This window comes from Diabrotica virgifera, chromosome 4 (assembly GCF_917563875.1).
Source record: "Diabrotica virgifera virgifera chromosome 4, PGI_DIABVI_V3a".
In the NCBI taxonomy this organism is placed as follows: domain Eukaryota; kingdom Metazoa; phylum Arthropoda; class Insecta; order Coleoptera; family Chrysomelidae; genus Diabrotica; species Diabrotica virgifera.
In genome coordinates, this window is record NC_065446.1 from 216860023 (window position 1) to 217977406 (window position 1117384).

General features: G+C 33.0%; 6 protein-coding genes and 1 long non-coding RNA gene across 11 annotated transcripts; 2 read left to right on the forward strand and 5 right to left on the reverse strand.

Moving 5' to 3' along the window:
* Positions 1-3981: 3981 nt before the first annotated feature.
* Positions 3982-65376, reverse strand: LOC126883293 (RNA-binding protein 5-B). 2 transcript variants are annotated; one of them, XM_050648648.1, is made up of 12 exons: positions 65356-65376; positions 56412-56658; positions 56217-56340; positions 54072-54141; positions 53889-53962; positions 42650-42769; positions 32822-32936; positions 29580-29816; positions 22375-22755; positions 9354-9902; positions 8621-9039; positions 3982-4314 (listed from the first exon to the last, which is right to left on the reverse strand). In XM_050648648.1, the coding sequence occupies exons 3-12, from the start codon at positions 56319-56321 to the stop codon at positions 4171-4173; spliced, it is 2214 nt and encodes a 737-aa protein (XP_050504605.1). In that variant the 5' UTR covers positions 56322-56340; positions 56412-56658; positions 65356-65376; the 3' UTR covers positions 3982-4170. The 2 variants fall into 2 exon arrangements, with proteins under 2 accessions (XP_050504605.1, XP_050504603.1); XM_050648646.1 differs by lacking the exon at positions 65356-65376 and adding an exon at positions 64866-65114.
* Positions 65377-97130: 31754 nt separating this feature from the next.
* LOC126883295 (mannosyl-oligosaccharide alpha-1,2-mannosidase IA-like) lies at positions 97131-759665 on the forward strand. 2 transcript variants are annotated; one of them, XM_050648656.1, is made up of 8 exons: positions 644963-645117; positions 661400-661651; positions 689893-690111; positions 733741-733920; positions 737713-737926; positions 740063-740287; positions 747794-748194; positions 753810-759665. In XM_050648656.1, the coding sequence occupies exons 2-8, from the start codon at positions 661421-661423 to the stop codon at positions 753930-753932; spliced, it is 1593 nt and encodes a 530-aa protein (XP_050504613.1). In that variant the 5' UTR covers positions 644963-645117; positions 661400-661420; the 3' UTR covers positions 753933-759665. The 2 variants fall into 2 exon arrangements, with proteins under 2 accessions (XP_050504612.1, XP_050504613.1); XM_050648655.1 differs by lacking the exons at positions 644963-645117; positions 661400-661651 and adding an exon at positions 97131-97811.
* Positions 298630-424405, reverse strand: LOC126883296 (catalase-like). The gene is made up of 7 exons (XM_050648658.1): positions 424205-424405; positions 393122-393316; positions 384687-384819; positions 366652-366981; positions 322468-322782; positions 314682-314800; positions 298630-300109 (listed from the first exon to the last, which is right to left on the reverse strand). Exons 1-7 carry the CDS (start codon positions 424286-424288, stop codon positions 299735-299737), a joined length of 1551 nt encoding a protein of 516 aa, XP_050504615.1. The 5' UTR covers positions 424289-424405; the 3' UTR covers positions 298630-299734.
* On the reverse strand, positions 494189-495186 carry LOC126883298 (uncharacterized). Its single transcript, XR_007697600.1, has 2 exons — positions 494759-495186; positions 494189-494670 (listed from the first exon to the last, which is right to left on the reverse strand). It is a non-coding gene; the product is annotated as an uncharacterized LOC126883298 (long non-coding RNA).
* Positions 759666-810963: 51298 nt separating the features above from the next.
* On the reverse strand, positions 810964-832693 carry LOC126883300 (CDGSH iron-sulfur domain-containing protein 2 homolog). Its single transcript, XM_050648660.1, has 3 exons — positions 832469-832693; positions 826876-827096; positions 810964-811184 (listed from the first exon to the last, which is right to left on the reverse strand). The coding sequence occupies exons 1-3, from the start codon at positions 832557-832559 to the stop codon at positions 811098-811100; spliced, it is 399 nt and encodes a 132-aa protein (XP_050504617.1). The 5' UTR covers positions 832560-832693; the 3' UTR covers positions 810964-811097.
* A 43043-nt stretch (positions 832694-875736) lies between these two features.
* On the forward strand, positions 875737-1037152 carry LOC126883303 (uncharacterized). Of its 3 annotated transcripts, none has more exons than XM_050648666.1 (5): positions 875737-876049; positions 1002160-1002603; positions 1008372-1008507; positions 1033011-1033089; positions 1036700-1037152. In XM_050648666.1, the coding sequence occupies exons 1-5, from the start codon at positions 875995-875997 to the stop codon at positions 1036703-1036705; spliced, it is 720 nt and encodes a 239-aa protein (XP_050504623.1). In that variant the 5' UTR covers positions 875737-875994; the 3' UTR covers positions 1036706-1037152. The 3 variants fall into 3 exon arrangements, with proteins under 3 accessions (XP_050504623.1, XP_050504622.1, XP_050504624.1); XM_050648665.1 differs by lacking the exon at positions 875737-876049 and adding an exon at positions 878687-878806; XM_050648667.1 differs by lacking the exons at positions 875737-876049; positions 1033011-1033089 and adding an exon at positions 878687-878806.
* A 21619-nt stretch (positions 1037153-1058771) lies between these two features.
* On the reverse strand, positions 1058772-1106861 carry LOC126883302 (STAM-binding protein). Its single transcript, XM_050648664.1, has 8 exons — positions 1106623-1106861; positions 1103777-1104044; positions 1093984-1094222; positions 1078562-1078733; positions 1070075-1070212; positions 1068284-1068396; positions 1063387-1063489; positions 1058772-1059024 (listed from the first exon to the last, which is right to left on the reverse strand). The coding sequence occupies exons 1-8, from the start codon at positions 1106739-1106741 to the stop codon at positions 1058953-1058955; spliced, it is 1224 nt and encodes a 407-aa protein (XP_050504621.1). The 5' UTR covers positions 1106742-1106861; the 3' UTR covers positions 1058772-1058952.
* Positions 1106862-1117384: the final 10523 nt, after the last annotated feature.

The window sequence follows — 1117384 nt, forward strand, 5'->3', positions numbered from 1 at the left end:
GCAGAGCAAAAATAAAAGTGGCTAGAAGCATGTAAGCAAGACCTGGAAACAATCGGGATATCAAATTGGAGAACTGCGGCCATGGACAGGAGAAAAACCGTGAAGAAATTCCAAGCCATGGGCCTTTAAGGCCTGTTGAGCTATATTATATATGTACCAGTGTAAATAAAGTGTGAAAAAAATATATTGTTGTTTGTAGTAAATACATTTATTATAATTTTCGTGTCTTTGGATTTGTTTTCGTCGGGAATAGGATTATTGGTATTAAAATATGATGAAAAGAAGATTATTTGTAAAATCTGTCAAAATAATTCATTTTAGATTGATTTTACAACCATAGCTGATTAACACGGTTGTCGCTTGATAACCGCAGTCAAGCAGTGTATAGCGCTGTTAAGATTTGGATGGGTCACCGCTTAGGAACACCTCATGTTGCCTTGCTTTACTTTGTTTTTTTTATTTTTGGTACTTATTGTTTAATATTATTTTTTTAGAAAGTAGTAAGTATTAAAATTAGCTTAATATTTAAGTGAAATACAAATAAACTGAAAAATTGGAAAAAAATCCTTTGTAAAAGGTATAAAAGGTAAAGGTAAAAGGTATAAAATTTTATACCTTTTACAAAAGATTTTTTTCCAATTTTTGTGATTGATGGTATACAGACAACTACAGGAAAAAATTTTTTCGTTTCCTCGTGGATTTTACAAATAAACTGCTTAAAGTATATTTATTTCGTTGAAATCATATAGAAGTATAACTTCTTACGTGCATACAAAGTACACACACACTCTTTTTTTTTTATTAGAAGGATGTAGTTGCATATTAAAACATAGTTTTAAATTCCAAACAACTGTTCCTAATAAAAATTTTCGGTATTGCGAAATATAAAGGTACTTTACTCTTGCGAAATTCATATTTTTTGACATACCTCGTATAAAAGGACCTACACACGTTCCGACTAAACCACCCAACTGTAGTGTCTGACAACGGTTGGTGTGTGTGTGTGTGTGTGTGTGTGTGTGTGTGTGTGTGTGTGTGTGTGTGTGTGGTGTGTGTGTGTGTGTGTGTGTGTGTGTGTGTGTGTGTGTGTGTGTGTGTGTGTGTGTGTGTGTGTGTGTGTGTGTGTTTGTGTGTGTTTGTGTGTGTGTGTGTGTGTGTGTGTGTTTGTGTGTGTGTGTGTAGGTTTGTTGTTAGACAAAAAAGCTTGTACCCGACGCCGACCGATTTCGCTGTACAACCGTGCTATTCCAACAGCTCAAAAAACTAACTGTATTAATGGTCAGAACGTGTGTAGGTGTGTAGCAACAGGGATGATTGGGAAGTTCAGTTTTGCTGCATAGCAACCAAGTTTTGTAAAAAAAACAGTAAAATCCTTTATAAAAGGTATATTTAAAATCCCTCAAAAGGGCTACATCAAAATCACATAACTAGTTTTCGACTGGTTTACCAGTCACCATCAGTACTTACCTAAAATGAATATAACCTGGTAAAATAATGCAAAGATACTGAAATTTTGACTACGTAAGAAAAGTTGTAGGTTATACTCACGTGCAATGTACATGCTAACCACCAAGATATTATTTAACAAAAATATGTGGGTCAAAGCCCAGTAAAAGTAGTCCATCAAGGAAACATCAGTTTAAAATGCTACATTAAGCGTGGATGTTTAAAATATTTTGCTAATATGCCTCAGGTAACATCTGAGCTGTGGATTTGATTTGTTCACATGGTGAAAGTATGACAGCAAGTGACAATGAAATGATAGAGACCTCCGAACGATGACAAGACAGAAATGACAGTTCCACAGGAAGTTGAAAATTAACCTGTCATATTTAAAGACTATGGTGTACCTACAGCTTGTTAAAATTAGAAATGATGTAACAACACACTTCATTGTGAAAATTATCATTTAAAATTCAGTAAACTAGATGTTGTAGTTAAAAATGTATTCACGTATACTGTAAGTGAAGGTAGTTAGGCAAGCCACATTCTACAAAAGTTTTGTATTCGAGAACTAAATTCAGTAATCAAATCTTATTATCAAGAGATCTAAGATTTAAAAAAGCAATTTTGTGTTGATTTAAAGTTATCGAATTTATTTAACTTATTGGTAGCTGTCGGAATTTGTGTAGATAAGTGTGTCAGAAATCACAATGAAGGTGACTGAGGTGTAAAAATGTCTTAAATAATCTAGGGGGATGTATCATTAAGAAAGCACAAGCTCAAACTTAGGCGACTAATTCCTAAAGACCTCGCAGGCTGCCCGGATCCCTAAGGGTCCAAAAACCAAAACCGTCATATGATGATGACAGTAGGGGCTGGGGGGTATGAGATGTCTGTGAGAAAATAAGGAACATGAACGAGACCCAGAAAGAAAATTAGGCTTTTGATTTGGTTTTACTATAAATGAGTGTTATATGTTGGTAATGACAGATTGAATAGGTAGGGTGAGAATAGCCGTATGTAGAAATATGGTGGTGGGTTGTACGTAGATGAAAATTTGTATAATGTGGATGTCTGTGGATGATGATATCAGTAATTTATATGTATGTTATGGATAGATAAAAGTGGTTAGATGGCTGAAGATGACAAAAGGATTATTGTGGCTAGTACCAGATAAATTATTATAAGTGTGAATGTGAACGAAGCAGTAGACAGGGGGTTAAGTGATATTGTAAATGTGTTAAGAAAAAAGTTGTCGATGGAGTGGTTGGAAGTACCGATTGAACGAAACATGGCGGTTGACACAATTCGGACTTTTTTGTTTTTCTTTGATTATTTCTAGGTCCTCGTACAAGTCTAATTTTAAGAAGTCTTTCTGTGGGATGTTGTGAAGTAGAGCGACATCATCTGGGATATTCAATGTATGCTTTTTATGTTTGAGATGTTGAGAAAAAGTAGAGGTGTTCTCTCTTTTGGTGTGTTCAAGAGAGCGAGAAGCAAGTGATCTACAAGTTCTTCCTATGTAAGTAGCATCACAGTCAGAACATTGTAGTCTATAAACACCACTACCATTCATGTAATTAATGCTATTTTTGGAATTGGATAGAGATTGTCCTAAGTTGTTGGATACTTTAAAAGAAATTTGGATGTTGTCTACTGATCTTTTGATAATATTCGAAATATCCCCAGATAGCCCATCTTGGTGAAAGGGTATAGAAGCATAAAGGTTTGGTTGCCGAATCCCTAGGGAACGCAGCATGTCGTAAGACTTTAAGCTGTCTTTTATGAATGAGCTTGTCTATGATGTGTGGATCGTAACCGTTATTAAAGGCTATTTGACGAAGTATGTTTAATTCTTTATTGTAACTTTTCTTAACCGTAGTCAAAATTTTAATATCTTTGCATTATTTTACCAGGTTATATTCATTTTAGGTAAGCACTGATGATGACTGGTAAACCAGTCGAAAACTAGTTGTGATTTTGATGTAGCCCATTTGAGGGATTTTAAATATACCTTTTATAAAGGATTTTATTGTTTTTTGTATTACATGGTATACAGCCAACTATAGGAAAACTTTTTCCTTGTGGATTTTTCAAGTTTTGTTAAACTATTTCACCAACTTGTTAGCAACACTGCATAGTTGTACACATGTTGAAATAGCTATACAGAGAAGATAGATATTTAATACCAAAACAGTTGACGATAATTAATTAATAAACATTTGCTAACGTTTATAAAACCGTTGTTTCCAGTGGTTTATGTAATATCAGACTATTTTGTCGAACTATTCTCTAAAAGGTATCTTTATGTAAGCGATGCAATCGTAAATTTATGTTTTTTTACTTAATAGTAACGTTGGAAGTCCTAAAACAACTACTTGATCGCCAATGAAATGGTGTCATGACTTACGGAAAATCAAATCAACAGGAAGTATGTTAACTTTATAAAAGCATTGCTATTTTACATTCTGCCAGTATGTGTGCCATTTCTATAATATAAGAAAACGCACAAAATATAACAAATTAAAAAAATACACGAAAGATAAATAATATAATAAAACGCAAAAAATATAAAAATAATTAGCAATTCCTATGCTAAAATATTAAATACTAAGCGCTCAGAAATTGAATATATAAAGAAAATATATAAAATAATATAAAGATCCTACAAATAAAGTCTTATATACACAATCAATCAATAAACACATCAAAAATAAACACCAGACGTTAGTTGTTTAGTTCCTTTTCTGTCAACTCCTGGTAACGAGCGTACATCATCTTCTTAACGCAGTCTTTATAACTTTCACCTGCAACAGCCGTGTATCCTGCTAGCTTATTACCTAAACCTGCTGTGCTACTGTGTTGTTCAGCCTATAAACAAAAACAAAATGTTAAAACTTTTATTTACATATCCCCCCCCCCCCAAACGCACACACATGAAAATACGCCTGTGAGCAAAAAATCGACTCACTCATGCAGTTTATGCTTAGTAATTTTATGTTGTGTAACATGGAATTAAAACAACTAATCTTCTTCTTCTTCTTCAGGTGCCATCTCCGCTACGGAGGTTGGCAATCATCATAACTATTTTAAGTTTTGAGGCAGTAGCTCTAAATAGTTGTTTTGAGCTTCATCCAAACCATTCTCTCAGGTTCTTCAACCATGAAATTCGTCTTCTTCCGATGCTTCTTCTGCCATCTATCTTTCCCTGCATTATGAGTCGTAGGATGCCATACTTCTCGCCCCGCATCACAGGTCCGAGATACTGTAGCTTCTTTTCTTTAATTGTAAGTTCAACTTCCTTCTCTTTACCTATTCTTCTCAGTACTTCATTGTTCGTAACTCTATCTACCCAGGAAACCCTCATAATTCTTCTATAGGTCCACATTTCAAAGGCGTTAAGTTGTCTCATTGTGTCTACATTTAACGTCCATGATTCCACTCCATAGTATTCGCGGTGTGCAAGTACTTGGAAGGAATACGCGAAACGATCGTGCGCGAATAGCGGAGAAATATTGCAACTTTATTAAATAATTCATATTGTCAATTGAAATTGTCAAATTGACGTACATTTCATACCTATTGTCATTGAAGAAGAAAAATTATATATTGCTCCACAATATTGATATGATATGCAATTATTATATAAAGGTAAATTTAATTAATTGTATTTTGCTTGCAGTACTGCATTTTAATAACTAATTTTATTTACTATTACTACATACAATAATTGTTTACGTTTTAATAACATAACCTAAATCTTATTTTTTCTTGACAATTATCCAGTAACCAGGACCATATGATTGGCCAATATAATTAAAAGTGCAGATGTTTTGAGCTTCATCCAAACCATTCTCTCAGGTTCTTCAACCATGAAATTCGTCTTCTTCCGATGCTTCTTCTGCCATCTATCCTTCCCTGCATTATGAGTCGTAGGATGCCATACTTCTCGCCCCGCATCACATGTCCGAGATACTGTAGCTTCTTTTCTTTAATTGTAAGTTCAACTTCCTTCTCTTTACCTATTCTTCTCAGTACTTCATTGTTCGTAACTCTATCTACCCAGGAAACCCTCATAATTCTTCTATAGGTCCACATTTCAAAGGCGTTAAGTTGTCTCATTGTGTCTACATTTAACGTCCATGATTCCACTCCATAGTATTCGCGGTGTGCAAGTACTTGGAAGGGATACGCGAAACGATCGTGCGCGAATAGCGGAGAAATATTGCAACTTTATTAAATAATTCATATTGTCAATTGAAATTGTCAAATTGACGTACATTTCATACCTATTGTCATTGAAGAAGAAAAATTATATATTGCTCCACAATATTGATATGATATGCAATTATTATATAAAGGTAAATTTAATTAATTGTATTTTGCTTGCAGTACTGCATTTTAATAACTAATTTTATTTACTATTACTACATACAATAATTGTTTACGTTTTAATAACATAACCTAAATCTTATTTTTTCTTGACAATTTTCCAGTAACCAGGACCATATGATTGGCCAATATAATTAAAAGTGCAGAGCGTAGAAACCAGGTGTCGCTTTTCCGAACTTGCACGGTCCCAATAGTACACTGTAGACGTAACATTTTGTTAGGCGTACTTTAAGAGCTAATGTTAAATCTTTGCTACATAGGACCTTTTTCATTTTTATAGAATTAGAACGTGCTTTTTCGAAAACAACTAATGCAAAAAAATATTGTCTATTATAGAGCTTCCAAAAAATAATAATTGTTTTATACAAATGGAGGCCTATAGAATCAAAACCTACCAGATCCATGTTTTAATATTTTGCAAGGAGGCTAAAAAACATTAAATGTCAATTTTCCAAAAAGTATCCGGCATTTCTAAATCACAGGGGCATCTATAAATACCATAAAATTGCACACAATTTGTCACTTTTCTACATGCCCCTTACATCTTCAGAAATTTGTACTTTAATTTGGATTTAGCAGAACGAAAAATTTAGGATTTAGCAGGTTTTGATTCTGATGGGCTCAGGGAATGCAACAAACATTATAACGGGCATGTTCTACGCAACACAGACCTTTACAAATTTGCCGGTGGTCGTCTCGGTCGCTTTTACAACGTTGATGTGTGTGTACACATCGAAGTGGAGTAAGTGAATGGTTGTGCGCGATTCCATCATTCCATGTCAAATCACTCAGGCAAAAACTTTTGGATCTTCGATTTGTCTGAAAATTGGTATATAGCTTCTGCGGGACGTAAAAATAAAATATTTTTATTTTATGTCAGTTTACAGTGATTTGTTTATTTAAACAAATTTGCATTTCCTATCGTAAATTATCAATGCAAAACATAATATTTTAATAGAAGGGGCTCAAAAATGTTATTACAGTAGAACCCCGATTTTCCGGGTGCGGATTATCCGTGCTGCGGATTATCAGTGCTATGATTTTCTATTACTCAAGTTGCGTTTTTGAGGTTTTATCAAAATAACGTCATCGTAAATCACTCCACGGAAACTCTATATGACGAAAGAGAGACTCATAATGAAAGATTTATGTTTTCTGTTATCTTTTTATGGTAGGTACATATATGTATGTGTTTATGTACATATGTATTATACATAAGAAATACATGTTTGGATTACCCATGCTTTTCAATTATCCGTGCCACCCTTCGGTCCCGAGGAGCACGGATACTCGGAGTTCTACTGTATATAGCATTATAACAAGTTATTTTGATTCAAAATAAGTTTTTGATCAAATTTTATAGTGTAGAAAACGTTAAAATACCGTTTTTACATTTTCCTCCATTCCCAAAATACATCATAATCGATTTGGCTGAAAATTTGCCCACATATAGCCAAAACATAGGACTTTAAGTGATTAGAAGGATTTGAATTATATTACAATACCAAAAAAGTTACATGCAATAATATCAGACTCAGAAGTATATTAGTCCAGTCGAAATAGCATTTGACCTTGCATGCCGAACTGCCCAAAATTTTATTTTTCTAATCTTTAGGGGGGTCAATAGTGGCCTAAATTTAAAATCGCGAATGAATTCCTCCGCTGCGTTAGCCGCCATCTTGATTTTAAACGAGAACCGTTTTTGCTCAATATCTCCGCCATTTTTAACTTTTCGACAAAAATGGTAGGAACTGAAATTGTTCCAAATAAATCGTATTTACAATTAATACAATTTCTTTTTAACAATTTTTGTCGTGAGGTCGATATTTTCCGAGTTAATTGTACTTACAGTAGACGCCTATATTTTTGACTATGATATTGCATGTAATTTTTTTGATATTGTAATATAATTCAAATCCTTCTAACCACTTAAAGTCCTATGTTTTGGCTATCTGTCGGCAAATTTTCAGCCAAATCGATTATGATGTATATTTTGAGAATGGAGAAAAATGTAAAACATTAAAATAAATAAAAATGTTTTCTACACTACAAAATTTGATCAAAAACTTGTTTTGAATCAAAATAACTTGTTATAATGCCATATAATGACATTTTTGAGCCCCTTCTATTAAAATGTTATTTTTTCCATTGATACTTTACGACAGAAAATGAAAATTTGTTTAAATAAACACCTAATCACTGTAAAATGACATAAAGTAACATTTTGAGAAAAAAAGAAGAAGACTTTTTGACCTTAAATATCTTATTTTTACGTCCCTCAGAAGCTTTATACCAATTTTCAGACAAATCGGAGTTCCAAAAGTTTTTTTTGATTCAAAAGTGAGTGATTTGAAATGGAATCGCCCGAATACATATTTTACAAATGGATATTTCACCAGTGAAAGCTGTGCATTATTACGAGAGGGCTGTAGTCAGAGAACAGTCGCCTATCGCCTACTTATGACGTAGTCTGCAGTCTGAAGGGCTTACCGTCTATACGAGTAGACTGGTAGCTACAATCGATGACCAGGTCGATTACAGTTCATCGACATGTAACGACAGAGAGGGACGATCGATCCATTGTCCTGAAGCAAACCTCTAGGGACGTATGAGGTGTCACCGTTACTCAGTGGACAGTTAGGAGAACACTTAAGGCTGCCACTTTGACTCCCAGACGAGCTAACACAGGGCTCAAATTGAACGCACGCAAGAAACAAGCTAGGCTTAGTGACCATAGTATGTAGTAACACTAAAGTACAAAAATAAATACGTGTGGGATAATTACCTGAATGATGCTTGTCCTTCCTTGATTTTGTTTTCCTAGACCTTGACCTTCTGTCCATCCCATTTTTTGTAACAGCCTATTTCCAACGTTCTCAGCCCCGATGGGCTCCAAGACAGAAGAAGACGGCATTGAAATCTCCGCCTCTCGTGCTTTTAAGTACTTTTCTTTGAGCTTACTAGGCTTTGGAGCATCTGGATCCCCAAATTTCATCCTTCTTTCTTTAGCACGATCACGGTAAGCAGCTTTATCAGCCACTGTCTCATCGAACTTAGTAGATTTCTTGTTGCGTAATTCGAGATTCTGTAGATGCAAAGATGACATCTTAGAATGTTTGGTTAAAGCTTCTGCTGAGTTTAATCTACGTTTGCAGAGGTTGCAAATCAAATTTGTGTAGTCTAGGAAGTCATCTTCTTCCTCACCTGTAAATAAAAAGCATATGAATTAATGTATATACATGAAATGAATGAATAAATATGAATATTAATCAAATTAAAATTAACAACCAAAGTGATAACAAACAAACTGAATGAAATTATAACATTGGTAGAAGAACAAGGTTTTAGGTCAGGACGATAATGCACCAACGCTGTACATAGTTTAGTTATAATGAAGCACGCTCAAAAGAAATTATTAGAATACAACAAACTGACACATTAAAAAAAACAGTCATGTCTACAGAAAAAAAAAGAACACATGTAATGAAGGTAGCGAATATGAAAATATGTAGACTTACCCGAAGAATCACTTTCTCCGCCATACGCTGCTACAAGAGGACCTGGAAGAGTAGGTGACCGATCATCGACTTCCTTAATGTAAGGTGCAAGTGGAGTAGAACTAGTGGCAGCTGATGTAGTGGGTCCTACTAAGGCTTTCTTTTCCAAAACAGAAAATCCTATGTCTGCCGAAGCCATATTGGCATATCCAATAAATTCAGTAGCTGCTTTCACGTTGGAGCTCTCCTTTTTCTGGTTAAGCGTTTTAGCCCACCTCTCCATATCTTTTGCAATCTTTTTCGCGACTTTCACTTTATCTTGTTTGTCAACTTTTTGTTTTTTTGATTCAGGTTCTTGAGTAGCATTACTCTCTATTGTAGATTGTTTGTTGGAAGTATCCTCAGCCTGAGCCAAACTATAAGTTTGCTTGTCATGATCCCAGTACAGCCACTTTTGAATGCTCGTATTCCAGTAATATTTCGAACTAGGATCATAATAGAGACCAGTAGTCTGGCAGTATTGGTAACCAGTGTTCTTATCATATATGTAACGGGCGGTATCGGGAACAGCTATAAAAAATTAACTTTATAAATTGAAAATTGTTACACACATTATTGGTGCGGCTTTAGTCCAAGAAAGTTTAATTATTTATTGTTGTAAGAGATACGAAACGGTAAAAGTTGGAGCATAGAGATAGAACCATACTTTAAAAAGTATTTTCAAATATACAGGGCCACCCATATTAACCCATTAACGCCGAGAAGAAATTTTTTTTGTTTTCAACAAAATTTATTAAAAATTTTTAAATGTAACAGTATTTTGTACAAAACGTAAGCAGAACATGGTTTATAAATGAAATAATTATTGAGAAAAAAACTGTTCCCATATGGGACCACTAAGCGCCAACCCGATAAATATTCCTGAAGAGTACTTGGTATGAAAATTGCTTAAAAATCCAATCCGTACGCATCTTCTTCTTTTGTTTTCTGGTGCAGAAACCACAAAATGATTTAATCCATCGTACCGAATATCTCCAATTTGAGTCATTTCTTGCAGCTGCGGACACTCTTCCTGGTGCTTTCAGTGGGATTTTATGTCTTATTAGACACATTTGGATAATGGCCCGTGTAAATTCCAATTGGCTAATGTTACGACCAGATTTTCTATACAACTTCCACGCATTTTGAATGTTCGCGTCCACTAGGTATGTAAAAATAGGCCAATACCATTTTCTTAGGACAGATTCCAATTCGATAGCAAGATACATCGCTATCCATCAAATCAGTGCCACCCATATTATTATTGCATTTTGAAGCAATATTTTTAGCCTAGGAACAACAATGTTTTTTTTCTCTTGTTGGTGTAATCTAAAAAGTTCTGAGAAGCTTGAACCAGCATACTTTGAGTAATCAGACTCTGGAAAATCATACACTGAAGGAACCAAATCCCTTTCTTCACAAAAATCTGCATTTGGCTGCCACGTGAACATAACTAGACCTCCATCAGTTGGCGCAGATGGAATTGCTCTGCTAGTACGGGGTGGATCTAAGTGGTTTCTTCTATGATCGTGTCGTTATCGGTGCCTGTGATTCTCGTATTATTCGAAAATACAAGTTCCGCGCCTGAAGACTTCTGGTTACGATTTCAATTAACAATAAAACCCACGTCATCTTCATCTGCCAAATTTTCGTCTGTCAAAATGTTAGTATATGAAGATTCTATGTAAACGTCAAAAACATCGTTATTACTTTCGTTTTTCTCCAAAGCTATATCGAGATCTTCTTTCAAAGAAATTCCTCTAAAAATATAAAAAGTAAAAAAGAATAGTGAAAACAATATATCCAGCAAACCGCCTAGCGGTCCCATTTGGCCTAATTACGCAAAAACCAAAAGATAAAATATTACGAAAATCCGTACAAGTTGTTTATTAAAGTTTTTAGAAAATCTTTTGAAAACAAAAACGAGGTTCCTAGTGCAAAAAGTAATAAATAAAACACTTATACGAAGCAAGTGTTCCTGTTTTGGCAAAAACAAAACCAACAGTAAATTCAAAAATTTATTACATTGCAAAATAGGTATAAAACTAAATTTGAGTTGTTCATTCAAGAAGAGGTAACATTGAATTACAAATAGGCCGAATCTCTCTGCTAAATTTACCTAATAATATGGTAAATAGACTCTGATGCGTACGCAATTTGTTGACTCCATATGGTACCCGTAGGCGTTAATGGGTTAACAGGGAAAAACTTATCTTTTTTTTTTAATGGAACACCCTGGATATTTTTACATTTTTGACTATCCTCGATGTTGTCGTTTTTCTTAATATAAAGTTTTGCAATGTTATACGAGGTAGTTTAAAAGTTTTTTAAATGTCATAGCAATATTAACACCCTGTACAATTGTCGAGATTTGACATCAAAAAACCATATTCATATTCAAACGATTTTTAATATAGTCTACTATTGTCCAAAATTATTAACATATCGAAATATTTAATTTGGATATACAGGGTTGATCGAAACTTGGATGAGTATTTTGTTAGTTTTCTTTAATGACACACATTGTATTTTAATGATATGCTAGTTTATCGTACTTTATTATTTCTTAAACAATCACTATACCTAATTGCTTTATTTTGTGAGTTATTTGTGATTCTTTGCAACAACAATTAGGTGAAATTTTATTAGGTTGGCCAGATATCAAAATACCTATACTACAATCACAAAAATATGCACTAGAAATAAACAAACCAAGACACATTAAATGTTACAAGGAGCACTCCCAAATCATAATTTACAATGTATATACATACATTGTAAATCCCAAATAATGATTTACAAAGTTTATACATTGTAAATCATGATTCGGGAGTGCTAATTGTAACATTCAACGTGTCTTGCACCAACAACACAGATGCAATCAAAATCAAAACGGTCTTTATCAAGGCCATTTTTGATGACGACCTCAATTAATATTGAAGGACTATCAGAAGATAAAGAAGACCTATTGTCTAATATGTGCAGAGAACATGGTGTCGATGTTCTACTGGTTCAAGAAACCCATAGAGGTACTGCAAGCCGCAGACCAAGGATTCGGGGTATGAAGCTCATACTGGAGAGACCACACGACCAATATGGTAGCGCAGTCTTCGTCAGACCAGATATCGACGTAGCATCCACATCTCTAACAGATCAAAATGACATCGAGATCCTCACAGTGGAGATAAACTCCTGTACAGTAACGTCAATCTACAAACCACCAAACGCTGACTTTGCTTTTGAGAAACCGAATAACTTTCAATCACAGCAAATCAAATTCGTACTGGGTGACTTCAACTGTCACAGTGTCGCGTGGGGTTACAACGAAACAGATTCCAATGGCGAAGAACTAGAAAAATGGGCTGAAAGCATGAACCTAAAACTTATTCACGATCTAAAGCAGCCTGCGTCGTTCAACAGCGGAAGATGGCGCAGAGGTTACAACCCAGACAATATATTTGTCAGCGACAGAATTGGAGATCAGGTGACAAAAATCGTTGGAAGCGCCCTCCCAAAGACACAGCACAGACTAATAATTTGTCTTTCCAACGCGGCAATCAGATACGAAATTGTTCCTTTCAAGAGAAGGTTCAACTTTACTGAAGCAAAATGGGAAACATTCTCTTAAACATTGGATCAAGAAGTTTCCCAGCTAGAACCTTGCCCTGATTCGTACGATAAATTTGTAGAAATCGTAAAGCAAGTATCACGGAAATTTATCCCTAGAGGTTGTCGAACTGAGTACATAGCGGGGCTCAATGAAGAATCTAAACCCCTACTTAAAAGATACGAACAGCTATATGAAGAAGACTCTTTCTCGGAAGCGACAATACAGGCTGGGGAGGAAATGTTACATGCGATATCCGCCAACAGAACGGAAAGGTGGTGCAAGCTGGTCACGAGTCTGGACATGACACAAAACAGCAGACGTGCCTGGAAGCTGATTCGGAATCTTGGCAACGATCCGGCTGCTCCGGCAGTCAACATGACAGAAGTCACACCCGATCAGATAGCCCATCACCTTCTAATGAACGGTAAGACGACATCAAGAAAGAACAAGGTGAGAGCTCAACGGAATATCGACGAAGAAAGAGATGTTCTAGGTACCTCTTTTTGTCTAGAGGAGATGAGAGGCGCGATCCATCAAATGAAAGATAATAAAGCGGCTGGCCTGGACGACATACGAACAGAGCAAATAAAGAACTTTGGACTAAAAACCGTAGAGTGGCTCGTAAAAATGATGAATTGCTGCATCCGTACATTACAAATCCCCAAAATCTGGAGAAAAGCTAGAGTGGTAGCCCTCTTAAAACCAGGGAAGGATCCGGCGGATACAAAGAGTTTTAGACCTGTATCTCTCTTGTGCCACCTTTTCAAGGCCTTTGAAAGAATGATACTGAACCGGATCGCAGAATATGTGGAGACTAAAATTATTCCAGAACAAGCAGGATTCAGACACGGAAAGTGCTGCTGCAGTCAAATTCTTAATCTCACCCAACATATTGAAGATGGTTTTGAACGGAAGGAAATAACAGGAGTAGCGTTCATAGACCTAACTGCCGCCTATGATACAGTTAACCATCAACGGCTACTCGCAAAACTCTACGAAACTACAAAGGATTTCCGACTAACAAGGTTAGTGAAATGTCTCCTCCAGAATAGACGCTTCTACGTAACGCTCCAGTCCAAGAACAGTCGGTGGAGGGACCAAAAAAATGGACTACCACAGGGAAGTGTCCTCGAGCCGATTCTATACAACATATACACCAACGACCAACCCATACACCAACAAACAAGGCAATTTATTTACGCTGATGATACAGCGGTAGCAGCTCAGGGAAGAACCTTCAATGAAGTCGAAGTGAAACTGACAGATGCCCTGGGAGATTTAGCTCTATACTATGATAAAAACCATCTGAAACCCAATCCCACAAAAACCCAGGTATGTGCTTTCCACCTGAGAAACAAGCATGCCCGAAGGTCGCTGGAGGTGGAATGGCGTGGTCAGATGCTGGAACACAACAAGACGCCAAAATACCTTGGCTTCCGTCTGGATAGAACTCTGTCTTACCGATACCACTGTCAAGATGTCAAGAAGAAAATAAGTGCCAGAAATAATATCATCCGCAAGCTAACTAATACAAAATGGGGAGCACAACCAAACACTCTCCGCACTTCTGCCTTGGCATTATGTTTTTCGGCCGCGGAGTTTGGAGCACCAGTATGGGCAAACTCTGCTCACGCAAAGAACGTCGACGTGGCTCTAAATGAAACGGTCCGTATAATATCGGGTTGCCTGAAACCGACACCTATCGAAGAGGTATACCCCATTGCTGGAATTGCTCCACCACCTATCAGGAGGAAGGTCACGTCAGAGATAGAACGGAAAAAGCAGGAGACGGACCGAAGACACCCCTTATATGACCACCAAACTCAGCCAAGCAGACTAAGATCTCGGAAAAGCTTCCTGAAAACATCAAGATCCATCCCCGAAGCGCCAGAGACGCGCCGAATACACTTATGGCAAGCGTCAGCTACCGCGACACATTTTCCTCCCTCAGAGGAAATGGCTGCTGGACACAATTTACCGTATCTGACTTGGAAAGCGCTAAACAGACTAAGAACCGGCGTTTCACGTTGTGCTAGTAACCTGAAAAAATGGGGATACCAGGAGGACGATACCTGCGACTGTGGCGCGGTTCAGACCAGCCGGCATCTGCTATCATGCACAGAGATGAGAGAGACCTGCACAGAACAAGACTTAATTATAGCAAATGACAGGGCCATCTATGTGGCCAACCATTGGAAATACAGAATTTAAAGTTGTTGGTGTTCCGGACACGGAAAGTAAGTAACGTGTCTTGTTTGTTTATTTCTAGTGCATCTTTATTGTGATTTTAGTATATTTTTTCCATTTAGAATAGTTAATTAGTATATTAATTATGTAGTAAAGATTGTTGGTGTGTAAAATATAAACACAATATTCTACCTAGTTGGCTATGACTTTGACACTAAACTTGCTTAAAAGTTTGATATTATACTATTTTTTTAGTTCCTGTTGCTTTGTTACAGGCCTGGATCTTGCGTACGAAAAAAAGTTGATTCATAGCAAGCTGAAAATTTGTTAATAGCTTAACAGTGTCTAGTCGGACAAACATTGATGTATGGGAACACTGGAACAGGGGAAGTTTTAATTGTGGAACGTGTCATCCTGACAAGTTTATGATTGTGAAAACTAGCAGGTTGTTTTATTCAATAGCAATAGAATAAGTTTATTCAATAGCAAGTTTATCTATATAATATATCATATTATGAAAAAATGTTTGCTTGGTAAATATGTTGGGAATTTTAATAAGCCCGACACGTAGAACGTAGAACATGTCAAATGACAAGAATTATGTTGGTGGTAAATAGCAGTCTGATTTTTGCATGAGAGTTTAATGAAAGGGTAACAAATTAATTGGAAGTTCTGTCCGACAAAATACATGGCACGTTTTCTTAGTCTGACGTTTAAAACCTGTAATGTAACCTGTTCCACAATTAAAACTTCTCCTGTTCCAGTGTTCCCGTACATCAAAGTTTGTCCGACTAGACACCGTTTATTTTCAAATTTTCAGCTTACTATTAACAATTTTTTTTTGATACGCGGGATCCAGGACCATTACTATTACTAACATGAATTTTTCTAAGAAGGAACTGATTGATATGGTTTTTGTGATAGAAGAGTGTAACAAAAATGTGCTACTAGCAACAATAATTTATTATCAGGAATTCCCTGACAAACAAAAAGAAAAGCTTTTCAAAGTTTACTAGAACGGTTCCAACGGACTGGATACGTAGACCGCGAGAGATCTGATTCAATAAAAACTATTGAATAAACTATAAAATAAATTAAATGTAATCCTTAGGGTCACTGAGAATCCGCATATTAGTACTAGGGCAATTGTAAATGCTTTTGAAAATAGTGGTAGTAATGTATGAAGAATTTCATCCATTTCATGTACAATTCCATCAAGAGCTTAAAGGGGAGGGTATGGTTTGAAATCAACATTTCAAGCACATTTTTGTGATTTTTTTTAAATTGTGGTAGAATTATTTTATTTTTAAATTAAATAATTATATTCGGTACAATTCAAAGAATATTAAAATAAAATAAGTCAAACTATTGAAAAATAAACCATCGGTGGCAAATTTTTACACACACCTAAAAAAAAAGGATTTGGACATCAAAACTCGTCATTGTATCATGTGAAAAGAAATTCAAAAGATTTTATTAGCTTATGAGTTTTTCGAGTAATGTGTACATAATTTAAAATTTTAATTTAAAATGTGTACATAATCAAAGACATACATGCACGCCGTCCGCACAGTGGTCAGTGGTGAAGGCATCATGTGGCTCACATGTATACAATTCGCATGGAACGTGTTATACAAAAAATAAGCATAAAACAAAAATATTTCAACAGTGTTACCTCACGAAATGTCTAAAGAAAATCTATGCAAAATTTGAGATGGATCGATCAAGCAGTTTTTGAGTTACAATGTCCTCCGCCTTTGAAAAAGAGGTTTTGAGAAAAACGCGTTTAAGGTTTTGACAACTTTATTTTCAATTTATTTTTTGTCTGTCAAACCGTAAAGTGATGCACACCGGAATGTTTTTAAATCGCGGAGAGTAATTTACAAAAGAGAAGGGGAACAGCTATTCAACGTTTCCCACTACGCTTAAGCGCATGGGTGCGAAGCTGCTGTATATGAAACATCCTGTATTTTCGGTAATTTTGATCCAATCAATGTGAAATTTTCAGAGAATATTCTTTATGTACTTTCATTTAAATTAATAAAAAAATTGAAATTTTCAAACCATACCCCTTTTTAACGAGGATGACTTGAAAGAGTAGAATTTTGTCAGTGAGTGCAGGGATAAATTCAGAACGGACATAATTTGCAAAACATGGACATAATCAAACAAGACGGCCGTTGAATGTTTTTTTGCTGGAATTCTTGGAAATTATATCATCGGACCCTACTTTTTTGAGGATCACGTCAACGGAGAAACTGATCTATATTTCCTGGACACATAATTGCCGGAATTTTTGGAAGCAGTATCGTTGAACATGCGTCAGATAATATTACATGACGACCCTCGAGCACAACACATTTTTTTAACGAATGGACATTTAGATTACCATTTTCCTGAGTTGGAAGGGTGTAACGGTACGAAGGTCATTGATATATAACCCCTAAATTTTTTTGTGTTAAGACCGTATTTATAGTACATCCCTAGTATTATCGATTTACCCTGTATATTGAATCCGTTTCAGGAACTGTACCGGAATTGTGTGGAATTGAATATTCAGTGATTCTCACGATGTTAAATATTGTGTATTTTTCGTTTTTCATCGATCGTCTGATATTGTGTTGTTTATCTAACTTTTCTCAGGAATTTGACATAGATATCGTAAGTGCCTCAAATTGTTTTATTCTACAGAGGAGGCGGCATTGCTTCTAACAGGTTTAATGGTTTTTCGAGACGAAAGTCTCGAGTTTTATTTATTTTAGAGCCAGAATGTCGCTGTATGTTTATCTAAGAGATAAGTGGATCAGCGATAAGGTTTCTCAAGTGTTTTCGAGTCGACAATCGTTGATAGAGCTGACCTAAGCATTTTTGATGGGAAAAGTAGGTGTAGCGAACTTTTGAGATCTGTTTGTTTATTTTTTTTTTGGTGATAGGCTGAGCTGTTTTGGTGTGCGTCCGAGGGCTTAACGTAGAGCGTAATTTGCAATTTCCTATTGGTCAAGTTGATTGAGTGTCAAGTCTGTTAATTGGTCGTTGAATTTTTGATGAGAAGATAGAATGATTTCTGGAAGGGGCGTTGAATTCTGGGAGATTAAGTTTTGAGGAGATGGAGAAAGTCAGCTACGTTAGAACCGTCAAGAAGTTAAGTCTAGTTTGATCAGTCAGTTTCCAGTTTAGTATAGTGAAGTTTAAGATGTAGTTTCAAGTTGCAAGTGTCTTCGCCCGGCTGGCTAATGCTCTGGTAGCTTGGCTCAGCTCGGCTTGACATGACGGACAGAGGACGTGGACTCCGGCATTTTCGCTGCTGTTGTCGATGTCGATATTGTTATACCACTTTTGGTATCATTTTTCCTTACATGCAGTCAGATCCAGGAATTATGCAGAAGGAGTAGAATTTTTTGTGTTACTAGTTTCAACATCGTAGTTAAAGCATGAAGTTTTCTTTCATTTTAGTATTTTTTGATCCCGTTAAATAAACGAGAAAACAAATTCTTTTTAATATTTTCGTTCGAGTAGTGCATATTTGTTAAAAAAAAAATAAATTCAATGCCGAATTTTTCTATGAACTATGAAATTTTTCTATAAACTATGGGTAACCTGATATACTTTTATTATATCAATTCATTTGTCAAGCGACTTTAGTGAAGTGAACTGTGCCTTGGACTTAAAAAACCAGGAAGAAACAGGACTGATAAACAAGGTGTTATTTTTTCTTTGTAAAACTTTTTATTTTCTTTTTTTTTGGTAATCACGTAATCTGGTACATCTCTATTTGTAACACCGTAAGAGATCACAGATTTAAGTTTTTGTTTCAATAAATAATGTTTGATTTGCAAAATATAATCTTATTATTTGTCTTTTCCTTCTCTCTTGTATCGTAAGTCCAACAAAGATTTAGCTGAGTAAAGTACAATAAGGTAAGTCACGCCATATTTGCTTTCATTTAATAAAGTATTTTGTATAATTTATATTGATTAGTTTTTTGTTTAATTTTTTATTTAGCTATCGTATAATTTTTGGTTCCCATAAGGTAACCAGTGGCGCCCAATATTTTATTTCTTTTTTATTTGATATTCTTATTTTTCTATTATTTTTATTTGTAAGCTGATAAGAGCATATTAATAACATCTTGATGCAGAAGAACCACCCCATATCTTTCCGATTCTGAGCAACCGAGGACTTGTTCTCCAATTTGTGTAACACGTCACATCTTTATATGACATATCAACATCGTGTCAAATTTTATTTTCAATTCATGTTTTCACCGGCATTTGACGTGTTAATGTTTCAATGGCGCCCACCGTCGAGGCGTTGGTATTTACCATTAATGTTACAATAGTCTGGGCTGATTATCGGAGAATAGGCCATTTTTGGGAAAAGTTATTTACCAGCAATTTTATTGCCGGAATCGAATTATAAGATCCTATATATTAATAATATAGGTATGCAAAGTCCTCAGAGAGTGTGCTACTTTTTTTATAAACAAAATGGCGCCCGAAAATCGTGTTTTTTTCAATTATTGCTCTATAACTCCCGAAGATTTTAATTTTACAACAAAAACTCTCAAATAAAAATTCACCGTGATTAAATTCTGCATAGAGACGTGTTTTTCCCGATCTGCTCCGATGAAAATTTTCCTCGGAAAATGCGGGTTTTCCCAACAAAATCTTTAATTTTCAAATAAAGTTTTAGATAAGTAATTATCTACCAATATTTAAATAATTTGGTGACTTAAAAGTCTTCTTGGTTTAGATTATAGTTCTAGAAGCTGATGCAAATTAAACGAATATTTTAGCAACAATTTAATTGTTAATTAATAATTTACGGTCGCAATAATAACCAAAATAATTATGATACACTGATCAAACTTTGAAATCGTATAAACATGAGATGCCTTTTTAATATTTTGTCGACAAAATATAAATTTATTTTTTTGCATAATCTTTAAATGTTAAAAAAAATAGTTATAAACAAATTAACGTTTCTCAGAAAGTTTTTATTATATTGTAATTTTAAAAAATAGCTAAAATGCGCATTTCAAATATCTTGAAAATGAATGCTTTAAAACTTTTTTGCAACCATTTACAAAAAAGTTATGAAACAGCAAAATAAACATACGATTACTACGGTGTTTATACATTTTTTTAATTCTTTCAAAGCGTAGAAGTGAGTATAATGTACAAGCTAATTACTTACAAAAAAATATCGATTATCAATTTAACGGTTATATTTTAATTAAAGATTATAAATATATTTTTTTGTAATTTACACGCGCGAAAGTAGAATAATACAGCACTGTAGCTGAAATTTTCACTCTGAGCGACGACTGGCCGCGCGAGACGTACACTTTTATAAATAATATATGCTGCGTGTCAGTCGCTTCGAGTGAACATTTTAGCTCCGACTCTGTATCAGGCCTACTTTTGCGCTAAATATTACAAAAAAAAGTATTTTTAATCTTTGATTAAAATATAACCATTGCACTAATTTTTGACATTCTTTGTGAGTAATTAGATTGTACCATAGACTCACTTTTAAGCTTTGAAACAATTAAAACAAATTATAAACAACGGAGATTTCGTATATTTACTTTGCTGTTTCATAACTTTTTTGCGAATGGTTGGAAATTTTTTTTAAAGCATTCATTTTCAAGACCTATGAAATACGCATTTTAAGTATTTTATAAAATTAGGATACAATAAACAATTTCTGAGAAATGTTAATTTTTTTATAACAGTTTTTTTTAAACATTTAAAGATTATGCAAAAAAATGAAAAATTTATATTTTGTCGACAAAATATTAAATAGCCATCACACCTTTATAATCTTTCTAAGTTTTATTGCGACTGTAAATTTTTAATTAACAATTGAATTGTTGCTAAAATATTCGTTTCATTTTCACCGGCTTCTGAATTTATAATCTATACCAAGAAATCTTTTATTTCACCAAGCTATATAATTATTGATAAATAATTATTGGCCCAAAAAATTTATTTGAAAATTCGAGATTTTGTTGGGAAAACCACATTTTCCGAGGAAAATTTTCGTCGAAGCAAATCGGAAAAAATATGCTTTTATGTAGAATTAAATTGGGGTGAATTTTTATTTGAGTGTTTTTGGTGTGAAGTTAAAATCTTCGGAGTTATAGAGCAATAATTGAAAAAAATACGATTTTCCGGCGCCATTTTGTTTATAAAAAAAGTAGCACACTATCTGCGGACTTTGCATACCTATATTATTAATATATAGGATCTTATAATTCGATTTCAGCAATAAAATTGCTGGTAAATAACTTTTCTTTGTACTTTACTAATTAGACCAGCGTATTATAACTATTTTTTTTTCAAAATTTAAAGATTATGCAAAAAAAAAAGAAAAATTTATATTTTGTCGATAAAATATTAAATAAGCATCTCATCTTTATAATCTTTATAAGTTTGATCAATGTATCATGATTATTTTGGTTATTATTGCGATCGTAATTTGTTTATTAACAATTGAATTGTTGCTAAAATATTCGTTTAATTTTCACCGGCTTCTGGAATTACAATCTATACTAAGAAAGCTTTGATGTCACTAAGTTATTTAATTATTGATTAATAATTACTTACCTAAAACTTTATTTGAAAATTAGAGTTTTTGTTAGGAAAACCCGCATTTTCCGAGGAAAATTTTCGCCGGAGCAAATCGTGAAAAACATATCTCTATGCAGAATTTAATTGTGGTGAATTTTTGTTTGGGTGTTCTTGTTGTAAAATTAAAATCTTCGGAGTTATAGAGAAATAATTGAAAAAAATACGATTTGTCGGCGCCATTTTGTTTATAAAAAAAGTAGCACACTATCTGCGGACTTTGCATAACCACATTATTAATATATAGGATCTTATAATTCGATTCCAGCAATAAAATTGCTGGTAAATAACTTTTCCATGAATTTTGCTAATTAGCCCAGAGTACAAGGGGAGAAGCCAGAAGGTGACCTCAACGATCTCCAGATTTAAAAAAGTTAGATTTTTTTCGGGGGTGTATAAGATAAGACGTATAAACACCAGTTACAACGAAACAATATATGAAGGAGAGAATTAAAAATGATACTAAATAAACACAAAATTTTGTATGGTTTTCTTCTATGGCCAGTTGGTTGCTAAAACAAGTGCCAATAAAACCCAAACACACAACTTCTTGTTTTAAAAAAATTCTACTTACGATATTTCTTGCCATCTACTCCTGTAGGGGGCTGCTCTGAATCTACGTAGCTGCTAGTACCAGTTTTGGTGGCATTCAATTGCTGTATAGCTGATTGAGCAACGGCAGCTGCAGCATTTACAGCATCCATTTGATTTTCCTGCAGGGTAATGGAATTTCCATCGGTAATTTGTTTGGCGAAATACACTCGATAGTATTCGATGTAGTGCATATATTCCTGCGGCGATTTTGCATACCGTCTAGCGGCATATTCTGCTAAACTATCTACATCGGCCATAGAATAAGTACTAGGAACTGCTGCGTTCGGGAAGACATCTTGATCTACTTGAGAATATGGCCTCTTAGTGTCTCCCTTAACGTATTTACAGTAGGATACTATCACTGTAAAAAATAATATATGTTCAGTAAACTATATAAACTTTATAGACTACAATAAAGCATTCGATAAGGTAAAACATGACCGACTTATAGAAGTACTCAAAAACAAGTATCTGGATGAGGGATGTAATACTGATATCAAATTTATACTACAGCCAACGATCAAATGTGAAAATTAGAAGAGAAGAGTTCTGACACTTAGTCAGAAGAAATGGAGATTAGGAGAGGGGCCAGGCAAGGTTGCACACTATCGCCGTTATTGTTTAATGCTTATTCTGAAGAAATCATACAAGAAGCTTTGGTAAACGAGACAGTCGGCATAAAAGTGAATGGAAGCTAGCCGACAACTTGGAAGACTTAAAGAGAATAATAAACAAAATATGTATTAAGATATAGTGGAAAATCCAGACTCTCTTTAAAAAAAAAAAATATGAAAATTAGCAAGAACAACAATACAAACGAAATATTGACGGTAGGCGGACAGCAGATTAAGAGAGTAAAAAAATATACTTGGGAACGGTAATCACAGAAAATGACGATTATACTGCAGAAATAAGAGTGAGAATTGAAAAAGCACATGTCAACTTCGTGAAAATGAAAAAGATTTTATGCGGCCAAGATTTGACATTGGCCCTCAGAATAAGACTAATTAAATGTTATGTGCACAGTGTGCTTTACTATGGAGTTGAATCATATATACAGGGTGAGTTTTTAGTGCGGGATCGGTCGATAATTCCATTACGGTATCGAATATCGAAAAAAGTTATTTAGAAAAAATGTAGACAATGATATTCTCCACGCTTGGAAAATATGTCCATTTCTACAGGGTGATCAATAACAGGGTGGTATATCAAACATATAATTTTTTAAATGGGACACCCTATATATTTTTTCATATTTATATTCCCCTCATATTTCTTGTTCACATAATATAGGGTTTTGCATTACTATACAGAGAATTTAACAAGTTATGACCATTTTTATTTCGAAATCCCTATGACATTAACACCCTGTATATAAAAAAGTAATTGATAGACAATAATTTGTTTTATGTTGTAAGATAAACAATATACTGTAGTTTTTAAATTAAGTCCAATTGAAATCATTGACGAATGTTTGTATACAGGGTGAACTACAAAACCAAATTACGATTTTCTCTATTTTTTTTAAATGGATCACCCTATATTTTATTTTTCAAAAATATTGTATTTATTATACTCTTTCATTTTTATATAGCATTCCCTATATCTAAACTTATTACTTTCGGAGATATTTTTAGTTTTCTTCAACTTTCAGGAATACATTCAATTTTTCTAGTAGAAATAAGTTGGTATTGAATGATAATTAAACAAAATTATTTTTGTTCAATAAATAACTAACACAAAATATAAACCATAGCAATATGCAATGAATGTATCAATAAATGTGGTATTAAGCAATTATCACATTTCCCTAATATACAAGAATCATACAATTCCTACAAAAAAAAATATAGGTATCTTGTGTATAATAAAAATACAAGATTATTTTTATTTAATCAACACCTCACACAAAACATAAATCAAAACAATATACAACTAATTTAATAGTTTTTAGATTATTATTATTATATCAACAGCATTCTAAGCCAAGAAGTTTTTAGTAACACATTCCTAATTGCAGATTGTGACCCGCAGTTATTAATGATATAATTTTCATATTAAATTTCATTAATATGCATCAAGAAATCCCTACTTTGTTAACACTCAAACTAGGCGATATATAAATGTTTAAGGTGATATTGTTAGAGATTATGTGATTGGTCCACATTTTTTGGCGGTTGAGGTTTTTATACGACGGTGCTCCAGTTCTTCCCAAATTGATTTTTTTCAAGTGAGGCTATATAAAAAACCTTGTATACCAGAAGCATCCAACAACGCTTGATGATATGAAAAATAGAATAAAAGAAGCTTTTAATAACATTGACTTACAAAAATGTTAGAAATGTGGCTCGGTCATTTGAATATCGGTTACAAAATTGCATATACGTTGAAAGTGGTCATTTTCAACATTTACTTTAGACTTATATAACACCACATTAATTGGTACATTCATTAAATTTTGTTATGGTTTATTATTTTTTTGTTAGTTATTTATCGAATGAAAATATTTTATTAATACTTATTTGTTAAGTTATTTATATTTATAAGAATTGAATGTATTCCCGGCAAATGAAGAAAACTAAAAATATCTCAGAAACTAATAAGTTTAGGTATAGGAGATGCTATATAAAAATAAAAGGGTATCATAAATACAATATTTAAAAAAAAAATAAAATATAGGGTAATCTATTAAAAAAAATTGAGAAAATCGTAATTTTGTTTTGTAGTTTAAAAGTGCTTATAAAAATGAATGTTCTACTAAAAAATTCTTGGCTTAGAATGCTGTTGATACACCAATCTAAAAACTGTTACATCAGTTGTATATTGTTTTGATTTATGTTTCATGTAAGTAATTTATTGAATAAAAATAATCTTGTTATATTATTATATACAATACAAAGTTTTTTTTTGTAGGAAATTTACGATTCTTGTATATTAGGGAAATATGATAATTTCTTAATATCACATTTATTGGTATATTCACTGCATATTGCTATGGTTTATATTTTGTGTTAGTTATTTATCTAATAAAAATAATTTTGTTTAATTATCACTCAATACTAACTTATTTCCACAAAAAATTTAATGTATTCCCGAAATTTGAAGAAAACTAAAAATACCTCGGAAAGTAATCAGTTTAGATATAGGGAATGCTATAAAAAAATGAAAGAGTATATTAAATACAATAATGTTAAAAAATAAAATATAGGGTGATCCATTTAAAAAAATAGAGAAAATCGTAATTTGGTTTTGTAGTTCACCCTGTATACAAATATTCGTCAATGATGTGAATTGGACTTAATTTAAAAACTACAGTATATTGTTTATCTTATTACATAAAACAAATTATTGTCTACGAATTACTTCTTTATATACAGGGTGTTAATCACATAGTGATTTCGAAATAAAAGTGGTCATAACTTGTTAAATACCATGTATAGTAATGCAAAACCATATATTATATGAACAAGAATTATGAGGGGAATATAAATATGAAAAAATATAAGGGTGTCCTATTTAAAAAATTATGTTTGATATACCACGCAGTTACTGATCACCCTGTAGAAATGGACATATTTTCCAAGCGTGGAGAATATAATTGCTTACATTTTTTTTAAATAACTTTTCTCGATATTTTATACCATAATGGAGTTATCGACCGATCCCGCACTAAAAACTCACCCTGTATATGTTACGGTAAAAGTAGATAATCTGGTAATTGTACACAATTACCGGTAATTGTATACAATTACCAGAGTCGACGGTAAATGTAGGAAATATTCTGTAAAAACCTTTTATTTCCTACCTTTACCGGTAATTGTATACTGTATACATTTCCCAGAGGATTTTGGTAAAAGTAAAAATTTCAAATTATAACGATCGACACGCAAGTGGAGTGCCACAACACACAACTGTAAAAATCATAACGATCTATTTAGATCTGTGTGAAACTTGCCAGAAAAAAAGTCTCCAAAAAAGGTTCAGTAGTGAAACCTATACTGTCAAAAAGAAATGAATAGCAGATGTCAAATAGATTTGATAGAGATGCAAGCCCAAGCACATAATGAATTCAAATTCATTTTTATCTACCAAGATCACTAAACAAAATTTGTACAATTACGGGCGTTGTAAACGTGCAGAAGAAGTTGCATTCGTTTTTCTTGACGCATTTTGTGCCTTTGGAGCTCCTAGCATTCTTCAAAGCGACAATAGACGAGAATTCCCCAACATAATTATAGAAGAACTGTACTCCATGTGGAAAGATTTGAAGATAGTGCATGGTAAGCCAAGACACGGTCAGTCACAAGGATCTGTTGAACGTATGAATAAAGACATTGAAAATATACTAAGTTCCTGGTTGGAAAGCAACCAAACAAACAAGGAGTCAGAGGGTCTTTGATCTGTATAATTCTCCAAGAACCGAGCTAACCCTTCTGGCATCAAGTGCAGTCCGTATGAAGCCATGTTTAAGGTTCCTGCCAAAATTGGTTTCAAAATTTCATCACCGCCAGAAGAGGCTCTAGAAAACAAGTAAAATTTAATAAAAAATTTTGGTCTTGGTAAAAGGTATATTATTTTAAAAAGCCCTATAGGGCTACAAACATCGAACAGAACGTTTTCGCTCTAAAAAGAGCATCATCAGTGTTGCAAGAACATGGTGAGCCAACCAAAAAATACGAAGGTCAAAGCCTTTCAAAAATGGACTAAAAGTCACATCAAAATGCTAACATAGCAAATTCCAAAGGATGGATATAATCCCTAAGGATATGGCCCTAGGATAACATATGACTCCCACACGTTGTAAGTGGGTCAAAGGTAACAAATTAGGTCATTATGTTACAAGAGCTGACAGGCAACTGAAATGTTGCCTGTCAGCTCTTGTAATATAATGACCTAATTTGTTACCTTTGACCCACTTACAACGTGTGGGAGTCATATGTTATCCTAGGGCCATATCCTTAGGGATTATATCCATCCTTTGGAATTTGCTATGTTAGCATTTTGATGTGACTTTTAGTCCATTTTTGAAAGGCTTTGACCTTCGTATTTTTTGGTTGGCTCACCATGTTCTTGCAACACTGATGATGCTCTTTTTAGAGCGAAAACGTTCTGTTCGATGTTTGTAGCCCTATAGGGCTTTTTAAAATAATATACCTTTTACCAAGACCAAATTTTTTTATTAAATTTTACTTGTAATTAATGGTATACAGCCAGCTACAGGAAATTCTTCCTAGTGGAGCTCTAGAAAACATTTCGACTGAAGAAGATTTGGAAGTAGAAGAAACCCAGTCAGGTCCAGAAGTGGTTCTGAAGAACGTAAAGAAGCAGAAGTGGATGAACAAATTAGCTTCTAAGAGTTTGCCATGTCAGAACAAACAGTAAGTAAGTAAAGTAGTAGTATTAATTCAGACACAAAGCTCAATTCACGTTAAACAAAATGTCTCTAGTTTTTAACACAGTTCAATAAAAATCACACTTCTTTAACAGCTTGGAATTTATTGTTTTTATTTCATCATTTTACTTACTTTTCGGAGACTTATGGGAGACTATGGTAGAAATGGGAGTACCTGGAAAGCTGGTACGATTAGCACGAGTGAGCACGGAGAACGCTTCCGCACGAATCAGAATTGGCAGCACCACGTCGGAGGAATTCCTCATTGACACCGGGCTTAGACAAGGAGATCCTCTCGCCCCCCTGCTGTTTAACTTCGCACTGGAATATGCAGTAAAGAAAGCTCAGCCACAACTGACAAACGGATTTGCCGCCCAAGGATCAAAAATACTATTAGCCTTTGCGGATGACGTGGACACACTTGCACAATCCACCAGAGATGCAAAAGAAGTTTTCACCCTATTCGAGAACGGAGCCAAAGAAGTTGGTCTTAAGGTCAACGAGAACAAGACAAAGTACATGGTGGTTACGAAGAACCCAAACCAAGGGTTAGACAAAACGTAACAATTAATGAATACAACTTTGAAGTCGTCAAAGAATTTAAGTACCTGGGAGCGATCATAACATCTGAAAATAAATATGAAAAGGACGTGGCAGCCAGGATCATTGCAGGAAACAGCGCATATTACTCGTTAATGACCCTACTTAAATCAAAAATACTCTCAAGACCAGCAAAAATAAGAATATATAAGACAATAATTCGTCCCACAATAACGTATGGAAGCGAAACATGGACTCTGAATCAGCGGGAAACGACAAAATTACTGGTACTTGAAAGAAAGATACTGCGGACTATCTATGGGCCTTGCAGAGAAGAGACAACAGGAGAATGGAGAAGAAGACACAATGATGAACTCCAGACAATATATGGAGATGAAAACATAGTACGCTACATTAAAGCAAACAGAATACGATGGGCGGGTCACATGCTAAGATCAAGTGACGAAAGACTTCTGAACGCCACATTCTGGGAAAGACCCGAAGGAAAAAGGTCAGTTGGTCGCCCAAGAAAGAGATGGAAGGACGCAGTAGCCAGTGATCTACGCAAAATGGGAGTACCGCAATGGGAAATAGCTGCTCAGGACAGACAACAATGGAGGGAAATAGTAAACGCGGCCAAGACTCAAATAGAGTTGTAGAGCCAAATGATGATGATGATGATTTTACTTACTTTTACCGTTGGTCCTTGGTGATTGTATATAATTACCGGTAAAAGTAGATAATTGAAAATAATTTGCTACATTTACCGTCGGCTTTGGTAATTGTATACAATTACCGGTAATTGTATACAATTACCAATTATCTACTTTAACCGTAACACATAATATGTATACATACATTAAATCGAAATGCAATAAATCGTCTTTGAACGCGTTTGAAATGTGGACATTTGGAAGAGTGTTAAGGAGAATAGGCAGAGAGAGGGAAATTGAAAACACAATAAAAGAAAGGAAATTGCAACATCTCGGACATATGATGAGAAGCGAAATATATATAACATCTTGAGACTCAAAATTCAAGGAAAAATAGAGGGTGGGAGAAGCATAGGAAGGAGACGCGTTTCCTGGTTGCGGAACCTAAGAGAATGGTTTGGTTGCAGCTCAAGGCAACTGTCCAGAGCAGTTGCCTCGAAGTTCAAAATATCCATGATGATTGCCAACCTTCGTCGTTGAAATGGCACTTAAAGAAGAAGTAAACTATTAATAAAAAGATTTTTAAATCAAGAAACTTACCAGACTTTCCGTCAATAGTGACTGGTGTTTTGTGATTACTAAGTCCTGCGAATATAGCTAAGGAATCTACAGTGCTTCTTGTTTCTAGATAACAGAGGCCTCTAGAGGTTGACGTTAGAGGATCCCGTCCAATACATACGACCGAAATGGTTTCCACCAATTCCGGTATGATTTGCTTCAGTACAGCCATGACAGATTCTTCCGTTGTCAATGCGTCCAAATTCCTTAACATGATAGCTACAAAAAGATTTCAGTTAAATACAAAAATCAGCAAATATGTAAGTAAAAATAGAAAAATAGACGGTTTCGTTTTGATTTAAATCTGTCTCCTGCCATCCCCGATAGCGCTATTTCTAGGTCTAACTGTTGTCAAGGAGGCTATGCAAGAAGACAAATTTACATCAAAACTTCCGTAGTTCTCGGTATAAAATAAAACTACATATTTATACCGGAGTAAGGTTAGAACGCCCTCTAACGGGGAATACGTGAAATGAATGTCGACTCGATTCAAGTTTTCTGTTAACCCAGATATGAAAATATCAAAAGGCACCGCTAGGAAAATATTCCAAAATGCGATTCAGAGAACCTATATGAAACGAGTCTTTGTACTCTCATACAGAGTATGGCATTAGTAAAAATAGAAAAATAGACGGTTTCGTTTTGATTTAAATCTGTCTCCTGCCATCTCCCGATAGCGCTATTTCTAGGTCTACCTGTTGTCAAGGAAGCTATGCAAGAAGACAAATTTATATCAAAACTTCCGTAGTTCTCGGTATAAAATAAAACTATTTATACCGGAGTAAGGTTAGAACGCCCTCTAACGGGGAATAAGCGAAATTAATGTCGACTCGATTCAAGTTTTCTGTTAACCCAGATATGAAAATATCAAAAGGCACCGCTAGGAAAATATTCCAAAATGCGATTCAGAGAACCTATATGAAACGAGTCTTTGTACTCTCATACAGAGTATGGCATTAGTAAAAATAGAAAAATAGACGGTTTCGTTTTTATTTAAATCTGTCTCCTGCCATCCCCCGCTAGCGCTATTTCTAGGTCTACCTGTTGTCAAGCAGGCTATGCAAGAAGACAAATTTACATTGACAGAAGACATTATCTTGCATAGCCTCCTTGACAACAGGTAGACCTAGAAATAGCGCTATCGGAAGATTTTTTTTATTTATTTATTTATTAATCCTAACAGACCTGTAAGGTCTAATTACAAGGATAAAATACAATAATTTTTCTAAAATAAATATACAATAACATAAAAAATAAAAATAACAAAAAAAAAACAAAATAAATAGTAGGTCTAACATATCAGATAATACAAACTATTCTTATATACTATCCATAAGACTACACTTACTAATCCTATGCCGATAAATTAATAATTTGTCGTAACACTATTTCCCGAAATACATTTTGTGAGACTGACTAATCTAAATCAGTTAGAGTATTGATGTTATTAGCTAGTCGAAACATGGTCACCAGAGGAGCCCTGGTGGTAGTAGATAATAGTGGAATATTAAACATTACCATATTGCGAGTTAATCTCAATGGTACATTGAACCTAATCAAAGCTAGAATTTCACGTGAATTCATTTTATTGTTAATTATTTTATGTAAAAATATTAAAGCTGTAAGTTTCCGTCTGTCTTCTAATGATAATATTTTAAACTCATTTCTAAGGCGAGTGGTTCTAACTTCAGTATAATCTGGTCGTATGTGATATTTTTTAAAATAAATATATCTTAAAAATTTATTTTGAATTTTTTTCAGTGTATCTAATGCAGTTTGATACTTACCAAACCAAATATGAGCTCCAAATTCTAATTTTGCCCTTACTAAAGTATAGTATAACATTTTAAGAGTTGCTATATTTCTAAAATTAAAGGTTTGTCTAATTATAAACCCTAGTAATCGGTTTGCAGACTTCGTTATATTATTTATGTGGCCAGCGAAAGATAATAAATTATTATAGGTGATGCCTAAATCTTTTACCTCTGTACAACGCAGTAAAGTTTCTTCATTAATTTTATATTCAAATATAATAGGATCTTTTAAACGTGTTACGGTAAATATACAGCATTTTTTCACATTAAAGTATAACTTGTTGCAATAGCTCCATTCAAGTAAATTATTTAGATCTTTTTGTAATAATACAGAGTCTCTAACAGTTTGTATGCGTTTGTAGAGTTTTAAATCGTCAGCAAATAGAAGACATTCTGAATGTTTCAATACTGATGGTAAGTCATTAATAAAAAGTACAAATATAAGAGGCCCCAGATTAGAACCTTGTGGCACTCCCGAATTAGCTTCAAATTTACCTGACGTATTCCCATTGTGTTTAACTATAAAAGATCTGTTTGCAAATAATTTTTTATTAATTCAATAACATTCTTTGATAAACCAAACTTATTTAATTTTGAAAATAACACGTCATGGTCAACCGTATCAAATGCTTTACGAAAGTCTGTATATACAGTATCTAATTGGGACTTTGATTCTAAAGTTTCATATGCTCGATTCATTTAAATAAATAAGTTTGAACTAGTAGATTTACTGGCTACAAAACCATGTTGCTGAGATACTAAAAACTTTTCGACATAATGATATAGACTAGAATAAATAATTTGTTCGAATAATTTAGCTGGTGCACACATTATCGATATCGGTCTATAATTTTCTACATTCATTTTATTACCTGCTTTGAATATAGGAGTTACAATACCAGTTTTCCATACTACAGGATAGCTATTAGAGGAAACTGTTAAATTAAATATATAAAGCAATGGTTTTCTAACCATTCACCACAAGCTTTAAGAATATACGGCGGAATCCCATCAGTCCCAGCTGCTTTCTTAGGTTTTATGTTTTTTACTCCATTGTTGTACTCAGCTTCGGTTATGAATTTTATTACAAAGCTATCACTATGTACAGTATTTTCAGGAAAATTAAGATTATATGAGGCTTTAATTGATGAATACACATATGAAAAGATGGCAGGGGACAGATTTAAATAAAAACGAAACCGTCTATTTTTCTATTTTTACTAATGCCATACTCTGTATGAGAGTACAAAGACTCGTTTCATATAGGTTCTCTGAATCGCATTTTGGAATATTTTCCTAGCGGTGCCTTTTGATATTTTCATATCTGGGTTAACAGAAAACTTAAATGGAGCCGACATTCTTTTCAAATATGTAAGTATTATGATTACAGTCAAACAAATTTTTACTTACTTTTGGTCGCATACATGCACACTTCGTCACTACCACTACCTCCTTCCTCACTCTCTGTTTTGGATGCGTGGCATTTAAAACAATTGTCCCTTCTTTTGAAATTCTGAGCTCCACACTTAAACAGAACACATTATATTATTTCTTATATTAAATAAAATATAAAATTAAAAATGATACCAAGCAAGAGTAGACTTTGACAGAGACATTTAATTGTCTTTTTTTTTGAAAAATGGCTTTGGCAGAGCCAATTAGCCAGCATTTAATTGTCTTTCTGATCTGGAGCGCTTTTTATTCGAGTACATTACAAAGAATGCACATGGTACAACTATTCGTGAGTCTTTGCCCCGTTTACTATTGCCTTTCATGTTTGTCGGTTATGTGTCACTAATTCCCATTGTCTAACTCCCATTTTCTCCAAATCTTCTTTGACTGCCTCTTTCCACCTTTTTCTTGCCCGTCCTACAGACCTTATTCCATCTGGCATTTCCCAGAACACATTGTTTATAAGGCGATTGTCGTTACTGCGTATCACATGCCCTGTCCATCTGAGCCTATTGGCTGTATATTTGACTAAATTTTCCTTTCTGAATAGAGACTCTAACTCGTTATTGTATCTGCGCCTCCATTTGTTTGTCATGCTGTCTCTGCAAGGATTATATATCATTCGAATATCTTTACGTTCTCACACCAGCAATTTATTTACTTCTCTTTTTGTTAGTGTCCATGTTTCGCTTCCATACGCGACTGCTGGTCGTATTATGGTCTTATATATCTGGATTTTGCACCTCGTGAAAGAAGTTTTGACTTCATTAGATGTTGCATTGCAAAGAAAGATCTGTTTCCTGCCATTATTCGCGTTTCAACTTCTCGCTCTAAAATCTTAAAATACCCATAGGCGAACTATAATTCCCTTAATGTCATTTTTAATAACCTTAAAAATTAATTCATATTGACAAATCTACAAGGAAAAAAGTTAATGTAGAATAAAGTAAACACTTCTGTTGTATACTTCTGTTCTGTTAGGTATATGATGAATTTATTAAAAAATTTCTTAAAATTTATCCATAAGGTAGTGGAATTGCACAAAACGTTTTCGGTCAAAACTGACCATCATCAGTGTGAACGTCCAATGTATAAGTATTTGAAACTAGCCACTTCAATAGGTGTAAAAACATCTAAATTACATTACTGATACATTAAACATTAAAAAGTAGTCGACATTAAGTCGATGTAAGATTTGTGAAATAACCTGTGGATGTACTTCATCCTCGCTTGAAGTTGCACATAGTGCACAAGTGAGAGATTGACGGCCGACTAGAGCTGCTAGACTGAAAAGGAGACTTAGTTTTAAGGAAAAAAGTATTCCTGCATCTGGCTGTATACCATAATATGTATCACAAAAAATTTTGTTAATTAAGATCCTTTATAAGAGGTATATAATTTATTAAAAATTCCCTTAAATAAAGGGCTATATCACATATGCAGAACGTTTTCGATCTAATACAGATCATCATCAGTGCTAAACCTAAAATAAGTATAACCTTTAAAGTTAAAGAAATTTTTTTTAAATGTTGACTAAGGTTGAAAAACAAGGTTTGGTTATACTTACAGGATGTTCACATGCTAAGCCAGCAAAATTGAAAATATATGGGTAAGGACCCTGTAAAGTGTTACAGTAAAGTAAACATTGACATAAATTGTTTTAAATAACATGGATGTTTTAAATAATCCTAGATTTAGCACCGGTCACCATTTGACCCCTCATATGAGTTGGACACGTTCTGAAGTTCAGCATCCTCACATATTTTAGGGTCGATAACAACCGAATGTTAACGGAAATATTGAAAGAAGTCAGGAATCAACTGTCAGTGCAATCGGAAGTACCAATGTGTACCTATTGTTAACTAGAGAAACAATAAAGAGAAGAGAAACATGGTGGAGTTTAATAAAAGAACAGATTTCTGTTAAACAGTTGTAACGATACAAACGTCACATCTTTGTTATTTTATTTTTAAATAATTATTTTACTTTATTTTATTTAATATTTCATTAACAATAATTTTCTACCATTTGTTTTACCAGTTTTCTTCGTTAAAAACTCGTTGGCGCCCTCTTTTATTATCTTCTATTTAATATATCTCTTTTCATCTAAAATCTAATTCATCATACTGAACGTACCCCATATATTCTTACTCTGTAAGTAACTGTCTTTCAATACGGAACATGCCTGCTACTTCATACGTACTTGGTTGTCATTTCAAATGTCGTTTTCAATGACAGTGTCACTTCATCCCTACTTCCTGACACGTTGCTGAGAATGGAAGGGAAGAATTATTCCTTAAAAATGCATGTAATTTGAAAATTAGATTTATTTTCCATCAACACTTATTCTCTTGGGGTGAGTTTTGTATTCTAAGTTTTTTATAGTCTACTTTTAATTTTTTATAATCATTTGTTTCTATACCTAACCTCGACTCTACACGTATCTTGATATCTTAATTTTGAATATTTCATTTCATCTATTGATATGCTTTTAGTAATCAGATAATTTAACTATTCTCCTCATCTTAATTCCATTTAATTTATTCTTGTCATCTGCTACTCTTTCTGACGATCATTTCTTAAAAGAATGGCAGACTGGCACACTTTAGTTTTCTTCTTGATGGTTGATATGTGTTTTACTCTTCTAGTTTTTTGATAGAAATCACCTTTCTCCCTTTGGGAGCCACCTGCCTTCATCACCGGTGATGCTACTCTTCGACCAACACCACCAGTAAACTAGAGCTGCACTGACCTGAGGCCGTCCATCTAGCCCAGGGGCCTGATTCTAATTCATTTCGACAGTCGCAATTTCATTTCGACACCGCCATGACAGCAACTGGGGATATTAACCTTATCATGTTGAGACTGCTCAGAATTTGGGTTGGCGCTTCGGTTTCTTGGATTTTGTTGATAGTCTGGGAAAATTATCGAAATAATAGTACCATTTTTGGGAAAAATTATTTACCAGCTATTTTATTGCTAAAATCGAATCTTAAGATTGCTTATATTAGTAATATGGGGTATGACAAGTCCGCAGAAAGTGTGTTATTTTATTTATAAACAAATTAGCACTCCTAAATCTTCTTTTTTTTTCAATTAGTGGTCTGTAACTCCTATAATTTTTCCTTTGAGCCAAAAACACTCAAATAAAAATTCACCCTAATTTAGTTCTGCACAAAGTTATTTTTTTTCCGATTTCCTTCAACAAAAATTTTACTCAGAAAATCCGAGTTTTCCCAAAAAATCTGCCATTTTCAATTAAAATTTTAGGGAAGTACCTAATTATTTATCAATAATTAAATAATTGAAGACATGAAAGATTTATTATAGTAGATTATACAGAGGGGCTAAATTATGGAATAAATTCATTTCTTTACAACGGACGATTTTGGAGCAAAATCCCGAAAGAGGTCGATTTTTATTTTTAAATTACAATTTGTTGGCATATATTTCATACTAGTGACGTCATCCATCTGAGCGTGATGACGTAATCGATAATTTTGTTAATGGGAATAGGGGTCGTGTGGTAGGTCATTTGAAAGGGCGTTTAATTCTCTATTCAGTAATATAAACATTAATATCATTAGGTATTTATACAGGGTTGTCAAAAAAAAATTTTGAATTAAATTAATTGGCGCAAAAAGAAGAATGTATGTAATTTATTTAACTCAAAATACATTGTACTGCTGTCAGAAAATAGAAAAAAAGGTTTATTTCACAAATAAACATTTCTTTTCGCTTAAATTAAATCACAAACAGCCTCCCTCCTACCTATTGGCAGTTTGAACATTTAATTTAAGCTAAAAGCAATGTTTATTTGCAAAATAAACATTTTTTTCTATTTTCTGACAGCAATAGAATGTATTTTGAGTTAAATAAATTACATGCATTCTTCTTCTTGCGTCAATTAATTTAATTCAAAATTTTTTTTGGCCTCCCTGTATAAATATTGATATTAATGTTTATAATACTGAATAGAGAATTGAACGCCTTTGTAAATGAGCTACAACACGAACCCATATTCCTATTTAAAAAAATAATTACGTCATCACGCTCGGATGGATGACGTCACTAGTTTGAAATATATGCCAAGAAATTTAATTTAAAAATAAAAATCGACCTGTTTCGGGATTTTTCTCTAAAATCGTCCATTTTAGAGAAAATGAATTTATTCCATAATTTAGCCCCTCTCTGTATATCAGGAGACCGGCGACAATCTAACCAATAGTTTAGCAATAATTAAAATGTTAATTAAAAAATTTCGGTCGAAATAATAACCAGAAAGATTATGATACACCAGAATAACTATGATTTTCATATAAAAAAGCACTATACCTATTCAACGTACCTTACAGGATTGAAATTGGACCATTTGAGCGGTCTCAGGAATGTTATAAAGAAACAATTTTTTGGCTTATAAACAAATAGAACCCCTCAGAAAATATTAGATTAAATTAAATTAAGTTAACGCTGTTCAAAAGAGCACGGCTTCTGTGTCCTTTTCGAAGAAAAACAAATTGAATTGCGAGGAGTGATTCCAGGTATAACCGGTCAAATTTGACCGGCATTTGCGACAGAGTTATAAACAACAGGATTTTAATCTTTGAACCATTAGATACCTTTTAATTCCGGTCCTCTTTGTACATACAAATTTTCATATCTTCAAGACACTCATAACAAAAAAGATTTATGTCACTGTCACCAAATTATTTAATTATTGATAAATAATTACTTCCCTCAAATTTTAGTTGAAAATTAAAGATTTTGTTTGGAAAACCCGAATTTTCCGAAGAAAATTTCCGTCGAAGGAAATTGGAATAAATTATCAATGTGCAGAATTAAATTACTGTCAATTTTTATGTGAGTGTTTTGGTTTAAAGTTAAAATTTTCGGAGTTATAGAGCAATAATAAAAAAAAAAGATTTCGGAGCGCTAATTTGTTTATAAACAAAATAGCACACTTTCTGTGGACTTTGCACAGCTATATTACTAATATAGGAAATCTTAAGATTTGATTTCAGCATGTCCAGCAATAAAATAGCTGGTAATTAATTTTCCTTGTTTTTTACTAATTTTCCCAGATTATTACCTCACATCTTTCATTGAGTTGATGATTCATGTTGTGGACATTCTCAATTTTTATATTTCTAATTTAATACTATTCTATCTAATTCCTCAAAACAAGCAAATTTCAATTAAACCCAGCTATATTATAATACCTTTTGATTTAGTTTTCCTTGCAAGAAATAAACAAAACACATCTAAACTAAACCTAACCTCGCTTTTGGCCATTCATTCATCTCCGTGTCAAATAATTTCGACAGTCGCCATATTGAAAGCGACTTGTTTTTGGTCGAAATTTGATTTAGAATCAGGGCCCAGGTCAAGACAAGTCAACAGCTGTACCATTCAACATCAAGAAGTTACCATCGAATCAGATACCAAAGCCATAAGTATAATCTACAAATTGTTAGTCTTTGGCAAGAATTTGAATATATTTGTTAATGCACTTAATAAGTCATATATTTTTTTTATATCTTTATGAACAATAAACATAATTAGTTAAAAATATTGTTTTGTTCGCTTTCATTCCAAACTTTATAGCTCATTTCTAAGATTAGGACAAGACGAACACACACCTGAGAGACTGAGCTAAGCAAGGGTGTAGCGATGGCTATCTTGGATGATTGAGGTAATATTTTCGAATATTATTTCAATTAGCTGGGGTAGTCCATCGCTCCTTTTTTCGTTTCACAGTCCCACAACTAAATGCCAAACAAGTAGTATCTCGTCTAAAATAAGTAAAGGAACGGATAGGCACCGTAAAAAGAAGAAGAAAGTTGTGCTGTTTGGAACATCAGATCCATTATTGTGTAGATAAATAAATAACTTATTTATTGTTTTTGCGATAATTTAATGACAGTCAATGTGATCATCAAAGTACTCTTGACGGTATCTTTCTTTTAATTTTTTTAAAATATAAGCGCGTTATCATATGAATTAATGTAATTTTATAATTTAGAAGTAGGATCAAGACAATTTATTAAATTAAATTGAAAATTGCAACATTTCGTAACAATGATACTCCCGATAAAGCTATAATTACGTAAATTCAAAGTTTATTAACATAAGCTATGCAGGAGATGTAAACATTAGTTGACAGCAATGTCGTCATGAGCAACATACGGCGTTTTTGCTAAGCACGGCAGCATAGAGATGGGCTAGTTCGTTCAGTTTTTGAATATTTTTGGATAACAGTTACTTGTATAATGTATCCCGAAATAACCAAAGTACGTGCCTCCTAGCGGCGGGATACGGGCAACAATACATTGGCTTATAGGGCAGTCCTTACAGTAGGGATCCTGGCCTATACAGAAAAATGCAGGCGGGTGTGGGGTAATACTGCACTTTGGTTGCATTGGTGGTGTATTGGCTAAACGTGCAGGGCAGGGTATGGTGCTGATAGAAAAGGCATTCAGGCATCAAATATCCAAAAATCTTTTCAGGCCATAATAATGAAAAGACCTTCTCCAAACGCAATAAAAACTTATACTGAAATGATGGCATCTCCTGAGGTAAAATGTTCCGGAAGTAAAATGAGCCTCCGTTCGGATCTCCGGGTGAGGACTATCTCAGGGGGAACACCATTACAGGTTAGAAAAATTAGGATAGGGTCTTGGAATCTTGGTAGTCTTACAGGTAAGAGTCTGGAGTTAGTGGATGCGCTCAAACGAAGAAGAGTTCAAATTGCTTGTATTCAAGAAACTAGGTGGAAAGGACAAAGGGCGAAAGAACTAGGTGAAGGATACAAATTGTGGTATGTAGGGAGTAGTAACACTAGAAATGGAGTTGGTATAATTGCTGATAGTGAAATGAAAGATAACGTAGTAGAAGTTGTAAGAACGAGTGATAGAATGATGTCAGTGAAATTTGTAATTGATAAAGAGGTATTGAATGTTGTGTGTGTGTATGCTCCCCAAACAGGTCTGGGTGAGAATGAAAGAAGAGCTTTCTATGATCAATTAGGAGACGTACTGAGTGATATTCCAGCAGAGGAGAAAGTTATAATAGGAGGTGATTTCAATGCACATGTGGGCCAAACCAAGACAGGATATGAAACAATACATGGGGGATTAGGCTTTGGAACTAGAAATGAAGCTGGAGATGACATGCTTGAATTAGCAACAGCATTGGATATGGCGATTGTTAACACATTCTTTAAAAAGAGAGAAACTCAACTTATTACCTACAAAAGTGGACAACATCAATCCCAAATAGACTACTTCATGATAAGGAAAGAAGACATACGTGAATGTAAGGACTGCAAGGTAATAGTGAGTGAGACAGTAAGCCAACAACATAAGCTGCTTCTTCTGGACATCGAAGTAAAAAGCGAAACTAAACAAAAATATCGGAGAGGACCACAAAAAATCAAGTGGTGGCTGCTGAAAGATGAGAAAGAAGGTCTATTCAGGAGAAGAATAGTAGAAAAAATATGTTGGAACATGAAAGGAAGCCCTAATACAATTTGGAGAAAAATGGCCAGTAGTATTAGAGAGACTGCTATTGAAATACTTGGGAAAACGTCAGGAAAAAAGTTTGAGGATAAAGAGACTTGGTGGTGGTCAAACGAAGTACAAGGAAAAATAAAAGAGAAGAGAATATTATATAAAAAGTGGCAAGAAACCAGATCCGACATAGATCTTCAAAACTATATGGTGGCGAAAAAGGAAGCGAAAGTAGCAGTAGCAAAAGCCAAAGCAGAAGCGTATTCAAACCTATACGATCAACTTGATACCAGGGAAGGCGAAACGAAGATATATAAAATAGCCAAACAGAGAGCAAAGAAAGCAAAAGATTTTAATCAGATTAGATGTATCCGAGATGAAAATAATAAAATACTAGTTCACGAAAGGGAAGTCAAAAAGAGATGGAGAAAGTACTTTGACAGCTTATTAAATGAAGAATTTGACAGACAGCCTGTAGAGTCAACGGAGACAGTAACAGCAATGGTCACCAAAATAACCAACGAGGAAGTGGCTCAAGCGCTTCAAAAAATAAAGAAAGGAAAAGCGGTAGGACCAGATGATATTCCTGGGGAAGTATGGAGAGCATTGGGAGAGACAGGAACAAGGTGGCTAGCAGGTCTATTTAATAGAATTATGGAAGTCGGACAAATGCCAGACGAATGGAGAAGCAGTATACTGGTACCTGTTTACAAAAACAAGGGAGATATACAACAATGTACAAACTACAGGGCTATAAAACTGCTTAGCCACACCATGAAAATATGGGAAAGAGTAATTGACAGACGGATACGTGAAGAGACCGAAATATCCGAGAATCAATTTGGCTTTATGCAGGGTAGATCAACAACAGATGCAATTTTCATTATAAGGCAATTGATGGAAAAATACAGGAGTAAAGAAACAAACGCTCATATGGTATTCATTGATCTTGAGAAAGCATATGATAGAGTTCCTCGAGAGATTCTGTGGTGGGCACTCAATAAGAAAGGAGTCCCTGGTGAATATGTAAAGATTGTGAGGGATATGTATGAGGGAGTAACGACTAGTGTTAGGACAGGTGTGGGAGAGACTGATAAATTTCATGTGAAAGTAGGATTGCACCAAGGTTCTGTGCTTAGTCCGTATTTATTCTCATTAGTTGTGGACCAGATAACAACGAAACTACAGGGTAACATTCCATGGTGCTTAATGTATGCTGATGATGTCGTGTTAGTAGGAAATAGTGAAAGAGACCTAGAACAAAAACTGGAACAGTGGAGACAAGCTCTGGAGGAAAAAGGTTTAAAACTTAGTAGGACAAAAACAGAGTATTTGGAATGTTCATTTAAAGATGGAGCTACTACAAATAAAATGGTATCTTTGGATGGTGAAATGATTGTGAAAAGCAATAGTTTTAAGTACCTAGGATCGGTATTACAGAGTAATGGAGAAATAGATGGAGATGCATGCAGTAGAATTAGGACTGGATGGATGAAGTGGAAAGAAGCGAGTGGTGTGTTGTGTGACAGAAAAATTCCAATGAAGCTGAAGGGAAAATTCTATAAAACAGCCATAAGACCGGCTATGATGTACGGAACTGAATGTTGGGCAGTGAAAAAGAAAGAGGAACAACGAATGCATGTGGCGGAAATGAGAATGCTTAGATGGATGAGTGGAGTGACAAAGAAGGATAAAATTAGAAATGAGTATATTAGGGGAAGTCTAGGTGTGGCACCAATTGATGCCAAAATGAGAGAGCATAGGTTAAGATGGTTTGGTCATGTTCAACGTCGAGACGTTAATCACCCAATACGAAGAATAGCTGAAGTGCAGATTCCTGGAAGGAGTAGGAGAGGAAGACCAAAGAAGACCTGGGGGGAGGCGATAAGGCAGGACATGTTGGTAAAGGGGATTAACATTGATATGACCCAAGACAGAATTGTGTGGAGAAATGCAATTAGGGAAGCCGACCCCGCATAGGGATAAGGCAAAGAGAATGATGATGATGAACAGTTACTTGTATAATCGCGTATTATTCATTAATTTATTCAATAGGATTATTGTTTCACTGTCTATGTATTCAGTGATTACAACAATTGATATACTATACAATAAAAACTAATAATCGAGAAGAGAGAAAATGTGATAAAGTGATTCTAATAATATACTGTTAGTAGGTAACGAGTAAATATATTTTGAACATCTTTAACAACTAAAATCGTTGTTTACATGCCCTGCGTCGCTTATTGAAGTTTAGTATAGATAAAAATTATTATACCTTTATACAAAACCAATCAGCTGAAGCCTTATAGGATGGTGTTTTTTCGGCGGAATTCGAATCCTTCGGTATGCTATATTGCATAATAGCACGGTATTGGTCTTGGAGCATCAAAACACCCTGAAAATGACACGAAAAATTACAAAAGGTCCTTAGGGAACGGTTAACCCCCTCTTACGAAACGAATTCTTTAAATTGGTTCAGAATTAATCACAATGGCCACATTACAACTACAATTATTTGAATAATAACTAGTAACGAACATAATTCTAGGCAAAATTTAGTAACACAAAGTCAGTAGTCACCTAATTTTGTAAGTTCTAAGTACTTTTAATTGCAATTTTGTATGTTATTAATTAGTATTTTGTGGGTATAATGCATATCCTAACTTGAAGCGATTGAGCTCATTTAGACTAAGAAACTCCAAAAAACTTATAAAATGATTTTTTGGAGTATATTATGTGCTAAGTTAAATGAAAATTAGAAAGGTAAAGTTAAAGTAAAGAGAGGCCTACGCCTCTCCGATGATGACTCCAATAAGAGTCGAAAATCGTCGATTCAGACTGCTGGACTGCGCTCCCTGTTCTAAGTGAAAAATAAGATTGTTTTGCCTTCGCATTGCAACTGAATAAAAATGGTATTCATTTTTATTTTAAATGAAAATTATTATTAAGGCCAAAAATAACTGCTGGTGTACTATTCTCTTCTTCTATCGTTCCAAATGTATTACTGTATAATTATCTGGTTTCATCTCTTGTCATTTTGACTCATCATCCAGCCTGCTGCGTCTTAAGTTGAACATAGGTCTCCCCTAATTTCTTCCAGTTTTGTTCGTCTTGAGATTCCTGCGGCCAACTCCCAGCGATTATTTTGAAGTCGTTTGTCAATCGTGTAGGTAACATTTACTTCTGTCTGCTTTTGGTCTCCACACTAATTTTTTGATCCACCCTCTGTCCTTATTTCCTCAGTGCTAATCCTGTGTCTGAGAGTCAGTTCAAGTAACGGCGTTTCCATTCTTCTTTGGACCACTCTGAGTTTTCTTGCTATGGCCTGAGTTAACGAAAGTGTTTCGTGTAAATCATGACTTGAAGCACACACTGGTCGAACATTTTCTTTTTCAAATAATTTCGTATGTTGTCTTGAATATGCCTGAGATCAGGTGAACGAGAAGAGTAAAAAAATAGGTGTGGCGGGAAATTACGCGAACTCAATAATGTTCTTGAAGCAGTTGTTAAAATGATCTCGTGCCTTCCCAGCTTTCCTTGGTTCACATGTTGTCACGATGACTTCTTGAAATTCTTCCCAAAACTGACTCACAAACACTCGCAAACTAAGTCAATTTGAATGTGCAGTCCCATATGAATAAAAGATATTCACTAAAAAAATTTGTCTTGCACTGTAAGTACCATTTCCAATCTTTTTAGTTTATTTGAATAAATAATGTGTAAATATATCTATCACATAATCTGTTGTAACGTGTCTCGTCACTTGACGCCATATCTCACAAGCTTTCTGATCTCGGTATTCTTTGTTTTGGCGCATCCCATACTATCCGTCCGTTACATTTACCAATGATGACATTTAGAGCCCGCGCAGACTGCAGACTTTTTAGTCGGCTTCTTAATCAGTACAGAGAGGTATGCAGATGCGCACATTACACCGATTCACCGATGCATATCTCTCTGTACTGATTAAGAAGCCGACTAAACTATCGGCCAACTAAAAAGTCTGCAGTCTGCGGCAAAGAACAAGCAAAAACTTAGCGACTCTGGTCACTTCATAACGTTGAAAATACTAATAGAAATAGCTAGTGAATATCGCTACAATATAATTTTTAGCGTCAGTCATCTTCAAGAAATAATTCGATTGGATAAAATACTGAACAGTAAGAGCCCGCGCAGACTGCAGACTTTTTAGTCGGCTTCTTAATCAGTACAGAGAGGTATGCATCGGTGAATCGGTGTAATGTGCGCATCTGCATACCTCTCTGTACTGATTAAGAAGCCGACTAAAAAGTCTGCAGTCTGCGCGGGCTCTAAAGAATAGTTTACTAAAACAATTATCTGTAGACATATATATCTTTATTCCGGTTTTTTTGTCGTACTCGCCCTTCGGTAGGGATCTATGGAGTGGTTACACCGAAACGCAAGCCTTCATCTCTTGCCGTTCGGCATAGGTCGATCCGACAACAGTGTTTTCTAGTGTAAGTAGCAAATTCGTTTAGTGTTTTAAACTAGTACGTTAGACTTTTTGTTTTTCTGGACAGGGCCTGAACCATCGACCATTAGATCATTTCACAGTGAAGTGAATGCGATTCGGCCGCCCGGCCCGCTTGGCTATCTGGCCGTCTATAGATACCGATATTTCAGATGAAAGTGCAACTAGAATTATGGTATATTAAGGAACAGAATTAGTTAAATAGATACAAGAAGTTCTTCTTATGCAATCCACTAATAGATGTTCGCGATCACGTTTGACCATTTTTCTCTATCCCTTGCAGTATTTATTAGGTCTCCTATGTTTCTTAGCCCTGTTCATTGTTTGACATTACGGAGCCATGACATTTTCTTCCTGCCCACTCCTCTTCTTCCTTCGATCTTTCCTTCAATTAAGGTTTGCAGAAACTGGTATCTTTCGTTTCTAATTAGGTGCACCAGATATGCCGGTTTTTTCTGTTTAATTGTGCATAGCTGTTGTCGTTCTGTACCAATTCTTCTCAGGATTTCTTCATTCGTTATTCGTGCGGGGTCCAGACTTTAAGGATTCGTCGATAAATCCACATCTCAAATGCCTCTAGCTTATTCATTGTGTTTATTTTTAAAGTCCATCCTTCCATGCCATATAGGAGCACCGATCATATATAGCATTTCGTGAATCTTAGTCTTAGGTTCAGGTCAAAGTCAGAGTTCGTAAAGACGTTTCTGAATTTCATGAATGCACTTCTGGCCCTTTCTATCCGACTTAATTTCCATATCCGATATCTAGTCTTCACATAGCCAGGTTCCCAGTTACATAAATTTTCTTACGCGCTCTACATCTTGATTGTTATAATAATATGCCAGTCTTGCATTTTGATGTTAACATAATTGACGGCTGATTATAAAGAATTTCGTCTTTTTTATGTTGATGCTAAGTCCCATGTTCTCGCTATGTTCTCCAATTTTATAAAGAATATTTTGGGAGGTCTTCTATATTGTCTGCTATTAAGACCGAGTCATTCGCATATCGTATATTATTGACCCAGGTACCATTTACTTTGATACCGCTTTCGCATTCCTCAAGAGCTTCCTGGAAGATACTTTCTGAATATAAATTGAACAGTAGTGGGGAGAGAATGCATCCCTGTCTTACACCTCTCGAGAATTGTTTGAGCTTGCGTTGTTTCATTATCCACCTTGACGACAGCTGTTTGATTCCAGAAAAAGTTAGACATAAACAATAGCTCCAAAACCCTTCAATGAATCGGTGGAGGATCTCTTCAAGAAACTAAACGGGAGGTCCCAGTATGAAAATAACTATCCTCAAAATAAGAACGTTGTAATCGAAATGGCAATAAACAATTTTTTAGTTTGTATATTCCAGTTTTCTATCCTCTTTACCCCTTACGGTAGGAATAAATAAACTGATCGTATCTCTCCTATCTCTCCATGCTATTCATCATCGGACAAATCGATGCAATCGTGAATTTCTAATTCAAAGCCAGATATCTTCTTCATGTGCCGTGCTCGATTATCGAACGTTGGCTATCAAATTAGCTATAGCAATTTTGTTAACGGCAGCTCGGAAAAAGGATGCAGAGGATCTGTTATACCATTCTCTTAGGTTTTTAAGCCATGACGTTCTTCTTCGAGCTGGCCCTCTTCTTCCGTCTACCTTGCCTTGTATTATTAAATGGAGTATATTATAAAGCCAGATATACACTTTGAATTTTATACCAATACGTTTAAAAAATTTCTCTCGTTGACGTGTCAAGTACTGATTAGATTGACACGTCCCTCTGAGAGACGCGAGATCTTGTCTTGTGGAAGAGCTCTTCATGATCCGTCGTGATCGCTCATTCTGTGGTGAAGCAAAGGGCAGCTCAGTGCAGGTTATCACGCGACACCCAGATTGTATTACCCTTCTCTCGGCATAAAGAAAAGGTACCACTTTAGTCCGTACTTTCAAATATGAAGAGGAGCTACTGAAAAGTAGTCAGCGAAACTTCGATTAAACTAATCAAGGTCAAAAGATGCCCAAGAGAGCGAGCATGAAGGTACCGCAACCAAAAATTTTAAGTAGTTGAAAAAATTTTAAGGCCTTGTTGTAAATGAGGCTCGACAGCTGGCGCTGAAACCTAACCAAAAGCCACAAACATAACTGTAAGGTATACACAAAATCATTTAGAACGCTTAGTGGAACGGTCTTCGAGGTCAAACGACTCCTTTGGAATCTACAATCTGCTCACATCAAAGTGCCTGTTGAGCTATCTAGCTGGCAACTTAATGTTGCCAAATGTTGATAAAATACATTTATCATAATAAAACATTCCAAATTTCGCAATTTATAAGTTTTTAGAGTTTTCTCTGTTTTTTTAAGTCTGGATCAAAGTATTTAAACCAAGTAACAACAGAACTTGATATATGAGTACCAGCTTTAAAAAACACTTCATTTTATCTATTTGTAATATTTATAAAGGCCTGACTATTTTCTATTATATTCATACTTTAATGTAAAAGAGTATCTGACTTTCCATTTGACTACTGTTAAAGTACTGTATGAATTACAGTCAAATTTTGTACATGTAGTGTAATTGAATTACTAGAGGTTAATAAAAACACTTTAGGTCTATGGTTCTTCCAAAGAAATTATGTTCACAAACTAACATCTTAAAACAAAAGTGCAAATTCTCGAGTTGACAATGTTTTTAGACCGCTGTTAAAGTTGGTATATTGGTTTATTTTAACAGCTTCACGTTAACCTAAACTGATTAAATTTTATTTGATCAAAACTAATTGGCAATAAAAAAAGAAAACAATGAATAATAATTATTCATGCAACATCGTTGGGTATATTATAATAAATAAATGAGTAGATATATATTATATTTGTATGTGATTAAGCAACAATTGACTGTACCTATTAAAAATTACATTTTATATTATTTGTCTTTGACGTTTCGTCTTCATAGCAGGAAATCGTTTCAAAAAAAAAGTTAATTAAAATAAGGAGGTTATTCTACCTGTTGTATTAGTTGGCGCTTTGACCAAATTTGTCAGGTGATTCACCTATCCTCCATCTTGCAGGCAGATAGCCATATTTTGAGTATTTTCATCTTGGAGTCAATATCAAATTCTTATTTGTTGTATTTATGCATTTTGTATTATGTATGAATATTATGATGCATCTCTGATCCTCGGTTTACTGTAAAGAGACCGAAATCATTAGACCGAAAGCAGTAGACCGAACTCATTAGACCGAAAAGCACTTTACCGAAACCTCACTAGACCGAACAGCAGAAGACCGAAAAGAAGTTCTTTTTTACTTGTCGCAGTAAAAGAGATAAGACTAATGTAATTACAACTAAATGTTATTTGGATGGTTATTATAAACAGTTAAAATGGTGTTAACGTCACTCTACCCTTAATTTATTTTTACCTTCACTAATGTGTTTAACGGATAAAAATTATTTCATATCAGACTGTACAGAGCAACAATTTACACAGTCTATATATAAATTAATACAAAAAAAATACAATAAACAAAAAGACAGATATACAAAATCTTAGCATAATTTACTGCAAACTTTTTAAATTTATTTACCATTTCGGTCTAATGCTGTTCGATCTAGTGAGGTTTCGGTAAAGTGCTTTTCGGTCTACTGCTTTCGGTCTAATTGCCGTGTACCCTGTGATTGTATATCACAGTATATATATATATATATATATATATATATATATATATATATATATATATATATATATATATATATATATGTACCGTGTATCCTCTATTAATGTGAGTATATTCTTATTGCTGACTTCTTTTAGTATTGCTGCTGATGGGATGCTACACTTTTTTTTCATTAATTCTCTATGCTCACTGTTCCACGAATGTTCGCATATTCCATATGGCCGCAAATTAGGGTTGCCAGCTGTTAAAAACGCAAAGTATTAGGAGCTATTCCAGGTCAAATCAACACACTTTGAATTAATTTTTTTCCTGACCTATTTAGATTTTGTTAAAATTTAGACTACTCATAGTGGATGATTAGGTGAAGAAAAATACAAAATTTGAAATTTTTATCTCAAGACGTTTCCGGAATATGGTTATGTAAAGTTTTCCAAAAAGGTCCAAAACACCGCGACAATACTTTATTGGAATCGTTGTAGAACCTGACCTGATTGAGCTAGAATGCTGGGAGAGGTGTCATTTTGCAGCATTTTTAAAGCTCTTTACAGTGATATATACAGCATGATTTTATGATAAACAAGTTTTTTCTCAAACAAACAAAATATATTTTGATTAAGTTTTTTTCCAAAAAGTACATAATTTAAAATTTTCATAATATTCCTACAAATACATAGTACTGTTGTTAATAACATATAAAAATTTTATCATGGGATGGTGATGGGTTCAACATAAAAAAATTAATTTTACACATACAGTATGGTGCAAATGAAAGGAATCAATTCGTAATGTCGCAAGCGGGCGACTTTAAGGAAAAATCCCAAAACAGGTCGATTTTTATTTTTAAATTGTAATTTTTTGGATATGTATCATAATAGTGACGTCATCCATCTGGGCGTGATGACGTAATCGATGATAATCGTGTTGATTTGACCTGGAATAGCTCTTAGAGATAAAGTGAAAGAAAGCTAGCGCGCAACGCCACTTATTGGACAAGATGGCTGCTTTAACAACTCGCATTTGCCATTAAACATTGTCAACCTGGAATATTATCATCTCGACTACCTATAATTTCTATAGTACTCTTCAATGATTTTCAGGATCTCTTGTTGTTCATAGATCGCATGTTCTTGTTGATTTTTTAACTTACGAATATTCCTCGTTCTTGTCTTCAACTTTCGTTTTACAACTTGTAGACTTTTGTTTGTTATATGGTATTAGTTAATCTTAAAGTACCCCGCACAAACCTTATGGAAATTAGGTCCCAGTGGATTTCGTTCATACTTTGGGAAAATACTCTTTGAAGCATCCTGATAAAAAGTTCTCATGGGCACAACTCAATCGTATGAAGGATTTTCAAGATACAGAGGCACAAACTCGGAAAATTATAAGATTTACTGGGTATTCCAATTCCCTGAGTTACTGGTTATCTGGCAACATGTAGAAGTTTGAAGCAAGGAAAAGTACTAGTAGTCTAGGATTTTTTCCTGGCTATCCAATGGCGACCTTTACTTTGACCTTGACCTTAAACGGACGTCATCTTCTAAAGTTTCGAGGGTTTTGGGCATTAAATTGATATAAACAGATTACTCATGGGTTTTTGGGATCGCTAAACACGAATATGCCATCAGAATTGACCTCCAGAGGACGTGGTGGCCAAAGCCAATGCAAGGGACGTCATATTCTAGAGTTTCGATGGTTTTCGGCATTTAATTGATGCTAATGAATTACTGGAGGGGTTTTGAGGTCGTTAAACACGAATATGCCACCAGAACCGACTATTGGAGCACCTGGTTTCCAAGGTCAATGAAAGGCGCTTAAGGAGTTTCGAGGGTCTTTGGTACTACATTAATGCAAACGGATTAGTTATAGGTTTTTGGGGTTGCTGAACACGAATACGTGATCAGCACAGACACAGGAGCACCTGGTTCCTAAGACAGGTTTCCTTCTGGAGTTTCGGAGAAATCAAATGGATTACTCTTAGGTGCTCATATATAACTAATCCGTTTGCATTAATGTAGTACCAAAGCCCCTTTCATTGACCTTGGAAACCAGGTGCTCCGGGAGTCGGTTCTGGTGGCATATTCGTGTTTAACGACCTCAAAAAACACTCCAGTAATTCATTTGCATCAATTAAATGCCGAAAATCATCGAAACTCTAGCTAGAAGATGACGTCCCTTGCAGTGGCCCTGGCCACCACGTCCTCCGAGGTCAATTCTGATGGCATATTCGTGTTTAGCGATCCCAAAAACCCATGAGTAATCTGTTTATATCAATTTAATGCCGAAAACCCTCGAAACTCTAGAAGATGACGTCCGTTGAAGGTCAAGGTCAAAGTAAAGGTCACCATTGGATAGTCAGGAAAAAATCCTAGACTGCTAGTATTTTTCCTTGATCCAAACTTCTACATATTGCCAGATACCCAGTAACTCAAGGAATTGGAATACCCAGTAAATCTTATAATTTTCCGAGTTTGTGCCTCTATATCTTGAAAATTCTTCATAATACGATTGAGTTGTGCCCATGAGAACTTTTTATCAGGATGCTTCTAAGAGTATTTTCCCAAAGTATGAACGAAATCCACTGGGACCTAATTTCCATAAGGTTTGTGCGGGGTACTTTCCTTATGTCTTTCCTAACGACTTTTGAAATGGTTATGTAAGTTCCTTAGCTCTGCTATGTTTCTTGTGTGCGTATCTTTTATTTCCCTTCTTTTTTGCATTGTTTCTGGTCTTCTGTGAGTTTTTCATTGTTTGCTTGGTTTGGCACTTTCTCTGTGCCTTCATTAGAGCGTCCATAAACGTTTTATTAAGCTGTTCAATACTCGTTTCATCTTACACATCTTTTTGTAGGTTATTCTCTATTTCCTAGTGGTATACCTTTATGTTAGTAATTGCAGTGAACGTCATATTTTTAGTCCTTGCTACCATATTTCTTTTTTCCTTCTTTACGTTTAAGACTAGCTTTGCTCTCTTCGATCTATGGTCACTTCTGAGTGAAAATTGATTTAATACAGTTACATCTTGAATAGCGTCTTTTTTGGTAGTAAGTATTAAGTCAATTTCGTTCTCGTTTAAGCCATTTGATGAATACTAAGTCCACTTTCTTTGGGAGCTTTTTTGTACATAAGTATTCATGTATATGATATATTATATAGCATGTGTTTCAAAAGAAAATCTATGAGGTTGACCCCTTTCGTTTCTATCGCTATATCCGTGATACTTTGAGTAGTTTGAGTGAACACTTTGTGTAGTTCCAACTATTCTTTGTGTGAGTTTTATTTACCATAAATCCGACGCAACCATTAGAAGACTCTTATCTATAATGCAATTCAGGGGTGGCCAAGCTCCTTGATAGTCCGAGCCATTTTTCAAAATTTGAAATGTTTCGAGAGCCGCAAATAAACAATTATCTAAAAAGTGTACAGAAGGTATTAAATTTTTCTCTCACTGTTTGGATTTCACGAATTTTAAAGTGAAATAAAATGGTTAACATCGTTGTTTCAAATATTCAAATAATTCTACAAGCGGCCTTTGCTAATTCAGGATACTTTGATTCATCATTTTTCCATCTTTTTCTGGGACTGCCTACTTATCTTCTATCGTCTTTCAAAAAACACCGTCTTTAACACTCTGCCTTCCTCTGATTTACCACATGAACTGCCCATCTTATCTTAGCGAATAATTAGCTATACAGTCTTAATTTAGATTGTCTTTTTAGCTGCTTAGATCTTAATAATGATGGCAGGGAGTATAATGTTCTATTCCACGCAACTATCTTTGCTGAGACCTCTTTGTAGATGAGCCCATCAGAATCAAAACCTGCTAAATCCTAACTTTTCGTTCGGCTTTGATGCCCCTTTGATTGAAAAATACCGGATACTTTTTGGAAAATTTACATTTTTAATGTTTTTTTAGCCTCCTGACAAAATTTCAACGCATGGATCTAGCAGGTTTTGATTCTATAGGCCTCAGATGTAGTTGTCACGTGCGATTATCGCCATATATTTAAACTCTTTTTTTACCAATTCCAAATTGTGGCAATTAATAGTTATGTTCTGCCTAACTTCTTGGTCTTTTTTGGATTTTTGGTTATTAGCATGTATTTCGTCTTCTCTTCATTTATTTGAAGGCCCAAACTACCTGTTTTCTCCTCGAGTTGTGAAAACAACTCTCTCACGTCTCTTGTGTAGATTGACTGACTGCACCTATATCATCAGCAAATGACAACAATAGTTTTAATCCTCGATTCGCAAATCCTCCTGTCAGCTCAGATGATATTTTACTTATTACATATTCTAAGGACAAATTGAACAGCAACAGTGATAAGGGGTCTCCTTGCCCAAGTCCTGATGTTACACTTAGTCTTTTATATTCGTTGTCAGTAATTTAAAACATTTTGAAAAACAAAAATTAAAAGTAAATCGGGTCCATTTATTGAGAGCCACAAATAATCCTTTAAAGAGCCACATGTGGCTCGCGTCGCGAGCCACAGTTTGGCCACCCCTGAATAGGTCTTCCGACGAAAGTACCATTTGTTCTTCACCTCTTCACCGTACTTCCGATAACCCACGTATATTCCATTTTACATGCTTCAGCTCAGTTTCAATTTCCTCAAGTTTTTCGTCCTCCATCAATGTTCCGGTATTACATGTTGCCATAAACCATAATCCTTGCAGTTGTCGTTTGTGTAGATGGCCTGGTCGACTCCTGAGTATTCTTAGCACCCTATATCCCTCTACCTCCGAGACTGCTCCATAGCCCGTTTTCAAAGAACTTCCGGGAGAGGGCCTTGCATTTTCTTCGTTTCTCATTTTACATGGATTCCTGGGGGAAAATTATGGGAATTTCTATTCATATAAATTCACACCACTGTTATATGTTAAAAGTGTGAACTCATAACAATTACAAGACTCTTTCAATATATCTGTTACGCAATAAAACTACCTGCATAATATTGGAGAAACAAAACAAATATAATGGAAGATATTTTATAAATCGAGATCGAACATGTAGATCCATCACTATTATCCTCAGAAGACAGGTATGTTTTGTGTATAACGATCTACGAATATGTAGATTTTTTCGTTTGTATGAAGAATAAGTTTCTATTGGATTTACATTAACTTAGATATTTAAATACAGAACCTTGTTTTTAAGCACAATAATTCAAATATTCGATTTTTTAAATTATGACTGATTACAATGTACAAAATTTGAAAGAAATTACATGTAAATTTAGAGTTTGTATTGAAATGAGAGAGTGGCCAAATAATAATAATAATATAGTTAATACTTATCGAATCGGAGGTTAAATCAATCAAATCAGTCTTCTTTTTTATTACGCTACCTGTTTTTTCTCCATCCATCGAACGGCCTCACCCAGTGTGGAAAACTCGACAAAGGCGAAACCGCGGGAAGCACCTAAACAGCACAATAGATACCAATGGTATTACCCGTCCTCATGAAGTAAAAAAATTGACAAAAAACGGCCTAAGAAAACGGTAAACTTTTAAAAATCTTAGTTGATTACCTGTGTCTTTCTTCCTGATGAGTCGGATGTCCTTTGGAAATAGATCACATCCTATTATGTCCTGTCTTATCTAAAAAGGTACAAATGTTTCAACAAAATAAAACAATTGAGTTATCACAGCATGGTCTTGGTACTATAATTTGAATATATTATAAAATAATGAATACAAATGATATTATACATGAAACAGTAATACAGTAGAACAGTGGTTCCCAACCTTTTATGTCTTGCGACCCACCTGATGTTTTTTCATATTCGCGACCCATCCCTCACCCATGATGATACGCCATTCTGTACTCTGTACGCCACTCATCTACTGCAAGAGCCACACCACGACCCATCTGAAATCTGTCCGCGACCCACTAGTGGGTCGCGACCCACCGGTTGGGAAACACTGCAGTAGAACCTTCATAATCCAACCCTCACAAAAATCGAAAAAAATTGTGTTTCCTTCCTTTCACACTTTAATACCTCCATCATGAGAAATCTTAACATCCATTCAGCAGTGAATCCCTGCAAGCCATTTTGGTATATATTTTCCCTCGGTGCCGCCCAAAATCTCGACGGCCAAAACACCGACACGCCAGAATCCCGACACGCCAGAATCCCGACAGGCCAAAATCCTGACATGCAACAATCCTCGCATAAGTAAAAATTCCGACTTTTGTTTAATATTTTTAATACAAAATATTTTTGTTTATTAACAAATAAAAAACAGATGGCCATAAACAAAAAACAAGAAATAAATGTAATTATATGTTAAAAAGAAACTTATCAAACCTGTCGGGATTTTGGGGTAGACCCATTTTTCCTCTATAAGTCCAAAAATCAACTTGCTGGTACATGTCTAGAGACAGAAGATGCAAAAACAGCAAAGAAAATATTACAATCGAAGCTAATGGGAAGACCAAAAAAGGAAGGCTCATAAGAAGATGGTTGGATGACATGGGCGACGACCTGAAAACCATGAATAGAAGACAATGGAGAAGAAGGGCACAAGAGAGATCTGAATGGAAGAATATAGCCAGAAAGGCAAAGACCCATCCAGGGTTATGATGCCAAAGAAAAAACAAGACGAAGTCAAAATTTAACTACAAGTACCATAAAAAAACTGTTATGTACACTGTGGTTTTACATCACAGTCAACAGAAGAAGGTGAAACCGGAGATATTTCTATTTCACCTTCACCTCATGCAGAATGGAATATATTGGTGTCTGAACATCCTTTGTGGACTTTCGTTATTAACGATGATAGAGTTATCTAATGATGAAATCATCGATTCAGTCGCTCAGAAAATCAATGATTTAGAAGACTTAGAATACTTTAATAATACTACATGTGCTCCATGTGTTTACACCAAAGAGACAAGAACTACATTAAATACTTTAACAGAATTTTATAGAGCTAACCAGCAACTCTGAATAATAAGAATTTTCAGCTCTTCATACCTTAGACTTTAGACTCTTGGACAATGGTGTAGAGACAGAGAACAACCAAATTATCTAAAGAGGAAAGAAATTACTGATGTTTTAATGCCATATTCTTTTATTTTAAGGGTGTTTTGAAATAATGATGATTTTTAATAAACAAAAAAAATGTAACCTCTATAACTTAAATTTTTAATTATTTTGCCTCTCTAAGTCAAAATTAGTAAGAATGAATCTCAACCGCTTTATGTCAAATCAACATTCGTCTACGTCAAATTCCTCAATGTGTCAAAAACTCTACACCTCGAATTTTTTGGCTTCTCCCTTTATGTTCGACTCATAGAGGTTCTACTGTATGTATATAAAACAGAACAATCAGAAAATTGTAATGTACATAACACAATAAGAATGTTTTTAATTTACAATAAATTTACACATTTAAATACACTACAAAACTATTATACTACACTATATTAACACTTTCAGCTCCGGGCCAATATCAGATATTTGTCTCATGTGCCACTTTTATAGTCATTGGAAAATTGTTGAAATTTAAACACAGTAGCCATGTTGGTGGCACCTGGTTGTTAAGAGTGTGAACACGGTAGCCATGTCCGCGGACTTGAAAGTGTTAACAACCCACCTATTGTGGTTTTTATGACAATACCGTGTCTAAGACAAAATAAATTTTAAAATCTAATATTTGTATATACGTACATCATACTCAGATATGTGTTGTGCTAGGCCCCTAATCATTATAGTGTTATTTGGTGGCTGGCTCTTGAATCCAATAATTTCAGATCCACTGGCTCCAATGGGCATGCAACCATAGCTTCTTTCACTGTTAAAATCATATTAGGTATTAAATACATAAAGTATAAAAAACTTAGAGCCATTCCGAAAAACCTATACCTAGTACTGTCCCTATCATCATCTCTACATCTATCTCTGTCTCTGTCCCTTTTCTGTTTCTTCTCCCATCGGGAACTACTACTTCTAGATCGCTGCCTTCTGTGATCTCTATCTCTATCTCTGGTTCGATGTCTTTCACGTCTGTCCCTATCACGATCTTGTTGATCAGGACTTCGTGAACGGGCCTTTCTATTTTCTCTCACATGGTCCTGAGCATAGTCACTATCACCACTGTCACTATCATATTCTGTAACAAAAGAACATTTTTTAATGTATTACGTCAAGTTTGTATATTTTAATTGATACATAAATATAGGGAGAGAGAAATGAGGCTATCAGAGCAAAGTGGCCTAAACCCAAAAATGAAGTTTTGAGATAAATGAAATCTTTGCATTCATATTTCCATTACCTCTATGGGATGGCGCTACAAATTATCTACCTCCATCTAGCCAAATATAGAGGTAGGTAATGTAGGCCCCTGTTAATCTGAAGATTTAATGTTGCTGCTTTTATTGACATATTAATCTAAACATGCCCAATTTGTGGCTTAGGCCTCAATTGCCCCCTCCTTGAGATCTCCGCTGACACTTTTTTTAAGAAAGAGATTACGGTTGAAAAAAAAGATAGTAAGTTTTGTGTATGTCCATGAACCTAGCAGAGCAAGGTTAGCAGAATGGAATCAGACCAAGTGCATAATTAGGTGCTAATTAAGTACCCCAATCGCGAATTTAGTGCTCCTTTTTTTTAAAAATTATGACGTGTTCTGCCAGGTACATATGAACTCAGCAGAGCACAACCATAAAAAATATCAAATCGAAAAGTGACCAAGCTTATAATTAAGTACTAATTAGGTGCTAATTTAGTACCCTAATCGCGAATTTAGTGCTCCTTTATTTTTTAAGTTATGACATGTTCTGCCAGGTACATATGAACTCAGCAGAGCACAACCATAAAAAATATCAAATCGAAAAGTGACCAAGCTTATAATTAAGCACTAATTAGGTGCTAATTTAGTACCCCAAACGTGAATTTAGTGCTCCTTTTTTTTTAAATTATGACGTGTTCTGCCAGGTACATATGAACTCAGCAGAGCACAACCATAAAAAACATCAAATCGAAAAGTGACCAAGCTTATAATTAAGTACTCGGAATTCAGAGTTTGATTTGAATCTAGTCAATGAACCTTGGATCGCTGCATTAATTATGATACCGTTGACGAGTTTCATATTTTTCACTTGTCATTTTAAGGATTTTACGATTTTGTACACGAAAAGTTAGGATAGATTTGCAATGAAATTGTCAACTCTAAACATTTTTTTTTTCAACCGTAGAATATGTGATAAGGGGCTGTCCATAAATTATGTAAAACTTTTTCATGTATGCATCTCCGTCTTTCTAATGATGGATCAGATTGACGTCTCTTTTCAATCATCTTACGTAATTTATGGACAGCCCCTAATGAATAAGAAAGGGAGCTTTAAATTATAGAGAAAAGTACTAAATAAACACTCAATTAGCATCTGACTATGAGATAAGTCACGTCAATTTGATATTTTCTAACTGCTGTGCTTTGCTGAGTCATAATCTAAAAAAAAGGAGCACTAAAATCGCAAATGGGGTACTAATTAACACCTAACTATTAGCTAGGCAATGTTTCATTCCGACGTTTTCTTATGGTACTTTTATGGTACTGAGCTCACATGAAGCTTGGCAGAACATATGACGGTGTAAAAGTAAGAAAAAAAGAAGCACCTTTTGGGGTACTAAATTAGCACCTAATTAGTACTTAATTATAAGCTTAGTCACTTTTCGATTTGATGTTTTTTATGGTTGTGCTCTGCTAAGTTCATATCTACCTGGCAGAACATGTCATTACTTAAAAAATAAAGGAGCACTAAATTCGCGATTGGGGTACTACATAAGCACCTAATTAGCACTCAAATATGAGATAGGCCAGCAACTGTATTGATGATTTTTTCAACGGCTTGACTTTGTACTGACCTCGCATAAACTTGAATGCAGTACGCGCCAAAATTTGGAAAAAAACTGAGCATGAAATTCGTTATTAGGGCACTTAATTAGCACCTTAATTTAAGATAGGTATGTTTGGACTTTTTTGATTTTTTGAGGTAGTACTCTAATGACTTCATATGTACCCGACAGAACATGGCTTAAAGGAAAGAAAAAATGGAGCATTTAATTCGCGATTGGGGTACTAAATTAGCACCTAATTAGTACTTAATTATAAGCTTGGTCATTTTTCGATTTAACGTTTATTAAAGTTGTACTCTGCTGAGTACATATGTACTTGGCAGAACGCGTCATAGTTTAAAAAAAAGAAGCACTAAATTCGCGATTGGGGTACTAAATTAGCACCTAATTAGTGCTAAATTATAAGCTTGGTCACTTTTCGATTTGATGTTTTTTATGGTTGTGCTCTGCTGAGTTCATATGTACCTGGCAGAACATGTCATAACTTAAAAAATAAAGGAGCACTAAATTCGCGACTGGGGTACTACATAAGCACCTAATTAGCACTCAAATGTGAGATAGGCCAGCAACTGTATTGATGATTTTTTCAACGGCTTGACTTTGTACTGACCTCGCATGAACTTGAATGCAGCATGCGTCAAAATTTGGAAAAAAAACTGAGCATGAAATTCGTTATTAGGGCACTTAATTAGCACCTAATTAGCACCTAAATTTAAGATAGGTATGTTTAGATTTTTTTGATTTTTTAAGGTAGTACTCTAATGACTTCATATGTACCTGGCAGAACATGTCATAACTTAAAAAATAAAGGAGCACTAAATTCGCGATTGGGGTACTAAATTAGCACCTAATTAGTACTTAATTATAAGCTTGGTCACTTTTCGATTTGATGTTTTTTATGGTTGTGCTCTGCTGAGTTCATATGTACCTGGCAGAACACGTCATAATTTAAAAAAAAAGGAGCATTAAATTCGCGATTGGGGTACTTAATTAGCACCTAATTATGCACTTGGTCTGATTCCATTCTGCTAACCTTGCTCTGCTAGGTTCATGGACATGTTTTGTGTCCTGTTGATAACTGAATAACTGAAATGTACTTAAATATGGTAGAATGCCTTGGAATCGAAAATTCTTAAAAGTTTTTGGAACATAACAAATGAAAAATTTCCCCAATATATCTGTTTATTACCATCTATTCAATTCAATGCCAGAGACCTGATAAAAATAATAATTGCCGCTGCTATGTTATGGTAATTTGTTTTTCTAGAAAGGTTTGTATTGTTGATTGCAATAAAGTAAGCTGGTGGTCGCCAATAGACGCTATAGGCTGCGTACAGCATCACTCCGTAGGAAAACTATTCATTTTTGTTACTTTTAATAAACTTTGAAGGACATTAACTACCTTCTTTTCTAAAATTGTAATTCTAAAACAAAGAGCCCTAATAAGAGCCACTTTTAGAAGGATGTCCAAAGTATCATGTAACAGAGACTTAAAATTGGCATTAAAGATCCACAGTTTCTCGGGCTTACTGTGTGGTATCGAGTCTTGAACTGTGAATAAAATCGATCTAAATCGCCTTGAGGCTCATGAGATATGGTGCTATAGAAGAATTTTAAGAGTTTCTTGGTAGGAGAAGAACAGAATCACGTAGAAAGCTTGAGAAGGTCGAGGCCCTCTAAGGGCTGTAGCACCCAGTAGCGTGCTGGCTATATAAATGAATCGGTGCAATCACCGAGAGGCCGCGGCCTCTTGAGGCCGTTCAAATAGGTTTTTTTCACAAAAAATTTTAGACGTAACAAAAAATATTTTTTTAATTTCAAAAACATTTCGTTTTATGATGATATTATAAGCAATCTACATCCTAGAAATTTTGATACAATAAAAAATAGTATGCCTTTAACAGCATTTAAATCATTTACCTACTGAAAAATTAAAAAATAATTATCCTGCCATATTATCCGCTACTACAATTAGAGAACTCGTGGATTTTCTGATAAATGGATTGTATTAAAAAATAGGATTTTGCAAAATACTGAAATTATAGAAGATCGAGTTAATGATGAATGTGTTCAGTCTACAAAAAATATGAAGGATGATATTATTAATCTAAGTGATAAAGAACATGAAGTAACAAATGACAATGTTGTTGATATAGTAAAAACTTTACCTCTGTGTAGAAAATGCATAATCAACTTAATGCCTCGCTTAATGCATAATTGAAAAATTCTCAAAATTTTATTTTACTTTTATCGTAATTACATTAAATTCATATATATTTATTCAGGAAATTATGGTTTCTGCCTTACTGCATACAATATTGTTTCAAAGTTTTATGTTTGATTTAAAAATAATTTATATTTTTGTTTTTTTTTTGATTTTATAAATAACAATAAAACATCCTGATAATAGAAGGTAAAATGATGGGAGGCCGCTTTTCTATAGAATCACTGGGCCACTTGAAAAGTTCCAGCACGCAACTGGTAGCACCAAGATGATGATGATATAGGAGGAGAAGATTCAAAACTCCACAATACTAGAACCTCTCAGCAAGACTACTGCGATTATAAAAAGCATCCAGAAGAGAAAGCTGGAGTATTTCGGACATTGTAATGAGAGGTCCCAAATATAGGTTGCTACAAAATATTACGCAAGTGAGAATAGCTGGCAAACGCAGTCCAAAACGAAGAACTTAATGGTTGGTTAGGGTGGCAGTGAATAAAATTAAGATAGCTATGACGGTAACCATGGTAAAAAATCACTCTGAAAGGATATGGTACAGGAAAAAGAAAATAACAGCCCATCCCCAAACAGAATTCTGCGTACGCCAGTGACGAGAAATTTTTTATTTCTTTGGGCCAGGGAACACTTGTGAGCCCTTCAGACATTTAGACCTCATATCCATTGTATCATCCCTATCATACAGACCAGGTCCAGAAGAACCTGGTGTTTGGCGATTCTGGGACCCAGGCTGCACTGGGCTCCCATGTTTGTCAGAATAATCAGAGGCTGCAAATCTGAGCTCCTCATGCCACCATGAATGTCTAATCGTTTGGGAGAGAGAAATATAGATTATTGATATTATACAGGGTGTAACAAAAATACAGGTCATAAATTAAAGTACATATTCTGGAACCAAAAATAGTTCAAATGAACCTAACTTACCTTAGTACAAAAATATGTACATAAAAAAAGTTACAGCCCTTCGAAGTTACAAAATAAAATGCGATCTTTTCCAATATATCGAAAACTATTGAAGATTTTTATTGAAAATGGACATGTGGCATTCTTATGGCAGAACATCTTAAAGAAAAATTATAGTGAAATTTGTGCACCCCATAAAAATTTTATGGGGGTTTTGTTCCCTTAAACACTCCCAAACTTCTGTGTATGTTCCAATTAAATTATTATTGTGGTACCGTTAGTTAAACACAATGTTTTTAAAACTTTTTTGCCTCTTAGTATTTTTTCAATAAGCCATTTTTTATCGAGATATGGCTTCTTTTTTAATATATTTACATAAAAATTTTATGGGGGTTTTGTTCCTTTAAAGCCCCCAAATGTTTGTGTGCGTTTCAATTAAACTAATATTGTGGTACCATTAGTTAAAAACAGTGTTTTTAAACCTTTTTTCTCTCTTAGTATTTTTTCAATAAGCCACATTTTATTGAGGTTTGGCTTCTTTTTTAATATGGTTCAAAATATACCTAAAAATGTTAATTTTCATATTATTACCAGGTCTCGATAATAGTACTTAATCATATACAAAATATGTGGTGGATTTGACAAATATTCAAAATATCTCGATAAAAACTGGTTTTTTGAGAAAGTACTAAGAGGAAAAAGTTTTAAAAATAATGTGTTTAACTAATGGTACCACAATAATAATTTAATTGGAACATGCACACAAGTTTGGGAGGGTTTAAGGAAACGAAACCCCCATAAATTTTTTATGGGGTGCACAAATTTTACTACAATTTATTTTTAAGATGTTCCTGCCATAAGAACGCCACATGTACATTTTCAATAAAAAATCTCTAATAGTTTTCGATATATTGGAAAAAATCCATACTTCAAAAGGGCTGTAACCTTTTATGTGCACATTTGTATTAAGGTAAGTTAGGTTCAATCGAACTATTTTATGTCCCAAAATATGTGGTTTAATTTATGAGCTGTATTTTTGTATACCAAAAGACCATTGACAGAAGTTTTTCACCCAAGTTATAATTGTGTATTATTATTATTATATTATTTATAATTTACTTGTCAGAATGGCCTTTATAGTCTCAAGTCAAGTATAAAACACTTACAGCCTGTTCTCTGTACACTAATTTTTTTCTTTATAAATTAGATATACCTCCTACCTAGTACAAAGGATATTATTTGATGCTACGAGATGCAAAGTGGCCTAATCCACTACCCACAATTTTACCAAAACGCTTTTATTACATTAAAGTTTTTATTACATTAAAGTTATACCTTATTTAAGTATTTTCATATGCAGAGTGGATCAAGCATTGGTTGCTTGAACCGCTCTGTTCTTTCCTTTTAAAAGGAAGAGTGCAAATAACAGGGGAACAATCAGAAGAATTTAATTGAAGAGAGGTATTAAACAAGGAGATAGTCTCAGCCCTCTGCTATTCATAATCGTAATGAACGAATTAATAAGAAAAACTACAGCAAGAACCAACCAACTACAGACAATAATAGGATATCATAGATTACAACCGGTAACAATAGAGTCCTTGCAAGAGAGGCAAAAAATAAACATATTATAAAACACAATAGTGATAGCGACTGTGCTCTATGCAAGTGAAAACTGGACAATTCTGGAAAAACATAAGAGCAGAATAAATGCAATGGAGATGAGACATTTGAGAAGGATAGTTGGAAAGACAAAATGGGATAGATTAAGCAACGAGACTATAGACCATTCCAGGGTGATGTCATTTGATAGTGTCTGAGGGGCAAAGATCTTGTAAACAAACTAGGTTAAGTGTAGAAAACCATTGTTTAATTTAAGAATATGATTAAAATATCAGCGTTTTGTTCAGTTTGAAAGTGTTCCAGTAAGCGCTGGACTCCACTTGCAATTTTAGTCGCACGATTATTTTGTCGCGCTTATTGAACTTATTGTTTCAAATACGAGTCAATCCATCTGCGACTAAATAATCGTGGATTGACTTGTATTTGAAACAATGTATTCAATTTTGCGACAAAACAACCGCACGACTAGAAAATTGCAAGTTGAGTCCGGCGCTAAAGGTAAAAGAGATAAAGTGAGTTTCTTTATAATACCAGCCTCATTTAAAGACCAATATGTTTTAAATCACTATGATCACAATAAACTGTAAACAAAACGACGATATGGGCCAAGAAAACTGATTTTCTGATTATACCGGGTTTTTGCATCCCCTACGAGGGTGTCCTATATCTAATATTTGAAATTTTTGTAGTTAAAACCACAGATTTTTTATAATAAAAGGAGAAAATAGCAAAAAGAACACCAAAAACACAATTTTTGCCCCTCAGTGACGGTGTCAAAGTCACGTGACCTGGAATGGTCAATTAGGAGAATGGCCAACCAAGAACCAATAATGAATAAACTAAAAAAGAGACAAATGAATTGGTATGGGCATTTGATGAGGATGCAACCCAACAGAATTACAAGAAAAGCCCATGAAGCAAAGAACATCGTAAAAAGAAAAAGAGGCAGACCAAGAAAAAAATGGATACAGCAAGTAGTAGAGGCGGAAAAAGTTAAAGGGAAACTACTCGAGGAAGTGAAAATAATGACAGAAAAGAGAAAAGAATGGAAGATATGGGTGAATGTAAATTAAAATAGCGATCCCACATCCGACACACTGATAGGGTACAAGGAAGGGGAGAAAGAAAGAAGAATGTATGACAATGAGACAAAATGTTTTGTTTTTTTATTATTATAATTTTGGCCTTAAAAGTTGTCAATAGTTATTTCTTTGGTAATGTTTACTTCTTCAAAATAAACCAGTAATCTTAACAATAAAAAAGTTACAGGAGATTTATTAAGAATAATAATATAAACAAAACTGTAGGTACAAAATGTAGTTCAAAAAATGTAGGATGTAGGTATTATAGCACTAAAGCTTTCACAATTGTTGCTAGAATCACACGCAATGAAACAATAGATCTAAATTTAAACATCTCAAATCGAAGTTAATTTCAAAAATATTATTATTAGTATTTTTAATCAGTGTTACATTAAGAAAATTTAGAAAACGGAACTAAGAGAAAAACAGCTGAATGTCATTGTGCAAATAGTTGACAACTAGATGACATTGTTAATGAACTTAAAAAATGAGGATCAATCACTAGATGCAATAAAAACTACAAATGAAACAAAGATAATCGCCATAAACATACAAATAGTAATACATAATTTAAGAGAACGTTTGTACTTAAATAAAGTAAAACAAAATACTAACGTGATTTTTTAAGGTACCCATTTTGCCTGCGATTTGAAACGGGTGATTTAGATCCGGAGTCACTTTTATGTCTATAATTTGGCGAGAAGGGATTTGGAGAGATCCTGTTGGAGGGCTCCGGTGAGCTACTCATATTTTTATCACTAGTCGGGTATACACGTCATACAAATTACGAAAACCGAAATCGAAAATATAAAATGTTAAAAATGGCGGCTATCTCTCACACGACACTTTGTTTTGTAAGTGATAAAAATGAAGGAGGAGGAGGAGGGAGAGAGAAGATGCAACCGTACACATGCGTCGTAGAAATATGCTGCGCATTCTGCGCAGTAGAAATTGGGTCTGGGTCGTTCCTGGAAAGCCCAGGAAATTTTTCAAAAGCTCAAAAGGAAAACGAAAAATTTACTGGATCTGAAATTTTCTTGTGGCATGTTTTACACTGACAACACTGACTAGGTATTTTTGTATGTAATTATTATTAATAACTTACAGAAAACAATATTTTGAATACGATTTCCCGCTTGGAAATTGAAACGTTACTTTTAACCATTGATTATAGACACGGAGTGTCTATAATCAATGTTTTAACATAGAATACCTAACTACCAAGAAGAACCGACACGGACGGCGATTCTTTTGTTGTTAGCATGTACTTAATTTGTTAATTTTAGTATGAAGTTGCCAAGAGGACACACGAGTACACTGAGAAAAATCTCACACATTTCTGGCGTGTATCAATAAAATTTTAGTTGCACTGAGAAAAAGGTTGCCTGCAGGACCGGCTTTTGTTGACATTCTTAATATGGTGGAATTATTTTTGATTTACAAAAGGTTGCAAATACAACACAAAGTAATGGTGAGAATTATATTGATTAAAACCATCGATAAAATACCTTTTTTATCCTGATTTTAGCATTGAAAGACCAATAATAAAATATATTATAGTGGCGTGACATGCCTATGCCTTGCATTATTTTTAATTTACTCTCACTCTCTTGTGATAATTTCTTGGTAGTTTTGATGAAAGGTACGGTAAATTTAAAGTGGAATTAGAAAAAAATTATTCTGTGTGTCTTTGTACTCACTCTCATAATGATTCCAACAAAACTCGTGTCGCTATACTGCATTATTATTACCATTATGTATACATAACAAACTTCTCTATCGATAAAGAATAAGGTATAAAAAAATTGCTACCTACCTTTCCTGATTTTTTGGGATTGAAAATAGGCTTAAACCAGGGGCGGCCCGTCGGGGTAGGCAAGGTAGGCGCCGCCTACCCTCTTCAAATGTAGTACAATAATATAAATTATTAATATAAATTACCTATTTCAAAATTGTAATTTATAAATTTTGACACAATACCTACAATAAAATAGCAAAAATTATCCAAATTATTTGCAAAAATATCCAAAAAATTTTCTCCTTAGTTATAATTATTGTACGCTCCTTGTAGTATCAGTAGTACTGTATAAGATTCTATATTCTTCCTGGGTCAGGCACTTGAAAACGTAGCCTGAAATAGAACGACGCCAACAACGAATTGACGTGCGATCTCTCTCTGTTTACGCGAGCAGACCTGCTGCAGGTCTCGTGTATTCTACGATTTTGAAAGGGCGCATAGGCACAGAGTCTTATAGCCGGACCTCCAAAATTTTATCAGTTGCTTCTCTTGTGTCTTGTGAAACTGTTTTAAATAATTTTGTTTTTTGATTTTGGCTGTTATTAGTAGGTTAAGTATTGAATAAAACTAGGTAGGACAAATTAAATTTGTTTATGAAAACTGAATAATAAACAGGTAAATTTGAGATCGGTCTATTGAAGGGCATTTTAATTTTATATTAATTTAGTAATAATTCACTAACGACAAATAAATCTGTGAATAGTTATTTGTCAGTCGTCCATTATATTTTATAGATATAGATAGAAGTGTTATTAGAATTTATAGATAATTAAAAATTTAAAGCGAGGTTAATTGTTAACTTATCAATTTATTCGAAGAGTAAATTATTATTTGATACAAAAATAAAATAAGTAATATTTGACGTTGTTGAAACGTAGGTGTGTTAGTTTTATTCGTGGAAAAACTTTAGTCATCGAATATGAATATTTTAAACGATGTAATATGCAGTTTGATCGAGACGCCTTATTCAAGGCGCCAAAATCAAGAAAGGTCAGAAATTATTTCAATGGGCCGGCCTTTACCAAATTTAACAATTTTATCCACAGATAAGACAAAAGACAATCGACCATTTTCGAGATCGTTTAAAACAATATGGTATGAAAATCATAAATGGCTAAGCGGAAGTTATTTTAAAAATTCACTTTTCTGTTGGCCTTGTCTGTTGCTCTCAAGTTTGAAGCAAAATGTTTGGGTGAGTCAGGGATATTCAGATTTGAAAAATTTATCAGCTAGTGTAAAAAAACATGAATCTTCGAAAGAACATTTAAACAATTGCTTAGGTTTAAAACGGTTAGAAAAAAATAAACAAACTATTGACAGTGCTTTAGCTGGACAAATTTCTCTATCTAATAAGATATATAATGAAGAAGTTGAAAAAGATTGAAGAAGTTGAAGAAATTGATGTTACAATTCTGTTAGTAAAACAAGAACCTGCATTTCGCGGTCGTGATGAGAGCCATAATTCTTCAAACATGGGTAATTTTAAAGAAATTTTTAATTTAGTAGTTAAACGCGATCAGGAAATCCAGGATCATGTTAAAAAATAGAAGGGGTGTTCACGGGTTAGTCAAAAACAATACAAAATGACTTAATAGATTGCCTTGCCGATTACGTAAAAAATGAAATTTCAACAGAAATTAATGAAAGTCAATTTTTTTCTATACTAGCGGACGATACTACTGATATAACCGAAAAATCACAGTGTACTTTAACAATCCGTTTTGTTAAAAAAGTTGGTCAGGTAACAGAAAGATTTTTAGGGTTTTTTGATGTTAGCGAGAATAGATCTGCAGACGCTCTATATAGTTTAATTTCAAACGTGCTTGAGCCATATGATTACAAAAATAAATAAATTGCTCAATTTTACGATGGTGCAAGTGTAATGGCTGGCTCTTTAAACGGATTACAATCAAAAATTAAAGTAGATGCTCCAAAAGCAATTTTTACACATTGTTGCGCTCACAGATTACATTTAGTATTGCAAGACGGCTCAAAATGTATTACAAATTGTAGGATATTTTTTGTCGCCTACCCGAAGTATATGTGTAGCCTACCCGCATACTCAGGTCGCGAGCCGCCACTGGCTTAAACCATCCCTTGTTCTTGTCTGGCAGCCACGAAATATACATGAAAACCCTCGTTGTTTCGCAGCCATTCCAACAGTAAATAAACCACTTAACTATGTACACACGAATAAATACTACACTAATAAACTAATACACTATACACAAATAAAATAAAAACTAAACTTAAAACCTAGAAAATAAGTCATTCCATGTCAAATCACTCAGGCAAAAACTTTTGGATCTCCGTTTTTTCTGAAACTTGGTGACTTGGCTTCTGCCGGACGTAAAAATAAGATATTTAAGATCAAAAAATCTTCTTCTTTTTTTCTCAAAATGTTATTTTATGTGATTTTACAGTGATTTGGTGTTTATTTAAACAAATTTGCATTTTCTATCGTAAAGTATCAATGAAAAACATAATATTTTAATAGAAGGGACTCAAAAATGTCATATATGGCACTATAACAAGATATTTTGATCAAATTTTATAGTGTAGAAAACGTTAAAATACCGTTTTTTACATTTTCCTCCATTTCCAAAATACATCATCATCGAGTTGGCTGAAATTTTGCCCACAGATAGCCAAAACACAGGAATTTAAGTAGTTAGAAGGATTTGAATTATATTACAATACCAAAAAAGTTACTTGCAGTAATATCAGACTCAAAAGTATATTAGTCCAGTCGGGATAGCATTTGACCTTGCATGCCGAGCTGCCAAAAATTTTATTTTTCTAATCTTTAGGGGAGTCAATAGTAGCCTAAATTTAAAATCACGAATGAATTCCTCCGTTACGTTAGCCGCCATCTTGATTTTAAAGGAGAACCTGTTTTGCTCAATATCTCCGCCATTTTTAACTTTTCGACAAAAATGGTAGGTACTGAAACTGCTCCAAATAAATCGTATTTACAATTATTACAATTTCTTTTTTAACAATTTTTGTCGTGAGGTCGTTATTTTCGAATTAATTGTACTTACAGTAGACGCCTATATTTTTAACTATGATATTGGATGTAACTTTTTTGGTATTGTAATATAATTCAAATCCTTCTCACCACTTAAAGTCCTATATTTTGGCTATCTGTGGGCAAATTTTGAGTCAAATCGATTATGATGTATTTTGGGAATGGAGAAAAATGTAAAAAACGGTATTTTAACGTTTTCTACACTACAAAATTTGATCAAAAACTTATTTTGAATCAAAGTAACTTGTTATAATGCCATATAATGACATTTTTGAGTTCCTTCTATTAAAATATTATGTTTTCCATTGATACTTTACGATAGAAAACAAAATATTAACGTCTAACCCCAAGCCAAGCCAAACAAACAACAAACGCCGATCCTGTACAAGACTAAAGTCAACAAAATTGTTTGCTTTTGAGGCAAATTGAGAAATGGTCGATCTCGCACATGCGCCTAAAAATTTAGTTCATAGATAATCCGTCCGTGTCGGTTCTTGTGGTAGATAATAATATGTATTCTTTGCTTTTAATACATCAATGGGTGCATTCAGCAGACGCAATCGCTAACTAATCGATTAGTAATCGATTTGTGATTTACATGCTGAATGTCACAATTTATGTGGCATTCAGCAGAAAATCACTAATCGATTAGTTAGCGATTGTGTCTGCTGAATGCACCCAGTGATAACAATCATAGTGGTTTATTCCCAAAATATAAAATATTCTGCCTGGCAGTGGCGTACCTAGAATTTTCCTCTGGGCTTGGGTACCGAAATATTTTTGTATTGTTTGTAAAAGATAAGTTACTACTATTACTAGACAAGATTTCTACTATTTAAGATATAAGACAAGTTTTCTACTATTCTTTACATACTGATACGTTTTTTTAGGAAATATTACGCGAATTGACTTTTAATTATTATTAAATAAATAAAAGACTTACTTGGAATTGTTTATTTATAACACTTACAATTAACACTTATTTAACAACAATATCTAATTTATTTTACACTTTCTAACATTTAATTTATTTACAAATACGACTTATCTACTTTACAAATACATACATTTCAGCAACCCGATCAAACAATATATCGCGTCGAATATATTAACTGACTGCCTGCTGCTTAAAAATCATCCGCTTATATAGATACGGCTCTGCTTCGAGAACAGTCAGGAAGGCCTGAGGCGGGTCCACGCCTATCATCGGGGAAATTTCTGGATTAGCGGAGACAATACTCGTCGATGACGTGTCGCTGTTGTTTGTTGACTACTAGGGGCAGGGCCGGCCTCAGTTAGAAATTCGTCACATTGCCCCCTCCTTAAAAGATGGTTCCTCCTGGAACCTTGTCAGGACTGGAACTGGATGCTGGTATCGGCAACTGGACCCTCTTTTACAACTCCCAGTTGTATAAAAGTGACAGGGGACGGTCTTCTTTCCGCACCAGTAACTATGCGGATTGCAACAGACTAACACCTGGACCTCGGTGTCTTGGAAAATTTCTTCTACCATATTTCGGATAACTCTCCAGTCTAATTGGCTGCATTCTAACTTTGGTATGGCTAACTTTTGCACGTCGGACTCCAACACGTGTTCTCTCAATTGAATTAATGCATCCCATACATCTTGGTAGGTAGGTTGGTCACGGACAGTGTCTTTTGTTACCAGATAGAATAGGTAACGTGATGCATCTTGGAGTTTCAATGCTTTGCCAGGAGCTGGCAGTTGGCATTGAAGTTCTGCAACTCGACCAAACTTCCTTCGGAAGGCGGATGCCAACCCTCGTGCGTCTTTGATACTGGCCGGGATGGTATGGGCCAGCGAATAGTCATCGGGAAGTGCGAGAAGATCTCGCTTTTCTTCAGTGGTAACACCATGTCTTGCTTTACCGGTACCTCCGTAGGCACCCATGAACTCTTCAAAGGTAAGGTCAGGTATTTCTCGAACTTGGTTGACTTCCACTTCCTCATCTACGTCGTGGTCTCCCTCGTACGGCGCCAACCGATTATGGTGGACTATCATCGGCTTTCCCCTAGGAATCTTGCTTATTCGGTAGATAACGTCATTGATTTTCTTGACAATGAGGTACGGACCTTCCCAGAACTGCTGCAACTTGGGAGAACAACCTGTTCGCTTCTTTGGATTATAAAGCCAGACTTTGTCGTTCTCCTTGAAACATCCCTTCTCAACTTGGGTATCGTATCGTTTCTTCATTCGGTCGCTAGCGATCTGAAGATTAGAACGGACCAACTCATGTATATCGTCCATTCTTCTTCGTAATTCATTCACGTAATCCTCACCAGCAACATCTTCTCCAGGTCGACATCCAAACTCTAGATCACAGGGTAGACGCATCTCACGTCCAAATAGGACTTTTGCTGGTGTTTGGCCAGTTGATTCGTTAACAGCAGATCTATAGGCCATTGCGAAGAACGGAAGGTACTGGTCCCAGTCTCGTTGATGATTGGACACCATCTTTGTCAAATACTTGCCGACTGTCCTATTCATACGCTCCACCATTCCATCCGATTGCGGGTGATAGGCCGTGGTTCTTGTCTTCTTCATGCCTAGTTTATCACAGATTCCTTGAAATAGATCGCTCTCAAAGTTTCTTCCTTGGTCACTATGGATCTCCAGAGGTACTCCGAATCGGCTGATACAGTCTCTGATTAGCACATCTGCAATAGTGGCGGCCTTCTGGTCTGAAATTGCGTAGATCTCAACCCATTTCGTGAAGTAATCCATTACCACCAACATGTATTTGCATCCATTGTCACTTTCTGGAAATGGCCCGGCAATATCCAAAGCTATTCTTTCAAACGGACTTCCAACATTGTACTGTCTCATAGGAGCCTTTCTTTTCCGGTAGGGTCCGTTACTTGTAGCACAGGTAGTACATTTCTTACACCAGTCCTTCACATCGTCAGAACTATTCATCCAATAAAATCGTTCCCGAATTCTCTGAAGGGTCTTCTTTACACCAAAATGCCCTCCTGATGGACTGTCGTGTAACTGACGAAGTACTTCGGCTACTCTGCTCTTTGGAATCACCAACTGTGTTCTCCTCACCGAACCATCATCATTTTCTATTACTCGTTTAAGCAAGCTGTCTTCCAAGATAAATGAGTCCCACTGGGCCCAATACGTCTTAACTACTGAGCCTAGGCTTGATATTTCTTGCCAAGATGGTCGACGATTTTCTTCTTTCCATTTTCGAATCTTCTGTAAAACTGGATCTTTTTCTTGTTCTTCCTTGATCTTGGTAGGCGTCCACTCGTCGTTGACCACTGTTGTTCTTAGTACTGCTGCTTCCTTCGACTCTGTTTTGTTGCAATGGGAACATTCTGCTGGACACGGTCTTCTAGATAGAGAATCAGCGTTCCTGTGGCTAACTCCGGCCCGATGCTCGATCTTGAAATCATATTCTTGAAGTCGTTCAATCCATCTGGCTATCTGACCCTCTGGATTCTTAAACTGCATTAACCATTTAAGGGCGGCATGGTCGGTTCGGATTAGAAACTTCCTTCCGTAGAGGTATTGATAGAAGTGTTCCACTGATTTTACTACTGCTAGAAGTTCTCTTCTCGTGACGCAATAATTTCGTTCAGGTTTTGAAAGCACTTTACTAAAATATCCAAGGACTCGTTCCTGTCCTCCTTGGATCTGCGACAGCACTCCTCCAATTCCCACATTACTTGCATCCGTATCTAAGATGAACTCTCCTTCTGGCAGTGGATACCCTAATATTGGCGCTGTAATTAAATGCCTCTTCAAAGTTTCAAAGGCCGTTTGGCAGTCTCCATCCCAGCAATAATCCCTTGCTTCCTCTGTAAGTCGCGTTAATGGCTTAGCGATATCTGCAAACTTCTTAATGAATCTCCGGTAGTAAGTACATAGTCCCAGAAAACTTCTCACTTGATGTTTATCAGTTGGTTCCGGCCATTCCTTAATGGAATCGATTTTTCCTTTGTCCACGGCCACTCCTTCTTTGCTGACTATATGGCCTAGATAATTGACTTTACTTTGAAATAGCTGGCATTTCTTGGGATTTAACATTAACTGGGCAGCTTTAAGTCGATTAAAAACGTCTTCTAAATTCTTCAGGTGGTCTTCAAACGTCTCCCCCAAAACGATTATGTCGTCTAAATACACCAGGCACGTCTTCCAAGATAACCCTCTCAACACATTTTCCATAAGCCTCTCAAATGTCGCAGGAGCATTACAGAGTCCGAACGGCATAACGTTGAATTCCCATAATCCAGATCCTGTCGTAAAGGCCGTCTTCTCCTTGTCCATTGGATCCATTTCTACCTGCCAATATCCAGACTTCAAGTCCAACGTAGAAAACAATTTACTTCCAGCCAATGTGTCCAACGTGTCGTCGATCCGAGGCAGAGGATAACTATCTTTCTTGGTAACATTGTTCAACAAACGGTAGTCCACACAGAACCTCGTAGTTCCATCTTTCTTCTTGACCAGGACCACCGGAGAGACCCATGGGCTCGTAGAAGTTTCTATCACCCCGTCTTTCTTCATTTCTTGAACAATCCTTTCAGCTTCCTCTCTCTTCGCCTGTGGTAATCGTCGAGCTGATTGACGAATTGGCCTAGCGGTACCAGTGTCAATTTTATGTTTGACAACTGTCGTTCTTCCTGTCTTTCCTCCTTTCGGTACGAATATGTCACGATATTGCCTAAGAAATTCCCTTAATTTCCTTTTTTCTATTTGATTTAGAGATTGGCCTGCAACTGCAACCATTTGGTCGAACTTGTCGTTGGAATTATCTGATGTTGTCGTCTGACGGATTATGGACGTCACGGGTACACAAGTTCCTACTTTTGTCTCCTTCTTGATGGTCACCGGGTAGTCATTGACATTAATCAATCTCACGGGAATTTCTTTAGCAGAAGTAACCAATTCCTTTCCAATTATGATTCCTCGGCCAACCTCCTCGTCGTGGTTCCATGGCTCCATCATAACAGGCGTTCCTTCTTCTACAGTTCCCTGTAGCCGCGCTACGATGATCGTTTCACTCCTCGCAGGCACAACTGTATCTTCTCTAATAGCTGCTAGCATAGTGCTGTCATCATGTGGATGAAGAAATACCTCCTCGTTGCCAACTTTGATTACCCTGTTCTTAAAATCCAATTGAAATCCACGCAAATTCATTACGTCCATTCCTAATATAACATCTTCTTCGATGTCTGCAACTATGACAGTATGGACGAACTTTTCTGCTCCAATCCCCAATTGTATCTGGATTTCTCCGTGGATGTTGGCATTTTCACCTGTGGCAGTCCGCAGTCGCAACCTCGTTGGTAAGAGTTTCTTACGACTGTTTATAACTGACGGTCGTATAATGGTCCTGGTCGCTCCGGTATCCACCAACAATGTATAATTTTTACCATTTATTTCTCCATCTACATATACATTATCTTCACGACATTTCAAAGAAGCTATTAGTATTAGATGGTCTTTAGAGGAGTTCTGAGTCGAGGCTGCCCCCCTAGGGTCTGTGCGTTCTCTTATTTCCTGCTGGTGAGTTTCTTGATTTGCGTTCTTCCTTAAACTCCGTGCGTACCCCTTTTCACCACAATTGCAGCAATTCATGGTCTTCGTTTTCTTCGATGTAAAGCCTTTCACCATATTTACCAGCTGGTCAAGTTTGTCTTCATCCTCTTCCTCTTTCACGGTCCTAACTTTACTGTACCCGCCAGAGGCCTGGGTAGCTGATTCGTATTCGAGGGCGGCAGACAAGACATCGACCAGCGTCTTGTGACGAGCTAACCGCAGTGTTCTTTGCATTTCATGATCACGAAGGCCATCAATAAATGTTTGAACAGCCAACTTTTCCATCATGTCTTCGGGAGCTGTTGGATATGCATATCGTACCAACCTGGCAATATCGACCTCGTATTCTTGAAGAGCTTCATCTTTCTTTTGTCTTCGGTTTTTAAACTGCGACTGATAGACATGCTCTAAATGTTCGTGCCCGTATCGCATATTCAGTCTCTTTTTCAGCTGCTCGAAGTCATCTGTCTCCTCTACGGCTATGGTCTGGAGGACATCCAAAGCGTCGCCTCGAAGAGCAATAGTGAGGTTTACAGCTTTTTCTTTTTCGGACCATCCGTTCGCTCTGGCCGCCGATTCGAACTGTTTCATGTAGTTGTTCCATGATGACTTTCCGTCGAAATTTGGCACCTTAACACGAGCATGACCTACACTCCCTTCAACTATCGACCGTGGCTCCAACTTGTATTTGGTTTCATCATCTTTAATATCTGTTAAGATGGGTTCCACCACTTTGTCCACTTTTTCCGTTTCCTCCAGTTTCTTTTCTATTTCCTTGATCTTTTCTTCAAAGGTAGATTTTATGGACGATATCTTGTCGTCAAAATCCGAAGTGACTTTAGAGATCTCGTTAGTCATTTTGCTGTCAAGGGATGAAATATCACCCGAAACTTTCTTCTCTAATGATGCAATGTCTGTCGAAACTTTCAAAACATCCGAGGAAACTTGGGAAATTTCACTAGAAACCTTTTTCTCTAACGATGTGATCTCTGTTGAAACTTTGTTCTCCAGCGATGTAATGTCTGTCGAAACCTTCGAAACATCCGAGGAAACTTGGGAGATTTCACTAGAAACTTTGCTCTCTAACGATGTAATGTCTGTCGAAACCTTCGAAATCGACGAGATCACAGCAGCATGCTTGTCTTCAAACAAATAGGTTTCTGGATCTTGACCCTCTTCTTGAAGAGCGTTCTTTAGACGTTCGACTAGATCAGTCTTTTTCCCAGTAGTGTCCATGTCTCTCTCTTCTAACTGGTTGCGGAGCTCCTTAACGATCAATTCAGTGATTTTCTTATGTTGTGAAGACATTGTCACACACTTTATTTATTACGATTTATATTTTATTTATTTTTAAAAGTTCCACACTCTATTTAAACCGAAAATTTACGTTAAATTTATGTATTTCAAGTATCCTCACTTCTGCACCATTTTGCTACGTTTTTTTAGGAAATATTACGCGAATTGACTTTTAATTATTATTAAATAAATAAAAGACTTACAAATTGTTTATTTATAACACTTACAATTAACACTTATTTAACAACAATATCTAATTTATTTTACACTTTCTAACATTTAATTTATTTACAAATACGACTTATCTACTTTACAAATACATACATTTCAGCAACCCGATCAAACAATAAAACAATATATCGCGTCGAATATATTAACTGACTGCCTGCTGCTTAAAAATCATCCGCTTATATAGATACGGCTCTGCTTCGAGAACAGTCAGGAAGGCCTGAGGCGGGTCCACGCCTATCATCGGGGAAACTTCTGGATTAGCGGAGACAATACTCGTCGATGACGTGTCGCTGTTGTTTGTTGACTTCTAAGGGCAGGGCCGGCCTCAGTTAGAAATTCGTCACAATACAATATTTTTATATGCTCTGGGAGGGGCTTTAACACCCAAACCGCCCCCTGGGTGCGCCACTGCTGCCTGGAATTAATTTAGTATCATTATAAAAATATGTCTATATATTGATGTGCATATAGTGCATAATATAAATTTATTCAACAAAGAACACATGATAAGAGCAAACGTATGAAGAATCAATGGCGGATCTACGGGAGGGAAAAAGTGGAAATCCCGCCCTAAGACTAAGAAGGTGCAAAATTAAAGAAAAAAGAATTTTGAAACATAGAAATATATTAGTTGACATCAGAGCTGTGGTACTGATTACCGACAATACTTAAAAATTGTACTGAAGTAATTTTAAGTAGGTACTTAAGTACTTTACTCTAAGTACTCCAAAATATATGTGTACCGGTACATATGATTACCACACACCACACTAAATAGAAAACATTGAAGACTATTTGCAATAATCCGTAATACTTAAGAACTTTTAGTGAAGTATATTTCGAGTACTAAAGTACATTTCGAGTACTAAGTACTTTTGGAGCACTTAAAAGTATTTTTTATTTTTTAAATTGCAAGTAAAAATAATATACTTAAAACAAATTAAGCACTAAGTACGAGTTTTCCGACAAATACTTGTACTTAGTGCTTAATTTGTTTTAAGTATATTATTTTTACTTGCAATTTAAAAAATAAAAAATACTTTTAAGTGCTCTAAAAGTACTTCGAGTACTAAAAGTACTCGAAATGTACTTTAGTACTCGAAATATACTTCACTAAAAGTTTTTAAGTATTACGGATTATTGCAAATAGTCTTCAATGTTTTCTATTTAGTGTGGTGTGTGGTAATCATATGTGTCGACAAATTGTTGTTTCGTCCTTTAGAACTCGTCAGCCAGGCTTCCTGTATCCGACAAATAAATATTGCTATAATAAAATATTCCCGTTACTCTGAGTATCTTCATTTATTTTTCTTTTGACAAAATTATTGTACTTTATTTATAAAGCACTAAAACACTGGAGACCATCTTGTTCAGGGATGGGAATTCAACTTGACATGACAATGATACATCGTTATATACCAGGGGTGGGAAAACTTCTTTTAGTAAGAGCCACAAAATATTTTTGGTCTATTACCAAGCGCCGCAATATTTGTTTCCTTACCATGTTCGAATTTTTACTAATTTTGTTTAAGGGGGAGGGGGCATGGTTTCAAATCAACATTTCAAACACATTTTCTTGAATTTTGTTTGAAATTATGGTAAAATTATTTTATTTTTAAATTAAATAAACATATTCAGTACAATTCAAAGATTATTCAAAAAAAATTCAAGACCAAATATTGAAAAATAAGTCAACGAACGGTGGCAAATTTTTACAGGCAGCTCCAAAAAAAAAATGGATTTTGCAGTAGAACTCGTCAATGGTTCATATGAAACACAGAATTCAAAAATATTTTATTAGTTTATGAGTTTCTCGAGGTACCTAACGCTGTTGAGTTTTTATAGTTTTAACGATTTTTGAGTTTTTGATATCACTCAAAATACAAGTCAAGTTACCGACATTTTTGTAAAAAAGGGTGAAAATCAACATATTTATTATTGTTAACCAAAACATATCTCGACAGAGTTAACTCACATTAATAAATTAAGCGTTTACTTAATTAGTTTAATTTATTAATGTTTTGTATTTTGATAACGATTTCCGAAGTGGAAATCGAAACGTCAAATAAATTTAATTTCAAACTTAAATTGTAGCTTATTAGTAAATTCTATTTTCACATTGCTATTAGTTACTTAAATATTTGAAGGGAAATTCCGTGCTTAAATAGATGTAAGCACGCATCATACGTAATATGCAACACGCGTCATCAAAATAAACAAAGTTATAAATTTGAAACATCTTAGATTCTCTTCATTGCTTTTGTTTTCTTTGAAAGAATTAAATAATATAAAAATATGCACGATGATTTAATCCTATTGAACGAATAATTAACAATATTAGTTATAATTAAAATGACGTTGACGTTGACTACTTGCAAAACATTTTTGCACAATACCTGCTCATGGATTAAGCAGTGAAAAATAATAACTGATGTTCTGAAAATTGTTCATGGACGTAATCTCTAAGTGTTCTTAACATTACAATATTTGCTCCTCTTAAATTTGGTGCTCCGTCAGTTGTTACACTTACTAGGTGGTTACAGCGTTAATTTAAAAATTTCCAAACAGTTCCAGACTACTTCAAAAATATCGTTTCTATTAATTTGTTGAAATTTCGTTTATTTCATTCAGGGAGCCGACAAAACTCTGTCGGAAACCCAAATAATTACCCGCGTTAATTTGAAAATTTGCGGAAAAATAACCCTCTGCGAAAGTGTTAATTAATAGCTTCATTATCTATATTTATTAATTAATATTAGCAATAATTGAAAAAAATCTTTAAATGATAATAATTTACTTCTTTTCCGTGCAAACCAGACAGCATAATTGAAGAATTGGTAAGGAGAGGTTTTAAAGCAGTGAATGCTATAAATAAAATTAAGTGGCGTACCAAGGAACCACTTGACATGTTCATAGTGACTTTTGACAATAGCGAAGATATAAATAAAATACATAGTATACAGCATATACTACAATGTAAAGTCGAAATCCAACCATTTAAATCCTCCAAATTAATATGTCAATGCAAAAATTGCCAGGCATATGGGCATACCCAAAAATTTTGCGCCAGACAAGCGAGATGTGTCAAATGCACAGGGAAGCATCATACTAAGGAGTGTACCAAATCAAAAGATGTCAAACCTAAATGCGTACACTGTGGACAAGAGCATCCAGCTAACTATCGTGGCTGTAAAGTGGCTATTGAATTACAAAACATGAGGAATAGAGCAATAGATAAAAAAAGGGGGGTTAATAAACATCCTTCAGTAAGCAGGCAAGTTAACGAAAATCTAACATTTGCCAATGCAGTAAACAACGAAAAGGAAAGTGGCAAAAAGGAGGAACGAACTAATAATATCGAACAAAGTCTGCAACTCATATTAGCGAAGCTAGAAAATCAAGAACAAATCATAACAACACTGGATGAGAGGCTAAAAAGATTAGAATATAGTGCCAAAGGAGCTATACCTAAATCGAAACAATATTAATTCAATTAAGGTACTAGTGTGGAACGCAAACGGACTCCTGAACCACCAGCAGGAGCTTCAATTAGTTCTACAGACAGAAAATATAGATGTATGCCTCATCTCAGAGACACATTTTACTAAACACTCATTTATCAAATTTCACGGTTATAGAGTCTATCATGCGATTCATCCTGATAATAATGCAAAAGGAGGAAGTGCAGTGATAATTAAAGAAAATTTACAACATTACGAAGAAGCCAACTACGTAACAGAAAAAGTGCAGTTAACTGCAGTAACACTTAGAACTCTTAGATACCCACTGATAGTGGCAGCAATCTATAGTCCTCCGAAACATGCAATAAGTAAGGAGGAATATATTGACCTCTTTACCGAGCTGGGAAATAGATTTATAGTAGGAGGCGATTATAATGCTAAAAATACCCACTGGGGCTCAAGGTTAACCACAACAAAAGGCAGAGAACTTTTAAAAGCTGTGAATGAATACGGAGCCATAACCTTGTCATCAGGGAAGCCAACTTATTGGCCTACTGACCCCAACAAGATACCTGACCTAATTGATTTTTTCATAACCAAAAATATATCGCAAAACTACCTGAAAATAGATGAATGTCATAAGTTATGTTCTGACCATACAGCAATAACACTAACACTAAGCGAAAACATAATATATAAAGAAAATAACCCTTCGCTAACTAATAAGTACACCGACTGGATAAGCTTCAGACAAATGCTAGAAGAAACAATTAATTTAAACGTTTCTCTTAGAACCGTAAAAGACATTGAAAAAGAAGTTGACCAATTCAATAAAGACATCCAAAGAATATCTTGGGAATGTACTCCAGACATCAAAAGACGCCTAAAAGGATGCAACTACCCGGCAGAAATTAGAACGCTGGTATACGAAAAACGGAAAGCAAGACGAAAATAGTTCCAAAGTAGAGCTCCTCAAGATAAAACAATTGTAAATAATCTCACCCAACAAATAAAAAGAGAGATAAAAGAATTTAAAGAAGAATCCATTAGGACATACTTAAACAACCTAACGAATGAAAGATCCACAGAATACTCACTATGGAAGGCAACCAATGGATTAAAAAGACCAATGATGCAAATACCACCCATAAAAAAAGAAGACGGCACTTGGGCTAGAAGCAGCGAACAAAAAGCAGAATGCTTTGCTACACATCTAGAAAAAATATTTCAACCGCATCAACAACAACAAGAAGAAGAAGCATTACAGAGCAACCATTTGCAAGAAGAAGATAACATAATGCCAGTAACTGTAGAAGAAGTAATAAAAGAAATCAAGTATAATTTAAACCCGAAAAAAGCTCCTGGCTTTGATTTAATAACAGGACAAATATTAAAACAGTTCCCAAGAAAAGCAATTGTCAAGTTGACCTATTTAATTAATGCTGCGATCAGATTAAAATATATTCCTTCATTGTGGAAAGTGGCGGAAATAGTAATGATACCAAAACAAGGCAAAACACCACATATAACCTCTTCCTATAGACCAATATCACTGCTGCCCACAATGTCTAAATTATTTGAAAAACTTCTCCTCAGAAGATTGCAACCAATTATAGTAAACAAAAAATTAATTCCAAATCACCAGTTTGGTTTTAGGCAAAAACACTCAACTATAGACCAACTCCACAGAGTCACCGATATTATAGAAAATGCACTAGAGGAAAGAAAAGTTTGTTCAGCTTTATTCTTAGATGTTGCCCAGGCATTTGACAGAGTTTGGCATGAAGGACTATTTCATAAATTAGAGACTATTCTTCCAAAATCATACACAGACATAATTAAATCGTACTTAACTGATAGATATTTCAGAATCAAGCAAGATGATGCTTATTCTGAACTTAAAGAAATAAAAGCCGGAGTCCCCCAGGGTAGCGTATTGGGCCCGGTCCTATATCTCCTTTATACATGTGATCTACCAGAATTCGATAACTACTGTTTAGCTACCTTTGCCGACGACACCGCCATATTAGCAGTAGGTAAAGATAACGTAGAAACAGCCAATAGACTACAAAATGCGATAAGCAAATTCCAAAAATGGACTAAGACGTGGAAGATTACATTGAATGAAAGCAAATCAGTACATGTCGATTTCACTAATAAAAAAATTCTGTACGCACCAATAAAAATTAATGGACAAGACATTCCGTATGCCAACACAGCCAAATATCTGGGCTTAACCCTAGACACGAAGCTTCGCTGGAAAGCCCATGTAAAGAAAAAGAAGGAAGAATTAAATATTAAATATAAAAAATTGTACTGGCTACTGGGAAGATACTCAGGGTTGTCAACGTATAACAAGATGCTAATCTACAAACAAGTTATAAAACCAGTATGGACGTATGGTATCCAACTGTGGGGATGTACAAAAAAGACAAACTTGAAAATAATACAAACTTTTCAAAACAAAGTATTAAGGGGCATAGTTAACGCACCCTGGTACATCCGTAATGACGATATCCACAAGGATCTACGAATGGAGCCCGTCGACAAAGAAATCCGAAAACACGCAGAAAGTCATGAAAAAAGACTTCTTCTCCACGAAAATATTGAGGCCATCCAGCTCCTGGACAACTCAAACCAGAAAAGAAGACTGAAGAGGACCAAACCTCACGAGTTGGTGTAGTGTGCGACAAAGCTAATAGCGGAGCATTGCGCGACTAGTGTGCAAGCAACGTGTTGGTGTAGTGCGTGATAAAGTGAAAAGCAGAGCTTTGTGTGATAGTGCGCAATCAAAAAGTGCGCCAGTAATAATAAAGACAACTAAGAAGACATCAAAGGGTGACTCTTAGATATTAAGTAGTTAGTAAGATAGGATAGATAAAAAGTTACTCATTGGTCAAAGACCAGATTGTAGCACTTAGCAAATAAAAAAAAAATCTATATTTATTAATTAATATTAGCAATAATTGAAAAAAATCTTTAAATGATAATAATTTACTTCTTTTCCGCGGGCCGCAAAAAAATGTATAAAGGGCCGCATGCGGCCCGAGGGCCGCACTTTGCCCACCCCTGTTATATACTCTACATTTCGCGGATGACCAAGTCGTAGTAGCAGCGGATAAGGAAGATTTAGAATTCATGACGAAGCGATTATTTCAAACATATGAAGGGTGGGGCCTTTCTGTAAATAGAAACAAAACGCAATACTTATGCATCTGTACTGAAGTAGAAGTCTTTCTTCTTCTTCTTCTTCTTCTTCTTCTTCTTCTTCTTCTTCTTCATGTGCCTTGTCCGTTGCGGACGTTGGCTAGCATCACAGCAATTTTAATTTTGTTTGCGGCGTTTTTGAATAACTCGATCGATGTTAATCCAAATCATTGGCGTAAGTTTTGAAGCCATGAGTGTCTTCTCCTTCCGGATCCGCGTTTGTTTTCTATTTTAGTAGAGTGATTTAGTAGGTGAAGTAGAAGCAGAAGATCTAATAGTTAACGAACAAGAAACAATCAAGAACTGTGAGGAATATGTATATTTGGGAACAATAATCAACAAGAGTGGGCGCACCGAAAAAGAGATAGAGCAAAGGATCGTGAAAGGAAAAATGGTGATTGGATGCCTAAACCCGATGCTATGGTCAAAAGAACTATGTAATCAAAGAAAACATCTCATCTTTAACTCCGTCTTTAAAAGTATAGTGAGAGTGAGTGCTCTATGGATGCGAAACATGGCAACTTACTAAATCCCTGGAACTACGCCTACTTGCATTGGAAATTAACTTCTGGAGAAGATCAGCTAGAAAATCAAGGCTTGAAAGAATGCAAAATGACCAAATCAGAAATATAAGGCAGTCAAGTCAACCATTATAGACGACATTCAAAGGAGACAACTGATCTGGTATGGTCATGTAGAAAGAATAGACGACGACAGACTGCCAAAACAAATTCTAAAATGGACGCCAAGGGAAAAAAGAAGAGTGGAAGGCAGAAACAATCCTGGCTAGGCGGTATTCAGAAGGCAATGTCGGAAAGGAATCTTCACCCTGTCGAATGGAACGACTGACGAAGCTAGAAACTGGGAACCGGAAGGCGAAGAACGCTATAAATAACCGGAATAATTATTATTATTTATATTTATATGTTCCTTGTTCCTGTTTTGAACATCCCGCTCTCCATTTCATACAACAGTAGTGCAAAGTGTTCTAATCCTTAATTTCAATGAAATGTTCCTGTTATATTTATATGACTTTCTTCACTTTTACACAAGTACTTAGAACAAATGTTTCTGTACTTGTACTTGATCTCGATATTTAAGCACCAAATATTTTAAATGTAGGTAGGTACAAGTACACAAATCAGTTACTTAATACTTAGTACTTAAATTTATTGTTCTCAAGTACTACTTAACCGAATTACTTAAGTACTTGTTTATTCTTGGTACTGGTACTTATACTTATTGCCACTTTGAATAAGTACCTACTGGTACTTAAGACTTCAGTACTTTTTATGGGTACTTACAACAGGTTTGGTTGACATGAAACTTAAACCACTTCTTCTTCTAAAGGTGCCTATCTTCTGGAGATATTGGCGACCACATTGACCCATCTTATTCTATTTACGGCAGCGCGAAATAGATCAGTTGACGTTAGACCAGTCCACTTTCTAAGATTGGCTAGCCAGGATATACGTCTACGTCCAGGGCCTCTCCTACCCTCAATCTTGCCTTGTAGAATCAACTGTAGCAGTCGGTATTTTTCATTACGCATAATGTGGTCGAAGAAAGCCAATTTTCTGTTCTTTACGGTGTTAACCACTTCTTTGTCTTTTCTTAGCCTCTGGAGAATAGTTATATTAGTTGTGTGGTGTATATATGAGACCCTCAACATACGTCGGTAGCACCACATTTCAAACGCCTCTAACCGTTTTATGGCATCTTCTGTCAGGCTCCAGCTTTCAACTCCGTAGAGGACACTAAAGACGTAACATCTAAGAATTCTTATGCATACATTGATACTTAAAGACAAGTTGCACAGAATTTTCTTAAGACTGTTAAAAGAGCTTCTGGATTTTTCAATACGAGTTCTTATTTCGTAGCTATGATCCCAGGTATCCTTAATGTTGCAGCCGAGATAGCATATTTTCTGTACTCTCCCTAGGGGTGTATTGTTTACGGTAATTTGGGCGTTTATGTTGGTGTTTTTACTAATGATCATTATTTTTGTCTTCTTACAGTTTAGTTTTAGGCGGTATTTGTTACATGCTTCTACAACATTATCCATGATCCTTTGGAGCCCCTGCGCACTATCTGCCAGCAATACTGTATCGTCTGCATATCTAATATTATTTATAAGTTGTCCATTTACTGCAATACCTTTTTCTGATTCGTCCAAGGCCTCTCTAAAGATGTTTTCAGAGTATATGTTAAATAATGCTGGTGACAGTATGCAACCCTGTCTAACTCCTTTTTTTACTGTGAAGATTTCGGACAGTTCATTTTAGAATCGAACTGTTGCTTTTTGTTGGAGATATAAGTTTGAAACAAGTCTTATATCCTTACCATCGAGTCCTGATGTTTTTAGGATATCGATTAGTTTTCCATGTGGGACTTTATCAAATGCCTTCTCGAAATCTATGAAACATGCATACACATCGCAGTTGACATCCCTGGCTCTCTGTATTAGAACTTGCAAGCTGAAAGGTGCTTCCCTCGTTCCGAGTCCTGCTCTGAATCCAAATTGAACTTCACTTAGCTGTTCTTCTAATTTGGTGTATATGCGCGAGTGAATGATAGTAAGGAGTACTTTAAGTACATGGCTCATCAAACTAATTAACCTATGTTCTTCACATTTTCTAGCGTTGGCTTTTTTGGGAAGTGGAATGAATATCGATAGTAGCCAGTCTTTTGGTAAGTAACCAGTCTCGTATATGTTGTTGAATAACTTCGTAAGAGCTGTAATTTGGTGTGCCTCTAATAGCTTCAAAATTTCACCACGGACCTCGTCAGGTTCTGGTGATTTCCCATCTTTAATCCGCTTAATGGCCATAGTTACTTCTTCGTTTGTTATTTCTGGGCCGTAGGGATTGTCTATTTCATACGGACTTCGTGCAGCATCTTCGAATAATTCTTGCATATATTTTTTCCATCTTCTTAATTGATCTTCAATTGTAGTCAAAATCTGACCTTCGACGTCTACGACTATGCCTGTATTGCGTTGTTTTCTGATGTTCTGTACTTCTTTAATCTTTTTGTGGATATGGAAATCGTCATGTTTGCGTTGTAGTGTTTCAATTTCCTTACATTTCTCCATCAGCCATGCTTCTTTTGCCCCTTTTATTTCCCTTAGTATACTCTTATGCAACTTTTTGTATTCATTGTCATTTCTACCTTTTAATTTCCTTCGCTCTTCCATCATCTGCAATATTTTATCTGTCATCCATTCTTGCTTCTTTTCTCTTTTTGATTTAAGATACTCATGCGAAAGTGTGTTAATAGATGTCTTCATTTCGTTCCATTGTTCTTCTATGCCACTAGAAGTGTCTTCAACTATTTTTGCACACTTAAACCACAGACAGACAAATTCAATCCAATTAAATATTCTAGTTAGGAAAATTAAGGGAACTTAATATATATTAGTTATTATTTATGAGTTTTGTCTTTTATGTAGTTTGGGTTTATCTTTTTTATGTCTTTTGTTTGTTGTTTCATTGGAAGTTTCCCTCAAAGGCAAATTTTACCTCCCAAGGCAATATCTAGATCCGCCACTGGGAAGAACTGTAATACCCTACAAAGAACCCAGGAAGAAAAAGCGGACCTAGGAAAATCAGATTATCCAAGAGCTTCAATTGCTAAAGAGGCAAAATGAGCTTCAATTGCTGTTGCTGAAGGGGAAAAATGAAACTAGAAAGTTCTATAACACCCTAAATAAGATAAGAAATGAGTTTAAACCACGGCTGACGATGTGTAGGAACAAGAATGAACATATAGTTAGTACCAGTGACGCAGTACAAAGCAGATGAGTTGAGCACTTCAAAGAACTACTTTGTACCGAAGTAGAAAATTATATGCATCACCATCACCACAAAGACCAAGAAATAACACACACGTAGAACTTCCTTCTTCTTCTTCTTCTTCTTCTAGTGCCGACTCCCCTAATGAATGTTGTCTATAACCATTGCAAATTCGTGTTTATCTTCTGCTTTTCTGAAAAGCGTCTGTGTATTTAACCCGGTCCAGTCGTGAATGTTTTTCAGTCAGGATATTTGTCGTCTACCAGGACCCCTTTTTTCCTTCGATCTTACCCTTCATGGAACCTCCTTCAATTTTGGAACTGAGAGATGGAATCACATGCCTCAAAAATAACAAGTACCCAGAAGTGAATATCTGCAGAGCTCATCAAACATTGAGGTATGGTCGAAGCGAAGATCGGTGGGATATGCGCATTTTATCAATGAAATTCGATATTTTTAAGATATTCGAGAAGCTGCTACAGATAAAATGTTTTAACAACATATTAATCATTCAGAATTACCCGACGGATATTAGTACGCTGTGTCTAGGTACACGCTAACGTGTACGCAAATAAAAAAGTTAGGTACACGCGAATGATTAAAGTTCATCAAGCCAGTGACGTCATTATTTAGCGTGAGCAGTGACTTTATATTTTGGTACATGCTATTTTGATATGTTAAGTGTTTGTTGTTTGTTTGATAGAAAATATTTTCATTAAGGGTAGGGGAAGGGAAGCAAAACTATTTGTTTGTATATGTTTCAAACTTAATTGTAATAAAACAATATGTATGTATATAAAAGTATATATTCAGGTTAGCAAAATAAATATTAGTTAACATGATATATACAAAATACTGCTAAAATAATTTTTATACGTAAGTTAATTATACCAGTTTATATTTGTGTTTATTTTTGCTGTTGTGTTTATTTTTATTTATACAGGGATTTGAACTTGTTACGATTTTCATAGAAAATTGGTTATAACTTTGTAAATACCCTGTATAACATAATAAACCTTTATATTTTTGTGATATGAAAGTTAAGAAGATTTTGAACATAAAATAAAATATAGGGTATTCCATTTAAAAAACATAAGTTTGGTCTGCCACGATATTATCGAACGCCCTGTAACATTCTAACTAATTTTAGTAATTTTGTAATATGAAGCTCAAAGTTTGCTAAAATTTGTGTTACTAACTTTTATTGCTATCTATTACTATAGCGGATCTACTGAGCTTTATCACACTAATCAATCGCCCCGTATACCTATTTGATCTTATTACTTCTGCTACCCTTAATCACGAATTTTTGTCTCTTATCTTTTTCATACTGTTTTAGAATGTTAAACTCATTAAAAGAACTAAATAATTGCCCACACTCCATAGTTAAAAAAACACAAAACAAGTAAAAAATAAGGAAACTCTTTACAAATCAATATTAAAGTGTAAACATAAAGCGATTAGACAAATTCTAACCACACTCTGACACTCGCGATACACAGATACTTAATACCACAGCCACAGCGTACACGCGGCTCAAATTAGCGTGTACCAAAAAATCCAGCCATAGTACACGCTAAATAATTGACATCACTGACTTGATGACGTTTAAGCGTGTACCTAACTTTTATATTTGCGTACACGTTAGCGTGTACCTAGACACAGCGATATTAGTACAGTTAAAATATTTAAGGCTATAAGCGGACAATGATGATTTAATGAGTGAAATTCAGGGCCCCCGCTACCATATGTGCAAAGTGTGCAATGCACATTGGAGCCATCCTTTAGGGGCGCCAAAACATAGGGTCAAAAATTGCAAAAGTATTTACAAAAAAATCAAAAATTAATTTTAAAACAAAAGTTGAGAAATTAAATAGTTCAGTTTTACTTTGTTTGGATAGTATTATTAGTCTCTCTATAGATATAAAATAAAAAATTCGGCTATAAAAATAACAAACACCCATTCTGTAAAAAAATACCTAACTATACCCTGATTTCGTGGAAAAATTCCAGACATCGTGCAATAGTGTGTGGGCGGTAATTCTATCTCATCGATAAGCGAACGATTATGTGGCGCTCAAATGATAATTCGACAAGAGTTAAAAATCGCATACCTATCAAATAACTAATTAGACCGAACTGTATCGTCGCCCCCGTTAGCGAAATTATTCCGATTCGATTTTTTGCACAAACTTACTCAAAAAGAGGTCCTTATAACAAATCCACAGGGTGCCAGGCGTTGCCGTGGTTTAAAAATTGGTAAAGCGAATTCACAAAAATAATGTTTTCCTTTCGAACAATTTTTTTAGATCAGTTGGGTCATTCTGAGTAAAAAAGGTATCTTGTCATTTTTCACTAAAATTGATTGTTGTTGAGTTATACGCGATTTAAAATTAAAAAAATGCGAAAATGGCCATTTTCAAGGCTTAATAAATCGATTAAAAATTATAATTACGAAAGTCAAAAAGTGAATTATAAAGTCAAAGCAAAGTTTAAAACCCCTCCATGAAGATCCTGCAGAAATTTTTGTCATTCTTTTATTACAAAGCTGCCGTTTTTAATTAGCGCGTATAGTCCAGGCTGTATCGTTGCCCACGTTAGCGAAATTATATCGGTTAGATTTTTTTGCAAAAACTTACACAAAACGACGTTCTTATAACATATTCTGAGGGTTCCAGGCGGTACCTTGGTCGAAAAATTGTTTAAACAATTTTTTTAAACAAATTCACAAAAACAATTTTTTCACTTTGAACAATTTTTTTTAGATAATTTGGGTCATTCTGAACAAAAAAGGTCTTTTGTGATTTTTCTATGAAATTGATTGTTGTCGAGTTATATGGCCATTTTCGCATTTTTCAAATCTTAAATCGCGTATAACTCGACAACAATCAATTTTAGAGAAAAATGACAAGAGACCTTTTTTACTCAAAATGACCCAATAGACCTGCATCCCGCGTACCAAAAAAGTTGATTAAAGCTAAAAATTTGTTAATGGTTTAACGGTATCTAGTCGGATCAACTTTGATGTACGGGAACACTGGAACAGGGAAAGTTTAAAATGTGGAACAGTTTAAAAATTTGAAACGTCAGACTACGAAAACGTCACATGTATTTTGTCGGACAGAACTTTCAATTGATTTGTTACCCATTCATTAAATTCTCATGCAAAAATCAGACTAGCATTTATCACCAACTGGGCATTTTAATAAGTCCAACACGTAGAACATGTTAAATGACAGGAATTATGTTGGTGACAAATAGCAGTCTGATTTTTGCATGAGAGTTTAATGAAAGGGCAACAAATCAATTGAAAGTTCTGTCCGACAAAATACATAAAACGTTTTCATAGTCTGACGTTCCACATTTTTAACCTGTTCCACAATTAAAACATCCCCTGTTCCAGTTTTCCCTTACATCAAAGTTTGTCGACCGTTAAGCTATTAACAAATTTTCAACTTGCTATTAATCATTTTTTTAAATTGTTGCTTTTATGCTTTAAATCATGCTTTTAAAAAATTGTTTAAACAATTTTTCGACCACTGCACCGCCTGGCACCCTGTGGCTTTGTTATAAGGGACCTCTTTTTGAGTAAGTTTGTGCAAAAAATCGAATCAGAATAATTTCGCTAACGGGGGCGACGATACAGTCCCGTCTAAATGGACAAAATTTGAAAATCGCGGTACTCTGGGTTCGTCATCCACAAAAAGGTGGGATGTTGTGGGTGGGGTGAGAAAAAATGTTTTTGGGTTAAGTTTAAACCCTCTAAGTGTGACAAGATGGTCCAGCAGAATTTATTAAATAAAGCCCCTTAAACCTTATTCAATTAAGGTTTGCTATGGTGTTATTTGTACCTATTTTGCTTTATTTAAAGCACCAACCTACCTACCTTCAAAAAAAAAATAAAAAAAACATTATCAAAATACCTATGCCTGTAAAATGACAAGGGGCGCCAAAAACCTTTTTTGCACACAGGCGCCAGTAGTTCTTACGGGGGCCCTGGTGAAATTTAAAGTTTTTTTACATTAATGACAAAAAAGCAAGCCCATTAGCAGAACCCAATTAAAAATTATTTTGCACATCATATTTGAAACATTATTTGGTTGAAAAATCTCATTTTTGTTGGCAAAAAAAATATATTAATTTGTTTGGACTGAATTACAGTTGTGTTTATCTTAAAAAGGATATGTTACTATCAAAATTCACACAGTGTTGCCAAACTGAATTTTGTTATTTTGGGTGTAAATTTTTCCACGGATCTCCGAGGGTACAATAACAGCATCATGTACCAAATTCTGCGTCTCTGTTGCACGAATACATATAATATATTATAGGTATCTACGTACTTATTCGAACAATTTCTAACAAATACTTGACATTTATTAAAATTTTATAATTTAATATTAACATAGTTTTTATTAATTAATTTATTTATTCAAATAATTATAGTGCGGCTGCGGGCGGCCACTGCCCGCTATGGTCTACATTGAAATAAACCCCGATAACTCTTCAGGAACTTGAAATTGAATATAAACTTCAATTTAGGCACTTAGCAACCTCTGAAATAATGATGGAATATGGGTTTTCAAGACTCAAGAATGCGGAGTTTCGCATTTTTCAGGTTTTAGATCGCTTATAACTCGAAGATTATAAACTTGTGAGAAAAATAAACCCTTTTTTGTTTAAAATGATTCGAAAAATCTAAAAATATTTTTCGGAGCAAAAAGGTGATCTTTTGAATTTGTTTAAAAACAGTTTGTAAACAATTTCTGTCCAAAAATTTTGGCCGGCACCCTTTTGACTTGTTTATAGGGGACATTTTTTAACAGAAATCCGCAAAGAAACCAAATCAGAAAATTTTTCATACGGGAACGGTCTTATAATATTGACTATAACTTAACAGTATTTTGGCCATCTGTTTGTAGATAGCTCAATAAAAACTCGTCCGTTAGTTTGCTACAAATAGGCCATTTCAAGACTTTGACGTTTATGTCACCGCCGGGAGGCAATTAATATGGTAGGGGAGCCCAAGCGGGGATTTTTGCAGTTACTCGAGCGCGTCAGATTATCATATGAGGAGGAACCTGGTACCCTGTAGATGTACCTCTACCATATATTGGCTCTTAACACAGGGGAGTTCGTTAAGGGGGGCCCGAAAAAAAAATCTATCCTTAAAAAAATTCGAAATTGTCAGATTAAGATAAGGTAAGTTAAGTACATGCAAAAGAGTGTATATTTAAAAAATCTGACGATTTGAGCCGGGCGTAAGGAAATGGGTGAGTCCCAAAGTTTCACAAGAAAAATGCGAATAGTTCGCGAAATAAATGACGGATCGAAAAACTAAAAAATATGTGCTCAATATTTTTTAAAAACCTATCGAATGATACCAAACACTACTTCCCACAGAGAGGGGTCGGGGGTAAATTCAATATTTTAAATACGAATCCCACGATATTTCGCGAAATGAACATCAGATCGAAAAACTATAAAATACACTTATTCAATATTTTTGAAAAATCTATCGAATAACACCAAAAAAGACCCCCACGGAGGTGGGGTGATGGGTTACTTTAAAATTTTAAATAGGAACCCTCATTTTTTATTGCAGATTTGGATTCCTTACGTAAAAATAAGTAACTTTTATTCGAAATATTTTTTCGAATTATGGATCTCTCTCCTGTCGTTTCCCCATTACTGAGGATCGTGATTTCTTCCAATATTCCTAACAATGTTTCTCCATTGGTCTCTATCTTCAGCTGCTCTAAGAGCTTCGCAGAATGAGTTTCCAGCTGAATGCTTTATTTGGTCAGACCATCTAGTTGGTGATCGTCCTCTTGATCTTCTCCCCGGAACGTTTCCAGAAACAATTAATCTCTCCAAACTGTCGTCACCTCTGCGAACCACGTGACCAAAGAATTGCAGAATTCGTTGCAGACATATTGTGGACAGCCTGTTTTTAATATTGAGTTGGTTTAGAATGGAAACGTTTGTCCTATGAGCTGTCCAAGGTATGCGCAGCATTCTTCTCCAGCACCACATCTCAAAGGCATCAATTATTTGGCGCTCGCATGCGCGAAGAGTCCAAGTCTCTGCTCCGTATAGAAATATTGAGAATACAAGGGCATTCACCAGTCTCATCTTGATATTTTGAGAGAGAGATCTGTCTTTCCAAAGTTTAGTTAGGCGACTCATCGCATTTTTTGCCATACCAATACGTCTCCGAACTTCTGCTTCACAGTTACCATCGTTAGTTATACTAGACCCGAGATAGACAAAGGTGTTTACTATCTGGTATTCCTGTAATATGTTAGTCAGTTGAATAGTGTCAAATCTGTCGACCACCATTATTTTTGTCTTAGCTTGATTGATTTTCAGACCAACTTTATTGCTTTCGTACTCAACTCTTCGCAGAAGATCAAACATTTCTTGCTCATTTGCTGCTATAAGTGTAGTGTCATCAGCAAATCTTAAATTGGAGATTTTTCTACCAGCTACTGTCACTCCACCGGCCCATCCTTCTAAAACCATCCTCATGACATGTTCACCATAAATGTTAAATAAGTCAGGTGACAACACGCATCCTTGTCTAACACCTCTCTCGGTCCTGAATTGGTTTGAGAACTTCTGATCTAGTCGTACTGTCGCTATATTAGACTGGTACAGATTTTTAATAAGTGTCACCAGGTGCATTGGTGCGCCCATTTCTATTAAAATTGACCACAGATTTATCCAGCTTACACAATCAAATGCCTTTTGGTAGTCAACGAAGCATATAATCATGGGTACTTGAAATTCTCTAGACTTTTCAATAAGTTGTCTCAAATTCAGGATTTGTTCCCTTGTACCTTTACCCTTTACAAACCCCGCTTGTTCCTGAGGTATTTGGTAATGTAGATAGGTTTTTAATCTGTTTTTGATGATACGCAACAAGATTTTACTAGCATGTGTTATTAGTGACAGTGTGCGGTAGTTTTCACATCTGCTAGTAGTTCCTTTTTTGTGTAGTGGGATATAAATTGAGGTACACTAATCAGATGGCCATTTTCCTGAATTCCAAACAGCGACACAGATAGAATGGATGATATGTAATCCTTTGTTACCTAGTAACTGTAGTATTTCACATGGTATTGAATCAATACCTGGGGATTTATTTCTCTTTAGTGATTTAATTGAATCTTTGACTTCAGCGAGTAAGACAGTAGGTTCTCTAGGGTAGTCAGAAGGCCACTGATTTTCTGCTGATACCTCGTTATTTTTATACAGCTCGCCACAGTAGTTTCGCCATGTTTCCAATATTTCATCAGCATCGGTCTTTAAATTACCTTCCTTATCTATTACAGACCACGTTTGAGGTTTAAATTCTCTGGTAAGGAGTTTGATCTTCTGGAATAAGTCCCTCGGTTCATTTCGACAGCCATGTTCCTCTATCTCTCTGCATATTTGAGATATGTAATCAGCTTTATCTTTGCGGCACTGTTTTCTGATTTCTCTCGATAACGCTCTGTATTCATCGTTTGTTCCGTATCTACTTTTATGTTCTTTTCTGCGTTGAATCACAGTCCACGTATTATCGGATATCCATGGCTTACGGCCGGATATCCGGAATTATGGAGAGATGGCGTTATAATCGGAAAAAGCGATTGTTGGAAATGGAAAATTAAATTAAAAAATGGCAAGCGCCCACTAAAATGGAAAACTTTACTTAACTGTTTTTGGTTTTAGGACCTACTCTTCACAACCCAATAGGTCCCCAAAGCGCTCGAGTGACTGCACATTTAGCATACTTTGCTTCCTTACCATAAGTGTATTCGAACAGATAGTCAGGGACTATCGACGACAAAAGTGGAGCATGCCATGACTAAAAGACCGCGTCAGGGTCCGCGAAGGAACATATTTTATTTGTTTATATTTTTTGACATTGTGTTTCTTAAATTCTTTACCCCTTTAATAGTTTTTTAGTTGTATTTTGCGAACATTTTGTTGTTGATTTTGTGTTTAGTTGTAGAAGTACTTGAACGACTTTATTTAGTTTTAACCAGTGAATAAATAAAGATGAGTGATTATTTTCGAAAGTTGTTGACAGACAATACAGATGTTTGTAGGTACACTAGTTAGTCATTTAGCATTTTTATAGGAAATTTTATAGCTTTATTATTAAATTTAACCATTTTTTTGTCTCACAGATCATAACTTATTTAGTTCAGATGGTTTTATCCTTAAAATGTAGCACTGATGGTAACCAATAAAACTGAACTTTATTACGATTATTTCGGATTTCACACTTCAAAACACAACAGAAATAAAGCATATGATCGATTATTTCAGTAAAAATGTTAAATTACTCCTTGTACAAAACAAAATTACAAGATTGTCAGATTGATTTTAAAATTGCAAAAGTCACTGCAACGCAATATGGCGGTGCCGGCAATTTGAATACAGTAGCCAATGCGGCGAGAAATATTCAGTCAACGGTTTATTGCGGCGGTGAAGTTTTGGTGGTGTGTGAAAATTGTACAAAAAACATTGATTTTTCCATCGCAATCTAAAGTCATTCATCGCATTATTACGGTCGCAATTGGCCGGTACTGCTTTCGAGGAAACCAAAGCTTAACTAAACATTATTATTAATAATAATTACAATAAATTTCTATTGTTGTTGTGTTTTATCCTTTCCTATCATAAATGTGATATATCCAGGCGAATTGAATTTAGTACATTACAAGCAGATGTTTCAGGGACCCCAGATGCACAGAAAATAATCGAAGGTACAGACATTTCTAGCGGCAGCCGCAGAATTGTCACGTTCAACGAAAACATCGTCATGTTGGAGGTCAAAATAGATATTCACATTCATAGAAATTCCTCAAAAGGAAACAAAAAAATATTTGGGTTATATTATATTTTACAGGAAAAAAATTGAATATAATTACTTTGTTTCGCAGTGTACATACAATTATTTGACTCAGTGATACTCAACCTGCGGCCCGCATGTGGCCCTCTAGCGTTTTTTATGCGGCCCGAAGGCTGTCTAAAGGGCCCTGTAAACGATCAAATTATTTGTTAAATTTCACGTATTTTTCAAATTATTTGATAGTGTGCCGATGTGTTTGAGGCGTGTTTGTGCGTGAGGCAGACAATTCAATGACTTTAATTTTGAAATTATATTGAAATTTTTAAGAAATCTGATTAAAAAGCAGGCATTATTAACTTTTACTAATAAATTATTAAAGTTAGTGAACAAATATCTATTTTAAAAATAATCAAAACTTATTTACTACATTGCAACGACTCATTTAGTAATCACAAGAAAAATTCAGGTTCGGATTAACAAAATTTTTTAAAAATAATTGTGACTTTTATCAACATCCTGTATATTGAAATTTTCAAAATTCGTTACATTTGAAAAGAGCACAAAAACTAAGTTTAATTGCTCGCTTCAATTTTTTTGCGCAGACAATTTAATGACATTCATTTTGAAATTATATCAAAATTTTTGTTTTGAAAGTTCGAGTATCGAGTTCGAGTTCTTAAAAATTCTGACGTTATTTCAAAATTAAAGTCATTCAATTTTCTGCACAAAAAAATAGAAGCAAACCATTAAAATTAGTTTTTTGTGCTCTTTTCAAATGTGTAAACGGGTTTTGAAAATTTCAATACACAGGATATTGTTTCAAGGTCACAATGAATTTATAATTATGTTTAATCCGGGCCTGGATTTTTCTTGTGATTAGTAGTTGGGTGGTTTGGGTTCTAAATGTGACATATGTGTACCAAATCTCAAAAAAATATACAAAGTGGTTCTAAAGTTATGGATCCAGAAAAAATGGGCAAAATCGGTAAAACACCCTTTAACTCGGTTATAAAAATCGGTGGGGCAATAAATTCAGTATGTCTAGAACCGCCTCACTAACCTCTATTCACCATTTAATTTAAGTATTCCCGTTTCCCAATGAAACACATTGTATACTACTTACCTTGATTGCGGCCAGCAAGCTGTTGCAATGGCTACTATGTGGCCCAGAAAAGAAAAATGTTGAGTATGGCTGATTGACTACTGTTTCTCTACTACTTCTTCATTACTTTTCTTAGTGTACTAACTAGTACAACTGTCATTTCCTGTCTTAATGCTTATGGATTTCAAAGGTATTTTACCGACAAAACTTTCGTTTCTTGGGGGCTGGGGTATTCTTTGGTTTTAGTAAAAGTATGATTCAAAATTGATTTTTTATTATTCTTATAACATTCAGATTTTTTAGAGATGGTCATTTTCTTTAAATTCATTCATTTATTTCAAATGAAATTTAGTGCTCCGCATTTGCGCCATCTATTTGTAGATAGTTCAATTAAAACTTGTCAGCTAGATTGCTAGTTTGTATCATCCATGAAATTTGATACATACTTCCTAGAGGGCGCAGATAGTGTAAGGAAATGTCAAATTTTTAGAATGTTTATAATTTCACCTGTGCTCCTGCCTCTCCAATCCAAGTAGAAATCTGCGAGCAGCTGTCAGTGCACCAGTAAATGGCGCATCTTTGCCAATGTTAGCCAAAATAATTTTTGCGATAAAAAAGTACGTGTAAACAAAGATCATGACGGCTTCCGGAATTTTACCTACATATCAAAGATTCGTGCCCGGTGTCCCAGTGCCCTTTTCAAGACGTTCCTTTCGTCCAAGGGAAAAATATGTTGTATTTTTAGTGTTTATCACATTCGGTTTTGTATGTTTTGGTACATTCTTTTTCCTACCTGAATTTAGGACTGGTGGTACAGCTGAAAGTGTATACAAAGTGTATGATCAAATAAAGAGAGCTGGACCTGATCTACTAATACCTCCACCTCCTTTGGAGAACATAGGAGAAGCCCCTAAACTCCTTAGACATGAAGATGACATTAAGGAAGACCCTCATGTCATAGGGGATAGGGCTAAACTTAGGGCCAAAATTGAACAGGACGGTGAGTTAAAGGTTCTTGAAAGGCCTGATATAGAAAGACCTAAAACTTCCTCTACTGCTAAACAAGTCAGTGAAATAAGGGTGGTAGATGGTTTTGGAGATCAGCTTCGAGACCAGCTTCAGAAAACAGTTCCTGCAGCTCACAGTAACCGCTATCCAATGTTAGAGGGAGGTGAAGATGAGGATGCGGAAGCTAGAGCCCGAAGGGAGAAAGTTAAAGAGGTGAGTTCATACATCATTTAAATTTTAAGGGATCACATACCTTCAAAACAATCTGCATGCACCTTTTATAAGTGACCATGTTTAGCACTCTAGTTGGACCCAGAATTTCAAAATTAGTATTCTCTGTCAGTGAATATTCTTTAATATCCTTTTTTCATATAGGTACTTGGTTCTATTCTTCTTCTTCAGGTGCCATCTCCGCTACGGAGGTTGGCAATCATCATAGCTATTTTAATTTTTGAGGCAGTAGCTCTAAATAGTTGTTTTGAGCTGCATCCAAACCATTCTCTCAGGTTCTTCAGCCATGAAATTCGTCTTCTGCCGATGCTTCTTCTGCCATCTATCTTTCCCTGCATTATGAGTCGCAGGATGGCATACATCTCGCCCCGCATCACATGTCCGAGGTACTGTAGTTTTCTTTCTTTAATTGTCAGTTCAACTTCCTTCTCTTTACCTATTCTTCTCAGTACTTCATTGTTCGTAACTCTATCTACCCAGGAAACCCTCATAATTCTTCTATACGTCCACATTTCAAAGGCGTTAAGTCGTCTCATTGTCTCTACATTTAACGTCCATGATTCCAGTCCATAGTATAGTACACTATATACGTAGCATTTTGTTAGGCGTACTTTAAGAGCTAATGTTAAATCTTTACTACATAGGACCTTTTTCATTTTCATAAAATTAGAACGTGCTTTCTCGATTCTGACTTTGATTTCTGCAGTGTAGTCATTATTTTCGGTTATAAGTGTTGTTCTATTGCACATTGTCAAAAACACATTTATTGGACTCAAAATATTCCAGTTTATTTTCATAACAAAGAATCACAAATAATAGGAATGTTCCTTTTCATTAGTTAATTAATATGTTTTGTGCTTTGAAAATTATTCCTAAGCCATACTTAAGCAATGGCGTAACCAACCAGGATGATCATAAGGGGGTTACAACTACTGGGCGGTACATCTCAAAGGGGGATGTACTTTGGGGGTTATAACACCCAAAACCCCCCTGGTTATGCCATTGTACTTAAGGGGCTATCCTAGTGTAAAAGTACGAAATTCATATGCTTTTTTTGGGAATTTCTAAAATAAAAAGTATTGTACCAATTGTTTTGAAAATTTGCATAAGCATTTATTATAAAAAGAAGTACATGTAAAACAATTTTCATAAAAAAATATTGAAAATTAAACGATTTTATACGATAAATCTACTGGCACCGTAAAAATAAAAACATAGCTCCACTGCTGCAGTGATTGAGACTAATGGGGATTCTGAAACATAAAATTTCAAAGTGATTATTGAAATATGTCATTTCCCATACCATCAACTAGGATTTTTGAAAAATATTAAAATTTGGGAAAATGGTGTGAAAAGTGTTGAAAACATTTTTTAAAATTAGCTAAAACATTTTTAGTTTCAAAAACTGCCAAATTGACATTTTTTATCCGATCAAAAAACTCCTAGTTTATGGTATAGAAAATATCTTATATATAACTTTGAAATTTTATGTTTCAGGGTCACTATTAGTCCCAATCACTGCAGCAGTAGAGCTCTGTTTTTATTTTCATGGTGCCAGTAGATTTATCGTATAAAATCGTTTAATTTTCAATATTTTTTTACGAAAATTGTTTGACGTGTACTTCTTTTTATAATAAATGCTCATGCAAATTTTCAAAACAATCGGTACAGTACTTTTTATTTTAGAAATTCCCAAAAAAGTATATGAATTTCGTATCGTATTTTTACACTAGGATAGCCCCTTAAGTCAAAACACCAGTTATTTCCAATTTTGTAAGTAATTGCACTTAATTGTTACAATTTTTTAATTAAAAAGTAAAATGCAAGGAGAAAATACCTTCAGAGCAACCTCCTTACTATGTTAGGTAATAACTCCTGAGTAGTTCCAGTACTAGGATATAAGGTGCCTGCCAGTAAAACTAGCATAGGCGCCCTTTGTTTTTTTTTAATTAGTATTTTGTATAAAACTAACAGACAAAATCTCATTTTGGTGCCCCCCAAAACAGAGGTGCCTGTCTGCTGTGCATCCCTTGCAGGCCCATTATTGCTGGTCCTGCTCCTGAGTGTATTATGTGTCCCTGTATATTAAAAAGAGGGAAAAGATCTTGCACAAAACTAAACACAATTTAACAAAGAATTCAAAAAATAAACATAATTAAAAATAAAAAAGAATAAAGAATTCAAAGAGAAAAGTCAATAATAAATTAATAATATTAAACGATTAGAACATATTGTGTACAAATATGATAAACGGAATATATAAATTGTAAAAAAATTATCTTTAGTTGAAGCAGGAAGTGTCACAAATGGTCTGGCTCCCAAAGCCAATAATATCGAGCCACATACACACACATACCTATTTCAGATAAAATGACAAAGTGCTTAACTTTAATCATCGTTTGTTTTAAATCCATACTTAGTTATGGACATCAATTCTGCTGTTCAAATGAAAACAAATCTCATTGCGCTTGTGCAAGCCATATAAAATATTTTGATAAATTAAAATTATTTAAAAAAACATTTTCGTATTTGGCTTTAATTTGAAAATTCATTGCTTGGGTGAGATTTTTACATTACTGTATATACAGATGAAACAGTTTAATTGCTGAGATCTATGAGTCAGTAATTTTTATTACATTATTAACCCTTAAGTTTATTTTTAAATAAAATTTTTATTGTTGTTTAAAGTGTATAAAAATTTCATTTTTTTTATTTTGATGTATTCAGGAGAAGGTTTTAAAACAAAATACATACATTTTTTTTCTTAATTATTTTGATTTTTTAGAAAATTGCTGTTACATATATGTAACACTAGGGGGTCAATCCATGCCAAGTGGTCCAATATAAATTAAGTTGGTTGCTTGACTATTTTTAATATTTTTTATTTTTCTATCTCTTAAACTTCAGTCTATAGAGAGTACAGAATTCCAGTTATTTTATTTTTAAAAAAATTAGTTTGCCGATGACGGCCATTTTTGTTAAAGCGTATCGATCATTTTCACGGAAAACATGGCTTCGTTCTTTAGCCAATATTTTCACTGAGGTTTGTCCTAGAACAATAAATAAAAAACCAAACTTTTTAGAAAAGTATGCTGTAAAAAACGGCCTATAGCATTATTTAATTTCAAACTACCCTTAAGGCCTTAAATGAATCTCGAAGTTTGAAGAGGTAAACTGATAAAATTCCATTTTCAGCATTTTTTTAACAGCATAAGGCAAGCCGATAATGGTTTGTATTTTTTTCTGCAAAAGACATACGTACATACTTTAAATAAAAAAAAGTTTGAGCTTTGAGACTTGAGTAAATTTTTTCAAAAAAAATCTCAAAAACGTAAGTTTTTGAAAAATCTCAAAGTTTGACCCATTATATCTCTGATGGGCACGGATGAAAAAATTTGAAATTTGGCTGAATGTTAGCCCCTAGCAAGTAGAATAAGGAGTAAAAATTTGGAGTTGCAGACTTACGTCATATAGGAGTTACAGGCCTGAAAAAATGGTCAAAAATCAAAATGGTCAAAATTTGAACGTTTGCGGGCAGGGTAATTAAAATTCAAATAAACTGTCTAATGAAATAAAAATTAATCTATTTTCACCAGATTTCACAATGAATTCAAATTTTTACAGGGTGGGCCAAAGAAAAGAGTTCACCTTGATATTTGGCAGTTATTAGATTTTAAGGAAATGCCAAAACAGGTCGATTTTATTTTTAAATTAAAATTTTTTTATATATATTTCATACGTCTCCATGACGTCATCGTCAGTGACGTCATCCATCTGGGCGTGATGATGTAATCGATTATTGTTTTAATGGTAATAGGGGTCGTATGTTATCTCATTTGAAAGAGTGTTCAATTCTCTGTTCAGTAGTATAAACAATAATATAATTATTTATACAGGGTGGCCAACAAATAATTTTTGAATTAAATTAATTGACATAAAAAGTAGAATGTATGTAATTTATTTAACTCAAAATACATTTTATTGCTGTCATAAAATAGAAAAAAAATATTTGGCAAATAAACATTGCTTTTCGCTTAAATTAAATGTTCAAACTGTCAAGAGGTAAGTGGGAGGCTGTTTGTGATTTAATTTAAGCGAAAAGAAATGTTTATTTGTGAAATAAACATTTTTTCTATTTTCTGACAGCAGTCCAATGTATTTTTAGTTGCCACAAGACCCCTATTCCCATTTAAAAAAATCATCGATTATGTCATCACGCTCTGATGGATGACGTCACGTAGTATGAAATATATCCGAAAAAGTTGCAATATAATAAAAATAAAAATGGACCTGTTTCGGCATTTCCTTAAAATCTAATACAGTAGGAAAAATGAAAGAATACCCATGAACAAACATATAAAACACGCTGTATTTTCCTGTCACCGTGTCACACAAAAAATTGGCCAGCACAAGTACATGTAATAATTATTATTACATGTACTTGTGCTGGGTAATTTTCTTTGTGACACGGTGATAGGAAAATGCAGTGTGTTTTATATGTTCGTTCATGGGTATTCTTTCATTTTTCCTACTGTAGGTAACTATTGCCAAATATCGAGGTGAACTCTTTTCTTTGGCCCACCCTTTATAAATTTGTATTCATTGTGAAATCTAGTTAAAACAGATTCATTTTTATTTCATTAGACAGTTTATTTGAATTTTAATTACCCTGCCCACAAACACTCAAATTTTGACCATTTTGATTTTTGGTCATTTTTTCAGGCCTGTAACTCCTATATGACGTAAGTCTGCAACTTCAAATTTTTACTCCTTATTCTACTTGCTAGGGGCTAACATTCAGCCAAATTTCAAATTTTTTCATCCGTGCCCATCAGAGATATAAGGGGTCAAACTTTAAGATTTTTCAAAAAATTACGTTTTTGAGATTTTTTTTGAAAAAATTTACTCAAGTCTCAAAGCTCAAACTTTTTTTTATTTAAAGTGTGTACGTTTTCCAGAAAAAAATTACAAACCAATATCGGCTTGCCTTATGTTGTTAAAAAAATGCTGAAAATGGAATTTTATCAGTTTACCTATTCAAACTTTGAGGTTCATTTAAGGCCTTAAGGGTAGTTTGAAATTAAATAATGCTACAGGCTGTTTTTTTAGAGCATACTTTTATAAAAAGTTTGGTTTTTGTTTTATTGTTCTAGGACAAACCTCAGAAAAAATATTGGCTAAAGAGCGAAGCCATGTTTTCCGTGAAAATGATTGACATGCTTTAACAAAAATGGCCGTCATCGGCAAACTAAATTTTTTAAAAATAAAATGAATGCAATTTTGTACTCTCTATAGACTGAAGTTTAAAAGGTAGAAAAATAAAAAATATTAAAAATAGTCAAGCAACCACCTTTGGACCACTTGGCTTGGATTGACCCTAGGAAGATATAGGAGCAAACATAATTAAAATATTTCTGATTATAAATCTTAAAATAACAAACAAATACAAAACTAGATAAATGAAAAATCATAATCAAGTTATTGTAGATGAAAATCTATCTTGCACTTGATGCACACTCCCACATTGCACTTGCAACCCGTGGTACGCACATATGAACTACAGCATTCACCTGCAAAACGTCTCCTTTTCTTATCAGGAATATAGGTCAGGAGATGATTAATCTTATCATATCTTATATCAACGACTACTTTGGACGAAAATGGCCTGCCTGCATCTTTTGATTTGGTACCATACTTCGTAAGATATGATGTTACTAGATATATTCGAAATTCTAGTTGTGGCAATAGGATCATAGGATCTATTATATCCAGTATCAATGTCAATAGATCATTATGTCCATCATCTATGTAAATAGACACTAGCATCATTTTTTAGAGCAAATTCCTACTTGGTATCTAGCTACATTCTGGTCCATAAGATCAACTTCAACTTTCCTTTCACTAGTTTTTTAGCTTTTGCTGATGATCTGGAAGGCTGAGCCTCGTTAATATTATATATTTCGAAATCTCTTTTACTATTTCGTAAAACAAGTTAAACCGGTGCTCTTAGAATTCTCTCGGACAGCCTGTTAAAATCATTATATTCCTCATCACCAAACTCCTCGTCTGTAAGCACATTCAATTCTGGGGTTTCAGTACTTATATATTATAGCATCAACATCTAAAGTTTCAACGGCATCAATTATCTCCAGCGCTTCTTGAAGAGAAAACCCTTTTCTGGAACAAGCAATACGTTACAATTCCAAAAGTTCCGATTTTTTGCTCCCATATCTTCCTAGCGTTACATATATGTAACACCAACAATTAAAGGCATTTTTTACAAAACAAGGATAAAATTTCTAAAAAATTTATATTATCAATAAGAAAAGACATTATTTTATTCTAAATTGAAAACACTTTAAACAAAATATAATAACAAAAGAATAGTAATAATATACTTAATCAAACTTGACATCCATTTTTACCATAAATAATAAACACCATCACATAAAACACTCAACTAAATAAACAGGTTAGATTAAATCCTTGAACCAACTGCTGAAAACTAGTAAACAAGAGTCCCTTGAAAGCTTTGCATCATCATCTAGTTAAAATTAGAATCACTTCCCGAATTTAAGGCTTAAGATTTTAGCGGTTTCTGCGTTACATATATGTAACTCTAGGAGCTTAAGGGTTAAAAATCCTGTGGCCTCAAGGAAGACCAGCAGTTTCCTTATTGGTAGTTTTAGGATCTTTTCTGTTAAGATTCATGCCTTTTCTTAGCCTGGACTTGCTCTTGAGCTCATTTCTTTTGATGATTACTTTTCAGCCACTTCTGAACTTCGTTTTATATATCTAGCATCTTTTTTGATGCTACAGAATGGTTCTGGGCTTATAACAGTTTCTCTCTAGCGTTGTGTTGCTGACAGACCTGCTCTTTCTTTCCCATGAAGGAATGAATGAGCAGATGTACCCTTCATGACTCTACAACCATATTAAAGACATTTTATTATATTTGGCCAGGTTGTTGACGAGATCCTTGTTGTTGTTGTTCTTTACTTCCAGAATAGCTGCTTAACTATCTGCATTAATGTTTATTTTCTTTGCTTTGGGGTTTCCATCTTTGATTTCATCAATGCACTCTTCCATAAAAAACTTCAGTTTTTGCTTTGGGAGCACAGTTGTATATTGCCTGGAACACAGTTGTATATTGACCTAGGCTGTAAAATTTGATTGTAATAACCCGTTTGCCCAAAGACTCCTGATCCAATACCAAGTACCATGGCCTATTTTAGATTCATCAGTGAGCTATAATCATAATGATGGATTCCTTAAGTATAATCCCAGTAGTATTTGTGTGGCTGTTCAATATATAATTTGGCCACCAAGTTTTGTTTGCTTTAAATCTTGGGATGATCATAAAGTCTACTGTTGACTGTCGAACTATATAATTCCAGTGGAGAGAGACCTGTGATAACCTTTAAAGATGCTGTTCTACAAAGTTCTATAAGTTATATTTTAGAAGTGCTTGCCTTTATAGGGTGGTGTGAGAAATCCATAAGTAACTGTCAGTCGTATCACTGATGTGTATAACCAACACATTACCTTTGGTTTCAACTCCCAGTTTTTACCTACAATTCATCTGCAGTTCCAGAAGTGTCACATAGCCATGTTGGTTATATTGTTACGTTCCTGTGGTCCTTTTTATCATATATTTTATGTTGTTTGGCTTTGTTTCTGCTTATTTTAAAAATATTGTAAAAGGCTGTATAAGAATACTTAACTCTACTCTTACGGTTGTATACCAGACTTACGGTTGTATACTCAATTTATTTTACTAGTTTATTTACCAGTATGAAGTAAACCACTTTCCTTTTTTTATATAATAGTTGGTCTGTTAAATGTTGAGTAATATATTCCACAACTGTTATTAGTCATCCATAATTGTGCAAGCTTTTAACATATGCTTTCTTAATATCTTTTTCTTCTTCATTTATTTATTTATGTGATTCCTCTATTTTAACCATTTAATTAAAATTGAATTATGTTGCATCAGAAGTACCTATCTGCAGATATTTTTACTCCACATAAGTATACTAAATGAATTCCGTGCCACTTCTCCAATTGATTAAGCCAAACATAATGTACTACAAATTCGACTCCACTCTTAACCAAAACTTTTCTTTTAAAATTGAACACCCCAGCGGTGTACCCCCTCGAGGCTTCTGAAGAAATCAGACCCACAAAGCTTCATTGAAGACCACATAAATTGGTTTTTCCCCATACAACAGCTAACCAAATTTTTAACAGATTTCATTTTTGAGCAGCAAAACTCCCCAGTGGCATGAACTCTTCGCCAGTCATTTACAGTGCTTTCTGCAACATTAAATTCTCTACAAATTTTCGCCATGGATTCACCATTATCAATCTTCATTAACACTTTTAAGCAAGTATCCATCGAAACCACAATTCATTGTACTTATTGTTAAAAAAATAATTAGTGTACAGCCACAGCAGAAATAAACTTAACTGATCAAAACGAAAAAATAAGCCCATCTATAAAATATTATTTATACACACACCGGCAAAATTAAAGGAACACCTTAAAATTGGGACATGTTTGTCCCATTTGGTTTGGAATACCCTGTGGAATATTCAAGCATATATCTGTGGCTTGGTTCTAAAAGGGCCTATGTCAAATTTTTGTTTTTTTGTACAGCTTTGTTTTGAATTTAATATTGACCAAACAAAATTCAAAAAATTGAAATTGGCCATTTTAACACCAAGTCACATAATGTGGCTTAATGCTAAAAGGGCCAGAGTAAATTTATTGCATTTTGTTTAGTAAATATTAAATTCAAACGAAAGCTGTACAAAAAAAAACAAAAATTTGACATTGGCCCTTTTAGAACCAAGCCACAGATATAAATTATTGAAATTAAACCTCAATTGTAGCCTTAGGCTTTCTTAACATTTTCTTTTTTGATTCATTCGCATATGTTGGACAATAAAAAAGTTAGGTAGGTACTTTAACAACTAGTCATGTTCTTCATCAGTATAGGGTGTTTATAAATAAGTGCGACAAACTTTAAGGGGTAATTCTTCATGAAAAATTAATGACCGTTTGCTTTATAAACATATGTCCGTAAATGCTTCGTTTCCGAGATATAGTGGAGTCACTGAAGGTGGATATGAGCTATTACCTCCGATTTCGTTGAACCTCCATCGATTTGGATGAAAATTGGGGAGTGGTTAGAGGATATCTCAAGGAACAAAGGTGACATGGTGCCAACTTGCGCTTTTACCATGGGGGTGGATGCCACCCCTTCTCGGGGGTGAAAAATATTTTATTAAAAATAACCCCATAATTCGATAGCGGGACTAACTCTAAGCAAAATTTGTTATATAAAGTTATTGAAATTAATTATAACTTTTTGAGTTATTAAAGATTAGAGATTTGAATTTTTCCTGAGAAAAATGCACGTTTTTAACCGATTTTTTATAAATAATTTAAAACCTATAAGTTTTTACAAAAAAGTTATTATTACCAAAATTGAAGATAATAAAAAATTAAATAAATTCCTTTAGAAAAACCTTTTAGTGTTAACTAAAAGTGAGTTATAGGTAATTGAATGTATATTTCTCTCGGCGACTACCCAAATCTAAGTATTAAAGCTTAAATAACAGGAAAATTATGCATTTTATAACACAAACTTATTAAACATTTGTCAAAGTATTTAAAAATATCTATCAGATGAGCCCACGAACAAGTTGATAGCATTAAAATTTATGCTACAGAAATTTTTCAAAATTTATCTTTTAAAAATTTTTCCAAAAAATGTTATTGTTATTTTTTAATAACTCCGTTAATTTTGAGACATGAGATTCGCCTAAAAACTATTTGAAAGCTGAAACTAAGCGCTTTTAAACCGCGTTAAATTTAATTTTCTAAACCGCTTACTTTTTTAAAAATAAAAGGTTAAATTGCCCGGTTACATGGTTCTCGGAGGCAAAATTTAAGCTTAAAACGTTTCTATCTCGGTTATTTTGTACCCTACAGAAATAGTAAGACAAATAAAATATTTGATACAGAAAAAACTAAAATTTTATTATATATAATTTTTTTCGTATATTGAGTATTTTTGGAGTTATTATTAAAAGAAAATGAAAATTACGATAATCTGAAAAATTCTGATTTTTTTTAAATTACATCTTTTTTTCAAAAATATGCATTCTAAACCGGTCAAAATTGTTGAAATCATTACTTATGCTATTATAAAGAAACTGTTGTGAGAATTTCTATAAATTTTAATTTTTGTGGAAATGACGATGTTTTATTTTTAACTTTTTCCAAAAAAAAATCCAAAGAGTTCTCTTATTTTCATCATAACTTGCTTAATTTTGATGCTATTAACGTCTTATGGAGCTCATTTGATAGGTATTCCAAATTACTTTGAAAAGTGTTTAGTAGGTATAGTCCTGTCGCCAGGGGGGGTACAACGGCCTCGTTAATTCAGATGGACTTACCCAAGTTTTTTTTATGTATTTTGACCCGTAGAACACGAATTTTTTGGGTAACAGTTGATCCGGATGTCGATAAGATTGTTATAGACCAAGAACTTGAGGAATCAAATAACAGCGATTTTTGGCAAAACAAAACAATATTTTGTATTTTTTGGGTCATTTTAAGCAAAAAATATTTCTACAAGTTTTTTAGTAGGATGCACAGTTTTCGAGATAAACGCGGTTGAACTTTCAAAAAATCGAAAAACTGCAATTTTTAAACCCGAATAACTTTTGATTAAAAAATAAAATAGCAATTCTGCTTAGCGCCTTTGAAAGTTCAAGTCAAATTATGTCGGTTTTGATTATTTGCATTGCTAAAAATTTATTGTGTTATTGTTAAACAAAGCTACAAACCACTAGTGCGTGAGTGATGTTTCTATGATTTCTCATTTAAAATCGAACGAGTAGGTAGAATAGGTACTAGTGCAATCAAGACTATTTCTACGTTACATGCGTTAAAACGCATGTAAAAGCACGGGAAACCCTACGTGTTTATAGCTTTGTTAAACAATAAAAAAATAAATTTTTACCAACGCAAATAATCAAAACCGATATAATTTGACTTAAACTTTCAAATGCGGTAAGCAGACTTGCTATTTTATTTTTTAATCAAAAGTTATTCGGGTTCAAAAATTGCAATTTTTCGATTTTTTTAAAGTTCAACCGCGTTTATCTCGAAAACTGTGCATCCTACGAAAAAACTTGTAGAAATATTTTTTACTTAAAATGGCCCAAAAAATACAAAATATTGTTTTGTTTTGCCAAAAATCGCTGTTATTTGATTCCTCAAGTTCTTGGTCTATAACAATCTTATCGACATCCGGATCAACTGTTACCCAAAAAATTCGTGTTCTACGGGTCAAAATACATAAAAAAAACTTGAGTAAGTCCATCTGAATTAACGAGGCCGTTGTACCCCCCCTGGCGACAGGACTAGTATATTTTATAAAATGCCTCGTTTTCCCGTTATTTAAGGTTGAATACTTAGATTTGCGTACTCGTCGAAAAAAATATACTTTCAATTACCCATAACTTCTTTGAATTAACATTAGTGTAGTTCTTTAAATGAGAAGTGTATTCAACTTTTTATTATCTTTAATTTTGGTAATAATATCTTTTTTGTAAAAGCTTATAGTTTTTAAGTTACACGTGAAAAACATCTTTAAAACATGCATTTTTTTACGAAAACATAAAATCTTTGATCTTTAATAACTCAAAAAGTATTGGTTTATATTAATAACTTTATATAACAAATTTTGCTTAGACTTTTTCCCTTTATCGATTTATGGTATTATTTTTAATGAAATAATTTTCACCCCCGAGAAGGGGTGGCATCCACCCCCAGGGTAGAAGCGCAAGTTGGCATCATGTCACCTTTGTTTCTTAAGGTATCCTCTAACTACTTACCAATTTTCATAAAAATCGATGAAGGTTCAACGAAATCGGAGGTGAAAACCTTCATTGACTCCACTAATACGGTATGTTGAATTTTTTCTTATAAACTGACGATTTATTTATTGCTCTAAAACCGGTTGAGATATGCAAATGAAATTTGGTAGGTTTTAAGAGGTAGTGATTGCGCATTTTTTGACATAGACTTAAGAATTTTATATTCACCATTGGCGTGCATACGGGTATAAACATGTTAGATATATCCCGTATGCACGCCAATGGTGAATATAAAATTCTTAATTGTATGTTAGAAAATGCACAATCACTACCTCTTAAAACCTACCAAATTTCATTTGCATATCTCAACCGGTTTTAGAGCAGTAAATAAATCGTTAGTTTCTAAGAAAAAAGTCAACATCCCATATCTCGGAAACGAAGCATTTGCGGACATATGTTTATAAAGCAAACGTTCATTAATTTTTCATGTAGAATTACCCCTTAAAGTTTGTCGCACTTATTTAGAAACACCCTGTACTGATAAAGAACATGATTAGTTGTTCAAGTACCTAACATTTTTATTATCCAACATTAGCGAATGAATCAAAAAAGAAAATGTTAAGAAAGCCTAAGGATACAATTGAGTTTTAATTTCAATATTTTATATATGCTAGCTGCTAGAATATTCCACAGGGTGTTCCAAACTTTAAGGAAAAAACACAGTATGATTGTTACACCCGTTTTAAAATGACATTTACTTGTCTAGCAACAATATTATTACACCGATATTCTTGTAAATAATAAGGCTACAACATACTAAAAAAATCACTCAAATCGGACAACTGGTTTAGGAAATACGAGACATCAAACATGTCGTCCCATTTTTAAAGTGTTCCTTTAATTTTGCCGATATGTGTAGTTCCGTTCACCTGGATCTCTCAGGATCTACATGCTGGTTCATCTGTTGGCCGGTAAATATGAAGTTAAAAGGAATTAGACTATATTGTGCCACTATTTTTATCATCATTATTCAATATTCGATTGTCCATTGCTGGACATAGATCTCCCTCATATCCATCTGTTTCGATCTCGTGCCTCTTGAATCCAATTCCTATGACAACAGTATTAAATCAGCTACTTTTTTAGTGCCACCAAAAATATTAACACTTAACGACAGTTGATATAGTAAGTTCATGTTTTACTTAAAAAAACAGAAATTAAAAACAATATTCATAAGTTAAGACAACAATTTCTAGAATTAAGAAAAATTACCATATTTTTTATTATTTATACTACAATTTCTAGATTATTTGAAAGTAGAGAGTTGTATAAATAATAATATTGAATAGTCATTAGGGTTAAAATAACAAATATCAAGGTGGCCGATGTTTTGTCTCGTATGTACCATACTTGAAGGTTAAATTTAGAATATTTTACATCCATTTTATAAAATTTCGAGTAGAAAGTAAATTATTTCAACCGTGTATAATGAGGCGAAAAACCATGGTCTGTTAAAGTTATCAGAATATACAGAACAAAAAAGTTGCACATCTTTATTATACATTTTTGGACGTGGTATGACGAAAAAATGTATGATAAATGGATGAGGGAATCTAGTGCCTGGAGGCAGAAAGTCTCTCCCTTCTGGAGGGAGAAAATATAGAGAAATTGTGGACAAGATATACTCCAGGGTAATAAGCTGGAAATAGACCATGTTCGGGACACTCAAAGATCCAGGTAGCTGACTACTTTTTTAGTTATTGTAGACTTATAGGAAGAAAACCTACCTGTTTCCTGCCTAGAGTTCGCGCCCGTTTTTTAACTATTAACAATTTAGTGCAAAAATCGCGATTTTTTTCGATTTTTTGCACCCCATTCAAAAGCTTAACAGTTGATATAAAATTACAAAATTTAATTTTTTAGAACATTGAAAAACCTTCAAAATGCCGATTTTTGAAAGTTAAAAAGTTAATTTGTTGCTACGCAAACTGCAAAATAAGTGAAAATCGTTATTTGTTAATAACTTTTACTAAAACTACTTCAGAACTTTAGTGTTTCACCCAAAGTTGTGTATTGGGGTGCTTAACAAACCCTCAAAATTTGAGACCGATCCAATAATTATTTTAAAAGTTATTCTATTTGTTTATCCCAGAGACCTTTATTTTGCAATAACATAAGACAGAAAATAATGAAGATAAGGCAATTCTGCGTATGTCAAATGAAAGTAGAAAAGTGATACTATCAAAATGTACTAAAAAAAGATAAAAAATTATCGAATATAGTCAAAAATACTAATGCCAAATTATTGAAATTTTGTAGTTTATAAACATTTAGAACAATTTTAAAAATATTGTCCGTAGAAAATTTTCCATTGTCCATTGTCCATTTTACATATTCGAAAAGTTGGTATTTTACACGAATTTTTAAAAATGTTGTTCAGTTGGTGACTAGTCGTGGTAAGTGAAGGGGGAGCCGACAAATGCACGAGTTCAAAAACTAAAAAAGGCAACTTAAAACTACTATCATTTTCTATATCTCGGGATCTACTGAATATATTTTGATCTTTCTTTTTTAATTTGTATGTAATTTTTCTGTCTAATACAAATATGTAATTTGTCTATTTGCAATTTGACATTTATTGATTAATAAACAATCTAATTTGTTTAAACAATTTTTGAAAAAATAATTTTTTCCCAAAAATCCATGTTTTTAATCAGACTATCATTATTAATCATAGAAAAAGTTAAGGTATACTTTAATAAATAAATAATCTTCAATAAATTATAATTATCTAATAAAAATAATTTATTTATTAAAGTGAACTTTAACTTTTTGTATGATCATTAATGATACTATGTTTAAAAAAATAGATTTTTGTAAAAAATATTTTTCAAGAATTGTTTAAACAAATTAGACTGATTACTAATTAATAAATTTATAAACAAATTGCATATTTGTAATATACGTAGAAATTACATACGAATTAAAAAAGAAACATGAAAATCCATTGAGTTGATCCGGAGATACAGAAAGTTATATTAGTTTGAAATTTGCTTTTTCGGTATTTTAACACGGTGGATTCGTAGGTTCCCCCTAGTAACCGTTTGAACTACAATTTTGGAAAATCGTAGAGGGTGCTGTGAAAATACAATGTTTATGCAAATTTTTTAACAAAAAATACAAATCCCATTATTTAAAACGGCATCAATTAAATTTCTTAATTATTATAAACAAATTAGCTGTGAATTAAAAAAAAACAAATGGCTAACTTTGTCCCTAACGTACCCAGGCTAATTTTTTTTATTTGTAAATTCATGTTAAAATACTAGCTTTCCGAATATATAAAAGATTGTTCCTACGGACAATATTTGTCAAGTTATTCTAAATGTTTATAAACTACAAAATTTCAAAAATTTGGCTTTAGGATTTTTGATTATATTGTTTGATTTTTTGATCTTTTTTTAATACATTTTTATACTATCAATCTTGTACTTTCGTTTGGCATACTCAGAATTGTACAATGTTCATTATTTTCTGTCTTATGTTATTGCAAAATAAATGTCTCTGGGATAAACAAATAGAATAACTTTTAAACTAATTAATGGATCGGTCTCAAATTTTGAGGGTTTGTTAAGTACCAAAACAACCAACTTTGGGTGAAACCCTAAAATTTTAAGTTAAATTTAGTAAAAGTTATTAACAAATATCGATTTTCAAATTTTGTAGTTTTATGTTAATTGTTTAGCTTTTAAATAGGGTGCAAACAATCGAAAAAATCGCGATTTTTGCAATAAATTGTTAATAATTAAAAAACGGACGCTAACTCTATGCAGGCAACAGGTAGGACCCCATTCTGGGGTCAAAAATAGTTCGATTGAACCTAACTTACCTTAGTACAAATATGCTCATAAAAAAAGTTAAGTTACAAAATAAAAATCGATTTTTTTCAATATATCGAAAACTATTAGAAATTTTTTATTGAAAATGGACATGTATTATTCTTGTGGCAGGAACATCTTAAAACAAAATTATAGTGAAGTTTGTCCACCCCATAAAAAATTTACGGGGGTTTTGTTCCCTTAATTAAACCCCCCCAAACTTTTGTGTACGTTCCAATTAATTCATTATTGTGATACCATTAGTTAAACACAACGTTTTTAAAACTTATTTGCCTCTTAGTATTTTTTCGATAATCCAGTTTTTATCGAGATGCGGCTTCTTTTTTAATATATTTACATAAACATTTTATGGGGGTTTTGTTCCTTTAAAGCCCCCAAACGTTTGTATACGTTCCAATTAAACTATTATTGTGCTACCATTAGTTAAACACAGTGTTTTTAAAACTTTTTTGCCTCTTAGTCTTTTTTTGACAAGTCACCTTTTATCGAGATGTGGCTTCTTTTTCAAAATATACCTAAAAATGCAAATTATAAATAAATTTTCAGATTATTAACAGGTCTCTATAATCATACTTAACCATTTACAAATATGTGGTGGATTCGACAAATATTCAAAATATGTCGATAAGCACTGGCTTATCGAAAAAGTACTAAGAGGCAAAAAAAGTTTTAAAAACATTGTGTTTAACTAATGGTGCCACAATAATAATTTAATTGGAACGTACACAAAAGTTTGGGGGGTTTAAAGGAACAAAACCCCCATACAATTTTTATGGGGTACACAAATTTCACTTTAATTTTTTTATAAGATGTTGCTGCCATAAGAATGCCACGTGTCCATTTTCAATAAAAAATCTCTTAAGAGTTTTCGATATATCAAAAAAAATCGATTTGTATTTTGTAACTTCAAAGGGCTGTAACTTTTTTTGTGTGCACTATTGTATATAGGTACAGTCGGAAAAATGAAAGAATACCCATGAACGAACATATAAAACACGCTGTATTTTCCTGCCACCGTGTCACAAAGAAAATTGTCCAGTGCAAGTACATGTAACAATAATTATGACATGTATTTGCGCTGGCCAATTTTTTGTGTGACACGGTGACAGGAATATACAGCGTGTTTTATATGTTCGTCCATGGGTATTCTTTCATTTTTCCTATTGTAAGTGAGGTTCAATCAAATTATTTTTGACCCCAGAATCTGTGGTATAATTTATGACCAATATTTTCGGCACACCCTGTATACATATGCCAAAAAATCGTAATTTGAAAATAAAAATCTATCGGGATTTTTTTCCAAAATCGCTCATTTACGAAATAATGAATTTATTCCATTTGGCTTTGCCACACTGTATGATGCTTCTTATAACCTTACAGTTCATAATGTTTTCTAGAATTATGTATTATGATTTTGCAGTCTCACCATAGGCTGTGGTTTAGTCTGATCGATATTGCATTATCTTGGTGGTTAGTCTGATAGATATTATATTTTGGTATTTTTATGTACATTCCTCGGAGCGGGTGATGTAGGTAATCATAAAAATATCACAAGGAAAAATTCCTGTACTGGCTGTATACCATAAATCACAAAAAATAAAAACCTTATTTTGTAAAAGGTATATGTATTTAAAATCCCTAAAAAGGCTGTATCACAAAACGTTTTCGGAATCAATATTCGATCATCAGTGTTATCACAGGTTTACATGCTTTAAGCCACCAAAATGTACGGGTAAAAACTCTTGAATTGATTTTAAATAGTTGGGGTTACATTATATTATTTGGTTTTGAAAGATGTTTAAAATATTTCCAGATTAACCCCTGGCATCACATGACATCAACCATATTGGTTGGAAAATTGAAGGTACACCTGACTTAGACCTTACAACTGATCAGTTGTCACCTAAACTCTGCCATGCAAGGTCTACCTTCAATTTTCCAACCAATATGGGTGATGTCATGTGATGCCAGGGGTTAATCTGGAAATATTTTAAACATCTTTCAAAACCAAATAATATAATGTAACCCCAGCTGTTTAAAATCAATTCAAAGGTTTTTACCCGTACATTTTGGTGGCTTAAAGTATGTAAACCTGTGATAACACTGATGATGGAATATTGATTCCGAAAACGTTTTGTGATACAGCCCTTTTTAGGGATTTTAAATACATATACCTTTTACAAAATAAGGTTTTTATTTTAATCATAAAAATATGTTTTGTTGCCAAATTATAAATATTTTTTAACCAAAGTTCAGTTCTATTAGGTTATCCTAAAAACTGGATCACTCAATGTTTTCTAAATAGCAGGATCAAATTAAGAGGGTAGGAGCAAATATTTTACGGCTATCCTTACTTTTTCTTTCTTTACACGGCAAATTACGTGTAGTAAAATTCTCACTGGTATGGAGATGTAAACATTAGTTGACAATGACATTGCCATCATTAACATAGAGACGGCTTTTGAATGTTCTTGGATAACCGTTACTTGTATAATCGCTTAAATTATTAATTCAGTTAATTAATATAATTATTTTTTCACTAACTACTTATATATCCAGTGAATACAATCATTTATATAATATACAATAAAAACTAATAATCGAGAAAAGAGAAAAAGTGATAAAGTTATTTTAATAATATATTGTTACTATGGAACACTTAGATAAATTTTGAACATATTTAACAAAAAGATACCTACTTGGATCACAGAATAGATCCTAGTGTATGTTCTGCTTGGATCTTCCATAAATAATAAACAATAAATAAAATTTTATTAATTTCACGTCTTAAATCAATTATTTACCAAATACAATATCAATACATATTATTTAATAAACAACTCAAAATATTCCTGAAGCCGTGTCAAATATTTGGTAGCCTTGTTTGTCACTGCCTTGTCAGCACATTTTGTTCGACTGAGTGTGTTGTATGACAAAGATTATGCTCAATCTGGAACTGGAACATATCACCACGGACATGTGTTCATTTTTTTTTTCGAATCCTGAAAAAACTAATAAATATTTTTGAACAATTTGAACTTAGAATCAAAGATTACATTATTACCGAGGGCCGAAAGTCGCTTAGAATAAACAAAAAGTTTCTTTTGAATGAGATATTTGAAATTAACACATTGAACGCCACGTGAGTTGTATTTAACTCACGCCTTGTTTAGCCCAGGCGCTCAGTGAGTTAAATATAATTCACATTAACATTGAGATTGCGAACATGGGGCCCGAAGGCAAAAAAAAATTAACGTGGTGGTTAATGAGTTAAAAATCACACTCAATTTTCTCTTTTTTTCATCCCTGTAACTTATTAAAATAAACATTATAGAAGTTTTCAGGGACTTTTTTTGCATACACATTAGTGATTCAGCCAGTTACAGGTTACATATTTTAGCCCTAACTAACCTAAATAATCCTAACTACCCTAAGCGAGTATCCTAAAGAAAAATCAATAATTATGACAAAAGTGACATTAACTGGGACACCCACTTCTCGTCCAGGGACCCATCAAGACATTTTCATACAACACAAAACACAAGACTGGGCCACGGATAAGTAAGGTAAATTTACAAAAGGTTAGACATAGGTGTCAAACAGTAACTAAACCCCAAGCTACTATTATAATACAATTTTACAATTTGTGAAAAAGTCAATAAGTAACCTAAATATTTCTTCCAATCCCAAAGTTATCAAATACTGTATATTAACAGGAGATTGCAATCCCAACGTTAAAAAACTATTATATAATTTATTTGATTCTTGTATATTTTTAATGCATCCAAAAAATAAATGGTCTAAGTCACCTTTCACGCCACAATGTTCACAGTTTTCAGATTCAGTTACTTTCAACTTATATAAATGTGAAGGATAACATGCATGACCACTTTTCAGAGACTTCGGCCATCGTTAATAATGTAATCTTTCATTCTACGTTTAAATTTTTCAAAAATATTTATTAGTTTTCTCAGGATGTGAAAAAAAAATGAATGCATTTAAAACGCATTGGTCCGAGATTTTGCGCCTACCTTCTTTACAAAATTATAAAACAGAATCATTTTCTAGGTTGTATTTTGACTGGAGTATATATAATTCTGTTAGTTCCATGTTCCATCTCTAGTTCGCTCATCATATGAATTTTAATTAGGCAGCAAAAATGCAAAAATAATCTCGTTCGAGAGTCAACAAAGAAAGGAAGACCTAGAAATGCTCCCAATGAGAACCAGATTATAGATAAGGTCAAGGTGAAAAATTTCATTCTCGTAAAGAATGCAGCGTGAGTATTTCAGAAGCGGTTTAAATATTTGATTTGTTTTAATGGAGGAACGAATGCTAAATTTTTAAGTATAACTGTTGATACAAGATAATAAAGGAGTTTAGTGCGAATTAATGTGAACACAGGAAATAATTTGAAATAAACAACATTTATTAGTAAACCGGGGCATTTAGCACTAAAAACACCGGAATAAATCGATTTTTAAATACAGCATCTAGAGACTTGCAACTTTTTGCATTGTGGTGCCGTCAGGAAAAAAGTCTACAATAGAAAAATGAGTGGAAATGTATAATTGCATTTTGAAGTGCATAAAATGCATCCAAAAGTAATAAACATGTATCTTCTATCTATCATGAGTATCTTCTATCTATCATCAGTAATAACCATGTAGGTATCTAACTTCTCGATTATTAGTGCATAAACATGTCAAAATAAGCATATTAAGGGCCAAGTTTTGTTACTCGATGGTTTTTGGGATCTAGTCTAAGAGCTAGTGAACCCTCTTCTTTCTGTAAGGCTAGAAATTTGTCTAGTGATAATTCATAGCACACCAAGGCTAAAAACCATGACCTGGCAGGCATTAGCCCTGGGATCGTATTTTCGAATTCAGTCGAATTTTTTCGCATACGAGTTAACTCGAATGAAAAATTTCGTACACGAATCTGAATGTGTATTTTTGAACGTCCTTCGCAATGATATACGTATACAAGAAGAATTTGCACCGGCAACACTGCAAATTCGAACTACATTGGATTTAATCTTCATCTGAAGAGTCACAGTGTTACCATACTTTTTTGTTTATTTCTTGTATAATTTTAATCAATGGTATAATCACAGTATTAAAAACAAATAGCTGTGGAATCGAATCTTAAGCTTGCATAATATTAGTAATATCGGTTTGCAAAGTCCACTATTTTGTTTATTATTATTTTTGTATCCAGTATTTACACTGATATTTTATTATTATGTTATATACTTATTTGGTGTTTCAAAACGATTTTTTAAATGCACGTTTATGTAATGTTATAGTATGAAAAAATTTAATAATTTACAATATTTTACTATGTATTTACCTTTCAAAACTAGGGTGTATTTTTAGGGTGTTTCAAAACTATTTTTTAAATAACTTTATATATTGTGATAGTAGACCAGTAAGGATCTGTGAAAAAACGTCTATTTTTGGATGCGAGAGGTGGCATTCGGATTTTTGCAGATAAAGTTAGGTGACACCTTCAGTAATAATAATTGACTTATGCTCCTTCTCAAATATGCCCGGAACATTAATAAAAAAATTTAAATATTTAAAAATTTCGAAAAACGTCGATTTTTTTCTGCTTTCTTTGCTTATAACTTTAAAACGATTCGTTTTGGAACAAAGTTGTAGAGAAATAAAATAAAGATAATTAAATTTTGTATGATATACAACTGGTCAAAAATGTCTTAACATATTACCTTTTCTGCAATATAGCAATAAATACAAAATAAGGGGGCAAAATACGCCTGTTGTTATTCAGTGTTTTTAACCACTTTGTTGGCACTTAGAACCTTAGTAATTCACTTAGGAAATTCTTTGTAACATACTTAAACCGTGTAATAAATTTCATTAAAATCGACCTAATAGATTTTGCATAATAAATTTGCAATCTAAATGTTTTTAAAAAAGTTCAAATTTTTTAAAATCTTTCTGAACAAAAAGTAGACCATTTAGAAGTTGGCTATTTTTTTTACATATAAAGAGGTGCTCTACCTATCTAATACACTTTACAGAATTAAAATCGGATAAACAATTATAAACTTATCGGATAAACTTATAAACAATTTTTTGGCTTATAAACAAATAGCTTTGTTTAATAATAAAAAAAATCATTTTTAGCAATGCAAATAGTTAAAACCGGTATAATTTGACTTAAACTTTCAAATGCTGTCAGCAGAATTGCTATTTTATTTTTTAATCAAAAGTTATTCGCGTTCAAAAATTTAAATTTTTCGATTTTTTGAAAGTTCCACTGCGTTTATCTCGAAAACTATGCATCCTACGAAAAAACTTGTAAGAACATTTTTTGCTTAGAATTACCCAAGAAATACAAAAAAATGTTTTATTTTGCGAAAAATCGATGTTATGTAATTCCTCAAGTTCTTTGTTTATAACAATCTTATCGACATCCTGATCAACTGTTACCCAAAAAAATCGTGTTCTACGGGTCAAAAAATACATAAAAATCTTGGGTAAGTCCATCTAAATAAAGGAGCGCGTAGCACCCCCCTCCTGGCCACAGCACTAATTTGTTTATAAGCTTATTTTGCGTTTATTTTGCGAAAAATCGATGTTATGTAATTCCTCAAGTTCTTTGTTTATAACAATCTTATCGACATCTGGATCAACTGTTACCCAAAAAAATCGTGTTCTACGGGTCAAAAAATACATAAAAATCTTGGGTAAGTCCATCTAAATAAAGGAGCGCGTAGCACCCCCCTCCTGGACACAGCACTAATTTGTTTATAAGCCAAAAAATTGTTTATAACTTTAAAACATTGCTGAGGCTGCTTAAATAATCCGATTTGAATTCTGTAAAGTGCATTTAGTCCAGAAAGCCACTGCGCATCCGCTAGGAAAAATATTCTAATTAGGATTTTTTGCACAATCTTACTCAAAAAGGACTCATTTTAACAAATTTTCATGTTGCCAGGGCCAAAAGGTGGTCAAAAATTTATTAAACGTTTTTTTTTGTTTTTTTCCTAAAATTATTTTTTTTGCATGGAACAAAGTTTTTTTAGATTTTTTGGATCATTCCAAACAGAAAAGGTCTTTAGTGACTTTTCTCTAAAAATGATAGTTTTTGACATATAAGCGATTAAAATTGAAAAATTGCGAAATCGGCCATTTTTAACCCTCAAAAACTATGTGAAAAACTGAAAATTTGAATGTTGCCAATTAAACATCGATTGATGAAATCCCGAAGAGTTTTTTGCAATACAATATTCAAAACTCCTTTGTTTTTTAATTGATAATCAAGTGTGCGCCACACTATTTTCCACCGACAGTATGGTGCAAATGAAAGGAATAAATTCGTTATTTCGTAAACCGGCGAGATTAAGGAAAAATCCCGAAACAGGTCGATTTTTATTTTTAAGGTACGATATTGTGGCATATATGGTATACTAGTGACGTCATACGTCTGGGCGTGATGACGTAATCGATGATTTTTTTAAATGAGAATAGGGGTCGTGTGGTAGCTCATTTGAAAGGCTCTTCAATTCTCTATTCAGTAATGTAAACATTTACAAAATTATTTATACAGTGTGTCCTTCTACTTATGTTTTTGTCAAATAATTTAATTTAATAAAAATTTTTTGGGCACCCTGTATAAATAATTATGTAAATGTTTATATTACTGAATAGAGAATTGAAGAACCTTTCAAATGAGCTAGCACACGATCCCTATTCTCATTTAAAAAAAATCATCGATTACGTCATCACGTCCAGATGGATGACGTCACTAGTATACCATATATGCCACAATATCATAACTTAAAAATAAAAATCGACCTGTTTCGGGATTTTTCCTTAAAGTCGCCAGTTTATGAAATAACGAATTTATTCCTTTCATTTGCACCATACTGTCGGTGGAAATAGTGTCGCGCACGCTTGATTAGCAATTAAAAAACAAAGGAGTTTTGAATATTGTATTGCAAAAAACTCTTCGGGATTTCATCAATCGATGTTTAAAGAATATGTACCTACCTTGGCAACATTCAAATTTTCAGTTTTTCACATAGTTTTTGAGGGTTAAAAATGGCCGATTTCGCAATTTTTCAATTTTAATCGCTTATATGTCAAAAACTATCATTTTTAGAGAAAAGTCACTAAAGACCTTTTCTGTTTGAAATGATCCAAAAAACCTAAAAAAACTTTTTTTCATGCAAAAAAATAATTTTAGAAAAAAAAAAAACAAAAAAAAAACGTTTAAAAAATTTTTGACCACCTTTTGGTCCTGGCAACATGCAAATTTGTTAAAAGGAGTCCTTTTTGAGTAAGATTGTGCAAAAAATCCGAATTAGAATATTTTTCCTAGCGGATGCGCAGTGGCTTTCTGGACTAATTAGACAGGTGGAGTGCTTCTTTATATGTAAAAAAATTGACAAATTTTTGTATGTTCTAGTTTTTGTTGTGCAAGATTTTAAAAAATTTTAATTTTTTAAAAAAAGTTTGCATGCAAAATTATTATTCAAAATCTAGTAAGTCAATTTTAATGAAATTTGGTGTACGGTTTTAGCACATTACAAAAATTTTCTAAGCGAATTAGGAAGATTCCAAGTATAACCTAAGTGATGGAAAATCATTGAATAATGACAGGCTTGTTTTGCCCCCTTATTTTATATTTATTGCTATTTTGCAGCAAGGGTGATAAATTAAGACATTTTTAACCAATCGCATCTGATAGAAAATTTAATTATCTTTGTTTTATTCTTATACGACCTTGTTCCAGAATGAATCGTTTTAAAGTTATAAACAAAAAAAGTAGAAAAAAATCGATGTTATTCGAAATTTTTAAATATTTGAATTTTTTTATTAATGTTCCGGGCATATTTGAGAAGGAGCATAAATCAATTATTATTAACGAAGTTATCACCTAACTTAAAAACAGATCCTTACTGGTCTATAGTAGGTATGAAAAAATCGAGGATATGGCAACAGTGTCATATGTCAAGCTTAGAGCTTAAATCCAATGCTAAAATACGTCCATAAAGTTAGGTTAGGCTATATTATATTCAATGCATTATTGTACAGTATGCCCTTTCTTTCTAATAAAAAATTATTTTAAACATTTTTTTATGTGCACATTTGTTCTAAGGTAAGTTAGGTTCAATCTAACTATTTTTTTTCCTAGAATATGTGATTTAATTTATGACCTGCATTTTTGTTACACCCTGTATATGCGGAAAATTTTCAAGTTTAAAAATAAATTGTTTAAAAAATTTTTGACCCATTTTTGACCATGGCAACATACAAATTTGTTAACAGGGAACCTTTTCAAGTAAGATGGTGAAAAAAAATTGAATCAGAATATTTTTCCACACATATACACTAAGCGCCAAAATTAACGGACCACCTTAAAAATGGGACATTTTTAATGTTTCATATTTCCTAAACCTGTTATCCGATTTTAGTGATCTTTTTAATATATTCTAGATTTATTCTTCAAGAATATCGATGTACTAATATTGTTGCTAAACAGATAAGTGTCATTGTATACCGGGTGTAACAATTATAGTGTGTTTTTTCCTCAAAGTTTGGAACACCCTGTGAACAACTGTGGAACAACTGCATCCTTAGGCTATCTTAACATTTTGCTTTTTGATTCATTCGCTTATGTTGGATAATAAAAAAGTTAGGTACTTTAACAACTAGCAACTTTCTTCATCAATACAGGGTGTTTCTAAATAAGTGCGACAAACTTTAAGGCGTAATTCTGCATGAAAAAATAATGACCGTTTGCTTTATAAACATATGTCCGCAAATGCGTCGTTTCCGAGATACGGGATGTTGATTTTTTTCTTACAAACTGACGATTTCTTTATTGCTTTAAAACCGGTTGAGATATGCAAATGAAATTTAGTAGGTTTTAAGAGGTAGTTATTATGTATTTTAAGAACGCACAATTAAGAAGTTTATAGGCACCATTGGCGTGCATACGGGTCATATTACCCGGTCATATTACCCGTATGCACGCCAATGGTGAATATAAAATTCTTAATTGTATACCAAAAAATGCGCAATAACTACCTCTTAAAACCTACCAAATTTCATTTGCATATCTCAACCGGTTTTAGAGCAATAAATAAATCGTCAGCTTGTAAGATAAAATTCAACAACCCGTATCTCGGAAACGAAGCATTTGCGGACATATGTTTATAAAGCAAACGGTCATTATTTTTTCATGCAGAATTACCCCTTAAAGTTTGTCGCACTTATTTAGAAACACCCTGTATTGATGAAGAACGTTGCTAGTTATTAAAGTACCTAACTTTTTTATTATCCAACATAAGCGAATGAATCAAAAAGCAAAATGTTAAAATAGCCTAAGGTTACAGTTGAGTTGTAATTTCAATATTTTATATATGCTAAAATATTCCACAGGGTGTTCCAAACTTTGAGGAAAAAACACACTATCATTGTTACACCCGGTATACAATGACACTTATCTGTTTAGCAACAATATTATTACATCGATATTCTTAAAGAATAAAGCTATAACATATCATCATTCTCTTTGCCTTATCCCTATGCGGGGTCGGCTTCCCTAATTGCATTTCTCCACACAATTCTGTCTTGGGTCATATCAATGTTAATCCCCTTTACCAACATGTCCTGCCTTATCGCCTCCCCCCAGGTCTTCTTTGGTCTTCCTCTCCTACTTCTTCCAGGAATCTGCACTTCAGCTATTCTTCGTATTGGGTGATTAACGTCTCGACGTTGAACATGACCAAATAAAGCTATAACATATGTAGTAAAAAATCACTAAAATCGGATAACAGGTTTAGGAAATATGAGACATTTAAAATGTCCCATTTTTAACTTACTTATTTCCTGTTACTCCGTAAATGAGCATAGGGCATCCACGAAGCTTCTCCATTGGACTCTGTCTCTGGCTATAGCTGCTACCTCTCCCCAGCTCTTTCTCATACCTTTGTAGTCAGCTTCAATTGTTCTTCTCCAGGTCGTTGCGGGTCGTCCTTGCTTTCTTCGCCCTGCTACTGTCCATTTTAGAGCTTTCTTTGTTATATCTAAGTTGTCCTTCCTCAGGGTGTGTCCCAGCCAATTCCATCTTTTCCTTTTAATTGCAATTTCAATTGGCTCTTGTTTGGTTTTCTTCCAGAGTTCTTGATTTGTTATGATGTTGGGCCAATATACTTTCAAAATTTTTCGGAGGCACCTGTTTACAAATACTTGGAGTTTTTTGACAGTTCCGTCTGTTATTGCCCAGGTGTCGCATCCATACAGTAATACTGTTTTAACATTACTATTAAACAGTCTTATTTTGGTGTTTTGACTAATTTGTGTTGACCTCCATATGTTTGAGAGTGTTCCAAATACTTGTTGTGCTTTTCTAAGTCGATGTTTAATGTCCGCCTCGATTCCACCATGTACGCCAAGTATACTTTCTAGGTAGCAAAATTCTTGTACCTGTTTTACTTCTTCTTTACTGATATATAATTTTTCCTGTCGGAGTTGGCCTATTCTCATCTCAACTGTCTTATTGACATTTATTCGGAGACCAATTTCTGCCGCCTCTTTCTCCAGTTTACTTAGCATGTTCTGCATATCATCTATTGTATGGGATACCAGGCATATATCATCTGCATATTCCATATCAGCCAGTTTCTTACCATCTAAGTAGTTCCAAGGGATTCCGTTTTTTCTGTCTATGGTTTTTTGTAAAATGTAGTTGAGACATATATTGAAGAGTAGAGGTGAGAGTATACAGCCTTGCTTTACCCCCTTCTCTATTTCTATTTTGTCCGTCATTTGACCCTTATGTAATACCTGGAATGTTGTTCGGTTATACATCATTTGTATTATTCTAATGATCTTAGGTGGAATTTTCGCGTGGCTTAAAATGTTCCAAAGAGTTGTGTTTTATACTATCAAACGCTTTGGCAAAGTCTGCAAACGTCATTATCAGTGCTGCATTCTTTTCTTTAATTTCTTCTATGATGATACGTGATTTAGCAATCTGGTCAATACAGGATCTTCCCCTTCTAAAACCCGCTTGTTCATTGCGAAGATTTTTATCGATTTCGACGTTAATTCTTTGATGTACAATATAGGCTAGTATTTTATTTATAGAACACAATAGTGTTACTCCTCTCCAGTTTTCGCATAGCTGTGCGTCACCTTTTTTTGGGAGATTTATTATGATTCCATTATTCCACTCTGTAGGTACGTGTTCTTCATTCCATATCTCTATCAGCAATGGTGCCAGTAACTCCACTGTTCCTTCAATGTCAGCTTTCCACAATTCGGATGGGATACCGTCAATTCCTGCTGCTTTGTTATTCCTCAGGTGACGGATTGCTTCACCCATTTTTAAGGTGGTGGGTTAATTTTGGCGCTTAGTGTATTTACGCATATTAATTACATAATACTACATGCAACGGTTAAAAATAGGGTCGCGCCCGCTTGATTAGCAATTAAAAAACAAAGGGGGTTTCGATATTGTATTGCAAACAACTATTCGGGATTTCATCATTCGATGTTTAAAGAATATTTTCCTACCTTGGCAACATTGAAATTTTCAGTTTTTCACATAGTATTTGAGGGTTAAAAATGGCCGATTTCGCAATTTTTAAATTTTTAATCGCTTATATGTCAAAAACTAATAACCTAAGAGAAAAGTCACCAAAGACCGTTTCTGTTTGGAATGATTCAAAAAACCTAAAAAAACTTTGTTCGATGCAAAAAAAATATCTAATTTTAGAAAAAAAAAAACAAAAAAACCCCATCTTTCCTCTCGCCTGGCAAGGTCTTATGCTGTTCAGAACGGCCTGTCATTGTACACATTCCTTCCAAATATTGTTAAAATATTATTATACAGGGTGTTTCATTGGGAAACGGAAATACTTTAATTGTGAATAGAGGTCACCGAGGCGGTTCTAGGTGTACTACAATTTTTGCCCTACCGACTTTTATAACCGAGTTACAGGGTGTTTTATCGATTTTGCCAATTTCTTTCCTAAGCCATAACTTTAGAACCACCCTGTTTATTTTTTTGATATTTGGTACACATGTGTCTCGTCCAAAACCCAAAGACCGACATACTAATCACAAGAAAAATCCAGGTCCGGATTAACAAAAAATTATAAAGTAATTGTGACCTTAAAACAACACCCTGTATATTGAAATTTTGAAAATCTGTTTGCATATTTAAAAAGAGCACAAAAACTAAGTCTAATCGTTCGCTTCAATTTTTCGGCCAGACAATTTTATGACTTTAATTTTAAAATTATATTGAATTTTTTAAGAACTCTGACATTAAAAAGAAGGTATTATTAACTTTTAATTATAAATTATTAAAGATATTGAATAAATACTTATTTTAAAATTAATCAATACTTATTTACCACATTGGAACGACCCAATTATTAATCACAAGAAAAACCAGGTCCGGATTAACAAAAAAAAAATAAAGTAATTGTGATCTTGAAACAACACCCTGTATATTGAAATTTTCAAGATTTGTTTGCATATTTGAAAAGACCACAAAAATCTGAGTTTATCGGTTTGCTTTAATTTTTCGTGAAGGAAATTTAATGGCTTTAATTTTGAAATTAAATATATTGATAATTTTAAGAACACTGAAATTAAAAAAGCAGATTTTTAAAGCACTTTTAACAATAAATTGTTAAAGTTATTAAATAAATACCCTTTTTAAAAATAATCAATACTTATTTACGACATTCGAATGACCCACTTACAAATTACAACAAAAATCCAGGTCCGGATTAACAAAACAATATAAAGTAATTTTAACCTTGAAACAACACCCTGTATATAGAAAATTTTCAAAATCCGTTTGCACATAGGTATGAAAAGAGCACAAAAAACTAAGTTTAATCGTTAGCTTCAATTTTTTGGCCAGGCAATTTAATGAATTTAATTTTGAAATTATGTCGAAATTTTTAAGAACTCTGGGAACTGATAATAAAAATTTCGATATAATTTCAAAAGTAATGTCATTAAATTGTCTGCACAAAAAGTTAAAGCAGGACATTAAACTTAGTTTTTCGTGCTATCTTCTGGTGTGCAAACGTATTTTAAAAATTTCAATATACAGGGTGTTTTTTCAAGGTCATAATTGCTTTGTATTTTGTTGTTAATACGGACCTCGATTTTTCTTGTGATTAGTAAGTAGTCCTTATAATGCTGTAAATAATAACTGATTATTTTAAAAAATAGTATTTATTCATTAGCTTGAATGATTTATTAATAAAAGTGCTTTAAAAACCTGCTTATTAATTTCAGGGTTCTTAAAAATTTAAATATATTTAATTTCAAAATTAAAGTTAATAAATTTTTGCACAAAAAATCAAAGTAAATTTATAAACTCGGATTTTTGTGGTCTTTTCAAATGTGCAAACAATTTTTGAAAATGTCAATATACAGGGTGTTGTTTCAAGGTCACAATTACTTAATGTTTTTTTGTTAATCCGGACCTGGATTTTTCTTGTGATTAATAATTGGGTCTTTCCAATGTGGTAAATAAATATTGATTCATTTTAAAATGAGTATTTATTCAATAAATTTAATAATTTTTAATTAAAAGTTAATAATACCTGCTTTTTAATGTGGAAATCTTAAAAAAATTCAATATAATTTCAAAATTTAAGTCAAAAAATTGTCTGGCCGAAAAATCGAAGCGAACTATTAGACTTAGTTTTTTGTGCTCTTTTCAAATATGCAAACAGATTTTCAAAATTTCAATATACAGGGTGTTGTTTTAAGGTCACAATTATTTTATAATTTTTTGTTAATACGGACCTGGATTTTTCTCGTGATTAGTATGTCGGGCGTTTGGGTTTTGAATGAGAGATATGTGTACCAAATATTAAAAAAATATACAGGGTGGTTCTAAAGTTATGGCTTAGGAAAGAAATGAGCAAAATCTATAAAACACCCTGTAACTCGGATATAAAAGTCGGTAGGGCAAAAAATGTAGTATACCTAGAACCGCCTTGGTGACCTCTATTCACCATTAAAGTATTTCCGTTTCCCAATGAAACACCCTGTATAATAACTTCATTGTGACCGAACGCAACCGTTATACACATTCTTGCACTGCGTGTGGCCTAACTTTGGCAAATACTCTGAAAAATGTATTAAATTTTTACAAAATTTTAGAATTTGTAGAACAATTTTAACATTTGTTTCAATGCAGATTTCAATCCTCTACAATTAGTTTCTCATGTATTTTGATGTGTAATAATTAGGGAAGCAGGAATTGAACGGTTAAAAATATTACATTGAGTTTCCTACGGCTCGTTTTGCGATTTGGCCTGAAGAGATCTTTCGATCTCTTAATGTTGTTCTGAAGCTATTTCCTTGTGGCATTTTTATGATTGACTAGTTATATGGGAAATAAGCCACAATTAACTTGAAAAAAGTAATTTTATTAACGTTTCGACGCCCTAATCGGGTGTCGTTGTCAAAATACAAAATACTACTAAAATAAACAAAAATGTTGTTGCTAAGTCAAATATTCTTCTAATAATTTATTTAATCTGACTCATTTATATTGGCAATTCAGACATACAGGGTGAGTTTTTAGTGCGGGATCGGTCGATAATTCCATTATGGTATAGAATATCGAAAAAAGTTATTTAGAAAAAATGTAGGCAATGATATTCTCTAGGCTTGGAAAATATGTCCATTTCTACAGGGTGATCAATAACTGCGTGGTATATCAAACATATATTTTTTTAAATGGGACACCCTATATATTTTTTCATATTTATATTCCTCTCATAATTCTTGTTCATATAATATAGGGCTTTGCATTACTATACAGAGTATTTAACAAGTTATGACCATTTTTATTTCGAAATCCCTATGAGATTAACACCGTGTATATAAAGAAGTAATTCGTAAACAATAATTTGTTTTACATAATAAGATTAACAATATGCTGTAGTTTTGAAGTTAAGTTAAATTGAAATCATTGACAACTATTTGTATACAGGGTGAACTACAACACCAAATTACGATTTTCTTAATTTTTTTAAATGGATCACCCTATATTTTATTTTTTCAAATTTTTTTATTTGTTATACTCTTTCATATTTATATAGCATTCCCTATACCTAAACTTATTACTTTCCGAAATATTTTAAGTTGTCTTCAAATTTCGGGAATACATTCATTTTTTCTAGTAGAAAAATAAGTTAGTATTGAGTGATAATTAAACAAAATTATTTTTATTTATTAAATAACTAATACAAAATATAAATCATAACAATATGCAGTGAATGTACCAATAAGTGTGATATTAAGAAATTATCATATTTCCCTAATATACAAGAATCGTAAAGTTCTTACAAAAAAAAATTGTCTTGTATATAATAATATAACACAATTATTTTTATTCAATAAATAACTCATATAAAACATAAATCAAAACAATATACAACTGATGTAACAGTTTTTAGATTGTTATATCAACAGTATTCTAAGCCAAGAATCTTTTAGTAAAACATTCAGTGTTATAAGCACATTTAAACTACAAAATAAAATTACGATTTTCTCAATTTTTTTAAATAGATCACCCTATATTTTATTTATTAGGAATGTTGTATTTATGATACTCTTTAATTTTTATTAAGCGTCTCCTCTACCTAAACTTCTTAGTTTCTGAGACATTTTTAGTTTTCTTCATTTGCCGGAAATACATTCAATTTTTAATAAGTAGAAATAACTTAACAAATAAGTATTGTGTAATAATATAACAAATATTTGCATTCAATGAATTTCTAGCAAAATATATAAACCATAACAATATTTAATGAATGTATCAATTAATGTGATGTTAAGTTAAGGATATACGTCTAAAGTAAATGTTGAAAATGTTCACGCTCAACGTCTATGCCATTTTGTAACCGATATTCAAATGACCGAGCCACATTTCTTAACATTTTTGTAAGTTAATATTATTAAAAGCTCCTCTTACTCTATTTTTCATATCATCAGGCGTTGTTGGATGCTTCTGGTATACAAGGTTTTTTTATATAGACCCACATGAAAAAATCAGTTTTGGAACAACTGGAGCACCGTCGTGTAAAAACCTAAACCGTCAAAAAAATGTGGGCAAATCAAATAATCGCAAACAATAGCACCTTTAACATTTATAGATCACCTAGTTTGACTACAAGTGTAAACAAAGTAGGGAATTCTTGATGCATATTAATGAAAATTAGTATCAAAATTATGGTATTAATAACTGCGCGTCACAATCTGCAATTAGGAATGTGTTGCCAAAAACTTCTTGGCTTAAAATACTGTTGATATAACCTAAAAACTCTTACATCAAATGTATATTGTTTTGATTTATGTTTTGTGTGAGTTGTTTATTACATAAAAATAATCTTGTTATATTACTACTCACAAGACATATTTTTTTTGTAGGAATTTTACGATTCTGTATAATAGGGAAATATGATAATTCCTTAATATCATATTTATTGATACATTTATTGCATATTGTTATGGTTTATATTCCGTGTTAGTTATTTATTGAATTAAAATAATTTTGTTATAGTATCACTCAATACTAACATATAATTTTAGTAGAAAAATTGAATGTATTCCCGAAATTTGAAATAAACTGAAAATATCTCGGAAACTGACAAGTTTAGGTATAGGGAATGCTATTTAAAAATGAAAGAGTATCACAAATACAAAATTTTGAAAAAATAAAATATAGGGTGATCTATTTAAAAAAATTAAGAAAATCGTAATTTGGTGTTGTAGTTCACCCTGTATACAAATAGCTTTCAATGATTTCAATTTAACTGAACTTCAAAACTACAGTATATTATTAATCTTATTATGTAATACAAATTATTGTTTACGAATTACTTCTTTATATACATGGTGTTAATCTCATAGGGATTTCGAAATAAAAATGGTCATAACTTGTTAAATACTCTGTATAGTAATGTAAAACCCTATATTATATGAACAAGAATTATGAGAAGAATATAAATATGAAAAAATATACAGCGTGTCTACTTGAGTTGGAAACATATGGGAAACTTTTTTATTATTAATTTTACGAAAAAAAGTTATTCTTTATAAAAAGTTCTGCATGCCCCAAAACCTAAGATTCAATTATCAGATATCAAATTTTCTCAATATTATACGAGGTATGTCAAAAAATATGAATTTCGGCTAAGGGTAAAGTATTATTTCTCTATTTCTTTATTTCTCCCAATATCGAAAATTCTTATGATAAAAAGTTGTTTGGAATTAAAAACTAAGATGAAATATGCAATTACATGCTTCTTATTGAAAAAAAAAAAAATATTTTTCTCAAATTTATGGATACCCAACATCGTTTTTAATTATTACAAATATCATAACTCGTTTATTATTCATTTTACGAAAAAAAGTTATTCTTCATAAAAAACTTTGCATGGTCTAAAATCTAAGACACAACCATGATATATCAACTTTTATTAATTTTATACGAGGTGTGTCAAAAAATATGAAATTCGCTCAATATTATAGCACCTTTATATTTCACAGTATTTCGATTAGAAGGATGTAATTGCATATTGACACATAGTTTTTAATTCTAAACAACTTTTTTAATAACCGTTTTCAATATTGTAAAAAATAAAGGTACTTTACTCTTGAGTGAAATTCATATTTTTTTACATAACTCGTATAAAATTAATAAAATGTCATATCTGTTGGTTGAATCTTCGGTCTTAGGACTTACAGAGATTTTTATAAAGAATACCTTTTTTTCGTAAAAGTAATAATAAAAGAGTTATCGTATGTGTAATGAATAAAAACGAAGTTAGTATCAATAAATTTGAGAAAAATTTGGAAAATATTTTTTTCCAATTAGAAGCATGTAATTACATATTTGAGCTTGGTTTTTATTTCCAAACAACTTTTCATAATAAGAATTTTCGATATTGAGAGAAATAAAGGTACTTTACTCTTGAACGAAGTTCATATTTTTTGACATACCTCGTATAATATTGACAAAATTTGATATCTGATAATTGAATCTTAGGTTTTGGGGCATGCAGAACTTTTTATAAAGAATAACTTTTTTTCGTAAATTAATAATAAAAAAGTTTCCCATATGTTTCCAACTCAAGTAGACACGCTGTATAGAGTGTCCCATTTAAAAAATTATATGTTTGATATACCACGCAGTTACTGATCACCCTGTAGAAATAGACATATTTTCCAAGCCTAGATATTGCCTACATTTTTTCTAAATAACTTTTTTCGATATTCTATACCATAATGGAATTATCGACCGATCCCGCACTAAAAACTCACCCTGTATATTATAAAATCAATGGGAAAGTCCCAGTAGCTGGCTGTATACCATAATTAAAAATCATACAGAAGTAAAAAACTTCGTTTGTATAATGGTATACAAAATTTTATTGAAAAACTATTAAAAAGTCATCCAAAAGGATTCGCAAAACGTTTTCAATCTAGATCAGATCATTTTCAGTGCGTTCTGCTTGGTACATGAAACTAGCAACCTTGTAGAATAGGTGACATGATTTACATTTTTAAAAGATGATGTTAGTGGCGACTCTAAGTCGATGTTATGCGATAAATTTAGGAGTGCTCAAAGGGCAACATGATTCACTGCTCGATGGTAACGTGTGGTACTTGCCAGTTCGATGGACATAGACCTGTTGGTCTGTGTTATGTCTGGTTATGTCTAAGTGACAATGAATTTAGACAAAGAACGAACCTTGAGCTACTGGAAGAAATTAAGGAGGATATAGTGTGTAAAATAAAACAACAAAGAGCAAAATGGCTAGGACACATATGGAGATCCGGATCAACTACGACGATATTCTCAATATTGGAATGGACACCAGTTGGCAAAAGAAGACGTGGAAGATCAAGATCTACATGGTTACAAGAAGTAGTAAGTGATCTCAACAAGGCGGGCATACGACATTGGAAAGAAAAAACCAGAGACAGGAAAGAGTGGAGAAAAATAACCGAGAAAATTAAATAACGAACATGAGGACTGATCTACCTCAAACCATAGATCTAGAGAGCGTAAGCGGCGTAACCCCTAAAGGCAAGCGTCTACAGACCCGCATCGTACGCATCGTACGCAACGGATTTTAGTTTGCCTTGTACAAAAACTTATGTACCTGCGTTCACTGACCCGTATCGTACGGATCGCACCATCGGGAATGCCGAAGGGTTGCGTCGCGGGAGGCAACTTTTGCGATGCGTGCCGATGAATCATTCGGAATGCCGATCAGTGGACGCACCCCACGGAATTTCGCTTGGGCCAGTGGGAGCTAATATACGGCTATTTGCATTTTGACGATCGTCTTGTCCGTAATGAAACAAGTAAACTCATAGTCCTGTCGCCAGGGGGGGTACAACGGCCTCGTTAATTCAGATGGACTTACTCAAGTTTTTTTTATGTATTTTGACCCGTAGAACACGAATTTTTTGGGTAACAGTTGATCCGGATGTCGATAAGATTGTTATAGACCAAGAACTTGAGGAATCAAATAACAGCGATTTTTGGCAAAACAAAACAATATTTTGTATTTTTTGGGCCATTTTAAGTAAAAAATATTTCTACAAGTTTTTTCGTAGGATGCACAGTTTTCGAGATAAACGCGGTTGAACTTTAAAAAAATCGAAAAATTGCAATTTTTGAACCCGAATAACTTTTGATTAAAAAATAAAATAGCAAGTCTGCTTACCGCATTTGAAAGTTTAAGTCAAATTATATCGGTTTTGATTATTTGCGTTGGTAAAAATTTATTTTTTTATTGTTTAACAAAGCTATAAACACGTAGGGTTTCCCGTGCTTTTACATGCGTTTTAACGCATGTAACGTAGAAATAGTCTTGATTGCACTAGTACCTATTCTACCTACTCGTTCGATTTTAAATGAGAAATCATAGAAACATCACTCACGCACTAGTTGTTTGTAGCTTTGTTTAACAATAACACAATAAATTTTTAGCAATGCAAATAATCAAAACCGACATAATTTGACTTGAACTTTCAAAGGCGCTAAGCAGAATTGCTATTTTATTTTTTAATCAAAAGTTATTTGGGTTTAAAAATTGCAGTTTTTCGATTTTTTGAAAGTTCAACCGCGTTTATCTCGAAAACTGTGCATCCTACTAAAAAACTTGTAGAAATATTTTTTGCTTAAAATGACCCAAAAAATACAAAATATTGTTTTGTTTTGCCAAAAATCGCTGTTATTTGATTCCTCAAGTTCTTGGTCTATAACAATCTTATCGACATCCGGATCAACTGTTACCCAAAAAATTCGGGTTCTACGGGTCAAAATACATAAAAAAAACTTGGGTAAGTCCATCTGAATTAACGAGGCCGTTGTACCCCCCTGGCGACAGGACTATCAGTTTTAACTGTTATTTTATATGTAGGTATATTCAGAAAAAAATATTACAGGCCATGATAAGTTGATCATGGGGATTAAAATATCATAAATTACTCACTTTTCATGTTTATTAGTCTTTTTCAAGATATCTTGAGTATCTAACTATGAAAATTATTCTCGTTAAAAAGAAACAAACACATTTTTCTATCACAGCAATGAATTTTTTAAAAAATATTAGACTTGCTAATTATGTTTCTGAGAGAAGTGTAAAATTGATGCGAGACATTTTATTATCCCTCACAAAAGATGAAAAAGCAAACAAAGTGTGTTACAAGTAGTTGAAAACCAAAAAAAGTATTTAAGAGTACACAGTAGCGATCAACAGGTAGCAACAAACGCGGTCCAAGATTGCGAAGTTTCTGCGAACTTTCAAAAGTGAGGCAACAGTGCGTAGGTAATTCGACACTGACAGTGACGTTTATAGTTTATACAATCAAAAACAATAATTTTTATACACATAGCCGCGAAATGTTGCCAAGTCAGTGACGTTCAATTTCTTGTTATAAAAAAATTGATTTTTAGTAGTTCCAATGTGACCCAAAATCTAGGCACGGGATAAAAAAGTTTATTTGAAGAAAGTGTATTTTTTGTATTTCTTAATGGCGGTACAGGCTCCTTTTCTCAATATTCTATTTAGTTATAGAGTAATTTCCACATACTAACATATTTTTGAAATTGGGCTCTGTACCGCCATTTTTTATTATATTACGAATATGTGTGCCAAACATCTCGACAAAATATTCAAAATTAGAGCCGCAATCTTGGAACGCGTTTGTTGCTACCTGTTGATCGCTACTGTTTGCTCTTAACCGATTTCAGAAAGGCAACTTTAATTAATCTTTAAAGAAACTTTTACTGATATAGTTACTATTTTCCATTTAAATAAAATTCTAACAGCTTTGTGTATTCCTTTATATTCAAATGTATAATTACTTAGAAAAATGGGTGCTATTGTGCGGTCTACCATCGTGTTTCTGCTATAGCTTGCGGTCTAACGAGAGAATTGGTGTGTAAGCTGTAATATTACTATGCCGATAAAAAAATGTTTACAAATAATTTTTGAATCTATTTTTTAAAAACATGTAGAGTTTGTGTAAGGTTTTATAGGTCCAAAGTTAATAATTTTCGAAATATTTAAAATGACATATGAGAGTTTTATCAGTGTAGTGTCATTTTTAAATAATTTAATATCTTTGACAAAGATATATGGTATATCAATATAAAATACAATGTGATCACTATTTGCAAATACATTTTTTTTCTTCATTTTTTTAAGTGGTACACCCTGTATATTGTATATTAGTATTGCATTTTGTAGTAAATATTACAGGCTTTCTTTTAATATCAGGTTGTATGTACCTAGCATGTTTCGTTTTGTAGATATTTAAAAAAGAACTATACATTTTACGTTTTTGTGGATTTTTTATTACTAAACAGATACATTAAAATATACTAATAAATGTAGTTATTATGCATAAATTAATTATTAAATTAAATAAACCACCAATTAATAAACAACCAATAAATAAATAAAGAACCAATTTTAAAGTCTACCTTAGTAATTTTTCTACCCTAGCAGGTAGTGGCATCGGCAATCCGATCGCTGCCGATACAGTGGACGCAGTATGAAAATTAATCCGATGCGTACGATGCGTCCGATGCGGACCTGTGGACGCTTGCCTTAAAGGGGTGTTTAGCCACTAGATATATTTCTTGCTTACTTCGTCAATAACTACTTCATCAATTTTGTTTATTTCAAATTATTACTTATATTCTCATTAATTCGCACCAAACTCTAAGTATTCATTATCTTGTATCAACAGTTGTTATACTAAAAATTGAGCGTTGGTTCCTCCATTAAAAATAATCAAAAATTTCAATCGCTAAAGCACATCTTTATTCACGCGTCGGTTATAAAACAATTTTCGTATATTGAAGAACAAAAACTAGAAAGCTTATTTCCTTACCACTCTTTAAAATTTTTAAGTACTTTTATGTGATAACAATAATATCAGAATTTATTTATCTGTAATGACAAGTAATCTTTAATTTGGAATTCCTTATTTCTTGTTGCTCATTACGTACATGTACAATAAAATCTACAGATTGTTTAATAACTCACTAGATAATAAAACATAGATCCTGTAACTACGGTTGTTACAATGAAACTTTAATGTTATGGAACTTTAATTAGTTTTCCTCCGTTATATGGCTTCTTTCATACTTTTTTGTTTGCAAAAGTTCTCTCATTTTCCGCGTAACCAAATTAGATTCATATAATGACTGTAGAAATACAGTATGACCTCTATTTATTTTATAAGACATATACATACAAAAATGGCCACTCAAAAATGTCTGCCCTGATATGTATTTGGAAATATTTATTGTAGGGGAGTGCAATTAGAACGAAAACATGCATTGTTTCGGAAAAATTCAAACAAGCTTATATTTTTCTAAAACTTTTTTCGTTAGTTTATTATACATGTTAAAGTAAAAAGTTCTACTCGCAGATTCGGTCGCTAATTGTTTATTAATTTTTTAAACAATAACAATTGTTTTGTATAAATAATTTTAAAAATTTCGTTAAATTCATCATTTTACTTTGACCAAATACGTTTCTATTTTGTTTTTGATTATGCTGAATCCGAATAGGGCATTGCAATTTGAAAATTCTTATACAGAAGCTCTTATACAGTGTGTCTGCGTAGGTAGGAACCACATGGAAAACTTTTTTATTATCAATTCTACGAAAAAAAGTTATTCTTAATAAAATGCTCTGGATAGTCAAAAATCTAAAACTCAACCATCAGATATCAGATTTTATCAATTTTATACGAGTTATGTCAAAAATATGAATTTAGTTAAAGAGTAAAGTACCTTTATATTCCAGAATATCAAAAAATGCTGTTATGAAAAGTTGTTTGAAATTAGAAACTACGTCTAAATATACAATTACATCATTCTAATCGAAAAAAAAATTCAATTTTTTCTCAAATTACGGATACTCATATCATTTTATTTTAATTATGATAACTATTTTATTATCACTTTTACGAAAAAAAGTTATTCTTTATAAAATGGTCTCCCTGGTCTAAAATCTAAGATACAATCATCAGATATCAAACTTTTTTAATTTTATACGAGGTATGTAAAAAATATGAATTTTTCTTAAGAGTTAAGTGCCTTTATTATTCACAATATTTTAATTAGAAGGATGTAATTAAACACTAAAACGAATTCTTTAATTCTAAACAACTTTTCTTAATAACAATTTTCGATACTGTGAAATGTAAAGGTACTTTACTCTTGAGTGAAATTCATATTTTTTGACATACCTCGTATAACATTAATTAAATTTGATATTTGATGATTGCATCTTAGATTATATACGATGCAGAGTATTTTATAAAGAATAAATTTTTTTCGTAAAACTGATAATTAAAAAGTTATCAATAGGTTCCAAGTTTGGGATTGGTACTCACCGGAGGGACCGCAGACGTTCGGATACAATTAGCGTCTCTTTGCAAAGACAATGACGTCGACTTTGCAAAGTAACAAGACACTTACTCAACACACACACTACACATTACACCTGAGTTAGTGATAAGTTATCCAATTACGTGGCTAAAGGTTCTAGTTCTAAACCAAGGCCAGAATCAGAGAAAAAAAAAGGTTCCAAGTTACGCAGACACACTGTATAAGAGCTAAAAAAAATTTTAATTTAGGTTTAAAAAAGTTTTAAACATTTATTATTGTTGAAGCTTATTATTAAATGTATTTTAGGTAAGTTTTACAGAAAAAAAGTTTTGATCACTTTGTATAAACATTTTTTTAGCTGGTAATTTTCGGTTTTTGTATTCGCTGTGTCTAGATACACGCTAACGTGTACGCAAATAAAAAAGTTAGGTACACGCGAATTAAATTTCATTAAGTTAGTGACGTCATTATTTAGCGTGCACAGTGACTGTATATTTTGGTACACGCTATTTTGATAAGTTTAGTGTTTGATAGAAAAATATTTGTTATTAAGGGAAGGGAAGGGAAGGGAAGCAGAACTATTCAGATACTTCAAACTTAATTGTAATAAATCAATGTGTACCTATATTGTATAAAAGTATAATATACTATAATATACTATTATATTCATATATTATATATTAATATATTCAGGTTATCAAAATAAATATTCAGTTGACATGGCATGTATGTACAAAATACTGTTAAAATAATTTTTATACGTAAACGTAAGTTAATTATAACAGTTTATAAACATAAACCAATGCTGTTGTGTTTATTTCTATTTATACAGGGAGTTGAACTTGTTACGATTTTCATACAAAATTGGTTATAACTTTGTAAATACCCTGTATAACATACCCAACCTTACATTTTTGTGATGGGGAAGTTAAGAAGATTTCGAACATAAAATAAAATATAGGGTGTTCCATTTAAAAAAAAAAAAACATAATTTTGGTCTGCCACTATGTTATCGAACGCCCTGTAACATTCTAATTAATTTTGTACTATGAAGCTCAAAGTTTGCTACAATTTTTGTTACTAACTATTATTGCTATCTATAACTATAGCGGATCTACTTAATCACACTAATCAATCGCCCTGTATATATTTTATCTTAAAACATCTGCTACCCTTAATCACGAATTTTTGTCTCATTTATCTTTTTTATACTGTTTTAAAATATTGTTAAACGCATTAAAAGAACTAAATAATGGTCCACACTCCATAATTAATTTAAAAACAAACACTAAAATAAGAAATAAATAAAAAAAACAAACAAATAAAAATAAGAAATCTCTTTACTAATCAATATTAAAATGTAAACACAACGCGATTAGACAAATGTGAACCTCACTCTGACTGACGCTCGCGGTATTCTCAATTAGCGTGTACGCAAAAAACCAGTAACAGTGCACGCTAAATAATGACGTCACTGACTTGATGACGTTTCGCGTGTACCTAACTTTTTTATTTGCGTACACGTTAGCGTGTACCTAGACACAGCGTTTTGTATTACATTTTTGTTATCTTTCTTAATTTTCTTAAAAAGAAATAGTTTATTTAATTTCTAAAGTAAAATAATTTAGTGCATTTTAAAGACTACATCCTAATCTTTAAAAAATCACTTATAAAACTGTAGTAGATCTGTTCAAACTTGAGTACTACCGTCTTAAAATGGTGGTAATTCTATAAAACTACGAAGATTTCAAAAATTACATTTTTTGAGACGTCATATCATTGGAATTAAATTTTTAAGATTTTTTTTGAATGAAACATCATTTAGTAATATGCTTGAAAGGTAAGTTGTGCAAAATTGAGAGTTTTATAAGAAAAATTGTATTAGTTACACATTTTTAAATCATTTTTAAACAAAATTCATGTAAGGCTCATTTTCCGCCCACAGCGTACTTATGCCCATACATCTTATTTCTTTCTATTATAACCATAAGATAGCTTGATTATTATTCTTTCATTTTCAATTTGTAAAATTTCATTTGATCCATTAGTTAAAGAATTACATTAAAATAACTCAACCGTGCACTCCGCCGTACGTCAGTTTACAGTGCGGCAATGTTTGTGAGAAGGGTGACTTTAGCGTTATAAATAAAAAATTATAGAAGATGCAGATTTAATTTTAGAAAATTCTTTATATAAGGTTTTTTTTGTAAAATTTTCTGAATTTTTCAATGGTCAAGTCAGTTTTTTTCTAAAATTTATATTTTTGGAGTCATTTAAAAAAACATCTAATTTCGTAGTTCATTTGTTTAATAAAAAATGAAGCACCAACTTCTCGAGTATAACTTTTTGATATGTTGTTTATTAAACATTTCTTAATGAAATTACAAAAAGTTCTATCTTGTTTGATTTTTTCCGAAGTGAAAATCTATATGCACTCCCTCCCCTATTGGAAAATATTTATTTGCGAAAATACCGAAAGGTCGATTTTTATTCCAAACGGGTAATCTTTTAACAATAAAGGCATCTGTCCTTAGGGAAAATACCATGTTTGGCACATCATCAGACATGTATTTCGCTGAGAAGAATTCAGGTGTCCACGATTTTTCTTGTCGTATTATCTCCGTTCGTGTGGGAAAGTATCAATGTATTAAAAGTGTTCTATCTCTTAAAAACTAAACTTATAGACCGGTCTAGTTAGACTCAAAAATAGGAGTGAGGTTACAATAATTAGCATCAAGCTGAAAATTGGCAGAATTGTTCAAAATACCATCATAAATGAAATATAAAAAGTCCTCATAAATCCGACCCGAGCTAAAAAATTTACGCGGGGTCAAAGGTCACCAAATATGGTTTTTAGCGATTTTCGGCGAAACGGTAAGTTTTATCATAAAATTAGTTCTAGAGATAGTGCAAACACTCCTGACCTTGGAGCTGCGCGAAGGCGGAGTCAAAATTCACGTAAAGGCTACTGCGCCGTGGTCAGGAGTGTTTGCACTATCTCTAACAAAAAAATGTAGATTAGATAATTATCTATAAAAAATATCTTAATACTTTTTTTCGTAAGAGCCACCGTTTTTGAGATACAACGATTCAAAGAGTTCTAATCGTCATAATAAAAATATGTACCTATTAGTACACCACGTATACCGGGTGGTGAATTGGAAAACGGGCCATAGGAAACTCAATGTAAAATTCTAAACTGTTGAATTCCTGCTTCCCTATTTATTTTACATCAAAAGTCATTAGAAACTATTTGTAGAGGATTGAAATCTGTATTAAAAACAACTGTTAAAATTGTTCTACGAATTAAACATATTCCAAAATTTTGTAAAAATGTAATACATTTTTCAGTTTTTCAGCCCAAAATTAGCCCACACACAGTGCAAAAATGTGTCACAATGAAGTTATTATTTTCACATTTTTGAACTGTCAATATACCGGGTGTCCACTTATATTTTCCCCCATTTTAACTGCCTATAACTTCTAAACGGCTTAAGATAGAAATATGCGGTTTTCGCTGAAATGTTTTATTTTAGCAAAAGTTTTGTCTGAATGGATTGAATTTTTTATATCACTTTCAAATACGAAAAAAAAAATGGCGGATTTTTGAAAAAAACGTTGTTGACTTTTTTTAATTGAACACCCAGTATATTTTTTGTAAATTGAAAGAAAGGTCATTCACCTATCCAGCAATATAAAGTTTTTCCAAATCGGTTGTCAAATCACTGAGTAATTAATTTTTAAAATGAGGGGTGCAACGTGGATATCACATACCTAAATAAGATAACTGAGCAAAATGATATTATGTTATGTGATTTCCACATTGCATCTCTCATTTTAAAAATTAGTTGCTCAGTCATTTGGCAACCGATTTTAAAAAAATTTAATCGCTGGATCGGTAAATGACCGTTTTTTCAAGATACAAAAAAATATACTGGGTGCTTTAATAAAAAAAGTCAACAACTTTTTTTTTTCAAAAATCTGCGTTTTTTTATTTAAAAGCGATATAAAAAATGGCCACTTACCTAAAAACTTCTAAAAACGGTCATTTATCTATCCAGCGATATAAATTTTTTTAAAATCGGTTGTCAAATGACTGAGCAATTAATGTTTAAAATGAGAGATGCCATGTGGAAATCACATAACTGTTATGTGATATCCACGTGGCACCTCTCATTTTAAAAATTAATTACTCAGTGATTTAACAACCGATTTTGAAAAACTTTATATCACTAGATAGGTGAATGACCTTTCTTTCAATTTACAAAAGAATATACTGGGTGTTCCATTAAAAAAAAGTCAACAACGTTTGTTTCAAAAATTCGCCATATTTTATTTCGTATTTGAAAGCGATATAAAAAATTCAATCCATTCAGACAAAACTTTTACTAAAATGAAACATTTCAGTGAAAACCGCATATTTTTATCTTAAACCGTTTAGAAGTTATAGGCAGTTAAAATGGGGGAAAATATAAGTGGACACCCGGTATTTATTTTATCATTTATTGTTTAAAAACAATACAGTTGATAAGATGCAGTTGCGGAGAAAGTATTAATAATAAAGATTTTTATTCAGTCAATGGTGTGAGCACTGTCAGTTAAATAGTAACGTGTGTCCTAACTTTTACACACATACCTACTGTGGCAAATGTATATTTTTCAAAATTTTGGAATGCGTTTAAATCGTAGAACAATTTTAACTTTTGATTTTAATACGTATTTCAATCCTCTACAAATATTTTTTCATGACTTTTGATGTAAAATAATTAGGGAAGCAGGAATTCAACAGTTTAGAATTTTACATTGAGTTTCCTATGGCCCGTTTTACGATTCACCACCCGGTATAAATCACTGAAGCTATAATACAAGTAAACATAATATTCTATCGGTCAACTTAACTTATATTACACATAATAATATAAGATATTATAAATATGATAATGTTTCTACTATACAGCTTGCGGTCCACCGAGGGATGCAATCATGGCCGCCCATATAAAAATTTTCAGGGGGGCAGACGTGAAGATTTTGCACATTACATTTTGTACACTTTGAGTAACTATATACAGTTTAAAGCAACCAAAAAGCCAGGGGGAGGTCACGCCCCTCCTGCCTATGGGTATGGACGCCTATGGATGCAATGTATAAGCTGTATTATATTACAGTGCCAACAAAAAATCTTTACAAAGTAAATGTAACGTGAAAATAATAAGAATTATTATTTCAATATTACGGCTTATTCCCAACAAAAATAGTAAATTGATATGACAAAGTATTAACTTATAATAATTCTTCTTACTTATTCATCTTAGTCAATTTGTAAAGATGGGTTTTGTCGGAATAAACACGTTCTATCGGTAAGTCGCACAGTGGTTCCAAATGCCGAAAACGTGTCCAACGTGGACCTTTAAAAGCGTATATTGTTTATACATATTGGAATTACTTTCGTTCTTAAGGGTTTTTGGCATCGCTGATTACGAATCTGGCATTATTTTTTGTGAAAAACAAAATGGCGGATCCAACATGGCGAAAAGAAATTGAAAATATCAATCAAAAAAGAAAATTTTTTGTCAGATTTGGTAGGTTAAGGTAGCTGATTACAAATATAACATTACATTTTTTTTTAAACAAAATGGCGTCCAATATGGACGAAAGAAGTTCGAAAATTTTATTTTAGCCGCATTTTTGTTTAAAATGTTATACTATAAGGGACTTTTGAAACTGCTGATTACCAATACATTTTCTTTATGAAGTACAATATTCAGAAGATATTACTTATGTACAACTGCCCATACATACTCAACAATCGCCAGAATCATGTAATATGCGTAATTTCCCACTTTTGTATTCAAACAACTGCCAGCAATGCATAGGCAGTTATAGGCAGCTAAACCAAAGTGATTCTGTATCTCCTTACTATATATTTTAAGATTAATAAACATTAGTTGCAGAATTATGCAGAATTTTGTACTTTTGTAATGCATCTTTACAAATTTTTAATTATTTCAAGTATATTTTCACTATTTATTCATTAACAAATTTAAGGCATTTATTGTTAATAAATGTTGATTTAAGTTACATCTTACATTACTACATACTTAAAAAAAGAAGAATACGCTTTACAGCGATAAAATTGATAAACTACAAAACGTTTTACAGCGTTTTCAATTTACGAGTTCTTTTTCACTTTCTCTGCTGGCCAAAATAACCCCGGACATGGTCCACTTGTTCCTGAGTTGTGAACCAGAATACATCCAGTCTGATCCTCATACCTGCGTATTAGGACTCTACGATAGTATGAGAAAACAACTGTAAACATGAAAATCCCTAAATAGGGACTCCTTTTTTCGCCTCATGACCACGTTTTCAGCATTTGGAACCATTGTGCGTCGGCTAATCTAATCACCCTACCTATTCTTTTCTCAGAAGGGTTTGAACATAATAATGAAAGCCAACTTTCTAGTCAAAATGCTTATTGCTATGTACTAATAAACATTTCAATGTACAATAAACTTTATGAATAAAAATAAATTTCGACCAAGAGTCAGTAATCTGTTAACCGAGATACAATAGTACCAAGCGGCGCCGCTAGGAGAACACTCCAACAATGCGTCTCAGATTACTTTAACGAAACGTGGTCATTTTGTACTCTAAACCGAGTAAGGTATGAAAAAGAAAAGAAAATAATCGTTTTAGTTTTGATTCAATTCGAGTCTCTTGCCATCCTCTGACACCGTGTTTCGGGGTCTACCTCTTTTCAAAGAGGCTATGCAAGTAGACTGAATTGAATCATAACGAAACGAAACGAACTGAATTGAATCATAAACTTTATGCAAATTTAGTTTGTTTAATATTATGCAAGTAACACCGTTATCTTCCTGGGTGGCGAAATCCTTCAGGTAGATGTCACCCTCGAGGTGTTAATTAGTCTAGTACTACTCCGGAGTGAAATACGTGTTAAACCTAATATATTTCTTGAATGTGCTGAAGTTTAAAAAAAAACTAATTCAACTCCACAAGAAGTTATTTCCAACAGAACTAGCTTTCTTCTCTCTATGTATGGAGCGCCTAAAAAAACTACGTGCTTAGATAAGTTTCGATGTGCATGTTTCTTTAAAAATACTCGAAATAAAAAACAAGTGCAGTTATATTGTCTTTCTCCAACCTCAGCGGCTGCTCTTCAACATCTTTTTCGGGTATATTACCAAGTTCAAGTGTGGCTTGGTTATCAGCTAGATCCAAATGGAAATTAGTCGACAGTTCATTAAAACCAATTCAAACTTTACTCCCACCTGCGCCGGAAAAACTCCTAAACACAATTTTTTGCAACTGTAAAAAGGGATGTAGCGCTAAATGTGGTTGCAAAAAAATTGGACTGTTTTGTTCGATAGCATGCACTAATTGTCAAAACCGGTCGTGCTACAATGTTGAATCACCAACAATTGAGGATTCATTTGATTCTATCGAGGAGCCATGTAATGCGATGTGTCATTATTGGGGCAATTTACTTGCACCCAGGATGAACAAGAAGAAGAAGAACAAAAAGAAGAAGAAGAAGAAGAACAAGGAGAAGAGGACGTAGAGGTATTAGAAAATTATGAACCAGTTGGATAAATTTCCTTTTTTTTAATTTATACCGCTTTTGATAACTTTTATCATTTTTAACCCTTGCCAATATCAATTATTCAATAGCTTCAAATTAAACAGAATCATAACAGATCTGTGGAATAGGCTACTAGGAAAACCACTTTAAAAAAACGCGCTAAGTACACTACCTCAAAGGTGGTTTGAAAACGTGTGCGCATATTATGACGATTACAACTTTTTGAATCGTTGTATCTCAAAAACGGTGGCTCTTAGGAAAAAAAGTAGTAAGACATTTTTTATAGATAATTATCTAATCTATATTTTTTGTAAAACTAATTTTATAATAAAACTTACCGTTTCGCTGAAAATCGCTAAAAACTATATTTTATGACCTTTGACCCTGAGTCAATTTTTTAGCTCGGGTCGGATTTATGAGGACTTTTTAGATTTCATTTATGATGGTATTTTGAACAATCCTGCCAATTTTCAGCTTGATGGTAATTTTTGTAACCTCAGATGTGTAAGTTGACCGGAATATTAATGCGCATGTTTTGCTAGTATTAATGAGACAGTTTTTCAGTCACGTCAAAAACTACATTTAGTCGGAGAGATAGAAGCGGATTTTGCTCGTGATAAGTAATATGGACAAACTATATGAGAATATGTTGAATCAGTTGTGTACATGACTTTCCCCTACGGGCGGAAACCAGAGTTGGGGACGAGGGTAGTTATAAGGGGTCAAGGTCGCGGTTTTAATATTTTTTTGCGATGCTCATGATCGAGATAGTGCACCAAAATTTGGGAATAAGTAGGTCATGACGTAACTAAGCAAAATCTCCAGGGGCGGACAGCTCCGTGGGGGACAAAGGTGCGAGGCACAGGGGTGAATATAAAAATTATAAGTGATACTGAACCATCTTTTCTACTTTGCTCCTTTCAGCTAATTTACAACAAAAGAATTGTTTTAGATGACAAAAGTGACTAAATTATTATTCTTCTTTTTTTCCTTTTTTGAGTCTTGGTTTTTCGAATTTGCAATGTTGCTGATACAAATTCTTCTCGTATACGTATACAATTTCGAAGGGCATTCAAAAATAGACATTTAGATTCGTATACGAAATTTTTCATTCGAGTTAACTAGTACACAAAAAAAATTGATTATATTCGAAAATACAGCCCCTGAGACATAATTACAACAAACACAATGTGCAGGGTTATTCACTATATTTTGACCCCCTGTAAACTGCTTTATTTACAGAATTAGAAAAAAATGTACAATACAAAAGTTATTCGATTTTTAAATTATGATTTTTTGACATATACCGTACTAGTGACGTCATCCATCTGGGCGTGAAGACGTAATCGACTTTTTTAATGAGAATAGGGGTCGTGTGCTAGCTCATTTGAAAGGTTATTCAATTCCCTATTCAGTAATATAAACATTAACATGATTATTTATACAGGGTATCCAGAAAAATTTTAATTATATTAATTGACACAAAGGGAAGAATATATGTAATTTATTTACTTATTTCAAAATACATTCTATTGCTGTCAGAAAACAAATAAATGTTTACTGAACAAATATCGAGGCCTCGACTTTGGCGCCCTCTTCAATATTAGTGTACGTGCATAGATGAAAAAAGATATATTTTTTGTATTCTCTAATAGTTAGATATTAATATGTAAAAAGTTTTATGTCCATTTTTAATAAAGGTCCTGAGAAAAAAATCTTAAAAAATGGTTATTTTTGGTCTTCTAAAGTGTACTAGTACCTTAAATTTAAACGAAATTTAACTAAATACTGCTAAATTACGAATTAACTTATTAAGTGAAGTCTAGGTATCACTCCCCAATACCCCAATTATTGATGTCAAATTTCACACACGAGATGTCTGTGAGAGGCATTAATATTGGCTTGACTCAAGATTGAATCTTATGGAGAAATGAAGTTAGGTAATCCGACGTCGCATAGAGGTAAAGGTAGAGACGCTGGTGATAATAATATGAATGGAGCTAAGTACCGCATAGAACATAAAGGCATAAATTGATATATTGATAAATATGTACATCTAATTTTATCATTTTTTAAATATTAAAGTCAATTCCATCACATGTTTTAAGCATGAGTTTAAATTATTGCACATACATGCGTTATTGTTCACTGAATCTGTTATTTACCGTATATATAGAAGGCAATGATTTGTGGAAACTACCAATTTATGTAATTACAAATACAGTTAGAATATCACAAAAGTATCAATTTGCCGAAATTCGTTTTCTAGGGCAATCGTTGCTTCCGTGTCACGCTGTTGAGTTTGGTAACTGTTTAGTAAATGTTTTTATTAACGGACTGGTTCCTAACTGTCATGGGAAACCTATAATTTTGTTAGTACGAGAATTTAGCTTCCGTTTATTAAATTTAGAGATAGGTTTTTCACCTCTGTGTAGAGGTGAAAACAGTTAGACAAAAGGGACTTACGAATAATAACAAACCTTTACTGGAATCAAAAAGCACAAATACAAATTGTAATAGATAGCAAACTCAGTCCAGAAATTGAAATCAGTTAGGCAGGGACGTATTATGTCTCCATTACTATTCAATGTAACAGATGCTACCCGGGTCGTGAACTGTGCTTGCATTCCAAATAGGTCTCAAAGATCTTAAAGTTGTAGATTCTAGATCTCAAAATATTAAGATTTATACAAAATCACTTACACAAAATATGGCTCCTTATTGAGTTACAGGCTGTTTTATTTAAAAATCTAATAATAACTATTTTTACCTAGTTAAAACTATTTGACATATCCGTGTCATACTTTATAGAAAGTGTAGTTACCGTACAAGTACATCCTACTAAATTATGATAAACAAACATTTCTGGCTGCTACCAGAGACGTAGGACGGGGGACAGTGAATGGTTTGTATGTATACACCGTTCTTAGGCGTCAACGCCCTTCGGTAGGGATCTATGGAGGAGTATCACCAAGCCGGAAGCCCTTATCCCTTCCCGTACCGCTCCTCCATAGGTCGATCAGACGCCAGTTTATTCCAGACCAAGCCGTAGACTCTATTGAGTTTTATACTACGGCGTTGGCCTTTTATAAATTTCATGACCTAGCTGAGGCTCGAACCAGCGACCGCAAATCGCAAATCCACTAAACTTGTCGATCGACTGAGCCCCAGCTAACTGGACCGTCAAGACCGACTAGTGAATGGTTTACCCTTCCCAAATTCTACGCCACTGGCGGAATTGCTATTTTAGTACAATATTTAGATTCTCCAAAACTTTCTAGGTATAATAATATACTCTTTATTCGTAACGATAAATTCATTAGTTTTAGAGATATTTGAAGTTGAAAATGAAACCGCACAGCTATTTTGATTAATATATTGCTCTTTTTCATTTTTAACTTCAAATATCTCGAAAACTAATTTTTTTATCGTTACAAATGAAGAGTATATTATTCACATAGAAAGTATTGGAGAATCTAAAAATTAAGCTAAAATATCAATTCCATCAGTGGCGTAGAATTTGGGAAGGGTTAACCATTCACTTTCCACTGTGCGCCTCTGGTAGTAGGCAGAAACGTTTTTTTAACATAAATTGAATCGTTTATTGTTGAAAGGGGTAAGTGCCATTTTCTGCTTTTAGAGTTATAGTAAAAAACCCTTCTCTCTTTCTATATTCGAGTCATTTGGCGATGAAAGGAAGCAAAAACTGATGCATTGGATGGATGTTGTTCTGAAGCTATTTTCTTGTGGCATTTTTACAATTTTAACTATTTAGAATGGGAAATAAGCCACAATATTATTAAAAAATGATTTTTATTAACGTTTCGACGCCCAAATCGGGTGCCGTTGTCAAAATACAAATTTGTATTTTGACAACTGCACCCGATTTGGGCGTCGAAACGTTAATAAAAATCATTTTTTAATAATATTGTGGCTTATTTCCCATTCTAAATAGTTAAAATTGGATGGATATAGTTTATACTGCGAAACTGCATTTAACACCAAATGACGCGGATATAGAAAGAGGGAAGGAAGGGTTTTTTACTATAACTCGAAAAGTATAAAATGGCACTTACCCCCTTTCAACAATAAACGATTCAATTAGTAAGGTGTGCAGTATTTACACTTTTTGGAAAGTATGATAAGAATATTTCAAATACATACTTTTAAAGTACTGGATACAAAATAATTTTTAAATTTTCAAATCAAACATCCTATTACATAAATATTAACTATTTGTATCCAGTACTTTAAAATTATTTGACATATCCGTATCATACTTGGCAGAAAGTGTAGGTACTGTAACATACTACTAAAATATGTTTTTGGCTAGTACCAGATGCGTACGACAGGGGAAAGTAAAGGATTGACCCTTCGCACATTCTAGGCCACTGGCTGAATGACTATTTTAGTGCAATTTTTAGATTCTTCAATATGTACTTTCTATGTAAATAATATACTCTTCATTCGTACCGATAAAATAATTATTAGTTTTCGAGATATTTCGACAAAGTTAAAAATGAAGGGACACAATACATTAATCAAAATAAATGTGCCGTTTCATTTTTAACTTCAAATATCTCGAAAACAAATGACTTTTACCTTACGAATGAAGACTGTATTCTTTACATAGAAAGTATTGGAGAATCAAAGTATTACCTTAAAATAGCAATTTCGCCAGTGGCGTAGAATTTGGGAAGGGTAAACCATTCACCGTCCCCTGTCGTACGCCTCTGGTAGTAGCCGGAAACGTTTATTTATCATAATTTAGTAGGATGTATAGTACCTACATTTTTTACCAAGTATGACAAGGATATGTCAAATAGTTTTAAAGCAATACAGTAAAAATACCCAGTTATTAAATTTTTAAATACTGTAACTCAGTAGCTATACTTGTAAATCATGATTTGGGATTTACAATGTATATACTGTTATGATCTGCTTTCTATTACTTTTATATTAATTAGTATTTATTTGATTAATTATTTAATTAACGCAAATCATACATAAAAAATTAAGAAAAAATCTCAGGGTGCCTTTTGTCAAAAAAAATTTAATTAAATTCTCTTAGGTTATACTTATCCTTTCTCGTGGCTTCAGTATCTCTTAGTTGATCCTTATCGGGATAAAATAGGAAAAGGAAATAAATAGAAAAATCATAAATAAACACATACAAATACCTTTATTATCAAAAGCAATGCTCTATAAATTTATCAATTAAATCCTGTGGGCATAACTGTCCAAAAGAAACTTTTACCATATAAATTAATCTAATTCAAACAAATATTTATCGCTTTGTTTTTGATACCCTTAATAAAAAACAAGCTAAACAAACAAATTTGGTATTCGCAAATTACTTATACTTCCTATTAAATTTTTGAAATGTTGGAATCTTAAATGCATATGCTTTTACGTAAAAAAATTAACTTCTGATTATAAAGAAAATCTATCACATAGGTTATTGACTGACCTTTTTGATTCACACACAATGATGTCTCCTCTTGACCCAAACAGCTCCTCCTTGTTGATTATGTTAGGCTACCAATCAAAGCCCTCTCCGTTCTCAGCAAACAATCCAGCAGGATACCAGCAACTATTTCTCCAAAACACAAGCCAGGCCTCTTTTTGCCAGTACTCGTTCAATAAACTCCAAAACTCTCTCCTCTCTTTCTCTCAACAATAATCTCCTGAGACCCAAGTATCTTTTTTACTTGGTGTCACAAATAATTTTAATAACGATAATTCTTGTAACTTACTCTCTTGGACTTTACAGAATCAAAGAGGTATTTCTTCTCGATTTGATTTGTCTCTTGTTCGACTTTTCAACTACTCTCACTATCAGAACAACCACTAGTACTTGCTTCTGAACTACTCACGAAAACTTTTGACTGCTCTTCTCGAATGCCGGTAACACAATAATCCCTCTTTCCAAAACTATCTGAAAATTCAACCTTCTCTCCTTCCCATTCCAAATTGCCAAACCAATCAGAGACATTTCTTCTTCCCCATTCTTTTTTTCATTCGAAACACCCACTCATACTTTCAAAAATATTCCTACCATCATAATAATTACTTTCGGGAAATTCTACAAAATTTACTCGGGGTTAAACAAAAAGAGATTAAAATTCCAAACTTTCTTTACCTTAATTTTCTAAGAACTAATTACCTATGGCTTCTACCTAAACAGTAATAAACAATCGGTTTAAAATAATAATCCTAAATAACTTTCACTTCACTTTTATTTACAAAAATGTTTTTAATATTCTTCATGGAAAAATTCATTAAGGAGAAACCACCTTGCGTGAAAGCTAACTTCTAATAAATATTTACAAATCAATATACAGGGTGTATCAAATTTATGTGCCCGCGTTATATTAAAAAAATTAAAAATTTTATTCTATCTTTGATCGATAAATTGAAACACAATAATACATTGTAAATTATGATTCGGGAGTGCTCCTAGTAGCATTTAACATGTCTTGGTGTGTTTATTTCTACTTCATCTTGATTGTAAATTTAGTATAGCTACATTTTATTTAAGTGATTTGGGTTTAATAATATTTTGAGGTCTAAAATCTACAACTCAGAGATTGGATATTCTTAATGAATCATCTGTGTAGTACGTCCGTTCAAGTCTCGTGGACTTATAAATAATAATCAATGGAAGATTTACAACATGCCAATTGGCTGCAGTACGACAAGAGTGAAACAGATCGCTACCAGAGAAGAAAAAAAAATAATGCGTGAAAACTTCTTTACCGGTCCTCCTCGTATTAGCTTTTGTTGATTTATGGAATTTATACTATTGTATGCGTGTAGGTAAGCATTGCCGTCATAAATATTTCGTTATTTCAGTTTTTTGTGTATTATTTATTCCAGAACCGTAGTTTTTGCTATTGATCTAATAACTATGAATAACGCAATCCATTCACAGAAAAATATGAAAAACATGCGATGGAGTATTTTTTAATTGCCGTATCAGACCACATTCACTTATTATAAACAAAATGTGAATCAAATATGTTTCGACCTATAAATAATTATTAGCAACTGATAAACAATAATTATTATCTGGATGGGCCTTTTCCTTGTTTATCAGTAACCTTCAAAACGGTTTTATCAAACGTGGTGATACTGTCGTAGCTTATGTAACAATACTCAATAAAACCGAGTTGTCACCATGTAGAAATATAATTTGGAAGATTTTAGGTTAACGTTAACGAATAAAAATATTAATGCCAGATTTATATGAACTTAATCTTTTTGTTTATAAAAGTGTTTAGATAAACTGCACGTTGAAGAAAACGACAGATTAGAAACCGAGATAAGATTATCCAATCGCCAAACTTAAGATTAGAAGACAATACAATAAAAATATATACTACTGAGCTATCAGGAACCGACTTGAAAGAACACGAGAACGGTTTTGCCGCCAGTAATTATTCCGCCCCTTACAATTATTGTATCATCTCTAAATGTTTAGACTTCCTGGACATGTCTAAACGAAACGTGTTTTTCAAAACTGATTTGTGTTTTGTCTCACTAATGCACAATGCATCACACACCATAGGCGTAACCAGGATGATCCTAAGGGGGGGGGGTTACAACTACCTGAAGGGGTGGTTACAACTACTGGAAGGTCTCTGATGGCTATGGTGTTAAGCGTATAGAGCTCAAAGTGCATCCCAATGGGGGGATTATAACCCCCAAACCCCCCCCCTGGTTACGCCTATGTCACACACATGTTTGTGTACGTATTGAACTGGATCACAAAAAATATTGGAAGGTGTTAAAACAATGGGATAAAATCATTTTAGAATATTTGTAATAAAACACTGTATCTCGGTAAGGAAGAATATTTTATTTAATTGTTTTGGTTTAAATCTTCGTATTTTGTGCTAAGGTTTCTCCAGTTACGATATGGACAATTCTTAATGAAACACTCTGTATATAGGGTGAGGCAGATAACTGGCCTATTAGAAATATCTCAAGAACTAAAGGCAACAGAATCATGAAAATTGGAATAAAGGGGTTTTGAAGGATGATCTATTAAATGAAAATATTTTCATCTCTTTGCAACTTCCGGTTATACCGGAAGTTGCTTATAATTTCGTTTTTTTAAATGGGACACCCTGTATATTTTTACATTTTTGGATTCTCTTCGATGTCTTCTTTCTTAAAATATAAGGTTTTGTAATATTATACAGGATATTTTAAAAGATAATTACGTTTTTTTTATTAATTTCGTAGCAACATTCACACCCTGTAGAATTGTAGTAGTTTGACATCTAAAACTCTACTTACGTTCAAATGATTTTTAATATACTCTACTATTGTTAAGAATCATTAGTATAGCTAAATTTTTAATTTTAGTATACAGGGTTGGTCGAAACTCGGAATGAGTATTTTCTGAGTTTTCTTAAATGGAACACCCTGTATTTTTGTATTGCAGTGAAATGATATTTTATAGTACTTTTTTATTTCTTAAGCATTCCCTATACCTAACTGCTTTAATTTGTGAGTTATTGGTGATTCAAGCTTAACATTAATTGCAACAAAAAATACGTAAAATTTTATTAGGTTGGCCGTGAAAATACTCAATCGCAAATAATTTTTCAGAAATAAATACATATTAATCCAGACTGGTCCTTAAAATTACCAATACCTAATGGTTTAGCTATCGAAATACCTACTTAGTTAAGATTGTTGGTGCGATTAACAATTAAGCACAAATTAAAGCAGTTAGGTATAGGAAATGCTTAAGAAATAAAAAAGTACCACAAAATATCATTTCATTACAATACTAAAATACAGGGTGCTCCATTTAAGAAAACTCAGAAAATACTCATTCCGAGTTTCGACCAACCCTGTATACTAAAATTAAAAATTTAGCTATACTAATGATTCTTAACAATAGTAGAGCATATTAAAAATCATTTGAACGTAAGTAGAGTTTTAGATGTCAAACTACTACAATTCTACAGGGTGTTAATATTGCTACGAAATTAATAAAAAAACGTAATTATCTTTTAAAATACCCTGTATAATATTACAAAACCTCATATTTTAAGAAAGAAGACATCGAAGAGAATCAAAAAATGTAAAAATATACAGGGTGTCCCATTTAAAAAAACGAAGTTTATACGACGGTATAACCGGAAGTTGCAAAGAGATGAAAATATTTTCATTTAATAGATCATCCTTCAAAACCCCTTTATTCCAATTTTCATGATTCTGTTGCCTTTAGTTCTCGAGATATTTCTAATAGGCCCTTTATTTGCCTCACCCTGTACACTGTATACTTCAGGGTTACTGCACGCGTCTCGATATTTAGCCTCACGCTAAATATTATTTTGGGCCCGTACACATAAATAACCTCCGAAAGCCGAGGAAATTCCATAATAAACACAGCGCAACCCTCGTATCCATCATGCCGTGTTTGTTTCCTCCTCATTTTTTTTATGGCGAAGATGGACATTGTTCTGTTCCGCCTCGGCCGGCGACTCCAAGTCGAAGAGTCGCGCAAGAGGGCATGACACGACCAACGATAAGTCTGAAAGGTCAGGTCGGGAATTTTGCATTGTTAAACATACAATTACTCTAAACGTGCTTGGAAATCTTACAGATGGTCGCTGGAGGAAGGCATTAGCGGGTGCTCCACGATATTCTGTATCGATCCCTGAAGAAAAGCCGTAAAGTGGTAAACTGCTACAATTTCTGTAATTTGTCAAAGGACACCGCACACATCTTATAGAAAATAAACCCCACTCAAATGTAATGAATCGATTCGTCTCGAAATTACAATCATTTCATATCATTGCGCAAACTCTGAATTTTGATTAATAACGGCGTAAATATTGATATAAATAAATCTAAAATCAAATTGACATCTACGTAAGTCAGAGAGATAGAGAGCATTTTAACCTTCGGATAACCAAGGGGGATAAAATTTGAATCCAATGTATGTTTTTATTTAATAAATTAAGAAATATTTTCAATTTTAAACTCATTATTTTTTTATTTGACTCTAATATAATTCTAGATACCCTGATATTTTGTAATAAAAAAAATTCCCTATATTTTACGAAAAAAAAGTTTTTTTCTTAATTAGGGTCAAAGACGAACTCCCTTTGCCTTCCATGTTCCAATTTTATATTAAGAGGAAACAGTAGCGATCAACAGGTAGCAACAAACGCGTTCCAAGATTGCGGCTCTAATTTTGAATATTTTGTCGAGATATTTGGCACACATATTCGTAATATAATAAAGAATGGCGGTACAGAGCCCAATTTCAGAAATATGTTAGTATGTGGAAATTACTCTACAACTAAATAAAATATTGAAAAAAGGAGCCTGTACCGCCATTAAGAAAGACAAAAAAATACACTTTCTTCAAATAAACTTTTTTATCCCCCGTTTTTGTGTAATCTTGGAACTACTAAAAATCGATTTTTTTATAACAAGAAATCGAACGTCACTGACTTGGCAACATTTCGCGCCTATGTGTATAAAAATTATTGTTTTTGATAGTATAAACGTCACTGTCAGTGTCGAATTACCGACGCACTGTTGCCTCACTTTTGAAAGTTCGCAGAACTTTCGCAATATTGGACCGCGTTTGTTGCTACCTGTTGATCGCTACTGTATCACCTTAAGTAAATACCGTCTATTATGTAGAAATGTTTGTAAGAAACATTCCAATATTGAAAAAAAATGTTTGTTAAACCGGTGGTGACGTAAATAATTAGTGTATATTTTAAAATTTCTTTAGTTCTATGTTCAGAATGATAATTCCTGTTTTTGTTGATTTGTCCATTTATTGATACAATACTAAAGTTACAATTATGAATACATTATTTTATTTCTTAAAACAACTTCATTTTTTTGTCAATTGTCATTTTTGACTTTGGGTCATTTTTGACCCCCGTTGGGCATCCGTGTAACAAAAAGAGGTTGGTCATCGAAAGGTTAAACAAATGTTGCATGTTAAACATGAAAAGTGAGCATTTGAAGTCATCTGATGCCTATGTAATTTACCATTATACAGAGTGGGCCAAATAAAAGGAGCCACCCCGATATTTGGCAGTATTTATTAGATTTTAAGAAAATAAAAAAATAGGTCAATTTTTGATCTAAGGGGGACACATTTTTACGATACAAACATCTGTCATTTGTCAACTCCCTCCCTTCCACTTCCCCCACCCCTTATTTTTAAATAGGGAATAGGGGTCGTGTGCTAGCTCATTTGAAAGGTTATTCAATTCTCTATTCAGTAATATCAACATCGACTTAAAAATGTATACAGGGTGTCCAAGAAAAATTATTTTGAATTAAATTAATTGACACAAAAAGAAGAATGTATGTAATTTATTTAACTCAGAACACATTCTACTGCTGACAGAAAGCAGAAAAAAATGTTTTTTGATAAATAGACACTGCTTTTTGCTTAATTTTAATGTTCAAGCTTCCACCCATCTGCCTCTTGGTAGGTTGGATATTGAATTTAAGCAACAAACAGTATTTATTTATCAAATAAACATTGTTTTCTGTTTTTTATCAGCAGTAGAATGTATTCTGAGTTAAATAAATTACATACATTCTTCTTTTTGTGTCAATTAATTTAATTTAAAATAATTTTTGTTGGACACCCTGTATAAATTTTTATGTCAATATTGATATTACTGAATAGAGAATTGAATAACCTTTCAAATGAGCTAGCACACGCCCCCTATTCCCTATTTAAAAATAAGGGGTGGGGGAAGTGGAAGGGAGGGAGTTGACAAATGACAGATGTTTGTACCGTAAAAATGTGTCCCCCTTAGATCAAAAATTGACCTGTTTTTTTATTTTCTTAAAATCCAATAAATACTGCCAAATATCGGGGTGGCTCCTTTTATTTGGCCCACTCTGTATACATACAGTTCTACATAAGCTATTGAATTGTTTACTTAACTACTCCGGTTAAGTAATGTAATCGCAGATGTATGACCCCTAATACGACAAAGTCTGTGGTTATGAATAATTGTTTGTTGCAATTGATTTAGTATTCATAAATAACTATTATTTTTAGTAAATAAATGATAATACCACAGTCCGCTTACCAGTAAAAATTTTATGAACTATACAATATTCGTTAGCTTACCATTTATTAATTTAAAGTATGATAAAACATGTTATTAATTAAATGAAAATTGTTGTAAAACCACAATTTGACAAACTAAAGCTCGCTTTATTACAAAAATTTACTGGAAAACCAGCAAATTAATCGATAACAATTCATAGAAAATAACATATTTGACTAGATTTAATTGGATGGTGAGTGGCTACATGAGTTATTAATATCATATAACATTTTTATTACATACTTTGATTGAAAAAATTATAAATTTTTGTGAAAAGGTACTAGTACAGAGTGAGTCACAGAAAGCAGGTACATATTCATATTTGACAATGTTCATTAGATTTTGTAAAAACGCTGAAACAGGATTATTCTGATTCTATTTTAATGATACAGAAATGTATAATTTATCATGCCTTCTAGTATGTGGCAAAAATCTGCAGCAGAACATCAGATAAGTTTCGAAGCGAAACCGGTCTCAGGCAAGGCGATTCACTTTCCCCTTTTTTATTTAACTTCGCATAAAAACACAGGACCCCGATTTTTGACCCTTCGCTTCGTTATCGATCATTCGCTATCTGTACACTAAACAGATACGAAGCGAATACGTTCGTTAACGAAGCGAAGGGTCCAAAATCGGGGTCCAGATATTCGTGTCATTAAAAATTTTTCCATCTTGTATATTAAAGCACCCTAATATGTCTGTGTAGATATTGGCATCGAATCCGACCCGGTCCGACCGTCACATGTAACACCGTTGCCGTATCCTCTATTTTTTCTTACTATCACGTTACAATTTTTTGTGATATTATATTTGTGTGTGAAATGTATCATTTTTGTGTATTTTAGGTATGTTATGTATATGTTACTAATATGTTATGTATATATAGGTTTTTACTTGATTATTTTAAATCATTGTGACGTTTAACTTGCTAGAAACCTTGTAATATTGTGTACCTAATGTGTTAAAAGTAAGTAGTTTTGAAACACCAATTAAGTAAAGTTTATTATGTTGTTGTTTTCACCAATTTTGAAAAAATGTGAAAACATTGAATTGTCCAAGTCCGTCTGTCCGTCCGTCCGTCTTGTCTGTCTGTTTGCAAACTCAACTCCTCCGTCATTATACCAGGTAGAATGACAAATGAGGTGTCAAATGAAAGCTTATCCAAGGATGGTACTAAAGGTGAGAAATTTAACCTAGGCTGTCTGTCCGACCGCGTATATGATTCCTTCGTCACTGTACCAGGTAGAATGACAAATGAGGTGTCAAATGAAAGCTTATAATCCAAGGATGGTACTAAAGATGAGAAGTTTGACATAGGCTGTCTGTCCGCCTGTCCGTCCGACCTGGTATAGTGACGGAGGAGTTATATTCGCGGACAGACAGACAGACGGACAGACAACCTAGGTCTAATTTCTCACCTTTACTACTATCCTTGGATTATAAACTTTCAGTTGACACCTCATTTGTCATTCTACCTGGTATAGTGACGGATGAGTTATACTCGCGGTCGGACGGACAGACGGACAGACAGCCTATGTCAAATTTCTCACCTTTAGTACGATCTTTGTATTATAAGCTTTCATTTGACACCTCATTTGTCATTCTACCTGCTATGGTGACGGATGAGTTATATTCGTGGTTGGACGGACAGGCGGACAGACAGCCTATGTCAAATTTCTCACCTTTAGTACCATCCTTGTATTATAAGCTTTCATATGACACCTCATTTTTTATTCTACCTGGTATAGTGACGAAGGAGTTATATTCGCGGTCGGACGGACAGGCGAACAGACAACCTATGTCAAATTTCTCACCTTCAGTACCATCCTTGGATTATAAGCTTTCATTTGACACCTCATTTGTCATTCTACCTGGTATAGTAACGGAGGAGTTATATTCGCGGTCAGACAGACAGACGGACAGACAACCTAGGTCTAATTTCTTACCTTTAGTACCATCCTTGGATTATAAGCTTTAATTTGACACCTCATTTGTCATTATACCTAGTATAATGACGGAGAAGTAAATGTTATTATTCTATTATTCTTGTAGGTACATTTAACATTGATTGAAATTATGAAAGAAATATATAGAAAACAGCATGGCAACACTGTGATGCACAAACATAAAAATTCAGCCACATACATTCAGCTGTGCCGGCTGTGCGTTACATAGGGTGCTTTAAAATCCAAGATGTCCAAAAATTTTTATTGGAATCAAACTGCTATCGTAAAACTTGGAGATTATTACACCTACGAAATCTCCATACAACGAAGAGTCAGACAAGGTTGCATTTTGTCCCCAATACTGTTTAATGTTTACTCAGACCAGTTATTTAAAAAATCACGTGAAAGACTGCTGTATGGAATAAAAATCAACGAGGAACTACTTATGTAATACGCAAATGATACAGTAATTCTGTCAGAAAATAATGAAGATCTCTAAATTCTGCTTGATCGTATTCACGAAGTGGAAGAGGAAATGGGCATTAAAATAAAGTAAAAGAAAAACAAATTATTAGTCATTCGTCGTACAATGTGAGCTTGAATTAAATGGAGTCCAAGTTGAAAAGTTCACAAAATGACATATTTGGAAACTGTCATAACGGACCAACTAGATCCAGACATATAAATAAAACGCAGAATAACAATTATTAAAACTAATTTTATGAAAATGAAGCCATTTCTTTGTAATAATCATCTTGAGTTTAGAACTAAGACAATGAATGGTTAAGCGCTATGTTTCGTCTGTACTTTTGTATGGTACCAAAAGTACAGTAGACTCGCGATTATCCGAGTCTCGGTTATCCGAGCCCCTCGGTTAACCGAGGCAAAAGTCATAACTGGTGAGTTACAACTTTCAACCTTGGCGCAACATCGCCGCCTCAAAAACAGGAATGAAGCTTACGCAAAAATCAATCAAATATTTTTTTAAACAGTAATATTGATAAGGTAAATGTTTTTATCTTTTGTAGACAGTGGAAGTTATTAGTTTTGTGATTAAAATATCCACAGTTATGGTTATTTACGTGTTTTTCTATCAACATAAGCAATCTCAGTGTTAACCGAGTTTTTCCATATACTCTGGGCTAATTAGCAAAATACAAGGAAAAGTTATTTACCAGCAATTTTATTGCTGGAATCGAATCTTATTATTGTATGTATTAATAATATAGGTATGCAAAGTCCGCAGATAGTGTGCTACTTTTTTTATAAACAAAATGGCGCACGAAAATCGTGTTTTTTTCAATTTTTGCTCTATAACTCCAAAGATTTTAACTTTACACCAAAAACACTCAAATAAAAATTCACCGCAATTAAATTCTACATAGAGACGTGTTTTTCCCGATTCACTTCGACGAAAACTTTCCCCGGAAAAAGCGGGTTTTTCTAACAAAATCCTTAATTTTCAACTAAACTTTTAGATAAGTAATTGTTAATCAATAATTAAATAACTTGGCAATGTTAAAGCTCTTTTTGTGTAAATTATAATTCCAGAAGCCGATGAAAATTGAATGAACAGTTTAGCAACAATTAAATTGTTAATTAAAAATTTACGGTCGCTATAATAACGACAATAATTATGATGCATAAGAACAACTATGATTTTTTCATAAAAAGACATTATACCTATCTAATGTACTTTACAGAATTGAAATTGGACTATTTAAGCGGCCTCAGGAATATTTTAAAATTATAAACAATTTTTTGGCTTATAAACAAATAGAATATCTCGGGAAATATTAAACTAAATTAAATTGTGAAAACAGTATTCGAAAAACAGCGGCAGGACGCTTCTTTTAAAAGAAAAAACGTTTAATTATGACGAGTGGTTCCTGAGATACAACGGGTCAAAATTGACCGGAATTTACGGCAAAGATATAAACAATAGGATCATAATTTTTAAACCATCACCTTTTTATTTTTGTCCTCTTTTTCCACACCAATTTTCATATCTTTAAAATACTCATAACATATATTATTATAATAAACACTATCGATAATACGTGTGAAAATTGCCAAAAATAGCAAAATTGCAATCAAAAATTAGGTTGGAAAAAATGTAACCCTCAAAGTTTAAAATCGGTATACGTTAAAAAATGCATTTTCTCGGCTTCCCATGGAGCAATTTCCTTCATTCTTTTTTTGTTCCCTAATAACTCGAGTAGAGCCATCGAACTGACGCATTATTAAATGTCAAACTTGCTTTTGTTTTGTTATAATAGATTAATTTATATATAAGAACAGAAAACTACATATTTTTTCCAGTTGTAGGCTTTTTTTTAGATAAACTTACTACAAGTGTACCTTTTAAAGTTAAAAACATAAATATTCTCATTTGAAAGCTGTATAATTATTTAAACAATTTTTATTTAAACAAATTAAAATTTTGTGTTATAATAAATAAATTATTTTATTATAGCAAAACAAAAGCAAGTTTGACATTTAATAATGCGTTAGTTCGATGGATTTACTCGAGTTACTTGGGAACAAAAAAACAGAATAAAGGAAATTGCTCCATGGGAAGCCGAGAAAATGCATTTTTTTAACGTATACCGATTTTGAACTTTGAGGGTTACATTTTCTCCAACCTAATTTTTGATTGAAATTTTGCTATTTTTGGCAATTTTCACACGTATTATCGATAGTTTTTATTGTAATAATATATGTTATGAGTATTTTAATAATATGAAAATTGGCGTGGAGAAAGAGGATAAAAATAAAAAGGTGATGGTTTAAAAATTATGATTCTATTGTTTATATCTTTGCCGTAAATTCCGGTCAAATTTGACCGGTTGTATCTCAGGAACTACTCATTGTAATTAAACGTTTTTTCTTTTAAAAGAAGCGTCCTGCCGCTGCTTTTCGAATACCGTTTTTAGAATTTAATTTAGTTTAATATTTCCCGAGATATTCTATTTGTTTATAAGCCAAAAAATTCTTTATAATTTTAAAATATTCCTGAGGCCGCTTAAATAGTCCAATTTCAATTCTGTAAAGTACATTAGATAGGTATAGTGTCTTTTTATGAAAAAATCATAGTTATTCTTATACATCATAATTATTGCCGTTATTATAGCGACCGTAAATTTTTAATTATTAATTCAATTGTTGCTAAACTGTTTATTAAATTTCCATCGGCTTCTGGAATTATAATCTATACGAAAAGAGCTTTTACATTACCAAGTTATTTAATTATTGTTGTTCTGAAGCTATTTCCTTGTGGCATTTTTATGATTAATTATTTATATGGGAAATAAGCCACAATTAAAATGAAAAAAATTTTGAGAGTAAATTAATGTAAGACCAAATACTTACGATGTCGGGATAGTATCACAGGGTTTTTCCTGGTTTTCCCTTGTGATTTACTATGAAGTCTCTAACGCGAGAATTTTACTGTCGTTGCATTTGGTTGTCTTTTTAAAGACATATCACATGCTATAATTTTTTATGACGGATATTCTTGAGTTGGGGTTAATTTCATGTAATCGAATGAACTATCTTTCAGTAAGTCGTCCCAGGAACGCAACTCATAAATATTGGCAATATCATTTTAAAGTCTTCTACTTTAAAATATATAATATATGTCTGAATTGCCAATATAAATGAGTGAGATTAAATAAATTATTAGAAGAATTTTTTTGCTTAGCAACAACACTTTAGTTTATTTTAGTAATATTTTGTATTTTGACAACGGCACCCGATTTGGGCGTCGAAACGTTAATAAAATTATTTTTTTCATTTTAATTGTGGCTTATTTCTCATATAAATAATTAATCATATTTAATTATTGATTAACAATTACTTATCTAAAAGTTTAGTTGAAAATTAAAGATTTTGTTAGAAAAACCCGCTTTTTCCGTGGAAAGTTTTCGTCGAAGTAAATCGGAAAAAACACATCTTTATGCAGAATTTAATTGCGGTGAATTTTTATTTGAGTGTTTTTGGTGTAAAGTTAAAATCTTTGGAGTTATAGAGCAAAAATTGAAAAAAACACGATTTGCGGGCGCCATTTTGTTTATAAAAAAAGTAGCACACTATCTGCGGACTTTGCATACCTATATTATTAATATATACAATCATAAGATTCGATTCCAGCAATAAAATTGCTGGTAAATAACTTTTCCCAAAAATGGCCTATTCTCCGATAATCAGCTCAGACTAATATTCGAGGTAGTCACGGTCCCAGATACCTCGGATAATCGCGAGTCTACTGTATCGACCATGAACAGAATTGAAGCATTGGAAATTTGGATTCATAGATGATTGCTGAAGATACCTTGCACAGCAAGAAAAACTAATGAGGAGTACTAAGGAGGGTCAACAAGGATATAGAGCTGCTAAACACTGGAAAATGACTTATCTGGGACATATATAGTGAGAGGAAATCAATATAGAATACTACAAAACTGATTCTTAAAGACAAAAGAGAGGACCATAGAAGTGTATGAAGAAAACAAGTTTCTTGGTTCAAAATATTCGTGAATGGACTCAGATATCAAATGCAGGATAATTATTTAATGTTGCACAAAATCAAGAAGCCTTCGCGATGGTGATCGCCAACATCAGATAATTCTGATATGGCACGTAAAAAAAAAACAATTCCAGAAATGATCAACAATATATTATCGTCATTGTTTCATGTACTGCCAAGAGGCAGGTGGGTGGCAGTTTCAACATTTAATTGAAGCGAAAAGCAACATGTCTTTGTGAAATAAACATTTTTTTATGTTTTCCTGCAGCAGTAAAATGTACTTTGAATTAAATAAATTACATGCATACTTCTTGCTGTGGTAATTTAAGTACTATTTTACCCTGTATAGGTAAAAAATTAAGTTAATGTTTATATTATTGAATAGAGAATTATTGGATAACATTTCAGATGAACTAGTACACGACTCCTATTCTTATTTAAAAAATAATCAATGATTTCATCACGTCCAGATGGGTAACGTCACTAGTAATATAATATATTATGTCAAAAAATCATAATTTTGGCTCTCACTGTATATATATCAAGATCAAATATACGGAAATGTATTATTGACTAATTAGAGGGCTTCTCCGCCTATGTGTAATTGTCTCATGTCGCCGTTTGTTCCTTTCCTGATGGAGCTCTACAGAGCTCTACGATCGGGGCTCCCAAGGTTAGGAATTTCATTACGACGGATAGGTACTCAGAACTTTTTCAACGCGGGTCACGATCCTTCTAGTTCCTTATTTCACGTTTTCTCGCGTCCGAGTCATTTTTAACGATCACGGTTCTAGTCCATTCACTCACGGTAAAATATTGCAAAACCTCAGACACTTAAAAACCGCTTGGATCGACATGAAATTTGGCATACTTACACATAGCTAACATGTACGAAAACAATTGATATTGTGCCGATGTGTGCTTTTGCCCTGGGAGTGAATTTCACCCCTTCCCGGCGGTGAAAAAATATACGTTCAAAAGAAGTCCGGAATTGGATAAACTGACTAATTCTAAGCAACCTTTTTTTCTATTATAGAGTTTTTTCACTAACAGTTTCGAGTTATTTGCGAGTGAATATCTTCAATTTTCAACAAAGAAAAAAACGTTTTTAGACAGTTTTCCGCAAATAACTAAAAAAGTAAGTATTTTATCGAAGAAAAGATACTCGGCAAAAATTTGGCTTATAAAAAGAGTGAAAAAAATGGTGTATATATGACGTCTGTAGACTCAGTAGAAGCAGATTTATTGCTAATGAAAAGTAGGTTTTTATTCATCAAATTCCAAATTGAATATTTCAACGTGAAATAACCAAAAAATCAAGCACATTTTTGGGGGAAAATTTATTAAAACTTTTTTAAAGTGTTTAACAAACTTTATTTTTGTTTTGTAAAAAAAGTTTCTAACATCAAAAGTAAGTAAGTTATTTTGAGAAAAAGGAAATTTTTTCAAAATTAAAAAAAATGTTTACTTTAAAACCAAACTTTTTAGTGGAGTCACTGAAGGTGGATATGAGCTATTACCTACGATTTCGTTCAACCTCCATCGATTTGCATGAAAATTGGTAAGTGGTTAGAGGATATCTCAAGAAACAAAGGTGACATGGTGCCAACTTGAGCTTTTACCCTGGGGGTGGATGCCACTCCTTCTCGGGTGAAAATTATTTTATTAAAAATATCCCCATAATTAGATAGGGGCACAAATTCTAAGCAAAATTTGTTATATAAAGTTATTAAAATAAATCAAAACTTTTTGAGTTATTAAAGATCAAAAGTTTTCATTTTTCGTAGGAAAAATGCATGTTTTTAACCGATTTTTCATAGATAACTCAAAAACTATAAGTTTTTACAAAAAAGTTATTATTACCAAAATTGAAGCTAATAAAAAATTAAATCAACTTCTTACTAGAAAAACCTTTTAATGTTAACTAAAAGTGAGTTATAGGTAATTAAACGTATATTTTTTTCGGCGAGTAACCAAATCCAAGTATTCAAGCTTAAATTACGGGAAAATGATGCATTTTATAACATAAACTTATCAAACATTTGTGAAAGTACTTAGAAATATCTATCAAATGAGATACCGAGCAAGTTAATAGCATTAAAATTTATGTTCCAAAAATTTTTCAAACTTTATCTTTTAAAAATTTTTCCAAAAAATGTTATCTTTTTTTTTAATAACTTCGTTAATTTTTTAGATATCAGCTTCTCCTAAAAACGGTTTCAAAGGTAATTCCAAAGGCTATTAAAACGCTTTGAAATTAATCTGTTAGACACCTTACTTTTTTAAAAATCAAAGATTAAATGGCCACGGTTACATGGTTCTCGCAGCAAAATTTAAGCTTTAAACGTTTTTATCTCGGTTATTTTTCACCCTACAGAAATGGTAAAAAGGTATAATATTTGATATATAGAAAACTAAAATTTGGTTATTTACCATTTTTTACGTATATTGAGTATTTTTTTAGTTACTATCAAAGGAAAATGAAAATGACGATAATGTTAAAAGATCTGAATTTTTTAAATAATGTTTTTTTCAAAAATATGTATTCTAAACCGGTGAAGATTGTTAAAATTATTACTTATGCTAATACAAAGAAATTTTTTTAAGGATTACTATAAATTTTAATTTTTGGGGAAATGGAGTATGTTTTATTTTTTACTTTTTCCTAAAAAATTCGAAAGATCTCTCTTAGTTTCATCATATCTTCCTTAATTTTGATGCTATTAACTTCTTCTGAAGCTCATTTGTTAGATATTCTGAAGTACTTTGATAAGTCTTTAGCTGGTGTATTTTATAAATTGCATCGTTTTCCCGTTATTTAAGCTTGAATACTTAGATTTGAGTACTCATCGAAAAAAATATACATTCAATAACCGACTTTGAATTAACATTAGTGAACGAAGAGTGTATTCAGTTTTTTATTGTCTTCAATTTTGGTAAGAATAACTTTTTTGTAAAACCTAATAGTTTTTGAGTTATACGTGGATAACAGCTATAAAACATGCATTTTTTTTATGAAAAAATAAAATCTTTGATCTTTATTAAATCAAAAAGTATTGATTTATGTTAATAACTTAATATAACAAATTTTGCTTAGAATTTGTCCCTCTATCGATTTATGGTATTGTGGTATTATTTTTAATAAAATAATTTTCACCCCAGAAAAGGGGTGGCATCCACCCCCAGGGTAAAAGCGCAAGTTGGTATCATGTAACCTTTGTTGCTTGAGGTATCCTCTAACTGCTCACCAATTTTCATGAAAATCGATGGAGGTTCAACGAAATCGGAGGTGAAAACCTGCAGTGACTGCACTCAAAAATGAGCACTTTGAACCGATTAAACTTACAGTTCATATAACCAATACACAAGTAAAGTAACTTGTGAAGCGGTATCGATTAATTTCATTTGAGATGATAATTAGGGGGTGATTTTTACGATTTTTTTAGCAAAAAAAGGGACCAACTATATTTTGAGCATAACTTACTTTTGATGCTAGAAACTTAAAAAACAAAAATAAAGCTTTTTTTAACACTTTAAAAAACTTGTGATGAGTTTATCCCGAAAAGTGCTTCGTTTTTTGGTTATTTCACGTTGAAATATTCGATTTGGAATTTGACGAATAAGAACCTACTTTTCATTAGCTGTTGAATTCATTGAATGGTCCAGTTTAAATTCTGTGAACTACATTGGATGGGTGCAGTGTGTTTTTATGCAAAAATAGTAAATGTTCTTATGTATCATGGGTAGCGGGTAGGAACTCCTTTGAAGTCCTTTGGACTCTCTTGGATAGTCCTATCAGGGAAAGTGAATCAATCCCTGCCCCCCGCAGATTCCAGGAGCTTCTTGACCCGGGAAGCTAGTACCTGCTAAGGGTCCCTTGTCCAGGGTCACGGATGAAGTCCAGAACGGCATCCAAGGCGACGAAGAATACTTCCGGTACGGCGAAGATGGCGGAGCTGGCAACCCTCGATTTTAGGGGTAGTATAAGATCACAAACCTAGAAGCGTCTGACCCGGAGCGGGCGGCTTCAAACAGCGTCGGTACTCACAATGAGCGGCTGAATTAAAAACTCACCAACCCGCCTTGCCAGCGTGGTGTTTTAAGGCAAATACCTCCCAACAAAATGTCAGATTTTAAAACAGAAGCGGATGTACCCCAGGTGAGTATAGCGAGAAATCGAAACTCTCACACTGATTTATCAGTCTGTCCCAAGGATTCTGGGGGGGACAAAAAACTGACGACGCGAAAGACGAAAAAACCTCTAACACTCTTTATCTGTACCTACAATGCCAGAACATTATTTGAAGAAAAAGTCACTGAAATGGAAATCGAGATGTCAAAAGTAAAATGGGATATCATTGGAGTCAGTGAAGTAAGACGACATGGAGAAAACCTGACAACACTAAAATCAGGGCATATATTTTATAGTATAGGTAGTGAAACCGAATCAGTCGGGGGAGTTGGATTCTTTATACACAAAAGACTTGCAAATGACATAGTGATTACAAGAAGTATATCCACAAGAGTAGCCTATTTAATCGTAAAGCTAAACCGAAGGTATAAAATAAAGATTATTCAGGTATACGCACCAACAACGAACCATCCGGATGAGGAGATTGAAGACTTCTACGATGACATCTCAACGGCACTGAAAGAAACACCAACACATTACACGATTATATGCGGCGACTTTAACGCAAAGATCGGTCTAAAGCAGGATGAACAGGAAACAGCACTAGGTAAATTTGGATCCAAAGGCAGAAACGAGCGTGGCCAAACACTACTAGAATTTCTATTACAACAAAATCTTTACCAGATGAATAGTTTCTTCTCTAAAAAAGATCACAGAAGATGGACGTGGAAAAGCCCAGATGGTAAGACCAGAAACGAGATAGACTACATAATCAGTGACAAAAAATATATATTCAACGATGTCACAGTCCTTAATAGCTTTACCACAGGCAGCGATCATAGAATGGTAAGAGCCAAACTAAAATTAGACTTAATAACAGAAAGATCCAAAATGATTAGGAAGAAAGCCAACCCAATATGGATTGACCCAACGAATTTAAATGAATACCAAGGCAATATCAATAAAATCCTACAACAAAATGAATGCATGAATAATGTAGATGCCCTAAACGAAAATATCGTAGAAGCTATTCGAGAGGCTCAAGTAAAATGCTGTCCTAAAAGAAGCCAAGACGAAAAAATAACCATTGAAACAAAGCAACTAATGGAAACTAGAAGAAAAATCAAAGAAAACGAAAGCACTGACGAAGAAGAACTGCGAAAAATAAACAAAGAAGTATCAAAAGCTATAAGGAAAGATTTAAGGAAATTTAAGAATGAAAAAGTCCAGCGGACTATAGAAGAGAATAAAAGTCTGAAAGTCCTGAGAAGGCGGCTAAACAATGGAAAATGCGAAATACACAAACTAAAGAACAAAGAAGGAGTCCCCACATCAAATAGAGAAGAACTACTACACATAGTTGAAGACTTCTATCAAGAACTATATACAAGCCAAAGAGAAGACCAAAAGAATTTAGAAGCCGCTGCATCACGCAAAGTTATCAACCAGGGTTCAGAGCTCATGCCAGAGATCACACTAAGCGAAATCCAGGACGCAATGAAAAGGATGAAAAACAACAAAGCGCCAGGAGAAGATGGAGTCGTAATAGAAGCTATAAAGATGGGTGGACGTGTCCTTCTCAACCAAATAAAAATTTTGTTTAACCTTTGTCTAACAGATTGTTGCATACCGGAAACATGGAACAATGCAGTAACAATTTTACTACACAAGAAAGGAGACAAGGCGCACCTAGAAAACTATAGACCAATCAGCTTATTGAACCACATCTATAAAATGTTTACCCGAATAATTACGACAAGACTAGAAAAAAAGTTAGATTTCTACCAACCCCGAGAACAAGCTGGATTCCGCTCAAAATTCGGAACGAACGATCACCTACAAACAGTAAAAACCTTAATAGAAAAGTCGATAGAATATAACAAACCACTGGTACTTATCTTCGTAGACTTTCACAAAGCCTTCGACACTGTGGAATTAGACAGCATTATAACTGCTCTGAACAATAGTAGAATAGATTACCGGTTTACAAAGTTAGTGCAAACATTATACCAAAACGCCACAATGCGTGTAAAACTACATGATACTACCAGAGAAATTCATATCAAGCGAGGTGTGAGACAGGGCGACACTCTCTCACCTAAATTATTTATAGCGGTCCTCGAATACGCCTTTAAAATGCTAAAGTGGGAAAATAGAGGAATAAAGATAGATGGAGAAATGCTCAATCATCTGCGTTTTGCCGACGATATAGTACTTATTACCGAAGATCTGGGTGAAGCACAACAAATGCTACTAGAATTAGAAAACGTGTCTTCAACAATAGGTCTAAAAATGAACATCAGTAAGACCAAATTTATGACAAATTTAGTTCCCAGCGAACACCTAACCATCCAAAATCAAGTGGTAGAATTGACAGAAAAGTACATATATCTCGGTCATGAAGTCAGAATAGGCAAGGACAATCAGACCTGCGAATTTCAACGACGAATAACACTTGCTTGGGCGGCGTATGGATCACTAAGAGACATCTTTAAGAGCAACATCCCGACAGCTATGAAACGGAAGACATTTGACCAATGCGTTCTTCCTATTATGACATACGGAGCAGAAACTCTCACGCTCACAAAAACAACAGCACTAAAAATGCGAGTGGCACAAAGGCGCATGGAAAGATCGATTCTCGGCGTGACAAAAAAAGACAAAATAAGGAACCAAGACTTAAGGAAAAGAACAGGTATCACTGATGTCGTTGAACGTATAGCCAAGCTGAAATGGAATTGGGCAGGTCACATAGCGCGACTGAAAGACTCACGATGGACCAGAAAACTAATTGACTGGCGCCCAAGAGAAGACAAACGCAGCAGAGGACGACCACCAACACGCTGGATGGACGACATTAAACGAATATCCAAGAAATGGCAACAAGAAGCACAGAACCGTGAAGAGTGGCGAAGAATGGGAGAGACCTATGTCCAGCAGTGGACAGAAGAGGTTGTATGATGATGATGATGATTTCATTAGCTACAACTATTCTTGTACTGGGTTGGGTCTACAGATTTCATATATACATATAGTTTTTTTTACTTTTTTATAAGCTATATTCTTGCTAAAAATATTTTTTTCGATAAAATACTTCCTTTGTGAGTTATTTGCGAAAAACCGTCTAAAAACGTGTTTTTTTTTGTTGAAAAATGAACATATTCACTCGCAAATAACACGAAAAGTATTGACTTAGTAAAAAGACTCTATAACACAAAAGTTACTTAGAACTAGTCAGTTTATCCAATTCTGGACTTATTTTGAACGTATGTTTTTTCGCCCCCGAGAAGGGGTGAAACTCGCCCCCGAGAAGGGCTGAAACTCGCCCCCACGGCAAAAGCACACATTGGCACAATATCACTTTTTTTGACATGTTAGCTAGGCGTATGCCAAATTTCATGGTAATCCAAGCGGTTCTTTAAAAATTAATGGCAAAAACCGTGAGTAAATGGACTATTCACGGCAGAATGGAAATTGTACCGGTTGTTTTCTTTGCTGTCGGTGTACAGGAATTTTATTACGATCTTAATAAAGTCTAGCTCCATAAATAAGTCTAGATCAAATGTCATACAATTAGCTCTTTTTCATAGGGGTTTTATTGGAATCCACAATTATTGGTCTATCGAACAAATAAATAAGTTGTGGACGGTGTTACACGTGCGCGTGCTTGAATGGGTTTTTGTGAGAATACTATCAACAAATCTATCAATACTTGAGATTGAGGAAAGCACATGTTACCGTTATGAACATTCATAGGGCGCGACGGTAAATACTATCAGAAATTTATTCGAAAGCAAAAATTATTGTACAGCTTAATTTCTAGATGTCTCCCAGGCATTCGACAAAGGATGGCAGGTCTTATCTCCAAAATTAATTTTGTATTTCTTCATTGCATATCATTGGTCGATTGTTTCAAGTCGAAAAAGGTGGAGAAATCATTAAATATTCCCAATATGCGGTGAGGTTCCGCAAGGAAATATACTATACTACTGTAAAGCGATCACCACACTCTCGGCGAAGTCGATCGAAGTTGAGCAAGTACGAGAGTGTAGACAGTAACCTTGTGCTACTTCGCTGCGCCTCGGTCTACTTCCATTCGGTGGCGGTTTTGCGATCAAGTCAAAGGAACGAAGTCCTTATCACCCGGCGTGAATGTGTTCCTCGCGAAGTAGAACGAGTGTGTAGTGACGGGTACAAAAAAAAAATTGTACTTCGACTTCGCTCAACTTTGCCGAAGTAACTTCGCCGAGAGTGTGGTGCTCGCTTAAGATATTGATGTTTTAAGAAAAAAAGAATTAAGTTTAAGACTAGCAATTGTCATTTGTCAAATTACTACATAGTTACAAAATTTGTACTATACAAATGTTGTATAAGACGTTCTTTATTATGTTAATTTAGCCATCTACCATTTATTATTACTATGCTCTGTTTTTAAACCAGGAGGAGTAATTCAAATTTACCGCATCCTAATGCTTGTTTCTAGTTGGCCCAACCTCAGGAAAGTTTACTCCACTGTTATGAAATTTATACCACTGCGTTTTACGTTTAATTTGTAGATTTTTAGTCTGCTTTCATATAAAAAGCAGTTGTTTTTAGAACTCTTTAGCGACGTATTAGTATAATATAATATTTATGGATTACCGTCGAAGGCCGAAATGATCAACCTAAAAGGAAGATGTATTTGGTGATTTTTCTAGTGACTTTCTTGGGTGTGAATCTGTCTTTTTAGTTTAGTCCTCCTGGTTTAAAAACAAAGCATGTATACATAGCAATTATTTGGCGACGAGGAAAATAATTTAACAGTTATTTTGAAGAAGTAGACTAACTATATTAAATTAAACGATATTAAAAAGAAATATTTGAAAATTTAATAGTTAAGAATGTCTAGCAATGAAGATGAGAATGTCATAGGTTATCAACCAGTTGTTACTGTAGTAAATACGAGCGGTATCTTCATTAGCAATTTTTAACAGGATGACGACTTTAAAGTTCTTGAAGAATGTTTAGAGTAATATTATGGTGAAAATTTGATTGAGGATTCCAGCAGAAGGAAGCTGTTTTAATCACATTACTAAATGAGGAGGTTTATATTATAAAGTTTTAAGAGACCCATGTAACTAAGAGAAGCCCAAGGATACAGATTTTGGAACACTAATGAAACTTTCTAGTATGTACTCATTTTAAGCCTAGGTTGTTATGTACCAAAGGATGGTAATTTTTGACATGCTAAGATTGGTATCTGAAAATTAAAAACCACGCAGCACAATGCGATTTTGGGGACAAATAAAATTGTCATACAGGGTCCAAGATAAGTTTCTGGTACGCCTGAAGAAGATATGACCAATACTAGAAAGGCAGTGAGAAGAAAGTCCTTCAAAAAGATTTTTTTGGAAATTTGACGAAGTCAACATTTCTATACCTACGAGTTGGTATTTTCTTCCTTCCTTTTCTATTGCTGTCCCCCAGATAATCTAGTTGAAAAATAGCTCCCAGTAATTTTTGGATTTTTTTAGTGCTTTTCGGCTGCATTTCTTGGGGTATGTACAGGGTGAGTCATGAGGAACTGTACATACTCCTACCTCGTATAGAGGCTCCTATGGGGAATAACAAATGACCATTAAAAAGTGTCTGCTCCCATTGTTTAATAATATACAGGGCGAGTTTCGCATTTTGACAGAAATTTGTATTCGTCATAATTTTTGAACGGTCAGATCGATGTGTCTCTTATTTTGGCCAATCGTTACACTATTACCACCTAATCAACTGATTTATTCAAACTAGAAAAAAATCAGGTTCGGCTTTAAAAAATTAGTTCGTTTGGGTCTTAGAAAAAATTTCACCCTGTATACGCTTTTTGAAAACTCTAATATGAATTTTACAAATTAGACAAATAGGCAATTAAAATGGCATAATTATTTTTTTCCGCACACAATTACTTAATTTTTTATAAAAAAATCAAATTTGACTATGAATTAAAAGTTTGGTGAAATGAACCATAGATTTAAAAAAATTAACTTTTATTACAAAAATTAATTCTTTTTGAACAAATATTTAATTTATGTTACCATCTAATCAACTAATTTATTCAAACTAGAGAAAAATCAGGCCCGGATTTAAAAAATTAGCTCGTTTTGGTCTTAGAAAAAATTTCACCCTGTATACGCTTTTTGAAAACTCTAATATGAATTTTACAAATTAGACAAATAGGCAATTAAAATGGCATATTTATTTTTCCCCACACGATTACTTAATTTTTTATTAAAAAAATCAAATTTGTCAAAATCGGAATTTTTCAATTTTAACCTAAAAATGAAAAAAAATGAAATCATGGTTTAACTCGCTACAACTCTGTTCCATTTTAATATTTTTTTTCTGAAATTTTTACAGCACATATCTCTTACCATTTTGAAGACTATGAAAATTGTTGTAGACTTTCAGTCATCTTCTCGTAAAAGTTATGAATTTAAAAAAATAAAAGGTGCAGATTCGTGAATTGCAAAGTTAAATCGCAAAAATTAAGTGAAAAAATTTAAAATTTATCTATTTGATCACGTTTATGTTAAACTATAGAGTCCAAAAGAAGTGTTATGGGGAGTTTTAGATCTAGACGTGTTATAAAAAAAAACTGGTAAAACTTTTAATTTTAAGAAAAACGTTGGTTTTGTAAATTAATTTTTGTAAAAAAAGTTAATTTTTTTAAATCTATGCAAAAACTTTGCCAAACTTTTTATGCATAGTCAAATTTGATTTTTTAATAAAAAAATTAAGTAATCGTGTGGGGAAAAAATAAATATGCCATTTTAATTGCCTATTTGTCTTATTTGTAAAATTCAGATTAGAGTTGTCAAAAAACATATACAGGGTGAAATTTTTTTCTATGACCCAAACGAACTATTTTTTTAAATCCGGGCCTGATTTTTTTCTAGTTTAAATAAATCAGTTGATTGGGTGGTAACATAAATTAAATATTTGTTCAAAAAAAATTCATTTTTGTAATAAAAGTTAATTTTTTAAATCTATGGTTCACTTTACCAAACTTTTAATTATTCATAGTCAAATTTGATTTTTTTTATAAAAAATTAAGTAATCGTGTGGGGAAAAAAATAAATATGCCATTTTAATTGCCTATTTGTCTAATTTGTAAAATTCATATTAGAGTTTTGAAAAAGCGTGTACAGGGTGAAATTTTATTTAAGACCAAAACGAACTTATTTTTTAAATCCGGGCCTGATTTTTTCTAGTTTGAATAAATCAGTTGATTGGATAGTAACATAAATTAAATATTTGTTCAAAAAAAGTTAATTTTGGTAATAAAAGTTAATTTTGTTAAATCTATGGTTCACTTTACCAAACTTTTAATTCATAGTCAAATTTGATTTTTTTATAAAAAATTAATCAATCGTGTGCGGAAAAAAATAAATATGCCATTTTAATTGCCTATTTGTCTAATTTGTAAAATTTATATTAGAGTTTTCAAAAAAAAAGAGAAACTTTTAAAAGTGATTTACCCTTATGTCTAAAGAGAAAGGTATTCGATCAGTGCGTCCTCCCAGTCTTGACGTACGGATCAGAAACACTTACCTTAACTAAAGCCTCGGCTACCAAACTAAGAGTCACGCAGAGAAGAATGGAGCGGTCAATGTTAGGAATAACTCTGCGAGACAAAATCAGAAACGAAGAAATCAGGAGAAGAACAAAGGTGACTGACGTCATCGAGATGATAGCCAGGTTGAAGTGGAGATGGGCAGGACACGTAGCCAGAATGACATATGGGCGATGGACGAAGAGGTTATTGGAATGGAGGCCAAGAGAAGACAAGAGAAGCGTCGGTCGACCGCCTACAAGATGGACTGACGACTTAAGAAAGGTAAATAAAAACTGGATGAGGGCGGCGCAGGATAGATGGGGTTGGAAACGAGGGGAGGAGGCCTATGTTCAGCAGTGGACTTTTGAGACTGGATGATGATGATTTCAAAAAGCGCATACAGGGTGAAATTTTTTCTAAGACCCAAACGAACTAATTTTTTTAAAGCCGGACCTGATTTTTTTCTTTTTTGAATAAATCAGTTGATTAGGTGGTAATAGTGTAACGATTGACCAAAATCAGAGACACATCGATCTGACCGTTCAAAAATTATGACGAATACAAATTTCTGTCAAAATGCGAATTCGCCCTGTATATTATTAAACAATGGGAGCAGACACTTTTTAATGGTCATTTGTTATTCCCCATAGCAGCCTCTATACGAGGTAGGAGTATGTACAGTTCCTCATGACTCACCCTGTATATGTCACTTAAGCCTTGGTTTCCTCGAAAGCTGCACCGACAAACTGCGACCGTAACACTGCGATGAATGACGTCATAAAAAACTGTACCATGCAAAATAATAGCGGTGGTTTCCAAGGATGCGTTGGAAGCCACCGCTTGCTGAGTTTACACATTTCATTGCCGCAGTCACAGTATAGTGAAGAGCATTGAATTTTTCACCGTAATCTGACGTCATTCATCGCAGTGTTACGGTCGTAGTTTGTCGGTGCCGCTTTCGAAGAAACCAAGGCTTTAGGTTCTCGCCACTGGGCAAATTCCCATTATCAGAAGGGGTTCTCAATCTCAATTACTTAAAGTGAAAAGAAGAGTAATAGGAAGGAAAGGGCAGTCATTGTTAAAAATATGCAGAAATGGTTAGATAATCAGTATCACCAATACCTGGTCTAGAGAATACACATACCCTTGATGATTTCCAATTTTCGCCACAAATAGGACACTTAAAAAGAAAAATTATATAGGGCGATTGATTAGTGGGGTAAAGCTCCGTAGATTCGTTATAGTAATAGGTAGCGATAAAAGTTAATAACAACAGTTTTAGCCAACTTTGAGCTTCACATTACAAAATTAGTTAGAATGTTACAGGGTGTTCGATAACATAGTGGCAGACCAAACTTATGTTTTTTTAAATGGAACACCCTGTATTTCATTTTATATTCGAAATATTCTTAACTTCTCCATTACAAAAATATAAAGGTTTGGTATGTTATACAGGGTATTTACAAAGTTATAGGTAACCAATTTTATATGAAAATCTTAACAAGTTTAACTCCCTGTATAAATAAAGATAAGCACAACGGCAATGGTTTATTGATGCCATATTTTTTTATTTATTGTCAAAATTTTCATAAATGATTGATATTGCTAATTTTCTTTATATTGAATACAGAGTGAGTCAAAACGCACTCAGTAATTTTAAATAGAACACCCTGTATTTTATATCACTATCGAAAAGTACAATTACCGTACTTTAATTTGTATACAACATTCCCTATGTCTAAATTTATTAGTTTTCTAGGTATTTTTATTTTTCCATGGACCAGTAGCGTGGTAACCCAGATTTTAATATTGATCAAATTGGTCAACCAGAATTTAATAAACTGGACCGATTTTTTTTGGGTTACTTTAAGAGTGAAGGTTATAAAATGTCTCCAACAACAAGAGATGAAATGAAAAATAGAATACAGTGATTAAAGTGTATTTTGAAGTGTTAATTTACAAATGCTTCGCAGTGTAAGTAACTCATTCAATGACCGTTTTTAGGCATGCATAAATGTGTTAGGAGGTCATTTTGAACAACCTATGTAATTAATATTTAAAATATTTTATTAACAGTATCTTTTAATTTTTTCAAAAATGTATTTTGTGTTCATGTTTTTTTTTGTAAAATTTTTTACTGATAAATTATTTTTCGTTCTTTATTTGTGACATTGTTTCATTTACATACAAAAGTAGTTTTTAATTGTTTTCACAAAATGTTATATTTTGTGTTTGTGTTTTTTTTTTGGAAAATTTGTAACTAATAAATTCTTTATTTGTTACACTTACATACAAAAGTAGTTATTAATTGTTTCAAAAATGTTGTATGTTGTGGTTGCATTTTTTTGTAAAATGTATTACTAATAAATTATATTTATTTCTTTATTTGCTACATTGTTAAATACATTTATTACCAGATTGATAATCAGTAATCGTAAATTGTCAGTTTTAGACAATTCAGTCTTAAACTTTGGAAATGGAAAGATTTAGACCCGTAATTAATAATTTGCTCTGAAAAATGAATATATCTCGAAAGCTCATAAATTTGGACATAGGGAATGTTATATAACAATTAAAGTACGGTAATGGTACTTTTCGATAGAGATATGAAATACATTGTTCGATTTAAAATGGTGTTTGATTTAAAATTACTGAGAAAATAATGTACTTGCATTTTGACTCACCCTGTATTCAATATAAAGAAAATTAGCAATATCAATCATTTATGAAAATTTTGACAATAATTAAAAAAATATGGCATCAGTAACCCATTGCTTTTGTGCTTATTTTTATTTATACCTACAGGTGAGTTGAACTTGTTTCGATTTTCATATACAATTGGTTATAACTTTGTAAATACCATGTATAACATAACAAACCTTTATATTTTTGTAACGGAGAAGTTAAGAAGATTTCGAATATAAAATAAAATACAGGGTGTTCCATTTAAAAAACATAAGTTTGGTCTGCCACTGTGTTATCGAACACCCTGTAACATTATAATTAATTTTGAAATGTGAAGCTCAAAATTGGCTACTATTTTTTTACTAACTTTTATTGGTATCTCTATTACTAGAACGGATCTACGGAGCTTTACCCCATTAATCAATCACCCTGTATATTATTACGAAATGATTTTTGTGATTTAACACATTTTCGTAGAATATTTACATTTTCTACATCGCTTGGTAGACTAAGGTATCAAATTTTTCCCTTTTGTTACTCAAGCTAGCGCATTCCAGTCGATAGTTTTTCTCGGTTATACCTCCGGTCCGGTACGGTGGAATCGCAACCGCAAGATCACGCCACGATAAAAATACGCCGATGCGATGGCCGGTGCTAATGCCGAAGCAACCCAACAGCAAGAAGTAATAAAAAATAAATAAATTTTCGCGATGACCGTAACCGACTATTAAGATACCAATCTGAGTGTAAATGTTCGACCAATAAAGGAAATGCAGCAGATAACGATGCACAAAATAGCCCCGGGGCCCGTAAATAAGGCTTATATCATTGCATCGTGATCGGCGGTTTTGTACGTTTTTTGTTATTTTGCTGCTGCGGTGGACTTGTATCTTAATCGGTTATAACTCCCAATTTTCGGTGACCGACGATTTTGGTTTGCGGATACCAGAATCTACGAGTTTCTCACTAAATTACCCATGCATGACAGCTTTTAATATACTGCGGGGTTGTAAAATTGCTTTCATAACTTTACAGGCTCTTTAATTGTGTTTGTAATATTATAATATAAAAACGAAACAGAGGCATTATCCGGAACAACCACATTTTTTAAAAAGCTAGGATAGGTCAATTTTAGGAAAGAAGGAAATCATGGGGTCCACTGAGGTGAAACTACCAGAAGACTGGAATTTGTGTTACAAATTAGAATAAGACTTCTGTTGAAGTGGAAGTAAAAAGAAAGATATACTCCAACAGAAGTAAGGAAAAGAAAAGGAACTAATGGGTAGCAAAAGGGATAAAAATGTGTGGCTTCTACGTTGAAGAAGCCGAAGTAACCAAAATATGAGGATAGAAAGAAAATACTACTTTTGCAGTAGTATTATGTAGGGGGAAATGCAAAGATGTAGATATATGAATAGACAGAAGCAAACTGAATGGAGTGGGCTAGCAAGAAACGCAAGAGAACGACAACTTGACATTCAGGGATGGATACGGCCAATTTTGCATGCCTGTCAAAGACGGTACCTCTAAGTAGATAGGGATGATGACTAAGAAAGGAAAATACTAAGATAAGAATAATGTTCTGAAAGGGATAAAGATGAATAATTGCTAAAGAATAACAAATTAAATAAAACTAACAAATCATGGGCGCCAAGAAAATGATCTTCGATCACTCTCCCAGGTATCTTATAATGTAAAATATTAAATATATTAATATTTAATATATTTAATATTTTAAATAAAACTAACAAATCATGGGCGCCAAGAAAATGATCTTTGATCACTCTCCCAGGTATCTTACACTGCTGTCAAATATTAAATATATTAAATATATAAGTAAATGCAAATATAAAGCAAGAAGAAGAAATGATATGCAAAATAAATAAACATTTATTAAAGATAACTACTAGATTTTTGACAATTTCGTGAGTTAAACAATGCACATAATGGGACTCTAAAATGACAAAAATTATGGTTTATACTATGATATACAATATAACAACAGTCCTGTTATATGTATGTACAAAATTATATACCTTACTTATACATAGGGTACAATTTGCTACGTACAACTAAATTATAACCCGAAAAATAGGACTAATAATATAAAATAAATATGCACAAGCGTGACTAAGAGAAAATATTATAATTAATTAAGCAAAATTAATGAATGAAATTGAAGCGAAGAAATATAATATACAACCGACTTGAATTGACCGAATAAATGAAGAAAAGTAAATGAACACCAAAATATCTGGGAAACAAGCAACTAATACAACCTAAATTTACATGACATGAAATCGACCTAAATTAACAATAAAATATAAAAATCTAATTTTCTGGGCTTATTCCTGTGCACAAGCACTTACCGTAGACACAACAGTCTGGGAATTAAATACATTAATATTCAAATATGTTATATAAAAACCCAAAGGTAAGCTAAATCTGAAAAAATTAATAAGCATAGTGCACCAAACCAAAACGTCTGAGAGATAAAATACAATAGTTACTCAAATCACCACACTAATTGTTCCCAAACAAACCCAAACGACTCCTAACAGGTTGCTGTTGCATCCTCGAAAATGAGCACCAGGATGGTGCCAAATCATGCCTCCTGTAAGCCCAGGTGTCCAGACGAAAATTAAGCTGGAACGCTCATAGCTTTCTCCCAATGACATACTCCCAAATTGACTTGTCTGTGGCTGTCTCAGGGCTTCTCGAGATGTTTAAAGGGCTATGACTTCATCTATTTCTTCCAAATGGCTAAAAACAGATCCCTAGTTTTACTTCCCATATAAACATGTGAGCAAAAAGTAGAGAGAAGAAGAAATAAATCAGAAACTTTTTTAGAAGAAATAATACTGAAAAAGTGACCATTCACTGGGACAAAAACTAATCTCATTTAACCTTGAACATGTGAGTGTGAAGATAATATGAACAGAAGCTATTTTCTTGTGGCATTTTTACAATTTTAATTTTTACAATGGGAAATAAGCCACAGTATTATTAAAAAATGATTTTTTTTTATATTTTAATATATATTTTAATACTTACGATGTCGGGATAGTATCACGAGGTTTTTCCTGGTTTTCCCTCGTGATTTACTATGAGATCTCTAACGCGAGAATTTTAATGTCACCGTTGCATGTGGTTGTCTTTTTAAAGACAGATCACATGCTATGAATTTTTTTGTGACGGATATTCTTGAGTTGGGGTTGATTTCATGTAATCGAATGAACTATCTTTCAGTAAAGTCGTCCCAGGAACGCAACTCATAAATATTGGCAATATCATTTTAAAGTCTTCTACTTTAAAATGTATCATATATATCTGAATTGCCGATATAAATGAGTCCAATTAAATAAATTATTAGAAGAATTTTTTTACTAAGCAACAACATTTAGTGTAGGAAACAAAGGTTGAACCTTGCAAAATGGACACAAGTCCGGTTTTATTTTTTTTCTGGTATACCAAGGGGTGCTTATTATAAGACTAACTTTTTCTGAAAAAATTTCGCCCCGGAACCTCCCTTTTCACCCCTTTAAAGGGGGTAATTTGTGGTTTTTGCGGAACGTAGCCCTTCCTGTAACTTTTAAAAAAAATTTCTTTTATAGAAATATGAAGAGGACTATATTTTCTACGATTTATTTCCGACAACATCTCTCTATCATCCACCGTTTAGCGGGGGTGGCGCCTTAAAATTGACAAGTTTTTAAAAAAGATGTTTTAAAAAATATATATTTTTCCCTAACTGTAAAGGAAATTAAGAAGGAATCCTGCGGTAATTATTCACAAATAATTGACTGATTTTTTGGTATAGGTTTCACTTAAGAGTAATTGCCCTTTTTTTAAATACAGGGTGTTACATTTTAAAAAACCTCTTTTTATACCATCTGAACCGTTTATGCTAGAGTAAAAAGGCTTTCAGCGATTACCCATGTACTGGTGCTATTTACAAATTTGTATAATGCACCCCCATTTTTTTCCCGGAACCACCCCAAAAAAAGAAGAATTAATAAATAAATTGATTTTCTTGGAATCCTTCACACACAATGCCCTTTATTAATATGCTTCATATATCATTTTCTGCACGTTATTATTACCCATGCATGGACACCAAAAGCAATTTCCTAGTACAACCCCTGTAGCAAAAAAAAATAAATAAAATGGGGGGTTGAAAATTTTTTTTTGTTTTTTGCTTTTTGATACATATGGGCATATGCTTCATCAATAGTGCTTTTCAAAAATATATATGGTTATTGCAACATCTCTGCGAAAACCACCCGTATCCTTGAAAATATACTGCAGAAACTACCCCTATCCCTTGGCGAGCATGTTTTTACGATTTTCTCATTACCTATGTATTATTTTTAAACAAAACTTATACAAGGTTAAAGGCCACTATTTACTCTAAAAATTATGTCGTATTCATTTTTTCGTATAAGCAACCGTTACGGCACAGTGGCGCCGTAAACCTCATATATGCTTTGGCGGGCTCCCGTTTTTGTTTTTTTTTTTTCGTCATCTGTTCGTTTTATTGATAAAGTACTTATGCAAAATAAAACAACACAGTGTAACCTACAAATTATGACTTATGCACATTTTACATTCTTTGCTCCCCAAAGCCACAGTGGTGGCCCAAAATAAATTTTTGCAAATTTTCGCCACCTACATGAATTTTATTGCATTAATGCTACCTTAACAGCACAATATTTACCCTTACGTGGTCGCTACGCAGTGGTGGATCCAGGGAGGGGTGATGGGGGTGATCACCTCCCCCCCTCTCAAACCAAGTATTCAAAGATTATAAAAATATTCATTTATTTTTATAGAAATTTAACCAATTGGCACCCCCTCTTAACGATGCTGGATCCGCCACTGTCGCTAAAGCATAGAAAGTAATTCTTATAAAAATAATATTAATATAATATAAGTATTTCTGTAAAAATAAATGAATATTTTTATAATCTTCAAATATAATATCACTTGGTTTGAGAGGGGTGGGGGTGATCGCTCCCATCACCACTCCCTGGATCCGCCATTGCTTAGCGACCACTTAGGGGTGAATATTGTGCTATTAAGATACCATTACCGCAATAAAATGCGTGTAGGTGGCGATAATATGAAAAAATTTATTTTGGGCCACCACTGTAGCTTTGGGGAGCAAAGAATGTAAAATGTGCATAGGTCATGATTTGTAGATTACACTGTGTTGTTTTATTTTACATAAGTACTTTATCAATAAAACAAACAGATGACGAAAAAATAAACAAAAACTGGAGACCGTCAAAGCATATATGAGGTTTACGGCGCCACTGTGCCGTAACGGTTGCTTAAACGAAAAAAATGAATAGGACCTAATTTTTAGAGTAAATAGTGGTCTTTAACCTTGTATAAGTTTTGTTTAAAAAAAATTAATAGGTAATGAGAAAATCGTAAAAACATGCTGGATAAGGTATAGGGGTAGTTTCTGAAGTATATTTTCAAGGATAGGAGTGGTTTGCGCAGGGATGTTGCAATAACCATATATATTTTTGAAAAGCACTATTGATGAAGCATATGCCCATACGGATCAAAAAGCAAAAAACAAAAAAAAATTTCAACCCCCCATTTTATTTATTGTTTTTGGCTACAGGGGTTGCACTAGGAAATCGCTTTTAGTGTCCATGCATGGGTAATATTAACTTGCACAAAATTATATATGAAGCATATTAATGAAGGGCATTGTGTGTGAAGGATTCCAAGAAAACCACTTTATTTATTAATTCTTCTTTTTTTTTGGGTGGTTCCGGGGAAAAAATGGGGGTGCATTATACAAATTTGTAAATAACACCAGTACATGGGTAATCGCTGAAAGTCTTTTTACTCTAGCATAAACGGTTCAGATGGTATAAAAAGGGGTTTTTTAAAATGTAACACCCCGTAATTAAAAAAAGGGCAATTACCCTTAAGTGAAACCTATACCAAAAAATCAATCATCTATTGGTGAATAATTTCCGCAGCATTTCTTTTCAATTTTCGTTAGAGTTAGGGAAAAATATATATTTTTTAAAAACATCTTTTTTAAAAACTTGTCAACTTTGGGGCGCCACCCTTGCTAAACGGTGGATGATAGAGAGATGCTGTCGGAAATAAATCGTAGAAAATATAGTCCTCTTCATATTTCTATAAAAAAAAATTTTTGTAAAAGTTACAGGAAGGGCTACGTTCTGCAAAAACCATAAATTAACCCCTTTAAAGGGGTGAAAAGGGGGGTTCCGGGGCGAAATTTTTTCAGAAAAAGTTAGTCTTATAATAAGCACCCCTTGATATGCCAGAAAAAAAATAAAACCGGACTTGTGTCCATTTTGCAAGGTTCAACCTCTGTTTCCTACACTAATTTTTGTTTGTATTAGTAGTATTTTGTATTTTGACAACGGCACCCGATTTGGGCGTCGAAACGTTAATAAAAAAATCATTTTTTAATAATATTGTGGCTTATTTCCCATTGTAAAAATTAAAATAATATTAACAGATATAATGACTAATGACTTTGAAATTGAAATTTGAATATAGAATATGATTTATCTGAGAGAATTGATATTTGTAAAAATAGGGCTTTTCATCGATTGTCATTTGTTTCGAGCTTCTGTCATATGTTGTATAATCTGTGTATAATATTAATATACACGGATTACACGACATTTGACAGAAGCTCGAAACAAATGACTGTGAATGAAAAACCCTATTTATTGAATTTATAAAAATTTTGGATGTTCAATCAGTTTATAACCTACAGAGAAATGATAATTATTTCCAATATTAATTGAGAATTGCATATGTTTGGTTATGTCTAACCAAAAAGTCTATTAATATATAATTTTCCTTGAATGAATATTCAATAAACATGTAATAATCTACATAAAATCCAAATAATGAGTTGAGTAAGAAATTTAACAGTGAACCTAATATTTCAAATGTTCCATAACAAAAAAACATCCCAAGGCTAACTAAAAAAATTATTAGGAAAAAATAAATTTTTTATCGGGTGATTCTTATCCAGATTCCATTCGTGTTTTACACTTATCTCCTTTCTCCAAACAACAATTGGTAATAACTACTTTTCACTTTAAAATTAAACTGGAGATGTTGAATATAAGTAATTTAAATGACATTATCAACCCGCCATTCGTCTTCGACAGCCAGCAGCCAAGTGTCTTTCAATCCTCTCTCGCTCAAAGAGGAGAACGTCAAACGACCACGGAACACGAATAAAACGTCAAGGAACGATTCAACAAGTATGTTCCGTAGACGCCGAAATGTGACGTCACGTAAATGGTTATTTACGAGAAACTTAGAGAAATTTAAAAGAAATTAACAGAAAATTAATTATAAAAATAATTAAAAAGTTCAAAACTAATTCCGTAACGTGTCACACCGTTACATTAGGTATAGTTGTACCTATTCATAAGAAATGAGACTAATCAGTTTGTGATAACTACAGAGGCATTACCCTGCTAAATGTGACCTACAAAATATTTTCCTACATTCTTTACGATCGACTGTCGGGACATTGTGAAAGCATAATAGGAAAATACCAGTATGGGTTTCCCAAAGAAAATTCTACTATTCATCAAATATTCCTTCTAAGACAAGCCTTGGAAAAAAACATATGTGTATGGAATTAATACTCACCCATTTGTTTGTGGATTTTAGATGTGCCTATGACAGTGTGGATAGAAACGCACTATACAAACATCATCATTCTCTTTGCCTTATCCCTATGCGGGGTCGGCTTCCCTAATTGCATTTCTCCACACAATTCTGTCTTGGGTCATATCAATGTTAATCCCCTTTACCAACATGTCCTGCCTTATCGCCTCCCCCCAGGTCTTCTTTGGTCTTCCTCTCCTACTCCTTCCAGGAATCTGCACTTCAGGTATTCTTCGTATTGGGTGATTAACGTCTCGACGTTGAACATGACCAAACCATCTTAACCTATGCTCTCTCATTTTGGCATCAATTGGTGCCACACCTAGACTTCCCCTAATATACTCATTTCTAATTTTATCCTTCTTTGTCACTCCACTCATCCATCTAAGCATTCTCATTTCCGCCACATGCATTCGTTGTTCCTCTTTCTTTTTCACTGCCCAACATTCAGTTCCGTACATCATAGCCGGTCTTATGGCTGTTTTATAGAATTTTCCCTTCAGCTTCATTGGAATTTTTCTGTCACACAACACACCACTCGCTTCTTTCCACTTCATCCATCCAGCCCTAATTCTACTGCATGCATCTCCATCTATTTCTCCATTACTCTGTAATACCGATCCTAGGTACTTAAAACTATTGCTTTTCACAATCATTTCACCATCCAAAGATACCATTTTATTTGTAGTAGCTCCATCTTTAAATGAACATTCCAAATACTCTGTTTTTGTCCTACTAAGTTTTAAACCTTTTTCCTCCAGAGCTTGTCTCCACTGTTCCAGTTTTTGTTCTAGGTCTCTTTCACTATTTCCTACTAACACGACATCATCAGCATACATTAAGCACCATGGAATGTTACCCTGTAGTTTCGTTGTTATCTGGTCCACAACTAATGAGAATAAATACGGACTAAGCACAGAACCTTGGTGCAATCCTACTTTCACATGAAATTTATCAGTCTCTCCCACACCTGTCCTAACACTAGTCGTTACTCCCTCATACATATCCCTCACAATCTTTACATATTCACCAGGGACTCCTTTCTTATTGAGTGCCCACCACAGAATCTCTCGAGGAACTCTATCATATGCTTTCTCAAGATCAATGAATACCATATGAGCGTTTGTTTCTTTACTCCTGTATTTTTCCATCAATTGCCTTATAATGAAAATTGCATCTGTTGTTGATCTACCCTGCATAAAGCCAAATTGATTCTCGGATATTTCGGTCTCTTCACGTATCCGTCTGTCAATTACTCTTTCCCATATTTTCATGGTGTGGCTAAGCAGTTTTATAGCCCTGTAGTTTGTACATTGTTGTATATCTCCCTTGTTTTTGTAAACAGGTACCAGTATACTGCTTCTCCATTCGTCTGGCATTTGTCCGACTTCCATAATTCTATTAAATAGACCTGCTAGCCACCTTGTTCCTGTCTCTCCCAATGCTCTCCATACTTCCCCAGGAATATCATCTGGTCCTACCGCTTTTCCTTTCTTTATTTTTTGAAGCGCTTGAGCCACTTCCTCGTTGGTTATTTTGGTGACCATTGCTGCTACTGTCTCCGTTGACTCTACAGGCTGTCTGTCAAATTCTTCATTTAATAAGCTGTCAAAGTACTTTCTCCATCTCTTTTTGACTTCCCTTTCGTGAACTAGTATTTTATTATTTTCATCTCGGATACATCTAATCTGATTAAAATCTTTTGCTTTCTTTGCTCTCTGTTTGGCTATTTTATATATCTTCGTTTCGCCTTCCCTGGTATCAAGTTGATCGTATAGGTTTGAATACGCTTCTGCTTTGGCTTTTGCTACTGCTACTTTCGCTTCCTTTTTCGCCACCATATAGTTTTGAAGATCTATGTCGGATCTGGTTTCTTGCCACTTTTTATATAATATTCTCTTCTCTTTTATTTTTCCTTGTACTTCGTTTGACCACCACCAAGTCTCTTTATCCTCAAACTTTTTTCCTGACGTTTTCCCAAGTATTTCAATAGCAGTCTCTCTAATACTACTGGCCATTTTTCTCCAACTTGTATTAGGGCTTCCTTTCATGTTCCAACATATTTTTTCTACTATTCTTCTCCTGAATAGACCTTCTTTCTCATCTTTCAGCAGCCACCACTTGATTTTTTGTGGTCCTCTCCGATATTTTTGTTTAGTTTCGCTTTTTACTTCGATGTCCAGAAGAAGCAGCTTATGTTGTTGGCTTACTGTCTCACTCACTATTACCTTGCAGTCCTTACATTCACGTATGTCTTCTTTCCTTATCATGAAGTAGTCTATTTGGGATTGATGTTGTCCACTTTTGTAGGTAATAAGTTGAGTTTCTCTCTTTTTAAAGAATGTAAACGCACTATACAAACCTATGGTAGAATTTAATATCCCAATACATTTAGTGAGGTTGATGAAAGCAACCCTCTGAACCTCAACAGTCGAGTGTAAGGTTAGAGTGCAGAACGGAATATCTGGAATTTTTGCAGACACAAACAGGACTCCAATAGGGAGATAGCCTATCGTGCCTTCTATTCAACATTGCCCTAGAGAAAGCTATTAGGGATAGGGATGGTCACAAGCTCGAGCTCGTTTTTTGACGAGCCGAGCTTTGAGCACAAGCCGGTTTGTTTCTTGCGACCCGAGCTTTCCTTAACGAGCTTGTCAATATTTAGAGCTAACGCTCTAATACTTTTTCCAATTCAGTTATTTCTGCTACGACTGATACTTTTGTTTGAGAATAAGTAATTCAGACTACAAATATGTATTTTCAATATACAGTGTGTCCGTAAATTACTACGAATGTTACATTTTACATTCATTATTATGTTTTCGAGATCGGTTCGGCTAGATCCCGAGCCGATCCTATATCTACTATTCTTTTAGTCTAAGAGCTGGGAAGAGCTGAGAAGTAATATGGAAGAACTAACTATACGGGGATATGTTGAATTAGATGTGTACATTACTTTCCCCAACGGCCGGAAACTAGAGTGGGGGACGAGGGTAGTTATAAGGGGTCAAAGTCGCGGTTTTTATTATTTTTTTGTGCCGATCATGATCGAGATAGTGCACCAAAATTTGTGAATAAGTAGGTCATGATGTAACTAAGTAAAATCTCTAGTGGCGGAACGCTGCGTGGCCGACAAAGGGGTGGGGGTAGGGATGAATATAAAAAATATGAGGGGTATTTTGCGACGTTCGTGATTGAGGTAGTTCCCCAAAATTTGGGAATAAGTAGACCATGACATAACTAAGTAAACTCCCCAGAGCCGGAAACCAGAGTGGGGGACGAGGGTAGTTATAAGGAGTCAAAGGCGCGGTTTTTATTATTTTTTTTGTGACGCTCATGATCGAGATAGTGCACCAAATATATTTTGCGACTTTCGTGATCGAGATAGTGCACCAAAATTTGGGAATAAGTAGATCATGACATTACTAAGTAAAATCTCCAAAGGCGGAACGCTGCGTGGGGGACAAATGTTGTGCTGTGTCACAAAAAAAATAATACAAACTGCGACTTTGCGAAATAATACAAACTGCGACCCCTTACAACTACCCTTATCCCCAACTCTGGTTTCCGCCCTGGAGATTTTGCTTAATTACGTCATGATCTAATTACTCTCAAATTTTGGTTCACTATCTCGATCACCAACGTCACAAAAAATCCCTATAATTTTCATATTCACCCCTGCCCCCACCCCTTTGTCGGTCACGCAGCGTTTCGTCCCTGGAGGTTTTACTTAGTTACGTCATGGCCTACTTACTCCCAGATTTTGGGGTACTATTTCGATCATGAGCGTCACAAAAAAAATAATAAAAACCGCTACTTTGACCCCTTATAACTACCCTCGTCTCCCACTCTGGTGTCCAGCTCTGGGGATTTTACTTACGCATGTCATGGTCTACTTATTCCCAAATTTTGGTACACTATCTCAATCACGAACGTCGCAAAAAGCCCCTTATATTTTTTATATTCATCCCTGCTTCACTCCTTTGTCGGCCACGTATCGTTCCACCCCTGGAGATTTTACTTAGTTACGTCATGACCTACTTATTCCCAAATTTTGGTGCACTATCTCGATCATGAGCGTTACAAAAAAAAAAAAAATAAAAACCGCGACTTTGACACCTTATAACTACCCTCGTACCCCACTCTGGTTTCCGGCTCTGGGGATTTTACTTAGTTATGTCATGGTCTACTTATTCCCAATTTTTTGTGCACTATCTCAATCACGAACGTCGCCAAAAACCCCTTATATTTTTTATATTCACCCCTGCTTCACCCCTTTGTCGGCCACGCAGCGTTCCACCCCTGGAGATTTTACTTAGTTACATCATGACCTACTTATTCCCAAATTTTGGTGCACTATCTCGATCATGAGCGTTACAAAAAAAATAATAAAAACCGCGACTTTGACCCCTTATAACTACCCTCGTCCCCTACTCTGGTTTCCGGCTCTGGGGATTTTACTTAGTTATGTCATGGTCTACTTATTCCCAATTTTTTGTACACTATCTCAATCACGAACGTCGCCAAAAACCCCTTATATTTTTTATATTCACCCCCTACCCCCACCCCTTTGTTGGCCACGCAGCATTCCGCCCCTAGATATTTTACTTAGTAACGTCATGATCTACTTATTCCCAAATTTTGGTGCACTATCTCGATCATGAGCGTCACAAATAAAATAATAAACACCGCAACTTTGACCCCTTATAACTACCCTCGTCCCCCACTCTGGTTTCCGGCTGTTGGGGAAAGGCATGTACACAACTAATTCAACATATCCCCGTATAGTTTTTCCATATTAATTATCACGCACAAAATCAGCTTCTATCTCTCCTACTATTTCTTTGCTTGGGATCGGCTTCTCAAATAATTGTTAATTATAAGCAATTTAAAATTTGAAAAACGCGAAAATGGCCATTTTTAAGACTTAATAACTCTGTTAAAAATTATTATTATGAAAGTCAGAAAGTGACTAAATCAAAGTTTAAAGTCGCCGCTACATGATCCTGAAGAAATCTGTGTCATTAATTTACTACTAAGCTGTTATTTTTAATTACTAAAAAAGAGCGGTTAGATCATATTGACGCCGCTGTAAATGTGAGTGCGAGTAAGATGCACAATTGGACTGCTGGAATGGCTTCTCTCTCGCACTCAGAATTTACAGCGGCCGCACACGTGCATGGCGCTTATTATTGTTACTTAAAAATAACAGCTTAGTAATAAAATAATGACAAAAATTTCTTCAGGATCTTGTAGGGGGGGCTTTAAACTTTGATTTAGTCATATATTCACTTTCATAATAATAACTTTTAACCGAGTTATTAAGCCTTGAAAATCGCCATTTTTCGTTTTTTTCAATTTTAAATGGCTTATAAGTCGAAAACGATCAACTTTAGAGAAAAATTATAAGAGACCTTTTTTGTCCAGAATGGTCCAAAAAATTAAAGAAAAAATTATTCGGGCCAAAAATATTGATTCTTGCAATTTCATTAAAAAAAATTGTTAAAAAAAAATTGGCCCACTTTTCACGTGGGCGACTTCTTGAACCTTATTCTGGGATATCTCACGAATGTGATTATGCAAAAAAATCTCATGGGAATATTTTTCCCTTCGAACCCGCCGTTTTCGCCTTGTCTATATGTCCTATAGTTTGACAATATCGTCAGCAAGTAGATATAACGTACCTGTAAGTTCTTGTACATTTTTTCTTATTTAATTGTACTAATATAAAAATATTATGATCAATGCAATATCACATTGTGTCAAAATCCATTTTGTACATATTTTTTTTTTCAACAAACATCTTGTTTGCACACAGCTAAATACGGAAGAACCCCGCAAATCCGAACTAATTGGGGGGACAGCCGGTTCGGATTCCGAAAAGTTCGGATTATCCGAAAGTTAGCCTGGAAAGCATGGATGAATAGTGCACTTTTTAAGGAATGATTTGAAAAACAATTTGTTCCATCCGTTTCGATATTCAATAAGGAAGTGGAAAAGCTGTTTTCCTACCACCAAATATGACCACCTTATTGCAACCCATGGACCAGGGTATTCTGCAGTTTATAAAACTGTACTATAGATAAAATTTGGTACAGACTGTATTAGAAGGCGAGGAAAGCCGTCCACTATGACAACCTGAAAAAAAAATCACCGTAAAAGATCTCATTTATTGGGTGGCTGAGGCCTGGGACAACAGCCCTTATACTTTAATTACAAAATCATGGAAGAAGTTGTGGCCAGATTTACAATTTGAAGAAGCTCCATTACAAGATGATCTAAAAGTCGTAACACAACTTCCAAGATGTGAAAACAAAGAAGAAAGTGCAATTACAAAATGTATTGAAGCTGACGACAATGGACACCAATAATTTACAGATGAAGACATTGTCGACTTGGTTCAACCTTAAGGCAGCCCCAATGAAGAAGAAGAAGAAAGCGAGAAAGAAGTATTTCTGCCAGATCGAGTGTCACACGCAGTTGCCACTAAAGCTGGCTCTAAGCTGGCACTAATGTGGCTCTACGTTACGTGGAGCAGAACTCTGCTGCGTTACCGGTCGATGTAATGTTTATGCGTACCTAAATGGTTTAACATCGCTGCGTTAACTCGCTACACCTCCATGCGTCAGACGAAAGTTACCGACTTCTTAAAGAATACGCCTTATTAATCCTACATTGTTAAATTTTCTGGTTTTACTATGTATAATAAACATGTTTTTAAGTTTTCGTCTTGAATTTTTAAATTTTTTTTAACTTTCCGTGGGTTCGGATTTGCCGGACGTACGGATTAGCGGGGTTCGGATTTGCGGGGTTCTACTGTAATAAATACATAGTTGTATGGTGAAGGCTTAGGTACATGAGAAGCGTGGTTACGAAATCAATTTTTCCAATTTGTTTGTTTTTATCTGAACTCCATTCGAAGCAAATTAGTTCGACTTTGTGTTTATCTACAAACATATTTAAATACACATTATCACTGATATTTAAAACATTACTCACGTTCACTTTAAATTAACTAAGGCTAATGACTCGGCAACATTATAATCGTTAATCTATAATAATTGTATTAGTTTATGTGTATATTCCAAAAACAAACATTAATGCAAACGACTACGAGGTGCTCGTGCATGAAGTTGGAAAAATTTGTACTATCTTGACAGTATAATATTGGAAGATCAAATAAAAGTGGTGTAACAGGAATAACTTTTCAAGATAAGACGAGTTAGTTTTGTCTATTCTCTCAAATATCTCTTTTGACGTCTTTTTGTACTTCTTTTCGTCTGTCTTTGTCTCCACATCAAGATTCTCCGTGTCCAACTGTATCTTGCTAATTAGCCTAATAAAATAAAAAAAAGTCAATATGTAAATTCGTACAGGTTAAAACAAATTTTATATCAAAGTTTAGGTGGGTACAAAAGATATTTTCAAGAAAGTATCCAAATCATACAAGGGGATCATTGTTTAAATAATTAAAAAGGGGTCATTTTTGCAAAAAAATTACTTTTTTAACTGCTGAGGTCATTCAATTACTAATGAAGGTCTATAGGATTTTTTTCTGCAAAGTTGAAGGGTAAATTTTTCACATAAGACTTACTAAATTAAATTTGACCCCCTATTTATTTAAATAATTATACATAAAACTTTAAAAACAAATTTGCAAAAAATTATTTTTAGCGTTTTAAATAAGCAATATAAAATATCTTATTTTACAGACTAAGTTGCGCTATGTTACCAGTATTAAGGAAAAAAAAATTGGTCGAAAAATATTTAATATTTTTTGAGATATTGAATTTGTTTATTAAATGTTACTATATTTTCAATTACAAAAACGCGGTTGTTGCCAAAGAAATATTCAACTGCTTAAGATCTCATTATTTTTATGTATATTTTCGATAAATGTATTGATAAATTCAAATTTCAGTTAAACTCCCCACTAAAATGGCATTTGAAAATTATTCAAATTTGTTTATAATTTGTTTTTTTAATAACGTCGCGGGGATTAAGTATTTTGAAATGCCGTTTCCATAATTGGGTTCCTGGGAATTTTTTACTAATTAACAAAATTTTTTGGTCATTTTTCTTCTTCTTTTTTTTTTCTTTGAGTTATATTACTACGGGCCCTTTTAGGGTTAAATTTTATTAAGAATGTCGAATCTCTGAGTTGTAGATTCTAGACCTAAAAATATTAAGATTTAACTAAAATCTCTTAAATAAAATGTGGCTACTTACTGAGTTACAGGGTGTTTTATTTAAAAATTATTGTTACCAAATACTTTAAAACTATTTGACGTATCCTTATCATACTTGGCAGAAAGTGTGGCTATTATACACCCTATTAAATTGTGATTAATAAACGTTTCTAGCTAGTGCCAGAGGCGTACGACAGGGGATAGAGCATGATTGACCCTTCCCAAATTCTACGCCACTGAGTGAATTACTATTGTAGCGAAATTTTTCGATTCTCCAATACTTTGTATGTAAATAACTTTATTGGTATCGATAAAGTCATCAGTTTGAGAGATATTGGAAATTTAAAATGAATGAATGAATGAATCAAAATAACTATGCCGTTTTATTTTTAACGACCAATATCTCGAAAACTAATGACTTAATCGTTACCAGTAAAGAGTATATTATTTACATAGAAAGTATTGGAGAATCGAACAATTTCGCTAAAATAGTAATTCCCTCAGTGGCGTAGAATTTGGGAAGGGTCAACCATTAACTATCCCCTGTCGTACGCCTCTGGTAGTAGCTAGAAACTTTTATTTATCACAATTTAGAGACTGTATAGTACCCACACTTTCTGCCAAGTATGATAAGGATACGTCAAATAGTTTGAAAGTACATACTTGGTAAAAATAATTTTTAAATTTTTAAATAAAACACCCTGTAACTCAGTAGGTAGCCACATTTTATTTAAGTGATTTTGGACCAATCTTAATATTTCTAGGTCTAGAATCTACAACTTAGAGATTCGACATTCTTAATGAAACTTAACCCAAAAAGGGCCCGTAGTAATATAATGCCAAGAAAAAAAAAGAAGAGGAAAAAAAGACAAAAAAATTTGTTAATTAGTGAAAAATTCCCAGGAACCCAATTATCGAAACGGCATTTCAAAATATTTAATCCCCGCGACGTTATTAAAAAAATAATTTATAAACAAATTTGAATTATTTTCAAATGCCATTTTAGGGGGAAGTTTAATTGAAATTTGAATTTATCAATACATTTGTCGAAAATATACATAAAAATAAAAATAATAAGATTTAAGACAGGTAATTATTTCTTTGGTAACAACCGCGTTTTTTCAATTAAAAATAGAGTAACATTTAATAAACAAATTCAATATCTCAAAAAATATTAAATATTTTTGGACCAATTTTTTTTCAATAATACTAGTAACATAGCGCAACTTATCCTGTAAAATAAGATATTTTATAGTGCTTATTTAAAAAGCTAAAAATAATTTTTTGCAAATTTGTTTTTAAAGTTTTATGTATAATTATTTAAATAAATAGGGGGTCAAATTTAATTTAGTAAGTCTTATGTGAAAGATTTACCCTTCAACTTTACAGAAAACAATCCTATAGACCTTCATTAATAATTGAATGACCTCAGCAGTTAAAAATAGTACATTGTTTACCGGGTAGGAAAAGCTTAACATTCCTGGACGACTGTGAAGATTGCTAAGTCGAGGCGCAAGCCGAGACTTAGCAACACAGAGTCCAGGAATGTGGCTTTTCCTACGAGGTAAACATACTATTTTTCCGCAAATCGTTTAAAATTCGACAGATATTGATTGATTTAAAAAAAACGCGATAATTTTATTCCCAAATAAATGGTGCTTTGAAATTCCTAATAAAATTACTTGGGTTACTATGGAAACGTATTGAGGTTGAATTGTCAAACTTGACGCTTATAAATAGAACACTAACAACTGTACGGAAATATCATTTCCTTACAGTAAGGAAATGACATTTCCTTACAGTAAGGAAGTCCTGACTTTTTCTTCAAGAAATTTTGACAGGAATGTCAAAATTTCCTGGCGATTTGCGGAAAAGTAATTTTTTTGCAAAAATGACCCCTTTTTAATTATTTAAACAATGATCCCCTTGTATGATTTGGATACTTTTTTGAAAATATCTTTTGTACCCACCTAAACTTTGATATAAAATTTGTTTCAACCTGTACGAATTTACATTTTGATTTACATGTAGTGTAATTTTATTTTACTAGACTAAATATAGCTAGCCTATCGCGAAACAAAATAAACATAAACAAAATACTAGAACTACATTATTACTCATTAGTTAGTAGTCTTTCTAATATCTGAGTACACTATTGTCCATCCAACTCACTGTCACGCAGATACTGACTGTAGAGGTGTGGGGATGTGCCAATCCTGAGGTCTAAGGCTACCAACACTTTGGTTTATACAAAAAGAGATATTTTTGAGATGCTTCGTTGAGATTATGTATATCTCTCTCAACCATCAGCGTTGAAGCGTTTTGTGCATCGATTTATTTTTCGTCTCCAGTGTCTCTCTACCTTAAGTCCACCTTAAATTATTGTCCATAACGTTCCATATCTCAGCAAAGGCCGTCGTTTAATTGTTACTACCAAGAATACCCTATTTCTGTAGTGGTATGGCAAAACTTGATATGTCCGAGTTTTGCCATAATGAGATTATTTGCTTGATTATGTTATTTAGTAACATTTTTTTCTTCAAGTTGGTAAAGTTTTGTATGTCTATGATGAAGGTAAAACCCTTAAAAATGAAAATGACATAATATGATATTAAGTATGTCAGCTGTGGTACTAATTAGATAGGGCAGAACTTGATATGTCCATTTACTTTACGTTTTTGGATTGGTAAAACATGATATGTATCTTGTATGTGTGTGTATTCTGCAGAAAATTGAAAAAAAGGTATTCACCAAACAATTATCTAATACAAGTTAATAAATTTCGTTACACCGGTAATGTGTTAAGTTAAAAATCACATTGGCTACTCGTTTGAAAATTTCAAGAATTTAGAGGGCCTTTCAAACTTTCAAAATGCAAAATGTGGACAAGGCAGTTCCTCGTTTGATTTAATTAGACAGATATCATTCAATGTACAACTAATACAAAAATTAAGCAAGTTTACGGAAGGTCAAGGTGGTTATATCGACAATAATGATCTCATTATTGTCGATATAACCACCCCAAATTCAGAATAATATTATGAACAAATAAGAAAGGATACAAATATTTGTTGTCACGCAAAAAATGCGTGGCACGACCTTTGAATAAATTAATAATTAAAAATATATTATTGAAAAACAAAATCTATAATAAAGATAAACCACAAGACATTGTGTAATTTTTAACTGGATTAGACTACCAATATAAGGTATGACTATTAAAAGACTTTATTTCACCTAAATTATCTAATCTTTGTGAGATATATTTAAAAAACATATAATAAACAGTTTATTATTTAACCAACAGGTTATAGTCTCTTGGAATAATATACAGGGTGTTTGGTAAAGAATGGGCCATAGCTTAACCTTAGATTCCTGAGGTTAAAATAGGTTGATTTATTAAGCTAACTTACTCTGGTACAAAAGTTGATAATAATTGAAATACAGGGTGTCAAAGTTAAACTTTTATTTTATTTATTCTTGAATATTTTCTAACAGGCATGGGATAATAACATGATAATTGGTTAGCGGGTTTTTTTGGGATGAGAAATCTAAATTCGCCACCAACAATGATGTATTACCCAGAGGGCGCCACATACGTCTTTCAGCGCTCATTTAATACGTTCAATTTTTTTTATCCCCACTCTACATACTTTTTTGAATCAAAATTTTTATTCTCTTAATATTTTTACTTAAAAAAGGTATACTACATTCATTTCGCTAAACTCGACTGTTTTCGAGATAAACGCATTTGAAATCTGCGATACAACATCATTTTTTGCATAATATCACTGTAGTTAGACCCGAAAAATAAAGTTGAAACCATAATAATTGTGCCAGTTCTCATATTTATGTCATTACGTCGCAAATTCGATTTGAAGAAATTTGCGATACATTTTTGTAATTTTTTATGGTTTTAAGCTATTTTTTGGGTGTAACTACAATATTATGCAAAAAAGTATGTTGCCTCGCAGATTTAAAATGCGTTTATCTCAAAAACGGTTGAGTTTAGTGAGATGAATGTAGTATACCTTTTTTAAGTAAAAATATTAAGAAAATAAAAGTTTTGATTCAAAAAGTATGTAGAGTGGGTAATATAAAAAATTGAACCTATTAAATGAGCGCTGAAAGGCGTATGTGGCGCACTCTGGGTAATAGATCATTTTTTATGGCGACTTTAGATTTCTCGACCCAAAAAAACCCCGCTTACCAAATTTTGTGTTATTAACCCATGCCTGTCAGGAAATATTTAAAAATAAATAAAATAAAAGTTTAACTTTGACACCCTGTATTTCGGTTATTACCAACTTTTGTACTGAGGTAACTTAGCTTAAATCGACCTATTTTAACCTCAGGAATCTAGGGTTAAGCTATGGCCCATTCTTTACCAAACACCCTGTATATTGGTTGATCTTGTTATGACTTACGCGGTACAGCTTCTACGATGCGTACACTAAAAGTTTTGCACAAATAATCGAAAGAAAAGTTTATTTTGAAATTTATGAACTTTTTTTGGCAAAAAGCTTTATTGTTTTCAGCTTTATTGTTTTTCAAAGGATTGTTTTTCCCTTTTAAGATCAATACACTTTTGCATTCTAACAAACCAATCGTCGAAGCATTAAGAGGTAACACAGACGGGGCGGCGTACGTCGACTGAACCCCCGCTGAGATGTCGATAGCGACGCATCCCTTACTATACTTTGATGCAGTAACACACACCAGTAAAATTTTCGATGCAGCGGCTTTATGGCGACATATCCTGGAACCCATCCACCGCTAATCGGTTTTATGACTTCGACGGCATATCATAAATGCGTGTATCGTGGTGCAACACACACGTTTCAGCTGTTTTCTAGCGAATTCTGTAGTGAGTGTTGTCAGATCGTGTTTTTGTGATGGGAAATACACATGTAGAAAAATTATTTAATGAAATTCAGATGAGACCAGCTATTTGGGATATGCGCATTGATGAATATTCAAACAAAATAATAAAAAAACCTTATTTAGTATTTTATTTATTTATTTATTATTTTATTTATTATGCTCTACAGGCCTTGTATGTATTTACAATTTTAGATAATACAGTTTATTTATGCTAATAATTTATACAGTGAAACTTGGATAATTCGAATCTCAGAGAACCGTTAAAAAATTCGAATTAAAAAATAAATCTACAAAAACAAGGAGTACCTACAAAAACATCTGCAAATAATGATAAATATCAGTAATTGATCAGCAAAAAACAGTAGTTGATCATTTTTACCGCTGGAAATGTATTTGTTCCTATTCTTGCCAGAGTTTTGTCAACCTAAAAAAATGGGCCAACAAAATTCGGCCAAAAATACCAATTAAAACATTTGCAAGCTATAAAAAGGACCGACTTTATTTTTTTCCAAAGAGATCCGAAATTTTTAGCTGCTTTTTAGAATTTAGCTTCTCAGTAATGAAAAAGGATTCTAAGATATTCAGAAAAGATAGTAGAAAAGTTCGAATTATCCAAAATATAATTTGAATTATTCACGACTTTTTACCATTACTTATATAGGAAATGCTAGGGACGAGAATAAAAATTCGAATTAAAGAAGATTTCGAATTATGGAAGTTCGAATTAATCAGGTTCCACTGTATATAATTTTATTTGATGTCTATGTAAAAATTTCTGAACTATGGTTCTCCACTATATCCTATTTTTCAGCTCCTCTTTCCAGTGTGTAATTTCCATCGATACTACACCTTCCTGAAACTTTCTGGCCGTCTTTTTCTTGGTCTACCTCGTCTCCTAGTCCCAACTGGTCTTCTGTGCAGTAACATCTTTGGCATTCTTCCCTTATCCATCCCCTCAACATGACCTGCCCACCTAATTCTTTATGACTTTGTGTATCTTGTTACACTTGGTTCCTTGTAAAGCATCCGTAATTCTTGATTGGTGCTTCTATGCCAGCCATCTTCTGTATCTGTATTCTTTCCCTGAAAATAGCTCTTAGCACGTTCCGTTCTCAACTCTATATCTTTTTTTCTTCTGTTTTATTTAGCACCCATGTCTCACATCCGTAGGTGGCTGTTGCTCTTATTACGGTTTTGTATATTCTGGTTTTCGTCTTTCTCGATAAGTACTTTGGCTTTAATTTGAATAATTTTTTTAATCAATTTAACACCTGTATTTGCTCAGTGGCGTACCATAGAATGGAATGCCTCTTAGCGTTATAAATAGTTTTTCTTAGGTGATATGCTTTCCCTCATAACGGTGATATTTCTTGAACACGACTTTTTAATACTCACTAATAACTCCTGAAAAGATTATTTAGACATTCTTGTAAAATTTAAAAATATCTCTGGGCCTTTATTATATTAATTTCGTTAATATAATGTGTAAAAAATCCCTTATAATTTCGTTTCTTTATGATCGGATGTATCCAATATCTGCGTTTCTTTTTTTCTTTAATCTAAGATAAAATAAACTTGTATTTATTACAAAAGACAAATCGTCATAACTTTCAGACATCTTATCGTACAGCAGCCTACACGCGACTAAATTTGGCAACAACGAAATACAAATACTTTAAATCGTAGCATAGCTGCCGCTGTTATACCGCCCCATGTGTTTCACGCTGCCTCGACGTCGATTCGACGCGCGCCGCCTGGTGTGTCCTTGTCCTTATGCGATTTCAAAATTGGTATCTCAGAAACGAGATTTTTTGAGACTTTGTTTTTGATTCTCGGGAACGCAAAGAAATCACACGATACCAAGTCCCAAGTCAGAGCTAGGTGTAGGATAAGCCACTAAATCGGTGTTTTGACCTATCTCGGATAATATAATTAACGAAGGCGACTGCGAAGGGGAAGTTCGGACACGCATTGGTATGGCAAAAAATGCGATGATTCGCCTAACTAAAGTTTGGAAAGACCGATTTATCTCTCAAAAAGTCAAGATGAGATTGGTGGATGCACTTGCATTCTTAATATTTCCGTACAGGACAGAAACTTGGACTCTTCGGGCACAAGAACGCCAAAAAATTTATGCTTTCGAGGTGTGGTATTGGAGAAGAATGCTGTGTATACCTTGGGCAGCTCATGGGACAAACCTTTCCATTCTTACCAACTTAATATTAACAAGAGATTTCTACAACATGTCCTCAGCCGCTTCTACAGTTCTTTGGTCACGTGATTCGGAGATAATTTAGAGAGATTAATTGTTTCTTGAAACGTACCGAGGCAAGAAAACTAAAGTATACTAAAGTAACTACAGTATAGTAAAGTAACTACAGTATATGGCAAGAAAACTAAAGGAGAAATATGAATAGTGGAGCTTGGAAATTAGTGTAGAAAAAACTAAATACCTACCCATAGGAGCTGAGTTATCCAATATCGAACTAGAGGATAATGAACAAATCACATCCTGTAGTGAATACACGTACCTGGGAGTAATCTTCGATAGAACGGGAAAAGACGATGAGGAAATAAAGAAAAGGGTAACACAAGCTATAAGAACAATTGGCTGCCTAAATGGAATACTTTGGAGCTCCGAAATAGGAATACAGCGAAAATACAATATCTATGAAACACTTATTAAAAGCAGCCTACTTTACGGAGCAGAAACTTGGAGAATAACCGAGAACAACAGGAAAAAATTAGAAGCTGTAGAAATGGATGTATTTAGAAGATCGTTAGGTATATCCCGTAGGGAAAGAGTTCGAAATGAGGAAGTAAGACGACGAATTGAAATAGATGGTTACTTAACAACAGACATTGAGAGGAAACACTTGATTTGGGATGGTCATGTTCAAAGAATGGAAGACACAAGATTGCCCAAAAAGATCATGCAGTGGGTACCACCAAACCGCAAAAAACGAGGAAGACCCAAAAAGACATGGAAAGAAGGGGTAACCAAAGCAATGAGTGCAGGGGATCTTAGAGATGGCCAATGGGATGATAGAAGGATGTGGAAGTTAGGCATCGGACAACGTCGAAAAACGTTCTAAAACCGATACATATATATAAACGTACCGAGGAAAAGACATAGAGGACTGTCACTAACCAGATAGTACGATCAATTAGAGTAGCTGAAGATAGAGACCAAGACAATGGAGAAAAAAATATTGGAGGAAATCACGATCCTCAGTAATGGGGAAACGACAAGAGAGGGAGCTGGATCTAAAAAAGCTCGTATATCTAGTATTATTATTAAAAAAAGTCGGAGGTCTGAGAAATAAGAAGAATATCTTGGCTTAAAATCTAATACAGTACCTACTATATTCTTAATGACTAAGATTCCCAATTACTTTGGTAATCTACACTCATCGGCACAAAATTCCGCCAGCCAAAATTTTTGATTAAGTGTGACAATCTATAACTTTATTATTTGTACTCCGATTTTCAAGATTCTTGCATCAGTTTGTAGGTACATGTACTGATGTCGTTTGTTATAGATAGATAGATATTTATTTATTTATCATAATAGATAATACACAAAACAGAAACATTACACTCCACACCTGTACAAATTACATAAGAATTGTCAAGGCAAGGAGCGCTGTATAATTATCATAAATTATGACAAAAATTTTTACAAAAATTAAAAACATGAGACTAAACAAATAAAGAAATAAGCATTGTCAAATTAAATTAATCAGAAACATTCAATATATAAATAAAAAAAGAAAAAAATAAAATAAAAATAAAAACACTGGAAGTACAACAAACATTGCCAATTGGTTTCTAGGTCTTAGTTTTAATATAATGGACTAATAATCTCTTAAAGATAGTTGCATTATGGCTATTTTTAATGTGATAAGGTATATTATTGAACTGTACAATTCCTTTATGAAACAAGCTTTTCATTGAACTGGACTTGTTGGTTGTTCTAACATAAAAATTTATTGGATTTGCAGCTCTAGTGCTATGCTCATGAACATTTGCTATCGGGACCAACTGACTGTTCAAATACTCAGGCAATAAATGGTTTACCATCTTAAATAAGAATGTCATAGATTGGACATACATAAAATGTTCAACTTTTAACCAATTTAAAGTTTTCAGCATATCTTGAATTCGAGTATATCGATTGCATCTCAATATTACTCGCATAGCCTTATTTTGGAGAATTTGAAGCCTGTCATAATTAGAACATCCTGTATAAATCAATGAACAACAATATAAAAAGTGAGGTAATATTAACGAATTATAAATTGTTAATTTAGTCTGAAATGTCAAAAATGGTGATACTCTTCGAAAAAAACCTATTTTTCCCTATCTTTTTGCAAATTTAATCAACATGTTTACTAAAAGTTAGTTCCCTGTCCAATATGAATCCCAAATACTTCATTTCCTGAACCATTTCAATTTTTTCATTATTTAATTTAATGTGAACATCCAAACTTAAGAATTTCCCGAAAAGAGTATTATTACCAATAAACATGTATTTGGATTTTAACTCATTGACTTTCAATTTGTTTAACTTAAATCTTTCAGTTAATAAATGCAATTCACGATTCATCGTGTCCACTACATCAACAAAATCTTCCCCATAAAAATATATTAATGTGTCATCAGCAAAAAGATGAATTTTACATTTGCTTAATACGTTTCCCAAATCATTAATGTATAATATGAAAAGTAGAGGTCCAAGTACACTGCCTTGCGGCACACCAATATCATTTAACTGTGGATTTGACATTTCACTATTTAATTTAGTCCTTTGGTACCTATTTGACAGATAATTTTCCAGCCAGTTAAAAACTGTCCCGTTAAAACCATATTTCTTTAATTGCAAAAGAAGTATGTGACGATCTATTGTTTCAAATGCTCTTTTGAGATCTATAAAAACTGCGCATATACCGACCCCTGTCGTATCTAAAATACTTTTCATATCTGAGACAGAGACAACTAACTGTAATGCGGTCTCACATGAATGAGAATTTCTAAATCCAGACTGGTAATTATACAGGATATTATTTGAAGTAATAAATTTAATCAGCTGATTGTACACCACAATTTCTAAAACTTTTTCACAAAATGGGAGCATATTTATTGGACGTAATTGATCAAGTTTATTAGTATTAGGAACTTTTGGAACAGGAACTATAGTTGATATTTTAAATTGCTTGGGCACCAGGCCCTTCTCTAAACTCATATTAATTAAATTTAATAAAGGATAACCTAACACATGAAATAGATTTTTGATAATATCAAGACCTACTTCATCCGTACTATTTTTTTTATATTGTAATTTGATTATATCATTTAGTTGGTTTAGTGATATGCTCACAAAAGTTTCAAAATTTACATCAGATGAAACAACTGTCTGCAAATTTAAATTAATATCACTATTTTGGTCAAAACTTACAATAATATCTTTAATACTATCAACATAATATTGATTTAATATGTTTGCCAAATTTACACTATATGTTACACCTTCATGTTCAAGACTTTGAAATTGTGATATAGTTTTATTATTAGTTCCTACTAACTGTTTGAGATGTTTCCACATTTGTTTAGAATTACCCCTATTTCTATCAATATTTGACTCATAAAATCAAATTTTAACTTGTTTTAAAATTCTAACACAGTTATTTCTTTCAATTTTATAGTTATTCCAATCTACGCAATCGTTTGTAAACAAAAATCTTTTATAAGCAAGATTTTTATTCTTAACTGCCAATTTACAAGTGTTGTCAAACCATTTATTACCAAAGTTCTTAACTTCCACAGTTTTAACTGGTGACACTCTATTCAAAACATCTACGATATTACTGATGAAAGTATCAGTAACCTCATCGATGTTTACCGAAGAATATGCCCAATCTTTTTCAATCAACATGTTTACCATATTATCATATATTATTTTAGAACGAATTTGTTTTGTTTCAATGACTTCACTTTTAGTTACTTTATTATTGAGCACATGGACAATACAGTGATCAGATATTATGTAATTTTTTTCTACATGAGCAGTTAACGTATAGTCATTACTTATGACAAGATCAATCATAGAGTTTGAATCTTTAAAAATTCTTGTATATTCATTTACAAGTTGCTGCATTCCATTATTTTCTATATATTCTTTCAATTTACTTTTACCCTGACAATTTTTATCATAATGTATGTTGAAATCTCCAGCAATGACTATACTACAACTACTATGTGATTCATAATAATCATCCATCCACTTGAAAAATACATCAATGAATTCACTTATACTACCACTTGGCGATCTATAAATATCCACTATTCCATAATATGATCCATTAATTACAACATCCAAAGACAAAACCCACAAACTCTTGTCAATAATAAATGTTTTGATATTATTGACTTTTATGTATTCTTTCGTATAAATTAGAACTCCTCCTGTATGACGACTACTAGAATCACAACGCGCCATTACATATTCAGGGATCTGTAGCTCAGAATCTGAAAAATCGCTAGTGATACAAGTTTCCGTTAAACATAAAATGTGTGGGTCATATACCTGAACATAAAGTTTGATTTCATCGCAATGTTTATAGTAACTTTCAGCATTAATACAAGAAAGAAGAAGATTATCTATACACTTTTTATTTGTGCGTGTAATATTTGAAGGCGTCTTTGATGGCTAGATATTGTACCCTATTCTTTCTTTGGCTTTTAATAACTGTCTTTGATAACTACTACAATTTCTATCAAATACATTATGGTTATAATTAACATGTTTAAGTTTAAGAATTTCATTTGCATATTTACAGTTAACACAAGTAAAATTATTGTTAGTAATTCTGCACTCAGCTTTTTTGTGTTGACCTCCACATAATGGACAAACATCCTGTGAAGTACATTTATCTGCAAAATGTCCAAACTTCCAGCACCGAAAACAACGAATAATATTTACGTGTTCAAAAAATCTGTAGCTATTCCATCCTATATGTATTTTTTCCTTTTCATTAACTAGATACTTAAATATATCTGCTGAAATTTCCACTATTACATTAAGTGGTTATTAGTTTTCGATTTATATTTACGTAATATTTTAATGTAAGTTTCTATACCGTCAATCAAATTTTGTTTTTTAAAACTATCAACAAAGCTGTCAATATCTTCAATGTCTTTTTCGTGGACATTTATGATCTTGATCTTAGGTTTAGATATACTTGCAATTTTTATCTCATAATCTGCTCCAAGAACTTTTTCAGAATTAATTTTCAAATTATCCAAAGACTCCTTATTATTACAATGAATTGCAATCGACCCTTTAGCACAAGATTTAACATTTTCAACCGACACATTTATATCGACTGGACTAAATTTTTGTGCTAATACAGTTTTTGTTGTTAAACAATTTTGATTTTTTGGTTTTATAATAAGTGGTTCGGTTTTTTTCGTTTTTACAACATCGCTCCATTGACGCTGACTGTTTGTTAGTGTACCATTATTTTCAATAAGATCAATTAACTTACAAGTTTTTTCCAATACTTCTTTTGTTTTCTTTTCATTAAGTTGATATTCAGACTCGTTTTTGTTAAGTCTATTTTCAGCTGTCGTAAAACAATTGCCACAAAACCACTTTAAATTAACACAATCTTGTTTAATTTTTAGCACTTGATCTTTCACTTTAGCAGAATGCAAATGATATGGTTTAATACACAAATCGCAAACGATATACTTATTATTTACAATAAAATTATCAGCACATTGGACACACGTCTGTATGCCCGGCGCCATCTTTGACTACTATAAATTATTATTCCGGGAACAATTTTTTTTTGCTTAGATGGCATTATACGGGGGTGAATGGAAGCGTTGTATTTTCTCATAACTTTAAAAAATTTGCGGAAAAATTGGAGGGCTGATTTTGTTTCATACTTGTTTTGCATTATCCTGGAGGTATCGCACAGGTTTTGAAGGTTTATTTAATTAAACATATCAAACGCACTAAAATTAACAAAACAAAACAAAATTAACAACAAAACAAGATAACAAAACAATAGCGGGTATGTCCGTCCACCTCTTACAGCAACGACTGCTCGCAATCTGTTTGGCAATGAATAAAGATGTGTTATCCTTGCCTGAGAAATAGCCCGATATTCCTCTACCAGGGCTACCAGGGATACCATAGCTATTTTTAATTCATCCCATACATGCTCAATAGGATCGAGATCTGGGCTGCATGCTGCTGCCATTCTAATCCTATCAATCCAACCTCATATTTATGAGTCAATCAGTGTTTTTATTTACAAAAAATTGAATAGCTCTTAGAAGAAAAGAGATATTAGGATAATTCAAAAAACATAACTTTAGTGATGCCTCCGGGATAATATGACACTACTATGAAACAAAATCAGCTTTTACATTTTTCCACAGAATGTTTTAAAGTTAGGAGAAAATAGAACGCTTCCGTTCACCCCTGTTTAATGCCATGTAAGTAAATTTTTTTTGTTACCGGAATAATAACAAACAATATCAATACATGTACCTACAAACTGGTGCAAGAATTTTGAAAATCGGAGTATACAGGGTGCACCAAACCTCTGGTCTTCTTTGATTACGGCTAAACTATGAGATATACAAAAAATGTTTATAACAAAACTAATGTGTATCAAAGAGGTCTATATTCTAAAATTATTTTTGATTATGTTAGGGTGAGTCAGAACGACGGTATGAACTAAAGTTGTATTTTTTTAAATGGAACACCCTGTATATTAAATCATTTTCGAATATATTATTTAAAAATATGAAAAATTTGTATAAGGTCTTATAGGCCTAAAGTTAATAATTTTTGAAATATTTACATTTTTATTGAAAAAAATGGTAATATTTATAGGGTTGTGGATTATGTTTCCAAAGAAATAAAAATTTAAGTGATAGGTCAGAATTTTTAAAATATAGTGTTATTTTTAAATAATTTAATATTTTTTACTTTTAGCCATAAAATATACAGTGTGATCACTATTTGCAAATACAAAATTTTCTCATTTTTTTTAAATGGGACACCCTGTATATTAGTTTTGCATTTTGTAGTAAATATTACAACCTTTCTTTTGGTATAAGGTTGTATGTACCTAGCATGTTTCGTTTTGTAGATATTTTTAAAAAAACTATAGATTTTACGTTTTTGCGGATTTTTTATTTAAAAATTTTTTTGCAAAAAAAATAATTATAATCTGGTTTTAGAAACATACACTAAAATATAAAATATAAAAATAAAAACGTAATTAAAGATTAAAATAAATACAATTGCTAGTACAATTCAAGTGAATTTAATAACTTTAAATTATTTTACAAAAAATATTTTACCATTGTAATGAATGCATAAATTAGTTACTAAATTAAATAAACAACCAAATTTTAAATCAACTGTAGTAATTTTTCTACTACAGCAACTTTCCTGTACCAAATTAATTGTTAGTTAAATTGTATTTAGTTAAACTTTTAATTTACCTTTTAAATTTACTTACATACATCATACATCTTGAGAATATAAAAATTATTATAAAGTATGCTTTAAAATAGCTGAATGTTAAATGTATCAGCCAAATTATTTATTAATATAAATAGTATTTACTGGTGTCACAAAAGCTGGTAATACTTTTGTAGTTGAAATTTTTGTAACAATTTTTTATATTTTAAATTTTAATTTTTTAACCGAAAAATTTTTGGATATGACATTTGTTTTGGGCGAAACCATTAGAAATTATTACCAGCTTTTGTGACACGAGTAGGTACATAGATACTATTTACTTCTTAATATACTTCCATAACGTTCATTTGTTTCAAAGCATACTTTATACGTTCTCAAGATGTAGGTAAATTAAAAAGTTATTAACTGATCTTACTCGTAAATACAATATAACTAACAATTAATTTGGTACAGGAAAGTTGCTGCGGTAGAAGAATTACTACGGTTGATTTAAAATTTGGTTGTTTATTTAATTTAGTAACTAATTTATGCATTCATTAATATGGTAAAATATTTTTTGTAAAATAATTTAAAGTTATTAAATTCAATTGAATTGTACTAGCATACGATTTATTTTAATCTTTAATTACGTTTTTATTTTCATATTTTATATTTTAGTGTATGTTTCTAAAACCAGATTATAATTATTTTTTTGCAAAAAAATTTTTAAATAAAAAATCCGCAAAAACGTAAAATCTATAGTTTTTTTTAAATATCTACAAAACGAAACATGCTAGGTACATATAACCTGATACCAAAAGAAAGGTTGTAATATTTACTACAAAACGCAAAACTAATATACAGGGTGTCCCATTTAAAAAAAATGAGAAAATTTTGTATTTGCAAATAGTGATCACACTGTATATTTTATGGCTAGAAGTAAAAAATATTAAATTATTTAAAAATAACACTATATTTTAAAAACTTTGACCTATCACCTAAATTTTTATTTCCTTGGAAACATAATCCACAACCCTATAAATATTACCATTTTTCTCAATAAAAATGTAAATATTTCGAAAATTATTAACTTTAGGCCTATAAGACCTTATACAAATTTTTCATATTTTTAAATAATATATTCAAAAATGATTTAATATATAGGGTGTTCCATTTAAAAAATACAACTTTGGTTCATACCATCGTTCTGACTCACCCTGTATAATTGAAAATAATTTTAAATTATAGACCTCTTTGATACACATTAGTTTTGTTATAAACATTTTTTTGTATATCTCATAGTTTAGCCGTAATCAAAGAAAACCAGAGGTTTGGCGCACCCTGTAAATAATAAAGTTATAAATTGTCAAATTTAATCAAAAATTTTGGGTGGCGGAATTTTGTGCGGGTGAGTGTATAATTGGTAACGATTTTTAATTGGTTTTCTCATTTATTTTTAATTTATACAGATTATCAATGCTTTCTTTCTCCCCTTCCTTGTACCCTATCAGGGTGTCGGATATTCAATGCAATTACATTATTAGTATGGTATAACTAGATCCAAACCCAGACATCCAAAGTGAAAGTTATCCTCCAACACCAAATTGTTCTATATGGTCCACATAATGTTCAGAAAAAAGTCACACCATTTTGAGCGTCGGGTTTGGGGGGGGGGGGAGAGGGGGGGAGAAATCGGTAAATTCGTAGTTTTTTTAAGTTTTTCGTCAATATTTCTAAAACTATGCGGTTTAGCATGAACAACCTTCTATACAAAAATATTCTACATTAAATTTGAAACAAAAAAGGCCCTATGCATAATCCTTCTAAAATGAACGGTTCCAAAGTTACGGAGGTAGTATAGTATAATTGGTCCAAAAAAGGTCTAACCCAGACATTAAAAGTAAAAGTTTTCCTCCAACACCAAATTGTTCTATATGGTCCAGATATTGTTCAGTAAAAAGTTACACCATTTTGAGCGTCCGGTTTGGGGGGGAGTGGGAGAGAAATCGGTAAATTAGTAGTTTTTTTATGTTTTTCGTCAATATTTCTAAAAATATGCTTTAGCGTAAACAATGTTCTATACAAAAATGTTCTACATCAAATTTAAAACAAAAAAGGTCCGATACATAATTTTTATAAAATTAACGATTCCAGAGTTACGGAGGGTGAAAGTGGAGGTTTTCGATACTTTTTATATCTTTTGGGCAATTTATAATAATATTTTTACTGATTGCAAGAAATTTTCTTTAACAGGATTTGCTATTTCAGTGGCGGATGGTATGTTAGTGATAAGCCCTTAAAGAAACGTCAACCTCACCACCCAAAATCATCATGAATTGCCCAAAAAATATAAAAAGTATCTAAAACCTCCACATTTCACCCTCAATAACTCTGGAACCGTTGATTTTATAACAATTATGGATAGGACCATTTTTGTTTTAAATTTTATGTAGAACGTTTTTGTATAGAACATTGTTTACGCTTAAACATAGTTTTAGAAATATCGACGAAAAATGTAAAGAAACTACTAATTTACCGACTTCTCCCCATTTGCCCCCCAAACCAGACGCTCAAAATGGTGTAACTTTTTACTGAACAATATGTGGACCATACAGAACAATTTGGTGTTGGAGGAAAACTTTTACTTTGGATGTCTGGGTTTGGCCTTTTTTTGGACCAATTATACTATACTACCTCCGTAACTTTGGAACCGTTCATTTTAAAAGGATTATGTATAGAGCCTTTTTTATTTCAAATTTAATGTAGAACATTTTTGTATAGAAGGTTGTTCATGCTAAACCTCATAGTTTTAGAAATATTGACGAAAAACGTAGAAAATTACGAATTTACCGACTTCTCCCCCCTCTCCCCCCAAACCTGACGCTCAAAAAGGTCTGACTTTTTTCTGAACATTATATGGACGATATAGAACAATTTGGTGTTGGAGGATAACTTTCACTTTGGATGTCTGGGTTATGTCATTTTTTGAATCAATTCTATCATACTATATAGGGTGAGGCAGATAACTGGCCTATTAGAAATATCTCGAGAACTAAAGGCAACAGAATCATGAAAATTGGAATAAAGGGGTTTTGAAGGATGATCTATTAAATGAAAATATTTTCATCTCTTTGCAACTTCCGGTTATACCGGAAGTTGCTTATAACTTCGTTTTTTTAAATGGGACACCCTGTATATTTTTACATTTTTGGATTCTTTTCGATGTCTTCTTTCTTAAAATATAAGGTTTTGTAATATTATACAGGGTATTTTAAAAGATAATTACGTTTTTTTATTAATTTCGTAGCAAAATTCACACCCTGTAGAATTGTAGTAGTTTGACATCTAAAACTCTACTTACGTTCAAATGATTTTTAATATACTCTACTATTTTTAAGAATCATTAGTATAGCTAAATTTTTAATTTTAGTATACAGGGTTGGTCGAAACTCGGAATGAATATTTTCTGAGTTTTCTTAAATGGAACACCCTGTATTTTTGTATTGTAGTGAAATGATATTTTATAGTACTTTTTTATTTCTTAAGCATTCCTTATACCTAACTGCTTTAATTTGTGAGTTATTGGTGATTCAAGCTAAACATTAATTGCAACAAAAAATACGTAAAATTTTATTAGGTTGGCCGTGAAAATACTCAATCCCAATTAATTTTTCAGAAATAAATACATATTAATCCAGACTAGTCCTTAAAATTTAGCTATCGAAATACCTACTTAGTTAAGATTGTTGGTGCGATTAACAATTAAGCACAAATTAAAGCAGTTAGGTATAGGGAATGCTTAAGAAATAAAAAAGTAGGTACCATAAAATATCATTTCATTACAATACTAAAATACAGGTTGTTCCATTTAAGAAAACTCAGAAAATACTCATTCCGAGTTTCGACCAACCCTGTATACTAAAATTAAAAATTTAGCTATACTAATGATTCTTAACAATAGTAGAGTATATTAAAAATCATTTGAACGTAAGTAGAGTTTTAGATGTCAAACTACTACAATTCTACAGGGTGTTAATTTTGCTACGAAATTAATAAAAAAACGTAATTATCTTTTAAAATACCCTGTATAATATTACAAAACCTCATATTTTAAGAAAGAAGACTTCGAAGAGAATCCAAAAATGTAAAAATATACAGGGTGTCCCATTAAAAAAAACGAAGTTATAAGCAACTTCTGGTATAACCGGAAGTTGCAAAGAGATGAAAATATTTTCATTTAATAGATCATCCTTCAAAACCCCTTTATTCCAATTTTCATGATTCTGTTGCCTTTAGTTCTCGAGATATTTCTAATAGGCCCTTTATTTGCCTCACCCTGTATACATAAAATACAGATTATAATTGATAATTATCAATGCAATTTTCTAATATTTATTTTTTTTTTCAGGTAAGATGAATGTTTCTTCTGCAAACCTGGATTTCGTGAGTAGTACCTTTATAAAATAATATTTTTGATAGTGTTACCATAAATTAATGTAAAAAGTAAGACATGAGTATTAGTTACTGAAAAAAACTTATTAATAGACTTATTAACTTATTAATAAACTAATTAAACTAATTAGTTTATAGGACAACAATGAACTGGAAACATATATGCCGTGAGTGGTAATGATATATTAACTTATTAATAAACTAATTAAACTAATTAGTTTATAGGACAACAATGAACTGGAAACATATATGCCGTGAGTGGTAATGATATAAAAATAAGTCTAAAAATGTCTTCCTGGAAGACCCCTAAAAAGACAGGCATAAATAGCTTACCCCAAAGAAACGCATTACCCTTTAAGTTAACACATTAACAAGTCATCGAGAAGAGTTTAATAATACTAAGGTCTAGTATAGATATTCCTAAAATAATAATGTCGATATTTTTTATCAATTATCCATTGATTTTTTGAGTACATATTAAAAGGAAGAGGGGAGAGAACACATCCCTGTCGATACACGATACACCCATAGCATCACTGAATATCTCGATTCTATAGTTAGTTTCTTATTTTAGTACATTTTGAAAGATTGTCATATATGTATGTACATTGTACATCACAACTTCTAAAAATACTTAAAATAGACCACATGCAGTCAAAGGAGCTTTGGCTTTAGATGACCTTGTTTATGAATTTTATTACATTGCTAAATATCTTTTTCCAGTTTTAAACTATCCCTATTTTCTCAAAAATTGTGTTTTAAAGAAAGCAGACAATAATTATAATTATACTCAACCTGAGTGAATGTAATATTTATTTCGATTTTTTTCGATGGCCCTCTATAATGCAACATTAAAAATTGGTATTTTTTGATATGTTTATCTATTTTTTAATTTTGATCATTCATACCATACCTCGTCTATTTACAACCATCTCTGTAGTTATACAGATAAAGAGTAGGTAATAGGGTGGTGCGAAAAAAGTCAAGTTGATAATCCCTTATCGCTATAGTGCGGAAAAGTTGCGATTGGTAATTACAAGAAAAACAAAACAATTATTAAAATCGGACTTTATCTTCCGATCCCGCAACGGGCCTAGAGATTATGAAAAAAATGAAATTTTACATTTTTTCGGAAATTTTTATTTATCCTCCATGTACGTTTTATTTACAGTTTGCATGGTTGAGTAATAAAAACAACAGTTGTACGCATCTAACGAATATCTTCCGATCCCGCAAGGTCAATCAAAATATATAAAAATTTGAAATTTTCGATGATTTTGATGAATTAAAACACATTTAGTTATCTCATTTTTCTCCTACATTGTGAAGTTTTTCGCTTGTTTATATATAAAAAGTATGACAATACTTAAACAACCCAGAACTCACAACGCGAAGGTGGTTGCACTTCTAGCTCCACACACACCCTTCTCTCCAACCAACCAATGAGTGTGATTTTTACATTATTTACATAGTAACTTTGTATTGTGATTTGGTGGTAGAATCTGGCAGCAGGGACCTTATTGGTTTAAGTGTTGTCCTTATTAATCCATCTCTTGATTGGGGCCCACATACATTAGACCAGGGGTGACCAATTTAATCAGACTCGAGGTCTACTGTCTGCCTTTCTAATTCTCTGCGATCTACCAACTAGGAATTTTCGTAATATTTAGGACAGGAATAGGTAGGTAGGTAGATAATTTTTTCTTGCCATCTATTCTTGCCGTGCTTCAAAATTTCAAGTAGTAGGGAGAAAGGAATCACATTAGAGAGCTAAGGAGAGTGTTAAAAGCCGGATGGACTAAAGCCAAGGGCAAACTTATTAGAAATTTCATCCCTCTTACTTTAAATTTTGAAGCACAGGACTACACTGAAATATTAGATTAGAATGTTGCAAAACTATCTTCTCCACCAGTTCTTCAAATCGTTTCAAATGAAGATATAAGTTCCTACATTATATCAGGCAACACGCCAGACTGGAATGTACAAAACCATCCCTGCCATACGCAAGCTGTCTAGCGGTACGTAGAGTTGGTCACGGAAGTATCGTCTAATGTATGTGGGAACCAATCAAGAGATGGATTCATCAAGGCAACACTTAAATCAAGGTCCATGCTGCCAGATTTTACCACCAAATCAGAATTCAAAGTTGACGTTTAAAAGCTGGACACAAACAAAGAAAAATAAATGTACTATGTAAATTATGTAAAAAACACACACTCATTGGTTGTATGGAGAGAAGGGTGTGGGTGGAGTAAAAAGTGCAACCACCTTCTTATTGTGAGTTCTGGGTCGTTTAAATATTAATACAATATCTAAACAAGCGAAGAGCTTTACAATGTAACAGAAAAATGAATAACTAAATGGTTTTTAATTTATCAAAATCATCAACAATTTCAAATTTTTATAGATTTTGATTGACCTTGCGGGATCGGAAGAAATTCGTTAGATGCCTAAAACTGTTGTTTTTATTACTCAACCATGCACACTGTAAATAAATTTTACTATAGCGATAAATAAAATGTACATGGAGAATAAATAAAAATTTCCGAAAAAAAGGTAAAATTTCATTTGTTCATAATCTTTAGGCCCGTTGCAGGATCGGAAGATAAAGTCCGATTTGAATAATTTTTGTTTTGTTTTTTTTTGTAATTACCAATCGCAACTTTTCCGCACTATAGCGATACTGGATTATCAACTTGACTTTTTTCGCACCACCCTAGTAGGTAATGTTCTTTCAGGAAATAACATCAGATTATGATTTCTAAGTACAGGATGTTTACATATTATATGATATCCATTAGTGGTTCAACGAAAATTCTTACGTTACTGCACAAACAAGACATCCAGATTCCTACGCATTCTACGTGTTTTTATGTATAATCATGTTTTAAATCGAGAAAGATATTTTGACATCCTAAACGAGAAATAATGGACGTATTAGACGACCTACTTTTAAAAAAAGTATTATAGACCAGTAAGGATCTGTTTTTAGGTGGATGTGAGAGATTCATTCAGATTTTTCCGGATAAAGTTAGGTGATAACTTCGTTAATAATAATTGATTTATGCTCCTTCTCAAATATGCCCGGAACATTATTAAAAAAAAAATATTAAAAAATTTCTACTTTTTTTGCTTTTCATTTTAGAACAAAGTTCTATAGGAATTAAGCAAAGATAATTAAATTTTCTATCAGATGCGATTGGTTAAAAATGTCTTTAATTCATCACCCTTGCTTCAAAATAGCAATAAATATAAAATAAGGGGGCAAAACAAGCCTGAGAAAAATTATAAAAAAAGGATTTTGTTTCTGTTTCTAAAAGATACAATTTTTAAAGCTACAGTTTTTTTATTCACTGTATATTTTTTGAGTTATTCTCAAAAAACCCTCTAGAAAGTCGATTTTTTTGTCGAAAAAGTGTTATTTTCAACCGCGAATACCTCGAAAAATATTAGTTTTACGAAGAAAACGTAAGGAACAATTTTTTTAGAAGTGCATTTTCCATCGATTTCCCTGGTTAAAATGTAATGAAAAATTCCCGCCCCCGAGATGGGGTGGCAACCAGGTTTGTTTTCTCTAAAGGTTTCATCGTACAGCGGCATGATATAGAAAATGATCCTTGGGCTATTCCCTACCTTCTGTGAAGATTGCAAGTAAATCCATGATAAACGAAAAAATTGCGAGCCAAAATGCTTCATTTCCTGAACTAATATCCAGTAACATTTAATTTCTAAATAGAATCGGTTGTTTGTGTGAATCAACTTTTACTAAATGGCATTGGGAAGAGTATACTTTAACTAGTTGGAGTCTACTTTTACTAGTAAATGTTGAACAAAAATCTTCATTTTATTATTTATAATCAATATTTACTGAAACCAGCCGTTTGAGTTGACTAGAACTAGGAATAGTCAACTCCAACTGGATAATCAACATGATCTGCAACATATATAAAAAAATACAAAAACAACAGAAAACACAAAATTTCTTTGATAAAAAAATGAAATTTTCATCTTAACAGCAAATAATCGATGTGGTATGGTAAAAGATGAGACCTCAGATTCAGAATCTATTTCTATCATTAGCTCATCCTAGTCATCTACAATCTGCATTTCAATGTACTGATGAGTTGTGGGATTTTGTTTTTCACGGGTGGCCAGCTCAGTCATGGATTGGTCTACGTCTAACAATTTTAAATTGTGAGCAATAAAAGTTAACTTACGAGCCCGTTCAGCAGTGAGCCGGTTTCTTTTAGAGGAGTGGATAAAAAAAACATAAGTACTGAAACTTCTTTCAGTCGCTGCAATGGATGAAGGCATGCTTAATATATCAACTACTGTTTTAGGTAATTTTGTTCCGAAACATGTACCTTTTCACCATATGATTAAGTCTAGTTTTTCAATTGATTTTACAACGTATGGTTTTCCAAAAAATCCCTCCTTAGACCGATAAAGTGCAAAATCTACCATTATTCCAGCCGACTCATCACCATATTTTAAAGTTGCTAAATTATCTACAAACTCAGTTTCCTCAACTTGTTCTTCTCTGCTTAAATGAACACCATTCTAAATAGGTCTGGATCCCGCGTATGAAAAAAAAGTTGATTAATAGCAAGCTGAAAATTTGTTAATAGCTTAAGGGTGTCTAGTCGGACAAACTTTGATATATGGGAACACTGGAACAGGGGAAGTTTTAATTGTGGAACAGGTTAAAAATTTGGAACGGTCAGACCACGAAAACGGCACATGTATTTTGTCCGACAGAACAGACTTAAACTCTCCGAACAGAGATTAAACTCTCATGCAAAAATCAGACTGCTATTTATCACCAAATGGGCGTTTTAATGAGTGGAACATATAGAATATGTCAAATGACAGGAATTATGACAGGTGATAAATAGCAGTCTGATTTTTGCATGAGAGTTTAATCTCTGTTCGGAGAGTTTAAGTATATTCTGTCGGACAAAATAAATGTGCCGTTTTCGAGGTCTGACCGTTTCAAATTTTTAACCTGTTAACCAGGATAAGATGGTGGAAACAGATACAGAATGACATAAAAATAATGAAAATAAAAGACTGAAAGACAAGATGCAAAAACAGAAAAGATTGGAAATAATAACCAACGCTGCAAAGACACATATAGATCTATAAGAAATAAACGAAACAGGAATAATCCACCTGGAAAAAAGGATTACTATATGCCCGGCATTGGCATAATCCACTAAGGACTGAACGCCTTTGATGATGATGATGATGATTAGCATTTTAGTGACGTTTCATGACTTCTGACTTAAAATAATTGATTTGTACTAGATAGAGTTTTAATCGCAAAAATCATCCAACTTTAAAATTTTAATATTTATGACAAATATATAAAATTATATCACAAGAAAAATCTCAATAAGTTTATAAAGCGATTCGCAAATCGGCATGGCATAATCATATGCTAATTACTGCTGCAGACTTGGGACTGCAGACTCCCTTTATCTCGATGCCTCTTCTCTTAACGAATTTAAATACACACGTCGCAGGAGAATGCCGCTGGATCACAAATTTTAATTTGAATGTCTTCCTCGCTCTCGCATTCTTCTTCCAGAACATAAACACTTTATCGTCAATCAGGACACTCCTTTTCGAGAAGAAAGAAGCCTTCATTGTTCGCAACAATGTATTCCAAAAAATTAAAGATGCTTGTCTAGATTAAGACGTATGTAGCAACGTCCGCCAGAAAAAGAGATTCTCACTGTGTGATAAATCTTTTGGGTATTAAAAATTCAACTAACTGAATTACGACAATGTTTGTGAAAAATTGCATTTTTCTGTTATTGATAGTGGAGTTTTAACCTGTACAGTGATGCCATATTTCAGGAAGCGATAGCGGAGCTAAGTGATGGAATCTCTATAAACGGAAGAATAGTAAATAACATCAGATTCGCTGATGACACCGTTATAATGGCAGACACCCTGGAATCTCTACAAGAATTGCTAATAGCCCAGTAAATGAACGGGAAATTCGGCGATACCGTGTAATTTTCAGGGGCAAATCCGAATTGCATGAAAATTTGGATTTAGGTTCTACTTACCCTCCACTTTAAAGTTGAAATTGTGCCTTTGGTTGCTTTTACTTGGGGGGTGACAGTCACCCCTTCTCGGGGGTGAAAAAACATACGTTCAAGATAAGACCGGAAATGGATAAATTGACTGATTTTAAGCAACTTTTGTTCTATAGAGTTTTTGAAGTTATATTTCTTTAGGCGCGATAAGGAGTGATTTTTTATTATTCTGCGCGCATGCGCACAGAGAAAGTATTTTGTTCGTTGCTAAATCATTTAAGTTACATGTATCAGTTCAAAAAAAGGTGTGGAAAAAATATATTAGTGTTTTTAGTAAATATATTTATTATAATTTTTGTGTCTTTGGATTTGTCTTCCTTGGGAGTAAGGTAATACGTATTATTAAAACATTTTTATTTAATATTTCCCTTCGTCTATTTGTTACCGTGGTTTGTCATAATGTCCGAGAAACCGTCAAAACAATGCCTTCGTAGCCTCATTGATACAGCATTCGACTACGGATCGAGAGGTCCCAGGTTCAAATGCGGACAATTGCTGTCCTGTTAAAAGTATTTTATTTCGCTGAAATCATATAATAGAAGTATAACTTCTTACGTGCGTACAAAGTACACACACATTCTTTTTTACGTAATTCAATACTTTTCGAGTTATTTGCCATTGAAAATGTTGATTTTTCGACAAAAAAGCTACGTTTTCAGACGGTTTTTCGCAAATAACTCAAAAAGTAAATATTTTATCGAAAAAATATCCTTAGCAAAAGTGTAGCTTATAAGAAACCCAAAAAGATGGTGTATCAGTAAACTCTATCAATTAAATAAAAACAAAGTTGTAGCTCATGAAAAATACGTTCTTATTCGTCTAATTCCAAATCGAATATTTCAAGGTGAAATCACCGAAAAATTAAGCACTTTTTAAAGTGTTTATAAAAAGCTTTGTTTTAATTGTTAACAAAAGTTTTAGCATTAAAAATAAGCAAGTTACGCTCAAAATAAAGTTAGCCCTCTTTTTTTTTGTAAAAATCATGAAAATCTCGCCGTGTTTATCTCCCCAAATGAAATTAATCGCTACCGCTTTACAAACAATTTACTTACCTATGTATCTATTTTTTATATGATCTGTCAGTCTCACCGGTTTAAAGTGTTTATTTTTTTGAAGGGTTATAATTGAGAAAGCTTCAATGGGTCACCAGTCACGAGTGTATGCAAATTTTGAACAGCCATATCTTAACCAATTTTTGTCTTACGGAGAAACAAAATGAAACTAGCATATTTATAATAGCAAAACCTACATTTTTTTACTCTTTAAGATTTTTTTATCACTAATACTTTTTAAGATATTTTGAAAAAATTAAATTTTTCAAAAATGTTTAGAAAATTTTTTTTACTATAAAACCAAATGTTTTTGAAAATAAGCACTTCAAATCAATCAAACTTACAGATCATATAAACAATACACATACAGTTAAAATAGATGCTAAAGCCAAACGATTAATTTCATTTGGGGTGCTAAATAAAGGGACGTTTTCACGATTTTTTTTTACCAAAAAAAGGGGCCAACTTTTTTTTTCAATGTAACTCGTTTATTTTTGATGCTGTAAACTTTTGTAAAAAACAAATAATAAGCTTTTTTTCGATACTTTAAAAATGTTAATAAGGTTTTCCCGAAAAACGCTTCTTTCTTCGGTGATTTCGCGTTGAATTATTCGATATGGAATTAGACGAATAAGATCGTATTTTTCATGAGCTACAACTTTGCTTCTACTCAACTTGTAGTCTTTACTGGTACACCATTTTTTTCGTTTTTTTATAGGCTACACTTTTGCTAAAAACAGTTTTTTCGATAAAATATTTACTTTTTGAGTTATTTGGGAAAAACTGTCTGAAAACGTAGTTTTTTGTCGAAAAATCAACATTTTAAATCGCGAATAACTCGAAAAGTATTGATTTATGTAAAAATTTTTATAGAACAAAAGGAGCTTAAAATTAGTCAATTTATCCATTTCCGGCCTTATTTTAAACACGCGTTTTTCACTCCCCAAGAGGGGGTAATGTTACCCCCCAAGTAAAAGCAACCAACGGCACAAATTCAACTTTGAAGTGGAGGGTAAGTAGAACCTAAATCCAAATTTTCATGCAATTCGGAGTTGCCCCTGGAAATTACAGTCAAAAACGGTCATTTATTGGGCTATAAATAGAATTAACGATTATTGCATTCGATACGGACTAAAAATAAACAAGAAAAAAACTAAATTTATGAATGTCTCAAAAACAGAACATGGAAATGAAAGATTAATGATAGAGCAAACCCAAATAGAAAAAAAGGCATACAATTATGTGGGAACCTGGGTTGATGACAAAAATGACCAAAGCAAAGAAATTAACGTCCGAGTAGAAACTGCAAGGCAAGCAATTATAAAAATGAAGACACTGCTTACAAACAAAGACCTTCAGTTGCCTCTCAAATTGAGGGCTCTAAGATGCTACATATTTTCTATATTGCTGTTCTATATTGCTGTTCGAAATGTGGTGTTACAGAAGAATATTGAAAATTCAGTGGGTTCAAAGGATTACCAATGTTGAAGTGTTACGACGTTTAAATAAGGAGTTAGAAATTATGAAAAGTATAAAAACTAGAAAACTGGAATATTTGGGTCACATTACCAGAGGAGAAAAATATGAGTTGCCGAGAATTATTATGCAAGGAAGGATCCAAGGAAGAAGAAGCATAGGAAGAAGACGCATCTCCTGGCTGAGGAACCTTAGGGAATGGTTTAACTGTAGTTCATTACAACTATTCAAAGCAGCAGCCAACAAAGTGACCATAGCCATTATGATATCCAACCTCCGATAGGAGAGGGAACTTTAAGAAGAAGAAGTTGTTGATAGCTTTTACTCAGTTTTGTGATGTCTTTTAAAAAATTCAGATCGTTAAAAATATTCAGTCTCGTTATACCGAATCGATGCAGATATAGCGTCTTCTTCTTTTTCTTCTTCTTTTATAGGACTATGTCCTGTTTCTTCTGTTACAGTCTTTGCTGCGATCCGAAGCTACAGTTCTCGTACCATCATTTTTTGGGTCTTCCTATGGGTCCCTTGATGTTGGGCTTCTGTGTCTACGCTCATTCCGCTATATGTACTTTCAGGGTCCATCCAATCTACGTGGTCTCTCCACATGCGTCGTCGTGGTGTTGTACATCTCACTACGTCTTGAACGCCTAGCTCTCTCAATGTGTCTTCGTTTCGCATTCTATCTCTAGGGTTTTCATCTCTGTTGTTCTTATTATTTGTTTGGTCTTTGTTGTCTCAGCTGCGTATGTCAGTACGGGTCTAACACATGTCTTATAAAATGCGGACTTTGCTTTCGGTGCTCATATATTTATTCCCCCAGATTATATCCCTCAGGAAACCAGATATTCTCGCTGCTTTCGTTACCTACTGTTTTGTTTCTTGCCACAGATGCCTGTCGCTAGATATTTCCACACCTAAGTATCTACAATCCATTCCTGTTCGATTATAATATGGTCGTCCACTACTAATTTACATCTAATTGAGTTGTTGGATATTACCATCGATTGGGTTTTCTGTGACTTTTTTTTAGAAAGTATAGCCGCATCCACCTTAATGGTGATTAGCGGCGGCTACAGCTAAATACAAAGCTAAATCATGCCAATGAATTACTTATACATTTAGGTATGCTCACTTGCACAAAACACGAATCTTAATGTAAGCTTTTATATCACTAGCGGTATTTCGACACTCATCTTTTCTATATCAGCACAAACGGCAATTTCACTCGCTCACTGGTTGGCTTTTTCGTTGCCTGCAATGCCAATGTGGGATGGTATCCATAAAAATCTGATTCGTCTAGCGTTTTCTTGAGCCTGCATCAGTTCGAATTTTATGTTTCTCAATAGGACATTTGGGATAGATCTGTTTAAGGGTTTGAAGAGCGCTTAATGAGTCACTAAATTTAACTGAATTAGAAATGTCATTAGAATTCATATGCATGATAACTTTGAGCACTGCATAGAGCTTAGCAGATAAAATCGCAATAGAAAATTCAGAAATAAGTGTTCGAAAGGTTGGTAGTCGATGGAAAAATTTATCTATATTCTATTCCAGTAGCTTAGTGAATTTTATTATATGAAAATGTAAGTTTACTGGCTAACCTGAGATGACTCGCCCTCGGATTCAGAGACCTCGTTGTTATTAAAGTGTCGTAGGATTTTCTTTCTGAGAGTGGTGATAAAACGTTTGGATGATCTGTTTTTCAATTGTGTATAAACTTCAGTTAACATATGGTGTAATCGCATTAGGTCGGGAGTAAAATCTTGAATAATGATATCAATAGGATTTTGGCGTCAGTAATTTTGCTAATAGGAAGGTTCAGTTGGTCATAATTGAGGACAAAAGGGGCCGAATGATTTTCGATAAAATTTTTGACCTGGTCAAGGTCATATGATTTTGATTATTTCGATGCTACATGCTCCTCGTCGCTTTTAATCTTCTTGGCTTTAGGTTTTAGATGTAGGTACAGTAAAGGGTTTTTCTGTATGACTTGTTTCTGGAGAAGTGAGAACCTCGCTGATACTACGTTTCGACTGAAGATCGACATTAATGGCTATGGAGCTGTCCATGGTGCTAACTTCTTAATTTTCTTCTATATTAGGATCGTTCAGATTATTTGCTGAGCTTTCTTTGATAGGAATTTGTTCGTGAGATATAATTTTAGCTGTAGGTTGAGGCATGGTTTCGGGTGAGGAAGAAGATATAGGTTGACTGTTATTTGAATTTGCTATTGATTCCATTTTATCGGGACAATTTGTGGCGATATGTCCAGACTTTTTGCAGGTATAACAGGCCATAGTTTCTAAGAAAATTCGATATGTTGTATTATCGAAATCTAAAAGGAATGAGTCGGGTAAGGAAATATTGTGAGGACTAACGTATATTTGTCTTCTGAAGCTCAAAATATGATTGTATTCAGGAAGATTAGAACTGATGTTTAGGAAGGTGACTGGGGAGAGAAGTAAGTCCTATTTTTTGTAAATAATCAGTTAACAAACTGTGTGGTATACTGGGACATACGTTTGATAAAACGACACGTTCGGCTGGAGAAATCAGTCTTCTAGCTTGTACAATATTATTCTCGATTTTTATTTGTCCGTGCTTTTGTATAAATTCGTCCACCAGTTGTTTGCTTGAAAGGTACATACATATCCGATTGTTCGATAATCGAGACAAAAATATAATATTTTTTGGTTGAATTAGATTGTCTAACGGAATTAAGTAATCTTGTAGCTTCGTATTTTCTAAGGCGCTGAAGACAACCGCTTGCAGTTTGGACGGAAAAGGTGTAGAAGTTGCTGCTGAATAGGTTTTATTGGTATTTGTCTGCAGTTGTTGTACATGTTGCGAGTCAGAGAGACTCTGAATATTAGGTTCCAATTTTAATTTTAACACGAGACATGTGTTTAAAAATAATACGGACCTGACCAGTAATTAAGCAGGTAATTAAACCAGTAACGAAACTGGAATAAATTGTACCTTGTATCGTACTTTATTGATGTTATTAAATAAGAATTAGTCAAAACTGGCTTACCATTAAAATAAACATGATAGAAGTTTTCGGTGACTTTCGGCCTTCGGTAATGTAATCTTTCATTCTGCCTTTAAATTTTTCAAAAATACTTATTAGTTTTCTCAGGATTCGAAAAAAAAGCGTTTTAAAAAGCATTTAAATTAGCATTAAAATGCATTTAAAAAGCATTGACCCGAAATTTTGCGCCTACGTTCTTTTAATAATTGGAAATTCCAAACTGTTTAATACCCGCACCTTATGATACAAAAACAAAATATTGTTTCTGAAACTGCACAGTGCGAAAAAATAATAAAATGTAAGCTATGGACGTGAAAGAGTCAAAACATGAAAAGTCAGTTATACTTTTTTCTGGAAACACGTTCAACTTAAAAGCATAGAAACACAAACTGAACTTTTTGATGGATCTTCGTACACATCAGAACTCAGAACTGCCCCCGAGTGATGAGAACTGCTGAAGTAAATGAAAAGTTATATAAGTGCGAAAAGCTAGGACAATGTTCCATTCATTCCAAAAAAATTAAATTCAGTGTCAAAAAGCCAAGGAAGAATTACTACCGATATTGTAATACATACAGAGCGAGTTTTATGTATGGAAACCCTCAATTATGTCGAAAACGACTTGGACGATTTTTATAGATTTTGGTGGGTAAGGATCCTTTAACGCGGTCGACATTACAGTCGTAATTACATTGTTGTCAGATCTTCCGTTTTTCTGGAAATCCAATGAACTTTCTTATTTCAGATAGAACACCCTGTATATTTTTTTGCGTTTTGAAGTCCTTAAGAAGTACTGATCGTTTTTCGTGTAATATTCCTTATACCTAAATGCCGTAATATCGCAGTTATTATATATATAGTTTAGCTCTCCAGGCCTAGAAGGCCCATGGCTTGGTTTACTATTCCTTTCCAATCTCTCCTATTTGCTGCTTTATTTTTCCAATTTGTGATTTTCAGTTCTTCTATGTCTTTTTCAACATCTTTCTTCCATCTGGTTTTCGGTCTACCTTTCTTCTTCTTTCCTCCTATTCCTCCCGTTAGTATTTTTTTGGGAAGTCTCGTGTTTGGCATCCTTTGGATATGTCCCAACCATCTCAGTCTTTGTGATTTTACGATCCCTACTATGTTTGGTTCACCATACATCCTCTCCAATTCCACATTTGGTCTTCTTATCCACATTCCATTCCATATCTTTCCGCCAAATATTTTTTTTAGGACTTTTCTTTCCCATACTTTAAGCATGACTTGCTCGGATTTGTTCATCGTCCATGTTTCACTGGCATACAAGACTATAGGTCTTATCACTGTCTTGTATATTCTTATCTTAGCCCCTCTAGATATGTTCTTATTTCTCAATAAGTTGTTTAGAGCAAAGATACAACGATTACCAGCCATAATTCTCGCTTGGATTTCTTCTTTTATATTTGGTCTCCTAGTGAATGTCGCTCCTAGATATTGGAATCTCTCTACTTCCTCGAATTTATATATTTTTGCCTCTGTGTTTATTGTCAGGTATTGTCCTTGTGTGTATTCTCGTTTTGTCCATTCCATATATTTAGTCTTTTCTTCGTTTATGTATATCCCTTTCTTTCTTCCTATCGCCTCTAGTCTTTTTAGTATTTCTTGTAATTCTTGTTTGCTTCTGGCTATCATTACTATGTCATCAGCGAATGCCAAGCATTGGTGTTTTCGTTGGTATACAAGTCCTGTCCTGTTAATTTCGGCTTCTCTGATGACTATTTCAAGAAGGATACTAAACAACAGTGATGACAGTGGGTCTCCTTGTCGTACCCCTTCACCGACCCTAAACTTATCTGTTTCCTTTCCATTTATTTTAACCCTGTTCTCTGTTTCTCTGAGTGTAACTTTTACCATCTTTATTAATTTTTTACTAATTCCAATTTCACATAGTGCTTTGTATATTTCTTTTCGCTTAACTCTGTCAAAAGCTTGTTTAAAGTCAATGAATAGGGCCATTGTAGATTTTCCGTATTCGTAGCTTTCCGCTTGTATCTCACGCAGCAGGAAAATTTGATCCACCGTGCTGCGTCCTCTTCTGAATCCACATTGATATTCTCCTATGTCATTATCTATCTTTTGTGTTATCTTGTCTTTTATATGTACTGCAAGTATTTTATATGCAACGTTTAGTAGGGCTACTCCCCTGTAATTATGGCATAAACTTTTGTCGCCTTTTTTGTGAATTGGACACAGTGTGGCTTCAGTCCATTCTTTTGGTATGTGTTCTTGTTCCCAAATTTCTTTTATCAGCTTTTCCAAATGCTTAATTAGTACTGGTCCTCCATATTTAAACATTTCAGCTGTTATTTCATCCTTACCTGGGCTCTTGTTTTTCTTTAGTTTTTCTATTATTTCTTTTATTTCTTTTTCATTAGGCGGTCTTTCCTGCATTTCTTCTTGATCAATATTTTCATTCGGTCCTTCTTCTTCTTCTTCTGCATATTCTGTTGTGGGAATTTCATTTAGAAGCTCTTCGAAGTATTCTCTCCATCTGCTCAGTATTTCTTCGTCGCTTACTAAATTCCTTCCATTTTTGCTTTTGTAGTGTACAGGTTTTCTTTGGAACCCCTTTTTCTCATTTTTTACTCCTTGATATAAGTTCCTGACTTCTCCATTTTTATAGTTTTCTTCTATGCATTTCAATTTATCTTCGTTGTACTTTCTTTTCTTTACTCTTATGATTCTTTTAGTTCGTTTTCTTTGTTCGTTGTATTGTATCTCCATCTCTGGTGTTTTCACTTGCATCATTTTGAGTCTTAACTTATTTCTTTCATCCAGTTCTATTTTACATTCTTCATCAAACCATTCTTTGAATCCATCTTTTATATTTCTATTACTGACTTGCGCTGCTTTGGTCATACATACTTTTATTTGCGTCCATTTTTGTTCGATGTTTTCATTTTCTGCAATATTTTCCAGTTCTCTAGTGACTAGTCTTTCATATTTACTTTGTTCTTCTTCTGACAGTAGTCTAATAGGTTTAGTTACTTTGTACCTTTTTTTCTGTTGATTTCTAAGAACTGGTATAACCTGTTTAAGTTGTATTCCGACTATAAAGTGATCTGTGTCTGCATCCGGTCCTCTATATGTTCTTATGTTCTTTATACATTTTTCCATGTCTTTTTCGATGAGCACATGATCTATTTGACTTATGGTTTTTCCATCTGGTGATCTCCATGTTCCTTGATATATTCTTTTGTGTTGAAAGTACGTGCTCATAACGATCATGTTTTTTTCTTTTGCAAAATCTATTAAGAGGTGACCATTTTCATTCGTTGTTTCATGCAGACTATATTTTCCTATGGTGGGTGTGTATATTTCTTCTTTTCCTATTTTGGCATTAGCATCACCTAGTACTATTTTTATATCGTATTTGGGAATATTTTCGAATACTGTATCTATTTGACTGTAGAAGTCTTCCTTTATCTCTATGTTTTTCTCTTCAGTCGGTGCATGTATGTTTATAAATGTTATTTTTTGGTATTTTCCTCTTATTCTTAGTATGCATATTCTCTCTGAAATTGGTTTAAAGTCAACGATTAGATCTTTCAGCTTTTTGTTTACTACAAATCCTGTGCCTAACATTCTATTTTCGCCTCCGCTATTGAAAAATAAATAGTCATTTATTTCCATTGAGTTTTGGCCTAGTTGTTTCGTTTCTTGTAGTGCTACTATTTCGAATTTATATTTTTTACATTCATCTACTAGGTGTTTCAGTTTTCCTTCTTCGTATGTTCCTCTTACATTCCATGTTCCTACTAATATATGTTCTTTTATGGGCTGCTTTTCATTAATAATCTGTACATTTTGTCTATTTCGTGTACCTGTACTTTGCCATGTCATCTCCGTTATTTCAGTCTGCTTTCGTTGTATTGCTAGTTTTTTGGTTGTATATTTTTCTCTTTTATGAGTTGTTGTTGGTTGTTATTCCATGTCCATATTTCACCATTAATGATTAGCTTCTGGTATCCTATTTTTACATTTTTTCCATTATGCCTCTCTACCATAGCCTTGCTTCTAATTTCTTTCTGAATAATTCTTTCTTCTTTTGACATATCATCATTAATATAGATTCTTTCGTCCTTTTTGGTTTTTAATTTACTTTTATTTTTCATTACTTCTATTTTGTTTTTCACGCTGTTGAGTTCCACTATGACAGTATTTTCTCCTATTTTCCTTGCTCCATTTACATCTACTGAAACTTGTAGCTCTTTTTCCATAAAATTCTCCATAGCCCCTCGTAAAACTTTCTGATCATTTGTATCAATTTTTATTCCTTGTATTATTACATTTTTTCTCTTTCTTTCTCTTTCCAATTTCTCTATTTTTTCATTTGCTATACTAATTTCTTTTTCTAATTGACCTATTTGTTTTATAGCTTTTTCGTTTGTTTCTCGCAGCTTTTTTATTTCATCTTTGTAGCCGCTTTGTTGATCTTTCAGTTCTTTAATTTCATTCTTTAGTTGTGTGATTTCGTCTCCAGATCTATATTGTTCTTTTTTTATGTCTTTTATATCCATTGCTAATTCCCTCATCATTTTCATCATTTGTTCCATTCCACTTATGTTATCTTCATCTGTTTTTTGTGATGTTCTAGCTGTTATTTTTGATTTTTTGCTGGGATGTTCCTCCTCTTCCCTTCTCCTTTTCATTTCATCATCTAATTCGCTATCTGAACTCATTGTTCTTAATTCCTAGTTATTTTTCGTGCTAGAGTTATTAGTCAATGCGTCACGGGTGAAGTTTCGTGGAGAACTCTACTCACAGTTCAAATTCCCACCCGCACCCGCGCTAGCCGTTACTAATTTTCCAGCACTTTTATTCCTAGGTAAAAATCAAAATCAAAATCAAAATCAAAATCCGGCCCTGGTTATCTGTTTATAATAAAATTAATTATATTATAATAAAGTTTTCTACTTACAGCTGATTCTGTTTATTAATATGCTTTATTTTCCTGTAGAAATACACCATTCACAATATTGTTTTGTTTCCACCTACTGCAAAAACCTGCTTTGTTTATATTCGATATCACACAAGTTTTTATCACTTTACACAAGAATTTAATTCCTTATCGTTGGAATTACTTTTTTCCGATTTTTTCACTGTATAATTAGTTAACTAATTAGGTTGTTTATTTATGTACCTACATATATTGGTTTATAGTTACACTGCACTTTTGTATAACACAATTGTTTTATTGCTATATCTGCCCGAGAATCGAGTTAAGATACGAGCTAAACACGTGTGTTCTATTCGCTGGTCAGCGACCGAATCCATCCAGCGATTTATTTAAAAAAAAATTATAAACAAATTTTATGAACAAAAAAGGTTTGTTGTAATTTTTCTCTAAAGTTAGTCGTTTCCGACTTAATAAACAATTTAAAACTAAAAAAAATCGAAAAATGTCGATTTCCAAGGCTCAAAAATACCAGTAAAAAATATTATTTTTGAAATTACGAAGTATCTAAATTTAAGTTCAAACCTCATTTTACCAGTTTCCGATAAGCAATTTGGGCGTGTTTCATTTTAAAACATTGTTTTTTCATAAGCGCTTCATTAACATTTAAAAAACAATATTTTAGAATAAAACATGCCAGAACTTCTTATAGGGAGCTACTAGACGGTTTGATCTTGAAAGCATATATCGTAATTTTTCAAAAATTATGTTCTTGTGTTTTTGAACCTTGAAAATCGTCATTGTTCATTTTTTTTTCAGTTTTAAATTGTTTACAACTCGAAAACGATTAACTTTAGAGAAAAATTACAATAGACTTTTTTCCTCCAAATAATCTAGAGAATTTAAAATAATGTCTGCCCGGACAAAAAAAATGTTTTTTATAATTTGTTCATAATTTTTTCAAAAAATAAAATGTACCAATAACTCCGAGATTAAGGAATTTTGATATAGGGGATATTATATGAAAAACAATAAGTATTTCTTAGGGACTTCAAAATGCAAAAAATATACAGAGTGTTCTATTTGAAATAAGAAAATTCATTAGATTTCCAGACAAAGGCAAGATTTGACAACAATGTAATTACGACTAAAATATCGACCGCATTAGAATACAGTTACCCACCAACATCAATAAAAATAGTCCAAGCCGTTTCCGAGATCATTGAGGGTTTCCATACATAAAACTCACTCTGTATAACGACGCGCCATGATTGATTATGTTTGTTTATAAACTCTTGATTATGTAACGTTAAATATACAACAGACTTTATTTGGAGACTGTATCTTGTTTTTAATATATCTATTTTGGTTATTTATGATTGCTGTAGAAAAACATGTGACCGTGACGGGGCGCCCGTCAGATTTAAAATATCGAAATTGATGGTTAACCCATTTCTGTCCTGCGTGACCATATGGCCACGAAAATATTCCTCTTTGTAACTGTAGATATCTAGACAAGTACAGTCGAATCCGCTTATTGGAATAGTCTTCGTGCCAAACAAAAGTATTCCTATAACCGAGATATTCTAATAATCGATCATTGGTGGCCAGTAAAAACGTTCCGGGACCTCGAGTTTCTATTCCTTAAAGCGGGATATTCTTTTAACAGGTATTCTAATAAGCAGGTTCGACTGTACTGCTTTTTCTAAAGACAGCAGATATTCTATCGTGTACTTAATGACGTTACTAGTGTACTTAAGAGCAAGAGCATACAGTAGCGCGTCATCAATATAACTTCGGGAGATATTTAGTATCATACCTTTTTTTGTAAGGTCTGCGAAACTTTGGCAACAGTGCTTTATCTACGATCAATATTTTGACTATTATATTCATATACGCGCTAAATGGAAGTAACAGAAAACAATTTTGTTATTAGTAAATAAATATTTATAAAAATAAACCAAATAAGGTCAAAAATTTATTAAAAGCCTGTATTTTGTTTTTTTATTTAAATTTAATATTTAACTTTTAAACTATTGAAGATATAAATATCTAGACTATAAAATCCTCCTAAAACTTTATATATTCGCATTAGAATTCGTAATATTTTTACGTAAACTGTACTTACTTATAAGTAAAACTCACAATTAACAATAATCTATTTTTTTCAAATAGGCTAACAACCATAACGAATTCTTAAAATACTACACTTCTGCACTTAACAGATATCGATAAAGATAACAGAACAGATAAGAGAAAATCTGACGCAGGTTTGTCAAAATGACAGTGACAATTTCTAGTTATTAGTTATAATATGTTCGATTTCATGGGATAAAAAAGTTTATTTGAAGAAAGTTTATTGTTTTGTTCTTCTTAATGGCGGTACAGGCTCGTTTTTTAAATATTTTATTTAATTACAGAGTAATTTCCACATACTAATATATTTCTGAAATCGGGCTATGTAGCGTCATTCTTTATTATATTGTAACATTTTTTATATTATAAGATTAGTAAATAATTAATATACCTGTTGGATTAAATTTTAAACCCACTAGTACTCATTACGGGTACGCCTATGGCCGTTTCAGTAAATAACTACCCTTGGCTAAATTTATTATCATAACGGTACTGGCACATTTCGTTGTCGGTATGACAAACGCAAATAACTGAGTTTATTATTATAAACGGGACCATTTTTTTATTGCAGCTTTGCCGAAACACAATGTTTTGGAAATAAACGCAAAGTCTCTTATTTCCCAAAAAGTTACTGCTAGAGTTCCGTTAGGTATTACACTTTATTCAAAGCGGCATGGTATTGCAAGGTTTCCCTTCTGAAACCACCGTTAGGTCCCTTGACTTATTCTTTCGGCCTCTTTATAAAAGACCGCTACCTAAAAACTAAACTAGGTCGGTTCTTTTTTTGGAGTTCCATTTTTTTAAGTAGGGATATATCCCCACTTTTTTTAGAGGGAAAGATCGCAAAGATTGCGAAAGGGAAGGCCTTGGCGGCTGAATATCTTGAAGCGCAGACGTGTGTCTCTAGTACCTCATATCTTATCTACCATATACCTTATCTGCAATATATCTTGGGAGTGAGAAGTCTCTCTATGATCTTATGATCTTATCTGAGTGGTATTCACTCGCTTATCGTATCTGTATTTGGGTCTAACACCCGATTAGATTCAAACTACCATATAACTTCAGTGCTTGCTTACTAGTTAAAGTAAATATAGAGTCAGTGCAATTTAAGAGGCAGAGTAACTGTAAGTGTCTTAATTATACTACCTACAACTATTTCCAAAAATCTATGGGCTATCTACTTCAAAAATATCTTCATCTGTGGTTAAGGCTAACCTCCGATGTAATCTCATCAGCGATTTCATTAATAGAATTTTTTATTCATTACATAAGAACTTTTCATTGTCAAACAAGTACAAACATTCACTAATTCATTAATAGCTGTGCGATTGGCTTTTTGTTTATAAAACCAAGTGTGGGGTGGTTTTTGATCTTTGAACTGTAAACGTTTGTTAACTTTGTATGCTTTGCATTTAATTTTATTATATCTTTGTACTTTATATTTTCTATCAATCATTAAATTTACCATATCAGTTATCTCGAGATAAGCCCTAAAACAGTAAAGAGAGATTTTTCATGATAGATGCTTGATTTGTTTTTTTTAAATTCATAACCAGGATCTCTTTACTGTGTTTTTAATTGTGCATGTTTTTGTCATAATATGATACTTGTATTTATTCTATCATAATCATTGTTTATTTCTAACTGTACACAACAACACATTAATTGTTGGTGCAGTTTTTATTGGTGTATATTGTTTTCTCTTTATTTCTTGTGTTTTTTGGGATTCACCCTTCTGGTGAACCATTTGTACAATATATTATTTTTTGTTTATGTCACGAGTTCTATTTATCTACTCATAATAAGTTCCCTGATAAGAGATTACCTCTAAATATTTACTAATTAACTGTCTATATCTTTTCTTGTATTTGGTCTCAGAACCTCATTATCTTTCCTTACCTACCTGTTTTCGTTTCTAAGGTTTCTTAATTTCCCCTTGCAACCCCAAATTAAGTGCCGCCCTGTATCTCTTATCTTATCTTAGGTAATTTTACCTATCTATCTTTTTATCTGTTTCTCTCTCTTCTCTAATCTACCTTCTCTTGTCTTATCTTTACCTATTTCTTCTATTGGCTCCCTTCCACGTTCCAAAAGCTAGTTTCGAAACCACGACTCGCTTTCCACCTACCATCTGGCTGCCGTCGCAGTGTCTCCATTGGTGACCTTTCTAGCACCATCCAAAAAGAGGTTTACGAGGTTACAATATTACGAATATGTGTGCCAAATATCTCGACAAAATATTCAGAATTAAAGCCGCAATATTGGACCGCGTTTGTTGCTACCTGTTGATCGCTACTGTTGCCTCTTAAAGAAATAAAATCATATTTAGTCAATGAGTTTCAGTCTGGGTGGAATGTTTTTTGATACTGTTTCTTATCGAAGATTAATAATGCACGTTAGATTTGAGAAAGTGATCTATAGTTACTCACTTTGTTTAGTGAGTTACTCACTTACATCTGGTTTGCGACGCTACAGACCAACTAGACCTAGACCCAAATAAAGAGATCAAATAACGAAGAATTGAAACAGCTTACACGTTTCTAAAGATTAAATCGTTCTCATCTACCCAGGCTTAAACAATTATGATACATAACAATAACTATGATTTTTGTATAAAAATACACTGTAGCTATCTAATGTACTTTACAGAATTGAAATTGGGCTATTTAAGCGGCCTCAGGAATATTTTAAAATTATAAACAATTTTGTGGCTTATAAACAAGGATAAAACTTAGAATATCTCGGGAAATATTAATTTAAATTAAATCATGATAACGGCATTGGAAAAAAAAGCGTCAGGACGCTTCTTAAAAAAAAACGTTTAATTGTGATGAGTGGTTCCTGAGATACAACCAGTCAAATTTGAGGGGCATTGACGGCAAATATATAAACAATAGGATCATAATTTTCGAACCATCACCTTTTAATTTCGGTCCTCTTTCTCCACACCAATTTTCATATCTTTAAAATACTCATAACATATATTATTATAATAAAACTATCATTAGTAAGAGCTCTAAAATTATCGAATTTTTCCCGAGTGACACTTTGACAGTTTTAATTTCACGACCCGAAGGGGAGTGAATGATTATGATCTAGAACAGCGGTTCTCAATCTGTGGTACATGTACCACTGGTGGTACATATAATTATTTGCGGTGGTACACAAAACACACAAAAACTTAAAATAGTAGTACATACATAGTAAATCTTGATTATACAATCTAAAAATATAGAAATACAATAAAATAAACTTTATATGGTACATGACTCATAAAGATTGAGAACCGCTGATCTAGAAGGTGAAGTGCGTATGTAGAAATGTCTGTTTTTCTATTGTTGAAAGCCCTTTTGTGTTCTGCTATCCGTTTGTCAAAGGTTCTGCCAGTTTGACCGATGTAAGTTTTCGGACAGTCACCACACGTTAGTTTGTACACACCACTCTGTAGTTGCTTTCTCTTTCGGCTTTTATTGTTCTTAATATATTTGCTTAAGTTGTTGTTAGTTCTGAAAGCTGGTGTTATTCCTTTCTTTTTTATGTATCTGGCTATTTTTGTTGTTATCTTGCCAGTATATGTGAGAGAGCAGAAGGTACTGGGTTCTTTCTGTGGTGGTGGATACAATAATTTCAGGGCTTTCTTATGGAGTTTTTGGTCTCAAATTTTGTTAACTGTTTGTTCGTTATAGCCATTGTTTACTGCTATTTGTTTAATAATGTTTAGTTCTATCTTAGAAATTGGTCAAGTTGTCTGTTAGTTCCTGTAAAGTAAAGCATACTAGTATATCATCCACGTATCTCACCCAATATAAGAACTGTTTAAATACGGGATGTTTAGAAATTTTTGTTTCAAGTATAAATATATCTGATAGCAATGGGCTTAGAGGATTACCCATAATAAGTCCTGCACTGTTGTTTGTGTATATTTGATTATTGAATTCAAAATAGTCTTGATTTATGCAAATTTCAAGAAGGTGTAAAATTTCAGGTGCAATGATCGGATTTGTACTCTTATGATCTAAAGTATAAAATATTTTTAACTAAAAAAAAAAGTTTCTGTAGGAGGAACACTAGGAAAAATATTTTTTACGTCAAATGAAATTAGTCTGGAGTTGTTGGGCAATTGAAAATGTTGTATTTTATTAACTAGTTCTAGTGTATTTTTTTACGGTGAATTTAGGTGAAAATTTAGTGTGTTCTGTAATAATATCTGACAGTTTTTTTTAAGTTTATATGACGGAGCTGTATAAAAAGAAACTACAGGCCTTATTGGGTGGTCAGGTTTGTGTAGTTTAATAAAAGAGTATAATTAGTTCAGAGAAATAAGGAAAAAAATATCCTGTTGGTGACACAACCCCCTCCAGGCCGAAACCAAATTTTTAAAATAGTATGGTCATCTATAATAATAACCTATATGTTTCCTGCAGCCGATTTTGATGATATACATAGTTATAAACAAATGAAGATCAAAAACGGTAAATTGTCGCTTTTTTCGTCTATTACTAAAAAATTGGGCATTTTAAACAAATTTGAGAGTAATAAACTCATAAACCGTATAAAAAAACTTAAATATGGCGTTCGCTGAATATGTCTATCCTTATTGGCTGCTTAGAAAATTGCAAAATAAATCATAAATTTTGAGTTTTTATAAATATTCATAACTTATGTAAAAATTAACATAGAACCTTCTTATTACACGGAATGCTGAGACTTATGGTGTTCAAATCATACCCTAAATTTCAAAGCAATTGGTCAAATAGTTTAAAAGTTATTTGATTTGTTTATCCAAAATTAATTTTTTTTGCAACACTGTAAGTCAGAAAATGATGAAGTTACAGTAATATTTTGGATAGTTTATGAAAGAAGAAAATTTAAAGTATTCATTTAATTAAAAAAAAATGACAAAAAATAATTATAAATATTGCAAAATAATTTTGCAAAAACATGTGAATTAAAAAAATGGGGGGTGGGGCTAACTTTGTCCCTAATCGTCCTAGGACAGTTGTTTTTCTTTCTAAATGTGTATAAAAATTCAGTCTTTCTAAATATGAAAAAATAATTTTTCTACGGGTAACGGTTAAAAAGTTATTCTAATTGTTTATAAGTAAGCAAAAAATCGACATGTTTTTGCAAAATAATTTTACACTGATTAAAATTATTTTTTTGTGATTTATTTTTCATTAAGGTAATAGCATAAATGTTCTTTCATAAACTGTCCGAAGTATTATTGTAACCTCATAATTTTCTGACTTAGTGTTGCAAAAAAATGAATTTGGGATAAACAAATTAAATAACTTTAAAACTATTTGACCAATTGCTTTGAAATTTAAAATATTATTTTAGTACAAGAAGTCTCGGCATTCCGTGTAATATGAAGATTCTAAGTTAATTTTTACCTAAGTTATGAATATTTATAAAAACTCAAAATTTATGATTTATTTTGCAATTTTCTAAGCAACCAATAAGGATGGACATATTCAGCGAACGCCATATTAAAGGTTTTTATACGATTTATGAGTTTCTTACTCTCAAATTTGTTTAAAGAGCTTAACTTTTTGGTAATAGACGAAAAAGGTGATAATTTACCGTTTTTTGATCTTCATTTGTTTATAACTATGTATATCATCAAAATCGGCTGCAGGAAACATATACGTTAATAATATAGATGTCCATACTACTCAAAAAATTTGGTTTCGGCCTAGAGGGAGATGTGTCACGAGAAAAATCTTATTTCTCTGGACTAAATTTAGGAGGTTGTAGGTTCATAATATTAAGGTATTTCTGTTCTGTTGGAGTTAGTATTGATTTTGATTCAATGGCTAGTTTAACTTGTTGAAGTTATACTTCTTTACGGGCGTAATGACGGTGAAATTTTATATGGGAAAACCTAGCGACCGGGCGCATGCGCATTATAACTTTGTTCTGATTGGATGTTCAAATGACATGACAAAAATTATCCAATATGGCAGCTGTGGCACAGCTGTGGGACTGTGTTTGGTTATAATGTATGCTTGTTGCGTTTTAAAATTTGTAGGAAGAGAAACAACAAACAAAAAGTTAGTTAATGGTTATACTGCCTTTTTAAATAGTTTTCATATTATATTTTTGGACTTATTTACATAGAAGAGATGATTGTTGCATGCCAATGTGAAAGCTCATCAAACTGTGCCTAGTATGAGTGCCGCAGATCTCGCTTATTCAAAGCTAAAGAATCTTTCACTGGTAAGTGTTTTATAAATAGTTGATCAAATTTTGTTATGATATTTGAACATAGCCACTTTGCACGACGCAAGTGATTGCGAAATGTATTAGTCGTTATACGGGCTCCGATACCTACCTTGAACCTACCAAAATACATAAGTAGTATGTAATACTTTTTTTTACATAATTTGATTACCATCAAAATTTATATCAATATTCACCTAATATATTGTCTTCTTACCCTATGTTTTGTTGTATTTTTTCAATTCTAAATCATTTCAATTCAAAATCAAAATAATTTGATTTACATAAGTTAAAAATGTCAAAAGGTTAATCTGTTTAGTTAGACGATCTTCGCACATAATGACAAGCTGCCTCTGTGGTGCAGTTTTAATGCGGGTGAATCCCAATACAACGCAAATACCAGCCGCGTGGTAAGTTGGTTCGAATCCCAATAGAAACTTTTATTTTTTTATTTTTTTTTATACATTTTATGATTGTAAGTATATTTATTATATAATTTTATTTTCAGAAAATACGTATTTAGTTAAAAATTTTTCCGACAATTAATGTTCAGAAATCATTTGTGGCATTTTTGCCATGTGTTTGTGTGTGTTTTATTTTTTTATTATTTTAATTTTTGGCACTGTTTTAATAAAAATGTTTGAGAAGTATTAAGTATAAATTAATTTAATATTTAAATAAAATATAAATAAAAAGTATATTAATTTCGTTTATAATCATATAATCATATAATCATATAATAGAAGTATAACTTCTTACGTGCGTACAAAGTACACACACATTCTTTTTTTCGGTATTTTTCTGTGGGGTCTCTGTTTAGTGTTATACTATTTTGGTTATTTAAAAATTCTATTGTTTTGTTATTATAGTTTTTTTATCGATAGCAATAGTAGTGTTAGCTTTGTCTGCTTTTGTAAATATTATGTCATGTTTTATTGATTTATTTTTAATTGAAACGGCTATTTGGTTTTCTTTGTAACAGGAATTATTAGTTTCACTACATACATCGGTAATAGACAAAAAATAATTTCGAGATAGAACTAAACATCATTAAACAAACACCAGTAAACAATGGCTATAACGAACAAACAGTTAACAAAATTTTAAACCAAAAACTCCATAAGAAAGCCCTGAAATTAGTGTATCCACCACCACAGAAAGAACCCAGTACCTTCTGCTCTCTCACATATACTAGCAAGATAACAACAAAAATAGCCAGATACATAAAAAAGAAAGGAATAACGCCAGCTTTCAGAACTAACAACAACTTAAGCAAATATATTAAGAACAATAAAAGCCGAAAGAGAAAGCAACTACAGAGTGGTGTGTACAAACTAACGTGTGGTGACTGTCCGAAAACTTACATAGGTCAAACTGGCAGAACCTTTGACAAACGGATAGCAGAACACAAAAGGGTTCCAAATTCTGCATATTCAAAATAAAGGCCTTAATCTACCTTTTTTAGAATCTATGGAAATTAATAAATTGAATCGGCTGCAATAAATTGAAAAATACGGATATATTTATGAATGACCAACTCGAGACAAACAGCTCCCCACTCCTCAACATCTTCAGTTAAAGACTTAAAAAGGCAAACACATTGTAAACTATATCACTTGAGAAAGGCACTCTGCCGAAACAGCTGTAGTCACTTATGTAGTTGTAATAAATTTTGTGGAAGTATAGAAAACTAACGTTTTCAGTGTTTTATTAGCTTTGTTCCAGCAGAACTTTGAACTGATTCAGGATCGTACTGAGCGTGCGCATAAAACCGTGTAAATTTCTCATTGCTGGAAAGCGCTTTTATGTAAAGCGCACGCTCAGTACGATCCTGAATCAGTTCAACATTCTGCTGGAACAAAGCTATTGTTAGATTCAATCTAATTGTTCTAAATATTTCTATTCATTTGTGGTGCTGTATGCTACCCAATGCTTTTTTTTTTAATTTTGCCCTTCACTCTAGGCAACATTTATTACATGCAAAAGACCACCTTGTAGATTAACTGTGTACGTCAAGTTAGTTTTTAATTCATTCCATGTGTAGTTAACTATATAAATAACTTATGTTTATATAAATAAAAGTGACGAGCAGCAACAACCACTTGTACTGAACGTACAACGTAAAAAATCCACCGTTCGTTTCATTAAATTATAGTCGAGAGAATTCCGCGAACGTATCTTGTTCTCTTTGTAGAATCTAACGGGTAGTTGGAACAGTAGGTAATTAAGTTATTTTAAATGTTACTTTTATTGCTGCAAGCTTTTATTTTCTGTTAATACACGCAACGCTGCTTCATTCTCATGCTCCGTAAGGAGAACATAAAGAAAAACCAGGTTTCAGTAGTTCGTACCTTACAACCTCTCAACAATTTGCACGCTTGTAATTTTAGAAGCGTAAAAAATACAACGGAGATTCAGTTTCTATACAGGGTGAGTCATGAGGAACTGTACATACTCCTACCTCGTATAGAGGCTCCTATGGGGAATAACCAATGACCATTAAAGAGTGTCTGCCCCCATTGTTTAATAATATACAGGGCGAGTTTCGCATTTTGACAGAAATTTGTATTTGTCATATTTTTGAACGGTCAGATCGATGTGTCTCTTATTTTGGTCAATCGTTACACTATTACCACCTAATCAACTGAATTATTCAAACTAGAAAAAAATCAGGTCCGGCGTTAAAAAATTAGTTTGTTTGGGTCTTAGAAAAAATTTCACCCTGTATACGCTTTTTGAAAACTCTAATATGAATTTTACAAATTAGATAAACAGACATTAAAATGGCATATTTATATTTTTCCCCACACGACTACTTAATTTTTTATAAAAAAATCAAATTTGACTATGAATTAAAAGTTTGGTAAAGTGAACCATAGATTTAAAAAAATTAGCTTTTATTACAAAAATTAATTTTTTTTAAACAAATATTTAATTTATGTTACCACCCAATCAACTGATTTATTCAAACTAGAAAAAATCAGGTCCGGCTTTAAAAAATTAGTTCGTTTGGGTCTTAGAAAAAATTTCACCCTGTATACGCTTTTTGAAAACTCTAATATGAATTTTATAAATTAGACAAATAGGCAATTAAAATGGCATATTTATTTTTTCCCCACACGATTACTTAATTTTTTATAAAAAAAATCAAATTTGACTATGAATAATTAAAAGTTTGGTAAAATGAACCATAGATTAAAAAAAAATAACTTTTATTACAAAAATAAATTTTTTTTAAACAAATATTTAATTTATGTTACCACTCAATCAACTGATTTATTCAAACTAGAAAAAAATCAGGTTCGGCTTTAAAAAATTAGTTCGTTTGGGTCTTAGAAAAAATTTCACCCTGTATACGCTTTTTGAAAACTCTAATATGAATTTTACAAATTAGACAAATAGGCAATTAAAATGGCATATTTATTTTTTTCCCCACACGATTATTTAATTTTTTATTAAATAATCAAATTTGTCAAAATCGCTATTTTACCATAAAAATAAAAAAAATTAACGTTTTTCTTAAAATTAAAAGTTTCACAATTTTTTTCTATAACACGTCTAGATCTAAAACTTCCGTAACACTTCTCTTTGGACTCTATAGTTTAACATAGACGTAATCAAATAAATAAATTTTAAACTTTTTCACTTAATTTTTGCGGTTTAACGTCGCAATTCACGAATCTGAACCTATTGTTTTTAAAAATTAATAACTTTTACGAGAAGAAGACTGAAAGTCTACAACAATTTTCATAGTCTTCACAATCGTAAGAGATATGTGCTGTAAAAATTTCAGAAAAAAATATTAAAATGGAACAGAGTTGTAGCGAGTTAAACCGTGATTTCATTTTTTTTTTTCATTTTTAGGTTAAAATTCCGATTTTGACAAATTTAATTTTTTAATAAAAAATTAAGTAATCGTGTGGGGAAAAAATAAATATGCCATTTTAATTGCCTATTGGTCTAATTTGTAAAATTCATATTAGAGTTTTCAAAAAGCGTATACAGGGTGAAATTTTTTCTAACAACAAAACGAAATAATTTTTTCAATCCGGGCCTGATTTTTTTCTAGTTTGAATAAATCAGTTGATTGTCACTGGACAATATTCCTCCAATGTATCACTTGCGAAGGTTCTAACAGTACTGTGTTTGTGTGAAAGTTTTGTAATCTTGCGTCCCTTAGGCTGAGGCTCCACGGGCGACAAATTTACGCTAGCAGTAGCCGTAAAACGAACTAAGGTTCCACGGAATGGAATAGGAATAGCCAAACTGAACCGACTACACACAAGTCCTGTGGTCGGTTCAGTTCGGCTATTCCTATTCTATTCCGCGGAACCTTAAATTCGTTTTACGGCTACTGCTAGCGTAAATTTGTCGCCCGTGGAGCCTTAGCCTTAAGTCTGTTTGGGACGATATCTATACGCTGTGAGCTCGTACGTAGAAGGGATATTTATAAATTCGCGAGCGCCAGTAGTGATAAGTCTGTAAACGTTTACTGGAAATTTGACATAAATGTCAAAGTGATTAATTTAAAATTCAAATTAAAAACATTAATTATAAAAAATATTAGTTGGTCAAAGCTGTGGTATATATTTTTACCTTAAATATACTTACGTTTTAAATACTGAATTTACGTTTTTTTAATGTTCCGTAATATGTAATTATAAGTTAATCTATTAATCTTAGCGCCATCTACACGATAATTGTGAAAGTATCCGAAGTAAGAAATTAATATTTCATCAATAGAACGTCAAAATGATTAGCAAAATCTTAAAAAAATCTATTACATTAGCGTTGTAAATATTAAGCGATAACAATTAAATAATAAATTTAAAAATTACCGGTGAAAGTTGAATTAGTAATCCGCTAGGAGCGACACCAGCGAAGCTCAGAGCGTATAGGACCGTGTTGGTAACGTCGCAAAGACATACACACACGTTAATTAAACTAAATATAAAAATGAATAAAATACAAGAATTAAAAAGAAAAACAATATGTGAAGCGACTGAACACATATTATGTGAAGGGACTGAACAGTCCAACCCACCAAAATGCATATACATATTCATTTTAGTCAAGGGGTATGACAAGTACAGTTGTACTTGTCAATAATACCTTTCAAACGCATGTTTAGTGAAAAATCGGTTAAACCGTTTAGATGTCTACAAAATAATACGAACAGAAAACTGGGGTCATTTGGTCGTATTTAGCCATTTAAACTTAATTAGTCAGTAATAATCAATCAAACAATGTGATACAACGTAACTAATGTAATGGAAATATAAACTAGAAAAGGTTAGTTTCTTCGTTCTGTTTATTCAACAAAGCCAAACTATTTTTAACTCGGAAGTTTTCAAATGGTGGAGTGGATTAAAAAGACATTATCGAATATACAGAAATTCCAACGATGATCGTTACTTTTACTTCGTACGTATTACGGTACCTGTTATGCGAGTTAATCTAGCGTAATTTTCCATTTCAAATTAGACCTTATGAAGCAATTTAAACATACACTGGAACAAATGATTATCATGATTCTGACTTTTGCTTTCACTTTAATAACGGAGTTAACAATTTATTTTTATTTTAATACATGGTTTTAAAATGAGTCGTAATTCCTCACACTGGATATGTTCTATGTATACTTACATACATATTGCACTTCTGTCTAATATACATTTCAAAACGGCAAACAGGTGTATGTTCTCAAAAAAATTTGATAGTATGTAAAAAATGTTTATCAGCTAAGTACTTTCAACACATAACGTGTCATCATCAGAGCTTCCTAAAAGGACATTTAAGATAAGATTTTTTTATAAAAAAAATTGAAAAACTTACGTCCTCTTATAAAACCTTCATAGAAGAGCAATTGCTAAACAACACAATAAAAAACATGGATACTGGGCAAAAGCCACAGATATCGGGTATAATAAACCCTTAAAATAAATAAATTCACATCTAAATTCAAACCATTTTGAGCCCACGTGAACAGCGGGACCGTGCAAGTTCGGCAAAGCGACCCCTATTTCTACGCTCTGCAACTTTATTCGCACTTTTAATTATATTAGTCCTGGTTACTGGATAATTGTCAAGGCCATAGCCCAAAAAATAATAAGAAGAAAAAATAAGATTCAGGTTATCAAAACGTAAACAATTATTGTATGTAGTAAATAAAATTAGTTATTAAAAGGCAGTACTACAAGCAAAATACAATTAATTAAATTTTCTTTTATATAATAATTGCATATCATATTAATATTGTGGAGCAATATATAATTTTTCTGCTTCAATGACAAGGTATGAAATATACGTCAATTTGACAATTTCAATTGACAATATGAATTATTTAAGATAGTTGCAATATTTCTTCGCGACTCGTAGTCCGTTCTTTAACGGTAAAATATTGCAAAACCTCTAAATTTTAAAGAACCGCTTGGATTGACATGAAATTTGGCGTACACATAGCTAATAAGTCAAAGAAAAAAACTGATATTGTGCCGATATGTGCTTTTGCCCTGGGGGTGGTTTTCGCCCCCTCTTGGGGGTGAAAAAATATTCGTCCAAAGAAAGTCAGGAAATGGATCAACTGGCTAATTTTAAGTAACTTTTGTTCTATAGAGTTTTTTCACTAAGTCAATACTTTTCGAGTTATTTGGCAGTGAATATGTTCATTTTTTCAACAAAATAACCACGCTTTTAGACGGTTTTTCGCAAATAACTCAAATAGTAAGTATTTTGTCGAAAAACATTCTTAGCAAAAATATAGCCTATAAAAAAATTTAAAAAATGGTGTATACATCACGTCTTTACACCTAGTAGAAGCAGAGTTACAGCTAATAAAATATAGGTTCATATTCGTCAAATTCCAAATGGAATACTTTAACGTGAAATAACCAAAAATGAAGCATATTTCGGGGAAAACTCATTACAACTTGTTTAAAGTGTTTAAAAAAATCTTCATTTTTGTTTTATAAAAAAAAATTCTAGCATCAAAATTAAACAAGTTACGCTCAAAATAAAGTTAGTCCCTTTTGGTTTTGGTAAAAAAATCGAGAAAATCACCCCCTAATTAGTATCTTAAATTAACTTAATCGTTACGACTTCACAAGTTTCTTGACTCGTGTATATATTGTTTATATGATCTGTAAGTTTCATCGGTTTAAAGTCCTTATTATTGAAAGGCCTGTAGTTAAAAGAGGTTGAACGAGTCACTGATCACGAATGTATGCAAATTTGGAAACACCAAATCTCAATCAATTTTTGTCACAAACAGGAAAACAAAAAAATACATGATATTCAGAAAAGCAAATCTGACTTTTTTTGTTTTTCGAGATTTTTGGTATCTCTAAAAATTTTTAAGTTATTTTGAAAAAAAGCATATTTTTCAAAATTTAACTTTTTAAAATTTTTATTTTGAAACCAAATTTTTTCAAAAATAAGCCCTTTAAATCAATAAAACTTACAGATCATATAAACACAACATAAGTAAAATAATTTGTGGAGCGGTAACGATTAATTTCATTTAAGTTGCTAATTAGGGGGTGGTCTTCCCGACTTTTTTTTTGCAAAAACAAAAGGGACCAACTTTATTTTGAGCGTAACTTGCTTAAATTTAATGTTAGAAACTTTTTGTAAAAACAGAAATAAAGCTTTTTTTAAACACTTTAAAAAAGTTATAATGAGTTTTTCCCAAAAATGCTTAATTTTTTGGATATTTCACGTCGAAATATTCTATTTGAAATTTGGTGAATATGAATCTATTTTTCATTGGCTATAACTCTGGTTCTACGAGATCCAGAGACCTAACGTGTACACCATTTTTTTTCCTTTTTTGTAGGCTATATTTTTGATAAGAACGTTTTTTTCGACAAAATACTTACTTTTTGAGTTATTTGCGAAAAACCGTCTAAAAATGTGGTTATTTTGTTGAAAAATGAACATATTCACTCGCAATTAACTCGAAAAGTGTTGACTTGGCGAAAAAGCTCTATAGAACAAAAGTTACTTAAAATTAGTCAGTTTACCCATTTCCGGACTTATTTTGGACATATATTTTTTCACCCCCAAGAGGGGGTGAAAGTCACCCCCAGGGCAAAAGCACACATCGGCACATTTCATGTGCCAAATATGCGTGTGCCAAATTTCATGTCAATCCAAGTGGTTCTTTAAAATTTAGAACAAAAACCGTGAAAGACTGGACTATCGCGCACGTTCGTTTCTCGTTTCCCTTCCAAGTACTTGCACACCGCGAATAGGTTAAATGCATTTTAAGTTAATACATATACTAAATTTTAAAGTTAAATTTTCAAAAAATTACTATTATTAATATTGAAGTGAAATGTTTACGTGTACATAAGTTATCAAAATTCTTCTAAAAACAAAACTGTTATAGTTTGACCAAGTGTGGAAGAAGTTAGATGAAATCAAACCTAGGAGAAATGTAATTTCATAAGTTCAGAGTTCGAAAGCTGTTATTTTATAAATCAACAATCTTATTAATTAATTCAGACAAATCTCAAATATTTTACTTGTTTACAAATAATATGTAGTCAATGAAAGAAAACTCAAGAATACCTAAAAGTAATGTTCAAAAAACTTTCATAAATTGTTGGGTATACTGTATACTAAACCAAAATTATTAAAGAAATTTCTTGAAAATAGGATCAAATTTACAATTTAATTGAATCTGGGTGTGTTAACCAGATTTAATAAAATTGTAAATTTGATCCAATTTTTAAGAAATTTCTTTAATAATTTTGGTTTAGTATACAGTATATCCAACAATTTATGAAAGTTTTTTGAACATTACTTTTAGGTATTCTTAAGTTTTCTTTCATTGATTACATATTATTTCTGCATCATCACCATTCACTTCCATAATATTGCCACAAATGCCACATGATATAAACAATGTAATCATAACAGTCATTTAGTCACTCTCAAGAGTTTCAAGTTCAAGCACTCAAGTGTAAAATATTATAACAGCTGATGCTTGGGTTGCAGATCACTTATTATTTAAATAATTATGATCTAAATGCCTATTCCACAAAGTATAATTAAACAGCTGTGACGTTTTATTTTTTTCTCGATATCGATATTTTCAATAATATCGAGGCAAGCGTATCGACAATACAAGAGTATTGTATTGATTTCAGATAATCGGTATCGTATCGACATTAATATTGCTAAGGTGTGTATTGTATCGGTATCGTATTGGTTTTCGATACGATATCAATACAATATCGATATTTTTATCGAATATCATGAAACTCTTACTTTAAGCCCGACCGCACATCAAAGAAACATGAAACGTAAATTACGTTTCATGGAAATAAACCACTGCTAAACAAATATACGTCCGGCCATTTATGAAACTCTCCGAAAATAAAAATGTGTCATGAGCATGAATCACACTCGTTTCATTGGTAGGCGGACTTTGAGATTTGTTTAGCAGTGTTTTAGTTTCATGAAACATGTTTTTCGTTACATGTTTCATGTTTTTCGTTACATGCTTCATGTTTTTCGTTTCATGTTTCTTTGGTGTGCGGCTTGGCTTAGGGAACATAGATGTTTCTGCTCGAAAAACGGGCAGTTCGCCCGATGGCTGATACAAACCAACTCTAGAGTTGATTATAATGACAATTACATTTTTATCTAAAACGATTTGACGTATCATTTTGTTGTTGAGGTTATGTTTTGTTATGTCAAAACATATCCTCAACAACAACTTGGCGGTTATATATTTTTTTCAAAACAATTTCTGTTCTTTAATAATCTTTTTTAAAAACGATTACCGGCGTGAAAGTCGAAACTTCAAATCTTTTTAGGTAAAATTGTAATTGTCATTACAATCAACTGTGGCTAATCCCTTATGCTGCGGCCACACTAGCATCTAATACCGTTCATTATTTGCATTAGGGATATGCCAAATAATGAGATAAATAACGACATTAGATGCTAGTGTGGCTCTAGCATAAGTTATTTTACGTCTAATGACAGCCGTTAGCGCCGGACTCCACTTGCGATTTGGAGTCGCGCGATTGTTTTGTCGCGAAGAATGAACACATTGTTTCAAATACAAGTCAATCCATTTGCGACTAAATCGTGGATTGACCTGTATTTGAAACAATGCGTTCAATCTTCGCGACAAAAAAATCGCGCGACTACAAATCGCAAGTGGAGTCCGGCGCTAATAGTCGGCTAAAACCAATATAAATATATTTTAGGTTTCTGACCTCATATTTTGCATATTCTATTAACCAATCTGTTATTATTTTTTATTAGTGTTATTCAATTATTTCTTTATTGTTATAGGTAAGTCATTCAAGAGACAGCATCTTATCCTCTTACCGTGTCCAGAACAAGACAAAGGTAAAATTTTTAAATAAATATTTAGTTAAAAACGGTATATTCGTGTTACAGAAGTGTAAATTGACATTTATAAAAGACTGTAAAAATTCAAATTGTTTTCTTAGGTAACAAGAAGGCGCCTATTAAATGATAGAGACATTAAATTCGAGCACAACGTGCATAGTCCAGAAAGCCACTGCGCATCCGCTAGGAAAAATATTCTAATTCGGATTTTTTGCACAATCTTACTCAAAAAGGACTCCTTTTAACAAATTTGCATGTTGCCAGGACCAAAAAGTGGTCAAAAATGTTTTAAACGTTTTTTTTTGTTTTTTTCCTAAAATTATTTTTTTGGCATGGAACAAAGTTTTTTAGGTTTTTTGGATCATTCCAAACAGAAAAGGTCTTTAGTGATTTTTCTCTAAAAATGATAGTTTTTGATATAAGTGATTAAAAATTGAAAAATTGCGAAATCGGCCATTTTAACGCTCAAAAACTATGTGAAAAACTGAAAATTTGAATGTTGCCAAGGTAGGTAGATATTATAAAAAACCCGAAACAGGTCGATTTTTATTTTTAAGTTATGATATTGTGGCATATATGGTATACTAGTGACGTCATCCGTCTGGGCGTGATGACGTAATCGATTATTTTTTTAAATCAGAATAGGGGTCGCGTGCTAGCTCATTTGAAAGGTTCTTCAATTCTCTATTCAGTAATGTAAACATTTACATAATTATTTATACAGGGTGTCTAAAAAATTTTTATTAAATTAAATTATTTGACAAAAAAGAATTAGAAGGACACCCTGTATAAATAATTATATAAATGTTTATATTACTAAATAGAGAATTGAAGAACCTTTCAAATGAGCTAGCACACGACCCCTATTCTCATTTAAAAAAATCATCGATTACGTCATCACGGCCAGATGGATGACGTCACTAGTATATCATATATGCCATAATATCGTAACATAAAAATACAAATCAACCTGTTTCGGGATTTTTCCTTAAAGTCGCCGGTTTACGAAATAACGAATTTATTCCTTTTATTTGCACCATACTGTCGGTGGAAAATAGTGTCGCGCACGCTTGATTATCAATTAAAAAACAAAGGAGTTTTGAATATTGTATTGCAAAAAACTCTTCGGGATTTCATGAATCGATGTTTAAAGAATATCTACTTACTTTGGCAACATTCAAATTTTAACTTTTTCACATAGTTTTTGAGGGTTAAAAATGGCCGATTTCGCAATTTTTCAATTTTTAATCGCTTATATGTCAAAAACTATCATTTTTAGAGAAAGGTCACTAAAGACCTTTTCTGTTTGGAATGATCCAAACAATCTAAAAAAAACTTTGTTCCATGCAAAAAAAAATAATTTTAGGAAAAAAACAAAAAAAAAAACGTTTAAAAAATTTTTGACCATCTTTTGGCCCTGGCAACATGAAAATTTGTTAAAATGAGTCCTTTTTGAGTAAGATTGTGCAAAAAATCCGAATTAGAATATTTTTCCTAGCGGATGCGCAGTGGCTTTCTGGACTAGCAATAGTACAACAAATTCAGTTAAATATTGTTTGATATGGGATTAAACCGACCCATGCAACGAAAACTATAGTAACTCAAAAAACGTTACATTTGACTTACTATTATGGTATTATCCTTTTTAAGCTTTATTTGGTAGAAAAGTATGGTAAATCAGGTATGAATTTTAAGGCAACCAGTAAAGCATTTGCATGTGTATAGTAAGTTTACTGACCCACACTCCTGCAGGCTAAAACCATAGTAAGTTGAGTTACTGTAGTCTTCGTTGCAAGAAACAGCGGAAGGTATTGCAAGTTTGAGTCAAGCTGTTTGACTTACTATAGTGTTATCTAGTTAGATTCTAATTTTAGTTATTCCCATTAACTATAGAAATGTGTTTTATTATAATTTTTTAAATATTACTGCTTTGCTTCAATAAATCTGTTACTAGTAAACTAGTAAGTCAAGTCTCGAATAAGAATTTTTTCGTTAACTGTGTAAGTCTACAAAATTTAGCAAAAAACCTATTTTTCGTTATGTTTGATCTGTGAAATCCCTTAAAACCCTTTATATACAGGGTGTCCCGAAAAGATTGGTCATAAATTATACCACAGATTCTGGGGTCAAAAATAGGTTGATTGAACCTCACTTACTTATATACAATAGTGCACACAAAAAAAGTTACAGCCCTTTAAGTGACAAAATGAAAATCGATTTTTTTTCATATATCGAAAACTCTCAGAGATTTTTTATTGAAAATGGACATGTGGCATTTTTATGGCAGCAACATCTTAAAAAAAAATTAAAGTGAAATTTGTGCACCCCATAAAAAATTTATGGGGTTTTGTTCCCTTAAACCCCCCCAAACTTTTGTGTACGTTCCAATTAAATTATTATTGTGGCACCATTAGTTAAACACAATATTTTTAAAATTTTTTTGCCTCTTATTACTTTTTCGATAAGCCAGTGTTTATCGAGATATTTTGAATATTTGTCGAATCCACCACATATTTGTATATGGTTAAGTACGATTATAGAGACCTGTTAATAATCTGAAAATTTATTTATAATTTACGTTTTTAGGTATATTTTGAAAAAGAAGCTACATCTCGATAAAAGGTGACTTATGAAAAAAAGACTAAGAGGCAAAAGTTTTAAAAACATTGTGTTTAATTAATGGTACCACAATAATAGTTTAATTGGAACGTACACAAACATTTGGGGGGTTTACAGGAACAAAACCCCCATTAAATTTTTACGTAAATATATTGAAAAAGAAGCCGCATCTCGATAAAAAATGGCTTATCGGAAAAATACTAGGAGGCAAAAAAGTTTTAAAAACATTGTGTTTAACTAATGGTACCACAATAATGAATTAATTGGTATGTACACAAAAGTTTGGGGGGGTTTAAGAGAACAAAATCCCCATAAATTTTTTATGGCGTGGACAAATTTCACTATAATTTTGTTTTAAGATGTTCCTGCCATAATAACGATACATGTCCATTTTCAATAAAAAATCTCTAAAAGTTTTCGATATATTGAAAAAAATCGATTTTCATTTTGTAACTTGAAAGGGCTGTAACTTTTTTTATGAGCACATTTGTACTAAGGTAAGTTAGGTTCAATCGAACTATTTTTGACCCCAGAATGTGTGGTATAATTTATGACCAATCTTTTCGGGACACCCTGTATAATATAACAGAAATTTAAATTTGTAAGACGTATTTCTTCCAAGGATAACGTCATTTACTGTTACTAAGTATAGAGTAAGTATGTTTTTTTCCTTAATTGCTTCGACGAAAAGTCTTTTTATTTAAAAAATTTAGCAAAAAAGACGAAAAAAATTTAGCAAAAAAATGTGCTTTTTGTTATGTTTAAACTGTGAAACCTTTTAAAATCCTTTACATATAATATACCAGAAATTTCAGGTTGTAAGGCGTATTTCTTCCAAAGATATCGTCATTTCTTAGAGCGATCTCTTTGCGAAAAATTTTCAAACCCGATTATTTCAATTCAACCAAAAGTGAGTTACAATAGTCTTCGTTGCATGGGTCGAACCACAATTGGAATAACCGAAAATAGTCTTTAAAAATGTATAATTAAGAAAAAATTATGTTGACCTGTAAATGTTTCTCAAATTGGCTCTTTGTGGCTACCAATTTGACAGTTGACTTACTTGGCCTTAATCTTGTAGGCAAATAGCCATAGTTTGAGTGAAATTTTAAGGGTGATGTACCCGTACCCTCAGATTGATTTCAAATTCTGATCTTTCAGTGCTTATGTAGTTAATTATAGATTGTGTATATCTCACCTTGTAACACCAGCGTGGATAACAAAGGCAAAAAAAGAGATAATATGTAACTCGACAAATTAAACAAACGTACAGATATACTTGGTGCTACGTAACCTTACGGAGTGCCTCGGTAGCTCTAAGTCTTCAGAGATCTAGGGGTGTAGATTCTTAATAGATTTTAAATAAATATAATAAAAACTCAAATGCTCGCGGGGCGCCATAATTAAAAGAAAATGAAAGACGAAACGTACATAAAACTTCAAAAAAAATAACTAAAGTAAAAAGTTAATAAAAATATATAGTTATCATAAGATAGTTACCAATATACAACAGCTGTTGAGAGGGTGCAAAAGAAATTCTTAAAATTTCTTAGTTTTAAAGTTGACGGCGTTTACCCTGCAAGGGGTTGCAATTATTTTAATTTATTAGAAAGATTTATCTTTGTCTCTCTAGAAAAACGTAGAAATGAGACATAAGTATTGTTTCTACATAAGTTATTAAACGGTGGGATAGACTGTGCAGTGTTACTAAATCAATTAGATTTTTTTGTTCCGAGGCTTGCATCAAGACAAAATAAGACGTTTCTGTGCAAAAGAGCTCAAACAAATCTAATGTTAAAAGCGCCGTTTTAACTATTTAGAATGGGAAATAAGCCACAATATTATTAAAAAATGATTTTTATTAACGTTTCGACGCCCAAATCGGGTGCCGTTGTCAAAATACAAAATACTATTAATATAAACAAAAATGTTGTTGCTTAGTAAAAAAATTCTTCTAATAATTTATTTAATTTGACTCATTAATATCGGCAATTCAGATACATATGATACATTTTAAAGTAGAAGACTTTAAAATGATATTGCCAATATTTATGAGTTGCGTTCCTGGGACGACTTTACTGAAAGATAGTTCATTCGATTACATGAAATCAACCCCAACTCAAGAATATCCGTCACAAAAAAAAATCATAGCATGTGATCTGCCTTTAAAAAGACAACCACATGCAACGGTGACATTAAAATTCTCGCGTTAGAGATCTCATAGTAAATCACGAGGGAAAACCAGGAAAAACCTCGTGATACTATCCCGACATCGTAAGTATTTGGTCTTACATTTAATTTATTCTCAAAATTAATACCAAATTCTGACTTTACTATAATTTTGTTTAAATTATAAATAATATCATAATATAATAAATAATATCATAATTATAAATAAATAATAATATTCAGTGGAAAAAATATCACAGTGTTTACCAACTCATGAAAAAGAACAGTATAGGGTACTATGTAAACTTGAATTGGAAAAGACAAATCAAATTGAACAGAACATCAGTAAAGAGGAAATTAAAGCTTTAAAAACTTTAAAAAATGATGACTCCATAACGATCCTACCAGCGGATAAAGGAAATGCAACTGTAATAATGGATAAAATACAATACGAGGACAAAATTACAGATCTAATTACAAATGGACCTTATACCAAATTAACGAAGGATCCAACGAAAACACTGGAAAACAAAATCTATAGAACTTTATTCAAATTTAAAAATGATCTAACATACTATCAAAGAAAATTAATTACACCTCATTACAGTAAGTCACCACATTTTTATGGAGTACCGAAAATTCATAAAGCGAACATACCACTTAGACCCATTTGTAGTACCATCAGTTCTCCTTGTAGTGAACTATCAAAATTTTTATTAAACATTATAAAACCATTTGCTAATAATGATGACACATTTATAAAAAATACAAAACATTTTGTAAACAAATTATCAACTATTGAGTTTAATCCAAATAATATTTTAGTAAGTTTTGACATAAACAGTTTATTTACAAATGTGCCATTAGATAACACTTTAAACATAATCAAAACGAAATTAGAGAATGATGATACATTGACAACTAGGACAAAACTAAATGTATCAGCTATAATGGAGTTATTGACATTATGTACTAATAATACCTATTTTCAACTAAATAATGAATTTTATAAACAAAATTTTGGTCTAGCAATGGGCTCCTCTTTATCTCCATTATTGGCTAATATATTTATGGAGGATTTCGAAACTAATATCATTTCTAAACAAAATTTAAAACCCACTGTATGGTGGAGATATGTAGATGATGTGTTTTCAATATGGCCTCATAGATCAGAATTGTTGGATACATTCCTGAATATTATAAACGATCAAGAAGAGACAATAAAATTTACAATGGAAAAGGAATATAATAACACCCTGCCTTTCCTCGATGTTTTAGTCTTAAAGAAGGATACTGGATATGAGACTCAAGTGTATAGAAAACCAACACATACCAACAGATATCTCAATTACAAATCAAATCACAACATCAACGTTAAAAAGGGAATCATAAAATCCTTATATGATAGAGCCAAAATTACTTGTTCTAACGAAAATTCCTTTTTAGAAGAAAAACAATTCTTAACATCTGTTTTATTAAAAAATGATTATCCTTTATCGTTTATAAATAAGGAATTGTCAAGATTGGATCGAATGGAACAGAACAACATAGAACGGGATCCTACAACATTCACAAGAAATAATACGAGGAAAATATCAATACCATACATAAAAGGACTATCCGAGAAACTTAAAACAATAGGAAATAAATTCAACATTTCAACAACATTCAAAACAACCAATACATTGAGATCTATTCTATCTAAAACTAAACCTAACAATGAACAAGAAAGGACAAAGAATTGTATTTATAAAATACCTTGTGAATGCGAACAGTTTTATATAGGTGAAACATCAAGACCATTAAACGTTAGAATAAGTGAACATCAATCTTATATTAAAAATAGAGAATTTGATAGATCTCAAATATGTCAACATGCATGGGATAATGAATATAGAGTTCAGTGGAGAGATTCAAGTATAGTCCTGAAAGAAACAGATAGTAAAAAGAGAAAAATCAAAGAAGCGGCTCTAATTATGCTAAACGAAACCAATTGTGTCGCAAATTCCTCGGTGGAATGCAGTAGGATGTGGATACCCATACTGAAAGAGGAAGTCAATAGAAAGAAAATACCACAATTAGTAAGTCAATAGTCGAGTTAGTACATATTTTATATTTTAGTATTACTGATATACCCATGTATTATTGATATTATTTATAATTTAAACAAAATTATAGTAAAGTCAGAATTTGGTATTAATTTTGAGAATAAATTAAATGTAAGACCAAATACTTACGATGTCGGGATAGTATCACGAGGTTTTTAATGGTTTTCCCTCGTGATTTACTATGAGATCTCTAACGCGAGAATTTTAATGTCACCGTTGCATGTGGTTGTCTTTTTAAAGGCAGATCACATGCTATGATTTTTTTTTGTGACGGATATTCTTGAGTTGGGGTTGATTTCATGTAATCGAATGAACTATCTTTCAGTAAAGTCGTCCCAGGAACGCAACTCATAAATATTGGCAATATCATTTTAAAGTCTTCTACTTTAAAATGTATCATATGTATCTGAATTGCCGATATAAATGAGTCAAATTAAATAAATTATTAGAAGAATTTTTTTACTAAGCAACAACATTTTTGTTTATATTAATAGTATTTTGTATTTTGACAACGGCACCCGATTTGGGCGTCGAAACGTTAATAAAAATCATTTTTTAATAATATTGTGGCTTATTTCCCATTCTAAATAGTTAAAATTGTAAAAATGCCACAAGAAAATAGCTTCAGAACAACATTAAAAGCGCCGATTAATATGATGTGTGCTAATGCAAACAAACTTTCATCTGTTTGTGACATTTTTTGTTGTAGTGTCTCGGAATTGAAAAACAAATGCAATACTTATTTGTAATTTCTAATCAGTTACCACATATAAGCATATAAATTTTCTGTTTTATTATCTCTGTAATATTTACCTATATTTTATTCTTTTTCTTTTTGTTTTATTGTTCTACTTTAAGTTGCGCAACCTTAGATTTTAAGTTCTATTATTTGTATTAAGCATGCAGTGCTGTTATAACTTCTTATTCTTTGTATTCCTTTGTAAATGGGAAACTGTTGGGGAATAAAGGCTATTTAGACGAAGCAACGAAGCATTAAACCTAGGAATTTTGTGCAGTAAGATGAATCGTCATGCAACTTTTTGCATTCGATTAGAAAGAGTGTCAGGCAACTTTGTGAACTAAATTCATCTAGGGCAAAAGTTTTTGTGCATAAGAAAATGCATTTTAAAAGTGCATCTCGAAGAGGTGAAAATGAAAAATTTAGAACTTGGGCAATATTGACGGAAATGAGTTGAATTTTTATAATTGGGGGTTTTGGGGATCGCTGAGCACGAATTTCATATCGGCGATGGTCTCCAAGGTACATGCTGCCCACGGTGGAACTCGTCGCCTAGAGTTTTACGTTAAAATCATTAAAAATCAGTCAATATCCATTACTCGGTGGGTTTTTGGGGTCGCCGGCCACGAATTTAGTGTTGGCGATGGTTTCCAAGATACCTGGTGCCTAGGGTGGAACTCGTCGCCTGGAGTTTTATGTTAAAATCATTCAAAATCAGTCATTAACCATTACTCTGAGGGTTTTGGGGGTCGCTGAACAAAAGTTTCATGTGGTCGATGGTCTCCAAGATACCTGGTGCCCAGCGTGGAGCTCGTCGTCTGGAGTATTAGGTACCCCGTCAAAAAAGCTCCGACAAAATAGCCCCGACATAATATCCCGCCCACAAAATAGCTCCGACAAAATAGCCTGCAGACAAAATAGCCGCGGAATAATAGCCCGCCGACAAAATAGCCCCGACAAAATAGCCCCGACCAAATAGCCCCGTCAAAAAAGCTCCCTTCAGAATGCATCATGAAATAATCCCTTAAAAATACATTTTTTCTGAAATGGTAATTATCCTCTATTCACATCTTAACTAAATCTTAACCACATTAAATAAAAATGGTCTTTTCAGAAAACTCGAGTCCTGTCTTCTCTGCCTCTTGGAAGTTTGAACATTTAATTTAAGCGAAAATCAATGTGTATTTGTGCTATAAACATTTTTTTCTGTTTTCGGGCAACAGTAAAATGCATTTTAAATTAAATAAATTACATACATTCTTCTTTTTTGTCAAATAATTTAAATTAAATAAAGTTTTTTGGCACCTTGTATAAATAATTATGTAATTGTTTATATTACTAAATAGAGAATTAAATAACCATTCAAATGAGCTAGCACACGACCCCTATTCTCATTTAAAAAAATCATCGATTACGTCATCACGCCCAGATGGACGTCACTAGTATGATATATACAGGGTGTCCCAAAAGTAGTGGAACGGTCGAATATTTCGCGAACTAAACATCGGATCGAAAAACTGAAAAATACGTGTTCAATCATTTTCAAAAATCTATCCATTGACACCAAACACTAACCCCCACTACACCCCCTGGAGGTGGGGTGGAGGGTAACTTTAAAATCTCAAATGGAAACCCCTAGTTTTTCTTGCAGATTTGGATTCGTTACGTAAAAGTAAGCAACTTTTATTCAAGACTTTTTTCGAACTGTGGATAGATGGCGCTATAATTGAGAAAAACAATTTATCCTGATACCATAGGTAAATTATAGAAACGGTCTAATATCTCGAGAAATACACTTCCAAATGAGAAACCAAAAGAAAGGTTTTTAATACTTTTCGAAAACCTATCGAATAACACTAAACATGACCCTCCAACCCACCCCCTGGAGGTGGGGTGGGGGGTAACTTTAAAATCTTAAATAGCAACCCTCACTTTTTATTACAGATTCGGATTCGTCATGAAAAATTAAGCAACATTTATTCGAAACATTTTTTAGAATTATTGATAGATGGCGCTTTAATTGGAAAAATACGATTTATTAGCGCCATCTATCAGCAATTTTAAAAAATGTTTCGAATAAATGTTGCTTTATTTTTCATGACGAATTCGAATCTGCAATAAAAAGTGGGGGTTGCTATTTAAGATTTTAAATTTACCCCCCACCCCGTCTCCAGCAGGTGGGTTGGAGGGTCATTTTTGGGGTTTATCGATAGGTTTTCGAAAAATATTAAAAACCTGTTTTTTGGTTTCTCATTTGGAAGTGTATTTCTCGAGATATTAGACCGTTTCTATAATTTACCTATGGTATCAGGATAAATCGTTTTTCCCAATTATAGCGCCATCTATCCACAGTTCAAAAAAATGTCTTGAATAAAAGTTGCTTACTTTTACGTAACAAATCCAAATCTGCAAGAAAAACTAGGGGTTTCCATTTGAGATTTTAAAGTTACCCCCCACCCCACCTTCAGGGGGTGTAGTGGGGGTTGGTGTTTGGTGTCATTGGGTAGATTTTTGAAAATGATTGAACACGTATTTTTCAGTTTTTCGATCCGATGTTTAGTTCGCGAAATATTCGACCGTTCCACTACTTTTGGGACACCCTATATAACACAATATCGTAATTTAAAAATAAAAATCGATCTATTTCAGGATTTTTCCCTAACTTCGCGGGTTTACGAAATAACGAATTTATTCCTTCCATTTGCACCATACTGTACGTCTGAATGGCCGATATTAATGAGTCAGATGAAATTAAATTATTAGAAGATATTTTTTACTGAGCAACAACATCTGTGTTTAATTTATTAATATATTATATTTTGACAACGACGTCCGAAGTGGAAGTCGAAACGTTAATAAAATAATTTTTTTTAAGTAACTTGTGGCTTATTTTCCAATTAGAATAGTAATTTAAAATAAATGGTACTCCGTTAAGAGGAAACAGTAGCGATCAACAGGTAGCGAAAACGCGTTCCAAGATTGCGGCTGTAATTTTGAATATTTTTTCGAGATATTTGGCACACGTATTCGTAATATAATAAAGAATGGCGGTACAGAGCCCAATTTGAAAAATATATTAATATGTGGAAATTACTCTGTAATTAAATACAATATTAAAAAAACGAGCCTGTACCGCCATTAAGAAGAACAAAAAAATACACTTTCTTCAAATAAACTTTTTTATCCGATGTCTAGATTTTGTGTCATTTTGGAACTACTAAAATTTTTTATTTCATTAGTAGTTCCAAAATGACACAAAATCTAGGCATCGGATAAAAAAGTTTAGTTGAAGAAAGTGTATTTTTTTGTTCTTCTTAATGGCGGTACAGGCTTGTTTTTTTAATATTGTATTTAATTACAGAGTAATTTCCACATTTTAATATATTTTTCAAATTGGGCTCTGTACCGCCATTCTTTATTATATTACGAATACGTGTGCCAAATATCTCGAAAAAATATTCAAAATTAGAGCCGCAATCTTGGAACGCGTTTTGGCTACCTGTTGATCGCTACTGTATCACCTTAAAAGGTAAAACTTTTTATTGGATGTGTTTTCTAAGAGGCTGTTTTAGCCGGGGCTATTTTAGCCGGGGCTGTTTTGACCGGGGCTATTTTGTGTGCAATCTATTTTGTCGGGGCTATTTTGTTTGCGGGTTATTTTGTCGAGGCTATTTTGTGCCCGGGCTATTTTGACGGGGCTTTTTTGACGGGGCTGTTTTGACCGGGCTATTTTGACGGGTCACAGGAGTATTATGTTATAATTATTCCAAATCATTTAAAACCATTACGCGGGTGGTTTTGGGAGTCACTGAGCACAAATTTCATGACGGCGATGGTCCCTGTGTACCTGGTGCCCAGGGTGGAACTCGTCTTCTGGAGTTTTATGTTATAATCATCCAAAGTCAGTCAATAACCATTACTCTGCGGATTTTGGGGGTCGCTGAACAATAATTTCATGTGTTCGATGGTCTCCAAGGTACCTGGTGCCCAAAGTGGAACTCGTCGTCTGGAGTTTTATGCTATAATTATTACAAATCATTTAAAACCATTACTCGGGGAGTTTTGGGGGTCGCTGAACATGAATTTCATGACGGTGTTGGTCTCCAAGGTACCTGGTGTCCAGGGTGGAACTCGTCGCCTGGAGTTTTATGGTATAATTATACAAAATCAGTAAACAACCATTACTATGAAGGTTTTAGGGTTCGCTGGGCACCAATTTCATGTTGGCGATGGTCTTCAAGGTAGGTATACAATAATCTAAAAAATACGTGTTAAATTAAATGTTAGTGCACGTATTCATAATCAATTTATTTGTATAATATAATGAAAAAATTAATAAAACAGTAAAATAAAATAAAAAAATATATTTACTTTCTGGAAGTTACACAAATTTCTCTCTTCCGCAATTTCGAAAACCAAAATTATAAAACAGCGCAGCTATAGACTGTAGATAATGAAAATTCCTTTAATACCAATCTTAAACGGCTTGATATTATAATATCATTATTTATTCTGTAATTAACAAAACTAATAAGTATAAAATATATGACTTTTTCAAAACACCAACATTAAAAACTTACTTTGCTTTATATACGGTATCACTTTTTAGATGTTTTTTATAATTAATTAAACATTTTTAAAAGAACAGAACTACATAAAAGTGTAGCTTGGAGGTATTCACATATATACTATGCTTTGTTTTTAAACCAGGAGCAGTAAAATAAAAAGACAGATTCACACCCAAGAAAGTCAATAGAAAAATCACCATATACATCTTCTTTTTTGGTTGATCATATCGGCCTTCGACGGTAATCCATCAATATTATATTATACTAATACGTCGCTAAAGAGTTCTAAAAACCACTGTTTTTTTTATATAAAAGCACACTAGAAATCTAAAAATTAAAATAATACCGCAGAAAACACAAAAAACGCTGATATGACTTAATTACCCTTGAAATGCCAATTATGTCAAAATTTCATAAATGTCATTAGTGTCAAAATTTAACGACAACTGCTTTAAAAGCGACAAAATTTTAAAATAATTTTTAAATAGTTAATTTTTTAGGATATAATATAAAAGTGTTTTAAGAAAAATTATTAATAAAAAATATATTTAGCGACCCCCAAAACACCGAAGTAATGGCTATTGACTGATTTTGAATGAATATAACGTAAAACTGCAGGCGACGAGTTCCACCCTAGGCACCAGGTACTTTTGAGACCATCGCCGACATGAAATTCGTACTCAGTGACCCCAAAAACCCCCCGAGTAATGGTTATTGATTGGTTTTGAATGGTTACAACATAAAACTCCAGGCGACGAGTTTCACCCTGGGCACCAGGTAACTTAGAGACCATCGCCGACATGAAATTCGTACATAGCGACCCCCAAAACCCCCAGATTAATGGTTTTTCACTAATTTTGAATAATTATGACATAAAACTCCAGGCGACGAGTTGCACCCTAAGAACCAGGTACCTTGGAGACCACCGCCAACATTAAATTGTGTTTAGCGACTCGAAAAACCCACCGAGTAATGGTTATTGACTGATTTTGAATGGTTATAACATAAACTGCTAGGCAACGAGTTCCAACCCTTTGCACCAGGTACCTTGGGCACCATCTCCGACATGAAATTCGTACTCAGGGACCCTCAAAACCACCAGGGTAATAGTTTTTGACTAATTTTGAATAATTATTACTATAAACTCCTGGCGACGAGTTCCACTTTAGGCACCAGGTATCTTGGAGATCATCACCGACATTAAATTCGTGGTCAGCGACCTCAAAAACTGCCGTATTATTGATAATGACTGATTTTTAATTATTATAACATAAAACTCCAGACGGCGAGTTCCACTGGGCACCAGGTACCTTGGAGACCATCGCCGACATGAAATTCGTACTCAGCGACCCCCAAAACCCCCAGGGTAATAGTTTTTGGCTGATTTTGGATAATAACTAAAAACTCTAGGCGACGTGTTCCACCCTGGGCACCAGGTATCTTGGATGCCATCGCTAACATTAAATTTGTGGCCGGCGACCGCAAAAACCCCCCGACTAATGGATATTGTCTGATTTTTAATGATTATAACATAAAACTCTAGGCGACGGGTTCCACCGTGGGCACCAGGTACCTTGGAGACCATCGCCGATATGAAATTCTTGCTAAGCGATCCCCAAAACCACCGAGTATAAAAATTTAACTCATTTCCATCAATATCTCCCAAGTTCTAGTTCAAGTTCTAAATTTTTCATTTTCACCTCTTCGAGATGAACTTTTAAAATGCGTTTTCTTATGCACAAAAATTTTTGCTTTAGATGAATTTAGTTCACAAAGTTGCTGACACTTTCTCTAATCGAATGCAAAAAGTTCCATGACGATTCATCTTACTGCACAAAATTCCTAGGTTTTGGGCTTTTTAATGCTTCGTTGCTTCGTCTAATTATTAATAAAGGCTATTATTATTATAAGATACAAACACATTTACATAAATATAAATATATCATGACCTACCTTAGTGTTCTCATGCTGATTTCTCACTTATGAACAAGAGAAAGGGATCAGATAATAATATTATCAATCAGAAAAAAATATTATAAAACGAATTAACTTTTTATTAAAATAAAAGAATAAAAAAAATGAAATGATGAGACAATATCTTGTAGACAATATAAGAGATTCTGTTTACAAAAACAATAAAAAGGTTTACAAACAATACCTTGTCATATAGTCCTGTCCTTACTATTCACGTTGTGAATGCCCAAAACACGCACTTTTCACTGAATTTAGATAAAGAATACAGTCGAACCGGCTTATTGGAATAACCTTCGTGCCAATCAAAAGTATTCCTATAACAGGGATATTCTAATAACCGATCATTGGTCCCTAGTAGAACGTGTCGGGACCTCAAATTTTTATTCCTTAAACCGGGATATTCCTTTAAGAGGTATTCTAATAAGCGGCTTTGACTGTAGTACAAAAATGTTTATTTCCATGAAAAGTTTCAGCAAAGAAAATAAATAAACTTCCAAATCTGCTCATATTGACTTTTTAAAATATTTAAATAACTTCTTGAAGTATTTATTATTAATATTGACACCTAATGCATGACTTTATCCATGACTGGTTCCAAAAAAAACTTAGCGTATTACACACTAAAACTAATCAGCTTTTTGCCTGAACGCGGCAACGCCATGATTTCTTCATAATACTTCGAAATCGGCTACATTCTCACTTAAGTTCTCAAGCAAACTTCCACTTAAAAAACTCAAACTAAAATTTCTACTCAACTCTTCAGAAACCGCAATAAGCGGTCTCTGCCCGAGGCTACATATAAACCTCATCATTGACTAATAAAAAAATAACTAAACTTCCTACACTTACTATCGACCAATAGGGACAAACAAAACATATTTGAAGCCCAACCTACTTAGTAGGGAACCATGAAAAATCAGTTCGCAAAGTCAGCAAAACTCTCCCAGTTCCACAGTTCTCAAGAAAGATATTGCTGAGTCCACAACACCTGTGCTCTCTGATACCCAAAGCAGCACGTTTGTGTATCTAAACTCCAAGATTTGTGGAGCCAAAACGATCATTAGCTACAATGTAACTCTTTTTTACATCACAAACTGACTGTTTTAAGTTCAATTTTCGAGCGATAATATAAACACAGAAAACCGAAATTAGACATGACTGCAAAATAATATAACGTATTTCTTTAACAAAACTGATAAACTACAATCCCATATTGAATTATACTCACGTTTTTTTTTTCGGAACAGAAATAAATCCTTGAATTTATTCTTATGTCTACAGGGTGAGACAAAAATATGTAACAATGACATTTACGATTTTTGGTTTCTGGTTAAGGCAAAATGATTGAGTTCTTTTGAACAGTTTCAACCTTCTAAAAACCTTTTGGACTTGAAAGCTGGACATTAAAGCAAGAACACATAAATAAGCTACAGTCATTTGAAATGTGGTGTTACAGAAGGATGCTTAGAATAGCATGGACGGACACAGAGGAAAATGTACACGGAAGTACTGCGAGAAATGGGTAAAGAATGCGAAATAATAAACACAATAAAAATAAGAAAGTTACAATATCTGGGACACGTAATGAGGGGACCGCGATATGAAATGCTAAGACTGATAATACGAAAAAAAAAGAGGCGGAAGGAGTATAGGAAAAAGGAGAGTGTCATGGTTAAATAATTTAAGGGACTGGTTTAGATGCAGTTCTATAGAACTCTTTAGAGCAGCGGTGGATAGAGTAAAGATAGTGATGATAATATCCAACCTCCAATTAGGAGACGGCACTTGAAGAAGAAGAATAACTAATTACTGTTGGTATTCTTATTCTTTTTGCTGTATCTGTTTCTTTCGTGACTATATATAGTATTTTTACTACAAAAGCGATATTACGTAGATCAAAATTTTTCACGTAAGAGAACTGTCAAAACATTAGAATGTGACTTTTCATTATTGCCATGTTTATATAAATGTTTATATAAACATGGCAATAATGAAAAGTCACATTCTAATGTTTTGACAGTTCTCTTACGTCAAAAATTTCGACTTACGTAATATCGCTTTTGTAGTAAAAATACTATACATCTTTCCATTGCACTCTTCTGTGCTCGTTATCCCAGACATGTTTGCATATCTAGGATCTGTCAAATTCAGTGTTGAATAATTCATGCTCATTTGTCCTAACACCTAATGTTCTTGAGGTTTCTCCCACATAAAAATTGTTGCAGTCACTTGGCATTATACAGGGTGTTTGGTAAAGAATGGGCCATAGCTTAACTTCAGGTTCCTGAGGTTAAAATAGGCCGATTTAAGCTAACTTACCTTAGTACAAAGTTTATAATAACCGAGATATAGGGTGTCAAAGTTAAACTTTTTTATTTATTTATTATTGAATATTTCCTGACAGGTATGAGATAACAACATGAAATTTGGTATGTGGGGGTTTTTTGGGTCGAGAAAACTAAATTCCCTACCAAAAATTATGTATTGCCCAGAGGGCGCCACATACGCCTTTCAGCACTCATTTATTACGTTCAATTTTTTTATCCCTCACTCTGTATAATTTTGACATTAAAATTTTTATTCTCCTATTAGTTTTACTTAAAAAAGGTATACTTGTTTCATCTCCCTAAACTCAACCGTTTTCGAGATAAACGAATTTTTTCTCAACCGTTTTCGAGATAAATTTGCGATACACCATCATTTTTAGCATAATATCATTGTATTTACACCCAAAAAATAACTTAAAACCATAAAATTATCCAAAAATGTATCGCAAATTTCTTCAAATGGAATTTGCGATGCAATGACATAAATTTGAGAACTGGCACAATTATTATGGTTTTAAGTTATTTTTCGGGTGTAACTACAATGATATTATGCTAAAAATGATGGTATGTCGCAGATTTAAAATGCGTTTATCTCGAAAACGGTTGAGTTTAGGGAGATGAAAGAAGTATACCTTTTTTTAAGTACAACTAATAGGAGAATACAAATTTTAATGTCAAAATTATACAGAGTGAGGGATAAAAAAAATTGAACGTAATAAATGAGTGCTGAAAGGTGTATGTGGCGCCCTCTGGGCAATACATAATTTTTGGTAGGGAATTTAGTTTTCTCGACACAAAAAACCCCCACATACCAAATTTTATGTTGTTATCTCATACCTGTCAGGAAATATTCAATAATAAATAAAAAAAAAGTTTAAATTTGACACCCTGTATCTCGGTTATTACAAACTTTGTACTAAGGTTAGTTAGCTTAAATCGGCCTATTTTAACCTCAGGAACCTGAGGTTAAGCTATGGCCCATTCTTTACCAAACACCCTGTATAAACACAGTCCGTTGTTCTCTCCTTTGATTTTGAACAGGATATGTCTCAGTGTATTGGTTGTTCTGAATGTTTTTATGAAGTACTTATTTCCTATTTTTCTGATAACAGGGATGACCCCTTTATATTATAATATAATATATTCTATAATATATTATGTTATTGTTGTCATCTTTAAATCCCTTCTTGTGAGTGTTTCTGGATTGCTTGTGGTGTTTGGCTGTTTATTTGATTGTTTAATATGCAACACACAATACACAAACATATAACTACATAAGCACACATTACACAAGGATACAAGGTGTCCCATAAGTAGCGGAACGGTCGAATATTTCGCGAACTAAACATCGGATCGAAAAACTGAAAAATACGTGTTGAATCATTTTAAAAAATCTATCCAATGACACCAAACACCAATCCCCACTACATTCCTTGGAGGTGGGGTGGGGGGTAACTTTAAAATCTCAAATGGAAACCCCCAGTTTTTCTTGCAGATTTGGATTCGTTACGTAAAAGTACCACCTCCTGGAAACAAGGAATTACAAAAGCCATGTCAGAAAGAAATCTTCAAGAAAATGACTGGCTAGATCGACAGGCTTGGCGATTGGGTACCGGAAGGCGTAGAACGCTATAGAACCGGTTATATATATATATATATATATATATATATATATATATATATATATATATATACGTAAAAGTAAGCAACTTCTATTCAAGACATTTTTTCGAACTGTGGATAGATGGCGCTATAATTGGGAAAAGCCATTTATCCTGATACCAAAGGTAAATTATAGAAACAGTCTAATATCTCGAGAACTACACTTCCAAATAAGAAACCAAAAAAGGTTTTTAATACTTTTCGAAAACCTATCGAATATCACCAAACGTGACCCTTCAACCCACCCCCCTGGAGTAGGGTGCTTTAATTGGAAAAATACGATTTATTAGCGCCATCTATCAGCAGTTTTAAAAAATGTTTCGAATAAATGTTGCTTAATTTTTCATGACGAATTCGAATCTGCAATAAAAGTGGGGGTTGTTATTTAAAGTTACCCCCCCCCCACCTCCAAGGGGTGGGTTGGAGGGCCATGTTTGGTGATTATCGATAGGTTTTCGAAAAATATTAAAAACTTGTTTTTTGGTTTCTCATTTGGAAGTGTATTTCTCGAGATATTAGACCGTTTCTATAATTTACCTATGCTATCAGGATAAATCGTTTTTCCAATTAGAGCGCCATCTATCCACAGTTCGAAAAAATGTCTTGAATAAAAGTTGCTTGCTTTTACGTAACGAATCCAAATCTACAAGAAAAACTGGGGATTTCCATTTGAGATTTTAAAGTTACCCCTAATCCCACCTCCAGGGGGTGTAGTGGGGGTTGGTGTTTGGTGTCATTGGATAGATTTTTGAAAATTATTGAATACGAATACGTATATTTCAGTTCTTCGATCCAACGTTTATTTCGCGAAATATTCGACCGTTCCGCTACTTTTGGGACAGCCTATATAATACACAAAAAGATAATACAAAAACATACAAAAGTCTGAATTTGATATCCCGAGGGTACAAACACCCCCTTAGATTTTTTCAATTAAAAACAGACTATTGCCTGCAAGATCGTGGCCAAGTAAATCAACAGTTAGTTTTTAAAAAACAGAACCCGTTAACAACTTGTAAGTTACACATTTTCGCAGAATTATTTTTTAAAATAAGGTTTTTTGAGTATGTCACTGAAGGTGGATATGAGCTATTACTTCCGATTTCGTTCAACCTCCATCAATTTCCAAGAACATTGGTGAATGGCTAGAGGATATCTCAAGGAACAAAGGTGACATGATGCCAACTTGCGCTTTTATCCTGGGGGTGGATGCCACCCCTTCTCGGGGGTGTAAATTATTTTAATTAAATAATACCATAAATCGATAGAGGGACAAATTATAAGTAAAATTTGTTATATAAAGTTATTAAAATAAATCAAAACTTTTTGAGTTATTAAACATCAAAGATTTTAATTTTTCGTGAGAAAAATCCATGCTTTTAACCGATTTTTCATAAATAACTCAATAAATATAAGTTTTTAGAAAAAAGTTATTATCACCAAAATTGAAGCTAATAAAAAATCAAATAAACTAGTTACTAAAAAAACATTTTAGTTTTAATTTAAAGTTAGTTATAGGTAATTGAATGTATATTTTTTTCGGCGAGTCCCCAAATCCAAATACTCAATCTTAAATAACGGGAAAATTATGCATTTTATAACATAAAGTATTAAACATTTGTCAAAGTACTTAAAAATATCTATCAAATGAGTCCCCGAACAAGTTGATAGCGTTAAAAGTTTTTATGCACCAAAATTTTTTCAAAATTTATTTTTTTAAAATTATTCCAAAAAATGGTGTTGTCTTTTTTTAATAACTTTGTCAGTTTTTACGATATCAGGTTCACCTCAAAACCATTTGAAAGCTAATTTCAAGGGATGATAAACCAAGTCAAATTTATCCTTTTAACCCTCTTGCTTTTTTAAAAATAAAAGGTTAAATAGTCCCGATTACATGGTTGTCGCAGCAAAATTTAAGTTTTAAACGTTTCTATCTCGGTTAATTTTTACCCTAGGGAAATAGTAAAACAGTAGAATATTTGGTACAGAAAAAACTAAAATTTGGTTCAATATCATTTTTTACGTATATTGAGTATTTTTGGAATTATTATCAAAAGAAAATGAAAATTACAATAATTTTAAAAATTCTGATTTTCTTAAATTATATCTTTTTTTCAGAAATATGCATTCTAAACCGGTCAAAATTATTGAAATCATTACATATGCTAATATAAAGAAATTATAGTAAGGATTACTATAAATCTTAATTTTTGTGGAAATGGCATATGTTTTATTTTTCACTTTTTCCTAAAAAATTCGAAAGGGCTCTCTTATTTTCATCATAACTTGCTTAATTTTGGTGCTATTAACTTCTCCTGGAGCTCATTTGATAGGTATTCCGAAGTACTTTGATAAGTGCATAGCACGTATATTTTATAAAATGGATCGTTTTCCCGTTATTTAAGCTTGAATACTTAGATTTGAGTACTCATCTAAAAAAATATACATTCAATTACCTTTAACTCACTTTCAATTAACATTAGTTTAGTTTTTTAAGCAAGGAGTTTATTTAGTTTTTCATTAGCTTCAATTTTGGTAATTAGAACTTTTTTGTAAAAACTTATAGTTTTGGAGTAATTTATGAAAAATCGGTTAAAACATGGATTTTTCTCACGAAAAATTAAAATCTTTGATGTTTAATAACTCAAAAAGTTTTGATTTGTTTTAATAACTTTATATAACAAATTTTGCTTAGAATTTGACCCTCTATCGATTTATGGTATTATTTTTAATAAAATAATTTTTACCTCCGAGAAGGGGTGAAATCGACCCCCAGCATAAAAGCGCAAGTTGGCATTATGTCACCTTTGTTCCTTGAGGTATTCTCTAACTACTTACCAATTTTTATGAAAATCAATGGAGGTTCAACGAAATCGGAGGCGAAAACCTTCAGTGACTGCACTAGTACTATTTCCGGAGTAAAAATCGAAACGTCAAAAATGATTTAAAAATGTAATTTTTAAATGTAATTGTGGCTTAATCCCATCTAAACATAATATTTATCTAAAATTACTTATAATAACAGAATCAAGCTGGATTTATTACTTACTAATATTAATAGCAATCATATTTTGATCAAGTTTCACTAATGGTTTTTCCAACCAGCAGTGGGCGTAAAAAGGTGGCGGAAAAACGGATTGAATCTCGCCGCCCGCCGGATGGCTCATCATCCGAATACAGTAGCTATTTTGTTAAAAGAATTACGCAAATCATTACATCTGGTAATCACGGATTTTTTAAAGAACACATGATTATAGCTACAGTCGGAAAAATGAAAGAATACCCATGAACGATCACCTCAATCACTTATTTTGTATTTGCTGTCTTTCTATAAACGTTTGTTATTTATAGAAAAGGACAGCAAATACAAAATAAGTGATTGATGTGATCGTTCATGGGTATTCTTTCATTTTTCCGACTGTATTATTCCTAACGATGGAGTAGGCCAGCAGGCGAGTATTGCACTGTTAGGGGAGCAAAGTATGCTAAATGTGCAGTCACTCGAGCGTTATGGGGACCTACTGGGTTGTGAAGAGTAGGTCTTAAAACCAAAAAAGGTTAAGTAAAGTTTTCCATTTTAGTGGGAACTTTCCATTTTTAATTTAATTTTCCATTTTTAATGGTTTTTCCGATTTTAATCGTTTTTTTAGATTATAGCGCCATCTATCCATAATTCGAAAAAATGTCTCGAATAAAAGTTACTTATTTTTTACGTAATATCTGCAATAAATATGCAAATCTGCAATAAAAAATGGGGGCTCTCATTTAAGACTTTAAGGTAACCTCCACCCCACTTCTGTTGGGGGTCGTGTTTGATGCCATTCGATAGATTTTTCAAAAATATTGTATAAGTGTATTTTTCAGTTTTTCGATCTGATGTTCATTTCGCGAAATGTCGCGGGATTCGTATTTAAAATTTTAAATTTATCCCCACCCCTCTCCGTGGGAAGTCGTGCTTGGTATCATTCGATAGATTTTTGAAAAATATTGAGCACGTCTCTTTTCGATCTGTCATTCATTTCGCGAAATATTCGCTTTTTTCTTGTGAAATTTTGAGACTCACCCATTTCCTTACGCCCCACTCAAATCGTCAGATTTTTGAAATATACGCTGTTTTGCATGTATACTTAACTTACCTTATCTTAATCGACGAGTTCCGAGTTTTTCTAAGGATATATTTTTTTTTCGGCCCCCCTTAACGAACTCCCCTACATTAAGAGCCAATATATTGTTACAACTTCTTTAAAATACTTTATTTAACTTCAATTACAATACAAACTCAATGACAACTATCAACTTTAAATACTCAATTACAACTGAACTGTAAAATGTCAAACACGTATGTTTATATAGATTTCTGACGTTCTGGACGTCACCAGATATTTCTGGGTTATTCCATGACATCCAGAACATTCTCGTACGTGACTACTTCTTCTTTTACGTCAAGGGACTTTTTCAATGTAGGATCAATCTACGGAACTGTATAACACTGCTCCCTCCTTTATAGTTATTCGCCTCGAATAACTGCTCTATCAGGGTCTGGTTGAAGCCAACAGGGTGGATCAGTTCCGTGATATGGGGCTAATCTCTCGATATGAACTACCTTGGGTTTACTTCTAGCTGAAAACTGGATGCGGTAGACTAGATAATTTATTTTCTTCAAAACGGTGTACGGGCCTTCCCAGTTGCGTTGAAGTTTCGGACAAAGTCCTTTCTTGCGTGTGGGATTGTATAGCCATACTGGGTCGCCTCTTTCGAAAATTGTCCCAGTAGCATGCATATCGAGCCTGGACTTGGCTCTATCACTTTGGAGCTTCAAACTTTTACGAGCAAATTCGTAGACTTTTTCCAATCTTTCTTTTAAGTTTTCAACGTAGGTCAGGGATGAAGGTTCTTCTTCGCAGGGAGGCAATCTTCCGAAAATAAGATCTTGAGGAAGCTTCATGTCTCTTCCGGCGATCATCATCGATGGAGAATAACCAGTTGCTTCATGTTCGGAACTTCTGTAGGCTAACAAGAACAGAGGAATTAGAGTATCCCAATCTTTTTGATTATCAGCAACAAACATTGAAAGATATTGACAAATAGTTCTATTATGTCTTTCGATCATTCCGTCTGATTGTGGATGAAGAGGCGTAGTTCGAGTTTTCTTAATGCCCAAGATTTTCATTAATTCTTGCCATAATTCTGATTCAAAATTTCGACCTTGATCAGAATGCAACTCTAAAGGGACTCCATGTCTTGATACGACGTGTGTTATAAATGCTTCTGCTACTGTAGTCGCTTCTTGATTAGGAAGGGGTGCAATTTCAGGCCATTTCGAAAAATAATCCATTGCAACCATTAAGTACTTGTTTCCTCTCTCTGTCAGCGGGAGTGGACCGAGAATATCTACTGCAAGTCGTTCAAAAGGCTCTCCGGAAAGATATTGTGCCATTTTACCACGACTTCTTGTTTTAGGACCTTTTCTTCCGTTACATAAATCGCATTTCTTACACCAAGCTTCTACATCTCGGCGACAGTTTATCCAATAAAATCTGTCTCGAATTCTGGCCAGTGTTCTTTTTACTCCAAAATGTCCTCCAGGCAGGCTGCTATGAAGTTCTTGCAACACACTTTTAATGTGCGATTTTGGCAGTATCACTTGTTGAACTATACGTACTCAATCTGTACTTTCCCACTTCCGATATAACAAACCATTCGAAAGATGCAAGGATTCCCATTGAGCCCAGTACGCCTTTATAGTTCGACTGTATTTAGATATTTCCTGCCAAAGAGGTCTTACTCCATTTTTAAGCCAATCTCGTATAACTCTTAAGTCGTTATCTTTCTTTTGACTCTTCTTAATGTTTTCCAGAGAAATCTGGTCATTATCTTCTTGCTGTTCAACTGTGGTCATCCGCAGACTAACTTCTTCGGTTACATTCTCTTTTTGTGCTAGCTGACGTTGGCTTTGAACTTGTAATTCATTTAATGCATTTTGGTATTCTTGAAATTGTTTATTTAACACATTCTTCTCTTTCATCAGTTTTTGACATTCGTTTTCCAGATTGGACTGTGTAGTTTTTGCATTATTTTGAATTACCTTACACTCTTCTTGCAATATTGTCACCTGTTCTCTTAATCTTTCTATTTTATTTTTACTAATCGCTAGTTGTTCCTTCAAATGGCTAACTTCAAATTCCAGTGTATTTTCTTCCTTTCTATGGTCAGTTCTAGGAAATCTGTTTCTTAGTGACCATCTACCATCATTTCTAGTGAGACTTTGCGACAGGCTTCTGTATGTCGAACTAGGCGACCTTCTGATCTCATTCTTGTATTCTTCTTTTCGTGCTTGGGATCGGCTTCTGCAATTGGATTTTAGATGTCCCATTCTTCCGCAGTTATAACATCTTCTGTTTTCATTTCGAGGTTTTTGTTGGATATTTTGTAGTAAGCTTAATATCTGGGATAAAACTAGTTGTTCATTATCTGTGGTAGTGACTTGCTTATTTTCTGTAAATCTTATTTCTTTTAATTGTGGAAGAGATCTAGAAATATTTTTCGCCGCTTCGTACTCCTGAGCTGAGATTAGTGCTTCCTCTAGCGTTTTGTGGTATTGTAATCTCAGAGCCTGTTGCATTTCGATATCATGCAGTCCATCTATGAAAGCCTGTATACCGATTTGTTCCAGAAAATCTCTTGGTGCCTGGGGATATGCCAAATGTAATAATCTTTTAATATCGGCTTCAAATTCTTGCAGGCTCTCAATATGTTTTTGATATCGAACTTTCAGCTGACTTTGAAAAACCTGCTTCAGATGTTGCTGGCCATACCTTGTCTCTAAAGCTTGTACGAGAGAGGTATAATTGGGTACATCCTGGGGAAGAAATTGCAAAACGGTCGCTGCTTGACCTCGAAGCGACACCACCAAGGAAGCTGCCATTTGAATTGAAAACGATAAGTTTCCCATGCTGTTTGGCCATCAAATGTCGGTGGTTTTAAGATTTTGCTCGTTCTGACGGTACCTGGATACACTATCGAAGATGAAGGGGCTGTTTGTTCAGAGTCGATATTAGTTACTGAAATATGTGATAATGAAGCTTGGGTATTAATTTTGGTTTGTAACTCAACTATTTGTCTTTCTAAATTACATTTCAAATCGTTTTGTTGTTGCTTTAAATTAACTAAAGAATTTTGTTGCTGCTGTATTTTATTGACTAAAGAGTTTTGTTTTTCATCTAATGTGTCTATTCTATTATTAAGTTGGCTTACCTCTAATTGAAAATTTTCATGAATTTGGGTTAAACTATTTATCATTTCTACCTCTGATTTTCTACGCCTCTCCTCCTCTTCTTGTCTAAGCTTCTTCTTCGCCTCCCTACGCTTCTCCTTGTCCTCTTTCTCTTCTTGCCTACGTTTCTCTTCATCTGCTTTCATTTGTAAAAACCATTCTGGGGGTCCATTATCCATTTCTTTCTTAAATTCTGTTGATCTCGTATTAACCATTCAAAATGTAGTTATGTCTTCAATCCCACCGCTGTCACCAATGTTACAACTTCTTTAAAATACCTTATTTAACTTCAATTACAATACAAACTCAATGACAACTATCAACTTTAAATACTCAATTACAACTGAACTGTAAAATGTTAAACACGTATGTTTATATAGATTTCTGACGTTCTGGACGTCACCAGACATTTCTGGGTTATTCCATGACATCCAGAACATTCTCGTACGTGACTACTTCTTCTTTTACGTCAAGGGACTTTTTCAATGTAGGATCAATCTACGGAACTGTATAACAATATGGTGGAGGTACATTTTCAGGGTACAAGGTTTCTCCCCATGTAATAATCTGACGCGCTCGAGTAACTGCAAAAATCCCCGCTTGGGCTCCCCTACCATAGATGTTCATGAAAATACTTTTATAGAAACAAATTAACGTTATTTTTACTATTTATGACAAAAACTGTAATATAAACAGAAACTAAACACTAATTACAAATCAATATTAATTATTTATGTTCATAATAAATTTTATTTCAACCATTTGTTATCGTTAAATGCAGGAATATAATTAACGTCCAAATTAATATTCTGATTATTTGTATAAAGGTTTTGCTTTTTATCTATATATAGACACTGCTTTATTAAGCGTCAACGCCCTTTCGGCAGGGTTCTATGGAGGAGTATCACTGAGCCGCAGGCTCTTATCCCTTGCTGTAAAATCCACGAGGAAAATAAAATTCCTGTGGCTGGCTATATACCATAAATCACAAAAAATACTAGATCCTTTGTAAAAGGTATATTTAAAAGTCCCTAAAAAAGGGGTTACGTCACATCACAGAAAGTTTTCGGATTAAAAAATCAATCATCAGTGTTAATAAAAACAATAGTGTGCATGCCTGTGCTACCAAAATGTTTTGGGTAAAATCTCTTTAAATGTTGAAATTATAATCTACTAAGTACATATTTTTGTTAAAATTTTGTGATAGTGCAAATATTCCTGGATATTACCCAGGGCAACACAGGACTCTTCCCACGTGGTTGCAATGTAAGGAGGATTGAAACCTCACATATTGGAGTTGAAAGGCAACTGAATATAAAAGAACCTTAGAAGGATGTCAAAAACAAACTGTCAATGTAACGTTAGAAACTGTTGTGAATTTGTCACAGGTTCTTTTATATTCAGTGGCCTTTCAACTCCAATATGTGAGCTTTCAATCCTCCTTGCAACCACGTGGGAAGAGTCTTGTGTTGCCCTGGGTAGTATCCAGGAATATTGAAACATCACAAAATTTTAACAAAAATATGTAGTAAATTATAATACTTTTCAACATTTAAAGGGTTTTCACCCAAAACATTTTGGTGGCTGAGCCATGCACACTATTGGTTTTTTTAACACTGATGATGGATTTTTTAATCCGAAAACGTTCTGTGTTGTGATGTAACCCCTTATTTAGGGACTTTTAAATATACCTTTTACAAAAGGATCTAGTATTTTTTTATATTTTATTTGTTTATCCCAAATTAATTTTTTTTTTCAACCGTATAAGTCAGAAAATAATAAAGTTACAGTAATTCTACGGGTAGCATATGAAAGAAGAAAATTACATTCTATCAATATTATAAAAAAAATAAGAAAAACACATTTAAATATTGCAATATCATTTTGCAAAATAATGTCGATTTTTTGCTTATAAACACTTGGAATAACTTTTTTAACGGTTGCCTGCAGGAAAATTATTTTTTCATGTTTGAGCACAGCAGCTTCTATCAAAATGAGATATTTTTGGTGGTGCAAAACTTTTGCGGTTAAGTCTACAATAGCGCGTCATCAAAATGGAAAACGCGTTCCAAGATTGCGGCTTTAATTTTGAATATTTTGTCGAGATATTTGGCACACATATTCGTAATATAGTAAAGAATGGCGGTACAGAGACCAATTTGAGAAATACGTTAGTATGTGAAAATTACTCTATAACTAAATACAATATTAAAAGAACGAGCCTGTACCGCCATTAAGAAGAACAAAAAATACACTTTCTTCAAATACACTTTTTTGTCCCATGCTTAGATTTTGTCTCATGCTTAGATTTTGTGTCATAAACTACTAAAATTTTTTATCTCTAACAAGAAATCGAACATATATAACTAATACTCCGGTCAACTTACGCATCCGAGGCTACAAAAATTACCATCAAGCTGAAAATTGGTAGGATTGTTAAGAATACCATCATAAATGAAATCTAAAAAGTCCTCATAAATCCGACCCCTGCTAAAAATTTTACGCGGGGTCAAAGGTCACCAAATATGGTTTTTAGCGATTTTCAGCGAAACGGTAAGTTTTATGGTAAAATTAGTGCTAACAAAAAATGTAGATTAGATAATTATCTATAAAAAATGCCTTATTACTTTTTTTCCTGGGAGCCACCGTTTTTGAGATATAACGATTCAAAAAGTGGTAATCGTCATAATATGCGCACACGTTTCCACACCACCTTTGAGGTAGTGTACTTAGAGCGTTTTTTTAACGTGGTTTCCCCAGTAGGCCTATTCCACGGATCTGTTATGATTCTGTTTAATTTAAAGCTATTTAATAATTGATATTGGCAAGGGTTAAAAATGATTAAACTTTATATAAAGCGGTATAAATTAAAAAAAGGGAAATTTATCAAACTGGTTCATAATTTTCTAATACTTCTGCTTCCCTTGTTCTTCTTCTCATTGTTCTTCTTCTTCTTCTTCATTTTCTAGTTCTTCTTCTTCTTCTTGTTCTTCTTCTTCTTCTTCTTCTTCTTCTTCTTCTTCTTCTTCTTCTTCTTCTTGTTCATCCTGGGTGCAAGTAAATTGTCCCAATAATGACACATCGCATGGCTCCTCGATAGAATGCTACCGAACAAAACAGTCCAACTTTTTTGCAACCACATTTAGCGCTACATCCCTTTTTACAGTTGCAAAAAATTGTGTTCAGGAGTATTTCCGGCTCAGGGGGGAGTAAAGTTTGAATTGGTTCTAATGAACTGTCGACTAATTTTCATCCCCAGTCTTTTGGATCTAGCTGATAACCAAGCCACACTTGAACTTGGTAATATACCCGAAAAAGATGTTGATGAGCAGCCGCTGAGGTTGGAGGAAGACAAGATAACTGCACTTGTTTTTTGTTTCGAGTACTTTTAAAAAAACATGCATATCGAAACTTATCTAAGCACGTAGTTTTCTTAGGCGCTCCATACGTAGAGAGAAGAAAGCTAATTCCGTTGGAAATAACTTCTTGTTGAGTTGAATTAGTATTTTTAAAAACTTCAGCACATTCAAGTACTTAAATCTTGTTTTTCAAACATTTTAAAAACAGTCGTTTTACCCCTCCTGAAAAATGCAGATGTCGTATCACAGCCAGTTATTGCGTGTAAAAATAGTATATGATTATGACATTTTGCAAAAGTAGATAAACTTTTCGATGAATATATTTCCGATTGGTGTTGAGCTTTTCCAGGTTAAAAAAAAAATAGTTTTTTCGATTGGAGTTCTACCAGTGAGTAATACGAGCAAGTCTACATCTTCACCTACAACAATTTGTATTTGTTAAATTGAATTGCTCTATGGCTGTTTCAATTATCATTACGTCAAATAATACGCGCAAATAAAACAATATTCTGACATTTTTGTTATAACAATGAAAATAACACGAAATACACGATAAAAAAATATAGGTTTAACACGTATTTTCACTCCGGAGTAGTACTCAAGACTAATTAATACCTCGAGAGTGTCATCTACCTGAAGAATTTCGCCACCCAGGAAAATTACGGTGTAATTTGCATAAGTATTTATTAGTACTTAGCAATAAACACTTTGCCTAGAAAGGTTTCTTTCATTATTATGTTCAAACCCTTCGGAGAAGAGAATAGGTAGGGTGATTAGATTAGCTGACGAACGTGTTTATTCCGACAAAACCCATCTTTGCAAATTGAACTAAGGCGCATAAATAAAAAGAATTATTATAAGTTAATACAGTAGAGCGTCGATAATCCGAACCCTGGTAATCCGAACGTTCGGTAATCCGAACGCAAAAAAAATTATAAAATTAAAAAATATGATCCTGGACGGAATTTTTGGATTTAATATGACAATATGGGCAAAATATGACCGCGGATTTTTGTTTTGTTTATGCAGAAATACATACAATATATTTGTTTATTATGCAGGTGTTTTATTCCTTATAACTATAACGTATGTACATATGTACTATGTTTATGAGCTTTGTATGTATTTTGAACATATGTTCAATAATCCGAACAATTTGATAATCCGAACTACCCCTGTACCAGTTAGTTCGGATTATCGACGCTCTACTGTACTTTGTCATTTGTTGTATTTTGTTGTGTATTTTTGTTGGAATTAAGCCGTAAAATTCGAATAATTCTTATTATTTTCGCGTTACATTCACTTTGTAAAGATTTTTTTGTTGGCACTGTAATATAATACAGCTTATGGATTGCATCCCTCGGTAGACCGCAAGCTGTATAGAAGAAACATTATCATATTTATAATCTTATATTATTATGTGTAATATAAATTAAGTTGACCGTAGAATATTATGTTTACTTGTATTACAGCTTCAGTGATGTATATACCTGGTGTACTAATACATTAAGTATATATTATGACGATTAGAAGTCTTTTAACTCTTTGAATCGTTGTATCTCAAAAACAGTGCCTCTTAGGAAAAAAACTATTAAGATATTTTTTATAGATAATTATCTAATCTACATTTTTTGTTAGAACTAATTTTACGATAAAACTTACCGTTTCGCTGAAAATCGCTAAAAACCATATTTGGTGACCTTTGACCCCTCGTAAATTTTTTAGCAGGGGTCGGATTTATGAGGACTTTTTAGATTTCATTTATGATGGTATTTTGAACAATCCTGCCAATTTTCAGCTTGATGGCAATTATTGTAGCCTCACTCCTATTTTTGAGTCTAACTAGACCGGTCTATAAATAACTGATTAGTCAACATAGAGAAATAGTCACTGTCATTTTGACAAACCTGCGTCAGATTTCTAAGTGTAATAGCTAATAGCACGCTTCTCTTATCTGTATCGATATCTGTTCAGTGCAGTAGTGTATTATTTTAAGAATTCGTTAGTGTTGATCCATAGGGAAGTAGTATTTATTTTTTAATTAATTTATTATATTTTTGTGTAATATAACTAAGTTGTGGGAATATTTGAAAAAAAATATTATTGTTAATTGTGAGTTTTTCTTATAGGGAAGTATATTTAAATACGTAAGAATATTTCGAATGCGAGTATATAAAGTTTTAGGAGGATTTCTTTTCTAAAAATGTTATCAATAGCTTAAAATAATTACACTTTTATAAAAAAGAACTTTTTTGTAATAGTTAAAACCTTTTTATTATTTATAGGCAAGAATATAAAATAATTTAACGATAAACGATTTAACGATAACATGCTTAAAATTCCAAAAATTACATTCTAATAAAAAAGTACTTTTTATAATATCACGGTTTTGTTATTGTACATATAGGACACAACATGTTTGGAAAGAATAATTAACTTGCAAAATATGAATTTTTAGTAGGTGTATTAACTGTTATTTATAATTATCATTCCAAAAAGCACACTAGTATAAAATAGTATTTTTTATAATACCACGGTTTTTTAAAATGGTATATATAATTTTAAGTATATAAACTTTTAATTATTTATTAAAAAAATTAAAAAAAGATACGCAACAGCCGGGTTCCAACTGGGGACCTCTCGATCTGCAGTCTAATGCCACTGAGGCAACATCAATTTGTAGATATCGATTTATTAACGTACTTTAAAATATCATTGCATTAGTCACATTTTTAAAATAGTTTAAAATAAAAAAAAATCGATTTATCCAAACAGTGTGATTGGTCAGTGGGGTAAAGCTTTGTAAATCCGTTATAAGATAGACATTAATAAAAGTTAATAACAAAAATTGTAGCCAACTTTGATTACAGATTGATAATCAGCAATCGTAAATTGTAAGTTTTAAACAATTATTCAGTCATGGCTTACTTAAAATTTGGAAAGATTTAGACCCCTAATTATTAATAATTTTGCTCTGAAAAATGATATTATCTCGAAAACTAATAAATTTACGCATAGGGAATGTTATACAAAAATTATAGTATGGTAATGGTACTTTTCGATAATGATATAAAATACAGGGTGTTCTATTTAAAATTACTGAGAAAATAATGTACTTGCGTTTTGACTCACCCTGTATTCAATATAAAGAAAATTAGCAAAACAACCATTTTCGAAAATTTTGACAAGAAATAAAAAATATGACGTCAATAAACCATTGACCTTGTGCTTGCTTTTATTTATACAGGTAGTTAAACTTGTTACGATTTTCATATAAAATTGGTTATAATTTTGTAAGTACCCCGTATAACATACCAAACCTTTATATTTTTGTATTCAAAAAGTTACGAAGATTTCGAATATGAAATAAAATACAGGGTGTTCTATTTAAAAAAACATAAATTTGTATAATGTGAAGCTGAATGAAGTGAATTTTGTAATGTGAAGCTCAAAGTTCGCTACAATTTTTGTTATTAAGTTTTATCGCTATACATTACTATAACGGATCTACGGAGCTTCACCCCACTAATTATTAATCACCCTGTATAATAGCAGTAAACTATTGCATTGTTAGCTAGTTCTAAGCTATCCTGAAAATTTCAGGTGTCTAGGTGGCCTAGAACTATTTTTAAAATGGATTATAAAATTTGCGGAGTCCGTGACACCAACCAAGCCAAGTAGATAAAAAGGTTTTAAAAATGGGAAAACTTCATTTAAAGTTCTATTAAAAAAAGGTTTGAAACTAGTTAGTGCTTTTGGCACTCTATGAACTAAGTAAAATAAGACGGCTCTTGTTTCGCTTCACAACGAAATGACTATTTTTTATTGTTTTATTATTATTTCGTGCAAATAGGTATGTTAACATAAAATTTTCACCCATTTTGGTTTATTTTTATCAATATTTATTTACTAATAATAAAATTTGTTTTCTATTACTTCCATTTAGCGCGCCTATGAGTATTATGTCAAAATATTGATCTTAGATAATGTCAAATATTGCCACTGTTGCCAAAGTTTCGCAGAACTTTCGAAAAAGGGTATGATACTACATAATTTATCTCCCAAAGTTATATTGATGATGCGCTACTGTAGGCTCTTAAGTGTATTATTTGTTTTTATTAAAATTAACAGACGTGCCGTGCCGATTAACATGCTTCAATATTCTAATTTCTCAACACATTCATCATAAAATTTTAGCGTGGCGAACGTGTTTCTCCGTGTGCGGTAGAATCAATTGGAATGTAGCAGAACAAATGCGCGATGCACGATAAGTCCAAAAAGAAGAGAATCGGTATATACGCGACACGATAAAACAGAGGAGAATAAATATATGCAAATGCAAATCAACCGGTTCGTCGCCTTTCTGTGCCTGATAATTTGACTGTTGGAGCAGTTGCAGTGTTGCCAATCTTCAAGCAATAGAGTACGAGCCGCATAGGAAAAATTGCTAATCGTTTTAGGTATCGTAAGAGTCCTTAACTTAAATAGTAGAACCTAATAGTTCAGAGAAATAAGATTTTTCTCGTGACACATCCCCCTTCAGGCCGAAACCAAATTTTTTGAGTAGTATGTACATCTATAATAATAACCTTTATGTTTCCTGCAGCCGATTTTGATGATACATAGTTATAAACAAATGAACATCAAAAACTGTAAATTTTCGCTTTTTTCGTGTATTACTAAAAAGTTAAGCATTCTAATAGCCCAATAAATGACCGTTTTGGAGTGTAATTTCCAGGGGCAACTCCGAATTGCATGAAAATTTGGATTTAGGTTCTACTTACCCTCCACTTCAAAGTTGAATTTGTGCCGTTGGTTGCTTTTACTTGGGGGTGACATTTACCCCTTCTCGGGGGGTGAAAAACGCGTGTTTAAAATAAGGCCAGAAATGGATAAATTGACTTATTTTAAGCACCTTTTGTTCTATAAAGTTTTTTACATGGGTCAATACTTTTCGAGTTATTCGCGATTTAAAATGTTGATTTTTCGACAAAAAAAACTACGTTTTCAGACCGTTTTTCCCAAATAACTCAAAAAGTAAATATTTTATCGAAAAAAATATTCTTAGATAAAGTGTAGTTTATAAAAAACCCAAAAAATGGTGTATCAGTAAAGTCTACAAATTGAGTAGAAGCAGAGTTGTAGTTAATAAAAAATACGTTCTTATTCGTCTAATTCTAAATCGAATAATTCAACGCGAAATCGCCGAAGAAAGAAGCGTTTTTCGGGAAAACCTTATTAAAATTTTGAAAGTATCGAAAAAAAGCTTATTATCTGTTTTTTACAAAAGTTTAAAGCATCAAAAATAAACGAGTTACACTGAAAAAAATAAGCTGGCCCCTTTTTTTTGGTAAAAAAAATCGTGAAAACCTCCCTCTATTTAGCACCCTAAATGAAATTAATCGTTTGGCTTTACCATCTATTTTAACTGTATGTGTATTGTTTATATGATCTGTAAGTTTGATTGGTTTGAAGTGCTTATTTATGAAAACATTTGGTTTTATAGTAAAAAAAAAAATTTCTAAAAATTTTTTAAAAATTTCATTTTTTCAAAATAACTTAAAAAGTATTAGTGATAAGAAAAATCTTAAAGAGTTAAAAAATGTAGGTTTTGCTATTGTAAATATGCTAGTTTCATTTTGTTTCTCCGTAAGACAAAAATTGGTTAAGATATGGCTGTTCAAAATTTGCATACACTCGTGATTAGTGACCCATTCAAGCTTTCTCAATTATAACCCTTTCAAAAATAAACACTTTAAACCAGTGAGACTGACAGATCATATAAAAAATAGATAGGTAAGTAAATTGTTTGTAAAGCGGTAGCGATTAATTTCATTTGGGGAGCTAAACACGGCGATATTTTCATGATTTTTTACAAAAAAAAGAGGGCCAACTTTATTTTGAGCATAACTCGCTTATTTTTAATGCTAAAAATTTTTTTAACAATTAAAACAAAGCTTTTTATAAACACTTTAAAAAAGTTTAAATGGGTTCTTCCCGAAAAGTGCTTAATTTTCTGTGATTTCACCTTGAAATATTCGATTTGGAATTAGATGAATAAGAACGTATTTTTCATGAGCTACAACTTTGTTTTTATTTGATTGATAGACTTTACTGATACACCATTTTTTGGGTTTTTTATAAGCTACACTTTTGCTATGGATATTTTTTTCGATAAATTATTTACTTTTTGAGTTATTTTCGAAAAACCGTCTGAAAACGTAGTTTTTTTGTCGAAAAATCAACATTTTCAATGGCAAATAACTCGAAAAGTATTGACTTACGTAAAAAACTCTATAGAACAAAAGTTGCTTACAACCAGTCAATTTATCTATTTCCGGTCTTATCTTGAACGTATGCCTTTTCACCCCCGAGAAGGGTTGACTGTCACCCCCCAAGTAAAAGCAACCAACGGCACAATTTCAACTTTGAAGGGGAGGGTAAGTAGAACCTAAATCCAAATTTTCATGCAATTCGGAGTTGCCCCCGAAAATTACACGGTATCGCCGAATTTCCCGTTCATTTACTGGGCTATAAACAAATTTGAGAATAATAACCTCATAAATCATATAAAAAATTTCAATATGGCGTTCGCTGAATATGTCTATCCTTATTTGTTGCTTAGAAAATTGCAAAATAAGTAATAAATTTTGAGATTTTATGAATGTTTATAACTTATGTAAAAATTAAGTTAGAACCTTCTTATTACACGGAACGCTGAGACTTCTTGTGCTTAAATTATATTCTAAATTTGAAATCAATTAGTCAAATAGTTTAAAAGTTATTTAATTTGTTTATCCCAAATTCATTTTTTTGCAACACTTTAAGTCAGAAAATTATGAGGTTACAGTAATACTTCGGACAGTTTATGAAAGAAGAACATTCATACTAATAACTTAATTAAAAAAAAAATGACAAAAAGTAATTTTAAACAGTGTAAAATTATTTTGCAAAACATGTCGATTTTTTGCTTACTTATAAACAATTAGAATAACTTTTTAACCGTTACCCGTAGAAAAATTATTTTTTCATATTTAGAGAGACTGAATTTTTATACACATTTAGAAAGAAAAACAATTGTCCTAGACAATTCGGGACAAAGTTAGCCCCCCGTTTTTTTTAATTCTTATGTTCTTGCAAAATAATTTTGCAATATTTAGAATTATTTTGTGTCATATTTTTTTTTTAATTAAATTAATAGTGTAAATCTTCTTTTTTCATAAACTATCCAAAGTATTACTGTAACTTCATCATTTTCTGACTTACAGTGTTGCAAAAAAAATAATTTGGGATAAACAAATTAAATAACTTTTAAATTATTCGACCAATTCCTTTGAAATTTAGGGTATTATTTAAGCACCAGAAGTTTCAGCATTCCGTGTAATAAGAAGGTTCTAAGTTAATTTTTACATAAGTTATGAATATTTATAAAAACTCAAAATTTATGATTTATTTTGTAATTTTCTAAGCAACCAATAAGGATAGACATATTCAGCGAACGCCATAGTGAAGTTTTTTATACGATTTATGAGTTTCTTATCCTCAAATTTGTTTAAAATGCCTAACTTTTTGGTAATAGACGAAAAAAGCGAAAATTTACCGTTTTTCGATCTTCATTTGTTTATAACTATGTATATCATCAAAATCGGCTGCAAGAAACATATAGGTTATTAATATAGATGTCCATATCACTCAAAAAATTTGGTTTCAGCCTGGAGGGGGTTGTGTCACCAACAGGATATGTTTTTCCTTATTTCTCTGAACTATACGTAAATTGAGCTTAGTATTTTCTGATCTTCGCACTGTGTTCTAGGGATGGATAAAGATAAATTAATTGTGTGTTTTTGTGTGGACTAATTTGGAGCACAAAAAGCAAAAGTCACCACAATTTAAAAAAACTGTGTAAAGAAAGAAAAGAAGTGGATTCGCCATAATAAATTCGCTTCTTATTTAGAGGATGCACCGCCATTTTTGTTTGTTCTTTGCAAAAACACCATGTCTTAAAATTAGAATTTATAGCAATGCTTTCTTTGTCCGATGTAAAGGATAACGACGACATGATTAAAAACAACATAATAAATGTGCGGTGCACGGTGCGTAAATACGGACACTAATATGCAAAGCAAAGGCAAGGTGCGAGGTATTGTACTGTGCGTTATGCTATGCGATGTGCTTTGCGCCGTTGTGGCCGTACCCTTATTTTTTATTCACTTAGGATGCTTCTGATGCTAGAATGATTCTGATTGAATTCTGAAATAACTTAAAACTTTTTCTAATTTTCCCGCAAAAACGGAAATTTCCCTCCGGTTGGCAACACTGGAGCAATTCTGTGGGAAATTTAAGCGCGATGCACTGTTTTGTTTCGATGTGTCAGATTTTTTTTTTCTTTTTATGATTCTGTGAGATCCTGGTCACGGTCAAACGTCGAGATATCTAAAATAAAAATAAAATTAAAGGAAAAAACCAACTTGTTGGACTGTGAACGATGATAGTTACACCGAAAAAAAATATTTTTTTCGGTTTAGAGGGTGTCAGAAAAAATTTAAGGGAGTCAGAAAAAATTAGGGGAGTTAGAAAAACAGGGTGTCAGAAGAAATTGGAGGGTGCCAGCAAAAATAGGAAGGTATCAAAAAAAAATAGTGGATGTCGCAAGAAAATAGATCGAGATACGGTAAAATAGGAGGAAGTAAAAAAATTGAGTGCAGTGACAGTAGGGGGCAAAATTGATTGTATCCTCCGTCGCATAGAGACATAGGGTAAAATCACTTCTTCTTTCTTCTTCTTTAAGTGCCATCTCCGCGACGGAGATCGGCAATCATCATAGCTATTCGGATTTTAGAGAAAGTCAGAAAGTTTTCGGCTGCTCTGAAAAGTTAATTTGATGTACATCTATACCATTCTCTCAGGTTGCGCAGCCACGATATTCTGCGTCTTCCTATGCTTCTTTTTCCTTGAATCTATCCCTGCGTAATCAATTGGAGCAAGTTTTATCTCTCTCCACGTGTAATATGTCTGAGATATTCCAATTTTCTTGTTTTGATGGTATTTAAGATTTCCATTTCTTTATTCATCTTTCTCAGTACCTCTTTGTTTGTGACGTGTTCTGTCCACGATATTTTCAGAATTCTTCTGTACACCCACAGCTCGAATGATTCTAGTTTTTTCATTGATGCAGCATTCAAGGTCCAAGCTTCCATTCCATAAAACAAAGCCGAGAAAACGTAGCATCTAGCCAACCTAACTCTTAGCTCCAACTTAAAATCTCTTGTGCAGAGCACTTTTCTTATTTTGTTAAAATTTGCTCTAGCCTTTTCTATTTTAATTTTGATTTCCTGTAAGTAATCTCCTGTGGAGTTGATCATTGTTCCAAGGTATGCATATTGGACCGACTCGTTCGAGATTAGGCCCGTTTATGAAGAGATTCTCGTTATTTCTTTGAGTTTTTGATATTCTCATAAACTTTGTCTTCTTGACGTTCATTGTTAGACCGTATTCTTGTCCAAACTCCGCTATTCTAGTCACCAGCCTCTGAAGATCCCCAATATTTTCAGCTAAGATGACAGTGTCATCCGCATATCTAATGTTGTTAATGGGAACTCCATTTACCTTTATTCGAGCTGTTTCACCCTCAAGAGCTTTTTTCAAGATCTCTTCCGAGTAGGCATTAAAAATAATTGGCGATAACACGCATCCCTGTCTCACTTCACGTTTGATTTCAATCTCCTCTGATAGCTGATCGTTAACACGTACTTTTGCTCGTTATTTATAGTATAAATTAGATAGAATCCTGAGGTCATTGTAGTCTATCTTCTTTGATTCCACGACATGCACTAATTATTGTTCATGTCGTATTTAGTCGAATGCTTTATTATAGTCCCGAAAAGATTGGTCATAAATTATACCACATATTCTGGAGTCAAAAATAGTTCGATTGAACCTAACTTACCTTAGTACAAATGTGCTCATAAAATAAGTTACAGCCCTTTAAAGTTACAAAATGAATGATGAAAATCGATTTTTTTCAATACATCGAAAACTATTAAAGATTTTTTATTGAAAATGGATATGTATCATTCTTATGTCAGCATCATCCTAAAACAAAATTATAGTGAGATATGTCCACCCTATAATAATTTTATGGGGGTTTTGATCCCTTAAACCCCTCCCCCAAACTTTTGTGTACGTTCCAATTAATCCATTATTGTGGTACCATTAGTTAAACACAACATTTTTAAAACTTTTTTGCATCTTAGTATTTTTTCGATAAGCGAGATTTTATCGAGATGCGGCTTCTTTTTTAATATATTTACGTAAAAATTTTATGGGAGTTTTGTTCCTTTAAACCCCCCAAATGTTTGTGTACGTTCCAATTAAACTATTATTGTGGTACCATTAGTTAAACAGTGTTTTTCAAACTTTTTTGCCTCTTAGTCTTTTTTTGATAAGTCACCTTTTATCGAGATGTGGCTTCTTTTTCAAAATACATATACCTAAAAATGTAAATTATACATTTTTTCAGATTATTAACAGGTCTCTATAATCGTACTTACCATATACAAATATGTGGTGGTTTCGATAAACATTCAAAATATCTCGATAAACATTGGCTTATCGAAAAAGTCCTAAGAGGCAAAATTTTTTTAAAAACAGTGTGTTTAACTAATGGTGCCACACTAATCATTAAATTGGAACGTACACAAAAGTTTGGGGGGGTTTAAGGGAACAAAACCCCCATAAAATTTTTATGGGGTACACAAATGTCACCTTAATTTTTATTTAAGATGCTGCTGCCATAAGAATGCCACATGTCCATTTTCAATGAAAAATCTCTAAGCGTTTTCGATATATGAAAAAAAATTGATTTTCATTTTGTAACTTCAAAGGCAGTAACTTTTTTTGTGTGCACTATTGTATATAGGTAATAGGCTATTGATTATATTCAAAATAAGATAGCTAAAAGGAACTACAACGTTAACGGGGTTTTATTATTTCATATGGTCAATGGACATCTATATATGAAAAAACCGCGGAGTGCTACCATTTAAAGGGGTGTGTTTTTGAGAAATGGGTGAATTAGTCCCTGGGCACAGGTTACATTAGGGTGAGTTCTATGCACTTTTGGTATAAACATACCTACATAAAAATTGTTCCTGGTTAAATTTCCTATCTAAATATCGCTTTTTAAAGTCAATGATACTTTTTTTTACAAAAATATATTCAAAAGAAAAAGCACAAGGAAACCCAAAAGAAAGAAATTTTGTTTTTTGTCCCATAACTTTTGTCCACGAGGATATAGGTATAGACATTGCTTTACAGAAAAAAAACCTACATATTTCTTCTTTAAAATTTTGTGTAGTAGAGGTAATTAGGATTTATAGTTTTCGAAATATGATTTTTCTAAGTTCGCCACTCACAGTAATTTTGGGCAATTTTCCTTGTAATTTCGCAAATATTGTTCTGTAACTTTTTTCCACGTAACTTTAGGTATATGAAATGGTACACGTAATAGAAATAGAAATCAATTAGCTTTAAAATGGTCTACTGTCTAACGTTGTACGACTTTTTTTTAAAGAGATTATGGTTTTTCAAAGTTTTATACTTTTAACGATTTTTTATAATATAATATAAAAATAAAATTATATTATTATATGATATATTGTATATTATATAATATTATATTATACAGAGTGGGCCAAATAAAAGGAGCCACCCCGATATTTGGCAGTATTTATTAGATTTTAAGAAAATAAAAAAACAGGTCAATTTTTGATCTAAGGGGGACACATTTTTACGGTACAAACATCTGTCATTTGTCAACTCCCTCCCTTTCACTTCCCCCACCCCTTATTTTTAAATAGGGAATAGGGGTCGTGTGCTAGCTCATTTAAAAGGTTATTCAATTCTCTATTCAGTAATATCAACATCGACTTAAAAAGGTATACAGGGTGTCCAAGAATAATTATTTTGAATTAAATTAATTGACACAAAAAGAAGAATGTATGTAATTTATTTAACTCGAACACATTCTACTGCTGACAGAAAGCAGAAAAAAATGTTTTTTTGATAAATAGACACTGCTTTTTGCTTAATTTTAATATTCAATCTTCCACCCATCTGCCTCTTGGTAGGTTGAATATTGAATTTAAGCAACAAACAGTGTTTATTTATCAAATAAACATTGGTTTCTGTTTTTTATCAGCAGTAGAATGTATTCTGAGTTAAATAAATTACATACATTCTTCTTTTTGTGTCAATTAATTTAATTTAAAATAATTTTTCTTGGACACCCTGTATAAATTTTTATGTCAATGTTGATATTACTGAATAGAGAATTGAATGACCTTTCAAACGAGCTAGCACACGACCCCTATTCCCTATTTAAAAATAAGGGTTGGGGGAAGTGGAAAGGAGGGAGTTAACAAATGACAGATGTTTGTACCGTAAAAATGTGTCCCCCTTAGGTCAAAAATTGACCTGTTTTTTTATTTTCTTAAAATCCAATAAATACTGCCAAATATCGGGGTGGCTCCTTTTATTTGGCCCACTCTGTATATAGTATATACAGTGAGCACGTAAAGGTTGGAATAAATTCATTTTCTCGAGAATGGACAATTTTAGAAAAAAATCCCGAAACAGGTCAATTTTTATTTTTAAATTACGACTTTTTGGCATACATATCATACTAGTGACGTCATCCATCTGGGCGTGATGACGTCATCGATGATTTTTTTAAATGGGAATAGGGGTCGTGTGATAGCTCATTTGAAAGGTAATTTAATTCTCCATCCAGTAATATAAACATTTACAAAATTATTTATACAATGTGTCCAAGAAAACATTTTTTATTTTAATTTATTGACATAAAAAGAAGAATGCATGTAATTTATTTAATCCAAAATACATTTTACTACTCTCAGAAAAGAGAAAAAAAATGTTTATTTGAAAAATATTTATTGCTTTTCGCTTAAACTAAATGTTCAAACTGTCCAGAGGAAGGTGGGTGGCGGCTTTGATATTGAATTGAAACAAAAAACAATATTTATTTGTCAAATAAACATTATTTAACGTTTTCTGATAGCAGTAAAATGTATTGTGAGTTAAATAAATTACACACATACTTCTTTTTATGTCAATAAATTTAATTCAGAAAATATTTTTTGTGGACACTCTGTATAAATAAATATGTTAATGTTTATATTACTGAATAGAGAATTAGATTACCTTTCAAATGAGCTATCACACGACCCCCATTCTTATTTAAATTTTTTTAAGATGACGTCATCACGCCCAGATGGGTGACGTCACTAGTATGATACATATGCCAAAAAGTCTCAATTTAAAAATAAAAATTGACCTGTTTTGGGATTTTTTTTCCAAAATCATCCATTCTCGAGAAAATGAATTTATTCCAACCTTTACGTGCTCACTGTATAATATAATATTATATTATATAATATATAATACCTAATATAAAAAAAATATTATTTTTTACATTTTTTACGATTATTTTTGAAATTTCTCATTATAACTTTTTTTCTTCTACATTTAGGTATATATTATATTATACAATAAAAAAAGCTTATTTTGTTTACTTTAAAATTTTGTATTACAAAAAATTCGAGGATTATTTTTGAATAAGATATTATTTTTCAAAATGTAATAAGTACTTGCAACGCTTTTTGATTTTAGGATTATTTTTTAAATTTCTCATTATAACTTTTTTTTTCTTGTACATGAATATACTATATATTGCTGAATAAAGAGGGCTTACTTTCTGTTCTTTAAAATGGTGTATCATCTATATTTAAATAATGGAAACCGAGTGAACATCACTTTAGTTAAAATTATTTAAACGTTGACATTTAAAAAATTTCAAAATCAAAGTCCATCTCTTCGTTAGCATTAGCTTCAATATCTTCCTCTGACACCTCAGTTATCTTAGAGTCCCACAATTAGTACCCATGCACATGCACCCTTTGCAGAATATTGAAAAACTAATTCCTATCTTCCTACAACCGCAGTTTTTTGTACATCCTTTGGTACATTTACATGCTATTTTTTCAAGCAAAGCTTTGCAGGAGCTTTGACAGTAAATATTGGAATTAATCCATATTTTGAAGTTTGCCCGGCCGAGTCAAGTGGATCCAAAGTATTACCTATAAAAAATAAGATTCAATCATAACACACAATCACATAAAAAAGTTATAAGGAGAAATTTAAAAAATAATCCTAAAATCAAAAATCGTTGCAAGTACTTATTACATTTTGAAAAAGCATATCTTATTCAAAAATAATCCTAGAATTTTTTATAATACACCATTTTAAAGTAAACAGAATAAGCTTTCTTTTTTATTATATAATATATACCTAAATGTAGAAGAAAAAAAGTTATAATGGGAAATTTAAAAAATAATCGTAAAAAATATAAAAACTTGTTAAAAGTATAAAATCTTGAAAAAGATAACCTCTTTAAAAGAAGTCGTACAACATTATACAGTAGAACATTTTAAAGGTAATTGATTTCTATTTCTCTTACATGTACCATTGCATATGCCTAAAGTTGCGTAGAAAAAAGTTACAGAAAAATATTTGCGAAATAACAAGGAAAATTGCCCAAAATTGCTGTGAGTGGCGAACTTTGAAAAATCATATTGCGAAAACTGTAAATCCTAACGACCTCTACTAAGCATCATTTTAAAGAGAAAATATGTAAGTTTTTTTTCTGTGAAGCAATGTCTATACCTATATCCCCGTGGACAAAAGTTATGGGACAAAAAACAAAATTTCTTTCTTTTGGGTTTCTTTGGGCTTTTTCTTTTGAATATATTTTTGTAAAGAAAAGTATCTTTGACTTTAAAAAGTTATATTTAGATAGGAAATTTAACCAGGTACAATTTTTATGTAGACGTGTTTGTACCAAAAGTGCATAGAACTCACCCTAATGTAACCTGTGCCCAGGGACTAATTCACATATTTCTCAAAAACGCACCCTTTTAAATGGTAGCACTCCGCGGTTTTTTCATATATAGACATTCATTGACCATATGAAGTAATAAAACCACGTTAACGTTGTAGTTCCTTTCTATAGTACATAATCAATAGCCTATAAGTGAGGTTCAATCAACCTATTTTTGACCCCAGAATCTGTGGTATAATTTATGACCAATCTTTTCAGGACACCCTGTATATCTTGATTGACGTCCAGGCACCTTTGATTGACTTTATAAGTATGTTAAGTGAAAAAAGAGCTTCACGAGTTCCTAGGCCTTTGCCAAACCCAAATTGCGTATCATTAATGTCTATGTCCAGTTTATGATAATATATTCCGTTATGGATGACTTTCAATAGCAACTGGGACATCAAGCTAATGGTGCGGTAGTCGCCGCATTCTCTGGCGTTTTTCTTTTTAGGGAGACAAATAAAGATTGACGTTAACCATTCTTTGGGTAATGTGCCTGAGCTATAAATTTTGTTCAAGAGTATCACTTAAAACATTAATATGCTGCTCATTTATAATTTTTAGAAGATCGATAGGAAGCATGTCAGGTCCTGGGCTTTTTCCGTTCTTCATTGTTTTTAATGCGTGGATTATTTCTTCTTTTGTAATATCTGCACCTATTTCTCCTGAAGTAAGTTCTATGTGTTCCAGGTCCCCTCTTTCATCATCGAACAGTTCGTCTATGTATTCTGCCCAACGTTGTACTTTCTCATAGGTCTGTGTTATGGCAACTCCGTGTCTATCCAGAAGTGCACCAGTGAGATTTTGTTTTCTTAGTCCAGTCATTTCTTTGACTTTCTTATGAAGATTAAATAGGTCGTATCTTTTTTGGAGGTCCTCGATCTCTTTGCATTTCACTTCAAAGTGTTTTTCTTTTGCATGCTTTATCAACTTCCTTATCTCGTGGTTAATCTCCCTGTATTTATTGTTATTTTTGCTCTTATATTGTCACCGTTGTACCATCATAATCAGTATCTCGTCGGTCATCCATTCCTCTTTTCTCTTTGTGGAGGTCTTTTTGTATTTCTTTACAAGGTTCTAGTAGGCAATGTTTAGTCGCTCCCAGTGCTCGTCAATATAATTGGTGTCTATGTTCAGCTTTCTGCAGTTTATTTACAGTTCGTCTTGAAGGCATTCTTTTACGTTGGGTTCTTTAAGCTTCCTTATGTCTATTGTAGCAATTCTTGGATGTCTTTTAATATATTTAAGTGTGAGTGTAATTTTGGCGATAAGTGGGTTGTGATCTGAGGCCACGTCTGCTCCGGGATATGCTTTCACGGCTTTAACAGCATTACGATATCTTTCGTTTATCATAATGTAGTCTATCTGGTTCCTAACTACTTTCTCCGATGAGTCTGCGAGTGATCGCCATGTATACAGTCGTCTGTTCTTCTTCTTAAAGTTCCATCTCCTAGCGGAGGTTGGATATCATAATGGTTATGGTCACTTTGTTGGCTGCTGCTCTGAACAGTTGTAATGAACTACAGTTAAACCATTCTCTAAGGTTCCTCAGCCAGGAGATGCGTCTTCTTCCTATGCTTCTTCTTCCTTGGATCCTTCCGTGCATAATAACTCTCAGCAGCTCATATTTCTCTCCTCTGGTAATGTGACACAAATATTCTAGTTTTCTTGGTTTTATACTGTTCAAAATTTCTAACTCCTTATTTAAACGTCGTAGCACTTCAACATTGGTAATCCTTTGAACCCACTGAATTTTCAACATTCTTCTGTAACACCACATTTCGAACGCTTCTATTTTTCTTATGTGTTGCCTTTTCAATGTCCAAGCTTCCATTCCGTATAGTAATATAGAAAATATGTAGCATCTTAGAGCCCTCAATCTGAGAGGCAACTGAAGGTCTTTGTTTGTAAGCAGTGTCTTCATTTTTATAAATGCTTGCCTTGCAGTTTCAATTCGGACTTTAATTTCTTTGCTTTGGTCATTTTTGTCATCAACCCAGGTTCCTAGATATTTGTATATCTTTACTTTTTCTATTTGGGTTTGCTCTAGTATTAACCTTTCATTTCCATGTTGTGTTTTTGAGACAATCATAAATTTAGTTTTTTTCTTGTTTATTTTGAGTCCATATCGAATGCAATAATCGTTAATTCCATTTAACAATTCTTGTAGCGACTCCAGGGTGTCTGCCATTATAACGGTGTCATCAGTGTATCTTATGTTATTTACTATTCTTCCGTTTATAGAGATTCCATCACTTAGTTCCGCTATCTTTTCCTGAAATATGGCTTCACTGTACACGTTAAACAGTAGCTGCGACAGTACACAACCCTGTCTTACCCCTCTCTTTATATCAATATTCTCGGACTCTTGTTCGTCTATCTTTATATTGGCCTTTTGATTCCAATACAGATTGATGATAATTCGTAAGTCTCGTCTGTCTATATCTTTGTTTTTCAATAATTCTATTAGTTTTTCATGTCGGACTCTGTCGAGCGCTTTTTCAAAGTCGATGAAACAGGAATAAATATCCAGGTTCATATCTAAGCATCTTTGAGAGAGGACATTAAATGCAAACAATGCCTCTCTTGTTCCAAGTCCTTTGCGGAACCCAAATTGGGTATCATCCATATCATTTTCTAGCTTTCTGCATAATCTTTCATGAATCACCTTTAGAAATATTTTGAGGGTATGGCTTATTAGTGATATTGTCATATAGTCTGAACAATCTTTGGCATATATTGTTTTAGGTATTGTTACACAAAGGTGGACACCAACCATTCCTGAGGTATTTTTCCGGTTTTATATACTTCATTAAACAGATCCAGTAGTACAGGTAGAGTTTCATCGTCTAGAGATTTCAGTAATTCTGCAGGTATTTCGTCTGGACCTACAGTTTTTCCGTTTTTTGCGTTTCGTATTGCTTGTTCGATTTCCTCCATTATGATCTCTGGTCCCGTTTCGCTATCGATTTCTTCCGGTTCTTGTCTATTATCCTTAAACAGATCTGTTATGTACGCCTTCCACTTTTTTAATTTCTCTTTGACTTCTATAATAAGTTTTCCATTTATGTCTTTAAGAAGGCCATCTTTCTTTTTTCGCTGTGTATTTGTGATTTCCTTTATTTTCTTATGCATGTTAAAGCTATCATGTTTTTTTAGTCGTCTGTTGGGTAGCTTGAAAACTGTGTTTGTAATAATGAAGTTCTGCTCTTGGCAAAATTGTAGTAGGCGATCCCCTCTCTCATTGCAATTTCCCAGACCATATTTCCCTACACACTTTCCGCTTTGCCCCTTTCCAATCTTTGCGTTGACATCACCTAGGACTATCGTGATTTCTCTAGTTTTTGTTTTTTTCAGTGCTTCTTCGATATGCTGGTAAAATAATTCTAGTTCTTCTTCATTGGCATTCGTCGTAGGAGCATATTGTATCAGGTTTAACGTGGCATGAAATGTCTCTAACTGTAGTAACATTACTCTTTCTGAGATGGGGAAAAACCCTTTCACTGCTCTATTAGATATTTTATTAACAATTATTGCCACGCTAGTAAAATCACTAGTTTAATATAAATATTCTTTATTGGAAAAATAATCACTTTGTGAATTGATTTTATGGTCCGATTTTAATATTTATGTACAACCATTACGTTTGTTGCTAATTATATTCATTCATCTTTTAATAAAATCGTAATGTTAACAAGAGCATTTAAAGCTAAAAATAGCCTTTTTAATTACAAAAATATCAATTAAGCCTCGTTACAAATAGCTCGTCAAATTCTATCGTTTAAAAACGGATATCATTACGATAAACTGTACTTATACAAGTATAATCCAATGATGATTAATGTCGGCTATTGCAGGTATTACAGCTATAATGGATATTACCGAATAGCTAATCACATCCAATTTATTCATTTGACATCGTTTAAATGTAGTGAATTATATGCAACAGTTTTTCTGCAAAAGGAAATCCTTCAAAAATAGGTCAAACGATTCAACGATGCATTCAGTGACAGTTCAAAAAAGCTCATGTTTGTTATAATCCTGCAACTATTCCTGTCTTTATTCCATTATCGTTTTATGTACAAAAGATGGACCAAATCGGTCGAATACTTTTTAGACAATTTACAATTCTATTAGATTATCCCGTTTGAGAAAGAAAATATTATTTTCAAATGACCATACAGGTGCTTTATCAATATTCAGAAGTGCTTTTTTGGTCTCATTTTCTTTGTAAGGTGAAAGTGAAAGCCCTTTTTGTTTCTAGTAGTGAAGTATATTCATTTCTATTGTTTACTTACAAATAATTATTGTCGATGAAGTTTGAGTTTTTCGTTTAAAATTTAATATTTAGTATATTTAACATTGTGAAAACTGGTTAAAGTTGATAAACCAAAAGAAACTAAATGGGAGAAAAACAATTTAAAGTAATCTGCTATGCAGACGATGCAATACTAATCTCTCAAAGTGAAGATGATTTACAACGTATGCTGCACCAATTTAATATAACCGCTAGAAAATTGAACATGTTAATTTCCCCCAAAAAGACTAAATGCATGGTTATAACAGCAAATCTAATAAGGTGTAAATTAAAGCTGGAGGGTCAAATAATAGAACAAGTAATTCTTCTTCTTCTTCTTCTTCTCCTTCTTCTTCTTCTTCTTCTTCTTTTTCTTCTTCTTCTTATAATAGGCCTCTTGGCCTGTTCCTTACCGATTTTGAGCTTGTGTTTATTCAATTGATTTTTTCAATGTTCCGGCAAGAAATTTTATCCGCAAACCTCATATTCGGATTCAGCAGCCCAAAATCCATATAAAATGAAAGAAATCAGAACTACCCCAAAACTTTCCTAGTCAAAACACAATTTTATTGAATCACTTGTTTTGTGGTATTTTGAGCAAAAATTTTCCAAGCACCATTTCATGGTTTGATCCGATATTGGGCGATGTTAATGCTCTTACGTCTAGTATTTGTTTAGGTATGATTTCTCTATTTGTAATTATATAGTCTATTGTTGATTGTTGGCCTTGCGTGTTTTGCCACGTGTATTTGTGTTGGGGTTTATGTGGAAAAAACAAGTCATTAAGTTTAAATATTCAGGCATCACACTATCTAGCTACGGAAAGCTCGAAACATAAGTGGAAAATCAGGCGAATAAAGCAAACAGAGTCACAGGTTCCCTGAATGAAACAATGTGGAGAAATAAAAACATTCACAAGACAGTTTTGTATTTCTCAACCTTAAGTAATATTAAATTTTCCTAATAATATTAACTTTGTTGTTGTGACTTTTTTTAAATTTATTTATTACCGTTCTATATTTATCTTTATAGGTAGGTACTAGTAATAGTCGGTATGATGTTCAAGCCGTTTAGTGTTGAGTCCATCAATCTCCTCAATAGTGGAAAAAGAATAAAAACTAAAAATAAAATATCTTCATAAAATACATCCGCCGGGATAATAGCCACTTTCCAATTATTACAGTGACAGTAGTACGTATCAATGACATTACACATCGACGTACGTTTCACTTAATGTTTTGATTTAATCTGTTTGCAAATAAATCATGACGTTTGGGCAAAGAAAAAATGGAACAACTATACCAAGTCTAGTCTTAACTGTCACCATCGTTATTTCGCGGATCTTAAACGGATTGAGGAGATTAAAAACAGAAGTAATAAGCATATTGTTTATTTTTTAATCATGTTAATGTGCCAATTTAGTGTCGCAGGGGGGGGGGGTACAACGACCTCCCTTATTTAGATGGACTTTCCCAAGTTTTTTTATGTATTTTGTCCCGTAGAACACGAATTTTTTGGGTAACAGTTGATGCGAATGTCGATAAGATTGTTATAAACAAAGAACTTGTAGAATTACATAATAGCAACTTTTCTCAAAACAAAACATTTTTTTGTATTTTTTGGTTCATTCTAAGGAAAAAATATTCTTACAAGTTTTTTCGTAGGATGCTTAGTTTTCGAGATAAACGCGGTTAAACTTTCAAAAAATCGAAAAATTGCAATTTTTGAACCCGAATAACTTTTGACTAAAAAATAAAATAGCAATTCTGCTTGCAGCATTTGAATGTTCAGGTCAAATTATACCGATTTTGATTATTTGCGTTGCTAAAAATTAATTTTTTTTATTGTTAAACAAAGTTATAAACACATAGTGCTTGAGTGATGTTTTCAATGCATTTCTCATTTAAAATCGAACGAGTAGATACAAGTGCAAGCGCCAGCAAACAGGCAATTTCTACGTAGCATGATTTAAAACGCATGCATTGGGCACGCGTCAAAACTCTCAAACACAATTTGTTTATAGCTTTGTTTAACTAAAAAAATAATTTTTAGCAATGCAAATAATCAAAACCCGTATAATTTGACTTGAACTTTTAAATGCGGTAAGCAGAATTGCTATTTTATTTTTTAATCAAAAGTTATTCGGGTTCAATAATTGCAATTTTTCAATTTTTTGAAAGTTCAAGTGCGTTTATATCGAAAACTATGCATTCTACGAAAAAACTTGTAATAACATTTTTTGCTTAGAATAATCAAAAAAATACAAAAAAATGTTTTGTTTTGCGAAAAATCGCTGTTATGTAATTCTGCAAGTTCTTTGTTTATAACAATTTTATCGACATTCGGATCAACTGTTACCCAAAAAATTCGTGTTCTACGCGTCAAAGTAAAAAAAACTTTAATAAGTCCATCTAAATAAAGGAGGCCGTTGTACCCCCTGGCGACAACACTAATTAGTTACACTGCATTAAATATTAATTTACAGGTTAACTTTTACTTGAGCTAATGTCTTAATTAGCCTTTCTCCCAAAACTGGATCCACGTTCTTGAAAACTTCTACCGCTCGATCTTGTATTTCTTTCTTAGCATTTTTAATGGCACCAGCTAAGTTATTAACAAGCCTTCCTTTTGCTGCTTCGTCCAAAACTTTGTTCCAAAAAACGTTTGGTTGCGAGTAATTATCGTCATTGGATAAATCATGGTAGTCTATGTCACCACTGATATGTTCAGGTGGTTGTGTCCAATTTTTAGCTGCTGGATCTACTTCGGGACCTCCAAAGCTGTTGGGATGGTAGTTAGGTGCTCCTCCTTGATTGTAGAGACAAGCTGGTCCGTCACGTTCGAAGTTTTCAATCTGCAGAAGAACGGAAAAAACTAATACATATGTAGATAAGCAATTCTAAACGATTTCGCCGAGGTTTGTGGACGAGGTCCTAGGATTTGTACTAAATTTTGGTATGTTATTGTACCTCATAAAAAAATATTTTCCTGAGAATTATAGTCCCCTAGGTCTCATAGGGCCTGAGATAGGGGCCCTGAAAAGGCCTAAAATTGACTTTTTAATAGTTTTGAGCGTTATTTTTAAAATACGACATCTCGAAACCTTTTGAAGCAAACTTAATTTTTCTAACTGAATTTTTTTTGTCTTGACGTCTAGTATTCACACATAAATTTTCAAATTTCTAAATATTAAGCGTAATTTTGGGGAACTCATTAAGTGCGAAGCAAATTTTGAAAAATTGATATTTTCTTATTTCGTTCTATTGCCAAATTTGAACGCGACGTCAAAGGATCTTTTGTTTGATTAAAAATATCTTATTTTTAAGGTATTAAGGCAAGGTAAATAGTTCTAGGTATATTTTTTTATATTGAAAGGCAGCGAAGCATTTTATTTTATATGCATTTGAGCAGGGCCCTTTTTGTGCAAAACAGCGTTTTTTGGAATTTTCAGCCTAGTGCAACTTTTTTCTTCCTATTTTTTTTGGCCTGAAATTTTTTTTGGAGTAGTTCTCTATATGTGTAATAATCTCTAGGTACGGAATTTCTTGGCCCGGCCCTCTAAGTCTTCGTTTTAAATCCATGAAAAATCAGAATTTTTGTACTGAGTAACTCAAATTACCTAGTTTTTTAGGACTCAGTTTAATACATTCGAATAATATTCCAGGCTGTATGCTCGCCCCCGTTAGGTAAATTATTCCGATTCGTTTTTTTTTGCGCAAACAGGATGCCAGGCGGTATCGCGGTCGGAAAATTGTTTAAATATTTTTTTTTAAACAAATTCAAAAAATATTTTTTTTTTACTTCAGACAATTTTTTTTTAGTTTCTTTGATTCATTCTGAGCAAAAACGATGTTTTGTGATTTTTCTCTAAAATTGATTGTTGTCGAGCTATACCCAATTTAAAATTTGAAAAACGCAAAAACGGGAATTTTCAAGGCTTAATAACTCGGTTAAAATTATTATTATGAAAGTCACAAAGTGACCAAATCAAAGTTTAAAGTCCTCCCTACAAGATTTTGAAGAAATTTTTGTCATTTCTTTATTACGAAGCTGTTATTTTTAAAAAATAACAATGAGCGCTAAGCGTGTATCTCTCGAGCACTCACCACTCGCCTCCATACGCGCTCAACGCTCATTATTGATAATTAACAATAACAGCTTCGTTATAAAATAAAGACAAAAATTGGTTCAAGATCTTGTAGGGAGAGCTTTAAACTTTGATTTGGTCACTTTCCGACTTTCATAATCATAATTTTAACCGAGTTATTAAGCCTTGAAAATTCCCATTTTCGCGTTTTTCAAATTTTAAATTTCGTATAACTCGACAACAATCAATTTTAGAGAAAAATCATAAGAAATCTTTTTTGGTCAGAATGAACCAAAACAACTAAAAAAAATTTGTCTGAAGTGAAAAAATTAATTTTTTGAATTCGTTTAAAAAAAATGATTTGAACAATTTTCCGACCGCAATGCCGCCTGGCACCCTGTTTGTGAAAAAAAAAACGAATCAGAATAATTTACCTAACGGGGGCGAGCATACAACCTAGACTATTATTGGAATCGATTAAACTGAGTCCTACAAACTAGGTACTTTGAGTTACTCAGTACAAAAAATCCTGATTTTTCATGGATTTAAAACGAAGTTTTAGAGGGCCGGGCCAAGAAATTCCGTCCGTACCTAGAGATTATTATACATAAAGAGAACTACCACCAAAAAAAATTTCAGGTTAAAAAAATAGGAAGAAAAAAGTTGCACATGGCTAAAAATTCCAAAAAACGCTGTTTTTGAAAAAAAGGGCCCTGCTCAAATGCATGTATCTTCGCTCCCTTTCGACATAAAAAATATACCTATACTCCGTCCCATCTTGACTTTACAGTATAAGGAACATAAGCAACGCAGTTCCTATGAGAGTTTTTAACGCGGTAATTCCGATTTTATCAAAAATAATTTATAATCGAACATTAGAGAGATTAAATTAAATCTTTTTTAGAAAGGAAATCTACAATTTTAGGATTCATATCCGTTTAAGTTTATTTGATATAATAATATGTACTATAGTTATTACGCATATGAATCCTAAAATTGTAAATTGTCTTTCTAAAAAAGTTTTAATTTAATCTCTATAATGTTCGATTACAAATTATTTTTGATAAAATCGACATCACTGCGCTAAAAACTCTCATAATGACTGCATTGCCTATGTTCCCTATACTGTAAAGTCAAGGTGGGACATACTATAGAATTATTTTAAACTTTGCCTTAATACCTTAAAAATAAGGTATTGTAAAAGATCTGTCGACGTCACGTTCAAATTTGGCAATAGAATGAAAAAGATAAGAAAAGATCAATTTTTCAAAATTTGCTTTGCACTTAATGAGTTCCCCAAGGGGTGCAAAGCTGTCTCGCCTCCTCGTAGTGCACCCTGGGTAACGCTAAATGAGCAGCAACATCGAACCGCCAGACCATCTTTCAGATCTCCTGGCGAACACATTGCAGTACAACCATGCAACAAACAAAAAACGGTTCTTCTCAGAATCATCTGACAATTGGACCAACAATCCGAGTATGCCAAATAAACATTGAAGGTATTAGCAGAAGCAAGAGCGAATACATCAGCAAGCTCCTTGCAAAACATAGCATTGACATAGCCACAGTTCAGGAAACACACACTGCTGATGACTTACAACTGAACAACCGAGGTCAAATTCCAGGATATAGATTGGTAGCCTCACTTAATCACCCACAATATGGAATTGCTACCTATTGTAGAACAGATATAAAAAATGTTAGCACCGTACATTCTTACTCATCCCAAGAACTCTTCATACTGGCAACCGTAATAGACAAGATCACAATAGTTAATATATATAAACCACCAAACGCAATATGGCCACCAGAAGTGCTTCCCTCATTCCCGCATCCATCAATATATACGGGAGACTTCAATAGTCATCACACTACATGGGGCTATAACCAGTGTAATCTCCAAGGCGAACAAGTGATTAAATGGGCGGAGCTCAAGCATCTTAGACTTCTGCACGATGCAAAACAGAAGCCTACCTTTTTTTCCGCTAGATGGCAGAAAGGCTACAACCCAGATCTTACATTTATATCCACCAAAGATGACTGCCATAATCATGCAACTAGAGAAGTTCTTGATAATTTCCCAAAATCGCAGCATAGGCCGGTGATAACAACTATGGGCATCACTATTCCCATTATAAACTCAATTCCTCTGCCTAGATGGAACTTTCGTAAGGCAAACTGGGATAAGTACCAAGCACAATTGGAGAAAGATATCAGATATATTGAGCCTAAGGTAGAAAACTACGGAAGATTCGCCAAACTTATAATTAGCTGTGCTAAAAAACATGTTCCACGTGGCCTAACCAAATCCTACATCCCATGCTGGACCGAAGAATGCAAAGACCTGTATGATCAATATGAGCAAACCAGAGACCCAGATCTAGGGGAACAACTTCTAGAGTCTCTAAATTCTGCAAGAACTACCAGGTGGAGGGAAACTCTCGAAAACCTTAACTTCACGCATAGCAGTCGCACTGTCTGGAATCTGCTCAGAAAACTGGACACAGGCGCTAGTATCCCAACAACTAACTCTTCATTACCAAATCCAGAAGATATAGCGAAACGCATTGCGCAAATCTCCAAACCAGTCATAGAAAAGGCTCATAAAAGAGAAGTACGATATCAGCTCAAAAAAATCAAAACTGCTTCTCAACAAAGCCTACCCATTATGAGGCAAATAGAGACCGAGGAACTTTTCAACGCTCTAGACTTAATTAAGTGCCGCAAAGCTGCTGGAGTTGACAAAATATATCCTGAGTTCATAAAACACATTGGTCCAAAAACTCGAAAGTGGCTCCTCGACTTCTTCAACCAGATAATGACGACGCAAAAGCTCCCCAAACTATTCAAGCAAAGCAAAGTCATCGCAATCTGTAAACCAGGCAAAGATGCTTCATTGCCCGAGAGTTACAGACCAATCGCCCTTTTAAGTGTCTGCTATAAGATCTTTGAGAGGATAATCTACGCGAGACTTTTACACTCTGTAAGCGAAAATATTCCCGTTGAACAAGCTGGATTTATGCCAGGAAGGAACTGCAGTGATCAAGTTCTTTCTCTAACCACATTTATTGAAAATGGCTTCCAAAAGAAAATCAAAACGGCAGTAGCATTCATTGATCTGACTTGTGCTTACGACACGGTATGGAAAGAAGGACTACTACTAAAATTGTACCAAATGGTACCATGCCAATCATTTAATAAGCTAATAAATCAAATGCAGTGTGACAGATTATTCCAAGTTAGAGTTAATGGGAAAACTAGTAAATACAGAAGTTTACAGAATGGGTTACCCCAAGGATCGGTTCTATCGCCGCTCCTGTTTAACATTTACACCTCAGACGCTCCCACTACAATCTCACGCAAGTTTATTTATGCAGATGACATGGCTTTAGGCATACAAGAAAGAAACATCGAGAACGCCCAAGCTATCCTAGAAAGCGACTTACATACTATTAACACATATTTTAAAAAATGGGGCCTTCAGCCAAATCCCACAAAAACAGAAGTTACTGCCTTCCATCTAAATAACCGGGAAGTGAACTACAGACTAAACATAGAAAGCGAAGGGGTTACCCTAAAACATAGCCCAAATCCAAAATATCTCGGTGTAACACTGGATCGTACTCTAACTTTCAAGGAACACTTACATAAAACTGCAGCTAAAGTAAAAACTCGCAATAATATCATTCACAAGCTTGCAAACACCTCTTGGGGAGCCAATGCAGACACAATCAGGACAAGCGCTCTTGCATTAGTCTATTCAACAGCCGAATATTGTGCTCCAGTCTGGCTAAACAGTCACCATACTAACGTCCTAGACACACAACTAAACCAGACAATGAGGTATATTACGGGGACCATAAAAAGCACACCAACTCAGTGGCTTCCAGTTCTGAGCAACATTGCACCAACCAAAACACGACGGTTAGCTGCCCTTAAATCACAATACCAAAAATGTCAAAAGAATCCCTCATTGCCAATAAATACCGACATAGATCAGTTAAACCAGGGCCATTTGCGGCTGAGATCTCGAAACCCGCCAACAAGAACAGCAAAAATCTTCCAAACAATTTCACAATCGATGAGCGTTGGATAAGCGAATGGAACGAAGAAGTGAACAATGCACACCTAATAGGAAATCCCACAGTCAAACTCAACGGTTTCTCTCTTCCGCGCCGAGAACGGTGTAATCTGAACCGAATCAGGGCAGGTCATGGAGTGTGCAATAAATCACTTAACCAATGGGGCATCGCAGACAGCCCGCTATGTGACAAATGCAATGCTGCTGAACAAACAGTCCACCACATTACACAAGAATGTCCAGCCACACGATTCGAAGGAAGCTTAATCGAAATCCACGAACTAACTCCTGAGGCAATGGAATGGCTCCACAGTAGCAATATCCGCCTTTAATGTTTTCATTTTCATTTATATTCTTACAATCTATTGTATGTTTTAGCAATGTGTAAAGTTCATACGAATATATATATAGTTCCCCAAAATTAGGCTCAATATTAAGAAATTTGAAAATTTATTTGTGAATACTAGACGTCAAAACAAAAAAACTCCAGTTTTAAAAATTAAATTTGCTTTAAAAGGTTTCGAGATATCGTAATTTAAAAATAACGCTCAAAACCTTTAAAAGGTCAATTTTAGGCCTTTTCAGGGCCCCTATCTCAGGCCCTATGAGACCTAGGGGCCTATAATTCTCAGGAAAATATTTTTTAATGAGGTACAATAACATACTAAAATTTGGTACAAATCCGAGGACCTCGTCCACAAAATTCGGCGAAATCGTTTGGAATTGCTCAGATACATAAAATATTTATAGGCTATTGATTATGTACTTTAGAAAGGAACTACAACGTTAACGGGTTTTTATTGTTTCATATTATCAATGGATCTCTAAATATGAAAAAACCGCGGAGTGTTACCATTTAAAGGGGTGCGTTTTTGAGAAAGAAGTGAATTAGTTCCTAGGCACAGAGTGCATTAGGGTGAGTTCTTTGCACTTTTGGTACAAACACGTCTACAGATCAATTGTTCCAGATTAAATTTACTAACAAAATATCACCTTTTTAAGTCAACATTTTTTTTTACAAAAATATATTAAAAAAAGAGCAAAAATAAACAAGAAAGAAAGCAATTTTGTTTTTTGCCCCAAAATTTTTTTCCACGGAGATATAGGTATAGGCCAGGGGTGGCCAAACTGTGGCTCGCGAGCCAAATGTGGCTCTTTGAAGGATTATTTGTGGCCCTCAATAAATATCTGAATTAATTTTAATTTTTTTCTTTCAAAATGTCTTAAATAAGTCAAGTAAGTAATAATTACTGACAACAAAAAATATAAAAGACTAAGTGTAACATCAGGACTTTGACAAGGAGACCCCTTATCACCGTTGCTATTCAATTTGGCCTTAGAATATGTAATAAGTAAAATATCATCTGACATGACAGAGGGATTTGTGAATCGATGATCAAAACTATTGTTGGCCTTTGCTGGTGATGTAGGTGCAATTACTTATTCTACAACAGACGTGAGAGAGGTGTTTTCACAACTCGAGGAAGAAACAGGTAGTCTGGGCCTTTGAATAAATGAAGAGAAAACGAAATACTTGCTAGTAACCAAAAATCCAAGACCAAGAGTTAGGCAGAACATAACTATTAATGACTACAACTTCGAAGTAGTAAAAGAGTTTAAATATCTGGGGGCGGTGATCATAACCAGATATAAAAAGAGGTCTCGGCAAGGATAGCTGCGGTGAATAGAGCATCTTACTCCCTATTATCATTGTTAAGATCCAAGTTGCTAAAAAGGCATTCTGAATTAATACTGTACATGCCAATTATTATCCCAATGGTTAAATAATATGGATGTGAAACATGGACTCTACATCAGCGGAAAATAAATATGCTGCCGGTTTTAAAAGGAAAGTTCTCAGAATGATATTTGGCTCTCAAAGAGATGAATTGACAGGAGAGTGGAGAAGGCGCCGCAAAGCTGAATTGGTGACTATGTATTACTAGATACATCTTAAAACATATTTATAAAAGCTAAGATAAAATGGGCAGGTCATGTGGTAAGATCAGAGGAAGACAGAGTGTTTTTTGAGAGTCGGTAGATCAGTAGGCCGTACCAGAAAAAGATGGAAGGATGATGAAGAATCTAAATATACTGAAATAGTAAAGGTTGCTTGTAGAATTATTTCCATATTTGACACAAAACGATGTGAACAATTTTATTTCAATTTAAAATGGCTCGTGTTATCAATGAGCTTGGCCACCCCTGGTATAGGCAGTGCTTCACAGAAAACGAACTTCCATCCTTCCTCTTTAAAATAACCTTTGGTAGAATTCTCTAGGATTTATAGTTTCCGAAAGATGATTTTTCAAAGTTCGCCGCTCACAGCATTTTTGGGCCATTTCCCCCATTATTTCGCAAACATTGTTCTGTAATTTTTTTCTACGCATTTCTAGATATGTGCAATGGTAGGTACATTTAGTAGGAAGAGAAGTCAATTACCATTAAAATGGTCTACTGTATAAGGTTGTACGACTATTTTTAAGCAAGTTATGGTTTTCCAAAATTTTATACTTTTAGCGATTTTTTATTTTTTTACGATTATTTTTTAAATTTCTCTTTATAATCTTTTTTCTTACACATTTAGGTATATACGTTGTGGACTGTATATGTTACGGACAATGATGTAAATTGGCCATTGACGTTAAAGACCGGGCATTGTCGTGAATGTCCATTTGCCTTAGTTATTAGCGACAATGTCCGGCCATTAACGACAATAACATTAGCTATTGGCCAATGTTGTAAAAAATAACCTAAAATTAGAGTTTTCATCAATAACCGGTCAATAACGACAGTGGCCAAAGGCAAAGGGCCAATGTTGATAAATAAATAAAATTAGGTATGATGTCCTATTATTTATTTTATATAGGGTGTCCCAAAAGTAGTGGAACGGTCGAAAATTCCGCGAACTAAACATCTGATCGAAAAACTGAAAAATACGTGTTCAATCATTTTCAAAAATCTATCCAATGACACTAAACACCAACCCCCACTACACCCCCTGGAGGTGGGGTGGGGGTAACTTTAAAATCTCAAATGGAAACCTCTAGTTTTTCTTGCAGATTTGGATTCGTTACGTAAAAGTAGGCAACTTTTATCAAAGACATTTTTTCGAACTGTGGATAGATGGCGCTACAATTGGAAAAAACGATTTATCCTGATACCATAGGTAAATTATAGAAACGGTCTAATATCTCGAGAAATACACTTCGAAATGAGAAACCAAAAAACAGGTTTTTAATATGTTTCGAAAACCTATCGATAAACACCAAACATGACCTTCTAACCCACCCCCTGGAGATGGGATGGGGGGTAAATTTAAAATCTTAAATAGCAACCCCCACTTTTTATTGCAGATTCGAAGTCGTCATGTAAAATTAAACAACATTTATTCGAAACATTTTTTAAATTGCTGATAGATGGCGCTAATAAATCGTATTTTTCCAATTAAAGCGCCATCTATCAACAATTCTAAAAAATGTTTCGGATAAATGTTGCTTAATTTTTCATGACGAATCCGAATCTGTAATAAAAAGTGGGGGTTGGTATTTAAGATTTTAAAGTTACCCCCCACCCCACCTCTAGGGGGTGGGTTGGAGGGTCATGTTCAGTGTTATTCGATAGGTTTTCGAAAAGCATTAAAAACCTTTTTTTTTGGTTTCTCATTTGGAAGTGTATTTTTTGAGATATTAGACCGTTTCTATAATTTAGCTATGATATCAGGATAAATCGTTTTTCCCAATTGTAGCGCCATCTATCCACAGTTCGAAAAAATGTCTTGAATAAAAGTTACTTACTTTTACGTAACGGATCCAAATCTGCAAGAAAAACTAGGGGTTTCCATTTGAGATTTTAAAGTTACCCCCCACCCCACCTCCAGGGGGTGTAGTGGGGGTTGGTGTTTGGTGTCATTGGATAGATTTTTGAAAATGATTGAACACGTATTTTTCTGTTTTTCGATCCGATGTTTAGTTCGCGAAATATGCGACCGTTCCACTACTTTTGGGACACTCTGTATAAGATAGCTTTTGAAGGCTAATCATTTTTATTTTGACAAGATAGTGAACCATGGCATTTTGTAACACTTTTTACATAAATTTACTACGAGTAATGTCAGCACGAGCACAGAAATGAAGCAAATAATAAACATAACCTATCTTTTAGTCTAAATTTCAACATTGACCGATTAACAACGAGCTTTGATGACATTGACCGGACAATGATGGAAATGTTATCAAGAATTTAAAATTATCATTAATGTCCAGTTTCTATGGACAATAACGTTAATATCCGGCCATTGTCGATAATGACTAATTCAACAGGCCATTGTCGATATTGACCGGTTGATCCGGTGTGGTAAGAAAGAAAGCTTATTTTCTTTACTTTAAAATGGTGTACATATTGTAAAAAATTCTAGGACTATTTTTAAACAAGATATCCGTAGGGTATCCAAGGTATCCGTAATTTGAGAGAATTTTTTTTTAGGATTCTGTTAACCGAGATACTATAGTATCAAGCGGCGCCGCTAGGAGGAGCTTCTCCAACAATGCGTCTCAGAATACTTTAAGAACACTTGGTCATTTTGTACTCTAAACCGAGTAAAGCATGAAAAAGAAAAAGAAAATAATCGTTTTCGTTTTGATTCAATTCGAGTCTCTTGCCATCCTCTGACACGGTGTTTCTGGATCTTTATCCTTTATCAAAGAGGCTATTGCAAGTAGACTCTAGACTGGAGAAGCTCCTCCTAGCGGCGCCGCTTGATACTATAGTATCTCGGTTAACAGAATCCTGACTCGTGGTCGAAATTTATTTTATTTAATTTTTTTTTAATTAGAAGAATATAATTGCATATTATAACATAATTTTTAATTTCAAATAACTTTTCTTAGTAACACTTTTCCATATTGTGAAATATAAAGGTACTTTGCTCTTGAGCGAAATTCATATTTTTTAACAGACCTCGTATACTATTGATAAAATTTGATATCTGATGATTGCATATTAGGTTTTAGGCTTTGCAGAGCATTTTATGAAGAATAAATTTTTTCATAAAGTTAATAATAAAAAAAAATTCCATATGGTTCCAACTTAGTAGGATATATTGCATGTGTGTATGTCACATTTTAAAAAAGCATATCTTGTTTAAAAATAGTCCTAAAATTTTTTACAATGCACCATTTTAAAGTAAAGAAAATAAGCTTTCTTTTGTATTCAGCAATGTATATACCTAAATTTAGAAGAAAAGTTATAATGAGAAATTTAAAAATAATCGTAAAACATATCAAAAATCGTTAAAAGTATAAATGTTTGAAAAATCATATCTTGCTTAAAAATAGTCATACAACCTTCTGTAATAGACCATTTTAAAGGCAATTGACTTCTCTTCCTACTAAATATACCATTGTAGACTACTAAAACCCTACTACAACTGCGTAGAAAAACGTTACAGAACAATGTTTGCGAAATAATAAGGAAAATGACCCAAAAATGCAGTGAGTGGCGAACTTTGAAAAATCATATTTCGGAAATCATCAATCCTAAAGACTTCCACCAAACGTCATTTTAAAGAGGAAGGATAGAAGTTTTCTTCTGTGAAGCAATGCCTATACCTATATCCCCGTGGTAAAAAGTTATGGGACAAAAAACAAAATTGCTTTCATTCGTGTTTTTTTGCTATTTTGTTGAATATATCTTTGCAAAAAAAAATATTTTTGACTTTAAAAGGTGATATTTTGATAGTAAATTTAACCTGATACAAGTTTTCTGTAGACGCGTTTGTTCCCAAAGTGCATAGAACTCACCCTGATGCACCCTGTGCCTAGGGACTAATTCACCCCTTTCTCAAAAGTGCACCCCTTTAAATGGTAGCACTCCGCGGTTTTTTCATATTTAGAGGTCCATTGACCATATGAAACAATAAAACCCCGTTAACAGTGTAGTTGCTTTTAGCTCTCTTATTTGGAACATAATCAATAGCCTAATGAACATACAACAAATGTTGTATTTAGTGTTGCCCAAAATCGGTCTTGGTCTTGCAGTCTTGGTCTTGTTCTTGCGTTTTCGCAAGACCAAGACCAAGACCGCCTAATTTTAGCAAGACCAAGACTTACCGTGCAAGACTTGAGCAAGAACAAGACTAAGTCTGCGAGATTCTTGCGTCTTGCAGTTAGAACTGAGGGTCGTTTTAGGGAGTATATAAGTTCGGCTATATTCTTAGATACTCTATGAGAAACAAAAAAAATTGTAACAACAATTTTGAAAATTGGACTTTACGAACAATACCATAAACATACATAGCGAATCAAAATATCTATTAAAAGAACACTCGACACATTTGACATGTACTCAGAGGTCATTAAAAAATAAAAAAATTTAGTACACTTTCTCAGCAGCCGACTTCTTTGCTCTGAAATTAATGTTCTGGTTTTGAGAATAGTCGTGTTCTAATCATATTCATATAACACAACATTCCTGCGTTGCGACGCCTACTAGGTCTGGCTCCCGCGTATGAAAAAAAAGTTGATTAATAGCAAGCTGAAAATTTGTTAATAGCTTAAGGGTGTCTAGTTGGACAAACTTTGATATATAGGAACACTGGAACAGGAGAAGTTTTAATTGTGGAACAGGTTAAAAATTTGGAACGGCCAGACCACGAAAACGTCACATGCATTTTGTCCGACAGAACTTCCAATTGATTTTTTTACCCTTTCATTAAACTCTCATGCAAAAATCAGGCTGCTATTTATCACCAAATGGGAATTATAATGAGTGGAACAAGTAGAATATGTCAAATGACAGGAATTATGACAGGTGATAAATAGCAGTCTCATTTTTGCATGAGAGTTTAATGAAAGGGTAACAAATCAATTGAAAGTTCTGTCGGACAAAATACATGTGACGTTTTCGTGGTCTGACCGTTCCAAATTTTTAACCTGTTCCACAATTAAAACTTCCCCTGTTCCAGTGTTCCCATATATCAAAGTTTGTCCTACTAGACACCCTTAAGCTATTAACAAATTTTCAACTTGCTATTAATTAACTTTTTTTTCATACGCGGGATCCAGACCTAGTAATACCGAATATCGTATCCAAACTTTTTAAAAATATGTCACCTTAGCACTTATATAAATTTACATAAATAATTTTTTTCATTATTAGTTTTCTAGGAATATAACCAGAAATTTTATCAGTATACATTATCATAGTAAGACTATTATGTATTGTTTCTGCTGCACAGTCAATGGTCTTACTATAATAATGTATACTGATGTGTCCCGTGTTATGAGGTCACTCGGCTAAACAAAATTTTTGCTGAAACAGCGCGGCTATTATTTGTAAGTATCATAACCAGACAAAAGTATAGATAACGCACCACCTTAAAAAACAGGTCATTTTTAATGGCTCAAATTTTCTAAACCTGTTGTCCAATTTAAGTGATTTTTTTTAATATTTTGTCTTATTCTTTATAAATATTGCAGTAATACATAATAGATATTGTTGCTAGACAGGTCAATTAATTATTGTCAGTGTATACCGGGTGTACCAATTAAACTGTGTTTTTCTCACTCTGTGGAATATTGTAGCATCATGCTAACTTATTATTCTAGCATGCAATAGCATACTGAAATTAAAGCCCAACTATAGCCTCATATTTTCTTAACAGTATGTTTTTTATTCCTTCATTTATATTGGATAATACAAAAGTTAGGTACTTTTTTTCTTTTTTAACTAGCCATGTTCTTCATCAATACAGAATGTTTTTAAATAAGTATGGCAAAATTTAATGGGTAATTCTGCACGAAAAAGTAATGACAGTTTGCTTCATAAACGTTTACTTTATAAATGCTTTGTTTACCAAATAGGGGGGGGGGGGGTTGAAATTTGTCTTACAAACTGACGATTTATTTATTGCTCTAAAACCGGTTGAGATATGTAAATGAAATTTTGTGGATTTTAAGAGGTAGTTTTAACTTTAGTTAGTTAGAACATAGGCAGGGATCACTTAGATCGTGAGTTCAAACCCCACCCGGTGTCAATTGTTTCGATATATATTAATTTGGCTAGTCTTTACTATGGTTATGATATTCAAGCTTAAAATGTACCTCTTTGTTACGTTGTTCTAAGATATGCAATTATTAATGGGCAACTGCGAGACTTGCAAGACTCTTGCTGCAAGACCAAGACCAAGACCGGGAGCGCAATACCAAGACCAAGACCAGGTGTACTGGCGCAAGACCAAGACTGTCTAAGTCTCGTCTTGGTCTTGCATTTGGGCAACACTAGTTGTATTTGAAAGGTCATTTGATCTAACTCGGTTGCTAGTTTCAACTGATTTGGATCTGGAGTAAGTAACCTCATGTTTTAATTTTTTAACCTTTTCAACAGTCAAAATTTCTTTCAGTATTATACAGTGGTTTACTTATTTCTAGGTATAACCTGATGATAGGCTGATTAGTCCGAAATCGTTTGTGATGTACATACCTACTTTGATTAGAACTTTAGATCTTTTTTAGAAACAATTTTTTAATAAAATTAAATACCATTTACAGAGGAAGATTTTTTAATTCTTAAGTAATTTTTATTATGGTCTACAGCCAATTAGAGGGATTCATTCCTTTTTGTATTGCATAAATAATCTGAAGTAATCACAAATAATCGGATAACTGTCCGATTTAAGTAAAAAAGAGCAATTTGCTGCTCTGCTTTGTGCGATGGTGTATATTTTTAATTCCTATATAACTAGGATTCTAAATATATTTTTTCCGTCGACCGTCCATTTATGATCAATTTTACCACCATCAAAATCATTGATTAATGAATGATTAACCCCTATTAATGAATGATTTTCTATTAATGAACGATTTCATTATAGGCAACACAACATACATTGCTTGCATAAATTAATTAAACGCTCTGTGATTGGCAGTGACCTGTGGTGTAGGCAACCAAACATATACCTATTTATATTCCCACTAAAAAATTTAAAATCAAGTTGCTGCTGTTAATGCTATCTGTCATTGTATGTCATTATTTACTTTATTGTTTAAAATTCTGTGTATTTGAAAAATCAAAAGATGGATATATCTTTATTTCTGAAAAGTACGGTCGACGGAAAAGTTTTGTAACGAACTCGTGAATTAAAATGGCGATTAACAATCTCGAACATTATCGCGCTCGCTTCGCTCACGCGTTAAAATATCTTAATTGTTAATCGTCCTTATTAATACACTTGTTGGTTAAATAACTATTAATATTCACCTTTTTGATTGGTCGGTTCACTGGTAGTTGTTCAAAATTGGTTCCAAGGCGGTGAAGGTGGGCATCGGGGTAACCAAACAGACGACCTTGCAGCAATCTATCGGGAGAACCTCCAAATCCTACAAAAAATATACATTACGTCAAATTTGGTTTTTACATACATATATGGTCCAATTCAAACAATTAGACGTGTATATAATAGATTTAATGACATCATAACCCACTGGTACAAACTTGACGGCAAACAAATTCAACACCATATACACACATGATTGCCCCAGATTGAGCAGAAAGGAACCCCTGATAGCAGTGATGATTCTGAACAAGAAGAGTCTGGAGAAGAAGATAATACCGAAAACAGAGAATTAGAAGAAGAATCTGAAAGTTTGCCTCTTGAGACCAATTCTGGAAATTTTAAGGAACTTATTAATTTACTGTGTCTTGAAAATGAAAAATTGGACCACGATATGAAAAACATGCCTAAGAATGCTAAATACACATCAAAAGACATTCAAGCTGATATTCTGACTGCAGCTTCTAATATAATAGTAAGAAATATTGTAGAAGAAATTAAAAATGGAAGCAAAGTCTATAGTTTGATCATTGATGAGGCTCGTGATGAAGGCCATAAAGAACAAATGAGCATTTGCTGCCGATACGTTTTAGAATCAGGGATAAGAGAACGATTTCTTGGTTTTGTACAATTGACTAAGCTGGACGCATTAGCTCTGGCAAACAAAATACAACATTTTTTAAACCACATCGGGCTTAATATTCAGCTCTGTGTCAGCCAGTCTTACGACGGAGCATCCGTTATGTCTGGAAAATTTTCCGGTGTACAGGCATTAGTGAGGGAAATCACGGGAAACCCCTGTCCATATGTGCACTGTCATGCTCACAAGCTCAACCTAGTTCTTGTCGATGTAAGTAAACGTGTACAGTCCGTATGGTGATACTATCGGCCTGTTAGAAGCAATATATGCTTTCCAGTCTGCTTCAACTTTACGCAATGAATTGTTCTCATTTGAAGTAAAAACTAAAAGTGGGACCAAGAAGTTGAAAGTTCCCCAGCATAGCGACACAAGATGGGTCTCAAAGTAAAAAGGAGTTAACTTTTTCAAAACCCAGTTTAGCTCAATTGTAGTGGCACTGCAAAAATGTGCTCAAAATAAAGCTAAGCCAAGAGAAGCTGCAGAAGCTATAGGCCTCCTCACCCAATTTCGTTCTTTTGATGTAATTTATTTTCTTGTTTGCTTAGACGAAATTTTATGCTACCTAAACATACTTTCCAAGCAACTACAGTCATCAAACATTGACATTGGGAAAAGCTTAAGACTTATTAAAGCAACAATAGAAAGTCTATGTAAGATGCGAACAGATGACAAGTTTGAAGAGTTATACAAAAAAGCTCAAGACATTTTTCAAGTTCAAGGAAGTGTGAGTGACTTTAGTGTGGAAAACAGACCTATAAGAAAGCAGACGCCATCCAGCAGTCTATCTGACTTTTTAGTTTTTGAAACTACCGGAAAAGGGAAATCAACGTGCAATGATGAAAGTGTTTCTAAAAAAACTCAATTTAAAGCAGAACTCTTTAGCATAGTTGATAATATTTCAGAAGAAATGGAAAAGAGATTCTCAGAAAATTCAAGTCTTCCAGCTTGCATATCATCATGTAATCCAAACTCACAGAATTTTCTGGATCCAAAAGAATTGTGTTCCTTTGCTAAATTTTGGGGAAAAGATGAAGAGTTTTGCAGTCAACTAAAAGCACAGTGTGACTTAGGCAAATCTATGTTTTCCAAATGTAAAAGTACAGAAGATCTGTAGCTTTTTTCCTTCGGTTCATTCAATGAGTTGAGATATATAGTGTCCGTTGTTCTAGTGATGCCTGTAAGTTCGGCGACAGCTGAAAGAAGTTTCTCATCGATGAGACGAATTAAAAACTGCTTAAGATCTACAATGATGGGGCAAAGACTTCACAGTTTGGGAGTGATTTCAATACAACGAGAACTTAGCTACAATCTCCTATGTCACCCTGAAATTGTTGTAGACGAATTCGCCGCTCAAAAAGGGAGAAGACTAAAGTTCCTTTTAAAATGAACTCCATCAGTTACATTTTTCTGTTCAATAGAAGGTTCAATTAAACAATTCATTAAACATTTTAAAATAATATGTACAACTCTTTTTCGAACACTGTAAGAATAACTAACTTGTGTAATACATTTTGTGTGATTTGCCTCGTCAATTTGATTTTGTCGTTTTTATTTCCCAATACTAATTAGGCTAAATACATTATATATACATAGTGCACTTACCCTAACAGAGTTCTGTATCAGGTACCGGTAAGTTTATTAAATTTATAACATAAGACTAGACTATAGAGGTAGGCCTACATTAAGTTTCTTGGAAAATATATATTAGTATAATTGTTACCTCCAGCTAGGCATTAACTCACTTAACAAGTTGTTTGGAAAATTAAGTCAGAGAGAGCCTAAAAACTCACAATTTCGTTCGTCATTTCCAAGACCCCCCGGTAGCTTGCCTACCCAAAAATAAAATCCTGGAGCCGCCCCTGCACACATCAAAATAATCTAGGATCTAGGGGATAAAAACAAAATGCGAAATTACAGAAGGATTTCAAATAATTTATTTTAAATATTAAGAAAGGAAGGTGAAGTTTTCAATCCTAATAGCAACATTTATAATATTGAAAAATATTAAAAATATTGCTAAAAGATTTTTAAATTGAAAATTTATTGGTCCATTTCCCTGGTGACACCTACATGGCTTCTAAAAATTGCAAGCCAGATGGATGCTGAAGCGAAGAAGACAAGATCAAAAACTTACAATTCACGACCCCGTCTGTTCAGCTGGTAAATTCCAACGGAAAATGGACCTAGTTCCTCAAAGGAGTAAAGACCAATATAAAAATAAAATAAAAATTCCATTTTTATTCAGTTGCAATGCGAAGGCAAAACAGTCTTATTTTTCACTTAAAATACGGAGCGCAGTCCAGCACTCTGAATCGATGATTTTCGACTCTTATTGGAGTCTCATCGAAGAGACGTAGGTCTGCTGCTCTATACTCGAAGTGACCCACCATGAAAGCTTACCCCCACATTGCAAATGACGTGTATGGATTAGGCGACTAGCGTCATCTGGCAATTGAAAGGTGAAGTTTTCAATCCTAATAGCAACATTTATAATATTGAAAAATATTACTAAAAGATTTTTAAATTGAAAACTTATTGGTCCATTTCCCTGGTGACACCTCCATGGCTACTAAAAATTGCAAGCCAGAGGGATGCTGAAGCGAAGAAGACAAGAGGGAATTCAAAAACTTATAATTCACGACCCCGTCTGTTCAGCTGGTAAATTCCAACGGAATAAGTTTTCAGTTTAAAAATATTTTAGTAATATTTTTAATTTTTTTCAATATTATAAATGTTGCTATTAGGATTGAAAACTTCACCTTTCAATTGCCAGATGACGCTAGTCACCTAATCCATACACGTCATTTGCAATGTGGGAGTAAGCTTTCATGGTTGGTCACTTCGAGTATGGAGCAGCAGGCCTACGTCTCTCCGATGAGACTCAAATAAGAGTCGAAAATCATCGATTCAGAGTGCTGGACTGCGCTCCCTGTTCTAAGTGGAAAATAAGATTGTTTTGCTTTCGCATTGCCACTGAATAAAAATGGAATTTTTATTTTATTATTAAGAAAGGAAGTTATAAACAAGTGTCCCTAATATAAAATAAACATTTTTTCTTAGATTTATTGCAATGGCTCATAAGAAAATTAAAAGAGAAATCCATAAGTCAAAAAATGGTAACAAACAAGAAATAAAAAAATAATTTGTTGCCCCTCAACTCCCAACACCAGTTTATGATCTCCACGGTTGTTGATGACGGTCTTACATCTGTTATGCAAACTCATGATCACATAATCAATGGGTGGAATGCATAAAACGTAGTAGATGCTATTGCTTCAGCAAATAGTATCTAATTTGTAGCATTTTAAATAATGAATGGGTTGCATGTGTGAGTCCATACTATTGTAGTAAAGAAAAAAAGAGACGTTCTCACAAACAATTTAATATTTAGTAAACTAAAGTAATACTTTAGTAATATTCAACTATTTATTACATTCAACAGATATTAACATAAATGAATCATTTTTTCATCTATTTTTTCATATTTGCCTTTTTCTAACTTTTTAGTAATATCTCATAAAATCTCATTCATTGCTGCACAAATCATCATAACTTTATATTACTATAAATTTAATTTCATGTACAGTTAGTTACCTTCACATTTGAATTTAATTCTGAATTATTTATTAATGATTTTATAATTTGACACTTTTAAATTTTAGCAAATTTTTACCTATTTACTATTGTTCAGTTTAATTTCAATGTCTCCAACAAATAAAAATTAAAACATTTTCACAATCACACCACAAATAATACACAATTGACCAATTCTGGTTTTAAGAAAATTGCACAACCAATCTTACATCCATCAGTTCTTGAACATCCAGAACAACATCTAATAATCCCAATAAATTTAAAAATATACACTTTAAAAAATTTAAAAATAACATCACTTTATATATAACTAACAATTTTTGGTTTCACGGTTTAATGTCGTGTTCCCTTACTAATCCCCTCAAGATCCTGCCAATTATTTTGTTTTGTTTGTACATTACAATCAAATCTGTCCCTCTACCATCTCTCCCTTTAGCATAATTTGGAGATAAAGTATGATATTGAATACTACTATATTCTTCCCTTATACCGGAAAGTAAGTGTACATTTTATACTTATACTTGACATACTTTAGTTGCCACTACATTTGAATGCTTGCATGTATGTGAGTGTGAGGGTTGTTAAACCATATTTACGTACATTTTAGCATTTATATGTATGCATGAATATATATACTTTAATATTGGCTTGATCTTTACCCTTTGATTTCAACCAGACCACTTAACTAACTCTGGTTTTTTGTTATTTGTAGCATTTAATTTTACTTTTACCGTGACCTGAAGATGCTGTGAATATTGTAGACAGCGAAACCGGTCGTCAGTTGTAAAATAAATTGTTTGTGAGAACGTCTCTTTTTTTCTTTACTACAATTGTAGCATTTTCTTTTAAATAAAAGTAGGTGCTTTTTTTCAGAAGACCGTACTACACAACCGAAGTACCTGCTACTGACCTGAAGGATCTACGATCTACTACTAAACGTAGCGCCAGCCGTAATGCCCTTGTGTGCATCACACCAATCGTATTAGAACTAGTTTTTCATGTGCTTTTGTGTTTTGTGAATTCACATTTTTACGTACCTAATTATTATTAGAATAAGTGAGTAGTGAGTAAAAATGAGTGGTTCAGATTCCGAAGCGACAAAAGAGTTAGGCGAGGATAAAAATGAACAAGTATTTGTTAATCTTCTTGAAAACTATCAAATTTTATTTGATAAAAGAATAATCCCAAAAATTAAAAATGAAAAAGAAGGTACATTGAATAAATTAACTGCTGCCGTTAATGAAATAATCGAAAAAAACCTAGATTCAAAACTTAGATTAAAAAAAAAACTGGTAAAAAAATAGTACTAACTGACGGCAAAGAAAATTCTATGAGTTATGGAACATATTGGAGAAAATCCAGTCTTGCACAGGGTACCAGGTGCTTGTCAGGCCGGTGTAACAGGAGATTGGGGTTTCATCACAAAAAATAATGATGAAAACGTTCTTTTTAGCTCCAATTCTGGTTGCCAAAAACTAACAGGCAGATCTCCCAAATATCCTAGTGCGAAGGAGGAGTCGCTGATTAAACTACAGAAGACCTGCACGAAAACAAATTGAAGCAGCCGAAGCTCAAATTTCTTGTGCTCGAGCTCAACAGTCTTCGACAGAAGCTCAGGAACGAGCCGCGAATGCATTGATAAAGTTTGCTGAAGCTGGTGAGCAGTTAGTCAACCATATAGAAATTTTCTTTTGAATGATATATTTAAAATTACAAATTATATTAAATTTTCTCTTCGTTTTCACCCCTGTAACTTATTTAAATAAACCATATAGAAGTTTTTAGGGACTTTCGGCCCTCGGTAATATTGTAATTTTTTATTCTGGATTTAAAATTTTCAAAAACTCTTATTAAATTTCTCAGGATTAAAAAAAATAACGCATTTGAAAATCATTTGACCGAAATTTTGCCCAAGTATTATACATTTTTGTAGTCAGTATTTCAGAAGCTTTTAAATTGGGTGTCACATGATGTACTTTCCCATTTAAAAAATCAAAGTAATGACTGTCACCTGAAGAGGGATGGCTAAAAGTTCGAAACATTGATGCTATAATATACTATGATTGTTTTAAAAATTGACCTCTCCGAGCGTTTTGCTTACATACTAAAAATAATTGAGTTAATATGGGGGGTAACACTTCAGTGCACTGTATGAATAAAACTACACGATTCATGATAATTACCTAAATAAATTTTACGATAAATATCGTCATTGTATCTTCCTCCTGGTTTGTAGATTTTTCTACGACGAACATTCATAAATGCTGCCATTTTTTAACAAAAAACACCTACGCCGAAGTCGTTCATCCACCCACTTCACCTAAACTGAAGCAAATTCTCCTAAACTAGCAAATACTTCAAAAGCGTAGTACATCCTTCTATGTATCTGGTAAATAGTAGCAGATGCTACGGAGGAAAGCAAATGTTTTGTAAGTGTAGCAAATTCTTCAAAAATGTAGTACGTATTTGAAGCATTAGCAGGTACTACGTTTTATGCATTCCACCCATTGTCTTGCTGCGGTAATCTGCTCAACTCCATTGAAAGGCTCTCAAACAGATGCTGTCTTGTATTGAACGCAAAATTTTGTTGTAAAATGCGACTGCTCAATATGTCTCATACATGCTCAATTGGGTTTAAATCTGGCGATTGTGCAGGCCGTGGCAAAACCTTAATTTCATTATTTTCGAAGAATGTTCGCACGACCCTGGCATTATGCGGACGAAATATGGTTTTTAAAGATTGAATGCCAGAAGTGAAAATATTGAGCATGTTTAATTCTTTCAATGCGATTGAAAGACAACATTCAATGACATTGAATGATTCACTTTTATGTTTACATGGATCAATTTGGTTGCTTCATCCAAATTGAAAGGCAGAAGTGAACCGTGTAATTTCGCCTTTATGTGTTTCTCAAGGTAAGGCTTTCGAGTATTTTTAGTTTGAACGATTTTTAACTTTTTGGTGTCACTCAAAAGTCAAAACAACGAAATTTTTTGCACATAAATTTTTTCAACATATTTATTATTGTTAAACAAAAAATGTCTCTACAGTCTAAAGAAAAGAAATGTCTAACGAAAATATATGCAAAATTTTAGGTGGATCGGCCCGGTAGTTTTTGAGTTATAATGTCTACCGGCTTTGAAAAAAGCAGTTTTGAGAAAAACGCTTTTAAAGTTTTGTCATCTGTTATTTTCAATTTCCTTTTGCCTTTCAAATCGTAAAGTGATGCACACCGGAATATGTTTTTGAATCTCGAAGTAATTTACAAAAGAGAATAGGAACAGCTGTTGAACGTTTCTCACTACGCTCAAGCGCTCTGGCCCTCCTTAAGGATAGTTATGACTTTTTTTTGATAGGCAACCCATGCAAGTCGTATTTAGCTATGTATGAAATTGAATTAAAAAATGTTGATCATCCGGTAAACAATTGGTTGATGGTTGATGGACATAGATTCGCATCTTAGACTAGTAGTACTTACCTGGGGTGAGGTTGCTTGGGGCAAAAGCAAGTTGTTCGAGCTCAGAGAACCAATTGCCAGGGTTTCTATTCAAAGTAAAGGTTCCAACTTTTATTAAAGGAAAATCTTGGTGTGGCCATACTTTGGTGATATCAAATGGATTGAATTTTACCTTTGTAGCTTGTTCAGGTGTCATAGTTTGAATATAAAACGTCCATGATGGATATTTGCCTGTTTTTTTGCCTGCTTCGATGGCATTATATAAATCTCTAACTGCGTAGTCAGGATCAGTACCTGCAAGTTTGTCGGCTGTGGCTGGATCCAAATTTTTTATACCTAAAACGTAAAAAACGAGAGTTACATGCTGGAAGGTAAATTATATAAATTTGAATATAAAATATTAGAAGCAAAAATTATATCAAAAATGACTTATCACGAACAATTAACAGCACTGTTCTTCTTTACTGCCACCCTAAATAGGATGCTTGTATCAATACCATACCACTCTCGCAAGTTCTTCAACCATCAGGTTTTTCATCGTCCTGAACTGCGTTTGCCTGCTATTTTTCCTTACATAATATTTTGTAGCAACCTATATTTGGGACCTTTCATTACATGTCCGAAATACACCAGCTATCTCTTCTTGATGCTTTTTATAATCTCAGTAGTCCTCACAGGTGATTTTGCATGATTGTTGGATAACAATATTTACAATTAACTGGTATATTGTCTGACAAATTTTTAAGGCTACTCCAGATATAAGCGGGAACACGCAGGGCAGTTAGAATAAAAAATACTGGAATACATCGATTTTTAAATAGAGACTTTTTGCGTTTTGTTTTCGGAATGATGTCAGCAAAAAGGTCTACAATAGAAGAATGGGTCGAAACGGCGTTTACAGTGCATAAAATGCATCCAAAAGTGCATGCAAGGGCCAGATGTTGATACACGAGGGTTTTTGCGGTGGCTGAACACGAATACGTCATTGCGCTGTTTCACATTATAAGAATTTAAACGTGCGAGGGTTAGAACGCACGACGACATTCCAATGGTGGCTCATGTAATCATATGGAGCCTTTCTCACTAGATGGTGGTTGGAACGTTCCGTGTAGTCGCCGTGTTTATGTCGTCCCTCGCTTACAACAGACGGCAGCCGTGCCGTCTTTACGCACCCAGTAGCATAGAGAACTTAATGCATCCTTTCATAAATATGATACTGTCGTTCAGTCGCACGAAGGTAGTTTATTTGGTTTGGTACATTATTTTCATTTACATTTTGTGGCTGTTTGAAGTAGGTGCATATATTTTAAAAATAAAATAAAAATTCCATTTTTATTCAGTTGCAATGCGAAGGCAAAACAATAGCATTTTTCCAGAGCAGTCCAGCCCTCTGAATCGACGATTTTCGACTCTTGTTGGAGTCTCATCGGAGAGAGCGTAGGCCTGCTTCTCCATATCTCAAGTGATCAATACCAAGAGTTTATCCCCCACACCGCAACTGAAGTGAATGGAGTAGGTGACTAGCGTCATCTGGCAATTGAAAGATGAAATAGTTTTCAATCCTAATAGCATTATTATTAATATTTAAAAATATTAAAATATTACTAAAAGATTTTTAAATTGAAAACTTATTGGTCCATTTTCTTGGTAACACCTCCATGGCTTCTAAAATTTGCAAGCCAGATGGATGCTGAAGCGAAGAAGACAAGAGGGAATTCAAAAAACTTACAATTCACGACCCCGTCTGTTCAGCTGGTAAATTCCAACAGAAAATGGACCTAAGTTACTCAAAGAAGTAACGACCAATATAAAAATAAAATAAAAATTCCATTTTTATTCAGTTGCAATGCATATATTTTATATTATGATGTCTCAGATTGATAGTAGTGTTGCCCAAAATCGGTCTTGGTCTTGCAGTCTTGGTCTTGTTCTTGCGTTTTCGCAAGACCAAGACCAAGACCGCCTAATTTTAGCAAGACCAAGATAAAGACTTACCCTGCAAGACTTAAGCAAGAACAAGACTAAGCCTGCGAGACTCTTGCGTCTTGCAGTTAGAACTGAGGGTCGTTTTAGGGAGTATTATCAGTTCGGCTATATTCTTAGATACTCTATGAGAAACAAAAAATTGTAAAAAAAAATTTGAAAAGGATTTATGCGCATTACTAACAATACCATAAACATACATAACGAATCAAAATATCCATTAAAAAAACACTTCGTACATTTGACATGTACTCAGAGGTCATTATTATAATGTAAAAATAAAATATTTTGTACAGCCTTTCCCAGCAGCCGACTTCTTCGCTCTGAAATTAATTGTCCAGGTTTTATAGAGTATAATTATAGAGTAATTTCCACATACTAACATATTTCTGAAATTGGGCTCTGTACCGCCATTCTTTATTATATTACGAATAAGTGTTCCAAATATCTCGACAGAACATTCAAAATTACAGCCGCAATCTTGGACCGCGTTTGTTGCTACCTGGTGATCGCTACTGTTGCCTCTTAGTAATAATTTTCTATATGTACTAAAACTTGAAAAGTCAAAGTTGACGTAACCTGACAAGTATATCTCAACATAGTCAAAGTTGACGCAAACTGAATTAATCATAGACACGCACTGTATAGTCTGTCCTTCAGAGCTATATCTCTGTCCTTCAGAGCCCACTATCATGACAATAATTTTAGATCACTGGATATTATATCGTACAGTGCAAATATTTGGAATAAATTCGATATTTCATAACCAGCGACTTTAAGAAATAATCATGAAACAGGTCGATTTTTATTTTTAAATTATGATTTTTTGTTATAGTATATATACAGTGTGTCTGCGTAACTTGGAACCATATGGTAAACTTTTTTAATATCAAGTTTACGAAGAAAAGTCATTCTTTATAAAGTGCTCTACATAGTCTAAAACCTAAGACGCAATCATCAGATATAAAATTTTGTTAATAGTATGTCAAAAATAAGAATTTCGCTCAAGAGTAAAGTGCCTTTATATTTTACAATATCGAAAATTGTTATTAAAAAAAGTTGTTTGGAATTAAAAATTATGTTATGGTTCTTTTCATGAGGATTTTTCAGTGCGTCACAAATAATAGAAAAAAAGGTAAGTCCGTGATAATATACATTTATAACATTTATTCTAACATGACATTTTAGTTAAATCTGAGTTGTCAAATTTTATTTGCAATTGGGCATAAAAACAAATCAACTGTCTTTATTGCATTTATAAAATAGTATTTTCTTTGATTTGTATAGTCTTATAAATTGTACAGATTATATTCGTAGATATATTATATTAGTGTTGCCCAAAATCGGTCTTGGTCTTGCAGTCTTGGTCTTGTTCTTGCGTTTTCGCAAGACCAAGACCAAGACCGCCTAATTATAGCAAGACCAAGACCAAGACTTACCATGCAAGACTTGAGCAAGAACAAGACTTAGCCTGCGAGACTCTTGCGTCTTGCAGTTAGAACCGAGGGTCGTTTTAGGGAGTATGTATATTAGTTCGGCTATATTCTTACATACTTTATGAGAAACAAAAAAAATTTGTAACAAAAATTTTGAAAATTGTTCACTGCGAACAATACCATAAACATACATAGCGAGTCAAAATATCCATTTAAAGAACACTTGACACATTTGACACGTGCTCAGGTCATTATTAGGTACAATGTAAAAATAAAATATTTTGTACTTTCCTTCCCATCAGACGACTTCTCTGAAATTAGTTGTCCGGGTTATAGGTCTTAATCCCGCGTATGAAAAAAAAGTTGATTAATAGCAAGCTGAAAATTTGTTAGTAGCTTAAGGGTGTCTAGTCAGACAAACTTTGATATATGGGAACACTGGAACAGGGGAAGTTTTAATTGTGGAACAGTTTAAAAATTTGGAACCGTCAGACCACGAAAACGTCACATGTATTTTGTCCGACAGAACTTCCAATTTATTTGTTACCCTTTCATTAAACTCTCATGCAAAAATCAGGCTGCTATTTATCACCAAATGGGCATGATAATGAGTGGAACACGTAGAACATGTCAAATGACAGGAATTATGACAGGTGATAAATAGCAGTCTAATTTTTGCATGAGAGTTTAATGAAAGGGTAACAAATCAATTGGAAGTTCTGTCGGACAAAATACATGTGACGTTTTCGTGGTCTGACCGTTCAAAATTTTTAACCTGTTCCACAATTAAAACTTCCCCTGTTCCAGTGTTCCCATATATCAAAGTTTGTCCGACTAGACACCCTTAAGCTCTTAACAAATTTTCAGCTGGCTATTAATCAACTTTTTTGTCATACGCGGGATCCAGACCTATTATGAGAATAGTCGCCTTCTAATCATAACATTCTTGCTTTGCGACGCCGATAGTAATATCAAATATCGTATCCAAACTTTTTAAAAATATGTCACCTTGCTGATAAAAAATATACCTAATAAGTAATAATTAATTTTTGTCATTATTAATTTTCTAGGAATTTAAACACCACAAATTTAATCTTATCGGTATATAGAATAGTAAGACTATAATGTATTATTTTTGTTGAATGTGCTATGACCTATGCTATGAGATAACTGGGTTACAGAAAATTTGCCGAAACAGCGCGAGTATTATATTTAAAAGTATGAATAGTATGATAACGAAACAAAGGAACAGTGTAAATAAAATACCGAAATTAACGATACACACTTCTCCAAAAAATTTACTCACCACCTTAACAACAGGTCATTGTTAATGTCTTGAATTTCCTAAGCCTGTTGTCCGATTTAAGTGATTTTTTCAATATGTTGTCTTATTTTTATAAATATCGCTGTAATATTATTGTTGCTAGACAGGTCAATTATTATTGTCACTGTAGACCGGGTGTACCAATAAAAGTGTGTTTTTTCACAGAGCTAGAGCACCACTCTGTGGAATATTGAATATTCTAGCATTTATAAAATACTGAAATTACAACGATAACCTCATATTTTCGCTTATATTGGACATTACATTCGCTTATATTTGATAATAAAATACACTACTACTACCTACTATTACTATCGGTTTACAGCGTTCTTCGACGCCTTCCGACTCTTAACCGGCATTCTTCTCTGTTTAACCATAGACCTGGAGGGATTTCTCTTTCCTCTAGTTCTTTTTCAATTCCCTCCCTCCAGCTTCTTCTCGGCCTTCCTCTTTTTCTTTCCCTTGTGGTGTCCATGCCAAAATCTGCTTAGGGATCCTGTCATCTGGCATTCTCTGTACATGGCCGTAATATACTAATTGTTTTGTTTTTATGTCATCAGTTATTATATGTGTGACTCCCATCATTTATCGTATTCTGTCATTTGGTATCCGATCTCTTCTTGATTTGCCTGCTGCTCTTCTCCAGAAGTCCATTTCTGTCACTAGTAGCATTTTCTCCGTTCTTTGTTTCAGTGGCCAAACTACACTTACATATGTGATTATACTTTTAAGTATGCTATTGTATATGAGCTGTTTGTTCGCTTTAGATATTTTCTGGTCCCACAGAATGCCGTTCATCATGGATTATGGATATGGCTTTGCTACCCTGTATTAATATAATAAAATATATAAGTTTCTAATAAACTTTAGTTAGTTAGAACATAGGCACGGATCGCTTAGATCATGGGTTCAAAATCCACCCGGTATCAGTTGTCTAGATCAGAGGTCGGCAACGCGATAATTCTCAATCTTTTTGAGACATGAACCACAAAATACTTTTTATTATTTTTGTTACCAACTAACTGAAATAGGTATGTAGCTAGGTAATCTAATTAAGTATAATAATAATTGTGGTGCTGATTTTAGCTGTGTTTGCGTTTTGTGTACCACAGCAAATAATGATATATACCACCAGTGGTACATGCACCCCAAATTGAGAACCGCTGGTCTAGATATATATTAATTTGGCTGGTTTTTATTACGGCTATGATATTCTAGCTTAAAATGTACATCTCTGTCACGTTGTTCAAAGATATGCAATAGGCTAATAGGCAACTGCGAGACTTGCAAGACTTTTGCTGCAAGACCAAGACCAAGACCGGGAGCGAAATACCAAGACCAAGACCAAGCGTACTGGCGCAAGACCAAGACCAAGACTATCTAAGTCTCGTCTTGGTTTTGCATTTGGGCAACACTATATTATATAATTAGTAAATAATTTTTTTCTATTATAGCGCCATCTATCGACAACTAGAATAATCACCGAACTAGAATAATTACCAAAGTAATCACCGACGTGCCTTTTTTCTGTAATATACAATTTAATGCGTTAGAAAGAAATCGAAAATCTGTGACGCACTGAAAAATGCTCATGAGAAAAAGCATATAATCTGCATTTACAACCTTCTAACTGAAAAAAAAAAATTTTGAAAATTTTCCTCAAATTACGGACACCCAACATCAATTTTATTTATGATAGCTCCGTTATTATTAATTTTACGAAAAAAAGTTATTCTTTATAAAAAGTTCTGCATAGTCTAGCAACCAAGATACAATTACAAGATATCAAATTTTATCAATTTTATACGAGGCATGTCAAAAAATATGAATTTCATTGAAGAGTAAAGTATCTTTATTTTTCACAATATTGAAATTTGTTATTATAAATAGTTGTTCGGAAATAAAAAATATGTTTCAGTATGCAATTGCATCCTCCTAGTTGAAATATTGTGAACTATAAAGGTATTTTACTCTTGGGCGAAATTCATGTTTTTTGACATACCTCGTTACAATTGAAAAAATTGATATCTTGTGATTGCATCTTAGTTTTTGGACTATTCAGACATTTTTATAAAGAATAACTTTTTTTCGCAAAATTAATAATAACGAAGTTATCTTAAATAAAAATGATGTTGGGTATCTGCAATTTGAGGACAAAATTTTCAAAAAAAAATTTCAATTAGAAGAACGTAAATGCATATTATAACATAATTTTTAATTTCAACCAACTTTTCTTAATAATAATTTTCACTATTGTGAAATATAAAGGCACTCTTGAGCGAAATTCATATTTTTTGACATACCTCGTATATTATTGATAAAATTTGATATCCGATGATTGCATATTAGGTTTCAGGCTATGCAGAGCACTTTATAAATAATAACTTTTTTTGTAAAATTTATATTAAAAAAGTTTCCCATATGGTTCCAAGTTACGCAGACACGCTGTATACATATATCATGCTAGTAACGTCATTCATATGGGTGTGATGACGCGGTCGATGATTTTTTTGAATGAGAATATAGGCCAGGGCGCATCTGTTTTGAGATGGACGTTGAGAGGTGACTTAAATTTTTTTGCAGAAATTGCTTGAAAATAAATCAGATAATAATATTTGAGTTATCCTCCCTCTCAAAAAGGTCCGGAACATTGTTTAAATAATCAAAATGTCAAAAAATGAAGGAAAAATTCGATTTTTGTCTTCGTTTTTTGATTATAACTTTGAAACTATTCATTTCTGAGAAAAGTTTTACTGGCATAAAAGTTGTGTAATTAAATTTCCCACAATATAGAATTGGTTAAAAATTTTAAAAATAGTCACCCTAGTTGGAAAATAGCAATAATTTCGAAAAAACCATACAAAAGCAAGTATTGGCATTTTACGTTTTTCAACCATTTATGCTACACTTAGGACCTTCACATTTCACCCAGAAAAACTTAATGATACAGTAAAACAATACTGTAAATTTTATTAAGATCGGTTTAATAGATTTTGCAAAATAAATGTTGCAATCCAGCTTTCGCAAAAAAAATTCATTTTTTCATAATGTTACAGGACTGAAAATAAAGCAGATAGCAAGTTGAAATTTTTTTTTTGCTTATAGAAGTGTACTGCACCTTTCATTTGCAATTTACAAAATTAAAACCGATTAATTACCACGGCGTCAGGAAATTTTTTAAATAAACATTAGTTTTTGGTGCTACGCGCAGGACAGCGGTGTTCGATTCACACAAGTTGATTTCCACCAAAATTTCTTTCCAATCTTTATCTAATATATTATTTTCTTACTCTATATTTTCTTGTATTTTAATATTTTAATTCCACAAAAATCAAACTAATTTTATTATTGTTTGTGAAATATTGTTTAAACAATTGCATATTATGTTTAAAAATAATAAACTTTTATTGTCTTAGTTAAAATATATGAACAAAGAAAGTTTTTGCTAATAAAATGTTATTTCAAAGGATAGAGTATGTGTTTTTATTTTGCAATAAACAAATTTATTTATTTATATCGAAATGTAATAAAAATTAAAATGTATTAATCATTATCAAAAGTCATTGGAATGTCCAATCAGAGCAAACTATCCGCTGTCCTGCGCGTAGCGCCAATATTTAATGTTTATTTAAAAAAATTCCTGACGCCGTGTTCTTGATCGATTTAAATTTTGCAAAATTGCAAATGAAAGGTACAGTACACTTCTATACGCAAAAAAAATTTCAACTTGCTATCTGCTTTATTTTCTGTCCTGTAATATTTTGAAAAAATGAATTTTTTTTGCGAAAGCTGGATTGCAAAATTTATTTTGCAAAATTTATGAAACCGATCTTAACGAAATTTACAATATTGTTTTACTGTATCATAAAGTTTTTCTGAGTGAAATATGAAGGTCCTAAGTGTAGCATAAGTGGTTGAAAAACGTAAAATGCGAATACTGGTTTTTGTATGTTTTTTTCGCAATTATTGCTATTTTGCAAAAAGGGTGACAATTTTTTAAATTGTTAGCCAACTCTATATTGTAGGAAATTTAATTATGCAACTTTTATATCAGTACAACTTTTCTTGGAAATGAATACTTTTAAAGTTATAATCAAAAAACGAAGTAAAAAATCGAATATTTCCTTCATTTTTTGACATTTTGATTATTTAAACAATGTTCCGGACCTTTTTGAGAGGGAGGATAACTCAAATATTATTATTTGATTTATTTTCAAGCAATTTCTGCAAAAAAATTTGAGTCACCTCTCAACGTCCAAATGTACTAATATTTTTACAGATGCGCCCTGGTCTAATAGGGGTCGTGTTCTAGCTAATTTGAAAAGTTAATAAACTCTCTATTCAGCAATATAAACATGACAAAATTATTTATACAGAGCGTCCAAACTATATATTTTTAAAACTAAATTAATTGACACAAAAAGAAGAATGTATGTAATTTAATTAATTCAAAATACATTTTACTAGTGTCAGAAATCAGAAAAAAATGTTTACTTATTAAATAAAGATTGCTTTTTGCTTAAATTCAATTTTCAGGCTGCCACCCACCTGCCTCTTGGCAGTTTGAACACTTAATTTAAGCGGAAAGCCATTTTTACTTGTTAAATAAACATTTTTTCATGTTTTATGGCAGCAGTAAAATGTCAATTGTGTCAATTAACTTAATAAAAAAAATGTTTTTGGACACCTTGTATGAATAATTATGTCAATGTTTATAATTATATATAGAGAATTAAATAACCTTTCAAATGAGCTAGCACTCGACCCCTATTCTCATTTAAAAAAATCGTCGATACGTCATCACGCCCAGATGAATGACATCACTAATATGATATATGCCAAAAAATCATAATTTAAAAATAAAATTCGACTTATGTCAGGATTTTTCCTTAAAGTGGCCGGCTTACGAAATAATGAGTTTATTCCACTCTCATTTGCACCATACTGTATACATAATATTACAAGTGGAATCATTGATTCAGTGAGAACGTCTTGATGATTCAGTCCGGATCCGAAATTGAATCATAATTAAAAAATGCGAAGATACGAGTGTCAAAATAATTTTGAATACGAATACGTAGAATATTTCAACAATAATAATAATTATTACTTCACATTAAGTTTTCACGAGTTATAAAAAGATGAGGAAACGCCAATGAATAAATAGTAGGTCGTCTGACCCATCACAAAGACTTCGTTGTGGTCGCATGGAAATCTACATTCAGTTGGTCTGTGAATTGCGGTTTTGTCATACTTTATCGTCACTGACATTATTTGTTTTTAAATAATTTTAGCATGTGGTCCGCATATAAATTTCGTAAAGTGGGCTGGAACAACAGTTTTTTATCAAGAGTCATAACTGATGTAAAAGCAATGTAAATAAATCAAGAGAGTAAAGTACATTTAAAAAATACACCAAGAAAAATAATTAATCATCTTGTATTATTATCTATTAATTCACTCAACTGAAAAACCCACATATTGGCCTACTAATAAAAATAAAAAACCGGACAAGAAAAGGTAGAAAAAAAACAGAACTGCAGAACATAAAAATGTTCAAAAATAATCAACAACAATAAAGGCCCGTGATTGGACTTAAGGGGGGAGGGTATGGTTTGAAATCAACATTTCGAACACATTTTTGTGAATTTATTTTTTAACTGTGGTAGAATTATTTTATTTTTAAATTAAATAAACAAATTCAGTACAATTCAAAGAATCTTAAAAAAATAATTTCAATGTTATTCTGAAGCTATTTCCTTGTGGCATTTTTATGATTAACAATTTATATGGGAAATAAGCCACAATTAAATTGAAAGAAATAATTTTATTAACGTTTCGACACCCGATTTGGGCGTCAAAACGTTAATAAAATTATTTTTTTCAATTTAATTGTGGCTTATTTCCCATATAAATAGTTAAAAATAATTTCAAAGCAAAATATTGAAAAAAGCCAATGGTGTCAAATTTTTACAGACACCTTAAAAAAAATAGATTTTGCGGTGGACATCAGAACTCGTCATTGCATCATATGTTCAGTTTTGAGAAAAACGCGTCATCAGTTTTGAGAAAAACGCGTTTAATTAAACGTTTGACAACTTTTATTTTCAATGTCTTTTTGTCTGTCAAATCGTAACGTGACAGATCGAAATATTTTTTGAATCGCGGAGTAATTTACAAAAGAGAAGGAGAATAACTCTTATTAAACGTTTCTTACTACGCTCAAGCGCGCAGGCGCGAAGCTGCTGTAAATCGAGTTGAAGTAGGGATATCCAACATGCTGTATTTCCGGTAATTTCCGGTAAAATTTCAAAATTTTGAATCTATACCTCCCCGCCTAATAACAGGAAAAATACTATAACAATTACCTAGGAAGACCACCGTAAAATTCCCAATGTTAGAATATAACCTATACTCGCCCACAAAGAAATTATTCCTTTCCATTAATTAGATTATTCCAAACCGAGTGACGAAAGACTTCTGAACGGCACATTCTGGGAAGGGCCCGATGGTAAAAGGTCAGCTGGTCGCCCAAGAAGGAGATGGAAGGACGCAGTAGCCAGTGATCTACGCAAAATGGGAGTACAGCAATGGAAAATAGCTGCTCAGGACCGACAACAATGCATGGAAATAGTAAACGCGGCCAAGACTCACATATAGTTGTAGAGCCAAATGCCGATGATTAATTTAGATTCTGTAATTTACTCAACAATAAACCAAAATTTAATACATCGCTAACAAATTTTATAGGGAGATCTCTAGAAGTGAATAAAATATGCTCAGCTATTTTCCTAGACATAGCAAAAGAATTTGATAAAGAGTGATACAAAGGCTTGTTACATAAACTCTTCTTTTTCTTTTATATAGGCAGTACTGCCTGTTTTTCTTCAACGGTGCCTTTCATTCTGTTCCTAAATTGTCATTCTATCTTTTACTTGGGCGTCGTATACTTCCTCTGCCTAACGGTGACTTGTCCCTGGCTATTCTTAGATACTATCCTTGATTCAGACATCCTGCTTATATGTTGATTCCACTTTTCTTTTCTGTTCTTTACCCAGGTATTTACATTGTCTACCCCACATATGCGTCTGATTTCCTCACTTCTTACCCTGTCCTGTAGTCCTTTTCCAGCAATCCTTCTTAAGATCTTCATTTCGTCGGTCTCCAGTTGTCTTTTTTGTTTGCTTACATAAACTCAAAAGATACATTTTCATCCACTATGTCTATCTAATACAGTCATATTTGGAAGACAAAACTTTAGAGTTAAACAGTGTAACGGTCCCAAGGAAAATACAATAAATATGTTTTCATCGTCGTATAAATGTATCAGGTCCGACCCTGTGTGACGAATAAATTAGACGTATGAGTATTGCGTAATCCTTTTTTCCCACAACGATGTATTTTTCGTTGCCCGGTCAAGTAGAGATTGTCTTCGGCGAATTATCAAAAGGATTTAATAATTTTTCGAGACTGGAGTCTGAGCTTTTCTTGATAAGACGTTCTCAATAATATCAGATTACCGCAGCTGGTAATATGTCTTCTTTTTCTTTACGTGCCATCTCCGCGACGAAGGTTGGCAATCATCATTGCTATTCTCACTTTCGACACTACAGCCCGAAAGAGTTCAGTTGAGCTGCATCCAAACCATTCTCTGAGATTTCTCAGCCAGGACATTTTTCTCCTACCTATGCTGCGCCTTCCTTGAATCTTTCCCTGCATAATTAAGATCTGGTAATGTGTGTACGATCGCAATTCTGTGGGAAACACGAAAGTCATAGCTGATCTAGCTATATGATTTTGATTCGTCAAAAGAAGATTTACGATTTTAGTGGGATGTGACTTAGTAACATACCCTGGTTATTTTATTAGTAGAAGAAATATTTGGTTTCTTTTAATTGGATAACTATCTGGTGATTGTCATCATGGGAGTGTAATTTGTGTGTTTGAGAGGAGAATCTTGTCTTGAATTAGGACGAGGGAGGAGTCAAGATCTATCTACGACAGAGTAGAGTTGAGGTGCGGACCGTTTGGCTTAGTCCGCGAGACAGTGTTTTAGTTTTGTCTGCGAGACAAGTTGAGTTATCAGATGGAGTGAACTCCAATCTTTTTAGTCTGTTTTCTTAGTGAGAAAACAATGTTGGTTACAGTGAATACCATCATAGTATGTTTTGGTGTCTAGTTCCCGTGTATTCGAAGGAACAGTTCTCTTATGTTTGTTAAGAATAAATTATGCAAGTTCGTGGAGCGAGTTTCCCAACTTTTTAATAAAATAAAAAACTCAATTGTTTAAACAAAATTTTGCTGTGTTCAAGTGAACAGTGTTTACATCATTCCGGGCGGAGGTAAATTCCTCACCAACCAGTAAAACCATATATTCCGACAGGTATTTTCCTCACCAAACTTAAGGGTTTGTATTAATCCGGTAGGTATTTTCCTCACCAACTCACTCAGGTAATAAAATAAAAATATAGATGTAATTTTAGAATGATTATTATGAAAGCATCCGAAATCCGAATAAAAGACATATTTCCTTACATTATAATAATAGTTTATAATATAGATAATGTGCAAAACGTATAAATTATTAGATATTTAATATTTACTATAATAAGAAACACACTTTACAAAATCCATTATAGTCATTTGATTAGACTGATAACTTGTTAATAAATTTTCTACATTTTTCTCAGCTTAACATCTTTATCTTTGATAGGTTTTGCAATATGCAAACTTGCAAACTGCAATAATCAAAAAATTTCATTTTCTGGTTTGCATGACATTAAATCAAACACAAAACAATCTGATACGTCTTCTGGTTTTATATAATGTAAGGCCAAAAGTATGTTTGAGCCACTTGCCTACTTCAGAATCATTTGTATATCCTGATGTTAAATCAAGAGACTGAATTTTTCTACACCAAGTTTGGTGTAGGTGAAATTTACAATCATGTACAGTTGAGTCCACGAGTCTTTACTTGTGCGTCATTAATACCTGGCGAGATAAAAGACATATTTGATAACTCAAATTTTAAGCCGTAATAGGAGCAGTAGCTACTTACTGTCACTTGCGGTTGTGTTTAGTAAATTTCAATTTCCGACTTATCATCGACTTTTTCGTATGCTTTAAATAATGACACACGGGTGAAGACTCGTGGACTCAGCTGTATTTCAGTGTTCGGACACATTTGAAAGATTGCATTATGTATATAAAGCCTTTCCAAAATCTACAAAAACTTAAAAGATTAAACTAGATTTTAAAAAATAAAAAAGATTGTTGTGAGTTTCTGTTTTTTTGTTTGGTAGTAAACAGTAGGTATAATAAAGAAATATAATGCCCATTAATTAGTCCATGAATAGTGAATAATTACAAATAATATGTGGGGTACAGTATTGTGCCATACATAATATTCGAGAGGGGCAAAATTATGGAATAAATTAATTTTCTCTAAAATGGACAATTTTGGAGAAAAATCCCGAAACAGGTCGATTTTTATTTTTAAATTACAATTTTTTGGCATATATTTCATACTAGTGACGTCATATATCTGGGCGTGATCACGCAATCAATGATTTTTTTAATGGGAATAGGGGTCGTGTGCTAGCTTATTTGAAAGGGTGTTAAATTCTCTATTCAGTAATATAAACATTAACATAATCATTTATACAGGATGGACAAAAGAATAATTTTTAGATTAAATTAATTGACGAAAAAAGAAGAATGTATTTAATTTATTTAACTCAAAATACATTATATTGCTGCCATCAAATAGAAAAATGTTTATTTTCTTGCTTTTCGCTTACCTTAAAGGTTCAAACTGCCAAGAGACAGGAAGGGAGGCTGTTTGAGATTTAATTTAAGTGAAAAGAAATGTTTATTTGTAAAATGAACATTTTTTTACTTTCTGACAGCAGTAGGTACAATGTATTTTGAGTTAAATAAACTACATACATTCTTCTTTTTGCGTCAATTACTTAATTTAATTAAAAAATTATTTTTTGTATTAGTATAAATATTGATTTTAATGTTTATATTACTGAATAGAAAATTAAACATCTTTTTAAATGAACTACTAAACGTCCCCTGTTCGCATTTAAAAAAAATCATCGATTAGGTACCTACGTCATCACGCTCAGATGGATGACGTCACTATTATGAAATAGAGATATGCCAAAAAATTGTAATTTAAAAATATAAATCGACCAGTTTCGGGATTATTTTCCAAAATTGTCCATTTTAGAGAAAATGAATATATTCCACAATTTTGCCCCTCTCTGTATAAAATTCAATCTGGCTAAAAGTCTTATATTTGTTTCACAACTAAATACAGTTATCTTAGTTTTGACACAGTTTATAAAGAGACAATTTTCCCCCTTGGTTGTTTTTTGAGCACAGCTCTTCACAAATTCTTGAACCTCATCAATATTGGAAGGAAGTCGACCAGGCATCATTTTTCGTCGATAATGTATGTATATGTTATAGTCAAAGCCCGAATTTCAGGCACTCCTAGGTTTGACTAGGCAATGCTCAGGTCTGACTGACGGTCTTAGTCAAAGCCCGAAATAAATAACAGTTTCGGCCTTTGACTAGTCAAACCTAGGAGAGACTAAGTTGGTCAGGCAAAGGCCGAAATTTAATTTTATGAAATCGGGGTTTGACTAGTCAAACCCCGATCAGCTATTAAAATGTCGTAATTTGTTATATCAGGTTTAATAAAACGTCATTTTTTAATTTTAGTGTTTATTATTTTTATATTGTCGTAATTAAAATAAAAAAATATTCTCACATGTTGAGGCATTATGACATTTAGATTTGCACATAACGTTAGACCTTTTACACTTACATAATTTTGAAGAGCATTTCTTATTGCAGTAGCATGTTATAAAGCCTTGTCCTCCAAATTTAGAATCTTTTGTACTAATTTCTCTTAGAGACAGCTTAACGTCTGGAACATCTTTGAAATTAAGTAAATTCTCTTTGCATTATCTTATTTGATTTCTTGAAAAAGTGTGTTTACTTTTCCTTATTTCGTACCAACTGTATATAAACCTTCAATTGTTTTATCGTCAACTGTGAAAGAAGATATTGCAATCGGAGAAGAAACTAAGGATCACCAGAATACTAACAAAGCCCCTGGACCGTCGTCACTAGGAGAGGAAGAAAATGGTCAAACAATTCAGATTACTTCTTCAGATGTGGTTTGTTGTATTTGCCAAAAAGAAAGCTCTGACGCACGTACGTGCATAATTTGTAGTCAGGTGGTACATGTTGTATACGCTGACAGCACACTTGGTGCGTACTATGAAGGTTTTGAAAGAAAAGTTACATGCATGCGTTGTGCACACACAGAAAAGATTAAAATAAATAAAGGAAAAGCGATTAAAGGTCTTTATGCCCAGGCTAACGCTATGGAACAATTAAGTGAAAAAAAAAATCCTCCAATTTCGATCGGAAAAACTGTAACAATTCCGATCCCTAGCTTTGATACAGCCAAAGGAGATGCTCGAAATATTTTGGGTATCATACAAGATAAAACAATAATTGACGGTTTATATAGATTTTGTACGAAAGAGAATTTTCTTAATTTCGAACTAAGAGAAATTAGAACAAAAGATTCTAAATTTGGATTACAAGGCTTTATAAAATGCTACTGAAATAAGAAATGCTCTTCAAAATTATCTAAGTGTAAAAAGGTCTAACGTATTGTGCAAATCTAAATGCCATAATGTCTCAACATCTGAGAATAAACACTAGTTGTTTTATTCTAATTACTACAATATAAAAATAATAAACATTAAAATTAAAAAATTACGTCTTATTAAACCTTACCTAATAAATTACGATATTTTAAGCTAGATCGTGGTTTGCCTAGTCAAACCCCGATTTCATGAAATTAAATTTCGGCCTTTGCCTGACCAACTTAGTCTCTCCTAGGTTTGACTAGTCAAAGGCCGAAACTGTTATTTATTTCGGGCTTTGACTAAGACCGTCAGTCAGACCTGAGGATTGCCTAGTCAAACCTAGGAGTGCCTGAAATTCGGGCTTTGACTATAACATATATATATATATATATATATATATATATATATATATATATATATATATATATTTCTTATGTAACTGATATCAATCGTAGTAATTGTTTCAGGCAAATTAGCTGCAAGCTCTTGCCGAATAATTTTTGCTGGTTTTTCAGTATATTCTCCTCGGCTTTACGTTTAAAGAGTTATAAACAATTTTTCGATCTATCTTCTGACGATCTGGTTCATGATTATGTTATAGGCTACTTCTAGTCATTGTAAAATTTGCCCCAGTAATAAACAATTTCGCACTACAAGTTGTTTTATTACCTCCAGAAAACTTCTTCACTTTTTAAAACTTTCACCTTATAAAAAATAAAATTCTCAAATACCAGTAAAGGTTTACCGCGATTACTTTCTATTAAACATGCCATTTTTGTCAAAATTCCAATAATGACTAAAAATAAAATACTATAATTAATTAATTAATTATTATAGGTACCTACTGTAATTTTATAGTAGATCAATAATTCCCTTAATGCCTTTTAGTAAAATCTACCTGAAACAACCATTTCAGTTTTGGTGAGGAAAATACCTGTAGGATTATGACATACCCTTCCAAACGCAGGCAAAAAATTATTTTGGTGAGGAAATTACACCCGCCGATCATTCCAATGTTGGAATGTTTCATTAACAATCAATCAAGCAGTTACCTTTCGTAAAAATAAAACAAAAACTTTGGAATTTTATCTTCGTATCATAAAACTTTGTGAAATAGTACTTCAGATCAAACAAATGTAACGTGTTATTAAAAAGTGTTGGGTAACAAGAGTTCCAGCTGAGCTATACCAGATCTACGTTAGCTCCGGTCAGCAATGCAGTCCCAGGTCACCAGGTACTCGTAATAAACTGTTTATTTTTCTTTTGAACAATCATACTCGTGAAGGACTTAATTTTTTTTACTCATTCATTTCAATTCATTTTTGCTTTCTTAATTTTTTTTATAAATAAACGACTATTATGTTTTAACTTATATCAGTATTTTTGCGCACTGCATATCTTATCCTTATTGTTGGAAAGGCGTACAGACAATTTACGACCGCAATGGTAAGTATCAACCTATATCTGATGGAACGACATTGCAAGTAACTTTCTTTATTTTTGGATAGGCATATGGCAGTATTTTTATTTTGATTTATTAATGGCGCTCAAAATGATTAATATCTTTTATAGACCGGGCAGTATCGTCGCCCCCGCTAGCGCAATTATTCCGATTCGATTTTTTTTGCACAAACTTACTCAAAAAGAGGTCCTTATAACATATCCACAGGGTGCCGGGCGGTGCCTTGGTCGAAAAAATTTTTAAACAATTTTTTTTAAACAAATTCACAAAAATAATTTTATTTCCAACAATTTTTTTTTTAGATAATTTGGGTCATTCTGAGCAAAAAAGGTCTCCTGTCATTTTTCTCTAAAATTGACTGTTGTCGAGTTATACGCGATTAAAAATTTGAAAAAGGCGAAAATGGCCATTTTCAAGGCTTCATAACTCGATTAAAAATGATTATTATGAAATTCAAAAAGTGACAAAATCAAGATTTAAATACCTTCTTCAACGTCCTGAAGAGAATTTTGTCACTATTTTATTACAAAGCTGTTATCTTTAGTTATTAACAATTAGCGGTATAGTCCAACTGTATCGTCGCCCCCGTTAGCGGTACTATTTTGATTAGATTTTTTTGCACAAACTTACTCAAAAAGAGGTCTTTATAACATATCCACAGGGTGCCGGGCGGTGCCGTGGTCGAAAAATTTTTTAAATAATTTTTTTTAAACAAATTCACAAAAATAATTTTTTTTATTTCCCCTAATTTTTTTTAGATAATCTGGATCATTGTGAGTAAAAAAGGTCTTTGTTCATTTTTCTCTAATCTTGACTGTTGTCGAGTTATACGCGATTAAAAATTTGAAAAATGCGAAAATGGCCATTTTCAAGGCTTCATAACTCGATTAAAATTATTATTATGAAATTAAAAAAGTGACAAGATCAAGATTCAAATATCTTCTTCAACGTCTTGAAGAGATTTTTGGCATTATTTTATTACAAAGCTGTTATTTTTAGTTATTAACAATTAGCGGTATAGTCCAACTGTATCGTCGCCCCCGTTAGCGGAACTATTTCGATTAGATTTTTTTGCACAAACTTATTCAAAAATAGGTCCTTATAACATATCCACAGAGTGCCGGCCGGTGGTCGAAAAATTGTTTAAACAATTTTTTTAAACAAATTCACAAAAATTATTTTTTTTATTTCCAACAATTTTTTTTAGATAGTTTGGGTCATTCTGAGCAAAAAAGGTCTCTTGTAGTTTTAGTTTCAAATTGATTGTTGTCGAGTTATACGCGATTTAAAATTTGAAAAATGCGAAAATGGCCATTTTCAAGGGTTAGTAACTCGATTAAAAATTATTATTAAAGTCAGAAAGTGACCACATCAAAGTTTAAAACTTTGTTTTGTTTATTTATTTATTTTTTGCGAATGTTATTCAATTTTTCATCAACTATCGCCAAGTTAAATGCATAATATTTTATAATAGAATCAATCACGGCAATTATTCTAATTCATCCGTTTCAACAATTAAACATAACATAATTTTAATAACAAATATATAAACGAAACATTTTTAAAAAAATAAAATAGTCATATTAATCGAGTTATTAAGCCTTAAAAATGGCCAGTTTCGCATTTTTCAAATTTTTAATTGCGTATAACTCGACAACAGTCAATTTTAGAGAAAAATGACAAGAGACCTTTTTTGCTCAGAATGACCCAAATTATCTAAAAAAAAAATTGTTGGAAATAAAAAAATTATTTTTGTGTATTTGTTTAAAAAAAATTGTTTAAAAAATTTTTCGACCACGGCACCGCCCGGCACCCTGTGGTTATGTTATAAGGACCTCTTTTTGAGTAAGTTTGTGCAAAAATATCTAATCGAAATAGTTCCGTTAACGGGGGCGACGATACAGTTGGACTATAGCGCTAATTGTTAATAACTAAAAATAACAGCTTTTTAATAAATTAATGACAAAAATCTCTTCAGAACGCTGAAGAAGGTATTTGAATCTTGATTTTGTCACTTTTTGAATTTCATAATAATCGTTTTTGATCGAGCTATGAAGCCTTGAAAATGGCCATTTTCGCATTTTTCAAATTTTTAATCGCGTATAGCTCGACAACAGTCAATTTTAGAGAAAAATGACAAGAGACCTTTTTTGCTCAGGTTGACCCAAATTATCTAAAAAAGGATTTTTGGAAATAAAAAAATTATTTTTGTGAATTTGTTTAAAAAAAATTGTTTAAAAAATTTTTCGACCACGGCACCGCCCGGCACCCTGTGGATATGTTATAAGGATCTATTTTTGAGTAAGTTTGTGCAAAAAAATCGAATCGGAATAATTGCGCTAGCGGGGGCGACGATACTGCCCGGTCTATTAATAGTAAATGCTATTTTAATAACCCACCCCTTTCAATCTCGGAAGACCGTAGCTTACCGGGTCATCCCGAAAAGTAGCACCAAGAACATTACCCCTATGACCTACATAAATTTTGCACCTGTTTAGGAGCTACATAACTACACTATTTGAATACATTTTTTTTATTTAATTTATCGTGCTACATAAAATAGCGCTCGGAACGCTGGTGTTACACAAATTTACCCACCGTCAAGGCTTTGGCATTTAACGTGTTATTGGTGCTACAACAGGAAGTTGAATATTCAGAACTATGACCAATCACAGCAGGAATCCTACAGGGCAGTGTTCGAGGATCCATACTGTATTTATTATACCGGGTGTCCACTTATATTTTCCCCCATTTGAACTGCCTATAACTTCTAAGCGGCTCAAGATAAAAATATGGGGTTTTAGCTGAAATGTTTTATTTTAGTAAAAGTTTTGTCTCAAGAGAGAATTGAGATTGAGTTTTTTATATCGCTTTCAATTACGAAAAAAAAAATGGCGGATTTTTGAAAAAAACTTTGTTGACTTTTTTTAATGGAACACCCAGTATATTTTTTTGTAAATTGAAATAACGGTCATTCACCTATACAGATATATAAAGTTTTTTAAAATCGGTTGTCTAATGACTGAGTAATTAATTTTTAAAATGAGAGGTGCAACGTGGATATCACATAACTAAATATAGTCCATGTGGTGAGACCGCTCCCGTCTGGAAAAATTTCTGATTCGGTTTCTTTGTGGATTCCTATTTAAAAATGTCCCCTTTAAACAAATCTGAAGGGTGCCGGGCGGAATTTTTGGGCAGAAGTTGTTTAAACAATTTTCTTAAACAAATACAAAAGATCACGTTTTTTTGCTCCGGAACATATATTTTTAAGTTTTGTGGGTAATTCTAAACAAGAAAGGTATCTTGTAAATTTTCTCAAAAATTGTTAGTTTTCGAGTTATAGGCGATTCAAAATCTGAAAAATGCGAAAATACGCATTTTCGAGGCTCATATTTAAATTAGTATTTTTGAGGTTGCCAGATACTTAAATTGAAGTTTAGACATTCAGCTTCAAGATTCTGAAGAGTGATTGCGCCTAACCTTAATTTATACCGTAGTTTTTTAATTCTTAAATATGCGTGTTTATCCGATTTTTTTGCCGGTGCGGCGAGCTCTAATTCAAAAATCTCCTATTTCCTCCGAAAAATATTTTTTCTAGTTTCTTTGGACTATTCTAAATAAAATAAGTTTCCTGACATTTTTCTCAAAAGATAACAGATTAAAAGTTATAAGCGATTTAAAATCCAAAAATGCGTTTTTTTTTGGCATTTTTCGGATTTTAAATCGCTTATAACTTAAAAACTATTAATTTTTGAGAAAAATGTCAAAAAACTTATTTTATTTAGAATATTCCAAAGAATCTAGAAAAAATATTTTTCTGAGGAAAATAGGAGATTTTTGAAATAGAGCTCGCCGCACCGGGAAAAAAATCGGATAAACACGCATATTTAACAATTAAAAAACAACGGTGTAAATTAAGGTTAGACGCAATCACTCTTCAGAATCTTGAAGCTGAATGTCTAAACTTCAATTTAAGTATCTGGTAACATCAAAAATACTAATTTAAATATGAGTTTTTAGGCCTCGAAAATGTGTATTTTCGCATTTTTCAGATTTTGAATCGGTTATAACTCGAAAACTAACAATTGTTGAGAAATTTTACAAGATACCTTTCTTGTTTAGAATTACCCACAAAACTTAAAAATATATGTTCGGGAGCAAAAAAACGTGATATTTTGTATTTGTTTAAAAAAATTGTTTAAACTATTTCTGCCCAAAAATTCCGCCCGGCACCCTTCATATTTTTTGTTTAAAGGGGACATTTTTGAATAGGAATCCACAAAGAAACCGAATCAGAAATTTTTCCAGACGGGAGCGGTCTCACCACATGGACTAATAACATAGGTAACTAAGCAAATTGATATTATGTTATGTGATTTCCACATTGCATCTCTCATTTTAAAAATTAATTTCTCAGTCATTTGACCAGCGATTTTAAAAAACTTTATATCGCTTGATAGGCAAATGACCGTTCTTTCAATTTACAAAAAAATATACTGGGCGTTTCAAAAAAAGAAGTCAACAACGTTGTTTTTTAAAAATCCGCCATTTTTATTTAAAAGCGATATAAAAATTTCAATCCATTCAAACAAAACTTTTCCTAAAATAATACATTTCAGCGAAAACCGCATATTTATATCTTGAGTCGTTTAGAAGTTATAGGCAGTTAAAATGGGGGGAAATATAAGTGGACACCCTGTATACCTGTGACATCCCTGTTACAGAAAATATTAAACTGTATAATAGAAGCTTACATCTGTAGGTACTAGTGAGAGTAACTAGTCCGCAGTCTCAAACGTACCAAACCTTTTTAACTTGTGTGATAGTGATAAATGTATATTTTTCAGTTTAAATTCGAGCAGTGAATGAGCAGACAGAAGAAGCAGAGCTAGACCACCTATATGATGGAAAGGCGACGTCAAAAGAATCGCTAACTCTACGAGAAGACATCGATAGAAGACGCGGACAGTTTTGCAAAAGTATTTTGTTTTGCAGGATACTGCTCCTGCACACAAATCGCATGTTACTGTGCAAACAGTATTTTAGGATTCCAATTACACGAAAAGCCCCCTCTTTCATCAGATTTGGCTCCGTCTGACTATCGTGTCTTCCTTCATCTAAAAAAAATCGGATATGTGGAAAATTGTTTTTCAACGAAAAGGGGAAAGAAGTGATGAAGACCTCGCGTGCAGGCATCATATATTTTTTGAATGGTGTAAGTGAAAGAATATAAGATGAGATGAGGAGAAGTTGAATAATAAAATACTTTGATTTTAAAAATGTTTGTTTGCTTCTATAGTGGACTACGAATTCTTCCATATTATATCCTCGTATAGTATTTGGTTCAATCTGTACAGTCTATATTAATCAACAGAACAAACACTACAATAAATTTCCATCTATTTCGAATATACCCTCAGTGTTTCCGGTCCTATTTTTATTTTGAACTATGGCAATTAGTGGCCCGAATAAAAGCAATTGATTATGCAAACAGTGGCAGGAATATTAATGCTAGCAGTAAATTAAATTTAAGATCCCTTTTAACTAACATTTCGATGAAGGCTAATAAATTTTGCCGATCTGGAAATTTGCTACACTTTGAAAACGTAATTATAGACCTTAATTAAGAAAATATATACATATTATAATATGCAATATATTTTTTTAATATTGTATGAATTTTACGACGAAGTGACTAAATCAATCTCTACGTTAAAAAGAAATCCCACGAAGCGTTGGCACGGCACGCCGAGTGAAATAGAAAAATGTAACAGAAACAGATAAAAACTGACGAGGGGATCTAACGCAACGTGAAATAGCGAAATTTCTCTCAAAATTTGTTATTTATCATCGCTAATACCAAACCCTAATTGCCTTTGTACCTTATTTTTATAGTCCTGGCGAGCGTGGATCTTTTTCCGATGAATTGTCGGTAAGACGACTCATTTCAAAGAAATTTAACATACAGGTGCTAAAGCCGTTTCGACTTGGCTAGGGAGCTGATACGATCAGTGCCGTGGTAATTTTACTTTGTAGTGGTCTCACTACTTTGTGTTAAGATTTTTATCATTTTATGAGTTTACCAATTTATGAGTAACCAATATCAGGAGACATGGTCCGACTGATTTTATCATAAAATTAAATATTTAATAATTTTATAGTACTGTGGATTGCAAACTGTCCTCTCTTTCCATTTCACTATTATATATTTTCTATCTCTCTTTCCCGACGTTTAAATTGGTAAACCGCTTCAACACGTTATTCAACGCGTCGTTAGAATTGAGTTTTAGAGTAAGAGATCTAGCATATCCGGTTAAACTGATTAAATTTGTTAACTCTTTTTTTGCTATTTTTTGCTATTCTTTAATGCTATTTTTCTTATACATACTTAACGATCCATCATTTTAATCGTATCCCTTTTCTCTTTTCGTTGTGTTAACAACATTTAAAACAACCAGCACATTCAGATCTATCCTGTCCAAAATTAAACCCAACAATACACAAGGAAAGTCAAAGAACTGCACTACAAAATACTCTGTGAATTCAACAATTTCTATGTAGGAGAAACTGCAAGAACACTATCTCTCTTTTTATCTAACATCTAAATCATCAACTGAACATACTGAACGTACCCCGTATATCCTTACTCTCTAGATATCTGTCTTTCAATACGGAACATGCCTGCTACTTCATACGTACCTGGTGGTCATTTCAAATGTCGTTTTCAATGACAGTGACACAAATCTTCTCATGGGGTAAGAATATTATCATATTTTAATTACATTTCTACATCTAACAGTCTTCCTAATATTTTTTATACCTAACTTCCAATCTTCTAAAAGCATGTGTTCTGATATTTTAGTTTTAAATATATCTTTTTAACTTACATATATGCATGTGAGTAATCAAATTATTTAACTATTCCCCTCACTATTGATTCCATTTAATTTACCCCTTGCCATCTGCTACTTTTTGAATACTTTTTGGCGAGGTACCTTTCTTCTTGATGTCAAAACTTATACAATACATGCTTTGTATTCTAGTTTTTTGGATAAAAATCACTACCAGCTGTCATCACCGGTGATGCAACTTTAAAGGCAAGACGACAAGATGCATCGAACAGACAGCAGCGCCCGACATCTCTGGTTGCAGCGACCTAGGGCCACAACATCTGCCCAGGTCTACAAGTCTACAGCTGTACCATCCGACATCAAGAAGATCTGCCATCAAATACCACAAGCCATACATAAGTATAATCCAGAATTGTTAGTGTTTGGCAAGAATTTGAATATATTTGTTAATAGACCAGTAAGGATCTGCGAAAAAACGTCTATTTTTGGATGTGAGAGGTGGCATTCGGATTTTTGCAGATAAAGTTAGGTGACACCTTCAGTAATAATAACTGACTTATGCTCCTTCTCAAATATGCCCGGAACATTAATAAAAAAATTAAAATATTTAAAAATCTCGAAAAACATCGATTTTTTTCTGCTTTCTTTGCTTATAACTTTAAAACGATTCGTTTTGGAACAAAGTCGTACAGAAATAAAATAAAGATAATTGAATTTTGTATGATATACGACTGGTAAAAAATGTCTTAAGGTATTACCTTTTCTACAATATAGCAATAAATACAAAATAAGGGGGCAAAATAAGTCTTTTGTTATTCAATATTTTTTAACCACTTTGGTGGCACTTAGAACCTTAGTAATTCGCTTAGGAAATTCTTTGTAACATACTTAAATCGTGTACCAAATTTGATTAAAATCGACCTAATAAATTTTGCATAATAAATTTGCAATCTAAATGTTTTTAAAAAAGTTCAAATTTTTTAAAATCTTTTTGAACAAAAAGTAGACCATTTAGAAGTTGGCTAATTTTTTTACATACAAAGAGGTGCTCTAACTATCTAATATACTTTACAGAATTAAAATCGGATGATTTAAGGGGCCTCAGCAATGTTTTAAATTTATAAACAATTTTTTGGCTTATAAACAAATAGCTTTGTTTAATAATAAAAAAATTAATTTTTAGCAATGCAAATAATTAAAATCGGTATACTTTGACTTTAACTTTCAAATGCTGTCAGCAGAATTGATATTTTATTTTTTAATCAAACGTTATTCGCGTTCAAAAATTGCAATTTCTCGATTTTTTGAAAGTTCCACCGCGTTTATCTCGAAAACTATGCATCCTACGAAAAAACTTGTAAGAACATTTTTTGCTTAGAATTACCCAAGAAATACAAAAAAAAGTTTTATTTTGCAAAAAATCGATGTTATGTAATTCTTCAAGTTGTTTGTTTATAACAATCTTATCGACATCCGGATCAACTGTTACCCAAAAAATTCGTGTTATACGGGTCAAAATACATAAAAAAACTTGGGTAAGTCCATCTAAATAAAGGAGCCCGTAGCACCCCCTCCTGGCCACAGCACTAATTTGTTTATAAGCCAAAAAATTGTTTATAACTTTAAAACATTGCTGAGGCTGCTTAAATAATCCGATTTCAATTCTGTAAAGTGCATTAGATAGGTGGAATACTTCTTTATATGTAAAAAAATTGACAAATCTTTGTACGTTCTAGTTTTTGTTGTGCAAGATTTTTAAAAATTTTAATTTTTTAAAAAAGTTTAGATTGCAAAACTATTATGCAAAATCTAGTAAGTCAATTTTAATAAAATTTGGTGTACGGTTTTAGCACATTACAAAAATTTTCTAAGCGAATTAGGAAGGTTCCAACTGTAACCTAAGTGATGGAAAATCATTGAATAAGGACAGGCTTGTTTTGCCACCTTATTTTATATTTATTGCTATTTTGAAGCAAGGGTGATGAATTAAAGACATTTTTAACCAATCGCATCTGATAGAAAATTTAATTATCTTTGTTTTATTCCTATACGACTTTGTTCTAAAATGAATAGTTTTTAAGTTATAAGCAGAAAAAGTAGAAAAAAAAAAGAAATTTTTTGAAATTTTTAAATATTTTATTTTTTTTTTATTAATGTTCCGGGCATATTTGAGAAGGAGCATAATTCAATTATTATTAACGAAGCTATCACCTAACTTTATCCGCAAAAATCTGAATGCCACCTCTCACATCCACCTAAAAACAGATCCTTACTGGTCTATAATGCATTTAATAAGTCACATTTTTATTATATATTTATGAACAATAAACATGATTGGTTAAAATATTGTTTTGTTTGCTTCCATTCTAAATTTTCAGAGTTCATATCTAAGATTAGGACAAGACGAACACACACCCCGAGAGACTGAGCTAGGCTGGGGTGAACGATAGCTATCTTAGTTGGTTGAAATATTATTTTCGAATATTGTTTCAATTAGCTGGAGTCTATCGCCTTTTTTTTCGTTTTAAACTCATTATTACGAACACAAAATCACGTATAACATAGAATTATGGCATAAAATACACAGAATAATCAGAATTTTATGGATCATAGGGCATAAAAAATCCACCCTCATATCTATCCATACAAAGCTGGTTATTACCTACAACCATCAAAACAAATACATTTAAACCACGATTTTGTTTTGACGTGTGATGTGACATAATCTCAACAACAACAATCTGCGGTTACATACAGCTTTTAACAAAATTCTTTTTAATCTTTCTTTGAGGACGTTTTCCGGAGTGGAAATCGAAACGTCAGTATTTTTTAGGTATTAATAATGTAATTATCATTACAACCAAACTGTGGTTAATCCCATAAAAACATAATATAAACCATGGCCGGTGATAGACGCTCTCGTCGGTCTTAGGGACAAACATAGTGGAAGCTGTTTCCGCTTACGGCCAAACCGCGCGAATTTCACCGGTTGTCGCGCGCGTGAATGGTAACACAGTGAAGACGGGTAAAAGCGAGAAAAATGGTTCAAATTTGTCAGTTGCGTCTATAACTTATAGCAAAATTTCGTCTTCTGATGACGATATGATTGCTTTTGATTCTGTTTTGACTAAAATGAAAAGAAAAAAGTTGGTATACATTTTCTTAATCGCGAAAGAATAATTTATGGAAAATATCATCATCTATTTCAAAACTTAAAATAAGATAATGAAAGAAAGTAAAATATCGTTCTCCCTCGTGTCCCAAATAGAGGTTTTTTAAAAAACGGCAGCAATAAATGCTTCATTATTCATTGTACAAACATTAAACCCGCGCGATAAAAAGCGGAAAAAACTAAATTCTCATTCGAGTAAAAGCGACAAGGCGGGTTAAAGCGGTTGGCCCGCGCGAACCTGCTTTAACTATGTACGTGTACCTACATTTAAAAACGTGCATTCATTTTGAAAACGTTTAAAAGCGGGTCCGCGCGATTTGACCGTAAGCAGAAACCGCTTTCACTGTGTTCGTGTACTTACACCCACCTAATCTTTACGCAGACAGGGTTTCTCTCACCGGCCATGGTTCTCTCCGGGAGCTCTACTTCAATACAGATCAAAATAAAGGTTAAAATGAGTTATATCGGGTAATTACCGGATAGGCCATCAAAATTTTAAATGACTTGGGAACTGGGTTGAGATATTTTTATGAATTAGATTACATTAGTAAGTACATGTACTGTTACATTACATTAGTACAGTACATTACATTAATACAGTACATTAGTACTGTTACATTAGTAAATTATTAATCAATATATAAATAGTTATTTTTTGTTGCAGGTAAATTTATCGCCAAGCATCGATCATTTTAACAAGTCGGATGAAATATCCGTAAGTTTTTACATATAATTATATCCTAAGCGCAATTGAGTGTTACTATAGTGATTTTTAGAGCCTTCCTTAAATCGTGAAGAATTCTAGTAGACCAGTAAGGATCTGTTTTTAGGTGGATGTGAGAGGTGGCATTCAAATTTTTGCGGATAAAGTTAGGTGATAACTTCGTTAATAATAATTGATTTATGCTCCTTCTCAAATATGCCCGGAACATTAATAAAAAAAATAAAATATTTAAAAATTTCAAAAAATTTCGTTTTTTTTCTACTTTTTTTGCTTATAACTTAAAAACTATTCATTTTAGAACAAAGTCCTATAGGAATAAAACAAAGATAATTAAATTTTCTATCAGATGCGATTGGTTAAAAATGTCTTAATTTATCACCCTTGCTTCAAAATAGCAATAAATATAAATAGTCGAGGAAATGAAGCTGAAAAAATGGCAAAACCTCGCAATTTTTTCGTCCAGCATCGATTTGTACAAAAATTTGGGATTAGGCTCATTACACCCTCTAGTTCATTTTCTATATTGAGCAATTGAGCCGTTGTACGCTTTTGGTTTTTTAAGGGTAAGAACTACCCCTAATTGTAAAAAATTATAAAATAACATTTTAAACTTTAATATTGTCAACATTTGGATCTTATTAGTTATATAATGATTATTTTATGCTTTAAGATATACTATCATAATATTTCAACCCTTAAAACCACCCTTGTTGGAGCTATATACAAAAAATTTACTTATCCTAAAAGAATAATTTCGGCTTGTATCGATTTAAATAAAAATTTGGGATTAGCATCATCTCACCCTGTACTTCATATTCTATATCATGCTTAAGAGCGTTGATTATTTTTAGGGGTGTTAACTACCCCTTATTGTCAAAAATTGTATAAAAACATTGTAAACTTTAATATGGGTAAAATTTGGTTTTAATTAGTTAAATAATGATTGTTTTATACTTTAGGATATAATATCATAATATTTCAACTCTTAAAAACCACCCTTAATAACTTTACAGTTTTTATAAGTAGATATATTGTATTTTAATAGATCTATACAGAAAAAAAAGTAGAATTAAAGAATTACAAGAACATTTATTTACACAAAAATACGAATTTACAAATATGTACAAATACAAATACAAATAGTTTTTTAGTCATCTTCCAGTATACGAACCGGTTCTGTGGTATTATACATACATTGAAAATTATCCATAAGCGGACTATCCGAGTTTTTCAAAAAAAAATTCGTTTTATAAACATATCTTCTTCATTTTTGGTGATAAAAAGTTTTTTCAAAAATAACTTTGTAGGATTTTTTAAGGGTTATAAGACTGTGTAAACTAAATTCCGTAAGATCCCTTAGTTTTTAATTAGGGTGAATTTAAAGGGCTCGAATAAGATGGTGTTTGCTCATAAATAGAGGATTTAAACAGCTATATCTCGCCAAATGTTCACTGCAATGAAAATCTATGTACTGTTAGTTATTAAAAAAGCTATAATTCAGTTATCCATCATTTTTTTCGTATCTCCAGTATTTTCGGAGATATTCTGAAGTAAAGGTGAAAAATGGGAAATTCCAAAAAATTAATCTTTTTTAAACTCCAATTTCTCTAAACTTAGAACTTTCAAATAGATCAAACTTCTTAGGTGTATTGATAATATGACTATAAAAGGAATTGCAGAAAGGTAAAGACCAATTTTTAATTAGGAGGGTAGTTAGGGGGTTGTTTTCACCGATTTTTTCATAGAGAAAAGCAGGTACCGACCTTCTTTTAATCATAAGTCGCTTAATTTTCAGGTTAGAAACTTTCTATTATTATTTTCTGAAAAGACTAACTATATGCTTGAAAAAAGTTTATTAAAGTTTTCCTCGAAAAATGCAAAGTTTTTCCGTTATTTTACTTTGAATATTTCAAATTATGCATTTGACGATTTGACGTATCTCGGTTTGTATTGGTTTAAAGATATTACATAAAAATAATTTGGTTTGTATTACTAAAAGATACAATTTTGACATCTACAGTTTTTTTGATTAAATGCATAGTTTTCGAGGTATTCTCAAAAAACCCTCTAAAAAAGTCGATTTTTTCATCGAAAAACTGTTACTTTCAAGCGCGAATAACTGGAAAAATATTAGTTTTACGAAGAAAATGTAAAAAACATTTTTTTCTTAGAATAACGTTTTACATCGATTTGCATGGTTGAAATGTAATAAAAAATTCCCGCCCCCGAGATGGGGTGGCAACTACCCCCCAAGGTTTTAGCTTACAGCGGCATGATATAGAAAATGATCCTTGGACTATTCCCTACCTTCTGTGAAAATTTCAAGTAAATCTATGCTGGACGAAAAAATTGCGAGCCAAAATGCTTCATTTCCTCGACTAAAAATAAGGGGTCAAAACAAGCCTGTCCTTATTCAATGATTTTTCATCACTTAGGTTACACTTGGAACCTTCCTAATTCGCTTATAAATTTTTTTTAATGTGCTAAAACCGTACACCAAATTTCATTAAAATTGGATTACTAGATTTTGCATAATAATTTTGCAATCTAAACTTTTTTTAAAAAATTAAAAATTTTTAAAATCTTGGACAACAAAAACTAGAACATACAAAGATTTGTCAATTTTTTACATATAAAGAAGTACTCCACCTATCTAATGCACTTTACAGAATTGAAATCGGATTATTTAAGCAGCCTCAGAAATGTTTTAAAGTTATAAACAATTTTTTGGCTTATAAACAAATTGGTGCTGTGGCCAGGAGGGGGTGCTACGGGCTCCTTTATTTAGATGGACTTACCCAAGTTTTTTTTATGTATTTTGACCCGTAGAACACGAATTTTTTGGGTAACAGTTGATCCGGATGTCGATAAGATTGTTATAAAAAAAGAACTTGAGGAATTACATAAAATCGATTTTTCGCAAAATAAAACATTTTTTTGTATTTCTTGGGTAATTCTAAGCAAAAAATGTTCTTACAAGTTTTTTCGTAGGATGCATAGTTTTCGAGATAAACGCGGTGGAACTTTCAAAAAATCGAGAAATTGCAATTTTTTGAACGCGAATAACGTTTGATTAAAAAATAAAATAGCAATTCTGCTGACAGCATTTGAAAGTTTAAGTCAAATTATACCGGTTTTAATTATTTGCATTGCTAAAAATTAATTTTTTTATTATTAAACAAAGCTATTTGTTTATAAGCCAAAAAATTGTTTATAAATTTAAAACATTGCTGGGGCCACTTAAATAATCCGATTTTAATTCCGTAAAGTGTATTAGATAGGTAGAGCACCTCTTTATATGTAAAAAAATTAGCCAACTTCTAAATGGTCTACTTTTTGTTCAGAAAGATTTTAAAAAATTTGAACTTTTTTAAAAACATTTAGATTGCAAATTTATTATGCAAAATTTATTAGGTCGATTTTAATGAAATTTGGTACACGATTAAAGTGTTACAAAGAATTTCCTAAGCGAATTACTAAGGTTCTAAGTGCCACCAAAGTGGTTAAAAAATATTGAATAACAACAGACTTATTTTGTCCCCTTATTTTGTATTTATTGCTATATTGCAGAAAAGGTAATACCTTAAGACATTTTTTACCAGTCATACAAAATTCAATTATCTTTATTTTATTTCTCTACGACTTTGTTCCAAAACGAATCGTTTTAAAGTTATAAGCAAGGAAAGCAGAAAAAAATCGATGTTTTTCGAAATTTTTAAATATTTTAATTTTTTTATTAATGTTCCGGGCATATTTGAGAAGGAGCATAAGTCAATTATTATTACTGAAGATGTCACCTAACTTTATCTGCAAAAATCCAAATGCCACCTCTCACATCCATAAATAGACGTTTTTTCGCAGATCCTTACTGGTCTATAGAGTTTTAGAAATGTCGAGAATATCAACAATACTTAATGTTCAAAACATTGACTAGAATGTACACGTATACACTGTATACAGGCACTATGAACTATGACGCACCCTGTAACTGTCACTATTTGGGCCTGGATGTCCACTAATAGAGTTGGACATTAATTTGGCATTAATAGAGGGCAACATTAATAAAAAAATATCAGGAAAAAATACTTCAAGCCAAAATACTGCCGACTTTCAGAGATTTGTTTAAAGGGGATGCTAAACATTACATCATCCAGCAGGAAGAAGCGTCCTGTCATACCGTCAAGACTTCCATGGACTGGTTAAGAAACCATGACGTTACTATCCTGCGTTGGCCTGGAAATAGTCCCGATCTAAATCCAATTGAAAATCTATGGTCAATGCTGAAAGTGTTAGTATCACGCCGAAACTCAAGTAACAAGAAAAAACTGATAGAAGAATGATTTTAACTACACAAATTTAATGGGCATCATTCTTGCAAAATGTTGTTTCCAAACAACGTAATACGGCAAGATTTAACATACCTTGATTGATTTATGCCAAATTAATTGCTAATTAGTGCGGCAGATTCGTGCAAATATAAGAATTGTGCATTTAATAATAGAAGCATATAATTTGGACCACATATACTATACATATAAAGGTTCAAAATTAGATAAGAGGCCATCTCAGATTTTACCTTTTACAAAAATGGCGGGCATTCAAAATGGCGACGATACATATGTGACTAATAGCACGATAACTTTTAAACGAAAAGTCCGACTTCAACCAAATTTAGTATATGGGTTCTTTTTTTGATGTATATGATCGAGCTCCTGAACCGAAATAATCGGTTTACCAGAAGTTGTATTTTTCCTGATTTTTTATGTAAAAATATGTGGTTTTTTTTTTCAATTCTTTCGCCCTGTATATGTTAATTTTTCAAGAAAGTAATACCGGCATTAAAAAGAGCGTAATAATATTTTTCAGAAAATATTTTGAACTTTTTAGTTATGTTAATTACCATGTAATAAATGCACAACTTATCTTCACACGTACTTACCTACGTGCGGCAGATTCGTGCAAATATTATAAGAATTATTGTGCATTTAATGGTAAAAGCATATAATTTGGACCACATATACTACACATACAAAGGTTCAAATTTAGATATAAGGTCATCTCAGATTTTGCTTTTTACAAAAATGACGGGCATTCAAAATGGCGACTATACATACAGTCGGAAAAATGAAAGAATACCCATGAACGAACATATAAAACACGCTGTATTTTCCTGTCACCGTGTCACACAAAAAATTGGCCAGCGCAAGTACATGTAATAATTACTGTTACATGTACTTGCACTGGACAATTTTCTTTATGACACGGAGACAGGAAAATACAGCGTGTTTAATATGTTCGTTCATGGGTATTCTTTCATTTTTCCGACTGTATGTGACTAATAGCACGATAACTTTTGAACTAAAAGTCCGATTTCAACCAAATTTGCTTGCTATATATAGTATAGTATAGTTGATCCAAAAGATGGCATAACCCAGACATCCAAAGTGAAAGTTATTCTTCAACACCAAATTGTTCTATATCGTCCACACAATGTTCAGAAAAAAGTCACACCATTTTGAGCGTCGGGTTTGGGGGGGAGAGGGGGAGAAATCGGTAAATTCGTAGTTTTTTTAAGTTTTTCGCCAATATTTCTAAAACTATGCCGTTTAGCATGAACAACCCTCTATACAAAACTGTTCTGCATTAAATTTGAAATAAAAAAGGCCCTATGAATAATCTTTCTAAAATGAACGGTTCCAAAGTTACGGAGGTAGTATAGTATAACTGGTCCAAAAGAAGGCCTAACCCAAACATCCAAAGTAAAAGTTTTCCTCCAACACCAAAATGTTCTATATGGTCCACATATTGTTCAGTAAAAAGTTACACCATTTTGAGCGTCCGGTTTGGGAGGGAGATGGTAGAGAAGCCGGTAAATTAGTAGTTTTTTTACGTTTTTCGTCAATATTTCTAAAACTATGCTTTAGCGTAAACAATGTTATATACAAAAATGTTCTACATGAAATTCAAAACAAAAAATGGTCTATCCATAATTGTTATAAAATCATCGGTTCCAGAGTTACGGAGGGTGAAAAGTCGAGGTTTTCGATACTTTTTATATTTGTTGGGCAATATTTATGATATAACTATACCAAAAACCCAGACATCCAAAGTGAAAGTTATCCTCCAACACCAAATTGTTCTATATGGTCCACATAATGTTCAGAAAAAAGTCACACCATTTTGAGCGTTGGGTTTGGGGGGGAGAGGGGGGAGAAATCGGTTAATATAAAAAGTATCGAAAACCTCCACTTTTCACCCTCCGTAACTCTGGAACCGTTGATTTTATAACAATTATGTATAGAACCTTTTTTGTTTTAAACTTTATGTAGAACATTCCTTACTCTAAAGCATAGTTTTAGAAATATTGACGAAAAACTTAAAAAAACTACTAATTTACCGACTTCTCCCCCATCTCCCCCCCCGCCCCCCAAACCGGACGCTCAAAATGGTGTAAATTTTTACTGAACAATATGTGGACCATATAGAACAATTTGGTGTTGAAGGAAAACTTTTACTTTGGATATCTGGGTTAGGCCTTTTTTTGGACCAATTATACTATACTACCTCCGTAACTTTGGAATCGTTCATTTTAGAAGGGTTATGCATAGGGCCTTTTTTATTTCAAATTTAATGTAGAACAATTTTGTGTAGAGGGTTGTTCATGCTAAACCGCTTAGTTTTAGAAATATTGACGAAAAACGTAAAAACTACGAATTTGCAGATTTCTCCCCCCTCTCCCCCCAAACCCGACGCTCAAAATGGTGTGACTTTTTTCTGAAGATTATGTGGACCATATAGAACAATTTGGTGTTGGAGGATAACTTTCACTTTGGACGTCTGGGTTTGGGTCTAACTATACCATACTAATAGGTTTTTTTATGTATAAGATCGAGCTCTTGAACCGGAAGAATCAGTTTACCAGAAGTTCTGTTTTTCCTGATTTTTTATCTAAAAATATGTTGTATATTTTTTCAATTCTTTCACCCTGTATATATTAATTTTTCAAAAAGGTAATACCGACGTTAAAAGAGCGTAAAAATATTTTTTAGGAAATATTTTAAACTCTTTAGTTTTATTAATTACCATTTAATAAATGCATAACGTATTTTCACATGTAGGTGAATGGCAGATTCGTGCAAATAATAATATAAGAATTATTGTGCATTTAATGGTAGAAGCATATATTTTAAACCACACAATACTACATATACAAAGATTCAAATTTAGATATGAGGCCATCTCAGATTTTGTCTTTTACAAAAATGGCGGACATTCAAAATGAATCTGCCGCACATAGGTACATGTGAACATACGTTACGCATTTATTAAATGGTAATTGACATAACTAAAATATTCAAAATATTTCCTGAAAAATATTTTTACACTCTTTTCAATGGCGGTATTACCTTTTTGAAAAATTAATATATACAGAATTAAAGAATTAAAAAATAAACAACATATTTTTACATAAAAAAAACAGTAAAAACACTACTTCCGGTAAACCGATTATTCCGGTTCAAGACCTTGATCTTATTCATCAAATAAAGAACCTGGATGCCAAATTTGGCTGAAATCTGACTTTTCGTTCAAAAGTTATCGTGCTATTAGTCATATAATATGTATAGTCGCCATTTTGAATGCCCGCCATTTTTGTAAAAGGAACAAAAACTGAGATGGCTTCATGTCTAATTTTGAACCTTTATATCTGTAATATATGTGGTATTTTAATTATATGCTTCTACCATTAAATTGAGATGTGGTGCTACCGCCGTATACTACGAATAAGTTGGGTGGATAAAATTACAAATGAAGAAGTAATACGCAGAATAAATAACGAGCCAGAAGTTCTACGGAGTATATAAAAGAGAAAACTTGAATACTTAGGCCACCTGATGAGAGGACAAAAGTACACATTCCTACAAAATATAATGCAAGGAAAAATCCAAGGACGAAGAAATCCAGGCCGTAGAAGAATATCCTGGATGAGAAATTTGAGAGAGTGGTTTGGCTGTACCACTAACGAATTGTTCAAAACAGCAGTAAATAAAATTAGAATCGCCCTAATGATATCCAATCTCCGATATGAGAGGCACTCAAAGAAGAAGAAGACCATTAAATTCACAATTATTCTTATAATATTTGCACGAATCTGCCGCACATAGGTACATGTGAAGATTAAGTTATGCATTTATTACATGGTAATTAACATAACTAAAAAGTTCAAAATATTTTCTAAAAAATATCTTTACACACTTTTCAATGGCGGTATTAACTTTTTGAAAAATTAATACATACAGGGTGAAACAATTGAAAAAAAAAACAACATATTTTTACATAAAAACCAGGAAAAATACAACTTTTGGTAAACTGATTCATCCGGTTTAAGACTTCGATCTTACACGTCAAAAAAAGAACCTATATACCAAATTTGGTTGAAATCTGACGTCTCGTTCAAAAGTTATCGTGCTATTAGTCACATATCGCTACTTCAATACAAAAGGGCCACAAATCAAAATCACAGTTTTTACAGAGGAGCTACTCAAAGTTTTGATATTTATTTTTGGTTCATTTTTCTTTTATTTTTTATCATTTATATGCAAGTAATATATTGATAGAAAGGTAAATTTAAACTGTATCTGATATTGTATTTAGATAGAGTGTAAGTATTTTCCTGAGAGAGATATTAGCAGATATGGCCCTTTTGTATAAAAAATATTTCTTATGTCATGATAGGAATTTGAAATAAACGGACACATACCAAAAAAACAAACATTTTAATCAATGGTTTTGTCACTAATTAATGTAGATTTTGAGTAAAATTATTACAAAAAGTCTTATCTTATCAAAAAAAATATTACAATGTCAGTCTACAAAAATAACAAAAGTTAATTCCAAAACTACTACTAAAAGGTACAATTTATAACTTAATGTCTTAACACTAGCTGGATAATCAAAAAGGTATCAATGTTTTACAGCTGTTTAGTGTCTCCAATAAAAACAGTTTTTAACAATTCAACAAAATTCAATGTATCAATTGTCAACGGTTCCTAGGGCAAGTTATTAGATATAATAAATAAATCTGGACCTCCGAGGTACACTCCGAGTTACTGTTCAACAATGTATTTTTACCAGATTTATTTATGACTATCGGATGTAATAAACCTTACTCAACAATAATAACCCATAGAGAGACAAAAATAGTGCCGAAATGAAATTTTCATTATTATGAGTAAATTTAGACGAGGTAAAAAAATTTGACCAATGTTTATAATTTTTTTACTGAATGGGTGTTTGTAATATAATCAAACAAAGTGTATTAATCAGTTTACTACATCATAAAATATACAGGGTAAATTTTTTTCTTACAATTTAAGCAAAAATTTTAATGGTTGAAAAAAATTAAACTTTTAGTATCCCATAAATAGGTCTAATGGGTTAATGGTCGCTCGTGTCAGAGCGTGTACAAAATTGCCAATAAGGCACGCTCTCGTATCAGAGCGTGTACATTAAGGGGTTAATAAACTACATAAGAGGCATCAAAACATTTCAATATTATTGCTGTCTGATATAACGAGATCTGCTTATAACGAGAGTCTTGGTCCGCCATTTCAGTTCTCGTTATGGAGAGTCTACTGTGCAAGTAAATAAAACAACGGCAGTTTACTTTCTAATAATAACATTTGACTGTCATAAAAAATGCAAAACAGTCGTGTCCCAATATATGGCTTTTTTATTTTAAATGATATACTAACTACGAGAATATCATAAGCAAAATGAACGTATTCTGTAATACATCCTTTTTGATTGAGAAAAAAAATATATATTATGCGAATATTTTGTATAAAATGACAGTATTTCGTTACACATCTCTTTTGCTTAAGAGATAATAATGTACTTACGTGAATCTTCTGTGCCAAACGGACGTATTTTGGAATGTGGCACTTTCGTTTATAAAAACGGTAACAACGACTAGGGTTTTTTGAAATGTGGCTCTTTAGCACAAAGGAAACGTGCGTTCACTTCGACTGCCAGGACACAACTAACAAAGTGGCGGTTTTGTCCATATTTTTTCTTTCAAACACAAAAATGCAAAAAGGGCGCAAGTGTTATTTCGATATTAAAAAACGTAAAATACATGGGGGTTTCAGTGGTATATAAAAATATGACTGCTTAAGGTTAGATTTTTTTAATAAACGCGATTTTCGTATTTTTTTATTTGTGGCCCTTTTGTACTGAAGTAGCGATATGTCTAGTTCGTCATTTTGAATGCACGCCATCTTTCTAAAAGGCAAAATCTGAGATGGCCTCATATCTAAATTTGAACCTTTATATGTGTAGTATTAGCCCGATCAAAGAACAATCTGACCCAAAAAAAATAAAGGAAGGATGATAATTTGGGAATAGGTAGTTGAGATTTTTTCTTCTTCGTCAAATTTCAAATCGAATATTTCAATGTGAAATAACCCAAAAACGGAGCACTTTGTAGGGGAAAATTCATTTTAACTTTTTTAGTGTTTAAAAGTCAAAGTGTTTAAAAAAGATTTACTTTTATTAAAAAAAAAAAATTGGAATATTAAAAGTAAGTGAATTTCGCTCAAAATATTGTTGGTCCCTTTTATTTTTTGGTAAAAAAATCGCGAAAATCACCCCCTAATTAGCATGACATAAATTTTAACATTACCACTTCACAATTTACTTTGTCTATGTATTATTTATACGATCTGTAAGTTTCATCGGTCCAAAGTGCTTCGTTTTGAAAAAGCTGTAGTTAAAATGGCTTGAACGAGTAACTCAGAGGTCGGCAACGATTTTAATGTGAAGAGTGAAATACTAGATTAAAAATTCATGGCGGGCGCCAACTATTTTTTGACCTAACAAATATATAAATATAAACGTATAAAAAATATACGTTTTGAATTTCTTGTCTGAATTAACAATAGTTTAAGGGCGCATTAAAATTTATTGAAGGGCGCAGTGGCGCCCGCGGGCGCCGCGTTGCCGACCTCTGGAGTAACTAATCACGAGTTTAGACAAATTTTGAACAGCCATAGCATAACCAATTTTTGTCTTAAGAGGATCGGTACGTATTTTCGGCTGCAATGCAATTCAAATGGGGATTCATTTTTTTCGAATCCTGAGAAAGCTAATAAGTATTTTTGAAAAATTTAAACGCAGAATGAAAGATCACGCTATTAGCGAGGGCCGAAAGTCCCTGAGAACTTCTATAATGTTTATTTTAATAAGTTACAAGGGTGAAAAACTAAGAGAAAATTTAGTGTGATTTTTAATTTCAAATATATCATTCAAAATAAACTTTTCATTTATTCTAAGGGACTTTCGGCCCTCGGTAATAATTTAGTCTTTCATTCTGCGTTTAAATTTTTCAAAAATATTTATTGATTTTTTCAGGATTTGCAAAAAATAAACACAATGCCGTGGTAATATTTTCCAAATCTATCTTTGTCTTACAACGCACTCAACCGAATATAATATTGTCAGCATATATTGTCAGTCAGACACTGACAATATCAGTGACAATTTTAAATATTTGACATTGCATCGGGAATATGTTGAGTTATTGATTAAATATTATTCAAATATAGTGCATTTGATAAATAATTGATTTAAGACGTGAACTTAATAAAAAGTTATTTATTGTTTATTATTTGTGGAAGATCCAAGCAGAGAATACATCAGGATAATAATCTGTGATCCAAGTATTTTGTTGTTAAAGATGTTCAAAATTGTAAGCGTTCCATAACAATATATTATTAAAAAATCACTTTAACACTTTTCCTCTTTTCTCGATTGAGTATTAGTCTTTGTTGTACAAATAAATTATTACAATCACGGAATACATAGTTAGTGAAAAAATTATCACATTTATTAACTGAATTAATAATTTCCAATTATAAAAATAACAGTTATCCAAGAACATTCAAAACCCATCTCTTGAAATTAATGATTTTTCATTAATGACATTTTCAAGTAGAATGACATTCTAGTAATGTTTACATATCCATACCAGTGTGAATTTTACTACGCGTAATTTGCCGTGTAAAGACAGAAAAAGTAGGGATACACGTAAAATATTTGCGAATTATGTACCCATAGCCTTAACAAGAAAACAAAAAAACAAAATATTCAGAAAAGCAAAACGTACATTTTATTACTCTTTGAGGTTTTTGGTATTCCTAATTGTTTTTAAGTTAATTCTATAAACAATTACGATTTTTTTCAAAATTAAAAAAAAATGTTTTATTTTAAACCCAATTTTTTTCAAAACTGAGCACTTTGAACCAATGAAACTTATAGATAATATAAACAATACTTAAGTAAAGTAACCTGTAAAGCGGTAACGATTAATTTTATTTGAGAAGCTAATTAAGGTGTGATTTTCGCCATTTTTTTACCAAAAAATAAAAGGAACCAACAATATTTTGAGCGTAACTCACTTACTTTTTATGTTAGAAGTTTTTTTAAAAAACAAAAATTAACCTTTTCTTAATCACTTTAAAAAAGTTGTAATAATTTTCCCCGCAAAGCTACCTTTTTTGATTATTTCACATTGAAATATTCGATTTGGAATTTGACGAAGAAGAACCTACATTTCATTAGCTGCAACTCTGCTTCTACTGGGTATGCAGACGTCACGCATACACCAATTTTTTCAATTTTTTATAAGCTATATTATTACTAAGAATATTTTTTTCGCTAAAATAATTATTCTTTTGGTTAAAAATGAACACATTCACTCGCAAATAAGTCGAAAAGTATTGACTTAGTAAAAAACTCTATAGAACAAAAGTTACTTAGAATTAGTCATTTTATCCAATTCCGGGCTTATTTTGAACGTATATGTTTTCACCCCCGAGAAAAAATTTTCACCCCGTATTTTCCAATTTTTGTAAAATGGAGGGGATGTAGAATTGTAAACTTTTTCTTATATAATAATAGACAATTTCAACTACCTATTCCCAAATTTTCATTCTTCCTTTATTTTTTTGGAGGTTTTCGTAAAATTTTGCGTTCCCTGATGGGGCTATATATATTATGTGGTCCAAATTATACAGGGTGTAACAAAAATACAGGTCATAAATTAAATCACATATTCTGGGACCAAAAATAGTTCGAATGAACCTAACTTACCTTAGTACAAATATGCACATAAAAAAAGTTATAGCCCTTTGAAGTTACAAAATGAAAATCGATTTTTTCGAATATATCGAAAACTATTAGAGATTTTTTATTGAAAATGGATATGTGGCATTCTTATGGCAGGAGCATCTTAAAAAAAATTATAGTGAAATTTGTGCTCCCCATAAAAATTTTATGGGGGTTTTGTTCCCTTAAACCCCCCCAAACATCTCTGTACGTTCCAATTAAATTATTATTGTGGTACCATTAGTTAAATTCAATGTTTTTAAAACTTTTTTGGCTCCTAGTATTTTTTCGATAAGGCAGTTTTTATCGAGTTGCGGCTTCTTTTTTTAATATGTTTACATAAAAATTTTATAGGGGTTTTGTTCCTTTAAACCCCCCAAATGTTTGTGTACGCTCCAATTAAACTATTACTGCTATACCATTAGTTAAACAAAATGTTTTTAAAACTTTTTTGCCTCTTTGTATTTTTTCGAGAAGGCAACTTTTATCGAGATATGGCTTCTTTTTTAATACGGTTCAAAATATACCTAAAAATGTAAATCATACATAAATTTTCATAATACTCGTATTACCAAGTCTCCAATCGTACTTAACCATATACAAAAATATGTGGTGGATTTGACAAATATTCAAAATATCTCGATAAAGACTGACTTTTCGAAAAAGTACTAAGAGCCAAAAAAGTTTTAAAAATATCGTGTTTAAGTAAGGGTACTACAATAATAATTTAATTGGAACGTACACAAAAGTTTGGGGGGGTTTAAAGGAACTAAACCCCCATAAACTTTTTATAGGGTGTACAAATTTCACTATAATTTTTTCTTAAGATGCTACTGTCATAAGAATGCTATATGTCCATTTTCAATAAAAAATCTTTAATAGTTTTCGATATATTGGAAAAAATCAATTTTCATTTTGTAACTTCAAAGGGTTGTAACTTTTTTTATATGCACATTTGTACTAAGGTAAGTTAGGTTCAATCAAACTATTTTTGGTCCCAGAATATGTGATTAAATTTATGACCTGTATTTTTGTTACACCCTGTATACTTCTATCATTAAATGCACAATTGTTTCACTTATCGGTTGCACAAACTAAAATACGATTTAAGGGGGGTGGTATGTTTTGAAATCAACAGTTCAACTTCATTTTTTTGATTTTTTTGAAACTGTTATAGAATTATTTTATCTTTAAATTATGTAAGCCTATTCAGTACAACTCAAAGAATGTTCAAAAAAAAATTCAAGCCAAAATATTGAAAAATAAGCCAACGGTGGCAAATTTTTACAAACACCTAAAAAATGGATTTTAAAGTGGATATCAGAACACGTCATTGGATCATGTGAAATAAAAAATTCAAAAAGATTTTATTATTTTATAAGTTTTTCGAGAGAACCCTGCCGAGTTTTTGTTAGTTTTAATAATTTTTGAGAATTTGGTATCACTCAGAAGTCAAAGTAACAAAATTTCTTGTAAAAAAAGGTGAAAGTCAACATATTGTTAAACAGAAGATAAGCATAAAACAAAAAATATCTTGCAAAAATATCAAAAAAAGAAAATGTATGCAAAATTTCAGGTGGTGGGGTTAAGTAGTTTTTGAGTAACAATGTCCACCGCCTTTGAAAAAAGCAGTTTTGAGAAAAACGCGTTTAAAGTTTTGACAACTTTTATTTTCAATTTCTTTTTGTCTGTCAAATCGTAAAGTGATGCACACCGGAATTTGTTTTTGAATCGAGGAGTAATTTACAAAAGAGAAACAGCTGTTCAGAAGAAGAACACAGCGAGTCGAAGGTAGGGATATTCAACATGCTGTATTTCTGGTAATTTTTCTCCGATCAATCTGAAATTTTCAGAGAGTATCCTTGAAGTTATGTGTTTGATTACTACTAGCAGGTATTGAACGAAACAAGTAATAAAATCAAAAACAAGCAATAAACACTAATTACAACACCTGCTAATGCCTTCTGATAGCTTCTATTGCTAGAAAGTGGAATTTCTCCATAAGCGCAATACAACAATACATAATATAGGTAATTAAAACCACTTACCGATAACTTGTTGAATTCGAAACATTAGGGAACGAACGAGCGATGTCGATATGTGCACACACTTTTGTGGTCTCGATGCACCTCATTCCTTATCGCAGGGGGAAAGAATTTCTGGCTTCAAGTGGTAATACCCCGAACGTCGTCACCGCGATATGTGGTGTTTTCGATACGGTCATAGAAAGGAACACGGGTGTCGACATGGGTAAAAGGGTTGAACCATTCAAACGACCAAACCAATTTATGGAATTTCAAACATTATGTAAATCCATTTAAAATAATAAAACAATCGACAATTTCAAAATTTTCATGCCATACCCCCCTTAATGAAATAATTAATATAGTAACGCAACAACAGCTTACCTTGGTTGGTTTTGTAAATATATTTGACCCAAGTCAATTTTCGATTTTTTCCAATCATCGAAAACGTGTGCGAACCGTATCCGTGTTGGTGGCGATGGCCATCAGGTATTCCCCTGTCGCTAAACAGAAATAACACCTGGTGTACACTTTCCGGTCTGCGACCCAAGTAGTCCCAAAAGGCGTCCCAATCTCTTAGATTCGTTACAGGATTTCTCTTTTGGCTATGAATGAACATGGGAAACAAGATCGGATCCCTCATGAAAAAAATTGGAGTGTTGTTACCTACCACGTCCCAGTTGCCTTCTTCGGTGTAGAATTTAAGAGCGAATCCTAAAACAAAAGCAAAATTACTAAGTTTTCGTACAAGAATAACTGGATTTTTTATTTTCCAGATTATTGAATACTAAATTAACTTTTAACAAAAAAAAGGAGAAATGAAAAATTAATAATGTTAATTGAAAAGTATTTTTCAGTTTAAATAAAAAAGTTTTTGAGCCTTAGAAACCGTAATTTTTCGTTCTTTTTTCAGTTTTTAATTGTTTATTTTTATTTGTTTATTTATTTATTTATTTATTTATTGACGGGCTAAACTATTTTTCAGTTTTTGTACAATATGTATAAAATACAGTAAGATATATAAGCTAGCTACAACAGTTTTTTAACATGTTTTTTAAATGATGCAGTTGAAGTATTAAATAATTCTAAATCTGTTTGGTAATTGTTCGCCGTACGTAACATCCTAGAAATAACTTCATTGAGTCCATAATTAGTAGAATGAAAATCTACAAAAAACAGGTCAGAATTACGGGTTCTTCGCATAGGTATATTAAATGAGATTAAACCCAAAATTTCAGGGCAATTAATAAATCCATTTAGAAGCTTATGTAAAAAATATAATTCGAATTCAGCTCTTCTTGTCTCTAATTTGTTCATTTTAAGTTGATTAAGAATATAACTAATTATAATCTCCACATCTTAAACCCATTTTATAACCACATATCCTTAAAAATCTGTTTTGAACTTTTTCTAATTGAGTTTTCTGAGTATTATAAAAAGGACACCATAATACAACAATATTCTATAATTGATCGCACTAGCGAACAGTATAATATTTTAAACGTAAAAACTGAAAAGTTCTTTGAATTTCTCTGGATAAATCCTAACATTTTAAGGGCACGTGAAGTTATGTCATTAATATGTCATTAGTACGTATATCATTAAAGTTTTCTATCCAGTGTTATACCCAAATCCCGTACCTGATGTATCTCTTGCAGAACAGTACCATTATTATTAACCCGCCATTACACGCGCTATGAGGGAATCCCTCACCATATTTGTTTATAACCAATGAAATTGTGTAAACTAATACGATAACCTTAAGCACCCAGGAATGCCTTTAGCATGGTTCATGAGAGGATATGAAAAAGTTATAGAATATTTCAGGCGGTCAGTGTGCTGTGTGATAGTTGAAAGAAGAGACATCCCTCTTCAAGTGAGGGAATTCCTCACTGCGCGTGCAAACACGGTGAAATCACGTTTCTGTTATCTCAAAGAAACTTTTAGGTTTTTATTTAATATTTAGGTAGGCTTAATTAAAATATTATTGTTGTGATTAGGTTAGGAACAGTGGCACACCGAGGGGGGTTTGAGGGGTTAAAATCCCACCCAGAGCATATAGAAATATATATAAAAGAAAGTAGGAAAATGTAACTTGTCTTTCACAAATAATACAAAAAACTTTCGGTGCCCAAGCAAACCCCCCTCCCCCCCAGAGAAAAATTATAGGTGCGCCACTGGTTAAGAACCCATTTTTAAATTTACCTATTCTAATTGGGAAATAAGCCACAATTTAACTTGAAAATTGATTTTATTGACGTTTCGAATTCCACCTCGGACGTCGTTATCAAAATACAAAATACTAATAGTTAATTACATAAATGCCACAAGGAAATAGCTTCAGAACAGTTGTTAATTTTAATTTGTATTTCTAGTAAAATGAATTCGCGTAAAGAACGTTAATTTCTTCAGTAGCTTGCTGAATTTGAAAATTAAGAAAACTTGCTTTTGATCTATATTATTTTTACTTTTGTTTTGTTAAATTAATAAAAAAAATTGGTTTACGAGACTTTATATAATATGTGAGTACAACCCATTTTATATTTATAGATGTTGACATTCATTCTTCCTCGAAATAAGTCGAATTTATGTAGGTGAGGGCGACGCTCATACGCGTGCAACCACGTCACAATAGAAGACGCGTGTAACGGCGGGTTAAAAGAAGCCTGCGTTTTACTAAACGTGAAATTAAAACATTTTTTGAGATTTAAGTTTAAAACATTTACTTCACACCAACAACGTGAAAAATTATTTAAGGACAACTGCAAACATTCACAATCAGAGAGGCAAGCAATAGATCTAAAGATTTTTATGTCATCAGCGAATAAGAGAAATTGGTCAGAGTTAATTACTGTTCGTAAATCGTTAACAAATATATTAAAAAGCAGTGGTCCCAAATGAGAACCTTGTGGAACACCTGATGTTATATGAATTGTTTTGACAAAAAACTACCATATTTAACCATTTGAGAACGATTAGACAAATAATCATCATCATCATCAGCCTCTCTCAATCCACTGCTGGACATAGGCCTCCCCTGTTTGTCTCCAAAGTTTTCTATCTTGTGCTTTTTGTATCCAGTTTTTTGTTGTCTTTCGTAAGTCGTCTTGCCATTGTATTGATGGTCTTCCTCTGCTACGTTTATCGGCTCTTGGTCTCCATTCAACTAGTTTGCGAGTCCATCTTCTGTCCTTCATTCTGGCAACGTGTCCAGCCCATTTCCATTTTAAGTTACAGCTTCTTTCAATGACGTCTATGACTTTGGTCTTAGCTCGTAGATCTTCGTTTCTAATCCTGTCTGGCAGAGTGGCCCCTATCATTGATCGCTCCATTCTTCTCTGCGCTACTCTTAGTTTTTGTGCGTTTTTCTTTGTGAGCGATAATGTTTCTGCACCATAGGTCATCACCGGTAGCACGTATTGGTCGAAAACTTTTTTCTTCATGTTAGTTGGAATGTCACTCTTAAAAATGTCCCCAAGAGCTCCGTATGCTGCCCATCCTTGTATTATTCTTCTGGATACTTCTGTTGTTTGATTGTCCTTACCTATCTTAATTTCGTGACCCAGATATATATATTTGTCTACCAGTTCTATTTGTTCATTTTGTATTTCAAGGTGTTTACTTGGTACTAAGTTCGTCATATATTTTGTTTTTGTTATATTCATTTTTAAGCCTATTTTATGACATGCCGTACCAAGTTCTTCCAACATTTTCTTTATTTGTCCCAAATCGTCTGCAATCAGGACTATATCGTCTGCGTAGCTTAGGTGGTGTAGCATCTCTCCGTCCACATTTATTCCTTTATCACCCCATTCGAGGGTTTTGATCGCTTTTTCTAGAGCCGATATGAAAAGTTTAGGTGACAACGTATCCCCTTGACGGATACCTCTTTGGATTTTTATGTGTTTGCTGTTAGCGTGTAGTTGTATCGAGCTTGTCGCATTTTTATATATATTACATATTAGCCTCGAATATCGGCTATCAATGCGGCTCTCGTTTAGTGCTTCTATAACACTGTCGAGTTCTACTGAGTCGAATGCTTTGTGGAAATCTACGAATGCTAAAACTAAGGGCTTGTTATATTCTATGGATTTTTCGATGAGTTGTTTTATTGTTTGGAGGTGATCGTTCGTTCCAAAGTTTGCTCTGAATCCAGTTTGTTCTCTACTTTGATACAGGTCTAATTTCTTGTCTAATCTTGTGGTGATTACTCTCGTGAAAAGTTTATAAAGATGGTTTAACAGACTGATTGGTCGGTAATTTTCCAGATCAGTTTTTCTCCTTTTTTGTGCAGAAGAATTGTTTTGGCTCTATTCCATTCAGATGGTATGGATTTCTTTGTCAAACTTAGATTAAAGAGATCTTTTATTTTTCTCATTAGAGGTTCACCGCCATTCTTAACAGCCTCGATCACTATTCCATCGTCTCCTGGTGATTTATTGGATTTCATTTTATTCATCGCTTGTCTAATTTCACTAGAGTTATTTCTGGCATGAGTTCAGAGCTTTGATTTAATATTGTTTTGCTTATTGCATCTTTTAGCTGTGTTTGGTTCATCCGTCTGCTTTTATAAAGTTCTCCATAGAAATCTTCTACTATTGTTAAAAGCTCCTCTCTATTTGTTGTTATTTCGCCCTTTTTGTTTTTTAATTTAATGATCTGACTTTTTCCATTATTTAGTTTTCTTCGCAGACTTTTTAGGCCTTTATTATTTTCTATGGCTTGTTCGATTTTAAGTGTATTATACTTTCTTAAGTCTTTTCTTATTGCTTTCTTGACTTCTCTGTTAATCTCTCTCTTTTGCTCTCTATTTGGATCATTTCTTTCTGTAATAAGATTTCTTTGTTTCATTAAATTCCTGGTGTCAGTACTAAGTTTTTCTTCGTTCTTACTTCTTGGACAGTGTTTTCTCATGCTTTCTCCAATGGCTTGCGTAATATGTTGGTTTAGTGCATCTATGTTTTCGTTGAGAGTTATGTCTGTGTTGTTTCTCAGTTTGGTTTCAATGTCGTTTTGATATTCTTTAATGTCTCTAGGTTGAGTCCATATTGGTATTGGTTTCGTATTTACTAATTTGCGTCTCTCTTGTTTTGTGCTTATTTTAACTGCTGCTCTTACCATTCTATGGTCACTACCAGTGTTGAATGCATTTAGGACCGTTACGTCTTGGATGATTTCTTTTTTGTTTGTAATTATGAAGAAGTCAATTTCGTTTTTTGTTTTATTATCTGGGCTTGCCCAGGTCCATCTTCTATGTGGTTTCTTATAGAAAAAGCTATTCATTTGGACTAGATTATTCTGAAGGAGAAAACCAATTAAGGTCTCTCCTCTTTCATTCCTTCCATTTAGTCCAAATTTTCCAAGTGATGTTTCTTCTGGACATGCTTTGATTCCTATTTTTTCATTAAAATCACCACATATTATCACGTATTGTGTGGGTACGTCATTTAGGGCTATTGAGATATCGTCGTAGAATTCTTCGACTTCTTCATCTGAATGGGTGGTTGTTGATGCATAGACTTGAATTATTTTAATACTGTATCTTTTATTGAGTTGTAATGTTAAGTAGGCAACTCTGTTCGATATTCCTTTAATAGATGTAATTTTATCGCTATGCTTTCTATGTATAAAAAACCCAATGCCTCCCTCTGATGTTTCTTCATTGCCCATACTGTAGAAAAGATGCCCTGTACTTCGGGTCTTCAGACTTTCTCCTTTCCTTCTCACTTCGCTGACTCCTATTTTGTCCCATTTGATATTTGACATTTCACTTTCCATCTCTGTAAGTCTTTCTTCTCACAACAGACTTCTCGCATTGTAGGTAGCAATATGCATCAATATGTGTTTTTTGGATTTTGTCTTTTGCGAATTTTTGCCTCCCCCAGAATCCTTGAGGCAGACCTTATGAGGTGTGGGACTTACCATTACTGATCTACCCACATGGGGTTCACTATTCACGATTTGTTTGAAATTCGCCATGACGGGGGTAAATTTGGCAATTAAAACACCACGCTTGCCTTGCGTGTTGGTGAGTTTCTAAATCAGCCGCCCACTCTGGGTCAGACGCTGTTTGCAGCCGCCCATTCTGGATCAGACGCTGCAGGTTTGGTTTGATTCTATAGTAACCCTAAAATCGAGGGTTGCCACTTCCGCCATCCGTACCGTACCGAAGCTCCGCTTCTCCGCCGTGGCTGCCGTTGTGGACTTCATCCGTAACCCTGGACAAGGGACCCTAAACAGGTACTAGTTTCCCGGGTCAGGAAACCCCCGGAATCTGCGGGGGGCAGGGATTGATTCAATTTCCCTGATAGGACTATCTTCAAGAATTTAAAGAGTTCCTACCCGCTACCCAAACCCTACCCGCTAGACAAATAATGTTTAATCCAATTTGAGATGTTATCGCTAATGCCATAGCCACAAAGTTTGGCAATCAAGATCTCATGATTGACTCTATCGAAAGCTTTTGAAAAATCAGCATAGATTGAATCGACCTGAGAACCAGACTCCAACGAGTTAATGATAAAATTTGTATAATACACGAGATTTGTAACTGTGGATTTACCTTGGCTAAAACCATGTTGTTCACCAATTATTATGTTTTTACAATCAAAACTAACATTCTGTTTACAAAAAAATCTTTTGGTAGCTCTGACTGTATACAAACTGCACGGTAATTTTCAGCTTTATCTTTCTGACCAGACTTGAAAATTGGTTTTAAAAAACTAGATTTCCAGAAATCGGGAAATATCTCTGATGTTAGTGATAGGTTAAGGCTCTAGTACTAAAAGGTACTCTTACTTTAAGTCGGTAGGACACACCGTTTTCTAGAAAAATCGATTTGAAAGTTTTTCGTTTTTGGAATTTGAAAAAAAATTGAAAGAACTTTTCAACAAAAAACGAAGTATTTTACCCACATAAAGTAAGAGTAACTTTTAGTACTCGAATACCTCATAATTTAATAATCTAGTGTCAAAAATGCTCAAAAATTCAAGACAAAAAAGTTATGCTATAAAATAACTGTTGACCTAACCAAAACAGACGCCTACGACCAGTACTCGAAATTCGCAATTAATGAAATCGATTTATCTCTGGAATATAAATAAATGTACCAGTTTTCGTCTTTCTAAACAGTTTTTTTTTTAATTTTTTTTTAATTCAAAAAGCGAAAAATTTTCAAATTGATTTTTCTAGAAAACGGTGTGTCCTACCGATTTAAAACAAGAGTACCTTTTAGTACTAGAATACTTTACAATTTCATAATCCAGTGTCAGAAATGCATAAAAGTTAAAGCTAAAAAAGTTATGCGATAAAATAACTGTTGCCCTACCCAAAACGGACGCCTATGACTGGTACTAGAAATTGACACTAGGTGGAATCGATTTATCTCTGGAAGGTAAATAAGTGTACCAATTTTCGTTTTTCTAACTAGAAGCGTTCTGGAGGTATTTAAGAAAAACTAATTACAAGACGCCATCTTCAAAGAGCTCTAGCTCCCTTAGGAAGCATTTTCGGACTAAGTGAATTGGGTTAAATTATCTTAAAATTATCTGAAGAATCTCCTGTCTTCGTTTGTCGGTAGAGTTTCTGGACACCCTGTATAAATAATACTAAAATATAAAAATGTACCAACTCGATATGTTATTGACTTACTAAACGTGGTATTTTCTTTCTATTGTAGTATGGGTAACCACATCCTACTGCATTCTATCGAGGAATTTGAGAGACAATTGGTTTCATTACGCATAATTAGAGCCGCTTCTTTGATTTTTTTCTTTTTACTATCTGTTTCTTTCAGGACTATACTTGAATCTCTCCACTGAACTCTATGTTCATTATCCCATGCGTGTTGACATATTTGAGATATATCAAATTCTCTATTTTTAATATAAGACATGTTGACTTATTCTAACGTTTAATGGTCTTGATGTTTCACCTAAATAAAATTGTTCGCATTCACAAGGTATTTTATAAATACAATTCTTTGTTCTTTCTTGTTCACTGTTAGGTTTAGTTTTAGATAGATTAGATCTCAATGTGTTTGTTGTTTTGAATGTTGTTGAAATGTTGAATTTATTTCCTATCGTTTTAAGTTTCTCGGATAGTCCTTTTATACAGGGTGTCCCGAAAAGAATGGTCATAAATTATACCACACATTCTGGAGTCAAAAATAGTTCGGTAGAACTTAATTTACCTTAGTACAAATGTGATCATAAAAAAAGTTACAGCCCTTTGAAGTTACAAAATGAAAATCGATTTTTTTCAATATGTCGAAAACTCTCAAAGATTTTTTATTGAAAACGGGCATGTATCATTCTTATAACAGGCCCACCTTAAAACCAAATTATAGTGAAATTTTTCCACCCCATAAAAAAATTATGTGGATTTTGTTCCCTTGAACCCCCCCAAACTTTTGTGTACGTTCCAATTAATTCATTATTGTGGTACCATTAGTTGAACACAACGTTTTTAAAACTTTTTTGCCTCTTAGTATTTTTTCGATAAGCCAATTTTTATCGAGATGCGGCTACTTTTTTACTATATTTACATAAAAAATTTATGGGGGTTTTGTTCCTTTAAACCCCCCAAATGTTTGTGTACGTTCCAATTAAACTATTATTGTGGTACCATTAGTTAAACACAGTGTTTTTAGAACTTTTTTGTCTCTTAGTCTTTTTTTGATACGTCAACTTTTATCGAGATGTGGCTTCTTTTTCAAAATATACCAAAAAATTTAAGTTATAAATAAATTTTCAGATTATTAACAGGTGTCTATAATCATACTTAACCATATACAAATAGGTGGTGGATTCGACAAATATTCAAAATATCTCGATAAACACTGCCTTATGAAAAAAGTACTAGGAGGCAAAAAAGTTTTAAAAATATTGTGTTTAACTAATGGTGCCACAATAATAATTTAAATGGAACGTACATAAAAGTTTGGGGGGTTTAAGGGAACAAAACCCCCATAAAATTTTTATGGGGTACACAAACTTTACTATAATTTTTTTTTAAGATGCTGCTACCATAAAGATTCCTCATGTCCATTTTTAATAAAAAACCTCTAGAAGTTTTCGATATATTAAAAAAAATCGATTTTCATTTTGTAACTTTAAAGGCCTGTAATTTTTTTTGTGTGCACTATTGTATATAGGTAAGTGAGGTTTAATCAACCTATTTTTGACCCCAGAATCTGTGGTATAATTTATGACCAATCTTTTCGGGACACCCTGTATATATGGTATTGATATTTTCCTCGTATTATTTCTTGTGAATGCTATAGGATCTCGTTCTAAGTTGTTATGTTCCATTCGATCCAATCTTGACAATTCCTTATTTATAAACGATAAAGGATAATCATTTTTTAATAAAACAGATGTTAACAATTGTTTTTCTTCTAAGAATGAATAGAACAAGTAATTTTGGCTCTATCACATAAGGATTTAATGATTCCTTTTTAACGTTGATGTTGTGATTTGATTTGTAATTGAGATATCTGTTGGTGTGTGTTGGTTTTCCATACACTCGAGTCTCATATCTATCCAGTATCCTTCTTTGAGACTATAACATCGAGGAAAGGCAGGGTATTATTATATTCCTTTTCCATTGTAAATTTTGTTGTCTCTTCTTGATCGTTTATAATATTTAGGAATGTATCCAACAATTCTGATCTATGAGGCCATATTGAAAAAACATCATCTACATATCTTAACCATACTGTGGGTTTTAAATTTTGTTTAGAAATATATTAGTTTCGAAATCCTCCATAAATATATTAGCCAATAATGAAGATAAAGCTAGATATTGCTAGACCAAAATTTTGTTTATAGAATTCATTATTTAGTTGAAAATAGGTATTATTACATAGTACATAATGTCAATAACTCCATTATAGCTGATACATTTAGTCTTGTCCTAGTTGTCAATGTAATTGTCACTCTCTAATTTCGTTTTAATTATATTTAAAGTTTTATCTAAAGGCACATTTGTAAATAAACTGTTTATATCAAAACTTACTAAAATATTATTTGGATTAAATTCAATATTTGATAATTTGTTTAAAAAATGTGTATTTTTTATAAATGTGTCATTATTATTAGCAAATGGTTTTATAATATTTAATAAAAATTTTGATAGTTCACTACAAGGAGAATTGATGGTACTACAAATGGGTCTAAGTGGTATATTAGCTTTATGAATTTTCGGCACTCCGTAAAAATGTGATTTTTACGGTCTTTGTCTTTGATAGTATGTAACATTGTCTTTGATAGTATGTTAAATTTTCTTTATGTTCTCTTCTCTGCAAGAAGTTTATGCTTATAATGTAACTGTTTGTTATTGCTGATAGGTGGTATAATTTTCTTCTGTTATCGTTTGTCTCGTCATGAATAGTTTCATTCCCTGCTACTTCCTTATTCTGATTTTCTTTGCCTATTTTTACATTGAAGTCACCAACCATTAGTATGTACTATGCAATTTCTGGGCAATCTTTCATACAGTTCTTCCAGTTGTTCATATAATTCAATTTTATCATTTTTTAATGCATTTTCTGTGGGTGCATAGATATGTTTATGATTGTCATATTGACTTGTTTGTTTTCTATTTTTATATAGGTATTATGACATTCAAAAAGTTGATTAATAGCAAGCTGAAAATTTGTTAATAGCTTAACGGTGTCTAGCCGGACAAATTTTGATGTACGGCAGTGATTCTCAACCTGTGGGGTTGAGCCCCCTAAGGGGCGCGCTTTTAGCCATGGGGGGCGTGAAAATATAAAAAAAAACACTTAAAAATTGACTAATTTACTAAAATCAAAGCAAAACAAAATTCTGACAAACAAAAAATAAAATACCCATGAACAAGGAGCTATACATAAATAGTTATGAGCACTGAACACTAAATCAACAAGTTTAATGTAAATTAATGACTTCCTTGGGCCTCTTTTGCAGATCAAAGCTTATCGAAACAGGGTGTAATATTAGAAATAGACGCTCTCAGTTCTTTCTCTATATTTAGCTGCAATCTATATTTGGTATTTAAAGCAGCCATCGCGGAAAATCCTGTTTCGCAAAGGTAGGATGGTGAAAACGGTAATAGTATACGGAACGCTCTGGTTTTCAGTGCAGAAAACTCATCATTTACCCCTGCCCAAAATTCAAAGAGGGATCTAATATTAAACTGTTTCTTGATTTCGTGGCTGCACCACTAATGAACTTTTTAGGTCAGCTGTAAACAAAGTCAGGGTAGCCTTGATGATTTCCAATCTCCGATAGGAGTGGCACAAGAAGAAGAAGAAGATGATTTCGGCATAATTTGCTGTGTGAAGTCTATGAAGGTTTCTTCTTCTGCAGTAGAGAGCTCTTCGGGTGTTATTTGAAACGGATTCCCGACCCACTCATAACTATTAGGTACTTATTAATTGGTCGTCGGCAAAAAAGTATCTTTTAAAATTTTTTGTCAGCATTGCTAAATGATTTTCAATGATTACAAAAAAACTTTCACGTGTTGTGCTTCAACCTGGTAAGTTTTAAAACATTCATCCACATTTTCAAATATTTCTAGGTTTTTTGCTTTAAATTTCTGCTCCACAATTTCAATTTTCTACAGAAAGCGTTAACTTTATCATTCGTATCAAATATATTCGTATTGGCCCCTTGAAGTTGTAAGTTCAAAATATTTAGTTTCTCGAATATATCAACCAATTAACTAAATTTCATCAAAAATAAACCATCGTGAAACATCTTGGCTTGCGGCCTCTTTTCTTCTTCTAGAAAAATGGCGATTTCATGTCTTAATTCAAAACACGTAAAAATTTCCCACGTAATAACCAGCTTGCATCACAATAAAATAATAATGCTGAATGTACCGCATCCATGTCTTTGCAAAGTACAGAAAAGATTCTAGTTTTCAAAGGTTTCATTTTTATGTAGATAATTAACTATTGTTACAATCGTAGTTAGCACAATATTCAAGCCAGAGCTTCTTTGTTGATCATACAGTGTCTCTATTTTTGCTTCATTTATATAATCATTTAACATAGCAAATAATGCAAGCAACTTTGCTATCAATTCAATTGGTTTGCAGAAAAGTAGTTCTACTACTGATCTGCCATCACAAAATCGAACGTAGGCAATAAAATGAGCATATTTATTGCTATTGTTGCCTCATCAAGCTGAATCGAAAATAGCTTTTCACGCAACTTCCTGATTAGCTGATCCTGTACATATTCAGCTATATAACTAATTCGGCGGGCAACAGTATCATTTGATAGAGGTATAAACTCCAATTTTTTAGCAAAATTATCTCCAAGCACAGTTTCTACAATTTTGATTGCAGTTGGTAATATAAGATCTTCACCAATAGTGTTATTCTTTTAGATCTGGCTATTTAATATCAGACTTTATAAGAGACAAGTAAAGCTATTTCATTCACAGTCAAAATTTTTATTAAAACTAATTTTTGCTTTTCACGCCATTTTAATTTTAACTCGAAGAATTCTCGGGGTTTGTTAATGTACTCACTGTGAAGCGTTTCCCAATGTCTTTTTAGTTTATTAGGTTTCATGCTGCTCAAGGTATATTATGTATTATTGCATAGATATATTGTTATTGAACGAGGGGGGCGCGGTGAAAATAATTATGGAAAATTGGGGCGCAAATGGTAAAACGTTGAGAAACGCTGATGTACAGGATCACTGGAACAGAGAAGTTTTAATTGTGGAACTGTTTAAAAATTTGGAACGGCAGGTTACGAAAACGCCTCATGTATTTTGTCGGACGGAACTTCCAATTGATTTGTTACAGTTTCATTAAACTTTCATGCAAAAATCAGACTGCGATTTATCACCAATATAATTCCTGCCATGTGATAGGTTCGTCGTATTGGACTCATTAAAATGCCCAGTTGGTGATAAATACAAGTCTGATTTTTGCATGAGAGTTTAATGAAATGGTAACAAATCAATTGGAAGCTCTGTCCGACAGAATACATGGAACGTTTTCGAAGTCTGACGTTCGAAACCTGTAACCTGTTCCACAATTAAAACTTCCCCTGTTTCAGTGTTCCCGTACATCAAAGTTTGTCCGACTAGACACTGTTAGACTACTAACAAATTTTCAGCTTGCTATTAATAAACTTTTTTTTGGTACGCGAGATCCACGCCTATTCGTCCATTTATAGCTTTGAATTCTATAAATTTGTCCAATATCGGTCAATAAACTTTTCCTCGTATAAACCATTCACACAATTCCAACCGATGTCGTGACTGAACTTAATTTGAACAAAATAAAAAAAAACAAAACAAAAACCAGTTTTTCTTTCTATTTATAACTAACTGTATTTCCTCTGATTATTCTATTTTCAGAAACAAACAATTACCGATCATCAAGCTCCTTTATGGTATATTAGCCAAGCTGAAAATTCTTCCGGTTAAAATATTTAATATAAATTCGATTAAAGCCTTAGTGCGAAGGCTTGTAAAAATAATTACGGATTTCCATTGTTTATCGTGGAAGCTTCGAACCAACCGGGCATATGAAACTCTGAGGTTGAGAGAGTACGGGAAGGATTATAATATATTTTAAAATAATTACGTGATCTTAATTAAATTCCTTTGATTACACGTCTCAGTTTACCTCTAAAAGCGTTAATATGTGTAATCTCTACAGATCATATCATTTGTGTGATAACTAAACTTACTAACTTGACGGTATTCAGCCCTGTGATGGACGTTATCTTTAACGTTTGAGTTAAAGTTAAAATAACTCTCAGGGATAACTATGCCCATAACTATTTACGTAAATTCGGTGTGACGTATCCGTCACCGTTATGAGATAGTTATTTCTTAAACGTTAAATGAGAAATAACATTTAAGTAACAAAGTTTGAAATAAAAAGAGAACCTTATGTACAGTTGAGTCCGCGAATTTTTACCCGTGCGTCATAATTTAAAGCATACGAACTAAGTCGATGATAACATACAACAGAAGTGTTTACTTCATTCCACGTTGTTAATAAATAGTATATTGTACAACAAGAGAGAAAAAAGACATATTTCTCACGAGCGCAGAAGTTTGTTGGCACGAGCCGAGGTAAGTAAGTAAGTAAGTAAGTAAGGTATGCTTTATTGTCAAAAAATTTTACCAATTTGTGGACAAAGCTTATACAAAATAAAAAAATACAATAAAAAACAAAAAATAATAAAAAACTACAAACAAAACAAAAACAGAAACAGACACCAAGTAAATGGCATGAGTTATACTACTTAATATAATTTTACAGTTATTAAGTACACATTAAAAAATTTAAAATTTTGCAAACAATATGTATACAACGTCAGAGCAAAAAGAAGGCGAACGAGGAAAAGGGAAAGGGAAAGTAAATCAAAAGTTCTATGCCGCTGCAAATATGTATAAAAGTACTCGAAAGTAATAATCCTGCAAGTCTGAATTTGCTGAATTCAAATCGTTTATAAAAAAGTCATTCACTGTATAAAAAGCTCTCTCCAGCAAATAAGCTTTCAAGGCCTTGCGAAAAGCGGGAAATGCTGCAATAGATTTGATGTTAGATGGCAGGTGATTGTACATTTTTCTCGAATTGTATAGTATAGAGCACTTAACCAGCTCAGACCGTGGGGTTGGCAGACAAAGATTATGCTCCACGTGTCTAAGGGGATAGTTGTGAGTGGGTCTCTCTGGACCTTCTGATGCATGTTTGCGGATTAAACAAACGGATTCAAAAACAAACAAAGAAGGAAGAGTTAATATTTTAAATTTTTTAAAGAATTCTTGGCAATGAACTCTGCTATTGAGTCTCAGGGAATAACGAAGAGCTCTCTTTTGTAGTTTAAAAATACGCTCAAATTGAGTCGCACAACACGTACCCCAGAATGGAAGGGCGTACCGAAGATGAGAGTCAAAAAGGGCATAATAAACGGTCCTAGATATTGACAAATTCATTTCCGTAGCAACTGATCTTAGCGCAAAACAAGCAGAACTTAATTTTTTGTGTAAGGCATCAATGTGCAAGTTCCATTTTAGAGACTTATCCACAATAAGCCCTAAGAACTTCACCGATTCAACTACCTCTAGACTGTTGTTATTAAGTACTAAAGATTGCATCATACTGTTGTAAGGTAGGACTTTGGTTTTAGAAACGTTAAATAACAGGAGATTCGAATCGCACCACGATTTAATGGTGACTAGGTCTGTAGCTATGGTATTGCGAAGATCCATAATATTCGTGTTACTCCAAGTAATACTTGGTACGAGGCGAGTGCCGCAAATCAAGCGAGTACACTGTACTTTTTCTATGGATGCAATTTTGTCAAGAGTTCAATCTTCAAAATTAAATAATTTAGGTGCTATTATGTAGATTATATGCCAAAATTGAAATAAAATACATACATATTATACACATAATATATGTAGGTATTTAATATTCTTAATATTTTTATACTCATTTTATTTATTTAAAATTATAGTTACCAGTTATATTTGAACAGTTTTGAAAGGTAATTCCTGGAAAGTTTTGATTTGACACATTGTATTTGACAAAAATATTTGTGTTTGTATTGTGCATGTTACCAAGGAAACCGCGATTCTACGTATGGAACCCGTGAGAAAAAGTATTTCTCACTGCAATGGCCGACTTTTCTCACAGCCTGAGAAATTGTTCGTTTTGAATGTATGTAAATAGTGAGAGAAGTTGCACATTGTATAGCATCCATAGAAAAATTAGTTTTTCAATTTAATTGTGGCTTATTTCCCAATCAAAATAGTTAATTAGAACGTGGGAAAAGTCTAGAGATTGATTTGGAAAATGCGAAGGAAACGACTAACACTATAAACACCTAGAAGAAGTCAGCCATTGGAGCAACAAACGTAGCTCCGATAATGATCTTTTTAGATGCCTGATCTTTTGGACTAACATATAGATGTAGGGAGGAACAATAGGAAGAAGAAGAGACACTGTTAAATATTTCAGTACTAGAATAGTGAATAAATTACAATAGTTTGTGGTATTTTAAAGCTTTTGACTTAATTTTCGAAATCGATACGATTTCTGTTATCCCTCTTTCCATCCGTCACTCAGGATGCAGCCAGAACTGCAGGAGGATCAGTGCAGCCAGAACTGTTACATATAAAGACAAATGGGGAAATGGGTGTATGGGGAAAGGGATATAAGTCGAAAATTGGTCTTTGTGTAAGCCATACTGTACCATTTAGTGCAGTCACTGAAGGTGGATATAAGCTATTACCTCCGATTTCGTTGAACCTCCATCGATTTGCATGAAAATTGGTGAGTGGTTAGAGGATGTCTCAAGGAACAAAGGTGACATGGTGTTAACTTGCGCTTTTGCCCTGGGGTGGATGACACCCCTTCCTGGGTGTGAAAATTATTTTCTTAAAAATAACCCCATACTTCGATAGAGGGACAAATTCTAAGCAAAATTTATTATATAAAGTTATTAAAATAAATTAAAACTTTTTGAGCTATTAAAGATCAAAGATTTTAATTTTTTTTCGTGAGAAAAATGTATGTTTCTAATCGTTTTTTTTTGATAAATAACTCAAAAACTATAAGTTTTAACAAAAAAGTTATTCTTACCAAAATTGTAGATAATAAAAAACGAAATAAACTCCTTACCAGAAAAACCTTTTAGTGTTAACTAAAAGTGAGTTATAGGTAATTGAATGTATATTTTTTTCGGCGTGTAACCAACTCACCAACTCAACCAACAAGTATTCAAGCTTAAATAACGGGAAAATGATGCAAACATAAACTTATTAAACGTTTGTCAAAGTACTTAGAAATATCTATCAACTGAGCCCCCGAACAAGTTGATCACATTAAAATTTATGCTCCAAAATTTTTTCCATACATATTTATCTTTTAAAAATTTTTCCAAAAAATGTTACTGTGTTTTTTTAAATAACTCCGTTAATTTTTATGATATCAGGTTCACCTTAAAACCATTTGAAAGTTAATACCAAGGGCTATTAAACCGCGTTGAATTTAATCTTTAAAACCCTTTACATTTTTGAAAATAAAAGGTTAAATGGCCCCGGTTACATGGTTCTCGCAGCAAATATTAAATTTCAAACGTTTCTATCTCGGTTATTTTTCACCCTACAGAAATAGTAAAATTGGTAAAACATTTAATACAGAAAAAACTAAAATTTGGTTATACAGTTGAACCCGCTTATAGGAATATCCCGGTTTAAGGAATAGAAATTTGAGGTCCCGAAAGGTTTCTACTAACCACAAATGATCGGTTATTAGAATATTTCGGTTATAAGAATAATTTTGCTTGTCACGAAGGCTATTCCATTAAGCGGGTTCGACTGTATCAGTTTTTACGTATATTGAGTATTTTTAGAGTTATTATCAAAAGAAAATGAAAATTGGGATAATTTTAAAAATCCTGATTTTTTAAATTATACCTTTTTTCAAAAATGTGCATTCTAAACCGGTCATAATTGTTGAAATCATTACTTATGCTAATATAAAGAAATTATAGTAAGGATTACTATAAATTTTAATTTTTGTGGAAATGGCGTATATTTTATTTTTCACTTTTTCCTAAAAATTCAAAAGGGTTCTCTTGTTTTCATCATAACTTGCGTAAATTTAATGCTATTAACTTCTTCTGGAGCTGATTTGATAGGTATTCCGAAGTACTTTGATAAGTGTTTAGCAGATATATTTTATATAATGTATAGTTTTCCCGTTATTTAAGATTGAATTCTGAGATTTCAGTACTCGTCGAAAAAAATATACATTAAATTACCCATAACTCACTTTGAATTAATATTAGTTTAGTTCTTCAAGTGAGGAGTGTATTAATTTTTTCATTATCATTAATTTTGGTAATAACAATTTTTTTTGTAAAAGCTTATAGTTTTTGAGTTATACGTGAAAAACAGCTTTAAAATATGCATTTTTTTACGAAAACACAAAATCTTTGACCTTTAATAACTCAAAAAGTATTAATTTATATTAATAACTTTATGTAACAAATATTGCTTATAATTTGTCCCTCTATCGATTAGTGGTATTATTTTTAACAAAATAATTTTCACCCCCGGGAAGGGGTGGCATCCACCCTCAGGGTAAAAGCGCAAGTTGCCATCATGTCACCTTTATTCCTTGACGTATCTTCTAACTACTCACTAATTTTCATGTAAATCGATGAAGGTTCAACGAAATCAGAGGTGAAAGCCTTCAGTTACTGCACTAGTTGATAATGTTACTCAGTAGTATATTATGATAACTGTTAAAGGTGACGGGAGACGAATACCTTTTGAATCAGTCGCACTAGGACATAAAATCTTAAACTGCAGATAGTATTACAAAAAGGAAAATAATTCGAACTGATAATTAAAGTATTATTAATTAATGTATGATGAACTAACTTACCTCTAGGATCTCTAACTGTATCAGCCGATCCTAAGTTTCCTGCTACTTGAGAAAAACGCACTGCTATGGGAGTTTTCTTACCCACGGATTCGAAAACCTTGGATACTGTTAAATCAGTAAGCGCCTTAGTACACTAAAATAGATAAATAACTTTTAACATCGAAGTAAAAACTCCTTTTGTAATTGGTATAATTATTTTATTTAGGAATTAAAATTTAAATAATTCAAATGGATTACACGAGTGTTCATAACGTTTTCGGACCTATCAGTTCATCTTCAGTGAACTCATTTTACTTGCTAAATAGCCCCAGATCCAAACAGTGGTTGGATCTATAAAATTAACATTAATTGTAAAGGACCGGATATCTCAGGCGGTAGCATATCTGACTTCCACGCAAGTAGGCCGGGGTTCGAAACTCAGCGCCGGCGAGAACATCTAGACATCTTTAAAATGTCTATAGGCCTCAGGTCGACTCAACCTGAATAAACTTGAGTACCTTGGGTAAAACCAGGGGTAATAATAGGCGGTTGAAGCGTAGCACTGGCCCTGTTACCTTCCTTGTATACGATAGGCCCTAGATATAGCAGACTACCCTGCCATAATCGCCATAAAACAGGAGACTTATATGTATTAAATAGGGGAGTGCAATTAGAACGAAAACATTCATTGTTTCGGAATAATTCAAACAAGCTTATATTTTTCTAAAACTTATTTTGTTAGTTTATATACATGTTAAAGTAAAAAGTTCTACTTGCAGATTTGGCCTAATTGTTTATTAATTATTGTTTAAACAATAACAATTGTTTTGTATAAATAATTTTAAAAATATCGTTGAATTCATCATTTTACTTTGATCAAATATGTTTCTATTTTGTTTTTGGTTATGCTGAATCCGAATATGGCATTACAATTTGAAAATTATTATACAGAAGCTCTTATACAGTATGTTTGCGTAGCTAGGAACCACATGGAAAACTTTTTTATTATCAATTTTACGAAAAAAAGTTATTCTTCATAAAATATTCCGGATTGTCAAAAATCTAAAACTCAACCACCAGATATCAAATTTTATCTTTACACGAGGTATGTGAAAAATATGAATTTCTTTAAAGAGTAAAGTACCTTTTTATTCCAGAATATCAAAAAATGCTATTATGAAAAGTTGTTTGAAATTAAAAACTATGTTTTAATATACAATTACATTATTCTAATTTCAAAAAAAAAATTTCAATTTTTTCTCAAATTACGGATACCCATCATCATTTTATTACAATTATTGTAACTATTTTATTATCAATTTTACGAAAAAAAGTTATTCTTCATAAAATGCTCTACCTGGTCTAAAATCTATGCTACAACCATCAGATATCAAACTTTTTCAGTTTTATGCGAGATATGTAAAAAATATGAATTTTACTTAAGAGTTAAGTGCCTTTATTATTCACAATATTTTAATTGGAAGGATGTAGTTGAACACTGAAACATATTTTTTAATTCCAAACAACTTTTCTTCATAACAATTTTCGATATTGTGAAATATAATGGTACTTTACTCTTGAGTGAAATTCATATTTTTTGAGATACCTCGTATAAAATTTAAAAAAATTTATATTTGATGGTTGCATCTTAGATTATATACGATGTAGAATATTTTATAAAGAATAACTTTTTTTCGTAAGACTTCCCAGTTATGCAGACATACTGTATAAAAGCTAAAAAAAAATTTTTTTATTGAACATTTATTATTGTTGAAGCTTATTATTAAACGTATTTTAGAAAAGTTTTACAGAAAAAAGTTTTGATCACTTTGTATAAACATTTTTTTAGCTGGTAATTTTCTGTTTTTGTATTACATTTTTGTTATCTTTCTTAATTTCCTTAAAAATAAATAATTTATTTCATTTCTAAACTAAAGTAATTTAGTGCATTTTAAGGTGTACATCCTGAGCTTTTACACCTATAAAACTGTAATAGAGCTGTTGAAAATTTAGTAATACCGTGTTAAAGTGGTGTTAATTCTGTAAAACTATGAAGTTTTCAAGAATTGCATTTTTTAAAACGTCGTATCATTTGAATTAAATTTTTGAGATTTTTTTTGAATGACACATCGTTTAGTAAGATGATTGAAAGGTAAGTTGTGCAAAATTGAGATTTTTATAAGAAAAATTGTATTAGTTACACATTTTTAAATCATTTTTAAACAAAATGCATATAAGTCTCACTTTCAGCCCACACCGTACTTATGCCCATACATTTTGTTTCTTTTTATTATAACCCATGAGATAGCTTAATTACTATTCTTTTATGTTCAAGTTGTAAAAATTCATTTAATCAATTAGTTAAAGAATTACATTAAAATAACTCAACCGTGCACTTCGCCGTACGCTATTTACAGTGCGCCAATGTTTGTGAGAAGGGTGACTTTACCATTATAAATAAAAAATTATAGAAGCTACAGATTTAATTTTAGAAAAATCTTTATATAAGGTTTTTTTTTGTAAATGTTCGTAATTTTTTAATGGCCAAGTCAGTTTTTTTTTAAATTTATATTTTCGGAGTTATTTAAAAAAACATCTATTTTCGCAGTTTATTTGTTTAATAAAAAATGAAGCACCAACTTCTCGAGTAGAACTTTTTGATATGTTGTTTATTAAACATTTCTTAATGAAATTAAAAAAAGTTTTATCTTGTTTGATTTTTTCCGAAGTGAAAATCTGTACGCACTTCCCTAAAAATTGTAAAAATGAAACGACTTAAAATTGATGAAAGTGGATAACTAGCCGGGAACATAAAAATGTCCCTACTCGAATCTTATTCAAGGTTTCGCCCTCAGGTCCTCTGCCAAACGGTCCTTCCATCTTCTCGGTTTTCGTCTACCTCTACTTTCATTAGCTCTATCCTTAAATAGTCAAATACGCTGAGGGATAGAAAGAGGAGTGAAGACATTAGAAGAAAATGTAACGTACAGTGCATAAACGATTAAGGATTTCCACAGTTTTCACTGTATTCCTTCAGTCAACCGTTCTCTCCAGCTTTTTCTGTCTTGCCAGTCCCCTTCCTGCAGATTTCTTCTCTCCATTGCTTCGTCTACTTCATCTCTGAAGGATCTTCGGGGTCTGCCTCTCTTCCTTTTTCCTATCGGGCTCCACTCTGTTATTCGGTTTATCTACCGATTTTGGTCTGCTCTTCTGACATGTCCGTACCATGTTAATCTCTTCTGTTCGATGTACTCTATTATGTCTAAGTTCACTCCCATTCTTCTCTTAATCCCTATGTTATTTATTCTATCTCTCCTTGTTACTCTGCAGCTTCTCCTTAGGAATTCCATCTCTGTTGCTCTTATTTTATTTTTGGTTTTCTTAATTATTGCCCAATTTTCACACCCATAAGTGAGGATACTTTTTGTCATGGTATTATATATTCTTCTTTTTGTTTTTATGCAGCTGTTCTTATCCCACAGTATCGGGTTCAATTTTCGTATGCAGTCTCTTGTTTGTCCTAGTGGTGAAACGAAGATATATAAAATAGCCAAACAGAGAGCAAAGAAAGCAAAAGATGTTAATCAGATTAGATGTATCCGAGATGAAAATAATAAAATACTTGTTCACGAAAAGGATGTCAAAAAGAGATGGAGAAAGTACTTTGACAGCTTATTAGATGAAGAATTTGACAGACAGCCTGTGGAGTCAACGGAGACAGTAGCAGCAATGGTCACCAAAATAACAAACGAGGAAGTGGCTCAAGCGCTTCAAAAAATAAAGAAAGGAGAAGCGGTAGGACCAGATGATATTCCTGGGGAAGTATGGAAAGCATTGGGGAGACAGGAACAAGGTGGCTAGCAGGTTTATTTAATAGAATTATGGAAGTTGGACAAATGCCAAACGAATGGAGAAGCAGTATACTAGTACCTGTCTACAATAACAAGGGAGATATACAGAAGTGTACAAACTACAGGGCCATAAAACTGCTTAGCCATACCATGAAAATATGGGAGAGAGTAATTGATAGACGGATACGTGAAGAGACCGACATATCCGAGAATCAATTTGGCTTTATGCAATGCAGGGCAGATCAACAACAGACGCAGTTTTCATTATAAGGCAGTTGATGGAAAAATACAGGAGTAAAGAAACAAACGCTCATATGGTATTCATTGATCTTGAGAAAGCATATGATAGAGTTCCTCGAGAGATTCTGTGGTGGGCACTCAATAAGAAAGGAGTCCCTGGTGCATATGTAAAGATTGTGAGGGATATGTATGAGGGAGTAACGACTAGTGTTAGGACAGGTGTGGGAGAGACTGATAAATTTCATGTGAAAGTAGGATTGTACCAAGGCTCGGTGCTTAGTCCGTATTTATTCTCATTAGTTTTGGACCAGATAACAGAGAAACTACAGGGTAACATTCCATGGTGCTTAATGTATGCTGATGATGTCGTGTTAGTAGGAAATAGTGAAAGAGACGTAGAATAAAAACTGGAACAGTGGACACGAGCTCTGGAGGAAAAAGGTTTAAAACTTAGTAGGACAAAGACAGAGTATTTGGAATGTTCATTTAAAGATGGAGTTACTACAAATAAAATGGTATCTTTGGATGGTGAACTGATTGTAAAAAAGCAATAGTTTTAAGTACCTGGGATCGGTATTACAGAGTAATAGAGATATAGATGGAGATGTATGCAGTAGAATTAGGGCTGGATGGATGAAGTGGAAGGAAGCGAGTGTTGTGTTGTGTGACAAAAAAGTTCCAATGAAGCTGAAAGGAAAATTCTATAAAACAGCCATAAGACCGGCTATGATGTACGGAACTGAATGTTGGGCAGTGAAAAAGAAAGATTAACAACGAATGCATGTGGCGGAGATGATAATGCTTAGATGGATGAGTGGAGTGACAAGAAAGGATAAAATTAAAAATGAGTATATTAGGGGAAGTCTAGGTGTGGCACCAATTGATGCCAAAATGAGAGAGCATAGGTTGAGATGGTTTGGTCATGTTCAACGTCGAGACGTTAATCATCCAATACGAAGAGTAGCTGAAGTGCAGATTCCTGGAAGGAGTAGGAGAGAAAGACCAAAGAAGACGTGGGGGGAGACGATTAGGCAGGACATGTTGGTAAAGGGGATTAATATTGATATGACCCAGGATAGAATTGTGTGGAGAAATGCAATTAGGGAAGCCGACCCCGCATAGGGATAAGGCAAAGAGAATGATGATGATCTCTTGTTTGTCCTAGTCTATTTTTTATATCTTCCTCAGTTGTTCCTTTGTTTGATATTATAAAACCTAAATACTTGTACTTATCTGTTCCTCTGATTTGTTTACCTTCGTCTATTTCCAGTTGTTTTATTTCTGTATTCTCCGTTGTTAGGTATTCAGTTTTCTTTAGGTTTATTTCCATCCCATTCTTTGTATATTCTCGTTCCAGTTTCCTCATCATAAAACTAAGCTCATCTTCGTCTTGTGCGATCACTATTTGGTCGTCAGCAAAACTTAGGGTATATATATTATATGTATACAGTGAGCACGTAAAGGTTGGAATAAATTCATTTTCTCGAGAACGAACGATTTTGGAAAAAAATCCTAAAACAGGTCAATTTTTACTTTTAAATTACGACTTTTTGACATATATATTATACCAGTGACGTCATCCATCTGGGCGTGATGACGTCATCGATGATTTTTTTAAATGAAAATAGTGATCGTGTGATAGCTCATTTGAAAGGTAATTCAATTCTCTATTCAGTAATATAAATAGTAATATAATTATTTATACAGGACGTCCAAAAAAAATTTTTTGAATTAAATTTATTGACATAAAAAGAAGAATGTGTGTAATTTATTTAATTCCAAATTCAATTTACTGCTATCAGAAAGTAGGAAAAAATGTTTATTTGGCAGATAAGTATTGTTTTTTGCTTAAATTCAATATTAAAGCAGGCACTCGCCAGCCTCGTTACAGTTTAAAAATTTAATTTAAGCGAAAAGCCACGATTATTTTTCAAATAAACATTTTTTTCTGTTTTCTGAGAGCAGTAAAATGTATTTTGAATTAAATAAATTACATACATTCTTCTTTTTATGTCAATAAATTTATTCCAAAATAAAATGTTTTGGACACCCTGTATAAATAATTAAGTACATATGTTAATGTTTATATTACTAAATAGAGTATTGAATTACCTTTCAAATGAGCTATCAAACGACCCCTATTCTCATTTAAAAAAATCATCGATGACGTCATCACGCGCAGATGGGTGACATCACTAGTATGATATATATGCCAAAAAGTCGTAATTTTAAAATAAAAATTGATTTGTTTTGGAATTTTTTTCCAAGATCGTCGATTCTCGAGAAAATGAATTTATTCCAACCTTTACGTGCTCACTGTATATTCATTCCTTACTGGTATACCCATTCCTTCGCACTTTCTTTTCCATGGTTTCAGGGTCTTTTCCAGGAATATTTTGAACAGGGCAGGGGATGTGGAGCAGCCCTTTAGTAGTCCCTTTGTCGTCTTAAATGGACTGCATATTCGATTGCCCATTTTGATAGCTAGTGTGTTATTTTTGTAGAGTGCTTTTACTGCTTATATTAATCTTCGTGGGATTTCGGTGTCTTCCATTACTTCCCATAGCTTGGTTCTAGGTATCGAGTCATACGCCTTCTTGAGATCTACAGCTGCCAGATGGAAGGATCTATTTTTGGCCATTCGTTTTTCTATTAGTTGTTCGACCGTGTAAATGTGATCCGGGCATGCTTTCCCCGCTGTGAATCCTGCCTGGTCTTCTCCGATTTTATCCTGTATATATATATATTTCTAATTTTTCCTTTATGGTCTTTCCATAAAGTCTGCCTATAGATGATATTATGCTGATTCCTCGATAGTTTTCGCAGTTTTTTCTATTTCCTCTCTTATCTTAAACGAATGAACACTAAATAGAAAAAAGGAATGGAATAACCAGAATGGGGGAGACACAAAATAGCAAGAGATAAATCACTAATCGGTAGAAGAATCGACCGACCGCGCAAAGACGGAGTGAAAACCTTCCATAGATGTGTTATTCGGAATGTACGGAATGATTCTTCACACTGCTGTACAATAAAATACTGCTCCAAATAAAATAAGCTTTATTTTTTCAAGAAAATTATGAACGTATCAATAACATTAAAAAATGGTGGAGATTCTTACAAAATCCTTTAAAACCGGATAACAAAAAAAAATTGAGTATTGGTAACAAAAAAATAATAATAAAAATATAATGTTAAAAGCACGTAAAAGTAGAACAACTGAATGAACCATATTGCTACCATACTAATAGCGAAACAATACACTGGATTGCTTTTAACTGTAGAAACGTAAACAGTGACATGCGGTACGTGGTACCACAAGAAAACTTTACGTCAACGTAGCTTAAAGACTAAACCATACTAAAACTGCAGCAGTTGGGTTGTGATGTTGATTATAGGTACTTTAGAGTATTCGTTACAAATCGTTACTTTTGTATAAAGTAATCATTTACAGTATTCGTTACTTTGATTACTATGATTACTTTTGTATTTGTGTGCCGGTAATCATATCGAGAATCGTATTTCTCAGTAGGTAGGTATTTTGTATAGGTATCCCGATATAACAACGACCTTCACCGATCTGTTTAAGCGATAAAAATGATTTGAGTACTATGATTACTTTTGTTACTTTAGTATTTGAGTACCGGTAATTATATCGACAATCGTATTTCCCAGTAGGTAGGTATTTTGTATAGGTATATATATAGATCTAGATAAAAATATAGGGTTCTCGCATTCGATCTTTGTTAATGACATACATTACATATTTTATGTAGATATACCATTATACCTCCCTCTGTTTTATCTTATATCTTCTCCTCACCCTCACACCCTTAAAACGCTTCATACCGATAACGATATTCGATAACACTCGTAGAATACCGGTCCCGTCCGTTACTCGCTGGGATACGATTGGTAGAAAGTAATCAAGTGTACTGGTTGCAGATACAATAGTCGTTACTCGCTCTGATACGATTGGTACGAAGTAACGAAGTAATCAGAGTAATCAAAGTAACGATTTGCCTCTCTGTATAGTAATCGTTACTTTCGGTATTCCTAAGTAACGCCTACTTTGTAACGAATACATACTTTTTCAACATCTCTACAGTTGGGAGCAGTTACAATTACACAGCACTTGGAGGTACACATATGGTGTTTTAGGAATCTTCTATAATACACGTTTTACAACAAAATATATTTCGGCGCGGTATGACATACCACATGTCAGTGGTTAAGGGTTAAAACATGTTGGTTCTCATTTAATTCATTGCCGGATCCTTCGATACTCCATTATATCAGTTTATGTGTTGTTTTGTTTAAATTATTAATATTTAATATTTTTGTGTAAAAAGACAGTTTAAATACCTCAAAATATCCAAATGCACCAGCTCCTTTTGCGTGCACAACCCTTTCTGGAATTCTCTCCCTGTTGAATTTTTGAAGTTGCTCGCACAGTTCATAATCTGTTAAGATGATTGGCCCATATTTGCCCGCTGTTAAGCTGCAGTCTTTGTTTATCAGAGCGATTCCAGCGCCATTAGTAGAGTAGCCTATGTGTTCCTAAAAAATGGTAGTAAAAGGATTAAAAGGTTTGTTCAGATTTTGTTTCAGTTGAGATATTTCGTATAATAGACCAAAACAGTTTAGGCGAGCGGCTCGCACCCTCAAAATGACCAGCTACTGACCACGGTAGAGTGAATGGCTAATTTTGGTCATACTTTATGTTTTGATGTCAATTTACCCTAAAAGTAAAAAAAAATGAAATCACGTTTTTTTTGCGATTAACTCACTACAACTCTATTCCATTTTTTTCTGAATTTTTTACGGTGTTCTCACCTTTCGGAAGACAATGGGACCTGTTTCAAGTTTTCAGTCTTATTCTAATACAAGTTATGAATTTTTTAAAGCAAAAGGTGAAGATTCCTACTTTGATAAGTTTAATCGCAAAAGTTGAGTGACAAAATTTGAAATTTAGCTTTTTAATCACGTTTATGTTAAAATATAGAATACAAGGAAGTTTTCTGGAAAGTTTTAGATCAAAATGTTTTTTAAAAAATCGTGATCTCATTTTTTTATTTTTAGGGTAAAATTGACAATGTTCCCCCACCTAAAATTCAAAATAAACTTCATTTTCGTTTTCAGCACCATTAAAAACATAAAGTAAGGCCAAAATTAGCAATTCACCACCCATACTTTGTGATTTATTTTATAAGAAAAAAATACGATGATACACGAATAATGATAATACTGTGCATTTCGTATTTCTTTTACAAAGGCCGAACGTGTACTAACTAAAAGCTAACAAAACACTAATACTGTCTTTTGTATCTGCAAACATTAAAATATAAACAAAACATTGGGACCACCTAAATTAGATCAAAAAAGCTTCGAGAAATACTTGTTTTGCAATCATTGGGCTCTAATTTTACAATATCTCGACTTCTTGTAATTATTGAATTAACGTTTAGGAAACTTCATTTTATTTGTTTTTTTAAGGAACAAGTTTTATTTAAAAAAATATTTTATCTATTAGTTTACGAGCTATATTGTAGATGAGTTTTGCAGTTACTCGAGCGCGTCAGATTATCACATGGGGAGAAACCTTATACCCTGTAAATGTAGCTCTACCATATGGCCTCTTAATACAGGGGAGTTTGTTAAGGAGGGTCCGAAAAAATGCACCCTTAGAAAAACTCAAAATCGTCAGGTTAAGATAAGGTAAGTTAAGTACATGCAAAGGAGTGTATATTTAAAAAATCTGAAGATTTAAGCAGGGCGTAAGGAAATGGGTGAGTCCCAAAGTTTCACAAGAAAAAAAGCGAATATTTCGCGAAATGAATGACAGATCGAAAAACTAAAAAATGCGTGTTTTCAAAAATCTATCGAATGATACCAAACACGACTTCCCACGGAGAGGGGGGGGGGGATAAATTTTAAATACGAATCCCGCGATATTTCGCGAAATGAACATAAGATCAAAAAACTGAAAAATACACTTATTCAATATCTTTGAAAAATCTGGGGAGCACGGAAGGAGCCTCCACGCAAGTGATATTATAAGAACAAAATGTCACTGGCGCTCCCTGGAAACGCCCCTCGGGCGGCTAATCCTTCCACCACTGGATCCGAACAAACAAACGAGAACCAACGGCTCTTCTCAGAGCCTACATTGACAATGATGACCATAAACATTGAGGTTATTACTTGTAATAAACAGGAAGTTTTGTCTGAACTGTGTAAAATCCACAAATGTGATATATTATTATGTATACAAGAGACTCACCGTGACATATCAGCACATAGACCTAGCGTTGAGGGAATGCAGTTTATCATTGAACATCCAAGTGCAAAACACGGAAGCGCCATCTTCGTGAGGAGTAAGGAGAGATATCTATTGATGTAATATCAGCTGAAAAAACATGCTACAACTACATTGAAATTCTCACCATCGAAATAGGAGCCTGCACGGTGACATCTGTGTATAAACCACCCAGGAGAGACTTTGTTTTCTCCCCTCCAAAAAATTTCGCTTCTCAAAAACCAGATTCATTCTCGGGTATTTTAATAGTCATAATGTTCATTCGGCTACGCTTCAACTGATAAAATTGGAGATCTTGTGGAATCTTGGGCTGACCAAAACGACCTGGCACCGCTGCATGACCCGAAACTGCCCTATTCGTTCCAAAGCAAAATATGGAAGAAAGGTTACAACCCGGATCTCACCTTTATCAGCATGTCTTTAGAGGCCCGTTGCGTTAGAAAGGTATATAAGCCTATACCAAAGACACAACATAGGCCAGTGGGAATAACCGTATACAGCGCTATAAAAGCTCCCAAAACACCTTTCAAACGAAGGTTTAATTTCAAAAAAGCGAACTGGGAAAATAAACTGATGAATTGGAAACACAAGTGAAAAACATAGTACCGATCCCCAAAACTATGATGTGTTCATCAAACTTGTGAAACGAACCTCATGTAAACACATACCCAGAGGATGTCAACAACATTACATATCTGGTCTGAACGACGAGGCAAAAGACGTTATGACAAAATACACTGAAGAATATAGTAAAGACCCATTTAGCGAAGTTACGACAGAGATAGGGGAGAGATTGCAGCAAGTACTAAGCGCCTCCAGACAAGAACGGTGGAGCGAGACATTACGTAAAATGATGCATGTATGACGCACAACAGTAAGCAGGCTTGGAATATGATTAAAAAACTTAACGGTGATCCCACAGAAATAAAAGAGCCATGTGCAATAACGCCAAATCAGATAGTCCACCAACTGCTTCTGAATGGCAAAGCAAACCATCGTTGCAAAACGCCAAAGATTATAAGAACTCAAGAACAGGAAAATACTCTCTTGCGAAACCCATTTACCATGGACTATATGAAAAATGGAAAATCACCTGGGGCAGACGAAATCTTAACAGAGCAGATAAGACACTTACAAAAAACGAGACAATGGGTGCTCGATATATTTAACATCTGTCGCTCTACCTACCAGATTCCAAAACTTTGGCGTAAATCAAAACTAGTAGCCCTTCTGAAACCTGGAAAAGACCCTGAACTACCGAGTAGCTTCTTCTTCTTAAAGTTCCCTCTCCTGTCGGAGGTTGAATATCATAATGTCTATGGTCACTTTGTTGGCTGCTGCTCTAAACAGTTGTAATGAACTACAGTTAAACCATTCTCTAAGGTTCCTCAGCCAGGAGATGCGTCTTCTTCCTATGCTTCTTCTTTCTTGCATAATAATTCTCAGCAACTCGTATTTTTCTCCTGTGGTAATGTGACCCAAATATTCCAGTTTTCTATTTTTTATACTCTTCATAATTTCTAACTCCTTATTTAAACGTCGTAGCAATTTAACGTTGGTAATCCTTTGTACCCACTGAATTTTCAATATTCTTCTGTAACACCACATTTCGAACGCTTCTATTCTTCTTATGTGTTGTCTCTTCAATGTCCAAGCTTCCATTCCGTATAGCAATATACAAAATATGTAGCATCTTAGATCCCTCAATCTGAAAGGCAACTGAAGGTCTTTGTTTGTAAGCAGTGTCTTCATTTTTATAAAAGCTTGCCTTGCAGTTGCAATTCGGACTTTAATTTCTTTGCTTTGGTCATTTTTGTCATCGACCCGTACCGAGTAGCTACCGTCCAATATCTCTCCTATGCCATTTGTATTAATTGTATGAACGCCTCATTGTGAACCGCATCCAGGAAAAATTATATGCAAAACTAATCCCACAACAAGCAGGCTTCAGGCCAGGTAAATCATGCACAGGCCAAGTGCTGAACCTAACAGAGTACATAGAGGAGGAATTTGAGCTGAAAGAGGTAGTGGAAGTGGCCTTAATAGACCTCACATCGGCCTATGATAATACGATAAACCACAGAACCTTGCTAACTAAGATCTATAATACTGTGCTTGACTATGACCTGGTAAATATCATTAGATCACTGTTATGTAATAGACGCTTCTACGTTGTGCTAAATGGAAAGAAGAGCAGATGGAGAACCCAAAAAAATGGCCTACCTCAAGGAAGCGTTCTAGCTCCGTCCCTATTTAACATCTACACCAACGACCAACCAATGCACCCCCCAGACTGAGAGTTTTGTTTACGCTGACGACCTTGGTATCGCCGTAAAGGGGAAAACACTCACACAAGTAGAGTCGACAATGGAAGAGGCTTTAAACATGATGTCAACTTACTACAAACAAAACTCATTAAAGCCAAACCCTACTAAAACCCAAGTATGTGCATTCTATCTCAACAACCATCTGGCGCATGTAAAACTGAATGTTTCTTGGAAGGAACAACGCTTGGAGCAAACTGATAGGCCCAAATATCTTGGAGTGATACTAGACCGGTCACTAACGTATAAATTCCACCGTCGGAGCACAAGGCAAAAGGTTTCTACGATAAACAACCTTCTCCGGAAACTTGTAGGGAGCAAGTGGGGTGCAAACCCCCAGGTCTTAAAGTCAACAGCTGAGGCCTTATGTTTAGCAACAGGAGAATATGCTTGTCCCGTCTGGATAGATCTAGACACGCCCAACAAGTCATCATGGCGTTAAATGAAACATGTAGAATAATTACCGGTTGTATGAAGCCTACCGGTTGTAGATGCGCCTCACAATATGTGGCGAAGTTCAGACAAACTTTCGATGAAAGGCACCAATTATACGGGTTTGACGAACCACCAGGAACCAGCCGACTTAAATCAAGGAAAAGGTTTATGAGAAATGTCAGAGTCGAACCACCCGAACTGTTCCCCCTACATCCAGAACGACCTAATGGAATGAACCTGGCCTGGAGAACCTGGCGGACACTCAACCGCATACGTACAGGTGTTGCCCCTGTAAAACAGAACCTTATTAAATTGGGCATCAGGACAGATAACGACGCACTTTGCGAATGTGGGGAAATACAGAACGTGGAGCACTTGAGAGTATACAGCCTTTGCCCATCACAGTGCACCCTCGATGATTTATGGCTCGCAAATACAAAGAGTGTAGACGTAGCCCGATACTGGGCAGAAAAACTGTAGTCGGATCCAGACACGAAAAAGTAAAAGTAAAGTAAGTTTGAAAAATCTATCGAATGGTACCAAACACGACCCTCCACGGAGGCGGGGTGGGGGTTACTTTAAAATCTTATGGGAGCCCCCATTTTTTATTACAGATTTGGATTCCTTACGTAAAAATAAGTAACTTTTATTCGAAACATTTTTTCGAATTATGGATAGATGGCGTTATAATTGGAAAAAACGATTGTTGGAAATGGAAAATTAAATTAAAAAATGGAAAGTCCCCACTAAAATGGAAAACTTTACTTAACTTTTTTTGGTTTTAGGACCTACTCTTCACAACCCAATAGGTCTCCATAACACTGGAGTGACTGCACATTTAGCATACTTTGTTCCCCTACCAATAGGAAAATCGTAATCAGCAGCCAAAAATCCATAAGGAACCGTTGAGTTTGCCCATCAGAATTAAAAAGGCCACGGTGACCTAGCTGGCCTCTAGACTAGTATGTTCAGATAGTTTAAGTAATGAAGCTTAAAATAGGACAAAACCTCACAACTTTTACAGAATAAATCGATTTGCTTGAAAATTTGTGAATAAGTAGTGGATAGTCCAAGGATCAAAATCTATATGATGCCGAAAGGCGCTTTTACCATGGGGGTGGTTGCCACCCCGTCCTGGGAGTGGAAATTTTTTATTATATTTTGACCGCAAAAGTTGGTAAAAACATTCATTCTAAGCAAAAAATATTCTATATATTTTTTTGATAAAATTAATAGTTTTATCTCGTCGATTTATTCGCTATCGAAAGTGTTAGTTATATATCGAAAAAAAAATCAATGTTTTTAATCAGTTTTCTGCTAATAACTCAAAAAGTTTTAGTTTTATCAAAACAACTTTACTTAACAAAAATACACCTTTTGAAAACATTTAAAAAAAAACGGTTTTTTTTTTATTTTCTTTAAAACCAATAGTAATCGAGTTATACTTTATTATATGTTAGCTCTCCTTCGTCAAATGCTAAATATTGTCGTTTCAAAGTCAAAAGACGGATAAACTATGCATTTTTCTAGGATAAATTGTTTAAACTACTTTAAAGTATTTAAAAATATCTATCTCCAGAAATAAAAAAATGTCTCTAGCTCAAAAATTAAGTGACTTATAATGAAAAGAATGTCAGTCCCTATTTTTTTCAGCGAAAAAGTGATCGAAAAGAACCTCCTAATCACCACCCTAATTAAAATTAGTCATTGACCTTATTTGGTCTTCTTTATTTGTGTATTATTAATAGGTTCTAGAAGTTTGACCGGCTTAGAATGATTAGTTTTTAAAAAAATGAAGTTCAAAGCGAATAATGAATTTTTGTAGTATGGTAAAACATGCCCTTTTCTTCAGAATAGAAAGATTAACATCAGATATACGAAAAAATGTTTCAATATGAAATTGTAGCCTATTTAATTTCCAAGGACTTGGTTTGCAAAAATTTTTTCTGCGGCAAAAACATGAGTGAGCTATTGACAATTAAAACTTGCAATAACATGCAAAAACCACCTTCACTAACCCTTTTAAAGTCACCTCTTTTTGAGACTAAGGTTTTTAAAAGGATGTAATATTAATAGCCTTCTAGATTTTGTTAAAATCTACAAAAATTTTTTTTACCAAACTTTTAAGATAAAAAATAAAAAAGTTACGGTTAAAAAATCAATATATTTAAAAAAAATGGAAAAATCCAATTGGAAGCACAATAATGTAAGTTAGCGGTGTTTTTAGTCATTGGCCTTATTCAGTCTTCTTTATTTATGTATTATTAATAGAATCTAGTCTCCTTTCTTGTCTCATTTCTTGAAAGGAGACAAGGCGCACCTAGAAAACTATAGACCAATCAGCTTATTGAACCACATCTATAAAATGTTTACCCGAATAATTACGACAAGACTAGAAAAAAAGTTAGATTTCTACCAACCCCGAGAACAAGCTGGATTCCACTCAAAATTCGGAACAAACGATCACCTACAAACAGTAAAAACCTTAATGGAAAAGTCAATAGAATATAACAGACCACTGGTACTTATCTTCGTAGACTTCCACAAAGCCTTCGACACTGTGGAATTAGACAGCATTATAACTGCTCTGAACAATAGTAGAATAGATTACCGGTTTACAAAGTTAGTGCAAACATACCAAAACGCCACAATGCGTGTAAAACTACATGATACTACCAGAGAAATTCATATCAAGCGAGGTGTGAGACAGAAGCACAGAACCGTGAAGAGTGGCGATGAATGGGAGAGACTTATGTCCAGCAGTGGACAGAAGAGGTTGCATGATGATTATGAATATAATCTAGAAGTTTGATTGGCTTGGAATGATTCTAGAAGTTTTTAAAGAACCGGAGTTAAAAGCGAATAACGAATTTTTGTAGTTTGGTAAAAAAAGCCATTTTCTTCAAAATAGAAAGATTAGTATCAGAGATACGAAAAATGTTTGAATATGAAATCGTAGGTTATTTAATTCCCAAGAACTTGGTTCGAAAAAATTTTTCTAAGGCAAAAAATTGAGTGAATCGTAAATGAGTACCTATATCGAAAACATTGATTTTTTTGATATAAAACTAACACTTTCGATAGCGAATAAATCGAAAAATATTAGTTTTATAAAAAAAATGTATAGAACATTTTAAAAAAATGTATAGAACATTTTTTGCTTAGAATGAACGTTTTTATTAGTTCTTGCGGTCAAAATATAATAAAAAATTTCCACCTCCGAGATGGGGTGGCAACCACCCCCCATGGTAAAAGCGCCTTTCGGCATCATATAGATTTTGATCCTTGGACTATCCACTACGTATTCTCAAATTTTCAAGCAAATCGATCCATTCTGTAAAAATTGCGAGGTGAAAAGCTTCGGTTCCTGGACTAAGAATACTTTATTAGATTGATTACCACAGACAGCTTCTAGAACAGCAATTTTCAGTTAACTTTGTTTTTAATGTTAAAACAGCCAACTGCAGGTACAAATTTCCAGGAGCAGCTGTGCAAAACTTAAATATTCATTAAAAGTTAGTTTATGTATCGCTTCGTTCGAATCAGGTGGCTCTAATTTTAAATAAATTAAAGTTCCATTTCGAAAGTTATACCTTCATCAAAGCAAATGCATGTCTAACAAATATCCCATTTCGAATCAAACTGAAACTTGTGGCGAATTGTAAGCAGAACATAGAACAAATCTGAAATTTATTTCAGAAACATAATTAGTATGGTATAACTAGACCCAAACCCAGACATCCAAAGTGAAAGTTATCCTCCAACACCAAATTGTTCTATATGGTCCACATAATGTTCAGAAAAAAGTCACACCATTTTGAGCGTCGGGTTTGGGGGGTAGAGGGGGGAGAAATCGGTAAATTCGTAGTTTTTTACGTTTTTCGTCAATATTTTTAAAACTGTACGATTTAGCGTAAAAAACCTTCTATACAAAACTGTTCTACATTAAATTTGAAATAAAAAAGGCCCTATGCATAATCCTTCTAAAATGAACGGTTTCAAAGTTACTGAGATAGTATAGTATAATTGCTCCAAAAAAAGACCTAACCTAAAAATTCAAAGTAAAAGTTTTCCTCCAACACCAAATTGTTCTATATGGTTCACATATTGTTCAGTAAAAAGTTACACCATTTTGAGCGTCCGGTTTGGGGGGGGGGGGGAGAAATCGGTAAATTAGTAGTTTTTTTACGTTTTTCGTCAATATTTCTAAAACTATGCTTTAGCGTAAACAATGTTCTATACAAAAATGCTCTATATAAAATTTAAAACAAAAAAGGTCTGACACATAATTGCTATAAAATCAACAGTTTCAGAGTTACGGAGGGTGAAAAGTGGAGGTTTTCGATACTTTTTATATTTTTTGGGCAATTCCCTATTGTTTTTTTTTTAACAGGATTGTGTTTTATAAATCAAATTTGCTATTTCAGTGGCCGATGGTATGTTAGTGATAAGCCCTTGAAGAAACGTCAACCTCACCACCCAAAATTATCATCAATTGCCCAAAAAATATAAAAAGTATCGAAAACCTCCACTTTTCACCCTCCGTAACTCTGGAACCTTTGATTTTACAACAATTATGTATAGGACCTTTTTTGTTTTAAATTTTATGTAGAACATTTTTGTATAGAACATTGTTTACACTAAAGTATAGTTTTAGAAATATTGACGTACAACGAAAAAAAAACTAATAATTTACCGATTTCTCCCCCATCTCCCCCCTCCCCCAAACCGGACGCTCAAAATGGTGTAACTTTTTACTGAACCATATGTGGACCATATAGAACAATTTGGTGTAGGAGGAAAACTTTTATTTTGGATGTCTGGGTTAGGCCTTTTTTTGGACCAATTATGCTATACTACCTCCGTAACTTTGGAACCGTTTATTTTAGAAGGATTATGCATAGGGCCTTTTTTATTATTTAAATTTAATGTAGAACATTTTTGTATAGAGGGTTATTCATGCTAAGCCGCATAGTTTTAGAAATATTGACGAAAAACGTAAAAAACTACGAATTTACCAATTTATCCCCCCTCCCCTCCCCCAAACCCGACGCTCAAAATGGTGTGACTTTTTTCTGATCATTATGTGGACCATATAGAATAATTTGGTGTAGGAGGATAACTTTCACTTTGGATGTCTGGGTTATGCCATCTTTTAGATCAATTCTATCATACTAAATATATTAAATTTGAATCTGAGAGATCAATATCAATATTAAAGAAATAATGAATGTAGGGTATATAAACTGCATTTCCCTATTATTTAACAATGTATGTTTAAATAAAATAAACTAATAAAGATATACTGTAACACACCAAACCCTTACGCTGCGCCTCTGGAGGGGTGGGTAACCCGGCTTCTAAGCATGCAAATGAGGCTTAGACAGTCTTATTTTAAAGCTTAATTTATAATTAATTTCAAACAAAATTTGTTAAATTATTTTATCTTTATTTGTATTAAAGTTATACGCGTTTGAAATTGTAATTTTCTTAAAAAAAATTTAAATTAAGTTTTTTATAGGGGTTTTAAGCAAATTTGAACAATAGATAAATGTCTAGAATTAACTTGAATTAACAGTAATGATACACGGACTCAAAAGGAACATTTTGAGTTTGGGAAAATGTGCTCTACATTTGCATGCGTAGCAGCCGAGTTACGATCAAAAAGCTTCGAAAATACCTATTTTGCAACCATTTTGCACTAATGTTACAATGTCTTGAGTTCTAGTTAGTGATTTAAAGTTTAGAACCCCATTTTCTTTGATTTTTTTAAGGAACAAATTTTATTTGAGAATTTTTTATTATCTCTTTTAGTTTACGAGTTAGAGCCATATAAAAAAATTTACAAACAATTAAATTGTTTATAAGAATTTTTTGACTACTCGGATCGACATCCACCCTCGAAATTCGTAAGGAGCAGTCAAAAATACATAAAAAAACCTAAGTGGGCCCATCAAGATTAAAAAGTCAACGGTGACCCCTATCTGGCTTCTAGACTATATGTGAATCGATTATTTCTGAAACGGCCTAAGTGCCATTTCGGCCATTTTCTTTTTAATATGCTAAATTAATTAATGGCCCAAATCCTAGCGTTTGGCGCAGAAGAGAACTAAATTCATTTATTCCTTACTTGAATTTCTGGATTTGAGAAGTAAACTAACTTAGTCTCTAGAAATAAATAGTAAAAATATGTGTCGTGCTGTAGTTGACTACGCTCTGTTTTGTTTTGAAATGCAAGCCTCGTGTGTCGAAATATGTTTAGTGAAAATACACAAGGAAAAAGTTTTCCTGTAGTTATCCTTTATAAAAAGTATATATTTAAAATCCCTAAAAAGGGCTAAATCCTTTATAAAAGGTATATATTTAAAATCCCTAAAAAGGGCTACATCTCAGAACTAGTTTTCGATTGGTTGACCAATCATCATCAGTGCTTATCTAAAATAAATATAACCTGGTGAAATAATGCAAAGATTTTGAAATTTTGACTACGATTAAGAAAAATTGTAGGTTATACTCAAGTGAAGTTTACACGCTAACCACCAAGATATAGTTTTACAAAAATATGTGGGTCAAAGCCCTTTACAAGTAATCCGTCAAGCAGGGCCGGATTTAAGGGGGGCAGGCTGGGCAGCTGCCCGGTGCCCCCACATTTTGGGGGCTCCCACAAAGCCCCAAACTTAAAAAAAATCAGCACATTATTCACATAGAATAATTTTTGTCAATCAATTAACTGTAATATTTCGTTACATGGAAGGTTTCTCTCCTATTAAAAATATATTTTTGGCAAATTACGGTCATAACGCAGAAGATATATTTAAGACATTCTTGCAAGAAGATGATATCGATTTGAAAAGCTGCAGAGGACAGTCCTACGACAATGCCTCAGTTATGAGTGGAAATTACAATGGTGCTCAGCTAAAATTTAGATAACACAATATCTTGGCGTTGTAGATTCCATGTGTCGCCCACTCTCTAAATTTAGTTGCTAAAGCTGCAGCTAAGTGTTGTCCTGCTGCCATAGAATTCTTTGATTTAGAAGGACTGTATGAACCCTATGTATTTTTCACTTCCTCTACATATAGATACAACTTGTTAATAGAATGTTTAAAAACGTCTTTAAGCGAGAGGAACACCGACCATGGCAGAAATATTATTGTTCCTAAAAAAGATTACTACTAGATGGTCGTCTAGAAGTGCTGCCGCAAAAAAACTAGTTAAAGGATCAGATTAAAGGAGTATTATCCAAAATTTCAAAAGACGATGGGCAACAAATTTGAAACTCGTACCGATACAAATGGTTTATATAACCGAGTGTGTTGGCGAATGGATTAGTGTCCTCAGTCATATAAACCCAAATAAAAAAACAAACCGAGTGTGTTTACTGAAAACAGGGATATTTGCAATATTTTGGAATGAAATCTTAGAGAGGACAAACAGCACAAGTCGTATTCTCCAAGAACCAAATGTTGACCTTAAGGAGTGGCGGCACTTAAATCAATTAAAAAATTTATATTCTTTTAAGAAATATTTCAGAGACTGAAATGACAACATCAGAGCAATTTAGGACTAAAAATTTTATAGCTATTATAGATCACTTCATTTCCTCTTCAAGTCATAGGCTTTCGGCATATGAATCCATTCATTCCAATTTTGGATTTTTACATTATTTGGAAAATTTAACTCCCAATGCTAATGCAATTGAAGCTCACTCACTGAAGCTTACCGACAATTATAGCAATGATTTAGATAAAAAACTAGGTGTCGAACTAGTACAATTTGTAGAATTCTTCAATTCATTTAAAGAGGAAATCGGCTCATCAAATATAAGTAAAGAACTTCAAATGTACCGACGGTTAAAAGAGAAAAATGTGAGTGATGCGGAAAAATGTGAAACGTTGTAGTGACACTTCGTTTATATTTAGTTCTGATGGTAACTAACTGCAGTGGAGAGAGATCATTCTAAAAATTTAAGTTAATTAAAAATCGACTTCGGTCTATGATAGGCCAAGAGCGTTTGAACCATCTCTTTATAATGAGCATTGAACATAATGCCTTAAAGCAACTAGACATGCCCGACAAAATCAAGGAATTTTCAGTTAAAAAATCTCGAAAAGTATCCGGACTTTAACCATACCATAGTCATAACAACAATTTGTTTAATGGTTGGAGGTAGGGCCCCACACCAATTCTGCCCAGGGGCAGAATTGGGCAGTGGGGGCCCCACTGCCTTAAATCCGGCTCTGCCGTCAAGGAAACATCGGTAAAAAAATGCTATCTCAAGTATGGATGTTTAAAATATTTATTAATACGCCCCAGGTAACATCTGAGCTATGCTTTTACTTGTTCACATGGTGACAGTATGGCAGCAAGTGACAATGAAATGGATGGAGACTCCTGAACGATGACATGACAGAAGTGACAGTTCCACAGGAAGTTGAAAAATTAACCTGTCATATTTAAAGACTATGGTGTACAGCTAGTTAAAATAAGAAATGATGTAACAACATCACTCCATTGTGAAAAATAATCATTTAAAATACAAAAAACTAGATGTTGTAGTTAAAAATGTATTCACGTATATTGTCAGTGGAGGTGGTTAGGCAAACCACATTACACAAATGTTTCTGTTCGAAAACTAAAGTCAGTAATCAAATCTTATTGTCAAAAGACCTAAGATTTAAAAAAGCAATTTTGTGTTGATTTAAAGTTATCGAATTTATTTAACATATTGGTAGCTGTTGGAATTTGTGTAAGTTTAAAAAGAGGTCACAATGGGGGTGACTGAGGTGTAAAAATGTCTTAGATAATCTCGGGGGATGTATCATTACATTATAAGAAATTATAAACATTATAAGAAAGCACAAGCTCAAACTTAGGCGACTAATTCCTAAAGACCCTGCAGGCGTCCCGGATCCCTAAGGGTCTAAAAACCAAACCGTCATAAGATGGAGATGGCAGTAGGGGGGGGAGAGGGTATGGGTATGAAATGTCTATGAGGAAATTAATGAGAATGGAACATGAACGGGACCCAGAAAGAAAAGTAGACGTTTGATTTGGTTTTACTATAGATGAGTGTTATATGTTGATAATGACAGATTGAATAGACAGGGTGAGAACAGTCATGTAGAAATATGGTGGTGGGTTGTATATAGATGAAAATTTATATAATGTGGATGTGTGTGGATGATGATATCAGTAATTTATATGTATGTTATGGATAGATGAAAGTGGTTTGATGGGTGAACATGAAAATAAGATTATTGTGGATTGTGCCAGATAAATTATGTTAAGTGTGAATGTGAAGTTAAGAGTGGTTGGAAGTCCCGATTGAACGAAACATGGCAGTTGACACAATTCGGACTTTTTTGTTTTTCTTTGATTATTTCTAGGGCCTCGTACAGGTCTAATTTTAAGAAGTCTTTCTGTGGGATGTTGTGAAGTAGAGAGACATCATCTGGGATATTCAAAGTATGATTTTTATGTTTAAGGTGGTGAGAAAAGGTAGAGATGTTCTCTTTTTTAGTGTGTTCAAGAGAGCGAGAAGCAAGTGATCTACAAGTTCTTCTTATGTAAGTAGCATCACAGTCAGAACATTGTAGTCTATAAACACCACTACGATTCATGTAATTAATTATAAAGGATTTTATTGTTTTTTTTTTTTATGTTTAGTGAGTTACTGGCTTCGATACTGTGTACATTTAAGAGTAATATATTCGCATTTTTGTGGCAGTATGTCTAGTTCGAACGAAAATAGAAACACTGAAATGTGAAATGGTGAATAGGAGCTGTCTCAATCAAATAATCTTAGAAAAAGGCGGCGAGATGTGAGAAATGATGATAATTATCAGTAGTAATTGCACAAGAGCTCTGAAATTATTGAATTTTTCCCGAGTGACACTTTGACAGTTTTAATTTCACGAGCCGAAGGCGAGTGAAATTATGTCAAAGTGTCACGAGAGCAAAAATTATATATTAATTTCAGAGGTCGAGTGCAATTTGTTGCGATTATTTCATGAATAAAACTGTTCAAAACCAAAATTTTATTGTAATTTATTTATGTAAGTACCATTAAACACACAGTTTTTATAAATATTTCGATCTTTCAGGTTATGTAAGGGCATCGGAATATATTAATATCATTTTTTTTTTTTGGTGTTAATCGCTTCCATTTGACTTTACTGAAACACAGCAGCCAATTTAATATCGAATGGCCCAAAATACCAGCATATCCTGAAGACATGGTGCCAATTTTGGAAACAAAAATAGGCTGTTTGTAAAGCCTTACCCAGTGGGTACCAGAAGATAAGTAGGAGTTTTACTTCAACATAATAAATTCCTGGAAGATAAGAAATCTAAAGACAAAGCATCTTAATAGAACTGAAAACCATTTTTTATTTGATTTTGTTTTAAACTCTTTAAAAATAATGTTTTATTTCTATGTTACACTATTGCTTTAATTTCGGTTAAATATATTTTTTCTACGGCCGTGCTAAAAGAGCCACTTTCACGCACGCATTTCGTTTCCGAAAGTTGCACTTTCTTGCACGGCGTGCGTGAAAGTAAATTTTCCCGCACGGCGTGTGGGAAAGTAAAATACCTTGTAATATGGCATTAAAATGTATTATAATACATGCAATAAACTAATATTTAGATATTATTTACTAATTTATTTCAAATTTATCTTATTGTGTTCATGTTTTAATGAAATTAGCGCGATTATTTCATTCATAGGAGATTCTGACCAATAGAAAGCTACAGAAATATGAATTAAATCGATAATTTTTGATAATCTCCCGTCGTTAAGTATATTACGTCAGATGCCCTTCGTTGCTACGAAAAAATACATTCAGTGACATTAATGACAATTAATGTTTTAAAAATTATAAAAGTGATGACTTTCAATCGTCAAATATTTATAAAAACTGTGTGTTTAATGGTACTTACATAAATAAATTACAATAAAATTTTGGTTTTGAACAGTTTTATTCATGAAATAATCGCAACAAATTGCACTCGACCTCTGAAATTAATATAGAATTTTTGCTCTCGTGACACTTTGACATAATTTCACTCGCCTTCGGCTCGTGAAATTAAAACTGTCAAAGTGTCACTCGGGAAAAATTCAATAATTTCAGAGCTCTTGTGCAATTACTACTGATAATTCGATGAAATAACATTATTTTGACATAATATTTAAAAGTCAGATCAGTAGACAATTACAATGGTTTTGAATCGTCGTCGTGGTAACCCATTATATTGAAAGTTTGGTTTTGACAACCTTGTCAAAGAATTATTTTGTGTATTTTTACTTCTAAATAAACATTGGTTTAACTCTATTTTTTGTGGCTTTTTTCCAAACCTATGGCCCTAGAAAAAATATTGTTCCTAACTCATGCGGAAAGTGTCTTCCCCGCACTCGACTGCTTGCCCGAACTCCGCTATCGCGTCGTTCGGGTCAACGGCAGTCTCGTGCTTGAAAGTATCACTTTCCGTACTAGTTAGGAAAATAACTATTTGTGGCAGGTTTTCACAATAAAATTACTATATTAGAGGATTATATAAAAACCTAAAAAATTAAATTTGTTTTATAAAATGTATATTTCTGAAAGGACCTAAGGTAATTTTTTTTGAAAACTCTATGCAATAAAAAAATCCAAAATTCTAGATTGATTTGATTAATCCACACCTTGAACCGAACCATATGAAAAAAAGAATAAACATTTTAGAATATCAAGAGGTTAAAAAATAAACAACATTTTTCTGTTTTTCTCAAAACTTCCTAATATCACTAATGTCCCTTTAAGAAATAATGGATAATAAATAATGGATAATAAATAACTATGGAAGCATTCTATATGGATCTGCCACAAACAGTCGCCTTAAAAAACTAGATCGCATTCAATATAAGGCTCTGCGTTTAGTTCTAGGTGCGCTCAAGTCTACGCCTATAGAGAATCTTTTAGCTGAATCCATGGAGCCTCCTTTACATTTAAGACGACTATTTTTGGCTGAAAAATTTATTCTTAAATGCCAATCTTACAACCAAACTGAACTACTACAAAAAATATGTGACATCTCTGTTTCTAATCTTGTCGACAAATGGTGGCATAACAGGAATTCTCCTATTTTAGCAGTGGCATACTCGAACGTTTCTCAGCACCTAAACAGTCCAGGTGAATTAACTTTCTTTAAGTGAGAATCCAGTTGACTTTCAGCAACATATAGCCAAGCTTGATAATCCATGCAGGATTTTCACGGATGGTTCAAAATCAAGATTGGGAGTTGGATGTGCTGTATATATTCCGGATCACCAAGAATCCTTGATGTTCAAGTTAGATAAACAATGTTCCATATACTCTGCAGAAATGTTCGCGATTTATCAAGCTCTAGAATGGGCTGTCAACAAAAAAATTTCTAACAAGCAAGTTGTAATTATGTCAGATTCAAGATCTTCGTTATTAGCTTTAGAAAACACACGTAAACATTTATATAAAAATAGCCTTGTCGTCAAAATTTTAGAAAACCAACTAAAGCTACTGGAAAAACAGACTTCTGTAACTTTCGTCTGGGTAAAAGGACATATTGGTATTTCCGGCAACATAAAAGCAGATTTTTTTGCTAAAGAGGCAATCTTAAAAGGATCGGAAATAACTTGGCTAGATAGAAGCGATCTAACAGCTACTCGCAAGAAAAGTTTGAAACAAAATTGGGATATTGAGTGGCACGCTTTCTGCAATCGAAGCAACAATCTCTACACCAAAATTCATCCTAGTTTACCTACTGAGCCTTTTGCTATCAGAAGTTATCCCAATAGAAATATATATGCCATGTTTATTAGATGTCTCTTTAATCATGCCACTGTCAAGTCATACCTCTATAGATTTAACCTATCCGAATCAGATCTTTGCGATTGCAATGGATATGTTGACGATATTAATCATTGGTTGTTTGGATGCAAACATAGTGATGTTGCATTTAAGTTTTTGATGCACAATCTGGTTCAAGAAGAAATACCTTTCCCACAAAATAATGCTTCTCTTTTATATTTGTCTCGTAGAAATTCTAAAATTAAACAAATCATCTGGGAGTTTTTAAAAAGGACTAAGAGGAAAATTTAACTTGCACTGAATGAGTCCGGTGGAATGTGTTTAGCAATAATTATTGTTTTTTTATGTTTATCCTTATTATGTAATATTGTCTCCCTGTGAAAGTTCATTAAGTAGATTTTGCAGGGAGGTAATAAGAATAGAATTGTATAAAAGTTTATATTGAAAAAATTAAAAAAAAAAATTATACAAAAAAATATGTATACAAAAAAAAATGTATAAAAAAAAATTAAATCTTATTTAAAAAAAAAATTAAATAAATAAAAAAAAGCATAATAAATTATAAAAAAATAAAAAAGAGAAAAAAAAATTAAAAACACAAAGATGGTGTAAACCTCCGCGGGGTTGATCCGGGTTGAAGCCTTATCGCTGTGTAAAAAAACATATATTTATTAGCATTTAGTATTAGTATTTAGTATTAGCATGTAGTTTTTTTTGTCGATTTAATTATTTGTAAATTAATTTAAGTTGGTTAGGGCCATGAATGAGGAGTATACCTACTGGTCAATTAAATGTTTCCACTTCTACATATGTATGTATGTATGTGCGTGCGTAAGTATTATATGTGCGCACATGTACCTAATGTATTATGTAATGCAATGTAATATATTTGGAATATTGTAGCAAACAGTAATTTATTATCTATCGTGGCTGAATGGATCAAGTAATCCAAAGCCAATAAGGAAGAAAAAAAAAAAGAAATAATGAATTCATGTAATCTACTCAAAAGTAAAAAAGTGCAATCGACATTTCAGTAATATTACATGGGAAGTTGATACGGGTAAAAATTGTTAATTCATAAAGACTTATAATGAGAGTACATACATAATTTTATCACAAGTAATAGCTAGAGATCTTCCTAGGAATCGATCATAAATTGGTATTGTGCACAATCAGAATGAAAACACATATATGTGATCACAAAATACCAGAATACACCATCAAGATAAAAGTCGAAATCTTACAGGATGACTCCACAAGATACGTATTCCAAACAAGAATAACAGAAAAATTAACAAAAATTAAGTCTATTATCGTATCCTTAGTCAAGGAAGTTCTTGGTGAAAGAAATATTAATAAAAATAAATCGCTTCCTAGGCGACGAACTCCATGGTTTTGTACAGAAGTGAAGGAAAAATGCAAAGAAAAGAAAAAATCTTGCTTGAGATACATGTCAACCAAGACACAAGAGGCATAGATAATTAGGTACAAGACAATAAGTAACGAAACTTGTAAGAAGAATAAAAAATGATCACTAGGAACATTTTTTGAAAGAAATGGAACATGATTTTGTGGTCCGCAAAAGGAAATATGACGCTTTATAAGAGGTCAAAGAACGGAGGTAAAGGAACTAATAGAACCAAAACACATAAAAAATGATACATTGATTTATAGTCCAAGTAATGAATCTTGAAATAGGACAAAACCTCGCAATTTTTACAGAATGGATCGATTTGCTTGAAAATTTGAAAATAAGTAGTGGATAGTCCAAGGATCAAAATCTATATGATGCCGAAAGGCGCTTTTACCATGGGGGTGGTTGCCACCCCCTGATGGGGGTGGAAATTTTTAATTATATTTTGACCGCAAAAGTTGATAAAAACGTTCATTCTAAGCAAAACATGTTCTATACATTTTTTTGATAAAATTAATAGTTTTCGATTTATTTGCTATCGAAAGTGTTAGTATTATATCGAAAAATCAATGTTTTTAATAAGTTTTCTGCTAATAACTCCAAAAGTTTTCGTTTTATCAAAACAACCTTACTTAACAAAAATGTACTATTTGAAAAAATAAACAAAATCGTCTTTTTTAATTTTCTTCAAGACCAACAGTAATCAAGGTATACTTTATTATATGTAAGCTCTCCTTTGTCAAATGTTAAATATTGTAGTTTCAAAGTCAAAAGACGGGAAAAATATGCATTTTTCGAGAATAACTTGTAAAAACTAATTTAAAGAATTTAAAAATATCTATCTATAGAAATAAAAAAGAAGTCTCTAGCTCAAAAATTAAGTGACTTATAATGAAAATAATGTCAGTCCCTATTTTTTTCAGCGCAAAAGTGGTCGGAAGCAACCCCGTAACCACCACCCTAATTAAAACTAGTCATTGACCTTATTTGGTCTTATTTATTTATGTATTATTAATAAGTTCGAGAAGTTTGACCGACTTAGAATGATTCGTTTTAAAAAAAATGAAGTTAACAGCGATTAACGAATTTTTGTAGTTTGGAAAAAATGGCCTTTTCTTCTGAATAGAAAGATTAGCATCAGAGATGTGAAAAAAATGTGCAAATATTAAATTGTAGCTAATTTAGTTCCCAAGAATTTGGTATGAAAAAATTTTTCTATGACAAAAATTAAGTGAGCTATTGACAATTAAAACTTGTAATAGCATGCAAAAGCCACCTTTACCAACCCTTTCAAAGTCACCTCTTTTTGTGACTAAGCATTTTAATAATATCTAATATTAATAGGCTTGTAGATCTTGTAAAAACCTACAAAATTCTTTTATACCAAACTTTTTAAGATACAAAATAAAAAAGTTACGGTTAAAAATCAACATATTTTTTGAGAAAAAAAAAGGAGAAATTCAATTGTAAGCATAATAATGCAAGTTAGCGGTGTTTTTAGGCGTTGGCCTTATTCATTCTTCTTTATTTGTGTATTATTAATAGATTCTAGAAGTTTGGCTGGCTTAGAATGATTAGTTTTAAAAAAACTGAAGTTTAAAGCGAATAACAAATGTTTGCAAATTTGGTAAAAAATGCCATTTTCTTCAGAATAGAAAGATTAGCATCAAAGATAAGAAGAAATGTTTAAAATTAAATTGTAGGTTATTTAATTCTTAAGAACTTGGTGTAAAAATTTTTTTTCTACGACAAACATTGAGTGAATAGTAAATGAGTATACTATAGAAGAACATTGATTTTTTCCATACAAAACTAACACTTTCGATAGCGAATAAATCGAAAACTATTAGTTTTATCAAAAAAATGTATACAACATTTTTTGCTTAGAATGAATGTTTTTATCAACTTTTGCTGTCAAAATATAATAAAAAATTTCCACCCACGAGATGGGGTGGCAACCACCTCCATAATAAAAGCGCCTTTCGGCATCATATAGATTTTGATCCTTGGACTATCCACTACTTATTCTCAAATTTTCAAGCAAATCGGTCCATTCTGTAAAAATTGCGGGCTGAAAAGCTTCGGTTCCTGGACTATGAGTATCCAAAAAAGCTCTATGCAGAGGAAGAACAAATGACGCTATAACCGGAAACACCAGAAAGTACCACAAATGAAGAAGTTATATATAAGTACATAGGAAAAACAGTTGAAAAGCTGAAGAACAAGAAAAATTGCAGGTAAAAACAGCATACTAAAAGAATTACTGTGCAGTAGCAATGATAAAACAGTTAACAACGTTAATTAACAAAATTATAAAACACAATAAAGTACCAAAAGAATGGAAAACTAGCAAACTAATTTTACTATTCTAAATAGGAGATAGAAACAGCCAGAAAACTTCATTGGTACCTATCATCTTGTTAAATACTACCGGTACTACTTACACTACAAAAACTTACAACTAAAATTTTACAAGATCTAATGAGTCAGAGGATAAGTTTAGTAGATGAACAACAAGGTTTTCGTATTGGAAGATCGTGTACAGATGCAATATTCGTCATAAAGCAAATTATTGAGAAATGACTAGAGTCAGGGGTGGTCAAACTGTGGCTCTTTGAAGGATTATTTGTGGCTCTCAATAAATGTACCTGATTTACTTTTAATTTTTGTGTTTCAGAATGCCTTAAATTACTTACAACAAATATAAAAGATTAACAGCCGGTTCCCGAAACGTTATTCAAATCTCCGATCATCTAATCGGCTGTCAAATTTGATCAACTGTTACCCTGTGATGGGTTTCTCAAACGCCAATTACTGTAAAATTGCATGATCATAGATCATGTAATCGATGATCTGACATACGATTTGGTAGCGATACTGTCACAATTGGCTGTTATCCTTCAAAATTTCAATTATATTAACCTCTAAATCCAAACTTGTATCTTTAGATTCTAAAGGTGCATCCTCTCTTACGTACTGTCACTTTTGTTTGGAGCTAGAATTGAACTAGAGCATTTTAAAAATGAGGCTAGGTAATGTGACGAGAGTTGGAGATATAAAACAGTTTATTTATGATCTATAATATTTTATAATCGTATTTTTATTTTTGGTCTATATATTTACTTTTTATATTTATTTTTAATTTATTTACCGGCTGTTTTATTGTCTTCAAAGTTAGCTGCTATAATTTCTCACACGTTTTCCCTCTTATTTACATCGCTATAATCATTATGTTCTGCTTTTTAGAGCTCTGACCTCTTAAAAAATAGCTCTATGAGTCTAGCATCCTTGTTATCTTACATTAAAAAAAATATAAATTATATAATCAAATATAAAAAATGTCCGAGATATCCATGTTCTGCAAGTTAAATAAATATTTTAAATTATTTCTTCCATAAAAAAATCTTATTTTTATTGAATAACATGATTTATATCATTTATATATGTGTTATTTGACAGTTTTTTCCCGGTATTTGTTAATTACAGTGATTAAAAAACTTAAAAAAACTCTTAACAGTCCGTTAATCGACGGATAGTCGCAGATTAGGTAACAGTCCATTTTTACCGCCGTTTGACAAGCGAAACTGGTTAATCGACCTTTCGGAGACTCAAAACACTCATGATCGGCTGTTAACTAACGATTAATCTTTTGTCAGGTGATCGACTGTTGTTGAAACTAGTTTGGTTGACGTTTCTGACGCATTTAATCTATTGTTAATCGTCGATTACATAATTTTTGAGATGATCATTCTTTCGGAAACCCGGCGTAAGTGTAACATCAGGACTTTAGACAAGGAGACCCCTTATCACTGTTGCCATTCAATTTGGCTTTAGAATAATTATGTAATAAGTAAAATATGACGATCTAGGTGCAATCGGTCATTTTACAAGAGACGCGAGAGGTGTTTTCACAACTTCGAATAAATGAAGAGAAGACGAAATATATGCTGTAAATAAATAGTACCTCAACAGCCAAGATCAAGAGTTAGGCAATGAGTTAGGCAGAGCATAACTATTAATGACTACAACTTCGAACTAGTAAAAGAGTTTAAATATCTAGTGTCGGTAATCACAGATGACAACCACATATAAAAAGAGGTCTAAGCAAAGATAGCTGCGTGGAATAGAGCATTGTACTCCCTATCATCGTTATTAAGATCTAAGCTTCTAAAAAACAATCTAAATTAAGACTGTAAATGCCAATTATTCACCCAATTGTTGCATGGATGTTAAACATGGATTCTACAACAGCGAAAAATAAATAAGCTGCTGGTATTTGAAAGGAAAGTTCTCAGAATGATATTTGGCCGTCAAAGAGATGGATTGACAGGAGAGTGGAGAAGGCGCCGCAAAGCTGAATTGGTGACTGTGTATGGTACTGAAAACATCGTCAGATATATGAAAGCTAAGATACGATGGGCAGATCATGTGGTAAGATCAGACGAAGACAGAGTGTTAAAGACAGGGTTTTTTTGAGAGACGGTAGAAGATCAGTAGGCCCTCCCGGAAAAAGATGGAAGGATACTGAAGAATCGAAGGATCCTGAATTAGTCAAGGCTGCTTGTAGAATTATTTGCATAATTGAAACAACAATGTAAACCATCTTCTTTCACTTCAAAATTCGTGAAATCCAAACGGTGAGAAGAAAAATTAAATAACTTTTTTTTACACTTTTTAAACAATTTTTTAATTGCGGCTCGCGAAAAATTTCAAATTTTGAAAAATGGCTCGGATTATCAAGGAGCTTGGTTGGCCACCCCTGGACTGGAGTATAAGAGACCAGCATTTCTATTTCTGATTAACTTGAATAAAGTATTTGAGAGAGTAAGACTCAAAGATGCTATCCATCTACTGTATACTAGAGAAGTTCCCCTAGAGATCATAAAAACTATTGAAAATATTGAACAAAACAACAAAATGGAAGTCAGAATAGATGGACAACTTACGGAACCTGTAGACGTAAGCAGCGCTATGATCTTAATTTAATTATGGATGAAATTATCAAAAGCGTCAACAAAGGAAGAGGATACAGAATGGGAAACAACGAAGTAAAAATACGTTTCTCAGACGACGCAATATAGACCAGGGCGGATCTGTGAAAAAACGTCTGTTTTTGGATGTGCAAGGTGGGATTCGGATTTTTGTAGATAAAGTTAGGTAACAACTTCAACAATAATAATTGACTTTGCTCCTTCTCAAATAGCCCGAAACATTAATAAAAAAATTAAAATATTTAAAAATATCGAAAAACATCGATTTTTTTACTTTCTTTGCTTATAACTTTAAAACTATTCATTTTGGAACAAAGCCGTAGGGAAATAAAATAAAGATAATTGAATTTTGTATGATAAACGACTGGTCAAAAATGTTTTAAATTATTACCCTTTCTGCAAAATAGCAATAAATACAAAATAAGGGGGCAAAATAAGCCTGTTGTTATTCAGTGTTTTTCAACAACTTTGGTTGCACTTAGAACCTTCATAATGAGCTTAAACAAATTCTTACAACATAATTAAACCGTCCACCAAATTTCATTAAAATCGACCTGATGGATTTTGCAGAAAAAAATTGCAATCTAATTTTTTTTTAAAAAGTTCAAATTTTTTAAAAACTTTCTGAAGAAAAAGTAGACCATCTAGTAGTTTGCTAATTTTTTTGCAGATAAAGAGGTTCTCTACCTATCTAATACACTTTATAGAATTAAAAGCGGATTATTTAAACGGCCTCAGCACTGTTTTAAAGCTATGAACAATTTTTTGTCTTATAAACAAATACAGTGAGGACGTTTCAGTTGGCATAAATTCAGTTTCTCGAGAATAGGCGTCTCTGGGGATAAATCCCGAGACAGGTCGATTTTTATTTTTATATTCTAATTTTTTGGTATATATATCATACTAGTGATGTCATCCATTTGGTCGTGATGACGTAATCGATGATTTTTTTTTTAAATAAGAATAGGTGCCGTGTGATAGCTCAATCGAAAGGCTATTCAATTTTATATTCACTAATATAAACATTAACATAATTATTTATACAGGGTTTGAATTAAAAAAAAATTTGAATTAAATTAATTCCAATATTTAGATTACGTCATCACACCCAGATGGACCAAAAATAAAAATCGATCTGTTTCGGGATTTATCTCCAGAGTCGCCCATTCTCAAGAAAATGAATTTATACCAACTCAAACGTCCTCACTGTATTTGTTTATAAGCCAAAACATTCTTTATAACTTTAAAACAGTGCTGAGGCCGCTTAAACAATCCGATTTTAATTCTGTAAAGTGTATCAGATAGGTAGAGAACCTCTTTATATGTAAAAAAATTAGCAAACTTCTAAATGGTCTACTTTTTGCCCAGAAAGTTTTTAAAAATTTTTAACTTTTTAAGAAAAATTTAGATTGAAAAATTATTATGGAAATTTGGTGGACGGTGTAAGTATATTGTAAGAATTTTCTAGGCGAATTATGAAGGTTCTAAGTGCAACCAAAGTGGTTGAAAACATTGAATAAAAACAGTCTTTTTTGCCCCATATTTTCTATTTATTGCTATTTTGCAGAAAGGGTAATAATTTAAACCATTTTGAACCAGTCGTATATTATACAAAATTCAATTATCTTTATTTTCTTTGCCTACGACTTTGTTCCAAAATGAATCGTTTTAAAGTTATAAGCAATGAAAGTAGAAAAAAATCGACATTTTTGGAAAAATTTTAACATTTTAAATTTTTTTTATTAATGTTGTTCTGAAACTATTTTCTTGTGGCATTTTTGCAATTAACTAGTTTTGATGAGAAATAAGTCACAATTTTACTAAAAAAATTATTTTATTTTATAAAAAATAATTTTTTTAGTAAAATTGTGGTTTATTTCTCATCAAAACTAGTTATTTTTTTATTAATGTTCCGGGCATATTTGAGAAGGAGCATAAGTTAATTATAATTATTGAAGATGTCACCTAACTTTATCTGCAAAAATCCGAATGCCACCTCTCACATCCACCCCAAAACAGATCTGCCTAGGTCTAATATTGATAGCCCAAGATGATGTCTGCAAAGATTAGTCCATATATTTAACATAAAAGCAAAAGAATTCAATATAACAATTTCATCTCAAAAACCTAAAACAATAGTAATCAGTAAAGAACCAATCAGATGTAAAATTGAAATTGATGGCATAAGTATTGAACAAGTAATGGAAATAAAATACCTTGGAAGTACACTGTCCAGCTACGGAGACCTGGATAAAGAAGTGAGAAATCAAGTATCAAAAGCAAATTAATTGGCAGGATGCCTTAACACTATATGGCGAAACCGACATATTAACACTGAGACGAAGTCAAGAATTTATAAATCTAGTGTAAGACCAACAGTGACATATGCATCAGAACAAGAGCCGACATAGCCACAATACAAAGCCTACTGGAATGGCAGAGATGAGATAGGCCAGGGTCATAAGGATTTTCGCAGGACACTCAAAGATCCAGGTAGCTGACTACTTTTTTAGTTATTGTAGACCTATAGGAAGAAAACCTACCTGTTTCTTGCCTAGAGTTCGCGTCCGTTTTTTAATTATTAACAATTTAGTGCAAAAATCGCGATTTTTTTCACTCTATTCAAAAGCTAAATAGTTGACATAAAATTACAAAATTCAGTTTTTTAGAACGTTGAAAAACCTTCAAAATGCCGATTTTTGAAAGTTAAAAAGTTAATTTGTTGCTACGCAAACTGCAAAATAAGTGAAAATCGTTAATTGTTAATAACTTTTACTAAAACTACCTTAGAACTTTAGTGTTTCACCCAAAGTTGGATATTGGGGTACTTAACAAATCCTCGAAATTTGAGACTGATCCATTAACCTTCGGATGGCCAAGCGGGGGAAATTGTGACCCCAGCGTATGGTTTTCTTTAATAAATTCAAAAGTATTTTCAATTTTTAACTCAATTTTTTTTTATTTGACTTTAATATCATTCTAGATATCCTCATATTTTGAAATAAAAAAAATTCCCTATATTTTACGAATAAAAAATATATTCTGAATTTGATGTTTAGTAAAATACCGTCTATTATGTGTACTTCCAAGTAGTTTTACACTAATGACGTCGACTTTGCAAAGTAACAAGACACTTACTCAACATACACACTACACATGACACTAATACTCATGTTGTGACTGGCTGAATGACATAAAGTCCATGCCATAAAAAAAATAAAAAAAAATTAAAAAAAAAATAATAAAAAAAAAACTTTATTTTTTTGATAATTGTCATTTTTGACCTGGGGTCATTTCCCTCCCTTGGTCATCCGTGTAACAAAAAAAGGTTGGTCATCGGAAGGTTAAGAGTTATTCTATTTGTTTATCCCAGAGACCTTTATTTTGCAATAAGATAAGGCAGAAAATAATGAAGATAGAGCAATTCTGAGTATGCTAAATGAAAGTAGAAGAGTGATAGTATCAAAATGTATTAAAAAAAGATAAAAAATGATTAACATAGTCAAATTTTTAAAATTTTGTAGTTTATAAACATTTAGAATAATTTTAAAAATGTTGTCCGTAGAAACAATCTTTTTATAAAAATAAAATAAAAAATTTATTTTTAATTCAGTTGCAATGCGAAGGCAAAACAATCTTACTTTTTAATTAGAATACGGAGCGTAGTCCAGTCCTCTGAATCGCGATTTTCGGCTCTTATTGGAGCCTCATCGGAGAGAACGTAGGCTTGTTCTCCATACTCCAATTGATCAGCACCGATATCTTTTCCCACCCATTGCAACTGAAGTGAAAATATTAGATGACTGGCGTCATCTGGCAATTAAAAGATGAAGTTTTCGATCCTAATAGCATTATTAATAATATTTAAAAAATATTAAAATATTACTAAAAGATTTTTAAATTGAAAACTTATTGGTCCATTTCCTTGGTAACACTTCCAAGGCTTCTAAAATTTGAAAGCCAAATGGATGCTGAAGGGAAGAAGACAAGAGGGAATTCAAAAAACTTACAATTCACTGGACAATACTGGACTGCGCTCCGTATTCTAATTGAAAAGTAAGATTGTTTTGCCTTCGCATTGCAACTGAATTAAAAATAAAAATTTTATTTTATTTTTATATTGGTCTTTACTCCTTCGAGTAACTAGGTCATTTTCTGTTGGAATTTACCAGCTGAACAGACGGGGTCGTGAATTGTAAGTTTTTTTGAATTCCCTCTTGTCTTCTTCTCTTCAGCATCCATTTGGCTTGCAAATTTTAGAAGCCTTGGAGGTGTTACCAAGGAAATGGACCAATAAGTTTTCAATTTAAAAATCTTTTAGTAATATTTTAATATGTTTTAAATATTATTAATAATGCTATTAGGATCGACAACTTCATCTTTTAATCTTTTTATAAATTATTCGAAAAGATAGAATTTTAACACGAATTTTTAAATAAAAAAATTTAGCCTGGGTTCATTTGGGACAAAGTTAGTCATATGTTTTTTTTAATTCACAGCTAATTTGTTTATAATAATTAAGGAATCTTATTAATGCCACTTTAACGAATGAGATTTGTATTTTTTTCTTAGAAATTTGCACAAATATTGTACCTTCACAGCACCTTCTACGAGTTTTCAAAAATGTAGTTAAAACGATTACTAGGGAAAACCTACAAATCCACCGAATTAAAATGCCGAAAAAGCAATTTCAAATTAATACAATTTTCTGTATCTCCGGATCAACTCAATGGATTTTGATCTTTCTTTTTTTAATTGGTGTGTCATTTCTACGTACATTACAAATATGCAATTTGTTTATAAATTTATTAATTAATAAACAGTCTAATTTATTTAAACAATTCATGAAAAAATATTTTTTTTACAAAAATCTATTTTTTTAATCATAGTATCATTAATGATCATATAAAAAGTTAAACTACGCTTTAATAAATAAATTATTTTTATTAGATAATTATTTATTGAAGATAATTTATTTATTAAAGTATACCTTAACTTTTTCTATTATTAATAATAATAGTATGATTAAAATCATGGATTTTTGAGAAAAAATTATTTTTTCAAAAATTGTTTAAACACATTGCACTTTTTATTAATTAATAAATTTTTAGACAAATTGCATATTTGTAATGTAGATAGTAGTAATAGAAAATTATAGTAGTTTTAAGTTGACTTTTTTAGTTTTTGAACTCGTATATTTGTCGGCTCCTAGTTTCCCCTTCACTTACCACGACTAGTCACCAATTGTTGTTCTGAAGCTATTTTCTTGTGGCATTTTTACAATTTTAACTATTTAATAAAAAATCATTTTTCAATAATATTGTGGCTTATTTCCCATTCTAAATAGTTAAAATAGTCACCAATTGAACTACAGTTTTAAAAATTTGTGTAAAATACTAGCTTTTCCAATATGTCAAAGGATTTTTTGTACGGACAATATTTCTAAAGTTATTCTAAATGTTTATAAACTACAAAATTTCAACAATTTGGCATTAGGATTTTTGACTATATTAATATTTTTTATCTTTTTTTTAAGACAGTTTGATACTATCACTCTTCTACTTTCATTTGGCATACTAAGAATTGCCCTATCTTCATTATTTTCTGTCTTATGTTATTGCAAAATAAAAGTCTCTGGGATAAACAATTAGAATAACTCTTAAAGTAATTAATGGATCGGTCTCAAAATTTGAGGGTTTGTTAAGTACCCCAATGTCCAACTTTGGGTGAAACACTAAAGTTTTGGGATTGTTTTAGTAAAAGTTATTAACAAATAACGATTTCCACTTATTATGCAGTTTGCGTAGTAACAAATTTTCTTTTTAACTGTAAAAAATCGGCATTTTGAAGGTTTTTCGATATTCTAAAATAAAAAATTAAATTTTGTAACTTTATGTCAACTATTTAGCTTTTGAATGGGGTGCAAAAAATCGAAAAAATCGCGATTTTTGCACTAAATTGTTATTAATTAAAAAACGGACGCGAACTCTAGGCAAGAAACAGGTAGGTTTTCTTCCTATAGGTCTACAATAACTAAAAAAGTAGTCAGCCACCTGGATCTTTCGAGTGTCCCGAACATGGTCTATTTCTAGCTTATTCCCCTGGGGTAAGAGTACTGAGAAGAATTACAGGAAATCCGGTAAGAGATCGAAAGAGGAGTGAAGACATTAGAAGAAAATATAACGTACATTGTATAAACAAATGAGCGCTATATAGAAAAAAAAATGGAACAACCACATATCCAGCATGGGGGAGACACATTATTTATCATAATAGATAATACACAAAACAAAAACATTGCACTCCACACCTGTACAAATTACATAAGAATTGTCAAGGCAAGGAGCGCTGTATAATTATCATAAAGTATTACAAAAATTAAAAACATGAGACTAAACAAATAAAGAAATAAGCATTGTCAAATTAAATTAATCAGAAACATTCAATATATAAACAAAAAAAAAAAAAGAAAATAAAATAAAAATAAAAACACTGGAAGTACAACAAACATTGCCAATTGGTTTCTAGGTCTTAGTTTTAATATAATGGACTAATAATCTCTTAAAGATAGTTGCATTATGGCTATTTTTAATGTGATAAAGTATATTATTGAACTGTACAATTCCTTTATGAAACAAGCTTTTCATTGAACTGGACTTGTTGGTTGTTCTAACATAAAAATTTATTGAATTTGCCGCTCTAGTGCTATGCTCATGAACATTTGCTATCGGGACCAACTGACTGTTCAAATACTCAGGCAATAAATGGTTTACCATCTTAAATAAGAATGTCATAGATTGGACATACATAAAATGTTCAACTTTTAACCAATTTAAAGTTTTCAGCATATCTTGAATTCGAGTATATCGATTGCATCTCAATATTACTCGCATAGCCTTATTTTGGAGAATTTGAAGCCTGTCATAATTAGAACATCCTGTATAAATCAATGAACACCATCACCAGATAAATCACCAATCGGTAGAAGTATTGGCCGACCGCGCAAAAGATGGAGTGACAACCTTTCTTAAAAGTGTCAGTCCGCCGATGAACAAGCAGAATTGCTTATAAAGAGGATGAAGTAGAAGTTATAAATAGTAGTAATAAAAAGAAACAAAAATTAGTTATTACTTATTACCTTGTTGTTTTTATGCCATTCGGTCAGTTGTTCGGCCGCAGCATCTCGATTAGTTGATGTAGTTTTATCAGAATACGAAGCCATTTTCTTTAAATGTTTCACAAAATATAACTTTTATTGTTCAAAGTATGACAATAAATGTTATTGAAGTGTTTGGAACAGTATTTATAGGCACGGGAGAAGTAGATTGTACAAATAGTATCGAAAACACGATAGTTTAAACTTTATGTGTGAATCATGTTTTTGTTTTCTAGCAATTGTTATCGTTGGAATGCATAAGGGGCCTAAAGACCACAAAATTTGAAGGACGATGAGCGGCTTTCACTTTACCTAGATATCAATAGATTGTTTTTAATACCAGTATAGTTTTTATTAGAGTTGGTGATACGGTATCATAGTAAAATACAGTCGGAAAAATGAAAGATTACCCATGAACGATCACATAAACCACTTATTTTGTATTTGCTGTCTTTTTCTATAAATTACAAACGTTTGTATAATATATACAGGGTGAGTCATGAGGAACTGTACATACTCCTACCTCGTATAGAGGCTCCTATGGGGAATAACAAATGACCATTAAAAAGTGTCTGCTCCCATTGTTTAATAATATACAGGGCGAGTTTCGCATTTTGACAGAAATTTGTATTCGTCATAATTTTTGAACGGTCAGATCGATGTGTCTCTTATTTTGGCCAATCGTTACACTATTACCACCTAATCAACTAATTTATTCAAACTAGAAAAAAATCAGGTCCAGCTTTAAAAAAATTAGTTCGTTTGGGTCTTAGAAAAAATTTCACCCTGTATACGCTTTTTGAAAACTCTAATATGAATTTTACAAATTAGACAAATAGGCAATTAAAATGGCATATTTATTTTTTTCCGCACACGATTACTTAATTTTTTATAAAAAAATCAAATTTCACTATGAATTAAAAGTTTGGTAAAGTGAACCATAGATTTAAAAAAAATATCTTTTATTACAAAAATTAATTTTTTTTAAACAAATAAGTAATTTATGTTACCATCCAATCAACTGATTTATTCAAACTAGAGAAAAATCAGGTCCGGATTTAAAAAATTAGTTCGTTTTGGTCTTAGAAAAAATCTCACCCTGTATACGCTTTTTGAAAACTCTAATATGAATTTTACAAATAAGACAAATAGGCAATTAAAATGGCATATTTATTTTTTTCCCCACACGATCACTTAATTTTTTATTAAAAAATCAAATTTGTCAAAATCGGAATTTTCTAAAAATGAAAAAAAAATGAACTCACGGTTTAACTCGCTACAACTCTGTTCCATTTTAATATTTTTTTTCTGAAATTTTTACAGCACATACCTCTTACCATTATCAAGACTATGAAAATTGTTGTAGACTTTCAGTCTGCTTCTTGTAAAAGTTGCAAACTTGTAAATCGCAAAAATTAGGTGGAAAAATTTAAAATTTATCAATTTGATTACGTCTATGTTAAACTATAGAGTCCAAAAGAAGTGTTATGGGAAGTTTTAGATCTAGACGTGTTATAGAAAAAAAAAATGGTAAAACTTTTAATTTTAAGAAAAACGTTGTTTTTGTAAATTAATTTTTGTAAAAAAAAGTTAATTTTTTTAAATCTATGCAAAAACTTTGCCAAACTTTTTATGCATAGTCAAATTTGATTTTTTAATAAAAAAATAAGTAATCGTGTGGGGAAAAAATAAATATGCCATTTTAATTGCCTATTTGTCTTATTTGTAAAATTCATATTAGAGTTTTCAAAAAACGTATACAAGGTGAAATTTTTTCTAAGACCCAAACAAACTAATTTTTTAAATCCGGGCCTGATTTTTTTCTAGTTTGAATAAATCAGTTGATTGGGTGATAACATAAATTAAATATTTGTTAAAAAAAATTCATTTTTGTAATAAAAGTTATTTTTTTTTAAATCTATGGTTCACTTTACCAAACTTTTAATTATTCATAGTCAAATTTGATTTTTTTTATAAAAAATTAAGTAATCGTGTGGGGAAAAGTAAATATGCCATTTTAATTGCCTATTTGTCTAATTTGTAAAAATCATATTAGAGTTTTCAAAAAGCGTATACAGGGTGAAATTTTTTCTAAGACCAAAACGAACTTATTTTTTAAATCCGGGCCTGATTTTTTTCTTGTTTGAATAAATCAGTTGATTGGTGGTAACATAAATTAAATATTTGTTCAAAAAAAATTCGTTTTTGTAATAAAAGTTATTTTTTTTTAATCTATGGTTCACTTTACCAAACTTTTAATTATTCATAGTCAAATTTGATTTTTTTTATAAAAAATTAAGTAATCGTGTGGAGAAAAAAATAAATATGCCATTTTAATTGCCTATTTCTCTAATTTGTAAAAATCATATTAGAGTTTTCAAAAAGCTTATACAGGGTGAAATTTTTTCTAAGACCAAAACGAACTTATTTTTTAAATCCGGCCCTGATTTTTTTCTTGTTTGAATAAATCAGTTGATTGGTGGTAACATAAATTAAATATTTGTTCAAAAAAAATTAATTTTCGTAATAAAAGTTAATTTTTTTAAATCTATGGTTCACTTTACCAAACTTTTAATTCATAATCAAATTTAATTTTTTTATAAAAAATTAAGCAATCGTGTGCGGAAAAAAATAAATATGTTATTTTAATTGCCTATTTGTCTAATTTGTAAAATTCATATTAAAGTTTTCAAAAAGCTTATACAGGGTGAAATTTTTTCTAAGACCCAAACGAACTAATTTTTTTAAAGCCGGACCTGATTTTTTTCTAGTTTGAATAAATCAGTTGATTAGGTGGTAATAGTGTAACGATTGACCAAAATAAGAGACACATCGATCTGACCGTTCAAAAATTATGACGAATACAAATTTCTGTCAAAATGCGAAACTCGCCCTGTATATTATTAAACAATGGGAGCAGACACTTTTTAATGATCATTTGTTATTCCCCATAGGGGCCTCTATACGAGGTAGGAGTATGTACAGTTCCTCATGACTCACCCTGTATAAGTAGTGGGGTTCCTAGGGTCTCCTCCGCATCCCACATTTCGCTCGCCATCGTTTTCTATCCACCCATTCGTTTTCGTCAATAGCTCTATCTGCCATAGACTGTTCTATGCCTTTCTTCCATGTTTCTGTAGGCCTTCCTCTTCTTCTTCTATATGGGTGTGTAATTTAATGCTCTTTTTGGCCATCTTTCCTCTGACATCCTCATAACATGACCATACCATAGCAATTTCTTTGTTTCTATATCGTCAACCGTGGAATATAAACTCTTTGTCCGTCGTCTTATTTCCTCATTTGATACATGTTCTAATCTAGATACTCTGCATGCTCTACGTAAGTAATCCATTTCCGCTACTTCTATATTTTTTCTTTCCTTTCCTGTGAGTTGCCAACACTCTGCTCCATAAGTTATAATAGGTTCCACAATTGTTCTGTAGATTGTTAACTTTGTGTTCAGCTTCACCTTGTTAGACCATAGTAGACCATTTAAAATACGAGTTGCTTTCCTTCCTTGCTATATCCTATGCTGTATGTCTCTTTTTGTAGTTCCGTCTTCTGATATTATGCTTCCTAAATATCTACATATATTCCTTACATTCCCTTATATTTCTTAACTCTAATTCCGGATCTTCGGTTTCCTCTCCTATTCTCAAATATTCCGTTTTCTCCATGTTCATACATAGGCCCCATTTTTCATATTCGATCTGTAACTTTCTTAGCATATAATCCATATCATGTTCATCGTTGGCAAGAATTACTTGGTCATCAGCAAAAAACAAAGTTGTTAAGCAGTTTTCTTCAATCATTATTCCCATCCCAGCAACTGTTTTCCTCCATTGCTCCAGAGCTTTCTGGATGTATATTTTAAATAGTGTTGGCGATAAGCAGCACCCTTGCCTTAAACCTTTTGTAACAGGGAATAGTTTCGACATAGATTTTCCCTGTTTAATACAACTTTTCGGATTTTGATACATTATTTTGAATTGCTCGCACATATGCTTCGCTTATGCCTATCGTGGTCAAAATTTCAAAGAGTTTCTTTAAATGTACCGTTTGTTATTTGTAGAAAAAGAGAGCAAATACAAAATAAGTGATTGATGTGATTGTTCATGGGTAATCTTTCATTTTTCTGACTGTATGTTTAACATCAGGTTTTACTAAGAATTACCAGCCAAAAGTATTCTTTTTCATATGACTCATCCTTTAAGAACATTGGCGATCATCATGGCCCATTTTACTCTGTCTGCAGCGGTTTTGAAGAGGTCTATTGTTGTTTTTCCACTCCACTGCTTTAAATTTTTCAACAAGGACCTACGTCATCTCTCCGGTCCTCCTTTTCCTTCCCCTTTCCCTTGTATAACTAATTGGTTTAACTTATATTTTTCATTTCTAGTCCAGTCGGGTTAGACGAATAACAGGCCTAACCTTGCATTAGGAGCTGCCCCAAATTTTATTTTTCTAATCTTTAGGGAGGGTCAATAGTAGTGTAAATTTAAAATCTCGACTGAATTCCGCCGTTGCGTCAGCCGCCATCTTGATTTTAAACTAGAACCGTTTTTGCTCAATATTTACGCCATTTTCAACTTTTCGACAAATAGTATACGAACCAAAATTGATAAAAATGTGATTTTATATAATTTCTATTATTACAATTTTTTCGTGCTGTCGATATTTTCCGATTTATGGCGGAAAATATTGACAGTTAGGGCATAGTTATTGAATTATTTCGTTTATTATTAGTTTTACGACGAAAATGTTCCTATACAAAAATAGAGAGAATTAAATTCTACACAATTTTGATCTCTTCCATTTTTTTTTGCTAAAATTAATATTTAAGGTAGTACGTATGCGGTAATGGCGCGAGCGTAAGACCTGATTGATTTTATAGCAATTGTTTTTGTTCAATATCTACGCTATTTTCAACTAAAATTGTTTAAAATATAATTTCCTACAATTTCTTTTTTGAATTTTTTCATGCGGTTGATATTTTCCGAGTTACATGGGAAAATAGTAAAAAGTGGCGGGGGGAGCATAATTATTGAATTGAATCTTGTTTCCGAGCTGCCCCAAATTTTATAATACTATCCTTTACGAGAGATCAATAGTAGTGTAAATTTAAAATCTCGACTGAATTCCGCGGTTGCATTAGCCGCCATATTGATTTTAAATGAGAACTGTTGTTGCTTAATATCTCCGCCATTTTCAACTTTTCGACAAAAATGGTGGGAAAGAAAATTGTTGGAAATGCAATTTCCTACAATTTCTTTTGCACAATTTTTTTTATGCGATCAATATTCTCCGAGTTAAGGGGATAAATAGTGGAAGCGGAGGGGAAGCATATGTATTGAATTGTCTCATTTATTATTAACTTTACGACATAATTATACAGGGTGTCCCGAAAAGATTGGTCATAAATTATACCACACATTCTGGGGTCAAAAATAGTTCGATTGAACCTAACTTACCTATATACAATAATGCACACAAAAAAAGTTACAGCCCTTTGAAGTTACAAAATTAAAATCGATTTTTTTTCATATATCGAAAACTATTAGAGATTTTTTATTGAAAATGGACATGTAGCAGTCTTATGGCAGCAAAATCTTAAAAAAAAATTAAAATGAAATTTGTGCACCCCATAAAAAATTGATGGGGGTTTTGTTCCCTTAAACCCCCCAAACTTTTGTGTACGTTCCAATTAAATTATTATTGTGGCACCATTAGTTAAATACAATGTTTTTAAAACTTTTTGCCTCTTCTTACTTTTTCGATAAGCCAGTGTTTATCTACCTGCGGCTTCTTTTTTAATATATTTACTTACATAAAAATTTTATGGGGGTTTTGTTCCTTTAAACCCCCAAATGTTTGTGTACGTTCAGATTAAACTATTATTGTGGTACCATTAGTTAAACATAGTGTTTTTAAAACTTTTTTGCCTCTAAGTCTTTTTTTGATAAGTCACCTTTTATCGAGATGTGGCTTCTTTTTCAAAATACACCTAAAAATGTAAATTATAAATACATTTTCAGATTTAACAGGTGTCTATAATCGTACTTAACCATATACAAATATGTGGTGGATTCGAAAAATATTCAAAATATCTCGATAAACACTGGCTTATCGAAAAAGTACGAAGAGGCAAAAAGTTTTAAAAACATTGTGTTTAACTAATGGTACCACAATAATAATTTATTTGGAACGTACACAAAAGTTTGGGGGGTTTAAGGGAACAAAACCCCCATAAATTTTTTATGGGGTGCACAAATTTCATTTTAATTTTTTTTAAGATTTTGCTGCCATAAGACTGCTACATGTCCATTTTCAATAAAAAATCTCTAATAGTTTTCGCTATATGAAAAAAAAATCGATTTAAATTTTGTAACTTCAAAGGGCTGTAACTTTTTTGTGTGCACTATTGTATATAGGTAAGTGAGGTTCAATCAACCTATTTTTGACCCCAGAATCTGTGGTATAATTTATGACCAATCTTTTCGGGAAACCCTGTATATAAACAAAAATAAAAAGAATTATATTTTATACAATTTTTGAAACTTCCAATGAAACATCAACCAAACTAAATATATAAAAGACATAAATAATAACTAATATGCATTAAATTCACTTAATTTTATTAACTAGCGGGTTTTATTGGTTGAATTTTTCTGTCGATATTTTAAGTTTCATGTTAGCTAATATATTTTAATATTTCAACAATGTTTTTTTTAATTTAGGACCCTGTTGGGGGGAATTTTTACCACCCTACCTCCCTTGTAGACCAGCCACTGGTTCTTTCGAAAAATTGTAGTAAATCGTAATTGCAACAATTTCAGTTTCCAAAAATTATAATAAATAAAATTATAGAAAATCGCATTTTCAACAATTTCAGTTTCTACATTTTTTGTCGAAAAATTGAAAATGGCGGAGATATTAAGCAAAAACGGTTCTATTTTAAAATGAAGATGGCGGCTAACGCAACGGTGGAATTCAGTCGAGATTTTAAATTTATACTAATATTGACCCTCCCTAAAGGTTAGAAAAATAAAATTTGCTGCAGCTCGTAATGCAAGGTCAAATACTATCCCCACTGGGCTATTCTTAGTGTGTAACCAAAGTAGCTCATTTTTCGTTCCTTCGTAGTACACGGTGTTCAAGAGAAAATCTAAATAAAAGTTGATCGAACACCCTATTTTTTTGCTTTTGTGCTTGCAGTATCCCTTGTAGATCAAAAATACGTCAAAATCAAAATCAGTAAATTAAAATCGGCTACGGGGCACTTTTTTACGCATGCGCTAAAGAAGATTTTTTCTATTTATTTTGTTTTTTTTTTTAATTTTCATTTATGTATTTGTATTTATATATAAAAATATGCTCGCCAAGGGATAGGGGTAGTTTCTGCAGTTTGTTTTCAAGGATAGGGGTAGTTTCCTCAGGGATCTTGCAATAACCATATATATTTATGAAAAACCCTATTGACGGAGCATATATGCCCATATGGGTCAAAAAGCAAAAAAAAATTGTTTTTAACCCCCCATTTTATTTATTTTTTTTTGCTACAGGGGTTGCATCAAGAAATCGCTTTTGGTGTGTATACATGGGTAATAAGAACGTGCACAAAATTATATATGAAGCATTTTAACGACGCGCGACGTTCTACACCTTCGTTGCGGGGTATGCCTCTCAGAGGAAAGGGGGGAAAACTTATATGCAAGCGAAAGTTGGTAACAATGCATTTATAGCAGAATACTCAAATCATATGTTTCAGTATTGAATACTTTATAAAAATAAATTATAATAAATTACGGAAATTACGGAATAAATTACGGAATTAACTATAATAAATAAATTAAAAATAAACGGTACGGTAAGCAATCCTCATTTTTTAATATGTTATTCCTTACAAAAAAACCTTTAATTTAAGCATAAATAATTAAAAATCGTAAATTTTGGTCAAAAGTTATTAACTTTTTAAGAATTCCCATAAGAGCCCATGTTAAAACTTAACTTTGACCCTTAATAGTAATTAAACGGCACGGTAAAACAATTTTAAAAAAATCAAGTCTTAGTTTTTTGAAGTAAACTATAACATACTAAAATTTCATGCAAATCCTTAATTCTTTGCCGAAAGTGTAGAACGTCGTTAATAGGGCATGGTGTGTGAAGGCAAGAAAATCACTTTCTTTATTAATTCTCCTTTTTTTTGGGTGGTTCCGGGAAAAACTGGGGGTGCATTATACAAATTTGTAAATATCACCAGTACATGGATAATCGCTGAAATTTTTTTTACTTTAGCATAAGCGGTTTAGATGGTATAAAAAGGAGTTTTTTTTTAAATGTAACACCCTGTAATTAAAAAATGGGCATTTGCCCTTAAACGAAACCTATACCAAAAAATCAGCCACTTATTTGTTATTAATTGCCGCAGGGTTTCTTCTTGATTTCCATTACAGTTGGTGTTTGGGAAAGTATGCCATGCGTTTCAATATTAGTGTTTTATATTTGCTCTATGACTAGTTAATTATGTAATACGATTAATTTCTTTTAAAACCTATAATCTTATTTGATATTCACCCTATATTTTGTATTTTCCAACACCGCCCTGTAAAATGACTGGCTATATCATATTTTGAGTAGATATTCAGAGAAAACGCACTTCTACTTTTAACACAAAGGCATCTTTGACACTAATGCCTTTCAAAGCACCACATGCGTCAATAATGTTATGACAGTTCCGTAGATTGTTCCTACATAGAAAGAGTCCCTCGACGTGAAAGAAGAAGTAGTCACGTACGAGAATGTTCTGGATGTCATGGAATAACCCAGAAAGGTCTGGTGACGTCTAGAACGTCAGAGAACTATATAAACATTGTGTTTGACATTTGATAGTTCAGTTGTATTTGAGATTTTGAGTATAAAAAGTTGTCAGTTTGTTCAAGTTGTTAACGTATTGTAATATTGTATTGGAGTTTAAATAAAGTATTGTAAAGAACTTGTAACATTGGTGACAGCGGTGGGATAAGAAGACATTAAGTAATTTGTATATGGTCAATACAAGATCTACTAAATTCGAGAAAGAAATGGATACATCCGGACCACCAGAATGGTTTTTAAAAATGGAAGAGTTAAAAGAGAAACGTAGGCAAGAAGAGAAAGAAAATGAAGAGAAACGTAGGCAAGCAGAGAAAGAAAATGAAGAGAAACGTAGGCAAGAAGAGGAGGAGAGGCGTAGACAAGTAGAGGTAGAAATAATAAATAGTTTGTCACAAATTCAAGAAAGTTTTACATTAGAGGTAAGTCAAATTAATAGTAGAATAGACACATTAGAAGAAAAACAAAGCTATTTAGATAATAAACTAGAACAGCAACAAAATGATTTAAAGCAACAACAAGATAATTTAAAATCTAGTTTAGAAAGACAAATAGTTATGTTAGAACGAAAAATTAATACCCAAGCTTCTTTATCTCGTATTGTTTCAGTAACGAATGTCGAATCTGAAACAGCCCCTTCATCTTTACATCCCCTAAATCTTCTTGAATCAGGCACAATCAGAAATAGCAAAATTTTGAAACCACCCACCTTCGATGGCCAAACAGCATGGGAAACGTATCGTTTCCAATTTGAAGCTGCAGCTAAAGCAAATGGCTGGACTGAAAGAGAAATGGCAGCTTCCTTGGTGGTGTCGCTTCGAGGTCAGGCAGCAACCGTCCTTCAATTTCTTCCTCAGGATTCACCTAGTTATGACTCACTTGTTCAAGCTTTAGAAACAAAATATGGCCAACAACATCTGAAGCAGGTTTTTCAAAGTCAGCTTAAAGTTCGGTATCAAAAACATAACGAGAGCCTACAAGAATTTGAAGCTGATATTAAAAGATTACTACATTTGGCATACCCTCAGGCACCTAAAGATTTTCTTGAACAAATCGGTATACAGGCATTCATAGACGGACTACATGATATCGAAATGCAACAGGCTCTCCGATTACAACACCACAAAACGCTAGATAAAGCACTAATCTCAGCTCAGGAGTACGAAGCGGCGAAAAATATTTCTAGATCTCTTCCACAATTAAAAGAAATAAGATTTACAGAAAATAAGCAAGTCACTACCACAGATAATGAACAACTAGTTTTATCCCAGATATTAAGCTTACTACAAAATATCCAACAAAAACCTCGAAATGAAAACAGAAGATGTTTTAACTGCGGAAGAATGGGACATCTAAAATCCAATTGCAGAAGCCGATCCCAAGCACGAAAAGAAGAATACAAGAATGAGATCAGAAGGTCGCCTAGTTCGACATCCAGAAGCCTGTCGCAAAGTCTCACTAGAAATGATGGTAGATGGTCACTAAGAAACAGATTTCCTACAACTGACCATAGAAAGGAAGAAAATACACTGGAATTTGAAGTTAGCCATTTGAAGGAACAACTAGCGATTAGTAAAAATAAAATAGAAAGATTAAGAGAACAGGTGACAATATTGCAAGAAGAGTGTAAGGTAATTCAAAATAATGCAAAAACTACACAGTCCAATCTGGAAAACGAATGTCAAAAACTGATGAAAGAGAAGAATGTGTTAAATAAACAATTGCAAGAATACCAAAATGTATTAAATGAATTACAAGTTCAAAGCCAACGTCAGCTAGCACAAAAAGAGGAAGTAACCGAAGAAGTTATTCTGCGGATGACCACAGTTGAACAGCAAGAAGATAATGACCAGATTTCTCTGGAAAACATTAAGAAGAGTCAAAAGAAAGATAACGACTTAAGAGTTATACGAGATTGGCTTAAAAATGGAGTAAGACCTCTTTGGCAGGAAATATCTAAATACAGTCGAACTATAAAGGCGTACTGGGCTCAATGGGAATCCTTGCATCTTTCGAATGGTTTGTTATATCGGAAGTGGGAAAGTTCCGATGGAGTACGTATAGTTCAACAGGTGGTACTGCCAAAATCACACATTAAAAGTGTGTTGGAAGATCTTCATAGCAGCCTGTCTGGAGGACATTTTGGAGTAAAAAGAACACTGGCCAGAGTTCGAGACAGATTTTATTGGATCAATTGTCGCCGAGATTTAGAAGAATGGTGTAAGAAATGCGATTTATGTAACGGAAGAAAAGGCCCTAGAACAAGAAGTCGTGGTAAAATGGCACAATATCTTTCCGGAGAGCCTTTTGAACGACTTGCAGTAGATATTCTCGGTCCACTCCCGCTGACAGAGAGAGGAAACAAGTACTTAATGGTTGCAATGGATTATTTTTCAAAATGGCCTGAAATTGCACCTCTTCCTAATCAAGAAGCGACGACTGTAGCGGAAGCATTCATAACACACGTCGTATCAAGACATGGAGTTCCTTTAGAGTTGCATTCTGATCAGGGACGAAATTTTGAATCCGAATTATGGCAAGAACTAATGAAAATCTTGGGTATTAAGAAAACTCGAACTACGCCTCTCCACCCACAATCAGACGGAATGATCGAAAGACATAATAGAACTATTTGTCAATACCTCTCAATGTTTGTTGCTGATAATCAAAAAGATTGGGATACCCTAATACCTCTATTCCTGTTAGCCTACAGAAGTTCTGAACATGAAGCAACCGGTTATTCTCCATCAATGATGATCACCGGAAGAGAAATGAAGCTTCCTCAAGATCTTATTTTCGGAAAATTGCCTACCTGTGAAGAAGAACCTTCATCCCTGACGTACCTAGAAAGCTTAAGAGAAAAACTGGAAAAAGTCCACGAATTTGCTCGTAAAAGTTTGAAGCTTCAAAGTGATAAAGCCAAGTCCAGGTTCGATGTGCAAGCTACTGGGACAATTTTCGAAAGGGGTGACCCAGTATGGCTATACAATCCCACACGCAAGAAAGGACTTTGTCCGAAACTTCAACGAAACTGGGAAGGCCCGTACACCGTCTTAAAGAAAATAAATGATCTAGTCTACCGCATCCAGTTTTCAGCGAGAAGTAAACCCAAGGTAGTTCACATTGAGAGATTAGTCCCATATCATGGAACTGATCCACCCTGTTGGCTTCAACCTGACCCTGATAGACCAGTTATTCGAGGCGAATAACTATAAAGGAGGGAGCAGTGTTATGACAGTTCCGTAGATTGTTCCTACATAGAAAGAGTCCCTCGACGTGAAAGAAGAAGTAGTCACGTACGAGAATGTTCTGGATGTCATGGAATAACCCAGAAATGTCTGGTGACGTCTAGAACGTCAGAGAACTATATAAACATTGTGTTTGACATTTGATAGTTCAGTTGTATTTGAGATTTTGAGTATAAAAAGTTGTCAGTTTGTTCAAGTTGTTAACGTATTGTAATATTGTATTGGAGTTTAAATAAAGTATTGTAAAGAACTTGTAACAATAATTTATGACACAAGCTAAGGGCTGTCACCTCGGCCCCGCAAAAAACGACAAAAACTCAGTACGAAATTCTACGTCGAACGTGACACATTTGCCTAGTTTACCACCCGGGTGGCGGTCCCATCACGGAGATACTATCCACTCCTGGAAATACCGGCCAATTACACCCATTTTAAAGGTAGGTGCGATATTTTCTCTAACATTGATACAATTTATGAATATAGCCAGATACATTTCTTCACACAACATACATACGAACACACATCTTTCATATGTGCATTATTTTATATCATATATTTACTTTTCATACTACAGTCCACTGCCTTGTCTCTAATACTCAATTAATTAAACCCAGCGGCCATAATTATCAATCAGAAGACATTAGACGCTTCAGTTGGGAAAAATAATTTTTTAAAACATCTTTTTTAAAAACTTGTCAACTTTGCCCCCCGCTAAACGATGGGTGCTAGACATAATATGCTGTCCGAAAATAAATAGTAGGAAATATAGTCCTCTTCATTTGCTATTTAATACATTTTTTGCAAAACGTACAGGAAGGGCTACGTTTCGCAAAAACCACAAATTAGAACCATGATTATCCGGGTGCGGATTATCCGTGCTGCGGATTATCCATGCTATGATTTTCTATTACTCAAGTTGCGTTTTGAGATTTTATCAAAATAACGTCATCGTAAATCACTCGACGGAAACTCTATATGACGAAAGAGAGACTCATGATGAAAGATTTATTTTTTTTTGTTATTTTTTATGGTAAGTACATATGTATGTGTATACATACATATGTATTATACATAAGAAATACATATGTTCAGATTATCCGTGCTATTCAATTATCCGTGCCACTCTTCGGTCCCGAGGAGCACGGTAATCGGGGTTCTATTGTATATCGTTTTTCGTATCTCTTATCATATTCGAGTTACATGGAGAAAAAGGAAGATTCTTAAGAAAATTTAAAAATGCTCTCTATAATTTAATCTTTTTTTAAAAACCATTCATTTTAAACCCGTCCAACTTTTTGAACATAGAAACAACAATAAAAGGTATTGTAGAAGGAAACCGATGCATTTAAATTATGGTGGATCAGGCTCTAAATATACTTCTCACTTTTCGTTAAAATATATTAGTCATCAATCTTTCTGCACCATATCTCGCTTAGTTTGAATGTAATCGATATTTAACAGTGCTCGTTTTAAAGGTCTTTTTAAGCACTACAAAAGTAGTGCATTTCTCTGTTATTTTAAATTGATTACCTGTTTAAGTTGATTAAAAATCTTTTTTCACCTACCATATCTCTTTTTGTATTATAACTAGAAGAATTATGAAGAAAAAACACTCTTTGATTTTTCATAAGTGACAAAACTGTTTTATATAGTTTTTTTCGTTAGATGCATCATTTTTAAGGTAATCGCAAAAAACCGTGCGAAAAGGTGTTATTTTTCAATGAAAATGACAAATTTCAACCACGAATAACTCAAAAAGTATTGACTTTTAAAAAAATATATACAACAGTTTTTGCTTAGAATTAGGTTCTTTAGCCATTTCCGTGATTATTTTGATAAAAAAATTTTCCACCCCCGAGAAGGGGTGGGAACCATCCCCAAGATAAAAGGGCCATAGGATATAGGGTAGACTTTGTTTCTTGAGCTTTTGCCTACTTACATTGAAAATTTCAAGTAAATTGATGCAGTGGGATGGAATTTGGAGCCAAATAAACTCACTGACAGCACTAATTGCTTTTCGCTTAAATTAAATGTTCAAACTGCCAAAAGGCAGGTGGGTGGCAGCTTTAACATTAAATTTAAGCGTAGAACAGTATTTATTTGTCAAATAAACAAATTTTTTCTGTACGCAAGTCAATGGGAGCAAAAATAGGATATTACCTCCGAATTCTATTCTACTGCATGGATTTTAATGAAATTTTGGGAATAGCCTCTACTTATCTCCTAGTTCAAAGTCTACCCTATGCCGATGTGTGCTTTTATCTTGAGGGTGGTTCCCACCCCTTCTCAGGGGTAGAAAATTTCTTGGTTAAAATAACCACGGAAGTGGCTAGATAACTTAATTGTAAGCAAAAATTGTTCTATTTTTTTTTTAACTCAGTATTTTTTGAGTTATTCATGGTTGAAAATTGGTCATTTTCATTAAAACATAACACCTTTTCGAACGGTTTCGAAAACTATATAAAACATTTGTGTAGCTTATAAAAAACCAAAGAGACTAGTTCATTCATAAATCTTCTAGTTATGTTATAATATAAAAAAGAGATATGGTAGGTGAAAATAGTTTGTTTTTTTGGTGCATGCTCATATCGTTGTATTCAACTTGAAATAACAGACAAACGGTCGATTTTAGGTGTATAATGTTACCATCACCTTTTTTAGTGCTTAAAAGGATCTTTAAAATGAACAATATTAAAGGTATATTGATATTGCATTCAAACTAAGCGAGATATGCTGCAAAAATATTTACGATTAATGTATTTTAAGAAAAAATGAAAAGTATATTTAACCTCTCATCCACCAGAATTTTAATGCATCATTTTACTTCTACAATACCTTTTATTATAGTATTATGGACGGGTTCAAAAAGTTGGACGGATTTAAAATGAATAGTTTTAAAAAAAAATAAGATCAATAATTTATAGAGCGCATGTTTAGATTTCCTTGAAAATCTGTTTTCTACATGTAACTTGAAAATGATAAGAGATACAATAAAACAATATTCAACCACGAATAACTCAAAAATTATTGAGCTTTCAAAAAAAAATTATTGAACAGCTTTTGATTAGAATTAGGTTCTCCAGCAACGTCCGTGGTTATTTTAACCAAAAAAATTTACACCCTCGAGAAGGGGTGGGAGCCACCCCTAAGATAAAAGCGCACATCGACATAGGGTAGACGTTGTCCCTTGAGCTATTCTCTACGTATTGTGAAAATATTAAGTAAATCGATTTAGTAGGATGGAATTCCGAGCCAAATAAACTCATTGACTGCCCTACTGTCTTCTGACAGCAGTAAAATGCATTTTAAGTTAAATAAATTACATACATAGACGTAGACGGTCTTTGTGTCTCAATTAATATTTAATTAAAAAATATTTGAACGCCCTGTACAAATAATTATGTTATTGTTTATATTACTGAATAGATGCCTCATCCCAGATGGATGACGTCACTAGTATGATATATATGCTAAAAAATTATTTAAAAATAAAAATCGACCTGTTCCGGGATTTATTTCCAAAATTGCCCATTCACGAAAAAATGAATTTATTCCAACCTTTACGTGCTCACTGTATAATTGAGTAAATCAATTTTTCATGTTTTAAGTTTCTATATTTTGTTCTAGGTAATTATTCCCACCGTACGCTTGATTAATCAAAAAGAAGTAAACACAGATTGGTAAGTCGTAGTTTATGTATTGTTTTGATTCTTTGAGGTCAACTTGCGTTTTCTATAAAATATTTGACATAACGGTAAACAATACATATTTGTTTAACACTATCTTAAAGTTACTATAACATTTGAAGATAAGATAAAATATACTAGAACTGTAATCTAGTTGTCGAAACAAAACACTCTTCGGAAAAGTAAATTAGTGAACTCTTTTTGTGATATGTACTTGAAATAACCTTATTTCAAAATGCATGGCAAGTTTAATCGATAATCTCAGAAATAATAAAGTATCATTATTTCAGATTAGATCATTTATTTATAAAATATCGAAATATTTGAGAGTTTACATAAAATACCTATAGTCTAATCATTTGGTAGTTTTACCTGGAAAGTTTTCCGGGAGTTTTGAAAATTGGTAATTTTATAGATTTAGGTATGCTTTTTCGAATTTCAAATTTTCTACCTCGTATCTCCGCCGCTCGCGCCGCCATGTTGAAAAAATGGCGTCTAATAATAATAATAATAATAATAAGTTTTTTGGGAATACATATTATCTTCTTTCCGACGCATTTACGAAATAAACATGTATGTACAAAATTAAACTAGAAAAAAATTCCTACAATTATTTATGTACAACTCCCGGAGCGAACCATGGCCGGTGAGAGAAATCCTGTCTGCGTACGAAGTCTAGGTGGGTGTACGACCCCATGGATCGTTCCGGGAGCTGTATTTATATATTTTTTTTCATAAAATTAATCGTTTTTGGCGTACGAGCGCCGCAAAGTGTAGTTCAATAAGTCAAAGTTTTAAAAGCTTTCAACCTCATAGAAATATTAAAAATATTAAAAATATTCTTAAAAGATATTTAATTGAAAACTTATTGGCCCATTTTCCTGGTAACACCTCCATGGCTTCTAAAAATTGCAAGCCAGATGGATGCTGAAGCGAAGAAGACAAGAGGGAATTCAAAAACTTACAATTCACGACCTCGTCTGTTCAGCTGGTAAATTCCAACGGAAAATGGACCTAGTTAGTCAAATGAGTAAAACTAATATAAAATGAAATAAAAATGTATACCATTTTTTATTCAGTTGCAATGCGAAGGCAAAACTGTCTTATTTTTCACTTAGAACAGAGAGCGCAAACCAGCACTCTAAATCGACGATTTTCGACTCTATTTGGAGTCATCATCAGAGAGGCGTAGATTTGCTGCTCTCTGCCCTAAGTGACGGTGACGAAACTCCGAGAGCTTGTCCCCGCATTGCAACTGACGTTTATGGAGTAGGTGTATAACGACATCTGGTAACTGAAAGTCAAAGTTTTAAAAGTTTTCAACCTAATAGAAATATTCAAATATAGAAATTCAAAAAAGTTTTTGAATACCCTCTTGTCTTCTGCGCTTCAGCATCCATCTGGCTTGCAATTTTTAGAAGCCATGGAGGTGTTACCAGGAAAATGGTCCAATAAGTTTTCAGTTAAATATCTTTTAGGAATATTTTTAATATTTTTCAATATTTTTAATATTTCTATTAGGTTGAAAACTTTTAAAACTTTAACTTTCAGTTAGCAGATGTCGTTAGACACCTACTTTATAAACGTCAGTTGCAATGCGGGGACAAGCTCTCGGAGTTTCGTCACTTGGGACAGAGAGCAGCAAACCTACGCCTCTCTGATGATGACTCCAAATAGATAACCCGGTCTATAAAGACATTTCAAATAACAAAAATTGCCGGAGAGCCAAATTTTGGTGGAGAGCTAGGGTATACCATAACAAATAAAGTTTAAAAAGTCCCCATCGATCCCATGTGTGCGTCAAAAGTTATTCGGGGTCAAAGGTCAAAATTTGAGATTTTGGATTTTTTTTTTCGAAAACGGTAAGTTTTATCAAAAAAAAAAACCTTAAACCAAAGTTGTAGATCTTAAAATGCTGTACAAAAATAGTCCTTACTATTTTTTTCCTAAGAGTTGCCATTCCAGAGCTATCGCGATTCAAAGAGTCACATTATACATGATATGCACACGTTTCCACACCACCTCTGTGGTAGTGTACTCGGCTCGTTTTTTTTACCGTGGTTTCCCCTGACTCCACTAACTGTTTTGACAATTTTAGGATAATTTAAGGAAACAATACCGGTCAAGTTCTAGATATTAACTTATTATTGATATTGATATTGCTATTGATTATTAGGTTAACTATTGTTTTGATTTCTTTAGATATTTTAATCAGATTCATATTCTTGAAAGTCTACTTCAACAGTCAAGTCTTCTTCGATTTCATCTTCTTCCTCTTCCTCTTGCTGGATGTTCAAAGATTGTTCAACTGTGACTGAGTCATTGGTCTCTTCATTAAAATCACAGGAGTCTTCCTCTGTTGTACTTAACTGGACATTTGAGCAAGACTGACCTTGGCAGTTGGTACACACTAGAGAACACAGCAACCCGACTTTTTGAAGTTATACTTCTTTACGCGCGATATGAGGGTGAATTTTTATATGTTAAAACCTACGATCCGGGCGCATGCGCATTATAACTTTGTTCTGATTGGATGTTCAAATGACATGTCAAAAATTATCCAATATGGCAGCTGTAGCGCAGCTGTGGTTTGGACGGTTGACGGTTTGGTTATGTATGGTTGTTACGTTTTAAAATTTGTGGGAAGAGAAACAACAAACAAAGGTTAGTTAATAGTTATACTGCCTTTTTAAATAGTTTTCATATTATATTTTTGAAGTTATACTTCAAAATGTTTTAATTTATGTATGTATCAGTCCAGAAAAGGTGTGGAAAGAATATATTAGTGTTTTTAAATATATTTTTCTACAAACGTGTTAAAAATGCAATTTTGAGGGCTCCATAGGAGCGTTAAAAATGCTACTTTATGGCACTAGTGCTTTAAAATTTTTAAGGCACTGCAGTTAAAAGTGAATTGTCAAATTGTGAAACGTCAAAATATTTATATTTCTTTTATTAACATTAATATTAATAATACAACTTGCGCAATTTAAGAAAGGTGGTTTAAAAGGTTTTTTATTATAATTTTGTGTCTTTGGATTTGTCTTCCTTGGGCGTAAAATAATAAAACATCTATTTTTATATTTCACTTGTCACCGTGATGTATAATTATGTATATCTGAAAGGTAAGTAGCATGCGGCTTGATGGCCTTGTTGGTAGAGCATTGGACCAGAGATCAAAAAATCGCGAGATTGCGGGTTCAAATCCCGGACGATTCATACTTTTTTCTTTTTTTTTTTTTTTAATATTTGGCATTGTTAAGTTTTGGTTCATTTTTGGTAATTATTGTTAATTTTTTGTATTGTAACTGTTAAGTAGGTATATTTATTTCGTTGAAATTATATTATAATAGAAGTATAACTTCTTACGTGCGTACAAAGTACACACATTCTTTTTTACATCCACATTTGGCACTACAACCTTTTTTGCAATTGCAAAAAATAGTGTTAAGGAGTTTTTCTGGAGCAGGTGGGAGTAAGGTTTTAATCGGTTATTATCGAGTATTATCTATTAATTTCCAACCCCAGTCTTCTGGATTCAGTACATTGCCTAGCCATGTTTGAACTTGATAATATACTCGATACAAATGTTGAAAAGCGACGATCTTTAGCTAATTTCAACAGGGATTCTTTGAATTTTAGTGTAGTCACGTTACGAATTATTTTTCGAAGATGCTGTGCTTTCTTTATCTCAGATTCTTCATTGGCTTCATTGCCACAAAATAAACAGTATTTTTTAAAACAAAAATGGGATTTACTTACTCGCGTTCTAGTATGAGGTGGACTTACTTTTGAAGTACTAGCCTGTTCCTCCTCACGTTGTCTTTTCACTGCAGCGATTGAAGTTTTCCGAATATATGATTTTCTGCAATTCACGTGTATTGTAACGGATTTTTGAGTTCTTAAATACTCAATAAACTCATCACCTCTCTCGACACTAGCCTCGATTAAATTTGGCATTCCACGATCAACCACAACTGTTTTAGTTTCACTTAAAAGTTTATTGCAAATAAAGCAAAACTGAGACATTTTTAAAACTATAAAATTGTACAAATAACGGTAACGGTGCTAAATGGTAGACGCTTGTAATAAGTACTTATATTCACTTGAACTGAACCTTTAGCACTAAAAGAAACAGATAATATTATGAACCAGACCTACGGACAATACTGTAGCCATTGCCTATAATAAACAATCTGTTCTTTTTTAAACAATGGTATAGCCAAATGTTTTTCAAGGCCAAGTGGATAGAGGAAATTCAGTTTGGGACGGATTACCTTTTGAAGAAATATTTTCAGAATAGTATAATATACTATATAAAAGAGACACAAATAGGCATTTATACTTGTCTTAAGGGCCACATATGTATATACGTGGCTTATATGTGCATATAATGTATAAAGTAACTTTTAAAATGGCGATATCTCAGGAATGGTAACTCTTAGGAAAAAATTGTAAGGACAATTTTTGTAGAGAATGTTAAGATCTACAACTTTGGTTTGAGGTTTTTTTTGAAAAAACTGAAAAAATCCAAAAAATCTCAAATTTTGACCTTTGACCCCGAATAACTTTTGACGCACACATGGGATCGATGGGGACTTTTTAAACTTTATTTTTTATGGTATACCCTAGCTCTGCACCAAAATTTAGCTCTCCGGCAATTTTTGTTATTTGCCAAGCATTTTGATGTCTAAGTTGACCGGATTAAGAGTCGAAAATCGTCGATTTAGAGTGCTGGTTTGCGCTCTCTGTTCCAAGTGAAAAATAAGACAGTTTTGCCTTCGCATTGCAAGTGAATAATAAAAAATTGTATACATTTTTATTTCATTTTATGTGAAGCCGGAACTGTCTCCTGCTGTATACTGCTTGGCACGAACGCTTATTCTTATCGTTTCAACTGAAACAGTTACACCTGTAGCTTTCAAAAGCTGCCTTTGGAGCTGCAGGTGACAAATGGTTGGGTGTCTTCCAGCTGATTGGACAATTAACACTAGAAGCACCAACATTTTTGCATACCTAGAAGCACCGGAGCGGTCAAGATGACGGGTATTAGAATTTTCTATCGCCAGTCGTTTTCGTATCGTTTTTTAATTGAAAAAAAACCTATATTGAGTTAATACCTACTAACAAAAGACATTTAGTTAATTTTAGATAAATTATTTAATTATTTAAGGTGAAACAGTAGCGATCAACAGGTAGCGAAAACGCGTTCCAAGATTGCGGCTGTAATTTTGAATATTTTTTAGAGATATTTGGCACACGTATTCGTAATATAATAAAGAATGGCGGTACAGAGCCCAATTTAAAAAATATATTAATATGTGGAAATTACTCTGTAATTAAATACAATATTAAAAAAACGAGCCTGTACCGCCATTAAGAAGAACAAAAAAATACACTTTCTTCAAATACACTTTTTTATCCGATGCTTAGATTTTGTATCATTTTGGAACTACTAATGAAATAAAAAATTTTAGTAGTTCCAAAATGACACTAAATCTAGGCATCGGATAAAAAAGTTTATTTGAAGAAAGTGTATTTTTTTGTTCTTCTTAATGGCGGTACAGGCTCGTTTTTTTAATATTGTATTTAATACAGAGTCATTTCCACATATTAATATATTTTTCAAATTGGGAAAATATTCAAAATTACAACCGCAATCTTGGAACGCGTTTTTGCTACCTGTTGATCGCTACTGTTTCCTCTTAAGCACAATTTATGTAGTAACAAAATTTTTTAATTTTGCTTGGACAAAACCTACACACAAATTTTTTACATAGGTATATGACTTTCACATGTTTTATTTTAGTTTTAGTTCCCAGTTTTCCACTTCTTCTTCTTCAGGTGCTATCTCTGCTACGGAGGTTGGCAATCATCATAGCTATTTTAATTGTTGAGTCAGTAGCTCTGAATAGTTGTTTTGAGCTGCATCCAAACCTTAGCCACGAAATTCGTCTTCTTCCGATGCTTCTTCTGCTATCTACCCCTCCTTGCATTATGAGTCATAGGATGCCATACTTCTCGCTCCGCATCACATGCCCGAGATATGGTAGCTTTTGTCACTGCCTACGTTTATTATTTGATTGAGGTGTTGTATCTCTGATTTGTTTCCGTTGATATTGTCCTGCCCTTAGTCAGATGATCTTGTCGCAATTCTTCTGTAAACTGAAGTAGGAAAGTTTGCCCAGATATTTTACAACCAGTACCTAACTTCCTTATACAGAATCCAAGCATTTATTCTTACCATATCTAAGATCATAAAAAAAGCCTGCAACGGCCATCTTCTTGAATCTGTTTTGGTTGAGCACTGTATGGCCATCTGATCTAGAACGTCTACTCCGTAATTTGTATGGTTGTAGTATGTAATGGTTTTAGGTTTCTCCTTTTTCAATATTATTTAATTATATAATATATTTCTCCTATACCTATTTCAATATTATTTCCAGCTAAAATACCAGACCTACTTGATTTCTTCATAGTTAAAGGCATAGGAGCTGGTTACCTAAATGTAGAATCAAATCTAGACCTTTATTCTGATCACACACCAATAATAGCACAAGTTAGTGCCACAATTATAGAAAAAGAACTTCCTGTAATGCTGTTCAACAAGAATACCAATTGGGAACAATATAGAAACCAAATGAATGCAGAAATTGACTTAAAAATATCATTAAAAACAAAAACAGAAATTGAAACTGCAGTAAGTAAATCAATTAACAAACATCATCCACACTGCTGCGAAAAATGCAACACCAGAAATATCAAATCACAAAAAAAAACAACACTGCCCAGTAATAATAAAAAAGAAAATAGCTGAAAAAAGAAAACTCCGAAGGATTTGGCAGCGCAATAGATACCCGACAAACAGGATAAATTATGACAAAGCTTCTAGAGAATTGAAAGAGCTTATTAACAATATAAAGAATGCATCATTTAACGAATACTTAGAAAATCTGACAAGTACAGAAGATACAGACTGTTCGTTATGGAAAGCGGTTACTTAAAAAGACAAAATGAACAAATTCCTCCGATTCGTAAAAGAGACCGAACATGGGCACGCACTGACGAGGAAAAAGCAAATACCTTCCGAGAATATCTGGAGGAAGTCTTTCAACCTCTTCCATCGCAAAATAGGCCTGAAATAGAAGCTAAAATCAAAGAAACTCTTGAAGCTCCATATCAAATGTCCCAAATTCCAAAACTCTTCAAGGTCAAAGAGGTACATGAGACAATAAGAAGAAACTTAAATCCAGATAAGGCTCCAGGGTTTGATCTGATCAAAGGCCGTCTTATTAAAGAACTCCCAAGAAAAGGGATTGTGCTAGTAACAACAATATTCAACGCGGTGCTACGATTAGGACACTTCCCTGCCCAATGGAAAGTTGCCGAGCTTATACTTATTCCAAAACCTGGAAAACCAATAAATGACGTAACATCATACAGACCAATCAGCCTGCTGCCAGTTCTTGGTAAACTCCTAGAAAAGCTACTCATAACCCGACTGACTCGGAAAAATTCAGAAATTCAGAAAGGATCATAGCACAATTGAACAGATCCACAGAGTAGTGGACGAAATAAATGAAGCATTTGAGCAAAAAAGTTACTGCACGACTGCTTTCTTAGATGTGAGTCAAGCTTTTGATAAGGTTTGGCATAATGGACTACTATTTAAATTAAAAAAATCACTCCCCCACACACTGTACATTATTATGGAATCCTTAAGTAGCCTTAAAACCAATATGGACATATGGTGTACAACTATGGGGTACGGCTGCAAACTCAAACATAGAGATATTGGAACGCTTTCAGTCGAAGGTACTACGGACGATAACAAATGCACCTTGGTTTATACCTAACAGAGAAATCAGAGACGATTTTCAAGTAGCCACAGTAAAGGAGACAGTGAGTGAATACAGCAGCCGCTATTTGGTAAAATTAGAAAACCACCCTAATAATCTTGCACTAAACCTGCTGGATAATAGTGAGCAGACTCGGAGACTGAGGAGGCACAAACCACTGGATCTACCACATAGGTTCTAAGCAGCAGTGAAGTGAAGTGTCGTGCAGTGCAGTGCAGTGCAGTGAACTACTTACCCTTTCAGGGCACATTTCAATAATTTAAGAGGCTAGTGGAGTCTTTGTTATCATTGGATAACAAATCCAAATTTATACTTACACCCCTTTGAACAAACAACTAACATGCTTATAATTTTTTTGTTTATTGATTGCATGTAGTGAATAACCTATAATAAAAAAAAATTTCAATATTATTTGAGTATAGAGAATTCAGCGCTAGAACATGTTTGATCATTTTTCTCTGGTACACCTGGTTTCCCTGGTTAGCTCAAGTCTTCGTGTATGAAAATTTTTGATTTGTATTATTCCATCTTTTCGTTTTTTATTGACGGAGGGATATCCTTTCTTGCTCGGTTTATTGTTCCAGTACTGCTGGAAGCCTTCTTTCGTAATACTTTTTATGTATCGTGACATTTCTTCCCTTATTCATAAATGGGCCCATTAGACGGCCAATTACATGTTCCCCTAGAAGTTGATTGTCTGGTCGTTGTTCAAAAATTCCGTAGGTAAGGAAATCCGTGCAATAAATATTTGGACTAGACATTAGCTGTAAGCCAGAATTTGATTGCAAACTTATCGGGTTTATACGCCATGTACTGGGTGAAGTGACATCTTGCCTTTGTGGGAAAAAGCTGTTCGTCGATATACAGAGTCGGTATTTTCTTATCGATGGTATGGGTCTTTAATAAGAGCAACAAAGAGACATGTATTTATTATGCATTTAAAACGGGTTAGAAGATATTGGGCGGCCGAAGTAGCCGAAGATTGGGCGTTGTAGGTATGGCTTTGTCAGACAGCGTTGCCGAATTTGGAAACTATCAAAAGAAAATATTAAAGTAGAAACAATAATATAGTTAACTTTTTGTAAACAGATAGATATAATAAACAAATTATTTAAAAATAACAAAATATTGTTTTCACCCATTTTAAAAAAATGTGAAAACGTTGAATTATAATTCAATGTTTATTTTTTTACTTATATTTTTCTTTTAAATAATTTGTTTAGTAGATGTACTTATTTGTTCACAAAAAATAATATAGGTACAGTAATGAGTGCGCTAATAAGAACCGGCAAAATAACGCAAAAGATGGAAAGCATAATACGTTGTGAAATAAAAAGAGATGAAACTAATAGAGATGTAAAATTATCGATAGGAACCTATAAATTTACATAACATTACATAGTTTCGCACCATTAGACATATCTGAGGAGTATAACAAATCTAACCGTGACAGCAGAATTTTATAAAATTCTAAATGTTTTCTGTCACAGACGTCTAAAGGAGGGAAACTATGTAGGTACCTGATGTAATGTAAACTTATAGGTTTCTATCGATAATTTTACACATCTACTAGTTTCATCTCTTTTTATTCACAACGTATTAAGTTTTCCATCTTTTGCGTTATTTAACCGGTTATTAGCGCGCTCATCACTGTATTATTTTTTTTCTACTTTGATGGATAATTAGATACGCATGTCTGTCTCTCTCAGAGACTTTGTAAACACAACTTTTCCGTCATTAGATAAGACAGGACAAATGAGCTGTCGAATGAAAGTTCATTACCTAACGATCTTATTAAGGTGAGAAATTTGACCTTGCACTTCCAGTTTTAGAGTTGAAACTTGAAGTACTATTTTAAAGTCGCCCAATAAATATTATAAACGACTTATTATTGGACGCGCTTTAGCAAGACGAAAACCATTATATTTTTCGGCTTTGTGCAAGTCTGTCCGTCCGTCTGTCTATCGAATATAACTCCTACTTTATTAAAACACTCAACTCCGGTAGCAAGATAATATAGCAGGAGACCTGAAAGCTACGGGCGTGGAGAACTGGACAGAGATTGTCTAAGACAGAGAAGAGTGAAGGCATGCTGTCGAGTGGGCTAAAACCCACGAAGGGTTGTAACGCTACGTAGTACGTAGTAAGTATGAGGTGTCGAATTAAGGATGGTATTAAAGCTGAGAAATTGGACTTCACACTTCCGGTTGCAGAGTTGAAACTGGAAGTAGTGTTTTAAAGCCGCCGAAATAGTACAAGCGACATATTATTCGATGCGCTTTAGCAATACGAAGACAAGGTATCAAATTAGATCTTATAACCCAAAGATGGTATCAGTTGCAACCGGAAGTACTGTTTTAAAATCACCGAAATAGTACAATACATTTGTTTTCGTCTTGCTAAAGCGTGTTAAATAATACATTGCTTGTATTAATTCGGCGTCATTAAAACCGTACTCCCGGTTGTAACTATAAACGGAAGTCCGAGGTCAAATTTCTTACTTCTAATGCCATCTTTGGGTTATAAACTCTCATTCGACACATCATTTGTCATTCTATTTTTTTGTCGGACGGACTGACTTGACTAATACCAGCAGCATCTTGCTACGGCGCGTCGAATAATATGTCGCTTGTACTATTTCGGAGACTTTAAAATAGTACTTGTGCGATCAAGTTTCTCACTTTAATAACATCCTTGGGTTAAGAGCTTTCACTCTTACACCTCATTTTTGTCCTTCTGTCTGATCTTATGACGGAAAAGTTGTGTTTACAAAGTCTCTGGGACAGAAAAACTTGCATAATTAATTAATTAAAGTAGAAAACATATTATATTAATGTTTGTTAACAAATAGTGTAGGTACTAACCAAATTATTTAAAAGAAAAAACTAATAAAAAAATAAACGTTGAAATATAATTCAACGTTTTCACATTTCTTAAAATTGGCGAAAACAGTATTTTTTTACTTAAGTTTTTTTTCTTTTAAATAATATGTTTATTATATCTGTTTACAAAAAGTTAAATATATTATTTTTTCTATTTTAATATTTTCTTTTGATAATTTCCAACTTTGGCAACACTGTCTGACAAAGCCATTACCTACGACCCGAAATTTTTAGTGACCCTTCCCAGTTCCGCCACGTTCGACCGCCCCACATCTTCTAACCCGTTTTAAATGTATAATAAATACATGTCTCTTTGTTGCTCTTATTAAATTCGCATACCATCGATAAGAAAATACCGACTCTGTATATATTTTAGCCAGTTGTAGGTGTAGCAAAATATACAATTCTCTATAAATAAGTTCCATATTGCCGACGCAAATTTATCTGTTGATCATCGCTCAGATCTGGTACTTCTCCTCCGTAATAAGGACCACATTTTTTCTAGGTAGACATCAACATATTCAACAAGTAATTACACTAAGAACTTGTAATCCTTAAATAGATGTAGCAAAGTCCTAAATTTTTAAGTTTCTAATGAATTAGTAGTAATACAGAGGGTCCACAATAGAAAGCAGTCAAAATGACCGCCCTGGTGCTTCTAGGTATATATTAACACATCTCAAAAAGTAATTACACTAAGTACCTGTAAAGGAGGAATTATAATCCTCAAGTATATCTAGGAAAAGTCCTAAATTATCAACTTTCTGAAACAACTCGGAATAAGTAATACAGAGGGTTAAAAATAGAAAGCAGTCAAAATGACCGCTCTGGTGCTTCTAGTGTTAAACGATCGTGGCGAGCCATTATTACTTTGTGGCGACTTTCCCTTGCCTTATTCTTGAGATTTCCTAGTTTGTCTTACCCAGCATATGTTTTAGACACAACGCCCTGTGTTGCGCCTAGCTCTGCAGCCATGTCCCTCTGAGAACATTACTTGCTCCGCAAGACCAATATAATCTTTCCCCGTTGTAAGTTTTATAACTCCACATGAGGCATATTTTCGTTTTTTGGACACAAAAGTTAGTAACAGTTGTAACAACCAGAGAGTTATTCGATCCAAAACATTATTTCGAATAAAAATTGCCTGTCTTGTCAACACTTATCATACAAAATCCGAAATTAATTCCTGTCAACTTTTGGTGTAAAACGTCTACAAAACTTTTGTTATGGTTATCAGCGAATCCCTTTTAAACTGTTCTAATTAACATATTTGCCATTAAAGTATGCTAATTTCACCTAAAATTTAAATAATTTCTCGCGCCTTTTGCGGGGTTGACACGCAAAACATTTTTGCATACAAATAATGTTTCGTATACAGATACAGTATAGTTATCAGTTTCGTACGAATGCACAATAATATTTATAGGCTATTGATTATATTCAAAATAAGATAGCTAAAAGGAACTACAACGTTAACGAGGTTTTATTGTCGCATGTGGCCAATGGACATCTAAATTTAAAAAAACCGTGGAGTGCTACCATTTAAAGGGGTGCGTTTTTGAGAAATGGGTGAATTAGTCCCTGGGCACAGGTTACATTAGGGTGAGTTCTATGCACTTTTGGTATAAACACGTTTACATAAAAATTGTTCCTGGTTAAATTTCCTATCTAAATATAACTTTTTAAAGTCAAAGATACTTTTTTTTACAAAAATATATTCAAAAGAATAAGCACAAAGAAACCCAAAAGAAAGAAATTTTGTTTTTTGTCCCATAACTTTTGTCCACGAGGATATAGGTATAGACATTGCTTCACAGAAAAATAACTTACATATTTTCTCTTGAAAATTATGTTTGGTAGAGGTCATTAGGATTTACAGTTTTCGAAATATGATTTTTCAAAATTCGCCACTCACAGCAATTTTGGGCAATTTTCCTTGTTATTTCGCAAATATTGTTCTGTAACTTTTTTCTACGGAACTTTAGGTATTAGTCCTGTTGCCAGGGGGGGTACAACGGCCTCCTGTATTCAGATGGACTTACTTAAGTTTTTTTTATGTATTTTGACCTGTAGAACACGAATTTTTTGGGTAACAGTTGATCCGGATGTCGATAAGATTGTTATAAACCAAGAAGTTGAGGAATCACATAACAGCGATTTCTCGCAAAACAAAACATTTTTTTGTATTTTTTTGGGCCACTCTAACCAAAAAATGTTTCTACAAATTTTTTCGTAGGATGCATAGTTTTCGAGATAAACGCGGTTGAACTTTCAAAAAAACGAAAAATTGGAATTTTTGAACCCGAAAAACTTTTGATTAAAAAATAAAATAGCAATTCTGCTTACCGCATTTGAAAGTTCAAGTCAAATTATATCGGTTTGAATTATTTGTATTGCTAAAAATGTATTATTTTATTGTTAAAACAAAGCTATAAACACCTAGTGCTTGAGTGATGTTTCAATGATTTCTCATTTAAAATCGAACGAGTACGTAGAGAAGGTAAAAGTGCAAGCGGGGCTATTTCTAAGTAGCATGCATTAAAACGCATGTATTAGGCACGGGAAACACTATGTGTTTATAGCTTTTTTAACAATCAAAAAATAAACTTTTAGCAATGCAAATATTCAAAACAGATATAATTTGACTTAAACTTTTAAAGACGGTAAGCAGAATTGCTATTTTATTTTTTATTCAAACGTTATTCGGGTTCAAAAATTGCAATTTTTCGATTTTTTGAAAGTTCAACCGCGTTTATCTCGAAAACTGTGCATCCTACGAAAAAACTTGTAGGAACATTTTTTGGTTAGAATGACCCAAAAAATACAAAAAAATATTTTGTTTTGCGAGAAATCGCTGTTATGTAATTCCTCAACTTCTTTGTTTATAACAATCTTATCGACATCCGGATCAACTGTTACCCAAAAAATTCGTGTTCTACGGGTCAAAATACATAAAAAAAAACTTGGGTAAGTCCATCTGAATTAAGAAGGCCGTTGTACCCCCCCTGGCGACAGGACTATATATGCAGTGGTACACGTAATAGGAATAGAAATCAATTACCTTTAAAATGGTCTACTGTATAACGTTGTACGACTTTTTTTAAAGAGATTATGGTTTTTCAAGGTTTTATGATTTTAACGATTTTTTTATAAAACCAATACAGAAGTAAAAACTTCGAGATGTATTCTGGTATAAAATCGTTTATTTAAAACTATAAAATGTCATCGATTGCAGAACGTTTTCGTTCTAAGCAGAACATCTTCAGTGCCTAGAATGAAGTATTTCCACGTTAGTTTAAAGCAAAAGGTTAAAAATGTGACTGTTAAAATGAAAAATGTGGGAATACTTACATCCTGCCGAGTATTTTGAAACTAGTATTTTCAAAATACTCGGCAGGATGTAAGTATTCCCACATTTTTCATTTTAACAGTCACATTTTTAACCTTTTGCTTTAAACTAACGTGGAAATACTTCATTCTAGGCACTGAAAATGTTCTGTTTAGAACGAAAACGTTCTGCAATCGATGACATTTTATAGTTTTAAATAAACGATTTTATACCAGAATACATCTCGAAGTTTTTACTTCTGTATTGGTTTTTTAAACTATGGTATACAGCCAACTATTGGGATTTTCCCATGGATTTTTTTATATTATAATATAAAAATAAAATAAAATTATTATATAATATGCTATATATTATACAATAGCTAATATAAAAAAATATTATTTTTTTACATTTTTTAGGATTATTTTTGAAATTTCTCATTATAACTTTTCTTTTCTTGTACATGAATATACAATATACTATCTATATATTGCGCAACAAAGAGGGCTTACTTTCTGTTCTTTAAAATGGTGTATAGTTTCTATTTAAATACATAATGGAAACCGAGTGATTCTTTGATATTTTTTACCTGTATTAATTAAAATTATTTCTTTTACAAAAGTTACATAAACATTAGTCTTAAAAAACATCACTTTAGTTAAAATTATTTAAACGTTGACATTTAAAAATTTTTTAAAATCAAAGTCCATCTCTTCGTGAGCATTAGCTTCAATATCTTGCTCTGACACCTCAGTTATCTTAGAGTTCCCACAATTAGTACCCATTCACATGCACCCTTTGCAGAATATTGAACAACTAATTCCTATCTTCCTACAACCGCAGTTTTTTGTGCATCCTTTGGTACATTTACATGCTATTTTTTCAAGCAAAACTTGTGGTGCAGGAGCTTTGACAGTAAATATTGGAATTAATCCATATTTTGAAGTTGGCCCGGCCGAGTCAAGTGGGTCCAAAGTATTACCTATAAAAAATAAGATTCAATCATAACACACAATCACATAAAAAAGTTATAATGAGGAATTTAAAAAATAATCCTGAAATCAAAAATCGTTGCAAGTACTTATTACAATTTGAAAAAGCATATGTTATTTAAAAATAACCCTAGAATTTTTTATAATACACAATTTTAAAGTAAACAGAATAAGCTTTCTTTTTTATTATATAATATATACCATATAGAAAAAGAAAGTTATAATGGGAAATTTTAAAAGTAATGTTAAAAAATATAAAATATAATGTAAAAAGTATAAAGTCTTGAAAAAGATAACCTCTTTAAAAGAAGTCGTACAACATTATACAGTAGACCATTTTAAAGGTAATTGATTTCTATTCCTCTTACATGTACCATTGCGTATACCTAAAGTTACGTAGAAAAAAGTTACAGAACAATATTTGCGAAATAACAAGGAAAATTGCCCAAAATTGCTGTGAGTGGCGAACTTTGAAAAATCATATTTCGAAAACTGTAAATCCTAATTACCTCTCCTGAACATCATTTTAAAGAGAAAATATGTAAGTTTTTTTTTCTGTGAAGCAATCTCTATACCTATATCCTCGTGGACAAAAGTTATGGGACAAAAAACAAAATTTCTTTCTTTTGGGTTTCTTTGTGCTTTTTCTTTTGAATATATTTTTGTAAAAAAAAGTGTCTTTGACTTTAAAAAGTTATATTTAGATAGTAAATTTAATCAGGAACAATTTTTATGTAGACGTGTTTGTACCAAAAGTGCATAGAACTCACCCTAGTATAACCTGTGCCCAGGGACTAATTCACCCATTTCTCAAAAACGCACCCCTTTAAATGGTAGCACTTCGCGGTTTTTTCATATATAGAGATTCATTGACCATATGAAATAATAAAACCCCGTTAACGTTGTAGTTCCTTTCTATAGTACATAATCAATAGCCTATTATGTACCAAGTCAGTAAAGTGACTTGGTACATTCTTGGTACGTTCTCAAGAGTTCGATAAAGAGTCTTTACTGACGTGGTGCATACAAAATTTTATCGCCAATCATAAAAAACATTAACACTTACTTAATTACATCCTAATGAAAAAAGAGTGTGTGTACTTGGTACGCACGTAAGACGTTCTATTATTAAATATAAATACTTTTATTATTATGATTTCAACGAAATAAATATATTTTAAACAGTTAATCGTATTTTTATTTAAATATGAAACCAATTTTAACACTTAAAATAAAATACCAAAAATTAAAAATACCGTTAATAGTTACGTTATGTTTATGAAGTGTAGCCCCCGCAGCGCAGTTGCTTTTCCCTTGATGAATAATAGTAGAAAATCTAAATAAATATATTTGCTAACAAATTATCATTAATATCTGTCACCGTCCTATACTATATACATATAATCTAATTAACAAAAACACCATTTCATAATATTTAATTTGTATTTGCATTAATACAAAACTTAAAAGATTTAAGAATTTTATTAATTTTAGACGAAAAAAAATTTCGTATGACAGTAATGACGATGACAGTGACAGAAAGCTTTTGCATGATGGCCGATTTCGATGTTTAATCGATAGTTGTTATCAATATTGAATAAGTACCTAATTACTAAATCTGTAAAGTTTTGATTTATGTTTTATGAATATAATTGCAAAATACTACAGAAGTTCACTTTCTGATATAAATTTATTAATAATAACGTAAATTTTGTACAATATTTTTAATAATTAAAGTAAATAAATTTTAAGTTCACTCAAATAAATAATCGATTACTGCCATCGACCACTTACATTCAATCTCAGTTTATTTTGATTAATCGCTGCTGGTAAAGTAAAATTCTTCTTTCAGTACAATAAAGTGTTACTTTACTGCCGCAAATGGCGTCAAATGAGTACAATAATGAATGACTTTAGTGACGGTTGGTGATAAATTAGTTTTATTTACAGATTGTTAAATTTATAAGGTAGACCACTCACCAGAGCGGTAAAAAACTGTAAAACCGTGGAATTTTGAGAACCAAGTTCGATTTCCTTGAAAATTTGGATTTAGGTAGTAATTATAACCTTTGTTAAAATCTACCCTATGCCGAAGTGCGCTTTTGCCCTGGGGTGAAAACAACCCCATCTAAGGGAAGAAAATTTTTTAATGAAAATAACTATGGAAATCGATAGAGTGACCAATTCTGAGGAAATTTTGTTCTATAATTTTTTTTTTGCAAAATTGACACTTTCCAAGTTATTTGCGATTGAAACTAAGCATTTTTCATTGAAAAAACTCACGTTTTATAACCGTTTTTCATCAATTGCTTAAAAAAAATTATTTTTTAGAAAAAATTAAGAACAAAATTGTGGCTAACAAGAAAACAAAGATATTCGCATCGGAAAGATCTATGTAAACTCAATAACGACTGAGTTATTGCTCTTTAAAGGATGGTTATTTTGGTGCAATTTTTTGGGAAAACTTAAGAGATCTCTTTTAAAGCTCATTAATAAATCTTTCAAATAAGCTCTGATAAAAGTTTGTTGCCTAAGAACTCGCAAAAGTCGTGGACTTACAAAAGTCGCTCTCTCCTTTTTCTTTTTGAAATGTAAAAATTAAACCCTCGTCGTTACAGTCCTAATAGAAATAAATAGCTTCCCACTTGAAATTAACTTTATTTAGATGTAATTGATACGATCCATGTGATTCGACCGGTTTGGAGTGCTTAGTTTAGAAAAAAATAGTTAATTAAATTGATAATGACATTATTATAATTTAAAAAAAAGTGCATTTTTCTCAAATAAATCTAAAAGTATTCATGATACAAAAACAAGCAAAAAGCAAAATTTTCTGTAAAAGAAATTCTACAATTAATATTTGAAACATTTTTTCATATTATGAACACTTCCAGATTTCCTTAAAAAAATGCACTCATTTTTTAATTTCAAAAATGTCATTTCGGTTTAATCAACTATTTTTTTCTAAACTAAACATTCCAAACCAGTTAAATTACATGGATCGTATCAATTCTAAATAAAGATATTTTTTAGTGGAAAGCTATTCATTTCTATTAGGATTGTAACGACGAGGGTTTAATTTTGACATTTCAAAAAGAAAAAAGCAGAGAACCTTTTTGTGACTTTTTGTGACTTTTTATGACTTTTCGTCATAAGTCAGTCAGTTCTTATGCAAAAAACTTTTGTCAGAGCTTGTTTGAAAGGTATTTTAATGAACTTAAAAAGATGCCTGTTAAGTTTTCCCAAAAAATTGCACGGAATTCGAGTTATTTGAGATTAAAAGTTCTCCATTTCGATGTTCTTCGAAAATCACCATCCTTAAAAGAGCAATACCTCAGTCGTTATTGGGGTCTCTCTGTTTTTTTATTATCTACAATTTTGTTCTTAATGGTTTTTTCTATAAAATTAATTTTTTTTAAGTTATTCATGAAAAACAGTTATAGACCAGTAAGGATCTGTTTTTAGGTGGATGTGAAAGGTGGCATTCAGATATTTGCGGATAAAGTTAGGTGATAACTTCTTTAATAATAATTGAATTATGCTCCTTCTCAAATATGCCCGGAACAATAATAAAAAAAAAATAAAATATTTAAAAATTTAAAAAATTTCGTTTTTTTTTTCTACTTTTTTTGCTTATAACTTAAAAACTATTCATTTTAGAACAAAGTCGTATAGGAATAAAACAAAGATAATTAAATTTTCTATCAGATGCGATTGGTTAAAAATGTCTTAATTTATCACCCTTGCTTCAAAATAGCAATAAATATAAAATATGGGGGCAAAACAAGCCTGTCCTTATTCAATGATTTTCCATCACTTAGGTTACACTTGGAACCTTCCTAATTCGCTTAGAAAATTTTTGTAATGTGCTAAAACCGTACACCAAACTTCATTAAAATTGACTTACTAGATTTTGCGTAATAATTTTGCAATCTACACTTTTTTTTTAAAATTAAAATTTTTTAAAATCTTGCCCAACAAAAACTAGAACATACAAAGATTTGTCAATTTTTTTACATATAAAGAATTACTCCACCTATCTAATGCACTTTACAGAATTGAAATCGGATTATTTAATCAGCCTCAGCAATGTTTTAAAGTTATAAACAATTTTTTGGCTTATAAACAAATTAGTGCTGTGGCCAGGAGGGGGTGCTACGGGCTCCTTTATTTAGATGGACTTACCCAAGTTTTTTTATGTATTTTGACCCGTAGAACACGAATTTTTTGGGTAACAGTTGATCCGGATGTCGATAAGATTGTGATAAACAAAGAACTTAAGGAATTACATAACATCGATTTTTCGCAAAATAAAACATTTTTTTGTATTTCTTGGGTAATTCTAAGCAAAAAATGTTCTTACAAGTTTTTTTCGTAGGATGCATAGTTTTCGAGATAAACGCGGTGGAACTTTCAAAAAATCGAGAAATTGCAATTTTTGAAGGCGAATAACGTTTGATTAAAAAATAAAATAGCAATTCTGCTGACAGCATTTGAAAGTTTAAGTCAAATTATATCGGTTTTAATTATTTGCACTGCTAAAAATTAATTTTTTTATTATTAAAAAAAGCTATTTGTTTATAAGCCAAAAAATTGTTTATAAATTTAAAACATTGCTGAGGCCCCTTAAATAATCCGATTTTAATTCTGTAAAGTGTATTAGGTAGAGCACCTCTTTATATGTAAAAAATTAGCCAACTTCTAAATGGTCTACTTTTTGTTCAGATATATTTTAAAAAATTTAAAATTTTTTAAAAACATTTAGATTGCAAATTTATTATGCAAAATTTATTAGGTCGATTTTAATGAAATTTGGTACACGATTTAAGTATGTTACAAAGAATTTCCTAAGCGAATTACTGAGGTTCTAAGTGCCACCAAAGTGCTTAAAAAATATTGAATAACAACAGACTTATTTTGCCCCCTTATTTTGTATTTATTGCTATATTGCAGAAGAGTTTATACCTTAAGACATTTTTTACCAGTCGTATATCATACAAAATTCAATTATCTTTATTTTATTTTTGTACGACTTTGTTCCAAAACGAATCGTTTTAAAGTTATAAGCAAATAAAGCAGAAAAAAATCGATGTTTTTCGAAATTTTTAAATATTTTAATTTTTTTATTAATGTTCCAGGCATATTTGACAAGGAGCATAAGTCAATTATTATTACTGAAGGTGTCACCTAACTTTATCTGCAAAAATCCGAATGCCACCTCTCACATCCAAAAATAGACGTTTTTTCGCAGATCCTTACTGGTCTATTATAAAACGCGAGTTTTTTCAATGAAAAATGCATAGTTTCAATCGCCAATAACTTGGAAAGTGTCAATTTTGAAATAAAAATTTATAAAACAAAATTTACTCAGAATTGGTCACTCTATCGATTTCCATAGTCATTTTGATTAAAAAAATTTTATCCCCTAGATGGGTTGTTTTCACCCCCAAGGCAAAAGCGCACTTCGGCATAGGGTAGATTTTGAAAAAAGTTATAATTACTACCTAAATCCAAATTTTCAAGGAAATCGCCGCCATCTTCGCGACGGAGGTCGGCAATCATCATAGCTATTCGGACTTTGGAGACAGCTGCTCTAAAAAGTTCGTTTGATGTACAGTTACGGTCATTGAATAGTTTACAGGATTACGTATCTAGGAGCCGATTTTTTAAATTTTTACCCCGTATAAACGCACCTTTTACGTCAAAGTGACGTTACCAGTGATGTACCTAGAATAGGTTGATTAAAATTAAAAAATCAAAATAATATAAATATTATATTTTACACAATTTAACAAAATGAAAAGTATAGAAAGAAGCTTTTTGAATAAACTGGATTATGGTCTTAATAACGAAAATAGGGAAGTCTGGTTTTAAAATACCCTTTTATTTTATATCTATTTTATATTAAATAATGATAAACACATCTTTGTTTGATTTTCCATATGCACATATGGCTCACGTTTAAATCTGCAGCAACTTGCCTTAGTGACCAACCTTCGAGTTTGGTAATTGCTCTTGCTTTTTGCGCATCACTCAAATGCATTCGAATCATTTTGGAGGAGTTTGATACCGTTTTATTTTATTTTTCAACACTTGTGAAATTTTTGACAAGCATTGACTTTTTCAAATTTTTTGACTTTGACATTTATCAAATCCGTACGACACTGCAATTTTTGCAGTATTACAATGTAAAAATTAAAGTGTAAACTATTCAGTGACCGTAACTGTACATCCGTACCATTCTCTCAGGTTGCGCAGCCACGATATTCTGCGTCCTCCTATGCTTCTTTTTCCTTGAATCTTTCCCTGCATAATCAATTAGAGCAAGTTGTATCTCTCTCCTCGTGTAATATGTCGAGAAATTCCAATTTTCTGGTTTTGATTGTATTTAAGATTTACGTATTTGTTTGTGAAAGATTAAAATAGCTATGATAGTACCCAACCTTTTAAAATGACATAGGGCATGAAGAAGAATGTATAATTATCTCGTTTTAACTATAATCAACACGAACTACGACGTCGCGTGTCGTTTCGAAATCTAGCAATTAATATAATATTTATGCTAGCCTACTAGCATGATCGATTATGCTAGAAAGAAGAAGAATATAAACTGTATATTGAAAGATCCATCGTTTACGGAAATACTATTTTCATTTTAAAAATCTGTAGAAAATAGAGAAAATGAAACAATTCTTTTTCTCATTATTTCAAGCTGGGGTTAGATTTTAATCTTTCGAGCGCACTCATTGCCAACTATATAAAACTGTTAAAAAGTCAGAGAAGCAATTAATTTCAAGTTTAGACACAGACACTAGGGTTGGTGGTAAACTATGAGGTTGCTGGAAAATCTCGTTAACGTGTGATCGATTGTAATTTAGTGATTTTGAAATTGATAGGCACAGTCTTCGTGACTTTATGGTAGGGGAGCCCAAGCGGGGATTTTTGCAGTTACTCGAGCGCGTCAGATTATCATATGGGGAGAAACGTGGTACCCTGCAGATGTACCTCTGCCATATATTGGCTCTTAACACAGGGGAGTTCGTTTAGGGGGGCCCGAAAAAAAAAATCTATCCTTAAAAATACTCGAAATTGTCAGATTAAGATAAGGTAAGTTAAGTACATGCAAAACAGTGTATATTTAAAAAATCTGACGATTTGAGCGGGGCGTAAGGGAATTGGTGAGTCACAAAGTTTCACAAGACAAAGGCGAATATTTCGCGAAATAAAAGTCAGATCGAAAAACTAAAAACCACACGTTCAATATTTTTCAAAAATCTATCGATAGATACCAAACACGACCCCTCGCAGAGAGGGGTGGGGGGTAAATTTTAAATTTTAAATACAAATCCCGCGATATTTAGTAAAATAAACATCAGATCGAAAAACTGCAAAATACACTTATTTAATATTTTTGAAAAATATATCGAATGGTACCAAACGCGACCCCCCACGGAGGTGGGGTGGGGGGTTACTTTAAAATCTTAAATGGGAGCCCCCATTTTTTATTGCAGATTTGAATTCTCTTTATAAAAATAAGCAACTTTTATTCGAAACATTTTTTCGAATTATGGATAGATGGCGCTAGATTCGGAAAAAACGATTAATGGAAATGGAAAATTAAATTAAAAAATGGCAAGCGCCCGCTAAAATGGAAAATTTTACTTAACTTTTTTTGGTTTTAGGACCTAATAATCACAACCCAATAGGTCCCCAAAGCGCTCGAGTGACTGCACATTTAGCATACTTTGCTCCCCTACCATTACTTTTTACGAGTAGCACAGTAGCGGTGTGTAAAATGCCAAAAATCCATGGAATGAGCGCACACATGTAATACAGGGTGTTTCATTAATAATTGTCCATAAAGTAACTGGAGAAATCTTAGCACAAAATACGAAGATTTAACCCAAAACACTTAAATAAAATGTGGTTCCTTACTGAGTTACAGGGTGTTTTATCTAAAAATTTAAAAATTATTTTTGCTCAGCATTTTAAAACTATTCGACGTATCCTTTTCATACTTGGCAGGAAGTATAGGTACTGTACAAACTACTAAATTATGTTAAAAACGTTTCTGGCTATTTCCAGGGGCGTACGACGGGGGAAAGTGAATGGTTGACCCCTTCTAAATTCTACGCCACTGGCGGAATTGCTATTTTAGTTTAATTTTTGGATTATCCAATATTTTCTATAAAAATAATATCCTCTTTATTCGTAACGATAAAGTCATTAGTTTTCGAGATCTTTGAAGTTAAAAATGAAACGACACGGTTATTTTGATTAATGTAGTGTATCCCTTCATTTTTAATTTCAAATATCTCGAAAACTAATCATTTTATCGTTACGAATGAAGCGTATATTATTTACGTAAAATGTATTGGAAAATAAAAAACTTACACTAAAATAGCAATTTCGTCAGTGGCGTAGAATTTGGGAAAAGTCAACCAGCCACTATCCCCTACCGTACGCCTCTGGTAGTAGCTAGAAACGTTTATTTATCTTAATTTAGTAGGGTGTACAGTACCTACACTTTCTGGCAAGTTTGATAAATAGGCCAAATAGTTTTAAAGTACTGGCTACAAATAATTTTTAAATTTTATTAATCATATTAATCATATTTTATTATCATAAATTGATCAAAATAACTGTGCCGTTTCATATTTAACTTCAAATATCTCGAAAACTAATGATTTTATTGTTACCAACAAGGAGTATATTATTTACGTAGAAAGTATTGGATAATCTAAAAATGACACTAAAATAGTAATTCCTCCAGTGGCGTAGAATTTGAGAAGGATCAACCATTCACTATCCCCTGTCGTATGCCTCTGGTAGTAGCTAGTAACGTTTGTGTATCATAATTTAGTAGGGTGTATAGTAGTCGCACTTTCTGCCAAGTATGAAAAGGATATGTCGAACAGTTTTAAAATGCTGAGCAAAAATAGTTTTTAAATTTTTAGATAAAACACCCTGTAACTCAGTAAGGAACCACATTTTATTTAAGAGTTTTAGGTTAAATCTTCGTATTTTGAGCTAAGGTTTCTCCAGTTACTATATGGACAATTATTAATGAAACACCCTGTATAATATGAGGTGTGCATGCAAATGAGAAAATACTTAATAATGAAATAACTAATTGATTAATGTTACGTGTATAAGTCAAAGAATTACAAATTAAATTTTGTTCCTATTAACTGTTCAAATAAAAGTACATAGTTCAGTCACTGAAGGTGGATATAAGCTATTACCTCCGATTTCATTGAACTTCCATAGATTTGCATGAAAATTGGTGAATGGTTAGAGGATATCCCAAGGAACAAAGGTGACATGGTGCCAACTTGCGCATTTACCCTGCGGGTGGATGCCACCCCTTTTCGGGGGTGAAAATTATTTTATTGAAAATAACCCCATAATTCGATAGAGGAACAAATTCTAAGCAAAATTTGTTATATAAAGTTATTAAAATAAATCAAAACTTTTTGAGTTATTGAAGATCAAAGATTTTAATTTTTTTTAAGAAAAATGCATGTTTTTAACCAATTTTTCATCAATAACTCAAAAACAAGTTTTTACAAAAAAGTTATTACATATTACCAAAATTGAAGCTTATAAAAAATGAAATAAACCCTTTACTAGAAAAACCTTTTAATGTTAAATAAAAGTGAGTTATAGGTATTTGAATAATATTTTTTTCGGCGAGTAAAAAAATCTAAGTATTCAAGCTGAAATAACGGGAAAATGATGCATTTTATAACATAAACTTATTAAACATTTGTCAAAGTACTTAAAAAAATATCTATCAAATGAGCCCCCGAACATGTTTATAGCATTAAAATTTAAGCACCAAAATTTATTCAAAATTTATCTTTTAAAAATTTTTCCAAAAAATGTTATTGTTTTTTTTAATAACTCCGTTTGTTTTTACGATATCAGGTTTATCTAAAAACCGTTTGAAAGTTAATTCCAAGGGCTATTTAACCACGTTGAATTTAATCTTTGAGACCCCTTACTTTTTTAAAAATAAAAGGTTAAATGGTCCAGGCTGCATGGTTTTCACAGCAAATTTTAAGATTTAAACGTTTCTATCTGGTTATTTTTTACCCTATGGAAATAGTAAAACAGGTAAAATATTCGACACAGAAAAAACTAAAATTTCGGTATATATCATTTTTTACGTATATTGAGTATTTTTGGAGATATTATCAAAATAATTTGAAAATTACAATAATTTTAAAAATTATGATTTTTTTAATTATATCTTTTTTCAAAAATATGCATTCTAAACCGGTCAAAATTATTGAAATCATTACTTATGCTAATATAAAGAAGTTCTTCTAAGGATTACTATAAATTTTAATTTTTGTAAAAATGGTGTATGTTTTATTTTTCACTTTTTCCTAAAAAATTCAAAAGGGTTCTTTTATTTTCATCATAACTTGCTTAATTTTGATGCTATTAACCAGGGCCTATTTTACCACTAGGCCCGTGAGGCACCTGCCTCGGGTCCGCATTTTAATGGGGCCCGGAAAGATCACTAAAAAAATTTTTATTGCAATAACAAAGTAAATTTTCAAAATTCTTTTATTTTACGAACAGGAAATGATAAATCATGACTCCACTGTTGATTTTCAAGCGACTTCACCTGTCACAAATATGTACAATAATCTCATATAGAATCTATCATTTAGGTTATCTCCTATAGAAAACGACCTAGCGATATAGGGGATTGTCACATTTAAATCTGGAATTTCAACAATAGTTTATAAATAATCGACTGAATCAATGTATTGATAAAGTTAGTGAATGTGTTACACAACTGGATAATAATTAAACCAGACATACTTAATTTGCGATCTTTTATAAAATGAAAGCTAATGGGGAAAATTTTTTCGCGAGTAGTTAGTGTACAATCCTAAATGTAGCCGTGTTTATTGTTACGTTTGTAAACTGATTTCCACGAAAATTATTGTTCTTCTCAATTTATATGGGTATAATGACTGAAAAAATATCAATAGGACAGTTATTCAACATGAGCGATCTCCTGAACATATTTCAATTGGTACGTTAGTCAAGAGAAGTGGTACATCAGGACAAATTGTAACATTAATGGAAAAATATTATTTAGAAGAAAAGAAACATTGGAGAAACGTTCTTTAACGAATAATCTTCTTCTTCTTCTTCATGTGCCATCTCCTCTAAGAAGGTTGGCAACCATCACGGTAATTCGCACTTTCGATACCGCTGCTCTAAAGAGATCAGCAGAAGTGCAATAGAAATGTTCACAAAAAATTAAAAAGTCATTTCAAACATGTAAAACGATTAAGAAACACCCTAGGAATAATTGTCCAAAATTTCAACAAAATTGAAAAAGCCTTTCTATAAAAAATCTTTATTAGAAATCTAGCATTATTTTAAATTTCAAGAACGCTTCTCTATTGGCCTGACGTCACTAGTTGCATACCCCAAGCGCGCGCCATTCTCATAGTGTTACTGTTTACCTGTTTGACGTTTCAGGTCATTTTATTTTGTTCTCTTCTTGTTTTATCAGGGTTAAAGTGGAGTTTTATAGTGAATTTGTTTAGTTTAAAGTGGATAGACTGTTTGTAAGGACATATTTTGGGTTTTACTAAAATAAACAAATCAAATGGAAGAAGGTTTTCAGAAAGCCGATTCGTATAAACTACCAACTGTAGTGTAGATGTAACAATGGTGCATGATTTATTGGCATCTTGTAAAAAAATAAATCTACCACAGCTTTACTGAGTGTATATTCTATATAATTTTCCATGTCTTCTTTAAGCTAAAAAAATAAATGCTTAATACTCCACAAAAAAAAATAGAGAAAGTTGTATGCATGCATTGTACGCATGCATATTGTATACATACATTGGCTGGTTATTACTTTACCTTGGTTAGGTGTATTAAAAATATTTTTATTCTTCTTCATGTGCCTTGTCCGTTGTGGACGTTGGCTATCATCATGGCAATTTTAATTTCATTTGAGGCGTTTCTGAATAACTCGATCGATTTTTGTCCAAATCATTGGCGTAAGTTTTTAAGTCATGAGTGTCTTTTCTTCCGGGTCCGCGTTTGCTCTCTATTTTACCTTGCGTTATCAGTTGGAGTATACGATATTTATCATGCCTCATGATATGACCGAAATATTTAAGATTTCGTTTCTTAATTGTAAAAGAGATTTCTTTTTGTTTTCCCATTCGACGCAAAATACCTGTACGTTGGTGTGGGTCGCCCAGGATATTTTGAGGATACGTGGGTACACCCACATCTCGAATGCCTCTAGCTTTTTCATTAATGTTTCCATTATTGTCCAGGCCTCTGCGCCATATAGCAAGACCGGAAATAATAACATTTTAGCAGCCGCATTTTTAGTGGGAGAGATATTATGTCGCAATGGGTGAAAATATTTCTCATGCATGTTGTTAAATGTTGCTATGTCCTTTTCAACTCTAGATCTTATTTCGGTTCTTTCGTATTTCGAGTTGACAACTGTTCCAAGGTAAAAAATATTTTTGAACTTGGGTATTATACATTTTCATTTCAGCCAATCTTTTCACTAAATTATTAATGATTTTAATATAATATAAAGTCATACCTACATCCACATGTAGTTATTTCAAGGTTTACTTTTACTGTATGTATTATTAGAATCCCGTTTTTAGGAATATCCCAGTTTAAGGAATACAAATTTGAGGTCCCGAAACTTTTTCATTTACTCTTTAAGGGGGTAGGTGCAAAATCTTGGTCCAATGCTATTTAAATTCATTCATTTTTTTCGAATCCTGAGAAAACTAATAAGTATTTTTGAAAAATGTAAATGCAGAAAGAACAATTACATTATTACCAAGGGCCGAAAGTCTCTGGACAACTTCTATAATGTTTATTTTATTAAGTTAGTTCTTTAAGTTAGTTATTTTAAGTTCTAGCTGCAACAAACCATTTCTTTTTCTGTTTTAAATTGGCTGGAACGGTAATAAAGATCTTGTCAGAACTGTTTTTTGATGTATTTACACACCCAGGAACAAAACACCACTTATTTGGATTTGGCTTTATTTTTAATAATTAAATACGTAAAAAACTGCGCACATTCAAATACACTGAGTAAATAAGTATACAAAACTAGTCGTCGATCAAAGACGTTACGACTGCTGACGTCACAGACCGTAGCCTCGCTGCAGGGTACCGTTTTTCTAGCCTCCAAGAAAATCAACATTATGAACTCATTTATCTTAAAAAATATACATTTTTAAACAGTTTTATGATTGTTGCGTTTTTATATACCTTGTAATCTATTGAATTTAACTATATTTAAAAATTAGTGAACATCCCTATTAAACCAAGCTCTCAAATTGTTTAGCCAGGAGATGTGTCTTCTTCCGCGACTCCTTCTACCCTGTATTCTTCCTTGTATTATTAATTGTAACAAGTTATAACGCTCGCCCCTCATAACATGTCCCAGATATTGCAGTTTTCTGACTTTAATTGTATTTAAAACCTCTTTAACGAATAATAGCAACCATTAAATTTTTGTCCAAGATCGGTCTATCCTTTTATGGTTCAACAACCAAATTATTTACAAAAGGAAATGACTTATATACAGTGTGTCTTATTTAAGATGAAGACAGCCCTATATTTGGCTATCAAAATAAATAAAGATTTGAAGTTTTGTACAGTCATACAGGTTGACTATTCATATTTTTTGATACTCAGCTGAAATTTAAATTTCATGCTATTTCGTTTCAAATTAAACGCAGCCTACTGCTACTCCGCAAACAGGGTAAATTTTCGATATTTTGCTTCGCGTTAGAGATGTCCGAAAAAGTTGTTCCAAATATTTTTCTAACCCCACATTGCAAATTTCATGACAAAATTTGCACTTTTAGTTTTTTCATTATTTTTTTCAAATTATTTTCAAAATTCCATAATTGGCTAGCCCAAGATACATCTCGGGACAGCTGAGATGAATTTTAGGGCCATGGCTACAAATACTGACAACACTAAAAGTGCGAATTTTGTCATGCAATTTGGTATATGGGGTTAGAATAAGATTTGGAAGTACTTTTCAAATATCTTTTTCCGATATCTCTAACGAGAATCAAAATATAGAAAATTTCAGTTGACATCTTTGAAAATGTGAACCATGACTGTGCAAAACTTCAAATCTGTATTTATTTTGATAGCCGAAATATAGAACTGTATTCATCTTAAATGCGACACACTGTATTTAAACAATGTTTAATTGTTTAAATATAAATTTTATTTATTGTTAATAAAAATGTTAATTTCTGGTGCAATTATATTTCTATTAAATAATTAATTCATTTAAAAAAGTTGTTATTATTATTATTATTAAATCATATTAAGGGGCCCGAAAATTGTGTAGTGCCTCGGGCCTGATTTGAAGTAAAATAGGCTCTGCTATTAACTTGTTCTTAAGCTCATTTAATAGGTATTCCGAAGTACGTTGACAAATGATTAGCAGGTATATTTTATAGATTGCATCGTTTTCCCGTTATTTAAGCTTGAATATTTAGATTTGAGTACTCGCCGAAAAAAATACACAATCAATTGCCAATAACTCTCTTTGAACTAACATTAGTTTAGTTCTTTACGTGAGGAATATATTCAGTTTTTTATCATCATCAATTTCAGTATGAATAACTATTTTGTAAAAGCTTATAGTTTTTGAGTTATATGTGAAAAACCGATTTAAAACATGCATTTTTTTTACGAAAAAAATCTTTGGTCTTTAATAACTCAAAAAGTGTTGATTTATATTAATAACTTTATATAACAAATTTTGCTTATAATTTGTCCCTCTATCGATTTATGGTATTATTTTTAATAAAATAATTTTCACCCCCGAGAAGGGGTGGCATCCACCCCCAGGGTAAAAGCGCAAATTGGCATCATGTCACCTTTGTTCCTTGAGGCATCCTCTAAATACTCACCAATTTTTATGAAAATCGATAGAGGTTCAACGAAATCGGAGGTGAAAATCTTCAGTGACTTCACTAACATTTATGTACAAAATGTACAAAAGTATACCCCATTCCACGAATATACGACCCTCTTGGATTATCGCGACAACGAATATTTTACTGTGCAAAATATGAAGAACGAAAGTAAATTGCAAATTGTATTGTTGTTTATTGGAGTACCTAATTATTAGAGCAAAATACTTTCGTACTTCTTATGTTGCACACTAAAATATTCGTTGTCGCGATAATCCAAAACAATCGTATATTCGTGGAATAAACCATACATATTATTAGGCTACCGATTATGTACTTTAGAAACGAACCCAAATGTGAAAAAAACCGGCGTTTTTAAGACTACCAGAGTACTACGGAGTACTACCATTTAAAGGGGTGTGTTTTTAAGAAAGGGATGAATTAGTCCATATGGACAAATTCCTGTCACTTCCGACGCAAAAGCAAGTTTGAAATTCGAATACAGCGGGTCAAAATACATATGAATAGACTTGGTCTTCTTCATGTGCTGTGCTCGATTATCGAGCGTTAGTTATGAAATTGGCTGTAGTAATTTTGTTAACGGCAGCTCGGAAAAGGGAAAAAGGGATGCAGAGGATCTGTTAAAAAGCCGTGTGAAGTTGGCACCTCTAAATACGATTTTTTCAAAAATTTTTTTATTTTTTAATTGTCCATCAAATGTCCACTCTTGTCCAGCAAAAATTTTTTGTGTCCACCTTTTGTTTACGAGATACTAAAAAAACGTGAAATAAGCCCAACACCCTGAAGTAAAAAAAAACGTCGTAAAAACTGATACGTTTGATTCTACAACTGTTGTCCACACTTGTCCAGGCATTTTTTTTTAATTGTCCACTTTTTATTTATTTAAATTAGCAATAATTATCGTTTATTAGTAAAAATGCCAAAAAATGAGAATTTTTGGAAATTTTTTTTCACGTTTGATTGTCCGTCGAATGTCCACCATTGTCCAGCAAAAAATTTTTTTGTCCACCTTTTGTTTATGAGATACTAAAAAAACGTGAAATAAGGCCCAACATCCCGAAGTCAAAAAAACGTCGTAAAAACTGATACGTTTGATTGTCCGACTGTTGTCCACACTTGTCCAGGCATTTTTTTAATTGTCCACCTTTTGTTTATTTAAATTAGCAATAATTATTGTTTGTTAGTAAAATGCCAAAAAATGAGAATCTTTGGAAATTTTTTTTCACGTTTGATTGTCCGTTGAATGTCCACCCTTGTCCAACAAAAAGTTTTTTTGTCCACATTTTTTGAAAAAAATAGTTGAAAAAAATTTTTTGGACAGGGAAGAAGTACAAGTTTCCGAATTCGAGAAAAAGTTGTCAGGACTAACAGCTTTAGATTGTCCAATAGTTGTCCATTCGTGTTCAGACATTTTCATTACTTGTGAAACATTGGTTTTTTCTCAGCAATATTTTTTAGTTTGGTAGCAACAATGGATCATGAATGCGAATTCCAAAAAATGATAATCTTATTCAACGCCGTGTAGGAAAGGTTACTTTTCCACACGCTCAAGCGATGCAATATTCGCATTTTCACACATTGTTGAATAAAATATCGTTCTTAACTACTTAGTGTGGAACAGTTTTTTTAACTCATCTGATTACAATGCTCGCCTTCGGCTCGCATTGCAACCCTCAGATTCGTTTAAAAAAACTTTTCCACATTAGTGAAGAAATATATATTATTGTTTGTTTGATGTTTTTAACTTTTACTATTGCTTAGCAAGAAAATTTTCGTTGTCCATTTTTAGCCTAAGAGATTATTAGAAAATGATACATATACATATTTATATTTTACCCATAATAAGGCCAAGCACCTGGACTTTGAAAAAAGGTCGTAAAAACTAATAGATTCAACTGTCCAACTGATGTCTAGACATATTTTGGCATTTTTTTTATTTGTACACTTTCTATTTTTCTTTTTTTTTTGTTGATCGCAGTTGCGATCATAGCGTAAAAGCTATGAACAGGCAACTTGCTCATCAGTTATAGTTATTTGAAAAAGTGTTCAATTCATTTTCTAAAATATACAGGGTGAGTCATGAGAAATACTCCTACCTTGTATAGAGGCCCCTATGGTTAATAACAAATGACCATTAAAAAGTGTCTGCTCCCATTGTTTAATAATATACAGGGCGAGTTTCGCATTTTGACAGAAATTTGTATTCGTCATAATTTTTGAACGGTCAGATTGATGTGTCTCTTATTTTGGTCAATCGTTACACTATTACCACCTAATCAACTGATCTATTCAAACTAGAAAAAAATCAGGTCCGGCTTTAAAAAATGAATTTTACAAATTAGACAAATAGGCAATTAAAATGGCATATTAATTTTTCCCCCACACGATTACTTAATTTTTTATAAAAAAATAAAATTGAGTTTGGTAAAGTGAACCATAGATTTAAAAAAATTAACTTTTATTACAAAAATTATTTTTTTTAAACAAATATTTAATTTATGTTACCACTCAATCAACGGATTTATTCAAACTAGAAAAAAATCAGGAAATCTAGAAAAAAAAATTTGCTGGACAAGGATGGACATTCGACGGACAATCAAACGTGAAAAAAAATTTCCAAAAATTCTCATTTTTTGGCATTTTTACTAACAAACAATAATTATTGCTAATTTAAATAAACAAAAGGTGGACAATTAAAAAAAATGCCTGGACAAGTGTGGACAACAGTTGGACAATCAAACGTATCAGTTTTTACGACGTTTTTTTGACTTCGGCGTGTTGGGCCTTATTTCACGTTTTTTTAGTATCTCGTAAACAAAAGGTGGACAAAAAAAATTTTTTGCTGGACAAGGGTGGACATTCGATGGACAATCAAACGTGAAAAAAAAATTACAAAAATTCCCATTTTTTGGCATTGTTACTAACAAACGATAATTATTGCTAATTTAAATAAATAAAAGGTGGACAAATAAACAAAATGCCTGGACAAGTGTGGACAACAGTTGGACAATCAAACGTATCAGTTTTTACGACGTTTTTTGACTTCCGGGTGTTGGGCCTTATTTCACGTTTTTTAGTATCTCGTAAACAAAAGGTGGACAAAAAAAAATTTTGCTGGACAAGAGTCGACATTTGATGGACAATTAAAAAATTAAAAAAAAATTGAAAAAATCGTATTTAGAGGTGCCAACTTCACACGGCTCTGTTAAAACATTCTCTCGGGTTTCTAAGCCATAACTTTCCTCTTTAGATGAGTATATTATATCCCTCTGGGTGTCGCATAACATGGCCAAAATATTCAAGTTTGCGAGTTTTAACTGTTCTGACGACTTCCGTAACTTTTCCCATCCGACGCAAAACAACTTCGTTAGGAACTCTATCATTCACCCAACTTATTCGTAGGATTATCCGATACACTCAGATTTCAAAGGCTTCCAATTTCTTGAGAAGTATATCCGTAAAAGTCCAACCTTCGACACCATACAAAATAGTAGAGAATACATAACATATCACTAATCAAATTTTGAGACTTAAAGTAATACCTATTTCCACATAACAGTTTCTTCATCTTAAAGAATGCAGTTCTGGCCTACTCTATACGTATTCTAATTTATTTGCTCGTGTCCCAGTTCTCATTTTGGTTATAACTAAGATAGGTGATAAGAGTTCTCTCCAGTTGTTCACCATAATCTGTTACCACTTCCGGTGATATTGGCGTTTTACTGACAACCATCACCTTTGTCTTTGCGGTGCTTAGCCTGTGTCCGTATTCATCACACGTTGTGGTAATCCTATTAATCAGATGTTGAAGTTCTTCGTAATTGCTTGCAATTAACATCGTGTCATCCACGTACATCAAATTATTAATATTGACGCCATTCATGTTGATACCACATTGAACATTATCCACTGTTAAATATTCATCATCATCATCACGTAGCGCTACAACCCTGGATGGGTCCTGGCTGACTGTACAACTTTCTTCCAATTTGTTCGGTCTTTCATCAACCTAGGGTCAAATGGAATTTTCATTTTTTGGAGATCTGATTGGATGTTATCTCTCCATCGCATTCTGGGACGTCCAAGTGGTCTTTTGCATGTAGGAATCTCCTCCCATACCAGTTTTACAAGTCTCTCGTTATGAAGTGTGTGCACGTGGCCTGCCCATCTTAGTCGCTGTGATATATTAGTGGGGATAAAATGCAGCCCTGCCTTACTCCTATTCGTATTTGCAGCCCTTCAGAAGTGTAACGGCCAATTCTAATGTTTGCACGTTGATGCCAGTAAAGATTTTTAATAATGCGTAGGTCTTTATCATCAGTACCCACCTGCTGAAGAATGGCAATCATTTCAATATATTTTACTCGATCAAAGGTCTTCTCAAAGTCAATAAACACATATAAACCGGATGTCCTACATCTCTGCATTTCTGTACCATAACCTGAATACTAAATAGTGCTTCTTTCGTTGCAAGGTTATACCCGAACTGTGTATCACCAAGTTGTTTTTCTATTTTTTGGTACATTCTAGAGTGCAACAAGATATATCATCATCATCCAGCCTTCTGCATCCAAAGTTGAACACAGGCCTCCCCTAATTTCTTCCAGCTTTGTCGATCTTGGGCTTCCTGCAACCAATTCCCAGCAATCTTTTTGACGTCCATCGTGTAGGTGGTGTACCTCTACTTCTTCTGTCTGCTCTTGGGTCCACCTCCCGTCCTTCATTCTGGCTACATGGCCCGCCCAATTCCACTTCAGCCATCCTACTCGCTCTATGACATCTGTGACGCCTGTCCTTCTTCTGATTTCTTCGTTTTCTGACCCTGTCTCTGAGAGTCAGTCCAAGTAGTGACCGTTCCATTCTTCTTTGGGCCACTTTGGTTACTGTGGCCTGGGTTAATGATAATGTTTCGGCGTCGTAAGCCATGACTGGAAGTACACATTGGTCGAACGTCTTCTTTTCCAAATAATTTGGCAAGTTGCTCTTGAAGATGTCTGATAGAGCTCCATAATAATATGCGGCCCATGCTAACTGATCATTCTTTGTAATTCGGCAGTTTGATTGTCCCTGGCAAATTGGATTTCATGTCCTAAGTATTTATATTTATGGACCAATGCTATTTCGTTGACGTCGACTTTTGGATTTTCGCTTGGTACCAGGTTTTTCATGTATTGTGTTTTTCCAAAATTTATGTTTACACCAACTTTCTTACAGGCGGCATCTAACTCAGTAAGCATAGTTTTATTCTCTTTTAAGTTGTCTGTTATAAGAAATATGTCGTCTGCAATCGTAGGTGGGAGAGCCTAGAGAGGACCTTAAAAAGATATATAGGTACATATATAATATACAGGGTGTCCCGAAAAGATTGGTCATAAATTATACCACAGATTCTGGGGTCAAAAATAGGTTGATTGAACCTCACTTACCTATATACAATAATGCACACAAAAAAAGTTACAGCCCTTTGAAGTTACAAAATGAAAATCGATTTTTTTTCATATATCGAAAACTCACAGATATTTTTTATTGAAAATAGACATGTGGCATTTTTATGGCAGCAACATCTTAAAAAAAAATTAAAGTGAAATTTGTGCACCCCATAAAAATTTTATGGGGGATTTGTTCCCTTAAACCCCCCCAAACTTTTGTGTACGTTCCAATTAAATTATTATTGTAGCACCGTTAGTTAAACACAATGTTTTTAAAACTTTTTTGTCTCTTAGAACTTTTTCGATAAGCCAGTGTTTGTCGAGATATTTTGAATATTTGTCGAATCCGCCACAGATTTGTATATGGTTAAGTACGATTATAGAGACCTGTTAATAATCTGAAAATTTATTTATAATTTACATTTTTAGGTATATTTTGAAAAAGAAGCTACATCTCTATAAAAGTGACATGAAAAAAGGGCTAAGAGGCAAAAGTTTTAAAAACACTGTGTTTAACTAATGGTACCATAATAATAGTTTAATTGGAACGTACACAAACGTTTGGGGGGTTTAAAGGAACAAAACCCCCATAAAATTTTTACGTAATTATATTGAAAAAGAAGCCGCATCTCGATAAAAAATGGCTAATCGAAAAAATAATAGAAGACAAAAGAGTTTTAAAAACGTTGTGTTTAACTAATGGTACCAAAATAATGAATTAATTGGAACGTACACAAAAGTTTAGGGGGGTTTAAGGGAACCAAATTCCCATAAATTTTTTATGGGGCGGACAAATTTCACTATAATTTTGTTTTAAGATGTTCCTTCCATAAGAATGATACATGTCCATTTTCAATAAAAAATCTCTAATAGTTTTCGATATATTGAAAAAAATCGATTTTCATTGTGTAACTCCAAAGAGCTGTAACTTTTTTTGTGAGCACATTTGTACTAAGGTAAGTTAGGTTCAATCGAACTATTTTTGACCCTAGAATATGTGGTATAATTTATGACCAATCTTTTCGGGGCACCCTGTATAGTGTGTCCGCTAATGAGGTGCTCAAGAGGAAAAACTTCATAATAATGTCATAGTCCTGTCGCCAGTGGGGGTACAACGGCCTCCTTAATTCAGGTGGACATACCCAAGTTTTTTTTATGTATTTTGACCCGTAGAACACGAACTTTTTGGGTAACAGTCGATCCGGATGTCGATAAGATTGTTATAAACAAAGAACTTGAGGAATCACATAACAGCGATTTTTTTGCAAAACAAAACATTGTTTTGTATTTTTTGGGTCATTATAAGCAAAAAATGTTTTTACAGATTTTTTCGTAGGATGCATAGTTTTCGACATAAACGCGGTTGAACTTTCAAAAAATCGAAAATTTTCAATTTTTGAATCCGAATAACTTTTGATTGAAAAATAAAATAACAATTCTGCTTACCGCACTTGAAAGTTCAAGTCAAATTCTATCGGTTTTGATTACTTCAATTGCTAAAAATTAATTTTTTTATTGTTAAACAAAGCTATAAACACATAGTGATTGAATGATGTTTTCAATGCATTTCCCATTTGAAATCGAACGAGTAGGCGCGCATACTGACAATTTCTACGTAGATTACGTACATTAAAACGCATGCATTGGGCACGGGAAACACTATGTGTTTATGGTTTTGTTTAACAAATAAAAACTTAATTTTTAGCAATGCAAATAATCAAAACCGATAGAATTTGACTTGAAATTTCAAATGCAGTAAGCAGAATTGCTATTTTATTTTTTAGTCAAAAGTTATTCGGGTTCAAAAATTGCACTTTTTCGATTTTTTGAAAGTTCAACCGCGTTTATTTCTAAAACTGTGCATCCTACGAAAAAACTTGTAAGACTATTTTTTGCTGAGAATCACCCAATAAATACAAAAAAATGTTCTGTTTTGCGAAAAATCGCTGTTATGTAATTCCTCAAGTTCTTTGTTTATAACAAACTTATCGACATCCGGATCAACTGTTACCCAAAAAATTCGTGTTCTACGGGTCAAAATACATAAAAAAACTTGGGTCCATCTGAATTAAGGAGGCCGCTGTACCCCCCCTGGCGACAGGACTATCACTCCTGATAAAAAGTTTTGCTTGTCCTAAAACCCCATAAAATAAAATAAAATTCGAGTTTTTCAAAACCTGCTTAATTTTTTAGCCAATTTTATGTAAATCCCTATACCTACATTTTTGCACTAAGTTTGAAATCGTAACAGTAATCAAGTGTTGTTAAACTACAATGTAGCTTAGTAACTGTCAACTCCGATAAATAATTTGCGAATTGTCATTCTTTTTCGACAAGTAAATGTTAAGCATCCAACAAAGAATTTATCTTGTAATGTGTTTGGAATTGTGTATCTTGTAATGTAATTGGAAGTAGAAGACTTTAAAATGATATTGCCAATATTTATGAGTTGCGTTCCTGGGACGACTTTACTGAAAATTTTATAAAAAATCAGATTTTATAAATGGTAAAATAGTGGCAGAATTACTTCTGTCAGTTCATACTAATCTAGTACAGATTTCTACTTATTAATTTGTACAATTAAATGTATCTTATGATAGATTTAGAGCTAATACGAACTTGTCCCGTTTACGATCTTACCCCACTCCACCTTACTCACAATAAGGAGAACATAAAAATATATTTTTTGGGGAACAGCTCCAAAATATATAGTTATCAATGAAAATTGTACGCCGTTGGTATGTAATTACCGCCCATTTTGAACCCTTTTTAATTGCCCGTTATCACGTCTCACAGGTCGGAAACGAGCTGTCTGGGAGATATTTTTACCTTTTGCTGAACTTTCGTGATTACAAATTACCACGAAAATAGTCCCTCTCGTATACTTTACTTTCCATCGATGGAGGTTGACTTTGACTTTTCAACTCAATATCGACAGACAAGATTAATGCCGCAGAGTAGCTCTTAACCAAATTAATAATTGGAATCAGGCCAAGTTTTCTAATGAATAAATGATTATTGGGGTTTGTATACGCTTTTGTTTTCTTTTAGTGTGGTTTATAGGTGCTTTAAGGAATAAATAATCGACTGGGGACTTTTGTTCTATTTTGGCAAAAAATTAACAAATTCATGGCACGTGTTTCTATATAGGACATCGCATACATTAACTACTGTTCATTAGCTTAGGAGTATTAGCTGACAGTATTGCATTATTATTTAATAATGTGTTCCAATTTTTCCCATGCAAAATATAATATTTTATTTTTTTATTTTTATATTTAATTTTATTTTTTACTGTATTAAACCCATAATTACAATCCTTAATTTTAAATAATTCCTAAGGGGGTGTTCAAGTATTACGTAACGCGATTTTTGAAGCTTTTTGACCCCAATCCCCCCATTGTAACGCACCGTAATGGGGCGTTAAGTATTATTTAATGCAATTTTTGAAGATTTTTGACCCCCCTCCCCAACCTGCGTTACGTAATACTTAAACGGCCCCTAAGCCAACCGTGAATAACAGATTCATCCCTACCTAGTTTCATCCCCACCCAATATAGACAATTTTTTGAGACATTTTGTGAACTGCAAACGAACATTTTCTCTCCACTGTTACCAGTAAAGGCAACAGAAGTACATTCTCTCTCTTGTGTTACCGGCCGAAGGGTAAAGACTCTCTTGTGTTAGCTTTTGTTAGCAACACATCTAGCTGAGTACGCGAACCTTTCTGTGGGTTCAAATATTATCACGAACCTTTCTTTGGGTTCAATTATCGCTGAACAAATAGTTATTCACTATATTTTGACCCCCTGTAAACTGCTTTATTTGCATAGTTAGAAAAAATGTAAAATATAAAAGTTATTAGATTTTTAAATTGTGATTTTTTGACATATATATCATACTAGTGACGTCATCCATCTGGGCGTGATGACGTAATCGACTATTTTTTTAAATGAGAATAGGGGTCGTGTGATACCTCATTCGAAAGGTTATTGAATTCTCTATTCAGTAATATAAACATTAAGATAATTATTTATACATGGTGTCCAAAAAATGTTTTTTTGAATTAAATTAATTGGCACAAAAAGAAGAATGTATGTAATTTATTTAATTTAAAATATCTTCTACTACTGTCAGAAAACATAATAAATGTTACACCCATCTACCTCTTGGCAGTTTGAACATTGAATTTAAGCAAAAAGCAATGTTTATTTGCGCAATAAACTTTTATTTCTGTTTTCTAACAGCAGTAGAAGATATTTTAAATTAAATACATTACATACATTCTTCTTTTTGTGCCAATTAATTTAATTAAAAAAAATTTTTTTGACACCCTGTATAAATAATTATCTTAATGTTTATATTACTGAATAGAGAATTCAATAACCTTTCGAATGAGGTATCACACGACCCCTATTCTCATTTAAAAAAAATAGTCGATTACGTCATCACGCCCAGATGGATGACGTCACTAGTATGATATATATGTCAAAAAATCATAATTTAAAAATCTAATAACTTTTGTATTTTACATTTTTTCTAACTCTGCAAATAAAGCAGTTTACAGGGGGGGGGGGGTGAAAATATAGTGAATAACCCTGTACATGCCTCTATTTGTACAGAATGGATAATAACAAATGTTATAAATTTTATAATCATTATTGACAGTTTTATAAACACAGTGATATTTTTGGTAAGATATTTTTGTAAAATAAAATGCAAAGTTGAAACAATTATTTTTATCGTTTACAAAGTAAATAAATTAAACAAAAAATAAAAATTATTAAAAATTTTAATAATTTTAAATGAGCCAGCAACGAATTACAATAATAATTGTTGTAATATTATCCGAATGTATGTATTGAATCTGTAATTAAATACATACATAATTTATATTTTTTGTTTTTTGTGACATTTTAATGCAATTTACTAGTTTTGTTGGGAATAAGCCACAATTTTACCTTAAAATTAAGTTTAAGTTAAATTTCTAATTCGGAAATAATTGACGGAAATGAGTTCAATTTTGCTATCCGGAGGTTTTTGGGCTCGTTGAACAAGAACATCATGACTGCAAATTGTCTCCTAGGCACCTTGTTTAGTGCAGTCACTGAAGGTGGATATGAGCTATTACCTCCGATTTCGTTGAACCTCCATCGATTTGCTTGAAAATTGGTAAGTGGTTACAGGATATCTCAAGGAATAAAGGTGACATGGTGTCAACTTGCACTTTTACCCTGGGGGTGGATGCCACCCCTTCTCGGGGGTGAAAATTATTTTATTAAAAATAACTCCATAATTCGATAGAGGGACTAACTCTAAGCAAAATTTGTTTAATAAAGTTATTGAAATAAATCAAAACTTTTGATTTAAATAAAAATTTTTGAGTTATTAAAGATTAAAATTTTAATTTTTCGTGAGAAAAATGCATGTTTTTAACCGATTTTTTATAAATAACTCAAAAACTATAAGTTTTCAGAAAAAGTTATTATTACCAAAATTGAAGCTAATAAAAAACGAAATAAATTCCTTACCAGAAAAACCTTTTAGTGTTAACTAACAGTGAGTTATAGGTAATTGAATGTACAGAATAAGCCAAATAAAAACGGAACATATGCAGTTAATACAGTGTATCGGAACTACGCTGAAAAAGTCGACCAATATAAAAGTTTGACACACACAAATCATAGCAACTCAACTACCTGTCTTCTTTTAGGCTACGGCTACGGCCAGACAAGCGACAATTTACGGCGCCATAAGAGCAGTAAAATGAAGCGCGAAAATTGGTCCCGCGGTGAGAGTAGTGGATGGCCAGACTGAGCTGTAAAATATCGCGAAGCAATATCGAACGGGTCCATCTTCAGCGTCGTGTCGCCAACAAATGGACCTAGGTCCAAATTTGTAGCTCATGTAGCCACAACCACGACCAAAACACTATTTACATCTCGCGACACGCCGTAATTTACATCCCCGTCTGGCCATGTTTTTTACTGCAGTTACTGCCACCTCATTTTACTGCTGTTACAGCGCCGTAAGAGCAGTAAAATGAAGCGGCCGTAAAAAGCATGACCAGATGGGGATGTAAATTACGGCGTGTCGCGAGATGTAAATACAGTGTTTCGGTCATTGTTGTGGTTAGATGAGCTACAAATTTGGACCCAGATCCTTCTTACCAGGACCCATTTTCGTGCTTCATTTTACTGCTCTTATGGCGCTGTAAATTGTCGCTTGTCTGGTCGTAGCCTTAGCCTAAAGGAGACAGGTAGTTGAGTTGCTAGGATTTATGTTTGTCAAACTTTTATATTAATAGACTATTTCAAACGTAGTTCCGATACACTGTATTAACTGCGTATGTTCCGTTTTTATTTGGCTTATTCTGTATATTTCTTTCGGCGACTACCTAAATCTAAGTATTCAAGCTTAAATAACGGGAAAATGATGCATTTTATAACATAAACTTATGTAACATTTGTCAAAGTATTTATAAATATCTATCAAATGAGCCTCCTAACAAGTTGATAGCATTAAAATGTATGCCTAAAATTTTTTTCAAAATTTACCTTTTAAAATTTTTTCCAAAAAATGTTATTGTTTTTTTTAATAACTCCGTTAATTTTCAGATTCACCTAAAAACCATTTGAAAGCTAAAACTAAGGGGTTTTAAATCACGTTGAACGTAATCTTCTAAAACCCTTACTTTTTTAAAAATAAAAGGTTAAATGGCCCCGGTTACATAGTTCTCGCACCAAAATTTAAGTTTTAAACGTTTCTATCTCGGTAATTTTGTACCCTACTGAAATAGTAAAAAAAAGTGAAATATTTAATATAGAAAAAACTTAAATTTGGGTATATGTAATTTTTTTCTTATATTGAGTATTTTTTGAGTTATTATTAAAAGAAAATAAAAATTACGATAATTTGAAAAATTCTGATTTTTTAAAATTATATATTTTTTTAAAAACTATGCATTTTAAACCAGTAAAAATTGTTCAAATCATTACTTATGCTAATATAAAGAAATTCTTGTAAGGATTTCTATAAATTTTAATATTTGTGGAAATGGCATATGTTTTATTTTTTAGTTTTTCCAAACAAATTCGAAAGGGTTCTCTTATTTTCATCATAACTTGCTTAATTTTGATGCTATTATCTTCTCTTGGAGCTTATTTGATAGGTATTCCTAAGTACCTTGACAAGTGTTTAGTAGGTATTTTTCATAAACTGCATCGTTTTCCCGTTATTTTATACCTTAAATATACCTTAAATTACTCATAACTCACTTTGAATTAACATTAGTGTAGTTCTTTAAATAGAAGTTGTATTTAATTTTTTATTGTGGTGTGTAACTATTCACCAATTTTCATGAAAATCGATGGAGGTTCAACGAAAACGGAGGTGAAAATCTTCAGTGACTGCACTAGTTATGGTTATGAGGTTTTTAACACAAGGTTAAATACACCATAAAATGTTGTTTTTCATAGTTTTAGATCTTTTGTAGTTTCTGTCATACATATTTCAAGAAGTAGAGAATGTAACTTTTGCAGTTAGATTCTTCAAATTATTGATTAATATTACCGTATTAAATATTTTAATAATGTTATTAAATATTAATTGTTAATTAAACATTTATAAAAATATCATGTTTCAGATAGCTGTCACATTATTTAATACATAATCGTAAAAAAAAAAGTATAATTTTCTGTATAATAATCAGTAATGGCTATTACCCGATCGCGTGATTTACGACACGAGCCGTAGGCAAACGCCATCCTCATGAATAATAGTCGCCATTATTGGTTCGTTCGATAATATACGATTACATATATCTATATACGTCAGACGGAAACATTAATTTTTAGGCATACATGTTCACTTCTTCCTTTTTTCATTCCTTTGTATCTAATTTGCAACAACTGTCTATCAATTCTATCGTTGTAAACAAATCACAAAGTATAAACGCTCTTACAAGTTATAGGTCTGGATCCCGCGTATGAAAAAAAAGTTGATTAATAGCAAGCTGAAAATTTGTTAATAGCTTAAGGGTGTCTAGTCGGAAAAACTTTGATACATGGAAACACTGGAACAGGGGAAGTTTTAATTGTGGAACAGGTTAAAAATTTGGAACGGTCAGATCACGAAAACGGCAAATGTGTTTTGTCCGACAGAACAGACTTAAACTCTCCGAACAGAGATTAAACTCTCATGCAAAAATTAAACTGCTATTTATCACTAAATGGATGTTTTAATGAGTGAAACATGTAGAATATGTCAAATGACAGGAATTATGACAGGTGATAAATGGCAGTCTGATTTTTGCATGAGAGTATAATCTCTGTTCGGAGAGTTTAAGTCTATTCTGTCGGACAAAATAATTGTGTCGTTTTCGTGGTCTGACCGTTCCAAATTTTTAACCTGTTCCACAATTAAAACTGCCCCTGTTCCAGTGTTCCCATATATCAAAGTTTATCCGACTAGACACCCTTAAGCTATTAACAAATTTTCAGCTTGCTATTAATCTACTTTTTTTTCATACGCGGGATCCAGACCTATTAGGGATTTTGCTTTAATAAAATAATTAAATAATATTAAAAAAAAGAATGTGTGTGTACTTTGCACGCACGTAAGAAGTTATACTTCTATTATATGATTTCAACGAAATAAATTTACTTTCGTACAGTTTATTTAAAGATTAAACTAGTTTTTACTTACTACTTTCCAAAAATTTTTATTAAAACAATACCAAAAATTAAAAAAAAAATAGAAAACACCCGGATTCGAGCCGGAGACCTATTGATCTCCAGTCAAATTCTCTACCACTGAGCTTTACTCGTTTTGTTTGTGGGGGTGCGGACTACAAGATTTCTCAGACAACGTGTCAAATAGACTAAGTGAATAAAAATACTGTAAATATTACTTTTATTATCTTATTCTCGAGGTAGACAAATCCAAAGAAACAAAAATTATAATACATATATTTACTAAAAACACTAATATATTCTTTCCACATCTTTTTTTGGACTATAAAACATACATAACTAACATTTAGCAACCAACTCCATACTGTCTGTGTGCGCACGCGCGCAGAATAATAAAAATTCACTCCCAATCGCGCCTAAAGAAGTATAACTTTAATACAGTGGAACCTCGATTATCCGTCAGGGCACCGAACCAAGGGTATGACGGTTAATCGAAAATACGGTTAACAGAACATTAAAAAAAAACAAATAAAAATACATAGTACACTCCTCAAATTTTCTGTGTATGTTATGTTTGACAATATATTTCATCTGTGTTCGTACAATCGAATCAATTTGGTTTAAGATATTCTGAAATCTTTGTTTGTTTTACTGTTGCCTCACACTTTGCAACGGCTGAATTTCTTAATCGCCGTAAGATCATGCAATCTACTTTATTGGCTTCTTGTCGAGAATACTACTCGATGAATTGTTGCGCATGTGCGATGCAGCTTCTCTAGCTTCTTCACGCAAATCTTTGTTTTTGTTATTTGCAACAGCATCATCGACATCGCCACCATCAAATTCCAAGTCTCTGTCAGTTTCTGAATCTTTTTCGTCCACCTCTATTGCCACGTGAATAAAAACAAAAATTGCTTACATAAACAAATGCTATGATGTCATAGCTGTACATTTCAGAGAATTTCGTTTGGCTTATTGCAATGCTCAAACAAAATGAATTGTGACTCAATTTTTGCGTATGTAGTACATACAACTTATGTACGGACTCTGACGGTTAACTCTGGCGGTTAATAGAGAGACGGATAATCGAGGTTCCACTGTAAAACCTTATTGGGACCAATTTTCTGGTATTGTACCCTCGGAGATCCGTGGAAAAAATTTACACCCAAAATAACAAAATTCATCTTGGCAACACTGTGCGAATGTTGATAGTAACATATCCTTTTTAAGATAAGCACAACTGTAATTTAGTCCAAACAAATTAATATATTTTTTTGATAACAAAAATGAGATTTTTCAACCAAATAATGTTTCAAATATGATGTGCAAAATAATTTTTAATTGGGTTCTGCTAATGGGCTTGCTTTTTTTGTCATTAAATTAAAAAAAAACTAAATTTTACTCATTAAATCAATGTTATCCGGTTATCGTCTTAATTATTTTAACTGTACTAATATCCGTTGAGTAATTCTGAATGATGAATAGGTCGTTAAAACATTTTATCTGTAGCGGCTTCTGGAATATCTTAAAAATATCGAATTTCATTGATAAAATGCGCATATTCCACCTATCTTCGCTTCGACTATAACATCTTCGTGTTTTCTAAAATTTGCAAACCAACGAATTTCTGGAGCAAAGACGGCTGAGAGAGATCTAAGAGCATCTCGCTACAACGAAAAATGGTCCCCCATACTCAGAATAGGAGTAACACTAATATAACTAAGTAATCATTTCGTTGTAAAACGAAACGAGAGTCGTCATAGTATTTCGTTGTGAATCAATACCGGCAGCCCGTTTAGTGTTCAGAGATAATCAAATATGCACTCTCTGTTGATAACCTAATAAGGTTTAAAGCCGATTAGGGTGCTCTCTGAACAAAGTGAAATATAAGACGGCTCTTGTTTCGTTTTACAACGAAATGATTATTTATTTATATTAATGTTACTCCTATTCTGAGTATGGGGGACAATTTTTTCCTTGCAATTCTTACCTCAGCGTTCTTTGCTCCGGTAATTCGTTGGTTTGCAAATTTTAACAACCACGAAAGTGTTACCAAAAAATTGGTCCCAATAAACTTTTTTTTTATATTATTTAATTATTTTATTAAAGCAAAACTTTCGCTTGTTTTTAGCAGATGTCGCTACGGCACCCACACCATCATGTTATTTCGTTGTAAATAGATACTGGCAGCCCGAATTTTAGTGTTCTCAGAGATAATCAAATATGCACTCTCTGATGAAAACCGGTTAGGGTGCTTTTGATGCTCTCTGAACAAACTGAAATATAAGACAGGTCTTGTTTCGTTTTACAACGAAATTATTATTTAATTATATATGTAAACTCTATTTACCGCTTCGGTTTCCAAGTTAGAACAGGGTGGATAATTTTTGAAACCAAAAAATAGTTACACGACGATCCCATTGGAAAAGGAAGAAAATATATCGAAAATAAAAGTTCTACCATCAGTTAATGCACCAGCGTTAGATCCTGTAGTGAAAGATGAAACACCGAGAGACGAAACATCGCAACATATGAGATTTAAATTACCACCATTTGATGGAAAGTCTTCTTGGTCCATATACCTTAGACAATTTGAAGCTATTGCGACCGCCTTGGACCGAACAAGACAAGGCTGTTTCCTTGACTGCTGCTCTACGAGCTGATACTGCAGATATATTAAGGTCAATTCCTAAGGGTCAAGAAAAATGTTATCAGACCTTGTTCACTCGTCTAGAAAAACGCTATGGAGATGCCCATCTACAACAAGTATACAAAGCACAACTGCGAAGTAGAAGTCAACGAGCAAGTGAGAATCTGCAAGAATTTGAAGCAGATGTGGCTCGTGTGGTGTGGTTGGCTTATCCGGAGGTGCCAGACAGCGTTTTAGAAGAAATTACGGTAGACACCTTCGTCAATGGGTTGAAAGAGAGTGAACTACAGAAAGCTTTACGACTAGCAAAACCGAAGTTTTAGATGAAAAGCTTGCTATTGCCTTGGAACACAAAGCAGCTAGCCAAGCTTCACAATCGAGTCTTTTACGGTGATTCGTAAATTGGTCTCGGATGACTGCCTAGAAGGTGCTTCCTTCTGTAGATCTTGGGCGTGAACCCCTCAACTTCATTGGGACAGTGTGCCAAGGCTTTTCTACAGCAGATGGTCGCATCCTTCCTGCTCGATGCATCGGCGACGTTTATTTTCGGATCATTCTCGGTTTCGTTCATTTTCGGTTCCTTAAGAATCTGAAAACAAAGAAGCTTAATCATCTTTGAACGGGTTCTATTTATTTATCCACGACGTGGACCTGTTACTGAGTCTGTGTCTTTATCTGTCGGCATTTTTGGTATTTTCCGGGTAATAAGTAAAGACGTTTACTTACGTATATTCTAATTTTTGCTCGGGCGCCATTGTAACGGGTAGTTCTTTCAAGGACGACAGAATCAGTAAAACACAAGTTAAAAGTAAAGTAAATATATTAATGATAATTATAATATACAGTTTAAAACAAATAAAATAAAATATAACTCCCTACAAAGGAAAAACAATATTAAACTTTCTTACAGTTATCCGATGATAATTAAAATAATACGATAAACAGTATATTTATATACAATAACAATCTCGCTACGTTAAATCAACATATAGCCCTATATTCCGATCCGGAGATCATTCCTCGCTACTACCGCACACTGCGATAACGGTCATGGCAAGACTCCACGTCACTACTGTGGCGTCCGCCTAGGCATAGTCCCACCTCACATACGGTGCATCTATTGCCAAGCCAGCTAATGCTCGTTCAATACGCGAGCAGCAGCTGTTGAGCCATGGTTCGCTAGCCGCTAGCCATTACTGATTTTCTCATTCTCCTAGCTCGCCTTAAATATGCTCTCGATGCCCTCTCCTTCGGTTTCCCCCAGTGGTGCTATGCGCCAACGCTGACACTACTCCGGTCGTCTCTGGTAAGGCAGTTCATCGCTTGTCGAGGTATCATATCGTTACAAACCGTGGAAAAAGGCGATAAGAGAAAAAATTAACGTTTGGAGGAAATGGTACCGAAAGTGATTCGTGACACGATGCCGAAGAGACGCGTGAAGAGGGCTGGAAGAGTTCGTTCAAATACAGATGCTTTCTCGATACGGCCATGCGGTGAAAGTTGTAATCACCGGCTTAAAGTAGAGGAACACTTTGCCCTGTGAGGCGAACCATCGTCCTTAATGAGCAATGGCAGCCCCAACAGTTACAAGACGCCCAAGAAGATGATCCATGTATAAAGAGTGTATTGGATTGGATGCGTCGAGTTGAGACCTAGTTGGCAGAACATTAGTGCACGTAGTCCAAAAGTCAAGTCCTTCCGGAGCCAATGGAATTGCCTAGTACTAGTATCTCAACCTTTGAGAGTGATGATGGTACAGAATCTAAGCTTCAGTTGATTGTACCTAAAAGTAAAGTGTCAGAAATATTGCGTCAGTTGCATGACGGTGCATCAGGTGGACACTTTGGTATTACGAAGACTCTGCAAAAGGTTCGAGAACGGTTCTATTGGGTGAACTATAAAGATGATGTACGAAGATGGTGCCGGAAATGTGAACTGTGTGCATCCAGTAATGGTCCAGTTGGTAAAAAGAGAGCACCCATGAGACAGTACAACGTTGGTAGTCTTATGGAAAGAGTAGCTATCGACATTGCAGGTCCATTTCCGGAAACCGATGCTGGAAATAAATATATCCTGGTAGCCATGGTTTATTTTGCGAAATGGATCGCGGGCTATTATGCATTACCAAATCAAGAAGCTGCTACCGTTGCAGAGGTACTTGTTAAAAAAATCTTCAGCCGATTTGGTGTTCCTTTGGAGATCCACTCCGACTAAGGGCGAAACTTTGAGTCAGCCCTTTTCCAAAACGTTTGTAAATTGATTGGTGTCAATAAGATCAGAACTACACCCCTACATCCTCAATCAGATGGAATGGTCGAGAGGATGAACCGAACCATGGGTAAACACTTGTCCGAAGTTGTATCTGAACATCAGCGAGATTGGGAGCAGCACATTCATTTATTCCTGATGGCCTACCGCTCGGACGTGAATAAAACTACAGATCAAACACCAACCTGCCTGATGTTGGGTCGTGGAGTTCGTTTGCCCTGAGACCTAGAGTTTGGCTGCAGACCTTCCGAGGAACATGTTGCAGGTGAAGAATACGTCGACCGCCTGAAGTTACGAATGAACAACATTCATGAACTTGCCCGATAACACATCCAGATAGCCAGTGACAGAATGAAAGATCAATATGATTCTCGATGCAAGAATGAAAGCTTCGAAGTAGGTGATCTTGTCTGGCTTCATAATCCACAACGTCGTCGAGGCTTATGTCCTAAACTACAAAGGCAATGGGAAGGGCCGTATGAAGTTAAGAAGAAAATAAATGACGTAATATACAGAATTAAGAAGTTGCCAAACGGTAAACTAAAAGTTATTCACATAAATCGTCTTGCACCATATGCTGGCTCAAATGAAACAGAAGAAACATGCCGCACAGCACAGTTTGAAGGAATTTTCAAAATAAAAAAAAAAATATTTTAAAACCAAGTTTTTTTAAAACTGAGCACTTTGAACCGATGAAACTTACAGATCACATATAACACAGTACATATAAGTAAAGTAACTTGTGAAGCGGTAATGATTAATTTTATTTGGGATGCTAATTGGAGGATAATGCTAATTTGAGATGATAATTGCTAAACGATTTTTTTTTACCAGTAAAAAATGGGACCAACTTTATTTTGAGCATACCTTATTTACTTTTGATGCTAGAAACTTACAAAAAAAAAACAAAAATAAAGCTTTTTTTTAAACACTTTAAAAAGTTGTAATTAGTTTTTCCCGAAATGAGCTTGTTTTTTGGGTATTTCATGTTGAAATATTTGATTTGGAATTTGACGAATAAGAACCTACTTTTTATTAGCTACAACTCTGCTTCTACTGGGTCTGTAGACTTCATAATACAGAGAGAATCTGTAAAGTGGAATAAATTCAATATCTCAAATACTAATTGTTTTTTTTTGGAAAATGCTCAGACCCGTCGATTAGTATTTCAAATTGTCCTTTTTGACATTCAATAAAAATGTATACAGGGTGTCCCAATTTAGAGATATGACGTCATCGTCGATTTTCTTAAATGGCAACACTGTCATTTTGATAGCTAATTTGATAGGGTTTGTAAAGTTATACATAACTGCAAAATATCAAATTTTTATTCTCTACCATTTACAAGATAATAGAAAATAACAAAGTTATATCTGTAATTTGGAATATATTCAATAATTAAAATACTAACTGTTTTTTTGAAAAATGCTCAGACCCGTCGATTAGTATATCAAATTGTCATTTTTGACATATAATAATAATGTATACAGGGTGTCCCAATTTAGAGATATGACGTCATCGTTGATTTTCTTAAATGGCAACACTATCATTTTGATAGCTATTTTGATAGCGTGTGTAAAGTTATACACATCTGAAAAATTTCAAAATTTTATTCCCTACCATTTACAAGGTAATAAAAAATAACAAAGTTATGAAGAACAAGAAGTAATCAAATAATAATTGAATTTATTTATTTCAATTAAGCAAATGCTCATAACGTTGCCCATTGACAATTTGACAATAATTGAGGGCAACATTATGAGTTTTTGCTTAATTTATTGAAATAATTAAATTCAATTATTAGTTGATTACTTCTTTTTCATAACTTTGTTATTTTTTATTATCATCTAAATGGTAGAGAATACAAATTTGAAATTTTGCAGTTGTGTATAACTTTACACACCCTATCAAAATAGCTATCAAAATGACAGTGTTGCCATTTAAGAAAATCAACGATGACGTCATATCTCTAAATTGGGACACCCTGTATACATTATTATTGAATGTCAAAAAGGACAATTTGAAATACTAATCGACGGGTCTGAGCATTTTCCAAAAAAACAATTAGTATTTGAGATATTGAATTTATTCCACTTTACAGACTCTCTCTGTATACACCGTTATTTTCAATTTTGTGTAAGCTATATTTTTGCTAAGGATATTTTTTTGGATAAAATTCTTACTCTTTGAGTTATTTGCGAAAACCGTCTAAAACCGTGGTTTTTGTGTAGAAAAATTAACATATTCACCCGCAAATTACTCGAAAATTATTGATTTAGTGAAAAAACTCTATATAACAAAAGTTGCTTAGAATTAGTCAGTTACCGGACTAATTTTGAACGTGTATTTTTCACCCCCGAGAAGAGGTGAAACTCACTCCCAGTGTAAAAGCACACATCGGCACAATATCACTTTTTTTCTTTGACATGTTACTTAAGTGTATGCCAAATTTCATGTTAATCCAAGCGGTTCTTTAAAATTTACAGCAAAAACCGTTAGTAAATGGACCAGGAAAATAGCTCGAGGTTTTCAAATTACACACTTAATATTATATGAAAAAAGTACATTATTAGCTTCCCACAAAATCCAATAATGTTTGCTTAAGGCATAATAAGTTGTTTGTAAAAATCTCGTTTTATAATTATCGTCAAGGGAGTTGTTCAACAATATGGGTTTTTTGGCCCGGAAACACTTACTTCATAACGCTTAACCGTTAACCAAACTCGTCTAGCTTTTTGTGTGAAAATTAATTGCAAATTGAAAAACTTGGGCTGGCCTCAGCTTGTTTCTCGTACGGCACCCAAAAACACCGTAAAAACTCCGTAACTTTTTGTAGTAAAAAGTTTCCCCAATAGGTATATTCGAAGGTGAATGTCCATACCCTATCATTACCTGTAAAGTTTATGATCGAGTGTAGACTATAAAGTTTTATTTTTAGCCAAAACGTCGCTTATTAAAGAGCCGAAAAGTCTTTATGTTTACGGCTGGTAATGGTCTCGGCTTATGAGATGAATCATATTCTTGCAAACATTTGCATCAGGGTCGTATCTGGGGCTTTGTCGACAAGTTTCTGAGACCGTATAAATAAAATACCAAAATTTTCATTTTCGTGTATTTTTTTAACTACGTAGGGAAATGAAAAATTGACTCTCAAAGCTGATAAGAATTCAGTGAATCTGCTTTGCTATTAAGTTTGCCAATGTAATAAAGTGAATAAAGGTAAAAATTTGGTTGAGACCTTTTATACTGTAAAGGTCGCAGCAGATTATCATGCACGAATTGTTTCCAGCACGTAGCGTTTAGTTTCCGAAAAATATTGATTGAAGTTTTAAATATGAACAATTCCATAGCCACCTTTACTTAACAAGCCATGAAGTTGAAACTTGGCAACATCTATTGGTAGACCGATTAAGTCTGACAGTTCTCATTTGTTTTTAAATCATTTTCACTGTATTTACAGAGAAACTGAAACATTTTACAATATTTCGTGCTCCAAATTATAAAGAACATTAAAAGGTATGTTATTAAGATGATTTTAGTTCAATATAATATATTTTTATATAAACTTGCGTGCATATAGAAACCCGTCCACTTAAAAATTTTGTCATTTTTAATGTCTCATATTTCCTAAACCTGTTGGCAGATTTAAGTGATTTTTATAATATGTTATAGCCTAATTCTTTAACAATACCTCTGTAATAATATTGTTGGTAAACAGTTAAATTTTTATGGTGTACCGGGCATTTAAAAAATACTGAAATTAAAACCCAACTATAGACTCCGGTTTTCTTAACATTCTGTTTTTTTGATTAATTTGCTTATGTTTAACAACTAGATTTGTTCTTTATCAATTCAGGGTGTTTCTAAATAAGTTCGACAAACTTTAAGGGGAAAGGAACAAAATGAAAAATTTTGACGCCTGTATTTTAACGGTAATCATTTTTTTCGAATTCTGAGAAAACTAATAAGTATTTTTGAAAAATTGAAACGCAGAATAAAAGATTACTTTATTACCGAGGGCCAAAAGTCCCTTAGAATGAATAAAAAGTTTTTTTAATGACATATTTGAAACTAAAAATCACACTAAATTTTCTTAGGTTTTCACCCCTGTAACTTATTAAAATAAACATAGAAGTTTTCAGGAACTTTGGGTCCTTGGTCCTAACGTAATCTTTCACTCTGCGTTTAAATTTTTGAAAAATACTTATTAGTTTTCTTAGGATTCGAAAAAAATGAATCCCGTTTATATTCTTGTTATTGGTTTTTTTTTTGTATAATAAACGTTACTTACAAGGAATTACTTTTAATATTATTTTGTACAAACTTCCAATTAATAATATTTTCTTGTTCGACTCAAAAAATACTATAAATTTTACCAGAATTTGTACTTTAAAATCGTAGTTTCGAAAGCGGTAGTCCGAAAGTCAGACTACGGACGTCATCAATTGCGACGTTGCCTTTTTCTCTTCATGGCTTGTAAAGTAAAGGTGGCTATGACAATTCGCACTCTCCGGAACGCATCGTAACAGACACCTCTTTGTAAAATCAGGTTTTTCGGAGACTACGCTACGTGCTGGAAACGATTCGCGCATGATAATCCGCGAGTAACGGTTCCAGCGCCTAGAATGATCTCGAGAAAGCAGCTGACGCATAATATTATACGAGACGTGACGTAAGAGAATCGACCAAACGGCGCTAGAGATGAGCGGATCTCTCCTGAATATTCTAGAAAATAACGTTCTGTACAAACGGTACAAATGGTACAAACGAAAGAAATAAATTCGTTATTTCATAAGCCGGCGACCTTAATAAAAAATCCTGAAATGGGTCGATTTTTAATTTTAAATTATGATTTTTTGTTATATACAGGGTGAGTCATGAGGAACTGTACATACTCCTACCTCGTATAGAGGCCCCTATGGGGAATAACAAATGACCATTAAAAAGTGTCTGCTCCCATTGTTTAATAATATACATACCACAGCTATTTCTCAGTCGGAATTATTATTTTTAATTAGTTGGTTTGATTTAGATGAGCATGAGACATGACAGTTCAAATAAAACACTAGATAACTATAGAGAATATAATGTCAACAAAATTTTAAGTCCCTTTTTACATACAAATATTAATTTTGATTTCAATAGTTTATAAGAACAAAAGTAAGTAATTAATTAAAAAAAATAAACCAGAACCAGCTGTTTCCTTCACATAAATATAAAAATCATTGTATTTTAGTCCCCTTTTTAGACCCCTTAACCCAATCTAAATTGTACCTTGTTCTTTCTTGTTTTCTCCCATAAAATAAAATAAAATCTATTACCGTCCTTATTTCCTTCAATAAAAAAAATCATTTGCCTGGATAAACACACTGCAATCTTCCTTAAATTTTGTCAAAATGTCACGTCAAATATCGAACTTCTAAATAAATCTGCCAAATTTATTATTTCCAATATACTGAATAAATGTAAATCTGGTAAATAAATGTACTTCTATTACTTCTTTAAAGCCTCAGGATCGATAAATACATACAATTACTGAATACCGGAACACCCTAGCAAAAGAAAAAGAAAATAAAAGTAACTGAACTAACTTCTTAAAACTGAGAACCAATAAACTGAACAAAAATGACTTCAGCTTACCTTTAACATACAAAAGGGTCTATTACACGACTCTCAGCCTGGCCATCAATAAACATCGAATTAATCTCTAGAGGATTTTCCAAGACAAATCTTTACGTGCCCCAAATTTCCAGCACACCAACGGATACCTCAATGAGAGAATTCCCAGTACATCCCACCAAAGGATTGAAAAAGTACCATTTCAATTAAAAAAACTGGGAATCCAAATCGCCGACCAGGCTTCAAGTGCTTTCTCAAAAATGTTTATTGAAAAGAATGAACGTTGTTGATTTGCTAACAAGGCGTTCAAAACAAAAAACTCTACAACAAAAATCTTCTCTCACTGACTCACACAAAAAGCATATACATCCAAACATACAAATTATACATCCTCCAAGGACAAAATAATCGGTTATAAACAACCAAAACTCAACAAACGTTACTACTAAATTTTCAACCGTAATATACAGGGCGAGTTTCGCATTTTGACAGAAATTTGCATTCGTCATAATTTTTGAACGGTCAGATCGATGTGTCTCTTATTTTGGTCAATCGTTACACTATTGCCACCTAATCAACTGATTTATTCAAACTAGAAAATAATCAGGCCCGGCTTTAAAAAAATTAGTTCGTTTGGGTCTTAGAAAAAATTTCACCCTGTATAAGCTTTTTAAAAACTCTAATATGAATTTTACAAATTAGACAAATAGGCAATTAAAATAACATATTTATTTTTTTCCGCACACGATTGCTTAATTTTTTATAAAAAAATTAAATTTGATTATGAATTAAAAGTTTGGTAAAGTGAACCATAGATTTAAAAAAATTAACTTTTATTACCAAAATTAATTTTTTTGAACAAATATTTAATTTATGTTACCACCAATCAACTGATTTATTCAAACAAGAAAAAATCAGGCCCGGATTTAAAAAATAAGTTCGTTTTGGCCTTAGAAAAAATTTCACCCTGTATACGCTTTTTGAAAACTCTAATATGATTTTTACAAATTAGACAAATAGGCAATTAAAATGGCATATTTATTTTTTTCCCCACACGATTACTTAATTTTTAAAATTCATGGTGACGTTTCAATTATTACTTTAATCATCGTCAGAATAATAAGCTTCTTGAGCGGATGCTTTGAAATAATTTTAAAGGATCAAACATAATTAATGAAAACGTAAAAAATGACATTGACAATCATTGGGTTAAGTTAATAATTTCAAACACGCCATGTCTTGTTGCGTGTTTAAGGGTGGCTTCAAAAGAAATATGGATAATGCCTCCTTGATGCTGAGTTCTGTTGGAGAACTTGCATGACCAATGATTGAGAAGTCCTTACGACTAATAGGGTGGTCAGAATCAGTCATATGTTGGAATACTGCTGAATTTGGAACTGTTCTTGATCGTCTTCCTAAGTGAGGAGTGATACCTAAGTGTTCGCAACATCTGACATTAAAGTGACGTCGAGTCTTCCCGACGTACGTAGCTGCACAGCTACTACATTTGAATTGGTATATAATGTTAGATGCGAGATCACTAGGAATCATGTCTTTCACATGGAACCGAGATCCTATCCTTTCCAAAGTCGTGAAAGCAAATCTTAATTCTATAGAGGGAAATGCTTTTTTAATTATTCTACGGATGTTGCGTCGGATTTGTAAGCTGTGGTAACCAGTATATGGAAGTTTGATATAGATCTTTTCTTTGATTTCTTCTACTTTGTTGTTTGGTTGGAATTTGTTATTGAAAAAACGTCTGATGTATCTTTCTAAGAAGTTCAACGAAAAACCATTTTTACTTAAGATCATCTTTATGTTTTCTAATTCTTCATGTAGGAATTGCCAGGTTGAACAGATAGTGAAAGCGCGGTGAACAAGTATATTGATTAAACTTGTTTTGTATTTGTTGGGAATGAAGCTATCTGCGTTTATATACAGGCCGGTGAAGGTTGGTTTTCTGTATATTGAAGTGGAAAAACCTGAAGGTGATCTGAAGATGTTAATTCCTAAGAAGGGCAGATTTCCATTGATTTCAATTTCACTAGTAAATTTCATATTGGGGTGTTTCTGGTTGAGATAATCTAAAAAATGTTGAATGTGATTGGTATGTTTGAAGATGAGAAAAATATCATCCACGTATCGTCTATAAAGAAGTGGCTTAAAATCAATTGGACAGTCAGCTAACCATGTTTTCTCATGGTGACATAGAAAAAAAAGTGACATAAAAAAATTTTTTATAAAAAAAATCAAATTTGACTATGAATAATTAAATGTTTGGTAAAGTGAACCATAGATTAAAAAAAAATAACTTATTACAAAAATGAATTTTTTTTGAACAAATATTTAATTTATGTTACCACCAATCAACTGATTTATTCAAACAAGAAAAAAATCAGGCCCGGATTTAAAAAATAAGTTCGTTTTGGTCTTAGAAAAAATTTCACCCTGTATACGCTTTTTGAAAACTCTAATATGATTTTTACAAATTAGACAAATAGGCAATTAAAATGGCATATTTATTTTTTTCCCCACACGATTACTTAATTTTTTATAAAAAAAAATCAAATTTGACTATGAATAATTAAAAGTTTGGTAAAGTGAACCATAGATTTAAAAAAAATAACTTGTATTACAAAAATGAATTTTTTTTGAACAAATATTTAATTTATGTTATCACCCAATCAACTGATTTATTCAAACTAGAAAAAAATCAGGCCTGGATTTAAAAAATTAGTTTGTTTGGGTCTTAGAAAAAATTTCGCCTTGTATACGTTTTTTGAAAACTCTAATATGAATTTTACAAATAAGACAAATAGGCAATTAAAATGGCTTATTTATTTTTTCCCCACACGATTACTTATTTTTTTATTAAAAAATCAAATTTGACTATGCATAAAAAGTTTGGCAAAGTTTTTGCATAGATTTAAAAAAATTAACTTTTTTTACAAAAATTAATTTACAAAAACAACGTTTTTCTTAAAATTAAAAGTTTTACCATTTTTTTTTTTCTATAACACGTCTAGATCTAAAACTTTCCATAACACTTCTTTTGGACTCTATAGTTTAACATAGACGTGATCAAATTGATAAATTTTAAATTTTTCCACCTAATTTTTGCGATTTACAAGTTTGCAACTTTTACAAGAAGAAGACTGAAAGTCTACAACAATTTTCATAGTCTTCATAATGGTAAGAGGTATGTGCTGTAAAAATTTCAGAAAAAAAATATTAAAATGGAACAGAGTTGTAGCGAGTTAAACCGTGAATTCATTTTTTTTTTTCATTTTAGAAAATTCCGATTTTGACAAATTTGATTTTTTAATAAAAAATTAAGTAATCGTGTGGGGAAAAAATAAATATGCCATTTTAATTGCCTATTTGTCTTATTTGTAAAATTCATATTAGAGTTTTCCAAAAGCATATACAGGGTGAAATTTTTTCTAAGACCAAAACGAACTAATTTTTTAAATCCGGACCTGATTTTTCTCTAGTTTGAATAAATCAGTTGATTGGATGGTAACATAAATTACTTATTTGTGCAAAAAAAAATTAATTTTTGTAATAAAAGTTATTTTTTTTAAATCTATGGTTCACTTTACCAAACTTTTAATTATTCATAGTCAAATTTGATTTTTTTTATAAAAAATTAAGTAATCGTGTGCGGAAAAAAATAAATATGCCATTTTAATTGCCTACTTGTCTAATTTTAAAATTCATATTAGAGTTTTCAAAAAGCGTATACAGGGTGAAATTTTTTCTAAGACCCAAACGAACTAATTTTTTTAAAGCCGGACCTGATTTTTTTCTAGTTTGAATAAATTAGTTGATTAGGTGGTAATAGTGTAACGATTGGCCAAAATAAGAGACACATCGATCTGACCGTTCAAAAATTATGACGAATACAAATTTCTGTCAAAATGCGAAACTCGCCCTGTATATTATTAAACAATGGGAGCAGACACTTTTTAATGGTCATTTGTTATTCCCCATAGGGGCCTCTATACGAGGTAGGAGTATGTACAGTTCTTCATGACTCACCCTGTATATATATATATATCTTATCTACTAGTGACGTCATCCATTTGGGCATTATGACATAATCGATTATTTTTTTAAATGATAATAGCGGTCGTGTGTTAGCTCATTTGAAAGGTTATTCAATTTTCTATTCAGTAATATAAACATTAACATAATTATTTATACAGGGTGTCCAACTATTTTTTTAAATTAAATTAATTGACACAAAAAGAAAAATGTATGTAATTAATTTAATTCAACATATATTTTACTGCTGGCAAAAAACAGAAAAAAATGTTTATTTCACAAATGAACATTTCTTTATGTTCAAATTAAATGTTCAAACTGCTAAGAGGCAGGTAGGTGGCACCTTTAACATTGACTTTAAGCGAAATGCAATGTTAATGTGCTATATAAACAATCTTTTATGTTTTCTGATGGCAGTAAAATGTATGTTGAATTAAATTAATTATGAACAGTCTTCTTTTTGCGTCAATTAATTTAATTAAAAAAAATTTGGAGACCCGGTAAAAATAATGTTAAAATTTATATTACTGGATAGATAATTGCGTAACCTTTCAAATAATCTATCTAGCACACGACCCCAATTCTCATAAAAAAAAAGAATGTGTGTGTACTTTGTACGCACGTAAGAAGTTATACTTCTATTATAATATAATCTTACTTCATATTATGATTTCAACGAAATCAATATACCTATCTACTTTAAACAGTTTTTTTGTATTGTATTTAAATTAATTTTAGAAAGAACAAAAAGAATACCAAAATTAAATTAAAGAAAAAATAAAAAAAAATAAAAGAAAAGAAAAAAATAAAAAAAAGGATAAGACTGTCAGGATTTGAACAGGGGACCTCTCGATCCCTAGGCGAATGCTCTACCGATCGGCTACCACGGCTTTTGTATTCAGTGGATCATTTCTCGGACATAATTACAATCTCGGTGACAGATACTTTAAATGAAAATAAACATTTTCAATAATACTTATTAGGAGGAAGACAAATTCACCGACATAAAAATTATAATAAATATATTTACTAAAAACACTAATAATATATTCTTTTCACGCACACCTTATTTGCGCTGCATAACTTAAAAGATGTGGCGACTATTTAATACCATACTGTCCGTGTGCGCATGCGCCGGGGAATGTAAAAATTCACCCTCGTGCCTAAAGAAGTATAACTTTAAAAATCATCGATTACATCATCATACCTAGATGGATGACATCACTAGTAAGATATATTATAATATGTCAAAAAATCATAATTTAAAAAAAATCGACCGGTTTTAGGATTTTTTCTTACGCTGGCTTACGAAATAACGAATTTATTCCTTTCATTTGCACCATACTGTATAACACGTGATGTTGAAAATTAAGTTTAGTTATAAGATCGAGTTCCCAACTGTAAACTTGTAAAATATAGTCTTATATGAATCTCGAACCGTGAGTTTTATTTAATTATTGAACTGTCTACAATACATAAAAATTACAATTTTTTCAAATCGAATCGTGTTTGGTGAGTAGTCTCGTTTTTGTTTTTTGGCCCGTGATGGATGATGATGAATACCGTTTACCAAAGATATAACTTGTTTTATGTATAGTGTTTTACTCCTTATTTCTTTAAGGGTAAGGCCACTGCTTTTTGTTATCGTAAAGTATGCTTTGAACCTCCTGGAATCAGTGGAAAACAAATTTATATTTCTACACATTTTTTTTCGTTGAAAGCTGTTTCCAAAGTTTTGGCGGTTTTTTTCACAAAAGTTCGAGTAGAATTCATTTATAGTATGGGGAGTTTCCGTGTAGAATTGTTACTATTATACGAATCACTTAATAATCGAATTAAACAATAGAAAAATCACTAACAATTTGTTCTTTTATTTCAGGTAAATATTTTCACTCTCTATCGACTACTTGAATAAATATATTCGTAAGTATTTTTAAGTTCACGTTTCTAACATTTCTGCAATTTCTTTGATTAAAAAAAATATTCTTACAAAAACGAATGAACAATTTATCTAAAAGTAGGGGCTCTCTTAGGGGCTCCAAGGTGAAAAGGACTACTCATATAGTCATTTTTTGGCAATGTTCCCTAAAGTTAACTGACAAAGTTGGTCGCAAGGATAGTTACGGGCGTAGCATCCTCATATCTGATTTTTGATTTGATCTTTTGACTTTTACCACCCCCGGGAAATCTGTCCTTCACTAACGCTTAACAATACACACATCCCCGTCAGCACAGAAGTGAACTACCTTGGATTGCATATCGACCAAAGGATAACATGGAATAAACATATCCAAATGAAATGCAGGCAGTTGGATCTGAAGTTCAGACAAATCTTCTTCTTTAAGTGCTATCTCTGCGGCGTAAGTCGGCAATCATCATAGCTATTCGTATTTTAGAGACGGCTGCTATGAAAAGTTCATTTGATGTACATCCGTACCACTCTCTCCGGTTGCGCAGCCACGATATTCTGCGTCACCCTATGCTTCTCTTTCCTTGAATCTTTCCCTGCATAATCAATTGGAGCAAGCTGTATCTCTCTCCATGTGTAATATGTCCGAAATATTCCAATTTTCTTGTTTTGATGGTATTTAGGATTTCCATTTCTTTATTCATCTTTCTCAGAACCTCTTTGTTTGTAACCTGTTCTGTCCACGATATTTTCAGAATTCTTCTGTACACCCACAGCTCGAATGATTCTAGTTTTTTCATTGATGCAGCATTCAAGGTCCAAGCTTCCATTCCATAAAACAAAGTCGAGAAAACGTAGCACCTAGCCAACCTAACTCTTAGCTCCAACTTCAAATCTCTTGTGCAGACCACTTTTCTCATTTTGTTAAAATTTGCTCTAGCCTTTTCTATTCTGATTTTGATTCACTGTAAGTAATCTCCTGTGGAGTTGATCATTGTTCCAAGGTATGCATATTGCTCGACTCGTTCGATATTGGATCCGTTTATGAAGAGATTTTCGTTATTTCTTTGAGTTTTCGATATTCTCATAAACTTTCTCTTCTTGGCATTCATTGTTAGCCCGTATTCTTGTCCAAACTCTGCTATTCTGGTCACCAGCCTCTGAAAATCCCCAATATTTTCAGCTAAGATGACAGTGCCATCCGCATATCTAATGTTGTTAATGGGAACTCCATTTACCTTTATTCCAGCTGTTTCACCCTCAAGATCTATTCCGAGTAGGTATTAAAAAGAATTGGCGACAACACGCATCCCTGTCTCACTCCACGTCTGATTTCAATTTCCTCTGACAGCTGGTCGTTAACACGTACTTTTGCTCGTTGCTTATAGTATAAATTCGATATAATCCTGAGGTCATTGTAGTCCAGCTTCTTTGATTCCAGGACATAAATTAATTGTTCATGTCGTACTTTGTCGAATGCTTTATTATATTGTCACATTATATTGTTATAATAAAACACGCATGTATGTCTTGATTGACGTCCAGGCACCTTTGTATAAGTATGTTAAGTGAAAAAAGAGCTTCACAAGTTCCCAGGCCTTTGCGAAACCTAAATTGCGTATCATTAATGTCTATGTCCAGTTTATGATATATTCGGTTATGGATGACTTTCAGTAGCAACTTTAGCACATGGGACATCAAGCTAATGGTGCGGTAGTCGCCGCATTCTCTTGCGTTTTTCTTTTTAGGGAGGCAAATAAAGATTGACGTCAACCATTCTTTGGGTAATGTGCCCGAGCTATAAATTTTGTTCAAGAGTACCATTAAAACATCAATATGCTGCTCATCTATAATTTTTAAAAGGTCGATAGGAAGCATGTCAGGTCCTGGGCTTTTCCTGTTCTTCATTGTTTTTAACGCATGTATTATTTCTTCCTTTGTAATATCTGGACCTATTTCTCCTGAAGTAAGTTCTACGTGTTCCAGGTACCCTCTGTCATCATCGAACAGTTCATCGATGTATTCTGCCCAACGTTTTACTTTCTCATCGGTCTCTGTTATAGCAACCCCGTGTCTATCCATAAGTGCACCAGTGAGATTTTGTTTTCTTAGTCCAGCCATTTCTTTGACTTTCTTATGTAGGTTAAATAGATCGTATCTTTTTTGGAGGTCCTCGATCTATTTGCATTTCTCTTCTGACAAATGCACTGGCTCCTTTGTAAGAGATGTGAATGTTCCGTTTGTAAGAGGTGAAATACAGCTGGGAGCGACCAACCATGAAAGTCGAACAAGAAATCACGACAATGAACTGATTGAACATCTCTACCAGAATGGACCAACAATCAGAGGACTCTAGCGAATGTGGTCACAAGATTTATTAAAACAATGAAATAAACCTATAAGGTGAAGCATCATTGGATGCAACCAAGAGGAAGGCGCAGACAAGGAAGGCCTAGAAGAAGTTGGAGAGAAGGAGTTAATAGAGAAATCAGGGACAGAGAACTCGAGGACGATCTATGGAATGACAGAACGAGATGGAGATTGGAAATCGGAAGACGTCGAAGAACGTTGTAAACCGATATTATATAATATATATCATTCGATGCTTCTACTTCCTTGCTTACAAATTCATTCACATTTACTTAAAACTCTTTATGCAGAAGTTGATTGTCAATAAAAATTCAAAAAGAAAAAAATATTTTGACTTTTAAATGGAGAATAGTTTTTAAAATAGAATGTTTTAACTATAGGAACTATTTTGTCTTTTAACAAAAAAAAAAATAGCAAAACAGGGTGTGCCATATTATACTACTATAATAGATGTGATTTTACGTGTGCTTAAGGTGAAACAGTAGCGATCAACAGGTAGCGAAAACGCGTTCCAAGATTGCGGCTGTAATTTTGAATATTTTTTCGAGATATTTGGCACACGTATTCGTAATATAATAAAAAATGGCGGTACAGAGCCCAATTTAAAAAATATATTAATATGTGGAAATTACTCTGTAATTAAATACAATATTAAAAAAACGAGGCTGTACCGCCATTAAGAAGAACAAAAAAATACACTTTCTTCAAATAAACTTTTTTATCCGATGCCCAGATTTTGTTTCATTTTGGAACTACTAATGAAATAAAAAATTTTATTAGTTCCAAAATGACAAAATCTAGGCATCGGATAAAAAAGTTTATTTGAAGAAAGTGTACTTTTTTATTCTTCTTAATGGCGGTACAAGCTCGTTTTTTTAATATTGTATTTAATTACAGAGTAATTTCCACATATTAATATATTTTTCAAATTGGGCTCTGTACCGCCATTATTTATTATATTACGAGTACGTGTGCCAAATATCTCGAAAAAATATTCAAAATTACAGCTGCAATCTTGGAACGCGTTTTTGCTACCTGTTGATCGCTACTGTTTCCTCTTAACAAGTTCTGTTTTTGAAATCAGAATTAAATTTAAAGGATTCTTTGTTGAAGAGGTAGTTCCGACAATAATCTGTAGAAATATTTCAACAAACAATTATTTATCTGTTTATCGTTAGTTCAACTGGTGTAGATCAATGACAAATAATTGGAGGTCATTTAAAACATGTTCTGGATATAATAATTTATTTTTAATGTTCAATATAATAATCTAGTAATTGTATGTATATTTATGCATTGGTGATTTTACATTTAATACTTCTACTGCTTTAATAATAACATTGTCGTTTGTATACATTATGGATACCTAGTGACGTATTTCGATTTCTGGTAGGTTAACAAAAAAATATTTCAATAAAAGTTTCCGATAAATGAAGTTATCAGGAGAATACCATCAGGAATAAAGAGGTTTTGTTTACCGGAAAAACTTATATTATATTTTTTATACTTCATACCGTTACAAGAACAATTGTTTATATCCGAATAATCCATTATGGCGTTATTGAGTTCCAAGCTTGATAGTGGGAAATGGGCTGCCGGTCATGCAGAGGTTCTCAGTCAGTATGTTTCTTTATAACCTTATTACAATCTTCTTCATTTCTTCATTTAGTGAAGATGTGTCGTTATGTTAAACATCAACGGCGATAGCACGTTTCCCTGACGAACTCCTCCTTGTATAAATAATCTCACCGATCATCATAAAGGGTTGGTAAATCCTGCAGGAACTAAAGAAATTCTATGGATGGCCAGCGACCATAGCGCTTGATATGCAAATCTAAATAAATAAGGAAGCTAGGACAAATAATCCCGTACAAAAAATCCCCACAAATTTTACCTGGACAAAAAATCTCCGGACAAAAAATACCCGGACAAATAATCCCCAGACAAAAAATCCTCACAAAAAATCCCGGACAAATAATCCCCATAAATTTTTTTGGACAAAATATCTCCACAAAAAAATCCCGGACAAAATATCCCGCAGAAATATTTGCTGCCGAATAATTCTCTTAAAGTTTTCCCGTGAATGCAATCGACGCAAATGTTTTTCAACCTGTGCATGAGAGTTATAGATAGCAATCGCCATGAAGCCGCTTTTCGGTACGAATAGCAATTAAGATTAAGGGGGTCGTCTAGTGTCTAGGGTGAAAAAAATCGATTTATTTTTTTTTGCATAAATATTATCTAAAATATGTGTAGAAGACGTGGGTAAAAGGATTTTTAGAAATTGAAAGTGGTTTAAAAGTTACAACCGTATATCGGAGCAGTTATACGGATAGCACGGGAGCTCGCTCAGCGGGGCGTGTCAGCGCTGTCACGTGACAGTTCTCGCATCGACCGTTCAGAAAGACGTTTGAGCGATTTCGCAAAAGAAGCACGGGTTTTAAAGAGAAAACATAAAACGGCTTTGCAGGACTCTTTTGAAGAAGAAGGTGAACTGTATGGGTCCAGATATAGCAGGTTGATGGTGAGATCATTTTTTTATTATTAACTTTCAAACGCGTTTTTCTCGAAACACGTTTTTTTCAATTTGCTGCCATAAAATCTCAAAAACTATTGAACCGATTTTGCTCAAATTTTCACGGTATCTTCATAACTATACATATAGTGAACTAAAATAATTGAGATTGCTTTGTTAGATTTTTTTTAATAGCTAAATAGACTCCAAAAAAAGTGGAAAAAATTGAATTTTTTGTGTAAAGTGTGCAAAAAAATTATTTTTTGAAATACCGACTTTATTTTAGTTCCATGTAGAGCCTGACGTCTCACAATTCAAATGGTGTTTGATTTTTTGATTTCAGATAAGCAGAACAGCCGAAATCGTGGCAGCAGTTGAGAAACTTTTTTTTTATATGTGTCCCTGTTGGCTGATGTAATTAAAAAAACACTATATCGACTTTAAAAAATTCATAAAGTTTGTTAAAATGTTAATAAATATCATATAAAAATTATAGATTATTTTATTTAAATCCTTTTCTAAAAAAAAATTCCCAACAAAGCGTTAAAAAATACCGCCTAGACACTAGACGACCCCCTTAAGCATGAATTATACATAATTTCGATTACCAAATTTCGAATTTCAATTCCATGTTGAAAACTTCAAATTTTACATGACAAAATAGTGTGAGTTTTTTCAAAAATCGTGGAAGATATGGGGAATAAGCTAAGGCTGTGGGTATTTAGTTTGAAAACTTTGTAAATTTAATGTCAAAAATATTTAGTCATCATTATCATCAATGTCGTTATAACTCATCGAGAGTCTTTGCCGCGTTTACTGCTTTCCATGTTTGTCGGTTCTGTGCCACTATTTTCCGTTTTCATCATCATCATCATTTGGCTCTACAACTCTATGTGAGTCTTGGCCGCGTTTACTATTTCCCTCCATTGTTATCGGTCCTGAGCAGCTATTTCCCATTGCTGTACTCCCATTTTGCGTAGATCACTGGCTACTGCGTCCTTCCATCTCTTTCTTGGGCGACCAACTGACCTTTTTCCATCGGGCCTTTCCCAGAATGTGGCGTTTAGAAGTCTTTCGTCACTTGATCTTAGTACGCGACCCGCCCGTCGCATTCTGTTGGCTTTAATGTAGCGTACTATGTTTTCATCTCCGTATATTGTCTGGACTTCATCATTGTGTCTTATGCTCCTCATTCTCATTCTCCTGTTGTCTCTTCTCTGCAAGGCCCATAGATAGTCCGCAGTATCTTTCTTTCAAGTACCAGTAATTTTGTTGTTTCTAAGTAGGGTCCTTAATGAGGCTGCCACGTCCTTTTCATAGTTATTTTCAGATGTTATGATCGCTCCCAGGTACTTAAATTCTTTGACGACTTCAAAATTGTATTCATTAATTGTTACGTTTTGTCTAACCGTTTTTTCCGTTGTCTCACTCCCATTTGTTTTATCTTGTCTGACTGCATCTTTCCACCTTTTTCTAGGCCGAACTATAGACCTTCTCCCATCTGGCCTCTCCCCGAGCAGCTTTGAAAGATTTTTAAAAAAACTCACATTTTTTGTCATGTAAAATTTGAAGTTTTTGGAATGGAATTGGAATTCAAAATTTGGTAAAATTTCGGGAAAACTTTTAGAGAACTATTCGGCAGCAAATATTTCTTGGCGATTTGTTGTCTGGGATTTTTTGTGGGGATTTTCTGTCTGGGGATTTTTTGTCCAGGGATAATTTGTGGGGATTTTTTGTCCGGGATTATTTGTCCGGAGATTATTTGTCCGGACCCCTAAATAAGCGATTTAAATGTACCAATGAAAAAATATATAGGTAACATATGTTACAGTTCAAGTTGATTCTCAGTTAGAGTTGACTCCAACTAGTTGGAGTCAACTCCAACTGAAACGAGCAGTAAAAGTTGATTTTAAAAATTTAAATCAACTTTTACTAGTTGGAGTTGACTCTTCCTGGATCGATTCAGTAAATGTTGATTATACGAGAATCGCAAGTGCATTTTTGATGAGTGTGCGTTTCTTTGTTTTGACCGTTTCAACTACTTATTAGTATAGCCTGTAACGTCGCCCCCGCTAGGTAAATTATTCTGATTAGATTTTTTGCACAAACTTACTCAAAGAAATACATACATCCGTATAGCAATCCTTATAACAAATACACAGGGTGTCACGCGGTACCGCGGTCGAAAAATTGTTTAACCAATTTTTGTTAACCAAATTCACAAAAATAATTTTTATCTACTCTATCTCATATTATGTAAAACAGCGGTTCTCAATCTGTGGTACATATCATTATTTGCGGTCCTGCCAAAGACAAACCATTTTCATTTCCAATAATGACACGAGCCGTCTCACCGTGCCTCGGAGAGCACGTTAAGCCGTCGGTCCCCCTGGGCTAGTGTACATCGACACTAGTTACTTGAAACAGGGTTAAAGATGTAATTGGCGCCGGAACTGCCCGAAAGGCCAAAATGCCATACGATATTATATATGTATTATGAAAGTCAGAAACTAAAAAAAATCAAAAATTAAATCTACCTCTATAAGATCCTGAAGAAATTTTTGTCATTATTTCATTAATAAGATATTATTTTTAATTATTAACAATGAGCGCTAAGCGTGTATTGAGGCGGCCGTCAATGCGAATGCGAGTGAGATTCACCATTGGACGGCCGGAATGGTGCATCTCTTTAGCACTCACCATTGACGGCCGCCTAATAAGCACTTAGCGCTCATTGTTAACAATTAAAGATAAAGATTAGTAATAAAATACAGTCCTCTCTCTCTCTATAACGATATGCAAGGGACCGGGAATTTTCATTGTTATAAGGAGAGATCGTTATACAGAGAGAGAGAAAAAAATCGTTCTTGTAATAGTAATCATACTGTACTAAATACTAAATAACTTGTGTTAATTTTCTCTATTGCCCGAGTTATCGATAACTTTTCTTTAACCGAGAGTACTCTTCGCTTTTAAGAAAACATCCTGACTGTTCACAGACCGAGATACAACCGAAATTGAAACTTAGAAATCGTCAATAGTCAATAGAGGACAACATCTGTGTGAAAACATTTAGGCACACCGCCCGGACGATAAAAGCGTGTATTACTCAACTTTCTGCATATCGGATTGAAATTTGAACCACCAAATTTTTGCTAAATTGGAGCCACAAAATGAATCACTCACTAATCACTTTTTATAAAGTTACACCTACGCAAGAGCTTTTTCAGTTATTCCCTGTGTTTCAAGTAAGTGTTATCTTTAATTGGTAAAATTCTTACGGTTTAGTTATCTTAGTTATTGCCAAACGCAAATGGTTATCAGTTGTTTCTTGAAAAGTGAGGTCATCGAATATTGAAAAGTTATCGTTATAAAGAGAGAACGATATCGGTATAGAGAAAGAATTAATACATTGTCCTTATGACGAACCAAACAATGTTTAGTATTTTGATCGTTATAGAGGAATTATCGTTATATAGGGGATCGTTATAAAGAGAGACTACTGTAGTGACAAAAATTTCTGCTGGATCTTGTAGAGGGGGCTATAAACTTTGATTTGGTCACTTTCTGACTTTCATAATAATTAATTTTAACTGAGTTATTAAGCCTTGAAAGTGGCTATTTTCGCATTTTTCAAATTTTAAATCGCGTATAACTCGACAACAATCAATTTTAGAGAAAAATCACAAAATACTTTTTTGCTCAGACTAACCCAAATGATCTAAAAAAAAATTGTTCGAAGTGAAAAAATTATTTTTGTGAATTTGTCTAAAAAAAATGTTTAAACAATTTATCGATCAAGGTACTGCCTGGCACCCAGTAGATTTGTTATAAGGACCTCTTTTTGAGTAAGTGTGTGCAAAAAATTCGAATCGGAGTAATTTACCTAACGGGGGCGACGATACAGCCTAGACTAATTTGAACATATTCAGTAACATTTAATTTCTAGAATCGGCTGTTTGTGTGACCAGAATCAACTTTTACTAAATGGCATTGGGAAGAGTATACTTTTCCTAGTTGGAGTCTACTTTTACTAGTAAATGTTGAATATAAATCTTCATTTTATATTTATAATCAACTTTTACTGAAACCAGCCGTTAGAGTTGACTCCAACTAGTTGGAGTCAACTCCAACTGGATAATCAACTTGAACTGTAACATATACATTAATATGACAATAAGAAACAGTTCACAGTTTTATTTCGGACTTTGACGAAAATATAGTGTTTCTTTTTAATGAAGGCGAGATTGTATAGGTCAATACACCTTGACGATTCTTCGTAAAGTATGCGACGTGGTATGTGTTTACAACAAAAGCAGACGTAAACAACAAGGTAATATCTTATTGCTCCATAAAATATAACGTAAAGGTTATAAAATTGTAAACTTTATGACAAGGAGATGAGCGCATAGATAAAACATTGTTAGTACGAGATTTGTGCATTTTAAGTATTCTTACTTTAATGAAGCTCCTAATTAGGAATTCCTTTGTAAACAGATGATTGACTGATACTTAATACGCGATAATAGAATATGCGTTTTACAATATTTTTAGCGAATAATACAGCTCCACTAGAAAAATGCAATCTCTATACTAGTACATGGTGTAATATTTTTGTGTACTTACTTACTTTCGGTGTCCGAAACACCAACAACTTTAAATTCTGTATTTTCAATGGTTTACCACATAGATGGCCCTGTCATTTGCTAAACTTATGTCTTCTTCTGTGCAGGTCTCTCTCATCTCTGTGTATGATAGTAGATGTCGGCTGGTCTGAACCGCGCCACAGTCGCAGGTATCGTCCTCCTGGTATCCCCATTTCAGTGACCGTTTTGATCTCTCGTTTATTGAGGTTCATCAAACTGTTCGAGAGTTTTTTATCAATATTCTTGATTATTTTTTTAGTCTGGATTTGCCCTTGAGTGGTTCTCCATTTATTTTGATGATTCTTTATCAGCCATTTCTGAACCTCGTTTTGCATAGCATCTTTAGTGATGCCACAGAAAGGTTCTGGGCCTTCAAAAGTTTTTCTCGAGCCTTGTTTCGCTAACATATCTGCTCGTTCGTTCCCATGCACCCCTTCATGACCCGGCACCCATATTAAAGACACTTTATTGTCTTTTGCCAGGTTATTGAGGAGATCTTTGCAGTTTCTCACCAGTTTTGATTTGGTGAGAGGGTTCTTTACAGCCAGAATAGCCGATTGGCTATCTGTGTAAATGTTGATTCTCTTAGCTTTAGGGTCCTCATCAATGATTTCATCAATGCAGGCCACCAAAGCAAAAACTTCAGCCTGGAACACCGTTGTATGTTGACCTAGGCTGTAAGATTTATTATAGTTACATGTTTGTCCAAAGACTCCTGATCCAGTACCATGGGCAGTTTTAGATCCATCAGTGAACCATATTAAGTCTACATTAATGTTTGGGACTTTTTGTTCTCTAGATGGTATAATTGTGTTAATCTTCTCAGTGAAGATTAGTTCTGGTGTCATCATATCTAAGTTCATCATAAAGATGGATTCCTCAAGTATAGTCCCAGTAATGTTTGTGTGGCTATTCAATACATAATTTGGTCTCCAAGTATTGTTTGCTTTGAGCCTCAGGATGGTCATAAAGGCTACCGCCGAAATATACAATTCCAGCGGAGGGAGACCTGTGATAGCCTCTAATGAAGCCGTTCCTGTACTATTCAAGGCTCCTGTTATATTTAGAAGCGCTTGTCTTTGTAGGGTGGTGAGAGTGGTCACACAAGATTACAAAGCCGTCTTTCTCCACCAGAGTACTGACCCATAAGTAACTGTCGGTCGTATCACTGATGTGTACAACCAACATATCACCTTTGGTTTCAATCCCCAGGTTTTACCTACAACTCGTCTGCAGTTCCAGAAGAGTCGCTTAGCCCTATTGGTTATATTGGTAATATGAGTATTCCAATTGAGTTTCGAATCCAGGGTTACCCCTAGATATGTACTTAACTTCATTGGTTCTTTCTAGTACCTCTCCAAATAATTTCAGCTCACTCAGTCCAGTAAGCTTCCTCTTATTTGTAAAGGCTACGAGTTTAGTTTTAGAAGGGTTCACGGAGAGGTTCTCTTTCAGACACCAGTTCTCTATGTATTGAAGGGCATATCGCATCTGATACGCAACAGTGCTGGGAAATTTTCCCCTAGTTACTATTACGATATCATCTGCGAAACCCTGCACCCAGATTCCTTGGGCGCTTAGCCCATGAATCAGATCATCGACAACTATGTTCCATAATGACGGTGACAGTACACCGCCTTGAGGGCATCCCTTAGTTGCCCTCAGATTTATGGTATCTTCATGCGTATCTGTGGATATTATTCTGCTCTGAAGCATCTGAATAATCCACTTGCATGTTGTGTTGTTGATTTTCTTCCTCACCAGTGCGCTTTGTATAGACTCGATTGAGGTATTATCAAATGCACCTTCTATATCTAAAAATGCAGCAAGGGCGACTTCTTTCTGATGCAGGCTCCTATCGAGTTCCGACACTAGATTGTGCAGGGCGGCTTCACCTGATTTCCCTGCCTGATACGCCCATTGCCGTTGGTGCAGTGGATTTTCATTTAAATTGTTTTTCTTGATGTGTTCATTCAAGATTTTTTCCATGGTTTTTAACATGAATGAGGTCAGACTTATAGGCCTGTAGGATTTTGCTAAGGTGTAATATGTTTTTCCTGGTTTGGGAATAAACGCCACCCTTGCCCTTCTCCAAGCTTTGGGACTGTATCCCAGAGCATGGCTAGCTCTAAATATTGTGATCAGGGGACCCATGATTATTTCCAGACCCTCCTGGAGAAGCTTAGGAAATATACCATCCGGTCCCGCAGTTTTATAAGGTTCAAAAGTTTCAATAGCTCATCTGACCTTGTGAGAACCAAAGATCTCGTCAGAGGTCAGCCAGTCCCTTTTGGTTGGGCTATTGTTTGCTTGATGATTATTATTAGCAGTCAGTTGCGTCGACCCTGGAAAGTGAACACTTAAAAGATGCTCTACAGCCTCCTTCTCTGTGTCCGTATACTTCCCATTGGGCAATTTCATTTGGTCGAGAGTTATTTGATTCGATAACATTTCACTTTGATAAATTTTCGAACCGTGTGAATGAATGTCTCGATTCGATTAAAAGATTGGTCCGACTAAATTATCGTATCGTGCATGACGTCTGAACGAGCCGGAAGATTTCTGTAGAATACATGTAACTTGTTTCTGGATCATAGATCAGAGTCGTTTACAATCCAATAATGCAATCATGGATCCATGAATTCATAGGGCGAATCTTGCATACCAATTTTTTATTTTTATTTTCCACGTATTTGTTGGCTCAGGTAATTATCTGCGTTTTGTAGTTCCCTATTAATTACTTTTGTACGTTTGTATCATTCATCATATCTATAATTACTTAATTTTTCTTTAAATAAATAAATTTCTTTGTTATCTGTATTGTGCTAAATATACTTGTTGCAATAAACAATAATACCCTATTATCAGTTTTGACAAACATAAATCATATTACTGTATTTGTGCATGCAACATTCATGTTATATTGTTTGTTTTCCGGTAGTTTTTTTGTTTTATATAATCAATTATTATATTCCGAGAAAATGATATTTTTATTGGTTAACGAAACGCGATAAAATTAGAAAAACTGTATTTAGAAATAAATACATATTACGATTTAATTTATTATTCCATGGCATAATAGTATGCATATTTTAGTGATATTGATGCGTACCTGTTAGTCTAAGAGCTAGTAAACCCTCCGACTAACGGTCGTCCTGTAAGGCTAGAAATTTTTCTAGTGATAATTCATAGCACACCAAGGCTAAAAACCATGACCTGGCAGGCATCAGCCGTGCACGTGTATCTACCAGGTGAATCGAAAAGTGCAAATTTAGGTGGTAAAATAAACTTTCTCCTGTAAAGTTTAAATTTAAGTATGTGTTTGAGTAAGTCATTTAGAAGAAATGTTTACAATGACAGGCGATTCTGAAGAGCATAAGACCTTGCCAGGCGAGGGGAAAGATTAGGGGTTTTTCCTAAAATTATCTTTTTTGCATCGAACAAAGTTTTTTTTAGGTTTTTTGAATCATTCTAAACAGAAAAGGTCTTTAGCGACGTTTCTCTTAGGTTAAGAGTTTTTGTTATATAAGCGATTAAAAATTTTGAAAATTGCGAAATCGGCCATTTTTAACCCTAAATCGGACATTTAACTAAAAATTTCAATGTTGCCAAGGTAGGTAGATATTCTTTAAACATTGATTGATGAAATCCCGAAGAGTTTTTTGCAATACAATATCGAAAACCCCTTTGTTTTTTAATTGCTAATCAAGCGGGCGCGACACTGTAGTATAAATGAGGACGTTTGAGTTTGCATAAATTCATTATCTCGAGAATGGGCAAATTTGAAGAGAAATCTTCAGACAGGTCGATTTTTATTTTTAAATTAGGACTTTTTGGCATATATAAATACTAGTGACGTCATCCATCTGGGCGTGATGACGTAATCGATGATTTTTTTAAATAAGGGTAGGGGTTGTGTGATTGCTCATTTGAAAGGTTATTTAATTCTCTATTCAGTAATATAAACCTTAACATAATTATTTATACAGGGTGTACAAACAATTTTTTTTCTTTTTGTCTAAATTAATTTAAATTTTTTTTTGTACACCCTGTATAAATAATTATGTTAATGTCTATATTACTGAATAGAAAATTAAATAACCTTTCAAGTGAGCTATCACACAACCCCTACGCTCATTTCAAAAAATCATCGATTACGTCATCACGCCCAGACGGATGACGTCACTAGTATTATATATAAGCCAAAAAGTCCTAATTTAAGAATGAAAATCGACCTGTCTGAGGATTTTTTTTAAATTTGCCCTTTCTTGAGATAATGAATTTATGCAAACTCAAACGTCCTCACTTATACTACAGTGTCGCGCCCGCTTGATTAGCAATTAAAAAAACAAAGGGGTTTTCGATATTGTATTGCAAAACACTCTTCAGAATTTCATCAATCAATGTTTTTTAAAGAATATCTACCTCTTGGCAACATTGAAATTTTTAGTTAAATGTCCGATTTAGGATTAAAAATGGCCGATTTCGCAATTTTCAAAATTTTTAATCGCTTATATAACAAAAACTATTAAGTTAAAAGAAGAATCACCAAAGACCTTTTCTGTTTGGAATGATTCAAAAAACCTAAAAAAACTTTTTTAGGTTTTAAAACAAAAAAAATAATTTTAGGAAAATCCCATAATCTTTCCCCTCGCCTGGCAAGGTCTTATGCTCTTCAGAATCGCCTGTCATTGTACACATTTCTTCTAAATGACTTACTCAAACACATACTTAAATTTAAACTTTACAGGAGAAAGTTTATTTTACCCCCTAAATTTGCACTTTTCGATTAACCTGGTAGATACACGTGCACGGCTGATGCCTGCCAGGTCATGGTTTTTAGCCTTGGTGTGCTATGAATTATCACTAGACAAATTTCTAGCCTTACAGGACGACCGTTAGTCGGAGGGTTCACTAGCTCTTAGACTAAGTTGCATTCCACAAACTACACTGCTTAATGCTGTGTGTCGATGTGAGAGTGTACAGGATTTATATTATCATTCAAAAATAAGAGTAACCTATATCGATGTAATGTTTAAAGTCTCAAACAAATATTAGTTGCGTGCATTGTTTTGATTTCGAAAATTTAAATTTAAATTTCGATTTAAATTAAAAATAAAAAATATTCAAACAAGATATATGGCGGAACTACTAACAACAATGTAATTGAATCATCCACATTGTTCAACCGAATTGAATGAAGAACAAATTGAAGCATATAACACCGGTTTATAGCGTCCTGCGCCTTCCGGTTCCTATTCTCCAGCCGCGTCGATCTGTCCAATCTCCTGGTCGGAGATCTCTCTCAGACATGGCTTTCTGGATTCCACTTATCCAGGTTGTTTTCGGTCTGCCCCTTTTCCTTCTTTCCGGGGGTTGCCATTCCATTATTAGCTTTGGGAGTCGATGTTCCTCCATTCTTTGTACATGGCCATACCAACAAAGTTGTTTTTGTTGGACTTCTTGAATTATGTTTGTTTTTCTATTCATAATATCTCGCACCCGTTCATTCGTTATATGTGAGAGTCTGGAGATGCAGGCCGATCTTCGCCAGAAGTTCATTTCCAGTGCGAGCAACTTCTGTTCTATTCGCTTATTCGGTTGCCAGATTTCACATCCATACAGTACCACGCTTTTAAAGATGCTACACTCGCGATCATAAAAAGCGGGTCACTCGATGAGTTATTCAAGTTAGATGTCTCGAATTTTCTAAACCTGTTGTCCGATTTGAGTGATTTTTTAGTATGTTATAGCCTTATTCTTTAGCAGGATCGCTATAATAATATTTTTGCTAGACCGGTAAATTGTCATTGTGTACCGGGTGTAACAATCATACTGTGTTTATTCCTAAAAGTTCGGAACACCCTGTGGAATGTTTTAGCATAGATAAAATATTGAAATTAAAACTCAATTGTAGCCTTAGGCTCTCTTAACATTTTCTATTTTGATTTATTTGTTTATGTTGGATTATAAAAAAGTTAAGCACGTTAATAACTAGCCATGTTCTGCATCAATACAGGGTGTTTCTAAATAAGTGCTACAAACTTTAAGGGGCAATTCTGTATGAAAAAATAATCACGATAATGCTTCGTTTCCGAGATACGGGATGTTGAAATTTTTCTTACAGACTGACGATTTATTTATTGCTCTAAAACCAATAGAGATATGCAAATTAAATTTGGTAGGTTTTAAGAGGCAGTTATTGTGGATTTTTTGACATACAATTAATAATTCTATATTCACCATTGGCGTGCATACGGGTATAAACATTTTAGATACATCCCGTATGCACGCCAATGGGGAATATAAAATTCTTAATTGTATGTCAAAAAATGCGCCATAACTACCTCTTAACACCTACCAAATTTCATTTGCATATCTCAACCGGTTTTAGAGCAATAAATAAATCGTCAGTTTGTAAGAAAAAATTCAACATCCCGTATCTCGAAACCGAAGAATTTGCGGTCATACGTTTATAGAGCAAACGGTCATTATTTTTTCATGCAGAATTGCCCCTTAAAGTTTGTCGCACTTATTTAGAAACACCCTGTATTGATGAAGAACATGGTTAGTTGTTAAGGTGCCTAACTTTTTTATTATCCAACATAAACAAATATATCAAAAAAGAAAATGTAAAGAAAGCCTAAGGCTACAATCGAGTTTTAATTTCAATATTTTATCTATGTTAAAACATTCCACGGGGTGCTTAGAACTTTGAGGAATAAACACAGTATGATTGTAACACCCGGTATACAATGACAATTTACCTGTCTAGCAACAATATTATTATGGCGGTATTGTTAAAGAATAAGGCGTTATAGCCTATACTAAAAAAATCACTCAAATCGGACAACAGGTTTAGAAAATTCGAGACATCTAACTTGAATAACTCATCGAGTGACCCGCTTTTTATGATCGCAAGTGTATTATAAAGCTGTGTTTTCTTTTCTTTTGATATGGTTTTTGACCAAAGTAGTGAGTTTAAAGCTCTTATTACCTTCTTTCCTTTCATAATTCTTTCCTCTATTTCGAATTCTGTCCTTCCACTTTGTTGGATTCTCGTTCCAAGGTATACATAATCAGAGCTTGGCTCGATAACCATATCATCCTCTAGTTGTAATTCACTTTTCTGTTCTCCTATACACATATATTTGGTTTTCTTTATATTAACGTATAGGCCCCATTTTTTGTATTCTCGAAACAGCCGGTTTGTCATAAATATTAGATCATCTTTATCCTGGGCAATCACCACCTGATCGTCAGCAAAATGCAGTGTGTAGTGTTGAGTCGTCATTTAGCTGTATCCCCATTCCAGAACACGATTTCCTCCGCATGTATATGTATGCTTTTCAATTTGGTTGAACAATGTCATTGAATCATTAACATTGTTCAACCGAATTGAATGGGTATTTCCGCCTTAACTCTCACGTGGACACATATTTGAAAGCTACTTGCTTCGAGTTATATGTTACTATCCGACAGTAAAGGTCGAGACACACATATCCGCACCGCGTCCGAGCCAGCATGGCCGTTGACCAGCCTTGCCGAGACAGCATGGCCATTGGCCAGCCTTGCAGAGACAGCATGGCCATTGGCCAGCCATGCTGGTTCGGACGCGGTGCGGGCTCGGTGAGCATATGTGTGGCCCAACCTTGACTCGTTGCGGACCTTTAAAGATTGGCCCACACATATCCGCAACCTTTAAAGGTTGCACCGAGCCCGCACCGCGTCCGATCCCGCACCGTGTCCGAGCCAGCATGACTGGCCAGTGGCCATGCTGTCTCAGCAGGGCTGGTCAATGGCCATGCTGTCTCTGCAAGGCTGGCCAATGGCAATGCTGTCTCTGCAAGGCTGGCCAATGGCCATGCTGGCTCGGACGCGGTGCGGATATGTGTGTCCCGATCTTAACTCGGTGCGGACCTTTAAAGGTTGGGACACACATATCCGCACCGAGTCAAGGTTGGGCCACACATATCCGCAACCTTTAAAGGTTGCACCGAGCCCGCACCGCGTCCGATCCCGCACTGTGTCCGAGCCAGCATGGCTGGCCAATGGCCATGCTGTCTCAGCAGGGCTGGCCAATGGCCATGCTGTCTCTGCAAGGCTGGCCAATGGCCATGCTGTCTCTGCAAGGCTGGCCAATGGCCATGCTGTCTCTGCAAGGCTGGCCAATGGCCATGCTGGCTCGGACGCGGTGCGGATATGTGTGTCCCGACCTTAACTCGGTGCGGACCTTTAAAGGTTGGGACACACATATCTGCACCGAGTCAAGGTTGGGCCACACATATCCGCAACCTTTAAAGGTTGCACCGAGCCCGCACCGCGTCCGATCCCGCACTGTGTCCGAGCCAGCATGGCTGGCCAATGGCCATGCTGTCTCAGCAGGGCTGGCCAATGGCCATGCTGTCTCTGCAAGGCTGGCCAATGGCCATGCTGTCTCTGCAAGGCTGGCCAATGGCCATGCTGGCTCGGACGAGGTGCGGATATGTGTGTCCCGACCTTAACTCATAGTGACAGCTAGAACACGTGGACACGGAACCGACCGCCTCTTGATAGTGGACTCGCAGAAGTCGAAACAATTTTGTATAGTTTGGAGTGCTCTCGGAAAAACCATGACGAAAACATGTAGTAAAGACGAAGTATTTAAATTAATGCAGTGCTACGGGGAAAATAAAAATGTTGTGGCATATTCGATGTAAAAATTACAGAAATCGAGAGAAACTCCTAAAAGAATTGTCTGGTAATTCAATTACAGTGTAGAAGAAATTCAAAGAAAACTACACCATTTACAGTATCAAATAAGTTTATAATAATGTTTCCTCTGGATATAAGGACATAATTTAATTTTGAATGTTAATATAGGTATCCCAAGAATTGAAGAATATAAAGAAAAAAAGATGAAAATTTTACAAGCAATTGAATTTACTTTACTGCCTTGAAGTTTTTAATACCTACACTTTTACCAAATCAAACTGATTACAAGTCTTCCAATTGTGAAAACTGGACTTCCATAGAATGGTTGGAGACATTATCCTCCTCCTTGGCCTGGAAATAGTCCCGAAATAATTCCTACATAGTTCCTGAAACCCAATAGAAAATCTATGGTTAAGAGATATCTGACAGAAGCCATTATTCAAAACTGGTTTAACATTATTACACTAAGTAGAAGATTTGCCTTGTCTCGTGAACTCATGCCTCTCAGAATCCAGTCTGTTGTAAAAAACAAAGGTTACCCTACCAAATACTAATTTTCTTTACAGTAACCAATAGCTAAGTGTTTGATTTATTTTTAAATTTTCGGAGGGTTTCTCCTCTTAAAATAGACTTTTGCAAAGCGAAAGCAAAAAAAAATGTAATAAAATTATAGAAAATCTTGTAAATAGCACAATAGTCCAGAAAGCCACTGCGCATCCGCTAGGAAAAATATTCTGATTCGGATTTTTTGCACAATCTTACTCAAAAAGGACTCCTTTTAACAAATTTGCATGTTGCCAGGACCAAAAGGTGGTCAAAATTTTTTTTTTGTTTTTTTCCCTAAAATTATTTTTTTGCATGGAAGAAAGTTTTTTTAGGTTTTTTGGATCATTCCAAACAGAAAAAGGACTTTAGTGACTTTTCTCTAAAAATGATAGTTTTTGACATATAAGCGATTAAAAAAACTATGTGAAAAACTGAAAATTTGAATGTTGCCAAGGTAGGTAGATATTCTTTAAACATCGATTGATGAAATCCCTAAGAGTTTTTTGCAATACAATATTCAAAACTCCTTTGTTTTTTAATTGCTAATCACGCGTGCGCTACACTATTTTCCACCGACATGCGACAGTATGGTGCAAATGAAAGGATTAAATTCGTTATTTCGTAAACTGGCGACTTTAAGTAAAAATCCCGAAACAAGTCGATTTTTATTTTTAAGTTATGATATTGTGGCATATATGGTATACTACTGGACGTGATGGCGTCATCCATCTGGACGTGATGACGTAATCGATGATTTTTTTAAATGAGAATAGGGGTCGTGTGCTAGCTCATTTGAAAGGTTCTTCAATTCTCTATTCAGTAATATAAACATTTACATAATTATTTATACAGGGTGTCCAAAAATTTTTTATTAAATTATATTATTTGACAAAAAAAGAAGTAGAAGGACACCCTGTATAAATAATTATGTAAATGTTTACATTACTGAGTAGAGAATTGAAGAACCTTTCAAATGAGCTACCACACGACCCCTATTCTCATTTAAAAAAATCATCGATTACGTCATCACGCCCAGACGGATGACGTCACTAGTATGCCATATATGCCACAGTATCATAACTTAAAAATAAAAATCGACCTGTTTCGGGATTTTTCCTTAAAATCGCCGGTTTACGAAATAACGAATTTATTCCTTTCATTTGCACCATATTGTCGGTGGAAAATAGTGCTGCGCACGCTTGATTAGCAATTGAAAAACAAAGGAGTTTTGAATACTGTATTGCCAAAAACTCTTCGGGATTTTATCAATCGATGTTTAAAGAATATCTACCTACCTTGGAAACATTCAAATTTTCAGTTTTTTACATAGTTTTTGAGGGTTAAAAATGGCCGATTTCGCAATTTTTCAATTTTTAATCGCTTATACTCGTATGTCAAAAACTATCATTTTTAGAGAAAAGTCACTAAAGACTTTTAGGAAAAAACAAAAAAAAAACGTTTAAAAAATGTTTGACCACCTTTTGGTCCTGGAAACATGCAAATTTGTTAAAAGGAGTCCTTTTTGAGTAAGATTGTGCAAAAAATCCGAATCAGAATATTTTTCCTAGCGGATGCGCAGTGGCTTTCTGGACTACAAGTCGTGTGGAAAAGACGAATTCTGCTAACTAAACTAATATTTTTGTAAAGTTTCCAGAACTCTGGCCACTACTGTAATATTCATGGTAATAGTAACAAACCGCTGTAGGTACAACTCAATTAAATATTAACAAAGTAAGCATGCAACATCGTAATGAGTAGAATTTGCTTGAGCTCTGTTTCTGTAATTTATAATGTATCCCACATTAGGCGAGTTGTAACAATGCTTTATCACAGCCCCACTATTAGTCAAGATTTGTGAAATATTTATAGAGTCAGGCAGTGTACAATACTGCAGTCATAAAAGGAGATTAACTAAAAATCAAGAATCAAATGAAAATCATAATAAATTTTGTTACGTTGTATACTTTTAATAAATAGCTTTGAATATAAATTCATCACATCCCTTTTTGGTAGGGGAGGAAAGTATGCTAAATTTGCAGTTACTCGATCGTTATGGGGACCTATTGGGTTGTGAAGAGTAGGTCCTAAAACCAAAAAAAGATAAGTTAAATTTTCCATAAAGTGGGAAAAACCCACTTTAAATTTTCGATTTCTAACAATCGTTTTTTCCGATTATATCGCCATCTATCCATAATTCGAAAAAATGTCTCGAATAAAAGTTACTTATTTTTACGTAAGGAATCCAAATCTGCAATAAAAAAATGGGGCTCCTATTTAAGATTTTAAAGTAACCCTCACCCCACCTCCGTGGGGGGTCGTGTTTAGTGGCATTCGATAGATTTTTCAAAAATATTGAAAACGTGTATTTTTCAGTTTTTCGATCTGATGATTATTTCGCGAAATGTCGCGGTGTTCGTATTTAAAATTTTAAATTTACCCCCACTCCTCTCCATGGAAAGTCGTGTTTGTTATCATCCGATAGATTTTAAAAAAATATTGAACACGTATTTTTTAGTTTTTCGATCTGACGTTCATTTCGCGAAATATTTTTGTAACACTTTGTGACTTCCAACTCCAATTTTTTGAAAGCATGTTCAAGTTCTGCCCTAAAGAGTTTGGGAGATAACGTGTCTTCCTGTCTAATTCCTCTTTTGATTCTTATAGATTAATACTTAACAGTACCTAACTTAATAGTACTTAACTTCTTCTTCTTCTTTAAGTTCCATCTTCTATCGAAGGTTGGAAATCATCATGGCAATACGGACCCTCTTGACTGTCGCTCTAAATAGCTCTGCACTACTGCATTCGAACCATTCCCGTAAGTTCTTAAGACAGGATGTTCTTCGTCTTCCCACATTTCGCTTTCCTCGAATTTTGCCTTGCATAATAATAATAATACTAATAATAATGAGTATTTTTGCCCTCTCATCACATGTCCCAAGTACTCAAGTTTTCGTCTTTTGATAGTATTATTTCCGGTTGATTTCCTATCCTTCTAGTTACTTCCACGTACCACATTACTTAACTTACCTTATCTTACCTTATTTTAATCTGACGATTTCGAGTTTTTCTAATAAGGATATATTTTTTCAGGCCCCCTTAACGAACTCCCCTGTATTAAGAGCTAATATATGATAGAGGTACATTTACAGGGTACAAGGTTTCTTCCCATGTGATAATCTGACGCGCTCGAGTAACTGCAAAAATCCCCGCTTAGGCTCCTGTACCATTTATCTTTGATCTATTTTCTCGATTAGGTACAATTTTAAAATTGTGCAGGTTGTATCTTAGGGCATACTAATATCAATCCTTCTCACAGACATATCCTACTTAAGGCTAAGGCCAGACAGGCGATAATTTACGGCGCCGTAAGCGAAAGGCCAGACGGGTGATAATTTACGGCGTCATAAGAGCAGTAAACCCATTGGTTGACTAACTCCTCCACCAATTGTAGATGAAATAGGAGTTAGTCAACCAATGCCTCGTCAGGTTTACTGCTCTTACGGCGCCGTAAATTATCGACCGTGTGGCCTTAGCCTAAGAGCAGTAAGCGCTGCAAAATGAAGCGTCAGTAGCCGCCGTAAAAAGCATGGCCAGACGGGAATGTAAATTACGGCGTGTCGCGAGATGTAAGGCCGATGTCAGATTATGCGTTTTGACCGGATTACGTTTCCGCCGCATCCGGTCAAAACGCATAGTGTGACAGATCGGTCCGGTTGCGTTGGAAACGGATGCGTTTTGAGTCATCGGTACGCGCTTACAAACTGCACCAGACTAAACGCATAGTGTGACAGGTCGGTCCGGTTGCGTTGGAAATGGATGCGTTTTCACCGCATCCGGTCAAAACGCATAATGTGGCATCTCACTAAATGCAGTGTTTTGGTAGTTGTTGCGGCTAGGTGAGCTACAAATTTGGACCCAGGTCCATTCGTTTGTAACACTACGCCGAAGATGGGCCCGTTCGATGTTGCTGCGCGATATTTTACAGCTCAGTGTGGCCATCCACTACTCTCACCGTGGGACCCATTTTCGCGCTTCATTTTACTGCTCTTACGGCGCCGTAAATTATCGCTTGTCTGGCCTTACGCTAAGGGTAGAAATATAGTGAAGCATCGCACCTTACCAGGCACATTGCTACGACTATCGCTACGACCATCGCATATTAAGAATAAATAGCGAGATGCCTGGCGAGGTGCTATGCTTCAGTATCTACAGTAAGCGTTTTAGATTATCGGAAAATCCAGAGTATTCAATACAGCAACATATAGACTAAGAGCCGCTGTAGGTGAAATTTCTTAATCATTTTAGGCACGATGGGACCCTATAACTTAAATAGTAGAACCTAAAAGAAAACGTTTGAACACTGTGCCGTCACTTTTCAGTGGCACATGCGTCGACAGTGGCGCATCAAACTTTCCACTTATGAACGGGATAAATAAATTAAAAGTTACCCTCCCTTACTAACAGAATTAAATTTTTTTTATTTTTTTTAAGTTCTATGTGATTAACACATAGGATTCAGCGTAACTTTAACGCACCACCCCCTTCCTCCTGCCCCCACCATCAAAAACTTCATTTTTCGTTTTTATTTTTTTTTTTGGTGGGAGGTAATCAATTTTAAAATTTCAAAAAATTCACACGCATAGCTGAGTCTTTTATAAAACATGCCTATTTTTTATAGACCCATAGGTAGAGTGTACATAACCTCAAAAAATTAAAAGGAATTTTTTTTTCAAAAAAGCGTATAACTTTTTTTGAGGAATAGCTGCAGGTCTAATTTTTTTTTAATCTTATGTGTTTTATCAAACACAATATTTTTAATTTTTTCAGATTTTTCCGTAAGGCTCCCCACCTTCAAAAATCCGAAAAAATGGTTTGTTAGGGGGTTTTGGGGGATTTTCCCTATTTTATAGACTTCATAATATATCAAATTAATTTTGTTTTTATAGGTTATATGTAACTTGAAGTAACTGAGTCCTTTAGAATATTTAAAAATCAGAAAAACACGTTCAAACCCCCCAAAACCCCCTTAAAAAACAGTTTTTTGGATTTTTGAAGGTGACCAGCGTTACAGAAAAATTTGAAAAAAATTAGAAATATAGTGTTTGATAAAATACACAAGACTAAGAAAAAATTAGATCTGCAGCTATCCCCAAAAAAAAGTTATATACTTTTTTCCAAAAAAAAAATTAAAAATGTTTTGAGGTTATGTACACTCAACCTACAGGTCTATAAAAAATAGACGTGTTTTATAAAAGCCTTAACTATGCGTGTGAATTTTTTTAAATTTTAAAATTGATTGCATCCCACCAAAAAAAAATAAAATCGAAAAATAAAGTTTTTTATGGTGGGGGCAGGGAGAAGAGGGTGGTGGGTTAAAATTACGATGAATCTTATGTCTTAATCACATAGAACTTAAAAAATGAAAAAAATTAAATTCTGGTAATGAGGGAGGGTATTTTTTAATTTATGTATCCCGTCCATAAGTGGAAAGTTTGATGCGCCACTGTAGACGCATGTGCCACTGAAAGTGACGGCATAGTGCTTAAACGTTTTCTTTTAGGTTCTACTATTTAAGTTATAGGGTCCCGTCGTGCCTAAAATGATTAAGAAATTTCACCTATAGCGGCTCTTAGTCTAATATCTGTTCTTCATAGATTATAGTAAAGCTTTCGATCTAGTCCACTGGAGTAAAATGTTATTACAACTGTGGTAAAAAGGTCTCCATTTTTTTTCTTAAATTTATCCTGAACATATCTTCTTTTTCATCTTTTAACATTCTCGTTTTGATTTTTTGTATATTTAGATTTTGTTTTGATTCTTATTTGAATATTTAGCTCGACCAGCTTATGTTACAGTCTTCTCTAGAAAATTTTTGTCCACTTTTGTATGTGAAAGTTGACTTAATAAAACTATTAAATGATAAAATGAGTATATTCTATAAAAGTATATAAAAAGTTTTGCTCGCATTACCATAATATTTCCTGTGTGTAAAACCCTGTTTTTACATAATCATAATTATTTTCGATCCAGCAGTTTATATGAAAATTATTCTAATTTGTTCATATTTGGAAATTGTATTCAACTCATCAATAATTTCTAGCTAATTTCAGATTCGTTGGCTGATATATTATACACCTCCCCATTTCACTAATTTAGTGCAAACGGTAATGTCTATATGTCAATTTATTTAAATTGCTAAATTAACCATAGAACATACCTAAAGCCGCAAAAATGCACCCATGGTGGGTCCTTCTGAAATCTGTGTATCTAATTTAGTAATTTTCTATCGATCGCTCATTTGTAATGTAATATTTTCATTATTATGAGTATTGTGGGAACATATTGTTACACATATCTACTACTATCTCTTCTTATAAAATATGAGAGAACAAAAATCAAAGTGGAAAGTACTCTTGTAGGAAGTGGCAAAAATGAAATGGCAATAGATTAGCAACATATTCAGATACGATGATAACAGGGAGACTTTCAAAGAAATGGGTAAATGAGATAAAGCACTGGGAGCAAACAGCGGGTGAGATTGGCGTGGAACAGATCAAGGTGAAAGTAACTGGAGCTACCTAAATTCTGAAGTGCATGGATAAATGTTGATAAAGAGAAAGAGAGTATCTCTTCGTCTTCAGAAAACAAATTTATAAGACATTTAACTTCGAGATAGAATTGAATATCATTAAACAAATAGTAGTAAACAATGAATACAACGAACAAATAAACAAAATTTTAAACCAAAAACTGCATAAGAAAGCCATGGAATTAGTCTTTCCACTACCAGAGAAAAAAATCCAATACTTTCTGTTCGATTATATTATTTACAAGCATATTAACAACCTTAACAACTAACATAGCCAAACACATAAATAAGAAAGAAATAATACCAGCATTCAGGACAAACAACACCGTAAGCAAATAATATTTGCTTAATTAATATATTATATTAAGAACAACAAGCGCCTAAAGGAAAAGCATTTACACAGTGGTCTATACAAACTTACATGTGGCGACTGTCCAAAAACTTACATCGGCCAAACTGGTAGAACCTTTAATAAACGTATATTAGAACACAGAAAGGCTAATAGAAACACAGATTCTACATAGGCACTGCACCTTCTTTTTTTTTATTATAGGTTATTCACTACATGCAATCAATAAACAAAAAAATTATAAGCATGTTAGTTGTTTGTTCAAAGGGGTGTAGGTATAAATTTGGATTTGTTATCCAATGATAACAAAGACTCCACTAGCCTCTTAAATTATTGAACTGTGCCCTGAAAGGTCACACTGCACGACACTTCACTTCACTGCTGCTTAGAACCTATGTGGTAGCTCCAGTGGTTTGTGCCTCCTCAGTCTCCGAGTCTGCTCACTATTATCCAGCAGGTTTAGTGCAAGATTATTAGGGTGGTTTTCTAATTTTACCAAATAGCGGCTGCTGTATTCACTCACTGTCTCCTTTACTGTGGCTACTTGAAGATCGTCTCTGATTTCTCTGTTAGGTATAAACCAAGGTGCATTTGTTTTGGTCCGTAGTACCTTCGACTGGAAGCGTTCCAATATCTCTATGTTTGAGTTTGCAGCCGTACCCCATAGTTGTACACCATATGTCCATATTGGTTTTAAGGCTACTTTATACACCAATAATTTGTTTTTTAAACTAAGCTTTGACTGTCTTCCCAATAGCCAGTAGTATTTGCTGAGTTTTAAGCCAAGTTGTTTTCGTTTGTTAAAAATGTGCTTTCTCCAGGTCAGTCCTTTATCCAAGTGCATCCCTAAATACTTAACGCTGTCAGATTGAGGCAGATCTTGTCCATTTAGTGTAACAGGTGGCAATGTACCTCTGCATTTGGTAAATGTAACCTGCACTGATTTTACTTCATTGACTTTGATTCTCCAGTTTCTTGTCCAGTCCTGAATTTTCACTAGATGTTGTTGGAGAATTCTTGCGGCTATGACTGGGTCTTTGTGTTTGACCATTATCGCTTTATCATCTGCATAGGAAGCTGTGATTGTTTGGTTGCTTACTGGAAGATCAGCTGTGTACATAAGATAGAGAAGTGGACCAAGAACACTGCCCTGTGGTACCCCTGCCTTTATCAATGTGATTTCTGATGTTGTCTGTCCGTACCTTACAGTAAAATATCTTTCTTTTAGGTAGGATTCCATAATAATGTACAGTGTGTGGAGGAGTGATTTTTTAAATTTAAATAGTAGTCCATCATGCCAAACCTTATCAAAAGCTTGACTCACATCTAAGAAAGCAGTCGTGCAGTAACTTTTTTGCTCAAATGCTTCATTTATTTCGTCCACTACTCTGTGGATCTGTTCAATTGTGCTATGATCCTTTCTTAATCCGAATTGGTGTTCAGGAATCAGGTGGTTTTCTTCTATTATGGGAGTCAGTCGGGTTATGAGTAGCTTTTCTAGGAGTTTACCAAGGACTGGTAGCAGGCTGATTGGTCTGTATGATGTTACTTCATTTATTGGTTTTCCAGGTTTTGGAATAAGTATAAGCTCGGCAACTTTCCATTGGGCAGGGAAGTGTCCTAATCGTAGCACCGCGTTGAATATTGTTGTTAGTAGCACAATCCCTTTTCTTGGGAGTTCTTTAATAAGACGGCCTTTGATCAGATCAAACCCTGGAGCCTTATCTGGATTTAAGTTTCTTCTGATTGTCTCATATACCTCTTTGACTTTGAAGAGTTTTGGAATTTGGGACATTTGATATGGAGCTTCAAGAGTTTCTTTGATTTTAGCATCTATTTCAGGCGTATTTTGCGATGGAAGAGGTTGAAAGACTTCCTCCAAATATTCTCGGAAGGTATTTGCTTTTTCCTCGTCAGTGCGTGCCCATGTTCGGTCTCTTTTACGAATCGGAGGAATTTGTTCATTTTGTCTTTTTAAGTTCTTAACCGCTTTCCATAACGAATAGTCTGTATCTTCTTTACTTGTCAGATTTTCTAAGTATTCGTTAAATGATGTTTTTTTTTTTAATATTTTATATTGTTAATAAGCTCTTTCAATTCTCTAGAAGCTTTGTCATAATTTATCCTGTTTCTCGGGTATCTATTACGCTGCCAAATCCTTCGGAGTTTTCTTTTTTCAGCTATTTTCTTTTTTATTATTACTGGGCAGTGTTGTTTTTTTTGTGATTTGATATTTCTGGTGTTGCATTTTTCGCAGCAGTGTGGATGATGTTTGTTAATTGATTTACTGCAGTTTCAATTTCTGTTTTTGTTTTTAATGATATTTTTAAGTCAATTTCTGCATTAATTTGGTTTCTATATTGTTCCCAATTGGTAGTTCTTTTTCTATAATTGTAGTACTAACTTGTGCTATTATTGGTGTGTGCCTGCACCTTCTAGATCATGATGATTCTTTTAATGGCTAATTTCCATTTCTCCATATTCAAAATAAAGGCCTTAAGCTATCTTTATTCGAATCTATGGAAGTTAATAAATTAAAAAACACGGATATAATTCTGAATAACCAACTTGAGACTCCTCCTTTCTGAACTGATTCAAAACTGAACAGTTAAAGACTGTAAAGTTTAGACGCGTTGTAGTGACATTAATTCGTAATAAATTGTGTGGAAGTATTGAAAACATATAGTCCTGTCGCCAGGGGGGGTACAACGGCCTCGTTAATTCAGATGGACTTACCCAAGTTTTTTTTATGTATTTTGACCCGTAGAACACGAATTTTTTGGGTAACAGTTGATCCGGATGTCGATAAGATTGTTATAGACCAAGAACTTGAGGAATCAAATAACAGCGATTTTTGGCAAAACAAAACAATATTTTGTATTTTTTGGGTCATTTTAAGCAAAAAATATTTCTACAAGTTTTTTAGTAGGATGCACAGTTTTCGAGATAAACGCGGTTGAACTTTCAAAAAATCGAAAAACTGCAATTTTTAAACCCGAATAACTTTTGATTAAAAAATAAAATAGCAATTCTGCTTAGCGCCTTTGAAAGTTCAAGTCAAATTATGTCGGTTTTGATTATTTGCATTGCTAAAAATTTATTGTGTTATTGTTAAACAAAGCTACAAACAACTAGTGCGTGTGAGTGATGTTTCTATGATTTCTCATTTAAAATCGAACGAGTAGGTAGAATAGGTACTAGTGCAATCAAGACTATTTCTACGTTACATGCGGTAAAACGCATGTAAAAGCACGGGAAACCCTACGTGTTTATAGCTTTGTTAAACAATAAAAAAATAAATTTTTACCAATGCAAATAATCAAAACCGATATAATTTGACTTAAACTTTCAAATGCGGTAAGCAGACTTGCTATTTTATTTTTTAATCAAAAGTTATTCGGGTTCAGAAATTGCAATTTTTCGATTTTTTTAAAGTTCAACCGCGTTTATCTCGAAAACTGTGCATCCTACGAAAAAACTTGTAGAAATATTTTTTACTTAAAATGGCCCAAAAAATACAAAATATTGTTTTGTTTTGCCAAAAATCGCTGTTATTTGATTCCTCAAGTTCTTGGTCTATAACAATCTTATCGACATCCGGATCAACTGTTACCCAAAAAATTCGTGTTCTACGGGTCACATTACATAAAAAAAACTTGAGTAAGTCCATCTGAATTAACGAGGCCGTTGTACCCCCCCTGGCGACAGGACTAATAAGTTTTCAGTGTTTTATCGTTAGATTTTTAGTTTACGGACATTTTAGAACAATAAATCAGTTTTAGTTCAGACGTAGACCGTCTTTTTGGTTGTAATCGATAGCATGCAAAGGGCATACACTGAATTGCATTGACGCCCGTAACAGCAAACAACGCTTCTTCGTTGGATTTCCCAATTGTCCCATTTAAACGCGTCGGGAACAGCCATCTATTCATTTAGAGGAGCAATCGGGTTAGTTTTTAATTCCGGGACATAGTTTTCGTCGATATATTACGGCTGGCTGGCTGGTCGTAAAAGGAAAGTAGTAGTAAAGAATAAGATGGAATTGTTTGGTCGGGTTTAATGGTGGTGTTAATTGTTTTATAGTCGTATAAATTCACATACCGTTGAAACGACGATAAATTTTCATCTCGAGTGAGCTATAATTATTAGGAGATCTGCATAATCATTTTTAAATGGCAATAAAACAATTATTTATGCAACAATATATTTATATAGGGCATTCTTTGTTCAATCAGCCACTACACCTGTACTACACTAGAATAGAATAGAAATATTATGCTTTATTGCCATTGAAAATTGTACAATTTTATAGCCAAAGCTTACAAAGAGTCATAACAACGAAACAATAACAAACACAATTTACTAAAATTACATAATTCTTCAATATAAATAAAAAAATAAAGAAGTAAAACAAAAAAAATCTATTGCAAAATTTAAATAAATTGCATAATCTACCTTGGTAACTACAGTGGAACCTCGATAACTCGGATTAATCGGGACCGCGGCCGATCCGGGTTATCGAAAATCCGAGTTAGCCGGAGAATATGGTAAAAATTAATAAAATACGGTATACTTACAGATAAACTCCGTTAGAATTGAAATAACATGATATATATTTATAAATACATAATATGCACAGTACCTACTCATTAAAATTACTAAAAAAACACCAAACACAAACGTAAGCAAACGGAAGCGAACAATACAAGACACACAATACAGTCACAACGATGTAATGTTATTTAATGAAAACTAAAGACCATTGTTTATAAAAGAATTTTTTAAATAGTCTTTCCTAAACAATGCTAAGACAGTTTGAAATAAAAAGGAATCGGTACTACAGACAGGTGCCTGTTATTTATGCGGCGTGTGCTATGAGTCATTTTTAATATCGTATAGTTCAAATTACACACATACACATTATCTCTCAAATATTATATTACATACATTTTTATTGTTGAAAGGTTTGTCTGATAATTAACTATTTTGATGGGAAATAAGCCACAATTAAATTGAAAAATAATTTTATTAACGTTTCGCGACTCCCAAATCGGGTCGTTGTCAAAATACAAAATATTGAAAATCAAAATGTTTATCTGATGAAAATCGGTCCGGGTTAGCCGGACTTCCGGGTTATCGGGGGCCGACTTATCGGGGGCCGACTTATCGGGGTTCCACTGTAATAAGTTTAATAAGTTAAGTGGCTGCATATGATACCCAAATATACTTCGATAAAAATACTACTTGTACATAAGGGTACTGTAATTTCTTAGTTAGTGATTAAGAAACTCTTCTACTGAATAGGGCTTTTCATCTACTCTCATTTGTTTCGAGCTTCTGTCAGATGTTGTATAATCTGTATATATGAATATTATACACAGATTATACAACATATGACAGAAGCTCGAAACAAACGAGAGTCGATAAAAAGTCCTATAGCCTATAATATGGTCTTTCAGATAGATAGGCTTTTGTCATTTTACGGAACTTGATTTTTTTACTAGCTTAGTGGACGGAATCGGTAATGGCCGGAATACACGAGGCTAGTTTTTCAAACTAGGATAGCAAACTAGATATCCCGGTATCCTAGCCTGAGTTACTGTCCTGGCTTGGCGCTTGCTAGAACGGTTTACATGTGGCTAGCAAATTTTCAGCCAGTAGCTAGTACTATTGCGAGGTCAATAGAGCAACAAATCCACTAAAAATGGTAAATATTTCTAAAAAAAACAATGTTCGAGTAAACAGATACTTTGGAAACTGTGTCAAATTGCATTGGATGAATTAACAGAAGATTTATCGAAAAAATGCGTTTTGACAACGCTGAATCACGAATACACTTATCCTTGGAATACATTTGTACGAAATTTAAATTAATCTCGGCACTTAATTTTGGCATATTAGTTTTAGAGGCACGGGGTTATCTGTTTGAAAAACTAAAACAGGTTGACAATACGCACTTGGAGTTCGAAAACACTAGCTTTTCCGGCCAGACGAGAATGTAAACAAGCCAGGATAGTAAAACCAGTAGAGGGGGAAGCAAGTAGCTTAACAAAATAGAACTCCATGCTATTAAACTATCCTAGCTTAAGACACTGGCTTACTGTCTTTCTCACTAGCTTACTAGCCTAAAATCTAAGCTAGTTCTGTATACATGAAGCTAGTAATACTAGCTTGCTAGTTTAAAAGCGCTAGCTTGCTATCCTAGCTTGAAAAACTAGCCTCGTGTATCCCGGCCATAAATAGGTAAACAAAGGTAGAATTTCTGTTGGAATAGTCATGATTGGCTCTTGCTGGAAAGACATGTAGATGTTTTCGAATTAAGAAAACAGTTTCTAAAATATACAGGGTGAGTCATGAGGAACTGTACATACTCCTACCTCGTATAGAGGCTCCTATGGGGAATAACAAATGACCATTAAAAAGTGTCTGCTCCCATTGTTTAATAATATACAGGGCGAGTTTCGCATTTTGACAGAAATTTGTATTCGTCATAATTTTTGAACGGTCAGATCGATGTGTCTCTTATTTTGGTCAATCGTTACACTATTACCACCTAATTAACTGATTTATTCAAACTTGAAAAAAATCAGGTCCGGCTTCAAAAAAATTAGTTCGTTTGGGTCTTAGAAAAAATTTCACCCTGTATACGCTTTTTTTATAATCTGAATTTTACAAATTAGACAAATAAGCAATTAAAATGACATATTTATTTTTTTCCCCACACGATTACTTAATTTTTTATAAAAAAATCAAATTTGACTATGAATTAAAAGTTTGGTAAAGTGAACCATAGATTTAAAAAAAATAACTTTTATTACAAAAATTATTTTTTTTTTGAACAAATATTCAATTTATGTTACCACCCAACCAACTGATTTAATCAAACTAGAAAAAATCAGGCCCGGATTTAAAAAATTAGTTCGTTTTGGTCTTAGAAAAAATTTCATCCTGTATACGCTTTCTGAAATGTCTAATATGAATTTTAGAAATTAGACAAATAGACAATTAAAATGGCATATTTATTTTTCCCCACACGATTACTTAATTTTTTATTAAAAAATCAAATTTGTCAAAATCGGAATTTTAACCTAAAAATGAAAAAAAAAATGAAATCACGGTTTAACTCGCTACAACTCTGTTCCAGTTTAATATTTTTTTTTCTGAAATTTTTACAGCTCATGTCTCTTACCATTGTGAAGACTATAAAAATTGTTGTAGACTTTCAGTCTTCTTCTCATAAAAGTTATGAATTTTTAAAAATGAAAGGTGCAGATTCGTTAATTGCAAAGTTAAATCGCAAAAATTAAGTGAAAAAATTTAAAAATCTATTTGATCACGCCTGTTAGAGACTTTGATCACGTCTCGAAACTATAGAGTCCAAAGAGAAGTGTTATGGGTTTTATATCTAGACGTGGTATAGAAAAAAAAATGGTAAAGCTTTTAATTTTAAGAAAAACGTTGTTTAATTTTTTTTATTTTTATGGTAAAATTCCGATTTTAACAAATTTGATTTTTTAATAAAAAAATAAGTAAGCGTGTGGGAAAAAAATAAATATGCCATTTTAATTGTCTATTTTTCTAATTTGTAAAATTCATACTATAGGTTTCAAAAAGTGTATACAGGGTGAAATTTTTTCTAAGACCAAAACGAACTAATTTTTTAAATCCGGGCCTGATTTTTTTCTAGTTTGAATAAATCAGGTGATTGGGTGGTAACATAAATTAAATATTTGTTTAAAAGAAATTAATTTTTGTAATAAAAGTTATTTTTTTTAAATCTGGTTTCTAGTAAATATGATTCACTTTACCAAACTTTTAATTATTCATAGTCAAATTTGATTTTTTTATAAAAAATTAAGTAATCGTGTGGGGAAAAAAATAAATATGCCATTTTAATTGCCTATTTGTCTAATTTGTAAAATTCATATTAGAGTTTTCAAAAAGCGTATACAGGGTGAAATTTTTTCTAAGACTAAAATGAACTAATTTTTTAAATCCGGGCCTGATTTTTTTCTAGTTTGTATAAATCAGTTGATTGAGTGGTAACATAAATTAAATATTTGTTCAAAAAAAATTAATTTTTGTAATAAAAGTTATTTTTTTTAAATCTATGGTTCACTTTACCAAACTTTTAATTCATAGTCAAATTTGAGTTTTTTATAAAAAATTAAGTAATCGTGTGGGGAAAAAAATAAATATGTCATTTTAATTGCTTATTTGTCTAATTTATAAAATTCATATTATAGTTTTCAAAAAGCATATACAGGGTGAAATTTTTTCTAAGACCCAAACGAACTAATTTTTTTGAAGCCGGACCTGATTTTTTTCTAGTTTGAATAAATCAGTTGATAAGGTGGTAATAGTGTAACGATTGACCAAAATAAGAGACACATCGATCTGGCCGTTCAAAAATTATGGTGAATACAAATTTCTGTCAAAATGCGAAACTCGCCCTGTATATTATTAAACAATGGGAGCAGACACTTTTTAATGGTCATTTGTTATTCCCCATAGGAGCCTCTATACGAGGTAGGAGTATGTACAGTTCCTTATGACTCACCCTGTATAAAGAAGGTAGTATTAAAATCCTGTGATCTTTGAAGTAGCTTCTGCAATGTGTTGTTCTTCTGACGCTAGATATCTTATTGCCCCTTTTTGTAATTTAAAAATAACATCGGATTGGGCAGCTGTACCACAAACCACAACCCCAAAAACACCATATCGATGATGCGACTCGAACAAAGAACAATATGTTATTTTGGAAGATGCTAAATTAATTTTCTTCGAAACAGATTTTATTACATAGCAAGCTGAAGATAGTTTCTTACTTAACAAATCGATATGAAGGGACCATTTAAGGTTGCTGTCTAAAAAAATACCAAGACATTTTACAGAATCAACGGTACTGATCTGGCTGTTATTAAGAGGTAAAGTTTGAAGAGCTCCTTTATAAGATAATGGTACTGTTTTATCTACGTTAAAAGCAAGCAAACTAGAGTGGGACCAGGTTTTTATTGTAAGTAGATCAAAATATATAGTAGCATGAAGAGTTGAAATATTTGAGTTGCTCCAAGTGGTACTGGTATCATCAGCAAAAAAGAATTTTTCCTTCGATTTTTAAACTAATGTCATTAATAAAGATAAGGAAATGTAGAGAACCCCACGCTAAACTTTGAGGTACCTCACACACAAAATTTTTGAGACTAAAGTCTGTATCATTTGCTCTAACCAGTTGTCTATTATCCAAGTAAGATTGAAACCCATTCAAAGAAATACCGCAAATTCCGTACAAATTTAGTTTTAAAGACTTTGGCATAGTCACAAAAAACAGTGGCAGTGTGAAGCAGATTATTGTTCAGTGCTAGTGCTTGATAAACCTCATGCAGTACAGAAAACATGACATCAGTGGTACATTTTGTTATTTAAAAAGCTGAACTGATTTTGCGACAAAAACTCTATCAGCCGTTAAAATTTTCATTTGGATCTATAGTTTTTAATGCCGTCTGGTGATTTGTGAAACCATAACCTTAAGATGGGGTCCCGAAAAACCACTGTATATAAAATTTGGCATTCATGTATTGATTTTTGAGGCCGAAGCCTTTGAAAATAGTAAAAAGTAAAAAAAAAAGAATGTGTGTGTACTTCGTACGCACGTAAGAAGTTATACTTCTATTATATGATTTCTTAAAAACAAATATACTTTAAACAGTTTGTTTTCATTTTTTTAAACACTAAACTAATTTTGTGCTTACCGCTTTCAAAAAAATAAAAAAAAGAGGATTGCTCCGGACTCGAACTCAAGACCTCTCGATCTCTGGCCGAATGCTATATCAAGTACGCTACGAGGACCTTGTCTGTATCGGTTCGGACGTACCTAATGACAATTCACGGTAAAAAACAGACAAGTATAACAAATATATAATAAAATGTTTTAATAATAGGTACTCATCTTACTCCTGAGGAAGACAAATCCAAAGACACAAAAATTATAATAAATATATTTAGTAAAAAAACTAATATATTCTTTTCACACCTTTTCTTGCACTGATATATTTATACATAACTTGAAAGATTCAGCAACTAAACGCCATACTGTCTGTGTGCGCATGCGCGCAGTATTATGAAATTTTACTCACAATCGCGCCTAAAGTAGCATAACTTAAGAAGTACAAAATAGTAACAGAATGGAAGCCCTATAAGCAATAGGCTATCTTGTAGCGTAGCAAGGAAATAATCGACAATAAATACAAAAAATTTGAGACTAAAAACATCAGATTTTATTCATCGAACTTCTCGAAGTCAATATAATGATGTAGTTCAAGACAGAAAATCAAAGGAAGGAAAAAAATGAGCAAAGACGCTCCTACATTTATTTTCAATCGCGTTACTTTCTCCGCGGTGGGGTTTTCAGTAATACATATTTCAAAAGAAAAAATTTGATCTGTTCAACATAACGATACAAGACATAATATTTACAGCGTATTCAAAGACAAAACTCATTAAACGATTTGGATAAAAACATTTCGGGTAGCAGTTACAGTTTTGAGATAGAATCCCCTTTAAATTCCATCTTTAATATTTTAGGCCTGGATTCCGCGTACAAAAAAAAGTTGATTAATACCAAGTTGAAAATTTCTTAATAGCTTAACGGTGTCTAGTCGGACAAACTTTGATGTACGGGAACACTGGAACAGGGCAAGTTTTAATTGTGGAACGTGATTTTAATTGTTGAACTTGTCATCCTGACAAGTTTATGATTGTGAAAATTAGCAGGTTGTTTTAAGTTTATTCAAAAGCAAACTATATATAATATATCAAAAAATGTTTGTCCTAAAAATATGTTAGGCATTTTAATAAGTCCGACACGTAGAATATTTCAAATGACAGGAATTATGTTGGTGATAAGCAGTCTGATTTTTGCATGAGAGTTTAATGAAAGGGTAATAGTACGGGATCCGAATATAGGTCGACCTACACCCAACTGTTTTCCGGATGAAACATTTTTTTTATTAAATTTCATACATAGACAAATAATTCTAGCATGGGTTGCCTATCAAAATCGTGTCATAGCTATCCTTAAGGGGGGCACAGGGGTTGAAATCAATATTTCAAGCACATTTTTCTTAAAGTATGGTAGAATTATTTTATTTTTAAATTAAATAGGTATATTCAGTACAATTCATAGAATTTACAAGAAAAAACAACGATGGCAAATTTTTAAAGACACCTCAGAAAACAATGAATTTTGCGGTGGACATCGGAACTCATCATTGGATCATGGCAAACAAAAAATTCAAAAAGATTTTATTAGCCTATGAGTTTCTTAAGGTAACGCTATTGAGTTTTTTTAGTTTTATCGAATTTTGTCTTTTTGATGTCACTCAGAATTCAAAACAACGATTTTTTTTTACAAAAAGGGTAAAAATCAACATATTTAGTATTGTTAAATAAAAAATAAGCATAAAACAAAAAATATCTCGTCAGCGCTACCTCAAGGAATGTCTAAAGAAAATATGTACAAAATTCCAGGTGGGTCGGTCAAGTAGTTTTTGAGTTTATTTTTTTCTACAGCCTTTGAAAGTTTTGGGAAAAAACGCGTTTAAAGTATTGTCAACTTTTATTTTTAATTTCTTTTTTGTGTGTCAAATCGTAAAGTGAAGCACACCGGAATATGTTTTTGAATCGCGGAATAATTTACAAAAGAAAATGAGAACAGCGAGTCGAAGGTAGAGAGGTAGGGAGATAGTGTTGAATATCCCTACCTTCGACTCGCTTGTTGAACAACGGTCAACAGCTGATCTCTTTTTCTTTTTTAAATTACTCCGCGATTCAAAAAGATATTCTGGTGTGTATCATTTTACGATTTGACAGACAAGAAAAAATTGAAAATAAAAGTTGACAATACTTTAACCTTCCGATGACCAACCTTTTTTTGTTACACGGATGACCAAGGGGGGAAAATGACCCCAGATTAAAAATGTCAAAAATGACAATTAACAAAAAAATGAAGTTTTTTTTTTGGCATGGACTTTATGTCATTCAGCCAGTCACAACATGAGTATTAGTGTCATGTGTAGTGTGTATGTTGAGAAAGGGTCTTGTTACTTTGCAAAGTCGACGTCATTAGCGTAAAACTACTTGGAATTACACATAATAGACGGTATTTTACTAAACATCAACTTCAGAATATGTTTTTTATTCGTAAAATATAGGGAATTTTTATTATTTCAAAATACGAGGATATCTAGAATGGTATTAAAGTCAAATAAAAAAATAATGAGTTAAAAATTGAAAATACTTTTGAATTTATTAAAGAGAAACATACGCTGGGGTCACAATTTCCCCCGCGTGGTCATCCGAAGGTTAAACGCTTTTTCCTCAAAACTGCTTTTTTCAAAGGCCTAGACATTGTAACTCAAAAACTACTTGACCGACCCACCTGGAATTTTGTATATATTTTCTTTAGACATTCCTTGAGGTAACGCTGTCGATATATTTTTTGTTTTGTGCTTATTTTTTGTTAACCAATAATAAATATGCTGATTTTCACCGTTTTTTTTGCAAAAAAAAAAATCGTTGTTTTGATTTTTGAGTGATATCAAAAAGTCAAAAGTCGACAAAACTAAAAAACTCGACAGCGTTACCTCGAAGAACTCATAAGCTAATAAAAATTTTTTAAATTTTTTGTTTACCATGATCCAATGATGAGTTCTGATATCCACCGCAAAATTCATTATATTTTGAGTTATCTTAAAAAATTTGCCACCGTTGTTGGCTTATTTTTAAATATTTTTCCTTGAATTTTTTCTTGAATAAAATCTATGACTTGTACTGAATATGCTTATTTAATTTAAAAATAAAATAATTCTGCCATACTTAAAAAAAATGTGCTTGAAATATTGATTTCAACCACTACGGATCCCCCCTCCCCATAAGGATGGCTATGAAAAGATTTTGATAGGCAACCCATGCTAGAAATATTTGTCTATGTATGACATATAATAAAAAAATGTTTCATCCGGAAAGCAGCTGGGTGCAGATCGACCTATATTCGGATCTTAGACTATAACAAATTAATTGGAAGTTCTGTCCAACAAAATACATGGGACGTTTTCGTAGTCTGACGTTCCACAATTAAAACTTCCCCTGTTCCAGGGTTCCCGTACATCAAAGTTTGTCCGACTAGACACCATTAAGCCATTAACAAATTTTCAGCTTGCTATGAATAATATTTTTTTGGTACGCGGAATCCAGGCTTATTAGAAAATCAACTATTTTCGCATCTTTCTTGCAATTTCTATATTTTATGAACTAATTTTTCCATTTATCAATGTAGCATAAGATATTACGTTTTTCGAGTAATTAAAATGTAAATTTTAATAAATAACTAAAAACTTTTTATCAATAAATAACCATTTAAAAAAATAGAATTCGAGTGTTTTCGTTTTTTTACAATAGAAAATAAAAAAGGGAAAAGAGAAAAAACGAAAAAAACCAATTTAAAGACATTTTTTAGATTACATTCAGTACTAACTCAAAGTCCGATTGTAGATCTGTTAATACAAATTACAAAATATATCATTTGGCTATGCCAAGACCATAAAAAACTTATTTGGTAAAAAACTTTGCATATTATTTACAATAAACGCGGTTTACCAAACCAACTGTTTCCAAAAAAAAATCGAGCGCCTTTGTCTGGTTTGTCATAATATCTACAAAGGTGAAAAATGAAAACCGTGCACTACTTTTACATCTGGGTGAAAATAAAATGCAATTCAAACTCTATTACTAAAGTGGTTGTGACCCATATTATGACAATTTCGGAAATGTAAACAGGAATAATAAACTGAATAAATAACGGGGAATGGGCAGTGTGCCAGTTATAAAATTGCCCTCTAATAATTCACCATGATTCTGCAACATTATCCTCTTCATACAAAATATACGAGTAGCTGTAATCAGAAACTAGATTATGTACTGTTACCTGTCGACCAATTTTATGCAGTGTAATAATGTGTTAAATACAATGATGAGCGCGCTAATAACCGGCAGAATAACGCAAAAGATGGAAAACACATTAAGTTGTGAGATAAAAAGAAATTAAACTAGTGGAGGTGGGAGATTTAGCGATAAAAACCTATACATTTACATTCTACTTATTGTTTCTCACCTTTAGACGTATCGGACGAGTTTGGAAACTGCCACTGTGACAGTGACAGTTTTAGTTGACATACTCCCCTGATACGTCTAAAGGTGGGAAATAATAAATTTAATGTAAATTTATAGGTTTTCATCGCTAAATCTTCCACCTCTACTAATTTCATTTCTTTTTATCTCACAACTTAATATGTTCCATCTTTTTCGTTATTTTGCTAGTTATTAGGGCGCTCATCACTGTATCCGGATGAGGAGTACCTACCTATATAATATTAAAATAAACATTTTTTTTTTTGAAAATTGTGGGCATTTAGAAATGACAATGAAGGTCATGAATGGTCCGATGAGGTTGTAATGAAGCCAATTTAAAAAAAGGTATTTAACAAGAAGAAGAAGAAGGCATTGAGGAGGGGTGTATAAAATTGGGGTGCATTTAGTGTAAGCTAAAGTTTGTTTATCAGAAAATGGTTGACTTCAATTAGTGCGGTCGTAAATATTATTAAATTTATCTGACTTGGCTCATTGTTAAGACCGGTCCGGAGCGATAAGCAAACGAGCTAGACAGAGTTGGTCTTTTGACAATTTACACTACAACTCCTATAATAGTACCTACTCCTATAATAAAGCAAAGGATCTACAAAATTTACAATAATTACGACGACAAAAACAAAAAAACGGATGTAAAATATATTGCTTTGCCTTATAGTCCAGGGCCCATCTGTTTTGAGATGGACGTTGAGAGGTGACTCAAATTTTTTTGCAGAAATTGCTTGAAAATAACTCAAATAATAATATTTGAGTTATCCTCCCTCTCAAAAAGTTCCGGAACATTGTTTAAATAATTAAAATGTCAAAAAATGAAGGAAAAATTTGATTTTTTTCTCCGTTTTTTGATTATAATTTTAAAAATATTCATTTCCTAGAAAAGATGTACTGACATAAAAGTTGCATAATTAAATATTCTACAATATAGAATGAGTTAAAAGTTAAAAAAATAATCCCCCTTGTTGCAAAATAGCAATAATTGCGAAAAAAACCATACAAAAACAAGTATTCGCATTTTACGTTTTTCAACCGTTTATGCTACACTTATGACCTTCATATTTCACCCAGAAAAACTTTATGATACAGTAAAAGAATACTGTAAATTTTATTAAGATCGGTTCAAATAGATTTTGCAAAATAAATTTTGCAATCCAGCTTTCGCAAAAACAATTCATTTTTTCAAAATGTTACAGGACTGAAAATAAAGCAGATAGCAAGTTGAAATTTTTCTGCGTATAGAAGTGTACTGTACCTTTCATTTGCAATTTTCAAAATTAAAATCGATTAACTACCACGGCGTCAGGAATTTTTTTAAATAAACATTAATTATTGGTGCTACGCGCAGGACAGCGGTGTTCGATTCACATGAAGTTGATTTGCACCAAAATTTCTTCCAATCTTCATCTAATATATTATTTTCTTACTCTATATTTTGTTGTATTTTAATATTTTAATTCCACAAAAATCAAACTAATTTTATTATTGTTTGTGAAATATTGTTTAAACAATTTCATATGTTTAAACATAATAAATTTTTATTCTCAAGTTAAAATATATGAACAAAGAAAGTTTTTGCTAAAAAAAGTGTTATTTCAAAGGATAGAGTATGTGTTTTTATTTTGTAATAAACAAATTTATTTATTTATATCTAAATGTAATAAAAATTAAAATGTATCAATAATTCTCAAAGGTCATTGGAATGCCCAATCAGAGCAAACTATCCGGTGTCCTGCGCGCAACACCAATAATTAATGTTTATTTAAAAAAATTACTGACACCGTGGTGGTTAATCTATTTTAGTTTTTCAAATTGAAAATGAAAGGTACAGTACACTTCTATAAGCAAAAAAAATTTCAACTTGCTATCTGCTTTATTTTCAGTCCTGTAACAGTTTGAAAAAATGAATTTTTTTTGCGAAAGCTGGATTGCAAAATTTATTTTGCAAAATCTATTGAACCGATCTTAATGAAATTTACAGTATTGTTTAACTGTATCATATAGTTTTTCTGGGTGAAATTTGAAGGTCCTAAGTTTAGCATAAATGGTTAAAAAACGTAAAATGCGAATACTTGTTTTTGTATAGTTTTTTCCCAATTATTGCTATTTTGCAACAAGGGTGACTATTTTTTAAATTTTCAACCATCTCTATATTGTAGGAAATTTAATTACACAACTTTTATGTCAATACAACTTTTCTCGGAAATGAATACTCTTAAAGTTATAATCAAAAAACGAAGAAAAAAATCGAATTTTTCCTTCATTTTTTGACATTTTGATTATTTAAACAATGTTCCGGACCTTTTTGAGAGGGAGGATAACTCAAATATTATTATTTGAGTTATTTTCAAGCAATTTCTGCAAAAAAATTTGAGTCACCTCTCAACGTCCAAATGTACTAATATTTTTACAGATGCGCCCTGGTCTATTATATATCATCATCATCACGTAGCGCTACAACCCTTGGTGGGTCCTGGCTGACTGTACAACTTTCTTCCATTTTGTTCGGTCTTTTATCAACCTAGGGTCAAATGGGATGTTCATTTTTCGGAGATCTGCTTGGATGTTATCTCTCCATCGCATTCTGGGACGTCCGAGTGGTCTTTTGCCTGTAGGAATCTCCTCCCATACCAGTCTTAAAAGTCTCTCGTTATGAAGTCTGTGCACGTGGCCTGCCCATCTTAGTCGCTGTGATTTAATTTCTTGGACAATATCGGTGTCATTGTAGAGTTCTTTTCATTTAGAAGTGCATTTCTAGAGATATTAGAGCGTTTTCATAATTTTCCTAGGGTATGGGGAATAAATTTTTCCGATTATAACGCTATCTATCAAAAATTCGACAAAAATGGGGGTACTTACTTAAGGTTTTAATGTTGCCCCAACCACATATGTGGGGATGGGGGCTGCGTTTAGTGCTATTCGATAGACTTTTGAAAAATATTGGACATGTTTTTAATTTTTTCGATCATATGTATGTATGTTCCGCGAAATATCCAACTATCTCGCTTCTTTTGGCACACCCGGTATGACATATTCCCAAATACTTTTGGTGACTTTTTACACAATTGTTCGAGTAGATGTGAATTCGTATGCTATTATGATAATTATCTACTAATAATCAAATTAAACGATAAAAAATCACACGATATTAACAATTTGTTTTTTTTTATTTCAGGTAAATAATATTTTCACTGCCTATCGACTACTCGTATATGTAGAGAATATCCGTAAGTATTTTTATACAACATTTTTCTATTTCTGCATTTTGTTTGATTAAAAAAAATAATTTCTATTCTTATGAAAGCAATTGGATAACTGTTTAAATGTAGAGGTATCGTATTTATACTTCTTCTCAGAGCTTTCTTTTTAGTAGAGGATCCGATATAAGGTTGATTTGCACCGATCTGTTTAATGCAGTGATACTCAACCTGCGGCCCGCGGGCCGCATGCAGCCCTCTATCGTTTTTCATGCGGCCCGAAGGCTCACTAAAAGGCCCTGTAAACGATCAAATTATTTGTCAAATTTCACGTGTTTGTCAAATTATTTGATAGTGTGCCGCTGTGTTTAAGGCGTGTTTGTGCGTGATTGTGAAATTATATTGAAATTTTTAAGAACTCTGGGATTAAAAAGCAGGTATTATTAACTTTTAGATAATAATAAATTATTAAAGTTGATGAACAAATACCCATTTTAAAAATAATCAACACTTATTTACTAGATACATTGGAACAACCCATTTAGTAATCACAAGAAAAATCCAAGTCCGGATTAACAAAAAAATATAAAGTGATTGTGGCCTTGAAACAACACGCTGTATATTTCAATTTTCAAGATTTATTTGCACATTTAAATAGAGCACAAAAACAGTTTACAGGTTCGCTTTAATTTTGGACACAGACAATTTTAATGACTTTAATTTTGACATTAAATATACTGAAATTTTTAAGAACTCTAATATTAAAAAGCAGGTTTTTAAAGCACTTTGAATAGTAAATTACTAAATTTAATAAATAAATATTCATCTTAAAAGTAATCCATAATTACATTGGAATGACACTTACTTATCGCAAGAAAAACGCAGGTTTGAATTAACAAAAAAATATGAAATAATTGTGACCTTGAAACAACACCCTGTATATTAAAATTGTCAAAATCCGTTTGCACATTTGAAAATACTACAAAAACAAAGTTTAATTGACCACTTTAATTTTTTGTGCAAACAATTTAAAGACATTAATTTCGAAATTAAATAAAAATTTTTGTTGTGAGTTTTAAAAAAATTTCGACATAATTTCAAAATTAATTGAAGTCATTAAATTGTCTGCGCAAAAAATGAAGGTGAACCATTAAACTTAGTTTTTTGTGGTCTTTTCAAATGTGCAAATGGGTTTTGAAAATTTCAATATACAGGGTGTTGTTTCAAGGTCACAATCACTTTATATTTTTTGTTAATCTGGGCCTCTATTTTTTTTGTGATTAGTAGTAAGTGGGTCGTTCCAATGTGGTAACTAAGTATTGATTAGTGTTAAAATGAGAATGTATTCATTAAATTCAATAATTTATTATTAAAAATGCTTTAAAAATCTGCTTTGTAATCTTAGTCCAGAGAAATAAGGTTTTTCTCGTGACACATCCCCCTCCAGGCCGAAACCAAATTTTTTGAGTAGTTCGGACATCTATATTATTAACCTATATGTTTCCTGCAGCCGATTTTGATGATATACATAGTTATAAACAAATGAAGATCGAAAAACGGTAAAGTATCGCTTTTTTCGTCTATTACCAAAAAGTTAGGCACTTTAAACAAATTTGAGAGTAAGAAACTCATAAATCGTATAAAAAACTTCAATATGGCATTCGCTGAATATGTCCAACCTTATTGGTTGCTTAGAAAATTGCAAAATAAATCATAAATATTGAGTTTTTATAAATATTCGTAACTTAGGTAAAAATTAACTTAGAATCTTCTTATTAAGCGGAATGCCGAGACTTCTTGTACTTAAATTATATTTTAAATTTCAAAGCAATTGGTCAAATAGTTTAAAAGTTATTTAATTTATTTTTCCCAAATTCATTTTTTTTGTAACACTATAAGTCAGAAAATTATGATGTTACAATAATACTTCGGACAGTTTATGAAAGAAGAACATTTATACTATTACCTTAATTAAAAATAAATGACAAAAAATAATTTTAAAAAGTGTAAAATTATTTTGCAAAAACATGTCCATTTTTTGCTTACTTATAAACAATTAGAATAACTTTTTAACCGTTACCCGTAGAAAAATTATTTTTTCATATTTAGAAAGACTGAATTTTTATACACATTTAGAAAGAAAAACAACTGTTCTAGGACACTTAGGGACAAAGTTAGCCCCCCCATTTTTTTAATTCACATGTTTTTGCAAAATTATTTTGCAATATCTATAATTATTTTTTGTCATTTTTTTTTAAATTAAATTAATACTGTAAATTTTCTTCTTTCATAAACTATCCAAAATATTACTGTAACTTCATCATTTTCTGACTTATAGTGTTGCAAAAAAAAATTAATTTTGGATAAACAAATTAAATAACTTTTAAACTATTTGACCAATTGCTTTGGAATTTAGGGTGTAATTTAAGCACCATAAGTCTCAGCATTCCATGCAATAAGAAGGTTCTAAGTTAATTTTTACATAAGTTATGAATATTTATAAAAACTCAAAATTTATGATTTATTTGGCAATTTTCTAAGTAACCAATAAGGATAGACATATTCAGCGAACGCCATATTGAAGTTTTTTATACGGTTTATGAGTTTATTACTCTCAAATTTGTTCAAAATGCCCAATTTTTTAGTAAGAGACGAAAAAAGCGAAAATTTACCGTTTTTTGATCTTCATTTGTTTATAACTATGTATATCATCAAAATAGGCTGCAGGAAACATATAAGTTATTATTATAGATGACCATATTACTCGAAAAATTTGGTTTCAGCCTGGAGGGGGATGTGTCACTAACACGATATTTTTTTTCCTTATTTCTCTGAACTATCTCTGTTCTTAAAAATTTGCGTGATTAAAAAAAAGTGATTAAATTTTCTGCGGAAAACGTTAAAGCGAACCTATAAACTCAGTTCTTTGTGCTCTTTTCAAATGTGCAACCGTGTTTTGAAAATTTAAAAATACATACAGGATGTTGTTTAAAGGTCACAATGAATTTAAGTATAATTTTTTAATCCGGACCTAAATTTTTCTTCTGATTAGTAGTTCTATGGTTTGAGTTCTAAATAAGACATACTTGTATCAAATATCAAAAAATATACAAGGTGGTTATAAAGTTATGGATCCAGCCAAAATGGGCAAAATCGATAAAAACACCCTGTAACTCGGTTATAAAAATCGGTGGGGCAATAAATGTAGAATATCTAGAACCGCCTCTGTGACCTCTATACACCATTTAAGTATTTCCGTTTCTTATTGAAACACCCTGTATACTACACCACCTATGTGGCCCGCAAGCTGTGGCAATAGCTAGTATGTGGCCCAGGGGAAAAAAAGGTTGAGTATCGCTGGAATGGATAAAAATTATTGGATATATAATTTAGCATGTTAACAATACAAAAACAAGGGTTGCCCGATCTAATCTTGTTCTAACTATAATTAATTAATAATTAAATAATAACATTTTTTTATGAATTTAAAAAAAAAATTCGACCCGGGCAGATATTATTTCAGATTTTTTGGATCATTCTAAACAAAGAAGGTCTTTTGTAATTTTTCTCTGTTGATCGTTTTCGAGTTAAAAACAATTTAAAACTGAAAAAAAAAACGAAAGATGTCAGTTTTCAAGGCTCAAAAACACAAGTAAAAAATATCATTTTTGTAATCATAAAGTACATAAATTCAAGTTCAAACCTTTTCTATCAGGTCTCGATAAGAATTTGAGCCATGTTTCCTTCTAAAACATATTTTTTTAATTGTTAATGAGGACGGTTTCTTATGGGGAGACGGGCATTAACAACTAAAAAACAATGTTTCACAATGAAATAACTCCAAAATACTTACCAAGAACTGATATAATAAGATTTGATCTTGAATTTAGGTACTTTGTAATTTCAAAAATGATATTTTATACTTATGTTTTTGAGCCTTGAAAATCGTCATCTTTCGTTCTTTTTTCAGTTTTAAATTGTTTATAACTAGAAAACAATCAACTTTAGAGAAAAATTACAAAAGATCTTTTTTGTTTAAAATGACATAAAAAATCTGAAATAATATCTGTCAGGGTCGATTTTTTTAACTTATCAAAAGAATGGCATTCTTTAATTATTAATTAATTATAGTTAAAACAAGATTTGATCAGGCAACCCTTATTTTTTGTAATTGTTAACATGCTAAATTACATATCCAATAATTTTTATCCATTAAACAGATCGCACAGTGATCCAAAAACCCGAAAAGATGGCCAAAATATGAAAGCTTTCTTTGATTTGCATGAAATTAGGCATCCAGGGGTTTTTGAGGTCGCTAATTACGAATCCGAAGTCTAAATTGCAAAAAACAAAATGGCAGATGTAATATGGCGGGTTTATGTATTTTAAATATATGTAATACCGTCGAAATTTGATATCCGGGAGTTTTTGAGGTTGCTGATTACGAATCCGAAATCGAAATTTCAAAAAACAAAATGGCGGATGCAATGGCGGATTTTTTATTCCAACGTTAAATTCGATTATTAATCATATGAAAGTCAAAACTAATTTTTACTTTATTTTTCAACAAACTGCACCTGACCCTTTTATCTCTGATTTTACCGTATAATACTGAAATAACTAAAGTTCTACAGTCATAATAACTACCTGAATGCTGCGGCATGATCTGTTTATTCTGCGTTGTTAACGATTCATATTGAAACTCATAGCGCAGAGCGCTTGTACAAAAAATTCTCGCAAAACCAAAGGGGCAGATAGTGGCAGCTAATTTTTTTTAATCTTAATGAGAGAAATATAAGCTAAAAGATGATTGTAATAACATCTTGGAATTCAATGGAATATATAACTATTTGTCTATCTGAAAATTTAATTTTTTCAAAATATATACTCTCTTATTACTTAATTTCAACTTACAATATACTAAATATAACACATATACAAATATTTTGATATTTTTTGATTTTATTAAAGATGGATCCACGAATATCCTCCATTTTGCAGAATTTAATTTGCTTTCGAGATACACGCACAAGATTGTGCGTATAAAATATTCGTTATTCTTAACTGCGCTTCTGTTCAGTAAGAAGGTCAACTTTGTACTGAACTGGAAATTCAGATATACGAGATATAGGTCTAGGGTTGCCAACACTGAATAGGGAATTTAATTCTCTTTTAGAAAATATAATAATATTCTCGAAACACTGAATTTTTTTTTTGACTTTTGGCCAGCTTTTCGGGATTTTGGACCACTGTGGATCGGTGGAAATCGACCTCATATCGTATCTTAGACTATTTACTGCGTTACAGTTTTTCGATTTCTTTCTAACGAATTGAATTGAAAGTGGCAGAAAAAAGGTCTACCTACGTCTGTAATTATACACATTTATTACATTTATTCTATTTATTGATAAGATGGCGTTATAATAAAAAAATATGATTTACCCATTATCTATAATAAAACTATAATCTACACAATTTCCTATGTGACTATACAACTCAAAGAACAGAACTTTTTATACATACAATGAACACTATTTATTTGTTTTTATACTAAATTTCAAATAAAAGAGTTATACTGCAATAACCTTTTCATATTTGGCTGATTAGGATTCTGACAACTGTCAGATTTAACTAAAATGTCATGCAATGATTCTCACTAAAATCATATATGCTCTCAAAATAAATGACACATTGAAATAATGATCTGAGAAGAACTTTAGCTTAACTTTAGATTGTAGTCGTATAGATAATAGTAAATCATTTTTTTCGATTATAGCGCCATCTATCTACAACTAGAATAAATGTCTATAATCAGGGATGTACCTTTTTTTCTGTCACTTTTGACGCACTGAAAGGAGGCTCTGAGAATAACCATAGCTTTTTTTTCGAACTCTGATAATTATTATTGTGTTAAAGTTATTCCTACAACGTGTATTGACTATTTTAGAAATTGAGGCGTCGCGTCGTCTTTATTTACAACTACCGTTAAACACTAGTGATGTTGATTATAAACTTACGTGCATAGAAATCGGCCCACTTAAAAATTTGGTCATTTTTGATGACTCGTATTTCCTAAATCTATTGGCTGATTTAAGTGATTTGTTGAACATGTTATAACCTGATTCTTTAACAATGCCACTGTAATAATGTTGTTGCTACACAGGTAAATTTTCATTGTATACCGGGTGTACCAATCAAACTGCGGTTTTTTCTCAAAGTTTGAATCACCCTGTGGAATATTCTAGCATATATAAAATACTGAAATTAAAACCTAACTATAGCCTCAGGCTTTCTTAACATTCTGTTTTTTGATTAATTCGTTCATGTTGGATCATAAAAAAGTTAGGTACTCTAATAACTAGACATGTTTTTCATCAATACGCGGTGTTTCTAAGTAAGTGCGACAAACTTTAAGGGGTAATTCTGCATGAAAAAATAATGACAGTTGGCTTGATAAACGTTTGTCCGCCAATGTTTCGTTTCCGAGATACGGGATGTTCAATTTTCTCTTACAATGTGACGATTTATTTATTGCTTTAAAACCAGTTGAGATATGCTAATGAAATTTAGTAGGTTTTAAGAGATAGTTATTGCGGAGTTTTTGACATAAAATTGAGAATATAATATTCACCATTGGCGCGCATACGGGTAATATGACCGATCATATTACCCGTATTTACGCCAATGGTGAATATTAAATTCTTAATTTTATGTCAAAAAATCCGCAATAACTATCTCTTAAAACCTACTAAATTTCATTTGCATATCTCAACTCATTTTAAAGCAAGAACTAAATCGTCAGTTTGTAAGGAAAAAATCAACATCCCGTATCTCGGAAACGAAACATTTGCGGACAAACGTTTATCAAGCCAACTGTCATTATTTTTTCATGCAGAATTACCACTAAAGTTTGTCGCACTTATTTAGAAACACCGCGTATTGATGAAGAACATGTCTAGTTGTATTGTTAGAGTACCTAACTTTTTTATTATCCAAGATAAACGCAATTTATATTTAACCAACTGCCAAGGTATTTTAAATGGTTTACTCGTTCTATCTCCTCTCCATCAAGAGAAAGCACGCCTTGATCTATGTTTATCTTTCCAACTGCCATCCACTTTGTCTTTGAAATATTGATTTTTAGGCTTCTCCGATAACTTGCTTCACTGACTAGATTTACTAATGTCTGGAGATCTAAATTTTCTGCAAGAATGGCTGTGTTGTCAGCATATCTGATATTGTTGATTACTTCTCCGCCCAGTCTTACTACCTCTTGTCTGTCGTCCAAAGCCTCCCTAAAGATTTCTTCAGAGTACAGATTAAAGAGACTGTGTGACAAATTACAACCCTGTCGCACACCCCGTTTGATGGGTAGTTTTTTAGTACGATAGATGCTCCAACTGGGATAGATGCTACTTGATTGTAATATAAGTATTTTAGCAGTCTTATATCGTAGTGGTCAAATCCTGCTGGTATTTTGTATAGGTATTCCGATATAACAACGGCCTTCACCGATCTGTTTTTACTCGCTGGGATACGATTGGTAGAAAGTAATCAAGTGTACTGGTTGTAGATACAATAGTCGTTACTCGCTCTGATACGATTGGTACGAAGTAACGAAGTAATCAGAGTAGATACAATAGTCGTTACTCGCTCTGATACGATTGGTAGAATCAGAGTAATCAAAGTAGATAAAATAGTCATTACTCGCTCTGATACGATTGGTACGAAGTAACGAAGTAATCAGAGTAATCAAAGTAATCAAACTAACGATTCGCCTCTCTGTATAGTAATCGTTACTTTCGCTATTCGTAAGTAACGAGTACTTTGTAACGAATAGATACTTTTTCAAAATCCACAAGGAAAAGAAAAAGTTTTCCTGTAGTTGGCTGTATACCATCAATCACAAAATTGGAAAGAAATCCTTTGTAAAAGGTATAAAATTTTATTAAAAAATCCCTTAAAAGGGCTACTCACTATAAACTTACTTACTACTTACTATAAACTTCAATGCTCTGACTGTGATGCTACGTACATAGGTAGAACTTGTAGGTCACTAGCATCTCGTTCCCTTGAACACACAAAAAGAGAGAACACTTCCACCTTTTCTCAACATTTAAAACAAAACAGTCATACTCTTAACATTCCGGAAAATGTTTCTCTAATACACAACATACCTCAAAAGAATTTCTTAAGACTGGACCTATACGAGGACTTGGAAATAATTAGAGAAAAGCAAAGAAGCCCTAACTGTGTTAACCGCCATGTGTCTTTCAATCGTGACTTCAATCCCTTACATCGTCAACTTTTTTCTTAACCTAAATTTCCAAACTTCTTTGCTGTTTCCAAACTCTTTTTCATTTATATTAACTTTTCCTCCATATTTACTTATTTAACAGATGACATTTCTAACATCAACTCATTATCCCTTAACTTCTACTAGTCTTCCAAAATAATCTACTTTAACTTTTCCACAGTTTTTATTAAATCGACCAGTCACAACTCTAACACTATTTGATCTCTTCCACCCAATTCATAACTTATTGCCATTTGATCAGGTTTTCGTTATAGGTCCAACTAAACTTCAGAAAAATATTTATAAAAGGTTTTTATACTAATTCTTCCACTCTCTTATCCATAGGATGTGGGGTCTGGTTTCTGGGGCGCCCAGCCTTTTTTCATCACACCTCATTACAGTAAACAATTCTGATATCAAATCACAAATTATTCACTACCTTCTAATTTTACACATATTGCTTGTTTTCCAATACACCTTCATACATCCATCCAGTTTTAAACCTTTTCAATTCAACTCGATAACTTGGTATAAAAAATAAAAAAAATTGAAAAAATCCCTATTTCATAAACTTGTTTAGTCCTAGATGCCTATGTTACATAAAAGGACCTCATACTTTTGCCAGGTTATTAGTTCAATTGATATTCTTCTTCACTTCCAATATCAACACTCAGGTACCTTAACCAATTAATTCACATATCATTATATCATATCAGTTTCCTCCTGTGACTCATACAACTTATCTTAATTTCAACACTACTTTAATATCAGACTCCCATTTACTACAGACTCTCGAATTTACTCTGCCATTGGTACAATTAAACCAAGCAATCCTTTTAATTCATAGTAAATTAAATTTTCAACAGCACAGTTGGACTCTCAGAATATAGGAAAAAATACAGACATGCTATACATAAGGCAAAGATTAAATCTAATGATGATTTTATATTAAACTCTAACAACCGTCAACAGGCTATGTGGTCCCTAATAAACTCAAGATGTAAGAATTTACCAATAAAAAAATTCATCACTCAATGCAAATAGTTTTAATGATTTCTTCTGTGGTATTGCTGAAAATGTAATAAATACACTTAATCATACTGACCAATCATTCAATACATACCTTAGTTTTATACCACATGCTCCTTCATTCGCCTCTAATCATTGCTCCTTCAGATTTGAGCCAACAAATTTGGAGGAAGTTGTAAAAGCAATTGAAGAATTAAAAAATAGCCAGAGCAAGGACCCGGATGGAATGAACACAAAAATAATCAAGGCAATTAAACACAACATTAGCTTACCTTTAACTAAACTAATAAACTACTCAATTTCATCCTGCATTTTTCCTTCAGTGTTTAAAACTGCGAAAGTCATACCTCTCTTTAAACGTAAAGGTTCGGCTGATGATCATAATAACTTTCGTCCAATTTCTCTTTTGCCAATTCTTTCCAAAGTGTTTGAGAGAATCCTAAAGAAGCAGATCAATGACTATTTTGAATCTAATCGGCTTTTTGCAGTGCAGCAATTTGGATTTAGAAAAAACAAAACAACAACACTTGCTATCGATCATTTTACAGGCAGTATTTTGGAAGGATTTGAAAACTTTCTTGATACCCTTGCCTCGTTCCTTGATCTTACTAAAGCTTTTGATTGTGTCACTCATAGTATTCTTCTTAAAAAATTACATGCCTATAATTTTCATCCTATGTCTATTCAATTGATTGAGTCTTATCTATCAGATAGATTTCAATATGTGTTTTTTAACCAGCTCAAATCTGATAAAAAACCTTTGATGTATGGAGTGCCTCAAGGGTCAGTTCTAGGTCCAATATTATTTCTCATTTATATAAATGACTTGGGATTTTCACAAGAGGGCCCGGTAAGCACAGTCCTATTTGCTGATGATACTACATGCTATCAAAGTTACCACCCTTCCCAAATCAGTGATATTGATCTTGAGACCACAGAGAGCAATTTGTTCCAATGGTTTTTGGCAAATCGTCTCTCTCTCAATAACTCAAAATCACAAACAGTGAACTTTACCCTAAGACATAACACCATTACACATCCCATTTTAACAGATTGTTCACAGGAAGCTAAATTTCTTGGTGTTTATCTTGATCAGGGACTCACTTGGGAACGGCACGTACTGAAACTTTCCCAAAAGCTCTCAAGCCAACTCTTTTTATTTAGAAACCTATCTAAGGTTACCTCCCTTCAAACCCTTCTTACATCATATCACAGTAACTTTCACTCACGACTAACTTACGCAATCCTTTCCTGGGGACACTCTTGCCATATAGATAAGGTGTTTGGTCAGCAGAGAAAGTGTATTCGCATAATCACAGGTCAGGGTTATCGGGACGATTGTAGGCAGTCTTTCAGAAACCTGAGGATTCTCACACTACCTTCTGTGTACATTATGCAGTGCCTGTTGTATGTTCATCAAAATGTAGATCTGTATAAAACACAACAGCATACTTATCAGACTAGAAATCATGATGCCCTTGTACCAGACTTCAGTCGACTTGAGAGGACCAGAAATGGAACCAGATACCTAGCATTGAAATTTTATAACTGTATACCAATATCTATTAAAAGTCTTGATTTTAACCAATTTAAGAGACAAATTAAAAATTATCTTCTGATGGGTGCTTTCTACTCATTTGAGGAGTACTTCAGATCTAAATTTTGTTTTGTCCTGTAATTTAATTAGTGTTTAGTTTTTAAATTTTAGTAATAGGTTTTTTTTACTGAAGTACTGTCAACTTTTAATGTAATTTTAGACAATTTTAATTATTGCTGACCTGTAAAAGTACATTTGTACATTATTACCAATAAATACTCTACTCTACTCTTACTTCAATTTGAATAGGAACCGAATTCATCAACCTTTGAATTATGTATAGATGGCTGCATAGATTCTGGCTAATTCTCATTACAAAAATCATTTCTTACTCCACGTTCATCTTACATATTCAAGGTACTTACTTAAATGTAATTATAGCCACAACTTTGTTGATGTTTGTTATTACTATGTAAATTTTCATTAAATATTTTACTAACAATTAGTTGGCTGTCGTAATACAGGGTAAATTCCACGTCACGTTGTCCATCTGTCTTTTGACACCTTTCAGAAACATCACTCATTTCGCATTCAGTTGCCATTAAGTCATTGAAATGTGATCAACTCAATTTGGATCCCACGTGTTGGGAAACCTGTATACTTTACCTTAGGGCATTATCCTGTTTGCCATGTGACCATCACAGGCCTTTTTATTGAAGTATGCACTTTTAAGGTATCTATATTTTATGTAAAGGGTTTTTACTCAGATATTTTTCTTTTGTGGCTCAGCTAGCATCCAGTTTGTAAGTATAACCAACTTGCTCTAACCTTTGTCAAAATTTAAATAATAACTTTATATTCATTAAATCGGTTATACTTATTTTTAGATCGAACACTGATGATGATTTTTTATAAAAATCGAAAACGTTTTGTTGTGATGTAGCCCTTTTAAGGGATTTTTAATAAAATTGTATACCTTTTACAAAGGATTTCTTTCCAATTTTGAGATACTTTTTCAACATCTATTAAATACTACTGGTGACAAATTACAATGGCGACTCATTTTTTTTTGTCGGATGTTGGATGTGTGATACACAAATAATTAAAATTGTTCGCAGCGTGAACATGAACATGTAAACAATAACCCCAACGGTTAGGTATTGAAATTCAACTGATACAAGTTGGAGTTTAATACAAAGTCTGTAAATACATTTTTGGAATTTGCAGGTCACTATACTACAATCACAATAAAGGTGCACTAGAAATAAACAAACCAAGACACGTTAAATGTTACGAGGAGCACTCCCAAATCATGATTTACCAAGTTTATACATTTTAAATCATGTTTCGGGAGTGCTCTCAAAGAAGAAGCCCGGGAATATTCAAACATTTTTCGCATTTTGTTTGCGGTTACAAAATTTATATCCACAACAAAATTCCGCTTGTTCGAGATAAAATGTTTACGAGATAAAATCTCTGACTTTTTATTGTGTAGAAGTTTTTCACAGAAAAGAAAATAATCGTTTTCGTTTTGATTCAATTCGAGTCTCTTGGCATCCTCTGACACCGTGTTTCGGGGTCTACCCTTTTTCAAGGAGGCTTTCCAAGGAGACTGAACTGAACCATAACGAAACGAAGAAGAACTGCATATATTAAAATATTGGCAGCGGAGTGTGGTTAGACTGTCGTCTAATGGGGAATGACGAAATGAGTGAAAATAATTTCGACCACGAGTCAGTATTTTGTTAACCGAGATACAATAGTACCAAGCGGCGCCGCTAGGAGAACACCCCAATAATGCGTCTCAGATTACTTTAATGAAACGTGGTAACATGTAATCTGAGACGCATAATTGGAGTGTTCTCCTAGCGGCGCCGCTTGGTACTATTGTATCTCGGTTAACAGAATACTGACTCGTGGTCGAAATTATTTTCACTCATTTCGTCATTCCCCCTTAGACGACAGTCTAACCACACTCCGCTGCAAATATTTTAATATATGCAGTTCTTCTTCGTTTCGTTATGGTTCAGTTCAGTCTCCTTGGAAAGCCTCTTTGAAAAAGGGTAGACCCCGAAACACGGTGTCAGAGGATGCCAAGAGACTCGAATTGAATCAAAACGAAAACGATTATTTTCTTTTCTTTTTCATACCTTACTCGGTTTAGAGTACAAAATGACCACGTTTCATTAAAGTAATCTGAGACACATTATTGGAGCGTTCTCCTAGCGGCGCCGCTTGGTACTATTGTATCTCGGTTAACAGAATACTGACTCGTGGTCGAAATTATTTTCACTCATTTCGTCATTCCCCCTTAGACGACAGTCTAACCACACTCCGCTGCAAATATTTTAATATATGCAGTTCTTCTTCGTTTCGTTATGGTTCAGTTCAGTCTCCTTGGAAAGCCTCTTTGAAAAAGGGTAGACCCCGAAACACGGTGTCAGAGGATGCCAAGAGACTCGAATTGAATCAAAACGAAAACGATTATTTTCTTTTCTTTTTCATACCTTACTCGGTTTAGAGTACAAAATGACCACGTTTCATTAAAGTAATCTGAGACACATTATTGGAGCGTTCTCCTAGCGGCGCCGCTTGGTACTATTGTATCTCGGTTAACAGAATACTGACTCGTGGTCGAAATTATTTTCACTCATTTCGTCATTCCCCGTTAGAGGACAGTCTAACCACACTCCGCTGCAAATATTTTAATATATGCAGTTCTTCTTCGTTTCGTTATAGTTCAATTCAGTCTCCTTGGAAAGCCTCTTTGAAAGAGGGTAGACTCCGAAACACGGTGTCAGAGGATGCCAAGAGACTCGAATTAAATCAAAACGAAAACCATTATTTTCTTTTCTTTTTCATACCTTACTCGGTTTAGAGTACAAAATGACCACGTTTCATTAAAGTAATCTGAGACACATTATTGGAGCGTTCTCCTAGCGGCGCCGCTTGGTACTATTGTATCTCGGTTAACAGAATACTGACTCGTGGTCGAAATTATTTTCACTCATTTCGTCATTCCCCGTTAGAGGACAGTCTAACCACACTCCGCTGCAAATATTTTAATATACAGTGGTACCTCGATATACGAGCGCCCTCCTAATATATGAGTGTTTTGAGATATGAGCCGCCGAGCGAGCGATGTTTTTCTTTGAGATGAGAGCAAAATTTGAGATACGAGGAACCGCTTTTTATTAAAATTCATGCCTCTTTTTGACTAATTACGTACTTCTAACTTGTATTATAAAATAAAAGGTAGTTTTACTGGTAATATATCTTTACGGTCCCGCCATAAAGATCATTTTACGGGTCTGTACGTGACTATTACTTGGACCGACAAATTAAATTGACAAAAATGTAAATTAAATCCTACAAAAATTCGTATTCTGCGTTCCCATCCCAACCACATTGCACTCTCGATCTTTGTGTAATTTACTTTGTGTAAATTTTTAGTATAGACGTAGACCTCAGTCTGTCGGTTTTGTTTGTTTTCGAAGTATTTTTGATAAAGTTGTTTCACATTTAGTTTTATAACCATGGATTCGAAGAAGAAGATGATGTCGATTGAATTAAAACGTGAAATCATTGAAAAACACGAGCAAGGTGTACGATTAACTACTGAGGTGGTTTTTTTTTGGGACTGGAACGGATTAATGACATTTCAGTTAATTTCAATGGGAAAAATTGCTTTGACATACGAGCAATTTGACATACGAACAAGGTTACGGAACGAATTACCCTCGTATGTCGAGGTACCACTGTATGCAGTTCTTCTTCGTTTCGTTATGGTTCAGTTCAGTCTCCTTGGAAAGCCTCTTTGAAAAAGAGTAGATCCCGAAACACGGTGTCAGAGGATGCCAAGAGACTCGAATTGAATCAAAACGAAAACGATTATTTTCTTTTCTTTTTCATACCTTACTCGGTTTAGAGTACAAAATGACCACGTTTCATTAAAGTAATCTGAGACGCATTATTGGAGTGTTCTCCTAGCGGCGCCGCTTGGTACTATTGTATCTCGGTTAACAGAATACTGACTCGTGGTCGAAATTATTTTCACTCATTAAGTTTTTCACAATTTCTTTAACTTCGTGACCAATTACATCTATTTTCGATTGAGTATAGTCTTTTTTTTCGGTATTTAGAATTTTTCATATTATTTTAATTGTTTTTCACTCACCATTGCTAAAAAAAGTCGCAATCAAAGATTGTTGCTTGTTAATTTTAAGGAAAGTACAACTAAATATTTTTTTATGTATTATCGTTCAGTGTTGACACTCCGATATTCATTGAGAAATAATATATTTGTATTTTTAGATAATCCTTGTTTTTTTTATTGAAATGATTGTGTAATATTACATCAATGACCTTCGCTAATAATTATAATCTTAATTTTTTTCTATTCATTTTAATGGAATAATAAGAAAAATTAATTAGTTTACACACATTTTACTATACTAAATTTACAATCAAGATGCAGTAGAAATAAACAAACCAAGACACGGTAAATGCTACTATAGGAGTACTCCTGAATCATAATTTACAATGTATATCTATATATGTTACCGCAAAAACCCGATTTCAGTTAAAACCCGAATTTACTAGAAAAAACTAGTTTTAACTGTGGGCTTTAGACAATTATTGTAGTTTTAACTAGTGAAAACTAGAACTATCAAATATTTTCAGTTAATTCTACAAGTCGGAAAAATGAATGATTACCCATGAACGATCATATCAATCACTTATTTTGTCGTGACACATCCCCCTCCAGGCCGAAACCAAATTTTTTATTAGTATGTACATCTATATTAATAACCTTTATGTTTCCTGCAGCAGATTTTGATGATATACATAGTTATAAACAAATGAAGATCAAAAAACGGTAAATTTTCACTTTTTTCGTCTATAACCAAAAAGTTAAGCATTTTAAACAAACTAAAAGGGAAGTTCCCTAGGTTGGCTGTATACCATATAGTTAAAAAACTCTAACATTAAGTAAAAACCACTTCTATGTAATTGGTATATTTATTAAAATTTAAAAATCCCAATAGATTGAATAAAATGTGTCCAATTCAGAACGTTTTTAGACCTATCGGTCCATCACCAGTGAATCTACAATAAAATAAGTAATCCCACTATTAAAATTAAAAGATGGTTGAAATTTTCAAAGTGAAAAAATGTGGTTATGATTACTTACTTGAATACTTGCTAAATAGCCCCAGAACCAAACAATGGTTGAATTTACAATTCGAATTACATTATGTCAAATTAATATTGAACAGGCTAAAAGCCGATGTTAAAAGATATAACCTCCGGGAACATGGTGAAACCCTACCAGGAAACTAAAACAACCATCTTAGGCCAACGTTGATTACCAAGTCTCAAAAGTTTGTAAGGAACTGTTTGGAGTGACATTGACAGTAGAGAAAAGGGTAGTCGATTTTCAATCGATTTCAGTCGATTTTTTTTTTCATTTTAAACAAATTTGAGAGTAGGAAACTCATAAATCGTCTAAGAAATTTCAATATGGCGTGCGCTGAATATATCTATCCTTATTTTTTGCTTAGAAAATTGCAAAATAAATCATAAATTTTGAGTTTTTATAAATATTCATAACTTATATAAAAATTAACTTAGAACCTTCTTATTACACGAATTGCTCAGACTTCTGGTGCTTAAATTATATTTTAAATCTCAAAGCAATTGGTCAAATAGTTTAAAAGTTATTTAATTTGTTTATCTAAAATTAATTTTTTTTTTGCAACACTATAAGTCAGAAAATTATGAGGTTACAGTAAGACTTCTGACAGTTTATGGAAGAAGAACATTTATACTATTGACTTAATTTAAAAAAATGACAAAAAGTAATTTTAAACAGTGTAAAATTATTTTGCAAAAACACGTCTATTTTTGCTTACTTATAAACAATTAGAATAACTTTTTAACCGTTAACCGTAAAAAAATTATTTTTTCATATTTGGAAAGACTGAATTTTTATACACATTTAAAAAAGAAAAACAATTGCCCTAAGACAATTTGGGACGAAGTTAGCGTTTTTTAATTCACATGTTTTTGCAAAATAATTTTGCAGTATTTAGAATTATGTTTTGTCATTTTTTTTAAATTAAATTAATAGTATAAATCTTCTTCTTTCATAAACTATCCAAAGTATTACTGTAACTTCATCATTTTCTGACTTATAGCGTTGCAAAAAAAAATTAATTTGGGATAAACAAATTAAATACCTTTTAAACTATTTGACCAATTGCTTTGAAATTTAGGGTATGATTTAAGCACCAGAAGTCTCAGCATTCCGTGTAATAAGAACGTTCTAAGTTAATTTTTACATAAGTCATGAATATTTATAAAAACTCAAAATTTATGATTTATTTTGCAATTTTCTAAGCAACCAATAAGGATAGACATATTCAGCCATATTGAAGCTTTTTATACGATTTATGAGTTTCTCACTCTCAAATTTGTTTAAAATAGGTACTTAACTTTTTGGTTATAGACGAAAAAAGTGAAAATTTACCGTTTTTTAATCTTCATTTGTTTATAACTATGTATATCATCAAAATCGGCTGCAGGAAACATATAGGTTATTAATATAGATGTCCATACTACTCAAAAAATTTGGTTTTGGCCTGGAGGGGGTTGTGTCACCAACAGGATATTTTTTGTCCTTATTTCTCTGAACTAATATATACATTGTAAATCCCAAATCATTATTTCCAAAGTTTATACATTGTAAATTATGATTCGGGAGTTCTCCGAGTAGCATTTAACGTGTCTTGGTTTGTTTATTTCTACTGCATCTTGATTGTAAATTTAGTATATACTCTTTTAATTTTACGTTTGTACCTACGTGGTTCGTCTTTACAGTTTTGTACAATTTTTATTCGAACGTTTCTTTAAACATTATTTCGTTACTTTCTTTAAATTGGTCGTTCCCGATGATTCACAAGATTTCCAAATATGCCACTTTAACTGCATTCGCCTTTGGGCAATCTCTTGGTTTCCCCAAATTGGTCGTTTTGAAGCGAACATTTCTAAATCAAGAACAGTAACAAATTCCCATAGAAAATAAAAGAGATAAAACCGCAATCTCAAGGTCAGGTCAATTAAAACGATTTTATTTTACCAAAGCCATGCCTTGCATGCATGGAATTTTATATTTACATGTGTAGCATTCTAACCATATTTGTGTCATATCATTATAGGAAATTAAAATAATGTATAAGTAATTTTTCGAATGACTGGTGATCTATCCGTTAGACGTTAGATTGTTAGATAATTATGGAAAAGAGGAACGATACACTTCGTTTAATGCTGTCCAATAATCACTGATATTCATATTTTTGCGTTTTAATGCATTTTCTTTATAATAATTACCATATCAAACTTGTTTGCTCGTTTTATAATCACGTGTGATTTATTTCAAATTAAACTACAGTCTGCAGTGCCGGACTAGTAGTCCAGGGCGCATCTGTTTTGAGATGGACGTTGAGAGGTGACTTATATTTTTTTGCAGAAATTGCTTGGAATTAACTCATATATGAATAATTGAGTTATCCTCCCGCTTAAAAAGGCCCGGAATATTGTTTAAATTAAATAATCAAAATGTCAAAAAATGAAAAAAAAATTCTTTTCTTCGTTTTTTGATTATAACTTTAAAAGTATTCACTTCCGAGAAAAGTTGCACTGACATAAAAGTCGCGTAATTAAATTTCCTACAATATAGGATTGGTTAAAAATTTTAAAAATTGTCACCCTTCCTTGCAAAATAGCAATTATTGTGAAAAACCCATAAAAAAACAAGTATTCGCATTTTCCGTTTTTCATCCAATTATGCTACACTTAGGACCTTCATATTTTACCCAGAAAAACATTATGATATAATAAAACAATACTTTAAGATTGGTTCAATATAATTTACAAAATAAATTTTGCAATCCAGCTTTCGCAAAAAAATTCATTTTTTCAAAATGTTGCAGGACTGAAAATAAAGCAGATAGCAAGTTGATTTTTTTCCACATAGAAGAATACTGTACCTTTCATTTGCAATTTGCAAAGTTAAAATCGGTTAACTACCACGGCGTCAGGATTTTTTTAAATAAACATTAATTTTTGGTGCTACGCACAGGACAGCGGTGTTCGATTCAAACAAATTGATTTCCACCAAAATTTCTTCCAACCTTTATCTAATACAGTAGAACCCCGTAAATCCGAACCCCGCGAATCCGAACTTTCGGCAAATCCGAACCAACGGAAAGTGAAAAAAATTTAAAAATTCAAGACAAAAACTTAAAAACATGTTTATTATACAGAGTAAAGCCAGAAAATTGGACAATGTAGGATTACTAGGACTGTGACATTTAAAATTTCTTAAAAATAAATATTATATTTTAATATATAGGTTTATAAAGTGTTTATAAAGATTAAACACAAACTTACTTTGGTTCTCTCGTAGTCAACTTGAGTCCAAAAATATTATCCACACTCTTGCGAGAACGTTTGGCTACTCAAAATCACAATGAAAGCTTTGAACTACTAGTTAAGGCTAACTTTCGGATAATCCGAACTTTTCGGAATCCGAACAGGCTGTCCCCCCAATTAGTTCGGATTTGCGGGGTTCTACTGTATATTATTTTTTACTCTATATTTTGTTGTATTTTAATATTTTAATTCCACAAAAATCAAACTAATTTGATTAGGTATTATTTGTGAAATATTGTTTAAACAATTGCTTATGTTTAAAAATAATAAACTTTTCTAACTTAGTTAAAATATATGAACAAATAAAGATTTTGCTAAAAAAGTGTAATTTCAAAGGACAGAGTATGTGTTTTTATTTTGCAATAAACAAATTTATTTATTTATATCGAAATGTACTAAAAATTAAAATTTATCAATCATTATCAAAGGTCATTGGAATGCCCAACCAAAGCAAACGTATCCGCTGCCCTGCGCGTAGCACCAAAAATTAATGTCTATTTAAAACAATTCCTAACGCCGTGGTAGTTAACCGATTTTAATTTTGCAAATTGCAAATGAAAGGAACAGTATTCTTCTATATGTAAAAAAAATCAACTTGCTGTTTGCTGTATTTTCAGTCCTGCAACATTTTGAGAAATTTTTTTTGCGAAAGCTGGATTGCAAAATTTATTTTGCAAAATCTATTAAACCGATCTTAATAAAATTTACAGCATTACTTTACTATATCATAAAGTTTTTCTGGGTGAAATATGAAGGTCCTAAGTATAGCATAAATGGTTGAAAAACGTAAAATGCGAATACTTCTTTTTTATAGTTTTTTCGCAATTATTTCTATTTTGCAATAAAGGTGACAATTTTTAAAATTATTAACTAATCCTATGTTGTAGAAAATTTAACTACGCAACTTTTATGTCAGTGCAATTTTTCTCGGAAATGACTACTTTTAGGGCCGGTTGTTCGAACGCTAATCAACAATTATCATTATCAAATATTTAATTACTATCACCAAACTGTCAATGTTAACTTTGTTTAGGTTGCTGAAAACATAAATAATTAAAATTATGAGATTTGTTATCAATTATGTTAATAATTATTGTTATATTAATTGATTATAGTCTCAGAATTGTAATCAATTATGATTTTAGCAACCCAACCAAAGTTGACATTGACAGTTTTGGTGACAGTAATTAAATATTTGATAGTGATCATTGTTGATTAGCGTTCGAACAACCGGCCCTAAAAGTTATAATCAAAAAACGAAGAAAAAAATCGAATTATTCCTTAATTTTTTAACATTTTGATTATTTAAACAATGTTCCGGACCTTTTTGAGCGGGAGGATAACTGAAATATTATTATATGTATTACTTTCAAGCAATTTCTGCAAAAAAAATGTGAGTCACCTCTCAACATCCAAATGTACTAATATTTTTATATAAAAAACAGACGCGTCCTGGTCTATAGCTCAAAAACAGACGCCAACCTAAACTCTAGCTAGACGAAAGGTGTCAGACAGAAGCTAGGACAAATAATCCCCGGACAAAAAATCCCCACAAAAAATCCCCTGACAAATTATCTCCACAATTTGTTTAGACAAAATAGACAATGTTTTGAACATAACTATTCAAAGCAGAGTGAACGAAAGATTTAAGCAAATAATTACAACATGATTCCCACAGCCTTAGCTCATTGCCATATATCTTCCACGATTTTTGAAAAAGCTCACACTTTTTTGTCATGTAAAATTTGAAGTTTTCGGCATGGAATTGGAATTCGAAATTTGGTAATCGAAATTACAATTCCTGCTTAATCTCAGTGCTTAATCTTTAGTGCCGAAGAGCGGTTTCATGGCGATTGCTATAGCTCTCACGCACTGAGGCTGAAAAACATTTGATTCGTTTGCATTCACGGGAAAGCTTTTAGAGAACTATTCGGCAGCAAATATTTCTTGGGGATTTTTTGTCCGGAATTTTTTGTGAGGATATTTTTCCAAAAAAATTTGTGGGGATTATTTGTCAGGGATTTTTTGTGGGGATTTTTTGTCCGGGGATTATTTTTGTCCCTGGATTTTTTGTGGGGACGGATTTTTTGTGCGGGATTATTTGTCCGGGGATTATATGTCCTAACCCCGTCAGACACCCTCTCCTAAGATTTTTAAATTAAACTTTTTGACATTCTAATGCATCATTCAAGACAAGGAGTTTCACTGCCCCTTATACTCCGTTATACTCTTTTGTACTATCTGGATAATCCAATAAATTTTTAAAAAGTTTTCATAATGTTTTATAGAAGAATCTACTCTCGTTCAAAATAATTTAAGAAAAATAATGGTGATTGGTGGTCAATAGAGGCACTATTTATTTTTTCCAAGACTCTATAAAAATAAATATTGTGTTTATATGGGATTGGCCACAGTTGATTGTAATGATTATATCATTCATAGGAGATTCTGACTAATAGAAAGCTACAGAAATAAAAATTAAACTGATAATTTTTGATAATTTCCCGCCGTCAAGTATATTACGTCAGATGCCCTTCGTTTCTATGGAAAAATACATTCAGTGACATTAATGACAATTAATGTTTTCAAAATTATAAAAGTGATGACTTTCTACCGTCAAATATTTATAACGACTGTGTGTTTAATTGTACTTACTGATTTGTACTTACATAAATAAATTACAATAAAATTTTGGTTTTGAACAGTTTTATTCATGAAATAATCGCAACAAATTGCACTCGATCTCTAAAATTAATATAGAATTTTTGCCCTCGTGACACTTTGACATAATTTTACTCGCCTTCGGCTCGTGAAATTAAAACTGTCAAAGTGTCACTCGGAAAAAATTCAATAATTTTAGAGCTCTTTTCCGTCGTCAAGTATATTACGTCAGATGAACTTCGTTGCTACGAAAAAATACATTCAGTGACATTAATGACAATTAATGTTTTAAAAATTATAAAAGTGATGCCTTTCAACCGTCAAATTAATGTTTATAACAACTGTGTGTTTAATTGTACTAATTTGTACTTACATAAATAAATTACAATAAAATTTTGGTTTTGAACAGTTTTATTCATGAAATAATCGCAACAAATTGCACTCGATCTCTAAAATTAATATAGAATTTTAGAGATCTTGTGCAATTACTACTGATAATTTTTGATAATTTCCCGTCGTCAAGTATATTACGTCAGATGCCCTTCGTTGCTATGAAAAAATACATTCGTGACATTAATGACAATAATTAATGTTTTAAAAATGATAAAAGTGATGACTTTCAACCGTCAAATATTTATAACAACTGTGTGTTTAATGGTACTAATTTGTACTTACATAAATAAATTACAATAAAATTTTGGTTTTGAACGTTTTATTCATGAAATAATCGCAACAAATTGCACTCAATCTCTAAAATTAATATAGAATTTTTGCCCTCGTGACACTTTGACATAAACTGTCAAAGTGTCACTCGGGAAAAATTCAATAATTTTAGAGCCCTTGTGCAATTACTACTGATAATTTTTGATAATATCTCGTCGTCAAGCATTACGTCAGATGCCCTTCGTTACTACGCTAAAAAGTAAAAACTAAGTGACATTAATGACAATTAATGTTTTACAACTTGTCAGAGAACACGAAGAAACAGGTCTAGCAAATATTTAGGGGAGGATGTTAATAAAATATGTATTAGTTAAAATAATTTAAAAAAGTTTTATTTATGAGATAATGTCAGTGAATTACCCTCGATCTCTAAAATTATTATCGACTTGTTTCCTCGTGACACTTTGACATAATTTCACTCCCCGTAAATTAAAACTGTCAAAGTCTCACTCGGGATACAAATCGATAATTTTAGAGCTCTTTTGCAATTACTACTGAAAATTACATTTTTATCTAAAAATGTTGACGTTTCGATTTCCACTGTTGAAATCGTCTTCAAAAAAGATTATTGTGTTAAAAAGAGTGTATGACCGCCAAAGTAATGAGGAGGTTATGTCTCTTCAAAATTGAGGTAGACATACTTGGCCATGGTGTTGTTTGCAACAGACATGCTTTAGCTGAAAAGATCTGAGGGATGATGTTTTGAGCTCTACTATACTCTGTTTTTAAACCAGGAGGAGTAACTTAAATTTACCGCGCTTTAATGCTTGTTTGTAATTGGTCCAACCGCAGGCAAATTTACTCCACTGTTATGAAATTTTAACACTATTGACATTTATGAAATTTTGACACAAATGACATTTCATAGGTTAATTAAGTTATATCGGCGATTTTTTGAAAATGCATATGTTTTTAGGCACTAAGTTTAATTTTAGTTGACTTTATTTTTTTAATAACTTACTTCTAAACAAATGAAAGACACTGAATTTATATCTGTTATTTTACAAACTACGATATCTAATTTATTTATTACACCAAAACTAATAATCTATTTACATAATTACAAGTTCAAAAATTATACCGCCCGATACATATCAAGTACACCGACGTATTCAAATTCAAAACTGCCTTACTAATTCCAAAAACCCCTATTTATACATTATTACAATGTTCCAGAATAAGAAAAATTATTACGGAAGAATTCATCTTATTCTAGTATAACAGTCGAAGGGTTATTTACATAAATATCAAATAAGCATTTTCTAGAATGAAAAAGAAATATCGAGGTACCTGTTAAAAAGGTCCCCCTTTTAATGCATTCATAAATCAAATTCGGTAAACAAAAAGGGGTCTGTTCAATTTAATAAATAGGCAAGAAGCTGAAAACAGTCGTGTGACAAAATTATGTCACAGTAGGTCGACCTGTACCCATCTGCTTGCCGGATGAAACATTGTTTTTATTAAATTTCATACATAGACAAATATTTCTAGCATGGGTTGCCTATCAAAATCGTGTCATAGCCTATCAAAATCGTGCCATAGCTATCCTTAAGGGGGGGCGTAGGGGTTGAAATCAATATTTCAACCACATTTTTTTGAAAGTATGGTAGAATTATTTTATTTTTAAATTAAATAGGCATATTCAGTACAATTCATAGATTATTTAAGGAAAATATCGAAAAATAAGCCAACGGTGGCAAATTCTTAAAGACACCTCATAAAACAATGAATTTTGCGGTGAACATCAGAACTCATCATTGGATCATGTGAAACAAAAAATTCAAAAAGATTTTATTAGCTTATGAGTTTTTCGAGGTAACGCTGTCGAGTTTTTTAGTTTTATCGAATTTTGACTTTTTGATATCACTCAGAAGTCAAAACAACAAACATTTTTTGCAAAAAAGTTCGTTTGTCCGACTAGACACCGTTAGTGCTGTTTCACATTATAAGAATTTAAAAATCAACATGTTTATTATTGTCAAACAAAAAATAAGCATAAAACAAAAAATATCTCGACAGCGTGACCTCAAGGAATGTCTAAAGAAAATATATACAAAATTCCAGGTGGGTTGGTCAAGTAGATTTGAGTTACAATATCAAAAGCCGTTGAGAAGAGCAGTTTTGAGAAAAACGCGTTTAAAGTATTGTCAACTTTTGTTTTCAATTTTTTTTTGTCTGTCAAATCGTAAAGTGATGCATACCGGAATATGTTCTTGAATCGCGGAGTAATTTACAAATGACAATGAGAACAGCTGTTGACCGTTTCTCACTACGCTCAAGCGCGCTGGCGCGAACTTGCTAAAGTGAGTCGAAGGTAGGGAGGTAGGGAGATATTGTTGAATATCCCTATCTTCGATTCGCTTTGTAGCAGTTTCGCACCAGCACGCTTGAACGTAGTGAACAATGGTTAACAGCTGTTCTCATTTTCTTTTGTAAATTACTCCGCGGTTCAAAAATATATTCCAGTGTGCATCATTTTACGATTTGACAGACAAAAAAAATTGAAAATAAAAGTTGACAATACTTTAAACTCTTTTTCCTCAAAACTGCTTTTTTCAAAGGCTGTGGATTTGAAACTCAAAAACTACTTGACCGACCCAACTGGAATTTTGTATCTATTTTCTTTAGACATTCCTTGAGGTAACGCTGTCGAGATATTTCTTGTTTTATGCTTCTTTTTTGTTTAACAATAATAAATACATAATATGTTGATTTTCACCCTTTTTGCAAAAAAAAATCGTTGTTTTGACTTCCGAGTGATATCAAAAAGTAAAAAGTCGATAAAACTAAAAAACTCGACAGCGTTACCCCAAAAAAGTCATACGCTAATAAAATATTTTTGAATTTTTTGTTTACCTTGAGCTAATGATGAGTTCTGATGTCCACCGAAAATTCATTATATTTTGAGGTGTCTTCAAAAAATTGCCACCTTTGGCTTATTTTTCAATATTTTTCTTAGAAATTTTTTCTTGAATAATCTATGAATTGTACTAAATATGCCTATTTAATTTAAAAATAAAATAATCCTACCATACTTTCAAAAAAAATGTGCTTGAAATATTGATTTCAACCCCTTCGGCCCCCCTTAAGGATAGCTATGACACGATTTTGATAGGCAACCCATGCTAGAAATATTTATCTATGAATGAAATTTAATAAAAACAATGTTTCATCCGGCAAGCAGGTGGGTACAGATAGATCTATATTCGGATCTTAGACTATGAGGAGATGAACAACATTTTGTATTCCTAGACCCTTTAATATTTTTTGTAATAACGATTTCAACTTGATTAATCATGATTATTGAGTTTTAGTTTACCTCACATTGTCAAGAAGTGTAGGCGTTAAAATTAAACTGCAACAAAAACGGACGATCGGGATAGATTTTTAATTTGAAAGATACATTTATTGAGGAAGTGGTGTAAATTTTTTATTGAAATCCAAAATTGAAAGTTGTATTGCCGTTGTCTCCAAGTGGAAGTTTATTTAACAAAATATATTTCTTGGTACAATACAAAATGCGGAAGTGTCTTTAAATCGAAAAAGTTCATTTATTTTCAATATTTTTTAATCAGGTTAAAGCCCACGTCCAGAATAACAATGACAATAAATATGGCTGTAACGTCGATTATGGCATCAAGGTTAATCATTTATTTATGCAATATCACAATTATTATTGATCTACCATCTCAATTCTATAAGCATATTGAAGAGTTAAAACTAATTACAACATGTATATTTTGCATAAAGTTGAAGCAATATTTTTTGTTAAAGGTTTTTAACGTTTTTTTCTTACGAAGTGGAAATCGAAACGTCCAAAATAAACTTTTAAGGATGAACTTTTATGTTAAAATAAAATTTTGGCTTATTCCCAGTAAAAATAGTAAATTGTATTAAGATGCCACAAGAAAATAGCTTCAGAACAACATACTGCTCAGGGAAAACAGTAGTTTTGGGTCGTGTATCAGCGCGAATAATAGGTTTGTTCTAGTATCAGTTTCAAACGGTTTGAAACCGTCAGCGAATAGTGGACCAGCGCGAGTAGAGGGGATAGCACTGGTGACTGTATTATGTTCTCTCACTGACCAACTGTTTGCTGACGGTTTCTGACTAGTTTGACTGTTTGCTAGAACAAACCTATTGGTATGCTCATTGTTTGACTAGTTCACCCTTCGAATCTCCATCTTATGGGCTCAAATTTATTGTTTTGAGACCATAAAAATAATCCTGTTGTGACAACGCTGCATCCCTGGGATATGGTATATCCCAAATGTATGTGTCGATATTTTCCTGTGTGTTTTCTTTACCCATATTATATCACAGTTAGATTCTTTACGTATATGTGCCAATATTTCTTCTTTATTTTTTTGTTTGTTTTCTTTTATTTGCTTTTCTTCATTTGACAGCATTTGTACTCTTTTGTTGAGTCTGCTGGTGAAAGGGTAGCCGACCCTTTTGAGACCTTTCAAGAGGATGCCAGTGATGTTTTTTGCCATAGCACAAGAATGCACAAACCTTCGAAAACTTCTCGTCTTCCTATTTCGAGCAAGACACTACCTGCCTATGGCATTTTGTCATGGGACCCTATTCTTCTGTTTCGTATTCATAAAATACATGATGTGTGGCAGTTTCTCCCCCACTTTCGAATCTTCTGCACCATGGGTTATTGATCCAGATTATCTTTTAGAATTGTTTCTTTAATTGAATGTATTCAGTCACTATAGATGTGGTAGTTTTTAATTCTTTTTTACTAAGATCCATTAAATGAGACGAAAGCCTCATGTAAATGTTGCTGTTTTATTTATATGGGTTTGCTCTATATGGCTCTCTATTTCTTTCTCCTTTTTAGCCACCTTTCAACTTGGATTTCAATAAATGTCAAGATTCTAATTTATTTTCTTCTACTCCTTTTTTTTCTTATTTCCTGTATTAGAGACAACCTTGACAAGTTTATTACGTTGTACAGTAATATGAGTTACATTTTTTGACGTTCTGTCTGCTCCTTGAAAATTCACTGACTCTATTATGATAACTAATTCAAAACTATTACTAAGGATAAAAATATATTTATATTCGCGATTGACATACTACTATATTATCCTAACAATATAGGTATTTCTAAATAGAAATAATTATACTAATCTAAGATTCACTTAAATCAAATTCGAACAACATCGCGAGAGAAATATAGGTCTTGTCCCCGAGACAGCAACACCAGAAGTGTCCATTTTTGATTCAGAAAATTACTAACTCGACACTTGGCACTTTCTCTAATTCCGAAAATTAATATCTAGCAACATGGCCAAACTTTCTAACCCATTGAAATCTACCGATTTAAAAAGGGTACTAAAATTTATTAGAGAATGTATGGTGAAAATGATGAACTTTTCTTCTTCTTCTTCTTCAGGTGCCATCTCCGCTACGGAGGTTGGCAATCATCATAGCTATTTTAATTTTTGAGGCAGTAGCTCTAAATAGTTGTTTCGAGCTGCATCCAAACCACTCTCTCAGGTTCTTGAACCATGAAATTCGTCTTCTTCCGATGCTTCTTCTGCCATCTATCTTTCCCTGCATTATGAGTCGTAGGATACCATACTTCTCGCCCCGCATCACATGTCCGAGATACTGTAGCTTCATTTCTTTAATTGTAAGTTCAACTTCCTTTTCTTTACCTATTCTTCTCAGTACTTCATTGTTTGTAACTCTATCTACCCAGGAAACCCTCATAATTTTTCTATAGGTCCACATTTCAAAGGCGTTAAGTCGTCTCATTGTCTCTACATTTAACGTCCATGATTCCACTCCATAGTATAGAACACTGTAGACGTAACATTTTGTTAGGCGTACTTTAAGAGCTAATGTTAAATCTTTGCTACATAGGACCTTTTTCATTTTTATAAAATTAGAACGTGCTTTTTCGATTCTGACTTTTATTTCTGCAGTGTAGTCATTATTTTCTGTTATAAGTGTTCCTAGGTAAGTGTACTTTTTTACTCTTTCGATCTGCTGGCCCTCTACTATCAAGATTTCGTTAGTATTATGGTTGTTTTTACTAATTTTCATAAACTTCGTCTTTTTGATATTGAGAGAGAGTCCGTACTCCCTACTACACCTTACTATTTTACTCATGAGTCTTTGCAGGTCTTGTAAACTATCGGCTATTATTACTGTATCATCTGCATATCTGATGTTGTTAACTAAGACTCCATTTACTCTTATGCCGACTGTTTCATCTTCCAGAGTTTCTCGCATTACCTCTTCAGAATAAGCGTTAAATAATAGAGGTGATAGTATGCAGCCTTGCCTGACTCCTCTCTTTATTTCCATTTCTTCAGATGTTTCTTTTTCAATTCTTACTATTGCTCGCTGATTGTAATAGAGGTGTGTTATTAGTCTTAAATCTCTTTCATCTAGGTTTTTATTTTTTAGGATTTCCATGAGTCGATCATGTTTTACTTTATCAAACGCCTTATTGTAGTCTATAAAACAGACGTAAAGAGGATGGTTAACATCCAAACATCTCTGTGTCAGCACGTTGAAGGAGAATAATGCCTCTCTGGTACCCATACCATTGCGGAACCCATATTGAGTGTCACTAATATCCAGCTCCAGTTTAGAGTGTATTCTGGCGTGGATAATTTTCAATAGAATTTTCAAGGTATGTGACATTAAGCTTATGGTTCGGTAGTCACTGCATTCTTTTGCATTCACCTTCTTTGGCAAACACACAAAGGCTGATGTCAACATTTCTCTAGGGATGATTCCAGTAGTATAGATAGCGTTGAACAGTTCTACTATTATGTCCAGGTTTTTCTCGTTGACCAACTTTATCAGCTCGCTAGGCAATTCATCTGGACCAGCAGATTTATTGGTTTTCATAGAGTTTATTGCCTGACTAACCTCTGATTTGGTTATCTCTGGGCCTACATCTCCCGTTTGGCTATTTACGGATGTACTAGCTTCTCTCTGGTCATGAAATAGTTCCTCGATATACTCTTTCCATCGTCGTAGTTTTCGTTTTGTCTCCATTATAATATTTCCATTTTTGTCGAGCAATATATTTGAGGTTCTTCTATTTCCTATTCCGGCTAGTTCTTTGACTTTTTTATGTAGGTTGAAGTTGTCATATGTGTTTTGCAGTTCTTCTATTTCTTTACATTTTTCAGAGAAGTAGGTTTCTTTAGCCTCCCTAATTTTTCTTCTTATTTGGTTTTGAAGCTGTTTATAGCGGGTCTTATTAATGGTTTTGTTTTTTCTTCTTTCATTCATCAAGTCTAGAATTTCCTCCGTCATCCATTCTTCTTTCTTACATTTGGTTGTAGTAAGTACTTTCTTACTTGGTTCTAATATAGAGGTTTTGAAGAATTGCCACTGCTGTTCTACGTTGCAATTATTTCCTGGGTTTCTGTCTAGATTTGTGTTGATTTCGTGTTTCAGATTTTCTTTTGTTTCTTCTGACTTTAGTTTCTGTATGTTAAGTTTATTGTTGTTGCGGCTTTTTTGCGTCTTTTTTAGTTGAAGTTGAAACCTAGCAATAAGAAGACTGTGATCAGAGGATACGTCTGCTCCTGGATATGCCTTTACTGCCTGAATTGAGTTTCGATATCTGTGCTTTATTAGGATGTAGTCAATTTGATTTCTGACAATTTTGTGCTCTTTGTCAGCTGGTGATTTCCATGTATACAGGCGTCGCTTAGGTAATTTAAAGAATGTATTTGCGGCTATAACATTATGCTCCTGGCAAAATTCTATTAGGCGATCTCCTCTGTCGTTTCGTTCGCCAAGCCCATATGATCCTACATTAGGGTAGCATTTTCCTTCGCCAATTTTTGCGTTGAAATCACCCATGATCACTGTTATGTCTCTAGATGCTGTGAGATGTAATGTTTTCTGGAGTTCGCTATAAAAGTTTTCTATTTCTTCTTCATTTTTGTCAGCAGTTGGCGCATAAATCTGGATTAGGTTCATTTTTCCATGGGTTGTCAATAACTGCAACATTATTATTCTTTCGGACATCGGAACGAAGCCTGTTACTGATCTCGTTACTTTTTCGCTGAGGATCATAGCAACTCCATATCTGTGTTGGGTGTCGCTGCTTCCAGAGTAATAGATTCGTCCATTGTCTGTATTGAGTTCGCCAGAGCTGACCCATCTTGTATCGCTTATTCCTAATATATCGATATCCAGTCGCATCATCTCTTGCTGTATATTCTTCAGTTTCCCAGGTTCATACATACTTCTTACATTCCATGTAGCGATTTTGTAGGTGGATTTGTATATATTTAGTGAACAGGGATTTCGCTGACTAACGGCCTGGGAAGCCCTGTCGTTACTGTTGTTTCTTCCCCTGCCGAATCTTGGCATCCGAGAACCATGATTAGTAGGTTGTTGGTTGTCATTTCTGTGAGCCATGACCTTTTCTCTATAATTTCAATTCCCTAAGATGCGAAATAAATCATATTCGATTTCACTAGTTAGTAACAAGCAGTTTAAAAATTGAAAACACATGGACCTCGGTAGCGTATCAGTGGTATGTTGAACAAAAATAAAAATAAACAAATTTAGACATTAATAAATCTAGGGCCGGCAGACTAAAGCACATAAGTCAAAAAAACCGATTTTTCTTTTTGTACATGCACATGTCCATATATTTTTTCTCCACCGACTGACTCAAGCACATACGTCATACACGTTTATTTCACATTGATTTTAAGTAGCGTACTTTTTCATCCTTTCAATTACTATAAATCTTTAGACGTTATAAAGAACATAAGTTGACTTATGTGAAAAAGTACAACTGATATATTCAGTTTTGCTGATTTATAAGCATGACTTAAGTTGTTAGGTACATCAAGTACTTGACGTTATCGTCTTCCTTGTTTAAGAATATACAGATATTTAACTTTAGCTACCTACTTAAAACATGGCTAAGAGAGAAGCGATATTCAATGAATATTGGGTAATGGGTATATACAGTCGGAAAAATGAAAGAATACCCATGAACGATCACATAAATCACTTATTTTATATTTGCTGTCTTTTTCTATAAATAACAAACGTTTGTCATAGAAAAAGACAGCAAATACAAAATAAGTGATTGATGTGATCGTTCATGGGTATTCTTTCATTTTTCCGACTGTACAAAAAAAGGTCTGCTTACATGTCATCATTAATAGAGATTGTAGAAAAAGCTTCTCAAAGACAACGCGAAATAGACCCTGAAAACAGAAATTTCATATGAAGACGTATAAATATTTTGTTGTAATAGATGTACTGCGTTAAGCTATTTGTAGGGGGTGGCAATGAAGAAACGGTCTTCAGTAGGTGGTACAAAAATTAATGATATGCGTGGAACAACTATATCTAAAACTAAAATATCCGAGGACAAAGGGAAGGAAATAAAAAACCATTTGTCTCTTCCGTCGTAAGAAAGTCACTACACCAAAAGAGTACATCACAGAAGTATTTGCCTTCCCTCCTAACAATCACCAAAATATATCAACTATTTGTCTATCAAACCTCCTTCAGACCAGATCAAACCAGATCAAGCTTACGAATCTAAAAAAACGACACACAGATGTATCAAAATGATTGTACCGTACAAGTGCATACAATACATGTGATTTACAACAGTGTTTACCGACTCACTCATTGACTTCTTATGTAGCTTTTTATAAACGTCAATTGTGGACGTTCAATTTGACCGTACATGACAATAAGACTAGAAGAGCTTTATGATATGTGTGGTATGAATCTACTACTGCTCGAGGAGCTAATCAGATTGCATCTTGTCTCTTTAAACATCTTCAAACAAACCTACCTAATAACACAAGAAGTGTAATATTTTACTCTGATACCTGTGGAGGTCAGAGTAGAAATTCTCACGTGGGTTCTATGTTTACGTGGGCTGTACATAACTTTCAGTAGAGATAATCAACCATCAATTTATGGTTCCCGAACATACCCATTAAGAAGTTAAACAGTTCATGGAATAATAGAAAGAAAAAAGAAAACAGAAATCCAAATATATCTTCCTCATGACTGGAGTCAATTTATTAGGCCAGCAGTAACAAATTTCAAGTTGTGGAAATACTGACTTTTTGGATTTTTGGACTTTCACTTTGGTATTAAGAAATAAAGATGTAGATCGAAAGCAGTTTACATGGTTGGACAAAAGGTGGCTCCGCTATGATACGGAATTTAGAATGGTATCTTACAAAGACACCTTACAAATGGAATCAAATTTTCCCAAGATACATTTAAGACGGAGGGCATCCTTTATGGGTCGCCCCCAAAATCTCAACTATCATCAACACGCCTAACTTCACGCGCAACTTTGATACATCATTGTTTGAATTTCTATAATATTCTAAATATTTATTTTTCTTAATATTATGTATCCGAGTTGCTGTGAATATGATAGGTCGTATCCAATTTGGGCCTATGCTTTTTGGATATATCAAAGTTGCGCGTGAAGTTAAGCATGTTGATGACAGTTAATCTTTTGGGCCGAACCCATCCTTTATACCTAATAACATTCCAATTATATCACTATTGCCTTTAACTATATCAAAAGACAAAAAGATGACTTAGTTTCTCTACTAACAATAATACCAAGTTAATGTTTTCCATAAATTTTATATAGGATTTGCCTAGTAAGGAAAATGTAGCTAATATGGATTGATGGAAGAAAATATTGTGTTGTAACAAACTAAAATTCCTAGTTGTGCTGTTAGACTTAAGTCATATATACTTGTGTTCTTTTTAACATAAGTCAGGAAAAACAATTTTCCATACTTTTTTATAGTCATACTTATCTACAAGTAAGGATGTTATACACACTCTCATAAAATGCAATAAATGTTTTTAAGAAATATTGAATTATTTTTTTATACAGTTTTATTCGATTTCTGAAAATCTATAGTTTTTGACTTATGTGCTTTAGTTTTCCGACCCTACAAGTATGTTATAACTTCCCTGACTGATTTTATCGGTAATGGCTCCAGTGCAAATATTTCAACCAGAAACAGTGTAGGGTGCTAGTTCATACTGTATTATATTCTGAATGTACTTGTGTCTCCTAAGACCGTTGATCCTGTTCCATGTATAGTTTTTGATATATTGGTGATCTATAGTAAGAGACTCAAATTCTATGGTTTTGAGATAAAGCAAGTTTAAATTTCAAAATACTACGATAACTAAAATATAAATAATCAGCAATTTATTAATAATTAGTTGAGACACCCAGTTTTTCGTTAAATTTATTACACTTTTTTAAAAGTATGTTTATCACTCACAACGTTCAGTTTTATGCATAAGTAAATAATATAGTGAAACAAAACTGAACTAAAAAATAGTCCCTGCCATGCAATCGACTATCTAAAAAGAAAATAAATAGCTCAATTAGTGTAAGAAAATAAACACGATTTTTTTCTTTGCATTGAAAGTTTCTTAGGAAAGAAGTCCCCGTATTGCCAGTTAATTATGCACCAGTGAGGCAAACTATACCATGGCTCTCATTTCGACAGAACTTTATCAAACTTTACAAATTGATAACTTCTTTCGCCGAAATTGGTATTGGACCTGGAACGAATATGAAAAATTTACTAGTCAAACTAAGATCGTATTAGTTTACTTCCGTAAGATATTTCTTGAAGAAGAAATTAGTTTTTTCTCTGAACACTTTGGGGAACGATATATTAGATTTGCAAGAGTTTATGTCCCATTATACGGGGCTTGCCTTTTAAGCTTTTACAAGCGATTAATAGATGACAATACTGAGTTGTGGCATCATTATATTCATGAACATTTACGTTTGTAGTTGAGTAGATCGAGTAAATTAATGAATGTTTAATAGAAACACCTTTGTGCAAAAATGGAAATTACCAGCAAAGGTTTGCCTTAGATGAACTGGCAGGCAAACAGCAGTCTACTTTTTGGTTGTTTTACAATGAACCGAATCCCACTAAAGTTGTTAGGTCATAAAGCTCTTTCAAGAAAATTATTGCTATTCCTTTACAGCATCGAATAACTATTGGTATACAATAATTTGTTTCCCAATGGTCTTCGACGAAATAGGGAACACTAACAGAAACCGTCGCATCATTTTTAATCACGACCTCTTCACATCAAACAACTAAATACATATTTGAAGGAGGCAAACATCGAAAAAATGTGTCATTGTCCATATTTACCTATTTTAATTGTTTGCGTAATTACATTTTCTGTTTTGTACTTTCAAACTAAAGATGCATGGACAGCGATTTTCACCACATCGGAGAAACTTTTCAAGCCTTTTAAAAATATTTCTAAATAATGTCTCGGCTTGCTGCAGAGTCTGGACTGCAGTTTGGAGAAGACACTCCAAGGTTCTGTACCATCTAAGTATGTTAGAATTATCAGTAGTAATTGCACAAGAGCTCTGAAATTATTGAATTTTTCCCGAGTGACACTTTGACAGTTTTAATTTCACGAGCCGAAGGCGAGTGAAATTATGTCAAAGTGTCACGAGAGCAAAAATTCTATATTAATTTCAGAGGTCGAGTGCAATTTGTTGCGATTATTTCATGAATAAAACTGTTCAAAACCAAAACTTTATTGTATTTTATTTATGTAAGTACCATTAAACACACAGTTTTTATAAATATTTGACGATTGAAAGTCATCACTTTTATAATTTTTAAAACATTAATTGTCATTAATGTCACTGAATGAATTTTTTCGCAGCAACGAAGGGCATCTGACGTAATATACTTAACGACGGGATATTATCAAAAATTATCACCTTAATTTGCATTTCTGTAGCTTTCTATTGGTCAGAATCTCCTATGAATGAAATAATCAGCAAAATTTACAATGCTCAAAGAGTAACTGAATAGACTATCTGGCAGATATTCTATTCAGTTACTCTGGTTCCAAAATAGTCTATTCAGTTACTAAGGGTTCCAAAATGCTCCTCTGGGAAATGCCTAGACTTGCTTATGTGGTCTGAATAATTTTGCATCCTTCCTTATATGCACACCGATATGCATCAACGAGGCCAAAAATGCAGGGTGTAAATTATTTAGTGGCAATTAACTATTCTAATTGGGAAATAAACCACAATTTAACTTGAAAAAAATTATTTTATTAAGGTTTCGGCATCCACATCGGATGTCGTTGTCAAAATACAAAATATTAATCATCATTATCATTCTCTTTGCCTTATCCCTATGCGGAGTCGGCTTCCCTAATTGCATTTCTCCACACAATTCTATCTTGTGTCATATCAATGTTAATCCCCTTTACCAACATGTCCTGCCTTATCGTCTCCCCCAGGTCTTCTTTGGTCTTCCTCTACTATTCCTTCCAGGGATCTGCACTTCAGCTATTCTTCATATTGGGTGATTAAAGTCTCGACGTTGAACATGACCAAACCATTTTAACCTATGCTCTCTCATTTTGGCATCAATTGGTGCCACACCTAGACTTCCCCTAATGTACTCATTTCTAATTTTTTCTTTCTTTGTCACTCCACTCATCCATCTAAGCATTCTCATTTCCGCCACATGCATTCGTTGTTTCTCTTTCTTTTTCACTGCCCAACATTCAGTTCGGTACATCATAGCCGGTCTTATGGCTATTTTATAGAATTTTCCCTTCAGTTTCATTGGAATTTTTCTGTCACACAACACACCACTTGCTTCTTTCCACTTCATCCATCCAGCCCTAATTCTACTGCATGCATCTCCATCTATTTCTCCATTACTCTGTAATACCGTTACTAGGTACTTAAAACTATTGCTTTTCACAATCATTTCACCATCCAAAGATACCATTTTAATTGTAGTAACTCCATCTTTAAATGAACATTCCAAATACTCTGTTTGTGTCCTACTAAGTTTTAAACCTTTTTCCTCCAGAGCTTGCCTCCACTGTTCCAGTTTTTGTTCTGTCACATGCATTCGTTGTTTCTCTTTCTTTTTCACTGCCCAACATTCAGTTCGGTACATCATAGCCGGTCTTATGGCTATTTTATAGAATTTTCCCTTCAGTTTCATTGGAATTTTTCTGTCACACAACACACCACTTGCTTCTTTCCACTTCATCCATCCAGCCCTAATTCTACTGCATGCATCTCCATCTATTTCTCCATTACTCTGTAATACCGTTACTAGGTACTTAAAACTATTGCTTTTCACAATCATTTCACCATCCAAAGATACCATTTTAATTGTAGTAACTCCATCTTTAAATGAACATTCCAAATACTCTGTTTGTGTCCTACTAAGTTTTAAACCTTTTTCCTCCAGAGCTTGCCTCCACTGTTCCAGTTTTTGTTCTGTCTCTTTCACTATTTCCTATTAACACTACATCATCAGCATACATTAGGCACAATGGAATGCTACTCTGTAGTTTCGCTGTTATCTGGTCCAAAACTAGTGAGAATAAATAAGGACTAAGCACCGAGCCTTGGTGCAATCCTACTTTCACCTGAAATATATCAGTCTCTCCCACACCTGTCCTAACACTAGTCGTTACTCCCTCATACATATCTCTCACAATCTTTACATATTCGCCAGGGACTCCTTTCTTATTGAGTGCCCACCACAGAATCTCTCGATGAACTCTATCATATGCTTTCTCAAGATGAATGATAATGAGCGTTGGTGTCTTTATTCCTGTATTTTTTCATCAGTTGCCTTACAATGAAAGTTGCATCTGTTGTTGATCTGCCCTGCATAAATATTAATAAATTAAACAAAAATGGTGTTGCTTAGTAAAAATTCTTCTAATAATTTAATTTAATCTGACTCATTTATATCGGCAATTTAGACATATATTTATTTAGAATATATTTAGACATATATATATTTTAAAGTAGAAAACTTTAAAATGATATTGCCAATATTTATGAGTTGCGTTCCTGGGACGACTTTATTGAAAGATAGTTCATTCGATTACACGAAATCAACTTTAACTCAAGAATATCCGTCACAAAAATAACAATCTTGTGAATGCGAAAAATTTTATTTAGGTGAAACATCAAAACCATTAAACGTTAGAATAAGTGAACATCAGTCTTACATTAAAAATAGAGAATTTGATAGGTCTCAAATATGTCAACACGCAAGGGATAATCAACGTAGAGTTCAGTGGAGAGATTCAAGTATAGTCCTGAAAGAAGCAGATAGCAAAAAGAGAAAAATCAAAGAAGCGGCTCTAATTATGGTAAATGAAACCAATTGTGTTGCAAATTCCTCGGTAGATTGCAATAGGATGTGGTTACCCATACTAAAAGAGGAAGTCAATAGAAAGAAAATACCACGATTAGTAAATCAGTAACATATCGAGGGGAGTACATATTTTTTATTTTGGTATTATTTATATATATTTGTATTATTAATATTATTTATAATTTAAAATAACATACATATAGAGTCAGAATTTGGTGTTAGGTTTGAGAATAAACTAAATGTAAGAACAAATACTTACAATGTCGGGATAGTATCATGAGGTTTTTTCTGGTTTTTCCTCGTGATTTACTATGGAATCACTGACGCGAGAATTTTACTGTTACCGTTGCATGTGGTTGTATTTTTAAAGACAGATCACATGCTATGATTTTTGTGACGGATATTCTTGAGTTAAAGTTGTATATACATATGTTGTTCAATACCATACTTAAAAGTGTAATCACATATAGCTTTGAAGTTTGGCCACTGAAACAAAGAACGATACCAAATGAGAGAATACGAGAAATAATATGAATATTATATTAAATATAATATAAAAACAAACTAATATGGTACGGCCATGTACAGAGAATGCCAGACGACAGGATCCCTAAACAGATTTTTACGTGGATACCACAAGAGAGAAGGAAAAGAGGAAAGCCGAGAAGAAGCTTGAGGGAGGGAATTGAAAAAGGACTAGACGAAAGAGAAATATCTCCAGGTCTATGGTTAAACAGAGAAGAGTGGCGGTTGGAGTCGGAAGACGTCGGAGAACGCTGTAAATCGATAGTACCTAGTAGTAGTAATTATTCATGAATATTGCTCGATCAAACATAAAAATACACTTCATCACTAAAAATAGCATCTTTTGTTCGTGTTGTCGTCAAGAAATCTATCCAATACCTATCAATAAACTTTATTTAAATCAATATTTTTTCTCTTCGTCTGCGGCTTCCGGTCAATAAATTTTATGACGATCTATGTAAAAGCAAGCGAAACGAGGTAGAGCAGGGAATACCTCTTTCATGTTAAATTACAATTTCCTCTCGATGTGCCGGCAAAAACAAACAGAAAGTGTTTCCGGTTAAATTTACCTAAATTAATGGGAATAGTACTCCGGCAGCTTTTTAAAATGACTTTTAATTATCACCGAGACGTCAAGAGCCGCTGTTAAATGCATGTTAACATAGTTTTGAAAATTAACGGGTTGAACGTTTTACGCTATTTTGGTGCATTTGTTTTCATTATGCATTGCATAAACTTCATCCTCTGTCACAAATTGGTGGCGTTTACAGGGAGGTATGACAAAAGATGTGATTTTGGAAACAGATTTTTTATTTACTGTTTATTATTTTCTATTCGACAAATTGAGATCTATGTGAAAATATTAATGAAAAAATCAACACGATCATACTCTATATTAATTAAAATCCTTTATAAAAGGTATATAATTTATTAAAAATTCCCTTAAAAGAGCTACATCGCGAATTCAGAACGTTTTCGATCTGAATATAGATCATCATCAGTGGTGAACAGGATGTTCACATGCTAAGCCACCAAAATTGAAAATATATGGGTAAAGACCCTTTAAAATGTTACAGTCATGCACATAATGACAAAAACTGATTTAAATAACGTGGATGTTATAAATAATACATGATTAACCACCGGGCACCATTTGACCCTCACATGAGTTGGGACACGTCCTGACGTTCAGTTATAGCTGTTAGAGAACATAGAGCTGTATACAATACATATATCACAAAAAATTAATCAAAATGTCTTTATAAAAGGTATATAATTTATTAAAAATTCCCTTAAAGGAGCTACATCACGAAGTCAGAACGTTTTCGATCTAAATATAGATCATCATCAGTGCTGAACAGGATGTTCACATGCTAAGCCACCAAAACTGAAAATATATGGGTAAAGTATAAGGTATAAAAAATCCACGAGGAAAAAATTTCCTGTAGTTGGCAGTATACCATTTATTACAAAAAAACCATGAAATCCTTTATAAAAGGTATATTTGTTAAAATCCCTATTATCCCGTATCATCCCGATAAAATCCCGATCATCATCAGTGTTTTCTTGGATGTAACATGCTAACCACCAAAATGAAAAATATTTGGGTAAAAATCCTTTAAGATTAATCCGTCATAGGTCATAGAAACATATAAAAATGATGTGAATTTAAACATGGATGGTTAAAATATCCAATATTTCACGCTAGAGGTATCATTGAGCTAAATTTGACTTGTTCACATCATGGCTGTATGGAAGCAAGACTTGCTCGATCTGCACATCTCGAATGCTTCCAATTTTCTACACAAAGCTTCGTTCAAGGTCCACGATTCAGCACCATAAAAAAGGACAAAGAAGACGTAGCATCTTATTCTTACTTTTATACCAAGAGAGAGGTTGTGATTCTTGAAGGTGGATTTAGCTTTTCCGATGCGCGCTCTTATTTCTTGGTTGTTGGTCTATTCTTTATTTATTATGGTTATGGTGCCGAGGTAGATGTAGTGCGTCACTCTTTCTACAAGGGCTTGGCTGATATAGAGTTGATAGACAGAGAAAGATAGAATAGGAAAATTAAATAATGTCAACTGCTTGGTATTACGGACTGGGACGTTTCGCCGTCGCCGTTTCGCCGTCGCCATTTCGCCGTCGCCGTTTGGCCGTCGAGCCATTTCGCCGTCGGCCGTTTCGCCGTCGAGCCAATTCGCCGTCGGCCGTTTCGCCGTCGCCATCCCGGCATTGGTTAAGTTTACAAGAACGTGATAACATACTAACTTTTTTTATACTAAATATCGCAAGAACGTGATAACATACTAACTTTTTTTTATACTAAATGTCAGTGTTAATAAAATGCTGAAGTTGCTATACTATTATCAGATTCCCGGAAATAAACAATATTGAGAAAAGGGATTTTAATTTCAATTGTTTTTACTCTATCAAAAATAAAAAACTTCATTATGCAAAAGTGATAGTATATAATCGTTCGAAAACCATTCAAAACTTATATACAAGTAATTATCATCACGAAATTATAAGTACGAATGCTAACAACGATATGGCGACGGCGAAATGGCTCGACGGCGAAACGGCGACGGCGAAATGGCGACGGCGAAACGGCGACGGCGAAATGTCCTAGACCCTTGGTATTAGGCCCCCATATGTCAGCTGCATAAAAAAGGAGACAAACTGGTGTGTGACATGTGAACATTTTGTATACATAACTGTATACAAAATATTGGCAACAAATTGTTGCTATATAATATTGTCTACAGGCCAGCTTTAGAAATGACAGGACCATCACCAGGTTCGTTTAGTCACAAAGAATCAGATTGTTATGACATGTAGAATGAATTGCAGGATGCCTAAACCAGTTCTTATGGCCAGAAAACTAATTGGTCCCAAAAGAGGTAGTTCCAGAACGAGGTGGATTAATAAAGTGAAGGAAAACCTTAAGCAAATGAAGGTGAGGGACTGGATGAGAAAAGCACGAAATATAAGTGAATAAAGAAATATTGTTCACCAGGTCATTCAGAGTAGTTAACAATTTTGTATATGTATGTTAGGGAAATCCCTCTACTTACAATCCTTTAAATTGGTTTTTATTACATTGAAAGAAAGATTGGGCGACCGGTTTCGCTGTTTACAAGTTATATAGCATCGTCAGGCCCACAAGAAACTAAAGATATCAGTACAAGTTTTATATGGTTTCTTTGAAAAAAGATGGTGAATATTAACTGATGGTAATGTAATGTATATTTGTTTAAAAGCGCCTGTCCTCCAGTCACCAATTTTTTATATGTATAAAGACAAACAAAACACAGTAAAAAATGCGCAAACACAGACACATATGATTGCCCAGTGGATGTCATATTAGATTTAATATATTATGTCGGTCCCCCTTTTTTTATTTTAACTTTTAAAATTTATTTTAGTAGTATTTTGTATTTTGACAACGAAACCCGATTTGGGCTTCGAAACGTTAATAAAATCTTTTTTTGGTAAACTTGTGGCGTATTTACGATTATAAATAGTAAACTTTTAAAATATTTAAAGCATGGGGTCTTAAATATTTTATGTAGATCTTTCAATTTTGTATATACTTCAGTTTGAGTTCTGTTTAAAATAATTGTAATTAGTTAATATTATGATTGTATTTTATAAAGATATCCTAGGTCTTAAGGGCCTATTGTGCGAATCAATAAATACAGATATTCTACAACAAGCTCTCTCATATTTTTGTACCGTTAATCGATAGTATATTGTGTAACAAGTGCAGAAATCGAGTGCCGCAATTCAACCGAGTGAGAAATTACCTTTCTGCACGTGTTACACACTATACTTTTTCTACAACCACAGTTTTTGCTAAAAATAAAAATCACAATTTCCAAACGAAGATTAATTATAATAATATGTGATAAATTTTAAACTGTATTTAATTAATACTAATCAATTTAAATTCATTATACCTAAACAAATTGCACAAAAATTAGTTAAAAAATTAATGTACTGCCTTAATTTGTTTAAATTTAATAGTTATTTATGATATAAGTGTTAAAAGTACACGTTTAAGGCACGCATGTGAAAGTTTCAAACTCGCTATCGCTCATTTTGCAATTCACATGAGTGCCTTAAAAATGTACTTTTTAACACGTATATCATACAATATTTTTTCTACAAACGTAATTACAGGACAATATCTACAAAAACTTTTACTTGAACTTGACTGACATTCCATTTTTATACTTTTTGACATTACGCTCAAAATTGCCTATACGATCAATACGAATTGCAGTGCCATAAAATTTTTAAAGCACTAGTGCCTTAAAGTAGTATTTTTAACGCTCGTATGGAGTGCTAAAAATTGCATTTTTAACACGGTTGTATTCTTTTTCTCATGATCATCTTTCAGTGCGTCACAGTTTTTCGATTTCTTTCTAACGCATTAAATTGTATGTGACAGAAAAAAGGCACGTCCGTGATTACAGACATTTACAACATGTATTCTAGTTATTCTAGTTGTAGATAGATGGCGCCATAATAAAAAAATAATTTTTTTTAATCAGATAATAATATTACAAATATAATCTGTATAATTTATAAGACTATACAAATCAAGAAAATACCATTTTATAAATGCAAGAAACACATTTGATTTGTTTTTATTCCAAATTGAAAATAAAATGTGACAACTGTCAGATTTAACTAAAATGTCATGTTAGAATAAATGTCATAAATGTGTATTATCACGGACTTACCCTTTTTCCTATCATTTGTTACGCACTGAAAAATGCTCATGAAAAGGACAATAGAAAAACTATTTTAAAAAATTATTACACAATAATGTCACATTTGACGTTATATTTATGCAGTCACGGATTTCCACCAAACCTACTTCATTCATAATTGTTGTAACATCCATAATTTAATTTCTATTCTATAGTTAAATATAATAATTGTCTTGAAGGTTATATATTTGTCTAAACTTTAACCACGGATGTAAACAGAATATAACGTTACTCAGAATGAGGTAGTCAACTGTGCAGAAAAGAACTTTCCGGCACAGAAACGTCATTTTTTGCACAATAATGTCATATATCTGATACTGTGAGAAAATATCAAGTTTGTTAACATAAAACTGTGCAGAAAAGTGCATTTTGAATAGTGGTTGTAGAAAAAAATAGTAATATCCATAATAGTCCTCCACAATTATCTTTTCATAAAATAATTACTAAGAGCATGGTAAAATTAATTGCTTTTACTGAATTACTTAATTCTGAAATTTTTTAAAAATTGGATAATTTTGTTCATGCGTGTAAATGCTCACAGAAGTTTTTTTTATATATAAAAACACTGTTGGATAATAATATTGATACTGTTAATCTTGGCTTATGCTTTTATTTCCTCATATTAAATTGATCTGCCCCTTTTCATTGCGTGTCTTCCATATCATGTAGAAAATATATTATTAAAACGCCCATTTATCTGAATTACGATCGTGACCTATTACCGCATCATTATTTATTGACAGCTTTTAATATCTTATTAAGTATCTTTTAATATATTATAATATCGTGTATATAATAAGTTGGCGTCAAACATGACAAAACAACAAAATCGTTTTTTAATTTCCAAGTACATAAATAAATAAAGGAAGCAAATTAGCCCAATTTTAATTAAAAAAGAAAAAAGAAAAAAATGTTAAAAGTTTTATGATAGAAAGTTGTAAGGTGGTGATTTGGGGGGATTAAAAGGTCATGAAAAAAATTTTTTTAATTTCCGGCGAAATTTGACATGGTATCAAAAAATTTTAAATACGAAAGTTGTAGATTTGGTTTTATTACTAAAAAATGAGGTTATGTCAATCAACATTTCTGACGTCAGAACAGCGTTGCCAAAACATACGAATAATAATTAAATGTGAGGAATTTTTCAAAAATGGTAATTATTTAAGACAGTATGGTTTGTGTTGTTCTGAAGCTATTTCCTTGTGGCATTTTTATAATAATTAACTACATATTTAGATGGGAAATAAGCCACAATTAAATTGAAAAAATAATTTTATTAACGTTTCGACGCCCAAATCAGGTGTCGTTGTCAAAATACCAGATACTACTAAATTAATCAAAAATGTTGTTGCTTAGTAAAAAATTCTTGTAATAATTTATTTAATCTGACTCATTTATATCGGCAATTCAGACATATTTAATACATTTTAAAGTAGAAGACTTTAAAATGATATTGCCAATATTTATGAGTTGCGTTCCTAGGACGACTTTACTGAGAGATAGTTCATTCGATTACATGAAATCAAACCCAACTCAAGAATATCCGCCACAAAAAAATCATAGCATGTGATCTGTCTTTAAAAAGACAACCAAATTCAACGGTGACAGTAAAATTCTCGCGTTAGAGATTCCATAGTAAGTCACGAGGGAAAACCAGAATTTGGTATTAGTTTTGAGAGTAAACTAAATGTAAGACCAAATACTTACGATGTTGGGATAGTATCACGAGGTTTTTTTCCTGGTTTTCCCTCGTGATTTACTATGGAATCTCTAACGTGAGAATCTTACTGTCACCGTTGCATTTGGTTGTCTTTTTAAAGACAGATCACATGCTATAATTTTTTGTGGCGGATATTCTTGAGTTGGGGTTGATTTCATGTAATTGAATCAACTTTCAGTAAAGTAAAGTCGTCCCAGGAACACAACTTATAAATATTGGCAATATCATTTTAAAGTCTTCTACTTTAAAATGTATAATATGTCTGAATTGCCGATATATATGAGTCAGATTAAATAAATTATTGTGGTACAATCAAAATTAGAAAGACGTTATATCTAGGACACATAATGCGCCATAGGGAATTTGAGCAGCTTCAGGTAATATTAGAAGGCAAAATCGAAGGTAAAAGGGGTATAGGAAGAAAGAAAAAATCCTGGCTCCGAAACATCAGAGATTGGACCCACACAACAGGGAATGACTTAATCCATCAAGCCCAGAACAGAGAGAAATTTGCCATATTGATCGCCAACCTCAATAGAGAAGGCACTTAGGAGGAGGAAATAAATTATTAGAAGAATGTTTTACTAAGCAAAAACATTTTATATACTATATATATAACATACTAAGAATGTTTATATCAGGGATATTTAGTTTAGATGCCAAAGTGGGAGAACATAGCAATCACAATACAGAATAAGAACGTTTTTTTTTTCAGAGAACACCCATGCACCCTTGCTCTGAAGGGCCCATTGAAAAAGGTATTCAAATTCCTAAGAAGAAAAGTTATATTCACAGTTAGTTTTTATATTTTATTTTTATGATACCTTTTATTAATTTATCCTTAATTGTAAACATCCTGTAGCGTATTTTCTAAAAAGTTTCCACTACCCTTCGAAGTGTGTTATCAAGGCTTATAACTAAAAGCCGGTTTAAACAGAAAACTGACGGAACGTGGCGCTACATTCTGAGTGAAATAGAAAAATGTAACAAAAAAAGATAAAAACTGAAGACGGGATTCAACCCAACGTGAAAAAGATTAATCGCAACGTAAAATAGAGAAATTTCTGTCAAAATTTGGTATTTATGACCCTTAAGATAACACCAAATGCTATAATTTATTGTCCTGTGAAAAGTGACACGCTTCAAGATCTGTCAACTGGCCAAATGAGGGTACGATCAGTAGAGAGATTTTAGACCCTCTACTTTTTGACGTACGTTAAACGTAAAACGTTATACTTGTCATGCGCACTGAGTGATAAATAAGGGATAACGTGTTTGCTTAAAATAGTTTTTGAAACCCTTCAGAAAGATGAATTTATTAACGTTTCGAAGCCCAAATCGGGTTTCGTTGTATTTTTAATTTAATAGTATTTATTTTATATTTAATAGTATTTTGTATTTTGACAACGAAACCCGATTTGGGCTTCGAAACGTTAATAAATTCATTTTTTAGTAAAATTGTGGCTTATTTCCCATAGAAAATACTTAATTATAAAAATGCCATAAGGAAATAGCTTCAGAACAACCTTCAGAAAGACATTTGGCAAACGTAACTTATAAAACGGCAGTTGTGAGCTATAACTTATTTTATTGAATTATTTGCCATAATGGAAGAAAATGTATTAAGACGTTCACCAAAGACAATTTACTACTTTAGCAACACAAAACATCCATCCTAAGTTTAACAAGACAATTCAATCAAGTGTCAGATTTCTCCAGAAATGGTGTTATAATTATTCTACCAGGGTTGCCAAGCAGATTATATTCAATTATATAATATGTTTACTACCTGACACATTTTGATTACAATTTTATACATCGTTACTCTATTTTTTATTCTAGTTGTCTTTGGTTCAGCTCATATGACTTTTTTTTCGTTTTTTTATGATTTAGATATATGACATTTGGCAATCTTACAAATACGTAATCCCTTAATAACGTGAACCTTATTTCTATCTAAATAAGGGGATACCCTATCCGCTAATAATGTAATACGTTATTTTTCAGTTAATGCGCATGAGCAGAATAGCGTATAACGTTTAACATAGAATAGAATAGAATAGAAATATGCTTTATTGTCACTGAAAATACAAATTTTATGGACAAAGCTTAATTAAAGTCAGAAAAAAAAATAAATAAATAACATCTAACAATAACAATAACAAATACAATTTTCTGAAATTTGATAAATCGTCAATATAAAAAAATATATACATAAATACAAAATATAAGTTAATAAAGTAAAGAAAAAAAAAACAAAATCGATATATTGCAACAATTTATAGAAATTGCAAAGTGAATATACAACAAAGTAAACTATTTATAGAGATAGGAACTAATAAGTTTAAGCTGCTGCATGTGACACCCAAATATAGATAAGTTTGGTTACTTGTACATTACTGTAATTTCTTAGTTAGTCATTAAGAAACTCTTCTACTGAATAATATGGTCTTTTAGATAGATGAGCTTTTGTCATTTTACGGAACTTGGGGAAAGATGTTGCAGATTTGAGTTGTAAAGGAAGATGGTTGTATAGTTTTTTTGCGGAATATAATATAGATTTCTTTACTAACTCAGAGGACGGGATCGGTAAATAGACATCAAAATTTAAATTTCTGGTGGAGTAGTCATGACGAGGCCTTGCTGGAAAGACATGCATGTGTTTACGAATTAAGCAAACAGTTTCTAAAATATATAAAGATGTAAGAGTTAAAATGCCGTGATCTTTGAAGTAACTTCTGCAATGTGTTGTTCTTCTGAGGCCAAACAGATACCTTATTGCTCTTTTTTGTAATTTAAAAATAACATCTAATTGGGCAGCTGTACTAGAACCCCAAAAAGGAAGACCATATCGAAGATGAGACTCGAACAAAGAAAAATATGTTAGTTTAGGAGATGCTAAATTGAGTTCTTTCGAAACAGATCTTATAGCATAGCAGGCTGAGGCGAGTTTCTTACTTAACAAATCGATATGAAGGGACCATTTGAGGTTGCTGTCTAAAAAAATACCAAGAAATTTTACAGAATCAACGGTAGAGATCTGGCTGTTATTAACAAGCAGGGGTTGAAGAGCACTTTTATAGGATAATGCTACTGTCTTATCAACGTTAAAAGAGAGTAAATTAGAGTCAGACCAGGCTTTTATCGTAAGCAAATCAGAAGTTATAGTTGCATGAAGAGATGCAATAGTTGAGTTGCTCCAAGTGATACTGGTATCATCAGCAAAAAGAAAAATTTTTCCATCGATTTTTAAGTTAGTGATGTCATTTATAAAGATAAGGAACAGTAGAGGACCCAATACTGAACCTTGTGGCACTCCACATACAATGTTTTTGAGACTAGAGTCAGTATCATTTGCTCTAACTAGTTGTTTCCTATTATTCAAGTAAGATTGGAACCAATTCAAAGAAATACCTCGAATCCCATAGAAAGGGCCTAGCCGGGTAAGATGGTGAAAAGTGCCCCCAACCCAATCTAAATTCCATATAGGCACTTTTTAGCACATATAGAGGAACTCACTTTCTGAAATTTTTAGCCCCCTAGGTGGTCACGTGACCCCCCTAGAGCCTAATTAGGCTTTTTATGTTTTTATTTTTTATCTCAGCCGCATTAAGAGATAGCCAAAAACTTTATTTAAAAAAGTTGTAAGTTTCAAAAAGATCTATATGAAAAATTTTTTTTATTTTTTTGGCGGGAAATTCGAATTTTTAGAACAATTTTAAACTTTTAAATAAATCTGAAAAAAAAACTAAGACACTCGTTTTTACGAAAATTAATTATAATGTGTATTTTTGCACAATCTTTCACCCTGAATTTTTTCAGATTTTTAAAATTGGTGAAACGTACCTTTAAAAATAAAAAACCGCATTTTTCGGTTTTTTTTTTCGTTTTTTTGATACAATTTTATACATATTTTTCAAAAAATTTAACACCGTCACTAGAATAGGTAAAAAACTGAAAAATAATTGGGATTTGCTTCATAAAAATTTTTTGTAACGCCATCCATTTTCAAGATACAGGGCGTTGAAGAAAACAAAATTTTACATATTTTTTACGATTTTGCCGAAACTACTGGCAACATTGTAATAAAACTTGTAATAGTACATTGCAAACTTGCAATAGTAATTGTAATAATACAACTAAGGATTTAATATTCACCATTGGCGCGCATAGGGGTAATGGTCTGAACTTTTCAAAGAAAAAAAGATAGTACGCCACTGACATATTTCAAATTAACAATCATTTTTGAATTCCTCGTTCAATTTGCAATAAAAAATCTATCTTCTCATTTTTTCATACGACGCGCTGTTTTGCTGCCAAAAATAAAATATCTTAACGCTTCCAAAGTATTCGAATTAATTTTGATAATGGATGTATGAGTTTATTATGTACGTAGATGTAGAAACTACTAGAAGTTCGAATACTTTGTAAGGGTTAAGATCTTTTATTTTTTGAATAAAAATGGCGCGTCGTATGAAAAAATAAGAAGATACATTTTTTGTCACAAATTGAACGAGAAATTAAAAAACGATTGTTAGTTTGAAATATGTCAGTGGCGTACTATCTTTACTCTTTAAAAAGTTCAGACCATTACCCCTATGCGAGCCAATGATGAATATCAAATCATTAATTGTATGTCAAAATATGCACAATAACCAGCTCTTAAATACCGCCAAGTTTTATTACAATGTTGCCAGTAGTTTCAGCAAAATCGTAAAAAATGTGTAAACTTTTGTTTTCTTCAACGCCCTGTATTTTGAAAATGGATGGCTTTACAAAAAATTTTTATTAAGCAAACCCCAATTATTTTTCAGTTTTTTACCTATTCTAGTGACAGTGTTACCTTTTTTGAAAAATATGTATAAAATTGTTTCAAAATACGAAAAAAAAACTGAAAAAATGCGGTTTTTTATTTTTAAAGATACGTTTCACCAATTTTAAAAGTCTGAAAAAATTCAGGATGAAAGATTGTGCAAAAATACACATTATAATTAATTTTCGTAAAAACGAGTGTCTTAGTTTTTTTTTCAGAGTCATTTAAAAGTTTAAAATTGTTCTAAAAATTCGAATTTCCCGCCAAAAAATTAAAAAAAAATTTTTTCTTATAGATCTTTTTGGAACTTACAACTTTTTTTAATAAAGTTTTTGGCTAGCTCTTGATGCGCCTGAGATAAAAAATAAAAACATAAAAAGCCTAATTAGGCTCTAGGGGGGTCACGTGACCACCTAGGGGGCTAAAAATTTCAGAAAGTGAGTTCCTCTATATGTGCTAAAAATTGGCCTATATGGAATTTAAATCGAGCTGGGGGCACTTTTCACCATCTTACCCGGCTAGGCCCTTTAGTTTTTTAATCAAAATGTCGTGATTTACACAATCAAAAGCTTTGGCATAGTCACAGAAAACAGTGGCAGTATAAAGATTATTGTTTAGTGCTTGGTAAACCTCATGAAGCACAGAAAACAAGGCATCAGTGGTACATTTATTAGTTAAAAAGCCGAACTGATTTTGTGATAAGATGTTGTTATCAATGAGAAAGGACATAAGACGGGTTTTTATGAGTCTCTCAATAATTTTTGAAAGTACCGGTAGTAAGGCAATAGGTCTATAGTTGCAAGCATTAGATTTTTCACCACCCTTATGAAGGGGAATAATAATTGCTATCTTTAGGCACTCTGGGAATTTGCCTCTTTCAAAGGAATCATTAATTAGTGAGACGAGGATTTCCAACACATTTTCTGTGAGATTTGAGAAGATTTTTATGGATAGTCCATCAGTACTACAGGATGATTTGCTTTTGATACTATTGATAGTTTGGATCAGTACAGATATATCGATTGGTCTTAAAAAAAATGAATTCGAGAACACTCCTGAATTTGAGAGATAGGAAATGGGATCTTTTTGTGGCAAAATAGTAGAAGTTATATTTTTACTCACATTAACGAAATATTCGTTTAGATTTTCCGGGTCTGGAAGGGCAAATGTTTGAACTGCGTGAGTTCTATTTCGAAGATCGTTTATTATGGACCAAGTTTCTTTTGCAACACTTTTAGAGCTTTCCATACGATTTTGATAGTAGGCTTTTTTAGCTGATTTGATGAGTTTTAGATAGGTTACCCTGTACTTGGTGATATATTGAGTGACAGAGACGTTGGTAGCAAATTTCTTGATATACAATAATAGTGAGCGCATATTTTTGGCTGATATGCGGATACCTTTGGTAGCCCAGGGTTTGTGATGTTTTGGCTTAATTGAAATTAAAGGAAATGCCTTATTGAAGATAGAGACAAGCTTTTCTATAAAATCGTTGAAATTATAGTCTACGTCCGCAGAAGGAAAATGCCACTCAGAAGTTAAGCATAAATTTTGAAATTTATGAAAATTCCCAGCGGAAAAAATCCAACCTAAACGTCGGGTTTTCGAGGAGGGTTTGCTGAAGATGTTAAACTTCGTAAATACTGCTTCATGATCTGATAATCCCGCATTAATAATTGTAGAGCAGACATCAATGGGTGAGAAATCTGAGACAATATAGTCAATTATGGTAGATGAAGTTTTTGTAATCCTTGTAGGAGAATTAACGTGCATTGAGAGACCATATGATTCAAATATGTTGACCAAGGACATTTGGGTAGCACAAGCAGCATCATAATTAATGTTGAAGTCCCCGCATAGAATTTTTCTGCTTCTATGAGGCAAGTCATCTAACAAATTTAGCAGGTTCTGAAAAAATAGTTCCACAGGGGAGTCAGGTGATCTATAGATGCAAATAATGTAAAGATTAAAATTTTTATTATAAACTAGGGAAAGCTCAAAGAAGGCGTCATTTAACAGAAAGTCATATTTTGTAATCAGAGAAAAATCATTATTTCTAGAAAGAATTAGGGTGCCTCCATGAGCTGAACTTGGACGATCATACCTAGCAATTGTGGTATATTTTTCTACAAAAAAAGGCTCGTTGACTTCAAGCCAGTGCTCTGTAACCGCAACTATCGGGGGAAATCCTAATTCTTCCAGAAGCAAAAATAATTCGTCAGTTTTATTCCTTATAGAACGAATATTAATCAGAACCATACTAAAGTTGTCATCACTAAAATTATTCGAAGTTTCTAGTTCCTCAGAACACGTCGTGTTATTTAAAAATTTCGTCTTGGAGGGCTAGTAGAATAATAATTTCGGTGACATTCCCTTGATTTTTGTAGATGGATGATTCTTTCTGAACTTAGAAAGGACCTATAAGCAACAAGATCAGCTTCCACCTCAGCTGGACCAATTCCATAGGCATCATTAAATTCTAGAAGAATTTTTCTTAGTTCCTCAGTCTTGGTAGGTAGTCCTTCGGAAGCCAAAAATAGTTTCACACTGGTGTTGGTATATCCATCACAAAATACTGAGGCAGGCTGGTCATGTAGGAAAGCAAGATGTAGCTTAATTGCTTTTAATATATCCGGTTCCCTTAATCTTGCTACAAGATATCGACTGTTTGAGTTATTGGTTAATCTAACTCTTGGTGGTATTAAAGGATCCAAATTTATGGATGGTTCCAAAGTATCTTTTTTAATGAAATTAATTTGGGAACGGAACGGATCTTTAGATTTGCAAATTTCGATGGCCTGCTTGTCAGTAAGTATATTTGTGTTTTGAACTTCATTTTTGTTTTTACTTTGAATGGTAATTGGATTTTCCAAGCTAACTGGGCTTCTGATGTGCTTCGGTTTCATGTTTGAATCAGATGAAGTTGTTGGTTCGGAGCACGAGGATTCTGTAGACCATTTAATGTTTACACCAGGTGGCCAAATTTCCTTATTAAATAATAAGTCAATAGATGTTTTAGACTTAATACCTATTTTGAATGAGGACCCTGTTGTTGTGTTGGCATCTTTAAGAAGGGCATAACATCTTATATATTCCTTGATACCTAGCTTCTCTTTAATGTAGTGAACTACTTGAATAGGAGTGTAAATTGGGGTTAAGTTGCTAATAATGACAAAGTGGCATTTATCTTCTGCACTTTTTGATTTTGTGACTGGACTAGCTTCGAAATGTTGAGTGTCTTCGGTTTGAGTACTTGAGGTGGCATACACAATGTCTCTCTTCGATACATCTTTCTTCGTTGGTATAGCAGGTAGTTTATTTGAAAGATTACTCATTTGATTAGATATTTCACTTACGTTTGAAGAGAGCCTATCTAGTCCCAATTTTTTCTCAGATGAATTTGAATCTTGGACTTGCACCTTAATCGTGTCATTGGAACAGCCGAAAAAAACTGACGATATATTGAAGATATCTTGTTCCATCTGCCTTATCGATTTTAAAAGATATTCAGGATTTAGCAGGTTATTTAATTTATGTATCTCGTCAATTTTTTTCGTAATATAGTCGTTGCAGTAATATAACGTTGCAGAAATAAGGGGCTTAAAAACTCTCTTATGTCGTTTTAATTTTATCGTCAAACTATGTTTTGTTTTAATTTTTATCATTGTGAGAATTAACCAACCTACTAATATTTTTACCGCCACCATTGGGGGTGTAACTTTTTTGGTTGTAAAAAAATATTGAATGGGTTGCATATGTGAGTCCATATTAAATGTAGTAATGAAACAAAGACTTACTCACAATCATTTAATTATACTTTGACGACCGGTTTCGATCTCTACATTATTCAGATCATCTTCAGGTCGGCGTTACAAGTAGTTAAATGCTACAATTAAAGAAAACCAGAGTTAGAACAATGTCTGGTTGCACAAATGTTAATAGAAAGCTAAACCCGAAAACATTTTTTGAAATAAAGGTTTGCAACTATTGACATCTTAGAAATTCGATACATACAAATGCACACTTATGAATAACAGATACTCATAAGCATGCATAAGCAAATAGATGCTTGCAATTTATGAATATTTGTTGAAAAAAATTTTTTAAATAAAAACTAATGAAAATATTAATCAAAATTAGATATGCTTCCAAAATTCAAAAAATAATAATAATAATAGATAGTAATATTGCTCTGATCTACTTACATGCCGTTACAAGTGACCTACGTAACATATCTGTTTGCCCTATACCTCTCCCAGCTAATCTATTAGCATAAGTTGGACGTATTAACATGTTAACAACTAAGTGGCAACGCATCCCTTGTAACGGCATTATGATATATAACATAACAAGCATCTATTTGCTTATGCATGCTTATGAGTATCTGTTATTCATAAGTGTGCATTTGTATGTATCGAATTTCTGAGATGTCAATAGTTGCAAACCTTTATTTCAAAAAATGTTTTCGGGTTTAGCTTTCTATTAACATTTGTGCAACCAGACATTGTTCTAACTCTGGTTTTCTTTAATTGTAGCATTTAACTACTTGTAACGCCGACCTGAAGATGATCTGAATAATGTAGAGATCGAAACCGGTCGTCAAAGTATAATTAAATGATTGTGAGTAAGTCTTTGTTTCATTACTACATTTTTTTTTTGTTGTCTTTATTCTTCGGGACATATGCTTTGACCCATTTTATCACAAAGTAAATATTACTAATTTTACGGTCTTGTAGGGTAGAACTGCGTTCTCTTTCTTTTTTACTATTATATATAATTATATACTCTTTGCCGACATCTAAATTTTTAAACACTTGAAGCTCGCATCAAAACGCGCTTCAACCTCGTCGTGAGATTTCCCCATTGTATGCTGCGATAAATTCGAGCAATTTGTCTGACTTCTCTGAACGTGTAAGCTAGTTTAGACGCTGCAAGTGTCTAAACCAGTGATTCTTAACCGGTGTTCCGCGAATGTGTTGCAAGTGTTCCACGAAAAATATACGTTAATCTCCCAGACCGACGTGAAATTGTGTCCAAGAGATCGGGAAGAATGAAAAATTCTCTTGACAATCTCGTCGGCGTATGCTATGCGTGTATTTATTGTCGCGGTTACCCGGTTACCTGTTTCCTGGTGTACCTGGCAACACTGCTGGTTTCGGTCTTCGGTAGTGGTGCGAACTCCAAGCTTAAGATTGCTCATTTGTTTTGCTTGAATACGCCCTATTTGTCACGTGCACGCAACCGTTTCTCGCCGAAAACGACGCACTATTTTTATTGAGTTTTAAGTTCCAGTTGATAGGTAAGTAACTTAGGTTAGTTTATTTAAGATTTAACAGCAAGTTCAAAAAAAATAAGGTTACTTAGAGCATCTTCATATTTTGAAGAAAATAATATATCATGGAATATGTGCGTGGGTATTTGTACAGATGGGGCACCATCAATAATGTTAGGCTCTATTAAGGGATTTGCTACACTTGCGAAAACGAGAAACCCAAACATAATAATTACGCATTGTTTCTTGCACAGAGAATCAGTAGCATGCAAAACGTTGCCAAATGCTTTAAAACCTGTGTTAGATCAAGTAGTGGGAATGGTCAATTACATAAAATCAAGGCCATTAAAAACACGCCTTTTAAAACAGCTTTGTTCTGAAATGGAAGCACAACACGAAGATTTCCTTTTGCATACTGAAGTTAGGTGGTTAAGCAGAGGAAAAGTTTTGAATCGAGTTATAGAGCTTAAATGCGAATTGTTAGCATTTTTTCAAGGAGAAGGTGCAGCAACAGATAAATTTGCAATATATTTAGAAAATAATATTTGGCTTGCCAAATTAGGATATTTGACTGACATTTTTAAATACCTCAATAATATTAACACGAGTGTCCAAGGAAAATCTGAAATAATTTTGTCTTGTACTGACAAATTATCAGGGTTTCAAAAGAAAATATCTCTTTGGAAAAATCGCATATTAGAAAAAGGTACATTGGATATGTTTCCCAGTATTAACGCAAATATTGAAGAGATGAAATCCGTTATCATTGAACATTTGACGCTATTAGAAGAAAAAATTGATCACTACTTCCTTCCCTAAATACAGATAATTACGATTGGATTCGAAATCCTTTTATCTCGATTAATATGTCGAAATACCAGCTATCATTACAAGAGGAAGAAGAGTTAGTAGGCTTGTCAACGGATCGCACTCTGAAACTAAAGTTTTCTGAAATGTCACGTGAAGAATTTTGGATTTCTGTGCAAGCTGAACACCCACTTCTTTCTACAAGAGCATTAAAGGTATTACTACAGTTTGCAACTTCATACTTGTGTGAATTAGGTTTTTCAACCTTCACAAACATAAAAACAAAGAAACGTGAAAGACTTGGGAATATTGATGAAGAAATGAGGGTAGCGCTATCGCATATTAGACCGGACATTGCTAAAATTTGCAAGTCATCAGGCTCAAGTGTCGCACTAAATTTGTGTAATTTTTATGTTATTATGTTAGTTATGCCCATACATCTAATTGTAAAATAAAATGCAATAAAATGTATTTACTAATCTACATATTTTTTGTTAATTTCTATTTTTAGAATATGTTTTTATTCTTATATTTTGTTTTTGCATGTATTTGCAGTTAAAGAACGTGTTTTATTTACATTTGTATTTACATTGCACCCATTATTTAGTGTTTTCTATAAAATAACACAATGGTGTTCCGCGACTTTTTCAAAATTTGTCAAGTTTTCCCCAGCTTTGAAAAGGTTAAGAACCACTGGTCTAAACCAACAATCTAAATGCGAGCAATTTATCGTAGCCATCGAGTTATTTCAATTTATCGTCGTGCATAAACGGTACATTGCAGCGATTTATCGGCAATATCGTAATAAAAAAATCGATAAATAGTACGTGTTTGTGGCTCGTTAAGAGCAAAGAATACTCTGACAGAAATAAAAAGATGTATATCATATATTGAGCTCGTAAAAAATACCATTCGTTTGATCCATCGGCAGACCGAAACACCGTTGTAAAAAATTGGTGCATTACGTACGGTGTACAAAAAAGAACTATCGAAAGTTTGCAAATCTGAAAAATCTGGGACATGCACTGATAAACCTACTCTGTGGTAGTTCGACCACCTTTTTTTCTTACTAAATATCCGAGTAATACTGACAGTACTACTTCCTCCATCGCAACGGCTGTAATGGAGTCTATAGTTGGCGACGACGGAATATGATAAAAAATCGTTACAATTTATCGAAGGGTGTAAACAATACTCCACTCTTCGATTTCTCGGAGCCATAAAATCAAGCACATCGCCGAGAAATCTCGACGATATCTCGTAGCGTGTAAACCCACCTTTATGAATATATTATAACCTCCATGATTTATATAGGAGATAACAGATAACGTTTAGGAACGAAAAATAAGGGTTTCTTTATAAAATAATTAACTACTAATATCGTAGAATCGATATACTCTTATCGGAGGTTCTTCTTTATAAAGTAGTTTTCCTTTATGGCTGACTGCAGATAAGGAACTTATTTAATATCGTGTGATACTCGTAACCATTATTACATGATATTTCATGAAGGAAGTAAAGTGTTTTTAATGCTCACTTTATGGCAATTTCATAAACTAACACGGCTATGTTAATAATATAACGGTAATTAATATCATAATGGAGGAAATCTTAATTACAATACGCCGTGAAATTGAAATGTTTTGGGTGTGTATTTGCAGAATTAATATTCTCGAAATATAACAAATTCATTTATTATTAAAATGATTAAAGATTTTAGATGAGAATATTCTTCAGCTTCTTTTTCTTCTTATTATGTAGACATGTCTGTTTTTCAATGTGACTACAGTAATTTGTCGTTCCATCGTTTTCGTGGTCCTTTCACAGATCGTCTTCCTATTAGCGAACCGTCTCTCTCCGCGCACCGTTTTTACTACTCGATTTGTTGTTATTCCACTTATATGATCGTTCCATGTACTCTTCTCTTTCTTACCTAGTCCTTGATATTCTCCACCTGGCATCTTCGTCGTATATCTGTACTTCTAGCTCTGTCCTCTAGTGTCTTACCATCAATTTTTCTAAGGGATTTCATCTCTTAGGGGAGTGCCATTAGAACGAAAACACGCATTGTTTCGGAAACATTCAAACAAGCTTATATTTTTCTAAAACTTTTTTTGTTAGTTTATATTCTTTATATACATGTTGAAGTAAAAAGTTCTACTCGCAGATTTGGCCGCTAATTGTTTATTAATTGTTTAAACAATAACAATAATTGTTTTGTATAAATAATTTTAAAAATATCGTTGAATTCGTCATTTTACTTTGATCAAATATGTTTCTATCTTGTTTTTGATTATGCTGAATCCGAATATGGCATTGCAATTTGAAAATTCTTATACATAAGCTCTTATACAGTATGTCTGCGTAGCTAGGAACCACATGGAAAACTTTTTTATTATCAATTTTACGAAAAAAAGTTATTCTTCATAAAAGGCTCTGGATGGTCAGAAAGCTAAAACTCAACCATCAGATATCAAATTTTATTGATTTTATACGAGTTATATCAAAAATATGAATTTCGTTAAAGAGGAAGTACCTTTATATTCCAGAATATCAAAAAATGCCATTATGAAAAGTTGTTTGAAATTAAAAACTATGTTTTAATATACATAATTCTAATGAAAAAAAAAATCAATTTTTTCTCAAATTGCGGATACCCATCATCATTTTATTACAATTATGATAACTATTTTATTCTCAATTTTACGAAAAAAAGTTATTCTTCATAAAATGCTCTACCTGGTCTAGAATCTAAGATATAACCATCAGATATCAATTTTTTTCAATTTTATACGAGGTATGTAAAAAATATGAATTTTTCTTAGGAGATACGTGCCTTTATTATTCACAATATTTTAATTAGAAGGATATAATTGAACACTGCAACATATTTTTTAATTCCAAACAACTTTTCTTAATAACAATTTTCGATATTGTGAAATATAAAGGTACTTTACTCTTGAGTGAAATTCATATTTTTTGACCTACCTCGTATAACATTAATAGAATTTGATATTTGATGGTTGCATCTTCTTCTTTTGCCCTTTAATTCGTCCAATTTTGAACATAGGCTTCCCCCAGTTTCCTCCATTCGCTTCTGTTTAGTGCTTTCTGTTTCTAGTGCGTTCCTCCTATCTTTTTAATGTCGTCTCCCCATCTCATCTGGGGTCGTCCTCTTGCTCTCTTTCCTGTCCATGGTCTCCATTGTTGTATCATGCTATTCCACCTATTGTCCCTTTGTCTAGCGTTAGGGGGGGGGGGTTGCATCTTAGAATATATATAATACAGAGTATTTTATGAAGAATAACTTTCTTTCGTAAAACTGATAATAAAAAAAGTTATCAATAAGTTCTAAGTTACGCAGAGAGACTGTATAAGAGCTAAAAAAAATTTTTTTTGTTGAACATTATGAAGCTTATTATTAAATGTATTTTAGGTAAGATTTACAGAAAAAAGTTTTGATCACTTTGTATAAACATTTTTTTAGCTGGTAATTTTTGATTTTTGTTACATTTTGATTACATCTTTGTTATCTTTCTTAATTTTCTCAAAAATAGATAGTTTATTTCATTTTTAAAGTAAAATAAATTAGTGCATTTTGAAGATTACGAACTAAACTTTAAAAAGGTACTTATAAAACTGGAATAAATCTGTTCAAACTTGAGTAATACCGTCTTAAAGTGGTGGTAATTCTGTGAAACTACGAAGTTTTCAAAAATTACTTTTTTTGAGACGTCGTATCATCTGAATTAAATTTTTGAGATTTTTTTTTTAATGAAACATCGTTAACTAATATATTTGAAAGGTAAGTTGTGCAAAATTGAGAGTTTTATAAATAAATTGCATTAGTTACACATTTTTAAATCATTTTTAAACACAATTCATGTAAGTCTTAATTTCCGCCCACACCGTACTTATGCCCATACATTTTATTTCTGTTTATTATAACCGTAAGATAGCTTAATTATTCTTATTTCATGTCCAATTTGTAAAATTTTATTTGATCCAATAGTTAAAGAATTACTTTAAAATAACTCAACCGTGTACTTCGCCGTACGCTAGTTTACAGTACGCCAATGTTTGTGAGAAGGGTGACTTTAGCGTTATACATAAAAAATTATAGAAGCTACAGATTTAATTTTAGAAAAATCTTTATATAAGGTTTTTTTTGTAGAATTTTCTGAATTTTTCAATGGTCAAGTTAGTTTTTTTCTAAAATTAATATTTTTGGAGTTATTTAAAAAAACATCTAATTTTGTAGTTCATTTGTTTAATAAAAATGAAGCACCGACTTCTCGAGTAGAACTTTTTGATTGTTGTTTATTAAACATTTCTTAATGAAATTACAAAAAGTTCTATCTTGTTTGATTTTTCCGAAGTGAAGATCTATATGCACTCCCCCTATCTGCTGTTTTTATCATTTTGTTTTGTTGTCTCTGTGTCGGGTCGTGTTTTGTCACGTGTGGTTTGATGACTGTTTTGTACATTCTGCCTTTCATTTCTCCTTTATATTTCTTCCTCCATATTGTTTCATTTACGCATCTTGCGGCTCTCTTGGCTCTATTCACTTGGTGTTCTACTTCTTTATCGAGATTTTCGTAGCTAGACAGTCTGATGCTCAGGTATTTAAACTCCACCACTTTTACCTACTACCTACGTAAAATTTTAAAAAGCCTACTCCCAAATAATGCCTGTTTTAGCATTATTACACACCTTTATTACAAATTTTACAGAAACTATAAATTGGAGAATTTAAGGAAGAACACTAATTGTTCGGATGTGTAATATACAGGGTGTTTCATTAAGAATGTCCAATCTCTGAGTTGTAGATTCTAGACCTCAAAAAATTAAGATTTAACCAAAATCACTTAAATAAAATGTGACTCCTTACTGAGATACAGAGTGCTTTATATAAAAATTTAAAAACTATTTTTGGTCAGTATTTTAAAACTATTCGACGTATGCTTTTCATACTTGGCAGAACGTGTAGGTACTATACACCCTATGAAATTATGGTAAATAAATGTTTCTGGCCATTACCAGAGGCATACGACAGGGGACAGTGAACGATTGACCCTTCCCAAATTCAACGCTACTGGCGGAATTGCCATTTTAGTGCAATTTTTCGGAACTCCAATACTCTCTATGTAAATAGCATACTCGTAACGATAAAGTCCTTAGTTTTCGAGATATTTGAAGTTAAACATGTAACGGCACAGTTATTTTGATTAATGTATTGTGCCGCATAATTTTTAATTTCAAATATCTTGAAAACCAATGATTTTATCGTTAAGAATGAATAATATACTCTTCAGTCGTAACGATAAAATCATTAGTTTTCGAGATATTGGAAGTTTAAAATTAAACGGCACAATACATTAATCAAAATATCTGTGCCGTTACATGTTTAACTTCAGATATCTCGAAAACTAATGACTTTATCGTTACGAGTGAAGAGTATATTATTTACATAGAGAGTATTGGAGAATCGAAAAATTGCACTAAAATGGCAATTCTGCCAGTAGCGTAGAATTTGAGAAGGGTCAATCATTCACTGTCCCCTGTCGTACGCCTCTAGTAATAGTCAGAAACGTTTATTTAACATAATTTCATAGGGTGTAGTATATCTACACTTTCTGCCAAATATGAAAAGGATACGTAGAATAGTTTTAAAATACTGAGCAAACATATTTCTTAAATTTTCATATAAAACACCCTGTAACTCAGTCATGAGCCATATTTTATTTAAGCGATTTTGGTTAAATCTTAATACACATAGTTTCAAAAGTTATGCATCACCTCTCGTATTCACGATGTTTACGCTTTTATAAATCCGTATCTTTATCACATATTTAATGGGCCTTTTTTATAAAAAATATACCTTTTTTGGGTTTTTATTTTATTTGAATACCCATTTAATTGACCTGGTTTTACCAAGGTGTAAACATTTGAAAAATTTATTTTGTTAAAATTTTTGAAATCGCGATTAAAAATGAATCGTACTTCAATTTCTGAGTTGGACCGTATAAGAGTTATCGATTTAGTTGAAGAAGGCCATTCACAGCGGTTCGTGGAGGAAAGAGTGGGTGTTTCTCAGATTGATTTCTCACGGATATGGAATAGGTTCCTGGAGACAAACTCGATACGGAATAGAGCTCATTCTGGTAGACCCCGAGTTACCAATGATCGACAGAATAGATATATCGGAATTTCCATCCGTAGAAATTCTTCTATGTCTGTACCAGCCCTCCAAAGAGAATTCAGGCATGCTACAGGAGTCAGAGTATCGTTTTCTACAATAAGAAGAAGAATTTTAGACTCAGGTTTGAGGAGTCGTCGACCAATAAGAGTTCCTCATCTACAACCTAGACATGTTTTGGACCGCCTCCAGTGGGCTTAAGAACACATACAGCTCCCCCAACAATTTTGGAATTTTGCGCTTTTTTCAGACGAAACCAGAATCTGTTTAAATAGTGATAACCGGCGAATTTGTGTGTGGCGAGAGCCAACAAAAGCTGCACAACTAGCCACACACGAATTCGCCGGTTATCATTATTTAAACAGATTCTGGTCTCGTCTGAAAAAAGCGCAAAATTCCAAAATTGTTGGGGAAGCTGTATGTGTTCTTGAGCCAACTGGAGGCGGTCCAAAACATGTCTAGGTTGTAGCTGAGGAACTCTTATTGGTCGACGACTCCTCAAACTCAAACCTGAGTCTAAAATTCTTCTTCTTATTGTAGCCAACGATACTCTGACTCCTGTAGCATGCCTGAATTCTCTTTGGAGGGCTGGTACAGACATAAAAGAATTTCTACAGATGGAAATTCTGATATATCTATTCTGTCGATCATTGGTAACTCGGGGTCTACCAGACCGAGTTCTATTCCGTATCGAGTTTGTCTCCAGGAACCTATTTCATATCCGTGAGTCATCACTCTGAGAAACACCCACTCTTTCCTGCAGGAACCGCTGTGAATGGCCTTCAACTAAATCTTATACGGTAAATTCTTATACGGTCCAACTCAGAAATTAAAGTACGATTCATTTTTAATAACGTTTTCAAAAATTTCACCAGAATAAATTTTTCAAATGTTTACACCTTGGCAAAACCAGGTCAATTAAAAGGGTAATCAAATAAAATAAAAACCAAAAATGGTATATTTTTTATAAGAAAGGCCCATTAAATATGTGATAAAGATATGGATTTATAAAAGCGTAAACATCGTGAATACGAGGGGTGATGCATAACTTTTGAAACTATGTGTATTTTGAGGTCTAGAATCTACAACACAGGGATTGGACATTCTTAATGAAACATCCTGTGTAAGATAATATGAACAAAGAGGTTCTGAAACTGTTTTCTTGTGCCATGTTTAAGTTGAATAATATTTTGTATGGGAATAAACTAGAATAATTGAAATCAAACACTTTAATAATTTTACTATTTTCTAATTTAAGCTACATGTTACATTATTGTAAGTTAAAACTAAAATGGTATACAATGAAGACAAGTTATATTTCTGAAAACACTTCCCCTTCTACCAAATTCCAATATTTGAAAAAGATATCCCAGTAAAAACAAAGACATCGCGAATTTAAAAAAATATCACGATTTTCATTCAAGTCTAACGGCAACCTCAAAGGACATAAGAAATCACTTATGGTCTCTAAAGAGATGCATTTTAATCGTTTAGGCGCATATGCCGAAAAGTCATTATGCCTTTATGCGAGCCCAGTGTTTTGTCCTTTTTTCTTCAGATCGTTAAATGCAAAAGTAGCTCTACCTCTTTATCGATTACTTCTAATTTAGGTATAGAGAAAGAACTTTTTACGGGGCCATGAATCTTTTATTGAGAGGTTAATTGCGGTAGTGGAAGAATTTCGAGCAAGGATATCAGTAATAAAGTAGCGACAATTGGGTTAAATCAACAAATAATAAAAGTAGTTAAATAACGTTCACTGTAGGGAATAAGTAAGTAAATACGGAACACAGTGACATTGATCGTTAAAGTTAACAAGCAACAATGTGTTTTTTATAACTCTGTGTTTTTAATTTATGGAGCCGTGTTAAACACTTTGTTCTAACCAATTTATGGTATACTAAATGATGAAAATGTGTAGTTTATGAGTCTATATTATTTATACATTTGCTACATGGGATACATGTTACGTTGGATTGAGACAAATCTGTGGGGAAAATGTTGGAAAATTTATAGAAAGATAGAAAGAGAACGATAACTGAAAAGCGAACGACGAAGACCAACAAAAAATGGCCAAAAACTGGAAAAGGTCGACAGCAGCAAGAGAAATTTCTTCTAATAATTTAATTTTATCTGCATTACTTATAATGACACTTGAAATGGTTCAGCAGTACAGTGGATCCCAAACCCTTTTTAGTGCGTTATTAATTTTGGCGTCATATACAGGATTTTAAGAATGTCGCAAATCATCACATGACATTTTAGTTAAATCTGACAGTTGTCAGAATATTTATACTTACTTACTTAAGCCGTCCTCTTGTACCTTACGGTGTCGAGGTAAGTGGAGAAATGAGACGTCTCCATGCCTTTGGTCGGTAGCTAGTCTTTCTGCTTCTCTCCACCCAATATTTCTTTTTCCGCAAGCCTTTCCAATATTTGCATTCCACGTTCTTGCTGGCCTGCCTCTTCTTCGTTTGTTGTCAGATGCCGCTTTCCATACCCTCTTTACAGTTCTACCTTCACTCATTCTCGCCATATGTCCGAACCACGATAACTGTTTCGTTTCAAGTCTGTCTAAGGTCCTTCCAACACCGCACCTTTCACGTATGTCTTCATTTCTTATACGATCACGTCTGGTCACCCCGGATACCGCACGTAAATATCGCATTTCGCATGCTTGAATTTTACTACGGATGTTGTCGTTCACTGTCCACGTTTCACTGCCGTAGAGTAGCACCGGCTCGTATACGGTTTGAAATACTTTCATTTTTGTTTTCAGGCTTACTTCTTTCTTCCTAATAAAACTTTTATTTAGTGCATAGTATAATTTTGTTGCACTCATTACCCTGCTGTTTATTTCTGGTTCTATATTTCCTTGCCCATTCATTGTTGATCCTAGATACTTGAAGTCCTCAACTTGTGTAATTGTCTCATTATTCAACTTAACATTTATATTTTCTTGTGTTTTCGATATTACTAAAGCTTCTGTTTTTTCAATATTTATTCTCATCCCAAATTTCTTAAAGGCTTCATTCCAAACATTCACATTTACTTGCAAGTCTTTTTCTGATTTTGCCACAATTACCAGGTCATCGGCATATATCAACTCTGACACGCATACTTGTTGAAGTTTATACACCCCAACGCTAGTTCTTTTTACCTTACCCCTGCATTCTTTTGCAATTTCGTCCATTAGAGTGATAAATAACAAAGGACTCAGAACACCACCTTGTCTTACACCTGTCCTTGTGTAGAATTCAAGAGATGAGCAATTGTTCGTTCTTACGTGTACATTTATTACGTTTACATTTATATATACTCTTTATTGCTTGGATTAACTTCGGTTTCACATTTCTACGGTTTAATATTTCCCAGATCTTGTTACGTGGCGCCCGATCAAATGCTTTTTCCAAGTCCACAAAACAGAGATACAACTTACTGTTATGCTCTAGGGCTTTTTCTGATAACTGTCTCACTGTGAATATGAGATCGGTTGTACCTCGCCCTGGCCTAAAGCCGCATTGGCTGTCATCCAGTGTGGCCTCGATATTTTCTCGCAGCTTTTTCTCTAGTATTATTTCGTAGATTTTACTAGCAACTACCAACAATGATATTCCTCTATAGTTAGAACACTTATGTTTATCGCCTTTTTTGTGTAATGGTAGAATAGTTGCAAGCGTCCAATCTCTAGGTATGCATCCGGTACGCCAACAGCTCTTTATGATCTTCCATAGTAATTGTAATCCTTCTCCTTCCATATATTTAATTAGCTCAGCCTTAATATTATCGTGTCCTGCAGCCTTGCCATTTTTTAATTTTAAAATTGCTTCCCTGTATTCTTCGTATGTTATGTCATCTTGTTGTTCATTTAAATTGTACTCCTCCCTGTCATTCTCTATTTCGTTGTTGTCTCCCATTAATAACTCCATAAAATGTTCTCGCCATCTTTCGGTAATCTCTTCATTTTTTAATAATATGTTACCATTTTTGTCCTCTAAACCTGTTACTCCGTTTGATTTCTTTTGTCTTAGATTTTTTAAAGTCCTATAAAGCAACTTCGCATTCCCCTTACTATCACTTTCCATTTTATTTCCAAATTCTTCCCATTGTCGATTCTTAGCTTCTTTAATTTTATTTTTAACCAGTATTCTCTGTTCCTTATATTCTTGATAATTACTTTCACTTTTATTGCTTATATACTTTTTCCACAATTTTTTCTTCTTCGAAACTTCCAATTTTATGTCATTATTCCACCAAGCTGTACCTTTCAGATATCTTCCTTTCGTTACACCACATACTTTACTCTCAGTTGCGTACACCAGCTCCTTAAAAATGTTCCATAATATTTCTATATCCTCCTCATTTTTCCAATTTGTTTTTCGTATTTCTTCATTTAATTTACGACAGTATTCTTTCCTAATATTTTCAGATTGAAGTTTGTATACTTTAATACTTGGTTGTTCGTAGCGATTTTCTTCATTTTTAATATTAAATGCCTGTTCTCTCCTTGTCTTTACTTTAGTTTCAACGAGAAAATGATCCGAGCTGATCTCATAGCCTCTTTTAACACGCACGTCCGCTATTTCATTTTTGTATCTGTGCTATACTAATACTAGGTCAATAACGGATTTTTCGTTCCGCGAATCCATCACTCGTGTGTATTTATGAATCTCCTTGTGTTGAAAAAATGTGTTACTAACTTGCATATCATTCATGATGCAAAACTCGATGACTCTTTGTCCATTATTATTCCTGACCATTTCTCCATATGGTCCTATAGGGTAGTCATATTCATTGCTTGACCCCACTCGCCCATTAAAATCGCCTACTATTATGACCTTATGATTTATTTGGTCCATTTCGTCCTGCAATTGTTCCCAGAAGCTATCTTTGAGTTCCTTGGCTTCATTTTCCGATGGTCCATACCCAACAATAATTGTTGTCTTCTCGTTTTTACTCATATCTATTCTAAGGAGTCTTTCCAAAATATTTTTCCATCTAGTGATATTTTTATGCTCATTTCTGTGAACCATTAGGGCAACTCCTGCCCTCGCACGTTCTGACTCATTAACACCTCCAAAAATCATGTAGTGCTCATTTCTCATTTTAATACATCCACTACCTTTTCTCTTTGTTTCAGTTAATGCTAAATAATCCATTTTTGTGTTTTCAAACTCATCAATAAGTTCCTCTTCTTTACCATTTAGACTTTGTATATTCCACAACCCAATTTTCCAATACTTATTTTGTTTTTCATTTTTTGCATTTATAGTTCTTTCATTGTCTGTATTTTTACGGTTTAGTTTTTGCATATTTTTGTCAAGACTCGCATCGATTTTGTTATATTCTCTCATGTCCATAATCTGTGCCATGTTCGTACCCATATCCATCCTCGAATTTGCATTAACTAGTAGTTTTTTAAACCAGTTGCTGCTACATTATCTCTGACTATTTCTATATTATTCGTACTATGGTTCCATCTCCATTTGGTGTCTTCAATAACGATAAAACCATAACCCATTTTTATTCTTTTGCCATTTGCCTTTTCTTTTGCCGCTATATGTCTAAGATTTTTCTGCATATCAATCTCTTTAAGTGTTAAATCGCATTCAATGTATACGCGGTGTTGTCTATAACTTCTAAGATTACTTTTTGCTTTTAGTACTCTTAGTTTGTCTTCAAACTTACTAAACTCAATAATGCACATATTGTCGTTTGTACCTTATTTAACTCTGCCATTATTCGTAGCTCTTTATTTAAAAAGTTTCCTATTTCATTCTTAAGCTGTTCCATATCAGACGTACTTATTGGCAAACCCTTCATTATTAAATTATTTTTCTTTCTTTCTTTTTGGCAGATTTCTAAAGTTAGCTCTAATTTATCCATTTTTTGTTTCATACTTATCATTTCCTTTTTTAAATTTTCATTTTCTTGAATTATTTGTTTAATCTTTTCTCTGTACTCGCTATTCTCTTTTCTGAGTTCTTTCATTTCTCCTACCAACTCCCCTACCATGTTTTTTATATCCTCTAGTTCCTTATCTTTCTTTTTATTATCAGTTATTAACGTTTTCATCAGTTCCGTAATTTCATTCTCTCTACCTCCAGCATTCTTTTTATCGGGAGATCGATATACTTTTCTGCTCTTACTAAAGATTTCGCCAAATTCATTTCCTTTCCTTTTACCATCCTCTGATAAATAAGTGTCGCTGCCGCTGTCCGTCATCTTAATTTCAATTACTATTATAATTAATTGTTTGGCTGTATTTTACTGGTATTCCTATTTCTATCAGAATGTTGTTTGTTTTTATTTATAAAATAAATATATGTTTTGCAATCAATTTGCTATTTACAGTAAAGGTTTAATTCAAATTGTTTATGCACGAGGAATTTGACACCGATTTCAACTAGGTCAAATTTATAAAACCATTACTAATTAAAAAATCACTTACCGCTCGCAAAATGTTAAATCAAAATCCTTCTGTGTCCTTTGTACACAAACAACATTCACAACACTAAATAATCCTAAAACAATCCTAAATCACTTTTAAATCAATTTACATCACATACCTAAATGGTTTTCGTGGTAAAGCCCGAATCCGAGTTGTTTACCGCCGAATCACATAAATACGTGCGACCTCCGCGCTTGCTTCGACTCGACTCCAGAATATTTATATTCAATATTTATATATATAGCAGTTCTGCTTACCGCATTTGAAAGTAAGTCAAATTATATCAATTTTGATTATTTGCATTGCTAAAAATTTATTTTTTTGACTAAGTTTTCACTCTAATGGCATATAGCATATCCCACCAGAATGAAAACAATGGGAACCTTCTCTGGTTACACCTCCGAGACTTCTACAATTTGCAAGCCATGCGGATACTGAGACTAAGGAAGATGAGGGAATTCTACAATTTACAATTCACGTCCCATCTGCTCAGCGCGGTAAAGTTCCAACGAGACTGGTTTCCTTCATACTCCACACAGAGTAAATGTAAATCAAAAATGAATAACCATTTTCAATTTCGTTGCAAAACGAAAATACAGCCGAACCATATTCCAGTCCAATCAGAGAGTGCTGCAAGCACCTCTACCGGTTTCGAAACTTATTAGTCTCTCATCAGGAGGCACATATGCTGCTCTCCCTGATCCAACCAAAACAAACCCCAGCGTGCAGTCCCGAATTGCAACGAACGAAATGGCATAGATGCCCTAGCGGCAACTGCTAGCAAAAGACTAAGTTTTCACTCTAATGGCATATAGCATATCCCACCAGAATGAAAACAATGGGAACCTTCTCTGGTTACACCTCCGAGGCTTCTACAATTTGCAAGCCATGCGGATGCTGAGACTAAGGAAGATGAGGGAATTCTACAATTTACAATTCACGTCCCATCTGCTCAGCGCGGTAAAGTTCCAACGAGACTGGTTTCCTTAGTCTCAGCATCCGCATGGCTTGCAAATTGTAGAAGCCTCGGAGGTGTAACCAGAGAAGGTTCCCATTGTTTTCATTCTGGTGGGATATGCTATATGCCATTAGAGTGAAAACTTAGTCTTTTGCTAGCAGTTGCCGCTAGGGCATCTATGCCATTTAGTTCGTTGCAATTCGGGACTGCACGCTGGGGTTTGTTTTGGTTGGATCAGGGAGAGCAGCATATGTGCCTCCTGATGAGAGACTAATAAGTTTCGAAACCGGTAGAGGTGCTTGCAGCACTCTCTGATTGGACTGGAATATGGTTCGGCTGTATTTTCGTTTTGCAACGAAATTGAAAATGGTTATTCATTTTTGATTTATTTTTTTATTGTTAAACAAAGCTATAAACACATGTTGTTTCCTGTGCCCAATACATGCGTTTTAAGGCATACTACGTAGACATTTCCTCGCTTGCACTTGTACCTACTCTACCTACTCGTTCGATTTTAGATGAGGGATCATTGAAAACACCACTCAAGCACTATGTGTTTATAGCTTTGTTTAACAATAAAAAAATAAATTTTTAGCAATGCAAATAATCAAAACCGATATAATTTGACTTGAACTTTCAAATGCAGTAAGCAAAATTTTATTTTTTATCAAAAGTTATTCGGGTTCAAAAATTGCAATTATTCGATTTTTTGAAAGTTCAACCGCGTTTATCTCAAAAACTATGCATCGTACGAAAAAACTTGTCAGAACATTTTTTGCTTAAAATGACCCAAAAAATACAAAGAAATGATTTGTTTTGCGAGAAATCGCTGTTCAGATTTTTAAAAGCAAATCTCTTTATTCAATATTGTCCTTATTAAAGGGGTTCTTTATTGTTGTCTATAATTTTATTGTTTGATTCCAATTCAAAAGTATTATTTACTTACGATTCTCTGCACTGATCACGAACCATTAACTGTGGTTAAGTCTAGTATGTGAACTGTGAACATGTATGTCATGTTTTCCATCATATCTATGTCATTCTAATCGGTACTCTAATTATTTAAATCTGTATAAGAACTGTATATGTACTCTCATTATTCTAATTAAACGTTTTTGTTACAGGTAGGTAGACAATTTATGGAAATAGGAATAGGGAAACATGAACAGTAATTTGTAAGTATATTAGGTTAGTTTTTATAGTTTTAGTTCTTTCTTAAAATGTTACCGATAATATAGATAATAATAAACCAAGACAACACAATATCGGAAGACTTGATAACGAATTAATGGGCTATCCTAGTGTAAAAGTACGAAATTCATATACTTTTTTGGGAATTTCTAAAATAAACGGTATTGTACCAATTGTTTTGAAAATTTGCATGAGCATTTATTATAAAAACAAGTAGGTACTTACATGCAACACTTTCAACAGAAGTAGGTACATGTAAAACAATTTTCTTAAAAAAATATTAAAAATTAAACGATTTATGCGCCATCTACTGGCACCGTGAAAATAAAAACAACATACATAGCTCCAGTGCTGAAGTGATTGGGACTAATAGATATCCTGAAACATAAAATTTCAAAGTTATTATTGAAATATAAGTTATTTTCTATACCATCAACTAGGGTTTTTTTTTGATCGAATAAAAAATGTCAATTTGGCGGTTTTTAAAACTGAAAATGTTTTAGCTAATTTTAAAAAACAAGAATGTGTGTGTACTTTGTACGCACGTAAGAAGTTATACTTCTACTACATATTATGTGATTTTTAAGACAATACCAAAAATTTAAAAAAATAAAAGAATAAAACGCACACAAACACATTGAAAAATGCCACAAAGAAAAAATGATTTCTGAACGATAATAATTGTTGGCAAAAATTTTAAATACGCATTTTCTGAAAAAAAAAATTATATAACAAATATACTTACAATCATAACATGCATAAAAAAATAAAAAAATAAAACTTGCATCGGGAATTGAACCCGTGAATTTCTTGGCGCTTTGATTCGTAATCGAAGCGTAGACTCACTCGTCCAATCCCACATTATTTATCATGTGGAAAAATACGGTAACTGAACGTTTTACTGTTTGACAGTTGTTTCGAAAATTTAATTATGTAGTTTAAATTTTGTGGAAGAAAATATAAAAATATAAAAAAACAGTAAGAAAACAATATATTAGATGAAGATTGGTAGAACTTTTGCTGGTAATCAAATTAAGTATGTAAATCAAAGCATTACATACCTACTAGACAAATAAATCTACGCCAAAAAATCATAATTTAAAAATAAAAATCGAACCTAATTTGGGATTTCTCTCTAAAATCCGCATTCTTGAGAAAGTAAATGTATGTATTTCAACCTAATCCAAATGTATAATTACAATATGATTATAATAAAAACTAGGTACTTACCAAATTAGAATGAGTTTTCCTTGTCCAAAATAGTCCAAAAGTCAAAAAATATAGGTATATGAAAACTATTTAAAAAGGCAGTATAACTATTAACTAACTTTTGTTTGTTGTTTCTTTTCACACAAATTTTAAAACGCAACAACCATAAATAATCTAACTACAGCTGTGCCACAGCCGCCATATTGAATAATTTTTGACATGTCATTTGAACATCCAATCAGAACAAAGTTATAATGCGCATGCGCCCGGTCGCTAGGTTTTACCATATAAAAATTCACCCTCTATCGCCGGTAAAGAAGTATAACTTCAAAAATTTCAACACTTCGTCATTTTTCCAAATTTTAATATTTTTTAAAAATCCTAGTTGATGGTATAGGGTATAGGAAATAACTTATATTTCAATATTCACTTTTTTTATGAAAAGTGTTTTACATGTGCTTCTTTTTATAATAAATGCTCCTGCAAATTTTTCGTAGTAATTGCATAAGAGCTCTAAAATTATCGAATTTTTCCCGAGTGACACTTTGACAGTTTTAAGTTCACGACCCGAAGGGGAGTAAAATTATGCCAAAGTGTCACGAGGGTAAAAATTCGATAATAATTTTAGAGATCGAGTGCAATTTGCTGCGATTATTGAAGTTATACTTCTTTACCGGCGATAGAGGGTAAATTTTTATATGGGAAAACCTAGCGACCGGGCGCATGCGCATTATAACTTTGTTCTGATTGGATGTTCAAATGACATGTCAAAAATTATTCAATATGGCGGCTGTGGCACAGCTGTAGTTAGATTATTTATGGTTGTTGCGTTTTAAAATTTGTGTGAAAAGAAACAACAAACAAAAGTTAGTTAATAGTTATACTGCCTTTTTAAATAGTTTTCATATACCTATATTTTTTGACTTTTGGACTATTTTGGACAAGGAAAACTCATTCTAATTTGGTAAGTACCTAGTTTTTATTATAATCATATTGTAATTATACATTTGGATTAGGTTGAAATACATACATTTATTTTCTCAAGAATGCGGATTTTAGAGAGAAATCCCAAATTAGGTTCGATTTTTATTTTTAAATTATGATTTTTTGGCGTAGATTTATTTATCTAGTAGGTATGTAATGCTTTGATTTACATACTTAATTTGATTACCAACAAAAGTTCTACCAATCTTCATCTAATATATTGTTTTCTTACTGTTTTGTTATATTTTTATATTTTCTTCCACAAAATTTAAACTACATAATTTTCAAAACAAGTGTCAAACAGTAAAACGTTCAGTTACCGTATTTTTCCACATGATAAATAATGTGCGATTGGACGAGTGAGTCTACGCTTCGATTACGAGTCAAAGCGGCACGAAATTCAAGGGTTCAATTCCCGATGCAAGTTTTATTTTTTTATGCATATTATGATTGTAAGTATATTTGTTATATAATTTTTTTTTTCAGCAAATGCGTATATAAAATTTTTGCCAACAATTATTATCGTCCAGAAATCATTTATTCTTTTATTTTTTTAAATTTTTGGTATAGTCTTAAAAATCACATAATATGTAGTAGAAGTATAACTTCTTACGTGCGTACAAAGTACACACACATTCTTGTTTCATGAATAAAACCGTTCAAAACCAAAATTTTATTGTAATTTATTTATGTAAGTACCATTAAACACAAAGTTTTTATAAATATTTGACGATTGAAAGTCATCACTTTTATAATTTTTAAAACATTAATTGTCATTAATGTCACTGAATGTATTTTTTCGTAGCAACGAAGGGCATCTGACGTAATATACTTGACGACGGGATATTATCAGTAGTAATTGCACAAGAGCTCTAAAATTATTGAACTTTTCCCGAGTGATACTTTGACAGTTTTAATTGCGAGTGAAATTATGTCAAAGTGTCACGAGGGCAAAAATTCTATATTAATTTTAGAGATCGAGTGCAATTTGTTGCGATTATTTCATGACTAAAACTGTTCAAAACCAAAATTTTATTGTAATTTATATAATGTAAGTACAAATTAGTACAATTAAACAGTTGTTATTATAAATATTAATTTGACGGTTGAAAGCCATCACTTTTATAATTTTTAAAACATTAATTGTCATTAATGTCACTGAATGTATTTTTTCGTAGCAACGAAGGGCATCTGACGTAATATACTTGACGACGGGAAATTATCAAAAATTATCGATTTAATTTAGATTTCTGTAGCTTTCTATTGGTCCGAATCTCCTATGAATGAAATAATCCAAAATTATTTAATTTATTTTAATTTTTATTTCTGTAGCTTTCTATTGGTCAGAATCTCCTATGAATGAAATAATCAAAACAATTGGTCAGTACGTTTTATTTTAGAAATTCACAAAAATAGTATATGAATTTCGTACTTTTACACTAGGATAGCCCCTTAAGCAAGAACCAATTATTATATTAACTTGCAAAATACTAGCAATTTACTCGTCTATAAATTCTTTGATATCGGACGTGTATTTTTGCAAATTATAGGCCTTTTGACCCTAAATATATACAGTGTATCGCATTTAAGATGAAGAAAGCCCCATATTTCGGTTATCAAAACAAATACAGATTTGACGTTTTGCTCATTCATACAGGTTGAAGGTTCACATTTTTTAAGATACTTAACTGAAAATTAAATTTTAAACGCGACCTACTGCGAATCCACAAACGGTAAATTTTCGATATTTTGATACTGCGAATCCGTAAACACGAAAAAGTTATTCTTAATATTATTTTAACCCACATACCAAATTTCATGCAAAATTTGCACTTTTACTTTTTTTATTATTTTGGTCGATATCCGATAAACTAGTGTTTTATGGAAAGAAAAATAACAATATGGTCAATTTAATAGTGTAAATTATTCTGTAAAATAATTAACACAAAGGAATAATTATTTATTAAAAAAAACAATAATTTTCATAGTAAAAATTACAATTTATCAAATAAGAGTATAATCTCACTCGACTAAGTCCTCCTTTTATTCGCATACATTTTTCAATTCTTTTACAAATAATGTCTGGATACTCGTCTAAGTTCTGGGATGCTGATTTCTTGACAGGCTTTCCAGACAGACAGACTAGTACATATTGTACATATTTTTCTTTTTATGACACTAGTTTATCGAATATCGACCAACATAATGAAAAAACTAAAAGTGCGAATTCTGCATGAAATTTGGTATGTGGGGTTAGAATAATATTTGATACAATCTTTTCAAATGACGTTTTCCGATATCTCTAACGCGAAGCAAAACATAGAAAATGTACCCTGTGTGTGGAGTCGCAGTAGGCCGCGTTTAAAATTTAAATTTCAGTTGAGTATCTTATGGTAGGGGAGCAAAGTATGCTAAATATGCAGTCACTCGAGCGCTTTGGGGACCTATTGAGTTGTGAAGAGTAGGTCCTAAAACCAAAAAAAGTGAAGTAAAGTTTTCCATTTTACTGGGACTTTCCATTTTTAATTTAATTTTCCATTTCAAACAATTCTTTTTTTTTAAATATAGCGCCATCTATCCATAATTCGAAAAAATGTCTCGAATAAAAGTTACTTATTTTTACGTAAGGAATCAAATGTGCATTAAAAAAGGGGCTCTCATTTAAGATTTTAAACTAGCCCTCCACCTCACATCCGTGGGGGGTCGTGTTTGGTGCCATTCGATAGATTTTTCAAAAATATTGAATAAGTATATTTTTCAGTTTTTCGACCTGATGTTCATTAAGCGAAATATCGCGGGACTCGTATTTGAAATATTAGATTTACCCCCCACCCCTCTCCGTGGGAAGTCGTGTTTGGTATCATTCGATAGATTTTTGAAAAATATTGAGTAAGTATTTTTTAGTTTTTCGATGTGTCATTCGTTTCGCGAAATATTCGCTTTTTCTTGTGAAACTTTATCACTCGCCCATTTCCATGCGCCCCGCTCAAATCGTCAGATTTTTGAAATATACACTGTTTTGCATTAACTTACCTTATTTTAATCTGACGATTTCGAGTATTTCTAAGGATAGATTTTTTTTCGGCCCCCCCTGAACGAACTCACCTGTATTAAGAGCCAATATGTATATGGTAGAGGTACATTTTTAGGGTACAAGGTTTCTCCCCATGTAATAATCTGGAAGTAACTGCAAAAATGCTATCGACGAATCCTAAAGATATCGTGGGTTTCGCACACTTCCAATGAAGGTGTTCTTCAAAATGATGAATTCGGAACGTCTGCTCATAAGCATCATAAAGAGGAGAAAAACAGAATACTTCGGCCATATAATTAGAGGACCTAAATACCATCTGCTTCGCCTTATAAGTAATACAAGGAAAAGTGGAGGGAAAGAGATGGATTGGTCGAAAGAAACTTTCATGGCTGCGTAATATTAGACAATGGTGTGGCTGCACAGTAGAAGAATTATTTCGCGCAGCAGCCGATAGAGAGATTTCAGGAAATTGTAAACATGATGACGGCCAACGTCTGAATACAGACACGGCACCTAAAGAAGAAGAAGAACTGCAAAAATCCCCGCTTGGGCTCCCCTACCATTAAAAAATGTAAATCTTCAACCTGCATGAGTGCAAAACTTCAAACCTGTATTTATTTTGATAGCCGCAATACAGGGCTGTCTTCATCTTAAATGCGACACACTGTATATACAAAAATGGAACTGTGGTGGGACGTCGGCCAGTAGGAAGACCAAGTAGGCGAGCGGCAGCAACCCCTAAAATTACGTTATACCGACCACGAAAATCAACTTTAAGGTGAATGACCAATTTTGGTGGTTCTTTATGTTTTCGAGGTCGCTGAATCTGAATATGAAGTTTATTTTTATCTAGAATTGGTGGAACATGTTCAAAAATCAAATTTTATGCAAAAATGCGAAAAATCAATTTTGATGATTTTTCAACTTTACCACGCTGTATCTTTGGTCGCTGTAAATGTTTCCTCTTGAAAATTTTACTGTGTCATCTTTGATGTATTTAGATAACAACGAGCTTTGTACAAAATATTTGTACAAATTAAAAGAGGAGTTGTTAATTTTTAAACATTTTGTCGTCAGATTCGTTGGTTTCATGTATATTAAAAAAGTTAAGTGACAAACTTTTTAGCTTATAATTTTAACTAAGACAGTAATAAAACATAATTCATGAGGATGTTTTCTGGAAAATTTTAAGTCAAAATCTGCAATAGAAAAATAGTTATGTGACTTTATAGACGAGCGGCACACCACAAAAAGCGCTTATTTTTCGAGATACTGTGTGGTGTGATGACCACGGTGTGATGAATGGATAATTTTGGTCATACTTTATGTTTTTGATGGTGGTGAAAACAAAAATTAGGTTTGTTTTGAATTTTACGTGGTGAAACATTGGCAAAATCGCAATTTTAGCCTAAAAATTAAAAAAAAAGGAATCACATTTTTGCGTTTAATAACTCTGTTCCATTTTAATATTTTTTTCAAAAATTTTTATAGTTTATATTTCTTACCTTTCTGAAGACAATGATACCTGTTTCAATCTTTCTGTCTCATTATAATAAAAGTTATGAATTGTTTAAAGTGAAAGGTGCAGATTCCTGAATTTCTAAGTTTAATCGCAAAAGATAAGTGACAAAATTTGAAATTTAGCTTTTTAATCAAGTTTATGTTAAAATATAGGTACAAAGAATAACATGTTTTATAGAAAAAAAAAATAATGCATATTTTAATTTTAAGAAAAACGTGATTTCATTTTTTTCATTTTTAGGGCAAAATTGAGATTTTGACAATGTTCCTTCATCTAAAATTCAAAATAAACCTTATTTTAGTTTTCAGCACCGTCAAAAACACAAAATGAGACCAAAATTAGCCATTCACCACATCGTGGTCAGTATCCCGAGAAATGAGCATTTTTTAGAAGAGTGCTACTCGTCTATAAAGTCACATAACTTTTTTCTTATTACATATTTTAACTTGAAATTTTCCAGCAAACTTTTCACTGAATGATATTTTATCGCTGTGTTGGTTAAAATTATAAACTAAAAAGTTTGTCACTCAACTTGTTTAAGTAAACATGAAACTAACGAAATCTGACGACAACATGTTTAAAAATTAACAACCCCTCTTAATGTGTTAAAAAAAAACAAATATTTACAGCGACCAAAGATACAGCGAGGTAAATATGAAAAATCATCAAAATTGATTTTTCGCATTTTTGCATAAAATTTGATTTTTGAACATGTTCCACCAATTCTAGATAAAAATAAACTTCATATTCGGATTCACGGACCTCGAAAATATATAAAGAATGACTAAAATTTGCCATTCACCTATCATGGCCGCTTTTTCGAGTCCTAAGCCTCAAATTAGGGGTGTGCCGCTCGCCTAAAGAAAAAGGTGGATAGACGAAGTGAGAACCGACGCTAAAGTGAGGGTGTATGTACAACTGGACGAGAGCAGCCAGAGATAGAGATACATGGAGGTGGATGCTGGGGGAGGCCAGGGCCAGACTTGGGCTGTAGCGCCATAGGGGAGAGAGTATAATATACAAAAATAATATACGCACTGGCATATTCACATCTCGTCTATCTGCCGCTGGATTATGGGCATTTTGCTCTTTTGAGCTCGTCAGATACAGCTTGCTTATCGTTTAATTAGTCCATGTGGTGAGACCGCTCCCGTCTGAAAAACATTTCTAATTCGGTTTCTCTGCGGATTCATATTCAAAAATGTCCCCTTTAAACAAATCTGAAGGGTGCCGGACGGAATTTTTGGGCAGAAATTGTTTAAACAATTTTTTTAAACAAATACATAAGATCACCTTTTATTGCCCCAAAAAATATATTTTTAGGTTCTTTCTAGGTCTTTCTAAACAAGAAAGGTATCTTGTGATTTTTCTCAAAAATTGACAGTTTTCGAGTTATGATTTTAAATCTACAAAATGCGAAAATACGCATTTTCGAGGCTTAAAAACTCATATTTATATTAGTATTTTTAAGGGTGCCAATAACTTTGATTAAAGTTTAAACATTCCTTTTCAAGATTCCGAAGAGTGATCGGGTCTAACTTCAATTTAGACCGTAGTTTTTTAATTGTTAATTATGCATGTCCATCCGATTTTTTGGCCGGTGCAGCGCGCTCTATTTAAAAAATCTCCTATTTTCCTCCGAAAAATATTTTTTCTATATTTTTTGTGACATTAAAATAAGTTTCGTGACATTTTTCTCAAAAGTTACTAGTTTTAAAGTTATAAGCGATTTAAAATGCGATTTTTGTCATTTGTCGGATTTTAAATCGCTTATAACTTTAAAACTATTAACTTTTGAGAAAAAGTCAAGAAACTTATTTTATTTAGAATGTCCCAAAGAATCTAGAAAAAATATTTTTCGGAGGAAAATGGGATACTTTTGAAAATAGTGCGCGCCGCACCGGCAAAAAACCGATGGGCACGCATAATTAACAATTAAAAAAATACGGTCTAAATTGAAGTTAGACCCGATCACTTTTCGGAATCTTGAAAAGGAATGTTTATTTAATCCAAGTTATTGGCACCCTTAAAAATACTAATATGCTTTTTCTCACGAGGATCTTTCAGTGCGTCACAGTTTTTCGATTTCTTTCTAACGCATTAAATTGTATGTGACAGAAAAAAACGCACGTCGGTGATTACATTTCGTTGGTGACATTTATAACATTTATTCTAGTTGTCAATAGATGGCACCATAATCGAAAATAAAATAATTTGCGAATTATATAATATTATATCTACGAATATAATTTGAACAATTTAAAAGACTATACAAATCAAAGAAAATACCATTTTATAAATGCAATAAACACAATTGATTTGATTTTATGCCAAATTGCAAATAAAATGTGACAACTGTCAGATTTAACTAAAATGTCATGTCACTAAAATGTATGTTATCACGGACTTACCTTTTTTCTATCATTTGTGACGCACTGAAAAATGCTCATGAAAAGAAGCATATAAATATGAGTTTTTAAGCCTCGAAAATGCGTATTTTCGCATTTTTTAGATTTTAACTCGAGTGCCTATAACTCGAAAACTGTCAATTTTTGAGAAGAATCACAAGATACCTTTCTTGTTTAGAACTGACTCAAAATGACCCAAAAACCCTACAAATATATTTTTTGGAGCAATAAAAGGTGATCTTATGTATTTGTTTAAAAAATTGTTTAAACAATTTCTGCCCAAAAATTCCGTCCGGCACTCTTCAGATTTGTTTAAAGGGGGCATTTTTGAATATGGGTCCGCAGAGAAACCGAATTAGAAATGTTTTTCAGACGGGAGCGGTCTCACCACATGGACTAAATTATTAGTATTATTTGCACATTATGTTATACTTTGTTTAAAGTAGAAAGTTGCAAATTATTTCTACATGACGGGCGTTCCTAGATATTTTATAAAATATGTCAGGCGCGAACTAGTGCCCTTTAAATAAAAAGGACAGAGAATGTCATTGTCGTAGGTTTGCTTCTTCATAATTGAGGCTATCAGAGCAAAAGTATCCTAAGCCCAAAAACGAAGTTTTGAGATAAATGCAATCTTTGCATTCGTATTTCCATTATGTTTCTGGCGCTACAAATGAGGATGCGCCGTCGAGACGAATAATATAGGAGTAGGTGGTGTAGTAGGGTGCATCGAAAAAATAAAAGTTGGAAATGTTATATCTAATAGCGTGAAAAAGTTGCTTGTGTTATTTTTCAGCATATTGGTATTTTTAATTTTTTTTAAGCCAATTTTCTGCCCCCCCCCCCCAACGACCTTGAATTTTATGAAATATCTGATTTTTATGAAAATTACAATTTATACTATTTGGAATAAAATATGTGCTAAGTCGATCTAAGATCAATTAAAGAAAACTTAAAATTTTGTTAATTACAAATTTAAACCATATTTAAAGTTTTATATATTTTTTCAATCTCCCCAACCCCTTTGAAATATCCCGCTTCGTGAGTCCGTGCGTGTAATTTTCACTGTTTGGTGCGATGCCTTACTTTGTTATTATTGTTGTTTGTAAATTAAAGATTTTTAAAATAGATAAACCAGGACGATGGGGAATAAAATCAAGATGTGCTGTGGACCGCCCCATTTTTGGGCATCCGCCAAATATACCTGAAAATGTTTTACCGAAATACAAACAAGCGATGAAGTTTTGGGGTTGCAAGAGGATAAAAACTCAGCAAGACAGAGCCAGAATTTTCTGGTACTGCCGAACAGGTTGCAATTAAATTGGAGGAAATATGGGAAAAGGCTTTAATTCCAATAATTTAACATACAAGAATTATTCAGCTTTTAAAAGCCTACCATGACAAATATATAAAACTTATGAAACCATTTAAGAACAGGCAAAACAGTGAATTTTACAAAAATAAAATTTAATGCTTTAAGAACAAAAGTAAATTTTCTTCGTAGCTAATCTCAAAAAGTGCCTCTGGATGAGCGCGAATTTCTATTAAATCAAAGAGGTACCAGAAAAATGGTGATAAGCTCGATTGATAGGGAAAACAAAAACAAATATAATCAGAGAGAACAATGGTAAAAGAAGAAAGTTACCGACGCAAAGACAAAACTTTAGCTCAAGTAAAAAACAGTACCAAGTTTTATGGTCAATCGATCGTGGAAGAACACATAAGACTTGTGCATGAGCTAGGGTGCAAATATTTCGGATATGGGTATCCGCTGTCTGGTATATCAGAAAGTAACAAATCCAGCTATTGCATGTGACGAAACAGTCGTAAATACTGGCGTTAAGGGTGATGTAATACGGCTGTTAGAAGAACATCTTAAAAACCGCTTCAGTGGTTTGTATGTCTGCGACATTCAAATGATCTACCCCTTGGACATCAAAAGAAGTTTTCCAGTGACCAAATCAAAAAACGTAGGGTCTTCAAACTTTTTCCTTAAAAATTTTGATTCGAACGACTACTTTGAGTTAATTAACTAACAAGAATATCACCTTACTACAGAACCGTCTATATTCTCTAGATTTTCGAGTGACAGTCTGCGAGATTTTATTAAGAATCCTAACTTAGACCCTTTTACCCACTGCCACAAACAATGTGTAGAACGATGTGTTAAACTTGTGACACAAGCTTCTCTAGCAGTTTGTGGAGCGTATTCGAAGGATGGATTTATAAAAACTCGAATTAATTCCAGAAAAACTATGCCCCACTTTAATGCTAAATCGGAAGACCTTCGAATAGAATGCTTTTACCATATTTTTTGTAATATTTATATACCTAATTTTGTACTTTGCTTTATCTATATTTATTGTAGTATTAAAAAACTTGGGTGACGTCAGGGAGACGGATAAGTTAGGCTATTTTGTTATAAAAAGAATGTTTTAGTATACTTTTCTTAAGTAAAATTTTTAATTACGTTGTGAAACCAGAAAATATGTTCCAATTTAAACCGAATTTATTTATTCAAGTTCTATAAAGTATTACATTTCCCTTACAAAAGAAATTCGCATATTAATGTATTTTTACTAATTTTTAGTTGCCGTGGGGGGCAGAAAATATTTTTTTATTTCAATGCAATTTTACTAAAATACTAAATAGTGTGTTAAGCAACTTTTATGAGCTATTACATTTTCGTTTCGAAATAAAAATTTTTGTCATCTGTTAACATTTTTTTAAAATTTTTAATTGTCTTGGGGGCAGAAGATATTTTTCAATTTCGAAAAAAATTTACCAGAATACTTAACAGTTTGTATTACTTTTCCATCGCAAAGAAAAAATTTTTTTCGCCTTTTTCGATGCACCCTATTGTGTAGGCCTGTAGGCCACTGTAAATCCGAAGATTTAATGTTGCTATATATTGATATATTAATCTAAAAATGCTCAATTTGTGGCTTAGGCTACAGTTGCACTGAGGGCCTCAATTCAGAGTGCACTAATCTTTGACTGACTGGGATTGGTTAAAAAGTTGGAAAAGTATTAGTCCAGGAACCAAAGCTTTTCACCTCGCAATTTTTACAGAATGGATCAATTTGTTTGAAAATTTGAGAATAAGTAGTGGAAAGTCCAAGGATCAAAATATATATGATGCCGAAAGGCGCTTTTACTATGGGGGTGGTTGCCACCCCGTCTCGGGGGTGGAAATTTTTTATTATATTTTGACCACAAAAGTTGGTAAAAACATTCATTCTAAGCAAACAATTTTGTATACATTTTTTTGATAAATTAATAGTTTTTGATTTATTCGCTATCGAAAGTGTTAGTTTTATATCTAAAAAATCAATGTTTTTCGATGGTACATATACTTATTTACGATTCACTTAATTTTTGCTGTAGAACAAATTTTATCAAACCAAGTTATTGGGAATTAAATTATGTACCTACAATTTCATATTTAAACATTTTTTCGTATCTATGATGCTACTCTTTCTATTCTGAAGACATGGCATTTTTTACCAAATTGCAAACATTCGTTATTCGCTTTAAACTTCAGTTTTTTTAAAACTAATCATTTTAAGCCAGTCAAACTTCTAGAATCTATTAATAGTATATAAATAAAAACGAATAAATAAGGCCAATGACTAAAAACAGGGTTTTTTATTTAAACAATTAATAAACATAAAAAAATTTATTGACTATTCGTGTATTGTTCCCGCGAATGCATATGTCTGCAAATTTTCATTCATTTGCATTGAAGAAAAGTCAGTTAGTCCAGAAAGCCACTGCGCATCCGCTAGGAAAAATATTCTAATTCAGATTTTTTGCACAATCTTACTCAAAAAGGACTCCTCTTAACAAATTTGCATGTTGCCAGGACCAAAAGGTGGTCAAAAATTTTTTAAACGTTTTTTTTTTGTTTTTTTCCTAAAATTATTTTTTTTGCATGGAAAAAAGCTTTTTTTAGGTTTTTTGGATCATTCCAAACAGAAAAGGTCTTTAGTGACTTTTCTCTAAAAATGATAGTTTTTGACATATAAGCGATGAAAAATTACGAAATCGGCCATTTTTAACCCTCAAAAACTATGTGAAAAACTGAAAAATTGAATGTTGCCAAGGTAGGTAGATATTCTTTAAACATCGATTGATGAAATCCCGAAGAGTTTTTTGCCATACAATATTCAAAACTCCTATTTTTTTTAATTGCTAATCAAGCGTGCTCGACACTATTTTCCACCGACAGTATGGTGCAAATGAAAGGAATAAATTCGTTATTTCGTAAACCGGCGACTTTAAGGAAAAATCCCGAAACAGGTCGATTTTTATTTTTAAGTTATGATATTGTGGCATATATGGTATACTAGTGACGTCATCCGTCTGGGCGTGATGACGTAATCGATGATTTTTTTAAATGAGAATAGGGATCGTGTGGTAGCTCATTTGAAAGGTTTTTCAATTCTCTATTCAGTAATGTAAACATTTACATAATTATTTATACAGGGTGTCCTTCTACTTCTTTTTTTGTCAAATAATTTAATTTAATAAAATTTTTTTGGACACCCTGTATAAATAATTATGTAAATGAATTACTGAATAGAGAATTGAAGAACTTTTCCAATGAGCTAGCACACGACCCCTATTTTCATTTAAAAAAATCATCGATTACGTCATCACGTCCAGATGGATGACGTCACTAGCATATCATATATGCCACAATATCATAACTTAAAAATAAAAATCGACCTGTTTCGGGATTTTTCCTTAAAGTCGCCGGTTTACGAAATAACGAATTTATTCCTTTCATTTGCACCATACTGTCGGTGGAAAATAGTGTCGCGCACGCTTGATTAGCAATTAAAAAACAAAGAAGTTTTGAATATTGTATTGCAAAAAACTCTTAGGGATTTCATCAATCGATGTTTAAAGAATATCTACCTACCTTCGCAACATTCAAATTTTCAGTTTTTCACATAGTTTTTGAGGACTAAAAATGGCCGATTTCGCAATTTTTCAATTTTTACTCGCTTATATGTCAAAATCTATCATTTTTAGAGAAAAGTCACTAAAGACTTTTTCTGTTTGGAATGATCCAAAAAACCTAAAAAAACTTTTTCCATGCAAAAAAAATAATTTTAGGAAAAAAAACAAAAAAAAACGTTTAAAAAATTTTTGACCACCTTTTGGTCCTGGCAACATGCAAATTTAAAGGAGTCCTTTTTTAGTAAGATTGTGCAAAAAATACGAATTAGAATATTTTCCCTAGCGGATGCGCAGTGGCTTTCTGGACTAAGTCAAATTAACGTCTAAAGATTTGATGCAAACTATTGAAGTAAAAAAACCGTGTAATAAACTAATCCTATCACCTACTACATTTTTTTTTATTTCCAGATTAGACTTTATTTCTTTTTAGTTCAAATTGATAACGGTCTGTTTACTCAACCACTTAAAATATCACAGATTTCCGTAAGAATATAAACAAATGATGTAAATTTCTAGTAATGGGTTATATTAGTCACAATATGAACTAGATCGTAATGTCGTCAAACTTAATTGATCAAAGTCTATAGTTAGTTACAGACGTTGATGATTATTTAAATATACCAGGATGTTTCGAAACGTTAAGGGGAACGGAGCAAAATTCAAAATTTTGACGCATGTCAAAATTTTCAATGTGTTTTAAATATATTCATTTTTCCTGAATTTCATGAATCCTGAGAAAACTGATAAATATTTTTAAAAAATTTATACGTATAATGAAAGATTACATACTGAGGGCCGAAAGTCCCTGAAAACTTCTATAATGTTTATTTTATGGTAGGGGAGCAAAGTATGCTAAATGTGCAGTCACTCGAGCGCTTTGGGGACCTATTGGGTTGTGAAGAGTAGGTCCTAAAACCAAAAAAAGTTAAGTAAAGTTTTCCATTTTAGTGGGCGCTTGCCGTTTTTTAATTTAATTGTCCATTTCCAACAATCGTTTTTTCCAAATATAACGCCATCTATCCATAATTCGAAAAAATATTTGGAATAAAAGTTACTTATTTTTACGTAAGAAATCCAAATCTGCAATAAAAAATGAGGGCTCCTATTTAATATTTTAAAGTAACCCCCCACTCCACCTCCGTGGGGGGTCGTGTTTGGTGCCATTTGATAGATTTTTCAAAAATATTGAATAAGTGTATTTTACAGCTTTTCGATCTGATGTTCATTTCGCGAAATATCGCGGGATTCGTATTTAAAATATTAAATTTACCCCCACCCCTCTCCGTGGTAAGTCGTGTTTGGTATCATTCGATAGATTTTTAAAAAATATTGAGCACATATTTTTTAGTTTTTCGATCTGTCATTCATTTCGTGAAATATTCGCTTTTTTCTTGTGAAACTTTGGGACTCGCCCATTTCCTTACACCCGGCTCAAATCGTCAGATTTTTGAAATATACACTCTTTTGCATGTACCTAACTTACCTTATCTTAATCTGACAATTTCGATTTTTTTTAAGGATAGATTTTTTTTTAGGGCCCCCCTTAACGAACTCCCCTGTGTTAAGAGCCAATATATGGTAGAGGTACATCTGAAGAGTACCAGGTTTCTCCCCATATGACCTAACTTACCTTATCTTAATCTGACAATTTCGATTTTTTTTAAGGATAGATTTTTTTTTAGGGCCCCCCTTAACGAACTCCCCTGTGTTAAGAGCCAATATATGGTAGAGGTACATCTGAAGAGTACCAGGTTTCTCCCCATATGATAATCTGACGCGCTCGAGTAACTGCAAAAATTCCCGCTTGGGCTCCTAATAAGTTACAGGGCTGAACATAAAAGAGATATAAAAATATGAAAAAAATATTGTTAAGGAAACGCTTTTCTTTAATTACGAGTGACTAAAATTAAACATATTATAAAAAATTAACTAAAAATCAAAAAAATAAAAAAAATTGAAAAAATCTAACACATTCGTCAAAAAGCGTGGCGCGTCTTCATCGAATAAACGGTTTTCGCACCACGCTTTTCTTTAACGAATGTGTTAGATTTTTTCAATTTTTTTTTATTTTTTGCTTTTTAGTTGATTTTTTTGTGTTTAATTTTAGACACACGTAACTAAAGAAAAGCGTTTCTTAAAAATATTTTTTTCATATTTTTTATTTTTTACTTTTTAGTCTTACACTTTTCAAACATTAAAATATATATCGTCATGTTTATTAAAATATGTATAAAATGATGTACAAACATGAAAAGTAGTCAGAATCGGCAAAAAATTTGAAATTTTATTGTTTATTTATGAAGCATAACGTAAACAATTACCGTAAAAAGTGAAATTATGTATAGTTCATATAATTAGCTACACTCTGTAAAAGTTTCAAGTTTCTTCATTGTAAAAAAACAAGAGAATTTAAGCATTTTCCGTTAAAATCGTTTTTTTATTTAAACAATTAATAAAAAACTGTTTTTATTGAATGTTCGTGTATTGTTCCCGCGAATGCACATGTCTGCAAATTTTTAGTCATTTGCATTGAAGAAAAGGCAGTCAAATTAACGTCCAAAGATTTGACCCAAACGATTGAACTAAAGAAAAGCGTTTAATTAATTTATACGACAAAACGAATTCTAATGTTAATTGCAGCACAAAACGTCTCTACCGGTGATTTTTCTAAGACTACGAAATAAAAACACGAATGTCTTTAATTCCAGTTTTGGTTGAAATTTTGTTTCGTATCCTATTATTGAAATTTGACACGAATAAACGTCGATTTATATATAAACAAATATGTGAGCGTTCAAAATTTGAAACTTTATTGTTTATTTATGAAGCATGACGTAAACAATTAACGTAAAAAGTGAAATTATGTATATTTCATATCATTAGCTACAATCCGTAAAAGGTTCAAGTTTCTACATTGTAAAAAAAGAATGAGTGTGTACTTTGTACGCACGTAAGAAGTTATACTTCTATTATATTATGATTTCAGCGAAATAAAATACACAGTTTATTTTATTAAATATTAAACTGATTTAAATAGTTACTTACCACTTTCCAAAAATACAAAAATTAAAAAAAGAAAAAAAAAGGACAGTAATTGCCCGCTTTTGAACCCGGGACTCCTCGATCCTTAGTCGAATGCTGTACCAATGAGGCTACGAAGGCATTGTTTTGACTGTTTCTCGGACATTATGACAAACCACGGTAACAAATTGACGAAGTGAAGTATTAAATAAAAATGTTTTAATAATACGTATTACCTTACTCCCGAGGAAGACAAATCCAAAGACACAAAGATTATAATAAATATATTTATTAAAAACACTAATATATTTTTTCTACACCTTTTTGGACTGATACATATAACTTAAAAGATTCAGCAATGAACAACATAAGTACTGTCTCTGTGCGCATGCGCGCAGAAAAATAAAAATTCACTCCCTATCGCGCCTAAAGAAGTATAACTTCAAAAACAAGAGGATTTAAGCATTTTCCATTAAAATCGTTTTTTTTTTATTTAAACAATTAATAAACATAAAAATTTTGGACATCTTGGATATTAGTGCACCCTAATATGTCTGTGTAGATTTTGGCATTGGATCCGACCATCACTTGTAACACCGTTGCCGTATCCTCTATTTTTTCATACTATCACGTTACAATTTTTTGTGATATATACACGAGCGGGACACCCTCAAAAAAGCGCTTAGTTTTCGAGATACTGACCACGGAGGGGCGAATGGCTAATTTTATTCATACGTTATATTTTCGAGGGTGCTGAAAACGAAAATGAGGTTTATTTTGAATTTTATGTGGGGGAACATTGTCAAAGTTGCAATTTTAACCTAAAAATAAAAAAAAATTAAATCACGTTTTTTGCGTTTACCTCCTACAACTCTGTTTCATTTTAATATTTTTTTCTGAAATTTTTACAGTATACAGGGTGTTAGTAAAAGAGGATGAAAAATTTTAAGGGCTAATTCTACATGAAAAATTAATACCAGTTTGTTCCATAAACATATGTCCGCAAATGCTTAGTTTCGGAGATACGGGGTGTTGAAATTTTTATTTCAAACTGCCAATTTATTTATTGCTCTAAGACCAGTTGAGTTATGAAAATGAAATTTGGTGAGTTTTAGGAGGTAGTTATTACGAATATTTTGACATACAATTTAGAATTTTCTATTCATCATTGCGCGCCTACGGGCAATGGTCTGAATTATTTTAAAGAAAAAATAGTACGCCACTGAGATATTTCGAATTAGAAATTATTTTTAAATTCCACGTCTAATTTATGATAAAAAACCTCTCTTGCCTTTTTTTCATATGATGCACCGTTTTTATGCAGAAAAATAAAACATCTGGCACGTATTTTTCATTTCTTAATACATCATCAAGAACTATCCAATATAATAATACTAAACTAGAACAATAACAGAAAATATTACTAATAAGATTTCAACTAGGTGCAAAGCTGCAAGAAATGTTTAAAATGATCTCCTTTACAGATAACAGAAGAATTTTATATTCATCATCGGCGCGCATACGGGTAATGGTCTGAATTTTTTGAAGAAAAAAATAGTACGCCACTGAGATATGTCAAACTAAAAATCATTTTTGAATTCCTCGTTCAATTTACGATAAAAAATCTTTCTTTCCTTTTTTTCATACGAGGCGCCGTTTTTATACAAAAAAATAAAACATTTTAACGCTTACCAAGTATTTGAGGTAGTTTCCATATGCATAGAAACTAAGTTCAAATACTTTGTAAACGTTAAGATGTTTAATTTTTTTGCATAAAAACGGCGCCGCATATGAAAAAAAAGGCAAGAAAGATTTTTTGTCATCAATTGAACGAGGAATTCAAAAATGATTTTTAGTTTGACATATCTCAGTGGCGTACTATTTTTTTCTTCAAAAAATTCAGACCATTACCCGTACGCGCGCCAATGATGAATATAAAATTCTTCTGTTACCTGTAAAGGAGATCATTTCAAACATTTCTTGCAGCTTTGCACCTAGTTGAAGTGGTATTAGTAATATTTTCTGTTATTGTTCTAGTTTAGTATTATTATATTGGATAGTTCTTGATGATGTATTAAGAAATGAAAAATATGCGCCAAGATGTTTTATTTTTCTGCATAAAAACGGTGCATCATATGAAAAAAAGGCAAGAGAGGTTTTTTATCATAAATTAGACGTGGAATTTAAAAATAATTTCTAATTCGAAATATCTCAGTGGCGTACTATTTTTTTCTTTAAAATAATTCAGACCATTGCCCGTAGGCGCGCCAATGATGAATACAAAATTCTTAATTGTATGTCATAAAATTCGTAATAACTACCTCCTAAAACTCACCAAATTTCATTTTCATAGCTCAACTGGTCTTAGAGCAACAAATAAATTGGCAGTTTGAAATACAAATTTCAACACCCCGTATCTCCGAAACTAAGCATTTGCGGACATATGTTTATAGAGCAAACTGGCATTAATTTTTCATGTAGAATTAGTCATTAAAATTTTTCATACTTATTTACTAACACCCTGTATAGCTCTAACATTTCTGAAGACAAATGTACCTGCTTCAAGTTTTTATTCTTATCATGATAAAGGTTATGAATTTTTTAAAGAAAAAGGTGCGGATTTGTGCATTGCAAAGTTTAATCGCAAAAGTTGTGTGACGAAGTTCAAAATTTAGCTTCTTAATTACGTTTATTTGAAAGTAGAGAGTATAAAGAAGTTTTCTGGTAAGTTTTAGATCAAAATGTTTTATAGAAAAAAAAAAATAGTGCAACTTTTAATGTCGACATTAGAAATCCCCAATATAACGCTTATTTTTTTAGGGACAGACAATCTAGGTCTAATTTCTCACCTATAGTACTATCCTTGGATTATAAGCTTTCATTTGACACCTTATTTGTTATTCAAACTAGTATAATGACGGAGAAGTAAACGTTCTTATTCTATTATTCTTGTAGGTACATTTAACATTGATTGAAGTTATGAAAGAAATGGCATGGCAACACTGTGACGCACAAACATAAGATTCAGCTGTGCGTTACATAGGATGCACTAATAACCAAGATGTCCAAATTTTTTTTATTGACTATTCGTGTATTGTTCCCGCGAATGCATATGTCTGCAAATTTTCATTCATTTGCATTGAAGAAAAGTCAGTCAAATTAACGTCCACAGATTTGATGCAAACTATTGAAGTAAAGAAAAGCGTTTAAAAATTTAGTGTGATTTTTAATTACAAATATTTCATTCAAAAGAAACTTTTTATTTATTCTAAGGGACTTTCGGCCCTCGGTAATAAAGTAGTCTTTCATTATGCGTTTAAATTTTTCAAAAATCGTTATTAGTTTTCTCAGGATTCGAAAAAAATTAATACATTTAAAACACATTGAAAATTTTGACATGCGTCAAAATTTTGCATTTTGCTCCGTTCCCCTTAAATACAATGACTCAGCAGCCTTTATTTATCCTTCTATATACCATTCCTACATCGGTTGGCTAATACACAATCTTCCAGTCAGGAAGAAACTAGTGCACGCTGTGTTAAATTCACAACATTTTTAGTAACAGATTATTGAGTCTGATTTATTATTTATTAAGCCGTTTCCTACACGGCCCTGTGGCAACTGCGGCCCAACGGCTGTCCTGCGGGACTCGTTGAAGAATCCGATGATATGAAAGACATTGTTTAACTTACAATACAACGGGACAGGGCGACAACGGGGACGGGCGCCGTTTAGCGGTTGATCTCGCCCCGTGGGCTTGTGGGTGACGACTCTTTTTTTGTACCCGTCCCGTGCTCGTCCCACTCCGTCTTAGCATAAAATACTTATCAGCGGTAGCAACGTGCGATTCACGGGGAACTATTGTATTTTATTTGTTTTTGACCAGTTCAGCTTGTCGTTGTGTTTATATATATTTTTATATTTTTATAATATAGTTACATTCTAAAATATCCAAAAGTCTAAAAAAGTAAAAATGTGTAAAAGATCCAAAAACCCCAGTTAATTTAAAGCGAAAGGTTTTTGACACATAATATATCCTTCCTGTCGTGACCTATGGAATGAGACCATGATACTTTACTAACCAAACTTACAATAGACTTAGAACAACTCAAAGAACTATTCAGAGACTTATGATAAATGTAGATAAGCTTAAGAGACGATTTGAGAAACGAAGATTTAAATATCTAAGAAGAAGAACCAAAGTAAAAAATGTCATCGAAGTTATCGCAAAATCTAAATGGAAATGGGCTGGGCATAATGTGGCAAGAGAAAGCGAAGAGAAGCGGGAAAAGAGAATAACACAATGGCGACCAAGAGCACAGAAACGAGGCATATGAAGATCGCAAAAAAATGGATCGACGACATTAAAGAAAAGGCAGGAAAAACCTGGCACATGGCAGACGAATATGGAAAAGACAAGGGGAAGCCTATCTCCAGGACTGGACCAGAGGTTGCTCAAGAAGAAGTTACGTTCTACAATGAATGACGAACATTTAATTGAGTGTCTGAGGAAGTACCCAGGTATTTAGGATATACATGTTGGGTGGACTGTTCATCGCCTTTTTCTTCTATTATCTTCAACTTAAGCTACATCTGCTATCACTAGCAATTCCATGTTTGTAAAATTTCTTTTTTAAACCCACTCAAGACACTCATAAATAAAATTACATAATTCAAAAAACCGTGCAGAAGTCAGAAGCGACCCGTCGTAACATAAATCAAAACCCTCTTGCAGAGCCCGGTTGATCCACGGCCCGTGTCGTACACGTCCCGTTCTCATATAAATCAGCGTTTAAAATACATATTTTGTTTTAGTCTCCCGTGCTGTAACTTTCCTTAAAATTTTGGTTTATTACTTCGTCTAGATCAGTGATACTCAACCTGCGGCCCGCGGGCCGCATGCGGCCCACAAGCCTTTTTTATGCGGCCCGAAAGCTAACTGAAGGGGCCTATGATCAAATTATTTGTCAATTTCCACATGTTTTTCAAATTATTTGATAGTGTGCCGATGTGTTTGAGGCGTGTTTGTGCATGAGGCAGACAATTTAATGACTTTAATTTTAAATTATATTTACATTTTTAAGAACTCTGATTTAAAAGCAAGGTATTATTAACTTTTAATAATAAATTATTAAAGTTAATGAACAAATACTCATTTTAAAAATAATCAATACTTATTTACTACATTGCACCGACCCATTTAGTAATCACAAGAGAAATTTAGGTCCAGATTAACAAAAAAAAGTTAAAATAATTGTGACCTTGAAACAACATCCTCTATATTAAAATTTTCAAAATTCGTCTGCACATTTGAAACGAGCACAAAAAACTAAGTTTAATTGCTCGCTTCAATTTTTTGCGCAGATAATTTAATGACATTAATTTTGAAATTATATCGAAATTTTTGTTTTGAAAGTTCGAGTTCTTAAAAATTTCGACATAATTTCAAAATTAAAGTCATTGAATTGTCTGCGGAAAAAATGGAACCGGTGTTACCTTAGCCATAAATCTCATCCATAAATTTTTTTTTCATATCTTCACAAAAATTTGGTATAAATTTATCAAAAATGAATAAAACAGATAATATTGACAAGAAAAATGTTATATATGTTATATATGTTTGGAAAAAAAATTTAAACGGGCGATGTATTGACGGTGAGTAGATAATGCCACTCAAATTCAAAAATCCTTTATGGATGGATTGTTAGTCAACTTTTTTTCTCAGTTTTTTGTTAAATTCTCAAAGTAAATATAATAAAGCATAACATATAAAAAAAATCGTGATGGAGGTATTTTCCAAAACAAGCGAAAAAAATTCTGAAACTTAGATGTATTGCGCGGTATTCGTTAATACGTCTCAAATTCAAAAATCTTTTATGGATGGTACGTTAGTCAACTTTTTTTCTCAGTTTTTTGTTAAATTCTCAAAGCAAATATAATAAAGCATAACATATAAAAAAAACGTGATGAGGTATTTTCCAAAACAAGAGAAAAAAATTCTGAAACTTAGATGTATTGCGGGCTATTCTGTAATACGTCTCAAATTCAAAAATCCTTTATGGATGGATCATTAGTCAACTTTTTTTTCAGTTTTTTGTTAAATTCTCACAGTAAATATAATAAAGCATAACATATAAAAAAATCGTAATGGAGGTATTTTTCAAAACAAGCGAAAAAAATTCTGAAGCTTTGATCTATTGCGCGCTATTCGTTAATACGTCTCAAATTCAAAAATCCTTTATGGATGGTACGTTAGTCAACTATTTTTCTCAGTTTTTTTGTTAAATTCTCAAAGTAAATATAATAAAGCATAACATATAAAAAAATCGTGATGGAGGTATTTTTCAAAACAAGAATTTGAGACGTATTAACGAATAGTATCATCTAAGTTTCAGAATTTTTTTCGCTTGTTTTGAAAAATACCTCCATCACGATTTTTTTATATGTTATGCTTTATTATATTTACTTTGAGAATTTAACAAGAAACTGAGAAAAAAAGTTGACTAACGTACCATCCATAAAGGATTTTTGAATTTGAGACGTATTACCGAATAGCCCGCAATACATCTAAGTTTCAGAATTTTTTCTCTTGTTTTGGAAAACACCTCCATCACGTTTTTTTATATGTTATGCTTTATTATATTTACTTTGAGAATTTAACAAAAAACTGAGAAAAAAAGTTGACTAACGATCCATCCATAAAGGATTTTTGAATTTGAGACGTATTACCGAATAGCCCGCAATACATCTAAGTTTCAGAATTTTTTCTCTTGTTTTGGAAAACACCTCCATCACGTTTTTTTTATATGTTATGCTTTATTATATTTACTTTGAAAATTTAACAAAAAACTGAGAAAAAAGTTGACTAACGTACTATCCATAAAGGATTTTTGAATTTGAGACGTATTAACGAATAGTGCGCAATACATCTAAGTTTCAGAATTTTTTTCGCTTGTTTTGAAAAATACCTCCATCACGATTTTTTTATATGTTATGCTTTATTATATTTACTTTGAGAATTTAACAAGAAACTGAGAAAAAAAGTTGACTAACGTACCATCCATAAAGGATTTTTGAATTTGAGACGTATTACCGAATAGCCCGCAATACATCTAAGTTTCAGAATTTTTTCTCTTGTTTTGGAAAACACCTCCATCACGTTTTTTTATATGTTATGCTTTATTATATTTACTTTGAGAATTTAACAAAAAACTGAGAAAAAAAGTTGACTAACGATCCATCCATAAAGGATTTTTGAATTTGAGACGTATTACCGAATAGCCCGCAATACATCTAAGTTTCAGAATTTTTTCTCTTGTTTTGGAAAACACCTCCATCACGTTTTTTTTATATGTTATGCTTTATTATATTTACTTTGAAAATTTAACAAAAAACTGAGAAAAAAGTTGACTAACGTACCATCCATAAAGGATTTTTGAATTTGAGACGTATTAACGAATAGCGCGCAATACATCTAAGTTTCAGAATTTTTTTCGCTTGTTTTGAAAAATACCTCCATCACGATTTTTTTATATGTTATGCTTTATTATATTTACTTCGAGAATTCAACAAGAAACTGAGAAAAAAAGTTGACTAACGATCCATCCATAAAGGATTTTTGAATTTGAGACGTATTACCGAATAGCCCGCAATACATCTAAGTTTCAGAATTTTTTCTCTTGTTTTGGAAAACACCTCCATCACGTTTTTTTTATATGTTATGCTTTATTATATTTACTTTGAAAATTTAACAAAAAACTAAGAAAAAAGTTGACTAACGTACCATCCATAAAGGATTTTTGAATTTGAGACGTATTAACGAATAGCGCGCAATACATCTAAGTTTCAGAATTTTTTTCGCTTGTTTTGAAAAATACCTCCATCACGATTTTTTTATATGTTATGCTTTATTATATTTACTTTGAGAATTCAACAAGAAACTGAGAAAAAAAGTTGACTAACGTACCATCCATAAAGGATTTTTGAATTTGAGACGTATTACCGAATAGCCCGCGATACATCTAAGTTTCAGAATTTTTTTCTCTTGTTTTGGAAAATACCTCCATCACGTTTTTTTATATGTTATGCTTTATTATATTTACTTTGAGAATTTAACAAAAAACTGAGCAAAAAAGTTGACTAACGTACCATCCATAAAGGATTTTTGAATTTGAGTGGCATTATCTACTCACCGTCAATACATCGCCCGTTTAAATTTTTTTTTCCAAACATATATAACATATATAACATTTTTCTTGTCAATATTATCTGTTTTATTCATTTTTGATAAATTTATACCAAATTTTTGTGAAAATATGAAAAAAAAATTTATGGATGAAATTTATGGCTAAGGTAACACCGGTAAAAATGGAAGCTCCATTAAAGCTCTTTCCAAATGTGCAAACGGGTTTTGAAAATTTTAATATATAGGATGTTGTTTCAAGGTCACAATGGATTTATAATTTTGTTTAATCCGAATCTGGATTTTTCTTCTGATTAGTAGTTGGGTGGTTTGGGTTTTAAATGTGACATATGTGTACCAAATATCAAAAAATATACAAGGTGGTTATAAAGTTATGGGTCCAGAAAGAAATGGGCAAAATCGATAAAACACCCTGTATCTCGGTCATAAAGTCGGTGGAGCAATAAATTTAATATGTCTAGAACCGCCTCATTTACCTCTATTCACCATTCAAGCATTTCCGTTTCCCAATGAAGCACCCTGTATACTACTTCATCTTGATTGCGGCCCGCAAGCTGTGGCAATAGCTACTATGTGGCCCAGGAAAGAAAAAGGTTGAGGATCGCTGGTCTAGATTGTGAAAAGATGTTTATTGTACTCACTGTATCTCTGTAATATCTGTCAGTCTTTATTGTCACAGTTTATAGTCCAAGTATTGAAGCTTAAAATAGGACAAAACCTCGCAATTTTTACAGAATGGATCGATTTGCATGAAAATTTGAGAATAAGTAGTGGATAGTCCAAGGATCAAAATTTATATCATGTGGAAAGGCGCTCTTACCATGGGGGTGGTTGCCACCCCATCTCGGGGGTGGAAATTTTTTATTTTATTTTGACCACAAAAGTTGGTAAAAACATTCATTCTATCTAAGCAAAAAACGTTATATACATTTTTTTGATAAAATTAATACTTTTCGATTTATTCGCTATCGAAAGTGTTAGTTTTATATCGAAAAAATCAATGTTTTTAACAAGTTTTCTGCTAATAACTCCGAAAGTTTTCGTTTTATCAAAACAACTTTACTTAACAAAAATGTACCTTTTGAAAAAAATAAACAAAACCGTTTTTTTAATTTTCTTTAAGACCAATAGTAATCGAGCTATACTTTTTTATATGTTAGCTCTTCATCGTCAAATGCTAAATATTGTAGTTTCAAAGTCAAAAGACGTGAAAATTATGAATTTTTCGAGGATACCTTGTTTAAACTAATTTAAAGTATTTGAAAATATCTATCTTCAGAAATGAAAAAAAATCTCTAGCTCAACAATTAAGTGACATAATGAAAAGAATGTCAGTCTCTATTTTTTTCAGCGAAAAAGTGATTGGAAGCAACCACCTAATCACCACCCTAATTTAAATTAGTCATTGACCTTATTTTGTCTTCTTTATTTATGCATTATTAATACGTTCTAGAAGTTTGACCGGCTTAGAATGATTAGTTTTTAAAAAAATGGAGTTAAAAGCGAATAACGAATTTTTGTAGTTTGGAAAAAATGGCCTTTTCTTCAGAATAGAAAGATTAGCATCAGAGATTCGAAAAAATGTTTCAATATAAAATTGTAGCTTATTTAATATCCAAGAACTTGGTTAGCAAAAATTTTTTCTACGGAAAAAATTGAGTGAGCTATTGACAATTAGAACTTGTAATAACATGCAAAAACCAGCTTTACCAACCCTTTCAAAGTCACCTCTTTTTTGGAGACGGAGGATTGTAAAAAATTTAATATTAATAGGCTTATAATATAATAGATCTTGTAAAAACCTACAAAATTCTTTTTTGCCAAACTTTGCAAGATAAAAAATGAAAAAGTTACGTTTAAAAAATCAATATATTTTTTTGAAAAACAAAAGAAATCCAATTGTAGGCATAATAATGGAAGTTAGCGATGTTTTTAGTCATTGGCCTTATTCATTCTTCTTTAGTTATGTATTATTAATAGATTCTAGAAGGTTGACTGGCTTAGAATGATAGTTTTTAAAAAAACGGTTAAAAGCGAATGACGAATTTTTGTAGTTTGGTAAAAATGCCATTTTCTTCAGAATAAAAAGATTAGCATCAGAGATACGAAAAAATGTTTAAAGATAAAAATGGAGATTATTTAATTCCCAAGAACTTGGTTTGAAAAAATTTTTTCTACGGCAAAAATTTAGTGAATCGTAATACTTATATCGAAAAATATTGATTTTTTTCGATATAAAACTAACACTATCGATATCGAATAAATCTAAAACTATTAATTTTATCAAAAAAATGTATAGAACATTTTTTGCTTAGAATGAATGTTTTTATCAACTTTTGCGGTCAAAATATAATAAAAAATTTCCACCCCCTCCCCCCCGAGATGGGGTGGCAACCACCCCCATGTTAAAATCGCCTTTCGGCATCATGTAGATTTTGATCCTTGGACTATCCACTACTTATTATCAAAATTTCAAATCGATCCATTCTGTAAAAATTGCGAGGTGAAAAGCTTCGGTTCCTGGACTATTATTGCAAGGGTGACATTTAAATGGATACAATGAAAGCAATAAAATTGCATGTGATTCGAGAACTATAAAAATCTACTTATCGGCAGCTACTTGTTCGAACAGATAGTATTTTGTGTTTTTTTCATTATCTGCATCGCGTGCCATTTCTTCATACCAAGAAAACAAAGGCGCCGGTAAATCTCCCTCCGGGCCTTTTCTCGGCCATTGATTGGTCACCATATTCCACGCGATTATCATTCAACAAATGCCGATTACTAGTTTTGTTTCCCAAACAAAAACCATACGTTCGAATGAGTATCGTCCGTCTCACTAGCAGAGTCCGTTAACTCCGAGAGTCTTGGTGGATCATCTCGCTGATCAACCATCAGAGACTATCAGTCTTATTTGACCCGACAGCAGTTGCTGTTGGAAGGTAAATCAGTGGTGACTTACAAACGACTTCAAGCTTCAAGAGACCATTATTTCATCCAAATCCCCTCGCCAACGATCTCCTGACTCCACCACTGTTTAGAAGACTAAAAAGGTTAGATCCTCAAGATCTCTTCACCGCTAGGAACTAGATAGAAGTTACTCATTTGTATAAAAGTCTGAAATTTGGTGATGTAGACTAAATATAGGTAAAGAGAGTCTTGGTGGACCATCTCTGATCAATCATCAGCGACTATCAGTCTTATTTGACCCGACAGCAGTTTCTGTTGGAAGGTAAATCAGTGGTGACCTACAAGAAATGACTTCAAGGAACTATTACCTCATCCAGATCCACTCGCCAATGATCTCCCGACCCCACCACTGCTTAGAGGACTAAATAGGTTGTATTCTCTCGATCTCTCCACCGCTAGGAACTAGATATAAGTTGCTCTTTCGTTATTTCTTTCTCCTCTTCTTTTTACTCTATCAGGGTGTCGGAGTGGGGCTAGTTATTTTTATTTCCCATTCACCCATCTCTTCCATTCTTTTCTACTTCCTATCATTATTTTTAATTCCTTGAGGGATTTTTGTTTAACTTTTCCCGCCTCAGCTAAGTGCCGTATCCGTTTTCTTCTTGGACAATAGAAGTTACTCATTTGTATAAAAGCTAGAAATTCGGTAATGTAAACCAATAATAGGTAACGGATACTCACCACTGAATATCTCGGACACATAATGAGAAACGGCGCTAAATACAGATTACTAAAGGTAATTCTTCAAGGCAAAGTATTCGAAAAGCGAGGAATTGGGAGAAAAAGAATATCATAGTTAAGGAACCTGAAGAAATGGTTCTTCACAACAACAACTAATCTATTCAAAGCATCAGTTAATAAAATAATTATAGCCAGAATGATCGCCAATATTCGAAACGAATAGGCACCAAAAGAAGAAGATTCACCACTGGGTGTAAATGCTCTACTGTGTCATTTTTCTATCTCTGTCAAACATATTGCTTCTTGTTGTATTGACAAAATATTGCAATAAATAAAGGAAGGTAAAAAAATGTTTAAAATTGTTACAAAAAAAGATACTTCGTACGAACACCGCAGAATTTTCTCAAAAGTACGTCCCTTCCGAGTCTTAACAGGGGAAAATTAAAATAAGAATCGGATACTGCTAAAAGTGTCAACTATTGTATTTTATCGATACTGGTGGGCACGGGTAAAGGTCTTAGGGCTCGTACAGATGCAGGCGCGTAATGCTGCGTTTTACCTGAAAAACCCTAAGGCCTTGTACACATGAGGGCGCTTTGCCAACGTCGCCTTTTACCTCTTTTACCTGATCCAACCCTAATGCCTTTTAAGTTACCAAGGAAAACAGGTAAAACGCAACGTTAGCGCTGGCAAAGCGGCCTCATGTGTACAAAGCCTTACGCCGCATGTAGCGTAAGGTACCAAGGAGCAAATGGTTCAAGGTACCAAGGAGCAAATGGTAAACACATGCAAACGCTGGCATGTGTCCGAGCCATAACAGCCCATAAACATGACAGCGCTTAACGCCGCGTTTTACCTGATAAAACCTCTGAGAACCTGCTAAACAGAACGTTTAACAAAACAATATAGTTAAAATGCGGCGTTAAGTGCGTACAGTTCCTTAAATTCAGAACATTTTAAAAGGGCTCTATTAAAATACATATTTTATTTGAGCCGACCGTGTTGTAAATTTTCTTAACACTTCGTCTTGATTGCGAAAAGATGCAAGTTACATTACTTTTTGTACCCACTGTATCTCTGTACAGCTTATTGCAAGGCTGACATTTAAATGGATACAATGAAAGCAATAAAATTGCATGTATTCATGATTGGAGAACTATAAAAATCTACTTATCGGCAGCTACTTGTTCGAACAGATAGTATTTTGTGTTTTTTTCATTATCTGCATCGCGTGCCATTTCTTCATACCAAGAAAACAAAGGCGCCGGTAAATCTCCCTCCGGGCCTTTTCTCGGCCATTGATTGGTCACCATAACCCACGCGATTATCATTCAACAAATGCCGATTACTAGTTTTGTTTTCCAAACAAAAACCATACGTTCGGAATGATAAGACTGACCGTCCTTCTCGCGTCAATTCGACTACCGTATCGTCCGTCTCACTCGCAGAGTCCGTTAACTCCGAGAGTCTTGGTGGATCATCTCGCTGATCAACCATCAGAGACTATACACTATACTATCAGTCTTATTTGACCCGACAGCAGTTGCTGTTGGAAGGTAAATCAGTGGTGACTTACAGTGTACGTTTTTTTGGTGAACAGTGACTTTGTGGATTGATCTGCAAAGACAGGTTTTCACTAGAGGTAGGTGCAATATTTTACATATTTTTGGGTAGTGCAAATTTTTTTAAAAAATTTCACGACAATGCATAATTAAAATCAATAATATTGATTTTATAATTACTTAAACGAATCTTTTAAAATAGTTTTATTGCTCTAAAAATAGATAGTATAAGCTGTAATTTCAAGAAATTTCTTATCTATTCTTTGAATATTGAATCATACAAGTAGGACTAGGACTATAATTATTTCTATTTATAGTAATCAATTTTGAAACTTTGGTAATGCATAGTATATTGTGTAAGTACCTATTCATTGGATTACATATATTTTTAGAACATGTTTTCAATAACATAGTTGTTGCATTTATAAATCTCAAACAACTATTACTTAAAAAAGGGTTTGTGTTTGGTGATATTATATTTATTATCAACTTTTTGATTCTTTTATGTGTACAGAAAAATCTTTTATCAACATACTGATTTCTTTTGTGCTCTGAGACGGTTTACTGTAAAGAGACCGAAATCATTAGACCGAAAGCAGTAGACCGAACTCATTAGACCGAAAAGCACTTTACCGAAACCTCACTAGACCAAACAGCAGTTCTTTTTACTTGTCGCAGTAAAAGAGAAAGACTAATGTAATTACAACTAAATGTTATTTGGATGGTTATTATAAACAGTTAAAATGGTGTTAACGTCACTCTACCCTTAATTTATTTTTACCTTCACTAATTTGTTTAACGGATGAAATTATTTTATATCAGACTGTACAGAGTAACAATTTACACAGTCTATATATAAAATAATACAAAAAAATACAATAAACAAAAAGACAGATATACAAAATCTTAGCATAATTTACTGCAAAATTTTTAAATTTATTTATCATTTCGGTCTAATGCTGTTCGGTCTAATGAGCTTTCGGTAAAGTGCTTTTCGGTCTAATGAGTTCGGTCTACTGCTTTCGGTCTAATGATTTCGGTCTAATTGTCGTGTACCCTCTGAGACACATATTGGTGTGTTGTCATGGATGTATTTCTTTTAGATCCTGACGCATCATGCGATTTACCAATATTTAGCATAATATTCACGCTTTTATATTATGTAGTCTGCATCACTTATTCTATCCACGATATAATCTATTTCATCCTTTTGCAACTGTTTTGGATTATCGATAGAAACTATGAGAGAAAACATTGATTGAATTCAAACAAAATTACAATTTTTTAATCGTGTTTTACAATATTAATTGATATTAAGACAATATAGTTTTAATATATTTTTTGATTAACAGCAAATAAATAATTTATCTACCAAACCCACGTTTAATTTTATTGTAAAAGTATTTGGCAAATCTTATCTTATCGTTTAAAAATAGATTCATACAATCATCCACAATACTAATTATACAAAACTAACTGTTTCCTTTAAAGCATATAAAAAACTTCGGCTGAATAATAAATCTAAATTTAAAATACATACATCTAGGTCTGGATCCCGCGTATGAAAAAAAAGTTGATTAATAGCAAGCTGAAAATTTGTTAATAGCTTAAAGGTGTCTAGTCGGACAAACTTTGATATATGAGAACACTGGAACAGGGGAAGTTTTAATTGTGGAACAGGTTAAAAATTTGGAACGGCCAGACCACGAAAACGGCACATGTATTTTGTCCGACAGAACAGACTTAAACTCTCCGAACAGAGATTAAACTCTCATGCAAAAATCAGACTGTTATTTATCACCAAATGGGCGTTTTAATGAGTGGAACATGTAGAATATGTCAAATGACAGGAATTATGACAGGTGATAAATAGCAGTCTGATTTTTGCATGAGAGTTTAACCTCTGTTCGGAGAGTTTAAGTCTATTCTGTCGGACAAAATAAATGTGCCGTTTTCGTGGTCTGACCGTTCCAAATTTTTAACCTGTTCCACAATTAAAACTGCCCCTATTCCAGTGATCTCATATATCAAAGTTTATCCGACTAGACACCCTTAAGCTATTAACAAATTTTCAGCTTGCTATTAATCAACTTTTTTTCATACGCGGGATCCAGACCTAATCTTATATACATAATATTATATACATTAGGTATACTAGGTTCGCAATTATAGTGCCTAAACTTATGCATAATAATTGTGGTAAGCAATAAACACAGCGGAGGTTTAAAAGGGCAGAGGATGATTGCGCCGATTTGACCAGCTGATTACATGATTTGGAGCTTCACGATATTCGATAAAAATATCGATATTGTATTGATATCGTATCGAGAACCAATACGATACCGATACAATACATACCTTAACAATATTAATGTCGATACGATACTTATTATCTGAAATCAATACAATATTCTTGTATTGTCGATAAGCTTGCCTCGATATTATTTAAAATATCGATATCGAGAAAAAATTAAGCGCTACAGTTGTATGATATTTTGTGAAATAGGTATTTAGATCATAATTATTTACATAAAAGTATAAGTTAACTATTTAGATAGGAAATAAGCCACAAATAAATTGAAAAAATAATTTTATTAACGTTTCGACGCCCAAATGGGGCGTCGTTGTCAAAATACAAAATACTACACTATTTGTTGTCAAAATACAAAATAAATAGTAGTATTTTGTATTTTGACAACGACACCCGATTCGGGCGTCGAAACGTTAATAAAATTATTTTTTCAATTTAATTGTGGCTTATTTCCCATCTAAATAGTTAATTATAAAAATGCCAAGCATCAGCTGTTATAATATTTTACACTTGAGGACCTGAACTTGAAACTCTTGAGAGTGAGTAAATGACTGTTATGATTGAAGTGAGTGATGATGATGCAAAAATAATTTTCAACAAATACTATTTCCCTCTTTTTCAAAAGTAGTTTTTAAACAATACATAATTAGTAAGTATTGTCGACTTTCAAGGAAGCATTCAGCCATATTAAATTTTTATAAGAATCTATTCATATATTCGTAATATTTTTAGAATCCTTTTTATGTCGATATTTTATCTAGTATTGTATCGATATCGTATCGAAATCAATATCAATACGATATTTTTTTAAGAAAGTATTGCCGATATCGATACTCGATACGATACGATACTTCATTGGCATAGCCAATACAATACTCAATACTTAAAAATTATCGATATTCTATCGTATCGTGAAGCTCTAACATGATTGCGCCGAACAAACTCAGAGGGTCCCTAATTCCTGGGTATGATCGCGCCGCCTCCCGTGGTGTTGTAATATCTCAATGCCCTCCTTGTTGTAACTGTAGTACCGCACCGTAAAGACGAATACCATTAGACGAAGCTGTTTTCTTGAGGCATCTTATGCAATTTACTATTTTAGGTCGGCATAAGGCACAAATTAAGTTTGAAATTAAATTTATTTGACGTTTCAATTTCCAGTTGGGAAATTCCAGTTTGTTGAAATATTTTTCAACAAAGAGACGTCCTTTTTTCCACATATTCACTTATTCTTTGATCATAAAATATGCTCAATACATTTCGTCCAGTTGTTTTTGTAATACATAGTTCAAAATTGAAGAATAGGTAAATTCGCTGTTTAATTAAATAAATAATGAAAGCAGTGGAATATGTATTGTAGATATAGTAAATACAAAGTATAAAGATGCAGAGCATTCTCATGGAAACAATGTATAAACCAGCCAGTGTCATAGGAAGAGATTTTACTATGAAACAGATACGTAACCTTAACCCGATGACTGGTTCAGTCAGGCGGCATTCTAGAATGAGATGTCTTTTGAAGATTCCAGATCCCCTCTATAAAGATGAGGTTAGACCTGCTTCCGTTTTTATTATTTTCATCTTGACAGTATTTACATACGTTTATCCTCTATTTTTTCATTTTTCGTCTCGTCTAGATAATATATTTGTATATTTTCTTCTCTGTTCACTTTTTATTTTTACATTACTTAAACCTTCCCTTTCTTTTTAAGTCTCCATAATCTTATTCTACAGAATTCCATAAGATGTAATCGTCTTTTTTAACCAATGTCGTAATTTTATCATGCATTTTGCGCCTTAGTATTTTTTAAGCTGCTCATCGATTGGAATTTGTCCTCTCCCTGGAGAAGTTCCATAGAGTTACAATGGATCCATTTTTGATTTCTGTGATTAACTTATAGATTTGGCAAAACATATTGTAGTATCAGTTAATTTTACAGTATCAGGCACTTGCACTTGGATTTTTGCTTTTCACTGATCCACGGATTTATCCACTCAAGGTCTGTCATTTTTCCAAAGTTATCTATCTTACGCCATTTGCATCGTTTTTGGTCCAGCATTTTGTGTTATGGTAGGGGAGCAAAGTATGCTAAATGTGCAGTCACTCGAGCGTTATGGGGATGTATTGGGTTGTGAAGAGTAGGTCCTAAAACTAAAAAAAGTTAAGTAAAAATTTCCATTTTAGTGGGGACTTTCCATTTTTAATTTTATTTTCTATTTCCAATAATCTTTTTTTTTTAGATTATAGCACCATCTATCCACAGTTCGAAAAAATGTCTCGAATAAAAGTTACTTATTTTTACGTAGGAATCAAAATCTGCAATAAAAAATGGGGCTCCCATTTAAGATTTTAAAGTAACCCCCCACCCCGCCTCTGTGAGGGGTCGTGTTTGATGCCGTTCGATAGATTTTTCAAAAATATTGAATAAGTGTATTTTTCAGTTTTTCGATTTGATGTTCATTTCGCGAAATATCGCGGGATTCGTATTTAAAACATTTAAATTTACCCCCACCCCTCTCCTTGTTAAGTCGTGTTTGGTATTGTTCGATAGATTTTTGAAAAATATTGAGCACGTTTTTTTGGTTTTTCAATCTGTCGCTTTTTTCTTGTGAAATTTTGGGACTGACCCCTTTCCTTACGTCCCGCTCAAATCGTCAAATTTTTTAAATATACACTGTTTTGCATGTACTTAACTTACCTTATCTTAATTTGATGATTTCGAGTTTTTCTAAGGATAGATTTTTTTACGCCCCCCTTAACGAACTCCCCTGCATTAAGAGCCAATATATGGTAGAGGTACATTATCAGGGTACAAGGTTAGAGGTACATTATCAGGGTACAAGGTTTCTCCCCATATGATAATCTGACGCGCTCGAGTAACTGCAAAAATCCCCGCTTGGGCTCCCCTACCATTATGTCATCTGACCAACTAAGTTGTGATCTTTTTCTTTGACGTTTGTTTCGCTATATCTTTTCTATATCACCCTTGATAAATGTCTCATGTTTGACATTTGTATGTAATAACAGGTAGCACGTGATCGAAAACGCACGTTTTTCGCATGCAACAAGAATAGAAATGTTTGCAAAGATAGCTAAATAGCTAAAATATACATATTTTGATACAGCTATTAAGTTACTTCATGGGATTGTTTTATTACTAATTAATCAGTAATTTTAATAAAAGATACATTTAGCTCCATTTTACAGCGAATCTCATATTAGGAATTTTATCCTGAACAGTATTTCCGTGTTTTGACAGGAAGCCTGTCTGTTTATTTTTATCTTATCATGTTGTTATTTTTCAAGTTAAAGTTTTAAAATATTATGTCTCAGTAGGCTAATAGGTCGATATTTCTCTAGGTCTGTCCGGTCCAAATTTTTATATAATAAAATCGTAATTATTCGGACTAAATTTAATTTTCTTGGTAATTCATTTTTTGTAAACATGAATTAAATAAGGCCTGTAAGCTCAATATCGATGGAGATCAGGTTAAGGCTGACATTACAAAGATGAATATAACTGTAAAGCCAAAGAAGAACATAAAGGCCTGGAGTTCAATTACAAATTTTTGTAGGATCGTATCCTTTTCGGATACCTGATTCGCACTGTTGTTGTATTCCTGGACATATTTTCTACTTCCCTGATTGGTTGTCTTTGGCAACCATCTGGCTAGACCCTGATGCTAGGCTGGATGGTCAATTAGTCTATGTTTTTCTCTATACATCCTCTGTATTAGATTTATATTGAGGATGTCTCTGGTCTTAAGCAGTCTTCCTGTGGCTTGGTGGAAGAAGTATCTTGTCGTTCTCATCCACCTTCCTCTGTGATATGTACTGGAGCCTTTCTTGAATGGTTGAAGTTGAAATTCTATCTTGCCATTTCGATCCATTGATTAACCTGTAAGAATTGGTAAGTTAATAGACGAGAACAACAAACTTATTCTAGATAAAGAAGAACAGTTACAGACTTGGGCAATTTACATAAAAGATTTGTTTACGGATTATCGTCATATTTCTACGAACACTCTTGATCTGAATCAGGGGCGGTTTCTCCATTGGTTCACTTGTGCAGTGAACACCCAATCAAATTTCATTAAAATATATATTTTCAAAAATCTCATAAATATCATTAAAATATTTTTTCTTAAATCTCATAAATATCATAATACATTAAAATATAACTGTATTTATGAATCACATAATTTGTTTGCACAACACCGCTACGCTAGATGCACGTGGTAAGTGCAGAATTCAAATTGAACCCAGCCACTATACAGTAACCCTATAGAATAGAAGAACGAGAGCTCTTAAATCCGTGAACCAGGGATTCTCCTATCTTAAAACAGTGACATTTTGTGCACTGCACACAGAGACCGGGGCGAAGCGTTTCGATTCACAGTTTGGCATTTTCTGTTGTGGGATTTTATTAAATACAATATTGATAGGTAGTTAGAATAACCTTTCAAATAAGCTAGCACACGACACCTATTCTCATTTAAATTTCATCGATTATGTCATCACGCCCACATGGATGACGTCAATAGTATCTATGATATACAGGGTGTCCCGAAAAGATTGGTCATAAATTATACCACACATTCTGGGGTCAAAAATAGTTCGATTGAACCTAACTTACCTTAGTACAAATGTGCTCATAAAAAAAGTTACAGCCCTTTGAAGTTACAAAATGAAAATCGATTTTTTTCAATGTATCGGAAACTATTAGATATTTTTTGTTGAAAATGGACATGCATCATTTTTATGGCAGGAACATCTTAAAACAAAATTATAGTGAAATTTTTCCACCCCATAAAAATTTTATGGGAGTTTTGTTCCCTTAAACCCCCCCAAACTTTTGTGTACGTTCCAATTAATTCATTATTTTGTTACCATTAGTTAAACACAACGTTTTTAAAACTTTTTTACCTTTTAGTATTTTGTCGATAAGCCAGTTTTTATCGAGATGCGGCTTCTTTTTTAATATGTTTACATAAAAATTTCATGGGGGTTTTGTTCCTTTAAACCCCCCAAATGTTTGTGTACGTTCTAATTAAACTATTATTGTGGTACCATTAGTTAAACACAGTATTTTTTAAACTATTTTGCCTCTTAGTCTTTTTTTGATAAGTCACCTTTTATCGAGATGTGGCTTCTTTTTCAAAATATACCTAAAAATGTAAATTATAAATAAATTTTCAGATTATTAACATGTCTCTATAACCGCACTTAACCATATACAAATATGTGGTGGATTCGACAAATATTCAAAATATCTCGATAAACGCTGGGCTTATCGAAAAAGTACAAGAGGCAAGAAAGTTTTAAAAATATTGTGTTTAACTAATGGTGCCACAATAATAATTTAATTGGAACGTACAAAAAAGTTTGGGGGGGTTTAAGGGAACAAAACCCCCATAAAATTTTTATGGGGTGCACAAATTTCACTTTAATTTTTTTTTAAGATGCTGCTACCATGAGAATGCCACATGTCCATTTTCAATAAAAGATCTCTAAGAGTTTTCGATATATGAAAAAAAATCAATTTTCATTTTGTAACTTCAAAGGGCTGTAACTTTTTTTGTGTGCACTATTGTATATAGGTAAGTGAGGTTCAATCAACCTAGTTTTGACCCCAGAATCTGTGGTATAATTTATGACCATTCTTTTCGGGACACCCTGTATATGCCATAAAATCATAATTTAAAAGTAAAAATCGACCTATCTCGTCATTTTTCTCCAAATTAGCTTATTTTCGAAAAAATTAATTTATTCCATAATTTTTAACCTCTCTGTATGTACAGCTGGTTCCAAAAAAAACTGATACGACTCTTGATTGTTTTGAGCAGTGTATTTGATTGGTCTGACATTATGTTACATTTATTATGACAGAAAAATAGTAAAATAACAAACAACTGATTACATGTTAATTCGTATATTAAAATAATATAAATATCAACATCACATATTAAAAGGATTCTCTTCTAATCTCTCAAAAAGCGTACGATCTTCATGAGCGGTAGATATTTTTGGTCTTCCAGAACCTTGCTTTCTTTCGAGAGTTTCTTGTTCTTTCCATCTTTTATTAATATTAAAAACTGTTGTTCTGCTTACGTTAAAATGGTTCGCTACGGCAGATAGTGACCAACCATCTTCTAATTTCGTTACAATTCTTGCTTTTAGTTCTTTGCTAGCATGTGGAACCATTTTTTGAGGTTGAACAAAATAAGTTATCTGACAAATTTTAAGATTTGGCAGTGACAGTGACAGAATGTAAATAATAGGTATTTATCCTTCAAAATACACTGCTCAATTTTCTACAAAATACGCTTTAAGAGTCGTATCAGTTTTTTTGGAACCAGCTGTATATTATAACATCGTATCTATCTCGCAACAAAAATAAGGAATAATGTTTTTATCCTAAAAATGGACGTATTTATGGCAATTCCATATTAACGGTCCTTACTTGAGGTTAAAAAGGGCAGGTTCCTGTTTAAATTTTGTATTACTTTTTCTAAGAGTAAAGAAACATTTTGACGCCTGTCAAAATTTTCAATGTATTTTAAATGTAATCATTTTTTTCGAATCCTGAGAAAACTAATAAGTATTTTTGAAAAATTTAAACGCAGAATGAAAGATTAGTTTATTACCAAGGGCCGAAAGTCCCTTAGAATGAGAATGAATAAAAAGTTTCTTTTGAATGAAATATTTGAAATTAAAAATCACACTAAATTTTCTCTTAGTTTTTCACCCCTTTAACTTATTAAAATAAACATTATAGAAGTTCTCAGGGACTTTCGGCCCTCGGTAATAACGTAATCTTTCATTCTGCGTTTAAATTTTTCAAATTTTTAAAATTTTCAACCAACATTCCTCTTGAAATAAAAAGACTAGTAGCAGAAAAACGAAAAGCCAGATCAATTTGGCAAAGAACTCACAGACCAGACGACAGAACAATTTATAATAACAAAACTAGAAACTTAAAAACAGCTCTAGAACAGATGAGAAACAACTCATTTGAAAACTATGTATCAAACCTTTCGCGTCAAGATAACTCTATCTGGAAACCAATCAAAAACAAAAATAAACCAATAAATACTTCACCTCCAATTCGGAAAAACTCAATACCACCAGGACCATGGGCAAAAAGCAAATTTATTTGCTGAACATCTAACTGAAATCTTCAAGCCACACGACAATGACCAAGTACAAGAAGTAGAGCAGGAACTAGCCTTACCAATTAATCAACGAGAGCGACTAACTTTAATTACACCGAAGGAGATCAAAGATGAAATTAATCATTTGAATGAAAAGAAGGCACCAGGCACTGATCTCATAACAGCAACAATGCTAAAACAACTTCCTAAAAAAGGTATAATGAAGTTATTGTACATATTAAATGCAATCTTAAGACTTAATTATTGGCCTATATCACTAAAAACTGCCCAAGTAATTATGATACCCAAACCTGGTAAAGCTTTAACGGATGTTTCATCATACCGCCCAATAAGTCTACTGCCAATAATGTCAAAACTTCTTGAAAAGCTGTTACTTAAAAGAATTATGAGCGACCTAGAATTCCAAAACTGGATCCCAGAACACCAATTTGGATTCGGGCAAGATCATTCTACAGTGCAACAATGCCATCGCATATCAAATGTAATTAATAGAGCTTTGGACAATAAACAGTATTGCACAGCAGCCTTTCTGGACATCAGCCAAGCATTTGATAAGGTATGGCACCCAGGATTACTTTATAAAATCAAAAAATCCCTACCCAACAAATACTTTGACTTATTAAAATCATATCTAAATCACAAAGAATTTGAAACTAAAGTAGAGGATGAACTATCAAACCGTAACAAAATTCAATCAGGGGTCCCACAAGGTAGTATATTGGGTCCACTTCTTTATGTACTGTACACATCCGATTTACCAACCTCTCCACAAACCACCATTGGAACTTTCGCTGATGACACAGCAATATTTGCAACTGAAGAGGATCCAAGAGCTGCAGTATTAAAACTTCAAGAACACCTAGACCAAATTGGACAGTGGTTAAAGAAATGGAAGATAAAAGCTAATGAAACTAAGTCAACACATATAACTTTCACACTAAGGAAAGACCAATGCCCAAATATTAGCCTTAATCAAGTCAACATACCACAACAGAATATCGTCAAATACCTGGGGCTTCATCTTGATTCTAAATTAAACTGGAAACAACACATTTTAAAGAAGAAGAAACAAATTGAGTTGAGAGTGAAAGAAATTAATTGGCTTATAGGTAGAAAATCTCGACTCTCAATTGAGAACAAACTGCTGATTTATAAAACAGTCATCAAACCTATATGGACCTACGGTATAGAACTATGGAGTTGTGCCAGCAAATCAAACACAAAAATTATCCAAAGAACTCAATCAAAAATTCTACGCACCATCGCAAATGCCCCGTGGTACATTTCCAACCAAACCCTTCATACAGACCTAAACATCCCGTTAGTCAGCATAGTAATTCAAGAAAGAGCCAACAGACACCACGAGAAATTGGAAGGCCACCCCAACCAAGATTAGTACCATTACTGCAGCCACTAAACAACAGAAGATTGCGAAGATTATGGCCCATAGATCTTCGCTGAAACTGAGGTGAAACCGCTGGGTGATGTACCTCATAACGCCATTTTAGTGTACAATACTACATTGATATAAGTTATTGTACTTGTTATCAAATTAACTCATAGAATATGTAATTCTGATTGTTCATAAATGCTTACAAAAAAAAAATTCAAATTAGTTTTTTGAGTATTCGAAAAAAAATGAATCCCATTTAAACAGCATTGAAGCCGAAACTTCGTACCCATCCCCTTAATCAAACCGTTTTTTTTTTGCGAATTGTGTTCACTTGTATTCGATTGTCTACGCATGATTAATTATAACTGGTAATTATTTAAATTTAATGGATCACAAACACGATTACTGTTAAACGCATTTCGTATTCAAAATTGTTGTTGACCATTCGCGCTGAGCCGTGAAATCTCAGGTCTGTTTGAATTGTAAATTTGTCGAAATAAATTTTATTTGTATAAATGAAAATAGACGTATGAGTCACAAATGGTTACTGTTTATTCAGCGATTTTTAGTGGTCCATGTTTGTGTTGATTAAACGTTACAAGAGAACATTATCTATTAACACCAAAAAGGAGGACTTCATGACACACTACCTTCAAAACGATACGTTGACATCTATACGCCAGTCAATTGGAGCAAGAATAGGATATTACCTTCGAATTCTATCCTACTGCATGGATTTTAATGAAATTTTGGGAATAGCCTCTACTTATCTCAAAAGATTCAAAGGCTACCCTATGCCGATGTGCGCTGTTATCTTGGGGGTGGTTCCCACCCCTTCTCGGGGGTAGAAAATTTCTTGGTTAAAATAACTACGGCAGTGGCTAGAGTGCTAGAGCACTTGATTCTAAGAAAAAACTGTTCTATAATTTTAAATTATTCTTAATTTTAAATTCTAAATAATTCATATTGTCAATTGAAATTGTCAAATTGATGTATATTTCATACCCACTGTCATTGAAGAAGAAAAATAATATATTATTATGTTGCTCACAATATTGATATGATATGCAATTATTATATAAAAGTATATTTAATTAATTATTGTATTTTGCTTGCAGTACTGCATTTTAATAACTTATTTTATTTACTACATACAATTGTTTACCTTTTAATAATATAACCTAAATCTTAATTTTTCTTCTTATAATTTTTTTTGGGCTACGGTCTTGACAATTATCCAGCAACCAGGACCAATATGATTGGCCAATATAATTAAAAGTGCGAAAAAAGTTGCCGAGCTATGAAACCAGGTGTCGCTTTTCCGAACTTGCACGGTCCCAAGCGTCCAGTCTTCCGTATATCTGAATCTCTTTGATGGTGTTTCGGTCATGTCTGCTATATAGAGACTGAAGAGTAAGGGAACCAGCACCGATCCTTGTAGAACTGTATTATTCAGTTTCATTTGGGTACTAGTCCTGTCTCCCCTGATAACTTGGAAGCTTCTAGTGTATAACCTTTTTTTTGGATTGAGGTGGAACGCTCTTAGCAGACTAGGGAAGGTGTCCCTAGTACTGTTGGACTCGGACAGGAGAGGAGAACACGCTAGGGCCCACAGACCAGAGTAGGTCCATGCGTCCCGCGTGCCCCCCATAACCAGCCGCCTACTAACTAAAACCACCCCCTCTTCCGACCCGGAATATCCCTGGACGTGTTCATTAGTGAACGATACATGGGGATATCCCGCGCAGTCTATGTAAGTAGGGCTAAAGGAGAAGATTGGCATAGGCCCTTCTATACTATTCTCGCCTTCCTAGAAACGGAGAGGCGGATAGGGGGAGGTCTTTGAGGATAAACTCATAAAAAGAAAGGACAGGCTCGCCTACCTAAGATGAGCAGACGGACAGGGGAGGTCTCTAGTGTATAACCTGGCATTAAGAATATCAATGATCTCTCTGCATGGGACATTAATTTATATATTACTTCTTGTCGCCACACAGTGCCGCATGCAGCAGATAAATAAGGAAAATATGTTTTTATTTGCTTTTGAAAGTAATAATATTTAAAGAGAATTAAGAAAATAGTTGGTCATACTAATCATTAAAAAAGAAAATGTTTACAAATAGATAATAGTTTCAGGTGCGTTAACCCATATGTGCCTGACATTCAATAGTACACAATAAATATGTTTTGACTTTGTAGTTATGTGCGCACTCTTTCTTCTTGGTAACAGCCTAAATACTTTCATCTTAATCGACCAAAAGGTCTTTAGTTATGAATTACTCGCTTTGTGATATCTGACGATACTTTCGTATTTGGAATTTACGAATTTGGAATACGATTTGATAAGTAATTAAATATTTATTATATTTATGTAAGAAAAATATATTGTTTATATTTACCAGTAGAAAACATTCATGTATATTTCGATTTAGAGCTTGGTAACATTATTATGTTGTAATTAGCGTTGAACTATTTCATTTTCATCATCATCATCAATCAGCCCTAATTTGTCTTTTGCTGAACATTGGCCTTCTCCAGATATTTCTAAGTTCTTCTGTTCTGCGCCTCTGCTATCCAGTTGGACATATTTCTTTTGAGGTCGTCTGTCCATCGTAGAGCTTCACGATACGATACAATATCGATACTTTTTAAGTATTGAGTATTGTATTGGTTATGCCAATAAAGTATCGTATCGTGTATCGATATGGGCAATACTTTCTTATAAAAATATCGTATTGATATTGATTTCGATACAATATCGATACAATACTCGATAAAATATAGACATGAAAAGGATTAAATTAATAAAAAAAACAATTCTTTAGAAATAGGATAAATTACATGGTACCCCGTCAAAATAGCCCGTCAAAAAAGCTCCGACAAAATAGCCCCGACATAATATCCCGCACACAAAATAGCTCCGAGAAAATAGTATGCAGACAAAATGGCCGCGGAATAATAGCCCACCGACAAAATAGCCCCGACAAAATAGCCCCGACCAAGTAGCCCCGACAAAAAAGCTCCCTTCAGAATTCATCATGAAATAATCCCTTAAAAATACATTTTTTCGGAAATGGTAATTATCCTCTATTCACATCTTAACTAAATCTTAACCACATTAAATAAAGATGGTCTTTTCAGAGAACTCGAGTCTTGTCTTCTCTGCCTCTTGGAAGTTTTAACATTTAATTTAAGCTAAAAACAAAGTTTATTTGTGATATAAACATTTTTTTCTGTTTTCGGGCAGCAGTAAAATGCATTTTAAATTAAATAAATTACATACAGTCTTCTTTTTTTGTCAAATAATTTAAATTAAAAAAAAGTTTTTTGACACCTTGTATTAATAATTATGTAATTCTTTATATTACTAAATAGAGAATTAAATAACCATTCAAATGAGCTAGCACACGACCCCTATTCTCATTAAAAAAATCATCTATTACGCCATCACGCCCAGATGGATGACGTCACTAGTATGACATATATATAACAGAATATCGTAATTTAAAAATAAAAATCGATCTATTTCAGGATTTTTCCTTTACGTCGCGGGTTTACGAAATAACGAATTTATTCCTTCCATTTGCACCATACTGTACGTCTGAATGGCCGATATGAATGAGTCAGATGAAATTAAATTATTAGAAGAGTTTTTTTACTGAGCAACAACATTTTTGTTTAATTTATTAATATATTATATTTTGACAACGACGTCCGAAGTGGAAGTCGAAACGTTAATAAAATAATTTTTTTTTAAGTAAATTGTGACTTATTTCCCAATTAGAATAGTAATTTAAAATATGTAAATGGTACTCCGTTAAACGGCTGTTAAGAGTCTGTTTTAGCCGGGGCTGCTATTTTGTCGGGGCTATTTTGTTTGAGGGCTATTTTGTCGAGGCTATTTTGTGTCCGGGCTATTTTGACGGGGCTTTTTTGACGGGGCTGTTTTGACCGGGCTATTTTGACGGGTCACGAAATTACATTGTAACCTCACAAAAAATATTATCTTTTAAAGAGCTCTTCATTCATTTGTTCACATAAATGAGTTCTTTGATACCTTTATGTTTTAAAGAGCATATTTTATTCGTTAGTATTTTTTTTTGTACTAGCGCTGCCTCAGAAAAAAGCCGCTCGACTGGTACGGACGTCGTTTGGACACACAAACGATCCCTATCTATCCGAGACAAAACGGGGAAAACACTACTATATGATTTCCCCCCTAATAAAATAGTTGTGTCTGGTCCAGGTCTTGGAGATTTGCAAGTAGTTTTCAATTTCTTTTGATACTGATATTTTCTTGATTACTTAGTTTTAGAAATATTGACGAAAACATAAAAAACTACGATTTTACCGATTTCTTCCCCGTTTCCCCCCAAACCTGACGCTCAAAATGGTATGACTTTTTTCTGAACATTATGTGGACCATATAGAACAATTTGGTGTTACAGGATAACTTTCACTTTGGATGTCTGGGTTATGCCATCTTTTGGATCAATTGTATCATACTATAAGGAACTTATAAAGCTTGAAACGTCAGAAACTAATCGATATGCTACACATAATAATCGCCAAACAAAGGAGTTCAGGAGAATGAGATCAAAGCTTTTCTGGTAACTCTGTGGTTATGTCAATATTTCGTATGCCATTTTTTTGAGATTTTTTAAGATTTTTGCGAGTTTTTTTCGTGTTTTTTCAGAGCCTAAAGTGTGTTTCGCTTAATTTTTGATGACATGGAGGAATAATTTAATTCAAATTATATAACCTATAAAAAACCTATTTTGAAATCTCCAAAAACCCCTAAAAACCTGTTCTTCAGGTTTTTGAAGGGGACGCACCTTTCAGAAAAATCGGAAAAATATCAAAAATATATTTTGTAATAAAATACACAAAATAAAAAAAAAGTCCTGAAGCCATCTCCAAAAAAAAATTATATGTACGCTTTTTTCGAAAACAAAAATGCTATTTTGGGTATACCTAACCTACCTAATATATACCTAACCTACGGGTCTATAAAAATAGGCTTTATAGAAGTCTCAGTTATGCGTGTGAGTTTTTTGAAATTTCGAAATTGATTGCAACCCACCGAAAAAAAAAAAAATAATGAAACCGAAAAAAATAGGTTATTGCTGGTAGAAAGAGGGAAGGGGTGGTGAGCTAAAATTGCGCTGAGGGTTACTCAGTGTTACTGACGTAAACAAATTTAAAAAAATTGTTTCTCTGAGTGAGGGCATTTTTGCATATCTTAACGGGGGTACCCATTCTTAATTATTCCTTACTTGACGACTATGCAACACTGAACAATCTTAAAACTCAAAACTCATAAAATTTTCATTTAGTAGAAATTATTTCCTTTGTACAAGAATAATATCAGCAAGGATTATACCATATTATATGATACAATTTTAAACAGGGCAATAAAACTAAATAAAGGCACTATTAGAGTAAGAAGTGTACGTTATTATTTAATTTCTTTAAATTTCAGTCATTTTCTATAAAACCGAAAATGGTGAGTACCAAGGTCGCCGGCTCCTTTTTCGGAGGTTCTATAATTGTGATGGCTTGGACAGGAATCTACTTTTCACGACAACCAAGATCTTTACCAGAAGACAACTCACTCCGCACAAGAAACATTTATGCATACGACCCAACCGAAGAGCTATACACCAACCAAACATATGACATCAGAGTCAATACAACTGGAGATGATGTTATGAAAAGAAACAAAATCAAAGAGGTATTTTTGTTCGTCTTTATTGCGACATCCCGAATTATTTTAGAATAAGTTAGATAAAGTTGTTTTAAGGTTGAATATTAAATTATTATATAAATATAAATCAGCTGATTATGTACAAGTTATAATATTTATTCTATTTATGATTTTAGTTTCATTCATTATTTTTTAAAAATATTTATTAGTACCTATGTAATTAATTTTCCTCCTAACTTTGATGTTTGACTTTAGTTTTCTTTCTTTCTTCTTTGGTCCTCTTTCTGTAGGTGGTCTTCCTCGTCTGCTACTTCCAGGAACCCGCAGATCAGCAATTCTTCTTATTGGTTCATTAACGTCTTGACTGCCATATCTCGAAAATTGCATCTGTTGTTGATCTTCCTTGCATAAAGCCAAACTAATTATAGGATATTTCGTTTTCTTCACATATCCGTCTATCAATAAATTACTCTCTTCTATATTTTCATGGTGTGACTAAGTAACCCTTTATAGCACTGTAGTTTATACATTGTTCTATATCTCCCTTGTTTTTGCAAACACGTACTAGTGCACTATTATATTGCTTCTCCATTCATTTGTCATTTGTCCAACTACCATAATTCTATTAAATAAACCTGTTAGCTAACTTGTTCCTGTCTTCTCACTCCTAATACTCTCCACACTTCCCTACTACTATCTTCTGCACCAACTGCGTTTCCTTTCTTCAATTTTTAAAGTGTTTGAACCACTTCCTCCTTTGTTATTTTGGTCACTATTGCTGTCGATTTTACAAGTATTTCAATTAGGGCAGTCAATGAGGGTATTTGGCTCCGAATTCCATCTTACTACATCGATTTACTTGATATTTTCACAGTAAGTAGGCAACAACTCAAGAAACAAAGTCTACCCTATACCGATGTGAGCTTTTATCTTGGGGGTGGTTTCCACCCCTTCTCGGGATGAAAAATGTTTTTGTTAAAATAGCCACGGAAGAGGCTAGAGAACCTAATTTTAAGCAAAAACTGTTCTATAATTATTTTTTGAATACTCAATACTTTTTGAGTTATTCGTGGTTGAAAATTGGCCATTTTCATTGAAAAATTACACCTTTTCGGACGGATTTTTGCGAATACCTTTTAAAAACTATGCATCTAACAAAAAAACTGTATAAAATATTTCTGTTGGTTATAAAAAAACAAAGAGATTTTTGTTCCTTCATAAATCTTCTAGTTAAAATACAAAGAGGAGAATGGTAGGTAAGAAGAGTTTGTTTTTTTGCTGCATGCTCAAATCGGTTTATTCAACTTGAAATAACAGAGAAACTGTCGATTTTAAGTGTATAATGATACTGTATAATGATAATTTGTAGGGCTTGAAAAGACCTTTAAAATGAGCAATACTAAATGTCGATCACATTCAAACTAAGCGAGATATTCTGCAAAAAAGTTGATGACTAATGTATTTTAAGAAGAAATGAGAAGTATATTTAACCCCTCATCCATCAGAACTTAAATACATCGTTTTGCTTCTACAATACTTTTTACTATAGTGTTATTTCTATGTTCAAAAAGTTGGACTGGATTAAAATGATTGGTTTTTGAAAAAAATAAGATCAAATTATAGAGCGCATTTTTAAATTTTCTTAAAAATCTTCCTTTTCCTCCATGTAACTCGAGAAAGATAAGAGATACGAAAAGAAGATAACACACAAAAATGTAGGGCTTTTTCAGATAAAAATTATCTTTTTATTTTTCATTACTGTATCTCTTATCATTTGTAAGTTACATGGAGAAAAAGGAAGATTTTTAAGAAAATTTAAAAATGCGCTCTATAATTTGATAATCAAGTATATTCAAATGGGAAATAAGCCACAATTTTACCTAAAAATGATTTTATTGACGTTTCGACGCCCAAGTCGGGTGTCGTTGTCAAAATACAAAATAATACTAAATAAACAAAAATGTTGTTGCTTAGTAAAAAATTCTTCTAATAATTTATTTAATCTGACTCATTTATATCGGCAATTCAGACACGTATTATACATTTTAAAGTAGACGACTTTAAAATGATATTGCCAATATTGATGAGTTGCGTTCCTGGGACGACTTTACTAAAAGATAGTTCATTCGATTACATGAAATCAATCCCAACTCAAGAATATCCGCCACAAAAAATCATAGCATGTGATCTGTCTTTAAAAAGACAACCAAATGCAACGGTGGCACAGAAATTCTCACGTTAGAGATTCCATAGTAAATCACGAGGGAAAACCAGGAAAAAACCTCGTGATACTATCCCGACATCGTAAGTATTTGGGTTTACATTTAGTTTACTCTCAAAACTAATACTAAATTCTGACTTGATATTTTAAATTTTAAACAATACTAAAATACTAAATATGTACTAACTCGATATGTTACTAATTTACTAATTGTGGTATTTTCTTTCTATTGACTTCCTCCTTTAATATGGGTAAACACATCCTACTGCATTCTACCGAAAGTGTGGTTACCCATATTAAAGGAGGAAGTCAATAGAAAGAAAATACCACAATTAGTAAATTAGTAACATATCGAGTTGGTACATATTTAGTATTTTAGTATTGTTTAAAATTTAAAATATCAAGTTAGAATTTAGTATTAGTTTTGAGAGTAAACTAAATGTAAACCCAAATACTTACGATGTCGGGATAGTATCACGAGGTTTTTTCCTGGTTTTCCCTCGTGATTTACTATGGAATCTCTAACGTGAGAATCTTACTGTCACCGTTGCATTTGGTTGTCTTTTTAAAGACAGATCACATGCTATGATTTTTTGTGGCGGATATTCTTGAGTTGGGATTGATTTCATGTAATCGAATGAACTATCTTTTAGTAAAGTCGTCCCAGGAACGCAACTCATCAATATTGGCAATATCATTTTAAAGTCGTCTACTTTAAAATGTATAATACGTGTCTGAATTGCCGATATAAATGAGTCAGATTAAATAAATTATTAGAAGAATTTTTTACTAAGCAACAACATTTTTGTTTATTTAGTATTATTTTGTATTTTGACAACGACACCCGACTTGGGCGTCGAAACGTTAATAAAATCATTTTTAGGTAAAATTGTGGCTTATTTCCCATTTGAATATACTTGATTATAAAAATGCCACAAGAAAATAGCTTCAGAACAACTATAATTTGATCTTTTTTTCAAAAACCATTCATTTTAAACCCGTCCAACTTTTTGAACATAGAAATAATACTATAATAAAAGGTATTGTAGAAGGAAAACCATGCATTTACATTTTGGTGGATGGGGCTTAAAACTACTTCTCATTTTTTCTTAAAATACATTGGTTACCAATTTTGTTTGCAGCATACCTCGCTTAGTTTTAACGTAATGGACCTCTAATATAGTTCATTTTAAAGGTTTTTTCAAGCACTACAAAAGGTGTTAGTAGCATTATACACCTAAAGTTGACCGTTTCTCTGTTATTTCAAGTTGAATACACCAATTTGAGAATGTACCAAAAAACAAACTCTTTTCACCTACCATATCTCTTTTTGTATTATAACTAGAAGATTTATGAAGGCAAGTGTCTCTTTGTTTTTTTATAACCTACAAAAATGTTTAATATATAGGTCTGGATCCCGCGTATGAAAAAAAAAGTTGATTAATAGCAAGCTGAAAATTTGTTAATAGCTTAAGGGTGTCTAGTAGGATACACTTTGATATATGGGAATACTGAAACAGGGGCATTTTGAATTGTGGAACAGGTTAAAAATTTGGAACGGTCACACCACGAAAACGGCACATTTATTTTGTCCGACAGAATAGACTTAAACTCTCCTAACAGAGATTAAACTCTCTTGCAAAAATCAGACTGCTATTTATCACCTGTCATAATTCCTGTCATTTGACATATTCTACATGTTCCACTCATTAAAACGCCCATTTGGTGATAAATAGCAGTCTGATTTTTGCATGAGAGTTTAATCTCTGTTCGGAGAGTTTAAGTCTGTTCTGTCGGACAAAATAAATGTGCTGTTTTCGTGGACTGACCGTTCCAAATTTTTAACCTGTTCCACAATTAAAACTGCCCCTGTTCCAGTGTTCCCATATATCAAAGTTTATCCGACTAGACACCCTTAAGCTATTAACAAATTTTCAGCATGCTATTAATCAACTTTTTTTTCATGCTCGGGATCCAGACCTAATAGTTTTTTTCGTTAGATGCATAGTTTTTAAGGTATTCGAAAAAAACCGTTCGAAAAGGTATTTTGTTTCAATGAAAATGGCCAATTTTCAACCACGAATATCTCAAAAAGTATTGAGTTTTCAAAAAAAAATTATAGAACAGTTTTTGCTTAGAATTAGGTTCTCTAGTGAATTCCGTGGTAATTTTAACCAAAAATTTTTCCACCCCTAAGAAGGGGTGGGAACCACCCCCAAGATAAAGGCACACATCGGCATAGTGTAGACTTTGAATTAGGAGATAAGTAGAGGCTAGGCCCAAAATTTCATTAAAATCCATGAAGTTGGATAGAATTCGGAGGTAATATCCTATTCTTGCTCCCATTGACTGCCGTAAATAGCAGTATCTCTAATGATACTGGCTAATAAATTGTTCTCAAATTAGAGCACTCATCAGCGGTAAAAAACTGTAAAACCGTGGAATTCTGAAAACCAACACCGATTTTAATGAAAATTTGGGTATAAGCTCTGTTGACACTCTTCTTCAAAATCTACCCTATGCCGGACTGCACTTTTGCCCTGGGGGTGAAAACAACCCCATCTAGGATATGAAAATTTTTTAATCAAAATAACTATGGAAATCGATGGAGTGACCAATTCTGAGTAAATTTTGTTCTATAAATTTTTTTTTGCAAAATTGACACTTTCCAAGTTATTTGCGATTGCAACTATGCATTTTTTCATTGAAAAAACTCATGTTTTATAACCATTTTTCATGAATAACGTAAAAAAAAATTAATTTTACAGAAAAAACGTGCTTCTTAATTAAAACTAATTTAATAATAACACTTTTATATTATTCCTAGACGTTAATGGAACAGTTAAAAGATACGAATTTATAATTTACCCGGAGTCTTCGGCTTCAGTTGAATTGGCATCATCGTAGGATACAGAAACATTTTTGACTTCTTGCTGTGCTTACCGCATACATATGTACATGCATTTTGAACAAACTGGTTGTTTTTGCCCACTTATTGGCCTTTTTTCTTTTAGATTTTGCTAATTTGATACATAATGATATCGACCCTTTCCATTTTGGGATGGTGTTGAAGGTATTCAATGGGATTATTTATAGTCCACTGTCAAGTTTTTATAAAAGTATGAGGAAATTAATTAAATTATAGAAATTCTAATTATGCCATCTAATAGGCCGACAACTACTAATTATTTGAGATTTTTAGGAAAAAAGGTATTTAGAAAATCGGATGTAATGCAATGTGGATACTTTTTAACCCTCCTTGGTCCTTCTAGGGTTAAAGGATGGTTATTTTCGAAGAACCTCGAAATGGAGAACCTTCAATCTCAAATAACTCGAATGTGGTGCAATTTTTTTGGGAAAACTTAGGCGACATCTTTTAAAGCTCATTAAAAAATCTTTCAAATAAGCTCTGATAAAAGTTTTTTGCTTGGGAACTAACTGACTTATGACGAAAATAAAGTCGCTCTCTGCTTTTTTCTTTTCGAAATCTAAAAATTAAACCCTCGTCGTTACAATCCTAATAGAAATGAATAGCTTCCCACTTGAAATTAACTTTATTTTGGCATAATTGATACGATCCATTTGATTCGACCAGTTTGGAATGCTTAGTTTAGAAAAAATAGTTGATTAAATCGAAAATGACATTAATATAATTAAAAAAAGTGCATTTTTCTTAAGGGGGAAGTCTACTGTGACGAGGGAAAAACAGGCCGATTTTCCGGATTTTTTTTACTAATAAAATATGACTCGTACATTAAATTAATTTAAACCGCCACCTTTACTAAATATTTTAGTATTTGTAAAAAAAATTTCAAGTCGAAATATTCAAAATTGCCGTCGTGGCACTCCTTCAAGCGCAGATCCGTTTTTTTAGGTGCCCAAACGGTGTACATGAAATCTCACGTCTGGGTGATCTGAAACAAAAAACAAAATATGGTTATCATCTTCATTGTATTGACTCTCGTCTGACGGAGAATTTTTTTGATATCGTTTTTTGTTTAATTGTTATATACAATAATAACATAAAATTTCGGCAAAAAAATAGAAAAAAATTTTACGGTTTAATTTAATTTAATGTACGAGTCATATTTTGTCAGAAAAAAAAAATCCGGAAAATCGGCCTGTTTTTTCCCTTGTCACAGTAGCCTTCCCCCTTAAATAAATCTAAAAGTATTCATGATACAAAAACAAAAAAAAAATCAAAATTTTCAGTAATAGAAATTCTACAATTAATGTGTAAAACATTTTTTCATACACTAAGCTCCAAAATTAACGCACCACCTTAAAAATGGGACATTTTTGATGTCTCGTGTTTCCTAAACCTTTTGTCCGATTTTAGTGATTTTTTTAATATGTTATAGATTTATTCTTCAAGAATATCGACGTAATAATACTGTTGCTAAACAGATTAGTGTCATTGTATACCAGGTGTAACAATGATAGTGAGTTTTTTCCTCAAAGTTTGGAACACCCTGTGGAATATTCTAGCATATACAGGGTGTCCCGAAAAGAATGGTCATAAATTATACCACAGATTCTGGGGTCAAAACTAGGTTGATTGAACCTCACTTACCTATATACAATAGTGCACACAAAAAAAGTTACAGCCCTTTGAGGTTACAAAATGAAAATCGATTTTTTTTTCATATATCGAAAACTCTTTTTTGATTTTTTATTGAAAATGGACATGTGGCATTCTCATGGTAGCAGCATCTTAAAAAAAAATTAAAGTGAAATTTGTGCACCCCATAAAAATTTTATGGGGGTTTTGTTCCCTTAAACCCCCCCAAACTTTTTTGTACGTTCCAATTAAATTATTATTGTGGCGCCATTAGTTAAACACAATATTTTTAAAACTTGTACTTTTTCGATAAGCCCAGTAGTCCTGTCGCCAGGGGGGGTACAACGGCCTCGTTAATTCAGATGGACTTACCCAAATTTTTTTTATGTATTTTGACCCGTAGAACACGAATTTTTTGGGTAACAGTTGATCCGGATGTCGATAAGATTGTTATAGACCAAGAACTTGAGGAATCAAATAACAGCGATTTTTGGCAAAACAAAACAATATTTTGTATTTTTTGGGTCATTTTAAGCAAAAAATATTTCTACAAGTTTTTTAGTAGGATGCACAGTTTTCGAGATAAACGCGGTTGAACTTTCAAAAAATCGAAAAACTGCAATTTTTAAACCCGAATAACTTTTGATTAAAAAATAAAATAGCAATTCTGCTTAGCGCCTTTGAAAGTTCAAGTCAAATTATGTCGGTTTTGATTATTTGCATTGCTAAAAATTTATTGTGTTATTGCTAAACAAAGCTACAAACAACTAGTGCGTGAGTGATGTTTCTATGATTTCTCATTTAAAATCGAACGAGTAGGTAGAATAGGTACTAGTGCAATCAAGACTATTTCTACGTTACATGCGTTAAAACGCATGTAAAAGCACGGGAAACCCAACGTGTTTATAGCTTTGTTAAACAATAAAAAAATAAATTTTTAACAATGCAAATAATCAAAACCGATATAATTTGACTTAAACTTTCAAATGCGGTAAGCAGACTTGCTATTTTATTTTTTAATCAAAAGTTATTCGGGTTCAAAAATTGCAATTTTTCGATTTTTTTAAAGTTCAACCGCGTTTATCTCGAAAACTGTGCATCCTACGAAAAAACTTGTAGAAATATTTTTTACTTAAAATGGCCCAAAAAATACAAAATATTGTTTTGTTTTGCCAAAAATCGCTGTTATTTGATTCCTCAAGTTCTTGGTCTATAACAATCTTATCGACATCCGGATCAACTGTTACCCAAAAAATTCGTGTTCTACGGGTCAAAATACATAAAAAAAACTTGAGTAAGTCCATCTGAATTAACGAGGCCGTTGTACCCCCCCTGGCGACAGGACTACAGCGTTTATCGAGATATTTTGAATATTTGTCGAATCCACCACATATTTGTATATGGTTAAGTGCGGTTATAGAGACCTGTTAATAATCTGAAAATTTATTTATAATTTACATTTTTAGGTATATTTTGAAAAAGAAGCTACATCTCGATAAAAGGTGACTTATGAACAAAAGACTAAGAGACAAAAGTTTTAAAAACACTGTGTTTAACTAATGGTACCACAATAATAGTTTAATTGGAACGTACACAAACATTAGGGGGGTTTAAAGGAACAAAACCCCCATGAAATTTTTATGTAAACATTAAAAAAGAAGCCGCATCTCGATAAAAACTGGCTTATCGACAAAATACTAAGAGGTAAAAAAGTTTTAAAAACGTTGTGTTTAACTAATGGTAACAAAATAATGAATTAATTGGAACGTACACAAAAGTTTGGGGGGGTTTAAGGGAACAAAACCCCCATAAAATTTTTATGGGGTGGAAAAATTTCACTATAATTTTGTTTTAAGATGTTCCTGCCATAAAAATGATGCATGTCCATTTTCAACAAAAAATATCTAATAGTTTCGGATACATTGAAAAAAATCGATTTTCATTATGTAACTTCAAAGGGCTGTAACTTTTTTTATGAGCACATTTGTACTAAGGTAAGTTAGGTTAAATCGAACTATTTTTGACCCCAGAATGTGTGGTATAATTTATGACCAATCTTTTCGGGACACCCTGTATAAAATATTGAAATTACAACTCAACTGTAACCTTAGGCTATTTTAACATGTTGCTTTTTGATTCATTCGCTTATGTTGGATAATAAAGAAGTTAGGTACTTTAATAACTAGCAACGTTCTTCATCAATACAGGGTGTTTCTAAATAAGTGCGACAAACTTTAAGGGGTAATTTTGCATGAAAAATAATGACCGTTTGCTTTATAAACATATGACCGCAAATGCATACCAACTGACGATTTATTTATTGTTTTAAAACCGGTTAAGATATGCAAATGAAATTTGGTAGGTTTTAAGAGATAGTTATTGCGCATTTTTTGGCATACGATTACGAATTTTATATTCACCATTGGCGTGCATACGGGTAATATGACCGGGTAATATGACCCGTATGCACGCCAATGGTAAATATAAAATTCTTAATTGTACGTCAAAAAATGCGTAATAACTGCCTCTTAAAACCTACTAAATTTCATTTGCATATCTCAACCTGTTTTAGAGCAATAAATAAATCGTCAGTTTGTAAGACAAAATTCAACACCCCGTATCTCGGAAACGAAGCATTTGCGGACATATGTTTATAAAGCAAATGGTCATTATTTTTTAATGCAGAATTACCCCTTAAAGTTTGTCGCACTTATTTAGAAACACTTTTTTAACTTTTTTATTATTTAACATAAGCGAATGAATTAAAAAGCAAAATGTTAAGATAGCCTAAGGTTACAGTTGAGTTGTAATTTTAATATTTTATATACGCTAGAATATTCCACAGGGTGTTCCAAACTTTGAGGAAAAAACTCACTATCATTGTTACACCCGGTATACAATGACACTTATCTGTTTAGCAACAATATTATTACATCTATATTCTTGAAGAATAAATCTATGATATATTAAAAAATCACTAAAATCGGAAAACAGGTTTAGGAAATATGAGACATTAAAAATGTCCCATTTTTAAGGTGGTGCGTTAATTTTGGCGCTTAGTGTATTATGAATACTTTTAGATTTAGTTAAGAAAAATGCACTTTTTTTAATTTTAAAAATGTCATTTTCGATTTAATCAACTATTTTTTCTAAACTAAGCATTCCAAACCGGTCAAACCACATGGATCGTATCAGTAATACCTAAATAAAGTTAAATTCAAGTGGAAGCTATTCATTTCTATTAGGAATATAACGACTGTTACGGTTTTTTTTTGTTAAACCTCCACAATTCATTTATATGTGTTGGACCGAAAGATATTTAAATGCTTTAAAACCCCTGGTTACGCCTATGGTAGTACTATAAACTTGTTGATTCGTTTGCAGAATGGGTCTGTTGAGTTGTTTTTGGAATGTCGAGAACATAGAACTGTGTGTGTCTTTTTCTGCCTCACGGTCTTTGTGCAGGTTCTTGTCGCGTAACTGAACTGAGTCAAACATGGTGTACTTCGATCTTCGTTTGGGGATCGAATGACGTTAAGAAAAGACAAATGACATGCGGTCTGGCTCATTAATCCCTTTCCATCGGCGAAAAATAATACAGCCCAAGTTTATGGAAACTTAACGTCTCGAGGAGCTTGTGCCAGTGACGGATTTGGGGCTGTACATTTTGTTGTGCCGATGGACATTTGTTTGGTTACGGGACATAACCCCTTGTGACTTGTGAGGAAAGACACCGTGACGATTCTCTTGTGGCCACCTAACATCAACAGGTAAATATCTTTAAAGCTATATTAGGCTTATAGCCTCTTTTGTTCCTCCTGTCTTGTCCCTACTGACAGTGTATTTTCCCTCCTTGTTAGGCCAACTTCCTGGGGACACACTTGGGGGACCAGTGGCTGTCCGCTGTCCAAGCACCAGTACCCAGCATCAGTAACCAGCGCCAGTAATCAGCACCAGTAGCCAGCCCTAGTAACCGACATCGACATAGTACCAGAGTAAGCAAGGACAGAGAAAGTCAGTACCCTTACAATATCTTTCTTTTCTTTATATTATACCATATTTCTTTATACTCCATAGTGTGTCTGTACATTTTTGTACAGATCTAGGTCCTCCCTCTACCCTCATTGTACATCTGGATATAGCTATAACCAAGTAATTATAGGGTGTATATTAAATTGTACTTTGTTAATTCCACGGGTAGACCTACAGAAGTAGGTATTTGACACTAGAGGGTATAAATTATTATTCACATTATTTTGGTATAAGAATATAAATATAGTATGGTACGGTACATATCTGATTCTTGCTGAACGTGGGTAGATTTCATTAATCAGGTTATATTGTATGTGATAAGTTAGGGTTTTTTTGAAGTCATAGCAATATTTTATATTTAATATTTAGTTTCAATAGTCAATACATTTTTCATATATTTCTGAATCAATTTTCCACTTTCTGTTTTATTTTATAGTTTATGTTAAATAAATCTTTGTAGCTATTAGGTCGTTTTAATGCTCAGAAATAACCGGATCACCTTCTACTAACCCATAATAAATCCCTGAGATGAGATAGAGAGATTAACTGAATTTTGTATTGTATATTGTGAAATATATTGATATTCATTTTAATTGATGGATTCGACCGTTACTTGATGGAAGTTCATTTTATCTAACAATAAAACACGAAAACGTTTGTTTTCTATACTTCCACAAAATTTATTATATCTAAGTGACTACAGCTGTTTCGGCGGAGTGCCTTTCTCAAGTAATATAGTTTACAATTTGTTTGCCTTTTTAATCTTCAACTGAAGAGGTTGAGGAGTGGGGAGCTGTTTGTCTCGAGTTGGTCATTCAGAATTATATCTGTATTTTTCAGTTTATTAATTTCCATAGATTCTAAAAAAGATAGCTTAAGGCCTTTATTTTGAATATGTAGAATTTGAAACTCTTCATTGAAAGAATGATTATGATCTAGAAGGTGAAGTGCGTCATAATCATTCTTTCAATGAAGAGTTTCAAATTCTACATATTCAAAATAAAGGCCTTAAGCTATCTTTTTTAGAATCTATGGAAATTAATAAACTGAAAAATACAGATATAATTCTGAATGACCAACTCGAGACAAACAGCTCCCCACTCCTCAACCTCTTCAGTTGAAGATTAAAAAGGCAAACAAATTGTAAACTATATTACTTGAGAAAGGCACTCCGCCGAAACAGCTGTAGTCACTTAGATATAATAAATTTTGTGGAAGTATAGAAAACAAACGTTTTCGTGTTTTATTGTTAGATATTCATTTTACTTATTCAGTAACATCTCTCGATCTTTATTATCGGTAACACGACGAGGGTTAAATTTTTTACATTTCAAAAAGAGAAAAGCGGAGAACGACTTTATTTTCGTCATAAGTCAGTTATTTCCCAAGCAAAAAACTTTTATCAGAGCTTATTTGAAAGATTTTTTAATGGGCTTTAAAAGATTTTTCTTAAGTTTTCCCAGAAAATTGTACCACATTCCAGTTATTTGAGATTAAAGGTTCTCCATTTCGATGTTCTTCGAAAATAACCATCCTTTAAAGAGTAATAACTCAGTTGTTATTGGGTTTACATAGGTCTTTCAAACGCGAATCTCTTTGTTTTTTTTATTAACTACAATTTTGTTCTTAATGACTTTTTATATAAAATTATTTTTTTAAGTTATTCATGAAAAACGGTTATAAAAAGATTTCCATAGCTATTTTGATTAAAACATTTTCATTTCCTAGGTGGGGTTGTTTTCGCCCAAAGGGCAAAGGCAAAGTTCAGCATTGGGTAGATTTTGACAAAGGTTATAATTTCTACCTAAATCCAAATTTTCAGTAGTAATTGCACAAGAGCTCTAAAATTCTATATTAATTTTAGAGATCGAGTGCAATTTGTTGCGATTATTTCATGAACAAAACTGTTCAAAACCGAAATTTTATTGTAATTTATTTATGTAAGTACAAAATTAGTACAATTAAACACACAGTTGTTATAAATATTTCACGGTTGAAGTCATCACTTTTATAATTTTTAAAACATTAATTGTCATTAATGTCACTGAATGTATTTTTTCGTAGCAACGAAGGGCATCTGACGTAATATACTTGACGACGGGAAATTATCAAAAATTATCAATTTAATTTAGATTTCTGTAGCTTTCTATTGGTCAGAATCTCCTATGAATGAAATAATCAAGAAAATCGACATTGGGTCTCAAAATTCCACGAGAAAATGGCTGTTGATTGGTTTAAATGTGTGTCGTCTTCTTCAAACTTTTATTAGGACTTCCTTTTATATTCCAACACTTTCTTATTTTTTGACCTGAATAGACCTTCTTTTTCATCTTTTGACATCCACCACTTGATTTTTGGTAATTTTATCCGATATTTTCGTTTAGTTTCGCTTTTTACAGTCCAGCATAAGCAACTTATGTTGTTGGCTTACTGTTTCACTAACTGTTTTCTTGCAGTCCTAAAGCTTCACTTACAGGCTTACAGTTAGCAAGTTTACTGGCTGAAAGTACTTGCGGTCACTAAACTTGCCATGTGTAAACAACAGGAAAGTGCAACTGCTAGCACTTTCCTGCTGTTTACATATGGCAAGTTTAGTGGCATACAACTTTACTTAACAAAAATGTACCTTTTGAAAAAATACACAAAACAGTTTTTTAAAATTTTCTTTAAGACCAATAGTAATCGATCTATACTTTATTATATGTAGCTCTTTTTCGTCAAATGTTAAATATTGTAGTTTCAAAGTCAAAAGACGGGAAAACTATACATTTTTAGAGGATAACTTGTTGAAACTAATTTAAAGTATTTAAAAATATCTATCTCCACAAATAAAAAAAGTCTCTAGCTCAAAAATTAAGTGACTTATAATGAGAAGAATGTCAGTCCCTTTTTTTTCAGCGAAAAAGTGATTGGAAACAACCCCCTAATCACCACCCTAATTAAAATTAGTCATTGACCTTATTTGGTCTTCTTTATTTATGTATTATTAATAGGTTCTAAAAGTTTGACCGGCTTCAAATGATAAGTTTTTAAAAAATATTGAGTTAAAAGCGAATATCGAATTTTTGTAGTTTGGTAAATAGATACGAAAAAATGTTTAAATATGAAATTGTAGGTTATTTAATTTCCAAGAAAATGGTTTGCAAAAATTTTTTCTATGGCAAACATTGAGTGAGCTATTGACAATTAAATTTTGTAATAACATGCAAAAACCACCTTTACCAACCCTTTCAAAGTCATCTCTTTTTGCGACTGAGGATTTTATAAGGATTTAATATTAATAGCCTTATAGATCTTGTAAAAACCTACAAAATTCTTTTTTAACCAACTTTCTTAGATAAGAAATTAAAAGTTCGTTTAAATAATCAGTAGTAATTGCACAAGAGCTCTAAAATTTTTGAATTTTTCCCGAGTGACACTTTGACAGTTTTAATTTCACGAGCCTAAGGCGAGTGAAATTATGTCTCAAAGTGTCACGAGGGCAAAAATTCTATATTAATTTTAGAGATCGAGTGCAATTTGTTGCGATTATTTCATGAATAAAACTGTTCAAAACCAAAACGTTATTGTAATTTATTTATGTAAGTACAAATTAGTGCAATTAAACACACAGTTGTTATAAATATTAATTTGACTGTTGAAAGTCATTTTTATAATTTTTAAAACATTTATTGTCATTAATGTCACTGAATGTATTTTTTCGTAGCAACGAAGGACATCTGACGTAATATACTTGACGACGGGAAATTATCAAAAATGATCGATTTAATTTAGATTTATGTAGCTTTCTATTGGTCAGAATCTCCTATGAATGAAATAATCAATATAATTTTTTGAAAAAAAAAAGAAATCCAATTGGAAGCATAATAATGTATGTTAGCGGTATTTTTAATGATTGTCCTTATTCATTCTTTTTTATTTATATATTATTAATAGATTCTAGAAGTTTGACTGGCTTAGAATGATTAGTTTTAAAAAAACTGGAATTAAAAGCGAATTAATATAACGAATTTTTGTAGTTTGTTAAATGCTATTTTCTTCAGAATAGAAAGATTAGCATCAGAGATACGAAAAAATGTTTAAATATGAAATTGTAGGTTATTCAATTCCCAAGACCTTGGTTTGAAAATTTTTTTCTACGGCAAAAATTGAGTGAATCGTAAATGAGTATCTAAGTATGTATATAGAAAAACATTGATTTTTCGATATAAAACTAACACTTTTAATTGCGAATAAATCGAAACCTATTAATTTTATCAAATAAATGTATGGAACATTTTTTGCTTAGAAATGATGTTTTTATCAAGTTTTGCGATCAAAATATAATAAAAAATTTCCACCACCGAGATGGGGTGGCAACCACCACCATGGTGCCTCCATGCCTTTCGGCATCATATAGATTTTGATCCTTGGACTATCCACTACTTATTCTCAAATTTTCAAGCAAATCGATCTATTCTGTAAAAATTGCGAGGTGAAAAGCTTCGGTTCCTGGACTACAAGGACAAATGCAATCCTGTTTTATTCATCCACATCGCAATCTACTCTATTCTTCTTTTCTTATCATAGTATATCGCACCTTTGGAGAAACACTGAGGTAAGTGCAAATTTCTTAATTGTTGAGAAAACGCGTTTACAGTTTTGAAAGTTAGTTAAGGCCAGAAATGAGATTCAAATTACAAGAGAAAGTAAAAATTTTTTGTCCACGGTTTTAGTTAGTACCGTATAATCTGTACTATAATATATTAGGATTTTTCTTAAACATCTCCTCTTAAAACCGTCTGAAAGGGAAGATTTTTTTCACCAAAAATTTTATAATTTTATCATTGCATACTAATGTTGTATCACGCACAAGTACTGACAATCTGACTTTGTTGAACCAAGAGAGCAGGTAAAAAAGAAAATTCAACAACGACATATAACACGAAATAGCGAAATAGGGAAGAGTTACAACTCTGACTTTGTTTCCCCAGACAAATATGAGTATTACGAGTATCATAGTGTTGATAACTCAATTTGTGAAAAATTTGCAATTGTGTCAGTGTTTCCCCAAAGGTGGGATATATTCTACAAGCTATATGATTTACTATCTGATTAGGACTTTTATCCGCTTAGCGTACTATCAAACAGGAATCACGTTAGTGTTGATACTACTTGATCTTTCTCTCGTAATCATAATAATAATAAATAAAGAAGTTATTTATAAAATCACAATAAAGACCTCGATCAAATTGGAAAATACAGGACAAAGGTTAAACGGAAGATAATAATACGATCTCGATGATATCATTCATGTATAAAAAATAAATTCACAAAGAAAATTTCTTTGTTCAAAAGACGATTTATTTATGTTAAGATTGTCAGTTAAAGTTAAAATAATAGGTTATAGAAAAATTAAGATTTTATCAAGGCCAATATTGAAGTGTAGGTACAAGAAACTTTTGATATATTATATAGGGTGACCCAAAAGTAGCGGAACGATCGAATATTTCGCGAATTGAACATCGGATCAAAAAACTGACAAATACGTGTTCAATAATTTTCAAAAATCTATCGAATGGGACCAAACACGATCCCCCACTCCACCCCCTGGCAGTGGGGTGGGTGGTAACTCTAAAATCTTAAATAGCAGCTTTATAAAACCCCATTTTTTATTGCAGCTTTATATTCCTCATGAAAGAATATAACATTTATTCGAAAGATTTTTTTGAATTGTTGATAGATTGTGCTAATAAATCGTATTTTTCCGACTATAGCGCCATCTATCAACAATTCCAAAAAATGTTTCCAACAAATGTTACTTATTTTTTCAGAAGCAATTCAAATCTGCAATATTGGGGGTTTAAGATCCTATTTAAGATTTTCAAGTTATCCCCACCCCATTTCCAGGGGGTGGTGTGCAGGGTCATGTTTGACGTTATTTGATAGGTTTTTGAAAAATATTAAACACGTATTTTTTGGATTTTCATTTGGAAGTGTATTTTTCGAGATGTTAGACCCTTTCTATAATTTATCTATGGTTATCGTTTTTTATCGTTTTTTTCCGATTATAGCGCCATCTATCCACAATTCGAAAAAATGTATTGATTAAAAGTTGCCTACTTTTACGCAAGGAATCCAAATCTGCAATAAAAACTGGTAGTTTCCATTTTTTAGTCGTGTTTGGTGTCATTCGATAGATTTTTGAAAATTATTGAACACGTATTTTTCAGTTTTTGATCATTGAGAAATATTCGACCGTTCCGCTACTTTTGGGACACCCTGTATAATGATCAAATCATTTATGCAGCGCCTGTTGAAACACCTTTATAGTTTATTAGTTATTTTATTTATAGCATGCATGAAGGTAGAAGTGTGATAACTGTTATTTGCATTATTCTGTAATTACAAATGTTAAGTACCAAGTTGATAATAAAACTGTGAAACTACAAAAAAATATATATATATATAAATTTCAAAAATTAGTACTTAGTTTCTGTTAAGGCTGTTTTATCAGTTGAAGCACATTGCAATGTTAAGTGGGCGTATCACTTACTTTCGTAGACTGCTGACGTCAGACACACGTGACTCCCTATTTAAAATTGATTTGAAGTAGGGAGTGCGACCGACAATTCGATCTTTACTCAGTGGCGCCGGCGGACAAGTATTTTAATGACAACAAAATGCATTATTCTCCATTCAAATTAGTTTTGTCGGGAATACCTTTTTAGATTGATTTTATCGTAGGTAATATTTTAAAAAGAATTATCACATTTTTGTCACATAGTTTGGCCTAGGATAAACTAGTACGGCCTTCTTCTTCTTCTTCTTCTTGTAGTGCCTATCCGTTTCGGATGTTGGCGGCCATCATGGCAATCTCTACTTTTCACACTGCTGCTCATAAAAGATTTGTAGTGGTTGTGTTGAACCACGTACGTAGATTTTTCAGCCAGGAAATCCTTCGCCTAGTACGGCCTAGCCTACACTAATTTAGCCGAGTCGAAAGTAATTTGACGAACATGTAAGGACTTTTACATGCGGGGAATTCCCAAATTACGTCCTTTATAATCCAAGGATGGTACTAAAAGTGAGAAATTTGACCTAGGCTGTCTGTCCGTCGGTCCCTCCGACCGCGAATATAACTGCTCCGTCACTATACTAGGTGGAATGACAAATAAGGTGTCAAATGAAAGCTTATAATCCAAGGATGGTACCAAAGGTGAGAAATTTGAACTAGGCTGTCTGTCCGTCGGTCCGTCCGACCGCGAAAATAACTGCTCCGTCACTATACCAGGTAGAATGAAAAATGAGGTGTCAAATAAATGCTTATAATCCAAAGATGTTATTAAAGGTGAGAAATCTTAGCGAGGCTGTCTGTCCGTCTTTCCGTCCGATAGCGAATGTAATTCTTCCGTCAATATACCAGATATAATGACAAATGAGGTGTCAAATGAAAGCTTATAATCCAAGCCTGGTACTAAAGGTGAGAAAGGACCCCGCAGAAACCTTATGGGAAATGGCTCTCTGTCAAATGCTCTGATACTTTGGATTCTGGTAGTCCTTGATATGTAGAACAAAAGACTTCATGGGCGCGTAGCTCCAAAAAATTATAGTTGTGAGATATAAGCCTCTGAAGTTATAGGTACAGTGAGGACGTTTGAGTTGAAATAAATTCATTTTCTCGAGAATGGGAGACTCTGGAGATAAATTACGAATCAGCTCGATTTTTATTTTTAAATAATAATTTTTTGGCGTATATATCATACTAGTGACGTCATCCATCTGGGCGTGATGACGCAATCGGTGATTTTTTTAAATAGGAATAGGGGTCGTGTGATAGCTCATTTGAAAGGTAATTCAATTCTCTATTCACTAATGTAAACATTAACATAATTATTTATACAGGGTGGCCAAAAAATTTTTTTAATTAAATTAATTGAGACAAAAAGAAGAATGTATATAATTTATTTATTTCGAAATACATTTTACTGCTGTCAGAAAACAGAAAAAAAATGTTAATTTGAAAAATAAACATTGCCTTTCACTTAAATTAAATGTTCAAACTGCTAAGAGGTAGGTGGGTGGCAGCTTTAATATTGAATTTAAGCGAAAAACAATATTTATTTATCAAATACACATTTTTTTCTGTTTTCTGACAGCAGTAAAATGTATTTCGAATTAAATAAATTATATACATTCTTCTTTATGTCTCAATTAATTAAATAAAAAAAATGGGACACCCTGTATAAATGATTATGTTGATGTTTATATTAGTGAATAGAGAATTAAATAGCCTTTCAAATGAGCTATCACACGACCCCTATTCCTATTTAAAAATATCATCGATTGCGTCATCACGCCCAGATGGATGACGTCACTAGTATGATATATATGCCAAAGAATTATAATTTAAAAATAAAAATTGACCTGATTCCTAATTTATCTCCAGAGTTGCCCATTCTCGAGAAAATTTATTCCAACTCAAACGTCCTCACTATACCTATATCTTCAGAGGCTTATATCTTAGAACTATGATTTTTTGGAGCTACGCGTCCATGGAGTCTTTTGTTCTACACATCAAGAACTACCACAATCCTAAGTTTCAGAGCATTTGACAGAGAGCCATTTCCCATAAAGTTTCTGTGGGGTCATTTGTTCTAGGACTTCCGGTTCTAGACGCTCACTTCAGGCCAAACTAGTTTGGGCTTTAGTAACATTCTTGGATTATAAGCTTTTATTTGACACCTCATTTTTCATTCTACCTGGTATAGTGACAGAGCAGTTATATTCGCGGTCGGACGGACCGACAGACAGACAGCCTAGGTGAATTTTGTCACTTTTAGTACCATCCTTGGATTATAAGCTTTCATTTGACACCTCATTTGTCATTCTACCTGGTATAGTGACGAAGCCGTTATATTCGCGGTCGGACAGATGGACAGACAGACAGCCTAGGTCAAATTCCTAACTTTTAGTAGCATCCTTGGATTATAAGCTTTCATTTAACACCTTGCTGAAAAATCTACGTACGTGGTTCAGCACAACCACTACAAGTCTTTTCAGAGCAGCAGTGAGAAAAGTAGAGATTGCCATGATGATCGCCAACATCTGAAACGGATAGGCACTACAAGAAGAATAAGAAGAAGGCCGTACTAGTTTATCCTGAAGTGTGAATCTTTATTATATCAGGATAAACTAGTTTGGCCTGAAGTGTGTTTATTTATATCAGGATAAACTAGTTTAGCCTACGCGTGATATGATAAACTAGTTTGACCTAGGTCATACTAGTTTATCCTAGGCGGTTAGGACAAAGTAGTTTGGCCTAGGCCAAACTAGTTTGTCCTGAAATCGGGTTTGGCCGGTAATATACATTATTTTAATATATTTATAGGTTGCAGTTACATAAGAAAAGTATCCAATTGAATAAAACACAAATCGTGGATAATAGTATAATTTTCTGTCTTATTTTAAAACACCCTGGGACTCATTTCTTATCTTGTTAACTTATATCCCTAAACTAATGTAAATACTTAAAAATACGCGTAAACTAAAGAACTTGTAACTTATACCACTAAACTAATAATATATTAAGTAAAAATACCCGTAAACTAAATAAGTTTAATGTTTTCAAAATAACTAAGAATACTGTAAACTGTAAACACTAAGCAAGTTGATGAAGAAAATACAAGAATGAATAACTGGAAATGGATTCTAATAATTCAAGCGAACTGACCGACTGACGGTACGTTCATGAGATTTGTCGCCACGAAGGCGATAACGATGAAACTAAGCGCCAATGCTGCGTACCACGTTTCATTATTAGATTTCAATATTTTTAGCAAATTTTCTTCAAAGTTGGAACACGCTTTTCTCGATTATTACTGGACACAGAAAGGTGAAAAAAAATCAACGATTACAGAAAAAAAAACTCTTTCAAGTGATGGGAGTAAAAAGTTTGGTTATAATAGAACGTTAAACATTATAATCTAATTTTTCAACAGAATTTTCAAAAAAATAAAAAAAGTAAAACCATCATTTTAAAGGCAACATAATTTCGAATAACGTGTCCAAATTTCAAGACATTCTGTCGGTAAATAACCGAGAAAACACTGTCCCTAAGTTTTGGTGCACCGATAAAACAGCCTTAATGTACTTTATATTTTACGAGGAAATGTATTTATAGCATACATGAGGATATAATATGTATGATAACAATAATCGTTAGTTAAGTGTGATACGTGTTAAACACGTTTGGCTCTAATACAGGGTTGCCCGCTCAAAAGAGTCTCCCCTGATATTTGTTAATATTCATTTAATTTTGTGAAACTGCTAAAATAGGTTCATTTTTATTTAAATAGGACATCTTTTAACGATATTATCGGTAATTTGTCAACCCCCTCTCTTCTATACGTCAAACCTTTAATTTTAAATAAGGAATAGGCCGTGTGTAGCACATCATTAGACAAGTATTTCGCTGCAAAATTCAGGCATCCATGATTTTTGTTGTTATATTAATTCAAATTAATTAATTTAAATGAAGGAAAGAAACACAGACTTACTCACCATCACTTAATAATACTTTGACGACCGGTTTCGATCTCTACACTATTCAGATCATCTTCAGGTCGGCGTTACAAGTAGTTAAATGATGCCGTTACAAGGGCATCATTGTTGTAACGGCATCATTTAACTACTTGTAACGCCGACCTGAAGATGATCTGAATAGTGTAGAGATCGAAACCGGTCGTCAAAGTATTATTAAATGATTGTGAGTAAGTATGTGTTTCTTTACTTCATTTAATATGGACTCACATATGCAACCCATTCAATATTTAATTAATTTAAATTAATTTAAATTAATTTAAATTAATTTAAGTTAATTTAAATTAATTTTATAAGGTTCTCGTTTTCATAAAGATTGTATTTTGAATCTTTTGGAACATACTGTGCCTTTTTACGATACTGATTTTGTCACTTCGTCCTAGTTATACGTTTTTAAATTATTCTCTGTTATTAAATGTTCTCTCTCAACCGACTATTTTTTATTCTCATCTAAGTACAACAATATAAAAGCAAACACATTCTGAACTACGTCCTTTGAAGTCCGCCATTAATATCGAAGGAAAATCTTTCTTTTCCACAGTAGACAGTACCATGGTCCTTAAATATTTGGTATTGTACCCTCAGAGAAAAAGAATTGACTAACCCTTTCTCAACAAGTAAGTAAAATCCCACCACTGTGTTCTTGTAAAAAATGTATTAAAATTGTTACATCCCTTAAAAACTAAGCGTAACACATATTATATTTTGCTAGTGACAGGCATAACTTTGATTTTTTTTAATGGGAAAGTACATCATGTGACACCTCATTTAAAAGCTTTTGAAATACTGATCACAAAAATGTATAATACTTTAATCCTTTTTGAGAGCGTAGGAGCAAAATGTCAGTCGAATTATTTTTAAATGCGTTATTTTTTTCGAATCCTGAGAAAACTAATAAGTATTTTTGAAAAATTTAAACGCAGAATAAAATATTACAGTATTATCAAGGGTCGAAAGTCCCCGAGAACTTCTATAATGTTTAGTTTAATAAGTCACACATAAACTTTTTGTTTATTCTAAGGGATTTTCTGCCCTTCGTAATAATGTAATCTTTATTTCTGTAATTGATGGATTCGACCGTTACTTGATGGAAGTTCATTTTATCTCACAATAAAACACTGAAAAACGTTTGTTTTCTATACTTCCACAAAATTTATTACAACTATGTTATTACTACAGCTGTTTCGGCAAAGTGCCTTTCTCAAGTGATATATTTTACAATGTAAAAAAATATATCACTTGAGAAAGGCACTTTGCCGAAACAGCTGTTTGCCGAAAACAAACGTTTTTCAGTGTTTTATTGTGAGACTTTAATTCTGTGTTTAAATTTTTCAAAAATACTTAGTTTTCTCAGGATTCGAAAAAAATTAATGCATTTAAAAAGAATTTGACCAAAATTTTGCGCCTAGCCTCCCAAATAGCATTAAAGTATTATACATTTTTGTAATCAATATTTCAAAAGCTTTTAAATGAGGTGTCACATGATGTACTTTCCCATTTAAAAAAATCAAAGTTATGCCTGTCACTGAAGAGGGATCGCGTAAAGTTCGAAACATTGATACTATAATATACTATGATTATTTTAAAAATCGACTTATTTATTTTAAAAAACAAATAAGTTAATAAGGGGGGTAACACTTATTCCAACGCACTGTATGAACGTATGTGAAGTTTCATTTTAATCTGTCAATTCATTCTCTGTTTACAAGCCCTTTGGTAGCGACGTACTTTACAATAGAAAAAATCAAGTATCGTGCAACGAATATTGAAAGTGTCTAAGGACTCTTCGCCTTCAATTTGTACAGAAGAAAGATGGGTTGCTGAATTTAAACGTGAAGACGTCCAAAAACAGCGGCAACACCAGAAATCATAGAAAAATACGGCTATCCTATTGAAAAATCGTCTAGTGACCGACAGAGATTTAGTGGAAGCACTGGGCAGTGTACGCAATATTTTGAGTCTGTTTTTAGTGCAGACAGTGAGGGTATTTGGCTCTGAATACCATCCTACTTCATTAATTTACTTGATATTTTCACTGCAAGTAGAGAATAGCTTAAGAAACAAAGTCTATCCTATATCCTAGGGCGCTTATATCTTGGGACTGTTTCCCATCCCTTCTCGGCGGTGGTAACTTTTTGCTCAAAATAACCACGGAAGTCGCTAGAGAACCTAATTCTAAGCAAAAACTGTTCTTTAATTTTTTTAAAAAACTCAATACTTTTTGAGTTATTCCTGGTGGAAAATTTGGCATTTTCATTGAAAAATGACACCTTTTCGGACGGTTATTTGCGAATACCTTACATCGCTCCGCTGTCGCTCGTGCTCTAAACATCGCGTGCGTTCTCAAAAAGCATACTTCACGAACTGTTTTCTAAATAACTATTTTCTTATCGAATCGCAAAACTTATTGAACGTCCTTCTGTTATTATTATCAATATTTTTGAGTTTATAAATATGTGCTTAATACATACACCGGCAAAATTAAAGGAACACCTTAAAAATGGGACATGTTTAATGTCTCGGATTTCCTAAACCGGTTGTCCGATTTGAGTAATTTTTACTATGTTATAGACTTATTATTTAAGAATATTAGTGTAGTAATATTGTTGCTAGACAGGTAAATGTCATTTTATTTTATACCTGTTGTAACAATCATACTGTATTTTTTCCTTAAACATTGGAACACTCTGTGGAATATTCTAGCATATATAAAATATTGAAATTAAAACTAATTTGTGGCTATAGGCTTTCTTAACATGTTCTTTTTTGATTCATTCGCTTATGTTGGATAATAAAAAAGTTAGGTACTTTAACAACTAGTCATGTTCTTCATCAATACCGGGTGTTTCTAAGTAAGTGCGACAAACTCTAAGGGGTAATTCTGCATGAAAAATTAATGACCTTTTGCTCTATAAACATATCTCCTCAAATGGTTCGTTTCCGAGATACGAGACGTTGAATTTTTTCTTACAAACTGACGATTTATTTATTGCTCTAAAACCGATTTTTTTTATTTAGCGTATGGACTTTCTCAGTATGATAAATACACAAATATAATATATATACATATATACACATATACACACATATATACATATATACACATATATTATTCAAACACCAAAACATAATGAATGAATCTAAATATTAATGTCCAATTTACATAGCCATTCAATTGCATCTGGGGAGCATTCCACAAAGTCCTGGAGGTTTCCACGGTAGGCCCGATTTAGGCAATCTGAAACACAATGACTTATGGTCTGTCTAAGCGATCCACAATCACACTGTGGACTTTCTGCACGACCCCATTTGAACAGAGAATCAGCACATTTACCATGTCCGGTACGTATGCGATTAAGCCTCGTCCAGGTGGGCCGGGGGAGACCCGATCCGATGAAACCCTGGGTTGGGGTGGATATCTGAATATAGTCTGCTGCTATTGTTGGCATCCATCTTGTGGACCATTGCCTTTGTATATCATAGGAATCACCAATTGTTCGGGCAGTTCTGATTGGAGGATTTCTAGACCTCAGTCGCTGGTGCTCTTTTGAGATGTCTGGTATGTCTTGATGGATTGGTAATTGTATGTTGGCTACAATTTTCTGATACTCTCTCACTAATGCTGCTGTACGGCGTAGATCTGGTGGGGCAATATTGCTCAAAGTAGGCAGCCATCTCACTGGGGTTGATTTTATTGTTCCAGTGATTAATCTCATGGTTTGATTAAGTTGGACATCGATTTTGTTTGTATGTGCACTATTTAACCATACTGGTGCACAATATTCTGCCACTGAAAAAACCAAAGCTAGAGCAGAGGTCCGAAGAGTATCTGCAGAAGCACCCCAAGTTGTTCCAGCAAGTTTTGTTATTATATTATTTCTTGTTCTCAGTTTACCGGCTGCGTTTGTAAGATGGCTTTTGAAGGTGAGTGTTCTATCAAGTGTGATGCCTAGATATTTGGGGTTGTTGTTATGTTTGATAGCTGCATCATTTAGAGTTACATTGAGGGTATCGCCCGCAAGTTGGTTCGACAGGTGAAAGAGACAGGTTTCAGTTTTGCTTGTGTTAGGACGTAAGCGCCAGTTCTTAAAGTAGTTACTAAGTGTAGTTAGGTCCTCGTTTAGAGCTCGTTCTCCAGCTTCCTTACTATTATCTTGGAAGCCAATGGCCAGGTCGTCTGCATAAGCGAATTTTCTCGATTTTGTTTCAGGTATATCCGCCGTATAAAGGTTAAATAATAAAGGAGCTAGCACTGAGCCTTGAGGTAAGCCGTTGTTAAGTTTTCTAACGCTACTTCGTGCATCATTTATATATACCTGAAACAGTCTGTTAGTTAGTAGATTGTTTATCAGCTGACAAGTTTTGAGACAGGGTATGATTTTCATCAACTTATAAATAAGGCCCTCTCTCCACACAGTGTCATAGGCAGCCGTAAGGTCTGTAAATGTTATGGCAGATTTTTCACGTCTTTCAAAGCCAGCTTCGATGAATGTAGTTAAGGACAGCACTTGGTCACAACAGCTTCGTCCTTTTCTAAATCCAGCTTGCTCAATTGGTACAGCGTCCTCAATGGTGTTACATATTCTATTATATAAGAGTCGTTCTAGTAATTTATAACAGCAACTGAGTAAGGCGATAGGCCGGTAACTTTCAGGCAGCTTGTTGTCTTTGCCAGGCTTCTGGATTGCGATAATTTTTGTTCTTTTAAATTCTGGGGGAAGCATAGCTGTAGTCACAATGTCGCTAAAGAATTCTTTGAGCCATTGTCTTGTTTTTGTACCAGTGTGGACTATAAACTCAGGATATATTCCATCGAAACCAGCTGCTTTTCCCGTTTTGGTTTGGTTAAGCGCTTCGTTTATTTCATCCAATGAGAAGGCACGTGAGTATTCTGATGTTGTGGGGGTATTTGCTTTAAGTTGTTTAAGAGCTTTTTTTACCATCGATGTATGAGTTTTCTCAGATGGAGCTCGAGAGTTCTCAATTATTCTATTGGCTATCTTATTTGGCTCAATTGTTGATTTGTTTAAGTGTTGTGCTCTGCTTGCTTCGCCCAGTTTGCGGATCAGTCCCCATGCCTTCCGACTGGAACGGGAGAAATCAATATGTTCTACGGTAGATTTCCATTTATTAAGTCTAGTTGAATCCAGTGACTTGAGTAAGTTGTCACCGATTTCGGGATCTTCTGATTTCAAAAATTCTTCATATAGTTTTTGGCTTTCTTCCGTCCAGCCTGGGATGTACTCCTTTCGAAAACCTCGGGGGATATGTTTTTTGGCGATAGAGATAACCATTCCTAAAAAACGGTGGTAATTGTTGGCCTTTGGGTCAATGAAGCGAATGCAGGTGTCCAGCTCTTTGGTGTATTCAGGCCAATTTGCTTTGTTAAAATTCCAACGGGGTCTCGGCGTGGATTCAACGATAGAAATTTGTATGCCTATTTCGATTATGACAGGTCGATGTTGGCTGCGAGGGAAACTAGGCAGTACAGTTCGGGAGCTTGGGAGTGGTTGTAACTGTGAGTTACTCGAAACCCAGCATAGATCAGGGTTGTAGCCTTTGCGCCATCTTCTAGAAAAGAAAGTAGGTTTATCTTTTAGACTATGGATAAGGTGGATATTGTTTTCTTCGGCCCACTCCAGGAGTTTTTCCCCATTTTCATCATTGATTTCATACCCCCATTTGTTGTGGTGACTGTTAAAGTCCCCTATGTAAACTGTAGGTTGGTTGTCCTCAGTTTTGATTACATTTGTTGGCCATTTAGTTAATGGTGGTTCTAAAACCGATTGAGATATGCAAATGAAATGTGGTAGGTTGTAAAAGGTAGTTATTGCGCATTTTTTGACATCCAATTAAGAATTTTAGATTCACCATTGGCGTGCATACGGGATATATCTAAAATGTTTATACCCGTATGCACGCCAATGGTGAATATAAAATTCTTAATTGAATGTCAAAAAATGCGCAATAACTAATTCTTGAAACCTACCAAATTTCATTTGCATATCTCAACCTGTTTTAGAGCAATAAATAGATCGTCAATTTGTAAGAAAAATTTCAACATTCCGTATCTCGGAAACGAAGCATTTGCGGACATGTTTATAAAGCAAACGGCCATTCATTTTTCATGCAGAATTGCCCCTTAAAGTTTGTCGCACTTATTTAGAAACACCCTGTATTGATGAAGAACATGGCTAGTTGTTAAAGTACCTAACTTTTTTTTATCCAACATAAGCAAATTAGTCAAAAAAGAAAATGTTAAGAAAACCTAAGGCTACAACTGAGTTTTAATTTCAATATTTTATATATGCTAGAATATTCCACAGGGTGTTCCAAACTTTATGGAAAAAACACAGTATGATTGTTACACCCGGTATAAAATGACATTTACCTGTCCAGCAACAATATTATTACACCGATATTCTTAAATAAGGCTATGACACACTAAAAAATCACTCAAATCGGATAACTGGTTTAGGAAATCCGACCGAGACATCAAACATGTCCCATTTTTAAGATGTTCCTTTAATTTTGCCGTATTATATTTGCCGTTCCTTTAATTTTGCCGTGTATATTCGTATACTTACTATAATATTATGCCCTCCTGTGATTTATTCCTAATATTTTAGCCAGGCCTACCTGTGACTCAGAAATATAGTCAGTTTCTTTGGTAATAGATATAGTTTACATAAATTATTAGGCATTTGCAATTCCTTCACTAGTGACAATTCCTTAATAGCTGTATTATTTATGGACACTACTGAGTACTGTCTCTTTGTAGGAACACACATTTCAGGAAACACCAACACAGTGTAATCTTGGATGTTTTTATATTAGTGTTAAAAGTTATACTTAAATATTCTTTTTTTTCAGATGATGAAACATGGATGGGACAATTACGTAAGGTACGCATGGGGTAAAAATGAGCTGAAACCAATAAGCAAACGTGGTCACAGTGCCAGTATTTTCGGTTCTATGCCATTGGGAGCTACGATCCTGGACAGTTTAGATACACTCTATATTATGGGCATGAAAGATGAATTCAAGCAGGCTAGGGAATGGGTGGCTAATGAGCTGGATGTTGAACAAGCAGTAAGTATTGAAAAATAACTTTTACCTAACTCCTACTAGTTAATTGTTTAAACAGAATATACTGTTGAAGCTTCACAAAGTAATATTTTTCTCAAAAATGAATAACCATTTTCAATTTGGGTCAGAGAGAGCAGCATATGTGCCACCTGATGAGAGACTAATAAGTTTCGAAACCGGTAGAGGTGCTTGCTGCACTCTCTGATTGAACTGGAATAATGATGCGGCTGTAGTTTCGTGTTGCAACGAAATTGAAAATGGTTATTCATTTTTGATTTACATGGTTACTTTGATTGGAGTACGAAGGGAACCATTCTCGTTGGAACTTTACCGCGCTGAGCAGATGGGACGTGAATTATAAGTCTCAGCATCAGCTTAGTCTCAGCATCCGTTATGGCTTGCAAATTGTAGAAGCCTCAGAGGTGTAACCAGAGAAGGTTCCCATTGTTTTCAATCTGGTAAGATGTAGAGTAACATATTTGGATGTTGTTTTATGTGCTATTAGATTGAAATCTTAGTTTTTTTTTATATTCAAACTGACAAATCTTTCCTATTACCAATATTTTTCACACATTATTGGTCCAGTGATAGTTTAATTTTTCACCATACGAAATTTTGTTCGCAATAATAACAAATATTTAGGTTGATTTTTTACAATAGTTATAAACAGTTAACGGTTTTGCCTTATTTTGCAGTTTTAAAAGCAATAAATTAATTTTACAACATTTTGCAATCGTCATTTTAAAGTTTTTAAAAATAAAGTCTTTCAAATGTCTATGTACACTATCGTCTATTCAAAGTCACTGTCACGCAGATTCTGGATGTCACGATGTGGAGATATGGCAAGTCTACGGGTTACCAAAAGTGATGCGAACTTCTGAACACATTGGTACGCTAAATTGGCAATGCACAATTTTTAATTACCTACCTAATTGCTTTTTAACAAAAAGCGAACACAATCTTTGACAGATTGCAGAGCACTTTGTAACTGTACAGTGTACAATAAAATCTGTGACGGATTTGTAAGAGATGTGGCTTGGTTCACGTCTGAATTTACTCTAAGGGTAGCTGGTGCCTGATGTTTGGGGAGTCTTTTTGAAAACATGTCTTTTAGGCACCCAAATCACTAAACACTATGAAACAGTCTTTTATATTATTTACAATTTTGGTAATGTTGTCAAAGGTGGAATTACTCCACTTTTTTAATATCCAAAAATATTAAAAATATTTTTTGAATAGTTTTTAAATGTTCGAATAGATTTATTCGAACAACTGGTGTATGAGTTTTTATACCAATCGTGGTTTGTAAGTAGTCCTGCTGAGGTGACATGTAGAGTAGAGAAAAGAGGACATGGATCTATAAAACGGTTCTCTATATTTTTTTATTAGTAATAGGGATTCCATCTGAATTTTCGAGCGTTGCAATGGTAATCACATTTTGGCAAGGAATTTTCTTATTTCTTGGTTGTGGAATTACAAGTTATTTAAAGGAATTCACGATCTTGATGTTCTCTACTTTCTTTTTTATCGCTAATTAATATAACCGACAACTCTGCGGATATTTTCCCGTTAAAATTCATAGTCACGCTCTTCAGTTACTAAAGTTAGGAATGGCAAATTTTATGATAAGAACAGTTATTGAAATTACATGAAAATATTGTGGTATATTCTAAGTCAGGTGTTGGATTTATTCAGTTTCTAATACACTTTCTCCATGTTTTACGATCTATTGCCAAACGTTTCATTTCGTCTAAACTTTATCTCCTTTTTCACCCTGTTTTTTTGTTCGGTCTTCCCAGCAATTCTTTGGTGAGCGTTTAGTTATTTTGCTTATTCTTCTAGCTTTTACCACTTTCTTCAGTAGTAAGTACTTCTAATAACTTTTTTCATTCATTCTTACGATATCTTCAAATCATTTAATTTGTTCAATTATTATTCTTCTAATATCTTTATTTTAAGTGTAAGGTATACACAGGAACACCTTTTGAATATAAGACAATTAATCGAGAAGTCAAGAGAATTTAATATTCTGTTAGCCGGTGGTCTACAATAGACGCTGTAGGCTGCGTACAACGTCACGCCGTAGAAAAATTGTTCATTTCCGTTAAATTTAATAAACTGAAGGACACAAACTATCTTACAACCGAAAATAGTTAAAAAAAGAGTACCTAATTCTAAAAGAAATTCAAATTACGGGATGAATTGAAGTGACCACTGACTTAGCCGGTGGTATCCTATAGACGCCGTAGGATGCGTACAGCTTGTATTGGAGACTTATACATCTGCTTCATAGCGCTGTTTCATATTATAAGAATTTAAACGTGCGAGGGTTAGAACGCACGACATTCCAATGGTGGTTCATGTAATCATATGGAGCCTTTCTCACTAGACGGTGGTTGGAACGTTCCGTGTAGTCGCCGTGTTTATGTCGTCCCTCGCTTACAACAACAGACGGCAGCCGTGCCGTCTTTACGCACCCGTGCCGTCTTTACGCACACAGTAGGATAGGGGACTTAATGCATCCTTTCATATGATCATCCTGTCGTTCAGTCGCACGAAGGTAGTTTCCTTCGTTGTTTGGTGCATTATTTTCATTTACACTTTGTGGCTGTTTGAAGTAGGTGCATATATTTTATATTATGATGTCTCAGATTGATAGTGAAATATTAATAACATTAATTGAAGCGAGACCTGTTCTTTGGGACAAAACAATAAAAATATATAAAGATAGAAACTTGACGAGAAATGCTTGGAATGGTGTATGCAGTGCACTTAACAATGAATTTGACGAATTAGGTGATAAAGAGAAAAAAACACATTTGGCAAGTAGGTACAGCAAAATTAATTATATGTTACTGATAACAACAGTAATTAAAACTGCTAAGTATATTATAATAAACATTATTTTACATAGTTGCAATTAACGTTGAGTATAGAGGGTGTTCCATCAATATGTGTGAATATAGAAATATATAAATCGTATATTTTTCGTTAATAGGATGGATCCAATGAATTCGGTTCCCCTTATTTCTCTTTCTTCAACGATAAAGTAACCACAACGTTTTAATTTGATTTCGCTCCATATAATATAACTGTACCTTTTATTCTACGAAATTATATTTAGTTTTATAGGGTAAACGACTCGGTGAAGACTGGAGTAGGGCGGCCATGACGTCTTGTGTTAAATTATCTAAAAACAACATTTAAAACGAGGGGAACAACATTTAAAAACGAGTGGATGAAGGAGGGTCTTTCAAATTCTGTCATGAAAAACATAGATTGTAATGTTGTTCTGAAGCTATTTCCTTATGTCATTTTTGTAATAAACTATTCTAAATGGTAAATAAGCCACAGTTTAACTAAAAAAATGATTTTATTAACGTTTCGACGCCCAAATCGGATGTCGAAACGTTAATAAAATATTTTTTTTTAGTTAAATTGTGGCTTATTTCTCATTTAGAATAGTTTATTACATAGATTGTATAAGCTAATTAGATGAGCTAATCCAAGATCCCACAAATAACTTAGTAGAACAACGATTATAAAAACAAATCAAGACTTTTCCATAAAAACAGACATAAATAATAACTGACAAAATAGAAATTGCAAATGAATTAAATACGCATTACAGTATCTACATTAGGACAAAAGTATGGACAAAATATACCCATTTGTAAGAGACATCGTCATGATACATATCAGACATCGTATCATGTACCTACATCAGCCACAAAGTGTAAATAAAAATAATATACCAAACAACACAGCAAAATATCTTCGTGCGACTCAATTCTTATTGTGTGAAAAGGACAAGTGCGTCAAAACTACCGCACGAGAAAACCCTCGCACGTTTAAAATTCTTATAATATGAGACAGCACATAAACTATAGCAAGACGTTTAACAAGTCAAATGGCATCATTTATATCTGATATTAAAAGAAGCGGCCATACCAAAACACATGATTTCACTTATAACTCAATTATACAAGCATGTTTTGTGGAGCTATGTACATAACTGTTTAATATCTACGGAGTATGAGGAGAGCGCTTGAAGGGTGGGAAAAGAGAATCTCAATAAATGGACGAAAAATAAAAAATGATCTACGTTTTGCGGACGATACAGCCTTCTTGCCAACAGCTAAAAAGACCTGATTGATCTCATACGTCTGGTTGAAAATAAGAGCGGAATATCCCCATGTTTCGTTCATCCACTGAACACGTTCAGGGATATTCCGGCTCGGAACAGGGGGTGGTTTTAGTTGGTAGGCGGCTGGTTATGGGGACACGCGGGACACATGGACCATACTCTGGTCTCTGTGCCCTGGTGTGTTCTCCTCTCCTGTCCGAGTCCAACAGTACTAGGGACATCTTCCCTAGTCAGCTAAGAGCGTTCCACCTCAGTCCAAAAAAAAGGTGGTGATTTGGGGGGATTAAAAGGTGATGGAAAAAGTTTTTTTAATTTCCGGCGAAAGTACCCCGCTCAAACCTTATGGAAATTAGGTCCCAGTGGATTTCGTTCATACTTTGGGAAAATACTCTTTGAAGCATCTTGATAAAAAGTTCTCATGAGCACAACTGAATCGTATGAAAGATTTTCAAGATATAGAGGCACAAACTCGGAAAATTGTAAGATTTACTGGGTATTCCAATTCCCTGAGTTACTGGTTATCTGGCAACATGTAGAAGTTTGGATCAAGGAAAAGTACTAGTAGTCTAGGATTTTTTCCTGGCTATTCAATGGTGACCTTTACTTTGACCTTGACCTTCAACGGACGTCACCTTCTGGAGTTTCGAGGGTTTTCGGCATTAAATTGATATAAACAGATTACTTAAGGGTTTTTGGGATCGTTAAACACGAATATGCCATCAGAATTGACCTCCGGAGGACGTGGTGGCCAGGGTTACTGCAAGGGACGTCATCTTCTAGATTCTAGAGTTTCGATGGTTTTCGGCATTTAATTGATGCTAATGAATTACTGGAGGGTTTTTTGATGTCGCTAAACACGAATATGCCACCAGAACCGACTCCCGGAGCACCTGGTTTCCAAGGTCAATGAAAGGGGCTCCTGGAGTTTCGAAGGTCTTATCTTCGAAACATTAATGCAAACGGATTAGTTATCGGTTTTTGGGGTTGCTGAACACGAATGCGTGATCTGCACAGACACAGGAGCACCTGGTGCCTAAGGCAGGTTATCTTCTGGAGTTAGAAACCTAAACATAATCCATTTGATTCCTCCATTTGATTTTTCCGAAACTCCAGAAGCTAACCTGTCTTAGGCACCAGGTGCTGGGCTGATCACGTGTTCAGCAACCCCAAAAACCTATAACTAATCCGTTTGCATTAATATAGTACCACAGATCCTCGAAACTCCAGGAGCCCCTTTCATTGACCTTGGAAACCAGGTGCTCCGGTAGTCGGTTCTGGTGGCATATTTGTGTTTAGCGACCTCAAAAAACCCTCCAGTAATTCATTTGCATCAATTTAATGCCGAAAACCATCAAAACTCTAGAAGATGACGTCCCTTGTAGTGGCTCCGGCCACCACGTCCTCCTGACGTCAATTCTGATGGCTATATTAGCGATCCCAAAAACGAAATGCCGAAAACCCTCGAAACTCTAGAAGATGACGTCCGTTGAAGGTCAAGGTCAAAGTAAAGGTCGCCATTGGTTTGACAGGAAAAAATCCTAGACTACTAGTACTTTTTCTTGATCCAAACTTCTACATGTTGCCAGATAACCAGTAACTCAGTAAATTGGAATACCCAGTAAATCTTATAATTTTCCGAGTTTGTGCCTCTATATCTTGAAAATCCTTCATACGATTGAGTTGTGCCCATGAGAACTTTTTATCAGGATGCTTCAAAGAGTATTTTCCCAAAGTATGAACCAAATCCACTGGGACCTAATTTCCATAAGGTTTGTGCGGGGTACATTTGTATTTAAATAGGAGTAAAGAGAGTAAAATGTTTTGTCTGGAATTAAATATAATAAAGACAAAAATCAAGATAGTGGATAGGCAACACAACATTCATTCATATATAACCAAAATTGACCGATTTGAAGTGAACTCATTCTTGTACCTATCTGGCATTATTGATCATAAACACAGAGATGTTTCCGAAAGAGATAAAACGTAGATGTGATCTAGCCAATATCGCTATGGGAAAAATGACCAAAATATGGAAAGACCCCAACTTTTCAAAAACCCTAAAAATGATATTGGTCTACTCATTAATATTTCCAGTACATACTGACATATATGTAGAAGCGAATTTTGGACATTAAAGCAATCCGAAAAGGGGATATAGAAGCGAAAATATAGAAGCCATTGAAATGTTCTGCTGGAGAAGAATTTTGCAAATTACTTGACCCAACCGTGGAAAAAATAAAGAAATGAGATATTTACTTTGTTCCATACTTTCTCCTAACGCTGTATATTTTTCCCGAAAACGGCAGTTTCCGCAAAAGAATCCTAAAACCACTATATTTTCCTTTATTGCTAATAGTGTAGGAAACAGGTTGAACCTCGCAAACTGGACACAAGTCCGGTTTTATTTTTGCTCTGGTATATCAAGGAGTGCTTATTATGAGACTAACTTTTTCTTAAATTTTTTTTTCCCGGAACCCCCCTTTTATCCCTTTAAAGGGGGTAATTAGTGGTTTTTGAGAAACGTAACCCTTCCTGTACGTTTAGCAAAAAATTTCGTTAATAGAAATATGAAGAGGTCTCCATTGCCTACAATTTATTCCCGACAGCATATATGTCTATCACCCACCGTTTAGCGGGGGTGGCTTATTTTTCCCTAACTGTAATGGGAAACAAGAAGAAACCCAGCGGTAATTAATCACAAATAAGTGGCTGATTTTTTGATATAGGTTTAATTTAAGGGCAATTGCCCATTTTTTAATTAAAGGTTGTTACATTTTAAAAACCCCCTTTTTATACCATCTGAACCGCTTATGCTAGAGTAAACAAACTTTCAGCGATTACCCATGTATAGTATTTTTACTACAAAAACGTTATTACGTAGGTCAAAATTTTTGACGTAAGAGAACTGTCAAAACATTAGAATGTGACTTTTCATTATTGCCATGTTTATAATAAACATGGCAATAATTAAAAGTCACATTCTAATGTTTTGACAGTTCTCTTACGTCAAAAATTTTGACCTACGTAATAACGTTTTTGTAGTAAAAATACTATACAAGTATTATTTACAAATTTGTATAATGCACCCCCATATATTCCCCGGAACCACCCCAAAAAAGGAGAATTAATAAAGAAAATATTCAAAAATTCAGGGATAGGGGTAGTTTCCGCAGGGATGTTGCAATAACAATATAATATATATATTTATGAAAAACCCTATTGATGGAGCATATGCCCCTTTGGGTCAAAAATCAAAAAAAAATTCAACCCCAAGTTTTATTTTTTTTTTTGGCTACAGGGGTTGCACCAAGAAATCGCTTTTCATGTCCATGCATGGGTAATAAGAACGTGCATAATAATATATGCAGCATTTTAATAAAGGGCACGATGTGTGAAGAATTCCAAGAAAACCACTTCTTTTATTAATTCTCCTTTTTTTGGGTGGTTCCAGGGATAAAATGGGGGTGCATTATACAAATTTGTAAATAACACCATTACATGGGTAATCGCTGAAAGTTTTTTACTCTAGCATAAGCGGATGCTGTAGTTCACCACCCTGTAGTCAGATCACCCTGTGATTAAAAAATGGGCAATTGCTCTTAAACGAAACCTATACCAAAAAATCAGCCACTTATTTGTAATTAATTGCCGCAGGGTTTCTTCTTGATTCACATTACAGTTAGGGAAAAATATTTTTTTTAAACATTTTTTTAAACTTGTCAACTCTGGGGCGCCACCTCCGCTAAACGGTGGGTGGTAGACATATGCTGTCGAGAAATAGATATAGTGTAGGAAACAAAGGTTGAACCTTGCAAAATGGACACAAGTCCGGTTTTATTTTTTTTCTGGTATATCAAGGGGTGCTTATTATAAGACTAACTTTTTCTGAAAAAATTTCGCCCCGGAACCTCCCTTTTCACCCTTTTAAAGGGGGTAATTTGTGGTTTTTGCGGAACGTAGCCCTTCCTGTAACTTTTACAAAAAATTTCTTTTATAGAAATATGAAGAGGACTATATTTTCTACGATTTATTTCCACACCATCTCTCTATCATCCACCGTTTAGCGGGGGTGGCGCCCTAAAATTGACAAGTTTTTAAAAAAGATGTTTTTAAAAAATATATATTTTTCCCTAACTGTAACGGAAATTAAGAAGAAATCCTGTGGCAATTATTCACAAATAATTGACTGATTTTTTGGTATAGGTTTCACTTAAGGATATTTTCCCTTTTTTTAATTACAGGGTGTTACATTTTAAAAAACCTCTTTTTATACCATCTGAACCGTTTATGCTAGAGTAAAAAGACTTTCAGCGATTACCCATGTACTGGTGCTATTTACAAATTTGTATAATGCACCCCCATTTTTTCCCCGGAACCACCCCAAAAAAGAGAAGAATTAATAAATAAATTGATTTTCTTGGAATCCTTCACACACAATGCCCTTTATTAATATGCTTCATATATAATTTTGTGCAAGTTATTATTACCCATGCATGGACACTAAAAGCGATTTCCTAGTACAACCCCTGTAGCCAAAAACAATAAATAAAATGGGGGGTTGAATTTTTTTTTTGTTTTTTGCTTTTTGATCCATGTGGGCATATGCTTCATCAATAGTGCTTTTCAAAAATATATATGGTTATTGCAACATCCCTGCGCATCCCTTATATATCCTTGAAAATATACTGCAGAAACTACCCCTATACCTTATCCAGCATGTTTTTACGATTTTCTCATTACCTATTCATTTTTTTTAAACAAAACTTATACAAGGTTAAAGACCACTATTTACTCTAAAAATTAGGTCCTATTCATTTTTTTCGTTTAAGCAACCGTTACGGCACAGTGGCGCCGTAAACCTCATGTATGCTTTGACGGGCTCCAGTTTTTGTTTTCTTTTTTCGTCATCTGTTCGTTTTATTGATAAAGTACTTATGCAAAATAAAACAACACAGTGTAACCTACAAATTATGACTTATGCACATTTTACATTCTTTGCTCCCCAAAGCCACAGTGGTGGCCCAAAATAAATTTTTGCATATTTTCGCCACCTACATGCATTTTATTGCATTAATGCTACCTTAACAGCACAATATTTACCCTTAGGTGGTCGCTACGCAGTGGCGGATCCAGGGAGGGGTGATGGGGGTGATCACCTCCCCCCCTCTCAAACCAAGTGATATTTTATATTCAAAGATTATAAAAATATTCATTTATTTTTATAGAAATTTAACCAATTGGCACCCCCTCTTAACGATTCTGGATCCGCCACTGTCGCTAAAGCATAAAAAGTCATTCTTATAAAAATAATATTAATATAATATAAGTATTTCTATAAAAATAAATGAATATTTTTATAATCTTCAAATATAATATCACTTGGTTTGAGAGGGGTGGGGTGCCATCACCCCCATCACCCCTCCCTGGATCCGCCACTGCTTAGCGACCACTTAGGGGTGAATATTGTGCTATTAAGGTAGCATTAACGCAATAAAATGCGTGTAGGTGGCAAAATATGAAAAAATTTATTTTGGGCCACCACTGTAGCTTTGGGGAGCAAAGAATGTAAAATGTGCATAGATCATGATTTGTAGGTTACACTGTGTTGTTTTATTTTACATAAGTACTTTATCAATAAAACAAACAGATGACGAAAAAATAAAAACTGGAGCCCGTCAAAGCATATATGAGGTTTACGCCGCCACTGTGCCGTAACGGTTGCTTAAACGAAAAAAATGAATAGGACCTAATTTTTAGAGTAAATAGTGGTCTTTAACCTTGTATAAGTTTTGTTTAAAAAAAATGAATAGGTAATGAGAAAATCGTAAAAACATGCTGGATAAGGTATAGGGGTAGTTTCTGCAGTATATTTTCAAGGATAGGGGTGGTTTGCGCAGGGATGTTGCAATAACCATATATATTTTTGAAAAGCACTATTGATGAAGCATATGCCCACATGGATCAAAAAGCAAAAAACAAAAAAAAATTTCAACCCCCCATTTTATTTATTGTTTTTGGCTACAGGGGTTGTACTAGGAAATCGCTTTTGGTGTCCATGCATGGGTAATAATAACTTGCACAAAATGATATATGAAGCATAATAATGAAGGGCATTGTGTGTGAAGGATTCCAATAAAATCACTTTATTTATTAATTCTTCTTTTTTTCTGGGTGGTTCCGGGGAAAAAATGGGGGTGCATTATACAAATTTGTAAATAACACCAGTACATGGGTAATCGCTGAAAGTCTTTTTACTCTAGCATAAACGGTTCAGATGGTATAAAAAGGGGTTTTTTAAAATGTAACACCCTGTAATTAAAAAAAGGGCAATTACCCTTAAGTGAAACCTATACCAAAAAATCAATCATCTATTTGTGAATAATTTCCGCAGCATTTCTTTTTAATTTCCGTTACAGTCAGGGAAAAATATATATTTTTTAAAAACATCTTTTTTAAAAACTTGTCAGCTTTGGGGCGCCACCCTTGCTAAACGGTGGATGATATAGAGATGCTGTCGGAAATAAATCGTAGAAAATATAGTCCTCTTCAAATTTCTATAAAAGAAATTTTTTGTAAAAGGTACAGGAAGGGCTACGTTCTGCAAAAACCATAAATTACCCCCTTTAAAGGGGTGAAAAGGGGGGTTCCGGGGCGAAATTTTTTCAGAAAAAGTTAGTCTTACAATAAGCACCCCTTGATATGCCAGAAAAAAAATAAAACCGGACTTGTGTCCATTTTGCAAGGTTCAACCTCGGTTTCCTACACTAATAGTAGGAAATATATTTCTATAAAAGAAATTTGTTGCAAAACGTACAGGAAGGGCTACGTTTCGCAAAAACCACAAATTACCCCCTTTAAAGTGATGAAAAAGGAGGTTCCGGGAGGAAATTTTTTTAGAAAAAGTTAGTCTTATAATAATCACCCCTTGATATACCAGAAAAAAAAATAAAACCGGTCTTGTGTCCAGTTTGCGAGGTTCAACCTCTGTTTCCTACACTATAAAGAATTTACTATTTTTGTTTGATTAAGATGTAATTAAATCACTCGCAAATTACGTGACAACGAACACGAACTAAATCGCATGACGGCACTTGTTTGTAAATATCATCGCTGTCACTAACGTGTACGTTGTTCAGCTAACATTACACTGATAGTCGTTTAATTACTTCGAAATTTGCCAATTCTGTCTAAACCCTAGCCCACTACTTGTGCCGTGTAATTTGGGTTGCCTGTATGAACTAAAATCGGCCAAATAGTCCGAATAGGCCCTCCTTAATTCAGATGGACTTACTCAAGTTTTTGTTTATGTATTTTGACCCGTAGAACACGAATTTTTTGGGTAACAGTCGGTCCGGATGTCGATAAGATTGTTATAAACAAAGAACTTGAGGAATCACATAACAGCGATTTTTCGTAAAACAAAACATTGTTTTGTACTTTTTGGGTCATTCTAAGCAAAAAATATTTTTACAAATTTTTTCGTATGATGCATAGTTTTCGACATAAACGCGGTTGAACTTTCAAAAAATCGAAAAATTGCAATTTTTGAACCCGAATAACTTTTGATTGAAAAATGAAATAGCAATTCTGCTTACCGCATTTGAAAGTTCAAGTCAAATTCTATCGGTTTTGATTACTTTCATTGCTAAAAATTAATTTTTTTATTGTTAAACAAAGCTATAAACACATAGTCATTGAATTATGTTTTCAATGCATTTCCCATTTGAAATCGAACGAATAGGCGCATACAGACATTTTCTACGTAGATTACGTACATTAAAACGCATGCATTGGCAAGGGACACACTATGTGTTTATGGCTTTGTTTAACAAATAAAACTTAATTTTTAGCAATGCAAATAATCAAGACCGATAGAATTTGACTTGAACTTTTAAATGTAGTAAGCAGAATTGCTATTTTATTTTTTAATCAAAAGTTATTCGGGTTCAAAAATTGCACTTTTTAGGTTTTTTGAAAGTTCAACCGCGTTTATCTCTAAAACTATGCATCCTACGAAAAAACTTGTAGAACCATTTTTTGCTGAGAATCACCCAAAAGATACAAAAAAATGTTTTGTTTTGCGAAAAATCGCTGTTATGTAATTCCTCAAGTTCTTTGTTTATAACAAACTTATCGACATCCGGATCAACTGTTACCCAAAAAATTCGTGTTCTACGGGTCAAAATACATAAAAAAACTTGGGTAAGTCCATCTGAATTAAGGAGGCCGTTGTACCCCCCTGGCGACAGGACTAAAATGGACATATAAATAATAAAGTTTTGCTGTATTTAACCCAGATTTAACCACTTTAAAAATTCACATTGTAAGACTTGAATGAATCAAATAATATGTAGTACCTTTTTTGTACATGTATTTAAAAATGAAACTGAAAAGTTACTTATAGTTACGTTATAGTTATGTAAGTTAAAGAGTGATTACCTATAAGCATAATATGTGGCTATATGCTTGACTAAAATAAAACAACGATTAGATATAAATAAAAATTACAAATATTATTAATTTGGGAAAGATTTTGGGTAATTTTTTTCTTAATCATCCACTCTTTTTGCGCATTTCATATTTTTAACTTGGTATTATAACTGATGGACAGTATTTCAAAATTTAAATACTTTGTTGTAAGTTGTAAATATTTAAAACTTTGGACTTTTAGCCCAGTAAATGAACGGGAAATTCGGCGATACCGTGTAATTTTCAGGGGCAACTCCGAATTGCATGAAAATTTGGATTTAGGTTCTGCTTACCCTCCACTTCAAAGTTGAAATTGTGCCGTTGGTTGCTTTTACTTGGGGGGTGACAGTCACCCCTTCTCGGGGGTGAAAAAACATACGTTCAAGATAGGACCGGAAATAGATAAATTGACTGATTTTAAGCAACTTTTGTTCTATAGAGTTTTTTACGTAAGTCAACACTTTTCGAGTTATTTGCCATTGAAAATGTTGATCTTTCGACAAAAAAAAACTACGTTTTCAGACGGTTTTTCGCAAATAACTCAAAAAGTAAATATTTTATCTCAAAAAATAGCCTTAGCAAAAGTGTAGCTTATAAAAACCCCAAAATAATGGTGCATCAGTAAAGTCTATCAATCAAATAAAAACAAAGTTGTAGCTCATGAAAAATACGTTCTTATTCTTCTTATTCCAAATCGAATATTTCAAGGTGAAATCACCGAAAAATTAAGCACTTTTCGGGAAAAACCCATTTAAACTTTTTTAAAGTGTTTATAAAAGCTTTGTTTTAATTGTTAACAAAAGTTTTAGCATTAAAAATAAGCGGGTTACGCTCAAAATGATGTTGGCCCTCTTATTTTTTGTAAAAAATCATGAAAATCTCGCCGTGTTTAGCTCCCCAAATGAAATTAATCGCTACCGCTTTACAAACAATTTACTTACCTATCTATTTTTATATGATCTGTCAGTCTCGCCGGTTTAAAGTGTTTATTTTTGAAAGGGTTATAATTGAGAAAGCTTGAATGGGTCACTAATCACAAGTGTATGCAAATTTTGAACAGCCATATCTTAACCAATTTTTTTCTTACGGATAAAAAAAAAGAAACTAGCGTATTTATAATAACAAAACCTACATTTTTTTACTCTTCAAGATTTTTATTATCACTAATACTTTTTAAGTTATTTTGAAAAAAATTAAATTTTTCAAAAACTTTTAGAATTTTTTTTTATTTTAAAACCAAATGTTTTCAAAAATAAGCACTTCAAACTAATCAAACTTACAGATCATATAAACAATACACATACAGTTAAAATAGATGGTAAAGCCAAACGATTAATTTCATTTAGGGTGCTAAATAGAGGGAGGTTTTCACGATTTTTTTTACCAAAAAAAAGGGCCAACTTTTTTTTCAGTGTAACTCGTTTATTTTTAATGCTGTAAATTTTTTTAAAAAACAAATAATAAGATTTTTTTCCATACTTTAAAAATGTTAATACGGTTTTCCCGAAAAACGCTTGTTTTTTCGGTGATTTCGCGTTGAATTATTCGATTTGGAATTAGACGAATAAGAATGTATTTTTCATGAGCTACAACTTTGCTTCTACTCAATTTGTAGACTTTACTGGTACACCATTTTTTTCGTTTTTTATAGGCTACACTTTTGCTAAATATATTTTTTTCGATAAATATTTACTTTTTGAGTTATTTGGGAAAAACGGTCTGAAAACGTAGTTTTTTTGTCGAAAAATCAACATTTTAAATCGCGAATAACTCGAAAAGTATAGACTTACGTAAAAAACTTTATAGAACAAAAGGTGCTTAAAATAAGTCAATTTATCCATTTCCGGCCTTGTTTTAAACACGCGTTTTTCACCCCCCGAGAAGGGGTAAATGTCACCCCCCAAGTAAAAGCAACCAACGGCACAAATTCAACTTTGAAGTGGAGGGTAAGTAGAACCTAAATCCAAATTTTCATGCAATTCGGAGTTGCCCCTGGAAATTACACTCCAAAAAGGTCATTTATTGGGCTATTTAGAGTAAGTATTTAACTACCAAGTATTTAAATGCTCTAAAGCAGGGGTGGCCAACCTTTTTGGCAACCGGGCCAAAATTCGGAAACACAATTTCGCACCGGGCCGTACTACTAAATAATCTTATGTAGCTAATGGTAGGGGAGCCCAAGCGGGTATTTTTGCAGTTACTCGAGCGCATCAGATTATTACATGGGGATTATTACCTTGTACCCTGAAAATGTACCTCTACCATATATTGGCTCTTAATGCAGGGGAGTTCGTTAAGGGGGGGCCGAAAAAAAGAATCTATCCTTAGAAAAACTCGAAATCGTCAGATTAAGATAAGGTAAGTTAAGTACATGCAAAACAGTGTATATTTTAAAAATCTGACGATTTGAGCAGGGCATAAGGAAATAAGTGAGTCCCAAATTTTCAAAAGAAAAAAGCGAATATTTCGCGAAATGAATGACGGATCGAAAAACTAAAAAATACGTACCTAATATTTTTCAAAAATCTATCGAATGATACCAAACACGACTTCCCATGGAGAGGGGTGGGGGGCAAATTAAACTTTTTAAATACGAATTCCGCGATATTTCGCGAAATGAACATCAGATCGAAAAACTGAAAAATACACTTATTTAATATTTTTGAAAAATTTATCGAATGGCACCAAACACGACCCCCCACGGAGGTGAGGTGGGGGGTTACTTTAAAATCTTAAATAGGAGCCCCCATTTTTTATTGCAGATTTGGATTCCTTACGTAAAAATAAGTAACTTTTATTCGAAACATTTTTTCGGATTATGGATAGATGCCGTTATAATCGGAAAAAACGATTGTTGGAAATGGAAAATTAAATTAAAAATGGACAAGTCCCCACTAAATTGGAAAACTTTTCTTACCTTTTTTTGGTTTTAGGATCTACTCTTTACAACCCAATAGGTCCCCAAAGCGCTCGAGTGACTGCACATTTAGCATACTTTGCTCCCCTACCATAAGTAACGAACAAAAAAAACATCATTTTTGAAGATATTTTTAAAAATAAAACAAATTTCTTACTAAAACAATTTAATAAAAAAATAAAAACACAAATTTTTTGTTTTATGTATCATTTTGCTAACTGAACAAATTTGTAAATTAATGAGATATCTGACTTTGTTTAGCAGAACTAAGCTCATCAATATTAACCTCGACTGAAGTCGTTGCTACACGCAGACAGTTTTCTAGATGAACATCGGTAATCCGTGTTCTGATATGGGATTTAATATGCTTCATCCTACTAAAATGTTTCCAAATAATGACATCACGAACAGAGCATGTTTGTAAAATGTAGGATATTTCTCCTTGTCAAAATAGTTTTTATAGAATTCTTCCAAGACAACCTGATCAAATTTTTTTTTCAGCTGTGCATCACATTGCATTTCGCAACATTCCATTTGTAAATGTCCCGGCAAGGAATTTATGTCTGTTGAAAATGGTGTTGCCAATGCAGAAAAAAGCACACAATGCTTTTTGAAATCTTGGAATCTGTTTTCGAATTCGATTTTTAAATCAGATATCAAAGATGAGTATTTAGTTGCTGTCTCCGATGTGATATCTGGTCGTTCTGAAAGTGTAGTAAAATGAGTGAAGTTTTTAGTTTGGAGCTGCTGTTCCAAAAGCCCTAGTTTTATTTGAAACGTAGAAATAAGATCATACGTGCCATTAATAAATTGATCATTGCCTTGTAGACGAGTATTGAGTTCATTTAAGTGGCTAGTTATATCTACCAGAAATGCAAAGTCGGAAACCCACTCGTCGTCTTGAAACTCTGAAATACTCTTTGATTTGCTTTCAAAAAATGATTATACTTCTTGCCGCAAATCAAAAACTCTTTTTAACATTTTTGCACGGGTCAGCCATCTTACTTCTGCATAAAATATAACATCTTCATATTCTGATTCGAAGGACTTGAGAAATTCTTGAAATTGACGGTGATTCAAAGCTTGTGACTTAATAAAGTTCACTATTTTGATAACTACCTTCATAACATGGTCCATTTTGGGAGATTTGGCACACAAATTCTCTTGATGAATACATAATGCAATGAAAATTCAGCATCGACGTATTGCCTACTTTACAGGCCTCGTTTTCCATTGCTGGAGCACCAGCAGTTGTTAAGCCCACAAGTTGTTTAGTTGCAATGAAAAGCGATTGAGTGTGGTTTGAACGGCCTCTAATAAATCTCGTGACTTAGTGATATCCTTAGTGGAAATAATGCTGCTAGTTCTTCCGTTTTATTAAAATAGGCATCAACACCTCTGATAAAGATCACCATTACACTTGTGCGGTATCCGTCATATCGGTGATTTCATCCAATGCCAGAGAATAATATATATGAACTCAGATGCGCGATTGTTCTTATCTTCGACATGTTTTCCAATATCATCCACACGCCTTGTAATAGTTTGACGAGATAGGCTTATTTTTGAGAATTCCTTTTTCTTTTCTGGACATAAAATTTCAGCGACACTGTCCAAACACTCCTTAACAATTTCACCGTCTGAAAAAGGCTTTGATTTTTTTGCTAGGATTGCAGCTACTGCATAACTCGCTTTTACATAACATGTTGACTTTGAATTCGCTCTTGTAAATACTTGTTGTTCTGCAGAAAGTTTTCTTTTAAGCTATTGACCTGGTCCTGTCGAAACTGTCCTTTGTACTTGTCGAACTTATTTGCATGTTTAAATAATGTCATAACGACGTTTAATGTTGTACTCTTTCATAAAAGAAACTGATTCATTGCATATTAAACATATTGGTTTTAGTTTGTTATTTGTTATGCTATTGGCATAGCTTCGCGGGCCACAAGCTGACAGTTGAAGGGCCGCATGCGGCCCGCGGGCCGCTGGTTGGCCACCCTTGCTCTAAAGTCTAAAGTATTTAAATACCTAGAAATAATTATTTAAATGTTGAAATACGGCTCATTAGCTCCGATACCATGTTAAAAATATGAAATGTACAAAAAGCGTGAATGATTAAGAAAAAAATTTACCCAAGAACTTAGGTACATATATTTAGTATTTAAATACTTGGTATTTAAATACGTTTTAACATTGGTATTTGAATACGTTTTAACATTGGTATTTGTATTTATGATACTTTCCCTTTACTAAAATTTGTGATTTTTTATATCTTAATTGTTTTATTTAAGTCAAGCATAGACACTTTTATAGGTACCTACATATCACTCTTTATAGTAATAACTTTTCAGTTTCATTTTTAAATACATCTACAAAAAAGTTACTACATATTTGATTCATTCATGCCTTACAATGTGAATTTTTAAAGTGGTTAATAGGGCTTTTCATTCACAGTCATTTGTTTCGAGCTTCTGTCAAATGTCGTATAATCCGTGTATATTAATATTATACACAGATTATACAACATATGACAAAAGCTCGAAACAAATGACAATTGATGAAAAGCCCTATACAGCAAAACTTTATTATTTATATGCCCATTTCGCCGATTCAAGTTCATATAGGCAACCCCAATTTCACGGCACTAAGTAGTGGGCTAGGATTTATAAGCCGGTCTATATAGACATTTCAAATAACAAAAATTGCCGGAGAGCCAAATTTTGGTGGAGAGCTAGGGTATACTATAACAAATAAAGTTTAAAAAGTCCCCATCGATCCCATGTGTGCGTCAAAAGTTATTCGGGGTCAAAAGTCAAAATTTGAGATTTTTTGGATTTTTTTCGAAAACGGTAAGTTTTATCAAAAAAATACCTTAAACCAAAGTTGTAGGTCTTAAAATTCTCTACAAAAATAGTCGTTACTATTTTTTCCTAAGAGTTGCCATTCCTGAGATATCGCGATTCAAAGAGTCGCTTTATACATGATATGCACACGTTTCCAGACCACCTGTGAGGTAGTGTACTCGGCGCGTTTTTTTACCGTGGTTTCCCCTGTAGGCCTACTCCACTAACTGTTTTGACAATTTTAGGATAATTTAAGGAAACAATACCGGTCAAGTTCTAGATATTACCTTATTATTGATATTGATTATCGATATTGCTATTGATTATTAGGTTAATTATTGTTTTGATTTCTTTAGATATTTTAATCAGATTCATATTCTTGAAAGTCTACTTCAACAGTCAAGTCTTCTTCGATTTCATCTTCTTCCTCTTCCTCTTGCTGGATGTTCAAAAATTGTTCAAATGTGACTGAGTCATTGGTCTCTTCATTAAAATCACAGGAGTTTTCCTCTGTTGTACTAACTGGACATTTGAGCAAGACTGACCTTGGCAGTTGGTACACACTAGAGAACACAGCAACCTGACTTTTTTACATCCACATTTGGCACTACAACCTTTTTTGCAATTGCAAAAAATAGTGTTAAGGAGTTTTTCTGGAGCAGGTGGGAGTAAGGTTTTAATCGGTTCCAGAGTATTATCTATTAATTTCCAACCCCAGTCTTCTGGATTCAGTTCATTGCCTAGCCATGTTTTAACTTGATAATATACTCGATACAAATGTTGAAAAGCAGATGCTGATGTTGGAGGAAGACATGATAGTTTACTTGTTTCTTGTTTCGCGTATTTTTTACAAAATTTAAGTATCGGTATTTATCAAGACAAATAATTTTTTTGGAGCTCCATAAATCGCAAGAAGAAAGCGAATTCCTTCCGTAATTATTATTTGCGGTGTAGAATCAAGTTCTGTAAAAACTTTACAGCAGTCAGTCAAATCTTTTTTTTTTTCGAATAATTTAAGTACTGACGTTTTGCCCCTTCTGTACATTGCGGACGTAGTGTCGCAGCCGGTTATCGCATGTAAAAATAAAATGTACTTTTGGCATTTGGGAGAAGCCGATAAACTATTCGAAGAATATATCTCTGTTCGCTGTTGAGCCCTTCCAGGTTTCAGAAAATAAATAACTTTATCTACTGGAGTCCTTGCAGTAATCAGTACCAACAAATCAACATCTTCACCAACTACAATTGTTGTGTTTGTTGCCTTAAATTTTTCAATTGCTGTCTCAATTATAAGGACATCTGCGTCTTTTTTAGCTTGTTTCACTTCAATATTCAATATGTAAAAGTTTATTGCAAATAAAGCCAAACTGAGACATTTTTAAAACTATAAAATTGTACAAATAACGGTAACGGTACTAAATGGTAGACGCTTGTAATAAGTACTTATATTCACTTGAACTGAACCTTTAGCACTAAAAGAAACAGATAATATTATGAACCAGACCTACGGACAATACTGTAGCCATTGCCTATAATAGACAATCTGTTCTTTTTTAAACAATGGTATAGCCAAATGTTTTTCAAGGCCACGTGGATAGAGGAAATTCAGTTTGGGACTGATTACCTTTTGAAGAAATATTTTCAGAATAGTATAATATACTATATAAAAGAGACACAAATAGGCATTTATACTTGTCTTAAGGGCCACATATGTATATACGTGGCTTATATGTGCATATAATGTATAAAGTAACTTTTTAAATCGCGATATATCAGGAATGGTAACTCTTAGGAAAAAAATTGTAAGGACAATTTTTGTAGAGAATGTTAAGATCTACAACTTTGGTTTGAGGTTTTTTTTTGATAAAACTTACCGTTTTCAAAGAAAATCCAAAAAATCTCAAATTTTGACCTTTGACCCCGAATAACTTTTGACGCACACATGGGATCGATGGGGACTTTTTAAACTTTATTTGTTATGGTATACCCTAGCTCTCCACCAAAATTTGGCTCTCCGGCAATTTTTGTTATTTGCCAAGCATTTTGATGTCTAAGTTGACCGGATTATTAGAACCGAGTAAATTTGACCACAATCCTACTTTGGCAAAAAAACTTTCCCAACTCTACTCCTACACTTTACTAAATGTACAATATTCGATAGAAATATGATCTTACGTCGATATTTTTTTTTTTTGAGTGAATTTGATGGCCTTGGCCGAGCCAATTAGCCAGACATTTTGTTATTTTAAAAACAAACAAATTTGATTTTTCAATCAGAGGAACTTTTTCTGTATTTCTAACTCTAAATACATAACAAACTAACATTATTATCTACAATTATTATCTAAATAATACTCTGTTTTGGTTGTTCATTTTTTTTTTTGTAAATTTTTATTTTTTTTTGTATTTTTTTTGCATTTTTTTTATATTGTTAATTTGTTTTTTTATTAATTTTTTTATTGTTATTTTTTATAAATTGTTTTTTTTACTACGCTAAGACGTAAACCCGATTCATCCTCGCGGAGGTTTACATCTTCTTAGTTTTTTTTTTGCATTTTTTATTTTTTTTGTTTTTTTTTTGCATATTTTATTTTTTTTTGTTTTTTTTTTTTCTTTTCTTTTTCTCTTTTTTTTTTTGTTCTTTTCTTTTTTCAATTATAATATACAATAATTACTTAAATCTACAGGATTTAAAACAAAATAACAACAAAACAAACATGTTTGTTTTGTTTTAACAAACATGCCTGCTTTGTTTTAACAAAATTTCTTAAATACAGGGTAAATTTTATTGCTACAATCTATATTTACAATTTTTTATATGTTCGTAAATTGTTTTTAATATATTAATCTCTTCAGAAAAAATCAAATTGTTCAGGTAGACGGGAAGTGGAATTTTTAATATATTAAGATTATCATAAAATTTGTTTATATTTACTGATTGATGTGAACATTCGAGGAGAATATGTAGTAGATTACCTTCTTTTCCACACTCACAGTTAGGTGACTCTGTGAGACCCAGACTGTACATATGAAGGGGGGTAAGAGCATGATTACATCTCAATCTATTTATAACTCTTATGAAATGGCGATTTGATACAGAATAAAACCATCTTTTAATGGGAATTTCAGGTCGCATTTGTTTGTAATTACTACCAGTTCTCGTGTTTCGATAATACCTTTGCCAATTTTCTTTTTGGTGTCGTCTACTAATAATATCAATATCCGAAATGGGTAGTAAGTTCATGGGAAGTTCTTCGCCTATTTCTAGGGCGGATTTGGCTAGCCTGTCTACTATTTCGTTACCCCTAATGCCTGCGTGTCCCTTTATCCATGATATAATGATGTTTTTTCCTAAATTTGCAATTTTATTATAAAGAGTCATAATTTCCAGTTCTATATGATTGAGTTGTTGGTACTTATGTACGTTAGTTAGTCTATCAACGACACTCTTACTGTCTGTAAATATTATGCAGCTATAGGGTTCGTTACTAAATATGTGTCTTAAAGCAAAAAGTATCGCTATCATTTCAGCGGTGTATATCGATGATTCACAAGGCAATTTGAATAATTTTTTAAATCCACTTTGAATATTGATTATTGCACATCCTACTTTGTTTTGTACTTTGGATCCATCTGTATAGTAAAACTGATAATGTGGCCATTTATGAAGTATAAATGATTGAAAAACGGCTGGATTTAAATTAATATCCATAAAAAAAGTATTAATTTGTTTTGAGAAAATTTCTTCTAATACATGGGAATACATAGGTGAAACTTGATTTTCATAAGTATAGAAAGTACTTCGGTATTGAGATATTTTCAAGTAACTATCTACAAGAAGGGGACATTTTTTCTTTGTCCAATATTTATGAGTTAGATCTAAAATTGATAACTTATGTATATCCTGCAGATAGTTTGTATTTTTTCCTATAGCTCTAGTAATAAATTTATCACTTAAAAACTGTCGTCGAAATTCCAGGGGTGGTTCTATCGCCTCAACTTCCATTATATTAACGGGTGTAGACTTCAAATATCCAAGACAAAGTCGAAGACATTTATTTTTTTGTATTTCTAATTTATTCAAATGTGTGTTTGCAGCAGTTCCATACAGATGACAACTGTAATCGAAAATAGGACGAATCATAGTACGGTAAAATAAAAGTGCTATATTTGGATCGGCACCCCAATTAGTTCTACAAAAGGCTCGTAGAATATTCATTGCATTTTCAGACTTTTTTATGATATGATGCATGTGATCCTTCCATAGAAGTTTTCTATCCAAATAAGTACCGAGATATTTTATACAATTTTTAATAGGATATTGAATTTGACCTACTGCCAAATGACCTTGTGGAATTTGACGATTTCTGGAGAAAATGCAAATTTCTGTTTTAGATTCTGATATTGCTAAACCAATATTTTGATAGTGATTAAGAACAGCCTTAATTGAGACATTAAAATTATTTTTACATATATCCAATGATTTGTGGGATGTGTAAACTACTACATCATCAGCATATTGAATAATCTTTGTTGTGCTATTAATACAATTTTCTAAATCAATATTATATAAAATATATAACATTGGACTTAATATGCTACCCTGTGGTAGTCCTATATTTGTAAGACGTGGAGTGGAGATGGAATTGTTGATTTTTAAAACCGTCCATCTATTAGTGTACAGTGTCCTCAGAAATCTAGCTAAGTTGATGGGAAAACCAATGTCTACTAGTTTTTTATACATAATGTCCAAATTAACGGTATCGAATGCAGAAGAGACATCTAGAAAAGCAGCCATAGTATACGCATTATCAGTAAAGTTTATTAGTATAGATGAGACTAAGGAAGTTATCGCATCTTGAGTTGATTTTGATTTTCGAAATCCATATTGAGATTTTGGGAAAATATCTTCTTGTTCTAACCAGTGTTCAATTCTATTTTTTATTAATCTTTCTAACGTCTTTAGGAAGCAAGAAGCTAGGGATATTGGTCTATATGAACTATAAGAATTTTCTGGTTTTCCAGGTTTTTTAATAGGTATTAGAATATATTCCTTCCAACTCTCTGGAATTTGTGACGTGTCATTCCAAATTTCATTAAAAATATGTAATAATGATATTTTATATTGAAGTGGTAGGTATATGGTATATCATGGAATATGAAATATTGTCTTTACCTGGAGCACTGCTATTTTGTTGACTAAGTACTCGATCTAACTCCCACAATTTAAATGGTTGTTCTAAGCCAAACTTATCCCTTGAAATTGTTTCGCTGTATTCTGGAAAATATTGGGAAGGTACCCACTGAGGAGATATTTTATTATGAAATTCATCTAGCCAGCTTGAATTTGGATTTATTGGAAACTTGTTGGACTGTTTGCGGTTTTTAAAGGCGTTTACTTTCTTCCATACTTCACTGATTTTTGTTTTGGAGTTAAGGCTTTCGCAGTACTCTATCCAATTCTGTTTTTTCTTTTGCTTGAAGAGTTTTTTTGCGACAGCATCAAGTCTCTTAAATTCAAATAAATTATTCCTTGTAGGGTTTTGTTTATATTTTCCGTATGCAATTTTACGGTTATCAGCAGCAGTTTTACAACTTTCGCCCCACCATTGGTTTGAGATTTGTCTCTTATGTATGACGTTAGATGAAAACTTCGGTATTGCTAAATTGGCTGCTTTATTGATGTTTGCTATTAACTGTTGATAATTACCGGGAGAATTTTCAGCTTCTAGTACAGAGGTGTATAAGTCCCAATCGGCCTTGTTAAGATTCCAGATCTTATGAAAGTTTTCAGTTGGAGATGAAGTTGTATTATCTGTTTCCATGTTTATGATAATCGGAAGATGATTGGATCCATGAGGATCTTGTAAGACACTCCACGTTAAAAAATTTGAAAGATCTTGAGTACAAAATGTTAAGTCAATAGCAGATGGACTGTGTTACTAGTTGCTAATGTGGGCGACCCATCATTCAGACATATCAAATTACAATGATCAATACTTTCTAAAAGTTTTTTACCATAATTGTCTTCAATTTCACAGCCCCATGCGATACTGTGGGCATTAAAATCGCCACCAATAATAAAAGGCTTAGGAATATCTGTAAAGAATTCCAACCATTGTCTTTCAGATATCTGGGTTTTTGGTTCAATGTATACTGAGACAATAGTAATAGGATTTTTGTTTCGAAAAATTTGAACTGAAATACATTTATGAGTGAAAGGATGTCTATTTTTAAGATTTATTTCTTCACATCTTATGTTTGATTTTAATAAAATGGCAGTTCCACCATGCCCGTCTGCACGATCTGATCTAAAGCAATTATAACCTTTAAAATTATAATAGTATTTTGATTTAAACCAGGTTTCTGAGAGTAATGCTATGGAAATTTGATTTTGATATAGCAGATATTCTAAATTTACTTTATTAGCTACTGCTGAACGACAATTCCATTGCAGCATATTCATATTTGTGATGTCTGCGAATTTGAAGACAAGGGTTGGTTTACATGATTACTAATTAATTGAACTATTTCTGACTCTGATACATTAAAATTGTTTGTTTTATATTATTTATAATATTGAGAACTACTTCTAAAACTAAACTTATTGTTGAATTTAATTCCTCTGATTGTGATTTTACTCCAACTGAGTTTTTTAAATAATGTTGACTATTAAAAATTCCTCCCGAGACAAAAGATGAGTTTGGTTGAGAAAGAATTTCTTGTCTTGAAATTTCAATGGGATTAGGGCTAATTGGCCTGTGCCTTTTGTTTGGACTTGAAGATGTAGGAGAAGAAAACATGTAATTAGTAAAATTATTTTTATACGATTTGGGTTGTAAATTCTGGGTCTGCGAGAATTGTGGTTGAGAAGAATGAGACTGTATTATGCTAGATGGGGTAAGTCCAGATTGAATCCGTTGGGGATAATTTGTCGAGGAAATTACACTATTTTCCATGGCAGAGGTATTAAGAGCGACTATGTTGGCGTATGTATTTTTTGGGACCTGTTTATTTGCATCAAAGAAATTAACATTGGAAGAGCTCATGGTTTCCTTCACAATTTTTTGCCTTTTAAATTCTGGACAAGAAGATAAATTAGTTGTAAGGTGATTTCCTTGACAGCTAAAGCAACGTGGTAGGTAGTCAGTACTAGTACAATCTTTTGTGGTGTGGGATTCCTGACATTTACTACATCTCGGTCTACTTCTACACTGACTACCTAGGTGGCCGAAACGGAGGCAGTTATAACATAATAGTACCTTTTGTTTGTAGGGTTCTACTTCCTTAATAACCTTATTAATAGAAATATATTTTGGCAAAATTTGGGATTTAAAAGTAACAATGCAAGACTTAGTAGCAACATATTCTATTGACTTACCTTCATCTGTAATTTTTTCTACTTTACGGTTTATTCTTTTGACGTTAGAAACTTCAAAATTGCAATGTTGATCAAATGGTTTTATTTTACCCTTTATATACTCATCCGAAAAGTCTTGTTCAATATCTCTAATGACGCCCTGTCTATGGAGAATAAATTTTGGAATGTACAATACAAAGTTATTTTTAACAAAAATGTTATCGTTTTTATGAGTTATTAGAAAATTCGCTGATTTATAATCTTTTAACTTGATTCTAATCCTATTCCGACCTATAGAATCAATACTAATAATTTTGTTATCTATTTGCGGGAAGTTAGAGAGAATTATATCTCCAATTTTGAGAGCATTTAATTTGCCTTTGAATTTAGCTGTATTATTTTCAACATAAATATGGTATGGCCCTAAATCAGTACTTACATACACAAATTCCTCTCTTTCTTTTGACATAATATTGTCGATTTTATCATTTGTTGACGAATTTTGATTAATTAATAAATTATTATCAGTACTTACCGGATTATTTTCATTACAAATGTTATTTTTATTAAAGGTTGTCACCTGTCCGACTGGATAAATATCCATACTTACATCTTTAATTAAACTTATCTTTTTTTGAGGTATATCTGGGGGTACAGGGTCAGGGGGTTTCCCCCCGACTTGCAGGTCCATTTAATTGGTTTTGAACACTCTATCCAAACTTCCTTATGTACCACCAAATTTGAACAACTATTTTAAGACACAATTTTAACCGGATATTGTTTAATTTGGTTTTACTCTTGCCGATAAACACGTCTGAATCGTAGGTGAACTACAGTAGAACTTTAATGAAAAAAAAAAACGCTAAAAACTAATATTTTCTTCGGAGAAATTTAAAATATTGGTTTTCACTTTTGACGTTTTTTTGACATTGTACTACGTCGATATGGACTTCGTAATGTGGCCTAATCGTGAGTTATTTGATATTTTTTGTTCCCTTTTCATTGTTTAGTGGTTTTTTGTTGTTGATTGTATCGTAGTTTATCAACTTTCAGATAAAAGCGGTAAAGTTTATACAGGAGCGTGATAGATATATGATGCAAAAATTATGTACATTATAAACAAGTTTGGTTTTATTTTTTGCATTACTCCTATAATTTCTATGATTATTTCATTCATAGGAGATTCTGACCAATAGAAAGCTACAGAAATAAAAATTAAACTGACAATTTTTGATAATTTCCCGTCATCAAGTATATTACATCAGATGCCCTTCGTTGCTATGAAAAAATACATTCAGTTACATTAATGACAATTAATGTTTTAAAAATTATAAAAGTGATGACTTTCAACCGTCAAATATTTATAACGACTGTGTGTTTAATTGCACTAATTTGTACTTACATAAATAAATTACAATAAAATTTTGGTTTTGAACAGTTTTATTCGTGAAATAATCACAACAAATTGCACTCGATCTCTAAAATTAATATCGAATTTTTGCCCTCGTGACACTTTGACATAATTTCACTCGTCTTCGGCTCGTGAAATTAAAACTGTCACAGTGTCACTCGGGAAAAATTCAATAATTTTACAGCTTTTGTGCAATTTCTACTGATTATTTTATTCATACGAGATTTTGACCAATAGAAAGCTACTGAAATAAAAATTAAACTGATTATTTTTTGATGATTTTAACTTCCAATCGTATAGTAAGATATTTGATCACGTGTTTAATTCTGTCCAATCAGATTAAAATTATACTGAGAATTATCTACTGTAGAAAATTACCGATAGAATTTTTTAAATAGATTGTTTCTGTTTAATGGCAACCAGTTTCCTAGTTTTGACAACTGTCACATTTAAGAAAATATCCATAATATACGTATTAAAAAATAATCTTACGAATATCACACGACAGTAAGAATAAATAAGAAAATAATGCTTCATTTTTACTCAAATTTGTTGTCATTGGGCAATAGCCACTCGAGCCCTGCGGGCTCTCGTGTCTATTGCCAGACAACAAATTTTCGAAAAACTGTCTAGTGCAGTCACTGAAGGTGGATATGAGCTATTACCTCCGATTTCATTGAACCTCCATCGATTTGCATGAAAATTGGTGGTGGTTAGAGGATATCTCAAGAAACAAAGGTGACATGATGCCACCTCTCCTCGGGGGTGAAAATTATTTTATTAAAAATAACCCCACAATTCGATAGAGGGACAAATTATAAGCAAAATTTGTTATATAAAGTTATTAAAATAAATCTAAACTTTTTGAGTTATTAAAGATCAAAGATTTTAATTTTTCGTGAGAAAAATGCATGTTTTTAACCGATTTTTCATAAATAACTCAAATATTATAAGTTTTTACAAAAAAGTTATTATTATCAAAATTGAGGCTAATAAAAAATCAAATAAACTCCTTACTAGAAAAACCTTTCAATGTTAACTAAAAGTGCGTTATAGGTAATTGACTGTATATTTTTTTCGTTGAGTACCCAAATCTAAGTATTCAAGCTTAAATACCGGGAAAATTATGCATTTTGTAACATAAACTTATTAAACATTTGTCCAAGATCATAAAAATATCTATCAAATAAGCCCTCGAACAAGTTGATAGCATTAAAATTTATGAATTGGAAAAGACTGCAAGACTTGTACATACTTCTAAATAGGTCAAAACGGCAAACAGGTGTATGTTTTCAAAAAAACTTTTGATAGTGTGTAAAAAACACAAAAATTTTTTACACACTATCAAAAGTTTTTTTGAAAACATACACCTGTTTGCCGTTTTGACTTAAAATTTATGCACCAAAAATGTATCTTTTAAAAAATTTTCCAAAAAATGTTATTGTTTTTTTGTAAATACCTCCGTTAATTTTTCAGATATCAGGTTCAGCTAAAAACTAGTTAAAAGTTGATTCTAAGAGATATTAAAAAACGTCGAAACTAGTATTTTAAACCTCTTAGGTTTTTAAAAATAAAAGGTTAAATGGCCCCGGTTACATGGTTCTCGCAGCAAAATTGAAATTGTAAACGTTTATATCTCGGTTATTTTTTACTCTGCGGAAATAGCAAAATCGGTAAAGTATTTGGAACAGAAAAAACTAAAATTTAGTTATATATAATTTTTTATGTATTGAGTATTTTTGGAGTTATTATCAAAAGAAAATGAAAAGTACGATAATTTTAAAAATTCTGATTTTTTAAATTATATCTTTTTTTTTTCAAAAATATGCATTCTAAAACGGTCAAAATTGTTGAAATCATTAACTATGTTAACCTAAAGAAATTCTTGTGAGAATTACTACAAATTTTAATTTTTGTGGAAATGGCGTATGTTTTATTTTTCACTGTTTCCTAAAAAAATCGAAAGGGTTCTCTTATTTTCATCATAACTTTTTGAGTTATTAAAGATCAAAGATTTTAATTTTTCGTGAGAAAAATGCATGTTTTTAACCGATTTTTCATAAATAACTCAAATATTATAAGTTTTTACAAAAAAGTTATTATTATCAAAATTGAGGCTAATAAAAAATCAAATAAACTCCTTACTAGAAAAACCTTTCAATGTTAACTAAAAGTGCGTTATAGGTAATTGACTGTATATTTTTTTCGTTGAGTACCCAAATCTAAGTATTCAAGCTTAAATACCGGGAAAATTATGCATTTTGTAACATAAACTTATTAAACATTTGTCCAAGATCATAAAAATATCTATCAAATAAGCCCTCGAACAAGTTGATAGCATTAAAATTTATGAATTGGAAAAGACTGCAAGACTTGTACATACTTCTAAATAGGTCAAAACGGCAAACAGGTGTATGTTTTCAAAAAAACTTTTGATAGTGTGTAAAAAACACAAAAATTTTTTACACACTATCAAAAGTTTTTTTGAAAACATACACCTGTTTGCCGTTTTGACTTAAAATTTATGCACCAAAAATGTATCTTTTAAAAAATTTTCCAAAAAATGTTATTGTTTTTTTGTAAATACCTCCGTTAATTTTTCAGATATCAGGTTCAGCTAAAAACTAGTTAAAAGTTGATTCTAAGAGATATTAAAAAACGTCGAAACTAGTATTTTAAACCTCTTAGGTTTTTAAAAATAAAAGGTTAAATGGCCCCGGTTACATGGTTCTCGCAGCAAAATTGAAATTGTAAACGTTTATATCTCGGTTATTTTTTACTCTGCGGAAATAGCAAAATCGGTAAAGTATTTGGAACAGAAAAAACTAAAATTTAGTTATATATAATTTTTTATGTATTGAGTATTTTTGGAGTTATTATCAAAGAAAATGAAAAGTACGATAATTTTAAAAATTCTGATTTTTTAAATTATATCTTTTTTTTTAAAAAAATATGCATTCTAAAACGGTCAAAATTGTTGAAATCATTAACTATGTTAACCTAAAGAAATTCTTGTGAGAATTACTACAAATTTTAATTTTTGTGGAAATGGCGTATGTTTTATTTTTCACTGTTTCCTAAAAAAATCGAAAGGGTTCTCTTATTTTCATCATAACTTGCTTAATTTTGATGCTATTAACTTCTACTTGAGCTCATTTGACAGGTATTCCGGACTTTTGACTAGTCTTTAACAAATATATTCTATAAAATGCATCGTTTTCCCGTTATGTAAGCTTGTATACTTAGATTTGAGTACTCGTCAAAAAAAAATATACATTCAATTACCCATAACTCACTTTGAAATAACATTAGTTAATTTTTTAAATGGGAAATGTATTAAATTTTTTATTATCTGTAATTTTGGTAATAATAGCTTTTTTACAAAATCTTCTAGTTTTTGAGTAATACGTGAAAAACAGCTTTAAAACATGCATTTTTTTAAGAAAAAATAAAATTTTTTATATTTAATAACTCAAAAAGTATTGATTTATGTTAATAACTTTATATAACAAATTTTGCTTAGAAGTTGCCTCTCTATCGATTTCTGGTATTATTTTTAATAAAAAAAATTTCACCCCCGAGAAGGGGTGGCATCCACCCCCAGGGTAAAAGCGCAAGTTGGCATCATGTCATCTTTGTTCCTTGAAGTATCTTCTAACTACTCACCAAATTTCATGAAAATCGATGAAAGTTCAACGAAATCCGGAGGTGAAAACCTTCAGTGACTCCAATATGTCGCATTATTTTCAATTTATTCTCACTCTCTTGTGATATTATACCCGATAATTTTTGATAATGTCCCGTCGTCAAGCATATTACGTCAGATGCCCTTCGTTACTACGAAAAAATACATTTAGTGACATTAATGACAATTAATGTTTTAAAAATTATAAAAGTGATGACTTTCAACCGTCAAATATTTATAACTGTGTTTAATTGTACTAATTTGTATAAATTAATTACAATAAAATTTTGTTTTGAACAGTTTTATTCATGAAATAATCGCAACAAATTGCACTCGATCTCTAAAATTAATATCGAATTTTTGCCCTCGTGACACTTTGAAAAAAACGTGTCACTCGGGAAAAATTCAATAATTTTAGAGCTCTTGTGCAATTACTACTGAAAATTGCAAATTGACTTTTACCTATTTCTATTTTTTCAAGTATTCGTCTATAAATTATTCTTTCCCACATTTTTGAGATTGGATTAGCCCTTAACTACTGATGTGGATGTTTCAGGACGTAGACACTTACTTGTGGTATGTCATACCGTTGCCTATGCTCCTTTATTTTTAATATGGTTTGACTTATATCACGGTATTTGTTTTTTACATCAACTACGGAATGATTCTTCATACTGCTGTAAAATAAAATTTATTTTTTTTTTCAAGACAATAATTATTATGAACGTATGCATAATATTAAAAAAATGGTGGAGGTTCTTAAAAAATCTTAATAAACTGAATTACAAAAAAAGGGTATTGTTAACTAAAAATGGCAAAACAGTGTTGAAAGTACTTGAAAGTAGAACATTACAAAATAGACAAGGCGAAAACGGCGGGTTCGTTGGAAAAAATATTCCCGTGAGTTTTTTTTTTTCATTATCACATTCATGAGACATCCTAGAATAAGGTTCAAGAAGTCGCCCACGCGAAAAGTGATCCAAATTTTTTTAAACAATTTTTTTTTAAACCAATTGCCAAAATCAATTTTATAGAATTGAGGCTTTTGAAATGTGGTCTTATTGAGGAATATTGAGGTCTGCAGAATATTGAGGATATCGTTGTTGAATAGAGTAACAAATCAATCGGTAATGCAGCGGCTAAGCAAAGACAGAGAAGTATTGAATATCATAGAAAGAAGAAAACTAGAGTACTTTGTCCACGTGATATATTTATTCTTAGAAGAATCTAAAATCAAAGGACGCAGAGGAATTGATAGTACCTTGTGGTTGAAGAGGATACTGAGAGTTGGGCAGCTGTTCAGAATAGTTCAAGAAAAAAGTATTGCCATGGTAATTTCCAACGCCAAGAGGACTTGATAATAAGGCATGTTAAAAAGAAGAATAATTTTCACTTCCGCTATTCGTTAGATGTGTCTTAGAGCTACCTCATTTCTTATGCGTTGACAAAATCTGCGAATTTTTGTGTTCCGTATAATACTGGTCATAAATTTTCTAGTTTATTCTTCTTCTCCAACTATTTTCCTTCTCTTATACCACTTCTTCTTCTCCAATATTTTCCTTCTCTTATACCTAGAGATTGCATTTGCTGGATCCAGCATCCAGCAATCCAGCCCAGCGCTATTTTTTACACGCTGGATCCAGCAAACCGTGCTGGAGCCAGCAGAGCGGATGCGCAAAGTGTCAAATTTGAAATAAATTACTCAATGCCTTCATTAGCCTCTTTATTCAAAGCCGTGAGTCGGCAACTTGCTATTCTATCGCGCTATAAACAATAAGTTGATCCCACTCTTTGACCGGTAAAACTGGCTGTAGAAGCTCTTTACAGAAGAAAGTACACTTTGATACAACCATGAAATTTGTCTTAAACAAATTAAATAGCCAGGTCTCTAGCTTTAGTGCCGATCTATCGGAAGCACTACTCAACAGAATCGCGGAACGGCACCTCTCTGAAGTTACAGGTACATTAATGTACTTAGAAAATCCAAAAAAGTATGACGAAGGACTAAACATCATCCAACCAATTTACGTCCACGGCTGGACATAGGTCTCCCCCAATTGTTTCCACACTTCACGGTTTTGTGCTGATTTTTGCCAGTTTTTACTAATCCGCCTGATATCATCTGTCCATCGTGTAGGCGGCCTTCCTCTACTTCGTTTATCTTCTCTTGGTCTCCACTCCATCAGCCTTCGTGCCCATCTTGAATCTTTCAGCCTGGCGACGTGTCCTGCCCAGTTCCATTTGAGCCTGGTGATACGTTCTACAACATCTGCGATACCGGTTGTTTGTCTGAGATCTTCATTTCTTATTTTATCCCGTAGAGTTACGCCCAGCATGGATCTTTCCATGCGCCTTTGAGCAACCCGCATTTTCGACGCTGTTGCCTTGGTTAGAGTCAGTGTCTCTGCTCCATATGTCATTACCGGTAGCACACATTGGTCAAACACTTGTCTTTTTAAACCGATCGGTATACTGCTCCTAAATATGTCTCTCAGAGCTCCGTAGGCTGCCCAAGCAAGAGTTAATCTTCTTTTTATTTCGCATGTTTGGTTATCTCTGCCAATTCTAATTTCATGACCCAAGTAAATGTACTTTTCCACTAGTTCTACTTCTTGTTTGCGTATAATCAGCTGTCCGCTAGGAATCAGATTAGTCATAAATTTAGTTTTAGAAAAGTTCATTTTCAGGCCTATTTTCCAGCAGATAGCGTCTAACTCATTTAGCATTTTCTTTACTTCTCCTAGGTCATCAGTTATAAGGACTATGTCATCTGCAAAACGAAGATGATTTAACTTTTCTCCATCTATTTTGATCCCTTTATTGTCCCAGTTGAGCATCTTAAAGGCATATTCCAGAACAGTTATGAATAGTTTTGGCGAGAGTGTGTCGCCTTGTCTTACGCCGCGTTCTATGCTTATTTGTTTGGTTTTATCATGTAACTTAACACTCATTGTTGCCTCTTTATAAATATTATAGATGAGTGTACTGTAACGGTAGTCAATGCGGCATTCATTTAGAGCTTCTAAAATGCTATCCAGCTCTATCGTGTCAAAGGCTTTATGAAAATTCACGAATGCTAGGACAAGGGGTTTATTATATTCTATTGACTTCTCAATTAGTAACTTGACTGCCTGCGGATGGTCGTTTGTCCCAAAGTTTGATCGAAATCCAGCTTGTTCTTTTGGCTGGTAAAAATCTAGCTTCTTTTCTACTCTTGATGTCACTACTTTTGTAAAGAGTTTGTATAAGTGGTTTAGCAGGCTAATGGGTCTATAATGTTCTAAGTCTGTCTTATCTCCCTTCTTATGCAAAAGTATTGTTACTGCGTTTTTCCATTTTTCAGGTATCGACTTTTGATGAAGGCATAAGTTGGAGAGATTTTTTATTTTACCTATAAGAATGTGGCCTCCGTTTTTAATGGCCTCTATTACGACTCCATCTTCACCTGGTGCTTTTCCATTTTTCATTTTTCTCAGTGCTTGATGGATTTCGCTAGTGGTTATCTCTGGTAGTATTTCGGAGCCTTGGTTTATTATTTTCTTTGAAACCGCTTCCCTCAGATTATTTTTGATTCAGCCTTTGGCTCCTATATAGTTCCAAATAAAATTCTTCTACGATATTTAGTACATCTTCTCTGTTTGATGTTATTTCGCTGTTTTTATTTTTTAATTTATGTATTTCGCATTTTCCGTTGGTCAATTTCCTTCGTAAAACTTTCAAACTTTTATTTTCTTCTATGGTTTTCTGGATGCTTTGAGTTTTATACTTCCTTAGATCTTTTCTGATTTCCTTTGACACTTTCTTGTTGATGTCTCTTAACACACTTTTTTCAGTATTTTCGCTTCCTCTCATTTTACTTCGCGTTTTGATTAGTTCTCTAGTTTCTGGGCTTATTTTTTCATCTCTCTTCTTTTTTGGGCAGTTTTTTCGTTGACTTTCTTCAATGGCTCTAATTATGTTTTCTAAGTTATTAAGGACTAAATATTAGTGTTATTAAGGACTAAACAATCCTGGTTATTTCCCCATAACGAAAAAGAATGCATGCGACAAGAGAAGAAAAATTTGTTGAGTCATATAAAAAATAAACAAGTGATTGTGGAACCAGTGCAAGAGGACATAATGGAAGTAGATGGGAAGATGGGCCAACTAATCCGGAGCGTGTGAATTTTACTTTAGAAGAAGAGCTTGAGATTGAATTGAAACGAGAAAGAGAAAACTTTTATAACAAAAAAAACTGGTTATCAAAAAGATTATGAAAAGATTTTGGAAAAAGAAATGACCGATTGTGACACCGAATTAGTGAAAGGCGATAATTTGTCCATGATCTATGGCTATTTAATGACCTTAAAACCAACCAGCTTAGAGGCCCAAATGGCTTCTTCGCAACCGGCTATATGTGCAGTTCTGTGCGAAGTAGGTTAGACGATAAGACGATAGTTAAATATGTTTTTGGTCTAACTTCCAAAAAACAAAATTATTCATGTTTCTGTTATTTAGAAATTTAGAATATAGACAAAAAAACAGTAAAATCGTGTTTTTATTTTGATTCAGGCTAATCTTGCAAAAATCCAGCTGGACTGAAAATGCTGCTGGATTGCAATCCCTACTTATACCACTTAAAATATCCCTTAATACCTATATTGCGCTTTTACCTTTACACCTGGTCGCTTTAGATTTGATTTAGCATATGCGTCTCGCATGAATATTTATCGTGCGAGATCAGGGGCCTGATTCTAATTCATTTCGACAGTCGCAATTTCATTTCGACACCGCCATGACAGCCGGAGAGTATAGCGATTCTTGGGGATATTAACCTTATCATGTTGAGACTGCTCAGAATTTGGGTTGGCGCTTCGGTTTCTTGGATTTTGTTGATAGTCTGGGAAAATTATCGAAAAAATACCATTTTTGGGAAAAATTATTTACCAGCTATTTTATTGCTAAAATCGAATCTTAAGATTGCATATATTAGTAATATGGGGTATGACAAGTCCGCAGAAAGTGTGTTATTTTATTTATAAACAAATTAGCACTCCTAAATCTTCTTTTTTTTTCAATTAGTGGTCTGTAACTCCTATAATTTTTCCTTTGAGCCAAAAACACTCAAATAAAAATTCACCGTAATTTAGTTCTGCACAAAGTTATTTTTTTTCCGATTTCCTTCAACAAAAATTTTACTCAGAAAATCCGAGTTTTCCCAAAAAATCTGCCATTTTCAATTAAAATTTTAGGGAAGTACCTAATTATTTATCAATAATTAAATAATTGAAGACATGAAAGATTTATTATAGTAGATTATACAGAGGGGCTAAATTATGGAATAAATTCATTTCTTTAAAACGGACGATTTTGGAGCAAAATCCCGAAAGAGGTCGATTTTTATTTTTAAATTACAATTTTTTGGCATATATTTCATACTAGTGACGTCATCCATCTGAGCGTGATGACGTAATCGATAATTTTGTTAATGGGAATAGGGGTCGTGTGGTAGGTCATTTGAAAGGGCGTTTAATTCTCTATTCAGTAATATAAACATTAATATCATTAGGTATTTATACAGGGTTGCCAAAAAAATTTTTGAATTAAATTAATTGGCGCAAAAAGAAGAATGTATGTAATTTATTTAACTCAAAATACATTGTACTGCTGTCAGAAAATAGAAAAAAAGGTTTATTTCACAAATAAACATTTCTTTTCGCTTAAATTAAATCACAAACAGCCTCCCTCCTACCTATTGGCAGTTTGAACTTTTAATTTAAGCTAAAAGCAATGTTTATTTGCAAAATAAACATTTTTTTCTATTTTCTGACAGCAATAGAATGTATTTTGAGTTAAATAAATTACATGCATTCTTCTTCTTGCGTCAATTAATTTAATTCAAAATTTTTTTTGGCCTCCCTGTATAAATAATGATATTAATGTTTATAATACTGAATAGAGCATTGAACGCCTTTGTAAATGAGCTACAACACGAACCCATATTCCTATTTAAAAAAATAATTACGTCATCACGCTCGGATGGATGACGTCACTAGTTTGAAATATATGCCAAGAAATTTAATTTAAAAATGAAAATCGACCTGTTTCGGGATTTTTCTCTAAAATCGTCCATTTTAGAGAAAATGAATTTATTCCATAATTTAGCCCCTCTCTGTATATCAGGAGACCGGCGACAATCTAACCAATAGTTTAGCAATAATTAAAATGTTAATTAAAAAATTTCGGTCGAAATAATAACCAGAAAGATTATGATACACCAGAATAACTATGATTTTCATATAAAAAAGCACTATACCTATTCAACGTACCTTACAGGATTGAAATTGGACCATTTGAGCGGTCTCAGGAATGTTATAAAGAAACAATTTTTTGGCTTATAAACAAATAGAACCCCTCAGAAAATATTAGAAAATATTAGAAACCCCTCAGAAAACAAATTGAATTGCGAGGAGTGATTCCAGGTATAACCGGTCAAATTTGACCGGCATTTGCGACAGAGTTATAAACAACAGGATTTTAATCTTTGAACCATTAGATACCTTTTAATTCCGGTCCTCTTTGTACATACAAATTTTCATATCTTCAAGACACTCATAACAAAAAAGATTTATGTCACTGTCACCAAATTATTTAATTATTGATAAATAATTACTTCCCTCAAATTTTAGTTGAAAATAAAAGATTTTGTTTGGAAAACCCGAATTTTCCGAAGAAAATTTCCGTCGAAGGAAATTGGAATAAATTATCAATGTGCAGAATTAAATTACTGTCAATTTTTATGTGAGTGTTTTGGTTTAAAGTTAAAATTTTCGGAGTTATAGAGCAATAATAAAAAAAAAGATTTCGGAGTGCTAATTTGTTTATAAACAAAATAGCACACTTTCTGTGGACTTTGCACAGCTATATTACTAATATAGGAAATCTTAAGATTTGATTTCAGCATGTCCAGCAATAAAATAGCTGGTAATTAATTTTCCTTGTCTTTTACTAATTTTCCCAGATTATTACCTCACATCTTTCATTGAGTTGATGATTCATGTTGTGGACATTCTCAATTATTATATTTCTAATTTAATACTACTCTATCTAATTCCTCAAAACAAGCAAATTTCAATTAAACCCAGCTATATTATAATACCTTTTGATTTAGTTTTCCTTGCAAGAAATAAACAAAACACATTTAAACTAAACCTAACCTCGCTTTTGGCCATTCATTCATCTCCGTGTCAAATAATTTCGACAGTCGCCATATTGAAAGCGACTTGTTTTTGGTCGAAATTTGATTTAGAATCAGGGCCCAGTAATCGGCAGATTTCTGCGATATTCCTGAAAATAAATGTGTCCCTTTTCGTGACGGGATTTTTTTTCTTTTTCGTCATTGTAGCTAAATTTAAGTACATAAATACACTTCTATTCAGCATAAATAGATCGAGTGATACTATCGAAATGGTTTTCGAAAATCTTTTGGTTGATAAAGCGGAATATTTCCATATCAATGCTTAAAAACGGTAGGTTCAAGAAAGCGTGTTTTGCTACATTGTAGCAAGCAGTCGCACGGTTACACAAAATAAAACCAAGAAGTCCGCGGCAGCATAAATTTCCCTCTGCAATTCGTATCCTTTTCCTTCCCTTATTTACATAGCACGTTGTACACTGAGAGAAGCTTTGTCATTCTACGGTTTACGGACATTTGTAATGTTTCCGTCGCTTTCGTGTTTTTTTTTCTCCCATAAATAAGCTATACAAATAAGTTGTTAGAAACCCCTAGCTCTAGGAACATTATTGTTACGATATTTATTAATAAATAGTGATTGATTAAGTATACCATAAATATTGGACCAAGAGCTAGCAACGTCGGAAAAAAATTTTAATTTTAAGACAACTGGTTCTTTAATATATTATTTCCTATGCTTCCTCGAACACCGTACCGGCCATCTGGCTGCTGATACAGGTTGCGTTCATTACTGCGCAGCACATTTGTACAGGTAAACATATCGAATTTAAAATTATTGTAAGACGAAAAATAATTTTGTCATTACGTTTTAAAGATTATTAGAAATATGAACTGTAATTGCCAGACATTTCTGTGGTTCAAAAAGTAATGACAAAAAATTGTTCGTCCTAAAATAATTTAAATTCAATATACAGGATGATTGATGAGTGTGATAAAGCTCAGTAGATCCGCTATATAGTAATAGATAGCAATAAAAGTTAATAATAAAAATTGTGGCCAACTTTCAGCTTCACATTACGAAATTAGTTAGATTGTTACAGGGTGTTTGATAACATAGTTGCAGACCAAACTTATGTTTTTTTTTTAATGGAACACCCTATATTTTATTTTATATTAGAAATCCTCTTAACTTCCCCATCAAAAAAATATAAAGGTTTGTTATGTTATATAGGGCTTTTACAAAGTTATAACCAATTTTTTATGAAAATCGTAACAAGTTCAGCTCCCTGTATAAATAAAAAAAGCACAACAGCGATGGTTTATTGGTGCCATATTTTTTTTTAAGAATTGTTGATACTGCTAATTTTTCTTATATCGAATACAGGGTGAGTCAAAACGCAAGTACATTCTTTTCTCAGAAATTTTAAATGGAACACCCTGTATTTTATATTACTATCGAAAAATATCATTACCGTACTTTACTTTTTGTATAATATTCCCTATGCCTAAATTTATCACTTATCGAGATATTTTCATTTTTCAGAGCAAGTTATTAGTTAGGGTGTTCTATTTAAAATTACTGTGAAAATAATGTACTTGCGTTTTGACTTACCCTGTATTCGATATAAAGAAAATTAGCAATATCAACCATTCTTAAAAATTTTGACAATCAACAAAAAATATGGCACCAATAAACCATTGCTGTTGTGCTTATTTTTATTTATACAGGAAACAGGAAGCTGAACTTATTACGATTTTGTCGATTTTCATAGAACGTTGGTTATAACTTTGTAAATACCCTGTATAACATAACAAACCTTTATATTTTTGTGATGGGGAAGTTAAGAAGATTTCGAATATAAAATAAAATATGGGGTGTTCCATTTAAACAAACAAAAGTTTGGTCTGCCACTATGTTATCGAACACCCTGTAACATTCTAACTAATTTTGTAATGTGAAGCACAAAGTTAGCTACAATTTTAGTTATTAACTTTTATTGCTATATATTACTATAGCGGATCTACTAAGCTTTTTCACACTAATCAATCACCCTGATTTTGTGTTTACCTGTACAGGTGTGCTGCGCAGTAATGAACGCAACCTGTATCAGCAGACACATGGCCGGTACGGTGTTCGAGGAAGCATAGGGAACAATATATGAAAGAATCAGCCGTCTTAAAATGATTTCTCGAAAACGTTGCTAGCTCTTAGACCATAGGTTATTATTATATGTAGATTTCCATACTACTCAAAAAATTTGATTTCGGCCTGGAGGGGTTTGTGTCACCAACAGGATATTTTTTCCTTATTTCTCTGAACTATAAGGCTCCTACGATGTTATATCTTCTCAATATTGTACTACGGAGTTGAATCCTGGACACTCACTGAAGCGATGGAGAAAAAACTTTTCGGGATATGGCTAAACAGGCGAATCCTAAGGATATCATGGACGGACAAGATAGCCAACGAGACCGTATTGCGAAGAATGGGGAAAGAAAGAGAAGTGATGCTTACAATTAAAAAGAGAAAGTTAGAATATCTCGGACACATCATGAGAAACGGCACTAAATATAGACTACTGAAAATAATCCTTCAAGGCAAAGTATTCGGAAAACAAGGTTTAGGGAGAAGAATATTATCATGGTTAAAGAACCTGAGGACATGGTTTTCCACAACAACAACTAATCTATTAGTCCAGAAAGCCACTGCGCATCCGCTAGGAAAAATATTCTAATTCGGATTTTTTGCACAATCTTACTCAAAAAGGACTCCTTTTAACAAATTTGCATGTTGCCAGGACCAAAAGGTAGTCAAAAATTTTTTAAACGTTTTTTTTTGTTTTTTTCCTAAAATTATTTTTTTTGCATGGAACAAGGTTTTTTTAGGTTTTTTGGATCATTCCAAACAGAAAAGGTCTTTAGTGACTTTTCTCTAAAAATGATAGTTTTTGACATATAAGCGATTAAAAATTGAAAAATTGCGAACTCGGCCATTTTTAACCCTCAAAAACTATGTGAAAAACTGAAAACTTGAATGTTGCCAGGGTAGGTAGATATTCTTTAAACATCGATTGATGAAATCCCGAAGAGTTTTTTGCAATATAATGTTCAAAACTCCTTTGTTTTTAATTTCTAATCACGCGTGCGCGATACTATTTTCCACTGTTGCATGTGTATACAGTATGGTGCAAATGAAAGGAATAAATTCGTTATTTCGTAAACCGGCTACTTTAAGAAAAAAACCCGAAACAGGTCGATTTTTATTTTTAAGTTATGATATTGTGGCATATATGGTATACTAGTGACGTCATCCGTCTGGGAGTGATGACGTAATAGATTATTTTTTTAAATGAGAATAGGGGTCGTGTGGCAGCTCATTTGAAAGATTCTTCAATTCTCTATTCAGTAATTTAAACATTTACATAATTATTTATACAGGGTGTCCAAAAATTTTTTATTAAATTAAATCATTTAAAAAAAAAGGAGTAGAAGGACACCCTGTATTAATAATTATATAAATGTTTATATTACTGAATAGAGAATTGAAGAACCTTTCAAATGAGCTAGCACACGACCCCTATTCTCGTTTAAAAAAATCATCGATTGCGTCATCACGCCCAGATGGATGACGTCACTAGTATACCATATATGCCATAATATCGTAACTTAAAAATACAAATCGACCCGTTTCGGGATTTTTCCTTAAAGTCGCCTGTTTACGGAATAACGAATTTATTCCTTTCATTTGCACCATACTGTCGGTGGAAAATAGTGTCGCGCACGCTTGATTATCAATTAAAAAACAAAGGAGTTTTGAATATTATATTGCAAAAAGCTCTTCAGGATTTCATCAATCGATGTTTAAAGAATATCTACCTACCTTGGCAACATTCAAATTTTCAGTTTTTCACATAGTTTTTGAGGGTTAAAAATGGCCGATTTCGCAATTTTTCAATTTTTAATCGCTTATATGTCAAAAACTATTATTTTTAGAGAAAAGTCACTAAAGACCTTTTCTGTTTGGAATGATCCAAATAACTTAAAAAAACTTTGTTCCATGCAAAAAAAATAATTTTAGGAAAAAAACAAAAAAAAAAACGTTTAAAGAATTTTTGACCACCTTTTGCTCCTGGCAACATGCAAATTTGTTAAAAGGAGTCCTTTTTGAGTAAGATTGTGCAAAAAATCCGAATTAGAATATTTTTCCTAGCGGATGCGCAGTGGCTTTCTGGACTATATTTAAAGCAACAGTTAATAAAATAATTATACCCAGAATGATCGCTAATATTCGAAACGAATAGGCGCCAAAAGAAGAAGAAGTTTTATTATCGAACAGATATTAGACGTTTTTAGTTTCTCAGAATGTTAAAATATTGCAATACATGTCACTTAGCTTTCAAGTATCTGTCTTATAATTAATTGACTTTTTGTTGATGTTATACATTTCGAAATGTACAGCTGGTTCCAAAAAAAACTGATACTACTCTTAAGAGGAAACAGTAGCGATCAACAGGTAGTGAAAACGCGTTCCAAGATTGCGGCTGTAATTTTGAATATTTTTTCGAGATATTTGGCACACGTATTCGTAATATAATAAAGAATGGCGGCACAGAGCCCAATTTGAAAAATATATTAATATGTGGAAATTACTCTGTAATTAAATACAATATTAAAAAAACGAGCTTGTACCGCCATTAAGAAGAACAAAAAAATACACTTTCTTCAAATAAACTTTTTTATCCGATGCCTAGATTTTGTGTCATTTTGGAACTACTAATGAAATAAAAAATTTTTTATTTTTATTTAAAGCTTATTTTGTAGAAAATTGAGCAGTGTACTTTCTTCTTCTTCTTTTTGTTTTTGGTCTCGCTGCAAGGCAATTACCAGCACGATTTATTAGGTGATCTTGATATAGTCTGGCTCTAAGCCATATCAAAATCGCTGACTATGTTCCTGTAAAAAGCTTTTGATGAGGTATGATATAATGAATATGAGTTTAATTATATTTAATTTATTATATTTTGAAGGATAAATACTTATTATTTACACACTGTCACTGTTACTGCCAAATCTTCTTCTTCTTCTTCCTTTATTGGGTTATATCCCTCGGGATAATTCGCCCAGCTTACTACTGCCAAATCTTAAAATTGGTCAGATAACTTCAACCTCAAAAAATGGCTGTTTGTTTGTTTATTTTATTATTTGTCTGTCATAATAAATATAAATATATGTCAGACCAATCATACACTGCTCAAAATGATCAAATCTTACTAAGAGTCGTATCAGTTTTTTTAGGAACCAGCTGTACATCAACATAATATACAATTTTCAACAAACTGTACCATAAATTTTAAGAGGTCATTAGGATAATGAATTCACTAGGCACTAGGCATGAAGGCACCTATATTTGTGACTTTTCTATACTATATGTACAAGCAATCTTTATATGGACAATGAAAAATCGTAAATATCATGTATGTACTAACATTCATGACTACTTGTTAAATTCAGAACCAGCGTCAATAATAAATCCATTTACTTAATTTACTTATTGCCAACTTGATGTAACATTTTTCTGCGAGTACTATTTCAACATTTACATTTCGCTCAATTGTTTTTGCAGGTTTCAGACGTGTCTGTTTTCGAAGTAAACATTAGATTCGTGGGTGGATTGTTGACGTGCTACGCCTTTACCGGCGATACTTTGTTCCGTGACAAGGCACAGCAAATTGCCGACAAATTATTGCCAGCATTCGACACCCCCAGCGGCATTCCCAACGCTCTGGTTAATTTTAAGACAGGGGTAAGTATTTTTTAGCTTTAATTTTACTTTACACTTAACTATTTTTTTAATTAGTTATACAGAATACATATTTCTGTACATAAATAAGTGTGACAAACTTTGGGCCAATTCTAATGACAGTTTGCTCTATAAATGTATGCCCGCAAGGCTGCAAATGCTTCGTTTCCGAGATACGAGATGTTGATTTTTTTCTTACAAACTGGCGATTTAGTTATTGCTCTAAAACCAGTTGAGATGTGCAAATTGAATTTGGTGAGTTTTCAGAGGTAGTTATTGCGCATTTTTTGACAAACAATTAAGAATTTTATATTCACAATTTTCGCGCATGCGGATAATGGTCTGAATTAAAAAAAATAGTACGCCACTGAGATATTTCAAATTAAAATTATTTTTGAATAATCAATTTGCGACAAAAAATCTATCTTCCCTTTTTTAATACGACGCGACGCGCCGTTTTCATGCAAAAAATACAACATCTTAACGCTTACAAAGTATTCGACATAAATATGTATAGTCCGTCCGCTATAACTTTTCCCATGCGGTGCGATTCATTTTCAATCAAATTAAGTCAAAACAGAAAGTGAAACCGAAAGTGAAAGTACGCCGATGTGTGTAGTATATAGTATACATACAGTATACAACATGTATATACACATCGACGTTCGTTTCAATTTATGTTTTGACTTAATTTGATTGAAAATGAATCGCACCGAATGGGAAAAGTTATAGCGGACGGACTATACGTTTCTATATTAATGTATTCAAATATTTTGCAAGCGTTAGGATTTTTTATTTTTTGCATGAGAACGGCACGTCGTATGAAAAAAGGGATGGTAGATTTTTTTGTTACAAATTGAACGAGGAATTCAAAAATAATTATTTTTAATTTGAAATATATCAGTGGCGTACTATTTTTTTTCTTAAAAAAATTCAATCCATTACTCGTATGCGCGCCAATGGTGAATAAAAAATTCTTGATTGTAAGTATGTCAAAAATGAACAATAACTACCTCTTAAAACTTACCAAAATTAATTTGCATTATAGAGTAATAAATAAACCGTAAGTTTGTAAGAAAAATTTCAACACCCCCTATCTGGGAAACGAAGCATTTGCGGACATATATGTATTTATAGAACAAACTGTCATTATTTTTTTATGTACAATGACCCCTAAAGTTTGGCACACTTATTTAAAAACACCATATACATACCTATATAACTAGGGAAATAAGAAATAATAGCCAAATTAATAATTGTTATTCAGATGTTCAGGCTAAAAACAAACATAAATCATTTTTTAATGGTTCCATTCAAGTCTTCAAATAAATTCAAAAGAAACAGAAAGTAAAGATGATTCAGATTACAGCACAAGGCCTCCACTATGTGATTTTTTACGTATTTCGATTTCAACTTAATCTCATCAGAGCACTTCTGTGGAAGCACTGAACTGGAATCAAATCTTTGTCATCTTTTCGGGGTAATTATTAAAATAATTACCAAAGATGCAACTAGACTAGCACCATCTATGAATGACAAGTCAAAAGAGGCGGAAAACTAAAATTCTGTTCTAAACCACTTTCATTTGGATAAATCGTGTATGGTCGATCCTATTTTTTGTGTTAATCGGTTTGAACTATTACTAGAAATGATAATACGGACACTTAAAAAGGTAGGCTAAATTTTTTATTAAAGAAATTGTGAAAAACATTTTAGAAAAGTTTTTCACTAGATAGAATTTATTGTAAATTGAATTAATAATAATCATTATTGCAAACCATGAAAAAACGGGTCAAAAACCAATGCTTTCAATAATCTTTTTAAGTTCTTTAAAAGCCACATCGAACTTTCAAAATTTACAAAGAAAATCTTTTTAATATAAAAAAACACTACACAAAATTGCAGCACATTCAATAAAGTAGTTTCGCAAAAAAAGTGTGCAAAGTTTTTGAAAAAAAGTTGTTAATTTTAAAAAGTATGCAGTGCCAACAAAAAAAGTTTTAAATACTTATTTTTTTTTTACATAATATTCATTCAAGCTTTCAAATATAGTCAAGGGCATTCAAGCTTTCAAATAAAATTATTTTACATTGAAATCCGTTGAATAGTGAAATTTTTAAACAACTGTACAGTTTTTAAGTTAATACATAGAATAACTTTCAATTTTTATTTAACATTTTTTTTCTAAACTTATATTATTGGTCAATTAGTTCCGAAGTTATGCCAAAGTTATGACCGGCATTTACAAGAACAGTACGAGGGTTTGAGGCCTGTTTTTTTAAACAAATACCTTTGTTGTACCAAGAAGGTACCAAGTATCTACTGAGTAGATATAAATGTTCACAACTGATTATGTTTACAACCTGATTAGAATGTTGTTTTAAAACTTAAAAAAAACAGAAGAATCGAGGAGAAGCAGTGGTAGGGTTAGCAATTGTAGCCGCCTCAAAAATGAAATTTCGCGTTCAGAATAGTGACTAGCTTAAAAATTTTAAGATCTCGGCTTCTAATGGACCAATTTTAATGTTTTTTTTTGAATTGGGGTCTGGCGAGTTAAAACTTTTAAGTATACTTTTAAAAGCGCATAATTATTTATCTTCCATGTTTTTACATACAAATGAATATTTACTTGTAAAATTGTGTAATTTTTTTCTTTTTTTTTATTCGATAAGGTTACAATAGGTCAATCAGACAGTATAGTTATAGTTATAGTACAATCAGTACAATTCAAAACATCCAGTATACAGTTGAGTCCGGGAATCGTTACCCGTGCGTCATCATTTAAAGCAGACGAAATAAGTCGATGATAAGTCGGAAATTGAAATTTACTAAACGAAACAGCAAGTGACAGTAAGTGACTTACTGTTGCGTTTAGTAAATTTCAATTTCCGACTTATCATCGACTTATTTCTTTTATCGACTTATTTCTTTTTCCGACTTTTTAAATGATGACGCACTGGTAAAGATTCCCGGACTAAACTGTAATTGAGGGGATTAGATGCTAAGGGGTACAAGTGAAAAAATGGCTTAATTGAGAAAAACGAAGTCAAAGTTAAATTTACATAGTAAATTCTACAGCGAATTAATCACTTACGGACTTATTTTGAATTAATTTTATACCTTTTATTTAACTAATTGTAAAAGCTTTTGTAAAGTTAGTATTTATTTTCATTCAAAATATTTGAAATTTGGAAAAAAATGTTCGCACTTGTACCTCTCTGCTTCAAATTTTGCACTTGTTTCTCTTTGCCACTTAAGTACCTTTACGAATTTCTTAAATTCTTAAACTAAAATAAAAGAAAAATTACGTAAACGTTTTTATTTATGAAAAATTACTTGGTACATTTTGTGTTATTATTTCACTCATTTTGGACAGTTTTTAAGAGCACGATGTACAAAGATGCTAAATGATTCACTAAAAATAATATCCAACACCTTACAGGCAAAGGGATACAAATGTAGTTACACAGGTTTGCCACCAACTCTTTTCGAATATTTTGTAAGTAGTCAAACTAGAACTTGCGATATATCGCCACCAGTAGTTTAATTCAACTGTATCTTTTTGTCACTAAATTTTACTACTATCTAGTATTATTTTATGCGCTTAACTCATTTTTCAATATTTTGTCACTTGTACCCCTTAGCATCTGGTCCCCTCAATTGTATTAAATTACCATATTCCAATCGTAAATAGACCAGCCTTTATACAAATTGGTCCAAACCAAGCATTTCCTGATCACTGGTGGTGTTAGTTTTAGATTTCTATAACAAAATAATTTTTGTATTTTGTATTAGGTTAGCAAAAACTACGGATGGGCCAGTGGCGGCTCCAGCATTCTCTCAGAATTCGGTACGCTCCACCTAGAAATGTCATATCTTAGTGATATTACTGGAAAACCAATATACAGAAACAAAGTGGATCATATAAGAAAAGTATTACGTGAATTGGAAAAACCAAAGGGATTGTACCCCAACTATCTCAACCCAAAGACTGGAAAATGGGGACAACGTAAGTAAAAAGATGTTATATTAATTATCTCTTAAATGGATTGTCCGTATTATACAAAAACGGGGATTCACCTATATTGCAATATGAAGATTTGAAATTTGATGTTTGTTGTCAAGTGTGACAAGTAATGTTGCCAGAGTTACCATTTTTCTGATATCATTAGTCACTTTGTTTTTGAAGTTATACTTCTTTAGGCGCGATTGAGAGTAAAATTTTTCATAAATCTGCGCGCATGCGCACGCAGACAGTATGACGTTTAGTTGCTAATCTTTCAAATTATGTATCAGCGCAAATAAGCCATTAAAATAATATATTAGTGTTTTTTAGTAAATGTATTATTTATTATAATTTTGTGTCTTTGGATTTGTCTTCCTTGGGGTAAAATAATAAAACATCTATTTTTATATTTCACTTGTAACCGTGATGTGTAATTATGTATATCTGAAACGTCAGTAACATGCGCCTTGATGGTCTGGTTGGTAGAGCATTGGACCAGAGATCGAGAAATCGCCAGATTGCGGGTTCAAATCACGGACGATTCATGCTTTTTTCTTTTTTTTTTTTTAATATTTGGCATTGTTAAGTTTTGGTTAATTTTTGGTAATTATTGTTAATTTTTTGTATTGTAACTGTTAAGTATATTTATTTCGTTGAAATTATACACGGCGTCCCGAAAAGATTGGTCATAAATTATACCACACCTTCTGGGGTCAAAAATAGTTCGATTGAACCTAACTTACCTTAGTACAAATGTGCTGATAAAAAAAGATACAGCTCTTTGAAGTTACAAAATGAAAATCGATTTTTTCAATATATCGAAAACTGTTGAGAGATTTTTTATTGAAAATGGACATGTATCATTTTCATGGCAGGAACATCTTAAAACAAAATTATAGTGAAATTTGTTCACCCCATAAAAATTTTATGGGGGTTTTGCTCCTTTAAACCCCCCCAATCTTTTGTGTACGTTCCAATTAATTCATTATTGCGGCACCATTAGTTAAACACAATATTTCTAAAACTTTTTTGTCTCTTAGTATTTTTTCGATAAGCCAGTTTTTATCGAGATGCGGCTTTTTTTTAATATATTTACATAAAAATTGTATGGGGGTTTTGTTCCTTTAAACCCCCCGAATGTTTGTGTACGTTCCAATTAAACTATTATTGTGATACCATTAGTTAAACACAGTGTTTTTAAAACTTTTTTGCCTCTTAGTCTTTTTTTGATAAGTCACCTTTTATCGAGATGTGGCTTCTTTTTCAAAATATACCTAAAAATGTAAGTTATAAATAAATTTTCAGATTATTAACAAGTCTCTATAATCGTACTTAACATATACAAATATGTGGTGGATTCGACAAATATTCAAAATATCTCGATAAACACTGGCTTATCGAAAAAGTACTAAGAGGCAAAAAACTTTTAAAAATATTTAGTTTAACTAATGGTGCCACAATAATAATTTAATTGGAACGTACACAAAAGTTTGGGGGGGTTTAAGGGAACAAAACCCCCATAAAATTTGTATGGGGTGCACAAATTTTACTTTATTTTTTTTTTAAGATGTTGCTGCGATAAGAATGCCACATGTCTATTTTCAATAAAAAATCTCTAAGAGTTTTCGATATATGAAAAAAAAATCGATTTTCATTTTGTAACTTCAAAGGGCTGTAACTTTTTTTGTGTGCACTATTGTATATAGGTAAGTGAGGTTCAATCAACCTATTTTTGACCCCAGAATCTGTGGTATAATTTATGACCAATCTTTTCGGGACACCCTGTATAATAGAAGTATAACTTTTTACGTGCGTACAAAGCCTACACATTCTTTTTTTTTTAATACAACACCCTGTATTTTGTTTCTTTATTGAAATCTCCACTTCAATACAGTTTATTCATCTTGAAATACTATTCTAGAATATTCATCTAGAATACTATTCTCCACATAGTCATCTTCATTTAATTCTTGCAACAACTGGATTAATCTGGCAACGTTGCAAGCATCAAATTTGAAATTTCGATATTACAGAAAATAATAGGCGTATCTCAGTTTATGTTTAATTCAGACCAACTATTTTAGAGATAATTAAGCGTGTCCAGACTTTTGGAATACTTTTAAAAAATGTTTTTTTTAGACCATATGTCCATGGGAGCTTTAGGAGACAGTTTTTACGAATATTTGTTAAAATCATGGATACAGTCAAATAAAGAAGATAACGAAGCTAGACAAATGTTCGATGATTCCATGGCAGCCGTCTTCCAACATATGCTTAAAACGTCTACCAATGGTCTTATGTATTTCGCAGAACTGAAATTCGATAGACCTGAACACAAAATGGATCACCTTGGATGTTTCTCGGGTAAGTAAAAACTGTAACTTTCTTTATCATTTATTTATATTCCTACTTATAGCTTATGTTATAGCATGGGTTGGTATACCTAATACTCGATGGGTTGGTTCTTTGCACACACGTTCTCATTTAATTTATATGAGTCAAATCAAAACGCTTACTAAATCCAACATATGTCGTCGATGTAAGGATTTGAAAATACAGTATGCGGCAAAATAAACAGTACTGAAATGAATATTGAAATGTGTATGATTATTTATATTATCTAGTATACATGATATTATAGCCTTGCAAAAATTATTGACTACGCACGTTCCCGATAAAAGAGATGTTAAAGATGCCCTCTGGCCAGTGGCGGATCTAAGGGGAGGGAAAAGGAGGAAACCCCCCCCCCCTAACAAGGTCCAAAATTAAAAAAAAAATTGTTCAAACATACAGTATATTAGATGACATGAAACCGAAACCACAGAAAGACAAATTCAACACAATAAACACGCTAGTTAGGAAAATTAAGGGAACTTAATGCCTATAGGTTATTATTTATATGTCTTTTATGTAATCTGAGTTTATCTTTTTTATGTCTTTTGGTTGGTTTTTGATTGAAAGTTCCCCCTAAGGCAAATTTCCCCTGTCAATGCAAATTTATAGATCCGCCACTGCCTCTGGCACGAAAAAATCTTTAATTCTAGTCCGCAATTCCGAAATAGATCTGTCTGACTCCTTCAGAATTCTCCATATGTACGCATCTGGTGGCCTTAGTTCTGGTGAGTGGCAACTCCCAAAATGATCGCGCAGTATTCGAAGAGACTCCCTGGCAGTGTGACAGGTTGTCCCGTCCTGCTGAAACCATTGTTAATTTTAAGCTTGGACGGTTTTCGTGACCTTTTCCGTATGACCAAAAATAGTACTCCACCATAAAAATTTTTTCTGCAAAACTGAGAACCATTCTTAAGCACCTAACATTACCACGACATTCACATACGTCATAACGACGTTCGGGAACCACTCAGTACGTTTGAGCGCCTGACACATACAAATTTGAGGCATACGAATTTCAGTACTGTTTATTTTGCCTCATATGGGTCATTCCACGAACATACGCCTGTTTTGGATTACTTCGACAACGAATATTTTACTGTGCAACATAAGAAGTATAAAAGTAAATGGCGGTAATAATTATTCCAATAAACAATAATGTAATTTGCAATTTACTTTTGTTCTTCTTATTTTGCACAGTAAAATATTTGTTGTCGAAGTAATCCAAAACAGGCGTATGTTCGTGGAATAGGGTATACCGTATTAAATAACCGGTATACGTTTTCCAATCATTTTTTTAAATACTTGATATTCCAATCTTGGGTTTTAAATAGATATTGATTAAAGGAGGTGATTTTAAAGTTTTAGGAAAGTTCCTTCACCTTTCACCTGTAGTTGACACTCAACTCTCAATATGTGAGGTTGATCCCTTTCATATTACATCCACTTGGGTTAGAGTCCTGTGTTGCCCTGGGTAATATCCAGGAATATTTGCAACATCCATCAATTTTATTTATAATGTAGTATCATTTAAGATGTTGCAACATTTAAAGGGTTTTTACCCATAACTTTTTGGTGGCTCGCGCATGCATGATATTGTAAGTATGACCTCTGTCAATTCTTAACCTTAGTCAACTTTTACAACATTGTCTTTTCTTAATTAGGTTATACTTATCATTTTAGGGCTTTTAAACACTGATGATGGATTATTTGTTAATCCGAAAACGTTTTGTTTATATGATGTAACCCTTATTGGGGTCTTTTAAATATACCTTTTGCAAAGGATCCAGTATTTTTTTCAGGAAATATACAAGCTATCCAGAAATAACGTACCTATAGATAGAAGTAAATCGTCGGTCAATAACTCCTGGACCTTAATAATAAAACAACATTGTTTTTTCAAAAATTATTCTTTGTTCATCAAAATAATCTCCTCTAGCGGCGATACAATGATTCCAACGCTTCTCTATTTTTTTGCTGCTCTTGTTAAACGATTTATCTTTGCCTTTAAAATAGGCTTCAGTTTCGGCGATTACTTCCTCGTCGGAGCGATAAATCTTGCCACGGAGCATTTTTTTTATCAGAAGAAAGGTGATAGTCGCTGGGGGCCACATCTGGACTATACACTATACGGTGGATGCGGAAGTAATTCAAAGTCCAATTTGTGGATTTTTACCAGCGTTTTCATCGACTTGTAACACGGTAAATACATCGTCTTAGTGAAACAACAATTTTTTATTTCTTGTTTCTTTGGGATTTCGGTCTTCAAACAATCCAATAAGCCAATGTATTAGTCGCTGTTGATTGTTTCTCCATATTTCAAATTCTTGTTCTTGGTATGCCTATTCGTGACGAATGTTGGCGTTCATCATCGCAATCTTTATCTTGTCTGAATCAGCGTTGAAAAGCTGCGCAGATATTTTATAGGACAGGATGGCTTGTAGGAGGGCATATCTATATTCAGCTCGCATAATGTGTCCGAAATATTGTAGCTTTCGAGATTGGATGGCGGTCAGTACCTCTCGGTTTTTCTTCATTCTTCTGACGACCTCCTTATTTGTGACTGGGTCAATCCACGGGATCTTAAGTAGTCTCCGATATAGCCACATCTTAATTGCTTCCAATATTCTTCTGCATATATCTTTGTTCAAGACGATTCAATACCATAAAACAGAACAGAGAAGACGTAGCATTCTTACTTTTATACCAAGAGAGAGGTTGTGGCTCTTGAAGAAGGCCTCCTCCGGTTGAAGGTGGATCCAGCTCCTCCGATGCGCGCTCTTATCTCCTGGATATTGGTCCATTCTTCATTTAGGTAGTTTTAGTGCATCACTCTTTCTACTTGGGTTTAGTTGGCATAGAGTTGATCTTCTGTTATCTTTTTCTTGATAATCACCATGAGCTTTGTCTTCTTAACGTTTATATTGAGTTCATATTGTTGACGGTAATATGTGATTTTGTTCAAAAGGACTTGCAGGTCTTCTAGGTTATCCGCAAATACTATGGTGTCCTCTGCATATCTAATGTTATTTAACCGGCACCCGTTTAGTAGAATATCTTTTTCAGTTTCGAACAAAGGTTCGCTAAATAATCTTTTAGAGTCGATATTGAAAAAATAGAGGATACTAAATACAGCCTTACCTCACCCCACGCAATATTGTCACGTATTCGGTGTGTTCACCTTCAATGCTGATATTTGCGGTCCGATTTAATTAAATTTTTCTATTTATTATTTTCAGATCTTGGTTGTTAATTCCTACTTATTTTAGTACTTTTATCATCTTGGCGCGCTGTACTCAATCAAAAGCTTCCTTGTAATCAACAGACATGCGTATACGTCGCAATTAACGCCTCTATAAAATTTTTTCCAAAGAAAAATCAAGAAAGAAATCTGATGTGATCGAACTGGAATGACAATTTTTATCTATTCTTATTTAAATAAAAAAATCTGCTTGCAATTTTTTTCGCAAAACTGGTACATGCTTGATGGGCGGCTACTAGAGAATTGTCTAGGGCGTCAATTGACCTAAACGCGACCCTGGAATAAAATTTGAAAACAAATAATATATGAGCACTACAGGCCTATCAGGCCCAGGGCTTGGTGTACTATTTTCTTCCATTCTCGCTTATCGTTAGCTTTCCCTTTCCAGTTGGTTATGTTAAATCTTGTCATGTCTTCTTTGACCTCATTGCTCCATCTTGACTTCGGTCTTCCCCTTCTCCTTCTTCCTGCCAACGCACTATACTAAATTTACAATCAAGATGCAGTAGAAATAAACAAACCAAGACACGTTAAATGCTACTAGGAGCACTCCCGAATCATAATTTACAATGTATAAACTTTGGAAATCATTATTTGGGATTTACAATGTATATACATTGTAAATTATGATTCGGGAGTGCTCCTAGTAGCATTTAACGTGTATTTGTTTGTTAATTTCTACTGCATCTTGATTGTAAATTTAGTATAGATATTATCATTTTTGGGACTCTCGCTGAACTCATTCTCTGGACGTGACCCAGCCATCTAATTCTTTGAGCTCTTGTTACTGCTAGTATATTAGGTTCTTGATAAAGCTCTGATAGCTCCTTGTTTGTTCTTCGCATCCATTGACCGCTTACGTTCTTCCCACCAAAGATTTTGCGTAGCACTTTTCGCTCCTAAACTAATAGCATTTCTTGCTGTTTTTTGATATAGTCCATGCCTCAGATGCATAAGTTACGATTGGCCTACTTGTATATTCTCTTGGATTTTGATGGAAATGGATTATCTTTAGGAACAATTTTAGATGTTTCAAAATAGCCAATCAAAATAATTCTTTGTGGGTCCGAGAATACAGAGACCGTATTATTCCGATTAAACTTGTCCACACAGCACCGAGACTCATCAATTCGTTGTTGTTTTTAAGACAATCCAGGCAGTAACGTAAATGGTTCATTGAATATTGTAAAAATACATATACTCAAATAAATCATGGCTATAAGGAAACTTTTAATGGGATATAAATAACTATTGTCAGCCTGTCACCTGCTTAATCGCATATAAATCTTAACAGGACAAAAGGTAACAATGTCGCTAAATGGTCTTGGTATTTACAATGTTCATATATTTTCAAATAAATAATATTTTGTAGTAGAAGTAGTGTACGTTTGAACTCAGCTTCAAAACAGAATATTTTTCATTGTTTATTTTATATGAGAAACGCCCCTTGGTATTAATTTTTTTTTTAAATTTTATCGAAAAATTATTTTCAAGCTTCAATAACATGATTAAAGCAATATATCATGTTGCAAAATATGAGGGGATTATTTTAGGATCGTGTAAGAATTTTTGAAACTGAAATATATGAGTTTTTTTGAACCATGATTAAGTTAAATAGGTGAAGGACCTACCAATACATTTTTTTAATAAATAATAATTTTAATTTTAAAGTAAACAATTCTCTTTATTTTATGTTATTATTTTCATTCTTTATAATGTCTTTTAGTTTCCTTCTTCTTAGCCTTCTGTCGTCCATGTTTGGACATTTCACTCTCCCTACTCCTTCCATCGATCTGTATCCTGACCAACATACTTCCAATTTGTTCCGGCTATTCTTGTTATATTATCTACCCATTTCATCTTTGGTCTTCCTCTTGATCATTTACCGTAATGCCACCAATGCTGTATTGTGGCTGTCCAACGTTGGTCTTTTTGTCTAGCAGTGTGGCCTGCGAAGCTCCATTTAAGTTTGGCAACTTTTGTTGTTATATCCTCGACTTTTGTTTTTGATCTTGCCCAGTTGTTCCCCTTTTTATCTGATAGTCGTATAGCTAACTGATACAGAAGCGGTGTTCTAATAGACACAAGTACGGTTTTATTTTTTTTCTTGTATATCTTTTATTACATTATGTGCATGTTGTACTAAACTGTTGTCATTGTAGATACGGATACATGTAAGTAGGGAAACCTGTTTGTATCTGTTATTAATAAATAAATAAATATCAAGGAGTGTACTATTTATTTCCCGACAGCATATGTCTATCACCCACCGTTTAGCGGGGGTGGCGCCCCCAAAATTGACAAATTAAAAAAAAAGATGTTGTTCTGAAGCTATTTCCTTGTGGCATTTTTATGATTAACTAGTTAGATGGGAAATACGCCACAATTAAATTGCAAAAATAATTTTATTAATAAAATTATTTTTTCAATTTAATTGTGGCTTATTTCCTTCTAAATAGTTAATTTTAAAAAAGATGTTTTAAAAAAAATATTTTTCCCTAACTGCAATGAAAGTTAAGAAGAAACCCTGCAGCAATTACTCACAAATAGGTCGCTTTTTAAGTAATCACAAAAAACCCCTTTTTATACCATCTGAACCGCCTATGCTAGAGTAAAAAAACTTTCAGCGATTATCCATGTACTGGTGTTATTTACAAATTTGTATAATGCACCCCCATATTTTTCCCGGAACCACCCCAAAAAACGAGAATTAATAAAGAAAATAATCAAAAATTGATTTTTGGCCATCACTGTGGCTTTAGGGAGCAAAGAAAATAAAATATGCATAGGTCATAATGTGTAGCAGACAGTGTGTTCTTTTATTTTCCATAAGTACGTTATCAATAAAATGAATAGGTGACGAAAAAAAAAACAAAAGCTGGAGCCCGCCAAAGTATTTCTGAGGTTTACGGCGCCACTGTGCCGTAACGGTTGCTTATACGAAAAAAATGCATAGGACCTTATTTGTAGAGAAAATACTTTAATTCTGTATAAGCTCTGTTTAAAAAAAATGCATAGGTCATGAGAAAATCACAAAAACATGCTCTCCAAGAGATAGGGGTAGTTTCTGCAGTTTATATTCAAGGATAGGGGTAGTTTCCACAGGGATGTTGCAATAATCATATATATTTATGAAAAACCCAGTTGATGGATCCCCTTTATTTATTTTTTTTTTGCTACAGGGGTTGCATCAAGAAATCGCTTTTGGTGTCCATGCATGGGTAATAAGAACGTGCACAAAATGATATATGAAGCATTTTAATAAAGGGTATGGTGTGTGAAGGATTCCAAGAAAATCACATTTTTTATTAATTCTCCTTTTTTTGGGATGGTTTCGGGGAAAAATGGGTGTGCATTATACAAATTTATAAATATCACCAGTACATAGATAATCGCTGAAAGTTTTTTTACTCTAGCATAAGCGGTTCAGATGGTATAAAAAGGGGTTTTTTAAAATGTAACACCCTGTAATTAAAAAATGGCCAATTGCCCTTAAAAGAAACCTATACCAAAAAATCAGCCACTTATTTGTGATTAATTACCGCAGGGTTTCTTCTTAATTTTCATTACAGTTAGGGAAAAATAATTTTTTTAAAAACATCTTTTTTAAAAATTTGTCAACTTTGGGGCGTCACCCCCGCTAAACGGTGGGTGATAGACATATGCTGTCGGGAAATAAAAAGTTGGAAATATAGTCCTTTTCATTTTACTATTAAGTACATTTTTTGCAAAACGTACAGGAAGGGCTACGTTTCGCAAAAACCACAATTTACCCCCTTTAAAGGGATGAAAAGGGGGGTTTCGGGGCAATTTTTTTAAGAAAAGGTCTCATAATAAGCACTCCTTGATATACCAGAAAAAAAATCCGGACTTGTGTCCATTTTGCAAGGTTCAACCTCTGTTTCCTACACTAAAAGTATTGTAATATTGCTGGTGTTTGAATAAAGTTTTTTTAAATTAGAATAATACTATTAGTTTATGTATTTTTTGTATGAAAAAATAATTATTTTGAATAGTTTCATGACAATCACATGACATCACAGATATGAAAGTCACAGGTGAGAACGGGCCGGATTAGCCCACGCCTAGAAATTAGGTACCCGTGTTCCTGTAGTGTGGCGCTTACTGTATAAAACTAGAATAGCTTAAACACAGGCTTTTGTGTAATAGTATTCTAGAATTGTCAAAATTTGACTAATATCTCTTTTTTATTTCAGGTGGTTTACTAGGCCTAGCTTCCAAAACTCTCAGGAATGACCAATCGAGTAAATATATGAAAGTAGCAGAAGAAATCACTCGCACCTGCCACGAATCCTACGACCGCACTGCCACCAAACTGGGTCCAGAATCCTTCCGATTCACTGAAGGATCTGAAGCTAGAGCACTCAAAACGTCGGAAAAATACTATATCTTAAGACCCGAAGTAATAGAAACGTATTTCTATATGTACCGTTTAACCAAAGACCAAAAGTACAGGGACTGGGGTTGGGAAGCTGTTCAAGCTCTCGAGAAGCACTGTAGAGTAGCTGGTGGATTTACTGGACTTAAGAATGTTTATGCAGAAGATCCACAACAGGACGATGTACAGCAGAGCTTCTTTTTGGCTGAAACTTTAAAAGTAAGTGATTTTTCCTTCATTATTTTATTAATTTATTTTTTTAAATTCATTATTAAGAGCGTAGGCGAAAAATTCCAGATCAGTTCCTTTTAAATGCATTCATTTTTTTCTTCGAATCCTGAGAAAACTAATAAATATTTTTGAAAAATTTAAACGTAGAATGAAAAATTCCATTATTACCGAGGGCCGAAAATCCCTGAAAATAAACAAAGAGATTCTTTTGAATGACATATTTGAAATCAAAAATCACACTAAATTTTCTCTTTTTTTTTCACCCCTGTAACTTATTACAATAAACATTATAGAAATTTTCAGGGACATTCCTCCCATACTGTTTAAAGTTTTCAAAAATACTTATTATTTTTCTCAGGATTCGAAAAAATTGATGAATTTAAAAATCATTGGCCACAAAAATTTGGGCCTACGCTCTTAAGAACCGGTCTAGACTGAGTCAATATCAAATAATGTTAATCAGCTGTGGCTGTAGGGGCTGTTTACGTCGTCTACCGCAAGTGCTCTAAAGAATTTTGAAATGAGCCAGTTAGTCCAGGACGCATCTGTTTTGAGATGGACGTTGAGAGGTGACTCATATTTTTTTGCAGAAATTGCTTGGAATTAACTCATATAATAAAAATTGAGTTTTCCTCCCACTCAAAAATGTCCGGAACATTGTTTAAATAATCAAAATGTCAAAAAATGAAGGAAAAATTCGATTTTTTTCATCGTTTTTTGATTATAACTTTAAAAGTATTCACTCCGAGAAAAGTTGTACGGATATAAAAGTTGTGTAATTAAATTTCCTACAACATAGGATTGGTTAAATATTTTAAAAATTGTCACCCTTGTTGCAAAATAGCAATAATTACGAAGAAAAAAGGTATTCGCATTTTACGTTTTTTAACCATTTGTGCTACACTTAAGACCTTCATGTTTTACCCAGAAAAACTATATGATATAATAAAACAATACTGTAAATTTCATATTAAGATCGGTTTAATAGATTTTGCAAAATAAATTTTGTAATCCAGCTTTCGCAAAAAAATTCATTTTTTCAAAATGTTGCAGAACTGAAAATAAAGCAGATAGCAAGTTGAATTTTTTTTGCGTATAGAAGAATACTGTACCTTGATTTGCAATTTGTAAAATGAAAATCGGTTAACTACCACGGCGTCAGGAATTTTTTTAAATAAACATTAATTTTTGGTGCTACGCGCAGGACAGCGGTGTTCGATTCACACAAGTTGATTTCCACCAAAATTTCTTCCAATCTATATCTAATATATTATTTTCTTACTCTATATTTTGTTGTATTTTAATATTTTAATTCCACAAAAATCAAACTAACTTGATTATTGTTTGTGAAATATTGTTTAAACAATTGCTTATGTTTAAAAATAATAAACTTTTATTCTCAAGTTAAAATATATGAACAAAGAAAGTTTTTGCTAAAAAAACTGTAATTTCGAAGGGCAGAGTATGTGTTTTTATTTTGCAATGAACAAATTTATTTATTTATATCGAAATGTACTAAAAATTAAAACTTATCAATCATTATTAAAGGTCATTGGAATACCCAATCCTAGCAAACTTATCCGCTGTCCTGCGCGTAACACCAAAAATTAATGTTTATTTAAAAAAATTCCTGACGCCGTGGTAGTTAACCGATTTTAATTTTGCAAATTGCAAATCAAAGGTACAGTATTCCTCTATATGCAAAAAAAATCAACTTGCTGTCTGCTTTATTTTCAGTCCTGCAACATTTTGAAAAAATTGAATTTTTTTTGCGAAAGCTGGATTGTAAAATTTATTTTGCACAATCTATTTAACCGATCTTAATGAAATTTACAGTACCTATTGTTTTATTATATCATAAAGACTTTCAGGGTGAAATATGAAGGTCCTAAGTGGCATAAATGGTTAAAAAATGTAAAATGCGAATACTTGTTTTTTTATTTTAACTATTTATAATGGGAAATAAGCCACAACATTATTAAAAAATGATTTTTATTAACGTTTCGACGCCCAAATCGGGTGCCGTTGTCAAAATACCAAATAGTACTAACATAAACAAAAATGTTGTTGCTTAGTAAAAAAAAATTCTTCTAATAATTTATTTAATTTGACTCATTTATACCACAAGAAAATAGCTTCAGAAAAACATTGTTTTTTATGTTTTTTTCGCAATTATTGCTATTTTGCAACAAGAGTGACAATTTTTAACTAATGCTATATTGTAGGAAATTTAATTACGCAACTTTTATGTCAGTGCAACTTTTCTCGGAAATGAATAGTTTTAAAGTTATAATCAACAAACGAAGAAAAAAATCGAATTTTTCCTTTATTTTTTGACATTTTGATTATTTAAACAATGTTTCGGACCTTTTTGAGTAATATTTTTACAGATGCGCCCTGGTCTAAGTAGTACTCATGGTATTTGTGTTCGTGTGGCTCCTTAGTCTAGCAGATCGGATCCTGCTGTGTTAAGACATCACTTCAGATTAAATAAAACTATTCAAACGCTCAGAATGTCCATAGAAAAAATCAAAGGGATCTAATAACTTTACGAACTCAGACTTGTCATTATACAAAATTAGACTTGTCATTATACAAAATTCTTCTTCTTCTTCTTCTTCTTCCTCTTTATAAGCAATTCTGCTTGTTCATTGGTGGGTTGATACCTCTATGGAAGGTTGTCACTCCATCTTTTGCGCGATCGATTTATCTCTCGCTATTTTGATCACACGTGTCTCCCCATTCTGCTTATGTGGTTATTCCATTCTTTTTTTCTGTTTAGTGCCCATTCGTTTATACAATTTTCTTTACATTTTCATACATTCATTTACAATATCTTCACTCCTCTTTCGATCTCTCAGCGTCTTTCCTGTAATTCTTCTAAGTGCTCTCATCTCTCCCGTTTCTAGTAGTGTTTGTGTTGTGGTTGTATCGGGTCTTGTTTTGATGCATACGTCGTTATTGTTCTTACCCTGGCTTTATAAATTCTTGACTTCATCACAGTGTTAATATGTCGGTTTCGCCATATAGTGTGATTAAAGCATCCTTAATACTAGTACAGTGAGGCACTACAACTACCTCAGCACCATAATAAATGAACAATGGACCAACAACCAAGAGATAAGAGCTCGCATCGGAAAAGCTAGATCAACCTTCAACCGTATGGAGGCCTTTTTCAAGAGCCACAACCTTTCTCTTGGTATAAAAGTAAGAATTCTGAGATGCTACGTCTTCTTTGTCCTTTTTTATGGTGTTGAATCATGGACTTTGAACGAAGATATGTGCCGAAAATTGGAAGCATTCGAGATGTGGCTATATCGGAGAATTCTTAAAATCCCATGGACTGATCGGGTCACAAATGAGGAGGTCCTTAGGAGAATGGAGAAGAACCGAGAAGTACTAACCACCATCAAATCTCGAAAGTTGGAATACTTTGGACACATTGTGTATTTGCTTTTTGTACTTGATCTCTCACTTCTTTATCCAGGTCCCCATAGTTGGTCAGTGTAATTCCAAGGTACCTACTTTATTTTCATTACTTGTTCAATACTGATGTCATCAATTTCTATTTTACATGTGATTGGTTATTTGCTGATTAATATTTAGTTTGTTTTCTGAGATGAGATTGTCATAATAATATTATAATCTTTTCCTCGTATGTTAAATCTGTGGACAAGTCTTTGCAGACTATCTTCATCTTGGGCTATCAATATTACGTCGTCTGCTTGAGAGAATATTTTTACTTCTTTGTTTCCCATTCTGTATCCTCTTCCTTTCCTGAAACTTTTGATGGTTTCATCTATGATTAAATTGAAGAGCATAGGGCTTAATGAGTCTCCCTATCTTATTCGGCTGCCTATGTCTATAGGTTCTGTAAGTTGTCCATCTATTCTTACTTCCATTTCATTGTTTTGGTAGATGTTTTCAATAGTTCTTATGGTATTTAGGGGATCCTCTCTATGATACCGAAAATGAATTACATCTTTGAGTACTGCTCTGTCAAAAACTCTATCAAATACTACAAATTATACTCTAGTTTTTAGTCCTTTCTCAGTAATTTTGACGATTTAATCTACACGATCTTTTAGTACGAATACCCTGTTAACATCTGCTAAACTTATCCACTGATTCATTAATTCTTGTAAACTTTTAGTTGTTCTAGTAGTTGTATGGTTGTTTTTTACCTCTTTTTTTTTAAATAAAATAGTTCGCTTGTTCTTCTTTCTTTTGGTATTGTATTGTGTTTTATATTTTTTCTAATTAATATTATTAAATTTTTGTCATTGCTGCTTCATAATATTTCACTAATTCGTGTGTTATTCCGTCTTTACCTGCGGCTTTTTAATTCTTCAGCTGTTCAACTGTTCTCGAACTTCCTGTGTATTTGTATGAACTTCTTCATTTGTGATAATTTCAAGTGTTTCCGGTTCTGGCGTCATTTGTTCTTCCTCTGCGTAAACCTTTGTTAGATAGTCAACCCATGTATTCTTTTCTATGTGTTTTTGTTTTATTATTTCCATTACTTCCGTTCTTTTACCCGTATTATTTCCTTTTGCAAACCATAAAAATCATTTTCCATTTCTGTCGAGAAACGTTCCTAGTGATCATTTTTTTATTCTTCTTACAAGTGCATATGTTTCGTTTCTTATTGTTTGGTAATTATCATATGCCTCTTGTGTCTTGGTTGACATGTATTTCAGGTAAGCTTTTTTCTTTTCTTTGCATTTTTCCTTCACTTCTGTACAAAACCATGGAGTTCTTTGCCTTGGGAATGATTTACTCTTTCACCAAGAACTTTCTTCTTCTTCTTGTAGTGCGTATCCATTTCGGATGTTGGCGACCATCATGGCAATCTGTACTTTGCACACTGCTGTTCTAAAAATATTTGTGGTTGTTGTGTTTAACCACGTACGTAGATTTTTCAGCCAGGAATTCCTTCGCCATCCTGGACCTAGTTTTCTTTCTATTTTTCCTTGCAATATTAGTTGCAGCAGTCCATATCTTTCGCTGTTTCTCATGATGTGACCGAGGTATTCGATTTTAGCTGTCTTTATTCTGGTTAACAGCTCTTTTTCTTTTTGCAGTCTCAGCAAAACACCCTGATCAGTAACGTGGTTGGTATAAGATACCTTCAGGATTCGACGATAAAGCCACATTTCGAAAGCCTCAATTTGTATGCGGGTGGTGTCTGTGAGAGTCCATGAGTCAACTCCGTACAACAGTATAAGAAAGATATAACATCGTAGTAACCTGATTTTTATGGGTATTGATAAATCATGACATTTGAATAATTTAGCCATTTTTTTTAAATACAGATCTTGCTTTCTCTATCCTACATTCGATTTCTATGGAACGTTTGAACTTCCTTGGCTGAGGCTAATATATTAGACTTAATTTTTGCCCAACTTTCTTCGACTCTATCACTTTCTGTGACATATATATGTTTCTGATTCTTTCTGATATTCTTTTTCTAATAGGTATCTTGTATAGTTATTTTGTAAGCTTTGGACTTTTATCTTTGTGGTGTATTCTGGTGTTTTGTTATACAAAATTATAACAAAAGTAGTTATAAAAAATACATAATGAATAATTATTTGTTGCAGTACCTGTACCTTCTCTTTTCTGACGAAAGCCTATTGTCGCTAGACGAATGGGTATTTAACACGGAAGCCCATCCTCTACCAATAAAGGGAGTCAACCCTTTCTACAGGGAGTCCACACAATAGCACCGACTTTAAATTCAATTAAACGACTGATATATAGAAACAATTAATTAACTAATTAATTTATTTGAACAGATGAGAGAAATAATATATATTTAATTACGTTTCGAACAATATACAGATCAGTTTACAGTTCATTTATCAAAATAGGGCTATTCATCGCTGCTCATTTATTTCGAACACATGACATATGACGTACCATCTATATACGTCATGCGTCATTCGTAGAATTAACGCACCACCTTAAAAATTGGTCATTCCTAATGTCTCGAATTTTCTAAACGTGTTTTCCGATTTAAGTGATTTTTTTAACATGTTATAGTTTTATTCTTTGACAATATCGCTGTAATAATATTGTTGCTAGACAGGTAAATTTGTTTTGTGTACCGGGTGTAGCAATCAAACTCTGATTTTTTCTCCAGGTTCGCGTCACCCTGTGGAATATTCTAGCATATATAAAAAACTGCAATTAAAACCCAACTACAGCCTCATGTTTTCTTAACATTCTGTTTTTTATTAATTCGCTTATGTTGGATAATAAAAGAGTTAGGTACTTTAACAACTAGCCTTGTTTTTCACCAATACAGGGTTTTTTTAACAAGTATGGCAAACTTATGCATGAAAAAATAATGACAGTTTGCTTTTTAAACGTGTGTCTGCAAACGCTTCGTTTCCAAGATAGGGGGTGTTGAAATTTTTCTTACAAACTGACGATTTATTTTCTGCTCTAAAACCTATAAATATATGCAAATGAAATTTGGTGGGCTTTAAGAGGTAGTTATTGTGCATTTTTTGACATACAATTAAGAATTTTATGTTCACCATGGGCGCACATAAGGGTCATATTACCCGTATGCGCGCCAATATATTAAATTCCTAGTTGTTAAACAAGTTGTTAAAAACAAGGCTAGTTGTTAAAGTACCTAACTTTTTTATTATCCAACATAAGCGAATGAATCAAAAAACAGAATGTTAGAAAACATGAGGCTATAGTTGTGTTTTAATTTCAATAATTTATAAATGCTAGAATATTCCACAGGGTCACTCGAACTTTGAGAAAAAATCACAGTGTGATTGGTAAACCCGGTATACAATGGCAATTTACCTGTCTAGTAACAATATTATTACAGCGATATTGTTAAAGAATATGGCTATAACATATTAAAAAAATCACTTAAATCGGACAACAGGTTTGGGAAATTCGAGACATTAAAAATATCCAATTTTTAAGTTGGTGCGTTAATTTCTTGGAGAAGTGTATTATAATTGGGATATACCAATGACGTAGGATGTATAAATTTTATACTTCATAGATCAGGTAAAACAAATGAGCAGCTATTAATAGCCCTATTTCTATATCCTTCGTAAAGTAATCCTTCGCCAGTTTGGTAAGACTTTTCGTTGATCTGTATATTGTGAACATCGACAATGTGTCCCAACTGTCAGGTTTAAATCTTTTTTACTAATATGACTAAAATCGTTTTAACTCTAAAACTTATTCGTTTCATGACATTTCTAGAGGTAAGTTACATATTTCCAGATATTATAAAAATATATTTTATATTAATCAAACCACGATTGCATCTATTGCTCAAAATTTTTTAAAATCATTTGAGTATTCAACGCAATTTTGTATTTACTTCTTATTTTTATTCGTTATAACTATTTCCCGCCAAAAAGAATTGTATACTACTGGTGCCATCTATTGCCAAGCTACTCCTTTGTTATTTCTTATTATATCCAAGGAAACAGAGAACTAAAGATTTCTTACGCTGAAAAACAAATTGTGGTTACAACCTAAATTCGAGCCTTCTAAAATTTACAAAGCAAACGGACGATAAACGGAAGACATGATGAATCTATGATATGCATTCCACATCACGTCAATTTATCTATTGTGCGTCCCACCTTGACTTTACAGTACAGGTTCTTATGACCAACAGTGATGCCAAATTTTATCAGAAACAGGTTTTAAGTAAACATACTTTTTTCTATAGGATAACTATTAATAACTTAGGAATTAATATTATTGATATTTTGTGGCTGTCAAGGGTTCAAAAACGTTTTTTTTTCTTCGAAAAATACCTTTATGTGAACAAAATAAAAATAATTTTGTATAAAATATTTATATAATAATGTATTTAAGCGCATAAATATGTTAAACCTTAATAAATACGTAGGTACCTACAGAAATAATTAAGATACATTTAAACTATCTATTTTAGCTTCTTTCTACAATCCCGTCTTCCTCACTTTGACTGCCACTGTCGTAGGGTGTAAACACATTAAAATTACATTAATTTCATCTTGGAAATCAGTCATTAAGAATAACAATAAACTGCAATTAGGATCCAAATTTTCCAAATAAGCAATGAGTTACTCCAAATAAGCAATGAGTAATAATTTTAAGCTTATTTAATATTCTTTGTTATAATTTAATTTAGGTGAACTGACCATCAACAAGTATACTTTATTTATTCTCAACTGTAGGACCTGGTAGGACAATATAAAACTTTACTTAAACTTGACTGACAATCTATTTTATATTTTTCTTGACATTACTACAGTCAAGTAAAACAATATTTTTCATTGCTTTTTTTTTGTGAGTGATAGTCATTTTCGAAAAGTAATCAGCAATTTTATAATCGATATGGGTAATAACTTTTTTTGGTTAAGAATGTTAGAATATTCAACATTAAAAGTGGATGTTGTTCTATGGTTGTTAATTTATGTATTGACAGTACTTATAGACAGTTCTGAAGTAATGTCAAGAAAAATATAAAATAGATTGTCAGTCAAGTTTAAGTAAAGTTTTATATTGTCCTACCAGGTCCTACAGTTGAGAATAAATAAAGTATAATTGTTGATGGTCAGTTCACCTAAATTAAATTATAACAAAGAATATTAAATAAGCTTCAAATTATTACTGATAACATTGTATTAAGTAACTCATTGCTTATTTGGAAAATTTGGATCCTAATTGCAGTTTATTGTTATTCTTAATGACTGATTTCCAAGATGAAATTAATGTCATTTTAATGTGATTACACCCTACGACGGTGGCAGTGAAAGTGAGGAAGACGGTATTATAGAAAGAAGCTAAAATATATAGTTTAAATGTATTTTAACTATTTCTGTAGGTACCTACGTATTTATTAAGGTTTAACATATTTGTGCGCTTAAATACATTATTATATAAATGTTTTATACAAAATTATTTTTATTTTGTTCACATAAAGGTATTTTTCGAAAAAAAAAATGTTTTAGAACTCCTGACAGCCACAAAATGTCAATAATATTAATTCCTAAGTTATTAATAGTTATCCTATAGAAAAAAGTATGTTTGCTTAAACCTGTTTCTGATCAAATTTGGCATCACTGTTGGTCATAAGAACCTGTACTGTAAAGTCAAGGTGGAACGCACTATAGGAATCTAATTCGTTCAACTTTTACCTGGATAAATTGACGAATCGATGAATGCATATTGCAGATTCCCCATGTCTATCCCATGTTTATCGCCCGTTTGCTTTGTAAATTGTAGAACACTCGAATTTAAGTTGTAATCAGAATTTGCTTTCCAGCTTAAGAAATCTTTAGTTTTCCGATTCTTTCGATTTATTTTTGCTTTTAATAGATGTCGCTGTTGCGTCTTTTGCCAATTATTTTTAATAATTTGTTAACATGACTGGGAGATTTGTATTCGATTCAGAGCGCACCACGGGCTGTTCTGAGGAGTTCAAAAGAACGAAATGTACATAAACAGATGTTGGTGATCTCTGAAACGAAATTAAATCTTACTTAAACTGTCTGAAATTATTATTTCTAGTTTACTTCTCAAAAAAAACTTAACAGCTGCATTTTTTATTGTTATTTAAATATTTATTTATTTGAATTTTTTTGTGGTTTCCTTTAGTTTAAGTGAATAATAATGATTTAAGATAATCAAAATTTTACCGGACATTTGGGACACATTTGTATTAGGTAAATAAAATATGAAGCGACTGGGGTCTTGTAAAAAGGGTTAAAATCTTTGTATAGTGAAAAGAATATTCGGTGTGAGTGTGTTGTGAGTATTTCTGTGATCTTGAAACTTGATAGATAAAGTTGGAATACTTTATTGTAAACTTAGAGATGTACAGATAAATTAGAGCATTTAATCTGATAGCACAAAATACAAAATCACGGTTTTCAAAATTATGAAAAAATAATTCAAAATTTATTAATTTGCTTCAGTTTATTCAGTTTAAAGCACAGGTTCATAATTTTTTAATCGGGCACATTGTTTACATCTAACACTAGCTGTTCATGGACGCCAAACTTCATAGCTGGCATGTCAAACGTCATAGCTGAGACATGTCAAACGTCACAGCTGAGACATGCCAAACGTCATAACTGAGACGTGTCAAACGTCATAGCTGAGATGAACATGCGCATTGATTCAGTTGAAGTTAATGCCAGTGAGTTAAATATACAGAAGCTTCATTAGAATAGTGAAGGGCGTTCAAACCCAAGATATGTTGTTTAAAATATAATACTGAAAAATGCAACCCATAGGATTCAAGAAAAAGAAAACTTTAGGTTGGCACATAGCACTAAAAGTTAAAAAACAACAGAACAATAGTTTTCATTTTGGTCAAATTTCCGCAATGAAATATTTTCTTTATTTAGCATTTTCCTAATGATTGGCTAAAATATAGTTCTGCTGTAGAATGTAAAGTTCTTTCCCTGTACTTCCCAATATAAAGTTTTCTGTCATCTTTTTTTTTTATTTTTTGGAGCGTGCTGTTACTGTACATTCTACAAAAAGGTTCAGGTTTTACAGTCTTTACATTTAACTTATGTACTATATCCTATTATTTATTTCCTATACCTTAACTCATCTGTCAATTCATAACACTGTTACTAAAATGCTCTTGTTAGTATTCCTAAGCATAGCTATACCAATTAGGCTATTTGCTCAGTCTTTTGTATATATAATTTAAGATCCACAAATCCCTTCTCTATTTTGCTGTGGAAGATTTTGCCTTCTCCATTTTTGAGGTGCAAGCCTGTTTTTCGCTCATAGAAAAGGTTACACGATTTCCTCGCAGGGTAGCAAGGCAAGCAGACAAAATCAAAAGTTGAAAAATCTCCCGCTAGGGGCATGCTCTCTATGTCAACTGAATACGGACGGAAAACCAGACGCATGCGCGCTAGAAGTATGGACATTTTTGAATATGTGACAGTATTGTCACGATACTACCGTTTTGTATCCTGCATATATTGTATTTTGGTACATTATGATGCTAAATATTATAATATGATGTAATCCAATTTAATCTATGGTTATACTAATCAAATATTTCTTTTTCATCTTGCCAAAAATGTAAATTTTACAAATTTTCTATTTTGTGCTGCCAGAACAATTTTTTTGATTATTTTGTTGCTTTGTTATTAATTTGTTACTGAAATTTCTTTGAGAATTGCATTTTTTTTTATTTAGTAAGTCAACTTCCAATAAAGTTCCATATTTGAACAGATTTATCTACAGAAATCTCTCATTTTATTCTGCGATTGCTACATCTAACTATATTATCTTGGTAACATTTATCAGTTTTAGCGGTATATAGTGAGATACTTTTGTATATACATATATTTGAAAAAACAGTGCAATTATTAGTAAATCACCGATTTTATTTATAATTTTTTTGTTAACAAATGATTCAGGGTCCAATAAAGTTGATCACTACTTGTTTATTTTGAACTATAACAAACATTTCCTACATTTTTTCCATACCGCACAGTATTAATATAATTTTTAACATTTACAGTGTAAATATTCCACTATTATATACATATTGTGTAAATTCACGACTGTTATTACCTGTATATAGTAAGAATTTCATTTATACATGGTAGTTTTGCATCAAACGTAAAAGAAATATGCAATGCGCGTATGAAGTTCGTCCCCCCCCCAACTATTTTCTAAACAGTAAAAATTAATACATTTTTGGACTACCCTAAACTACGACTTATGTTCAGCTTATATTCTTGCATTTTTCATACACATTATTGAGACTACCTGAATTCAAAAGTCAGCAATGACCAAACATTTTGACAGTAGACAGGCAGACCATGGCCGCACTGTTTCAAGCTGCTAAGCTATCACAGTAATGTAGGTATAAATAAAACAATTTATGTTTTTGGTGCAAAATTCAAGAATGACTAAAGAAGATTTATTTAGGTATTTTATGCGTTTTTGAAGAAGGCATTTACTTTTTCAGTCCTCTGTTCTCCCAGTGCATAGAGTCTAATCCTAAGGTATTCATGTCTAAGCATGTTAATAAGCTCATTAAATGACAACTGAAGTCTATCACTTCAGTATATAAAGAGAAAACATTGCACGAAGAAAGGTTATTTACTACACACAGAATAATGCCATTGACTACAGTTCATGGTTCTTCAAATATAGTAAATTATCCGTTTTATTGATTATACACTATGACAATATGTTGTTAAGTAATATATTTCGGTAAGTAATGAAAACTGTGACGATAATATAATTTTATCTACTGCAGAAAAGTATCGGCGTTGAACGGCATGTATTACGGTTGTGGCCCCTCTTTCCACATTTCCAGCAGCATGTTCGTCTATCGAAGTTTAATAGTTTGTTTGTTGATGTTTCCTGGGACATTCTATTAAAACGGGAGCTTCTTCTTTGTGAAGTGTTGTCTACCTCTATTTTACTTATGTTACTTTGAATAGTTTCGTGTTCTTCAGTCTGGCGTATAAGGTCTTTCACGGACGTAACATCTTTTTCCTTGATGTATAATTTGTAATTTGGGTGCATGTTTTTGTAAATTCTTTTTAATTCTTGTGTTTTGTCTATTTTGCCTTACCTTCTGATTAGCGTTTGAAACTCTAATAGAAAATCTTTAAACCGTTCGTTTGTTTTCTGCGTTCTCGTTCTGATTTGGTCTTCCAAATCGTCTAACCAGTTTGCTGATTTAAAAGCCAAGTTAAAATCCTCAGTAAAATTGTTCCAGTTTTCCCAGGAGTCGACGTTTTTTTGGAACCATAGTATCGCTTTTCCCCTAAATACTCCTGGTAGTGCTTTCAATAAAGCATCGTCTCGAATCCGGTAAAGCTTTTTAGTTCGTATAGCCTCTTCAAAAATTCTGTGGGGTCTTTGCATTCGTCAAAATGTAAGCCCCATTTTCTAACCGTGTCCATTATTTGACTGTGTTCATTTTCCGTTTGTGTGTCGTCTGTTTTAGGATCGTCTAATTTACCTGTCATATCTAAGTTAAATTCTGCCATAACATTGCTTAATTCCTCTTTCTTTAATTTATATACCCAGCCTACCGTCTCATCCGCTATTTCTAAGCCTAACGTACCTTCTGATTCCTCCATATTTATAATATATTTGTTTAAGTGTCTTAAATCCTGTTAAAATAAATACTCGGGCGCCAATGTAACGAAGGTCGTTGCGTTGTTGCTCCAGGTAACTAAATCAGTCGAAGAAAAGAGTTCGCTTTTTAAGACATTTTTATTTGGAATCAAAACATACAAAAGATAAGATAATTAGCCTTAATTACTCGTTAATTTCGTTAATAAAATATATTTATAATCTACGCATTGAGCTTTCTGTTCGGGCCAATGTGACGATATTTTGTACATGAATGAATGATTTTGACGATCGCGTGAAATAGGAATTGCTTTTATTAATACGACATGAATGTATAAGGAAAGGGAATAAAGGGAATCTCGCTCAGCTCGCCAGGATGAAAAGACATATTAGGGATATACGATCACCGCTCGTATAAGCATAGGTAAAAGGATAGGTAAGAGGAAAATTGTCGGATTCGCTCAGCTCGCCAAAACAACAGCGGAAAATGGTCGGGAAATACTACCTACATAAACTCACCTCTTATGCCTCGCCGTTGTTTATTATTCATCGATCAACGCTCCAAGAATAATAATCAACTAGGCTTTTCGATCCAACTTTTATATCGTCCAAGACGGTACAAAAACACCTTTTACTTAATTTATTGGCGTACTCTAGACTTAGACGATAAAATTATATTATCGTCACAAACCGATTGACAACATTAATTAGAATAAAGAATCATAGATATTATTTTTATTAGTACAGTAAACAAAAACTGCAAAAAAAGAAATATATCTCTGACAAGTGATACTTAGCTTCTCACCGTACAATAAACATGGCCACGATGAAAGGTCATATTCTAATGTTTTGGCAATGCTCTGACGTCAGAAATCTTAAATGACGTAAGCGTGTTTTTGTAGTAAAAAGGGTATAGATAGGTATTTTTCTTCCTAAATAGTTCTTCAGCGTGTGTATCCGAAAAGCCCCTAATTTTTACATTTGAGCGCATTCATATCCATGTATAAATAAATTTATTCCATAATACCTAAAGACTAGTTGCCAAAAGTGACAAATTAGTACTAAAGCAACGCATTTTAGATTTATTCAAACTATAATAATAGTGTAATTCTTATGAATTGTACAATCTTGTAAGGTGTATTTTGTTTAATAGTAAGTATCTAATAGTGTGCAAACGGTTCCTACATAGGGCATGGTGCCTCGTTGCCTAAAAACCAAACCAGTATCGCTTTAACGTAGTTAAATATACAGAATCATATTGAGTCGTTTTTAGTAAGATTCTAAAACTGTACAAAATGATAATGTTTTTCTACAGTGTCAACAACAACAGCTAATAAGAACAGCTGAAGACAGTTTGTAAGTGTAGTAACCAATTTCCATTGAGAAGAGGCACTTTAAGAAAAAGAAGAAGAGATCAAAATAAACGTCAGATTTTAGTAGCTAACATTGGCAAAAACCATGCGAAAAAAAATTAATCAAAGAGTTAAAAATTACTAAAATCAGAAAAAATGTTTTAAGTAAGCACAAAAAATTAATGTTACATTGTATAATGTAACATTATGTTTCAGCACACGTCTTATTTTTTGTGAAGTAAGCGACGTAACGTATTGTCGTCTCTAAATACACCTCCTCTGGACAAGAAATGAATAATGTCGACATTCTTCCGGTATCGTATCTTCGAGTTGTTAATTACTGTTAGAATTACTGCTTCTATTCGAATAGACTGGCGCCAGCTACTGTTTGATTTTGTCCTCTTACAATCTGCACGAAGAAACTTAAGATCTGTTCCAACTAGAGTCAGAAACGTCAGAAAAGTCAGAAATTGTTCGCTTTTATGTTATTGCGCAGAATCCTGACGTCTCCAACTTGTTTCTGACTCTGGCTGGAACAAACCTTTAGTCTACGCCATATCTGGTGTTTGTATCTGCCAATTCGACTTTTAGATCGGCCGTATACAGACTGCTCGGGCAGTTTACGACTGAGCGACATACACGGACTGCTCGAGCGGTCATTATCGACGTCTGGAGCTGTCCCTTGTTGACTACCTGACCTGAGTTTTCTCTTACATCCGGTCTCAAACTGTCGACACCACCATGAAATTTCATCGTACTGTTGACAGCTTGAAGCAGTCATGACTGATCGAGCTGTCATGTGCATGGCAGCGAATATAAGATTATAGTTCGCCGCGCTGTCGCTGCTTTAAACATCCATCTCAACTGCTTGAAGCCGTCCGTGTACGGCCGACAAGACAAAAAATCTCATGACATATTTAGTGCGAGATGTTTGAAAAGATGTGATTGATCTGTTCATTACTTAGATGAATGTAATCACGAATTTCGAGGATTCAGAAAGAATGAAAAATCAAAATTTAAGACTAAAATAAAAAGAAAACTGCATCTCATTACCATAATCTCCAATGATTTTGACAATCATTTAATTATTTCTTCGTCTGTCAGTTTCGCACTTTATGTAAATCATGACTTTATTGTCATCACAACCAAAATGACTATTTATAGGACATTAATTAGACCTGTAGTAACCTATGGCACAGACAAACTCCAAGAACAGCCAAGAAAACTCTTTCAAAACTGCTTAAATGGTGCCGAATTTCCAAAAGAATGGAAATTATCTATCATGTCAACCATCCACAAAAAGGGCAGCAAGGATCAATGTGAAAATTACAGAGGAATTGCGGTAAACAGCACAATAAGTAGAATGTATGGGACACTTATTAAGAACAAAATAGAAAATGACTAGAGATTACGAAGCAGAGGAGCAAGCTGGCTTTAGAGCTGGGCGGTCCACAGTCGACCACCTGTACTCTATTACGTATGTGATTGAGAAAAAAACAGCCGTCAATAAAGAAGTTCACCTGGTATACGTAGACTTACAAAAAGCATATGACAGTGTGCCCCTCAGCAAACTATGGTCAATCCTACATCAAACCAACATTAAACATGGTCTTGTCAAAGCAGTCCAAAGTCTGTATAATGGAACGACTGCAAAAATTAAAACTGGATGTCTGGGGGATTTAAGATCACGAAAGGATTGAATCAGAGTTGTTGTATTTCGCCTACCCTTTTTAAAATTTATCTGGAACAAGCACTCAATCTGTGGAAAAGAAAATGTAAGGGCATGGAAATCCCTCTCAATGACGACACAACACTATACACTTTATGTTTCGCTGATGACCAAATTCTGATTGCTCAGGATCATGACGACTTGAGTTACATGACGCAGAAGCTAATAGAAGAATATAACAAATGGGGTCTCGAAGTCAACATTAAAAAAACTGAAGCCATGTGTATTGGAGGAACAAAGCAGTCCATTACATTAGACGATGGGGTAGAAATTAAACACTGCGATGATTACAAGTACCTGGGCATGAAGATAACTCAAGATGGAACACTCGATGCTGCTATAAAAGACAGAAACATACAGGATAGAAAAGCCATATCCATGATGAACGGCATTCTGTGGGACCAGACAATATATAAAGCGAACAAACAGCTCATATACAATTATAGCATACCTACTTAAAAGTATAATCACATATGGCAGTGAAGTTTGGCCACTGAAACAAAGAACGGAGAAAATGTTACTAGTAACGGAAATGGACTTCTGGAGAAGAGCAGCAGGCAAATCAAGAAGAGAACGGATACCAAATGAGAGAATACGAGAAATGATGGGAGTCACACATACAATAATTGATGACATAAAAACAAAACAACTAGTATGGTACGGCCATGTACAGAGAATACCAGATGACAGGATCCCTAAGCAGATTTTGGCATGGACACCACAAGGGAGAAGAAAAAGAGGAAGGCCGAGAAGAAGCTGGAGGGAGGGAATTGAAAAAGAACTAGAGGAGAGAAAGAGAAATTCGCCCAGGTCTATGGTTAAACAGAAAAGAATGGCGGTTAGGAGTCGGAAGGCGTCGGAGAACGCTGTAAACCGATAGTAGTAGTAGTAGTAGTAACCTATGGTTGTTTGTAATAACAAAAAATTATAAAGCGTAACTCGACGACATTCAAGAGAAAGAGACTGAAAAATATACGGCCCGGTACAAGAGGAAGACGGCACATTTAGAATTATTAGAAACGACGAGATTAATGAATGGAATGAAGGGTACTAAGACAAGAAGAAACAAAATCAACATATTACACTGGAAGCTGATAAGAAGACGAAAAAACAAGGTAAGACCCAGAATGGAATGGTTGGATGACGTGAAAGACGACCTGTAAACTATGAATATAAGATACTGAAGGACAAAGGTACAAGAGAGGTTTGAATGGAAGGACATAGTGAGGCAGGCAAACACCCATCCAGGGTTATGATGCCAAAAGAAGAAGATGATGACTTTATTGTGCAATATATACTTCTATATTCAACAGATGTTTTAATATAATCAAAATACTGTTATTATATAAGCAGTAGAACCAACCTTCCAATACCACCTTCACTTTGTGAGGGTGTAACTTTTGTTTTTTAGGCAACGTGCAATTTTCAAATGATAATTCATAACGTGGTTATTGTGTTTGTAAATACTATTTTATTGTTATTTGGTTGTTAGTATTTTTTACTATTTTATTTAATACGATCAAAGAAATTTTTGACACAAACAGTTTTAACGATTTTATTTTTATTGCAACGTTTAAAGAAGCTATTTTTTCTGACAGCTTTTTGTCGTTGTTCGGGTTAATTATTATTTAGATAATATCCATTTTAATAATAAAATAAAATGTTTAATCGTTTTGATTCATTCATATATTTATTTTCCCTGTCTAGTTACCTATATTATGTATGTAGTTTGTGTTTAGATAAAGGCCTACCATTTTTATAATGGTTTCAGTCTTGAGTTTCGTTTATTTATCCGTTTTTTATCAATATCAAGTTTTAAGAAAAAACGTTACTACGTACTAAATTGCATTCAAATCTGTTTTTGGATTTATCGATGTTAGTGTTTATCTTTTTGAAAGTTTGTAAATACTTTTTTTCTGCTACATGCTGTACATTGGAACCACAAAAACACATTGGTGAACATTGGACATCTTAAACTTTTGACTACCACCCAAAATAAGATGTTAGATTCTCCATATTCCAGAAGAATGTTATACCCATAAAATGGATCATGTGAAGTAGGTACGTAGGAGCTCCGCATAGATATTATATTATAATACTCTAGATTGCGCCCTGCGATCTTAAAATGGGTGACGGTTGCGACAAAGATAAATGAGCCTATTAGGTCGGTAGTCTCTTTCTAATTCAAGGGGAGTATCGACGACGTCACTATCCTACTCTATCGAGTGTTATTTAAATGTTTTGACAGTTCGAGCAGATGGCGACGAGAACTGGTCTTTGGTCTTCGGACGTGGATAATCGTGGTTCGAATCCCATACCAATCTTTACTTTTTTTATTTTTAATTTAATCAATATTGCGTTTATTAGATATTATTACATCTCTAAAATAAATATATGCAAAGAAATATATAACAAATAAGAAAAACTGTGTAGGTACCTATAGATTTTTAAAAATATAAAAGCCAATGTTATTTTTTTTAATAAGTTAATGGTAGAATAGTAAATATAAAGTAATTGTTAAAAATATTCGTAAAAAATTACCAATAATTAATATCAACATAATGTACCATCGATTTATTAATTGAATCGGTCATTTCAAAAACAACACGAGTCACATATTCCTAATTTTACAGAAGAGCAAAGAAAACTAACTATATAGTCGAAATTGTCGAAAGATGGATGAAATGGATGACATCAAAATTCAGAGTTATATTGTAGTTTTGTTCCTAATGTTTTTACTGGACTGGTGTCGTTTTTGCACACAACGTTTATCTTAAAGGAGTCTATTCCTCTCAAAAAGTTTGTTTCTGAAAATTGTGGACTTTGCTGTTTTTGAAATGACCGATTCAATTATAAGTAATTAGACATTATTTTTATTTATGAAACTATTGTTACAATTTTTTAAAAAAGCAGAAGCAAAACAAACATTATTCACATCATTCGAATAAGGACGAATTTATATTAATAACGAATGACTTTTATTTTACTATGCAGTTCACAAATTATGTATTCCAATATTAACTTACTATACCACGATTATCCACGTCCGAAGACCAAAGACCATTTCTCGTCACCACCCGCTCCAACTGTCAACACATATTACTCGATAAAGTGGGATATTCACGTCGTCGATATTCCCCTTAAATTAAAAAGAGACTACCGACCAAATAGGCTCATTTATCTCTGTCGCAACCGTCACCCATTTTAAGATGACAGGACGCAATCTAGAGTATTATATATATATGGAGCTCCGTAACCGGCACATAACCTATTTAATTTAAAAACTGGCTATATTTTTAGGATTACCTAAACACATTGATGTTAATCTTAGAGCTCAATTTTCCCGGTCCATTATAATTTCATGGGAATCGGGAAATTTAAAAGTAAAAAGAAGAAATTGTTTTTTTTTAATTCTTTATTATTTTTTTCAATGCAATTAGTACCAAAACGTATAAATTTGATTAAATAATAAAAATTTTTAGAAAAATTTAAGTACTTATTTAAAAGAATGCTCAAAATTTTAAAAATAGGAAAATTATAAATTTGTATTTAATCTGAATTTTCGTTAATTTTATTATTGAAATATATTGTGACAAAACTGACTTGACTTTTCTATGATCTTTTAGGCACTAATGTTTAATTTTAGTTGACTTTATTTTTAATAGCTTGCAACTAAACAAATGAAAAACACTGACTTTATATCTTTTATTTTGCAAACTACGATATCTAATTTATTTATTACATCAAATCTACTAATTTATCTAATTACAAATTCAAAAACATACCGCGCCCGTTACATATCAAAGTACACCGACGGTTTCAAATTCACAACTAACTGCTAATTTCAAAATCCCTCTTATTTATACAATGCTTAATCATCTCGAATACAAAATAATTATCCAGAATAAACGAGTATTTACATAATAACTTAAAGCACGTAAAATCGAATTTACTAGTACAATAACAAAAGAACAATTATTAGAAAAAGGTATGTAAACAACTCGATCGAGATCTTTCTCTAAATTAGGGTCCCTCATAAATCATTGTATAAAAAAGGTTACTTGGTAAACATCTTCGGCGTCTGTTAGGCCGGGAGCTGAAAACAGTCGGGTGACATAAATAATGTCACAATATTTTAAGAAAACATACATTGTTCAGTGTTTGATCTTTCAAGTGCGTTTATAGCACTTGAAATGGAATACAATATGCAAAACAAGAACGTTAATTATTATGTCATCGATTCAAAGAGTTCCCAAATTCGATTCATCCAACGCAGCTGAAATTGAAGCATTCACGATTAAGACTCACTCAATCATAGCATCTGTGCTGTTCCATCGAGTTCCATCTACAATCTAATAGAATAGATAACTCCTTCCCTTCCCATAAATTGGAAGATTTAAAATATAATTGAGAAAGACACATTTTAAATGGAATAATCTAAAATGATTATTAAGCAGACAGAGATAATTGTATCAGAATCATTTATTCATTGTGAGTTAGTATTGTACTAGTTTCTTTGACTAAAAAAGAGACCTAGTATTGGGACCGTGCAAGTTCGAAAAAACGACACCTGGTTTCATAGCTCGGCAACTTTTTTCGCACTTTTATATTGGCCAATCATATTGGTCCTGGTTGCTGGATAATTGAAGGGCTGAGTGGATGAAGGAGGTATGTAACAAAAAGTAAGTTTTGAGATATTTGACCCCAAAGTTTTCATTGTAGAACTTTTTTGTAGTTATTGGTTTTCAAATGCTTAAATAATCATACTGTTCTCATGAGTGGTGAAATTAATATGGAAGTTGAGAAAATGTTTAAATATCTGCTAACCAGACAAAAAAAAAAAGATGTTGTGTACATACCTCGTTCTTCCACAAATATTTTGTATATTTCATCTTTGTCTAAAGGATAAAACAGGTTATATGCATACAATTGAAAATACTGTTGTGTAGATATTCAAAATAATATTTATTTTTAATACGTATACATATTTTAATAACACCAAGGATATCGAAAATTGTCACCCCTTAAGTTTATTCATTATTTTCACGCAAAATAAGCTCATAGAACCACCTGTGTTGTTCTGGAACGAAGGGAAGTTGTTGTGTTAAGTTATCAATTTTCTCTTTTGATAGTGCACCGGTTTTCCTGAAAAGTCTTGGAATGTCAAAATCTTCGGAAAGTGTGGAGGGCTTTTTCAAATTTTTAAAAATATTGACTTTTTTAAAAGGAGTACCATAATCGAAACTCTCCTTGAAGAGGTAGGACCCATAGGTATCTACACGGATCCATTTAATGCCATCACGGAAATATACTTTTTCATTTAGAACATCTTTTTTTCTATTCATCAGTTGCATTTTATTTAGAAGGTTCTCGGTGTCTTTAAAATGATGTTGCATATCAATAACCATATTATTCTTTTTATTGGCAGATGCAATAATTTCACGGTATTGTTGTGGAGTACAAATAGTTTGATGTTTCCTTAATCTTTTTTCAATTCGGCCAAAATCCCGGTCTGAATCCAAGTAGGAATGACCTACTTCAGGAAACTTATGGTCGATTATTTGGAATATTCCTTTTTGTATAAGATACTCATAAACACACACAATTAGGAAATTTTTGTTCTGCCCTGCACACGAATCTGTCCAAATAATTAAATGATTTTTTTGTTTAAGTGCCAGCTCAACTTCAATAGTTCTTAAAAGACAACTAGCGATCTCACTACTACCCCTGCATGCTTGGTCTTCAGTCCATGTACAAAAAATGGTTTTATCAACTTCTTTAGTTATAATATGTATGCCTAAATTATAGAACCACATTTGGCGGAGGTAAAATGCTTTAGAAGTACTGAGTCTAGGCAACGGCATCGTTTGTTGGAGGTCGAATGTCATGTATGCAACACCATCTGAATTTTTGGCTAGTTCCCTGTCGATATTCTGAGCCTCAAACGCTGCTTTATAATTTTCAATATGTTCCTCATTTGCAGCACCAGAATCGCAAGTGCTGCAAGTGTCACTTTTCGGGTGTCCAAACGATAAGTTGAATTCATTGTTAAAAATATTGCGGTACGTGCATTCTTTAACTTTAAATCGATTTTGGACTTTGTCTGCATTACATGTATCAATATAAAGTTTATGCATAATAGGAAGCGATAAAAGCGGAGACAGATATTTCTTATGGATATTGCAGTTTCTTGAATAATGAGATAATTCTGAAGGGAAACTACTTGAAATATGCTGGATTATATAAGCTACAACATCATCTTGAATTTTATTGGGTCTATTTGAGTGTTTTCCTCTTTTGTCTGGTAGAGGAGCAGCTAAACCCATCTTAATTTGCTTTTGGATTAAGTCAACCTTCTTCATGCTAATGTTGTATAACGAAACAAAAGCTCGTTTACATGTAATAGTTTGTTTTGCCCCGTATGTTACGTTATATTGGAATGAGGCGGTCTTGTGTTTTAAAGCTCCAGTTCTTTGTCGGTGTGTGGGGATTATTTTGATACTATTATACAGAAAAGAGTTTTTAGCATTTATATCCAGTTTGTACCACGATGACAAAATTTTTTCCCTGTCTTCAATTGTAAATACCTGAGAACACTGTCGGCGACACTTTTCGGGGCATAAATTAGTACCTTTGACAATATTCTTAGCAGGTTTCAACTCTTCTTTATAATTTGTGTAGGCCTCTCCTCTTTGCCTGCAGAGTGTAGCATTTCGTTTCTTCCATTCATCAACATTTCGTTGCCTTTTTCTACTTACTTTTATTTTTGGTTGGAAATGTTTCTTTTTGCGATGGACTGTAGGCAATATATGCTCTTTTTCAGTTTGTCCAACAATATTTTCATTAGATTTTGCCTGACTTACTAGTATGTTATTATCCTCCATCAGTATATCATTCTCTTCTTCCATCGGTTCATTATTACTCTGTGCATCTACCATCTCATTATCAATCTCGTTGTCTGATGATGAGTTGATGTAATCTTCCGGATCTGGCACGTATTCATCACTAGAGTTGTCCCCGAATAAGGTATCGCAACTTGAATCGTAGTTATTGTCTTCTCCATCATCTGAAAAACAAAAGATATAGTCAATTTACTGAAGTAGTTATAAGGCCCTTAATCTACCCTTAGCACATTATAAGTCGTGTCTTGCTATGACAAATTACATAATAATCATAACAAAACAGTTGACCAAGTCATGACATAAAACTTTTGCCAAATTTGTTAATTTCCATATTCATAATAATAACAGTTGGAAATATTTTGTTAGATTTTTTAATTTTAATTAATGTCAGTTTTTACATAAGGAAAACTGTAGTATTACTTGTAATTTCGAATATCTGTTTGATTAAAAAAACAAAAGATATTAAACTATACATTTGAAGTCAGAGCAGAACTGTTTACCTCCAAGTTAACACTTGGACACATTGTGAAAGTATATGGCACTTTCCCTATAACAATAAAAAATAGGTACCATTGAATATAACAAAATATTCCTACGTGAATTTCATATTTTATAAAAAAGATACTTACATTCTTCTTGGCGAACTTCATTCTTGCCTGTAGAATAGTCACTACTTGTTGATGAAATTGGCATTTGTAGGTTAGAATTCTCATTTTTCATGGTTTGTATTATATTTTTGTCAATACTCTCGCTGGCAGTTAAAATATTATCATTTAAAGCTAACTGTAACATTATCTTTCCCCTTGAAGTCATTTCAATTATCAATGTGAGCAATATTACTTAACACAACTTAAATTCGCAAAACACGTGTTAATCACAACAATCGTTTTTGTCAAATGGTGAACAGCTCATTCACAGCTAGCTGTTACGTGCATGAAGGCGGTATGTTACAGAACTTGATCAGGACACTAGTGGAAGAAGGAGGTATGTGCTATTTATGTTTCATACCTCCTTCATCCACTACAAATATAAGTAGTTGTTGATACATACCTCCTTCTGGACATTAGTATTTCTCTTAATATGGCTCTTAGAGTGCTACTGTTAGTTCCACAAAACATATTAACACATACCTCCTTCATCTACGAGAATAACTAGATTTTTGTAAAAATGTTACATACCTCCTTCATCCACTCAGCCCTTCAATTGTCAAGGCCATAGTCCAAAAAAATAATAAGAAAAAATAAGATTTAGGTTATGTTATTAAAAGGTAAACAATTGTATGTAGCAAATAAAATTAATTATTAAAATGCAGTACTGCAAGCAAAATACAATTAATAAATTTACTTTTAATTATATAATAATTGCATATCATATCAATGTTGTGGAGTAACATATAATTTTTCTTCTTCAATGACAGTAGGTATGAAATATACGTCAATTTGACAATTTCAATTGGCAATATGAATTATTTAAGAAAGTTGCAACATTTTTCCGCTATTCGCGCACGATCGTTTCTCGTATCCCTCCAAGTACTGGCACACCGCGAATAAAAAGTAATTCGTGAATAATTTAATGCATGGGAAAATATGGAGTGGACGAACTATATCTCCGCTCATAATTTAAAATAAAATATTGAAAAAAAAATACCGGGAAATGTGTAAGAATTTCCGAGAATCGGAATTTCCATTTTTTTACTCATTTCCCGGGAATATCCCGGAAATGGAGCTCTAGTTAATCTTAAACTTGAATTTATGCTGTCGTGACATTGTTTAGAGCAGGGGTTCCCAAACTTTTTTGTACCACGCCCCCTTTTGTTGAAATAAAAGCTTCTCGCGCCCCACCCCCCCTTTACAATAAATTGTATGGGCCTAAATAGGAACAAAACAAAAACAAATAAGTATTAGCTTGAAAACAAAACATTTATTTATTCTGCCATAAGATACAACAATATCAGTTTCCATAAAATACAAAAATTATTAATAAAAGAAAAATAGATTAGGTCGGTTAGTGAGATGGATGTGCTTGCATTTTATTTACTAGTATGCCTATTCGTGGGTGAGTTTTAGTAAGTGCACAGCACAAGTCATTAGCAACATCAAGTTAATTTTATTCCGATACTTTGTTTTAATTGTCCAAATGTTGAAAATCGCACAAATAGTTACTTGCAAAAGGCAAATATAAATGAAGAGCTTCCCGTGATACACTAAGATACACTTTGAAATATTTTAACCAAAATGAAGGTTTGTCCATTATAACAAAGTATTTGGCAGATTAATCATGCAAAAAATCATTTGGATATATTTGCAAAGCATCTTCTTGAAGTGATTCAGACAGGGAGTCTATGTTGACATGAAATGGATCAGTTGACATTCTGTAAATAAAATTGTCACAAGTGTTTGGGAAGTATCTCTGGAACTCTTCAATTAGGCTCTCCAAATGCTTTGATATTTGGATTTTCAAACTTGATCCTTCATAAATGTCCTTGAAGCGTGTTTCTTCTAAGATTGGTTCTATTTTAGAGAAATTTAAAGAATTTCAGGGGTTTGCTGACATTTTACGCCTCCAAAGTTGAGTAACTAAGCCTCCATCACAATGAGTAACTACTATATTTGAGTCTCCACCCTGCAGTTTTAGGTTGTTCAACGAGTCAAAAGATGTCTGACAAATAAGCCAATATTACTTGGGTACAATGTTTTTTGAATGCCATGTTTAGCTCATTTTGCTTTTGATGTTCCAAGATAATTACTACATCTCAAAGGTCAAATTAATAATCTTGCCAATATGTTTCCTTTTGAGAGCCATCGTACTTCTGTATGAAGTAGCAGTGTTTTGTGATCACTTTCTTAATCTTCACAAAGAGTTTTAAACAGTCGAGTATTCAACGCACTGTTTTTTTATGTACTTCACTACTTTAATACACAACTTTAAGACAGCCATAAGTTCATTTGGAAGGGTTTTTGCTGCCAAGGCTTGTCGATGTATAAAACAATGGATCCCAATCACATCAGCATTTTTCTTTATTACTAATTGCAAATAGCCTGAGCGAAAACCAAGCATCGAAGGTGTGCCATCTTACATAAACTGATCAGTTTTTGCCAAGAGGGTTCATGTTTGTCAAAAAACTCTCACACTTCTTTCATAACATTAATAGCTTTTGTCGTGGTCTCCAGTCTCCAACTCTGTAGAAAAGAGAAGCTCGTCTTTCATTCTTTCGTTTTGAATATACCGAACATAAACAATTAACTGATAACGTTGTGCTATGTCATTACTCTCGTCTAGCTGAATAGCAAAAAATAGCGATTATTTTACTGCATCAACTACCCGGTTTTGTATGTCTTCGGTCATATCATCAATGCGGCGTTTCACAGTGTTGTCAAAAAGAGGTATTTGAGATAAATTTTGCTTACTCTGCGTTACCAGACACAATTTAATAAGCGGTTAACTAAATTTAATTTGATATTCAACTTGTCTCGCCCCCCCCCCTGATATGTCCTCACGCCCCCCAGTTTGGGAACCCCTGGTTTAGAGATTTTGCCCTTGATCCTAAACATAAATATTCCCGAAATTTTCTATTCGTTGTTGTTTTAGTCTTATTAGATTAGAATTCACAAGTATTTGACATGTTCATCTAGTTTACTTAACCCATTAACGCCCAAATTAATTCCAAAGTGATTCCAAAAAAATCATTTATAGTTTGTTCACTGTATTCGTAGTTTATTATTCTTTGTATGTAAGTTTTTATCTCTATTTATTTTTGCGCTCTGTTGAACAAAATAATTTACCAAATTCCTCACGATATTAATTAATGTTGCATCTGCATTACTGACATTTAATCAAAACCAAGTCTCAGAGTCGTTTTAAGTGCTTGTTAGAGCCCTGGGCCGATTATCAGGCTCACATTCAAGGAATAGCTAGAGAAATATTCGGCTACCCACAGGGCAGTGTCACATGCTTTGTAGCTACATTCCTTCAACATATCAACAATATTGAAATTCCAATTTTTCAGAAATTTGAAAAGGAAACAACGAGAAAATACTTGATGTAAATCTGCATAACAAAGTAGATTGTTGCAATAATTAAAGATTATGTGTAATTTAAGAAAATATTAGATCTTAATTTCATGCACTATGTAAAAACTCACATTGGATTTTGAAAATATTTTTTTACAAACACTAAACGAAACGAAAGACAAAACATGTAAGTGTTTAGTAAATTAATGTTCTACGTTTCATTTCATTGAGTTTTTACATTTACACTTCGAATAGTCTGAAACCGATGTTGCTTTGTGCTTATATCAATTATTGGGCTACAATTACTTACTTATTGCTCTTCACTCCATGCGGAGCATAGGACGTCAACTATCTGCCTCCATTTCTGTCCTATCCTTTGCACTGATCTTTATTTGTGCCCAGGTTTTTCCAATAGCATTCCTTTCTTTCTCAACACTTCTGTTCCACATTTCTACGGGTACACCTTGTCTTCTCTTTCCATGTAGTGTGTATTTTATGACCTGCCTCGCTGTCCGTGTCAGGTCTCCTTAGTGTGTGCTCCATCCAACTCCATTTCCATTTGGGTATTGTCTTAGATATAGGTTCCTGGTTAGTTCTTGTCTATAACTCTTGGTTTGATATGCGGTTTGGCTAGTAAATGTTAAGAATCTTCCTTAGGTATTTATTTATGAAAACCTGCATCTGTTGGATACATTTTCTTGACACTTTCCAAGTTTCTGCTCCGTACAGTAGCAGTTCTTCATATTGCTGTTGAATAATCGTATCTTGGTTTTTCTTGTCATCTGACATGATCACATTTTCCTTAGCATTAAATACGTTTTGAGCTATTCTCCGTTTTACGTCCTAAGCTCCCCCGTCCCTCCTTTTTCCCAGTGATATTCACATTTCTCTTGGTGTATTTATTTTCAATATACTACCAGCTAACTCCGATTGCTTTGATTTTCCCGCGTAAACACAGCTAAGCCCTTGACAGCCATGCATTAATATAGTAAAACTTGACCTGACAAGTACACGCTGCGAAATCGTTTTTTGCCTCTCCTGTAAAATTGGGTAAAACGGAGTTAGCAGGTTAACACTTTAGGGAGACGAATATGTATTAGTTTTTCTGACGTTTATGGTAAGTCCGACCTTCTTTCCTGCTTCTATTTTTTCAGTTTTGCGTTGCATGTGTTGTCTTTTTTTGTTAAAAGGTATATATTATATGCAAATTCCAAGTCCTCAAGTTGGTTAAACACATTCCATCTTATTCCACTCTTATTACTAGTAGCCTTGGACATGATCCAGTCGATTACTATCAGTAATAGGTCGGAGAGAGCACACAGCCTTGCCTTACTCCTATTCGCGGTGTGCAAGTACTTGGAGGAGATACGAGAAACGATCGTGCGCGAATAGCGGAAAAATATTGCAACTTTCTTAAATAATTCATATTGTCAATTGAAATTGTCAAATTGACGTATATTTCATACCTACTGTCATTAAAGAAGAAAAATTATATGTTGCTCACAATATTGTTTACAATTATTGTTTACCTTTTAATAACATAACCTTTTTTTTTCATTTTATTAAGTGCAAATTTACAATCTACTCCAATTACAACACAGAGTATTTAGCAAATAGTAGCAAAGTCTTGAATCCTGGCATGCTTTGGGCACCATCCATCGATGGTTCTCCAATACACCTAATCAGTTAGGTCCTCTGGCCATGTCCTTTTCAGTCTTCTTCCCACAAGTGGCGGCTGGTAGAGTTGTTGAATAGTTTGACTTTCATGGGCGAAATTTCTTTCTTGGGCTTTGGTTGCCTGTAGTCTAATAACATCTTCGATGAATGGTATCCCAAGGTCATTATGGATAGTTATATTGGAGACGTACCATGGTGCATTCGCTATCATGCGCAGCGTCTTTGATTGAAAAGTTTGCAGTATTTTAGTGTTGCTCGGTTTGCTGCAGCCCCATAACTCTATACCATAACTCCATATCGGCTTTAGTATAATTTTGTATAATAATACTTTGTTTTCTAATGATAACTGGGATCTTTTACCTAGCAGCCAATACATTTGTCTGACTTTTAAATTTAGTTGAGCTTTCTTGGTTTTGATATGGTTCTTCCATGTCAGCTTTCGGTCCAAATGGAGTCCCAGGTACTTGACATCTGATTTTAAGGGGATAGTAGGAATGTTGTTAATATGAACCTGTGGACAGTCGATCCTTCTTGTTGTGAACGTAATTTGTGAAGACTTTTCACCGTTTACTTTAATCTTCCATTTTGTTAACCATGTTTGAAGTGAACTTAAATAGTTTTGCAGTTTGTTAGAAGCTCTATCTGGGTTATCGTCTGATGTAAGGATTCCTGTATCGTCGGCAAATGTGGCCATAGTAATGTCATCATCAGCAGGTATATCAGCAGTGTAAAGGAGATAAAGGAAGGGACCGAGGACACTACCTTGAGGTACTCCGGATTGTATAGGATGATCTTTGGAAAGTGAGGTATTTGTAATAACATAACCTAAATCTTACTTTTCTTCTTATAATTTTTTTGGGCTACGGTCTTGACATTTATCCATCAACCAAGAACAATATGATTGGTCAATATAATTAAAAGTGCGAAACAAGTTGCCGAGCTATGAAATCAGGTGTCGCTTTTCCGAACTCCCACGGTCCCAATATCAATATCTATTATCTATTGATTCCAGTGGCGGCTCGTGATTTTTACAATAGGGGAGGCTATACCTAACTGTAAAATATCTAGACAAATTTGCACTAGCAAAAAAATGCGCCAAAAAATGTAATTTAAGGCCCCATCTTTTGACCATTTTTTATTTACATTTCATAATATCATCCTAATTCATAATTTCATGATATCATCATTTTAAAAATAGTTAGTCTAATAGTAAAAGTTTAATACCAAAGTTTGTGTCGTTTATTTGTTAACAATTCCATCTATTTGTAAATAGATACCTATGCATATCAAAATAAATACAGATTTGAAGTTTTGCAGTCCATACATAATGAAGCTTCAAATTTTTTAAGATACTCAATTGAATTTTTTTAATTCTAAACGCGGCCTACTGCGAATTCAAAAACACGATAAATTACCGATATTTTGCTTTGAGTTAGAGATCATAGAGTTAAATATTAGCATAGAGAGCATAGAGTTAAATATTAGCATAGAGAGAGTGTCATTCAGAGCGAAGTGACGACACCATCTTTTTTATTTGGATTAGTGCTGTTTCACTCTTACGCATAGTAAAGCTGCTACAGTTGTCCTCCTCTTCCGTGCCTATATTCACACTGAATGTCATTATAGATTCTCGATACAATGTGTTAGAAGGAGATGCAGCAAACCAGTCCCTGAGATCTTGTCGTCAGGAAGCGCGGAAGGTAGGCTCCCTCTATGTTAATATATACCTCTATGTTAGAGATATCGGAAAAAGTTATTTGAGCAAGTTGTTCCAAATATTATTATAACCCCACATACCAAATTTCATAACAAAATTCGCACTTTTAGATTTTTCATTATTTTTAGTCACGGCCCTAAAATTCGTTGTCCCGAGACGCACCCAACCACCCAACGGAGCTGAGAAGCTAATCTGCCTCCCTTGGTATATAGTCTAAGAGCTAGTGAACCTTTTGACTAACGGTCGTCCTGTAAGGCTAGAAATTTGTAGAGTGATAATTCATAGCACACCAAAGCTAAAAACCATGACCTGGCAGGCCTCAGCGGTGCACGTGTATCTACCAGGTGAATCGAAAAGTGCAAATTTAGGGGGTAAAATAAACTTTCTCCTGTAAGGTTTAAATTTAAGTATGTGTTTGAGTAAGTCATTTAAAAGAAATGTGTAAAATGACAGGCGATTCTGAAGAGCATAAGACCTTGCCAGGCGAGGGGAAAGATTAGGGGTTTTTCCTAAATTTATTTTTTTTGCATCGAACAAATTTTTTTTAAGTTTTTTGAATCATTCCAAACAGAAAAGGTCTTTGGTGATTTTTCTCTTAAGTTAATAGTTTTTGTTATATAAGCGATTGAAAATTTTGAAAATTGCGAAATCGACCATTTTTAACCCCAAATCGGATATTTATCTAAAAATCTCAAAGTTGCCAAGGTAGGTAGATATTCTTTAAACATTGATTGATGAAATCCCAAAGAGTTTTTTGCAATACAATATCGGAAACCCCTTTGTTTTTTAATTGCTAATCAAGCGGACGCTTCACTGTAGTATAAGTGAGGACGTTTGAGTTGGCATAAATTCATTATCTCGAGAATTGGCAAATTTCAAGAGCAATCTTCAGACAGGTCGATTTTTATTTTTAAATTAGGACTTTTTGGCATATATATATATATAATACTAGTGACGTCATCCATCTGAGCGTGATGACGTAATCGATGATTTTTTTAAATGAGAGTAGGGGTTGTGTGATAGCTCATTTGAAAGGTTATTTAATTCTCTATTCACTAATATAAACAATAACATAATTATTTATACAGGGTGTACAAAAAAATTTTTTTTATTAAATTAACTTTGATTAAATTTGACAAATAGAAGAAAAAATTTTTTTTGTACACCCTGTATAAATAATTATGTTAATGTTTATATTACTGAATAGAGAATTAAATAACCTTTCAAATGAGCTATCACACAACACCTACTCTTATTTAAAAAAATAATCGATTACGTCATCACGCCCAGATGGATGACGTCACTAGTATTATATATATACCAAAAAGTCCTAATTCAAAAATAAAAATCGACCTGTCTGAGGATTTCTCTTCAAATTTGCCCATTCTCGAGATAATGAATTTATGCAAGCTCAAACGTCCTCAATTATACTACAGTGTAGCGCCCGCTTGATTAGCAATTAAAAAAACAAAGCGGTTTTCGTTATTTTATTGCAAAAAACTCTTCGGGATTTCATCAATCAATGTTTAAGGAATATCTGCGTACCTTGCCAATATTGAAATTTTTAGATAAATGTCCGATTTGGGTTAAAAATGGCCGATTTCGCAATTTTCAAAATTTTCAATCGCTTATATAACAAAAACTATTAACTTAAGAGAAAAATAACTAAGGACCTTTTCTGTTTGGAATGATTCAAAAAGCCTAAAAAAAATTTGTTCGATGCAAAAAGAATAATTTTAATAAAAACCCCTAATCTTTCCCCTCGCCTGGCAAGGTCTTATGCTCTTCAGAATCGCCTGTCATTGTACACATTTCTTCTAAATGACTTACTCAAACACATACTTAAATTTAAACCTTACAGGAGAAAGTTTATTTTACCCCCTAAATTTGCACTTTTCGATTCACCTGGTAGATACACGTGCACCGCTGAGGCCTGCCAGGTCATGGTTTTTAGCTTTGGTGTGCTATGAATTATCACTCTACAAATTTTTAGCCTTACAGGACGACCGTTAGTCAAAAGGTTCACTAGCTCTTAGACTAATATCTCCAGGCAGCGTGTGATGGCGCCGTATATGCCACTGTTAGGAGACCGGGTCTCCTTAAACGACTGCTGCGCTGCACGGAGCATTAGTAACGGAGAATGCTGTGCTTCTCGGCTCCGTTCGTGCATCTCGGGATAACCCAGGGTCCTGCCTACAATAATATGTAATAAAACTGAGACGCGATCATGCGTTCTAATGCTAATGCTCCGTACGTATGGATAATTAGTGATAATATGGAATTTACACGTTGTATAATAGTGAGAGTAATTGTTGTTTTCGCGATTCATGATAAACAAAACAGTATAGAGTGTGTAAAAAATTTATGGGGAGGCTGAGCCTCCCTTGCCTCCTCTGACGAGCCGCCACTGATTGATTCTATTAACTTCCCTTCGTGGACTATGCATGCTGTGGACCCTTCGTAGAACAGTTTTATAATTCTGATATACTTGGGAGGCATTCCGTATTTCTCTAGTAATTTCCATAAGGCTTTGCGGTCTACACGATCAAACGCTTTCTCGTTAAGTCTATAAAGTTCACATATAGCTTAATCTGCCACTCTAATGATTGCTCTATAATTGTTCTCATCCTAAAAATGTGGTAAATGCACTATTTTCGTGGCCGAAATCCAGCTTGGTTTTCTCTTATAATTTCTACAATATCAGAGGCTAAAACAAAGATGTTCAGTAGTATTGAAATGTAGATTTCGTGGGAATTTGTCTTCCAGTACCATATTCTGAATGAACATTGACGATCACTCTAACCTACATACATTTGTTTACGGCGGTCCTAATGGTTTTAATAATGTTTTATTCATGTGTTATTCTAGATTTTTCAGCCAAGAGATACATCCTCTACTCTTACTTTTTTACTTGGCGTTATTACATTTAAATTTGACTTGCTTACTTATCCTATCTAAGAATATGCTTATCCTATACATAAAACAAGTTTCCTATGTTTAATAGAAACTTATTGAAGATACTGTTAAAGACCTCAACGAATATTCGAATATCCGCACAAAGATTTTCGCGGATGTAAGGTCCAGATAATCACCAAGAATGTTCGTTATTTGACAGAGGACAGATATAGTGATCAGCCTGCTAATAACCGGCAAAATAACGCAAAAGATGGAAAACATAATACATTATGACACAAAAAGAGACGAAACTAGTAGCGGTGGAAATTTTCGAGATAAACGTATAAATTAACATTACATTACATATAGTTTCCCACCTTTAGACCTATCGGAGGAGTATGACAACTGTCACTGTGACAGGAGAATTTTATAAAATGTTAATTTATACGTTTATATCGATAATTTCCACCTCTACAAGTTTCGTCTCTTTTTGTTTCACAATGTATTATGTTTTCCATATTTTGCGTTATTTTGACGGTTATTAGCGCGCTCATCACTGTATTGCCATATAATTGTCTGCCATTTTGTCTTTCAAATTTTGTCTCTCCTATTAATAAGGCTGCAGTTTCGAAGTAATTGGTTCTCATCAGTGTGACAAAGGTCTAAAAACAACAAAGCGTAAGTACAAACCAAAGAGCCATTTTTAGAGCAATCGCTAGATCGATCTAGTAAGAATGACAGTCCAGATGTCCAGAAGGATCTGGTCTGATCTGGATGCTTGTCCTGAGATCAGAGGTCTGCGGAGTTAAATCAGACTTTATATGCTTCCATTTTGGACAAGGGAATTTGGAAGTTTTTGATTACTTGGGAGTCGGATATTCTACCGATCTCTGAATATATTTGAACTGCCTGCTATTAGAACTTTACCCTCCGCAATGTTATTCCACTGTTATTACAACTGTCGCTCCCTCTAGAGTTTTCTCAAGATTAATTAAGATAATGGGTTAAAAAAGAGGGCAGATGTGGAAATATATGAAGAGATTTTACACAACAATGGGAGTCGTGAGTAAAAAGAACTTGGTCTCTAAAAAATTGACATATTATCAAATTTCAATACAAACTGATCGAATACTGTAAAATTTCAGTTGTTAACAAAGGGTTACTGTAGATAGTGACACAATTTTAAATGACTTCTGAAATGGAAATACATGAAAGGATTTTACACAACAATGGGAGTCGTGACTAAAAAGAACTCGGTCTCTAAAAAATTGACATCATATTTTTCAGCTCTGAGATAAACGCAGCATCTGTGTGTGAAACTGAGACTACAAGTCTTCATAAGTAACCTCAATTTTAGTTTAAAATATGTTTACTTTGACGTTTTGATTTTCGTTTCGGAATTTCCACTTCCATTTTCGAAGTGGAAACCTAAACATAATAAACATATTTTAAACTAAAATTGTGATTAATTACCAATAAAAATGATAATTTATATTAAAATGTCACCAGAAAATAGCTTCAGAACAAAAATATTAATGGGTTAGTTAGTTTTAGCAGTTTATAAAAGATATAATATTGTCTTTGTAAAAGTTTTCACATTATGTATTTGCTGTAATAATGCAAATTATTTTTTATGGTTGGTTGTTGTATGTTTGAGCTTTCCTTTAATAACCACTTAATATTTAAAGTGTACTTAACATGATTTTAACCGTTAATTTTACGTATAATTACCTTTTTTTCTACAAACTATAGTTAAGACTGACGTGTCAAAAGGGTTTTTGATAATAGCCTAAATATATTCCAAGGGAAATTATTTCTGTTTAAATTTTTTTAATTAATTCTAATCACAAAAGTTGTAAATTAACGTAAGTAGGTAGAGAGGATATACAAAAATATAGTTGCTCAATTTTTTGAGTACTAGAAAAATATAAAAAGTGCACTAATTTTCTTAAGTATAAAACTTTTAATTGGGTATTTAGGAATACTGTATTTTTTCTTGTTAAATCAATCGTTTTTGGTCGAATTATTTTACAAAAATCCCTCAGATGCATGAAATTGCATTGTACCTGGCGATCACTGTTTTATTAAATATTTTTTTAACTTCAAAATTGTTTTTAATTCAACCCGAACCTAACCCTTGATACAACAACACAAGATGGAATCCAATATTTCAGGACACTCCTAAAATATTAGTTGTACTCTGGGCTAATTAGCAAAATACAAGGAAAAGTTACTTGCCAGCAATTTTATTGCTGGAATCGAATCTTATGATTGCATATATTAATAATATAGGTACGCAAAGTCCGCAAATCTTGTGCTACTTTTTTTATAAACAAAATGGCGCCCGAAATTCGTGTTTTTGAAGTTATACTTCTTTAGTCGCGATTGAGAGTAAAATTTCATAATACTGCGCGCATGCGCACACAGACAGTATGGCGTATAGTTTCTGAATCTTTCAAGTTATGTATAAATATATCAGTGCAAGAAAAAGGTGTGAAAAGAATATATTAGTGTTTTTAGTAAATATATGTATTATAATTTTTGTGTCTTTGGATTTGTCTTCCTCGGGAGTAATATGAGTATTATTAAAACATTTTATTGTATATTTATTATACTTCACCTTGTGTGTTTGTTACCGTGAATTGTCATTAGGTACGTTTAACCGATACAGACACAGTCCTCGTAGCGTATTTGGTATAGCATTCGGCCAGAGGTCGAGAGGTCTTGAGTTCGAGTCCGGAGCATCCTATACTTTTTTTTTAAATTTTTTTTTGAAAGCGGTAAGCACAAAATTAGTGTGGTGTTTAAAAAAATTAAAACAAACTGTTTAAAGTATATTTATTTTTAAGAAATCATATAATAGAAGTATAACTTCTTACGTGCGTACAAAGTACACACACATTCTTTTTTTTTTTCAATTTTTGCTCTATAACTCCAAAGAATGCTCGAATTACTCGAATGCCAGAAACTAGAAACGTCAAACGAATATTGAATGACAGAGCATTGGGAAAAAGGAGACGAGGTCGCCCAAGGAAGAGATGGTTAGAGGCTGCAGAGAGGGATTTGGAAGAAATCGGGGTCAAGGACTGGAGAAAGAGTGCAGAGGACCGAAAAGAATGGAGAAATATTATCCAGAATTTAGAAGCCGTAGGCCTATAAGGCCTGTTAGCGCTGTTATATATATAACTCCAAAGATTTTCACTTTACACCAAAAACACCCAAATAAAAATTCACTGTAATTAATTAAGTTCTGCATAGAGACGTGTTTTTTCCGATTTACTTCGACGAAAATTTTCCCCGGAGAATGCGGGTTTTTCTAACAAAATCTTTAATTTTCAACTAAAATTTTAGATAAGTAATTGTTTATCAATAATTAAAAAATTGGGTAATGTAAACGCTCTTTTCGTATAGATTATAATTCCAGAAGCCGATGGAAATTGAATGAACAGTTTAGCAACGATTGAATTGTTAATTAAAAATTTACGGTCGCTATAATAACTACAATAAATATGAAACAGAAGAATAACTATGATTTTTGTATAAAAAGACACTGTATAATACCTATTGAATGTACTTTACAGAATTCAAATTGGACTATTTAAGCGGCCCCAGGAATATTTTAAAATTATAAACAATTTTTTGGCTTATAAACAAATAGAATATCTCGGGAAATATTAAATTAAATTAATTATAAAAACGGTATTGGAAAAAAATCGGCAGGACGCTTATTTTAAAAGAAAAAACGTATAATTGTGATGAGTGGTTCCTGAGATACAACCGGTCAAAGTTGACCGGAAATTACGGCAAAGATATAAACAATAGGATCATAATTTTTGAACCATCACCTTTTTATTTTTGTCCTCCTTCTCCACACCAATTTTCATATCTCTCAAATACTCATAACATATATTATTATGATAAAAAAATGCATTTTCTCGGCTTCCCATCCCAAGTAACTCGAGTAGAGCCATTTAACTAATGCATTATTAAATGTCAAACTTGCTTTTGTTTTGTTATTATCTGGGGAAAATTTTCGTCGAAGTAAATCGGGAAAAACACGTCTCTATGCCTAATTTAAGTACGGTGAATTTTTATTTGGGTGTTTTTGGTGTAAAGTTAAAATCTTTGGAGTTATAGAGCAAAAATTGAAACAAAAACACGATTTTCGGGCGCCATTTTGTTTATAAAAAAAGTAGCACACTATCTGCGGACTTTGCATACCTATACTATTAATATATACAATCATAAGATTCGATTCCATCAATCAAATTGCTGGTAGATAACTTCTCCCAAAAATGGCCTATTCTCCGATAATCTACCCAGACTATTAATGAATTGAATAAAGAATATCCAGTTCCTCTCAATGGAATGCTGATTTAAGTAGAAGATTTAAATCAAAATCATCAAATATTTTATTAACGACAAAAACTTGTCAAAACTTACTCAATCAGTATGTATTGCCGGTCTAACATATGGAACTGAAACATGGACAACATAGTCCAGAAACTACAGGTGACTCTACAATGACAATGAAAGAATAAGACACCCGTTGGACTAAATGAATTGTTTAATGGTGAACAACAACAAAGAGAAGTAGAGCAGAAGTAAACCCAGATGGAATTAAATATCAAGCGAGTGGATGGTCTCGAATGAATGCAAAAAAGAACGAACCGATGGACATCCCTAATGGAGGCTTTCATCCGACGATGGATGGGATAGCTGTTGATGATGATAATGGTTTAACATTTTTTCTTATTTTTAAAACAGAAAAAGAGATAGACTGGGATGACTGATCCCAGTCCGGACTGTCTATGCTTTGTTTTTAAACCAGGAGTAAACTAAAAAGACTAAAAAGATTCACACATAAGAAAGTCAATAGAAAAATCACTAAATACATCTTCTTTCTTGGTTGATCATATCGGCCTTCGACGGTTATCCATAAATATATTATACCGTATTATACCAATTCGTCTCTAAAGAATTCTAAAAACAACCGTTTTTTATATAAAAGTAGACTACAAATCTAAAAATTAAAGGAATAAGGTAGAAAACACAAAAAATCGTCGACATAACTTAATTAACCTATGAAATTTAAAAAAAATCGATAATACAACGGAAAGCACAGAAGATAAAATAGAATCCCTTAATAAAAGGATAGACGACATTAAAGACAATTTTATGAAGAACGAAGAAGGTAAGAATAAGACATGGATGACGACAGATTCTGCAACTAATGGAAGAAAGAAGGAAACACGAGAACGATAACTCCATGTATAAAACATTACAGCGAGAGATACAGAGAAAGATCAGATAAGCCTAACAGAAAGAACTGGCGAAAAAAATGGCAAGAAATCGAAATTCTGCAAAGTAAATACGACGACTTCAACGTGCATAAGAAGGTAAGAGAAATTACAGGCAAATGTAAAAAGACGGATAAGTAAACTTGTTAATGACAATGGAGAGATAATTGTGGACAAAGAGAGTATCAATAATACCTGGAAACAGGGCCGTCCTAAGCATACACGGCGCCGGGGTGCGAGACTCATCTTTGCGCCCCATTTTGTCAGAAGATTATAATATAGGTTATAGATACACAAAAATTAAAAATAATTATGTTTGCTTTCTTTATTATGTTAAAAAAAAACGTGGTTTGAGTATTCAAAAAAGATCAATCTTATAACACTTATATTATATCAAAGTCAACTTTTCTAGCTTTTATTACTCAAAATCAACTGCTCGAAAATGAATTGCTAGACATGAAAATTGATCGAAATGCAATTTCCTCGAATAAAAAAGAAAATTATATGTCCCAATATTTTTTCACAATAATGCAAAATTTGTAGGTATGGTCGAATGAAATTAGATAGTTTTAAGGCATTCCAGAAGCCGCTACAGATAAAATGTTTTAACAACTCATTAATCATTCAGAATTAGTCGACGGTTATTAAAAGTTAAAATAATTAAGACGATAACTGGACGGTAACGATTTAATGAGTGAAATTTAAATTTTTTCTACTTTAATGACAAAAAAGCAAACTCATTAGCAGAGCACAATTAAAAATCATTTTGCACTTCATATTTGAAACAGTATTTGGTTGAAAAATCTCATTTTTGCTGGCAAAAAATATATTAATTTGTCTGGACTAAATTACACTTCTATTGATCTGAAAATGGATATGTTACTATCAACATTTACACAGTGTTGCCAAACTGGATTTTGTTATTTTGAGTGTAAATTTTCCCAGCGATCTCCGAGGGTACAATACATAAAAAAGATACATATTATGACAAATTATATGATATTCCACGTATACAGTACGTAAATCGTTCAGCTGGACATAGGAAACATACAATATATTGTTATGATCTGCTTCTTATTAATTTTATATTTATTATTATTTATTTGATTAATTATTTAATTGTCGCAAATCATACATAAAAAATGAATAAAAAATCTCAGGGTGCCTTTTTATGATATTAAAAAAATGTCTAAACTATCCTACGTTATACTTATCTTCTCTCGTGGTTTCAGTATCTCTTAGTTGATCCTAATCGGGATAAAATAGGAAAAAGAAATAAAGCAAAATATAAAATAAACATGCAGAATTGTCTTTTATTTATCAAAATCAATACTCTAAAAATCTATCAAATCTAAAACCTGTGGACACAGATGTCCGAATGAAATTTTTACCACTTAAATTTATTCTAGTTAAAAAAAAAAAACAATTTATCGGTTTGTTCCCGATGACTTTGGTAAAACAAACTAAACAAAACAAATTTATGTATTTGCAAAATTACCTATACTTCCTATTTACTTTTTGAAATATTGGAATTTTAATTCATATGCTTTTTACTCAAACTTTTAGTTTCCGAACATAAAAATATCTTTCACATAAATTGACTGACCTTTTTCTTCACTCACTCTGATGTCTTCTCGTGACCCAAAACAGCTCTCCCTCGTTGACTATGTTAAAGGCTACTCATCAAAGCCCTCTCCGTTCTCCAGCTTCAAAACTATCAGCATACCAGCACCAATTCTCCAACAAGCCAGGCCTCTATTGACCAGTACTCGATTCAAACAAAACTCCAAAAATTCTCTGCTCTCCTTCTCACAATAATACAGAATCAAAGAGGTATTTCGTCTCAATTTGATCTGTCTCTCGTTCCACTTTTCAGCACTATTCTCCACTATCAAACAACCACTGGTACTTGCTAACTATCTATCCACGAAAACGTCGAACTGCTCCTCAGCGATGGCAATAACATAATGACTTCTTTTTCAAACTCACTCAATCATTCCAACCACTTTTCCCCTTCCAAATTGCCAAGAATCAGAAACATTTTTCTTTTCCATTCGATAAACAAACAGTCATTCTTTCAAAATTATTCCGACCATCCTAATTACTTTCGGGGAACTCTACAACATTTACTCGGGGTGAAACAAAGATATTAAAATTCCAAACTTTCTTTTAAACCATTTTTCTACAAAATGATAATTACCTCTACCTGTGGATTCTATAGTTCCCGTAATAAACAATCTTTTTCCATTTTAAACCTAAATACATCGTTCTTTTCACTTTAATTATTCACAAAAGTCTTTAATGGTTTATCGGAAAGATCATAAAAAAAGAAATCCACTTACATCCAAACTAAATTCTAATAAATATTTACAGATCAATATACAGGGTGTATCAAATTTATGTGCCCGCGTTATTAAAAAAAAATGTAATTTAATTTTTATTTTGCCTTTGATTGATAAAATTGAAAACACAATAATATAGATTTAGATACATAAATACATACATTGTATTATATTGAGATAATTGAGGCAACTGAGCTTTCTCGATGACAATATGGTTGAGGGGCATTAACGTCAAAATTGACAAATCATTTCGACTGACACAAATAAACGTCAAAATATGAGAATGCAGTAGGTAGCTATGCTTTTTCTCGTGATGATCTTTCAGTGCGTCAAAGTTTTTCGATTTCTATCTAACGCATTAAATTGTATGTGACAGAAAAAACGCACGTCGGTGATTACATTTCGTCGGTGACATTTATAACATTTATTCTAGTTGTCAATAGATCGTTAGCGCTATAATCGAAAAAAAAATTTACTAATTATATAATATATCTACGAATATAATCTGTATAATTTATAAGACTATACAAATCAAAGAAAATACCATTTTATAAATGCAACAAAGAGAATTGATTTGTTTTTATGCCAAATTGCAAATACACTGTGACAATTGTCAGATTTAACTAAAATGTCATGTTAGAATAAATGTCATAAATGTGTATTATCACGGACTTACCTTTTTTCTATCATTTGTGGCGCACTGAAAAATGCTCATGAAAGAAGCATAAATATTTTTGGCCTAAGAGAATGGAAAAACTGTTTAGTTTTTAAAGTTAAATAAATTTTATTATTTTAATTCATACCTTAACCTTTAACTACACGCGCTAGCGTATTTTTGTACGCCACATATAAGAATTCTATTACAAATGTATTTAAACATTTAATTTTTGTCTTTGTTTATTTATCTAACCTATCACTGGAATGTGCTTTACACTGGATTTAGTTTCGTTATAATCGGCGTTCTAGGAAGATCGTAATTTACAGTTTATTATTTGTTGTTTCCAGTGGTGGATAACATACGTCAGAATTATAGTAATACAATTAGTAATATAAGTATACAGGGTAGCGATACAGTATGGAAACTTGGTAATTTCTCGGAAACCACTAGAACGATTTTTATAGATTTTGGTGGGTAAGGGTTTTCTAATGAGGCCGATATTACAGTGGTAATTACATTGTTGTCAAATCATCCGTTTTTCTGGAAATCTAATGAACTTCCTTATTTTAAATGAAACACCGTGTATATTTTTTGCGCTTAGAAGTCTGAATACTGATTATTTTTCCTGTTATATTCCCTATACCTAAATGCTATAATTTAGGAGTTATTGCTACATTTATTAAAAAAAAATTTAAACAAATTATAAAAACCAATTTATTCGGCCCGGGTAGACATTATTTTAGCATCGTTGGATCATTTGAAACAAAAAAGGGCTGTTGTCATTTTCCTCTAAAGTTAATCGTTTCCGAGTTATAAACAATTTAAAGCTGAAAAAATTCGAAAAATGACGATTTTCTAGGTTAAAAATCACAAGTAAAAACTATCATTTTTGAAACTATAAAGTGCCTAAATTAAGGTCAAAGCTTATTGTATCAGCTAGCGATAAGTGATTTGGCCTTGTTTCATTTTAAAATATCGTTTTTTAGTTGTTAATGCATCCTGATCGCCCGTTCTCTCATATGCGCTTCATTAACAATTTAAAAAACAATGTTTTAGAATAAAACGTGCCAAAAGTTTTTATAGGGAGCTGATAGAAGAAGGTTTGAGCTTGAATTTAGGTACTTCGTAATTTTAAAAATTATTTTTTTTACTTGTGTTTTTAATCCTTAAAAATCGTCATTTTTCGATTTTTTTCAGTTTTAAATTGTTTATTACTCGGAAACGATTAACTTTAGAGGAAAATGACAAGACCTTTTTTGTTCCCAATGGTCCAAAGAATCTAAAATAATATCTGCTCAGGTCGAAAAAAATTGATTTTTATAATTTGTTTAAATAATTTTTTATAATAAATGTAGCAATAACTCCGAAGTTAGGGCATTTAGGTATAGGGAATATATCATGAAAAATAATTAGTATTTCTTAGGGACTTCAAAACGCAAAAAATATACAGGGTGTTCCATTTAAAATAAGAAAGTTCATTAGATTTCCAGAAAAACGGGAGATTTGACAACAATGTAATTACCACTGTAATATCGGCCTCATTAGAAGACCTTTACCTACCAAAATCTATAAAAATCGTTCTAGCGGTTCCCGAGAAATTACCGTGTTTCCATACTTTATCGCTACCCTGTATATTTCAAATGTTTTTAGTCATTATGGCACAAAATATATTTTTCTTTATAAACAATACTTTTTCTCAGGTAAAAAATATAATTTCAAAAAAATTTTTATTAGCAATTTTATTTATCATGGAATCAGATTCCAGTTATATATCCCAATTTTATTACTGAGAAGGAACTCCAAGTATTCGCTGACGCCAAGTAAGGTTTATAACAAACAAATAAGTGTAATTTTTCAAAAAAAAAACAATTTCGCTGTTTTTAAGTGTATTTTCTTGTGGCGTATAAAGTACACCACGCGTGTAGTTATGTTATATTTTGATGCGCAGGTAGTTAAAGGTTAAAATTCTAAATATTAATTAATTATGACAATAACAAAAAATATTATCAATCATTTAATACACGCAATAGTGTACATGATAGTTTTCGTTAGTTCATCTAATAAACATAAAAGCAGGGAGTCTACCTGCCAAATCTCATAAAAATCGGTCAATTCGTTTCGGAGGAGTATGGCAACAAAGATGTAAAATATTTAAATGGCTATTAAAAAATAACGATTGAAGATAAAAAAGTGAAAATTTAGGATTGTATGTATCTTTTGCTTCTACATCATACAAAATTAAGAAAAAACGATTTGTCAAAAAATTAAAAAAATATATCAGGGGGCAAGTCCCCTTATGACGTACGGGCATGAAATCAGAGTTATGCCTATTCCCAGTCCGGTAGAATACACGTGTTAAATTTCATAAAAATCTGTTAAGCCGTTCTCGAGTTATAAATGGTGTAACTAACATAACTCGACTTTCTTTTATATATATATATATATATATATATATATATATAAATAAATAAGCAAAATCATTGGCTAATACTCGTAAAGTGAATGTGAATTTAGTTGGAAATATATAAAATGATGAAGGGTCATCATTCCATACATTTCTGTGCAACTATATACACCGGTGTTTCGGCCTATTTGGGCTTCGTCAGTATAGTGTAGCAAGTTAAAAAAGTTGTTTGTTAACTTGTAAAAGGATTACTACAGGAGCAAGGTTACCAATTTTGGTCAGGTTGTTAGAAGACCCGCAGTCGCAAGGCTACAACTAACATTGCCAAGGAGGTAAAGCTACCTGAGGAAATGAAAAGCCATAACATTATTAAATAAAATGATGTTGGATAATCGAGTACAAATATAAAAATAAATAAGCAAAATCATTGGCTAATACTCGTAAAGTGAATGTGAATTTAGTTGGAAATATATAAAATGATGAAGGGTCATCATTCCATACATTTCTGTGCAACTATATACACCGGTATGGAATGATGACCCTTCATCATTTTATATATTTCCAACTAAATTCACATTCACTTTACGAGTATTAGCCAATGATTTTGCTTATTTATTTTTAAATTTTGTACTCGATTATCCAACATCATTTTATTTAATAATGTTATGGCTTTTCATTTCCTCAGGTAGCTTTACCTCCTTGGCAATGTTAGTTGTAGCCTTGCGACTGCGGGTCTTCTAACAACCTGACCAAAATTGGTAACCTTGCTCCTGTAGTAATCCTTTTACAAGTTAACAAACAACTTTTTTAACTTGCTACACTATACTGACGAAGCCCAAATAGGCCGAAACACCGGTGTATATAGTTGCACAGAAATGTATGGAATGATGACCCTTCATCATTTTATATATTTCCAACTAAATTCACATTCACTTTACGAGTATTAGCCAATGATTTTGCTTATTTATTTTTATATTTGTACTCCATTATCCAACATCATTTTATATATATATATATATATATATATATATATATATATATATATATATATATATATATATATATATATATATATATATATATATATATATATATAAGTAAACGTTCAATATTGGGTTTGCAGCAATAAAAAGTGAAATGTGTACTCTTGTAAATTTTTTATTCCAAGCTTTCGGACATGGTTATGTCCTTCATCAGGGAGCTACAAATGTTATGAATAGTTTGTTAACGTTGGTATAATTAATTAAAAAATTCGCTACTTACAAACTTATTGAGATTGTATCATCAATGATGTTATATTATAATGTTGATAAAATTTATCACAGTCTGTCATCTTTGTTAAGTCTAAAACTTACTCCTATATTTAAAATCAAAAATTGCTTTACATTCACAACACTTAATTATTATAAAACCATGCCATGACATTGTTATTCTTAATTTTATTATATCGCCATTAGTTTTTGTCACGACAATCAAGTAGTTTTTATTATTGGCTTTTCGGAACTCTCCGTGTGTAAATTTAAAAATACTCGAATTGACAGATGAAAACTCCACACCCACAATATCAAGCAACTGGTAGTACAGCAAATTATAGGCCTATCATTGGGTGTATTGTGGCAATATAAATTATTTTATATTTGTTAATATTAGAAAGGAGTGAAGCTTTAACCTGTCAATTCTTCAATACAAAGCTTTTCAAACTAACATAAAAAAATTATTCAGGTCATAATTCTAACAACGTTACAATTGATTGAGTTTTTATTTTGTATGACCCCAGTATCTGTGTGTATAAAAAAATTACTAAATTTTTAAACAAACTTCAATGAAAAAAAAATTATCTTTTGAAAAAATCCTTCAAAAACTTTCTTTCCCTTAAATGTCCATTGATAAATTATTGGTTTTGTTATTGTTGCATTTATCTAGTAGTAACAGATAGGAGAACATTTCATTTAGATGACCAATATCCGTTCTATGATTCATTGCATTAATATCTTGGCAAATGTAGGCCATTTCAAGAAAAAGTCTTTTGGTGATGTTACTTTCCTGTTCTACTACTTTGATGTTATTATAATCTATCCGATGCCCATTTTTAAATGCATGTTCACCCAATGCACTTCTTTCAGGATGTAGTCTATTATCAGACTTGTGGGATGTCATTCGGTCTTTAAGGCATCTTGATGTTTGACCATAGTATACTTGTTCACATGATCCGCACGGTATACAATAAACAACATCCGTTAAGGACAAGAGTGAGGATTGGTTTTTGAGTTTAGAAAAAACTTTGTTCACTGTTAGTACTGTTTTAAATGCAATTTTGATATTCTCAATAGATGAAAAAAGTCTACTAAGTTTAAGGCAAATATCCTTAATGTATGGAAGCGATACATATCTAATTGCGGTTTGTTTTGGTAAAGGATCTACAGGTCCTATCATATCTTGTGATAAAGATATATTTTCCTCGTTTCTTAAAAGACTACTTGAATTTTGTTAAACAAAATTTTCTGTAGTAGTGTACTTGGGTATGAGTTTTCAATGAATAGGGTATAAAGGATTTTTAGATTTTTTGTATGGAAAGTGGTATCGCTGATTTTAAGGACACGATTTTTCATTTCTTTAACTAAATTAAGTTTCATTGAATATTTATGGTATGACCAAAAATTGAGATATCTACCCGAACTGATAGGTTTTCTATACCAATCAACCAGCAAATGGGTACCTTTTCGTATCAATTTGGTATCCAAAAAAGGTACTGAACCTGTAGCATCTTCACGTTCTAATGTGAATTGAATGTAGGGGTTGTAACTATTAAAATACCAAAGTATATCGTTTATGCCCGTGCTTGGTAATGCTAGTATTATGTCATCAACATATTTTTTTATAAAATGAAATTTATAAGGTAGCACAAGGATGATGGTGTCAAGTATGTGGTCCATTACATAACAGGAAATTATTGGTGATATAGGGTTCCCCATAGGTGTACCAAAAGTTTGTTTGTAAAATTTGTTGTTAAATGAAAAATAATTATTTTCGAACAGAAAAGTTAACAGTTTGAAAAAAGTGTCTTTATCAATGTTACAATGTTGAGAAATAATCTCCCATCTATTACTAATGGCAAGTATACATATATCTAGATAATATATATATATATATATATATATATATATATAATATATATATATATATATATATATATATATATATATATATATATATATATATATATTATTGTGTTTTCAATTTATCAATCAAAAACAAAATGAAAATTAGATTAAATTTTTTTAAAATAACGCGGGCACGTAAATTTGATACACCCTGTATATTGAGCTGTTTTAATATTTATTAGAATTTAGTGAATGTAAATAGATTTCTCTTTTAACGAGCTTTCCGAGGAACCTTTAAAGACTTTTGTGAATAATTAAAGTGAAAAGAACTATGTATTTAGATTTAAAATGAAAAAAAATTGTTAACTGTATAGGTGATTATCAAATTCTTGTAATTGATAATTGAAAAGAAAGTTGGAATTTTAATATCTTCATTTCAATACGAGTATATGTGGGAGAGTTTCTCCGAAAGTAATTAGGATTGTCGGAACAAATTTGAGGGTGACTGTTGTTTGTCAAATGGAAAAGTCAATGTTCTGATTCTTGGAATGTGGAAGGGGAAAAGATGGATTGGATGATTGAGAGAGATTGAAAAATTATTCATTGTATTGTTGGCAGCGAGAAGAAGCGGTTTTCGACGTGTTAAGTGGAGTAGATAGTTAGCATATATCAGTGGCTGGTTGATAGTGGAGAATAGTGTTGAAAAGTGGAACGAGCGACAGATCAAATCGAGACGAAATACCTCTTTGATTCTGTAGTATTGTGAGAAGGAGAGCAGAGAATTTTTGGAGTTTTGTTTGAATCGAGAACGTGTCAAAGAAACACGGTTTGTTGGAGAATTAGTGCTGGTATGCTGACAGTTTTGAAGCTGGACAACGGAGAGAGGCTTTGATGAGTAGCCTTTAACATAATCAACGAGGGAGAGCTGTTTGGGGTCACGAGAAGACATCCGAGTGAGGGAAGCAAAAGGTCAGTCAATTTATGTGAAAGAGATTTTTATGTTCGGGAAATAAATTTTTGAGTAAAAAGCATATGAATTAAAATTCCAATATTTCAAAATATAAATAGTAAATATAGGTAATCTTGCGAAGACATAAATTTGTTTGGTTTAGTTTGTTTTACCAAAATCATCGGGAACAAACCGATAAATTGTTTTTTTGTAACGATAATAAATTTAAGTGGTATAAATTTCATTCGGACATCTGTGTCCACAGGTTTTGAGATTCGATAGATTTCAGAGTATTAATTTGATAAATAAAAGACAATTCTGTATTTTTATTTTAATATTTTGCTTTATTTCTTTTCCCTATTTTATCCCGATTAGGATCAATTCAGAGATACTGAACCCACGAGAGAAGATAAGTATAACGTGAGATAATTTGGATTTTTTTTAATAGTATAAAAAAGCACCCTGAGATTTTTTATTCAATTTTGATGTATGATTTGCGACAATTAAATAATTAATCAAATAAATAATAATTAATATAAAATAAATAAGAAGCAGATCACAACAATATATATATATATATATATATATATATATATATATATATATATATATATATATATATATATATATATATATATATATATAATGAATAATTTTGGGGAATGCAGTCAATGTGTTTTGGGCTGATTAAAAGTGAAACACTTTGAACTTTTGTCGAGCTTTCGGACAATTTATTTCCTTTATCAAGACAATCTAAAAATACAAATGTTTAAATTTAGATGAAAACTAGAAAAATAAAAACTTACTGCTCGTGGTTTACAAAATAACTAACATACTTATAAAAAACATAAAAATTCTTTCTAAAAAATATAAATTGTAAACGTAAATTAATTTTGAAATATGTCAAAAAGACATTAATCAAATGTAGTTAGACTACTTTAATAACTCGATAGATTGGGAAAGAAGTTAGTTAACAGTGTAGAAAATAATGATATAAAGATATAAGCAAATTTGAAGTTATAATTATTAGTAAGAAAAAAAAAAAACTGATAGTAATGTAAAAAATATTTTATAAATTAAAAATTTTCTTACTAATAATTATAACTTCAAATTTGCTTATATCTTTATATCATTATTTTCTACACTGTTAACTAACTTCTTTCCCAATCTATCGAGTTATTAAAGTAGTCTAACTACATTTGATTAATGTCTTTTTGACATATTTCAAAATTAATTTACGTTTACAATTTATATTTTTTAGAAAGAATTTTTATGTTTTTTATAAGTATGTTAGTTATTTTGTAAACCACGAGCAGTAAGTTTTTATTTTTCTAGTTTTCATCTAAATTTAAACATTTGTATTTTTAGATTGTCTTGATAAAGGAAATAAATTGTCCGAAAGCTCGACAAAAGTTCAAAGTGTTTCACTTTTAATCAGCCCAAAACACATTGACTGCATTCCCCAAAATTATTCATTTTGTATTATTAACAGTCACTACATATTAATAATTATATATATATATATATATATATATATATATATATATATATATATATATATATTTGTACAAATATTATCGACCGTACTGTGTTTTATTATCTGTCATTTTCTAAATCAATTTTCAAAATAATGTTAAAGAAATTTAAATTTTTACTCTTATAGTTGTAAGTATCGAAATATTTAAGTTTGTCCATGTCTAATATTAATAAATTTGCAGTTTTCTCCTGAAGAAGTCACCAAATAGTGACGAAATATTGAGACTTAAAACAAATAGAGTTTTCTTTCAACTGACCGAATTGCCGTTATTCAAACATTACTATATATATATATATATATATATATATATATATATATATATATATATAAGAAGACAATGAGTCTTTGCTGACAGTAATTATATAAATTTGGTTATTGGGTTATGCAGCAAATGAAAAAGTGTACTCTTTTAAATTTCTTTAATCCGAGCTTTCGGTTAAGATTTTAACCATCATCAGGGTGCTACAAAGATATTTTTGGTGTAAGATAATATGAAAACATGTATAAAATTTTTGTACTTACAAACTTATTGAGGATATTTCAAATATGGTGTAACTAAAATGAGAATCAAACTTAACATGGTCATGTAAATGCTTCAATGGAAAAACGTAAAATAAAGTAGTAATTTAGTAAAATAAAAGTTAATTAATTTAGCACAACTTCAATATATATATATATATATATATATATATATATATATATATATATATATATTAATTAAACGAAAAGATTTCTCTGGTATACAGAAGAAATCTTTTCCGTAGCGGACGCGAAAATGTAAATTTCAAAGTCTTCATAAAAGACGATGAACGACAAAAGACACCTCTTTGTGTCACAGATTTGTCTACAAAGCCACGTTATTCGCTACACATTCGTCAATAACGGAGAAGAACCGTGATATGAAAGGAAACGGCAATTGCATTTTATTTCACTTCGACCACCACCGATATTCTACACGACGTGTTTCGAGCTCATGTCAAGCTCTCGTCAGGAACATCTAGGTGGATGGTCGAGGTGTAAGAAAATGCTTTTGGCCTTTCTGGTAATAATAAAATAACCAGACTTCAGTACACTTGGTACGACATCTATATTAATTAAACGAAAAGATTTCTCTGGTATACAGAAGAAATCTTTTCCGTAGCGGACGCGAAAATGTAAATTTCAAAGTCTTCATAAAAGACGATGAACGACAAAAGACACCTCTTTGTGTCACAGATTTGTCTACAAAGCCACGTTATTCGCTACACATTCGTCAATAACGGAGAAGAACCGTGATATGAAAGGAAACGGCAATTGCATTTTATTTCACTTCGACCACCACCGATATTCTACACGACGTGTTTCGAGCTCATGTCAAGCTCTCGTCAGGAACATCTAGGTGGATGGTCGAGGTGTAAGAAAATGCTTTTGGCCTTTCTGGTAATAATAAAATAACCAGACTTCAGTACACTTGGTACGACATCTATATTAATTAAACGAAAAGATTTCTCTGGTATACAGAAGAAATCTTTTCCGTAGCGGACGCGAAAATGTAAATTTCAAAGTCTTCATAAAAGACGATGAACGACAAAAGACACCTCTTTGTGTCACAGATTTGTCTACAAAGCCACGTTATTCGCTACACATTCGTCAATAACGGAGAAGAACCGTGATATGAAAGGAAACGGCAATTGCATTTTATTTCACTTCGACCACCACCGATATTCTACACGACGTGTTTCGAGCTCATGTCAAGCTCTCGTCAGGAACATCTAGGTGGATGGTCGAGGTGTAAGAAAATGCTTTTGGCCTTTCTGGTAATAATAAAATAACCAGACTTCAGCGTGGCTGTAGCGAATAACGTGGCTTTGTAGACAAATCTGTGACACAAAGAGGTGTCTTTTGTCGTTCATCGTCTTTTATGAAGACTTTGAAATTTACATTTTCGCGTCCGCTACGGAAAAGATTTCTTCTGTATACCAGAGAAATCTTTTCGTTTAATTAATATAGATGTCGTACCAAGTGTACTGAAGTCTGGTTATTTTATTATTACCAGAAAGGCCAAAAGCATTTTCTTACACCTCGACCATCCACCTAGATGTTCCTGACGAGAGCTTGACATGAGCTCGAAACACGTCGTGTAGAATATCGGTGGTGGTCGAAGTGAAATAAAATGCAATTGCCGTTTCCTTTCATATCACGGTTCTTCTCCGTTATTGACGAATGTGTAGCGAATAACGTGGCTTTGTAGACAAATCTGTGACACAAAGAGGTGTCTTTTGTCGTTCATCGTCTTTTATGAAGACTTTGAAATTTACATTTTCGCGTCCGCTACGGAAAAGATTTCTTCTGTATACCAGAGAAATCTTTTCGTTTAATTAATATAGATGTCGTACCAAGTGTACTGAAGTCTGGTTATTTTATTATTACCAGAAAGGCCAAAAGCATTTTCTTACACCTCGACCATCCACCTAGATGTTCCTGACGAGAGCTTGACATGAGCTCGAAACACGTCGTGTAGAATATCGGTGGTGGTCGAAGTGAAATAAAATGCAATTGCCGTTTCCTTTCATATCACGGTTCTTCTCCGTTATTGACGAATGTGTAGCGAATAACGTGGCTTTGTAGACAAATCTGTGACACAAAGAGGTGTCTTTTGTCGTTCATCGTCTTTTATGAAGACTTTGAAATTTACATTTTCGCGTCCGCTACGGAAAAGATTTCTTCTGTATACCAGAGAAATCTTTTCGTTTAATTAATATAGATGTCGTACCAAGTGTACTGAAGTCTGGTTATTTTATTATTACCAGAAAGGCCAAAAGCATTTTCTTACACCTCGACCATCCACCTAGATGTTCCTGACGAGAGCTTGACATGAGCTCGAAACACGTCGTGTAGAATATCGGTGGTGGTCGAAGTGAAATAAAATGCAATTGCCGTTTCCTTTCATATCACGGTTCTTCTCCGTTATTGACGAATGTGTAGCGAATAACGTGGCTTTGTAGACAAATCTGTGACACAAAGAGGTGTCTTTTGTCGTTCATCGTCTTTTATGAAGACTTTGAAATTTACATTTTCGCGTCCGCTACGGAAAAGATTTCTTCTGTATACCAGAGAAATCTTTTCGTTTAATTAATATAGATGTCGTACCAAGTGTACTGAAGTCTGGTTATTTTATTATTACCAGAAAGGCCAAAAGCATTTTCTTACACCTCGACCATCCACCTAGATGTTCCTGACGAGAGCTTGACATGAGCTCGAAACACGTCGTGTAGAATATCGGTGGTGGTCGAAGTGAAATAAAATGCAATTGCCGTTTCCTTTCATATCACGGTTCTTCTCCGTTATTGACGAATGTGTAGCGAATAACGTGGCTTTGTAGACAAATCTGTGACACAAAGAGGTGTCTTTTGTCGTTCATCGTCTTTTATGAAGACTTTGAAATTTACATTTTCGCGTCCGCTACGGAAAAGATTTCTTCTGTATACCAGAGAAATCTTTTCGTTTAATTAATATAGATGTCGTACCAAGTGTACTGAAGTCTGGTTATTTTATTATTACCAGAAAGGCCAAAAGCATTTTCTTACACCTCGACCATCCACCTAGATGTTCCTGACGAGAGCTTGACATGAGCTCGAAACACGTCGTGTAGAATATCGGTGGTGGTCGAAGTGAAATAAAATGCAATTGCCGTTTCCTTTCATATCACGGTTCTTCTCCGTTATTGACGAATGTGTAGCGAATAACGTGGCTTTGTAGACAAATCTGTGACACAAAGAGGTGTCTTTTGTCGTTCATCGTCTTTTATGAAGACTTTGAAATTTACATTTTCGCGTCCGCTACGGAAAAGATTTCTTCTGTATACCAGAGAAATCTTTTCGTTTAATTAATATAGATGTCGTACCAAGTGTACTGAAGTCTGGTTATTTTATTATTACCAGAAAGGCCAAAAGCATTTTCTTACACCTCGACCATCCACCTAGATGTTCCTGACGAGAGCTTGACATGAGCTCGAAACACGTCGTGTAGAATATCGGTGGTGGTCGAAGTGAAATAAAATGCAATTGCCGTTTCCTTTCATATATATATATATATATATATATATATATATATATATATATATATATATATATATATATATATATATATATATATATATATATATGTATATATATGACAACAGACCATCAGATACCGTGATTTACAAAAAGTTGCCCTTCATAAATGGCTTAACCAACAATATAATCAAGCTGCTGAACGGAATTCCTAAAATCAAAATAGCAAAATACAACAGCATATCCAACTATAGCTGATTCTCGAAGCTTAAAGACCAGACACCGCTTCTAAATCAGAGTCATATCATCTATCAACTTTCTTGTCTCGAATGTGATGGGCAGTATATAGGACAAACATCGCAATGGTTGAAACAAAGAGTAACGCAGCACAAAAGTGATTGTAAAACACACAAAAATACTTGTGCAGCAGCACACCATTCCATAACAACAGGACACCAATTTAATTTGTCAGATATCAAGATCTTAGATTCAGAAAACAATTATAAGAAAATATTGTTTCTCGAGATGTACCACATAAACAGTAATAAACGTTCAATTAATTACAAATCAGACACAAGTAGATTAAGCGAAATTTACTGCAATGTTTTAAAATTCTAAAAATAGCAGAATATTAAACAGATGGCCCGATATTGGAACTTTTGACACTTAACCCTTAACATGTGAGAAAAGATACCTGACTCAGTGCCGCCCTCGACGTTCTCGTGAAACGACATGCATAGCTTTAAGTTAAATTGCTTTATATAACATACCTACAACAATTCGTAAGTTATATCATTGTAATATTATGTTTGTACCTAACTGTTAGTTAATTTTGTAGTTTGTTCCTGATGAAGATGAAAAATTAATAAATACTCATCGAAATATCGAATTCAACAGAATTAAATGTAGTTTCAATCTAAGCCACAGACCGCATTTCCCGATAATTTCAACACTGTTTTATAGTGTTATAGAATATATATATATATAATATATATATATAATTGACTCCAACCCACCGAAACTCAAAATTGTTTTATCCAAACAAGTCAACAAAGTACTTCTTTTTTCTTTACTTTATATATATATATATATATATATATATATATATATATATATATATATATATATATATATATATATATATATATATATATAGATAAAGCCAGGTTTGTTCATCTGTCTTGGCCCATTGTTGAGCGTAGATAATTTTTTATTAATTTAAGTTTAGAAAAAGACCTTTCTCCTTCAGCTACTGTTACTAGAAGTATAAATATAATTGAAAATGGTTATTCATTTTTTTTATAAATATATCCTTCGAAATATTTGGGAAAGGATAGAGTAAATAAATTATTAGATTATATAACTTAAAATATCGAGTGGAGTTGTGTCTTTATTTATAAACAAGCTGAAAATGCGAGCATTATCATAACGAAAACTTTGTTTATATACGTATTTAAATTCATAATATAGAAAATTGCTATTACGAAAAGCTGTTTAGAATTAAAAATTATGTTTTAATGTACAAGTACATATATCATTCTAATTTAAATGTGAACTATAAAGATACTTTACTCAAAATTCATATTTTTTTACATACCTCGTATAAAATCAATAAAATTTGATTCATGATGGTTGCATCTTAAATCTTAGACCAATAAGAGATTTTTATGAAGAATAACTTTTCTTCGTCAAATTAAAAATACAAGAGTTATAAATGAAAATAATGTTGGTATCCATAATTTGAGAAAATTCGTCAAATATTTTTTTCCATTAGAAGGATGTAATTTCATATATCAGAACATACTTTTTTATTCCAAACCACATTTTAAATAACAATTTTCCAATATTGTAAAATAAATAATACATACTGTAGGAAAAATTAAAGAATACCCATGAACGAACATATAAAACACGCTGTATTTTCCTGTCACCGGGTCACACAAAAAATTGGCCAGCGCAAGTACATGTAATAATTATTGTTACATGTACTTGCACTGGACAATTTTCTTTGTGACACGGTGAAAGAAAAATACAGCGTGTTTTATATCTTCGTTCATGGGTATTCTTTCATTTTTCCGACTGTACATGATAAAGATACTTTTTACTGATGAACTTTACTTGGATCTACAGACCGAGGAGTCTCGTAAATTCCACGGTTTTGCGCCACGCTTCACGCAACCGTATTTGCGTACTTGTGTTTTGAGTTGTGTGGTCGTGCGCTGGTCGAGTGGAGTTATAATTTACCAAATTTAAATATACTGATTCATTATTAATATAGTATAATATGTATTATTGCTTTCAAAATATACTCAAATTGTATTTTTATACATTTATTACACATATTATTTTATATAATAATTAAATTCACTATAAAATGTCATTTATATTTTATTAATAGCTAAATAATTTAAAATTTAGTTTGACATTCACGAAGTGTCAAACTCAAATGTAAATAATAACATTTGCTTTGCTTAACAAATTAGTAGCCTACTTCCTAATCAAATATTTCAGCTGACGTTTAGTGCCTGGTAGGAAATAACCGGATTGTGACGTCACATTTTAGATTTTGAGGTCGATTATCTCGAAGACGGTTAGAGATATCGAAATGCCGTTTTCAGATTTGGATTCAGAAGACAAAACTACATAAGAATCCATCGATACATCTGCTCTAAGTATTGCAGGAGCGGCAACGCAATAACACACAGACTTTTTCAAATTTATAAACGAAAAGTTTTCGTTGAAAATATTGGTAACAATTCTAACTCATGGAATAAATCTTCATCATCTACCTATGTCAGATCTATCTCCATGCGCTAGTTTTTTTTGTAACTTAAACACTGTGCCTTTTTTTAAGTTTTCTTCAGAGTTTTTCCAACTCAATATATTTTCCAAGAACGATAATTATGATTATGTTCCCTCAAAATTTCAAATCTTTCACTTAGTTATGCAATGGCAATGTCCAATAAATAATAATAGAAGTTAACTTTAAAATTTGTTTTGGGTCTAACAGAGGCTTTGTCTGCAGCCTCGTAATTGAAATGTCTTTTTCGGGGATGTGGACGAACAGTTTCAGAAAATTTAGTTTCGCAATCGAGTTCTTTAGCAATTGGTACTGAGTCGATTCATATCTGCTCAAACGCAGTGTCGGTGCTGTTGTTGGCTAAATCTTTACTAACTTGATCAAGCATCTTAACATCTGCCAAAATAATAATATCCCGCATTTGCAAAGTTTTACTACCTACCGACAATATTGACCTTTGCTAAAATATTTTACCAATCACGACAGAACAGATAAACTTAATTCTTGAATTTTGTCATCAATGAGCTTGCGATGTTTCTTGTGTCATTGTCGTACTTGTGAAAAATTCAGTATAATGCATCGTAAATTTTCCCCATATTAAAACGAAGTATATTTTTAATGAGTCAATTCTACGCTCCCATCGCGTATTTGAAAGCGGTTTTAATGTAAAGGTGGGTATCTCATTCATTATGACATTCCACCGTAACGTTGATGCAAAAAAAACATAAATTTCTTGAACGATTGAAAAAAAATTGTTATTACCAATGAGCATTTAGCAGCATAATTTAGCAATAAATTAAGGCTTTGAGCCGCACAAGGAACATAAAAGGCACGAGGATTCATGTCAAAAAATTTTTTTTGAAGGCCAATATTTTTGCCTCTCATACTTGCTCCCTATTATCATACCCTTGGCCTCGTAAATCATCAAAATCAATATTCATTAATTTCAAAAATTCTAATAAATAATTAGATAATCCTTGTCCGGTAGTATCAGTAACCGGTAAAAAACCTAGAAAATTCTCTCTAACTTCGGCAAGCTTTGTTGACGAATTAAATTGAGATAAACGAACCTAACAACAATAGTAAGTTGTTCCTTGTGTGAAATTCGACATTCAATATTGGTCAAAATTACGAGTCACCTTTTTGAAATTATTTTTGGAATAATCTAAATGCGTTTCATATTTCATTTGCATATCCTAGGTGTAGTAAGCATTAATAGCCTTTGTAAAAAATACCGAAAGCGCACTTGTATATATTTTTGTTATTTGTAGTTTTTTTAAAGAAATTTGAAAATTTTAAAAGGACAAAAAGCGTAAGTTTGTTTGACCCTAGCAATTGTTCGGCTTGCGCCCCTTGGACTTGGCGCCCGGGTGCCTCGCACCCCCCGGGTTGAGACGGCCCTGCCTGGAAAATTACATAAATTTATTTTTTGATAAGGGGGAGAACCAGTCCCCAATACCTACGGAAACAAGACCACCTATACTAGTGGCAGAAATATGAGCAGCCATAGTATCACTAAAAGAAGGGAGAGCTCCAGGATCAGACGGAGTACAATCTGAATTTCTTAAACTTCTTGATGATGAATCTTTAAGAATACTATATAAAATTTTTAATAATATCTATGACACAGGCAATATCCCAAAAGATTGGCTAGCTTCAGAATTTATTACCTTACCAAAGAAACAGGGTGCAAAAAAGTGCGGAGAATATAGGCTAATAAGTCTAATGAGCCATACATTAAAACTTTTGCTTAAAATTATACATCGTAGAATATACAAGCTATGCGAAGAGAGAATACAAGACACACAGTTTGGATTCATGAAAGGCGTAGGTACAAGAGATGCACTGTTTAGTCTACAGGTTTTATTTCAAAGATGCAGAGATATGACTTGCGATATTTGATGCGAAAAATGATGTATGTTCTAACAAAAGCCCAAATGGACGATAAAGACCGACGTATAATACAAAATTTATACTGGAACCAATCAGCCACAATAAGAACGAATCTTGGAGGTGAACCAACGGAAGCGATCCAGACTCTACGAGGCGTTAGACAAGGTTGTATACTTTCACCTATATTATTTAACCTATATTCAGAGGAAGAACTACTTACCATCGAAGTAGAAGATCCAAATCAACCGAACCCAAGAGCAACCAACAATACACCATTAGAGCCTCCATCAATTCAAGAAGTACGGGATGTAATAAAACACCTAAGAAATAATAAATCTCCAGGAAGTGATGGTATATCCGCGGAACTTATTAAATATGGAGGTGCTACCCTGACTAATCAAATATATAAAATAATACTAAGAGCCTGGAATGAGGAACAAATCCCGGAAGAGTGGTGTCTTGGAATCATTTGCCCGCTACACAAAAAGGGTGATCAATTGGAATGTAGAAACTATAGAGGAATAACCCTCCTTAATACAGCTTACAAAATATTTTCGAGCATCTTATATGGTCGCCTAAGTGCATATTCAGAGGAGCTTCTTGGAGAATATCAAAGTGGTTTTAGGCCTGGTCGATCAACAACAGACCAGATCTTTGTGCTAAGACAAATACTGGAAAAAACCAATGAATTCAATATCGACACATACCATCTTTTCGTAGATTTTAAATCGGCCTATGATAGTGTCCTAAGAAATAAATTGTATGAAGCCATGGATGAATTCCACATCCCTGACAAACTGATAAGATTGGTTAAGGCTACAATGCGTAAAGTCGTTTGCAAAGTCGAAATACAGGGCGAACAATCACAGGCGTTTGAAACGAATATTGGGCTGCGACAGGGAGATGCGCTGGCGTGTCTTCTCTTCAACATAGCTCTGGAAAAGGCGGTCAGAGATGCCCGAATAGACAACAGAGGAAATATTTTTAATAAATCATCCCAAATTTTGGCATATGCCGATGACGTGGACCTAGTTGCCCGCACAACACGCAAACTAGAATAAATGTATACCACCTTCTCAAATGCCTCAAAAAATATGGGCCTGACAGTAAACGAGGAGAAAACTAAGATGGTGGCATCAACACCCAACAATAGAGCCAGAAACATCGGTCACCAATTCTCTGTTGATAACTCTACCTTTGAAGTGGTGGACAAATTCACATACTTGGCTCCCTGATCACCAAGGAAAACGTCATGACAGAAGAAATCAAGCGAAGGATAATCCTAGCGAACAAATGCTATTTTGGACTGAGTAGACATATGAGAAGCAGAAACTTAAGCCAAAAAACAAAAATAACCATATACAAAACCCTTATACAACCAGTGTTGACATATGGATCGGAGACATGGACCATCTCCAAGGCAGATGAAAACCTTCTGCTTATATTTGAACGAAGGATCCTGAGAGGCATATTCGGTGGCATCTGTGAAAATGGTATTTGGAGGAGGAGGTACAACTACGAGGTATACCACAGATATAAACATATATTTGGTGGAAAAGACGTAGTATCTCTTATAAGAATAGGACGACTAAGATATGCAGGACATCTAGCAAGATCACAGCATAACAACCCTCCTAGAAGAATCCTTATGTCACAACCTGTGGGAAGTAGAAATAGGGGTAGGCCAAAACTTAGATGGAAAGATGGTGTAGATGAGGATGGGAGAAAAATAGGCGCAGCAAACTGGCAACGGTTGGCAATGGATAGGACTGACTGGCGTAATAGACTTGGGAAGGTCGAGGCTCTTTCATAGGGCTGTAGCACCATTGATGATGATGATATTCAGAGGAAATATCTAGTGAAGCCTTGGAAAATTGCAAACGCCTAAACAACATCCGCTATGCAGACGACACCGTTATTTTTGCAGGCAGTTTGAACAGTTTACAGCAACTAATAAACAAAGTAAATGGAGTGAAAGATTTGGACCTCAAGTAAATACACAGGGCCGCCGCTACCATGTGTGCTAAGTGTGCATCGCACACGGGCGGCAAACAATAGGGGCGGCCAAAAGCAGGCCACTGATGATAATACTTTTTTTTTAAACGAAAATAAATTCAAATAATTAAATAGTAATGTTTCAGATAATTCTGTAAACTATTATTATTATTACCTGATAATACTAAAATATGTTTCATTATCGTTTATAGTTTTTTTTTCATCCTAATCTAAACAAAAATATCAGAAAATATTATTTATTGTATGCACTGCTCTTTTGCAAGTATGGTCATAAAGCAGTTCGGGGAATACTTTTTCATTCAAAGCGGCTGGCGGCTTTCGGACTTTTAGATATTTTTCTCGTCCCCGTGTGGAGGCGGGCCGCTCAAGTAGAATGCCTCCACAGCTTCTCCTGTTCATCGTAAAAGGCAACAAATTGGAGCAGCTGTGCGCTCTCCTCTAGCCAAGCTCCTAACCTGGCCCTGTGACATAGTTTTAATACTCCCAACTATCATACGACACCCACCCCTACCCATCTTAGGTACACGTCCCGATACCCAAACCTATACCCGAGGTGAAAACCTCTGAAACCAGTGGAGGAAACCACTGAAAACAAACGGATATGCATAGGGATGACGGCTATGTATCATCCTAATACACCGCCACCCCAACCTCAAGGTGTAACACATCATGCCAAAGGGGTGATGGCCCAGGGGTAACATAATGGGTTACAAGCGATGCCTAAGGGAGATGGCAAACCCGAGTGGAAAATAGCCTTGGAGGTGCAAGGGCGCACTGCCCCACTGAACCGATCAGCACGACTCAACTCGTGGGAAGAAAAATGGGACAACAAAAGAAAACAATAAAGGCGGAAAAGAGAGCAGCGGGGGCGAAAGAGAAAACAAAAGAGGGAGGGAAAAAGGAAGGGACGAAACTCGAGGGGAGAAAAGGTGGAGGCGAGAAGTGGAAGAAAAGGAATAAATCGGATCTAGAACCAGTGCAATCAAAAGCAATGGAAAATACAGAGAAGAGTGAAAAGAGGGAAGACAGAGAGAAACAGCAAACCAAGAGAGAGGAAGAAAGAAAGAGAACAGGAAGAGAAAAAGAGGGAGAAGGGAACAGACAGACATTTCATTTATTAAAAATAATAGGTGAAAATAGTTTCTATCCTTGTGGAATCGGTGCTCACCGGAAGGACAACATACGTTCAGATACAATTAGCGTCTCTTTGGAAAGACAATGAAGTCGACTTTTCAAAGTGACAAGACATTTACTCAACACATTACTTCTGCACATTTCTTTAAATACTAGTAAGGTACATTTTTCTAAAGTGTTGAAATTGAAAGAGGGCGGCAAATATTAAGTCGCAGACGGGCGGCCAACACCTTAACGGCGGCCCTGTAAATACATATATCAAAAACTAAATTTATGATCATCAGCAAAAATAAAATTAGAAACGCCCAACTACTTATCAATAATACACCAATGGACCAAGTAAAACAGTATAACTATCTTGGAACAATAGTAAACGAACAATGGGATCACTCACAAGAAATAAAATGTAGAACAGAGAAGGCTAGGAGTGCATTCAGTAACATGGCCAAACTCTTTAAAAGCCACAACCTTAATCTGGAGATAAAAATAAGGCTCCTACGATGTTATATCTTCTCAATATTGTATTACGGAGTTGAACCCTGGACACTAACTGAAGCAATGGAGAAAAAACTTGAAGCCTTCGAGATGTGGCTATACAGGCGAATCCTAAAGATATCATGGACGGACAAGATAACCAACGAGACCGTGTTACGACGAGTGGGCAAAGAAAGAGAGGTGATGTATACCGTTAAAAGGAGAAAGTTAGAATATCTCGGACACATAATGAGAAACGGCACTAAATACAGATTACTGAAGGAAATCCTTCAAGGTAAAGTATCCGGAAAGCGAGGAATTATGAGAAGAAGAATATCCTGGTTAAAGAACCTGAGAAAATGGTTCTTCACAACTAATCTATTTAAAGCATCAGTAAATAAAATAATTATAGCCAGAATGATCGCCACAGTAGGCACTAAAAGAAGAAGAACATATCAAATGCCAATAGTGTCAAAATTTAATAAATGTCATTAATGTCAAAATTTCATAACAGTGGAGTAAACTTGCCTGAGGTTGGACCAATGACAAACTAGCATTACGGCGCGGTAAATTTGAATTACTCCTCCTGGTTTAAAAAAGGCCATAGTAATTTACTAGACTAGTAATAATTTTCTTGCTACTTTGGTCAAATTTTGACTGCCGCTGGAATGGCGAGTAGTTACTATATTATAGTTTATTTTATTTAAATAAAAAAGCAGTAAATGTACTTAATAATATTTATTCATTTACTGGAAATAATGTTATAAAATCAACAATCAATAAGGACTTGTAAACAACATACCCCATGGTATTTCTACTACACAAAATAAACTTGTATACACGTATATTTATACTGGTTACTTCTTCTTGCTGACAATCAGTGGACCAACGTTGTCTCCTTGTTCTTTGTTGTGATTGTTGTGACTACCATCACAATAGGGCCACTAAAAATAAAAAGGAATTTTTAAATATAAAGTGTATGTTATCATAAACAAAAATGATAAAAAGTGCAATAAATACAAATTTTGAAAATATTTTTCTAGAATTTTCAAGACATTTCAACCCCTTCCAGCAAGCCTTTGACATTGTAAATAGACACCAACTCTAACTCGAAATACAAAACCTAGATATACCAAAAAACTGATTAGATTAGCGAAAATGACAACGGTTAACTTTGTCGCAGAAACTATAACTTCTTTAAGTACCATCTCCGTGACAGAGGTTGGCAATCATCATAGCTAACTTAAGGGTATGAACATGCTGAAGATACATGGATGTGCGCGATTATAAAAACTGGAATCGATAAAATGATCATACAAAGCTCTACACAAATTGTAGGATACGCTGAGGACGTGCTAATAGCAGTCAGAGACAAAAAAATACTTAGAATAGGCACTGAAGAAGAAGCGAAAATTATAGGACTAAAAATAAATAAAAGTATATAGGGGTGGCCAAGCTCCTTGATAGTCCGAGCCATTTGTCAAAATTTGAAATTTTCGCGAGCCGCAATTAAACAATTACCTAAAAAGTGAAAAAAGCTTATTATATTATTACATTTCTCTCTCACTGTTTGGATTTCGTGATTATTAAAGTCAAATAAAATGGTTAACATCGTTGTTTGAAATATGCAAATAATTCTACAAGCAGCCTTATTAAGGATACTTCAATTATTGTACATCATCTTTACATCTGTTTCTGGGACGGCCTACTGATCTTCTATCGTCTCTCAAAAAACACTGTCTTTAACACTCTGCCTTTCTCTGATCTACCACATGAATTGCCTATATTATCTTAGCTTTTATATATCTGACGATGTTTTCAGTACCATACACAGTCACCAATTCCACTTTGCGGCACCTTCTCCACTCTCCTGTCAATTCATCTCTTTGAGGGACAAATATCATTCATTCATTCATCAAATTTTATTTGAGAACTTTGCTTTCAAATACCAGCAGCTTATTTATTTCCCGCTAATGTAGTCAATGTTTCACTTTCATATGTAACAATTGGGGGACTAATTGGATGTACAGTTTTAATTTATATTGTTTTTTAGCAGCTAGATCTTAATAATGATAATAGGGAGTATAATGCTCTATTCCACGCAGCCATCCTTGCTGAGACCTCTTTTTATATGTCATTGTCATCTGTGATTACCGCCCCCTAGATATTTAAACTTTTACTACCTCGAAGTTGTGGTCATTAATAGTTGTTATATTCTGCCTAACTCTTCGTCTTGGATTTTTGGTTACTAGCATGTATTTCGTCTTCTCCTCATTTATTCGAAGGCACAGACTACCTGTTTCTTCCTCGAGGTGTCAAAACACCTCTCTCACGTCTCTTGTAGAATAAGCGACTGCACCTATATCATAAGCAAAAGCAAACAATAGTTTTGATCCTCGATTCTTAAGGGGAGGGTATACTTTGAAATATTTAATTTTTTTTATTATTTCAAATAAAAGTGCATACTTTCAAGAATACTCTCTGAAAATTTTAAAATAATCGGAGTAAAATTACCAGAGATACAGGGTATTGAATATCTCTACCTTCGACTCGCTTTGCCGCGGCTTCGCGCCAGCACGCTTGAGCGTAGTGGAAACGTTAAACAACTGTTCGCCTTCTCTTTTGTAGATTACTCCGCAATTCAAAAAACATATTCCAATGTTTATCACTTTACGATTTGGCAGACAAATAAGAAGATGAAGATGCAGTTGTCAAAACTTTAAAGGCATTTTCCTCAAAACTGCTTTTTCAAATGCGGTGGATATTGTAACTGAAAAACTACTTGACCGATCTACCTGAAATTTTGCATAGATTGTTTTTAGACATTTCGTGAGGTAACAACGTCGAGATATTTTTCATTTTGTGCTTATTTTTTGGTCAACAATATTAAATCTGTTGGTTTTCACAAAATTTTTATCAAAAATTTCGTATTTTTGACTTCTGAGTGATACCAAAAATTAAAAAATCATTAAAAATAAAAAAACTCGACGTTGTTACCTCGTGAAACTCATAAGCTAATTAAATATTTTTGAATTTTTTGTTTCGTATGATCCAGTGATGAGTTCTGATGTCCACCGCAAAATCAATTTTTTTTGAGCTGCCTGCCAAAATTTGTCGCCAATGGTTTATTTTTCAATATTTTGGATTGATTTTTTTCTTAAATATTCTTTGAATTGTAATTAATATGTTTATTTAATTTAAAAATAAAATAATTCTACCGTAGCGTCGAAAAAAATTCACAAAAATGTGCTTGATATGTTAATTTCAAACCATACCCCCCCCCCCTTAAATCCTCCTGTCAGTTGAGATGATATTTTACTTATTACATATTCTAGAGCCAAATTGAACAGCCACAGTGATGAGAGGTCTCCTTGTACAAGTACTGATACTGATGCTACACTTAGTTTTTTATATTTGCTGTCAGTAATTTAAGACATTTGCAAGACAAAAATTAAAAGTAATTCAGGTACATTTATTGAGAGTCACAAAGTAAGCCTTCAATAAGCCACATGTGGCTCGCGAGCCACAGTTTGGCCACTCGTGGTATATATGTTAATCTCAAGGAAAAATTGTAACATATACAGGGTGCGCCAAACCTCTGGTCTTCTTTGATTACGGCTAAACTATAAGATATACAAAAAAATGTTTATAACAAAACTAATGTGTATCAAAGAGGTCTATAATTTAAAATTATTTTCAATTATACAGGGTGAGTCAGAACGACGGTATGAACCAAAGTTGTATTTTTTTAAATGGAACACCCTGTATATTAAATCATTTTTGAATATATTATTTAAAAATATGAAAAATTTGTATAAGGTCTTATAGGCCTAAAGTTAATAATTTTCGAAATATTTACATTTTTATTGAGAAAAATGGTAATATTTATAGGGTTGTGGATTATGTTTCCAAGGAAATAAAAATTTAGGTGATAGGTCAAAGTTTTTAAAATATAGTGTTATTTTTAAATAGTTTAATATTTTTTACTTTTAGCCATAAAATATACAGTGTGATCACTATTTGCAAATACAAAATTTTCTCATTTTTTTTAAATGGGATACCCTGTATATTAGTTTTGCGTTTTGTAGTAAATATTACAACCTTTCTTTTGGTATAAGGTTGTATGTACCTAGCATGTTTCGTTTTGTAGATATTTTTAAAAAACTATAGATTTTACGTGTTTGCGGATTTTTTATTTAAATTTTTTTTTGCAAAAAAAATAATTATAATCTGGTTTTAGAAACATACACTAAAATATAAAATATGAAAATAAAAACGTAATTAAAGATTAAAATAAATCGTATGCTAGTACAACACAATTGAATTTAATAACTTTAAATTATTTTACAAAAAATATTTTACCATATTAATGAATGCATAAATTAGTTACTAAATTAAATAAACAACCAAATTTTAAATCAACCGTAGTAATTTTTCTACTACAGCAACTTTCCTGTACCAAATTAATTGTTAGTTAAATTGTATTTAGTTAAACTTTTAATTTACCTTTTAAATTTATTTACATACATCTTGAGAATATAAAAATTATTATAAAGTATGTTTTGAAACAAATGAATGTTAAATGTATCATCCAAATTATTTATTAATATAAATAGTATTTACTGGTGTCACAAAAACTGGTAATACTTTTGTAGTTGAAATTTTTGTAACAATTTTTTATATTTTAAATTTTAATTTTTTAACCAAAAAATTTTTGGATACGACATTTGTTTTGGGCGAAACCATTAGAAATTATTACCAGCTTTTGTGACACGAGTAGGTACATAGATACTATTTACTTCTTAATATACTTCCATAACGTTCATTTGTTTCAAAGCATACTTTATACGTTCTCAAGATGTAGGTAAATTAAAAAGTTATTAACTGATCTTACTCGTAAATACAATATAACTAACAATTAATTTGGTACAGGAAAGTTGCTGCGGTAGAAGAATTACTACGATTGATTTAAAATTTGGTTGTTTATTTAATTTAGTAACTAATTTATGTATTCATTAATAAGGTAAAATATTTTTTGTAAAATAAGTTAAAGTTATTAAATTCAATTGAATTGTACTAGCATACGATTTATTTTAATCTTTAATTACGTTTTTATTTTCATATTTTATATTTTACTCTATGTTTCTAAAACCAGATTATAATTATTTTTTTTTGCAAAAAAATTTTTAAATAAAAAATCCGCAAAAACGTAAAATCTATAGTTTTTTTGAAATATCTACAAAACGAAACATGCTAGGTACATACAACCTCATACCAAAAGAAAGGTTGTAATATTTACTACCAAACGCAAAACTATTATACAGGGTGTCCCATTAAAAAAAATGAGAAAATTTTGTATTTGCAAATAGTGATCACACTGTATATTTTATGGCTAAAAGTAAAAAATATTAAATTATTTAAAAATAACACTATATTTTAAAAACTTTGACCTATCACCTAAATTTTTATTTCCTTGGAAACATAATCCACAACCCTATAAATATTACCATTTTTCTCAATAAAAATGTAAATATTTTGAAAATTATTAACTTTAGGCCTATAAGACCTTATACAAATTTTTCATATTTTTAAATAATATATTCAAAAATGATTTAATATACAGGGTGTTCCATTTAAAAAAATACAACTTTGGTTCATACCGTCGTTCTGACTCACCCTGTACAATTGAAAATAATTTTAAATTATAGACCTCTTTGATACACATTAGTTTTGTTATAAACATTTTTTTATATATCTCATAGTTTAGCCGTAATCAAAGAAGACCAGAGGTTTGGCGCACCCTGTATAATACATAATCTATCTATCAATATCTTATCTATGAATTACATGAGATGCATTTTTTTCTACATCATTCTCAAGTGAATTGATTTGCTTTGGTATTACAGAAAGCCGGCTTACTGTAATAGTATGGAGGACACAAAAAATTGAGAATCTTTAATCTATATGGAGTATTCAGCATGCGCTTATAAAGTTCGAACGATTTTGAGAAAACGCATTTCTACCTTCTGAGAAAGATGAATAAATAAATGGAAGTCTTAAATACAATCAAAACCAGAAAATTGGAATATCTCGGACATATTACACGTGGAGAGAGATAAAACTTGCTCCAACTCATTACGCAGGGAAAATACAAGGAAAAGGAAACATAGGGGACGTAGAATGTCATGACAGCGCAACCTCAGAGAATTATACGGATGTACATCAAATCAACTTTTCAGAGCAGCCGTCTCTTAAGTCCGAATAGCTATGATGATTGCCGACCTACGTCGGGGAGATGTCACTTGAATAAGAAGATTTCTACATACCTTGCAGGACAAAAGGTTGTGTGAAATCAGCCTCATTTAGGCTCACTGTACCTCCTCAATGTATGCGTTTTAGATTACGTTGAAACTGCAGTATGATCTTAGGATTATTGAAATGCTGTAAAACTAGGTATATGGAGGCTGTGTATGTAAAACTTAGGAGGCTGTGAATGATGTGATTCAAGAAATTTTTATAGACAAGGCGAAAACGGCGGGTTCGAAAACGGGAGGGAAAAATATTCCCATGAGATTTTTTTGCATAATCACATTCGTGAGATATCCCAGAATAAGGTTCAAGAAGTCGCCCACGTGAAAAGTGGGCCAATTTTTTTTTAATCAAATTGCAAGAAGCAATTATTTTGGCCCGAACAATTTTTTCTTTAATTTTTTGGACCATTCTGGACAAAAAAGGTCTCTTATAATTTTTTTCTGAAGTTGATCGTTTTCGACTTATAAGCAATTTAAAATTGAAAAAACGAAAAATGGCGATTTTCAAGGCTTAATAACTCGGTTAAAAGTTATTATTATGAAAGTCAATATATGACTAAATCAAAGTTTAATGCCACCCCTACAAGATCCTGAAGAAATTTTTGTCATTATTTTATTACTAAGTTGTTATTTTTAAGTAATAATAATACGCGCCATGCACGTGTGCGGCCGCTGTAAATTCTGAGTGCGAGAGAAACCATTCCAGCAGTCCTATTGTGCATCTTACTCGCACTCACATTTACAGTGGCGTCAATATGATCTAACCGCTCTTTTTTATTAATTAAAAATAACAGCTTAGTAGACCAATCAAGTTAGTAAAAAATAAGCCGTTTTTCGACATAACTGAAAAGACGAGGTTTGACAGTTGAAATGTGTAGTATGAGATATTACAAAAAGGCTACCATCTTGGGATTCATCAATTTTTTAGTGGAACATTTTTTAAATAAACAATCAAAATGTCAAACTTAGTTTTTTGCTCATAACTTAAAAACTTGTTTATTTAGAAATTTGACGTCCACAGGTAACTTTTTCAGAAAAAAAAGATACATCGAATGAGATACACAAAATTAAAATCGGTTAATAAACAAAAAAGTTATTGGAAAACGGACGACAAAATCACTGTTTTTGAATATTGTTAATAACAATTTTATTGTTTATTAAAATATGTTTAAATATACCTAAACTTGAGGGCATTATGGTGTTTGAATGGTGTGCAAAAAATGGTCAAGATCTGTTTAATAGTTTTTGCAAAATTTTATTTGTTTATAAAATTTTTTGAAAAACGAGCTAAGTCCTGGGGCTGGTCCAGTTAATATGGCTGAATGTATCTCAATAATCGGGGACTCATTTCCTTCGTTAAGATTTATACTAATACCCTATGAAAAAAAAAAGTAAAAAAAAGTACATGTGCGTACACAAAATTATTTGTTAATAAATAGCAGTTTTTAAGCTTATAAACAATTACAATAATTTCGTAGAAATTAGATCAAATTAAATGGCAATAAAAAATACTGAAAGCTGGTTAAAATACACAACTTCTAAAAAAAATTTTAGGTCCTATGACCCTTGGGGTCTGAGATAGCCCTTTTTTTTTTAAAAATCACTGTTACGTTAATTAACAACACAAAGATCTGAAATTAACCAATCTTTTATAAGAAAAGTCAACGTTTTTATCAAACTTTTTTGCAAGAAAAAATGTTAATAATTGTTTAAACAGTATTGTTATAAAGAAAGAGTATTTTGCGTTCCGACTAAAGTAAAAAAAATGATGGGCGCAGCCGAATGAGAATAAATTCGCGGACTAGCATTCGCTAGCGCTAGACCGTTGCAGCCCATTTTTAACATTGACAGTATACCGGATTTGAAGCTTAATATTATATTTATATATTTTGGTAGAAACTTGAATTTTATGAATATTATTATGTTGCACATTTATTTAGTAAAATTATATTTTAAATAAATAAATTTAAAAAATAACAATAAAAAGGCCACAAAGTCAAAATATGCAACAGAAAAAAAGTTACGCGACCTTACAGACGAGTGGTACGTGGTACTCCCCCCCCCCAAAAAAAACGCTCATTTCTCGAGATATCAACCACGGTGTGGTGAATGGCTAATTTTGGTCTTACTTTATACTTTTTATGGTGCTGAAAACGAAAATGAGTTTTATTTTGAATTTTAGATGGGGAAACATTGTCAAAATCGCAATTTTACCCTAAAAATAAAAAAAGATGAATTCACGTTTTTCTTAAAATTAAAAGTTACACCACTTTTTTTCTATAAAACATTTTGTTCTCTGTCCTCTAGATTTTAACTTAAAATTAATTAAACAGCTAAATTTCAAATTTTGTTACTCAACATTTGCGATTAAACTTTGCAATTCAAGAATCTGAACCTTTTACTTCAAACAATTTATAACTTTCTTAATGGCAAGACAGAAATATTGAAGCAGGTCCCATTGTCTTCAGAAAGGTGAGAAATATATACTATAAAAATATCAGAAAAAAATATTACAATGGAACAGAGTTGTAGCAAATTAAACTCAAAAAAACATGATTTTTTTTATTTTTAGGGTACAGTTGCGATTTTGATAATGTTCCCCCACGTAAAATTCAAAACAACCCTAATTTTAGTTTTGAGCACCATCAAAAATATAAAGTATGACCAAAATTAGTATCAGTATCTCGAGAAATAAGCTTTTTTTAGAGTGTGCCGCTCGTCTATAAAGTCACATAACATTTTTCCTATTGCATATTTTAAATTAAATTTTTTTGGAAAACTTCTTCATAAATTATATTTTATTTCTATGTTAATTAAAATTATAAACTAAAAAGTTTGTCACTCAACTTTTTTAAGTAAACATGAAACTAACGAAATCTGACGACAAAATGTTTAAAAATTAACAACTTCTCTTTTAATGTGTTGAGTCATTTTGGACAAATCTCATTGTTATCTAAATGCTTCAAAGATAACACAGTAAAATTTTCAAAAGGATATATTTACAACGACCAAAAATATAGTGAGTTAAAATTGAAAAATCATCAAAATTGATTTTTCGCATTTTTGCATAAAATTTGATTTTTGAACATGTTTCACTAATTCTAGAAAAAAATTAACTCCATATTCGGATTCAGAGACCTCGAAAACATAAGGAATGACGAAAATTTGTCATTCACCTTAAAGTGGATTTTTGTGGTCGGGATAACGTAATTTTAATAGTTGCTGCCGCATGCCGGTCGCCAACCGCGCCCACTATTCAGTCAGTCGACTAGGCCCGCTATTTTTTACTTTAGTCGGAACGCAGAATACTCTGTGTTTATAACACTCCTATTTAAACAATTTTTAATATTTTTTCTTACTAAAAACTTTGTTAAAAACTTTGACTTTTCTTATAAAAGATTGGTTAATTTCAGCTCTTAGTGTTGTTAATTAACGTAACAGTGATTTTTTCAAAAAAAGGGGCTATCTCAGACCCCAAGGGTCGTAGGACCTAAAATTTTTTTTTGAAAGTTGTGTATTTTAACCAGCTTTCCGTATTTTTTATTGCCATTTAATTTGATCTAATTTCTACAAAATTATTGTAATTGTTTATAAGCTTAAAATCTGCTATTTATTAACAAATAATTTTGTGTACGTATATGTAATTTTCTTTTACTTTTTTTTTCATAAGCTGTTAGTATACATCTTATCGAAGGAAATGAGCCCCGGATTATTGAGATATATTCAGCCATATTAACTGGACCAGCCTCAGAAATTAGCTCGTTTTTCAAAAAAATTTATAAACAAATTCAATTTTACGAAAACTATTTAACAGATCTGGACCATTTTTTGCACACCATTCAAACACCATAGTGCCCTCAATTTTGGGTATATTAAAACGTATTTTAACAAATAATAAAATTGTTATTAACTATATTCAAAAACAGTGATTTTGTCATCCGTTTTGCAATAACTTTTTTGTTTATTAACCGATTTTTATTTAGCGTATCTCATTCGATGTACCTTTTTTTTCTGAGAAAGTTACCTCTGGACGTCAAATTTCTAAATAAACAAGTTTTTATGTTATGAGTAAAAAACTAAGTTTGACGTTTTGATTGTTTATTTAAAAAATGTTCCACTAAAAAACTGATGAATCCAAAGATGGTAGTCTTTTTGTAATATCTCATACTACACATTTCAACTGTCAAACCTCGTCTTTTCCGTTATGTCTAGTAAAAACCTAACTTGATTGGCCTATAGTAGTAAATTAATAGTATCGTTCGCGGTAACGATTCCGTACTTGTCCAGGACAACTTCGCATGCGCACTTTAAAAATCGCATGCGCACTTTAAAAAAGAGAACGCTTTTTTTTAAAGTGCGCATGCGAAGTTGTCCTGGACAAGTACGGAATCGTTACCGCGAACGATACTATTGACACAGATTTCTTCAGGATCATGTAGCGGCGACTTTAAACTTTGATTTAGTCACTTTCTGACTTTCATAATAATAATTTTTAACCGAGTTATTAAGTCTCAAAAATGGCCATTTTCGCGTTTTTCAAATTTTAAATTGCTTATAACTCGAAAAAGATCAACTTTAGAAAAAAATTATAAGAGAGTTTTTTTGTCCAGAATGGTCCAAAAAACCTAAAAAAAATAGTCCGAGCCAAAAATATTGATTTTTGCAATTTGATTAAAAAAAAAAATTGGCCCCCTTTTCACGTGGGCGACTTCTTGATCCTTATTCTGGGATGTCTCACGAATGTGATTATGCAAAAATATCTCATGGGAATATTTTTCCCAACGAACCCGCCGTTTCCGCCTTGTCTATTAGAATATATGTACTTATATCATGTAATTATGTGCAGATATCATTTGGCAATTGAATTGAAAAATCATAGCAAAATAAATGAACACACCTAAGGGAGGCTTACATTTAACGACGGATGGAAGAGCTGTTGATGATGATGATGAAAAAGAATTAGTCCATAGAAATAAGATTTTTCTCGTGACACATCCCCCTCCAGGCCGAAACCAAATTTTTTGAGTAGTATGGACATCTATATTAATAACCTATATGTTTCCTGCAGCCGATTTTGATGATATACATAGTTATAAACAAATGAATATCAAAAAACGGTAAATTTTCGCTTTTTTCGTCTATTACTAAAAAGTAAAGCACTCTAAACAAATGAGAATGAGAAACTCATAAATCATATAAATAGCTTCAATATGACGTTCGCTGAATATGTCTATCCTTATTTGTTGCTTAGAAAATTGCAAAATAAGTTATAAATTTTGAGATTTTATAAATGTTCATAACTTATGTAAAGATTAAGTTAAAACCTTCTTATTACACGGAATGCTGAGACTTCTTGTGCTTAAATTATATTTTTAATTTCAAAGCAATTGGTCAAATAGTTTAAAAGTTATTTAATTTGTTTATCCCAAATTCATTTTTTTGCAACACTATAAGTGAGAAAATTATGAGGTTACAGTAATACTTCGGACAGTTTATGAAAGAAGAACATTTATACTATTAACTTAATTAAAAAAAAATGACAAAAAGTAATTTTAAACAGTGTAAAATTATTTTGCAAAAACATGTCGATTTTTTGTTTACTTATAAACAATTAGAATAACTTTTTAACCGTTACCCGTAGAAAAAATTATTTTTTCATATTTAGAAAGACTGAATTTTTATACACATTAAGAAAGAAAAACAACTGTCCTAGAACAATTAGGGACGAAATTAGCCCTCCCCCTTTTTAATTCACATGTTCTTGCAAAATAAGTTTGCAATATTTATAATTATTTTTTGTCGATTTTTTTTAATTAAATTAATAATGTAAATCTTCATCTTTCATAAACTAGCAAAAGTATTACTGTAACTTCATCATTTTCTGACTTAGGTACAGTGTTGCAAAAAAAATTATTTGGGATAAACAAATTAAATAACTTTTAAACTATTTGACCAATTGCTTTAAAATTTACGGTATGATCTAAGCAACAGAAGTCTCAGCATTCCGTGTAATAAGAAGGTTCTAAGTTAATTTTTACAAAAGTTATGAATATTTATAAAAACTCAAAATTTATGATTTATTTTGCAATTTTCTAAGCAACCAATAAGGATAGACATATTCAGCGAACGCCATATTGAAGTTTTTTATACGATTTATGAGTTTCTTACTCTCGAATTTGTTTAAAATGCTTAACTTTTTGGTAATAGACGAAAAAAGCGAAAATTTACCGTTTTTTGATCTTTATTTGTTTATAACTATGTATATCATCAAAATCGGCTGCAGGAAACATATAGGATATTATTATAGATACTACTCAAAAAATTTGGTTTCGGCCTGGAAGGGGTTGTGTCACCAACCGGATATTTTTTTTCCTTATTTCTCTGAACTAAATACGAATTTATGTAGAAGTTGAGTCAATAGGTACAATTCAGACGTCAATAGGTATTATGGTTTACTTAAAAGTATGTAATAGAATTAGTGAAATCAGTTACAAGAATCATCGTTTTATGTAGATACGACCACATTATGAATTGGTAACATGTGATTGGCTCTGACCAATAGACCAGGCAAAAATAAATGCCAGAGTATCTCCCGTACTATTATCCTCTATTCATAATCTGCTAAGTACTATATTATGTACGTTGTGTTATCTTTATAAATTATTTTAATGAATATTGACCTTTAAAACATATATAAAGAGTGATTTGATTTGCTTATCATTTTAACATGGAGAAATAATCGTTATGTAAAATTAATACTAAAACAAATTGTATTTAGCAGTTTAAATAAGATGTATGAAATGATAACCTTATCTTTTAATACAACCGAAAATAATTTGTATGTTACTAAACACTAGGATGACGTTATATTATTATATGATACTACATATTTTATACTTTTAACATTATTTTAAACTTATCATTTTATCATACATTTTGGGATCAAGACGAAAAGCAAAGAAACAGAAAATACTGAAAAATCAAGTGGCAACGGATGCGTACAATTTGCTAAACGTCAGAACTTGGTGCTGAATGGCTAAAATATGGAAATGGAGGTCTCCAAGGGCAACGAAATAATTGGTTTGATGAGGAATGCAAAACGAGTAACCAAAGAGACAAATAACTTATATCTGAAAATGATCAATAGAAGGACTAGGAGTAATGAAGAATATCAAGTAAAGGGAGGAGAGGAAAAACAAAAGCACAAACAGAATAAGCAGCAACAAATAAATAATTAGCTCAAAGACATGGGAAACATAAATGAGAGAACATGAACATAGAGAATGTTACAAACGAATTAATACAAAAAAAGTTTAGGAGCCACAAGCGAACCAAGTCAAGGCTCATAATGTAATTCTTTTGAACGAGAGTAGAAGTGCTGAAAAGGTGACAAGAACACTTTAGTACCCTACTTAATGAAGAAATTAGTGCTAAAAGTATAGATGACATTAGAACTAGAACAGGAGGAAACTACCAAATTTGGAAGAAATGAATAAAGCAATTCAGTCTCTAGCCAGAAACAAGTCACTCGGAGCTGACAACCTACTCGCAGAAACCATCAATACAGGTATGCCAAGAACGCGCTTTGTCAGAAGATTGGAATACTGGAATTATATGCCTTATACACAAAACAGGAAACATGCTTGACTGTTCTTTAGAGGGATTTCCCTTCTTAATACATCATACAAAATTTTGTCCCTCATATCATATATAATAAACGACTGGCACAGTATACTGACAATATAAGTAATACTATTACCATATTTGGCCATATATTTGGCATATATAATACCACAGGAGGCTTTTTGAAAAACAGATCTACCATTGATCACATATCATCCGTCAGACAAATATTAGAAAAAAACAACGGAGTACGACATAGATTGCCATTACATCTTCGTAGACTTTAAGGGATATCAGAATACTAAAAGGATTGGTAGAATGAACTAAAATGACAATAAGGAATGTCGAATGTAAACAATTTGGGTACCGGGGGATGTTTCAGAATCCTTTACAACTAACAGAGGACTTCACTAAGGAGGTGCGCTGTCATACACTCTGTTCAACCTAGCGTTAGAAGAAGTTATGAGAGAGAGATTCGGGAATAAACTTAAAAGGTACGATATATCGCTGGTACCTATGATTAATGTGATTCCTAATACATTTCCAGTGAACATTACTCTTTGGCACAACTCTTTGATAAGTATTGGCGATTACAATTTTTTTATATGCGTGCCCGCGAAGATTATAACTCCCAAAATATTTATAATGAAAAGATTTAGTTCATAATAGATGCCGACGAAAACAATTATTTCCCTTTCTGTTTCTGCCGCCAAAAACAATTATTTCTGAGAACTTTTTACTAATTATAATTTTCGTGGACCCACAAACAGAAATTATGTTTTTTGCCGATACTCCGCAAAAAATTTTTTGTCAACACTTTATTAGGGATTATAATTTTCACAATCACATTATAATCAAAAATAATATTTTTCGCGGCATTCATGGAAAGTTCTACTCTTAACGGCATTTTTCGGAGTTATACTTTTCGTATGCGGCGGCGATATACCCATAGTATACTAATAATGGCGTATGCTGATGATATCGTGATCATTGGAAGAACGCGAAATGAAGTAGTTGAAGCTTTCACACGTATCAAAAATGCCGCAAAAAACATCGGTAGACTTATATACTGCAAAAACAACACACCCAAAGAAATAAGAAAAAGAATATGCGTGGCTAACCGCTGTTATTTTGGCCTAGGCTCTCAAGTCTCAAGTAAGAACGAGACATGTCAAGAACAACAAAGTGCAAACTTTATAAAAACAATATGCCCAGTGCTCAAGTATGGATCGGAAACATGGGCAAGGATGACTCCTGATGAAGGGTTACTACGAATCAATGAAAGAAAAGTATTGAACCTATAAGGCGGAGTTAACGAACAGGGAATGTGGAGAAGGCAATATAATATCGAACTCTCTAGACTTTTTGGTGATGCAGATATCGTTAAAACCGTCAAAATAAACCGCCTAAGATGGGTAGGCCACGTTATGCGGATGGATGAAAGTGGTCCTGCTAAAATAACTATGCTGCCGGTCGGAGGAAAAAGAAGGGAGCGGCCTAAACTCAGATATCTGGCGATGTACAGGACGATTTGAGGGAGGTTAGAGTATGGGTATGGAGAAGACAGACACTCGACAGGGAAGGATGGAAGAATGTTTTTGAGGCAGCCCAAGGTTCAGGAAGTGCTGAACCTTGGCAATACCAGTCACCTCAGCGTTTCACTTATTTAACAGCAAATATATACTCTTCTGTTCTTTTTTAACATCTTTAAATTTTTGTATTTAAAATCTGGCAGCTGTCGTTTACAATAATATGCACCCAAAAACAACAATCAATTAAGAAGAAATTTATATCATAATACAATAATTGTATTCATTATATTCATATTTAAAAGAACAAAGGTTTATTAAAATTAATCTTTGATAATTCACTATTCGCTGTGTGCAAGTACTTGGAGGGGATACAAGAAACGATCGTGCGAGAGTGACGGAGACATCTTGTAACTTTCTTTAATTCATATTGTTAATTGAAATTGTCATATTGACATATTTCATACCTACTGCCATTAAAGAAAATGGAATTTCGCAAATGCTGTGTTATAAATTGTAAAAATAAAATGCTGTGTTATAAATTGTAAAAATACAACAAAAAATTGTCAATTTAAATTCTTTTTTTCGTTTCCAACTTCTAAGCACAAATTAATACAAAGAGAAAAGTGGATTTCCATACAATGTTTACCTTTTACTAACATAACCTCTATCTTAATTTTTCTTCTGATTCTGTTTTTGGGCTATGGCCTTGACAATTATCCAGAAACCAGGGGTCGCTCTTTAATTAAGTATTTTTTTTTATTAACAAAAATCGCATCAGCCAAATTGGCTATTAGCGAAACAATAGTGGTGAACAATAATTTTTATTACATTTGTGTTTTTATATATTGTATAAAATGTTAATTGCATTTAGGAACCTCTTTAAATTTGACATATTGCACTGTAGGCCTAAAATGTCACTTAGTTTGTTTGGTATATTGTACAATATGCGCTTTGGCGTTAATGCTGCGCAATTCTCCACTGCGTTTGATTGTTAACTTTTCTTCACAGTTGTCACATCTTGGTTCTTGTTTGTCGGAAAACACATGACTATTAGTTAATCGCGTATGACCCAATCGGAGTCGCGTTAATATTACCGCGTTAATATTATCGGAGTCGCGTTAATTAAGTAATATAATGATACTAAAAATTATAAATATAAAGTTACTCACGTTTTTACTTCTCCAACATCTACAGAACACTGCTTTATCAGCAATATCTTCTATATCAACAGAGTCAACCACTTTGTCACTCTTTTTGAGTATTCCAGGATTTACTACACTGCAAGAAGGCTTTGATCCACAACGGCCTTTTGGACAAAATGCTTTATATGACATATAACCAATACCCGCTACTACAGCTGCTGGAGGAACAAGAGCTACTATATCCTTTACTGAAACAAAAAAGGAATAAAAATTGTTAGTTTCGGTCATAACATCAATATAAATTACAGGACACAAGTTATTATCATAACTTGTGTCACTTTATTGTCATAAGTTTGTTCGGAATTGGTTTTTAGGTCTGATCTAGGTAATTTTTCTTATTCTTCTTTAAGTGCCGCCTCCCAATCACAGGTTGGATGTAATCATCACTATCTTTACTCTATCTACCGCTGCTCTAAAGAGTTCTATGGACCTGCATATAAATCAGTCCCTTAAATTTTTCAACCATGGCACTCTCCTTCCTCCTTTTATTTTCCCCTCTAGTATGAGTCTTAGCATTTCACATGGCTGTCTTATGTTTATTGTGTTTATTATATCATATTCTTTGCCCACAACATCAGGCACAGAGACGATAGGTGAAACAAGGAAATACTACACTGAAGACCATACGAATATAAAAGAAGTAAGACGAAGACCACAGATGAGATGGGTTGATGACCACAGATGAGAGACAAGAAGGGTAGCCCTACATACTAAAATCATGGGCTATGGGATAACATGGGCTATAGGCTACATAGCATGATAGATAGATAGATTCTTTGCCCATTTCTTGCAATACTTTCGTGTTACTTTTCTTCTGTGCATAAATTGTGTGTAAATTTTTAATTAACAATTCAATTGTTGCTAAACTGTTCATTCAATTTCCATTGGCTTCTGGAATAAAATTATAATCTATACGAAAAGAGCTTTGATATTACCAAACTATTTAATTATTGATAAACAATTACTTATCTAAAATTTTAGTTGAAAATTAAAGATTTTGTTAGACAAACCCGCATTTTCCGGGGAAAATTTTCATCGAAGTAAATCGGGAAAAACATGCCTGTTAAAATCTTTGGAGTTATAGAGCAAAAATTGAAAAAAAAGACGATTTTTGGGCGCCATTTTGTTTATAAAAAAAGTAGCACACTATCTGCGGACTTTGTATACCTATATTATTAATATATACAATCATAAGATTCGATTCCAGCAATAAAATTGCTGGTAAATAACTTTTTCCAAAAATGGCCTATTTTCCGATAATCTGCCCAGTCTATAAACCAAACTATTAGGAAAACTGATACACATCATAGGTGTTTGTTAAACCTATGAAAATCATCAATGTTACCAGTACTTTTCAAGAATGATCTTAGTCACTATACTATAGTTTTGTTTACTTGGCGAAAGAGAAATCAACTCAATTATGAACACAACAGGAACATTAAGAAAGATTAAAAAAAAAAATAAATAGTCAACACTATAAAGGAAGAAAACTTAGCTACTTTGCTTTCATACAAGAAATGAAAAATATGAGTTGATCAAGCCAGCAATTTGATTCAATCCAACCCGTGAGACTAGTTCACCCGTAAGAATGTACGTTCAGGTGTATTCATTGGATCGAGGTGTATTAACTCGAATCTAAGACAGGAGTCACTCCACCGAGCTCCAATGCTCCAGGCCATCCCTCTTCCCCCTATAGCACGCTGATGTGCGATAGGGGTACAACTATCAGCCAAATGCTCTTCACGTGGGAATCCTGGGTAATAGAATTCCAACGTGGTGCCCTAATCGATTTACAAATCAGGCCAGGGTAAAGCGCTATACGCCTGTTATGAGTTAATGCGATTGGTTAAACAAGGGAAAGTGGAAGAAAACAGAGGATCAGGCAGACAACAGTTGTCCTGATTACAAAATTTAAAGCAGTGGAGTGGAAAAACAACAACTTAGAACTCTGCAGAACCGCTGCAGACTGTAAAATGGACTGTGATGATCGTCAATGTCCTTTAAAATTCAGGCGCTAGTTCGATAAACTCAGACACAGTATCCTATGAAGTTCAGGACCGTATTACTAGGGCAAACAACTTAATGGTGTATAATGTTAAAGAGTCTTCTAGTACCAATTTGCAAGAAAGGATTGATAGTGATAAAGCCAGTTTGGAACCTATCCTTCATGAACTAGGTATAAATTCTAATGTTGTGCTTAAAGTAATACGAGTTGGCAAAATAAATCATGGTAGATCCAGGCCTATTAAAGTTGTTACAAATAATTCTTATGTAATAAAAGATGCAATGAAATCTAAAAATAAACTTACCGATGAAGTTAAAATTAGTTACGATAACACTAAATTTCAGCAAGACCAACTAAAAATGGTTCGGTCTGAACTTCAGGCAAGAAAAGATAATGGTGAACTTGATATTTCTATTAAATATATCCGTGGTATGCCAACAATTGTGAAAAAAGCTCCAAAAAACTGAAACGCTCTACTTTATTACCAGAATGTTGGTGGGATCCGTACAAAGCTAGTTGAGCTACGTAACGCTATTGCACATTGTGTATGTGTTATTATTTTGGTCGAGTCATGGTTGACAGATAATTTTACTGATCATGAGCTTTGTTTCAACAATTATAGTGTTTTCAGAGCTGATATAAACTTAAATACTAGTTCAAAGAATAGAGGTGGTGGAGTTTTAATTTTAGTTAATAGTAAGTTTAAATCTACGCATCTTACCACTCACTTTATTAATGTTGAACATCTGTTTGTTTCTTTGTCAAGCCATAACGAAACTGTTATTATTGGAGCTGTTTATTGGAGCATTGCTCTGCAGTAGAGTTTATTGTTGAAAACAACCCTAATAGTAGCTTATATCTTTTTGGAGACTATAATCTTCCACAAGCAACTTGGAATTATTCTACTGAGGATGGTCTTTCTGTCTCTTGCCCTGCAGAATATCCTGCATTAACAGTTTGTGAAAGTTTTTCATATTTGAATTTAAGGCAGGCCAATGTAGTTGCAAATCAGCATGGAGTATTACTTGACTTATGTTTTTGTAATGATGATGCTCTGGAATCAATTACTGTTGACACAGCGGTGGACACTTTATTGTCAAACAATTACCACCATGTTGCACTTTCATGTGAATTAATTTTTAGTGATATTAATCCTTTGTCTTGCGATATTCTGTATTATGATTTTAAGAATGCTGATTATATAGCTTTAAATGATTATTTTGCTCCAATTAATTGGGAGTATTTCTTAGCTAATGATGATATTAACATTAGCATTGAAATTTTTTATCAGATTCTAAAAATAGCATTAGATTTGTTTGTTCCTATTAGAAGATACAAACCATCTGTATATCCTCGTTGGTTCTCATCTGAACTTAAAAAGTTGATATCTTGTAAGAAGGCAGCTCATGCTAAATTTAAAAATACTAACTCAGCTGGTGATTATTCAAACTTTTCTAATCTTCGAGCTCAGTGTAAAACTTTGACAAGAACATGTTATGATAATTATATTTCTAGTACTGATCTGAAGGTTAGTGAAAATACAAAATACTTCTGGAATCACATTAACTCATTGAAACAAGATCACGGTATCCCCAATAAAAGGCATTATAATGGTACAATTGCTGAAAGTGGTACAGACATTAGTAATTTATTTGCTACTCATTTCTCTAGTGTTTATAAAAATGATAATATAGATGTGTCAAATATGCAATACGATATTTTTAGGCAGCCTGACATTCCATTTATATAATTTTCCCTAAGCGAAGTTTATGAAGGAATTAGCTCTTTAAAAGGTAAACTGGTTAGTGGTCCGGATGGTATCCCTGCGTATTTTTTGATAAATTGTAAATGTAGTCTTTCCAAACCACTAAATTATTTATTTAATTCTTTGTTAAAATTACAACAATTTCCTGTTAAATGGCGGGATAGTTTTATTACCCCTGTATTCAAAAATGGTCTGAAAAATGATATTCCTAATTATCGTCCCGTAATATTACTTTCTGCAATACCTAAAGTATATGAACTCTTGTTATATAAACCCTTGTCATGGTATTGTAAAAATATTCTGATCGAACAACAGCATGAGTTTTACGAGTGGTAAGTCTACCAACACAAACTTACTGCTTTATCAACATTGTATCACTTCTGCCTTTGAAAGGAGGTGCCAAGTTGATTCGATTTACACTGACTTTTCAAGGCATTTGATACAGTGAACCACGATTTACTCTTACAAAAACTCGTTAAAATCGGATTTCCACACTATTTAGTGAATTGGTTGGAAAGTTACCTACAATGCAGGATTCAGTATGTGAAAATAAAAAATTTTACTTAGATTCCTATAAACGCAAGTTCTGGCGTCCCACAGGGATCACATTTGGGACCCTTACTATTTAATATTTTCATTAATGATGTAGCTTCATGTCTTAAATATTGTAAGTTTTTATTATTTGCTGATGACCTGTTTCGGATAACAAGAATTTCGGTTAAAAATAACGTTGTTTTTTGTATTCTTCTTGTATCAAATTACATAGTATTGGAGAGATATAGCCATGATATAGCAGCAAAACATCATTGTCAAAGGAAAACATAAAAGAAAATAGAAGATTTCTTAAAAAAAAACACTCTAAACATGTTCATTTTCCTTAATTTTATTATTTTTTTTATTTCACTATTTATTGGCGATATCATTGAAACTGTCAGCCATTTCGGTTAAACAATGTTTCGGTTAAAAAGGTTTCAGTTAACGGAGGTTTTACTGTATTTAAAGTGAATATGTAACAAACTAAAAACATTATTTTCAAAATACACTCGAATATAAAATATCTATATGTGGGAGAGTTGTTAAAAATACTCTGAGGATGACGACATTGATAAAACATGAACATTAATGTTGATACTATCAAATGGACTGGAGTTATTTCCCTGGACGGCTGGTGAATATCAAGTTCTTCCCTTGTAAGCATATTTTTAATAGGCAATATCCTGGTATTTAACAGCTTATTTTCCAGCAGAGTTTATACATTTTGTAGGGACCAGTTAGACATATTATTATAATTTTGTAAAACCTCAAAATTAATAAATTGGAGCTTATCATGTTTTTCCCTTGAACCCTTCAAGTGTTAAGGATGAGGCACACGAAGAAGAATTCTATAAAGGTGCATTTATGTTAACAATTAAAAAAAAAGGATTAGAGTAAGAGGATTTTCAGAATGTTGTTCTTTTAAAAATTATACTATGTATTTTTATATACACCCATGAACTTTTAGGATTCATAATTTAACTAAACTCGTTTTTAGACATGATTATTATTATCTATTAGTATTGTTTACTGCTTATTGCAAAGTCTAATCATTCAAAGACAAGGACATCTACTAAATATGTAAAATGTCACAGTTTAAGAGTTAATATTAGATTAGTGTAAAAATAAAATTTTGGCATTTACTAGCATTGTGAAACCAAATCCTATTTTTCAGAAAAACGTAAACTATTCAAACTACAGTACCATACGCACAAACCATACAAACGTGGTCCAAAAACGAAAAACTATGTACTTACATCCTAAACTGAACCATCCTCCAATTGTATCTGGAATTGGCAAATTAGATAAATAATTGGGAAGAGCTTCTTTTACTAAATAGGCTAGCATTTTAAAAATATCAAGTTGGCAAGCTTATTAACTTATTAGTTTTGATCCAAGTTACAAAAATCTCTATTGACAATGGCAATGGCACACTTTCAAAATCGCAAAATGTCAGAAGTCAAAACGATTGTCAAAATTACTTCCTTCCCCTTCCAAAATCATATGATATTTGTCAGTTGTGTTGCCTATGTAACAGGTAACGAAATTAAAAAATCACAGTGCTCTATATACAGGGTGTCCCGAAAATATTGGTCATAAATTCTGTACCATCCGTGAATAAGTGGATAAGTCAAATCTTAAATTTTTTATTCTTCAAAACTAATAAAATGTTTAAAATGGCCATACCGAAAAGTTTGCATTTTTGAGTTATCGACTTATTCACAGATGGTACAGACCGTGAATAAGTGGATAAGTCAAATCTTAAATTTTTATTCTTCAAAACTAATAAAATGTTTAAAATGGCCCTACCGAAAAATTGCATTTTTGAGTTATCGACTTATTCACAGATGGTACAGAATTATACCACAGATTCTGGGGTCAAAAATAGGTTGATTGAACCTAACTTACCTTAGTACAAACGTGCACATAAAAAAAGTTACGGCCCTTTGAAGTTACAAAATGAAAATCAATTTTTTTTCCAATACAAATCGAAAACTATTAATAGAGACTTTTTATTGAAAATGGACACGTGGCATCCTTATGGCAGAAACATCTTAAAAAAAATTATAGTGAAATTTGTGCACCCCATAAAAATTTTATGGGGGGTTTTGTTCCCTTAAACCCCCCTAAACTTTTGTATTCCTATAAAATTATTATTTTAGTATCTACTATTAATTAAATACAATGTTTTTACAACTTTTTTTGCCTCTTATTACTTTCTCGATAAGACCAGTCTTTATCGAGATATTTTGAATATTTGTCAAATCCACCACATATTTGTATAATATGGTTAACGACGTTCTACACCTTCGGCAAATAATTAAGGATTTGCATGAAATTTTAGTATGTTATAGTTTACTTCAAAAAACTAAGACTTAATAAAATAATAGTCTCCCGTTTTATACGGCTCACGTGGCTTTGGGAGTATAGCAGGGTAGTCTGCTATATCTAGGGCCTACGGTATACAAGGAAGGTAACAGGGCCAGTGCTACGCTTCAACCGCCTATTATTACCCCTGGTTTTACCCAAGGTACTCATTTTATTCAGGCTGAGTCGACCTGGGGCCTATAAACATTTTTAAAAATGTCTAGTTGTTCTTGCCGGCGGTAGGATTTGAACTCCGGACCACCGGCACGCTAGCCTAGCACACTACCACTCGGCTACGCCGGCCCTGTAAACTAAGACTTGATTTTTTAAAAATTGTTTTACCGTGCCCTTTAATTACTATTAAGGGTCAAAGTTAAGTTTTAACATGGGCTCTTATGGGAATTCTTAAGAAGTTAATAACTTTTGACCCAAATTTACGATTTTTAATTATTTGTGCTTAAATTAAAGGTTTTTTGTAAGGAATAACATATTAAAAAATAAGGATTGTTTACCGTACCATTTATTTTTAATTTATTTATTATAATTAATTCCGTAATTTATTCCGTAATTTCCGTAATTTATTATAATTTATTTTTATAAAGTATTCAATACTGAATCATATATGATTTGAGTATTCTGCTATAAATGCATTGTTACCAACTTTCGCTTGCATATAAGTTTCCCCCCTGTCCTCTGAGAGGCATACATATGAAAAGTTTGTAATTTACATTTTTAGGTATATTTTGAACCATATTAAATAAGAAGGCACATCTCGATAAAAGGTGCCTTATCGAAAAAATACTAAGACGCAAAAAGTTTTAAAAACACTGTGTTTAACTAATGGTATCGCAATAATAGTTTAATTGGAACGTACACAAACATTTGGGGGGTTTAAAGGAACGAAACCCTCATAAAATTTTTATGTTAACATATTAAAAAAGAAGCCGCATCTCGATAAAACTGGCTTTTCAAAAAAATATTAGGAGGCAAAAAGTTTTAAAAATATTGTGTTTAACTAATGGTACCACAATAATAATTTAATTAGAACGTACACAAAAGTTTGGGGAGATTTAAGGGAACAAAATCCCATAAAATTTTTATGGGGTGTACAAATTTCACTATTGTTTTTTTTAAGATGTTCCTGCCAAGAAAATCTCCAAGAGTTTTCGATTAAAGAAAAAAATCGATTTTTATTTTGCAACTTCAAAGGGCTGTAACTTTTTTTGTGTGCACTATTGTATATAGGTAAGTGAGGTTCAATCTACCTATTTTTGACCCCAGAATCTGTGGTATAATTTTTGACCAATCTTTTCGGTACACCCTGTACATACACTCACCGGCACAAAATTCCGCCACCCAAAATTTTTGATTAAGTTTGACAATCTATAACTTTATTATTTATACTCCGATTTTCAAGATTCTTACATCAGTTTGTAAGTACATACATGTATTGATGTCGTTTGTTATTATTCCGGTAACAAAAATTTTTTGCTTAGATGGAATTATACGGGGGTGAATGGAAGCGTTGTTTTTCCTCCTAACTTTTAAAAATTCTGTGGAAAAATTGGAGGGCTGATTTTGTTTCACACTCCTTTTGTATTATCCTGGAGGTATTACTAAGGTTTTGTTTTTTGAATTATCCGAATATCTCTTTTCTTGTAAGAGCTGTAAATAAAAACACTGCTTTGAAGGTTTGTTTAATTAAAAATATCGAACGCACTAAAATTAACAAAACAAAACAAAACTAACAACAAAACAAAACAATTCAATAGCGGGTATGTCCACCTCTTGTAGCAACGATTGTTCGCAATCTGTTTAGCATCAAATAAGGATGTGTTATCTTTGCCTGGGGAATAGCCCGATATTCCTCTCTCCGGCCCATAACTGTACCAAATTTTCTGGAGGCCTAGGATGACGGCGAATAACTTTTTTTTAATTCATCCCATAAATGCTCAATAGGATTCAGATCTGGGCTGCATGCGGGCCATTCTAATCTTATTAATCCAACCTCTATTTTATGAGTCAATCAGTGTTTTTATTTACACAAAATGGTACAGCTCTTACAAGAAAAGAGATATTCGGATAATTCAAAAAAGAAAATTTTAGTAATGCCTCCAGGATAATATGACAGGACAATGAAACAAAATTAGATATTTCATTTTTCCACAGAATTTTTTAAAGTTAGGAGAAAATACAACGCTTCCATTCAGTGGCGTACTGAGCATGGTTCCGCGGGTTCCGCGGAACCAGGGCACGGGCCCCGCAGGGGCCCGCTCTAACACGCTTTTGTTTCTTTTTTTTTTCTAATTTGATGGGGCCATTTTGAACTACACAAGTAAAAACTAGGAAATATAACTTCTTAACAAATTTTTATTTTTGTGTAGTTACTTATAAATAGAGCCTGGATTATTTATATGCAAAATTCATGTGCTTATTCATAGCAGGTATATTCTTGGGGTATCTACTAAATAACTTTATTACTTTATTGCAAATGCCTCTACTAAATGGCTTTATTACAAGTTTTATTATTTGGGAAAACCCATCTGGAACTGTTTATCAGTAGAATAGGGCCAAAAGATAAATAGCTAGGTATAGTAAATTCGTTTTTAAATCCTCTTTATGGCAAAATATCGTTTATGTCAACAAATTTTTAATGAGAATTCTGTTCAAAATGAACTGTCCTATATAAAATCGAATTTTCACATAATTGTAAATTCTATTACAAAACTAGAGAGTCAAAGATACAAAGATAGAAGGAGAACCTCAGAAATATCATTTGCAAATAACAATATCAAAGAAAGAATAATAAATCTTGTAGGGACAATTGAAAAAAAAATTAAAGATAAATTTAGTGACGTGTTAAACAAAAATTAAGGCTGTCATATGTTAGAGCTTTATTCTTTAACAATATCCTTGTAATAATACCTATTGTTGCTAGACAGGTAAGTTACCGGGTGTACCAATCATACTGTGATTTTTTTCTAAAAGTTGAGGTCTGCCCTTTTCTGCATTCAAATTATACTGAACTGCACCCGTACTTACCACTCCCTTAAATTTCGCAACCAGGAAATCCTCCTATGTCTCACATTTCTCTTTTCCGAGAGTTTTCCTTGGATTATGACTCTTAGCAGGGACTACTTTTCTCTTCTCATTATGTGGCGTAGATATTCCAGTATTCTCGTTTTTGTTATTTTTGTTTTTTGATTCAGTCGCTTATGTTCTACATAATAAAAGAGATATGTCCTTTTATATTACAAATGAGGTTTGCTAGTTGGTCTTTAATAACAATATCATTCCAAATCTCGAGAGCTACTGTTTCTACCTCTTGTAAGGTTCTAGGAGGTGGCAAACGCTGTCATAGTCTTCTGTCAATTATGTCTCACAGTTCGATTGGATTAAGATATGGACTATGCGGTGGCCAATTCAAAATCCGAAGATTTACCTGCTGTAAATTTTCGGTTACAGTTCGTGCAAAGTCAGGTCTTGCAGTATAGTGCATTAGCAAAAAATTGTTACCAATATAAGGAGCCGATAGCATGGTAGCTAAGTTCTTCGCTATGTAAGGTGACTGCTTGAACGCACTCATTGCGGGTCAAATTCCTTGTAGCGCGTTCCATTTCCACCAAACAACCAAACAACAAAAAAAATTACGGACATAAATAATACCTACATCTACTAATTTTTACAACAAACCAGACACTTTTTGACTGTTAACAATTTGACATTTATCAAATTGTTAATTTATCATAGCCTACTTTAGGCTTGTTTATTAAACTAACCAAAAAATAAGAATTTATTGACGAAGAACAAGGCTAGTTGTTAAAATACCTAACTTTTTTTTTTCAATAAAAGTGAATGAATTAAAAAACAAAATGTTAAGAAAACCTGATGCTATAGTTGGGTTTTAATATTAATATTTTGTAGATGCTAGAATTCTCCACAGGGTGTTGCGAACTTTGAGAAAAAAACACCATTTTGATTTGAACACCCGGTATACAATGACGATTCACCTGTCTAGCCACAATATTATTACAGCGATATTTAGCAAGTTTAGGAAATACGAGACATCAAAAAGTCCCATTTTAAGGTGGTGCGTTAATTTTGCTACTTAGTGTATGATAATTTTTTATATTTAATGTTTATTAAAAACTTTTGATATACATACAACAGGTGTTTTCATTGGGCGGGGGCCCGCATCCCAACTGGAACAAGGGCCCGCGGATCTATCAGTACGCTACTGCTTCCATTCACCCTTGCATAATGCCATGCAGCAAAAATTTTTTGTTACCGGAATAATACCGAACGATATCAATACATGTTTCTACAAAATGGTGCAAGAATCTTTAAAATCGGAGCACAAATAATAAAGTTATAAACTGTCAAAATTAATCAAAAATTTTGGGTGGCGGAATTTTGTGCCGGTGAGTGTAGTTCTGCAATCAAACTAAGAGAGTCATTAATGTTCAACTCAGCGGGTACTATTATTGGAAATATGTACTTAAATAAAGAAGGGATCATTACATAAAACAGGTAGATCTACTGTTGATAGAATTTCACACCTTGAAGAATAGCACCCCGCTGAGCTGAAGCTTAACGACTCTCTTAAAGGGCTATTACATCTTCCTAAATTTAGTGTCCGATATTTAGAACGTTCTGAATTCAGGATAGTGTAATCGCATTTAGTCAGTTAGCATCCTAATCAGGATGGTTTTCGACATTCTAAATGGCTAAATAGTCGGGACTATAACGTCGCCCCCGTTAGCGAAATTATTCCGACTCGATTTTTTTGCACAAACTTTCTCAAAAACAGGTCCGTATAACAAATCCACAGGGTGCCAGGCGGTGCAGTGGTCGAAAAATTGCTTAAACAATTTTTCTATACAAATTCACAAAAATAATTGTTTCATTTCGAACAAATTTTTTAGATAATTTGTGTCATTCTGAGCAATAAAGGTTTCTAGTCTTTTTTCTCTAAAATTGATTATTGTCGAGATATACGCGATTTAATATTTGAAAAATGCAAAATGCGAAAATGGCTATTTTTAAGGCTTAATAACTTGATTAAAAATTATTATTATGAAAGTAAAAAGTGACCAAATCAAAGATTAAAACCCCCTCTTTCAAGATCCTGAAACTTTAGTCATTATTTTATTACGAAGCTGTTATTTTTAATTACATATTAACAATTAGCGCTATAGGCTGTATCGTCTCCCCGGTTAGCGAAATTATGTCGATTAGATTTTTGAAGTTATACTTCTTTATGATCGAGAGTGAAATTTTATAATACCGGGCGCATGCGCACACAGACAGTATGTAGTTCGTTGCTAATCTTTCAAGATATGTATGTATCAGCGCTGTCAGCGCCAATAAGTCGTTAAAAGGATATATTAGTGTTTTTAGTAAATGTATTATTTATTATAATTTTTGTGTCTTTGGATTTGTCTTCCTCGGGAATAAGATATTTTATAATAATAGTAAGTATATTTAAAGTATTTTTGTATACTTCACTTGGTCTATTAAATTTGTCAGTATGTATGAGAAATCTTGTAACCTGTCAAAGCAAAGGGAATATAGCTCAGTGGTCGAGCGTGTGACCGGAGATCGAGAAATCCCGGACGATTCATATTCTTTTTTTTATTTTTGGTATTGTTTTAATAAAAATTTTTTAAAAGTGGTAGGTAAGAAAGTTAGTTTAATATTTAAATAAAATACAAATAACCTGGTAAGTATATTTATTTCTTTGAAATTATATAATAAAAGTATAACTTCTTACGTGCGTACAAAGTACACACACATTCTTTTTTTTTGCACAAACTTTAACTTCAATTATTACGTACCGCAATTTTTGAAGATTTTTGCCCCCCCTCCCTTAACCTGCGTTACGTAAAGGCGGAGATACATATCCGCGCCGTGTGAGCGCCGCGCGTTCGTGGCGCGGTTAATGTTCGTTAAAATTTTTCATTTTGACGAACATTCCGCGATCCAGAGGAAACTTACGAATATTTAGCAATTGTAGATAATTAGTATTAAAATGTGGGTGCCTACATTGGATCCGTTTTTCTCCGATCAGATCAGATCCGATATCGGCCGACGTCGCGAGTAGCTTCTCCTATTCTCATCGAGAAGTGTTTGGTTTCATTCCGATTGGTTGCAAGTTGAGTTGCTTGTTGGTTGCAAGTTGGTTGCAAGTTGGTTGCAAGTTGGTTGCAAGTTAGTTGCAAGTTGGTTGCAAGATGGTTGCAAGTTGGGGGTTGCAAGCTAACATGTTTAAATATATTCAATGTCATCATCTCATTTTCATTTTCGACGGTAAACATCAATAAGTTTGATATTTCCTTCCGACCAGTCCATTACTAACAAATATTCAACTCAGGCGCCCCAAAACCAACAAACCACTCGCAAACCCGTCCAAATACGTATTGCGAACCATCAAAGCATTTGTTGAAAAGCCGACAGAAGTTAGATCGTGGTGCGCCGTGTGCGAGCCGTTTGTGTGCCACTTGAAAACACGTACTAATCTAACAAATAATATATGCTGCGCGCGAGCGGCTCGCACACCGAGCAGAGCGCATATGTATACCCGCCTTAATACTTGAACGTCCCCTTATAACAAATCCACATGTTTTTTCACTTCGGACAATTTTTTTTGATAATTTGGGTCATTCTGAGCAAAAAAGGTCTCTTGTGATTTTTCTCTAAAAATTGATTGTTGTCTATTTACACGCGATTTAAAATTTGAAAAATGCGGAAATAGCCATTTTCAACGCTTAATACCTCGATTAAAAATTATTATTATATAGCGCTAATTGTTAATAATTAAAAATAATAGCTTTGTAATAAAATAATGACAAAATTTCTTCAGGCTCTTGAAGGAGAGGTAAACTTTGATTTGGTCACTTTCTGACTTTCATAATAATAATTATTTTTAATTAAAATATTAAGCCTTGAAAATGGCCATTTTCGCATTTTTCAAATTTTAAATTGCGTATAACTCGACAAAAATTAATTTTAGAGAAAAATCACAAGAGACCTTTTTTGCCCAGAATGACCCATATAATCTAAAAAAAAGTATACGAAGTGAAAAAATTGATTTTTTGAATTTGTTTAAAAAAAATGTTTAAACAATTTTCCGGCCTTGGCACCTCCCAGCACCCTGTGGATTTGTTATAAGGACCTCTTTTTGAGTAAATTTGTGCAAAAAAGTCGAATCGGAATAATTTCGTACGGGGGTGACGGTACAGCACCGTCTAAAATCGGATGGGTGTACAATCCCATATACCTGTACCAACTGTACCTTTTGTACCCAAAACGATAAACATGTCACCGACACGTAATTATTCACTCAACACGTCTGTCACTCAAGCTGGTTGTTCAAATCTGATTCTTTTGTTTTTTTACCTGCTTTTAAAAGTTTTACCTACTTAAACCGAACCCCTGTGGTTTTAACACTTGGTTTTCAAACCCTGTCTTTGTGCTGTCTTTTATAATTTACGATCCTAAATTTAGGATGGTGTAATCGCTAGCTTTTTTGACTGAATTTAGTGTCCTAAATCGTATCCTGAATATCGGTCCTGAATTTAGGATAATGTAATACCCTCTTTAGTTCGATTGCACCGGTATACTTCCACGGTATAAGTCAAAAAATTAAACATATCCCCTATTGGGCGCCGTTTAAAACAGATACGACTCTTCCTTAATACACGAGCGGGACAGCCTCAAAAAAGCGCTTAGTTTTCGAGATACATACTGACCACGGAGGGGTGAATGGCTAATTTTATTCATACTTTATATTTTCGAGGGTGCTGAAAACGAAAATGAAGTTTATTTCGAATTTTATGTGGGGGACCATTGTCAAAATCGCAATTTTAACCTAAAAATAAAAAAAAATGAAATCCACGTTTTTTTGCGTTTACCTCGCTACAACTCTGTTCAATTTTAATATTTTTTTCTGAAATTTTTACAGTATATAGCTCTAATATTTCTGAAGACAACGGTACCTGTTTCAAGCTCTTGTTCTTATCCTGATAAAGGTTATGAATTTTTCAAAGGAAAAGGTGCGGATTTGTGCATTGCAAAGTTTAATTGCAAAAGTTGTGTGACGAAATTTAAAATTTAGCTTCTTAATCACATTTATGTTAAAGTAAAGAGTACAAAGAAATTTTCTGGTAAGTTTTAGATCAAAATGTTTTATAGAAAAAAAAATAGTGCAACTTTTAATGTCGACATTAGAAATCCCCAATATAACGCTTATTTTTCGAGATACTAACCATGGGTGGAGAATGGCTAATTTTGGTCTTAGATGAAAATGACTTATGATTTTGACCGTGATGAAAACGAAATTGAAATTTATTTTAAATTTTAAGTGGGGGAATATTGTCAAAATTGCAATTGTACACTAAAAATTAAAAAAAAATTAAATCACGTTTTTTTGCGTTTACCTCGCTACGAAAAATGATTTTTTTTAAGTTCTTTTGGGTTATGATTGAAAATTATTCTCTGAAATCTTATGTTTTCAACGATATACATATAACACATGATAGTAGAAAATATCCATGGTTACAAAATTATTTGTTTTTTAAACGTCTGCACTCACCTTACCGTGTACCGGTCAACGGTGTAACCAGGATGATCCTAAGGGGAGAGGGGGGTTACAAGTACTGGGGATATGGAATACCTCCGATTCAAGCTCAAAGTACATCCCAATGGGGGCTATAACCCCCAAACTCCCCCTGGTATCGGTAGCTTTCTTTATAGCTTATTAGATAGACCAGGAAGGATCTGTTTTTAGGTGGATGTGAGAGGTGGCATTCGGATTTTTGCGGATAAAGTTAGGTGATAACGTCGTTAATAATAATTGACTTATGCTCCCTCTCAAATATGCCCGGAACCTTAATAAAAAAAATAAAATATTTAAAAATTTCAAAAAATTTCGTTTTTTTTTTTAATTTCTTTGCTTATAACTTCAAAACGATTTATTTTGGAACAAAGTCGTATAGGAATAAAACAAAGATAATTAAATTTTCATAATTAAATCAGATACGATTGGTTAAAAATGTCTTAATTTATAACCCTTACTACAAAATAGCAATAAATATAAAATAAGGGGACAAAACAAGCCTGTCCTTATTCAATGCTTTTCCATCACTTAGGTTACACTTGGAACCTTCCTAATTCGCTTAGAAAGTTTTTGTAATGTGCTAAAACCGTCCACAAAATTTCATTAAAATTGACTTACTAGATTTTGCATATTAATTTTGGAATCTAAACTTTTTTTAAAAAATTAAAATTTTTTAAAATCTTGCACAACAAAAACTAGAAAATACAAAGATTTGTCAATTTTTTTACATATAAAGAAGCACTCCACCTATCTAATGCACTTTACAGAATTGAAATCGGATTATTTAAGCAGCCTCAGCAATGTTTTAAAGTTATAAACAATTTTTTGGCTTATAAACAAATTAGTGCTGTGGCCAGGAGGGGGTGCTACGGGCTCCTTTATTTAGATGGACTTACCCAAGTTTTTTTATGTGTTTTGACCCGTAGTCGAACCGGATGTCGATAAGATTGTTATAAACAAAGAACTTGAGGAATTACATAACATCGATTTTTCGCAAAATGAAACATTTTTTTGTATTTATTTGGTAATTCTAAGCAAAAAATGTTCTTACAAGTTTTTTCGTAGGATGCATAGTTTTAGAGATAAACGCAATGAAACTTTAAAAAAATCGAAAAATTGCAATTTTTGAACGCGAATAACTTTTAATTAAATAAAACAATATGAAAAAAAATTTTTAAGAAACGCTTTTATTTAGTTATGAGTGACTAAAAGTTAAAATATAAAAAAATCAACTAAAAAGCATAAAATAAAAAAAATCAAACTCATCGGATTATTCGAAAAAAACGTTTGTTAAAAAAAATGAAAAAATCTAACACATTCGTTAAAGAAAAGCGTGGGGCGAAAACCGTTTATTCGATGAAGACGTGCCCCACGCTTTTCTTTAACGAATGTGTTAGATTTTTTCATTTTTTTTTTAACAAACGTTTTTTTCGAATAATCCGATGAGTTTGATTTTTTTTATTTTATGCTTTTTAGTTAATTTTTTTATATTATAACTTTTAGTCACTCACAACTAAATAAAAGCGTTTCTTAAAAAATTTTTTTTCATATTGTTTTATTTTTTACTTTTTAGTCTTACACTTTTCAAACATTAAAATATATCGTCATGTTAAAAAAAAAGAATGTAGGTATATGACAGATACCTTTTTTGCATTTATGCAACTTTTGATGCATACATTGTACATTTTTTGTAATTTCTTTATACATTTCTTAAATCAAAATCATTATTTACTACTATTACAGTTTTCGCAGTCTTGGTCTTGGTCTTGGTATTGCGCTCCCGGTCTTGGTCTTGCAGCAAGAGTCTTGCAAGTCTCGCAGTTGCCCATTAGCCTATTGCATATCTTAGAACAACGTAACAGAGAGGTACATTTTAAGCTTGAATATCATAGCCATAGTAAAGACTAGCCAAATTAATAAATATCTAAACAACTGACACCGGGTGGGGTTTGAACCCACGATCTAAGTGATACCTGCCTATGTTTTAACTAAAGTTAAAACTACCTCTTAAAACCCACAAAATTTCATTTGCATAACCGGTCTTAGAGCAATAAATAAATCGTCAATTTGTAAGAAAAACTTCAACACCCCCTATTTAGGAAAAAAGTATTTATAAAGTAAACGTTTATGAAACAAACTGTCATTACTTTTCCTGCAGAATTATTCATAAAAGTTTGCCATACTTATTTAACCCGCGAGTAGTCGCGCCGTTAGATAGAATCTCACATTTTATCCTTTTTCGCGATAACTTGATGAAAAATTTTGCAATTTTGAAAAAATTTCGAAAGTGCCTCGAGGAAGGGTGTAGTAATGCGTAGGAATTTTTTTACTATTATTTTTTTCTTCTTCTTCTTCTTTTTGTGGAATTTATGGCTTTGGGGAGAGCCAATTAGCTTTAATAATTGTTAGAAATAATATTTCTAATATAACAAGTAAATAAAAATACTATAAAATAAAAATTTGTTGTAAATTCGTATTTAAATTCGTATTTTGAGATAGAATCTAACACGCGACTATTCGCGTTACAGAAGTGAGCGCGACTACTCCCGGGTTAAAAACATCCTGTATTGATGAAAAACATGGCTAGTTAAAAAAGTACCTAACTTTTTTATTATCCAATATAAGATAATGAATAAAAAAACATAATTCTAAGAAAATATGAGGCTATAGTTGGGTTTTAATTTCAGTATGCTATTGCATGCTTGAATAATAAGTTAGCATAATGCTAGAATATTCCACAGAGTGAGAAAAAACACAGTTTGATTGGTACACCCGGTATACAATGACAATAATTGACCTGTCTAGCACAATATTATTACAGCAATATTTATAAAGAATAAGACAACATATTAAAAAAAATCACTTAAATCGGACAACAGGTTTAGGAAATTTGAGACATTAAAAATGACCCGTCTTTAAGGTGGTGCGTTAATTTCTTGGAGAATTTTATATCGTTAAAATAATATTTCGGTATTTTGTTTACACGATATCCGGCATTTTCTGTAATTTTGTCTCATATCATTATCTTATGATACGTTTAAATAATACCCGCGCTGTTTCGGCAAATTTTGTTTAGCCGAGTGACCTCATAGCACAGTCAGCATTAACAATACATAATAGTCTTACTATATTATGTATACCGATAATATTTCTGGTGTTTGGATTCCTAGAAAACTAACAATGAAAAAAATTAATTACTTATGTACTTATTATTAAGTATATTTTCTATTAGATAAAGTGACACATTTTTAAAAAGTTTGTATACGATATTCGATATTACTGTAGGCGTCGCAACGCAGGAATGTTATGTTATGATTATAAGACGACTATTCTCAAAACCTGGACAATTAATTTCAGAGCGAAGAAGTCGGCTGCTGGGAAAGAATGTACAAAAAATTTTATTTTTACATTATAATACATAATGACCTCTGAGTACATGTCAAATGTGTCAAATGTTTTTTAATGGATATTTTGATTCGCTATTTATGTTTATGGTATTGTTCGTAATGCTTATAAATTCAATTTTCAAGAAAAAAATTACAATTTTTTTTTGTTTCTCATATAGTAGAGTATCTAAGAATATAGCCGAACTTATGTACTCCCTAAAACGACCCTCAGTTCTAACTGCAAGACGCAATAGTCTCGCAGGCTTAGTCTTGTTCTTGCTCAAGTCTTGCATCGTAAGTCTTGGTCTTGGTCTTGCTAAAATTAGGCGGTCTTGGTCGTGGTCTTCGTCTTGCGAAAACGCAAGAACAAGACCAAGACTGCAAGACCAAGACCGATTTTGGGCAACATTATTTACAAACCTATTTTATTTTTAAAAAAATCTGTTGAATAGACGATAGAAGACCACATCCAAAACTATAAAAAATATACAGGGTGATATTAAAAAAAGTTAAGTTAGGGGTTGTAACTAAAGGATGAATATTTAAGGGATGATTTTTTCTACTCCATATTAAAGTATATTACAAATGGAATAGACCAGTTTTTGTCCCATTCGAAAATCTGTATTCTAGTGCGGCAGATTCGTGCAATATATTATAAGAATTGCACATTTAATGATACAAGCGTATAATTTGGTCCACATATACTGCACAAATAAAGGTTCAAATTTAGATATGAGGCCATCTCAGATTTTGCCTTTTACAAAAATGGCGGTCATTCAAAATGGGCGACTATACATATATGACTAATAGCACGATATCTTTTGAATGAAAAGTTCGATTTCGACCAAATTTGGTACGTAGGTTCGTTTTGTGATTTACAAGATCGATGCCATAAACTGGAAGAATCGTTTTACCAGAAGTTTTGATTTTCCTGGTTTTTTATGTAAAACTATTTTATATTATGTAAATAATTTATTTTCAATTTTTTCACCCTGTATATATTAATTTTTCAAAATGGTAATACCACTATTGAAAAGAGCGTAAGAATATGTTTTAGGAAATATTTTGAACTTTGTAGTTATGTTAATTATAATTACCATTTAATAAATGCATAACGTATCTTCACATGTACCTATATGTGGCAGATTCGTGCAAATATTATAAGAATTATTGTACATTTAATGGTAGAGTCATATAATTTGGACAACATATACTGCACATACAAAAGTTCAAATTTAGATATGAGGCCATCTCAGATTTTGCCTTTTACAAAAATGGCGAGCATTCAAAATGGCGGCTATACATATGTGACTAATACCACGATAACTTTTGAACGAAAAGTCCGATTTTAGCCAAATTTGGTATCAAGTTTCTTTTTTTGATGAATAAGATCGAGGTCTTGAACCGAAAGAATCGGTTTACCAGAAGTTGTGTTTTCACTGTTTTTTATGTAAAAATATGTTGTTGTTTTTTTCAATTCTTTCACCCTGTATATATTAATTTTTCAAAAAGGTAATACCGCCATTGAAAATAGTGTAAAAATATTTTTTAGGAAAGATTTTGAACTTTTTAGTTATGTTAATTACCATTTAATAAATGCATAACGTATCTTCACATGTACCTATGTGCGGTAGATTCATTTTGAATGCCTGCCATTTTTGTAAAAGACGAAATCTGAGATGGCCTCATATCTAAATTTGAATCTTTGTATGTGTAGTGTGTGTGGTCCAAATTATATGCTTTTACCATTAAATGTACAATAATTCTTATATTATTTGCACGAATGCGCCGCACATAGGTTCATAGGTACATGTTAAGATACGTTATGCATTTATTAATTGGTAATTAATATAACTAAAGAGTTCAAAATATTTCCTAGAAAATATTTTTACGCTCTGTATTAAATTTTTGAAAAAATAATATATACAGGGTGAAAGAATTGGTAAAAAAACAACATGTTTTTACATAAAAATCAGGAAAAACACAACTTCTGGTAAATCGATTCTTCCGGTTCAAGACCTTGGTCTAACACATCAAAATAAGAATCTATATAACAAATTTGGTTGAAATCGGACTCTTCGTTCAAAAGTTATCGTGCTATAAGTCACATATGTATAGTCGCCATTTTGCATGCCCGCCATTTTTGTAAAAGGAAAAATCTGAGATGGCCTTATATCTAAATTTGAACCTTGATGTGTGTAGTATATGTGGTCCAAATTATATGCTTCTACCATTAAATGCACAATAATTCTTATAATGTTTGCACGAATTTGCCACACATAGGTACTTGTGATGATACGTTATGCATTTATTAAATGATAATTAACATAACTAAAAAGTTCAAAATATTTTCTACAAAATATTTTTACGCTCTTTTCAATTGCGGTATTACCTTTTTGAAAAATTAATATATACAGAGGGAAAAAATTGAAAAAAAAACATATTTTTACATAAACAACCAGTAAAAATACAACTTCTGGTAAACCGATTGTTCCGGTTCACCATATCCCTCTTGTAAATCAAAAAGAAAACCTATATACCAAATTTGGTTGAAATCGGACTTTTCGTTCAAAAGTTATGGTGCTATTAAACACATAATGGTAGGGGAGCCCAAGCGGGGATTTTTGCAGTTACTCGAGCGCGTCAGATTATCATATGGGGAGAAACCTGGTACACTGCAGATGTACCTCTACCATATATTGGCTCTTAACACAGGGGAGTTCGTTAAGAGGGGCCCGAAAAAAAAATCTATCCTTAAAATAACTCGAAATTGTCAGATTAAGATAAGGTAAGTAAAGTACATGCAAAAGAGTGTATATTTAAAAAATCTGACGATTTGAGCCGGGTGTAAGGAAATGGGTGAGCCCCAAAATTTCAAAAGAAAAAAGCGAATATTTCGCGAAATTCATGACAGATAGAAAAACTAAAAAATGTGTGCTCAATATTTTTTTAAAATCTATCGAATGATACCAAACACGACTTCCCACGGAGAGGAGTGGGGGGTAAATTTAATATTTTAAATACGAATCCCGCCATATTTCGCGAAATGAGCATCAGATCGAAAAACTGTAAAATACACTTATTCAATATTTTTGAAAAATCTATCGGATGGCACCAAACACAACCCCCCACGGGAGTGGGGTGGGGGGTTACTTTAAATTCTTAAATAGGAGCCCCCATTTTTTATTGCAGATTTGGATTCCTTACGTAAAAATAAGTAACTTTTATTCGAGAAATTTTTTCGAATTATGGATATATGGCGTTATAATCGGAAAAAACGATTGTTGGAAATTAAAAATTAAATTAAAAAATGGCAAGCGCCCACTAAAATTGAAAACTTTACTTAACTTTTTTTAGTTTTAGGACCTACTCTTCAAAACCCAATAGGTCCCCAAAGCGCTCGAGTGACTGCACATTTAGCATACTTTGCTCCCCTACCATAAGTATAGCCGCCATTTTGAACGCCCGCCATTTTTGTAAAAGACAAAATCTGAGATGGCCTCGTATCTAAATTTGAACCTTTATATGTGTAGTATATGTGGTGCAAATTATATGCTTGTATCATTAAATGTGCAATTGTTTCACATATCGGCCGCACTATTCGTATGAGAGATAGCCTGGATAAATTAGTCTGTATATGTGGTAAATAACGATTCACAGAAAATAACGATTATACTGCAGAAATAAGAGTGAAATTGAAAAAGCACGTGCCAATTTCGTGAAAATGTTATGTACACAGTGTGCTTTACTATGGAGCTGAATCATGGATTTCATGGGTAGATAGAGTCATGAATATACATAGAAGTGTTAAGGATAGGCAGAGAGAGGGAAATGGAAAACACAATAAAAGAGAGGAAATTGCAACATCTCGGCCATGTGATCAGAGGCGAAAGATAAAACATCTTGAGACTCATAATTCAAGGAAAAATAGAGGGTAGGAGAAGCCTAGGAAGGAGATAGGTTTCCAGGTTGAAGAACCCGCGATAATAGTTTGGTTGCAGCTCAAGGCAACTGTTCAGAGCAGCTGCCTCGAAGGTCAGAATAGCCATGATGATTGCCAATCTTCGTCGCGGAGATATCACTTAAAGAACAAGAAGATATATGTGGTCAATGCAGGATTTTCCTGCAATAAAATATGCCTGATCATCTTCAATCTTATTTGAGATAGATATTTCCAGTTTTTCTTTTACTATTTTCTCATAATATAACCTGCTCATAGATTCTATGAAACTTTTGTCTCTGAAGTTTTCGAATTTTTTGCTGCCTCCCTTTTTAATGTATCGAGATAATAAATGTGCTTTGGACCATTCATCTGATACTTCGTTTAGATTTATAGTCAGGGCTGCGTTTAGGTCAATTGACGTCCTAGGCAATTCTCTAGTAGCCACCCTTCAAGCATGTACCATTTTTGCGAAAAAAAAATTGCAAGCACATTTTTTTATTTAAATAAGAATACATAAAAATTGTCATTCCAGTTGGATCACGTCAGATTTTTCTTGATTTTTCTTTGGAAAAATCATCTATAATGTCGTCATAATTTATCGCCTTTGTTACGTCACTTTTTATGGACAAAATCGACAAATTGTTAAGAAGTTCTTGCGTCATACTTGATCGGAAATTATTTTCATGACTTTTCAATTCTTGACATTTTCGAAAATGATCTTTCAGCGGACACGTTGGTTGGCAACTGGGAGGCACAAATAAATGCGCAAAGCAATATCAAAATTAGGGAAAATATCTTTCAATCCCCTCTTCTTTAAATATTTAGATATGTCAATTATTGGTGATTGGTGATTTTATTGTGGTATCCAAATGACCTTTTAAGTGAATGCGTTCATGTATGAATGATGTAGGTATCTATTAGTGCAGTCAGTGAGGGTATTTGGCTCCGAATTCCATCCTACTGCATCAATTTACTTGATATTTTTACTGTAAGTAGGGAATAGCTCAAGAAACAAAGCCTACCCTATATCTGCTTTTAACTTAGGGGTGGTTCCCACCCGTTCTCGGATGTGGACATTTCTTTTATCAAACTAACATTGGAAGAGACCAGAGAACCTCACCGTGACTGGAACCACGAATAACTCAATACTTTTTGAGTTATTCGTGGTTCCATAAAAATTGGGCATCTAACGAAAAAAACTATATAAAACATTTTTGTAGTTTATGAAAAAACAGAGAGATTCATTTTTTCATAAATCTTCTAGTTTTAATAAAAAAAGAGATGGTAGGTGAAAAGAGATTTTTTTGGTGCATGCTCCAATCGGTGTATTCAACTTAAAATAACAGAGAAATGGTCGATTTTAGGGGTATAGCTACCAAAACCTTTTGTAGCGTTTGAAAAGACCTTTAAAACGAGAACTGTTAAATGTCGGTTACATTCAAACTAAGTGAAATATGGTGCAAAAAAACTTATGACTAATGTATTTTAAGGAAAAATGAGTATAAAATAAGAAATAGTATAGATAAATATAGAAAAAAAAAGTATATTTAACACTCCATCTACCAGAATTTAAATCCATCGTTTTCCTTCTGCAATACCTTCTACTATAGTATTATTTCTATATTCAAAAAGTTGGACGGGTATAAATGAATGTTTTTTGAAATTAATGAGATCAAATTATAGAGCACATTTTTAAATTTCCTTAAAAATCTTCTTTTTTCTCCATGTAATTCGGAAGTGATAAGAGATACGTAAAAAATACTTTACAAAAATGTAGGTTTTCTTTTAGATAACAATTTTATTTTTCTCTCATTAGTGTATCTCATTATCATTTTCGAGTTACATGGAGAAAAAGGAAGATTTTTAAATAAATTTAAAAATGCTCTCTATAATTTGATCTTATTTTTTTCAAAAACCATACATTTTAAACCCGTCCAACTTGTTGAACATAGAAATAACACTATAGTAAAAGGTATTGTAGAAGCTAAACGATGCATTTAAATCTGGTGGATGAGGGGTTAAAATATACATACTTCGTATTTTATCTTAAAGTAAATTAGTCATTCTTTTTTGTTGCACAATACCTCGCTTAGTTTGAATGTAATAGAAATTTAACGTTGCGGTCGTTTTAAAGGTCTTTTCAGGCAGTACTTACAAAAGATATTGATAGCATTATAGCCTTAAAATCGACCATTTCGCTGTTATTAAGTTGAACACACCGATTTGAGCATGCACAAAAAAATGTCTTTTCACCTACCATATCGCTTTTTATGTTATCACTAGAAGACTTATGAAGAAACGAATCTTCTTGATTTTTCATAAGCTACAAAAATGTTTTGTATAATTTTTTTCGTTAGATGCATAATTTTTAAGGTATTCGCAAAAAACCGTCCAAAAAGGCGACATTTTTCAATGAAAATGGCAATTTTTCAAACATGAATAACCGAATATAACGAATATAACGAATAATAATAATAAAGGATTGAGTTTAAAAAAATTATAGAACAGTGCGCCCGCCGCCTTTGCGGTGCTGCCGACGACGGCCCAATAATCTCTAAATTTACAACTTCTGTCCTTTTTGAATGAATAGTGTTAAGAAAATGCAATTTGTTTTCTAGAAATGAATGCCCACTTATATTCCATTGATATACTCAGTACCGGCGCTAGGGTATCAGATGACCGCCTGCAAAACTAGCACAGGTCGCACGCACTCCGTAAGAAGATCAAACCGGTCGCACTCCGTAATGGAGTGGTACCTATCTGACCCCAAGCTATACCACCACCCCTCCCCATCGCAGTACATAACGAGTGATGAGGCTTTGTACTGAACATTACATTGGATGCCTTGGATAATGGGACGTCCTCTATGTTACTTTCTGTGGTCAAGCCACCTGATTTTATGGCTTGACCATCAACAAGTTGTGTGGTTGTGGATGTCCCCGGTAAATTAGGTTCGGTTACAGTTTTGTTGGACTCATCATTATCATTGTGTAAAACAACATCACTTTTAACTTTTTTCAGAAATTGGCTAAGATAACCAGATTGTTTCTTGCCATTTCTTCTTTTTTGACGTTTCTTTTTCTATTTTGCGCTCCAGATTACTTTTGTGATTCCTTTTTTATTTAACTAAATAAAAATAATAATTTCTCAAAATTACGCCCCTGCAGTAATAATAGTACTGAGTACTTACCAAATATTATTTTATAATATTTAATTGAATGAAATGCAACACTGATAATGTTCTTTTTACCGCACAGTAAATTGACAAACTGTTTATGTATTTCTATTCACATAGAATACCTAATACTAAATTGAAAGAGCTTTGAACTTAAACTATTAATCTTATATCCACTGTTTATTTGAAATATTGCTTATATGGGATTAATACTTAAGACGGGCCGCCGCAAGAAAATAGTTTCAGAACCTTGTTTATTTTACTGCAAATCGAACATTTTCGTTGGGAACTACTGATACAAAATTTACAAACATTTGAATAAAATAAACAAAGCGTAAGTATAGTGTGAAGATATTTGGTGTTTTGAAATATAATATCTTTGCCGGCTGTGCTTTGACCAATAAATTATATTACTTAGTTACATGGTAGGAATTCTATGGCTGTATATTTTTGTATAATTTACATGTATAATAATATATACAAGCATAACAGACACAGATTAGGGATTATGAGGAATAATCACATTTAAAAAATTAATTTCTCTATTTTAGTATTTTTGACACCAGGAAAAAGCTCATTCTGGCGTCCCCAAAGAGGGGCGCCCGTCTGCAATGCATCCCTTGCAGGCCCGTTATCGCCGGCCCGGGATGTACTTAAATGTTATTCGATTTCAATTTTTATATACAAATATTTCTTGTACAGTATTTTTGCCGCCCTCTCAGAATTTGCTGCCGTAGGCAACTGCCTATATTGCCTAATGGATAAATCATCCCTGTTTATAGTGTTATTGAACATTTCGTGTATTACTAAGATTCTGTGTAGTTTCTCTGTTCCGTAATTAATGAGTTATATTTACGATTCCTCCTAGTCCCCTTGATTTTTTTTCTTTACAGTTCTAATGGTATTGTTTAGTTCGTTTAATGCTAGCTCGATCCGTTTGTGTTTATTTGGATTTCGTTGTTGTTCATGTACTTCAAAATATACCTAATGCAAGGAAAAATAGAAGGAAAACGGAATCCAGACCGTAGAAGAATGGCATGGTTGCAGAATTTGAGACAGTGATTTGGCTGCACCACTAATGACTCTTTAGGTCAGCTGTAAACAAGGTCAGTATAGCCTTGATGACTTCCAATCACCGATAGGAGTGGCGCAAGAAGAAGAAGAAGAAGTTGTTCATGTTATGAGTCAGTCTATATGAAATCTGGGCGATTTTCTGTGAGCAGTTCTTTATAGTATTCTTCCCACTCTTCTTATGCCACGTTTTGTATTTGGATTTGTTCGTTGGTATTTTTCCTTAAATATTTCAATATTATTCAGAATTTAGAATTTCTTGTTTCTCCTATGTATTGTTCAATTTGTATAGGTACATGTTCTTTCCCATTCTTCATTCTTGTCTTTTGCCCTTTTTCGTTTTACTTCTCTTGTTTTTCTCTTTACTTCTGTAAGTATACCTTCTGGAGATTGACTGTTCATACTTTTCACATCCTACTCGTAGAATTTCCTTTTCTTCAGTACAGTTTTTGGTTTTTCGATTATTTTTAAACAATAGAAAGAACAAGGATTTTATTAAAAAATAGAAAAAAATCCGTCTTTCCTGCGGGCGTGGGCGTGAATGTATGAGAGAGACTACGGTGGACCCAATATGACAAACTGCTAAAACTACAGAAACGTTGATGATAAAACTAAGAAAAGTATTCGAATATATAAGTAGAATACTAGGCTGTAATACTAAACTAATACGCCAGGCAAAAGAAAAGATTGAAATATTGAAGTTGATGTTTGAAATTATAAATGTTGAAGTAAAAAAAGTACAAATAAAACAGTTCACTAAGATTCTAAATCACAGACTATCAATTTTTACTACAAAACTAATTATAAATCACTTTGTATATTACGTGTAGACGTTAGACAGTCTAATAATTGATATTTTAATTATAGCCCCATTTATGTCTAATTTATTGAAAGTAAAATCCAGGCAGTATCAAATGAAAACAAGTTTTCCAAGGAACATTAACTCAAAGTTGAAATACAATCAAACCAATTAGCTATCGCTAGTACGAGAGCTCGCTACGATAATGTGAATATTCCTCTGTATATATTATTGAAACAGGTAAATAACTGTGTATAAACAAAATATATACAAAAATGCACAAAATTCTTCTTCTTCTCTGTCTTTTGCAACGTGAAATATCTGTTCAACACTGAGGTTAATAGTTAGTCCAATCTCTGATATTCCTCAGTCAAGATTTCCTCTTTATTCCCAAGCCTTTTTCCCCCCTACTCTTCCTTGCATGATGACGTGTAGCAGAGAGTATTTATCGTTACGAAGTATGTGGCCCAGATAAGATGTTTTTCTTATTTTAATTGTGTTCATAAGCTTTTTGCCCTGCCCAACACTTCTTCGTTTGAGAGTTTTGCAATCCAAGGAATTTTCAGAATACACCTATATTAGACCAGTAAGGATCTGTGAAAAAACGTCTATTTTTGGATGTGAGAGGTGGCATTCGGATTTTTGCAGATAAAGTTAGGTGACACCTTCAGTAATAATAATTGACTTATGCTCCTTCTCAAATATGCTCGGAACATTAATAAAAAAATTAAAATATTTAAAAATTTCAAAAAACGTCGATTTTTTTCTGCTTTCTTTGCTTATAACTTTAAAACGATTCATTTTGAAACAAAGTCGTACAGAAATAAAATAAAGATAATTGAATTTTGTATGATATACGACTGGTCAAAAATGTCTTAACTTATTACCTTTTCTGCAATATAGCAATAAATACAAAATAACGGGGAAAATACGCCTGTTGTTATTCAATGTTTTTAACCACTTTGGTGGCACTTAGAACCTTAGTAATTCACCTAGAAAATTATTTGTAACACACTTGTGTATCAAATTTCATTAAAATCGACCTAATAGATTTTGCATAATAAATTTGCAATCTAAATGTTTTTAAAAAAATTCAAATTTTTTAAAATCTTTCTGAACAAAAAGTAGAGCATTTAGAAGTTGTCTAATTTTTTTACATATAAAGAGGTGTTCTACCTATCTAATACACTTTACATAATTAAAATCGGATTATTTAAGGGGCCTCAGCAATGTTTTAAACTTATAAACAACTTTTTGGCTTATAAACAAATAGCTTTGTTTAATAATAAAAAAATTAATTTTTAGCAATGCAAATAATTAAAACCGGTATAATTTGACTTAAACTTTCAAATGCTGTCAGCTGAATTGCTATTTTATTTTTTAATCAAAAATTCGCGTTCAAAAATTGCAGTTTTTCGAATTTTTGAAAGTTCCACTGCGTTTATCTCGAAAACTATGCATCCTACGAAAAAACTTGTAAGAACATTTTTTGCTTAGAATTACCCAAGAAATACAAAAAATATTTTATTTTGCGAAAAATCGATGTTATGTAATTCCTCAAGTTCTTTGTTTATAACAATCTTATCGACATCCGGATCAACTGTTCCCCAAAAGAATCTTGTTCTACGGGTCAAAAAATACATAAAAATCTTGGTTAAATCCATCTAAATAAAGGAGCCCGTAGCACCCCCTCCTGGCCACAGGACTAATTTGTTTATAAGCCAGAAAATTGTTTATAAATTTAAAACATTGCTGAGGCTGCTTAAACAATGCGATTTCAATTCTGTGAAGTGCATTAGATAGGTGGAGTGCTTCTTTACGTGTAAAAAGATTGACAAATCTTTGTATGTACTAGTTTTTGTTGTGCAAGATTTTAAAAAATTTTAATTTTTTAAAAAAAGTTTAGATTGCAAAATTATTATTCAAAATCTAGTAAGTCAATTTTAATGAAATTTGGTGTACGGTTTTAGCACATTACAAAAATTTTCTAAGCGAATTAGGGAGGTTCCAAGTGTAACCAAAGTGATGGAAAATCATTAAATAAAGACAGGCTTGTTTTGCCCTCTTATTTTATTGTTGTTCTGAAGCTATTTCCTTGTGGCATTTTTATGATTAATTATTTATATGGGAAATAAGCCACAATTAAAATGAAAAAAATAATTTTATTAACGTTTCGACGCCCAAATCGGGTGCCGTTGTATTATATACCAGTAATATTTTGTATTTTGACAACGGCACCCGATTTGGGCGTCGAAACGTTAATAAAATAATTTTTTTCATTTTAATTGTGGCTTATTTCCCATATCTCTTATTTTATATTTATTGCTATTTTGCAGCAAGGGTGATAAATTAGGACATTTTTAACCAATCGCATCTGATAGAAAATTTAACTATCTTTGTTTTATTCTTATACTACTTTGTTCCAAAATGAATCATTTTAAAGTTATAAGCAAAAAAATTAGAAGAAAAAAAACGAAATTTTTTGAAATTTTTAAATATTTTATTTTTTTTATTAATGTTCCGGGCATATTTGAGAAGGAGCATAAATCAATTATTATTAACGGAGTTATCACCTAACTTTATCCGCAAAAATCTAAATGCCACCTCTCACATCCACCTAAAAACAGATCCTTACTGGTCTAATATAGCCACATTTCGAATGTCTCCAATTTTTTACGAATTGAGCTTTTAGAGTCCAAGCTTCTACCCCATATAGTAGTTGCGACCAAACATAACATTCGACGAAACTCAATCTAATGGCCATACTCAATTTCTTATTTGTAAACATTGACTTGTATTTTATAAACTCTTTTCGAACTATTCCTATTCTGACCTTTATCTTCTTATCTTGATCTAATTGTGAGTTTATAATTGCTCCGAGGTATTTATACTTCTCGACCCTCTTTATCGGTTTACCCTCCAATGTCAGATGTATGTTGTTAACAGGGTTTTTTGAGATCACCATGAATTTTGTGTTATTTATATTCATTGTTAGTCCCATCTTTTTGCTTTTTCTGTTAATGATATCTAGGAGAAGATGCACAAACTACAGGGTCATAAAACTACTTAGTCACACCATGAAAATATGGGAGAAAGCAACTGATAGACATATGAGTTTGTCACGTACATTTGTGTTAGCTCCACTAATTTTTTTGATATTCCCATTTCTATCATTGCTATCAAGACCTGTTTCTTTTTATGAAATCTGCGAAGATTTGGTGAACATCCTGGTTGAATTTCTAGTTTTTTTTAATATTTGTAGTGTCGAAAATATTTTATCTATCGTTGATCTACGTCTAAGAATGGGCTAATCTGGGACGAAGCCCCGACAGGAAGAAGTTCCTTAGAGGTCTACGAATGCAATGGAGAGATAACAATAACATAGTCAAATTTAAGAACAATGAGGCTACTCACTGACCCAACTATTATGGACGACCGTTCGACAGTTGTGCACTCAGCCAAGATCCACCCCGGGTTAATAGTGCTACAAGAAGAAGAAGAAGTTGATCTTCTAGTCCGAAAACTGCATTGGTAGTCGCCTATAATATGTTCCGCATAAGGAATGAGTCCCTTTTGCAAGATAATTGCTAGAACTTTATATAATGTGATAATAAGCAATATGCGTCTGTAGTTTAGAAATTTCCCCGAAATTGACGGTTCCCCAAAAGGAAGACCATCAGTGGGAAGACCACGAAAATATGGAATGACAAGTTACTGGAGGCACATTGAAAACAGACAGAGTCATGTCTACATAAAAAGAAGAAGAAAAAGAAGAAGAAGAAAAAGAAAAAAAAAAGAAGAAGAAGATGAAGAAGAAAAAGAAGAAGAAGAAGAAGGAGAAGAAGAAGAAGAGTTTCGAAATTGTTCTTTATTTCCTATTTTATGTATGTTTTCATTCAATGGGCAGGCATTTTCCGTTGTTCCCATATTACACGAGCGGGACACCCTCAAAAAAGCGCTTAGTTTTCGAGATACTGACCACGGAGGGGTGAATGGCTAATTTTATTCATACTTTATATTTTTGAGGGTGTTGAAAACGAAAATGAAGTCTATTTTGAATTCTATGTGGGGGAACATTATCAAAATCGCAATTTTAACCTAAAAATAAAGAAAAATGAAATTACTTTTTTTGCGTTTACCTCGCTACAACTCTGTTCGATTTTAATATTTTTTTTCTGAAATTTTTAAAGTATATAGCTCTAACATTTCTGAAGACAACGATACCTGTTTCAAGCTTTTATTCTTATCCTGATAAAGGTTATGAATTTTTCAAAGGAAAACGTGCGGATTTGTGCATTGCAAAGTTTAATCGCAAAAGTGTAATCACGTTTATGTTAAAGTAGAGAGTACAAAGAAGTTTTCTGGTAAGTTTTAGATCAAAATGTTTTATAGAAAAAAAAAATAGTGCAACTTTTAATGTCGACATTAGAAATGCCCAATATAACGCTTATTTTTCGAGATACTGACCATGGGTGGTGAATGGTTAATTTTGGTCTTAGATTATGTTTTTGACCGTGATGAAAACGAAAATGAAATTTATTTTAAATTTTAGGTGGGAGAATATTGTCAAAATTGCAATTATGTACCCTAAAAATAAAAAAAAATAAATCACGTTTTTTTGCGTTTAGCTCGCTACAACTCTGGTCAGTTTTAATATTTTTTCTAAAGTTTGTACACTATAATATATCGCTCACTTTTTTGAAGACAATGGTTTCTGATTTAAGCTTTTAGTCTTATTCTAGTAAAAGTTATGAATCTTTTAAAGTACAAGGTGCAGATCCGTGAATTGCAAAGTTTAATCGCAAAAGTTGAGTGATAAAATTTGAAATATAGATTTTAAATCAAATTCAAAAATAAAACATGAGTACAAAGAAGTTTTCTGGAAAGTTTTGCATCAAAATGTTTTATAGAAAACAAATGATGCAACGTTTAACATCTACGTTATAAATCCCCAAAATAACGCTAATTTTTCGAGATACTGATCATTGGTGGCGAATGGCTAATTTTGGTCTTACTTTATGTTTTTGATGGCGCTGAAAACGAAAATCAAGTTTATTTTGAATTTTAGGTGGGAGAAAATTGTCAAAATCGCAAAATAACTATCTCCCCCATATACAGGGTGCGCCAAACCTCTGGTTTTCTTTGATTACGGCTAAACTATGGGATATACAAAAAAATGTTTTTAACAAAACTAATGTAGATCAAAACCGTCTATAATTTAAAATTATTTTCGATTATACAGGGTGAGTCACAACGACGGTATGAACCAAAGTTGTATTTTTTTAAATGGAACACCCTATAATATATTAAATCATTTTTGAATATAGTTTTTAAAAATATGACAAATTTGTAAAAGGTCTTATAGGCCTTAAGTTAATAATTTTCGAAATATTTACATTTTTATTGAGAAAAATGGTAATATTTATAGGGCTGTGGATTATGTTTCCAAAGTAATAAAAATTTAAGTAGTAGGTCAAAGTTTTTATAATATAGTGTCATTTTTAAATATTTTAATATCTTTTACTTACAGCCATAAAATATACAGTGTTATCACTATTTACAAATTCAAAATTTTCATTTTTTTTTAAATGGAACACCCTGTATAATATTATTGCATTTTGTAGTAAATATTACAACCTTTCTTTTGGTATAAGGTTGTATGTACCTACATAACAAGTTTGGTTTTGTAAATATTTAAAAAAGAACTGTAGATTTTACGTTTCGCGGATATTTTATATCCGCGATGATTTTTATTAAATTTTTTTGCCAAAAAAAATTATAATCTGATTTTAGAAACATACACTAAAATGTCAAAGATGAAAATAAAAACGTAATTAAAGATTAAAATAAAACGTATGCAAGTGCAACTTAATTGAATTTAATAACTTTAAAATTATGTTACAAACAATTTTTTTACATACTAATAAGTATTTAATATGGATAAATTAATTATTAAATTAAACAACCAATTTTAAAATCTACCCTAGAAATTTTTCTACCCTAGTAACTTTATTGTACCCAATTTTGTTAGTTAAATTGTATTTACGAGTAAGATCAGTTAATAACTTTTTAATTTACCTACATCTTGAGAACGTATAAAGTATGCTTTGAAACAAATAAACGTTATAGAAGAAAGTATGAAGTAAATAATATCTATGTACTCGTGTCACAAAAGCTGGTAAATTTCGAATGGTTTCGTCCAAAACAAATGTCATATATCAATTGTTCGGTTGAAAAATTAAAATTTAAAATATAAAAAGTTGTTACAAAAATTTCAACTAGAAAAGTATTACCAGTTTTTGTGACACCAGTTAATACTATTTATATTAATAAATAATTTGCCTAATACATTTAACATTCATTTGTTTCAAAGCATACTTTATAATTATGTTCTTAAGATGTAAGTTTTAAAAGGTAAATTAAAAGTTTAACTGATCTTACTCGTAAATACAATATACTCGTACCTAACAATTAATTTGGTGCAGGAAAGTTGCTGTGGTAGAAAAATTACTAGGGTAGATATCAAATTTGGTTGTTTATTTAATTTAGTAACTAATTTATGCATTCATTAGTACGGTAAAATATTTTTTGTAAAATAATTTTAAGTTATTAAATTCAATTGAATTGTACTAGTATACGATTTATTTTAATCTTTAATTACGTTTTTATTTTCATATTTGATATTTTGATGTATGTTTCTAAAACGAGATTATAATTATTTTTTTGCAAAAAAATTTTTTAATAAAAAATCCGCAAAAACGTAATATCTATAGTTTTTTTTTAATATCTACAAAACGAAACATGCTAGGTACATACGACCTTATACCAAAAGAAAGGTTGTAATATTTACTACAAAAGTCAATACTAATATACAGGGTGTCCCATTAAAAAAATGAGAAAATTTTGTATTTGCAAATAGTGATCACACTGTATATTTTATGGCTATATGTCAAATATGTTAATTTATTTAAAAATAACAGTATACTAAAAAAACTTTGACATGTCATTTAAATATTTATTACCTTGAAAGCCTAATTCACAGACCTTTGAATATTACCATTTTTCTCAATAAAAGTGTAAATATTTAGAAAATTGTTAACTTTAGGCCTATAATACCTTATATAAATTCTTAATATTCTTAAAAAATATATTCAAAAATGATTTAATATATAGGGTGTTCCATTTAAAAAAACAAAACTTTGGTTTGTAACGTCGTTCTGACTCATCCTGTATAATCGAAAATAATTTTAAATTATAGACGGCTTCGATATACATTAATATTGTTAAAAACATTTTTTTGTATATCCCATAATTTAGCCGCAATCAAAGAGAACCAGAGGTTTGGCGCACCCTGTATATCTCCCCATAAAACGTCTTTGAACTCTATGGTTTAACATAAACGTAATCAAATAGATACATTTTAAATTTTGTCTCCTAATTTTTGCGATTTAACTCTGCAATTCACGAATCTGCACCTTTTATTTTTTTAAATTCATAACTTTTTTAAATAAAAGACTGAAAGACTGCAGTTACTTTCATAGTCTTCACAAAAGGTAAGGAATATATGCCGTAGAAATTTTAGAAAAAAATATTAAAATGGAACAGAGTTGTAGCGAGTTAAACGTAAAAATTCGTGACTTCACTTTTTTTTCATTTTTAGGTTAAAATTGCGATTTTAATAATGTTCCGTCACATAAAATTTAAAATAAACCTCTTTTTCATTGTCAGCACCATCGAAAACATGAAATAAGACCAAAATTAGCCATTCACCTCCCATGGTCAGTATCTCGATAAATAAGCGTTATTTTGGAGATGTACAACGTCTATATTAAAAGTGGCGCCATTTTTTTTCTATTAAACATTTGTAACTAAAACGTTCCAGGAAACTTCTTTGTACTCTATGTTTTAACATAAACGTGATTACTAAGATAAATTTTAAATTTTGCCTCTTAGCTTTTGCGATTAAACTTTGCAATTCACGAATCTGCACCTTGTACTTTAAAAAACTCATAACTTTTACTAGAATAAGACTAAAATCTTAAAACAGATACAGTTGTCTTTAAAAAAGTGAGCAACATATAATGTACAAAACTTAGACAAAAATATTAAAATCGACCAGTTGTAGCGAGTTAAACGCAAAAACACCTGATTTCACTTTTTTTTATTTTTGTGGTAAAATTGCGATTTTGAGAATATTCCGCCACCTAAAATTTAAAATAAATTTCATTTTCGTTTTCAGCACCGTCAAAAACATAATCTAAGACCAAAATTAGCCATTCACCACCCATGGTCAGTATCTCGAAAAATAACCGTTATATTGGGGATTTCTAATGTCGATAATAAAAGTTGCACTATTTTTTTTTTCTATAAAACATTTTGATCCAAAATTTTCGAGAAAACTTCTTTGTACTCTCTATTTTAACATAATCGTGATTAAAAGGCTAAGTTTTAAATTTCGTCACTCAACTTTTGCGATTAAACTTTGCAATGCACCAATCCGCACCTTTTCCTTTGAAAAATTCATAACCTTTTTCAGAATAAGAATTAAAGCTTATAGCAGGTACCGTTATTTTCAGAAATATTAGAGCTATATACTTTAAAAATTTTAGAAAAAAATATTAAAATTGAACAGAGTTGTAGCGAGGTAAACGCAAAAAACGTGATTTTTTTATTTTTAGGTTAAAATTGCGATTTTGACAATGTCCCCCCAAATAAAATTCAATATAAACCTCATTTTCGTTTTCAGCACCTTCAAAAATATAAAGTATGGATAAAATTAGCCATTCACCTCTCCGTGGTCAGTACCTGGTCATTTTAGGGGTAACTCCTGCTCGCCTATATCCTCATAATTTCATTTTATTTTTGATGTATCATCAGTACCATCAAAAATAATCGACGTAAGATGCCTTAACTTAGATGTATTCTAGTATATAATAAGCGAGTCTTCTACAGCTGTCGCCGCTTCTCGCATCCTAATTTTCAGCGTTTACTGTCGAAGCAATCTTCAGTTTTTAGGTCTCTGGCGGTCATTGCATCTTCGACATCTTCTCTCCAGGATCGTCTTGGTCTACCTCGTTTTCTTCTAGTGGGTGGAGTCCATTTTTCTATTTTTTTCGGCATCTATTTTCAGGCATTCTCTGAAGGTGTCCATACCAGTTAAGTCTTTTGGCTTCGATTGTGTATATTATATCTAGATCAATTTCCATTTGTCTCCTAATATCTTCGTTTCTCACCCTATCAAGTCTAGTGAGTCGGCAACATCGTCTCCAACTAGTTCATTTCCATCGTCTTAATTTGTAAGTAAATGTTGTTTTAATGTATTCTAGTATAAAAACAAAAAAAAAGTCACATCCTAGAAAGCGGCACCAACACAAATGAAAAAGGTGGTCGAAGGACTAAATACATACAAAATCCACGGAATACACGAAAAACACATGAAAAGAATATCAGAGAAAATTGCTGAAAATGAAATATTAGAAAACGATGAAATTGAAGAATGCTGGCAAAAAATAAAAAATAACATAATTAACAGAACCACCAGAAGAGAGGAAAGTAAGGAACACTAACATATCAAAATAGAACCCCATGGTTTAGAGAGGAAAGAGAAGATAAAATGAGAAGAAAAAAGAAAGTTTGTTAACAATACAGAACACAATAATACAATCACTGTAAACGAATTAGAAATGAAACAAATACTTAACATTCTTCTTCTTCTTCTTCTTCTTCTTCTTCTTCTTCTCCTTTGTGTGCCGTGTTTGTTTTCAAGCGTTGGCTATCGTCGTATTAATATGCGAATGAAATGTTTCTTTTTCAAACGATATTTAGGTCCTCTAATTATATGGCCGAAATATTGAACGTTTCTCATTTTTATGGTGTTGATCAATTGTCGCCTTTGTGCATGGTCTCTAGCACACGTTCGTTAGATATGTATTGTTAAGATATGTAAAATTTGAATTAATATGGTTTCGATCTTAATATTTTAGAAAAGTTAAAACATATAATAAAAATATACCAAAATTCATTTCGAAGAAATGAAAGTCAATTATCTTTGGATGGCCGTAGGTAAACAAAATTTAAATAGGGATTAAGTATTTTCTTTGTACAGTTAGTATGATAAGAAAGTGGTTATGTGTTTGGACAATGAGACCGGGTTTCCCAAATGGACTTTTGCGGCGAGGGAATAATTGTATTTAGAAATTTAAATGAATGTAATCTTTGTTTAGATATTAAGAAAGGAAAAAAAAAAACCGATTGGCATGTAATTAGTTTTAGGAAATTTCTAATGGTAGGGAAAATTGGTGTTTGTTATCTGAAAGGTAGATGGGGATAAAATTGAGGAACTCGGATTGGTGAAGAAGGAAAAAGGAGGGGCTAGGTATGAAGAATGGGAGTTTAGCGAAATGTTAGAGGGTGGAAGAAGAGTCAGTTGTTAAATGATCGTTAAGTCGACTAGTGGTGATCTCTAAGAGTCTCCTGAAGTAGTAAGGCAGATAAGTGAATAGTTGTGAGTTTGTTGAAATAAGTGTCCTGACGGAAGCTCATCACGTAAAGCATTGTAAGTTATATTGTTCTACTTATATTCCAAGAGTCACCGTTGCATGCCGGAACGAGAAATAGATTCAGTTTATCGAGAGGAGAAAAGGCTAGCATTGTTTTTTGAAAGATACGTGCATCTGTAGGGGGTCATTAATGACAATAGGCTTGCAATAATTTGTTGCGAGATTGCTGACTACATAGGGGGCTGCTAAGAGTAAATTGTAGGCGACCAGAGACAAGAATTTGGACAACTCATTATCCGAGAGACAGTTTTATTTTTTTTTGTAGAATTATTCATAACGCAAATTTCAATAAGTACTTTAGATAGTGGTAGGGTTATTTCAATAATCAGAATAGGAGATATTATTTTTAGAGGATATTTTGAGGGTGAATTTATTTCAATAGATGCTTTTGTACCATATATGTGTTTTATTCCGTTAATCTTTGACCTTATTTATCATATGTAAAGCAAAGGAGATATTGAAGCACGAGAATATAAAACCCTGAGATTAGAGCATTAAATAGTGTGATTAAATCATAAGTGCATCATTAAAATTAAATTTAATTAATTAGTTAATTATCTAATCAAGTGCTTTGAGCACACCGATCTTTGAATATCACATTAACTGGAGCCCAGAACGTGGTGGCTTAAAAATATCGCAGCTTTGCATTTGATGGTAGGGAAAGAGATAAGGAATAACTACAGGTGATCCAGAGATAATTTGACAATTTTTCCAGGTGTAAAAATAATTTTGATTTATGGATTGATCGTAGGTATTGGATATTTACTGCCATTGAATTATTTGATTTTTTTTTTACCAATCGTACATTTGATATTTATTTTGAAATTTACTGATTGCATATTTGATATTTGTGGCGAAAATTTATTAAATTTGGGGAGAAATATTTGTCGTGTTCTGCAACTTATAGAGTGTTGTAAAATTTCACATTTGGCGGGGACAAAGAAAACAGTAACGAAAAGAAACAACATGTCGACCACAAGGAGGCAAAGCAAAATGCAAGAAAACAGAGAAGAGGAAAAAATTGTTGAAGAAGGATTGGATAATGAAGGAGATACAACGATCATGGAGAGAAAAGAACAGGAATTAACAGGAATAGAGAAACTATTGCAACTGATGCAACTCCAGTCACAACAAATGGATAGAAATCAACAGGAAACAAAAAGGACAATGCAAGAAAATCAACAGGAATCAAAACGAGCCATGGAAGAAACACAAAGAGAAATATCACAGAGAATAGAACAGAAATTGGAAGAGAATGATGGCAAATTGAAAAAGCGTTTGGAAAAATATGAAAATGAAATGAAAGCCTGTTTAGAAAAAGTTAGAGAAGAAACAGAAAGGAAACTGGAGATGCAACGAGAAGAAATAGAAACTAAAATGAAGGATATTAAGAATGTGCAGAAGATGGAATTAGAACAGTTAGAAAGCAAATTTGAAAATGCAATACAAGAAGACAGGCGAGAAATAGAAGAAAAATTTAAGCAAAACGAAAAACAAATTGCGGAACTCAAGAATCAACAGAATTGTGGAGAAAGAAGGGAAATGATTATCCATGGTACAAGCGACGCGAAAATACAATTTGGCGGGGATATTAGAAAAACACACCCAGTACCATTTGTTAAAAATTTGAGAACCAAATTGCAACATATTAGATATTTTGACGACTGCAAAGAAACAATTAGAAACCATCTGAAAGAAGGAGCAGCGTTATGGTATGAAAGTAAAGAAGATGAGTTTGAAAATTGGACAGATTTCGAAAATAAATTTCTCAACTATTTCTGGGGGAAAGTTAAACAGAGGGAAATCAACCAAGAGCTACAGAATGGAAGATATCACGAGAAAATGGGAATATCGGAGGAAAGATATGCTTTGCAGATATATAACAATTCCAAATATCTAGACTACAAATACTCTACCGAACAACTGGTAGAAATGATAAGCAGACATTTCGAAGAAACGCTGGAGGACCACGTGATTTTGAGAAACTATCAAGATATTGATAGTTTGTGCCAATTCCTTCAAGTAAGGGAAGCAAAACGAAGAGAAATGCGAAACAGAAGACAACATGAACAATATAATGGACCGGCAAGAAGGTATCAATCAAATTATGACCAGAGAAACCGACATGCCCAATCAACAAACGAAGATAGGCCGAGAGAATACCAAAATTACAATAGACAACAAAATTATGATAACAGGAATCACGCAAAAAATAGAACATATGAAAATCACAACAGAAACAGAGATGCACAAAATCCTCCGACTAGGAATACGAACGAACAAAGGGACGGTAGAAACAATCAGAATTTCCAACGACAAAATAGAAGGGAGATGAATCATGTAACAATAGAAAACGAGGAAGAAGATATATGCAATGAATCCAGACAGGATTTTCAATAAAGCATCCACTGAACAAACATAAACAACTCTCCGGTATATTTTGTCATCCGAGAGAGTTTATACAGTTGGCGGGAAATGAAAGACAAAGTTCTAATTCCAATTTAATATTCTTAGATGCATTTATAAAACATAAAGCGATTAAAATTTTGATTGATTCTGGATCGGAGATATCGTTAATCAATAAGAAACTAGTAAAAGAATTAAATTTGGACAGATTTGTGTACAAAATTCCTAGGGTTGTTTTAGTGGGTGCAAACAATAAAAAATTGACGACAGTAAATGAAGGTTTGGGAGTGCGGATCAGAGTGGGAGACAAATACTATATTATGCAATGTGTGGTGATCGAAGATTTAAACCATGATATGATAGCGGGAATTGATGAATTGAGTGAAAAACACATCACCATAAATTTTTCGGAGAATAAACTGGAAATCAGAGCAGAACCAGACAACATAGAAGAAGAAACGGAAATAGAGAGGAAAATAATTGTTGAAAAGATAAATGAACAGGAAAAACATAAAGAAATCAATATGACTGTAGAGGAAAAACCGAAAGTACAAGAAAAAAATCAACCAAAAAAAAAAAGAAGGAAGAAAAAGAAGAAGAGTTCAAAAAGAAAGAAGGAAAACACGGTGGATACAAGAGAAAGACAGGAAATCGAAGATACGGAAGAATTGTCGGCAATCGACGATAAAACAGAAAGGAAGCAGGAAGAAAAGGAAGTTCTCATAAGAGAAATGAAAGCAGTAGAAACATGGTGCTCGGGATACCAAATGGAAATTGAAGATAAAAAAAAACAGAAGAAGAAATAAAGGATGAGGACAGAGAAGAAATGGCAATAATGGACGAGAATCCAGAATTTTATGAAGAAATATTATGGACAGTGAACACATGCGAACAAAATGAGGATGAAAGAAAATTAAAATGTGGAGAAAACATGGAAAAGGAAGTAGAGAAGATTCTAGAAAATTATGGAGATTTGATTAATGAAGAAAGCCGAGTGGCTAAAAATTATGAACATTCTTTTAAAGTTAAAAACTTAGAAAATTTTAAATCCAAGACATATCCAATCCCGTATAAATACAGGCAAAGCGTCGGACAGGAAATTGAAAAAATGATCGAAGACAAGGTGATAGAAAGATGTGACTCTCCATATATCAACCCGATAGTATGCGTTAAAAAATCGAGTGGTGATTTGCGATTATGTTTAGATGCAAGAAACATTAATTCACACAGAATCGCGCAATACGAAGCGCCTTTGAACATCGAAGCCATATTTGGACGAATCACAGGGTCACACATTTTTTCCAAAATCGATTTGAAACATAGTTTTTGGTTAATACCTTTGGCAGAGAAATGTCGAAATTATACCGCTTTTTCGATCGACGGAGTGGTATACCGATTTAGGGTGGTACCATTTGGCCTACAGAGTGCATGCGCTGCTTTGGTTCGCGCATTGAACACAATCTTAAATAGGCATGAAGAATTTGTTGTACATTACATAGATGATTTATTAATTTTCTCACCGGATATAACAAGCCATCTACGACATATTCACACTGTGCTAGAAGAACTGGATCAAGCGGGATTGAAATTAAATATTCAAAAGTGTCAGTTTTTCCAAAAGGAAATACTGTATTTAGGATTCAAATTAGACACAAAAGGGATTAGTCTTGCAGAAGATAGAATCGAAATTATAAATAACTACGCTAGGCCAACCAATTTAAAAACATTGCGGGGATTTTTGGGAATGGTAAACTATTTCAAAAAACTAATACCAGACATCAGCACAAAAGAAATACCGTTGATAGCATTACTTAAGAAAAATGTTAGGTGGAAATGGGGAACGGAACAAGAAATGGCTTTCAAAAATTTAAAAGGAGCTTTCTCCACAGCTGTAAGAGTACACCACCCAAGATATGATCAACCTTTCATTCTCCGGACCGATGCTTCCATAACAAAATTCGCAGGGGTGTTATCACAGATCCAAGACGATGTAGAGGTGCCAATCTGTTTTGTCTCCCGTGTAACCAAAACATATGAGAGAAAGTACAGCGTTACTGAATTAGAGTTCGCCAGTGTGTTATTTTGTGTAAATAAATTACGGTTTTACCTACTAGGGGCAAAATTCACCGTTGAAACAGACCATGCAGCTTTGGTACATATAATGAAAAATAGGCTGGTAAATAATAGAATTCATAGGGGCATTCTTTTACTTCAAGAGTATGATTTTGAATTTAAATATATCAAAGGAACTGACAATATCTTGGCTGATGCGTTGACGAGAGATGAACAATTCCGCAAAGAGGACCACAAAACTCTTCACGTTGGCATGAACATAATGAGAGAAGAAGCAGGCTTATTTTCTTTGGCTCAGATCAGGGAAAATCAGGAACAACTGGATGAAAGAGAAAAGCAAAGGGCCGAACAAGAAGATAACTTATATTTTAAGAGGGTCGATGGTAAAGAACTATATGTAATCACGGAACAGATGGCAAAAGAAGTTTTAGCAAAATTACACTGTGACAACGGACACATTGGAAGCAGGAAGGTGTGGCTTATGTTCAGGGAGAACTACATTTGTCGACAGGACTATACAATAGCCAAAGAGATGACTCGAAATTGCGAGACATGCCAAAAGTGTAAAAGTAAGAATTTCAAAAACGAAAACATCACAAAAAACGTCATAGTTCGGAAGAAACTGGATATTGTCGCCATTGATATGTTGAGCGATTTAATAACAACAACACAGAGGAATAAACACATATTAGTTATGGTGGATGTTTTCTCAAAGTATTTAAAACTGTACCCATGTAGAACCACGAAAGGAGCTGAAATACTTCGGAAGATAGACGATTTTATCGAAACAGTGGGAAGACCAGACAATATTTTGTTGGACAATGCGACATACTTTAGGAATGACCGTTTTAAAGGGGAATTAAGAGAGAGAGGCATAAATACAAAATTTGTAAGCATCCGACATCCACAGAGCAACCCATCAGAGCGTTTTATACAAGAAGTCACAAAATTTCTAAGAATTGCTGCGGAAGAACATCATCGACATTGGGACAGAAAAGTGTTTGAAATAGAGACGTATTTGAACTGTGCACCAAATACGGTTACCAAGGAGACGCCTTTATATGTAATGAAAGGAACAATGCCTACGAGACCGTGGGAAGACACCGCCCCCAGATAATACGAAGAAGTGATCGAGGTGGTTCAACGAAGATTGAGACGAAGTGGAGAGAAATATCTCCAAAGGCAAGAGAGGACCCGAAGAAGAAGGCCGGTTACATTCCAGAAAGGGGATAAAGTTTTAGTGAGGGCACTGAGGGTGTCCAATTTACAAAATGGTATTTGTGCTAAATTGATGCCGGTATTTGAAGGTCCATATAGGGTCAATACGGAAAATGGGGTAAATAGTTATGAATTAGCGCATATAGAGACAGGCAAGATACGGGGTATTTTTAACATTCACGACATTTATAAGTATCATGAGTAGAGTTTGGTAACATAATGGAATAATTTGATCCTAAAAAAAAACTTGTGTCATTTAAATAAATAACAGAATTTTTTCGGCAAATCAAATGGCGGGGAGTTGTTAAGATATGTAAAATTTGAATTAATATGGTTTCGATCTTAATATTTTAGAAAAGTTAAAACATATAATAAAAATATACCAAAATTCATTTCGAAGAAATGAAAGTCAATTATCTTTGGATGGCCGTAGGTAAACAAAATTTAAATAGGGATTAAGTATTTTCTTTGTACAGTTAGTATGATAAGAAAGTGGTTATGTGTTTGGACAATGAGACCGGGTTTCCCAAATGGACTTTTGCGGCGAGGGAATAATTGTATTTAGAAATTTAAATGAATGTAATCTTTGTTTAGATATTAAGAAAGGAAAAAAAAAACCGATTGGCATGTAATTAGTTTTAGGAAATTTCTAATGGTAGGGAAAATTGGTGTTTGTTATCTGAAAGGTAGATGGGGATAAAATTGAGGAACTCGGATTGGTGAAGAAGGAAAAAGGAGGGGCTAGGTATGAAGAATGGGAGTTTAGCGAAATGTTAGAGGGTGGAAGAAGAGTCAGTTGTTAAATGATCATTAAGTCGACTAGTGGTGATCTCTAAGAGTCTCCTGAAGTAGTAAGGCAGATAAGTGAATAGTTGTGAGTTTGTTGAAATAAGTGTCCTGACGGAAGCTCATCACGTAAAGCATTGTAAGTTATATTGTTCTACTTATATTCCAAGAGTCACCGTTGCATGCCGGAACGAGAAATAGATTCAGTTTATCGAGAGGAGAAAAGGCTAGCATTGTTTTTTGAAAGATACGTGCATCTGTAGGGGGTCATTAATGACAATAGGCTTGCAATAATTTGTTGCGAGATTGCTGACTACATAGGGGGCTGCTAAGAGTAAATTGTAGGCGACCAGAGACAAGAATTTGGACAACTCATCATCCGAGAGACAGTTTTATTTTTTTTGTAGAATTATTCATAACGCAAATTTCAATAAGTACTTTAGATAGTGGTAGGGTTATTTCAGAATAGGAGATATTATTTTTAGAGGATATTTTGAGGGTGAATTTATTTCAATAAATGCTTTTGTACCATATATGTGTTTTATTCCGTTAATCTTTGACCTTATTTATCATATGTAAAGCAAAGGAGATATTGAAGCACGAGAATATAAAACCCTGAGATTAGAGCATTAAATAGTGTGATTAAATCATAAGTGCATCATTAAAATTAAATTTAATTAATTAGTTAATTATCTAATCAAGTGCTTTGAGCACACCGATCTTTGAATATCACATTAGTATATTGTCCACGAGATTCTGAGCATGCGAGGGTAACACTACAACTCGAACGCTTCTAATTTGTTTGATTTTTTATTTTCGTTGTCCAGGTTTCACATCCATGGAACAAAACGGACCAGACGTAGCACTTTAATACTCTTAGACGTGTGTCAATGAATGACTTCTACTGCACAATAAAGAACGCCAGCTAATAAAGCTTTTTCGTGTAAGTTCTATTCTGGTCAAAATTTCCTCATCATTGACTGCAGGGTTGAATTGCAGTCAATCCAGCTACCCAGATATCTACCAGTGTTTCACCCTTTCCAGGATTTTGTTATCTAATTTTAGTACTGAGTCTTCGATATTAATTTTTCCGATCAATATCCATTTTGTTTTCTTTGCGTTGATTGTTAAACTCTTTGCAGTACATTCGTTGTTTACAGCGTTCAACAGGGCTTGAAGGTCTAAACTCTCTTCCATAATGGCGGTGTCATCTGCGTACCTGATGTTTTTAATAATTTTACCACCGATTTTAACACCTTGTCGGTGACATAACACATCCCTGTCTGACACCACGCTTAATAGGAACTTTACGTAACATTATAGAGCTGTTAGTTTTAGGTTTTTAGAAAGTTCTGTGTTACTGAATACGTTTTTCAGTTTCCTAAATTAATTTTTAATTTTGGTTATTGTTGTTTTAAACCCAGGTTCTCACATATTTGTACTAATCTTTTCTATCATTAGGCTTTCGTCTACATTTTGTATTATATTATCAAACGAAGATTTAGTTTTTTCTTGATTATTTAAGTCCAAATCTATTACAAGCCTTCATTAGTTTTATTCACAAAACAAAATAGTCCCAAGTAATGAAACTTAAAATAGGACAAAACCTCGCAATTTTTACAGAATAGATCAATTTGCTTGAAAATTCGAGAATAAGTAGTGGAAAGTCCAAGGATCAAACTCTATATCATGCCAAAAGGCGCTTTTACTATGGGGTGGTTGCCACCCTATCTCGGGTGTGGAAATTTTTATTATATTTTGACCACAAGAGTTGGTAAAAACATTCATTATAAGCAAAAATCGTACTATACATTTTTTTGATAAAATTAATAGTTTTCGATTTATTGGCTATCGAAAGTGTTAGTTTTATATCGAAATAATCAATGTTTTTAATCAGTTTTCTGCTAATAACTCAAAAAGTTTTCGTTTTATCAAAACAACTTTACTTAATAAAAATGTGCCTTTTGAAAAAATAAACAAAACCGTTTTTTTTTTATTTTCTTTAAGACCAATAGTAATCGAGCTATACTTTATTATATGTTGGCTCTTCTTCGTCAAATGCTAAATATTGTAGTTTTAAAGTCAAAGGACGGGAAAACTATGCATTTTTCCAGGATAACTTGTTGAAACTAATTTAAAGTATTTAAAAATATGTATCTCCAGAAATAAAAAAAATCTCTAGCTAAAAAAATTAAGTGACTTATAATGAAAAGAATGTCAGTCCCTATTTTTTTCAGCAAAAAAGTGATCGTAAACAACCCTCTAATTACTACCCTAATTAAAATTTGTCATTGACCTGATTTGGTTTTCTTGATTTATGTATTGTTAATAGGTTCTAACAGTTTGATTGGCTTAGAATGATTAGTTTAAAGAAAATGGAGTTAAAAGCGAATAACGAGTTTTTGTAGTTTGGTAAAAAATGCACTTTTCTTCAGAATAGAAAGATTAGCATCAGAGATACGAAAAAATATTTACTATGAAATTGTAGCTTATTTAATTCCCAAGAACTTGGTTTGCAAAAATTTTTTTACGGCAAAAATTTAGTGAGCTATTGAGAATTAAAACTTGTAATATCATGCAAAATCCACCTTTACCACCTGTTTCAATGTCACCTCTTTTTGTGACTGAGAATTTTAAAAGGATTTAATATTAATAGCCTTATAGATCTTCTAAAAACCTACAAAATTCTTTTTTAACAAACTTTCTAAGATAAAAAATAAAAAAAGTAACGGTAAAAAAATCAATATATTTTTTTTGAAAAAAAAAAGGAGAAATCCAATTGGAAACATAATAAGTTAGGGGTGTTTTTAGTTATTGGCCTTATTTATTCTTCTTTATTTATGTATTATTAATAGATTTTAGAAGTTTGACTGGCTTAGAATGATTAGTTTTTAAAAAAACTGAAGTTTAAAGCGAATAACGAATGTTTGCAATTTGGTAAAAAATGCAATTTTTTTCAGAATAGAAAGATTAGCATCAGAGATACGAAAGAATGTTTAAATATAAAATGGTAGGTAATTTAATTCCCAAGAACTTGGGTTGACAAAATTTGTTCTACGGCAAAAATTGAGTGAATCGTAAATGAGTATACTATTGAAAAACATTGATTTTTTAGATATAAAACCAACACTTTCGATAGCGAATAAATAAAAAACTATTAATTTTATCAAAAAAATGTATATAACATTTTTTGCTTAGAATGAATGTTTTTATTAACCTTTGCTGTCAAAATATAATAAAAAATTTCCACCGCCGAGATAGGGTGGCAACCATCCCCATGGTAAAAGCGCCTGTCCGAATCATATAGATTTTGATCCATGAACTATCCACTACTTATTTTCAAATTTTCAAGCAAATTGATCCATTCTGTAAAAATTGTGAGGTGAAAAGCTTTGGTTCCTGTGCCGTAAAATGGGGTGGCTTTGACCGATTTTGTACTTTAATCGTATAAAAATCATATTTTAAATTTTGCTACATTTTTGTATATGCAAATATGCTATGGGTTTAGGCGTCGTCTACTTTCAGTAGCTTAGATTATAATTACAAGAAAATAATCATGACTTTGGCAAAAAAAAAATGCCTTTGGCACCCTATCTGGGGGGAAGTTGACCGTATATGCTTTTTGCCTGTTAAACTTATTTTTCTTTTAGGTGGGGTTAATTTGACCGTTTTTTAAACCATTTTTTCTTAATTCGTTATATCGGTGGATTTAACAACCCTTGGAATATTACTTCTTTTTTTTTTAATTTAAAAATGAATTCTTAGTTATTTATAAATTTGAATCGTTAAAAATAATTTTAAAAATTATACAGGGTGGCTGAAGTATATCACAATAGATATTTTTCTATGTTTTCGGTCAAATTCACCTCAGCGGTCAAAGTAACCCCATTTTACGGTACTAAAAATACAAGGTTATTCGATACGATAACAGTGGCACAGTATAAAGTGGAACCTCTATATACTGTGACAGTGGCATCAGATCATTTAGAATAGTGAAAATATTTTTATCAGGGACAAGTCATTTTCGGGGAAATTTTTTCAAAAACCGATTACCTCTGTTCGTAAGCTCTCGGTCTAAAACGATCAACTTGTTCGAAATTTACCTAGACGCGACGATTAGAAATTTAGTCAAGTGAGCAACGATTACCGTCAGCGCACGAGTACCTTCTAATTTTTTATTGTCTTTACTCTTTACGTGTGTCACCGGAGACCGGAGTCTGTGTACAAGTTTTGTTTGAATATCATAGAATTTTATCAGTTTCATCTGTTATCTCTATTTACGTCGCGTGGAATTGTTGGATATTTTTCATTGTTTTCAGTGTTGTGGAAGAAAAATATTTCTGTGACTTTCTTGAAATTCTGTGACTTTCAAGATACCTACAATGCAGTTGTGGAGCAATTTAGTGATTGTTTGCATGCTTGTTTTGGCATTTACAGGTAATACAATTTACATTATTATCAAATTTTCTTATCAAGGTACATATTAATATGCATAAGGTAATTTCTATCCAATAATAATATTTTAGCGGTTATTGCGGTAAGCCCGCACAATACTGTTGCGGCTTTTAATTTGACCAATTTTTTTACTGTTCAGTTTCAGTGTAATGAAACCAATAACTTAAGTTTACCCAATCACCTCTTTATTTATTTATTAAGATCAACAGCCCTTGTAGGCATAGGGCTAAAATGTTTACATTTCTGATTACATTTTATTTTAGTCTTATAAATTTTATTTAATTACACTTCAGTCCTTTTATACACTCCTTCACAACCTCCTACCACCTACTTCTGTCCAATGCTAGTTCTTTCCATCTCTCATTGTTACTTTTCTTTAGGTCTTCGTACACACTGTCCTTCCATCTATTTCTTGTCCTGCCTTTTCTTCTCTGTTGTATTGGTCTTCGTGAGAGTACCATTTTTGTCATTCTTTTACCATTCTTTCGATGTGCCCTAAATATCGTATTCTCTGTGCTTTAATCGTCGTCGTGATCGTTGGTTGTTTATATAGTTCTTCCAATTCTTTATTGTTTTTTGTTTTCCACTGACCTTCTATTTTCACACCTCCTTATATTGCTCTTTGTCATCATCTATTCAACATGTGATCAACTCGATTGGGGCTCAAATAGTACCTTGAGCAGAATACATTAGATATTTTGAACATCCATGTTCAATTTCACATTTATAATATATGTTTTCATGACGGATCAAGTTTAAAGTGTTTTTACCCGAATATTTTTGTATGTTATTGGTTATGTTAGCATCTGTCAGCACTGATGATGATCTGTTATCAGATCGAAAACTAGTTCTGTGATGTAGCCCCTTTTAGGGATTTTAATAAATATACCTTTTATAAATGATTTTACTTGTTCTTTTTATATTGCTCTTTGTATTTTTCGCTCCCATCTTTCTAAAAGGTCGGTTTCTGACTTTTTCAGCACCCATGTTTCGCATGAGTATGTTACTGTAGGTTTGATAACTTCTTCTTCTTAACGTGCCCTATCAAGTCCCCTTGACGTTGGCGATTAACATGGCGAAACTGTCTCTGTCTCGAGCTATTCTAAATAGGTGTTCTGCTTTCTTTATTCCTGTCCACTCCCGGATATTCTTCAACCAAGAGGCCTGCTTTCTACCAATTCCTCTGCGTCCTTCGATTTTACCCATCATAATAAGTTGAAGAATATTATACCGGTCTCCCCTTACTACGTGTCCAAAATAGGCCATCTTTCTATATTTGATGTTATCAAGCAGCTCACGGGTAGCATTTGCTCTCTTAAGGACTGCCACATTTGTCAGCATAGCCGTCCATGGTATTTTTAGAATACGTCTGTGCAGCCACATTTCAAAGGCCTCCAAACGGTTAATGGTGGATATTTTTAATGTCCATGCTTCGACACCATACAAGAGGACTGACCAAATGTAGCATTTAATCATGCGCTTTCGAAGTTGAAGTTGCAAGGTATCATTACAGAAGAATGACCTCATTTTTAAAAATGTCGTGCGGGCTATCTCGATTCTACATTTTATCTCTTTATCTGGATCTAGTTGTTCAGTAATATGGCAACCAAGATATTTAAAACTGGGTACTCTTTGAATCATATGACCATCAACATATAACCGTGAATCTTGATGGGCCAAACGGCTAAATACCATGTACTTTGTTTTTGAACAGTTTATATTTAGGCCAAACTCTCTTCCCACTCTGTCAATGGCATTTAAAAGGTGTTGTAATCCATTCATATCATCACTTAAAATAACTGTATCGTCTGCATATCTGATTGTATTTATCAGAATTCCATTTGGTTTGATAACAGTCTTGTAAATTCTGATTTTTGTTTTTCTTGATGCATATTTGGATTTCCTTAATGTTCGATGTTCGTAATGCTTGATACTTTTTATTTCCTTTAGCTATTCTTGCCTTTATCTTCCGTTTCTAATGACTATTTTCGTCTATTTTGGCTCCCAAGTAATTAATTTCTTTGACTCTTTTGAACGAGTATGTTTTCTCCATCTGTTTGCAATATGATGTTATTTTATTTTCATTTTTGCTTGTTGCTAATAGTGTCAGATCATCATCTGCAAATGCTATGCATTGGTGGCCGTTTTTAAATATAGTTTCTTGCATATTTATTCTGCTTTTCCTGATTATTCCGTCCAATGTCAGATTGAATGCAGTTGTTGATAGTGGGTCTCCTTGTCGTAATCCTTCCTTGGTTCCAAACTTTTGGGATGTAAGCCCTTTCCACGTTATTTCGTTTTTTGTGTTTTCCATCATCTTTGGCATCCATCCTGACAATTTTACTTGGTATACCCAATTCTTTCATCAGTTCGTAATACATCTGCTATCTGTTTATTTACTATGTCGTAGGCCTGCTTAAAGTCAATGAACAGAGCATATAGTACTGTTTTATATTCGTAACAGGTAGTATGCATTTGTTTTAAAGCAAATCTTTGGTCCGTCGTTGATATGTTGTTTTTAAAAAATATAGAATTTTATCAGTTTCACCTGTTATCTCTATTTACGTCGCTTGGAATTATTGTTGGATATTTTTTATTGTTTTCAGTGTTTTGGAAGAAATATTTCTTGAAATAGTTTTTGAGTGACTTTTATGAAATTCTGTGACTTTTTTAAAGTTACTAAAATGCAGTTCTGGAGCAATTTAGTGATTGTTTTCGTGCTTGTTTTGGCATTTACAGGTAATACAATACATAGTTATATTATTATAAAATATTCTTATCAACGTACAAAATTAATATGCATAAGGTAACTTCTAGAATTTGGAACTATAAAATTAAATACTAAAATATTTTGGCTGTTAATGCGGTAAGCCCGCACAATATTTTTGCGGCTTTTAAATTGATCCAATTTTTTACTGCTCAGGTTTATTATATATCTATTATAATAATGAGAAACGGCACTAAATACAGATTACTTACTGAAGGTAATCCTTTAAGGTAAAGTATTCGGAAAGCGAGGAATTGGGAGAAGAAGAATATCATGATTAAAGAACCTAAGGAAATGGAAAATTAGAGACGTCCAACTGCTGGACTATCAATAATACACCAGTGGGCAGAATAAAACAGGTTACCTATCTTGGAACAATAGTAAACGAACAATGGGATCACTCACAAGAAATAAAATGTAGAATAACGAAGGCTAGGAGTGCATTCGACAACATGACCATACTATTTAAAAGCGACAACCCTAATCTGGAGATAAAAGTAAGGCTCCTACGATGTTATATTTTTCAATATTATACTACGGAGTTGAATCCTGGATACTCACTGAAACGATGGAGAAAAAACTTGAAACCTTCGATATGTGGCTATACAGGTGAATCCTAAGGATATCATGGACGGACAAGATAATCAACGAGACCGTACTACGAAGAATTGGGAAAGAAAGAGAAGTGATGTATATGATTAAACGGAGAAATTTAGAATATCTCGGACACATAATAAGAAACGGCACTATATACAGATTTCTGAAAATAATCCTTCATGGCAAAGTATTCGGAAAGTGAGGAATTGGATCATGGTTAAAAAACCTAAGGAAATGTTTCTCCACAACAACAACTAATCTATTTAAATCATCAGTTAATAAAATAATTCTAGCCAGAATGAACGCCAATATTCGAAACGAATAGAATAGGCACCAAAAGAAGAAGAAGGTCCTTTTCAGTATTTCTAAATAGCCTAGGTTTTAGATATAGCTGTTGGCCCACGTACTGTTTTATTTAATTTTTTATTTGTGTCAACATATATATACTGAAATATTATTAATTTTTTAGCGTTTTCTGAATCGGACGTTTATTGGTATTGCGGTCTCTCTGTATTGTCACCTCTTCTTATTATATTAGACCCCTTGGTTTGTTGTTCTACGGTTTTGAGCTTGAATTAGCAGCTGCAAATAGCTGTGATGTTGACTGCTAGGCCAGCTATAGTCGGTTCGCTAAACTCAGACACAACTGGCTAGTGATTTTAGTAGGTAATTTTTTTGTTTTTTGTCAATTTTGCCAAAATTGGAAAAATTACTAACTATTTAGTGTTTATTAACTATTTAGTAATTATTTTTTTTGCCAATTTTATCAAATTGGCAAAATTACTTACTAAAATCACTAGCCAATTGTGGCTGAGTTTAGCGAACCGACTATATCTCGCCAGTTTTTAATGAGTCTTGCTAGTGGTCACTTGCCTATTGGCTTTGAATCTCTTGCTATTTGGGCTATTCTCGTTCTGCCCATTTCTGTCTTCTCTGTCTTCTCCAACTTACTATCTTGTATGATATGGATGTTTCGAGGCCCTTTACAATTTTGCGATTTATTGAGGGTATCTCTTATCTCTTCCCGTGTTATTTCACGTACTTGTGTATGTTCAGAAATAAAATTACATGAGACCCAGTAAGATGTAAATCCGTGCATAAAATTAAAACTGTTAAAAATTGATATACCGCAGTTATACGGTCTTCAGCTAATCGGAATAGTTGTTCAGGACTACGTATTCCTATCCAATCGTAAATGTTCTTGAGCCGTGATATCTGTTTCCTAAATTCTATCGGTATTTTCTAAGAACATGTCCAAGATATGTAATTTTTTTATATTAATAGTTTTCAATAATATCGCTGTCCAGACATTCGGAGCATTCTTCTATATAACCGTATATCAAACGCCGAGGATCATTGGAACCAAATCAAAACGATTATAAGCAACTCAACTCCAAACTTCAAAGAGAAAAATCAAAAGAAGCAACAGTGGATGAACGATGAGATTTTGAATTTGATGGAAAAAAGACGCAAATTTAAGAATCAAAACATCGAAATGTATAAACGCATTAATAAAGAGATAAGGACTAAAATACGAGCGGCAAAAGAAACATACTTTGAAAAAAAATGTTTAGAAATTGAAGAGTTGCAGAGAAAATATGATTCATTTAATATGTATAAAAAAATAAAAGTACTCACCGGTCAGAACAAAAAACATGCAAATAACATCGTTGATAGAGACGGAAAACTGATTATCACTGATTTGGATAAAATAGACAGATGGAAAGAATACATTGAGGAACTGTTTAATGATGAAAGGCCCGAGCTTGAAATTAACGAAGTAGTTACAGGACCTGACATAACTATGGACGAAATTGAACAAGCAATAATAGGGGAGTGCATTTAGATTTTCACTTCGGAAAAAATCAAACAAGATAAAACTTTTTGTAATTTCATTAAGAAATGTTTAATAAACAACATATCAAAAAGTTCTACTCGAGAAGTGGGTGCTTCATTTTTTATTAAACAAATGAACAGCGAAGTTAGATGTTTTTTTAAATAACTCCGAAAATATAATTTTTAGAAAAAAACTGACTTGACCATTGAAAGATTCAGAAAATTTTACAAAAAAAACCTTATATAAAGATTTTTCTAAAATTAAATCTCTAGCTTCTGTAATTTTTTAATTATAACGCTAAAGTCACCCTTCTCACACACATTGGCGCACTGTAAACTAGCGTTGGAAGAAGTGCACGGTTGAGTTTTTTTAAAGTAATTCTTTAACTAATGGATCAAAAGAAATTTTACAAATTGGACATGAAAGAAGATGAAATAAGCTATCTTATAGTTGTAATAAAAAGAAGTAAAATGTATGGACATAAGTACGGTGTGGGCGGAAAGTGAGGCTTACATGAATTTTGTTTAAAAATGATTTAAAAATGTGTAACTAATACAACTTTACTTATAAAGCTCTCAAATTTGCACAACTTACGACTCAATCATCTTACTAAACGATGTTTCATTCAAAAAAAATCTCAAAAATTTAATTCAAATAATACGCTGTCTCAAAAAATGTAATTTTTGAAAACTTCGTAGTTCTACAGAATTCCTACCACTTTAAGACGGTATTACTCAAGTTTGGATAAACCTAATACAATTTTTTTGATAGTTTTTTAAAGCCTAGGATGTAATCTTTAAAAAACACTGAATTATTTTAGTTTCAAAATGAAATAAACAATTTCTTTTTGAGAAAACTAAGAAAGATAACAAAAATGTAATACAAAAACCGAAAATTACCAGCTGAAAAAATGTATATACAGAGTGATCAAAACTTTTTTCTGTAAAACTTACCTAAAATTAATTTAATAATAAGCTTCAACAATAATAAATGCTCAACAAAAAAAATTTTTTTTAGCTCTTATACAGTATGTCTGTGTAACTTGGAACCTATTGATAACTTTTTTAATATCAGTTTTACGAAAAAAAGTTATTCTTTATAAAATACTCTGCATCGTATATAATATAAGATGCAACCATCAAATGTCAAATTTTGTTAAGTTTGTACGAGGTATGTCAAAAAATATGAATTTCACTCAAGAGTAAAGTACCTTTATATTTCACAATATCGAAAAATTTTATAAAGGAAAGTTGTTTGTAATTAAAAACTATGTTCCAATATGTAATTATATCCTTCTAATCGAAAATTGTTTTTTTTTAATATTGTTTCAAATTAATTATACCAAACATCATTAAATTTTCACTTATTATTTATGATAACTGATTTGTTATTAATTTTATTAAGAAAGTTATTCGTCATAAATAGCTGTGCATGGTCTAACACTTAATATGCAAATATAAAATATTATATTTTATCAATATTATACGAGGTATTATGTAAAAAAATTGCATAAAAGTGTAATTGCATATTGACACATCGTTTTTAATTCTGAACAACTTTCCATAATAACAATTTTCAGTATTATGAAAAATATAGGTATTTTACTCCTAACTGAAATTTTTATTTATTGACATACGAGTATCTTGTACAAAATTGATAAAAATTGATATTTTATGATTGCATTTAAAGTTTTAGAATATGCAGAGCTTCTTACTAAGAATAACTTTTTATTTATGATCCCATTGCAGCAATTTTTTGAATATTGAAGAGATAGATTTTGGATAATTTGTTCTTTCTTTCTAATACATTTTAATTTTTAATATTATTGTGAAAATTATTTGTTTATCTTTTTTTTAAGAATGAAATTCCATATTTGTTTGATTGGATTCTACTTGTTTTTCATTTAAATATCCGCCATTTTGAAATTAAAATTTTTAATCTTTAATTCAGATTCAACAACCTGTTAAAAATAAAGACAATACATGTTTTAGAAAAATGTTCTTTTTATGTTCTTTTTAGAAAATCCGCATTTTGGATCCGCCATTTTATAGTTTATAATGTTAACATTTAAGTTAGGTTTATCAAAGCTCTCAAAAATAAATATATGTAGAAATAAATACATTTTGTAAAGAAATTATGATTTTACAACTATTTTTTAAGTTATCCGCCATTTTGGATCTGCCATTTTATAATTTAAATTATCAAAATTTGATTCAGGTTCAGCAACCTCTCAAAAATATCCACATATTATGTAAACAAACACGTTTTATAAAAAAAATTCGGATTTTACAACTGCTTTTTAAGGAATTTTAGGAAAAAAATCCGCCATTTTGAATCCGCCATTTTGAATTTGCAAATTGTAATGTCAGATTCGGGTTCAGCATAATCAAAACTAAAATAAAAACATTTTTTATCAAAATAAAATGTTGAATTCACCCATATTCTTGACATTATTTATACAAAACAATTGTTATTGTTTAAACAATTAATAAACAATTAGCGGCGAAATTTGTGAGTACAACTTTTTACTTTAACATATTTATAAACTAACAAAAAAAGTTTTAGAAAAATATAGCCTTGTTTGATTTTTTCCGAAACATTGTATCTTCTCGTTCTAATTGCACTCCCCTATAAGATTAGCAAAGATCAGAAAAGCGACGGGACCAGACGAAATACCGAATGAAATAATAAAGCTCTTCGAAAATTCAGGTAAAAGATCTCTCCTTCATCTTTTTAATAAAGTTTATCAAACTGGCTATATACCAACGGATTGGCTGCTGTCGACTTTTGTGACGATACGTAAAAAAGCAAACACGAAAAGATGTAGTGACTACCGAACCATTAGCTTGATGAGTCATGTTTTAAAGATATTTCTACGAATTTTGCACTCTAGGATGTCAGGTAAAAGGGGGAGAAGTGTACTTTTGAAGTGTGTAAAATTAATAATTCTTAGCTGAGCGCTTTCGGCTTATAAAGCCATCTTCGGAGCTATGGTCAAAAAGGTCAAAATACCACTATGAAGAGAGATGGGTTCCATTTATGATATGAAATACTTCTGTTTCTTATGTAGTTTTTTATTGGTTGGAAAAAACCTTGTCTGTCTGTTTAAAAAATTGTTCAATTTGCTGAAAATAACCAGCAGCAAATTGAACAATTTTTTAAACAGACAGACAAGGTTTTTTCCAACCAATAAAAAACTACATAAGAAACAGAAGTATTTCATATCATAAATGGAACCCATCTCTCTTCATAGTGGTATTTTGACCTTTTTGACCATAGCTCCGAAGATGGCTTTATAAGCCGAAAGCGCTCAGCTAAGAATTATTAATTGTACACACTTCAAAAGTACACTTCTCCCCCTTTTACCTGTTGTCATAAGTGTGTACAAAACTTTTTCAGTCTTTACATTTTTAACTCTAGGATGTACCAAAAAATAGAAGAACAGCTTGGTGATACACAGTTTGGATTCCGCAATAACCTTGGGACCAGAGAAGCACTGTTTAGTATTCAGGTTGTGGTACAGAGATGCAGAGATGTCGGACATCCAGTTTATATGTGTTTCATTGACTTTGAGAAGGCCTTTGATCGGGTAAAACATACGGAAATGATTGCTATTCTTCAGAAAGTGGGTATTGATGATAAAGACCTACGCATTATCAAAAATCTTTACTGGCATCAACGTGCAAACATCAGGATTGGCTGGGACACGTCTGAAGAACTTCAAATACGAAGAGGAGTAAGGCAGGCCTGCATTTTGTCCCCACTAATATTTAACATCTATTCTGAGTTTGTTTTCAATAAAGCAGTGGATAATGCTCAATGTGGTATCAAAATGAATGGCGTCAATATTAATAATTTGAGATATGCGGATGACACGGTGTTAATTGCGAGCAATTATGAAGAACTTCAACATCTGATTAATAGGATTACCACAACGTGTGATGAATATGGACTCAAGCTAAACACCGCAAAGACCAAGGTGATGGTTGTCAGTAAGACGCCAATACAACCGGAAGTAGTCACAGCTTATGGTGAACAATTAGAGAGCACTAACAGTATCACCTACCTTGGTTGTAATCTAAATGAGAACTGGGACATGAGCAAAGAAATTAGAATACGTATAGAGAAGGCCAGAGCTGCATTCTTTAAGATAAAGAAACTTTTATGTGGAAACATTACTTTGAATCTTAAAATTAGATTAGTGAGATGTTATGTGTTCTCTACTCTTTTGTACGGTGTCGAAGGTTGGACTTTAACAGATACTCTTCTCAAGAAATTGGAAGCCTTTGAAATTTGGGTATACCGAAGAATCCTACGAATAAGTTGGGTGGATAGAGTTCGTAACGAAGTTGTTTTGCACCGGATGGGAAAAGTCACAGAAGTCGTCAGAACAGTTAAAAATCGAAAACTTGAATATTTTGGCCATGTTATGCGACACCCAGAGAGATATAATATACTCCATTTAATAATACAAGGCAAGGTAGACGGAAGAAGAGGGCCAGGTCGAAGAAGAACGTCATGGCTTAAAAACCTGAGAGAATGGTATAACAGATCCTCTGCATCCCTTTTCCGAGCTGCCGTTAACAAAATTGCTATAGCCAATTTGATAGCCAACGTTCGATAATCGAGCACGGCACATGAAGAAGAAGATCAAGCGCCTCCAGGCTCCAGGCGATTGATCGTATCCACCTTCAGAGTCCAGATCCAGAGATCATTTTTAGAAACGTCGTGCAAGCTGCTTTAATTCTACATTCATTCTCTTTACTTGGATGTAGTTAGTCTGTAATGTACCATCCTATGTAGATTCTAGAGATTTAAAGTGATCTATCAACAAAGTTTTGTTGATCTATCTGTAGGGAAACATTGTCGTGAGGTTCGCGAGTAGATATCATACCTTAAAGCAGGGCTTCCCAAACTGTGCGTCGCGACGCACTGGGGCGTCGCGACGTTGTCCCAGGGGCGTCGCGTGTTAGCGCGGACTTTTAATACGGAAAATATATTTATTTTATTTTAAATGAGTATAAAATATATGTATTAATAAATAAATCAAATAAAAAATATAACATCAAATCGATAGACCTTTGAATTACGGAAATTATTCAAAATATTTTTGAATCCGAAAATTATCCGATGGTCCACGAAATTATCCAAAAATCGAATAATTATCCGGACAGTGGCAACACTGGAGTCGAACGCATTCCGTAATCTGTTGTGAGTGATCCTAATAAATTACTAGGTTTCAGAAGAAGTTGCTCTTATGGAAGAGAAAATTCGAAGATAAAGAAATTTACTGTTTCCCTGCTTTATAAGGTATTCTACAAGAAAAAACGGTAGAAATCCTCGATCCCTTTTAAAAAAATATGTTTACACAACACATGTTATCATTGAGCGAACACTTTGAGAAATATTTTCCCGAAGATCTGGATCAATGTGACTGCGTCAGAAACCCTTTCCAGTCATCCACACCAACGACAATTTCAACAAAGGAAGAAGAACAACTGACAGAATTGTCCTGTGATTGCAGCCTAAAGTTTCAATACGACAAGTACAAACTGTTTAAATTTTCTAGCTCAGTTTCTCATGAATATCAAGCCATCAGCAGTGTTGCATTAAAGGTTTTGTTACCATTTGCGACTTCGTACTTGTGCGAAACAGGTTTTTCTGCAATTGCAGTAATTAAAAACAAGTACAGGTCAAACATAAACTTGGAAAAAGAGATGAAAGTGGCAATTTCCAAACTGGAGCCCTGGTTTCATAAGCTGTGCTCAAAAAAGCAATCACATCCCTCACAGGACCGAGCCAGTTACATAAATAAATATCCCTTTTTATTTTTGTGCTTATGTTTTGATTTCGGTCTTAGTTTCTCATAAAAATTATAAATTATGTTAAATTAGTGTTTTTTGTTATAACTTTAACCTGTTACTAGGCTACTACTAAAATTGGTAAGTATTATTGGGGTGGGCTGAGGGGCGTCGCAAAATAATAGCAAAGTCCCAAGGGCGTCACAATACGAATAAGTTTGGGGAGCCCTGCCTTAAAGCATTCATTTTAGACCCATTTCTCTTTCTGTCGAGCTTACGTAAACCAATAACTCTTGACGGATCTGGAGACCATTGTATAAGATAAAAGTGTTGTCAGCGTATCTAAGATCATTAATCAATTTACCATTGATTTTCATTCCAGTCTTTATCCTGCAAGGCCTGTTTGAAAATAATATCGGAGTAGATATTACTAAAAGCGACGAAAAAAGTGACGAAAAAGGTCAGTCTCACGGAGTCTGGGGAAGACAAGAACTCGCTTATGAAAACTCAACGAAAAAAAACCCTAAAACTAAACGTCTGCACATACAATGCAAGATCTCTAAATGGAGACGAAAAATTTTTGAGCTACAAGAAGAACTATCGAAAATAAAATGGGATATACTGGGCCTTGCAGAAGTAAGATGAAAAGGTGAAGAGAGAATACAGCTGAAATCAGGAAACATACTCTATTACAAAGGTAACGAAGACAACAATAACAACGGAGTTGGCTTCATGGTGAACAAAAGGATTGGCAAATATGTAAGCACATTTAGAGGAATTTCAGACCGCGTAACATACATGATAATGAAAATGAAAAGAACGTCACTAAAGATAGTACACATATATGCACCTACCTCAACCTATCCAGAAGAAGATATTGAAGCATTTTACGAAGACGTGACAATGGCCATGGAAGAACGTAAAATGAGAATAACATTAATTATCGGATATTTTAATGCAAAATTAGGAATAAAGCAGGGTGAAGAAGAAACAAGGATAGGAAATTTCGGATATGGGTCGAGAAATAATAGAGGAGATACCTTAATGAACTACCTGGAAGAGAGGAAACTATATGCTATGAACTCGTTATTCAATAAGAAACCGCAACGAAAATGGACATGGATCAGTCCTAATGGTCAAGTAAAAAATGAAATAGACTACATACTTTCATCGGAAAAGTCTGTTGTACAAGACGTAACCGTTCTTAACCATTTTACAACTGGTAGTGATCATAGATTAGTTAGAGCGAACTTGAGCATTAATGGGCAACTTGAAATGAAAAAGAGAACACAAAATTTACAAAATTTAGATATGGAAAAATTAAGGGAAAATAAACAAGAGTATAAAGAGAAAATAAAAAACATCATGCCCGATAAAAATCAACTCGTAAATAAAGTAGTCGACGAAATCAATAACATTCTAACACAAATATTACTGAAAGCCGGGAAAGAAGTGGCACCCATGAGAAAAAAAAGACAATAATGGATCTCACATGAAATAAAAACATTAATGGAAAAACGGAGAACACTAGCTCAACAAAACAAGAGATCAACAGCAGAGTATTCGAAGATAAACAAAAGCATCAAGAAAAAGATAAAAGAAGAGAAAAGAAAGAAACAAGAAGAACAAGTTGAAAAAGTTATTCAACAAAACAAGAATATGAAGTGCTTACGACCAAAACTGGGAAAAACAGAAATAAATGCCATCAAAAATACTCAGGGAGAAGAGACCAACGATATACATGAAATATTAGCAATAACACAACAGTATTACTTAGACTTATATCAAGAAAAGCAACCACCGACACAAGAAACTCTTCAAAAATTGAAAACTAAAATAAAAAATGCCAACTCTGACCTACAACCAGAGATTAGCAAATCAGAAATAAAGAAAGCCCTGAGAGAAATGAAAAATAATAAATCACCAGGAAGAGACGGCATTACAGTGGAGATGATTAAAAATGGCGGAAAAATTACAAGGAAAGTCTTATACAGTCGGAAAAATGAAAGAATACCCATGAACGAAGATATAAAACACGCTGTATTTTCCTGTCACCGTGTCACACAAAAAATTGGACAGCGCAAGTACATGTAATAATTATTGTTACATGTACTTGCGCTTGGCAATTTGCTTTGTGACACGGTGACAGGAAAATACAGCGTGTTTTATATGTTCGTTCATGGGTATTCTTTCATTTTTCCGACTGTATGTATTATTGAACAAAATACTAAGTACACGAAACATACCCAGTAATTGGAATGAAGCAATCACCCTATTATTGTTTAAAAAAGGAGACAAAAAAAATCTGAAAAATTATAGACCGATTACCTTGCTTAATGTTATGTATAAATTGTTAACTAAAATATTAACCAACAGACTAACCCCTAAATTCGACAATTATCAGACCAAAGAACAGGCAGGATTCAGAAAAAGCTACAGTACATGTGATCACCTACTAACAATGAAGTTACTTATTGAGAAAATAAATGAATACCAAATACCCATATATATGACATTTATAGATTTTGAAAAGGCACTCGACTCCATAGAACACTGGGCAGTGAAACAATCACTACACAATAGCAGAGTAGATTACAGGTATACAGAACTAATCTCTAATATATACAGTAAGGCCACAGCTACGATCCAACTTGAACAGAATACACACCCCATACCTATCAAAAGGGGCGTTAGACAGGGAGATACGATTTCGCCGAAGCTCTTCAACCAAGCTCTAGAAGACATTTTCAAGAGATTACAATGGGAAGAATATGGAATCATCATTAACGGCCAATACTTAAATCACCTAAGATACGCTGACGATATCGTCATTATCGCTACAGACAAGGAACAACTACAAATAATGATACAACAACTAGACCACGAAGCCAGTAAAGTTGGATTAAATATGAACTACAGCAAAACAAAAGTGATAACAAATCAAGAGGATGAGTTAAAAATCGTAGTTAAACAAAACCAAATAGAGGAAGTGCATGAATACATATACTTGGGACAAATAATAAAATTGAATAGAGACAACCAAACAGCAGAAATAAAGAGACGAACGAAGTTAGCGTGGGCCTCGTTTGGTAATCTCAACTTCATATTGAAGAATAAAAAATACCTTCAATATCTAAAAACGAAAATCTACGACCAATATATTCTTCCGGTCCTTGCATATGGATGTCAAACATGGACGTTCACAAAAGCGAATATGGACAGAATTGCGAAAACACAAAGAGCAATGGAAAGACAAATGATCAACGTAAGACTGTCAGATAGAAAAAGGAATTCCTGGGTAAGAAATATCACAAAAGTTAAAGATGCTACTCGTCAAACAGCTAAACTAAAATGGAAATTCGCCGGTCATACGATTAGACAAAAAGAAGAAAGATGGAATAAAATTATTACAGAGTGGAGACCATGGACATATAAACGAAAGAGAGGATGACCACAGATGAGATGGGTAGATGACCTTAAACACCAAGCAGGCTCGAAATGGATGCACATGGCTCAGGATAGAGAAAGATGGAGGAGCGAAGGGGAGGCCTATGTCCAATATTGGATGTCGCAAGGCTAATAGATAGAATAGATAGATTAATAAAAGCGAGGAAAGAATGCATCCCTGCCTGTCGCCTCTTTAAATGTAACATTCGTTGGTTAATCTCACATCAACTCTTATGACTGCTTTCTGCGTCCAATACAATTTACGTAGGCATCAAAAGCGTTCCATTCTGTACCCTATTGAAAGCTTTTTCTTAATCAATGAAATATGGTGAAGATGCCCTCAATGATTTAGTGACGTGAGAAGAAAAAGAGGAGATGTTGGTCGAAGAAATGAAGAAATAAAGATCGGAAAATAGAAAGATTCTTAAACAAGAAGAAATAAATGAACTGTCAATGACGACATTACATTACATATAAAAAAAGGAAATAAATTATAGCTGAATTTCTCCAGACACCCACATTTTAATAACTTTCAAATAAATTTTCAACGACTTCGTTTCTTTAATTCATTAAATCGCTGTGCATTTGCATTTTAGTCAATGTCATTACATACGCTTCTATAAGAACTTATTTTGCTTTTTTTTAATATGAGATACGTGATTCCTCGTCTGTTTATTATGGTGTTTTACATAATTCTATGGTATTTATTGCAAATAGCCTTGCATATAAACGTGTTGTATTTATTTAATATTTGTTGTCTTTGGTCATGGTTAAGAATCTATTTTAAATATTTTTTAGAAAATTTCCAAAATTGAGTAAAAAGTCAAAATTAAGAGTTTGCTATTCTTTCAGCTTCTTGTGTCTTTATTACTGTTTTGCTCTCTTGATAAATTTTGGTGATCATCACCAACCATTGTTTTTGCTCTTACAGTAAAAAAAGTGATAATTAGTTTTTCAGATTAATATTTCCTTTTATCTATGATATTTGTCTAACCATTTGCCAATACTCATGAAATGTCAACTTAGAGGAACGCCACCACCAACAAAAAGTCATAAAATATGGAAAATTAACAAGGCAGACTGGAGAAAATTTAGCACTTTGTTATAGAAAAATCATTGAATGTTATTGACGATAGTTATGACAAATTATTAGAAGATATGAACGAAGCAGCTACCGTAGCTATACCAAAAAAGAGTACAAATAAACGAAATACTTGGGAAAAATGCAAACCAAGGTGGAATAATGACTGCCAAGATGCAGTAACGAAACGCAAGCAGTTATTTAGTAAATATAAAGAGAATCCAAATTTGGATAATCTTAATAAGTATCAAAATCAAGATGCGATCGTTAAAAGAATTACAAATGAAGCAAAAAGAGCTAGTTGGAAATCGTATTGTGAAAGTTTGAACAAAAATACTCCAATGAAAGATGTTTGGGCTAAATTAAACAGATTCAAAAACAGGAAACAAGCAAATAGACATCAAATAGAGTGGGGAGACTGGACAGAATATTTTCATAGTAAAATCTGTCCGAATTGGGTTAACGAAAAACCAAGAGAGTTCAAAAATAATTATACAAATGATCACATGCTAAATAAACCTTTCACAATGAACGAATTACAACAAGCTTGTAAGAAAAGAAATAATACGTCTCCCGGAATAGACAACATCCATTACCCAATGATTGCTGAGATTCCATTTATAACTAAGCAGCGCTTATTAGGCATTTATAACAGTATATATACAAACAAGTCGAACATACCAGACGATTGGAAAAAATATTTAATAGTACCTATTCTTAAACCTAATAAACCTAGAGATTCTGCACACTCCTACAGACCTATTGCATTGGGGTCTTGTATAATGAAAACGTACGAACGACTTATTAAAAACAGGTTAGAACACTGGCTGGAGAAAAATAAATTATTATCAGCAGTCCAATATGCATTCAGAAGAGGACGTTCAACTCAAGAAGTTACAACATCATTTGTTACTGATGTACAATTAGCATTTACTCGTAACAACTCAATATCCTGCCTATTTTTAGACATTAAGGGAGCATATGATGTAGTTAATCTAGACATATTGACAGATAAATTATACGCCATAGGAATTCCAGAAGGGGTTATTGCGAACTTAATGAAGTTATACCGTGATAGAAAAGTGTATTTAAATATAAATGGAGTGATAGGTACGCCCAAATCAACATCAATTGGATTGCCTCAAGGAAGTATTTTAAGTCCATTATTGTTTATTCTGTACACTGCTGATGTTACTAGTTCTATTACCGAAGAAACTAGAATACTTCAGTACGCAGACGACTTTTGCATTTATACGGAAAACAAGTCGATCGAAGCTTCAATCAATGCATTAGAAAACGCCACAGAAAGAATTGCCGAATGGTCACAAAGAAATGGATTCAGCATCTCTCAAGATAAATCAGTCATGTGTTCATTTACGAGAAGACGTTATCAACCACCAAACCAAATTAATATAGGACCTTTCACATTCCCATATAAAACATCTGTTAAATACCTTGGCATAATTTTAAATCAAAAGCTCTCTTGGAAAGAACATATTCATCATTTGTCAAAAAAATGTGAAAACGCAATAAATATACTAAGAGCTTTTAGCCACACAAAGTGGGGAGCCGATCCAAATATATCACTAATCTTCTATAGAGCACTAATACGTTCAGTGATTGACTATGGTTGTATTTTATATGGAAATGCAAATTTAACTCAATTGGAGATATTGGAAAAAATAAAAAATAAGTGTTTACGACTTTGTCTTGGATGTATACAAAGCACACCAACACATATTTTAGAAATTGAAGCAGCAGAGCCTCCTTTGCATCTTAGACGGCAATTTTTGTGTGATGTTTTTATGTCAAAACTCCTAGCACAGAAAAGATCTGAGAAAATACAAAACCTCAATTCAAAAATAGATAGCCCCTTCTGGCGACGTAAAATTCATCCCAAAGTAATAAGCAGTTATCAGCTATTAATCCAATTTAATAGCGAGGTTTACAGAAATGACATCTTTCCCTTTTATAATTGTGATTATAACCTATTAGAACTACAAATTCCTTATTATTATCTTAATATTGAACAACACGTTAATCAATTTAACATAAATACGTTTGTTGAGAAAACAATTCTGAAAAGATGGCCGGAGTCCGATTGTATTTATACAGATGGATCCAAATTCGCTGAGTCAACTGGATGCGCCTTTTACCATTCAAATGAAAATCTATCCAAAAAATTTAAACTTTCAAATCAAATGTCTAGTTATACTGCTGAGCTCATCGCAATTCTTCAAGCTTTGAGGTATATTAATATCCATCACAAGAATAAGTTTGTTATATTAACAGATAGCAAAAGTTCGGTAGACACAATAGTACAAACTAAATTATCAAGCACTTCATCAGTAGTAATTATAAAAATTTTAGAAACAATCCAGTTACTTACGAATACAGGTAAACAAATTTCTTTGGTTTGGATTAAGGCTCATTATGGAATTAACGGAAATGAAATAGTGGATAAACTTGCCAAGGATGCTACTACAACAGGGGAAACGATAGAAGAACCATTAATGCCAGTCACTGATCTACGACAATGGTTTAAGAAAAAACAAATGGAGCAATGGCAACTGGAATATGATATATCTCTTAAAGGTGTACGATTTCATGATATCCAACCAAAAATTTATAGAAAACCGTGGTTTAACGACATTACAAATCGGCACTTCATTAAAACCTTAAATAGAGCAAGGAACAAACATGGTTTATATCCAGTTCACAAAAATAAACTAGGGTTGGCCACTTCTCAAAATTGCACATGCGGGGAGTTGGGTACTTTAGAGCATGTGATTTTCGATTGCGCCAACTTCCAGATGCTGAATCAACAGTTATATAAGAATCTACAAACAGTAGAAGTTACTCTCCCCACCAATTTAAATTCCATTTTATGTACACGAAATATAAATTTGTATAAAATTGTTTATAACCACTTAAAAAATATGAAAATTGATATTTAAAAAAATATATATATATAAAAAAAAAGAAAAAAAAATAATAAAAAAAAATAAATAAATATTAAAAAACAATAAAAAAAACAAAATAAAAAAAAACAAAAAAAAAAAAACAAAAAAAAACAAAAAAAAAAACAAAAAAAAACAAAAAAATCACAAAGAAGGCCTAAACCTCCGCGAGGATGAATCGGGTTTAGGTCTTAGCGCGAAAGAAAAAAAAAAGAAAAAAAAATTAATATCAATTAGTGGTTTAGTATAAGTATTTAGTAATAGTGTTTTATTAGTATGTATTTTTAATGTAATGTATGTAATATATGTTTGTGATTATTAAAATATAATGTATATCAGTTAAAATTAGGAAATTGTGTCTATGAAAATAAAAAAAAAATTTGAGCTGGCCAATTGGTTCAAACCAAGGTCATAAATCTAAACACACACACACACATCTATGATATTTTCTACGATTAACATCTCCTTTTACTTCTAGGTTGTCTTTCATTACATACATTATTTTTTATCATTCATTTCGAATAGCTTATCTAGATCCATTTGTGGAACTTTCCCTTTCCTTTTTGCGTTTGTAATTCTTTTTATTGTGATTTTATAGTATCTCATCGATAATTAGTCATGTACGTCTTCTTTTTGTGAAGATATGACCCTGTCTGTTTTTTCAATGTGCCTCTAGTAAGTTGTCGTTCCTTCATTTTCGTGGTCTTCCCACTGCTCATCTTCCTATTGGGGAACCATCTGTTCTCGCCGTCTTTATTACTCTATTTGTTGTCATTCGGCTGGCTTATGTGGTCGTTCCATTTTATTCTTCTGTTTCTTACCCAGTTCTTAATGTTCTACACCTTGCATCTCCGTCATATATCTGCACTATATAGCTCTGTCTCATAGTATCGACTTTTCGAAGGGTTTTCATCTATGCTTTTTCTTGCATTCTTTTTGTCCTGTCTGTGTCAAGACGTGTTTCTGCTACGAGTGTTTTGTACATAAATTCTACATTTCATTTCTTACCCGATATTTTTATTTCTTAATTTTTTTTTCATTCAGGCAACCTGCGCTGCGTCTCTGTTTGTTCTATACACTTGATCTTCCATTTCTGATCCGAGCTTTCCATAGCTAATAGTTAGTGTAATGCCTAGATATTTAAACTCCATCACTTGTTCTATTATCTTCCCCTAAAGCTCTACATCTTAGTAAATTTGATGTAAAGGCTATAGCGCAGCAGGAAAAGATGGCAAAATCTGCATTTGGCTGGATTCCCACTTGGTATTGGGCAATCGAAAGTACATATTTAAAAACGCCCCTAACCAAATTTTTAGCTCCCTATGTAACCCCTTGTGTCCCCTATCGAAAAAAGGTGTTTTCTTGAAAAAAAAATTTTTTGAGCGATCTGTTGCTTTAACAAATGTGAAAAATTTGTGAATGTATATTGTTATGCCCTAAAACAAACTGAGTTTTTTCAGATTTTTTGGATCAAGATTGAGCTCAGAAATTTTTTTGAATTTTTCAGAAATATTTTAGGTTATGTAGGTAATTTTTGGCTAGCTGAGAAATAATTATTTTTAGTGTAGTTTTTCCATTCTTTTAAATGGCGAAGGTAGATTTGCCAATTTCTCACCGGAAATTCCTCAAAATTCGAAAAAACCCATTTTTTTGGTGTTCCCCCTCATATTTTTAGCGTTTACTGAGCGATCCTTTGCTTTAAAAAATCTGAAAAAATTATGAACATCCAATGTTATGCCAAAAGCATACTGATTTTTTCAGATTTTTTAAATTAAAATTGGGGCCAGGAAAAATTTTTTGAATTTTTCAAAAAAAATTTTTATTAGTTATGTAGGTAAGTCATTTTTGGCAAACTTCGAAAAAATTATATTTTCGTGTATTTTTTTTCGTTCTTTTGAATGGCTGGGTTAGATTTGCCATTTTCTCTCCTGAACTTCCTCACAATTCGAAAAAAAAAACACTTTTTTGATGTTTCCACCTCCCCCAAAAAATGGGTTTTTTCCATTAAAAAAAAATGGAAAAATATACACTAAAAATTATTATTTCGCAGCTAGCCAAAAATTACCTACATAACCTAAAATTTTTTTGAAAAATTCAAAAATTTTTGCTGAACTCAATTTTGATCCAAAAAATCTGAAAAAAATCAGTATATTTTTGGGCATAACAGTATACATTCAAAATTTTTTTTATATTTTTTATAGCAACGGATCGCTCAAAAAATTTTTTTTCGGAAAAACACTTTTTTTTCGATAGGGGACCACATAGAGAGCTAAAAAATTGGTTAGGGTGGTTTTTAAATATGTACTTTCGATTGCCAAATCCCAAGTAAGAATCCAGCCGAGTGCAGATTTTACCATCTTATCCCACTATAGCCTTTAGTAAATTTTTTGGGGAAATGAACATGTTAAATTTTCTTGCGGTTATATTAAATTGGTGCAGTGTACGTTGTAAATCATCTTTACTTTGAGATATTAGTTTTGCATCGTCTGCATAGCATATCGTTTTAAGTTGTTTTTCTCTCATTTGGTATCCTTTTATAGTTCTTACTTTTGTACTATTTCATCTATGACCGGGTTGAACGACAGAGGACTCAGGGAATCCCCTGCCTTATCCCATTGCCAGTTCACTTAAGTCATTTATTTCTTCTTCTACTTTTACCTTTATTGTGTTGTTTTGGTAGATATTTACGATCGTTTTAATTATTCATAGTCATGCAATCTCTCTTGCATATTATAATAAATGGATAACGTCCTTTAATTTAACCCTGTCAAATGCCTTCTTAGGGTCCACGAACATATGCCGGTTTGTTGTATTCTAATGATTTCTCTTGAACTTGCCTCATTATAAATAGAGCGTGGGTGCATGATCTTCTCGAACTAAAACCTTGTCGTTCTGCTAATGTTATAATTTCATTCAGTGTGTTTGTTATCACTTTGGTTGTTAATTTGAAAATTCCTCTTTAATTCTCCTGGTCCAATTTGTCTCCCCTTTTGAAGAGAGGTATTACGTGCTTGATCTCCATTCCCGTGGTATTCTGTTTTGTTCTATTATTTTTTTGATTAGTTTTCCATTAGTTATCTATTAGACCAGTGGTTCCCAACCTTTTTCCCATGATCGCCCCCCTTAAACAGGTTTCGCCTGTTTTGAATACTATAATCGCCCCCCCCCAACCTCCATTAAATTGGAATAATTAATCAGTAGATAATTTATTTTGTACTGTAAATATATCAGTATTTATTTTTACATTTCGTAAAATGATAAATGGTTAGTAATAATTGTTAATTTCTTCCTTGGGCCTGGTGTTCCCCACATAATTTCTTTATGTCTGGCTCAATGTTGGTTAATAGCAACCTCAAATCCCCTCTTTCTATTTTATCGAGCCTATTTCTTGGGTTTTTCAAAATACATACAGAACTAAAACCTTTCTCCACTAGATATGTTGTGGGGAATGATAATAATAGTAATTTGATTGCATTACACTTTTTATCCGCGGCCAAAATCTTTCATACCCACACTCCCGAAACAGACTTTCAGAAGGACTTAACGTTGAAACTTCCACGCTAAAAGGATCGATAAACCAAGTTGGCATTTTAGACTAGTCAAATCTTGGAATAGGGACTGCAGATCTTCTTTCAATGTTTGAAGGTGGAGGCAATATGTTTGAAGATTCTCAGAATCACCACAAGAAGATTTCAACTTGGGGAATTTGGTGAGATCAATCTCTTCTCTGAATATTTTCAGAGAAGAATTTCTTTTTTTTTTTTAAATAGATAGTTTTTCAATGAATGCTCCGACTACTCCCTTCGCTTTGACCATATTTATGTTCTTCCCTTGTAGTTACAGGTTCGTTTCATTTAATTTTACAAAAATATCTGATAAGTAAGCAATGTTTGGTCAGTAGTATTCAGAAATTCAAGAAGAGTATCTTGCTGCAATTGAAAATAAAACATAGGTACCTATATCCGTACCTCAGAACAAAAGTGTATAAGTCACAAAATGTAAATTTTACAGGAGAGCGAAAATAAAAATTATTTTTAATGTTTTGTAACATTTTCCATTTAATACATTAAATTTTATTTAGCAAATTCATATAAATGTAAATAATGATCATTGTTATTTTTACCCCTAAAAGGAAAAAAGGAAAATTTTTTGAAAATTACTGTTTTTGGAAAAAATTGAACACATTTTCGCTCTGAAGAATAAATCGTTGACTGTGACTTAATATTAATTTTGCTACCTATCCTATGGCAAAGACGGAGCTCTATTACGAAAAATATCATACCTATTTTACAAAATTAAGGAAATGTGTGGATATAAAGAACTAAAAATATTATACGGACGTATTTGTAACAAAAAAATTAATACGAGACCTAAAAAAACTACTTAAAAAGTCGAATTAAAAAAAACAGAAATGGTTGTAACGCAACTGGATTTTAATTAACTAAAAAAATTAACAATAACTTTTTAAAGTACATAAAAAATAATCAAAAACTTAACAAATGCAGGGCTACTGCCGCTATATCAGTAATTTGAATTGTGTCTTTATGCACTAGAGTCTGAAAAAAATTGTGAATCCTCGCTGGAACCCACTTTAGCAGAAGATCATTGAATTTTTAGTAATAACTTATCGGATTTAAGGTATCTCTCAACGATATCAGAGAATCTTCTACAGATTGATGATTTCTTCTACCAACTCTTCGGTTAAGTCTAAGTACACTCTTAAATCCTAAATCGAAGTCTGCTTTAAAGTATAGAATCCCAGCTTATTTTGAAACGGCGCATCGCAAGAATTGCACAGTTTATTAAAGTTTTTAAAATCAGAAATTGTCATTTCATACACTTTGAAATATTTGTTTTTTCCGAAAATTTTAGCCAACTGTAACCAACCCTATGGAGTAGATAATAATTTGAAAATTAGGGCATTTTTAGCCTCTCTTTCTATAACTGAGCGTATACTCTCCACCTCCATGTGCGTATGCCCTCGCAAAAGGAATTTGTGAGTGATTTCTTTTATATGTGGATATCTCGAAAGTAGATAAAAGTAGCACATAATCATTTGTAAGTTCCGGTTTTGGGATGAGCAATTATTGGTCCAAATAACAATAGAATTTGTGCTTTGAGGTAATGAATAAATGTACTGGACCAAGCATGAGGCCATTTCGTTTCCACCTCAACCAGCAATTGATTCATCTCACAGACAGTTCGCCTGTTTTTCCGTTGAATCATAAATTGTATAATTAAAACACCAGAGTTTTAGACTGTAAAAACTTTGAGAATCAGTTAGCTTTGGGAAAGGAAGACATTTTTGTAAATCTATCATTAAAACTTTTTGTCCAGGGCTATTGATGGACATCTCCTTGTCTATATGTTTTAATTTGTACCATCACTCTCTCACTCAGCTTCAGACGTTGACTGTCTTAGATTGATCAGAAATTCATCACATTTATCACAAGTGTCTTTTGAAGGAACAGCGAATGATAAATTAAATTCTATATTAAAAATGTGATTGTAAAGCCATTCTTTGTCTACTTCGTCTTTCAAATATCATTCTGCCTTAAACACCCTAAACATTGTAGAAAAAAAAAATTGAAGAAATTGAAAATGGTTATTCATTTTTGATTGTAGAAATATTTTGGTGATCTCCTAAATATTTGTTCGCCATCCTTCTTCGACTATAATGTCATTCTTCATATGGATAGGCCATTATATGCACATGAATCCTATCCTTTACCTCATTCTTTACTTTATTTTTAGATGGCTGCTTTCCTCTATTGTCACATTCTAAAACTTGACTTGTTTGCATTTTTTAAGTCTAACAATAGATCTAACAATATATTGAGAAATATCTACAGTCTATTTTCTTCAATGGTAAAAAATATTTCCAGTTACAATGGCTAGCTTGAGCACCTGTTCGTTCTCTTTTTCTTTTTATACACCTTTCTTTTCAGATAAGAACATAAAAACTGTCTTTTTGCATCTATGGTTGTCTCATGATTCCAAAATTGTCGGTGAATTTGTGCTCTCTGAGGCACAAACTTGCCAAATTTTAAAAGATTGTGGACTTAATGCTTTGCCTGAATTGCATTATGTGGGACATAATACTTTTTGTTGGACATAAAATGGTTTTGCCCTGGGAAACGTCTACACCATTTTGGATCTAATACATTTGAAGTGCAGAAGATACTGTTTTGCTCTAAGCGAAGTGTGGACTTAATAGTGTTCATACAAGGCTATTTTGGCCAATTTAAGTCGAAACAGCGAATAAGAAACACCAATGAATAGAGCGGAAAATTTTAAGCCCAGTGAGCTAAAAAAGTAGAAAACTGAAATTTTGGACTTAATACAGTTTTGCTCTGAGGTACGGATATGTCGTCTGAATATTTGTAAAATATAATACATTCCATTACTTTATTTGCCTAAATTTTTACTATCTACCTACTATCAATTATTACCTACTCTCTCGATTCAATTGAATGCGTAATTTCTCAAAATATCTGTTTAATATATCCAATTACGATGCTTGCTTCATCACTTCATGATGACAATTGTCGAGACTTATAATAATTAGTCCAAATTGGCAACTGATTGTTTTTTATTGCGATGGACAAGCCAGGTAAGATGTTACGATTTCCGGTAAATGATTGTTTTTGATGGCAACACTTGTATTGTATTGCGTGATACAATGATACAACAGTTTCTTCCAAAATCACAATAGTAAATAAAAGGTTATTGTACTTATATAAATTAAGCAAACCAACGGTTTCCCAAAACAATGTATGTATACGAAAATGAGATTTTTTCTTTTAGCTTTTATGACAAACCGCAATATTTGCCACATTGTATTGGTTATTATGGGGCCTATACTCATACTATCTAATCTTTTTCTATTCTCATACTGTAATATATCAGTTGAAAGACTGATAAGTTTTGTACACACTTGAATAGTTGAATGAAGGAAGTTAAGAAAAGTATATTAAAGTGTGTAAATATAATAATTATATTAATTTCCTTAGCTAAGCGCTTTCGACACAAATGTCATCTTCTGAGCTAATGGTCAAAGTATAAAAAAGTACCACTACTTTTCAGTACTTTTCAGGTACTTTTCAGTGTTGTTCATCATATTAAGAAATTTTGTCTGCTGCGATGGAAAATCAAAACATCGGATGATGAAAAAATTAATTAACTCATTAATAATACAAAAAATGAATAACCATTTTCAATTTCGTTGCAAAACGAAAACACAGCCGAACCATATCCTAGTCCAATCAGAGAGTGCCGCAAGCACCCCTACCGGTTTCGAAACTTATTAGTCTCTCATCAGGAGGCACATATGCTGCTCTCCCTGATCCAACCAAAACAAACCCCAGCGTGCAGTCCCGGATTGCAACGAACGAAATGGCATAGATGCCCTAGCGGCAACTGCTAGCAAAAAGATTAAGTTTTCACTCTAATGGCATATAAAACAACATAATGCTATTCTACACCCCACCAGAATGAAAACAATGGGAACCTTCTCTGGTTACACCTCCGAGGCTTCTACAATTTGCAAGCCATACGGATGCTGAGACTAAGGAAGATGAGGGAATTCCACAATTTACAATTCACGTCCCATCTGCTCAGCGCGGTAAAGTTCCAACGAGAATGGTTCCCTTCATACTCCACACAGAGTAAATGTAATTCAAAAAATGAATAACCATTTTCAATTTCGTTGCAAAACGAAAACACAGCCGAACCATATCCTAGTCCAATCAGAGAGTGCCGCAAGCACCCCTACCGGTTTCGAAACTTATTAGTCTCTCATCAGGAGGCACATATGCTGCTCTCCCTGATCCAACCAAAACAAACCCCAGCGTGCAGTCCCGGATTGCAACGAACGAAATGGCATAGATGCCCTAGCGGCAACTGCTAGCAAAAAGATTAAGTTTTCACTCTAATGGCATATAAAACAACATAATGCTATTCTACACCCCACCAGAATGAAAACAATGGGAACCTTCTCTGGTTACACCTCCGAGGCTTCTACAATTTGCAAGCCATACGGATGCTGAGACTAAGGAAGATGAGGGAATTCCACAATTTACAATTCACGTCCCATCTGCTCAGCGCGGTAAAGTTCCAACGAGAATGGTTCCCTTCATACTCCACACAGAGTAAATGTAATTCAAAAAATGAATAACCATTTTCAATTTCGTTGCAAAACGAAAACACAGCCGAACCATATCCTAGTCCAATCAGAGAGTGCCGCAAGCACCCCTACCGGTTTCGAAACTTATTAGTCTCTCATCAGGAGGCACATATGCTGCTCTCCCTGATCCAACCAAAACAAACCCCAGCGTGCAGTCCCGGATTGCAACGAACGAAATGGCATAGATGCCCTAGCGGCAACTGCTAGCAAAAAGATTAAGTTTTCACTCTAATGGCATATAAAACAACATAATGCTATTCTACACCCCACCAGAATGAAAACAATGGGAACCTTCTCTGGTTACACCTCCGAGGCTTCTACAATTTGCAAGCCATACGGATGCTGAGACTAAGGAAGATGAGGGAATTCCACAATTTACAATTCACGTCCCATCTGCTCAGCGCGGTAAAGTTCCAACGAGAATGGTTCCCTTCATACTCCACACAGAGTAAATGTAATTCAAAAAATGAATAACCATTTTCAATTTCGTTGCAAAACGAAAACACAGCCGAACCATATCCTAGTCCAATCAGAGAAGTGTTTTCGTTTTGCAACGAAATTGAAAATGGTTATTCATTTTTTGAATTACATTTACTCTGTGTGGAGTATGAAGGGAACCATTCTCGTTGGAACTTTACCGCGCTGAGCAGATGGGACGTGAATTGTAAATTGTGGAATTCCCTCATCTTCCTTAGTCTCAGCATCCGTATGGCTTGCAAATTGTAGAAGCCTCGGAGGTGTAACCAGAGAAGGTTCCCATTGTTTTCATTCTGGTGGGGTGTAGAATAGCATTATGTTGTTTTATATGCCATTAGAGTGAAAACTTAATCTTTTTGCTAGCAGTTGCCGCTAGGGCATCTATGCCATTTCGTTCGTTGCAATCCGGGACTGCACGCTGGGGTTTGTTTTGGTTGGATCAGGGAGAGCAGCATATGTGCCTCCTGATGAGAGACTAATAAGTTTCGAAACCGGTAGGGGTGCTTGCGGCACTCTCTGATTGGACTAGGATATGGTTCGGCTGTGTTTTCGTTTTGCAACGAAATTGAAAATGGTTATTCATTTTTTGAATTACATTTACTCTGTGTGGAGTATGAAGGGAACCATTCTCGTTGGAACTTTACCGCGCTGAGCAGATGGGACGTGAATTGTAAATTGTGGAATTCCCTCATCTTCCTTAGTCTCAGCATCCGTATGGCTTGCAAATTGTAGAAGCCTCGGAGGTGTAACCAGAGAAGGTTCCCATTGTTTTCATTCTGGTGGGGTGTAGAATAGCATTATGTTGTTTTATATGCCATTAGAGTGAAAACTTAATCTTTTTGCTAGCAGTTGCCGCTAGGGCATCTATGCCATTTCGTTCGTTGCAATCCGGGACTGCACGCTGGGGTTTGTTTTGGTTGGATCAGGGAGAGCAGCATATGTGCCTCCTGATGAGAGACTAATAAGTTTCGAAACCGGTAGGGGTGCTTGCGGCACTCTCTGATTGGACTAGGATATGGTTCGGCTGTGTTTTCGTTTTGCAACGAAATTGAAAATGGTTATTCATTTTTTGAATTACATTTACTCTGTGTGGAGTATGAAGGGAACCATTCTCGTTGGAACTTTACCGCGCTGAGCAGATGGGACGTGAATTGTAAATTGTGGAATTCCCTCATCTTCCTTAGTCTCAGCATCCGTATGGCTTGCAAATTGTAGAAGCCTCGGAGGTGTAACCAGAGAAGGTTCCCATTGTTTTCATTCTGGTGGGGTGTAGAATAGCATTATGTTGTTTTATATGCCATTAGAGTGAAAACTTAATCTTTTTGCTAGCAGTTGCCGCTAGGGCATCTATGCCATTTCGTTCGTTGCAATCCGGGACTGCACGCTGGGGTTTGTTTTGGTTGGATCAGGGAGAGCAGCATATGTGCCTCCTGATGAGAGACTAATAAGTTTCGAAACCGGTAGGGGTGCTTGCGGCACTCTCTGATTGGACTAGGATATGGTTCGGCTGTGTTTTCGTTTTGCAACGAAATTGAAAATGGTTATTCATTTTTTGAATTACATTTACTCTGTGTGGAGTATGAAGGGAACCATTCTCGTTGGAACTTTACCGCGCTGAGCAGATGGGACGTGAATTGTAAATTGTGGAATTCCCTCATCTTCCTTAGTCTCAGCATCCGTATGGCTTGCAAATTGTAGAAGCCTCGGAGGTGTAACCAGAGAAGGTTCCCATTGTTTTCATTCTGGTGGGGTGTAGAATAGCATTATGTTGTTTTATATGCCATTAGAGTGAAAACTTAATCTTTTCATTAATAATAATTGTAAAACATTAAAAAACAACCACTTAAACGCTCTAAAACAACCACTTAAACTCTAAGAGTCAACTGCTAGACATCACTTAAAATGTTGTTCTGAAGCTATTTCCTTGTGGCATTTTTTATGATTAATTATTTATATGGGAAATAAGCCACAATTAAAATGAAAAAAATAATTTTATTAACGTTTCGACGCCCAAATCGGGTGCCGTTGTCAAAATACAAAATATTACTAAAATAAATAAAAGTGTTGTTGCTAAGCAAAAAAATTCTTCTAATAATTTATTTAATCTCACTCATTTATATTGGCAATTCAGACATATATTATACATTTTAAAGTAGAAGACTTTAAAATGATATTGCCAATATTTATGAGTTGCGTTCCTGGGACGACTTACTGAAAGATAGTTCATTCGATTACATGAAATTAACCCCAACTCAAGAATATCCGTCATAAAAAATTATAGCATGTGATATGTCTTTAAAAAGACAACCAAATGCAACGACAGTAAAATTCTCGAGTTAGAGACTTCATAGTAAATCACAAGGGAAAACCAGGAAAAACCCTGTGATACTATCCCGACATCGTAAGTATTTGGTCTTACATTAATTTACTCTCAAATAATAATACCAAATTCTGACTTGTAACATGTTTAAATTATAAATAATATTAATAATACTAGATATATAAGTAATACTAAAATATAAAATATGTACTAGCTCGATATTATTGACTTACTAATCTTGGTATTTTCTTTCTATTGACTTCCTCTTTCAGTATGGGTAACCACATCCTACTGCATTCTACCGAGGAATTTGCGACACAATTGGTTTCATTTAGCATAATTAGAGCCGCTTCTTTGATTTTTCTCTTTTTACTATCTGATTCTTTCAGGACTATACTTGAATCTCTCCACTGAACTCTATGTTCATTATCCCATGCGTGTTGACATATTTGAGATCTCTCAAATTCTCTATTTTTAATATAAGATTGATGTTCACTTATTCTAACGTCTAATGGTCTTGATGTCTCACCTAAATAAAATTGTTCGCATTCACAAGGTATTTTATAAATGCAATTCTTTGTTCTTTCTTGATCATTGTTAGGTTTAGTTTTAGATAGAATAGATCTCAATGTGTTTGTTGCTTTGAATGTTGTTGAAATGTTGAATTTATTTCCTATTGTTTTAAGTTTCTCGGATAGTCCTTTTATATATGGTATTGATATTTTCCTCGTATTATTTCTGGTGAATGTTGTAGGATCCCGTTCTAAGTTGTTCTGTTCCATTCGATCCAATCTTGACAATTCCTTATTTATAAACGATAAAGGATAATCATTTTTTAATAAAACAGATGTTAACAATTGTTTTTCTGCTAAAAAGGAATTTTCGTTAGAACAAGTAATTTTGGCTCTATCATATAAGGATTTAATGATTCCCTTTTTTAACGTTGATGTTGTGATTTGACTTGTAATTGAGATATCTGTTGGTGTGTGTTGGTTTTCTATACACTTGAGTCTCATATCCAATATCCTTCTTTGAGATCAAAACATCGAGGAAAGGTAGGCTGTTATTGTATTCCTTTTCCATTGTAAATTTTATTGTCTCTTCTTGATCGTTTATAATATTCAGGAACGTATCCAACAATTCTGATCTATGAGGCCATATTGAAAACACATCATCTACATATCTCCACCATACTGTGGGTTTTAAATTTTGTTTAAAAATAATATTAGTTTCGAAATCCTCCATAAATATATTAGCCAATAATGGAGACAAAGAAGAGCCCATTGCTAGACCAAAATTTTGTTTATAGAATTCATTGTTTAGTTGAAAATAGGTATTATGGATACATAATGTCAATAACTCCATTATAGCTGATACATTTAGTCTTGTCCTAGTTGCCAATGTATTATCATTCTCTAATTTCGTTTTGATTATGTTTAAAGTTTTATCTAATGGTACATTTGTAAATAAACTGTTTATGTCAAAACTTACTAAAATATTATTTGGATTAAATTCAATAGTTGATAATTTGTTTAAAAAATGTTTTGTATTTTTTATAAAAGTGTCATCATTATTAGCAAATGGTTTTAGAATGTTTAATAAGAATTTTGATAGTTCACTACAAGGAGAATTGATGGTACTACAAATGGGTCTAAGTGGTATGTTCGCTTTATGAATTTTCGGCACTCCATAAAAATGTGGTGTCTTACTGTAGTGAGGTGTCATTAATTTTCTTTGATAGTATGTTAGATCATTTTTAAATTTGAATAAAGTTCTATATATTTTGTTTTCCAGTGTCTTCGTTGGATCCTTCGTTAATTTGCTATAAGGTCCATTTGTAATTAGATCTGTAATTTTGTCCTCATATTGTATTTTATAAAATTATTTTTTTCATTTTAATTGTGGCTTATTTCCCATATAAATAATTAATCACTTAAAATGGTTGGGTGATACCTACCCATTTTATCATGCACAAATTTTATATGTTGTAACGTTTAAGTGGTTTTTTTTAATGTTTTACATTATTAATGAGTTAATTAATTTTTTCATCATCCGGAGTTTTCATTTTCCATCGAAGCAGACAAAATTTCTTAATATGATGCACACACTCACAACTCCAAGTAGTGGTACATACTTTTTTATACTTTGACCTTTAGCTCTGAAGATGACATTTTTGTCGAAAGCGCTTAGCTAAGGAAATTAAATATATTTACACACTTTAATATACTTTTATCTACTCTATCTTATATTATAGTTTTTAGTTTGTGAAAACTGTCATTATAGATAGCAGTGCGTGAAGGGTTTAAAGTGTGCGTGAAGTAACAATGTATTTTAAATGGGGTTTACTTTTTAGCACTGTTTTTTTGGCACACGTTCATATAATCAAATATCCTTAAATTTCGCGTTGTCATTGTGATGACATGTGAGCAATAAATTACAACAAAAGTTTTGACAATTTTGTGGTTTGAAAGAAGTTAGAATTTTTAAGTGTCAAAGTTTTAAAAATTGTAGAATAGAAATGAATTCCAGTGACGAAGAGTTACAGTTTTTTATTTGTTTATCGTAGATAAAATATTGTATGAAACTGTGCGTGAAGTACTTCTTGCGAACTTACGCGATGTATAGCACTCGCCCCGCTGTCGTTCGTGCTCTAAACAGCGTGTGCGTTTGCAAAAAGCATACTTCACGAACTGTTTCACAAATTTCATTCTTCACTTCCTTCATATAATATATCAATTAAGATGTCACTACCTGTATCATAATGAACTTCATTATGATACATATTTTCATTACGATTCAGATTTTTAACCAACAGAATCGCGATATGGCATTCGCGATGAAGGTGGCACACGCGCAATGACCAATGGCGAGTCAAATACATACGCTATGACAGTTCTCAATATGTAAACAAACTGACAAACTACTTAATTTATTTGCGTTACAAAATTAATAAACTTGAATATATTTTTTGTTGTGAATGATCATAGAAAAAATCGTGTATACAACTTGCATTTAATTATCATTATGAAGCTCGTATTCTATACGAAACTCGCCACTAGGCGGCTCGTTTCGTATCCCTTATACTCGTTTCATAATGACCGTCATTAAATGCTCGTTGCATAATATACTATAATCATATTTTATTTTCGTTTATGCATAGTCGAAACTTTTCAATATTGTTTCCATTTTTTTAAATATTCTTATTAGTCTTGATTTTGATCTCACAATCTATATCGTCTGAAAAAGCGATAACTTGTCTCTTGTGATATATTATACCATCTGTCTCTACATCACTTTGTCGTAGATGGCTTCTAGGAGAAGGTATGTAAAGTTGTGGACTTATTGTTTTTTAAGGTCATTTCCGCCAACTTAAGAGGAAACAGTAGCGATCAATAGGTAGCGAAAACGCGTTCCAAGATTGCGGCTGTAATTTTGAATATTTTTTCGAGATATTTGGCACACGTATTCGCAATATAATAAAGAATGGAGGTACAGAGCCCAATTTGAAAAATATATTAATATGTGAAAATTACTCTGTTTTAAATACAATATTAAAAAAACGAGCCTGTACCGCCATTAAGAAGAACAAAAAAATACACTTTCTTCAAATAAACATTTTTATCCGATGCCTAGATTTTGTGTCATTTTGAAACTACTAATGAAATAAAAAAATTTAGTAGTTCCAAAATGACACAAAATCAAGGCATCGGATTAGAAAGTTTATTTGAAGAAAGTGTATTTTTTGTTCTTCTTAACGGCGGTACAGGCTCGTTTTTTTAATATTGTATTTAATTACAGAGTAATTTCTACATATTAATATATTTTTCAAATTGGGCTCTGTACCGCCAGTCTTTATTATATTACGAATACGTGTGCCAAATATCTCGAAAAAATATTCAAAATTACAGCCGCAATCTTGGAACTCGTTTTCGCTACCTGTTGATCGCTACTGTTTCCTCTTAATAAGTGTAATAGGTATTTTTAATATCCATTGCTCTCTATGGTTTTTCTCTGTTGATTGAGTCGTATGCCTGCTTCAAGCCTATAAACAGAATGAGCAAACCTAGATTTTTTCCAGCTTTTGCAAAAGATATTAGTTATAAATATATTAGATATTAAAATTATTTGATTTTTCCACTCTTTAATTGTCTTCTATACGTTCGCACACACTGTATTTTTTCTGCTATTATTTATATTGTTTTTCAATTTATATATTTTATTTTTATCTTTGAATTTATTTATAATCCTATTTTTTTATTTTCTAAATTCTAAATTATGTTGGATAAAGCGTGTTTAATAAATTTTCTCTAACCTCGGTTTCACCTGTTAAGATTTTATCGTTTTTATGTTACACATATATCTGCTGGTATTTCATTAGATTGCGTGGAAATTGATGTGTAGAATTGTATAGATTTGGAATTTCCCTATAATCCCGAGTTACTAAAAACGTCACGTCTATAATAAATCCACAAAAACGTGCAAACTTAGTAAAGGAATGGATCAAATCCTCTTTTCAATAGGTAGACAGTAATGAAAGTTTCTAAGGTTTTCCCCATATTTCGTGGTCGGTTAATAGTCCGTCTCTGCCTCTGTCTGTAATTTTTACTTTTTGGAAATTTCATTACAACGAACGGTAGGCGTATCTATTTTGTACTTTTAATCTTCAAAGAATTTTTCACTTTCCAAACTTTTATTATAGTGGTTTTAATTTTCACGGAATTCAAGTGCTTAATCCGATTATCTATAACGACTTTCTATGTTCGAAACTTTCTAGTTTTACTTTTCATTGTATTTTGGAAATAAATCCATTATGTTAGGTCTTTTACGTTAAACTTTGTGGTTGTAATTTTTAAGATATTTAAAAACCAATATTCATTTATTCGATATAATTTAACTTCAGTAGAAGGGCAAACTATCATTAGGTATTATTTGTATTCTATTAAATATTTGATCTTTTTTAAGCATGTATGTATAGTCATATGATCGGCCTTTTTATAATTCTGCTTCTTCAGATGATAATTAAAGTAGAGCTGAATTCCTGGAAATTCCCGGGACAAATTTCCCGGGAAATCAGTAAAAAATTGAAATCGTGTTGAAATGAAATCCAATTGAATTGACTATTTTCGCCCCGAGAGGGGGTGAAAAAACACAAATTTTCATGCAATTCGGAGTTGTCCCTGAAAATTACACTCCAAAACGGTCATTATTGGGCTAAATGAAAAATAAATATAGAAGGACGATAGATTTGTTTGAAAGACAAACAGTAAGGAAGACATGGATATAACTACAAACAGACAAAAGTAAAAAGGAATACGACGACTGCCGAAAAGAAACAAGAAAAATGATACGCACAAAGAAAAGAAACTATTAACAACAAAAATATGAAACTATGGAGAGAGACCGACCCAAACCAGGCTCCAGAGAATTCTATAAAGCAATCTCCACAGAGAAAAGAGGACATAGAACCAATTCTATCCATACATTGATAACTAACACCATAATCGACGATAAAGAACTAACAGAAGAATGGAATGGGTATTTCAGGGACCTTCTAAACATCATACAGGAAGAACAGCACAAAGAAGAGATCTATATAACAGCAGACATGCCCGTCGAAAATCCCTCTTTTGAAGAAACCCGAAAGGCCTTAAATAAGCTGAAAAATCACAAAGCGCCGGGTACGGACGAGAAACCAGCAGAATTTCTGAAATATGGTGGAGAAACACTACATCGCCAAGTCCACTAATTAATAACACAGATATGGTTAGAAGAAAGGATACCAGCAAGATGGAAGGAAAACATCATAGTGACCATCCACAAAAAAGAAGACAAAACAAAATGCGCGAATTACAGAGGAATTTCACTCTTAAACACGGCATATAAAATCCTCTCAAACATCATTCTTAGTAGACTAACCCCTTATGCTGAAAATGTCCTAGGATAATATCAAGCCGGTTTTAGGGCAAACAGATCCACAATAGATCAACTATTCACGCTGAGACAGCTTCTAGAAAAGGGATGGGAGTATAACAGACCCATACACAATCTCTTCATAGACTTTCGACAGGAATATGACAGCGTAGAAAGAAGCCAAGTATGGAATGCCATGGCGGAGTTCTCAATACCAAAGACACTTATTCGGATGACTAAAGTCTGTATGGAGGGTGGAATATCAAAAGTACGTGTAAATAATAAACTGCTCCACTACTTTTTAACCTTTTATTAGAGAAAGCCATGAGGTCGGCCGAAATAAAAACAGAACTGCTATCGGTTCAAGGTCCCAAGTTATTACTAGCATACGCAGATGACATTGATCTTGTTGGAGACTCCATCCTATCCACAAAAGCCATTTTCAACAAGGTGGAAGGAGCAACAAGCGAAGTAGGTCTGAGGATTAATGAAGACAAGACGAAATATATGACGAAATATAGGACAAAATGTGACGGTCAACACCTTCATTTTCGAAAGAGTACAACGTTTTAAGTATCTGGGGGGCCGTAATCACAGCTGACAACGATGTTACTGAAGAAATAAAAGACAGAATCCAATCAGCAAATCGCTGTCTGTTCGCACTGGATAAGCTTATAAAATCAAAAAATCTTACAAGAAGTTCCAAGATCAAAATCTATAAATCCATCGTCAGACCTGTACTAACATGGTTGCGAAACGTGGACCATGACCAAATCAAACGAAGAAAAGCTCAGACGTTTTTAACGAAAAATACTTAAAAACATTTTCGGACCTCACCACAACATTAACACAAACCAGTATAGGATCAGAACCAACTTCGAATTAAAAGAACTCTACAATGACACTGATATTGTCCAAGAAATTAAATCACAGCGACTAAGATGGGCAGGCCACGTGCACAGATTCATAACGAGAGACTTGTAAGACTGGTATGGGAGGAGATTCCTACAGGCAAAAGACCACTCGGGCGTCCCAGAATGCGATGGAGAGATAACATCCAAGCAGATCTCCGAAAAATGAACATCCCATTTGACCCTAGGTTGATGGAAGACCGAACAAATTGGAAGAAAGTTGTACAGTCAGCCAGGACCCACCCAGGGTTGTAGCGCTACGTGATGATGATGATGATGATAGATTTGTTCATATTAAATATTTAAGATATAGTCCATTCTTTCACGGTTTTTGCTCTAAATTTTAAAGAACCGCTTGGATTGACATGAAATTTGGCATGCGTATAGCTTACATGTCAAAGAAAAAAAGTGATATTGTGCCGATGTGTGCTCTTGCCCTGGGGGTGACTTTCACCCTCTTTTGGGGGTGAAAAAATATATGTCCAAAATAAGTCCGGAAATGGGTAAACTAACTAATTTTAAGTAACTTTTGTCCTATAGAGCTTTTTCGCCAAGTCAACACTTTTCGAGTTATTTGCGAGTGAATATGTTAATTTTTCAACAAAATAACCACATTTTTAGACGGTTTTTCGCAAATAACTCAAAAAGTAAGTATTTTGTCGAAAAAAACGTTCTTAGCAAAAATATAGCATATAAAAAAGTAAAAAAAAATGGTGGACGCGTTAGGTCTCTGGATCTCGTAGAACTAGAGTTATAGCCAATGAAAAATATATTCATATTCCCCAAATTTCAAATAGAATATTTCGACGTGAAATATCGAAAAAATTAAGCACTTTTTGGGGAAAACCCATTATAACTTTTTTAAAGTGTTTAAAAAAGCTTTATTTCTGTTTTTACAAAAAGTTTCTAGCATTAAATTTAAGCAAGTTACGCTCAAAATAAAGTTGCTCCCTTTTGTTGTGGCAAAAAAAATCGGGAAGACCAACCCCTAATTAGCAACTTAAATGAAATTAATCGTTACCGCTCCACAAATTATTTTACTAATGTTGTGTTTATATGATCTGTAAGTTTCATCGATTCAAAGTGCTTATTTTTGAAAAAAATTGGTTTCAAAGTAAAATTTTTAAAAATTTAAATTTTGAAAAATATGTTTTTTTCAAAATAACTTAAAAATTGTTAGAGATACCAAAAATCTCGAAAAACAAAAAAATCAGATTTGCTTTTCTGAATACCACGTATTTTTTTGTTTTTCTGTTAGATAAAAATTGATTCAGATTTGGTGTTTCTAAATTTGCATACATTCGTGATCAGTGACTCGTTCAACCCCTTTTAACTACAGCCCTTTCAATAGTAAGGACTTTGAACCGATGAAACTTACAGATCATATAAACAATATATACACGAGTCAAGAAACTTGTGAAGTCGTAACGATTAAGTTCATTTAAGATACTAATTAGGGGGTGATTTTCTCGATTTTTTTACCAAAACCAAAAGGGACTAACATTATTTTGAGCGTAACTTGTTTAATTTTGATGCTAGAAATTTTTTTATAAAACAAAAATGAAGATTTTTTAAACACTTTAAATAAGTTGTAATCAGTTTTCCCCGAAATGTGCTTCATTTTTGGTTATTTCACGTTAAAGTATTCCATTTGGAATTTGACGAATATGAACCTATTTTTCATTAGCTATAACTCTGCTTCTACTAGGTGTAGAGACGTGATGTATACACCATTTTTTTAAAATTTTTTACAGGCTATATTTTTGCTAAGAATGTTTTTTCGACAAAATACTTACTATTTGAGTTATTTGCGAAAAACCTTCTAAAAGCGTGGTTATTTTGTTGAAAAAATGAACATATTCACTGCCAAATAACTCGAAAAGTATCGACTTAGTGAAAAAACTCTATAGAACAAAAGTTACCTAAAATTAGCCAGTTTATCCATTTCCTGACTTTTTTTGGACGATTTTTTTTCACCCCCAAGAGGGGATGAAAACCACCCCCAGGGCAAAAGCACATATCGGCACAATATCACTTTTTTTCTTTGACTTGTTAGCTATGTGTATGCCAAATTGCATGTCAATCCAAGCGGTTCTTTAAAATTTAGAGGTTTTGCAATATTTTACCGTTAAAGAACGGACTAATACAATAATGCTGCGAAATTAATTATATTTAACAGGCTGGAGATTGAAGCAACAACACATAAATAAGCTACAGTCATTTGAAGTGTGGTGTTACAGAAGGATGCTTAGAATAGCATGGACACAAAAGAAAACGAACACGGAAGTATTGCGAGAAATGGGCAAAGAATGCGAAATAATAAACACAATGAAAACAAGAAAGTTACAATATCTGGGACACGTAATGAGGGGACAGCGATAGAAAATGCTAAGACATAATACAGGGAAGGATAAGAGACGGAAGGAGTATAGGAAGAAGAAGAGTGTCATGGTTGAAGAATTTAAGGGACTGGTTAGTGGTAGATAGAGTAAAGATAGTGATGATGATATTTAACCTCCGATTAGCAGACGGCACTTAAAGAAGAAGAACAGGCTAAAATTGAATGTTCAGCCATTGATTAAAAACTAACCAGACAGTACCCTGTGTAGTAGTTATTAATCAATGGTTCAGCTAAAAAATAATTCAGCTTCTTTTTCTATAAATAATTGCATTTAAAACAATTGAAGCCACATTTATTGCTGTAATGAACATTATTCCATTTTTAATTAACTAATGTTTGACGTTTCAGGGCAGTTTCAGAACGTTGTTAAACAATTGTGATATTTTTGTTATCTGTTTGTTCAATACAAATAAGCTATGGACTTTCTTATTTAAGCCATATACCACACTCATTTAATTTTCATCGACTGCTATGTATGATAAAAATAACTGTAATACCAAGGTGTAAATCACCGTATTAAGAAACTTGTTAAAATAGGTAACAACCAAAAGTAGTCTTCCACTACCTACATAACACTCGATATCTCCTATTTAACTGTTAACGTTTTTTTATCTCTAAATCTCATTCAATAATTAACATTAAATGTATATGTCACATTACATTAAACATTAAACGTTTTATAAAACAGATGTCTTATGAAACTAACATTATTGAGCAATACAAACGAAAAAGTGTTTAAAAAACTATTAAATAATTTGTTTAAAACTTTTGTACTACAACAAATTGTATTATAAAACAGTAAAACAATTGTAATATAAAACCATTTGTTTCAGATTTTCTATTTTTCCAAAAGTGGCTAAAGTTTTTCTTCGTTTGGTACTATACAGGGTGTCCAGAAACTATCCTGACAAACGAAGCTCTTGTAATTGAATGCTTCTATTTATAAAAACGAAAACTGGTACACCTATTTATCTTTCAGAGATACATCGATTCCATCCATTGCGAATTTATAATACCGGTCATAGGCGTCCGTTTTGGGTGGGTCAGCGGTTATTTTATCGCATGACTTTCTTGTCTTTAACTTTTAAGCATTTTTGACACTTGATCAATAAATTATGAGGTATTCTAGTACTAAAAGTTACTCTTGCTTTGAGCCGGTAAAAAACGGCTTTTTTTTTTTATTTTTCAATTTTTTTTCAAATTCAAAAAAAGGGAAAAAATTTAAATCTAATTTTCTAGAAAACGGTGCATCCTACCGACTTAAAGCAAGGGTACCTTTTAGTACTATTGTATCAAAAATGCTTAAAAGGTGAAGACAAAAGAGTTATGCTATAAAATAACTGTAGCCCTACTCAACGGACGCCTATGACCGGCACTAGAAATTCGCGACTAATGGAATCGATTTATCTCTGGAAGATAAATGAGAGTACCAGTTTTCGTTTTTCTGAATAGAAGTGTTCTGGAGATATTACAAAAAACTAATTACAAGCCGCTGTGCCGTTTTTAAAGATCTCTAGCTCCCGTAGGAAGAATTTTCGGAATTTTCGGTGAATTGGGTTAAATTCTCTTAAAACTATCTCCGGTCTTCGTTTGCCAGGAGAGTTTTTGGACACCCTGTATAGTTCATAACTATCTTCTTTCTTTGTTACCCTAATTTTTGCCTTATTATCCATTAAATAGTTTTCCCTCCTACGGTTTGGAAGAAAAGAAAAAATAATAAATAAACGATTATTAATAATGACAGAGCACACCTTAGACAAAGCAAAAAGTGACAGAAGTATTCAGGATCATATATTTACTTTAAAACAGAAAATACAAAAAGATCTAATAACAGAAAGAAGTAGAAACATATTATATATAACAGAAAGTGACGTCAAAGACAGCTGGGCAAAAATTTAGTCTAATATCTTAGCTTCAGCCAAGGAAGTTATTGGTAAAACAAACAAAAAAATAAGATAATATTTACAAGGAGAAGAACTCCATGGTATTGTACCTAAGTGAAGTAAAAATGTACAGAAAAGAAAAAGCTTACTTAAAATACATGTCAACCAATACGCAAGAGATATACGATAATAATTATAATACAATACGAAATGAAACACATTACGAGACAAGACAAGATGTTAAAAGCTGAATATAGGGTTCCTATAGAAATCTGCAAACACTAGAAATCTCGAAAGGAGCATCTGCTAACAATTTTGTTGTGGTACTACCGTTAGATTCTAAAGATCATCATTATGGTGCTACAGCTTTTAAAGAGCCTCGACTTCTTAAGATTTCTGGTCCATTCGAAAGGAGCATCTGCTAACAATTTTGTTGTGGTACTACCGTTAGATTCTAAAGATCATCATTATGGTGCTACAGCTTTTAAAGAGCCTCGACTTCTTAAGATTTCTGGTCCATTCAAAAGGAGCATCTGCTAACAATTTTGTTGTGGTACTACCGTTAGATTCTAAAGATCATCATTATGGTGCTACAGCTTTTAAAGAGCCTCGACTTCTTAAGATTTCTGGTCCATTCTACTTTGTCCCTTACTTGGATTTTCCATTGTCAACAGCGATCTTGCCAACATCCTCGTCTATATACCCCAAATTTGGTCCGCCCCGTCTCCTCATTACTACCGGTTGTGCTGAATCCTTTTATGATGTTCGGATATGAAAGATAGGCTGAACAATAGATTGACAAATGTTTAAGTAATATGCCGGACATAGCGATAGTGAAATAACATAGTTGGAACATGAAAGGAAGCCCTACTACAATTTGGAGAAAAATGGCCAGAAGTATTAGAGAAACTGCTATTGAAATACTGGGGAAAACGTCAGGAAAAAAGTTTGAGGATAAAGAGACTCGGTGGTGTTCAAACGAAGTTCAAGGAAAAATAAAAGAGAAGGGAAAATTATATAAAAAGTGGCAAGAAACCAGATCCAACACAGATCTTCAAAACTATATGGTATATATATATGGTATATATATATATGGTATATATATATATGGTATATATATATATATATATATATATATATATATATATATATATATATATATATATATATATATATAAGGAAGCGAAAGTAGCAGTAGCAAAAGCTAAAGCTGAAGCGTATTCAAACCTATACGATCAAGTTGATACCAGGGAAGGCGAAACGAAGATATAAAATAGCCAAACAGAGAGCAAAGAAAGCAAAAGATTTTAATCAGATTAGATATATCCGAGATGAAAATAATAAAATACTAGTTCACGAAAAGAATGTCAAAAAGAGATGGAGAAAGTACTTTGACAACTTATTAAATGAAGAATTTGGCAGACAGCCTGTGGAGTCAACGGAGACAGTAGCAGCAGTGGTCACCGAAATAACAAACGAGGAAGTGGCTCAAGCGCTTCAAAAAATAAAGAAAGGAAAAGCGGTAGGACCAGATGATATTCCTGGGGAAGTATGGAAAGCATTGGGAGAGACAGGAACAAGGTGGCTAGCAGGTTTATTTAATAGAATTATAGAAGTTGGACAAATGCCAGACGAATGGTATAAGCAGTATACTAGTACCTGTCTACAAAAACAAGGGAGATATACAGTAGTGTACAAACTACAGGGCTATAAAACTGCTTAGCCACACCATGAAAATATGGGAGAGAGTAATTGATAGACGGATACCTGAAGAGACCGACATATCCGAGAATCAATTTGGCTTTATGCAAGGCAGCTCAACAACAGACGCAATTTTCATTATAAGGCAGTTGATGGAAAAATACAGGAGTAAAGAAACAAACGCTCATATGGTATTCATTGATCTTGAGAAAGCATATGATAGAGTTCCTCGAGAGATTCTGTGGTGGGCACTCAATAAGAAAGGAGTTCCTGGTGTATATGTAAAGATTGTGAGGGATATGTATGAGGGAGTAACGACTAGTGTTAGGACAGGTGTGGGAGAGACTGAAAAATTAGAGGGTAACATTTCATGGTGCTTAATGTATGCTGATGATGTCGTGTTAGTAGGAAATAGTGAAAGAGACTTAGAACAAAAACTGGAACAGTGGACACGAGCTCTGGAGGAAAAAAGTTTAAAACTTAGTAGGACAAAGACAGAGTATTTGGAATGTTCATTTAAAGATGGAGTTACTACAAATAAAATGGTATCTTTGGATGGTGAACTGATTATAAAAAGCAATAGTTTTAAGTACCTGGGATCGGTATTACAGAGTAATGGAGAAATAGATGGAGATGCATGCAGTAGAATTAGGGCTGGATGGATGAAGTGGAAGGAAGCCAGTCGTGTGTTGTGTGACAGAAAAGTTCCAATGAAGCTGAAAGGAAAATTCTATAAAACAGCAATAAGACCGGCTATGATGTACGGAACTGAATGGTGGGCAGTTAAAAAGAAAGAGGAACAACGAATGCATGTGGCGGAGATGAGAATGCTTAGATGGATGAGTGTAGTGACAAGAAAGGATAAAATTAAAAATGAGTATATTAGGGGAAGTCTAGGTGTGAAATTGATGCCAAAATGAGAGAGCATAGGTTAAGATGGTTTGGTCATGTTCAACGTCGAGACGTTAATCATCCAATACGAAGGGTAGCTAAAGTGCATATTCCTAGAAGGAGTAGGAGAGGAAGACCAAAGAAAACGTGGGGGGAGACGATTAGGCAGGACATGTTGGTAAAGGGGATTAATATTTATATGACCCAGGATAGAATTGTGTGGAGAAATGCAATTAGGGAAGCCGACCCCGCATAGGGATAAGGCAAAGAGAATGATGATGATGATGATGATGATGATGGAGCGATAGTGAAATAACACTACCACGAAAAAATAATAAATACAAAGAAAGGCAAAATCGAAGGAGTAGATGGGAAATTTGAATAGGTGAACTGTAAAGGGTCGTTTTCACGCTACGTCTTATTGTACGTTTTGTGTGTCATACAAAACGTACGACAAAACGTACGTTTTGTAAATAAGCGGATTTAATTTTTTCGTTTCGACAAGACGTACGTTTTGCTGTTTTCACGCTACGTCTTATTGTACGTTTTGTGTGATAGAGCAAATCCTATACAATACAGTGTGGCGTGTAAATAGCAAAACGTACGTTTTGTCGAATCGAATAATGTATAGGATTTGTCCTATCACACAAAACGTACAATGAGACGTAGCGTGAAAACAGCAAAACGCACGTCTTGTCGAATCGAAAAAATTAACTCCGCTTGTTGACAAAACGTACCTTTTGTCGTAAGTTTTGTATGACCCACAAAACGTACAAGAAAACGTAGCGTGAAAACGGGCCTTACATGAGTTCTTCAAATCAGCGGTAAAAAAATAAAATCGAGATAACCTAGATGGTGAGCTGTTAAGTTCCGTTTACACCTCTGTTTTTTGCTTTATCGGTTTTTAATAACAATAGTCTAAAAACCATAGCCAAAAGCATACAGAAATTGTGGGGTCACCAACTACTGCTATCATTAAACAAACATTAAATGATACGACATCGATGTAACGTTTACTTTAACGATACAGCAATAATAAGGCAAACAAGAGAAAGCCGTAATATTTCAATCAACGAGAAAACTGAAGCTAATAATAAAAGACAATGAAAATTTATTTTATAAATATTTTTGTGGCCGTGTAATACTTTTCTATATCTTTGTATTGTACAAGGGTGGACAAGTACGAAGAAGAAATAAATATGAAATGTATAAAAAGTATAAATCAGGTGAAACTCAGGAAAATTGTACACTTAAACATTTTCTTTGTGAAATTCTCATACTCAGTACTAGTAGAGGATCCGATATAACGTCGATCGATTTCCACCGATCTGTTTAATCGATAAAAATTATTGGATATGTAATTTAGCATGTTAACAATTACAAAAAACAAGGGTTGTTCGATCTAATCTTGTAACTATAATTAATTAATAATTAAAAAATGACATTTTTTATGAATTAAAAAAAAAAATTTCAACCCAGGCAGATATTTTATCAGATTTTTTGGACCATTCTAAACAAAAAAGGTATTTTGTAATTTTTTTCTAAAGTTGATCGTTTTCGAGTTATAAACAATTTAAAACTTAAAAAAGAACGGAAGATTTTTCGAGAAACAATTTTCAACACTCAAAAACACAAGTAAAAAATATCATTTTTGTAATCATCAAGTACATAAATTCAAGTTCAAACCTTTTTCTATCAGGTCTTGATAAGAATTTTAGCCATGTTTTATTCTAAAACATATTTTTTAATTGTTAATGAGGAAGGTTTCTTATGAGGAGACTGGCATTAGCAACTAAAAAACAATGTTTCAGAATAAAATAAGTCCAAAAGGCCTTGAAAATCGCCATCTTTCGTTCTTTTTTCAGTATTACATTGTTTATAACTAGAAAACGATCAAGTTTGGAGAAAAATTACAAAAGACATTTTTTATTTAGAATGACCTGAAATTGTTGAAGTTATACTTCTTTAGGCGCGATTGAGAGTGATTTTTTATTATTCTGCGCGCATGCGCACACATACAGTATCCGTTAGTTGCTAAATCTTTCAAGTTATGTATATCAGTGCAAAAAAGTGTGCAAATAATACAGGGTGGGGCATTAGTGTGACAAAGTCCAATTACTCGTTTCTCGTAAGAGATACGAAAAAAAATTATTTAGGTAAAAGTTGGGGCACACATAGTATCATAATTTAAAAATATTTTCAAATATACAGGGTCGTCCGTATTGACAGGGTGACACAAACTTATGTTTTTTTTTAATGGAACACCCTGTATATTTTTACATTTTTGGATTCTCCTCGATGTTTCCTTTCTTAAAATATATGGTTTTGTAATATTATACGACGTAGTTTAAAAGTTAATTACGTTTTTTTGTTAATTTCGTAGCAAAATCTACACCCTGTAGAATTTTAGTGATTTGACATCAAATTTTTATTTTATGTTCAAACGATTTTTAATATAGTCTACTATTACTAAACAGTAGTACTAAACATAGTTACTAAACATTAACAGTATAGGGAAATGTTTAATTTTAGTATGCAGGGTGGGTCGAAACTCGGAATGAGTATTTTCTGAGTTTTCTTAAATGGAACACCCTGTATTTAAGTATTGTAAGGAAATGATATTTTATGGTACTTTTTTATTTCTTAAGCATTCCCTATACCTAAGTGCTTTAATTTGTAAGTTATTCGTGATTCTTTAAGCCAAACATTAATTGTAAGAAAAATTACGTGAAATTTTATTAGGTGGCTGTGAAAATATTTAATCAAAAATAATTTTTGGAAAAGAAAATACATCATAATCTAGTCTGATCCTTAATTTATTACGATTGGATGAAATATCCAAATAAACACGTAGTTAAGGTTGTTGGTGCGCAAAATATTAATAAAAACATACAATTTTCTACCTAGTCGGCTATGACACTAAATTTCCTTAAAAATTTGATATTATACTATTTTTATAGATCCAGTTGCTTTGTTACCATTACTAATATGTATTTTTCTTATGAGAAACTGATTAATAAGATTTTGGTGCTAGTGGAATATAACAAAAATGTGCTACTAGCAATAAGAATTTTTCATCAGAAATTCCCTGATAGACGACAACTAAGAAGAGAAACGTTTAAAAATATACTATAACGGTTTCAACGGACTGATCACTTAGATTATGATAAATCTGCTCGAATAAAAACTATTGTAAGTGAAGAAAACAGCAATTAAATGTAATCCTTAGTGTCACTGAGGATCTGCATATTAGTACAATCGTTCTTACAATCTAAGTATCTAGTCTGTTGAAACCGTTTTAGTATACTTTCAAAAGTTTCTCTTTTTGCTTGTCGTCTATCAGGGAATTGCTGATGATAAATTTTTATTGCAAGTAGCTCATTTTTGTTATACTCTCCTAGCACAAAGCCATTTTAACCCGTTCCTCATTAGAAAAATTAATATTGGTAATGGTATCAAATCAACTGGAACTATATAAATAGTATAATGTCAAATGTTTAAGCAAATTTTGTGTCATAGCCAACTAGGCAGAATTTTGTATGTTTGATTCATATTTTAAGCACCAACAACCTTAACTACGAATGTATTTGGATATCTCATCCAATATTAATAAATTAAGGATCAGGCTAGATTATTATGTATTTTTTTTCGAAAAATTACTTTTGATTGGATATTTTCACGGCTACATAATGAAATTTTACGTAATTTTTGTTGCAATTAATGTTTGCTTAAAGAATGACGAATAACTTACAAATTAAAGCACTTAGGTATAGGGAATGCTTAAGAAATAAAAAAGTACCATAAAATATAATTTTATTACAATACTAAAATACAGGGTGTTCCATTTAAGAAAACTCAGAAAATACTCATTCCGAGTTTCGACCCACCCTGTATACTAAAATTAAACATTTCGCTATACTATTAATGATTAACAGTAGTAGACTATACTAAAAATCGTTTAAATGCAAATAGAAAATTTGATGTCAAATCACTACAATTCTACAGGGTGTAGATTTTGCTACGAAATTAACAAAAAAACGTAATTAACTTTTAAACTACCTCGTATAATATTACAAAACCATATATTTTAAGAAAGGAAACATCGAGGAGAATCCAAAAATGTAAAAATATACAGGGTGTTCCATTAAAAAAAAACATAAGTTTGTGTCACCCTGTCAATACGGACGCCCCTGTATATTTGAAAATATTTTTAAAATATGATACTATGTGTGCCCCAACTTTTACCTAAATAACTTTTTTTCGTATCTCTTACAACAAACGAGTAATTGGACTTTGTCACACTAATGCCCCACCCTGTATATTAGTTTTTTAATAAATATATTTATTATAATTTTTTGTTCTTTGGATTTGTCTTCCTCATGGGTAAGATAAGTATTATTAAAACATTTTTATATTTATTATTCTTCACTTCGTCTGTTTGTTACCGTGAATTGTCATTATGTCCGAGACTATTTAAATAGAAAGCTCGTAGCGTAATTGGTATAGCATTCGGCTAGAGATCGAGAGGTCTTGGGTTAAAATCCGGACCATTCCTATTCTTTTTTTTATTTTTGGAAAGTGGTAAGCATTAAAATTAGTTTAATATTTAAATGAAATTAAAATAAACTGTTTAAAGTATAATTATTTCGTTGAAATCATATAATAGAAGTATAACTTCTTATGTGCGTACAAAGTACACACGCATTCTTTTTTTTAATTTATAAAAAAAAATATTAATTAATAATTATAGTTAGATTAGATCGGGCAACCCTTGTTTTTTAATTATTGTTAACATGGTAAATTACATATTATCCAATAATTTTTATCCATTAAACAGATCGGTGCAAATCGACCTTATATCGTATCTTAGACTATACAGTCCTTCTACTTTTTAATCTAACATTAAATGAACTGTAAGATTTTAATGAACCCTTTTGGCCTAAATATCAACGCATGGAAAACTAAATATATGACATCATCATCATCATCATCCTCCTCTAACCAATTTACGTCCACTGCTGGACATAGGTCTTCCCCAATTGTTTCCACAGTTCACGGTTTTGTGCTGATCGTTGCCAGTTTTTACTAATCCGCCTGATATCATCTGTCCATCGTGTAGGCGGCCTTCCCACGTTCTATAAAATATTATGTGATACCGGTTCTTTGTCTGAGATCTTCATTTCTTATTTTATCCCGTAGGGTTAAGCCCAACATGGATCTTTCCATACGCCTTTGAGCAAGACGCTGTTGCCTTGGTTAGACTTAGTGTCTCTGCTCCATATGTCACTACCGGTAGCACACATAACATTGATCAAACACTTGTCTTTTTAAACCGATCGGTATACTGCTCCTAAATATGTCTCTCAGCGCTCCGTAGGCTGTCCACGCAAGAGTTAATCTTCTTTTTATTTCGCATGTTTGGTTACCTATGCAATTCTAATTTCATGACCTATATAAGTAAATGTACTTTTACACTAGTTCTACTTCTTGTTTACGTCTAATCAGCTGTCAGCTGGGTATCAGATTAGTCATAAATTTAATTTTAGTAGTTCATTGTCAGGCAATGGGAAAAATCAGGAGTCAGGAAAGGGCAAAAGCAGGAGTTGCAATTATACTAAAAAAGAAATGGGAACATGTCATCGAAAACTGGGAACCAATAAATGAAAGAATTGCCAAACTTAACCTAAAAATATACGGAAGACAAATTATCTTACTAGCGGTATACGGTCCAACAGAAGACAGCTCAATTCCAGAAAAAGAACAATTCATAGAACAACTGCAAGAAGAAATCGAAAAGAGAAAGAAGAATCAAGAAATAATTATTGCCGGTGACCTGAACGGAAGAACGGGAAGAAAAGAAAACTACAGAACAGTAGGTAGATTTGGAGAAGATGTAATAAAAGATAACGGAGAGAGAGTGATTGAACTATGCGAAATAAACCATTTAAAGATCACAAACGGATTCTATAAACATAAAGACATACACAAATACACATGGACACAAGAAACAAGAAAATTGAGGTCTATTATTGATTATGTTATAGTAAACCAAGAAAGCTTTATAAAAATAAAGGACGTGAGAGTAAAACGAGGCGCAGAATGCGGAACAGATCACAAACTAGTAATCGATCGGATGGAATTCCCCTTTATATGGACCCAACAGAAACCGACCTTGAGAGATACTGACGAATCTACGACTCCTGCAAGACCTGTCAATGTGTGCTCAATGAAAGAGAAGAAATTCAACATAAACTTATTAGAAGACGACTCCATAAAAGACTTATACAAACGAAGATTGGACCAAAAGCTAGAAGAGTTTAGGTATGAATCATTAGAACAGACTTACGAACACACAAAAACCTGCATAAAGACAGCAGCCCTAGAAGCTCTTGGAGAAAAAGACCAAAGATACACCCACCAAAATACAAAATTAAACGAAGACACACTGAAATGCAAAAAAGAGAAGAAGGAACTCCATATAAAATACCTGAACACAAAAAACTATGAGGACTTGGAACTCTACAGGGAAAAAATAAAGAAGTAAAAAGAAAAGTAGCAAAAGAAAAAAATGAAAGATGGGAAAAAACATGCACAGAACTAGAACAACACATAGGAGGAACGAGAAATTCAGAGTCATAGCGTATCTTAAAGTCACTTCAAAGAAATAAGACAGAGAAGGTCAAGATCGGTCAAATCAAAGAAAACGAGTGGCAAGAATACTATAAAAAATTGCTAACCGAAAGTCGCCCCCAATTCAAAGAAGTAGAAAGAGACGGAATAGAAATCTATACACATGACGAAATCGAATTAAGCCTAGCTGAGGTAAAAAGAACGATCAAAACACTAAAGAACAAAAAAGCAGAAGGCCCCGGCGGAATATCAAATGAATTGATAAAGATCGGATCGGAAAAGCTATTCCGCATAATACACAAAATGTTTGAGAGAGCACTGAATGGAGAAGACTTACCGGCAGAATGGATTCAAGCATATATGATATCAATATATAAGAAAGGAAATAGAAAAAACTACGAAAACTATCGAGGAATCAGGATAATATCATCTATAGGCAGACTGTATGGAAAGACAATAAAGGAAAAATTAGAAATACAGGGTGCGCCAAACCTCTGGTCTTCTTTGATTACGGCTAAACTATGAGATATACAAAAAAATGTTTATAACAAAACTAATGTGTATCAAAGAGGACTATAATTTAAAATTATTTTCAAGTATACAGGGTGTCAGAACGACGGTATGAACCAAAGTTGTATTTTTTAAATGGAACACCCTGTATATTAAATCATTTTTGAATATATTATTTAGAAATATGAAAAATTTGTATGTATAAGGTCTTATAGGCCTAAAGTTAATAATTTTCGAAATATTTACATTTTTATTGAGAAAAATGGTAATATTTATAGGGTTGTGGATTATGTTTCCAAGGAAATAAAAATTTAGGTGATAGGTCAAAGTTTTTAAAATACAGTGTTATTTTTAAATAATTTAATATTTTTTACTTTTAGCCATAAAATATACAGTGTGATCACTATTTGCAAATACAAAATTTTCTCATATTTTTTAAATGGGACACCCTGTATATTAGTTTTGCGTTTTGTAGTAAATATTACAACCTTTCTTTTGGTATAAGGTTGTATGTACCCAGCATGTTTGGTTTTGTAGATATTTTAAAAACACTATAGATTTTACGTGTTTGCGGATTTTTTATTTAAATTTTTTTTTGCAAAAAAAAAATAATTATAATCTGGTTTTAGAGACATACACTAAAATATAAAATATGAAAATAAAAACGTAATTAAAGATTAAAATAAATCGTATGCTAGTACAACTCAATTGAATTTAATAACTTTAAATTATTTTACAAAAAATATTTTACCATATTAATGAATGCATAAATTAGTTACTAAATTAAATAAACAACCAAATTTTAAATCAACCGTAGTAATTTTTCTACTACAGCAACTTTCCTGTACCAAATTAATTGTTAGTTAAATTGTATTTAGTTAAACTTTTAATTTACCTTTTAAATTTACTTACATACATCTTGAGAATATAAAAATTATTATAAAGTATGCTTTGAAACAAATGAATGTTAAATGTATCATCCAAATTATTTATTAATATAAATAGTATTTACTGGTGTCACAAAAACTGGTAATACTTTTGTAGTTGAAATTTTTGTAACAATTTTTTATATTTTAAATTTTAATTTTTTAACCGAAAAATTTTTGGATATGACATTTGTTTTGGGCGAAACCATTAGAAATTATTACCAGCTTTTGTGACACGAGTAGGTACATAGATACTATTTACTTCTTAATATACTTCCATAACGTTCATTTGTTTCAAAGCATACTTTATACGTTCTCAAGATGTAGGTAAATTAAAAAGTTATTAACTGATCTTACTCGTAAATACAATATAACTAACAATTAATTTGGTACAGGAAAGTTGCTGCGGTAGAAGAATTACTACAATTGATTTAAAATTTGGTTGTTTATTTAATTTAGTAACTAATTTATGTATTCATTAATAAGGTAAAATATTTTTTGTAAAATAATTTAAAGTTATTAAATTCAATTGAATTGTACTAGCATACGATTTATTTTAATCTTTAATTACGTTTTTATTTTCATATTTTATATTTTAGTGTATATTTCTAAAACCAGATTATAATTATTTTTTTTTGCAAAAAAATTTTTAAATAAAAAATCCGCAAAAACGTAAAATCTATACAAAACGAAACATGCTAGGTACATACAACCTTATACCAAAAGAAAGGTTGTAATATTTACTACCAAACGCAAAACTAATATACAGGGTGTCCCATTTAAAAAAAATGAGAAAATTTTGTATTTGCAAATAGTGATCACACTGTATATTTTATGGCTAAAAGTAAAAAATATTAAATTATTTAAAAATAACACTGTATTTTAAAAACTTTGACCTATCACCTAAATTTTTATTTCCTTGGAAACATAATCCCCAACCCTATAAATATTACCATTTTTCTCAATAAAAATGTAAATATTTTGAAAATTATTAACTTTAGGCCTATAAGACCTTATACAAATTTTTCATATTTTTAAATAATATATTCAAAAATAATTTAATATACAGGGTGTTCCATTAAAAAAAATACAACTTTGGTTCATACCGTCGTTCTGACTCACCCTGTATAATTGAAAATAATTTTAAATTATAGACCTCTTTGATACACATTAGTTTTGTTATAAACATGTTTTTGTATATCTCATAGTTTAGCCGTAATCAAAGAAGACCAGAGGTTTGGCGCACCCTGTATATATACCTACAGGATAAAATCGAACAAGACCAGGCGGGATTCACAGCGGGGAAAGCATGCTTGGATCACATTTACACGGTCGAACAACTAATAGAAAAACGAATGGCCAAAAATAGATCCGTCCATCTGGCATTTGCAGATCTTAAGAAGGCGTATGACTCGATACCTAGAACCAAGCTATGGGAAGCAATGGAAAACATCGAAGTCCCATGAAGATTAATAAAAGCAGTAAAAGCACTCTACAAAAATAACACAGTAGCTATCAAAATGGGCAATCGAATATGCAGTCCATTTAAGACGACAAAGGGACTACTACAGGGCTGCTCCACATCCCCTATCCTATTCAAAATATTCCTGGAAAAGACGCTTAAACCATGGAAAAGAAAGTGCAAAGGAATGGGTATACCAGTAAGGAATGAGTAGATTGTAGATTGCAAAAGGGGTCGATTGGCCCAGTTGACCTTACTACACTGCGACCTATAAGATCTTTTGTGTATACCCTACATCTATATTTTAGTCCAAAAGGTCTAGGCTTCTAGGAATGAGTATCTATATACCCTAAGTTTTGCTGACGACCAAATAGTGATCGTACAAGACGAAGATGACCTAAGTTTTATGATGAGGAAACTGGAACAGTTTCTAGGAAACTGGAAGAGTTTCTGGCACATACCACTCAGACCCATTGTACTGGCAAGTACCTAGCATTTTCGAGCAGGGAACCATATTGTCCTTTAAGCATGTGTTCTATTATATCTAATAACATCGACTTGTAGTCACCATGTTTTGTTAAAATAACTTATTTAAACCATATGTTATGGGGTTACCACTTTGAATAGTGTGCTAGTTTCAAACTACTCTGCAGAATGCACTGAAGATGTCCTGAATTAGAACGAAAACGTTTTGCAATCCATTTGGATGACTTTTTAGATAGTTTTTAAATAAACGATTTTATACCAGATACAAGTTGAAGTTTTTACTTCTGTATGAGTTTTTTAAACTATGGTATACAGCCAACTATTGGGTTTTTCCCATCGATTTTATAATAAAATGTACGTTTTGCTTTTCTGAATATTTTTGCTTTTTTGTTTTCTTGTTAGACAAAAATTGTTGACACACTGGCTCTATGTAAAATATTTTGGAGTCTTCTGCTTGAGTATGCTGGCCGTAACCTCAAGCCTTTTGGTATTAAATTGTTGTCTCTACATCGTCTTAAAAATTTAATTGAATTTTGACAGTGTGCCAATTTCTCGTACAAAGTTTCCAATCTCCTAAAATTTTGACAAACGCTAGGCCCATACCGGTTTATTAATGTTGTTCTGAAGCTATTTTCGTGTGGCATTTTTATAATCAAGTATATTCAAATGGGAAATAAGCCACAATTTTACCTAAAAATGATTTTATTAACGTTTCGACGCCCAAGTCGGGTGTCGTTGTCAAAATACAAAATAATAGGAGATTGGAAACTTTGTACGAGAAACTGGCACACTGTCAAAATTCAATTAAATTTTTAAGACGATGTAGAAGCTCCGTGAAGTTAGCCCGAAAAAGTCGGGAAAAAAAAATGCGATTGATGCCATTCGTTTGTCCATTGATTGTCCACGTTTGTCCACCATTTTATTTCGTTAGTCCACCCATCAATTCTTTTTTATAAACAAATATTTTTTTTCGGGCTAACTTCACAAATCCACAAATTTTCGAAAATTTAAAAAAACTCTTGCTATATTGTTTGTCCATCGTTTGTCCATGTTTGTCCACCACATAATTTTTTTTGTCCACCCTCTGAAACAACCCCCTGTTAATTGTAATTATTTTTTTATTTCTTTATTCGGGCTAACTTCACGCTCTCTTAAATGGGCATTTAAACGTTAATTCAGGTGCAGAATCACAACTACCCGTTTGTCCACCCCTTCGCAGCAAAAAAAATGTGATCGATGCCATTCGATTGTCCATTGATTGTCCATGTTTGTCCACCATGTTATTTCGTTAGTCCACCCATCAATTTTTTTTTATTAACAAAAATTTTTTTCGGGCTAACTTCACAAATTCACAAATTTTCTAAAATTTAAAAAAACTCTTGCTATATTGTTTGTCCATCGTTTGTCCATGTTTGTCCACACATAATTTTTTTTGTCCACCCTCTGAAACAACCCCCTGTTAATTGTAATTATTTTTTTATTTCTTAATTCGGGCTAACTTCACGTTCTCTTAAATGGGCATTTAAACATTAATTCGGGTGCAGAATCACAACTAAGCGTTTGTCAACCCCTTTGCAGTGTTTGTCCAACCCCTTAAAGTGCGAAACAACCCCCCTGTTAATTGTAATTATTTTTTTATTTCTTAATTCGGGCTAGCTTCGCGTTCTCTTAAATGGGCATTTAAACGTTAATTAGGGTGCAGAATCACAACTACCCGTTTGTCCACTCCTTCGCAGCGTTTGTCCAACCCCTTAAAGTGCGAAACAAACCCCTAGTTAATTGTAATTATTTTTTTATTTCTTCATTCGGGCTAACTTCACGTTCTCTTAAATGGGTATTTAAACGTTAATTCGGGTGCAGACTCACAACTGCCCGTTTATCCACTCTTTCGCAGCGTTTGTCCAACCCCTTAAAGTGCGAAACAACCCCCTCGTTAATTGTAATTATTTTTTTATTTCTTAATTCGGGCTAGCCTCACGTTCCCTTAAATGGGCATTTAAAAGATAATTCTGGTGCAGAATCTCAACTACCAGTTTTTCCACCCCTTCGCAGCGTTTGTCCAACCCCTTAAAGTGCGAAAGGACCCCCCTGTTAATTGTAATTATTTTTTTATTCCTTAATTCTGGCTAGCTTTACGTTCCCTTAAATGGGCATTTAAACGTGAATTCGGGTGCAGGACCACAACTACCCGTTTGTCCACCCCTTCGCAACGTTTGTCCAACCCCTTAAAGTTCGAAACAACCCCCTGTTAATTGTAATTATTTTTTTATTTCTTAATTCGGGCTAGCTTTTAAATGCCCATTTAAGGGAACGTGAAGCTAGCCCGAATTAAGAAATAAAAAAATAATTACAATTAACAGGGGGGTTGTTTCGCACTTTAAGGGGTTGGACAAACGCTGCGAAGGGGTGGACAAACGGGTAGTTGTGACTCTGCATCCGAATTAACGTTTAAATGCCCATTTAAGGGAACGTGAAGCTAGCCCGAATAAAGAAATAAAAAAATAATTACAATTAACGAGGGGGTTGTTTCGCACTTTAAGGGGTTGGAGAAACGCTGCGAAGGGGTGGACAAAGGGGTAGTTGTGATTATGCACCCGAATTAACGTTTCAATGCCAATTTAAGAGAACGTGAAGTTAGCCCGAATAGGGAAATAAAAAAATAATTACAATTGACGAGGGGGTTGTTTCGCACTTTAAGGGGTTGGACAAACCCTGCGAAGGAGTGGACAAACGGGTAGTTGTGATTATGCACCCGAATTAACGTTTAAATGCCCATTTAAGAGAACGTGAAGTTAGCCCGAATAAAGAAATTAAAAAATAATTACAATTAACGAGGGGGTTGTTTCGCACTTTAAGTGATTGGACAAACGCTGCGAAAGGGTGGACAAACGGGCAGTTGTGATTCTGCACCCGAATTAACGTTTAAATGCCCATTTAAGGGAACGTGAAGTTAGCCCGAATAAAGAAATAAAAAAATAATTACACTTAACTAGGGGGTTGTTTCGCACTTTAAGGGGCTGGACAAACGCTGCGAAGGGGTGGACAAACGGGTAGTTGTGATTCTTCACCCGAATTAAGTTTAAAATACGCGTTTAAACGGACATGAAGTTAGCCGGAATTAAGAAATAAAAAAATAATTACAATTAACAGGGGGGTTGTTTCGCACTTTAAGGGGTTGGACAAACGCTGCGAAGAGGTGGACAAACGGGTAGTTGTGATTATGCACCCGAATTAACGTTTAAATGCCCATTTAAGAGAACGTGAAGTTAGCCCGAATAAAGAAATTAAAAAATAATTACAATTAACGACGGGGTTGTTTCGCACTTTAAGGGGCTGGACAAACGCTGCGAAAGGGTGGACAAACAGGCAGTTGTGATTCTGCACCCGAATTAACATTTAAATGCCCATTTAAGGGAACGTGAAGTTAGCCCGAATAAAGAAATAAAAAAATAATTACACTTAACTAAGGGGTTGTTTCGCACTTTAAGGGACTGGACAAACGCTGCGAAGGGGTGGACAAACGGGTAGTTGTGATTCTTCACCCGAATTAACTTTAAAATACACGTTTAAATGGACGTGAAGTTAGCCTGAATTAAGAAATAAAAAAATAATTACAATTAACAGGGGGGTTGTTTCGCACTTTAAGGGGCTGGACAAACGCTGCGAAGGGGTGGACAAACGGGTAGTTGTGATTCTTCACCCGAATTAAGTTTAAAATACGCGTTTAAACAAATATGAAGTTAGCCCGAATTAAGAAATTAAAAAAATAATAACAATTAACAGGGGGGTTGTTTCGCACTTTAAGGGGTTGGACAAACGCTGCGAAGAGGTGGACAAACGGGTAGTTGTGATTCTGCACCCGAATTAACGTTTAAATGACCATTTAAGGGAACGTGAAGTTAGCCTGAATAAAGAAATTTAAAAAAATAATTACAATTAACGACGGGGTTGTTTCGCACTTTAAGGGGTTGGACAAACGCTGCGAAGGGGAGGACAAACGGGTAGTTGTGATTCTGCACCCGAATTAACGTTTAAATGCCCCTTTAAGAGAATGTGAAGTTAGCCCGAATAAAGAAATAAAAAAATAATTACAATTAACAGGGGGGTTGTTTCGCACTTTAAGGGGTTGGACAAACGCTGCGAAGGGGTGGACAAACGGGTTGTTGTGATTCTGCACCCGAATTAACGTTTAAATGCCCATTTAAGAGAACGCGAAGTTAGCCCGAATAAAGAAATAAAAAAATAATTACAATTAACAGGGGGGTTGTTTCGCATTTTAAGGGGTTGGACAAACGCTGCGAAGGGGTGGACAAACGGGTAGTTGTGATTATGCACCCGAATTAACGTTTAAATGCCCATTTAAGAGAACGTGAAGTTAGCCCGAATAAGGAAATAAAAAAATAATTACAATTGACGTGGGGGTTGTTTCGCACTTTAAGGGGCTAGACAAACGCTGCGAAGGGGTGGACAAACGGGTAGTTGTGATTCTTCACCCGAATTAACTTTAAAATACACGTTTAGTTAGCCTGACGTGAAGTTAGCCTGAATTAAAAAATTAAAAAATAATTACAATTAACAGGGGGGTTGTTTCGCACTTTAAGGGGTTGGACAAACGCTGCAAAGGGGTGGACAGACGCTTAGTTGTGAGTCTGCACCCGAATTAACGTTTAAATGCCCATTTAAGAGAATGTGAAGTTAGCCCGAATAAGGAAATAAAAAAATAATTACAATTGACGAGGGGGTTGTTTCGCACTTTAAGGGGTTGGACAAACGCTGCGAAGGAGTGGACAAACGGGTAGTTGTGATTCTGCACCCGAATTAACGTTTAAATGCCCATTTAAGAGAACGTGAAGTTAGCCCGAATTAAGAAATAAAAAAATAATTACAATTAACAGGGGGTTGTTTCAGAGGGTGGACAAAAAAAATTATGTGGTGGACAAACATGGACAAACGATGGACAAACAATATAGCAAGAGTTTTTTTAAATTTTCGAAAATTTGTGGATTTGTGAAGTTAGCCCGAAAAAAAATTTTTGTTTATAAAAAAGAACTGATGGGTGGACTAACGAAATAAAATGGTGGACAAACGTGGACAATCAATGGACAAACGAATGGCATCAATCGCATTTTTTTTCCCGACTTTTTCGGGCTAAGTTCACGGACCTCGATGTAGAGACAACAATTTAATACCAAAAGGCTTGAGGTTACGGCCAGCATACTCAAGCAGAAGACTCCAAAATATTTTACATAGAGCCAGTGTGTTAATGATCCGGGAAAGGTTACAATTTCATAGATCAAAAGACAAAAATTGGTTATGCTATGGCTGTTTAAAATTTGCCTAAACTCGTGATTAGTTACTAGTTCAAGCCATTTTAACTGCAGCTTTTTCAAAAAGAAGCACTTTGAACCGATGAAACTTACAGATCATATAAATAATACATAAGCAAAGTAACTTGTGAAGTGGTAATGATAAAATTTATTTGTGATGCTAATTAGGGAGTGATTTTCGCGATTTTTTTACCAAAAAATAAAAGGGACCAACAATATTTTGAGCGTAACTCACTTACTTTTAATGTTACAAGTTTTTTTAAAAAACAAAAATAAACCTTTTTTTAAACACTTTAAAAAAGTTGAAATGAATTTTCCCAGAAAAGTGCTCCGTTTTTGGGTTATTTCACATTGAAATATTCGATTTGGAATTTGATGAAGAAGAACCTACTTTTCATTAGCTACAACTCTGCTTCTACTGGTTCTACAGACCTCAAGCATATACCATTTTTTCAGTTTTTTATAAGCTATATTTTTACTGAAATATTTTTTTAGCTGAAATACTTACTTTTTGAGTTATCTCCGAAAAACCATCCAAAAACTTGTTTTTTTCTGTTAAAAATGAACATATTCACTTGCAAATAACTCGAAAACTATTGACTTACTCAAAACACTCTATAGAAGAAAAGTTTTTAGAATTAGTCATTTTATCCAATTCCGGACTTATTTTGAATGTATATTTTTTTACCCCCGAGAAGGAGTATTCGCCTCCATTTTTAAAAAATGGAGGGGATGTAGAATTGTAAACTTTTTCTTGTATAATAATAGACAATTTCAACTACCAATTCCCAAATTTTCATCCTTCCTTTATTTTTTTTGGGGTCAGATTGTTCTTTGATCGGGCTAAATGAGTTACTTGCAGTTTCAATTCTGGTTGTTATTTCCTTTGCAAAATCTTTATTCCATTTATTATAGTTCTAAGATATTTATACTTATATAAACGTCCGATGATTTGAATACAGAAGTACAGAACTATTTAGAGCGACAGTCAACAGGGTCCGCATAGCCATGATGATTTCCAACCTTCGAGAGAAGATGGAACCTAAAGAAGAAGACACGATCGATATTTTGCATCAATAATAAGTTGGGCATTATTATTTGATTTCTCATATTCAAATTTGGTTTTATCCAAGTTCATTTTTAAACCATAATGTAAACTTGCCTTATAAACTTTTTAGTTGTTCTCTGCCAATCTTCAAAATTCTCTGCCATTTACGATGTCATCAGCATAACAGCATATCTCAAGTTATTAATAGGGATTCTGTTTACTACAACGCCATTTGTTTCGTTGTCCAGAGACCTCATGCATAATAACCTTCGATTACATGTTAACATGTAATGGAGAGAGAATGAAACCTTGCCGTACTCCTCTTTTAATTTTGATATTCTATTTATGTTTGTTGTTTGTATATTTTTTAAGCCATACCTTGCATTTGTTAGAGGAGTCAATTTTATTTCTTTAATGTGTAGGGGGATCAGTAGAAGCTTAAGTTCAAGTTTTTGGGGTCGCCACCCTTGTCCCCCGGCCACCATCTTGGAAATGGGGTGCAAAGGGGTTTCGCGCTATATCTCGTAAACTACCAACCCTACGGAAAATCTAATGAAACATAAAATGTAGCAAATGAAATTTTCTACAATTTTGTATATAAACAAAAAAATGTAAAAATTTTTTAACAAGTTTCCTTTTGGATGTTATAACTTTTTTTTCAGTTCATTTTAAAATAAAATAACATTGTAGCAATTTTGTAGAGAGTTTTTCGGCGAATAATTTCCACTATAAAGTTATTTAATTTTATTTATTTATATAGGTTTTACAGCGCTCCAAACTTGACCAGATTCTCGAATCCTCATAGGGATGCAATAAAAACAAAAGTCAGGCTTACTTTTCTATCTATATATATTTTTTATTCATGCAATTTATTATGATTTTAACATTCCTATGCTATTATTAATCTGTTTGTGACCTTTCTCCCCACTATAAAACTTATAACCCTAAGCATATGTAGAAAAGGCCCAAGAAGTTGTTTGAGGACAAATTCGCCGGTTCAGAAGAAGAATGACGCAACCGCAAACTGCAAAATTCTTAAGAAGAGCAAAAACGAATTTTTGATATCAAAATCATAGAGTATGATAAAAATTAGCCATTCACCACACCGTGGTCAGGATCTCGAGATATAAGCGTTTTTTGGGGTGTGCCGCTTGTCTATGAAGTAACATAACTTTTTTCCTATTGTATATTTTGCCTTAAAATTTTTCAAAAAACTTCTCCATGACTTATATTTTATTGTTGTATTCATTAAAATTATAAATTAAAAAGTTTGTTACTCAACTTTTTTAAGTAAACATGAAACTAACGAAATATGATGACAAAATGTTTAAAAACTAACAACTCCTTTTTTAATGTGTTTAAACATTTTGGACAAATTTCATTGTTATCTACATACTTCAAAGATAACACAGTAAAATTTTCAAAAGGAAATATTTACAGCGACCAAAGATACAGCGAGGTAAATTTGAAAAATCATCAAAATTGATTTTCGGCATTTTTGTATAAAATTTGATTTTTGAACATGTTCCACCAAATCTAGATAAAAATAAACTTCATATTCGGATTCAGCGACCTCTAAAACATAAAAATAGACCAAAATTGGTCATTCACCTTAAATTTGATTTTCGTGGTCGGCATAACGATTGCTGCCGCTCGACTAATATAGATTGTTTTTAATTGTATTCCTATGAGAATTCGAGAATCTGGTCAAGATTGGAGCGCTGTAAAACCTAGATAATAAATAAAATTAAACAACTTTATAGTGAAAATTGTTCATTGAAAAATCCTCTACAAAATCGCTATGATGTTATTTTATTGTGAAATGAACGGAAAAAAAGTTATAACCACCAAAAGGAAACTTCTTACAAAATTTTCTCATATTTTTGCTTATAACTTTTTTGTTGGTCACTTGGATATAAAAAGTGATAGATATAAAATTGTAGAAAATTTAATTTGCTACATTTTATGTGTCATTAAATTTTCTGTAGGATTGCTAGTTTAGGAAATACAGCGCGAAAGCCCTTTGCACCCCTTTTTCCAATATGGCGGCTGGGGGACAAGGGTGGCGACCCCAAAAACTTGAACTTAAGCTTCTACTGAACCCCTATACACATTAAAAAAATAAAATTGACTTCTCTAAGAAATGCAACCCTAAATGTAACATTTTAATGGACTATATTCAAACGAGTCTTGAAATTTTTGTAGATTTTCTATTTAATTACACAGCGTTTCTCATTAAAACAATTTTTCTTTGCTTCCCTTTTTTTTGTACATATTGTAGTTTGTGATGCTACCAACATAACTGAATAATTTTTATAACCTTATAAAACCCCGTGTTTCATTGTTTTATTTTATTTTTCACTTAGAATTAGTAGGTAATAAACAATACCTCTCAACTCTTTATTGACTAAGTAAATTTAATGTAAATTTGAATTATGGCTATATTTAAATAATCCAAACTATAAAAAGGCCACATCAAGTCTAGCCAAGTTACAATAAAAATTGAATAAATTATTTATCCTTATTAGACAGATTTTATAGAATTTCAAGGTTTCCAAAAAGAAGATTTAATATTTTAATTCAAATGTCATGGTCAAAAATATGGTATATAATTTGAAGGCACACGAATAGATTGTTTTCGAAAACGTCAACATGTATTCGAGTTAATTTAAGTTAATATTAAGGTTAAGATTTCGAAAATTGCTCCAAAATAATGTCATCATCTGAAAGTAGCATAACAAACTGTGTCTTAGTACAGTTTAAATGGCATTTGACATTTCATGGCTAGCTATCCCAAATTTTATTATTTTTATCTTTTAGGGCGAGTTAATAGTAGTGTAAATTTAAAATTGCCACTGAATTCCGCCGCTGCGTTAGCCGTCATCTTGAATTTAATTGAGAACTGACTGAAATGAAGGAATGAAATGAAAGAAATGACTGAAATTGTTACAAATACACTTTCCTACAATTTCTTTTTACAAATTTTTTCGTGCAGTCGATATTTTCCGATTTAAAGGGGAGGGGAAAATAGTGAAAGAGGGGAAGCATAGTTACATAATTATACATAAATAAAAATGAATTATATTTTATGAAATTTTAATCTCTTTTATTTTTTGAAAAAATTATTAGTAGTTGAGGTCGTACGCATGCGGTAAAGGCGCGAACGTACGACCTTGTGGGAATTGGATATACCTATTATAGGAATTGTTTTTGTTCAATATCTCGCCCATTTTAAACTTTTCGACATAATGACAAGGACTTGAATCGTTGCAATTACGATATAGGTACTACAATTTCTCCTTTGGATTTTTTTTCGTGTGGTCGATATTTTTCGAGTTATAGTTCAGAGAAATAAGGAAAAAAAATATCGTGTTGGTGACACTACCCCCTCCAGGCCGAAACCAAATTTTTCGAGTAATATGGTCATCTATAATAATAACCTATATGTTTCCTGCAGCCGATTTTGATGATATACATAGTTATAAACAAATGAAGATCAAAAAACGGTAAATTTTCGCTTTTTTCGACTATTACTAAAAAATTGGGCATTTTAAACAAATTTGAGAGTAATAAACTCATAAACCGTATAAAAAACTTCAATATGGCGTTCGCTGAATATGTCTATCCTTATTGGTTGCTTAGAAAATTGCCAAATAAATCATAAATTTTGAGTTTTTATAAATATTCATAACTTATGTAAAAATTAACTTAGAACCTTCTTATTACACAAAAATGCTGAGACTTATGGTGCTTAAATCATACCCTAAATTTCAAAGCAATTGGTCAAATAGTTTAAAAGTTATTTAATTTGTTTATCCAAAATTAATTTTTTTTGCAACACTGTAAGTCAGAAAATGATGAAGTTACAGTAATATTTTGGATAGTTTATGAAAGAACAAAATTTACAGTATTTATTTAATTTAAAAAAAATGACAAAAAATAATTATAAATATTGCAAAATAATTTTGCAAAAACATGTGAATTAAAAAAATGGGGGGGGGGCTAACTTTGTCCCTAAATGCCCTAGAACAGTTGTTTTTCTTTCTAAATGTGTATAAAAATTCAGTCTTTCTAAATGTGAAAAAATAATTTTTCTACGGGTAACGGTTAAAAAGTTATTCTAATTGTTTATCAGTAAGCAAAAAATCGACATGTTTTTGCAAAATAATTTTACACTGTTTAAAATTATTTTTTGTCATTTATTTTTAATTAAAGTAATAGTATAAATGTTCTTCTTTCATAAACTGTCTGAAGTATTATTGTAACCTCGTAATTTTCTGACTTATAGTGTTGCAAAAAAAATGAATTTGGGATAAATAAATTAAATAACTTTTAAACTATTTGACCAATTGCTTTGAAATTTAAAATATAATTTAAGTACAAGAAGTCTCGGCATTCCGTGTAATAAGAAGCATCTAAGTTAATTTTTACCTAAGTTATGAATATTTATAAAAACTCAAAATTTATGATTTATTTTGCAATTTTCTAAGCAACCAATAAGGATGGACATATTCAGTGAATGCCATATTGAAGTTTTTTATACGATTTATGACTTTCTTACTCTCAAATTTGTTTAAAGTGCTTAACTTTTTCGTAATAGACGAAAAAAGCGATAATTTACCGTTTTTCGATCTTCATTTGTTTATAACTATGTATATCATCAAAATCGGCTGCAGGAAACATATAGGTTAATAATATAGATGTCCATACTACTCAAAAAATTTGGTTTCGGCCTGGAGGGGGATGTGTCACGAGAAAAGTCTTATTTCTCTGGACATGGTCACAGAGTATAATTGAATCATCTCGTTTACTATTAATTTTATGACATTAATGTACATAAACGAAAATGGGAAGAATTATATTTTATACAATTTTGGTTTCTTTGTTTTTTTTTTATGCTACAATCAACATTTAAGGTCCTACGCCTCTAAGCCTAACGAGACACAAGCGATTGCCGAACCCTTGACGCTGACATCATCAGCAACAAGCCAGTGGCAGGAACGAGCCAAAGTCCTTAAAAATATTGATTTAAAAAATATATTGATAGAGTTATAAAAAAATTGTAGGAAAGCTCATTTGCAAAAATGCCAGTCCCTGCTATTTTTGTCTAAACGTTGAAAATGGCGGAGATATTGAGCAAAAACGGTTCTCATTTAAATTCAAGATGGCGATTTACGCAAAGTCGGGATTCAGTAGGCGAAATAAAATTTATTCGGAAAATAATTCCTATGAATATACACTAAGCATCAAAATTAACGCACCACCTAAAAAATGGGACATTTTTGATATCTCGTATTTCCTAAACCTGTTGTCCGATTTTAGTGATTTTTCTAACATGTTATAGCTTTATTCGTTAAGAATCTCGATGTAATAAAAACGTCGCTAAACAGATAAGTGTCATTGTATACCAGGTGTAACAATGGTAGTGTGTTTTTTTCTCAAAGTTTGGAACACCCTGTGGAATATTCTAGCGTATATAATAGTAGATTATACCACGAGTCAATAATGATGGCTATTATTCCCGAGGAATATTTACGAACCGAGCCGCGTTAGCGGCGAGGGAGTAACATTCCGAGGGAATGAGAGCCATTATTGCGAGTAGTATACTCTACTTTATCTACGACAAATTTATCAAATCAAACAATTTTATTTGTTAAAAACATTAAAATTAGTAATAGTACAATTAATAAACTGAATTGGTTGAGAATCATCATTAACTTTAGTAGAGTTTTTAATACAAATATTTGGGATCTCGATTGCTGTAGAACAAGAAGATGGTACATTACTGTTTATCTCTTTAGCGATAGTATCTGCTGTAGTTGCCTTGTTTCTCATAGACTGATCAATGTATCCTTCAGCTACCTGTGTTGACTTCCAGCCCCCATGACGCTTTAATCCAGTTAAATCGCCTCCTCCATCAATATACAGAGTGGCAGATGATCTGCGATAACAATGGCCGGTATAACTTTGAGGATTTGGCAAGTTTAAATATTTGGCAATCTGCCTACCAATATCTGCAAATTTGTTCTTTCCTATACGTTGTATTGTACATTTAGATTTTTGATAATTTAGAAAGAATGAATTCATTTTCACATGTGACGCACGGAGATCGATGTATTTCTTCACAATATTGTAAAACGTACTGTTTATGGTAAATTTTCGTACAATTTTGGTTTTAGACTTGGGGATTGTTATTAATAAATCTGTTTGGAGATCCTTCACGTCTTGTATATTCATTTGATAAAGTTCGTTTGAGCGGCATGCACCCATAATTCCAATGATCAATATTACCTGAAGCAAATAAGCATATGAGTTTTTGAATAAATCAAATTAAATATGTATATTTACCTTAAGTAAAAGATAAATTTCATCAGGAGCTTTGTCAATAAATTTCCTAATTTGCTCTGGGGTTAGAGTGGAAGACTTTTTTGCTTGAAATCCTTCCGATTTCTCTTTAGAAACGCTCTTAGTTTGCCGTATTTTTCCAGATCAACGTCATGGTTTATTCTCAACATAGATTTAATCATTGAATAGAATGACCATAATGAAGACGGTTTATATTTTGCACTTAATTCAGCGAAATAGGCCAGCAGAACATTTTCGGAAAATGATTTCGCGTTGTTTCGAACACGCCATTCGTTGAAGGTTGCGTACGTTTTATTATAAATGGATTTCGATGTTTCAGGTATTAAGGTAGATGCTGTTGCTGTAGCTAGTTCTACAATTTCTGGTGGTGTACAATTAAAAGATTCTTCATTTTCGTCCATCTCAACACAAACTGTCAAATATACTATTCGTTTGACAGTGACACTTTTTGAGGTTGATTATTTTGTTTCCGTGGTGAATTTTGTGATTGTTGTGCCAGAGGGATTAATAGCTATAATCCCGCATTATTAATCCCTAAGGGATTATTATATGGCATTATATTGCAAACACCACAAGTATAATACATATATTATGTATCAGTCGTAGATAAAATATTGAAATTAAAATTCGACTGTAGCATAAGGCTTTCTTAACATTTTGCTTTTTGATTCATTCGCTTATGTTGTAGAATAAAAAAGTTAGGTACTTTAACAACTAGCAACGTTCTTCATCAATACAGGGTGTTTCTAAATAAGTGCGACAAACTTTAAGGGGTAATTCTACATAAATAATAATGACCGTTTGCTTTATTAACATATGTCCCCAAATGCTTCGTTTCCGAGATACGGGATGTTGAATTTTTTATTACAAACTGACGATTTATTTATTGCTCTAAAACCGGTTGAGATATGCATCATTGGCGTGCATACGGGTAATATGACCTATGCCGAAAAATGCGCAATAACTATCTCTTAAAACCTACCAAATTTTATTTGCATATCTCAACCGGTTTTAGAGCAATCGTCAGTTTGTAAGAAAAAATTCAACATCCCGTATCTCGGAAACGTAGCATTTGCGGACATAATATGTTTATAAAGCAAACGGTCATTATTTTTCATGCAGAATTACCCCTTAAAGTTTGCAGCACTTATTTATTAACACCCTGTATTGATGAAGAACGTTGCTAGTTGTTAAAGTACTTAACTTTTTTATTATCCAACTAAAGCGAATTAAGCAAAATGTTAAGACAGCCTAATGCTACAGTTGATGTACATCGATATTTTTGAAGAATAAAGCTATAACATATTAAAATAATCACTAAAATCGGACAACAGGTTTAGGATATATGAGACATCAAAAATGTCCCATTTTTAAGGTGGTGCGTTAATTTTGATGCTTAGTGTACAACGCTATCTCCTGTACTATAATATCATTATAGTTTCATAGATCTCAATATTATCTTAATATACTTTGATTCTTAATTAACATACCAACTGAAATTGTCATTTACCTTGTGATTTTATATTGTAATTATTGTATTGGACAGTTCTCAAAGGCCGTAAAAGAAGAAAAAAAATATTGTATTTTGTCCTTCCGCTAATAACAGTCAGTGGTTGATACGGTTACTAAATAAAAAAAAGTAGTTCATGGTAATATAAACTTATTTCAGTTAATCGGTTTCATTGCATTTCAACTAAGAGGATAATATGTTATCATTTGGCACAATTTTGAATATTTATTTTATACAGGGTGTCCCAAAAGTAGCCAATATTTCGCGAAATGAACATCGGATCGATAAAACTGAAAAATGCGTGTTCAATCTTTTTCAAAAATCTATCAAATGATACTCAACACGCCCCCCCCACCCCATCCCATGGAGGTGGGGTGGGGGTAACTTTAAAATCTTAAATAGGTACATCTGTATTTTATTGCGGATTTGGATTTCTCATGAAAAAATAAGGAATATTTATTCGAGACATTTTTTCGAATTGTGGATAGATGGCGCTATAATCGGAAAAAACGATTTATCCTGATACACCAAGTAAATTTTAGAAACGGTCTAATATCTGGAGAAATACATTTCCAAATGAAAATCCAAAAAACACGTGCTTAATATTTTTCAAAAACCTATCGAATAATACTAGACCATCCACTCCATCTCTTGGAGGTGGAGTGGGGGTAACTTTAAAATCTTAAATAGGAACATCCGTTTTTTATTGCAGATTTGTATTCGTCATAAAAAATAAGGAATATTTATTCGGGACATTTTTTCGAATTGTGGATAGATGGCGCTATAATCGGAAAAACGATTTATCCTGATACACTAAGTAAATTATAGAAACAGTACGGTAAATTGCTAAAACGATTTATCCTGATATACTAAGTATATTATAGAAACGGTCTAATATCTCGAGAAATACATTTCCAAATGAAAAACCAAAAAACACGTATTTAATATTTTTCAGAAACCTATCGAATAACACTAACCAAGACCCCTACTCCATCCCATGGAGGTGGGGTGGGGGTAACTTTAAAATCTTAAATAGGAACATCCGTTTTTTTATTGCAGATTTGGATTCCTCATAAAAAAAATAAGGAATATTTATTTGAGACATTTTTCGAATTGTGAATAGATAGCGCTATAATCGGAAAAAAAAGATTTATCCTGATACACCAAGTAAATTATAGAAACGGTCTAATATCTCGAGAAATACATTTCCAAATAAAAAACCGAAAAACACGCATTTAATATTTTTCAAAAACCTATCGAATAACACTAAACAAGACCCCCCACTCCATCCCATGGAGGTGGGGTTGGAGTAACTTTAAAATCTTAATTAGGAAGACCCGTTTTTTATTGAAGATTTGGATTCCTCATGAAAAAATAAGGAATATTTATTCGAACATTACGCCAATCAATTATTGATAATTTAGTGATTATTTAGTTGTCATTTTATGTCTACGTTGTTATTTCAGCGTATTATTTAAACGCTCTCTTTTGGAAACTCTAATAGTGCAATTAGTAAACATTAGAACATTCCATTCACAATATTTTCTCTAACTTCCTATTTCCTATTACTTTACTGAATCATATAAGACTTGATTCCTATGTAAGCAATAATGATTTAAACTCTAACTAATAGGTTCCTCATTACTAATGCGTAATGTCCGATGACGAAAGTGATGAATAACACACAATTATAGAAAATGTTTATATTTATCTATTGTTTAAATCTTAAAAATGGAAATTTGTTATATCTAAACGTGTTGTATATATTATAACCAGTTTTATACATTTAAAATTAGATTTTTTTACAAAATAAATTTCTTTTTCACTTTTCGATTAACATATAAATTTCATGTCGATGTTCGTGTCTGCGAGTTTTACTATTAAATGCATGAATAAAACATGTTTTATGAATGGCGTGGTTTATGCCGAACAAAAAATGATATTTCTTTTATTAAGGTTTATTAGACCATTATACAGTGCTAGTCAAAAGTCCGTACCCCCCCTCGTATCTCTTGAACGGTTATACCTATAATAGGATAATAGTGAAATTTGGAGGGAGGAAATAAACGGACGTGAGCTTCTTAGCTAGTCATGACAGGTGACGTAATAGTGACAGATGACGTTACAGAGCCACTGTGACCTATAATTTTAAATGGGACCCTATGGCAAGTGATACCTCGTTTGAAAGGTATTCAAAATACCTATTCAGCCATGCTAATTTTTTTGGGTTTTAGTTGATTTTGATTTTGGTGAATACATTAAATGAATATAATATTTTAGTTTCGCATTTAATTAATAAAAATTCAAATGTCCGCCTATGGTTTTTTTTGTCAAAAAGTTGGACGTTTTTCAATTCTCTAGTAGCTTTTACGTCAACGTTAACCTTTTTCACAAATAATTATATGCGGAATTTTGAATTTTTATTAATTAAATGCGAAACTATAATTTTATATTTATTTCATTTATTCATCAAAATTAGCTTAAACTCAAACAAAATTAGTATGACTGAATAGGTATTTTGAATACCTTTCAAACGAGGTATCACTTGCCATAAGTTCCCATTTAAAATTATCGGTCACAGTGGCTCTGTAACGTCATCTGTCACTATTACGTCACCTGTCATGACTAGTTAAGATGTTTACGTCCGTTTATTTCCTTCCTCCAAATTTCACTATTATAGGTATAACCGTTCAAAAGATACGAGGAAGGGGTACGGACTTTTGACTAGCACTGTATAACTAAGGCTAAGGCCAGACAAGCGATAATTTACGGCGCCGTAAGAGCCGTAAAATGAAGCGCGAAAATGAGTCCCATTTTACAGGAGACGTTAATTTGTTCAATTCGTTCCTTTATTTGCGCATGTGCAAGCAATGTCATATGGAATTTCATGCCAAAATTTAAATCATGTGCAGTGGACTTATCACGGCTAAAAAAAAGATTATTCTTTCTTCAACTACTAGATTTCATACTTTCATAGTATTCATACTTAATATCTAAATGTGCTTTTAAACAAATGTTAGTGTAGATTTCAATTAAATTTTATCTTTTAGATGTGTGATAGAAACATATGAAGCAAGTCTAAACTATAAAAAATAGGTTAGGTTAAATGATATTTTTAAATATATTGGATAAGTAAATAGATATGAATTAAAATGGACCGATGCCCGATGCCAACGGAAAAGACGGTAATTATTTTATCAGATTGGACACTTTACTACACATTTATTTTAGAGTGTAGTGTGCTTAAAGTTTAATTAAAACAATTATTGATGGATTCGATGGTTACTTGGTGGAAATTCATGTCTAATAAAAAACACAAAACTTTTGTTTTCAATCTTCCCACAAGATTTATTTAAAATATTTGTTTAAGTTGTTATTAGTTCTGAAAGCTGGTGTTATTCCTTTCTTTTTATGTGTTTGGCTACATATTTGTTGATATCTTACCTGTGATAGAGCAGAAGATAGGTACTGGGTTTTTTCAGTGATAATGTAAGACTAATTTCAGGGCTTTTCTATGCAGTTTTTGATTTTAGATTCTGTTAATTGTTTGTTCCTTGTACACATTGTTTACTGCTACATATTTGTTGCATGATGTACAATTCTATCTTCTATCTCGAAGTTATTTATGACATGGATATTTCTGTCAGTCTATGTAACATATAGTGGGTGATCAAATTATTAGAGTAAGGTAAAGTAAATTCAATGTTTTAGAGAAAGGGTATATCATTGAGGTGTATAATATATTAATGCGTTTGTTTCCATTTGACTGTCTTGTTGCACTTAATGAATGCAATAAATAATAGTCAGACAATAGTGGTAACACGTGTGTGTGGCAATGCGTGACTCAGATGCCATTGCTCGTCAGTGCTACCCAGCCTAGCTTGCAACTCGTGTGCATATTATTTTGTATTCTTGGTGTTTAGAGTTATAATAAACTTTGAGAGTTTCCATTGCTCTCTAGTGAAATTCTGACAGTCATACTATTTTCGTGAATTTAGTAAACATCAGTGGCGGCTCGTGGCTTTAGGGACAGGGTCGGCAAGGTTTGGTCTCCTCAGATAGGTATGCCATCTAATTAAAAGGCTTCAATTTCATAGAAGATTTTTGGCTTTTTTTTTTTTTTTATTTTTTTTGTTTTTTTTTTTGTAAATTTGACTCTCTTGTTTCAAGGTGTTTCGACAATACGTTTTGACTCTTTTGAGACAAGAGAAATGCCGTTGATTTGAGGCAGAATTTGAGCACAATAATTTATTAAATTCGGGAACAGTTTGTTATACCTAATGAATTGCAGTATATAAAATTAAACGTATTTTCTAACTTATCCCACCTTCCGAAAATATTTAGATCAGCATATAAAACTGTTAATCCATTTTCTTATTTTATTTGATTAAAGAATGATGGATAATTTTTAATGAACTTGTCTAATAGATATTTTGAAAATTCTTTGGAAATAATAATTGAGTTATGCTTTCACTCAAAAAGGTCCGGAACATTGTTTAAATAATCAAAATGTCAAAAAATGAAGAAAAACTTCGATTTTTTTCTTCGTTTTTTGATTTTAACTTTCAAAGTATTCACTTCTAAGAAAAGTTACACTGACATAAAAGTTGGGTAATTAAATTTCCTACAACACAGGATTGGTTAAAAATTTAAAAAAAGTGTCATCCTTGTTGCAAAACAGCAATAATTTCGAAAAAACATAAAAATAAGTATTCGCATTTTACGTTTTTCAACCATTTATGCTACACTTACGACCTTCATATTTTAACCAGAAAACGGTTATGATATAATAAAACAATACTGTAAATTTCATTAGATCGATTCAATACATTTTGCAAAATAAATTTTGCAATCCAGATTTTGCAAAAAATTGCAGTACTGACAATAAAGCAGATAGCAAGTTGAATTTTTTTTACATATAGAAGAAAGGTACAGTATTCTTCTATACGTAAAAATAAATTCAACTTGCTGTCTGCTTTATTTTCAGTTCTGCAACATTTTGAAAAAATGAATTTTGCGAATGCTGGATTGAAAAATTTATCTTGCAAAATCTATTGAACCGATCTTAATGAAATTTACAGTATTATTTTAGTATATGATATAGTTTTTCTGAGTAAAATTATGAAGGTCCTAAGTGTAGCATAAACGGTTGAAAAACGTAAAATGCGAATACTTGTTTTTTATAATTTTTTCGCAGTTATTGCTATTTTTCCACAAGGGTGACAATTTTTAAAATGTTTAGCTAATCCTATATTGTATCAAATTTAATTACGCAACTTTTATGTCAGTGCAACTTTTCTCGAAAATGAATACTTTTAAAGTTATAATCAAAAAATGAAGAAAAAAATCGAATTTTTCCTTCATTTTGTGACATTTTGATTATTTAAACAATGTTCCGGAACTTTTTGAGTGGGAGGATAAGATAACTCAAATATTATTATATGAGTTATTTTTAATCAATTTATGCAAACAAATATGAGTCACCTCTCAACGTCCAAATTAATGTTACTAATATTTTTACAGATGCGCTTTGGTCTATAAGTACGTGTCTTGTTGCCGTTTGCACATCACCGCTGCTGCGCTCGGCAGATTGTTTTTCTGCCGTACTTGTCACTCAAATAAATACGGGGAATGTATAATTGGTTGCCTATCGGCTAATATTTCATAGCGTTTTATTACAAGCAAATGGTCAATCTGGGTACGGCATGCCGAAGCGGGCTTTGAATTCACACAATCGCAGTCGGGTGTATGGCTGGCTAGCTAGGATCATTAATTTGAAAAGTCTCTTACGCACAGCGAACAGGGATCACTTAACGTATCGGATCGATCGAATTCTTTTCAAAACAATGAATAAAATTTAGTCTGTATTATCTCACAGATATTTTTTTTTATTTCACAGAAACGAATATCATCAACTCTGATTAACTTATATATTTAAAAAAATCTATAATGTGTCCATAAATGTGTGGGTCGGCACTGCCGACCCTGCCGACCCTGGTAAACATTGCACGTTCGTTACACTAGTGGTACCAGAACATCATGGGAAAGGCCAAAGACATCTCACCAAGGAAAATAGCAGAAATAAAAACTTTATTATTCAACACCCATCACTCCAACAGAAACATACCATCCATTTCTAAAGTTTCAAAGGCAACGTGGATCGTATAAAGAAAAAATTTACATACCATTATTAAACAAAAGTAAAATTTTATGAGGTGGCTCTAATAGCTACCCTAATAGTTATGATGGGATGATGAATTGTGTCAGTATTTTGTATTAGATAAAAGAAGTAGCAAGTTGCTCAAAGCATTATTCTCTTCTTCTTGTCTTTTCCTCGTGCCTATTAAGGCGTTGGATAAATGGATGCCCAAAGTCTAATATTTCAAAAGCCCTGTTTTTGATTTACAGTGATGATTAGGCCAACTTGCTATTTTTTTTATCTAATACAAAATACTGACACATTTCATCATCCCATCATAACACAACATAAATAGGACTTTTCAACGCTTCTCATTTGTTTCGAGCTTGTCATAGTTCGTATAATCCATGTACAATATTAATATACGACATTATGAACAGAAGTTCTAAACAAATGAAAAGGGCTGAAAAAACCTATTGGCAGCCTACATATGTTACATACACTGACAGAAATACCCATGCCATAAATAACTTCAAGATAGAATTGTACATCATTCAACAAATAGTAGTAAACAATGGGTACAAGGAACAAACAACAAAATATAAAATCAAAAACTGCAGAAAAAAGCCCTGAAATTAGTCTTCCCAGTCTTCCTTATCACAGAAAAAACCCAGTACCTACCTTCTGCTCTATATCACATATACAGGTAAGATATCAACAATATGTAGGTAGCCAAACACATAAAAGAAAGGAATAACACAAGCTTTCAGAACTAACAACAACAAATATTTTAAATAAATCTGGTGGGAAGTTTGAAAACAAAAGTTTTGTGTTTATTGTTAGATATGAATTTCCACCAAGTAACCATGGAATCCATCAATTGTTTTAATTGCACTTTAAGCACACTAAACTCTAAAATAAATGTGTAGTAAAGTGTCCAATCTGATAAAATAATACCGTATTTTCCGTTGGCATCGGTCCATTTTAATTCGTATCTACTTATCCAATTTATTTGAAAATGTGATTTAACCTAACCTATTTTTTATAGTTTAAACTTGCTTCATCTGTTTCTACCACATATTTAAAAGATAAATAATTTAATTAAAATCTACCCTAACATTTGTTTAAACGCACATTTAGATACTATGAAAGTTTGAAATGTAGTAGTTGAAGAAATAATAATATTATTTATTATCTTTTTTCTTAGCCGTGATCGGTCCACTGCACATGATTTAAATTTTGGCACGAAATTCAATATGACATTGCTTGCACATGCGCAAATAGAGGAACGAATTGGACAAATTAACGTCACCTCATTTTACTGCTCTTACGGCGCCGCTCACCGTGCCATGTTGCCATTTTTCGCGCTTCATCTTACTGCTTTTATAGCGCTGTAAATTGTCGCTTGTCTGGCCGTAGCCTTATGAATTTTAACAAGAGCTATGAGTAGGGTTACCATAATTTATTAAGGCCAAATCCGGATAGGGGTAGTCCAAGGGGTTGTAGAAAATGTAAAATGTGAATTTGACTGTGTTGCTACCTCTACATTGTACATATAGGCGAAATGCATATGTCACAATTAAAAGTACAGCTGTTTCGCTACAATATGCAACTAACATTTAAAATCTCTGCCAGTTTAAAATACATACACCTATGTTTTAACATACCTCAGACCTAGAAAATAATATTTTACCTAAACCAACTTAACTAGGTGCTTCGCAGAATGAAATTTCTCACCGTTGGGCCAAGTGTTGTACATTTTTTTTAGTAAAGAAAAAAATCCGGACATTATCCGTAACCATTACTATGAGTAATGCCGAAACAGTACACAAGCTTACGTGTTATTTACAAGGTAGCTCTTGAGATCTTGTGAAAATCCATGAGGTCTACCATAGTTATTTTGATGGTAAAGCATATTCCTCAATTGATCCGTTTACAGATTCTTATTATTATGTCTTATCACAAGATAACCGCGAAAACATTGTTAGAAATCAAATAGTTTTCATAAGTTCTGTGCTCTCAGTGAAAACATATTAGTCCATTTACTCACGGTAAAATATTGCAAAACCTCCAAATTTTAAAGAACCGCTTGGATTGATATGAAATTTGGCGTACACGTAGCTAACATGTCAAAGAAAAAAGTGATATTGTGCCGATGTGTGCTTTTGCCTTGGGGGGTGAGTTTCACCTTTTCTCGGGGTACCTTTTCAACTGCGCCTTGAGCTGGTACTGATAATCGCTGCTATGAAATTGTTTAAACTTTCGGAGATAATAAATATAGTCTTAACTTTAGTTTATACCGCGGTCACGCCGTGAAGAACAGCGAAAGGTATAGATTGTTGCAACTAATTTCACAGGAAAAAGTAGAAGGAAAACTAGGACTGGGAAGGCGAAGGATTTTCTGGCTGAAAATATACGTACCTACGTGGTTCAACAGAATAATCACAAATCGTTTCAGATCAGCAGTGTGCAAAGTACAGATACATGATGGACGCTAATATCCAAAATGGATAGGCACTACCAGAAGAAGAAGAAGAACTTGGGTTTATTGTGCCTTTTTATTAAGTTCTGTATTATTTTTGGTTTTTTTCAAATAAAAATACTAAAAATAATAAATATCTTTACGGAGAGTTTGTCCGCTTCCTCCAGTGTAACCCATTTCTTATACAAACTTTGTATGTAATAGTTTAACTGTCGAAAGATTATTTTTAAAGATGGAAATTTATAATAGACCGACGCACGTAACAAGCCAGCTACAAAAACTATAGAGGCATATCCTTACTCTGTGTGAGTCATAAGGTGTTTACTTGGACCACGTAAAACCTCTTCCATGTCGGCACTTTGATCTCAGGAAGTAATACCGGCCGTACGCAATTGGTAATTCACCAGTGGTGGATGCGGGTTTTCCCTGTTAAAACCCGTACGTTTCTATGCGACTAGCAATTCGAGAGTGGGGCAAAAGCGACTGGGAACATTGCTCGGTCGCCATGCGCGACTAAAGATTTTACTTCCAATTTTTCGGAGAGTGGTTCTACTGGTGACTTGGATCATAAACTTGGTGACTTGGTCATTTCACAGAACGAATAATAGAAGAATACCAGGCCGGATTTATACCAGGACGGTTTACTATTGATCAGTCATTAAGCCTGGGAGCACGACATAGATATCTATCAAATTTTTGTAGATTTTAGACAAGCCTATTGCTATGATAACATGCATATAGATAAAATATATGTAATTATGTAAGAATTTGGTAAAGCCAAGGAAATTGGTAAAGTTAGTTCAAGCCACCATGACACGTAGAAGGGCAAGTACGAGTTCAAAATCCTTACATATCCCTTCCATTTTTTTCTCTGGGCGATATAGTAGCTATTGCCACAGGTTGCGGGCCGCAATTTATGTGAAGTAGTATATATTATGTCGGGAGTTATATGTGATTTCTGTAGTTTTGCAACTTTTACTCCACGTTGAATAATTTTATTTTGGCGACGTTTCGGCAAGGTTGCACTTGCCATTGTCAAGTCAGGAGTTCCGCTTCTAGCTGTGGCAGTTTAGTTCTAGTCACTTCATTTTTGATAAATAATCTGGTAGGAATTACTACAAGCTACTCTCAAAACGTCGCTTCGTCCTGGTGCGAATCAGTGAGTCAGGATCGGTAAAATTTTTTTGGATATTTCATTTTTGAATATGAGGATTCGAACAGGTATGTTGAAGCAAATAACGTGAGGAGCAAGTAAGCGCAACTTTTTAGAGTTTTATACTTATCCGGTATTAATTTCCAGAATTCTCCATATTGATTTGCGTCTCTTTTTTTAAATTGCGTCCAGATTTGTATCGTTTTTAACATCAACTAGTTCATCTGACAACTTTGCGCTATTAAATCCCAATGTCGCAAGTTGTGTAGTAGTGGCTACTTCTAAGTGCCAGGGATGATTATCCACATCCACACATATAATATTTTTTCGCAAATCATTAAATCTTTCCTGAAATTCATTGCTCAAGGAAACTAAATAATTAGAATTAATAGCATAGTTTTCTGGAGATACATCAATTCCTTGAGCTTTTATCAATGTCAGAAAGTTATGCAGATTTTTTATATTAATTTCCTCGATGTGTACCTCTTTAGCTTGTCCTCGAAAGCAAATACTTTGTTTGTCCACTGTGAAATAATTTTATGTTTGACAAATAATTTGATCGTTTACAGGACCTTTTATTTAGCCTTCGGGCCGCATAAAAAACGCTGGAGGGCCGCAGGCAGCCCGCGGGTCGCAGGTTGAGTATCACTGATATAACTAAAGGGCTAAAACAGGGAGATGGGTTGGCACCGGCTCTGTTTATTATAGGTATGGAATATGTCATAAGAAAAATGTCCGTAAACCCAAAAAATTTACTGTTTAATAAGTTTAAACAGATTGCAATGTACGCAGATGATGTAAACTTGATGGGAATAACCGCACGAAACATCACTGAGGTATACATGTGAAGCTTGAAATAATATATGTTTGCGCCATCCCGTATAAAAAGGTAGAAATGTGTGTGTACGCAGCGAGCTGCTACTTGATTGATTGCAGAAATCATTATTATCGACCTGTGTAGGGATCTGCATGGTAGCGTCGCGCGCAGGCGTGATATGGGAATGTAGACCTTAATAATATCCATTTAGAAAATTGTATGTACTTGTAACCGCTAAAAATGTAACCAAGTTTGTGCTTAAAATAAATTGTGTTTGCATCCGGATTTTGGTATAATACACCCTACCAGTGCACCCATCCTTCCGTCGACGAAGTTGTTCAAGGGAACCATCCATTTGACAGTCCACTGCCTCACCATTTGGTCATTCGAAGCCGTATCTTTTGAACGCATCGCCGGCAAGCTTTCGCCATTGTGGAATTCACGTTTGTAAATAGGTGAGTACTTGTCTCAGCTAATGTTATTAAATGATCCGAGTGTTTTATTACCATATCCATATTATCCTTTGCTTGTTGATATCCACTGTAACCGTATTTAATACCCAACCAACCTTTTTTCCAATTTATTTATTTTATTCCCGCCATTTTAATACCAGATTTTGTCCTAGTTCATTCCACCAAAAATTTATTACAGCAATTTTAATATTCCAACAACAATTTTGATAAATGCATAGAAATTCTTGTTTAAGCTCGAGTTGATTCCACCAAAAATTCCTTTTTTAATAATTTAATTTTTAATAAAAGTTTCGTAGTATTGCAGTATTACTTTTTGATTTATTTGCAATTATGGCTGAAGCAGAACAAAGTAATGTTAATTTATCCGAATTAAATAATAAAAGAGGTTCTGCCAGAAGGTTTTTCACTATTTTAAGTAATACCATTGAGAAAGATCCACAGAATGTGCATATAATTTTAAATTCAATTAAAAATGCCGAACGAGCTTTAAATTCATTTTTTCTGGCAATTGAGAGTAATTATGTTGAAGAATTTGATAAGGAATACGCTCCTTACTTTGAAAGTCATGCCGAACTAGACAATAAAATTCTTAAAATTAAAGATGGGTATTCTTCATCCTCCCGCGAGACGGGGTATACGGGTTCCGGAATTGGATTGCCAGTTCTATCCTTGCCTAAATTTTCGGGAAAAATAACCGAGTGGGCTTCCTTTAAATCCAGATTTGACACACTAGTAGATTGTCGTGGTAGTTTGTCCGAGATTGACAAGTTGCAATATTTGCTATCCTCCCTTTCCGATGTCGCGCTAGACGTAGTTCGTGGTTTAGACGTTACTCCTGGTAGTTACAAGATTGCGATGCAGTCTTTGATTGAACGTTTTGACAATGCCAGGGTCACAGTGTACGGTCACGTAAAGGCAATATGTCATATCCCACCTATCCAAAAGGAGTCATATGACGCCATCAGATATTTGTTAGATACTTTAGTTCAAAGCCATAGATCTCTTAAAAATTTAAAGCGCCCAGTAGAGCATTGTGATGATTTTATTATCCAAATTATCCATGAAAAATTTCCTCGTTCAATGCAGAATGAATGGGACGCCACCTTGAAGGGTAATGAGTTTCCTACCTTTGAACAGTTGAGATCCTTTTTAGTGAAAAAATGTCAGCTCCTTGAGACTACTCCAACCCACACTCGTGACAATAGTACTAAAAATTGCAAGTCTTTAGCATGTATAAATTCCGATCCTCCCAGTGGGAAAATTAAATGTGCCGTATGCATGTCTCCTCATTTCACGCGTTTATGTCCTGATTTGTTGAAATTAAATCCAAAAGAAAGAGTTGCTTTAATTATAAGCAAGCGTGTTTGCCTAAATTGTTTTAATGCAGGACATTTTAGTAAAAACTGCAGAAAGTCAAAATGTACTATATGCAGTGGTCGACATAACACGGTACTGCACGTAGACAGAACTCCGCCGGTTAATTCGAACACGGTTAATTCCAATACGGCCAATAATGATGTGAATAGTACTACACCAACCCCCGTAAGTAATGTTTTATCCAGTCTTGGTGTACCAAATCAAAATATACTCCTCACCACTTGCATAGTCGGGCTAAGGGACCACACCGGTCAAATTCACGCTGCGCGCGGTCTCTTGGATTCCGGTTCACAGGTAAACGTGGTCACTTCCAGATTAGCAAATCGCTTAAACTTATGTCGCCATCCTGCGAAGCTGTCCATACAGGGTGTTGGAGGTAAAGCTGTTACTGCTGCCCAAATCATCAGCGTTGAAGTTTCATCCTTTTCTGAAAATTTCTCTGCCTCCTTGAATTGTTATATATTAGATCACATCACAGATTGTATTCCTGCTAAACCAGTGGATCGCAGTGTATTCAATATTCCCGCTGAAATAAGGCTAGCAGATCCTCAATATAATTTATCCAATGAAATTGACTTATTGATAGGTGCTCAGTTATTTTGGAGATGCCTCAAACAAGATAGACTCGTTATCGACCCAAATTTATTACTTCAAAACAGTGTTTTTGGCTGGTTAATTAATGGTGCTGTGAACACTGAAATTTCCCAATCCCATTCTAAGTGTCACTTACTAAATTTATCTCAAGTAGAGAAATCCATATCCAGATTTTGGGAAATAGAACATTTCGTTAACGCAAGCCCTATCTTAGCCGTTGAAGACAAGATTGCTGAAAGTCATTTTTCCTCACATACTCATCGCGATGATTCCGGTCGGTTTGTAGTTGCGCTGCCCTTTGTCGAATCCCCCGAAAGGTTAGGAGATTCTCTTACTGGTTGTAAGAAGAGATTTCTGAATCTCGAAAACGAATTAGAGCGTAATCCGAGTCTTAAGTTGCACTATGACGAATTTATCCTGGAATATTTAAAACTTGGTCACATGTCCCTTTTATATGACATTTCGTGTGCGAGTGATTCTGGTTATTATATTCCACATCATGCTGTCTTGAAAGACGGTATTGAATCCAAAATCCGAGTTGTTTTTGATGCTTCGTTTAAAACCTCCAATGGTGTCAGTTTAAACGACATATTGTTGAAAGGTCCTGTAATCCAAGATAATCTATTTGTATTATTATTACGTTTTCGTTGCTACAAGTGGGCTGTGACCGTAGACATTCGCAAAATGTATCGACAATTTTTAATAAGAGAAGGCGACCGAGTTTTCCAAAATATTTTATATCGATTTAATACTGACCAACCAATCTCAGTATATCGATTGAATACCGTAACTTATGGTACCAAGCCCGCTTCATTTCTTGCCACAAGGTGCTTAAAGGTCTTGGGTGAATCTGTTCTTCATTCCGACGCTGATCTAGCTAGATTAGTCTGTAATGATTTCTATATGGATGATGCTTTAACCGGCTCTGATTCCGAAGAGGAATTAATCTCTTTGTGTAACCGTTTGGTAAGTTTATTCTCCACAGCTGGTTTAGAATTGAGTAAATGGTGTACCAATTCCACCAAATTTGGTGAAGCCATACCCTCCAGCGATCTAGCTACCGAAAAAATGTTGGATGCGTCGGAAAATGAATTACCGAAAGTCTTGGGGGTATATTGGTCGAATCGTGGTGATCATCTAAAATACCATTGTGACATAAATTCCAGATCTGCTCGTACAAAGCGATGCATGTTGGCCGAAATATCCCGACTGTTTGACCCTCTTGGGTTAATCGGCCCAGTCATTGTTCGTGCCAAGTTATTCATGCAGAAACTTTGGAAATCTAATTACTCATGGGATGAGGTATTGCCTGAAGATTTATTATCCGAATGGTCAGAGCTAAGTCTAGATTGGTCTTCAGTAAGTGAAATCACGATCCCTCGATGCATATCTTGTTGCTCCAGTACCTATGATTTAAGGGGGTACTGTGACGCCAGTGAAAAGGCCTACGGTTGCTGCATTTATCTTGTTTCCTGTATCGGTGACGACGTCACTCATAGCCTTATATGCGGCAAATCGCGCGTAGCCCCACTTAAAACTATCTCCGTTCCCCGGTTAGAGCTCTGCGCGGCAGTACTGCTAGCTGACCTCATGAATGTAGTCTCTAACGCCTTACCCTTAAAAATATCGAGAAAACGTTATTTTTCCGACTCATCAGTCACACTTTCTTGGATTCGCTCTTGTCCAAGTCGTTGGAAAACTTTCGTTGCTCATAGAGTAAGCCATATTATTGATTTATCCAACCCAGATGATTGGTTTTTTGTTCCCGGTCGGTTGAATCCAGCAGATCTAATCTCTCGTGGATGCTCGGTTTCGATGTTACAGGATTCCGAAATTTGGTGGAACGGTCCCGATGAATTCCCCGATAATCCCGTCCAGATTCCGCAGGAATTACCTGAACTGCGGGTTCTAACCGTGGCTACCAAGTCAATAGATTCTTCTTTCATCGAGAGAATTTCAAACCTAGAGAAACTCATACGAGTAACTGCCTGGTGCTTAAGATTTTCTCACAACTGTCGTGTTAAACCTCCCCTATTCGGTATACTCTCTGTCCCAGAACTAAGAAGTGCTGAACTTACCTTAGTTAAGTTAGTTCAAGGTTGTGCATTCCAATCCGAAATGGATGACTTAATGAAATCCCGAGATCTACCAAAGAGTTCATCTTTATTATCCCTGAATCCGTTTGTCGACTCTGCGGGTATTTTACGCGTAGGAGGTCGTCTTGCTTTGTCTAATCTGACCGAATTCCAAAAACATCCTATATTGTTACCGAAAGGTCATTTTTCTGAGCTGATTATTCGCAGCGTTCATACTTTGAATGGTCATGTCGGTGCTCAAACCACCTTAGCTCTAGTGAGAAACCGTTTTTGGATATTGAACGGGCGTAGTTCTACTCGGAACGTATTAAGAAACTGTATCTCCTGTATCCGTTTTCGTCCTCGTTTCACATATCCTATAATGGGACAATTGCCGCTTGAACGTGTCAGTCTCACCAAACCCTTTACTAATATTGGTATCGACTTCTTTGGTCACTTTAATGTAAAGGATTATCCTAAATCTAAGCGAATTTATAAAGTTTATGGCTGTGTCTTCGTTTGCTTAAGTACGAAGGCTGTACACTGTGAAGTGGTGGACAGTTTGTCCTCGGACTCGTTTTTAGCGGCCCTCGGAAGGCTTTCCTCTCGACGTGGGTTGCCCTCGTGTATATTCACTGATAATGCGACTAATTTTGTAGGTGCTCGCCGCATTTTGAATGAAGCCTACCGATTCCTATTAGATAATTTAACGCTTTTAAGGTCGGAAGTATCACGACTTCGTATAGACTGGCAGTTCATTCCTCCCCGAGCCCCCCATTTCGGCGGAATTTGGGAAGCCGCCATAAAGGGCTTTAAAAATATTCTTAACAGAAAAACTGGTACTGCCAATTTGACATTCATGGAATTAACAAATATATTAATAGATGCTGAAGCTATCCTAAACTCCCGACCTTTGTGCTCCCTCTCCTCTGATCCTAATGACCTACAGTATTTGACCCCGGGTCATTTTCTTGCATTCACTGAGTTAAGGTCAGTACCTTGTACAAGCTATAATGAGCCAAAGGAGTCGATCACCATTCGTTGGCGCCGAGTTCAAAGGCTGCAACATGAATTGTGGTCAACCTGGAGCAAACATTACCTGACTCAGCTACAAGTTCGTCCTAAATGGCGAACATCCAAAGGCCAACCTGTGGCCGTCGATGATTTAGTCTTGATCCATGAAGACAACGTACCGTCCCGATTATGGCATCTAGGCCGTATTAAAGCTGTCCATCCTGGAAGGGACGGCATAATTCGTGCTGCCACCGTCAAGGACTCCAGTGGCACCTTATTCAAAAGACCTGTGGTGAAGTTAAGTGTTTTGCCTCTTGGCGATAATAAGGTGTAAAGTGTTTCCAAGTGAGGCGCTTATAAAGGACTAATACTTACAAGCGTCTCTGAATGTACTTTTAATGATAATTTAATGTTAATTTTGATTTTTATTCAGGGGTATAAATCTAATTTAATTTTTTCTAATTTTTGGCTAATGTGACAATTTTGCTGTATAATGCCCAAGTTTTTTGTATTTTATTGATATGCGCACATTGTTAGTTACGCTTTGTCTAGTTTTATTTTTTCTGAAAAATGTACGACATATCAACGTGGGGGCCATGTTTGCGCCATCCCGTATAAAAAGGTAGAAATGTGTGTGTACGCAGCGAGCTGCTACTTGATTGATTGCAGAAATCATTATTATCGACCTGTGTAGGGATCTGCATGGTAGCGTCGCGCGCAGGCGTGATATGGGAATGTAGACCTTAATAATATCCATTTAGAAAATTGTATGTACTTGTAACCGCTAAAAATGTAACCAAGTTTGTGCTTAAAATAAATTGTGTTTGCATCCGGATTTTGGTATAATACACCCTACCAGTGCACCCATCCTTCCGTCGACGAAGTTGTTCAAGGGAACCATCCATTTGACAGTCCACTGCCTCACCAATATACATTATGTGAAGCTTGAAATAAATGCGGAAGAAATAGGGCTAGCCATCAACGTAGATAAAACAAGCAAGGAACCAACGAAACTTGCAGAATTTGACAATAGACGACGCTAATATTGAAGTAATAAAACATCTCACATACCTGGGTGTACTACACATAACTGAGGATGGCAACGATGAGGAAAAATACGGAAACGGATAAATGCTTTCTAACAAAGCATACTTCTCTCTGTCGCAGGTGTTTGGATCCAAAGACATCCATAGAGAAGTAAAGTTTAAAATATATAAAATCGACGACATACGACAAATAACAACATATAATATGGCGTATAAACATGGATCATGACTGAAAAGACAATAAACCTTACTTTTGAAAAAAAGATATTAAGGAGGGTATTGGGACCCATTTGCGATAAATGGGTTCCACCTCAAGGTTCAACCACGAGTTATACCAATATTACAAAGAACTCTCTATAGCAAATTATGCAAAAATACAAAGATTACGCTGGTCAGGACAGGTTAATAGAACGGATAACGACAGAACACCTAGTAGAATGCTTAATGGAACTATGGTGGGACGTAGGCCAGTAGGAAGACAAAGGAAGAGGTAGATAAACGAAGTGAGAACCTATGCAAAAGAGATATTGAGGGTGGACGACTGGAAAAGAGCAGCCAGGGACAGAGATATGTACTTGGAGGCGGATACTGGGAGAGGCTAGGGCCCGATTTAGGCTGTAGCGCCGTAGGAGATAGAGAACGTAACAAGCGTTTGCCCAATTGATCCGTTTTTAGTTTGGATACTTTCTTATTTATTTTTTAGACTGAGAAGAGAACTTATTATTAGTTGAGCATCAATTTTCTATGCGCGACCTATATATTATAGGCTGAGGCCTACAAATATGTAATATGTAATTTTTAATTGTGAGTCAATTAGTTGGAAAATAGTTTGTTATTTTTAATAAAAGTAGCATTTATTGCTTCTAAGAGGCAAGAATAATAGTCAATAAAGCAAATTATAAATTCAATAATACTAATATAAATGTATGGTAATGTGTAATTATGCTTTATGATGATGCATTATTCTTAATTTATTATTAAATTAATTACCCGTTAAATTAACTACACGCTTTTGTATTTTTTTCAGATCTACTGTCTCTTATATCTATTAGCTTCTATTTATAGTGGAGTCACTGAAGGTTTTCACCTCCGACTTCGTTGAACCTTCATAGATTTTCATGAAAATTGGTGAGTACTTAGAACAGGGGTGGCGAACCTTTTTATATTAGAAGGCCAATTTTCATTTTACCATGCTTGAGAAGGCCGCATCCATATATATATATATATATATATATATATATATATATATATATATATATATATATATATACAATTTAATTAAAGGGATTTATATGCAAAATTAAAATACATAATTTGCTTTGCAATTAAATAGTTTATTTTTTAAAATGACATACAATTAATAAATTCCAAAAAATTTGACATTTATTTTTACGATCCAGAAAATTTAATGGGATTTCTGTGGTTGTTTATTGGTAATATTGAATTATTAATAATACTTACCAATAATTGAACGGTATTTGAAACAATTTTTTGTGTGAATAAATGATTACTAATGGTATTTTTAGTATCGTAAACTTTTTTTTTTCGTTTAGTATCGTAAAATTTTTATAACTTTTAATTTATGAAAAGGCCACAACTTGGGCAAGAAAAGGCCACATGCGGCCTTAAGGCCGCACGTTCGCCACCCCTGACTTAGAAGATATTTCAAGGAACAAAGGCGACATGATGCCAACTTGCGCTTTTACCCTGGGGGTGGATGCCACCCCTTCTCCGGGGGTGAAATTTTTTTTCTTAAAAATAATACCAGAAATCAATAGAGGGGAACTTCTAAGCAAAATTTGTTATATAAAGTTATTAACATAAATCAATACTTTTTGAGTTATTAAATATCAAATATTTTATTTTTTCTTAAAAACAATGCATGTTTTAGAGCTGTTTTTCACGTATTACTCAAAAACTATAAGCTTTTTTAAAAAAGTTATTATTACTAAAATTAAAGATAATAAAAAATTTAATACACTCCCCACTTAAAGAACTAAACTAATGGTATTTCAAAGTGAGTTATGGGTAATTGAATGTATATTTTTTTCGACGATTACTCAAATCTAAGTATTCAGGCTTACATAACGGGAAAACGATGCATTTTATAGCACTATACTTGTTAAGCACAAAATACTTCGGAATACCTATCAAATGAGCTCCAGTAGAAGTTAATAGCATCAAAATTAAGCAAGTTATGATGAAAATAAGAGAACCCTTTCGATTTTTTAGGAAAAAGTGAAAAATAAAACATATGCCATTTCCACAAAAATTAAAATTTATAGCAATCCTCACAATAATTTCTTTAGGTTAACATAGTTAATGATTTCAACAATTTTGACCGGTTTAGAATGCATATTTAAAAAAAAAGATATGATTTAAAAAAATCAGAATTTTTAAAATTATCGTATTTTTCATTTTCTTTTGATAATAACTCCAAAAATACTCAATATACGTAAAAATGATATATGACTAAATTTTAGTTTTTCCTATTCCAAATACTTTACCCATCTTACTATTTCCGTAGAGTAAAAAATAACCGAGATAGAAACGTTTAAAATTTTAATTTTGCTGCGAGAACCATGTAACCGGGGCAATTTAACCTTTTATGTTTAAAAAAGTAAGAGGTTTAAAATACTAAATTTGACGTTTTTAATAGCTCTTGGAATCAACTTTCAATTAATTTCTAGGTGAACCTGATATCTTAAAAATTAACAGAGTTATTTACAAAAAAACAATAACATTTTTTGGAAAAAGTTTTAGAAGATAAATTTTGATAAATTTGTGGTGCATACATTTTAATGCTATCAACTTGTTCGGGGGCTTGTTTGATAAATATTTATAAGAACTTGGACAAATGTTTAATAAGTTTATGTTATAAAATGTATCATTTTCCCGGTATTTAAGCTTGAATACTTAGATTTGTGTACTCGACGAAAGGAATATACATTAAATTACCTATAACTCACTTTTAGTTAACATTGAAAGGTTTTTCTAGTAAGGAGTTTATTTGATTTTTTATTATCCTCAATTTTGATAATAATAACTTTTTTGTTAAAACTTACAGTTTTTGAATTATTTATGAAAAATCGGTTAAAAACATGCATTTTTCTCACGAAAAATTAAAATCTTTGATCTTTAATAACTCAAAAAGTTTTGATTTATTTTAATAACTTAATACAACAAATTTTGCTTATAATTTGTCCCTTTATCTAATTGTGGGGTTATTTTTAATAAAATAATTTTCACCCCCGAGGAGGGGTGGCATCCACCCCCAGGGTACAAGCGCAGGTTGGCACCATGTCACCTTTGTTCCTTGAGATATCCTCTAACCACTTACCAATTTTCATGCAAATCGATGGAGGTTCAACGAAATCGGAGGTAATAGCTCAAATCCACCTTAAGTGACTGCACTATTATGAGAATTAGCTTTTTTCGTAGTAAACTTAAACATATTAAAAACAATTTCTCTTGTTTGGTATCCCAAGTATTTATTTTTGCCTGATTTTAATTTCAAAATGTATTCGTTCCAATTCGAAGAAATATTTAAATACTTGACAACACTGCAGAAAGATATGTAACAAATAATATAAACTTTTGGACAACAATATTACACATAAGAGGAGGAAAACGAAAGGAAATAAAAACAGAAAGAGATACATCAAAGCAAATCCAAATAAACCCAGAGCAAATGGCAGGTATGGAAAGAATATTTTGAGCAACAATTTGATACAGAAGTCGTAAAGGAAAACAATATAATTAATGAATGCGAAGGAAACATAGAGCTAGAGCAATTAAGTAGAGAAAAATAGAGCTCCACGATATTCGATAAAAATAGATATTGTATTGATATCGTACCAATACAATACATACCTTAATATAATAATAAAAAGAAGAAGAATGATGCACGGCAAATTAGCTAAACATGTGATGTACATAAACTTAAAAAAATACGTGCTACATAATTTAAAATCGCACCGGCGGCTCTAATCATCAAGAGATTTTAGGGTGTGAGTTCATACAATAATATTTATGCTAGAGAAAAGAAATTATTAATTTTTTGGGCGCCATTAATAGATCAGAATCTATTACTATTTACCTATATAAAAATTACAAAAATGTTACGAAAAAAATGGTATCCCTTTGACTACTAATGGTACTTACCCTTGTTGTCTGTAGTAGGCTGCGTTTCCTAATACAATAAGGATACATAGATGGATTGTGCGAACAGAAAAAGACGAAATAAGTTTTAACATAGTTACCATTTATTTAGATAGAAAATAGTCATTAAACTGAGTTGATTAGAAAAATAAAAAAATAAGTCTTTCGCGTTGCATCTTAAAAGTTCAAAAAAAGGAAAAGGAACGAAACAGTTTATTGCAAAATACCTGGTGATAATCCGTTGTTGTTGAATTGCTGGAATCGGGTTAGCTCGCCAGAGTTGTGGATACGACGAAATCACTTTCACTTTTCACTTTCATTTTTAGAGTTAAAGTACTGTTACATAATTGTTATCATATACGAAAAATAAAAATTCCATAGTTCTTTTTGTTTTATGAAAAGAAAATAACTGCATTCATGATTATTAGTGATACTTCTCACTGACTTGATAATTAAACATATTTTATTTAGACTATTGTCTTAAAAAAAAATGGAACTGCGTTCCACGAAGATTGAATTAAGTGCGGTTTATATGAGACATATTAAACGGAAGTCTTATCCGCAAATGTTGAACTAAGTTCTGTTTGAACGAAACATATTCACGCCGTACTAAGAAAGCTATTATTTTATCGTACCGGACACAACACAGAGAATATACCGGTATGGTATTTAAGACAACATATCGCACTTGCGATTTTCACGACAGAATCTTTAAGATTCCATTTTGCCTATTTAGGCACAGACAAGAAAAAATGCAGGTCTTCACTGTATGACCGCTAGAACTTAATTGATTCCTTCTTGTCCTAATCTCGGACAAGATTCCTCTCTGCTCTCTATATTCACCTCCCTTTTTCACAGCTATCACCTAATTTTGACCAATAATCATCATTCCGAAATTTTCGTACCAATCACATAGCTGGGAAATAATGTTTAGACCAGCCTTATTATGATCATACGTTTCTTTTTCGGCCAATCACCATGAGTGTCCTTTTTGTAACCGTTTAAGGATTCCCACGAAAGTTACTGCGTTGTAACCTTGTGGAATTCTGAGATTTCTATCACTCAAACACTTAGCAATCTTTCCTATTCTTCTTTTTATGAGGCATATCCTGTGCAAAGTAAATACTTTTAGGAAAGTTGTCTTCGAGCCCTAAAGTCTCTTTGTCATTTTACTGCCTGCAATAGCTAAATTATCAGCTTAGGCGTCTAGAATTTCTTAAAATATTAATCCTTCCGCTTTCTTGTGGGTGGCCCAAGAGAAACGCGTTGGGAAGTACATTTCGTCTTACTTCTATCTATAACGACAGAGACGGACTTTTGCGATATTTAGATTGTGATTCTTCCAGCCTGTTTCACTGCCTCCCCCACGATTTCAACTTCGTGCTAACCAGTTTGAAATCGGAAACGGAAATAAAAAAAAATGAAACAGCAAAAAAAAAATGAAAACCACATTTGTTAGTCACCATATCGTAATATCGTTTAGAGGCCTTAGGCTTTCTCTAACGATCAATACATGTCTTACAATCTAGACATGGACGCGTTAATCATAACACAAAAAATTCACAAGAATACAACGACGCAATTCGTCATCGTAGACACAAAAAAATAAAAACACAAAAATAGGGCAAGATATGTTAACGTTTTTTCGGATGCATAGGTTTCTTTCAACCTAGACTAACACCACGAATAACATAAGAATAATGATGTCTTAGCATCATTAACGCCATAAAAAATTAACATGTTATCCTTGACTTGGATGCATAAAGTCTCTCATTCATGACTTATTCCAGAGATAACACAATATAATAACGCCATAGGCAGTTATTACTTACGGACAAAAAAAAACAAAAAAAAAAGGAGTTACTGATAGTTCTAAGTTGGACCTTGTAATTCTATAAAGATAAGCCTGTAATTAGTTTATTGTGGAAAAATGGACACATTGCTTTTCAGAAACTTACTACTCTTTCAAGAACAGGGGGGATTAGGAAAATATTGATATTTTAACTTCGTTGTGGTAACCAGAACAAGCGATAACTGACGCGTATCATACGCCTATCATAGGAACATTTTCGGTGGGGTCAACTTACGGTAGGGTCATAGTCGGTAGAGTCTATTATTCAAAGTTACACAACCAAACGGAAGTTTAAGGAAATGACATAGGAAGTCATCACCTAAGGTCTGTGGCTAAATTGCGATTATGAATGGCTTCTCATTCCGACGAGTCAACTGGCGGGAATCCGCTCACTTCATCCCTAGCCTTTCTCAGTGTCTGGCCATCCATACCGTAAAGGGGGTTAGACAACATATTTTAATAGAGGGGGCTGAAATTCATAGGTCCTTGAAGTAAGAATAAACTTAGGCAAAACAAATAGGTTCTATTACGAACTATCACTAGTAACTGTACTAAGGACTTCTGATATCAATCTAGATACCAAAAAAAAATAAGAAACGATTTTCAAAAAAAATATAAAAAACATTTTCCCTAAGCTTAAGCTGGATTGCATATAAGCGAAGGTAGTATATCCTAGAAGGATACCAAAAAAATAAAAAAATAAAAAAAATCAAACTTTTTATTATGTAAAAAAAAGTTTTACTTCTATATCGGACTAACGCACGACATAAAAACATTTGAAGAAGGATTTTTAATATTTCCTTTCAACAAAACAAAAAAATTTTATTCTTATAACTAGGTAAAACAGTTCAAAGAACTGGGGTGTGAGCCAAACTGAGTTGCTCTGGAGATCAACGTGCGGAATCACCTACACTACTTCCAGAGGCTCGTCTCCTTCGCGACAACATCAAAAAAAATATATCAAATAGATAAACATTGACCGCAGCGGGACAATTCCCTACTATTGGTCTACACCACACATCAAAAAAAGGTTGTCGAGACAGCTCTAAAAAAATTAATGCGCGTCTCTCGTCCTGAAGGGAACGAGGCACTTGGGGACGGTTTTGCCGAAGCAAAGTTGTATTCAACGTACTACGTACTAGGGTATCAGTGCATTACTGATCCCACGCCAAAATTTGTTGGAAGAGAAACAAATCCCTTCCAGGAAAAAGTTCGCAATTTGCGCGACTTTTCCTTTAACACGGACCACGGAGGAAATGGGGTGTCGCTAAAAAAAATTACCGAAGTATTTAGATTATAATAGGCTTTCAGATCAAAAATTCATTTGTCCAAAATCATTTATTTGAAATCACACTTTCCAAAATTTAAGAATTTCGACTAATAAAAAAATTTGGTGCATAAAACACAAAAAAAATTATTTCTCTCAAAAAAACTTTAAGCACCTGTACTAAAAAATAGAAAAAATCAAAAATATCTAAAAAATTATATTTAAAGTTGGTTCATATCGCCCTGTAAATAACTGAATATACATTTCTATTCGCTATCGGACAAATTTGAAGCATCTGACGAAACATTGACGGATGAATAAGCTTTTAAATCTTTAATATGCCAATTTCCAGCATTGGAACCATCTGGATTCCTAAGAACGTAAACTAACGAGGATAGTTTTTTAATTATGGTACATAAAATATATTTGGGAGCCAATTTTGCCATGAAATGTTTCGGGGCGCTAGATAAAACCATATTTTTTCTCCAAACTTGATCGTCAACGTTAAACTGTACGTCGCGTTTACGCAAATTATATGTTTTTGCATTTCTCTGATATGCACGAGACAAATTTTTACGCACGGCCGTGAAAACTTCTTTTATTCCCGTTACTTCGGACGCGTAATTATCGCGATCACCCGGTAGGATTTCTATATCAACAAAATCATGGGGTATTTGACCGTAATAATTTCCAGACAACGGTACGTGTCTAGCAAAATTTAAAAATGCCGGTGAATATTTGGTTACTTCATGTTTCGCTGTGTTTATGGCTTGCCGAATTTCATGTATGTGTTTGTCCCAATCGCGGTGTTCGTCAATATAACTTCTGATTGCCGTACCAATAGTACGATTGCTCCTTTCAACAAAATTTACTTGGGGAGAATAAACTGCAGAGAACCAGATTTTTTGGACTGCATATCTCTCACAAAGATCTTTCATTATTTTACAATTTAAATTAGAGGCATTATCACACATAAGATGTTGTGGAACTCCAAATATGAGAAACACCTGTTCCTCTAAAAATTTACAGATATTTGAAGCAGTAGCCTTGCGAAGAGGATGTAACAAAGTGTACTTAGAAAACCAATCTGAGACCACCAGCAACCACGTAAAACCGTTTCTACTTCTGGTTAAAGGGCCTATTAAATCAACGGCGATAATTTGCCATGGGTATTCGGCTTTTTTCTCTTTACCCATTTTACCCATTTGCGCCATATTTGGTGCTTTTTGTGCTCCACACGTTTTGCAGGCACGGACATATCTAACAACATCTCTTCGCATTTTTGGCCAGTAATAATTTTCTTGGATTCGAGCAAGAGTTTTATAAACACCAGGATGGGCACAAGTTGCAGGATCATGACACGACTTAATAACATCCTCACGTTGAGGTTTGGGAACAAGGACTTTCCACTCGATTAAATTTGAATTAAAAGGAAGACAAGCCGGAATAAATTTGTATATGAGGTCGTTCTCTACTTTCCACTGTGGAAAACTTTCTGGGTTAGACAAAATCTTTGTACGCAAATCATCGTACCAGGGATCGATGCGATCAGTATCAACTTCAAGATAAGCAATTTGATCATTCTCATGAATCCTACTAAGTGCATCAGGCACCTTATGACATGCTCCTTTACGATGGACGATTCGGAAATCAAACTGTTTGAGACGCATAGCCCAACGAGCTAAACGGCCTGTGGGATTTTTTAAATTTCTAAGCCATAACAACGAATAATGGTCATAGGTCTGGATCCCGCGTATGAAAAAAAGTTGATTAATAGCAAGCTGAAAATTTGTTAATAGCTTAAGGGTGTCTAGTCGGATAAACTTTGATATATGGGAACACTAGAATGGGGGCAGTTTTAATTGTGGAACAGGTTAAAAATTTGGAACGGTCAGACCTCGAAAACGGCACATTTATTTTGTCCGACAGAATAGACTTAAGCTCTCCGAACAGAGATTAAACTCTCATGCAAAAATCAGACTGCTATTTATCACCTGTCATAATTCCTGTCATTTGACATATTCTACATGTTCCACTCATTAAAACGCCCATTTGGTGATAAATAGCAGTCTGATTTTTGCATAAGAGTTTAATCTCTGTTCGGAGAGTTTAAGTCTGTTCTGCCGGACAAAATACATGTGCCGTTTTCGTGGTCTGACCGTTCCAAATTTTTAACCTGTTCCACAATTTAAACTTCCCCTGTTCCAGTGTTCCCATATATCAAAGTTTGTCCTACTAGACACCCTTAAGCTATTAAAAAATTTTCAGCTTGCTATTAATCAACTTTTTTTTCATACGCGGGATCCAGATCTATCAGTGATGAGGGTAAATTCAACACCATCTACGTAAGGACGAAATTTTTCAACAGCAAACAAAGCTGCAAGGGCCTCTTTCTCGGTGGTTCCATACGAACGTTCTGCTCTTGTCAAAGACCGACTAGCATAGGAAATCACCTGTTCTCCACCGTCTATTTCTTGAGTCAATACAGCTCCTAGACCGGTGTTACTTGCGTCACACTGAATAGTGAAGGGACGAGAATAATCGGGTTGTACTAGAACTGGGGAAGATACTAAAGCTTCCTTTATGGCGATAAAAGCATTCTCAGCTTCTGATGTCCAAACTATAGGTTCTTTCTTTTTCTTTCCTTTCAAAAGATCATTGATAGGGGAAACAAGGGTAGAAAAATCTTTGACGAAGCGTCTATACCAAGAACAAACACCAATAAAACATTTAATCTCCGTTGTGTTAGTTGGACGGGGATAATTAACCATAGTGGAAATTTTGTCGGGGTCCGACCGAAGAGAGTTATCACCAACGATATAGCCTAAATACTTCAAAGTTGTTTTGAAAAATTCACATTTGTCTACATTTATCGTAAGGTTAGCATCCTTTAGTTTATCTCGCACTTGTCCTAACAAGGCAACGTGTTCCTCAGCAGTGGAAGAACAAACAATAATATCATCCAAGTAAGTAAAAATAAAAGGTTCGAATTCTGGTCCAAAAATTTGATCTACTAATCTTTGCTGGGTTTGAGCACTATTACAAAGACCAAAAGGCATCACAGTAAATTGAAAAGATCCACGGCCAACAACAGCAAAAGCAGTTTTTTCTCGCGAAGATGGATCAAGAGGGATCTGCCAAAAAGCTTTTTTCAAATCTATCGAACTTATATATTTAGCGTTACGCAATAATGACAAAATTCGGTCAATATTGGGGAGAGGATATGTGTCATGACGAGTAGCTTCGTTAAGATTCCTGCCATCAAAACAAAACCTAAACTCGCCTGTCTTTTTCTTTACAAGCAAGACTGGACTACACCAAGGACTGTTACTCGGTTCTATAACTTTAAGTTTGAGCATCTCATCTAATTCGCGATTTAAAATATCTGACATGTATGGCGACATAGGGAAAGGACGTTGTCGAAAAGGCTTTGCGTCACCCGTATCGATAGTCATTTTGATCTTATCTGTTCTTCCTATACCATTCTTTTTGTCTACCTCCTGAAAACTATGGATGACAGCATCCGCTAGAGGTCTTCTCTCGGCGGCAAGAGAATCAATCGAACACAAAGATTGTGGGAACGAAACATCGCCTTCAGGTTTTGAAGTTACTATCTCGCAACAAGGATTTCTGACACTCCATTTATTTTGTTCGAAATTTATCGCTAAAGAAAATTTTGAAATAAAGTTACTTCCTAAAATAAAATTTATTGGTAGCGATGGCACTACAAGACAACTAATCACATGACAAATTCCATTCGCCACAAACGGCAAATCTACAATACCAGAAACCTTTTTACTCGATCCGTCGTCTAAAGACACATTCTGACTACACGGTAAATCGATCTCAATGTTGTTTCTCTCAAGAAAATCCAATCCCTTGGATCCGACTACAGTAGTGGAACACCCGGTATCTAATAAAAGCGTAAAGGGTTGCGAAAGAATTTGAACCTCCAAGTAAGGTCTGTTATCGAATGGCTTTGAAGCAATGACCGGAGATAATTTTGACGAATGTTTATAAAAATTTTTTACTGTACCTAGCCATTTGTACCAATCAGAGACATTAAAATTTTCTGGAAACTTATTATCGGCCGCAAAACATGAATGTTCGGGGTTTGAAATTTTATTGTGAACACTCTTACCGAACTTAAGGGTGTTGGTTATTCGTTTTTTGAAGGTTTGACACAGTTTGGGCATGTCCTTACCGTAACATTATCTGCGCCACATCGGAAACAAAAATATCTATCAAAACGCTGTTTACAGTCGTTGAAATTGTGCCCGCGTCTTCGGCAATTAAAACAAACGATCATCTTTGATTTATTCGAAGTACTTTTACTAGATTCTCTAGTTTACGAATAACAGCAGACAACTCCTCAACAGTATTGGTATCGACTAATGCAATCAACGGAATATATTCAGGGATAATATTTTGCCTTAAGTGTTTCACGATAGTTTTCTCTAAAGGCTGCACCGTCAGCCGTTTTGCCAAAGACATAACCTGTGCCTGAAATAAAGCGAACGACTCATTTTTCTTCTGCTTCCTGGATTTGATCTGGTTCCATAAATCCTCGTCGTAGTCTTGGGGAAGAAACGTAGCCTTCAAAAGACCAATCAATTCGTTCCATGAAGAAACGGTACTACGAACACTCCTGAACCACACAGCAGCGCTACCTGTAAATAACTCGACAGCTGATCTGAAAAGAACCTCTTGTCCTACATTACGGGATTCAGCCAGGTCTCTAACTTTTTCTAGGAAAGGGAAAACTCCTTTAGAATCTCCACTAAACTTAATGTTCCAATCAGCTAAATTAGTTGGATGCGACACCTGAACGACGGGAGCTGGAATATTAACGACCGGCTGTGAAGGAATTATATTCGAAGAAACTGATGGCCCAACAGGAACGACTTTGTCATCTAATTGCCCTTCTAAAAGTAAACAATCTGCAGAAGCCTCTGCCTTATACTCTTCTTCTTCCTCAAATTCTACGGGTAACCTAGCTATTCTAAAAGATAAATGCGTAAGATGAGCCTTTGCCCTACGATAGACCGAATCTCTAACGTCTCCTTCGAAATCTCCAATTAAACTACGGATGTCAACAGCAGTTTCGTCTATCTGCTTCTTCTCATCGTTGAATATTAACCTATTTTCCTCTAAATCAATAACGGCCTTTTTACTAAGTAATTTACGAAGCATTGTTTTTTTGTCACTAAGATTTTTCTTAGTCTTAACCCCTCGTATAAACAATTCATAATCAATTTCGTCATTTTTTAAATATTGAACAACGGAGGATTCCATTTTGAATTATATTCTTTCAAAAATTATGCAAAAAAATTCAACAAAAATATTTAAACTCAAAATTTACTGTAAACTTGGAATTGAAAACTAGCAGTTATTATTTTATTTACCTTTGGAATTTTCTCTTTTCGTATTTACATTACTATCTTATTTCTTATCTGCGCATCCATCGAAATTTTATAAACAGTATAAAATCTCTATTCAGACACCTTTAGACAACAAGGAGCCACATTTTAAATTAGTGCTGGGAAAAATACCATTTACGTGTAAAACAAAAAAAGGAATGCAATGACGTTGTTTTTAAGTACTCGTTAACACGGAGCAAAAAGAAACAAAAAAATGACAGAAACCTCTAGGTGCGGTCGCCGTTTTATGAATAAAACTTAGGTTGCGTTAAAAATAAAAAAAACCTTTTTGTGATATTACTAATTAAGAGTTACATGAAAAACTTAGCGTTATTTTATGAATCAATAATGAGCAGAACAACGTGGACAAAATAAGAAAACAAACTAATAAGAATTAGACAAGAGATAGCCCCACGTTCTAGGGTGCCATTTTATGATGCACGGCAAATTAGCTAAACATGTGATGTACATAAACTTAAAAAAATACGTGCTACATAATTTAAAATCGCACCGGCGGCTCTAATCATCAAGAGATTTTAGGGTGTGAGTTCATACAATAATATTTATGCTAGAGAAAAGAAATTATTAATTTTTTGGGCGCCATTAATAGATCAGAATCTATTACTATTTATCTATATAAAAATTACAAAAATGTTACGAAAAAAATGGTATCCCTTTGACTACTAATGGTACTTACCCTTGTTGTCTGTAGTAGGCTGCGTTTCCTAATACAATAAGGATACATAGATGGATTGTGCGAACAGAAAAAGACGAAATAAGTTTTAACATAGTTACCATTTATTTAGATAGAAAATAGTCATTAAACTGAGTTGATTAGAAAAATAAAAAAATAAGTCTTTCGCGTTGCATCTTAAAAGTTCAAAAAAAGGAAAAGGAACGAAACAGTTTATTGCAAAATACCTGGTGATAATCCGTTGTTGTTGAATTGCTGGAATCGGGTTAGCTCGCCAGAGTTGTGGATACGACGCAATCACTTTCACTTTTCACTTTCATTTTTAGAGTTAAAGTACTGTTACATAATTGTTATCATATTATACGAAAAATAAAAATTCCATAGTTCTTTTTGTTTTATGAAAAGAAAATAACTGCATTCATGATTATTAGTGATACTTCTCACTGACTTGATAATTAAACATATTTTATTTAGACCATTGTCTTAAAAAAAATGGAACTGCGTTCCACGAAGATTGAATTAAGTGCGGTTTATATGAGACATATTAAACGGAAGTCTTATCCGCAAATGTTGAACTAAGTTCTGTTTGAACGAAACATATTCACGCCGTACTAAGAAAACTATTATTTTATCGTACCGGACACAACACAGAGAATATACCGGTATGGTATTTAAGACAACATATCGCACTTGCGATTTTCACGACAGAATCTTTAAGATTCCATTTTGCCTATTTAGGCACAGACAAGAAAAAATGCAGGTCTTCACTGCATGACCGCTAGAACTTAATTGATTCCTTCTTGTCTTGTCCTAATCTCGGACAAGATTCCCCTCTGCTCTCTATATTCACCTCCCTTTTTCACAGCTATCACCTAATTTTGACCAATAACACTGGTCAACAAAAAAAATTGAAAAAAAATGAACAGACACTCTGATGGGTGTTCTTTACTAATTTTGGGTCGCTGAACTCGAATATGACCTCCGTTTTTTTCCATCACCCTCCATTTTTCCGCTCCCCCCTATTCTTGCCAAAATAGTGGTGAAATAGGTAAATCTCGTTTAATTTGCTCATTTCGCCGCGATAAATGCCAACTTATACATTAAAATTACAGTAAAATAATGATTAAGATTATGCCCAACGATTAACATAATTGGGGATCCGAGGGGGCGAAGAAAGGGGTATTTTTCTGAAAAAAACGTAAAAAATCGGCATTTTTCAGTATTTTTTTTGGAAAAAAGCGACATTACAGGCCTTTTGCCATTTTTTACACCTTCCCAATACCCCCCTTGAACCGCCTTGCATCATCATATCTCTCTTTTTCACCCTCCCCCCTTAAAGCCCCCTCGTTCTTCAACAAGAAAAAAAACATAAATATGGATGTACAAAAAAAAAGAAGTTACCTATTTATTTGAAACAAACTCTTATGTGGTTTTGATTGTATCTGAGAATTATGACAAAAATATGATTAGACAAGGTGGCGGGGGAGAAAAGTATTGAAATTAATCATAAGGCTAAGCAATCAAAAAGTCTGAAAAAAAACATACCTGCATCTACTTGGAAATTTTTCTCCTTTTGTAAGCGTCCTCCGGTGTTTCTCGAATTTGAGTCCAACAGTAGTCCGCCAACATACTAGGGTTCCATTTTCCAGCGTATCTCTTCTCCATTTGGGCAATCTGCTGATGAAATCTTTCACCATGCTCGTCCGAAACGGCTCCACAATTTTCCGGGAAAAAACTCAGGTGGGAGTGGAGAAAATGGACTTTCAATGACATATTGCAACCTAAAGCCTTGTAAGATTTAAGTAGCTCATCAATTCGTTGTTGATAGTCATCTGACCTTTTGTTTCCAAGAAAATTGCGACAAACAAAAACAAAAGATTCCCAGGCTCTTTTCTCTTTTCTTCACAAACTGTTGAAGAAAGCATCGTCATCAAATAACTGTTTAATCTGGGGTTCCACAAATACGCCTTCTTTGATTTTGGCATCACTTATATGCGGAAATTTTTGCTTCAGGTATAAGAATCCTTTACCATCCCTATTTAGAGCCTTAACGAATTGTTTAAAAAGGCCCAGCTTAATGTGAAGTGGAGGTATAATGATTTTTTTTTTGTCTACTAAGGCACCAAAAGCGATGTTTTTACAACCGGGAATATCATTCACGCGCAAGGGCCAGTCTTTTCGCACATAATGTTGATCTTTAGCACGGCTGTCCCATTCACAAAGAAAGCAACAAAATTTAGTGTATCCAGCTTGCAATCCAGTTAATATTGCCACTACTTTGAGGTCAGCACAAACATTCCATTGATGATGATCGTAACTAATTTTTTCCAAAATTTTTCTTAGATTGTCATATGTTTCCTTCATACTGGTTGCATAGGCAACAGGGACCGATGGTAGATCATTTCCATTATTAAGTAAAACCGCTTTTAAACTAGTTTTTGAGGAATCAATGAAAAGTCTCCAGTTTTCAGATACGTATGGTATTTTTAGCTCAGTCATTAGTCCTGCAATGTTGTTACAGCTAATTAAATCTTCATCATCATCATCTCGCGAGAAAAAATAAATGAAGGCGGAATTTCTTTTTCTGAAAAACGTAATATTGACATCTTTCTGCAGGAGATTTTTCTGCTGAAGTCGTGAACCAAGAAGCTCAGCTTTTATTTTAGGCAGGTCTAAATCGCGAACTAAGTCGTTCCATTCCTCCTGAGTAAAAAGTTGTGGTTCGTTCGAACCGTTAGGCGTGTAGTCTCCATCTTGGCTCCCATGTGAGGTCTCCTCTTCCAGTGGTGACGCATTCTGTTCAGTTGCTGATTCTTCATCATCTAGGGTGTAGTTTACGGGTGGTATGGGAACAGGCAGCATATTACTATGTTCCACGGGTCTAATTGCCGAAGGGATATTCGGATAAGTGATGGTACGTTTCGATTTTCGCGAAAATCCAGATATTTTCGTCATACAAAAATAACAGTCCTCGGCATGAGAAGTGGGCTCACGCCAGACCATTGGTACAGCGAAGGACATCGGACGTGATTTCCCACGTAACCACGAACTTAAATTAGTGTAACAACTATTGCAACATAATTTTGGGGCCCATGGCTTGTCTTGATCCCCGACTTTGCAACCGAAATAATGCTCATAAGCTTTTCGAACCATCTTATTTAAAGGTCTCCTTTGATTCTTAAAAGTTACTTCTCCACAAATATAACAGAAAGAATTCACATCATTCTTACAAAAACGCGGCATTGTAACTCCAAAAACTTTACAAAGAAATGTACTTGAAGCACAGAAAAAAAACACGTGTGCTAAACGCAAACACCTCACTTTTAAAAACTTCGAGACAGTCTGTCTCGAACAACACGCTCACTACAACTGACAGGTGCTTGCTTGCGAATTCAAGTAGTGTAAAAGAGAGAAGGGGGGAGGGGGTAAAAAAGAGAGATAGGAAGGTGCAAAGGGGTAGTGGGAAGGTGTAAAAAATGGCAAAAGGCCTGTAATGTCGCTTTTTTCCAAAAAAAATACTGAAAAATGCTGATTTTTTACGTTTTTTTCAGAAAAATACCCCTTTCTTCCCCTTTTTTCGCCCCCTCGGATCCCCAATTATGTTTATCGTTGGGCATAATCTTAATCATTATTTTACTGTAATTTTAATCTATAAGTTGGCATTTATCGCGGCGAAATGAGCAAATTAAACGAAATTTACCTATTTCACCACTATTTTGGCAAGAATAGGGGGGAGCGGAAAAATGGAGGGTGATGGAAAAAAACGGAGGTCATATTCGAGTTCAGCGACCCAAAATTAGTTAAGAACACCCATCAGAGTGTCTGTTCATTTTTCCATGTTGACCAGTGTAATCATCATTCCGAAATTTTCGTACCAATCACATAGCTGGGAAATAATGTTTAGACCAGCCTTATTATGATCATACGTTTCTTTTTCGGCCAATCACCACGAGTGTCCTTTTTGTAACCGTTTAAGGATTCCCACGAAAGTTACTGCGTTGTAACCTTGTGGAATTCTGAGATTTCTATCACTCAAACACTTAGCAATCTTTCCTATTCTTCTTTTTATGAGGCATATCCTGTGCAAAGTAAATACTTTTAGGAAAGTTGTCTTCGAGCCCTAAAGTCTCTTTGTCATTTTACTGCCTGCAATAGCTAAATTATCAGCTTAGGCGTCTAGAATTTCTTAAAATATTAATCCTTCCGCTTTCTTGTGGGTGGCCCAAGAGAAACGCGTTGGGAAGTACATTTCGTCTTACTTCTATCTATAACGACAGAGACGGACTTTTGCGATATTTAGATTGTGATTCTTCCAGCCTGTTTCAAGAATAAATAAATAAATAAAAGAGAAGGAATAAACTGGCTGTGGAAAATATATATAAAGGGCCGTGGGAAAAACGAACAATCCTTAAACACTGGCAGAACAACATCATCGTGCCAATACACAAAAAGGAATCATTTCCCTTTTTCATTGTGGATTTGATTGATTTTTTGATTGAGTTAATGTTCATGAGAAATTGATTCAGTGCTGCTGGTCCATGAGGCCAAACATACCCTACATATCTCTACAATACTGTGGGTTGTTGGTTATGGTTGTAGACAATATTTTTTGTTAAAATTCTAATACTCTGGGCTAATTAGCAAAATACAAGGAAAAGTTATTTACCAGCAATTTTATTGCTGGAATCGAATCTTATTATTGTATGTATTAATAATATAGGTATGCAAAGTCCGCAGATAGTGTGCTACTTTTTTTATAAACAAAATGGCGCCCGAAAATCGTGTTTTTTTTTCAATTTTTGCTCTATAACTCCAAAGATTTTAACTTTACACCAAAAACACTCAAATAAAAATTCACCGCAATTAAATTATGCATAGAGACGTGTTTTTCCCGATTCATTTCGACGAAAACTTTCTCCGGAAAAAGCGGGTTTTTCCAACAAAATCTTTCATTTTTAACTAAAATTTTAGATAAGTAATTGTTAATCAATAATTAAATAACTTGGTAATATAAAAGCCCTTTTCGTATATATTATAATTCCAGAAGCCGATGGAAATTGAATGAACAGTTTAGCAACAATTAAAATATTAATTAAAAATTTACGGTCGCTATAATAACTACAATAATTATGATGCATAAGAATAACTATGATTTTTTCATAAAAAGACACTATACCTATCTAATGTACTTTACAGAATTGAAATTGGAATATTTAAGCGGCCTCAGGAATATTTTAAAATTATAAACAATTTTTTGGCTTATAAACAAAAAGAATATCTCGGGAAATGTTAAACTAAATTAAATTATGAAAACGGCATTCGAAAATCAGCGGCACGACGCTTCTTTTAAAAGAAGAAACGTTTAATTATTACGAGTGGTTCCTGAGATACAACCGGTCAAAGTTGACCGGAATTTACGGCAAAGATATAAACAATAGGATCATAATTTTCAAACCATCAGCTTTTTATTTTTGTACTCTTTCTCCACGCAAATTTTCATATCTTTAAAATACTTATAACATATATTATTATAATAAAAACTATCGATAATACGTGTACGCCAGGGCAGATAAATAAAAATGAGCGATTTCAGGGTAAAAATCAATACAGGTATTTGAAGGTGCTAAATCGTAGGGGGGACATAGTTAATTAAAAATACATACAGAGGTACTCGCAAATCAACCTCAGTTTTTTATAAACAAAGGCTAAAGTCAGAAAATATGGTTTTTTGTCTGTAGCATTTTTTGTATCATGTTTACAGCAAAAGTTGTATTATGAAAGTTGTGTATCATAAAAAAACAATTAATTTTAATTTTGATTAGTTAAAATTGATAAATAATTAACCGAGATAATTGCAAAAAACCACATTTTTTGCACTATTTTGTAAATGTTAATAACTTTTACTAAATATGACCTAAGGAACATATTGTACCTTAATTATGAGGATATTATGTGCCCTTACTAGAGTGCAAAGTATCAAGAAGATCGTTTTGTTAGTTTACGAGTTACGTTAATTGTTTATCCAAAACATTGAATGTTTAAACATCTATTGTTGCCCAAGGGGTATTTTCAGAGCTTTTTAGCCAAGTGGAATGAGTTTTTAAAGACTCAAACTACTAAGAAATTAAAAAAAAATTATACATTTATTATTTAAATGCTCTTAAACAAGTCGTTTAATAAATAGCGAGTTTTTCCTTATAAACATTTAGAATAACTTTGTTATTTTTCACGACAAATAATTATAATTAGTTGTATCAGAAAAGTGGTAAAAAACACATATTAAAAACTAAAAATAAACTTTCTATGACCAATAATACCCAACTTATACTTTTTTTTTTGAAAAATCATATCTGTATTGTTTATAAATATTAAGAGTCGAAATTTGCAAAAAATCATAATAGACATCTATATTTTTTACATTGCAATTAATAACTACTGTATATCTTGTATTTAAAATGAGTAATAACCCTTTAAAATGAAGGTACTCGAGCTGACTTACTGGGACCGTGTGATGGGGGAAGGATCTCTGAGTCCGCTTTCGCGCTTCGAGATTTTGGTATTGAAAGTTCAAATTGGAGCACTTGAAAATTTTTACAATAACTCCGCTTCCAGAGAACGTAGAGCCTTCATTTTTTTTTTAAATTGGGGTAACTGGACGAAATAATAACGACTAGCTAATTTCCATTCACCGGAAAAATCGGGAAATTCTGGAAAATGGACTTTTTTATTCAACATTCATTTACAACGTTAACACTAATATATTTCAATAAATATTTTCATAGCATATTATAAATTTGTAAATAAATAATAAATGTACAGTATATATATCTTTATATATATATATACAGGGTGGTTCATCATATTTGCCTCGGTCTCTGTACGGAAAACGACTTGATATTTAAAAAAATATTCTTGACAGCAATTTACAGGGCAATTAACACTACAATCTAAAACTAATGAAAATTATACAGGGTGCTTCAAAAAAGAGGGGTATATTAAAGTTATATTTTCTCTTATGGAACACCCTACTCGTGAGCCATTTTTGAATTTTCCTTAAAAAAATAAGCTATATTTTTATAAGGGTTTCCTACACGTAAATACATGGTGTTTTGATTTATTTCAATTCTTATAAGAATGTAAGGTTTAAGAAAAAAAAATTAATATCTACGAATCTAAGAATCCGTGACAAAATTTTTCTTGGATCTTTATAATAGACTATTCAGCATATTGGAACAGATATTTATTGTAATAATATTTATAATTATTTAATCGTACATTTTTAGATTTAAAAATTAATTAAAAACAAAAACATTCAACAAAACTGAAAACATAAACAAAAACATACCTCATTATAGGGCCAAAACTAGTTTTAATGTGTATCTACAAAAACACATATTAAGTATGTGTTTTTGTGTTTTGTGTTTCTCCACAATACACCAGGGTGGAAAAATAAATATGAGCGATTTCAGGGTAAAAATCAATACAGGTATTTGAAGGTGCTAAATCGTAGGGGGATATAGTTTATTAATAATACATACAGAGGTACTCGTAAATCGACCTCATTTTTTTATAAACAAAGACCAAAGTCAGAAAATATTAGTTTAGCATAGTTTACAAAATCTCAAGAAGATCTGTTTGTTAGTTTACAAGTTATATTAAATGTTTATCCCAGACATCGAATATTTAAACAAGCATTGTTGCCCAAGGAGTGTTTTCAGAGCTTTTTGGCAAAGTACAATGACTACTTAAAAACTCAAAGTACTAAGTAAGTTAGAAAAAATAATATATTTATTTTTTAAATGTTGTTAAACAAGTCGACAAAAAAATGGTAAGTTTTTTCCTTATAAACAATTAGAATATCTTTGTTATTTTTTCTGATAAATAATTATAATTGGATGTGTCAAAAAGCTGGTAAAAAATGTACATTAAAATGAAAAAAAAAACTTTCTAGGACCTATAATAGCCAAGTTATACTTTTTTTTGAAAAATCACATCTCTATTGTTTATAAATATTAAGAGTTGAAATTTTTAGAGCATGGTAATAAATATCTATATTTTATGACAATTGATAAGTACGAACTATCTTCTATATAAAACGAGTAATAACCCTTTAAAGTCAAGTTACTCACGCTGACTGAGCTGGGACCGTGTGATATGGAAGAATGTCGGAGTCCAGTTTCTCGCGTTGAAATTTTGCTATAAAAAGTTCAATTTGGAGCGCTTGAAAAATTTTACAATATCTCACCTTCCAGACAACGTAGAGCCTTAAATTTTTTTTGGGGTAACTCGACGAAAGTATACCAACTAGCTAATTTTCATTGGCCGAAAAAATCGGAAAATTCTGGAAAATGTATTTTTTATTCAACATTCATTTACAACGTTAGCACTAATACATTTTGATAAATATTTTCATAAAAAATTATAAATTTGTGAATAAATATTAAAATATAATTATAGTATGTATACAGGGTTGTTCATTTTATTCGCCTCGGTGTCTGTACGGAAAACGAATTGATTTAAAAAAAAATTCTTCATAGAAATATACAGGGCCATTAACACTACAATTTAAAAATAATATGAATTATACAGGGTGCTTTAAAAAAGAGTGGTATATCAAAGACATATTTTCTATGGAACACTCTACACCTGATGAAATTTTTGAATTTGCCCTTAAACAATAAGCTAGACTATACCTAAGTGCAGGGTGTTTTGATTTATTTCAATTTAAAAAAAAATGTAATGTTTTAGAAAAAAAAATAAACAGGTATTTACGAATCTAAGAATCGGTGACAAATTTTTTTTGGATCTTCATAATAGACTATTTAGCATATTTAAGCAGATTTTTATTGTAACAAAATTTATAATTACATGATCGTACAAAAACAAAAACGTTCTCAAATTGAAAAAAAAATGTATAGATTATAATTATTGATCTTCGTTAATTCTACACAGTTTTTGTACAGGTTCATCAATTTCTTCCACATTATCCATAATTTCTTAAAATAAATCAATTGTACCGAGCTTTGCATAAATTGCAAATATGATACTGATGAACAAAGATGCTACAATAACCTTTTGACAGTTATTATAGATGACAAAAGTGAAGTTGAAGAAGATTTGTTTAAAAAAATTAGGGATAATGTTTAAGAAATTAATAAATCTGTACATAAACTGTGTATAATTAACGAAGATCAATAATTATAATCTATACATATACATTTTTTCTTAATTTGAGAATGTTTTTGTTTCCAATTAGTTTTTAAATCTTAAAATGTACGATCAATGGCCGGTTTCACCAACGACGAATAGTAGTTTATTCTATGATTAAAGTTATTCGACCAATAAACTGACATATCTCCATTTTACTAACGTCAAATAAGACTTATTTTATTTATTTATCAAAAAAATACTTACTCTTTGACTAAATTGGCAAGTTAATCTGACTGTAAATATTTAGAAGAAAGTAAATTCGCCAGTTTCACTTTAAATTATTAAAATTATATTGAAACAAAATATAAACTTAAACATCTAATACATTTTATTGGACGAATAGCATTCATTGATTTATTTGTTGTTGGTGAAATTGGACCTAAGTAATTATAAATTTTGTTACAATAAACATCTGTTTAAATATGCGAAATAGTCTATTATGAAGATCCAAGAAATAATTGTCAACGATTCTTAGATTCGTAAATATTTATTTTTTTCTAAAATTTTACATTTTTCTAAAAATTTAAATGAATTAAAACACCCTGTACTTAGGTATAGTCTAGCTAGCAGCTAGCATATTGTTTCAATTTGAGCAATTCAAAAATTTCATCAGGTGTAGGGTGTTCCATAAAAAATATATCTTTGACATACCACTCTTTTTTGAAGCACCCTGTATAATTCATATTATTTTTAGATTGTAGTGTTAATGGCTTTGTATATTTCTATGAAGAATTTTTTTTAAATCAAGTCGTTTTCCGTACAAACACTGAGGCGAATAAAATGAACAACCCTGTATATAAATAAATATATAGGTACATACCATAATTATACTTTAATATTTATTCACAAATTTATAATATTTTATGAAAATGTTTATCAAAATATATTACTGTTAACGTTGTAAATAGAATGTTGAATAAAAAAATCCATTTTCCAGAATTTTCCGATTTTTCCGGTCAATGAAAATTAGCTAGTTGTTATTCTTTCGTCGAGTTACCCCAATTTAAAAAAAAATTGAAGGCTCTACGTTCTCTGGAAGCTGAGATATTATAAAAATTTTCAAGCGCTCCAAATTGAACTTTCTATAGCAAAATCTCGACTAGAGAAACTGAACTCCGACATTCTTCCATATCACACGGTCCCAGCTCAGTCAGCGTGAGTAACTTGATTTTACAGGGTTATTACTCGTTTTAAATAGAAGATATTTGGTACTTATCAATTGTCATATAAAATATAGATATTTATTACCATGCTGTAAAAATTTCAACTCTTAATATTTATAAACAATAGAGATGTGATTTTTCAAAAAAAAAAGTATAACTTGGCTATTATTGGTCCTAGAAAGTTATTTTTTTCATTTTAATGTGCATTTTTTTACCAGATTTTTGAAACAACCAATTATAATTATTTATCAGAAAAAATGGCAGAGATATTCTAATTGTTTATTAAGAGAAAACTTACCATTTTTTTATCGACTTGTTTAACAACATTTAAAAAACAAATATATTATTTTTTTTAATTTTCTTATTACTTTGAGTCTTTAAGTAGTCATTGCACTTTGCCAAAAAGCTCTGAAAACACTCCTTGGGCAACAATGATTGTTTAAACATTCGATGTCTGGGATAAACATTTAACATAACTTGTAAACTAACAAACAGATCTTCTTGAGATTTTGTAAACTAATAAAGGCACTTAATTACCTTATGATCAAGGTACAATAAGTTCCTTACAACCTATTTAGTAAAAGTTATTAACATTTCCAAAATAGTGCAAAAAACGTGGTTTTTTGCAATTATCTCGGTTAATTCTTAATGGATTTTAACTTGTAAAAATGTAAATTAATCGTTTTTTTGTGATACACAACTTTCATAATACAACTTTTGCTGTAAATATGATACTAAAAATGCTATAGGCAAAAAACAATATTTTCTGATTTTGGCATTTTTTTATAAAAAAATGAGGTCGATTTACGAGTACCTCTGTATGTATTTTTAATTAACTATATACTCCCTACGATTTAGCACCTTCAAATACCTGTATTGATTTTTTTCCCGTTTTTATTTTTCTACCCTGGTCTAGTGTGAAAATTGCCAAAAATAGCAAAATTCCAATCAAAAATTAGGTTGGAGAAAATGTAACCCTCAAAGTTCAAAATCGGTATACGTTAAAAAAATGCATTTTCTCGGCTTCCCATGGAGCAATTTCCTTAATTCTTTTTTTGTTTGACATTATTAAATGTCAAACTTGCTTTTGTTTTGTTATAATAGATTAATTTATTTATAAGAACAGAAAACTACATATTTTTTCCAGTTGTAGGCTTTTTTTTAGATAAACTTACTACAAGTGTGCCTTTTAAAGTTAAAAATATAAATATTCTCATTTGAAAGCTGTATAATTATTTAAACAATTTTTATGTAAACAAATTAAAATTTTGTGTTATAATAAATAAATTAATTTATTATAACAAAACAAAAGCAAGATTGACATTTAATAATGCGTTACTTGGGAACAAAAAAAGAATGAAGGAAATTGCTCCATGGGAAGCCGAGAAAATGCATTTTTTTAACGTATACCGATTTTGAACTTTGAGTGTTACATTTTCTCCAACCTAATTTTTGATTGGAATTTTGCTATTTTTGGCAATTTTCACACGTATTATCCATAGTTTTTATTATAATAATATATGTTATGAGGATTTTAAAGATATGAAAATTGGTGTGGAGAAAGAGGACAAAAATAAAAAGGTGATGGTTTGAAAATTATGATACTATTGTTTATATCTTTGTCGTAAATTCCGGTCAACTTTGACCGGTTGTATCTCAGGAACTACTCATCATAATTAAACGTTTTTCTTTTAAAAGAAGTGTGCTGCCGCTGTTTTTCGAATACCGTTTTTACAATCTAATTTAGTTTAATATTTCTCGAGACAATCTATTTGTTTATAGGCCAAAAAATTGTTTATAATTTTAAAATATTCCTGAGGCCGCTTAAATATTCCAATTTTAATTCTGTAAAGTACATCAGATAGGTACAGTGTATTTTTATGAAAAAATCATAGTTATTCTTATGCACCGTAATTATTGTCGTTATTATAGCGACCGTAAATTTTTAATTAACAATTCAATTGTTGCTAAACTGTTCATTCAATTTCCATCGGCTTCTGGAATTATAATCTATACGAAAAGGGCTTTTACATTACCAAGTTATTTAATTATTGATTAACAATTACTTATCTAAAATTTTAGTTAAAAATGAAAGATTTTGTTGGAAAAACCCGCTTTTTTCGGAGAAAGTTATCGTCGAAATGAATCGGTAAAAACACGTCTCTATGCAGAATTTAATTGCGGTGAATTTTTATTTGAGTGTTTTTGGTGTAAAGTTAAAATCTTTGTAGTTATAGAGCAAAAATTGAAAAAAACACGATTTTCGGGCGCCATTCTGTTTATAAAAAAGTAGCACACTATCTGCAGACTTTGCATACCTATATTATTAATATATACCATCATAAGATTCGATTCCAGCAATAAAATTGCTGGTAAATAACTTTTCCCAAAAATGGCCTATTCTCCGATAATCAGCCCAGACTATAATTGAAAATAGGTATTGTCAGTGTACAAAAATTAAAAGTTAATTATTTTATACATTTAGCTTTGTTTAAGTTATTGATAGGAGAGCCCAAGCGGGGATTTTACACGTTACTCGTTATATGTAAAATCACATGGGGGAAACCTTAAACCCTATCATAGGTTGTCCCTATCATAAAGATATGATATTTGAGCGGGGCGTAATGAAATGGGTGAGTCACAAAGTTATAATAAAAACGTTATCTTTTTTTACAACTAATTTTTTTTATTTTGAAGGAAATCCTTTAAGCATTAGAAAAAATATAAATATAAATAATAAATGTAAATCTGACGATTTTCATGGGGCGATGTAGCTAAAGCCATACATAGGGTGTGGAAAATGTAGCGAGAAGGTCGAATATTTCGCAAAATGAACATCAGATCGAAAAACTATAAATACGCGTTTAATATTTTTCAAAAATCTATCGAATGACACCAAACACAACCCCTATTTTTTATTGCAGATTTGGATTCCTTACGTAAAAATAACAAACTTTTTATTCGAAACATGTTTTCGAATTGTGGATAGATGGCAGTATAATCAGAAAAAACGATTTTTGAAAGCTTGTACCCGCTCACCCCGTCAATCATACAAAAATTGAAAACTTAATATTTTTTTTTTGGTTTTAGTACATAATCTTCACAACCCAATAGGTCCCCATTCATCATCATCAATGGCATTACAACTCTTCGTGAGTATTTGAAGCGTTTGCTATTGCCGTCCATGTTTGTCTCTCCTGTGCCACTAATTCCCATTTAATTAATTGTCGCACTCCCATTTTCTCTAGATCTTCTTTGACTGCATCTTTCCACCTTTTTCTAGGCCGTCCTACCGACAAACGAAGACAGAAGATTCCTCAGCTAATTTTAAGACAATTTAAGCAAATTTACCTAGTCCGAAAATGCTTCCTAAGAGAGCTCTTTGAAGATGGCGTCTTGTAATTAGTTTTTCTTAAATACCTCCAGTACGTTTCTAGTTAGAAAAACGAAAATTGGTACACATATTTATCTTCCAGAGATAAATCGATTCCATCCATTGTGAATTTCTAGTACCAGTCATAGGCACCCGTTTTGGGTGGGGCAACGGCTTTTTTATCGCATAACTTTTTTGACTTTTACTTTTAAACATTTTTGATACTGGATTATTAAATTGTGAGGTATTCTAGTACTAAAAGGCCTTCTTCTTAGGATGTCTGTCCATTCCGAACGTTGGCGATCATTCTGGCTATTATGACTTTGTTAGTTGCTATACGGAATAGTTGTGTTGAGGTCTTTCTACACCATGCTCTCAGATTAGCAAGCCAGGATATTCTTCTTCGTCCTGGGGCCCTTTTTCCTTCAATTTTACCTTGTAAAATGCACTGGAGTAGCTCGTATCTGCCTTGATTTCTCATTATATGCCCCAAGTACTGCAGCTTAGAGCCCTTCACGATGTTGACTAAATCTGCGGTTGTGTTCATCCTCCGTAGTACTTCTTCATTGGTGACTTTGTCTGTCCATGGTATCTTCAGGATCCTTCTGTACAACCATAGCTCTAAAGCTTGAAGTTTCGATAGAGTTTCCGCCTTCAATGTCCACGTTTCTACTCCGTATAGAAGCACTGAGTACACGTAACATTTAAGGAACCTTATTTTTGTTTTTAGAGTGATAGGTCTGGATCCCACGTATGAAAAAAAAGTTGATTAATAGCAAGCTGAAAATTTGTTAATAGCTTAAGTGTGTCTAGTCGGATAAAATTTGATATATGGGAACACTGGAACAGGGGCAGTTTTAATTGTGGAACAGGTTAAAAATTTGGAACGGTCACACCACGAAAACGGCACATTTATTTTGTCCGACAGAACAGACTTAAACTGTCCGAACAGAGATTAAACTGTCTTGCAAAAATCAGACTGCTATTTATCACCTGTCATAATTCCTGTCATTTGACATATTCTACATGTTCCAGTCATTAAAACGCCCATTTGGTGATAAATAGCAGTCTGATTTTTGCATGAGAGTTTAATCTCTGTTCGAAGAGTTTAAGTCTTCTCTGTCGGACAAAATACATGTGCCGTTTTCGTGGTCTGACCGTTCCAAATTTTTAACCTGTTCCACAATTAAAACTTCCCCTGTTCCAGTGTTCCCATATATCAAATTTTATCCGACTAGACACACTTAAGCTATTAACAAATTTTCAGCTTGCTATTAATCAACTTTTTTTTCATACGCGGGATCCAGACCTATGATGTCAGGGCTCTTGAACACAGAGCTCATAGTCAAGAATGCACTCTTTGCCTTTCCGATGCGACATTTAATCTCTTGAGTATTGTCCCACGCCTCATTGATTATAGTTCCCAAATATATAGATTGATTATAGTTGTATTGTGAGACACGTTCAATTCTCATTTGGTTCACATACAGATTTACTCTAGGTACTAAAAGGTACTCTTGCTTTAAGTCGGTAGGACACACCGTTTTCTAGAAAAATCGATTTGAAAATTTTTCGTTTGCTGTTTATAACTGTTTATAACTGTTTATAAAAATAACTGTTTACCTACGCAAAACGGACGCCTATGACCGTTACTCGAAATTCGCAATTAATGAAATCGATTCATCTCTCGAATATAAGTAAACGTACCAGTTTTCGTTTTTCTAAATTTTTTTTTGACCACGTATTTTTTTTTCGTACCAGTTTTCGTTTTTCTAAATAGTTTTTTAAATTTTTTTTGATGTTCAAAAACGAAAAATTTTCAAATCGATTTTTCTGGAAAACGGTGTATCCTATGGACTTAAAGTAAGGGTACCTTTTACTACTACGATACCTTACATTTTAATAATCCAGACTTAAAAAGGCTTAAAAATTAAAAACAAAAAAGTTATGCGATAATATAACTGTTGCCCTATCCAAAACGGACGCCTATGGCCGGTACTAGAAATTTGCAATGGATGGAATCGTTTTATCTCTGAAAGATAAATACGTGTACCAATTTTAGTTTTTTTAATAGAAGCGTTCTGGAGAAAAACTAATTACCAGACGCTATCTTCAAATAGCTCTAGCTCCTTTAGGAAGCATTTTCGGTCTAGATGAATTGGGTTAAATTATCTTAAAATTATCTGAGGAATCTCCTGTCTTCGTTTGTCGGTAGAATTTCTGGACACCCTTTATATCTGACTAGATTTTCCTTTCCGAATAGAGAGTCTAACTCGTTATTGTATCTGCGCCTCCATTCGCTTGTCTCTACAAGTGCCATATAATCATTCGAAGGATTTTACGTTCCCATTACGCTTTAGTAACTGCAATTTTAGCATCCCAGGCTCCCCTACTATCGTCCTTCTCTAATTTGGTTCTTATTATTTTTAAGGGTTTTTTCCAGAGGCACATTAGTCTATAACAATAAGTCGTTAATTTCATATTAAGCTGCATTTATCGGTTTCAGACAGCAATACCAGTTATTTTAAAATAATAGTAGTCTGGGCTGATTATCGGAGAATAGGCCATTTTTGGGAAAAGTTATTTACCAGCAATTTTATTGCTGGAATCGAATTATAAGATCCTATGTATTAAAAATATAGGTATGCAAAGTCCCCAGATAGTGTGCTACTTTTTTATAAACAAAATGGCGCCCGAAAATCGTGTTTTTTTCAATTATTGCTCTATAACTCCGAAGATTTTAACTTTACAACAAAAACACTCAAATAAAAATTCACCGTGATTAAATTCTACATAGAGACGTGTTTTTCCCGATCTGCTCCGACAAAAATTTTCCTCGGAAAATTCGGGTTTTCCCAACAAAATCTTTAATTTTCAAATAAAGTTTTAGATAAGTAATTATTTACCAATAAATAAATAATTTGGTGACTTAAAAGCCTTCTTGGTTTAGATTATAGTTCCAGAAGCTGGTGAAAATTAAACGAATATTTTAGCAACAATTCAATTGTTAATTAATAATTTACGGTCGCAATAATAACCAAAATAATTATGATACACTGATCAAACTTTGAAATCTTATAAAGATGAGATGCCTATTTAACATTTTTACGACAAAATATAAATTTTTTATTTTTTTGCATAATCTTTAAATGTAAAAAAAATAGTTATAAACAAATTAACGTTTCTCAGAAAGTTTTTATTACATTATAATTTTAAAAAATTGCTAAAATGCGCATTTCAAATATCTTGAAAATAAATGTTTTAAAACTTTTTTGCAACCATTTGCAAAAAAGTTATGAAACAGCAAAATAAACATACGATTACTACGGTGTTTATAATTTTTTTTAATTCTTTCAAAGCGTAGAAGTGAGTTTAAAGTACAAGCTAATTATTTATAAAAAATATCGATTATCAGTTTAATGGTTATATTTTAATTAAAGATTATAAATATATTTTTTGTAATTTACACGCTCGGAAGTAGAATAATACAGTACCGTAGCTACCCGCCCACATACACAACTCGCGCGAGTTTAAGCGTGTCAGTCGCTTCGAGTGAACATTTTATCTCCGGCTCTGTATCAAGCCTACTTTCGCGCTAAAAATTACAAAAAAAAAAGTATTTTTAATCTTTGATTAAAATATAACCATTGCACTAATTTTTGACATTCTTTGTGAGTAATTAGATTGTACCATAGACTCACTTTTAAGCTTTGAAACAATTCAAACAAATTATAAATAGTGGAGAAATCGTATATTTATTTTGCTGTTTCATAACTTTTTTGTAAATGGTTGGAAAATTTTTTTAAAACATTCATTTTCAAGACCTATGAAATACGCATTTTAAGTATTTTTTAAAATTAGAATATAATAAACAATTTCTAAGAAATGTTAATTTGTTTATAACAATTTTTTTTAAACATTTAAAGATTATGCAAAAAAATGAAAAATTTATATTTTGTCGACATAATATTAAATAGGCATCACACCTTTATAATCTTTCTAAATTTGATCAATGTCTCATGATTATTTTGGTTGTTATTGCGACTGTAAATTGTTAATTAACAATTAAATTGTTGCTAAAATATTCGTTTCATTTTCACCGGCTTCTGAATTTATAATCTATACCAAGAAAGCTTTTATTTCACCAAGCTATATAATTATTGATAAATAATTACTGGCCCAAAAAATTTATTTGAAAATTCGAGATTTTGTTGGGAAAACCCACATTTTCCGAGGAAAATTTTCGTCTGAGCAAGTCGGGAAAAACATGCCTCTATGTAGAATTAAATTGGTTGGGGTGAATTTTTATTTGAGTGTTTTTGGTGTAAAGTTAAAATATTAGGAGTTATAGAGCAATAATTGAAAAAGATACGATTTGTCGACGCCATTTTGTTTATAAAGAAAGTAGCACACTATCTGTGGACTTTGCATACCTATATTAATAATATATAGGATCTTATAATTCGATTAAAGCAATAAAATTGCTGGTAAATAACCTTTCTTTGTACTTTACTAATTAGACCAGCGTATTATAACAATTTTTTTTCAAAATTTAAAGATTATGCAAAAAAACGAAAAATTTATATTATGTCGATAAAATATTAAATAAGAATCTCATCTTTATAATCTTTATAAGTTTGATCAATGTATCATGATTATTTTGGTTATTATTGCGATCGTAAATTGTTAATTAACAATTGAATTGTTGCTAAAATATTCGTTTAATTTTCACCGGCTTCTGGAATTACAATCTATACCAAGAAAGCTTTGATGTCACTAAGTTATTTAATTATTGATTAATAATTACTTACCTAAAACTTTATCTGAAAATTATAGTTTTTGTTAGGAAAACCCGCATTTTCCGAGGAAAATTTTCGTCGGAGCAAATCGTGAAAAACATATCTCTATGCAGAATTTAATTGCGGTGAATTTTTATTTGGGTGTTTTTGTTGTAAAGTTAAAATCTTCGGATTTATAGAGCAATACTTGAAAAAAATACGATTTGTCGGCGCCATTTTGTTTATAAAAAAAGTAGCACACTATCTGCGGACTTTGCATACGTATATTATTAATATATAGGATCTTATAATTCGATTTCAGCAATAAAATTGCTGGTAAATAACTTTTCCATGAATTTTGCTATTTAGCCCAGAGTATAGGTACAATTAAACATTTTAGAAAAAAATGAGAAATCCCAGATCTAAACAATCTTCTTCTTATTGCTCCGTCTCCTTTCGAAGGTTGGCGATCCAAATGGCAAATGTAGCTTTGGATACTGCTGAACGAAAAATTTCTGCCGATGAGCGGTCCAACCATCTTTTCAGGTCGTTCAGCCACGAGTTCTGGTATCTTCCTACTGATCTTTTGCCCTGTATTTTACCTTCCAATATGATTTGAAGCAGTTCATATCTTTCTCCTCTCAACACATGGCCCAAGTATTGTACTTTTCTTTCTTGGATTATTCTTAGTAATTGTTTTTGTTTGTTCATTCAAGTACTCATTGTTAGAAACCTTTTGTACCCATGGAATTATCAGCATCCCTCTGTATGCATACATCTCAAAGGCATCTATTCTCTTTTCTATTTCAGAGTCGATTGTCCAACTTTCCAACTTTCGTAGCCATATAGCAAGACAGAAAACACATAACATCTGATCAATCAAAGGCGGATCCAGCAACCTTGTAAGGAGGGGACAATGAAATACCCTTTTTCGGGATGGGCTGTTATTTTCTTCTTCTCCATGTACCATGTACTTTCAGAACGTTGGCTACCATCATAGCTAGCTTAATTTTATTCACTGCCACCCCAAATCAACCATGAAGTTCCTCTTCGTTCTGGACTGCGTTTGCCTGCTATTTTCACTTACATAATATTTTTGTAGCAACCTACATTTGGAACCTCTAATTACATGTCCGAAATACTCCAGCTTTTCTTTTTTTGATGCTTTTTATAATCTCAGTAGTCTTGCTGAGACGTTATAGTATTGTAGAGTTTCGAATCTTCTCCACTCAAGAAACTCTTAAAATTCTTCTATAGCACCACATCCCGAAAGCCTCAAAGCGATTTAGATCGATTTTATTTACAGTCCAACACTCGACACCATACAGTAAGACCGAGAACACGTAGGAGCGAAATAGAGGGATCCTTAATGCCAATTTTAGGTCTCTGTGACATAATACTTTTGGACATCCTTCTAAAAGCGGCTCTTATTCGGGAGGTTTTATTAAATCGTAATTATCTCTTTCTTAAAAAAAGAAGTTTGATAGATTCAGAAATGAAGATAGAAAAAGAGAGCTGGAAGAAGAGCCGATAATGAGGAAGATCGAAAACAAGCAATTGAGCTGGTTTGGTCACATACAACGAATGGAGCAAAAGAGACTAACAAAGCCAAAATGGGAAACAAAAGAAAAAGGGGAGGCCGAGGAAGATATGAATGGACCAGATCCAGGATATTGAAAGGAGACACATGAGTATAAGGGATATGAAGAACCTGGCCAACAATAGTAGCGCTTGGAAGAAATGGATAAGAGGCGGAACCCGACATCCATCGCCCTGAAGAGCACTAATGATTATGAGAAAGAAAGAAAGAAAAAAAGTGTCAGTGGACACCAGGCGAGGTATCAAGGAGGGGGCAATTGACTCCATTGACCCCCCCTTGGATCCGCGCCTGTGATCAATCGAATTCTGAGCTCCGGACTAAGGTCTCGCACCCTTAGTAATAGAGAGGCACTATTCAAAAAAGTAGATTTTTGGGAAATCGCGTTTAAAGATTCTGGTTTCCAACATTACAGATATTTTTCAAATAACATGCTTATTATTTAAGTTATAAATGTGAAATTTGGCAGATTTGTTACTTGATAATTGCACTATAAATAGCAATGAAAAAAAATATTAACATAAATAAATTCCATTAATTACATGTAATTGAAAAAAATACTATCAAGTTAGTACCATATAGTACAAAAAACACAACAGAAAAAAGGAACTGTTTAAATTTCATCCCTTATATTATTAATGCCCTGTCATCTTTTATACAAAATAGCGATCTATTATGAATTAGACCCAATTTATTTATTATATTTAGCATAATATAACGGCTCAACTAAAAACTGTTCTATATAATACAAAATATGAAAACACAAACTCACCAGCATTTCCGTCATAGAAAAACATGTTATTGATTGCTCCCTTATAGCAGTAAAAACCAGAGGTGACTCGGGAGAGAGAGAGGCACAAATATATTTACCGATCCATTCATGTTATTTTCTCTTTCTGTCAACGATAACGAGTAGAGAATTTCATTTTGTGCCTATATCATTTAAAATCACAGTTAACACAAATTTTGAGTTGAGCCCTTATATTACTGAGGGTGCGAGATCTTGTAAAAAATGTTTTCATGTTCATGAGTGTTTTCCTCGCTTGTTCGATTATTGATAGGATTTCTTTTTTGGGTTACACTGGCTATTGAGATTTGCTCCCAAATATTTTATGGACGTTACCTACTCTATTATTTGTCCCTTGGCATACAAATGTACGTTTATTGGTGTCTTGGAGACAGGGCCGCCGAGAGGGATGAGCGGGCCCCGGTAAGAAGTGAAGAGCGGGCCCCGGTAAGAAGTGAAGAGCGGGCCCCGGTAAGAAGTGAAGAGCGGGCCCCTGGCAAAAAGTGAAGAGTGAAAAAAATATTAGATTTTTAAAGAAATAAAATTATTAATAATAAGTAATAAGAAACATTTCAAATATGGATTATACCTATGCATAATAGTGAAAATATACAGTTGATTTTCGACTTTTCTGATTGGCAAAAATGTCTATAATTTTCATAAATTTGATGATTTTACCAAAGCATTCTCAATGCACAAGGTTGCTAGGCCAGATCTGCCGATCATATTTCATTGTAGATCTCATTCTCGTAGCATTTTTTATGCGAGAAAGACAACTAAAGAATCTTTCCGCCACAAAGACAACTAAAGACAACTAAAGATTCTTATGTAGTTTTTTCTTCTGAATCCAAATCTGAAAAAGGCATTTCTATATTTCTAACCGTCTTCGAGATAATCGATCTCAAAGTTTAAAATGTGACCTCACAATCGTTTTATTTTCTTCCGACACACTACACGTCCAGCTGAAATCGTTGCTATTAAGTAGGCTAGTTTTTTAATTTCGATTTGTTAAGCAAAGCATATGAAAAAAAATAGGTTATTTACATTTGAGTTTGACACTTCGTGAATGTCAAACTAAATTTTAAATTAAGTATTAATAAAACATCAATGACATTTGATAGTGAATTTAATTATTATATAAAATAGATAAGATGTTCAAAAATACAATTTTAGTATATTTTAAAAGCTATAATTTATTAACAGCTTTAAAAAGGTTTATACGAGTATACGACCTCCCCTTTATGATAAATGGACTGTTCCATTTGCTATGAAATTAAAATATAGTCGGTTCGCTACCGAAAAATATTTATGATGCAACCATCATATTATATAAAATTTTATTAATTTTATACGAGGTATATAAAAAATATGAATTTCGATCAAGAGTAAACTACCTTTATAGTGCATAACATTTAAATTAGAATGATATAATTGCACATTAAAACATAATTATTAATTCTAAACTACTTTTCACAATAGCAATTTTCCATATTATGAATTAAAATAAAAGTTTTCGTTATGATAATGCTCGCATTTTCAGATTGTTATTAATCATTTTAGATTTATAGCCGTTTTTGACAGACAAAATAAAGTTTGTTAGACAATAAAAAATAGTAATGTGTGAAAAAATACACATGCGTGATAATATCCATACTATTGAAAAGTGTCAGTGCAACGTGACCTTATCGAATTTTTTAATGTATTCTTAAATGCTAGTCGCATTAGTTAACATTGAATTTAAATTTTGTTTTAAAAACTAAAGCTTTTAACGTCAGTGGATATGTAATACACTATCAACATAAGCCAATTAAGATAAAGAAAAATAATATACTTAGCGTTATTTATGAGCACCTTGGAAATAAATAAACTACCTAGAAAAATAAGTAGTATTGTCATATTTTACACCTTAAAGCTAAATTTGTAAATGCTGCTCACAATAGAAAATTATTCCATGTTCCATTTTTATATCAATGATACGAGGAAATTTTAGAAACAACATTAACGTGGCTCAGAGTCAGTCCTAAAGTATTAGTCTATTTACTTACGGTTTTTGCTCCAAATTTTAAAAAACAAAAAAAGTGACATTGTGCGAAAGTGTGCTTTTGCCCTGCGGGTAAGTTTCACCCCTTCTTAGGGGTGAAAAAATATATGTTCTAAGTCAAAAATTGGATAAACTGACTAATTCTAAGCAACTTTTGTTCTATAGGGTTTTTTCACTAAATTAATCCTTTTAAGTTAGACTTGTGCCATTGGTTGCTTTTGGGGTGAAAGTCACCCCTTTGGGGTGAACAATATACGTTTAGAAAAGTTTTAATTTAGTGAAAAATTGCTATAAACCAAAGGTTGCTTAGAATTAGTCAGTTTGAACTGTATACTTTGAACGTATATTTTTTCACCCCCGAGAAGGGTTAATTTCACCCCCAGGGCAAAAGCACACATCGGCACAATACTTATCACTTTTTTTCTTTGACATGTTAGCAATATGTATGCCAAATTCATTTCAATCCAAGCAGTTCTTTAAAATTTGGAGGTTTTGCAATATTTTACCGTGAGTGAATGGACTATAATCTAATAATTTCCTCACGAACTAAACAGCAATATGCCAAGCAAGCCCGGATCAGCCCTCCGGATCACCAACTACTTTTCTCTAGGAGTACATGCATTTGTCTTATGTTTAAATTTAGTTAGTTTCTTTTGGCTTCGAAATGGCATAATGGTATTGTATGAGCTCTGCTCACCTGTTGTGGTTGAATTTTAATCCATACGGATTACATGTTTGTTTTATTTTGTTAATTCGACTTTGAAGGCCTTCTGCGCAATTAGCCAGCACTAAGGTATCGTCGGCATATCTAATATTGCTCACGGTTACTCCATTCACAATAACACCTTCTGCTGTCTCCATTAAGGTTTCCTTAAATATTTCCCCTGAATACAAGTTAAAGAGTAAAACCTACTGAACCATCTCGAAAAGGAGTATCATTTATTTGGGTACTTCCGTATATAGACGGAAATGAAAACATCGAGCAACCTAGCAAACAAAAGTCGAATAAACTAACAAAACACAACAAAATTCAGAACATATTCATACACCTACCTTAAAAACCTAATTAAAGCTCACCGTATATAGCATAACTGGATACTCGAAAGATGCAGGAACCAAAATAAATGATCTCTTCTCTTGTGAAGACCGTCTTGAATTATCCATTAAATCGACTAACGTATAAATTCTTAATCTTAAAAAAGAATCTTAGTCAATATGTAGAAATTGTTCTCTTTCTTTGTATCAAAAATATGGAATCTCAGATGACATCAAAACCACCTTTACTACAAACGTCGAATATGTACATGATTATTTTTAAAAGATTTATATTTATACACATACTATCTAAAGGGGGTAAAGGGGTAGAATGCGAATATATGGAGTTGATTCCAGTTTACTCCACTTAGCCTCTTCTACTCAAATCCGACTCTCACCTTCACGCTGGTACCTCCTGTTAAACCGAGCAACCCCGCCGGAGATCCGGTATCAAACCCGGGTGGAAAGTGGGGTCGGGAACGGACGAGAGCGGCTGAAATGGTCCTCCAAAAAGGGGGTTGTGCTATGGGCCGGCGTCCCGTACATATGAAAATTTTGAAGCCACGAAACAGAAACTATTGTTTCGGAACAAGACGGATACTCGATATAAACGACACACGCAACGGAATAAGGATATTTGCATAGGTACGTGGAATGTGTTAAGTTGGTACAGACCTGGAATAGCGACAAGAGCCATTAGACAACTACAAGAATATAACATGGACATAACAGCAATACAGGAAATAAGATGGACAGCAACGGGAAATTTAGAAATGGAAGATGTTATAGTCTTTTGGTCGGGTAGTGAGAACAGACATGAATACGGATGTGGATTCGTAATTGCAAAAAGATTAAAAACGGCAGCGATAGATTTCAAGCCAATAAACGAACGTATCTGTCTCACTATATTCTCAATTTATGCCCCAACAGAAGATGCCGAAGAAGATAGGAAGGACGAATTTTACGAATTACTAGACCAACAGTATAGAGCAGCGCCAAAACATGACATCAAAATAGTAATGGGGGACTGTAATGCTAAACTAGGTAAGGAAGACTATTTAAGAGAAGTAATTGGTAAACATAGCCTACACGATACAACAAATGATAATGGACACCGGCTAACACAATTCGCAATATCTAATAACATGATTATTAAATCCACCCAATTTGAAAGAAAGGACATTTACAAGGTCACATGGGTGTCAAATGATGGAAGAACACGTAACCAAATAGATCATGTCCTCATTGAAGCAAGACACTCTAGTAGCATTATTAATACACGAAGTATGAGAGGAGCTGACAGCGATAGTGATCATTTTCTTGTAAAATCAAAGTTGAGAACTCGAATATCAGTACAGAGGATGGAGCAACAAGAACAAAGAGTAAGATGGGACATAGAAGCTCTTCAAACACCAAATAAAGAACTGGAGTACCAAGTAGCCATTAGCAACAGATTTCAATTGCTGGGAGAGGAAGACCAAAATGTAGACCTAGGAGATGCATGGCAGCGAGTGGCATCAGTGATAGAACAAGCAGCGAAAGAAACCATTGGGAAAAAGAGGACTCGCCCAAAACAGAAATGGTTTGACAAACAATGCGAAGAAATGCTGGAAACAAAAACTCACAAAATAATGAAAATGCTACAAAACCCTACAGATGAGAACAAAGCAGATTTTCGCAGAACGAGGGCACAGACAAGGCAACTACTCAGAACTAAAAAGAGAAGCTACATAGAACAGCAAATACGAGTAATGGAAATAAGTGGCGAGAGGAATCAAATAAGAAAATTCTTTAGGGAAGTGAAGACAGTCAGACAAGGTGGAAATGTTGGGGTAACACAAGCTATGAGAAATGAAGCAGGTGAACTGATAATGATGGAAACAGAAATCGTAGAGCGATGGAAGGAATACTTTCGGAATTTACTAAATATTGAAAGTGAGATGGAGGAATCAGAGACTACAGTTCATTCTGCAGATGTGGAAATACCACCACCAACACTCCAAGAAGTAAAGAATGCAATAGCATCTCTTAAAGATCACAAAGCACTAGGAAATGATGGTATAAATGGAGAATTGATAAAAAAAGGAGGAAACGTTTTACATCAAAAATTGTATGACATTATTCTCAGAGTATGGCAACAGCAGAAAATGCCTAGAGAATGGAATGGAAGCGTTATAATACCCATACATAAGAAGGGAAATAAAGATCAATTCCGAAACTACAGAGGCATATCGCTTATTAGTACAGCGTATAAGATTCTATCAATTATCTTACTAGTGAGACTCACTCCGTATTCGGAAGATATTCTAGGCGACTACCAATGCGGCTTTCGAAGTGGAAGGTCAACAATAGATCAAATATTTACCATCCGACAAATATTAGAAAAAAACTGGGAATTCAACCGAGATGTACACCAAATCTTCGTAGATTTCCAGCAAGCATATGACTCGATAAAAAGAAGCAGACTATGGCTAGCAATGCTAGAAATGGGAATACCAAGAAAATTAGTGCAGCTCACTCAAATGTGCGTGGCAGACTCATATGCACAGGTAAAGATAGGAAACAGAACATCGATGCCATTTAGTATAACATCAGGGCTTAGACAAGGAGACCCTTTATCACCATTGGTATTCAATTTGGCTTTAGAATACGCAATAAGTAAAATATCGTCTGAACTAACAGGGGGATTCGCAAATCGAGGATCAAAACTATTGTTGGCCTTTGCCGATGATCTAGATGCAGTCGCTCATTCTACAAGAGACGTAAGAGAGGTGTTTTCACAGCTCGAGGAGGAAACAGGTAACCTGGGCCTTCGAATAAATGAAGAGAAGACGAAATATATGCTGGTGACCAAAAATCCAAGACCAAGAGTTAGGCAGAACGTAACTATTAATGACCACAACTTTGAAGTAGTAAAAGAGTTTAAATATCTGGGAGCAGTAATCACAGAGGACAATCACATAGAAAAAGAGGTCTCAGCAAGAATAGCTGCGGGAAATAGAGCATTATACTCCCTATCATCATTATTAAGATCTAAGCTGCTGAAAAGACAATCTAAATTAAGACTGTACATGTCAATTATTCGCCCAGTTGTTACATATGGGAGTGAAACATGGACTCTACATCAGCGAGAAATAAATAAATTGCTGATATTTGAAAGGAAAGTCCTCAGAATGATATTTGGTCCTCAAAGAGATATATTGACAGGAGAGTGGAGAAGGCGCCGCAATGCTGAATTGGTGACTCTATATGGTACTGAAAACATCATCAGACATATAAAAGCTAATCGGATAAGATGGGCAGGTCATGTAGTAAGATCAGAGGAAGACAGAGTGCTAAAGACAGTGTTCTTCGAGAGATGATGTTGAAACCGATCTATCTAGGATTGGGGTACAACAATGGCAAATCAAAGCGCAAGATCGCAGACGATGAAGGGCCATAGTGGATGCGGCGAAGACTCACCCCGAGTTGTAAAGCCAGTCAAGAAGAAGAAGACATACTATCTAATGTAAATAATTATGTACGGTACTCTACTAATAACTCTGCGTGGTTGATGTGGATTGTATCTTTCTAATAAAAAAATCATCAATCGGCGTGATCTTATGAGTGGAAAATTACATCGCATTTATTTCAATTCCTGTTTGTTTTTGTGTGTATATTTTTTTTTCTGTGTAAATAGACCTCGTACTTCCTTAGAGCCTAGAAAAACTTTTGAGAATTTTTAAAAATGACTAAAAAATCAATGAACGTTATGAAATCCTCTTCTTACCTAGCATATTACCCCGAAACAACAAATCGAAACATTTTTTTATTAGTACCTACAGTAGGAAAAATGAAAGAATACCCATGAACGAACATATAAAACACACCGTATTTTCCTGTCACCGTGTCAGACAAAAAATTGGCCAGCGCAAGTATATGTAATAATTATTGTTACATGCACTTGCACTGGACAATTTTCTTTGTGGCACGGTGACAGGAAAATACAGCGTGTTTTATATGTTCGTTCATGGGTATTCTTTCATTTTTCCGACTGTACGTAAATATCATTTGTTTTTTTTTTGAGAAAATTTGTTTAATAATTTCTAATTATTTTTTTCTTTATTCCAGCAAACATAGCAGTATCAACTTCCAACAGCACAAATCCCCCAAAAAATGATCAAGATATAACAAACAGCACAGCTTCAGTAAATACATCTACCACAACCAAAGAGAATACAACACAAAAATCAACGTTGAATACGACAATATACGAAACGACTTCAAATGTAAATAACACAATAAACATAAATTCAACAACCCTAAATGGCACTAATTTAGAAACAACAACAAGCCATTTCGATATGGAAGACATAAAAGCCACAAATTCCTCTAACTTTTATTATTCTATGGTTCCTCCTGAGAAAAAATCTAATAATTCTCAAATAGATACTGAAGTTGAGGATCTACTAAACGTACCAGATTATGATTTAGTACAAACAGCCAACGATCCAGACAACAGGCCGGCTATATTTTTAAATGATGATTCAATTAATGTTGAGAGTATACATACAGGTAAGAATTTATAATCTCTCTATAGCTTTTTTCACAATACTTTAATAGTGAGTAAGCGTCCATAGGGCCACATCGTACGCATCGTACGTAACGGATTTTAGTTTGTCTTCTATGAAAACTTATATAACTGCGTCCGCTTATCCGCATCGTACGGACCGCATAATCGGCAATGTCTAAGCGCTGCTTCCAGAGGCAAGTTTGGCGATGCGTGCCGATGACGTCATACAGAATGCCGATCAGTGGACGCACCCCGCGCGCATCTAAACATTCCGTATATGTATTTGGCACCTAGGAGTTTTCTATTGGTTCTTTGCAGCACGCGGTCATATTTCAGCCAATACGCGGCGAGGTGCCAAACGCATATACGGAATGTTATTCGGTGCCAAATTCATATGCGGAATGTTAAATATTAGTAGACTAAAAAGGATGACTCTTTATTAAGTCAGTTAAAGAAGACCGATTTTAAAATATTTTGTTAATGTATATTAAAGAAAATAAAATAAGTATTACCTATATTGAATGTTATTTGATGCGAAATTTATAAATGGAATGGTATGGTATAGATTTGAGAGACTTTATTGTTTCTTTATTTGACTATTTCGCTTTCGCAGAATTTTTAATGACTTGTAGTGTTGTATAGTATGTTTAGATTTATGTTTCAGCTATTCATTTCTGTTATTTCTGTTGAAGTTTGGGGCTGTGTGCTACCAGACGAAAATAGTCATCTTTTTTTATTTACGAACATTTAACATTCCGTATATCAATTTCTCACCAAATAACATTCCATATGCTATACTTGTTTTATTTTTATTTAATAATACATTAACAAAATATTTTAAAATCAGTCCTCTTTAACTGACTTGAAAAAAAGTCGTCTTTTTTAGTCTACGAATATTTAACATTCCGCATATAAATTTCGCACCAAATAACATTCCAAATACTATATTTGTTTTATTTTTATTTAAGAATACATTAACAAGTATTTTAAAATCAATATCCTTTTAACTGACCAATAAAAAGGTATCTTTTTCCGTCTACGAATATTTAACATTCCGTATATGAATTTCGCACCGAATAACATTCCGTATATGCGTTTGGCACCTCGCCGCGTATTGGTTGAAATATGGCCGCGTGCTGCCAGGAACCAATAGAAAACTCCTAGGTGCCAAATACATATACGGAATGTTTAGATGCATCCCGCGCGCTCTGTTCGCAATTTCTCTGGTCCAGTGGGAGCTAATCTACGGCTATTTGCATTTGACGATAGTCCTGTCAACACCTGCTTTTGCATCATGGAAGCATCACGACTAATTACAGTTATGCAAGAATATGCAGACCTATACTTCATCTAATTTACTTACCGTTGCGCGTCATCCGCGTCATAGCCCGAGACGTCACATGATACCAACACGAAATATTTAGGCGGTAGGTGTGTTCTTTTTTAGAATCACTTTGCCGAGTACACTGGCATTACAGCCACTAGGCATATTTTATTATATACGCGTAGAAATAATATTTAAAGATTTCTATTAATGTTAACTTAAAGAAATACACAATAATATGTTTCATTTAATTTGTATAAATCGATTATAAAGCGTTTTTATGAAGCACATTTGTTCGGAACACACTGTAACTATAATCGAACGAAGGTGATATTTTGGCATAAATTGGTAACATTTATTTGACAGTTGCGGTGATGACACTTCATATTTGTTTATATTCTTTACTATAAGTATTTAATTCATTATATTTACTGTTTTTATTATGTACCTTAACGTAAGATTATAACTTAATTCTTGTTTTCTATTTCTATAGTATATTATTCAACGAGCATGTAATGATGGCTATTCTCACGATGATGAAGTTTGCGGCACGAGCCGTAGGCGAGTGTCGTAATTCATCAGAGTGATTAATAGCCATTACATGCGAGTAGAATACTATACTTTTTCTACGACCTTTTTTATTTTAATTAGTAAAAAATATAATTATCAACTACTCGATACAGTGGAACCCCGATAAGTCGGCCCCCGATAACCCGGAACTTCGGCTAACCCGGACCGATTTTTATCAGACAAACATTTCAACAATAAAAATGTATTGCTGTTACAAAATCTCGTAAACCTAATTCATTCATTTGGTGACGTCAATATACGAACGAAACGATTGATGAATCCGACATTACTGAAAATATCAGGGCAATCAGGGTGCAGATGGGACCCTGTCGCGCAATTCGCAGCAAATAAAATAGTCGTATGTTTTTGGCTTCATTTTATTTCGTTTATACATACGCATTTTCAAGGTTCACGAGGTTTTGTACCAACTCTATGTAATATAATATTTGAGAGATAATGGAACCGGATTGAACTACATATAACATAGTAAAAATGACTCATGGTACACCACATTCATTGTCGAAAACAACATGCACCTGTATTATCCTTTATTTTTTTGAAACTGTCTGTGTTAGCATTGTTAAGAAAAGACTATTAAAATTCTTTTTTTAACAATGGTCTTAGTCATCACTTTTATTAAATAACATAACATCAGAGACGGTATTATGTGTAGTAAAGTCGTATTATTGTTCGCTTCCGTTTTGTAATCGTTCGTAAATTTATTCAGATTTTGTGTTTGTGTGTCTTTTGTCTATAAGGGCAACAAAACGTAAAAATGTTGTAGTGACAATGGAAAAGAAACTAGAAGCATTAAGTAGAATTGATAAAGGTGAATCTTGCAGCATTATATTATGGTGTCGGTACATCTACAGTATCGGATTGGAAGAAAAATAGAACTAAAATCGAAGAATTTTTTTTTTCAAAATGATAACAAAAGACAGTTTAATCGGTGCAAAGCTAATAAAGCTAAGAATGAGACTTTTGACGACGCTTTGTATGTGTGGTTTTGTGTGGAATGCGAACGTGGTTTACCAGTGTCTGTGTGACAATTATAACGGAGTTTATCTGTAAGCATACCATATTTTATTAATTTTTACCATTTTCTCCGGCTAACCCGGATTTTCGATAACCCGGATCGGCCGCGGTCCCAATTAATCCGAGTTAACGGGGTTCCACTGTATTTAAATTATAATCATTTACAAGAATACCTAAATGCTATTTACCCCTAGTACGTGGCTGAATAATTGGTTGCCTACTATTACCAAATTATTATTTATTGTAAAAATACAACTAGAAATAGTCAATATAAGTTCTATTCGTTTCCGAAAAATTATAAGCTTAAATTTGTACCTACTATCAATTAATCTAATAAATAGGAAATGGCTGTTGTCGGTGGACCGATTTCAATAGTTATAATCAGCCCTATTCTGTAACTTTTAACAAATCGAATAGAAATGACCAAGTCGAATCGTAATTACCCAAAATCGGAATGTTTGATATCTATCGCGTCATTTTTGTGTTTGGATCGGTATTCTGTAACTCATATCGTAATCGGAATCTCTGACTTCTATTTCACGCGGTTCTGAGGAGGTGGCAGCCGCGCAGTAACCAGCGAAATTGTGTTCTGTGACCTATTTTGTTACTTGAGATATGACACCGTTGCCATTTCCTCAATGTTTTCATACTTTCTTCATACTATCCTCAAAGTTTTGAGAAGTAAATAAAATATTCGTGTAAATACTGGATGCAAAAAGCTTAAAAGAGGATAAATGGTTTTAAATTAAAGTTAATTAAAATTGATATAAAAAAGAAGATAAACTGATAAATAAAAAAGATAAGTGAAGATAAGAAGTATAAATGCTTTTAAATCAAAGATATTTAAATTGATGTTATTAATTCATTATTATTAATAAATTATTTAAAATTGATATTACTAATAATATGCAATCTTTAAGATTCGATTTCAGTTGAAATAACTGCTAAACAACTTTTCCCAAAAATGGCATCTTTTCTATAATTTGTTCAGGCTATGAGCGTTGACTGATAAATATACAAGTATACTGGTATAATATTTATTTATCAAGCTATTCTTGTGCATTATACCATTGATTGCAATTGTACAAGAAATATACGAACAAAATATGGCAACAATGTGAATGGGAAACATTCAGACGCCAAGTAGCAAATAAATAAGGTTAGGTCCAATTATTCATACTCGTACAACATGTCTAAATGAAATATATATAGTTCTCTAAACAAATAACACCACAGACTAAAAATTAAGCAGCTAAAAAAAGGTACAAATACTATAAATAATTATAAATAAGTAGTATGTAATTAATTATTTTTATATATAAAATATAAACGTCAAAACAAAACAAAATGCGCTTGCGTCAACCACAATTCCGATAATCGAAATCTCATCTCGACAGGGTAAATGCTGTCGAAGTGATTTCTATTCACATTACGATTGTAGAGATTCCGAAGTAGTTATGGAATACGCTATTTCTATTCGACTTGGTCACTTCTATTCGATTTTACTGACTTCTATCATCGAAATGAGTTACAGAATAGGTATGAATGTATACTTACATTTAACTATATATAATATAATAATATAACTCTACATAATATGTGTTATAACATATTTAACACAATATAACTTGAAAAATAAACACAATATTAGTTTTTTTTTCTTTCCTTATTGGCTTTGGATTACTTGATCCATTCAGCCACGATAGATACTAAATTACTGTTTGCTACACTATTCCAAATATAATAAGATTACTTACATATGCGCACATATAATACTTATGTACGCACATACATACATAGGTAGATACTGAAATCAATAAAAAGCAAAAAAACCAAAAAGGGGGGTGGAAACATTAAATTGACCGGCAGGTATACCCCCTAACCAACTTAAATTAATTTACAAATAATGAAATTGACAAAAAAACTAAATGCTAATATTAGTTATAAATGCCAATTAACATAAACAAAATGAGCTAATGTCACTGTCACTAAAATAAATTATAAACGTAAAAATTTGTAGTAAACAAGATATAAACGGAAAAAATATACTGACATTGTTACAGTTAAAATTCCTTTAAAAATTTTTCATAATTAATTATTGATATAAATTACAATAATTATTGTATTAAAAAAACAACTTTAAGTAATTTTATTTGCAGTTTATATACGATTAATATTAAAAGTGGCATGCGTCACTTATATCTAACTTCAGCCCGTGAGTAATGACCCGTGAGTAACTTCAGCCCGTGAGTAATGAATTATTACTCACGGGTACAGTAATAGGTGCTATTATCTATAAAAAAAATAGCGAATAATGAGCATGTTATTAAACGGTCGTAGAAAAAAGTTTTTTTTTTATTTATTTACATTGAATATTAACTTGTTTTTGCTGTATAATCCACTTCCGCAAAAATTATGTGATGTATTTGATTTAAAATGAATTCAAGAATTTTTTGTAATTGGGCAACAATGTCAACTTAGATCTCTAACGTAAATAATGACGTGCAAAGGTAAATACATTAGACGGACTGTATTTAACTTAGCACACCCTAATTATTCTAACGTCCCAACAATCAGTGCTCCCTGATAACCAACTATGACGAAAGCTCCTCAAGCCTAGATTAGCAATGGTCCTATGTCCTATCTGCAACAGCCAGAAAACGTATAGGTTTATTTACTACAAGTAGGTATATATTACCGGAAAAATACTTATATTCCTGGACTAAAATAGTAGTTTCGACTATTAGGTGACATTTTTGTTGTGTTACTAAATTGTTATTTGCTCACAACCAAACAAATTTTAAATTTTAAAATTAACCCATACTCGTATTTTATGTTTAGATGGACAAGACGATGAGCCTGTGCCTGAACACAAAGGTTTAGTACCTGGAAAGGTGGCAGCGATCTTAGCTGGGGTATTTGTAGCATTTGCAATTGTGGGCTACATTGCATTAATGAGTTGGAGGAGATATTTAGAGTAAGTAAATCCTTTGGTCAAAATAATTCTAATAATAGGTACTTTATATCTTTATTTATGTATTTTATTTTAATAGTATGTATATTATGCAACGAGCATTTAGCAGTGGCGGTTCGTGACCTCAGTATACGGGTAGGCGACACATATAGTGTGTAATATAATATGTACATACCTATAGGTACAGGGTGTTTAGGTAAAGAATGGGCCATAGCTTAACCTTACATTCCTGAGCTTAAAATTGGTCGATTTAAGCTAACTTACTTATTCTTGAATATTTGCTGACAGACACGGGATAACAACACGAAATTTGGTAAGCGGGGATTTTTTGGGATGAGAAATCTAAATTTGCCACCAAAAATGATGTATTACCCAGAGGGCGCTACATACGTCTTTCAGCGCTCATTTTTGCATATCATTGTAGTTAGACCCGAAAAATAAATTTGAAACCATAATAATTGTGCCAGTTCTCATATTTATGTCATTGCATCGCAAATTCCATTTGAAGAAATTTGAGATACATTTTTGTAAATTTTTATGATTTTAAGTTATTTTTCGGGTGTAACTACAATGATATTATGCAAAAAATTATGTTGCCTCGCAGATTTAAAATGCGTTTATCTCGAAAACGGTTGAGTTTAGCGAAATGAATGTGGTATACCTTTTTTAAGTAAAAATATTAACAGAATACAATTTTTGATTTAAAAGTATGTAGAGTGGGTAATAAAAAAATTGATCCTATTAAATGAGCGCTGAAAGGCGTATGTGGCGCCCTCTGGATAATACATCATTTTTGGTGGCGAATTTAGATTTCTCGTCCCAAAAATCCCCGCTTAGCAAATTTTGTGTTATTATCCCATGTCTGTTAGGAAATATTCAAGAATAAATAAAATAAAAGTTTATCTTTAACACCCTCTATTTCGGTTATTGTCAACTTTCGTACTTAAGTAAGTTAGCTTAAATCGACATATTTTAACCTCAGGAATCTAGGGTTAAGCTATGGCCCATTATTTACCAAACACCCTGTATACAGTGTGTCGCATTTAAGATGAAGACACCCTTATATTTCGGCTATCAAAATAAATACAGATTTGAAATTTTGTTGTCATTCATTTTGATGGTTTACATTTTTTAAGATCGTCAACTGAAATTTAAATTTTAACGCGGCCTACTGCGCATTCACAAACAGGACGAATTTTTAATATTTTGTTTCGCGTTAGAGATATCGCATAAAGTTATTCGGAAAATTGTTAGAAATATTATTCTAACTCCACATACCAAAGGACATCGCACACATCTTATGGAAAATATAATGTCACTCAAATTCAATAAAATTTATACCAACAGATTCGTTTTAAATTAACGATCAAATCTTATCATTGCGCCAACTCTCTATTTTCAAAAATAAGAGCAGAAATTGATATAAATAAATCTGAAATCAAATGGGTAGGTACATAAGTTAGAGACAGAAAAAATATTTTAAAATACCCAGATTTTCGGTAGGTACTCCATAAATCAGCGGATTAGTTTCACTAATCCGCTTAGGCCCAGCGGAATTTAAGCTGTTATGAATAGCACTCAGAGCAATAATGATTGTAACTAACATTTTATGGACTCCAAAAATGTGATTTCGATAAACTTTAATTGCAATTTGCGCCGTAAGTAATCATAATTAAGAGTTGGCGCAATGATAAGAATTGATCGTTAATTTAAAACGAATCTAATCGTATAAATTTTATTGAATTTGAGTGACATTATATTTTCCATAAGATGTGTGCGATGTCCTTTCATTGCAAAATTCGAACTTTTCGTTTTTTCAGAATTGGTAGTCAGGATCCTAAAACATACAATTGGCAGTCCCGAGATGTAGCTCGGCACAACCAATGTCAAAGGCGCAAAAAAATCTAGCCTACCTATAGCCCGAAAATATTGGAAATACGGCCAGGCAAGCGACAATATTACAGCGCTGTGCTTAGCGTAAAGAGTGAGACAAATACGAATTCAGTTCGGCTACTTTTAAAAGAGCCTGCCCTAGGGTAGAGCCGTCGCGTTGTAGTAGCAGCGCTACGCTACGGGGAGCGTACAATAATTATTACACCTTCGGAGATGAATTAAAAAGTAGCTTTGTTTTATTTTAGATACTTAGGTATTGTATCAAAATTTATAAATTTCAGTTTTGAAATAAGTAATTTATATTAATAAATAATTTATTATTGTACATTTGAAGAGGTTAGGCGGCGCCTACCTTGCCTACCCTGGGATTTAGTGATTGTCATTATGATGTGAGTATAACGGATACGATCACTAACCACGAAACGGCGAGTGTCGTATGGAAGACGAGCATCATAATGACAATAATTAAATGCAAGTTGTAGGTATAATACATGAGTTTTTCTACGATCATTCACAACAAAAAAATAGTGTCTGTACTTTGTACCCACGTAAGAAGTTATACTATTATTATGAGTTCAACGAAATAAATATATTTTAAAAAGTTTAATTGTATTTTTATTAAATATTAGCTAATTTTAATACTTAAAATATTACCAAAAATTAAAAATAACGTTAATACGTCATTTTTATGAACTGTAGCCTTCCCGCAATTGCTTTTCCCTTGATGAATCGTAGAAAATCTAAAAAACGTCAGATGACTTACAGTTGAGTCCGCGAGTCTTTACCCGTGCGTCATCATTTAAAGCATACGAAATAAGTCGAAAATCTATTTCACGCAACAACAAGTGACAGAAAGTGGCTACTGTTCCGATTACGGGTTTTACTATAAAATTTAACGTTATCAAATAAACAGAATGTCAAATGTAAGTTTTGCTTCAAAATTTTGGGCAGAATTGCAGCTACATTTGAAGTACATTAATAAATTCTTTTAATACCATTAGTGATTAATAGATAAACAATTTATAAAAAATAAAATTAAATATACAACAATCTTTTTTTTATTATTTATTTGAAAGTATTTTGCAATATGTTGAGTGTCAACAATAAACAAAAGTAATGCCATTGACTAAGGACAAGAAGGATTTTAGCCACTGGTAAAATCAAAGTACAATTTTTAAAAGAGTTTTATAGGAAATAATATTATATTTTATAACTACTAACTAATTAATTGTCATTTTATTCACTTTGACGGAAACCTAAACACAATCACTTCTTTACTGTGTGAATGACGTTAGCTTTGTATGTTTTAAATATTAATTGCCAAAATATAATTACCTACCTTAAAATTTGAATGTCCAATATAAAATTAGTTGTGAAAACAACTGTTTGTGTATAAAGAAACTTCAAAACGCAAAAATTCGACAAAAACTGCAAAAAATTCAACTGACTGACAGCCCCAAAAAGTAAACAAAATAGAAACGTCAAACAAATTGTGCTTAAAATATGAAAACATACCGAATCGTCTTTTTTTGTACCTATCTCTTTTCAATGCACTGAGTCTAGATGGTTCACAAAAATAACATGTGTTTTAACTTAATAACAAACGGCAGCTGGTTTGTCATGAGTTTCATGCGTGGAAGAGAATGATGCTAGATAAAAAGTATGTGTTTTATCTCGCCAGGTATTAATGACGCACGAGTAAAGACTCGCGGACTCAACTGTATATCAGATAATATATTCAAAATTCAAATTTATTTATTTTGTTACAATACATATTATATAGAACATTTTTGTTTGATTTGTTTATTAAAAATGAACAGAAGACCGGAAATATTCAATATTGTTTGTTTATATTATAAACTGTCAAAACGAATGAATTTTACTTGACTTTGCTCATTGCGCATGTACCATCTTCGAGTCTGAACGTCCTCCCGCGATCCTATTGGTTAAAAATCTGTATCGTAATGAAAATCTATATCATAAGGTTTGTTCCAACTCGATACAAAACCGTACTTGCATAGTTACGCGCATGCGCAATAAAGAATAAAATTATGCGCAGTAACACATTTTTCGTTACTGCGCATACTCGTAACCGTTCAAGAACGGTTTTTGTGACGGGTTGGAACAAACATTATTGAAGCTCATTATGATATAGGTAGTGACATCATAATTGATATATTAAAGCATGCGAGTAGAAAAAAATATAATCGCATCGACCTCTAAGGTTATTAGCGCCATTTATAGGTACATTTACATGAGATAATTTACGTTAATATATTTATGTCTTCGAGGAATTTCACCAAATGTTCATTTTTACAATTTTCACTTGTTGATCCGGTGATGTGGTTGGTCCTTCTTTACAATGTTATATGTGTAAATTTGAAAAGGTAGCACCCTCTATAATTTGGTCCCTATATGTATAAATCCAAATTGATTTTAGCATATTCGTCTAATTCGTCTATCAATTACTCTCTCCCATATATTCATGGTGTGACTAATTATATCTTTACGCACTTTACGTGCATTGTTTTGTTGTTCCATTTTATCTTTGTCCATGCGTCACGATTAATTTTCAGTAGTAATAACCCACAAACATTGATAATTGTTCGAAAAAATTTTATAATAGATTTCGAAAGCTTGTTGCTTGGAAACAGGCCGACGCCGTAGGCGGAGGTCTGTTGCCTGTAAGCAACAAGCTTGAGAAAGTTGTTAAAAAATTTTTGAGCATTTATCAATGTTCGAGGGTTATTCGGATAGAAAATCTTTTGCTGGTTATGAAAAAAAAATACAGAGCAGAAACAATTTATTTAAATGTGCAATTAACAAAGGAACAATTAGAAAAATTTAATGAAGATCCAGACATGTTAGTTTCTATAACTGATGAAGATGTATTTCCACTACGCATGCTGTTAATAATTTTATTATGATGTTCTTCATCAATGTTCAAGTACGGTTTTATTGAGTTGGGATTGTTTTGCCCCGTAATTTTTATAAGCTCTTGCTCTTGAACACCACTTTTGGCCAACCAACTGACCGCGGTCGATCTATTGGAGTGATTAGTAATTTTTTTTCCTTGGTTTTCAAGCCAAGGAAAATTTTCAAACGCTTTCCATACAAATTTTTTACTGTAAACAGTATTCTTTGGTATATTTGATTCGATAATTTCATTAATATTCTCATCAGTATTACAACCAAATCGTGACATTTTGAAATATTGAATATTTGAAATGTCAAAATCGAAATGAAACGAAATGTAGGTATCCATAGCTACATGATTGAGTGAAAACAGCCCATGGGATCTGTTTTCAGTATAATGTTGGTTTTATTGGTTGTATTCAATCAGATGACCACAAATTAATTGATTTCATTGGATTTCTAATTGAGCAAAAAATTTTCAAACAAATTAAGTCAAAACATAAAGTGAAACTTACGTCGATGTGTATATACATTGTGTATACTGTATACTATATAGGGTGAGGCAGATAACTGGCCTATTAGAAATATCTCGAGAACTAAAGGCAAGAGAATCATGAAAATTGGAATAAAGGGGTTTTCAAGGATGATCTATTAAATGAAAATATTTTTATCTCTTTGCAACTTCCGGTTATACCGGAAGTTGCTTATAACTTCGTTTTTTTAAATAGGACACCCTGTATAGTTTTACATTTTTGATTTCTCCTCAATATCTTCTTTCTTAAAATATGAGGTTTTGTAATATTATACAGGGTATTTTAAGAGATATTTACGTTTTTTTATTAATTTCGTAGCAATATTCACACCCTGTAGAATTGTAATAGTTTGACATTAAAAACTCTGCTTACGTTCAAGAGATTTTTAATATAGTCTACTATTGTTAAGAATCATTACAATTGTAAATTCTATCATAGTATAGCTAATTTTGAAATTTTAGTATACAGAGTTGGTCGAAACTCGGAATGAATATTTTCTGAGTTTTCTTAAATGGAACACCCTGTATTTTAGTATTGTAATGAAATGTATTCCCTATACCAAACTGCTTTAATTTGTGAGTTATTGGTGATTCAATCTAAACATTAATTGCAACAAAAAATACGTAAAATTTTATTAGGTTGGCCGTGAAAATATTCAATCACAAATAATTTTTCAGAAATAAATACATATTAAAATAAGCGAAATGAATTTCGACTCAATTCAAGCTTTCTGCTTAACCCAGGTATAACATACCAAAAGGCACCGCCAGGAAAACATTCCACTTTGCGGTTCAGAGAGCCCATATGAAACGAGTCTTTGTACTCTATGCAGAGTATGGCATTAACAAAATAAGAAAATCTACGGTTTCGTTTTGATTAAAATCTGTCTTCCTCCATCCCCCGATAGCACTATTTCTAGTTCTACCTGTTGTCTAGGAGGCTCTAAGGAAGACAGATTTTAATCAAAACGAAACCGTAGATTTTCTTATTTTGTTAATGCCATACTCTGCATAGAGTACAAAGACTCGTTTCATATGGGCTCTCTGAACCGCAAAGTGGAATGTTTTCCTGGCGGTGCCTTTTGGTATGTTGTACCTGGGTTAAGCAGAAAGCTTGAATTGAGTCGAAATTCATTTCGCTTATTCTCCGTTAGAGGGCGTTCTATCCATACTGCGATATAAATTATTTTAATTTATATAGACAATCTACGGTCGGAATGGTAAAAATCTGTCTTCCTTAGAGCCTCCTTGACAACAGGTAGACCTAGAAATAGTGCTATCGGGGGATGGACGAAGACAGATTTTAATCAAAACGAAACCGTAGATTTTCTTATTTTGTAAATACATATTAATTCTGACTGATCCTTAAAATTACCAATAATGGTTTAGCTATCAAAATACCTACGTAGTTAAGCTTGTTGGTGCGATTAAACTCTGTAGACTAAAATTAAAAATTTAGCTATACTAACGTTTTTTAACAATAGTAGACTATATTAAAAATCATTTGAACGTATGTAGAGTTTTAGATGTCAAACTACTACAATTCTACAGGGTATGAATGTTGCTACGAAATTAATAAAAAAATGAAATTATCTTTTAAAATACCCTGTATAACATTACAACACCTCATATTTTAAGAAAGAAGACATCGAAGAGAATCCAAAAATGTAAAAATATACAGGGTGTCCCATTTAAAAAAACGAAGTTATAAGCAACTTCCGGTATAACCGGAAGTTGCAAAGAGATGAAAATATTTTCATTTAATAGATTATCCTTCAAAACCTATTTATTCCAATTTTCATGATTCTGTTGCCTTTAGTTCTCGAGTTATTTCTAATAGGCCAGTTATCTGCCTCACCCTGTATACTATACACATCGACATACGTTTCACTTTATGTTTTGATTTAATTTGTTTGAAAATGAATCATGACGCATGGGCAAAGATAAAATGGAACAACTATACAGGGTGTAACGAAAATACAGGTCATAAATTTTATCGCATATTCTGAGACCAAAAATAGTTCGAATGAACCTAATTTACCTTAGTACAAATATGCCCATAAAGAAAGTTACAGCCCTTTGAACTTACAAAATGAAAATCGATTTTTTCGAATATATCGAAAACTATTAGAGATTTTTTATTGAAAATGGACACGTATAATTCTTATGCCAGGAACATCTTAAAACAGAATTATAGTGAAATTTGTGCACCCCATAAAAATTTTATGGGGGTTTTGTTCCCTTAAACCCCCCAAACTTTTGTGTACGTTCCAATTAAATTATTTTTGTGATACCATTAGTTAAATTCAATATTTCTAAAACTTTTTTGCCTCTTAGTATTTTTTCGATAAGGCAGTTTTTATCAAGTTGCGGCTTCTTTTTTAATATGTTTACATAAAAATTTTATGGGGGTTATGTTCCTTTAAGCCCCCCAAATGTTTGTGTATGTTCCAATTAAACTTTTACTGTTGTACCATTAGTTAAAAACAGTGTTTTTAAAACTGTTTTGCCTCTTTGTATTTTTTCGAGAAGGCACTTTTTATCGAGATATTACTTCTTTTTAATATGGTTCAAAATATACCTAAAAATGTAAATCATAAATAAATTTTCACATTATTACCAAGTCTCCATAATCGTACTTTGCCATATACAAATATGTGGTGGATTTGACAAATATATTCAAAATATCTCGATAAATACTGACTTTTCGATAAAGTACTGAGAGGCAAAAAAGTTTTTAAAATAATGTGTTTAACTAATGGTACTACAATAATAATTAAATTGGAACGTACACAAAAGTTTGGGGGGGTTTAAAGGAACAAAACCCCCATAAAATTTTTATGGGGTGTCCAAATTTCACTATAATTTTTTCTTAAGATACTACTACCATAAGAATGCCACATGTCTATTTTCAATAAAATATCTCGAATAGTTTTCGATATATTGAAAAAAATCGATTTTCATTTTGTAACTTCAAAGGGCTGTAACTTTTTTTATGTGCACATTTGTACTAAGGTAAGTTAGGTTCAATCGAACTATTTTTGGTCCCAGAATATGTAACTAAATTTATGACCTGTATTTTTGTTACACCCTGTATATTTATATTTTATATCTCCTTTGCTTTTGTAAACATACACTAATATAATACTGCTTCTACTATGTTCCTTCTCCAGCCTCCAGCACGCATCGATAATAGTGATAAATTGTTGGTGGAAGTGCGAGACACGGAGAGAGGTTCAGCTGTTGGTAAGCGATTACTCGTTCGACGGCGTTATCGTTACAAGTTTAACTATTACCTTGCAGATCTATCAGATCTTTATTTGCATTGGAACATTTAATAAAGTCAAAACTTCTCTCTCGAGGTGAAAAAATCTAGATGATATTTTTTTTATGCTTTATTTAACAATCAGAATACATTAGCATCCTATAAGTTAAAGTGTTGGCTTGGGAGCTGGGCCCCTCATTGGCGTGAAGGGACTCCCTCCAATGAAGGAGTCCTAGATAGTCTTCATGTCAGCTGGCCATAATCTCTTCAACCTTCTGGCAATCGGAGCTTGTACTAGCGGCTGTAATACTGCGTTGGGGTGTGTTTCCATTTTCTCGTGGTGTTTGTTGTACCTATCTTTAATGACATCTGTGATGAATGGAACTTTCAGATCTTCATGTAATGTTAAATTCGACACGAACCAAGGTGCATCTGTGATCATGCGTAGTATTTTTGACTGGCTCCTTTGGATGATAGCAATATTAGATTTGCTTGCACATCCCCAGACTTCGATACCATACATCCATATTGGTTTGATTATGGTGTTGTATATCAGCAGTTTATTTTCCAAACTTAGTTTTGATTTTCTACCTATCAACCAGTAGAGTTCTTTGACTTTCATGTCTATTTGTTTTCTCTTGTTTGTTATGTGCACTTTCCAAGTAAGTTTAGAGTCTAGATGTATGCCGAGGAATTTGGAAGAGTTGTTTTTAGCAATAATTTTGTTATTTATGTATAGTGATGGACACTGATCTTTTCTTGTAGTAAAGTTGACATGGACGGATTTAGCCTCATTTATCTTAATTTTCCATTTTTTTACCCAATTTTCTAGGTTTGCTAAGTCATTTTGTAGGATGTTGGAAGCTTCTACTGGATCTTGGTGAATTGCTAAGATGACGGTGTCATCCGCAAGGGTTCCTATGACAGTGTGTGGAGACGTAGGAATATCTGATGTGAATAATACATATAGAATGGGACCCAGGACACTGCCTTGCGGAACTCCGGCCTTGATTGGGAATTTTTGCGAATATTCATCATTCACTTTTACAAGAAACTGTCTGTCGTGAAGATATGATTCGAGCAGTCGATAGAAGGATAGTGAAAATATTTTAGATATTTTGTATAAAAGTCCATCATGCCAAACCTTGTCAAAGGCTTGGCTAACATCCAAGAATACTGAGGGACAGTATTGTTTTTGTTCTATTGCTAAATTTATTGAATGTGTTATTCTGTGTATTTGCTGAACTGTTGAGTGGCCTTGTCGAAAACCAAATTGGTGTGATGGAATCCAATCCTCAAGGAGTACTTCCTTATTTATTCTTTGAAGTATGAGTCTTTCTAGTAGTTTTGACATAACTGGCAATAAGCTGATTGGCCGATAAGATGAAACTTCGTTTGGGTTTTTGCCTGCCTTCAGTATTAAAATTATTTCTGCTGTTTTGAGTTGCGTCGGCCAGTAGTTTAGTCTCAGGATAGCATTGAAAATGTACATCATGAGTATGACTCCTCTGCGTGGCAGTTCTTTTAACATTTTGGAGGTTATTTTATCGATCCCTGGAGATTTTCTTGGATTTAGGAAGTTTAGTTCATTTTGAACTTCCTTTACAGAAAGTTGTTTGGTTGCGGGTATGTTGTTTGGGATATTTGAGAGATGTCTAGCTATTTCGTCATCAACTACATCACAGTTCGGTGTGAATACATTGGATAAGTATGCACCAAATAGTGAAGCCTTTTCTTTATCGCTTCTTGCCCATATAGCTGCAGGATTGCTGGAGTCACGTACAGGAGAATTCTGCATTTGAGGCTTGTTTTTGAATTTGCATGGTTTCCAGATGGAGTTATCACTTCGGTTAAGACCCTTCAAATATTCATTAAATGAAGTTTCACGCAGTTCTTTAATTTTTGCTTTTAGTCGACTACTGGCTCGGTTGTACACTGTTCTGTCAACAGGGGCTGGCGTGCGTTGTAATCTAGCTCTTGCTTTTCGTTTTAGAGCTATGAGTTCCTTCACTTCTTTAGGTACAGAAATGTCTTTCTTTTGGATGGTGGGACGAGGAGTGGCTTGTTGTACTGATTCTATTAGGAGGTCATTAGAAGTTGTGATCGCCCCTTCGACTTCATTGGGTTCCTTTAGTCTGATGTCGAGTTTTACTTTTCCTTCAATTCTGGTACGATATTCTTCCCATTTGGTTTTCTTATTATGTAGTCTTGTGGGAGTTTTTCTATGTAACGCTGCTGTTCCTATTAAAGATCATAGCTTGGTATTACGTCTAAGTAAGGAGCTGGTAACCCATTTGTCACAAAAAAGTCAAGCAAGTCAGGAGTTTTAGCAGGATCAGTTGGCCAGTAAGTTGGAGTTCCTGTTGACAGGTATGCGTAATGCTTCTCTTGAATCACTGATGCCAATTCTCTACCTTTGGTTGTTGTAAGCCTAGACCCCCATAAAATGTGTTTGCTATTGTAATCACCGCCCGCAATAAATTTGGATCCTAGTGTATCGAAAAAATCACTGAAATGTTTCTTTTTTATGTTGTGTCGTGGTGGACAGTAGACGGCGGCAACTTTTAGATTATATGAGTCCATGCAGACGTTGACAGTTGTGGCTTGTAGAAAATTTTCAGCATATTTTGGCATTTCATGGTGCTTTATTGTGTTTTTTATTAGGATAGCAGTACCAGCATGTGCACTGTTGTCTGGGTGATTGCTGTGAGATGTTGTGTAATGTGGAATGTAAAAGTAGGATCTGTCAGTGAAGTGTGTTTCGCTGATGAGAAGCAGGTCTATGGAATTGTGTTTTAGAAATATTTCAACTTCTTGTTTGTGATGTAGAATGCCGTTGGCATTCCACAGTGCTATTCTAATGAACTTAATGAATTTTATTTATTAACGTAGTAAGCATATTCATCACCATGGTGTTTTGATGAATAAGTTGCTGAAACATGGCTTTGAATTCGTCTAAGAATCTATGTAGCATATCTGTTGTGGTGTCACATTGATTCTGCTGAGTATAATTGTTGGATGCTACATTTGCATAGGTCACATTATTTATTACCGGCGTTGTTGTTGGCTTGGTGGTAAGATTAGGATGGGCATTTGGGCAACCCTGACTGCTGATTGGAGATGATATATAAGACCATAATACGACCAGAAGTCGGAAGCGAAACATGAACGGTAACAAGAAGAGAAGTAAATAAATCGCTGGTGTGGGAATGTAAAATCCTTCGAGTAATAATTATGACTCTTTCAGAGACAGCGTGACATACGAATGAAGGCGCAAACACAATAACGAGTTAGAGTCTCTCTTCTAGAGATATATAGAGGCCAATAGATTAAGATGTACAGGGCATGTGATACGCAGTAACGACAATCGCCATATTTATTAACAATGTATTTTGGGAGACCCGCAAAGTCGAAATACAGGGCAAACAATCACAGGTGTTTGAAACGAATGTTGGGCTGCGACAGGGAGATACGCTGGCGTGTCTCCTCTTCAACATAGCTCTGGAAAAGACGGTCAGAGATGTCCGAATAGACAACAGAGGAAATATTTTTAATAAATCATCCCAAATTTTGGCATATGCCGATGACGTGGACCTAGTTGCCCGCACAACACGCAAACTAGAAGAAATGTATACCACCTTCTCAAATGCCTCAAAAATATGGGCCTGAAAGTAAACGGGGAGAAAACTAAGATGATGGCATCAACACCCAACAATAGAGCCAGAAACATCGGTCACCAATTCTCTGTTGATAACTCTACCTTTGAAGTGGTGGACAAATTCACATACTTAGGCTCCCTGATCACCAAGGAAAACGTCATGACGGAAGAAATTAAGCGAAGGATAATCCTAGCGAACAAATGCTATTTTGGACTGAGTAGACATATGAGAAGCAGAAACTTAAGCCAAAAAAAAAAGTAACCATATACAAAACCCTTATACAACCAGTGTTGACATATGGATCGAAGACATGGACCATCTCCAAGGGAGATGAAAACCTTCTGCTTATATTTGAACGAAGGATCCTGAGAGGCATATTCGGTGGCATCTGTGAAAACGGTATTTGGAGGAGGAGGTACAACTACGAGGTATACCACAGATATAAACATATATTTGGTGGTAAAGACGTAGTATCTCTTATAAGAATAGGGAGACTAAGATGGGTAGGACATCTAGCAAGATCACAGCATAACAACCCTCCTAGAAGAATCCTTATGTCACAACCTGTGGGAAGTAGAAATAGGGGTAGGCCAAAACTTAGATGGAAGGATCAAGGGCGCCCATATAAAAATTTTTAGGGGGGGCCAAACGTGAAGATGTTGCACATTACATTTTGTATATTTCGGATGACAATATATACAGTAGACTCTCTCTATAACGAACACGGATATAACGAGGTTTCGCTTATAACGAGGTACATTAGGTGTCCCATGAAATCCCTATTGAACTATAACGCTCTATAACGAGGCATATTTGGTTATAACGAGGAAAATTTAAATCGAAGCATACTTGTCTTTACCTGTTTTTAGCGTTGTAATGGTCATAAATAAATAAATGCCTTAACTACCTGTACATAGAAATGCCCAACGTCTGTCTTATTATCGAGGCCAGTGCTATAATAAACTCGGCCACCTGTAATAAACATCTGCCTGTTTATCGACCGATATTGAATACTATAGGAAATTTACAATCTATGGCGGCGAAGTCTCATTGTTCACTGTTCAGGTTGACCATCGACACATAATAAACTACGTAAGAGGCATCAAAAAATTTCATTATTATTATTGTTTGATATAACGAGATCCGCTTATAACGAGATAATTAATTCACCATTTCAGTTCTCGTTATAGAGGGAGTCTACTGTAGTTTAAACCACCTATAAAACCTAGTTTGAACCCTGTTGTGAGGAATTATTCATACATTTAAACACTAGACCAAGTTTTTAAATGGAAATGTCATGGGTACCACAAAAGTTGGGCCTCTCTTTAAAACCCGTTTGAAAAGAATACAATGCTTGCAAAGCCTTCCTTTCAACTTTGGCGAGCAGACTAACCATGAGTATGTGTCGAACCAAGTTTTTACTTTAAAATCTTAAAAAGGAGCCCCCTTTATTTTTGCAGATATAGAATCCCTATGAAAAATAAGGCACACATATTCCAAACATTTTTAGAATTGTTGATAGATGGCGCAAATAAATCGCATTTTCCGAATATAGCGCCATCCGTCAAGTCAACAATTCTTAAAAAGTTCGAATAAATGTTACTTATTTTTTGAGGAGGAAACTCAATCTGCAAGAAAAAACGGGGGTTCCTATTTAAGATTTTAAAGTTAACTTTCACCCCACCTCCGGAGTGTGGAATGAAAAATCCTGTTTGGTGTCATTCTATAGATTTTTGAAAAATATTAAACACGTGTTTTTTAGTTTTTATTTGGAAGTATATTTCTCGAGATATTAGACCGTTTCTATAATTTTGCTGTGGTATCACGATATACCGTTTTTTCCGATTATAGCGCTATCTATCCACAATTCGCAAAATGGCTCGAATAAAATTTGCTTATTTTTACAAGGAAAATCCAAATCTGCAACAAAAATTAGGGGTTCCATTTAAGATTTTAAAGTTACCCCCCGCTCCACACCCAGGGGTTGAAGTGGTGGACTTGTTTAGTGTCATCGCATAGATTTTTGAAAATTATTCAACATGTATTTTTCAGTTTTTCGATCCGATGTTCATTTCGCGAATTATTCGGCCTTTCCGCTACTTTTGGGACACCCTGTATATAAAGGCCGCGTCTCACCATCAAATAATTTGATCAAACAGTTTGAGCAAACTTGACGTACTTGAGGAAGTACGTCAAAGTGACGTCACAATTGCAGTTTTTTTGAAATTCTAAAAATCTTTGCTCTCACTATCAGTCTAGTTTGATCAAATTTTTTGTATTGAGTTGTCTAACTTGTTTGTACCTTATTTAAAATTAAAATTTTTCATTATTATCCACAATGAACACTCAGGATGTGACGTCACTAACTGTCACTTTCAGTTTGCTCAAACCAGTTTGATCAAATTATTTGATGGTGGGACGCGGTCTTAACACTCATTCATCATGAAAGATCGCCTGTTTTTCATTTAAATAAAATTGTTCTGTTCATCATAATGAACACTTTAAAAATAATCTACTTACTAAAAAAATACTTTTGCAAACTAAAATTTGACTATGTTCAATAAATTTTAAAAATTATTTTTCAGTATGAATTTTTTCAAAATATAAAATATAATTACTATTTTATACCAGTTGGTAAAGACAAATGGCTCATTAGTGATTATCGATCAGAGATCGGATTTCTTGCTGATATGGTTTTTTTTGCAGTATTATAAATGATTCATTTAATTTGTAATTTTGGGTGTAAATTACAGTGTATATGTTTCCCACGCCTCTAATCTCTTTCAATGTTTTCGTTAGTAGCATACCGTGATTGTGGGAAATGTGTATTATGCACATTCCATACAGACCACTGTCGCAGACACAAAGATTTTCTGTTAAACTATTAATAACTACCCAATATGTGAATTTTTTTATTAATAAATATGTTGTTACCAATTTATCTCTCAAAATTATCCAATATTGTTTTGACAAAAATATGTTTATGTAATATAAATTTAATTTTTTTCTTTCCCGAAAAGCTAGGGGGGGGCCACGGCCCCCCCCCTGCCCGTGTGTATGGGCGCCTATGGGAAGGATGGTGTAGATGAGGATGGGAGAAAAATAGGCGCAGCAAACTGGCAACGGTTGGCAATGGATAGGACTGACTGGCGTAATAGACTTGGGAAGGTCGAAGGCTCTTTCATAGGGCTGTAGCACCATTGATGATGATGATTTTGGGAGACCTAGATGAGAGAAGGTCTGTACTCTGTAGGACGGCCGAGAAAAAGGTGGAAAGATGCAGATGGTGGAAAAAGTCAGAGAAGATCTGGAAAAAATGTGAGTGAGACAATGGGAAATAGTGGCACACAGGACCTTCAAAACATGGAAGGCAATAGTAAACGCGGCAAAGACTCACGAAGAGTTGTAACACTATTGATGATGAAAGCTCGCAATAAAATAGAAGTAAATAAGAATGAAAAAGGCAGCCGTAGATACGGATTTCTGCCTTGTGGTTAGAAAAGATTATTTTTGACTGTATAAAGTAACATTTCGATAGAAATTTAATTTTAAACCACTTTTCTGTGAATGTATATGTACGAAAAGTGTATACAATTCATTCTAATGTACCCTAGTGCATAAGGACTAATTCACCTCTTTCTCAAAACGCACCCTTTTAATTGGTAGAACTCCGCGATTTTTTCTCATTTGGGGGTTTACTGAACATATGAAAGTATTAAACTCCTTTAACGTTGCAGTTCTTTTTAGCCTCATTTTTATTATGTAACCAATAGCTTATAGGCCCTTATAATAGCTTATAGGCACTGCAAGAAGAAGATAGAAGATATAATAAAGTATAGAAAATATGAATTATTACCGCCATACATTTATGAACTTACGTCTATCATTAAAAAAGATAATTATCTACAGTCAAAATTACTTCTAACAAATTGACCTTAAACCTTCCTCACTTTACAAGTTAATAAATCTTTTATTAAATCAATATTGGCACAGAGCAGTAGTAGCAAGACAAACAAAAACAAGTCAAAAGTCCATTAAGTACCGTTGATTGATTTATTAATACATAGTGTAGGAAACAGAGGTTGAACCTCGCAAAATGGACATAAGTCCGGTTTTATTTTTTTTTCTGGTATATCAAGGGGTGTTTATTATAAGACTAACTTTTTCCTAAAAAATTTCGCCCCGGAAGCCCCCTTTTCATCCCTTTAAAGGGGGTAATTTGTGGTTTTTGCGAAACGTAGCCCTTCCTGTACGTTTTGCTAAAAATTTATTAAATATCAAAATGAAGAGGACTATATTTCCTACTATTTCGGACAGTATATATCTATCACCAACTGTTTCGCGGGGGGGGGGGGGCGCCCCAAAGTTGACAAGTTTTTAAAGAAGTTGTTTAAAAAAAAATTTTTCCCTAACTGTAATGGAAATCAAGAAGAAACTCTGCGGCAATTAATATCAAATAAGTGGCTGTTTTTTTGGTATAGGTTTTATTTAAGGGCAATTGCCCATTTTTTAATTACAGGGTGTTACATTTAAAAAAAAAACCCTATTAATACTATTTAAACCGCTTATGCTAGAGTAAAAAAACTTTCAGCGATTATCCATGTACTGGTGTTATTTACAAATTTGTATAATGCACCCCCATTTTTTCGCCGGACCCACCCAAAGAAAAGGAGAATTAATAAGGAAAGTGATTTTCTTGGAAAATCCTTCACACACCATGCCCTTTATTAAAATGCTTCATGTATCATTTTGTGCACGTTTTCATTACCCATGCATAGACACCAAAAGCGATTTCTTGATGCAACCCCTGTAGCCAAAAAAAAAATAAATGAAATAGGGGGTTGAAAAAAAGTTTTTTTTTGCTTTATGACAAATATAGGCATATGCCCCATCCATAGGCTTTTTCATAAATATATATGGTTATTGCAACATCCCTGCGGAAACTATCCCTCTCCTTGAAAATAAATTGCTAAAATTACCCCTATTCCTTGGCGAGCATGTTTTTACGATTTTCTCATTACCTATGCATTTTTTTTAAACAAAACTTATTCAGAATTAAAGACCACTATTTTCTCTACAAATAAGGTCGTATGGATTTTTTTCGTATAAGCAACCGTCACGGTACAGTGGCGCCGTAAACCTCAGAAATGCTTTGGCGGGCTCCAGTTTTTGTTTGCTTTTTCGTCACCTATTCATTTTATTGATATTGTACTTATGGAAAATAAAAGAACACATTGTCTGCTACACACTATGACCTATGCATATTATACTTTATTTGCACCCTAAAGCCACAGTGGTGGCCCAAAATCAATTTTTGATTATTTTTTTATTAATTCTCCTTTTTTTGGAGTGGTTCCGGGGAAAATATGGGGGTGCGTTATACAAATTTGTAAATAATGCTTGCATATGGGTAATCGCTGAAAGTTTTTTTACTCTAGCATAAGCGGTTCAGATGGTATAAAAAGGGGTTTTTTAAAATGTAACACCCTGTAATTAAAAAATGGGCAATTACCCTTAAATAAAACTTATATAAACAAATCAGCCACTTATTTGTGATTAATTGCCGCAGGGTTTCTTCTTGATTTTCGTTACAGTTAGGGAAAAATATATTTAAAAAAAAACATTTTTTTTTTAAATCATGTCAATTTTGGGGAGCCACCCCCGCTAAACGGTGGGTGATAGACATATGCTGTCACGAAATAAATAATAGGAAATATAGTCCTCTTCATTTTACTATCAAGTAAATTTTTTGCAAAACGTATAGGAAGGGCTACGTTTCGCAAAAACCACAAATTACCCCCTTTCAAATTTTTTAAGAAAAATTTATTCTCATAATAAGCAACCCTTGATATACCAGAAAAAAATAAAACCGGACTTGTGTCCATTTTGCGAGGTTAAACCTCTGTTTCCTACACTAACAGTATTGTATATATTTTAAAGTTAATATTACAATGTAAAAACAGTTACGTAAACTTAAAACAGGGCCGGTTCTAGAGTTTTGAGCGCCCCGGGCAACACAAAATTCGGCGCCCTTTTAAAGAAGAATCTATAAATGTACTGCAAATATAAAAAACATAGTAAAAAAAGACAAAATTTTTTAAACTTTCACAATAAAGAACTGTGTAAAAATATATGTATTTAAAAAATATTACAATACCTAGTTATTATTTATAACTGATGAAACATATGAAATAACAAGCGCATTTGAAGTTCAAGCGATGAAAAAGCGAGATAAAAGATAAAGACAAATGCAAAAATGTCAACAAACAGAAAAACATGTGTATAAACGTTTTTTCAATACCAAAAAAATGTTAATTGTGTGCAAGATATGGCTGCATCCCCAATGACGAAATTGTCGGATTGATAGCCACATGAAAGAGAAATTCTTTTCAAACAAGAGCTTATACATCTTGTGGTTCCCTTCATGTTACAGCCATTGTCATATCCTTTGCCTCTACAATAATTTGAATTCAATTGAAAATCATTCATTCATTGTTTAATTATCTATCTCATAATATAATGAGTAGCTTGTTGATGCTTTAACTTCTTGGTAGTCAATAAAATGCTCCCTGATTTTTATGTCGATGTCATTAATATCGACTAAACGTAACGTTAATAATTATTAAAGTTGTTCCTTATGACTTATGACTAATATCACTAGTAGAATCTAAAATAATGCTACAATATTTTGCTTTACGGGTACGCTCCAAAATATCTTCAGGAACAGAAGATGGCAATAATGTGCTTATTTGGTATAGTTTTACTGCAATAAGTAATTTCATTTGATATTATGTATTTGAAGAATTTGTTCATGTAAAGGTAATGCAACTATTAATTTCTATTTGGGGAGTTTAAAAGGAGGAGATTTTCCTTTTTGCAAAAAAAAGGTAGCAACTTTATTTGGAGCGTAACTCGCTTAGTATTGATGGTAGAAACTTTTATAACAAAATAACAATAACGCTTTTTTTAACACTTTAAAAAAGTTTTAATGAGTTTTCCCCGAAAAGTGCTTCATTTTTTTGTTATCTCACATTGAAATACTCAACTTGGAATTTGACGAATAAGAACATATTTTTCATGAGCTATAACTTAACTTTTACTAGATCTATAGACTTATGAATATATCATTTTCGTTTTTTATAAGCTACCGTTCTGCTAAGAATATGTTTTTCCATAAAATAGTTACTTTTTGAGTTATTTGTAAAAAATCACCTGAAAACGTGGGTTTTTTGTAAAAAAATAAACATTTTCACTCAAAAATAACTCGGAAAGTATTGGCTTAATTAAAAAACTTTATAATAGAACAAAAGTTGTTTGAAATCAGCCTATTTATCCATTTCCGGACTTACTTTAAACGTATGTTTTTCACCCCCGAGAAGAGGTGACTTCCACCTCTCAAGTAAAAACAACCAACGGCATAAGTCCAACTTTGAAGTGGAAGGTAAGCGGAACCTAAATCCAAATTTCAAGCAAATCTGTCACGACCATGAAAATTACACGGTATCGCAGTATCGCTGTATTTCACGTTCATTTACTGGGCTATATACATACATATAGTAGGTATCGCTTACTATTCTTAAATTTGTTGATAATAATTATTTAAAAACTTGATCTTCCGTTCATTTTGTAAGTAGATTGTTAACATACCTAAGCGATACGTGACAAATGTCCTGTTTAAAAATATGAACACTTTTAATAGATCCTCAAAAGCATTTGTCTGCAGTAAAGAGTGGTAAAAGCCATAACAATTCTTAGGTTACGTTATTTTTATTAGTGAATTTTAGTCTGTTAATCTTTTTTTTGAGTTATAAGTTCTAACTATAGATAGAAATACTTTTCTTATAGATATTATAATTTAATTCAATCAGTGTTCAAGGAAAAATGTTAATATATAAAATCTAAGAAAATAATGAATGTAAAAAGATATTTTATTTTTATATCGGCGTCCCTCAAAATTGAGCGCCCCTCAAAACTGGGCGCCCCGGGCGGTCCGGCGCTGACTTAAAATACCGAAATTTTGGATAAATATGGAATAAGTTTTGCGATTCGATAAGAAAAACGCAATTTTATGGTTTGAAATACAGTTAATTATTCAAATATAGTCTCCCTGAACATCAATACACTTGTTCCAACAAGATTCCGATTTATAAATTGCATCCCTGAAGTGAGAATCAGGATGGGCTGCAAAATACGCTTCTAGGGCTGTTATAACCTCATCGTTTGATGAAAAACGCTTTCCACGCATGAATTTTTTTACGTATTGAAGTAGATGGAAGTCCCTAGGGGCCAAATCTGGTAAATACAGTGGATGCTCCAACAATTCGAACTTTATTTCATGGGTTTTAGCCATTGTCAAAATGCGACGGTGCATTGTTTTGAGGAAAAAGCATTTTTCCTTCTGCAAATGTAGTGATTTTTCAATATTTTTTCGCTCAGCTGGTATAAAATGATACAATAATATTTAGAATTTATTGTTTTACCAGTTTGCAAGTAATTCATAAACAAAATCATTCACTTTGCATCCCAAAAAACCACTGGCGAAGCGTCCATGTAACCACTGTTACCATTGGTAACAGTTAAAAATCTTGCAAATAAATATTTTATGACGATGAATAATTCCATTTACCAATATTTTTACCAATAGAAATATATTATTATATTATGTGTTAATAGTATCTACCTAATTCAGTAAATAGCCAACTACTCGTAGACACACGAAAATATTGGCGAGTTTATGTGTCTCAGTTGCATTTTATTATACTCTGTTACCAATCTCATTTGTGGTTACAATGGTTATATCCTCGCAGTCGCTCGGGACCGGCTAGTGTCTGAATATTTTAAAAGAGCGACGGCGTAAGCGAACTGTGTATATCAGTAGCCCTGTTACAGATTTAAATTTGGTTACAGTACCTATAAAAAGTGTGCGTGCAGTTAACCATGGATGAGTGTCGCTGCGTAATCGATCAACTACTTGAAAAGTAATTCTCCTTGTATAATTTTGAAGAAAAAAATGAGATTGTTGAAAATGAAAGACCTATTTTAAACAATTTAAAAAAGGAATCAAAAAAAGTAGTTCGATATTTTAAATTTAGTTGGTACAGTGAAAATTCTTGGTTATGTGGTTGCAAGAAAAATAGACTGTATTGTTGGCCATGTCTTCTGGTTTCTACAGAAAAATGGGTGGACCAGGTTCACGATTTAAATAGTTTTAGAGCTTTAAAAAGGAGACATGAAATTTCTCCGTTACCTACATGTATACCCAATTTGATTCAGTTTGGCAAAACAAGAATCGAAAGTTCTCTTAACCAAGCTTTTAAAGCAAATATTGCTAAACATAATGAGTTTGTTGAAAAAATAAATAGGTATATCCTTAGCACACTTATAATAGATACCTACCGTATGTTGTTTGGCCAAACAAGAATTAGCGTTTCGTGGTCATTTTGAGGGCGACGACTCTGACAATCGAGGCAATTACAGGGAATTGTTAACATTAATTGCCAAAAAAAAAATCAAAAATTTTGCCAACATCTAGAAACATCAACTGTTTTTTCGAGAGTTTCAAGTGATATACAAAATGATATTATTAAAGCTATATATACATTTAGCCATATCTTAATTTTTTTAAATAAGATTTTTTGCATCTGGTTTTGGTAACACTTTAGAAAAAGTCACGCGTCGCCACTGCAAAAAACTGGACACGAACTCGTTTCTTCGCAGAAGAACCAGATTCACACTACTCTTTCCCCTCTTGTTTTGATTCAGGTTCATGGTGATAGACCAAAGTCTCATTCATAGTGATGAATCGACATATACAAAATCCACTTTATCCTTTCGAAAATGCTCTAAATGTTTGAATGTGTGTTTGTTCCATTGTTAGCGAATGGGTCAACCATTGTGAACACAGCTTTCTGAAAACCAATACTTCAGTCAAAGTAGTACTCACTTCGCAATGAGATGCCTAGGGCCTCTACTAAATCCCTTTTCGGTTTTTGGGGAAAGACCAGACGGGATAAGATCTATAGGACGGCCTAGAAATAGTGGCACAGAACCGACAAACATGGAAGGCAATAGTAAATGGAACAAAGACGCATGAAGAGTTGTAACACCATTGATGATAAAGAAAAATACGAATTGACGATCACTAGAACAAGCGAGTCATTTAAATTAGCTATGGTATTACACAAATTTTGAGAATAGTCCAGAAACAAATTTGCTTGAAAATTTGAGAATAAGTAGTGGATAGTCCAAGGATCAAAATATATATGATTCCGAAAGGCGCTTTTACCATGGAGGTGGTTGCCACCCCATGTCGGGGGTGAAATTTTTTTATTCTATTTTTACTGCAAAATTTGATAAAAACATTCATTCTAAGCAAAAACTGTTCTATACATTTTTTTGATAAAATTAATAGTTTTCGATTTATTCGCTATCGAAAGTGTTAGTTTTGTACCTATAGAAAAAAATCAATGTTTTTCGATATTACGATTCACTCAATTTTTGCCGTAGAAAATTTTTTTTACAAGCCATGTTCTTGGGAATTAAATAACCTACACTTTTATATCGAAACATTTTTTCGTATCTCTGACGCCAATCTTTCTATTCTGAAGAAAATGGCATTTCTTACCAAACTACAAAAATTCGTTATGTATATAATACATAAATAAATAAGAATGAATAAGGCCAATGACCAAAAACACCGCTAACTTACATTATTATGCTTCCAATTGGATTTCTCCTCGTTTTTTTCAAAAAAGTATATTGATTTTTTAACCGTAACTTATTTTTATCGTAGAAAGTTTGATAAAACTATAATTTTGTAGGTTTTATAAGCCTATTTATATTAAATCTTTTTAAAATCCTCAGTCGCAAAAACAGGTGACTTTGAAAGGGTTGGTAAAGGTGGTTTTTGCATGTTATTACAAGTTTTAATTGTCAATAGCTCACTCAATTTTTGCCGTAGAAAAAGTTTTTGTAAACCAGGTTCTTGGGAATAAAATAAGCTACAATTTCATATTTAAACATTTTTTTTGTATCTCTGATGTTAATTTTGCTATTCTGAAGAAGAGGCCATTTTTTCCAAACTACAGAAATTCGTTATTCGCTTTTAACTCCATTTTTTAAAAACTAATCATTCTAAGCCGGTCAAACTTCTAGAACCTATTAATAATACATAAGTAAAAAAGACCAAATAAGGTTAATGATTAATTTTGATTAGGGTGGTGATTAGAGGGTTGCTTGCGATCGCTTTTTCGTTGAAAAAATGGGGACTGACATTCTTTTCATTATAAGTCACTTAATTTTTGAGCTAGACTTTTTTTATTTCTGGTGCTAGATATTTTTAAGTGCTTTAAATTATTTTGAACAAGTTTTCCTCGAAAAATGCATAGTTTTCCCGTCTTTTGACTTTGGAACTACAATATTTAGCATTTAACGAAGAAGAGTCAAAATATAATAAAGTATAGCTCGATTACTATTGGTCCTAAAGAAAATTTAAAAAATTTGTTTGGTTTATTTTTTCAAAAGGTACATTTTTGTTAAGTAAAATTGTTTTGATAAAACGAAAACTTTTGCAGATAGCAGAAAACTTATTAAAAACATTGATTTTTTCGATATAAAACTAATACTTTCGATAGCGAATAAATCGAAAACTATCCATTTTATCAAAAAAATGTATGGAACATTTTTTGCTTAGAATTAACGTTTTTACCAACTTTTGAAAGTATAACAAAAAATTTCCACCCCCGAGATGGGGTGGCAACCACCCCCATGGTAAAAGTGCCTCTCGGTATGATATAGATTTTGATCCTTGGACTATCCACTACTTATTCTCAAATTGTCAAGCAAATCGATCCATTTTGTAAACATTGCGAGGTTTTGTCCTATTTTAATTAGGTACTTGCACTAGAAGGATCCTGCACAATTTCTATTTCAACTATCGCAAAATCTCAAAATTGTCAGATTTTTTGTTGTTTTTCTATTTATATTCACTTGATTGATTTGCTTTCTAGATGATTTTTCAAAATCTGAAAGTAAACAGATCAACAATGTTTGAATAATATTTATATAATTTAATTTAGTATCAAAATGGGGCTGTTTTCACATTATTTATTGTTGACTCCTAGTTTCACAATTATTGAACAAGGCATATATGGCATTATAAACAAAGATGTCGCCTTTTTTGAATTATATTTATAAAAAATAATATAATTTAGAAAAATCACATAAATCATCTTTGTTGCAGAAACAGATATGGTAACAGAGAAATGCTAGTAGAAGACGATTATTGTGAAAAACAAATGAATGATCTAGAACATTTTTCAGTAAGTAAAAAATTTTGTATGTATATATGTTACAGTTCAAGTTGATTATCCAGTTGGAGTTGACTTTTCCTAGTTCGAGTCGACTCAAACGGCTGGTTTTAGTAAAAGTTGATTATAAATATAAAATGAAGATTTTTATTCAACATTTACTAGTAAAAGTAGACTCGCAACTAGTTAAAGTATACTCTTCCCAATGCCATTTAGTAAAAGTTGATTCACACAAACAACCGATTCTAGAAATTAAATGGTACTGTATATTATTTTCAAATCGTGATATTTATAGTCCAGGCTGTATCGTCGCCCCCGTTAGGTAAATTATTCCAGTTCGATTCTTTTGCACAAACTTACTCAAAAAGAGTTCCTTATAACGAATCCACAGGGTGTCAGGTGGTACCGTATTCGAAAAATTGTTTAAACAATTTTTTTAAACAAATTCACAAAAGAAATTCTTACATCATTTGGGTCATTCGGAGCAAAAGAGTCTTTTGTGATTTTTCTGTAAAATTTATTGTTCTCGAGTTATACGCCATTTAAAATTTGAAAAATGCGAAAATGACCATTTTCAAGGCTTAATAACTCAGTTAAAAATTATTATTATGAAAGTCAGAAAGTCACCAAATCAAATTTTAACGACCCCGCTACAAGGTACTGAAGAAATATTTGTCATTATTGTATTAGTAAGCTGTTATTTTTAATTATTAACAATGAGCGCTGAGCGCTAGGAGCGTATTGAGGCGGCTGTCAATGTGAGTGCAACTGAGATGCACCATTGGACGGTCGGAATGGGGGATCTTACTCGCACTCACATTGACGGCCGCCTCAAACGCTTTTAGCGCTCATTGTTGATAATTAAAAATAACAGCTTAGTAATAAAATAATGACAAAAATTTCTTCAGGATCTTGTAGGGGGGGGGGGCTTTAATCTTTGATTAGGTGACTTTCTGACTTTCATAATAATAGTTTTTAATCGAGTTATTAAGCCTTAAAAATGGTCATTTCGCATTTTTCAAATTTTAAATCGCGTATAACTCGAAAACTATCAATTTTAGAGAAAAATCACAAGAGACCTTTTTTGCTCCGAATGACCAAAATAATCTAAAAAAATTTGTCCGGAGTGAAATACTTAGTTATTTATAAAACAGTTCGTAAAGCATGCTTATTGCGCACGCACGCGATGTTTAGAGCACGAGCGGGTCGAGTGCTATACATCGCCTAATGCTGGCCACTCACTTACGGATATCGAAGAGGCCATGGCATGCAGGCCAGGACTGAAGGCCGTTATTTGATTAGTTAAGTTAATGAACTGCAGTTGAGACGCCACACACATGTAGTTTTGGGATGGAGCGTGCCAACGCCTTTACGAAAACTGCGTGTATGTGGTGATTTGGCCTTCAATTAACCGCCTGTCAGTCGCCCGGCCTCTTCGATATTCTCAAGTGAGTGGCCAGCATAAGTGCGCAAAGAGTACTTCACGCACAGTTTCATACAATATTTTATCTACCAAAAAACAAATAAAAAAGCTGCAACTCTTCGTCACGGGAATACATTCCTATTTTACAATTTTTTAGAACTTTGACATTAAAAAATTCAAACTTCTGTCAAACCACAAAACTGTCAAATTTTTTTTGTAATTTATTGCTCACATGTCATCACCATGGCAAGGCGAAAGTTAAGGACATTTGATAATATGAAAGTATGCTAAAAAACAGTGCGAAAAAGTAAATCCCATTTAAAATACATTATTACTTCAGGCACACTTTAAACCCTTCATGTACTGCTATCTATATTTACAATTTTCATACAATAAAAACTTATAGATAATATTAGAGTAGATAAGAATTATTTTTGTGAATTTGGTTAACAAAAATTGGTTAAACAATTTTTCGACCGCGGTACCGCCTGAAACTGTGTATTTGTTATAAGGATGTATTTGTTTGAGTAAGTTTGTGCAAAAAAAAAATCGAATCAGAATAATTTACCTAACGGGGGCGACGTTACAGTCTCGACTAATAAGTAATTAAAACGGTCAAAACAAAGAGACGCACACTCATCAAAAATGCACGTGAGATTATACTCGTATAAATTTTATAATCTACTTTTACTAATAAGGGTTAGGAAGAGTCAACTTCAACTAGTAAACGTTGATTTAAATTTTCCAAATCAACTTTTACTGCTCGTTTCAGTTGGAGTTGACTCGAACTAGGAAAAGTCAACTCTAACTGAGAATCAACTTGAACTGTAACATCACCATCATCATAACTATCATGATCGTCATCATCTTCACAGTCTTCATCATCATTATCATCATCATATAAAGTCCCCAGTAGAAAAAAGGACACCTTAACCTTTTTGATCCCTTCCGATCTTGTTTACCAGTTTCTTCCATTCTTCTCTCTTTTTCACAATATTGTTTGCTTCGTCTCATGTTATTCTCTTTAAAAATACTAGATTTGTTGTAAAAGGTATATTTTAAAATACCCTAAATAAGGATCACAATAAGACAAAACGTTTTCGGATTAAGAAATTCATCATCAGTGTTCTAAAAGCCAAAAAATACGTAACATAAATATGTTGACACATAAATATGTAACATAACAAATAATCGTTAACATTTAAAAGGTTTTTACCCAACACATTTTGGTGGCTCAGGCATGCTATTTTTTGGCTTTTAGAACACTGATGATGGATTTCTTAATCCGAAAACGTTTTGTATTATTGTGACCCTTATTTAGGGTATTTTAAAATATACCTTTTACAAAAAACATAGTATTTTTGTGATTTATGGTATACATCCAGCTACAGGAAGTTTATTTTCCTCGTGGATTTTCCTTTTTTTAATGTTAAATTGGTTAATAATGGAAACGTTTGTCCAATGAGTTGCCCAAGATATGCGCAACATTCTTCTCTTTTCTAACACCACATCTCAAAGGCATCAATTTTTTGGCGTTCTTGGCGGAAGTGGATTATACTTACAACAAAACAAATTAATATTAAATGAAAATAAATAAAAACATTAGAAATATAAAACAAGAATTAAGTTATAATCTTACGTTAAATAATAAAAACAATAAAATATATAAAACAAATATTTATAGCAAAGAATATAAAAAAATCTGAAGTGTCAATACCCCAACTGTCAAATAAAAGTTACCAATTTCTGCCAAAATGTCTCCTTTGCTCGAATTCAGGTAGAGTGTAATCCGAACAAGTGTGCTTTATAAAAACGCTTTATATTCCACTTATATAAATTAAATGAAACAAGTTAGGGTATGTTTCTTTAAATCTACATTAATAGAAATCTTCCAGTATTATTTCTACGCGTATATAATAAAATATGTTTAGTGGCTGTAATTCCAGTGTACTCCGCTAAACGATTCTAAAAAGGAACAGACCTACCACTTAAATATTTAGTGTTGGTATGTGATGTCACGTGCTATGACGCGGATGACGTGGAACGGTATCTATATTGTACGGACTGTAATTGTAACTACCTGTATAGCCATTCTTTCTATTTATATAAAATCGTTATTCACAACAATCACCGTCTTGTACATTTTTAATTATATCCCGTATACCTACTCATTTACTAATATACATATGTTTTTTTCAGATATAACCATGGTTATAGCATATACGAGTAGTAGCATTTATAATTCCTACCTGCAACCAAAGAGATTACAGTTATAATTATGAAAAAAACGAGAAAAGAGTTTACTGAACTGCATCTAGAGATAAGCCCACGATCGACCCACCATCAACCAACAGCCATCATTAGCATGGAATGGATGGAAAACGGTTTATTTATTATTTATAGATTGTGATATATCTCTACATTCACTCATGTTTAGTTAGGAATGCCTTCATCTGACAGAGAACCTATATGTCTATCAGACCGTAGTGAAATACATAAATACATATTATTTTGTAAATAGTAAAAAAACGGTAAATACTAGATTTATTTTTAATGTTCTGTAGTGTTTGGAATATTGTGTTTTTACTGATTGATCGTATTTTGGGTGACATATCTATACGTTGAAATAAAATTGTCAGATACCTAAAACAACCTGTTTATCTAAAAAATCTAAATTGTGATAAAGTTTTAGTATAAAAGAAATCCAGCATCATGTTTGGCAAGTCAAAATTGTTATTTCACACTTGTACGTCGTTTCTTCAGTTGTATTCTTAATATGTTTTTAAAATTTCTTCTTCAGTAAATTCTTCTTTTCTTGACTGGCGTTATAACTCGGGGTGAGTCTTCGCCGCATCCACTATAGCCCTCCATCTTCTACGATATTGCGCTTCAATTTCCCATTGTTGTACCCCAATCCTAGATAAATCAGGTTCAACATCATCCTTCCATCTTTGTCTGGAACGGCCTACTGATCTTCTACCGTCTGGTCTCTCAAAAAATACTGTTTTTAACACTATGCCTTCCTCGTGTATCAAGATTATCAGGATCCAAAAATAAGAGCAACACATAGTCATTTAATTTTTAAATGTCCTAGAAAAACAAACACCACGTTTGTTTTCAATTAAGTAGGTGACACAGATTTCTCAACACAAGTACACTAATCGGCAATAACGCTTGGTCAGCTAGTCAATAATATTGTAATTCACGGCCACGCTGTATCAGCATTCAAAACAACAACACCTTACACTTTACTTATACATCCAGCAGAAGAAACGTAATTCATTCTAATTCGATCTGTTATCAATTATCATTCGTTCAGATGGTTATACCGTAAGCACACCAACTCTTTACTGTTATACTTAGAGTTGGTAAATAAATACGTATACAGCGAGTAGTGTTTACTTCATCAACCCCTACCATAGGGAATAACTACCCCCAACCAACATGGGACGTTCCTGATTGTGGAGTACCACCATACTCTGACCTTACCACATGACCTGTCTATCTTATCCGGTTAGCTTTTATATGTTAGACGATGTTTTCAGTACCATACAGAGTCACCACTTCAGCATTACGGCGCCTTCTCCACTCTCCTGCCACTCTTCCTGGCCATCTCTTTGAGGGTCAAATATTATTCTCAGAACCTTCCTTTCAAATACCAGCAGCTTATTTATTTCCCGCTGATATAAAGTCCATGATTCGCTTCCATGTGTAACAACTGGATGAATAATTGACATATACAGTCTTAATTTAGATTTTCTTTTCAGCAACTTACATCTTAATAATAATGACAGGGAGTGTATTGCTCAATTCCCCGCAGCTATCTTTGCTGAGACCTCTTTTTCTATGTGGTTTTCGTCTGTGATTACCTATCTTGTCATCTGTAATTAGTAAATTGCTTAAATTTTAAATTTGAAAAGCTTTTTTCAGTGTGTTCTCCTTTTCTCAGTTCTTAAATTCCCTGCTTCAGTATGTTGCTTATAATGCTTATTGTTATACTTCTTTACAATAATTACTTTATTTAAAAACAGCAAACAATACTTCTTCAAGGGACTTTGTCTATATGGAATAAAGCTTACGGATCGATTCGTAACACTTCTTCTTTTGTAGTTTTGGTCCCGAATAACTGGTCTTTCAGGGACCGACTGAATCCAACAGGTTGGATCAGTTCGATGGTATGGAGGTAATCTATCGATATGAATTATGTACCTTGGGTTTACTTCTACCTGAAAACTGGATGCGGTAGATTAGATTGTTTAGTTTCTGCAGGATGATGTACGGATCCTCCCAATTTCGTTGAAGTTTCTGACAAAAGTCCATTTACTTTACTCCTTTTTAAGCCATTTAAGTCGTATTTGTTTAATTTATTAGTAGCATCATACATCACAAACACAATATTCTTCCACTAATTTGACATACCTTCCTACAGAGATAATATATTTTGAACTTGGGAATTTTCACAGTAATATTCGATAACAAGGTGGTAAACAATATGTTCAGTCTCACATGAGAAGATTAAAATGATTTATACAGTTTAATAACACAAATTAATGATAAAGACAGTGATAAAGACAGTGAGCGGCCGTGGAATAACGGCATAATCGCTGGCCTCATACGCCAGTGCACGTGGGTTCGAGCCCTGCCAAAGACAAACCATTTTCATTTCCAATAATGACACGAGCCGTCTCACTGTGCCTCGGAGAGCACGTTAAGCCATCGGTCCCCCTGGGCTAGTGTACATCGGCACTAGTTACTTAAAACAGGGTTAAAGATGTAAATGGCGCCGGAACTGTCCGAAAGGATCTCCCCGGCAAAAATGCCATACGATATTATTATTATTATTATTATGATAAAGACAAAGATATAATGGTTTTAATCTTTTACTGTGGCAGAACTAGATGGGTAATACCATATTTTATCTTCGTAAACATGGTCTGATGTTCTGATAATAATCTGTGGTATGTATTACAAAAAAGTAGCGCTCAGCTAATTAATTCCTTCGATGGTAGAATGTCACCAAGATAATCTTCCACTGGTTTCATCCTTTTCCCGTCACACATTTATAGGTAAGAGGGGAAAATAATGTGGCTTTCTCAAATTGATTTTACAGAAGTTCGCCATTGATTTTACTAAAATTCCACCAGTTATAATCAAATTAAAATTAACTAATAAAAGGGAAAATCCCAGTGATTGGCTGTTTACCATAGTTTAATTCCTTCTAGTGTAAAATGATATATATTTAAAAAAATTTATAAAAAACTGAAATTGTCCAAACGGATTCACATTTCAGGACTTTTCATTATAGGTCTGGATCCCGCGTATGAAAAAAAAGTTGATTAATAGCAAGCTGAAAATTTGTTAATAGCTTAAGGGTGTCTAGTCGGACAAACTTTGATATATGGGAACACTGGAACAGGGGAAGTTTTAACTGTGGAACAGGTTAAAAATTTGGAACGGTCACACCACGAAAACGGCACATGTATTTTTTCCGACAGAACAGACTTAAACTCTTCGAACAGAGATTAAACTCTCATGCAAAAATCAGACTGCTATTTATCACCAAATGGGCGTTTTAATGAGTGGAACATGTAGAATATGTCAAATGACAGGAATTATGACAGGTGATAAATAACAGTCTGATTTTTGCATGAGAGTTTAATCTCTGTTCGGAGAGTTTAAGTCTGTTCTGTCGGACAAAATAAATGTGCCGTTTTCGTGGTGTGACCGTTCCAAATTTTTAACCTGTTCCACAATTAAAACTGCCCCTGTTCCAGTGTTCCCATATATCAAAGTTTATCCGACTAGACACCCTTAAGCTATTAACAAATTTTCAGCTTGCTATTAATCAACTTTTTTTTCATACGCGGGATCCAGACCTATTACCAGTGAAAAAATTATTAGCAATTGAAACTAGCCACTAGTGATGTTGAAAAAGTAACTATTCGTTACAAAGTACTCGTTACTTACGAATATCGAAAGTAACGATTACTATACAGAGAGGCAAATCGTTACTTTGATTACTATGATTACTTCGTTACTTCGTACCAATCGTATCAGAGCTAGTAATGACTATTGTATCTACTTTGATTACTTTGATTACTCTGATTACTTCGTTACTTCATACCAATTGTATTAGAGTGAGTAACGACTATTGTATCTACTTTGATTACTCTGATTACTTCATTACTTCGTACCAATCGTATCGGAGCGAGTAATTACTATTATATCTACTTTGATTACTTTGATTACTCTGATTACTTCGTACCAATCGTAACAGAGCGAGTAACGACTATTGTATCTACTTTGATTACTCTGATTACTTCGTACTTCGTAAAGTTCGTTAATACATCGGAATACCTATACAAAATACCTACCTACTGAGAAATACGATTCTCGATATGATTACCGGTACTCAAATGCAAAAGTAACAAAAGTAATCGTAGTAATCAAATCATTTTTATCCCTTAAACAGATCGATGAAAGTCGTTGTTATATCGGAATGCCTATACAAAATAGCTACCTACTGAGAAATACGATTCTATAGTCCGTCCCACTACACCTTGACTTTACAGTATAGGGAACATAGGCAATGCAGTTATGCAAGCTTTTAGCGCGGTGGTGTCGATTTTATCAAAAATAATTTATAATCGAACATTAGAGAGATTAAATTAAAACTGTTTCACAAAGACTATCTACAATTTTAGGTTTCGTAACCATTTAAGTTTATTTGATATATTGTAGTTATTCCGCATATGAATCCTAAAATTGCAGATTACCTTTTTAAAACAGTTTTAATTTAATCTCTCTAATGTTCGAATACAAATTCTTTTTATAAAATCGGCATCACCGCGCTAAAAACTCCCATAAGGACTGCTTTGCCTATGTTCCCTATACTGTAAAGTCAAGGTGGGATGGACATTAGATATGATTACCGGTACTCAAATACAAAAGTAACAAAAGTAATCATAGTAATCAAAGTAACGAATACTGCAAATTATTACTTTATACAAAAGTAACGATTTGTAACGAATACTCGAAAGTAACTATAATCATAATCAACATCAGTACTAGCCATTTTAGCATCATCATTGGCTCTACAAACCATGAGGGCCTTGGACTGTTCTAGAATCAGCTTCCATTCCTTTCCATTTCCACTGGTCATTTGTGGTAAAGCAAATGTGTGTAACTCGTTTGCAGAAGTTAGATAGGGGGAAAACATCAAATGCTTTCTGTGTTAATTCTGGACTGAGGCAAGGAGATCCGTTGTCCCCTTTGTTGTTTAATCTGCCCTTAGAATGTCATGCGAAAAATTTATCCAAAAATCAAACCAGACAGCTGCTCGGGGAGCAGAAATATTACTGGCCTTTGTCAATGACGTAGTTGCGGTAGTACAATTAACATTAGAATTCAAGGATATTTTCTCGAGCTTTAAACAAGCTGCATTATACAGGGTGTTTCATTGGGAAACGGAAATACTTTAATGGTAAATAGAGGTCACCGAGGCTGTTCTAGGTATACTAAATATTTTGCCCTACCGACTTTTATATCCGAGTTACAGGGTGTTTTATCGATTTTGCTCATTTCTTTTCTAAGCCATAACTTTAGACCACCCTGTATATTTTTTTAATATTTGGTACACATCTGTCTCATTCAAAACCCAAACGACCGACATACTAATCACAAGAAAAATCCAGGTCCGGATTAACAAAAAATTATAAAGTAATTGTGACCTTAAAACAACACCCTGTATATTGAAATTTTGAAAATCTGTTTGCATATTTGAAAAGAGCACAAAGAACTAAGTAATGGTTCGCTTCGATTTTTCGGACAGACAATTTTTTGACTTTAATTTTAAAATTATATTGAATTTTTTAAGAACTCAACATTAAAAAGCAGGTATTATTAACTTTTAATTATAAATTATTAAAGTTATTGAATAAATGCTCATTTTAAAATGAATCAAGACTTATTTACCACATTGGAAAGACCCAATTATTAATCACAAGAAAAATCCAGGTACGGATTAACAAAAAAACATAAAGTAATTGTGACCTTGAAACAACACCCTGTATATTGACATTTTCAAAATTTGTTTGCACATTTGAAAAGACCACAAAAATCCGAGTTTATCGGTTCACTTTGATTTTTGTGCAAAACTTTATTAACTTAAATTTTGAAATTAAATATTTTCAAATTTTTAAGAACCCTGAAATTAATAAGCAGGTTTTTAAAGCACTTTTAATAATAAATCATTCAAGTTAATGAATAAATACTAATTTTAAAAATAATCAGTTATTATTTACTGCGTTAGAAGGGCTCACTTACTAATCACAAGAGAAATCCAGGTCCGTATTAACAACAAAATACAAAGTAATTGTGACCTTGAAAAAACACCCTGTATATTGAAATTTTTAAAATACGTTTGCACACCTGAAGAGAGCACGAAAAACTAAGTTTAATGTCCCGCTTTAATTTTTTGTGCAGACAATTTAATGCCATTACTTTTGAAATTACATCGAAATTGTTATTATGAGTTCCCAGAGTTCTTAAAAATTTCGACATAATTTCAAAATTAAATTCATTAAATTGTCTGGGCAAAAAATTGAAGCGAACGATTAAACTTAGTTTTTTGTGCTCTTTTCATATAGTCCTGTCGCCAGGGGGGGTACAACGGCCTCCTTAATTCAGATGGACTTACCCAAGTTTTTTTCATGTATTTTGACCCGTAGAATACGAATTTTTTGGGTAACAGTTGATCCGGATGTCGATAAGATTGTTATAGACAAAGAACTTGAGGAATTACATAACAGCGATTTCTCGCAAAACAAAATATTTTTTTGTATTTTTTGGTTCATTCTGAGCAAAAAATGTTCTGGCAAGATTTTTCGTAGGATGCATAGTTTTCGAGATAAGCGCGGTTGAACTTCCAAAAAATCGAAAAATTGCAATTTTTGAACCAGAATAACTTTTGATTAAAAAATAAAATAGCAATTCTGCTTACTGCATTTGAAAGTTCAAGTCAAATTCTATCGGTTTTGATTATTTGCATTGCTAAAAATTAATTTTTTTATTCTTAAACAAAGCTATAAACAGTAATAAACACCTAGTGCGTGAGTGATGTTTTCAATGATTTCTCATTTAAAATCGAACAAGTAGGTAGAGTAGGTACTAGTGCAAGCGAGGAAATATCTACGTAGGATGTATTAGAACGCATGTATTAGGTACGGGAAACACTATGTGTTTATAGGTTTGTTTGACAATAAAAAAATTAATTTTTAGCAATGAAAATAATCAAAACCGATATAATTTAACTTGAACTTTCAAAGTTGGTAAGCAGAATTGCTATTTTATATTTAAATCAAAAGTTATTCGGGTTCAAAAATTGCAATTTTTCGATTTTTTGAAATTTTAACAGCGGTTATCTCGAAAACTATGAATCCTACGAAAAAACTTGTAGAAAGATTTTTTGCTTAGAATGACCCAAAAAATACGAAAAAATGTTTTGTTTTGCGAGAAATCGCTGTTATGTAATTCCTCAAGTTCTTTGTTTATAACAAATTTATCGACATCCGGATCAACTGTTACCCAAAAAATTCGTGTTCTACGGGTCAAAATACATAAAAAAATCTTGGGTAAGTCCATCTGAATAAAGGAGGCCGTTGTACCCCCCTGGCGACAGGACTAATACCTATGTGCAAACGGATTTTGAAAATTTCAATATACAGGGTGTTGTTTCAAGGTTACATTACTTGATATTGTTTTGTTAATCCGGACCTGGATTTTTGTTGTGATTTGTAAGTGGGTCGTTCGAATGTCGTAAATAAGTATTTTTTTTAAATGGGTATTTATCAGATAACTTTAATAATTCATTGTTAAAAGTGCTTTAAAAATCTGCTTTTTAATTTTAGTGTTCTTAAAAGTATCAATATATTTAATTTCAAAATTAAAGTAATTAAGTTTCCTTCACAAAAAATTAAAGCAAACCGATAAACTCAGATTTTTGTGGTCTTTTCAAATGTGCAAAGAAATTTTGAGAATGGCAATATACAGGGTGTTTTTCAAGGTCAAAATTATTTTATGTTTTTTTGTTAATCCGGACCTGGATTTTTCTTGTGACTAATAATTGGGTCGTTCCAATGTGGTAAATAAGTATTGATTAATTTTAAAATGAGTATTTATTCAATAGCTTTAATAATGTATAATTAAAAGTTAATAATACCTGCTTTTTAATGTAAAAGTTCTTAAAAAATTCAATATAATTTCAAAATTAAAGTCATAAAATTGTCTGGCCGAAAAATTGAAGCGAACGATTAGACTTAGTTTTTTGTGCTCTTTTCAAATATGCAAACAGATTTTCAGAATTTCTATATACAGGGTGTTGTTTTAAGGTCACACTTACTTCATAATTTTTTTTTAATCCGGACCTGGATTTTTCTTGTGATTAGCATGTCGGTCGTTTGGGTTTTGGGCGAGACACATGTGTACCAAATATCAAAAAAATATACAGGGTGGTTCTAAAGCTATTTTTTAGGAAAGAAATTGGCAAAATCGATAAAACACCCTGTAAGTCGGTTATAAAAGTCGGTAGGGCAAAATATGTAGTATACCTAGAACCGCCTCGGTGACCTCTATTCACGATTAAAGTATTTCCGTTTCCCAATGAAACACCCTGTATATCGCTCTAAAAATAAATAAAGACAAAACAAAATACATGGTCATTTGAAAACTAGAACGACAGCGGATAAGGTAAAATATTACATAAACGATTATAACTTCGAAGTGATTACAGAATTTACATAATATCTAGGGACAAAATCACCAATAACAACAAATTAGAACCTGATGTTGAAATGCGAATAATGGCGAAACAGATTTTTCTTTTCAATGCAACATCTACTGTAGTCAAAACTTCTCTGACGGGGTGCAAAAATCCAGATATATACGACCAGCAGTCACGTATGGAAGCGAAACATAAACGCTAACAAAAAGAAGAGTAAATAAATTGCGGAGATAGCGTTACAAGCGAATGGATATACACAACGAGTTAGAGTCTCTCTTCGGAAAGGAAAATCTAGTGAGGTATACAGGGTGTTTGGTAAAGAATGGGCCATAGCTTAACCTTAGATTCCTGAGGTTTAAACAGGTTGACAAATTGAAGAGTCTCAAATGCAGAATTCACCATTAAAATGGTAAATAGTTATTTAAATCTGAGACTTTTCGTGTTGAAAGTTCTTTCTGATACATCCTTAATCTTTTACAATTTATAAGACCGCAGACGACGAATATAGAAAACAAAAAGGATTCCTTGCAATCACATTCCGTTTTCATTCGTCTCAGAAAATGACAGAAGAGGAACTTTCTAGTACTCAAATCTGAGTAAAGATAGAAAAGTAAAAGATGGTTTTGCTTGTTTTTGATTCAGAGGGATGCACAATCGCTGGACAGCTGTTTCCACCATTTCAGGCTTTTTCAAGGCTTTTTTTCAGGCTTTTCAGGAGTATTAGAAAGTTCCTCTTCTGTCCTTTTCCGAAACGAATGAAAACGGAATGTGATTGCAAGGAATCCTTTTTGTTTTCTATATTCGTCGTCTGCGGTCTTATAAATTGTAAAAGTCCCAGATTAAGGATGTACCAGAAAGAACTTTCAACACGAAAGGTCTCAGATTTAAATAACTATTTACCATTTTAATGGTGAATTCTGCATCTGAGACTCTTCAATTTGTTAAGAGATGTCGCTGGATCGCGTCCCAATGGGAATTTGAATGATCTTTCACATTCCCCTTAAATTGATGATTGAGCTGTTTTTCGATTCAGAGGAGTGCACGCTAGCGTTGTTGAAAAAGCCCGAAATGGTGGAAACAGCTGTCCAGCGATTGTGCATCCCTCTGAATCAAAAACAAGCAAAACCATCTTTTATTTTTAAAATAGGTTGATTTAAGCTAACTTACGTATATCCTGGGTTGACAGAATTACCAATGTGGAAGTCCTACGTAGAATGGGGAAAGAGTGTGAAATTCTCATAACCATAAAAACAAAAAAATTAGAATATCTAGGACATGTAATGAGAAATCAAGAACGTTACGGCCTTCTCCAACTGATTCTCCAAGGGAAGGTAAATGGTAAAATAGGACCGGGAAGAAGACGCATTTCCTGGCTTCAAAATTTACGTAAGTGGTATAACACGACTACCACTGAACTGTTCCGCGCTGCGGTAAACAAAGTCAAGATAGCCAAGATAGATCACCAACATCCGGAACGAATAGGCACTTTAAGAAGAAGAAGAAGAAGCTAACTTACCTTAGTAAAAAAGTTGATAATAACCTAAATACAGGGTGTCAAAGTTAAACTTTTATTTTATTTATTTTTGAATATTTCCTGACAGGCATGAAACAACAACACGAAATTTGGTAAGTGGTGCTGGCATTGTACAATATACTAAATTGTGTTGAACAAAACGACGGGTGAACATGAATGGTTGACCCTTCCCAAATTCTACGCCACTGGCGGAATTGCTATTTTAGTGCAATTTTTTGATTCTCCAATACTTTCTATGTAAAAAACATACCCTTCATTCGTAAAGCTAAAGCCATTAGATTTCGAGATATTTGAAGCTAAAAACGAAGGAGCATAATACATTACTTAATCAAAATAAGTGTGCCTTTTCATTTTTAACTTCAGATATCTCGAAAACTAATGACTTTATCGTTACGAATGAAGAGTATATTATTTGAATAGAAAGTATTGGCGAATCTAAAAATTATGCTAAAATAGCAGTTTCATCAGTGGCGTAGAATTTGGGAAGGGTCAACCATTCACTTTCCCCTGTCGTACGCCTCTGGTATTAACCACAAACGAGTATTTAACATAATTTAGTAGGGTGTACAGTACCTACACTTTCTGCCAAGTACTATAAGGATATGTCAAATAGTTTTATAGTACCGGGCACACAGAATTCTTAAAGTTTTAAATAAAGAATAAATTATTTAAAAAAAAGAATACTTTAAAATAATTTGACATATCTGTGTGATACTTGACAAAAACTGTAGGCACTGTACACCCTACTAAATTATGTTAAATAATCGTTTCTGGCTACTACCAGAGGCGTACAACAGGGGATAGAGAATGGTTGACCCTTCCCAAATTCTACGTCACTGACGAAACTGCTATTTTAGCATAATTTTTAGATTCTCCAATACTTTCTATGCAAATATCATACTTCTCATTCGTAACGATAAAGTCATTAGTTTTCGAGATATTTGAATGAAAAGGCACACTTATTTTGATTAATGTATTATGCTCCTTCGTTTTTAGCTTCAAATATCTCGAAAACTAATGGCTTTATGGTTACGAATGAAGAGTACGTTTTTTACATAGAAAGTATTGGAGAATCAAAAAATTGCACTCAAATAGCAATTCCGCCAGTGGCGTAGAATTTGAGAAGGGTCAACCATTCACGTTCCCCCGTCGTACGCCTCTGGTAGTAGCCAGAAACGTTTGTTTAACATAATTTAGTAGATTGTACAATACCAGCACCACTTACCAAATTTTGTGTTGTTATCCCATGCCTATCAGGAAATATTAAAAAATAAATAAAATAAAAGTTTAACTTTGACACCCTGTATTTAGGTTATTATCAACTTTTGTACTAAGATAAGTTAGCTTAAATCGAACTATTTTAAGCTCAGGAATCTAAGGTTAGGCTATGGCCCATTCTTTACCAAACACCCTGTATAAAGGTCAATAGACTAAGATGAACAGGACATAGGTATGATAGGCGACAATTGCCTTATAAACAATGTGTTTTGTGAAAGACCAGATAGGAGGTCTGTAGGACGAAATAGAAAAAGGTGGAAAGGTGCAGTCAGAGAGAATCTGGGTAAAATGGGAGTGAGACAATGGGAAATATATAGTGGCTCAGGCCGAACAAACATGAAAGGCAATAGTGAACGCGACAAAGACTCACGAAGAGTTATAACGCCATTGATGATGATGACGAAAATACTGATCCCTACTCGAAACAAGGACTAGACCAAAAGCGTTTTAAAATTTTAATCTATTTGGATAATTTAAATTTGTTATTAAAAAGTTTTAAATATATACATATACCATTTTACACGATGAAGTTTTTTACATCAGTGTAAGTTTTTTTCCAAATTAAAATTGTTTTTATAAACCATCTTAGAAGAGCCACTTAAAAACTATATAGAACATGTATACTGTATAGAAGTATAGAACATGTAACTGTATAGAACAAGTTATATTTTCATTGTTATATAAATATTAATGATCCAGTCAATATTTAGAAATAAAGATATTTTTCTACGACCGTTTAATAACATGCTCATTATTCGCTATTTTTTCATAGACAATAGCACCCATTACTGTACCCGTGAGTAATAATTCATTACTCACGGGTCATTACTCACGGGCTGAAGTTAGATTCAAGTGGCGCATGCCACTTTTAATATTAATCGTATATAAACTGCAAATAAAATTACTTAAACTTGTTTATTTAATACAATATTTATTGTAATTTATACCAATAATTAACTTCGAAAAATTTTTAAAGCAATTTTAACTGTAACAATGTCAGTATATTTTTTCGCTGTGTCTAGGTACACGCTAACGTGTACGCAAATAAAAAAGTTAGGTACACGCGAAACGTCATCAAGTCAGTGACGTCACTATTTAGCGTGCACTGTTACTGGTTTTTTGCGTACACGCTAACTTGAGAATACCGCGAGCGTCAGTCAGAGTGAGGTTCACATTTGTCTAATCGCGTTGTGTTTACATTTTAATATTTATTAGTAAAGAGATTTCTTATTTTTATTTGTTTGTTTTTTTATTTATTTCTTATTTTAGTGTTTGTTTTTAAATTAATTATGGAGTGTGGACCATTATTTAGTTCTTTTAATGCGTTTAACAATATTTTAAAACAGTATGAAAAAGATAAATGAGACAAAAATTCGTGATTAAGGGTAGCAGATGTTTTAAGATAAAATATATACAGGGCGATTGATAGTGTGATTAAAAGTAGATCTGCTATAGTTATAGATAGCAATAATACTTAGTAACAAAAATTGTAGCAAACTTTGAGCTTCATAGTACAAAATTAATTAGAATGTTACAGGGCGTTCGATAACATAGTGGCAGACCAAAATTATGTTTTTTTAAATGGAACACCCTATATTTTATTTTATGTTCGAAATCTTCTTAACTTCCCCATCACAAAAATATAAAGGTTGGGTATGTTATACAGGGTATTTACAAAGTTATAACCAATTTTGTATGAAAATCGTAACAAGTTCAACTCCCTGTATAAATAGAAATAAACACAACAGCATTGGTTTATGTTTATAAACTGTTATAATTAACTTACGTTTACGTATAAAAATTATTTTAACAGTATTTTGTACATACATGCCATGTCAACTGAATATTTATTTTGATAACCTGAATATATTAATATATAATATACAGTGCTAGTCAAAAGTCCGTACCCCCCTCGTATCTTTTGAACGGTTCTACATATAATAGTGAAATTTGGAGCGAGGAAATAAACGGACGTACGCTTCTTAACTAGTTATGACAGGTGACGTAATAGTGACAGATGACTTTACAGCGCCACTGTGACAGATAATTTTAAATGGCACCTTATGGCAAGTGACATCTCATTTGAAAGGTATTGAAAATACCTATTCAGTCATACTAATTTTTTTGGGTTTAAGTTGATTTTGATTTTGGTGAATAAATGAAATAAATATAACTTTGTAGTTTCGCATTTGATTATTATCAAAAATTCAAATGTCCGCCCATGGTTATTTTGTCAAAAAAGTTGACATTTTTCAGCTCTCTAGTAGTTTTTACGTCAACGTCAACCTTTTTGACAAGCAACCATAGGCGGAGGTTTGAATTTTTATTAATTAAATGCGATACTACAATTTTATATTATTCCATTTATTCATCCAAATGAGCTTAAACTCAAACAAAATTAGTATAGCTGAATGGGTATTTTCAATACCTATCAAACGAGGTATCGCTTACCATAGGGTACCATTTAAAATAATCTGTCACAGTGGCGCTGTAAAGTCATCTGTCACTTTTACGTCACCTGTCATGGCTAGTTAAAAAGCCTACGTCCGTTCATTTCCTTCCTCCAAATTTCACTATTATAAGTATAACCGTTCAAAAGATACGAGGGGGGGTACGGACTTTTGACTAGCACTGTATGAATATAATAATATATTATAGTATATTATACTTTTATACAATATAGGTACACATTGATTTATTACAATTAAGTTTGAAATATCTGAATAGTTCTGCTTCCCTTCCCTTAATAACAAATATTTTTCTATCAAACACTAAACTTATCAAAATAGCGTGTACCAAAATATACAGTCACTGTGCACGCTAAATAATGACGTCACTAGCTTGATGAAATTTAATTCGCGTGTACCTAACTTTTTTATTTGCGTACACGTTAGCGTGTACCTAGACACAGCGATATTTTTTACGTTTATATCTTGTTTACTAAAAATTTTGACGTTTATCATTTAAATTAGTGACAGTGACATTAGCGCATTTTGTTTATGTTAATTGGAATTTATAACTAATATTGTGTTTGTTATTCAAGTTATATTGTGTTAAATATGTTATAACATATGTATAGTTATATTATTATATAATATATAGTAAAATGTAAATATACATTATAACTATATAAATGAAATACGTCCACCGACAACAGCCATTTCCTATTTATTAGATTCACTGACAGTAGGTACAAATTTAAGCTTATAATTTTTCGGAAACGAATAGAACTTATATTGACTATTTCTAGTTGTATTTTTACAATAAATAAGAATTTAGTAATAGTAGGTAACCAATTATTCAGCCACGTACTGGGGTAAATAGCATTTAGGTATTTTTGTAAATTATTATAATTTAAATCTCGAGTAGTTGATAATTAAATTTTTTACTAATTAAAATAAAAAAAAAGAGGTCGTAGAAAAAGTATAGTATTCTACTCGCATGTAATGGCTATTACTCACTCTGATGAATTACGACACTCGCCTACGGCTCGTGTCGCAAACTTCATCATCGTGAGTAATAGCCATCATTACATGCTCGTTGAATAATATACTATTACTTAATATTAAATAAGTAAATGTCTGTTCTTTCTCTTATTAAAATGATTGCCAAACAAATATTATTCGTTCGTATATTATCTCTAAAATAATATAATTACTATATTTCTAGGTAATGTAAATTGTAAATACCTAATGTACCTATATTTTTTATGTAGAATATATTCTAAATAAGAATATTGTAAATTTAATTCTACTTGCCATATAAGATAAGAAGCTTTTAGTTGTAGAATGTACCTAAGTAATTCTAAGTTCTTTTAAAGCGATAAATTAGTAAATTTGAATTTTTGTAATATAATTTGTTATTGTTAAATAAGTGTTTCATTTTAATATATCCAAGAAAATCTCCGCAGGGATCGACAAAGTAACCTCCAAATTGCTAAAAGAACTGCCACGCAGAGTAGTCATATTCATAATGTGCATTTTCAATGCTATCTTGAGACTAAACTACTGGCCGAGGCAACTCAAAACGGCAGAAATAATTTTAATACTAAAGCCAGGCAAAACCCCAAATGAAATTTCATCTTATCGACCAATCAGGTTATTGCCAGTCATGTCAAAAGTACTAGAAAGACTCATACTTTGGAAAGGAACTAGAAAGGATAAATAAGGAGGTATGTACTCCATGAGGATTGTATTCCGACACACCAATTTGGTTTTCGACAAGGCCACTCAACAGTTCAGCAAATACACAGAATAACACATTCGATAAATCTAGCAATAGAACAAAAACAATACTGTCTCTCAGTATTCTTGGATGTTAGCGAAGCCTTTGACAAGGTTTGGCATGATGGATTATTATTCAAAATATCTAAAATCTTTCCACTATCCTTCCACTGTCCTATCGACTGGTCGAATCATATATTCATGGCAGACAGTTTATTGTAAAAGTGAACGATGAATATTCTCAAAAATTCCCAATTAAGGCCAGAATTCCGCAAGGCAGTGTCCTGGGTCCTATTCTATATGTATTATTCACATCAGATATTCCTACGTCTTCACACACTGTCATAGGAACCTTTGCGGACGACACCGTCATCTTAGCAATTCACCAAGATCCAGTAGAAGCTTCCAACATTCTACAAAATGACCTAGCAAACCTAGAAAATTGGGTAAAAAAATGGAAAATTGAAATAAATGAGGCTAAATACAATCATGTCAACTTTACTACAAGAAAAATCAGTGTCCACCACTATATATAAATAACAAAAATATTGCTAAAAACAATTCCAAATATCTCGGCATACATCTAGACTTTAAACTTACTTGGAAAGTGCACATAACAAAAAAGATAAAACAAATCGACATGAAAGTCAAAGAAATCTACTGGTTGATATGTAGAAAATCAAAACTAAGTTTGGAAAATAAATTGCTGATATACAACACCATAATCAAACCCATATGGATGTATGGTATCGAAGTCTGGGGATGTGCAAGCAAATCTAATATTGCTATCATCCAAAGAAGCCAGTCAAAAACACTACGCATTATCACAAATACACCTTGGTTCGTGTCGAATCTAACACTACATAAATATCTGAAGATTCCATCCATCACAGATGTCATTAAAGATAGGTACAACAAACACCACGAGAAAATGGAAACACACCCCAACGCAGTCTTACAGCCGCTAGTACAACAACTAATTGCCAGAAGGTTAAAGCGACTATGGCCAGCTGACATGAAGACAACCTAGAACTCCTTCACTGGAAGGAATCCCTTCACGCCAATGAGGAACCCAGCTCCCAAGTCCACACTCTATAACTTAAAGGATAGCATGTATATTTTGATTGTTAGATAAAGTACAATAAATAAAAAAAAATTAATATACAGTGCATTCAAAGTGCGGAAACGGTCTATTATCTCATGACTTAATTATTTTCAGAGTTAAAGCCAGAGACATGTTAACCGTAGACAAGGCATACTGAGCAGAAAAGCGTAACGCGCGGCAGTCGATCGGTGGTCTATCTATTCTTTTTACTCAGCGATACCGCTCATATGACGGACAAAGATGGCTAGACCACTCAAAATAAATATTGACCAATGGCGTCCTTGATATCGGCGTTACACCTCGATGCACAGAGCGGCCCATAGCTAGCCTAATCTACAGGTTATAATATCTATGGTTAAAGCTCTGACAGGTCGATTTTTATTTTTAAATTATGATTTTTTGACGTATATCCCATAATAGTGAAGTCATCGATTTGGGCGTGATGACGTCATCGATGATTTTTTAAATGGGAATAGGGGTCGTGCGGTAGCTCATTTGAAAGGTAATTTAATTCTCTATTCAGTAATATAAACATTAACATCATTACTTACACAGGGTGGCCAAAAAATAATTTTTGAATTAAATTAATTGACGGAAAAAGAAGAATGTATGTAATTTATTTAACTCAAAGTACATTTTACTGGTGCCAGAAAATATAAAAAAATGATTACATAATATTTCATAAATAAACATTGCTTTTCGCTTAAATTAAATGTCAAACAGCCACGCTACCTGCCTCTTGGCACTTTGAACATTTAATTTAAGCGAAAAGCAATGTTTATTTGTAAAATAAACATTTTTTTATTCTCTTTTATGATAGCAGTAAAATATGTTTTGAGTTAAATAAATTACATATATTCTTCTTTTTGCTTCAATTAATTTAATTCAAAAATTATTTTTTAGCCACCCTGTATAAATAATGATGTTATTGTTTATATTACTGAATATATAATTAAATAACCTTTGAAATGAGCTACCACACGACTCCTATTCCCATTTAAAAAAATCATCGATGATGTCATCACGCCCAAATCGATGACGTCACTATTATGAGATATACCTACGTCAAAAAATCATAATTTAATAATAAAAATCGACCTATTAGAGCTTTAACTCTGAAAATAATAATTAAGTCATGAGATAATAGACCGTTTCCACACTTTATGAATGCACTGTATAATGTAAGCAGCTGTGCTGATTGTGATGAAACGAGGAATGTACATATTATAGCCTAACCTGCAAAATGTGTATTGTACATCATCATTATATGACATCCGAAACCAGTATTCTAGTAAGTCATTCAATATGACTGACTGGTTCTCTGGTATAAAGACTGCAGCCTCGTAGGTGTTCATGAAACAGCCCCATTGTATGCAGGTGCTCCTTGACTGGAGCATGTCCAGTAAGGAAGCCTGTTGTTAGTCTGAACTGATTCCTGTCCGTTTCCTCATTGCTTCAGCTCTATTAGCTCATGTCAGCTCTTCAGTGAGAGTTGCATAGTGTCCGGATCCAGGCTTGTTTCCAGTCGCAGTTGGTGCTTTTTGGCACTCCTGCGGCCGTCTCTGTACCGAAGTATTTTGTAGTTAATGTTTACCAACTCTTTCATTGCCATGTATTCCTCGATGACCGGGAACCCATATCAGTCTGATATGGGTCCCCAGCTATGTTCCGCCTGTGTGTCAAGTTCTCCCCAAAACGAGCTTTGTTTCAGACTCTTGTTTTTTCAGAAAAGTGTATCCTGAAAAGTTCTTCCAAGGTATTTTCGCCATTCTGAGTGTATTCACATAATTCCTTTTTAATTGAGAATATATTTATCTAAGAGTACTTTGAAAGAACTTTATGGAGCCTTGATATTTCTGCAGTCGGTTTTATCTCCTCGCAATGCCTTTATGATTATTTTTCTGCTCTTCTCAGTTCCTTATTATATTCAATCCGAGTTTAGCAATAATCGCTAAATTCACCTGATCGTTTGGCGAACTCAAATTTTCATCAGATTTCTGTCAAGGTTGCTATTCCACCTGAACATTTTTTTAATTCCTCACTATCTCAGGACAACTATCTTCGAACTCTTAGTTGACATGACAACCTCTTGAAATTGTTCTGCAACCATGTCTAGGTCCATTGTATCATGTATGCCCTCTTTAACCTTCCCTGAACAATATTTCAGGTCTTCTTCACAACCTTCTTATTCTGTTTTACGAGGGGTACGAAAAATTTCATCTAGATAGGTGCATTACCCATTATTTAAAAAAAAAAAAAAAAACAGTCGTGTCATTGGTCTGAAGACATCCTGTAAATCCACAGGGTCCTTGCGCTAAATAATGTTTTGTGGAACTGCAGAAGTTGATTCCCACATAACAATGATGTTCGCATCATGTTCAAGGCATATACTACCAACATTCGTCGGAGTATATTCTTTTTAGTATATGCGTAGTACAAGCATAGCATGTACCTTAAAAAACATTCTAAATTTCATGTTCTTTGCATATACTTCAAATATTCTCGTACCGAATATACTGAGTACATTCGTGTACGTAGTATCTCAGAATATTTGTAAAAGTTTATTCTTAGAATATACCTTTATCGAATATTCTTATCACATACTTATAAGTACATTCTTAACACATACTTATAAGTAGATACTTTTAAAATATCTTAAAAATAAATGTATGTATCATCATCATGGCTTATTCACTTCTGGCGGAGTGTTCGCCGCCCTTTTGGGCTCTCTGATTCATTTATTGCGGAGAAGCAGTCCGCTGTTGTCTTTTATTATTATAACAGCGTGTGACTTGGCCCTGTCTACAATTTTCCTCCATTCTTTCCGGTCCTTACAACGCTCCTTCCAATTGTAGATTCTCAGCTTCTTTATATCACCTAGGACTTGATCTTTCCATCTTGTTTTGGGTCTTCCCCTTGGTCTCCCTGTTGTTGGTCTCCAGCCAGTTATTTTCTTTAGCGTAGAGTCTGGGTTAGCTCTTTCTGTGTGTCCCAGCCACCTGAGCCTTTGCGCCTTCACGAACTTGATTATGTCTTCACCCTGGATGACTTCTTTAATTATTAATTGTTTAAGAGGTTATTATTTGCAATGCTTACTCATTAATATCTGCTGAATTTTGATGAAATATTTTTCTCGGAAGCACTGTCGTCGGTTCAATTCACTGCAGGTTCTATATGTTTATATTTGTTTATTTTTCACTTTGCTACACTAAATTTATATTTTAATACGGAGCGCATTTTGACAATATCGTTTGGATTCAAGCCTCGATGCCAAGTGATATGTATGTATAAGAAGTATACTATTAGCCTTATAGATTATCCCCAGGCAACCAACTGACGTCATATAACGTCGAGGAAACGTCAGTTTTTGGTTGAATATAACACGTGTTTGAACATGACGTCATATAGACGTCTTTTGTAGGTGATTTTAAATACGTAAGATTAATGACGTTATAATACGTTTAAAAAACGTTTTCATTTCCGACAGCCTAAGTCTGACGTCACAAAATTGGGAGGAGCTTGCTTGTTTGTATTGACTCCAAACAATTTCGTTTAGGTATAACGCTAAATCTTCATAAGGAATTTCTCTTTTATTGTTTACGTGGTTTGTGTCTTGTGTGATAAAATAAGACTTTTCATTTAGATATTTAGTTGAAGAAACGTGTTAATTAAGAGATTTTTATTCGTTTTTGCTCAGTGAGTTAGTTTAATGCAGTAATTCTTCTTGACAACTACTTGAGGTTATGTTTATTTGTTTTTAATTAAGTGTTAAATTAAGATATATTAAGAAAACGTTAAATTAAGATATTAAGTATGCTGTTAATTTGTTAATAAATTATTTATTAGTTTCATATATATGTTGTTTCAGTTTTGACACAGTAAGTAGGTATATATAACTAGTGAAAATTTAAGGTCATCTTTTTGACGTTTGAGAATCGTCACAATCTCAACGTGAAAAAAACGTAGATACGATGACGTTTTAAAATTGTCACAATTATGACGTCAAATCGATGAGACAAATAAACGTGATTTTCAACGTCAGTACTACGTCATAGAAACACGTCAATTAATCATTTTTATGACGTGTTCTCTACGTTATAAAAACGTCGTTTGGTTGCCTGGTAACTTGGTTATTTTTTAGAATAATTAATAAAATTACCGCCACCTGCCACCGTCATCCTAAATACTTTTGTGACATTTTTATAAGACCTATTCCGTTTATTAAAGGTAATCGGTTTTTTAAGCGGCTGCTATGAATATGCTTTTGCATATTCGTAATAATTCCGTATCATTTTGCCTACCTTGTTTCAATGAACACCAGAAGCAATTTTCTTCTTTATTATAATTAGATGTATCCCTACGTGTGAAGTTTATTTATTTTGGTTCTATCATTTATGATTTTCATTTGGTAAAATTAGATACTTTTGCTCAGAGATGACGCAATCTGGCACTATACTTACATCTCCCCGAGGACTTGTAATTCGTACAATTTGGTGTACTTAATGGTGATAAGTCCAGTCCAGCGCTGTCTGCCAAAAAAGTGTTTACATGATGCCACTACCATGCCAGCGCTATCGTGTCAGTGTGACTGGCGCCAATTACTGGATACATGTAAACCTACCACAGGGCACGTCCAAGGTGTACGTTGGTTTTGGGAGTCAGCGCCAAGTCCGTGTGCGAATAACCCTTTGTATTCAGTTGTCAGAGTGATAGGTCTGAATCCCGCGTACCAAAAAAGTTGATTAATAGCAAGCTGAACATTTTTTAATGGCTTAACGGTGTCTAGTCGGACAAACTTTGATGTATGGGAACACTGGAAGTTTTAATTGTGGAACTGGTTAAACATTTGGAACGTCAGACTACGAAAACGTTCCATGTATTTTGTCGGACAGAACTTCCAATTGATGTGTTAGCTTTTCATTAAACTCTCATGCAAAAATTAGACTGGTATTTATCACCAAATGGGCAGTTTTAATAAGTCCGACACGTTAGAACATGCCAAATGACAGGAATTATATTGGTGATAAATAGCGGTCTGATTTTTGCATGAGAGTTTAATGAAAGGGTAACAAATCAATTGGAAGTTCTGTCCGAAAAAATACATGGAACGTTTTCGTAGTCTGACGTTCCAAATTTCTAACCTGTTCGGCCTGTTCCACAATTAAAAGTTCCCCTGTTCCAGTATTCCCATATATCAAAGTTTGTCCGACTGGACACCATTAAACTATTAACAAATTTTCAGCTTGCTATTAATCAATTTTTTTTTGGGTCGCGGGATCCAGGCCTATGGTGCACTTTGGACAGAACCATTTAAATAAAAAGGATTAATACAGGGAATAATACAAAATAAAAACAAATAATAAAGTTTATTCTCAAAGAATCGTACATAAAGAAGCAGTATGAATGATTTCCTCATCACAGTTTGTGTTATAAATATCGATATAAATCTTATGAAATATACAAAGCGGAAGCTTATTTATTTCGGTATAAACATTAAAAATAACAAAGCTCTTTGGTGCAGTAACCTCATTTTCACGTTTTACGTTTACGTAGATCCAGAACTTCCACATTTGCATTGTTATCAATTCGTACATGGTCAGCTTCCTGTAACAACAATTTATTATTCATACTATAATAATAAAATAGAATATTGAATTGTATCACAACCAGAATTGGCGGCGAAGTAATAAATCATAAGATTTGCAGACGACGCGATAGTTAAGAGGGTGGGGGATGATTTGAAAAGTGAAATTGTCGATATTTCATTACTTTAAATGAAAGTACATAACTTCAAGAATAGTCTCTGAAAATTTCAGCTTGATCGGAGAAAAATTACCGTAGATGCAGTATGTTGAATATCCCTATCTTGAGCGTAGTGAAAAACGTTCAACAGCTGCTCCCTGGTTCAGCAATTCAATATCTGGAAGTCTACATAAACTCTGACGATGCAGACCAAGAGATCAGGGAACGAATATAAATGGCAAGGGCAGCGTTCTTAAAATTCAAGCTATTCCCTAACAACACAAAACATTCCAGGAATGTACTATCAAAGTTCTATTAATGTTTGAATGTTCTGGACATTCAAAAAACATTCGGTGAACATCTGATTAAATTATTGGTGGAATGTTACCAGGAAGACATTCTACGAACATACTACCAATGTCCTATATTTTAAGAAAGGCCATTTACTATTCAATTTGCGTTTATTTTCAAATTTGCCGCGCGTGTATCTATGTAGGGTCGCGTGGTCATCACATTTCATGATAACCTAAAAATTTCTGATTGTACAATGCATAGATAAAGAATATTGGGAAAATGGAAATTAGTGGCTTTTTGCTGTTCTGTCTGTTAGTTTTGCTCTGGCTGCATCTCTTTTGTTTAAACAATTATGTAAGTATTATAAAATTCGTTTTCAATTTTCTTTATTCTTTATGAAACGAATTTTTTTTAGGCATATTATTACCTGTAAATAATAGTACCTATCTCTTTTGATTTTTAATTGTAAAGAATAGAAAAAATACCATTCATTTTTTAGAATCAGCTGAAAGTGGCCTACAAAAAAACCAGGAAGAGCGACGACTTGCAGTCACGAGCAACAACTTCATAAATACGAGAATATTGAGGAAATCCAGTTCCTCGATACTACTGGGCAAACTAGAAGATTGAAGAGGACAAAGCCTTTTGAACTAGTTTGAGTGATAGGTGATAGTGAAAAGCAGAGCATAGTGCTTGTGTGCCTGTGTATGTTAGAATAGTGCAAGATCTTGTTAGATTAGAAAAGAGACGCTATGGGGTAAGCTCAACTATTGTACGGGGTAGAAACATGGATGCTAAAAGCGAAATTAGTTAAGAAGATCGAATCCTTTGAATTTTGGATATACCAGAGAATGATGAGCCGAAATGACCAAAACAGAGACAGCATCGGTCAGAACATCACCATCGATGATTCTAACTTTGAGCGCGTTAACGAATTTAAGTATCTTGGAACAACAATAACTGAAGACAATAACGGATCACAAGAAATAAACAATGGGATAGAGGCCGGCAACAGATCTCTTTTTGCCCTCCAAAACCTTATAAAATCGAAACTAACAAGACGTACGAAGATACAAGTGTATAAAACAATCATACGACCCGTTGTGATGTATGGCAGCAAAACATGGACGATAATAAAGACAAACGAAGAGAGACTACGTGTTTGGGAAAGAAAAATCCTAAGGAAGATGTAGAATCCTAAGCATCAGAACAATATAGGATAATAACTAACAAAGAGCTCGAAGAACCTTTACCCAGACGCCAACATCATACAAGAAATAAAGTCCAGAAGACTTCAATGGGCAGGACACCTTAGAAGACATTCTGACCAAAGAACAGTAAGACTGGTATGGGAGGAAGTCCCAAGAAGTCCCAACTGGAAACATTTGGAAACATTTATGCTAATACAGAAGCTTTCTATGAGCTTAAAAATGATGAAATAATCGACAAATTTGCTGAAAAATCTACTTTAACGCGGATCGCGAGTTAAGTAATTATTTTATAAAATAATTGCAACATAATGTTTAGATTATTGCTTTTTATTAACATTTTAAAGATTGTTAAATTAAAGTATTTGCATTGTACATGTATATGATTTTAAAAATTCCCAAAATTTTATTTTATTTTTGAAGTTATACTTCTTTACCGGCGATAGAGGGGTAAATTTTTATATGGGAAAACCTAGCGACCGGGCGCATGCGCATTATAACTTTGTTCTGATTGGATGTTCAAATGACATGTCAAAAATTATTCAATATGGTGGCTGTGGCACAGCTGTAGTTAGATTATTTATGGTTGTTGCGTTTTAAAATTTGTGTGAAAAGAAACAACAAACAAAAGTTAGTTAATAGTTATACTGCCTTTTTAAATAGTTTTCATATACCTATATTTTTGGACTTTTGGACTATTCTGGACAAGGAAAACTCATTCTAATTTGGTAAGTACCTAGTTTTTATTATAATCATATTGTAATTATACATTTGGATTAGGTTGAAATACATACATTTATTTTCTCAAGAATGCGGATTTTAGAGAGAAATCCCAAATTAGGTTCGATTTTTATTTTTAAATTATGATTTTTTGGCGTAGATTTATTTATCTAGTAGGTATGTAATGCTTTGATTTACATACTTAATTTGATTACCAACAAAAGTTCTACCAATCTTCATCTAATATATTGTTTTCTTACTGTTTTGTTATATTTTTATATTTTCCTCCACAAAATTTAAACTACATAATTTTCAAAACAATTGTCAAACAGTAAAACGTTCAGTTACCGTATTTTTCCACATGATAAATAATGTGCGATTGGACGAGTGAGTCTACGCTTCGATTACGAGTCAAAGCGGCACGAAATTCAAGGGTTCAATTCCCGATGCAAGTTTTATTTTTTTATTTTTTTATGCATATTATGATTGTAAGTATATTTGTTATAAAATTTTTGTTTCAGCAAATGCGTATTTAAAATTTTTGCCAACAATTATTATCGTCCAGAAATCATTTTTTCTTTGTGGCATTTTTCAATGTGTTTGTGTGCGTTTTATTCTTTTATTTTTTTAAATTTTTGGTATAGTCTTAAAAATCACATAATATGTAGTAGAAGTATAACTTCTTACGTGCGTACAAAGTACACACACATTCTTGTTTTTTTCTTAATTACATCAAATTCATATTATTTTTATTAAGGAAATTATAGTTTATGCCTTACTGCATACAATATTGTCATACTTACATGTAATTTATTATTAATTTGTAAGATTGCTTATTGTTAAATAAAAAATATACCTACCAAATTAAAAAAAATCATTGAATTCAAGTTTTATGTTTGATTTAAAAATAATTTATATTTTTGTTTTTTGATTTTATAAATAACGAATGAAACATCCTGATAATAGAAAGTAAAATGAGGATGGGAGGCCGCTTTTCTATAAAATCACCGGACCGCTTGAAAAGTTCCAGCACGCCACTGGAGACCTGAACATTATGGGCGTGGAGAATTGGATGGAGGTTGCTCAAGACAGAGAACAGTGGAGACATGTTGTCGAGTCGGCTAAAACCCATGAAGGGTTGTAACGCCACGGAGTAAGTAAGTAGAAAATTATGAGAATTACATAGGCGGCCAGTCACCAACGAGGAGGATGGGTCCACACAAAAAATTGTTAAGATAAACAAAAGTATGTAAGACTGCATGCCTTGGACACATCTGGGGAATGAAAAATACAGTCTATTGCATCACTGCACACATTCAAAGATTTGTAAATTTTTAAATTGCGCAAAAAATCAAACACTTTCACAGATCCGAACTTATACGTGGGTTTCACGTGACATTTGTAGAAACATTATATAAAAGTGAAAGTCACGACAAAGAAGTGAATAAGTTACAGTTACAAAAGACTGTTACGTTTTGTACACATTTAAGAACAAATAAATGAATAGAAAAGAAAAGTAGGTACTTTAAAAGTGTGTAATGAATTTAATTTTAGCTGAACGATTCAGCTTACAAAGTCATCTTCAGAACTATGGACAAATTTAAAAAAAAATACCACTACGCGAGAGGAATCTTATCGTTCAACAAAAGGAAACAATGTCTTCATCAAAATTTAAACGTTTTCACAAAGTCATGAAAAAGACAGCACAAAAAACACATTAAAAGGTTTGGAGCAGCACTGGATTCAGCTTAATTTCACAAAAGATCTTTTGCAACAGTACCGTTTTTGCTTACGGTCTAGTACTCATTATTATAGTGGTAAAAATACAGCTATCACTGCTTTGCATACAAATATAGCTACTTTTAAAGTACTTTTTAGTTTCAATTTATTCATAAAGAAGTGTATGCTTCGAACGAAAAACACTGAAAACATTAAAACATTTAAAACTTTCCTTTGACATTATCTGTAAGTAATGTTTACTTCAATTCTACTTAATACTTACAACAAATAGTGGTTGTTCCGTTGCGTGCGAATGGAAACCATCTTGTCTGCAATTGGCAATTATTTGAAGACCATAATTTGGAGTTAACGTAAATATGCCGGTTCTAAAAATTTTAATATATGATAAAAGGTGCTAATGTCATAAAAAATTAAATTAACTAATGTAGAATGCGCGTTCTGTGTTAATCCTGGAATGCTCTTTATTTTTTTTTGTGAAACCCAACCAAAACTAAAGAAGATATGATAACAACATGTCATAATTATTTTAAAGGTACTATTAAAAACATAAAGGTTATTAAATAATAAAGAAGGTTTGGCAACTACTACGGATTTTTTGTACATTCGCACCCTCAGTAATGTAAGGGCTCAACTCAAAATTTGTGTTAATTGTGATTTTATGGGATTATATGGGCACAAAATGAAATTCTCTAACGGTTAGCATTGACAGGGGGAGAAAAAAAACATGAATGGTTGGGTAAATATATGTATGCCTCTCTCACACTCTCCCCGGCCATCTCTGGTTTTTAGTGCTACAAGGGAGCAATCAGTAACAGTATGACGAAAATCCTGGTTAGTTTGTGTTTTAACATTCTGTATTATATAGAATAGTTTTTAGTTGAGCCGTTATATTATGCAAAATATAGTAAATAAATGGGTCTAATTTTGCACAAACAGTGACAGGGCATTAATAATATAAGGGATCAAACTTAAACAGTTCCTTATTTCTATTATGTTTTTTGTACTATATGGGACTAACTTGAAAGTATTTTTTTTAAATTACATGTAATTAATGGAATTTATTTATATTAATTTTTTTCTCATCGCTATTTATAGTACAATTATCAAGTCGCAAATCTGCCAAATTTCACACTTAACACTTAAATAATAAGCATGTTATTTGAAAAAATTACTATACTATTTATTTGAAAAAATACTATAATTTTCGAAACCGGAATCTTTAAACGCGATTTCTCAAAAATCTACTTTTTTGAATTATGCCTCTATATCACTGAGGGTGCGAATATGGTCTGAACACTGATTTCACTTCATTCATCGTGAAGATATTAATTAAAATATTGAGTGAAACTGTATCCTCTATCCTCCAGATTTTTTAACTTCGGAAGAAGAATGTATAGGAAATTTTTTCAATAAAAATCCATGAGCATTGATCAGAAAGTCACCATCTAAAACGATCGGAAGAAATAATTAAAGATCGCGGCATTTAAACCCGGAAAACAATGTATAATTACAAAACACTAGCTATGAAAATATCGTGACCAGACATCTCGTAACGCGACAATTCGTAACCGGACAAGTGGTAACCGACAACTCGTAACGGCGACAGTTCGTAACAGTGACAGTTCGTAACTATACAAATTCGTAACAGACAATTCGTAACGTCAAAATTGAAGTATTCTGTTTATTTTTGTGAACGCGGAAACTAACAGAGTTATAATTGAAATTATGTTTATCAATTTAATGAATATATATTTAAATACATATTTTTAAAAGTTTATCCCTCTTTTTGATCCTTAAATTTGCATACGCGTAGACAAAGGATTAATGAAGTAATTCGTGAAATCTTTAAGCCGACAACCGTCTTTAGACATTCGCAACTTTCTATTGAAGTAAACATTTTGTAAATGAACGATTATAGTTATCTGTTATCCTAATAAATCTTGTGATTGGTTAAATCGTTGAAGTATTCAATCAACTGTTATAGTTGATAAGAGGGATGCCTTTTAATACTTTAATACTTGGTTTAAATACTTTTATTATATTCTGAAACACGAAATATGAAATGCCTTAAAAATATTTATCCTGATACTGATTATTCTTATATTTGATTAAATTGATAAACATAATTTCATTCATAACAGTAATAACAGTTAGTTTCCACGTTAACAAAAATAAACAGAATAATTCAATTTGGACGTTACGAATTTGTATAGTTACGAACTGTCGCCGTTACGAATCGTCGTTGTTACGAACTGTCGCTGTTACGAATTGTCCGTTACCAGTTGTCCGGTTACGAACTGTCGCGTTACGAGATGTCATGGAACCGTGAAAATATATACCCCCCGAAATAACTGTAAGTTTACTAACTAGATATACACTCAGGTGCAAAAAAATCGATCTACTGAAAATTTGGTAATTTTTGATGTCTCGAATTTCCCAAACCTGTTTTCAGATTTAAGTGATTTTTTTACCATGTTATAGCCTTATTCATTAACAATATTGCTGTAATAATATTGTTACTAGACAGGTAAACTGTCATTGTATACCGGGTGTACGAATCAAACTGTGTTTTTTCTTAAAGTTCGCATCACCCTGTGGACTATTCTAGCGTTTATAAAATACTGAAATTAAAAACCAACTATAGCCTCAGGTTTTCTAAACATTCTGTTTTTAGATTCATTCGCTTATGTTAGATAATAAAAAAGTTAGGTACTTTAACAACTGGCCATGTTCGTCATCAGTACAGGTTTTTTTTTTAAATAAGTGCGGCAAACTTTAAGGGGTAATTTTACACATGAAAATAATGACAATTTTCTTTATAATCATATGTCCGCAAACGCTTCGTTTCCGAGATACGGGATGTTCAATTTTTTTTTTATAAACTGATGATTTATTTATTGCTTTAAAACCAGTTGAGATACGCAAATCAAATTTGATGGGTTTTAAGACGTAGTTATTGCACATTTTTTTGACATATAATTAAGAATTTAATATTGACCATTAGCGTGCAAACGGGTATTATGACCGATGATATTACCCGTATACAAGCCTATGGTGAATATAAAATTCTTAATGGTATGTCAAAAAATGTGCAATAACTACGTCTTAAAACCCATCAAATTTGATTTGCATATCTCAACTGGTTTTAAAGCAATAAATAAATCGTCAGTTTGTAAAAAAAATTGAACCCCGTATCTCGGAAACGAAGCGTTTGCGGACATATGATTATAAAACAAACTGTCATTATTTTCATGTGTAAAATTACCCCTTAAAGTTTGTCTTACTTATTTAGAAACAGCCTGTACTGATGACGAACATGGCCAGTTGTTAAAGTACCTAACTTTTTTATTATCCAACATAAGCGAATGAACCTAAAAACAGAATGTTAATAGTTCACAGGGTGATGCGAACTTTTAGAAAAAACACAGTTTGATTCGTACACCCGGTATACAATGACAGTTTACATTTCTAGCAACAATATTATTACAGCAATATTGTTAATGAATAAGGCTATAACATGTTAAAAAAAGAATGTGTGTGTACTTTGTACGCACGTAAGAAGTTATACTTCTATTATATAATTTTAACGAAGTAATTGTATTCTATTTAAATATTAAACTAACTTTCTTATCTACCACTTTCAAAAAATTTTTATTAAAACAACTAAAAAAAAAAAATGAATCGTAGAGGATTGGAACCCGGGACGTTTCGAACTGTGACCGAACACTCAACAACTAGACCACCGAGATCATGTAATTGGCACGTACGTTTCGGATATAATTATGAGTGCAGCTGATCTCACTACTACCAACTTTGTTAAATTTCGAAACAGTAATTTCACTTTTATTTAATAATGGTACGGTAAACAATCCTCATTTTTTAATATGTTATTCCTTACAAAAATACCTTTAATTTAAGCACAAATAAATAAAAATCGTAAATTTGGGTCAAAAGTTATTAACTTTTTAAGAATTCCCATAAGAGCCCATGTTAAAACTTAACTTTGACCCTTAATAGTAATTAAACGGCACGGTAAAACATTTTTTAAAAAATCAAAACTTAGTTTTTTTAAGTAAACTATAACATACTAAAATTTCATGCAAATCCTTAATTCTTTGCCGAAGGTGTAGAACGTCATTAAACTTGTGATATTTTGAAAATTGATCAAATTATTTTAATTTTGAATTGAAATGATTTAAGTGCACTTTACATCAACAATAAATTGAACAAGAAATTGACAAAGTTATTCAAGGCCAAATTTGACGAGTACAAAATGTATGGTTTGTAAAAGAAAATGAAGGAATTTGATGAAATAGAACAATTGGATATGTTTTATTTTGTCAAATTTCTTTAATATCTTTTTATTCACGGCAAAATTGGATGTAGAATTGTGTTTTGTATAAGCCAAATTTGACCTTGAATAACTTGTTGTCAATTTCTTGTTCAATTATTGTTGATGTAAAGTGGACTTTAGAATTGAAAAAATACAACAAAACATATAGTAAGAAAACAATATATTAGGTGAATATTGATGGTAATCAAATTATATAAATAAAAGTATTACATACTATGTATTTTGGCAGATCAAACAGGTAGGTTTATACCCATGATACATTAACAATTATTACGTACCTGTTGCTTTTAAAAACTATTTAAAAGTCACTACAATATTATAAACTGTTTTGTTTCTGTCCTCACAACAATAAAACTAATATATTATACATTTGTTTACCTTTACCTTTTCCTTCAAACCACAGCTGTCCTACAGCTGCCATATTGGATAATTTTTGACATGGCATTTGAACATCCAATCAGAACAAAGTTATAATGCGCGTATGCGCCTGGGTGATGCGTATGGGCCTGGTTTTAACATATAAAAATTCACCCTCATCGCGCGTAAAGAAGTATAACTTCAAAAATCACTTAAATCGGACAACAGGTTTAGGAAATTCGAGACATCAAAAATGACCAAATTTTCAGTGGATCGATTTTTTTGCACCTGGGTGTAGTTTTATTGACTTTTTTTCTATCTGATACATTGATATACTTCAATCGAACTCTGTCGAATGCTTATCAAGTCCAAAAAATCAAATTTCAGTTTATTGAGATCTGTAAACTATTAACTGTCCTGAGAAACATAATATCCAGTATATACTTACTCATTATACTTAGGTGCACATACAATCGCAATTGCTTCAGGCATTAACAACTGGTAAGGACAATGTGTATGCAGATCCACACTCGAAAGAAACGTTGTCTGCGTCGGATGTGTCTAAAAAAATTATTACTATCAACATAAGTTACAAATGATTGCTTTAAAGAAAAACTTTATATTGAATTTACAATCTGGAAATAGTTAAGATAATATTTGCGTGTGGTCTTTAAGATTAAGTTTGAAAAAAATTTTCTTGGATTTGTCATTCAAAAATTAAAATTGATTCACTAAAAAGATTCTTCTTAAAAGTCTTCTGTTTGTGAAATAATTAATTTGTTCCATACTTTTGCATCATACTTAACTAAGTACATAATTTTGGTTAACCCTCTAGAAATAAATACATATTCGAAAAATACATCGTTGCAAAAGCGATTAGGAGACCTTTCAAATGAAGTGTCCAATGACCTCGGTTTGTATTAAAAAAAAATCTTCTGACGACGTAATGTTCAACGCATATATAGGGTGTCCCAAAAGTAGCGGAACGGTCGAATATTTCGCGAAATGTATATCGGATCGAAAAACTGAAAAATACGTATTCAATATTTTTCAAAAATCTATCGAATGACACTAAACACGACTCCCCACTCCACCCCCTGGAGGAAAGGTGGGGGTAACTTTAAAATCTTAAACTGAAACCCCCATTTTTTATTGCAGTTTTGGATTCCTTATGTAAAAGTAAGCAACTTTTATTCGAATTGTGGATAGATGGCGCTATAATCGGTGAAAACGATTTATCGTGACCATAGGTAAATTATAGAAACGGTCTAATATCTCGATAAATACACTTTTAAATGAAAAACCCAAGAACACGTGTGTAATATTTTTCAAAAACCTATCAAAAGACACCAAACACGACCCCCCACTCCACACGTTGGAGGTAGAGGTGGGGGTAACTTTAAAATCTTAAATAGGAACCCCCTAAAAATCTTAAATAGGAATCTTAAAGAGAATAAGTAACATTTATTCAAAACATTTTTTAGAATTCTTGATAGATGGCGCTAATAAATTGCATTTTTCCGATTATAGCGCCATCTATCAACAATTCTAAAAAATGTTTCGAATAAATGTTACTTACTTTTTTATGAGAAATTCAAATCTGCAATAAAAAATGGGGCTTCCTATTTAAGATTTTAAATTTACCCCCACCCCCACCTCCAAGGTATGGAGTGGGGGGTCGTGTATGAGGTCGTTCGATAGGATTTTGAAAATATTAAAAACATATTTTTTGGTTTTTTATTTGGAAGTGTATTTCTCGAGATATTAGACCGTTTCTGTAATTTATCTATAGTATGACGATAAATTGTTTTTACCGATTATAGCGCCATCTATCCACAATTCGAAAAAATGTCTCCAATAAAAGTTGCTTACTTTTACGTAAGGAATCTAAATCTGCAATAACAAATGGGGGTTTCCATTTAAGATTTTAAAGTTACCCCCACGCTACCTCCAGGGGGTAGAGTGGGGGGGGTCGTGTTTAGTGTAATTCGATAGATTTTTGAAAAATATTAAATACGTATTTTTCAGTTTTTCGATCCGATGTTTATTTTGCGAAATATTCGACCGTTCCGCTACTTTTGGGACACCCTGTATATTAACTGATAGCCATTCAAAAATTAAAATTGAATTTTAAGATGTTTTTTAAAAGTCGCCTGTTTCTGAAATAATGAATTTATTCTAGACATTTGCACCATACTGTATATAAACACTAACATAAATAAAATGCTACTGCACTTACATGTATCCATCCAATAGTAATGAGATTAAATGCATCTTGATATTCGAAAATTTCCTCTTCGTTTGTAGCGTGGCAAGTATCTGACGTTCCTTTTTGTTTTGGTAAAATCATGTGGGTTATAATCAATTCGTTTTTTTCCTGAAAAGATTAAACGGTGATATGAAAAAAAATGTAAACTTATTTTTTCAAAATAATTTGTGGCTTTTCGAAAGAATATGTGCTAAATACACACATTGGAAAAGTCTACGGATATTCTTAAAAAGAGACATACTTTCTTCTTTAATTGTTATGAATAAATAATAATCGGGAAGGTAAAGTTTTTAATCCTAATAGCAACATTAATAATATTGAAAAATATTAAAAATATTACTAAAAGATACAAGGCTTCTAAAATTTGCAAGCCAGATGGATGCTGCAGTGAAGACAAAGGGAGGGAATTCTAAAAAGTTACAATTCACAACCCCCGTCTGCAGCCTGGTAAAGTTCCAACGGAAAATGGACCTAGTTACTCTATAGGAGTAATACTAATATAAAATAAAATAAAAAATAAAAATGTATACCATTTTTATTCAGTTGCAATGCGAAGGCAAAACAATCTTATTTTTCACTTAGAACAGGGAGCGCAGTCCAGCACTCTGAATCGACGATTTTCGACTCTTATTGGAGTCATCATCGGAGAGGTGTAGGCCTGCTGCTCTCTGCTCGAAGTGACCAGACCATGAAAGTCCCCACATTGCAACTGACGTGTATGAATTAGGTGACTAGCGTCATCTGGCAATTGAAAGGTAAAGTTTTCAATCCTAATAGCAACATTTATAATATTAAAAAATATTACTAAATGGACCAATAAGTTTTGAATTTAAAAATCTTTTACCAATATTTTTAATATTGTTCAATATTATTAATGTTGCTATTAGGATTGAAAACTTTACCTTTCAATTGCCAGATGACGCTAGTAACCTAACCCATACACGTCAGTTGCAATGTGGGGATAAACTGTCATGGTTTGGTCACTTCGAGCAGAGAGCAGCAGGCCTACGCCTCTCCGATGATGACTCCAAATAGAGTCGAAAATCGTCGATTCAGAGTGCTGGTTTGAGCTGTCTGTTTTAAGTGAAAAATAAGATTGTTTTGCCTTCGCATTGCAACTGAATAAAAATGTTATACATTTTTATTTTATTTTATATTAGTATTACTCCTATAGAGTAACTAGGTCCATTTTCCGTTGGAACTTTACCAAGCTGCAGATGGGGGTTGTGAATTGCAACTTTTTAGAATTCCCTCCCTTTGTCTTCACTGCAGCATCCATCTGGCTTGCAAATTTTAGAAGCCGTGTTACCAGGGAAATAGACCAATAAGTTTTCAATTTAAAAATCTTTTAGTAATATTTTTCAATATTATTAATGTTGCTATTAGGATTGAAAACTTTACCTTTCAATTGCCAGATGACGCTAGTCACCTAATCCATACACGTCAGTTGCAATGTGGGGATTAATTTCATGGTTTGGTCACTTCGAGCAGAGCACCAGGCCTACGCCTCTCCGAAGATGATTCCAATAAAAGTCGAAATCGTCGGTTCAGAGTGCTGGACTGCGATCCCTGTTCTAAGTGAAAAATAAGATTGTTTTGCCTTCGCATTGCAACTGAATAAAAATGGTATACATTTTTATTTTATTAAATAATAATCGATTTGTAGTATTTAGTAGTACCTAATATCCAACAAAATTTGTTGAAATGTCGAAAATAACGACAATGCCTTTCAGAAATGTCAAAAATATCGAGAAGTATAATTTAAAAAAATTGGTAATCACAAAATATGGTCGTAATAAGAAAAAAAAAACAGAATGAATACAAAGTATCGTGTCCACCCTGGTTTATTAAGGCTCTACATCTGTCGCTCAAAGACAAAATGAGATTGTCGATACCCTGTTGAGGTACGTTGATACCCTGTTGAGGTACGTTTACCCATTCTTCTATCAGACGTTCTCGGAAACGAAACGGTCTGTATATCTTACCCATATGTGGAATAATTCTTCGTTGAAGCCTATCTCATACATGCTCGATGTGATTCAGGTCGGGGGATTTTGCTGGCCAGGGCAACACATCAATATCTTCATTGGTAAGCTGTAGCACATTAAAGGATTAGAAAGAAGAAGAGCTCGACACGTTAAATGCCAAATTAAACAAAATATAAAAATATACTTGGTGCTACTTAACTTTTTGATGTACCTCGGTAGCTCTAAGTCTTCAGAGACCTAGGGGTGTGGATTCTTAATAGATTTTAAATATAATAGAAACTCGAAATGCTCGGGGGGCGCCATAATTAAAAGAGAAAGTATAATATATACTTATTTATAAAAAAATATAAAACTAAGAATGCCGGTTATTTGAAATATCTGTACTTACCGTAGGCTACTTTCATGCGTGATTACTTTATAAGAAGGATAGAGATTGGTAAAGAAAATATAATAATTAAACACAATTCTTACTTTATTGAAACAAATAAAAATTTAGCAAAGTTGTTAAAAAAAAGTCTTTAATCATTTTACTAATTGGCGAGAAAACGTAAGAGTTCAACAATTAGAAATAGCGCAAGTACCTTGTTGTGTTCTTTATCTGTGGGTGATCCATAGTCCATCCATGCGGCAGTTAAAGTGTTAAACATTGTCCTGATGTTACGGCCCATAACGACACTCATTTTGACAGATAAAGTACAGCTGTTAATTATATTAGAGATGAAATTCCATTGTTCGTTTATTGTATGCAACACTTGGATACTATTATTATTATTATTGTTATTAATTAAACTTAATTAAAAGAAACGAAGAACTTTTCGACAAAAGAAAACTAATGGATGTGTTTAATCCATCACTAGAAACACAAAATACGGTGGAGAATTTACACTCTACGACCACAGCAGCCACTTAAGCCTACTTCGGCTCTGGAAAAAAACTGAACTGAATTAAATATAAACACCTATCTCCATTGAACTATTATCAACAATTTTGTCCGTCAGCAAGGCAAAGATGCTGCTGACGGAAAGGCACCAGCTTCTTACTCTAGACTACCAGAACTGATCTCTGTTGTAGACTACTCTGAACTGATGACGAATATACTTGGAACTCTCTCACAACCCCAAAACTCATTCCATCTCCCCATCTTTCTATCCTACTCAACCATGTCCGGTTTTACCAATAAAAAAATTCGCTAATTTCCACTCTTCATTTCAAAACGAATAGAAAAGATTTAAGCAAATTTCAACCACGCCTTCAAAGGCAATAACTCTTTTTCTCGCAAATAGGACTAAACAAAACAAAATTCTGATAGCTATATCTCAGCTCAATATTCTCCCAGGCTTTTTCGCAACGTTCGCAATCTTGCACGTGAAAACCTGTTATATTACATAAACACACTCAGAGGCCTTATCTCTGCAAAGGAATTCACAACATAAACAAATCAGCTTCAAAATAACATATTCCAGTCTCCAGAAACAACTTATAGAATTTACGACTGTAATTCCTTTGATAAAAAAACCGCCAATCCATTTCACGACTGAATAACGGCTAACAAAACATGACACTTCTAAAACCTGCGTTCTCCGGAATGAGAAACTTAAAAAATATTCATGTGAATAGAGAACGAATTACGCAATACCACAGATTTATGAGAAACGAAAAAGAATCACACATTTTCACGCAACAAACAAATACAATTTCTGAAACGGATTTACCATACAGGGTGAAAACAGCATATTATGGATTCTAAAACGTTAATGATTTTTGCACCCGTTACAAAGCCAGTATGTCACTGGGCGTGCAACATATGAACGAGCATTATCATGCATGAGGTGAAAGTTTTGACCAACCGCATCAGCAAACGGATGAACGATAGTTTGTAGAATGGTGTCGAGATACTGTTGAGCTGTAAGGAAGCGGTTTGGAAAAACGAGGTCCGTTCTGCTACTTACTATTATTCCACTCCATACCATCCCCACCTCTGTATGCAATAACGTAATGAACATGTTTTAAGCGTTCAACATTTTCAGATCTTTTTACACTCTTACTAGACGAGAAGAGTGGGGTGTACTTCCCTAAGAACAATAGTGGGGAAAACAAGAAGAGACAGAGTAAGAAATACAGACATTAGAGAGCAATGCAAAATTCAAGATATTGTAAGATGGGGAAGGCAGCGCAAGAGGATGTGGTACAACCATGTAAGACGAATGGATGAGAATATACTCCCAAAAATTGCCCTAGAAAACAACCCGCCCGGTTCAAGACACCCCGGAAGACCACCTAAAAGATGGAGGGATAGTTGGCAATCTACCTCCCAGGAAATTAACTAGAGGCAGCTTCAGAATTAAAGAGATCGAAAGATCTCCAAGGAGTAAAAGAAGAAGAAGACTAGACGAGAATCTGGATGAAATCCAAATCTAGATTCGTCGGAGAATAAAACTGTAGCCCAATCATTTGCATTCCAGTTTTTATATTCTTGACACCACTCTAATCTTGCAGCGCGATTGCCTCCGGGATAGGTGGACATCTCAATGGCCTTCGATTGTGGATATTAGCTTCATGGAGACGATTTTCTACAGTATCATAGTCTTTGGTTGCCTGGTGAGCCCCCTATAAGTCGCTATAATTCAGTGCTGTGATTGTTGGTTGTTTTCGAGTGGTTAACATTTTTTTTTATTTATTTATTGTTCATACATATGACCTGGCCTCCAGTGACTAATCCAGGTCGTTTTTTTCCTGATGGGATTACAGATATTTTTTTATATTGTTACATTTTTTACTAAACTACTAAATCTATTTTTACAATTAATAATTTGCCATAATCTATTAATTACATTTAACAAATTTAAAGAAACAATATGTATTTGTTAAAATATTTTTGGTACTATCAACTCCCTTCTAAGTTATAAAGACAGTCCCTCTATTTTCAGAAGAGAGTTGGTGGTTTTTTTTAATTTAATGAATTATTTATTGAATTATTATTTTTATTTATTTATTTATTTTATATTGAATTATAATTATTATAATTGTGAATATCTATTTTTGAATTTATATTTTATTTTATTTATTTTAACTTTATCTTACTCAACTTCATCAGGGTTGGATTATTTGTTGTCTTCTTCTATTATTATAAATTTCTTGTTGTTTTTTAGATATTATTTCTGTTAGATTGTTTAATATTCCAAAATATTCTTCATTTTGTAATATATCTCTTATTTCAATTCTTTCTAATCTTCTTCTCATTTCTCTACGTTCTTCATTTTCTATAGTATTTTCACAATGTAACACTATATGTTCTGGTGTACCTAGTTCTCCACATTCACAATATGCATCATCTTTTAAGTTAAATCTTTCCAAATATGTTGGGTACGGTCCATGTCCTGTTAAAAAGTGTACTAAACCTTGTTTTGGATTAAAATAATTTGGAATGTTTTCTAATATTGGTATAAAATTGTATAAACGTCTAGATTTTATTGAATTTTTCCATTCATTTTGTCTTTTTCTATTTATTATTTCTTTTAATTCTCTTTTATTTCTTATATCTAATCCTATTATTTGTATTATTTTTTCATATTTTCTTTTTTTTAGCAAATAATTACATGCTCTTTTTTGTGTTTCTAAATGCATTGGCATTACTCCAGTTAAAACTGTGAGTGCCTGTGTTGCAGTTGTTCCAAATACTCCCGTCATTCTTATAAGAAATCCTCTCTGAGCTCTATTTAATTTTTCTGCATTTTTTTTATTTATTAATCTATGTGCCCATACACTTGAACCATACCCTACAATTGATGCAAGTATTGTACTTAGGTATATTCTCATCTGTCGGAACGAAATTCTATATTCCTTCTGTGCTAGACTAGCAATGCTATGCATGAGCTTTGTTGCCTTTTCACAGACACAACTCATGTGTTTTGTAAATAATTTTTTTTTTCGTCTATTATAATACCTAAATATCTTGTTTCCTTTTTTCTTTTTATTGTTTTCCCTCTAATTTTTATAATTGGATCTCTTTCTAAATTTCCTTTTATTAAACTATATGTTGTTTTTGAATCTGATATTGTTAATTTTACTTTATTCATCCAATCATTTACTCTTATTAATACTTCATTTGATTTATTTTCTAATTCTCTTCTTGAGTTTGCATCTATGATCAACAACAAATCATCTGCATATGCTATGCTTCCAAGCACTTCAGGATCTATAGTCAATTGTTCCAACAGTTCCTTTAGCATTACATCCCAGAACATAGGTCCACATACTGATCCTTGTGGACATCCTTTTGTGATATGTTTTGTCTTTTTTCCTGTTGGACAGCTTAGGCTTGCATATCGGTCTTGACAATAGTTTCTGAGACTTCCGTACAGATTCTTTGGACATCTCATTCTTCGAAGTCTTTTAAAGAATGACGGCCACCAAAGATTGTCAAAAGCCCCAGACACGTCTATAAAGATCATTAAAACATACTTTTTTATGCTTTCATTTACTATTTCAAATACTTTATTTATTGCATCTTCTGTTGATCTACCTTTCCTAAAACCATACTGACCAGGATGTAATCCAATTTCTGTTCTTATTTGATTTAATTTTTTACATAATAATTTTTCTTGTAATTTTCCCATTGTATTCAATAAACATACCGGTCTATATGATTTCGGTAAGGCAGGATCTTTATCTTCCCCTTTATGTATTATTATAACTTCTGCTTGTTTAAAATTATTGGGAAACCTTCTTTGTCTAAGACATTCATTATATAATGATGTTAGTACTGGAATTATTTGTTCCGACAATGCTTGAAGTATTTCAACATGAATATTATCCGGTCCAGGTGCCTTCTTTCTTTTCATTTCTCTCATAATTTCATATACTTCTTCTTCTGTGAATTCCTCTATTTCTCTTTCTTCTTCTATTTGGTATTCTTGTATCATTTCTTCTCTTATATTTCTTTGTTCTAAAGTGGTTAACACTAAAAATCGGTCTTGAGCTGCAGTTGTGACGCGCTCCCATCCTAGATGACGTTAGGCTGGGTTTCCAGTGTCACAAAAATGCCGCCACAATTGAGGAACACTTTGGGAGACTCCCATGCGCTCAGCTACATTAGTTTGCCGCATACCACATTGAAGAAGACCACAGCCCTATTTGTCTCATCAAAAGTTAAATGGCGTCGTTCCATGATAAAAAACAATATTTTAAATGAACTAAGTCATCAAGAGCTCTGTCAAATATTCGTTGTCACTTTTGGCGTTATATTTTACTCACAATAAACTACAGGATGAGCCACTGTATAAATTCAATAGGGAACTTGACATTTTTTATTTACTTATTTATTATTTTTGCTTATATAATAATATATAGAAACAAGACATACCAAATATCAACCGTCAAATCGCAATATTTAATTAACAATGAACATTTAAAGTTGTGATCGCCAGTTATCCAACACGAAAAGCGAGGCACGCTATGTGACGTCACGCTGCTCGTTCCAGGAGAAGAGAACAACGAACTAGCAACACTGGAAGATTATTTGTATTTAAAATTGACAGTTCGTTGATTTTAAAAACATTGTGTTTTGAAGGTTAGATTTTGTTCGTGTATAATTTCTTTTTATCTGTCCTTTAATATTATTGATAATAATAATAAAAGCAACACAAAAACAATATTACAAATATTGTATCGTTCCCATGTGTTCCAATACTACTTATAAAACGCCCTGAATACTATTTATTCGTGTACCTCAAGAATAAAAACGTCGTTTAAAATGGTTAAAGGCATGCAAAAGAAATGAAAAAAATATTTCACAGAAGACTACAGCCCACGTATGTGAGGATCATTTTAATGTGAGTATAAAAATCAGACTCTATTTTCATCTACATATATAAGTACTTATTTTATGTTCACTTCTTTGCTACACAATTCAATAATAATATAATGCAATTATATAATAATATAATATATTATACTAATGCAATATACAATATAATAGGTATTTACTATAGTATTACAAAGAACCTTATGTTTTTAATACTAATTCTTTTTAATTCTTTACGATTTTATGATTCCTTATGATTTTATCACATATTATTCATTATGTACCGTTGCAATACTTATCGCTTTCGCCCGTTTATAGGGACGACCAACAAACTGTCTGACGTCACAATCGATTACGCCCGTTGAAAGAATAATTTAAATTCTGCAGTTTTTAATTGCTTATATTTATTTCATAATAATAAAATATGAGTATTTTTTGTAAACTGGGGTTCTTTTAACAGCATTAAATAACGTTTATCAGTAATATTTCTGGAATATAATTTTTCTGCAAGTTCCCTATTGAAATTAAATGATCACATGAATTTATTTTTATTAATTTTATTATGTTATAAAAATATCCCTAGACTTTTCCAATGTGTGTATATGCATCTTTCCCCTCTGGTGAAGTAAAATACTTAAAACTTGAAATATATAACAATATTCTTACCAATTTCCCGCATAGTATACCACACGTTTCAATATTTTTAAAAGTATTCGATTGGGCCATAGCTTGAAACAGCGTCATTGTTTGAACAGGTACAACTACTGGTCTTAACAGGTTACTATCATATCTTCCATATATATCCGATGGTTTCTTTGTTCGATCGATTTCAGGTCTTCTAAAAACAAAGTAACAATTTTGTTTGGTAAGTTTCAGAGTACAAAATAATGAGTAATGATAATGATTTACTGAAAATAATTAACAATGTCCATTGCTACGGTTTAGATTTACAGCAAAATCTAGAGCTTTGGAGTGCCTGCATACAAAAAAAGATCTTTGTTTGTTGAGATGACTCACAAATGAAAATAGCTCAAAATTTGAGCTGTTGAAAATCAATTATATACTAAGAACACATGTAATGAACGCTAGGAAATTATAACTCTGGATTACAGTCAGAGATTTATGTAATCTTTTACTATGTCGCAGAAATGACAACTACCAAGTGACTTCTCAAACATATGATACAAATCCACTAAACTCCTACAACTTGGTAAAGGCTTCCAGAATTCTGGAATAGGTATCATAAATAAATGGAAGATGTACAATAGCCAACACACGACTTCTGGAGAAAAAGGCATACGTAACAAATCACATATTGCGAACGTCTTTCGAACAAATCTGACAACAAAGGAAAAGGTGGAGAATGTGCAATGATGGAAACCGAGAAAATAGAAAAATACTGAAAACATTAATTCATGAAATCACGTGTCTCATAAGGAAACAGAGAAATTTTAAAGATTCAGACTAAACTCGTTTTACATGTGTTCGATTTGAATTTAGTCCAATGCCAAAAGGTGATATTAGAAATATATCTGGTCAACATGAGAATATAAATTTTATCATAACACAATATATATTTACTATTTAGATAGACAGAGTTAAGTTGAATTCAATTAGTTGGCAGCGCTGACACAGTATTAATACCGTAGTGACCCGACATGGGTTATAGTATAATAAAATTGATCCAAAAGATAGCATAACCCAGACATCCAAAGTGAAAGTTATCCTCCAACACCAAATTGGTCCACATAATGTTCAGAAAAAAGTCACACCATTTTGAGCGTCGGGTTTGGGGGGAGAAATCGGCAAATTCGTAGTATTTTACGTTTTTTGTCAATATTTCTAAAACTATGGTGTTTAGCATCAACCACCTTCTATACAAAAATGTTCTACATTAAATTTGAAATAAAAAAGGTCCTATGCATAATCCTTCTAAAATGAACGGTTCCAAAGTTACGGAGGTAGTATAGTGTAATTAGTCCAAAAAAACGCCTAACCCAGACATGCAAAATAAAAGTTTTCCTCCAACACCAAATTGTTCTATATAGTCCACATATTGTTCAGTAAAAAGTTACATTATTTAGAGCGTCCGGTTTGGGGGAGAGATGGGAGAGAAGTCGGTAAATTAGTAGTTTTTTTACGTTTTTCGTCAATAGTTCTAAAACTATGCTTTAGCGTATCCGCAATCTAAGCTGGAAGACATCGCGGCGAAGGATGAATGGCCATGCGTAGTTGGTCGAGAGCGATTCCTGCGAGGAACCAGGCGACACCTCACAGTAATTAGCCTTACTCCGGCATGCGGGGCTCTGGTGGAGTGGACTGCAATTCCCTAGCTACTCGTGGGAACAATATGGACAAAAATATGGAAACCAATATTCACGAACAACCCGTAGTAGAAAGCCCCGAAGGCACTACTACGCAGATAGCGAAACCGACCACAAGGAAGGCAGTCAGAGTCACCTCCTTAGAGGAGGTGGATCTGATGACAGACGAGGAGGTCATTCAGGCCAGGCTGGCTGGGGCCTCCAAGAAGAAGGTAAAAGATCTGGTGGGAAAAGGCCAGGATTACATTGAAGCCAAACGCTCGGTGATCAAGGCCAATTTTACCAAGGTCTTTGGACGACAGGAGGGCAGTGCCGCTAAGTCTAAAGAGAAGGCGGAGCAAAAGCTGGAAATGGAAATGGCTACGCAAAAGCCTACAAAGAAACGGCAAAGGTCGGACCACAGCACGCCGCCAGCGGAAGTCAAAAAGAGGCCGAGAAAGTCAGAAATGACTTTTACACAAGCCCTTTGCTCGGCAAAGGTGGCGGTAGTATGTGATGGCTTCCCCGAAGTCAAGATGGAACCCACAAAGCTTAAGGCAGTGCAAACATCCATCTTGGAGGCTTTGGAGAGAACGCCAGAAGGAGGGCCGCAAATCAGGCTGCTAAAGAGCACGTTCAAACCCGGTTACCTGGTAATGACGTGCGCGGATAGTGCAAGCGCACAATGGCTCATCGACACTACTCCCGCTCTAAAGCCTTGGGAAGGTGCAAACCTCCAGGCTAAGGACGAGAGTGAAGTCGAGAGGCCGTGTTCTTGCACTGTCTACATCCCAGACGAGGACGGAAAGAGGTTGGAGGCGGAAAGTGTGCTGACTCGATTAATGGTCAGCAACCGAAAGCTCAACACTCTTTTATGGACCGTTTTGGGCAAAACACCTGCAGGAAAAGGGCAGGTATGGGTCCTCTCAATGGACAAAGAGTCCTTTGAGGAACTCAAAAAACTTCAAATGTGTCCTTACTTTGGCATAGGAAGAATTAAATTTCGTGTCAAGGATGATGGGCACATTGAGAAGGTTGCAGAGGCCGGACCAAGGGGGTTGCAAGGCGTAACTGCCACAACCTCGGCAGTTAAGTCTAAGCAAAAAAGAAAAGAAGTCAAACCTTCAGAGGCGCAAAGCTCTAAAGTAGCGTCAAAGAAGGTTAAGACTTCGAGCAAAAGCAAGGCTCCCCCTAAGGATGATAAGTCAAGGGAAGGAGCAAAAGAAGGAAAAATCCCGGAAGAAGTCCGCACCGACTTGCAGGGGAGTGCTACAGACCCGCCCAGAAGGCTAGAAGCCACTGAGCGTGTGGTCTCTCCCATGGAAGGGGTAGAGGACACGGGAAAACCCGAAAGATAGCCTTCAATTTAGAGGAAGGCAGAATAAAGATCCTGCAGGTCAACCTACATCATGCCAAATCTGCGTCGGCGGTTTTGTGCAGAAGGTTTGATATGGAAGGCCTGGACTTGGCCCTACTGCAGGAACCATGGCTCCACGGAGGGAGAGTTGCAGGCTTAAAGCCGCAACAAGGTAAGTTACTATACGATGCGAAAGGAGAGACACCTCGAGCATGCATTGTATATGGCAACGAAGTAAACTGTACACTGATTCCGGATCTTTGCTGCGGAGACTTTGTTACAGGTATTCTAACCGCTTCCACCGAGGAAGGTAGTAAAAGATGGTTGGTCTGTTCTGCCTACTACGCTGGAGAGAAGGTCTTCCGCCCAGGCATAGTAGAGGACGTTATAACCTACAGTCGAAGGGAGAACCTTCATCTAATACTGGGATGTGATGCCAATGCCCACCATCTGGCATGGGGGAGTACGAACATCAATAGTCGAGGTGAGTCTTTACTACAGTTCATCTTAAGCATGGGTTTAGAAATAGCCAATATAGGAAATAAACCTACCTTCGTTACGGCCACGCGCAGAGAAGTCTTAGATGTAACACTTTGCAGTGAAAAAACGTATGATACTATAAAGAATTGGCATGTGTCAGAGGAACCTTCATGTTCCGATCATAGGCACATTCGATTCGATTTAGCTACTTCGATTCGAATGGTGGCAAGATTCAGGAACCCGAGAGAGACGGATTGGGAAGGCTATAGAGGCTCACTCGAGAAGTCTCTCGAGGGAGGAATCGGCACCATAAGAGATAGGGAAGATCTCGAGCTGGCAATTGAAACGGTGAGCGGAGCTGTTCTGGCCTCTTACCAGGAGAATTGTCCAGAGAGAGAAAAGAAAGGAAAGAAAAACACACCCTGGTGGAATGAACACTTACAAAAGCTTAGGGCAGATGTAAGAAGGCTATTCAATAAAGCCAAATTCAACCAGGAGTGGTCCATATATAGAGAAAAACTGACGCAATACAATAAGGAGATCCGAAAAGCCAAAAGAGACTCGTGGCGAAAGTTCTGCGAGGAAGTCGAACAGGCTCCCGCATGCTCCAGAATCCACAAGGTCCTGGCTAAGGATGGTATTGTGAATCAGGTCGGCCTCTTGAAGAAAGAGGACGAAACGTATGTGGAAACCCTGGAGGAAAGCTTAATAATGCTCACCAAGGCACATTTCCCCGGCTCATCTATTGACAATAATCCTCCGGTAGAGCTAGCTTATCCCAGAAGGCCTACTAAGGCGGACTGGAAATTAGCTACCGACATCACGAGACCGGAAAAAGTCAGGTGGGCGATCAATAAATTCCAGCCATATAAATCACCTGGAATGGACGGGATCTATCCAGCCTTCCTACAGAAGGGACAGGATGTGATTATCCCGCATCTAACAAAGATCTTTAAAGCTAGTTTGGCATGGAGATATATTCCAACTGCATGGCGAAGGGTGAAAGTCACATATATCCCCAAGGTTGGTAGGGTAATGGACCAGACCCCCAAGTCATACAGACCAATAAGTCTATCCTCTTTCCTAGCAAAAACGCTGGAAAGATTGATAGACAGGTATATTAGGGACGATGTGCTGATGGAAAAACCACTTAGCGATCGTCAATATGCATACCAGCCAGGAAAGTCAACTGACTTGGCACTGGATGATCTTAACAGACTGCTCTCAAAGTCGCTAGATGACACAGAGATAGCGGTGGCGACGTTTCTGGACGTGGAGGGAGCATTTAATAACGTCTCCTTCGAGTCTGTAACGGAAGCGCTTAAAAGGAGAGGAGTTCCTGCCTTCATATGCGAGTGGACAAAGACGACCTTAGCAAATAGGATCATGGTGTCCTCGTTAGGTGAAGCCACCATTGAAGCGAAGGCAGTAAGCGGCTGCCCACAAGGAGGAGTTCTATCCCCATTACTGTGGGCAACGCTTATGGACGACCTACTTAACACGCTGTCCAGGGAGGGTTTTTACTGTCTGGGATATGCGGATGACTTGGTAATTGTAGTTCGAGGACGCTTTACCAAAGTAATTTCAGAGAGACTTCAAGTCGCTCTGAGGATGGTGGACAGCTGGTGTGAGAAAGAAGGCCTGAAGGTTAACCCTCAAAAAACATCCGTTGTTCCCTTCACCAGGAAAAGAGCACTGCAAGGCTTACAGCCACTAGCGCTCAAGGGAGTAGAAATCCCATTCACAAGTCAGGCCAAGTACTTAGGTGTAATATTCGACCAGAGGCTGACATGGAATGCACACATTCAAAAAGTCACACAGAAGGCCATTATGGCCCTGAACAGATGTAGACGAATGTGTGGCAAGAATTGGGGGTTAAATCCTAAAATGAACCTCTGGCTATACACAAGGGTTATAAGGCCCATGCTAACTTACGGTTCAGTGGCGTGGTGGAACAAAACGCAACAGTCCGGGGCGATTCGATTGCTCAGTAGCACACAAAGACTTGCATGCTTGAGTGTTACGGGAGCCATGAGAACAGTTCCAACGGACGCGCTAGAAGTTATACTAAACCTACCACCTCTACATATATACATACAGAGTGAAGCCAGATCAACAGTACATCGGTTGATCCAGGGCCAAGCTCCAATAAGTATGATGCAGGGAACTGATAACTTAAGGCTATACCAGGACATAAAGGCAGACCCCGTTCTAGGAATGCCTGTAGACCGAATGGTTACGAGGTATAGCTTTAACAAAAATTTTCAAGTCACAATACCAAAAAGAGAGGATTGGGAAGCTGGTCCGCCGATAACGGCAAACTCAATATGGTATACGGACGGCTCCAAAACCGATATAGGTACAGGGGCTGGAATATATGGCTTAAAACCAAGGACGGAAGTCCGGGTATATCTAGGGACATATGCGACCGTATTTCAAGCCGAAGTAGCTGCTATACAAAGGTGCGCTATGGAACTAATCAGTCGGAATCTAGATAACGACTCCATCGTTATCTATTCGGATAGTCAAGCGGCTCTGAAGGCTCTCAGTTCGGTACAGGTCGATTCATGGCTGGTATGGAACTGTTTGAGTGTCCTCTCTCAGGTGGGAAGTCGAAACAGATTGACACTTGCCTGGGTGCCGGGACATAAGGGTTATCGTGGCAACGAGAAGGCCGATGAATTGGCCCGAGAAGGCGCATCTACGCCACTGGTTGGTCCGGAACCCGTCTTTGGAATCGCAAATACGATAAAAAGAGCAGCTATACAAAAATGGGCGCAACAGAGGTCTCTTGAATGGTGGAACAACTCCCCAGGACAGAGGCAGGCCAAACAGTTCATCAAAGGACATTCGGCTAAATTTACAACAGACTTACTTTCGCGCAGTCGAAGCACTGTCAGAATGATAGTGGGTCTGCTGACTGGACACTGTAGACTCAATAGACACTTGAGTCTCATAGGCCTGACAGAAGAGGACACCTGTCGGTTCTGTCTGGAAGAAGAGGAAACCGCTCTACACGTTCTGTGTCATTGCGAAGGTCTCGCACGAGTGCGGTTTCTAGAACTCGGTGAGGAAAAACCGGAAGCACCAGGCTACATGAAAAGGCCACTATCAAGGCTGTTAAGTCTCATTAAGAGGACTAAGCTAGATGAAGTGCTTTAAAAGAAAGGGGAAACACAATAGATCTACTAAGGTCGCAGTGTATCAGGCTCTATTGGCCGCCCCATTTTCTACATTTTACATTCTACTACATGCTTTAGCGTAAACAATGTTCTATACAAAAATGTTCTACATAAAATTTAAAACAAATAGGTCCTATACATAATTGTTAATTATTTATATGGGAAATAAGCCACAATTAAAATGAAAAAAATAATTTTATTAACGTTTCGACGCCCAAATCGGGTGCCGTTGTCAAAATACAAAATATTACTAGAATAAACAAAAGTGTTGTTGCTAAGCAAAAAAATTCTTCTAATAATTTATTTAATCTGACTCATTTATATTGGCAATTCATTCATATATTATACATTTTAAAGTAGAAGACTTTAAAATGATATTGCCAATATTTATGAGTTGCGTTCCTGGGACGACTTACTGAAAGATAGTTCATTCGATTACATGAAATCAACCCTAACTCAAGAATATCCGTCACAAAAAAATTATAAAATGTTGCATTTGGTTGTCTTTTTAAAGACAGATCACAGTCTTTAAAAAGACAACCAAATGCAACATTTTATAATTTTTTTGTGACGGATATTCTTGAGTTAGGGTTGATTTCATGTAATCGAATGAACTATCTTTCAGTAAGTCGTCCCAGGAACGCAACTCATAAATATTGGCAATATCATTTTAAAGTCTTCTACTTTAAAATGTATAATATATGTATGAATTGCCAATATAAATGAGTCAGATTAAATAAATTAGAAGAATTTTTTTGCTTAGCAACAACACTTTTGTTTATTCTAGTAATATTTTGTATTTTGACAACGGCACCCGATTTGGGCGTCGAAACGTTAATAAAATTATTTTTTTTATTTTAATTGTGGCTTATTTCCCATATAAATAATTAATCATAAAAATGCCACAAGGAAATAGCTTCAGAACAACATAATTGTTATAAAGTCAACGGTTCCAGAGTTACGGAGGGTGAAAAGTGGAGGTTTTCGATACTGTTTATATTATTTGGAGAATTGATTATGATTTTGGGTGGTGGTGAGGTTGACGTTTCTTTAAGAGCTTATCACTAACATACCATCGGCCACTGAAATAGCAAATTTTATTTACAAAAAACTTTCTTTTATCAGTAATAATATTATAAATTGCCCAAAAATATAAAAAGTATCCAAAACCTCCACTTTTCACCCTTCGTAACTCTGGAACCGTTGATTTTATAACAATTATGTATTGGACCTTTTTTGTTTTAAATTTTATGTAGAAAATTTGAGTAGAGAACATAATTTACGCTACAGCATAGTTTTAAAGAACTCCAAAGAATGGAGGTAAAGGAACTAATAGAACCAAAACACATAGAAAAGGATACATGGATTGACTATCTAAAAAAGCTTTATGCAGAGGAAGAACAAATAATGCTAGAACCGGAAACACCAGAAATTACCACAGATGAAGATGTTAATATAAGTGCACAGGAAGTACGAAAAACACTCGAAAAGCTGAAGAACAGAAAAGCTGCAGGTAAGGATGGAATACCAAACGAACTACTGAAATATTGTGGAGCAGCAATGACAGAACAATTAACAACATTAATTAACAAAATCATAAAACACGGTAAAATACCGGAAGAATGGAGAACGAGCGAACTAATCCTACTATTCAAAAAAGGAGATAAAAAGCAGCCAGAGAACTACAGAGGTATCAACTTGTTAAATACTACTCTAAAACTTACAACTAAAATCTTACAAGACGTAATGAATCAGAGGATAAGTTTAGCAGATGAACAACAGGGTTTTCGTACTGGAAGATCGTGTACAGATGCAATATTCGTCATAAAGCAAATTACTGAGAAATCACTAGAGTATAATAGACCAGCATTTCTATGTCTGATTGACTTAAAGAAAGCATTTGACAGAGTAAGACTCAGGGATGTAATCCGCCTTCTGTATAATAGAGAAATCCCTCTAGATATCATAAAAACTATTGAGAACATCTACCAAAATAACAAGATGGAAGTCAGAATAGATGGACAACTTACAGAACCTGTAGATATAGGCAGCGGAATAAGACAGGGAGACTCATTGAGTCCTCTGCTTTTCAATTTAATCATGGATGAAATCATCAAAAACGTCAACAAAGGAAGAGGATATAGAATGGGAAACAAAGAAGTAAAAATACTCTGCTACGCAGACGACGCAATATTGATAGCCCAAGATGAAGATAGTCTGCAAAGATTAGTCCACAGATTTAACATAAGAGCAAAAGAATTCAATATGACAATTTCATCTCAGAAAAATAAACCATTAGTAATCAGTAAAGAACCAATCAGATGCAAAATAGAAATTGATGGTATCAGTATTGAACAAGTAATGGAAGTAAAATACCTTGGAATTACATTGTCAAGTTACGGAGACCTAGACAAAGAAGTGAGAAATCAAGTACAAAAAGCAAATAGATTGGCAGGATGCCTTAATAACACTATATGGCGAAACCGACATATTAACACTGAGATGAAGTCAAGAATTTATAAAGCCAGTGTAAGACCAATAATGACATATGCATCAGAAACAAGACCCGATACAGCCACAACACAAAGACTACTGGAAACGGCAGAGATGAGAGTACTGAGAAGAATTACAGGAAATACACTGAGAGATCGAAAGAGGAACGAAGATATTAGAAGACAATGTAACGTACAGTGTATAAACGAATGGACACTAAATAGAAAAAAAGAATGGAACAACCATATAACCAGAATGGGGGAGACACGTGTGGTCAAAATAGCACGAGATAAATCACCAATCGGCAGAAGAAGTATCGGCCGACCGCGCAAAAGATGGAGCGACAACCTTCCATAGAGGTATCAATCCGCCAATGAACAAGCAGAATTGCTTATAAAGAGGAAGAAGAAGAAGAGAGAAGCATAGTTTTAGAAATATTGACGAAAAACAACTACTAATTTACCGATTTCTCCCTCATCTCCCCCCAAACCGGACGCTCAAATTTGTGTAACTTTTTACTGAACAATATGTGGACCATATAGAACAATTTTGTGTTGGAGGAAAACTTTTACTTTGGATGTCTGGGTTAGGCCTTTTTTGGACCAATTATAATATACTATCTCCGTAACTTTGGAACCGTTCATTTTAGAAAGATTATGCATAGGGCCTTTTTTATTTTAAATTTTATGTAGAATATTTTTGTATAGAAGGTTGTTCATTCTAAACTGCATAGTTTTAGAAATATTGACGAAAAACGTAAAAAACTACGAATTTGCTGATTTCTCTCCCCTCTCCCCCCCCCCAAACCCGACGCTCAAGTGGACCATACAGAACAATTTGGTGTTGGATGATAACTTTCACTTTGGATGTCTGGGTTTGGGTCTAGTTAAACCACACTATTAATTATTGTACTTGTGTTAAGTTATATAATACATTAAAAAGTACAATCCGTCTTTCTTTTTCAAAAAGTGAACATGAAAGTTGGGTTAATGCTGTTATACATCAGACAATCAACAAAATAATTCATAAAACTCTCTGAAATGAACAAGTAGGTTTCAGAAGGGGAAGATTCTGTATCGACCAAATTTTGACGGAAAGAATCATCATAGAGGAAACTAAAGAGAAAGACGCAACCTTTATAATGACTTTTATAGACTTTGCCAACACCTTTATTATGTTTATCAATTTAACGAATCAGTATCAGGATAAACATTTTTAAAATTATAATCTTTCCTTTACAAAATGTTTACTTAGAAAGTTGGGAATGTCTAAAGACGGTTTTCCGCTTAAAGATTTCACCAATTACTTCATTATTCCTTTGTCTAGGGATATGTAAATTTAAGGAACAATAAGAGGGATAAACTTTTAAAAATATTGTTAAAAGTTTATATGTATTTAAATATCTGTTTGTGTTGAAACACTTTTAATATATTCTGAAACACGAAATATAAAATGCGTTAAACATGTTTATCCCGGTACTGATTCGTTAAATTGATAAACATAACTTTAATTATAACTGTAATAACAGTTAGTTTCCCCGTTAACAAAAATAAACAGAATAATTAAATTTGGACGTTACGAATTTGTATAGTTACGGACTGTCGCCGTTACGAAGTGTCGCTGTTACGAACTGTCGCCGTTACGAGGTTTACGTTACCACTTGTCCGGTTACGAGATGTCTGGTCACGGTCTTAATCACATACTGGAAAAAACAATAGAAAGAAAAAATGGAATCCCTTGGAATTACCTTCAGAATAAGAAATTAGCAGATATGGAATATGCAGATGAAATCAATAGATGACATGAAGAACATGATAAGGAAGCTGAAGGAACAGTTGGTTGAAGTTAGCTTTAAAATTAACACTAATAAGACAGTAGAAATGAGTACAGGAATAAGTGAACATAGCAAACTATACATCAATCAACAAGAAATAAAACAGGTTAAAGAACTCAGATACCTAGGCAGTATAATTAGTACAAAAGGTGGAGTCCAGGCAGACATTAAACTCAGAACAGACATAACAAATCAAGAACTATGAAGGAAAACTAAACAAGAACCAATCTGATCAACAACAAAGAGAAAGAGATGGAACTGGTTGGGTCACACATTGAGGAAAGAAAATACCGATATAACAAAACAAGCACTCAAATGTAATACAATAACAGTGGCGGCTCGTCAGAGGAGGCAAGGGAGGCTTAGCCTCCCCATAAATTTTTTACACACGCTACACTATTTTGTTTATCTTGAATCGCGAAAAACAACAAGCACACTCACTATTATACAACGTCTAAATTCCATATTATCACTAAATATCCATCGCACGGAGTATTAGCATTAGAACACATGATTGCGTCTCAGTTTTTTTATTATTATTGTAGGCAGGACCCTGGGTTATCCCATGCATGAACGGAGCCGAGAAGACGGCCAGCCTTTGTTGCTAATACTCCGCGCAGCCCAGCAGGCGTTTAAGGAGACCTGGTCTCCTTAAACACCGATATAACGGTCTGCCTCGAGGATTCTGGGGGAGGCAAGTCGACATTGAAAAAGAAGAACAAGCAACTCCATATAGCAACTTACAACATCCGTTCCATGGCAAAAGACGAAAAACTCTACGAACTAGAAGAGGAATTAGGGAATATGAATTGGGATATAATGGGACTATCAGAAGTTAAAAGAAGGGGTGAAGGATATGTGGACTTACATTCAGGCAACAGGCTCTATTATAAAGGCAATGAAGACTATACATACGGTGGAGTAGGTTTCTTAATCAACAAGAAGAGAAAATCACAAATTCAAATAATTGACAGCATCTCAGACAGGGTTACATACATGATTTTAAAACTAAATCCAAAAACCAAATTAAAGATTGTGCAAGTTTATGCTCCAACTGAAAAGGCAACTGATGAAGAAATAAATACTTTTTACGAAGATCTTAAAACAGCTATAGACACCAACAGAGAATCCAAAATAATAATAATGGGAGATTTTAACGCCAAAATTGGAAGTAAGATTGAAGACTCTGAAAGCAAGATTGGAAATTTTGGATTCGGCACAAGAAACACCAGGGGAGAAAAACTTATGGAATTCCTGGAACAAGAAAACATGTATGTTATGAATACCTTCTACAAAAAGAAACCAAACAGAAAGTGGACATGGGTTGCACCTAACGGAACCACCAAAAATGAAATAGACTATTTTCTCTCAAACAACAAAAGAATATTTGAAGACGTAACAACAATCAACAACGTAACAACGGGTAGTGACCATCGTATAGTTAGAGCAAAAATAAATATTAACATGAAAGAAGAGAGAAAAAGAATATTTAAAAAAACAACGCGAATAGATGCCTTTAAATTAAAAACAAATGAAGAGCAATTCCGAGAGGTCTTAGCGGATAAGTTCAAATATGATCCTTCACATAATCAAGATGAAATTGACGAAATTAACAAAAACATCAATAAGAACCTTCTCGAAGCCGGACTAAAGGTCGCAAAGAAAACAAGTACTAAAGAAGACAAAATAAGCAACGAAACTAAACAACTAATGACGGAAAGACGACAACTACTAACGCAAAACAAACGCCATACTCAAGAATACATAGAACTTAATAAAACAATTAGAAAAGAACTAAAACGCGACTTACAAAAATGGAACGAGAACTTAATAGAGCGAGTCATTGAAAACAACAGAGGCTTAAAATGTCTAAGACCGGCACTGGGTGTTCAAAAAATCATCAAAATTAAAGACGCCAATAGTAAGGAAGAGAAGGACAAATATAAAATTACAAAAATAGTCGAAGACTTCTACAAAAGCTTGTACAGCTCCCAAAGCCAGCCTAATGAATCAACAAAGGTGAACATCAAAAGAAAAATAAAAAACGTGGGATCAGAAGTACTACCAAATATAAAGGGATTCGAAATAGAAAGAGCTTTAAAAGAACTAAAAAATAATAAAGCTCCAGGACAGGACGGTATAATTGCTGAGCTCTTGAAAACAAGCAAAACAGTAACAATCCCTATACTAACAGAGCTATTTAATAAATGTCTTCATAATAGCAAGATCCCTAAAGACTGGAACGAAAGTCTAGTAATACTTTTACACAAAAAAGGGGACAAATGTGACCTACAGAATTATAGACCGATATCGTTGCTCAGTCAAGTATACAAACTATTCATGAGAATTATTAACAACCGGTTGACCTACAAAATGGACAATTACCAACCAGTGGAACAGGCTGGCTTCCGCAAAGGATATAGTACATCAGACCATCTGCTGACAATGAGAACATTGATAGAGAAGGCAAATGAATACCAACTACCCGTATTTCTTGCCTTCGTAGACTATGAAAAGGCGTTTGATAGTATCGAGATGTGGGCCATAGAACAAGCTATTAATAATTGTAGAATAGATTCGAGATATAGACAACTAATACATAATATATATGAAAATGCAACTATGATAGTACAACTAGACGAAAATACAAATCCCATCCCTATTAAGAGAGGCGTGAGACAAGGAGACGTAATATCGCCAAAGCTTTTCAACCTAGCACTAGAAGACGTCTTCAAAACGACAAATTGGTCAACCTATGGCATTAACGTTAATGGCAAGAAGCTAAACCACCTCAGATTCGCTGACGACATTGTGATTATAGCGAGCTCATTCGAGGAACTGCAAATTATGATGGAGGAACTCGCAGGCAGCTCCCAATACGTCGGCCTGAAAATGAACATGAAGAAAACAAAAATAATGACAAACACAGATGACCCCAGACGCATAACTATAAATGGCAGTGAGATAGAAAAAATCCAGGAATATATCTACCTAGGCCAAATCCTGAAACTAGACAAAGAAAACCAAAGTGCGGAAATTAATAGAAGAGCAAGACTAGCATGGGCAGGATTTGGAAAACTTGGTTGGATACTTAAGAACCGCAAAATACCTCAATATTTGAGAACCAAAGTGTTCAACCAGTGCATCCTTCCTATCATGACATATGGGTGTCAAACCTGGACCCTAACCAAGGCAAATATGAATAAACTAGCCACAACACAAAGAGCTATGGAAAGAGCAATGTTAGGTATACGACTGTCAGATAAAAAGAGGAACGACTGTGTAAGATCAAAAACAAAAGTCGAGGACATAACAACAAAAGTTGCCAAACTTAAATGGAGCTTCGCAGGCCACACTGTTAGACAAAAAGACCAACGTTGGAATGCAACGATACAACATTGGAGACCTTACCAAAGTAAACGACCGAGAGGAAGACCACAGATGAGATGGGTTGATGATATTAAAAGAGTAGCCGGAACGAATTGGAAATATGTTGCTCAGGATAGAGACCGATGGAAGGAGTTGGGAGAGGCCTATGTCCAAACGTGGACGATAGAAGGCTAAGAAGAAGAAGAAGGTCTCCTAACAGTGGCATCTACGGTGCCATCATACGCTGCCTGCAGATTTACCAACGGTCCTGACTAAAAATAATGAAAAAACTAAAAGTGCGAATTTCGTTATGAAATTTGGTATGTGGGGTTAGAATAATATTTGGAACAACTTGTTCAAATAACTTTTTCCGATATCTGTAACGCAAAGCAAAATATCGGTAATTTATTGTGTTTTTAGATTCGCAGTAGTCCGCGTTTAGAATTAAAAAAATTCAGTTGAGTATCTTAAAAAATGTGAACCTTCAACCTATATGGACTGCAAACTTCAAATCTGTATTTATTTTGATATGCATATCTACTTACAAAGACGGAATTGTTAACAAATAAACGACACAAACATTTGTATTTAACTTTTACAATTAGACTAACTATTTATAAATTGTTATGATATTATCAAATTATCAATTATTATGATGATATTATGAAATGTTAATAAAAAATGGTCAAAAAAATGGTGCCTCAAATTAAATTTTTTGGCGCATTTTTTTGGTAATGCAAATTTGTCTAGATATTTTACAGTTAGGTATAGCCTCCCCTATTGTAAAAATTACGAGCCGCCACTGAGGACAAATAATCAGAGGACGACCGATCAAAACATGGAGAAGCACGATTGAAGATGATTACAAATGCATGAAAAAAACCTGGGGAGAGATAGCTGGCATTGCCAAAAACAAACAGAAATGGAGAAGCTTCGTAGATGACCTTTGCTGCTTTACGGAGTAACAGGATTGGATATATGTATAATGTAGCGAGAATCCAAAACTACACACGATACCTTTATTAGGTTAATGACCATCTAGAACTGGATATATCTACAAATGTACTTACTTAATTGGAGATGGAGGCAAAACTTTTTTTTGGGCCTCCGGCTGTACAACGGCCGTTGAAGGTGGAGGAGCTGTTGGTATCAGCGGAGCATCGCTATCTGGATATGCTATATCGTCTAAGCTCTCGGGAATTTTTGCTACAACAACTTGTTGTGGAGCAGATGGTGTAATAGGCAATTTAGGTGTTGGACGCACTGCGACTTTGGCTTGTTCCTCTTTCCTTTTTCGTTCCAATTCTTTCTAAAACATAATTAGCCATTGTTTTGAGATTAGTACATGTTGTAATAATATTTATCAATTGGAACAAAATCAGGTACAACCAGGAGGAAATATCAAATACCAGTTAATTGAGTACCAGAGTTGTACCAAATAATATTTGGTACAACTAGAAGGAAAACCTACAAATGCTGCAAAACAACCTGTTGTTGAAAGCAATAAGTAAATGTGATTATTGTAAAATATATGAGGGGATGTAAAGTATAAAGATGGAAATATCACCAACAGAGATAGGTAGGTAGAAGATTTATATGCAGAATATTTTTTATGCGAATTAATTTGGGGCATAAATAATAAAAAAGATATATATGAAAATGATAATGAAAATGAAATGATAGATGAAAATTTGTCAAGATATTATGTCATTTTTATGCACATGTGTGTAGAAAACAACTTTTTTTATTGGCTTTGAAAACAACTTCATTATTTTCTATTTCAATAGCATATCTAATATGAAAGCTACCATGAAGCAATTTTAAAATTAATTTAATGCAATAAAAATGATATTTTTATCAAATTATATTTGTAATTATTAATTTAGTTAAAATATTTGTTAATTACAGGAAATAAAATGAGCTGTAGATCTTCAAAAATTAGTTTATAATAATGAGCATAAAAATCATAAAAAGAAACATATTGACCTTTACTGATAACTGTCAATGGATATTAAACTACCAACTGATATTAATAAGCAAGTATAAAAAGGCAACTTATTCACTCAGTATTGACAAATAATTTATATTTAAAATAAGAAAAAGACCCGAGAAGGATCAGAGAAGCAGAGCAAGATTATGACATGACCATCCCTCCAATATGGAGTAGAAACGTGGACTCTAACTGAGGCTATGCTTAAACACTTGACAGCCTTTGAGATGTGGATATAAGACGGTTACTAAGAATAAGCTGCGTCGACAGAGTTAGAAATGAGGAGGTCCTTAGACGGCTGAACCAAACAACACAACTGGGCAATATAATAAAGAAACGCAAGCTGGACGTAAGGGCATTAACATCGCCCAATATCGGATCAGACCATAAAATGGTGCTTGGAAAATTTTTGCTCAAAATACCACAAAACAAGAAAAAACCACCCAAGTACTTCGAAAAACTAAACATTGAGTCTCTAGAGAACCAAAACACAAAATGGCTGTATAAAAGACGTTTAGAACAAAGATTTGAGATAAACCCAGTAACAGCAGGTGAAGGAGTAAATGAGACATGGGCAAAAATAGAATATAATATATTACAAGCCGCAAAGGAAAGCATAGGGGTCAGAAAAATTAACCTGAATGCAACAAAAATATCAAAGCCCTGGTTCAATACTGAAATAAGAGATCTAGCGTATGAGAAGAGGAAAGCATACCTACAATACTGCACTAACAAAACATTAAACAATTACCAACAATACAGAGACACAAGAAATTACATCAATTCTAAGATAAGAAATATAAAAAGGGAATATTGGACACGCTTTACCAAAGAAATGGAACACGATTTGTATGGGGCGCAAAGGAAAGTTTGGAAAATACAAAAAAATAGGAAAAAACCCATTAACGAATATAGAAGTTTAAATAAAATAGAAGCAGAACAACGGACCGCCTATATAGAAGAACTATATAAGGAAGATACTATAGTACCTGAAGAAGAGGAAGAAACAGGAAATGAAGACGAATCCAACATAGACACAGAACTAGAAATCACAAAAGAAGAAATAAGGAATAACATACGTAAATTAAAAAACAGAAAAGCACCAGGACCCGATGGGATACCAAATGAACTCCTGAAATACGGAGGAGAAACCTTAATCGAAAACATAGAGATCCTCTTTCAAGAAATAATATGTAGCCAGCGTGTACCAGACCAGTGGAGGACGAGTATAACAATAGCTATACACAAGAGAGGAAACAGCAAAGACCCTAGCAACTTCCGTACCATCACCTTGCTGAGCACAACTCTTAAACTCTTAACAAAAATACTTGCCGATAAAATAAATGAAGAATACACAATTAGTGAGGAACAACAAGGTTTTCGGAAAAATAGGTCCACAATAGACGCCATATTCATAGCCAGACAAATTACTGAGAAAGCACTGGAATATAATAAACCTGCATTTATGTGTTTTATAGATCTGACTAAGGCCTTCGATTGTGTAAGATTGGAAGATGTGCTAAGATTGCTAAAGGAAAAAAATCAGCCCAACAAGATGATAAGGGTAATTAAAGACATTAATACGAAGAACAAAACCAGAATAAAAGTCGAGAATGAACTAACATCGGAAATAGAAATCAACTCGGGAATCAGACAAGGGGATTGCTTGAGCCCATTGCTTTTTAATTTAGTCATGGACAAAATCATACAAAACATTAAAGGTACTGGAAAATGATATAAGATGGCGGAAAAACAAATAAAAATCCTCTGTTATGCTGACGACGCAATCTTAATCTCCGATAACGAGGATAACCTAGAGCGAATGGCACAAACTTTCAATACAGTGGCGAAGAACTTCTTCTTCTTCTTCTCGTTGTCCTTATGCCCTATAAGAGCGTCGGACTTTGGTATCACCTATCCATCTTTTACCCATTTCTTCCACGCCTTCCGTTCTCCTGCCATTTCCTTCATCTGTTGCACTGTTTTCCCTCTATTTGTCCCGATTTCCTCGATTTGTTCCATCCACCCCTTTCTAGGTCTGCCCCTTCTTCTTTTCCCCTGTCTTTTGGCATCTGTCACCTTCTTTACTAGTCTGTTCTCGTTCATCCTAGTTATATGTCCAAACCAATTTAGTTTTCTTTTTTCAATTTTTTTCTCTATTGGTTCCTGACTTAGCACGTTTCTGATGTTTTCGTTCCTTTCTCTGTCCATCTTCGTCTTTCCAGCTATTTTTCTCAGCTGCTTCATTTCTGCTGCATTTATGGCACTTTCATGTCTTTTATTTGTGACCCATGTCTCGCTTGCATATAGAAGAGTTGGTACTGTGATTGTATTATATACATGCATTTTTGTTTCCTGGCTGATTTCCCTTTTTCCCAGTATCGTATTATTAATAGCATAGTATATTTTCGTAGCTTTCTTTGTCCTATTTGAAATTTCTAGGTCTAGCTTTCCGTCATTCGATATTATCGTGCCCAGGTACTCGTAGGCCGTCACCCTCTCCAATTCTTGTCCTTTACAGAGCACTCGTGTTTCGCCTTCAATTTCCTGCTCCTGCTGATCTATTTTCATCGTCTTGCATTTGCTGATGTTTATTTCTAATTTCATTTTCTCTATTTCCTCAGTCCATATATCAATTAATCGCTGCATCTTTCTCGGGTTGTCTGCTAGGAGAACGACGTCGCCAGCATACAGTAATCCTTCTATCATAACTGGTGTTAGGTGTGTGTAGCCTATTATTGTTTTTAATTGGTTTGTTCTTCTTTTTACATTTTTAAATAATTTGTCCATAATTATGACGAATAGGAGTGGGCTTAGGCTATCTCCCTGTTTTATCCCCTTGTTCATCCTAAATTCTAGTGATCTGCTACCTCCCATTTGCACTTTTCCCACCACTCTGCTGTACGTACTTTTAATTATCTCTAGTAGTTTCCTAGGTATTCCCAGCTCCTCTACAGTATTCCACAATACTTTCCGGTCTACTGAGTCGAACGCTGCTTTAAGGTATATGAAGGTCATATATATGTTTGTTCCCCGATCATTATTTTTTTCTATTATATTTCGTAATATGCTTATGTTGTCAACTGTTTGCCTTTTGGCTCTGAATGCTGTTTGTTCGTCTTCCAGTTTTTCTTCTACCTCTGTTCTTAAACTTCTTTCTATTATTCTCGTATAAAGCTTGAACACTACTGATGAGAGGCATATATCTCTATAGTTTCCACAGGTGGATTCTTCTCCTTTCTTGTGAATTGGGATCAGTAAGTTTTCTTCCCACTCTCTCGGCATTTTGTTTGTTCTCCATGCTTCTCTCATTATTTCCAGCAACCACTTCTTTCCTTCTTTCCCTATCCATTTTATCATTTCGGGATCAATTTTATCTGCTCCGCTCGCTTTTCCTATTTTTATTCTACTTATCGCTTCTTCCATTTCTTCTGTACTTATTTCTTCCATTTGGTTTTCGTCTGCTGCTGTCTGTTCTATGGTTCCCTCTGTCTCTATTTCTTCACTTTCCTCGCCCATATATTTCTCTTCATAATACTCTCTCCACACCTCTAGTATCTCTGTTGTATTTGTCTTTAGTTTGTTGTTTGTCTTTTACTCCTCTGAGTTCTTTTCTTTTCTTTCCTCTTAGACCCCTTACTTTATTCCAGAAGCATCTGTTGTTATCTCTGTAATTTTGGTTTAGTGATTCACCGAACTTCTTCCAACTCTCTTTTTTTTCTTTTCTTACTAGTTCTTTCACTATGTTTCTGTGTTTTTGGTATTCTTTTTTATCTTGTTCCTCTCTTGTACTATTGTATTTTTTCCATGCCATTTTCTTTTTCCTCACTTCTTCCTGTATATCTGCGTTCCACCATTCCGTTTTTTTGTTTAATTTTCTGACTGTTAGATTTCCGCATATCTCTTGTGCCTTCTTCATTATTTATACACATGAAACACAAACATGTGCAACAAACTTTCAATACAGTGGCGAAGAACTACAACATAAAAATATCAACAGCCAAGACAAAATCCCTGGTAGTGTCAAGCGAACCCATAATATGCAAATTAGTAATTAACAACGAACTAATTGAACAAGTCTCGAGATTCCAATAACTGGGAATCGAAATATGTAGTTATGGAGATGTTAAAGAGAGCGTCCGAAAGCAAGCAAATAAAGCCAATTACGTGTCAGGATGTCTGAGGGATGTCATCTGGAGAAACAAAGATATGAGGCTGGAAGGGAAAGTACGCATATACAAATCATGTGTAAGACCGATCATGACGTACGCGATAGAAACAAGATGTGACACAGCAGAAACCAAGAGGATACTGAGAACATCAGAAATGAGAACGCTGAGCTCAATAACTGGGAAAACACTGAAAGACAGAATACCGAACGACAGAATAAGAGATCTCTGTAACATAAAAGATATAGTACGGTGGGGAAGACAGAGACGACGAGAGTGGAATCAGCATGTGACGAGAATGGACAGCGAGAGAATAGCCCGTATAGCCAGGAATTCGAAGCCAACAGGCAGAGACCAATAGGAAGGCCCTTTAAAAGGTGGCGAGATAGCTGGCAGTCAACATCACAGCTACAAATACAAGCTCAAAATCGGTAAGAACAGGCCAAGAGGCCTATTATAAGAAGAAGAAGAAGAAGAAGCTAATACTTTGGTCACATTATGAGACACCCTGAAAAATATGATCTTTTCTGATATGATCTGATCACTCAGGGAAAGATCCAAGACAATCGTGGTCCTGGTAGAAAAATAACATCACATCACCTGTTTTCTGTGACTATGCCAAAGCTTTTGATTGTGTAAATCACGACATCTTGATTAAAAAACTAAATTTCTATGGAATTCGAGGTATTTCTTTGAATTGGTTCCAATCCTACTTAAATAATAGGAAACAACTAGTTGTCTCAAAAACATTGTATGTGGAGTACCACAAGGTTCAGTATTGGGTCCTCTTCTGTTCCTTATCTTTATAAATGACATCACTAATTTAAACATCGATGGGAAAATTTTTCTTATTGCTGATGATACCAGTATCACTTGGAGCAACTCAACTAGTGCATCTCTTCATGAAACTACAACTTCGGATCTACTGACGATAAAGACCTGGTCTGACTCTAATTTACTCTCTTTTAACGTAGATAAAACAGTAGCATTATCCTATAAAGGAGCTCTTCAACCATTGCCTCTTAATAACAGCCAGATTAGTACCGTTGATTCTGTAAAATTTCTTGGTATTTTTTTAGACAGCAACCTCAAATGGTCCCTTCATATCGACTCGTTAAGTAAGAAACAACTCGCCTCAGCTTGCTATGCATTAAGATCTGTCTCAAAGGAACTTAATTTAGCATCTTCTAAAATAACATATTTTTCGTTGTTCGAGTCTGATCTTCGATATGGTCTTCCTTTTTGGGGTTCTAGTACAGCTGCCCAATTTGATGTTATTTTTAAATTGCAAAAAAGAGCAATAAGATATCTGTTTGGCCTCAGAAGATCTACACATTGCAGAAGTTACTTCAGAGATCACGAAATTTTAATCACTTCGATCTTTATATATTCTAGACATGGTTTGTTTAATTCGTAAACACCTTCATGTCTTTCCAGCAAGGCCCAATCATCTTTACTCCACCAGAAATTCAATCTTTGATATTTATTTACCGATCCCATCCACTGAGTTAGTAAAGAAATCTATACTATATTCCGCAAAAAAACTTTACAAACATTTCCCTTTACAACTTAAATCTGTAACATCTTTCTCAAAGTTCCGTAAAATGACAAAAGCTTATCTATCTAAAAGACCATACTATTCAATAGAATACGGTCATGGAACTGGAAGAAGAAGAAGACTGAGCATTTTGAAAAAAAAACCAAAGATAGCTTCTAGGTTGCATACCCAGGCTTTGAAGGTTCAGTTGAACACCAGAATACTCATGAATTGGGTTTTTTTATTTAGCTTTTGTTATTTCGTTGTAAACTAAAAATAAAAGCAAAATGGGAAAAATGTTGATAATTTTTATATGCTTGTTTATTTCTAACAAATCTTGAATAGTGCAATTATATTTAATCAGTAAACGCTACTATTACTCTTCTTCACGTGCCACTCCTAGCGGAGATTGGAAATCATCATGGCCACTGCGACTTTGTTAGCAGCGCGCTTAAAAAGTTCAAACGAACTACACCCGAACCATTCACGTAGATTGCGAAGCCACGATATTTTTCGTCTTCCCACACTTCTTTTGCCCTGCATGACATTTCTTAAAAGTTCGTACTTTTCACCCCTCATAATGTGCCCCAAGAATGTGCTACTATTATAGAAATACACAATGGATAAATAATTTAATAAAAAGCATTTGCCTAGAAAAGCGATAGTCCTGCTAACTATTTTGTAAGTATATAACAGCATGATAAGACTGTGTCACTTTCCTATTCAATGGAAATAAGCACAAATCATTATGATTGCGACACCGGGCAAACCGCCTACAGAACCCTCCTCCTATCGCCCTATAAGCCTTCTACCAATAAGGTCAAAAATTTTCGAAAGACTTAGTCCGAATTTTCGAAAGAATAAACATAAATAGCATAATACCTGACCATCAATTTGGCTTTCGACAGATCTACTCAACAATACAGCAGTGCCATCGGATTGTAAATTATATAAAAGAAACTTTAGAGGGAAAGAAAATGTGTGCAGCAGTATTCCTTGATGTGGAAAAGGCATTTGATAAGGTGTGGCATAAAGGCCTGTTCTATAAAGTGAAAAAGAATATGCCTAATGAAATATACCTGATATTAAAATCATATCTGAGCGAGCGATTTTTCCAAATCAAAGTAAATACCCCACTTTCCAAAGATCATCCTATACAATCCGGAGTACCTCAAGGTAGCGTCCTCGGTCCATTCCTTTATCTCCTTTACACTGCTGACATACCTGCTGATGATGACATTACTATGGCCACATTTGCCGACGATACAGGAATCCTTACATCAGACGAAAACCCAGATAGAGCCTCTAACAAATTGCAAAACTATTTAAATTCACTTCAAATTTGGTTAACAAAATGGAAGATTAAAGTAAATGGTGAAAAGTCTTCACAAATTACGTTCACAACAAGAAGGATCGACTGCCCACAGGTTCATATTAATAACATTCCTATCCCCTTAAAATCAGATGTCAAGTACCTGGGACTTCATTTGGACCGAAAGCTGACATGGAAGAACCATATCAAAACCAAGAAAACACAACTAAACTTAAAAGTCAGACAAATGTATTGGCTGCTAGGTAAAAGATCCCAGTTATCATTAGAAAACAAAGTATTAATATACAAAATTATACTAAAGCCGATATGGAGTTATGGTATAGAGAGTTATGGGACTGCAGCAAACCGAGCAACACTAAAATACTGCAAACTTTCCAATCAAAGACGCTGCGCATGATAGCGAATGCACCATGGTGCGTTTCCAATATAACTATCCATAATGACCTTGGGATACCATTCATCGAAGATGTTATTAAACTACACGCTAACAAAGCCCAAGAAAGAAATTTCTCCCATGAAAGTCAAACTATTCAACAACTCTACCAGCCGTCACTTGTGGGAAGAAGACTGAAAAGGACATGGCCAGAGACCTAACTGATTAGGTGTATTGGAGAACCATCGATGGATGGTGCCCAAAGCATGCCAGGATTCAAGACTGTTTGCTACTATTTGCTAAATACTCTGGGTTGTAATTAGAGTAGATTGTAAATTTGCACCTAATAAAATGATAAAAAAAAATAAAATTTATTTCATTTTTATTTTTGAAATTTTTCATTTTGGTTCTTATCCGTGTGGTCCTGTAATTCTGTAATTTTATTTTGCCCTTCGCATCAGCTGGAGCGTTAATATAATTCAAAGCATATAAAACATATTTAAATGTACTGGGAAAATGGTGAAATAGAACCAGAATTGAACATTAGAGTTAACTAAATTTGAAAAAGTACATTTGGAAAAAGTATTTACCTACCATAATGGCAAAATTTACTGGAAAATGTACTGATTTACAAGCTAAAGATCAAATTAAAAATCTATTTGTCTGAACTTACAGTGGGTGGCCAAATTATTAGAGACAGTAAAACAATTTTAACGTTTTTGAATTATTTAGCAAGTAGTTGGCTTTAAGGCTTGCATTTATTTTTTTTATAAGAGAGTGAGGTATTAAGGTCATAAAAGCAATGAGTTCTGTTAGTAAAACCATTTATTTTTTTCACAATTTTTTTTTAAATCACTATAATTAATATTTAGTAATGCCACCCTTTGCTGCAATTACAGCTTCTAAGCGTCATGTTCTAAATACATGTTCTGAATACAAGCTTTTGTGTTATTTTTTAACACGTTGACAGACATAACGTCTAATTTCCATTGATGTAATGTGACACAATGTCTATACACGTTGCATTTTTCCCTATTATACTTTGCAAAATACATATAATGTCACAAGACTTGCTTATACATTTGACACACTGTCCGTCAACATGTTAAGTTTGGGTTATGATGTCATTCTTTAATAAGGGCTTCAATCAACTGGTGATAGCGTCTTTGTGACCCCCACAGAAAAAAGAAAACGAAGATAAGTAGATTGTCACAGTAGAAAGGAGTGGCTATTGGGAACGGAAAGGTGTAGAACGCTATAAAACTAGTTTATAACATATAAAAATACAAAAATATGTGTAGTGTCTCTAATAATTTGGCCACCCACTGACTACTAGACCAGTGAACATGCTTAAAATTCATTAAAAAGTCAACTGTTTTAGTAAATAGTAATCAAAATTAATTTAGTAGTTAAAGACCTAAACAAATGAACTGTTTAAAACTGCATCAAATTCAAACTTACCCTTTCTTGTAGACATCTCTGATAGTCAGTAGTATACTGCTCCAATAATAACGATTTAAGTTTTTCAGCCTTCGGTAATATTTCCCTTAAGGTAGCTTGGTTTTTGGCTTTAATATCAACCGCTACAGAAGCAAATCCAGGATGCTTTCTAATCTTTTCAAGAAAAAGAGTCATAAACTTCAAATACAGGACATAAGCATTTTCCAAGCTACCTTCTTTGTAATACACATTAGCCATTCTGACCATTTCCTGGCCTGAACGATAGTACCTATACACAAAATTGTCATATTAGAGGTAAAACTCACTAAGTGCATTTTTTTGAGATTCTGACATTTTCATCAATGTGTACTTAACCCTTTCACGACGGGAGTTTTTAAATGTGCTGTACCCCATATACGGGAGACCCATATATTCACTTGCATCAAAATGTACTTCAGAGCAGGAAACCTTATATTCATTTTTATAAATACCTAATTAATAAAACGTTTATCTTGTGTGCTTGTTTATGCAATTTTGCACTAGCGAGCTTGTTTACCACAAAAGTCGGGAAATGTATAGATGTGTGGAAGTGTTAAACGGAAGCGTAATGCCCAAAAACCTCTGTATATGAGGCAAGAAAACTTTTGCATGTATATGCGGTTCCCGACGTTAAAGGTTTAATATGGTATTGCCCAACAGTAGAAAAGTTATCAAGTGCTTAAACATTCTAATTGCTGAGATAATTTATTATAGTACAATTCACTAACCACATTATTGTGAATTTCAGTTTCAAGGTATTATTGTACTTATTAAAACTTATCAGGGTTAGCAAAAACCAAGGTTTTTAAAAAAAAACAGGTTTTTTTGTTTAAACCCGGTTAATTTGGTTTAAACCAGGTTTATCTGATACAAAGTATAGTAAGTTTAAATACTTTAAAAATGAATAAATTATTATATAAAATAATAGTAATAAACAATATAAAAAAATAATTAAGACAACTTCTATTTTTATTTACACACACAAAAAATTAATATAACAAAAAAACATCTTCAAACGTAATAATATTCAAAATTACTAAGTTGGAAAGTATTAAAATTGAATTTATTTATCTTAATTTTCTTCATTTGCGGCAGCTGTATTAAACACTTTAAATAAAAACACCAGTTTGGAAGCTCAATAAAAAACCAGGTTTTTTCTTAAAAAACCAGTTGGTTTAAACCTTGGTTTAAACCATGGTTTTAACCATGTTGGTTTAAACCTGCCAACCCTGCAACTTATTATTGTACTTAGTGAGTTTTTCCTTACAATCTGGAGCACCGAATCAGTACTTAGTTAACTTTCAAACAATATATTAGTAAACATAACTGTGTGGATCTTGTTCTAATGTCACACACATACGATGGGTTGAAGTATTTTCTTCCACTGGAAAATTAAAGCATCAGATGCAAAATATTAATTGAACAAATCTTTATTTTTACTAATTAACAGACGAGAGATTTACTGTTACACTAATGTTAATATTGAAGGGTTTGGTGCAATAACTGGTCGAAGACCACTTTTGACGAGATTAAGTTTATGACATTTCTTACCTTCAAAAATACCTGCACACAGTTTGGAGGAAAAACCGTATACATAGTGTGTCAGAAATTCAATATAGAACAACAAGGACAGTTTTTGCACCAAAAATGTTAATAGCATAGTCCTTACGATCAATATATGCACATTTTCATCAAAACTATGCAATGTGCATGTGAACGGTTATTGTACCCAGCCCTTCAATTGATGTAAGTAAAAATGCATGGAAGTAGAGACTTCATCTTTAAGTGTAAAATGCGAAAGCATATTATTTAATCTGTGAATTTTGTGTGTGTTGCCTGCTCAGCAATTGAGTAAAGAAATGAGTTTAAATATCTTTATAACAGATAGTTTACGCAAAGGCTAACACAGAGGTGTAACCAGAATGATCCTAAGGGGGCGGTTACAACTACTTTATGGTCTCTGGGGGATATGGAATAGTAATGGTGTTAAGCGTATGGAGCTCAAAGTACATCTGGTTACGCCTATGGGCTAACACAATCTGTTTTGTGATTAACCACGTGACTTGTGTGGGTGTCAAAAAGCTGGAAGAATTGCATTTATTTTCAAAAAACGAAACTGATTATTAAAAATAAAAACAAAGATGAACATGGTGACACAGTTTCCTGACTACGAATAAAATTTGAAAAAAGTTCCCCAGGTATAATTTGTTTCAAATATGAGCACACTTTGGAATACAAAAGAATTTTTGTTTACTGTCCTGGAAGACCAAAAGATACTGCCAGCCTTGTATCGCAAAAAAAAGACTTGCTGCGTTTACTTCTTAGTGGTGTCGTTCTAGAGGAAACCTGGGTCTGGTACAATAGTCTTCCAACAAATGAAGGTTTCTATCGAGTTATCAATATCTGAGAGCGAGAGTGAAGAAGACGAGTGAAATTAAAAGTGAATTCACAAGAATTGTAATAAACATAATACATTTTTTGTTACTTATTTCTTTCATTTTGAATCCTGAGATCTTCATACTTTATGGAGACAAATTCATTACCTTCAAAATATCCAATAAGTATTGTGTTCATGGAAAAACTTATCAAGTATAAAAATTAACCTAATATTTAATAAATCACAGTTTCTGTGACGAAACATGGCATAGAATATTTGTTTTTATTTACTCTTAGTTGCATTAAAAAAATTCCAATATTAAGTCAGGTGAATTTAAAAAACAATTTGTTCCTTTAAATCGTTTTACTCCACTTTCTGAAAAGTGTTGTTAGTGAGTTTTACTTCTAATACGACGTAATGTAAATTTAGAAAACAAGAGGCATAATCCTACCTTATAGGGGGAACATTGGGGTCAGCTTCTACTTGGTTGATGTAGTCTATTAGCTGTTTCAAGCGAATTTGAGGTTCTAATGTGTCTAAAATATGATCATTCGTTTTTCTGTTTGCCATTTTTTTTTATATTAAATGTTTTAAATCAGTCAGTAACTACATTAAAAAATTAAGTTTTCTAGTTGTGTGTGACTCATATTTGTTTTGACTTTTAATTATTTCTGACATTTCTATTAAGGTTAGGTTAGGTAACAGCCAACTGACATTTGACTTGTCTATGTTTTGACGTATAGGCCATTCCAACATGCTGTCAATTTTAAAATCAATCTGACAGCGGGCTCTTACGCCCGGTTTCATAATCAACTTAAAGTGAACATTTTTGTGCACACAAATACGTAAACGTAACGCATCTTTTTGACATATACGCTTGCGCATTAATGGTTGAACTCCCGTATCGCGATACGTATTACCTAAGGTTACGGGCTGGTACGTTAGGTTCATACGCATCCCTATCGAGCCGAAAGTCACCGAATGCACACGGGGATCTTGCCCGATTACCTACCAAATGAACATTTCATCAGCGTACTACCCGTTTATAAACATTTTAAGGTTATATTGGTTATTGGTTTACTCTATTTGAGTAAAATTATTCTGTGTTTGTAATTGGAAATTGGAACTTCATAATAGATTTAAAATTTTATTGTTTTTAAGTTGTCTATTAATAAAGCAAAATAAAGAAATCTTGTATTAATTTAAGAAATACAGTGATCACCACAATTAATAACCATAGAGTTATATATTAGCATAGAGAGAGTGTCATTCAGAGCGAAGTGACGACACCATCTTTTTTATTTGGATTAGTGCTGTTTCACTCTTACGCATAGTAAAGCTGCTACAGTTGTCCTCCTCTTCCGTGCCTATATTCACACTGAATGTCATCATAGATTTTCGATACAATGTGTTAGAAAGAGATGCAGCAAACCAGTCCATGAGATCTTGTCGTCAGGAAGCGCGGAAGGTAGGCTCCCTCTATGTTAATATATACCTCTATGTTAATAACTAGATAAACAAATGACCTAGTTTCAGTAAAATTTTCAAATAAATATTACCACACTATTTACATTATACCTACTGGAATTCTGATGTAGGTATACAAACTAAAAAGTAGGTATAAACAAAAATAAAAAAAATTTAACCTAAGGAAAAATAATATTTTTATATTTAAATAGAAGCAATTAAAACCATACAATTTCATCATTCATTTATCTTTTTTTACATTTGTATATTAATTGTATATTGTGTGAACATTGTTTATTTTTTTAAATGTCAACGGAATTTAAAAATGACTTTACGATTTGCTTTACGTTACGTTAAGGCAGTTACAAAAACTCCCTAATAGGGAGTTTTTGTTGCTACGTAACGTACGCATCTCCGCATACGTAAAGCAACTAACGTGTCGTAGAGGATGAATGTTAAAATAGGTAGTTTTTGTAACTGCCTTAACGTAACGTAAAGCAAATCGTAAAGTCATTTTTAAATTCCGTTGACATTTAAAAAAATAAACAATGTTCACACAATATACAATTAATATACAAATGTAAAAAAAGATAAATGAATGATGAAATTGTATGGTTTTAATTGCTTCTATTTAAATATAAAAATATTATTTTTCCTTAGGTTAAATTTTTTTTATTTTTGTTTATACCTACTTTTTAGTTTGTATACCTACATCAGAATTCCAGTAGGTATAATGTAAATAGTGTGGTAATATTTATTTGAAAATTTTACTGAAACTAGGTCATTTGTTTATCTAGTTATTAACATAGAGGTATATATTAACATAGAGGGAGCCTACCTTCCGCGCTTCCTGACGACAAGATCTCATGGACTGGTTTGCTGCATCTCTTTCTAACACATTGTATCGAAAATCTATGATGACATTCAGTGTGAATATAGGCACGGAAGAGGAGGACAACTGTAGCAGCTTTACTATGCGTAAGAGTGAAACAGCACTAATCCAAATAAAAAAGATGGTGTCGTCACTTCGCTCTGAATGACACTCTCTCTATGCTAATATATAACTCTATGGTTATTAATTGTGGTGATCACTGTATTTCTTAAATTAATACAAGATTTCTTTATTTTGCTTTATTAATAGACAACTTAAAAACAATAAAATTTTAAATCTATTATGAAGTTCCAATTTCCAATTACAAACACAGAATAATTTTACTCAAATAGAGTAAACCAATAACCAATATAACCTTAAAATGTTTATAAACGGGTAGTACGCTGATGAAATGTTCATTTGGTAGGTAATCGGGCAAGATCCCCGTGTGCATTCGGTGACTTTCGGCTCGATAGGGATGCGTATGAACCTAACGTACCAGCCCGTAACCTTAGGTAATACGTATCGCGATACGGGAGTTCAACCATTAATGCGCAAGCGTATATGTCAAAAAGATGCGTTACGTTTACGTATTTGTGTGCACAAAAACTCCCTATATTAACTAAAGTTCACTTTAACGTTGACATTTACCCATATGAATTTCATTGATAAAGGTACCAACTTAAAATTTAAAGTCCACTTTAACTGATTATGAAACCGAGCGTAATTTGGCTAGCTATTTTACAATAGTAGTAATTTTGCCAATTTCCTAAAATTGACAAAAAAATTACTAAATACTTAATAATTACTAAATAGTTAGTAATTTTGCCAATTTTGGCAAAATTGGCAAAAAAATACCTACTAAAATCACTAGCAACTCTTAACCGGTCTCTTGTAGTGTTTAGCTCGTCCATACTTAAATCTGGAAAACATTTTCACAAATTGAGTTAAAACAGCACTCTCATCGATTATTTTTCTTTGGGGATATTGAACTAAATCTGATAACCAAAGTTGACTCATTCGCACTTATATTATCTCTGAATGTGCTGTGTTTTAGGTACTGAAATATAAATATCGGAAAAGAAATAAAGGAATTAGACAAGGCGACAGTTTAAGCCCATTCTTGTTTAACCTACTCATGGGCAAAATTATAAACAAAGTAACATCTCTAAATCTCGGATATAGGAATGGGCAACAAAAGAATTGATATAGTGTGTTACACAGATGATACAACAATTATTGCCGAATCAGAAGATGATCTTCAGAGACAGCTCTTTCAGTTCTTTCAAATAAGCCGCCAATTAAATATCAACATTTTTACCAACAAAAACTAAATGTATGACAATAGCAAAAGATCCGCTCAGATGTAAGTTAGTGGTTGAGAACAACCCCATAGAACAAGGGATGCAATTCAGATATCTGGGCATATATATGTATCAAGCACCCACGACACAGTAAAGGACCTGAGGAATCAGATCAACAAAGCATCTGCATTATTAGGATATCTGCGGGAGATAATCTGGGCAAATCCGAATATGAGCATAGATAGTAAAATTAGAATCTACAAGACTTGCATACGACCGATCATGATATATGGCATAGAAGTACGCGAAGACACCAACAAAACGAAACAGATGTTAAGGGTTGCCGAAATGAAAACCCTAAGAACAATAGTGGGGAAAACAAGAAGAAACAGGGTGAGAAATACAAACAATGTGAGTGCAATGCAAAATTCAAGATATTGTAAGATGGGGAAGGCAGCGTAAGAGGATGTGGTACAACCATGTAAGACGAATAGATGAGAATAGACTCCAAAAATTGCCCTAGAAAACAACCCGCTCGGTTTAAGACCATCCGGAAGACCACCTAAAAGATTAAGGGATAGTTGGCACTCTACCTCTCAGGAAATTAACCAGAGGCAGCTTCAGAATTAAACAGATTGAAAGATCTCCAAGAAGTAAAAGAAGAATGAAAAGAAATTAAAAGCAGAATTTACAAAACAGTCATCAGACCAATAATGACGTACGCGATACAAACACAAACACGACCTGAAAGAGAGGACAAAAAGATTGCTAGAAACAGCAGAGATGAAAAACCTTCGAAAAATAGATGGTAAGACACTATGAGACAGAACTAGAAGTACGGATATATGACGGAGATGCAAGGTGGAGAACATTAATTAATGGGTAAGACACAGAACAGTAGAATGGAATGACCACATAAGCCGAATGATAACCAATAGAGTAGTAAGGAGGGCGAGAGACGGTTCCCCAATAGGAAGACGATCAGTGGGTAGACTACGAAAACGATGGGACGATAAACTGAAATCTGAAACTTTAAGCACATTTTATATAACGAATTGAATCCCTTTGTCTTCTTTTTCTTGTGCCACTTCTATCGGAAATTGGAAATCATCACTGCTAACCTGACCTTGTTTACAGCTGACCTCTCAAATTCTGCAATCATGACATTCTTCTACGGCTTGGATTCCGTTTTCCTTCTATTTTTCCTTGCATTATATTTTGAAGTAATGCATATTTATGTCTTATGTGCATATTTATGTGCAAATCAAGATGTTTTGCTGAATATGGGGAAGGAATGCGAAGTCATAAAAACTATACAAATGAGAAAACTGGAATATCTAGGCCACATAATGAGAGGGGAAAAGTACTCACTGCTAAGGCTCATAAACCAAGGAAAAAAAGGGAGTGGTAAGGGTGCAGTTCAATACAGTTGTTCAGAGCTGCAGCCAACAAAGTTAAGATTGCTGTGCTGGTAGCCAAAGCCAACCTCCGATAGGAGACGGTACTGCAAGAACAAGTGCATATTTATGTCCTCTCATCAAGAGATCCAAATATTCGAGTTTTATTCGTTTTATCGTTAACAAAATCTTTGGGTCTTTTCCTATCTTTTGTATTACTTTAAAGTTTGTGACTCTTTCAACTCAACTTACCTTCAGCATTCGATGGTAGCACCACATCTCGAAACTTTCAATATTTTTTATGTCGTTCTGTTTGAGTGCCCAGGCCTCTACACCGCATAATAGCGTGTTAAATACGCAGCATCTCAGCATTCTTAATCGTAGGGGGATGCTTACAAGGGCGACCATATAAAAATTTTTAGGGGGGGGCCAAACGTGAAGATGTTGCACATTACATTTTGTATATTTTGGATGACAATATATACAGTAGACTCTCTCTATAACGAACACGGATATAACGAGGTTTCGCTTATAACGAGGTACATTAGGTGACCATGAAATTCCTATTGAACTATAACGCTCTATAACGAGGCATATTTGGTTATAACGAGGAAAATTGAAATCGAAAAATACGTGTCTACCTGTTTTTAGCGTTGTAATGGTCATAAATAAATAAATGCCCCAACTGCCTGTACATAGAAATGCCCAACATCTGTCTTATTATCGAGGCTAGTGCTGTAATAAACTCGGCCGCCTGTAATAAACTTCTGCCTGTTTATCGACCGATATTGAATATTATAGGAAATTTACAATTTATGACGGCGAAGTCTCATTGTTCACTGTTCAGGTTGACCATCATCATCATCATCATCATCATCATCATCATCATTTGGCTCTACAACTCTATGTGAGTCTTGGCCACGTTTACCATTTCCCTCCATTGTTGTCGGTCCTGACCAGATATTTCCCATTGCTGTACTCCCATTTTGCGTAGGTCACTGGCTACTGCGTCTTTCCATCTCTTTCTTGGTCGACCAACTGACCTTTTGCCATCGGGCCTTTCCCAGAATGTGGCGTTCAGAAGTCTTTCGTCACTCGATCTTAGCACGTGACCCGCCCATCGTATTCGGTTGGCTTTAATGTAGCGTACTATGTTTTCATCTCCATATATTGTCTGGAGTTCATCATTGTGTCTTCCTCTCCATTCTCCTGTAGTTTCTTCTCTGCAAGGCTCATAGATAGTCTGCAGTATCTTTCTTTCTAGTACCAGTAATTTTGTCGTTTCCCGCTGGCTCAGAGTCCATGTTTCGCTTCCATACGTTATTGTGGGATGAATTTTTCTCTTATGTACTCTTATTTTTGCTGGTATTGAGAGTATTTTTAATTTAAGAAGGGTCATTAATAAATAATATGCCCTGTTTCCTGCAACGATCCTTGCTGCCACGTCCTTTTCATATTTATTTTCAGATGTTATGATCGCTCCCAGGTACTTAAATTCTTTGACGACTTCAAAGTTGTATTCATTAATTGTTACGTTTTGTCTAACCCTTGGTCTTGGGTTCTTCGTAACCACCATGTACTTGGTCTTGTCCTCGTTGACCTTAAGACCAACTTCCTTGGCTCCGTTCTCGAATAGGGTGAAAACTTCTTTTGCATCTTTGGTGGATTGTGTAATTGTGTCCACGTCATCCGCAAAGGCCAATAGTATTTTTGATCCTTGGGCGGCAAATCCGTTTGTCAGTTGTGGCTGAGCTTTTCTTACTGCATGTTCCTGTGCGAAGGTAAACAGCAGGGGGGCGAGAGGATCTCCTTGTCTAAGCCCGGTGTCAATGAGGAATTCCTCCGACGTGGTGCTGCCAATTCTGATTCGTGCATTGACCATCGACACCTAATAAACTACGTACGAGGCATCAAAACATAATACGTGAACTCTACTGGAATCAAAACGCCTCTGTTAGAACCGAAATGGGTGATACTGAAACCATAAGCATCCAAAGAGGAGATAGACAAGGTTGTATTATCACCATTATTATTCAACCTATACTCAGAAGAAATTTTTGCACGAGCTCTATATGAAGCACAAGAAGGCATAAAAGTCAATGGAAAAATCGTGAACAACATCAGGTACGCCGATGATACAGTACTGATTGCTGGCAGTGAAGAAGAACTACAAATTCTGTTAACCAAAGTAGTACGAGAAGGAGAACTATATGGCCTCAAGGTGAATGTAAAAAAACTAAAACAATGGTAATTTCAAAAAAGCACACAGCAGTTATAAACATCCTAGTCAACAACAATCTCATTGAACAAGTGAAAAAGTTTAAGTACCTAGGATATTGGATACATCAAACTTTAGACTAAGGACAATAGATTAAATGTGGAATAGAACAGGCAAAAAACACCTTCTTAAAGATGTGCCAGTTACTCACTGCCCGCAATCTTGATCTGCCCTCCGATACCGCATGATAAAATGTTGAAGTTTAAGGCTTATGAATAGAGAACGTGAACTCATAGAAATTGTCAAGAAACGTAAAACATCTTATCTTGGACACATATTTAGACACTACATAACTTCCTTCAACTTATTATGGCAGGGAAAATAGAAGGAAGACGCGGCCCGGGTAGACGACAAATGACCTGGCTGCGCAACATCAAAGAATGGACAGGATTAGACTTTCAAAGTCTAATAAGAAAGACCCAAAATAGAGAAGACTTTGCAGAAGTCATCGTCAACAGAGCCTATTTTACTTCAAATCAGGCCCGAGACACTACACAATTTTCGGGTCCCTAAATATGATTTAATAATACTAATAACTTTTTTAAATAAATAAATTATTTAATAGAAATATAGTTGCATCAAAAATTTAAATTTTAAATAAGTTTAAATTTTTATTAACAATAAATAAAATTTAAAAACAATTAAACGTTGTTTATTATTACAGTCATACAGGTTGAAGGTTCACATTTTTTAAGATACTCAACTGAAATTTAAATTTTAATCGAGGCCTACTGCGAATCCAGAATCCACAAACAGGGTAATTTTTCTATAGGTATTTTACTTCGCGTTAGCTAGATATCGGAAAAAGTTATTTGAAAAAGTACTTCCAAATCTTATTCTAACACCACATACCAAATTACATGACAAAATGTGCACTTTTATTAGTTTTTTCAGTATTTGTAGTCAGGACCCTAAAATTCGTCTGTCCCGTGATGCATCTCAGGCCAACCAATTTTAATTTTAAGTTTTAGGGTCCTGACTACAAATAATGAAAAAAACTAAAAGTGCGAATTTTGTTATAAAATTTGGTACGTGGGGTTAGAATAATATTTGCTTTTTCAAATAACTTTTTCCGATATTTCTAACGGGAAGCAAAATATCGAAATTTTACCCTATTTTTGGAGTCGCAGTAGGCTACGTTTAAAATTTAAATTTCAGCTGAGTAGCTTAAAAAATGTGAACATTCAACCTGCATAATTGTACAAAACTTCACATTTGTATTTACTTTGATAGCCAAAATGTATGGCTGTCTTCGTCTTAAATGCGACACACTGTATATTTGTCATTTCCTTTTGTAAATAATTTGGTTGTTGAACCATAAAAGGATAGACCGTTCTTTGACAAAAATTTAATGGTTGCTATTGCTGTTATTCGTTGAAAAGGGTTTCTCCAATGTGACTTTTCTTCTAAATAACTTTTTTCCATTAATGTTATAATTTTTCCTGCTATACTACTTCGCTTGACCTTGTACCAATTGATGAAATATATTCTGAATATTAATATGATGAATATTCTGAATATGATGAATAACTGTCCTATTGATATTTTTTCAGTCATTAAGTATACCTATCGAAAGTTAGAAAAATAATAATTTTCGTGGAAATCAGTTTACAAACCTAACAAGGCTACATTTAAAACTGTACACTAACCACTCACGAAGAATTTTTCTCCATTAGCTTTCATGTCATAAAAAATTGCATTTTGCAAATGTCTGGTTTTATTATTATCCAGTTGTGTAACACAACTGGATTCGATTATTTATATTTGAGGCCTATAGAATCAAAACCGACTAGATCCATGTTTTGAAAATTTTCAGGAGGCTAAAAAAACATTAAAAATGTAAATTTTCCAAAAATATCAGGTATTTCTCAGTCAAAGGGGCATCAATAAATATCATAAAATGGCACACTAATTTGTCATTGTTCTGCATGTCCCTTACATCTTCAGAAATTTGTACTTTTAGTTTAGATTTACATAGCAGAACGACAAATTTAGGATTTAGCAGGTTTTGATTCTGATGTGCTCATTTATAGTATGGTATAACTAGATCCAAACCCAGACATCCAAAGTGAAAGTTATCCTCTATCACCAAATTTTTCTATATGGTCCACATAATGTTCAGAAAAAAGTCACACCATTTTGAGCGACGGGTTTGGGGGGGGGGGGAGAAATCGGTAAATTCGTAGTTTTCTAGGTTTTTCGTCAATATTTCTAAAACTACGCGGTTTGGCATGAACTACCTTCTATACAAAAATATTCTACATTAAATTTGAAACAAAAAAGGTCCTATGCATAATGTCTCTAAAATGAACGGTTCCAAAGTTACGGAGGTAGTATAGTATAATTGGTCCAAAAAAGGCCTAACCCAGAAATTAAAAGTAAAAGTTTTCCTCCAACACCAAATTGTTCTATATGGTCCAGATATTGTTCAGTAAAAAGTTACACCATTTTTTTGAGCGTCCGGTTGGGGGGGGGGAGATGGGGGAGAAATCGATAAATTAGTAGTTTTTTATGTTTTTGGTCAATATTTTTAAAAATATGCTTTAGCGTAAACAATGTTCTATACAAAAATGTTCTACATCAAATTTAAACAAAAAAGGTCCAATACATAATTGTTACAAAATCAACGATTCCAGAGTTACGGAGGGTGAAAAGAGGAGGTTTTCGATACTTTTTTTCAGTGGCCGATGGTATGTTAGTGATAAGCCCTTGAAGAAACGTCAACCTCACCACCCAAAATCATCAATTGGCCAAAGAATATAAAAAGTATCGAAAGTCTCCACATTTCACCCTCCGTAACTCTGGAACCGTTGATTTTATAACAATTATGGATTATGAATAGTACCATTTTTGTTTTAAATTTTATGTAGAACATTTTTGTATAGTTATAGTTTTAGAAATATTGACGAAAAACGTAAAGAAACTACTAATTTACCGACTTCTTTCCCATCTCCCCCCCAAACCGGACGCTCAAAATGGTGTAACTTTTTACTGAACAATATGTGGACCATATAGAACAATTTGGTGTTGAAGGAAAACTTTTACTTTGGATGTCTGGGTTAGGCCTTTTCTTGGACCAATTATACTATAATACCACCGTAACTTTGGAACCGTTCATTTTAGACGGATTATGTATAGGACCTTTTTTATTTCAAATTTAATGTAGAACATTTTTATATAGAAGGCTGTTCATGCTAAACGTCATAGTTTTAGAAATATTGAAGAAAAACGTAAAAAACTACGAATTTACCGATTTCTCCCCCCTCTCCCCCTCCAAACCCGACTCTCAAAGAGGTGTGACTTTTTTCTGAAAATTATATGGACCATATAGAACAATTTGGTGTTGGAGGATAACTATCACTTTGGATGTCTGGGTTATGTCATTTTTTTAATCAATTCTATCATACTATTATAAGATATTGTTGAAATTCCAGATTTACCTAAATATTTTGGTCAATCCCCTATATCGCTAGGAAAAGAGTTATTGACATTGTCGTTTTCTATAAGAGATGACGGAGATGTACTTGTGACAGGTGAAGTCGCTTGCAAATCAACAGTGGAGTCATCATTTATCATTTCCTGTTCGTAAAATGAAAGAATTTTGAAAATTTATTTTGTTATTGTAATAAAAATAAAAATTTTTTGGTGATCTTTCCGGGCCCCATTAAAATGCGGGCCCGAGGCAGGTGCCTCACGGGCCTAGTGGTAAAATAGGCGCTGATCGTCAACCATCGCTAGAAGACGGCACCCAAAGAAGAAGATATTGATATTTATGCCATAATTGTTGCCAGCAATATTTATGTTTGTAACTAATCGTTGTAATCCGTCTACTGTTCTTGCAACTAGTACAGTGATTACGATTCCTTCGTTTGCTTTCAAAAGGGCTTCCTGGCAGA

Bases quoted from the DNA above. Each gene is read 5' to 3' on its own strand.
- LOC126883302 (XM_050648664.1), bottom strand. From the start codon at position 1,106,741: ATGGCAAACAGAAAAACGAATGATCATATTTTAGACACATTAGAACCT. The intron at 1,078,734-1,093,983 runs GTAAGTACATTT...CTTTGTTTTTAG, and splicing joins TTGCCTCCATCTCCAATTAA to AAGACCTGAAATCGATCGAA. The intron at 1,059,025-1,063,386 runs GTAAGTATTAAG...TTGTTGTTACAG, and splicing joins CGGAACAACCACTATTTGTT to GAAGCTGACCATGTACGAAT.
- LOC126883293 (XM_050648646.1), bottom strand. From the start codon at position 64,998: ATGAGTAGCTCACCGGAGCCCTCCAACAGGATCTCTCCAAATCCCTTC. The intron at 56,659-64,865 runs GTTAGTATTTTG...CTTTTGTTACAG, and splicing joins TGGGTACCTTAAAAAATCAC to AATATGATAGTGACAGTGGT. The intron at 32,937-42,649 runs GTATAATAATTT...GTTCTGTTTAAG, and splicing joins CTGATTGGTTTTGTATAAAG to TGTGGAGCTCAGAATTTCAA.
- LOC126883295 (XM_050648655.1), top strand. From the start codon at position 97,227: ATGACGGCTTCCGGAATTTTACCTACATATCAAAGATTCGTGCCCGGT. The intron at 690,112-733,740 runs GTAAGTATTGAA...TTGTTTTTGCAG, and splicing joins AGCTGGATGTTGAACAAGCA to GTTTCAGACGTGTCTGTTTT. The intron at 733,921-737,712 runs GTAAGTATTTTT...ATTTTGTATTAG, and splicing joins TGGTTAATTTTAAGACAGGG to GTTAGCAAAAACTACGGATG.
- LOC126883296 (XM_050648658.1), bottom strand. From the start codon at position 424,288: ATGGCTTCGTATTCTGATAAAACTACATCAACTAATCGAGATGCTGCG. The intron at 384,820-393,121 runs GTATTTAAACTG...TATCTATTTTAG, and splicing joins GTGCATTTGGATATTTTGAG to TGTACTAAGGCGCTTACTGA. The intron at 366,982-384,686 runs GTAAGTTAGTTC...CTTTTGTTTTAG, and splicing joins TACAGTTAGAGATCCTAGAG to GATTCGCTCTTAAATTCTAC.
- LOC126883303 (XM_050648665.1), top strand. From the start codon at position 878,719: ATGAAATTCTGTGACTTTTTTAAAGTTACTAAAATGCAGTTCTGGAGC. The intron at 1,002,604-1,008,371 runs GTAAGAATTTAT...TTTTATGTTTAG, and splicing joins TGTTGAGAGTATACATACAG to ATGGACAAGACGATGAGCCT. The intron at 1,008,508-1,033,010 runs GTAAGTAAATCC...TCTTTGTTGCAG, and splicing joins AGTTGGAGGAGATATTTAGA to AAACAGATATGGTAACAGAG.
- LOC126883300 (XM_050648660.1), bottom strand. From the start codon at position 832,559: ATGCTAGCCTATTTAGTAAAAGAAGCTCTTCCCAATTATTTATCTAAT. The intron at 827,097-832,468 runs GTAAGTACATAG...TTTTTGTTTCAG, and splicing joins AGGATGGTTCAGTTTAGGAT to TAAAGGATATAGTAGCTCTT. The intron at 811,185-826,875 runs GTGAGTAACTTT...TTTTATTTTTAG, and splicing joins GATGTTGGAGAAGTAAAAAC to TGGCCCTATTGTGATGGTAG.